Genomic DNA, 1,153,433 nt, shown 5'->3' on the forward strand with positions numbered 1-1,153,433 from the left:
AAACTAATCAGTATCCAAACTAATCAGTATCCAAACTAATCAGTATCCAAACTAATCAGTATCCAAACTAATCAGTATCCAAACTAATCAGTATCCAAACTAATCAGTATCCGAACTAACACACATTAACTTTCCTGTGCTTTTAGGCACCTTATCAGTTAAATTGATGGTTAGTGCCTGCACATGCAGTTTATTTAGTCCAACTTTCATGATAGGTGAACCTTGCATCAATGTAACACTAGCAATGAAACAATGCTGCACTGAGTGTGATAATATATTGTGAAACATCAATTTTTGTGTGATATTTATTCAAAATACAAGTCCTGGGATTGTGCAGTGTCCTTCCCCAACATGTGACAACACTTCCATGTCCTCCTAAAAGTTACTCAATCAGTTTAGTGATGTGATCCCAATGATGCCACATCATTGCCATGCTCTCCACATAACCTGAATCCTTCTGCCTAAAAGATCCAAGCTGGCAACCAACATGTGAGCCCCTGAATCCACCAAAAATCTATGTACCATTTCATTATCTATGCCCATTAAGCAACATTCTGTCTCTGCAATGTATTTTGTAGTATTCCATTTTATTGAGAGTTCTGTATGATGATTGAGCAATTTCCACTGGCATCTAACATACTCTTGTTCTGGCAATGTCCATAATGCTTTTTACTGTGACCATCATGTGCCCGGTGGCCTACTTTGGATAGTGGTTGCCAAAATTGCTTCCTCAGAAGAAAAGATATCTCGTTTATCCTGCCCCTTGTAACAATGTCAACTTCAAGTTGTGTAGCTACCATAATGGCAGAAGCTATGTCTTTTGGGTTTTCCATCCTCACTCTCCTTGATATATCTCCTAACAATCCCCTTAAAAACACATCCAACACCCGGTCCTCAGCTTCTAGCAAAATAAATTTATCTGCCTTCACACTTTACATTAATTCATAAGTATTTGCATTGACTTTCAAAATTATGTCCAAAAATGTTTCTACTGATAGGTACTTTTTGCGATAGACAATTACATTGTTCTCTGGAAATGTTGCACTGTTTTATTTGCAGTACCACTGATAAAACCCCTTTCAAACTGCTCAGATGTCTGTGCCTTAGTCTGTCCCTCATGGTACATAAACCGTGATTTGGCTTCACCAACAAAACATAGCTTGGCTGTACTTAGTGTGTTTCACCTGACCAATTCCCTGACTTTGCTGTAGCCTTCAGATCCATAACATCCTCTGTTTATTTACGAAAATAAGGAGTCAACAGCTTAGCTGTAACAAAATCTATCAAAGGAATGGGTACATGTGCTACATATAGCTGACATTGCCTGCATGCATAGCATCTTGTGGGTAGCCAAGTTAAGGTACAGGCAACTCACCAGTGGCAAGTAAACCTCTCTACAATAACATCTAAATTGAGACAGATCTGCAGGCACCTGCAGCTTAACAAATAATACTATCACATTTGTGATACAATGCCCCTACCATGGCTGTAAACAAAAGAAGTGTAAAAGACCAATGCAAAAAATGGGACACTCAACATCTCATACTGCTGACCTTCAAGCTGCTGCTGAAATCTTGTTGCTATCCCAACCTGAACTCGTGGAACTGGACCACTGTCAACACCAGATGACTTCAGACAATGGATACCAAGGTGTCAGACTGGACTACTTCTGATGCCAGATGTAATGCCTAAGCTAGATGCTATGTTGGGTGGTGGTGATGGTATGACCACCACCACCACTGGGTGTGGATTAGCAACAGCTGTGTGAGAGATGGCTTGTCTGGCACCCAAAGGCACTAATGAACATCATTAACAAAGTAAACATTTATCATTCAAAGATAACAGTTGCTGTGATTCACAGGCTGGCAGCAGAGCAGTGATGGCACACACCACACAGAATGTGATGAAGGGCATGTAGTTGTGCTGGCTGTGGTCTCCTGACAGGAGAAAGGCCAGCAACATTAAAGTCTGCCTACAGAAACAGAGGTGGGTGATGGCAGCAGCATATCCCACAGTACCGGATGATGGTCTGCTTCCTGAACCCACTTACTAGGCCGTCAAAAGGTCTGCTTGATGGTGGCACCAACAGCTCCCCACAGTCTTTAGCCCAGTCAACAAAGACCAAAACATGTTGACTGGGTGAAAAATTTATGTAGTCACAAATTTTTGTGCACTGGTAGGGGGAAGTGTCATGAACAACATACTAAAAATCCTGACCTGTACAGTATGAGCATACTGGTGAGGAGGTATTTAAAGATTATTTTTTAGTGTTTTCTTTAATATCTCAAGAACCATGGCATCTAGCAAAAATGTTTCCCTGTACAAGATAGGTCTTATCCATTTTTTATTTAGGACTACTAATTTCTGCATTGCAGAGGATGAAAAAATTGGAGGTTATGAAAAATAGTATTTGATGTTTATTGTTACATGAAGTGGGTTAAGAACAAATATTAAATGTGTGTACCACATCTAAGTACAGTAGAAACATATAAAGGGATAAATTGTGTTATGGGCCTCTAACAGGGTGGAGAGGTGAGAGTGGAGGTTAGAAGTGTGAGGGAAGGTAATTGATGAGATTTTGTCATGCACTTGCCTCCTTCATAGATCTGCAAAATGAAAAGTGAGCGGACAATTCCCCATTCTCTTAGCCACACTACCTCACAGAAAGAAACTACAAGGTGTTTCACAAAGTTGTATTGACACTCTGCAGCTTGCCTTATGAATTACTGGCAATGCAGTGTGCAGACATGTTTATTTTCCACAAACTGCTTTAACACGATATGAAAAACAGATATGAATTAGAAGCAAAAGTGGTGAAGCTGGGTTGCAAATCGTCTTAAGTAGAAATGTTAAAGCAGTCATTAATGGCTGTGCCCATGGAAATGAAGCAACTAGCAAACATGAAGTAGAAGATTTAGATCATATAAGCCAAATTAATGCTTATTTGTTGGTTAGAGTAGCACAGTCAGCAAATGAAAAGATGAGGCATCAAATTATTTCTACTAAAATATAAGGCATGCAAGCAGAAGCTTCAGCAGGGGCTAAATGAACTGCAATGAAAAATGGGAAAGCAGTATCTACATATACAATACTTGGCAAAGTGCTAAACAGTTTGAGCTAAGATGGAGTAGGAGAGATACTGACATTACACAATGAAATATATTACAGTGATAATGGCCAGAGGATTTTCTGATGGCAGTTACGATTCAAGAACCACACAAACACGTAACAAAGCTATACAGTGAGCATACAACAATTAGGCTCATTTGACATGCAGCTCAGGTTCTGTTAAGAAACATAATTAAAAGACTGGAAAAGGTAATGGAGGAGACTCTAGCTGAGGTGCAGTTTGGTTTTTAGATACAATACAGGCACAAGAGATGCAATAGGACTCCTGCAAATTTAGGGAGAGAGGTTTACCATAAAGGAAAGTGGCCTAGACATGTGTTTCATAGACCTGGAAAACTGATGACTTATGAACTCATTATATTTAAATTAAACAGTGTGAGTGAAAGTGAGGAGAGGAAGTACCGACTGTATAGAAGAGGAAGTACCGACTGTATAGAAGAGGAAGTACCGACTGTATAGAACTAGGTAAATGAGTAAGACAAAAACCATCTGTCTCATACCCTTTTCAAAAAGTACTTCTAAAATATAATGGACCCCTGTACATTACATGGCTAGTAAATGAGAACAACCATGGACCTTGCTGTTGTTGGGGAGGCTTGCATGCCTCAGCGATACAGATAGCCATACCGAAGGTGCAACCACAACAGAGGGGTATCTGTTGAGAGGCCAGATGAACAAGCGGTGCCTGAAGAGGGCCAGCAGCCTTTTCAGTAGTTGCAGGGGCAACAGTCTGGATGACTGACTGATCTGGCCTTGTAACATTAACCAAAACGGTCTTGCTGTGCTGGTACTGCAAAAGGCTGAAAGCAAGGGGAAACTACAACCATAATTTTTCTCAAGGGCATGCAGCTTTACTGTGTGGTTAGATGATGATGCCGTCCTCTTGGGTAAAATGTTCCAGAGGTAAAATAGTCCCCCATTTGGATCTCTGGGCAGGGACTACTGAGGAAGGTGTCGTAATCAAGAGAAACAAAACTGGCATTCTACAGATCGGAACATGGAATGTCGGGACCCATAATTGGGCAGGCAGGTTAGAAAATTCAAAAAGGGAAGTAGATAGGTTAAAGTAAGACACAATGGGAATTAGTGAAGTTTGGTAGCAGGAGGAACAAGACTTCTGGTCAGGTGAATACAGGATTATAAATACAAAATCAAATAAGGGTAATGCAGTAGTAGGTTTAATAATTAATAAAATAATAGGAGTGCAGGTAAGCTGCTATGAACAGCATTGTGAATGCATTATTTTAGCCAAGGTAGACACGAAGCCCACACCTGCCACAACAGTACAAGTTTATATGCTAAACTAGCTTTGCAGATGATGAAGAGATTGAAGAAATGTATGATGAGATAAAAGAAATTATTCAGGTAGTGTAGGGAGAAGAAATTTAATAGTCATGGGGGACTGGAATTCTATAGTAGGAAAGGGAAGTGAAGGAAAAGTAGTAGGTGAATATGGAATGGGGCTAAGGAGTGAAAGAGGAAGCCGCTTGGTAGAATTTTGCACAGAACGTAACTTAATCATAGCTAACTCTTGGTTTAAGAATCGTGAAAGAAGGTTGTATACATGGAGGTACTGGAAGGTTTCAGATAGATTATATAATGGTAAGAAAGAGGTTTAGGAAACACGTTTTAAATTGTAAGACATTTCCAGGGGCAGATGTGGATTCCGACCACACTCTATTGGTTATGAAACGTACATTAAAACTGAAGAAACTGCAAAAAGGGGGGAATTTAAGGAGATGGGACTTGGATAAACTGAAAGACCCAGAGATTGTAGAGTGTTTCAGAGAGAGCATTAGGGAATGACAGACAAGAACAGAGGAGAGAAATACAGTAGAAGAAGAATGGGTAGATTTGAGAGATGAAATAGTGAAGGCATTCCATATGTTACTGCTGTAGCAACTGCACCGCATTTTGTACATTTCAACGTCGGGTTTGACAGAGTCCCTTTGCAAAGACACTGATTCTCTCCCAAGTCTGCACACAGTATTATTGGAAATGAAATCAAAGAGCAAGCTAAGGTTCATCACAATATTTATGAACAAGTGTTCATCTCCACAAGCTGACAGGGAGGAAACTCCTTGAAGACACTGCAATTTCTTTCTTGAGGTGCTTATTGTCTTTATGTCTAACATTCTTAGCTCCCTTGGCCTACTAAGTTTATTTGCCTTTACGTATTTATTTCCTCTGAATTTTAATTTAGGTGAGAGTTTCCTTTTTGGCAGCATTTTTACAAAAACGTGTGAAACGAGAAAAAATATAAATCAACACTTACTTCACTACAAAATTCGCCAAGTATGACCAACAGCACTTGAAACAATAACAAATGTGATCAGAATGATGAGTATCGGTATTAAATACAGGGTACGAAACCTTAATACAATTACACTACAGAAGCAGGAAGTAACGTACAAGGAATAAAGAAAACTGTGCACTATCTCTGTATGGTGCAAAAAAGAAGGCATGCCATTTAAATGCTGGATCACATGGGCATCAGGAAAACCATCATAAGTCATAAAAAAAATTGTCATATTTATATGAAACAAAACTGTTTTATGCAGAAAACAGTGGACATTTCAAATACACAAAAATCTAAAAATCGATTTTTTGAGCCAGTTTCCCTTCCATTTCCCCTTTAAGTTTTAGATGAGTTTTGATATTTGGGGAGCAAAATAACTGATGGTCAAAGTAGGAAGGATATAAAATGTACGCTGGCTATGGCAAGAAAAGTGTTTCTGAAGAAGAGAAATTCGTTAACATTGAGTATAGGTTTAAGTGTCAGGAAGTCTTTTCTGAAAATATTTGTATGCAGTGTAGCCGTATATGGATGTGCAACATGGACGATAAATAGTTTAGACAAGAAGAGAATAGGAGCTTTCGAAACATGGTGGTGCAGAAGAATGTTGAAGATTAGATGTGTAGATCATGTAACTGATGAAGAGGTACTGAATAGAATTGGTGAGAAGAGGAATTTGTGGTACAACTTGTCTAGAAGAAGGGGTCAGTTAGTAGGACATGTTCTGAGGCTTCAATGGATTACCAATTTACTATTGGAGGGCAGTGTGGAGGGTAAAAATCATAGAGGGAGACCAAGAGATGAATACACTAAGAAGATTCAGAAGGATGTAAGGCGCATTAGTTACTTGGAAATGGAGGAGGTTGCACAGGATAGAGTAGCATGGAGAGCGGCATCAAACTGGTCTCTGGACTGAAGACCTCAACAACAACAACAACAACAACAACAGCAGCATGGTATTTGAGGTTTGCAGATGACATGGTCCTTCTGGCCACAGATGAAAAAGAATTACAGGAGATAGTGGATATGACTGAAGCTACCGGAGATATTTATAGAATGAAAAACAAAAGAAACAAAAAGTCTTGGCATTAGGAAGAAATAAAATGATAAAGGTAATGCTGAAAGGAGAAATATTAGAATGTGTGAAAGCTTTAACTGCCTGGGAAGAATGTGGAAACCGACAGGAAGGATAGCACAGAAATTAAAACCAGCATAGCAATGGTGAAAATAGAACCTTTAAAAAAGGAGAATTTTCTGCTGTGGTATGGACAAAGATTTTAGGAAAAGACTGATTGTGGTGGTGAATGGAAACACTAAGTGGAATGCATAGAGTGAAAAATTAAGAAGTATGAGAAAAGTGGAAGAGCAAAGACAATTACTGAATGTAACAAAAAAGTGAAGGAAAAGAAACTGGCATGGATACACATTAAAAAAGGATGGGCTTTAAAAAAAAGTCTTGGAGGAGTATGTGAAAGAGAAGAGGAGGCAAGGTAATAAGATATTTCAGATCCTGGATGAAACTATGGATGGAAGCACACCTAAACGCCATGGAATAAAGGATTTGCATGGTTGAGCAAAATTCTGAAGTCTTCCCCTGGTAACACAGGTAGAGAGAAAAGTGGGTCAAGAAGCAACAGCTGGGTGGAATACCAGCAGAGAAGCGTACTTGGTATTGCATGTAATAGAGCTGCAGAATGGAGCTGATATTCATGCACTGTACATACAGGGTTTCTGGGGTATTAAAGCAGCATAATGAGTTCTTAGCGAGAGAGGGATGTTGTCATCCTGTTGACCATGCAGAGCAGAGAAAGAAGGCAAAAGTCAAATACAGAAAAACTATTCAGTACGCTGACTTTGCAAGATACTCCCACCACTACTCCTCAAAATCTGAGCTGGGATCCCTTTCAGCTGCAACCAAAGTGACCAGACAAGCTGAATGGATACAAAAAGAATGACAGGTTATGTCATTGCTGCCTCACAGCAACGGAGATATTACTACTGTTCTGGTGGAGGAGCTAATAAGTTTGCAGCCATCCAGCCTGGAGGCTGCACCTATGACAGTCCATCTCCATATTGTCTAGGAGTCTATAATCTCCAATCTAAAAGCAACATAGACAACATGCACCACAGCACTGCCATCCAAGATAAGCAGTCCAGTCAACAAGGTAAAATTATGGGAAAAATAATGTAGCTGCAAATATTTATACAAAGTAGGGAGAGTCCCCCCAGGGGACATTTTGCTCTTTGGTGGGTTTGTGCTTGGCTACCATGAGACCCCAGTGTTTGCAGCATCTTCTCCCTTCCATGCTGCATGTCTATCCTCTCCTTATTCTTTTTCCCCTCCCTTGGGGAATATGTCTGTGATGTGTGACATTCGCCTGCATTATTTCTTTGTTGATAGTCCTCAGTGTCGACGTACTACATTGTTACACTGGCTGAAAAATAGGGGTGGAAGTTAAACACTGACTACTGTAAATAATGTAACCGGCAATTGCACAGTTGCATTTCACAGTTCTCTACTTTCACTGTTAACAACCCCCAATATTACACAGTCATATGGCCAGTTCACTATTGGTAAATGTTAAGCTTGATTAATAGTTTGCAGGCAAAATCGGCATACTGCTACAATAGTTTGCTGTTGAACATCTATGAGCAGTAAATACCTAACCACACAGTTCACAGTTCTTGCAGAATGATAAAGTACATGTGACACTATTTCTCAAATAAATTGAACAGACACTGTCATTGTTTTAACACACAGCCTATTTGTGTTACACTAATTCCACTTCAAACAATACATAATTTCCCTCAGAAAATTGGCCATGGACTGACTGTCCCGAGACCAAAAACTGGGCCTTTATATATCCTCACAATAATAGGCCCTGAAACCATACATTGATCAGTGCTTAAGTTACAGAAATTACAGTTAAAACATAACTCATTCGATTAACTGAATACATCAAAAAATTCCTCCTTTTTAACAGCTCCTTCTATCACAAACATTAGGCCAAATTATTTGTTTTTGTTTAAATAATGAAATTAACAGATATAGTTATACAAGCAATACTTTGACAAACCTGGTAATTATTTTGGAATTAAGGGATGGCTTTGCTAATATGTTTTCGAATAGAGCCAAATAAATACTTTAAGAATCCTAGTAGTTCTTCTTCCAAATGTTTATAATTAGTACACAATCTATATTTGTTTATAAGTCAACAATAGAATTTGTCACGAAAAAATTTCTGATTTCACCCTATAACAAAAGATATTAACTAAGAATAGTCAAAATAAATTAGGAAATAAATTACATACACAGAACTAAGTACAAAATTAGACCTGATGCTATATTCTTTAAGACTGAGGGCCAACCATTCTCTTTTATGGAAATCAGATTATACTCATGTATGTTAATGGTAATTAGACAGAAATGAAAATAAAATGAATTCAAGGGGGCAGATGGCAAAACAAGAAAGGAAGTAGAGAGATCCCAGCTTGCTTCGTCACAGATGTTTATAGAAATATGTTCTTCATTTTCAATAGCCGGTATCAGAACAGTCTTTCTTCATTCCCCTTCTCCTGTCCTTCCTCCACATCATTGTTTGAGGTCCCTCTTTGTCTTCCAACTACCTGTATGCTCCTGAAGGCTGGCCCACTCATCTGAAGCAAAATTGGCGACTGAGTAATGTGTAATTCCCAGCAATGGGTTGACAGGTAGGATTCCCAAGTACCCCTGGTGCAGGCCAGGCCCAGGGAGGGGTGATTGCCTAAGCTGCTACCTTCCCAAATTGCCAATTGGTGCCTCCATCAGGTATTCTGGAGGTGTGACCCAAGATGTGAAAAATCATCTTAGGCGGGTGCACCCCCTCAGCTGGAAGGAACATGCCTTCCAAGATTCTGGTGATGAGGGGGGATTTTCTTGCAATGAGGCAATCATCACATTCACAGTCAGTGTCTTCTAAACATAACTGGAACGAGGTTAACGATTCAAACACTCTCCCAGCTGCACCATGGTTCCTCATGGCTTCATGTACTGAAGACAGTCAGTCATTTGCTATGGTTAAATCTGTATATTATCCAGATAGGTACTGATGCAATTGCTGACCCTGTGAAATCCTTGCTTTCATTTATACAGTGGCACTTTGCTTTCAGAAGCCACTTCTGATTCTCAAGCACAACAACTGCTTAGAGCTTGGTTCATCCATCGCTATCCTGTTCGTGTGAAGCCAAATCGAATGCTGAACTCTTCCCATGGTGTTACTTACACTAGACAATTTGATGATGTGACTGAGGCAGAAATCAAAACTTACCTCTCTGGTCAAGGTGTCACTGCTTTCAGGTGAGGAAAAAAGTAGATGCATCCTGATTGCCCATAGGCACTCTTTTTTGCAGTCCAACTGTATGCTCCAAACCCAAACTGCTACTAGTGTCATCCATCATTACAACCACACCCAAATGTCCTGTTGACACCTGGCCAAAGAGGAACCTGTGGTAGGTTTGCTCATGAGGGAGATTGTCTGCCTCCTCCTACCAGCTGTATCAGTCGCAATGGCAACCATGGTGCCGCCTCCTGGGATTTTCCCATGTATCTCAATAAATGGGCCATCCAAGAGATCTGGGCAAAGGAATAACTGCCTTACCCAGTTGGCTAGTCAGAAACCCTGTGTTCTACTATTCAGCACTTACAGTACTTTTTTTGCTATGTCTCACTCCACGAATGACATGGCTGTGCAGATATGTGACCCCAGATTCAGCACCATGGTTGTAAAATCACCCAGTGTCATGGCAGTATCTCTGCCTCATCCTCCAGCTGTGCAACAAGCCACCAAACTTTTGCCTCAGGGGACGAAGTCACCTGCTTCGCAACTGGCAGGCCAGGAAGGACAGAACGAATACTCCCATGAAGACTTCATACATCCCTCCAGCCAACCAACACCTGAGTCTTCCTCTCCCAACTGGAAAGGCTCCCAAAAATCAAACAATACCAACTGGTTTTCTCCTTTGCTGACTCAGAGATCCTCTTCAATGGTGTCACCATGTGATACCCTCGCCCACTTGACTTCCATGTCACTGGTGCCCACCACCATTTCTCTTCCCTGGACTCTGCAGACTGACAGGAGAATGACACCTCTGTAGATCTCATGAAGCAGGATTCTCCAGCCTCTGCATCCTGTAGCAGTGAATCTTCAAAGGCTAGTACTCAGCGGCTGCCAAGGCGACACTGCTTCATTTTTTCCCTCCTCACCTTTCCTCGTCCTGTGTCTCCTCCATGGAATGTTCGCAGCTTTTGGCCCAACAAAGAGGACTTACTGATGCTCTTGGAATTGCAGTGTACACTTTTTATCTGCCTCCAGGAAACAAAATTGCATCCTCATGACCACTTTCAGCTCTTGCATTTCTTCCTGGTCAGCTTTGACCTGCCCCCCAAGGACAGCATTCCACCTCGAGGGGGGAGTCATGCTGCTCATCTGGGATGACATTTATAGTCAGCCCATGTCCATGACTACCTGGCTTCAAGCTGTTGCAGTCTGCATTTTCTTTCCTCACTTGACCTTTCCCCTTTGTTCCATTTACATCCCTCCGTCATTTGATGTCACCAGGGCAGACCTCCTCTAGCTTATGGGCAAATGTCTCACCCATTTCTGCTACTCAATGACTATAAAGTGCACCATCCCCTTTGTGGTTCTCCCAGAATCTTTCCAAGAGGTGCCCTCTTAGCTGACCTTCTCAATCAACTTAACCTCATCTGCCTTAAAACAGGAGCACGTACGGTCCTTTCAGCCTCCATGCAAACCTATTCCCAGTTGGACCTCTGCTTCTGCACCACCCAGGTTGCCCATCATCTTGAGCGGTCTATTCTCTGTCACATACTTGAGTGACCATTTCCCATGCGCTATCTGTTTGCTGCTTCCTGCCTCACCTATGTGCACACCCAAATGGTAGCTTTCTAAGGCTGACTGGAGGGTTTATTGCTCTCTGGCAACCTTCAACAAACAATATTTCCCCAGCTGTGATGACCAGGTAGAATATCTTACAAACATTATTCTTACTGCCGTAGAACATTACATTCCTTGCACCTCATCTTTAACATGCCATGTCCCAGTCCTTTGGTGGACACAGGCATGCCATGACACAATTTTCATGTGGATATGTGGTCTCTCTGTTTTTAACCACCATCCTACAAAGACAAACTGTATTCATGAGAAACAGTTGCATGCACAGTGTTGTTGCATTCTTTGGGAGAGCAAAAAGAAAAGCTAGCTGGATTTCCTGCAGAATCTTTCTCTTGCGAGCAAGCACTTCCTCCTTCATATGTACAGTTGCATCTACGAGAGGGCATATTTCCAACACTGGCCCGAAGCCACTGTCATACCCATACCTAAGCCCAGTAAGGGTAAACATCTTCCTTCTACCCCCCCACCCCCCCACCCCCACCTCCCAGGGGGCCTGCCACTCTTTGGCGGGTTTGTGCTAGGCTACCACGGGTTTCAAGCCTTTGCAGCATTTTTTCACTTCCATGTTGCATCTCTATCCTCTTGATATGCTTTTTCCCCTCCCATGTTGCATCTCTATCCTCTTGATATGCTTTTTCCCCTCCCTTGGGGAACATGTCTGGGGTGTTACTGGGAATGTTCTGCATTGTCTGTCACTGACATTAGAACAGTCTCACCATTGTTTTTTACTCCCTTTTCCTTTCTTTGTTTCCCTTTCTTTGTTTCCCTTCTCATCTCGTTCCTCCACTTCAGTGTCTGAGGTTCCTCTTTTTCTTCTTCTTCCTTGTGCACTCCTGAAGGCTGGCCCACACATCTGACATGTAACAGGTGACTGTGTAATGCGTAACTCCCAGACCCAGGATGTCAGGTAGGGTTTGCACATATGAGCTGCAGCCTTGCTAAATTGCTGATTGGTCCCTCTGTCAGGTGTTCAGGAGGTGTGACTTGAGGTGTTGAAAAATCACCTAATGTGGGTGCACCCCTTGTGAAGGGGGCCCCCAGTTGGAAGGATTGCACCATTGGAGGTGCTGGCAATCATGGAGGATTTTCTCACAATGAGTCAATCATCTTCACACTCAATATCTACGAATTGGTCTCTTGTACTGAAGACGGTTAGTCCTTTGCCATGGTAAATCCATTTATTATTCTGAAAGGTGTTGATGCAATATCTGGCCCTGTGAAACCATGCTCTTTTTTACAGAATGGCACTTTTCTTTTGGAGACTACTTCTGATTCTCAAGCACAACTACTACTTGCTGTCTCACTTCTCCATGGCTACCCTGTTCTGTCGAGGTCCATAGAACTTTGAATTATCCCAATGGTGTAATTTACATTAGGCTGCATGATGGTCTAACTGAGACCGAAATCCAGTCTTACCCCTCTAATCAGGCTGTCAGTGCCGTCCTTTGGGTGATGAAAAAGGTAGATTCCTCCTTAATGCCCACCAACACTATTTTTGTCACCTTTGATAGTCATGCTTCCATACAAGATCAAAGCAGGCCCTGATGTGCTGCTACCAGTTTCATAATTCCAATCACACTAGAATGTCTTGTTGACACCCAGCTACATGTGTAACCTGTGGTAGGGATGCACACAAGGGTGATTGTCTGACTCCTTCTCCCCACAGTATCAACTGCAATGCTGGCCGTGCCGCCTACTCCCGGGATTGTCCTGTGTATCTTAATAAGCGGGCTATCCAAGAGATCCAGGTAAAGGAAAAATTGCCTTACCCAGTCGCTCACAACTTACTGGCTGGTTGCAAACCCTGTGTTCTCCTGTCTGACACCTATAGTTCTGTTCTTGTTACCCCTCGCTCCATGAAGGATGTGGCCATGCAGACATGTGACCTCCAATTCAGCTCTGAGGTTGGGAAATCACCTAGTGTCAAGGTAGCATTGCCATCTCCCCATCCAGTTGTGCAACAAGCCATCAAACTCTTGCCTTAAGGGGCAAAGCCACCAGTTACACAACTGGTAGGCCAGAAAGGACAGAAAGAGTATTCCCTTGAAGACTTCCTCCATCCCTCCAGTCAAACAATAGCTGAGTCTTCCTCTAACTGGAAAGGCTCAAGAAGTCCACCAAAGGCAAACGGTCTTCTCGTTTGCTGACTCGAAGATCCTCTTAGATGGTATCACCACATAATACCTTGGCCTAGCCAGCCTCTGTGTTGCCAGTATGCACCAACAGTTTTTCAGCATTGGACTCCAGAGACGGAGAGCACAAGCGAGCCGATGGATGCCATGGAGCAGGATCCTTCTGCTTCTGTGCCCTGTAGTAGTGACTCTTCGCAGGCTGTCACTAGGCAGATGCAGAGATGACACCCCTCCATCTCTTCCTCATCATGACTCTCCTCCAATGGAATGTTCGTGGCCTTCGGTCTCACAAAGAGGATTTAAGGCTGCTTTTAGCATCACAGTGTCCCCTTGTACTCTGCCTTCAGGAAATGAAATTGCACCCTCATGACCTCTTTGAGCTTTCATATTTCTTCTCAATTGGTTCTGACCTTCCCCCTGATGTTGGCATAGCATCTCATGAGGGCATCATGCTGGGATGATCATTGTCACCCCATCTCCCCGACAACCCATCTTCAACCATTTATGACCCTCCATCATTTGATGTCACCTGGGCAGACTTCCTTCAGCTTGTTAAGCAGCTACCTCCCCCATTTTTGCTACTTGGTGACTTTAATGTGCATCATCCCCTTTGGGGTTCTTCCAGACCTGTCAGAGAGATGCCCTCTTGACTGGTCTTCTTAACTACCTTTATCTCTTCCACCTTAACACTGAAGAACCCACTTTCCTCTCCGACTCTTCACACACCTATTCCCATTTGGACCTATGTTTCTGCACTTCCCAGCTTGCCCATCAATTTCAGTGGTCTATTCTTTCTGACACCTACTCGAGCAACCGTTTGCTGTGTGCTACCTGTTTGCTGACTCTTACCAAACAAGCATGCACAACCAAATGGCAGCGTACTAACACAGACTGGCAGCTTTACTCCTCCCTGGCGACCTTCAAAGAAAAGATTTCCCCAGCTGTGATGACCAGGTGGAATATCTCACAAACGTTATCTTTACTGCTGCAGAAAATTCCATTCCTTTCAATTCCTCTTCACCACACTGTGTCCCAGTCCCATGGTGGACTGAGGCATGCCATGACACAATTCATGCACGGAGGTATGTTCTCTGCATTTTTAACTTTCATCCTACGATGGCAAACTGTGTTCATCATAAGCAGATGCATGCGAAGTGCCATTGCATTCTATGGGATGGCAAAAGACTTAGCTGGATTTCATTTTTAACAGTTCCACCCCTTCCTCTGTTGTGTGGGCCAACCTCCAATGGCTCTCTGGGACCGAGATCCATTCCCAAATTTCTGGCCTGACAATAGCAGACAGTGTCATTGTGGACTCTATTGCTATCTCCAACACCTTGGGCCGCTATTTTGTGGAAATTTCGAGCTCTTCCCACTATCACCCTGCCTTCCTCCATCGGAAACAAGCAGAGGAGGCTTGGGTGATAACCTTCTCTTCTCAAAATCATGAGTGCTACAGTGCCATCGTTACTACAAGGGAGCTAGATCATGCTCTGTTCATCCTTATCCTCTGCCCCAGGGCCAGACGCCATCCACATTCAGATGTTGCAGCACTTTTCTCTTGCAGGCAAGTACTTTCTGCTTAACACGTACAACCACATCTGGGCAAAAGGCACTTTTCCTGGACTTTGGCATGAAGCTACCATCATACCCATACCTAAGCCCGGTAAGGACTAAAACCTTCCTTCTAGCTATTGCCCCATCTCTCTCACCAGCTGAGTTTGCAAGGAGATGTAACATATGATTTGTGCCCAGGTTGTATGGTGGCTTGAGTCTCGCAATTTACTAACGAATGCACAGTGTGGATTTCCAGCGCACCATTCTGTAGTTGACCATCAACATTTAATGAATGGTTTTCTGTGGAAATTCCAGACTGTGGCCATGTTTTTCGATTTGGAGAAGGCCTACGACACCTGCTGGAGAACTGGTACCCTCCATACTCTTTACACGAGAAGCCCTGTGGCCGTCTGCCCTGTTTCCTTCAGGAATTTTTGAAAGACCGTGTTTTTGTCAAGGTGTGTTTGGGTTCTGACTTGTCAGACACCTTTAGCTAGGAAAACGGTGTGCCTCAGTGTCCCATTCTAAGTGTCGTCCTCTTTGCTATGGCCCTTAACCCTATAATGGCCTGTCGCGTCTCCATCGGACATCTGCAGCTCCCTTTTTGTTGAGGATTTTGCCATCTGTTGCAGTTCTCCACAGACCTGTCTCACTGAGTGGTGTCTTCAGCGATGTCTTGAATCATCTTTACTCTTGGAGCATCGACAACGGCTTTCATTTTTCCACTGACAAAACCATTTGCACACTACTGGCCATTAAAATTGCTACACCAAGAAGAAATGCAGATGATAAACAGGTTTTCATTGGACAAATATATTATACTAGAACTGACATGTGATAACATTTTCACGCATTTGGGTGCATAGATCCTGAGAAATCAATACCCAGAACAACCAATCCTGGCCGTAATAACAGCCTTGATATGCCTGGGCATTGAGTCAAACAGAGCTTGGATGGCGTGTACAGGTACAGCTGCCCATGCAGGTTCAACACGATACCACAGTTCATCAAGAGTAGTGACTGGCGTATTGTGACGATCCAGTTGCTTGGCCACCATTGACCAGACGTTTTCAATTGGTGAGAGATCTGGAGAATGTGCTGGCCAGGGCAGCAGTCGAACATTTTCTGCATCCAGAAATGCCCGTACAGGACCTGCAACATGTGGTCGTGCATTATCCTGCTGAAATGTAGGGTTTCGAAGGGATCGAATGAAGGGTAGAGCCACAGGTCATAACACATCTGAAATGTAAAGTCCACTGTTCAAAGTGCCATCAATGTGAACAAGTGCTGACTGAGACGTGTAACCAATGGCACCCCATGCCATCACGCCAGGTGATAAGCCAGTATGGCAATGATGAATACAAGCTTCCAATGTGCGTTCACCATGATGTCACCAAACACGGATGCGACCATCATGATGCTGTAAACAGAACCTGGATTCATCCGAAAAAATGACGTTTTGCCATTCATGCTCCCAGGTTCGTCATTGAGTACACCATCGCAGGCACCCCTGTCTATGATGCAGCATCAATGGTAACCACAGCCATGGTCTCCGAGCTGATAGTCCATGCTGCTGCAAATGTTGCCGAACTGTTCGTGCAGATGGTTGTCGTCTTGCAAACGTCCCCATCTGTTGACTCAGGGATCGAGACATGGCTGCACGATCCATTACAGCCATGCGGGTAAGATGCCTGTCATCTCAACTCCTAGTGATACGAGGCCGTTGGGATCCAGCAAGGCATTCCGTATTACCTTCCTGGATCCACTGATTCCATATTCTGCTAGCAGTGATTGGATCTCGGCCAATGCAAGCAGCAATGTCGCGATACAATAGACTGCAATCACGATAGGCTACAATCTGACCTTTATCAAAGTCAGAAACATGATGATACGCATTTCTCCTCCTTACACGAGGCATCACAACAATGTTTCACCAGGCAACGCCAGTCAACTGTTGTTTGTGTATGAGAAATCGGATGGAAGCTTCCCTCATGTCAGCACGTTGTAGGTGTCGCCATCAGCGCCAACCTTGTGTGAATACTCTAAACCGTGGTGTAGCAATTTTAATGGCCAGTAGTGTTTGAATTTCTGGAGGCACAAATGTTTTTTCTTACCATCTTCACATCTTGGTCCAGCTGCCCTTACATTTATTGAAACTACGAAATTCCTGGAGCTCATGTTAAGGTACGTTTACGCTGGGATACATGTATCGCGACATGTATGAGCGATATGTCAATTTGACATGTCGCGATACATCACCTCATACAAAAATTCACGGAACTTGTATGCGGACCTTCAAAAATGGTTCAAATGGCTCTGAGCACTATGGGACTCAACTGCTGAGGTCATTAGTCCCCTAGAACTTAGAACTAGTTAAACCTAACTAACCTAAGGACATCACAAACATCCATGCCCGAGGCAGGATTCGAACCTGCGACCGTAGCGGGCTTGCGGTTCCAGACTGCACCGCCTTTAACCGCACGGCCACTTCGGCCGGCTGCGGACCTTCGAGCTCATACATGTCGCATATACATTTTGTATATCGCTTTTTGGCCATATACGCGACATGTATGAGCGACATTTGAAGAACTCGCGCATGCGCAGTACTATCATTTCCTGTCGTCTTGTCGCCTGCCGCTTATTTTGACGATTAGCGCATGCGTAGTACCAGGCTGTTTGGCGGCTGCTTGAGTTTTAGAGGTGCCGACTATCGTTTCGAAGTTAATGTATCTGCATAGAACATCAAAAAGTGCCATATGCAACATTATTCTTCGTGTTTGCGAGGCTAGTGTGCAAGTTTTATGCCAAGAAGTGAAGGTAAAAGTTTTATATATATATCAGAGTATATAATACATTCTATAATTTTTTCATGCGTCTGGCACGTATATCAATTTTTTGCTATTATTCCGGTGGCCTCGCATGATAATGTTGACAACAGATGCCAACAATCGTGTATGAGACGTTGGCATTAGCAATCACGCGACAATGCAAATGTTTTGTAATGAAATCTTCGTTTCAAGAGGAATCCCCAGTGGCCAAAAAACGGAGTGTTACTGCCAACTGATCCTCTGGTGGAATCGCTTCCCGAAAGTTTGTGTTGGTTTTGGACACAAGAGGAGCCACAAGTGATAACAAACCGTGGAAATCCTCCATACTCATCCTAACATAATTTCTAAAATATGCGCCATCCTTTAGCGTTAATTCGCGAGAAACTCTCTCTGCCACCATCTACGCTTCCTCCGCCTTTTCTTCCTATCATCTTCCAAAAGAGCAAGTGTACCAGCACATAAAAATGTGAAATCTTCCAAATTGTCATCGAAAGCTATCACACAGTGATACATATCAACCAGTGTAAACGCACGCTCATACATGTATGAGGTTGATACTTGTCAACTCATACAAGTTGCGATACATGTCGCAAAGTCGCGTATACATGTATCTCATACATGTGCTGATACAAATGGCAGTGTAAACGCACCTTTAGATAGGAATCCTCCTTGGTCTTCCCATGTGTCTTACCTGGCAGCCTGCTGTACGTGGTTTCTCTCTGTCCTGTGTGTCCTCAGTGGTACTTCCTGGGATGCTGATTGAACCATCCTCCTCCATTTGTACCGGTCTCTTGTCCGTCCAAAACTTGACTATGGGTGCTTTGTTAATGCGTCTGTATGTCCATCCCTCTTACACCATCTCAGCACTATCCACCATCGTGGCATCCGTTTGGCCACTGACACCTTTTACACTAGTAATGTTGGGACTCTGTATGCTGAAGCTGTGGAACTACCACTGTTTACCTCCATGGCTTTCTCCTAAGCAGGTATGTATGCCGTTTGTCTGCCATGGGTGGCCACCCATCCTGTGCCTCCTCCTTCGATGATTCGTTTGACCATCAGTATTGGGCACGTCCATCTTCTCTGTTACCTCCTGGAGTCCACATTTGGCACTTGCTACAGTGGCTCAACTTCACACTACCTGCAACTTTCCCAGTGGGTGTGACACCTTCACCATCTTGGCTTCGTGAACTGGCCCATGTTAACCTTGGCTTTCATTTGCTTATAAGGACACTACTCCAGCCTCACTTTATTGCTTTCAGTTTCACAACCTTCTCATGGAACTTCGCGATAGTAACTTCATATGCACTGAAGACTCTCACATTGACAGTGGGGTAGGGTGTGCCTTCGTCATTGGCACCTTGTCTTTTGATATCAGCTTCCGGCATGCTCAGTCTTTACAGCAGAGCTCTTCGCCCTGTGTCTGGCCATTGAGTACATCCAATGACACAGACTTTCCAATTATGTCCTCTGCTCAGATTCGCTCAGTGCCCTTCAAAGTCTGTGTGCTGCACACTGCCCATCCCTTAGTGCAGCGGGTCCAGGAACACTGTCACTTGCTTACTCTTTGTGGAGCCACTGTGATGTTATGTGGGTTCCTGGTTGCATCAGTCTTGATGAGAAATTAGGCCACAGATCTGCTGTCAAGGCTGCAGTCCTCTTCCCTTGGCCTGCTAGTACTTCCATTCCCTCTGATGATCTGTGTTTCTATCTGTCAGCAGGTGGCGTCACTCTGCATCACCTCTGGTCCTCCCTTTATGGGACCAAGATCCGTGGAATTAAGCCTCTCCCAGCTGCTTGGACAATCTTCCCTCAGCCCTCTTGCCATGAGATCATTTTAGTTAGGTTGTGTATTGGGTACTGTCTTTTTAGCCATTGTCATTTGTCAAGTGGTGCTCCCTCACCACTTTGTGTTCAACCTTTGACGGTTCAATATTTCCTGATGGAATGCCATTTTTGTAACCACTTACGTTCTTGATTACATTTGCATTCTGAGTTATCGGCCGTTTTAGAGAATGACATGGGGACTGTCAACCATGTTTTACTTTTTATCCATCATACCATGGAGAAAGATATTTAATCTTTAGTTCAGGATCTCCACATCTCTGTGGCATATTTTAAGGACGTCTATTCAAATCCCTGTTTTTAGCTGTCTTTCCTTCCATCAATTGGGCTTAATGTGTAGTCATTTTTAACTCCTTTTTTTTTTCTTTGCGTTCTAGGATTCTGACATGGGAATGTATGACCGTAGTTGTTTTTGTGCCTAAAACAAAACTTCACACTACCTGAAACTTTCCAAATGGGTGTGAACGCTTCACCACCTTGGCTTCACGAAGTGTCTCATGTTAACCTTGGCTTTCATTTGCTTCCTAAAGACACTTAACAAGACTTGGTCTATCACCCTCAGTTTCATGACCTTTGCATGGAACTCCGTGATAGTACCTTTGTACATACTGATGGCTCTCGAACCGACTGTGGAGTCGGGTGTGCCTTCATCATTGGCACCTGTGTCTTTTGATTTCGTCTTCCGGCACACTGCTCAGTATTTATAGGTGAGCTCTTTGCCCTGTATCAGGCCACAGAGTACATCTAGTGACACAGATTCTGAATTGTGTCCTCTGCTCAGACTCACTGGGCACCCTTCGAATAGTATGTGCACTGTACACCACTCATCCCTTAGTGCAACGAGTCCAGGAAAACTGTCACTTGCTCACTCTTGGTAGAGCCAGTGTGATGCTTCTGTGGGTTCCTTGTCATGTTGTCTGCTAGGAATCAAGGCTGCTGACGCTGCTGCCAAGGCTGCAGTCCTCATACCTGAGTCTGCAAGTTCCTATATTCCCTCCGATGATCTCTGTCCCTTTGGCATCGCCAATAGTCCTCCCTTCACAGGAATAAGCTTCAGCATATCAAGCCTCTCCCAGTGGCTTGGACGACCTCCTCTCAGCCCTCCCACCGGGAGGAGGTCATTTTAACTCAGCTGCATATTGGACTCTGCCTTTTTCGCCATCGTCATTTGATAAGTGGCGCTACTGCTTCATTTTTTACACATTGTGCCCAAGTTTTAACTGTCCATCATTTCCTGACAGAATGCCCATTTTTTTTAACTGTTTACATTTGTACTTGGGTCTGCCATCTGAGCTAATGGCCATTTTAGCAAACGACGCGTGGGCTGTCGACTGCGTTTTATTTTTTATCCGCCAAAGCAATATGGCAAAAGCCATTTAATTTTTAGTTTTGTCCTCAATTTCTCTATGGTGTCTTTTTTAGCCCTTTCTCCATGTCCCTGTTTTTATCTGTCTTCTCTTATGTCAATTTGGACTGATGTATGGTCGTTTTTTAACTCCTCTCTGTCTTCGTGTTGTATAGTTTTGACTTGGGCATGTATGACTCCAGTTATTATTATTATTTTTTTTTCCAAAGCAAAGCAAAACAAAACCAAACCAAATCTTTGAGAAAGCTATTTACTCTTAGGCTTTTGATAATTTGTAGTACAAGATACTTACTGATTTGGAGAACATTAAGTGAATAAGGGAAAAGTATTCACTCTTTGAAAAAGCTATTTACTGTTTGGCTTTTGATCTTTATCGTATTTATGAAAATGGTTTTATTGGTTGATATGTGCCATGTGGTAAGACTAAAAGTAATGACTGAAATGCTTATACAATCTTCAGTGTGTTTAATCGATACTTCTACAATACTTTTTGTATAAAGTAAACATTATATAAAGTAAACATTATATAATGTATAGTTACATCAACAGCAGTATGCATATATGCACACTCCTGCTCATGCAAGTAATGACACTGCACGTGCTGAAGCACTGCATCTTGGAACAGCTTGGAAGGGGGGACAGCATGGAGCACATCATGAGCTATGTTTACCCAAACAGGCAGACATGCAAGGGCAGCTGATGTTATTGCATGTAGAGTATTTTACTTAGTTACTGTCACTAGTTGTAACAAAGATACTGATGTAAGAGTGCAGCTGTCTGTAGCGGCTAGTCTTTAATAAAATCAGTGTGTTAAGCATCACCTCCAATGTCAAATCTAAAATTGTTTACATCTTATAAACAGGTTACCAGTATGGAAAACATTATTTGCTAAAGGTGTGCTACTCGGTTGATGATATGAGATTTTAAGGCTACACATTTTACTGTATTTGCAGTTACTTGCTTCTGGAGGCGCTCCTTATGTTGTAGATATTGATCTTCCAGTAACTTAATTTTAGCATCTACTTATGCTCCATGATCTCCTCTTTATAATCTCTTTAGTCCTGTTCTGAAAACCCTTATGAAAAGTCTGTATTTGCTTTGGTACTGCAGTCTTGAACTGAATACCCTGACCTCCAAATTCTTCCTTCATGAATTCCAGGTTCTTCCTTAATAGACTCCAAGTTCTGCCTAAGTTCTTTTGTCCTTTCTGTTAAATGCTGCTCCAGTTCTTGACTTGTCTGCTCACCAGGTTGTTCCATAATGCTTATTTGGCCTCTCATCCATTTCACAAACATTACTGTGTTTACTGCAGGTGACACTATATCCTCCCAACCTCCTGATTACTAGCCAAACCACTGTTCTTGAATGAAGGGCTGCTACCATTCAAATTATAATCTGTCATTGGCTCCTGCCTATCTACTACTGTTTCTAAAATTTCATCTTTTCATAAGCCGCTTTGTCTCCTTAGCAAATTTTGTGACAAATAGAGCTGAATAAGTACAAAGCACACCTGCCACTGTATATGTATAACTGCTGTCCCTCTGTGCATGTGCCAACTGCGTGTCCTTCATGCACTGCTCAAGCCACCCCTTGATGTTCTTCACCTCACTGTACTCAACTGTTCTGCAGTTTACTTCAGTCTAAAACCAGTTTGCTCACCTGCCATTTCTTGTTCATGGTCCATATAAATGCATCTTTCATTCAACTATCATCCACACTCATTTTCCAGTTGACAAGGGGTAGGATATCAACACCGTATGGAGAGTTAAAAATATATTATTGGAAGAGCACTTCCTCTCATCCTACACTACATTTCCTGGGCAGTCTTTCAGTCTTCACATGAACTCGCAGTAGTGTCACACACACACACACACACACACACACACACACACACACACACACACACACACACACCACCGTATCCATCTGCCTCATGTGCTCATCACTAACTGCATTCACTGGGTACTACTACTTCGAATTGGAGAAGGCCGTGATGCATACCAGACTTGCAACCTGATATTTTTCAGCAGTCAGTAACATCCAAACCAGGAATGATGTGATAACTAAACATATGAAGTTAGCATTTTATATTTTGTGTATTGTTGAACATTTTAGGTCTGAGACTTTAGTGTGTTGTAGAGACTTGCTCATTTGTTTTTATTTCTGCAGTAGTCTATTGTTTAACCTCACTTGTCTAAGTGTCTTAGAATGGCATCATAGCTGTACATACAAAATATGTTTATCGCAATATATTTAGAGCACATTCTTAAAGAGTCATGGTTTTTTTAGAGTTTGTAACACAAATAAGCAGGAAAGACTATATCTTAACAGAATGTCACAAGAGTTAATGCAATAAACATTGTCAAATAGATAATATAAACATTTTCTTTGTTTTCAAGTGGGAAGTCCAGATGAGGCTTCAAGATGTCTTTCAGTCATTGCTGAGGACTCAAGTATTCCACCATCTCTTGCATCATCAAGCCATTCACTTGCAAATGGAAATAAATGGAGACATAGTCAGAGGTTTATGGTGACAGTGGTGGAAAATGGAGAAGATAAACAATTGAAACAGTGAATTGGGAAAGCAGTATAAATTTTAAAAATATATTTTAAAGCTTACCTTTTTAATATAACTCATTATTTATTAAAACATATGTTTACAATAGTTTTTAAACCAAAACTTTTTATGTGGCAAAATAAAAATACCAATTTTATGTTTCTGTTATTATAAAAACTGTAAATGTGTAAAAAGGAAAAACTTTAGAAAAGTAAATGGTTTAATATTTACTCTCATGCTTTCAAATTCAATATTGCATATTAAGAACAAAATCTTAACACTAACAGCTGTGGCCAATCAGCTTATTCTCAAACTGTTTATCACTTTCACTTTGTTTCTGCTCTACCATTTTGTAACTAACCTCAGTGTTTGCTCCTTGTCCAGTATGAAATTTGTTTGTGAAATATACAGCTGGAAAGGAATATGGTAGGCCTACTACTACATTTGACTCTGGTTTGTTTTTGTTATTTTCATCAGGTGTTTTGACTAAATCAATAGAAAAGATCTGATTCTTTACAAAAAAAAAATAGCATTTACCTCTATCTATGTTAGTCTGTGTATTGTATGTTCTAAATGGGACCATGTCAGCAAGGCAATTAACTATAAGTTTTTCAATTAAAAGAAAGTTGCACTTCACTGTAAAATGTTCAATTTGTAATGGAATAAGTGCCCGATGTTTAACCAATTTAGTCTTACTGCCTGTAGCAGTTTGCACCTTGCAATTTTGGACAGGATATGTTGGGACTGTGCCTTTCTTTTTCAATTCAGAAAAAAAATGCATGCGACATGAGGTTGGTAGTTGAACCTGTATCTCAAATTAACTGTGTTTCAAATATTTTCACCTTACTGATTGCTTGTTATTGCTTGACTTTATCTACTGTATTTAACTCACGCTGATACAAATCATCCTTGATGTCGCCTTGTTTGTCAAACCTTATGAAACATGTTTATAATTCTGCTTTGGCCCCACTCCCTGTGAGGTCAATAGCCTGGGGCTTAACTACGACCGGTTGGTGTTCTCCGATGGCGTAATGTGGCTTAGTTCATTACTTGGAGTAATTTCAGTTAGTTTCACTGTATGTGTCGTTCACTGCTGTACAGTTATTCCGCTGTCCAAAGAGCGGCTGCGGTACAACGTAAGGCATGGCATTGTTACGTGCGTCGGCCACTGCTACTGCCGACTGTTCGTCTTCGGCATAGGGCCTTGTGATGGTGAACTGTAATTCGTTCGTGCGTTGAAACTACCCTTGTTGTTTCGAAAATTTCTGTAAAATCGTTTATTCTTTCCGTTCCCGTTACCGTACTCGTTACCTCTGGGTATTTAACTTTGCTGTTGTGTGTACCATCCTTGCTGTGTGTTTAGATCACATTTTACTGACTGATTTACATAACTATGTTGTTTTTGTGCCTGATTTTCTGTTGCTCTATTGGGTACAGGCCTTTCCTCATAGATTAAGTCGATAGAATCAATCAGTGTCGTGCTCTGGCGTTGGCATTGTGACTAATTTTTCTCTAATGTGCAATGATAAACGACTTTTCAAAATTTTTAACGCATCTACTTGTGATATTGGGTTTGTCCAGTAGCGTGTCTTGCTCAGGTATGTTTCAAAGTATCCTTGTAGACTATTATATTTGCCATTGAATGGTGCAGGTTTGAAAACCTCGCGTCTGAGTCTTTCTCGCACTGCCTCAGGCCAGTATTTGTCGAGGAAAGCTCGTTCATATAGGATATAAGTGCTGCAACGTTCGGCCACTTCAATTGCCCATAAAAGCACATCACCCTACGTATATCCCACGACTCAGCAACACCATCGTCTACAAAAATAGTTGATAGACACATGGCATTTTCGGTCGTGTTCATGTTGTTATTGTAGTTACCTGAAATTCCGGCTGGTGATTGTTCAGTTGTGGGTATGTTTACATTTGGCACTCTACAACTGTCACTGGGTACCTGCTGTGGGACTCGTGACGATTTGTGGATAAATAGCGACAGGTTGTGTTTTGTTCACTGCGGCCTGTGTATTACTTACATGCATATTTCGAGATCTGGTAATATTTTCTTCTAAAGGATTGCGGATCCTATTTTCCTCGGCTTGTAGTTTAGTGTTTACCTCGTTTACGATTTCATTTTCTTTTTCCTGTATAGCTTCTCTACTACATCTGTGTATAACTTACAACTTCTCTGCAATGGTATTACCTTTACTAACGTACCTGCTTTAGCTTGACTAATGATATCACTCAGATTTTCATTGAAATACAAATACAGATCCTCTCTCCTTCTTCGCATATGTTGAGTCAACTTCTAATGTTGCTACCCTTAAAGTAAGCTCTTTTACGGCTAGAGATACACTTTCATAGTCTTTATTTAGTTTGTTAACGACAATGGTTACCTTTTTTACTGTCAAACCCAACTGGTTTTGTGTGGCTTCAATGTTTGTTTGCGTCTCTGATTTTCTTTATCTGTTGCTCTACTAGATCGTGATAGTCATTAAAAAGGATCTACCTTCTGTTTTAAGCCCGCTACTGTTAACCTTAGAAAGTCCTTCATGCTTTACGTTTGTTTTCATTTCATTAAATTTTTCGTCGATTTCAGTGCGAAAATTTTTGGCTAAGTCATCGAATTTGTGAGACCGTGTCTTGCAACTCCTTGAATACCGTACTTATTTTTGTTCTTGCTTCGTTGCATTTAGATCTTGTGTAACAGTGTTTTTTCGCTGTTTTACCATGTTCATATCCTGTGTCAAATTACTGAAATTGGTGTTCATATTGTGCTTCGTATCATCAAATTTCGCATTTATGTTAGAATGTTAGATAGTAACTGCCGTAGCAGTACTTCAGTGCTGACTGCGGTTGCAGTCAGCTATAATTCCCAAGTTAATGTTAGTGTTGTGACCAAGTGGTGTTCGTAACGTGTTGTCATAATTCATACTGGAATCGCTCTCCAATGTTTCATTCATGAGCGGTATGTCGCTCTGGGAGATATGCTTGAATTGTAATTTACGTGATGTCAAAACCTGTTTAATGTCAGTTATGATGTGCAAACTATGGTGTCACAATTCTTTGTTTTACTGACAGTGTGTATCGCACTGAAAAAGTTCTGTAACTTTTTCGCTAATAAATTTCAAGGAAGGGAATAATGAGGGAAAGGTTTCTATCTACTTCCAAAGAGACACTACCAAGGGTAGGGTAAACAGGCAAGCAACTTACGTAGCCGTCCTACCTTTGCTGCGCCGAACCAAACAGCTTACTATTTAAAATTTTAACGTAACGTGAGTGCAGTTCTTACTCCTTTCCAAAATTTTTCCTCAATTTTTGCCTTTTTGCAACACTTGCTCCCCGTCGTGATTCATGCAAACAGAAAATACAGACAATTAGTTTTTATGACTCATAACAATGTGATAGAAATTTCTTACTGTAACGGTAGTTAACAAACACTTACACACAACTTGTGCCCTGAAGTCCTGGCACACAGGTCGCCAGTTGTGTTGTATTAATAAGAAATAAATAAAAAATAAAATATTATTGCATATGCGTATGAAGACACGTTTTTGTAGGATATAATAAGATTGCGTTATTAGAAATGTTCTGTGCTTATTTGAATTTTTTATTGCTATCGGACTTTGTTTACATTTCAATTGTAGTTGCAGGCAGCGGTCTCCTTGGACACCGGCGCTTGTCATAATCAAGAAAATCCTCCTTAAGTGGTTCTCACTTCAATAAATCAAAAATACTTGATACCGTTGTTCAATATACTATTATTACTCATGCACACATATGATACATAAAACTCTTAATACTTCATATTTAAAATTGCACATCTTCATCGTCGTACTACTTAGGCGAGAGTATGAGTAAAAGCAAAAAATTGTCAAATAATTGAATGAATGTTTTGTCGTTTGTCTGCTTCTTACCACGCATTAATAATTAGTCTTTGCCAACTCTTCTGGTCGATCGGTGTTTCATTTTTTTTTGTTTCTTAATAAATATCAACTTTACGATATCCTGGGGTCTTTCATCATGTAGGCCTACCTACACATTGTCTATTCGGCTTTCGCTACATTTAAAGCCTCCTTTATTCATTTGTACGAGTCCAAAAAACATAACATTGTATAATGATTGAGAGAATTTTACTCGTGTGAGTCCAACTTCAGCAGCCAGATTGGCACACTCATTGGCAGCAGACAAGTATTTTGTGTCACAGGGTTCGCTCGGATTACAGCAAACAAGCAAGTGTTCGGAGTCCTTCCTTGCCTCACACTCACGAAGCTTATCATCATTGGCACCCCACTTCTTCAAATTAGTGTTGCACATGTTGAGGGTTTGCTGAGTTCCGCACTGAAAAAGACAGCCAGATGGTAACTTTTCTTTTCTGTCCGTAATCCTGCAGGGGACTTTGTTCTTCACAGCTCAGTTCGGCGAGCTTCTGCTGAAATTGGAATTGTTTTCTGGATTTTACTCGTGATGGATAAGCATGAGTTCCAAACGAAGGATGCCCTTCGATTGTTTAATGCTTCTTCCCTTCAATCTCTGCTGCTACGTCTGGAGGTGCTGTTCCCATGAATGAAAAAACCTTATTGAGTGTAGTTGCTCTTGGGCACCCTTTGACTACGCGGCATGTCTGACGAAGATCCACATCAACTTGATTAGTATGTGCAGAATTCCACCAGACTGAAGCGACGTATTCTGTGGCAGGAAAACAAAGAGCAAGAGCGGATGTATGGACGACGCTAGGAGTAGGTTGCGCTCTTGTCAGTTTGCGGACGAGAGTGTCGTTTGTGAGCTAAGACGCTGTTTAGTTTTATCCGTAGATGCTGGGGGGGAACCGAGTGATTTAAACTGATTTCTCTTCAGGTGATGGTCAGGTTTCTTCCTGCCTCCTTATTGCAGAGGTGAAATGCTCATAGTTGTGTTTTATCCGGATAGGGTTTCAAGAGATTGTCATCATAGTAGGTAGCAAGTTCTTCGGTAACTTCTTCAAATGTCGCTACTTGAAGAACGACAGCTGTGTCACCTGTATAGGTGAAGGACCGAGTTCCGTTGCTGAATGGCTGATCATCGGTATGTATTTTATATAATATTGGAGCCAACACACTCCCTAGGGAAGGCTATTTTTATGCATTCACCACCGGCTTTTTTTTATTATATATTTTTTTTATCTTAGAGTGACAAAACAGCCTCTATTGCGTAGCAGACATTGAATAAGCTGCGTTAGTCGGTAGTCCTCAACTGTTGGGTACCGCTTCTTTGTCAGTTTTGAATGTGCGGTGATGCTCTCTCTGCTTTCAGATTAGTTTTCTAACAAGGCTATAAATTCAATGTAGACCTGTCGCAGACTTCACAATCTGCCTGGCATATATGTGTGTCTAAGGCGACTTGTATAGTCCTCTTTGCCAACACAGTATAGGTGGATGGTGAACGCATTCTCATATGGGAAATGTTTACATGATATGAAATGGGGTCCCTGACACGGCAGCAATTGTATCTCATGGGTGAGAGATAAAGGAAACTTTTTCTGATCATCTGCACCCTCTGATCGTCTACAGCTCCCTGCAGACGACTTGTCAAGTCAACAGCTGTTGCAGCACAACACAAGTTTGGCTAGGTAAGAAATCGGACTCGTCCTTTTCAGAGGAACTATCCCGGTAAATGCCTTAAGCTCTTCCTACAAACCACAGGAAACCTATTCAGGATGGACGATCAGGGTTTGCACTCTGGTTCTCATGAATGAGTTTCTAGTGCTTCAATCATTGGTCCTTCTCTCTCGATGTGTAGTGTTTAGCGAGATGTGTGCTCTTTGAACCTAGCCCCAACAATTCTCTGAGAGTCGTAGGTGACGGTTGACAGGTCATGAAAAAGACTTTAGGTTTTAGTGGTGTCCACATCACAATGTTTAACCGTTGTCACCCGGCAGAAATGCTGTGTTGCACGCTATCTGATAATATGTAATGAAATTGGTCATCGGTGAATATCACGACGTAATGTGCTGTTCAGTTAACGGATCTGCAATGTAGTTAGTTTCAGACTATCAACCACAGCTATTATTAATTATGAAACTTTAAAGAACTGATTTTGTTAGTTTCTTCCTGTAAGCGTGGCCCTGTGGAATACCGTGTAACACAACTAAGTAGTTGACGTATATTTTGAGGAAAATCTATGATAATTTAAAGACTGTTAATTTCCGCTAAATTTCTTCAGCTGAAGACTAGGTATCCATTTTTTTCGATGCAAGAATAAATATCTATGGGTGTATTACATTTGTTCGAAGCCTTCAATTTCTTGCGTGTATGCTCATCTTTAACAATATTTAAATTAATAGCTTGGGCGAATGAAATAGTTGACGCCACTCGCGCATAAGGTAATAGGTTCCATCTCCCTCGCTGTAGATGATAAGATAGCCCGAGGGAGAAAAAAACATTCTGATGAGCAGCAAATAGTGAAGGAATCACCGGTGACTTACGGAATGTATCAGCGATTCATCCCTTTGTGATCTTCATGTACTACGTGCAGAGCGAGTAGGAAATCGTTTATGGTATCCTCTTAGTTCAATGTAGAAGTAACTGGCGCATTGTGAAAGAACGCCAGGTCTGAAAGTCATTTAGTTTTTGTGTTTGCTATTTTATTATTTATGTACTATGATAGTATTCTGGGAGCTTTCATTATGTAGCTAATCTTAGTTTTAGTCACTAATATTAGGAGTATAATGTAGTAACACCGACGAAGCCGTACTTACGCAATCAAGGGTTGACAGCCGAGGTTAAAAATATTTGTTAAATATTAACGACGCAAGTGAACAGATAAATAGAAAAGAGAGATATGAAAACAGGTTCTTCTACAGGGAAGTCCTGATATTTTAAACTTGAATAAAATTGTTTGCAATCAGAGTAGATGTTACTGAAGCTGACATATATGAATAGTACGTAATTTAAAAGTGGGTATACGTATTCCTATCGCAGAAACACTCTCCTTTATGTTAATCAGTGTAGGATATATTTTTGAAACATCAGTTACCTGGCAGTGAAATGGAAAAAATTCGTAGAGACTTCAGTGTCACCAACGTTATTATGAGGTACAGATTACGAGAAACGGGGTGTAACTACTATTAAGTCAGTCAAAACGTATACAAAAAAGGCTTACAAGTTTGTTTGCGTGGCCATCCTCCGCAGCAAGCACAGAAATACTTGTCTTGTAAATAAAGTAATCGCTTACGTGAGCTGTTTGATAATCTAAAAATAACAAAACTGTATCGTTATAGATCCCACTGGTGATGTGTCAGAGCAAGACACGCCTGAGAAAGTAAAATTAAGTTGCAACTAGAAAAGGCGGCTTTATTTACAAAACAAGTAAAGAAGGCTAAAATCGCAAAGCGTGATGTACTCCAGACTTTTTGGTATGTTGTTAGGATCAGTTACAATAGTGCGAATCAAGGTTTCCAGCTCCGAAAAATCTATGGATCCTGAGTAACACGAGAAAAACTACGAAATGTTGGGAATCTTTTTGGTTGTTGCCTTATAACTCATAAATAAGTGTTTTTCAATATTAGTCCATATTACCATTTTTAAAGAACATTAAATATGCAACAATTTAAATCCAACGGCATCTCTATACGTCCATTAGTTTTCGAAATATGTAACTTCAAATACTGCCCATTTCTTACCAAACATGAAAATGTTAACTTCTGCTCTCGTTTCGGGCTGAATAACGGCATAACCGCCCATCTTACGAGAAAAGTCTAGAAAAAATAATTATAAAACATTAAAATGCTTTCATTTAAGCACAAAATTAAGCCTTGGGCACTTGTAATCGTACAAGAACAACATGTCAGAAAACTGAATTTTTGAAGAAATAAGCTTAAACACTTCTAATGGCAAATTGTGGGCATTCAACGATAAGGAAATGCATAGCATCGTATTTAAAGGCTGGATTATATTACACACATTATAAAAATTTAAACTTCTTGTGGATCCACGTAAGTATGGACAAATAAAGTAAGTCCTCGCTTCTTTATATTTTTGTAATGACGTCCTACGTGTCGCAACAAAAGGTTCCTTACTAAAATTTTGTTCCCCTTCCACTCACCCTGTAAATTTGGTTAATTTTTCTGTTGCATTTGGGTCTGTGCTCTGTGAGTTTCTCAGCGTGTTTTGTGAAATATCAGATGCATCAAGAGTTTGTTTTATATGTCGAAGAATACTTGAGGAAGGTCAAGACAAGTTGTTGTTGTTGTTGTTGTTGTTGTTGTTGTTGTTGTGGTGGTCTTCAGTCCTGAGACTGGTTTGATGCAGCTCTCCATGCTAATCTATCCTGTGCAAGCTCCTTCATCTCCCAGTACCTACTGCAACCTACATCCTTCTGAATCTGCTTAGTGTATTCATCTCTTGGTCTCCCTCTACGATTTTTACCCTCCATGCTACCCTCCAATGCTAAATTTGTGATCCCTTGATGCCTCAGGACATGTCCTACCAACCGATCCCTTCTTCTAGTCAAGTTGTGCCACAAACTTCTCTTCTCCCCAATCCTATTCAATACCTCCTCATTAGTTACGTGATCTACCCACCTAATCTTCAACATTTTTCTGTAGCACCACATTTCGAAAGCTTCTATTCTCTTCTTGTCCAAACTATTTATTGTCCATGTTTCACTTCCATACATGGCTACACTCCATACAAATACTTTCAGAAACGACTTCCTGACACTTAAATCAATACTCGATGTTAACAAATTTCTCTTCTTCAGAAACGCTTTCCTTGCCATTGCCAGTCTACATTTCATATCCTCTCTACTTCGACCGTCATCAGTTATTTTGCTCCCCAAATAACAAAACTCCTTTACTACTTTAAGTGTCTCATTTTCTAATTTAATTCCCTCAGCATCACCCAACTTAATTAAACTACATTCCATTATCCTCGTTTTACTTTTGTTGATGTTCATCTTATATCCTCCTTTCAAGACACTGTCCATTCCGTTCAACTGCTCTTCCAAGTCCTTTGCTGTCTCTTGACAGAATTACAATGTCATCGGCGAACCTCAAAGTTTTTATTTCTTCTCCCTGGATTTTAATACCTACTCCAAATTTTTCTTTTGTTTCCTTTACTGCTTGCTCAATATACAGATTGAATAACATTGGGGATAGGTTACAACCCAGTCTTACTCCCTTCCCAACCACTGCTTCCCTTTCATGCCCCTCAACTCTTATAACTGCCATCTGCTTTCTGTACAAATTGTAAATAGCCTTTCGATCCCTGTATTTTACCCCTGCCATCTTTAGAATTTGAAAGAGAGTATTCCAGTCAACATTGTCAAAAGCTTTCTCTAAGTCTACCAATGCTAGAAACGTAGGTTTGCCTTTCCTTAATCTTTCTTCTAAGATAAGTCATACGGTCAGTATTGCCTCACGTGTTCCGATATTTCTACGGAATCCAAACTGATCTTCCCCGAGGTCGGCTTCCACCAGTTTTTCCATTCGTCTGTAAATAATTCGCGTTAGTATTTGGCAGCTGTGGCTTATGAAACTGATAGTTCGGTAATTTTCACATCTGTCAACACCTGCTTTCTTTGGGATTGGAATTATTATATTCTTCTTGAAGTCTGAGGGTATTTCGCCTGTCTCGTACATCTTGCTCACCAGATGGTACAGGTTTGTCAGGACTGGCTCTCCCAAGGCCGTCAGTGGTTCTAATAGAATGTTGTCTACTCCCGGGGCCTTATTTCGACTCAGGTCTTTCAGTGCTCTGTCAAACTCTTCACGCAGTATCGTATCTCCCATTTCATCTTCATCTACATCCTCTTCCATATCCATAATATTGTCCTCAAGTACATCGCCCTTGTATAGACCTTCTATATACTCCTCCCACCTTTCTGCTTTCCCTTCTTTGCTTAGAACTGGGTTTCCATCTGAGCTCTTGATATTCATACAAGTGGCTCTCTTTTCTCCAAAGGTCTCTTTAATTTTCCTGTAGGTTGTATCTATCTTACCCCTAGTGAGATACACCTCTACATCCTTAGATTTGTCCTCTAGCCATGCCTGCTTAGCCATTTTGCACTTCCTGTCGATCTCATTTTTGAGACATTTGTATTCCTTTTTGCCTGCTTCATTTACTGCATTTTTATATTTTCTCCTTTCATCAATTAAATTCAATATTTCTTCTGTTACCCAAGGATTTCTACTAGCCCTCGTCTTTTTACGTACTTGATCCTCTGCTGCCTTCACTACTTCATCCCTCAGAGCTACCCATTCGTCTTCTACTGTATTTCTTTCCCCTAATTCCTGTCAATTGTTCACTTATGCTGTCCCTGAAACTCTGTACAACCTCTGGTTTAGTCAGTTTATCCAGGTCCCATCGCCTTAAATTCCCACCTTTTTGGTGCTGCTGCTAGAGCATCTTCTTGAGGGTGCACCCTCTTCCCCTGGTTTGTCGGAGTTCTTGCAGGATTCCCCTGCATTGCCTCCATATCTTCTCTTCGACGAATTGTTATTGGTTCTTCACATTTGGTTGTTGTCATCTCTTTGCCCTTCTCAGGTTTTGTTGGCTTGTGTGTTGCCCGCGTGTGCGGACAACGGTGCTGGCCCATGGTGGGCCGACTGCATGCCTCCCGGCGCGGACAGCGCAGGGAGCGCCTCACTGCGGCTACTGCTTGGCGGCCGCTTGTGTGGCCGTCATCAGTGCCTCTGCAACGCGCTGCAGCGTGTCGGCAAGGTTTGCAACCTTGTCGATCGCCACAGACAGTGCAGAGACGGCTGCGACCAGGATGTCTTCATTCGCTGCCGTTGCAGCGTCTTGCCTTGGCGCAGCAATCTGACGGGCGGTGGCAGTCGTGTTGCCACTCTTGCCTCCGCCCGATGTTGTAGCGTCTTCTTTGCGCATTTTCTCCTTGAGGGGGGGAAAACGCGCTCGGCCTCGGTTGTGCCCTCTCGAGCACGTTTGCTGGCGCGGATGCGCCTTCTTCTGTTCCCCACGGTGGTGGGGGCGTCGTTAGCGCCTGCGGCTGTCTGCTGGGTCCTCGCTGTTGCCTGCCTGCCTGCCTGCCTGCCTGTCTGCCTCCCTGTTGCCTGCCGCCTCGCCTGTTTTGCGCCTGGGCGCGGACGGCCGAGGGAGCGGCTGGCAGACTTCTGTGCTGAATGCCCGCGCTGGCGAGCAACCGCGGCTTTGAAAACTTCGCAGCCGCGATAACTCGCCACATGCGGGCCACCGCAGTTTGCACACTTCGGTGTGTGCGTCCTGGGAAGTGGGCAGAGCCCACCTTTTTCCAATTTCTTCAGTTTTAATCTACAGTTCATAACCAATAGATTGTGGTCAGAGTCCACATCTGCCCCTGGAAATGTCCTACAATTTAAAACCTGGTGTCTCTGTGGCGGCATGCAATCGGTCAAGTGACCTATCTTTGGACTTCCATCTTTGAGGTTTGCAAGAGATAGTTCGCAGACCTTCAGTTCGTTGCGAACATATGAATTGGAGTGACTGTGTGTTTATGAATAACGATATCAAGCTGACCATTTAAGTGCTTAAATTGATACATTGAATCTTAGTGCACTCATTTAAGCCATCGTAGCTACTTCCACACGACCTCAGTGTTTTAATGTACTTGTGGGTCAGGCAAACAATGTTGTTAAACTCCCTCGCTTGCCACCCAATATCGACTTCCACTTCCACTGAGTATATCAATAAGTCCAGCTATGGTTGGAGAACAGCTTGGACCCTTGAAACTGAGGTTGAAGGTAATCAAACTCATCCCTCTCTCTCCAGTTCACATGAAATGACTGCGAGCTCCTGACAAGATATTACTACTGATGTCGTGAGGGAGGACACAGCTGCAATAACGCGACTTGCCGTGATTTGACAGATGATTTGGAGGACGATTTCCTGAAAATTATTTCACTGACGGGAAAAGAACCGCGACACCGAAAACTAATTCATGTAGAGTAATGAGATTTGGGAATAAATTAGTCTGGGTCACATGTTTAAGTGATTAACATTGCGAGGTTACAAGTTAATGTAAGTGGGAGAGGAATCATTGCAAATGTGAAATGCTGGACATTAATAACTACTGTAAACGCCAGAATGTTGAATGCAAGCAAGTAAACGTGCATGCATTGTCTTTGACGCATGCTGGATGTTAATTTGTGGGTTGGTTTTCCATGCATGTTGTACTTGTTCAATACAAGAACAGTTAATGCTGTTTATGGACGGCGCTGCAGCTTTCGTCTGCTGATGTCTCATATGTGCTGAATTGGAGACAGATCTGGCGATCGACCTGGACAAGGCAACATGCCAATACTCTATAAGCGTGTTGAATTACAACAGCGGTATGTGGACGAACGTTGTCCTGTTGGAAAACACCCCCAGGAATGCTGTTCATGAATGGCAGCACAACAGGTGAATCAGCAGATTGAGATACAAAAGTTGCAGTCAGGGTGCGTGGAATAACCACGAGAGTACTCCTGCTGACCTACGAAATCGCACCACAGACTGTAACTACAGTTGAAAGTCCAGTGTGTCTAGGATACAGACATGTTGGTCGCAGGTCCTCAGTTGACCTCCTTCTAACCAACACACGGCCATCACTGGCACCGAGGCACTATCAGCTTTCAACAGAAGACACAACAGACGTGCACCCCACCTTCCAATGACCTCTCGCTTGCTACCACTGAAGTCGGAAATGGTGGTGGTGTTGGGATCAGTAAAAAGCACGCTATAGAGTGTCTGGCTCGGAGCTGCCCTTGAAGCAGTGTCATTAGGAAGGTACTGCAAATGGATCATATAATCCACTATAAATGTCATACTACGGCTGAAAATATCATACATTTTTATTTTTCGATCTATGCCCACCTACTACCATCTCGACATATGCTGATAGGAACAATAGGCCTATGTTCCATAGTTACAAAAAAAAAAAATTAAAACTATTTAAATAAGTAATGTCATTGCATGAACTGTTTGTACTTGTCTGGATGAATCCATCAACTGTCACTGACTTCAACATAATCGTCTGCTATGGCTGGAAACTTGTCAGCTTCACCTGCATCGTTCAATGGGTAAAGATGAGCGAAGACTTGATCGCCTGGAATGTAGTGCACCAGCCGCTAGACCATTTGATGCAGTGGTGCTATTCATTGTAAACGTAGACAGCCGGTTTCTTATCTTCGTTTTCATTCTGAGCATCTTGACGGAATTGATAATTTAAAAGGCAAAAAATTTTTAAAAAGTAATATTCAAAATTAAGAAACTTGGATGTCTCATCTTTCACTCTTCCTCATTCGTTAAATAATCTCGCTAGTTGCCGGTAACGATGGTAAGAGTAGCAACTAAACAGCTTAAAATCATCTGACAATGGGGACTGATGACCATCGATGTTAGGTCCCATAGTGCTCAGAGCCATTTGAACCATCTTCTGACAATAATGATTTTTACCTTACCTGAACACTCGCTCGCATTCTACTGTGGAATGCAGAAGTGATAGTACTGCCAGGGCGAAGCCTGCTAAAGTATCATACAAATATGCACCGTCATCGGATGAGACTTGTCCAACCTGAATCATATATACATTGTCCTTTAATTAGACCTGTTTTAACCGACAGACAGACACCATGGCATAACACTTTTTCATTCATAGATGACTTTAAACAAAAATTATTTTAGATCATATAGAGCATATTACTAAGAAAGGCTAAACGTACCTTGTGCCAAAATTTGTCAGGTTCAGGTTCCGAAGAAACATCTACTGGAAGCATATCAAAGGGCAAAGAGCGCCATTCATCATCCACTTTTTGCATTTGAGGTAGTTTAAGTTGCGGTACAAGGTCTGCCAGTGTTGTTAAAGTAGGCGTAACTTCTCTCTTTGTCCGAGACAAGGCTCTTTCTGGAGATAATACAGATAAATATTCTAGCGGATGGTCATAAGGTTTACAGCGCTTCCTCTTTCACAATCACGAATTAAGAAGTTACGGCATCTCTCCTTAAATTCCCTTATAAAATGAGGCATGCCCACAACAGTTATCGACTTTACTGAGTCCAGAAGTTTTACACCTAAATATATACTGTTAATGTCCAAAAAATTGGTCTCATCTTCAGTCCCTACAGGATCCACAATAATTGTATCCAGAGATTCTGTTTCATGTAGTTAGCATAATGTCTCTAAAAGGTTTTTCCATTTGTTTCTTTAACCGTAGTACTTTAACTTTTGAAGATTGGAAGTATGCATTCATTGTACTAAATTTGGGCAAATTTAGAAATTGGAAATAAAATTTAATAAATGGATAACGGAGCAAGTTTAGGATATGTTTGGTCTGGTTAACCTTTTCTGTTGTCCACTGTTAAATAAAAAATAAAATTAATACATCCCACTGCTCCAAAATTTGTTCGACAACAAAGAAGTGAAAGTCAATGAGTCTGCACCGTATGTAGTATTTTATGTACATTAATTGCGTATTTTTTTGAAACTGAGCTCGCTGACATTTCCGCTTGCAACTTAGATTAAAGCAGTTGTATACCTCTACTGCAACTTCCCCACAACGGCTAGGAAGTGATGAAAGTGTAACAGACACAGAGCTAAAATTAACCTTACCGCACAAGTTCCCTGCGAGGCAAATGTATTGGACGTTCAACTCAACAATATTAACGTGATGTAGTTCATTGTTGCGCACTTGCTTCATAATCGCTTGACATTAACCTAAAAATGTATGCAGAGTTGATTTGTTTCGCAACAGTTTCTCGCTCATAAAGCAAGAATCCCGAAGTTATCATATTTTCTCATATAATCTATCACTTAGGATCGTACATCATACGAGACTTCAAATTATGGCATACGTATGATCTTAATTATACACCTAACAACTCTGCTTTGAAGTAACAGTGGTACCAACTGCTGTTCAAATTGCTGCTGCAGATGCAGTACGACACGCCAGAGCCATATGCCAAACATGATGGTTGTAGGTAGTGGGGACGGGTGTGATAATTACGATGATAAATAATCACTCACGCTCTCGTCACTTAATATGAATACTTCTATTCTCGCAGTGCATACACAATGTGTGTAGTATAGAGCAAGTACTACAGAGAACTCACCTGGCAAAGATACAGTTGTTCTTGCTGTGGTAGGGCAGCGATATTATTGGGGTGTGGAGCCAGTGGTTCTATGTCCCCACAGATGCCTCCTCCCAAGTGCAGAGCGCAGTGACTGGTGTATGTCGTAGTGTGTTGTCCCGCGGGCGATGGTGAGGGCCGACATATCGTAGTTCGACAGTCCACCAGGTGTCTGGGCCGCCGTAAAGTGCGGCCAGTCCGTGACGTCAGCGGCGGTGACGATGACGCGTTGTCATTGTGGGTTGAAGTGTTGGTGGTTGGTGGTGTGTTGTCCAGTCAGGCTGTCGGCCCACCGGCGGTGGTGTCTGGGGTGTCAGTCGTCGTTATGAAGTGTTCCGGGGCCAACACAAGCAGGTAGCCATCTAAATAAAGAGTGGATTTCAGATCTGCTGTGTCGATTGTAGGCGGAAGGGGCGTGGAGTGCTCTGAGACCCTGCCATAGCCTGACTTTCTAATGTCCTATTTGGCCCTAACCATGAGTTGTGAGTCGTGCAGATGGAAATGTCTTCTGAAAGGTAGTCTCGCAGGTCTAGGCTGACTGTAAATTGGCTTGAGGGATCTGGTGCTAGGGCCGATGGAAGGTGAATGCTGGGTGTGTCCACTAAAGTCCACGCCGATTTGAGGCAGCAGAGCTCAGAGAATAGGGCTGACTCAAAATGTTGGCCATGATCAGTTGTCAGGGTCTCTGGGCAGCTGACACTTGTGATGAAAGCTTGGGCGATGGTGTTGGCCAAGATATCAGTCAGATATGTGGCTTCAACCCACCGAAGTGTCCTGTCTATGGCTGACAAGATGTACTTGTATCCGTTTGAATCTGGAATTGGCCTCATCAAGTCTATGTGTACATGTTGGAAATGGCCCTTCAGGATGGGGAATTTCCTGAAGGGTGGTTGGGCATGACATCCTGTCTCGGTCCATGGACATTGAATGCAGGCTATCATCCACATAGCACAGTCCCGTATAATGTTGGTCCTAACGAAACATCCTGTTATGATTTTCAGTGTCGGGCATACTATGTAGTTGGATAATTTGTGGAGGAGGTCAGTAACTATCTTCCTGAAACTGTGTGGTGCAACTGGTCATTGGTTGCCTATGACAGGATACGTCACACCAAACTAGTTTCGTTGTGCCTGTAATGGTGCACTGCTTGAGCTGGAGCCCTGTTGTGTGTACTGATAGCAGGTTTTGGATGTTGGCATCAATTGCTTATGCCACCACTAGTTGGTTGAAGTCGAGGTGTACCGATGTGGCTGTGACTTATGAGAGGTAGTCAGCCACCGTGTTTTCTGCTCTCTGTACATAGCGGACGTCTGTAGTGTATTGTGAAATCAAGTGCAGGTGGCGGAATCGTTGAAGAAAGGTATTAGATGACTGGTTTTTAACAGCGTATATTGTGAAATCAAGTACAGGTGGCAGAATAATCAGGGGAAGGTATTGGCTGACAGGTTTTTAATAGTGTCAGTCAGAGGGTGATGCTCTGTGTAAACAGTAAGTGGCGAGCTCTTGATGTATTCTTGGAGGTACCAAACCACTTCGTATATCGCCAAAAAATCATGGTCAAAGGTCGACCACATTTTCTGGAAGTCAGTAAGTTTCCACAAGAAAAACTTGGATTGCACTGGCGACTTCCTGTTGTAGTACTGCCCCAATCGCCGGGTCACTGGCATCAGCCATTATAACCATATGGGCGTCTGGCGACGGGAGTGCCAGCGTGGTGGTCTGAGTGAACTTGGTTTTGATGTTCTCAAAAGCTGTTTGCCTATCAGGAGTCTAAGTGAGCTTACATTTGCATGACGTGTTCTTGCTGCGGAGTGACTCTCTCAGAGGCAGAAGTGTTTCTGCGGCATTGGGGGGGGGGGGGGGGGGGGGAGGCGTTGTCAGTAAAAATCAATCACCATAAAAAACGGCGCAACTCTTGATAGTCTCTTGGAGGTGGTTGGTTACAGGTTGGTCTATCTTTCCCGGGATGGGGCGGATACCCGAAGCATTGATGAGGTGGCCTCTGAATGTAACACATTTTTTCCGGAGTTGGCATTTGTTGTTGTTGACCACAGTACCGTATGGAGGTGATTCTCATGATCTTGAGCTGTTTGCGAGAACATAATTACATTGTGCAAGTGACAACAGGAAAAGAGGATGGTAAAAAAACAAGCCGTCAATGAATCATTGCCAAGTTTGGGCTTCGTTCTTTAGTCTGAAGGGCACAAATAGAAATTCAAATGGCCCAAACGGTGTAATTATTGCTGTCTCCCAGATGTCCTCCATGGCCATTGGGACCCTTGAATAAGCTCTTTTGCAGTCGATCACGCTAAAAATGGTATACCACCCAGTTCCTGGGAGAAGTCCCGAATATTGGACACAGGGTAATAATCGGTGATGGCGCATGCTGAAATGCCCTGCTAAACCCGCAGCACAGGACAAGTAGTAGGAATTGTGGAAGGGGGCCAGAATGAGTGTCTGTCAGTTACACTCCAAGCATAACACTTTATTTAGTTGTCCAAACATTATAGCGCAACTTCTAAGCTTGAATATCGACAGAAAACGTCTTTAATTCTAAAACGGCTAAAGGCCCATGAATAAATACAACTGCTATAATTGTTTTGAGGCAGAAGGATCTATGCTTTAACCTTTAATAATATTTGAGGCCAAGCGATGTAAGACTTGACTAGTCAGATAGATTAAGTTTTTAAAGCAGCTGAAGGCCCGTAAATTTAAAACAACATGACTACAATAACTTTTCAATAGGCAGAAGGCCCAAGCTTTATGACCAACAAGAAACCTTACTTCAAATGGCTGAAGGCCTTTGTTTTTTAAAAAAGAAAAACTGCAGCCAATTTTCCAAGGCAGAAGGCCCAAAGCTTTTAACCATAAATAGTATTTAAGCCCTAGTGATGTAAGACCTGATAAGTAAGAAACCGAAATTTTAAAGCAGCTGAAGGCCCATCATTTTAAGAACAACACAACTACAATAAATTTTCAACTGGCAGAAGGCCCACAGCTTTATCTTGAAAGAGCGTAATACTTGATAAATAAGAACCTTAAAACATAAAGTGGCTGAAGACCGATGCTTTTAAAAACAATACAATAGATTTGCAACAGGCAGAAGGCCCAAGCTTTATCTTCAGACAGCGTAAGACAATTTAGGAAAACTTACTTTTAAAACGGCTGAAGGCCTTTGTTTTTAAAATCACAATTACAAGTATACAAATTCCAACCATCGGCTTTGAGCCATTAAAAATACACAATTAAACGCTAATAAGAAGACAGTATAGGCAGCGGCGCTCAGAAGTTTCCAGGGGGCTCGGTCTGCCCTTGAAATCTTAACGTTCGCTTAGGTGAGACAAGAAGTCGGCCCAAGTATACTCATTCCGCCAGCAATACAACCAAGAGACAGTCAGGGACCTACCAACAAGACGACTTGCTAACCACCACCCACTACACGAGAATTCCACAGCCAAAACGTTACAGACACAGCCTCCCACAACCAAATATACATTAAGCTGTCAAAAACTACACACCATGTTGGACAGCGACAACAGGTGAGGAAAGGACACTGCCTGAATTTACGTCAGCGACCAGGGCAGGTAACTGGAACACTAACGGCCACAACGCAGATAATGCCACTGGTGCACATGAATTTCAAATCGACAGATACAGTTAATTCCAACACATGGCAGCTAAATCTTCACCAACTCGAACACTCGCTGTTGTTCTCTGGAATACCACCAACAGAAAACTACCAACCAATGGGACAATGTGAACAGATGTGGCTTCGGTAATTAAATCACCACTTAAATTTCATGTACTGGGTCGGTGAGCCACAAACTTCAGAGCACTCGGAACAGGCCCCACACACTCCGACACTGCACAGAGACTGCTAGCGGGCCCGGCTGACTGCACCACACGGAGACTTGCTTGCTGATCCGCTCCAACTGACTGATTCGATGCATATACACCAACAACATTTATAACAAGTTGTCAGTGGAAATGACACCAACTACGAGTACATACTCAGTTTGACAAACACTTGCACAAATACTTGCACAAAGACTTCAACGACACTCATCAGGGGCTGTGCAATCACGAAGACAAATCGGGAGTTGATACACACACAGCCAACCCATGGGCGATCAGCGATCAATTCACGTTGTTCAGTAGGACGACCAACCAATGATCCACTAAGACCGTCCCTGGCTCAAGTGATGCTTGTCAGGTGAGCCATGGACATCGAGGCCTCACTGCTGCTCCAACCCAACTGAACTAGTGCCATGGTCAGTTCCACGACTGGCAGATCCGAAGTGCCATCCTGGCATGTTCCAACTCACCCCATGACAGATGACGACTGGGAAGTAATAGCAGTGCAGCAAAGATAACACGTGAGGACTATAATGATAGGAGCTGCTGCTGCTGCTGATGGGCAGACAAAGCAGCAACTCAGTGACAACAGAAATTGAAAATAACATAACGAGGTGGCAACATGAGAAAAAAAAGGATGTAAAATAAGAGATGGCACGAGCGCGAACCGTGCACAGCTCACATGCGTTCAGATGTCTGTAGTCCCCACACAAGCGTCATGTTTTATCTTTTACCATTCTCATAGTAATCATTGAGGCCCATGCACTGTCTGACGACCTGATGGTTCCCTCGTGCAACAGTTCCTCAACCACGGCCTTGGCCACCTTTAGTTTGTGAGGGGCGAGGCGGTTTGGCTGGTGTCGGACTGGCCGACTGGGGGTAGTATAACTTCTGTATGCAGTACTGTTGCGTATGATGTTAATCTTTCTATGGGTCTCGTGTACAGACGTGTGGCACACGATCCACTCACAGAGGTGATATCACTGTTAATACTAAATCTAATTGCAAGAGCAATATAATTGTTTTTGTGCGGCCCACTCGCGGGAGTGTCGTCACCAGAAGTAGGAGACACTGGACTGACCTGTGGTTCTGAAGGCCTGATGGCACCTCAGGTTGGCGGCTCTTGTTGTTACTGATGTGACAACAGCTGCTGCTGTGTTGTGTGCAGTTGTGCTCGGAGTAGTGGTTGCAGGGGTGTTCATTAGCTGCTCGTGAGCTGGCATTGGTGTGGTGAAGGTTGGTGTACACAATGGTCGCGGTTTTAAGCTTCTTGAACAATTCCTGGTACTTCAGCATGAGGTCCAGTACTGTTTCAGAGGTAGAAGGAGGTGGCGGCGGAGTGTTGTCCATGGGTAGTTGGTCATTGTTTACTCCACTCATTGGCGTGCGGCCGTCGCTATGTAGTTTTGGCCCTACCCAGGTCAACCAGAAGGTTAGAATTCCTCAAAAAATCTGCGCCCAACACTGCCTCTTTGATGCCTGCAACGAAAAACGTCCATGGGCGAGGGGTACTGTTGTCCAGTTGAACTGTGATAGAGGCTGTGCGTATCACGGGTATCACTGAATCGTTCACGGTGCATAGTTGTATAGAGGATGGTGTATGTTTTCCAGGTGCCAGCTGAGGTGGCAGCACGCTAACGTCAGTGTCCATGTCGACTAGGAAGTACACTCTAAGATGGTGGTTGTAGATGAAAAGCTGTGTGCTGTTAGAATGTAGATGCAGGATATGATGAGTATTGTCATGTTTCATAGTGAGGCAGCTTGGAGCAGGGGAGCGACCTGTTGGGGCCTGTGTCAGGCCACTGTACTATTTATAGTTTGGGTAGTTGCAGGGTTGATGACAGTGGCGCGCATCAGCACCAAAGTGTGCATGGAACCAACAGGGGAGATGCATCTGAGTGGGCGCAGCATCCTAGCCAGGTAAGTTGTTGTGACAGTTAGGCGTGAGTTGATGGCCGGGCATGAATGCAATGGGTGGTTGTGTACATTCCACAACAAACAAGGCGGCTGTGTCCATCATGGTATCTGATTGTTGGTGGCTTACTGCATCAGAGTCTTGCAAGGCTGCTGTGGGCACAATATGGAAGGGCTCGGCTGAGATTGGAGCAGCTCAGTGACTGTCAGTTGGTTGGGCACTGTGCAGTCGGAAATGCACGGTGGTCTCCGTGTTCACAGCTGGTGTTCAGGCTGGTCTGTGCTGACAGTAGATGCACAGGTGTTGACGTTGCTGCCAGAGCCAATGCAGGTGTTTATCAATGTGTGATGTTGCATGAGGGCAAGCATCCAGTTGGCAAGGCATAAACGGGTTTCCATTGTCCATTAGCATCGCTGTCTGCACTTCTTCAGGCAGCTTGAGAAATCATAGTGACCAGAGAGCACGATATGGTAAGAGAATTGTGTCGATTCAGAGGCGTAACCTGCGCCAGAGTGCTGAAGGGGTATTGTGGCTTAGCAACATCTCAGAGATGGCTAGGTGGAGTTGTTGTTCAGGTGAACACGACAGTCACTGTATTATGAGCGTCTTCACTATCTTGCATCTGTCAGTGGTTGGTAGATGCAGTAGGAGGTCACTGATAAGCTTGGTGTTTGTCTGTAGGTGGTTCAAAAGTACCAAAAACTTTTCGTGGTCATCTACGATCCCGACAGACTGCATCATGCACTCACAGACTGCTAACCATGCTTGCGGAGAATCAACTTGTAGTGGTGGCAGATGTAACTCGGTGTGTGGCCGGCAGTAACCTGCCTGGTAGTGAGGGGTCAGGACCTGTACAAGGTTGTTGTAATTGTGTGATGTTCATAGTGTAGGTTTGTGAACACCATCTGATGGCGCTGGTAGGGGCAGCAGCTGTCATCGCAGCACCGTAGTCAGTAATGTGGATGTTGTGACCGACTGTGACGGGACGTGGCACAGAAGTCGCAGCTGGTGCGTTGGCATTGTGGAGGATGGTGTTGTAGTGGGGAACCAAGCAACGCAGCACAATGGAAAGATTATAATAGGTGGCAATCATGGCGGATGGTGCAGGTGTAGGTCATCCAGCATGGCAGCTGTAGTAGGTATTTCTTGTGTTCCCACGCTGTGGGGGTCACCATTGCAATCAGGCTCACCGTATTGATGTACTGTGGTTGCGAGGTATGAAAACCCCACACAGCTGGAGGGAGACAAGTGTGCCTACTGGTTGAGTGATTTCATGTGGCAAGCGTGGCCCGGAGCACGGCACAGCTATTGTTGGAGTGACATTGTCATGATGACCTGAGGCAGGTTGTGGCGTGGCTGTAACAAGTGTGATGTCACCCGGGTGACATACAGTATGCCATGGAACATAAAGTTCAGGCATAGACCAAGGACAAACATGGCCTGGCACTGAAAGGTCACTTGTAGGACGGATTTGTCTGCATAAACCCGTAAATATCAGTTCTCTTCAGGGCAGGCGGTCACATATGGTGACGATTGTTTGTCAATAATTGCAGTACTATGGAGGGTGTATATAATATAGTATGTAGCACACGGAATGTCGATAAGGGTAGAGTCATTAGAATGGAAATGAGTGCGGTGTTGTTCATTAACACTGTCATCGGTATATTAGTAGCACCGGTTAGGTGGGATGTCGCTAAAGCGGCAGGTAGGCATTGTTCACTGTGTATGGTCACTGTTGATGTAGCACAGTTAATTGAGGGAGTGGCAGGCTTCGTCTCACTATCCTCACTGACAACATCATATTTTATTTTCGATTTAGCATGATCGTTCGTTTGGCAAGAGGTAACAAGCCCTGGTTTGGCGGTTGTTGAAACTAAAGGAACATTGTCGACCATTCGAGAACCACTGTTGCACTAATTATATCATCTGGGAATCGGCGCGAACACCGAATAGATGTAGAAATAAATCGCCTGTAGTGATGCCAGGTGATGAAGCACCATCTTGGAGCGCATTCTTCGCAGTGTGAAGTTTGTATCCCACAGTGATTGGCGGCATGCCGGCGCGAGTATAAATCGGTATTTCGCGGCGCGGTTGCAAAGAAAATAACGGGGTCACCATTGTACGTAGTGGAGGGCAGGCGTTGTAATTACGACATAAATAATCACTCGTGCTCCCGTCACTTACTATGAATACTTTTATTCTCGCAGCACATACACAATGCATGTAGCATTTTGCGCACACTACAGAGACTGATCTGGCAAAGATACAGTTGTTCTTGCTGCAGTAGGGCTGCGATATTATTGGGGGTATGGAGCCAGTGATTCTACGTTCCCACGTGGCCGTCCCTCTCGCTAGCTCCATGTGGCCATCTGGAGCCCGATCTTCTGACGACCATGCATTCTCGTGACCATCACTGCCAGCAGTCATCTACTATGTCGACATTCCTGCCAAGACCTCCTGCAATATAGCAGAAGGAAAATCGAGCTTCTCAGAACCCTATTACACGACCTCGTTCAAACTCAGTGAGGTGTTGATAACGGCGTCTTTGTCACCTTAAAGGTATTCTTGGAAACATCAACTAACAAAGTCCGATCTAAAAGGCAACTAAGGACCACAGCCGTTACAGCATGTATTTAAAGCAAACCTGATTTGCATTCTAATAGTGACACTACTAGCGCCATTCTTATGTGACTGGTGCGAAATTTGAATAGACATCACCCTACCAACCATCGTTTATGGTGCACAAATTCTTCTTGGAGTTGCGATTTTTTCTCCGTCTGTGCATGTACAACAGCTTATTTGTTCAACAGCTATTGTGGAGTTTTTGTTGTAAGATGATTGTAAATATTCTATGAAGACAGTACTTGTTGATTAATTCTGCACTAACTCTTGGTTCCCATGACAAATGATTTTGCTTCAGTATCAGTATGAAGGTGAGTGATACCAAAGAAAAACCTGTATAACAGAATTGTTGAGAATCTATAGATGTCAGTTTTAAAAGGAATTTCAGCCTCTCTCTCCTTGTTTTATTTTTATACCTTCGGATTTTAGTACTAACATTGTGTGCTACATATATGTTTCTGTACATATAAAAGACAAGCAATTGTGAATGAACATAAAAAGGTTTAATTGCATTAAAGTAGAAATTGAAAACATGCCTAACTCATAGCTATTGGATTTTTAATGTTCCAGACAGCATGTCTGGAAAACTGGTTATCTTGCTTGAAACATGATACACTGATCAGTTATAACATTATGACCAACCACCTACTATTGATGTAAACCTGTTCAGGCGATAGCAGCGCCACCTGTCGAGGAATGACTGCTAGGCAGACACACGCACAGTGGGTGTAGTATCAGTAAGCATGCTGTTCGTGTGCAGAATGGGGAAGGCGCGCGATTTATCTGAGGTTAAAGAACGCAGTTTGTGATGGCCTGCAGGCTCAGCACGAGCATTTCAGAAACTGCACCACTTGTGTGTTGTGGTGAGTGCCTTCAACACGTGACAAAGCCAAGCTGAAGCCACGTCTAGACATCGTCAGGTTGTGCAGCCACCCCTTATTACAGATGTCGGATGTTGTACTCTGAGCAGAAAAACCACTCATTAAAACTTAATGTAATCCGATTATTACAATTATCTACATGCTTTTTCGAGTGTAATCAGTTTTTTTAGGTTTTTTGTAGCCATTCACAGAAGCTGACGGACCCTAGGATAGTTCTCATCGTCCTTTGTACTTGACCACAAAAACCACATATCTTCGTTAATCATTTTCGAAGGTCTGTAAGTGGGCTTGCGACAATAATATTGACAAAACAAGGACTCTTTTATTACACAGTACGTTATCTGAGTATAAGAAAGGTATGAACATTCCAATTGGGGCTATGTGTATACACGAGGGCATGCTGAAAGGCAATACCTCAGAATTTTTTATGTGAAATCTCTTAAAGCTCTTTAAATAAATCAAACGTTGTTATATCTACATCTTTGTTCTTCATGTCTACGCATTTGCAGCCCTCCGCCACTAGAGGGCTCAGAATCATAGCGTGTAATAAGGCAGTGTGTAACATAATTACACCGGTGCAGGGAAACTGCATGCTCTAATAGAATTTCGAATTTCCAAAAAATCGTCCAAACATGAAGCACGCTCTCATTTAGCATGACAATACCAGATCACACACGTGTTGTGACACCTACAACAACCCAACGCCCTGGATTCATTGTCAGAGATCTTCCTTCATACACTCTTGGCTTAGCCCAATCAGATAATCTGTTTCTAAAATATAAAGAACAGTTTCGAGGAGCTCATTTTGACAGTGAAAAGAGATGTAAGCAGAGGTATGGTTGTCAGCACGGCCTCGCGTTTTAATGTTTTAACTTACATTTACTGCACTGAAGATGACCACACAGTGACCTAAAAGTGGACTTGCAATAAACATTATTTGCGACCATCAGCTGTACCCTTTATTACCTGAAATAAATAGTCAGCTTGGCACATCTGTTTCCACTTAGATCAAATCTGATAAAATTAGAAGCGTTCAAAATCAATTACTCATTACATCCCAACGATCATTAACTCAGAGTATCATTTCTCCTTTGTGTTAGAGTAGATGCGCTAAATAGTGTTGTTCGCTAGTTCAAATAAGCAGCGGTCAGAAATCAGTTAATACCGATCGATATCATTTGAATTCTGTCCTTTCGTGTGGTCATATCGGCCACATCCCAGACGTTATGCTTTAAATGCGCGTATAATAGATGCACAGGAACGATCATACGCTTCAGAAGAGTACACTGATGAGGCAAAACTTTATATCCATCTGTGTTGGCCTACCTGGGTAAGTTTCTGGAGGCAAGTAGCACCAGATTTGTACGTACAGGCCAGGCAATTCCCGTAAACTACGGGCCAGTGGTTTTGTGGGAACGGATCAGACACCAAATCGCGTCCCACACGTGATACATTGGGTTCAGATCAGGTAAATTTGTTGCCCAAGATTCAGCGTGAATTCACTGTTATGTCCCTCAAACCACTGTGATACGATTCTGACCTAGAAACACTGACTGTTATCGAGCTGGAAGATGCCATCGCCCCTCTGGGAAGACATCAAGCATGAAAGGATGCATGTAGTCCCCAATAACGTCACGTAGTCCGCAGCTGTGATTATGCCTTCGAATACCTCCGCATCTCCCATGGAAGTTCAAGTGAGTGTCCCTCATAACATAATGCTGCATCCATGGGAGCGGTGTAGGTTTTGAGAAGTTGTTCGTCTGAATGACTGTGTATCCAGGCACGACTTTCCTCCGTAATAAGAAACGTTATTCATCCGACAAGGCGGCATGTTGTCACTGATCCACCATTCAGACTCAATGATCCTCTGCCCACCGCACTCATAATGGATAATATCGTTGGGTCGTCTGCTACGGAGACTTACGTTCAAAATTGAAAGGTATGCCTCGAAAAACTTGCGTCAGCACCAGCATTGTACTCGATCGTCAGGTCTGTCACAGATCGTCACCTGTCCTGGTCGTCCAACAATTCGTCGCCGTCGTCTACTCGTAGTTTCACAGTCATTCAACCACTTTCCACGCGAACATCCCCACCAGCATCACCGTTTCCGAGATGCTTGTTTCTAAGTGCAGGACCATAACAGTCTGCCTTTTGTCAGAGTCGCTTATGTCAGTGTTCTCCTTATTTGCGCCACATATCGTCTGTAGAATGATTTCCCATTCGTTTCTGCTCCACATACATAGTTTCCTTATCATATCACGTGTCCGCAACGCAACCAGGCACTGTTTTATCACGAGATGGACTCTGTCATAATGTTTTCGCTATTTAGTATAATATCTGCATATGTACGCATGTGACAATATCTGCTCCCAATATGTCCCAAAAGGCCGCGCATAAAAACGGTATTTTTCCAGGTCTCATATCTGGAGTTCCATTGTTGACCGAAAGATAGCGTCAAGTGTTTTGAATTTCCCTTGGGCTAGGGAACATTTGTATATTCAACAGAAGGATCGTTTTAGTAACTATCCTACAGTAACGGGTCAGTCTTAGAATATTACATACTTCCTCCAGCTTAGGCAAATGGAGAAAAATAGGTTGGTTCATTTTGCATTAGATGTGGCATACAGAGAGCGTTAAGGGGCTTATGGAGGCACCATTTCATTCATGGACGGTTCCTGTGAAAACACGAAAAGCGTTTTTCACCAGCTGTCGCCGTCTGCAGCAGATATCCAAATAACTAATCACAGCAAACTGCTCAAATTTCAGCAGTGTATTCTTTGGGCATTTATCTAGTAGAGCTATCTTCCCATTCAAAGATACTTAACTGTTATCGAGAAACACTCAAAAACAGGGTTTTCGGGTACCATAACCGAGTTGCGGGTTCCAAGATGGCTCTGCAAGTAGTGGGCGTCACCCCACATTGCTGGTTGCCTACATCAAGGTTACGAATACATTCAAGGTCAACCTATTGTTCTCTTTTGATTGACTAGTCCTTAATCTGTTGATCTACTAAGCGGATTATGACTCCCTGTGGATAGTCCATCCTCAACCTAGTTTTTGTTTAAGTGGTTTTCCATATCAGCCCTCTCCCCCTCTCTCATATCTCGGAAACCTGGCACCACTTCTGATATCAAATTAATTGACTAATTGATTAAACTGAATGAAAAAATTGGTGCGAAATAGCTCAGTTGTGCCACTTTCGGGATTCACGAGCTGCTTCAGGTTATTCGAATAGCCCAAATTAATTACATCGATATCCTTCAGTTTTCCTTGCCTCTCCCTTCTGGAAATATTGATTGATTGGTGGAAATAGTTTGCAGTGTATGGATATTGTTTAAACAATTTAGATAATCTATAGAATTTGTTTATTTAAACAATTTCCCAGATACAAGTCAGTGTATGGAATATACTTCAATTATTTAATGAATTTGTCAGGAAATTGACTTCAGTGAATAGAATATTTTTTAAACAATTTCTGGTAAACAAGGCAATGTGTGGATATTGTTTATTTAAATAATTTATGGGATACAAGGCTGTGTATGCAATAAAGTTTACTTATTTAAAGAATTTGACAGGAAATCGATTGCAATGTATGGAACATTGTAAAACAATTTCTGGTAGAGAAGGCAATGTGTGGAATATTATTTATTTAAAAAACGTATGGGATACAAGGCAGTATCTGGAATATACTGTCTTCGTTTATTTAATGAATTTGTCAGGAAATTCACTCCACTGTATGGAATAGTGTTTATTTAAACATTTTCGGGGTGACAAGGCAGTATGGAATATTTAAACAGTCGCTGAGCTTTTTTTATCCCGATCGCATAAGGAATACCATCAATATAACTTACCGCACGTAATTACATTGTCAAAAATTTTTGCACTTACTACAGGGCATTGTGCAATTGTGCCCTGGCTGACCACTTCACTATTTCCCCATGTACAGACTACACTGCACCCTCTTGGGCCCCGTGATTGACAGACGGGATGCTGCACTAATCCCCGAACAAAAGCGCCAGGTGACAGCAACCCTTTGGGAGTGATACTGAGAAATTCCTGTCAAAACACAGGCCCCCTCTCTCTCTCAAGTGGCCACGCCCTATCGCGTGCCATTGCTGGGCCTGCACATGCCGTCAGCTGCGCTCTGACCGAACCATAAACAAAGCAGCATTTACATGGCAAATCTCCAACTCTGGATGTCTTGGAAATATTCCTTCAGTCTATCAGATTTATTGACTGATTAATTAAATCGAAGCCCTTTGTGTGGCACAGTTTCTCCTTACTTCCTACTGGTGGATACTAGGATTGGAATATTTGGCATGATGCGATCCCGTAACCGCCTGGTTTCCAAACCCCATTGGATTTTTTCCCTCCTTGCCTCCTATCGGTGGATACTGACACAGTTTTAAGTCATTTGGTAAGAAGTTCTTTACGTTGGAGATAGCTGAACATTTCAAATTTCTGCTCAGTTGCATGCTATGTCCTCAAACAGAGGCGGTAGACTGTTGTGGGCGTGCTCACAGTGCCACTACCAGAAACAATAAACTGATAAAACGGTAATTTGATGTTGCGATTGGGATTTTAAAGCACTATATAACACCAAAGATGGTTTTCTATAGTACATTTGGAAACAGGAGGAAGGGCTACCTCGTGAAAGGACAGAGACAACAATAACAAATACCTCCGTAACAGAGTCCACTGCGACGTACTGAGAAGCACTAAAAACGAAACACTGAAACCTAGATCCAGTCCGTAACAGTAGTTGTCATGACTAGATGTCTGAGATCGCTGAAAACGCTCGCACATCCAGCACACTCACCACCCAGATGTCCACATGCAATGCACCAATCCCCTTGTAAACCACCAATGCCAATGCTCTGAGGTCAGTGAAAACTACAATCACATCCACAGCTACAGTCGCGGATAAGCGTATATAGCAGAGAGCACCACCCGTGTCATGTAGGGTATCTAGTTATGATTGGAGCGGCAGGAATTCGGATATTATCAGTATATTCAGCTCCAATACATGGCAGTGATCAATACTGAATCGCGCAATTTTCCACGGAGAATACACGCAACATACATGATCGCAGAGACAGCCCAGAACTTATTGAGTATTAGTTCACTATTCAGCAGTCCAGAGAGCGCCGCCGCTGGGACCGGCCCCTGTAGCTGTGGGCAAGAACCGACTAGCCAGCGGGGCGGCATTTTTCTTTGTGCCTGCTGTTCACGAGAGCCTTAAGCTGGAAATGCCATTTGTTCGGCCACAGGCTACCTCCGCCAGATGTCCCAACATACCAAACAGGGTCAATCTAGGAAACAAGCCATATATTCATCACTATAATTGCTCGCCGCTGTGACCGAGCGGTTCTCGGCGCTTCAGTCCAGGACCGCGCTGCTGCTACGGTCGCAGGTTCGAATCCTGCCTCGGGCATGGATGCGCGTGATGTCCTTAGGTTAGTTAGGTGTAAGTAGTTCTAAGTTCTAGGGGACTGATGAGCTCAGATGTTAAGTCCCATAGTGCTTAGAGCCATTTGAACCATCACTGTAATTACAATTAAATGTTACAATTAAAGTCTCAATCTGAGAATATCGACAATGAGCGAAGTATCAAAAATACCTCCTCCTGACGGGTGTGGCTCCGGATATATCAATATGTATATCCCTCTTACGGCAGGAGATAATTTTCCACGTGAAATCCTTCATCCCCTCTTATGGCTATCGATGCACTGAAATCGCAATCACCCACATTAAATCCATACCTCCCTTACGGCCACTCATAGTCATTTACTTGGCACATATTGGAACAATGACCAGTGACCCTACACCCCAACACATACTTTACAATCCTGCCGATCACAGCGAGTCTGTCACATACAACCCCTGCTAATTACAATACTTCGCCAGTAACTGATTGCTGGCAGCACCAAACAATGTTGAGCGAAAATCCGCGCTGGATGGACATACCTCATTCGTTTTTCTTGCAAATGGTACCAGTGTGTCTTAGGATGAGAGACATATTCGTCTTACAAGCGACCTGATGTTAAAAACACGATCACAACGACTAAGTTACTGTCACCCTGCATACAACGCGGTCTTGGTTCTACAGACAAATTCAAGAGTTCGTATTATTGTTATGCTTTCTGGTAGAAATGCTGTCTCCAATTTGGAATCAAGTTTATCCATTGAACTACATACTTGCATTGGATCCAATGGAGATGTCTTTTAAAGATTACAGCCACTGGTGAATCATATTCATGCCACTCTCATATCTCGAAAAGTCACCTTTTCGAACCACGGGGTAGCCGCGTGGTCTAGGGCGCCTTCCCACGGTCCTTGCGACCCTCCTCCATTGGAGGTTCGAGTCCTCCCTCCGGCATGGGTGTGTGTTTTGACCATTGCGTAAGTTAGTTTAAGTTAGATTCAGTAGTGTGTAGGGACTGATGACCTCAGCAGTTTGGGTCCATTAGACCTCACCACGAATTTCCATTTCCATTCTTCGAACCTATCTGCTAAGGATTCGATACAACAAAACGCCATCATGGTTTTCTAGACAGTCCCTCTCCATCTTGTAACTGTTCCTCAGAGCTTTAATCGAAGTCGCTTCCACAGATCAGTGTAAAGTTTCATCACCTGTAATGTGGGAGGACCATGTCCCATAGACTATCAATCGCAAGAGTTGGTCCCTGTGTTGTTATTTGATACATTGTTTTTTTTTCTGTTGTAGCACAATCAAGTAGTGCTCCATCCTGCATAAAGCACATGTTTCTTCTTAACCGTCTATTACATCATCACAACACTCTCATACCGACTACACACCGATAAGGGGTGCTAACCTTCACAACATACGCGCGTCTGGAGAGATCTAGTGCACTTGGACGGGCACTGTGAGTAAGATTGGTGCGGAACAGTCTTCACTGAACAGCAGTTACGGACTTTGCTCACTCTGGCCCTTCACAAGATGTGAAATGTACATCTGATCAGCTACAAATTAAATCGAGGACGTCGTTGTGAGGAGGGTTGGACAAAGACAAAGCAGGGTGATCTTTCAGCCTTCAGCTTTATCCTAAGGATGCGAGAATGCTCTGAGACTCCCATCCACATAGGGAAAGATGGGCAATCATAATCGTAAATTACGCAGTATGATCGAAGTGCCAGAAATATATAGTTAACCTAACTGCAGCGGAATAGGGCACTGTCTGGTATACTTTGCTGCATGTGTTCGACAATTAACCATGAGTGGATGTACTGCACAGTCATCGATCTACATTCACAATCTACTATATGGTAAACGCAAAGCAGTGGAGGTGTGGTCTAGCAATAATACAGAAATTGGGAAGCATGCTATTGTGCCATTGCTCGGCACTGAAATTCTGAAAAAACTGGTAAAATTGCTAAAATGGATCACACTACCAACGGTGGTGATAATTACAGTACATCGCCCCATATTGACGGTGTCTTTCCATCCCATCTGTCCACTGGTACGCTGTTAATTATGACATAATGATTGACTGATACAACTGGTTTCAGATGGAGCGAGTCTTGGTGAGACCAGCAACTTCTGTTTCTGGGAATGGCCTGCATGGAACAGTGATAGCATACATGACTGCAGTATGAGGAATCAATCGAAATGGAACACCTAGGCCTCTGCTACCATGTCACTGTGGAAGATGAGTTTAAACGTATAGGCCATCAGTCAAATCAGGTAACTGTTTGAAAATCCCCCACAATGGCACAAACTCTTAGTGTTTCCATTTGTTGCGCTGTCTTTCCAATGTTTTGTTAATAAGAAACACGCCAATATTGATCAGTGTCAAATGTTGGCGCTGGTTGTAATGATAACATCCAAATTCCTACCACTCCAATCATCCTCGAATGCCCTCCATGACTGGGGGAGGTGCAATGTGGCATACAAGATTGTCCACAATTGCGGCTGAGGCTGCTGTGGTAGTTTTCACTGACCTCTTGAGCATTGGCACTGCTTGTGTACGAGGGGACAGGCGTGCTGTGTTTGTGGACATCTGGGAGGTGAGCGTGCAGGATGTGCAAGTGTTTTCAGCGATCTCAGGCATCTAGCCATGAAAACTACTGCTGCAGACTTTATCTAGGTTTAATAGTGTCATATTAAGTGCTTCTCAATACATCACAGTGGACTCTGTCTTGCTGAGGTATTTGTTATTGTTGTCTCTATCCTATCACGCAGTAGGCCCTTCCTCCTTTTTCCAAATTAAGAGGAGAGAACCAACTTAATGGTTACATAGAGCTTTAAAAACCCGATCGCAACATCAAATTACCAACAGACCAGTTTATCGTTTGTGACAGTGGTACTGCAAGCACACCAGTCCCCTCCACAGATTGTTTAAGGACATAGCATGCAACTGAGCAGAAATTTGAAATTTTCAGCTGCCTCCAACATGATGGACTTCCTCCAAATGACATGACTGTGCCAGTATCCACCAACAGGAGACAAGGGGAAACAGTCCGGTAGGGTTTGGAAACTGGGCAGTTCCAGGACTGAATCCTGCCAAATCTTCAAATCCTAGTATCCATAAATAGGAAGCAACGAGCAACTGTCCCATACTAAGGGTACTGATTTAATTAATTAGTCTAACAAACTGATTAGAGTGATTGAATATTTCCAAGACATACACCAGTGGGGATTTACCAGGTAAACACCGCTTTGACTGTGGTTCGGTTGGAGCATTACCAATGGCATGTGCAAGCCTGGCAGGAGCACGTGACATAGCATAGCCACTTCAGAGAGAGGGGTGTGTGTGTTTCGACAGGAATTCCTTAGGTATCAATGTCAAATGGTTGCCCCATTTGATGCAATTGTTTCTGGATTAGCACAGCATCTGGGCTGTCATTCTTGGGCCTCAGTATGTGTGGTGCAGCCTGCATGTGCGGGAATAGTGAAGCGTTCGGTCTGGTGCACAATGCTGTATGGTTGGTGCAAAAGATTTTTAACAGTGTAATTATGGTCAGAAAGTCATGTTGATGGTATTCCTTGCGCGATGGGGAAAGAAAAGTGCTGCATCTGTTTAAATATTCCATAAATCGTTTAAATGGACAATATTCCACACATTGCCTTGTTCACCAGAAATTGTTTAAATAATATTCCATATATTGCAGTCAGTTTCCCAACAAATTGTTTAAATAAATAAACTATGTTCCATACACTGAAATGTGTCCCATAAACTGTTTAAATAAACAATATTCCACACATTATTTAAATTATTTAAACAATATTCCATACACTGTGATCGATTTCCGCTAAGCAATCAATATTACCAGAAGGAAGGGGCAAGGAAAACTGAAGGACATAGAGTTAATTAAGTAGTCAATAAAATTGATTCAGTGGTGATGGAGGCTATTCAGATAACCTGAAGCTACTCATGAATACCGAAAGTGACACAATTGAGGTATTTTCCACCACTTTTTTCAATAAATTTAATTAGTCAATTAATTTGATATCAGAAGTGGTGCTGGGTTTCCGAGAGGGGGGGGAGGGGTGATATGGAAAACCTCTTAATCAAACAATAGGTTAAGGACAGAGTATCCTCAGGAGGTCATAATCCACTTGGCAGAGCAATAGGTTAATGACCTGTTAATCAAAAGGGAGCAATAGGTTTGCCCCTGAATGTATGCTTGCCCCTGATGTAGGCAACCCACAGTGTGGAGTGGCGCTGCTGTTGTCCCAGTACTTACGCATAGCAAATGGCTGTAATTTTTTACGATAAATTCCTAAGATCTCATTCTCAAAGAACCTTGAAAATTTTCTTTATGTCTTTATCATTTCCTGACATACAGAGCTTCAAATTTACCCAACTTATACAAGTACAATTTGCGTGTGCAGTCTGGTGTGTGTTTGTCAAGCGATGTATTACAGAGAAATACTCTGAAACTTTTTCATGATCATCAGAAGGGTTCTAGGAACACCATGTTCTAATGAAGCACAAGTAAAATTGTTCTGATTTTTAAAATTAGTTTTACATTATTTCAATTTTACTTAAATAAACTACGCGGGCAACGTATGAGTGGCCAAGTAAGTGGTCCCGACAGTCGGGATACCAGTTACTTTGGAATAAGGCTGGGCATCTCGGACATATTCTGAGTCGTGGTCACCTTTGTGCTCATACGGCAAAGACTACCAAATCCACCGGTTAGTCCCTCAGCCGTTAGGGGTAAAACCCAATGGGACTCTGGGCAAGTAAGGCTAGCAACCTGCTTCCCTGGTACTTTAAATATGATGCTGGCAACAATCAGAGCAAAATGCCTCGGACCTTTGGAGGTGACGGAGTCCCACCTCTAACTGACAAACCAGGGACTCCTAAGATACGACTTGGCAAACAAATGGTAATGAGATGGGGAGCTATTAATATCAGTGGGGGCTACTCTTGGAAGAAGGTAGAGCTGGCAGAGGCTGCAAATAAGATGGGGCTGGACGTTTTAGCTGTTAGTGACATTCGGGTAAGGGGTGAGAAAGAAGAAGAAGTGGGAGAATACAAGGTCTACTTGTCAGGAGTCAAAGCAGGAATAGCACAATGGGGTGTAGGGCTTTACATCAGGAAAGAAATGGAACCCAGCGTAGTTGCAATAAGGTATGTAAACGAACGACTGATGTGGATAGATTTGACAGTGTCTAGCAAGAAAATTAGGATTGTGTCAGTATATTCGCATTGTGAAGGGACTGATCAAGATAAGATTGATAGTTTTTATGAGGCACTCAGTGATGTAGTTGTTAGAGTAAAGGACAAGGACAGTGTTCTGCTCATGGGTGATTTTAACGCTAGGATTGGAAATCGAACAGAAGGGTATGAAAAGGTTATGGGTAAATATGGAGAGGATATGGAGGCCAACAGGAACGGGCAGCAACTCTTGGATTTCTGTGCCAGTATGGGCTTAGTAATCACAAACTCCTTTTTTAAACATAAGAACATTCACCGGTATACTTGGGAAAGCAAGGGAACCAAATCTGTCATTGACTATATAATAACAGATCAGGAATTCAGGAAGGCTGTGAGGGACACACGTGTATTCAGGGGATTCTTTGATGACACTGATCATTATTTAATCTGCAGTGAAATTGGGATTGCGAGGCCGAAAGTGCAGGAGGTCAGGTCCATATGTAGGAGGAAAAGAGTGGAGAAACTTCAGGATAAGGAAATCAGGCACAAGTACATAACAGCGATCTCAGAAAGGTACCAGTTAGTTGAATGTAGTCAATTACAGTCATTGGAAAAGGAATGGACAAGGTACAGGGACACAGTACTAGAAGTGGCTACAGAATGTCTTGGAACAGTAGTGTGTAAAAGTAGGAGGAAGCAAACAGCTTGGTGGAATGACACAGTCAAGGCAGCCTGTAAAAGGAAAAAGAAGGCGTATAAAAAATGGCTACATACTAGAACTCAGGTAGACAGAGAAAGTTATGTTGAAGAAAGAAACAAAGCCAAACAGATAATTGCAGCATCCAAGAAGAAATCTTGGGAAGACTTTGGAAACAGGTTGGAGACATTGGGTCAAGCTGCTGGAAAACAATTCTGGAGTGTAATTAACAGTCATCGAAAGGGAGGTAAGAAGGAAATGACAATTATTTTGGACAGGTCAGGAAAACTGCTGGTGAATCCTGTGGATGCCTTGGGCAGATGGAGGGAATATTTTGAAGAATTTATAAAATAAATAAAATAAATAAAAAAATGTTATTTTAAATATGTTAATTATTCTATCTGTATGATGGTGATTGTGATTGCAATTGTATTTGCTTATCTGGAACGTGGACGTTTAATTATTCGGTATCAGACGCTTGACAATGGCTTTTTCGTAAAGGCAATGTTACTCGTAGTTGACCGTGAAATAAAACTGAATAATCGGACTTCGTAATTAAATCGTTTCCAAAGACTGCTGCGGTAGGTGCGGACTCATAATCTAAATCTCAATATTACAATAATTTGCCAGCCATGCCAATACGTCATACAGAGGTGATTGTCTACTAAACATAAAAAAGTTACACAGTTAGTTAAATCAGATATATTCAATGAATAAGCCTACAGTTCATAATCCTACTTACTTTTATAAATATAAATTCTTTACAGAATCGAGTGCCTAGTGTGGTTGCAACTCGCAGTATTCTTCTATAACATGAAATATGGCGGTGTGCCAGACAATAAAATAAAATACGTGCTTCTCGCACCACTTCAACCAGAGCTCTCCTTTTTTAAACAAACATAAGAGTAACGTAATTGTGCTTTTGTTTTATCAGCGACACAGCGCTGCAGTTGTGTGCCATAGGCTTTATTTATTTGTCACTGATCATTTATTTAATTAGTATTTCGCGTTTCCGCGGAAACTCACGCTCGGCATGCAAATGTGCCTTTATAAGTTGCTCAATGTAGGTGAAAATACGATCAGTAATGTTTCAGATTTCGAGGTACAATGGGATAGGAATGATGATGGAAATAGGATCACGTTTGAGGAAGTGGAGAAAATGGTCAATAGATTGCAGTGCAATAAAGCAGCTGGGGTGGATGAAATTAAGTCGGATCTCATCAAGTACAGTGGAATGTCAGGTCTTAAATGGCTACACAGGATAACTGAAATGGCCTGGGAGTCGGGACAGGTTCCATCAGACTGGACAAAAGCAGTAATCACACCAATCTTTAAACATGGAAACAGAAAAGATTGTAACAACTACAGAGGTATCTCTTTAATCAGCGTTGTGGGTAAAATCTTCTCAGGTATTGTTGAAAGGAAAGTGCGAGTATTAGTTGAGGAGCAATTGAATGAAAATCAGTGTGGGTTTAGGCCTCTTAGAGGTTGTCAGGACCAGATCTTTAGCTTACGACAAATAATGGAGAAGTGTTATGAGTGGAACAGGGAATTGTATCTATGCTTTATAGATCTAGAAAAGGCATATGACCGGGTTCCTAGGAGGAAGTTATTGTCTGTTCTACGAGATTATGGAATAGGAGGCAAACTTTTGCAAGCAATTAAAGGTCTTTACATGGATAGTCAGGCAGCAGTTAGAGTTGATGGTAAACTGAGTTCATGGTTCAGAGTAGTTTCAGGGGTAAGACAAGGCTGCAACCTGTCTCCACTGTTGTTCATATTATTTATGGATCATATGTTGAAAACAATAGACTGGCTGGGTGAGATTAAGTTATGTGAACACAAAATAAGCAGTCTTGCATATGCGGATGACTTAGTTGTGATGGCAGATTCGATTGAAAGTTTGCAGAGTAATATTTCAGAGCTAGATCAGAAATGTAAGGACTATGGTATGAAGATTAGCATCTCCAAAACGAAAGTAATGTCAGTGGGAAAGAAATATAAACGGATTGAGTGCCAAATAGGAGGAACAAAGTTAGAACAGGTGGACGGTTTCAAGTACTTAGGATGCATATTCTCACAGGATGGCAACATAGTGAAAGAACTGGAAGCGAGGTGTAGCAAGGCTAATGCAGTGAGCGCTCAGCTACGATCTACTATCTTCTGCAAGAAGGAAGTCAGTACCAAGACTAAGTTATCTGTGCACCGTTCAGTCTTTCGACCAACTTTGTTGTATGGGAGCGAAAGCTGGGTGGATTCAGGTTACCTTATCAATAAGGTTGAGGTTACGGATATGAAAGTAGCTAGGATGATTGCAGGTACTAGTAGATGGGAACAATGGCAGGAGGGTGTCCACAATGAGGAAATCAAAGAAAAACTGGGAATGAACTCTATAGATGTAGCAGTCAGGGCGAACAGGCTTAGATGGTGGGGTCATGTTACACGCATGGGAGAAGCAAGGTTACCCAAGAGACTCATGGGTTCAGCAGTAGAGGGTAGGAGGAGTCGGGGCAGACCAAGGAGAAGGTACCTGGATTCGGTTAAGAATGATTTTGAAGTAATAGGTTTAACATCAGAAGAGGCACCAATGTTAGCACTGAATAGGGGATCATGGAGGAATTTTGTAAGGGGGGCTATGCTCCAGACTGAACGTTGAAAGGCATAATCAGCCTTAAATGATGATGATGATGATTAAATAAACTATCAAAACATTACAGACCCATGAAGTTCTTTTCATATGAATGACATGGCCTTCTGCAGCAGGGGAAATGAGGGAACTGGAGGAAAAATGCTCGTATCAAAGCGCAAAAAAGGCGAATATGCTCTTGTTAATTGAAAGACTCTGACAGAAAAGTGGGGTACCAGCTGTCTCATTCTACCTCCTGCAGCACCTTAAAAATTTTTACAAAAATGTTGCTATGCAGACACATTTGTGCTTTCTTATGCTGAGAGAGAAGGAGATAGTGGGAGTGGGAAAGAGATGAAAAAGTGATAAATGCTGGAAGATAGTAGACACTGGTTGTGGTACAGAAAGAGTGAAGGAAACAATGGCAGTCTGAGAAAAAGAGAAAACGCAATGGCAGTGAAATGTAGACAGCGATAAAGCAGTGTTCGGAAAAGAGTGAAGGAGACATTATTAGTGGGAGAGGGATAAAGAGAAGAAGTAAGTGGAAGTGGTTTAGAGCTAGTGATAATGAAAGACAGAGTTTCTGACAATGACAATGCTGAAGAGAGAGATAACCGTACTGAGAAGAGACAGCAGCAGTGGGAAGGAATGAATGTGGTGGTTGCAGTAAGAGAGAACAAGAGGGACACAATGACAATGAGAAGAGACGGAAGGGAGGAGACTGTCGCTGTGACACAGGAGACAATGTAAGTTAGAGAGACACAAAAGATAATGACAATGACTTGGACTGAATGAGTGAGTAAGAAGTGGCAAGTGGGAGTGGTTGAGTATGAGCGATTTAACAGCGATGGATTAGTAGGTGTGAGCGAGTTACAGTTAGCGGAGCTTATGGGATTGAGAGGTGAGTTGCACGTAGAGAGCACATGCTAAAATTTTTAAAGGTGCGGACGAAGGTAGAATAAGACAGCTATTACCCCATTTTTCAGTCAGAGTCTTGTACTTCAGCAGCGTATTCGCCTCTTTTTGTTCTCCGATAGGAGCGTTTTTCCGCTTGTTCGACTGCACTGTATATACCACTGTACAGTTAACAGCACGGCGAGTATGATTGACATGACAGTCAGGCTGTGCCTGTAAGTCAACTTGACAACAGTGTGTCGAAGATGATAACTGGGGAAGTCATCATGGCACAAAAGAGCGGCTTATCTCCTGCTTTCTTTTGACGCGAGTTACGACAGTGAGGTCAAAAAAATTTGAAAGAAGAACGACTCACAAAGGAACGAAACGTGCGTAACACAATGGAACGAAACGTGCGCTCCATAACCGAGTGCCCGGCCTTACCCTTCTTCATCTACATGAATTGTCTGCTATAAAACTGAGTTCTTGCGGCATAACACATATCTGTACTTACCCCCCAACTCAGTTACATAAAGGATGCAAATTTTAAAATCTCGACTCATCTCCCCCACCCATGAGTAAATTTAGGCGGACGCTCGTAACAGTGGATCGGAATGTTGCCTATGACGTGTTGTCGTTAACTCTATTTGACTGGCAGTCACTCCCATGTGACAGATTTTTTTTTTACGTCAGGTCCATTTTCAGAATTGATTTCGGTAACAAGCTCCAACGGTGTGTGACTACTGCCTCATTAGGCACTGACACGTTACCTGTCGAGTCAGAACACTTTCTTCCGGTCACCTGTCAACACTCAGCGTCCTTGACAGTAGCGGGGGAGTACTTGGCGCTTGCGTGGGGGCCGAACGCACGGAACAAAAGGAAGTCGGCAGCGTAATGCCGGCAGTCGGCAGTCCGCGAACACACCTCTCCCGAGGCAGAAGGCAGGGCAATGGCTGCAGAAGGCGTTATGTGCATCGTGACCGTACCCTCTGCAGAAGTCGAGGCGAAGATGGCGGTCGACTCTGCAGGGGCAGACGAAGACGTTGAAGGGCGATCATGCAGGCGAATGGAGGAGGTGCGTAACGCTGCAGATAATGATTATAGTAGACCTTAGAGATGATTTATCCAAACTGCACATGCTTCGGACCCGCGGCACTGTCCAGCTTTACGAGCGGGAGAGATTTAGCTGTTAAAATTTCGATATGATGAAGTGACAATAACAATAATACTGTTTAAGACTATGTTCGCATGGCTGTGCAGCACTGGAAAGAATAAATCATAGGGAGAAAACTTCTTTTTATGTTTGAGGAACACAGTCGTCATAATTCTGCTTTATTCTGTATTACATATTGGCAAAAGTGTTTCATTTGCATGTTCAGTTCCTTTGTGTCCCGCTGTGCATTATTACGAACTTGCGTCTCTATGCCGATAGTATTGTTTAATTTGCATTGTTAACGAAGATGGCCTAAAAGTAATTTGTCATTTCTTAATAACCCTCGCAACAAACGACATATGCGGCTAAGCAGAACAGCTGGATGAACAAACTTCATTTGAATTAATGTTAGTGATAGTGTAGCCCACTCTGTGATGTTTTTGCTATCCTTTCTTACTTTTTCCTTTTTTTGTCAGTATCCTTCACAATAAGTTCGTGTACTGTGTTCCGGTGCAACTGTGGGAATTTTCATACTTGTTTTAATGTTTAACCCATACAGATACGTCAGCATTCTCATAAATGAAATGTCTGTACTGATTTGACTGAAGGTTCTCCGGTATCCTTTTTATTTTCACTCTCCTTACAACAAAAAAAAATTCTCCCTTGTTCAGGATCAGTATTATGTAAATCATTAATAAATCATTGAATATTGGTAGTTTGTACAGTCATAATAAATCTGTTGTCAGAATTACATGAGAATGAAAAAAAAGGTACTGTCAACGAGACTCGATCCAGAGACGCGCTTAGGAAACTACGCGATTACTTGTTTGGTTGCTTACTGCTTGAATATTTGCGACAAAGTATATGAACAGATCTATAATTTCCATACTCGATCTCCACGAAAACGGCTCAGAGTTACGTCTTCCTGCTCACATATGTTAAAGTTGTAGTAATGCTCTGCACACCCTGTGAATATGATTCAAATCGGTGAGAGGAAGTACTTGCCTTGCCACACCATGTGCTTGCAAATCCGTGCGGCTGCTCATTGTCGTTGTGACCAGTAGTGCTATTGTTTCGGCTCACCGTAATCCCTGAAGGTGCAATGGGTGCAGCCACACACGGTTACTGGTTTTGGGATTTGAGTAACACTTCAAGGCAACTTCGGGCTAACAGAACGCATGACATGTGACACGCAAAATGTATAATGCCATGTTAGTTTTAAGTAGCACGTCCGTCGAGTCATTTAGCAATAAAAAGGAGCACCGAAAGTCGTCATTTCTAAATCGCTTTCATTTTACCGTGGAAGTCCGTCGTTAATAGAGCCCTAGGGCTACAAACTTGTATCAAATGTTTACCACCACATCGGCACATACATTCTGGATCCCGATGTTAAATTTGTTGCTGTCTGCAAGCACATCATTCGAAATTAGTATCTGTAATAATTGGGGGAAAGGCTGCGACGTTATGATTCTCGACGTAAGATCTTGCACCAAGTCCTTATTAGGTCCGAGTTCATTATAGCAAGTGCACTCATTTCGATCCTTACGCTTATTTCTTTCGTCACAGTAAATCAACGCAACATTCCAACAAGGGTGGTTTACGTTACTAATAGGCTGTTTAGCAGTTCAACTTCATTCTTATCTGTTCTGAGAATCTACGCTGTTTCGCCTAAAATTCTCTTTGCGCAAAAGCGCGGTTGTGAAAGTCGGTAGATTTTTGGATAAATAACACTCAGAGAATTTCGATACTGACTCAAACTCGAATAATCCGTACGCGGGGAACTCCTACGCTTCATTAAATTTCATTATCCAATCACTGTACACTACCGACAATTCTCTTGATATATTAGTGGCTGCAGAAGACTAGGTAGGTCTCGTCTTGATGCACAACTATGATTTTTATTGTGTGCCATGAAAATGTTTGGCATATTGTTGTTATTATGGGTGGCTGATGGTGTAATAAATAAGAATCTGGTAGATTTGTTAGCTTCCTGGTTTCTTTGTTTCCATCTCTCCAAAAGTAAGCGTGGCATGCTGAACCAATAATTACGCAAACAGAAATCGTATGTTGATAAATTATACATCGTGATTTCAAGACAGCTTGTGATTACATATACCGTAAAACCTGTTCAGCTGTCTCAGAGGGTTCGCGACGTCACAGAAATTCATCAACCTGGTGAAGATCGGCCTGAGTGGAACACGTGGTAAGGTGAAGGTGGTAAACAGAGTAACAGATACCGTTGAAATTTATGCTAGTGTCAGGCAAGGAGATGGTTTACCTCCTACCCTGTTTATTTTTTCTCTTGGGAAGATCGTACATGATACCTTTAAAGAAAACGTCGAAGGAATCCAAGTCGAAGGGAAGACGATGTCACATCTAACCTACGCAGATGATATCTGCTTACCCAGTAACTCTGGAGAGGAACTGAAACAAATTACCAGGGGCACTGTAGGTGGCCACCAGCGAGATCCAGACGTCTCTTGAGGTGGTTCAAGATTCGCATGATATTGTAGGGCTGTGGGATGCGGAGAATCCGAAAGCATGACTTTTTTGAACTTCTCGTATTTGACAGAAAAGTGCTGTGGAAGGTCTTTGTTCCGATGTTGGACGCAACCACCAGTGCATCGAGGGTGAGACACAATTATGGGCTAGATGAACAGTATCAAGATACCAGTATAGCAGAAATCATCGGAAGCAAGTTACTATAGTGGGCTCGATGTGTGGTTCGGATGGAAGACGACAGGTGGCCATGGAAGCTCAGGCCAAGGAATCGGTGGAATCATTGCGTTCATGAAGACCTTGCCATGGATCTGGACGGATGGCAGATGGCATCATTGGATGAATAGAAGACGATGGAGAAGAAAACTTGTAGCAACGGGTGATCCATTGGGCCTGGTAGCTTCGAAGCAAAGAAGAAGTATAAAAGAGGATCAAAAAGTTTCCGTTTGAAGACGATGATGCAGTCCATATGAAACGTAGCGCAATTCCGATGAGGGTATATAAGCTTCGACATGTAGGCAAGGGGTGGCGTGGCATTCATGGCTTTCCGACATGTGTGCGCTAAATGCAAGAACGTGAACTATTGCGGCGTTAGCACCAAATGCGTCCAAACAGGACCATCTTGCCGTTAATATTTTCTTAGCTGCGAAATAACAAACACTGGTAGACATCCATCGGTGAATGAACGATGTGTATGGGGCAGCTTGTCTGTCGAAAAGTGCGACAAGGGCTGCTGCTGTTTCATAACGGTCCCTTAAACAGGCGTTGAAGTGTCGACGATTCCAATCGGATGAGGATGTGTAGCAGGCAGTTACAAACTTCTTCTCGCAACAGGACACAGTGTTTTATCAAACAGATATCTTCAAAATGGTGCATTGGTGGTATGATTGCGTCGATGCTCACGGTGATATTGCCTGATTGGCATACCAATTCTGGTCTGTACGACCGTCGAACGGAAACTTCTTGATAGCTCTTATGAAGTGATAATCTGCAATCCGACTTACGATACATTGAGGGAAGGACATCGGGAATCACTATCATTATCTCGGTTCCCTGTTCCATCCGCGAATGGTACATTGTAAAAACGAAAATAATGCTCTCTGTTAACACAAAGCCTCTATTGTGGTGATTTGAGCATTCCGTTACGGTCTCATGGTTATTATACGATCCCGTGACGAAACTTGTGTCTTCTCTGTCAGTCCGAGACTGATAAGAAGTATTCATTAATCGATTTTACAAATGATTTATAAGTCACTTCTTTCACGAATGAATTACATTTCATTATAATTCATCAAACGAATTTCAGCTTGGCATTTGCTTTTTCTGCTATTTTCTTTATGTGATAATTCCTCTTTACGTCACCCCAGATTGACAGTCCTATGTATTTTACGGTTGTTACTGCTTCCAGTGATCTCTGAAGCAATAGCGCAATCGAATAGTTGATTACGCACAATACGTTGCATTTATTTACGTACTGAATCCACTACCAGTCCCTACAGCTATCATTGATCTTCCGCAGGTCTTCTAACATTTCGTTACAGTCTTATAGTACTCTAGCCTTCCTTTAGCCAACAACATCGTTTACAAAAAGCCTCATGGAGCTCCCGACGTTATCCACTAGATCATTTATATGTACTCTCTAAGAAAAACAATGAAAAAAGCACCACGAAGGAACTGTTGACGCTGTCACAGCGCACAGTCTGCGGAAGAGCTCCAATGGAGTGTAATAGTGTCGTTACAGTTCAAAATACATGGGAAGAAAAAAAAGGAAAAGTGGCAAGGCGAAGGAATTATCTGAACGGGACGGTAATTGGCAGATGTAATCTACCTGTGCAGACAAACAAATGGTTACTAATTCAAAAAACTGGATGATTCATTCAAGAGAAAGAGCTTCACAAATTGAGCAAGTCAATAACACATTAGTCGACCTCTGACCCATATGCAAACAGTTACTCGGCTTAGCATTCATTGATAGAGTTGTTATCCTTCTAAGGTATATTGTGCCAAATTCTGTCCAGCTGGTGCGTTAGGTCGTCAAAATCCCGATGTGGTTGGGGGACCTTGCCTATAATGCTCCACATGTTGTCAATTTGGGACAGATAACGCGACCTTGCTGGCCAAATAGGGTTTGGCAAGCACCAAGACAAGCAGTAGAAACTGTTGCCGTGTGCGGGCAGGCATTTATCTTGTTGAAATGTGAAACCAGAATGGGTTTTCATGAAGGGTAACAAAACGGGCGGTAGAATATCGTCGACGTACCGCTTTGCTGTAAGGGTGCCGCGATTGACAATCCAAGGGGGTCCTGCTACGAAAAGATATGACACCTCAGACAATATCTCGTGGTTGTCAGGCAGTATGGCGAACAACAGTCAGTTTGGTATCGCACCGCTGTCCACGGCGTTTCCAGCCACGTCTTTGCTGGTCATCGCATCTCAGTTCGAAGTGGGACTGAAGACAGTTCTGCTCTAGTCAATGAGATTCCAGGCCGAAGACGTGTCTGGAGACGCCCCAGATAGCGGTGGGATACCAACCTTGCCCTCCGACATACGGGCCGACAAAGCGATGGTCTGGGGTGTCATTTCTTATCATAGCAGGACCCCTTTGTTTGTCAACTGCGGCATCCTTACAACCAGCGGTACGTCGATGATATTCTACGTCCCGTTTTGTTGTCCTTGATGGAAAGGCATTCTCGGCTTACATTTCAGCAAGATAATGCTCGCCCGTACACGACGAGAGTCTCTACTGCTCTTCTTGGTGCTTGCCAAACTCTATCTTGGTCAGCAAACTCGCCGGATCAAATTTTAATCATCTTTTTGTATGTACATATGCATCACTTCTACCGATTTCCGTCCTATTCGGATAATTCCTTCGTGGTGCGTCCTTCTTTACCCTTCACTTTGAGAGTATTTTAAAGAGTAACGACACTATTACACTTCATTGGAGTCCTTTCGACGACTGCACGGGTGAAAGCATCATCACAGCCGGCAAAGCAGAGAGGACTTGTGATACTTTCGCACTTCACCCGATTTTCATACACACGCACTCGCAGCATCCAGCCTGCACATGTCTGCCACAGTTGGGACTAGTAGGCCGCAGGATTTTTTAAATAGAAAGCACGGCATACTACTTCACCTCGCTTCCCAATAACCTTACGTCATGTGACGCGAGGCCCTTTGATTAACACCGCGACTTGTTGCCGAAAGCCTCTGTGCTATGCGCAAAAGACCGCTTTTCCCCATGTCATAACAGCTTTGCGCGTTTCGCGTTGCTCCCACTTACGACATACTTAACACCTTCACCGTCTTAACCGGTCGTTAACTTGCTCGTACTGTTCCTTAGAGCACCTTTCCCTTCTCCGATTTGTGTGTTTACGAAAAATATGCATTGCAAAGACATATAGTATGCCGTCACAAGTTACTGGGAATCGTTGGTATTTGGTTCAAAGCTGTCACTCATGCAACTTGAGCTGGTAGCACCTCCTCTTTTTGTTACATTAACAACATTAAATCTCGTAAAGTCTAAACACTGAATCCTGGTACGCCCCGCAGGCGAAATGTGTTCGCATCATCTCTGGGACGAGAACAACAGTTATCGCGGGTTTTCAGGAAAAAAACTGATGTGTCTTGCGCCCGATACTGAAGTTCATCACAACGATACTCGACGTAGTTCAGTCGGTTCTTTTAGCGGAACATCCCAGTAAATCTATTTGATTTTCTTCGAACTTTCATCTTATTTAAACAAACACTCGGGAAGGTACTGGATAAGGCCAGGAAAAAACAAGAAGAGTGTAAGTATTATTCATTTACGCAAAGATAAGATCTACACTGTAATTTTAAGCGTGGCGTTAACGAGTTTTAGCCGTTTTTGCTCTGTGGATCGCAATTATCTAAATAACTAACCACAGCAAATATTTCAGATTTTAACTGTACATTCTTTAGACGTTCATGTAGAAACGGCAATTTTCCGTTTTCGAAAATACACTGAAGAGCCTAATACTGTGTAGGGCCCCCGCTAGCACGCAGAAGAGCCGCAACACGACGTGGCATGGACCAATGTCTGAAGTAGTGCTGGAGGGAACTGACACCATGAATCCTGCAGGGCTGTCCATAAATCCGTAAGAGTACGAGGAGGTCTTCTGAAAACAACTTTTCAAGGCATCCAAAATATGCTCAATAATGTTCATGTCTGGGAAGTTCAGTGGCCAGAAGTGTGTTCCTGGAGCCACTCTGTAGCACTTCTGGACGTGTGGGGCGTCGCATTGTCCTGCTGGAATTGCCCAAGTCAGTCAGAATGCACAATGGACATGAATGGATGCAGGTGATCAGACGAGATGCTTACGTACGTGTCACCTATCAGAGTCGTATCTAGGCGCATCAGGGGTCCCATATCACTCCAACTGCACGCGCCCCACACCATTAAAGAGCCTCCACGAACTTGAACGGTTCCCTGCTGACATGCAGGGTCCATGGATTCATGAGGTTGTCTCCATACCCGTACACATCCATCTGCTCGGTGCAATTTGAAACGAGACTTGTCCAATCAGGCAACATGTTTCCAGTCATCAACAGTCCAATGTCGGTGTTGACAGGTCCAGGTGAGGTTAAAGCTGTGAGTCATGCAGTCATCAAGGGTACACGAGTGGGCCTTCGGCTCCGAAAACCTATATCGATGATGTTTTGTTGGATGGTTCACATGCTGACACTTCTTGATGGCCCAGCATTGAAATTTACAGCAATTTGCGAAATAATTGCTCTTTTGCCACGTTGAACGATTCTCTTTAGTCGTCGTTGGTTCTGTTCTTGTAGGATCTTTTTCCGGCCACAGCGATATCGGAGATTGGTGTTTTACCGGATTCCTGATGTTCAGGACCGAGCGAGGTGGCACAGTGGTTAGCACACTGGACTCGCATTCGGGAGGACGACGGTTCAATCCCGCCTCCCGCCATCCTGATTTAGGTTTTCCGTGATTTCCCTAAATCGCTTGAGGCAAATGCCGAGATGGTTCCTTTGAAAGGGCACGGCCGATTTCCTTCCCCATCCTTCTCTCACCCGAGCTTGCGCTCCGTCTCTAATGACCTCGTTGTCGACGGGACGTTAAACACTAATCTCCTCCTCCTCCTGATATTCAGGGTACACTCATGAAATGGTCGTACGGGAAAATTCCCACTTCATTGCTACCTCGGATATGCTGCCTCCCATCGTTCGTGCACCGACTGTAACACCACATTCAAACTCACTTAAATCTTGATAACGTGCCATTGTAGCAGCAGTAACCGATTTAACAACTTCGCCAGACGCTTTTTGTCGTATATAGGTGTTGCCAAGCAGAGTGCCGTATTCTGCCTTTTTACATATCTCTGTATTTGAATATGTATGCCTATACCAGTTTCTTTGGCGCTTTATATTTGCCGTCATCAAGATACACCCGAAAAAACATGGTTTTTGGGTACCAAAAGTACCCGTTGTGGCGATAGTCACTTCAATAACTTATGTTCATGGCAAATCGTCGAAATTTTTACCATATGTTCTTAAGATGATATTCTTGGGGGACTGTCAAACTTTTTTCGGTATCGTAATCCATTACCGAAATCCAGCGGTTCAAATTTACTGTACTTATGCATGTAATATCTGGTCTGAGAGGTAAATGTTGTATTAACTGAGGTGGAAAACACATAGCTTGACCCTTCAGCGCGATTGTTCTGAGGTTACCAAGCTATATTTTTAGTCAGCATTTTGCACCAATAACACTTCATGGCCCGTCCTCTCTGTGTGACGGGTACTTCAGTACTTAACGCTACAAATGTACAGAAAGTGGTACTGCAGCGACAAAAAATAGGCTTGAAAGGGTCTTAACAAGTCTGAAAGGAACTTAAGGCTATTGTCAAAAATTATGTGAAACCAGAAAGACCGCAAATTCAATAAAATTCAATTTGTACTCTTTTAAGAAACAGGTCATAAGCCAGACATTTTCGAGGATTTGCAATCAACTAGCAAAGTATCCAAAAAATATAAAGCAAACCATTTTGTGTTAACTTTATTTCATGAATACTTATATGTGTAAAGTATCTAAATCTGTCGAAATATATAAAGAAATTATCAAAAATACACTGGCTCACAGAATTGGTTTCATATAAGCAGCACGCCCATCTGCAGCAGGGAAAAGAAAGGAACCAGCAGGAAAAATGCTCCTGTTGGAGCACAAAACCTCGTTAAAAGACTCTGGCAGAGAAGCGGGACGCCAGCAGCCTCCAAACACATTACGCCTTCCTCGCCAAAAAAATTAGGATGCGAAAATATTCTTGCATTTGAGCTGAAAGAGAGTAGCAGAGAGACAGTGACGGTGGTAGAGAGAGAAGAGAGTACCAGTAGGGGACAAAGAGAGAGGAAACAGTGATGTTGGGAGAGAGAAAGGGAGATGAATGAAGGCAATAGAAATGGGACCAAAAAGAGAGAGGAGAACTGATGGGTAGTGAGAGGCAGTGGCATTGAAAGAGAAAGAGATGTGGACAGAGACAGAAACAGTGGGACTAAAAGAGAGAGGAGCAGTTATAATGAAAAATACCGATTGGTGGAGAACATACATTGGCTTGTATGATCTGGCCCTCCACGACTGGCGAACTTTAACACTTAAATACAGGGTAGGGCATATTTTGGACCAAAATTTTAAATGCATAGTGGAAAACGTAAGTTGGACCCCTCCAGAGTTTTCGAGTTGCCGAGGTATGATGTAGACAGTGGCAGCAGGAAAGAAAAACTAAATGAAGTGAGAGAAGAGACAGTCGCAGTGGCATATTCTATAAATTAATGGAAGGAAAAGAAGATAGTGGGAGAGAGACATAAATAGACAGTGGTAGCGAGAGAGAGATTCTGAGTATGGAGGCTTCACTACAATGAGAGACTGGATAAAAGGATTTAAAATGTTTACATGCCAAAATTTTGGTGAAGAAGGTAGAATGAGGATGGAGGCAGCTGATTCCCCACTTTTCTGCCAGAGTCTTTTAAAGAGAAACATAGTCACCTTTTTTGTGCTCCAAAAGTAGAATTTTTCTGCTGGTTAGGAATTATGTGCGACATAAAAACTGCTGAAATTTTAAAATTTACTGTATGAAACTTGTGACATGTCCACAACTGAGGAAGTCCATGTTCCCTAGAATTGCTTCGGAAGATTTTGACAGTGAATGAGTACTTTATCGGATTTTATTCTACCGATAATATTTCTACTTCTAGATCTATATCTATGCTCTGCAATCCACTGTGAGCTGCATGACAGAGGAAATGTCCCATTGTACCAGTTATTAGGGTTTCATCTTATTCCATTCACATATGGAGTGCGGGAAGAATGGTTGTTCGAATGACTCTGTGCATGCAGTAATTATTCTCTTATCCTCAATCCCTATGTCAGTGATACTTGGGTGGTTGTAGTACATCCTTAGAGTAATCATTTAAAGCCGGTTCTTGGAATTTTGTTAATACACTTTCTCGGGACAGTTTACATTTGTCTTCAAGAGTCTGCCAGTTCAGATGCTTCAGTATCTCTGTTACACTCTGCTACAGATGAAACAAACCTGTGACCATTCGTGCTGCCCTTCTCTGTATATGTTCAATATCCCCTGTTAATTCTGTCTGGTATGGGTCCCACACACTTGAGCAATATTCTAGAACCAATTACACGAGTGATTTGTAAGCTGAAAGGTTCAAAGAAAACTTGAGTTTGATTTCAAACACGTACCCGACTCATATGATAATAGTTGGTGGTGACTTTAATTTACCCTCGATATGTTGGCGAAAATACATGTTTAATGCCTGAGGTACGCATAATATATCATCTGAAATTGTGCTAAACACATTCTCTGAAAATTATTTCGAGCAGTTAGTTCATGAGCCCAAGCGAATAGCAAACGGTTGTGAAAACACACTTGACCACTAAATAACAAATAATCCTGAGTTAATAACCAGCATCAAAATCGATTTAGGGATTAGTGAACACAGAGTTGTCATAGCGAGATTGAATATTGTAATTCCCAAATCCTCGAAAAATAAGTGAAAAATATACCTATTCAAAAAAGTAGATGAAAATTCACTTGACGCCTTCCTGAGAGACAATCTCCACTCGTCCAAATTAATAATACAAGTGTAGACCAGATGTGGCTTAAATTCAAATAAATATTATCGGCAGCAATTGAGAGGTTTATACCGAATAAACTAACAAACGACGGAGATGATCCTCCTTGGTACACAAAACGGGTTGCAGAAACAACGAAACATACATGCCAAATTTAAACAGACGCAAAATTCCCAAGATTGGCGATCCTTTACAGAAGCTCGAAACTTAGCGCGGAGTTCAATGCAAGACGCCTAATAACAGTTTCCACAACGAAACGTTGTCTCGAAACCTGGGAGAAAATCCAAAGAGATTCTGGTCCTATGTGAAGTATGTTAGCGGCAAGTAACAATCAATGCCTTCTCTGCGTGATAACAATGGATATACTATCGAAGACAGTGCTGCCAAAGCAGATTTTCTAAACACAGCCTTCCGAAATGCCTTCACAAAAGAAGACGAAGTAAATATTCCAGATTTCGAATCGAGAACAGCTGCCAACATGAGTAAGGTAGAAGTAAATATCCTCGGAGTAGTGAAGCAACTCATATCACTTAATAAAAGCAAGTCTTCTGGTCCAGATTGTATACCAGTTAGATTCCTTTCGGAGGATGCTGATGCATTAGCTCCATACTTAACAATCATATACAACCGTTCGCTCGACGAAAGATCTGTACCCAAAGACTAGAAAGTTGCACAGGTCACACCAATATTCAAGAAAGGTAGTAGGAGTAATCCACTAAATTACAGGGCCATATCGTTAACGTCGATATGCAGCAGGATTTTAGAACGTATATTGTGTTCGAGCATTATGAATTACGTCGAAGGAAACGGTCTATTGACACACAGTCAACATGGGTTTAGAAAATATCGTTCCTGTGAAGCGCAACTAGCTCTTTATTCACATGAAGTGCTGAAAACTATTGACAAGGGATTTCAGATCGATTCCGTATTCCTGAAGGCTTTTGACACTGTACCACACAAGCGGCTCGTAGTAAAATTGCGCGCTTATGGAATATCGTCTCAGTTATGTGACTAGATTTGCGATTTCCTGTCAGAGAGGTCACAGTTCGTAGTAATTGACGGAAAGTCATCGAGTAAAACAGAAGTGATTTCAGGCGTTCCCCAAGGTAGTGTTATAAGCCCTGTTTCTTATCTATATAAACGATTTGGGAGACAATCTGAGCAGCCGTCTTCGGTTGTTTGCAGATGACGCTGTCGTTTATTGACAAATAAAGTCATCAGAAGATCAAAACAAACTGAAAAACGATTTAGAAAAAATATCTGAATGGTGCGAAAAGTTTGCAGTTGACTCTAAATAAGGAAACGTGTGAGGTCATCCACATGAGTGCTAAAAGGAACTCATTAAACTTCGGTTACACGATAAATCAGTCTAATCTAAAAGCCGTAAATTCAACTAAATACCTAGGTATTACAATTACGAACAACTTAAATTGGAAAGAACACATAGAAAATGTTGTGGGGAAGGCTAACCAAAAACTGCGTTTTATTGGCAGGACACTTAGAAAATGTAACCGATCTACTAAGGAGACTGCCTACACAGTGTGGGATCCTTACCAGGTGGGACTGACGGAGTACATCGAAAAAGTTCAAAGAAAGGCAGCACATTTTGTATTATCGCGAAATATGGGAGAGAGTGTCACAGATATGATACAGGATTTGGGCTGGAAATCATTAAAAGAAAGGCGTTTTTCGTTGCGACGGAATCTTCTCATGAAATTCCAATCACCAACTTTCTCCCCCGAATGCGAAAATATTCTGTTGACACCGACCTACTTAGGGCGGAACGATCACCACGATAAAATAAGGGCAATCAGAGCTCATACGGAAAGATATAGGTGTTCATTCTTTCCGCGCGCTATACAAGGTTGGAATAATAGAGAATCGTGAAGGAGGTTCGATGAATCCACTGCCAGGCACTTAAATGTGATTTGCAGAGTATCCATGTAGAAGTGGATGTACTGGAAGCCTTCAGAACCCAGAGCTATCTAGTATTGTTAAATGCAAGTAGGATAGTCATATAGAGTGAAACAAGTTTGATATTTCACAACAATTGACTGTGGGTACGCTAGGTGCTAGTCAGTACCCATGACATGTTCTGGCTTTCTTCAAACTGCTGTTGAATTACGTCTGTGTGGTAAGACAGGATACGAGCTAGTTTTGTGAAGGTCGTTAGTTTTATGTGGGGAGTGTGTGTGTGTGTGTGTGTGTGTGTGTGTGTGTGTCAAGCAGTTGCCTGCCCGTTACATGATGCATGTACCCTCTCTTATATGATGCATGTACCCTATGCCTCTGTACACACCCCAATCTCGCTTCCATAAATTTCCATGAATCTTCTGCAAGATGTACACGGTTATTCATAAATACCTGTCTCTCCAATGTTTAATGAAGATTCACAGCTATCTGCCGCAGATTCCGAAAGTCATAACAATGCACAGCCCCAGTCTGACAAAACACAAAAAAGTAATATCAAGTTTATTGTCCTTGCTGACAGTCATGATCGTTGGATGGGCCGGCCGGTGTGGCCGTGCGGTTCTAGGCACTGCAGTCTGGAACCACGTGACCGCTACGGTCGCAAGTTCGAATCCTGCCTCGGGCATGGATGTGTATGATGTCCCTAGGTTAGTTAGGTTTAAGTAGTTCTAAGTTCTAGGGGACTGATGACCTCAGCAGTTAAGTCCCATAGTGCTCAGAGCCATTTTTGATCGTTGCATTGCTATACGGATCAGTGACAGAATATCTGAAAAAGCAACAGCATTTGTTAAGCCTTGTGCTCCCCTGTCTGAAATAGGAAATATCGTCCACCTGCTTGAAGTCGGCAAATTAACTCATAATTTTAATGTGTTGTTTGGAGAAGCAAGTGACGTATTTAAAAATGAAACTCCAAAAGCTACTGATGAATTAAAGAAGTGTTTAGGACACTTGACTCATGCAAATGTCCTATGAATGACTATTCCATACCGATACGACCTACCACCGTGGTCATGTATAAACAGAGAGCAAGGAGCAGCTAACGTGTCACTGTCGAAAATGGTTCAAATGGCTCTGAGCACTATGGGAATTAACATCTGAGGTCATCATCCCATAGAGCTTAGAACTACGTAAACCTAACTAACCTAAGGACATCACACACATCCATGCCCGAGGCAGGATTCGAACCTGCGACCGTATCAGTCACGCGGTTCCAGACTAAAGCACCTAGAACCGCTCGTCAACCGCAGCCGGCCTGTCGAAAATATGCACAAAATATGAAAACGTAGAAGCCATTGATCTAAGTGGTATAGGACGTAGATTCCACACTAGACATGGACTGCACTTAAACAGGCTAGGGAAGCAACTTGTTGTGGAAAAAATAAACATATGTGTTGTCAAGAAATCGGAGATAAGACATACAGCATTAAAGAAAACAGATACATCATCATATTTCTCTGTTCGCCAGAACAGCAATCACCTCCCTGTAATGCAGGAGTGGTGCGCAGCACATTGGACGAAAAAAAGTAGACTCCATCAATGCAGAAGAAGACTCCAGGCTCCCACACAGATGGTTTTTTATGGACAGATCCTTACCAAGAATGAATGAGGTCAGTGATACAACAAAAATGCCCCTAGGAATCTCAAATGTAAATGTAAATCACGATACTGGTAATCAAATAAATTACAGCAACAAACATCTTTGTGTTTGCCATCAAATATTCAGTTAATATGAAACAAAGTTTTAGATGTAGAGATATTACTAAACACAGAACTTAACTTTATTAGTGTTCTGTGCATTACAGAACATTGGCTAAATAATGACCAAATTGACTCTTTTTCTATACAAGGTTACACACTACCAAATTGTTTCTATAGAAACAGCTGTAAAAATGGAGGTATCCCAATTCTCATCAGGCATGGTTTAAAACATAAATCAAAAAATACAATACAAATGTTTTATTCCACCGTTGAGTATATTTACATGCATCTGGTGTCGTCAGTGCTTACATAATAATAATAACAATATAAACTTCAACATGACAAATGTTATTAACTACAATATAATAATCCAGGATGGATGCAATAGATATACGTGCAAATGTAAATAACAACAAGATGTTTCCTAATAGATCAGTTACAAGATAAATAACTACATGGTTCAGTAAATGACAAATGAACAATAAAGCAGATAATTAACAATAAGTACATGAAACAGTAATAAAATAGTTGCACAGTGCGGCATTGTATAGTTTGCAATTAATTTATAGTTCATTCTCGTAAGGAAAGTGGGTCATTTGTCAAATACTCAAGGACCTCCTGAGCAGAGTAAATTACTTTACTTCTGATCCAACTCGAATACTAGTTTTAAATTTATTTACTGGCACTGTGTAGGCATTTTCAGGTGATTTGTTGAAGTAGACAAGACCGAGATATTTTTAGCAGTTATGTGTCTCTGCAAGCCTAGCATATGGGATATTAATTGTATGTCCATTTCTTATGTTATGGTGATGAACTGTTCTCCTTAAGTCAAATTTACTCAGATTCTCTTTAACGAAGACAAGGCAGTTGTAAATATACAGGCCAGGCCCTGTCATTATATTTAGTTTCTTAAAATAATCTCGACATGATTCATGGCTATGCGCCTTTCAACATCTCAGTGCAGAAAGAGACTTTGAGCTGGCACTCATTGGAGTCAGTGAGACAAATGCAGTTGTAGCATGTATTTATCGCTCCCCAAATGGAAATTTCGACTCATTACTAAATAAGCTTGAATATGTACTAATCAGGCTTCATCTAGACAAAAAATCAGTGCTTTGTGGGGACTTCAACACTGATTTTCTTGGAACCAGCAAAAGAAAAGAACTATTGCTCGACCTCACAGATATTTTCAACTTAAAACGGACTATAGCAATCCCAACAAGAATAACAAGAACTACTGCTACTACCTTGGATCAGATATTTGTGAATATAAATTATTGTACTGCAAAATGTACACTGGAGACAAGATGGCCACCTAGTGAGATCACAGGTATTTCCTTCGTCCGCTAAAAGAACTTATTTAAGAGGAAATAGTGCCAAATTTAAATTTTCTTTGTTTTGTATATTTGCTGTAGTATCCATTCTTGTCACACAACTAAATATTAGCGTCCCAGCAGAGCTTATTTTTGAAAAATTTCGTTCTATCCGAAGTCCCGACAATCGCGACATAACTCGAAATTTTGCATGACATAAACACAAAAAATCCTATTCAAGTTTTCTTGATAATGCAAAATTCGTTTAAGAAAAACAGCTATTAGTTTCATCTGTTGTCTATTGTCGTAATAAAAGTGTAACTAAACGTTTCTAAATCGTATTTAATTGACACATTTCGTCTTGTTTACTAGTTAGATAGACGCGTTCTAGGCCTACATTTTCCGAGTTATAAACGTTTAAAAACCTGAGCAAACACTCTTGATACCATAAATTCTCTAAAAGCGAAGTAAGTACTAATTCATTCTTCTGTCATTGTTTCTCTAAATCAGTACAAAAACAACAACAACCGCACATAAGACCTTTGTATAGTTTCTAGTTTACATACAGCCAATCTCATGTCATTGACAAATTTAAAACATTCTTTAAACTTAATTATTCTTTCGAAACTGACCATGAGTAAGAAATGTGGTAGCTGTTTTAGGGTAGTGAGTAGAGGGATTTGTTGCCCATACTGTAGGGAATATTGTCACTGGAGGTGAGGGGGAGAGGAGGAGAGGGGGATGCAGTGGGGAGAACGTTGGAAGAACAGAAGAGGCTCTCTCCTGGAACTGCAGAGTATGCAGTAGGAATATTTTGATTGGGGAACAGGAAAGGAAAATCTGTGCCTTTCAGGCACAGTTGGAGGAAGCAAGGAAGGAACTGATAAGAATCAAGGGAGATTGGGGGGGGGGGGGGGGTGAGTGTGGTTGACAACTGGCAGCTGGTAGGAGGATAGGGAGAAAGAGAATGCAGTCTGATAGTTTTATCATCAACACCAAAAACAGGTATCTACCACTGCCAGAGCTAAGTGGAGAAGAGCCTCAGGTAGAATGAGGAGCAAGAAATGTGCAGCACACTTCAACCGAGGCCAAGAAGCCTAGGAAAATACAAAATGTTAGGAAGAAGAAAGTGCTGCTGCTAAGTAGTAGCCATGGGCGAGGTGTAGGCCCTCAGTTGCAGAAAAGTTTAGGGGCAGTGTACCAGGCCACCAATATCTTCAAGCCAAATGCAGGGCTAAGTTATGTGATAGAGGACTTAGGGTCTTTATGTAAGGACTTTATGAAAGAGGACCATGTAGTGATAATGAGTTGGGCGGAAAAGAGTTTGGACTGGGATGGGGCATATGACATAGGCAAGAAAGCTTCCCTGACTCATGGTACCAACGTACACTTCATTGAGCTGTTCCAGCGTTATGATCGACCACATCTTGATGGAGCTGTGAGGTGAATCAATGTGGGGTTAGGGATTGCTCTGAGGGCGGCCAATTATGCTCATGTTTCTCTGGTACCTGTCGAGACTATCAACAGATGGGGTTTCACTTGGCAAGGCCTACGCCTAAACAGGACTGGGAAGGGAAGATTGGTACAACTGAGTCATGGAAGTATTTGGGGTGGATCTCAGACCACACATGGTCAAAAACCTGTTGTCATGTGTAGGAGAAGTAGGTCTTTTTTAGGATAAATCCAGACAACAAGTTCCCTTGCCTAAGGGGTATCTCCAGCAGTTTAAAAAATACTGAAACAGCCACTCACAAGACAGGTTTTTAACACTTCAAATATCACACACACCAGATGTCACAAAGAAAAACAAACCATTGGAAAGAGTAACATGGGGCATTTCACGGACTTAACAATCCTCCATCAATACATGCAGTCAATAAAAAATAAAATACAACTAATAGAAGTTGAGCTCCAATCTTTGAACTGCATAGTAGTTTATGTTACTGAGCACTGGTGTAGAGACACAGAAATCCAACATGTAGCATTATCATTGTATGAAATGGCAAACTCTTACTGCAGAACTGCTTCAAGGGGTGGAGGATCATGCATTTATATCAGAAAAGGAACACAGTTCGAATCAAAACATGACCCCAGTTCAGTAAGTGAAGACAAACACTTTGAAATATCAGCTATTTTATTACCAGGACTTGATGTCACCAAGAAATTAATCATTTTGTGTGTGTATAGATCTTACAGTGGTAGTGCAGAAACTTTTTTTAATAAATTAACTGACGTTCTAGTTAAAGTCTCAAGTACAAAGGTCAGCATAATTCTGTGTGGGGACATTAACATCAACACTAATATCACAAATGAATCCAGCAGCACCCTCATAAATATCCTTCAAAGTTTTGGCATGTCCCTATTGGTCAATAGCACAACAAAGGTTACTACAGTGTCTTCATCAGTAATTGACCATGTGGCCACAAAAATGGACAGGGAAAAATGTGATGTAGCTGTAAAAGACCTCGGACTATCAGACCATCTCTGTCAAATAACAACAGTAAATTCAGGCATCAAATCATTCACTAAACTACCCAAATGACATCTATCAGAAATCAAAATAAACGATTTTTCAAAAGAACTAGCAAAACGAAGCTGGAATAAAGTGTATAAGGAAATGAATATGAATAAGAAATTCTCTATATTCTCCACATTATTTATAATGAACTCTGAAAAGGCATTTCCAAAAGTATGCATGTCTGTATCAACATCACACAAAAACAGATGGATAACAGCAGGTATTAAGAAGTCCTCCCAAACACTTAAATACCTCAGTTCCATGAAAAAGAGTCATAATGATCCAGAGTTCTTAAATTTCTATCATAGATACAGAAAGATCGATAGGAAGGTGCTGACTGCTGCAAAAAAGCCATTTAATATAGAAAAAGCAGTCTGGGATGTTATAAAAAAGGAAATGGGGAGAGGCAGAATAACATACTGCTAGGGGAGGGGGATACGGTAATAAATGATCCACAACACTTAGCATACTATGTAAGCAAGCATTTTTCAAGTATTTCAGAGAAGTTACAGCAAAAATTCCCCAATACAAATATAACACCTGTAAATGATGTGGCGCTAAATACAATTATGTTACTTCCAACCCCAGTGAATGAAATTAATGAAACTGTTCAGAAACTAAGAAATAAAAAGTCAGTAGGCTTAGATGAAGTACCAATGTGTGTACTAAAACAATGCATAGAGATCATACAAGACCCCTTAACAAATATAATAAATGAATCCTACACATCAGGGACATTTCTAGAGCAGAGTTGTACTGTTGCTCAAGAAAGGTAATGCAGAAGACATAGAAAATTACTGGCCCATTTCCCTGCTATCACCATTCTCAAAAATAATAGAAGCATTACGAAAGACAGATTAATGAATTACCTGAATAAATACAATCTTTTAAGCAAATCATAGTTTGGTTTCTGAAGTGGCAAAAATACAGAGTCAGCCATAGTAGAATTCACAAAAGTTGTACTTGATGCTCTTGATAAAGATGAGTGTGACACAGGAATATTTTTGGATCTTTCTAAGGCCTTTGATACAGTTGACCACAAGTTTCTATTAAATAAATTAGAAGCATTAGGAATAAGAAGAGTAGCTAATGACTAGTTTCAATCATACCTAGCAGATAGGGTACAAAGAGTAGAGATAACACATCTTCAAATAGATCTAAACATTTAGTAAAACGCTTATCAGAATCAAAATACATTAATGTAAGGGTTCCGCAAGGTAGCATATTAGGACCAATACTGTTCCTGATATACATCAATGACTTTCCCAGTAGTGTTCCTCATGGTGAAAAAAATTTTCTTCGCTGATGACAGCAATATTATAGTCACTGAGAAAATAAGAGTTCTCTTCCCAGATAAAGCAAATGAAACCATCAAGGAAGTTTACGAATGGTCAATAAGAAATAAAGTGACATTGAACATAGAGAAAACTAATACCATGAATTCAGTTTGAAGAGGAAAAATGGGAATGTTAAATTAAATGTAGATAGCTCCTCTATAGACTGTGTAACAAATGCAAAATTTCTAGGAATGAATATTGATTCTCAGTTGAAGTGGTGTGAACACACAAAGGTACTTGCAAACCAAATGTCATGAGCATGTTATGCCCTTAGAATCCTATCATCAGTGTGTAACATGCATTGTCTTGTAGTTACATACTATTCATATGTACACTTAATTCTTAGCTATGGCATTGTATTTTGGGGAACAAATGCACAAAATATGAACACCATTTTCAAACTCCAGAAAAGAGCCATAAGAATAATAACCAAAAATAGTCGTCAAGCACAATGTAAGGATTTGTTCAAAACACTGGGGTTTTAACTGCACCATGTGAATACATTTACCAGTCAGTTGTACATATCAAAAATAACATTGGTAATTACTGCACAAACAGCTCTGTCTATGACCATGGAACAAGAGCTAGACTCAGCTTACATTTACCAAGAAAACATAAACATAAAACTCAAAACAGCATTTTCTATCAAGGAATGAAACTGTACAGTAAATTAACAAAAGAGATTAAAGAAATTGCAGAAATACACTTATTTAAAAAGGCAGCTAAAAATTGCCTGTTATGCAATATATTTTATACATTGAAGGATTACTTAGATAGAAAGAGAGAAGGGATATGGTAAAAAAAAGTATACAAATAAATAATAATAATGGTTATAAAACATCCATATATAACACCTTCACACTATGTTTTTCCCTTCTTTTTTCCTTTTCTATAACTATTTACCCCCAAGCTATGCATCCCATAACACTAACACTTCTTCCTCTTTATGAGATCGACATCTCACTCATTATAGAGGGATGTTGACACATTTTTTCAGGATATCAAATGGGAAGTTGTGGTACAGAAAATGGCCCAGAGATCACCAGTGTGTGTGTGTGTGTGTGTGTGTGTGTGTGTGTGTGAGTGTGTTAGATTAGAGATTAGATTAGATTAGTTTTTCGTTCCATAAGTCTGTGCTGAGGAGATCCTCGTGGATGTGGAACATGTCAATATATATATACATATATATTTAAGCTTAAATAACAATTCTAATAGTATGAATATATACAATACATCATTTGTTTATTTTAAAAAAATTCGTCAATGGAGTAGAAGGAGTTGACCACTAGTAAGTCTTTCAGGCTCCTTTTAAACTGATCTTTATTTGTAACTAAATTTTTTTATATTTGCTGGCAAAATATTGAAGATGAGTGTTCCTGAGTAGTGGACCTCATTTTGAACTAAAGTAAGTGCTTTTAAGTCCGTGTGTCGATCATTTTTGTTCCTGGTATTGTACGTATGAACTGAGCTCTTTGTTAGAAAAAGAGATATATTATTTAGGACAAATTTCATTAAGGAGTAAATATACTGAGAGGCAGCAGTTAGTACACCCAGTTCTTTGAAGAAGTTTCTACATGACGTCCATGAATTTACTCCACAAATAATACGTATTACACGCTTTAGGACTCTGAAAACTTTTGTTTGACTTGAAGAGTTGCCCCAAAATATTATACCATATGACATTATGGAATGAAAGTAGGCAAAATATGCAAGCTTTTTCATTTTTACGTCGCCTATGTCTGCTACCCCCCATGAACCATGGACCTTGCCGTTGGTGGGGAGGCTTGCATGCCTCAGCGATACAGATGGCCGTACCGTAGGTGCAACCACAACGGAGGGGTATCTGTTGAGAGGCCAGACAAACATGTGGTTCCTGAAGAGGGGCAGCAGCCTTTTCAGTAGTTGCAGGGGCTACAGTCTGGATGAGTGACTGATCTGGCCTTGTAACATTAACCAAAACGGCCTTGCTGTGCTGGTACTGCGAACGGCTGAAAGCAAGGGGAAACTACAGCCGTAATTTTTCCGAGGACATGCAGCTTTACTGTATGATTAAATGATGATGGCGTCCTCTTGGGTAAAATATTCCGGAGGTAAAATAGTCCCCCATTCGGATCTCCGGGCGGGGACTACTCAAGAGGACGTCGTTATCAGGAGAAAGAAAACTGGCATTCTACGGATTGGAGCGTGGAATGTCAGATCCCTTAATCGGGCAGGTAGGTTAGAAAATTTAAAAAGGGAAATGGATAGGTTAAAGTTAGATATAGTGGGAATTAGTGATGTTCGGTGGCAGGAGGAACAAGACTTTTGGCCAGGTGATCACAGGGTTATAAATACAAAATCAAATAGGGGTAATGCAGGAGTAGGTTTAATAATGAATAAAAAAATAGGAGTGCGGGTAAGCTACTACAAACAGCATAGTGAACGAATTATTGTGGCCAAGATAGACACAAAGCCCATGCCTACTACAGTAGTACAAGTTTATATGCCAACTAGCTCTGCAGATGATGAAGAAATTGATGAAATGTATGACGGGATAAAAGAAATTATTCAGGTAGTGAAGGGAGACGAAAATTTAATAGTCATGGGTGACTGGAATTCATCAGTAGGAAAAGGGAGAGAAGGAAACATAGTAAGTGAATATGGATTGGGGGGAAGAAATGAAAGAGGAAGCCACCTTGTAGAATTTTGCACAGAGCATAACTTAATCATAGCTAACACTTGGTTCAAGAATCATAAAAGAAGGTTGTGTACCTGGAAGAATCCTGGAGATACTAAAAGGTATCAGATAGATTATATAATGGAAAGACAGAGATTTAGGAACCAGGTTTCAAATTGTAAGACATTTCCAGGGGCAGATGTGGATTCTGACCACAATCTATTGGTTATGAACTGCAGATTGAAACTGAAGAAACTGCAAAAAGGTGGGAATTTAAGGAGATGGGACCTGGATAAACTGAAAGAACCAGAGGTTGTAAAGAGTTTCAGGGAGAGCATAAAGGAACAATTGACAGGAATGGGGGAAAGAAATACAGTAGAAGAAGAATGGGTAGCTCTGAGGGATGAAGTAGTAATGGCAGCAGAGGATCAAGTAGGTAAAACGACGAGGGTTAATAGAAATCCTTGGGTAACAGAAGAAATATTGAATTTAATTGATGAAAGGAGAAAATATAAAAATGCAGTAAATGAAGCAGTCAATAAGGAATACAAACATCTCAAAAATGAGATCGACAGGAAGTGCAAAATGACTAAGCAGGGATGGCTAGAGGACAAATGTAAGGATGTAGAAGCTTGTCTCACTAGGGGTAAGATAGATACTGCCTACAGGAAAATTAAAGAGACCTTTGGAGAGAAGAGAAACACTTGTATGAATATCAAGAGCTCAGATGGCAAACCAGTTCTAAGCAAAGAAGGGAAGGCAGAAAGGTGGAAGGAGTATATAGAGGGTTTATACAAGGGCGATGTACTTGAGGACAATATTATGGAAATGGAAGAGGATGTAGATGAAGATGAAATGGGAGATAAGATACTGCGTGAAGAGTTTGACAGAGCACTGAAAGACCTGAGTCGAAACAAGGCCCCGGGAGTAGACAACATTCCATTAGAACTACTGATGGCCTTGGGAGAGCCAGTCATGACAAAACTCTACCATCTGGTGAGCAAGACGTATGAGACAGGCGAAATACCCACAGACTTCAAGAAGAATATAATAATAACAATCCCAAAGAAAGCAGGTGTTGACAGATGAGAAAATTACTGAAATATCAATTTAATAAGCCACGGCTGCAAAACACTAACACGAATTCTTTGCAGATGAATGGAAAAACTGGTAGAAGCCGACCTCGGGGAAGATCAGTTTGGATTCCGTAGAAATGTTGGAACACATGAGGCAATACTCACCCTACGACTTATCTTAGAAAATAGATTAAGGAAAGGCAAACCTACGCTTCTAGCATTTGTAAACTTGGAGAAAACTTTTGACAATGTTGACTGGAATACTCTCTTTCAAATTATGAGGCTGGCAGGGGTAAAATACAGGGAGTGAAAGGCTATTTACAATTTGTACAGACACCAGATGGTAGTTATAAGAGTCAAAGGGGCATGAAAGGGAAGCAGTGGTTGGGAAGGGAGTAAGACAGGGTTGTAGCCTATCCCTGATGTTATTCAGTCTGTATATTGAGCAAGCAGTAAAGGAAACAAAAGAAAAATTCAGAGTAGGAATTAAAATCTATGGAGAAGAAATAAAAGCTTTGAGGTTCGCTGATGACATTGTAATTCTGTCAGAGACAGCAAAGGACCTGGAAGAGCAGCTTAACGGAATGGACAGTGTCTTGAAAGAAGGATATAAGATGAACATCAACAAAAGCAAAACGAGGATAATGGAATGTAGTCAAATTAAATCGGGTGATGCTGAGGGGGTTAGATTAGGAAATGAGACACTTAAAGTAGTAAAGGAGTTTTGCTATTTAGGGAGCAAGATAACTGATGATGGTCAAAGTAGAGAGGATATAAAATGTAGACTGGCAATGGCAAGGAAATCATTTCTGAAGAAGAGAAATTTGTTAACATCGAGTATAGATTTAAGTGTCAGGAAGCCGTTTCTGAAAGTATTTGTATGGAGTGTAGCCATGTATGGAAGTGAAACATGGACGATAACTAGTTTGGACAAGAAGAGAATAGAAGCTTTCGAAATGTGGTGCTACAGAAGAATGCTGAAGATAAGGTGGGTAGATCACGTAACTAATGAGGAGGTATTGAATAGGATTGGGGAGAAGAGAAGTTTGTGGCACAACTTGACTAGAAGAAGGGATCGGTTGGTAGGACATGTTTTGAGGCATCAAGGGATCACAAATTTAGCATTGGAGGGCAGCATGGAGGGTAAAAATCGTAGAGGGAGACCAAGAGATCAATACACTAAGCAGATTCAGAAGGATGTAGGTTGCAGTGGGTACTGGGAGATGAAGAAGCTTGCACAGGATAGAGTAGCATGGAGAGCTGCATCAAACCAGTCTTAGGACTGAAGACAACAACAACATGTCTGCTAACACTGGAATTGCAAATACAGATTTGTTAAGGCGTTTCTGCAGTTCTGTGGTGTGCTCCTCCCAACTCAATTTATTATCGAGTTGTAATTCCCAGAAATTTAAGACTGTCAACCTCTTCTATCTTCTCTTCTTCATACTTTAAGCATATGCTGGGTGGAAACCTCTTACAGGTTCTGAATTGCATATAGTGAGTCTTTTCAAAGTTTAATGTCAGTGAGTTGGCTTTAAACCATTTATTAATATCCATGAAAATATCATTAGCAGATCTTTCTAGAACTACACTCGACATACTATTTATTGCAATACTTGTGTCATCTGCAAACAAAACGAACTCTGCTTCTGGCAGTGTAACTGATGAGAGATAATTAATGTACACAAGGGAAAGCAATGGCCCTAAGATGGATCCTTGTGGGACATCACATGTAATTTCTTCCCATTCTGATGATGACTGATGACTTAATTCACGAGTCCCTTGCACTGACACCCTTTGTTTCCTGTTAGTGAGGTATGATTTGAAGCGTTTTGCAGCACTGCCCATGACACCATAGAATTCTAATTTATTGAAAAGGATGTTGTGGTGCACACAATCAAATGCCTTTGACAAATCACAGAAAATACCTGCTGATTGTAATTTGTTATTTAATGAATTAAGTACGTTTTCACTGTAGGTGTAAATAGCCTTCTTGATATCAGAACCCTTCAGAAATCCAAACTGTGTTCTTGATAATACGTTATTTGTGGTCAGATGGTGTGTGTGTGTGTGTGTGTGTGTGTGTGTGTGTGTGTGTGTGTGTAGTGAGTGAAGTGTTATGAAATAATGTGTGTGTAGTGTGTGCAGTGACTAATAGTGAGATATGAGTGAACAGTGTGGCATTATGTTATTTAATAAGTTATTTGTAAAAAAAAGTATTGTATACCAGGAGTAAATCTAATGATTGTCTCTAACAGTCTGTAAATGTATGTGTACACGAATTAACTTATTTTAAATTGGTCTAAACTTGTAAATACTTTGACATGTCCTATATCATTATAAAAAGAGATCTACAGATGAATAAAGCCACTCAAACCTTAGTGATCACGAAGCTCAAGTTGTCACCATCCAAAGCCACTTACTGCACAACGAGAACTATAAAGGAACTATAGCAACAAGACGGTTTAATAGTTACAATGTAGAAACATTCAACACCCTTTTATCAGGAGAAAGGTGGGAAGAAGTTTTGCAAATAGATGATAGCAACAAAAAGTTTGGGAAATTCTCTAGCATCTTTGTTGATTACTTTGAAATTGCATTCCCTCTCAAAACACAAGAAATAAGAGGCACAACTAAAAAAGCATAGCTTGGGATGACAACAGGGATCAAAATATCAAGTGTGAGGAAAAGAGAATTACTCAAATACAGGAAAAACAATAGCATACCCCCTCTTCTAAACATTTACATACAGGAATACATTCAAATCCATAGAAGAGTGATACAACAGGCAAAAAAAAGGCCAATGATAAGTTCGTAACAGACTTAGCAAACAAAAGCCAAGCAGTATGGAAAGTTATAAAGAAGGGAGCAAATAAAGTGTCCCATAAAATTGAATATATTACTCTTAACCCTGAGAACAAGAGTACAACTGATCCCAAAACATTGCAGATCTTTTTAAGTGGTACTTTGCAGAGATCACAAATAATTTAATAGTCAGTGACAAAACAGATACTAGAAAGAAACAAAAAAAACAAAGTGTACTCATATTCCTCTTCAATTAACACTGATGGAACACCCCAGATGAAATCATCAGTGCTGCAGCAGCTCATAGGAAAATGTCATCAGGGATTGATAGTATTCCTGATTACTTCACAAAGCAATGTATTAAAAAAATTTCACTTCCTCTTGCAGATATAGTAAATTCATCTTTTCTGAAGGCACATTTCCAGAAAATTTAAAAATTACTAAAGTGGTCCCTATACATAAGAAAGGAGACAAAACAATTATAGAAAACTAAGACCAGTTTCATTATTATCAGGTTCTATTAATATCATAGAAAAAGTAAAGTATACTAGATTAATGAAACTCTTAGAGAAAAAATTCTCACTGAGTCTCAGCTTGGATTCAGGAAAAATAAATCAACAACCAGTGCAAACTGTGGTTTCATAGAAAATGCCCTGCATGCAATAGACTAAAAACAAAGAGCCACTGGCATTTTTTAGATTTAAGTACAGCCTTTGACATACTGGACCGCAATATACTGTTGGAGAAGCTCCAAGTATATGGCATTTGAGGCACTGAACTAAAATGATTCACTATGTTGTCAGCGAACAGTAAACAAAAAATGCAAGTAAAACATGAACTAAAGGAAAACAGCAGGACATGCTTATCAGATGCAGAGGTTCTAAATAAAGGAGTCCCTCAGGGATCCATTCTTGGGCCAATCCTCTTTCTCCTGAATATAAATGATCTAGACCTGAACATCGAGTCACAAACAAACAATTTTTTTGAAGATGACACTAGCGTCCTAACTACAGCAAATACCCCAAGTCAGTTTCAAACAGCTGTTAATAAGACTACAGAACAGCTAAATAGTTGGTCTGAGGGGAATAAATTTACGATAAACACAAAAAAAAAACATTCCTAAATTTCCGTTTAAAAGGTGATGCACGCTGCACCAGTGTGACAATAAACTCCAACAAAATTTCACCTTCTCCGGAAGCAAAGTTTTTAGGCTTATGGCTTCAAAATAACTTCAAACAGCACACACATATAAACAAAATTAATGGGAAACTAAATAAAATATGTTACAGTCTGCATTTACTCACTGTCAAAGCAACTTATAGCACTTTCCGAACTGTCTACTTTGCCTTGTTCCACAGCATCCAACTGTACGGAATTATTTTCTGGGGTAATACACCACATAGTTCAGTCGTCTTCTTAACTCAAAAAAGAACTGTAAGAGCAATGCAACATGCTCGACAAACAGATTCTTGCAAACCCCTCTTTCAAAAGTCATCAATTCTCCCTCTTCCCTGTATGTATATACTAAAAATCTGTAAAGATATTAGAAAGAATTTAAGAGATTTCAATGAAAATTTTAATATCCATGAACATTATACAAGACAAAAGGAAAAGTTTCATGTCCAGTTAATAAGGACATCAGCCTATGAAACCTCTACAGTAAACAGCGCTATAAAAATTTACAATAGTCATCCGTATAAGTAAAATACATATTGTCGTTCTTACTCTTTTGTAAAACCCTAAGGGCATATTTATTGGATCATTGCTTCTATTCATCAGCAGAATTTCTAGACCATTTAAAATACAAAAGACTCGAAACAAGACAATGCAGCTACTGCAAGAACCTTTGTGGATAAAGCTAAAATTCATGTATCTGCTGAAATAATTACTCTATTCTTATGTTATATATACGAGGGCCGTTCAGAAAGTAACCTCCGGTTGATTTAAAAAAATACACCAAGTTAAATAAAAATATTTTAATATATACATCTTACAACTACATCTTTGCACTATTTTTCTACATAGTCTCCATAGCGATTGAGGCACTTATCGTATCTCTTCACAAGCTTTGAAATTCCTTCTGCATAAAAATCACCCGCTTGTGCCTGGAGCCAGCCTGTGACCGCATCTTTGAGCTCTTCGTTGTCATCAAACCGCTGTGACCCGAGCCATTTCTTCAAATGCATGAAGAGGTGATAATCACTTGGCGCCAGGTCTGGGCTGTAAGGTGGATGGTTGATAACGTCCCACTTGAAGGACTCAAGAAGGGCCGTTGTTCTGCGAGCAGAGTGAGGACGGGCGTTATCGTGCAAAAAAACGATACCGGAAGTCAGCATACCACGGCGTTTGTTCTGTATAGCCCGTCGTAACTGTTTTATTGTTTCACAGTACACGTCTTGATTAATGGTCGTACCACGTTCCATGAATTCAACCAACAACACCCCTTTGGCATCCCAAAACACCGTTGCCATCAGTTTTCTGGCAGAAAAATCTTGCGAGGCTTTTCTTGGTTTGGTAGGCGAATTTGAATGTGCCCACATCTTTGATTGTTCTTTTGTCTCAGGGTTCACGTACTTAATCCAGGTTTCGTCACCGGTCACGATTCTGTTTAACAATGGTTCTCCTTCGTCCTCATAATGTGACAGAAAGTCTAATGCAGAGGCCATTCTTTGAGTTTTGTGGTGGTCGGTAAGAATTTTGGGCACCCATCGTGCACAGAACTTACGGTAACCCAATCTTGCTGTCACTATCTCGTACAAGAGAGTCTTAGAAATCTGTGGAAAACCAGTAGACAACTCCGACATTGAGAAACGTCGATTTTCACGAACTTTTGCATCAACTGTCTGAACGAGTTCGTCAGTCACCAATGATGGTCTACCACTCCTCTCTTCATCATGAACGTTTTCTCGTCCACTTTTAAATAAATGTACCCATTCACGGACAACTCCTTCACTCATAACTCTTGGTCCGTACACGGCACAAAGCTCACGATGAATAGCTGCTGCAGAATATCCTTTGGCTGTAAAAAACCTTATGACAGCACGCACTTCACATTTGGCGGGGTTTTCTATTGCAGCACACATTTCAAACTGCCACAAAAACTAAACTAGCGCAGGTACGACGTTCACTCGACCACGGCTTGATGCCGACTGACCTGTTGAGTGCGTGAACGCACAGATGGCGTTGCCACTCCCTCCACAACCTGCACTGTGACCAATCGGAGGTTACTTTCTGAACCGCCCTCGTATATATATGATGTCAATATAATAGAGGGAAACATTCCACGTGGGAAAAATTATATATAAAAACAAAGATGAGGTGACTTACCGAACGAAAGTGCTGGCAGGTCGATAGACACACAAGCAAACACAAACATACACACAAAATTCTAGCTTTTGCAACCAACGGTTGCCTCATCAGGAAAGAGGGAAGGAGAGGGAAAGCTTTCGTTCGGTAAGTCACCTCATCTTTGTTTTTATATATATATATATTCCTGTGGTTTGTGGATACTTCTAGAATGTACTCGAACCGAATGTAGAAATTAAAATATTTGAGCTGATGTGAGTTTTAAGCTCGCGACCCTCGATGCAACAATCTGCTATCATAACCACCAGACTATGACGACTGCGCTACTCGGCTCCTTCTGCGATATTGCTCCCTCGTAAGAACAGCGTCTTGGTGTTATGTCCTCCTAGTCCTTGAACAAGTCATTGATCCTGCATACTCCAACTCCTGATGATTGATGTTTTTCCCTGGCGATGATCTTCTTAGAACTTCCCTTGCTTCTACGTTCTTTGGTACTTTTCTGCTTGTAGCTCGTCGCTGGGGCTTTGAATGCACCCTGGGTTGCAGGATCCTTATACGGCTTCATTCGAAGGACATGGACCATATCTCTGATGTTTCGTCGTCTTGTGTCGGGGTCAAAATCTTCAACTTCATAAGTAACATCAGACAACTGTCTTACAAGCTTATAAAGTCCAAAGTAACGCCTGAGGAGTTTCTCAGAGAGACCAACCTTCCGAACAGGAGTGAAGATCCAAACAAGGTCATGAGGCTGGTAGACAACAGGGCAGTGGCTTGTGTCATATCTTCAGTGATCGTTTTCTTGAGCCTGCAGTGTGCAGAGTCGAGCTAACTGCCGAGCTTCCTCTGCTCTGGCTGATGTAGTCGTCGTCCACGTCATCGTCCATGTCATCAGGATGTAACGGAAACACAGTGTCCATCATTGTAGTCGCCTCACGCCCGTGCACCAGGAAAAATGGCATAAATCCTGTGGTGTCTTTTTTGGTGGTGTTGTAGGCAAACGTCACGAAAGGTAGTACCTCATCCCAATTGCTCTGCTCATCATTGACGAACATTGACAGCATATCGGCCAACGTCTTATGAAAGAGTTCAGTAAGCCCGTTAGTTTGCTGATGGTAGGCAGTCGTCACGTGATGAGTAATGTTGCACCCACGGTTTATCTCTGTCACAAGATTCGATTGAAAAACTTTCCCTCGATCCGTAATTAACGACCTTGGGGCACCGTGTTTTAATACAATGCCTTCTATCATGAATTTGGCTACCTCGAATGCTTCAGCTGTTTTCATGGCTTTTATAATGGCTTAGCACATCAGACAATCAGTGCAAACAATAATCCATCTATTGCCACTAGCAGACGTTGGAAATCATCCAAGGAGGTCAATCCCAACACGCTGGAAAGGCGTTTCGGCTGGTGGAATTGGTATGAGTCGGCCAGGTGGTTTCTGAGGAACTGCCTTTCTCCTCTGGCACTCTCGACTGTGCGACACATAGTGACGGACACTCCTAAATAAACCTGGCCAGAAAAATTTCCTGCAAATCCTATCGTATGTCTTAATAAATCCTACATGTCTGGCCTCAGGTGTGTCACGGAATTTCTATAGAACATTTAAGCGCATGTGTTTAGGAATCACTGGTAGCCACCTCTTTCCAAACGGATCAAAGTTTTTCTTGCAAAGTAATCCATTAACTACCTTAAATTATCCTTTCACATTCTCTGACCGATTTAAGGCAAGCATAATTTGAGATACCTTGGTGTCCTTCTGCTCAGCGGAGAGATCCTGGAGTGCAGCGAGACAGTCACTATCTTCTTCAAAGTCTTGATGGTCTTGCACAGGGTATCTTGAGAGACAGTCGGCATCTTTGTGTTTTCTTCCACTTTTGTACACTATGGTAACGTCATACTCTTGAAGACGTAGTGCCCACCTGGCGAGTCGTCCTGTTGGATCCTTAAGACCTGTCAACCAACAAAGTGAATGATGGTCTGTAACAACTGTGAATGGCCTTCCATAGGGATACTGTCAAAATTTGCTCATGGTCCAGATCACAGCAAGACATTCTCTTTCTGTAGTTGAGTAGTTTCTCTCGGGTTTTGTAAGTGTCCCAGAAGCACTGGCTATAACCTTCTCTTTTCCATCCGAAATCTGCACCAGAACAGCACTGATCCCATACCCACTGGCATCTGTGTGTAGTTCTATAGATGCTCTCTCATCATACAGACCAAGTACAGGGTCAGTCATCAGAGCTTTTCACAGCACATCGAAAGAATCTTGTTGAGCACCACCCCAGATAAATTTTGCATCGGCTTTTAACAACTCTTGGAGTGGCCTGGCTTTGATACAAAAGTCTTTGATAAAACGATGGTAATAAGAACATAATCCAAGGAAGCTTCTCACATCTCTAATACTTTTAGGAATAGGAAATTCCATTATAGCTCTCACCTTTCTGGGTCTGGCCGCACACCTTCGTTTGACACAAGGTGATTTCTTTTGCTCCAAAGAGACACTTTCTTGGATTAAGTTTCAGTCCAGCTTGTTGGAGACACTTAAGAACGAACGGCCTTCAGTTGTTGTATTTGTTCATCAAATGTCTCTGAGAACACTATAATGTGATCTAAATAACAAAGACACATCATCCACTTCAGGTGCCTTACAAGATTATCCATCATTTGTTCAAAAGTTGCTGGTGCGTTACACAAACCAAATGGCATTACCTTAAACTCATACAGGCCCTCAGGGGTGATGAATGCAGTTTTCTCATGATCAGCCTCATCTACTTCGATTTCCCGGTATCCCGAGTACATGTCCACGGTTGAGAAAAACTTAGCCCCCTTTGGACAATCTAGCGTATCGTCAATTCGTGGAAGAGGGTACATGTCATTTTTAGTTATCTTATTAAGCTTCCTGTAATTAACACAAAAGCACCAACTCCTATCCTTCTTCCTGACGAGAACCACTGATGACAACCATGGGTTTTGCGAAGGCTGAATGATGTCATTCTTCATCATTCCCTCTACCTCGTCGCGAATTATTCGACATTCCGTTGCTGACACTTGGTATGCTCTTTGGCTTATTGGCTGATAATCTCCAGTGCTAATTTGGTGCTTCACCATCGATTTGTCTAATTTGCTCTTCACCTGTGGATTGAAGCATTCAGAGAACTCTTGAAGAATGGCAAGTAGCTTCTTTTGTTGTTCCTTAGTGAGATCTAGTGATAGTCGAGCTTGAAGATCTTGTCTCGTAGTGGTACCGCTAGTTTCGCCCTCAGACTCGGCATGGGAGGTTTCTGTGATGCTCAGCTGTTCTGCAATTAACGGCTCAGCATTTGCTACACACATGCGTCTTGGAAGGATCTGCAGTTCTCGGCGACAGTTAACTATTCACAATTCACCGAATCTGTTCTTAAACAAGACGACAGAGGCTGGGATGGCCAAGTTATTCTTCAGTGGTGTGCTTCTCTTACATTCCACTACAAGATCCATGGGTTGATGCATGGCATGACACACGACAGCTACCCTTCTAGTGCTGACTGCAGGAATGATCACTTCATCCAACACACACAGTCTCCACACACTAGGATGCACATCTTCCTGTCCACAGTATCTCATATTGTCTAGCATAATCTTCGAGTGACCACAAACTATAGTTACTTGAGATGCTTTCAAAAAGACCTATCCGAGAATGACGTCATGACTACACTCGTGTAAGATGATGAATTCTAAGGGTTGTGTATGGCCACTTATACCAACGCGAATGACACATCTTCCTGTAGGCTTACATATTTCCCATTAGCCACCTTCAGCAGAGATGTTTTGCTGTCGACGAATACGGTTTTCTGCAACTGGCGACGGTACTTCTCCGAAATGAATGAATATGATGCTCCACATTCCACAAGAGTGGGCTGGTCGGCCATCCATGAGGACATCGACGTAGTTTCCTATCATTTTAGTAGTGATTGACGTCGGAGGATTTTTCTCTTCGATGGCCTCACCTCCAAGGAAGGTCGCACCCTTTAGTTTTCCAGGTTTTTGCGGTGGCTATGTGGTTGGATGGAGCTTCTAAACTGCGATGGAGACCTAGATTGGCATATTGAGGAGCGTCCTCTCCAGTGGCTAGCTTGCGGCAGTGGTGACCCACGTCGTCCTGCACCCATATCTTCTTGTTCATCTTCGTCGTCTCAGAGTTGGCGTCGGCTAAGATTGGTCTGCTGTCTTCTGGTGTGGGCGTCATCAAATATCTGCCACCTTTCTTGACAATAGCGCACCACATGTCCCGGTCTTCTGCAGTGGAAATTTACTGGTTGGTTATCCTGGGTTCTCCAGACATCAGTCTTCCTTGGTGCCCAGCAGGTTCCTCATGTGGCATTGTAGGAACGTAACTTCACCTAGGTCTCGACTTTTTTACCGTTTGTCTTGGTTTTTTGCTCGCCATGCAATCCAAGTACCTTCTGAACTTCCTCTCTCACTATCTGATGAAGAACACTTGTGAAATCAGTTTCTTCCTCCATCACAGACATCGATACGACGTTTGGAAGCTGTTCAAACTCCTTGCGTGTTATTCTGTTTTGATCATTGTCTCGATATACTGGCACCATTTTATGAAGTCGTCTGCTGTCGAAACCTCCTTGAGGACTAGGGCTTAATACACGTCCTCGGCAACACCCTTCATGAGATGTTGAACCTTATCTTCCTCCTTCATTCAAGGATCCACTATTTTACTCAGCTCCAAGATGTCATGAATGTAGGACACTGTCGTTTCACCTGGACACTTTAATTTATCTTCAGCCTTGCACTTATGTCGTTGTGTGTCGCCGAAATACTTGTGCAGTTCCACCTGGAATACTTCCCAGGTTGTGAACTTCTCCTCGTTGTTCTCATACCATTGCTTGGCAGTGCCCTCCAAGTAGAAAAATACGTTAGCCAAACAGACGGTGTCATCCTATTTGTTAAGTTTGGCTATACACTCATATACATTAAGCCTCTTGTTTGGATCTTGGCCATCATCACCATAGAACCCAGAAGGATGTCTCATGTGGTGGCACACAGTTGCTGTCATCATGATGTTCTCTTCCTCTTCTGTCTCTGATAGATTGTGATATGTTGAATATGGCTCAAACTCGGGTTTTTCACCACATAAACGGCAGCTCTGTTGTGGCCTGATGGGAGCCACTGTGTCATCGATAAAGTGTGGGATCACAAGTTCCAATACCCAGCGCCTCCACGAGATAATGTCACATAGAGGAAGGTGTAAGTAGATGAATGACAAACACTAACTTCAGTTAACAAAGGTTTATTCAGCACTTGCACATACATGAGCGTGGAGGGAACTGCCTCCGACTAGAACACATATGGTATATATACAGCTACAGAACATTCCAGTACAATGACTCCTGTGATTTGTAGATACTTCTAGAATGTACTCGAACTGAATATAGAAATTAAAATGTTTGAGTTGAGGTGAGTTTTGAACTCATGACCCTCAATGCAACAATCTAATATCATAACCACCACACTACAGCAACTGAACTGCTCATTTTCTTCCGCGACAATACATGTGTGTGTGTGTGTGTGTGTGTGTGTGTGTGTGTGTGTGTGTGTGTGTTTTTTCTGTATCCCACAATCTGGAAAGATTTATAGGATGAATCAATAAATCAAATCAATATGCCATAGTCAGTGTCAATAATATTTTCAGTCAAATGTTTGCTATGATCCAAATTAGTATTTTGACAGCAGTGTTCCAACTATTATTTATGTGTTTTTATTTAAATTTCAACTAAGTATACCATGAAAAATATCTTTTATGTAATTACTTAGAGTTGTGTGTATAGTTTTAACATAAGATTTTGTAGGGTACTGAGCATGAGAGAGAGAGAGAGAAAGAGATAGATAGAGAGAGAGAGAGAGAGAGAGAGAGAGAGAGAGAGAGGAGACAGGGTGTCCCACCTAAACTTTTCACTCACCTCCACTATCTCTGGAACCACATATGCAATCATAATGCTATCAATAGCATGAAAAATCATAATAATAATGGCTTTGGTTGCATCACAATGTGCCAGTTACATCCTGAGAAATTGGAATGTGAAGTTGACATGTGAAATGAATGAAACACATCACTGTTACACTTCCTGCAGTATTAGCCTGTTCCTCACATTGGCTATAATTGTGATGTGATTGATGTACTTCGATGCTGCAAACACTGTACTTACATACTGCTAATGTACGCTGTTAGGATGTGGCCTGGGTAACATACGGATGTGCAATCAACCACAGTGAAAACAAGGACATGGTTTACTCATATGTGCTTTACTGAAGTTTTCGACCGCACCACAGTGGACATAATAGTTATGAAATATGAATAATCACCGGCCAGAGTAAACATAATTAATGACTGTCAAAGGGCTGCACAGAGGAATACATGCCACATACAGGACATGTCACTGAACATCTTTAATGACTGCAACATGAATGGACAGTTTCAGATGGTGCAATGCATACATAAACATACAATAGTACCAACAAAACATTCATATGCCTTCTCCTTAGTACACCAAATGTACACCACAGTGCAGTCACACATTTTACAGCTGAAATGTTACAATCTTTGTTTTAAGAAATTACCATTTGCTTTACAACACCACTGTGCACGCACCGTTATGGATCCACTCACAGCTGACAGTGTTTGTGGTGTTATTGCAGCGCACACAGTGGTAATATGGGCTTTCACGTTGGGCATTGTTATTGGGACTGCCTGATACACCACATCTTTCACATGTCCCCAGAGAAACAAGTCTATGGGGCAACTGTGCTGGAAATCCCTGAATGGAACTGCCTTGTAAAATCCATCGATGTGGGAATTGTTGGTTCAGCACTTATTGTGCCGCCATGGCATTATGCAAAGGCATCCATCATGTTGATGCCAGATTATTTGATGCAAATGAAGGGGTAGGTCTTCCATCAGTCCAGGTAAGGTACATCCGAGGAACTGCTCCTACTGTCGCCCATTAAGCGTGCCATCAGTGCAATGTACTATGGCACATGCTGCTTCATGTGTTATGCCTCTGCTCGGGATCTGCGTTCGTGAAGACAACTGCCCTGTCACATGAAACCACATGTATGAATAGGATGGAATGGATGATGTCTGTTAGGGTACTGCTTGGCATACACCTGTGTCTCATGTGTGCCATTTTAGTGATATTCTTCAAACAGTAATATTGTGTCAACCGTTTCCTCATTTGTGAATGGCATGTTGAAAGCCTACAATGGTTGGACAGGTAAGTTAGTACACAATTGCAAGAGTGACACCTGTTACAGTGTACAGTAAACCAGTGCCACGTACCTGTACATACTTCCACACAGAACAGCCTGCTTTGTAGTGAGCCATACCCATACACAGCACTGATTGCAGACCGTTCCTGTACACAGTTGCAGAGGTGAAGGGTTGACCTGGGCAGTGTAACAGGGTGGCATACACCAGCCGGTACTTTTCCATAGCTTGTACATAGATAAATACAACACATATGAGGGACTCCATTATGTACATATCAGTGTTTGTGGCAGGAATCTTATAATTATTTTCAGCACTCATGATAAAAGTGAAAGTAAGAGTACATACCTCCATCACACTGTGATTATGAGCAATGTGTAGGTCACACTTGCATCATGAGAAGTGCAATAACAATGTGCTTCATTCATTTCATGTTTCAACTTCACATTCCAATTTGTCGGGATGTAATTGATGAACTGCAATGCAACCAACACCGTCATTATTGTGACTTCTCATGTTATTGTCTGCATATGGAATAATATGGGATGTCCATTTAAAAAAGTAAGCTTGTATTGAAGCCCATATGTGGACATGGTTTAGAATGTCTCATAGTATTTACTTTCGTGAGCCCCTGCCTTACATTCATACCCATGGAAGCCATTTGTCAGTATTGTGGTTCCAAAGATATTCACCAAACAGGCCCATCTCCCAGCAGTGTTCCGTATTCTGGAACTGTGTGGTTGAAACTCCAGTATTCTTACAGTGATTTGTGATTTGAAAATGAATGAAGCAGACTGTTGCTGAAAATGCCATTTAATTTAGTAAGTATGAAAGAGAAACTAGAAATCATGGGCTTAGGTGCAGATCAACCAACTAAAATATCACACACAGAACACAAAAAAGAAAAAAATTGAGTTCCATTCTGTTTATACACTATGTGATCAAAAGTATCCAGATAACTAGCTGAAAATGACATACAAGTTCATGGTGCCCTCCATCGGTAATGCTGGAATTCAATATGGTGTTGGCCCATACTTAGCCTTGATGACATCTTCCACTCTCACAGGCATATGTTCAATCAGGTGCTGGAAGGTTTCTTGGGGGATGGCAGCCCATTCTTCATGGAGTGCTGCAAAGAGGAGAGGTATCAATGTCATCAGTGAGGCATGGCACGAAGTCAGCATTCGAAAACATCCCAAAGGTGTTCTATAGGATTCAGGTCAGGACTCTGTGCAGGTCAGTCCATTACAGGGATGTTATTGTCATGTAACCACTCCACCATAGGATGTGCATTATGAACAGGTGCTTGATTGTGTTGAAAGTTGAACTTGCCATCTCTGAATTGCTCGTCAACAGTAGGAAGCAAGAAGGTGCTTAAAACATCAGTGTAGTCCTGTTCTGTGATAATGCTATGCAAAACAACAAGGGATGCAACCCCCCTCCATGAAAAACACGATCACACTGTAACACCACCACCTCCGAATTTTACTATTGGCACTACACACACTGGCAGATGACTTTCACTGGGCATTCACCATATCCACACCCTGCCATTGGACCGCCACATTTTGTGCCATGATCCGTCACTCCACATAGTGTTTTCCACTCTTCAGTCATCCAATGTTTACGCTCATTATACCAAGTAAGCCATTGTTTGGCATTTACCAGTGTGATGTGTGGCTTATGAGCAGCTGCTTGACCATGAAATCCAAGTTTTCTCACCTCCTGCCTAACTATCATAGTACTTGTGGTGGATCCTGTAGCAGTTTTAAATTCCTATGTGACGCTCTGGATAGATGTCTGGCTATTACACACTATGATCCTCTTCAACTATTGGTGGTCTCTATCAGTCATCATAAACAGTGGACCTAGGGATGTTTAGGAGTGTGGAAATCTCTTGTACGTATGTATGACACAAGTGACACCCAATCACCTGACCACATTCAAAGTCCATCAGTTCTGTTGAGTGCCCCATTCTGCTCTCTCACAATGTTTAATGACTACTGAGGTCACTGATATGGAGTATATGGTAGTAGGTGGCAGCACAATGCACATAATATGAAAAACGTATGTTTTTGGGGGTGTCTGGATGCTTTTGATCACCTAGTGTGCTTTATTACTAGCGACAGTATTTCTTGGATTAGGCCTGTTTTTATAACTGCATAATTACTACTGGTAAATTACTATTTTTCCAATGTTTTTAAGCAGTATGATTCAAATGGATGTTATACAACAAACAATTTGGAGCAATTCCATTATAAAGTTTAGTGAGTTTTTTTCTGAGCCCTACCAATGAAAATGAGCACCAGCCACCACTGCTCCACTGTCTTGCTGTAATTATGCCATAAGCCACAGTTGTAGTGTTTCCAGGTAAAAAAAAGCAGTCACAGTTTGGGTGAATCATGAATGTATTCCACAATCTCATTTGGGTGCTCTGTGCCCAAAACATGCACATTATAGTGATTCATCTTTCCAGGCATATTGAACTTGGCTTCGTCACTGAAGGCAAGCTTCTATTAAAAAACTTCTTACCCCAGTAGCTGCTGCAGGTCATTGCAAAAGTCAGAACAAATTTCATTGTCCCAAGTAGCCAGCATATGCAATAACTGCAGCCTGTCTGGTTTTACATGCAGACTTTGTGTAGAATGCACCTGATAGTTGCATTTCTCTGCTCACACATGTCACTGATTTCTTCTGCTTCCTGACAAATAATTCCCAAGCACACTTGTAAACAAGCATTGTAAATATTTCTTAGGAAGATGATACCATTTGGTGGCAACTGTTTGAGGTGGAGTGACTCAGTTAGCCCTGGTGCCTCTTTGTTGCCAAGGGATTCAATGTGTCCATATATGATGTCAGAAGTGATAATAGGAAATGAGGTTTTAATGTTGAGCCATAATGTTCTTGAGTCCTATTGGATAACCATCTCTTTGTGGTTGTTGCTTTCTTGATATTTGATATTTGGCGTGGTAACTTGAAGCTCAAGAGCACTCACCATGGCTTCAGCCTTGCCAGCAGGACTAGTCCATTTGGACCTTGGAGGGGTATGCTGGTTGCTTGGAGTTGTCTCCCTAAAAAAATGGTTCAAATGGCTCTGAGCACTATGGGACTTAACATCTATGGTCATCAGCCCCCTAGAACTTAGAACTACTTAAACCTAACTAACCTAAGGACATCACACAACACCCAGTCATCACGAGGCAGAGAAAATCCTTACCTTGCCGGGAATTGAACCCGGGCATGGGAAGCGAGAACGCTACCGCACGACCACCTAATTTGGTAATCTGCCAAAAGATGTTCTGATTTTGTTCTACTTCATTGAGGGTCTGATCCCAAATTTGGTTTCAGTGTTGCTGTAGCTGGTGTCTAATATATTGGCTGAGCCATGCATCGCTGATCTTCTGGACCCTGAAAGTTTGGCAGTGACATCTGTAGTGTCTCTTCTCAGCAATGAGTTCCTGCATATGTTCCAGTAGAAGTTGATGGGCTGAATGGTGAACAGTGGTAGCTGTTGCAACGTTGTAGATTTCAGTAACAATATCTGTGAGAGTGTGAATTGCTTGATCTATGTTTCTATGAGTAATGATCTCTATAGGTGGTGGTGTTTTTTTTTTTTTTTTTTTGGAAATGAGAGTGTTGAAAAACCACACCCATATATTGAGTTGCAGAAAGGTACAACAAAAGACTGTTGGAAAGTTAGCTTTCAACCAACAAGGCCTTTATCAAAAATAGACCTACAAAACACACACACACACACACACACATACACACGCGCGCGCGCGCGCGTGCGCGCGCACCACATACACACATGACTAAAGTCTCTGGTAGCTGGTACCAAATTGCAAGCAGCAGTGCTTTATGAGAGAGGCAACTGGGTGGGGGAAAGGAGGAGGCTGGGGCAGGGAGTGGGAGGGATAACAAGGTAGGGGTGGGGGACAGTAAAATGCTGCTGGGAGCACGCAAAGACAAGTTGGAGAGTAGGGCAGCTAAGTGCAGTTGGGAGGTTAGACAGTGGGCAGAAGAGAGATTTTTTTTTTGGAGGGGGGGGGGGTAGTGGAAAAGGAACAAAGTTTTAGACTGGGTGCATTGGTGGAATAGAGGGCTGTATAGTGCTGTAATGGGAATAGAGAAGGGACTGATGGGTGAGGACAATGACTAACGGAGGTTGAGGCCAGGAGGATTACAAGAACATAGGATATATTACAGGGAGAGTTCACACCTATGCAATTCAGAAAAGGTAGAATAGTTGGAAGAATCCAGATGGCACAGGCTGTGAAGCAGTCATTGAAATGAAGAAGGTCATGTTGGGTGGCATTCTCAGCAAAAGGGTGTTCCAGATGTTTCTGGGGGACTGATGACCTTCGCTGTTTAGTCCCCCTTAAACATCCCACCAACCACCACCACCACCAGATGTTTCTTGACCACAGATTGTTGGTGGACATTCATGCAGACAGACAGCTTGTTGCTTGTCATGCCCACTGAGAACGCAGCACATTGGTTGCAGCTTAGCTTGTGGATCACATGACTGGTTTCACAGGTACCCTGCCTTTGATGGGATAGGTGATATTTGTGACTGGATTTGAGTAGGTGGTGGTGGGAGGACGTATGGGACAGGTCTTGCATCTAGGTCTATTAATGGGATATGAGCCATGAGGCAAGGGCTTGGGAGTGGGGTTGTGTACAGATGAACAAGAATATTGTGTAGGGTCAGTGGGTGGCAAATACCACTATGGGAGGGATGGAAAGGATAGTGGGTAGAGCAGTTCTTATCTCAAGGCATGACAAGAGGTAATCGAAACCCTGGCAGAGACTGTTTAGTTGCTCCAGTCCTGGGTGAAACTGAGCCACAAGGGGAATGCTACTCTGTGACTGGATGGTGGGACTTTGTGAGGTGTTCAGTGACTGGAAACATAAGGCATGGGAGACCTGTATTTGTACAAAGTAGGGAGGGTAGTTATGGTCTATAAAGGCCTCAATGAGACCTTCAGTGTATTTTGAGAGGAACCGGTCATCATTACAGATGCAATGACCACAAGTGGCTAAGCTGTATGGAAGCACTTCTTGGTATGGAATGGGTGGCAGCTGTCAAAGTGGAGGTTCTACTGGTGGTTGGTAGGTTTGATATAGACATCTTTGAGGAGGAGGTCAACATTGAGGAAGATGGCTTATTGGGTTGAATAGGACCAGGTGAAGCAAATGGGGGAGAAGGTGTTGAGGTGCTGCAGGAATGTGGATAGGGTATCCTCGTCCTTGATCCAGATCATGAAGATGTAATCAGTGAATCTGAACCAGATGAGAGGTTTGGGACTCTGGGTGTTTAGGAGGTATTCCTGTAGATGAGCAGTGCATAGGTTGGTGTAGGATGGGCCATGTGGTTGCCCATAGCCGTACCCTGGATCTGTTTGTAGGTAATGCCTGCAAAGGAGAAGTAATTGTGGGTGAGGATACAGTAGGTCACGGCGACTAGGAAGGTGGTGGTTGGTTTGGAACCTGTTGGGCATTGGGATAGATAATGTTCAATAGCGGTAAGGCCATTGGCATTAGGGATGTTAGTGTAAAGGGAGGTGGCATTCAATAGTGATGAGCAGGCCACCATGTGGCAAAGGAACAGGAACTGTGGAGAGTCAGTGGAGGAAATGGTTGGTATCTTTTATATAGGATGGTAGGTTACAGGTAAATAGGTTGAAGGTATTGGTCTATGAGAGGGGAGATTCTATCAGTGGAGGCACAGTAACCAGCCACAGTGGTGGCATCCTGGGTGGTTGGATTTATGGACTTTAGGAAGCAGGTAGAAGGTAGGAAGGAGTGGAGGGAGTGGTAGGGGTGAGGAGAGAGAGATGGACTCTGGCGAGGGATTCTCGGCTGGGCCTAATGATTGCAGGAGAGACTGAAGATGCTGATGGATTTCTGGAATAGGGTCACTGTGGCAGGGTTTGTAGGTGGATGAATCTGACAGCTGGCAGCATCCTTCTGCCAGGTAGTGATTGCAGTTCAAAACAACAGTGGTGGAGCCTTTGTCAGCAGGCAGGATTATGTGGTCAGGATGTTTTTGGACGTTCTGTTGTTTGATTCCAAGAATAAATCAGATGTCAGGCTTGATATATTTCTGGTGTTCCATCAGGAGCCCGATTGTTACTTTGAGAGTGAGAAGGGGTTAGTAGGCGGTTCCAGCCAACTTTGCGATCACTAGGGGCTGAATATTGGTTGGACATGGTAGTCTTCATTTTATATAATTATGTAAGTTTGATTGGTAAGGATTAGATGAAGGAGGATTTTGCCTTTCCAGTCTGTCTTGGACTGGAGATCTCCTCATCTTGGCCTTCTGGTTATTGCAGGTGTGGAGTATCTCTAAGTAGACAGACATTTCTGGTAGTTGGCAGTATGACTGTCCTTGCAATTTCAACAAGTTGGTGCAACATTTAGCAGTTTCGTGCATTACGCAGTCTTGTGAACTTGACCACATTTGAGGTATTTAGGTTGCAAATTGCAATTCTGTGATTAATGAAAGAATTTCTGGCAATTCTGGTTTGGAGGAATTGGCAGTCTGAGTTTAGTCTGGAACAGATGGTGTGGGACTGTCATCAGTTTCATCATCAGAAAGTGCATGAAAGTGGTTGGAGATTGGCACATTGGAAATGGGATCAGTTTCCATTCCATTTTCATCTTATTGTACTGGTTGTTGTTTTGTGTTTCCCACAGAAGACACTGCAGAGGTCTTCTTTTTCAGAACAGAAATCTTGATTTGATGTGTGAAAGCTTCTTCCAGGTGTGAGGTCACTGTTGGCTCTTGGTGCTTGTTGTCCTTTTTGCTGTCTTTACTGAATTTCCTCATTATTGTTCCATGAGTTTGTATTTGAAAATCATGTATTAATGTGAGTGGGATGTGATTGGATGAATGTACAGTTTGGTTGCATGGGAAACTGGAAGTCCTGTCAGCTATGGAAGCAACTGAGGACTCCATAGAAGATTTAGAAGAAGTTGGAACTTGAGATATTTGTGACTCAGACTTGGGAACGAGCCTACTGTCTACCTTATCTTAGCTTTGGTGTGCATGGGCTGGTGCCATGTGAGGGGGGCACTGGCATGCAAGGCCCCTGTCAAACAACTAGATCTGGCTAGCCCAGAATCACTAAAACAAATAGTAGTTGGAAATCGTCATGCACTCAATGATGTCTCACAGGTATATACTTTTTTACACATCTTCTCCTCCCCTTCCCCTTCTGACTCATCTTATATACCTTCCACTGCTAGTGCTGCCATCTGTTATCTGTGAGTAGTTACTGCACAATGACGTCGAACATAGGTGATGGTCACATTAATGTTACTGGACCATGTAGAAGATAGACTGAAGAAAGGCAGAACTACATTTATTGCATATGTAGATTTAGAGAACACTTTTGTCAACATTGACTAGAGTACAGACTTAAATTTATTGGTCCAGGGATCAAATACAGGGAGTGAAATATTGCAGAGGTTGGTCAGAAACAGTCTGAAAAGCTTGTGAAAGTGTTGTAGGGTAGGTTGAGCTTCAGTATGTTGTGCCATTTCCAAGTTATTTAGCATCAAAGTTAGCCAATCAGATCTTCATGCACAAATTCAAGCAGTTGCATGCTCTAAAATGCAGTAATGGACAGACGTCTGTGGATCCATAAGTTAGCACTTGTTGAAATGCTCATTGCCAGATAAAATTTGCCTTTTTGGAAGTGATAAATTTAAATTAAGTGAGCAAAAGCTACTTTGTTCAGTTTGAGGGAACCAAATGAAGAACAAAGTTGGTGACACTGTCTATGTGTGTGCGATGAATTTATTGGCTAACTTCAGTGCCAAGTAACTGGGAAATGGCGCAACATGTCGAATTTTTTTCTTATTTCAATGCAAAACCTCCCTTGCAACACCCTTACAAGATTTCAGACTGTTCCTGACCACTCTCTGCATAACTTGTACAGAAATCAGACAGCAGTTACAAGAAAAGAAAGGCATGAGAGGAAGGATATAGTTGACAAGGGAGGAGACAGAGTTGTACCCCAATGTTATTCAAGCTGTACATTGTGCAAGCTGTTTGGGAATGGTACTAATATTGACGGATAAGATATTTAAAAATTCTGGTAGAGATGGAATATGTGTGGAATATGCAAGAAACAGAATGGATAGTGCCTTCAAAAGTGGTTATAAGATTTCTGGGGAAGGGGGGGGGGGGGGGGGGGGAAGAAACATTGCAGATGGAATATAGAAGAATTAAATCAGATAATGCTGAGGAAATTAGATTGTGGTATAAGACTCTAAGTAGTAGGCGAGTGCTACTACACACATCAAAAAAGGTTTTGTATCATCTCAGTTCTGAGAGTTCTGGAACCTGTACAGAAGATTGGAATAGAGATCAACATAATATCCACCCTTTTTATTGCTCACAAAAACCACAAATTGCATGTTGTACCATCATACAGCGGGACCTTCAGAGGTGGTGGTCCAGATTGCTGTACACACCGTTACCTCTAATACGCAGTAGCACGTCCTCTTGCATTGATGCATGCCTGTATTCGTCATGGTAAACTAACCACAACCAGATTGTCCCACTCCTCAATGGCAATTTGATGTAGATTCCTCAGAGTGGTTGGTGGGTCACATCATCCGTAAACAGTGCTTTTCAGTATATCCCAAGCATGTTCGGTAGGGCTCATGTCTGGAGAACATGCTGGACTCTCTAGTAGAGCTATGTCATTATCCTGAAGGAAGTCATTCACAAGATGTGCAGGATGGGGGCACAAATTGTCATCCATGAAGATGAATGCCTCGCCAATATGCTTCCAATATGGTTCCACTATCAGTCGGAGGCTGGCATTCACATATTGTACAGCTGTTACAGCGGCTTCCATGACCACCAGTGGTGTATGTCAGCCCACATAATGCCACCCCCATACAGCAGAGAACTTCCACCTTCCTGCACTCGCTGGACATTGTATGTAAGGTGTTGAGCCTGACCAGGTTGCCTCCAAACACATCTCCAACAATTGTCTGGTTGAAGGCATATGCGACACTCCTCGGTAAAGAGAACGTGATGTCAATCCTGAGCAGTCCATACGGCATGTTGTTAGGTCCATCTCTGCTGCAATGCATGGTGTCATGGTTGCAAAGGTGGGCCTAGCCATGGAGTTCAGGAGTGAAGTTGCACATCATGCAGCCTATTGCGCACAGTTTGAGACATAACACGACGTCCTGTGGCTGCACAAAAAGCATTATTCAACATGGTGGCATTGCTGTCAGGGTTCCTCCGAGCCATGGAAATGGAAATGAGCATTTGGCATCTCTGGCCGGAAGGCTCCTTGTGGGGCAGGTCCAGCCACCTTGGTGCAGGTCTTATTACATTTGACACCACATTGGGCAACCTACGCGCCAGATGGGGATGAAATGATGGTGAAGACAGCACAACACCCAGTCCCTGAGCGGAGAAAATCCCCAACCCAGCCGGGAAGCGAACCGAGGCCTGTAGGCTGGCAATTGGTCACACTGACCATTCGGCTATCGGGGCGGACCCTCCGAGCCATAATCCATAGGTAGCAGTCATCCACTGCAGTGGTAGCCCTTGGGTGGCCTGAGCGAGGCATAACATCGACAGTTCCCGTCTCTTTGTATCTCCTCCATGTCCGAACAACATCGCTTTGGTTCACCCTGAAATGCCTGGACACTTCCCTTGTTGAGAGCCCTTCCTGGCTCGAAGTAACAGTGCAGACGCTATCGAACTGTGGTATTGACCCTGTAGGCATGGTTGAACTACAGACAACACAAGCCATGTACCTCCTTCCTGGTGGAATGACTGGAACTGATCGGTTGTCGGACCCCTCCGTCTAATAAGCGCTGCTCATACGTGGTTGTTTACATCTTTGGGCAGGTTTAGTGACATCTCTGTACAGTCAAAGGGACTGTGTCTATGATACAATATCTGCAGTCAGTGTCTATCATCAGGAGTTCTGGGAACCAGGGTGATGCAAAACTTTTTTTGATGTGTGTATTTGAACAGCAAAATAACTGATGGTGTCCAAGGTTAAGAGGATATAAAATGTACATTGTCAATAGCAGGAAAAGTGCTTCCAAAAGACAGAAATATTTTAAAGTCTAATACAAGTATTTGATTGGAGTATACCATTGTACATAAGTGAGAGACTACAATGGACAGTACAGAGGAAACAGAATAAAAGTGTTTTGAAATTTGGTGCCTTGGCAGAATTCTAATGATTAGATAGGTAGATTAGATAACTGCGGAAGAGGTACTAAATCAAATCGGTAAGAAAAGAACCTCATTGTACATCCTGACTAAAGGAAGGTATCAGTTGACAGGCCACACCCCGAGGCATCAAGGAACAGTATGTTTGGTAATAGAGAGAACTGTTTTTGTGCTATTAAGTTCAAAGAATGGTTTGATACAGATCTCCATGCTACTCTACCCTGTGTAAGCCTCTACGTCTCCCGACATCTTCTTTCTGCAACCTACATTCATTTGAATGTGTTTACTGTAATCGTCTCTTGATCTCCTTCTTCAATCTCTTGACTTCTCTACAGGTTGTAAATAACCTATCATTCCCTATGTTTTACCCCTGATGTCAAATTCTACCTGCAGTATAACGTCTCCCAACTCATCTTCATCTACTTCCTCTTCCATTTCTATAATATTGCCTTCAAGTTCATTTCCCTCATATAGTCCCTCAATATGTCCACCTCTGTAGCTTAGCAGTAGCATTTCCGCTTATCACGCAGGGGTCCTGGGTTTGATTCGCAGCAGGAGACTGGGTGTTGTGTGTCCTTCATCATCATTTTCATGATCATTGACCCACAAGTCGCTGAAGTGGCGTCAACTAAAAAGGACTTGTCATACGGCGGCCATACTCCCCCCCCCCCCCCCCCCCCCCCCCCCCACAGCCTGGGGGATGTCCCAAGTTCAAGTCTCGGTCGGGCACACAGTTTTAATCTGCCAGGAAGTTTCATATCAGCGCACACTCCGCTGCAGAGTGAAAATCTCATTCTGGAAACATCCCCCAGGCTGTGGCTAAGCCATGTCTCCGCAGTATCCTTTCTTTCAGGAGTGCTAGTTCTGCAAGGTTCACAGAAGAGCTTCTGTAAAGTTTGGAAGGTAGGAGACGAGATACTGGCAGAAGTAAAGCTGTGAGTACCGGGCGCGAGTCGTGCTTCGGTAGCTCAGATGGTAGAGCACTTGCCCGCGAAAGGCAAAGGTCCCGAGTTCGAGTCTCGGTTGGGCGCACAGTTTTAATGTGCGAGGAAGTTTCAGGATATTGAGACTTTATTTAAAATTGAGACACAACAATATCTCATTCCATTCTCAAGTTATTGGTTTTTATATCCACTGGACAGTCACGTGCATGTTCTCAGTTCTGTTAATGTGGACTTTCCGGTTGCTGTGAAATACTTATCATAAAATTTTAAGAAATTCAATTTTAATGGAACCATACAGAGAGACAACCCTGGTGGGGTTTTCTGTAATCTTTTCAAGACCTTTCATTGTATAGAACAAGAAATCATATTAGAGAAAATCAACAAGTTATGGCTTTAAAAGCCTTCTCACGTCAGTGGAGTCATAATTATAGTAAAAACAGTGGGTCACATTATCAATTTCAAGGGAGATCATAGTTTTTTTGAATGTCCAATTCACATCTTGGCTCACTATTGACTAAATAGCAAGCCAGGGTGTGTATCGTACATTTAACAAAGCTATGATCCCCCTGAAAAATGTCCTCCATAGATGGGGACAAAATGTCGGGTTTTAAAGTGAAATCCCTTTGACCACAGCATAATAGCCAAGAATATTTTATTAATTGTGACAATTCTGGCCGTGAAAGTTTATATTTTACAATTAAATACAGTGTGCCATGAGGTTTGGTACTCGTTTCACACCTTTTCTCTGTCTATCCTGAATGTTTTACTTTGGACTCTGGGAGACTCTTCTAAAACTGTAATGTTTGCTGATGATGGGCTTAAGCATGCCCATTCTAGACACAGCCAGGAGAATAATGAAGAGGCTTACAGCTGATTTGTAGCCAACTTGGGTACAAAGAAATCAATTAATTTACAGGTACCAAAAGTAGAATTAAACAGGCAGAGACTGGATAAAGTTCTGTGTGTCAAGTTCCCAAGCTTCAGATGGATAAAAAACTGACATGGCAGTGACATAAGTATAGATTATCCTGAAAGCACATTTGTTCCCGCTTTGTACTTACAAATCACTTTCATTGTGTTGGCTTGCAGACAGGATTGCTAGCATACTCTGGATACTTTCACTCAGTACTGTGATATGACTTGATAAGAAAGGTGCCTATTGTGTAAAGTTGATAGCTGAACATCTTGCAGGGGTGTGAGGATCCTGACACTTACCTCCTGATACATGCAATTCACAATGGTTCTTGTAGTTAATAATAAGAATGAATTCAGGAGGAACTCTGGAATTCTCTACCACATTCAAGAAGTAAATACAGTTTTCATCCAGTCTATATACACCTCTGTAGGGTTACAGTGCATCTTTAATATCTGATGTGAATGTCTGTAATAATTTGTTAGTAGGCATCAGGCAAGGAATTGAAAATCCCAAAATATTCTAAATTAAAGTAAAATAATATCTCGTTAGCTACTGCTCTGACAATGTATTAGAGTATTTGGAATCAGGGCTATAAATTTTGAATACAGTAACTCAAATATTTGTATTATGGAGGTCATGTTTTGTCAGTTATATTGGCCACTTGCAGCGGTATATAAAACTCTGTTCTGACCTCCAGGTATGTAAGCTTAGTCTTTATAGAGTTTTTTTTTATTTCTGTTATTCTGGCTGTTACTTGCACAAATTGTGATACATTAATTCACATTATTAATCACAAATATCATTATGGAGTATTTGCTTGGCACTTAAGCATAAAAGTGCCTGGGTTCATAAGAGACTTCTTCAGTGTTAAGTTATCAACTTTGTGTAATATTCTTACTGCACACTTTGGCAGAATATTTTTTTTTTTTTTTTAATTTAGCTGCATTGTCCCATACGATTATCCCAAAGGACAATATTGACTGAATGGATGAAAAGATTTAGGTAAACTTAATTAATAATGAATCTTTCACTGTAAGTGACAACATTGATTTTTTTTATTTATTTATTTATTTATTTTACACTGGCTTCTAGGCAGTACTATGACCATATAATCATCATCCTGTTGTATCTCAAACAATTATTCAGTCAGTCCAATTTGTATCTGAAGTGCAATGGTCTTCTAAAACAGTTGAAGCATTACTTATTTTTTAGTCACTGATAATTTAATGTTTGCAGTGCAACTAATGTTGCAAATCCATGATAATTTTTCCCTAGAAGTCAATTGTGTTACAACAGATTTTAGATCATTAGCTTCATATACACTAAACAGTTTCTCTATAATTATTTATGAAACTTATTGTATAACTGAATGGATCATCTAATTATATACAGATAAAATGTCATATTTATTCTTCCGTTTCAGGTTTTGAAAAATCTACTTGACAAGCCTGAGATTCAAGGTTCAGCTTGGCATACTTGTCACAGAGAGAACTATAAACAGGTATGAGAATTTATTAATGTTTTAAGATGTCCAATATGCTTCTAGAATGGTTATTTAGAAATTAAAGATACATTCCTTGACAATTACTAAGGAACAGAGACATTGTTGGACAGGAATAATCACAGGCAATGATTGACGACATGAAACATAGTACATAAGTAATAGAGGTGGAGCGGTATATTTATAACAAAAAGTGGTACAGATTTCACTACATGGGAAAGATAGATAACAGACATACATAATGTTTATGCTTGACACAGGTTAGGCTCCCAATACAATGGTCGATACCAGACTCTCAGTAAGGAATATGCCCTCGTTGGGCACTAATGCACATTTTGCACCTGTTATTAATGCTGGCTACCAAATAATTGAGGATATTGTCCTGTACCTCTCTCAAGGTGATTTTCAGTCCTTTCACAGTTTGGGAGGTGGTGTTCATTGAAAAACAAGTCTGCCAAAAGCTTCCCAGGCATGCTTTACTGGGATTATGTCCAGAGAATATGCCGGCCATTCCATATATTCAGTATCTTCACTTTCCAGTCTGTCTGACATCTCAGCGGTCCTGTGTAGCATTGTCATCCATAAACAGAAAGTTGGGATCTGCTGCACCCCTAAATGAGGCATACAAGATCCAGAATAATCTCCCAGCAATACCGCTGTGTTGTAATTGTACCTTGCACAATGATATGCAATGGCATTCAGCCATTGTGCAAAATGCCTGTCCACACCACAATGCCTAGGCCATATTGATGATGTTCATGGACATTCTATGGTGTGTAATATGTTCCTCTCTTTCTCTGTCCACACTAGCTGATGGCCAGAATCATTTGCCACAGTGAAGCAGGGTTCATTGCAGAACATCACTCTGGACTATTGTTGCTGATCCCAACCAACATCCTACCTTCACCAATAAACTCTTTCTCAGTGATGGTGTAGTTGAAGTGAGATGTATTTAACAGGCTTTCAAGCATACAAATCAGCCTGATATAACTGCCACAAATGGTTCTGGCAGAGGCACATGTACCAGCAGCAGTTTCAAGTTCTGCGGTGATCCGCCTAAGAGTGAGATGTCTCTTTCTTTTCACCACTAGGGCTATGTATTGATCATCTTGCAATGTGGTGTTCTGTCTACAACCACCAGCATGCTTTCAATTACCATTTCCACTTTCAGCAACCTTTTTTCCTTTTGTGATGATGAGTTGACACTGTTGGACACATCCATTACTGTGGCCACAGTAGTACACTTGACTTGACCAGCTTCCAATGCAACAATGCAGTTAACACATCCTACCCTTTACATTTCCTTATACTATCATTGGGTGCTCTGTAACAATTGTTGGCTGTTCCACAGCAGTTGGCAAATTGTACCTTATTATGTGTCAGTTGTTCTTTAACAGCTGTCAATAGTGGATAAGTTATTAAAAGTGGAGGAAAGGTGGCAGTGCCATCTGTGTTGTTTGCATCTTGAGTTGCAATTAGCCATACCTAGGATTGTATTTAAAAACAAAGATGATGTGACTTACCATACAAAAGCGCTGGCAGGTCGATAGGAACACAAACAAACACATACATACACACAAAATTCTAGCTTTCGCAACCAATGGTTGCTTCGTCAGGAAAGAGGGAAGGAGAGGGAAAGACGAAAGGATGTGGGTTTTAAGGGAGAGGGTAAGGAGTCATTCCAATCCCGGGAGCGGAAAGACTTACCCCTTTGTCTTTAAATATGTCTGCTTGTGTCTGTATATGTGTGGATGGATATGTGTGTGTGTGCGAATGTATAACCATCCTTTTTTCCCCCTAAGGTAAGTCTTTCCGCTCCCGGGATTGGAATGACTCCTTACCCTCTCCCTTAAAACCCACAACCCACATCCTTTCGTCTTTCCCTCTCCTTCCCTCTTTCCAGATGAGGCAACAGTTTGTTGCGAAAGCTTGAATTTTGTGTGTATGTTTGTGTTTGTTTGTGTGTCTTTCGACCTGCCAGCACTTTCGTTTGGTAAGTCACATCATCTTTGTTTTTTGACAAATTTTTCCCACGTGGAATGTTTCCCTCTATTATATTAATATCATTAATTTGAACCCAACAATTACGTTTGTTATTGTCACTGTTGCATTTCGTAATCTTTCCTGTCGTCTTATTTTCTCTTTGTGTTTTTGCTGAAACTCTTTGTCTTTAAATATGTCTGCTTGTGTCTGTATATGTGTGGATGGATATGTGTGTGTGTGCGAGTGTATACCCGTCCTTTTTTCCCCCTAAGGTAAGTCTTTCCGCTCCCGGGATTGGAATGACTCCTTACCCTCTCCCTTAAAACCCACAACCCACATCCTTTCGTCTTCCCCTCTCCTTCCCTCTTTCCTGATGAGGCAACAGTTTGTTGCGAAAGCTTGAATTTTGTGTGTATGTTTGTGTGTCTTCCGACCTGCCAGCGCTTTCGTTTGGTAAGTCAGATCATCTTTGTTTTTTGATAAATTTTTCCCACGTGGAATGTTTCCCTATATATATATATATATATATATATATATATATATATATATATATATATATATATATATATATATATATATATATATATATATATATATATATATATATATACAGGGTGTTTCAAAAATGACCGGTATATTTGAAATGGCAATAAAAACTAAACGAGCAGCGATAGAAATACACCGTTTGTTGCAATATGCTTGGGACAACAGTACATTTTCAGGCGGACAAACTTTCGAAATTACAGTAGTTACAATTTTCAACAACAGATGGCGTTGCAAGTGATGTGAAGGATATAGAAGACAACGCAGTCTGTGGGTGCGCCATTCTGTACGTCGTCTTTCTGCTGTAAGTGTGTGCTGTTCACAACGTGCAAGTGTGCTGTAGACAACATGGTTTATTCCTTAGAACAGAGGATTTTTCTGGTGTTGGAATTCCACCGCCTAGAACACAGTGTTGTTGCAACAAGACGAAGTTTTCAACGGAGGTTTAATGTAACCAAAGGACCGAAAAGCGATAGAATAAAGGATCTGTTTGAAAAATTTCAACGGACCGGGAACGTGACGGATGAACGTGCTGGAAAAGTAGGGCGGCCGGGTACGGCAACCACAGAGGGCAACGCACAGCTAGTGCAGCAGGTGATCCAACAGCGGCCTCAGGTTTCCGTTCGTCGTGTTGCAGCTGCGGTCCAAATGACGCCAACGTCCACGTATCGTCTCATGCGCCAGAGCTTACACCTCTATCCATACAAAATTCAAATGCGGCAACCCCTCAGCGCCGCTACCATTGCTGCACGAGAGACATTCGCTAACGATATAGTGCACAGGATTGATGACGGCGATATGCATGTGGGCAGCATTTGGTTTACTGACGAAGCTTATTTTTACCTAGACGGCTTCGTCAATAAACAAAACTGGCGCATATGGGGAACCAAAAAGCCCCATGTTGCAGTCCCATCGTCCCTGCATCCTCAAAAAGTACTGGTCTGGGCCGCCATTTCTTCCAAAGGAATCATTGGCCCATTTTTCAGATCCGAAACGATTACTGCATCACGCTATCTAGACATTCTTTGTGAATTTGTGGCGGTACAAACTGCCTTAGACGACACTGCGAACACCTCGTGGTTTATGCAAGATGGTGCCCGGCCACATCGCACGGCCGACGTCTTTAATTTCCTGAATGAATATTTCGATGATCGTGTGATTGCTTTGGGCTATCCGAAACATACAGGAGGCGGCGTGGATTGGCCTCCCTATTCGCCAGACATGAACCCCTGTGACTTCTTTCTGTGGGGACACTTGAAAGACCAGGTGTACCGCCAGAATCCAGAAACAATTGAACAGCTGAAGCAGTACATCTCATCTGCATGTGAAGCCATTCCGCCAGACACGTTGTCAAAGGTTTCGGGTAATTTCATTCAGAGACTACGCCATATTATTGCTACGCATGGTGGATATGTGGAAAATATCGTACTATAGAGTTTTCCAGACCGCAGCGCCATCTGTTGTTGAAAATTGTAACTACTGTAATTTCGAAAGTTTGTCTGCCTGAAAATGTACTGTTGTCCCAAGCATATTGCAACAAACGGTGTATTTCTATCGCTGCTCGTTTAGTTTTTATTGCCGTTTCAAATATACTGGTCATTTTTGAAACACCCTGTACTTTCGTCTTTCCCTCTCCTTCCCTCTTTCCTGATGAGGCAACAGTTTGTTGCGGAAGCTTGAATTTTGTGTGTATGTATGTGTGTCTATCAATCTGCCAGCGCTTTCGCTTGGTAAGTCACATCATCTTTGTTTTTAGATATATTTTTATATAACTATGTACTCAAATGTCTGTATATGCTACAAGATTATCATATTGTATAATAGAACAGCGCCATCTGTTGTTGAAAATTGTAACTACTGTAATTTTGAAAGTTTGTCTGCCTGAAAATGTACTGTTGTCCCAAGCATATTGCAACAAACGGTGTATTTCTATCGCTGCTCGTTTAGTTTTTATTGCCGTTTCAAATATACCGGTCATTTTTGAAACACCCTGTATGTGGGTTTTAAGGGAGAGGGTAACGAGTCATTCCAATCCCGGGACCAGAAAGACTTACCTTAGGGGGAAAAAAGGACAAGTATACACTCGCACACACACACATATCCATCCGTACATACACTGACACAAGCAGACATTTTGGCCTTTACAAATCTCCCTGACTGTTTATCACATGACCTAAGTACTGTAGTTCAGTTTGAAAAACGTCACACTTTTTGAGATGACAACTGAGTCCTGCTTCTGACAACACTCAAAAAAGAGTATGCAAAATGACAGTGTGTTCCTATGTTGTATGACCTGACACAACAATACTGTCAAGGTAATCTGAACAAAATGTCACTTTTTCAGTCAGCTGTTCCAAGTAATATTGAAGAATGGTGGGTGCGGAAGCACTGCTGAAGGGCAAATGCAAATACTTGAACAGTCCTAAGTGTGTATTTCACTTCACTCAATAGAATTTGAATGTGGGCATCTCACAAATCTATCTTAGAAAAGTAATGTCCTGCACCAAGCCTGTCCGTGAGTTTCTGAGGGCCAGATAATGGATACGTGTTAAACACTGTCTGTGGGTTGACTGTAGACTTGAAATCAGCACAAATGCGAGTGTGGCCAGAAGGCTTAGGCAACAAAACGAGAAGACTTGGCCACTGACTAGCTTGAATGGGAGCAATTACACCATTATCTTGCAATTCTGTCAGTTCACTGCCTACTTTGTCTGTTAAAGCAATTGGAACAGGGCAGGCCTAGAAAAACTTGTCTCTCAATGTAATATGCGCTACAGAGTTATTAGCTTTGTCCATTCCTTCTGAAAATAGTTCAGGAAATTCTTTAAGCAAGTAGCTACATTGTCTTTTAGTTCAAGTGCAGATACTGAAAGCACATTGTCTTGGATGCTAAGCCCAAACAAATCAAAGGCAACTAAACCGAATATGTTCTCACTGTCTCATGACTTCAACATAGGCCTAGTAAAATTTACTGTCCATATAGGCAAAGTACACTGTCCAAGATCTGGAATTTCCTGTCTGTTGTAAGGTATGATGTGCTCGTTAGATCTAGAAAAGCGTAGTGAGCCTAACTGTTTGTACGTGGCATGATTAACAAAAGTTACTGAGGCATGCGTGTCTAACTGAAGGGTAGCACAATGGCTAGCAATTCATAATGAGACAAATAGTTTGTTAGAACATTGTTGCACAGCACTAGGGTGACAAGGAGGCACAACCTTTATCTTACTTTTGTTAGAAATCTGTTGCAGGTGCTGAAAACACAGCATTCACTGCATGTGCATGAGCCTGTTTTTTCTGGGACTGGCCAAAATTGACATTTTTGTGCCATTTCAAACAAACTGCTTGGACATGGCCTTTTTTCTACAGATGTAACAGACTGTGTTACATGATGGACAATCTTGTCTTTTATGGAGAGCAAAATATCTAGGGCAAGACTTCACTAAATTCACAGGCCTGTTTACATGTCTACATGGCTGTCTGTGTGGCTGTGTATGCACCCATTTTTGTGGCAGCTTGAGTTGGATGCAAACAAAGGGCAACTTGACCCAACAAATTAGGGCCTTGTCAAACTTATCAACTGCTATGGCACCCGAATCATATTGCTCTAAGATTTACAGATCATATTGCTCTAAGATTTGCAATACTTGGGGAAGTGATGGATCAGAGTAGTTTAAGATCTGTTCCTGTATTCTATTATCTGGGACATTGAACATTATTGCATACTGAATCATTAAATCACTGTAAAAGTTGCCACAACTACACTTAAATTTACACTTCCTAATCATACTCAATAATTCTGTGTACTACTGGTGGTATGTCTGTTCTGGATTTTCTGCAAGCAAAAGAACTGATATCTAGCTGCAGCTACTTCGACTTGCTGGTCATAGTATTCAGTTAATACAGTAATTACTTTTTCAAAGCTGAATTCATCAGAAGATGCAGTTGGGAATAGTTCTTGTAGTAACCTGAACACTGGGGACCCCACAATCGAAAGGAAGTATTGCAGCTTTACACTACCCTGAACATGATGAACATGACAATGTGCTTGGAACTAAGTCAGGTATTCAATCCCTTCCTCTTCTGATTTGTTAAATTGCTGGAATGTTGGTATGCTGTTTGGCAGCACTTTGGGGGGGGGGGGGGGTTGGTTTGGTTTGTTGGTTGGTGGTTGCGTGGCTGATGTAGCTTATGCAGCCAGTAGTTGTACCGTCATCAACAAGGCAGCAATTTGTTGGTTCTGAAACTGAAAACCTTGTGTTAGATCCATCACATTGGCTGTCTGTGGCTGAGATGTGGGGGCAGTGGGTGGAGGAGGTGGGAATTCAAGGTTTACACAAATATGTTATAGCAAAAAGCAAGCAAAGCCTCTGAAAAGAGAAAATTTGATTAGTTCTGGGCTCCCCTCCTGGAATACATGTAAGAAAACAACAAGTTATCAAATGGAAATACTTGAAGATGATCACCTCTGCAAGCTAAAACACAAGAGAAGTAAGCAAAATATTCAGCCAAGTTGATTATCTTTGATCACCACTGAACTATCCTTGTCGCCACTGTAGATTCTTGTACCATAAGGAAACGAGCGAGAGAATGTTGTCATGGGTGGCTGGTATCCTCTTTCTACAACACAAAAACACATGTGGATTATTTATTTACATGAACTTGAAGTATTTATGTACCTTGAATAGAGCCCATGTGTTGTGGTATAAGCTCATCAGTAATAGTTCCACCACAGACAATATGGGTAATCTTGCTATTACAGTAGTCTGGTCACTTTGTACTGTTGTAACTTCTGATGTGAACTGAGCCTCCACTGCATTCAAACTGACAGACACCAAACTGGAGTGTGAGTTAGTGAGTGAGACCCTGCAGTCAACAGCTGTCAAGAGGGCATTGGCAGTGTGCTGTCAAGATGGTGTTCGTGGTATGTCACTTGTCAGTGTGCCTCTGGCCTCTCTCATGATAGGCACGCTTGATCCAGCGCCTACTATTGATCTTCGCATTACATCTTTGCTGACCGGTCTGCTGGCAACAGCTTACACCAGCACACCTAAGAATCTGCATAATTCTTTGATTGAAGAGGGCTTAGACATGCACCTTATTGCGTCTATTTTTTCCATCAGAGGCAGGGAACCAGCTGAAGAGACCTAGTGCCTCAAAAAGGTTACTTCTGGCAGTCCAAAAATGCACTTGGCTGTGTTAAGAACAGTGTTGTAATATTCCAGGGAACTAAATACCTCTTGCCAGTGTTGCCGGTGTGGCTCCTTGTCAGCCGAAGGCACTAGCACAACATCTAGATATGAGAAGCAGAATGGAAGGCCTTGGAGGACTGAATCTACAAATCTCTGCAAAGTCTGTGCTGTGTTCCTCAGTCTGATTTTCATGAACATATTCTCAAAAAGTCCAAAAGCTGTCATGAAAACTGTTTTAGGAATATCCATCTCAGCCTCTGATATGTGATATCTGCTTTAGCACACTCTAGGACACTAAAGATGGTTGTGCCATGCAGAGTGTGCTTGTTACCTCACAGCAGTAGCACAAGATACCTATCAGGTACCATTCTTACATTCAGTTTGTGGTAATCTCTGCAAGGGCACCAAGATTCATTCTTCTTAGGCATAAGGCGCAAAGTGCGGGACCGTGGACTGCTTAATGTTCTGATAGTACCTTTGAACAACATGGTGTTAAATTCTGTTTTTGGCATGCTGAATCGATCAGGCATCAGATGTCATGGCTGCACAAGATGGGCGGTCAAGCTGTTGTCTCTATATGATGTACCATATTTTGCTGCATCTGTTTCAAAGTGCCAGATAGCATAGTTAAATTTGGTTAATCACTAAGCAGAATGTGGTACGCACCTTCTTGTGTCTGGATTAACTTCACACTGTGACAGGTGGTACTGTGGTGGAACCTGGAGACTGCAAGCCGTGTGACACTTTCAGCTAGCTGAGACAGAGGGTTATAGTGAGTGAAAATATCAGTAGCAATGATCACCTCTGCAATTTCTGTGAGGGTAAAGTTCCAGCAGAGTGGGTGAGGCAGTCCTAGAGCGAATTCCAAACTCCACATCCCATACATAGCAATGGTTGAGTTGTTGACTGCTACTATGCAGAGTACAGTGGTAGACCTGCAGCAGTGCCTCAGAAATCTTGGGAGAATGCTCAGGCCACATCCAATATCAATGAGAAACTTCAAACCAGTGCTAGATCACTAGCATAAGGATGCTTTGATGATGACCGGCTGCCAGCTACTTCTAGGACTACCTGTTATGGGCATGTAGCATAGCTGCATGGTGTGATACATTTCTTTGCTTGCTCTCCAAAATGATGATGGTACCAAGACACCAGCTGCTCTCAGCATGATTTGGTACTGCTGGGAGACCAACTCCTAAAATCTCTGTGATAATGCCTGCAGTCGTCCTCTTCACTGTTCTGTGACATTAACATGCTAACCTGTGTGCATAGTAGGACTGTTGAGGACTGTTGATATTTTTAAAAATATCAGGAACCTGATACATATAAATATTTGAAAAAATATCGTTATTGCCCTCAATATATAAAAAAAAGTTTTGATATATTGAAGAAAAAAATATCAATGTAGGCCTATAAAAATATTGGCTACATATTATAAACACAATGCTGGTTTTAGAGCTGTATATTTAAGTATTAATTTATTATTAGATTTCTGTACATCAACAAGTTAGCAGCCTGCCTATTCCCCTTAGAGCACGAACTGAAAGGAAAACGATGCATGTTCACACTTGGCAATAATCAATGTTAACAATGGTAACTGCATGTAAGTGGTCATTTGGTTACCTCACATATCAGATTTGTCCAGAACACTTTATGACAACTTCCCTGTTTTTTCATTTCTGTCAATGCCAGTGACATAGCAGTTGTAGTGTCAAAATTGTGTGATGAAGTTAAAAGTTGCAATTTTTTTTGGTAGTACTCAACACCGATTACATCAGTATTTCCCCTAACCTGTCCTTGTCCACCACAAAGATCAATCTTGTCATTTAGATTTTTGTTCATCATTTCCAGTAACTGTTTTTGAAGAATGCTGATGTGAAGAAATAGCACACTGTATTATTCCATTCACACCACCACCACCCAGTGCAGTTGAGCTTCTTCTTTGTGCCACCTATACTTGCTTCACACAGTGAAAGAGAAAGACTGGATGCAGTTGGGCTTTTTCTTTGTGCCACCTGTACTTGCTTCACATAGTGAAAGAGGAAACACTGGACATGATGAAAGCTCAAAAAGTAGTAAGACTCCTTCACACAGTGAAAGTAAAATAGTGTTTTACTACGGTTTCAAAAGAATAATTCAAAATATTTATAAAAAAAAATGGTGCTTGATATTGCAGGTTTGATATCAATATGTCGTGGAAAAAAATTTCACTGGTAAATAACAATACTTTTTGGAAAAATATCGATATATATAAATATATCGATATTTTATCAACAGCCCTGGTGCATGGTAGCTTGACCTTGATCATGAGGGCATCATAATTGGCATGTGCTAGAGACATTTGTGCTGCTGTGGTACTGTTGCACTGTACTTGGCACTTGGTATTTGGCCAGCTGACTTTAGCCTTTACCTGTTCTATTAACATAAACAGGTAATGTTCTGGAGGGAATAATTTTACTGGATGCAGAAGTTGTTCACTGCTTTGAAACTCATGATACAACACGTTTGATTACTATAGCAATTCTGAGCAAATAAACTTGAAAACTCTTTGACAGAAAAATAAGTTTGTGAGTGAGTGTGAATATCTCATAAGGAATCAGTATATGGAGTGTCTATTACATTACAAAACAAAAACTTAAGAATAGCATGGCTGTACTGAGATACAATGCAGTACTCCCAGCATTCGAACACCACAATAGTTAACTCCCACACTGTACTTGCCATGCACATGACATAGAACATCATCTTCCTGCATGTGCCTTGAAACCCCTGGCTGTGGTGACAGCAGATGTCACCAAGTAGTCACTAAATTTCCATTTTATTTCAAAAAGTGCTGATCTCAGTCACTATAATTGTTGTTTTGTTTGGGATTAGGGATTTATTTACATTTTACCTTAAAAACAACATAAACCTGTAAAATAATAAAAATTCTTGTTACTGCTTACCTGTAGTATAATTTTCTTTCTACTGTAAATAATAGCTGTTTAAAACTATAAGAAATAATGCACTTAAATATTATTCCAAACCCCTCTTATGATCGTATTAATAAATTGATTCAACTGAAGGGAATTCCAATCATACCAAAGCTTTAATTTTTTAAAAGGGAATTCCAGCCATGCCAAAGATTTAATTTTTTATATTAGTCATCTATCTTACCTTTAGATCAGATTTTTATATTTTCACCTGTTGAATTTTCTTTTCAAGGTATCTTTTTCTGTTGTGCATGGGAAAAAATGGGAAAAAATTTTGAAACAGCTAAGTCGGTCAGGTATTGGATCAAAATGCGGCTCAACAATGAGGTGAGTATTCTCTTTAAACATTTTGATTATTTTCATGACACCTAAAACTATATCCGATACTGCATGTTAATAGTATTAATATTCATGTAAAATGTATTTTGTCGGTTCAGACTACAAAATTTAAATAGATTTTAGAAACTGTTCAGCAGAATGCAATACCACTACTCAATGTAAATTGGTTAGTTAAATGTGTTGTAGGCCATCAGCATGAGGTATCTGAAGGACATAAATGAATAACTTGTTGAATGAAGCAGCAATTAGAACTTTCTTGTTATACTGGTCAAAGAAAAACCTAAATATAGGTAACTTGTTGTTCCAGCCATCAAGTGGTTAAAATTGAACATTTCCCTCCCTCAATTTAACCCAGTACCTCTTGCATATGTTTTATAGAATATACTATTGAGGGAAATAATATGTCAGTTACCATTACAAAAATGTCAAACTTTCAGATTACACAAACAAAGAGAATGACTCCACTTTGCATACAATACAAGAATTTTTATGACTTCACACAATTTTGCACAATTTTTACTTTCCTTGAAATAAAACAGAAAGTGGAGTTTTTTTTCCAAAACTTATACAGAATTTACACAAAAGCATATCACATCACCTTTTATTTTCAAGATGGCTTCAAATAACTGACAACAAATCGATAGGGAGATAATAAGTAGCAGCATAAAGAAAGTTGGCTGTAGCTATAAACAATATTGTCTTATCTTTGGGAAGATCAAGAAGGTAAGCTTATCTATGGAATAGGCATTTTAAAAGACACAGCAGTGATCCCTATCTGATATGTGACATCAGTCTAAAAGTCTTTTTAACCAGAAATCATGTTCTGTGAGCAGTACGAACTTCCTTGTATACAGGGTGAGTCACCTAACATTACCGCTGGATATATTTCGTAAACCACATCAAATACTGACGAATTGATTCCACAGACCAAACGTGAGGAGAGGGGCTAGTGTAATTGGTTAATACAAACCATAAAAAAATGCACGGAAGTATGTTTTTTAACACAAACCTACGTTTTTTTAAATGGAACCACATTAGTTTCGTTAGCACAGCTGAACATATAAACAAATACGTAATCAGTGTCGTTTGTTGCATTGTAAAATGTTAATTACATCCAGAGATATTGTAACCTAAAGTTGGCGCTTGAGTACCACTCCTCCGCTGTTCGATCGTGTGTATCGGAGAGCACCGAATTACGTAGGGATCCAAAGGGAACGGTGATGGACCTTAGGTACAGAAGAGACTGGAACAGCACATTACGTCCACATGCTAACACCTTTTTATTGGTCTTTTTCACTGACGCACATGTACATTACCATGAGGGGTGAGGTACACGTACACACGTGGTTTCCGTTTTCAATTACGGAGTGGAATAGAGTGTGTCCCGACATGTCAGGCCAATAGTTGTTCAATGTAGTGGCCATCATTTGCTGCACACAATTTCAATCTCTGGCGTAATGAATGTCTTACACGCCGCAGTACATCTGGTGTAATGTCGCCGCAGGCTGCCACAATACGTTGTTTCATATCCTCTGGGGTTGTAGGCACATCACGGTACACATTCTCCTTTAACGTACCCCACAGAAAGAAGTCCAGAGGTGTAAGATCAGGAGATCGGGCTGGCCAATTTATGCGTCCTCCACGTCAGATGAAACACCCGTCGAACATCCTGTCAAGGGTCAGCCTAGTGTTAATTGCGGAATGTGCAGATGCACCATCATGCTGATACCACATACGCCGACGCGTTTCCAGTGGGACATTTTCGAGCAATGTTGGCAGATCATTCTGTAGAAATGCGATGTATGTTGCAGCTGTTTGGGCCCCTGCAATAAAGTGAGGACCAATGAGGTGGTCGCCAATGATTCCGCACCATACAGTCCACGGTCGCTGTCGCTCTACCTGTCTGAGCCAGCGAGGATTGTCCACGGACCAGTAATGCATGTTCTGTAGATTCACTGCCCCGTGGTTTGTGAAACCCGCTTCATCGGTAAACAGGTAGAACTGCAACGCATTCTCTGTTAATGCCCATTGACAGAATTGCTGTCGATGAATAAAGTCATCACCATGTAATTGCTGATGTAGCGACACATGAAACGGGTGAAAGCGGTGACGATGCAGTATGCGCATGACACTACTTTGACTCAGTCCACCGGCTCTCGCAATGTTCCATGTACTCATGTGTTGGTTCATGGCAACAGCAGCTAACACACCAACTGCACCCGCTTCTCCTGTGATGGGCCTGTTACGGACCCATTTGTGTGCTATGACCATACCTGTTGCATACAGTTGGCGGTAGATGTTTTGCAATGTGCGGCACATTGGATGCTCTCTGTCCGGGTACCGTTCTGTATACACCCTGCTGGCTTCAGCTGCATTTCGTCGACACTCGCCATAGATTAGTATCATCTCCGCCTTTTCAGAGTTTGAATACACCATGGTCACAGTTCCTACAACACTACACTATCACAGACGTCTGGTAACACGGTGTACTACAGTTGGTCTGTGTGCGGAGACGAATGCAGAATAACAGTAGCAGCAAGCGCTACATGCGGACACTGCGACATCTAGACCAAACCACAACAGTGCACTACAGCCACTCGTAAACATGGTCGTCTTCGTAAACATGTCCCTGCAGATGCTGCTCGCCGACCGTGGCCCGTGTTTGTTACAACACGCAACTGAATGTCGGAGGTTTCAAGCGTCAACTTTAGGTTACAATATCTCCGGAAGTAATTAACATTTTACAATGCAACAAATGGCACTGATTACGTATTTGTTTATATGTTCAGATGTGCTAACAAAACTAACGTGGTTCCATTTAAAAAAACGTAGGTTTGTGTTAAAAATCATACTTCCGTGCATTTTTGTATGGTTTGTATTAAACAATTACACTAGCCCCTCTCCTCACGTTTGGTCTGTGGAATCGGTTCATCAGTATTTGATGTGGTTTACAAAATATATCCAGTGGTAACGTTAGGTGACTCACCCTGTATATGTTACACCAATGTAAGAGCATTAGATTATAATGCATAAGGCACTTAAAAATATACCGCGCATCACATAACAATTTATGACAACGTGCTTTTATCTAGGACTTGTATAGTTAGTTAGAATGTATATTGTATTGATCATGGTCATAATATTTTGCCATATTATCAAATTTCTCAGTTGTTTTATCAAAATAGCAAATTTTCTTAATGAATATATCACATGATGATCATTCAAATAAATGTGTGGTTGTTATATTTACATTGAGGGCATCTCTGATGAATTTGTCAATGGTCTGTTGACTGATTCACGTTTCAGTAGAGCAGGTACATGGCAATTGCAAATAAAATGTAGAATATGTAAAATTCATTATATGTTCATTATTATTTTAATTATATAATATTTCATAAAACACATACATTACCAATAAACTATAATTTAAAAATTCGATTCTATAAAATATACTAAGACAAAATCCAACAAAATTATTTATATTAAATAATTAAATAAACAAAAAATAAATATAATGGGTGTAGTACAGAAATGAATAGATTGGTTTGATCTTAAAATATTGGAATTGATAAGGAACACCATCAAACAACTCACAAGACTAAACACTTAAAATATAAAATAAAAACAAAAAAGGTCTGCATTCCAGTTAATTGCAAATATGAAACCTAGGAGCTGTGAAGATCAGGAGTAGGGCTTTGGCAACTGCTATCCATGCCCACACCTTATTGCTTACTGCCTGTTGTAACAGTGTTATGGATTGCACTGCAATTAGATGGATGTTTTTTATTTTCCTACACTTTTATATTTCTTAGCCAAGTCAATACTTTGTTGAAAGTTACATGATTCACATCACCTCAACCTCTCACACTTTGAAGCAGAGAAAATAAAATTGATCAATCTCATGCAGGTTACAAATGCAAATGAAGAGCTGTCTTATTCTTTAATTGGATGCCATTTTCTTTTTCAAGAAGCTCAAGTTGTCAGCTACAAAACTCATTAGTGAGAAGATACTCTGTGATATCAATATAAGAATCCCTACTGTGTTAGAAAAATACATACATAAGCTTCATTAATTAACACCATGTATTCTTTGTTCCTGGAATGAGTTGCCTATAAGGTGTTCTTTCTTTATGTATTGGGAACACATAACCATTTATATGCAATAATCACACAGCTTACAAATATTTATAAGTTTTCAAATTTTCATTTATTTTTCATGCAATTTTTTTCTCTATGTTGCTACATCAACCAGAGTAGGTGAAGAAATAGCTTAAGTAGAAAACTAACCCCTAATGTCATTGAAGATTTGAGAATCTTTTCACACTTGTCCATACATTTAATGCCACAGACATCAATTATCACAAATTTGCACTCATAAGAAATTGTGCATGAAGAGTAAGTTATCATCATCATCATCGTCGTCATCATCATCATCATTACCACTAATAACCAAGTATTAAACTACTATTAGTTTGTTCCAGTTTAGATTAGTTTAGAGATTAGATTAGTACTTGTTCCATAGGTCATGAATACGACACTTCGTAATGATGTGGAACGTGTCAGGTTAATAAAAGGTGTCTATACAAGATATTACATTACACAAAATATTACATTACACTTAATATTTTTAATTGGGGTTGGGGACATTACCCACTTATTATATCCAAAAATTCATCTAATGAGTAGAAGGAGTTGCCCTTAAGAAATTCTTTTAATTTCCTTTTAAATGCTATATGACTATCTGTCAGACTTTTGATGCTATTAGGTAAGTGACGAAAGACTTTCGTGGCAGCATAATTTACCCCCTTCTGAGCCAAAGTTAGATTTAACCTTAAGTAGTGAAGATCATCTTTTCTCCTAGTGTTGTAGCTGTTGTGACTCGCCGATCTTTCAAAGTGCCGCCGCGCAGTTACGCGCGTCCTCTACATGGGGTGCTGTCTGCCAGCCATGCAGCAGCAGTGCCACCTAAGCAGCCACCAGCCAGTGGCCGCTAGACTTGGACTCAGTTATGATTTGACTGTTAAAGTGTACACACGTCTTACTCTGTTTACTTGATCTGTGACTTTCATGTATTGTGTCTTCCTTGAAATATATTTGTTCAACTTGAAGTTATAACAATTGGCGACGAGGCAGTGATTTTTCTTTTCCATCATTGACCCACATGTTTCCATGGCTACTTTAGAGTAACTATTGCAAGGTCTCATAGAACAGCAAATGCTTCTCACAAATGTGATTCATGATTTTGTTGCAGCATCAAATGCGGGGCATCTCTCGTCGTTGTCTCTACCTCCTTTTCCTCCTTACGACAAGACGGCGGAAGAATGGTCTGATTACAAAAAATGTCTTCAACAGCACGTCTTGGCATTTCATGTCGTGGACAAACAAACATGTAAGTCTCTGTTCCTTTCATGGATTTCACCTCAAATGTATCGGTTGTTGTCACAATTGGGTCCTTTGAAAGATCCTGCGTCTTTGTCCTTTGCTGAAATGTGCTCACTTCTGCCTGTCTATTTTCAAAAGCAAACACATGTAGTAGCCTCTCATGTTGCCTTTTATCATTGTCAAAAACAACTGAATCAATCCTATTGCACTTGGGCTGCTGAACTTCATGGCCTCAGTAGAAAGTGTCAATTTAATGCTGAAGTTCACAAAGAATCCTACGCCGATTCCATGGTACGGGATGCTATTATCCGATCGGTGCCCGACAAAGAAGTTAGGCAATGTGCCCTTCAATTGGCAAATCCGATTCTAGATGAAGTCCTATCCATCACTCAGTCTTTTGAAATTTCTTGCGCCGCTAGAGTGCAAATAGAGGCATGGGGCGACGTCAGGGAAATACAACCTCTGTGTGATGTTGACAAAGCGTGTGGCGTGTCCCCACCAGCCGATGTGGCCACAGTATGCTCCCAAGCACAGCCTTGGCCTAACTGTAAACAAACCTCTAAGAAACTGCAGCAAAACCCACGGAAACTTCCTTCATGTGCGCAGTGTTTTACGAAACATTCACAATAAGATTGTCCACAACGTTGGGCCGTGTGTTACAAATGAAAAAAAAGGGTCATGTGTCATCCGTTTGCAAATTCAACTGCAAACATGATGTTCATGTACATGACGCTGATTCTGATTCTGTGTTGTCTGTCAATTGTACTTCTTCCCTTTCAGGGAAGTTATTCCTCACTGTCTAAATACTTGGTCGAGATGTTTGCATGCAGGTGGATACTGGTTCTACTGCCACTATCATCAATTCTCAGACATATCTTCAGTTGGGCTCTCCAATCCTGCCACCTGTCACTAGGCAATTACGGACTTACAATAAACAGATTTCTCTCTTGGGACAATTTTATGCTGAGGTATCTTACAAATCTGTCGTTCGCACTGTTCCCATATTTGTGGTCGACCATAGTAATGCGGAGAATCTTTTTGGTTTCAATGCCTTTCACGTTTTTGGGTTCTCCATAGATGACTCTGTCAATATCGTCTCTGATGCTATTCCTAATGCTCAATTGGATTCCTTGTCGACGACATTTTCGTCCCTTTTTTCTCTTGGGTTAGGCTGTGCAAACGACTTTGAAGCTCATATCACGCTCAAACCCATTGCTCAGCCTCAGTTTTTTCGGGCTTGGCCCATTCCTGTGGCCCTTTGTGATCAGGTCAAATGAGAGCTGGATCGTCTCACTGCTTCAGAGGTCTTGCTTCCTGTCACTTCCAGCGAGTGGTCCTCTCCTGTTGTTGTTGTTGTTGCTAAGCCAAATGGTGATATTCGTCTCTGTGGCGATTTCAAAGCCACTGTAAATGCTCAATGCCTTATCAACACTTACCCTATGCCTCAACCTGAAGAATTGTTCACTAAACTTGCTAGAGGCCAGCATTTTTCTAAACTTGACCTGTCAGAAGCTTATCACCAACTTCCTCTCGACGCTGCTTCCCAGCAGTTTCTGGTCCTTAACATGCCTTTCATCCTCTATCAATACCAACGATTGCCATTCAGTGTTGCCAGTGCCCCTGCTCTCTTTCAGCGATTCTTTGAACAATTATTGCTCACTGTCCCTGGGTGTATAAAATACCAGGACAACATTGTTGTCACTGGCTCCACCACTGACGAACATCTTCAAAATCTCTGCACACTTTTTCATGTCTTACAGACTGCCGGTCTTAAGTGTAATCTAAAAAATCAAAATTTTTTCAGGCATCTATCACTTACTTGGGGTTTCAACTCTCTCGGGATGGTATTCGTACGTTTCAGCAAACTGTTTTGACCCTACCCTCTCCCTGGTTTTACGCTGTATTCAGAAGGGTTGGCCAGATCGTCCGTCTGCTAAGACTTCTGACCCGTTGTGGAACTACTATGCTTTGCGTTACCGCCTCACGGCTAGAGATGGTGTTATCCTCCTTTCCACCAAAAATGCTTCGCCGAGTGTTGTGGTACCTGTGTCTCTGCGTGCTTTGGTCTTGCGCCTCTTTCACCAAGGGCACTGGGGTGTCTCTCGCAAAAAATCTCTGGCGCGCCGTCATGTGTACTGGCCCGGCATCGACTCTGAAATCGCACACATGGTCACTACCTGCGGCCCTTGTGCATCACAGGCCGCCGCCCCGAAGTCATCTTTGGCACCATGGCCTTCACCTGAGAAGCCCTGGGAGTGTATTCATGCTGACTTCGTGGGACCTTTTTTAGGTACTTATTGGCTTCTCATTACTGATGCCTACTCTTACTTTCCTTTCATTGTCCGTTGCACGTCGCCTACCACCGCGGCAGCCACCCCTCTAGCTCGCATTTTCTCTTTGGAAGGCCTTCCCTCTACTATTGTTACTGATAATGGTCCGCAATTTGCCTCTTCCGATTTTGCGGATTTTTGTGCCTGTCATGGCGTCATGCATGTCACGGCCACTCAGTTCCATCCACAGTCAAACGGTGAGGCTGAACGACTGGTCCGCACATTTAAGGCTCAGATGAGGAAACTCCTGACTTCTTCTGCTGCTGATGATGCGCTTCTCCAATTTCTGGCTTCTTACCATTTCAGCCCCATGGGCAACCACAGCCTGGCTGAGCTCTTACATGGGCGACGGCCCCGCACGCTATTTCATCTTCTGCGGCCTCACCTCACGGCCGCAGGTGCCTTTGCTTGGCCGGTTCACCACCAACGACCTTGTATGGGTATAGGGTTATGGCAGGCAGCCAAAATGGAGTCCTGGCCGCATCTTACGACACCGTGGCCAACGCCTGTATGAAATCCAGACAGACACAGGTGTTGCAGTGCATCATTCGGACCAGCTTCGGCCTCATGTGCCGGCAACGCCTGTTCCGGATGCCGCTACACCACCTTCGGCTCTACCTGACACTTGGGATACTGGAATCTCTCATTACCCACAACGCAGTCCGCTCACCCCTCTCACCATCATATCGTTGCCAGCACAAGCACTGACGCCACTAGGAGACATGCCCATGCAGGAACCAAATGACCATCATCTGTCAGAGCAACTCTCATCGCCTCCTTCTCCTACAGACGCGGACATATCGCCCATGTCTCCTGTTATAACAACCAGACTTGCTGAAACAGGCAGATTGGTGCACGGGGCCCCAGCAGATTCAACCCCGACATCTCCTGTCATCTTGACTCATTATCATCAGGGACACTTTCGTCCGTATGGGAAGCCTCCTCCTCGAGACTTTATGGCCAGTCAAACAACACTTATGGACGTTAGCAATCTACAGGCCACCTCCATCAAGACCTGTGCAAAAACTTCAAAGGGGGGAAAAGTGTTGTGACTCGCTGATCTTTCAAAGTGCCGCCGTGCAGTTACACGCGTCCTCTACATGCAGCGATGTCTGCCAGCCATGCAGCAGCAGCGCCACCTACGCGTCAGCCAGCCATTGGGCGCTAGACTCGGACTCAGTTATGATTTGACTGTTAAAGTGTACACACATCTTACTCTGTTTACTTGATCTGTGGCTTTCATGTATTGCGTCTTCCTTGAAATATATTTGTTCAACTTGAAGTTATAACAGTAGCCACGTGCATTGTTATTACTTTTGAATTCGTACAGATTGTTAATAACAAATTTCATAAGTAATATATATATTGTGAGGCTACAGTGAAGATCTCTAGCTCTTTAAATAAGTGTCTGCAGGATGATCTTGGATGAGCTCCAGCAATTATTCTGTTTACACACTTTTGTGCAATGAACACTCTTTTACTCAATGATGAGTTACCCCAGAATATGATGCCATAGGAAAGCAGAGAATGAAAATAGGCATGGTAAGCTAATTTACTCAGATGTATATCGCCAAACTTTGCAATGACCCTAATAGCATAAGTAGCTGAACTCAAACGTTTCAGCAGATCCTCAGTGTGTTTTTTCCAGTTCAACCCCTCATCAAAGCATACACCTAGAAATTTTGAATATTCTACCTTAACTACCGATTTCTGATCGAAGTCTATATTTATCAATGATGTCATTCCATTTACTGTGTGGAACTGTATATACTGTGTTTTATCAAAGTTTAATGAGAGCCCATTTGCAGAGAACCACTTAATGATTTTCTGAAAAACATCGTTTACAATTTCACCAGTTAATTCTTGTTTGTTGGGTGTGATAGCTATACTTGTATCATCGGCAAAAAGTACCAGCTTTGCATCTTCGTGAATAAAGAATGACAAGTCATTAATATATATTAAGAACAGCAGAGGACCAAAGACCGTACCTTCCGGCACCCCCTTCTCGATTGTTCCCCAGTTTGAGAAATCACCAGTTTTTTTGCATATTATGTGAACTGCTTATTTCAACTTTCTGCACTCTTCCAGTTAGGTATGATTTAAACCATTGGAGCACTGTCTCATTCATATCACAGTATTTGAGCTTATCTAGAAGTATTCCATGATTTACACAATCAAAAGCCTTTGATAGATCACAAAAAATCCCAACGGGTGACTTCTGGTTACTCAGAGCATTTAATATTTCATTAGTGAAAGTATATATAGCATTTTCCATTGAAAAACCCTTTTGGAAACCAAACTGACATTTTGTTAAAACTTTATTTTTACAAAGGTGTGACGTTACTCTACAATACATTACTTTTTCAAAAATTTTGGATAAGGCAGTCAGAAGAGGCATTGTGCGGTAGTTGTTGATATCAGACATATCCCCTTTTTTATGCAGTGGTTTAACAATGGCATACTTCAGTCTATCTGGGAACTTACCCTGCTTCAGAGAGCTATTACATGTGTGGCTAAGAATTCTACTTATTTCTTGGGAACAAGCTTTTATTATCCTGCTGGAACTGCCATCAATTCCATATGAGCTTTTATTCTTGAGAGAGTTTATTATCTTCCTAATTTCAGCAGGAGTGGTGGGTGGAATTTCAATTGTATCAAATGGTGTGGGTAAGACCTCTTCCATTAACTGCCTTGCTTCTTCTAATGAACATTTAGATCCCTATATTCTCTACAACATTTAAAAAATGATTATTCAAAATGTTTTCGACTTCCGGCTTGTTGTTTATCAAGTTTCCATTCGCTTTGATGATCCTGTACTCTTGGTTGCCAGTCTCAAAAGTGTTGGTCCAATGCTCTCTTCTTCAGATGTCCAACATTTCTTTTGTCATATTCTGACGTGATGTTAGTCCTCATCTTTGGAAGACTGGCACTGTACATTCCTGTAACATGGTTCTTCCCTATGTGCTACAATTTAAGTAGATGAGAGATGTAATTTTTGCAACCCACTGTCCCAGTGTGTACTCCCCAAAGATGCAATTCCACAGAACTCCCAGTTTTTGATGCTACAAGGTGGCACACTACTGAATGCCCATTTCAAGATGTCTGTAGGAACTCATGTACAGACAGATGTGATAAGATACGAGATGAATCCATACATTAGAGTGTACTGCTTTATTTACACATTGTATATACACTGTTGTGGACTGAGTATCCTGGTATAACACAGGTAGAGTTGAGATAAAAACTGGCAGAGAGTATCAACTCAGTACCGCTTGATAGTCTGAGATGTTGTATTGAGGATCCTTCCTGGTTGAATCTCCATGCAGCCCCCCCCCCCCCCTCTCCCTCTCCATAATGTAACACAGGTTGAGTCTAGACTAAACTGGCAGAGTGTATCTATTCAGCGGCACTCGACACTCAGAGGTGTTATGTTGGGGAGTAGGGAGTCTCACTGGTCAAGTCCTCACAAGCCTAGCAAAAAACTATGGCTGTGAAAAGATGACACTTTACATTGTCAGCATGCATCACATGTAGTGGTTGCTCTCGTAAGTCATAACATCTGCAATTGTCATTTTCAGACATTCATTACTCATTCCTTTCTGGTGCCCTTTATCAAGCCAATGGTGGTCAGTACTTGTATGGTACTTATACAATTTTGTAGAAAACCAGCCACACTCATATACAGGCGGTGTTTCTGATGGGATCTCCACTCACCAAACATTCATATACAAATAGCAACAATGGTACACAGTTGTTTTCTGCACAACATTATATAATAAACAATGTAATAAACTTGGACAAATCATTACTGCATCTTATTTTGCTCTTATTTTCCACCCAAGCCTATTTCCAATTTTTGTGTTACTATTTATGTACCTAAAACTAAATATTGTATTAATTTTGCTGATATCAATCTCTGACCTCCATTTCTAATAATGGAAATGCTTTACTCACATTTTTGGTATATTACGTATGTCATGGTCCAGTGTGACAAGCAGTCATTCATTCTATTCTTTATAAACTGCACACAAGAAAATCTTATATGGTATAATGAATTATAGTTCTAATTATCAGCACTCACTTCTGCATAAAAAAACAGCCCCTACAATCACTTTTCACCATTTTCTTATCTTCACAACACGTTAGTTTACATGATGTTATTAAATGTGTAGGTAAATACAAAATATTGATTTAATGAAATTTCTGCATTTATTTTGCAGTGTTATACCTTGTTCAGTATTCTGTGACAGAGTGGAACATCTGTATAGTCAGAAACAACAGTTCAATGCAGAGGAGTAAGTAAAAATGAACATTTAAAAATTATATAATCTTGTCAATATTATGAAAAGGATAGACTGTTAATCACTTTATAGAGGGGATACTGAGCTGTAGACAGACACAAAGAAAAGACAGCTACACATTTGAGTTTTTGGCCAAAATGTTTTTTTCTAAAGTAGAGAATACACATGTATTCACACAAACACAACTTGCACACATATGACCACAATCTCTGGCCATTGAGGCAGACTCAGTGGCCTCAGCAGCCAGAGACAGTGGTCAGGTGCGTGTGAGTTCTACTTGTGTGACTGTGTGTGTGTTTTCTACTTGAAAAGAAATCCTTTTGACCAAAAACTCAAATGTAAATCAGTTTTTTGTTGTGCCTGTTGTAATCTACCCCCTCCTGCCTGGTTGCTACTATTGTTTACCAATTTGCAAAGCTTTTTCTGAAGATTTGACAGGAGTAAGATTACAATAAACTTTTTAGTTTACTTATATATTCTTGTAGAGTTGGCTCCAGTTGTTCTTGTCTGGGGGTCTGATTCTTGAAGCTGAATTTCTCACATTTTAGGTTCTCATGGTTCAATTGATCTCAATAATTTTGAATAATGTCATTGTAGAATTTTGTTTTTACGTTAATTTATTTTGTCACATTTTAATATATCACACAGTCTTTTAAATTTTCACATTAACATAGCTGAAATTACATAGTTTGCCCAAAATACACAACTACGTCTGATCTAATCAGAGGCATGCTTACTACCACCTCATTTCCAAAGGGTTTACAATTTTTCTTGAGAAATGAATTTTTATTAAGTTCAGTTATTATTTCATAAAGGAATCCAGAAATAAACATATTAAACAATCATTGCATAATTAATAGTAAAAATTTTAAGTGTGCCAAATAGTTTGTAATTTCAAATGTTTCTAAAAAAAAAAAAAATTTAACTGTACATTCAGAGCTAGTACATATTGATTATAACAATGAAAATAGAATAATTCCTTTTCACGTGTTTTAGCTTAAAATATAACATATTGTTTATAACATTATATGAAATTTTTCAGAAAAACAGCTGAGATAATATTGACATGTTCAAAATTCGAAAAAATATAACTGGTATTGACTACTACTATTGAGGAAAAGTAATGCTAGAGGAGGATTTGTCCCTTTACACTGTCTGTAACTCAGCATCCCATTATATGGAGAGTAGCAATCTATCCTTTTCATAATATTGTCATTATTCTGTCCTAGATTTTTCATTATTTGATGTAACCTTGTCATCTTTTTAAAAAGAAATTAGTCTCAAACCATTACCATGAGGGTCTACCTCTGGGGAAGATCTGTTCTATGCACCCATCCAGCACGTCCTATTACAGTTCATGCATAGGCATGTGCTGTCATATCACAGGTTGAGTGACCAGTGAAAGCAGTCATATTCACAAGCCCTGGTGTATTTGTTTTACAGTCTTTTAAATGGGAAAGACAACCAGTTGAGTGTCTACCTTGTCATCTTTTTAAAAAGAAATTAGTCTCAAACCATTACCATGAGGGTCTACCTCTGGGGAAGATCTGTTCTACGCACCCATCCAGCACGTCCTATTACAGTTCATGCATAGGCATGTGCTGTCATATCACAGGCTGAGTGACCAGTGAAAGCAGTCATATTCACAAGCCCTGGTGTATTTGTTTTACAGTCTTTTAAATGGGAAAGACAACCAGTTGAGTGTCTACCTGAATGAATAGACACTGTCAAACTGGGTCAAAAGAAGACTTGAGCACCCAGTGGCATAGCACAACATTCCTAACTTCAGTAGTTGCTTCACTGCCTATTTTTGAAACATTGCTTGGGATTGGCTTAAAATATCTGCACTTATACTCTAATATCAGATCGATGCCAAATCAGTTTAAAATATCTCTTCAACTATTGTCAAACAAAATTGAGGGAAACTCAGTGGACGCCCAGCAGTTTACTTTCCTGTAGCACTTTTAAGTATATATTATAAACTGGTCAACAGGCTCCTATATAATACATGTACAAACAAATTGACATTGTCATTCCTCCTGATCAAGTGAGAGAGGGAATAATAAAAATCATGATGATAAATATAGTGATAGTAACCAAATAAGTAATAAATTCCAGAAAAGGAGAGAGGCAAACTTTTTTCAATAAACAACAGTAGGTCAAGAAACAACAATGCCCTGATGTTTGTTAACATGGCAACGAATAACAATACTCCATAACTATAAGTATTTCTACCATTGGAAACTATGGTAGTAGTAGGAAATTGTATGAATATCCTGGAGGGGAGGCCAGGATTCAGGGCATGTCAGTGTAAGATTGTGCCTTTACATTGACCAGCTCATAGCATTTACACAAACACTTCCCATGAATAAATTGTTATGACAGTGCCACGACATTTAACAGTGCGCGCAAACGGCGATAGAGGTGCTCCGCAACTCGGCTGAGCACGGGAGTGCCACCTAGCTACGAACGGCGACGGCCGCATGTCACGGTACGGCAGTCGAATAGGAGATACTGAGTTGTTATCATGTGACGAGCTATTGTTCCTAAGTGAGTGTGTTTGAATATCCACGCAATTATTGGTGGTTATAACACTTTTTGGTGACGAGGATGGGATATTTTCACTGCATTGTGGATTTGTGTGTTCGTGACGGGGCAGACATGGAACAGCTTATGCAAACGCTCATTGAACAACAAACACAACTGACGGCTGCTATTCAGGCACAACAAACACAGCTGACGGCTGCTATTCAGGTGTTGTGGACGTCGCTTACTCATCGTCTGTCTTCCTCTTCTTCGCCTCCATTCCCTCCTTACGACGAGGCCGCTGAAGACAGGGAGCATTATGAGAAGCGTTTGCGGCAACACTTCTTGGCTTTTGGCATTGTTGATGCTCTTATGTGTAAGTCGTTATTTCTATCTTGGATTTCCTCACGGATCTATCAGCTGCTATCTCAGTTAGCCCCTCTGCAGGAACCTGCCTCTCTGTCCTTCCAAGAAATGTGTGACTTATTGTCTAACTATTACCGAAAAAACACCCACGTTGTTGCCGCCTGCGTGGCGTTCTACCGGTGTCGTAAACAGCCCCATCAATCTTGCCGGGCTTGGGCGGCGGAACTACACAGTCTGAGTAGGAAATGTCAGTTTGTCACGGACACTCATCATGAGTCTTATGCTGATTCAATGGTTAGGGATGCTATTCTACGGCTTGCTCCTGATAAAGAAGTTCGGCAATGTGCCCTACAACTGCCAAACCCGTCGTTGTCGGAAGTTCTAAGCATCGCTCAATCCTTTGAAGTGTCTCACGCTGCTGGCGCACAAATAGACGCGTGGTGTGATGTAGGTGCTGTACAATCAACTTTCGACACAGACAATTTGCCTGTTTCACAGGAGAACGAAGATGTGGCGGCGGTTCACTCGCGTAAACAACGTCGCGTTGGGCCGCAATGCTTGCAGCGACAACAGCAACCACAGAAGCAGGTTCGTTCCGCACTTCCTTCTTGTTCACGTTGTTTCGTACAGCATGACAGGGCCGCGTGTACAAAACGTTGGGCCACGTGTAATTCATGTAGGAAAAAATGTCACATTGCTTCTGTGTGTCAGTCCCCTAAAGTTCCTGTCGACGAGGACGAGGCATCGGACATGGATGTTAACTGTGTGCTTTCTCAAACAAATAAGTTGTTTGTTACTGTTCGTGTTCTGGATAAAGACATTCGCATGCAAGTGGATACTGGCTCTGCAGTAACTCTCATTAATTCTCGCACGTATTTGGAGTTGGGCTCCCCTCCCTTGTCTCCAGTTACGCGAAATCTGAGAACTTATAATAAACAGAAAATTCCTATCATTGGCTTTGATGCTTCCACTGCCTACAAGTCTGTTGTTAGGCCCCTCACGTTTTATGTGGTGGATCATGCGAGCACTGAAAACCTGTTCGGTTATGATGCTTTCCAGTTGTTTGGGCTCTCCATTGATGATGATGTGCACCTCGTATCTGAGGGTATTCCGTATCAACAGCTGGATGGATTGTGTTCTGAATTTTCGTCTGTGTTCTCTGCTGGTCTGGGTCGTGCCAAGGATTTTGAAGCCCACATTACTCTTAAACCTACAGCTCGCCCTAAGTTTTTCCGGGCATGCCCTATTCCGATGGCATTGCGTGCACCTGTCAAGGCTGAGATAGACAGGTTAACAGCTTCAGGGATTCTCCTTCCTGTTACCTCCAGCGAATGGGCATCGCCAATTGTGGTGGTTTATAAACCAAACGGGAGTCTGCGATTGTGTGGCGATTTTAAAGCCACTGTCAACGCTCAGAGCCTCATTGACACTTATCCTCTTCCCTGTCCTGAGGAGTTATTTACCAAGCTCGCTGGGGGCCAGTTCTTTTCCAAACTTGACTTATCGGAGACGTACCATCAGTTGCCGTTGGATGCTTCTTCCAAGGAATTTCTCGTCATCAACACTCCTTGTGGGTTGTATCAGTACCAGCGGTTACCATTTGGTGTCGCTAGCGCGCCGGCCATTTTTCAGCGGTTTTTGGAACAGCTCACGGCTTCCGTTCCCGGCTGCATAAACTATCTGGATGACATTGTTGTCATGGGGGCCTCCACTGAGGAGCACCTTCGCAATTTGCATTCACTGTTTTGGGTTTTGCATTCGGCTGGGTTGAGGTGCAATCTGGACAAGTCACAGTTCTTCCAACCCTCCGTTGTGTATCTTGGTTTCCACTTGTCCTGTGAGGGTATACGTCCTATACGTCAGCATGTTGCGGCCATTAACACTCTACCCCGGCCGTCTACGGTCAAAGAACTTCAGGCGTTTCTAGGCAAGATTGCTTATTATCACAAATTCATTCCATCCACGGCGGCGGTAGCTCATCCTCTGCATCAGCTGTTATGCAAAAACGTCCCTTTCTGTTGGTCCGATGAGTGTGAGCAGGCTTTTGTCCGCCTGAAGGCTCATTTGCAGTTGGCGCCTTGTCTTGCCACATTCCGTCCGGGTCAGCACTTGGTTCTGGCGACTGACGCGTCACAGTATGGCCTAGGGTCTGTTCTCGCCCATCGGTATGAGGATGGGTTGGAACGACCCATCGCCTATGCTTCCAAGAAAATGATGCGCAACTGCGTTACTCTCAAATCGAAAAGGAGGCGCTCGCTATCATTTATGCTCTAAAAAAGTTCAGCGTTTTTTTGTATGGTTCTAAGTTTCACATCATCACTGACCACAAGCCGCCGGTCTCTCTGTTCAGCCCATCGGCGTTGGTTCCGGATAAGGCAGCTCACCACCTGCAACGTTGGGCCTTATACTTGTCTCGTTTTCACTATGAGATTCACTATCGCCCCAAGGCCCAGCACGCCAACGCTGACGCATTGTCGTGATTGCCGATGGGCCCCGACCCGGTTTTCGATCGTGATGAACTACTCTGTTTCCACATTGATGAGGAAGAACATCGTGTGGTCGAGGGTTTTCCACTTACAGGTTCGCAGGTCGCGTCGGCTACTGCGCAGGACCCAGTCCTGCGTCAGGTGATCAGTTTTGTTCAACGGGGTTGGCCGGACAGGACCAAGGGCCGGGCATTGGATCCCCTTCGCAACTACCATGCCTTGCGCCTTCGTCTGTCTGTTCATGATGGTGTTGTTCTTCTGGCCACGGATGGCGCATCTCCACGGGTCGTGGTGCCAGCCTCTCTTCGCAAAGATGTTCTCAAACTGTTGCATGAAGGCCATTGGGGAATTTCTCGGACTAAGTCCCTGAACTCGCAGACACGTTTATTGGCCCGGTATTGATTCAGACATTGCCCACATGGTTGCTGCGTGTGGTCAGTGTGCTCACTAACCGGCTGCACCTCGTACAATGCCCTCTCCGTGGCCTGATCCAGCACAGCCATGGGAACGGGTGCACACTGACTTTGCCGGCCCCTTCCTCTTTACTTATTGGCTACTGTTGATTGATGCCTTCTCGAAGTTTCCGTTTGTTGTTTGATGTCTGTCGCCCACCACTGCGGTGACGATGCTGGCTTTGTCCAAAATCTTTGCGCTAGAAGGTCTTCCATCCACGATCGTCACGGACAATGGCCCTCAGTTCTCTTCGCAGGCCTTCCGTGATTTTTGTACTGGACAAGGGATTCATCATGTTACAGCACCGCCCTTCCATCCACAATCAAATGGGGAGGTCGAGCGCCTTGTCCGCACTTTCGAAAGCCAGATGAAAAAATTCCACAGATGAGGCTCTGCTACAATTTCTGAGTTCTTATCGCTTCACGCCTCTGGGTGATCCCAACCGTGCTGAACTCTTGCATGGCCGCCAACCGCGCACTCTACTGCACCTGCTTCACCCTGTCAGGCCTTGTGCTGTGTCCCCTAGTGCGGGAAAATACTCAGTGGGCGCTGACGTGTGGGCACGAGGGTATGGATCTCGCCCTAAATGGATTCCAGGGGTGGTCAAGGCTCTTCGCAGCCACCGGCTTTGTGAAATACGTACGGACGATGGCATGGTTGTTCGCCATTACGACCAGATGCTCCCACGAGTGGTGGCCACACTGGTGCCACTGCCCCTTCCTTCGCCTCCGCCAGCCCGAGAAGCCAGTCCTGTCGCTGCTGCCACTCTACCGTACGTGTTGATGCAGCCGACGTCGCTACTGCTTCCGAGTACGCCGGAACGGGCCCCAGTCGCGACGCCGCCTTCTCCGGGACCCATCTCGCTGGAGCACACCCCCAGGTCCACGACACCTATGGATGCTGCTCCGGAGTTTTCACCCATCATCTCGTCCAGGAGGCACGTTCCTTGCACGAGCTTCCGTCCTGGACATTTTCGACCATACTCTCGTGTGTCTCCGCGGGATCTTCACGGGGCCTCACAAGAGGCCATCGATGTCTCCGCACTGTCCATGTCTCCAAGGAAGTGAGTGTTTTTTTTTTTCAAGGGGGGAAAAGTGTTGTGACAGTGCCACGACATTTAACAGTGCCGCCACGACAGTATGCGCAAATGGCGATAGAGGTGCTCCGCAACTCAGCTGAGAGCGGGAGCGCCACCTAGCTACAAATGACACCGGCCGCATGTCACGGCACGGCAGTCGAATAAGAGATACTGAGTTGTTATCATGTGACGAGCTATTGTTCCTCAGTGAGTGTGTTTTAATATCCACGCAATTATTGGTGATTAAAGGTTATAACAGGAATGGTTACTAGAGGAAGGAGAACAGAATTAGACTAACAAGAATAGTAAATCTTTATTAACAGGAGACATAAATAATCATAAAATTGATGTCTACATAGATGCAAGTACTGAAATTTCACTTGTATCAGAATCTTTACTAGAGATATTAAAACAAAGAGCAGTGTATACCACACTTCCAGTGACTGGAGTGCCAAATGTGGGTTTACATTTGCTATCAGGTTGATTAGCATCTAACTACAGATTACTATTAGACTTTGCTACAAAAGAGTTAAGGCGTAAATATAATAACCATAACTGTATAGTAAAATTTAAGAACTGAAACCTGATGGATAGGAAGAATTATGAAATACATTTAATTGCCACATTGAAAATGATAAATTCAGAGAATCAAGCTAGTTCCCAAGAGGTATTGCAGGCACAGCTTATGAATCATCTTTATTAACTAATTCTCAGAAAGAAGATTTGTATAAGTTATTGTTACAATATGAAACAGTATTTTCAGATAAACCAGGAATACTGGGAGACTACGTATGTAGTTTTAAGACGAAGGACAAATTGCCTTTTTTTGCAAACCATACTTAGTGCTCTTGAGTATACCCACAGCAGTACAAGAAGAGATAGATAAAATGATTGAAAATAATATCATGGAACATATCCTTAGCATTTGCAATAATTCATTATTGATGGTACCAATAAAGCTACAGGAGGAGTCTGTTTGATGCTCGATGCTCAAACACTAAATGAACATATATAGAAACTGAAAGAGACTAACCAGTTAGTATTGATGACATTTTGATGAAATTCAAACAACTGGGGTATTTTAGTTCAGTGGAGATGACTATGGGATACAGGCAGGTGTTACTTGAATCTTCTAGGAAATTTACAGCTTTTTTGTGTGAAGGTAAGTCTTATCAGTTTAAGGTTTTGCTGTTTGGTCTCAACACTTCAGCATCAGTATTCACTAGAACTTTAGACGTGGCATTAGGAAAGGAATTGTTGCAAGATCTAATCATCTATGTGAATGTCATATAGTTAGTATCCAAAACTTTGGAGAAACATTGTACTGTACTTACAAAAACTGTAGGCAGGTTTTACATAAAAGGCATTGTGATTAGAAACTTACCGGCAGATTAAAACTGTGTATCGGACTGAGACTCAAACTCGGGACCGAGTTCAAGTCTCGGTCCGGCACACAGTTTTAATCTGCCAGGAAGTTTCATATCGGTGCACACTCCTCTGCAGAGTGAAAATCTCATTCTGGAGGCATTATGATTAAGTTATCTAAGTCACATTTCAGCAGGGAAGAATTAAAGTTTTTATTTTATGGTAGAGGTAAATGGTAAAAAGCTGATCCAGAGTGGATTTGTGCAATCAAAGATTGTCTGGCACCTAAGAACACTTAGCAATTAAGTCATTTCTTGGATTAGTAGTGTTTGATGATCCATGTTTGTTAAAACTTATTAAGCAAAGACTGAAATGGGTTTGGGGAGATGAGGAATCAGAAGTTTTCAACAACATTAAATTAGCATTAGTCAATGCACCTACTGTATATTGAAAAATCCATGTATGGATAAACCATTTAAATTTAGTGCTGATGCTTTGGAATATGGAGTGACTTGTGAACTGTTTGAAGGTGAATGGTATCCTACTACAGGATAACATAATATACTAGCATTTTCCAGTAGAGCTTTGACCAAACATGAATTGAATTATACGGCAACAGAAAAAGAGTTATTAGCCATAGTCTGGAGCATACAAATGCCTTAATCTGGAGCATATAAAAGTTTCAGACTTTGAAATGGCGATCCAAAATGGTGGTGTATACTGATTATCAAGCTGTAGCATTTCTCATGGAATGTTGGCTAGGAGACTGATACAATGGGTGTTATTGATTTCATGACCATTCTGCAGTAGAGGTTTCTGGTCAACTTTCATCAGGGAGGGGTGGAGCAACACACATATTTGTGCTAGTAGAGTGCTGGTGCAACTATGTTAAGCTCTACACTATCAAAAAGTAAGTGCTGAAGCAGTATTTCACTGTTTGAGAGAATGTTTCAGGGATGTCGGAAAACCACTCAAATTACTTATCAATAATAGTCTACCATGTATTAGTCAGACATTTACAGAATTTTTAGCATGGAAACAAGTAAAATATATAGTGATTTCTAAATATCACCCACAAAGTAGTCCCTGTGAAGAATAGTGAATGAAATTTCATGACTTTGTAGGGCATATTGTTCCACAAAGCATACATCATGGGCATAATTAATTTCTGAATTTCAGATACTGATAAATGAATTACTGCACATGACAATGGGATTATCAAATTTAGAGGTAATGAATAAAAGAACCATTGTTAAATGTGTTTAGTTGGCCCAAAGGGGAAGAATTAACTATAGATGAAGTACAGAGGTGAGCAGAGAATAACCTACTATATAATGCTCAACAACATCTGTGGTGGCAGAACAATATTGCCCATGTACTGGAATTAGAAACTGATGATTTAGTTTTAACATGTGATCATCATTTATGTTCTTAACATTAAAAAAGGGACAAATAAATTTTTTCCTAAATATGTGGGACCACATCAAGAAAATGGTATACCACAGCCTAAAGCCGTTGTTCTTAGTAGAGCTGGAAAGTGGTAAAGAAAAGGAATTATATAATGTAGAAATGGTGAAACAACTTCAGCCCAGAGTATAACTAGCTGATATTCGTTAACATGACATCAATGTAAATAATTTTAAGTGTTATTTGTTTAGAGTAAGTAAATAAATCAATCAAGATAAAAGTTTTCTTGATGATTCACAAAGAAAAACAAATGACGTGGTATCGAACACTCAAAGGTTGTGGACTACATGCATATACAGGGTGTGATTCAAAAGTTTCAAGACTTAACTAAGAACTACAAATTTATTGGACATTTAAGTACAGTGGACTAAAATTCTTCTAAATATGATCCTTCAGCATCAACACAGTGCTGCCAGTGCATTTTCCACTGTTTGTAGCCCTTCTGGAAGGCCTTCGGCGTCCTGCTGTCAAGGGCTCTCATCGAAGCCTGCTGGATGGCACCGATGGAGGCGAATTGCTTCCCTTTGAGGCCTGTCTTGATTCAGGGGGAAGAGGAAAACACACTTGGAGCCAAGTCAGGGCTGTAGGGTGGCTGCGACAGTGTTGTCACGTTGAACTTGACCAAAACTTTGGCAGCGTCATGCATATGTGTGAGCAGGCACGTTGTCATGGTGGAGAATCCAATTGCCCTTAATTGCTGGGTGGACACGGCAAACTTGATCCCCCAGTGTTAAAATTCACCTGTGACAGTATGTCCATGAGCAACAAATTCCTTGTGAGTCACTCCTTTACCATAAAAAAGAAACAATCAGCATACACGCCACAAACGACTTGCTCATGGAAGCTTTCTTGGGCTTCAGCAAGGAAGCAGTGCGCCATTCTGAGCTTTGACACTTCAACTCAGGATCGTACTTGTAGACCCAGGTCTCATCACCAGTAACCACTTTCTCCAGAAGGTTCAGATTAACATTCAACCGTTGGAGCATTCCCTGGAAAACAGTCATGCACCATTTCTTCTGATCCACCGACAAAACTTTTGGCATCAGTTTGGTACACACTTTTCACATCATCAAATTCTCTGTCACAATTCTCCACACCGTACTCTGACTGAGTCCCAGTTTTCGGCAATTAATCTAGTACTAAGATGAGATCATTGTTTAAAAGTTCCTGCACTCTCTCTCCACATTTTGATCCATTTGGCTTGATGATGGCCTCCCAGAGTGGTCGTCATTTTCAACATTCCTGTGGCCATCTTTGAAACATTTGTGCCACATGAAAACCATTGTGTAGGACATGGCTTCTTCCTTAAAGTCCTCTTGAATCATACCGAGAGTCTCCGTGGCGGTTTTGTTCAGTCCCACGCAAAACTTAATCGCATAATGCTGCTCCAAGTGCTGTCCCATTTTCACCTCTTCCACTTTTCAATCAAGGTCAATGACACACACTCATTCTGTTAGTGATGTGCACTCTCCAGGGTTCCAGACGCAACTGCCACAGTGTCATTTCGTTCCCTGAGACCCCCCACTACTTTCCCCTCCCAGCGGACCCGGTCCGCGTGCGCTCTCCTCCTCAGAAATGAATCAGTCTTGAAACTTCTGAATCACACCTTGTATATGGGTAACCTGGAGGATCAAAAGGACATCAGAAAAGATGTTAGCTCAGTCACTTTTTTGGAAGGAGGAATACAATACTGTAATCATCTTTTCTTATAGGTCAATAGATGACTAGCTAACACTGAAGAGGTGGAGTGATCACTCACATAGGGTAAAAAGGGAATGTGATAGAAATACAAGTATATGTAAAAAAACATGGAGGAGGCCTTAAAAAAGTAGATCATGAATTGACTAGGAAGTCAGAAATGTCAGGTGGATAATACATTAGAAGGAAAGTTGGTTAGTATATACAATATTCCCACTATATAGGAATGAGGATACACAACACACAGCAGCAGCTGAATGACATGGTGCAAAGACACATGTGGCAGCTCATTATCTTTCAAGCTACTGATCCTTTTTCAGAATGCAAATATTCTCTTTCCCCCCCTTCTCTACCTTTATCACTGTTTCTCTTTATCTCGCATACACACATAAGGAACTTTGTGTGTATTGGGGGTGGGGGGTGGGGGTGGGGGGTGGGGGTGGGGGTGGGGGTGGGGTGGGGGGGGGGGGGGTGCTTAACTGTAAAAATTGTGGTAAACCAAAAGCTAGTGGAAGTTTTTGTTCCATTACATGTGTCTGTGCACCACACAGAGTTCATCTGCAGGTCAGTTGTCTATTCTCATCTTTATTAATTTGTTCCATCCTGGAATTTTGATTATCAGAATAGTTCCACTATATTTCCTTATGTGTGCAGTTGTATCCATAACTTGGTGCAGTTACACTGTAGAAGTAAACTATTTATCGGATATTTCAATTTGGAATGTGTCTGTAAAGAGAACACGTCTTTAAAACTAAATATTGACATTTCTACAAAGAGAATACTAAAATTATATCAAACAAGTGCTGTATTCATCAGAGAGATTCCTATATATTTTTCCAGTTTTATGGTGATAATATGCTAGTAAAAACACTATAGATCTCTTTGCAGCATTATAATCTAAATAATAATTTACTTTATTCCTGGAAGACATAGATAAGACTGTAAGCTGTAAAGTTTGTCCATTTTCAGCATGAAGTTGACTATTCCAGCGTGGGGAGGTTCCTTTACATCACTACAACCAGAATCATCTGTTATTGGTGCTATAGAAGGGGTTACAGCTCAAGCAGAGTTCTCATTTGACTTCCTGATATTGTTGTTAATTGCTGGGTAAGTATAAACAGTATAGTAGCAATAATGGGATGTTTCTGTGCTTGTTATAGCCCATATTGTCCCTCTTCTCTTCTGGTGTGTCTCTGAACTCCTCAGAGACAGTTAAAGCATCAGTTATCAACTGTAGGAAAATGTTATAAAAATTTCATAGACAGAAAAATGAAGCACCTGTGTTTGATGTTCTAAAAAGCATGAAGGCTCATGTAATATTTTGCACCAGAAGCTGACAGATTTCTGAAATTGATAGCAGTGAGAGCTTTGTGCCAACACATGTGGCAATGGAATAGTTATCACCATGATGCACTCACTAATTTGTCCTGATTTATTAATCATATAATGAAGAATATCCTTAAGAGATGTGTAATGTGTCTGTTAGAACTAATTCTGTGCACTCTGCTAAATAATTATTTACAATTAAGTGCTGTGAACTATTTATGTGTAATAAGGAGGTGTTGTTGATACAGATGTTTATTAAAGATGAATATTGTAACATTTATAGTTAGCAAAATCTCTAGTTCCCAAATCTGCAGGGATTCCCAATTTCTTGCTCTATATTTGATGGAAGCACGATGAAGACCTTTGTATCAGAATGCAATAACTCAGTAACCGATTTGTAATCACATAAAAGGAATCAAAAACCACAAAGGAACAGTTCTTTCCTTTATTCTGTTTGTGCAAACCACACTTCATCTGAAAGTGATTTGTATTATTTAGCAACAAAAACTGTCAAGTAATTATGGTCGAGTGCGAGTATAAAAATTTAGAGTTCTTTAAATAGGCAAGTTCCTGATGTATGGTAGTTTACTGTACACAATATCCTTACTGCTCCCTTCTCCTAAAAATACTCTATATATTTTATTGCATTTTACTATTTTTCCTTCTCTTCCTTCCCTCTCCAGTCATGGTTAAATTTTCATCTCCCTTACCTACCTGAATGACCTCTCTTTTCATAACACAATGTTTAAATATCTTTATCTGTGGAGCTAGAGGGTTCATAACTTGTACTACTGTGGTGGAATTTAACTTAATTACTGTCTTAGCTATTATAATGTATTCACTATGCTGTTCATAGTAGCTACCCATGTTTTTATTTTCTTAATCATTTTTAGACCTATCCCTGCATTATCACTGTTTGATTTTGTATTTGGACCCCTATACTCACCTGACCAGAAGTCCTATTTTCTTGCATATAACATTGTGGAATTTCTGTTGGGTTGTTGCCCAAGGAATCACACACATTTCTGTAATACTCAGTATATTTCATTACAGACATCCACACTACAATAAGTCGTACAGCCAACTGAACAAGCAAGATGGCATGGGCCATTCACTTAAAAGAGTCAAAGAATTTGCAATGGCAGAGATATGTTGTACATACTTGTTGATGCCACACAGCGCCCCCCCCCCCCCCCTTCCCCCCTGCAGTGTGAAGCGTGGTTTGAGCACAGTGGAAGGGAGACATGTCCGGTGGTGTAGGCAGTGAGGGAGATGTAAGTAAACATAATTACAGATATTAGGCAGATGTCAGCCCTTGCTGAATTGAGCTATAAAAGATAACTCGTGCATCTTGAAAGTGATGCTTTGGTGTGCCATATGGTGTTCTCACATTATTGGGACCTTCTTCATTCAGGGTAAATCTACAGCAGGCCATTATCTGCAGTTATTAAATGAATAAATACTGCCATTTTTGCTATCTCAAGACAAGTCATTACCAACTTTTTTTCAGCACAGTGGTGCCCCACCTCATCACTGCTGTGCAGGCATACATGGTATCCAGTTTCCCTGGAGAATGATAGGTTGTTGTCGTTGGACTGATGCCTACATATTTTCAGTCCATTAGATTTATATCTGTGGGAACTTGTGAAGACAACTGTGTAAGCATTGAAGATCAGAGACCATGCCCACCTCAGGGAGCTGATGATTGTTGTTTGTGCTCAAATGATGGTATATTTGTTGGTGTAAGGCTATGGGGAATGCATGAAGTGGATAACAACCATGTAAGTGGACAACACGTCAGGCACATCCTGCGGCTTGTGTGTGCTGTCACTTGCATTTGCCTTGTACTGTAGTACATATGCAACATAATTCAAGAATGGAGAAAGAAATGTACAAATGAAAGACACCATTGTTTTTCTTATGTAATTCTACACCTGTTTAGTATGTCATATGACCACTTTTCCATTTGAAACTTATGATTTGCATTCTATATGGTGGCTTATAAACTAGCCACCATGCTGGTAAAATAGCTTCAGAGGTTTTCCTCCTCCCATCTCATAGTGCATGACTTTAAATTTCAGTTTATTCCATTGTTTTAGTTTAGAAGGGTGATTCCACACCTATACACCACACTGTATGTTGTTCGACTGATCACTATTAGTCAAATGCTTGTTATTAGTCTTTTAGATTATATTGCAATAAAATCATGATCATATGTAAAATATGCAAGAACTTTTTCTGTTGCTGCAAAACTTATAAGAGATGAGAAGTTTTATTAATTTCATGTTGTCAGAAATACTTTTTTTCAGGTTTGTGGCAGCTCTTGGTCTCATGGAAAACAGTATTATGATACTCATTGCAAGTATGCTTATATCACCTCTCATGGTAAGAAACATACAATTTTTCCAGTTTGTGTGTGAGGGAGCTAATTACTTTCTTCTAAATGAGCAGTACCTGTAGTTATTTTTGAAATCATCTTGAACAGAAGTTTTTAGATATCTGTGACAAGGACTCATATGATCATGTACCATATGGATTCAGCTTTCTTCAGTTCAGTGAGCAACTACAGGTGCTCTAAAAGCCACCACCTTTTGTGATATACATGAACAAGAATTTTATATGTATGTTTCAATTCTGTACCATCAAGAATAAAAGATGGACATAAAAGCATCACTGTTGTCTCAGACATGCATCTGGCGGCTCCTTTACATCAGCACAATACTCTCTGAAACTACATTATATCACAGAATGAGGAATTCTGAATGTCCGCATGACTTCAAAGACAGAATGTTTTATTTTCTAATCACTTGTTGTATTTCTGTAACAAACATCGTAAGATACTGGTTGCTCAGGGATCTGCAGTATAGTTCTTTCAATCATAGATTAACAGGTTACTGAAATATATTAATGCACTTGCAGACAATTAAAGACATTACATGTTTTGTTGTATTAGCTCTTAAGGGGAGTTGGAATGGAAAAAAATCACATTTTCAGATTTTTATCTCATTATAAAATTTTCAATTTTCTGAATAAAATGATATATCACTTATAAACTCACATGGGAAGTACTTTATTTTATTTTTTTAAATATGATCTGTACCAGTTGAAAATATTAATATTTTAACATGCATTACTTTGAGATCTAATAAAATCAGTAATTATTTATCTAGAAGGCTGTGGATTGCTGAGTTATAAAGATCATGTCCTGAAGAGGATGGGCACCAGGTTGAGGAAGATGAAACAAAGTTTGAGAGACAAGAAAGTTTCTGATGGTAAAACCATAAGAGGCAGGCTGACAAACAAAATGATTGATGAAATATAGCAGTATTATGGGTTGGCCATTGTAAATAATACTGAGGATTTGTTGAAAATGAAGCAGACAGTATGGGCTACCTTCTTCCACAGGCTGTCAACTGATGAAGAACCAGTACACCACCTTTGCCCTCCTGGACATGATTCATGGTGCAATTACCACAATGCCCAGTACTCAGACTGTTCATATAGCCATAAACATTCCATCCCAGCAGCAGTCATGGATACCATAAAAACCATAAAACCTATTTACAGAGACCTGGCATTCCGGAATTACTGAAGAAGTGTCTGCATGGTCAGACTCAAAATCCCAATGAGTCGTTCAATAATTTTATATGGACTCTCTTACCAAAAAATGTTTTTGTTGGAATGAAAGCACTGAAGTGGGTTATCAGTGATGCTGTTATTGCTTTTAATGGTGGCGAAATTGGTAGGGTGAAAGTGCTACAGCATATGGGAATTAATCCTGGAGCAAACTGCATGAGAGAACTTGAATGGATGGACAAGGTTTGCATTGATAAAACAGAGTATGCAGCACAGTTGGCCACCAAGGAGTCCAGAAAGAAGAAAAGAAGAAAAAAACGTGGAAAAATATCAGTAGGATGATATACAGTATGGTGCAGCATGCTTCTGAGTTGCTAAAAATAAAAAATTAAGCATATATTAAGTGAGTTACAGTTTTTTGAAACTTTATAAGCTGTTCCTGAAAATTTACATTTTCTGTTGCATTTTCCCTAAATCTCAGAAACCACTTCGAGTAGAGTATTCAAATTTTCAGCGAGTAATAACATACATATCCTGAGTCTACTGAACTAAAAGAATAACATAATGTTATGTATAATTAAAATTATTTAGGATAATGTACAAAAAAAGTGCACAAAATTTTAATCGTGTAATTAAAAATTGTATTTCTGAAAGTAGTGGCTGAAATGCAGTTATAGTAGTTCAGTAGACTCAGAACATACAGTTTAATGTCCTGTAAAAGTTTCATGTCAATGTCTACAGTGGTTCCTGAAATACAGTGAAGCCAAGTCACTAAATTTAATGTTGTCGGGATAGAGCGTTCCAACTCCCCTTAACCCAGAGTGAGTGAGAGTGTGTATGTGATACCCGAGGTGTTTTGAAGTGCTGATTATTGAATGTCATTGTTACCACAGAAATCTTGATGTCACAGTAGCTGGAGGTAAGGGAGAGGGGTCCAAGATGCAGTTTAAAGTTTATTGTTGCACCAGCGTCATAGGGAGATACACATGTGGAAAGGTGGCTAGGGTTCATCACACCCCCTATCTCATAGTCAATGTTACATTTTTGAGCTGTCAGCAACTTTATGAGATATATAGTTATTTATAGTATTCTTTGATTTATTTTTATAATTTATTTTTCTCAAGATGTCTTATGAAGAGAATGAATGTTGGCTACAAGAACTACTAGAAGTTTTAGGAAGAGCCAAAATCTGCATTACCAGCTCTTAGTCAGTCACCTGTGGTACGTGGGACTTTTTATACCTCCAAGGATGGAACAAAATGGATGAAGGATTGCCCTAAGCAAAGTGTTTGTATACTTTCAGAGAATGTTATTACCAATTCTCCAGGTGCAAAAGGTGTTGCAGAACATGCAAAAACACAGACTGAATGTTGGAGTCTTTTTATGACAAACAGTATGTTGAATAGGTAGGATCAGAAATGAGGAGGAACAAATAGCTCTAAAAATAAATGAAACCCTGGTAACAAATGCATGGTGTGTTGCAAACCATTTAAACAAGTATTTTGTCTCTCTTATTGATGGCATGGGGTTGTCAGGTTCAGTAAATAATGCAATGGAATATCTGAGACCAGTGAACACAAGCAATCTCAGTAAAATGGAATTGACACTTACTTCACCCAAAGAAATAGAATCCATCATAAAGTCCTTGAAATCAAAGCATTCCAGTGGATATGATAACATATCAACAAAGTTAATAAAAGAGCGTTCATGTGAGCGTAGTCACATCTTAAGGCATTTGTGTAATCAATCACTTGTCACAGGAACATTCCCGGATTGGCTTAAATATGCTGAAGTTATACCTCTCCACAAGAAAGGGGACAAAGAAATGCCGTCAAAGTACCGACCGATCTCACTTTTCACAGATTTTTAAAAAAATATTTGAAAAGGTTATGTTCAAGCATCTACTTAAGCACCTTAATGAAAATAACATACTGTCAAAGTCACAGTATGGGTTTCTTAAGGGTTCTGTTATTGAGAAAGCTATTTACACTTATAGCGAAAATGTCCTTAATTCACTGGACAACAAATTAGAGGCAACTGGCATATTCTGTGACCTGTCAAAGGCATTTGACTGTGTGAATCACAGCATTCTTTTTAGTAAATTAAAATATTATCGTGTCACTGGTAGTGCTGCAGAGTGGTTTCAGTCATATCTTACTAATAGAAAACAAAGGGTGTCATTATGTAATACTTCAGCAGTAGGCAATCAGACATCATCTGACTGGGAAGAAATTACATGTGGTGTTCCCCAAGGTTCCATACCAGGTCCACTACTGTTTCTTGTGTATATTAATGACCTGTCATCTGTTACATTACCAGATGCCAAGTTCGTCTTATTTGCAGATGATACAAACATTGCAATAAATAGTAAATCAAATATAAATTTAGAAAGGGTAGCTAATCAAATTTTTACTGACATTAATAAGTGGTTCATTGCCAATTCACTCTCATTAAACTTTGGAAAGACCCACTTTACGCAGTTCAGAACTTTCAAGATATTTCCTTCTGCTGTGTGTATAAAACATGATGACATGGAAATAGGAGAAGTTGAGAGTGTAAAATTCTTGGGATTACAACTTGATAATAAATTCAGTTGGGAGCAACATACTAACGAACTGCCAAAGCGCCTAAACAAGTCTGTGTTTGCAATGCGAATGATTTCAGACATAGGAAATATAAATATAAAAAAACTGGCATATTTTGCATATTTTCACTCCATTATGTCATATGGTGTCATATTTTGGGGTAACTCCACAAACAGAGAAAAAATTTTTAGAGCACAAAAGTGTATAATAAGAGTAATGAGTAGTGTAAATCCAAGAACATCATGTTGAAACCTATTCAAAGAATTGGGCATATTAACCACAGCTTCTCAGTATATTTATTCCTTAATGAAGTTTGTTGTAAATAATACATCTCTTTTTTTCCAACTAACTGCTTAGTACACAGTATCAATACTAGGAATAAGAACAATATTCATAAAGATTTAAGATCACTTACTCTTGCCCAGAAAGGAGCCCAGTATTCAGCAACGCATATTTTCAATAAGTTACCAGCAAACATTAAGAGTTTAGTTTCAGACAAGGCACAATTTAAACATCATTTAAAAGAATTTTTGGTGGCCAACTCCTTCTATTCCATCCATGAGTTTCTCAACAAGTGCAGCAGACCATTTTAATGAACATTTATTATAATTTAATTTTTGACAATACTTGGTTGTAACAGCGAAGTAACTACCTACTGTGGGAATGATTGATGTATGGAAAGCAGATGTAAGTCTTAAGTCTGTTAATGGTGGAAGTTTAATTTTAAATCTTGTAAATAATCTGACTGTTCTTAACTGAGTGTCACTGAAGTGAATAATTTACTTTAATTTTTGACAATACTTGGTTGTAATAGCCAATAAACTAGCAAATGTATGAATGGTGGATTTAATGAAAGCTGATGTAAGTATTAAACCTGTAAATATTAGTAGTTTAAATTTAATTCATGTACATAATTTTACTGTTTATTGCCGGCCAGTGTGGCCGACCGGTTCTAGGCGCTTCAGTCTGGAACCGCGCGATCGCTATGGTCGCAGGTTCGAATCCTGCCTCGGGCATGGATGTGTGTGATGTCCTTAGGTTAGTTAGGTTTAAGTGGTTCTAAGTTCTAGGGGACTGATGACCTCAGATGTTAAGTCCCATAGTGCTCAGAGCCATTTGAACCATTTTACTGTTTATTGACCTAGGATCACTAAAATTAATGAAACTCTAGTTTTTCTAATTACATTTTTGTAATGTGTTTATCTGACATGTTCCACACCCAGGAGGATTCCCCCTTTTATGGGTCTATGGAATGAATAATTAATCTAATTTAATCTAATACTATAATTATATCTAAAAACAAAGATGATGTGACTTACCAAATGAAAGTGCTGGCAGGTCGATAGAAACACAAACAAACACATACATACACACAAAATTCTAGCTTTCGCAACCAATGGTTGCTTCGTCAGGAAAGAGGGAAGGAGAGGGAAAGATGAAAGGATGTGGGTTTTAAGGGAGAGGGTAGGAAGTCATTCCAATCCCGGGAGCGGAAAGACTTACCCCTTTGTCTTTAAATATGTCTGCTTGTATCTGTATATGTGTGGATGGATATGTGTGTGTGTGCGAGTGTATACCCGTCCTTTTTTCCCCCTAAGGTAAGTCTTTCCGCTCCCGGGATTGGAATGACTCCTTACCCTCTCCCTTAAAACCCACATCCTTTCGTCTTTCCCTCTCCTTCCCTCTTTCCTGATGAGGCAACAGTTTGTTGCGAAAGCTTGAATTTTGTGTGTATGTTTGTGTTTGTTTGTGTGTCTGTCGACCTGCCAGCACTTTCATTTGGTAAGTCACATCATCTTTGTTTTTAGATATATTTTTCCTACGTGGAATGTTTCCCTTTATTATAACTAATACTATAATTACATATACAAATAATCAAATAAGGAATGTCAAGGGAAAATATCCAGAAAATGAAGAGCAGTACCACATGAATGATACAACTTTGGAGGATTTGAAGGCATTTATGTGACTTTTGTATACAGTGGGCCGAAACCGCACAAATAGACAAAACTTGAATGATTAGAGGCGTACTGACGGTACTGGAGTTGCAATCTATCAGACTTCAGTGTCACTGCAGAGGTTTTCCTTTCTCCAAAATTATATGAGATTCGATGATAAGAGCACCTGGAATGAAAGGAAAAAGAGTAACAATATGGCTGCTATAAGAGATATTTTTGATAATTTTGCTGAAAATATTCAACAACACTATATGCCATCTGAGAACCTTACTATTGATGGTATGCTGTTAACTTTCCAAGGGAGATGTCCTTTCCATGTATACAAGTGAAACAAATCAGCCAAATATGGCATAAAAATATTTGCTCTTGTAGATGTGAAGACATTCTATATCTTCAAACTGAAGTATACTTGGGAAACAGCCACCAGGACCTTACCAGCTTAGTAATAAGGCATATGATATTGTAAACCGTTTAGTGGAGTCAATAACAAAAACAAATAGGAATTTGACATTCGATAATTGTTTTACTAGTTACCCCCTCTTGAAAAAACATACATTGACTTCTATCAGCATGGTCCATAAAAACAACACTAGTGTACCTGAGATTTTCAAAAGGAACAGAGGTATATAGTTCTCAATTTGGGTTCCAGAATGACATTACATTGGTGTCCCACATACCTAAAAAAAATAAAGTTGTCCTGGTTATGTCAAATTTACACAGTGATAAAAACATAGACCAATTGACAGGTGATAAAGAAAACTGGAATTGATTACTTATCGGAATGCTACTAAAGCTGGTATAGATGTCACAGATTAACGGTGTGCCACTTATGATGTTGCCCACAACAGCAAACATTAGCCTACGACAATTTTTTATGGAATACTCAGTATGGCTACCATAAATGTCATCACAGTCTACAGAGAAAACTACAAAGAAAACAAAACACACATGAAGCACCAAGATTTCATTCATAATGTAGTTTTGAATCTGATAAATGATAGTCTTTGCCTTAGACAAGAAAACATATGTCTTCCAAAGGAAATCTGAAAGAGGATTGATGATCAACTGGGAAAACTTCATCACCAGTATAAAAAAAATGACTGGTAGATATGTCAGGTGTGGTGACTGTACAGAAAAAAAAGACAGGAAAAAAAAATATTGATGTTCGAAGTGTGAGAAGCCATGGAGCACGTGATTTTTATGTGCAGAGAATGAGCTGATTTGTAGGTGTAATGTTGGTGCTGAGCTAATTGATCTCATAAGACCTTTTATTTTCTATTTCTGCTTCATAATTAGAAAATAATATTATTTTAATTAATCAAAAAACTGTAATTTTAGTCGAATTTTGTATGAAAAAATTTTAAATTTCTGAAACTTGTACATTTTCTGAGAAAATATGGACACTTCATTATTTCACCACCCCCCCCAAAAAAAAAAAAAAAAGTTTTATTTCTTAAACATAGTATTTTAGTTATCTTGTTTAGTAGACACCATTATTAACATCCCAAGTAAAAAAAATAGTTAGCACATGATTATAGTATCAAAAAATCATCATCAGAGTTTTGGGTATCTCATACCCACCTCATAGCTGGTGTAACACTCCGGGTTAATGAGTCTCACACTAATTGATTCTGTTGTAGTATATTCATGTTGCCCAGCTTTGTATGTTACTGACTATGCATCACAGCTTGAGTATTGGGATGAATCAGTCAGACAGATATAATTCAAGTTTTGAACAACTGCCATAAATCATTATACCCCACACTGTTAACCATTGGTGAACATTAGGCTTATGCATATCGTAACAACACATGAACCTACAATAGTATATAGAACAAATCATACTGCAGTTTCAGTAGTAAAGCAGAGATGAAGAGATCTGCTTAGGATAGACTGATGTGGAGAACAGCATTAAACTAGTCTATGGACTGAAGATAACAACAACAACAACACAGTTTGTAGTGTGACGGTGTCTTTACAGTATCTGTTTAGTATATTTATTTTTTATATATTTTGTAACACTAACCAAAACGGCATTGCTGTGCTGGTGCTGTGAATGGCTGAAAGCAAGGGTAAACTACAACCGTAATTTTTCCTGAGGGCATGCAGCTTTACGGTATGGTTAAATGATGATGGCGTCCTCTTGGGTAAAATATGCCAGAGGTAAAATAGTCCGCCCTTTGGATCTCCAGGCAGGGAGTACTCAGGAGGACGTCGTTATCAGGAGAAAGAAAACTGGGTGTTCTATGGATTGGATCATGGAATGTCAGATCCGTTAATCAGGCAGGTAGATTGGAAAATTTAAAAAGGGAAATGGATAGGTTATAGTTGGATGTAGTGGGGACTACTGAAGTTCGGTGGCAGGAGGAACAAGACTTCAGGTCAGGTGAATACAAGGTTATAAATAAAAAATCAAATAGGGATAATGCAGGAGTATGCTTAATAACGAATAAAAAAATAGGAATGTGGGTAAGCTACTACAAACAGCATAGTGAATGCATTATTGTAGCCAAGATAGATGCAAAACCCACGCCTACCACAATAGTACAAGTTTATATGCCAACTAGCTCCGCAGATGACGAAGAGATTGATGAAATGTATGATGAGATAAAAGAAATTATTCAGATAGTGAAGAGAGACAAAAATTTAATAGCCATGGGTGACCAGAATTCAGAAGTAGGAAAAGGAAGAGAAGGAAAAGTAGTAGGTGAATATGGGATGGGGGTAAGGAATGAAAGAGGAAGCTGCTTGGTAGAATTTTGCACAGAGCATAACTTAATCATAGCTAACACTTGGTGCAAGAATCATGAAAGAAGGTTGTATACATGGAAGAGGCCTGGAGATACTAGAAGATTTCAGATAAATTATATAATGATAAGACAGAGATCCGCCCCATGAACCATGGACCTTGCCGTTGGTGGGGAGGCTTGCGTGCCTCAGCGATACAGATAGCCGTACTGTAGGTACAACCACAACGGAGGGGTATCTGTTGAGAGGCCAGACAAACTTGTGGTTCCTGAAGAGGGGCACCAGCCTTTTCAGTAGTTGCAAGGGCAACAGTCTGGATGATTGACTGATATGGCCTTGTAACAATAACCAAAACGGACTTGCTGTTCTGGTACTGCGAACGGCTGAAAGCAAGGGGAAAGTACAGCCGTAATTTTTCCCGAGGGCATGCAGCTTTACTGTATGATTAAATGATGATGGCGTCCTCTTGGGTAAAATATTCTGGAGGTAAAATAGTCCCCCATTCGGATCTCCGAGCGGGGACTACCCAAGAGGATGTCGTTACCAGGAGAAAGAAAACTGGCGTTCTATGGATCGGAGCGTAGAATGTCAGATCCCTTAATCGGGCAGGTAGGGTAGAAATTTTAAAAAGGGAAATGGATAGGTTAAAGTTAGATATAGTGGGAATTAGTGAAGTTCGGTGGCAGGAGGAACAAGACTTCTGGTCAGGTGACTACAGGGTTATAAACACAAAGTCAAATAGGGGTAATGCAGGAGTAGGTTTAATAATGAATAGGAAAATAATAATGCGGGTAAGCTACTACAAACAGCATAGTGAATGCATTATTGTGGCCAAGATAGATACGAAGCCCACAGCTACTACAGTAGTACAAGTTTATATGCCAACTAGCTCTGCAGATGACGAAGAAATTGAAGAAATGTATGCTGAAATAAAAGAAATTATTCAGATAGTGAAGGGAGATGAAAATTTAATAGTCATGGGTGACTGGAATTCGAGTGTAGGAAAAGGGAGAGAAGGAAACGTAGTAGGTGAATATGGATTGGGGCTAAGAAATGAAAGAGGAAGCCGCCTGGTAAAATTTTGCACAGAGCATAACTTAATCATAGCTAACACTTGGTTTAAGAATCATGATAGAAGGTTGTATACATGGAAGAACCCTGGAGATACTAAAAGGTATCAGAGAGATTATATAATGGTAAGACAGAGATTTAGGAACCAGGTTTTAAATTGTAAGACATTTCCAAGGGCAGATGTGGACTCTGACCACAATGTATTGGTTATGACCTGTATATTAAAACTGAAGAAACTGCAAAAAGGTGGGAATTTAAGGAGATGGGACCTGGATAAACTGACTAAACCAGAGGTTGTACAGAGTCTCAGGGAGAGCATAAGAGAACAATTGACAGAAATGGGGGAAAGAAATACAGTAGAAGAAGAATGGGTAGCTTTGAGGGATGAAATAGTGAAGGCAGCAGAGGATCAAGTAGGTAAAAAGACGAGGGCTAGTAGAAATCCTTGGGTAACAGAAGAAATATTGAATTTAATTGATGAAAGGAGAAAGTATAAAAATGCAGTAAATGAAGCAGGCAAAAAGGAATACAAACGTCTCAAAAATGAGATCGACAGGAAGCGCAAAATGGCTAAGCAGGGATAGCTAGAGGACAAATGTAAGGATGTAGAGGCTTATCTCACTAGGGGTAAGATAGATACTGCCTACAGGAAAATTAAAGAGACCTTTGGAGATAAGAGAACCACTTGTATGAACATCAAGAGCTCAGATGGAAACCCAGTTCTAAGCAAAGAAGGGAAAGCAGAAAGGTGGAAGGAGTATATAGAGGGTTTATACAAGGGCAATGTACTTGAGGACAATATTATGGAAATGGAAGAGGATGTAGATGAAGATGAAATGGGAGATATGATACTGTGTGAAGAGTTTGACAGAGCACTGAAAGACCTGAGTCGAAACAAGGCCCCCGGAGTAGACAACATTCCATTGGAACTACTGACGGCCTTGGGAGAGCCAGTCCTGACAAAACTCTACCATCTAGTGAGCAAGATATATGAAACAGGCGAAATACCCTCAGACTTCAAGAAGAATATAATAATTCCAATCCCAAAGAAAGCAGGTGTTGACAGATGTGAAAATTACCGAACAATCAGTTTAATAAGCCACAGCTGCAAAATACTAACACGAATTCTTTACAGACGAATTGAAAAAATAGTAGAAGCCGACCTCGGAGAAGATCAGTTTGGATTCCGTAGAAATACTGGAACACGTGAGGCAACACTGACCTTACGACTTATCTTAGAAGAAAGATTAAGGAAAGGCAAACCTACATTTCTAGCATTTGTAGACTTAGAGAAAGCTTTTGACAATGTTGATTGGAATACTCTCTTTCAAATTTTAAAGGTGGCAGGGGTAAAATACAGGGAGCGAAAGGCTATTTACAATTTGTACAGAAACCAGATGGCAGTTATAAGAGTCGAGGGACATGAAAGGGAAGCAGTGGTTGGGAAGGGAGTAAGACAGGGTTGTAGCCTTTCCCCGATGTTATTCAATCTGTATATTGAGCAAGCAATCAAGGAAACAAAAGAAAAATTCGGAGTAGGTATTAAAATCTATGGAGAAGAAATAAAAACTTTGAGTTTCACCGATGACATTGTAATTCTGTCAGAGACAGCAAAGGACTTGGAAGAGCAATTGAACGGAATGGATGGTGTCTTGAAGGGAGGATATAAGATGAACATCAACAAAAGCAAAACGAGGATAATGGAATGTAGTCGAACTAAGTCGGGTGATGTTGAGGGTATTAGATTAGAAAATGAGACACTTAAAGTAGTAAAGGAGTTTTGCTATTTGGGGAGCAAAATAACTGATGATGGTCGAAGTAGAGAGGATATAAAATGTAGACTGGCAATGGCAAGGAAAGCGTTTCTGAAGAAGAGAAATTTGTTAACATCGAGTATAGATTTAAGTGTCAGGAAGTCATTTCTGAAAGTATTTGTATGGAATGTAGCCATGTATGGAAGTGAAACATGGACAGTAAATAGTTTGGACAAGAAGAGAATAGAAGCTTTCGAAATGTGGTGCTACAGAAAAATGCTGAAGATTAGATGGGTAGATCACATAGCTAATGAGGAAGTATTGAATAGGATTGGGGAGAAGAGAAGTTTGTGGCACAACTTGACGAGAAGAAGGGATTGGTTGGTAGGACATGTTCTGAGGCATCAAGGGATCACCAATTTAGTATTAGAGGGCAGCGTGGAGGGTAAAAATCGTAGGGGGAGACCAAGAGATGAATACACAAAACAGATTCAGAAGGATGTAGGTTGCAGTATGTACTGGGAGATGAAGAAGCTTGCACAGGATAGAGCAGCATGAGAGCTGCATCAAACCAGTCTCGGGACTGAAGACCACAACAACAACAACAAGACAGAGATTTAGGAACCAGGTTTTAAATTGTAAGACATTTCCAGGGGCAGATGTGGCCTCTGATCACAATCTATTGGTCATGAACTGCAGATTGAAACTGAAGAAACTGCAAAAATGTGGGAATTTAAGGAGATGGGACCTGGATAAACTGACTAAACCAGAGGTTGTACAGAGTCTCAGGGAGAGCATAAGAGAACAATTGCAGAAATGGGGGAAAGAAATACAGTAGAAGAAGAATGGGTAGCTTTGAGAGATGAAATAGTGAAGGCAGCAGAGGATCAAGTAGGTAAAAAGATGAGGGCTGGCAGAAATCCTTGGGTGATAGCAGATGTATTGAATTTCATTGATGAAAGGAGAAAAAATAAAAATGCAGTAAATGAAGCAGGCAAAAAGGGATACAAACGTCTCAAAAATAAGATCGACAGGAAGTGCAAAATGGCTAAGCAGGGATGGCTAGAGGACAAATGTAAGAATGTAGAGGCATATATCACTAGGGGTAAGATAGATACTGCCTACAGGAAAATTAAAGAGACCTTTGGAGATAAGAGAACCACTTGTATGAATATCAAGAGCTCAGATGGAAACCCAGTTCTAAGCAAAGAAGGGAAAGCAGAAAGGTGGAAGGACTATATAGAGGGTCTATACAAAGGCAATGTACTTGAGGACAATATTATGGAAATGGAAGAGAATGTAGATGTAGATGAAATGGGAGATATGATACTGCGTGAAGAGTTTGACAGAGCACTGAAAGACCCAAGTCGAAACAAAGCCCCGGGAGTATACAACATTGCATTAGAACTACTGATAGCCTTGGGAGAGCCAACGTTGACAAAACTCTTCCATCTGGTGAGCAAGATGTATGAGACTGGCGAAATACCCTCAGACTTCAAGAAGATTATAATAATTCCAATCCCAAATAATTCAGGTGTTGACAGATGTGAAAATTACTGAACTACCAGTTCAATAAGTCACAGCTGCAAAATACTAACATGAATTCTTTACAGATGAATGGAAAAACTGGTAGAAGACGACCTCAGGGAAAATCAGTTTGGATTCCGTAGAAATGTTGGAACATGTGAGGCAATACTGACCCTAAGACTTATCTTAGAAGATTGATTAAGGAAAGCCAAATCTACATTTCTAGCATTTGTACACCTAGAGAAAGCTTTTGCCAATGTTGAATGGAATACTCTCTTTCAAATTCTGAAGGTGGCAGGGGTAAAATTCAGGGAGCGAAAGCATATTTACAATTTGTACAGAAACCAGATGGCAGTTATAAGAGTCGAGGGGCATGAAAGGGAAGCAGTGGTTGGGAAGGGAGTGAGACAGGGTTGTAGACTATCCCTGATGACATTCAATCTGTGTATTGAGCAAGCAGTAAAGGAAGCAAAAGAAAAATTTGGAGTAGGAATTAAAATCCATGGAGAAGAAATAAAAACTTTGAGGTTCACCGATGACATTGTAATTCTGTCAGAAACAGCAAAGGACTTGGAAGAGCAGTTGAATGGAATGGACAGTGTCTCAAAAGGAGGATATAAGATTAATATCAACAAAAGCAAAATGAGGATAACGGAATATAGTCAAGTTAACTCGGGTGATGCTGAGGGAATTAGGTTAGGTAATGAGACGCTTAAAGTAGTAAATGAGTTTTTCTATTTGGGGAGCAAAATAACTAATGATTGTCAAAGTAGAGTGGATGTAAAATGTAGACTAGCAATGGCAAGCAAAGTGTTTCTGAAGAAGAGAAATTTGTTAACATTGAGTGTAGATTTAAGTGTCAGGAAGTCATTTCAAAGTATTTGTATGGAGTGTAGCCACGTATGGTTCAAATGGCTCTGAGCACTATGGGACTTAACATCTGTGGTCATCAGTCCCCTATAACTTAGAACTACTTAAAACTAACTAACCTAAGGACATCACACACATCCATGCCCGAGGCAGGATTCGAACTGCGACCGTAGCAGTCGCGCGGTTCCGGACTGAGCGCCTAGAACCGCTAGACCACCGCGGCCGACAGCCACATATGGATGTGAAACATGGACAATAAATAGTTTGGACAAGAAGAGAATAGAAGCTTTCGAAATGAGGTGCTACAGAAGAATGCTGAAGATTAGATGGGTAGATCACATAACTAATGAGGAGGTATTGAATAGAATTGGGGAGAAGAGAAATTTGTGGCACAACTTGACTAGAAGAAGGGATTAGTTGGTAGGACATATTCTGAGGCATCAAGGGATCACCAATTTAGTATTGGAGGGCAGCGTGGATGGTAAAACTCATAGAGGGAGGCGACGAGATGAATACACTAAGCAAATTCAGCAGGATGTATGTTGCAGTAGGTACTGGGAATAAAGAAGCATGCACAGAATAGAATAGCATGGAGAGCTGCATCAAACTAGTCTCTGGACTGAAGACCACAGCAACAACATATTTATTTCTTTTTTACAAGAACTCTTTACACTTTCCATTTCAGGTTTTCCTGAGTTATTATTTTGATAAATTGTACACTCAGTTCAATTGTGATGATTTTCCTGATTATTTATACTTGCATATTGTTGTGCTCTCATACTGAGACAAAGACTTGTACAAGAGAGCCATTTAGACATTTAGGAGGTAGACTTGAATAGGAATGAGGCATGGAGAATGGGAGGACAAGGAAGGAAAATGAATGAGGAAAGTTGTGCTCTAGAAAAACTAAAGATTTCTTGGATAGACAAATTGATAAATTTGAAGACTCTCAAAATCAGCCATTGTCAATATACATAATAAATGTAAGTATGGTTTGTCCCTGGATGCCACTATAACCCCACAACCCACTTCTACAGCCCCATGGAGGTCAATAGTGCGGTAGCCCTCCACTGGAGAAGTTTCAGTTTGTAACTTCAAGTGTTAGGTTTGAAAATATCGATGTCAAAAAAAGGCATTGCACCAATATACTTGTTATGTACAGTTGAAAAAGCAGTTGGGAATTAAGTGCTGAATTGGGTGAGATTTGTCAGAATGCTTGGGAATGTTTCAAAATGTTCAAAAACGTTCCAGACTGTACTGGATTTTCTCAGAAAATTTGAGAATGTTCCAGAACATTCAAGAATGTACTTGGATGTTTCAATATCCTGCTATGGTGGGCATTTGCTCCATTACAGAAGGTTATATGTAGTGGAGGGCAAGACACAAGAATCATACACTTTTGGAAATCAGAGTGACAGAAAGTGAAATAAATTTGAGTGAGAGCAAACTGCTAATGGTAGTGAATGGTGTTGTAAATGGAAGTTTACTGTATAAAGGAATACTGATAATGACTGCAGGTGTGTGATCAAAATGTTAGTGTATGGGAAGTGCAAAGTAGAAGAAACTGAGTTTACAGTGTGGCACGTGAAACATTCTGTTATGATCTAACTAAAGAGTAGAACACTTGAGATTACAGTTTGGCGTGTAAAACATCCTGTTGTGATCCAGCTAAATAGTAGAACAAACACAAACACATTATCATTGAGAAAATGGAACATGTGTGCAATTCTGATGACTCCATTTGGTGCTACCTCCATGAGCAGTGAAGAACATCAATTCAGTTCTGTATTTTTGATTAAAGGACAAGCATATCATAGAGTGGGACCATAGCAAGTGTATTGCAGTGAGAATGAGCCACTGAAAGTTGATTAACATTGTGCAGATATAAGTGGATTGTGACAGGAACTCATTGAATAACTGCAGAGAACTTTACATAACTACAATCAGTTGGTTGACATATTCAAAAAAAGCACTGGTTCAAATGGTATCTGATAAATACAAAGTTGTGATTCACACTGACAGAACACCAGATACACAAACATTGATTCAGTGCACCTCAAGTCAATGAAATTACTGTTGTAATTGTAGACAGTGAGTACACAAGTCATGATATAATTATTCACTGAGGAAGAGGAGGATTGCAATGTACCACAGAAACACATTGTTATTTGGAAAGAACTTCAATATATGTTAATTTTTGTAAGAAGAAAAGATTGTTAACAATTCAATTTGAAACAAGTGAACCAAAATACAGGTACAGAAACAAATAGGAAAGTGATAGCTGAAGGAATGAATTAAGATTTGTACCATGGCCAGGACTTTAACCAGGTCTCCTGCTTACTAGGCACTTGTGTTAGCCATTATACCACCATAGCAGTATGGTTAACACAGCTGCATGGGCTACTCTAGTCAAGTGCCCTCCCTAACATAAACTTCACTTCATGCCTTCGGCCTATTTTCCCCTTCTTATTTAGCAAAAAATAGGAAGAAACCTCGAAGGTACCAGCTTGTCATCATTCTGCCAGCTGGGAAGTGTATTACACCCAGTCTGTGTCGGTCAGAGCCATTGCCATAACTTTGTCACCACTGGGTCATAACAATGACCACCACCATTTGCCTGCCCATCCCAGACATCCAGCAGCCCACCTGACAGTCACCCCTACTCTCCAGCTGTCAGTTCACATCTTGACTCTGGCCAATGCCATCACCATGCCCAATGTGGGGCAGAGTGGAGATCGGTTTGGATACTGATGGATCGATGATGACCAAGAAGATGTGCAACATGCTGATAATAGAAAACTACAAACAGTGATTCCCGACACAGGGAGAGCAATGTATGTAAACAGCAGCACAAAGTTTTTACTTTCACTTGTGGAAATCCCTGTTTCCTTTAGTTTGATCTTTCTCTGTTTTTTTTCTGTAACATCATTGTGAGATACCACTGTAGTGTTTGTTAAGGGACCAAGTGCCAAGACATTAACTCCAGTAATGTGAACCCAGTGCAACTTACTTGAGCACTCCAACCCATGCATTGAATCTCACCTCATAGTATGATGCGTTTGCATTAAATAGGACATTACACCAGCCACTGCAGATAGTGTGCCTGCCTCAGGCATTGAAAACCTTGGGTACCATGTAAACTTTGATAACTTCATAAAGATAAGTCAGAAGGGGCATGAGGATTTTTGTGTAAATAAGTAGTTGTATAAATACATAAGGAGTAAGGATGACAGTAGTAACATGTATATTAATAAATCAACCAAGGAATCTACTGCTAATGAAGGTACAAGCATATAGAATAGGTTGCCGGGTATGTGAGTGGCTCGAAGACTTCTTAAGTAACAGAACCCAGTATGTTGTTGATGGCGAGTGTTTGTTGTAGACAAGGGTATCATTGAGAATACCCCAGGGAAGTGTTGTAAGACTATTGTTATTTTCTATATACATAAATGAGCTTGCAGACAGGGCAAGCAGCAGTCTGCAACTGTTTGTTGATGATGCTGTCATGTATGGGATGGTGTCATTATTGAGTGACTGTGGGAGTATACAAGATGACTTAGACATAATTTCATCAAGCCAACTAACTCTAAATATAGAAAAACATAACTTAATGTAGATAAGTAGGGAAAATACACATAATGTTCAAGAACCGCATTAGTATTATGTTGCTTGACACAGTAAAGTCAATTAAATATTTAGGCGTAATGTTGCAAAGCAATATGAAATGGAAGGAGCAGGTAAGGACTGTAGTAGGGAAGGCAAATGGTCAGCTTCAGTTTATTGGGAGGATATTAGGAGAATGTTGTTGATCTGTAAAGGAGACCACATACAGGACACTAGAGTGACTCATTGTTGAGTACTGTTCGAGTGTTTGGGATCTGCAACAAGTCAGATTAATGGAAGGCATTAAGCAGTTCAGAGGCAGGGTGATAGATTTGATACCAGTAGGTTCAAACAACGTGTAGCTATTACGAAGACACTTTGTGAACTCAAATGGGAATCACTGGAGGGAAAGCAATGTTCTTGTCGAGAAACATTATTGAAAAAATTTAGAGAACCACCATTTGAGGCTGACTGCAGAATGATTCTACTGCTGCCAACACACCTTTCATGTAAGAATCATGAAAATAGGATTAAGAGAGATTAAGGCTCATTTGGAGGCATATAGACAGTTGTTTTTCCCTCACTCTGTTTGCGAGTGGAACTGGAAAGAAAATGACTAGTAATGGTATGGGATATACTTAGCCATGCACCATATGGTGGCTGTGGACTACATGACTAGATGTAGATGTAGATGTAGAAGATAGGCATAATGTAGGATTTAAGGTTGTAGCTAAACCAGGAATATTGGGAGATGTAATTTGGAGAAATAATTAACAGGTACCACTTAGTATATTAAGGTAAGTTTAAGCCATGGTACAATGCCAATTAATTAGAACTGGAGTAAAGAGCCACAGTGGTATTGTTTTGACTGGTTTTACTGTCTTCAAATTATGTGACATTGTCTCAAAACAGCCAAAACACTGAGATCCTATACAGGTGCAAGATGCATCATTGGCTGTGACACCATCAATTAAATTGCTCCATGTCTCTCGAGAAGCAATGTTCAGGATTGCAGTAGATCCTCCAGGAACAGCTGATCAAACCAAGGAAGGGGTATAGTGGGAAAATCCATCAGATATGTGAAAGTAAATAGATTTCTTATTGTACGACACAGGTAGAGCTAATGCAGCACCTGTAATCAGTAAATATAGGATTGATGAACAGCACAAATAGGCCTGTTAATACTGTCTGTAGCTGGAAAATTATACAAGTAGGATAACCGTACAGCACAGGTGGTTCTGATATAATGCCTGTGTCTGAGAAAATGTTAGGATGTTTGCACATATGGGGCTGTTATGGCACTTGTATCTGGGTCAGTGGTATCAGAGAGCCCTTGCAATAGGGCCACTGAATAAATATCTCAGAGTGGGAGGAATTAATGAAGTAAAAGGAAGAAAGTTCTTATAGATTCCCAAGTTACAATGTCTTGAAAGTGGGATCAACGTAAGGTTACCATAGATCCCCTGCTGTTGTAAATAAACTTTTCTGAACTGATATGGTATAAGAATATGGAGCAAAAGAACAGTGTGCAATCTGCAGAGATCATATGAGCCATTATTTATGAGCAATACCATAGTACAAGAACCATTCTGTTTGCTTGTAGGTCAGTCCTGTACTATCTAGGTTAAGGTAGAATTTAGCTTACAGTACATGTATTTTTCTTATTAATCATTAGCAATAGGTAGTACAAAGAGCATTCAAAAAGTTTTGCACAGTCATTTTGTTTTCTTTTCCAGGAGGAGAATGAAATTTTTTGTTAACATACTTGGAATATTTAGCTATAAGTTGGTGTATAATGGTATTTTCTTTTATTTACAGGCGAGCCATAATGAACTGTGAAGTAGATGTCAGGTTGCAACAATGGTTGGTGATGGAGCTCCTCTTCAAGACTGGCAATGACTCTGCCACATCAGTTCACAGGATGTTGCTCCCTGTTTATGGGGAGGACACAATGGAGTGCAGCAGTATCCAGCGGTGGTTGCAGTGGTTTAAAGAAGGTGATTTCTCTCTACCGGACAATCCACGATGCAGTAGACCATCAATGGCAGTGAGTGATGCGAATAAGGAGACCATTGATCAAATAAACCAATAGATTTTTCTGTACGCTAGTGACGGAAACAGTGAAACCACACTACCCAGTAACAAATGAGTCATTTCAGCAAGCTGTCGTCTCATCACACATCTGTCATTTTGGATGCCATCAATGGTCTACCACATCGTGGATTGTCCAATAGAGAGAAATTACCTTCTTTAAACCTCTACAACAACCTCTGGATACTACTGCAATTCACTGTGTCCTCCCCATAAACAGGGAGCAACTTCCTGTGAATCGATGTGGCAGAGTCATTGCCGGTCTTGAAGAGGAACTCCATCACTGACCGTTTTCACGACTCTACTTCATGGTCCATTATGGCTCTCCTGTAAATAAAAGAAAATACTTTTATACACCAACTTATAGCTAAATGTTCCAAGTATGTTAACAAAAAATTTCATTTTCCTCCTGCAAAAAATAAAAAGAACTAGAGATGACTGTGCAAAACTTTTTGAATGCCCTTTGTAACTTATGAGCACAAACTTATAAGTAGATTTCATTGTCTGTTGGTTATAGTACTAAGATAACAGGATTGTATGCATGTAAGTTAATGAAAAGAGAAACGTGCATGGCCAAGTGGTGCCTGTTGTTCATGTGAATCCCAGATAGTATGTCACACTGTTTGTGTAGATGAAAGGTATGACTCAATGTTATATTGATTATGAGACTTCTGTTTGAGTTGTTAGAGGAAGGTGGTACAAGTAATAGGAAAAAGTGGGAGGAATGAATTTAGCATGCAAAAAGTAAGTAGGTTAAATACTTTTCTGATTCTCAATGCTCTCCCACAAGATGAAAAGACATAGCTGCTAACAGGACTAAAAGTGACCTGAAGGAAAAATGAGAAAATATGGACTCAGTAGTTGAGAAAAAATGTAAATATTGCAGAGGAGAAATGTGAATTGTAAATGACTGTAAATAAACCTATGTGTGTTCCAGCAAAACTTGAGTGCGAATTTTCTTTGCAGAAGCAGGAAATTGTAAAGAATAAATTTATAAATGGAACATGGAACAAGCAAAAGAGTACTGTGACAAGGAGACTGTGTAGTCAGCAGCTTCACATTGCTTCTGTGATGACAGACCACAGTTGCTCCTAGCATGTGACACAGCCTTTAGGAGTATTGCAACCCAATTATAACACCTGGGTGATCACTAACACACTCCAGATGATTTGACATGGCACACTGACTGGTGTAAACAACATAAATCAGCAGGGAGAAACAGTATTTAACCATGGCCAAACAGTTAGTCATTACTTGGCGAGATGAGCAGTATATAACTATCAATCTGTGTCAATTGGAGGCACTGCCATAACTCTGCCACAACTGGGTCATGTACTGGTGACCACTGCCTATCTGCTCAGCCTGAATTGCCAACACTTCACCAGCCATCATTCTCTGGTAGCTGGTTCACAGGTTGACCATGGCCAATTTCATCAATGTGCCACCAGGTATATTGCTGTCTGCCATAAAGATAGAAGATACTTCTGGCTAGTCTTGCTCTGCATCACATCCGTATGGAGTGTCTTGTGGCATCTGGTCATGGTTACTATGTCAGCACCCTGAATCAAAACTCCATCAAATAAGCAGCTCACTTCTCTGCGCCATGGGCTGTTGCCATACCTGTTGCACATTGTGAGATATTACATGAAAAAGGAAAGGCACTGGGATGACTGTGCTAGCTGGAAGGAGTAATTAAACACTTGTTCATGCTCATGGAGGAGTTACATTGAATGAGTAAATAAAGGACCATATCTATATATCCACTGTTGTTCGTATTATTTATGGATCATATGTTGAAAACAATAGACTGGCTGGGTGAGATCACGATATGTGAACACAAAATAAGCAGTCTTGCATATGCGGATGACTTAGTTGTGATGGCAGATTCGATTGAAAGTTTGCAAAGTAATATTTCAGAGCTAGATCAGAAATGTAAGGACTATGGTATGAAGATTAGCATCTCCAAAACGAAAGCAATGTCAGTGGGAAAGAAATATAAACAGACTGAGTGCCAAATAGGAGGAACGAAGTTAGAACAGGTGGACGGTTTCAAGTACTTAGGATGCATATTCTACAGGATGGCAACATAGTGAAAGAACTGGAAGCGAGGTGTAGCAAAGCTAATGCAGTGAGCACTCAGCTACGATCTACTCTCTTCTGCAAGAAGGAAGTCAGTACCAAGACTAAGTTATCTGTGCACCGTTCAATCTTCCGACCAACTTTGTTGTATGGGAGCGAAAGCTGGGTGGATTTAGGTTACCTTATCAACAAGGTTGAGGTTACGGATATGAAAGTAGCTAGGATGATTGCAGGTACTAGTAGATGGGAACAATGGCAGGAGGGCGTCCACAATGAGGAAATCAAAGAAAAACTGGGAATGAACTCTATAGATGTAGCAGTCAGGGCGAACAGGCTTAGATGGTGAGGTCATGTTACATGCATGGGAGAAGCAAGGTTACCCAAGAGACTCATGGGTTCAGCAGTAGAGGGTAGGAGGAGTCAGGGCAGACCAAGGAGAAGGTACCTGGATTCGGTTAAGAACGATTTTTGAAGTAATAGGTTTAACATCAGAAGAGGCACCAATGTTAGCACTGAATAGGGGATCATGGAGGAATTTTATAATGGGGGCTATGCTCCAGACTGAATGCCGAAAGGCATAATCAGTCTTAGATGATGATGATGATGATGATGATGATGATGATGATCTATATATCCACTGCTGGTCTGTCTGCCACTTCTCCACCTATCTCGTCTGTCTCCCAAACTGTCTATAGACCTTACATAGACCACGGAAGACTCAAACCCATCTTGACAAGCAAGAACAGCTCATTTTTAACTCTGTTTTCCCTCTACTATCACAGACCTGCTACAGACAGAACGAAATTAGATTCATGATGTCATAAAAAAGTATCACATTTTTTGAATTATTAGATGCTGGAAGTACACAATTGAATGGCAGAAATAAGGATTTCCTCATTCACATTCTTTAATTGGTTACACGAAAAAATCTGTACAAATCATATTTATCAAGTAATTTGAGCTGAACTTATGGATTCAAAAGAGGATCCAAAATTATACAATGTACTGTAATAGCAAAATACTTGACTCATGGTCCATGTGGAAAATCAAATATGAATTCATCAAGTCTGAGTGAATAGAGGTGTGCAAAGCTATATCCAAGACAATGTTTAAATGAGACACAAACAGGAGAAGATGGATATCCTAAGTACAGGAGACAGTCTTCAGAAAATAGCAGTTTCACTGCCAAAATACAAATTCAAAGTAAGCTAGAGATAGAAGTATCAGTAGATAAGCAGTGGATGTTTCCATAAAATCTGCTTCTGTCAAAAATATTTTAAGTAGACATAAATGTGCAGTACTGCAGCTCACACCCAAACCTCCAGATGTCAGACACGCAGATCAGTACCAGACATTGTATGTTGATAGAGTATCAACCAAAACACCAATTTAGTTCATGCTATGTGCTGTCGTTGAGTAGAATATGCATTAATAGTAACTAAAAGTAACACCAGAACTATGGAGCACAAGAAAAGCATATCTGTGAGTATTTGTATTGTAGATCTCATGTGGTTCACTTGGTAGAGTGTGAGTTTGTCTTCTCAAATGTCATAATAGCAAAAACGTGTGACAGAACACCACACCTATCTATACAGATGTACTCTATAGGTTTACTAAGTTCAACTAATGAAGCAAAAGCAGGCTGCCAAAAGAACATTGCTTCAAACTCTGAAAAGTCCTTTTACATGCCAGGAAAATCTTCTCCCAAATAACAGTTTCATGCATAAACAGATAAAAAAAGATTGACAACAGTAGATATGGATATGAATGTAGAATATTTGGTTTAACAAACTCTCATGGTAACAACTCAGCCAAGTAAGATCTTCAAAACAAGTGTTCACAAATACGATTTTCCATTGCTCTGTAGTTTGGGTGTTACTTTTAATTACCATTTACACAAGTTCTACTGGATGACAGCACATAGCATTAACTAAATTGGTATTTTCATTGATACACTATTGACACACAATGTTTTGTACCAATCTAAGTGTCTGACATCTGGAGGTTTTGGTGTCAGTGAAATCAATTAAATATTTGTGCAAATATGTTAATAAAGGCAGTAATATGGCTGTATCCACAATAACTAGAGATAACAGAGTACAACATTGAGTACGACACTCCAAATATGAAATACTATGGTATAAAATGGGCAGGTATATAAATTGTGATGTAGTATCTTGGTAAATATTGGGTTCCCCAATACATTATCAAGAGCAGGCAGTTATTCATTTAGCAATGCATTTAGAAAATGGTCAGTGGGAATATTTTACAAGCGAAACTGCAGAGAGAACAGGCAGTGAACCACTTGTGAATATGGCATTGACAGCATTTTGTTTCCAGTTTTGTCAAAGTGATCTATTTACAAGAACATTGCTACATACTACTGTACCATATGGATTGCAACAATATGATTCTTTCAACAACAAAATCAAGGAAATCAAGTCAAATGACATGATGGAATTATCAAAGTAATCCATTTACAAGAACATTGCTAACTGCCACTTTACCATGTGGATTGCAACAAGATGAATCATCCAGCAAAAAATTCAAGGAACTCCAATCAAAGGATGTGAAGGAATCTTCAAAAGTGACACATTTAGATGAATGTTCATGGTGCATCTAGAAAATGCAGAGTGCTTCTATCTCATGAAAAAATGTGTTTCACACATTTTCAAGAAGTTGATGTTCTATAAAGAAATGGATAACTGAATGACGGATTACTTTATTTCATATTAGAAGATTGTTGACTATTTAAGTGGAGTTGAGAGTATTCATGAATATGAAACACTAGCATTTTTATGATTTTTTAAACATTTATTTTTACAATATAATGTCCAGGATGGAATAATAACAATATTATGAAAAGGATAGATTAGAACTAACAATACAGAGGAGATGCTGAGTTGCAAACAAGTATAATGGAAAGACTGCTGTACACTTAAGCTTATGGACTAAAATCCTTTTTCTGAAGTAGAGAACACACACATTCACACAAGCACAACTCACACATAGATGATCACCATCTCTGACCGTTGTGGGCAGACTATGTCATAACTGTACTTGATGGGGGAAACTATCCATTGTGAGTAGGAGGGTAATGAGGAGGCATGAGGCAAAGAAGGATCATTTTCATGGAAGGGGTGAGGGAAGATGTAGTGCTGCTTGCGGAAGCCACACACCGTTGGGTGGCTTACGGAGTATCAATGTAGATGTAGATGTAGAAGCCTACGGAGGCATGGTGGGTGTAGGGTAGAGCTGCTAGGTGCAGTCAGGAGACTTTTTTGGAGGGAGTAGGAGGTGTGTTGGAGGAGGGGGGGGGGGGGGGAGAGGGGTGAGTGGGAAAGGAGAGAAGTGGAGAAGCGGAAAACGACTACAGCTGCAATAATGGAATAGAAGGCTGTGTTGTGCTGCAGAAGGAGTGGCAAGGTGGTAGGTAGGTGGAGGATGCAGACTAATGAAGGATGAGGCCTGGGGGTTAAGGGAATATAGGGTGAATTGCAGTGAGTCCTGTTCAATTCAGAAAGACTGGTGTTGGTTGGAAGGATCCAGATGGCACAGGCTGTGAAGCAGTCATTAAAGTGAAGCGCATTGTGTTGTGAAACTTGGTGGACATACAGCTTGCGAGTCATCATGCCCATGTAGAAAGCAGCACAGTGGTTGCAGCTTAGTTTGTATATCACATGACTGTTTTACAGGTAGCCCTGCCTTTGATGGGATAGGAGATGCTTGTGACTAGACTGGAGTATATGATTTGGGGGAGAGGCAGATGGTGGGCTTGTGAGAGCTGGTAGGTGGCTGGAAAAACAAGGCATGTGAGATCTGTTTCTGTACAAGGTAGAGAGGGTAATTTTTGTATCTGAAGACCTCAGTGAGACGTGTGGTATGTTAGGAGAGGGATTGCTCATCACTGCAGATGCAGTGACCATAGGTGGCTAGGTTTTGGGGAAGGAACTTCTTGGTATGGAATTGGTGGCAGCTTTGAAGTGGAGGTATTGTTCGTGGTTGATAGGTTTGATATGGTTGGACGTACTGATGTAAGCCATTCCAGAAGTGGAGGTCAACATCAAGGACGTTGGCTTGTCAGGTTGAGGACAAGATGATACAAATGAGGGAGAAGGAATTGAGATTCTGTAGTAATGTTGATATGATGTCCTCATCCTCAGTCCACAAACATTTCATCAATGAGTTGAAATCAGGTGAGGATTCTGGGTGGTTAGGAAGGATTCCTGTAGATAGTTGGTGTAGAATGGTGTCATGCAGGTGCCCATTGTTGTACTACATACATATGTGTTTGTGGGTGATGCCTTCAAAGGAGAAGTGATTGTGGGTGAGAATATACTTGTTCATGGTGATCAGGAATGGAGTTGTATGATTGGAATCAGTTGGGCTTTGGAAAAGTAGTGTTTAACAGCAGGAAAGTCATGGGCACTGGGAATGTTAATACAGAGAGAGGTGGCATTAACTGTGATGAGCAGGGTATCATATGCTGTAGGAACAGGAACTATGGAGAGTTGCTGGAGGAGATGGTTGGTATCTTTTATGCAGAATGAAGTTACGGATAATAGGCTGAAGGTGTAGATACATGAGAGCAGAGATTCTCTGTGTGAAGGCACAGTAATCAGCCACAACAGGACATCCTGGGTGGTTGGGCTTATGGACTTTAGGAAACATGTAGAAAGTAGGTGTGTGGGGAGGGGTAGGGGTGAGGAGAGAGAGAGAGACTTAAGAGACTTAGAATAGAGATACTAGGATGGGCCTAAGTATTTGAGGAGGGACTGGAAATTCTGTTGGAGCTCCATAATTTGCTCACTGTGGCAGGGTTTGTAAGTGGATAAATCTGACAGCTGGCACAGTCCCTCCATCCCAGTACGTATGGTTCAAAACCAAAGCGTTTCTCGGTAGTTAGAATTGTAAGGTCAGGATCAGTTTTCAGATGGTGATAGAATGCATTTCTTTCTGCAGATGTGAGGCTGTATTCTGTGTTGATGGATCTGGGGAATGATGGTGAGGTAACATTTGAGATTAAGAAATTCTGGAATGCTAACAGGGGGTGACTTTGGAGCAGTAGCTATGGATTAGAGTTGGATGTAGTATTGAACTGAGTCAGACGGGATTCAGTATTGGTTTCTGTTTGAGTTTGATTGGTAGGGTTGATACTGAAACAGTGTTTTCACTGTAGGAACCAGGAGATGGAGAGAAGTTCTTTAACAATTCCAGTGTGATTGAATTTGAGAGTAGAACAAAAGGTAATGCCTTTGAAAAGGAATGACACTTCCGTGGGACTAAGGCTTTTGGCTCTGGTTGGATTCTCGATTCTGTTTGGTGGTGGGAGGGAGCTTCTGAGGGTGTTGTGAATGTAGTAGGTCTGTGAGGCAATGTTTGTTGTCTATGAGGGGATGTGGGGTAGGTTTGGAGACTCTTGTAGAAGTGATGAGTAATGGTATTCTACGGCAGGAACACGAGATGGAGAGTTTTCTGAGATGACATTGTGCAAGCTGCTGTAGTTCCTGGGGGCCAAGAGTTTCATTGTGAGAGATGGGTTGCAGGACTTTGAGATTGTAGGACAGGATAATTTTATGGGAGCACGTGAGGTATTGCAAGGCGGCATGGACCTGATTTACATGGTTTTCGAGGGGGGGGGGGGGTGAGATTCAATGAGCTAGGCAACTATGCAGGAATTGTGGGTGTGACTCGGTTCTGGATAGGGATATGCAAACTTTTCTGTATTGGTGCAGATGGAAGAAATAAGGATCCTTAGCAAAGGACAAAAAAAATGTGTAAAAATGAAAGATTTAAAAATACAAGGGATAAACTCATAAAATATGTAAAAAAGCATGTAAATCTCACAAAAAGGATGGAATGGACGAAGTATGGGGGAAATAAGTGGAAGCTGAGAGAGTAGGGTCTGTAGGGAAAGGAGAAAACTAACAACAAATGAGATAAAAACAAAGTTATATCTGGAGAAAGAATCACTCGGGCACCTAAAAACTGACACCAACCTTATATTCCTACTTTCCGGTAATGGCTCTGCCAATATGGTTTGGAGCTGCAGGGATTACCTGACAGAGGGACTCCACCAGCTGTCAGATTTGTACAGTAACAAAACCTGCCATAGTGACCCCATTCCCAAAATCCAACAGGATGTTCAGGCTATCTTCAAATCTTTAGCTCCATGAAAGAACCATTCACCTGAGTCTTTCTCTCTCCTCACCCCTACTGCAGCCCAAACTCCTACCTTCCACATGCTTCCTAATGTCTATAAACCCAGGTTCCCAGGACACACCATTGGAGGCAGTTACTTTTCCCCCACTGAAAGACTCTGTGCTCTCATAGACCTACACCTTCAGCCTATTACCCATAACCTACTGTTGTATATAAAAGACAATGACCATTTCCTCCAGCGACTCTCCACAGTTCCTGTTCCTTTACCACACTGTGCTCTATTCATCAATGTTGATGTCACCTCCCTCTATACTGACATTCACAATGCCCATGGCCTTGTCACTGTTGAACACTACCTTTCTCAAGCCCAACTAACTCACCGACTCCAAACATACTCCTTCTGGGCCACCCTATCCACATTCCTCCAGAACCTCAACAACCCCTTGCCTCATGGCTCATATCCCTGCTGTAGACATAGATGCAACATCTGATCCCATACACCCTCCCACCACTACCTACTACAGTCCTATTCCATCAAAGGCAGGGAAACCTGTGAAAACAGTCATGTGATGTACAAACTAAACTGCAACAACTGTGCTGCTTTCTATATGGGCATTATTGCTAATACTTTGACCAAGAGGCAGCAGGACCACCCAGCTGCTGATCATGCTTCCCAACACAAAGTGCTTACTTCAGTAACTGCTTCATGGCTTGTGTCATCTGGATCGATCTTACCAGCTGTTCTGAATTGTGCAGTTTGGAACTGTCTCTTCAACATATCCTACATTCCCATAAATCTCCCGGAACTTAACCATTGCTAGTCGCTCTCCTCCACCTACCTTTCACCTTCATTGTTCCTACTGCTGCAGAACACAGCCTTTTATTCTGCCAATGCAATCGTTAGTCCTTTTCACCTTCTCTGTTTCCCTCCTTTTTCATTCACCTGCCCCCCCCCCCCCCCCCCCTCCCACTCCCCCCAGCAACCCTAACTCGTGTGCATCACATCCCTGCAGGCTCCCACTCTCATCCTGCTAAACCCTCCATTCTCACTCATTATCACCTCCTTATCCTCACCACTCACATCAGAGTGCTGCTCTGATCAGATGTAGTGACACTGTAGTCTGCCCAAAGAGGCTAGAGATGCTGTGTGTGAATTCTGTGCTTATGTGAATGTGTGTGTATTTTCCACTTCAGAAGGCCTTTTGACAGAAAGCTTAATTGCACAGCAAACTTTTTGTTGTGCCTGTCTGTGACTCAACATCTCTCTATATGGTGAGTAGTACACTATACTTTTTGTAGTGTTATCAAATAAATTAAGCAATTTTGCTTTTGCAATTCAAGTACTAGCAAATTCCTGATGTGGGTACACAAAAAATAGCATATCATAGTTATTTTGAATCTGTGGTTAGCTGTGGTAATTTTCTGGACGAGTTCAAATCGCATACCTCAGATCCAGGGGGGGGGGGGGGGGGGGGGGGGGGGGGGGAAGGTCAGACATGTGTACTTGATAGAAAAAGTCTTGTCATCCATTATTTCAGAAACTAAAAATTACAACTCTTCCCTTCCTGTAAATTTACTAAATTATAAGTTTCTTACACAAATTGCTTGAGGAGGAACAAAGAGAATTTTATGCTGCCCACAGATGACATCTGAAATGATTTTTGCAGCTCCACAGTACAGTAAGGTGAAAATATGTGATAAGTAAATAAGTAAAACATATGTTGTATAACATCAGATATTTGAAAAATAAGGTTCCAGTAGTCTGTGAGAGGAATTTTGCTATTCAGCAGAAGAACTCATTGAAGATGAAATGATAATTTGAGCAATGGGTGACTTGATATTATATTATTCTTTTGTTGTGTGTATACACTGATGCTAAAAAACTTGTATTAATATTAGGGTACTGTTATTATCATCAATTGTTCTATTTTTTAGTAAAGTTTAAAATGTGCCTTTTGTTTTTGAGTCAAATTATTTAGCTTATGTATGTTATGATACCAATAAATCAAAATTGAAAAAGAAATCATAATTCATGATACCAAGAACTATTTTATAATGTGAATGGATAGATAAAAAATCTACTCACCAAGTGGTGGCAGTAGAACACACATAAAAAAGGTTTAACTTTTACAAACTTTGGGAACCAGTGGCTTGTTCTTTTGGCAAAATAGTCGAAGGAGAAAGAAGAGGTGTGAAGGAAAAGGAACAGAGAGGGTTAGGGAAAGGAGTTCAGTTCCGATAATTCACCCAGAACCCCAGATCAGGTCTTCCCTACCAGATGGGATGAGATTTAGTTATTGTAGTAGGTTGGTAAAAAGGAGTATAAATTATGTAGAAATGTGGAAGAAGTGGCCTTTACAACCTTCACAGACCATAAAAAACTTACAGGAGTGTGCACAGCACACAGAAATACTGCAAACTGATTTTCAAATCCTCTCATAAAGTGTTACTAGTGCTCTCAGACACTTCCACTTTACAAATTAATTTGTATCAGATGATATAAGCAAGACTTCCAATTGCAGCTAGCAGCAACAAAAGACTGGCCTAGATGTAACAGAACTCTAACTTTCAGATCCAGAGGTATTTTCATTTGAAGAGAGATAGGAAAAGACTGAGTGGATAAATGTTCAGCGATTATGTAGGAAAATTACAAAAGACCATGAGTCAAGCTTGATCTGTCTTCCCAATCTAGTGGCTCTAGTTGACTTTCTTATTTAATTCGTCACCAGGCCCATTTCTTCCAAAGCTGTTCTTTCTTTTAATCTAAAATGCAACTTTTAAAAACTAGCATTTTTGTAATGTGTTCCTTGTTTCTGTGTGATTTGTTTTTCAGTAATTTATTTCATGGAAAAAAACACTACTTTTTTGTAGCTCCCTGACTCATATTTCATTCCAGGGACCTGTGTTATCCTGTGCTGTTGGAGCAATGACAAGAGACATACAACTGGTGAAAATGGGTATATTAAACGAAATTTTTGGTCTCCTGTTTTGTATAATAGAAGGATTCTTTTGTGGTCTCATTATTGGTCTATCAACAGAACACTTTGGTACAGGTGAATGGCCCACAGAAGAAATGATTTCTAGGTAAGTACTCAGAAATTTAACTATCCTTTGGGCACTATATTAATATTATATAACCATTGCTTTAAAAATGTATAAGACAGTGAAAGTCTATGATAAATTGTTTGAACTTTTAAAATTTAACTTGCAGAGTGATTATTAAATGTTTAATTCATGAAGCATTTGAAATAAATTTGTCATGATGGAGTAAAATTTTATGATGCTTACCACAGAGAAGATGAGAAATGAAATGTTAATCCATAGCGACAAGTCACTAAAATTAACTGAATTGAGTTTTTATTCATCCTTTGACAATTTATACTGAATGTATTTCATCGGCATATATATTCTGTCTGCAGCTGAAAAGAATGCATTTCATTCAGTGGTACTGTTTTCTCATCTTGTTTCTTTCTTTTAATATGGATGTGATGTCTGCAGTCATATTTCACTTGAACCTTGGAGCTCTAAATAAAACATGAGACCATAACTGGTGAATAACTGACAGACAACAAAGCTGACAATCAATCTATTCAGAAGATAAATTGTTTTAGACAGGGAGTGAGGGGAAGGGCTGTTTCCTAGCTTCCCACATACATATATACATACATATCAATATAATGGAAGGAAACATTCCACGTGGGAAAAATTATATATAAAAACAAAGATGAGGTGACTTACCGAACAAAAGCGCTGGCAGGTCGATAGACACACAAACAAACACAAACATACACACAAAATTCAAGCTTTCGCAACAAACTGTTGCCTCATCAGGAAAGAGGGAAGGAGAGGGGAAGACGAAAGGAAGTGGGTTTTAAGGGAGAGGGTAAGGAGTCATTCCAATCCCGGGAGCGGAAAGACTTACCTTGGGGGAAAAACTTACCTTAGGGGGAAAAAAGGACAGGTATACACTCGCACACATGCACATATCCATCCACACATACAGACACAAGCAGTGTCTGTATGTGTGGATGGATATGTGCGTGTGTGCGAGTAATACCTGTCCTTTTTTCCCCCAAGGTAAGTCTTTCCGCTCCCGGGATTGGAATGACTCCTTACCCTCTCCCTTAAAACCCACTTCCTTTCGTCTTCCCCTCTCCTTCCCTCTTTCCTGATGAGGCAACAGTTTGTTGCGAAAGCTTGAATTTTGTGTGTATGTTTGTGTTTGTTTGTGTGTCTATCGACCTGCCAGCGCTTTTGTTCGGTAAGTCACCTCATCTTTGTTTTTATATATATACATACATACATACATTAATCCTTGTTCCATAGATCATGAATATGACATTTTGTAATGATGTGGAACATGTCACTTTAACATTAGTTTCCTACCGAAACGCTGGCAGGTCGATAGACACACAAACAAACACAAACATACACACAAAGTTCAAGCTTTCGCAACAAACTGTTGCCTCATCAGGAAAGAGGGAAGGAGAGGGGAAGACGAAAGGAAGTGGGTTTTAAGGGAGAGGGTAAGGAGTCATTCCAATCCCGGGAGCGGAAAGACTTACCTTAGGGGGAAAAAAGGACAGGTATACACTCGCACACACGCACATATCCATCCACACATACAGACACAAGCAGACATATGAAAATATGTCTGCTTGTGTCTGTATGTGTGGATGGATATGTGCGTGTGTGCGAGTGTATACCTGTCCTTTTTTCCCCCTAAGGTAAGTCTTTCCGCTCCCGGGATTGGAATGACTCCTTACCCTCTCCCTTAAAACCCACTTCCTTTCGTCTTCCCCTCTCCTTCCCTCTTTCCTGATGAGGCAACAGTTTGTTGCGAAAGCTTGAACTTTGTGTGTATGTTTGTGTTTGTTTGTGTGTCTATCGACCTGCCAGCGCTTTTGTTCGGTAAGTCACCTCATCTTTGTTTTTATATATAATTTTTCCCACGTGGAATGTTTCCTTCCATTATATTGATAACATTAGTTTCCTTTACACAAAATAATTTTTTTTCTTACAGTTACTACTTCATATCTAAGAATTCATCTATTGAGTAGAAGGAGTAGTCATTCAGAAATTTTTTATGAGGGTAATCCCAAAAGTAAGGTATCCTCTTTTTTTATAAGTGCATAGACCTGTTTATTTCTACAATGGTTTACATCAGTTTACAGCTTGAACATTTATCGATTTTCGACACAATCACCATTTCTGTCGATGCATTTTTGTAGACACTGTGGCAGTTTTTTTTATGCCCATGTCATACCAGCTCGTTGCCATGCTGTTCAGAAGTTATGAACCTCTGCTTTCACCTCAGCGTCAGAGCTGTATCACTGGGACCACAATTAATGCTGACAAGTACTGTGAGACTCTGAAAAAAACTCAAATGGGCAATTCAGAACCAGACAAGAGGAATGTTGAGCAAGGGCATACACATTCTCCATGACAATGCTCACCCACACATCACTCGGCAAACTGTTGCTCTCCTCCAACAGTTTCAGTGGAACATAATCACCCACCCTATAGTCCTGACTTGGTGCCCAGTTCCCTAGGTTAAAAGAACATTTGGCCAGAAAATGATGCAGCTCTGACGACGAGGTGAAAGAAGAGGTTCATAACTTTCTGAACAGCATGGTGGCAAGATGGAATGACATGGGCATACAAAAACTGCCACAGTGTCTACAAAAATGCATCAACATAAATGGTGATTATGTCAAAAAATAGCTAAATGTTCAAGCTGTAAACTGATGTAAACCATTGTAGAAATAAACAGGTTTATGTACTTATGAAAAAATAGGAGATCTTACTTTTGGGATTACCCTCGTAATTTGCTTTTAAATGTTGGTTGGCTATCTGTCAGACTTTAAATACTATTTGGTAAATGACCGAAGATTTTTGTGGCCACATGATTCACCCCTTTCTGTGCCAAAGTGAGATTAATACAGAGTAGTGAAGATCGTCCTTTCTTCTAGTGTTGTAGCTATGCACTTCACTGTTATTTTTGAATTGGGATGAGTTATTAATGACATATTTCATAAGTGAATATATGTATTGTGAAGGTACTGAGAATATCCTGAGTTGCTAAAATAAATATCTGCAAGGTGATCTTAGGTGGGCTCCAGCTATTATTCTGATTACACGCTTTTGAAGAATGAATACTTTCCCTCTTAATGATAAATTGCCCCAAAGTATGATGCTATATGAAAGCAGTGAATGAAAGTAGGCATATTAGGCTAATTTACTGATATGTTCATCACCGAAATTTGCAGTAACCCTAATAGCATAAGTAGCTGAACCTAACCGTTTCAGCAGATCATCAATGTGTTTCTTCCAATTCAATTTCTCATCAATGCACACACCCAGATATTTTGAGTATTCTGCCTTAGCAATAGACTTCTGTTCATAGTCTATATTTATCAATGGTGTTATGCTATTTACTGTACAGAATTATATAAACTGTGTTTTCTCAGAATTTAGTAAGAGTCCATTTGCAGAGAACCACTTAATAATTTTCTGAAAGACATTATTTGCGATTTCCCCAGCTGATTCTTGCTTGTTGGGTATCATTACCATACTTGTATCATCAGCAAAAAGAACTAGCTTTGCATCTTCATGAATATAGAGTGGCAAGTCCATAATATATATTAAGAACAATAAGGGAACCAAGACTGAACTCTCTGGGACACCATTCTAGATACCTACCCAGTTAGAGGACTCTGCCGGTTTTTGCACACTATCTATACTGTTAATGTCAACCTTCAGCATTCTTCCAGTTAAGTATGAATTAAACCATTTGTGCGCTGTCCCACCAATACCACAATACTTAAGCTTATCTAGAAGAATTCCATGTTTCACACAATCAAAAGTCTTTGAGAGATCACAGAATATCCCAATGGGTGATGTTCAGTTATTCAATGCATTTAATATTTGAACAGTGAGAGCATTTATAGCATTTTCTGTTGAAAAGCTTTTCTGAAAATCAAAGTGACATTTCGTTAGTACTTGATTTTTACAAACATGTGATGCTACTCTTGAATACACAACTTTTTCAAGAATTTTGGATAAAGTTGTCAGAATTGAGATTGGGCAGTAGTTGTTAGCATCAGATTTATCCTCTTTTTTATGCAATGGATTAACAATAGTGTATTTCAGTCTGTCTGGAAAAATGCCCTGTTTCAGTGAGCTACTACATATGTAGCTGAGAATTCTACTTATTTGTTGGGAACAAGTTTTTAGTATTCTGTTAGAGATGCCATCAATTCCATGTGAGCTTTTACTTATGGGAATCAGGTCGCTTAGCTTCTGTAATAACCTGAACACCACTTGTATGAAACTCATATTTATTCTAACTGCACAATTATACGTATACACACATAAACAAGCCTTGTGAGCATCACCGGTCGAAATGTAAACACACACTGCACAGAGGCACGCGGCCAGACCCGCGTCTTAAGAGCGTGTCAGTGCACAGAGACACCACTCTGCTGCCACAGAGGCCCCCCCCCCCCCCCCTCCCTTTGCAGTGCGGAGCACGGTGAGAGGAGGTGATGTAGGTTTGCATGGTGATCGGTCCGATGTGATAAAGTCACAGTGCCATGCTGGTGGACGTAGCGGGCGGCCGAAATGGGAAACTGGGATCAAGCGGCCTGGCAATGCAGGGGCGTGGTGTGCCGTGAGTGGCACGCAAATGCAGTGGTGGCCATCCTCGTCGATTGAAGTGGTGATTGCCACCTCCTCCGTGTCTGTCAGTACCGCAAACGTGTGTAGGAGTGTAACCAGGGTGGCTGAATCGTCTCAATGTGCAAGGGGGAACGTGCAGGACGAACAGTGTCCCATCTCACAGTTGGAGAGACAGGTCCTCGACTGGAAAAGGTGACACGTCGATGTGGAAAACGGCGACGCTGGCGTTGTTGGTCTGCGTTGGCCAGTTGACGGAAACACTAAGGTGAGGGGAGGGAGGGGTGAAACCTTCACACGCGACCTTTCCTGCAGCCTCTGAGCTGGGGGGAGAACACGAACCACTGGTGTCACACGCATCATCACACACATCGTCACACGCATTATGGGGTACCGGAGGGGGGGGGGGGATCAGCACATTTGAGGTATTAGAGATGGAAGGTGGCACGAGAGTGTGGTCGAGATGGGAGTTGTATTCTGAAGTTGCCTCGTCGTTGAGGTGCCAAGCTGGTTTGAGGCGCGAGACGGACACTGTTTGTATTCTACCATTGCCCAGCATGTCAAGGGTCTGCGGTGAGCAGCTTATCACTTTGTGTGGGACCGAGCAGGGCGGGTGTAGTGTGGGTTGTACTGTATCATTGCGCAGCATCATGTAATTGCAAAAGTGTAGGTCTTTGTGCACAAAGACATGAGGGACCATGTGTGCTTGTGGGGGCGGGGTCGTACATTCCGGCGAAGTGTCTGACGCGTTCTATAAGCGTCGGAAATTATGACTGTGGGGGAGGATCGGAATCCTCGATGAATTGAGCTGGGAGGATGAGGGGTTCCACATACAACAATTCCACTAGGGAGGCTTACAAATCATCTTTGTAAGCCAAACGGACACCTAGTAGTATCCAGGGGAGGGCTTTGGACGCAGATCTGTTGTGGCACGTCAGCGCTGCTTTTAATGTGCGGTGCCAGCACTCGACCAACCCATTGCTTTGCAGGTGGTAGGTGGTTGTATGTAATTTGTTTGCACCGCATAGATCACATAATTCGCCAAAGAGCACAGCTTCAAATTGTTGTCCTTGGTCCATCGTGACCGAAGATGGGCAACCGAACCGCGTGATCCAGGAGGCGATGAAGGCCTGTGCGACAGAGTCGACAGTAATGTCTGTTATTGGAATCGCCTCCAACCACCTACTAACATGGTCGATGATAGATGAAATGTATCGGAAACCCTTGGAAGGAGGGAGTGGTCCGACCAGGTCAAGATGGACGTGACAGAACCTGCCTTTCGGTACCTCAAACGATCCCAACAGTGGGTATGCGTGACTGCTGACCTTACCGTGTTGGCAAGGTATGCATGCTCGTGTCCAGTTTTTGCAGTCTCCTCTAACCCCAGTCCATACGAATCACTCTGTTATGAGGCGTGTGGTAGACCGAATACTGGGATGTGCTAGGTCATGGATAGCGGCAAATAACGTACGGCACAAGGTGGCCAGTACTAGGGGGCAGGCAGTACCTGTGGAGATGTCACAGAGTACTGGTAAAGCTGAACCTGGAATTTGGCGGGGCTCAATTGAGAGTGAGGCGGACTCGCTATTCAGTAACTGTTGAATGTCATCATCCGCTTGTTGCTGGGCAGCTAGGTCGACGAAGTCCCAAGAAAACGAGATTGTACCGACCCATGACATGCAGTCAGCAATGACATTGTCTGCACCCTTGATGTAACGGACGTCTGTTGTGAATTGACATATTAGGTCCATGTGTCTGAAACAGCAGGGGAGAAGGTCAGTTGTGGGATTATGCACAGCATCCACCAACAGTTTGTGGTTTGTATATATGGTCACTGACCTACCCTCAATGTCCTCTCGGAAATGCCAAACTGCCTCGTAAATAGCAAAGAGTTCTCGGTCGAAAGTGGACCACTTATGCTGGGAGGCTGACAACTTCTGCGAAAAGAAACGTAGTGGTTGTGTGGAGCCTGCCAGCTGCTGCAGGAGCACAGCGTCGATAGCAGCATCACTTGCGTCAGCTGTGATTGATATTGGGGCATCAGATACATGGTGCACGAGCGTGACAGCATTCAATAGTGCTGTTTCAAGTGCGTCAAACATGCGTCACATGTCGTCACCCCACGGGACCTTGTGGAGCCCTGAAGTATTCTTTCCCATGAGTGCGTCGGTCAACGGAGCCTGTAGGGATGCGGCGTGTGGGATGTGCCGCCAGAAAAAATTTATCGTCCCTAAAAAACGACGTAGGTCACGATAAGTCTCAGGCGGGGGGAGGTTGCGTATAAAGGTGACTCTGTCTGACGTGGGGCAGGTCCCTTCCGTAGAAACAGTATAGCCCAAAAATGTCACACTAGCGGACCGCAACTGAGATTTATCATCGTTGATTTGGACTCCATTCTCGGCGAGAATACTAAGAACTGTTGATAGGTGCTGTTTGTGTTCCTCGAGGGTAGTTGATGAAGTGAGGATGTGTTCCAAATATGCGTAACAGTATGGGAGTGAGAAAAGGATGGAGTCGATAAACTGTTGCCAAGTCTGTGCGGTGTTTTTGAGGCCGTACGGCATGTAACAGTATTCGTACAGTTCGAAAGGGGTGATAATTGCTGTTTTAAGGATGTCGTACTGATACATGGGGATCTGATGGTACGCTTTTCGGCAGTCAAGTACACTGAAAATGCATGCACCATGGAGTTGTTGGGCGAAATCTTGTATGTTTGGTATAGGGTAGTTGTCTAAAATCGTTCTGGCGTTCAACTGTCGGTAGTCGCCACACAAATGAAATGAACCATCCTTCTTGGGCACTAGATGGATAGACGAAGACCAATTGCTGTTGGATGGATGGACAGTACCTGAATCTAACAGCTCCTGTACAGCAGTTTTTGCATGCTGTAATTTGGTGGCATTAAGGCGTCGAGCCTTGTTGCGTACTGGGGGGCCTTCCGTGGTGTTCAAACGGAGACAGGTACCGTTAGTAATCACCTATCACCTGCAGGACACCATGGGGAACCACACTGGAACTAGGTGGAGTAACACGCACTACATTAGAGGCAGGAATGTCACTGACCTGCGGGAAAATGCATCATTGTGGAGGTATCTGCACCTCGGTGGAGTTCTCGTGGGTGTATCCCCGTGGTGCGGAAGTGTCCCCTGGTGCCTCCCATGCGCGTGACAGTTCGGCTGACATGGCGGTGATCAGCTGTTGCAGGCACGCGTTTTCAGCGTGAAGGTCGGTGATCTCGAGGCGCTGGGTTGTCAGGCACAACCAGGCGCGGAGAGCTCTGTGGTGAGAAGGGGCGCGTTTGGCTGTAACGGTGGGCAAGGTATCACAGTGTGTGCCAGGGGGCGGGGGGAAGGTGGCGATAATCCCTGGTATCCTGTTGCCAGAAGCGTGATGTAGGAGGGCTGCTGCCTCGAGGTCTGGCGAGAGCGTGAAGTTATGCAGGAAATCCATACCGATAACGGGGCAGTCGACATCCGCAACGCAAAATGTCCAGGTGCAGCATAAATCAGGCGAGAGATTTAGTTGGAGTTGGGCTGAACTGTGTACATGAATTGTGGAATTGTTGGCTGCTCACAGTGGCACAGTGGGCGTCAGTGTCGAAGATGGGGCGCTCAACTTAGGAATGACGCTAGCATCGGCACCCGTGTCCATGAGGAAATAGAGTGTGCTCGTCCTGTCGTGGATGTACAGTCTGCCGGCATGGTGGGCAGCGGGGGTGGTCAGTCGATAATGTTTTTGGTGCACTAAACTGCCGGCGTGAGCTGTGGCCCCTATTCTGACTCACGCTTCCTGTTTGGGTAGATGCAGGGTGCGCTACAAGAACGTGCAGCGTCGCCGAACGTGGTATGATACCAGCATAGTGGGTATGCTGGGTGTTGTGCCTGAGCCGGCAACATCACGTGGCATGTTCTGTTGCACCTGTGTGGAGGTGGGCGGGGCAACCGGTTGAGGAACTGTAACAAGTACAGCCGTCTGGCCACCAGGGGCCTCCATTGGCTGTTGCTGCAAGCTGCGCACCTGGCCTCTGCCGGCCGGCCGGTGAAATGTAGTAGACGTGACGGCAGTGTCGCCAACATTCGGAGTGTCGGAAAAACAGGAGGACACGACCTGGCGATGTATGGTGATGGAATATGCCTGGTCTGACAGTTGCAGCTTTTCCTCCAGAGTGGCGTTTTGGTAAGCCAACAGGTGTAGTTGGAGGTCTGGCTGTAATTTCATAAGCCACAATGCCCAGAGTGCGAGGTCAGGGAGTTGCTCCTTGCCCACCCGGGCCCTTAAATGGTGCCAAAGTTGTGAAGGCATACGGTCCCCTATTTTACGTCGTGAATTATGTAGTGGATGGCTTCTGCTGAAGGACGTGATAAGGGCTCAATGATGTGAGCTCTTGCGATGGCATATTTGTGCTGGCTTGGTGGCGACAGCAATAGGTTACTGACCAGGTCCAGTTCGTCGTGGAGGTGGGTAATTAAACAAATGAAATGTGCATCATCTCCCCACACTCCGTGAATGTCCAGAATATTGTCCACTAACACAAACCATGATATAGCGTTGTCCTTCTGTAGTTGTGGCAGCTTCAGAAATCGCCCTACAGGTGGCTGCTGTGGCGTTGTTGGAAGTTGGCGATGTGGGGGCAGTGGAGGCCAGGAAACTGTTATAGGGTCGAGTGTCTGTACTGTAGTGCAATTAGGCCTCTGACCACACGACACACACGGCGCGGGAGCAAACGCAGTAGGTGCAGGTGTCGCGGCTGCTGCAAACACGGTCACATGCTGTTGTTGGGAACGTAGCGGTATGCACTTCGGGCGAAATTACTGGTCGTGTGTCAGGCTGGTATGTAACATATTCATACGGGGTGTTGCTGAGCACTGTGGTGAGGGAAGTTCTCGTTTCACCTGTGGTATGAAGTTCAGAAACTGCCACGCGTTTGGATGCACTGCAACATGTGTGGGCCACGGTGCGTGGACTGTACTAGTGGGGTTATGTTGTGCACTCGGGTTTAACGTTGTAGTTGGATCCATCGATGGCTGAATTACCAGCAATTCGTCCATTAATGAAATTGTAGGCAAACTCATGGCAAACTCCGGGTCACAAATCATGTGGTGGTTCATCGGTGCGTAATGGTGGCAGAAGGAAAGATGAGAAACGCGCGTACTGTGGTCATATCAAAAAAAGTCCGGGATCACCACTATGGGAATCAGGTCGCTTAGCTGCCGTAATAACCTGAACACCACTTGTATGAAACTCGTATTTATTCTAACTGCACAATTACACATATACACACATAAACAAGCCTCGCGAGCATCAGCGGTCGAAGCGTAAACACACGCTGTACAAAGGTGCGCGTCAAGACCCGCGTACTAAGAGCATGTCAGTGTGCTGAGATACCATTCTGCTCTATTACGGTGGTCGATGACTGCCGCATACTTTTGAGTGAATTTATTATTTTCCTAATTTCAGTAGGAGAGGTGGGTCGAATTTCAATTTTATCAAATTGCATAGGTACTGCCTCGTCCATATACAGCATTGCATTTTCTAATGACTAACTGGATCCTATTTTCTCTACAACACTTAAAAAATGATTATTAAAACTTTTTTCTACTTCTGACTTCTTGTTAACAAACTTTTCATTGTGTTTGATAGAAATACAGTCCTCCTATGCTTTCAGTTGCCCTGTTTCCCTTTTAACAATATTACAAATTGTTTTAATTTTATTATCATATGTGCTAATCTGAGACATAATGCACATACTTCTGGAGTTTTTAATAACTTTTCTTAATACAGTGCTATAGTTTTTATAATGTTTCACTGTTTCAGGATCATTACTCCTCCTAGCTATAATATACATTTCCCTTTTCTGTTTACAAGATATTTTTATCCTTTTAGTAAGCCATGGCTTTTTACATGGTTTCTTACAGTTATATTTCACTGTTTTTATAGGGAAACTGTTTTCAAATATACTCACAAAGGTATCATGAAATGCTTAAATTTTAAATTAGCATCATGTTCCCTGTACACCTCATCCCAGTCTAACTGTTGCAAGCTTTCCCTAAAATTTTAAATTGTTAAATCATTAATTGAACACACTATTTTGGGGACTGTTCTGTATTAGGGGTGTATATCGTATACCGTAACTAACTGCGCATCATGATCAGACAGACCATTCTTAACCATCATCATCATTTAAGACTGATTATGCCTTTCAGCATTCAGTCTGGAGCATAGTCCCCATTATAAAATTCCTCCATGATCCCCTATTCAGTGCTAACATTGGTGCCTCTTCTGATGTTAAACCTATTACTTCAAAATCATTCTTAACCGAATCCAGGTACCTTCTCCTTGGTCTGCCCCGACTCCTCCTACCCTCTACTGCTGAACCCATGAGTCTCTTGGGTAACCTTGCTTCTCCCATGCGTGTAACATGACCTCACCATCTAAGCCTGTTCGCCCTGACTGCTACATCTATAGAGTTCATTCCCAGTTTTTCTTTGATTTCCTCATTGTGGACGCCCTCCTGCCATTGTTCCCATCTACCAGTACCTGCAATCATCCTAGCTACTTTCATATCCGTAACCTCGACCTTATTGATAAGGTAACCTGAATCCACCCAGCTTTTGCTCCCATACAACAAAGTTGGTCGAAAGATTGAACAGTGCACAGATAACTTAGTCTTGGTACTGACTTCCTTCTTGCAGAAGAGAGTAGATCATAGCTGAGCGCTCACTGCATTAGCTTTGCTACACCTCACTTCCAGTTCTTTCACTATGTTGCCATCCTGTAGAATATGCATCCTAAGTACCTGAAACTGTCCACCTGTTCTAACTTTGTTCCTCCTGTTTGGCACTCAATCCATTTATATCTCTTTCCCACCGACATTGCTTTCGTTTTGGAGATGCTAATCTTCATACCATAGTCCTTACATTTCTGATCTAGCTCTGAAATATTACTTTGCAAACATTCAATCGAATCTGCCATCACAACCAAGTCATCCGCATATGCGAGACTGCTTATTTTGTGTTCACATATCTTAATCTCACCCAGCCAGTCTATTGTTTTCAACATATGATCCATAAATAATATGAACAACAGTGGAGACAGGTTGCAGCCTTGTCTTACCCCTGAAACTACTCTGAACTATGAACTCAATTTACCATCAACTCTAACTGCTGCCTGACTATCTATGTAAAGACCTTTAACTGCTTGCAAAAGTTTGCCTCCTATTCCATAATCTCGTAGAACATACAATAACTTCCTCCTAGGAACCTGGTCATATGCCTTTTCTAGATCTATAAAGCATAGATACAATTCCCTGTTCCACTCGTAACACTTCTCCATTATTTGCCGTAAGCTAAAGATCTGGTCCTGACAACCTCTAAGAGGCGTAAACCCACACTGATTTTCATCCAATTTGTCCTCAACTAATACTCGCACTTTCCTTTCAACAATACCTGAGAAGATTTTACCCACAACGCTGATTAAAGAGATACCTCTGTAGTTGTTACAATCTTTTCTGTTTCCATGTTTAAAGATTGGTGTGATTACTGCTTTCGTCCAGTCTGATGGAACCTGTCCCGACTCCCACGCCATTTCAATTATCCTGTGTAGCCATTTAAGACCTGACATTCCACTGTATTTGACGCGTTCTGGCTTTATTGCCCTGCAATCTATTGACCATTTTCTCCACTTCCTCAAATGTGATCCTATTTCCATCATCATTCCTATCCCATTGTACATTGAAATCTGAAACATTACTGATCGTATTTTAGATCAGATTAGATTAGATTAATACTTGTTCCATAGATCATGAATATGACACTTCGTATTGATGTGGAACATGTCAGGTTAACAAAAGATGTCTGTACGAGATATTACATTACACAAAATATTGCATGACACTAATGTTTAAGATGGTTTTTTTCCCCTCCCTTAATTTATATCTAAAAATTCAGCCAATGAGTGGAAGGAGTTGTCATCTAGAAATTCTTTTAATTTATTTTTAAATGTTGGTTGGCTATCTGTCAGGATTTTGATGCTGTTTGGTAGGTGACCAAAGACTTTTGTGGCAGCATAATTTACCTCTTTCTGTGCCAAAGTCAGATTTAACCCTGCATAGTGAAGATCGTCCTTTCTCCTGGTGTTATAGCTATGCACACTGCTATTACTTTTGAACTGGGTTCGATTATTAACAACAAATTTCATAAGTGAATATATATACTGTGAGGTTACTGTGAGAATCCCTAGATCCTTAAATAGATGTCTGCAGGATGACCGTGGGAGGGCACCAGCAATTATTCTGATTACACGTTTTTGAGCAATGAATACTTTTCTACTCAACGATGAATTACCCCAGAATATGATGCCATATGAAAGCAGTGAATGAAAGTAAGCATAGTAAGCTAATTTACTGAGATTCTTATCACTAAAATTTGCAATAACCCTAATAGCATACATAGCTGAACTCAGACGTTTCAGCAGACCATCAATGTGTTGCTTCCAGTTTAACCTCTCATCAATGGACACACCTAAAAACTTTGAAAATTCTACCTTAGCTACAGACTTCTGTTCAAAGTCTATATTTATTACTGGAGTTGTGCCATTTACTGTATGGAGCTGTATATACTGTGTTTTATCACTTAGTTCTTGGTTTTTGGATGTTATTACTATACTTGTATCATCAGCAAAAAGAACTAACTTTGCATCTTCATCAATGTGGAATGGTAAGTCATTAATGTATACCAAGAACAGTAAAGGACCTAAGACCGAACCCTGTGGGGCCCCGTACCTGATAGCCCCCCAGTTTGAGGAATCAGCTGTTGTTTTAACATTACATGAACCTCTTATTCCAACTTTCTGCATTCTTCCAGTTAAGTATGAATTAAACGATTTGTGCACTGCCCCCCTCAAACCATAATGATTTAGCTTATCTAAAAGAATTCCATGATTTACACAATCAAAGGCCCTTGAGAGATCACAAAAAATATCAATGGGTGATGTCCGGTTATTCAGAGCATTTAATATTTGATCAGTGAAAGCGTATATAGCATTTTCTGTTGAAAAGCCTTTCTGAAAACCAAACTGACATTTTGTTAGTACTTTATTTTTACAAATATGGGAGGCTACTCTTGAATACATTACTTTCTCAAAAATGTTTGATAGAGCTGTCAGAAGAGAGATTGGGCAGTAGTTGTTGACATCCGATGTATCCCTCTTTTTATGCAATGATTTTACAATGGCATATTTCAGTCTATCGGGGAAAACACCCTGCTCCAAAGAGCTATTACATACATGGCTGAGAATCCTACATATCTGTGGGGAACAAGCTTTAAGTACCTTGCTGGAAATGCCATCAATTCCATAAGAGCTTTTACTTTTCAGTGAGTTTATTATTTTACTGATTTCAGAGGTAGTGCTTGGTGGAAATACAGTTGTTTCAAACTTCACAGGTATGGCCTCTTCTATTAGTAGCCTTGCCTCTTCTAGTGAAGATCTAGATCCTATTTTCTCCACAACATTTAAAAAATGATTATTGAAAATATTTTCAATTTCTGATTGTTTGTTAGTACACTTGTCATTCAGTTTTATGGCACTAAAGTCTTCCTGTGCTCTTGGTTGTCCTGTTTCCCTTTCAATAATATTCCAAATTGCTTTAATTTTATTATCAGAGTTACTGATCTCAGACATGATACATATGCTTCTGGACTTTCTAATAACTTTTCTTAGTACCGCACAATAGTTTTTATAATATTGAACAATTTCGGGGTCAGTACTCCCTCTTGCTGTTAGATACAGTTCTCTTTTACGGTTGCAAGATATTCTTATTCCTTTAGTTAGCCAAGGTTTTTTATATGTTTTCTTGGAATTATGTTTAACTATTTTCTTGGGAAAACAATTTTCAAATACCCTTAAAAATGTATCATGAAATAAGTTATATTTCAAGTTTGCATCGGGTTCCTTATACACTTCATCCCAGTCTAGCTGCTGTAAGCTTTCCCCAAAATTTGCAATATTTATATTGTTAATTGAATGCACTGCTTTGAAATTCTGATTTGATATACTGCATGGAGCTATGTCATGTACTGTAACTAGCTGTGCACCATGATCTGAAAGACCATTCTCAACAGGATAAGCATTTATGTCCTTAAACTTATCTTGGTCTATAAAAAAGTTATCTATCAATGTCCTGCTGTTCTTTGTTATCCGAGTAGGAAAATCAATGACGGAGCTCAAATTGAAAGAACTGAGTAATACTAAAAGGTCATTCTTCCTATTACACTCTTTCAGGGAAATCCCCACAAATGATAATTTGCTTCCCCTTGTCTGACAGATAGCACAACAAAGCATCCAAGTTTTCTAGAAATAGCTGGAAATTCCCTGAGGGGGACCTATACACTGTTACAATTATGAAAGTGCCATCATTTAGTTTTAGTTCAGTGGCACATGCTTCCATATGTTGCTCTACACAAAAATTTTTTAGTTTCTAAATTTTTTACACTGTGGAAGCTTTTGACATATATGGCAACTCCTCCTCTCATCATATTATCTCTACTTACATGTGCAGCTAATTTGTACCCATTGATGCTAACCTTTTGCATATCAGTGACAATGTGATGCTCAGACAGGCATAGTACATCTATTACATTCTCAGTTTCTATATCTTCTAAACAAAGCAGAAGCTCATCAATTTTATTCTTCAATCCCCCAATATTTTGATGAAATATACTAACATTATTTTTCACTTTACTTTTGTGAGTATCTTGAACTTTTTTAACATCTTTAGTACTTGCCTGGCTGAGTTTCCCACTGGACACTGATCTTACACTAAAAAAGAGTTTCCACCATGAGATGTAGTTCCTCCCCCCTTCAAATATCCTGCTATCAGCCCAGCCAGTTTACCCTTCCCTTTCTTGTTGAGGTGTAGGCCATGTCTAGTATAGTCCCACCTACAGAGTGAATCAACAGGAACCACACCAATGCGTGACCCTGCACCAGATCCAAGTAGCCATTCCAACTCCAAATTAACTCTCCTGACAGAAGAGCTCAAATGAGGTCGGTCGTGGTGCTCCAGAACCGACACAAACCCAACACTGGTAAGACTCGATGTTGATGCAATCTTTGCCAGGTCACACTCTATGCTGTACCCCGGATCTCTGTCAATACTGTTGCCTGGCCCACCCACAATAACCACGGTATCTTCCTTAGTAAAGCCTCTACATATTCAACCTAAATCCTCTGTAACCTGCCCCAGTCCAACACTAGGTTTGAAAAAACTTGTGACCTGGTATTCTGACCCTAATTCATCCTGCAGAAGTTGGCCCACACCCCTAGCATGCGAACTACCCAGCAACAAGACTTTCTTTCTCTTTGCAGACTTCCCTACATTCTTATTCAATTTGCTTCTGAAAGCATGTTGAGCCCTGTCTACATCTACTTCTGTGAGAGGCTCATCAGTTTCTGACTGAGGCAACAGGTCAAACCTATTTTTTACATTAATAACAAAGCTGTGAGAAGAATTTCTTGGCCTGTTCCTTATGCCTGTTGCCACTTCCCACCCCTGTTTACCTTATCCCCCCTTAACCTGCCCAGTTCTCGCCTAGCCTCATCTAACTCAGCCTGAAGGGCAGCAATTTTCCCCTCCTGTTCCACAATCTTTCTATCTCTACTGCATAGCCTACAGAACCACTGATGAGTCTCGCTCATTTTCCCAATTCCCACACCACTACAATTGCCCCAATGAAAAAAGTTACTAAATCCATCACACCAGACCTGAAGCTAACGATTCTATGGCACATCAGGCACTTTACGCTCGTGGTACAAATCGATCTTAGTGACAGAAAGACAATTAAGTTACCGGAAAACAATGAAAATACGTGTACGAAAAATTAGGCCTACTCGCGACAATGTAAACAGTGGTTCAAAAGTTTATTACTGGAAATTACTTAAGAGATGACGATACTCTACAGATATAAAGGGCAGCAAATGTATTTAGTACACTAAACATGTTCTGAGCCATCAAGGGATCACCAATTTAGTATTGGAGGGCAGCGTGGAGGGTAAAAATCGTAGAGGGAGACCAAGAGATGAATACACTAAGCAGATTCAGAAGGATGTAGGTTGCAGTAGGTACTGGGAGATGAAAAAGCTTGCACAGGATAGAGTAGCATGGAGAGCTGCATCAAACCAGTCTCAGGACTGTGCATCAAACCAGTCTCAGGACTGAAGGCCACAACAACAACAACACTAAACTATCAGTAAATGCACTTAAAATTGCGGTATGAAGTTTAATCTGAAAGCTCAAATGTTCAGCCTGGCCGCAATATGTAAACAAAACGAACTTTACGTGATTACTGTCAAAATACGCGAGTAAGACAAAAACCTTTAATGGTACGCTTGAAGAGCACTATAATTAACGTAATAAATTAGTTTAAAGTGTTAAAACAGTTTATTACTTCTTAAATTACTTATCTTGTACGAGTGCTGTGACTCATACGTCCGTATAGCAGACGCAGGGCTACAATCCTAATTTTCTTGCTAGACACTGTCAAATCTATCCACATCAATCATTCATTTACATACCTTATTGCAACTACGCTGGGTTCCATTTCTTTCCTGATGTAAAGCCCTACACCCCATTGTGCTATTCCTGCTTTGACTCCTGACTGGTAGACCTTGTATTCTCCCACTTCCTCTTCTTTCTCATCCCTTACCCGAATGTCACTAACAGCTAAAATGTCCAACCCCATCTTACTTGCAGCCTCTGCCAGCTCTACCTTCTTCCCAGAGTAGCCCCCATTGATATTAATAGCTCTCCATCTCGTTACCATTCGTTTGCCGAGTTGTATCTTAGGAGTCCCTCGTTTGTCAATTAGAGGTGGGACTCCGTCACCTCCAAAGGTCTGAGGCATTTAACTTGTATAGTAGGCACATGAGAAGAATGGAAAGGAGTGAAAACAGGTGGAAAGTGGTAGCAAGGAACAGGGGTCACAGAAAGAGAACAATATCTGACAGTTTCATCATTGGCACAAACAATAGATTTGCCTTGCTACCTCAGTAAACTATGGAAGAGGTTCAAGTAGATGTATCTGTAGTCAGCACTCAACAGACTTTCACTAGGAAACCAACTGTTGCAAAAAAAGTAGAAAGTAGGAGGAAAGTTCTGTTGTTAGGTAGTAGCCATGGAAGAGGCATGGGCCAGATCTTGCAGGAAAAATTAGGTGACAGGTACCAGGTCGCAAGTATTTTCAAGCCCACTGCATGTCTTAGCCAAGTGATAGAGGATGTAGGATCATTGTGCAAGAGTTTTCAAAGCAGGATCATGTTGTGGTACTGGGTGGAGTGGGGAACAGTATTGATAGGGATCAGGGCTACAATATTAACTGTGGCCTGGTAAAAATAGCATCTCCAACAAACCATACAAATGTTGGCTTGGTTCCTGCTTTCATGCAGTGTGATTGGCCCCAATTGAACAGCTCTGTCAGGAGGGTCAATATGGAGCAAGATCAGCTGCTTTGTGTGGCTACTTTGTCAGGGTTATAGGTAGAAGCAACATACAAAAATGAGGACAGCCCAACACTAATAGGCAGAAGAGTGGTGGATGCTTCAGAGCCACACTTTGAGATCACATCTGCCACCATGGCAACAATGGCTGTTGATGAGTGGCTTTAAGCAGGGGGAGTGAAACTGAGAGTGGAAGCGGAGAAGGAGATGTGCAGGGTAAGGGTATATAAGAAAGGTGTGAAGTATAGGACATAGATGACTGTCAATTGCAGAAGTTACATTTGGGTTAATACTGATAATGATTAACTGTTACATTAGGGTTGTAGTGTGAAAGAGAGCAAAGAGAAAGAAGATTACAATGCATGGACACCAAAGGATTGGAACAGTAAATGACAAAAGTATATAAGTGGTGAGGGCAAGGGAGGGGGAAGTAGAAGTCTGTGCAAAGACACAACAAGTGTACTAAAATCCGTGTCATGTTGGAAGGCAGCCCAATTTTCAGCCATTCTGCACATCCCCCTCCACTAGCCAATGGCAGCTAATAATATTCTTTCTCTTTTGGAGTGGGTAACAGTGAGCTATAGCTAGACAGTGAGAAACTCGCTCCTACATGCTGCAGTGTTGCCATACTTCATGACAGCCAAATTATTCATTCAACTATCAGCTGGTTTGTTTTCATTCTTTTTCTTCTTGTAGCAGTATAGGTGTGAATTTCTATCTGTAATTGTGTAAGTGCAATTTAAAGTAAAGAGCCAAGTGACAACAATAAATGGGAGGTGCTTCACAAGCAGGCGAGGGGGATTATTTACCGCAGTTATAACTTTTCCAAACATGAATTGGAAAGCTGGTGTCCTACTGTTGACATTTGAAGACACAAGGATAGACTCCAGAATCATGTGTTGTCAGCAAGAGAACTGTAAAGAGAATTGTAAACAAAAGTGCCAGAGCTGTAGGAACCATAGAAAAAGTTGGTTTAATGTCACATGGAGAACATCAAAAAAACAAGGAACCTGTAATACAAATGGATGGTTTTAATAACGATGTTTTAAAGTGCTGCATGTGAATGATGAATGCCTGGTATCACAAAAACATGTTACAGTGATGCAGGAGAAAATTAGCATCAATGGTAAGTGCTTCGTCAATGTAAAGAATTTTAAAAGACATTGGTTACTGATATGTTAATAAGAGAGTTTTTAGTTCAAATTAGTCACATAGGTGCAGCACAAACTACATCCCATATAGAGATTCAGGATACAAGAGGAAGAGGTAGTTCAATTGTGTATTACCTTGATGAAACATGGGTCAATTAGAATCATTCCAGGAAGATCCGCTAGAAAATGTGTGATGGTACTGGCAGTTTTAACGTTTTCATAGGAATAGGTTCTCGGATAATTATTCTGCATGCTGATTTTTCATCTGGTTTTATTTCTGAGAGTAAACTTGTATTTATGTGTAAGAAACACAGCAGTGACAACCATTCGGAAATGAATGCTGTCAGTTTCGTGACATGATTCACAATTCTTGTCATACCTTACTTCGAAGTCGGCCATTGCCAGTTATAATTCAACTGTTACAGAGATAACACCAAGTATAAAGTCCAGAAAAGCAATGTCTTTCCTTGGCTTACAAATAAAAATACACTCCTGGAAATTGAAATAAGAACACCGTGAATTCATTGTCCCAGGAAGGGGAAACTTTATTGACACATTCCTGGGGTCAGATACATCACATGATCACACTGGCAGAACCACAGGCACATAGACACAGGCAACAGAGCATGCACAATGTCGGCACTAGTACAGTGTATATCCACCTTTCGCAGCAATGCAGGCTGCTATTCTCCCATGGAGACGATCGTAGAGATGCTGGATGTAGTCCTGTGGAACGGCTTGCCATGCCATTTCCACCTGGCGCCTCAGTTGGACCAGCGTTCGTGCTGGACGTGCAGACTGTGTGAGACGACGCTTCATCCAGTCCCAAACATGCTCAATGGGGGACAGATCCGGAGATCTTGCTGGCCAGGGTAGTTGACTTACACCTTCTAGAGCACGTTGGGTGGCACGGGATACATGCGGACGTGCATTGTCCTGTTGGAACAGCAAGTTCCCTTGCCGGTCTAGGAATGGTAGAACGATGGGTTCGATGACGGTTTGGATGTACCGTGCACTATTCAGTGTCCCCTCGACGATCACCAGTGGTGTACGGCCAGTGTAGGAGATCGCTCCCCACATCATGATGCCGGGTGTTGGCCCTGTGTGCCTCGGTCGTACGCAGTCCTGATTGTGGCGCTCACCTGCACGGCGCCAAACACGCATACGACCATCATTGGCACCAAGGCAGAAGCGACTCTCATCGCTGAAGACGACACGTCTCCATTCGTCCCTCCATTCACGCCTTTCGCGACACCACTGGAGGCGGGCTGCACGATGTTGGGGCGTGAGCGGAAGACGGCCTAACGGTGTGCGGGACCGTAGCCCAGCTTCATGGAGACGGTTGCGAATGGTCCTCGCCGATACCCCAGGAGCAACAGTGTCCCTAATTTGCTGGGAAGTGGCGGTGCGGTCCCCTACGGCACTGCGTAGGATCCTACGGTCTTGTCGTGCATCCGTGCGTCGCTGCGGTCCGGTCCCAGGTCGACGGGCACGTGCACCTTCTGCCGACCACTGGCGACAACATCGATGTACTGTGGAGACCTCACGCCCCACGTGTTGAGCAATTCGGCGGTACGTCCACCCGGCCTCCCGCATGCCCACTATACGCCCTCGCTCAAAGTCCGTCAACCGCACATACGGTTCACGTCCACGCTGTCGCGGCATGCCACCAGTGTTAAAGACTGCGATGGAGCTCCGTATGCCACGGCAAACTGGCTGACACTGACGGCGGCGGTGCACAAATGCTGCGCAGCTAGCGCCATTCGACGGCCAACACCGCGGTTCCTGGTGTTTCCGCTGTGCCGTGCATGTGATCATTGCTTGTACAGCCCTCTCGCAGTGTCCGGAGCAAGTATGGTGGGTCTGACACACCGGTGTCAATGTGTTCTTTTTTCCATTTCCAGGAGTGTATTAAGCACAGTATAAACCAGACTTGTGCTGACCTCCTGCAGCTCGTTAATTTATGCAAGTCACATGACAGAATGTACAAACTTGACTTTCATGCATGTGAATGGGGTCACATAGTTTCGCGTTTACCAGTGTGTCAGTATCAGAGCAACCCTATGGTATTAATTTGGGGAAAGGATGAGACTATGTGGGAGAAAACAAAACATTCTCTGAATTGCTTGTGCGTGAGGCAATAGAAAACAACCTACCTGTAGCATGGGCACAGTCTGTGCAGCATGCTGAAAAGTTTCAGAAAGAATAATTTGATAGGGAAGTGATGATGCATATAAGCCTTGAACCTATGATCATAAATTTACAGTCAGGTTGTTTGGAAACAGGTTCAAATAGAAGTGACGGTGGTATTGCGATGTGGACTTTGGAACAAAGTGATAATATTTCTTAGTTTTAAAGACTCATGGTTTAAAAAATGTGTTTTTTCAACATATCAGTTGCATACATAATAATGATAAATTCCTAGCCTTTTTGATTAGGATTTTGTAACCTTTGAATTATACAGGCTATAATGTTCAATATATTGCCCAAGGAGAAGTTAAGCTTCTCCCACCATGTATGCTCTAATAACATGCGAGAATGCAGCTGGATAGATTCATAAAAAGTTTGATATTTCCACATGTAAACCCCTGCCATTTTCAAGGCATGGATTGGATAAGGCCCTAAAATGACAGAAACTGTTACTTGTCGCGATATTGGTCATTTTCGATGTTATTGGTCATCATTCCCTGGAGGTATTTACAGATGATGGTTATTTGTTCACTTGTTCGATGATTATAAATGCAGTCTCTGACTGTAATGTCAAACGGGTTAGTTTACACTCATAATGCCTGTTAACCATGAAAAATATGACAACTTACTGACCATTTTTACGATAGTCTTTTCATTAGTTTTTTCTGCCAATAATTCTTTTTTATTCACAGTGATTACACTTAACTACAGTCAAACACATCAACACACACACCTTACACACATTTTTAAAAATTCTATTGAGTAGAAGCAATTGTCAGGCAAATATAATGATTTCAGTTTGTGCTTGAAGTTATTTTTGTTGTGTAGTAAATTTTCACTTGCGATACAGTTCAAATCACAATAAACGATAATTATTGCAAGCAGTTTCAATGACCTTGTTGTCAGACAATTGTCATGTTGAGAAAAACTGTAATTCACATCTTCAGAAAGCTGTGTTAGGTGTTGTCGCCTCCTGATGTCAAGCAGAGTAAATCTGTGGATCAGTGGACATGAATTAATATTTTCTCATAATGACTGATAGAAATTGGCTGTAATACTTACTATTCCCCGCATAGATTTGAACATATAATATGATGTACCATAGGCAAATGAGCCCGACTGTTGTCTGCAGCAATGCAGTTCAGTAACGTAGACTTTGCCCACTCTCTTCTGCCGTGCATGCGCAGTTCTCATCCCTTCACTGCTCTGCCTCTATGCACCATCTTATGTGACATGAGCTATAGTCTCTGTCTCTCCCTACAATTCTTTTCCTCTATGAATACCTCTATTGCTGTGGAAGTTAGTCCCTTATGTCTTAACACTTCTTATCCCTCCTGCTAATGTTTTTTTCAGTTATTCAAATGGTTCAAATGGCTCTGAGCATTATAGCACTTAACATAAGAGGTCATCAGTCCCCAGAACTTAGAACTACTTAAACCTAACTAACCTATGGACATCACACACATCTATGCCCAAAGCAGGATTCGAACCTGCGACCGTAGCGGTCGCGCGGTTCCTGACTGAAGCGCTTAGAACCACTCGGCCACACTGGCTGACTTCAGTTATTCCATTTATCTCCAATTATGCAGAGAACTTCTCCACATCTTACCTTATTAGACCACTTAATTTTTGATACCCTCAGTAATACCACGTCTGAGATGCTTTGGTTCTCTTTCCATAGAAAGAGTTTTCTCACAGTTCATTCAAACCAATATCTGACTTCAGAAACTCTGTTCTGTTATGATAAAACCCACCTGTGCCTCTTGGCTATTTCCAAGTATACGTCCTTGTCTTGTGATTTTCAAAAAGTGTATAGGCTATTACCAGCTGAAATTTATTGCAGAACCCAATAATTCTTCTTTCTCTTTCATTTCTGTTGCCTAGCCCATGCTCTCTCAGAACTCTGCATATCCTCCTCCCCCCCCCCCCCCCCCCCCTCTCTCATGATTACTAGATTATCATCCCATTTCATACATTTTATTTCTGTATTTATCTTCTGCTTATGACAGCAGTGTGTACACCTGAACTTAAGTGACTGATATTGATTTGGTTTTGTTACGACAAGAATAAGCCTATTGCTGATCTGTTCACAGTAACTCTTCCTTTGCCCTTCCTTCCAATTGCTAATAAATCCCACTGTATCACACCATTTCCTGCTGCTGTTGATAATGCCTTATTTCTGAGTGAGCAGTAGTCATTATCATATTTTCATTTCACTTGGTTGACCCCTACAACATACAGATTCAGCCGTTGCGTTTCCATTTTAAGATTTCCTAGGGTTTAGTTTCTGACATTCCACGCTCTGGGTCACGGACCATTATCCTTATTGATTTTCAATCTGATCCTCATAATTACATTCTCAGAACTGTCCGCTCTTTTAATTTGAGGGGGTCTTCACGTATAGGCCACAGTTCCTGCAGATACCCATCATTTGTCTTTAATACAGTGGTTTCTGTTGCCTTGTACATCCTCTTGCATTGATCACCGCTACCTTTAGAGGCAGTTTTTACCCACAGGGTGAGAGGGCACCATTGATCTCTACTTCTCTGCCTTTTTTTGATAAAGCCAATGGTAGAATGAATATGACGCCTTATACTAAAGACTTTGGCCACCACAGCTGATGAATGTTTTTAAAAATTTAAGCAGTTGCTTGCATTTAACCACAGGTCTTTTTAATTGGTAACAATGGACACTACACCTGGACCTTGGTGGCATGCCCCTGTAAAGAGGTAATGTAGGTTCAAGTAGAGGTACAGAAGACATGGAGATTCCAGTACCTCCAGTATTACTCACACGGAAGCAGTCATATCAGGCAGATGCAGGTCGGAAGTGCATTTGCATTTGTATCTGATTTTGACAAAAATAAACCTAAGATTAGATTAGATTAGATTCAGTTTTCGTTCCATAGACCAAAAAATGAGATGATTCTCACGCCTGTGGAATAAGCCAGAAAGTATAACATAAATACTAACAAAGAGATAGAGGGTCTGGCCAGTACTTACCTCAGCTCAGTACAGCCGATAGATACACAAAAAACAGAATCGAAAATTTACGTTCCTAGCTTTCGGAACAAATGTTCCTTCATCAGGGAGGAGAGAGGGGAAAGAAAGGGAAGAAGGGAAAGTAGGTTCAGTTACTCACAACCCAGGTTATGAAGCAACAGGGAAAGGAAAACAGGGAGGGTAGCAAGGATGGAGGCATGGTTATCAGAGAGAAGCCAAAGATATTCTACTGTAAGCACTGTGCCAGCTTCAAACCAAAGAGGATGCATACAGAAGTAAAGAGGTATATAGTATAAAGATAAACACAACTATGTAGGATGAAAAGATGCATGAATGGCTAAAGAGGAAAGGGAAAGAGGAGAAGACTGAAGAGTAAATGGGAGTGAGGTTGTTGAACATAGGTTCAGTCCAGGGGGATGGTGGGATGAAAGGATGTGTTGGAGTGCAAGTTCCCATCTCCGCAGTGCAGAGGGACTGGTGTTGGGAGGGAGAAGCCAAATGGCACATACAGTGTAGCAGGCTCCTAGGTTCCTAGAATTATGCTGGAGGGCATGCTCCGCTACTGGGTATTGGACATCTCCTAGGCGGACAGTTTGTCTGTGTCCGTTCATGCACTCAGCCAGTTTAGTTGTTGTCATACCAATGTAAAAGGCTGTGCAGTGCAGACATGTCAGTTGATAAATGACATGTGTAGTTTCTTATGTGGCCCTTGAATTGTGTATGTTTTACCAGTAGCGGGGCTGGAGTAGGTGGTTGTGGGGGGATGCATGGGGCAGGTTTTGCAGCGGGGTCGGTTACAGGGGTAGGAACCACTGGGTAGAGAAGGTAGTCTGGGAATATTGTAGGGTTTAACAAGGATGTTATGGAGGTTAGGGGGGCGACGAAAGGCAACTCTGGGTGGTGTGGGGAGAATTTTGTCAAGGGATGATCTCATTTCAGGGGTTGACTTGAGAAAGTCGTATCCCTGGCGGAGTAATTTGTTAATGTTTTCGAGGCCAGGATAATATTGGGTGACAAGGGGGATGCTTCTTTGTGGTCTGGGGATAGGAACATTGTTGTTGGATGGGGAGGAATGTATTGCTCGGGAGATCTGTTTGTGGACAAGGTCTGAAGGATAGTTGCGGGAGAGGAAAGCACTTGTTAGGTTATTGGTGTAATTGTTGAGGGATTCGTCAGTGGAGCAGATACGTTTGCCACGAATACCTAGGCTGTAGGGAAGGGAGTGTTTGATGTGGAATGGATGGCAGCTATCAAAGTGAAGGTACTGTTGTTTGTTTGTGGGTTTGATATAGACAGAGGTGTGGATGTGAGCTTCATCAAGATGAAGGTCAACATCCAGGAAGGTGGCTTGGGTTTTGGAGAAGGACCAGGTGAAATTCAGATTCGAAAAGGAGTTGAGGTTATGGAGGAAATTAAGGAGTGTTTCTTCACCATGAGTCCAGACCACAAAGATGTCATCTATAAACCTATACCAGGCCAGGGGAAGCAGCTGTTGGGTCTTCAGGAAAGCCTCCTCCATGCGGCCCATGAAGAGGTTGGCATAGGATGAAGCCATCCTGGTTCCCATGGCCATTCCCCTGATTTGTTTGTAGGTCTGGCCTTCAAATGTGAAGTAATTATGGGTGAGGATGAAGTTGGTAAGTGTGATAGATCTTTGGGTGGGCGTTGGGAGAGGTAGTGCTCAAGGGCAGAGAGACCATGGGTATGTGGGATGTTTGTGTAAAGGGATGTAGCATCTATGGTGACAAGAAAGGTTTCAGGTGGGAGAGGAGTGGGAATGGCTTTGAGGCATTCTAGGAAGTGGTTTGTGTCTTTGATGTAGGATGGGAGTCTGCGGGTGATAGGTTGGAGGTGTTGGCCTACCAGAGCTGAGATACGTTCTGTTGGGGCTTTGAAGCCTGCCACAATGGGATGGCCAGGATGGTTCTCTTTGTGGATTTTGGGTAATAGGTAGAAGGTAGGGGTACGTGGCTCAGGTGGAGTGAGTAAGTCTATGGAAGCCATTGTAAGGCCTTGTGAGGGACCTTGGATTTTTAGGATTTTCTGCAGCTCAGTCTGGATGGAGGGAATGGGATCCTGGGTAACAGCTTTGTAGGTTGAGGTGTCAGAGAGTTGACGCAGTCCTTCTGCCACATACTCCACACGGTCAAGTACGACAGTTGTGGAGCCTTTATCTGCCAGGAGGATGACAATAGAGCAGTCTATTTTCAGCTCCTTAATGGCACGGGATTCAGCTGGGGTGATGTTGGGGGTTGTTGGGATGTTCTTCAAGAAGGACTGGGAGGCAACACTGGATGTGAGGAATTCCTGAAATGTTTGCAAGGGATGGTTTTTGGGGAGGGGAGGAGGATCCCTTTGAGAAGGCGGTCGGAACTGTTCTAGACAGGGTTCAACACTGGGTCTAGTATTTGGGGGCTGTGTTTGGGTTGTGAAGTGATATTTCCAGTTGAGGTTCCGGGTGAATGAGAGGAGATCTTTAACCAGGGCAGTGTGGTTGAATTTAGGCATGGGGCTAAAGGTTAAGCCTTTTCATAGAACAGATGTCTCTGGAGGAGAGAGGGATCTGGATGAGAGGTTTAGAACTGAATTGGGACTGGTGATATGTGGCATTTGACTGTGGTTATAGTTGAGATTTGGTCTGTGTGGGGTATGTGCTGGGATGGGGAGATTGAGTAGGGTGGCTAGGCTAGGTTTGTTGGCTATGAGGGGGGTTTGTTGAAGGTTCTGTTATGGTTGGTGTTTGTGAGGGATAGGGAGAGGGACCCCATTTCTTAGGTGTTGCATTAGCACTGTGGATAGTTTTTTCAGGTGGTGTGTGGCATGGAACTCAGGTTTGCAGCTGGCTTCTAGGATGATGTTCCTGAGTGTGTTCTCCAAGCAAGGGTTTGAGAGGTGGAGGACTTTGAAGAGAGATAGGAGCTGTTGGGAGTGGTGGTTACATGAAGTAGTGTAGAGATTCAGGACAAGCTGGGTAAGGGCTAAGGACTGAAGGTTCTGGAAGTCCAGGAGAGACTGGTGGAAGGAGGAATTGCACCCAGAGATGGGAACTTTTAAGGTAAGTCCTTTAGGGGTAATTCCAAAGGTTAAGCAGGACCAGAGGAAAAGTATGTGGGATTGCAGTTTGGCTACGGTGAATGGATGTTTCCGGAATGAATGTAAATAATGTGGTATAGGATTAGGGTACATACTTGCTTGGTCTGGTCACTTTTTCCGTATTTTTCTTATTTAGTGGTCTTCCTTTGGTATTGAACATTACCAACACAATTTCTTTCTTTCTCGTCCTTCCCTCCGTGTTTTATTCCTTCTTATGATTACTATTTTTACTTTAGTTATTTAATTTCCCTACCCACCAGTTACCCACTATGTACCCTAATCCTATACCACATTAGGTGCGCCTAGGAGATGTCCAATATCCAGTAGCGGAACATGCCCTCCAGCATAATTCTAGGAACCTAGGAGCCTGCTACACTGTATGTGCCATTTGGCTTCTCCCACCCAACACCAGACCCTCTGCGCTGCGGAGATGGGAACTTGCACTCCAACACATCCTTTAATCCTGCCATCCCCCTGGACTGAACCTACGTTAAACAACCTCACTCCCATTTACTCTTCAGTCTTCCCCTCTTTCCCTTTCCGCTTTAGCCATTCATGCATCTTTTCATCCTACATAGTTGTGTTTATCTTTATACTATATACCTCTTTACTTCTGTATGCATCCTCTTTGGTTTGAAGCTGGCACAGTACTTACAGTAGAATATCTTTGGCTTCCCTCTGACAACCATGCCTCCATCCTTGCTACCCTCCCTGTTTTCCTTTCCCTGTTGCTTCATAACCTAGGTTGTGAGTAACTGAATCTACTTTCCCTTCTTCCCTGTCTTTCCCCTCTCTCCTCCCTGATGAAGGAACATTTGTTCCGAAAGCTAGGAACGTAAATTTTCGGTTCTGTTTTTTGTGTATCTATCGGCTGTACTGAGCTGAGGTAAATACTGGCCAGCCCCTCTATCTCTTTGTTAGTATTTGTTTCACATCTTTATATGAGATTTTCCATTAATCATTTAAAGCATAACATAAAAAATATACCCTGATCATTTGTCAGGAGATTGTCAAAGTAGGTGAATACATTACAGTAAACTGGAACTACTAATATTTACAGAATTAATACTCTGTCAGAATGAAACATAGTTATGCAATTTTAATAAATTTATCATGCACAAAATACCTAATCTTGACTGTTATGACCAAGTACTGTCAGAACTAAAATGCAACAGACATTTTTACTTAAGCTGGTCTAGCATTCCCTGTGAAGATATTCATCTATAGAGTAGAAGGAGCTGCCTGTCAAAAAGTTTTTCAAACTCTGTTTCAACTTGATCTGAAATCGAGTTTTTTTGTGGTCACTGGCAATTTATTGAAAATGCGTGTTCCTACTAAATACTGTACCCCTTTCTGGATCAAGGTAAGTGATTTTAAGTCTTTATGTAGATTGATCTTATTCCTAGTACTGATACTATGTATTCAGCTATTGTTTGGAAATACAGATACATTACTTGCAACAACTTTTGTTAAGGAATAACTATGCTGAGAAGCAGTGGTTAGAAAGCAAAGTTCCTCGAACAGATTTCTACATTATGTTCTTGAATTTACACCACAAATGAGTCTTATTACATGCTTTTGTATGAAAAAAACTTTTGCTCTGTTTTGCGATTTTCCCCAGGGTATGATCCTGTATGACATAATAGAATAAAAGTAAGCAAAGTATGCAAGTTTTTGTATATTTATATCTCCTACATCTGACATCATTCTCACTGCAAATACAGACTTGTTTAGATGCTTCAACATTCTTTGGTATACCCTTCCAACTGAATTTATTATCAAGTTGTAATCCCAAGAAATTTAACACCATCAACCTCTTTGATTTGCATGTATTTATATGTTATACACATGCTGGAAGAAAATATCTAAGAGGTTCTGAACTGCATATACTGGGTCTTTTCAAAGTTTACCGACAGTGAATTAGCTTTAAAGTATTTGTTACTGTCAGTGAAAATTTGAATAGCAGCCATTTCTAAATCTGTGCATGACTTGCTATTTATTGCAATGTTTGTATCATCTGCAAACAAAACAAACTTAGCATCTGGCAATATAACAGATGAGATCTCATTAATGTACACAAGAAAAAGCAATGGATCCAAGATTGAACCTTGAGGAACATTAATTCTCAATCAGGTGAAGAGTGACTTTTTACTGCACATGTATTTTGCAAATGACAGCTTTTGTTTCCTGTTAGTTAGATAAGACTCAAACCATTTTACAGCCATACCAATGACATCATAATATTCTAACTTAATTAAAGATAATGCTGTGATTCACACAGTCAAATGCTTTTCACAAATCAGCAAAAAGCCAGTAGCCTCTAATTTGTTATCTAATGAATTAAATACATTTTCACTGCACGTGTAAATAGCTTTCTCTGTATCAGAACCCCTAAGAAATATATGCTGTGACTTGGACAATATATTATTTGCTGTCATATGTCTAAGGAGACACTTAAACATAACGTTTTCAAAAGTTTTTGAAAAAGCCAGAAAAAGTGAAATTGGTCAGTAGTTTGTTGATATCTCTTTAACTCTCTACCTGTAAAGTGGCTTAACTTCAGTGTATATTAGCCGTTCTGTAAATGTTCCACTGATAAGAGATTGATTACAGAAATAGCTTAAGACAGAACTCAACTTGCATAAGCACTCTTTGATTATTTTTGTTGATATACTATCATAACCACTAGAATACTTAGATTTTAAGGATTTTGTGATGGATGATACTTCTTTGGAAGACGTGAATGTCATTTCCGTTTTGCTGAAGTTATTTGTAAAGACTGGTCTCAGATACTCAGTTGCACTGTTTACTGAACCTGATAACACAAGCTGTCAATAACAGAAACAAATCACTTGTATAAGAGGTTTGCAACACTACATGCACTTGTTACCATGTCTCATTTATTTTTAGAGCTATCTGTTCCTCTTCCTTTTTGACCCGCACCTGTCTCTATACTCACTATATTGCAAATAGTTTTTATTTTGTTGCCTGGTGTAATTATCTTTTACTCATAATAAAGCTGCTTAGATTTCTGGTTTGCTTGCTTCAATGTTTTGAGTATTCTTTCTAATACATTACAATGCTAACATCAGAGCTGTTCCTGGATAGCAGATACAGTCTCCTTTTTGTCCCACAAGATAGCTTCATTCCTTGTGTAATCCATGGCTTACTTTTAGACTTCTGTTTGATTTGAGTTACTTTAGGGGAAAACAATTTTCAAAAGAGGAAGTAACTTTATTAACTTTGTATTTCCCATCTGAGTCAGAAGTACTGTAAACATCTATTCCATTCATGTCTTCGATCGATCTCCAGAACTTCTCAATTTTTGACTGATTTATTATCCTCCTGTACTCAGATTTAATAGATTTTTTTTTTCCTGACAATTTTCAACATTTAACTCAAGATGCTGCATGTCATGATCAGGTAGCCCATTTGCTATTGGTTTTGTGATAAGACTTTTTTTCTTAGATCTGTTTGCAAAGAGCATTTATATACCCTAGTTGCAAAGTTTGCAGTAGGAATTAAACTGAATGACCGTGTTACTGGTTGCAATAATAGTTCATTGATCAAGCTTTTCAATTAATCCACATTAAAAGCACCAACAGTGACTATTTCTTTGTTTTTGACTATGAGATGGGACAACAGAGTTTCCAGATTTTTTATGAACAGGTTGAAGTTTCCTGAAAGTGCTCTGTGTATACTTACTATAATAAAAGATTTATTACAAAATACTATTACTGTTGCGCAAGCCTCTAAGTTTAGAAGTTTATACCATAATTGCATTGCCCCTACATTTTTTAGAATACTGTACTCATATGTATGGATGTACTTACGAGAACAACAGCTGTAATCTTACCCCCCGCCACCCTATTTGTTGGTAGTCACTCACTTCATAATTGATTCTTTAATAAGCTTCAAGAGGAGTAAGATTTACAAATAACTTTTTTACTTATCTCCTTTTCTCATATTTGGCTCCAGTTCATCATGTCTAGGAGTTGATCATTGAGGCTGAAATTTTTTACTTTGTAGGTTCCAAATGACACGATAATTTTGAAGTAAGCCTGTTCTGTAATCTCTGTTTCTGTAATTTTTTTTATTGTATCACATTTTTCTATATCATACTGTCTTTACAATCTCCACTTTTAAATCAAAAATTACATTGTTATTGCCAAATTTAAAAACACATCCAATCAGATCAGAGGCATCCCCACTACTAACTCATTCTGTGGTACTAAAAATATTCCAAGGAGTTTACAAATTTTGTTGACACAAGAAGGATCTTCACCAAGTTATATCATTATTTTATAAATGAATCCAGAAATAAATTTAATAAATATCGTCAGATTGTGCTATTAATAATATGAATTTTAAGTGTGCCAGATGTTTCATAATTTCAAATGTTCCTAAAAGAAGAGTAATTATAATTGTACATGTCGACTGTAACAAAGAAAATAAAGTGATTTCTTTTTATACATTTTTAGCCTGAAATATAACACATCATATACAAAATCATATGAAATTCTTTTAGTTAAACAGCTGAAATAGTATTAACTTGTTTAAAAGATAGAAAGTATTTTTGGTATTGATAACATCTATTGAATAAAGGTAATGTTAGGGGAGGGCATCCCTTCACAATATCCCCATCACAAAATCTGGAAACAATGTGTTTACAATATTTTGTGACAGACTATAAGGTTTCCCAACCACTGTACAATATGATGCCAAAAGACAGAATACATATGTATTGATACATAACATATTACAGACAACATAAGAGGTTGTTGTTGTTGTGGTCTTCAGTCCTGAGACTGGTTTGATGCAGCTCTCCATGCTACTCCATCCTGTGTAAGCTTCTTCATCTCCCAGTACCTACCGCAAACTACATCCTTCTGAATCTGCTTAGTGTATTTGTATTCATCTCTTGGTCTCCCTCTACGATTTTTACCCTCCACGCTGCAATACTAAATTGGTGATCACTTGATGCCTCAGAACATGTCCTACCAACTGACCCCTTCTTCTAGTCAAGTTGTGCCACAAACTCCTCTTCTTTCCAATTCTATTCAATACCTCCTCATTAGTTATGTAATCTACCCATCTAATCTTCAGCATTCTTGTGTAGCACCAGATTTCGAAAGCTTCTATTCTCTTCTTGTCCAAACTACCTATCGTCCATGTTTCACTTCCATACATGGCTACACTCCATGCAAATACTTTCAGAAACGACTTCCTGACACTTAAATCTATACTCGATAACAAATTTGTCTTTTTCAGAAACAATTTCCTCGCCAGTGGCAGTCTACATGTTATATCTTCTGTAATTCAACCATCATCAGTTATTTTGCTCCCCAAATAGCAAAACTCCTTTACTACTTTAAGTGTCTCATTTCCTAATCTAATTCCCTCAGCATCACCTGACTTAATTCAACTACATTCCATTATCCTCATAGTGCTTTTGTGGATGTTCATCTTAAATCCTCCTTTGAAGAGGAACATCTGTTATACAAGTCATAATCTGGTCTGTCATTGTTGGTAGTATCTCATCACCGTTGATATGAATTTGTTGGGCAGCTCTTGGTCTTCTTTCTTATTGTGATTGGAAATTCATTTATATATATGATGGTAGAATGAAAAGCAATGCCTCCACCTTCATTAATTTCGGGTTTGGATGGGAATATTGTAATAAACCAAATGCAGAAATAATCCTTAGTATGTGATCTTTAATTACCAATATTCACTTTTCCACATAATCATCAGGCAATTGGATACATTTCTGCCAGCGATGAACAGGTTTTCTGAAGCCGTCGTGGAAGAAATTGACAATCTGTTTCTGCAACTACCACCTCACAGTTCTCTGAACGTCTTCCTCAGAAGCATAATGATGTCCCCACAGATCGTCTTTCATTACTGGGAACAGATGGAAGTCACACAGTGCAAAATATGAACTTTATGGAGGGTGGCTTACAATGGTGAGATTCAGTCTCTGAAGTTCTGCTGTGATGGCACATGAAGTGTGTGGTCTGGCATTGTCATGCTGCAGGAAAACATTTCCCTTTTCCTTTCAGACCCTTGTTAGCCATCCTTTCAGTGTTCACAGTGTTGTGATGTAAAGCTCTGCATTTATTGTTGTTCCACAATCTAGGAAATCAACATGGATAATACCATCTGTGTCCCATAACACTGTGGCCATGATTTTTCTAGCTGAGTGCTGCATTTTTAATTTCATTTTCTGGGGCAAGTCTTTGTGTCGATATTCCATAGACTGATGTTTTGCTCCGGGACATAATGGTGTACCCACATTTCGTTTCCAGCCACAATTGAATAGAGAAAGGTGTCACCTTCATTCTCATAACATGAAAGGAGTTCCTGGCAAATTTCAGTACTGTGCACCTTCATTTCAGGAGTCAGCATCCGGGGTATCCATCGTGCACAGCTCTTCCGATAGCCAAGCAAAGCAATAATGTGACCCACACATTCTTGTGAAATGCTGATTGTGCTTGCTGTTTCTCTCTGAGCCATACGACAATCATCTTGAATCAATCTGTCAACATTTTACTTGTGAAACTTGGTGGTTGCTGTCACAGGATCTCCAACTTTTTGTTTGTCACGCAGGTCAGATGTTCCCACCTCAACATCTTTAAACTTACTCGCCCAACAACACACAGAACTCACATCAACAAAATCACCATAAACTGCTTTAATTCTCTGATGAATCTCCTTTGGGGTGACACCTTCTGCTGTCAAGAATTCAATGACTGCATGTTGCTTAAATCGCATTGACCGACTGGCTACGCAGGGTTCCATACTTTACACTGTAACAACACAACCATTCAATGCCTAGGCTTCCTGCAGACTGGAGCTGCAAAGAAGAGGCTATGGAAAAAGCCAGTTCCAGCTGCATACCAATGCTGCCAACTGTTGAAGAGCTAGGAAGGTGGAGGCATTACTTTTAGTTAACCCTCGTATAAACTGCAAATGGCACAAATCACTGTCCCTTCCTCTGCAACAGACAAAACTTCATTATCAGTCAGCTGATTCCGCATAAGGCCACTGATTGCAATCTTAACCTCCCTCACATCATTTGTTGTAATCACTTGTTTCATAATTGATTCTTTTAATAAGCTTCAAGAGGAGTAAGATTTACAAATAACTTTTTTACTTATCTTCTTTTCTCATAGTTGGCTTCAGTTTGTCATGTCTAGGGGTCGATTCTTGAGGCTGAAATTTTTGACTTTGTAGGTTCAAAATGACATGATAATTCTGAAGTAAGCCTGCTCCATAGTTTCTGTTTCTCTATCACATTTTTCTATATCACAACTGTCTTTACAATCTACACTTTGGAATCAAAAATTATAGTGTTACTGCCAAATTTAAAAACACGTTCAATCACATCAGAGGCATCCCCTCTACTAACTCTGTGGTACTAAAAATATTCCAAAGAGTTTACGAATTTTTTTGCAACGAGAAGAATCTTCACCAAGTTATATCATTATTTTATAAATGAATCCAGAAATAAATTCAATAAATATCATCAAATTGTGCAATTAATAATATGAATTTTAAGTGTGCTAGATGTTTCATAATTTCAAAATAAAGTTATTGCATTTTATACATTTTAATCTGAAGTATAACACATCATATACAAAATCATACAAAATTCTTTTAGTTAAACAGCTGAGATAATATTAAGTTGTTTAAAAGGTAGAAAATATTTTTGGTATTGACAACTTCTATTGAATAAAGGTAATGTTAGGGGAGGGTGTCCCTTTACACAAGTCAGCAACCACTGAAAACTGAATAAAAGCAGGGAAAAATAATTTTTGTTTTTAATTATAAGTCCAGTGTTGGAACTGGGGCAATATAGTTGGTAAATCTGGTTATGCCCAAAAAGGGAACCTAAAGGTTTGTGGTCATATATCGAAAAACTAAAGAGTTTGCACAAAAAAATAATAGTTGGCAACTTCTTTTTATTTTCAGAATACATTTGTTGTGTTCATGATAACCTTATTGATGCAAAAGCCAAAGGCTTCTGAGAATCATCTGGAAATTTATGTTTTAAGACTATGTGCATTCCATGTTCAAAGTTGTGTGTTACTAAGACCAGGGACACAGGTGGTTGCTACATTTTTAGACAGGGAGCTGGTTTTAGTTTGTTTTTTAGTTGCCAAAATGCCTGTTAACAGATATAGGGATACTCAAATATTGTACTGATTCAGCATAAGAAGTTCAAATGGTGAGAGATTGCAGCCACTTGAGGTATAAATCAAGTGTGATAATTGATTCTGTCCAGGAACACTTGCTAATCTTTAAGTTCATTCGTATCGGCAACTTCTCAATTGCTTCATTGTACTTCATTTTTGGTTTTGAGATCTTCCTTGCTCAAGACATACCCTACATGTGTCACAGTAGGTTTGGGTGGGAGAGGGGGGAGGGGGAGGGCAGCTTCTGGGAAGCTGACATTTAATGTTGTGAAAATGTCTCCGCCTTAATTTGCAAATAACACAGATGTTCAGCAGTTGTTCGGTGTGTAACAATAACATCATCTAAGTAATGTAATCACTGTGCAGTACCATTTATCAGCTGTTCTAAGTGTGTTTGGAATATTGTAGGGGTGCTTGCTATCCCTGATGGTAATCTGTTGCTTTGATACAACATGGAAAGGTTGTTGACAACAAGAGAATTTCTGGACACTTACGAAACCATATTTTCATAAGTTACTGGTACGAGTGTTTTGGATATGTAATTTATCTTGTAACAAATCAGCATATGTGGTTCACAGTTCTGTCAAAGAACACATTACTCCTGAACGTCATTGTATATCAATGCAAATAAACATGTTTTTTGTGCTTTGCATAATCTATGAGCTGTTTGTCACAAATTGGTGTGGTAATTTAGTTGCCATAACATATTTTCTAACTAACATACTGTGTTACATCTAGTTTTCCCTTAAGCAAGAGTAGCTCTGTAAATTATCTGCATTTATTATAAATTAACTCTGTTTTTGAGTTTGCTAGTAACTATAATTAACCTCAAAATATTTTAGGAAACTATTAGTTTTTACCACAAGTTTTTGTGTTACCCTGACAGAAATCTTGTTTTGTGTATTGTGAATTAGCAACTTTTTAGCTCTACAGATTGAAGAATAATCAGTTGGCTTCATTTAAAGTTATTTGTTCACTGACTTGTAACACATTGCACCAGCCAAAACGCAGCCCAACTGTGAATGCTGTTCTCAAACATGGGAGGGGTTGTTTGACATTTGTAAGCACTAGAAATAATCCTGACTACTGTCAGATGATTGCCAGCTTCTGCAAATCGATGTGTTGGAAGAGCTCCTGAGGTCACAGACCTGTGATACCTGTGATACCTGTACCAGAGGTACCTCAAGTACTATCCTCTCCCATGAATCCTGTCTCCTCTGAAGAAAGCACAGGATCTGTCATTGCTTGTCCACTTGACTGTGAATGATATGTCAAGCGCAGATCTAGGCATCCTGTATAGGGTGGACGGAGACCAGGGAGGGCTGAGGGTGTTGTACTGATCCCCCTAACTAACAAGTCTGAGATGCTGCTTCTCACTGGAACTGAAACTGAGCCAGTGGGACTCACTTCATCGGTTTTGGGGAAACCTGTTTTGTTCAATGACAGGAAGAGGCAAACAAAAAAGGGTATGGGTCTATGAATCGTTGGCAGAAAGGGACAGGAAAGGACACCGGGTGCACTAGTGTGTATGCCTGGAGGCCTCATTCAACATTTTGAAGAGGCCATTCCAGCAGCCATTGAGGGAACATAGTGCAACCAACTGTAGATTGTGGTGCACATTGCAACAAATAACACCTGTTATCTGGGCTTTGGGGTCACTCTCAGGTCATTCCAGTAACTGGCAGAGAAGGTTGAGAAGACCAACCTTACACATGGAGTTTCAGCAAAGCATTTTGCAGCATTGACCCTAGAACTGATCATGGCCCTTCCTGAGTGGAAGGACTGAAGCAGAAAGTTCTGTGACAAGCTAGCTTGTGACTTCCTGGACTTGCACCGAAGGGTTGAGAACTATTGGATCAGGTGTGCACTACAAATCAGTGGCTGCTACTCAGGTAGCTGACTACATATGGGGTGCACACAAGGCTTTTTTTCAGATTAGGTGACTCTCCATCCCATCCAGATAATGATAGCTTTAGGAAACACAGAAGTATCTGTGTAAGAGCAAAAGAAATACCTCCCCCATGTGAGAGTATTAAAATCATAATGGTAAACTGCAGAAGCATTCACAACAAAGTGCAGAGTTTCAAACTCACTTGATACTAGGTCTAGAAAGCTGGTTGAAACCTGAAACTGATAGCAGTGAGATTTTTGGGGAAAGTGCTAAGTGCATATCAAAAGAATGGGCAAATGAGAAATTGAGGTGGTGTATTTGTTGCAGTAGAGAAGAAACAAAAATCCACCAAGGTAGAAATTGAAGCTGCATGTGAGAGTGTTTGGGCAAGACTCAGTGTCAGGGGGTGGGCATAAAATGATAATTGGATCCTTCTATCACCCACCAGATTCATCTCTTGATGTAACTGAAAACCTTAGAAAATCCTCAGTTCACTTGTATGTAAGTTCCCCAATCACACTGTAATCATGGATGGAGGCTTTAATCATTCAACAGTTAACTGGAAAAATTACAGTTTTGTTAGTGTTGGTCGTGATAAGACATGTTGTGAAACTTTAATAAATACCTTTTCTGAAAACTATTAGTACAGACAGTTAAGAACCCCACTCATGATGGAAATGTATCAGATGCAATGGCAGCAAATAGAACTGACCTCTTTGAGGATGTCCACATTGAAATTGGTATCAGTAACGATGACATGGTTGTGGCAACAATAATTACCAAAGAACAAAGGACAACTAAAGCAAACAGAAAGATATATATGTTCTGTAAATTAGATAAAAGAACTGTAGTATCATCTCAATTAGGAAATTGAAACTTTCAGCACAGGACAGGAGCATGTAGAGAAGCTCTGGCTCAAGGTTAAAAGAATAGTTGACCATGTACTGGATAGATATTTACAACATTTCATAATGGTAGGGAACCTCCATGGTATTCAGCCACTGTAAAGAAACTTCTAAAGAAACCTCTGCATAAAACAAAGCATAGGGCTATAGATAGAGAGTTGCTGAATGAAACATGTTTGGCTGTCAAGAGAGCAATGCCTTCAATGAAAACCATAGCAAATGTCAAGTGATCTTTCACAGAACACAAAGAAATTTTGGTAGTATGTAAAAGCTGTTAGCAGCACCAAAGTTAGTGGCCAGTCCCTAGAGAATGAGACAGGAACTGAAATTGAGTGTAACAAAGCAAAAGCTGAAATGCTTAACTCCATTTTCAAATGTTCCTTTACCAAGGAAAACACAAGACAGTTATCCCAATTTAATCCTCGTACCACTGAAAATATAAAGAAATAAATGTTAGCATCAGTGGTATTGAGAAACAGCTAAAATTGTTAAAATTGAACAAAGCTCCAGGGCTTGATAGAATCCCTGTCAGATTCTATACTAAATTTGCAGCTAAGTTAGCCCCTCTTATACTGAATTTGCAGCTGAGTTAGCCCCTCTTCTAACTAGAATCTATGTAGATCCCTTGAACAAAAAACCATGCCCACTTCTTGGAAAAAGACACAGGTCTGTCTACAAAAAGGAGTGGTAGAAGTGATGCACAAAACTACCATTCAATATCATTGACATCAATTTGTTGTAGAATCTTAGAACATATTCTGAAATCAAACATATTGAGGTATCCTCAACAGAATGACCTCATAAATGCCAACCAGCATGAATTTGAAAATGATCGATCAAGTGAAATACAACTCACATTTTTCTCACATGGCATACTGACAGCATTGGATCAACTCAGTCAGGTAGATGCTACCTTTCTTGATTTCCAAAAAGCATTTGACTCAGTACACACCGACACTTATTGTCCAAACTGCAGTCATATGGGGTATTTAATGAAAATCTGTGACTGGATTTAGAACTTTTTGTTAGGGAGGATGCAACATTTATCTTGGATGGGAACAGATACCTGGGTGTAATACTTTGTATGGATGTGAAATGGGATGATCACATAGGTACAGCCATGGGTAAAGCAGGTGGTAGACTTCATTTTATTGGTAGAATACTGGGGAAGTGTAATCAGTCTACATAAGAGATTGCTTACAAGTCTCTCGCATGGCCAGTTCTTGGATATTGCTCATGTGTGGGACCTGTACCAGATAGGACCAACAATGGATATGGAATGTATACAGAGAAAGGCAGCACAAATGGTCACAGGTCACTGTGACAAATCTTGAAGATAGATGTAAACTATCCTGAGAAAGTTTACTAATAAAGTTTCAAGAACTAGCTTTAAATGATTACTCTGGGAATATACCACAATCCCATATTTATGACGCACATAGGGACCATGAAGATAAGATTAGAGTAATTAGTGCATGCGCAAAGACTTTCAAACAGTCATTCTTCCTGTGCTCCACATAACGGGAAGGAACCCTAATAACTGGTACAATGGGATATACCCTCTGCCATGCACCTCACAGTGGCTTGCAGAATATAGATGTAGATGTATTTATTCAGATTTTTGGTCTAGTTGAGGTTGAAAATCAGTGTCAGACGAATTTATCCTTGGGGGGGGGCTGTAAGAAATGTGGACAGTTCATTGGATTTATGTAAAGGACATGAGTCTACTTCTGCTTGTGAATTCATTTTAAGGTCAGCATGCAGCAAAACTTGACTCCACTAACAGTATTGTGTGTGAGATGTTTGCTATAAGTATGCTGCTCTAAGTATCTAGGTCATCTTTGAGGTCAGTATGGAAGGGTCAGTGGTTTTGGTCAGATATTGAAGAAGCTGTAAGTCTCAAATTCTGTTCTGGTCACTAGGTGCAATTAGACAGAGAGAAAACTTTGTGCAGAGAGTGTTCATAATATCAATGAATCACTGTTAGACTCGGCAACCTGGGTGTAATAGGAATAGGAATAGGTTCTTGGAAACATCATTGAACATAAAATTTGAATATGGTGTATGCATCAAAGCCAAGGACATTTTTAACTATAGGACCTGCCAACACTAAAAAGGCTATAGCACAAGTCATATGCTTATATGAAATGAAATGAAATGATCGTATGGCATTGTTGGGTGGGAGGCCCCATGTGGGGAAGTTCGGCCGCCGTATTGCAAGTCCTTTAGTTGACGCCACTTCGGCGACTTGTGAGTCAATGATGATGAAATGATGATGAGACACACACAACACCCAGTCATCACGAGGCAGAGAAAATCCCTGACCCCGCCGGGAATCGAACCCGGGACCCCGTGTGCAGGAAGCGAGAACGTTACCGCAAGACCACGAGTTGCGGACATATGCTTATATGTTAGTTGTCCAAGAAGCAGAATTTCACAATACCCATAGCTCAAACCGAGTGATTTTTTCGTTATTAGTTGTAGTCCTTCAGTGCTCAAGTATGTGAACTGGTTTGTAAGGGATACTGATCTGCTTATTTAAAAAAGATAAGTTACTAGTGTCACATGAGTAACATTCACAGTATTAATTTCTGTGGAGCAATAGAATCACGATGGCATAGTGATTTAATAGTCTTCATTTGGGTCATCACATTGTGGTCCTGGTAGTGGGCCACAAGGCTGACTACAGCAAACTTTCACCATATGTCTTGCATTGGAATAAGTTTGCAGATAGCTTGGTAATGAGGGTGATCCATGGATGAATGCTTCTCAGCACATTCTAGGCGACTTGGGAATCAGCTACACTCTTGCTCACACAAATATCATTATCTTGCTAGGAAGTTAGTAAATCAGATAGTTCATTAACAAAGCTTGCTGTGCTGCTTGTGAACTTTCAGAAGTTTTAGCAAATAGATGCACTTATGGTAGAGAGGGATTTGAATTTCATAATACCCATGAATGAACATCTTGAACTGATGATAAATAGATCACATTTCTAATTAAGGATTCAGCATAGGATTTGTCACATAGACAAATGAAATTACAATTACAGCTGAATTCTTGTAGATCCACATCCCAGGCTGCATTTGATTGCATTCTTTTCCTATGCTCAAGGTACTCCAGCCTCATAGCTATTACATGGATTTTTGAGATGGCTTAAGCTGTAACATTGCTGAGCTTTCTACGATTGATTTCAGGAAGCTTAACACTGTTGTCATTCATGTAACTGTTGAATTACATCCACACTTCTCAAACAAAACCTTACTTCAAGCAGTACATGAAAAAATTGTCCTAGCACACTATAAAGCTCAAAATAATGACATGGATGTCCATTTTCCAAGTAACTCATGGGCATTTTTCTAGAAATTACTCAGCATTTATTGCCACATAGAACTTTGTATAAACACATGAAATAAGTGTGGCAGATATGCTCATTGTAAGCTAAGGTAAGCAATTTATGAGAAGAAAACATGTTGCAGTCAAGTCCAGGGATGAAACTGGCAGCTGCAGATGCAGGCAAAGTCCGAGGAGTGAAAGAAACACAGTCTTGATGAATCCACTGTCCATTATAAAATGTACACTGATATCACTGTAAAATGCAGTTACACACTGACAGAAAAGTGATTTAGGGCAGGCTGTGGCTACCCTTATACTAGCTGGGCAGCTGGATCAAATTGTGCACAACCATACACCTCAGGCCAGGTGCTGTGCAGTATTTCCCACATAATATTAAAGATGATACATAGATCAACACTGCATAATTGATATCAATGTCTAGACAGATCACTAGACTTAGGAAGTAAAATGTGTCTCCAAATTTTAAAGATCTTATGAAGTAATTATATGCTTCTGTTGTGATTTTTAATAAGTAACAGTATTTTATATGGCTTTACATCAGAAGTGTATCTGTTAGATATGCACAGTTAATTACTCCTTTTTACCCAACTGATGTGTAAATGGCTATATTGTAGAATTTTTAATTTATCATGGTGCGTTTTGGGTTACCCCATCATCAGATATGTCGCAATCTGCCTAAGTCAGTTTGGACACTGAAGTGGTTACTGAATAATTATATGTAACAAGCGTATTCTCATGTCACAGATCTGATGATGAAGTAACACAAAAAGCTTCAAGAGAAGTGAAAAATAAAAAAATTTAAAAAAATTGTTACCAAGACACGTGTATAATCATTAGTTCCAACATGGTCACAAATCCCCTCAAAGACTTCTTGTCTAAAATGATGACGGATATTTGCAATACTATGAATGAAAATTCACACAGTGTTCCATCACATGAATGCATATTTGCAATGAATAATTTTTCACAATTTTTTTTATTTTTATTTTTTAAAGAGGAGAATTACCTTCGGTCTGGATGGGAATGATAATTGCTGTCCTATTTGGCATTGCAGTAGCCATTTCAGAACTAGGACAGAAGACATCCTCGCTTGTTGGTGTTGCCATATCTGCATCTCTTCTACCACCTGCAGTGAATACAGTAAGCTACAGTCATATTCCTGTCCTTTTTATTATTGGTTATCATCATTGTTTTACAAACTCATAATGGACTAATTGTAATGTGCAGAAGTTAATTGCATTTTTTTTCTAATTTTGTGTGACTAATTTGTACTTATTTGGAATATTTGCAGATATTCATCCTAAATTAGATAAATTTCATAAGAATAAGTAAATATACAAGTGCAGATGCTTCAGAGATGGACGGTTTATGTTTCCCTGGCATATAGTTTCTTTAAAGGGTCCAGATACTTAAGAGGCCTCCCAAAAAGGAAAAAAATTGATCGTCTTACTAAAGAATTATTTGTTGTGGTACTAGTGCACCACTGTTTCTCAGCCTTGATCAGTGTCTGTATGCTGTGACTTGTTCCATCAAAACAAACCAACTTAGGTTCAGCAATCAGTTAACTGCAGAGTGTTCTTACAACCAACTGAAAAATATTGTTTATGAGGTTCAGTACAAAATAACAGCTATTAACTCTGCAATTTGTGTACTGATAAAATTTGATCAGTCAGTGGTAATCATCTTCAATGCAGACCAATTAGCATCTACGCACATATGTTCAAAACATTTATGCATTTCAATTTCTTTTGAAGATGTACAGAAGCTTTGCCACTTTGGACTTTATTCATTGAGTCATTCATTCATTATGTTCTGCAGGTTCCATCAAGAAAGTGAACCTCCAGGAATATTAGATAAGTCAAGGTATAAGCTAGCAAAAATGTAGTGTGCTCGGTATGTTGGTGGATGATTGAGTGGTGGTGACAGGCCATGAAGCCCAGGGCAAACTTTGTTAACAATTACAAAGAGCTTTATTCATTTTGGTACATGGTATAGTGAGTTAAACGTGCCCTTCACTGCTGACCCTAGCTGTGGTTGATGAATGGACAGCATCTTCTGTGTGGTATTGCTTCTAACCTACTGACAACTTAAAGTGTGATTGGTGGATGTGGATTATATCTGCTTATTCCCCCAAACCAACCTTCCACTTCTTTACAAGATGACTTACTTGGAATTTGCAGCCACTCTTCTTTACTGAATAGCCGGTTGGTCGAAACCCTCTTGACTTCTTCTCCATCGAATAACACTAGGTACAAGAATTGTTAGACTCCTTCTACTTATGAAATATGTAGACATACAAACTTTACTTTTCATCAACTAATGATGTATTTGACCTCAATACACAATAAAAATTTCACTTTCCACATGAATATGTTACTTCCTGCAAGTCTCTCTTACAGTCAGATGTTAGAAACAAGTTGAGTTACAGTTAAAAGAAAGTTGGCTTGGATACCATGACCTTTCTTAACATGAATCATTAAATGAGTCTTGCCTCTAACAAGGTCACGTCAAGAGTCTACAAGAGTACTTTTTCAACTGTCTTGTTTTAATAACAATAGTCAATGACACAATAAGCACAGAGCTTCATATAAACTCCATGGTTCTTCCTTCCAAACTCACTAAAACATCTATGGATTGTTCGAGAGGTACTTGTCGGTGCCATCTGACTGCAGCATCCACTTTCTTCCCACAACTGATTTTAAACCTGCACACCCAAACATGTGACATGCAGTAGGTAGGATTCTACCATCCCACACTGATATCCAGAATATCATGTGTTGAGATGGTAGAAGACTGAGTGGTTCTAGAATTTACATAGAAATTCTCAAATCACTACATATCTCCCTCAGATCGAACATGCGATATTTTATACTTAATCATTATGCAAATAATATCACTCATAATAACATTTCATATCTTAACAGTATACATTTCTTACATATGTTTATATACATATCTTTCCTTTCCATAACAATTCTCTGCCCTCTCTTGAACAATCTTTCACTTACTGTTCCTCTACTCTTTTATTATTTTACTTTGTTATTAAGACATGAGCATTTACTCATGGTTTTAGTCAGCTTTACTAATATTTAATCTATTTTCTATTCTTGTCTTTTGTACTACCTTTTTCCTAGTATGTACTGTTTTCATTATTTGTAGCTTGGAGGAACTCTGGACAAAATGAAAGTGTTCTTTTGACACTCATTTATTTCCACAAAACATAATAGTGCTACTCATTCATAGAATTCACACTTCCCAGAATAATCCCTATAAAATTTGTGACTTTTGTCATGATATTGTCCCCTTCTCCTAGGATCAGCACCTATTCCTTGCTTGTGGGTTGACCTAATAAGAGCACTTCCTCTTTCTATTTTGGTAGGTACACCCCTTACAAAACATCTCTGTTTTTTAGGCCATAGATCGTCCTATCTCCACATAGTGAATGTTGGGTACACCCTCCTTATCCTTTCTGAGTAGGCCTCAAGTTCATTACCCTAATATACATTTCTATGTATACCATAATTAAGTATCTTCTGGTAAAGATATCAATCTATCTTAAAATTCTCATTCATTTTTTAATATATCATTTACTCCATAGAGCCCTCCTCTACTTATCAACTTCTATATTTTCAACAGATACTATATCTCCATATACTATTTATGTCCCTCTATCCTTCAATTCATCAGAATACATATTACATTGACATTCCATAATGATCAACATGACTAATTCTACTCCTACTTTCGTTTTCTTTCTTTGCTCATGCCTCTCTCTTATTTATTCATTACTCATTACTACTTTATAGTTGTTTGTTATGTATGTGCACCTCTACTTATGTATATTTGCTGTAGAACCATCATAGCTTCCTATATATATGCGCATATTTCCATATGTACACACATTTTCCCTACAACACCTGATGGTTCTCACATTGTGACAGGCTTCCACGTATGTGATTTAATGTTTGTGTAGAAGTGTATATTTGTGTATATGTGGATGCGTGTTCATGTAGTCTGATTCTTCAGCCTTCTTATCTGAAGATAAAATTTAGGTTTCTAGTGAAGTTTGTGAATATGGAAAGAGGAAAAAAATAGACAGGTCTTCAAATGAGAAGTAAGACAGGAAAAAATAGATACAGATGCCAGGATCGAAGAAAAGAAAGAAGATAGCCCTAAAGACAGGAAACTTTTCCCACCCCCCTTCCCTAGGATCCCTACCCCTCAGGTACTTGAGTGAGATGCCAGAGGAGGTTTGGTGTTAAATCGTCTCCTACAGAACGGACTTGTCCCACCTTCACCCTTTGAGGTCCCCGAAGGAAATCCTAGCAACCCTATGGAAACGGCATATGATGAAAAATCAGGCACACTTGTTTGTGAGGGTTGTTTGAAAAGTGTTTTGTGTTAATCATGATTTATCTGTTTTTGTAAATCATGCTTTTAGCTACAATACCCACCCCTTTCAACATTTGTACAACCCCCCCCCCCCCCCCCCCCGCAATCTACATCACATCTCATAAAAAGTATAAAATACTCTTCACAAAATAGAAAATCTATACGCTACAGTATAACAGTTGTTCAGCTAGTCACATCTTATTATATTTCCCACAAATATGATACTCTATTTAGTTTATTTCTGTGATTCTCTTAAGTTGTTCTCTATTTTATAGTTATATCCAGTTTTCTAAGCAATAAGATTACAGGATAGTTCTAGATTTTAAAGGAATTTGGTGTAGGAAAACTATTCTGGAAGAAACACCGAGATCCCACAGTTGTTACTCCACCCATTAACTCAGACTGTTAACGTCCCTGGGGGTGTAGATGACAGAATAGTTTAAGATTTTAAAGGAATTCAGTGCAAGAAAACTATTTTGGAAGAAACACTGAAAACAACTCTGGATCCATTGTTCTCTATTTTACAGCCATATCTGGTTTTCTAAGCAATGAGATTACAGAATAGTTCTAGATTTTAAAGGAATTCAGTGCAGGAAACTATATGGAAAAAACACTGAAAACAACTTGGGATCTGACAGTTGTTACTCCGCCCATTAACTCAGAATGTTAACATCCCCAGGGAATAGATGACAGAACAGTTTTAAGATTTTAAAGGAATTTGGTGCAACAAAACTATTTTGTAAGACACACCAAAAACAACTCGTGATCCGATGGGCATTACTCCTCCTGTTAACACAGAATGTTAACATCCCTGGGGAATATACAATTTTACATCCTTTACATTGTATTCCCCCCCCCCCCCCCCCTACCCCTTTTCTCTCTCCCCTCCCTTTTTTTTTTTTTTGTTAACTGCTAATCGAAATATTTCCTTATAGTACCCCAAGTATTATTATAATATTTTGGGTCCCATAGATCTGATATTAACTTTTCTTGAGCACTGGCAGACCAGTACTTCTCTTTAAATTTCTTTAGAAAGTCTTCCCAAGCGGAAAAATTCTCAATATTTGCTGTTCCCCATTCTGAGGCTTCCCCTAGAAGGTACCTGACAGCGAATTTGATATTCTTGGTATCTTCCCAATTTTTTGGCAAAGCTTGGTTAAATCTTTTTAAGAAATGGGTCAGATGTACATCTCTGTCTGGCTTAAATTTAGGGAATTGTCTAGATAACCATGAATTAGCTCTCCATTGCAAATCAGTCACCACTTCACTAGTTAACACAACATTAGGTGAAGTTATCCTTTTTTCTGCTTTGTCTTGGATAAGCTTAATTTCTCTCCACTGGTCGTCCATACCCTTCCTGGTATCATTAAGTTCGGAAGAAGGAATAGGCAACACATTCCCAGATGTTATTCTCTCAGTAACCTTTCAATCTATAATTTCTCCAAATTGTTCCTCGAAGATAATTGCATTTATAATATTGGAGTTAACTATTTTCTCTTTGAAAATCCTTTCTACATTATCTACCTGTGTATTGACACCTGTAATTTGCAATTTGTTAATTGGCATTAATTCATGATGCTTATCTAGAATCTCTTTCAAAATATTCATATTTAATATAGTACATGTTTTCAAAAGATCCTAACTTTTCAGTAAGTTCTGATTCCACATTATTACATTTGTTCTCAATGTCAAGTTCTAACATTTTTCATAAATCTTGAAAAGTATCAGTCTGTTTCTGACTAAGGTCATTAAACTTATCATTTATATGAGTCAAAGAATTTGTCAACTTGTTCTTTAAATCTACTTTTAAATTCTCTACTTTATTACTTATAGCATCAAACTCAGTCTTCAAAGCATCCATGCCTTTGCATAGATTACTAAATTCTTTGCTTTGATAGTCAACAAACCTAAATTTGTTGTTTGAATATTTAGAGTTTCGCTCTGAGCATTTAATTGAGAACCTAATGTGTTTAATTTAAGACTCTGAGCTTTGATTAAATTTATTAACTCAGCCCAGTCAGGCAGTTCTTTGCTAATTTTCATGGCCATAGCTGGGTCTTGAGTTTCCCCAACCTGTTGTGTATTTTCCATACTTTTCTATGCCTTAGCTCTTGTAAGCATTTAAAAATAACTTTAAAGATGATAATTACACAATAAAAGTTCACTCAACAGTATCTTGTACCACTTCATACTAAAGTAATCAAGTTTTGTTTCACGCTCACTCAGCATAGAATTCTCGTTGCGTAGGTGAGCAGATGTGGAGGAAGCAGCACCGGTGAACAGCAGCAAGTCTCTCATACAGTCGGACGTTAGAAACAAATTGAGTTAAAGTTAAAGAAAAACAGCTTGTGTAGGCCACAGTTATTGATGTCAATGGCATGTGTTATGTTGTGCTGCAATGGTGCTCCACTTGAGTGATGAACCATCAGCTCTGCAAGTGACCCCCCCCCCCCCCAGTAGTAGTATGTGTACTACTTCCCTCAGTGTCATATAGACTTGGGGATCCCTCTCCCCACTCACATCATAGTGATGCAATGAGAAGGCAGCTGTGCATGGGGTATGAACTGGTGCCCTAAGACAGCAGTTGGCTGGTGGCTGGTGTTGTGGTGCTGGGTCATGCTAGGATCTCAGTGTAGGAGTTGGCAGGCAGGGACAGTAGATCAAAAGGGCTGACTTCATGCAGGTGGCAGATACAGCCTGATCTCAAACCCATTGCTACAGCTGGCAAGCACAGTTGTCTCGCTTTCTGGTGTCACTCTGGCATCTTGGCAGCACTGCTGGCTTCTGGCAATGAAGAGTGATCCTTGCCTTAAAATCTAGACTTGCCTCTAGTGCCCATTCGTTTTGTTCAAACACGACACCTAGTCACATGGCTAAAACAAGAGGCTTGGTGACACCACCCCAACTGTTACACTGTTACGGCTGTGCAGAGCTGTTCATGGCTGAGCTTTGCTGTACTTTCTGCACAATCCACTGGCATGTCTTCTATTGCAACCCAATCACCACCCTTGTGGCAACTGGCCCACAGCTGTTAATACAACACTGTGTAGCACTTCCATGCTATATTTCTTTACTTTCATTAAAGACTAATAATTTTCTGACCAAAGACTGGGTTATGGCACTACAAATCTGTGTATTCTGTTCACAATAAACCTTCACAGAACTGCTTGATTCCATTAGCTGTCATGTCGTTTGAATTTAATTGAGTAAATTACTAAGAAAGGTGCCACCATACAAAAGTCGCTGCCTCCTCAGTTTTACCATATAGCTGCTGTTTATCTGTTATTAGTAATTTAATATTTATTGACTACAATGATATTTTTAAAAGAAAATATTTTCAAATATTAAATACTGAGTCCTATGCACTGAACATTACTACTTGTGATACAGCAATTTTTTTTTTTTTTTTTTTTTTTTTTTTTTTTTTTTAAAAAAAAAAAAAGAAAAAGAAAAAGGAGTGAAATTTGTGAAATAGACCAACAATCATGAGTCTGGATTAACGTAATGAGAGATCTTCTAAGGGAATAACAAAATTTTAATGAGTTCTTCATAACTGAATCCAAACCTGATATTTATGTAGAGTCCTATCAAGATAATGTACATTTATTTATTTCAAGTCAGAGTAAGGTATGAATTTGACAAAGTAACAGCAAACAATGTAAAATAAATGCAAAAAAATAAAAATCCTGTAGATGGGATGGAATACTTGCGAAAGTCATTAATGCTTCATATATGATAACACAAATACTGTGAATTTAAAATTTTTTTGGTGAATTGAATGTTCCACCAAATTTCAGTCTTGCATTCAGTCATTGTTCAATACATTCCACAATATTTCAACTGGGTAACTCCACTCATCCTCAGTTGAGCCATCAAAGTCTGACAGAGAAATCCTCTGCTCTACAATATCCAGCACACTGTGAGTACTCTGCACATGCAAATTCACAGATAGTCCATCTATCAACTTTATTTTGACACTTGGTGTCTCAGAACAGACATAAACTCAACACTTGTATGTCTCGTTGCTGATGCAATCTTTACCAGTCACACTCAATATTGTACCCAGCATCTCTGTCAATACTATTGCCCAGCCCACCCACAATAACCACAGTGTCTTCCTTGGTAAAATCTTTACAGAGTGAATCTAAATCCTCTGTAATAATAATAATAATAATATTTATTCAACATCGAATAATCAAATACAATCCCTAGAAATAATACAGTTTCAGGACATCATACAGATTATTCTTCTGAATATGTCAGTTTATAAATTAAAAACTAAAGATTTGTTTTTATTAATAAATTTTACACTTTGATGGATTTTACATTTGGTAGTATACAATCACAATATTACAAATATTGTTTTTATCAACATTACATTAGTTGTAGGGTACTTAAAACTATGAGCTTGACATACTTATGAAGCACTTTTCATAGAGATATAATACTCGTCTAGGGAATAAAAAGGGTTTTCAATTAGAATTCTTTTTAGCTGATCTTTTAATTTTTTAGTAGGAAGGGTTATGAGACTTTTTGGTAGGGCGTTGGCTAGCTTCAGCCCAGCATGAAGTGCATTTTTTTCATATAAAGCTGTTCTGTGGCTATTTACATGGTATCTGAACGTTTGCCTTGTATCGTACTGGTGCAAGTCACAGTTGAAATTTGGATTTATTGTTTTCACAAGCAATATAACTTTCAATATGTATACACCCATAATGGTAAGCACACCTAATTTTGGGAACAGATTCCGACATGATTCTCGAGGTTTGGCACCACAAATAATTCTGATAACTTTTTTCTGTAGTATTAATATTGTACTTAGGTTGGTTTGAGTTGTTGCACCCCATATTTCTACAGCATAGTTTAAGTTTGATGAGAATAGGGCATGATAAGCAGTTTTTAGTACACACATGTTCTTACAATATTTGCTAATCATATTTATAGCAAACACATTCTTCGACAGCTTACATGCTAAGGAGTCAATATGCATGTCCCATTTGAGACTGTCCTGGATTGTAATTCTCAAGAACTTTGTCCATTTTTCCTTTTTTACAATGTCATTTCCTATGGGTAATTTCATGTCAAATTCTATTTGTTTCCTTGTGTTAAATTCCATCATTGCAGTCTTTGAAGCACTTACATTTAGATTGCTTTCATTAAAATACTTGACTATTTCATTAGTTACACTGTTGCACAGTACCTCCAGACCCTCATAGTCTTTGTATTTACACACTATTGATGTGTCATCTGCATACAATATTTTTGTACAGTTAGGAGAACAATACTGTATACCATTGACTGAAATCAAGAAAAGAAAGGGTCCCAAGACAGAACCTTGAGGCACTCCATATTTGATATCAGTAATTTTAGATTTGTAAGACCCACTGTTTGTTTTAAGCAAGACAAATTGTTTTCTATTGCTCATATACAATTTTATTAGCTCATAGCCAGTTCCTCTGATACCCAGGTTCCACAGGTTGTCAAGTAATATGGTGATGTTGACACAATCTACATCAAGGAACACTCCAGTTACATACTCCTTGTTCTCTATGGCTGTTGTTATTTTGTCTATTAATTGAGCTGCTGCTACTGATGTTGACTTGTTTTTCATAAAGCCATTCTGATTTTCAAATATTAAATTGTCTTGACTCAGGAATGTCATTAGTCTAGTATAAATAACTTTCTCAACTACCTTAGAAAATGCAGGTAAGATTGAGATGGGGCGGTAGTTTTCAATTTTAGATTTATCACCTTTCTTGTAAATCGGGGTTACTTGTGCTGTCTTTAGACTATCTGGGAAACAACCTGATGCAATTACATCATTTACTGCTGTGGCCATGGCATCAGATATGTTGTCTATGTATCTTTTCAGTGTACTGATAGACAATCCATCATAGCCTGCTGATTTTGTATTTTTTAATGACATTACTATGTTTTTGACTTCCTTGTTATTGGTTGGGGCCAAGTATATGCTTTGTATGATTGGAATGCCCCTATATCTATGCTGAAGATTCTTAAAATGGTCATTGATAGATTTTCTGACAGAAGAAAAGTACTCATTAAAAACATTTGCATTCTGACATTGACATTTCATGATATGCCCTTTATGGTTTATAGTAAAATCACATATTGATCTGTCCTTACAATCCCTAAAGCTATTTATTACTTTCCATATTTATTACTTATATCTTTATTACTTTATATTTAATACTTCTAACCTGTGTTAGAAGAGGTTCTTAACATTGTGGCTACATATTTACCTTTAGTTTCTAGCAGAAGATCTTTATAGTAAACCTGATAGTTATTAAATTCTACCTTTAGTCTATTATTATTGTTATTATTTATCATTGCATATTGTAAAAGTCTAAGTTTCTCTCTTGCTGTTTTTACTTCATGATTTATCCAGTTATTTTTTTGTATATTTTTGCAGTCATTTACTGTAAAGGTCATTTCTGCACATGAGACATTGAAGCAATAATAAAAGTCTGATGAAAAATCACTGAAAGCAATGCTGTTTTTTTCACCCTGTTGTAAGCTTTCCAGCAAACTGTTGAAATCTTTAACATTGTCGTCATTGGTGATTCTTTTTGTCGCATATTGTTTCTCTTTTCTATTGACATGAAGATTTTCAGCTTCTATCAATACCTGTACTGCGTGGTGGTCAGAAATGGCAAGCTTCAGAACTGATGCACTGTGTGTAAAGTGGGACATGTTAGTTATAATGTTGTCAATGCGTGATTTTACACTATTGGCCTCTCTAGTGGGCTCGTTTATCAGAAATGTTAAGTTAAATTGAGCTAGTATTAGCATTAGTTTTTTAGATACAGAGTCATTGGACAGCAAGTCAATGTTTATATCTCCAGTTAGTATTATGTTAACCCAGCCATTTTTATTGCAGTGTTTACTGTCAATGTCAACAAGCAGGTCATTAAGAACATCAAAGAAACTATCTAGGCTACCAGATGGAGGTCTGTATAGGCCTATAATAATTAAGTTCTCTTTCCCCCACTTATAATTAATTGCTGCTAGTTTTATTACACCCTCAACACTGAAAGCACTTACATCTATTACACTATAATTACTACCACTGGCTGCAAAGATAGCTACCCCACCACCATGTTTCTCTTTTCTACTGAAGGCAGAGCAAAAGATCATGGAAAGTGGCTTACATACACTAATTAGCTCATCTGTGTACCAGTGTTCACTTATAACTAAAACATCAGGGTTATCAATTGCCGCAATGGTATCCAACTCGTTGTGCTTATTTCCAAGACTTTGAAAGTTCTGCTGAATTAATTTGAAAGCGAGTTTGGAGTGTTGAACGCTTGATGTACGTGTCACCATACCAGAACCACTTATACATTTATCCCTAAAAAAGAAATATCAGTTGACAGAGTGGTTTTGGTATTTTTCACTATCCATTTATTCAAGTTGGTCTGTTTCCATGTACTGGGAGCCTGGGAAGAATCAGCTTTACCTGGTGTTTTCAGCAGCCATTTGTCCAATGCCATGTGTCTATACCCATTCCTGCAGTCTTCTTGTGTTGTGGAGCACTCATTCTTCAAATATGTGTGTTTTGAGTATACATTGTTCCTAGCATTTACGACGATTTCACAAATAATGGACGCTAAGTGACATTTTTCATACCGATTGAGGTGAATACTAAAATGTTGACATTAACCATTTGTACATTTGTGTAACAGTTGCAAATTTCTGCATATTGACTGTTTGTATATGCTACTGCCCTGTTTACACAGGAGAATTGAGGCAAATCATACCTGTGTGGAATATCGAGAACAATGATGTTTGAGTCATTTAGATGGTTTAGAGCAGATTTTAGGGCATTAACAGCATGCAAACCATCGTTGTGTGCGACGTCATTTGCACCACCACATATTACAATGAAGTTTTCCTTCATTGTCTTTCGAGAGAGATTGTTTACAGTTGAAAGCACTTGGTCAAAACGAGTGCCAGTTTTAATAAAACCTGAAGCATTTACTTCACTGTTTACACTTTTTATTTCGTGTGCAAGGCCTCTAAGATGACTATCACCCATTAAACATATGTTTATTCTTCTTGCTGCATTTGTGGTGTTAGTTAAATTAACTGTCATCTTGAATGTTGAATTTACCTTGCTTCTGTTTACGAGTGACGGTTTTGGCTGGCGAGGTTCCACATTTTGCTTAATAACAGGCTTTTCTTTCAGATGGTGCACGATTTGATCTTCTGTAGATAGGCCTACCGTTTTTTGGAGCACGGCAGGAGAATTTATTACTAAAGATGACGAAATGATTGCTCTATGGTTAGCATTACCGGTACACCCAGAATGCGTTGGAAAACTTGAAATGGCGACGGAATCTTCAGTCACTGCGTACACTTTATTTCTGTTGAATTCACTTACGCCCTGCTTGGCAGTTTTTAGTTTTCTATGATCATTTTCAAGACATTTGAGTCTATCAGCAAACACTTTGTTTTCTGCCAAGGATCTGCGCACAATTTCTTGCAATGAATTAATAGTTTCAACTAGTTTTGCTTTGTCAGGATGGGCTTCACATGTTACACACTTACATTTTGATCTGGATGATTTTTCACTGCGGGTTTTTTGCTTGGCACTAGACTTGAAACTTTGCGAAGCACTTTTGTTGATCATCTTCTTGCTATTGATGCCGGATAATATTTGAAAATTCCAAATTACTGGAGGCACAAATTCACTAAACTTCTCAATTGCCGCCATCTGACTGAGACCAGCACTAGGTTTGAAAAAATTTGTGATCTGGTATTCTGATCCTAACTGGTCCTGCAAAAGTTGGCCTACACCTCTGGCATGTGAACTACCTAACAACAAAACCTTCTTTCTCTTTGCTGACTTCCCTACATTCTTATTCAATTTGCTACTGAAAGTTTGTTGCGCCCTCTCTACACCTACCTCTGTCTGAGGCTCATCGGTTTCTAACTGAAGCAACAGGTCAAACTTATTCTTCCAATTCACCATAAAGCTGTCTGACAAAGTTCTACATCTGTTCCTTCTGTTACCTGTTGCCACTTCCTGCCTCGCTTTACCCTTCTCCCTCCTTACTCTGTTCAGATCTTCCTTAGCCTGCTCTAACTGTGCCTGAAAGGCAGCAATTTTCCCCTCCTCTTCACTATTTTCCTATCTCTACTGCATATCCTACAGAACCACTGATGAGTCTGATCCACATCCCCATTTCACACACCATTACAGTCACCTCAATGGAAAAAACTACTGCACCCATCACACCAACCCCCAGAGCTAACAATTCTACTGCACGTCAGGCACTTTTCACTCATGGTAAAAATCTTACTTTAGTGAGAATAAGTCAAATCAAATTACTGAAAAACAAGAAAGCACATTTATGAAAGATTAGCTCTAGTCTCAATCGTATGTGAACAAACTTACTTTAGTGACAATAAGTTAGATTACCAAAAAAAAGAAGAAAAACACGTTTACAAAAATTAGGCCTAGTCGCAACTGTATGTAAACAAAGCTACTACCGTAAGTGCAAAGTTTCCAGATACCAGAACTTAAAATTTACACTGTGCTTCACAAAATATGAGTTAAATAACAAAGGGATATGCTTTTCTTACATTGCTGCAATGGAACAGAACAATTAAATGAGATTCTATAAGTTTTACTGTGCTAAAATGTATGCAAGAATACGATCGTAACCCTACTTTATGTTCCTTTCACGTTCTCTGGAATAATACGTAAAGAGAAGTGAAACCTTTAATATAAAGCTTGCAAAACACACTAATATATGTTTTAAACTAGTTTCCTGAACTAAACTGAGTTTTATTACAGTCTAAATCATTTACCTGTATGGCAGCAGAAAAGCCCTGACAAAGGACATGGTTCAGTCGTTCCAGTCTTGGGTGGTATTGGGTGACAGTGAGGGTGCTTCTTTGTGGTTGGTTCTTGGAATGGATGTGAGGATCAGGTGTTTGTGGGGATATGGCATGGGAGACGTGTTTGTGTATTAGGTCTTGGGGGGTACTGCCTATCTGCAAAGGCCTTTCGTGCCTTTTGCATACTGGGCAAGGGAGTTCTCATCACTGCAGATGCATCTGCCATTGGTGACCAGGCTGTATGGGAGGGATCTTTTGGTGTGGAAAGGGTGACAGCTATCAAAGTGCAGATACTGGTGTTGATTGATGGGTTTGATGTGGACTGAGGTGTGGGTGGAGCCATTTGAGAGGAGGACATCGACATCTAGGAAGGTGGCATGATGGATGGAGGAGAACCAGGTGAAGTGGATGGGAGAGAAGGTGTTTAGAGTGTGGAGGAAAGTGTCCTGGCCTTGGATCCAGATTACAAAGATGGTGTAAATAAACTTGTATGATACCAGGGGAAGCTAGCAATGTTTCCTCTAGGTGGTCCATGAAGAAGTTGGTATAGGAGGTTGCCATGTGGATGCCCATGGCTGTGCCAGCAATGTTTCCTCTAGGTGGCCCATGAAGAAGTTGGTATAGGAGGTTGCCATGTGGATGCCCATGGCTGTGCCAAAATTTTGTTTGCATACCTTCCCTTCAAAGGTGAAGTTGTTATGGGCTAGGATGTAGTTTGTTAGGTGTATGAGGAATGGAGTGGTTGGTTTGGAATCTGCAGGCTGTTCAGAGAGGTAGAGTCCAATCATGGCAAGGCCATGGGCATGAGAGATACTGGTGTTTAAGGAAGCTGCTTATACAGTGATGAGTACGGACCGTGAGGTAAGGGTGTGGGGATGGTGGAGAGCCAGTGCAGGAATTGGTGGTATCTCTAACATGGCAGGCTAGGTTTTGGACACTTGGCTTCAGGTGTTGGTCAACAAGGGTCAAGATTCATTCGATGGGGGTACTGTAACCAGCCAAAAAGGGGTGACCAGGATTGTTACGTTTGTGGATTTTGGGGAGCATGTAGAAGGTGGGTGAGTGGGCTGTTGTTGAGATGAGCAGAGAGACTGATTCAGGGGAGAGGTTCTGGGAAGAGCCTAAGGATTTCAGCAGGGATTGGAGGTTATGCTGGACTTCAGGGCTGGGATCAACAAAACAAGGTGGACCACCTATCTACATCTACATCTATATGATTATTCTGCTATTCACAATAAAGTGCCTGGCAGAGGGTTTAATGAACCACCTTCAAGCTGCCTCTCTACCATTTCACTCCCGAACGGTGCACAGGAAAAACGAGCACTTAAATTTGTCCGTGCAAGCCCTAATTTCTTTTATTTTACTGTGATGATCATTTCTCCCTATGTAGGTGGGCACCAACAGAATGTTTTTGCAGTCGGGGGAGAAAACTGGTGATTGAACTTTCACGAGAAGATCCCATTACAATGAAAAATGACTTTTTTTTAATGGTTGCCACTCCAATTCATGAATCATGTCTGTGGCACTGTCTGCCCTATTTCATGATAATACAAAACAAGCTGCCCTTGTTTGAACTTTTTCGATGCCATCCGTCCCACCTGATGTGGATCCCACACCACACAGCAATACTCCAGAATAGGGCAGACAAGTGTAGTGTAAGCAGTCTCTTTAGTAGACCTGTTGCACTTTCTAAGTGTTCTGCCAATAAATTGCAGACTTTGGTTTGCTCTATCCACAACATTATCTATGAGATCGTTCCAATCTAGGTTATTTGTGGCACAACATGCAATGGAGCACAACATGTGAGATTTCAGTGGCTGCTTCACAAATCATACCATCTGGATCCTCCCTACCACCACCAGATTTTTTGAGCTGTGCAGATAGGAGCTAGTCTTAGAACACATCCTTCGATCCTGTAAACTCTCTGGCCTAAACCTAAGGTAATTCGTGGTCCCCCCACAAAATAGTGTGTTTATGTGTGTGTGTGTGTGTGTGTGTGTGTGTGTGTGTGTGTGTACGTGTGCACCACCTCACATCTATCCCAAGAACCAACCACAAAGAAGCGCCTCCCTTGTCACCCAGTCTCACCCGGGACTGGTATGACTGAACCATGTCCTTCGTCAGAACTTCGATTATTTATCATCATGCCCTGAAATGAAAGACACCCTACCCAAGATACTTCCATCCCCTCCCAAAGTGGTGTTCTGCTGCCCACCCAACCTCCACAACATCCTAGTCCACCCCCAATCCCCAATCACAGAGATCATTCACTTGTGGAACACCCAGATGCAAGACCTGCCCTGTCCACCCACCCAGCACCTCCTATCCAGTCCCATCACAGGCTTATCCTACCCCATCAGAGGCCAGGCCACCTGTGAAAGCAGCCATGTTATATGCCAACTCAGCTGCAACCACTGCACAGCAGTTTACATTGATATCACAAACAACCAGCTGTCAATCAGAATGAATGGCCACCATCAAACTGTTGCCAAAAACTAGGTGGCCCACCCTGTGGCACAATATGCAGTGGAGCACAACATGCAAGATTTCAATGGCTGTTTCACAACCCATGCCATATGGATGCTCCTCACCACCCCAGCTTTTCTAAGCTGCACAGATGGGAGCTATCCTTACAGCACATCCTTTGTTCCCATAACCTCTCTGGCCTAAACCTAAAGTAACTTACTGCCCCCCCCCCCTCCCCACCAAATACTGTGTGTGTGTGTGTGTGTGTGTGTGTGTGTGTGTGTGTGTGTGTGTGTGTGTGTGTGTGTCTGCCTACACCCCTAGCTAACCCACAGACAGCACCCCACTCTTCCATGAGCTGCTAGGTGCTTTCCCCACGAACCCCTTCATGCCTCCAAACTCTCTCCATTCCTCATGCCACCCCACACTGCACCCCACCTCAACCCAGTACACTCACCATGTGCCAGGAAAGAGCTGGCAGTCAAATGAGCACAATGTATGGAGACAGGCATGTGCTTGTGTGTGTCTGTGTGTGTGTGTGTGTGTGTGTGTGTGTGTGTGTGTGTGTGTGTGTGTGCGTGTGGTTATGTCATGTTTCTCCTGTGTTTGTGTTTGTGTGTGTGTGTGTGTTTGTGTGTGTGTGTGTGTGTGTGTGTGTGTGTGTGTGTCATGTTTCTCCTACAGATTGAGAAAGTAAGTCCTTTCTGAAAGCTAGCAGAGTAAATCTCTGTACCTTTTGTGTGTGTATCTGTTGACAATGCAGCACTTCTGCCTTTAGGTGAGACATCTCCTTTATTCCTAAATAATTCATAAATATACTTCGTGCTGGTGATCTGTAAACTGTCAGTGCTAGAAGCTTGTGTGTTTACAATCCACTATCATGGCACAGTGTTCAAAATGTAGTTCAGCATAATTTTTGGTGACCTGAAAGTCCTGGGACTTAACAGCATTTTTTGCATGTGTAGACATTCCTTCTTTACTCTTATTCATTCTACAGAAGTTTGGTATTAGCTTGTGTACAGCAATGTGAATCTGTTCGATTTCAGTGATTTACATATGATCTGCTGAAATTCCATCTGCTTTTTCATTTTCCTGAGTAGATATGAGAATTTCATTTGTAAGGATTCTTATATTTCGACGAAAGACACTAAATACCTTCAGCTTTATTCATCTTACAGTATTTTGTTGTACTAGTTCAACAACTGTAACTACATTTGCTCTTCAGATCTGTCTTTTAAATGAATTTATCCTATAAGAAAGCATACAGAGCACATTGGAAATCACTGGGATACAGTAAATACTGCTTTGGTCAGACTGGATGCTTCTGGATATTAGCTGTGCAATTACCCTCTTACCAGAAGCGTTGAGATGTAAACAATGCCATGTATGATGCACCTGAGTGAGAGGAGATGCATCACTTACAACCATGTGTGAATGTCCCTCTCACCTCAGCAATTTTCCATGTTCTGTATTAACACAGTCCACAGACCACTTCATTCATGGCTTATCATCAGAGGGCGACATACTCTTCACTCTAGTGTGAGGAGCTTTTTCAGAAACACCACTGATGTCATCCCTAATAGGATATGGTGCAGACTCTCACCACCTAATATTATTACATAATCTTCTTTTCCAATATCCTTCCTAAAAGAAATGCATTATGCTTACAAAACTGAGTAGTCTGATATTCACTACCCAGAGAGTTCTGAATCCATTTTGATGTTCTCCTCTCATGATTACTACCCAGCAATACTACCATTTTGGCCTTTTCTTCCTACACTGGTTTGGAACTTATTTGGATGTCTGAATGCTTTTGTCCCTAGTCTTCAAAGTACAGAAGCAGTTGAAGACAACTGGACTGAGACAATCAGACCTGCAATGTCTCCTGGATCTTTTCACTGATTTGGAAAGCTTGACTGTAATCTAATGTTCTGGTCTACCCTACCAACAGAATTCAAGAAATGTTTGTAATGAGTTGCCCTTCCGCCACCTGTGACTTGATCAGCATAGAGCTGAAACTTGCCCCAATTCAAAGATGCAGTTCAGGGTAGAATAATAACCTTGCACTAATATGCCACAATAAGGAGTTCACTGGTAACGTGAGGAATTTTATTTGGATTTATTACCTTATGTGTGTCACAGTCCACTTTCAAAAAGATACATTATATTGAAAACGCAGTTTCTTTTAATACACTGTGAAGCAGCGTATAAAAATTACACGCAGCTGAGCTGGTAATGTGTTATGAGATCTCTGACACCAAATCCAAAATAACATGTACAAATCTTTTAAAGATATTAAAGGTTGAAAGAAGTAACTCCTTGCCAAAAAGATGAATCACAGTAGCATAGTATCAAAATACATAATGAGATAAAATTAAAGAAATGCAGGGAGAACTCTACATTTGGAACAAACTACTTGTTTGACAATTCTAAAATTTTCTGCTATCCAGTTGAATGAGTTCTTTCAGAAGGAACAATATTTCAAAAAGATTCATTTTGTGATCTTGTGACATAGTATCAGAATGACATGTACATATGTCATCTTTACACTTTGTCAGAAAATGATGTGAGTCATTCTTATCAAAATAGTATGTCCTTTCTTCAGTAGCACTCCTGGAATCCAAAGAACGTCTACATATATACTCCACAAGCCACTTTAAGGTGTGAAGCAAAGGGTACTTTTTGTACCACTGTACTTCTCACCTTTATGTTCCAGCCTGAATGGTTTTTGGGGTGAATAATTGTTTGGTAAGCCTCCTTGTTGAGCTCAAACGTTTCTAATTTTACATTGATTTGATGCTGATTCATCTCATCAGAAAACCAAGATGAATACATTAAGAGCTTGTTTATCTTATATTAGAGAAACAAATCCAAAGAGAAAGCTTGAGGAAATTGGTAAAACTGAAATTTTAATGTCATCTGGAAACCTAGAAAGACACATGCTGTTACTTTTGAAGTTTACAGTAGGGTACAGTGCGCAAATTTGTAGCTCTTTTTTTTTTATATTCTGCCTACCAGCTTCCTTATTTTTTTCTTTAAAACTGAAATAGTACTATGAAAAATTATCTCTGTTGCAGGGACTTCTGTGGGCTTTGACGTGTACTTATTGCATTTACGGCAAATCACCTGTACTGAAGAAACCACTTAAATACTCAGATGATGCTGTCACTGAGCTTGCAATTCTAGGATCAGTAAGCTTATGTCTGACACTGATTAACATTATTTTCATTTTCGTATTTGCAGTCATTGTACTCAAGGTAAGCATACTTTTGTAATAGCATTTAATTTGGTTATCAGAAATAAAGTTAAGCAACAATGGAAATTCTTGGATGGAATAATACATAAAATGATTAAAAGTCAAGCACTCACTTATAACTGACTGATGTGTGGTCCATAGAAACACGTTGACAGAAAACAGTATTTACACTAGCTTTTGAGTGCGTACACTTTCCCTAATAAAAGTGCACACAGTTACACACACACACATTGACACCGACACCAAAATGCACACACTGTGGTGAGACTGACTGCTGACTGAATAAATGCAGCACACAAAGCTAAAAGAAGATGTATGCCTGTTAATTGTTGATAGTAGTTGCCTGGGCAAATGGAAATGGGAATGGTGTAGGAAGCAAGCAGGAGTAGTGGGATGCTGTGAGGGAGGTCATTCAATGGATGACTCAGCTCCGCAGAGCATATAAGAGGTAGAGCAAGAGAGAGGCAGATGAGGGAGAGGGAAGGGAGGAAATCAGGAGAAGGTGGAAGTACAGAGAGAGACACAGGGAGGGAAGAGGTAAAGGGAGAGTGGTGGAAAAGAGTGGGGAGGTGGCAAGAGAGAGAAAGAGAGAGAGAGAAAGAGAGACCACATGGGGATGGAGGAAGAGTGGTGGGAGAAGGTAGAAAATGATTTGGACATGGAAGGAGTGGTGTGGACTGAAGAGATCAGCAAAAAGGTAATGTGAGTTAGTGGGAATCAGCTTAGCACAGGTTTAGACCAAAGGGATCATGAGAACACAGGGTATGCTGTAGAGTCAATTCCCATCTACGTAGTGTAAAGAAACTAGTGGTGGAAGGAAGTATCCAAATGGCTCATGTGGTGAAGCAGCTGTTGAAGACTTCTTGTGATGTGCAGAATGTTTGGTGATTTGATGGCCAAGTTGGCAGTTTCACATAGTTTGGTAGTGGACATTCTAGAGAGCAAACAGTAGGTTACTTGTCATGCCCACATAGAATACTGCAGCATAGCTAATGTAACATGGCTACTTTCACATGTGGCTCTGACTTTTATAGGGTACAAAAGGCCTTTGGCTGGGCTGCAGTAGGAGGTGGTGGGTAAATTTATGTGACAGGTATTGCACATGGGTCAACCACAAGAGAATTACCCATAACCTGCAGGATTGGGAGCAGGATTGGAAAGGGAATGGACAATTGGGAGCAGGACTGCAAAGGGAATGGACAAGAGTATTCTGTAGGTTGGGTGGGTGCTACAACACAACTTTGGGTGATTAGAGTAGGGTATTCTTCATCCCAGGACATGGCAAGAGGTAGTCAAAGCTCTGGTAAAGGATGTGATTGAGCTATCCAAGGTTAAGGTGACATTAAATGTTCAGAGGAGTGCTGGTCAGTGGCTGGTTAAAAGGTTTACTGGTGTCAGAGGAGAGACAGCATGGGACATTTATTTACGGTTGAGCAGAAGAGGATACTGTCTTCTAATAAAGGCTCTGATAAGGTTATCAGTATGTTTCAACAATTCCTGCTTCCATCACAGATGTGGCATCCACAAATGGAGAGGTGACATGAAACGACTGACAGGTGTCCAAGTTGAGGTACTTTTGGTGTGCTTGTAAATGGACATAGTTATGGAGCCATGTAAGAGGTGGAGAGTATCATCTAGGAACATGACTTGTTGAGGTGAGAAGTACAAGGTGAGGTGGACTTGGAAGTAGGTATTGAGGTTATGGAGGAAAGGGTGAAGATTGTCCCTGCCATGGGTCTCCACAGCAGGTGCCTGGTTCATGCACCCACACTGACCGCTGTTTGTTGGCGATGAAGGCAGGAATTTGTACAACAAATACTACTTTTGGACATAAACTGAATTGTCACGGATGACCTTTTCACACATGAAACATGTTTAATGCTCCATCTGACAGATGGCTGTTGGTGTGTACAGCCCTGCAACAATTGTCATAAGGATGCAGGCCAGATGAGGGAGTGTTATTGTCTGGAGATTGTGTTTGTGGCTAGCCGTAGGTGATCCTATCATTCCGGGAGGCACAATGTGTCAACACAAGTATGCATCTAACCTTACAGACTGTGTCCACAAATACATGCAGTTTGTTTAATCTTGGCACAATGCAATGTGTCACACAGCTTATAGTGTACTTATGTGATTTGTAGATGAGTTTACTGTAGTCCCCTGGCCACCAAACTCCCAGGTTTATGCCCAATTGCAAATCTGTGTGACCACTGTGATAGGACTGTTCATCCTATGAGTCCTCAACCTAGATTTCTAGAACAGCTAGTCATGGCACTGGAGTCAGCAGGTCTCCACATTGCTGTTGGTATCTTCCAGAAACTCATTGACTCTCTTCCATCATATCCATGCTGCAAAAGATAGTTATTCAGGGTGGTTGCATTAATGTGACTGGGACATGCAGCATTCTGTGTGGGCATGACAAGTAACCTATTGTTTACGGAAGAATTCCACTAACAGCTGGTAAAATTCTTGTTTATTAAAACACAACCGGTTTTGCAATCTAAAGCTGCATCATTGGGTGCAACCTACATGGCTATTAAAATTTATAAAGGAATGTCTAAAATATAGTCACAATGCTAAAAGATCATAGGCATTCCCATCTCTCCTAATCAAAATTTATGATTCAGTGAATATTGTCAATAGTATGGTGAGTGAAAGGTAATGAGGGCATGCTCCATTCATTTAGGACAAACTGTTGATAGGTTAAACTAGTGATCATAGAGTCATGTTTTTTTTTTAAATTTGGCTACATCTAAAAAGAGAAAAGAAAAATACTTTTTGGTGAGAGGATGCAAAAATGTTTTAAAGGGGCCAGAGTGGTGATAAAAAATCATCACTGCTATCATGATCAGTCATGGCACTATGCAAAGTACTATGTGTAATGTATCAGGTGGCAATTTCTTAGTGGTGTGATGGCAGGGCAGTCTGGTGTCGGGCAAATTAAAAGGGACCTGAGTGAATGACAAAGAGAGACTAGCTGGCTGGTGGAACAGAAGCCATCCATGTAGACATTGTGACTTCATATACTCATGACTAGGAATGCTGGGTCACTACCATTACAAGCAAGAATAATACAGAATTTTATTATGTATTAATACCCAATCATATAAACAATCAAAATTAGCTAGACTGCTACAGTACTTTAATTTTAATTAGTTATTCAACATGAATGGTGCATTTTCTTTTTGTATCTAAAAATTTCTGCTTCCTCTAATACATTCAAAATATGACTTTTTTCTTTTTTATGAAGTATTTTTAAATTTTCTGGAGGCACTGCATCACAAGCCCTTCAGAATAAATGTGTAAATGCATCTACACATGCAAAGATATTCCGGTCACTCTCTTTTGAGTGTGAGAAAGACCCACTGTAGTCCACATATAATTTCTGCATAGGTTCCTTAACTGTATCGAAAAATAAGAGTCCCTTGCCATGTATTTAATACGGGTCTGCTAATACCACAAATTTCATGCCTCAACACCAATGACTTAATCTGTTCATCCATTCCCTTCCAAATGAAATTTTCTCTAATCTTCATTCAGATTTTGAAACTACCCAAATGACGACCAACTGCGGTTTTGTGGTAATATCTGAAGGCTAAAGAAATTTGATCATTCAGTAGCATGACCTTATCACCTCAATTCCCATGGTCTAAATGATACAACACATTTCCCTTCAAACAATAGGTCTTAGCCACCTTGCCCTTCCTTATAATTTCCTTAAGAGATTTTAACTCAGGGTCTACATCTTGTTGTGCCACAACATCTTTGAAGAGCAATGGAAACCTACTAAGGATAGGACAGCTTTGATTATTGAATGGTTCTGGTGAGCACTCTCCTAGGAAGTCTTCATCAAGGTTTTCTTCCTGCTCCTTAAACACACAACTCAAACCATTGGCCATGATGTTATCACTTTCACAAACATGCCTAATCCTAAACTGGAAGTCTGAGATACCTATTGATGACCTAACAATTTGCCCATTTGCCTTGGCCTGGCCAATACCCAACTGAGCACACGATTGACAGTTTCTAAGAGAAATGGTTGATATTCTAACTTTTGTTTAAACTTCTTGAGACCAAACAAAACCTTCAGTACCTCCAGCTCATATACAGAATATTTATCTTCTGCTGGAGACAGCTTATGTGTGGCACCATAAGCAACAGGCTGTCTTCTGACCACCCCTTCCTGCAAAAGGATCACCTTGATTGCTGACATGGAGGCATCAGTTTGAATGACAAATTCCTTGCTAAAGGCAGCCATGGATAATAAAGGTGAGCTCACCAGGGTTTTCATTAAAGATCACTTGTCCGGACAGACTTAAATTCCCTTCCTTTCTTCTGAAGATCATTTAAAGATCCTGCTAGTTGCAAGAAATCAGAAATAAATTTAGAGAAGTAATTTGCCATGCCAATGAAACAAGCCAGGCTTTTATATTTTTGGGTAGGGGCAAGAATAAATAGCCTTTGTCCAGATCTGATCAATTTTAATACCTTGGTTAGAAATAATATAACCTAAATATGAAATTTCAGGCTGAGTAGATCTAGCCTTTGAAGGTTTAACCATGAATCCAGCCCCACACAACTGCTGAGGCTCCTCCATCATGTGGGCTACATGTTTCTGAAAGTTCTCACTGAAGATCACCAAGATAATGATAAACACTCTCAAATCTGAGGTCAGAAAAAACTTTAATCCAGTATATTCGACAGCACGACTGCCCCTGTAGACAAGACTTAGACTTCTCAGTTAGCAGAATTTGATAGCAGACTTGATTTAAGTCAAAGGTGGTCAAGTCATTTGTCCTTTGGAACCATGGTAGGCACAGATGCGAATCAGGAAAGGGTATAAACTGAAGAACTACTTTCTTATTGAGAGCCCGATAATCAAGAAGCAAGTGATCTCACACTGCACAGGGGCCTACTCACCACATATATAGGAGAGGAGTATGGGGATTTGTGTGGCCTAATAACTGGCATATTTAACATCTCATCAATAGCACCTTTAACTGTCTCATCCTCGGTGGGTACAATTTGAATGGAGAGGCCACACAAGTATGTTGTCCATTCATTTAGTTTTATACTCTGCTTCTTTAATATCACCTAATCTGTCAGTAAGTGCATCGATAATCTGTTTCCACTGTTTGGCTGGTAAGCGTTCAAGATAATTAGCTGGAACATCAGTATCAACTGAGTTAGTAACTTATTTTGATGCCCTGACCTTCCATTCACCTAATGCTTGCAAAACGTACAGGCTTTCTGGCATGAAAATTTGAAATAAAACTTCCTCTGATGTCACTGAGAAATTAAACCAACCTTATGGATGAACTCTGCAGTTTCTCAGCAAAATCTACTGACAAAAGCCAACCTCACACAATACTGGTAGAAAAGAGCTCATGTTGTCACTCCACAGCAAATGGCAGGCAGCTACATTTAAGAAGCACCACAGTCATGCTGCCCACAGCACCAGCAGCAGAGGTGCACATGGGAGTTCAAATGCATCAGAACAGTGGTGAATTTTATGTCAGCACATGATTCTTCTTATGAATGTCTCAGTCTCGCTACTGCTTTTCCTATAACTTATTTTATTTAGTCAATCCATATAAGGTTGCCCTGGAAATATTCAAAATTAAAATGAAAGCTCTAATGGTTGTGAAAAATATAAAGATAAGTAATTAATGTACTTTTATATAGGTTTAATTATATTTGATTTTATGTTCATTTGCAGTCATTCATCACTGGAACTTCATCCAATTGGTTAAAAAATGTTATAGTAAAGTCCCTGTGCAAGAAAGGAGATAACAAAATACAGTCAAATGTCTATTAAATTTCACTTTTGTTAGCATTGTCCAAAAATTTGGGGAAGGCACTACGTGAGTGGCAGCTTAAAAATTTGAGTCCAAATAACAATTTTTGAAGTCACAGTTGCATTTCTAAAAGGATCTGATATTGTTAAAATTATTGACACATAGACTGAAAAATTTACTTCATTCATTGTACAATAAACTGCATGCCCCCCATTATTTTCTGTCATCTGACAAAGGCATTTGAGTGCATAAATCATGACATCCATTTAAATAAATTAAAATTTTATTATACAGAATGACTCAAGTTATATTTCTCTGCTAATAAACAATGGGTGTCTGTTTAGAAAACTTTTGTATCATGCTATCAGCCAATCAGACTGGGTAACAGTTGTGTGGGGTGTTTCACAAAGTACCATCTACAGCCCTTACTTTTTCATCAATATATTAATGATCTTTGTATCAAAATCACACAAAAAATGATAAAATTGTAAGTCAACAGAATGGTCATCAGTACTTATCTTTTGGAGGTATAATTCTAAGTCCTGCCTCTAGACACATACAAATAAAAAAAACTGCCCTACTTTCAGAACTGTTAGTTCCTTCCTCAGGGAGGGAAGAGCAATAGTTTGAAGGCAGTCAAAAAGGAGAAATAAGTCATTCAGTTACCAATATGATAGTGAAACACCAGCTGAGAGAACAAGAGAAATAATAATAATGATTTTTCATTAATAACACTAACAGATACCAAGTTTGTTTTGTTTTCAGACAGTATGAACATTATCATAAGTAAGAAATCAAGTATATAATGAGGTGTTCATGAAATTTTCACAAAGATTAATACATGGTTTCTAGCTGTTTCAATGTCATTAAACTTTAGATAAGTTATTGTTTGTAGTCCATAACCTGCAAGTACAGTTTATTTATGTTCACTGGATTAGAGTGATTGGAACTTATGGAATACTGCAATAGTTAAGATTCATTCATCATGTTAAGATTCAATACACTATGATAAGAAATGTTAGTTTAAGAATTCATATGAAGATCTGATGTAGTGAAGTAGAAGGGACTTCCAACAGAACATTTAATGGGCTCAAGCAGTTAGATGGATACATGTATTTTGTGTGCTTTGTGATATTTTTGAAGAAGAAGATGATGGTAGTGACAAAGGACATCAGTTTGTTGAAGCAATGAAAAACCTTAAGAAATCATCATCATCCTGCTGAAGAATTTCATTTGCTGGAGTGACAAGGATGCTATATCTCCAACATGATAGCTGTTTCTGACACATGTGCTTATTAATGCAGTATGTAGCTAAGATTTTGAGTTTCAGCCTCTTAAAAAAACTTTGGGCCCAGAAAAAGAACCATTTATGCCATTACTCAAACTGTCAGTGGCTCATCTCTGGTTGAGGTATTGTGAAGGGTAATATACACCAAAAAAGACCTACCATCAAACTTTTTTTATGACAGCTTTATTTTAGTTCTGTGATAGATTACAAATTTTACACTAATGATGACAGAAGTTTTAGCTATCCTCCAAAAAAAGAAAAGTGCAAGGTAATTTCTTGAAAAATTATACATACATTTGGCTATTATATAATGAACAATTCTGAAATATTCTTGCATGCAAAGAAGTATGTTGCACATTTCCTGCTTATTTTGCCAGTAGATTGTTCATCTTTTCCAAACAATTCTTGCAATCCCATTTTGGATACTGCTATATCTCAGTTGCAGAAATTTTATCATAAAAGTGTACTCCTACGAGCATATTTCTGATATTTGCTCTAGGAACAATTTCTTGATCCATTGTTGCACTTTTCTGGAAGAGTCCTTCACAAATTTCTTCACACTGTTCCCACTCAGATATTTCTCCCTCAAAACCAGAATCATTTAATTCTTCCTCTAGAGTTTTTGAAATTTCTTACCCACTTAACATATATGATGTATTTGTAGCAGAATTACAGAAAACATCAAATCCTAGTGAGTGCATGCTTGAATCTCATGTCAATGCAAGCACACAATAGGTCGGTCAGTTGTGGCAGTAGCTCTTATGTTCTCTACTGCTTCTATCAAAGTAATTTTATAACAGAGGATAGCAACTGCCAATAGACAGATAGCAAGACATCCATACATAGTTGTCACACAAAACCAGTCTACTGTTGAGTGATAGTTGACTCATGTGTCATGAAACATTGTGGACCAAGATATACTCAGGTGCATTTCTTTAAATGTAGTTTTGTGGTCTGAGTTGCAGTCATGTTCGGTTGTCAAATATTAATATTCTTATAAATAATATGGCTAAAGTTCACACTCAAAGGAAAGGGACTTTGAATGTTAACCTTCCTTTTTTACAGTTATGATTCTACATGTAGCACTAAATGAGATGGCAACACAATGCAGAATATTTGAGTGAATAATAAATATAGCAAATCAGTTAGAGTGGCACTTACACACATTATCCACCAGAATCTGTCACATAAATATGCAGATTAAGAGCGCATATTTGATATTAATAAACACAAGGTAGCAAGTGATACATTTAAACACAAGATAGCAAGTGATACATTTATAATTAATTAAAATAATCCCGTTTAACTATCAAGCCTTCCAAAACTCATGTGTTCCAAACAAACAGCACAAAGTACAGTTTTCTGTCACTAATGTTTCTTATATTTAAGTCCTTGGTGTCAAACAATTGAAAATCAGGGTTGAATGACAACTATGAACAGGCTAGCCTACTACTCACCACACAGAGGAGGCACTGAATGATAGACAGGCACTCTGAAAAAGACTGCTAGATATAATGAGCTTCAATTGAGAGCTTCATCCAAAATAGGCAGCGCGCTGGAGGCGCGAGTTGCGGAAGCGCCAGTGGTGGAGTCATGGCAGTGGTGGCGGAAGCTGTGATGCCTCCAATTCTGCTGGCAAGAACCAGCGGCAGAAAACTGAGGACAACACAAATGGATCTGGTTCCAGTGGCGATTGACAGGGACCAGAAATGACAAATAAGGTGCAGCCAAGCTGGCAAAGAATGCACCCCTGCGCTGCCTGCTAGACAAAACGCAATAGAACACCAGAGCATGTGGCGACAAGCCAGAACAAGGTGAAGCAGTGGGAGTGTGCAGCGGCAGGTGCAATAGCTGCAAGAGTGACCGATGGGCGTGGCCATGTAGCATTTCTGCTGGGGAATGGGTGTCACGCAGTTGGGTGCTATAGGAAGCAAGGAAAGTCCATAGCGCGTAAGAGTGCGTGGCACGCGACTTACTCATCTGTGGCTTAAACGTATGCACAAACCGTTCAGCCTTGCCATTTGACTGGGGGTGGAATGGGGCTGAGGTCTGATGGCAAATGCCATTAGCAGCACAGAATGCTTCAAACTCTGAGGACATGAATTGGGGGCCATTGTTGGAGACAATAACTTCAAGAAGGCCCTCAATGGTAAAAATAGACGTCAAAGTCCAAATAGTACTGGCAGATGTAGTAGAAGACATAGGAAAGTTGCTGTACACATCAATAACTATCAACCAGTGGGTGTCCTAGAAAGGATCCATAAAACTGATAGGAACACACTGCCAAGGCACAGTAGGAGTCAGACACGCAAAGAAGCACTGGTGGGGAGCAGACTAATGCTCCGCACAAGAGCGACAATTGGCAAGCAAATTCTCAATTTGTTTATCAATGCCAACTTGAGTGCAGTGACAACACACTAGTTGCTTCATCTGCACTATACCCCAATGACCAGTGTGCAGTAATTGGAGGATTTCTGACTGCAACAAACGAGGTACAACCACACGAGATGGATCATTGTCAGTTCATAACAAAATAACACCGTGGAGTACAGACAAGTTGTGACATTGAGCAAAGTAATGTCAAACAAGTGGATCACTAATGTGTGTAGCAGATGGAGGCCATTGAGTATGAATATACTGCAAAACAATTTGCCAAAAAGCATTGGCAGCTGTTTTCCAAAGCTGTTCCACAGAGGAAGACTGCACTTTAGTTCCTTCTCTAGATTGTCGCACAGATGACAAAATGGTAATATCGAAATAGACAACAGAGGGATAGAGAAACAATTAAAATCAATCAAAAGAGGAAAGGCTGCTGGACCTGATGGGATACCAGTTCGATTTTACACACAGTACGTGAAGGAACTTGCCCCCCTTCTTGCAGCGGTGTACCGTAGGTCTCTAGAAGAGTGTAGCGTTCCAAAAGATTGGAAAAGGGCACAGGTCATCTCCGTTTTCAAGAAGGGACGTCGAACAGATGTGCCGAACTATAGACCTATATCTCTAACGTCAATCAGTTGTAGAATTTTGGAACACGTATTATGTTCGAGTATAATGACTTTTCTGTAGACTAGAAATCTACTCTGTAGGAATCAGCATGAGTTTCGAAAAAGACGGTCGTGTGAAACCCAGTTATTCGTCCACGAGACTCAGAGGGCCATAGACACGGGTTCACAGGTAGATGCCATGTTTCTTGACTTCCGCAAGGCATTCGATACAGTTCCCCACAGTCATTTTATGAACAAAGTAAGAGCATATGGACTATCAGACCAATTGTGTGATTGGATTGAAGAGTTCCTAGATAACAGAATGCAGCATGTCATTCTCAATGGAGAGAAGTCTTCCAAAGTAAGAGCGATTTCAGGTGTGCGGCAGGGGAGTGTCGTAGGACCGTTGCTATTCACAATATACATAAATGACCTTGTGGATGACATTGGAAGTTCACTGAGGCTTTTTGCGGATGATGCTGTGGTATATCGAGAGGTTTTAACATTGGAAAATTGTAGTGAAATGCAGGAGGATCTGCAGCAAATTGACGCATGGTGCAGGCAATGGCAATTGAATCTCAATGTAGACAAGTGTAATGTGCTGCGAATACATAGAAAGATTGATCCCTTATCATTTAGCTACAAAATAGCAGGTCAGCAACTGGAAGCAGTTAATTCCATAAATTATCTGGGAGTACGCATTAGGAGTGATTTAAAATGGAATTATCATATAAAGTTGATCGTTGGTAAAGCAGATTCATTGGAGGAATCCTAAGGAAATGCAATCCGAAAACAAAGGAAGTAGGTTACCGTACACTTGTTCGCCCACTGCTTGAATACTGCTCAGCAGTGTGGGATCAATACCAGATAGGGCTGATAGAAGAGATAGAGAAGATCCAACGGAGAGCAGCGCGCTTCATTACAGGATCATTTAGTAATCGCGAAAGCATTACGGAGATGATAGATAAACTCCAGTGGAAGACTCTGCAGGAGAGACGCTCAGTAGCTCGGTATGGGCTTTTGTTGAAGTTTTGAGAACATACCTTCACCGAAGAGTCAAGCAGTATATTGCTCCCTTCTACGTATATGTCGCGAAGAGACCATGAGGATAAAATCGGAGAGATTAGAGCCCACACAGAAGCATACCGACAATCCTTCTTTCCACGAACAATACGAGACTGGAATAGAAGGGAGAACCGATAGAGGTACTCAATGTACCCTCTGCCACACACCCTCAGGTGGCTTGCGGTGTATGGATGTAGATGTAGATGTAGATACGGAAGCAATGCACCGAAAATCCACTAGAAACCCATCAGCTAATTCCTTATCTCATGAATCAATAAACATGCACGACAATTCGGAAGAATCAGACTTGACGTCAGGACCGATAGGTAGACAAGACAAAGCATCAGCATTGCAATACTGTGCCGTAGGCTGAAACAAAATTTCATAATTGTAGTTAGACAAAAACATAACATCGAAGGCTTATGTTCAGTGACCAAATAGAACTTGTGAGAGTATAAAAAAATCATGAAACTTTGGCACTACATATACAATAGCTAAAGCTTCTTTCTCGATTTGAGAATAGTTTTGCTGGGCAGAATTGAGCAACTTAGATGCAAAAGCAATCAGACGATCGACAGAATTAATGCGGTGCGAGAGAACCGCTATGATTCCGTGAGAAGATGCATCGACAGCCAAAACAACTGGTTTGGAGGGATCGAACAGAGTCAAATAGCAATCACTCAACAAAGCAGATTTGAGCTTGTGGAAAGCAGCATCACATTCCGAAGATGAAACAAAAGGAACGTTCTTATGCCGAAGGTGATGCAGAAGCATTGAAATCTGTGCTGCATTTGGTATAAACCGAACATATTATGTAATTTTGCCCAACACAGGCTGAAGTTTTTTCAAGTTCCTGGGTGCTGGCAAGCCTCTAATCGCATGGAGATGTGACAATGAGGGGTGGATACCATGTCCGTTAATCATACGTCCTAAATACTGAATCTCCATTTGAAAAAATTTGCACTTATCTCTGTTACACTTGAGTCCTGCCTGCAAAAGTACGGTAAATAAGGCATGCAAATTCTGCAAATGTACATCAGGGGTGCGACCTGATATGACAATATCGTCCAGATAATTGGAACAACCAGGGACAGTGGCACACAACTGCTGCAAGTAAGACTGAAAAATCGCAGGAGCTGAAGCACAACCAAACAGAAGGCAGCGAAACTTGAACAATCCAAGGTGGGTGTTGACCACAAAATAGCACTGGGACTGTTCGTTGAGCGGAATTTGAAAGTATGCGTCCCGCAAGTCAATCATGGGAAAGAATTTTCCGGCACCAAGCTTATCAAAAATGTCTTCAGGACACGGTGAGGGAAATGTAGTGACCACTGTGTGAGGAGTTACTGTTGACTTAAAGTCAGCACAAATAGGGAGACAACCATTTGGTTTCTTCACACATACTATAGGTGAAGCCCATTGTGAAGCAGAAACAGGTTCAATGACACCACTGACTTGCAAATGCTTAAGTTCAGCAGCTATGGTGTCATGCAGTGCATGCAGTACTGGGCGTGCGCACCGGAAAATAGGCATGGCTTTGTCTTTAACTACAACATGTGCTGCAAAGTCTGTGGCACAACCAAGGCCATCAGAAAAGAGTTCAGCAAAACCATCGCATAGTGCGGCAACACTGTGTGCATGGTCACTAGTGTTGATGCAAAGTACGTTGTCCTGAATTGTGAGGCCAAAGAGTTCAAATGCGTCCATGCTAAAAATGTTCGTAACATCACTAGAGCGGAGCACATGGAAAGACACTGTATGTGTCATTGCACCATACATGGCTTGCAAACTACACACGCCAAGCACTGAGATTTCCTGTCCAGTAAATGCAGTCAGCATGGAATGTGAACAGCAAAGGAGGGATGAACCAACCAAATCATACGTTGATCTGTTCAGTAAAGAAACTGACGCACCAGTGTCCATCTGCATGTGCACAGAACGTCCACAAATGTTCAAAGTCACAAAAAGTTTCCTCGCATCAGGCTGAATGCGAGAGGAAGTGCCTGGCAAAACTTGTTATTCACACAACGAGCTGTAGAAGCACATGAAGCAGAAGGCCTTGAAAAAATGGTATTAATGTCCATAGGCTGATGTGAATCATGACCACGGCGGTTTCCATTGCAGTGACGCCCATGCGAGTCATGCGAACAGGAAACAGGCTGTGAATTAGAGTTTCTCTTACTACACACAGCTTCCATCTGTCTTTTCTTATTACAAAAATAACACTGTGCTTGACAGGATGGGCAACTGTCCTGTGGGCGGTATGAAAACAGTTCCGACAAGATTTCAGTTTCTCAGTGGGGGCCTGGTTGGAAGCTTGTTTACTCACGTGTGAGTGGCACAGTGCAGCTCTCTGTGCCAAGGCTGGGCAGGAGGGCACGTGTTGCACCACACTAGCAGTACATACACCGTGGAGGTAGCCATATCTAATGTATTTTGTATGTCTAGCAAGTCCACTACCTCCTGCAAAGATGGGTTTTTAAATCATAAGATTTGCTTGCGGATGTGGTGGTCCACCACATTCTGCATCTCTAATCATGATATCTGCATAAGAGAGTCCACATGAGCAATTAAAGTCACAATCAGATGTTAGTTTCTGAAGGTCCGCTAACCAATATTTATTGGACTGATTAGGACCACGCTGGATGCGAAAGAATTTTTTGCGTGCAGCCACTACATTCATATTGTCACGGAAGTTGGAGCTCAATGCATCAATCACTTCTGCGTAAGTTTTAGTCTCTGGGCAGGCAGTGGGGAACAATTTTACGAGCATACAGTATAACACTACACCCTCATTGGCAATGAAACAGGCAAGCCGCTCTTTACCTAGTACGTTATATGCGGCGAAGTGTGCCTCGAGCTGGGTGATGTATTCTGGCCAGCATTCAATGTCTGGATTGAAGGCACAAAATGGTTGCAATGTGGGTGTCATCCGAGGTACAGGTGCCGAAGTAGCTGCAGTTTGTAGTGTGGGCGGTCCATTTACAGCAGCAAGCAGCTGCGTCATTTGCTGAGCCTGAAACCATACAAGATGAGACAGTGAAGCCTGTTCCTTTGTCGAAGCCATCTTTGACACAAAATAGTCTTATAGCGAAGGGTGGAAGCACTCATACACTGATTCACGCGGAGAATTCTCAAAAAAGCTAAAGCAGTACTGAGCAAAGAAACATAAGTAGAGGAAAAAAAAATTTATCCCTCGCCTGGAAGGCGGTGCGTGGGTCTGCTCTTGGGATCTGCAATATAGGCCGAATGAAGGAAGCAAGTAGGAGCAGGTGAGGTAAAGCACTTTGGTACTGCAAGTAAAGTTAAAGCACCTTCACTGGTGTATAAACATATACAAACACATTACTTAACTTTTGGTACAGATGAGCACATAGGTGCGAAGCCATTCGTGTATCAAAGGAACAGCTACTAGAAGTTAACAGAGGCGAAGTCTGTAATGGCTAGCCCACCATACAAGCCGAAGCTAAGTTGCTAGGTCGTCTGATCTTGATCAACTGGGCTGAAAGTAGAGCGGTGCTTGTTGAGCTCCACAGCATCAGTTAGAGGGCGCTGTGGTCCGCGCAGTTTGTTTGCTCTCGTAGTGCCAACCTACGAGCATGTCACTACGCTGTGGCATCGGAACTATTGATACCAAACATACAGACATTGAATATTCCAGCAGGCTGGTATTTGTACAAACATTGAATATTCCAGAATGTAAAACATAAGATATATCAAGAACCTTCCAGAAATGATAACTACTAAACAACAAATAGCAGGTGGTCAGGTTTGAACTGGTGACCCTAAGCATGTAAGCTAGCAACACTAGCCACTACACCACATTGCATGTGTGACAGCTTGTGACACTGCTCCCTCTCCCAAGAAACAATGACCCGCTCTTTCAGAAGTTCTCATTTGAGCCGACTTTAGCACTCTAGATCTAGATCTTATCAACGTCCTCTGTATGGTGGCACTGGTAGATCTTCATCATGTTGTGGTCTTGTTGTTATGTACAGTCCACTATGATGGACATTGAAGGTAGCTCCTACTGTTGATGCTTCACAATTGCTGAGTGGATCTTCAGTTCCCTTGAACCTCCTATCTTCAGTCTGTACCTCTGGACTGTGGTATGGTTTCATGTGGAGAATATCTCTGAAATTTTATCTTCATAATAAAGAGTCATACTTCTGAACTTCCTACATGACAAGCAACAAAGGGTATGCTACAACCCAAAGTAGTACTATAGAAACTTTCACGTTAGTCCTACTTTATGACCAGGAATAAAAATTCATATTAAGTCTCCCGGGCTGTATGTCACTGGTCAGTACTTGGTATTGTAGCTCTTGTTCTTTTGGTCTTTCTCCTTGGCATTCATGGTCTAAATGTGAGCCAACTGTCTTGTTTCTTCAGTACTGGTGATGAGATGTTTCACGTAGTCATCCTGCATATCATCAAGCTGAAATGGGAACAGTGTGTATATTGTCATTTGAATCTCGTGACTGTAGAGCAGAAAGAATGCTGTGATGCCTGTAGTGTTGTGCTTCACTGCTTTGTATAAGAATGTCACAGTGGGCAGTATTGTACCCCAATCTCTCTGGTTGATATCAGCGTACATTGAGAGCATTTTTCTCAATATCATATTATTGAATTTTGTAAGGTCATTCATCTGTGAATGGTAGGCAATTGGAAATTTCATTTTCACAGTACTGGTAAATGAACATTTGTTTACTTGATTTTATGTTTTGGATAGTGTTGCCAGCTGTTGAATGTTATTACTATTGTTGAATGTGTCTTTGCGATATCAGTGATGTGTCTCTATATGTGTGTGTTTGTTTTATTATGGTTGTATGTATTAGATGATTTCTTTTAATTACTTTTTTATTTCTTTTATTAAGGTTAACAAAGAGTTTGTGTTGATGTGTGTTTGTTCATTTGTCGTGTTTGTTCTCTGCTATTGCTTTCTGTATATGATAGTGTTCCTGCATTGGTATAAGGCATTAGTTGTGGTTATTTGTCCTATGGTTTTTGTTTCTTGTTCAAAGCTGCTAGGATGGTGGTTATGGTGTTTTAAGCGTTCTGCAAATGTGTAATAATTTGTGTTGGATAGATTGCATGGTTTTGTATTCTATGAGATCTGTTCAAAAAATTCAGATCTTTGTCCAGAAAATTTTTCTGCGCTTACCTTTTGCTTACTATGCATGGTTACCTTTGAAATACCCTCCTCCACAATTGATATATCACTCCCAATGCTTTCTCCAGTTCCGGAAGCAGTCTTGGTATGCCTCTTGCTAGATTGCATGACATGCTATGTGCAAATTTTCTTTATCTTGTCTATCATTGCAAATCCTTTCAATGGGTTTCTCAAGTTGATCATAAAAATGTCTGCAGGGGCCAGGTCTGGTGAGTCTGGAAGATGAGGCATCAGAGTGATTTAATTTTTTGTGCAATAGTCGTGCATGAACAGGGATGAAGGTGTAGGTGCATTATCATGGTGCAAGAGCCACAAATTGTCTCACCATATTTCAGGCCATTTTCTTTTCACATTGTCTCTCAGGCATTGCAATGCATCCCGATAGTACCAATGATTAACAGTTTGCCCTTGTGGCTTAAATTCATAATGAACTAATCCTTCAAAGAAAACTATCAGCATGGCTTTGACATTTGACCTGAGACCTGATGTGCTGTTTTGGTCTTGGAGAACCTTTCCTGACCAATTGTGAAGATGGAACCTTGGTCTCAACATCATAACCATAGACCAATGTCTCATCACTAGTTATGATTTTCTTAAGGAACATCTCATTCTCATTTTCATGATCCAAAAGGTCTTCACAGACTGCAAGGCAAAGGTCTTTCTGGTTTTGAGTCATGAGCCATGGGACAAACTTGGTGACAACATGATACATTCCAAGATGCTGTGTCAGGATTTCATGACATGATCCAACTGAAATATTACATTCTTTTGCAATCTCTCAGACTGTCAGTCTTTGATTGACATGCACAATTTCATTGACATTCCTGACATGAACATTGTCGTAGATGTCAAAGGGCATCCTGAATGAGGGTCATCTTTTACTTCCATCCAGTCATTTTTAAGCTGTGTGAACCATTTGTAACACCAAGTGTGGCTTAATCACTCATCACTCTAGTCATCCTACATAATTTGGTGTGCCTCTGTAAAGGCTTTCTTGAGTTTCATGCAAAATGTAATGCAGACGTGTTGCTCCTGTCACTCTGTTATCTTGAAATTTGCAAACTGTGTGACATAATGTTCTACTCAATACAGCACGGAACAATAACAGACACACAAAAATGAAAATTCTGGCAGTTACACATTAAACATAAGTGTGTGCAGGGATGCCAACTCCATTTTGCTCCAACACACCATTGTTGCCAAATTACAATGTTTTGGAATTTTTTGAACAGATCTTGTTTATGGACACCCTGTGCCTTTGGTATGTTTGCCACTCTGTGTGTTAATTTATGTGTGTATGTCATAGTGTACCATGTGTATTATCTTTACATGGTATTGTTATTGTGAATGTGTGTTGTATGTGTTTGTGGGTTTGAGGCTTTTTATTGTTTCTGCATTTGGGATATGTTGAATGTGTTGGATATGTTGAATGTGTTGTGATTGTTTCGTATTTATGTTTTAATTCTTTAATAAAGTCTGTGTACTATGTCATACCTATTGTTCCTCGCTATTTGTATGATTGTACTCATTTCTTTCAATAGTTTCTCCTATTGAATGGGATCATGTTTATACTACGTAACATGTATCTTAGTGCAGATAGCTTCTGGTTGTGGGGTGATTGGAAGTGAATGTATTATTGTGTATGTGGTTGTTGGTTGTCCACAAATATTAAAAGAATATTTGCTGTTTGACTTTATTATTGTTATGTCAAGAAGATCTATTTGGTTTTCTTCCTCTTCAGGTGTGGGAAAGAAAAATTTGGAACAAATCATTCTACATTTTCAGAGCACTTAAAACACCATAGCCATCATCCTAACAACTCAAAACAAGATATGAAAATAATTAGGGAAACAACCACAACCATCATGTTATATCACTGTGGGAGCACTGTCACACCCAGAAGTCCATAGTAGAGAAAAAACATGTGATAAATGACAAGACACACATCATCATAAACTCTTTGCTAAACATAATAAAAGAATTGCTTCTTTTATTATAATTAAAAAGAAATCCTCTCATTCATACCAACAAGTTAAAGCAATATATAAAATGATGAAACAAATACATACAAACACATACACAAAAAATATAAAATAAAAATAATTTATAAAAAGTTTTCATAATCACTTGCATAATCATACTGAAACATGCAGGCATGCAGGCAACTACACACACACACACACACACACACACACACACACACACACACATATACACACACACACACAAGGGGTCACTTCGCTGACATCACATTCAACAGTTAGTAATAATGTTCAGCTGTTGATAACACATTGCAAAAAATACCATCAAGTAAACAACTGTTCATTTCCTAATGCTGTGAAAATGAAATTTTGTATGGCAGAAAGCAGAAGAAGAACAGCTGTAAGGAAGGGACGAAAATGCATGTAGGTCAACAGCTATCAAACTTGTAAATAGAAATTTATGGTACTGCTACATCACAGATAAGTAGAAAGTGCCAGAACTGTTTATAGCCTCAATATATAATGTCCAAAACAGTTTAAACACAAATACTTGTGTATTTCATGCCACTGAAGATGTCTTACAAATAATAAATGTCAAACACATATGGAAAGAAAAACTTGCTTTATTCAGTTATGATTAGACAGATCTTAAGTAATAATTATTGACACAATTTGTTAAGTGTGCTTGTTGGAATAGCTTTGTCAATCCGGGGCTCTGATCTTCCACACTCAACAACTGCTTTTCCTGGCTGCAAGACGACCCATCTGAGAATAATATTATGACTACATTCCGTTAAAACTTTAAATTCAGAGGGCTGTGTTCAGTCGCTTGTAGTTATTCTTGCCATACATATTTCTGTCAGATGGACATATTTCCCAAGTGAGACTTTCAGTACCACCAATTTCTTATCACTGAACATAGTATTCTTGTACTGACAATGATAAACATCCAAGATTACAGAAAAGGATGTGTTGAGTCAACTAGCACCTGGACAAGTTGGCCATCGATGATGACCATCAATTAGTTACACTTACATTTTGGTGAATGTCATCCATGGAAGATATGTCAGATGGACATATTTTCCAAGTGAGACTTTCAGCACCATCAATTTCATATCACTGAGCATAGTCTTCTTCAGCTGGCAGTGATAAACATCTAAGATTACAGAAAAGGAAGCCTTGAGACAACTAGTGCCCAGACAAGTTGACCATTGATGATGATGTCAGTTAGATTCACTGATATTTTGGTGAATGTCATCTGTGGAAGATAGGCACCTGTGGTGGTCTCACATCTGTAGATAATCGTGTCACTTAGTTTCCTAGAAGTTGGCAGCTACGCAAATCGCTGGTACCACTGTACAACAACCAAGTGTGGCTGCAGCTTGTTGGGGAATGACCTTTCCATGTACAGTGATGGGTTTCATCCCACAAGTCAGCTGTAATTGTCTGCAGGTAATTCACATGAATAGAAGACTGATGCTTGGTGTGATAATATAGCGTTCGTCTGGAGCTATTTCGGGAAATTATAGAAAATCTAAATCTAGATGGCCAGATAGGGATTTGAACCACTGTCTTTCCAAATTCAAGTCCAGTTAGCTAACCACAACCATAGTGCAAACACATCAGTTTGTTATCCTCTTTCTTCCAAATGTCTGTTCTTCCACATGACATTCGAATTCACATAGGAGTTGATAGTACCTGTGTTTGTCAGGTGCTGGGTTGTCATTTTATGGCTGTGACGTAGTTATGAGTTGGTTAAATACATTCTCCCTGGTGCATTCAGCTGATTGCAAAGATTTGTGCTAAAGACTGGTACATATCTTCCTCAATTTGTTGGCATCACCGATGAATTCCTCTGTTGACAATTTGATGAATTCCTCTATTGTTGTAATATTCTGTACCAGAAGGGCTCTGTGCATGCTTTCTTCAATTTCTTTCAGCAAATGTGAGATTTTATAGGATTCTGTCCTGTCAGGATTCATGATGTGGCATGTGGCTTAAACATTCAGTATGTACAACTCTCTCATTTCCCCATGATGCTGGGTCTTATTCTTCAGTCTTTCTTCAGCTAAGTGCACTTAATGCTGATTGTTGCCAAACTTTTTTTCTTTCATTTCAGCCTCGAATTAATCTCTGCTATTAAGTTTCTCTTCATTGTTCTTGAGCCACTGCTGGGCCGGGCACATTTGTCAAACACATCAAATCATCTCACTTGTAATTGGTGACTCAGTCAAACCCATTCCATCATTTTGCCAGGTCCTGAATCAGAAAACACTGATGGATGCCTGATGTGCAGATGTTGGATTGGAATCCATTGATATGTTAAATATACAGACCTTGACAATGATGTTCTGCTTGTATTCTGGATCCTGTCCATGTAGGTGATTGCTTTTATTTTGACTAATTATACCCCTGCCCTCATGAACCATGACCTTGCCATTGGTGGAGAGGCTTGCATGCCTCACCAATACAGTCAGCTGTACCATAGGTGCAACTCCAAGAGAAGGGAATCTGTTGAGAGGCCAGACAAACATGTGGTTCCTGAAGAGGGGCAGCAGTCTTTACAGTAGTTGCATGGGCAACAGTCTAGATGATTGACTGATCTGGCCTTGTAATATCAAACAAAATGGCCTTGCTGTGCTGGTACTGTGAACAATTGAAAGCAAGGGGAAAATACAGGTGTAATTTTTCCTGAAGGCATGCAGCTCTACTACTGTATGGTTAAATGACGATGGCATCCTCTTGAGTAAAACATTCTGGAGGTAAAATAGTCCCTCATTTGGATCCCCAGATGGGGCTACTCAGGAGGATGATGTTATCAGGAGAAATAAAACTGGTGTTCTATGGATGATAGTGTGGAATGTCAGATCTCTTAATCAGGCAGGTAGGTTAGAAAATTTAAAAAGGGAAATGGATAGGTTAGAGTTAGATATAGAGGGACTTAGTGAAGTTTGGTGACAGGAGGAACAGGACTTCTGGTCAGGTGAATACAGGGTTATAAATTCAAAATCAAATAGGGGTAATGCTGGATTAGGTTTAATAACGAATAAAAAAGTAGAAACATGGATAAGTTACTTTGAACAGCATGGTGACTGCATTATTATAGCCAAGATAGACATGAAGCCAACACCCACCACTGTAGCACAAGTTTATACGCCAACTAGCTCCACAGATTATGAAGAGAGTGAACAAATTACAATGAGATAAAAGAAATTATTCAGATAGTTAAGGGAGACAAAAATTTAATAGTCATGGGGAATGGAATTCAATAGTAAGAAAAGGTAGAGAAGGAAAAATTGTAGGTGAATATGGACTGGGGGAAAGTAATCGAAGAGGAAGCCGCATGTTAGAATTTTGCACAGAGCATAAATTAATCATAGCTAACACTTGGTTTAAGCACCATGAAAGAAGGTTGTATACATGGAAGAGATCTGGAGATGCTGGAATGTTTCATATTGGTTGTATAATGGTAAGACAGAGATTTTGGAACCAGATTTTAAACTGCAAGACATTCCCAGGGGCAGATGTGGGCTCTGACCACACTTTATTGGTTATGAACTGTAGATTAAAAGGGAAGAAACTGCAAACAGGTAAGAATTTAAGGAGATGGGACCTGGATGAACAGAAACAATCAGAGGTTGTAGGGAATTTCAGAGGGAGCATTAAGGAACAATTGACAAGAACAAGGGAAGGGAATACAGTAGAAGAAAAATGGGTAGTTTTGAGCTATGAAATAGTGAAGGCAGCATAGGATCAAGTAGGTATAAGATGAGGGCTACTAGAAACCCTTGGATAACACAAGAGATACTGAATTTGACTGATGAACAGAGAAAATATAAAAATGCAGTAGATGAAAGGAAATAACAAATGTCTAAAAAATGAGACTGACAGGAAGTACAAAATGTCCAAGCAGGAATGGCTAGAGGACAAATGTAAGAATTTAGAAGCATATATTATTAGGGGACGATAGGTGCTGCCTATAGGAAAATTGAAGAGACATTTGGAGAAAAAGAAGCAGCTATATGAATACCGGGAGCTGAGATGGAAAACCAGTCCTGTGCAGTGAAGGGAAAGTAGAAAGGTGGGAGAAGTATATAGAGGGTATATACAAGGAAGATGTTCTTGAGGCCAACATTATGAAAATGGAAGATGATGAAGATGAAGATGAGATGGGAGACATAATACTGCATGAAGAATTTGAGAGTGCACTGAAAGGCATAAGTCAAGACAAGCCCCAGGAGTAGACAACATTCTGCTAGAACTGTTGATTGCCTTGGGAGAGCCAGCCATGACAAAACTCCATCTGATGTACGATGTAGGTGGAATACACTCAGACTTAAAGAAGAATAAAAAATTCCAATTCCAAAGAAAGCAGGTGCTGACAGGTGTGAAAATTACCAAACTGTTATTTAATAAGTCACTGTTGCAAAGTACTAACATGAATTCTTTACAAAAGAATGAAGAAACTAATACAAGCGGACACTTGGAAGATCAATTTCAATGCTGGAGACATGTAGGACTATGCAAGACAATACTGACTCTAAGCCTTCTCACAGGAGATAGGTTAAGGGAAGGCAAACCAATGTTTATAGCATTTGTAGGCTTAGAGAAAGCTTTTGACAATGTTGACTTGAATAGTGTCCTTCAAATTATAAAGATGGTAGGGGTAAAATACAGGGAACAAAAGGCTATTTGCAATTTGTACAGGAACCAGACAGCAGTTATAAGAGTCGAAGGGCATGAAAGGGAAGCAGTGGTTGAGAGGAGAATGAGAGAGGGTTATTCAAAATGCATATTGAGCAAGCAGTAAAGGAAACAAAAGAAAAATTTGGAGTAGGAAATACAGTCCAGGAGAAGAAAAAAAATTTGAGGTTTGTCGATGACATTGTAATTCTCATAGAGACAGCAGAGGACTTGGAAGAGCAATTGAATGGAATGGACCATGTCTTGAAAGTAGGATGTAAGATGAACATCAACAAAAGCAAAACGAGGATAATGGAATGTAGTCGAATTAAATCAGGTAATGCTGAGGGAATTGGGTTAGGAAATGAGGCACTTAATGTAATAGATTAGTTTTGCTATTTGGGCAGAAAATAACTGATGATGGTTAATGTAGAGAGGATATAAAATGCAGACTGGCAGTGGCAAGAAAACCATTTCTGAAGAAGAGTAATTTTCGAACATCGAGTATAGATTTAAGTGTCAGGAAATCTTTTCTGGAAGTGTTTGTATGGAGTGTAGTGAAACATAGACAATAAACAGTTTCGACAAGAAGATAATAGCAGGTTTTGAGATGTGGTCCTACTGAAGAATGCTGAAGATTGAATGGGTAGATTAAGTAACTAATGAGGAGGTACTGAAGAGAGATGTGGAGAACATAAATTTGTGGCACAACTTGATTAGAAGAAGGGGTTGATTGGTAGGGCACATTCTGAGAAATATGGGATGACCAATTTAGTACAGAGGGAAGCGTGCGGCTTAAAAATCATAGAGGGAGACCAGGACATGATAACGGTAACCAGATTCAGAAGGATGTAGGTTGCAGTAGTTACTTGGAGATGAAGAGGCTTGCACAGGATAGAGTAGTATAGAGAGCTGCATCAAACCAGTCTTCAGACAAGACCGCAGCAGCAGCAACAACAACAACTGGAACCAAGGTGATATAGATGTGGTGTCCCTATCACACAGTGCCACATCCAATCCACAATGAAATCCAAATCCAAAGGCAGGGCCATCAAAGTTCTACACTTAGTACTGGAAGCACATTTTTTGCTGATATTGATGTACAACTTTGTCAGAACTGAACTCTTGGATGAGAATGCAGCCATTTATACCATGTATATACATCAAATATTCCAGAATTCTGGTACTTGTACAAACTTTGAATATTTAAAAATACAAAAACATTACAAACATAAGGTATTTCAAGAACTTTTAAAAATTGATAAATGTTAAATAAGAAATAAGAGCTGGAATGCTGGTGGTCAAGTTTGAAGTGGTAATCTGCAGCACGCCATACTGCACGCATGACTGTTCATGGCAACACATAAAAATAATTTCCATAGAGAGTATTTGTCTATTCTGCTGATTATCATTCATTTTGTATTCCACAAACGATTCTAAGAAGTCACAGTCAAAGGAGTGGATATTGTAAAATATATGGATACATTAATTAAATTGTAGACAAACTTTCTGGGACATTCCTTAACATTATTTTCATAGCAAAATATGCTTCATGACTTAACTTATCCAAATAATATTATTATTTTTCTCCAAAAAGCATAAACATGTGCTTAACAACAATGTGAAATGATACATGCTACATACCATATAGAGAAAGTGTTGAGTGGTACACTGGCACAATGGAAAGGTAGGGCCAGAAACTTGTGTGTATCTCTATTATAAACACTGAAGTGCTAAGAAACTGGTATAGGAATGCGTATTCAAATACAGAGATATGTAAGCAGGCAGAACATGGCACTGCAATCAGCAACACCTATAAAAGACAACAAGCATCTGGCACAGTCGTTAGATCAGTTACTGCTGCTACAATGGCAGGTTATCAACATTTAAGTGAGTTGGAATGTGGTCTTATAATCAGCACATGAGTGATGGGGACACAGCATCTCCAAGGTAGTGATGAAGTGGGGATTTTCCCATATGACCATTTTACGAGTCTACCATGAATATCAGGAATCTGATAAAACAACAAAACTTCGACATTGATGCAGCCAGAAAAAGATCCTGCAATAACAGGACCAACAGTGACTGAAGAGGATTGTTCAGTGTGACCGAAGTGCAACTCTTCTGCAAAATGCTGCAGATTTCACTGCTTAGCCATCAACAAGTTACACTGTATGAACCATTCAATGAAACATCATCGATATGTGCCTTCAGAGCCAAAGACCCACTAATGCACTCTTGCAACATGCCACTCAGAAGAGCTCTCCATCTTTCATACTATTATGGATTTATGGACAGTCCTGCAGGATTCATGGTGTCAATTCACTCCAGCACTACTTCAGATTTTAGTCGAGTCCATGCCATGTTGTGCTGCGGCACTTCTGCGTGCTTGCAGGGCCCCTACACAATATTAGGCAGATATGCCAGTTTCTTTGGATCTTCAGTGTATGTATAAAGCAGAGCATATGTGTGTATGTCTGGTATCTCCTCCCAGATTCATGGATCAATTTCAACCAAATTTGGCACTGAAACAGAGGCCTCATTTCAGCACTGTGGGGTTTATAACCTCGTAGTTCCAATAGGAGCAAAGACGTGGGAAAAATGTGTTTTTTCCAGCCCCTGGTCTATAGGCTGCCATGCATGAAAGGAATTTTATGTGGGAACTATATCAGCCCATCTAGGCACTTCAGTCTGGAACCGCGCGACCGCTACGGTCGCAGGTTCTAATCCTGCCTCGGGCATGGATGTGTGTGATGTCCTTAGGTTCGTTAGGTTTAAGTAGTTCTAAGTTCTAGGGGACTGATGACCTCAGATGTTGAATCCCATAGTGCTCAGAGCCATTTGAACCATTTTATATCAGCCCACCAAATCAACCTGATTTGCAGGGCAGCCTACACAGTTTCCCAATGTCTGAGATTTAGGCTGCCCTGCATGACATGCATGCTGTCTTATAGTAGCATCAACCTGCTTTGCATAGTCATCTGTATATCAGGGGCAAAGAAATGATTTTCAAGCCCCCTATGTGTAGCGTGCTCTGCATGACAGGCATGATGTTGGAGCAATATTGGCCTGCTTTATTGAACTGTATTGCAAGGACTACATGTGCGAATGAGCAAGTGGACAGGTTGAGATGAATAGAGGAGGGAATAGACAAAGCAGGGGGTGAGGGGAGGAGGAAATGGGCAGGGAGAGTGGAAGAGAGCGGTATGTGTGAGAGAGATGGAAGGTGTAGAGGGCTGGGGGGCAGGTGGAAATGGAAGAGGGAGGTGGAGGAAGATGTGGACAGAGAGAATGGTTGGAGGAAATGGTAAAGAGGGGGGGGGGGAGGGGGAGGAAGAGATCAGAGAGAGTGGAAGGAGGAGATAGACAGATAGAGGTGGAAGCATGAGACTGACAGACAGAGGGAGGAAGAGGTCGACAGAGAGAGAGAGAGAGAGAGGATTAGGTGTGTTCAATATACATGTCAAATGCATAAGCAGGTGACAGGTGAAGCTGCAGGTAAAAGGCTAGTGATTACATATTGGTGAAAATGAACTGAATACTGCATATGGGAAAAAACCTTTTCTTTCAGAGCAGCAATTATTGTAAATGTTGTCTGTTTTTAATATATGTGGTCAATTTTTAACTGACAATAACTAAGTGTACCTAACAGTTTTACTTTAACTATAATATACTTTGAATTTATTACTGAAATGATTCTAAATAATTTATTTTTCTTTTACACAGTTAAAAATAAGACTCTCTCTGAAGCCAGCTGATGATAAATACACAAACAGGAATCTCAGTTTAGCCTATAACATTAAAAAAAATGTGTCCTCATTAGAGAGTCTACACAGCTTTGAGAAACGGTCAGTCATGAATGTAATTCTTTTTTATGTCCATTCCATTTTTGTTAGGGTGTTAAGAGTATTTATTATCAGGCATTGTGTTATAGGTTTCCCAGCAATGTATCTCTAACAAAAACTCTACCTGAAGAATTGAAATCTGCATCAAATCAAAATGGGCTTCTTGCTATTAAAAGTGTAAGTACTGTTGATTACTTTAGCAGCTGACAGACATTAATAGTTTATTTGACCTCCGAGTATGAAGTCTTTCAAACAAATTATTGACAATATTAGAAAAAGGATAACATTGATATTCCTCATAAAGATGACCCATTGAGCTGCAACCAGGCATACCAAAATGACTGTTACACATTTTATCTTTTGGCCAAAGCCTTCTTCTGCAAAGAAAACAAACACACATTCACAAAAGCAAGCACACCTAATACATACATGACCACTGTTACCAGCAACTCTGACTGACGGTGTCACGAGTGTGAGATGGAATTGCTTGTGTGAATGTATATCTGTTTTCTTTGCTGAAGAAAGCTTTGGCAGAAAGCTATAATGTGTAACAGTTCTGTTGTTGTGCTTGTCTGCAACTCAGTGGGTTATCTCTACAGCGAGTAGCAATCTTATACTTTTCCTAATATTGTTGATAAAAAAAATTAGTAGAAAGTCATTATATGCAAAGATTTCTAAGTTGATTTAATGTTGGACAGTACTGATGAAAGGCATTTCAAAATATGGTGCTGTTGTCCAGCTTTGAGTTGATTCTGCAGTAATATTCCCAGCAAGAATAGAGGTAAATAGTACAATAGAGATAGATAATTTACTTCTAAATCAATTGTCTTTCACAAAATATGTACAAGCTACATAATAAATTGGTTATCTGACAATGGTTGTAAAATTGTAGCAACAAAATGTTACCAACAATTTATTTTAATTCAAAAGGGGAAAGGAACAACTTTATATATTCAAAAATGCTGATACAGTTGCTCTAATCAGAGGTAACTTGCAGAATGAAAAAGGTGAACAAGTTTCCCAATGACATCTTAAGATAAGAAAGTTAATTCTTTTCTAAAAATATTTCTAAAACATTGTGAATCACATCTTCTTCTACAAAGGACACTGAAAGACAGAGTGGCTAACGTCTAGGACCAAAGCACATATTGCAGAAGTACAGGGTTTTATTTAGTGCAGAGTAGTAATAACAATAATATTATTACAAACAAAGCACATTGATACTTGTAGGTCTGGATGTCAAAGTTCTGAAAAGTGCAAATTATGTCTCGTGTTACTATCTCTCAAAGATCTAGGTCAAGGTACTTCCAAAGATCACTAGGAAGTCCCAATACAAATAAATTGGTGAGTCAGCATGGAACAGATAGGAAGAAGTCACCAAGAAGCTCAAGTCCTGAGAGCCATAAAATTCAGAGCAGTGACAAGAAGCATTAAGCAAAACTAACTTACAAAATAGACCCATTAACAAAACAACAGAAATGTACATGGTGGACCTGCTAATGTGATATGGTTTTGAGGAAAGGGCAACTTGTGTGGCAAAAATGGAACTCACAGAAGGTAAAGATAACTGGATGAAATTCCTGCACAAAAGAAAACACACTGCCAAAACAATCCATGGGGTAAAATATGTTTTTGTCAAGAACCATCTAGATAGCTTCAAGAATTCCTACTCAAATGAGGAATATTTTTTCAAAGGCCAATAAATACTGAAGAATTTTTCAAAATTCAGGTTTTTTTTAAAATTACAAATTAAAGTTGCTCTTTTGGGAGATATGAAGGTGGTAAGGTAATGACCACAGTTCTGTCTTCTAATCATCAATACTTTTATTACACGACAAATGTACAGGTCGAAGACTAGACGGGAACTGAGGTCCCAGAAGTATACAAAACCAGTGCAGCCCACAATATGGAGTACGTACCCAAAGGTGGTGGGGTGGGGGGTTGGCGAGAGTTTTAAGTGGGTTACGGTGAGTTCCTCCACGTATAACGGCATGGGCTGTGTGGGAGGAGAGCGTGGAGCAAATCCTGGAATGGTGATGCTGAAGTCTTGAAGCGACGTCGGCAGTCGTAGTCGTTGGCCAGTGCGAGAGTGCTGGTGTCGTCGGCAGGGAACCTAATGATCACCTTTCCACTTGGCCTAACATAAGAACGTAGGTTGCCACATGTAGCACTTCAAGAGATTTTGAAATGCTTCACTATACGTTGTGACTCACCACCTAATGAGTCACATGAATCATCACACGCAAGCAGCACTAATGCGATATCACCACTAATGACAACAGATAAACCACAAATGTCATTAGGATGAACGTGGGTAGAGAGCTCGTAAGTGGCGCCTGCTAACAGAGAGGTATGCTGCGCCAGTGGGGTGGGGAAACCATAGTATGGTGAGGGCGGCGTGCTGCGAGTAGAGGGGTGAGTGTCAGACATTGAGGTCTGAGTGGGCATGGCAGAAACCTGCGGGCTGCACTGGTTAGAAGAGTGGCACAGTGTGCTGTTGCATGAAGATGGAACTGTTATGTTAGAGCCCTGGGAGCTGGGGCCTCTGCTATGGGAGCCAGGAGGCGGAAAACCCTGGAATGAGTGTGGGCTTGTTGACAGGGCTGGTATAGGTGTGAGTTTACTCGAATCATGAGCAGAGGAAGAAGGCCGAGGGTGGCCAGAGAGCGTGGTCTCTTCAACGGTGGGTGAGGTAGGGGAAAACTCGATGCGAGCAGGTTTAACCCTGTTGAGGGAGACAGTAGTTACGGAGCCCTTAATTACAATGTCCATTGTGTTAATGGTTTGTTTGACAACTCTGTATGGTCCTGTGTAAGGGGGCTGTAACGGGGCTTTTACAGTGTCGTCGCGAAGGAACACAAATTCACAAGTGCTGAGCGTGTAGCTGGAAGGGGGTGGGGGTTGAAGCTCGTTACAGTGTAAACTCACCTGTTCTACCAAGAACAGCAGTTTGGATGGTTTGGCGACTGGAGTAGGAGCAACAAGTTCGCCTGGCAGTGTAAGCACCTGGCCGTAGACAAACTCGACCACTGAGCCTTTAAGGTCTTCCTTGAAAGTGGTCCACAAACGGAGTACGACGAATGGCAGGGCTTCCGCCCAAAGGAGACCATGGCAACGTAGGGCCATCTTAAGCGTCCTATGCCAATGTTCCACGAGGCCGTTGCTTTGGGGGTGGTATGCTGTTGAATGAACTTTCTTGATGCTGCACAGCCTACATAGTTCAGAAAACAAGGCAGACTCAAATTGACGGCTGACGGCCTTGGTTGGTCGTTAAGTAAACAGGGCAGCCAAAGAGTAAAATCCAAGTGCCCATGAAGGATCGTGCCACTGATTCGGATGTAACATTGGGTAGTGGGGCAGCTTCCACCCAACGAGAGGTTCTGTCTATAATAGATAGCACGTGTCTGTAACCCTCGGAGGGGGTGAGGGGGCCCACCAAGTCCATGTGAACATGCTGGAAGCGACTGGGAGGAGCGGTGAAGCTGCCTGGGGGGGGGGGGGGGGGGCGATGTGTGCCGTGAAACTTTATTTTGTTGGCACAGAATGCAGGCACAGACCCAGGCTTGGCAGTCGCAACGCATGTCGTGCCAGACAAAGCGCTCTGAAATAAGTCTGGTAGAGGCTCTCACACCTGGATGAGCTAGGTTGTGTAATTTGTCAAACACTTGTCTCTGTAGATGTTTGGGTATGAAGGGATGCAGCGTACCAGTTGATTTGTCACAACAAACTTCACCTATGACACTGGGAAAGGTGGATCGCACAGGTTTGAGTAACGAGCTGTGATCAGAAATAAGGTCCATAGTGTCCGTGTCGGCAGACTGCAGCTGAGGCAAGTTAAAGAGGTCTATCAGAGTTGTGAGAGCGCTGACACGAGACAAAAAATCTGCGACCACATTATCTACACCCTTGATGTATCGTATGTCAGAGGTAAATTGCAAAATAAAGTCCAAATGACGGAAGCATCTAGGTGGAGGGTCAGTCAGGAGGTTCTTTACAGCAGCAGCCAAAGGTTTGTGGTCGGTTAAAATGTAGAAGTCTCTACCCTCAACCTCAGCGCGAAAGTGTTTCACAGCCTCATAAACTGCCAAGAGCTCCATATCAAAGGCTGAGTACTTTTTTTAGTGCTGTTGAGCTTCTTAGAAAAGAACTGCAAAGTAGTATCTCTGGTTTGGCTGAGGACAGCACCTACTGTGGTATCACTGGCATCTGCGGTAATGAAAAATGTAGTGTCGGATGAGGGTGGCAACAGTCACTACGTTTGCTAGTAGGTGCTTCAGTTTGTCAAGTGCTTGTTCCATGGCAGGGGTCCAGGGGACTGGGCGGATACCAGTCATATTTTTGCCAGCGAGGGCGTCTGTTAGGGGAACCTGAAACTCGGCTGCAGCAGGCAAGTACTTCCTATAATAATTAACTGTTCCGATGAACCTGCACAGCTCCTTAAACGAGTGAGGGCGTGGCAAATCCAAAACAGGTTTGATTTTATCCTCGGGAGGAGTGAGGCCCTTTGCTGACTCGATGTAGCCTAAGAATCTTACCGAAGTCTGGTGCAACTGGAGCTTCTTATTATTCAGTTCAACACCAGCAGTGGTAAGAGTGTCTTTAACAATCTGCAAATGTTCCTTGTTCTTTTGCAAAGTAGGACTGAAAATAAGAATGTCGTCCAAGTAAACGAAACAAAAATCCGTATGAAACAACACCTTGTTTATGATTCTCTGCCAAGTTTGTGCAGCGTTGTGGAAGCCAAAGGGCATGAACTGGTACTGGAAAAGGCCGAAAGGTGTTGTAACAGCTGTCTTTTCAATATCCTCTGGTGCCATCGAAATTTGATGATAGGCTCTCCTACAATTCACTACCGTGAAATATTTGGCACCTGCAAGAGCATGGTTAAAATCAACAATGTTAGGAACTGGGTACTTGTCTATGATAGTACGAGAGTTCAACTTAGTATAGTTGCCAACCATATGCCAGGTGCTGTCGCTTTTTGTGACGAAGTGGATAGGCGAGGCCCAGCATCCAGCAGATGGTTCGATGATGCCGGCTGTTAGGAGATCATCTATTTGTTTGCAAGCCACTTTCATGAGTTCTGGCTTGAGATGACGTGGTCGGCAAGAGATAGGTGATCTGTCTTGCAAGCGAAGTTTGTGGGCGGTGCCGTCTGTAACCACGGAAACGCGCGACATGGTACACAAGGCGACTGTCTGTGGCATAGTGTGTGCGGCAGCCGCTAGGCTGGGTTGTGACACGGACGGCGAAATTTTGCATAAGTGCCAACTGTTGGGTGGCTGGGAGTGACAAACAAGTGAGCTATGCAAAACAAGGTTGGTACACTGTTTATTAGTAACCGAAGGTGCCGCTGTCGAGCTTGGTGGTGGTAGTGGGCACAAATGAACAGCTGATGGCAGTAAATCAAAAACATTAACCTGCACCTGGGAAGTTAGCTGCCCAAGCGAGGAGGGGGATGAATGTGCACGCGAATTAACACAGTTAGAGCTGGTGGGAGTGTGGACACTGTACAGTTTATGTGGCACACGGTCACAAATGCACTCGGGCGCGAGAACACTGTAGTGGCACCGACTAACCTTGTGTGTTGCCGAGGCGTCATCTGCTGCAAGCTGCTGCCGTGCCGAAGATAACTCATTACTTAAGTCATTGAGGAGATGGTGTAGCTCAAGTTGTTCCAAGTGCAGGCGTGTAGGCTCGACACACTCCATGAGCCACTTATTGGTCCATGACAAGAGCTCGGAGGAGAGGTTATTACACTTCCTAGCCAGGTGGACCTATTTAGCAGTACTATTGACACTCGACAAAGCACACAGGATGTGTTCCTGCGTAGAGTGGTAGAACACTGTATTCTTCACGAGGTCAGGCCACAGTCTGAGGTGTCGTAGAAAGTTGATGCCCAAAATGGGATTGTCGATGTCAGCCACCAGGAAGGACCACTTCAGGTTGCACTCAGCCAAGAGGGACACTGCATATGAAGTAGAACCTAAGCACAACAAACTAGATGAGTTTACAGCGCATAGGACAGTTTTGTGTAGCCGGATCTTTTCGGTAGCAAGACAAGATGGAAGTAGGGAAACATCTGCACCCATGTCGATGAGAAACTTTGTGCCAGAGTTCAAGTCGTGGACGTAGACTCGTCCATTCGAAGCATTAGCATTGGGCACAAAATGGAGCGTGGGACGGCGCCTATTGTTTACACCACAGGAGGTGGCGCCGCTGCCTACCTGCGGTTTAAGTTTGGGTAGGAGCACGGCGGTTTACAATTGTGTGCTTGTTCCCCAAATTTTGCTTCGAAGAAACAGTATTTATGGGCAAACGTCTGCTCCTCCTGCGAGTGGTCAGACGGCGGCAGCCCAGAATCTTCCACGGAGTCAGATGTGCTGTTGCTGTGCGGATGTGAAGGTGCCGGTAGTGTGGCGAGCTTGACAGACTTAGGTTTAGTGGGGCATCCACGTTGGGGCCCTGGTTGTGGTTGGAAACTGGCATAGCTGCTGGACTGCTGGGCATGGCATTCACGTAGTAGAGTGGAGTAAGCTCGGTCGGCAAAGCGCAAGCGTTCGCTATTTGGTCTATCTTCATAGGCAGAGATGGCCATTTGGGCAGACAGAGGCAGCTTTTCTGTCCAAATCTCGGTGAGCGTGATGTCTGGCATGTCACATTCACTGACAAGAAGTCGAAGACATCGCCACAGCTAGGATGGAGATCTGTCGCCGAGGCATTCTTCATAGACGAGCTGTCAAACATTTTCTCTTCTTGTCTTGGAGACACGTTCCAGTATTACTTGTTTAGCTGTAGCGTACTTCTCGTTCGGAGGAGGTGACTTAACCAGGTCATAAATTAAGTCAACACGGTCGTGGAGGTGGTTCATGAGGCATCTGAAATGGGTGTTGTCAGCAAGTGCACAGACACTGAAAGTTTGCTTGACCAGGTTGAACCAGAATTCCAGGTGGGCAGGTTTGAACGCCAGAAGTTTAGGTAGATTCGATGAACTGGCGGTCGAAGAATGCGGGCAGCCGCTCGCGGACGCAGGAGTAGGCAAGTCAAAGTTAACTCTGCGTCGTGAGGGTGGTAGAGAGGAAGCAGATGTGCTGGCTGTGTTCATAGTAGCTGGAGGGGAAGCAAAATGCGTCAGCAGGAAGCCCGGCATGGAGTGAAGCAGGACCGGTTATTGCGGCGGAAGGTGAAAGTGGTCACTGCGGTTGCTCGACAGGTTATTATGCAATTGGTCCTCCACATCTAAAGCGAAATTGTCCATCACAGAGTCACTGATGAGCTTGGTGGAACCTGACGCACTCAAATTACTGCACTGATGAACACTCAGAGTAAAAGGCTGGCGAATGTCATTCACATAGTGTGCAACCGGCACGAAGTGATACACACGTGGAGCTTGCACATTTAAAAAGGCGTCCTGTTGTGGCACATTATGAAAACTATGCTCCCCTCTATTTACAGTACTTGCATTAAAGTTTGGTATCAGTGTGTAGTGGTTTCTTGTACTGCTGTGCAGCGAAAACTGAAGCACTTCGGGGCCAACAAAGCCAGAGTCGGAGATCACTGGCGTCATGTTCAAAACCACTGCACCTGACGAGGTCCCTGGGTTCTCGAGGCTATAGGACTGCAGAAATTCATGTTGGGCACTGACTACAGCTGGCATGCTTGAATTTAGTTGCTGTTGCTGGTGAAAACCGGGCAGCGGCGGCGTGTTGTAGAAGGCCATTGTGTAGCGGACAAAGTTCCCGCAGACCACGGAAGCCGGCACAGTAGTCACTTTGTACTAGGTTCGACGGATTATTCGAACTTCGGGGTCACCACTGAGGGAGATATCAAGGTGGTAAGGTAATGACCACGGTTCTCTCTTCTAAACATCAATACTTTGATTACACGACAAACGTACTGGTCGAAGACTAGGCGGGAACTGAGGTCCCGGAAGTATACAAAACAAAGATCAACTCAAAGACATAATACACACATGATGTTGTGGCCTATCAATCCATGGATCGATGCCACACTCTCATGCATGACCTGTTGAAACAGTTTGGTCAAAATCTGGTACTTGCTGTTGTTATAGGGTGTTGAAAATTATGAGTTTCTGTAAAACTCAATATTTGCTCACAGCGAATCACAACAAAATTCAATAAATGCAGTGCTTTGTTTCTGAGAAACTATAACAATAAATGTGGGATGTCATTGTCAAAGATAACGTGAGAGAGTTTCCTGCCAGAGAGAGAGGAAGGGGGAAAGAAAGAATTACCTTGTTACCTTGTAAAAATGGAAGAATGGTTCTTCAGCTGGTCGATGACTTGCAGAAAACAGATATCCAACAGCAGTAAATTTATTAAAACGCTGAAAAGAATATAATATCAGAAATGAGATGCACACATTTAGGGTGAGACATGAGCCTGTGTTTGAAAACATTTGTTTTGCTCCATCATCACATCCACTGAAAAACCGATTTCAAATAATGTAACCAAAGATATAAGACAGAAAAGAAGAATATAAAACTAGAAGTCATCAACAAAGTAAATTCTCAAACTGTGTATGCTGGTGTAGGAACAAAGGGGGAAGTGAACTCTAAAATTCAGTCGATACTTAAAGTAGCTATCACTATGTAACAGAGAATTACTGCAATAAGAAATCTTGTCGATCATTTTAAACTGTAATAATCCAGAATAAAACAGTGTATGAGGAAAATTGATATTTTAAAAGAACATTAATTGATCCTCAACAAAATGTGGATGTTTGAACAAAGAACCAAGGATGACTAAGTAATATTAATAAGGCAGGATGTGAACCAACATCTGTCAAATCATAGAAATGCTGCAAAGGTATGAAAGACAAGACCAGAAAGAAACTGTAGATAGTGGGTGCAAATAGAAACATGTATGGTAAGCTAGAATAGTGAGGAAGGCTACTCAAACCATAAAACCAAGAAAAAGGCAATGTGCAAACAAACATCCCTCAACTGCTTGAACAGCTACACAGACATGAAAAGTGAAAAATATATTGACACAATGATAGAAAAGTTCAAAGCCAGAGGATATTATTAAAAATATAAAAAGTGAAGTAAGAAACTGACAGCATGGACGCCCATATCACTAAAAATGTTGACAAGCTATGCAAAACCTGAAGAATGATCTGTCAGTTGCAATAGGAATTATTGTTCTCTGACTGCTACAGAAGTTAAAGTCACATAAGTAAATAAAAATTAGACATGATCCTAAACTTTGTTTACAACACAGTTTGTTTTACATAAAGGTTTCTCTTGAGAAATAATTTTTTTGTGAATTGTGGTTTATTTGTCTCGTAACATATATAATCTAAATCATTTGATTCAGGTACAATAGACACATCAAATTGTGGTAAAATTTCATGACAAACAAAGAACAGCTGATGTTAATAAGCAGCATCATAATAATAATCCAGTCTTGTTATATTTTATATATTTTATTGTATGTTATATTTTATTGTCTGTTTATACAATAAAATATAACACTTAATTACCCCTTGCTCAAATTATCATTTCATCCTCTATGAATTCTTCTATTGAACAGTAGCATTTCTCCTACAGAATCTGCTGTAGCCTCATTTCTAAAATTTCAGCTTCATATTAAATAGGCTTTTGCCCATTAACTTGTTATAGGTATATTGTCATCACCATATACTGTGGAGGCCATGTATAATTTAATCTGGTGTGTGGGTAGCATAAAATTATTTTTATTTCTTGAGTTATATGTTTGGTTAAAATGATTCTCCTGAAATAATTTTTGTCTGTTGTGTAGGAAGTTTATAATTTCAGAAATGTATATGGAGGAAATATTTAGGATTTGTAGTCTCTGATATAATAAATACATGATCTCACAAACTCAGTTCTGTAGAAATGAATATGAAAAATTATCCTGTACCATAGAAAGTAAACTGGCATAACGTAAAAGTCATTTTCCTTGCATGTATGGAGTTACGTTTTCACAATAGAGAACATAGTATCACATTACCATTTGATGTGACAGGAATAAGACTAACTTTGGAGTGAGGAGAAAAGTGGTTTATCTGTGTCATAGGAGAACACTTTAAAACTTTTGTTTCTTGCTGATGACACATGATGGTGATAGAGGACCCACACACATCAATACTGGACACAGCCAGTATAATGGAACAAGCTTATGACTTGATCACTGTAAACAGCTAAATAGTTTAACAGAAGTGGATCAGGATGGGCACACATTGGATGAGACTCAATGTATGAAGTTCTTTGGCATCTATATAAATAAAAAACTTAGGTAGCACCATAACTTACATACTTTCACCAGAAAGCACAGTTCTGCCTGCTTTTCAATTTTCACCTATAGTGTTGACCTGCAGATGGGATTGCAAATATACTTTACATTGTTTCACTCAGTACAGTCCCTTGGTGTAATCTTCTGGCATTATGTAGATATGGTCTAAAACCAGTTAGTTTATGGAACCATGCAGTAAGAGTATTACATGGAAGGAGTGTTTGGTAGCTCTCATCAATAGGGCAGAAAAAATACAAGGTTATGAAATACATGCAGAAAATACATAATGGGGCAACAACTCAACATTCAAAATTCGGGAAGTACATCATTATGCTACAAGGAGTTAAGAACGTGTACAACACAGGGATGTGCATTTGTCCTACAGCTCTACTTAGTTGCGTGTTTTAAACATGTTTGCATTTCTTGTGCTTTGTGCCACTCTGATGAATCCTTATGCTGTTTTAATTTCTCAGGAGAAAGTCTATCTATTACATTATTTTCTGTGTCTTTAAATCCAAGTGTTTCTCATGTGCACATTAATTTTAGTACATATACTTTATTACATTGACAGTAGGAAACTTGTCATGGTAATTATTGCACTTTTGGAGTCTTAATGTTTTTATTTATTAAACTGTTGTGTCTTCCTGAGTTATTGTATCATACTGATAATTTTTTTACTGACTTCTTTTACAGAAGGGCAAATGTCTACATTTTACAGGTATTGCCAAACTTTTAACTTCCTCAACTGAAAATCAAACTCCAAAAATACAAAAATCATTTGAAAATTTGACCAATTCAGAACACCATATTCCCTTCAATGATCAACAGTGTGTATCTGTTTCAGGTAATAAGCAACTATTGTGCTTCTTCCTCTAATAAACATTTTATATTAAGTTTTGAGTTTTTTAGAAAACCAAAATTCCAGGTTTTATTGTAAAATATTGTTAGTAAGAGACAAAAATAATTTCTAATTGCAGATCATACAGAAAATGAATGGTATTAATTACCTTTTTAATTTTTTTTAATATTTTTTTTTTTTTACTTCAGATGTACTCTTATCACCATAATACTAATCTTCCAGAGCTACTTTTTACAAATTTTGCTTGATTTTTTGTTCCTCCCATATGTAAAGTTTCTCCAGTATACGATTTCCTGCACAAATAAATGATCTTGAAGACATGACATCGTAAACTTTTCAAAAGATTTTTTGTTGTATACGTATATTTGATTTAACAATGCTCAGAGTGGTTTATATATTGTTGATGGCAGGAAAGTAGTGCTTAAGGCAGACTATGAGTATTACTTGAGATATGCACAGCCTGAGGAGTTTTTGTTACAAAATATTGTTCCTAGATTTTAGAAAGCATACAGATACAGTAACATGAAATCATTTTTCCACCATATGTCCTGTACTTGGTATTCAATACAAGTACTCTTGGTGTTCGGGACTGAAATCTTTGGTAGCCAGTGAAGTTTTGGCGTCTGTTTATGTCAGTTGGATTTAATGGGATGATTTTTGCCTCATTTCTGCAGCTTTATGCATGTCTATCTCTGTAGGTATAATGGACAGGAAGCATGTTTTCATTTGTCTGTTTGGATTAATTCTCAGGCAGTAATAAAACCAATGTCAATAAGACATGAAGCTTTGTTATTTTACCCTTTGTTATTGCATATTTTAGAAGCATACATCAAAATTGGATGTGAATTAGAGGCCTTTTTTGAGCATCTATATTGAGTGGGGCCAAACTTTTCTTTTTGTGGACCAGTTTCAGAGTTCTTGGCTATGTGTAAAATTGGCAGTCAAGCCACACTCAGGAAGTGAAGTACAAAGGGAAGCTCATACCAGTCAAAAATGAATCTACGAAGCAAGGATTTGGTTTCCAGGGAAGCAACTAACTGGGCTCTGATGGATTGATAGGGGTGGAGGGGAGTAGGTGGCAGCAGCATATGCACTTGTTGTTTGCCTACCAAAATTTCATACCAACTGAATAGTAATTTGAAACAAAACTGCCAACAAATATTCTCCCCATTTGCTCAGGCTTATTTGTTGCTAAGTGGGCAAGTGTGTTTTCACAACCAGTTACACTGTGCATTACATGATCTAGAAATACTTACATAGTAGAGGCACACAAACATATACATTTGGCATAACTTCAAAGTATAGATGGTCTTGATCACAAAATTCTTTATTAAGCATTACACATTTCAAAATTTCATTATCAGACTGAAGGAAGAAACCAAACTTTAGTACCAAGTTTGCTGTATTTTGTAATAAAGTTTGATTTTTATCTTCAGTCTGATGATGAAATTTTGAAACATGTAACACTTAATAAAGAACTGTGCTATCAAGACCTTTCTATATTTCAAAGTTACACTTTGAGTGTGGTCCCTACTGGCTCAAAATAATTTTCAGAGAATGCCTTTTGTAGAATTTTAGATGATGTTTTATGCCTACTACCGTCTTTAAACATGCATTTTTGGAAGTATATTGAGGGTAGATTGAAGTCACCACCAACATATCTTTCCAGTCTCCTACCACCTCCAAAAGTCCCACCGTCTGGCCATAAAGGAGCATTTCCCTCATGACTCAGTACCATCCAGGACTGGAGCAACTGAATTACATTTTCCACCAGGGATTCGACTACTTTTCATTGTGCCCTGAATGAGAAATGTCCTGCCCACTATCCTTCCCACCCCTCCCACAGTGGTATTCTGCCATCCACTAAACCTACACAACATACTCATCCATCCTTACACAACCCCTGCTCCACACCACATTTGCTAGGTGGTAGCCTTTAAATCGGCCGCGGTCCATTAGTATACGTTGGACCCGCGTGTTGCCACTATCAGTGATTGCAGACCGAGCGCCGCCACACGGCAGGTCTAGAGAGACTTCCTAGCACTCGCCCCAGTTGTACAGCCGACTTTGCTAGCGATGGTTCACTGACAAAAATACGCTCTCATTTGCCGAGACAATAGTTAGCATAGCCTTCAGCTATGTCATTTGCTATGACCTAGCAAGGTGCCATTATCAGTTGCTATTGATATTGTAAATAATGTACAGACAAGGGCTACGTTCAACATTAATGGATTAAAGTTAAGTATTCTACCAGTTACCTCCTTTTTTCTAAGTTCTAATTACCTTGTCCTGTTCCAGACCTCACGCCAGCCTGCGTGAGCTTAAACGCGTGCCTTTCGGCTTCCTCTCAATTTAGTGGGTTGGTCTCCTGCCAATCCACAACAAGACCTAGATGCAAGAACTGTCCCATACATGCTCCCACCAGCACCTACTCCAGTCCATCACAAACATCACCTATCCCATACCTGTGAAACCGGTCATGTGATCTACAAGCTAAGCTGTAATCATGATGCTGAATTCTATGTGGACATAACAACCAACAAGCTGTCTGTCCGCATGAATGGCCACCAGCAAACTGTGGCCAAGGAGCAAGTGAACCACCCTCTTGCTGAACACACTGTGAAACATGATATCCTCCATTTCAATGACTGCTTCACAGCCTGTGCCATATGGATCCTTACCACCAACACCAGCTTTTCTGAATTCCGCAGGTGGGAACTCTCCCTGCAATACATCCTACGTTCCCATAACCCCCCTGGCCTCAACCTTGGTTAGTCACTGTCCTCACCCATCCAACCCTTTCCCTGTTCCCATTCCAGCACTACACAGCCTTCATTCCACCATCACACTCAGTCTTTTTACTTCTCTCAATTTTCCATTGCTCCCCCTCCCCCCTCCCTCCGTACCTCTCCCCTGCCCACCATCTAACCTGTAGCACTTCACTGTTCACCACCCACAACATACATCCTTCTCCCTCCCCACCCCAGCCTCCTCCTTACCCCCACCCAACCGCCACTCCTATCGTGCAATGGTGCTGCTGCTCACAGTGTGGTTTCAGATACCTGAGACTGAAATCGTGTGTGTGTGTGTGTTCTATGTCTATTGTTGACAAAGGCCTTAATGGCTGAAAGCTTTATTTATTTGTGACAGTTTTTAGTGCCTATCTGTGACTCAGCATCTCTGCTATATGGTGAGTAGCAACTTTCTGTTTCATAATATTGTTACATTCCATCCTGGATTTTCCATTGTTTGATTTATTCCAGTTGTTATGTATAATCACTATCCAAACTAACTAACAGCAACTATCTACTCCAATTTCACTAAAACTAAATTACTTCTAACACCAACAAACATGCCATCACCAGCTGTAGTTAATCTATCCTTTCTAAGTGCTGTTAGCTGCTTTCTAAAAGTTTCAGTTGAAAGTTTCAGTTGGTTTTAGCGAGTTTTCAATACCTCTAACAATTTGAGCTTCAGTGCTTTCTATTGGTGCTTGAAGATCTGGGTCTTTCTCAGTACAGCTATACTACAACTACAATACCAATGGTTCCTAGGTCCACCCTCATCCTATATTTGATCTGCACCCTTTGAGACTGAAGACCTCTCTGTACTTTCATGAGACCCTCTAATCTAAAAAACTGCTCACTCCCTTCAAACAACCCCCATTACCTATATAGCCACCTCCTGTGTTTAACAGACCCCTTACCTATTACGCTTAACCCAAAACCCTACTCTCCTGTGGTGTTCGTCAAGGAATCTGTAGCCTGTATGGTCGAAGAACTGCCTGATCCTCTGACTCAGACCCTCCACTGACTCTGTACTGAAATTGCTTTCAACAGCTGTCTGTTGAACATTTCCACGATAGAACAGATTCCAGACATTTATGTAATACAGACGCACATCAAGATTGATGCTTTGTGAGAGCAGCAGTGGCTGACAGGCTATCATACACAGAAGAATCTGGGCACATCTTGCACTTAATGTATCACCAAAGACCAGTGAAACTGTCTGCTTGCAGTAGGACTAAGATTACTTATGCCTCTGGCAAAGCTACCACTGACACTATGACACCACCAGGCAAGAGTCGACTTGAGAGTGCAATGGAACTCAGTTGTCTTCAGTGTTAAGAGTACATTCTATCTGTATGCAAGTGATGGACATACATCTGTACCATGCAGACCTGGTAAACTGCCTATTCCAGAGTGCATTCATCCATGGCAGAGGGGTCACATTCCAGGCTTTATGGTGTGGGCAGCCAAAAGTTACAACTTGCAATCACATTTGGTGTTTCTGCAGGGTGAAGTAACCAGTGCCCACTATGTTTCACAGGTTGTTATCCCTGTGCCACTGCCATTTCTTCAAGAGGAAGGTGATTTTCTTTTTAAGCAGGATAATGCACATTCACACACAGCTGATGTGACATAACATGTTCTCCATGGTGTACAAAAATTGTCCTGGGCAATAAAGTCACCAGATCTCTTGCCAATTGAATATGTATGGGACATATTCAAGCAGATACTTATTCATTCTCTGAAGCCTGCAAGAATCATTGCCAAATTGCAACAAAAACTGCAAGTAGCAGCTTGGAACAATCTATTGAAGGATGCCTTCAGCAGCTTTATGGTATTTGCATGTGAGAGTATATTTGCTACTACATGAATGATGAGGTGTTTCCAAAATCTGCATAGCTGTATCAAGGTGCTTTATTCACAACTACTTGTTTCACATCAGTATTGATGGATCTTCAGGTTTATCTATCAAGAATACAAATTGCTGCATATAATTTCTGAAATGGTACAAATATAGAATCGTAGTGTTGGCATTCACCTAAAAAAACAATGACAAGTGCTCACAATGCTTACATTTTCATGCTGTTGATGGACAATTATGTAATCCCAGCTTTCTGGACATTGTCCACATTAAGAGTCAAACAACATTGGTGGGTTGTCATAATAAAATTCAGTACACCCGAAAGATATTTGTCAAAATTTACAAATCATGACTGTTGAGTGAGCAGGGCCCAGAAAAAAAGCAGGGGGGGGGGGGGGGGCGTATACATAAGGAACAGGGCATTACTGTGAAAGGGGAAAAATGCCTAAAAATTAAATCAATGTAAATAAAAATTAAAATCCCATGTTATGAGCATACTTCTGCCATCTTTCTAGCAGGCCTTTGGAGGCTAGCAATACACTGGAAGGCAGAAGGCTACAGTGCCTTCTTGCAAATAAATAATACTCTGTTATAAAAGTGAAATGTCGAGAATGGAAGAAATCTGAAAAATAGCATATCAGATAACACACTAATGGGTGATCCAGTAGACACAAGCTGCATAAAATCAATGTAAATGAAACTTAGAATCCGATGTGATGTGCATATTTTTCCACCTTCCTAATAGGCCAGTGTGGTGCAAGTAGCCTGTGAAGGGTAGCAATACACTGGAAGGCTAAAGGGCATGGTTCCTTCTGCCATTCAGTGTATTGCTACCCTCCACAGGCTGCATGCACCACATTCACCTATTAGCAATAAGGCAGAAGTATGCATGTAATATGGGAGTTTAAGTTTTATAAATACCGATTTTATGCAGCTAGTGTCTATGTATCTTATAATGTATCCTTTGGGGTGTTATCCTGTAAGCTATTTTTCAAATTTCTTCTATTCTTGAGATTTCAGTTTTATACTAGAGTATTATTATTTTTGGATGGTATTTGCCATTACTTATGGTACTTTCCCTAGACATTAGCTAATTTTTAGACATTTTATTCTCATTCACACTAGTGTACCATTCATTATTAGAGTTTTCCTCCACTTTTTTCTAGGCCTGACTAATTCAAGAGTAATCTTTGTACACATTGACAAGCATGTTTTGGTTGTACTAAATTTTATTATGACGACCCACCTGTGTGGTTTGACTCTTAACATGGACAACTTTCTGAGAGCTGGGACTCCATGTTGTCCATCTACCTTATGGAAATGTAGCCATTGTGAGTACTTTTTTTTTCAGAAATTTGTATTCTTGACAGATAAACCTGAAGAAATGTCTATACTGTCATGAAACCAATAGTTGCAAATACAGTATCTTCATACAGCTGTGCACCTTTTGGAAACTGCTCATCAATTCTTGACTTTTTAATTGTTATAATTTTTATGATAATTTGAATGTTTGTTATTGCCATTCATAATGCCTCTGAGCTGTGGTTGCCCTCTCCAGGAAGTTGTTTGTTTTTAAATCCATTCAGAATTTCTTCTGTATAGTCAATGTTATGAAAATTATTTCAGAGAAAGAGCCTACATCTGGAAATGAAAATCATCTGACTGTTGCGGATGAAGACATGACAGCATCATCTCCTGATATTGAGACGCGACCTCATAGTGTGACATCCAGCATCAGCTGACATCAAAAAACAAATCAGTTGTCAAGTTTATAAGTGATTCTTTAACTTGACGTATGATATTATCCTTTCATGGTTCCTTTTACAATGTTTTATGATTGTTGCTTGAAAACAAGTTTTGATCTTTGATTAAAAAATGAATGGATTGAAATGACCAGTGATATCATATCACAGTAACTAAGTTGATGTGACAAATATAAAAGTAAATTTGTTATAACAATTTATTTTCCTTTAATCTTCTAGTCCTCAGCCAGACCAGATATGCATGAACTGTAACTAAGGCAGATCTGATACATTTTTTTGTACAAAACAATGTTTATCTCTGACATATTCCTTACAACTGGAGAAAGCATCCCTAAAACAACTGTATACCCCATAATTGAAAAGAATGAAAAATAAAAATATTTAAGAATGTCATGTGCATGCTTTCCTTTTTTTTGGGGTTGGGGGGGGGGGGGGTGTATGGCAGTATTACATCCACACATATATAGCTACTTTTTAATCTTTAATCAAGGATTTCTATAATGTGATTGCAAGTACATGTAGCTACATGAAGTTAAATTCAAGTCATTTGCACCCAGTGATTTTATGTAAATCATATTCATTGAAAGCAATACTTTAATGCTAAATTGTAATGCTTTACTTTTGAGTTCCACTGTCATTTACAATCCCAATGATTCCATCTACAAGTGGAGCATAGGAAGAATGGTTTTTAATAAGCCTCTTCAGGAGCTCAAATTTTTCTGATTTTACCATCATATTCATATCATGATGCACATTTGGAAGACATTAATATGTTTTATGATTCCTCTAGAATACAGCTTCAGACAAATTCAGTATTAAGAGAAGAGAGCTCTTCCTTTTTTTGGCAGTGAGCATCTTAGTATTGTTGATGTTCTCTACATACAATTATGGCCATAAGTTTCAAGGGTCTTTGAGAGCATGGAGAAACATAGCACCATGGTGACACTGTGCACACTAACAAGAAGTGGGAAAATGCAGTAGCCACCAGACAGATAACAGGAGGCGCACATCGGCATGGTGTGTCACGGACGGTAGTTGCCGCTAGTAGAGTCCCATCCACCTGAGGGCACACGAGAATTCGGCCGCGACCTCTGCCGGCGGAACAACAACAACAACTCAGGCAGCACGGGCCGTGCCCAGTGAGTTCACATCAGGCACGCCTAGGAGACAGTTCCCGGTCTACGCTATGTGAAGTGCGACAGAAAACGTGAACTGTGTTACTACACAATTGGCGATGAGTAGGGTCGTTCTTTCGTGGATTGCGTCGTTGTTCCGGTTTCCCAGCTTATCCACGGCATGGAGGATTAACTACGGGTTTTGGTTGAGCAGCAGACGGAGCTCATGGCAACCATGAAACAAGTGCTTCCGGCGTAGCTCTCCATGCAGTCTGCTCCAGCGCCGTTCCCTCCTCCCTTTCCCCCCGTATGATGAGACGGCAGAGGATTGGGACACATATGAACATCGCCTTCGGCAGCATTTCCAGGCATTTCATGTTGCCGATGTGGATGTATGTCATGATCTTTTCTTGTCTTGGATATCTCCCTCGCTGTATCAAGTTTTGCGGCAGCTAGCGCCGTTGCAGGAACCCTCGTCCTTGTCTTTTGACGCATTGTGTTCATTGCTGTCTTCATATTATCACTGCCGCATGCATGTTGTGGTGGCTAGGGTCGAGTTCTATCAATGCAAGAAGCAGCCCCATCAGTCTTACAGGGCGTGGGCCGCTACCCTGCACGGTCTTAGTCGCAAGTGTCATTTTGTCATGGAGCAGTCGCGAGAGTCGTATGCCTACGTTATGGTGTGCTACATCATTGTTCGTTCATCCCCTGATAGGGAGGTCCGGCAACGGGCCCTGCAGTTAGAAGACCCTTCCCTTGAGGAATTCCTGTCCATTGCTCAATTGTTTGAAGTCTCTCACGCCGCAGGTCAACAGTTGGAAGCGTGGTGCGATGTCGCGCCGGGTCAGGGCGGCACAGCCGTGTCCACTGCGTCCAGGGTGGACGATGTGCGAGCGGTACAATCCGGCCATTAAGGCCGCTCCCGCACGGCGTGTAAAGAGAGTTCCGGCCACCAGCCCATGTTACCGTCCTGTGTGTCGTGCTATATCGGTCAGAGTGCCCCCAGCGTTCGGCCATTTGTCGCAAATGTAATAAAAAAGAACACATTCCTAAAGTTTGCTGCTCAGCCTCAAAAGAATCAAAGGAAGCAGGTACAGAGGACATGGACATTGACATTCAGGAAGTTTCATCAGGCCAGGCTCCTGACGCATCTTTATCGAGGTGTCAGTTCGATCACACCGATTACAACTGCAAGTAGATATGGGCGTGGCAGTTTCTTTGTTGAATGCACAAACTTACTCCAACCTTGGGTCACCCCCGTTGGTGCCAGTTTACCAGCGTCTACGCAGTTATGGCAAACAGTTCATTCCCCTACTGGGTCAATTCACTACCGACGTGACTTACAAATCAGTCACTCGGCCTATTATTTTTATTGTTGTCAGTGATGCGAGCTCCGCTAACCTTTTTGGCATGGATGCCTTTCAAGCTTTCGGGTTTTCTGTCGCTGACACCATACAGTTGGTCTCCAAAGACATTCTCTATCAATCATTGGAATCTTTGATCTCTGACTTTCCAGATATCTGTGAGGAGAGCCTGGGGCGTGTTTCAGACTTTGAAGCTCACTTAACGTTGAAGGCGTCGGATCGCCCACGAGGCAGATCCCCATGACTCTCCGCCCTCAGGTAAAAGAAGAGCTAGACCGGATGACAGCCCTAGGGATCGTTCTTCCCATTTCTTCTAGTGAGTGGGTTTCGCCCCTCGTTATTGTCAGGAAACCCTCGGGAAAATTACGACTTTGTGGCGATTTCAAGGCCATCATTAATTCCCAATTGATGGTGGACACCTATCCTTTGCCTCGTGCTGATAAATTGTTCTCCGCTGTGGCAGGAGGCCAGTATTTTTCGAAAATCGATCTTTCGGAGGCTTATCATCAGATACCACTTGATGCTGACTCCAAACGTTTCGCCTTTACCAATACCAGCGGTTGGCCTTCGGAATATCCAGTGCCCCGGCGATATTCCAGCGTTATCTTGCGCATGTCACATCGATAATCCCTCATTGTATTAATTATCTGGACAACATAATTGTCACAGGCCACAGCACGAAGGAACACTTGCACAACTTTCGCACCCTCTTTCTCAAATTCAGGTCCGTGAGATTGCGTTGCAACCTGCGTAAGTCAGACTTCTTCCAACCATCCATTGAGTATGTGGGCTACACCATCTCTCGGCACGGTGTCCAGCTGCTAGGAAGTTTGATCCAAGGTATCGTCGAACTTCTGCGGCCCACTTCGCTGAAGGAGTTACAAGCTTTTTTAGGCAAGATTGCCTATTACCACCAGTTCATTCCCAGGACTTCCACCGTAGCCCGCCCCCTGTACTGCCTTCTGTGCAAGGGTGTTCCTTTTGATTGGTCGCCTGCATGCGAGCGAGCGTTCACCTCGTTGAAGGGCCTCCTCATGTCAGCGCCTTGTTTGGCTACTTTTGACCCCCATAAGCCATTGGTCCTGGCTACAGATGCTTCGCAGTATGGGGTGGGGGCGGTCCTGGCCCGTCGCAACGCGGATGTTTCCGAGCAGCCACTGGCGTTTGCGTCTAAAACTCTTAGTCCCGTGCAGGCCCATTACTCCCAGGTGGAAAAAGAGGCTTTGGCCATTGTCTACGCTGTTACCAAGTTTCACCCTTTCTTGTACGGCACGAAGTTTCAGTTAATCACTGACCATAAGCCGTTAATATCATTATTTGGCCCCGTCTCTCATATTCCAGATAGGGCGGCCCACAGACTACTGGGCCTTGTTCTTATCTAAGTACCATTATGACATTCATTTTTGCCCTACCGGACAGCATGCCAACGCAGACGCACTTTCCCGTCTTCCGGTGGGCCTGGATCCTAAGTTCGATCGAGAGGAGATTATGTGTTCGCCAGGGAAACGGCAGCTGACCTGGTTCTCCGGCAAGTAGTTCACCTCATTCAGCAGCGGTGGTCATCCCGACCTCCAGCCGGGCCTTGGACCCACTTCATAATTATTTTGTTCTACAAGACTGCCTCTCTGTCTTGGAAGTAGTTCTCCTTCTGGCTACCGATGATACAGCTCCTCGCGTGGTTGTTCCTGCAAGTTTGCGAAGGGAAGTCCACACGTTATTACATGAGGGGCACTGGGGTGTTTCCCGTACTAAAACCTTGGCTCACAGACATGTGTACTGGACCGGTATTGACAGAGAAATTGAGCACTTGGTGGCCACCTGTTCCCAGTGTGCAAGCCAACAGGCATCTCCCAGGTCAGCGTTCTCTTCATGGCCGCCTGCAACCCAGGCATGGGAACGTGTTCACATCAATTTTGTGGGCCCGTTTCTCAATGGATTTTGGCTCATTGTCATTGATGCTTATTCCCGATTCCCATAGGTGGTTTGCTGCTCCTCAACCACTTCAGAAGTTGCAATCCAAGCACTAGCAAAAATCCTTTCTGTGGAAGGTCTGCCAGTCACCCTGGTCTTGGACAATGGACCTCAGTTTATTTCGCAGACCTTCCAGGATTTTTGTAGGTGCATCGGTATTCTGCACATTTGCTCTCCCCCCTTTCATCCACAATTGAATGGGGAAGCCAAGCGCATGGTGCGCACATTTAAGATGCAGATGAAAAAGTATGTGCACGAATTTCCTGCGGAGGAGGCGTTGACGTTTTTCCTGACGGCATACCGGACCACACCAATGGGAGAACGCAGCCCCGCAGAACTCCTCCACGGGCGCCAACCTAGGACTCTCCTGCACCTCGTCCGACCTGGTCCTCACCAGTCTTTGCAAAACGGAGTACCCGGCTTTCCACCGGGTATGTCGGTCTGGGCACGTGGGTTTGGTCCTGCGCCGAAATGGGCGCCGGCTCTATACCTTGCAGGCGGGGGACTGGGAGGTACGTCATCACCAAAATCAGCTACATCCACGTTTGGGCACCCACCCTCTGACCCCCCGGGCACCGGCTTCCCCATTGCCGGCACCCGTGTTGGTTTCTCAGGGGACACTACCACCCCTCCCCCCTGTGACTCCGCCACACTGTGGTGGTTCTCAGCCTTGGCAGCCTCCAGTAGCTCCAGCAGCGGCATCGCCATCGTTAGAGATGCCCCAGCGAGAGCCGGCCCCCCTCGCAGGCCCGGTTTCTCAGGAGGCTGGTTCACCTGTTGTCGTCCCTTCCCCATCGTCCCCACCACTGGGTCTTGCCCCTCCCGAGGTGGACCAGGATTCGGAGTTCGACGGCTTGTCTCCCGTTCTGTCCCGGGCTCCGGTGGTGGGACTACGGGGAGGCCTCTTCGTGTGAGTCACTTCCAGCCATATTCAAAGGTTCCGGCTTGAGGGTTGGCAGATCCCCTCGACCCCAGCCTTCCGATGGATGTGGAGGTCATCACTCCTGCATGACGCTCCACCTTCCGACGCAGTGGATCACGGTGGCTTCACCCCCGCGAAGGAGGAGGAGTGCAGTAGCCACCAGAAAGATCGCGGGAGGCGCACATCGGCACGGCGCATCACGGACGGTGGTTGCTGCAAGTAGAGTCCCGTCCATCAGAGGACACGCAAGAATTCAGCCGCGACCTCTGCCGGGGTGCACAGACAATTCTAGCATACCTTGCTCCTCAGTACAAATTTGCATTCACACCACAGCCCACTTGCTGTTCAAGTTTATTGGGAACACCAGTCTGGCTGAGATGTGAATGGGAATTTGGATTGAGGATGTACATGTGCTAGAGTAGTCCAGTCTGCATGTGTACATCATAGATGACTGAGACTTGATAAGGTCTCTGGAACCATGTAGTTACATTTGTGTTAGTTATTGCTACACCAAATGGTAATGGTAATATATTGTATTTCACCTTAGTATCAGTTTTCAATGGGAATACATGGAAGGGTGAACAAGTGCTATGGCACTAGTGCCAGGATTGTTATCTAGCCTTTAGTTCTTAAGAATTATCTGTCTTGAATATGAAGCTTGTGGTGGCTGATGGAGCAGACCTCTGCCATTAGAATGATTTTACCATCTGTTGAGAGGTTGTTCTGTGTGCCCAATGGTTCATCATATGCATTATCCTCACACATAAACAATGTTGGACTGCGTGTTAAAATTGCAACACCAAGAAAGGTGGCAGATAAACAAAATTTTACTTATTGTGCATATACATTATAGTAAGAAGAACATACAGTTAAATTTGTAGGTAATTGAGGGGTGTAAAGGATCCAAAACTTAGTACATAGAGCTGCCATCCCTGACAGCAACATAGCTCTAACATGGCTGGCAATCGAGTTGAACTGAGCTTGGATAACAGATATGGGAATGTCATTACATGAAGATTCAGTACTATGACAGAGTTCATCAGTCATAGAGGTTGGTGTGTGCTGGTGTGCCCCTCTCTGAGCAACCCCTGACAATATTTTAACAATGGTTTAGAGATCCGGAGAACTTGCCGGCCATGACTACTGTTGAACACCCTCTGTATCAAGATACATTAGGACAGTACTAGCAACATGCAGTCTGCCATTCTCTTGTTGAAAGATAATAGAATGGAGACTTCAAAGACGTGACACAGCAATAACACATCAGATATGTAACACCTTCTGTCCAAATTACCAGCTTAAACCAGAGGTGATCATCTTACATAACCAATGATGTCGTTTACAATGATGGGTGTGTATACTAATGATGAATGCTACCTCACAGCTTGCTTTTCCTTACATGCCAAATGCAGGTGGTTTTACCCCAGGCTATTTTATGACATGAAATGCTAATAATTTGTATATCCAGTCATGTAGTACACTTCATTACAATTTGGCATTTATTGTGTGTTGCCTTCATGGTGTAGAGGTAACACAGTACACTGGACTCACATTCAGGAGGATGGTGGTTCAGATCCCATCCAGTGGTTCATATTTGTGTTTCCTGTCATTGCCATACCTCAATCAAGGCAAATGTCAAGAGGCCACAGCCAATTTCCTTCCCCTTCATTCCTAATCTGAGTTTGAGTCTGCCTCCAATGAGGGTGCTGTCAACAGGGCACTAAAAACTCTACTCTTCCTTTCTTCTTTCTTCATGACACTGCAGTTCTAATAACCACCAGCATAGCAGAAGACAGTGATTAGGAGATCAGAGGAATATGGTCCGACTCTCGACATTGCACAAACTAAGCTTAGTGATATACTGTAAGACAGAGCTTTCACATATGTTCCAGGCCATGAAACAATTAGAAAATATGGACAATGACAGTGGTTAAATCAGTGATGGTCAGAAACTCACAATGGCGGAAATGAACAATTCAGATGAAAGTTGGCATAAGGAAGTACATGATATGTAATGTCATACATTTCCAAAAGAAGAACATTTGCCTATTCATCATCCTACTAGCAAAACACTGATGGAATTGTTTTGGCTACTTCTTAATCACAGTAGTAGTAGTAGTAGTAGTAGTAGTAGTAGTAGCAGTAGTATATCTATATCTACATACATACTCCCCAAACCACCATGTAGTGCATGGTGAAGGTTATCTTATACTGTTACTAGTCGTTTCCTTTCCTGTTTCAGTCACAAATGGAGCAAGGGAAAAGTGACTGTCTCTATGTCACAATATGAGGCCTAATTTCTTGTATCTGTTGTTTATGGTCCTTATGCAAAATATACATTGGTGGCAGCAGAATCATTCTGCAGTGAGCAGCAATTGATGCTTCTCTTACCATTCCATCATGTATCTGCATTAAAGTTCACAAATCATCTCCATAAAGCATGTGTGTTGATCCAACCTAATAGTAACAAATCTAGCAGCGTACCTCTGATTTTCTTTGATGGGTTCCTTTTATCTGATCTGGTGGGGATCCCAAACATTCGAAGACTAGATCTAGTCAAAAATGGGTCACACTTGTGTTCTGGATGATGTCTCTTTTATAGATGAGCTACGCTTTCCCAAAATTCTCCCAATAAACCAAAGTCAACCATTCACTTTCCCAACTACTGTCTTTAGATGCTTGCCTCAGTTCTTATCATTTTGTAGAATTATACCCAGGTATTTAATTGATGTGACTGTGTCAAACAGCACATCAGAAATACTGCATTCGAACATTACATAATTGTTTTTCCTGCTCGACTGCACTAGCTTACATTTTTCTTTATTTAGAGCATGCTGCCATTCATCACACCAAATAACAATTCTGTGTAAGTCATCCTTTACCTTCCACAATCATTTAACATTGATACTGTCCCATATATTATGGCACCATTAGCGAATAGTCAAATATTGCTTCTTACCTGTCTATCATATCATTTATGTATATATTGAACAAGAGCAGCAGCAGTAGTAGTATTAGCAGAAGTACTCCTCCATTGATCACCTTTGCAAGGATAGCGGACATGTCATGGTGTTACAGTTTAAAAATAAAAACGTAACTCACCCGCTAATACACACACACATTGACCTTATAGTGCATATAGAAAAAAATGTGTACTTTTTCCATTGGCGGATTAAATATTAACATTTACTTAGGATATAAGCAGTGTGCACCTGCAAACACTCATCCATGTTGTGTTGTTGTTGTTTTGGTCTTCAGTCCTGAGACTAGTTTAATGTAGCTCTCCATGCTACTCTATGCTGTGCAAGCTTCTTCATCTCCCAGTACCTACTGCAACCTACATCCTTCTGAACCTGCTTAGTGTATTCATCTCTTGGTCTCCCTCTACGATTTTTACCCTCCACGCTGCCCTCCAATACTAAATTGGTGATCCCTTGATGCCTCAGAACATGTCCTACCAACTGATCCCTCCTTGTAGTCAAGTTGTGCCACAAACTCCTCTTCTCCCCAATTCTATTCAATACCTCCTCATTAGTTATGTGATCTACCCATCTAATCTTCAGCATTCTTCTGTAACACCACATTTCAAAAGCTTCTATTCTCTTCTTGTCCAAACTATTTATTGTCCATGTTTCACTTCCATACATGGCTACACTCCTTACAAAACTTTCAGAAATGACTTCCTGACATTTAAATCTATACTTGATGCTAACAAATTTTTCTTCTTCAGAAATGCTTTCCTTGCCATTGCCAGTCTACTTTTTATATCCTCTCTACTTCAACCATCATCAGTTATTTTGCTCCCCATATAGCAAAACTCCTTTACTACTTTTAGTGTCTCATTTCCTAATCTATTTCCCTCAGCATCACCCAACTTAATTTGACTACATTCCATTAGCATCGTTTTGCTTTTGTTGATGTTCATTTTATACCATCCTTTCAAGACACTCCATTCCATTCAACTGCTCTTCCAAGTCCTTTGCTGTCTCTGACAGAATTACAATGTCATTGGCGAACCTTTAAAGTTTTTATTTCTTCTCCATGGATTTTAATACCTACTCTGAACTTTTCTTTTGTTCCCTTTACTGCTTGCTCAATATACAAATTGAATAACATCCTGGAGAGGATACAACCCTGTCTCACTCCCTTCCCAACCACTGCTTCTGTATCATGCCCCTCGACTCTTATAACTGCCATCTGGTTTCTGTACAAATTGTAAATAGCCTTTCGCTCCCTGTATTTTACCCCTGCCACCTTCAGAATTTGAAAGAGAGTATTCCAGTTAACATTGTCAAAAGCTTTCTCTAAGTCTACAAATGCTAGAAACGTAGGTTTGCCTTTTCTTAATCTTTCTTCTAAGATAAGCCGTAGGGTCAGTATTGCCTCACGTGTTCCAATATTTCTACGGAATCCAAACTGATCTTCCCTGAAGTCGGCTTCTACCAGTTTTTCCATTCATCTGTAAAGAATTCACGTTATTATTTTGCGGCTGTGACTTATTAAACTGATAGTTTGGTAATTTTCACATCTGTCAACATCTGCTTTCTTTGGGATTGGGACTGGGTTACATCTATATAGCACGTGAATGTTAGATTAATAAAATTTTATTTCTACAATTATGAAAAGGATAGATTGCTACCTAACATAGAGATGACACATTGTGTCTGTCTGCAACTCAGCAAGTCATCTTTAAGGTGAATACTAACTTATCCTTTTCAAAAATGTTGATATTCCAACCTGGACTTTTCACTGTAAAATTTTATTTCACTAACAGAAGCTCTAACATATGCTATGGACTTTGATATTTTATCAATATCTAACTAAAATAATACACAATGGTCAAGACATTAAAACCTCCTGTTATAATTGACATTAATTACCTCCATTCACATACTAGAAATCCACTTTCTAGACAAGTATGAAAACTGATGGTCATTAAAACTGGAACACCAAGTAGGTGGTATTCAACAAACATCACATTGGCACAAGCTGTACTACATGCTTGGATATGCAGATGATCAGAATCTCAGTACTGCTCCATAATGCTGGTAGCATCTCATTCGGAAATCGTATTTGAATATTTGTTTCTTGTGAGAAGATTTCACCTTGAGTAAGAAGGAGACACATCTGCTGGCACAAGTCAGGATTCAACAGTGCCAAGATTGTGGTTTATTATTTTGTAACATTGTCAGGATCATACAATTGTCATTTAAATATTGATTCACTGGGTTCTAGAGGGCTGTACTAAACACCATGCAGTACCTCAAGGGTCATGTCCTAAATGGACAGATATTGATTGCTTGACCATACATAGTCATATAGAACCATAACATGCCTTGAGTCAGGAAATGGGCTTGTTTTCAGCAAGTCCAATATCCACATGGACAATGTGATGATGTATGGATTACTATGGACTGTCACCAAGGTGACCTTTGTTGCAGCTTCCCTTGACATAGTAACAGAGAGAGGCACGCTATCAATAAATCACCGTGATAACACTGGACACGTGAGTCTGAAAGAGTAAGATGAGTCCCAATTCTGTGTACAGTATCCCAAAGTATGTATCCACTTGTGGGGATGGGGGCTCCAAGGAGAAAGAACATTGCCAGACTGCATTTGTCATCACCAAATGAACCCATCACGTGGTAAGATGGTATGGGGTGCCAATGAGTAAACTACACAATCACCTCTGATTCACATAGCATTATTCAAACAGCAGCCATTACATTTGTGATATGTTGAAGCCAGATTCTGTGCCCTATATTTGTGGTTTCTGTGACTACATCTACATCTACATCTACATGGTTACTCTGAAATTCACACCATTTTCATACTACTTCTCTACCAGTCCACTCTCGAATGGCACGTGGGAAAAAGGAAAACTTAAATCTTTCTGTTTGAGCTCTGATTTCTCTTATTTTATTATGATGATCATTTCTCCCCATGTAGGTGGGTATCAACAAAATATTTATGCATTCGGAAGAGAAAGTTGGTGATTGAAATTTTGTAAATAGATCTCACTGCAAAGAAAACCGCCTTTGTTTCAGTGACTGCCACCCCAACTCGCGTATCATATCAGTCACACTCTCACCCCTATTGCACGATAACATGAAATGAGCTGCCATTCTTTGCAATTTTTCGATGTCCTCTGTGAATCCTACCTGGTAAGGATCCCATACCGCACAGCAATTTTCCAGCACAGGATGGACAAGTGTAATGTAGGCTGGCTCTTTAGTGGGTTTGTCGCATCTTTTAAGTATTCTGCCAACAAAGTGCAGTCTTTGTTTTGCCTTCTCCAGAATATTATCTATGTGGTCTTTCCAATTTAAGTTGCTCGTAATTGTAATTCCTAGGTATTTAGTCGAATTGCCAGCCCTTAGATTTGTGTGATTTATTGTATACCCAAAATGCATTGGTTTTCTTTTAGTACCAATGTGGATGACCTTGCACTTTTCTTTGTTTAGTGCCAATTGGCAATTTTCACACCATACCGAAATTCTCTCTAGAACATTTTGTAGTTGGAATTGATCATCTGATGATTTTACTAGACGGTAAATTACAGCATCATCTGCAAACAATCTAAGGGGGCTGCTCAGATTATCACCTAGATCATTTATATAAATCAGGAACAGCAGAGGGCTTATGACACTACCTTGCGGAATGCCACATATCACTTCCATTCTACTTGATGATTTACCGTCTACCACTATGAACTGTGTGACCTCTCTGAGAGAAAATCACGAATCCAGTCACACAATTGAGACGATACTCCTTATGCATGCAATTTGATTAATATATTTAAAAACAAAGATGATGTGACTTACCATACGAAAGAGCTGGTAAGTCACATCATCTTTGTTTTTAAATATATTTTCCCCGTGTGGAATGTTTCCCTCTATTATATTCACATCATCAATTTGACTAATAGTCGCTCATGAGGAACAGAATCAAAAGCCTTCTGGAAATCTAGGAATATGGAATCAATCTGAGATCCCTTGTCAACAGCACTCATTACTTCATGGGAATAAAGAGCTAGCTGTGTTGTACAAGAACGATATTTTCTGAATCCATGTTGGTTATGTATCAATAAGTCATTTTCTTCAAGGTGATTCATAATGTTTGAGTACAGTATATGCTCCAAAATCCTACTGCAAATTGAGGTCAGTGATATGGGTCTGTAATTCAATGGGTTACTCCTATTTCCTTTCTTGAATATTGGTGTGACCTGTGCTACTTTCCAGTCTTTATTTTCAAATGGTTCAAATGGCTCTGAGCATGGGACTTAACATCTGAGGTCATCAGTCCCCTAAAACTTAGAACTACTTAAACCTAACTAACCTAAGGACATCACACACCTCCATGCCCAAGGCAGGAGCGGTCGCGTGGTTCCAAACTGAAGCACCTAGAACCGTTTGGCCACACTGGCCAGCCAGTCTTTAGGAACAGACCTTTCGTCAAGTGAGCAGTTGTATATGATTGCTAAGAAAGGCACTATTGTATCTGGATACTCTGAGAAGAACCTGATTGGTATACCATCTGGTCCAGAAGACTTGCCTTTCTTAAGTGATTTGAGTTGTTTTGCAACACCTAAGATATCTACTTTTATGTCACTCATGCTAACAGCTGTTCTGGTTTCGAATTCCTCAGTACAGGTGACCTGCCTTTCTTTCTAACATATCCCAATCACCTACATAAAGAAGGTCCATCTGGTCCAGAAGACTTGCCTTTCTTAAGTGATTTGAGTTGTTTTGCAACACCTAAGATATCTACTTTTATGTCACTCATGCTAACAGCTGTTCTGGTTTCGAATTCCTCAGTACAGGTGACCTGCCTTTCTTTCTAACATATCCCAATCACCTACATAAAGAAGGTACTAGTTCAAAAAGCAAGGATATCATTGGCACTTTTACTTTTATATATGTTCCATTCCAAGCTACATTAGGGTAACTTAATTTATAAAAATTGACATAAAATCATTGACTTTTACATCGTTTTGCTTTTTAAGAAAAATTACATATTATGAAATGTAAGGAAGCACTCGGAAAGAGAGCACAGGAACCACACGTCATACAGTTGCTTGTATGAAGGTTCAGGGTGACACAAAGACAAGTCTGTCAGGTTATGGAATCGTTTTGTTTTTCTTTTATGGACAATATAGAAGCACATATTACAAGATACTGTGTGCAATACTGTAGAATTGCAACAGTCTAATGTACTAAGAGCCAAAATAGTAGCAGTAATGAATCAGTGTTGAAATCATACCTTATCCTACGCACTGTTTCCCAATCAATCTTTTGCTGTGAGTGATCACCACACTATTTGTGGTGTTTTGTGAGTGGGTAGAAGTGATTACAAAGACTGATGTCTGCTTAATCTCATGAACAGATAGCATCAGAGTAGGACACAAATCTCCACTCATGCATTTCATTTATAATGCTTTTACCAATTGAACTGTTTTTGCATGACTCACAGCTACCATGAGTCAGTACATTTCTCCTCATTTATTCTTTTTTGTCCCTTCCTTTCTTTGGTGTATTTATGGTGCAGTGGACCCACCGGAAATAGGTTTGAGCTCATTTGTTTCCTTGCCTCGAAAAAGTGTAGTGTATGAAATGGGAAGTTTTATTTTCTTCCCTCAGTCTTTGTCACAATGTCATCAGCCTCTGTCTGAGTATTTCAAGAATAGGTGGTTTCTAGTTTCTTTTATTATTATTTGAAATGAGGCATTTATTTTGGCTTCTTGTGACAAATTGTAAGCAATGTGTTTCTTTCTTATTGCACTTTTTTTAAATCTGGTAGAGCTTCATGATTTATAACACATAAGAAACCTAACTTAGTAATAGTTAAATAACTCTATTCGCCAAGCAGCAGCAGAACACAGACATTGAAGATTATAATTAGGCAAGTTTTGCGGAGCCAGTGGCCCCTCCTTCAGGCAGAAGGGTTGAAGGGAAAGAAAGAGATGTGAAGGAAAAGGACTGGAGAGGTCCATGGAAAGGGGTAGATTTTGGGAAAATCACCCAGAGCTGTGGGTCAGGGGAGACTTACCAGACGGGATGAGAAGGAACTGCACCAGAAGAGATTTGAAAATCTGAAATGAGGTCCATTTTGTCTGAGATTTTGCCCACCACCCTCCCAATCTTCGCAATATTCCTCTCAAGCCCTATGCTCCTTCTGCACCCATTTCCCTACCCCATGGCTCTGGAGGTAAAATAGTCCCCCATTCGGATCTCCGGGAGAGGACTACTCAAGAGGACGTCGTTATCAGGAGAAAGAAAACTGGCGTTCTACGGATCGAAGCGTGGAATGTCAGATCCCTTAATCGGGCAGGTATGTCAGAAAATTTAAAAAGGGAAATGGATAGGTTAAAGTTAGATATAGTGGGAATTAGTGAAGTTCGGTGGCAAGAGGAACAAGACTTTTGGTCAGGTGATTACAGGATTATAAATACAAAATCAAATAGGGGTAATGCAGGAGTAGGTTTAATAATGAATAAAAAAATAGGAGTGCGGGTAAGCTACTACAAACAGCATAGTGAACGCATTATTGTGGCCAAGATAGACACAAAGCCCATGCCTACTACAGTAGTACAAGTTTATATGCCAGCTAGCTCTGCAGATGATGAAGAAATTGATGAAATGTATGACGAGATAAAAGAAATTATTCAGGTAGTGAAGGGAGACGAAAATTTAATAGTCATGGGTGACTGGAATTCGTCAGTAGGAAAAGGGAGAGAAGGAAACATAGTAGGTGAATATGGATTGGGGGGAAGAAATGAAAGAGGAAGCCGCCTTGTAGAATTTTGCACAGAGCATAACTTAATCATAGCTAACACTTGGTTCAAGAATCATAAAAGAATGTTGTATACCTGGAAGAATCCTGGAGATACTAAAAGGTATCAGATAGATTATATAATGGTTAGACAGAGATTTAGGAACCAGGTTTTAAATTGTAAGACATTTCCAGGGGCAGATGTGGATTCTGACCACAATCTATTGGTTATGAACTGCAGATTGAAACTGAAGAAACTGCAAAAAGGTGGGAATTTAAGGAGATGGGACCTGGATAAACTGAAAGAACCAGAGGTTCTAGAGAGTTTGAGGGAGAGCTTGAGGGAACAATTGACAGGAATGGGGGAAAGAAATACAGTAGAAGAAGAATGGGTAGCTCTGAGGGATGAAGTAGTGAAGGCAGCAGACGATCAAGTAGGTAAAAAGACGAGGGCTAGTAGAAATCCTTGGGTAACAGAAGAAATATTGAATTTAATTGATGAAAGGAGAAAATATAAAAATGCAGTAAATGAAGCAGGCAAAAAGGAATACAAACGTCTCAAAAATGAGATCGACAGGAAGTGCAAAATGGCTAAGCAGGGATGGCTAGAGGACAAATGTAAGGATGTAGAGGCTTGTCTCACTAGGGGTAAGATAGATACTGCCTACAGGAAAATTAAAGAGACCTTTCGAGAAAAGAGAACCACTTGTATGAATATCAAGAGCTCAGATGGAAACCCAGTTCTAAGCAAAGAAGGGAAGGCAGAAAGGTGGGAGGAGTATATAGAGGGTTTATACAAGGGCGATGAACTTGAGGACAATATTATGGAAATGGAAGAGGATGTGATGAAGATGAAATGGGAGATAAGATACTGCGTGAAGAGTTTCACAGAGCACTGAAAGACCTGAGTCGAAACAAGGCCCCGGGAATAGACAACATTCCATTAGAACTACTGATGGCCTTGGGAGAGCCAGTCATAACAAAACTCTACCATCTGGTGAGCAAGATGTATGAGACAGGCGAAATACCCTCAGACTTCAAGAAGAATATAATAATTCCAATCCCAAAGAAAGCAGGTGTTGACAGATGTGAAAATTACCGAACTATCAGTTTAATAAGTCACAGCTGCAAAATACTAACCCGAATTCTTCACAGACGAATGGAAAAACTGGTAGAAGCGGACCTCGGGGAAGATCAGTTTGGATTCCTTAGAAATGTTGGAACACGTGAGGCAATACTAACCTTACTACTTATCTTAGAAGAAAGATTAAGAAAAGGCAAACCTACGTTTCTAGCATTTGTAGACTTAGAGAAAGCTTTTGACAATGTTAACTGGAATACTCTCTTTCAAATTCTGAAGGTGGCAGGGGTAAAATACAGGGAGCGAAAGGCTATTTACAATTTGTACAGAAACCAGATGGCAGTTATAAGAGTCGAGGGGCATGAAAGGGAAGCAGTGGTTGGGAAGGGAGTAAGACAGGGTTGTAGCCTGTCTCCGATGTTATTCAGTCTGTATATTGAGCAAGCAGGAAAGGAAACAAAAGAAAAATTCGGAGTAGGTATTAAAATTCATGGAGAAGAAGTAAAAACTTTGAGGTTTGCCGATGACATTGTAATTTTGTCAGAGACAGGAAAGGACTTGGAAGAGCAGTTGAATGGAATGGACAGTGTCTTGAAAGGAGGATATAAGATGAACATCAACAAAAGCAAAACAAGGATAATGGAATGTAGTCAAATTAAATCGGGTGATGCTCAGGGAATTAGATTAGGAAATGAGACACTTAAAGTAGTAAAGGAATTTTGCTATTTAGGGAGTAAAATAACTGATGATGGTCGAAGTAGAGAGGATATAAAATGTAGACTGGCAATGGCAAGGAAATCGTTTCTGAAGAAGAGAAGTTTGTTAACATCGAGTATAAAGTGTCAGGAAGTCGTTTCTGAAAATATTTGTATGGAGTGTAGCCATGTATGGAAGTGAAACATGGACGATAACTAGTTTGGACAAGAAGAGAATAGAAGCTTTCGAAATGTGGTGCTACAGAAGAATGCTGAAGATAAGGTGGGTAGATCATGTAACTAATGAGGAGGTATTGAATAGGATTGGGGAGAAGTAAAGTTTGTGGCACAACTTGACTAGAAGAAGGGATCGGTTGGTAGGACATGTTTTGAGGCATGAAGGGATCACAAATTTAGCATTGGAGGGCAGCGTGGAGGGTAAAAATCATAGAGGGAGACCAAGTGATGAATACACTAAGCAGATTCAGAAGGATGTAGGTTGCAGTAGGTACTGGGAGATGAAGAAGCTTACACAGGATAGAGTAGCATGGAGAGCTGCATCAAACCAGTCTCAGGACTGAAGACCACAACAACAACAACATGGCTCCTACCCCTGTGACACTCTCCAATGCAAGACTTGCCCTATGCACCCTCCTACCACCACCTACACCAGCCCCATAACTGGCAAAACATATACTCCCAAAGGGAGAGCAACCTGTGAAATGATACATATCATATATCAGCTGTTAAGTAAACTGTTTGGCCTTTTAAGTCGGCATGACTACCACACATTTATTAGTCAGGATGAATGGTCATAGGCAGAGGGTGTATACTGGCAACATGCAACTTCCTGTTGCAGAGCATGCTGTACAGCATGACAATTGTGACCTCAATGCCAATTTCACCACACGTGCCATCTGGATTCTTCCCCTGGACGCCAGTTGCTCAGAACTCCACAGGTGGGAACTAGTGTTAAAACATTTCCTTGGTTCTTTCCACCAAACTGGCCTTAATTTACGTTAATTTCGCCCACCTCAGCATTCATCACAGTAGCTACTCCTTCCTTCACTCCGTTTTAGTTTTCTACATCTTTCATTTTCTTAGCGGTCTATTTTTCACCACCCACTCCCTGCTCTGTTACATACAATGTACTTAGCTTTTCATGTTGTTGTTGTTGTGGTCTTCAGTCCTGAGACTGGTTTGATGCAGCTCTCCATGCTACTCTATCCTGTGCAAGCTTCTTCATCTCCCAGTACCTACTGCAACCTACATCCTTCTGAATCTGCTTAGTGTATTCACCTCTTGGTCTCCCTCTACGATTTTTACCCTCCATGCTGCCCTCCAATGCTAAATTTGTGAGACCTTAATGCCTCAAAACATGTCCTACCAACCGATCCCTTCTTCTAGTCAAACTGTGCCACAAACTTCTCTTCTCCCCAATCCTATTCAATACCTCCTCATTAGTTACGTGTTCTACCCACCTTCTCTTCAGCATTCTTCTGTAGCACCACATTTCGAAAGCTTCTATTCTCTTCTTGTCCAAACTAGTTATCGTCCATGTTTCACTTCCGTACATGGCTACACTCCATACAAATACTTTCAGAAACGACTTCCTGACACTTAAATCTATATTCGATGTTAACAAATTTCTCTTCTTCAGAAACGATTTCCTTGCCATTGCCAGTCTACATTTTATATCCTCTCTACTTCGACCATCATCAGTTATTTTACTCCCCAAATAGCAAAATTCCTTTACTACTTTAAGTGTCTCATTTCCTAATCTAATTCCCTCAGCATCACCCGATTTAATTTGACTACATTCCATTATCCTCATTTTGCTTTTGTTGATGTTCATCTTATATCCTCCTTTCAAGACACTGTCCATTCCGTTCAACTGCTCTTCCAAGTCCTTTGCTGTCTATGACAGAATTACAATGTCATCGGCGAACCTCAAAGTTTTTATTTCTTCTCCATGGATTTTAATACCTACTCCAAATTTTTCTTTTGTTTCCTTTACTGCTTGCTCAATATACAGATTGAATAACATCGGGGAGAGGCTACAACCCTGTCTCACTCCTTTCCCAACCACTGCTTCCCTTTCATGCCCCTCGACTCTTATAACTGCCATCTGATTTCTGTACAAATTGTAAATAGCCTTTCGCTCCCTGTATTTTATACCTGCCACCTTCAGAATTTGAAAGAGAGTATTCCAGTTAACATTGTCAAAAGCTTTCTCTAAGTCTACAAATGCTAGAAACGTAGGTTTGCCTTTTCTTAATCTTTCTTCTAAGATAAGTCGTAAGGTTAGTATTGCCTCACGTGTTCCAACATTTCTACGGAATCCAAACTGATCTTCCCCGAGGTCCGTTTCTACCAGTTTTTCCATTCGTCTGTAAAGAATTCGCGTTAGTATTTTGCAGCTGTGACTTATTAAACTGATAGTTCGGTAATTTTCACATCTGTCAACACCTGCTTTCTTTGGGATTGGGATTATTATATTCTTCTTGAAGTCTGAGGGTATTTCACCTGTCTCATACATCTTGCTCACCAGATGGTAGAGTTTTGTCATGACTGGCTCTCCCAAGGCCGTCAGTAGTTCTAATGGAATGTTGTCTACACCCGGGGCCTTGTTTCGACTCAGGTCTTTCAGTGCTCTGTCAAACTCTTCACGCAGTATCTTATCTCCCATTTCGTGTTCATCTACATCTTCTTCCATTTCCATAATATTGTCCTCAAGTACATCGCCCTTGTATAAACCCTCTATATACTCCTCCCACCTTTCTGCCTTCCCTTCTTTGCTTAGAACTGGGTTTCCATCTGAGCTCTTGATATTCATACAAGTGGTTCTCTTCTCTCCAAAGGTCTCTTTAATTTTCCTGTAGGCAGTATCTATCTTACCCCTAGTGAGACAAGCCTCTACATCCTTACATTTGTCCTCTAGCCATCCCTGCTTAGCCATTTTGCACTTCCTGTCGATCTCATTTTTGAGACGTTTGAATTCCTTTTTGCCTGCTTCATTTACTGCATTTTTATATTTTCTCCTTTCATAAATTAAATTCAATATTTCTTCTGTTACCCAAGGATTTCTATTAGCCCTCGCCTTTTTACCTACTTGATCGTCTGCTGCCTTCACTACTTCATCCCTCAAAGCTACCCATTCTTCTTCTACTGTATTTCTTTCCCCCATTCCTGTCAATTGTTCCCTTATGCTCTCCCTGAAACTCTGTACAATCTCTGGTTCTTTCAGTTTATCCAGGTCCCATCTCCTTAAATTCCCACCTTTTTGCAGTTTCTTCAGTTTTAATCTACAGGTCATAACCAATAGATTGTGGTCAGAGTCCACATCTGCCCCTGGGAATGTCTTACAATTTAAAACCTGGTTCCTAAATCTCTGCCTTACCATTATATAATCTATCTGATACCTACTAGTATCTCCAGGATTCTTCCAGGTATACAACCTTCTTTTATGATTCTTGAACCAAGTGTTAGCTATGATTAAGTTATGCTCTGTGCAAAATTCTACAAGGCGGCTTCCTCTTTCATTTCTTCCCCCCAATCCGTATTCACCTACTATGTTTCCTTCTCTCCCTTTTCCTACTGACGAATTCCAGTCACCCATGACTATTAAATTTTCGTCTCCCTTCACTACCTGAATAATTTCTTTTATCTCGTCATACATTTCATCTATTTCTTCATCATCTGCAGAGCTAGTTGGCATATAAACTTGTACTACTGTAGTAGGCATGGGCTTTGTGTCTATCTTGGCCACAATAATGCGTTCACTATGCTGTTTGTAGTAGCTAACCTGCACTCCTATTTTTTTATTCATTATTAAACCTACTCCTGCATTACCCCTATTTGATTTTGTATTTATAACCCTGTAATCACCTGACCAAAAGTCTTGTTCCTCCTGCCACCGAACTTCACTAATTCCCACTATATCTAACTTTAACCTATCCATTTCCCTTTTTAAATTTTCTAACCTATCTGCCCGATTAAGGGATCTGACATTCCACGCTCCGATCCGTAGAACGCCAGTTTTCTTTCTCCTGATAACGACGTCCTCTTGAGTAGTCCCCGCCCGGAGATCCGAATGGGGGACTATTTTACCTCCGGAATATTTTACCCAAGAGGACGCCATCATCATTTAATCATACAGTAAAGCTGCATGTCCTCGGGAAAAATTACGGCTGTAGTTTCCCCTTGCTTTCAGCCGTGCGCAGTACCAGCACAGCAAGGCCGTTTTGGTTAATGTTACAAGGCCAGATCAGTCAATCATCCAGACTGTTGCCCCTGCAACTACTGAAAAGGCTGCTGCCCCTCTTCAGGAACCACATGTTTGTCTGGCCTCTCAACAGATACCCCTCCGTTGTGGTTGCACCTACGGTACGGCCATCTGTATCGTTGAGGCACGCAAGCCTCCCTACCAACGGCAAGGTCCATGGTTCATGGGGGGAGGCAGCTTTTCATACTTAACTAATTTGTGCTGGATGTTTAAGCAGTAATATCTGTCTTGCATATTACCCTGTCTTCCACCTTTAAGCTCTTAGGTTTTCAAATTTCATCCGATGCAGTCCCCAACAGTCTTCCCTTCTCATCGTGTCTGATAAGTCTCCTCTAACCCGCAGCTCTGGGTGATTTTTCCAAAATCTTCCCTTCTCCTAGGCCTCTCCAGTCCTTTTCCTTCACCCCTCTTCCTTCCCTTTCAACCCTTCTGCCTGAATAAGGTACCAATGGCTCCAAAAGCATGCCTAATTATAATCTTTTGTGTGTGTGTTGTGCCACTGCTTGGTGAGTAGATTTTTTTTCTGTCCATCCAATTACCTTATTTTGGCAAAAATTGATTGTTTCCATAAATAATAAGTTATATTTATAACAGGGAAATTTACAGTTGTCTTTACTTTCAGTCCACTGTATTTGTGAAGCCTGTTATTCTATGGATCAGGTATCATTATAGTCAGCTGATTTTCATTGTTGATGTGACTGATAGCTGATTTTACTTTGGTTTTCTATCTCAGTCAGTTGCATTAAAATTAGCAGATTTGATTGGTTGAATGTCCACCCCCATAGCTGAGTGGTATCAGTTTCAAGACTGTTGTACTGTATTTGCCTGTACATTCACTGGTATTCTTAATTAATAAAACTTGATATCTGTCATTTTATTTTCAAACAGCGCAAGTAGTAGAGATGCTGCCTTGAGAACTCATAGCACAGCTTTGTTCAAAATGTTGTTTTCCTGGAAGAAAATATAATTAAAAGAAGGAATGAAGGTTAAGATTTAAAATTCTATCAACAGAATCATCATTAAGAGACTGAGCTCTAGCTCAGTTGGATAAGTATAGGAAAGAAATCATATGTAGCCTATGTTATTCAGATGCAATGATTTAGGAAACAATGAAAATTTTAATTATAGTAGTCAAGTGCGGGGTTGTACCCTGTTCCTCCTTAATATGAGTTTTAGTTCAGTAACACCAGTAACAATCATCAGAGACTGCTTGGAAGCAGCTGCACTCATAGGAATGTAGACTCAGTGAGCTATATAAATTTACAGATACAAGAAGGAAACAATGAAAATTTTAATTATAATAGTCAAGTGCGGGGTTGTACCCTGTTCCTCCTTAATATGAGTTTTAGTTCAGTAACACCAGTAACAATCATCAGAGACTGCTTGGAAGCAGCTGCACTCATAGGAATGTAGACTCAGTGAGCTATATAAATTTACAGATACAAGAGGGATGCAGGTAAATTTATCACAACTGAAAACAGTAGCATATATTAGCCCAGTGTGGTGCAAGCCACTATCTATGGGGTGAACACTTGCCTGAGTTCCAGCTGAAATCATATTTATGAAAAATCTCAGTATTCGTGTTCTCTGCTATTGATAATTAACATAATTTTTCCTCAGGAGGTGGTTCTAAAATGAAAAACATGTAACTTTGTGTCAGCTGCACTCAGACTGTAGAAGGGAGCTGCATGCTTACAAGTGTTGGATGCATTAAATTTTATGTTACTGTATGGCACTTGAAACCATTATGAATTTGTTAAAAGTAAAAAATAAAAATATTATTTCAAGCAATTTTCACAACATCTTTGATTTACTACATTTTTACCATTACAAATAAATGTCATTAAAACAAGGAACAAATGTGCATGCTTGGTTAAGAATACACAATGTTTATCTAAAATATTAAGAACTTTTATAATGATTCAAAATGATGTTTAATTTTGTTGACGTGTATGGCAGTTCAAATGGAATCCACAATTGTTTCAACAATGTCTGCACTATATTTTGTGTCAGTAGTTTTGTCCCATTCACATCTCTTCCTCATAACTTGCATTTTCCTGATAGTTGTTTCATATTTCAAGTATATTTTTATGAGGTCCTTTTTTTCAACTGACACTGGAATTTCCATCGACAAAAGTAGTCTATTGTTTTGCATCTGTACAGCACCATTTTACTCCTAAAATATTTGTTATATAGGCAATGTGAATTGAAAAATAGCATAGCAGTTATACAAAACTAGATCCTATCTTAAAAATAATATGATAAATTCTGGTTGTGCTGGTTACTTCCGGACACACACATTAGTAGCTGACAATGGTTTTGAGATATTTTTTGTTGGTGAGCATATTTGGCACTTGTACCACTGTATTCAGAAATTATGTAAAAATGTAAGAACCTCTCAACTATCTTTCTGTTTTCCAATCATCAGACCTTGCAAATGGTATTTCCTTTTTCTTAGTTTTGCAGAAACAGCTTCTTCATAGATGTTCTTCTAATTTAATACTAGTTTTGTAGTGGAATGCATTTACAGATTCAAGAGAGTTTTAGTTACCGCAAAGCTATTCTAATAAATTTCCATCCTCCAGCTAATGAAATAGAGTTTTCAGCATAATTTTTCCCCATTATTCTGTTTTTATTTACATAACATACTTAAAACTATCCAGACTGTGCAGCTTGTATATCTTGATGCAGTGTTTATGACTTCATGATGATGTCATTTTAATGGCCAGCAGTGTACATGTGTACATTCAGAAACTTATCATCAGTATTCATTTTTTTCTCTCTTTTTTTTCTTGTGTTAAAATGTCACAGTGTTGGATGTTGATTTGCCTTTTATACAGTGAACATCACAGACAGGTAAGAACAAGAAAGTAAAGCTGTAGGCAACAAAATGATCTCTGAGACTTTGTCAGTTACTTGTACAAACATGTGTAAACAGCTGCGAAACGAAACTAATTAATATGTGAGGTTCATTTTTAAAGTAAGAACCATTAGTGCATCTTGTTCACACATCCTGTCATGTGATGTGCATTCACAGTCAATTACTGTTGGCCTGTCTCTTACTACACCACGAATACATTTCACATCTCTGCTGGTGTTGACTGTATGGTTCTACTGCTTCGTTTGTCACCATGCCAATCAGTAATCCCACTGATTGTGAGGTGTGCTTGATTATTCCATTCTTAAATGCAAAACAAGTTCATCCTACTGAAATTCTTTCCAGCTTGTTGATGTTTATAGTGTAATGAATGATGGAAATGTGCTTAAATGCTGCAGGCTGTGTAATGAAGGAAGGATAAATGTTCATCATGAGGAATGATCTGGATAATCTACTGTCATGAATGAAGTCTTGACACAAAAAGTTGATGAGGCAATTCACCAAAACAGGCACTTCACTACTGACAAGCTGCATCAGAAATTTCCACAAGTTTCAAAATTAGTAGTTTATCACGTTACTGACAAACTGCACAACAAAAGAATAAGTGTGAGATGGGTGCCGAAAATGTTGACAGAGGAACATAAAATGAAGCAGATGGTACATTCTTTGTCTGCTTTGGAGTGCTATCACAAGGACATTGATGACTTCTTGAGTCACATTGTGACCAGCGATGAAACACGGATTGCATTACACTCCAGAAATATAAATATCAATCCAGTGAGTCGGATCATTCAAACTCCCTGATGAAATCAGAAAACTTCAAATGAGACCCTTCAACATTGAAAATTGTGGCCCCAATTTTTGGGGACCAGAAAGGCACTCCTCTGTTAGACATTTTTGTCAAGAGGAATGACAATAAATGCTGAGAGGTACTGTGAAACACCAACAGGAACTGCTCTCTAGTGGCGTTGTTCTGCTTCATGACAATGCTTGGCCTCACATTGAAGTGAGAACAAAGATATAACTGGAGAAGTTTCATTAGGAATTACTGGGTCATCCACCATACAGCCCTGACTTAGCACCATACAGCCCTGACTTAGCACCACCAGTCTTTCATCTGTTACCAAAACTGAAGGAATTTCTCAAAACTGAAGGAATTTGTTGGTGGAAGGCACTCTGAAAATGATGACATGTTGAAAGAAACTGTTACTAACTGCTTTGATGGTCAAGTGTCAGAGATCTTTGATGCTGGGATCCAAAAGCTGGTGCCACAACTTGACGAATGTTTAAATGTTTTTGTGACTATGTTTACAAAAAACAAAAAAAAATGTTAATACTGTAATTTGCTACTCACCGCTATATGGTGATTAGCAACTTTCCTTCTCTGGTATTGTTACATTCCATCCTGGATTTTCCATTGTTTGATTCATACTGTAATTTGTTATATAATTTACATTTATAAATAAAATTTCTCTTACTCCATCACAAATTAGTTCTTACTTTAAAAATGACACTCATACATATGGAGACACTCAATTATAAGTGTCAGCCATGTTGGCTCTTTGGTCATGGGAATCCTTGTAACAATATTGTGAAAATTATAGTTGCTACTCACCATATAGTGGAGATGCTGAGTGGCAGATAGCACAACAAAAAGACTGTCACAAAGTGAGCTTTGGCCAACAAGGCCTTTGTTGAAAATAGACAACAAACACACACTCACATACTCACACAACGCAACACACACACACACACACACACACACACATGACCCTATTCTCTGGCAGCTGATGCCAGACTGTAAGCAGCAGCTCATGATGGGAGAAGCAACTGGGAGGGAGTAAGGTGGAGGCTGGGGTGAGGAGTGTGAGGGATAGCAAGGATGGGGTGGAGGATGGCAAAGTGCTGCTAAGGGGAGCATTCAGGGATGAGGTGGAGGGAAGGTAGGGTAGTTAGGCGCAATTGGGAAGTTAGATGGTGGGCAAGGGAGAGAGGGGGGTAGTGGAAAAGGAGAGATGTAAAAACACTGGATGTATTGGTGCATGTCATTGTTGCAGAAATGACCAGTGTAAAGCCTCCAATGAGAGACAAGTGGCAGAGAAACCACAAAAGCTGAAATACGTGAAAATTTGATGTGCATTGTCACCACCTGTGTTCTAACTGGTAACACAAGGAAACCCACAGAGGTACAATTTATTTGTTCACAGAGCAATATCAACAAGAATGCTGATTCATTCCACATCATTTCAATAAAAGAATTGTTCAAATGATCTATGGACCAGGTAACTAACTAAATAACAACTAGTTAGCTAACAGTGAAAGTAGTTTACATGTCTCAAACACATTTAACAACCAAGGGCCCCGGAGCCAGTGAATGTCCTTATGAGGACACTATCCACATTAGATGTCACTGGTGTGGTGCAGCACATGCACAGTAGACCTTGTGGCAGTGGTGGGTGACCAGGCTGCATCTGGTGGTCGCCTTGGTAGTTGTGGGTGCACCATTTGAATGTCGGCATGCACTACACTTGTAGTCATCCAACTTAGGTCTGCTGTGGGTGTTAGGTGTAGTAACCAGCAGGTTACTACAGTGGCACCACTAAAATTAAGTCTTATAGTATGAATGATCAGGAGACCCCAAAAAGGCAGGTTCAGCCACCTAACTGGAAAGGTTTTTCCTATCTTTGCACCCACACCTACCTTTCCTTTGTGATGTATGAGAGCTGTGTGTGATAAGTGTGTCTGTTAAGTGTAGATGACTGTAATGGTGTTGTGTAGTGAAATGTCATGTTCGTATTGGAGCACCAAGGGGCTTACCGAGTTTTGATGTCACCGTCCAACAGATTTATCACCATCAGTAGTGTTGCATGCCCTTACTTCATGAGATACTGCAGAGAGGTTTGGAATAAAATCCAAGACATTGATACAAAGACTGTAGATCCAGGACTTTCGGCCACCACATCCTGTCCCTTCTTCTGTAAAGGCGAAGGGAAAATGGCCAGCATTGTGTAGCATACCTTGACTGTCACCATCCAAGGACTGGCCATGCCCAGTGGTTCTTAACTTCTGTGACTTAATGGGAACCAGTGTATCCGCCCCACCACTGCCATTGAAAGTGGATCCACTCATTGACATTGCAGCCCACTCTACAAGTGCCAGCAATTCCTGAGTGGAAGAGGTTTTTACAATCTGTGAATAACAGAATTAATGATGAGCAAAGCGCATGTAACGAAATTAATGGTGAGCAAAGTGCAGTAACTTTCTGGACATTCATTAATTCACCACCAAGTGACTACAACACAATTACATGTCTTCACAGTATGCTATTACAGGGTGTACACGAACTGGGAGATCCGGGAGAAAACCGGGAAAAACCCGGGAATTGTTTAAAATTCCGGGAAGTTTTCATCGTTTTAGTTTTCAGTTAAATTTTTGTGATTTTGACTGGTAATAACCAATACTCTAACAAAGTATATCACTGTATCCCACTACTGCAGAATAATACTGCAGCAACAAAACACGGAAATTGCCTCCAATGAGCGTGGCGTGACAACTGTTTAAATCAGATTCGTTTCAGCAGTTGCGACCGGGCTCTTCCGCATGCTGTTAAATGCTGGAATGGGAACAGGGAAGAGGTTGGATGGGTAAGGACAATGGCTAAAGAAGTTGAAGACAGGAAGTTTACATAAAAGTACGTTATATTGCAGGGAACATTCCCACCTGTGCAATTCAGAAAAGCTGATGATGGTGGGAAGGATACAGATTGCACAGGCTGTGAAGCAGTCATTGAAACAAAGAACATTGTGTTGGGTGGTATGCTCAGCAGCAGGGTGATCCAGTTGTTTCTTGGTCATAATTTATTAGTGGCCATTCATGCAGACAGACAGCTTGTTGTCTGTCATGCCCACATAGAATGCAGCACAGTGGTTGCAGCTCAGCTTGTAGGTCACATGACTGGTTTCACAGGTAGCCCTGCCTTTGATGGGATAGGTGAAGTTTGTGACCAGACTGGAGTAAGTGGTCATGGGGGCATGGGGGGGGGGGGGGGGGGGAAGGTGTATGGACCACACCCCACTCACTGTGGTTTCCCCGCTGGCCACTGAATCTACACAATATCTTCGTCCACCCATACACAACCCCTGCTCCCAACCTCTTGCCTCACAGCTCATATCCCTGTTATAGATCAGATACAAGACATCATCCCACCACCACATACTCCAGTCTGCACACAAACATCACCTATCCCTATGTAGGGATACCTGTGAAACCAGTCACATGATCTACAAGCTAAGCTCAAACACTATGCTGCATTCCAAACGGGCATGACAAACAACAAGTTGTTTGTCTGCATGAATGACTACTGACAAACTGTGGCCAAGAAACAACTGGGCCACCCTGTTGCTGAGCATGCCACCCAACATGATGTTCTTAATTTCAATGACTGCTTTACAGCCTGTGCCATCTGGATTCTTCCCACCAACACGAGCTTTTCTGAACTCTTACATGTGGGAACTCTCCCTGCAGTGTATCCTACATTCCCATAACCCTTCTAGCCTCAACCTTTGTCAGTCATTGTCCTTACCCATCTAGCCTCTTCCCTGTTCCCATTACAGCACTACACAGTCCTCCATTCCACCAACGCACTCGGTCTTTTTTCTTCTGTTCTTCCCCACTACCTCCGTCTCTCCCCTGCCCTCTGTCTAACCTCCAGACTGCACCTAGCTGCTCTACCCTCTCTCCTCTCTCCACCTCATCCCTGCACACTCCCACAAGCAGCACTTTACTGTCCTCCATCCCTGCCCTGCTATCCCTCCCTCTCCCCACCCCAGCCTGCTCCTTATCTCGACCCAGTTGCCTCTCCCATCATGTGCTGCTGCTTGCAGTTTGGCTTCAGCTGTAGCTGTCAGAGACTTTGGTCGTGTATGTATGTGTGTGTGTGTGTGTGTGTGTGTGTGTGTGTGTTGTCTATTCTCGACAAAGGTCTTGCTTGTGTAGGGCCTATTTGTGTCTCACAAGGGAATGGCCTCAGACACAGCCAACCAATTCGGCTCAAATTTTGCAGGTCGCTTGCGTACAACCTCAAACGAAGGACTCTATTTCAGGTCAACACTCCCGTGTTTTTGAGAAAATCACTCCTAAAAGTTATGACGAGCAATTGACTCAAAATTGGTGGGATCGATAGATAATTGTAAATAGGGCATTTTTCATCATCAGGTATGGAGTCCGAAAACGCATACTTTTCCAGAACTCGAGGTAAGAAACTTTTACAACTGCCACTTCTATACCTGCATGGTTAACGCTTTTCGCCGACAGCGCTGATAACGCAACGGCCAAGGTAACTGGCTGGGAATCGTAGAACCCGGGTTCGAATCTCGAAGAAACCTAGCGAATGTTCTTCTTTTCGTTTGTATTTTTCCATATCTCAATTGATAAGGATAGGAGGGATAATAAAGTAAGTAAATCAATAAGGAATGATAATAATAAGAAACGCAAATAAATTTCTCAAACCTCTTGGGATAGTAAACAACTAAAATGTTACTCCAGGTCACTTTACAATGGCTCTTCCAGTCACTGTTATGTATCCTCACTTTTCTTCAAACAACCAGATAGATGGTACTTGTCATAAAAACATTTGAAACAAATATACTCATGGCACTAAGAACATCTAAGGAATGCAATCTTTCTACAGCTACACTGTCCCTTCCAAAGAGTCAGCGGAAAACAAACTTGGTTTACATTTAAAAATATGTCTTTTTTGGGAATTAATTTTGATGCATACCCCACATACAATATCATTGCCTGAAAAATCAGTGCTTGAAGTTGGTTATGAATTATGCTGTGAATAGTTATTGCATCCATGCGGTTGTGCAATTCCCGCTGGGTTTCCAGAAGCACACTACAATTCTGAAGCCTGGAATTAAAGTTTTCAACCTGGCAACAGAAATAAACATCACAAGGCTGGCACAGAGGTGTGCAATTTGGTGGTATTACTTTTACTGTGCACTTCGGCTGACGTTCAATCGTTTAGTAACCAGTTCGTAATACTCATCGGGAACAAATGAAGCACATATTCCCAGTGGCGTGGAGATTTCCAAAGTGTTGTGACCATTTTATGATTCACTAATCGGGATATCTGAATCACCTTCTGCTTTGTTTTCGTGGTATAGTACTTCAGTATCAACAAAAGTAATTTCGAAACTTCCTGGCAGATTAAAACTATGTGCCCGACCGAAACTCGAACTCAGGACCTTTGCCTTTCGCGGGCAAGTGCTCTACCATCTGAGCTACCGAAGCACGACTCACACCCGGTCTCACAGCTTTACTTCTGCCAGTATCTCGTCTCCTACCTTCCAAACTTTACAGAAGCTCTCCCGCAAACCTTGCAGAACTAGCATTCCTGAAAGAAAGGATACTGCAGAGAGATGGCTCAGCCACAGCCTGGGGGATGTTTCCAGAATGAGATTTTCACTCTGCAGCAGAGTGTGCGCTGATATGAAACTTCCTGGCAGATTAAAACAGTTTTAAGGTTTGGGAAGCCTAATGATGGAAAACAACTCTTTTCGATTGACTTCTATAAGGCTTGTGTTGGACACCTTCAGTCTTCCAGGTTCACAACTACGATATGACAAAGAGGCAACTGGGACAACATAACTCTCCCTGCATGCATTCTGTCCTGTGCCTCGCTGTAAACAAGTGTCGCACAGATGGCAGCACTCTTAATCGGAGCTGTTTTCATGTGACAAGGCTTAAAAGTTTAATACTTTACTAACTCACGGTGTTTGGGAAATTAGTTTGCGTACCTTATTATTATCATTCCGTATTGATTTACTTACCTTATTAACCCTCCTATCCCTACTGATTGAGATATGGAAAAATAGAAATGAAAAGAATAACATCTGCAAAATTTCTTCGAGATTCGAACCCGGGTTTTCTGATTCCCAGCCAGTTACCTTGGCCATTGCACTATCGGTGCTGTCGGCGAAAAGTGTTTACCATGTGGGTACAGAAGAGGCAGTTGTAAAAGTTTCTTTCCTCGATTTCTGAAAAAGTTTGCATTTTCGGACCCTATACCTGATGATGAAAAATGCTCTATTTACAATTATCTATCGATCCCTCCAATCTTGAGTCGATTGCTCGTCACAATCTTTAGCAGTGATTTTCTCAAAATTGCGGGGGTGTTCACCCAAAATATCTAGTTCTTCATTTTAGGTTGTACACAAGCAGCCTGCCAAATTTGAGCCAAATCAGTTGGTCGTGTCTGAGGTCTTCCTCGTGTCAGTATCTTCGCTATATGGTGAGTGTCATTTTCATAATATAACATCCTTGATTTTTCCATTGTTAGAAGTCCTTGTAAGCACCACCTGCACTGTGCTGGTGGCTGAAGCTGTCGCTTATAAGAGTCAGCCGCAGCAAACTCTGCACCATCTACATCCAACCGTATGGTCACATATGCTCATTTGGTTTCACAGGTTTTACCTCCATAAATGTCAGACCCCCCCTCCCCGCCCCCCCCCCCCCCCCCCTCCCCTCACTGAATCAGAGTTTTGACCAGTCCATGTCTTAACAACATAGTTAAGTCTCATTTACCAGGTATGCACTTACTGCACCTTCTAATTATATGGCAATAGTCATGTGCAGTATAATCTAACTAACCTACAACAGTCTCACTCATATGAATGATACATATGCCACTTTTATATTAAAGTTAATTGGCAACCATTCCTAATTATCCTACTTCACTGTTCATCTTCTTATTAACATCACATCATTGCACCATTACATTATTACTCTTTTCACTGACATGGGTTCCATGCTCAAAATCTTGGAACAGACTGACTTACAAATGGCTTCAGGCCCAGTGTTTATAGCTTTTCAAAAATGGGTACTCAAAGTTCACATTGCAAAATTGTAATTTTGATAATTTATAATTTGAATTTTACATCTCAAACTAATTGAATAGTGCAGAAAAATTGGTTTTGGTCTGAACTTTATGTTTCAATAAGAATTTCAACTGAAATAAGCTTCTTGGTGACAAAAATTGCTAAATAAACAATACCATACAGAAAAGTGTTAATTATCCAGAAACAGTCAAGTGCTAATGTTCCTACCATGTTTCAGAAATTAGCTACATGAATACCTAAAGGATTTCTGTGGTTTATTTTCCTAACTTTATCAGTAATATAATAATTACATCCCTTTACATGTCTATAGTATGACTAGAATAGGAAATAATTACTGCTAGTTAATTGAACTGAGCTTTAGCAAAACTATTTACTTGAGACTGTTCAAATTAATTAGGAAATTACTTTGACTAATGTAATTTAGCAAATTTGGGCCTGCATTTGTTCTCAGAATTGCAGAATGACTGCAACTTTATCTTATGGCTTATCTCTCAGTAACACTAATGATGATTAAGGGAAAAAATCATTTAAGGAGGCAAATTATAAAACAAAATGGGAATGAGTCCCAGTTTGCTTAGCAACAAATTCCTTGCTACAGCTCAGGTTTTTCCTAGAAAGCCATGCAACAGAAAAGTGCTCCCTGACTGACAGCAAGTGGCAGAGTGTTTCATTTATTCTTAATGCAGACTGTTTTGCAAATTATCTGTATGCAGTGCCAAGCAGCTTCATTTTTGCAGCTTACTACCTCTGCCTCCCAAAATCCCTTGTATGAATGTTTATGGTAAACAAATCCACCACAGTTTAAAATACTTTATGACCAAAGTAGATATACAGTTTTGGCATCTTAGCCCCATCATCAGGTGTATCTGAAATTTAGCAGTAGTAGGACATCATATTCATGCTCTGACAACTAAAAGGCAAACATCTACCATAAGTGGGCCATCAAATAACATCTCAAATTGTGGCTGCAAAGAACTCCAACTTTTAGTCGTGGTCTAAGAAAATTTTTATTGTCCTAAAACTGCCATCAGGCATGCATGCAGTCAAATGCTGATACAGTGCACCTGTAGGCAAGCGTAGCTGCATGGGTCACACAGGTGTGTTGTATCATGTTTGACTGGTGCATTCCCAGTGGCAATTTTCCCAGGCTGCGATTAAAGGTGGTAGTTCTTGGCAGCCACAATGTGGGATGTTATTTGATGTTACATCTATGGTAGATGTTTGCCTATTAGTTGTTGTTGTTGTTGTTGTGGTCTTCAGTCCTGAGACTGGTTTGATGCAGCTCTCCATGCTACTCTATCCTGTGCAAGCTTTTTCATCTCCCAGTACCTACTGCAACCTACATCCTTCTGAATCTGCTTAGTGTATTCATCTCTTGGTCTCCCTCTACGATTTTTACCCTCCACGCTGCCCTCCAATACTAAATTGGTGATCCCTTGATGCCTCAGAACATGTCCTACCAACCGATCCCTTCTTCTGGTCAAGTTGTGCCACAAACTTCTCTTCTCCCCAATCCTATTCAATACTTCCTCATTAGTTATGTGATCTACCCATCTAATCTTCAGCGTTCTTCTGTAGCACCACATTTCGAAAGCTTCTATTCTCTTCTTGTCCAAACTATTTATCGTCCATGTTTCACTTCCATACATGGCTACACTCCATACGAATACTTTCAGAAATGACTTCCTGACACTTAAATCAATACTGGATGTTAACAAATTCCTCTTCTTCAGAAACGCTTTCCTTGCCATTGCCAGCCTACATTTTATATCCTCTCTACTTCGACCATCATCAGTTATTTTGCTCCCCAAATAGCGAAACTCCTTTACTACTTTAAGTGCCTCATTTCCTAATCTAATTCCCTCAGCATCACCCGACTTAATTAGACTACATTCCATTACTCTCGTTTTGCTTTTGTTGATGTTCATCTTATATCCTCCTTTCAAGACACTGTCCATTCCATTCAACTGCTCTTCCAAGTCCTTTGCTGTCTCTGACAGAATTACAATGTCATCGGCGAACCTCAAAGTTTTTATTTCTTCTCCATGAATTTTAATACCTACCCCGAATTTTTCTTTTGTTTCCTTTACTGCTTGCTCAATATACAGATTGAACAACATCGGGGAGAGGCTACAACCCTGTCTTACTCCCTTCCCAACCACTGCTTCCCTTTCATGTCCCTCGACTCTTATAACTGCCATCTGGTTTCTGTACAAATTGTAAATAGCCTTTCGCTCCCTGTATTTTACCCCTGCCACCTTTAGAATTTGAAAGAGAGTATTCCAGTCAACACTGTCAAAAGCTTTCTCTAAGTCTACAAATGCTAGAAACGTAGGTTTGCCTTTCCTTAATCTTTCTTCTAAGATAAGTCGTAAGGTCAGTATTGCCTCACGTGTTCCAGTGTTTCTACGGAATCCAAACTGATCTTCCCCGAGGTTGGCTTCTACTAGTTTTTCCATTCGTCTGTAAAGAATTCATGTTAGTATTTTGCAGCTGTGACTTATTAAGCTGATAGTTCGGTAATTTTCACATCTGTCAACACCTGCTTTCTTCGGGATTGGAATTATTATATTCTTCTTGAAGTCTGAGGGTATTTCGCCTGTTTCATACATCTTGCTCACCAGATGGTAGAGTTTTGTCAGGACTGGCTCTCCCACGGCCGTCAGTAGTTCCAATGGAATATTGTCTACTCCGGGGGCCTTGTTTCGACTCAGGTCCTTCAGTGCTCTGTCAAACTCTTCCCGCAGTATCGTATCTCCCATTTCATCTTCATCTACATCCTCTTCCATTTCCATAATATTGTCCTCAAGTACATCGCCCTTGTATAGACCCTCTATATACTCCTTCCACCTTTCTGCTTTCCCTTCTTTGCTTAGAACTGGGTTTCCATCTGAGCTCTTGATATTCATACAAGTCGTTCTCTTATCTCCAAAGGTCTCTTTAATTTTCCTGTAGGCGGTATCTATCTTACCCCTAGTGAGATAGGCCTCTACATCCTTACATTTGTCCTCTAGCCATCCCTGCTTAGCCATTTTGCACTTCCTGTCGATCTCATTTTTGAGACGTTTGTATTCCTTTTTGCCTGTTTCACTTACTGCATTTTTATATTTTCTCCTTTCATCAATTAAATTCAATATTTCTTCTGTTACCCAAGGATTTCTACTAGCCCTCGTCTTTTTACCTACTTGATCCTCTGCTGCCTTCACTACTTCATCCCTCAAAGCTACCCATTCTTCTTCTACTGTATTTATTTCCCCCATTCCTGTCAATTGCTCCCTTATGCTCTCCCTGAATCTCTGTACAACCTCTGGTTCTTTCAGTTTATCCAGGTCCCATCTCCTTAAATTCCCACCTTTTTGCAGTTTCTTCAGTTTTAATCTACAGGTCATAACCAATAGATTGTGGTCAGAGTCCACATCTGCCCCTGGAAATGTCTTACAATTTAAAACCTGGTTCCTAAATCTCTGTCTTACCATTATATAATCTATCTGATACCTTTTAGTATCTCCAGGGTTCTTCCATGTATACAACCTTCTTTCATGATTCTTAAACCAAGTGTTAGTTATGATTATGTTGTGCTCTGTGCAAAATTCTACCAGGCGGCTTCCTCTTTCATTTCTGTCCCCCAATCCATATTCACCTACTATGTTTCCTTCTCTCCCTTTTCCTACACTCGAATTCCAGTCACCCATGACTATTAAATTTTCGTCTCCCTTCACAATCTGAATAATTTCTTTTATTTCATCATACATTTCTTCAATTTCTTCGTCATCTGCAGAGCTAGTTGGCATATAAACTTGTACTACTGTAGTAGGTGTGGGCTTCGTATCTATCTTGGCCACAATAATGCGTTCACTATGCTGTTTGTAGTAGCTTACCCGCATTCCTATTTTCCTATTCATTATTAAACCTACTCCTGCATTACCCCTATTTGATTTTGTGTTTATAACCCTGTAGTCACCTGACCAGAAGTCTTGTTCCTCCTGCCACCGAACTTCACTAATTCCCACTATATCTAACTTCAACCTATCCATTTCCCTTTTTAAATTTTCTAACCTACCTGCCCGATTAAGGGATCTGACATTCCACGCTCCGATCCGGCATGTTGTTACGGCATGGATATGATGTCCTACTAGTGCTAGTTTTCAGATACACCTGATGATAGAGCTAAGACCCCTAATCTATGGAACTACATCTACACGTTGATAGATACTCTGGAAGCCACCATACAGTGCATGGTGGAGGATTCCAGTACCACTATAACAATGAGAGAAAAAACAGCTGTCTATATGCTTCCACATGAGCCCTGATTTCTTGAATCTTATCTGCATGGTCTTTATGCACAATGTATGTTGGTGGCAGTAGAATCGTTTTGCAGTCAGCGTGAAATGCTGGTTCTCAAAATTTTCTCAATATTGTTTCTCGAAAAGAACATCACCTTCCCTCCAGGGATTCCCATTTGAATTCCCAAAGCATCTCCTTAACACTCACATGTTGTTTGTACCTACTGGCCAGAAATCTAGCAGGCTGCCTCTGAACTGCTTTGACATCATCTTTCCGTCTGACCTGGTACAGATCCCAAAACTTGAGCAGCACACAAAAATAGGTCACATTAGCATCCCACATGCCATCTCCTTTGCAGGTAAACCACTCCTTCCTAAAATTCTCCTAATAAACCAAAATCAACCATTTGCTTTCCCTACCGCAGTTCTCATACGCTCATTCCATTTCACATCACTTTGCAAAGTTACACTCATATATTTAAATGACTTGACTGTGTCAAGCAGGATACTAGTAATACTGTAATTAACATTAAAGGTTTGTTCTTGCTACTCATCCACATTAACTTACATTTTTCCACATTAAGAGCTAGTTGCCATTCATCATACTAACTAGAAATTTTGTCTAAATCATCTTGTATTTTCCTACAATCACTCACCTTTGACACCTTACCATACACCACAGCATCACCAGCAAATGTAGATTGTTGCCCGTCCTGTCCTCAGAATCATGCAGTCCTATCACACTTCCCTGGGGCATTTCTGATGATACACTTGACTTTGATGAACATTTGCCATTGAGGGCAACATGCTGGGTTCTATTACTTAAGAATTCTTTGAGCCCCTTACATATATGTGAACTTCCTCCATATGCCTGTACCTTCATTACCAGCCTGCAATGAGGCTCTGTGTCAAATGCTTTCTGAAAATCTAGCAATATGGGATCTGCCTGTTGCCCTTCATCCATAGTTCACAGTACGTCATATGAGAAAAGAGCAAGCCGAGTTTCACAAGAGCAATGCTTTCAAAGCCATGCTGATTCGTGGACATAGGCCTCTCTGTCTCAAGAAAGTTTATTATATTCAAACTGAGAATATGTTCAAGGATTCTGCAGCAAACCAAAGTTAGGGATATTAGTCTGTAATTTTGTGGGTCTGCCCTCCTATCCTTCTTATAGTATCTAAGCCACCTGCACTTTTTTGCAGTAACCTGAGACTTTGTGTTTGGTGAGAAATTCACAATGAATGCTAGCTACGTAAGGGGCCAATGCAATAGAGTACTCTTTGTAAATGACAAATTGGGATTCCACCTGGATCTGGTGATTTATTTCCTTTGAAATCTTTCAGCTGTTTCCCTATACCAGGGATGCTACTACTATGTCATCCATACAGGAGTCCGTCCAATGGTCAAGTGACAGTATGTCTATATGATTCTCCTGTGTGAATGATTTCTTGAACGTGAAATTTAAAACTTCAGCTTTTGTTTTGATTCAACTGCCCACCACACTGGTCAACAAGGGACTGAATGGAAGCCACAGATACACTTAGTGATATTAGATAGCACAAGGTTCTCTGCCAGATCTTTTGCTAAGGTGTGATGGTACCAGTTGTTGTAAGCTCCACCCTTAGATATTTTCACAGATGCATGAATCTCTACTAACCTTTGCTTGTCATCATTTGTGCATTCTCTTTTGAAATAAGAGTGCAACAGCCTCTGCTTCCTCAGCATTTTTTGAATTTCATTATTAAACCCAGGTGGGCCTTTTGCATCCTTTACCCACTTACTAGACACATAACTCTCCAGACCAAGATTAACAATCTGCTTAAACTTTGCCCATAATTCCTCTACGTTCATTTCACTGAAACTAATTGATGTCAGTTCACTGTCTAAGTGAGATGTTAACAACTGGCTATCTGCTCTATCTAGTAGAAACACTCTCCTAGCCTTCTTGACTGGTTTATTACTTTTTGTAACCATAGTTGCTATAATCATATCATCATCGCTAATCCCTGTTTCTATACTGACAGTGACGCTAATGCCTGGCTTATTTGTAGTTACAAGATCTAAGATATTTCCATTGTGAGTGGGCTGCTGAGCTAGCTGCTCTAGACAGGTTTCAGAAAAGTATTTTGCATGACTGTATATCTGTACCCCTGCAGTGAATCCATAGACAGCCCTGTCTATACTCGGTAGAACAAAGTCGCCTCCTACTAGTGGGTATTTCCACACTACTCATTATAGACTTTCTTTGAATGACTCTAGAACTGTCACAGTGGAGTAGGATGGCTGGTAAAAACATCCAACAATTAACTTGGTTTCACCTACGGCTCTTAATGAGACCAGATAACTTCACTGTCACACAACTTCAACCTCAAGACAGACAATATTTTTCTCAACTGCAATTGCGGTAGCATATAGTAACTTTTGTCATGTAAGATGTTGGTCAATAAACTATTTTACAACTGTAGTAGATTTGTTTACGGTGATCATGTTGTAAAACAGTTGTCGATTTCCCACAAACAAAAATTTATCCTTGTATTAATGTCTGTGGTCTGCGGACCTCATCACGCATCTCTTGCTCACATTGTAATTGTTGTAGAGTAAATTCATTCATTAATGGTTTGTCCTTTCACCTGCCTGTTTTGTGTCTCATGCACATTATGTTATTAGTGTGTAACTTACTCTTATGGATAGTGCACAGTTTCCCTCCCAACTGTAGCAAGAGTATTTAATTGTATTGTTTGTCTCATGCATGATTGAGCTTAGAGAAAATGCACCTGTGGTCACTTCATCCGCCTCCTCTTATATTACGAGTATGTGATAGTGTTTCATTGTCCAGTCTAGTTATAACTGTGTGCTGACATATTTCTCTAAGTTATGTAGACTGTCATAAAGGCATTCACAATATATACACTCCTGGAAATGGAAAAAAGAACACATTGACACCGGTGTGTCAGACCCACCATACTTGCTCCGGACACTGCGAGAGGGCTCTACAAGCAATGATCACACGCACGGCACAGCAGTCACACCAGGAACCGCGGTGTTGGCCGCCGAATGGCGCTAGCTGCGCAGCATTTGTGCACCGCCGCCGTCAGTGTCAGCCAGTTTGCCATGGCATACGGAGCTCCATCGCAGTCTTTAACACTGGCAGCATGCCGCGACAGCGTGGATGTGAACCGTATGTGCAGTGACGGACTTTGAGCGAGGGCGTATAGTGGGCATGCGGGAGGCCGGGTGGACGTACCGCCGAATTGCTCAACATGTGGGGCGTGAGGTCTCCACAGTACATCGATGTTGTCGGCAGTGGTCGGCGGAAGGTGCACGTGCCCATCGACCTGGGACCAGACCGCAGCGACGCACGGATGCACGCCAAGACCATAGGATCCTACACAGTGCCGTAGGGGACCGCACCGCCACTTCCCAGCAAATTAGGGACACTGTTGCTCCTGGGGTATCGGCGAGGACCATTCGCAACCGTCTCCATGAAGCTGGGCTACGGTCCCACACACCGTTAGGCCGTCTTCCGCTCACGCCCCAACATCATGCAGCCCGCCTCCAGTCGTGTCGCGACAGGCGTGAATGGAGGGACGAATGGAGACGTGTCGTCTTCAGCGATGAGAGTCGCTTCTGCCTTGGTGCCAATGATGGTCGTATGCGTGTTTGGCGCCGTGCAGGTGAGCGCCACAATCAGGACTGCATACGACCGAGGCTCACAGGGCCAACACCCGGCATCATGGTGTGGGGAGCGATCTCCTACACTGGCCGTACACCACTGGTGATCGTCGAGGGGACACTGAAAAGTGCACGGTACATCCAAACCGTCATCGAACCCATCGTTCTACCATTCCTAGACCGGCAAGGGAACTTGCTGTTCCAACAGGACAATGCACGTCCGCATGTATCCCGTGCCACCCAACGTGCTCTAGAAGGTGTAAGTCAACTACCCTGGCCAGCAAGATCTCCGGATCTGTCCCCCATTGAGCATGTTTGGGACTGGATGAAGCGTCGTCTCACGCGGTCTGCACGTCCAGCACGAACGCTGGTCCAACTGAGGTGCCAGGTGGAAATGGCATGGCAAGCCGTTCCACAGGACTACATCCAGCATCTCTACGATCGTCTCCATGGGAGAATAGCAGCCTGCATTGCTGCGAAAGGTGGATATACACTGTACTAGTGCTGACATTGTGCATGCTCTGTTGCCTGTGTCTATGTGCCTGTGGTTCTGTCAGTGTGATCATGTGATGTATCTGACCCCAGGAATGTGTCAATAAAGTTTCCCCTTCCTGGGACAATGAATTCACGGTGTTCTTATTTCAATTTCCAGGAGTGTAGATTGTTTAGTGCCTTGTCAACTGGGCCATGTGTGATAAATGGTGTCCCATCCTCAAACTGTGCACACTCACTGTGTGTCACCCACTGCAAATTATTTGCAGTTTGGTGTCTGTGCTCTCTAAGACAAGCACAGACAGCTCCACTGTAATCCTACTACACACTATACGTTCCAATAAAGGGACTGTGAGAACATTTCTGTAACCGTTATTTCATACTGCAGATGCAGCCGGCCGGAGTGGCCGAGCGGTTCTAGGCGCTACAGTCCGGAACCGCGCGACCGCTACGGTCCCAGGTTCGAATCCTGCCTCGGGCATGGATGTGTGTGATGTCCTTAGGTTAGTTAGGTTTAAGTAGTTCTAAGTTCTAGGGGACTGATGACCGGAGAAGTTAAGTCCCATAGTGCTCAGAGCCATTTGAACCATTTGAATTGCAGATGCAGTCCATGTGTGCCAACAGTCAGCTCAAGTTGAGATCACAAGTAGAAAAATAGGGAGAACTGTATTTCCCATGGACTTCAAATGGCACATCACATGTATTTAAGACTCTTGCATAAACTTGCAGCATACTTATGTACTTTGCAACATGGGGTACCACTCTGCCATCAATGACAGGTGCAGCATTTTCACAGATCTTTAAAAGCTGCTGTACAAGCCACTCTGCAACTTTGTCTGCCACTCTGCCTCTAGTCCTCTTACATTTGCAGGTGGTACACAAAGCTGACTTGGGCACATCTGCCATGGAACTCATGTACAGTAACCTCACTGAGCCGTACCTCCTGCCGCTTATGACCTGAATACCAGTCTTTGTGTAGCAGCTCCATGACTCAATGGCATACCTGCAACCAGTGGACACTCGTCCCCCCTCCAAGCAAATGATGTGATGCTCCAGATACCTCTCTGCCTGCAGCTACCTGGCCCACACTTCATCCTCTCGCAAGGCACCACACCATGGTCTCCACTGATTACCTGAAGATGGTGTACACATTCAAACCCTAGAGCCCCTGAGCTTGTGTACACTGCCAACCATCAAAATTCAGGTGGCACCATGCAATGGTGATGGAAGCACCTCAGCCAACAATGCCAACCCAGGTAGAAGCCCATGGGACCCTAGAGAGGGAGCTGCCCTGCCATATACACAGCCGCCTGCCTCAGCGGAGCCACTGATGACACCAGCCATTCTACCCTCGCTGCTAAACTCATCCCCATCTGCCACACCAGCGATGTGTGACCCAGTCTACAAGACGAGGTGCTAGCAGTGGATACCCACAGCAGTGACACAGGACAGTGCCCACTGTACCTCCCAAGCAGGGCACACTGTGCACCACCCACTGTGCGTCACCTGCCCTTGTGCGGGCACACTACTGCTTCCCCCGCAGAACCCGCCCCTATGTCACATCATGCCCCACCACACAGACTGACAACGGTACCACACTGTCCACACCTCCCACCTGGCCTTGGCTGCCGGCATGGCATAGCATCAGCCTTATGCCAGGCTGACCATGGGACAAAACCAGGTCCACCATCCACTGTCTCCTCAGAAGGGGGGAACTGTGTGGTGATGAAACTACAGTGTATATGTGCCTGCCATACATCTGCTTCAACAGATGTCAACACCAGATGACATGTCGCAAAGCAATGGATTGGGCTATGAGCAAAAGCAGACCCAAGAACCAGAATTTCTCTCTGCAATGCACTTCCTTGCTGCAGCTCAGGGTTTTTCCCAGAAAGGCATGTGGCAGAAAGGTGCTCCATGACCAGCACTTCCTGCACAAGCACTGTGCAACTCACAGCTCCATTTAAATGAGAAAAACATTTTTCTTAGTGTTAATTCCACAGCTTTTGTGTTAGAAGATTAAACATTTGACGGCTTGCCACAACAGTGCTCCAAGTGGGCACAAGTGAAGTGAAGACAATGCCAGTGAGTCAGTATGGCATGTCTTGGCCAAACTGTAATTGCTGGCATCTGCAAGCCTTATTGAGAGCATGTTGCAGAGTGCTTCGTTTACTATTGATACACACCAAGTTTTGCAGTAGATCTGTATGCACTGCCAAGAAGCTTCATTTTTGCAGCTTAGTACATCCACCTTGCAGAATTTCTTGTATTAATGTCTACAGCCTGATGGACTGTATCACTCTTCCCTTGCTCACACTGTAATTATTATAAAATCATACATGGCTTGTCCTTTTACCTGCCTGTTTCTTTTGTGCCTTGTGTACATTATGGTATTAGAGTGTAATTGTACCCTAATTGACAGCATGCCATTTCGCTTGCCAGTACAGCAAGAGTATTTAATTATGTTATTTTAGTTGTACTCGACTAAGCGAAGAGAAAATAAATCCATTGTCACCTTGTCAACCTCCTCTTGTGTTACAAGTACCTGACTGTTTTATTGTCGCAATAACATTGTGTGTGTACAGTTCAGTTATAAATGTGTGCTGACATATTTGTCTAAGTTACGTAGACTGTCACAAGCATGTTTGCAAGTTATAGATTGCTTCGTGCCTTGTCAAGAGGGTCATGTGTGATAAGTTGTGTCAGGACCTTCAACTGTGAGCACCCACCATGTGTCACTCACTGCATATTATTCATGGTTTGGCATCTGCCCTTTCTAAGGCAGTACAGACAGCCCCTCTGTAATAATTCTATATGCCATATCCAGATCAGAATAACAAAGTGATTGACACCCAGCTGTTCACGGCACCGTTATCACAGCAACAGCCAATGAGAGAATGTGATTTGCTGTGCTTCTTGTTCCATTCACCATTGTCAAATCTCTCTGCTGTCACTGCTAGTGGCTACTTTAGCCAGTTGTAGATGATGCTTGTGGCTGACATTGTAAACAGTTGTGATCCATTACATTGTGTGCTTTGTTCCTCTGTGCATTATTTTGTGCTACAGAATGTCTGAAGCTTGTGGTGAAAGTGTGTGAAAAAGTGTGGCTGCTAAATGGGAAGTTCAGCAATCTTCTCAAGCTTTGTGTGGTGAGACATGCGAGTTTGTGTACTTAGGGAAAGAGAAGGACAATGGTGCAACTCTACTGCCTCTAAGGAAGCTTGTTGAAATGAAAAGAACTGAAGATGCCTTGAAGATACACAAAAATACTGTCATTAAAATTTGTAAGGAGAAATACTGTGCAGAAGGACAGAACCACATGTAACAAACTTGGGTCATTTTCAACAAGATGCTGTTCACTGCCACATATATGGGCATTACAAGAGAAAAGAAGATTGAACTATAAAAAGGCTGTGTGTTGCTCTTTACAAGGCAGAGTTGTTCAGCGGCAGCAAACTGTCTTTGTTAATGGTTATCAGAGCCCTTGGTTTTTGCTATAAATAATTAATGGACAGAAAATTATAATGGAATGAGGTGACATCATAGCATGGCTTTGTCAATTTTTAAGAACTATTATTAAAGTGCCACATGCAGACACTGTCTGGCTTGACAAAACATGGGTAAATGCTGGTAATTCCTTCAGAGAATATTGGACAGATGATAGCATATGTGAAACTTCTGCTGTTCCAGTGGGAAAGTGAGCAAGAATAATTGTCTTGCATGCTGGAAATGCATCTGGTTTCATACCTAACTATCTCCTCATTTACAAATTGAGAAAAACAAATGGCTACCATGAGGAGATGAACCACGATACTTTTCTGAACTGTTTCAAGGGCAACAACTGGAAAACTTAAATCAGCCATCTGTCACTGTAATGGATAATGTCCCAAACCATTCAGTTATTAAAGAAAATGCCCCAATGATAGCAAAGAAAAAAACCAACATTGTTGAATGGTTGAAATGCCACAATGTGAAAATTGAGGACAATTTATGTAAGGTGGAGCTCATGGAAATATTAAAGAAAAATAAGCCACACTTTCAACAGTATTTTATGGATGAGGTAGCTAAAGAACATGGTTACAGGGTTCTTAGGCTTCCACCATACCACTGCCACTTTAACACCATCAAAATGATTTGGGCACGAGCTAAAAATTGTGTGTCCACAAATAACGAAAGCTTCACTTTGTCAGAAATTCAAAGACTGTTAGACGAAGCAGTGGTAAAAGAGGAGAAATATTGTATGCCACACAGAAATGGTTGTTAAAGAAGTGTGGAATAGTGAAGAAAGTGTTTATATTAATATAGAAAATATAATTATATCCTTGGGCAATTCCTGTGGCTCATCCATGGACCAGAGCTCAGATAATGACAGTTTTGAGGAAGAAAGTGATTCTGAACTAAGAGGCTTTTATCTTTGTCTTAATTCATCTTTATTTTTGTGTTTTTATTTTGCATTTCTGACTGAATGGGATGTACTGCAGTTGCACAAAAAATCTCATCTCATTACAAGATATACTTCTTTGCACAAGTATGACACTTTGCATGCACACTACACTGATTGGTAAATACTCAAGCAGCTTGTAGTTTTTTAATGTTGTTAGTTATTGTATTTACATGAACTATTCAGATCCTTTTTAACACCCCTTTCATATCAAATATGACAACTTAAGTGATTCATTCTGATTATTGTAAGAGACAATGCTACCTAATGCTTTTATTGAGATATACAAATGATAGGAATGCAGTATCATTTTATACATGGGAATGTATCTGTTAAGCCACAAGGATATAACGATACTGTAAAACAAATTCAGTACCACACATTAAAAGGCAGTGTGAGTAGGTAGGCCAGTAAGGAACTACGCAGCTGTTGCTGCTACAGTCATAATGTGTGCGCACACAATGGCAAACCAATAACATTGCCTACTTCCATGCTCAACTGCACTTTGCTGTCAATCATTTCATTATTCTGATACAGGTATATATATGTTATAAGCAGCAGTCCAGTTCGAATAAGGAATCATAAGAACATTTCTATGTCCATTATTTTGTTCTGCAGATCAGTCATGCATATGCCAACACATGGCACAAGTTGGGCTCAAGTGTAGCAATATAGTGAGGAATGTATTTCCCACAGTTCCATCAATACTGACAGAATTGGTAGACAGTTCTTGTATCTTTACTGTAATGAAGTGGTCACCAATTTTAAGCTTCAGTAGAAGCTACACCAGTGCATGTAATGAGAAAAAGATAAAGACAGGGAGTGCAAAGAGGCAACAGCTCACTTGTAGATGAATGATGGGTAGTGTGTAAAGAGTGTGTAGCTCACTTGTATATGAAAGATGTGTAGTGTGTAAAGAGTGTGCGCATGTGCCACCCCCCCTCCCCACACACACACACACACACACACACACACACACACACACACACACACACACACACGCGCAGAGAGAGAGAGAGAGAGAGAGAGAGAGAGAGAGAGAGAGAGAGAGAGAGCTTACTTCTTCGCAGCTTTAGCTGAAGTAGTAGGTCAATATGGTTGTGTAACTGGTTGCAGGCACTTACAAAGAGATGCATTTATATCACATTAAGATAATTCGATTTCCACTTGACATTCAAATTTTTTTCATGAAAATAGGTTCTACAAAGGCTTTGTTATTAAGATGTAAGAGTGTTAGTGTGACTGCAGGTGAGTGTTTGGGTGGCTTTGTAGTTGTTTGTGTATAGCTCTTAAAACCTAGTTAATACTATGTACCATACTTTAGTCAGCTGTAGGAGAATAGTTGTTTTTCTACCAGATGGAAACATATATTTAACAGTTTACAGTGGTAGCAGGTACAAAAGAAGTTAAAATAAAGAGATAATGATATTCATTATGTCAGTATTAGGTACCAGGTTTATAATTGGAAGTGTGAAATGCACTGCATGTGTAAAAACAAAAGGATAAAATTTATGTATTTATACTTTAATCTCATCTCCATTCACACACTTCAATATCCTTCATTTATAACAAATTCATAATTCACATTACACATTACATAAATAAATAGTGCATCTAACACACTGCTGAGATTACAGCCTTGAAATGCTGTAATCGAACAAGGCACTAGTGAGATAGTTTTATCACCAAAGTAAAAAGCCCTCATAGACAAGTCAGCACTGCTTAAGCCTTCAGTACAAATTTCTATGCTTCACATCTAAATGGTATACCCAAGCATCTGAGAACTTTATAAATTTGAGAAATAGATCATTATTTTTTTAGCCCTGAATATTAATAGTGATGCTCAATGTATTTTTTAATAAATACAGTAGTTAGGCAGTATTGTGTCTACTGACCAGCAGTTTACACAGAAAATATTTAGAATCCTAGTCCAAAAGAGGTAAATATATATAAGTTACACAAAATTGATGAGAGAGTATAGAATACACACTAATGATAACTTTACTGAAATTTTAAGTACTGGTCAAAATATCATTAGAAATATTGTCATTACCCCAAGCACAAAGGATATACGATGAAAGGAAATTTTAAGTACTGGCAGAAATATCACTGAACAAAATTTTTACTATTCCAAGCAGAAAGAACATGGGATGATACACAAAGAAATAAACATGGAATAAAATATAAATGCAGTGCATGGACTGAAGAAGGCAAATCCTACAGAAAAAAATGGCAGTCATTTGCATAAGAGAATGAATGTTTTCACTGGATATAATTCTTGTACAGATCTGAAAATTTCTGATTCTTAATTTTAATTTTCACACTGCCTTTTATGTTTGTATTTCAGTACAACCTTCATTTATTAGTGATTATATCAAAATTTGTGGAAGTCATGTCCACCCATTATTTGTAAGATATATTTAAAACAAAAAGAAAAGAAGATAGCTAAAAAAGAAAAACTTCTTTGAAAATTATAAGCACATACACTTTAGATGAGTCTGGCATCCTACCAAAATATACCTATAGCAGTTCAGAAAATGATAAGTGTTACTGAGAAATCAAAATGAATCATATTCTCTCACCACTAATGAAATGCATATTTGCATAGAGTTTAATTATACATAGTATGATTTTAATGTCAAAGACATCAGTAGTCGGAAATATTTCTGCATCTGAAAATGTACATTTAAGAACATGTTTGACAAATAAGATATAATTTATAATTTTAATTTCACCTCTGCTGTCAGGTACAACTGCCATTAGATAATTCATTCTGTTTTTGTCAGAAAATAACCTACTAACAAATGTACTATTATAGAGGAAACTAATACTGCTGAGATTTAGTTAGGAACAACTGTGCTTGAAAAGTAAGTAGCTGGTAACAAGTTGTGATGTGATAATGTGAAAAACTATACTAATTCCATATGAAAAATTTAAGCATACTATGATAATGGAGCAATCTCTGCTCATACATTCAAGTTTTTTAAAGTGAGTAGATTTACATTCAGCTTGAAATGGATGTGGTAGAATACTTTTGATGGCAAAGATATGATATGGCTGGAGGTTATGGCATTAGCATAGAACTGCTAAAATTATATTTTTAAAAGAAATTATGAAGAAACATCTATAAATCCTTTCACAAAGCTTAGACTATCTTTGGTCAAGGAGGTAAGAGGTTGTAATATCTGTTCTTGTGTGTTGCACAGCTGTTACAAGAATGACAGATGAGCACAACATAAAGATATTACAAAATAAAGAATCTTAAACACTTGTCAAGAAGTTATTTTTGTGCATAAAATGATATATGTGTTCAGAAAGTTTTGCACAGATGTGACAGATGAAAGCATAATGACATGAAAACAAATTTTTATCATTCAGTATGGAATTTTCCATCCCATTACAACTTACAACATTTCTGTTATTTTACTAACTCAACCATATTTCATTATGGATATCTGATCTATGAAAATAAACTTTTTACCTATGTGATAACAATAAAATAGTATTAGCACCATGGTCTATTTAAAATAATTACATACACTCTAAAATGAGAACCTATCTCCACCTAGTAAAAATCATTTCATACCCTTTATCAGATATTATTTTTAATCAATTTGTTTATCAGTTCATACTCAAACACAGCACCTTCAAAAATATACCTTACACCATGTACTCCGCTTTGCAAAGTTACAATACTAATCTTTTTCTGTACAAACCAGCCTTTCTTCATCACAGAGAAAGTTTTTTTGTTTTTTTTTTGTTGTTTTGTTTTGTTTTACAAGGTAACCATCATTTTGTATTGTCTTCATCCTAAAATAGATTCGTTGACACAACAACCAACACGGTTAGCACTAGATAGGCACATAAGTTTATTAATTGTAGTGTTGCTTTTAACCAGCCAATAAAACTAATCAGCTGACTGCATTTCATCTTAGAAAATACATATTCATTTCTCAAAATGTTTTGATTTTCACCATAAAATGAGCAAAAATATAGTAATGAGGTGTAATCAACAATAATATGGATTGAGAAACACTCTTAAGTAGTACATGTAATTAGAATGTGCGATTAATATTTTATAATAAGTACTTCTGCACTCCTCAGTAACCACTTCTGTTGCAGTTCAAGACAGCAACAATTACTCTTGTTTACATTTTGTGCTGTTCATTAAGGCAAGAAATAACTTATAAAAGTATGTATTACCATTTCTTTTCCAGCTATCAGTTTTTTTAACACACTCCTTTTTAATGTCACTGCAAGATGCATTAAATATCACTCATTAATGTCTGAAGAAGAAAAGAAAATTCTGCAGGCAAAAAATACACTTTGGGAGAAAAATAAAAGGCACCATAACTTAATGAAACTCGCTCTTTGATCAACATGCATTTCATCTTAAATAACACTGTATTATACAGTGTCCCAAAAATTTCACCTTAATGTCAGACTGACTGTCTAATAGACAGTTCAGAAAAAATACTGTGGTCTACAACCTTTCAAATTTACGTAGATACCTGTAGCGAATATTCGTCAGGTTTGCTCCTTCATGTGAGCGGGGAAGCCTTAACTATTTGTGCGTCCGCGCAACAACTGCCTTTTCCTCTTCATCAGCACTAGACTCAAGTGAAGAGGAGGAAGAAGAAGAGGAAGAAGATGTGGCAAGAACAGCAAGCCGTGGTGGAGGAGGACGCACAGTCGGCCATCTTCCATTGCCACCTGCAATGTCCAGAGGAGAACTGATATTATCTTCTTCTGGAATCGGATTTACAGATGATCCTAATTCCAGCATTGAGCCTCTTCTTGCAGTGGGTGGACGTCTTCCTGGTCCTGGGAGAGATACTGGCTCTTCTATAAGGAGCACAGTGTTGGAAGTTGGTGGTGGGGATTCTCGAAGTGAAGATTCTGAACTTGCCCTTGATTCCTGGTGAACTGAACCAGCACTTTCTCGTCGAAACAGTCCAATTACGGAAGTCACTTTTGGTTGCTCTATGCCCCCTGAAAAAATATCATACAAATATGTTTATTTGTGAACTGCTATTCCAATATCCTTCAGGAAATAGACATCTGATAGCAGGATATCAACACTTGCAAACATTTATGGGAAATTTCGTAATACGTCAAAAGACAAAGTCTGTAAGCTGCCAATATTTTCATCACCCAACGATGTATGTTTAAAGAACAGTTTCATTGAAAGGGCTTCATTTAATTAATGAAGGTTGTGATGTTAGAATAATAAAAATGTGTGTTTATATGGGAGAATAAAGCAAATTTAAAATGATATATGAGAAGAAATGATCTTTGTATGCATAGCTACATTTCATAAGTAGTGCATGTTCTATCTGCAACTTGGACAGTATCAGATTGCAAGTCAAAAGGCCCAGTATTTCATCTACATATGGTCTTATGATTTCCTTTGTAATTTAGTCTCAGTTTCATGTCTGACAATGATTTCTGTATATTATAAATGATGAACAGTATCATGATTTAGATTCAATATTAAAATATAGTCACCTTACAATTATCCATGTATGTTAATTCATCTGAACACTATTTCCGTAAGTTTTCTGTATTATATTCACTTTAACTATATTTGTTAAGAAAAATGACTTGTCCTATATCATGTGTACTTTGCACAATATGTGATCCACAGGATAAATAAATAAATAAATACAAATACAAATACAAATTTTGAAAGTCAATATAAGCTGAACCCCTGGTGATGAAGCCATGCTTCAAAGTATATGCTGGTTTCAATAAAAATGCTCTCATTAAGACAGTCATTGGAACCTGACATTTATGATAACACTTCTGGGAAATGTATGAGCAAAATAACCAGATAAAACAATATTTGGAGAAGAAGGTGAAACACCTTCTGTGAAAGTTAAGAGATAGAGGCAAGATGGATGATATGTCATGTGACAATACTAAAACAGGAATAGATAAGGCAATATATGAATACAAAAAAAGACATCCTTAAATTTCTAATAGAGAATTCCAATAACACTCTAACATATCCTGCAAAGACTTGTGATAAAAGTGAATAAAATTTAAATTGTTTGTACACTGCAGACATTTTTAAGACATGAGAACACAGATGCTACACTTTGCAAAATATAAGAAAGATCAGATTACAATTTGTTAATATTGTAAATATTAGTAGAATCAAATCTTAAGTTTTATAGTAAAATATGTGTTATGCCATGTTAGAAATGTAATTTGACTGTAATACCGAAGACAGTGACCAGTATTCAGTTTTTGCATATTTTACCACTGCAAATACTTTATAAATGTGGCAACATTGTGAGAAGTAAGGCCCTCTGATATTTATTATGTAAGTTGTGTATATCCTACAACATTCTGTCTTTCAAGGATCTGGACAGATTTCAAAAAATGGGAAACTGTTTTCTATTTCATACAGTTCATATTTCTTTAAAGTAAGGTAAGAATGCATATCTGCTGATTACTTATTGTCAACAAAATAAACTTTTTCCAGTAGATTTCATACATAGTGAGATTACTTTAAAAAAAGCTATACCTGCAAAACTGCTCTGAAAAATTGAAGTCATGGTATCATGAATTTTAAGATTTCATTCTTCAGAACATTTTACTCATTCTCTTTTTTTTTATTTGAAAACTTACAATATGCATTCTTGCAGAGCAGCAGATAATTATCTCATATCTCTGTTACTGATCAGCTGGATCCCTCAAAAATTGTGAAAAGTATCAGATGAATGAAAAGATTCAGGAGTCACTGATATTTTTAAGATTGAGGAAGCTTCAATAACATAACTTTTTTAAGTTACCCATCTGTAACTACTCAATTTCAGAATAGTTTCAACAGTATACACACAGCAGCCATCAGAACGAGAACCTTCTCTCATCCCTCTCTTCCCAACATGACCCACCTGCTTTATTTTCAGAAGAATATCAGCATTTCTTTCTTAAATGTTTGTCACAAGCATAAAATTTCTGTTGTAATTAGTTGGAATTGGTTAGTATGGAAGTTATATCTACTGCAACATCTGAAATAGTCTTCACTTTTGTACATTTTAATTAATATTTGTCCATCAATTAAAGGTTAAACTGCTCAATACACAATCTTTCCAATCATACAATAAGACAAAAATAACAAAGTATAAAGAGAAGTAATTGCCAATATCACTGGGATGAGGCAGCACTTCAAAAAAACTAAAAAATAAAAGGGGACATAGCACAATATATCAGGAGAAACCATTAGATGAAACTGCCTCGGTTTTATTGAATAAGAAATTAGAAGATTCAATCATTGTCTCCTCATGTGTTGAACGTCTTTCTTCTACCAGTTTATTTTCATATGTCTCACCTCCCTCATATCAAAAGTTTACACTCATGGCAAATCAAAAGAGCTTCAGATTTTCATAGAAACTGAGCTGATAGTGAAGCAGTAATGTGGAAGTTTTACTACTGTTGTTATTCTATCTTGGACTTTCCTCTGTTCAAAGTGGAACTTGCAGTTAAGCTCCTACTCAATGCAAGTTTGTGTGGCTGGTAGTTTCTTGGACATATACTAACAACATTAACAACTGCTTTGTATCAAGGATTTATGTGGCTAACATTTCCCTCATAGTGATTTAGCGAATGAGTGCTTGGTTCCATTTCAAAATGAACCAAACGAACTGCAGTAACATTTCATTTTGATAAACTCACTTTGGGATTCTTAAAATAACAATTTTTATACGCAGTATTTACTTTTTGAAAGTAATCTATGATTTTATATTAAAAATGTCTACCACATGTACTAATAAATATAATTTTAGCATTCTATAGTACTTTGATGGGTTCATATTACTACTGATAAATCTATTATTAAAACAGGAACATTACATTTATAACAGATACACAGCAAAAATATAATGAGATTAAGAGGATACAAAGGTGAAAATAATCCTTCTATCTCTCGCTCTTTAAGGAAAAACTATTGAATCACCCAGCTACTGAGTGGCTGATGAGGGTAGGTGTGAGAAAGGAGATTCTCAATGAATTGTCCTCCTCTTTGAACAGTACGGTACTGAGTTTATATAAGCTCCTGATGAAGTTCTGAACAGTAGTATGTGTCATTCAAACAGTGTAACTATACATATCACATGAGATGTGTGAAGGTTTTACAAGCAAGAGAGCTGCCTGAAAACAAAGCATTGGACAATAATCAGCCATTGGTATTGTATCATTTAATCTAATGGAAAGTATTAGGAAACTATAAGAACATTTTTTACTGTTAAAAAAATCTCTCTTAACCTCCCCTTAGATCTGAGAGGGGCAAATATCAGTAACATATCATCACAACACCAGTCAATGCTAAACCAAAACGAGCCAACATAAGCACAAATGTGAAGACATCACCCACTTCAAAAATTTACTGGAATGGAAAAAACTCAAAGTACTGGAATAAAAATGTATACACACCAATAATTCAGAGCCTCATGGTCACAGAGGTCTTGCAATAATGGCTAAACCTTGCCATGCCATAGGCCGGTATTACACTATCAAATTTCTTTGTCAAAGATTTGATCAAAGATGTGATCCAATATTCCGTCCAATATATTTGACAAAGATCTTTGACGTAGCGCTAGAAGGGGTATTACACTGTCATCAAATTTTTCGTCAAAGTTCAAGATGGCTGACAACAACTTGTTATTTAACCGCAGCAGTTCTACGTACTCCAATTGCATTGTGTGCACATGCAGAAAAGAAGTGGGGGGAAAAATGGAACCATACATACGAGGTTGACAGTCTTAAAAGTCCTGGGATTACAACTTGATAATAAATTCAGTTGGGAGGAGCACACCACAGAACTGCAGAAAGGCCTCAACAAATCTGTATTTGCAATTCGAGTGTTAGCAGACATAGGCAACATAAAAATGAAAAAGCTTGCATACTTTCATTCCATAATGTCATATGGGAATCTTGAAGTCAAACAAAAGTTTTCAAGGTCCAAAAGCGTGTAATACGTATTATTTGTGGAGTAAATTCATGGACCTCCTGCAGAAACCTCTTCAAAGAACTGGGTATACTAACTACTGCCTCTCAGTATATTTACTTCTTAATGAAATTTGTTGTAAATAACATATCTCTTTTTCCAACAAACAACTCAGTTCATACATACAATACCAGGAACAAAAATGATCTGCACAAGGACTTAAAAGCACTTACTTTAGTTCAAAAAGGGGTCCACTACTCAGGAATACTCATCTTCAATAATTTGCCAGCAAACATAAAAAATTTAGTTAGAAATAAAGATCAGTTTAAAAGGAGCCTGAAAGTCTTACTACTGGCCAACTCCTTCTACTCCATTGGCGAAATTTTTAATAGAAACAGATGATGTATTGTATTTATTCATACTATTAGTATTGTTATTTCAGCTTTAAAAAATCGACATGTTCCACATCCACGAGGATCTCCTCAGCACGGATCTATGGAACGAAAAAACTAGTCTAATCTGGGTGAAGCTGTGGGTTTTACGACGACACGATAAAAGCATTCAACAAAACTTGTTACGTGAGCTTACAATGGAAGACGTCAAGTCGTACATCAATTACTTAAGAATGGATGAGCATACATTTCTGTATGTGCTCAATGAAGTGTATCCTCATATCACAAAGCACAATATTCACTTAAGAACTGCTACATCGTCAGAAGACAGGCTCACTATAACACTCCGATTCCTTGCTACAGGAGAGGGTTATGTTAGGTTAGGTTAGGTCAGGTTAGGTCTCCAATCTTCTTAATCTATTTTTGTATTCAGGGTGCCTCACGTTGTAAAGCGCCTCATCGGCTTCAGACATCTCTATTAATTTTGTAGTTGTCGGCACACACCAATTGTATTTACCGGCAATGGTTATAAAAACACTACGGACGACAGAACGCTCCAGCGATGCTAGCGCTCCATGTGGTAACATGTCACATTGCAGTGAACAGAAGACAAGCGGTTTCTTTGATCAAATATACAGCGAGGCCCTAGATTTGATCAAATATTGGACAACATTTGACAAAGTCCCTATTACACTATCAAATATCTTTGACAAAGATTTTGGACAAAGATATTGGACAAAGAAATTTAATAGTGTAATACCGGCCATAGAAGGTGAAAAAATAAATGTTGAACCATCAGTTGAAGATTACTAAGATTAATCACCAAGTGAGCAAAAGTGAGAGAATGAATAGACTAATGAGATATTCAACAAATTGTAGATGGACAGATGTTTCCAGGTATTAAATCATACGAGTGGAGGAAAGAGAATTTGTCGGAATGGCATTTCTATTCCCAATGACATTGTGTTTGGTCACTAATCATATCTGAAGAAGATAAATGCACATTTGCAAGACATCAGCCCCAGAAACTGATCCAGGTTGAAAATTTCATCATAATTATGACAGTATGCAGTTATAACCTTATAACCTTCTGAAAGTACAGATTTTAAACTTTCATGCAAACTGGTTGTCCATCACTCAGTTCAAACCACCACAGCCTGAGCATGAAGTACCATTCAATGCAATTAGTAGGAGGTTTGTGAACTGACATTGGTAACATGCTTTTTCTCAAAATGCACAGTTTATGATCTGTAGCTAGTGCCAGAGATCTCTTTGCATTGAACATTTTAATGTTCCATTACATTTTAAAAGAATGAAATGAATTGGTGTGTAATTAAAAAAATAGTGTATCACTGTTGTGTGTTACTTCCTTTGGATTTTAAAGCTGGCACTTTTAAAGTCACTAAACAAATGAAACATTCATGTGGAAAAGATGGCTGGTGTCAAAGTATAAGTGCTGAAGTTTGTTGTGCAGCTACTGTACTGTCTTTTATGTGGGTCTGTTAAGCTATCCGTAATGATGACTGCACATGCAGAGTACATCATCTGAAAAAAAGTAAAAAATATTGGCACACCCCTATGTAATGCAGACTGATAACTAGCTGCCATGAGAGGTGGATCCACAAGTATGAAATGAGGTGGGGTGTATTACTTCATTAGGAGAGAAGCTGTCACTGCAGAGCAAAAAATCCATTATGGACATTTCAATCCCCCTCAAGCTGTCCAAGTCAACTGTTGGTTATGTGACTGTAAAGTGTAAACTTTAAAAAACAATGACAGCTAAACCAATGAAAGGCTGCCCTTATGTACTGATGGGCAGTGACCTTCAGAAGTTGTGGAGGGTGGTTGCAAAAAAAAAAAAATTGCCTGAAATCAGTGGAAGGAATCACTCATGAGTTCAAAGTATTACCAGCAGTTCAGCTAGCACAATGACTGTGCACAGGGAATTGAAAAGATTGGGGTACAAGCATCAAGCAGCTCCTCGTAAGCCACACATTTTCTTAGTCAAGGCTAAGCCACACTTGAGATGGTGTGAAGGTCAATGCAGCTGCAGAGTAGGCAACTAAAAAGTGATGATTTTGAGTAATGAAGATGCAGATGCAATATGTCAAGCAGCTCCTCATAATCCACACATTTCTATAATCAATGCTAAGTGAAATTTGAGATGGTGTAAAGACCAACGCATGGACAGTGGATGACTGGAAATTGGCAATTTGGAGTAAAGTAGATATAGAATGAATCATGCTATATGCTGAAGCATTCTGATGGGCAGTTGAGGTTTGGCAAATGCCTGAAGGATGTTCCCTGCCAACATGTGTAGTACCAACAGTATACTACAAAGGAGGTGGTGTTACAATATGGGGTGTCTTTGACAGTTAGGGTGTAGTCCCCTTCTTTCATTTAAGAAAAAGATAAATCTAGAAGGATATGAACACATTATATAGCATTGTGTCCTGCATAGAGTAGAGGAACAGTTTGGAGGCGATGATTGTATGTATCAGCATGACAATGCAGTTTGTTGAAGCAGCATCTCTAAAGCTTGATTTCTGGACAATAACATTACTGAAATGGACTGTTTTGCACAGAGTCCTGTCTTCCCAACATAACACTTTCAGGTGACAAAGAGCTGTTGCTTTCCCACAGATATTGAGACACTTTATTGAAAGTGTCCCTAGTACAGTTAAAGCCATCATAAAAGTGAAGGATGGATGGATCCTGTATTAATTTCCACTAATAGGTGTCTGGACACTTTTGATCAGACAGTGTATATACTTTGCAACACAGAACACCCAAAGCACACTCTTCAGCATATGATAAGGGATGAGATTGCTCCTCTCAGTATCAGTACCTCTGATGCTTGCAGACAAGAACTTGTTACATAATATGTGCTTCACTCTCGTCACCACCAGGCTGTAGTTAATGATAATTTATTCTAGTCTCATTTTATTTCTTCTTCTATAATTTCTATTCCTTGTATCTCCTTTTCTTTTTTTCTCTCCAGTACCACTATTTTGTCCCATCTTAAATCTCCCCTTGTTTTAGGTGTACTTCCACTCACTTAGGTTCACCTGCAAAACTTTTTTCCCTTTTTTAATTTCTCATATTACCACATATTGTCCAGTACTAATAATCCATTTTCCTCTCTTATTATGCCAAGTATGTTTCTTTTGATTTTTGACTCTGAAGAAGAACATTATCCAAAAGCTGAGGAAAAATTTGAGTACTGTTTATGTGCCTATCAACCGTCCAACACATCAACTACATGGTAAATGATTACCATTGCTATTCGTGTTACTTGTATTGTCCCCAAGACAATCCAGTACCACATCTGAGTAAAAGCTTTTATGTCTTAATGATCCTGGGAGGTGCACCAATGAACAGGCAATTGTGAGTGCATATTGTGCACATTTACATTCAAACATAAAATATGGAATCATATTCTGGAGTAATTTTCCTGCAACACCGAAATTTTTAGGGATACAAAAGATATCTAACAGAATTATACTGGGAAAAACATTAGGACATTCATAAATATTTTTAATTAAAAACTTAAACTTATCACCACTGTCCTCACATACATCTCAAAATATTAGTGGCTGCCTATAAGCTTAGAATTATTACAGAGAAAATGAAAAAAATAATATCAAACATTCACACTTACTGTACAAGGCAGCAAGGTAGCCAGTATAATGTCTTAAATAATCATCTATAGAACAGAATGTGCAAATATAAATAAATACAGTATAACCTTAGGATTATGACTTTTGGCATCATAAAGTATGACGGACTGTATAAGATGCAATGGAGAGATAATAAATAAACAAAACTATAGTTCTTTCTCCAGTCTTTGACCTGATATCCTGAAGAGTCTGGCTGGTATTTTTATCAATACCCGAATGTTGTTTTTTCCAAGTTCGTATGAAGCTTTTTGAAAGGCTAGTCAAAGATAAGAACTGAATCTTCACTACGGTTTCCCTTCACTGTGATCTCACTTTCAACCATCAATAATGAAATAATATGACTCTTTGGTCAGCGGTTGAGCTCCCATGAGGAGATTGTCTTTGGAATTTGGAGTTCACTGTGAACAATTGTTTAGTCCACATTTATTCAAGTTTTATGACTGTGAGCGTAATAAACTTTTATAACAGCCGAAATCTACTTTTTGCACTTCACTGCAAGCTTTTTCGCCATGAATCTCCATAGTGGTGCCAGGAACTTCCACAGTGGGGACACCACAATAAACAACAGCAGCCATTACAACTCCAAAAAAAATGTTCAAATGTGTGTGAAATCTTATGGGACTTAACTACTAAGGTCATCAGTCTCTAAGCTTACACACTACTTAACCTAAATTATCCTAAGGACAAACACACACACTCATGCCCGAGGGAGGACTCGAACCTCCGCCGGGACCAGCCGCACAGTTCATGACTGCGGTGCCTTAGAACGCTTGGCTAATCCCGCTCAGCCATTACAACTCCATCAGTGCATCTTGCCTGAATGCCTTCGTATGACAATTGCGTCATCTCACTATTGTCACTTGTGTGAAAAACATTTAGAAGTTTAGTGCCTCTCAAGGTGCTTTGTATAATGTTTTTCACTGCACATATTAAACTACAGTGTATGTGAAATGGAAAAGTGATGTTCTTCCATACTGTGCTGTTAACTACAACAATGGGCCACATGTGCATGACCAATGTGCAATGACTTTGATCTCCTTGATGATTTTGGTACAGAGTTTGCTCAACCTTTCCAACAAGACAATGTTCTACACTATTTCCTGACTATGCAAATTTGTGTTGTCAGATTTTATAGGCCAACCTACACTGAGCACATTCCAGCCACATCCACTCACAACCCCATGTGAGGCCCAGCTGACTGGGCATCACATGGCCCAGCATGTCAACAACAAAATGTTTGTGAGCAAGCTACCACCATTCCGACAGGAACACCCAGCAATGTGGCATCACTGATGACAGTTCCAAGTTTGTCATCCTTTTGAGCAACATAGGACAGCATGCCCAAATTATCAGCCACAATTAACAGCAAATTGAGCAGCACCAAAGATGAGTTGTTCCATTGGCTCACAAAAGCATTGGAGCAACAGTTGTGCAGTTGTGACAGGTGATTTTCAAGGACACAGTGGATAACAGAACACCATCTCATATTTAGACATCTGTATACAGCTATCTCCTCATCACTCATGCCAGATAACACTCTTTGGACACTATGGCTCATCAAAGTACCACCACAGATCCAGATGACAATGATCTCACATGAAAATAAAAAATGGAAAGCAAATTAGTCCTGGCTGACAAGAATTTTGTGATTCTGGAACGAAAATACACAAATGTCTTGGACAACAATGGTCACTGTAGTGGGCAGCCTCCATGACCCGAACAGTTCTGGACTTGCATTCAGTCATGTAACTAGTGTGACACGGTGTCCACAATCACTAGCAGCTGACATGACCCAATTGCAGTGTGCAAAGATGCCACCTAATGTTAAAAACACTTGGATCAAACAAGTTTTGCCCATATCCTAAGTGACACAATAGAGTCTATGTGCTAGATTTCTTAGCAACACACACACACACACACACACACACACACACACACACACACACACACACACACTTGTGAACCAATCTTGGGTGCAGATTTCCTCTGATACTTCCACTTTTTCCTGGATTTGATATGCTGAACCCTTCAGAAAATCAACAGTGATGAATCCATACATGGCATCACCATACATGGCAGCACCTTCAATGTGCTCCACATATGACAACCATCAACAGTTACTTGATGACTGTCAAATGTTATAATCAGAAGATCGTGAAGTGTTCTGTAAGATATGAGCTGGATGCCACATGTCCTTTCCTGCAGCACACTCCCTGCACAACTAATATCAATGAAACAGCAAATGTCATGGCATTGGCAATGGACACACACATAGGGCCGCTACACATTGCAGTTCATGAGCCCCCAACAACTCATGTTAGTACAATGAATTTTTCTTACAGTGTGCACATGTCCTCTGTGTCCCTCAGGTTTTGCATATGATATCTCAGCAGAGAGGAATTCACCATGAAACTGAGAAAAAAATCAAAACTAAAACATGTTGTCTGTTCAACTAAAACATGTTGCCTGTTCAACAGATAGTTAATTTACAGCTACAAACTGCCCAGTGACATCAAACTGATCATGATTACATCAATATTATCAGCTGATGGGTTTCTTGTTACCACAGCTCCTAGGTTGCAACACTCGCCTCCTAGCATGCTAGTGGGTCCTGATGTTACTGTACTCACTACCCTGTCACCCCCACAGTCCAGCATACCACCGCTACAAATTCACACAGATCAACAATCTACATACAGCCATCCCCATTAACATCCACTCTGCCTCAGCCAATGCCACCTGCATTTATTGAAATGAGACAGTAATCATAACACCACGTGGTTTTTCCCTCCTTTCATTCAGAAATGAGTAAGCCATGCCATGCATAGTAGCCAGCCAAGCATGTTTGGTCACATACATTGCCTTTGGTACTTGGAGTTCACTTTGAACAATAGTATAGTGCACACATATTTGGGCTGTATATCTGTGTTGTAATAAATTTATTATAACAGCCTAAATCTGTACTCCACATTTCACTGCAAGTGTTTCCCCCAGGAAATCGCACAAGCCAATTTCTCCTGCGTTTTTATTGTTGCTGTTCATTTAGAACATTTTTTGTATTTTCTTAATCTATGCCACTATGTCATATATTACCCATGGCTCTCAGTTTTTGTGCCTCTTTCAATGTCAATAGTTTTCTTGAGGTACTTACTTACTTCTTTTCCACACAGACCTTGAAGTGCCATGATTTCTTTCATCACATATTCTTTTCTTGCAAAGTAGTCTGGCTTTTTAGTTCCTCCACCTTGTCAGCTGCATCAAACTAGTCTTCAAACTGATGTCCACAACAACAACAACAATGAAAACAACAACTATTTATCTAGGTTCAAATGTTTCTGTTGCTTTCTCTTTAACTGTTACTGGAACTTCATTATAGTGTTATATTATGGTAAATATCATTGGCAGAACCTGGATAGCTCTTGTTGTACTGGACTTGACTCCTGAACCTTTATTTCATCAAAGTATGGTGCAATTTTTTCTTGACCTTCTGACATCTTCTCCTTATATATTCTTCTCAGGGCCTTCATAAATTGTATTCATATTGATTAACTCGTGCTCAGCATAGCCTTCTATTTTATTTCTCCCTTATCATTTTGTTTACCAACTGGAACTCTCATGTTATATCTTTTCACCTATCTTCACCAGCCATTACATTCTACTCTATCATTGCAATGAATTCCAATCTTCTTTGACAAATTTTAATAATATTATCAAATGCTAATAGAATTCCAGTGTCTTCCAACTCTGTGACCAACAAATTCACCATCAACAATCATCACTATGTTACAGACAGTACTTTCATCTATTTCCAATGCCCTACTGGCTGTTATTCCCACCTTTGCAATGCCTTTCTGTGAGCCACACTTGAAAAAAGAAATATCACTCTTCTTACACTTGCATGTCACATGTAGCTAAAATATCTATCTATGTCCTTTCCATATCTAACTTTAGATTTTCTACTTTCATGAACTGTTTAGCATTCTAACATTAAGTGTGTTCATTTCTCTTTTTGTGGAAACTCATAAAGGTACAGGAGACCAGGCTGTTTATATCATCAAATCAAAACTTATAAAAAGCATTAATGAAGTATGCTGCACTGATATATTTGAGACCCAAAAGTGTTTAGAAAAGTATACATGAATATAATGTATGCTGCAGAAGGCTTGTTATACATGCTGTTGTTGTTGTGGTCTTCAGTCTAGAGAGTGATTTGATGCAGCTCTCCTTGCTACTCTACCCTGTGCAAGCTGCTTCATCTCTGAGTAATACTGCAACCTACATCCTTCTGAATGTGCTTAGTGTATTCATCTCTTGGTCTTCCTTTAGGATATTTACCCCCACACTTCCCTCCAGTACTAAATTGGTGATCCCTTGATGCCTCAGAACATGTCCTACCAACCGGTCCCTTCTTTTAGACAGGTTGTGCCACAAATTCCTCTTCTCCTCAAGTCTATTCAGTACCTCCTCATTAGTTATGTGATCTACCCATTTAATCTTCAGCATTCTTCTGTAGCACCACATTTTGAAAGCTTCTATTTTCTTTTTGTTAAAACTACTTATTGTCCATGTTTCACTTCCATACATGGCTACATGCCATTTGAATATTTTCAGAAAAGACTCCCAGAGACTTAAATCTATACTTGATGTTAACAAACTTCTCTTCTTCAGAAATGCTTTCCTTGCCATTGCCAGTCTACATTTTATATCCTCTCTACTTTGACCATCATCAGTTACTTTGCTCCCTAAATATCAAAACTCATCTACTACTTTAAGTGTCTCGTTTCCTAATCTAATTCCCTCAGCATCACCTGATTTAATTTGACTACATTCCATTATCCACATTTTGATTTTGTTGATTTTCATCTTATATCCTCCTTTTGAGACACTGTCCATTCCATTTGACTGTTCTTCCAGGACCTTTGCTGTCTCTGACAGAATTACAATGTCATTAGCAAACCTCAAAGTCTTTCTTTCTTCTCCTGGACTGAAATTCCTACTCCAAATTTTTCTTTTGTTTCCTTTATTGCTTGCTCAATATACAGATCGAGTAACATCAGGGATAGGCTACAACCCTGTCTCACTCCCTTCTCAACCACTGCTTCTCATTCATGCCCCTTGACTCTTATAACTGCCATCTGATGTCTGTACAAATTGTAAATAGCATTTCATTCCCTGTATTTTACCCCTGCCACCTTCAGAATTTGAAAGAGAGTATTCCGTCAACATGTCAAAACTTTCTCTAAGTTTACAAATGCTAGAAATGTAGGTTTGCCTTTCCTTGATCTATCTTCTATGATAAGTCATAGGGTCAGTATTGCCTTGCATGTTCCAACATTTCTATGGAATCCAAACTGATCTTCCCTGAGGTCTGCCTCTACCAATTTTTGCATTCGCCTGTACAGAATTTGTGTTAGTATTTTGCAACTGTGACTTATTAAACTAATAGCTCACTGATTTCACACCTATCAACACCTGCTTTCTTTTGTATTGGAACTATTGTATTATTCTTGAAGTCTGAGGTTATTTCACCTGTCTCATACTTCTTGCTCACATTCTTCATGCAGTATCATATCTCCCATTTCATCCTCATCTACGTCCTGTTCCATTTCCATATATTTCCCTCAAGTAAATCACACTTGTATAGATTATGTATACGAGGTGTGGCTAGAAAAAAACCGGACTGATGCTGGAAAAAACATTTATTTACAATTATTTACAATTTCATATTATCTCTTTCAATGTACTCAATGTCTCTACACCGCTCCATACGAATTTTCCACTGTTCATAGCAATGCTGCAGATCATTTTCGGTAAGTCCGTACATTACTTCCATCGCTTTTTCTTTTACTGCTTCAACAGTCTCAAATCTAGTTCCTTTCAAAGCTGACTTGACTTTAGGGAAAAGAAAAAAGTCACAGGGGGCCAAATCAGGTGAGTAGGGTGGATGATCTAAGATGGGAATGTTGTGTGTTGCCAAAAACGTCTTCACTGACAACGCACTGTGAGCTGGGGCATTGTCTTGGTGAAGGATCCATGACTTTTTTTTCCACAAATCGTTCCGTTTTCTCCGTACTCGCTCACGTAGGGTAGCCAGGACGCTAATGTAGTAATGCTGATTCACTGTTTGTCCCTCTGGTACCCAATCAATGTGCACAATCCCTTTGATGTCAAAAAAACAATCATCATTGCCTTGAATTTCGATTTTGACGTTCGTGCTTTTTTTTGTCGTGGAGAACCAGGAGTTTTCCAATGCACCGATTGGTGTTTAGTTTCGGGATCGTAAGTAAAAAACCACGATTCATCGCAAGTAATAACATTTTGTAAGAAGGTGCGATCACTTTCAATGTTTTCCAGGATGTCAGAACAAATCATTCTTCGGCGTTCCTTCTGTTCAATTGTGAGACACTTTGGGACCATTTTTGAACACACTTTGTTCATGTTGAAACTTTCATGAAGAATCTGCCTAACACTTTCCTTGTCAACTCCTGTTAACTCAGACACTGCTCTGATTGTTAAACGGCGATCTTGTCGAACAAGTTTACTGATTTTTTCAATGTTTGCATCAGTTTTTGCTGACAATGGTCTGCCAGTGCGAGTGTCATCACTGGTGTCTTCGCGGTCATCTTTAAATTGTTTAAACCACTCAAACACTTGTGTTCGCGATAAACAATCATCGCCATACACTTGTTGTAACATTACAAACGTTTCACTTGCAGATTTTCCTAGTTTGAAACAAAATTTGATGTTAACACACTGTTCTTTCTGTACACTCAACATTTTCTGACGCACAGACAAAACGTCAACTACTTAAAACAGACGCCACGGGCAGACTGAGTGCAGGAGGCAGATGAAACTCGAGCAGTAGGCGGAGCGAGAGTCACGTGACAGGCCACGCAACTTTCAGCCTTATTGCATTCGTTTTATTGTTTCACCAGTACTAGTCCGGTTTTTTTCTAGCCACACCTCGTATACTCCTTTAACTTTTCTGCTTTCCCTTCTTTGCTTAGGACTAGTTTTCCATCTGAGCTCTTGATATTTGTACAGGTGGTTTTCTTTTCTCCAAAGGTCTCTTTAATTTTCCTGTAGGCTGCTATTTGCCTCTACATCCTTACATTTGCCTGCTAGCCATCCCTGCTTAGCCATTTTGCATTTCCTGTCGATCTCATTGTTGAAATGTTTGTCTTCCTTTTTGCCTGCTTCATTTATTGCATTTTGATATTTCCTCCTTTCATCAATTAAATTCAATATCTTTTCTGTTACCCAAGGATTTCTACTAGCCCTCAACTTTTTACCTACTTGATCCTCTGCTGCCTTCACTATTTCATCTCTCAAAGCTACCCATTCTTCTTCTGTATTTCTTTCCCCAGTTCTTGTCAATCATTACCTAATGCTTTCTCTGAAGCTTTCTACAACCTCTTTCTCTTTCAGTTCAACCAGGTCCCATCTCCTCAATTTCCCACCTTTTTGCAATTTCTTCAGTTTCAATCTACGGTTTATAATCAATAAATTGTTGTCAGAGTACACATCTGCCCCTGGAAATGTCTTACAATTTAAAACCTGGTCCCTAAACCTCTGTCTTATCATTATATAATCTATCTGAAACCTTCCAGTGTCTCCAAGCCTCTTCCACGTAGACAACATTCTTTCATGATTCTTGAACCAAGTGTTAGCTATGATTAAGTTATGCTCTGTGCAAAATTCTACCAGGCAGCTTACTCTTTCATTCCTTACCCCCAGCCCATATTCACCTACTACTTTTCCTTCTCTTCCTTTTCCTACTATCAAATTCCAGTCCCCCATGACTATTAAATTTTCATATCCCTTAACTCTCTGAATAACTTATTTTATCATATCATAAATTTCTTCAATATCTTCATCATCTGTAATACATATGCCTCTACAATAACGACAGTCAATGTTATCAAGGTAAATAAGTGCTCAATTTCTTAAGTATTGTCATTTGGTTTAGTTCACATTTCTCTATAAAGCATAACAGTCCTATTTGTTTACATCAGTGTACTTGTAAGTAAGACAGATCTGAAATGGAAAGCTGGGCTATGTAATACACTATAATATCAAATATTTTATGATTTTACCTTACAAATTTAAAAATTAATTGTTAGTAAGTGCATAATGGTATGCTATTCTGGTCAAATAATGAAGTTAGAAATCAAATAATTATAAAAGAAAGTGACACCGACAGGCATCACAATAGTAGACTTAACATGTAATTGTTCACCTGTAGCATGGAAAAATATAGGTTCGGAAGTCATTGTGTTTAATTGTTGTGTAATTATTAGCCCTGGCTGTCTATGCTGAAGGAATGGCAGGAATGGAAGTAAGAATACCATTTGTTATACACTCTGACCCTGAGAGTACTGAATTACGAATTACAGTGGTCACTATGAAAAATCTTTTTCAGAAATAATTAGGCAGTTAGAAATATGGTACTTACTAGGATCTGCAACAGCTTGGCTGTAAGTATCTTTCATATAGATGCTACTAATGATGATGTATCATGCAAGAAAGTGCCTATTTTCAAGAACAGAACTTTTGAAAATGATGTGTTTGTACAGATATGAACTGTAATAGATATCAGTCAAGTAAAATGACTTCTCTTTGACACACTGGTGAGAAGAAAGCCATTGTATTGCTTTGTTTTCTGTGTAAAACTTTAGAAGGCTGTTTGTTCAGTAAAATATTAGCTGTCTTGAGACCTAGCATTACTTATGCCTCCCGTACAATTTTTTCTTAAACAGCATTGTTCAAGCCTTTGTAATATTCCAGTCATATCCCTTTAGTTTTAAAATTTTGGAACTATGACATCTAGAGTTACTGATGACTTCCGTCATCTGAATGTTGTAGCATTAAACTGAAGTCACTGTCATTGCCTTCCCAGCATGTAGTTTGTATCATTTTCATCTTGTCTGATACTGGCTAGTGCACCACCAGTATTCAAAGTTGGAACTGCTCAAAAACCAATAGACTATTTTGTTAATACATTGGGACAAATACTTTGAGAATCCCAGAAAAGTAAGTTAATCTTATTTACAATGAAACTGGCAGTTTTTCTGTTTCAGCTACCAGCACCTTCATTTGATTGCCTATTTTGTTTCATCCATTTTATCAATTTTCTTTAACTCACAGGTGTTGAAAGTAGTAATGATACTGTTGCACTTGACATAGTGCTTTGATTAATACAGTAATCTATCAACTATGCATTAACTTTGTTAGTAAATTTGTTATTTTTATTTACAAATTTGTTAACCACAAACATCAGCTGTGGATTTGTGGAATAGGGATGTGGTTGTTAGTTACCTAGGAATGTAGCAGAAGGTGAATTGTATGCAAGGTATTCCTTATTGGAACACCAGGCAGGGAACTCGCTCTGCTTGACAGGACCAGTGCTTAATTCGCCTTCGTCGTCACGCTTCCAAGGCAACATGGTCTCAGTAGCAGTAGGAGTCGTCACACGTGCACATTCTGTACATATAACACACACAAGCACATGCTACATACTCTGTGGTTTGAAACAAAATAATCACAAACACAAACAACACAAAGTGTTCAGTTACATACCTTCTGAACTGAAATTTATGAAGCATCAATTACTCACTAAAATAGCATTTTAATTAAAACATGTAGACATAATCATGTAAAAGCCTGTAAATGGCTATATACCATTGTAAAATGTTAATGTTTTAATTGTTTTAGAATTTGCATTTTGTTTTGTCTATAGCTATTCTACACTCTCAATTCTAAATCATAGCAGCAGTATTTGTGCCTCAGCAGACTGTGTTTAATCTGCTTATAGGTTAAACTCCAAACAAAAGCACTGCATTTTTGCATTTATGATTCTCTTCATCCCTGTACATAACAAATGGAAAAACACAGTGAAGAATGAAAGTAGCAATGACATGTCGAATTCGGCAAAAGACTTTAAAAATGAGTGGAGAGAACATTTATAATTAGGGCACAGAAAAATCATTGAATATCAAATATTAATCATTCTTTCTATGTCCTTGCTTGTACCTTCTATTCAAGGTTGGCTTTCCTAATAATTTCACAATGTGCCTTCAGATCTTTGTGTTATGCAACCATAATACTGCAGCCTGGATTCTGAGAGTTTCTTGTTTATAGGGATGACTTTAAAATTACCTCTTATGAATTCACTGAACACTTTATCTTTCAATGTTATTCTGCCCACTCATCATAACACACATTTTTGTTATATGCAGAATCTGTTCCTGAGTCTTTTTTGCTGTCCAGACTTCACTAATATACAACAGTGCTGGTCTTACAGCCATTTTATAAATTTTGTCTTTGGTTTTTATGGGAATTTATGGACCATACAGAATCCCTGAAAGCTTACATCACATATTCTAAACAGATATTATTCTTTGAGTTATATCTGCTTCAGTTGATAGCTCCTCTGTTATTACTGAACCCAGCTACTTAAAATTTTTAACTCCTGGAAGTGTGACATTATCAAGATCAGTATCTGTGGTTTTTGTGGCATCAGGACTTCAGTTGCCCATCATGAACTCTGTCTTTATTCTACCCATGCATAAGCTATTTGTTTCATGTAGCTTCTTCCACACCTTTAGGTTCTCGTGAACTTCTTGGAAATTAGCAGATATAATTGATACTTCATCAGCTAGGTTTCATAGGGTTGGTATTTGTATCTTTGGTCTTGAATAATTCATTACAATACTGAACAATTAAGGAGTTACAGCACTCCCCTTATGAGCACCTGTGTTTTGATACCTGCAGAATTTCTGACAGAGGTCTGGTCATAGTTGTACATTTCCATCACAAGTCAGTTATAGTACTTCAGGGCATCAGTGCACTTAGAGCTTGCCATATTAATGATCTTGGTACTTTATAGAAGCTTTTCCTCAATGTATAAAGACCAACCAAATATTTTGCTTGTTCTCTTGCATTTTTCCATCACTAATCTTATTGCATGAATGGCATCTGTGTTTCCCTTTCCTGCTGCGAATCCATCTTGACTTTCTGTTAAAGAGAGAAGTTCAGATAGGTGGTCTTCAAGGACTCATTCATAGATTACAAGGGTATGTGATGTGAGTTTTATACCCTTAAAGTTTTCACAGTCATATATGTCTCCTTTGTTTTTGTAGAAAGGAATTAGCACACTGCTCCCCCACGTAATCACTATGTTCTCACTTTTTGCTGTCAAACAGTTTGGCAAGCCATATCCCCCCTGCATCAGCCAGTGTTTCCCACATTTTGACAGATATTCATCTGGCCCATTTGCTTTGATGCTTTTCATTTTGGATGGTGCTTATTTAACTTTTGCTGCAGTGATTTCATTTACAGGGGCACTGTTATCAGCTTGTTTATCTCTCTGGCTGTTGTGGAAATTCTTTATTCATTAGAAGATTTTAATATTTGTATCATATTCTGCATGTGTACTTATCAGGTGTCAGTAGTGTGCCTTACTATCTTTAATGCACTTTGCTTTTTAAAGTCTTTTGTACTGTTATGCTCATGTTTCACTATTTTTTAGATTTTGGTGTGATCTCTTTTTTAATTGTGCTCATCTTTTTCTTTCTCAATAGCAACTGTTCTTGAGGACATTTTCTTAGACACTTTGTGAGAATTCCTGTGTGTATCTGAGCCACATTTGAATAAGTATTTCTTCTCTGTGTGGCATCTTTGGTGTGATTGCACCACTATTTAGGATCCTTATTTTTATGAAGGCCTCTTTTACTGATAAGTGAGTGCTTAGTAGTGTTTACACAGAAGTTTTGTAATTTGAAGCAAACCTCACTGTGGGAACTATCTTGAGAGGAACCATAATATCAAATATTAATAATATTCCTAAAATTTTGCTGTAGCTGAAAGACTAAAAGGACTATCTGTATTTTCTACATTTTTACCTAATACGGTTATAAACATGAAAAATTTGTTATTCAAGTGAGCTGAGTCTTTGATTACATTCCATCAATTTCCCCCAGCGTATTGTATGACAATTTTATCACATCGTGGTAACAAATGAACACTATCATAAATTTGTGAGTCAGTATGTTCTAGCAACTGTGATGTGATCATATTCTCCAATTCTTCATTGTTTCAAAAATCATATCCTTTAAAAGTTTGTTATTAAAAAAATAAAAGAGTAACTTGTTACATAAGCTACAAAAAAGTACTTCATTTATAAGTGACATTCATGGAATTCTGAAGATTTTTATAAATAAATTGCTCTGATCTTTTGCATATTGGTGAGGAAAAAATGTATCTCAGCCACCTCAAAAGCAGCAAGAAACAAGAATATAATGGTACATGATTATAAGGATACATGAGATGAAATCTTTAAGTACTTTAGAACAGATTAATATAAAGTGTCAGTTCTACACAATTTCTTAGATTTACTGGTGATTCATTGTCATCTCACAGAATTGGATCTATTGCTGATGTTCTGTCTCTTCTCAACACAATATTTCGATGTCATAACAGTGTCTTCACCAGGTGTTTCCCCAGACTGGTCACTTTGCTGACCAGTTCTCACATTTATGCCTGGGTGGTGCCTGGTGTTCACTACGCCATCTGCGCCCACTGTGGCTGTTTTTGTGGTGATATCTGTCTCCAGGCATTTCCTTTTCTGTCTACATCCATTGTGACTGTCTTCCTTTGTGGAGACCATCCCATGGTCTTCCGTACTAGATCTGCAGCCACTAGGTGCTGATGCTGTTTGCCAATACTGCAACTTTCTCTCATGGCCTTGTCATCCTCCTAGATTCTGAATTCAGTTTATGCCTGTGAAATGAGCTTCCTGCAGCATCAGGCTGCTGTTGGAGTTGCATATTACATCCATGGATGTTGCAACAACCATTTATGTTAGCAGCCACTATCTGGTGTTCCTAATTATGTCTGCTCCCAGGTTGTGAAGTGCCTGAGGTTTCAGGTGGTTGATGATGTTCCCTGCCTGGTCCGTGACTGCTGTTGCTGTATTCTAAGGAGATAGTTGCCACCTGGTGGTCTGTATGAGGTCTGATCCTGTTAATTATGCCCCCAGTTGTTTGAGGTTCTTTACTGGAGAAGGGAACTTTTTATGGTGTTTCTGTAGTAGTTCCAAAGCTGGATTCTACACCATACTGAGCTTTTATCCCACTTCCCAATTCATTGGGTTCTCTGCCATCTTGATTTCAATAAATTCATTGATGACACTATCCCAGAATCTGATGGTTTGTGCAAGGATCCTGGTTCTGTCAGAATTCATGATGTGTTCAAGTTCCAGGCAATGTTTTACTATTGCTGATTTAGTGGCCTGTCTTAGCATGGTATGTCTTACTTCACTGTTCTGGTGACTTGACCAATGTATGACATACCACATTCAGAAGGTACATGGTAAATACCAGGTTTCCTTAATCCCAGATCATCCTTGAACACTCCAAGGAGTGCCTTGATCCTATTGGGTGAGCAGAACACACTTTTGATTTTATGTTTCTTCAGTATTCTGTTGATCTTTGTACAAACAGGTCCTGCATATGGTAGAAAGGCTACCTTCCTGATCTCTTCTTCTTGTTCTAGGCCACAACAGACCACTAAATCAGACACAGAAATAGCAGAGCACTGCCCGGAACTTCAACACACCATGACCTAACCAGGCTTCTGGCTCAGACCCCCCACCCCCAATTCTGGGGTACTGTCATCAATGACTCTATTGAAATCAAGATGACAAAGAACCTGATCAGCTGGGAAGCAGGATAGAAGCTCAGTGTAGCATGAAATATGGCTTTGGAATGACTACAGAAACACTGGAAAAAAGTTCTCTCCTCTGGTAATGAACCTCAGATGACCAAGAGCAAAATTAACAGGATCAGACCTCATGCGAAGCACCAGGTGGCAACTCTCTTCTCAAGAGGCAACCACAGTGGTCACAGACAAGATAGGGAACAACATCAATTACTTGAAACCTTAGCTGCCACGCAGCCTACAATCGGATGTAACACAGAACTTCATATAGCAGCTACCAACATAAGAGATTGGCACAACATGTGCAGACATAACATGCAACTCCATCAGCAGACTGATGCCACAGCAAGTGCACTGGACAGTCACATACTGAATTCACAATGCCAGAAGGATGATATAGTCAGAAGAGAAAGCCACTGCGGTCATGAGCAGCATAAGGAAAACCTATAGCATCACAATAGTGCTAGGAACATGCCTGGCAGATGCAGACCTAATATGGAAAGCCATGGGATGGAAGACAGCTTCAATGGGTTTGGACGGAAACACATGCCATCACAAGAAACAGTTACAGCGGGCATGGACAGAATAGTGAACATCAGGCACTGCCCAAATATAAATACGGGACCTGGTCGACAAAGCAAGCAGTCTCAGGAAACACCTGATATGATGCCAAGGTACAACATCAAAATATTGTGTTGGGAAGATGCAGAGCACAGGCAGTACACCTGATTCTATGAGATTTACCATGCTATTTAATTTGTCTCTTCATCACTATTTTCTTACTTATGTATCTTTTCTTCCTACTTCACATAGCATAGACATTCATTAGTTTTCTTTTATTCTATTTCTTTTTTTTCTGTTCCAGTTTCTTTCATCCCATTAAATACTTGTTCCTTTTTCACTATCTGAGCCCCATAAGTCAGTGTCAAACTCTGTTCTGACTAACATGCTGATGAATTGAGTATTTATGTTCCTGAACTTCCTATCTAAATGCGATGATGATGTCTTTCTTATTCTTGATTATAACACTTTTGTAGGTGGTTTACACACAGTCAAAGGCTTTCGTAAGATCACAAAAAATACCCACTGGAGACATTTTTTTGTTAATGGCTTCCAAAACTTGGTTGCTGAAAGAGAATATTGCCTGTTCAGTACAAAGACCGGCACGAAACCCAAACTGATTTTTGCTTAAGATACTGTGGATGTTGAGATGGTCTACAATCCTCCTGTGCATGAGTTTTTCTAGAATTTTCGAGAAGGTAGTTAATAGGGATATTGGGCGATAGTTTGAAACAATGCTTTTATCCCCTTTTTTAAAGAGAGGAATCACTACAGCCAACTTAAGTCTGTCAGGGACAATCCCATCTCGTAGGGATGCATTGAATATGTTGCATAAGACGGGGCTAACAAATTTATAACAGTGTTTCAGTATTTTACTAGAAATATTGTCCACACCAGCAGAATTTTTATTTTTTAATGATCTAATTATTCTTATGACTTCGCTTACAGTAACTGGAGGTAAGGATAACTGTGGGATTCTGTTGCTAATAGCTTTCTGTAAGAGGGACAATGACTCTTCCATAGAACCATTACAGCCTGTCTTCTCTGCTGCTCTCAAAAAGTGGTTATTAAATATTTCTGCAACCAACTCAGGTTTCTTTATGATACTGTCCCCTGTATTAATCTCTACCTGAGACATGTTCCCTGTTGTCCTGCCAGTTTCCCTCTTTATTACATTCCATATAGTTTTAATTTTATTTTCTGAGCTTTCAATTTCTGATTTTATGCACATACTTTTAGATTTATTTATAACCTTCTTGAGAATGCTACAGTAAAGTTTGTAGTGTTGTCGTTTCTTTGGATCATTACAAGTCCTGAGAGAACTGTATAACATCCTCTTTGTTCTACAAGATGTTATTATCCCTGTAGTGATCCAAGACTTCTTGGCATTGCCTATATGACTATTTCTAACTAGTTTTTTGGGAAAGATGGACTCAAATACAGACATGAATTCATTTAAAAATGAATTGTACTTTTTGTTTACATCTGTTTCCCTATAAACTCGGCTCCAGTCTCTCTCTTTTAGGCTATCATTGAATTTTTTAAGGCCCTGTTCATTTATTATTCTAAAAGATTTCCAAGAATGCTCGGAACTGTTGCACACACTGATGTAATTGAGCCTAAGCAATTGACCACCATGATCAGAAAGGCCAGTGATTGGATGTACAGTGATCTCATTCCATGTAGACTTATCTATAAATATATTATCTATCAGACTTTTACTGTTAACAGTAATCCTAGTTGGGAAATCTACTATTGCCATCAGATTATAAGACTCCATTAAATGTACTAAATCAGCTTTACTATTGCTCTCATTTAGGAAATCAACATTAAAGTCACCAGTAATTATCAAGTTCTTGGACTTTGAGTACAGAATGGATAATAAAGAATCTAAGTGCTTAAGAAATACATTCAAATTCCCTGAGGGAGATCTATACAGTGCTAACACTACAGCCGTGAAGTCATTTACAGTAATCTCAACACCACATACTTCAATTTGTTGCTCTATACAATGGCTCTTTAAATCTAATGCATTGTAAGATATGTTGTTTTTTACATAAATTACCACTTCACCTTTTTCCATGATGGTTCTAGAGTAATGCGTTGCCTGACAGTAACCACTTAGTTGCAACCTTTCAATATCCTTCACATGATGTTCACTAAAACATAATACATCAGTATCTTTTATTCCTTGTGGTTCCTCTAACAGAACAGTAATGTCATTTACTTTATTAGCAAGTCCTCCCACATTCTGGTGAAAAATCGTCATTTCTTTGGAATTAGAGACAGATCTAAACTTTTGCCTAAAAAATTATCGGTAGCTACAGACACAGTACATTCATTACTAACAATTTCCTGAAACATTTGAGTTTGAAACCGAGTCTGACTTGATGGTTGGAGCCATTCAAGTGCGATTGGTTCCAACTTTGGGGTACATTAGTGGACTTCTTCCAATATTTCTGTTTTTAAGAGGGTACCTAATGCTTTTTTTCCTGATCTGTTCAGGTGCATACCGTGTCTTGTAAATAAATCTCGTCCAAAACTGCTTACATCTACAACACAAGTATTTTTAAAATGCTTACACAACTTTGCTAACTTAGAGTTCGTTTGTGAGACAGCTTCATTTACACAGGACTGTGGAATTAAGTCATGTCTCTTTGGAATGTTCACAACAAATACCTTAGACTGATGAAGCGCCGATATTTTCTTCCTGAGCGACTGTATGGCATCATTCCCTTCGTTGCAGGCAACGTTGTTTGAGCCACCTATTAAGATCACACACTCGTTTTTTACTTTTTCAGGATCACACCCCGCTACAACTTCTTGAACTTTAGCACCTGGCTTCACAATTCCACAAACATCGGCAGCATTAAAACTGCTTTTCACTATATCAGCCATGCCTCTACCATGACTATCAGCGAAAATGTGAAAACGATTTGTTGATGTTTCACTCACAGCAGACTGGATCACACCACTGCCACTTTCATTGCTGTTAACTGAACGTTGTGGCTTTGGAAGATCAAACCTAACCTTTTTCCGACAGTTTATCGGCACACTCTTCTTACGATTGTTTTCACTTTCAGTGAGACTATTACTAGAACAAAGTACATCAAAATTGTTTATATTCTCGAACCTCGAAACATTTGCTGTACACGAATTTTTAGTGCCGATTGTTTGACGCTTGTTGTGTACTACCTTCCATTCTGATGATTTATCAGCGTCATTTTGCACCAATGTAGTCATGTTCTCGCGAAAGTTTTTGTCCTTCTGTCTGTCTTGAAGCAATGGATCCATGTTTCGCTTCGACTTCAGTTCCATATTTTCGGACTTCAGGCTGTCGATTTCTATTCTTAGACTGCTGATTACACATTGTAAACTAACAATACGCTCATTATACTTTAATAATTCACTTTTGCAACTTACACACGAATTTTTAACGGCTTCACTGTAACTTATTTTTGGAGTAAAATCGCGGATATCTACACACGCCGCCATCTTGAAAAGTGTAGGTAATACTTATTTACATCTGAAACCTATTCTTTTAATTGTCACATATTCTGATCCATTTTATAGTGCAACAGCTTACTGATACTGTAAGCAAGGCGTTCATCAACCTAAATGTTGGTCTGGGTATGGCAGTTCTTTACTAAGAATTCTTATATTGCAGATAAACTAAAAATTGGCTCACTCCAACAGTTGTAGATGGATATAAAGAGTCCAAAATGGACTCTGAACCATGGCACACATTAATATTTTTCACATGCACAAAATAATGTCAGAGATAAAAGTAAAAATAATTGCTGGATACAATTGTTGGACTAAACATAAATTACATCCTAACCTTTAGCATTTATAACATATAATATATTAATTAATTTTATAATATATAATATTTCATATACATCCTCATTTAACTGGAGAAATAAACTAGCAACACAGATATCATAAATTTATAAACACGATGAAGAGTTCCCTTATGTTAACTTTTCTTTTCCTTCCATGTCAAACAAGTGTTACATCATTTGTATTCTACAAACATTTACATTTTTTCAGTCTTTTTGAATACTGTTTGAACAAAACTTGCAAGCCATAAATTTACACATTTAAAATATGTGAATGCTGCATGTTCACCTGTGTTTTGACATTGTATCACTTGATGATAATTTGATGTTGCAGTCTGGCCTAATTTACTTCCAAGTATGATATTTCGACTGGACACCTGTTAGTCATCTTCAGCTGAGTCTGCAAAGACTTCCCACATTGCACCTTGTATAAACATGCTGCATGCATTTCAAACATGTGAACATGGATATTGTTACCTAGGCTTTCCACACTAAGCTATCCAACTAAATTATTCGAACTACCCTGTGACACAGTCGGTACCGTCAATGGTAGTATGACACTCAGCTGACGGGTAACCTCTCACAATGGCCTGGGATGTATACTGCCAACAATGCTGAGGCTGATGATGAAAATGATGAGATTCCATTTATTATCCCACTGATAGCTGCTATGACTGTTAAAAATATTTTCCATAATGTGTACCTTTACAAAGTCTTTAATAACAGATTCTGAAAATAATGTTCTCTTTCCCAAAAGTATTGTTTCCTCATATTCCATTAATTCATTATGACATTATGTTCCATAAATATCATCAATGAGAACCTTTAGAGATGTGCAACAAGTCAAGTTACAACAGGTGAGGCATCAAATGATGTTGCCATTGTACAAAATTAATGATTGAAAACAACATCTCCCAGTGATGGCCATTTTCAGTTAAGGGGATACGGAATCACCTATCCCCGCAATGTTAATATATGCCTACTATAGGGAACATTTTCTCACAAACTACTGGAGACAGAGAGGTAAAAATTTTACTGTATGTGCATTCATATGTTACAACAATACTGAAACAACAGTTTATTGTCAAAGTATTTTCTTACAGAGATATTGTACATTTATTTTTAAGTAAATTTTTTCCATCGCTTTTTACTAGACTATCACCCCTAAGTCTTTTGTAAATCAAGTAATTAAAAAATCGTTGTTTCAGTATGTAATAGGGACCTATGTCACTACGTCATAAAAATTTCAGACTTCTAGGTTGACCAGTACCTGAGATAATGTTCCTAGATGAAGTAAAAAGTAAACTTACGGGAAACGGAGAAAGAAGATTAAAACATTCCTGATCCGTAGCTAATACCCCCTTCACAGTCTTCATAATCATCTTCAAGTCTTCTTTTGGCACCCATCTGCACCTGTCTTGCTTTTTTCACTAATGTCTTGATTATATTATCAGCATGCCTTAGTCTGTGCTGATCTAAAAAGAACATAGCACGTACCGTACGGGAACCAACACACATACCCAACTTTTGAAGGACCTGGCATTTAGTTATATTTCCAAGATTGAAGGTTGCCACAGCATCATACACACCAAAATGTAGTGTATTAATTCCGACAAACACTGTTTTTGGGAGACGATGCCATATCACACTATTCAAGCACTCGTTGGGGTTCTGCGTTTTTCCGTGAAGACATTTCATCAGAAGACTTCTGTCAGCCAGATCTCTGAAAATGGGCTTTATTTCTGCCATGATGGCTGATGGTAGACTGTGGTGGTGAATGTATTTCTCTCCTGTTGTTAGTCCCCTATTGTATTTACACCAGCTGTTTTCACCTTAGGGGCACAAACCATGTTGTGGATGCTCATCCGTGGATGCGGTGTGGAAATATAAAGCCCATATAGCTCTCCTCATTTCTTCAAGATTGCCTGTATTTTGCCTGATTGCAAGGCCATAGCAGTTCTGAATGTGGTCTATTATGGAATCAGTCAATCTTCCTCTGCCATCCAAGGTTTTCCCATCATCTAGTTTTTTCCCTTTCATAACTGATTTTAACCTTCTCAGCCTGGCACCCATTCTCTTCTGCACATGTCCTATACATTCAAGTTTGCTTATATTTACACTGTTCCCATATGGTTTGCTTTCCAAAACTTCTTTGAATGCTTTAGAGTCACCATCTCCCAGATATTTGACATAGCGAACATTATACCACTGTGAAGAGCGATGAAAAATTTTCTTCACCACAGCAACCTCCATGCCACCACTACTACCATAATAATTAGCAATACAGTCATCACTGTGTTCATTTTTCAGCCTGCCTGTGCACCTACAGTATTTAGACATTATTGCAACATCAATAACCTTGCCAGTATCAACACTAGTTGCTGTTACAACACCATTGTTGGAGGTGTGGCCCCTTTTCTGCCATGTGCCATCAAACGCCACTGTGAGGTCACGACTGCCGTCATTTTCTTCCACTGCTTCTTCCACAGCAACCTGCATTGACTTCTGTGCTACATCTTCAACTGCAGATCCTAGTACATAATTGTAAGCTTCAAACTTTGAAGGTGCACTTGGAAGATTTAGAACACCACATAGCATATCACCAGCTGCTTTGCCCTTACCAATTGCTCGCAATCCATAAACTAACCTAATATTTACACTATAAAGTTCAGTTTTCTTGTATCCATTATTTACAGTTACTGAAACCGAACTTGGAAACGTACAGCTGTATTTACAAACACTGCATATTAAATTAAACTGGGCAGCCAGGCCAACATGGGATTCTACTTTCAGAGAAACGTTTCCATGACATTTTTTGCAGCACAAACTGTTTTCAAGAGCTTCACACAATATATTCGTATCAATATTTCTCTTCCAAATCTCTTAGTTTTTTATGAGAAGCACTGTTTTCATTTGGTGTAAGTTCGTTCGGCAAATCAGTAATAAGTGGATTCACATTTTCCAACAGTGATGATGATGAACTGCTTTGCTTTGCTAATGAATCATTATTTCTTTTCTTTTGCCAGTTCACACGCTTTTTAAATACTTTTGCTTTAGCTCTAGGCATTTTCACAGCGAAAAATGAAGCACTAAATACGAAATAACTCAACAACAACTACTTTCTTATATCACACTGTTTACAAAACAGTCCCGCCACAAAGTCAAAGAGTAACTTGAGGAAACCAGAGAGAAACATTTTCGGGCAACTAGTGTATAAATAGTCGCTGGAAACCGGGATATTTGAATTCATGTCACTTTAAAGGTACTGCCAAAAAGTTCATGGTCAGCCACGAGAGACGTGTATAACTAAAGCGCAATACCCGATCTCACAAATATATAAAAATAAAATAGTTATAATTGTAGTAGAGCTATGTATGATACGTCATTTTAAAGAGGAAACATGGCAGAATATAACACGCCAATAAAAAAAAATTCGATTTTTTAACCCAAAATCCGATTCCGTATCCCCTTAAGCACTTCTACAGGTGCTCTCAGAAGTTGGCTTCGGCCTTCTCTAATATTGTTCTGTCAATTTCAATAACTTCTACATAAATTGCTTCCTTCAGTTCATCAAGGGTATATGGTTTATGCTCATAAACACACGACTTGACTCCATGAAAAGTAGTCACACATGGACAGGTCTGGGGAATGAGAAGAACAACTAATTTCACCAAACCAGGAAATGAAGCAACCATGAAAAACATTCTGAATATCTTCCATTGACATTCTTGCTGTGTGATCTGTGGTCTCATCCTGCTGAAACCAAACTTCCTGGATAGGAATACGTTTTCATCCAAGTTACTTATTTACAGGGAGTTCCATTGACCCCAATAGCAAAGAGTTGCTAGGATATGGAATATATATATATATATATATATATATATATATATATATATATATATATATATAAAACTAAAGCGCTGGCAGGTCGATAGACACATAAACAAACACAAACATAATTTTTCCCACGTGGAATGTTTCCTTCTATTATATATATATATATATATATATATATATATATATATATATATATATATATATATATATATATAGGGAAAAATTCCACGTGGGAAAAATATATCTAAAAACAAAGATGATGTGACTTACCAAACGAAAGCGCTGGCACGTCGATAGAAACACAAACATACACACAAAATTCAAGCTTTCGCAACAAACTGTTGCTTCATCGTCTTTCATCAGGAAAGAGGGAAGGAGAGGGAAAGACGAAAGGATGTGGGTTTTAAGGGAGAGGGTAAGGAGTCATTCCAATCCCGGGAGCGGAAAGACTTACCTTGGGGGAAAGAAGGACGGGTATACACTCGCGCACACACACACATATCCATCCACACATATCAAGTCTAACATATATATATATATATATATATATATATATATATATATATATATATATATATATATATATATATATATATATATGAATATAATAGAGGGAAACATTCCACGTGGGAAAAATATATCTAAAAAGAAAGATGATGAAACTTACCAAACAAAAGCGCTGGCAGGTCGATAGACACACAAACAAACACAAACATACACACAAAATTCTAGCTTTCGCAACCAATGGTTGCCTCGTCAGGAAAGAGGGAAGGAGAAGGAAAGACAAAAGGATATGGGTTTTAAGGGAGAGGGTAAGGAGTCATTCCAATCCCGGGAGCGGAAAGACTTACCTTAGGGGGAAAAAAGGACAGGTATACACTCGCACACACACACATATCCATCCACACATACACAGACACAAGCAGACATTTGTAAAGGCAAAGACTGTGTGTGTGTGTGTTTGTGTAAAGCAATATATATATATATATATATATATATATATATATATATATATATATATATAAAAAACTCTTTGCCTTTACAAATGTCTGCTTGTGTCTGTGTATGTGTGTGTGTGCGAGTGTATACCTGTCCTTTTTTCCCCCTAAGGTAAGTCTTTCCGCTCCCGGGATTGGAATGACTCCTTACCCTCTCCCTTAAAACCCATATCCTTTTGTCTTTCCTTCTCCTTCCCTCTTTCCTGACGAGGCAACCATTGGTTGCGAAAGCTAGAATTTTGTGTGTATGTTTGTGTTTGTTTGTGTGTCTATCGACCTGCCAGCGCTTTTGTTTGGTAAGTTTCATCATCTTTCTTTTTAGATATATTTTTCCCACGTGGAATGTTTCCCTCTATTATATATATCTGTGTGTGTGTGTGTGTGTGTGTGTGTAAAGCAATATATATATATAAAATAGAGGGAAACATTCCACGTGGGAAAAATATATCTAAAAACAAAGGTGATGTGACTTACCAAACGAAAGTGCTGGCAGGTCGATAGACACACAAACAAACACAATATGTATGTGTGTGTGTGTGTGTTGTGTAATTCAAATGAAAGTCTTTTTGGCTGTAAGTTTACTTGTTTGACAGTGTTGTTGTGCCTAACTGTGACTCAGCAATCCCACTATATTGTGAGCAACAGTCTACCCTTTTCATAACATTCTCACTATTTCATCCTGGATTTCCCACTGTTTAAAACAATAATATTTATACATACATTATGAGTCATTCATACTAGGAATAGTTTGCATTTACGCTTGCTTCAAATAGTTTACCCATATATGCAATTAAATTAAAAGTTACATAAATACTTGCTCATATGCTCTAAAGAATCACTAACTGAACAGAATGATATTTGTATCAGATACTGACTCACTTTGCTCTTGAATTTTGGTGTTTAAAGAACAAGTATTTTAATGTTTCTTGGTAAAACATTGCAATCTCTGATGCTGAATAGTTTACTCCTTTCTGTACAAGGGTGAAGTTTGACCGGTTCCTATGTTAAGTCCTCTTTAGTCCTTGAATTGTACCTATGATATTCGCTATTTGTTCTTAAAAGAGAGTGATTTTTATTAATGAAACATACAAGGGAGAAGATATACAGAGGTGTTGTTATGAGAACTTGGTTTTTCTGGAACAGCTTCCTGCGAAGTGTCTTTGATGCACAGCATTTATGATGCACACAGCTCTCTTCTGAGCAATGGAAGTTTTTTTGCCATTGGCTTGTTACCCCAGAAGATAATGCCATAAGACAACAATGCATGGAAATACCAAAAGTAAGCAGCTCTAACGGCATTCTTATGTGCAGATGATACAATTACGTGTAAAGTAAAAGCTGCAGAATGAAGTCTTTTTTTCTTCTTCCAGATCTTGGATGTGGTTGGGCAAATTTAAGTTTCTGTAAAGGTACACTTAGCAGAGTCCACTTTTTGTATACATTGTCCATTACACTTTTTATTTCTACCCACTTTTTCTTTCTGTGTCAAATGAAATTGTATATAATGAGTTTTATTAACATTGAAGGCGAGTCCATTACAGTTAAACTATTTGTGAAAATCAATAAAAGCAGCATTAGCAGGGGTTTTTAGGTTTTTCCCCGCTGTTTTATCTATTAAGAGAGAAATATCATCAGCAAAGAGGGAGAACTAGCTCACTGAAGTGGTACAGTGTGAGAGGTCATGTATAAATAAAGGAAACAGTAAGGGGCCCTGCACCAAGCCTTGTGGAGCTCCACTGCTGACTGAGCCCCTTTGTTATGAAGTTGGAATCCATTACTGTCAGTAATTGTTATCCTCTGTTTCATAGCTGTAAGATAAGACTTAATCCATGTCCTCATTATTCCACTTAACCCATAAAAGTCTGTTTTTCTTAACAGTATATCATGGTTGACACAGTCTAAAGTCTTGGATAGGTCACATAGGATTCCAATTGGTGCCAATTTGCTGTTAAGAGATTTCAGAAATTGATAAGTGAAGGAGAAAACAGCATCATCAATTGATAGGCCTTGGATGAAAGCAAACTGACATTGAGAAAGAATGTTATGGCTGTTGAGGTGATCAACAGTTCCACTGAACATCCATTTCTCTAGGACCTTGGAGAAATTTATTAGCAGGGTTATGGGGTGGTAGTTTGATATATCAGTTTTTTTTCACCTGTTTTGAAAAGTGATTTCACACAGCATATTTTAATCTAAGTGGGGCAATACCTTGAATTAGGGATTCATTAAAAGTGTGCCATAGGGCTGTATTTATAGAACCATGACAGAGCCTAAATAGCACTGTCGAAATATTATCAGCCCCACAAGAAATTTTTGCTTTCATGTTTTTCATTTATCTGTTTGATCTCACTAATTATGAAAGGAATTACATGCATCTGAACAGCTCTGGCACTGCCTGCTTTACGCAGATGTGCTAATGCATCACTCATTGAGCCTTTACAGCCGATTTTCTCAGCAGCTGTTAAGAAATGTCTACTGAAGATATCAGCAATTTTCTCTCCAATGTTTTTTACTATGTTTCCACTATGACAAATTTCTATATCAGACATATATTCCAGGTTTTCCCACACTCCTCTTTTTATGGCTAGCCCAATGGTTTCTGCTTTGTTATGTGAGTTGTCAGTTTCAGATGTGATGTACATAGTTTCAGATTTTTTATAACTCTTTTAAAAATATTACAGTACAAATTCATCATTAACATTCTTTTCCATACATACAGGGCTCCAGTCAATCTGCTGCAAGAAAAGTCTGAAGATTTCTAGCCTATCAGTATTTCCTGCCCTGTAAGATTTAAAGGAATACTTAGTTTTATGACACAGCTTAATGTCATTTACTGTAAGCAGTTCACCATCATGATCTGACAGTCCACTGACTATTTGCTTTACAGTGATACAGAGCTGCTCCTGCTCTGTCCACAAAAATATTGTCAATTAAGCACCTAGATAGAGATGAATAGTCTATATGTTTGTTATTGTTACTTTTAGTATTGTGGTGGCTGTTTGCACTTATTCATAAATTTGCTCTTGATATTAACCACAAACATCACGAGAAAGTATATATATTGGCATGTAAGTGTAAGAACGATTTGGTCAATGAAGAGGCTTATGCAATGTTGTCAATGTAACACAAAAATCTTAAAACAAATGTTTTTCTTGACCGTATTTTCAATGCCCCAGAAGACTATGCAGTAGACAGTACTGAAAGACAGTACACTAGCAATCAAGTCTACAGGTCAACACAATGAGAGAGATTTCTATGTGTAATGCAGGAAAAAATGAGCTTTCGTTATCCACTTCAAGTGGGTGATTTGTTGTGTCCCACAATTCCTACAGTTTTTAGTGGGATTCACTGATGATACAGGGCTCATCTTCAGCATGCTAGTGTAGAAGGTGACATGAAATCAGTTAAATGTAAAATCCATGGAAGTTACATTTTATTTATACACATATACAACGATGGAAAAAAATCAAAACACCAAGAAGGAGTTGTGCAACATAAACAAAAGTTAGCAGGCATGTTTCTACATCTGAAAGATAATTTCACACCAATCAAGAAAGACTTGCATTAGTAGCACCACTGTTAGGATGCAAATCAGGTTTGCTTTAAATACATGCTGTAATGGTCATAACCTTTAGTTACTTTTGAGACTGGACATTGTGAGTTGCTGTTAGTCAAGAATGCCTTTCAGGCAACAAAGACAACATTATCAGCACCTCACTGAGTTTGAATGAGTTCATGAAATAGGGCTATGAGAAGCTGGATGTTCCTTCTGTGATATTGCAGAGAGCTTTGGCAGTAATGTAGCAACTGTACATGACTGCTGGCAGCTGATGTCATGAGAATGTTCGGTCACAAGAAGGCCGTGCTCTGGATGGCATGAGAATGTTCGGTCACAAGAAGGCCGTGCTCTGGATGGCCATGTGGCACTACCAAGAGTGAAGATCATCATGTTTGGCATAAGTCTCTGGCGCATCGTACTGCATCTGCAGCAACAATTTGGGCAGCAGTTGGCACCACAGTGACGCAACAAACTGTTACAAATAGGTTACTTTAAGGACAGTACCAAGTCAGATGCCCTATAGTGTGCATTCCACTGACCCCAAACCATCACCATCTGCGATGTCAGTGATGACAAGCAAGAGCTCATTTGGGGCAGGGTGGAGGTCTGTTGTGATTTCAGATGAAAGCTGGTTCTGTCTCTCTGTCAATGGTGGCCATATATTGTTTAGAAGGAGGCCAGTTAAGGGCCTACAACCAACAAGTCTGTGTGCTCGACACACTGGACTTACATCTGGAGTTATGGTCAGGGGTGCGATTTTGTAACACAATAGCAACACTCTCATGGTTATCCCATGTACCCTGACTGCAAATTTGTACATCAGTCTGGTGATTCGACCTGTTGTGCTGTCATTCATGAACAGCTTTTCAGAAGGTGTTTTCTAGCAGGACAATGCTCACCCACACACTGGTGTTGTAACCCAACATGCTCTACAGAGTGTTGATATGTTGTCTTGGCCTGGTCCATCAGTAGGTCTGTCTCCAATTGAGCTCATGTGGGTCTTTATCAGATGACAACTCCATTGTCATCCACAAATGGCACTGACCATCCATGTATAGACTGACTATGAGCAACAGCAGGCATGGAACTCCATCTCAAAAACTGACATCTGTCACCTGGACAACAAATGCATGCATGTTTGCATGCAACACTCAGGTGGCAAGACCAGCTATTAAAGTATCAGCATTTTACATTTTCAATGGCTTATCTCACATTTATATTAATCTATAATCTTTCATTGTTAATCACTGAAATATGTAACCTAGAAAAATGTATTCCTGCTCTCATTAATTATTTTTTGTTGTGGCAATTTTTCCATTAGTGCATGTATTAAGCTGACTTCCAGTATTTCCTTTGTGTCTGAATAAAATCACATGTGTCCAACAAATTTACTTAGAAAACAAAGATCCTAGAACATCATGTAAAATGTAAACATATTTTTGATGTTAATTATATCAAAATTCATGAGAGTTTCATGTTACACGATACCTGTTCAAATTTATCTGACTTTTATTTATGAAATCAGCCTTTATTGAAATACAATTTTTTGATACTAGTCACTTTCAGAGTAGTCCTAGTCAGCTTCTACACATCTCTTTCAATGCTTCTGCCACTGCTAGAAGCTCACTGGAAAGCTTGAAAGCTTCTTTTGGTATGGTGCACAGCTGTATAATGTCTCCCTGTTCTGAAATCTGGTCCCTTCCATTCTTTTTACAGTTTAGGGAAAAGCCAGAAGTCACTTTGTGCCAGGTAAGGGGAATAGGGTAACTGACAAACCTCAGTCATGTTTTGTTTGTGGCAAAAAGTTCTTAATTAATTGAAAATGATGAGCAGAACACAAGACTCACTGTTTGTGTCTAACTGCTTCAAGAAGGTGATGAACAACCTCTTGGTACTTTGTAGTACTCCTTATTGACATAAGTAGCTTCTGGGGTGAACTTATGATGGACCACACCATTTCAGTCATAAAAGACAGTCAGCAGGATTCTCACATTGCTGCAAAGCTGCCTCACTTTTCTGGGTCCCAGGGATAATGGATTCTTGTTTACTGTTCTGTACAACATTGCACCAGCCACAATACAGAGGCTATGAATGCTGTTCTCGGGCACTGGAATTAGTAATTGCTGTGTGCAAGCAGTTGGAAATTGCCCTGAATGCCGTCATATGATTTTAAATTGCTGCAGACAGGTGTTTTAAGGAATACCAACAAGAGATGTACCAGACATACCAAAGGTACCTCAAGGACTATCCTTTCTGGTGGATACTACATCCACTATAGGAAGTACAGGGTATGTCTCCACTCATCCACCTGATTATGAGTGGCATGTCTGTGGTAGGTCTAGAGTTCCTGTACAAGGGGAAAAAAGGAAGATTGGCATTTAATTAGTCACTGACATGGATATCATCAGAGATGAAGAACAAGCTCAGAATTTGTCAAGAATGGAGATAGAAGTCAGCCCTACCATTTCAAAGGAACGATCCCAGCATTTGTCTGGAGTGATTTAGGGATCAACAGAAACCTAGATCTGCATGACTGGAAGCAGATTCGGACCATTGTCCTCTTGAATTCAAGTACAGTGTGATAACCACTGCACCACCTTGCAGGCTTATTCACAGAGGAGATGGGAACCAGAGAGAACTCAGACTATTACATCCATCCCCCTATCCAAAAATTTTGAGTTACTGTCTTTACTGAACCTGTAACCGAGCCAGTGAGACACATTATACCTACTGGGGAACCCCATGTCAATGGGAAGCAAATGCTGGATGTTAGGAGTTTATAAACTGTCAGCAGTTGAAACATACAGCAAATAATGGTGCCTTTAGGGAAATCACGGCAATAGATAGAAATGATTGGTTTGTGCATTCCAGCAACTGACACACACTGCTGAAAAGATTGACCTTGTGATCTCTCAGGTTTTGTCAGAATTAATAGTTGTTGATTCCATTTTATGCACAATATTACTCAGAAAACAGAAATGACAACTCATTTGAATACCTAGACATGTGTGTCACCACTCCACTGATTGTTTTTCTTGTCTCCACACTGATGTATGCTACCCATGTTTCATCCACTGTCACAATGTGAGTCAGGAACTTCATCTCCTTGTCTACTGCACCACATCAAAGACACTGATGCAGCTCCCACCTTCTTCATATTGTGGTCATCAGTCAGATGCTTTGCGACACATCATACACAAAATTTGAATTTTAGCACTTACACAATCATACAACCCTGTCTGTAACATTTTTACAACAGATGGCAACCACTTCTTTCATCATAAAGTAAATTCACCTAATCTTCCCAAAACAAATGGCACCATTTCCTTATGGCAATGTCACTCATAATGTGCTTCCCATATACTACGTGAAATTCACTATGAATGTTTATAGTTTTCAGGTTTTTTATGCACAGAAAAAAATGACAGCACAAAATTCACAGGCAACTGAACTTTCAATAATAATGGGCATTTTGATTTGTGCTTACAGCACAAATAACAGTTCAATAACTTTTCCGCGGCACTGTCAGATTCATATCAAGCTGGGTGACACAGCTATGTTGATACTGCTGATGTATCCCCAGTACTCCATACACCAGACAGAACTTACTTTTTCAACAGCCCTCGTCCTTCAGTTAGACAATTTGAGATTCCTGGGTTGCTGTTTTGAATCACAGAGCACACCCAAACTTAATCAATATGCAATAGAAGCTATAATTTATAGCACACCCTAACTTGTGCAATATAAAATAGAACCTATTATTTATAGCATTTTGATGACATTTAACCAACTGTTAGTAGAAATTACCTCACAGAAGGTGGACAAAAATATGAAAACACCAAAAACACAATGAACTACCATGCCTAATATGGTGTATGGAAACTATGGCCATTCATAACAGCTTCTGGCCATCTCAAAATGCGTCCTGTATTCAGGTAACAATGATGGAAGTGGACAGCGATCTGCAAAGTACACCACAAAGGCTCAATAATATTGAGATCTGGTGACTGTGGTGGCTAGGAGACATGCAACAATTCATCCTCATATTCAAAAAACCAGTCCTGGGTGATGCGAGCTGTGTGAACTGGGGTTCTGTCATCTTGTAACTCATTATCATCATTGGAGGACAAACTGTGTACCAAGGGACTAACCTAATCAGCCAAAACAGTCACATATTCCTTGACAGTAATATGATATAGCAGAGTACCTGTGGGGCCCATGCAATACCACAAGTTTGCTGGCCAAATCTTCACTGAACCTCCACCACATTTCATTCTTGGGACATAAACTGAGCCAAAAGTTATAAACAGTATACAACAAGAATCATCCAAGCAAATCACTTTCTTCCACTGTTCCGTAGTCCAGATTTTATTGTTTAGGCACCAGGTTTTCTTGTTACAGGCATTTGCATCACTGATAAATGGTTTTGGAACTCTAGCTCACTCTGCAATTCCCTGCTTTTGGTGCTCCCTGTGTGTTGTTTTAATATTTCATGAGTGCAACATTTAGTTCTGCAGTGACTTTTTCAGCTGGTGTCTCCTTATTTCTTGTCACAGTTCTCTTCAATCACCATCTGTTAGGATCACTCAACAAACACTTTTGCTGCATGGCACCTTAGTGGGTGATGTTTTTCCATGTTCCCTGCATGTGGTGTAAATTTTTGACAGGGTGTCTCCTGAAACACCAAGCACCTTGGTTATGAAACCACCCATCATACGAGCACCAAAATTTTCTCATTTTCAAATTCACTTCACTCTGACATAATACACTCACATCTACACAGAACACTGTTTTTTGGATTTTGACTGACACTTGCAACTTATTTGAGTCTTGCATATGGGCAATAGGTGGTGAAATACAACAGTGCAACCTGTAGGCTTGGCTAGCATCTGCATTTATGTTGAAGCATGCATTTCTTGTGGTGTTTCCATATTTTTCTCTGAGCACTGTACATATCTTCTACTTTTTATTGTCTTACATTACTTTAAGAATGGAATAACTCAACATTTTATAATTTTGTGAAAACAGTATTACACACAAGTTTAAAGAGGCGCAGTCTATGTCCAATGCAATAAAATATCTATAATTAGTTATTCTGCATTAGGAAGTCAATGAGTAATGTTCATACAATCAGTCAGTGTTTAACATTCAGTACTTTAAAAGCACTTACTGTGTGTGAACAACGTGCTATTGCCAATTGTTTGTGTAATTTAGACTCACCATAGTCTTGGTGATAACAGCTGATCATTGTCAAAAGAAAAATGAGAATAAATGTACATGAACTTGAAACTCTACTTTGATGGCACTGTGAAAAGCTATTTAAAATTAATTCATGACACCAGTCAACCATTAACAGGACATCAAGAAAAGACAATGACATACGAGCCACATGTTAAGACAGTTAATTTTATACAAACTCCATTCATCCACAGTAGTAAGTAATCTTTTACCAGTGCTAGAATGTTTTCAATGTTTGATGAAGGATGAACAATTACTTTAACTTGAAATTCCAGGAGTATTCTAGATATCTTAGACAATACATTGGTAAAACAGTAGAGGAAAAATACGGATTTTGCTGCCATGCTTTAGTTATATCTAATGTATAGTTTTTGCATTTGATTGACAGTTTCCTTGTCAATCTGCCAAATGCAATATTTAGTCAAATTATCTGATTCAAAAACACTCTATGTGCAAGTGTTTTATACCTACCTACAGTTTGCAGTTAGCGACAACTTGAAAACTATGTAATATTGTGTGAGTACGTGTAGTGCAGCAATGTGTAGTTCAATCTAACAGACAGTTTGTACCAGTGCAGATGCTATATGGATAGTGCTGAATGCGAGTGGTTTATTTGATATGCAATTTGCCATATGTCATACTGCAGCACATGAGCATTTGGTGAGAAATTAAATCATATGACAGACAGTGATTTCATTTTTATTGGATTCCATGAACCATTGTCACTGAAACTTCATATGACAAAGTTATATATAAATATGAGTTTGTCATATAAATTTCCTTAAAACACAGCATTTTCAACAAATAAAAGCAATATACAATTAATATATCATTAAAATGTACATGGAGTGAAACAAGTATTGAATTTTTGAGCAATTATGAATGTATAAGAGTGTTAAATAATATTCTGCACTAGTGAAGTGAGTCATGTAAACTGAGCAAAAGGAAAAATGTAAAAACAGCTCGTAATTATATCAGAGAATTAATATCTCTATGTCAATCCACAAGATGACTAAAGATGAAGTGATAAATCAGTCAAATCCAAAGGCTGTAAATTCAACTAAATACCTACGAAATATAATTAGGAACAATTTACTGGAAAGAACACAATCAAAATGTTGTGGGGAAGGCAAACCAAAGACTGCATGTTACTGGCATAACACTTGCAAAATGTAACAGTCTACTAAAGAGACTGCCTACACTATGCTTGTCTGTCCTCTTTTGGAGCACTGCTGCATGGTTTGGGCACCAAGCGAGGCGGTGCAGTGGTTAGTACACTGGACTCGCATTTGGGAGGACGACAGTTCAAACCCACATCTGGCCATCCTGATTTAGGTTTTCCGTGATTTCCCTATATCGTTCCAGGCAAATGCTGGGATGGTTCCTTTCAAAGGGCATGGCTGACTTCCTTCCCCACCCTTCCCTAATCCGATGAGACCAAAGAACTCACGGTTTGGTCTCTTCCCTCAAACAACCCAACCCAACCTACACACAGTTTGGGGCTCTTACCAGATTAAAAGAGTATATCAAAAAAGTTCAAAGAAGTGCAGTACATTTTGTATTATCACGAGATAGGAAAGAGAGTGCAATTGACATGATACAGTATTTGGGGTTGACATTTTTAACCAAGGCATTTTTTTGTTGCAGTGGAATCTTGTCACAAAATTTTGATCGCCAACTTTCTCCATCAAATGGAAAAATATTTTGTTGATGCCGACCTACACAGGGATAAATGATCATCATAATAAAATAAGGGAAGTCAGAGCTTGCACAGAAAAATATAAGTGCTCATTTTTTCTGCACACTGTTTGAGATTGGAATAATAGAAAATTATTGTGAAGGTGGTTCAATGAACCCTCTGCCAGGTACTTAACTGTGATCTGTAGAGTATCCAAGAAGATGTAGATGTAGATGTAGATTTGAAGTTCATCCAGTATTTTAGACATGACACTTTTGCAATAAACTTCAACTCCATTTCAGAGTTAATATTGGCCAATTAAGAGATTTGCTTGGTTATATGACATCAAGGCATATTTATACAAGGGCGATGTACTTGAGGACAATATTATGGAAATGGAAGAGGATGTAGATGAAGATGAAATGGGAGATAAGATACTGCGTGAAGAGTTTGACTGAGCACTGAAAGACCAGAGTCGAAACAAGGCCCCGGGAGTAGACAACATTCCATTAGAACTACTGATGGGCTTGGGAGAGCCAGTCATGACAAAACTCTACCATCTGGTGAGCAAGATGTATGAGACAGGCGAAATACCCTCAGACTTCAAGAAGAATATAATAATTCCATCCCAAAGAAAGCAGGTGTTGGCAGATGTGAAAATTACCGAACTATCAGTTTAATAAGTCACAGCTGCAAAATACTAACGCAAATTCTTTACAGACAAATGGAAAAACTGGTAGAAGCGGACCTCGGGGAAGATCAGTTTGGATTCCGTAGAAATGTTGGGACATGTGAGGCAATACTAACCTTACGACTTATCTTAGAAGAAAGATTAAGAAAAGGCAAACCTACGTTTCTAGCATTTGAAGACTTAGAGAAAGCTTTTGACAATGTTAACTGGAATACTCTCTTTCAAATTCTGAAGGTGGCAGGGGTAAAATACAGGGAGCGAAAAGCTATTTACAATTTGTACAGAAACCAGAGGGCAGTTATAAGAGTCGAGGGGCATGAAAGGGAAGCAGTGGTTGGGAAAGGAGTGAGACAGGGTTGTAGCCTCTCCCCGATGTTATTCAATCTGTATATTGAGCAAGCAGTAAAGGAAACAAAAGAAAAATTCGGAGTAGGTATTAAAATTCATGGAGAAGAAGTAAAAACTTTGAGGTTCACCGATGACATTGTAATTCTATCAGAGACAGCAAAGGACTTGGAAGAGCAGTTGAACAGAATGAACAGTGTCTTGAAAGGAGGATATAAGATGAATATCAACAAAAGCAAAACAAGGATAATGGAATGTAGTCAAATTAAATCGGGTGATGCTGAGGGAATTAGATTAGGAAATGAGACACTTAAAGTAGTAAAGGAGTTTTGCTATTTAGGGAGTAAAATAACTGATGATGGTCGAAGTAGAGAGGATATAAAATGTAGACTGGCAATGGCAAGGAAAGCATTTCTGAAGAAGAAAAATTTGTTAACATCGAGTATAGATTTAAGTGTCAGGAAGTCATTTCTGAAAGTATTTGTATGGAGTGTAGCCATGTATGGAAGTGAAACATGGACGATAACTAGTTTGGACAAGAAGAGAATAGAAGCTTTCGAAATGTGGTGCTATAGAAGAATGCTGAAGATACGGTGGGTAGATCACGTAACTAATGAGGAGGTATTGAATAGGATTGGTGAGAAGAGAAGTTTGTGGCACAACTTGACTAGAAGAAGGGATCGGTTGGTAGGACATGTTTTGAGGCATCAAGGGATCACAAATTTAGCACTGGAGGGCAGCGTGGAGGGTACAAATCGTAGAGGGAGACCAAGAGACGAATACACTATGCAGATTCAGAAGGATGTAGGTTGCAGTAGGTACTGGGAGATGAAGAAGCTTGCACAGGATAGAGTAGCATGGAGAGCTGCATCAAACCAGTCTCTCAGGACTGAAGACCACAACAACAACAACAACAACAACAACAACATATGACATCATCACAAGAATCAGCCAGGACGCGAAGAGCACATTTTGAAACCAGGAGATGTACTGTGTGGGCTAAAGTATTAGGCAGTCATAATTTAGTCACAACTATGAAAGGCTGTGGTTGCAGTGGCCCTAATGACTTGGTTAAAATGTATAATTTTCAGCTACTGCAAAGTACATATGATGCAGTCTGTGGGCACATGCAGTGTAGCACTATTTGTTAGTGATTCTTGGCTGAGAAGATGTGTCATCCTAGACCAGGCAGTAGAATATGTGGAGCACACTGAGATGAGTAAAAATCATCTCTTGTCACATTGCAGCTACATGACTTACAAGCTGCACCACTGCATGTTCAATAGAGTTGTAATTCTTCCATCTGCCTAAAACAATGAAGAACTATGAACAGTCATGCATTTTATCTACATCTACATCCACATCTACATGCACACTCTGCAAGCCATCGTATGCTGCATGGCAGAGGGTACCTTGTACCAGTACTAGTAATTTTGCTTTCCTGTTCCACTCACAAATGGAGTGAGGGAAAAACAACTGCGTTTATGCCCCTGTACAAATGCTAATTTCTTTAATCTTATCTTTGTGGTCCTTACATGAAACATACTCTGGTGGTAAGGGAACTGTTCTCTAGTCAGCTCCAAATGCTGGTTCTCTAAATTTCTGCGCTTACACCTCATGAAAAGAGTGTTGTCTTCCCTCCAGGGATTCCCATTTGAGTCCACAAAGCATGCCCATAATACCTGCATGTTGATCAAACTTACTAGTTAAAACTCAAGCAGAATGTCACTGAATTTCTTAGATGTCTTCCTTTAATCCAACCTGACATAGGGCCCAAACACTCGAGCAATACTTAAGAATGAATCACACTAGCGGTATATACACAGTGTCCTTTATACATGAGCTACACTTTCCTAAAATTCTTGGAATAAACTGAAGTCGACCATTTGCCTTCTCTATTACCATCCTTATGTTCTCATTCCATTTCATATTGATTTGCAACATTAGGCCTGGATATCTAATCAATTATTTTCTGTTAAGCATCACACTAATATGCTGTATAGGATTGTTATCCTACTCATCTCAGTTAACTTACATTTTTCTGCATTTAGAACAAACTGCCATTCATCACACCAACTAGAAATTCTGTCTAGGTCAGCTTATAGCCTCCTACAGTCACACAAGCTCATCTTCCCACACAACAAAGCATCATCAGCAAATAGTTGCAGGTTGCTACTCACTCTGCCTGTCAGATCATTTATGTATCTAGAGAACAATGCTACTCCATTGTGAAGTGGGTATTATAATGAATTAAATTTTGAGATGGTATAAGAAATCCACTGACTTCTCTTGTTTACAATGTCACATTATGATAGGCAAGAATTATGATAATGCACAAAATTCTGTCAATTCCACTAAACACTCTCAGCAAAGATAACATAATTTGACATGAGTTTAAAGGTTTTTATCAAACTGCCTGAGAACATAAAAACCATTAAGCATACATTGCTGTTTCAAATATCATTATAGTCAAATATACAATGCCACAGCATCTACTAAGGCTATGAATATATAGACTTGGTATGTTACTGCTTTGTGTTCCATTTCCTATCCAGTGGTGGTTCATTTGAATGTACAGACAGAGTGCTAGAACAGTAACTGATTTGGAATTATAATGGGTACCTAATTCTTGTATCAAGTTAAGGAATCACATATGTGAAAGCTGTGTACAATTTCAATGTAGTTGAGATCTCCAGTATCCATAGCAGTCAGTACTATTTTAGATAAACAAATACAACAAAGGCCACACCAAGAGGTAGTCCACCAGGCAGCTATGTCTGATGCTTCCACCATTGATGGTTGTGCCTGTATTGCCGGGTAATGTGGATAACCTTGGTATGACATTTCTGATGCGTGCACAAAATGCACACTGTGTACTAATAAATAGTGCAAAACAGAGTCTTCACTGAATCACCTGAAGAAGACTCGAAGGTGCTTAGTTGAAATATCATGCTTAGAAGTAAACAATCACGAGCTGCAACCCAAAAATATTACTGACCATTTAGTATGCTGAGAAGACTTCGACATCTTCATGTGAACACAATGTGTTTACAACAGCTGAAAGAAATATCCCTGCATATACTGGTTAAAACAAAGGTAGAATTTGGAAAAGGGTTCAAAAATTAGCTTTGTTACACACTTCAAAATGGGAAATGCTTAGAGAAAAGAAGTTTTTACTTACCACCATCAGAATCACGTGACATCTTTTTCTGAAGCCCGTCTCCACCTGATACTGGATCATCTGGTCAAAATAAAATAAACATCACCTAAAATAAAATAACTGTGCAGATACAGAGACTAAAACAGACCAATATTAGGTGATGCCTCTTTCTAAAACCTTTCATTTCACTTCAGTTTCTTGCCTAGGGAGATAATTCTTTCTCTATAGCATATGACATAGGATAACTAGGAGAAATAAATATGTGCCTTTTTTGCTCTAAATGAGTGTAAAATTATTAAAAAGGCTTTGCTCTCTATGAATTCCTTACATTAATTAAAACAACTAAAAAATGACAGTCTCTCAACCATCTTACAAACTGCACTTTGCAGTATTAATATTAGATCTGAAGATAATTTGTTGATCATATTCAAACAGGTAATCCAAACAAAAAATATTGTTATCCAAATTGCATTTTCTTTCGTACAACTGAAGTCTAATACGCGACATCTTGTTTATTTTAGATATAATATTAAATTTAAGAATGTCTGTGTTACATTCTCAGCATATGTATAGTCTTTCTAATTTCTGTTACATATTTTGACTGTTTATTGTGGTACCATTTATAACAGGATACAATGAACAGAAATGTGTGACCTCTGTGTTACAGGAAAAAATACAAAAAGTAACATATTCCACTCTCAAATATCTGCTGGGTGAAGTTCAATAGTAATTTACTGTGACTTTGATAATTATTACATTTGTTAATAATATCCATGTGTCACATTTCCCAACACTGGTCCACATTCTGTTTCATTACTACAACAGTGATAAATATTTGGCATTATTACCAATTTACATAGTTAATCATGTAATAAATATTACAGTTGTAGTGAATTATCATCTTTCTTTACCTGGTAGTTGTAACAGAATGGAATAAATTATTTTACGTGTTTCCACCCACCATCATAGTTTTTCTAATTTACAGACACACTTCCACAGGCATACATCCAAACACAAATGTCCAGAGTCACTGGAGCACTTATACTGCAAATGTGTGCATCAGAGTGTGCATATAATCAAGAAAAATACTGATAGCTAGAAACCTAATGTAATTTTATGATCTGTTACATATGTCCATGACTTATCTACCAGTCAGCTAAAGCTGACTGGCTGTCTTTTCCTATGTATTCTCTGTTTACATCTATTATCATTATAGCTACAAAAATGATTACCCATGGACTGTGAGTTTCATCATATTAAATAATCAGAAATGATTAGATATATGCAGCCATTTGAACTGTCTACTGATTTCAAAATTAAAAACCCCTCTGCTAATCATCCTCCAAACCAATGTTGCCCATTTTATGTGACAGTGTCTCTATAAGTTGCTGTTCCAAACACCCGCACAAAAGTCACACAGATAAGAGAAAGTTCCTGGCTGGCCTATTTATTCTGTACCATGGATGAACCAGTACTTTTGAAACAGATCTCTTGTAACATCAATGAAATATATGTTAGTCTTACATACACATTATTAAAATAAAATGTCATTTAACTTATCAGTCTCAATGGTAAAATTTGCAAGCAGGTGAAAATTTCAAAAAAAAGACACAAGCATATAACTAAAGCTACATGATAAAATCTGACCAATCACGAATTTGTATAAAGGCAGTATCACAGCATAGGCCTAATAAAGGTATCTTAACAATTAATTCCATGAAAAGTACATTAATAGAGTGCAAAAGAAATTAATGTTGAAGCATATGTATTAATATTGCACATCAACATGTCTAAGTATTGTTTGGATACATGATTCCTCACATGAGAAGAAACCAAATATACATACATCAAAAAAAGTTTTGCATTGCCCCAGTTCCCAGAACTCCTGAAGATAGACATTGACTGTGGATACTGTATCACAGACACAGTTCCTTTGACTGTTGAGAGATGTCACTAAACCCACCCAAAGATGTAAACACCCATGAATGAACAGCGCCTATTAGACGGAGGGGGTCCAACAGTTGATCAGTTCCAGTCATTCTACCAGAAAGGAGTTACATGGCTCGTGTTGTCTGTAGTTCAACCATGCCTAGACAGTCAATACCACGGTTTGATCATGTCCGCATTGTTACTTTGTGCCAGGAAGGGCTCTCAGCAAAGGAAGTGTACAGGCGTCTCCGAGTGAACCAAAGCAATGTTGTTCCGACATGAAGGAGATAAAGAGAGACAGGAACTGTCAACGACATGAGTAGCTCAGGCCACCCAAGGGTTAATACTGCAGTGGATGACAGCTACCTACAGATTATAGCTCAGAGAAATCCTGACAGCAATGCCACCATGTTGAATAATTATTTTCGTGCAGCCACAGGACGTCATGTCATTACTCAAACTGTACACAATAGGCTGCATGATGCGCAACTTCACACCCAACGTCCATAGCGAGGTCCATCTTTGCAACCACGAGACCATGCAGCGTGGTACAGATGGGTCCAACAACATGCCGAATGGACCACTCAGGATTGGCATCACGTTCTCTTCACCAATGGGTGTCGCATACGCCTTCAACCACACAATCATCGGAGACATGTTTGGAGGAAACCTGGTCAGGCTGAATGCCTTAGACTCACTGTCCAGTGAGTGCAGCAAGGTGGAGGTTCCCTGGTGGTTTGGGGTGGCATTCTGTGGGGCCGACGTACACTGTTGGTGGTCACAGAAGGTGCCGTAATGGCTGTAGGATACGTGAATGCCATCTTCCAACCAATAGTGCAACCACATCAGCAGCATATTGGTGAGGCATTCGTCTTCATGGACAACAATTCGCACTCCCATCATGCACATCTTGTGAATGACTTCCTTCAGGACAATGACATCAGTTGACTAGAGTGGCCAGCATGTTCTCCTGACATGAACCCTTTGGAATATGTCTGGGATAGACTGAAAAGGGCTGTTTATGGACGACGTGACCCACCAACCACTCTGAGGGATCTACGCAGAATTGCTGTTGAGGAGTGGGACAATCTGGACCAACAGTGCCATGATTAACTTGTGGATAGTATGCCATGATGAATATAGGCATGCATCAATGTAAGAGAACGTGTTACTGGGTATTAGAGGTACCGGTGTGTACAGCAATCTGGACCACCACCTCTGAAGGTCTCACTGTATGGTGGTACAATATGCAATCTGTGCTTTTCATGAGCAATAAAAAGGGTGGAAATGATGTTTATGTTGATCTCTATTCCAATTTTCTGTACAAGTTCCGGAACTCTCAGAACAGAGGTGACGCAAAACTTTTTTTGATGTGTGTATATGGATGATAGCGCTAAGTCTAAACTCTGGTAAAACTATTAAATGTGAATGTACTGTCTGCTGAACATCAAGATAATTATGTAGATAGTTATTCAGGCCTCAAAATGGGAATACTAAGCTTTGGAAAACAATAAGTAAATAATGGTGAGTTCAGCACTTCTAATAAAAATGTAGCTTTTGTGAATTACATGTGTAGACCAAAACTCACAGCCAATAACAATGGTGGTGATCTTGTATCCACAGTAGCATTAACGTACTGTTGCAAATAGAAAAGTGCTAAGTGAAAACAAATACAGAGGGTGCAAATGCTTAAAGCTGGACATGTTTTAAGACTATGGGATAGTGACTGGATTTCAGTAAATGAAAATGGTTACTGAGAATATGTATGGGGAAAATTATGTTTGTTCTTGTTGTATTTCAGTCATTAATTTATTGCAAACATTAAAGATAATTACTTCTGCACTTCAGCAATTGAAAACAAAATCACTAAATCAAATATTTAATATCTGAAACTATTGCAATTAACATAAAATTATGTGCATCTCAAAATTTGTTGATACATACATTACAATTGCATGCACCAGGCACATAAAGAGTGAAGAAATGACAAATTATCATTAAATTATTGACTAATATTCTATAAACTGACTATCATTTAACTTAATGGGCAGGATACAGCTTTTCACAAATTCTATAATATTCTGAGGGCAATATATTTCTGAGTATATGCATTGGCAAAATTCCTCATTTGTGTGGCTTTAGTGTACATAGTTGCTATACAGTATTTTGTTGTGGTTTACATCAACAAATGTGTACTGCTATAAGTCAAAAGGAAATGAGTCCAAAAACATCAGTGTCAATCACAGGATTACCTGGAAAATGTGCATGAAGACAATATTTCTAGATGTAAACAGAAACCCAACAAAAAATACCGATAACAATGTTTTGAATGAAAACATGGAAAGTGTGTATTAAAATAAATATAAATACTTTAGGAATAAAGGAGACATCTCACAAAACAGCAGAAGTGATGTGTCATTGACAGTCTCTCTCTCTCTCTCTCTCTCTCTCTCTCTCTCACACACACACACACACACATACACACACACACACACACACACACACACACACACACACACACACACACACCTGTGGCCATAAATAGTGCAGGCTTGACACTCAATGCTACATCTGCATTTCTGCAGGTGGACTGGAGTAAGGTGAGGGTTGTGTCAGGTGGGGTGGGTAGGGGAGAGGCAGGAGGAAGGAAGAGGGGTTGGGGTGAGTAGCTAGCAGCTTGGAGGGTGTCAGAAGGTTTGCTGAGGAATGTGGGAGGGAGGAGTGGCAGGTGCATGGGCTAGGCATGTGATACAAGGGTACCAGAGCAGAGGGTAACCAGCACATAATGGAAGTGACTTGGAGATATGGACTGGTATGGAGTGATAGGGCAGAGGAATGGGAAACTGTTGGGTAGGCAGTGTGGGGAAGTAGGTTAACAGTTATCACTGTGAAGATACTGTCCCTATGCCCTATCCCCAATGACCTCTTGTCATGTCACCCTCTTCCAATCCACATCTCAAGTCACTTTCATCATGCACCATAACCCACATGCTCATATACCTGTGTACCATATTCCTAGGCCACACACCTTCCACCCCTCTCTGCCATATTCCCAGCCAGAAAACCTGATCCCTCAATCCAAGCTGCTACCTACACTATCCTAACGCTTCTTCTTGCCTCCTGCTTCTCTACCTGCCCACCACATCTGACACAACCTCTACTCCAACAACCTAGTTTAGCCATTGAAGTGCAATCTTGCCATTGTGTCTCCAGCTGGCACGATGTAGGGGCACTGGTTCATCCATGTTCATGAGCATGCATGTGCACTTGTGCACTTCTGTGTGTGTGTTTTTGACAACTCAACACTTCTTCTATTCAGCGAGTGATCTCCTTTGCTCCTAAGGTATTTACATTCTGCCAGAACTTTCCTTACTAGATTTAAAATAACCATACATTTTTAATAGTTGCAAAGATGTATCTGAAAAAATTTAAATAATGTTGATAAAAATCTGATTTGGTAACATCTTGTTACACATTTTTATCAGCAACTGATTACAGAAATGTGTGCTGTGCATATGGTCATATGAAAATGCTGGCTGGTGTGACAGACTTCTAATCATTCAGATCACGGGAAACAATATTTTCACAGAATTCTACAACCAGCCACTAACAGTCATACATATCAAAGCTAATATGCATTGTGAATTCTCAAGTTTTCCTGTACACAAGTATGTAAGTGACCAGAATACATTTATGCTCTTTTGCAGTTCTTTGATAACAAATTGCAATTTGAAAACGACAACAGTGCTCATTAATATTATATTATAAATAAAAATCAACTCCAGTAAGCAAAAGTATGATGATTGAAAGTCCCAGAAGCTCTTTAGATCAATAAACAATTAGGCATGCTTTTGAAATTTAGTTTTACATGATGAAACTTAATTAAGACCGTCAGTGACAGAGCACCTCATGTTCCTGGTGCTAAGAAGGCGAATACTCCATTCGTTTGTTGCATTTTTTACAAGCTTCCAGCAGGAGCAACTTATTTATTTACAGAGAGCTGTGTAGTTACTAGATTATTTTTGTAATTTCTTGCATGTTCAAGTGCTTACTATGCACAAGCTTTTATTTTAATAACAGTGTAGTGTACCATACCACCATTGATATCGACCCTCGGATCGTACAGGGTTTTGTTTGTTTTGGTTAGTGTAGCTCAGTGTCATGTCGAATTCCTGCTGCTAATAAGCCAAGTACACCATTCATTCGTTGTATATTTTTAGGCTTCAAATGGGAGTGACTGCAGTAATGGATAGGAACTGTGATTACTGTGTACAGATGCAAGCTGAGTTGGTAATACTTCGCTCACAGCTCCAGGCTGTATTGGCTTCCATCACATAGCTTGAGGCTGCTGCCAAGGGGCATCTCTGTGGGGGATCAGACGCGGGGATGTGAGAGATGTCGAGTACGTCCCATGTGCCCCCGTTCAGTCCACTGCTGTGGTCGTCCTGGGTACTGCCCTTACTGAGGTTAACCCCTCACCCGTGGTCAAGTGGGAGATCACTCCAAAGTCTGGCAGGCAGCAAAAAACTTTCCAAGGGGCCAATCGTAGGGCCTCCCTGGTTCATTTGACAAACAGGCTTCGGGCATTATCTGTGGCTGACGATGTCTCTGAGCCAGAAGCAGTTGTCCACCCTGTTCCAGAGGAAGCTTCTCAGCCCAGAAGGTCTGGGTGTTCACAGAGGGTGGGTTTGCTGGTATTTAGGAGCTCCAACATTAGGCATGTAATGGGGCCCCTTAGGAACATGGCTGCCAAGGAGGGGAAGGAAGCCAGTGCGCATTTCATGTGCATGCAGGGGAAAGTCATTCCGGGTGTGGAAAGGCTGCTTCCGGATGCCATGAAGGGTATAGGGTGCAGCCAACTTCAGGTGGTGACTCATGTCGGTACCAGTGACATATGTTCCTTTGGATCGGAGGATATTCTCTCTGGTTTTGGGCGGCTAGCGGAAACGGTAAAACTGCAGTCTTGCTTGTGAGATTAAGGTGGAGCTCACCGTCTGCAGCATTGTCGATAGAACTGACTGTGGTCCTTTGGTGCAGAGCCGAGTGGAGGGTCTGAATCAGAGGCTCAGGTGGTTCTGTGACCGTGTAGTCTGCAGATTCCTTGACTTGCCACATCGGGTAATGGGTTTCCACGTTCCGCTTAATAGGTCAGGAGTCCATTACTCAAAGCAAACGGCTACATGGGTAGCAGGGACTGTATGGAAGGGACTGGGAAGTTTTTTTTTTAGGTTAGGGGGCCTCAGGGAACCAGAGAAAAGGCGTCCATCTAAAAGGAGCGGGTAAAACACAGTAAGATAGTTGTAGAAACGATCGGTATTGTAGTTGTAACTTGTCATTGCTGTGCTGGGAAGGAACCAGAGCTCCAAGCCCTAATAGAAAGCACTGATGCTCAAATAGTTATAGGTACAGAAAGCTGGCTAAAGCCGGAAATAAGATCAGCAGATATTTTTCTAACTATCTAACAGTGTTCAGAAAGGGTAGATTAAATACATTGGTGGTGGAGTATTTATTGCTGTTAGAAGTAGTTTGCTTTGCAGTGAAATTGAAGTAGACAATTCCTGCGAAGTAGTATGGGTAGAGGCTATACTTGACAATTGGACTAAATTATTAATTTGGTCGTTTTACTGACCCCCAACTCAGGAGATATAGTTGCTGAACAATTCACAGAAAACTTGAGTCTCATTTTAAATAGGTTCAACACTCATACAATTATAGTCGGTGGTGACTTTAACCTAATCTCAATATGCTGGAAAAATTATAAGTTTAAAGCCAGTGGCAGGCATAATAAGTCATCCAAAATTGTACTGAATGCTTTCTCAGAAAATTATTTTGAGCAATTAGTTCATGATCCCACTTGAAGCATAAATGGTTGAAAAAGCATACTTGACCTCTTAGCAACAAATAACCCTGGACAAACAGTGAGTATCGTAGTGAATACAGGGATTAGTGACCACAAGGCAGTAGCTGCTAGGCTGAATATTGTAACTCCTACAACAATAAAAAAGAAACGGAAAGTATATGTATTTATAAAAGCTCATAAAAATGCTCTTAACGCCTTTTTAAGAGACAGTCTGCACTCCTTCCAATTTGATCATGGTAGCATAGAAAAGTTGCGGATGATTTCAAGGAGATAGTAACGACAACAATTGTGAGATATATACCACATAAATTAATAAGTGATGGTACTGATCCCCCATGGTACACAAAACAGGTCAGATCACTGTTGCAGAAGCAGTGAAAAAAGCATGCCAAATTTAAAAGAATGCAAAATCCCCAAGACTGACAAAGTTTTGCAGAAGTTCAAAATATAGTGTGTACTTCAATGTGAGATGATTTCAATAATTTCCACAACAAAACTCTGTCTCAAAATATGGCAGAAAACCCAAAGAGATTCTGTTCATACATAAAGCACAGCAGTGGCAAGAAGCAGTCAATACCTTCACTGCGCGATAACAACGATGAAGTCACTGATGACAGTGCCACTAAAGCAGAGTTCTTAAACATGTTTTTCCAAAACTCCTTCACCAAAGAAGACAAAGTAAATATTCCTGAATTCAAATCAAGAACAACTGCCAAGATGAGAAACATAGAAATAGATATCCTTGTTGTTGCAAAGCAGCTTAAATCACTTAATAGAAGCAGGGCCTCTGGTCCAGATTGTATACCAGTCAGGTTCCTCTCAGAGTATGCTGATACAATAGCTCCATTTTTAGCAATTATATACAACCACTCGCTCACAGAAAGATCCGTTACTTAAAGACTGGAAAATTGCTCAAATCACACCAACATTAAAAAGGGAAGTAGGAGTAATCTGTTGAATTATAGGCCCATACCACTAATGTCGATTTGCAGTAGGGTTTTGGAACATACACATTCTTGCGAAACACAACTAGCTCTTTCTACTCATAAAGTACTGAGAGCTATCAACAGGGGATGACAACTTGCTCCCATATTTTTAGATTTACAGAGGGCTTTTGGCACCATTCCTCACAAGCGCCTTCTAACCAAACTGCATGCCTTTATAATATCGCCTCAGTTGTGCGACTGGATTCATGATTTCCTGTCAGAAAAGCCATAGTTTGTAGTAACAGATGGAAAGTCGACAAGTAAAACAGAAATAATATCCGGCATTCCCCAAGGAAGTATTATAGGCTCTCTATTGTTCCTGATCTATATTAATGACATAGGAGACAATCTCAGCAGCTGTCTTAGATTGTTTGCAGATGATGCTGTCATTTACCATCTCGTAAAGTCATCAGATGACCAAAGCGAATTGCAAAATGATTTAGATAAGATATCTATATGGTGCAAAAAGTGGCAATTGGCCCTGAATAAAGAAAAGTGTGAAGTTATTCACATGAGTACTAAAAGCAATCCACTAAATTTCGATTATGCGATATGTCACAGAAATCTGAAGGCTGCAAATTCAACTAAATACTAAGGGATTACAATTACAAATACCCTAAATTGGAACAATCTCATAGATAATGTTATGGGTAGAGCCAACAAAAGACTGCAATTCATTGGCAGAACACTTAGAAGGTGCAACAGGTCTACTAAAGAGACTGCTTCCACCACGCTTGTCCACCATATTCTGGAGTATTGTTGTGCAATGTGGGACCCACATCAGATGGGACTGACGGATGATATCAAAGAAGTACAAAGAAGGACAGCTTGTTTTGTATTATTGCAAAGTAGGGGTGGTAGTGCCACAGACATGATACGTGAATTGGAGTGGGAATCATTAAAACAAAGGCATTTTTCATTGCAGTGGGATCTTCTCATGAAATTTCAATCACCTGTTTTCTTCTCCAATTGCAAAAACATTCTGTTGGCACCCACCTGCATAGGGAGAAATGATCAACATGATAAAATACGAGAAATCAGGGCTCGCACAGAAAAATTTAAGTGCTCGTTTTTCCCACACACCTTTCGAGAGTGGAATGGTAGAGAGACAGCTTGAAGGTGTTACAGTACACACAACTACTTTTCCTTTGGAGGGAACATATACAAATAAATCTGTGACACAACCATTGCCAGCCATATGGCACCCTCCAATGCTAATCTGTTTATGGGCCATCTTTCTTCCATGCCCCGAAAACCCTGGTCTGGTTCAGGTTCACTGATGATATCTTTATGATCTGGACTCAGGGCCACAATACCCAATTCTCATTCCTTCACAACCCCAACACCTTTTCTCCCACCGACTTCACCTGGTTTTCATCAACCCAGTGTGCCTCCTTCCTGGATATTAACCTCTTCCTCTCTGATGGTTCCATCCACATTTTTGTCCACATTACGAGGGGCATTTGAAAAATCCATGCAAAGTCCAAGAGATGGCACCACCAGCATGTATTGAGGTTATGTTTAGTTAGTAGCATCTTTGGAAAGAACGAACACCAAGTTTCTGCCATATTGGTCTATTTCTTTGTGTTTGGCATTCGTGTGAATCAAAAAATGGACGAAAAAGAACGTCATGTGATGATTAAATATTACTTTATGAAAGGCAAAATGCCTCAGAAGACTAAAGAGAAGCTTGATAAACATTATGGCGACTCTGCACATTCAATTAGAACAGTTTATAAGTGGTTTCAAAATTTTCGGATTGGCCATATGAGCACAAGTGTTGCTGAACGCTCTGGACGCCCTGTGGAGGTTACGACTCCAGAAATCATTGATAAAATTCATGATATGGTGATGGATGACAGAAGAGTTAAGGTGCATGAGATTGATAGTGCTGTGGGCATCTTGAATGAACGGGTATGTAATATTTTGCATAAACATTTGGACATGAAAAAGCTATCCACAAGATGGGTTCCACGATTGCTCACGCTTGACCAAAAACGGAATCTTGTGAAGTGTTACAAGGATTTTTTGCAGCTGTTCAGGAAGAATCCGCAGGACTTTTAAGCATTGTTTCACCACTGTGGATGAAAGATTGATACATTACTATACTCCTGAGACCAAACAACAATCTAAACAATGGGTTAACAAGGGAACATCTGCACCAAAAAATGCGAAGACCATTCCTTCGGCTGGAAAGATTATGGCGACTGTCTTTTGGGATTCACATGGGATAATCCTCATAGACTATCTGGAAAAGGTTAAACCATTACAGGTGCATATTATTTATTGTTATTGGACTGTTTGAAAACCAATCTGCAAGAAAAACACCAGTAATTGGACCGCAAAAAAGTCCTTTTCCATCACGACAATGCACCTGCACACACCTCAGCAGTTGTAGTTGCAAAATTAATGGAAATAGGATTCTAACTCATTTCACATCCCCCCTATTCTCCAGACTTGGCTCCCTCAGACTACTATTTGTTCCCCAATTTGAAGAAATGGCTGGTGGGACAAAAATTTTATTCAAACGAGGAGGTGATTGCACCAATTAATAGCTATTTTGCTGACTTGGACAACTCCTATTATTCGGAAGGGATCAATGTATTAGAACAGCATTGGACGAAGTGTATAAGTCTAAAAGGAGACTATGTCAAAAAATAAAAAAAGGTTTACCCCGAACAAGTAAGTAGTTTTTATTTTTGCATGGACTTTTCAAACGCCCCTCGTAAACCCACCAACCAGCATTAGTTCCTGCAGTTCAATAGCTGCCAACCCTTCCACACCAAAAAAGCTCTCCCATACAGCCTGGCTACCCAGGGATGGCACATCTGCAGTGACAAGAATTCCTTTACCCAATATGGTGAAGTTCTCACAAAGGCCTTTACAGACAGGCAGTATCCCCCAAAACACAGTGTGCAAACAAATTTCATGTGCCTTGTCCCCACACAGCCCCAAACCTCACACCACCCCCAAGAATCAGCTGCACAAGAGCATTCCCTTCATCAACCTGGACTCAACAAACTGAACCACATCCTTTGTCAGGGCTTTTAAGTATCCATCAGCACACTCTGAAATGAGAGATATCATACCCAAGATCCTTCCTACCCCTCCTAAATTTGTGTTCTGTCACTCACCCAACCTCCACAACATCCTAGTCCATCTCCATGCCACTCCCAATCCTGAGACCTTGCCACAGGGATCATATCCCTGTGAAAATGCCCAGTGCAAGACCTTCCCAATTCATACCCACAGCACTTCCTATTCCAGTCCTGTCACAGCCTTATCCTGTCCCATCAGAGGCTAAGACATTGTGAAAGCAACCACATTGTATACCTGCTCTGCTGCAATCATTACACTGCTTTTTGGAGGCCATCTGGATTTTCCCCACCACCACCAGCTTTCCTGAACTGCACAGATGAGAGTTATCCTTACTATACGTTCACTATTCGTGAAATCATCCTGCCCTATGGTACCTATGGTAACCTACTAAATGCTACTGTTTCCACCTCTGTGTCCTATCACTTCCTACCAGTTTACATTCCATCATCTACATTGTGCTCAACTCTATGCCTGTTCACCAGCCAGTCTTTTCCCTTTCTCTGTTTCTTTCCTTACCATTCCCCAATCCCACCCACCCACAACACAGCATCCCGAAATTGCACCTTCCAGCTTTGACTGGAAATTGCACCTTCCTGCTTCAACTAGCTATCATCTAACCCTTCATGTTCTACCAGGCAGCATTGCCTCCTCTGCCCCTCCATCTCCCACCCACATCTGCTGTCTACCCCTCTTCCTGCTCCACTCCAGATGGCTGCCTGCATTCGATGTGACACCACTCCATACCAAATAGCGATGCTGGAGGCAGAAGTCATCCGTGCATGAGGTGCACGTGGTTGTGTGAATGCACATGTGTTTTCTTTTCTTTTCTGAAGAATGCTTTGGCTGAAAGCTCAATGTGGAACAGTCTTTTCATTGTGACATGCTGCAACTCACTGTGTCTCCTTTATGGTGAGTAGCATTCTTTAGTTTTGAGAGTAAATGGTAAATGGCCAAGAGAATGACCTAGGTAGTGATGACTTGGCACTCTGTACAAAGATCGCAAGAGCTCAGGCCTGCACCCTGATCAAGAACAAGATCAAATAAAATGGCACAAGAGAATCAAAACAGCAGACTCCCACAAGCATGCAGGACAAACACTAAGAAAGAGGAACAAGCTCAGTAACTGCCTGATGAGTGCTATAAAAGCAAAAATTCAGGTAAAATGATAAATTACTTTAAAACATTCACAGTGTGTTTTAATTTATAAGTATGGAATATTTCCACACAGCAGCAATGGAAGAATCTGAATTTAGTGCACTCTTGTGCTGAGAGAGCTATGTCATGGTTTATTGAATTCAGATATAGGTAATCTCCTAATTTGTCTCTCCCATGTGGTCAGATTGAAAACATATTGTCTATGTTGTAAATGAACTAAACATGAGTAGCAAACACTTCAAGGGGAGCCCCAAAATTAGTCACTGATAACCTCGTCATTGAGCATCCATAAGCTCCAGCCAACCAACCAAAATTAGTCGCAAGGGGGAAAATGCTTTTTTCTCTATGTAAGGTATAATGGTGTTCCCAGAATGAGATTTTTGCTCTGCAGTGGAGTGTGTGCTGATATGAAACTTCCTGGGAGTTTAAAACTGTGTGCCAGACCAAGACTCGAACTTGAGACTTTTGCCTTTTTATAATGGTGTTCTTTTCTGTGACTTTCTTTCAAATACCAGGCTCTTTTTGAAAAAAGACAGTTAAAATCATGTAATTACAATAGGTAATTATGCTTTTTTATCTGTTGCTGTGATAAAAATTGCAGTCCAGTTATCTTTGCTGATATATACCAAATTTTTACATTTATATTATGTTTTTATCATCTGCACTGATGTACGAGACTTATTACTTTTTTATAAATTTTCCAATCAATCTAAAAAAAAATTAACAGTAATTTGTTGCAAAAAAAAAGAACAGTATCTATGGGGTGTCATGAAGCTCATCCTCTGAATATATTTTGCCTGTGTGGCAGGCCCAAAAGTGGCCACTATATATATTACATGGTGGATGGATCCCAATCAGTTGCAGTGCTCATTCACCTCATACAATGCACACACACACACACACACACACACACACACACACACACACACACACACATATGCACACTCTGCCCCCTCCACACACACAAACCAACCAAATTCTTTTGGGAAATAATACATTAAGGAATAATCCATTAAACAAAATATAATCAAATTAGACATTACCTCTGATTCCACTAGTGGGAGGAGTATGAATGATAATGTCAATAATTTTGTGACATTACAAAAGAACATATTTTTGATCTGGCCAGATATGAGAGAAAATTTAGTGATTTCCTAGAACATCTACCTTAAATGTGTCCCAACATGGCTCTCATGGTGGAAACTGAAAGAAAACATCCGTTTCTGAATGTGGTGGGCAGCCTGAAAGCAAGACGGACTAAGTGTTTACTGCAAATCCAACAATGCAGTTATGTATCTGGATGCTGACAGTCACCACCATCTAGCACAGAGGAGAGGTTTCTTCAGATATATGCAGAGGGCTTGTATCCTGTCACATACTGAAATCTTAATGGAAAATAGGACTCATAAAGTAAAGGTCAACCAACAAGACAGGCATAGGAATACTGAGAATATCTAACAGAACAACAGTGAGTTCAGCATAGTGCCAAGATGTGATCCTAGGAAAGAATACCAGCTTCACTAACATGTGTGAGGGTAGATGTTGAATAGTGTAAATTAAAAGAGCTCCTGCATCCTGATATCAGTCCATCAACAATTTGATGGTAACAGCTCAGTCAGCTGTCAAAATATTGTGCATGTTTCCTGCAATGATCTGGCCATTCAACTGAGTACTTTTTCTTACTGATATATGGCAAGAACTGCTGAAGAATTGTATATGATAATGTCTAACTTGCAATGCTGTTTCAAATCATCACTTGCAGAGTCTACACAATACAAATACTGAGGGGGACTGGGGGATGCATTTAATATGTGAAATGTTTAATATTTGCTGTTATATTCATATCTTCATAATATTATGTGACACAATTTAAAATTCCTCACCCCCTTTCACATTTATTTTGACTAGTTTCGAAGAAAGTGTAAGGGATTTTGCATATCATAATTTGTATAGCCTTCTGTGAAGAAAAGAGTAAACCCGTGGTGTGACTCTTTACTGATCAGAGTAAACCTGTGGTGTGACTCTTTACTGATCAGAAGATACATGTAAAACATTACTACACAACAGACACTATATTTCGGTTTTTGAAAATGAGTAAGCCTGGCTTCAAGTACAACATGTCTGTAAGTTGCTCAAGGTATTTGGATGTCATACCACAGTATGATTACAGGAAAAATCACTCAGAAATAACATAGTATTCACCTTAAATTATTTACAGAAAACCTGGAAAATATACATCAAGATTACCAGACAAAATTTGAAACTACTTCCTCTTCATAACACCAACATCGTATTGATATGCTGTGATGCTAATTATGAATCAGGATAATAACAGCAAATCCTTAACATTATGTCAGGTCCACAAACAGGCAGCATCCATAACGGCAAATATTACTACTCAATAGAGCCAATGGCCATCAGCGGACAGGGCATTTTGCCTGGCACTTTTTGACAGTTGTTAAATGGAAACTCCCAGTTTAGCTTCAGATTCATCTGCTGATTCCATGATGACTTAATGCTGAAGTATCATGACTAGCAAAGTAACTGAGAATTGGAGATGTATTAAATTTTAAGTAATGCGAGTAGGTTGAAACTCCCAAAACAAAATACTACAAGAAAGTTGGTAATATTTCTGAGGAAATACTTTCATCCTAATTTGTTAACCACTGACAATACTTTTCTTTCCTAAGGAAGTGTTCTTCTAAAAAGCGCATCCTTCTGCAATGATGAAACTTGTGGTTTATTGTAGATAATCTAAATCATTTTACAAATGTTAACTCAAAGTAACTATCCCACAGATCTACTTACACAAGAAACTTCTAATATGTAGCTTACATGCAAAAACTTTCTAAGTAAAATAAGAATTTAAAAAAATCAAAGATTGTATACTTAGTAATTTTACTTCAGTCATTCCATGTATAAACACAATGGAGTACATTCATAAAAATTGTCCACTAAATCTCATTTGAGGCCAATATAATTACAACACCATTGGCTTTCTCAAAGTCCAAAATTCTTGTTTATAAATAAAAAGATCTTAAGCAACAGGCACATAACATTGAACTTCTAATCTAGCTAATACAGACAGACTAATGAAGACACAGTTGCAGCATGCATAAAAAGGGGAAAGCTAACAACTGGCAGAGCTGCCATGCAGTGAAGAAAAATTAAAAAAGTTTTTGAATTTTTCTGTCTGCAAAAAATAGTATGAGAAGAACACAAGCTGATTATTTGTATGATTTCATCTTGACCATAATCACTCAATGAAATGTTAGAAACACAGCTGATATTTAGTAAGTGGATGAAAGAAAATGAAAATTTATGACAGAATAAATTCTCCATCATGAATAATGATAAAAACAGACCTGAAAAATTATGCACTTTACAGGCCATCAGATTGTAATGAATCCATTTGAAGGTTTAATAAAACTTAAGCCTGCTTGCTACTTAGTTTCCTTTTAATCTGACATGTATGTTATAAAATTTAATGGCAGCATCCTTAAATTTGTCAAATTTCATTAAATGGTAATATGTTAGTTCCTTGTTGCACAGTCAATTAACTTTTTGAACAAAAATAAACTATATGTGAAAGTGTTATAGTTACTTCAAAAAGAGAAAATTGTGCCCACCAAGACACAATTAGGACAATTTTCTGGTAAAAATATTATGTCAAATCATTTTTTCACGTACAAAATATGTGTACTGACATCCTCATCTCGTCTAAAATGTATAGCTTCCATTATTTACGATGGAATTTTCCTTTTACCTGTCTAAGCCTACAGTTTAATAGACGCTTCTTCATTAGCCAGAATAAGCTTTGTATCTACAGGCACAAATGTACTTTTTAACAGTTAGTTGTATCATAACTGAAGACATGTTAGCTGAGTGGAATGTGTGACTACTTTTAACTTACTTAGGAAAGACAGACATCATTTGGGTCACTTTTTATGTTTATTCTGATTGTTAGTTTTGATTTTTGTTGCATGTCATCTTCAGATCCAAAAAGGTGCATCTTTTAAGTACAGAATGCTGTATTATAAAAGATACACTGATGAGATAATAATTTTGTGTCATGGAAATCAGGAAGATAAGAGGCAGGTTACTTTCAAAATGCCTATTTTAACATGTATTGTGATGTGCTTTGTTAAATTATGATGCCTAATATCTTCTTGATTCTGTAATTGTGAATATGCCTATTAGCTGTATGGTCTGTGTGAGCAGCTGCTTCTATTGCGAATAAATACACACTTGATGCACAACTAACAGCAGGTAATGCCCACTCTTGAGTACCTTCATTTGTTATTCTGTAAACCTGTACATTCTTAACTTTCATGCAGTAATTAATATTATCACATAGAAGAAGGTACAATTAGATCAATGATGAACACTATCTTCACTTAATGAATGTTTATTCAGCACTTTCACGTACAAGAGCACGGGGTGAACTGCCTCTGGCCAGAAAATACAGTATATATATGGCTACAGAACATTCCAGTACAATGATTCTTGACATTTGTGGATACTTCAAGAATGTACTCAAACTGAATAAAGAAATTAAAATTGTACAGTCCAGGTGGATTTTGAACTCACAATCCTCCATACAACAGTTTAGTATCATAACCGCTAAACCATGGTGTTACTCAGCTTCTTCTGCAACATTGCTTCCTCCTTAAGAGAACAGCGTCTGGGTGTTATGTCCTCTTAGACCAGGAACAAGCAATCGGTCCTGCATACTCCGACTCCTGATGACTGATTCTCACCCTGGCAGTGATATTCTTAGAACTTCTTTTGCCACTATGCTCTTCGTCTCCTTTCCACTTGTTGCCTGTTGCTGGAGCTTCAAATTTACCCTGGGTTGCAGGATCCTTATAGGTCTTCATTCAAAGGATGTGGGCCGTATCTCTGATCTATTGTCATCTTGTGTCGGGGTCAAAATCTTCAACTTCATAAGTAATATCAGACAACAGTCTTACAATCTCATAAAGTCCAAAGTAGCGCCTGAGGAGCTTCTCAGAGAGACCAACCTTCCGAACAGGAGTGAAGATCCAGACAAGCTCACCAGTTGCACGTCATACCTTCGGCGATCATTTTCTTGAGCCTGCAGCATGCAGAGTCGAGCTAACTGCTGAGCTTCCTCAGCTGTGGTTAACACCTGGCTGATGTAGTCATCGTCCATGTCATCAGGATGTAATGGAAACACAGTGTCCATCATTGTAGTCGCATCACGCCCATGCACCAGGAAAAATGGTGTAAATCCTGTGGTGTCTTGTTTGGCGGTGTTGTAGGCAAACATCACGAAAGGTAGCACCTCATCCCAGTTGCTCTGCTCAACACTGACGAACACTGATAGCATGTCAGCCAAGGTTTTATTAAGGTGTTCACTAAGCCCATTAGTTTGCGGATGGTACGCAGTCATCATTTGATGAGTAATGTTGCACTGACGGCAGTTTATCTCTGTCCCAAGAGTCAATTGAAAAACTTTCCCTCGATCCATAATTAATGACCTTGGGGCACTGTGTTTTCATACAATGTCTTCCACAATGAATTTGGCTACATCAGAGCTTTGGCTGTTTTCACGGCTTTTGTAATGGCATAACGTGTCAGATAATCAGTGCACACAATAATCCATCTATTGCCACTAGCAGACGTTGGAAATTGTCCGAGGAGGTCAATCCCAACATGCTGGAAAGGTGTTTTGGCTGGTGGAATTGGTATGAGTCGACCAGGTGGTTTCTGAGGAACTGCCTTTCTCCTCTGGCACTCTCGACAGTGCGACACATAGTGACAGACACTCCTCAATAAACCTGGCCAGAAAAATCTCTTGCGGATTCTACCGTATATCTTAATAAATCCTAAATGTCTGGCCTCAGGTGTGTCATGGAATTTCTGTAGAACATCTAAGCGCATGTGTTTAGGAATCACTGGTAGCCACCTCTTTCCAAATGGATCAAAGTTTTTCTTGCAAAGTAATCCATTAACTACCTTAAACTGTCCTTTCACATCCTCTGACTGATTTAAGGCAAGCATAATATGAGATATCTTGGCGACCTCCTTCTGGTCAGCAGAAAGATCCTGGAGTGCAGCAAGACAATCACTATCTTCATCAAAGTCTTGATGGTCTTGCACAGGGTTTCTTGAGATACACTCGGCATCTTGGCGTTTTCTCTCACTTTTGTACACTATGGTAATGTCATACTCTTTGAAGATGTAGTGCCCACCTGGCGAGTTGTCCTGTTGAATCCTTAAGACCTGTCAACCAACAAAGTGAATGATGGTCTGTAACAACTGAGAATGGCCTTGCATAGAGATACTGTCGAAATTTGCACATGGCCCAGATCACAGCAGGATAGTCTCTTTCTGTAGTTGGCTATTGTAAGTGTCCTAGAAGCATAGGCTACAAACTTCTCTTTACAATCCGAAATTTGCACCAGGACAGCACCGATCCCATACCCGCTGGCATCTGTGTGTAGTTCTGTAGGTGTTCTCTCATCATACAGACCAAATACAGGGTCAGTCATCAGAGCTTTTCACAGCACCTCAAAGGAATCTTGTTGAGCACCACCCTAGATAAATTTAGCATCTGCTCTTAACAACTCTTGGAGTGGCCTCGCTTTGATACAAAAGTCTTTGATAAAATGAAGGTATAAGAACATAATACGAGGAAGCTTCTCACATCTCTAATACTTTTAGGAATAGGAAATTCCATTATAGATCTCACCTTTTCTGGGTCTTGCCGCACAGCTTTGTTTGACACAAGGTGTCCAAGTATTTTGATTTCTTTTGCTTCAAAGAGACACTTTCTTGGATTAAGTTTCAGTCCGCCTTGTTGGAGACACTTAAGAATGGCCCTCAGTCTTTTTATATGTTCATCAAATGTCTCTGAGAACACTATAATGTCATCTAAATAACAAAGACACATTGTCCACTTCAGGTGCCTTAGAAGATTATCCATCATCCATTCAAAAGTTGCTGGTGCATTACACAAACCAAATGGCTTTACCTTAAACTCATACAGGACCTCAAGGGTGATGGATTAGCCTCATCTACTTTGGTTGGCCAGTATACCGAGTACATGTCCATGGTTGAGAAAAACTTAGCCCCCTTCAGACAATCTAGTGTACTGTCAATTCGTGGAAGAGGGTAAACGCCCTCTTTAGTAATCTTATTAAGCTTCCTGTAATCAACCCAAAAGTGCTAACTGCCATCCTTCTTCCTGACGAGGACCACTGGTGATGACCATGGGCTCTGCAGAGGCTGAATGATGTCATTCTTCATCAATTTCTCTACCTCATCATGAATTATTCAACGTTTCGTTGCTGACACACAGTATGCTCTCTGGCTTATTGGTTGATGGACTCCAGTGCTAATCCAGTGCTTCACCATCGATTTGTCTAATTTTCTCTTCACCTGTGGATTGAAGCATTCAGAGAACTCTTGAAGAATGGCAAGTAGCTTCTTCTGTTGTTCCTTAGTGAGATCTGGTGATGGTTGAGCTAGAAGATCTTGTCTCATAGTGGTATCGCTAATTTCACCCACAGACTTGGCATGGGAGATTTCTATGCTGCTCAGCTGTTCTTCAATTAATGGCTCAGCGTTTGTTATGCACATGTGCCTTGGAAGGATCTGCAGTTCCCGGCGACAGTTAACTATACACAATTCACCAAATTCATTCTTAAATGAGATGACAGAGGCTGGGATGACCAAATTATTCTTCTGTGGCATGCTTCTCTTACGTTCCACTACAAGATCCATGGGTTCATGCATGGCATGACACCTGACCGTTACCTTTCTAGTCTGACTGCAGGAATGATCACTTCATCCAGCACACATAGTCTCCACACACTGGGATATGCATCTTCCTGTCCAGAGTATCTCATCTCCTCTAGCATAAGCTTCGAGTGACCACAATCTATAACTGCCTGAGAAACTTTCAAAAAGTCCCATCTGAGAATAATGTCATGACTACACTCTTGTAAGATGATGAATTCTAAGGGCTGTGTATCACCACTTATACCCACACAAATGGTACATCTTCCTGTAGGTTTTGCATATTTCCCATTAGCCACCTTCAGCAGAGATGTTTTGTTGTTGATGAATATGGTTTTCTGCAACAGGCGATGGTATTTCTCCGAAATGACTGAATATGATGCTCCAGAGTCCATGAGAGCTTGGGCTGGTCAGCCATCCACGAGGATATTGACATAGTTTCCTATTATTTTTGTAGTGATGGATGGCGGAGGATTTTTCTCTTTGGTGGCCTCACTTCCAAGGAAAGTGGCACCCTTTATTTTTCCAGGATGCAGCGGCTAGGTGGTCGACTGGAGCTTCTAAACAGTAATGGAGACCTTGACTGGCATGTTGGGGAGCGACCTCTCCAGCAGCTAGCTTGCAGTGATGGTGACCTACATCGTCCTGCACCCACATCTTCTTGTTCATCTTTGTCGTCCCAGAGTTGGCGTCGGCTAAGATTGGTCTGCTCTCTTCTGGCGTGGGCATCATCAAATACCCGCTGCCTTTCTCAACAATAGCGCACCACATGTCCCGGTTGTCCACAGTGGAAACATACTGGTTGGTTATCCTGGGTCCTCCAGACGTCAAGTTTTCCTTGGTGGCCAGACAGGTTCCTCATGCAGCCTTGTAGGAATGTAACTTTGCCCGGGTCTTGACTTTTTCACCATTTTAAAGGGAAATATGGCTTGATACATGTCCTCAGAAACAGCCTTTCTTCATGAGATGTGCAACCTTATCTTCCTCCACCATTATAGGATCCACTATTTTACACATTTCCAAGATGTCTTAAATGTAGGATGCTGTAGTTTCTCCTGGATGCTGTGCCCTGCACTTTAATTTATCTTCAGTGTTGCACTTCTGTCATTGTGTGTCACCGAAATACTTGTGCAGGTCCACCTGGAATACTCCCCAGCTTGTGAACTTCTCCTCATTGTTCTCATAACATTGCTTGATAGTGCCCTCCAAGTGGAAAAATACGTTAGCCAAACACACGGTGTCATCCAATTTGTTAAATCTGACTATATGCTCATATACATTCAACCACTTGTTTGGATCTTGACCATCGTCATCAGAGAACCTGGAAGGATGTCTCATGTGGTGGAACACAGTTGCTGTCATTTTAACATCCTCTTCTCCTATCTCCAATAGATTGTGATTTGTTGAATATGGCTCGAACTCAGGTTTCTCGCCACGTACACGGCGGCTCAGTCATGGCCTGATGGGAGCCACTGTGTCATCGATAATGTGTGCTATCACAAGTTCCAATACCTAGTCATCTCCACCAGAATAATGTCATGTACAAGAAGGTGTAATTAGATGAATGATGAACATTAACTTCACTTAACGAAGGTTTATTCAGCACTTGCACATACAAGAGCGCGGAGCGAACTGCCTCCGGCCAGAACACATACAGTAGATATAAGGCTACAGAACATTCTAGTACAATGATTCTTGACATTTGTGGATACTTCTAGAATTTACTCGAACCGAATATAGAAATTAAAATTGTACAGTCCAGGTGAGTTTTGAACTAACAACCCTCCATGCAACAGTTTAGTATCATAACCTCTACATCACGGTGCTACTCATCTTCTTCTGTGACAATATGTTTTAATTGTAATATGCTGAGTATATGTATTCTCTTGATATTTTTTATACTGTTACTTTAAGATTTTATTCTTAAGAAGGTGTCTTTTAGTTCGTGAAGATGCTGGATGATGCCATCCACGTAACAATGTGCATATCTTTCCTTAGTTTTCACAACTTAACCCTGATGATAAACTGTGATTCATGGTAAATTATGAACAAATAGCTTTTTTTTTTTTTTAAAAAAAAAAGTACTTCAAAAAGCTGTTAACACATAGTGCAAGACTGATAATGAAGAATTTGGTGTTCGCTGCCTCTGGTACACAGATCAAATGCACTTACACCTGCATGGATTCATGAATAAACAAGATAGGCAACTTTGGGGTTCCAAAAATCCCCATTTCTGTGAAGGGAAGCTACTGTATTCTCTCAAAGTTACTGTTTGGGCTGTGGTATACAAGCAGAGGCAGTAGCCTTGTTTTCATGCAAGAAACGATCACTAGTGAATATTACAGTGCAATTTTGTAACAATTTGCCACCACACAGCTAGCTAGCATTGAAGGAACCACCAGGCACCAAGTGGTTTTTGTGAGAGGGGAACAGATGACATCACACCAAACAGATGTTTTTGCATTCTTGATGAATTCTTAAGGAATAGAATCTTTGCATTGGATTGTCACAAATTTACTGGTGCAGCAATGGATTGGCCTCCATATTCACCCAATCTGACTCCTCACAACTCCTTCTTGTGGGGCACATTGAAAGACACTGTCTACCAGAACCATCCCAACCACATGGGACAAGCTCCAATTGGATCTGTGTGGCATCTGAATCCTTTTCTGTTCAGACACTGCAGGATGTGATGCCAGATTTCAGTGTTCATTTGCTCTATCTCTATATTGCAGGTGGTGGACATTTTAAAAATATTTTGATGTGATTGCAAAGAACGCTTGCAGGGGATAAGTTTTATTATGAATACTGACACTGTATGAGCTGCACAGTGTAAAGCGTCATCTGTTAGCAGCTTTTAGAACTACTTTGAAACTTCTGTATAGCTCCAGTGTAAAATTCATACAGCTTCCACAGTAAACGTATCTTTTGTTGCACTTGTTTATTGATCTTAGTTTTCTATCCAGTTACATCAGACCTTAGTTTTTGATATTTAATTTTTATATCAGGGACTCTTCTGCTGGGCCCTCTTTATATTGCCACCATATGTGTTTTTATGTCATGTTATGAACAGCATTGTATTACTACCCCTTTCTCCTCTCTTGTTAGGTTTAGATCTGAAGATGACTGTAACAAAGGTTCTAAACCAGTACTATAAATAAGCATTAGAAGTTATCTGGGTTTTATCTTTCTTTCTTCATTAATGAGAAGTCAGACTGGATTCACACTTCTCATTTCTTACAAATGAAAGATAACTATTCATTTACAGCTAGGTATATATAAACATCAGTGTCTAAAAACCTGAGTGTCCTCTAACAAATTACTGCAGTTATGTGTTATCAAATCATTGAAAATTTCTCTCACATTTGTGGAACATCTTAATTATGAATGGATGATACAAATTAAATAATTTTGAAGGAACTAAATCACTTCACAACTTTCTTTGGCATTTATATTTTCTCTTTCCTGCACTGGTCAGACCAATAATACCCGTCTTATCACTTTTCGAAACTACCAATAAAAACACTGCTTATGTGGTAAAGCACAATACATCACTCTCATCTACAGAATTCAGATCTATATTCAGAGTATGGTTTAACATTATGTATTATCATGCACAGAAAGTTGTGTGCTGGATGATAATATGATTTGGCTTATATAAATTTCTTATTTTTCAAATTTAGGCCACTGTTGTTGGCATCCATATATCTGAAATAAATCTTTGAAGCCAAATATGGTGTACTTTTAACATTGGGATGCACTGATAAATTATCACTCTTAACAAAATGTGTACATGTTAAACTATCATACCACTTAAAATTCTTATATACATAGTACACCACTGACATAAAGTTTCCTGTTTGTATATTAATAAATATTTCTACACACAAGGAACAGCATTCAGGTGCCCATGTGTGTTACACTAGAATTAATAAAACAATCACCGTTAGTCTTCATCATCGACAAGAACAAAATAGGCAAGGGTCCTTCCTTTTTTGTGAATACGTTAGAAAGTGTGAAGACAGTGGTGGGCAGGGTAAGGGAAGGAGGGCAGGTGGGTTGGGGAGGAGAATGTTGGGTTGGGGCAGGGTGTGGGTATGGGTATGGGTGTGGGTGTGGGTGAGGGTGTAGGAGGGAGTTAGGAGGAGGGAGGGGAGAGGAGAGGAGGGGGGAGAGCAGAGAGGAGAGGAGCACTGTGCTAGATGTAAGTTATAACTATCCTGTAAATTTAATCTGTAAACATTTTTGTGCTCTATTTTTACAGAGAACAGAATTGGATTACAGTTGAAATAAGTGCTAGTAGAAATCCTTTAAATCCAAAAAATCTTATTTTTTCATATGACAGTTTTGTGGACAGCACCCTGAAATACTTGTTACAGAGTTTCTCTTAGTATTACCTATAGTACCTTGACTATGTATGAACTAGCTGGTGATTTGTTTAGAAACCTCAGTCAGTCATTTAACATGTTTTTAAAACACTTTTTGTCCCATTATCCAGTTTCTGAGCCATCATAGATTCATAAGCAGCTATTGAGTTTTTAGAGGAACTTTATATCATGTGCAATTAGCCATTGGGATTGTGATAACATCATGTAATGCAGGAGATTCAAAGAATGGGACTTTAAAAGAATCCATTATAATCCAGCATGGAAACACCACATTTAAATGCTGTGTTTCTATGCTGATATATAATGGATCCTATCAAAATACCATTTTCAGAACTCGTGGGTGTCATCACAAACCCAGCAACTAGCAGCACATGGTACATGAGTGCATCACAAAATTCCTGTGAATACCTACCATCTGATGATGGGGCTGCAGCAGCTTAAAAAGTTGCTAATGGGGCAATGAAAAGTTTAAAAACATTATGAAGTTACTGATCGCAATTTCCATGCAAATCATCTAGTATTTAACCATAGTCACAGTGTCCCATGTTGAGGGTGGACAAGATAAACTGAAACAAATGTGCCTTACTTACTTCATCAAGAGGAGTGTCTGCTGTGAAAATACGCATACCTCATATGTCACATATGTAATAAGTTTTGCACATTGAAATGATATCCATGTACAAATAACAGAATACAGCTAAATAGCCTGAATTGTTTGGAAACTCATTATAGCTGCTCACAGAGCAGCCACTATATCACACAAAAAGATGTACAGTTGCCTACTTTATCATTTGAATATTCTGCTGACAGCAGGCCCTCAAGTTCACACTGACAGCTCTGGACTTTGCCTAAGGCTATTTTCTTCTACTGTTTCTTAACTTCAACATGGTTCTCGCTGTATTTCTACAGTCACTGTTCCTCTGTAGTTGGTATTTAATTATTTCTTTATCTCCATTTCTTATCCTTGTATCTAATGTCTACACATTTACTGTGCATCCATCTTCCTGGCTATATACCTTCTTGCACTTTCCATCTCTTCCCTCCTACTTAAATAATTATCTAGGGTCTTTAAATATTATTCTCTCCAATAGCTTACTACTAACCTATGTTTCTATGTTATATATGGCTCTATCTTAGTTTCTATTCCCATGTTTTCTCGATTGTTTTCATAAGTTCTGGAAAAATGAAATTTTGGTTTGATATTCTGATTTTTCCTGGTTTATATCCATTTTGCTGGCTCTATTACATTAGTAAAAATATCCACTTCTCTGTTTATGAAAGAATGGGACAGAAATCAGTGTCAAAAAGCATGATACTGTAGGAGATACTCTGGAATAAGCTGAAATAATAGAGAAAGAATAAGATTTTTGCATATCAATGTGAATATCACAGCAGTGCAAATGTGCATGGCCACAGGACAAAACTTGATACATCAATTATCATTCTTTGTTGAAGAAGTGAGACCTGACATATCAGGTACATGTGAGCACTAGCTAGCCCAACCAGAAACAGCATATACAGATCTATTGAATATCTGGAAATGGTGAATATCTGGAAATGGTGAATGCAGGGTGTAAAGAAACTAATATCATGATCTCTGTTGATCCATTGTGGATGTGAGACAGCAGTTGGTTGAATATTTACCTATGAAAATCACCAAACAGCTGTATGTTTTGAAAAGTTATTTTATTTTGACAACTAGTTTCTGCATTTCAATGTGCCATCTCCAGACCCCACACATACTTCATGTACAGACATTCAAACATACAGCTATTTGTCTATTTTCCTTGGGAAATAATATCATGGTGGTGAGTCGATGTATGCAAATATGTACATTCCCCAGGTGGCCATTTTTAAAATTTCATCAGCGAAATAGAGAGCTGTCTGTGTCATCTGCTCCATCTAGGAGCAAAAATTGTCTCCAGTGGAGACTTTAAGATTCACATTGGGGAAGGTAGTGACAAAGAGAGAGATTTTATAAACTTAGAAAGCAGGTATGGTTTATTTGTGGGAAATTTTCTGCCAACAAGAGAAGATGTTAGTTTTCACACTTGGGACTACAGTGTGAGTGTGGTTGACCTATTCTTCCAGATCACAGTATATTATGGACAACTCCAGTGACGTCACAACAAATTACTAACTGGCATTCAGATTGTGTGTTCAGAAATATGGTTATTACAAAAAAATTTTAAATGCTCTCAAAACTATAGTGTCTTCTATAGTTTGGCACCAAATATTTCAAGAACAGGAACCAAATGATGCTTTCAGTTGGATATTCCATACCCTTAAAGTCAAATTTGATAAAAATTTTCTGCTAAAATCCAAATCAAAATGCCTACAGAAAACTGTCAAAAAAAGCAGCTGGTGTAGCTCTGCATCAGGTAAAATAAAAAGCATTGTCTAAATACTAAATGGTAAGGGTGAAGCAGCTAAGGATATTGGCTTTAAGGATAGACTGTACTGCAATTACACTATAAGACAACAGAAATGATGCACCACTATGGAACAGGAAAGAAATCAATAGATGTGATGAACATATACAGACAAACAAATGAGTATGATTTCAGAAAAATTAGATGATGTGTTCAATAGAAAGAGCTTCACAAATTGAGTAAGTCTATAATGCATTGGTCCACCTATGGCCCTTATGCAAGCAGTTATTTGGCTTGGCATTGAATAATTAGTTAACTGGTGCTTTAGATTACAAAAGTACTGAGGTATTTGGAGGGTCATGCACATAATGCTCCAAACACCCTCAATTGGGCAGAAATCTGGCGACTTTGCTGGCCAAGGTAAAGCTTGGTAAGCATGAAGACAAGCAGTAGAAGATCTTGCTGTGTGTGGGCAAGCATTACATTGCTGAAACATAAACCCAGGATGACTTGCAATGAAGTATAATGAAAAGGGATGTAGAATATTGGTGATGTTTTGCCGTGTTGTAAGGGTGCCATAGATGATGACCAAAGGGGTCCTGCTAGGAAAAGAACTGGCACCCCAGATCATCACTGCTGGTTGTGCGACCATACTGTTGGGGACAGTCAGGTTGGTATCCCACCACTCTATGTGGCTTCTCCAGACATGTCTTCCCTGGTAACTGGGGCTCAATTTGAAGAGTTCTACTCCAGTCAATGAGATTCCAGTCTGAAGACATGTCTGGAGATGCCACACAAAATGATGGGATATCAATCAGACTGTCACCTGCCATAAGGCCTGATAACTGGGAGAGATGCCATTTCTTTTTATAGCAGGACACCTCAGGTTGTCTTCCATGGCACCCTTAGAGCATAGCAGTATATTGACAATATTCTATGCCTCTTTATGTTGCCCTTCATGGCAAGCCATCTTGGCTTACATTTTAACAAGATAAAGCCCATCCATACATGGTGAGAGTTTCTACTGCTTGTCTTCATGCTTGCCAAACCATATCTTAGCAGACCAGGTCACCGGATCTCTCCCCAACTGAGAATGTGTGGATCGTTATGGGCAGAGCCCTCCAACCAGCTCAGAATTTTGATGTTCTACTGCACCAATTTGGCAGAATCTGGGACACTATCCTTCAGGAGGACACTCAACAACTCCATCAATCAATGCCAAGCCAAAAAAAAGACTGCTTGCATAAGAGCCAGAGGCGGACCAATGCATTACTGATTTGCTCAACTTGTGAAGCTCTAACTCTTGATTAAATTATCCATTTTTTCTGAAATTGTAATCATTTGTTTGTCTGTACATCATATCCATTGATAATGACCCTATTTGGACAATTCCTTCATGGTGTATCATTGTTTTTCGTCTTGCAGTGTTTTTATGGGCCAAAAGGATCTGCAGAAAGAAAGTAGAAAAGGCAATGAAGGAAAACAGCACTGGATTTATTGAAGAAGCTGACATTCATTGTAAGGCATAAAAGATAGGAAATCTGAATATTTGCAGCATATGATCCGCATATCTAACAGAACTACTGAATAAATGCTTCCATGTTGGGGAAACAAGGAGTAGACTGAGGTGAAAAGGTATGGATCACAGGGAGCCTATGTTGTTCTTGATTTTCATTAATAGCAGAAACTCCAATAGAAATACCTTGCAGTTTGCAGAAAATATAAGCCTGTTCTGTAGAGGAGAGAGTGTTCCTAAAAGCAAAACACACAGCACCAGTTTACAAAAAAGTTATGCACATGATGTGTCAAGCTACCAGTACTAGCTAAGGTGATGGGAGTCTGTAATAAAAGACTGACTATTATGTTATTTTGATATAAATAATCTCTTTAAGCTGCACAGCACTGTTTTTGGAAGGGCAAGTCAATGACAACAGCAGGACTTGACTTAATTACAAACATAAATCTGGGTTTTGAAGACAAAGTGTTTATAGCCCTTTAACTCTGTGATCTCAGTAAGGCTTTTAGTTGTGCCCCACATGATGCTCTGCTAAAATCATGTGGCTCTGGGAGAGCTGTTCTGCAGACTCTCAAATCCTACCTAAAAAACAGATTGTATCAGTGCAAGGAGTAGACTGAGATGAAAGGTATGGATTACAGGGAGCCTATGTTGTTCTTGATTTTCATTAATAGCAGAAGCTCCAATAGGAATGCCTTGCAGTTTGCAGAAAATATAACCCTGTTTTGTATAGCGGAGAGTGCTGTTCATGTTTTATTTAGTGAGGTCAAGGCCTGGTTTGCCATGAATAAGATGAAAATTAACTAAGACAAAATGCAAAGGGTGACATACAGCCTCTGAGAAACTGGAGCGATGAGTGTTACAGCAGTCATTAAATTGGCTACAGCACACCAAAGACAGAATAGAACCTACTAACAGTGTGCTGTGCAGTGTTCCACTGCCACATTAGCTATGGGCTGCTGCTTCAGAACACCCTGCAGGCTCTTAGAATTAGCTTTTATTGCAAAAGAAAGCATGAGGATCATTACCCCATGCAGGGGAAGAAAAAAGAAAAAAAAACTGCTAACGAGTGTAAATGGAGTTCTGACTGTGTTTGGTCAATATACATTCATCTGACGAGTTCTCACAAAGATAAATCACGAGAAATATACAGAAAGAAAAATGAGGTTTATCAGTACACTTCTCACAATAAAGATAGCATAGACAGGTCAAGATTTCACTTAACGAAGACACAAAACACCTTCCCAAAGGTGATCCTCAAATTATTTAATGCACTACCAAAGGATATTCTGTCATTATCAATGGAGCAACTTAGAGCTAAAATTTTATGTATATCAAAAGAGGAATCTTTCTACAATGTTGAAGAATTATTTTCTGGAGATAGAATGGCATCTCTCTGAGCCGCAATTCAGTGCCATGAAGACAGCAGAAGCTATGCTATTTAATTACACTATGTTCTAATATTGAATTTATAGTTGTGTTATCATTATAAAATATATCATAATGTTATTGAAACATTGATGCCATCTGTCCAGCTATAGCTGCTGAACAACACAAAATTGGTAATCGTTGGTACTAAATGGAAATGGCATACAAAAATATAGCAGAATAAATTAGTGGCAACATGTGCAGAAACATAATAGACAGAGATACAAAGACAGACAAAAGGAGTCAGTAGTGATTCTTGTGATATAGTTGGGAGTTTGGGTTTAATAGATACCATGAAAGTAAAAATGTGCTCAAAACTAGTGACAGCTTAGGAGTATACAGTGATACAAAAGTAAAACAAAGAAGAACAAATGAAATGATGTTAGAAAAGAATTGGTCATAAATAAAAGAGCATCTGGAACACAGCAAAAATTACAAAAAATGTGGAAATTTCATGTGAACCAAAGGTATAAAATGATTACCAATGAAATTGAGAATATGGTTAATGATCAGTGTTGGAAATTAGAAAAATTTATTTGTTAAAGAATGCTACTTTTTAAGTACAATAGCAGAAAACACAAAATGTTACAAATAATATGTTCCAAAGATTGTGACATCTTCAAACATATTCCAAATGTAAGGGAAGTCCCTTTCATGAAAGTGGCAATAAATGTGAAAGCTATCAAATTTTGCTTTACTCATTTGTACATGAGTAAAGCAAAATTTGATATCTTTCACTCATTTGTACATCCCCCCCCCCCCCCCCCCCCAATTAACCAGGGACCCTGCCATTGGTGGGAAGGTTTGCCTGCCTCAGCGGTACAGATGGCCATACCGTAGGTGCAACCAAAATGGAGGGATATCTGTTGAGAGGCCAGACAAACGTGTGGTTCCTGAAGAGGGGCAGCAGCCTTTTCAGTAGTTGCAGGGGCAACAGTCTGGATGATTGACTGATCTGGCCCTGTAATACTAACCAAAACGGCCTTGCTGTGCTGGTACTGCGAATGGCTGAAAGCAAGGGGAAACTACAGCCATAATTTTTCCCGAGGGCATGTAGCTTTACTGTATGGTTAAATGATGATGGCATCCTCTTGGGTAAATTATTCCGGAGGTAAAATAGTCACCCATTCGGATCTCCAGGCGGGGACTACTCCAGAGGACGTTGTTATCAGGAGAAAGAAAACTGGCATTCTAAGGATCGGAGCATGGAATGTCAGATCTCTTAATCGGGCAGGTAGGTTAGGAAATTTAAAAAGGGAAATGGATAGGTTGAAGTTAGATATAGTGGGAATTAGTGAAGTTTGGTGGCAGGAGGAACAAGACTTTTGGTCAGGTGAATACAGGGTTATAAATACAAAATCAAATAGGGGTAATGCAGGAGTAGGTTTAATAATGAATAAAAAAATAGGAGTGTGGGTTAGTTACTACAAACAGCATAGTGAATGCATTATTGTGGCCAAGATAGACACGAAACCCATGCCTACTACAGTAGTACAAGTTTATAGGCCAATTAGCTCTGCAGATGATGAAGAAATTGATGAAATGTATGATGAGATAAAAGAAATTATTCAGGTAGTGAAGGGAAATGAAAATTTAATAGTCATGGGTGACTGGAATTCGAGAGTAGGAAAAGGGAAAGAAGGAAACATAGTAGGTGAATATCGATTGGGGGTAAGAAATGAAAGAGGAAGCCGTCTGGTAGAATTTTGCACAGAGCATATCTTAATCATAGCTAACACTTGGTTCAAGAACCATAAAAGAAGGTTGTATACATGGAAGAATCCTGCAGATACTAGAAGATATCACATAGCTTATATAATGGTAAGACAGAGATTTAGGAACCAGGTTTTAAATTGTAAGACATTCCCAGGGGCAGATGTGGACTCTGACCAAAACGAACGGTAGATTAAAACTGAAGAAACTGCAAAAGATGGGAATTTGAGGAGATGGGACCTGGGTAAACTGACTAAACCAGAGGTTGTACAGACTTTCAGGGAGAGCATAAGGGAAAAATTGACAGGAATGGGGTAAAGAAATACAATAGGTGAAGAATGGGTAGCTGTGAGGGACGAAGTAGTGAAGGCAGCAGAGGATCAAGTAGGTAAAAAAATGAGGGCTAGTAGAAATCCTTGGGAAACAGAAGAAATATTGAATTTAATTGATGAAAGGAGAAAATATAAAAATGCAGTAAATGAAGCAGGCAAAAAGGAATACAAACGTCTCAAAAATGACATTGACAGGAAGTGGAAAATGGCTAAGCAGGGATGGCTAGAGGACAAATGTAAAGATGTAGAGGCACATATCACCACGAGTAAGATAGATACTGCCTACAGGAAAATTAAAAAGACCTTTGGAGAAAAGAGAACCACTTGTATGAATATCAAGAGCTCAGATGGAAACCCCGTTCTAAGCAAAGAAGGGAAAGCAGAAAGGGGGAAGGAGGATATAGGTGGTCTATACAAGGGTGATGTACTTGAGGACACTATTATGGAAATGGAAGAGGTTGTAGATGAAGATGAAATGGGAGATACGATACTGCATGAAGAGTTTGACAGAGCACTGAAAGACCTGAGTCGAAACAAGGCCCCGGGAGTAGACAATATCCCATTAGAACTACTGACAGCCTTGGGAGAGCCAGTCCTGACAAAACTCTACCATCTGGTGAGCAAAATGAATGAGACAGGCGAAATACCTTCAGACTTCAAGAAGAATATAATAATTCCAATCCCAAAGAAAGCAGGTGTTGACAGATGTGAAAATTACCGAACTATCAGTTAATAAGTTGCAGTTGCAAAATACGAACGCAATTTCTTTACAGACAAATGGAAAAACTGGTAGAAGCTGACCTCAGGGAAGATCAGTTTGGATTCCATAGAAATATTGGAACACGTGAGGCAATACTGACCTTACAACTTATCTTAGAAGAAAGATTAAGGAAAGGCAAACCTACATTTTTAGCATTTGTAGACTTAGAGAAAGCTTTTGACAATGTTGACTGGAATACTCTCTTTCAAATTCTAAAGGTGGCAGGGGTAAAATACAGGGAGCGAAAGGCTATTTACAATTTGTACAGAAACCAGATGGCAGTTATAAGAGTCGAGAGGCATGAAAGGGAAGTAGTGGTTGGGAAGGGAGTGAGACAGGTTAGTAGCCTATCCCCGATGTTGTTCAATCTGTATATTGAGCAAGCAGTAAAGGAAACTAAAGAAAAATTCGGAGTAGGTATTAAAATCCATGGACAAAAAATAAAAACCTTGAGGTTCGCCGATGACATTGCAATTCTGTCAGAGACAGCTAAGGACTTGGAAGAGCAGTTGAACAGAATGGACAGTGTCTTGAAAGGAGGATATAAGATGAACGTCAACAGAAGCAAAATGAGGATAATAGAATGTAGTCGAATTAAGTCGGGTGATGCTGAGGGTATTAGAATAGGAAATGAGACACTTAAAGTAGTAAAGGAGTTTTGTTATTTGGGGAGCAAAATAACTGATGATGATCGAAGTAGAGAGAATATAAAATGTAGACTGGCAATGGCAAGGAAAGTGTTTCTGAAGAAGAGAAATTTGTTAACATCGAGTATAGATTTAAGTGTCAGGAAGTCGTTTCTGAAAGTATTTGTATGGAGTGTAGCCATGTATGGAAGTGAAACATGGATGGTAAATAGTTTGGACAAGAAGAGAATAAAAGCTTTTGAAATGTGGTGCTACAGAAGAATGCTGAAGATTAGATGGGTAGATCACATAACTAATGAGGAGGTATTGAATAGAATTGGGGAAAAGAGGAGTTTATGGCACAACTTGACTAGAAGAAGGGACCAGTTGGTAGGACATGTTCTGAGGCATCAAGGGATCACAAATTTAGCATTGGAGGGAAGCGTGGAGGGTAAAAATCGTAGAGGGAGACCAAGAGATGAATACACTAAGCAGATTCAGAATGACGTATGTTGCAGTAAGTACTGGGAGATGAAGAAGCTTGCACAGGATAGAGTAGCATGGAGAGCTGCATCAAACCAGTCTCAGGACTGAAGACCACAACAACGACAACACAACAACATTTGTACATGCTAACACATTCTTACTTAAACATTATCAAGAAAAGTTACTGTAGCAATTATGTGTTCCAGTGATGACTATAGTGACAGCACACAGTGTTTGAAGTATTTACATTCACGGTAAGTCTAGTGACACATGTTTACACTTTGGGTTTGTAGTAGTCAGTTATTCCTTAGTCTTAAACAATAAATGTTGTATGCTATCTGGATATGTCACTTAATTGGTACTACTGTCCTAATATAGTGCAAATACACCCTAATATAAATAAGTAAAAAGCAGAAGGATTAGGATGAAAGCAGGAGAAAAGAGTCAGAAAGGTTAACAAAAATAATATTAATATGCTAGATAGAAATCATCAATGAGGTCATTGAAGAGCAGATACAGTTCTTTGATAGCTACTTCTAATTTTCCAAAGTGATACTCAATGGTACACCAGCTATTTTCTTGTAACACTGATGATACAACATTGTTTTAAAAGTTCCAACTGCAGTCATAAAATGGATAACAGTAAACAAATAAGTCTTTTAAACTTACTTTCTACTAGTGTTTTCCCCTGAAAATCATGAAAGTGTTATAGCTTTGCAATTAATTGGTGAACTGAAGGACAAAATAAAAGTCAATGTAGCTACAGATTCATAATTTTCATCTATCATTTCCTTTCTGTAAATGATTGCTGCTTCTGCTATTTTTACTTCATGCAATAGCAACACAGTTGCTAACTTCCTACTTAAACTGAGCAGTCTACAATGAGCTTGATGGTATGGGTCATTAAGTTCTAAGCTTGTGTTTTCAGCTGAGGGATGTTAAACTGTAAGCTTTCCCTTAAGTTGAGAAATTAGTTATTAATAATCAAAATTTTATCTGGGATTCATAACACTCACAGCACTAAAATAAACCAATGGTTCATTATAAGAGAAATGGAGATTTATGTGTTATACAACCATTGTAAAAGTCAAATATCCAATGTTTAAACTCCAATGGACATATACTCTCAGTCAAGGTGGATATCATATCAAATTACTACAGAAGGCTACACTGTCTTTGCAGTCAAATTATGAAATAGGCCTCCAGTGACTGTCATACAAGCATCTGAGCAACCATTGTAGCTATATTTGTGGAAAATTCATCTATTAGGAATAGAATGAATGTAATTCAAGGCCATTTATAAATATATTTTATAGACAACTATCTGCTTTGACCATTCTATCAAAATCAAGTCTAAATGAGATGGAGAACTGGAAGAGAAAATACCACCACCAAACAAATGCATTTCTTCCACTTGATTCTCCAGTTAATAAGTGCAGATCTGTGAACATGGATCAAAGTGAACTCAGAACCAAGCTCTGATTCAGATAAATTACAAAAATTCTCAGTTTATATGCATCTGTTAGCACAAAAACCAACAGGCTTTGAATGTCACATAAAAAGACATGAACAGGGCAAGAATCAGACTGAGCCCATAATTACATAAATGCTACCTTCTTAAGAATAATATTTTGATGCATTTTGTGTCCTTTAGAACAAATTTACCTTAAGCCTTTTCCATTGATTATATCTTCTGCCATAATTTAGTTTATTTGTTGCTTTCATCCTCATCACTATCTGAATTACACTGTCCAAATTCTGACTTTTCTGTAGCCTTCACCGTGTCCATGATCATTTACTTTCCTCTATTCTATTTTGCCTTATATTCTTTTTCTTCTCCATATTATGGCATACCCCTTTTATCTACTCTTTCAAATAATTTTCTCACTAATAATAATGGTAGTTTTTTATTTTCATCCATTTATTTCCCTCATTCTCTTTCTTTGCACTCTTGAAAGGCTTCAAGCATTCATACACCATAACACTAACAAGGTGACTGTCCATTCTCACACATGGTGCCTATTTAACTTCTCTAACTTTTGAAATTTACTCCTGCAGGTTGTAACCCTGTTCTTTCATTATACAGCTGCCTCTCATCCTTCAAAATGCTATTTATGGGAATTTTGTTATGTTTGGTATTTTCTCTACATTTTTTAATCTTATTTTACTGATGTCTCCTGGAAAAGAATCTTTGATTTAGAAGACCCCTCTGAATACTGTTTTTGAGAACTACCTCATATGTTATTACATATAACTCAGTTGTTGTTCTTACTTTTCATGGATGCTACTCAAGTTTAAATCTGAAATATTAAATGTTTTATCTAAAGAGATATTACAAACAAATAGAAAATCAATGGTACCATCTTGTGCCTAAGAACCACATTTCTTGAACCAAAGCATATATATGAAGTTTTGATATTATGTACTTCATCAGCATTCAGTACTTAAGCCAAGTGTAATTTTTGATTCAAAGGACTAATAAGAATTTTACAGACAGAAATCCACTATGAAACATTTAATGAAACAGCACCTAAGAAGGCAAAAGCATAATCTGAAAGAAAGTTACCAATGTGCAGTGGATATGCGATAGCTACTGTATATTTCACATCATGCCTGGGTGTTGAAGAGGTAATTCCTGCAAACTGCTCTATGCTTGAAGCAAACTGGAATCTCATGACTGACAACTACAGCATTTTCATCTGTTGACTGCCTCAAACAGAAGGAAAGCATAAGGCTAACTTTTATGAAGTAAGCACATGTCACAGAAATCTGAAAAACAAGAATATTGAGAGAAGTGGCACATTTGCTACAGTAGAAGGAGATGATGAAACATACCACCACTGGCACCTCGTCGCCATGGTAGTGATACTTCAGCTATTGTCGGTGCATCATCATAATCAAGTGTAGGTTTTGTGTACTGCTTGATCAGACGTGCTTTCCTGGGATTGGAACTTGGTAAGCTGCTTATTTGAGTCAATAGACTTGATTCAGGTGTCCCACCAGCTAATAACCAGTGCAACACACATGAAAAGAACATAATAAGAACAGGGTAGAGGCTTATCTCAATACATTTACATTTACTATGGCTCACTAATTGTTCTTGTCATTCCAAGTCAATGCTCCTGCAACAGCAATTGAAGATATGTGTAGTTATTGTTCTGACAGACCTACATGTGAAATGAAAACTGAAACTGTTGCAAATGACAATGAATTCCTTTACCACATTTCTGATTTCTATAAAAAAAACTGTGGTGAGGGCCAAAATCACAAAGAAATACTGCTTACAAAGAAAACCATGTTAGTTTCAATGAAGATAGTACTTCCTCTCTTTGCTGAAATCTTCAGTTAATAAGTAAACATGGTATAATGTTGACTTCTTCCTCTCAAATCTGCAGTTCAGAGTGTTTTTGACTAAAGTACTGATCAAGTGATCAATTGTACATTCTAAAAATGCAATAAATGATTCAAAGTTATACTGATGGTAGTTAATACTCTGTAAGCAAGGTTTCATAGTGCTGTTTTTGTGACTGGGAACAAAATTGTAACAATAAAGATTTATCCGAAGACAGTGAACAAGGAATTTGGAACAATACAGAGTTAACTACATTTAACTGAAATTATTTTTATAGATTAGATACTACCAAACAGAGAGGGATAAACTACACAAGTAACAAGGTAATGGTATGAAAAAGATGTAACATTGCTGACAGTGTACTGAGACAATATCAATGTCATGGATATTACGTGAACTGGTTTACTGTTGTTGTCAACTAGGTGAAAGTGAATTATCCTCTTGAGTGTCTGGTGAACTAGGTTGATAGAAAATTCTGTGTCTTGCATCACTTCATCATATATTGCAATCATAAGCTCCAGCAAATCTGTCTGAGATTAACAGCTAGAGAACTTGTTTGTGTTAATTGCAATTATAGGACATAAATAACTGAAACATTTTGAACAGACATTAGAGTAAATTTCATTTTGTCAAAGGAGTATTTCTGATAATCTAATAAGAAATAAAATTAAGAATAATCTCTTGTCTAATTCATGTAATAATTGCTATCCATGTGTTACAACTGTGGTGCACTGGAGAGCAGGTTCTCGCTGGGAATTTTAAGAAACAAAATATTGCCACTTTGAGTCACACTGCTAATTTATGAGGTGATTGTGGCTTTTGCTTCACTTTCAAGCATCCAAAAAGAGTGTGGAGTTTGCAGTACACAAGTCTCTTAAAGCTGAATAATTAACACATCACAATGAATTCTTAAATAGTTTTGTAAATAACTTGGCTGATAAGGTTCTTTATTAAATGGAGGATATCAATTAATTAAAACCATATGTACTCAGTCAGAGCTGCAATAAATCAGTAATCATGTGAAATGCAGACTGTGAAAAACATCCAAATGTATTTACGTACTTTTGTTCTGGAGCTTATCGCATACACTATTTAATAACTTTGAGCTTTTTTAGAGGAAGGCAGAACGACAACAAAAGTCTCTTTGGATTCCTTGCTTGTCAAATTTTCTTTTTGACATAAGAAAAAAGTGGGAAAAATTAAACAGCACAAATTTGAAGCTGAGATTAGAATATTGCACTATTCCCAATTTATAATTTCCCCCTCACAGGACAAGTGAAAGTACATGCCACATTGACTGCAAAAAATAATTTCACCACGTTATTAAAGCTCAGTGACTGAAATGATTTAAGCTACTCTGGAACATATGCCAATGGTAGAGATTATGGAACTGAATAAAAAAAAAGACAGTTACCCAGAGCTATGAACTTGACACACAAGTTTGCTAATTCAAAAGTTGTCAGTTCCGAATTGTAAATTTGAGAAACTGATGACAAATTTTGATAATATTAACTCCTGTCTCTATAACCAAATAGCTCAGTATAGATCCTTGTGACAGCACAACATTGAATTTTTGTGTGTGTCTCAGTTGCACAAGACAGCAAACAATCAACAACACCAACTAGAACTAAATAATGTCCAACTGAAAGCTGTGTAGGTAGGCCTATTGTTAAGAAAGTGACCAACACAAGATTTTCTGTTATTTAAGTCATAACTTTAATAACAGAAAAATGTTCTCCAGCTGTTATTCTGCCACTAATTTATCTGAATGTTACAGAACACTGCAAAAATTTTGTGTTTTCAATTATAAGCTTTTCATTTGAGAATAAAGGAAGGGCTTAAGATCAAAAACTGACTTAACTGGATGACAGCAACAAAGTCAAGTACAGTTTTGTTAAAGCTGAAACACGATTACAGTAGTTGCACATTTGATAGTGAGCAGCTGGGGAAAATTTGTGAAATTAACTGTTAATAGCCAGGAAGCATACAGGACTCACGACTTGTACAGATAAAATAATCTGATGAGGTACTATGAACTACCTGCACTTTGCAGATATTTCTTACAGTGAATGTAATTATTTCTTGCTTAGTTTAGTCATCTGGTGTCAATTTACATTATATGTATTAACCTAGGTGGATTTTTTCCTTTATGAGTACAAAGATAACTACACTCAACAAACTCATGAATGAATGTCTTTAAGAAAATGATGCGAATTATGACAGGGTGTGAATTAGTACAAATGAACAAGGTAAAAAGAGAGCATACATGTTATTGCAGATGTTTTCCTGATAGCAACAATTAATCTTATATGTTTCCATGAGAAACAGAGAAAAACAAATAAAGATACACATTCTCTAAAAATACATGTTAGCTTTACACATTAATGATAAAAGCTCTAAGATGATATGTACAAAAGATCCACAAAAAGAAAGCAAGAAAGACATATAGCTCTCATGTTATTTTTATGAACACTGAAGAAATGTATGATAAACGCTTTGAATATGAAAATTAGAGTGTCATAATTAAAACAGGAAAAATACTGGGCCTCAAGTGAAGCTAATATTTTACTACGCATGAAACTCTCCCATTATTTTAAAAATGCTCACTGTCTTTCATAGTTAATTAAAACTTACATTGAAACATGTCTCATTAAAAAGCTATTAATTTAGATTTATAGACAGAAGGGAAAGTAAGATGAAAGAATTAGGAAGCTCTTACGACACATCATGCAAACAACTTATATTACAAAAACACAGAACTGTACATAGCTTTCATATATATCAGCATCATGCGTGGGCTATAACACATCCTGACATGAATTTCAAGCAAATAACATTTACATTTCATGTAGCTTGCACCATGCTATTGAATAATGGCTCCACAGAGAAAGGGTGGTCACCAAAATGACCACAGTTCACAGATTAAATTAAAATAAAATAAATATAATAAATATGTTACAAAGAAATTTTAAAAAAAGAAATTTTTTGCAAGACTGTCACATTGTAACATTACAAATTGATAAATGTAATTTGAAATTACCATGTTCAATAGGAAACTGGTCAGAAAAAGTGATGTTACAAATTTCTGTTTGAGAATAATTACCTGAAATAAATTGCACAATAACTTATCAATAAACAACATTCATTCTCATCCCTATTTACAAACAAAAGGTAAAGTCAATTACTGCAGGTTATGAGACCACATTTCAGTGTAATAGAGGCAAAGTAAATGTAAGGAGAGTATAACTTTTGGACAATTTTTAAATTACCACTTTTGTTGGCTGTAATGGTGAAAGAGTCTTTGCCAGTTGACATATTGAGGAATATAATTTTCTTTGCCAGTTGACATATTGAGGAATATAATTTTGTTTCCTTTCAAATGCAACAAGCTTGCGCCACCTATCTGATTTTAACACTCTTTCTCTTAAGTAAATTTTGTATACTGTTTCAAACTCAAAATTTTCCAAATTTAGCTTGATAATTCAGTTGCTCCATTTTTTCCAGAGCTTAAATGAGATACATTTAGCAAAAACTTATTGTTTCAGAAAACTGCTATATTCTAATTGTTATATTTTTCATTTTTAATGTATGTGAGACAGGAGGATAAAAATGAATGGCACAGTGAAAATATTCTTTGCAAAGTTATTCACAATGCGTTCCACAGTAGGGGTAATAAGAAATTCATTTACTAATTCTGTGGTGTTTCTTGAACTGAGAATTAAAGCTATACTCCCAACATAGACACCATAAACTATACTTTTATAATGTGTTAATAATTTACAATGTATCATGTTGATGCTAAGATATTTTAATGATTTTATTCATATTAATAAGTCTTGTTGAAATTATTAGTATAAATTATAAGATTTCACTGGACAGAAGAAACTTGCTATTTGCCATGGTGAACTTGATATCATTTATGGTCGTGTAAGAGTAATGGGAGAAAGTAGTTAGGGAAGAAACAACATCAAAATGTGGAAGTGTTTCAAGAGGAACTGAGTATTGTATGTTCTTAGGGCTATTGTGTACATAAGGGATGAAGCTCTTCATATTTCCAAAATCATCAGAGGGGAATATATAATATAGTCTAGCTGTAAAGATAGTGTAGTCCCACATGGAAAGGAGACGAGAGAGCTATGGAAATGAGGGATACAATGCAGCGAGTGTTCTCACCTGTGGAATTCAGAAAAGTTGGTGTTGGACGGAAGACTACAGATAGCACTAGCTGTGAAGAAGTCATTGACGTAAAACACATCATGTTGGCTGGCATGTTCAGCAACTGGATGATCCAACTTCTGTTTACCACAGTTTGGCAGTGGCCTCTAATGTGGATAGACAGCTTGTTACTGGTCATGCCCACATGAAATTTGGCACAGTGGTTCCAGCAAAGTTGGTAGACCACATGACTATTTTCAAAGGTGGCCCTTTCTTTGATGGTTTAGGAAATGTCTGTGACAGAATTCTAGTAGGTGATAATGGGCAGATAGAGGGGACAGGTACTGCATCCAAATCTATTGCAGGGATATGAACCATGGGGCAATGGGTGCAAACAAAATTGGAATAAGGACAGACAAGGATATAGTGTAAGTTCGGCGGGCAGCAGAATACCACTGTGAGAGGCTTCGGGAGGATAGTGGGGAAAATACTTCTAATTTCAGGGTGTGACAAGAGGTAGTCAAAATCTTGACAGTAACGATGATTCAGCTGCTCCAGAGTGGTACTGAGTCACAAGGGGTATGCTTCTTTGTGGCCAAATCATGGGTATAAGGGAAATGATAAGTGGCTGGGTAAACAAGACATCGGATACCTGTTTCTGGAAAAGGTGGGGAGGGAAATTTTGATCTGCGAAGGCTTCAGTAAGACTTTGTTGTTACAACCTGAAAACAGCTTTTGCATCCCGTAACTACCCTCCCGACCTGGTACAGAAGCAAATAACCAGAGCCACATCCTCATCTCCTCAAACCCGGAACCTTCCACAGAAGAACCCCAAAAGTGCCCCACTTGTGACAGGATACTTTCCGGGACTGGATCAGATTCTGAATGTGGCTCTCCAGCAGGGATACGACTTCCTCAAATCCTGCCCTGAAATGAGATCCATCCTTCATGAAATCCTCCCCACTCCACCAAGAGTGTCTTTCCGCCGTCCACCTAACCTTCGCAACCTCTTAGTTCATCCCTATGAAATCCCCAAACCACCTTCCCTACCCTCTGGCTCCTACCCCTGTAAACGCCCCCGGTGTAAAACCTGTCCCATGCACCCTCCCACCACCACCTATTCCAGTCCTGTAACCCGGAAGGTGTACACGATCAAAGGCAGAGCCACGTGTGAAAGCACCCACGTGATTTACCAACTGACCTGCCTACACTGTGAAGCGTTCTATGTGGGAATGACCAGCAACAAACTGTCCATTCGCATGAATGGACACAGGCAGACAGTGTTTGTTGGTAATGAGGATCACCCTGTGGCTAAACATGCCTTGGTGCACGGCCAGCACATCTTGGCACAGTGTTACACTGTCCGGGTTATCTGGATACTTCCCACTAACACCAACCTGTCAGAACTCCGGAGATGGGAACTTGCCCTTCAGCATATCCTTTCTTCTCGCTATCCGCCAGGCCTCAATCTCCGCTAATTTCTAATTTCAATTTGCCGCCGCTCATACCTCACCTGTCTTTCAACTTCATCTTTGCCTCTGTACATCCGCCCCGACTGACATCTCTGTCCAAACTCTTTGCCTTTACAAATGTCTGCTTGTGTCTGTGTATGTGTGGATGGATATGTGTGTGTGTGCGAGTGTATACCTGTCCTTTTTTCCCCCTAAGGTAAGTCTTTCCACTCCCGGGATTGGAATGACTCCTTACCCTCTCCCTTAAAACCCATATCCTTTTGTCTTTCCTTCTCCTTCCCTCTTTCCTGACGAGGCAACCATTGGTTGCGAAAGCTAGAATTTTGTGTGTATGTTTGTGTTTGTTTGTGTGTCTATCGACCTGCCAGCGCTTTTGTTTGGTAAGTTTCATCATCTTTATTTTTAGATATGTACCTCTTTTGTCCCGCACTACCTACACCAACATAGATCACTGCTCACATCAGATGCAGTTGCAGTCGGAGCATGGTGCCCAGATGAAAGAGTTGCTGTGTGTGTGTGTGTGTGTGTGTGTGTGTGTGTGTGTGTGTGTGTGTGTAAGTTGTGAATATGTGTGTTTTGTTTAGAGAAGAAATTGAAATAACTAAAAAATGTGAATGAGCGAATCCCAAGAGCAAAATACTAAAGTGGCAGGCAAAACAGGATTGGTCAAGAATAGAAAGATGATATGAACAATCAGTATATGAATAAAGTGCTTAAGAACTGACCAAGTGGAAATGTCATAAAAAGAAGAGTGCTTACAAAAACTGAAACAACAAAGAAATGAGACACTAAAAACTTTTGAAAATTTTTTTAACGTATGCTTATATGGCATAAGCCACCAAGTACTTTCAAAGATTTAATTGTGAAACTGTAAAATAACAATGACAACTGTAAAAAAAAGCAAAGAAAGCTGATGCCTCAAAATTGTCCAGTTCCAACAATTAAAATTTTCAGCAGTCTGAAAAAAAATCTTGGGTATTTCTCAAAAACTGACCTAGAAATTCATGAAGCAATCAAATCACTCAAAAATAATAATGCACCTGGCAAAGACTTAATTACAGCACAATTACTGAAATGGTCAGAACAAATGATTATATTAGATCTACACTTGATTTTTTGAGACCATTTGGAAAACAGAAAAAATTCCAGGATAAGAGGAAATAGCATTAATCTACCATCTACATGAAGAGGATCTCAAATATAATGCCAACAATACAAGAGAGTTCTACTTCTACCAGTGACACACAAAACCCCTAACTGAACAGAACTGAAGGAACTTTAGACAAGCAACTAGGATAATACCATGGGGTGTTTGGGGTGGGGGGGTTTCTTAATGGGAAGGCGCTGTACAGAACACACTTTTAACTAAAAATCAATACTTATCCACAAAAAATTATCCAGAATGATTAAAATGGCATCATTTATCAATTTTACAAAAGAATTTGATGATGCATACAGTGAAGCAATAGATAAAACCATTAGAGCATTTGGTATTATAGCCAAATTGGTAAATATTCTCTGCTTGAGAAAATAACTAAAGCGTACAGAAGACATAGTCAGAGTCAGTGTAACTTTGTACACATACACACCATTAGTGGGTACATAAACCATTAAGAGTGGCAATTCTCTATGGCAGGTAAAATGCTCACCAGACTGCATTAGTGTTGCTTGTGTTTAGTGCTGTTGCCAGCCTGATTATGTGCATAATGAACATGAACAGCATCACATGCTGAGTGATCAGTGAAGGACACTGAAATGTCATGTACTCATGTGAGACAACATTATCAGTATCTCGCACAGTTTCAATGGGACCACATGGTGAGTCTCCAGTTGGCTGGCCGTTGGCTATTTCCAGATTTTTTGGGCATTCATATGTGTCAATGGCCTGATGTTAGACTGCATGGGAAAATGAGGGCAGACATAATCATAGTCAGGGTTTTGGTTGACTGTCTTAAGGGAGGATGATTGTATTATGCACACAGTACATCTTTAACCCCTTCACATCTGTGCCTGCCATCTGAGAAAAAGTTACGGACTCCATGCAATATTCTATGTCATTCCACATTGTTGGTCAGAGACTAGCAGCAGTTGGACTATGGAATTAACAGCCCATGAGTAGACTGCTGTTAACCTAGTAGGACAAATGGCTGTATTTGGAGTGTGCTGTGACTGGGAAACATGGACAATGACACACTGTGTACAGTATGAATCACAGTTCCATTGTACCCAAGATAACACTGTCAAGGGTTTGGTCATGACCTAGAAGGAGCTTCCATTCTTCCACTGTTCTAGAGAGCCACAGAGGTGTTACTCCTGGCCTAACGGTGTGGGGAGCCATCAGATATGACTTGTAGTCATGGTTAGTATTGATTGAGGTAACCCTAATGGCACAACAGTATGTCAGGGATATCCTGCATCCTCGTGTTACCCCTCATGATGCCATTTTTCAACAAGACAATGCTTGTCCATGCATGACACATGTAGCTATGAATTGCCCGTCTGGTGAGATATTACCATGGCCAGCAAGATTCCCATAATAGTTGTAGGCCAGCTTGCCTCAGAAAAGGATATGACTTTATGGCATCCCGCCCAGTCAAATCTGTGCAAGCATCCAGTTAAGAGGGAGTGCAATGTCATATTGATAAATGGACTCATACTTTGAAAGTTTTTGTCATTTAGACTCAATATTATAATTACTGTAATAACAAACATGCCCTCTCACCTATAAAGTTTCATATAGTTTCCTTTTCTCCCTCTGGGTGCTTTACTATTTTTGTAAGGCAGTGTATTTTTTAAAACTCTAACAAATACAGAATCTAAACTAAATTTTATGGAATAAATTTCTCAGTTATTTGAAATAAACACAGGAAGAAGGTGAGATGATGTAGGCTCATCACCTTTCCTGTTTAAATGTTTTTAGGAAAAACTAAGTAATCTAGGAAGGATGTGAAATGTAATTAGGATAAACCACCTAGTTTCTGAAGGAGGTTTTGGAATGGTTTCAAAAAATTTGGTAGAAGCCAATAAATTCTGGGTGGTATCTTAGTTACACTTGTGTACAAAACTGCTGTTCCACTATAGTTTTTTTTAATCAGTTACTACAAGTTTCAACAGCAAATCACACTGCTCATAAAGAATTTATACATAAACTAGGTGTCAGTGGGAGACAAATTCAAGAAGTACAAAGGAACTACCAAAACAATGTGAGCTACAAATAATCATGTTTCATCTCGAGTAATGTGTGTTGTTAGCTCCTGTTACTGAACACCTATTAACAGTATTATCCTCATATAGCTACTCTAACATCAAAAATAGAGTGTTATTTAGGAATAATGAAGACTTTAACTTACAGGAACTTTTGGCTGTGAATGTGATAGCACTGTCCCAGTCCTCCTTACTTGCAGATTTTGGTATTTCAGTGTCATTTTCAGTCTCCTGAAGAACCTCAGTAATGTAATCTGTAAAATGTGAAACAAATGTGTTGCATTCATCTCATAATAAATTGATAAAACAAAACAATAAATCACTGAATGTATACCTCCATGTTGACCCAAAAAACATTGCTGTTTAATTGGTACCAATCAAAATGACTGAAAACAGAGAAAAATGTAATAATATTATCATTCACTGATGAAACTACCTTTCTCAGATCACTCTCAATACTGTAATCCTATCCCAGTTAATACTGTTTTTCCCAAACACAGCATGATCCTAACCTGCAAAATCCGCACACAAAGGACACCATCATCTATCATGTGGCTAAGATATGCTTGAAGACATTTGGTCACCTGATGGTTGTTACATAATTCTTCCTGCAATGGTGCCCACATTTATTCTTTGATGACTATCTTACAGCAGGACTTTCCTCCTCTGTCTTACTTTCTCTGTAACAACTGGTTACCTATTGAAATCCTGTTGACCCTTAGTTACAAATACAAGAGATTTTTGTATGTCTAACTGAAATAGCAGGGTAATTTCTTATGAGAATGACAGAACTGTCAGTAATAATTTTCTTTCTCTGGCTTCTATATTCTACTAACGCTTTCCTTTTCTCTTTACCTTGTTCCCTCCTTAACCCAACTAGTTTACTTCTCAGAGAAGATAGCATTAAAAATTATGGATGAAATTAATTACACCACTTTCTGCAACAATCCTGTAAAATGTAAATGAAATCATTCAAAAGGTAACTTCACTTAGCAAATTATTTACAAAAAAGAAATGTTGTTAAAATATACAGGTTTTGTTGAAAACAGAATGCACTGCAAAAATGGTAAGCATTTTTGCATATTAGATTTTGCAGTTCACACTGCGGCTTTCTCTGATAATACAGCAACTGAGACTACTATTATGCAATAATGGAAGAAAGCATTTTAATTTTGACATCTCTATTAGATTCATATCGACAGTGATGAACCAAAACATTATGATTGGAGTCCAGCTTCACATTGATGGCCACCTAGTGCCATGGTGGGCACATGATGTGGTAACAATTGATGTGGTGCAGAGATAAATGGGAAATCCCTCCTATACCAGTTCCTCTCAACTATTCAAGTGGGAACTATCACTTTAGAATATTCTGCATGATGTCTCTTTTGTAGCATCTGCCATTGGAGCTTATTGAGCATCTCTGTAATGCTCTTATGCCAACCAAGCAATCCCATGATTAAACAGGTTGTTCTTTGTTGGATCTTCTCTATCTCTTCTATCAGTCGTACATGGTAAGGATCCAATACTGATGAACAAACTCAAGAACTGGTCAAACAAGCACCATATAAGTCACTTCCCTCATGGATGAGGTACGTTTCCTTAAGGCTTTTCCTACGCATCTCAATCTGGTATCTGCTTTTCACATTATTGGCTTTATGTGGTCATTCCACTTAAGGTCTCCCTGGATAGTTACTCCCAGGTATCTTACAGCAGATACTGTTCCAGCAGTTTATCATCAATAGTGTAGCTGTACAGTAGTGGATTTCTTTTCCTATGTATGTGTAATATGTTATGTTTACATACATTCAGGGTCAAATGCCAGAGCCTGCAGCATTTATTAATCCTTTCCAGGTCATTCTGCAAATCAATACTATCTTCTGGCATTGCTACTTTGCTACAGGTAACCTCATAACCTGCAGACAGTCTTAAAGAGCATTTGATGCTTTTCACCAACAGTAATGATGCTATGACACTTCCTCGGTAATCCAAAAATTACCTTCACAAGTGTTAATTTTGCTCCATTAAGAGTGATGTGACAAGTTCTGTCTGCAAGGATGTCTTGAATCTAGTCACAATTATGGTCTTGATACTTTGATAAGCTCGTATATTTTTCATTAACCGGCATTGCAGTATGGTGTCAAATGCTTCCTGAAGTCAAGGAACATGGTATCAACCTGAGTGCCATTGTCTACAGTGGTATGGATCTCATGGAGAAACAAAGTGAACTGGGTCTTACAAGATCTCTGTTTGCGGAATCCATGTTGATTTTTATAGAAAAGATTTATTGACTTTCTCTTTAATCTATCGATACTGTGACAGTTTCTGATTCAGTTTCAAGAAAACCTGCACTAGTGGCTCTTGAGAAAAAAGGCATTGTCCAAATCTGTTTGAGCATATTGAAAATGTATCAGACCTCCCCGGATAATGGAAAATTGAGAATCAAAAGAGGAATCAGTATAGGAGGTACATATCACCAAAACTACTCATAACAGTCCTAGAAGTTGTTTTCAAATTCCTGAACTGGGAAAAAGAAGGGTAAGATCTCAATATCTGTCGAGAAGGACATTATACCATACTCCTTTTATGGCTGTCAAGGTACCCCATAACTGGAATATGACATTCTTTCAAAAATTCATACACATTTTAGATACATTTTACAAAAAGTTAATAGTACTGTTTGCCTCTAGTGGAAGAGGAAAAAGTAAAAATAGTAATTAAGAAAAACGGCAGCACTGTGTTCACATATTTCCACTCATTCCTATTTCAACAAGAATATGACCACAAAGCAAGTTTTAATAGCCAATTATTGCATGCAGTCACTCTAAGTTCTAAGAGTAGCCACCAAATCCCATTCAAAGAATGAATGTTGTTCAGCAAGCATAGAAGGATGGATGCTGAAGTTTGATGGGACTTGTATCCAGGTGAATGGATGTTAGAGTAGCCATGGAAGTTCTCTGCTGGATTCCAAGCGATAAGAAAGGAACCAGAGAATGGCTCCATGGAAGGTGTAACATGATGTTAAAAAATGTGATTGAAGATTGTAATGTGTGGAAAAGTCTAGATGAGGTTTTATTAAGCAAAGAAAAAACCAAAGTTCCACATTCTGGCCTGATGGGCTAATCAGGTCTGACCAACCATGTAATCCTCTGCCAATGGCGTCACTGGATGCTGTATGGAGGGACATAGTGTCAACTCACTGCTCTCCCAGCTGTTGTCAGTTTTCTTGATCTTGGAGTAGCTACTCTCACTGAAATAGCTCCTAAGTTGGCATCATGAGGCTGACTGCATCCCACTGAAGTTCTTCTACCTAGGAAAAATCTCTGCATAGCAGACAGACACACCGACCACTGAGCTATGGACGCAGATGGAAGAGGATGCCAAATGGCTGATGATAATTATTTTATAAAGTACTATGACAGTGTTTTCAGTATGAAAGCTATTTTAATTCTCTTTCCCATTACAGTGTGCCTTTATTCTGCTACTTAATAATGCAACTTTTCATTACACTCCTCTGCATCTTACACATAATAATTTGTATTTGCTTCTGTTTCGTCAGCTCATTTGTCAGATGTATATGTTTCCTAATTAGAAGACAGAAATATCTGTTTCTTATCTTTAATCAATAAGTTGCATACCAAGAACTTGCAAATGAGTCACAGTATTACTTGGTTCAGCATTTCAGCCTTCATACTCTGATTGGTATAAAACATTACATCTGAATTCTTCATTGCCTGATTGAGAGCACTGTTTTCTGATTGAGCAAGTACTGTATTGACCCAGAGGAATCCACCTCCACATATTTTCCATGTTATGTATTTTCAGAAATGTCAAGAATGATTACTTACTGTGATTTATTTGTAAATTATTTGTGCTTAATAAAATCTGTATTGTTAACAAAGTAGACTTACAACATAAACTATAGAGCCACATTATGAGAGAACCTTTCTTCAATATTAGCATTAAAATACAGATTTCAAAAAAATTCCTTTTTATCTTGGTCTTATATGTATTTGTTGATATTTAATATCAAAGAAATGTAACTTTTTATGGAAATTACTGAAGACAGTCGTAGTATCTCTACACAATACATACCATGAGTGAACTGTTTTGCTGAGCCATTCTGAGTAATTCCAGGAAAACTGACATGGTTCTGCTTTCCATCCTGCATACAAAAATGAAATTAATCTGTAATGTAGCACTACAGCACAAATATCTCTAAAAGAACATCAAAATATAATTTCTGCTGCTAAAATTATGTCTTAACATAGTAAGTAGCTTCAGTACAAGTTACAGGTAACCTCAGTACACGTCTTCAGCAGAAATAGTTTCTTAAAATATCAATTATATATTCTATAACAACAAAAATTATCAATTATTGACAATACAATGTAAATGGATACATAAAAAACTTTCACCAAGCAGCACAAACAAAAGTATTTAACTTTTACAAGCTTTTGGAGCCAGTGGCTCCTTCTTCTGGCACAAATGTTGAAGAGGAAGGAGGAGGGTGAAGGAAAAGGACAGGAAAGGTTTAGGGAAAGGGGTACAGTTCACAAAAGCCACCCAGAACCCCAGATCAGGGGAGACTTACCAGACAGGATGAGAAGGAAAGATGTGATTGTTCGTGACTGAACCAGATGAGATTTGAAAACCTGAGAGCTTAAAGGTGGGAGATACAGTAATATGCAAGACAGAGATTACTACTAAAACATCGTGCATGATTTAATAAGAATGAAAAGCTAAATTGTCTGTAACAGAGGTGGGAGGGGGTAAGGTGATAAATAGACAGGTCAGAAAATGAAAGAGATAGAAAACTAAAATTGAGTGAAAAAAGGAGTAGTTACTGTGAAGAAATGCTGATACAGAAGGAATTAATGTAAATTAAGGCCAAGTGGATAGCGGGAACCAAGGTCATATTGCAGTGCCAGTTCCCGACTGCGGAATTCTGAGATCCTGATGTCTGGCGGAAGAATCCAGATGGCACGTGTGGTGAAACAGGCACTGAGGTCATAACTGTCATGTTGTACAGCATGCTCTGCAACAGGATATTGTTTGTTGCCTATGTACACTCTATGCTCATGCTCATGCCCATCCATCCTAACTGATAACTGGGTGGTAGTCATGCTGATGTAAAAGGCCGAACAGTGTTTACATAACGGCTGGTATAGGACATGTGTCGTTTCATATGTGGATCTCCCTTTGATGGTATATGTTTTGCCAGTAACAGGGCTGGAATAGGTGGTGGTAGGAGAGTGCATAGGGCAAGTCTTGCAGTGGGGATGGTCACAGAGGGGGAGCCATAGGGTAGGGAGATGGGTGCAGAAGGAGTATAGGGTCTGACAAGGATACTGCAGAGACTGGGAGGGCAACAAAAACTATTCTAGGTGTGGTGGGCAAAATCTCAGACGGAATGGATTTCATGATTTTAAAAAGTCATGGCTTTATTGAAGTAGCTATTTAATACATTCAAGACAAGGATAATACTAGGTGACAAGTGGTGTGCTCAGAAGTTGTTTTTTGGAGGGCTCAGCACATCAGGATTGGATGTGATGGCCCAGGAAATCTGCTTTTGAACTAGGCTGTTGGGATAATTAGTGAAAGTGGTGGTGTACTGCTGAAAAGAGTCTGCATCCGAACAAATACATTTGCCTCGAATGTCAAGACTGTATGGGAGGGAATGTTCGACATGGAAGGGATGGCACCTGTCAAAATGTAAGTACTGTTGTTTGTTAGTAGGTTTGATGTGGAAGGAAGTGTGCAGCTGGCCTTCAGTGAGGGTGAGATCAACAGCAGGGAAAGTGGCATGGGATTCGGAATAAGACCATGTGAAATTTAACTGAGAGAAGGTATTTAGAGATTCCAGGAATTTTAACAGGTTAACCTCACCGTATCTGAACCAAACCAGGAGCTGATGGTTTATGGATGCCAAGAAATCTCTCTGCAGGTGACCCATGAAAAGGTTGGCACAGGAAGGAGCCATCCTGGTTCCCATGGTTGTAGTCCCTGATCTGTTTGTATGTCTGCTCCTCCAAAGGTGAAGTAATTGTTAGTAAGTATAAAGTTGATTAAGGTGAGCAAGAAGGAAGTAATGGGTTTGGGATCAGATGAGTGAGGAAATGTTCAGCAGCAGACAGACCACGTACATTGGGGGATGCTGGTAGAGTGGAAGATGGCATCAGTGGTTCGAGCAAAGTGTGTGGTGGCAGTGAGATGGGTACAGATACCAGATGATCTATAAAATGGTTAGTACCTCTAATATGGGAGGTAAGTCTTTGCACTATGGGTTGCAGGTGTTGATCAGTTAAGGCAGATATACGTTTCATGGGTGCTTTGCAGCCAGCAACTATAGGACGGCCAGGATGATTGGGTTTGTGGATCTTAGGAAGAAGGTGAAAGGTGGGGCTGCATGGTTTGGGTGGGGAAAGAAGTTCTATGGATCGTGCTGTAAGTCCTTGTGAGGGGCCTGAGTTTTTAGGAGCAACTGCAGGTCAGTTTGAATCACAGGGATGGTATCTTGATGACACACGCTATAAGGAGAGGTGTCAGACAGCTGGTGTAGACCTTCACTAACATGCTCCTCCTGGTCAAGTAACACAGTGGTAGATGCTTTGTCTGCTGTGAGGGTAATGATGGAGTCATCGGCTTTTAGGGAATGTAGATCCTGGGGTTCTGCAGAGATTAGGGTCTACATCTACACCTACAATGTTACTTTGCAGTTCACACTTAAGTGCCTGGCAGAGGGTTCATCGAACCATTTTCATACTACTTCTCTACCATTCCACTCTTGAATGGCACGTTTGAGCTCTGATTTCTCTTATTTCATTATGATGATCATTTCTCACTACATAGGTGTAGGGACCTGAGGGAAGGTTGTGAAGCTATGCTGGATGTGAGGAATCCTTGGAATGCTTATAAGGGACGATTCTGAGGTACTGATGGTGGACCAAGTTAGGATCATGGCTGGAACAGTTCAAGACAGGGTTTAGTATCAGGTTTGCTGCTGGAAAGGTTTTGGGATTGGGTTGCAAAGTGATATCCAGTTGACATTATGTGTAAAGGAAACTAGGTCCTTCACCAAAGCAGCATGGTTAAATTCAGGTTTAGGGTTAAAAGTGAGACCTTGGACAATACAGATAACTCGGGGGGGGGGGGGGGGGGGGGGGGTGAAGCTTTGGACAAGAAGGTGAAAACACTGGACTGTTGTGATTGGTTCTAGTGATTATGATTTTTTACTGGTCTGGAAGGCAGTGGTGAAGGCTGTGGAATGTTAAGGAGGTTGGCCAATCTCTTGTAGGATAGGAGTGGTGATTGATGGTGTGACTGTTTGGGGAGCTGGCCATGACTTCCTAAAACCATGTACAGAAATGAGATCCATTCAGTCTGAGATTTTGCCCACCACACCTAGAATAGCTTTTTGTTGCCATTCCAATCTCCACAATACCCTTGTCAGATCCTATGCTGCTTCTGCACCCATCTCCCTACCCTATGGCCCCAACCCCTGTGACTATCCCCACTGCAAGACTTGCCCTATGCACCCTTCTGCCATAACCTATTCCAGCCCTGTAACTGGCAAAATATATGCTATCAAAGGGAGAGCCACATGAGAAGCGACACATGTCATATACCAGCTGTTATGTAAACACTGTTCGACCATTTACATCAGCATGTCTACCACCCAGTTAGCGGTCAGGATGAATGGGCATAGGCAAAGGGTGTATACAGGTGACACATGCTGTTCAACATGACAGTCACAACCTCGGTGCCTGTTTCATCACAAGCGCCATCGGGATTCTTCCCCCAGACACCAGGATCTCAGAATTCCGAAGTTGGGAACTGCCACTACAACATGACCCTGGTTCGCGCCACCCACCTGGCCTTAATTTACATTAATTCCTTCTGTATCAGCATTTCTTCACAGTAACTACACCTCCTGTAACTCCATTTTTGTTTTCTATATCTTTCATTTTCTGACCTGTCTATTTATCGCCTTACCCCCTCCCGCCTCTGTTACATACAATTTAGTTTTTCACTCTTATTAAATCATGCACTATGTTTTAGTAGTAATCTCTGTCTTGCATATTACTATATCTCCAACCTTTAAGCTCTCAGGTTTTCAAATCTCATCTGGTGCAGTCCCCAACAATCAGTCTTTTCTTCTCACCCCAGCTGGTAAGTCTCCCCTGACCTGGCATTCTGGGTGACTTTTGTGAACTGTACCCCTTTCCCTAAACATTTCCAGTCCCGCTACTGGTAAAACATACACAATTCAAGGCAGGGCCACGTGTGAAACTACACATGTCATTTATCAACTGACATGCCTGCACTGCACAGACTTTTACATCGGTATGACAACAACTAAACTGGCTGAGCACATGAACGGACACAGACGAACTGCCCGCCTAGGAGATGTCCAATACCCAGTAGCGGAGCATGCCCTCCAGCATAATTCTAGGGACCTAGGAACCTGCTACACTGTATGTGCCATTTGGCTTCTCCCACCCTACACAAGTCCCTCTGAACTGTGGAGATGGGAACTTGCACTCCAACACATCCTTTCATCCCGCCATCCCCCTGGACTGAACCTACGTTAAACAACCTCACTCCCATTTACTCTTCAGTCTTCTCCTCTTTCCCTTTCCTCTTTAGCCATTCACGCATCTTTTCATCCTACATAGTTGTGTTTATCTTTATACTATATACCTCTTTACTTCTGTATGCATCCTCTTTGGTTTGAAGCTGGCACAGTACTTACAGTAGAATATCTTTGGCTTCCCTCTGACAACCATGCCTCCATCCTTGCTACCCTCCCAGTTTTCCTCTCCCTGTTGCTTCATAACCTGGGTTGTGAGTAACTGAATCTACTTTCCCTTCTTCCCTTCCTTTCCCCTCTCTCCTCCCTGATGAAGGAACATTTGTTCCGAAAGCTAGGAACGTAAATTTTCGGTTCTGTTTTTTGTGTATCTGTCGGCTGTACTGAGCTGAGGTAAGTACTGGCCAGCCCCTCTATCTCTTTGTTAGTATTTTCATTGATCATTATTATGTAAGGATTGCATGCATTAAGAAAACTGTTGACGAACACCTATTTTTGCAATCCATATGTTACATTTTGAATTTAATACAATAAAATGAATGATATGAAGTATCTGGTCCCTTAGCATATTTTTGTTAGGATTTAATTTTCATGGAGAGTCATTTCAATACAGACTTACACAAAAACAAAGTAAGGAATCAATATGGAGATGTGATGACACCTTGGCATTTTGTTGAATGATGAATGACACAGAAAAACAAAAATGAGGACTGCTAGAATGGTATATAAACCTAGTTCTTCTCAAATCTAGTGTCATATCACTGCTCAGATTAACACATTTTTTTGTTAATGTATGGTGACTACCATTCTGCCTACTATGATAATGTTGTGTTTTGTGACTAGGGCCTCCTGTTGGGTAGACCATTCACCGGGTGCAAGTCTTTCGATTTTACACCAATTTGGCAACTTGCGTGTCGATGGGGATGAAATGATGATGATGATGATGATGATTAGGACAACACAACACCCAGTCCCTAACTGGAAAAAATCTCTGACACAGCCAGGAATCGAACCTGGGCCCTTAGGATTAACATTCTGTCGCGCTGACCACTCAGCTACCAGGGGTGGACACTAAGCCAATGATAGACATAGAGTAGGAAGGACCGGTTGGGCCACTCCTTTTTGAAGGAAATAAACTAGAACTTAAAATAACCACAAAAAATTTAATGAAGAGAGTTGGACTGGTATTTGAACTCTGTTTATATTCATTCAAGTTCAAAATATTTTGTTAGTTACTACTACTGTTCCAGTGTACTGTGATCCTTATATGACACCAACTACCTTCTTTATATTTTTACTAGAGAGAAAAATTTTAGAGAACCTGTGCCACATATAACACAAAAAGAATGATGATCAATGCAACATGAAAATTACCTTTCCCAGTCGTTTGCTCCTCTTATGGTGATGCTTTCTCTCACCAACCATGCGACGTATGTTCATATGCATACGATAATTGACTTGAGTAGATAGATCACGGTCATTAACTGCATGCCTGCTATAGCTAAGTCGGCGATGCTGAAACAATCAAAAAAGGAAAAAGTTAATAATTTTCACAAAATCTTTCACAAGAATGAGCTACAACTAATTGTCTGCATTACTTTGTTTGGTTCTATATTTGTGTGTGTGTGTGTGTGTGTGTGCGTGTGAGAGAGAGAGAGAGAGAGAGAGAGAGAGAGAGAGAGAATTACAACTTTCTGCAGCTGTGCACATCCAGATAACAACTGCAAGAGCAGCAGCAGAGCAGCAGAAAAAGAGTGAATGAGTGTAAGGTAATTTCATAGCAAAAGCTGTTCTGTATTAAGTGATACATACTGAGTCACCTTAATGAACAAGACAGTGCGATGGGAGACAAGGGACAACAGGAGACAGGTTCTGTAGACGATAGTGCTTATAAATCATACATGAATCTCCTATTGTAGATGAGATGATAAAACCATCATCTACATTGTGTGGTGATGTGAGCGAAATGGACGAAAACAGTATTGAAGCAGATGAAATCATTAAGGTTAAGGAAGAGGAATCTAGCAACAGGAGTCAGCCAGGCCAACAGGTTATGGCAGACAGAAAATTGGAAGCAATGTTAAGGCAAATTCTGAGTAGTTTGAATAGTATGGAAAGCAGTATGAAAAAAGACATTATCAGGAAAAGAAGACTGATGGCATTAGAACTGACTTGGTTAACTTAAAAGATGAACTGAAGAAAGAAATTAAAAAGGAAATTAAGGGGTTCAACATTTTGTGCTGGATTCATTATGTGGCGATAATGCTTACCCCAGCTGTCTGTCGCTATTTCTATGTTTCCAGCTACAGTCAAACTCTTCTCCTATTATATCTATAGTTTATAAGTGAATCACAAACATTCTATCTTCAACTTTCAGGTGATTCTGTACAGTAGGATACTTAAGTGTAGAAATATTTTAGAGAAAGTTTTATCCAGTGTGTGTGTGTGTGTGTGTGTGTGTGTGTGTGTTTTGTGTTAATTATAAGAAATAGAATCATAAGAGGATGGAAGAAAATAAATTGGTAACATGGTAAAAGAATTTATGACAAACAAAGAGGTAAGGTAAACTGAAAATAAAAGCTGTCAGCATATGTGGAGGATAATAAACATCTGAAGTAATCAGCTCATTGGAGCAGCAGCAGAGGCAATATGCGGCAAAAACCATATTGAATATTAGATCTTGATATTAACTGTGTTATTATATTAAGTGTCAGGAAGTCGCTTCTGAAAGTATTTGTATGGAGTGTAGCCATGTATGGAAGTGAAACGTGGACGATAAATAGTTTAGACAAGAAGAGAATAGAACCTTTCAAAATGTGGTGCTACAGAAGAATGCTGAAGGTTACATGGGTAGATAACATAACTAATGAGGAGGTATTGAATAGAATTGGGGAGAAGAGAAATTTGTGGCACAACTTGACTAGAAGAAGGGATCAGTTGGAAAGACATGTTCTGAGGTATCAAGGGATCACCAATTTAGTATTGGAGGGCAGTGTGGAGGGTAAAAATCGTAGAGGGAGACCAAGAGATGAATACACTAAGCAGATTCAGAAGGATGTGGGTTGCAGTAAGTATTGGGAGATGAAGAAGCTTGCACAGGATAGAGTAGCATGGAGAGCTGCATCAAACCATTCTTTGGACTGAAGACCTCAACAACAATAATAGAAGTGTTTGCATTCAGAGCAGTCAGTATATTGAGGTAACTACCTACCCATAGAATTATGTCATAGTACTGCCTTTTCTAACATTAAGGAATTACAACTGTAAACATAGTTTCCTGGAGTAATGTGTGAGGCAAGAGTAAGCAAGGTTTGTATGTATATTGCCCTTCAGGCTAGAATCTTAAACAATTTGATGGCATACAGTGAAGTAATAGTTTTTCTAATTGATAATTTTGTGTGATCGATAATGAGAGTTAAGTCTGCCTTAGCAAAAGGATCTGTTACTGTGAGGTGTTTTTCTGTAGAATCAATTTTGCATTAGATAAGCAGAGCAGGTGTTTATTTATTAGATAATGAAACAATACTGAAATAATAAAATCATGAATAATGATACGGTCTTAATGGTTAGGGAGCCTGTCTCCGCAGTAGGGATACTTTTTGAGAATGCACTGCACTAACTATCGAGGTAAGAAATGTAGGTAAAATAATGGAGCTGACAGACATGATTGAGTAATGAAAGAGATGTGGCAACCATCAACTGCCAGTAACTGCCCCCTACGAAGTGCAGAGCAAACAGTCTTTGGGGACTCATTTCTTTGGTAGGGTCTTGTGGACTGTGGTTTCGATGTGCATGTTGTGAGTTTTCTGTATTGTTTTTCTTGTGTTTTGTGTGATTATACGAACCTTAAAAAAGTGGCTGATCATAGTAAGTTGGAGTTTTCTGTGCGCAGCCAGTCACAATAGCCAGAAAACCCACATTGGTGACCCTGAGTCGTGAAAGTACATTGCATTTGCTCACTGTGTACCACTGGTTTCGCGTCAATAGATAACGTCGCAACCTCGAGTTTTTCCGGCAGTGCAGGACACCGTGACTGCAGATTGGACTTTTGACTGTGAAGTGGAGCACTTTACTCCATGTGCTACAAATACACCAGGAATGTTCGTATCTCTGGTGTTTGCTTCAACCGGCCAGAAAAATCCTAACCTCTGCCAGCACACAACACTGGGCACTGTACACATCGGCACGGTCACTTTCTATGGCATTCTATGTTCTACAGAATGCCCCTCCAGCACAAGATCACAGAGACCCCTCACCTGAATTTCTACTGCACAACATAGACAATGCAGCTAACCAGTTTTGGGGTCCACATGCATGGCTGCTGCCTCCTCAGAGTGGCCTTCCGTTTAATGTGTCCCCCTCCATGCCGGTCGAAGGGATACTCGCGTCAACCGTGCTGTGCCATGGATATGCGTACCTGTCCTGCCACCTCACGCACACCTCGGGCTATGCACCTGCCGTGGTTCTGCTCTGTCACTCAGCACTCAATCGTGATTTCACGCCTCTACTCGAGATTTTGTCTGCACTGGCCGTTGATCCTTCCATGCCTGCCGCGCCATGCTCGTCAAGTGGCCATACAGATTTCTCGCCTACAAGGACTGGATATTACATCTCACCTCCACAGCTAATGGACATTCAACACAACACATCGTCCACCACTGAGGCACAGTTTGCATCAGTGAACACTGTGCAGAATCCCCATACGATTTGTGCCTGTCCTACACCCCTGCAAGCACTGGTCCCTGGCCATCTTCCACAGCTGCCGGCATTACAGCCAGACAACCCAGTGACGTGGTTTACCTTGGTGGAAAACATGTTGGACATACATGGTATTGCGGATGACAGCACTCGCTTTGTGTGTCTAGCGCATGACCTCCGTGATCTCATCAGTGACTTGTTGCTGAACCCACCCAAGAGCAGCAAATATGCCTCTGTCTGTACATTACTCATCAAACGCTTTTCTCGTCCACCAACCAATATGATTTACAACATTATTTATGACAAGACTTTAGGTGACAGAAACCCCCCCTCACAGCTGTGACGACGCTTGCATGTGCTGGTCAGTACCGAGATCTTGCCGAACTTAGCGCTCTGGGCATTGTGGCTGGTGAAGCTGCCACAAGAACTACAATTACATTTAATCCCACATACCGCAGTATCACTTGAGGATAAACTATGACTGGGAGACCAGGCACGTGCCATTATTGAGCACCGCCACCTCCCTCTGCACAACACAGTGCTTAATATTGCGGAGGCTGGTAATCCTGTAAATGAACTTCCACCATTGGGCAGTAGAGGCCGGGCACGTGTGTATCACGGACAGCACACGGAACAGAAGCCATCTAGCAGCCAAGACCGGGTATCGTAAGCAGCCTGGCACCAGCCTCTCCCCATCCCAACTGGGCTAGCGCCTGCACGCCCCGCACACCCCTCACCTGACACTTCGGCTGGTGGGCAAATACAGCTGACTTGCACATACGCTGGTTTCACTCCACTTACAGGGACGCTGCTTGCAACTGCTGCCTGCCCTATGCATTCCAAACAACCGCACACAGGCCGCAGTAGGTGCCACAGCTCATGAATACATGTAAGGGTGCCCACACACGTTGATTTCTGTCAGGTCCCCCACTTCAAGAGGACGTCTGTACGCCTTGGATTTAGGTTCGGGCCGGTATTTTCTCATCGATACCAGAGCAGATGTTAGTGTCATACCTCCCACATTTACCGCAAAGGATACGACCCCGGACAAACTGTTCCTTTGAGCAGCAAATAAATTGCCACTCCGTGTTGACAGTTTTGCAGAGTTACCTATTGAACTCATGCCTGGCAAACATTTCGCTTGGTCCTTCTATGTGGCTGACATAGAAGACCCAGTATTAGACATCGACTTCCTTTTCTTTTGGACTGTCAACCTCCAGTCGGTCACATTCTTGCACAATGCCTTGTTGTCCACTCACATTGTGTGTTCAGACGCCTCTCCCCCCCCCCCCCCCCCCCCCCTTCCCACTCAGCTTCCTGAGGATTTTGACATGGCTCTCATCGAGTGCTCTTCACTGGTGGACAGCCTCGCAATTTCCATTGCCCAGCTTCAGTCCGAGCGCTCTGCAGTCGATGATCTCCGTGCTCTCAACGCTCAGCTGAACTGCGCCATATAGTCAGTTACACAAGCCCTCGCAGAGGCACAATGCCTCGTACAATGCCTGTCAATGTTGCCACCCCCCAACACCGCCAATGCACCACATGGAACTTTGACACTGCCGCCCCCAGACACCGGAGACGCTTCTCACAGAACTTTGTCATTGGCCACACGGACAACGGACAGCATCCCCGCCACATCAGGTTAGTGACTCTCACATGCAACCGATTCCCATTTGCGATGGCCCCCTAGCAAGTTTGCCTGCCCATCTGAACGCTTTCATGAATGGCACAACACACAAAGTTCTCACAACAGACGGGCCACAAATGCGTCATAAAGAGTGCTGACTGCCGCCACATAAACTACGCCTCGCTAAGGCCGCAGTGGATGAACTTCTGCAGGCAGATATTGTTCACCAATCGCACAGTAAGTGATTTTCACCCATACATTTAGTCCCCAAAAAGGATGGCACAGTGCGCCACCGCAGCGACTATCACTGTCTCAACACGCGGACTGTATTAGACAATTATCCGATACTGCATATACAAGACTTCATGCAAGTACTTAGGGGAGTACGCATCTTCAGTGTCTTGGACTGCCACAAGACATATTTACAGATACCCATGGCACAGAGTGACATACCAAAGACAGCGTTTGTCACACCTTTTGGCCTCTACCAATTTTGTTACATGCCTTATGGTCTCAAAAATGCGGCCCAAACTTGGCAACATTTTATAGACTCACTTTGTTTAACTGCACATATTGTTACACATACCTTGACGACATACTTATTTTCTCCTGCTCTCACAGAGAACGTGAACTCCACCTGGCCACGGTACAGTACTTATTGACACGTAATGGAGTTGAGAACAATAACGACAAGTCACAACTCCGCTGCATCGCTGTCACTTTTCTGGGGTACACCATCTCCTTGGAAGGTATACGCCTCCTTCAGGAGTGGGTTGACTGCATTCGTGATCTACCTCTCCCAGTGTCATTCTGTGAATTACACCAGTTTTTAGGAACTATCAATTTCCACTGTCGTAATCTACCAAAGACAGCAACAATTCAAGCCCCTTTGACTGATGCATCGACCGGGAAATAAACCTCGGGCAATTGCCGAGTACAGTGGTCTGACAACATGGTGAGAGCTTTCAAAGACCCCCGCTGTTGACCTCCCCCACTTAGGTGTCAGCAGATGGACTTAATTTGCCAATACACGACAGACATCTGTTACATCCGAGGTTCAGAAAATGTGGTGGCCAACTACCTATCACGTATCACTGCAATTTCGTCCCCCATTAATTTCGATGAATTAGCCTGCTTATAGGGCAATGATACTGAATTGCACAACCTCTGACAGGACCCAGATACTTCCCTCCAGATCGTTTCCTGCAACCTATTGGACTCGGTCAGGCCACTGTGATGCGATACGTCCATGGGCACCACCCGACCTATTGCTCCCCCTGGGCTGTGTTGTCAAGTATTCACTGCATTACATAGCCTTCCACATCCTGGTGCTAAGGCTATGATGCGCCTTGTTACAGAACACCTTGTGTGGCCAGGTGTGAAGAGGGATTGTCGTACTTGGTCTCGAGCTTGTTTACAGTGCTAGCACAGCGAAGTCAACAGGCACACACAACCCCATCTACATAAATTTGACATCCCAAAAGGCCACTTTTGGCATGCGCATCTGGACCTCATACGACCGTTACCCATGTCTGATGGTTTCAGGTATATCCTGTCTGTCATCAACTGCATTACACGTTGGGTGGAGGCAATACCCTGCAGGACATCATAGCAGATTCTGCAGCACACGAATTCGTGTCCTCCTGGATAGCTCGATTTGGCTGCCCTACCTCCATCACCATCAACCAGGGAAAGCAGTTTGAATCCCTGCTGTTTAACAAACTCTGTGTACTCTGTGGAGTGGATAGATTCCACACTATGGCTTACCATCCACAGAGCAATGGACTGGTCGAGCGGTGGCATAGGACTCTGAAAGCAGTCCTCATGTGCCACAGCGGTGAGTGGTCCGACACCCTTCCCTGGGTTATGTTAGGAATATGCATGGCTTACAAGACAGATCTCCAAGCTTCGCTTGCGAAGCTCTCGTATGGCAAGATCCTAGTTCTCCCCGAAGAGTTTGTCAACGATGAAGCAATCGTAGACCTGTCTGACCTCCCTGCTCTAGTTGAGCATGTCCGGACACACATGCTGCAATCCGCATGGCCCCTCCAGGGCCGCACACCCATCCTTGGGTATTTCTGCATTCGGCACTGTACTCTTGCGAGTTCATTATGTTACGGGACGACACAGTCAAACTGGCACTACAGCCACCTTACTCCAGCCCACATCAAGTAGTGGCTGGCATGCACAATACTATGGAAATTCTCGTCAGACAGTTTCCCTTCAACGCGTGAAACCAGCCTGGGCAAATGAGGAATCTGTACCACACCCTCTTGAGTCAAGTGTTCCTCCGTCAGGTGACGACTCCGATCTCATATAGACCGCCCACTCCCCTGCGCCCAACCAGGATCATATGTGCACTGAGCCTACACCTGTGGAAAGCTCGGTTGTTGTGTGATGATACTCTACCCTCAATTCACTCAGGAACTGCATGTGACAATCCACAACCTCAGGCCAAACCACATGTTGCATGTAACATTACCCCATCAAAAGTGGTGGCCCCCAGTGCCACCACAGAGTGTTCCAGTGTTTCTCCTGAACTATGTTATTTTCCCCACCACCTCCCCTAGTGTCCCCTATGTCCACTGTCGATGAAATTTGCATCTTGATCAATGCTTCTGAGTGCCCACGCGATGAGCTTTCCTTGCAGCTCCATGAGGGATCCCTCTTTGTCATCTGCATAGGAGACACTTCATGGGAGTCCACTCCCACGTCACATATCACCATCCCGGGCACAGTCCCCATCTCAAACAGGGTGGAAAAGGCTGGCATAGTTGCAACGTTCAGCACTCATGGGATGCTCAAGATTCAAATGCCCCTCTCCACCTGTACTGCAACACCAACAATTTCCATGCCAGTCCAGTTCACGCGAGCAGGTTGACCAGTCCGTCCCCCCCACTGGATCGTAGACTATACCACAACTAGTTCTCCCTGCACCAATAGCATGGACTCTTTGGATATGCTCTATCAACCAGCGAGCATCCCACAGCACGACACCCACATCCTTACCACAGTGCTCTGCACTCCCAAGGGGGAGGGGGGTGGGGGGTTGCTCTGTGGCGACCAGCGACCGCCAGTAACTAACGGCCACCTACGAAGTGCAGAGTAAACAGATGTAGGGGACTCGTTGTTTCTTTGGTAGGGTCTCATGGACTGAGGTTATGATGTGCATGTTGTGAGTTTTCTGCATTGTTTTTCTTGTGTTCTGTGTAATTATACAAACCTTAATAAACATTCCTGATCGTAATAAGTTGGAGTTTTCCGTGCGCGGCCAGTCGCTACAGCAAGAAAATTCACAAAGATCACTGTATACAAACAAATGTGATGTATATGTATCGATAATCTAATTTTGAACTTGGCAACATGGGGTACTGTTATATTGTGCAATTCATGACACTGCAGCTGGGAATGACAGCTTCACAGAAAGAGCAATATTTTAGTGAGGTACAAGTCATAGAATGCTGCATTGTTGGATCTATAGGTTATCTGAAAACTTGTATTTGTGTTCTGAGGAATTATGAGCTTAAAGTAGTAATGCTGGAACAATGAAAATTAATTTTGCTGATTAACTGACAACTGTGGTGCTAGGCTGAGGTGAATATTCTGACAAGTCAACTGTTTGGTAACATTGTGTGAGGATTTAATTTTCGGGTAGAATGAGAGTAGTACTCAGGATTGAGTAGAGAAGTGGGACAATGGTTTGGTACAATTTCATCCCCTTAATTTTTTGAGTTGAATAGAAGTTAAGTGATGGTGACTGTCCTTTTTTCATAACATAATGATTAGCAAATCTATGCTACTGTACATCATGAGTTTTTGCTATTTTGCATATGGGAAAGAAACAGAAGTCTTTCAAGTTTAATGAGTTTCAGACAGTTATGGCTTAATGTTTTGTAGTGTAATGTGCACTTGATTTTAAAATTTTTTCTAGTCACCACCTTTCATGCTATAGTCAATTTTTGTGTTAATTATTGTAATGTTTTGAGAACTATGTAAGGTATCTATTTATGAAGTAATGACTATCAATTTTGGTGTGAAACATTTTTTAGACTTACGTTAGAAGTAAAAATAAGTATAGTAAAGTAGGATATTTAGTCTGATATTTTGATGTACTGTTGTGGAGGGAGGACCATCTCCAAGGTAACTGAGAGCAGTGCATTTCCTTACTAACTGCCTCTTGGACTCATTGAAGGGTTGGACAACTTGGTGAGAAAATGTGAAAAAGTTTATTAAAAGTGTGAAACTGCTTGTGAAAAATGCTAAACATTGAGCAAGTGAAATTTTATGAAAAAAAAGGATGGTCTGCAATGCGGAGTATAATTATTTAGTTTTTTGCAACCCATGAGGATTTATTTTGTTAGATAATACAGGACTTGTATAAAATGATATGTATCTTTAGATGTAATCTTCGCTTACCCAAAAAGGAGATAACTTATGATGAAGATGCCTAATTTTTTGTTAAACATATAACTTGTGAATATTTTGCACAATTGTACAATACAAAATGTAAATATTTTGTATGGGGATTTTCATATGACCAGTTCATGTAAGTATAAATTTGAAAATACAAATGTACTCTAGTTATAAGATTTCGTATGTAATATTTTTTTGTGTGTGTACATTTTTGGGGTCATTTGTGGTCACTGAATTGCCCGGTTAGCTATTTGGAATATCTACCTGGTCAATGCAATGAGGGGTGATGTGATGAAGCAAGCGGGGATGTTTTTACTTCCTCTAATGTTTTGTCATCTGCCCCCTTAAAATTCATTTTTTGAATTAATTACCATTAACATACATGAGTATAATCTGCCTTTCCATAAAAGAGAAAAGTTGGCCCTCAGTTTTAAAGAATATAACACCGGATCTAATTTTGCACTTAGTTTTATGTATGTAATTGATTTTATAATTTATTTTGACTATTCCTAGTCAATACTTTCATTATATAGTGAAATTAGTGATTGTTTCATAACTTAAATTATATTGTTGATATATAAACAAATATAAATTCTGTGCTAATTATAAACATTTGGAAGGCAAAATACTAGTAATCTTAAAATATCTAGTTCGCTCTTTTCAAAAACATGTTAGCAAAACAAGGACTTCATTAATTCCAATGTAATGAACAGTTTTGTCAAAAGTATTGATTGCATAATGATATCTGTTAATTTCATCATTTAAACAAATAACTCGGCCTCACTCTTGTAGTAGAAGAAACTGTTAAAAAGACGGAATTTTTCGATGTATTCAGCTAATTGAATGAGTTAAGTTTTTATCGTAATTTCTGTAAATTTAACTTAGAACAATGTGTAGTTTCAGCACCTATTATTGCGAGGATATATAAGGGCCCATTTTTGGTCACGAGACAGTCAGTCCACAGCTGAGTTTCAGACAAGAAACCTATGTTGGTTAGAACAACAACAATGCATCAGCATAACTGTGAAATAAGTGTAACACAATTAGGCTGTGTGTTAAAACAATGACAGTGTCTGTTCCATATGTACCTGATTATTCTGAAATAACTGTCAATTATGTGGTTATGTTTTTACTGCACATAGATATTCAATAGTAAATTACTGTAGCAGAATGTGGATGTTTACCTGAAAATTGTTAATGAGGCTTATCGAAAGTTAAACAATAGTTCACTGGCCACATTAAGTGTGTATATGGGGGACTGTGAAAAGTGGAAGTAAACAACTGTAAAACGCAAATGTGTACCTGTCAGTTACATCATTTACAGTAGACAGTCCTGCACTTCCACCCCCTATTTTTTCAGCCTGTATGTTGACACCAAGGACAACAAATGAAGAAATAAAGAAGGTGGACTGTCACAAACATACCAAAAATCTTGAATGACTGGGAGTGAGCATGGAAGTGAGAGGGCATTTAAAGCTCCCTTTTTTATGTTTTTCTTGAATAACTTTAATCACTGCTTCCGGCAAAAATATTTCTGGGTACAAGGTTAAGCTACATTGGTACATCTTTGGCACATGGAGAACATCAGGCCTTCTGTGCACCACAGATATAATGCCTGCATCATGGTTAGAGGTTGTAATTATGAACACCTTCTTTGATGATAATCGATTCCTGTTTTTTTCTTATTTCTTGGTTTCTGCTGCACTAAGCACAATAAACATGTTTTCTCACTCTGCTCATACCCTTCCTTTCTTGTGTTAAGTGTCACCATTTCTGCACAAGGAAAGAATTTTGACCATACACTGCTATGTGATTTTCCATTGTCTAGGGTACTCTACCTCTCCTGAAAGTTTGTAACCACTGTGCTGAAATACCATGTATAAACACAAACTCAGATAAGTTATTTTGTCTGTTCACATAAGGGAACTAGAGAGGAAATGCTGGGGAGGTATAGTCTGTCTGCAAAATGAAAAGCAATCAGCACTTGGGGTGAGGGAAGTAGCCTTTCTCAGAAGAATGCCGCAGCTACTGTATGGGATGACAAGAATCAGTTTCTCATCTAGCAGTGTAGAACAACCTGCAGAGGTTTACGTGGATTCTGACCATTTGCATCCCTTGCATTGGTGTTATCAGTAACTCTTATCTGTAGTCCATGTAGTGTCATAATGCGCTTTGTGTAAAGTAAACTTGCCCTGGGCATGTTGTGACAAAGCAAGCTGGTATCTTTTTACTTCCTCTCTTGTTTTGCCATCTGCCTCCTTAAATTCATTTTTTCCTAGTTACCATTAGCATACAAGAGTATAATCTGCATTTTCATAAAAGAGAAAGGTTGGCCCTCAGTCTTAAGAAATATGGCACCAGATATAATTTTGTACTTAGTTTTGTGTATGTAATCAATTTCCTAATTTATTTGGACTATTCCTAGTGTAGCGATGCAAGGGGTACCAAATTTGTTATAAAAGTCATAAATTACTCACTGAGGGTATTTTTCAGTACAGGTATGTCATTCAGTCCAAGCAAGTATCAATTCGTGACATCATCACATCCAGACATGAGTTGACAGTAATCTGAATCCATTTTAGCAGATTAATAGTTTCTTTCATGGGATAAAATTTTATTGATTATGAAATACAAGTCCTTGAAGTTTATTTAGAATAGGAAATGTTTAGTTAGTAATTGTATGCCATAATTTATCTGTTTAATATAAAGGTGTTTTGATTTTTGTACGCATGTAAAAAGAGTGAATTTATGTGCGGCTTTTACTCTTAGACGAGTTACCACTTAGAGTGCTAAAAGTGTGCATGTACAGTTCGCTGACCTGTGCAGTGAATTTTATTTTGTGATTTTGAGCTGAATAGACACAAATCCAGTTTCATTTAGACTTTAAGTGAGATAGACACATCACATTATTACAAAAAGTTATTTAGCCTATCAGGGAAAATTGAAAGCTGTGCACTTGATTTGAAACACTTTACACGGTTGCATGTGATTGAGCTTTCGAGTAAATCACATATAATAATTGCAAACATGCTTGGACTTAATGCACGAAGCTTGAAATTACTTTTTGAGACAAATACTGATGTTTGATAAAAACTAACCAAAAATTTATTCAAAATATCGAGGTTCTGTTTTAATTAGGACACATATCACCTTTCTGATCATGTTGCTTAGCAATACTGTAATGCAAATCAATTCATTCATTAGAATGATTTGCGACACACTAAGTCCCATTACACATACAAACTCTTACACGGAATTTGTTGGGAAAATGAGAGTATAAGAGTGTTCTTTTCCAGGAATGCCAATAAACCAGCGGTTTCAAAAGTTAAATAACCAACTGCTGAGTAGCTTCATCGATATTGCAGTTCATTGACAAACACTATTCTTATTGATAAATGAACATTAATTGCAAGTAGATTTTGAATACTCACCAACACTGCCAAGCAGCAGTTCACATCAGAACCAGTAATAAATGCCAATATAACTGAACGGGCATTACTTCATTAAAACAGAGCAATCAGGTTCCAATTCTAGGATAAACTGTACCATGTGGAATTATTAAAATCTTGTGAAAGTGTAATAAGGTTTATCTGAACACTTCTATCATACATCATATTTTGCGTTAACTGGACAGATTATTAGTCGGAAATGAATTCACCCACAACAGATTGTCCCATGCCACTACTAAACTTTTATCTAGACTCTTCACAAGATATCTCAAGAAGGCGGGATCAAGAAACAAGAAAAAGAGACATCAGTATACTTGTTAATATATTTTGTTGTAGGGTGAAATCAGTAATTGTTTCATGACCTGAATTCTATTGTTGACTTACAAACAAATATAAATTCTGTAGTAATTATAAACATTTAGAAGAGGAACTACTAGGATTCGTAAAGTATTTATTTGGCTCTATTAAAAAACATATTAGCAAAGCCAGATCTTATTTAATTCCAAAATAATTACCGAGTTGGTCAAAAGTATTGTTTGTATAACTAAATCTGTCAATTTTATTATTTAAACAAATAATTTGGCCTAATCTTTGTGGTAGAAGAAACTATTAAAAATAAGGATTTTTTTATATATTCAGTTAATTGAATGAGTTATGTTTTAATTGTAATTTCCGTAACTTAAACATTGAACAATGTATAGTTTCAGTACCTATTATTGTGAGGATTTATAATGGCCCAATTTCTGGTCCCAAGACAGCCAGTCCACAGCCAATTTTCAGACGGAAAGTCTGTATCAGTTAGAATAACAGTAATGCATAACTTTACAGTGGAATTGGTGTAACACAAATAGGCAGTGTTTTAACAGTGACAGTGTCTGTTCATTTCATTTGAGAAGTAGTGTCACACATACCATATTATTCTGCAAGAACTGGGAACTGTGCGGTTAGGTTTTTACTGCTCATAGATGTTCAAAAGCAACCTTTGGTAGCAGTATGCTAATATTTGCCTGTAACTTATTAATGAGGCTAATCAAAATTCATCAATAGTTAACTGGCCATATAACTGTGTAATATTGGAGGGTTGTGAACAATGAAAGTAAAGAACTGTGAAACACAACTGTGCAACTGCCGGCTACATTATTTACATTAGGCAGTGTTGAACTTCCATCCCCTATTTTGCAGCCAGTATAACAATGCAGTATGTTGACACCGAGGACTATCAATGAAGAAATAAAGAAGGTGAGCGTCACAATGTCTGCATAATGCAGTGCTGGTATCTTATAAGGGGTGCTGCTGAGTGTCTGTATAACTTTATGAAACACCCCATAACAGCTTCTGCTGGTGTAGTACGATAGATAACATGGGGAATGGCCTCCTTCTCTTCGGTTTGCAGTCCTATGAAGTAGGGAAGGGCTCGACCACAATCCAATGACCTCCTTCCCTCGCACCTCTACTCTCCACCCCCATACCTTCCATCCTGTTACACCCCCAGGACACAATTTATCCCTTAATATGGCTCTACTGAACTTAGGCAAGGTAAACACATTTCATATTTGTTTTCAACCCACTTAATTTAACACTAAACACTAATTTTATGCCATAATAATCTTAATTTTTTCCATCTGCTGCAATGTTGAAACTATTAGTCCTAGAGAAAAAATGAATAGGGCCTTTTTTGTAGGAGATTTAATTTAGTTTAATTTCATACTGGGAAAGATTTTTGCTAGAAGTCATGATTTTTAAGTTACTCAAGTAAAACATAAAAAAGTGACTTTTAAATGCTCTCTCGCCTCCACACTTAGACCCTACCAGTCAGGATTTTTAGTATCTTGTTCATTATACTTCCTCCTCCCACTGTAGGTTGATCAATCCCCAGTTTTTCAGGGGCTGTCAACACATATTTTGTTGAAATCAAATCAAAACTTTCTCAAAATCTATGAATAACAGACAAAGTGTAATTCATATTCATTGTGCCGTTCCATAATTTCTTTCATGATTTGTGAATGGTGCACCATGCTTCATTTATTTCTTAAGTCAAGATGTTCCTTTGTGTGATTAAAATTCAGTGTTTTTTCTCTTGGTATGTCATTTGTGTTAGTTTTTGTGGATATCTTTTGGGTTACTGAGAGGAAACTGACAGGCATATAATTTTATTCAGCATCAATAAGAATGTAAATAAGAACAATTTTCTTAAAACATCATACGCATAAGTCATGTAAAAACTAGAATTTACCCTTCTGTAAGGTTTGCATAATTCTTCTGCCAGCAAATGGTGTATTTTAGCATCAGTAAGATCTTTTTTGGAGGGGTTATATTCCAGTTCCTGCATATCTATGTTCCATGTACTTGAGTCAAGATGATTGAAACTGTAAAAAATTAATAATAATGATACATGTTAATAAGAGATTCTAAACAGATAACATGCTGGAAAGAAAAAAAAACATTTATTAACCACAGCAATACCCTCACATTTTCCATAATGTGTTATACCAAAAACAGAAACACCTCCCCCCGGAACAAATATATATAGAAGATGTTTACACTGAGTGGAGAGGTACTGTATGACCACCACAAAAACTTCAAAAAAATACAACTTTCAATAACTGTCATTGATTTTCATTCACAACAAAACTTTTTTTTAGATGTGTAAGAAGGCCCTGTCACTGAAAATATGTGTGTGACATTTGTTGCAAAAAGTCACATTCACTAGTAACACTTACATTTTTAGATTAAGGTTTACTGAAAAATTTATAAGAAATCATTAAAAACAATATATCTTTCTTTTTTTAGAATTTTAAAATATAAATTACCAGACTAGATTACAATTTTCAAAAGGTGGGCACAAGGTACACCACCCACCCTGCCTTCCCTGCACCCTCATTGGTATTGTGAGAGTTTAAGAATTACTAATGGTGAACTTATCACAATTAACATGCAGCCAAGAAGAGAGGAAGTTAATATTAAGGCTTTGCTTGTTGAAACACTAGGTTATTCTTCAACAATGACTTGGAGGAATGACACAAACTTAATTAATCACATAATCTACTAGCATCACTTAATTCTGAGCACCAACTCATGTTCCTGTGAATGGGGATTTATTTGGGTATTGTGTTCATTGTTGAACATTCATAGCAAATTGACATTGTGAGGGATAACACTTGTCTCTTGTTCGTCTTTCATGGAAACATGCTACCATTTAAGCCACCCAAGAGCTCATCATACACACAATCCAATCTTCAACTTTCCAGTACATCTCCATGAAACTGTATGGAGACTTTCCTACACACCATGTCAGACTAGTATCCAACAAGCAAAAGTGAGATGATGGAAAAACAGTTAGCCACAGCCTAGGGCTTGATTCCAGAGAGAATTTTTCATTGTAAAAAAAAAAAAAAAAAAAAAAAAAAAAAAAAAAAAAAAAAAAAAAAAAAAAAAAAAAAAAAAAAAAAAAACCCACCTGATCAATGTATGTGAGGTCACGTGACTGAATCTCAGTCAGATTATGGAAATTTTTCAGCCTGTCTTTCTAGCTTTCAACTCTCAATGATGTGAAGATTCATCAGGAACAACACATGGTTTGGATTCAATGTTAAACTGTAGGCCCTTTGCCTGTTTGTATTACTAGTGTGGGTTAGCGACACACAAGGCACCGAAGTTGACGTCTAATTGAAAGATTTGCAACAAGCTGCTCACACTACATTATTATTATTATAGTCTGCCTCTACAATTTCTACCCCCTACACTTCTTTCTAATGCCAAAATAATAATTCCTTGGAGCTACAGCGTGTGTCCTATCAACTAATCCTTTATTTTAGTCAAATAGTAACATAAAGTTTCTTCACTCCAATTTAGTTTAGTACTTCATCAGTTTCTCATTCTACACATACACTCTTCAGCATTTCTCTGTAATGCAACATTTCAACAGCTACCCTTCTCTTCTTATCTCTACTGCTTACTGTTATTATTTTACTTCTGTAAGGCCAGACTCCAAACCATTACTTTTGGAAAGAGACTTCCTAACACTTAAATTTACATTCAGTGTTAACATTTATATCTTTCTCAGAAAATATGGTAAGCTGGAAAAGTTCTCAGTATTGTTTATGTGCCTGTCAATGACTCGATGCCTGCTTTTTAGAAAAGCTTTTCTTGCTATTTTCAGTGCGTCTTTTATATCCTCTTTACTTCTGCCATGGTAAATCTGCTGCCTAAATAGCGAAACTTGTTTATATTTTCTGTGTGTTATTTCCTCACTGAATTCCCTCAGCATCATTTGACCTAATTCAACTAAACTTGTTTTTATTTTTAATTTGTGTGTATCCAATAATCTCTTTCCAAGACACAGTACATTCCATTCAGCTGAACTTTCAAGTCCTTGGGCATCAATGCCAAAATTACTGTGTCACAGGTAAATTTTAAAGTTTTTATTTCTTCACTCTCACCTTCAATTCCCTTTCTAATTTACTCTTTAATTCCTTTACTAGTTTCTTACTGTACAGATTGAATAATATGGAGGGTAAACTACAATCTTGTCTCACTGTCTTCTCAATTATTGCCTCACTTTCCTCTCCTTCATGTCTCTGCCTGCATTCTGGTTTCTGTAGAAGTTTATTCATTACCTTTCACTTCCCAATTTTACTCTTGTAATTTTCTGGAGTTGTTAGGAAATTTGTACTTCATGATAAAATGGAAAACAATACTATGTCTTTTTTGGAAACAGTTCAACTGTGGTTAATGTAATGATAAAGTAGGGTAATAAAGCAGTAAGCAATATTAACTCACCTTCCATTAAAGTTAGTACTCATATTTCCATTTATATTCCCACTAGTGAAATTTCTAAATATTGCCGACATAGATTCTGTTCCAGAAATATTTCCAACAGTTGATGCATTTCGACGCATATACTCCATGGCATCTTTCATTGCCAATTTTGAATAAGTTTCAAGTATTTTTGGTTCTGCTCCTTGATGATCTCGCAACAGGTACGGACGGATGAATTTGTTATCAAAACGTTTAAACCTGAAATTTCAAATTGGCTTTTGGTCAGTTCATTCTGTTTTGATGCAAATACTATACAAATAAATTGAATAAAGAAGCACATTTTACTAAATCAGTTTAAATTACTTGTCTCTGAGATGATAATTTCCATGTTGTCCAAGGATATCTTCAATTCCAGCCATCACATGATCCATTAACTGAAAAAATATAACAGTCAGTGACATTATGTCTTGGAACATGAACACTAAATACTGAATGGAATTAATACAAATTTGAAATTTATTAGAATCTAATTTCTGGTATCAAGACTCAATCAAACAAAAAACACAGGCAAAAGTAACTACATCTAGATGACAGACCTGAAGTGCTCACTTTGGTTAGTGTAGAACAGCGAATCAGTGATCATAAGGCCATTCATTACAGCATCACTGAATATGACTGTAAGTAGGAATACAAAGAAAGACAGGAAGATCCTTCTGTTTAGCTAGAGTGACAAGAGACAGATTTCAGATTACTTGGTAGGTCAATATGAAAATTTCATTTCCAGTACTGACAACATTGAGCCCCAATAGATACAGTTCAAGGCCATCGAACAATACATTTTAGATAGGTATGTGCTGAGAAAAATTGTGAGGGATGGAAAAGACCTAACATGGTTCAACAACAATGTTAACAAACTGCTACCGAAGTAAAGAGAGCTTAACTACAAATTCAAAACTAAAATAAGCCAAAATTAACATAAGGAAGGCTATGCATGAAGCATTCAATGACCCTTACAGTAAAATTCTGTTGATAGACTTGACAGAAAATCCTAAAAAATTTGGTCTTACGTTAAATCAATAAATGGATCAAAGCCATCAGGGCAGACACTCTGTGACCATAATGGCACTGAAACACAGAGCATACCAAAGAAAAGGCCGAAATACTAAGTCTTTTTCCAAAACTGTTTCACAGAGACAGAGCACATTGTAGTGCCTCTTTTAAAATGTTGCAAAAACAACAGAATGACATATCGAAATAAGCTGCCAAGGGACAGAAAAGCAACTGACGTTCCTCACCACAAGAAAGACCACTGGATGCTACACAGAGTATGTGAAAGGACTTGCCCCTCTTCAAGCAGCAGTGTTACGTAGGTCTCTATAGCGGTGAAGCATTCCTCAGATTGGGAAAAATCACATGTTGTTCCTATTTTAAAAAAAAAAAAAGGTCCTCAAATACTACTGAGGGGCTATACCTCTGATGTAAATCTGTTGTAGAATTTTGGAATACATTTATGTTAGCATATGATGTCACTTCTGGAGACTAAAAATCTCTTCTGTAGGAATCAACAGATCACTCTGTTCATTCATGAGACCCAGAAAGCAGTTGGTTCCACATAGCCACATGATGAGCAAACTATGAGCATACAGAATATCAGGCAAACTGTGTGATTGGACTGAAGAGTTTCTATAAACTGAACACAGCATGTCGTTCAAAATGGGAGGAGTCTCTGGAAGTAAAAGTAACTTTGGGTGTGCCCAAAGGGAGCATTGAAGGACCAGTACTTTTCACAGTATATACAAATGACCTAGGAGATACTGTCAAAAATTCCAAGAGGCTTTTAGTTGATGAAGATGATAATGATAACGATGATGATGATGATGTTGCATGTACAGAAGTGGCAACACTTGAAAATTGTTGAGAAATGCAGGAGGAACTGCTGAGGATCATAGCTTGGTGCAGAGAGTGGTACTGACTCTCAACATAAACAAATGTAACATATTCCAAATAAGTAGGCAGAAACCCCATTTATTGTATGATTACATGATTACAAGACCATCACCGGAAACAGTTATTTCCATAAAATATCTAGGAGCATGCGTATGGAGCAATTTGAAGTGGAATGACCACATAAAATTTACTGCAGGTAAGGCTGATGCTAGATTGGGATTCACTGGAAGAAACCTCAAGAAGTGTAGTCCATCAACAAAGGAAGTAGTAGCTTACAAAACTTACTTGAATTTGCTCCATGCTGGGATCCATACTTAACAAGACTGATAGAGGAAATAGAGAAAAACCAAAGAAGAGCAGCACATTTCATTACTGGTCCATTTAGTTAGTATGGTATTAGTTGTTTGGTTGATTTGGAGGATGGGACCAAACACCGAGGTCATCAGTCTCATTGGCTCAGGGAAGGATGGGGAATCAAGTTGGCTGTGCCCTTTCAGAGTAACCATCCCAGAATTTGCCTGAAGCAATTTCGGGAATCGTGGAAAACTTGAAACAGGATGGCTGGATGTGGGTTGGAACCAGCATCTTTCTGAATATGAGTTCAACAAGGTAAGGAAAATGTCAGCTAACCTTATTTATGAAGCTTAAGATACAGAGAATAATATTCTAATTGGCTATCAACATTTCACTCATGAATGGTTCTCTTGATTTCTCATGATTCATTGCACCATTACCAATTGCTGCACATTATAGAAAAACTGCTGTCATCATAAATGCACTTTCACTCACTGGTTAAATTTCAATACAATGAACATATTTCCCAAACAAATGGCAGCCATATCCCTTGGATATGAGCCAGTTACACATTTCTAATTGTTTTATACCAGACTTGTAACAGAAAGAGAGAGACTTACATGCACTTTGTGCTTATTTCTTCTTACTGTTGAGGGTTTGCATTAATTCGTAGTTTTGCCTTTCATATATTTATTATTCTACAAGCTGTAATGTTTACTTTCCTTTCTTTAGATTATAGATTGTTCTAGTGACTGACTTTATATCAGGATCTGGCCCCAGTGGACTTAGTGTAAAGCGAGAGTAGTGTGTTTGTAACTTCTGGAGGCTGATATGTGCTTGGGATGCACATCAATTAATATGAGTAGTAATCATTGGGTGAAGGAATTAGATATGGATCATGTGTCATTTGTGTTTAGTTACTACAGTAAAACCCCCTTTTTACACTTCACAGCTGAATGGCCCAAAAAAGTGTAAAATGAAGGAAAGTGTAAAATACGGGAAAGCATACAAAACACAAGTAAAATGAAGAACTTACTCTTACTGTCATTCTCTTTATATTGTTCAAAATATGAAACTAAAACAATGTAACCTTTGCCTATTTTAAAAAATCTTTCTAATATCAATTAGCTCTACTTGACTCTCCACGATATACAAAGTATCAATAACAAAGGCAGTGGCAGAGTGCTGAATGTACAAATGCATGCACAGGTTTCGCTCCTTGTTCCAATCATGTCCAATGGTGTAAAGAAAATATGGAAGCAAAAGTATTTTGTGAAACAACATTAAAAAAGATATTTGTGTTCTAATGTGAGACTTATCATTGATAATCATTATAAGATTATGGTAAACAAAACTTGTAACACAATATTGGTTAAAACATTAAAATTGGTAGGCATGATATCTGCAGTTTGCTGCCAACAAGGAAGTCACTCAGTTCGGGGACATCCTGATTAGAAAGAGCGTGGAAATTATTGTTATCTTATGGAGCATCTTGAGGAGGAATGTATACATCTGACATCAGGTTGTACCAACCTAAGACTATACCACTAGTAAAGATTAGTGTATTTCAGACAGAAGCAACAATGATTCACAAAAGCACATTAAGTAGATACCCATCTTAAAAAGCAATGTTTCTTTGTATAAATTAAATCTATTGTAATACAATGCAATGAGAAGGAAGGAAGGTTACTACTGGAGTCACTATTGTCAGATCACAATTACCATTAAGGCAGTGACTTAGCATACTTTCCCACCCTTCCAAGCACTGTGAACCTGTAATACAGGTGGGCATACCCCAGCATGTCAATGATGAAACTCTTGCTAACCACACTAAAGCTACATTACATGATCAAAAATTTTTGTGTAGCCCGCCTTTTCTGCTTTATTCCAAGGCTGACTTTGAGTGTGAATATGATGCACTTTTTGCAGAAATTTGTATGAAAATGAATGTTGAACATTATGATAACACCAAAGAAAACATAAAACGTGAGAAATTTTGTTCCCCATAAAAATGTTATTATGGCTGCATTTGTGATATTACAAATAATACTGGATACAGTTATTATGCATTTTTACAGTATGGTAGTTTCAGAAAACAACTGTACATTAATCATAATGGAAGTGAAAGTTAAATTATTAGCTGCTAGTGTATCATCCTGTGACCTGAGACTGCAATTAAATAAGTGAAAAATGGTAAGATTTGGAATGTATTAACAATACACAACTTGTGCCATAACTCAAATTTCTTTATTAATACAAACAGTTTCAAAATGTGTTCTTTCTATCTTCAAGGATATATGGACTAATGCATTAGACATTTATCTAAACATGCAACAAAACTGCTTACAAGTAGATGGGTGCTCACTCCATAACTAACTAGGCATCATGTTTTACAAATCACACATTTCAGAAAAGTTTGAAGTCAACTTGCAACAACCATTCACAGATGACAGGTGGCAGCACTAACAGTTGAGGGTATATAAAATGTGTTGGGGGATGTGGAAAATAATATAGTCATTATCATAATGCAGAAATGGAGTGATTTATCTGATGACCAAAAGAGTTTTTTCATTCACTTTTGGGACGAGTTTGGAAGCATTTCCAAAATAGCTAAGCCTGTAATCTGTACACATGCCACTGTAGTTAAAGTATATTGCGCATGATAAAATGGTGCTATACAAAACTGGTGGTGAGGCAGCTGTGGTGCACCATGGGCGACAGAGGACAGGGGTGAATGACAGCTGTGCAGAAGTGTATGGGTGGACAGACATGCAACTGCTGAGCAATTAACCACTCAGATGACTCACAGGGTTACCAACAGCATATCCTCAATTACTGTACAGTGAAAAATGCTGTGTATACGCCTCTGCAGCACGCAACTGGTTCAGGTACTCATGCTGACTGCTGTTCATTGGTGATGAAGGCTGGAATTTGTACACCAATACCATAACAGGACCTCTACTGAGTTGCAACAGGTGGCCTTTTCAGGGGAATCATTTTATACTCCATCAGACAGACGGCTGTTGGCATGTATGGCATAAACAGTGGAAAACAAACACCCTGCAACAATCATCAGAAGGCTCCAGGCTGAAGGGGATTCCCTGGGTGATCTCATTTTTCTGAAAGGCACAATGGATCAATACAAGTACATATTAGGATAATGCAACATGTCACACACCTCACAGTGTACACGCATGGTTCGAAGAGCACCAGGATGAGTTTACCATACTTCTCTGGCCACCAACTTCCTGGATTTAAACTCAATTAAGAACTTGTGAGACCACCTCAGTCAGGGCATTTGCACCACGGATCATCAACTGAGAAACCTAGAGCAGCTGGCCACGGCACTGGAGTTGGCATGGCTCCATATCCCTCACAGTATCTTCCAAAACTTCACTGACTCTCCTCCTGCACTTTCTGCAGCAGTCCACACTGCACAATGTGGTTATTCAGGCTTTCCACAGGTGGTCAAATTAATGTGACTGAACAGTGTATATACCAACTGCCTTTCCCAATACCTATAATGTTACTTTACTAGTGGAACAAGCACCCAGATACTTTTATATGAACTGAATTTAGATAAAAGTATGACATAAAAGTGTGCATACAGCTCAAGGTGAAATGGACACTTTCTGGAACTTATTCTGTTAATAAACACACTTCAGTTGCAGGAGGGCTGATATATCAATTACAGTTCATCTAAATCTACATACATGCACTAAAAGTCACCAAACAGTGTGTGGTGGAGAGTACCTTGTATCATTACTAGTCCTTTCTTTTCCAGTTCCACTCTCAACTAAAGTGAGGGAAAAATGATTATCTGTATGCCTCCTTATAAGGCCTAATTTCTCTTATCCTATCTTCATGGTCCTTACATAAAATGTACTTTGGTGGCAGTGGAATCGCTCTGCAGCCAGCTGTAAATGCCAGTTCTCTGGATTTACTCAAGTGTGTTCTATGAAAAAAGTGTCATCTTCCCTCCAGGGATTCCCATTTGAGTATCTCCATGGGCAACTCCATAATACTTGCATGTTGATCAAACTTACTGGTGATAAATCTAGAGTCAGCCCCTGAAATATTCAATGTCTTCCTTTAATACAACCTGGTGGAGATCCCAAACACTCTAGTAGTATCGAACTCGGGACCTTTGCCTTTCGCGGGCAAGTGCTCTACCAACTGAGTTACCCAAGCACGGCTCACACGCCATCCTCAGAGTTTTAATTCCACCAGTACCTTGTCTCCTATCTTCCAAGTACTTCCCGAGTTCAAGTCTCGACCAAGCACACAGTTTTAATCTACCAGGAAGTTTCATATCAGTGCACACTCCGCTGCAGAGTGAAAATTTCATTCTGGAAACTCTAGTAGTATTCAAGGATGGGTCACACTAGTGTTCTACATGCAATCTCCTTTACAGATGAACCACACTTTCCTAAAATTCTTCCAATAGGCTGAGTCAACCATTCACCTTCCCTACTTCCGCTCATTCCATTTCATATCATTTTGCAATGTTTGGCCTAGATATTTAGTCAATGTGGTTGTGTTAAACACTACACTACTAAAGCTGTATTCAAACATTATGAGGTCATTTTCCCTACCCATCAGCATTAACTTACATTTTTCCAAATTTAGGGCAATCTGCCATTCGTAATGCCAACTAAAATTTTGTCTAAGTCACTCAGTGTTGATACAATCACATACACTGCAGTATCATCAGTAAAGAGGCACAGATTGCTGCCGACACTATCTGTTAGACCATTTAGGCATATAGAGAATAAGAGCAGTCCTATAACACTTACATCCGGGAGAGCGGTGTGCTGACCACACGCCCCTCCTATCCGCATCCTCATCTGAGGATGACATGGCAGTCGGATGGTCCCGATGGGCCACTTGTGGCCTGATGACGGAGTGCTTTTTTTATAACACTTACATGGGGCACTCCTGATAATACCCTTGTCTCTAATGAACATTCACTGTTGATGACAACATACAAGTGATAAGTTTCTACCACAGCCCCTACACTGGCAGCATCAAGGAAATAATCCAAAACTCTTAACTCTAGCATAAGGGTAAATCTTTAAAAAGTAGGGGTATTACAAAGAGAAATGGATTTAGGTAGTTAGTAGTCTATCAAGACTTTTGCCATTTCTGGGCTTGTGAAAAATTCTCTAAAACTAACATTAGTTTCTGTATTCTTTTCAATCATGTTACAGTTACTCTGTAGAAAAGCAAATTTACATCTGAAAAGCTTCATACTAACTTGTAATAGTTAACACTAATTTTCAGTAGTGACTCTTTATCAAATTTTGTCTTTCTAAGAGGAGCACATTATTAATGATTCTTTTATATCACATTAGTATTGTATACCATGGACTAACATCAATATGTTTACTGTTCAGCATATCAAATTGGCCTAGTATTGCATTATATTCTCTACGGACATATTCTTACAATTCTTCTGAATATAAAATCTGCCACATAAATTCCCACCACACACTATATCAATCTATTCACTCATCCAAAATTTAATAGTATAGCTCCGATTAGTTGTGAAACGCTCATATCACATAGTTGGACCTACTGTTCCTGCTATTTACAATGGTTTTCAATATTCCTGCTGTTGTACTACTTCAGTAATGATACAATACATAATGGTACATTGCCGTACTTACTCTTTCATGTATCCTTTCATTCATTGTGGGTTTCCTCTTTTCTGCTCGTTTCACATTTAATATCCTAACTAGAGGTTTGATTGTTATACCCTGTGAAATAAATAAACATGATAATTAATTTTAATATTGCAGATAATAAAGATAAAATCTCAGTAAGTGATTTGTGAACACCCATTCCCAAGTAAAAATAGCTTCAGCAACTTATTATTAAAATAATTTTGTGCTCCGAAAGTGCTTCATTATGTTCCGATTACAAGGATTGGAACTTAAATAATGGCAACTATTTCTTCACAGCTGATAAAAAAGAGTTACATGTTTGCACCTGTTACTGTCCTTCAAGGTAGTCACCAGCGTTGTGTAGAACCTGTTGCCAGCGATGTGGAAGGGGTACAATACCATTAGCAGAGCCTGTTCTGTTGATTTGCAAGTGGAGTGGTCTACGGCCTGTCGAATCTCCGGAACAGTTCTGAAGCAAATGCCACAAAGTGGTTCCTTCATCTTCGGAATCAAATCAAAGTCACAAGGACTTAAGTCCAGGGAATATGGTGGATAGTACAGTACTTCCCAGTCCCATCAACCAAACAGAGCAGCCACAGCTTGCACTGTATGCGCCCACGCATTGTCGGGCAAAGTGGTGGGTGGGTTGCGCAGAAAGTGTCACCGCTTCTTTCGCAAAGCTGGTCGCAGGCGATGCTCCAAAAACAAACAGTAATACTGTGCATTGACAGTCTGCTGTGGAGTAACATAATGCGTTAGGGTAATACCATCACAGTCATACTTGAGAATCACCATAACTTTCACTATACTTGGGCTCTGACGCACTTTTGACTTTCGCGACGACCAATAATGATGCCATTCATTGGATTGGCATTTCAGCTATGGCTCATATGATGTGGCCCATGTCTGATCCAGTGTTACAATATGGCATAAGAAAGCTTATCCTTCATCCTCATAGTGCTCCAAGTGCATTTTTGTCAAGTCATGCAGAACCCATAGTGCTGCAATTTTTCGCATGACCAGGCATTCCTTCAGGATGCGAAATACAGTCGTATGCGCTAATCCGGTTTCATGGGTGAGGTCACGAATTGTATGGCATTGCTCACTGTGCACTAACACGGCAACAGCATGCACTTCTTCAGAGATGCTACAATGACCTGCTCGATGCATATCTGCCACAGTTTGCTGACCTTTGATGAAGGCTTTTACAAAATGTGCCACTGTTCTATACGGCAATGCCAGTTCCCCACATGCCTCTTGAAGACCTTGATGCCACTGTAATGCAGTATGACCTCTGGTACATTCAATCTTGATCCAACTCCACTGTTCCCATTTCGAAAACATAGTGACACCATTACGTTAGACCACTCGCTCACAAGTGACTGTGTTTCCCTCGATTGCGCCCACACTGGTGACGTGGGATGGGCGAGTCAATTTGCTCAGAGGTAATGTAGGTATGTCAACAATGTGTGCTATTAGCAACAATAGTAGATACCATTGCATAGTGTCTCCACAGCAGTGTTACCACTATTTAAGTTCCAACCTACGTATAATTATAAAATAAAACATAATTACAAAAATCCTTAGACATGTTACTCACGAAGTCAGTGAACAACATCAGCTAGCTTTTATTTTCAAAATGAAAAGTATGAATATTACCATCAAATCACTTCACAATTTAATTTCAATTTCACTTAATGCCTGGTCCCAAAATTTCACAAGGCCTAAGCTGTACTGTGGCTAATACTCTGTCCCTGCACCATTATTTATCTATAATTAATGAAATTTCACTGTAGTTATTAATTTCTACATTCATATAAACAGTTTTTTGACATGTACTTTTATATTACTGTTTCATCAACAAAATAAATGACTCACAAACATTCAAATACCATGACTACCTATTCAGTAACAAAGAAATTTTATACAGGGTGTCCGAAAAGACTTTCCCTGATTACATAAATTGATAACTCAGGCTAGAAGTAAGGTATAAATATGAAACTTGTGTCGAATTGTTTACAACTATCAAAGTTTTTTTTCTGTTTTAGGTTCGCAGTACGTAAGTAGTGGATGAGGTGCAGAGCCCAAGAAGCCATGTTAACCAATCAGGAGAAGGCACAGTGTGTCCTGTGGTACCATGAGACACAATCACAAACCACAGTGCAGAGACACTTCCAGACAACATTTGGAAGGAATCCACCTGATGTCAAGAGCATTAAAGCCTGGTATGAGAAGTTCAAGAACACAGGATCGTTTGCTGACCTTCCGAGGTATGGTCGCCCAAGAACCTCAGCAGACAGGGTGGAAGCTGTAAGGCAGTCTTTTCTGCGAAGTCCGAAGAAATCGGTGTGCAGGGCCTCACGTGAATTACAGATGCCAAAAAGCTCTCTCCATGACATTTTACACAGACGTTTATTGTTTTGTGCATACAAAGTGCAAATTGTTCAGGGATTGTTGCCCAATGACAGTACATGTCGATATGACTTTGTAGTCGAAATGCTATCATGTATTGAGGATGATGATGGTTATCTCAGATGAATTGCCTTTTCCGACGAATTGACCTTTTTCGTCAGTGGAGTAGTGAATCGCCATAATGTGCGCATTTGGGGTTCACAACCACCTGGTGAGGTCATGGAGTGCACCAGAGGCAGTCCAAAGGTGAATGTTTGGTGCGCGCTATTGCACGATTGACTTATCGGGCCATTCTTCTTCGCTGAGTCTACCATCACATCTGCAGTGTATCTGGACATGTTGCAACTGTATGCTGTTCCTCAGCTGCTTCAGTATCGCCCCGATGTCTTGTTTCAGCAAGACGACAGTGCACCATCTCATTGGGATTTGGACGTCCGTGCCTATCTCAATATGTCAAGGACGAGGTCTACCGAACACGTGTACCAGATCATGAAAACCTGTGGCATCGGATAACTACAATCGTTGAATCAATCCCTCCAGTGATGTTGGCTAATGTGTGGATGGAAATTGAATATCGCCTAGATGGGCTACATGCTACCAAGGGTGCTCATGTGGAAGTTTACTGATGTGTGAAAAAACTTTGATAGTTTGTAAACAATTAGACACCAGTTTCATATTTGTATCTTACTTCTAGCCTGAGTTATCAATTTATGTAATCAGGGAAAGATTTTTCGGATACCCTGTATAATGGATACTTTACTTCTGAAAATCAAAAATTTCATCATGAAAGAAATCCAGGATAAATAATTGACTTGAAATTAAATTTTTAGTTTGGTACTAGTAACTGTTAAATATCAGTTAAAATAATACAATGAAATATATTTGAAAAATGTGTGAATTTCTATTTCATAAATTATATTCCTTTCATTTTCTAGCAAATAAGTAGCAGAAAATCACTGACCTCTGTATACACTTCATTTGTGGCATGCCGTAAATTTTCTTTCCAATTGGAAACTGGTAATTTGTTTCTAACTGGACTATGGTAATTCAGGCACTTAACCTAAAGCTCTTATTATTAAACTCTTTCACTCACCTGAATGAATACAGTGAAGTATATGACAGCAATAGTTGTTGTAACAAACATAGGTTGCAGTGGAACATGCTTGCGATCAATGAGTAAGACCAGGGCAAATGCTACAGCCCCTCGCAGTCCACCATATGACATTACAAATTTGTCAACACGTGTAAGTTGGTGTAGCCGGAAGTGGTTTGCAATAGCCGTCAACAGTATAACACCAATAGTGCGGTAGACAGAGCAAAAAGCAACTGTTAAAACCACAAACCATGTGTTCCAATTGTGATTATCATTCACTGTTGCAACTCCAAGGAACATAAATATTATGGTTTCTGATGAGGAACTTAGCATTTTCATGGCATATTTCACTGTGGTATGAGATTTGTGTGATATATTTGCTTCCACATAATTCTTCATTGTTATACCACAGAAAGTTATTCTGTAAGAGAAAGTATGAATGTTCATTGACAACATTATGAGTTCTATTCTGAACCTTTTATGGTGATTTAACCATGAAATATCCATGCCATAAGATGGTACCTGGGTACATAATGAGACATCAGCATACATCTGAATGAATTCTTATACTGCTTTACTACCAAATAAACACTTAAATTTTACAAGAGCACGTTGCAGCAATGCACACTAGGCAGTTACATATTTGAAGTATCACACACTTTGACTAAAGCAGGACCACAACATTGTTTTACCAACAGCTAAGAAGTGTTCAACTAGATATGGTGATGCTATTGCCTTTTGTGAACCAGCTTTTCAGTATGGGATATTTTTCAAATATACAAACTTTTGTCAAAAAGAGAAGACTATGAAAAATGAGAGAAAAATAAGGACACGCAATAAGACCTGAATCTTAAAACATTTGACTTTTTAATTTAATACTTAACAGAGTGAACAATCAACTTACAAAAACAAATGTTAGAGGCGCAACTGTGCACATTACTAATATGTTCTAAAAAGCCGTGCATGAAAATGCAATTTTTCAAGGGGCCATCTCTTGGGTTCTATTGATGACAGAGATAAGGAATCAAGGGTTTTGGATGGTCTTTGGCCTTGCACCCGTATGTATACCTATTGGAAGAATAGGGAATATTGTAGCTACCCTACAGTGAAGAATCAAAATTTAAACATTACACACTTCCTCCGACCCACACAAATTGAGCAAATTGGTTGGTGCTTTTGCAACAAGTGTGGTCTAGGATTGAGCTTAGGTGGCTTATAAAAGTACCATTTGTTCTTCAGCTGTTTGTGAGAAAATCCCTAAAAAAATGGTTTTTGAGTACAAAAATATCTATTGTGGGGATGACCGCTTCTATAAATTCTATCAGTGGAAAACCATACAAATTTTACCAGACGTCCTTAAGATGATGTTCTCAGGAAACTGCGAAGCTTTTTTTGATATCATTATCTGTTACTGAGACCCTGAGGTTCAAATTTACCAAACTTACGCACATAAAATATGCATGTAATTACAGGTCTGAGGTGTAAAAGCAGTTCTAAATGACGTAGTGAACATATGGAAAGGGTCATCAAAAGGATTCTGAGGTTACCAAACTACATTATTGATCAGCATTTTTTCAACAATAAAACTTTATGACACGCTCTATGTATAATGGGCACTTCAGGCCAATACAAGTATGCCCAACGTGGTTCTAGAGTGACAAAAATTGATCTAAAAAGGGTCTTAACATGTCTGAAAATAACTTTAAAAACTGCCAAAAACCATAAAACTGGAAAAGCTGCACATTCAGTAAAATATTTATAAAAAAAATTTCATCCTTTTATGATACAAATCAGAAGCTGAGCATTTTTGATGAACTGCAATCGATGAGAAAAGATGCCAGAAGAAATGTAAAGCAAATGATTTTGTGTTAACCTAATATTATGAATATTTGTTGTTGTATTTATGTGCCAAGGTATGCAAATGTGTCAAAGCATATAAATAAACTGTCAAATTGTTACTGACATAGAGAATTCGTTCCTCATGTGTAGCACACCCAGCTGTAGCAGGGAAAAGAAGGAAACCAGTGAAAGAATGTTCCTATCAGAGCACAAAAAATGTAAATATGTTCCTCTTTAAAAGATACTGACAGAGGAGTGGGGAACGAGATGTGTCTATCCTCATTCTACCTTAATTGCTAAAACTTCTGGCATGTGATCATATTTGTGCTTTTTATGCTGAAAGAAAGTAGCAGAGTGATGGTGGAAGAGACAGTAGATACTCCCAGTGGGAGGAAAAGAGACAGGAGACAGTGATGATGGGAGGGATAAAGTGTCAGTGAAAGAGAAAGAGAAATGGCTGGAGATAAAAGCAGCAGGAGCAAAAGAAAGAGGAGACTGTGAAAATGAAAAATACAGATGAATGGAAACCATACCAAGTGTAAAAGTATGAAACCGGAATTTGGTTGCAATAATTACACATCTGTTGTTTGAAACTGATAAACAATATTTTATCCAAAATAGTCTCCATTGCTATTTATACATTTCTCACACCTCTGTGGCTGGCTATGAATGCCACACCAAAAAAACAGTTCTTCTTTTGAAGCAAACCAGTCAGCGAGCCATTCTCATGTATTTTCATAAGAACTGAAGTGTTGTTCAGCAAGAGTGTGTCCCAGTGATGCCAATAGATGATAATCATATGGAGCCAAGTCTTGAAAATAGGCCACATGCCGTAGTATTTCCCAACTGAATGCCTCGATCATTTCCCTGGCCCATTTTGCTGTGTGATGGGGCGTTATCATGGAGCAATATGACTTTGTGTTGCCTTTTTCCATATTCCAGTCTTTTTCAAGTAATGCTCCATTTCAATCGATCATTTGCTGTTGGTAGTGATCAGTGTTAATGGTTTCACCAAGTTTTAGCAGTTCATAATAGATGACACCCTTCTGATGCCACCAAACAGAGCATTGTCTTCTTTCCATTTATGATTTGCCTGGATTTGCCCATGATTTATGACACTTAGGGTTCTCATAATATATCCATTTTTCATCACCTATCACTATTCAATCGAGAAACAACTTTCTTTTGTATCTGACAAACAGAATTTCACAAGTGGTCTTTCGATTTGCTTGCTATCTTTCATTCAGTTCATGCGGAACCCACTTTCTCACATTCCGCACCATTCCCATAGCTTTCAACTGAAGAGAAATGGCTCTCTGCATCACATTCAATTGGTTTTTCAAGTTCCTGTTGAGTTTGAGCATCATCTTCATCCCATGAGACCTGCAATTCATTGTCTTCAAACTTTTTTGGTGGTTTCCTGCACTCATCGCTTCTCACATCAAAATCACCACTTTTGAATTTTTTGAACCACTCAAAACACTGTGTTTCCTCAAGAGCATGGTCACCAAAAGTTTTTACAGGCATTCAATGCAATTCTGCAGGAGTTTTCTTCAAATGATAACAGAAAACCAATCTGTCCACAAATCCTCTTGTTCGTAGGCACAAAACTCAACATGTTTATGTGTTTGAAACAGATACCAATGTATGGACCTTGGATTACTGTTTGTTGACCTTGCGTTACTGTATGTTGACATTCGTCGTCAGCTGTTACAAGAAGCAGATGACATTGCAGGTGTGGTTTCATGGGCCCTACACCGATGGCTAGCACCATTTATAGGAAATTCTGGTTTCATACTTCTACACCTGATATGTATGCTTGTGGGAACTGGGCCCTCCCAACCTGTGTGCTTTAACATACAGGTATAGGGGAGAGTACATTTTGGACAGAAATTTTAACATATGGGTATAGGGGAAAAGGTAAGTTGGACCCTAGAACTTCTGAGCTGCTGAGGTACATTGGAGATGGAGGCATGGAGAAAGAAAGACAGAAAGGTGGCATTTTGAACTAGTGAGAAGACAGTGGCACTGAGACATACTGTAAATCAAGGAGAGATAAAGAAGGTGGAGAGAGACACATATAGACAGGGGTAATGACAGGGAGATGGTGAGTATGTAGGCTTAACTACAAAGAGAGACTGGGTAAAGGGATTTAAAATGTTCTTTGTTAAAAGAGCAGGAATATGTTTGCATGCCAAAATCTTTGAGGAGGAAGGCAGAGTGAGGATTGAGGCAGTTGGTTCCCCACTTTACTGACTGTCTTTTAAAAAGGAACACATTCATCTTTTTTGTGAAATGACATGATCATTTTTCTGCTGGTATAGCTAACACCTGCAGAAGTATGGTATAGGCATCGATGTTAAAATAAACTTAAGAATACCACATACTCAGTAAGGATAAGATTCTCAGCTACAGAACATTACACAGGACTAAAGGAAGCAAGGAATGATAGAGTTTAAATAATTCCATCAGCATAGAGGTAGTTTAGTAAACCATAACATTTCCCAAGAAGACATTGTGTCTTTTGTATACAGTGACTTAAAATAGTGGGAAACATATGTGTTTTGATTGTAAAGGATCTGAATACTGATCCACCCAAACACAAGCCATTTTAACTACACTGAAGAGCCAAAGAAACTGGTATACCTGGCTAATATCATGTAGGGAATTAACACCATGAATCCTGCAGGACTATTCATAAATCCGTAAGACCATGGGGGTGGGGGGTGGAGATCTCTTCTGAACAGCATGTTGCAAGGTATCCCAGATATGCTCAATAATATTCATGTCTGGGGAGTTTGGTGGCTAGTGGAAGTGCTTAAACTCAGAAGAATGTTCTTGGAGCCACTCTGTAACAATTCTAGACGTGTGGGGCATTGCACTGCCCTGCTGAAATTGCCCAAGTCTGTTGGAATGTACAATGGACATGAGCAGATGCAGGTGATCAGACAGGATGCTTACATACATGGTCACCTGTCAGAGTTGTATCTAGACGTATCAGGGCTCCCATTTCATCCCAACTGCATACACCCCACACCATTACAGGGCCTCCACTATCTTGAACAGTCCCCTGTTGACATGCAGGGTCCATGGATTCATGAGGTTATCTCCATAGAGTACATACCCATCTGCTCAATACAATTTGAAATGAGACTCGTCTGACCAGGCAACATGTTTCCAGTCATCAACAGTCCAGTGTCAGTACTGACAGGCCCAGGCAAGGTCATGCAGTCATCAAGCCCTTATTGATGATGTTTTGTTGAATGATTTGCACACTGACATTTGTTGATGGCCCAGGAATGAAATCTGCAGCAATCTGAAGAAGGGTTGCTCTTCTGTCACATTGAACAACTCTCTTCATTCATCGTTGGTCCTATTCTTGCAGGATCTTTTTTGGCCACAGCGATGTTGAGGGCTTGATGTTTTACCAGATACCTGATATTCATGGTACACTCATGAAATGTTTGTATGGGAAAATCCCCACTTCATCGCTACCTCGGGAATGTTGTGTCCCATCGCTCATGCACCGACTATAACACCACGTTCTAAATTGCTTAAATCTTGATAACCTGCCCCTGTAGCAGCAGTAACTGATCTAATAACTGTGCCAGACACTTGTTGTCTTATATAGACGGTGCCAACTGCACCGCAATATTCTGTCTGTTTGCAGATATCTGTATCTGAATACACAGGCCTATACCTATAGGGGTAATGCAGTAGTAGGTTTAATAATGAATAAAAAAAATAGGAGTGCGTGTCAGCTACTACAAACAGCATAGTGAATGCATTATTGTGGCCAAGATAGACATGAAGCCCATGCCTACTTCAGTAGTACAAGTTTATATGCCAACTAGCTCTGCAGATGAAGAAATTGATGAAATGTATGATGAGATAAAAGAAATTATTCAGGTAGTGAAGGGTGACGAAAATTTAATAGTCATGGGTGACTGGAATTTGAGAGTAGGAAAAGGGAAAGAAGGAAACATAGTAGGTGAATATCGATTGGGGGTAAGAAATGAAAGAGGAAGCCATCTGCTAGAATTTTGCACAGAGCATAACTTAATCATTGCTAACACTTGGTTCAAGAATCATAAAAGAATGTTGTAAACATGGAAGAATCCTGCAGATACTAGAAGGTATCACATAGATTATATAATGGAAAGACAGAGATTTAGGAACCAGGTTTTAAATTGTAAGACATTCCCAGGTGCAGATGTGGACTCTGACCACAATCTATTGGTTATGAACTGTAGATTAAAACTGAAGAAACTGCAAAAAGGTGGGAATTTAAGGAGATGGGACCTGGATAAACTGACTAAACCAGAGGTTGTACAGACTTTCAGGGAGAGCATAAGGGAACAATTGACAGGAATGGGGGAAAGAAATACAATAGGTGAAGAATGGGTAGCTCTGAGGGATGAAGTAGTGAAGGCAGCAGAGGATCAAGTAGGTAAAAAGACGAGGGCTAGTAGAAATCCTTGGGTAACAGAAGAAATATTGAATTTAATTGATGAAAGGAGAAAATATAAAAATCCAGTAAATGAAGCAGGCAAAAAGGAATACAAACATCTCAAAAATGAGATCGACAGGAAGTGCAAAATGGCTAAGCAGGGATGGCTAGAGGACAAATGTAAGGATGTAGAGGCTTATCTCACTAGGGGTAAGATAGATACTGCCTACAGGAAAATTAAAGAGACCTTTGGAGAAAAGAGAGGCACTTCTATGAATATCAAGAGCTCAGATGGAAACCCAGTTCTAAGCAAAGAAGGGAAAGCAGAAAGGTGGAAGGAGTATATAGAGGGTCTATACAAGGGCGATGTACTTGAGGGCAATATTATGGAAATGGAAGAGGATGTAGATGAAGATGAAATGGGAGATATGATACTGCATGAAGAGTTTGACAGAGCACTGAAAGACCTGAGTCGAAACAAGGCCCCAGGAGTAGACAACATTCCATTAGAACTACAGACCGCCTTGGGAGAGCCAGGCCTAACAAAACTCCACCATCTGGTGAGCAAGATGTATGAGACAGGCGAAATACCCTCAGCCTTTAAGAAGAATATAATAATTCCAATCCCAAAGAAAGCAGGTGTTGACGATGTGAAAATTACCGAACTATCAGTTTGATAAGTCACAGCTGCAAAATACTAACGCGATTCTTTACAGATGAATGGAAAAACTGGTAGAAGCCGATCTCGGGGAAGATCAGTTTGGATTCTGTAGAAATGTTGGAACACGTGAGGCAATACTGACCTTACGACGTATCTTAGAAGAAAGATTAAGGAAAGGCAAACCTATGTTTCTAGTGTTTGTAGACTTAGAGAAAACTTTTGACAATGTTGACTGGAATACTCTCTTTCAAATTCTAAAGGTGGCAGGGGTAAAATACAGGGCGCAAAAGGCTATGTACAATTTGTACAGAAACCAGATGGCAGTTATAAAAGTCGAGGGGCATGAAAGGGAAGCAGTGGTTGGGAAGGGAGTGTGACAGGATTGTAGGCTATCCCCAATGTTATTCAATTTGTATATTGAGCAAGCAGTAAAGGAAACAAAAGAAAATTTCAGACTAGGAATTAAAATCCATGGAGAAGAAATAAAAACTTTAAGGTTTGCCGATGACATTGTAATTCTGTCAGAGACAGCAAAGGACCTAGAAGAGCAGCTGAATGGAATGGACAGTGTCTTGAAAAGAGGATTTATGATGAACATCAACAGAAGCAAAATGAGGATAATGGAATGTAGTCGAATTAAATCAGGTGATGCTGTGGGAATTAGTTTAGGAAATGAGAGGCTTAAAGTAGTAAATGAGTTTTGCTATTTGGGGAGCAAAATAACTGATGATGATTGAAGTAGAGAGGATATAAAATGCAGACTGGCAATGGCAAGGAAAGTGTTTCTGAAAAGAGAAATTTGTTAACATTGAGTATAGATTAAAGTGTCAGGAAGTCGTTTCTGAAAGTATTTAGATGGAGTGTAGCCATATATGGAAGTGAAACATGGATGATAAATAGTTTGGACAAGAAGAGAATAGAAGCTTTCAAAATGTGGTGCTACAGAAGAATGCTGAAGATTAGATGGATAGATCACATAACTAATGAGCAGGTATTGAACAGAACTGGCGAGAAGAGGAGTTTGTGGCACAACTTGACAAGAAGAAGGGACCGGTTGGTAGGACATGTTCTGAGGCATCAAGGGATCACAAATTTAGCATTGGAGGGCAGCGTGGAGGGTAAAAATCTTAGAGGGAGACCAAAAGATGAATACACTAAGCAGATTTAGAAGGATGTAGGTTGCAGTAAGTACTGGGAGACGAAGAAGCTTGCACAGGATAGAGTAGCATGGATAGCTGCATCAAACCAGTCTCAGGACTGAAGACCACAACAACAACAACAACGATACCACTTTCTTTGGCACTTCAGTGTAATGCCACATCACTCATTATATTTTAACTAAAGGAAAGGTACAAGTTTATATAAGCATAAAGGAGAAGAGTAGAGAAGAACAGAGATGTTTTCTACACATCACAATTTGAATTCCAGTGTTGCTTATGTCATTTATCCTTTTTGGGTCTCCTGAGTCACAATTCTTTGTAACTTATTCTTCCCTGTGCCTTTCTACAGTCTTCCCTCTTATCTCTATCATCATGATCACCATCTTTTGCTATTAATGAAGAAATCTTTGTGTTTGAGAGTGAGAGAGCTTCAATATTCAAATAATCTATGTTGCTGAAGAGCCCTCATCATCTGACTCATCTTCAGTGGTCGTAACATATAACTTCCTTGTCTACTTTATTATCAACTTTTATTTTATTATGAGTCTTCAGAGTGCTGACTTTCAATTTATCTTGTTAAAAATTACTTCATGAATTCATAGAAACATCTTGACTAAATTATTTCAAAACTTTTTTACGCTATGCAAAACATAAGGTATACTTTCACATGTCTTGCCTCATTGATGAATTTGTTCTTAAGCACAAACAATAAATTATCTACAATTGTTTTGTGAGCAAAGATGCCAGACATGCTCACTTTCTAAACTATACCTAGCAAGTGAGCCTACCTAAAACTGTCACTCACAGCTACTGACAAAGGGCACTGCTGCAACATTATGCACATAACCAGAATAAATACCTGTAAATATATATTTATAAATCAGCCCAGAAAAAACATCAGACATTGCAAATTATTCAATCCTTTATAGATTACCTAAAAACACTAATCAATCATTGGTTCCATTCTTTAGCATTAATACACATGAAGCATGCTGTCATCCTTGTATTTGTACAATTATAACTTGAAATTTGGAGAGGGTGTTGATCTTACACTGTAGGGATCATTTAAGGAGGGATTTTTTGGAATTCCACCCTGAAGGGGGTGAAATAGGGGATGAAAGGTTTTTGAAAATAGTTCAGTATTAGGACAATTTTGAATTTAGACCTATGAAAATTTGTATTTTGTTCCCAGTCAGAAATAAATAAATACATCTTTCAGCATTTTTGGAAATTTAACCCCCCTACTGCGGTCAAACAGTGGATGAAATATTTAAAAAAAATTGATATTAAAGAATTTTTAAAGCTGCACCTACGAAAATTGGTATTTGACCTCTCAGCTACAAATAAAAAATGCTTGGTTCAGTGTTTTTGAAAATTTAGCCCATATGGGAGTGAAATAGGGGATGAAAATTTTTATGGGAATATTTCAATATGCAAGCTGTTTTGAAGCTAAATCCATGAAAATTTGTGAAACTTCCTGGCAGATTAAAACTGTGTGCCGGACTGAGACTTGAACTCAGGACCTTTGCCTTTCACGAGCCAGTGCTCTACCAACTGAGCTACCCGTGCACAACTCGCAACCCATCCTTACAGCTTCAATTCTGCCAGTACCTCGTCTCCTACCTTCCAAACTTCACAGAAGCTCTTCTGCAGAAGAGGCAGAGAAATTTTTAAGAAGATATTTCCTTGTGAAAATTGGTATTTGGTTTCCTGGTTGGAAATGAGAAAATACATGTTTCGCTGTTTTTGAAAATTCAATTCAAGCCCTAAGGGGATGAAATAAGATCAGACTGATACACTAACTCATCACTGCCCAGCCCAAAATCCTGAGGACAGAAACTTGAAATTTGGAGATGGTGTGGACCTTATATAGGATGTCAAATTAAACATCTTTCAGCCATCTAGTTTTCAAACTTATTTTATTTGGCTGCCAGTTTCGGTGATTTACTTTGCCATCTTTAGACCCCTGCAGTCAACATCAGCTGACGTGTTGGCAGATGATGGTTGCAATGATCAATAGAGCAAGCAGAAATCTACTAATACCAGTTATTGCTGGCCCCTGTTTCGAACAGAACTGAGGTGGAATCTTTCTACACATTGGTCGGGGGCTGAAGATGGCACAGTAAATCACCGAAGTTAGTAGCCAAATAAAATAAGTTTGGGAACTAGATGGCTGAAAAATGTTTAATTTGACATCCTGTATCGAACAGCCAAGTCCTGCAACCACCTCTGAAAAGAAGGACATATAGAGACTCGATCTTATGCTGTAGCATGGTTTAAGAAGGGACAGTTTGAAATTCTGCTCCTAAAGGGTTGAAATATGTGATGAAAGGCTTGTTCAAAATATGTCATTGTTTAAGGCAATTTTGAATTTAGAACTTTGAAAGTTGGTATTTGGTTTCTCAGTCATTAAAAAAACTGTGTTTCAACCATTTTGGAAACTGAACTACTAAGGGGATAAAATGGTGTGTGAACTTTTTTTGGTAATAAATCATTATTAAAGAACTACTAAAGCTTTTTTAAAGCTAAATCTATGAAAACTGGTATTTGGCTTCTCAGTTGCTAGTCTTTTTGTAAATTCAACCCCTAATAGAGTGAAATAGGAGATGAAAAGTTTTATGAAATTATTTGATTAATAATGCAGTTTCAAAGCAAAACCTACTAAAATTTGTATTTCTCTTTTCTGTTAAAAAAAGTGTTTCATTGGCTTTGGAAATTAGGTCCTTAATGGGGTGAAGAAGGGGTTGAAAATTTTTAAGGAATATTTCATTATATCAAAAAAATTATGAAGCTAAATCTATGAAAACTGATATTTCACTTCTCAATTAGATATACAGAAATATGTTTCAGGGCATGAAAGTTTCTATGGAAATATGACCACAAAGGTGCAAAGGTGGGATTAACAAAACAAAAACCTTGAGACTGCAGCAACCATAATAGCTTTTTGGTCACAATAACATTAGGAAAAGGCCATGCTTCTATGGCCTTAATTAGCGTGAGAAATTTAAAAGGTGTTGCAGTTTGTGAATATTGAAAATATCTATAGAGACCAAACAGACTACACAAACAAAGCAGTTGGCATTAAGCTACTATAATTTTATGTCTAATGTTACCTGTACTCATTTTTCAATATATGAAAGACCTCTTTGTAATCTTGTGAGCAGAATAGGAATCATATAGCAAGAGGAATAGATATAATAGTCATTTACAACTACCAAAACATAACAGTAACACTACACAAATAATGTGGGAGGTTTATGGCTGTAGCTTTAGAAATAAATGGAGAAAAGTTATCAGATAAAAAAGAAAGTAAAATAACAGCCTACAGCAGAAAACAGTACCAATAATTTAGCTATATGGCTTGGAAAATACTAAGACCAGTATTTTTATTACTATTACATAGCAATAACACCTGTGATAGTAAAACTTTAATAATGCAGTTAAAAGAGCTTTGCTTTTTATATTTATGACCTACTACCAGACAATACTGTTTAATCCATTTTCTTATAGCTAAAATGTAAATGTGTTAATTATGTAACAGATCCTCAGACATATAAATACAAGTATACAATTTATCAGTACTAAATAATCAATACTTACGCCAGTATGCCAGACATATGGAAGATTTCTGCATTAAGATAGGCTAAATAGGCCATAACAAAGATGAATATTGGCTCAATTACACGAACTTGATGCGTATATCGTGTAACGAGACCAGTAAGGAAGCCCCAGATAATTCCAATGATTGTGCCTCCTAAGGCAACAACAAAAAATGAAGCCAGGCCTGCTAAGACATCAGTATAAATAATGTTTTCAGGCCCCATCTCAGTGTAAGATTCGAACATATGGTACAACACCTGAAAAATAAACAATAGAACAGAAAATGTGTATTACAATCATGGTGAAACTTTCTTCCACATATAACTACATAAACCAATAAATGAAATTAAGAACCTCCTATTTCAGAATGAGATTTTCACTCTGCTGCAGAGTGTGCGCTGATATGAAACTTCCTGGCAGATTAAAACTGTGTGCCTGACCGAGACTCGAACTCGTGACCAGGCTGTGGCTAAGCCATGTGTCCGTAGTATCCTTTCTTTCAGGAGTGCTAGTTCTGCAAGGTTCGCAGGAGAGCTTCTGTAAAGTTTTTAAGGTAGGAGACGAAATACTGGCAGAAGTAAAGCTGTGAGGACTGGGTGTGAGTCGTGCTTCGGTAGCTCAGATGGTAGAGCACTTGCCCGCGAAAGGCAAAGGTCCTGAGTTTGAGTATCGGTAGGGCACACAGTTTTAATCTGCCAGGAAGTTTCAACCTCTTATTTCTTTGCATATATCACTACATACAACCAATAGATGGAATTAAGAACCTGCTATTTCTTTATGACTCCTACTTTCATTATTTCTATGTTCTCCAATTTCAGATTTGTAAGAACAGCAATCTTAGCAGGTGAGTCATTTGTGATGTGATGCATATCAAAGTCAACTGACTTGCATTGAATTTCATGAATTAATGTTATGTTTCAATTACAGCCACTATACTGGAAAAATGAACTGACACAGGTAGAAAATGCTTATAATAATAACACACTGTATCTTTGGAACAACTCTCCCTACAGCACAACAGATGTGATCTCTGCTACTTCAATACGTACTTGATTTGGATTTCTCTTTTTAGCCTCACAGTCAGAACAACATTAATGGGGCACTGCTGTGCACCATATGTTTCATTCATCATCAATGCCAGCTTGAGGTACTCTTACCTTTTTTTTTATTGTTATCTAACTTCCTTCACTTTCACGTTTTTTTATTGTTATCTAACTTCCCTCACTTTCACATTAAATGTCCATTTTGATAGACTTCTTCACACGTAGGTATTTACCTCCCACTGCTCATATTGTTCTCTGTGATTTCCTCTTCACAATTTGCTTGTTTTTCCATATTTATCTTTCATTGTTCATGTTTGTGTCCTCTCTGGTTTATTGTCTCTACTCATGTTTATCTCATCTGTAGTTTGTCAAATTCCAATCTGCACTTCCCTTATCTTTTATTTGTTTATCAATCTTCAAGTTTTCAATGGCACCCAGCAATTCTGTCTTGATGAATCTATTTCAGTCTAGCAAGGTGACATTCTGTTTGATTATACCTACTGTAATCGGAGAAAATGAATTATTTCTGTAAATATTTGATTTTGATTTCTTTCTTTTTATCATTCTTTATGCTTTCAACAAAGAAACCTCTTTTATAAAAATGAAGAGTCTGAGATAGTATATTCTCTCAAATAATGTAACAAATGATGTCACTGACTATAATTTATTCATCAGGAAACTATATTGCTATGGGATTTGTGGAGTAGCATATGACTGGTTGAAATCCTATCTTTCTAACAGGTATCAAATGTTAGAGATACAACATTTGGGCAAAGTTTACTTATCAGCATACCAAAGAGTCAGAAGTGGGGTGCCACACGGCTGTGTTCGGTACTTGGACCATTACTGTTCTTAATATTTATAAATGACATGCTAAGCCATATATCAGCAGCAGATGCAGTATTGTTTGCCGGTGACACTACTCTATTTGTTAAAGCTATGGATGAAGTGGTCATATAGGAGAGAGTCACAGCAGCTGCAGAAGAAGCAGATACATGGTTTAGGTATAATAAATTAATTGTGAATGATGAAAAAAAGAAAACAGTGTGGATAAACTTCAGACATAGAACAAACTAGGAACCAACCTAACAGCAGAACTTGGGCAGTAAAGTTAAAGCAACCACACATACTAAATTTTCAGGAGAATGGCTAGATGAAAATTTGTGGGAGAAACATAAAGAAATGTTAAACAAAAAATTAAGTCAGTACTGTTATGTTCGTGGAATGCCAAAAAATTCCTACAGTATTGATGCAGTGTTATGTTTACACTTTGCACCCATACACAACATGTTAAGATATGGCATCATATTTTGGGGGAAAACCAGTATGGTGAAACACATTTATGCTCCAAAAGAGAGCAATAAGAATAATAAAAGGAATGACACAGAGAGAGTCATGTAAAAAATTTTTCAAGGAACTAAAAATCATGACCTAACACGTATCTATAATTACGAAAGTATATATTTTATGAAGACACACAATCAAATTCTACACCTAGAAAATGGGGAATACTGACAATGTTCATAGAGAAATTTACAAATAAACCATGTATCAAAAAAATCGCTCTTTAGCAACCTAAAATTCTGTTTACAGTACTACCAAATGAAATTAAAAGAACATCAAAATTCCACATATTCAAAGGAGAACTCAAAGAAATGCTAAATAAAAAGTTTTTATAGTGTTGAGGAACACTTGAATCATCAGCATGCAAAATAGAGTAGATAATTTACTTCATCACAGTGACTGACGTGATCATTTGAAAAATAAATTGTATTTATTTATTATGCTGATCTCATATATTATGACCGTTGTTGTGTGCGTACTGCTTCACGTTATACGTAAGAATATTTTATTAGCCAATATATAATTGTAAATCTTTTATTACCTATTGTCTATGTAAGATCCTTTATGACAAATCCTGTATCATTTTACAATGATGGGATGCAAGGATACTAAATAAATAAATAAAGAAGTGTCTTTGGTTTAGAAACTCAGATTCCAAAGCAATGAGAAAATTCTAATTATTGGTCCAGGTACCCCTAGGGAACAGCAGAGGGTGGGGAATGCCTGTACAACAAACGATGCAGTAATTCTGAATGAAATTTTTGCCCAAGTGTAGTGCTTTATGGCAGGAGATGAAACTGTGAGTCAGATAGCAACTCAAAATAGACCTTTTTCAGAATAAAATTCAAAAGTCAGTTGCACAATTGGAATATGGGTTTCACTTAACTAGTTCTGACAAATTAATCTGTCGCCTTAGGAAGTCTCCAAAATTTACAAACATTAGAACATGGTTACACAAGTATGTAAACTCTCAGAAGGTTATTACAAAAACTCACTCAATATTGGCTTAGAAGATTTAAATAGCTCAATTTTGAAGTTTTCTGAAGTTACAGATTAATCTGTCAAAACCAGTAAACTGAAATAAATCTTCCAATCAAATAGCTGATGACTCAATTTTATTCAGAAAAATATACATCACAACTGCTGAAAAATAACAGTTATGAATAAAATCTCAAAATATACTTTTACCAATCGAAATTTGTGCTCTGAAGAGTGAGGCTTATATCATGACATTGAGTATCTGGATAGCAGTTCATGCAGTGAATAAATTATCTGGCCGTCTATATAGTGAATACACTTAATACTACAACTCAGTGAGGCAAAGAAGAGTAAAATGGTGTGTTTTATGTGTATTACTCTGTGCTGTGTGTTTATGCTCACCACCTGCCAATGTGTGGGCCTTCAGTTCAATTCCCACCTACTTCAGTTATTTATCAGTAAAATTCCTGATTTCTGGAATGTTCAGCGACTAATTTTATTTATTGAATATTGTAAAGTGTGGCCACTATATGATAGTGGTCAACAATGCGCATAGACTGGCCAGAGGGGGAGGTGCAAAGTGGGAGAAGAAGCCCTGCCTGTGACTCTCAGGACTGCAGCCTAAGTTCTGTTCTCCTGGAAAAGCGGAACTGACATAATGGCCATAGGAATTACCAATCCTTCAGGTGTGATGAGGAGCATACTCGAACCCCATAATAGATCTGGATTAGACTCTTCATTCATTTCAACACAAGAAAAGACAATAATAAGCTATGCACAACATAAAGCAAATCACTGTACATAAAGAATTTGATAATGACTAAAACAGAACTGTTTGCTGACACTGGTAATACTGTAAACATGGTAGTCCAGTGCCAGTCTCTACTGTTATTTCACACTACCCAGTTCCAAATATCCCCCACCTAACACTGCCACATTCAAGTGTCAGGTTAATAATTTGCTAATATTTATAAATAGGAGCATTACCTGCTGAAGCAGGCAGTTCAGCTCCATGGGAACTTTTTTGGGTCTCAATAAATGTGTTTTCAACACTAAGTGTTATTTCTTGTTGATAGCCCTAATTTGGTAACTGGTAACTGAGTCCAGATTATACACTATGAATCTCAGATGTAGACAATGCCATGGCTCTATAAGGCTATACCTTTATACGCAGCAAACAGTACATTCTACCTACAATCCACATTGTGAAGGTACCAATAGATACAAAAGTATCACTGGGTCAGATGCACATCACGTATCTAGCAGTGATTACGAGGCATGCTGGACAGCATAGAGACAGAGAGAGAGATAGAGAGATTTGATGTGCCACAAAATACCTCATGTCGTGTAGCATGATGTGTCTTACCAATATTTACCTTTATTAGAGTGGTACAGCTGTGGTTTAAGAACCACAAAGAAAGGTTCACCATCTGGGGAAAATATTAGGCAGGCTATCTTAAAGGAGCAAATTATTTTTTCACTATTAGTAACATTTTTCCACTACTGGCAGATCAAGGCTGGCTGGAAAATGACTGCTTTAACAATACTTGGTCCGCCCCGGTAGCTGAGTGGTCAGCGCGACAGACTGTCAATCCAAAGGGCCTGGGTTCGATTCCCGGCTGGGTCGGAGATTTTCTCCGCTCAGGGACTGGGTGCTGTGTTGTCCTGATCATCATCATTTCATCCTCATCGACGAGCAAGTCGCCGAAGTGGTGTCAAATTGAAAGACTTGCACCAGGCGAACGGTCTACCCAACAGGAGGCCCTCGTCACACGACATTTCATTTCAACAATACTTGATAGTCTCTATGAGTCCAAAATTATGTTACTTGGTCTGTACAATGCTCCAGCCACAATGTGCACTGAGCAATATGATTTGCCATTTTAAATGGATTACATGTCTTTTTTATCTGGATGACAATGTTGTTTTCTGCAAGACATTTGAAGAACATGTAGGACACCAGACAACTGTGCTGAACTGTGTCCAAGAAAGTGCCTCTCTATCACGCAAGAAATAAAAACCTTGGGGCACTTAGTTAACAAAATATGAGTCCTCCTAATCCATAAAATGTAAGAGCTATAAGAAATTTTCGATTTCCTCCTGCATAAAAGATATCAGATGCCACACATAGCCACTACTTGAACTGCTGCAGTGAAACAGCAAGTTTTCTTGGAGCAAGTAGCAAGGAAGTTCTTTTTGTCTTAAGCATGTGCTGCCATCTTCATCAGTCCTGTCAATTTCGATAGGAATGCCAAGATGGATTTACGCACCAATAATATACCAGGATGAGAATAACAAAGTGAATGACAGCTAGTTGTGTACAAAAAAGCTACCTTAACAACAACCAATCAGAGAGCATGTTTGGTCATGTTTTTCCATTTTGTTTGTCATCGTCATATGCCACTTTGCCAATGACAGTTACAACTACTACCATTTATAATCACTTTCAGTATATGCTTTGTTTCTTGTACTGATCTTTTTCTAATACACAAACACCCGTCTGTAGCTAACAGTGAAAGTGAACAGGAAAGGCTATTCCAATCTTGGAAGGCAAACTGAGTACTGCAGGTTGCTGGGAAACATATGAAGAAAATACATATATTGTTTCTGCTGCAGCCATATCAGGTGTGTGGGTAGCTGCAAACTGACAACTTTGTTCCTTTCCAAGTCTAACTATAAATAACTTTTTTTATACATATACAGGTACAGTGATTACGGGACAGGTGCAGCTATATTACCAGTTCAGGATGATATGGAAAGAGTGATTGCTTACACCTCCAGATTACTTTCTAAATCCAAAGAGAAGCACTCTGCGACTGAGAAAGGGTGTCTTTCAGTTGTCTGGGCGATCAACAAGTTACAAACTTATTTATATGGCAGACAATTTACTGTTATGATTGACCGCCATGCATTGTGATGACTGCAAGCCTGATGGATTCGTTACGATGACTGACAACGTAAGTGTCACAACTTCAGAAATACGATGTCATAGTTGTATATAAAGAGGGATGTGAACACAAGGCTGCCAACTATTTTTCGTGCAGCCAACTGGAGGATGATTAAAACTGCTAAAGATATCTCAGTAATTGAGTAATTGTTGTGCTGACAAACAATACAGCTGAACAGAGGAAACATACAGAATTACTGAAGAGCATAGTGGCCTTAGAGAAAGAAGAAGTTGCCAAATGAGACTTCAGACTAATAACTACATGGGGGTTGTAGCATATTCATAGAGCCATCATTTAAAGCCAGTTCTTGAAACTTTGTCAGTAGGTTTTCTTGGTATACCTTACATCCATCTTCAAGAGTATGCCAGTTCAGTTTCTTCAACAGCTCTGTGACACTTTCCCAAGGCTTAAACAAACCTGTGACCATTCATGCTGTCCCGTCCTTACCTGGATACATTAAATGTTCCCTGTTAGTCCTATCTCGTATGAGTCCCACACACTTGAGAAGTATTCTAAGATAGTTTGCATGAGTTATTTGTAAGCAATCTCCTTTGTAGACCGATTGAATCTCCCTAGTATTCTACCAATAAAATGCAATCTACAATCTGCTATACCTACAACTGAGTCTATGTGATCATTCCATTTCATATCTCTGTGTTTTACACACAGGTATTTGTATGAATTGATCATATTCAACTGTGACTTACTGATATCATATCATAATAATAGCTTACTATGCTTTTTTGTGAAGTGTACAGCTTTACATTTCTGAACTCTTAAAGCAAGTTGCCAATCTTTGTACAATTTTGAAATCTTATCAAGATCCAACTGAACACTGGTGCAGCTTCCTTCAACAGTATTTCATTATAGATAACTGCACCATCTCTCTGAGGGAAGCAGTCAGGTGCACCTATACTAGTGTGTGTACTCAATAAATGTGCTATCAATGTGAAGTATTAGTTCCTGTTAACTAGAGTGACTTGTTATGATACTAACAGTGTGTCTACGAATTACTTCAATGAACAAATATATTGTCAGAGCTATCTGATAGGAACTCCAAACCCTGGAGCAATATTAAATAATGAACTGCAGTAAAGTCTTGTGTAGTTTTCTTTACGGACACAGTTCCCCTCAATCATATAAACAAATTTAAGTTTTCATTTCATCTTCCCTATAACTGAGTTCACATTTTCATTTCATTTCACATGACCATATTATTATCCCTGTATGAAGCACTGAGCATACTGTAGAATTTCCCACCAATTTAGTAATCCGATACTATCACATCTTTTCCTATGTTATGTGAATTATTTTACAAATGGTTCAAATGGCTCTGAGCAATATGGGACTCAACTTCTCAGGTCATTAGTCCCCTAGAACTTAGAACTAGTTAAACCTAACTAACCTAAGGACATCACACACATCCATGCCCGAGGCAGGATTCGAACCTGCGACCGCAGCCGTCTCGCGGTTCCAGACTGCAGCACCTAGAATCGCACGGCCACTTCGGCCGGCAATTATTTTACATTTACTCACATTTGAAAAGAGCTGTTATCCACTACAATAATTGGAGATACTAACTGAGTGAGTCTGCATTTCCTTGCAAACTGCAACTTTTTTTTTTTTTTTTTTTTTTTTTTTTTAGACAACAACATCAGTGAGAAGTCTGAGACTGGAAAAGTCTGAGAGTGAAACTTTTTGAGAGATTAAATCTGTGAGTCAAACTGAGACTTGAGCCCAGAAACATTGCCTTACATAGCCAAATGATCTACTGATTCAGCAATCCAGGCACTACTCAAGATCTGTTCTTACAGGTTTACTTCTGGCATTACCTCTGTGAGGCTGTTGAGGTGGGTCATGAATCATGCCTTGATGCTCATTTGGTAGAACATTTGCTCATGAAAGGCAAATATGCCATGTTCGGGTCCCAGTCTGGCATTTAGTTTTAATCTGCCAGTAGCTTTCACTCCAATGCAGAGTCAAAATTCATTCTGGAATCTAAGAGTACAAATATTTTATGCATATTGCATGTAGTAGCTGTTTATAGACATCTGAGGGGCACACCCGATGTCCTATCATCCTGTTAGATGTTCACTGTCCGCATAAAATACAGGGTTTTATAAGTCAACAATTCCTCAAACCAACTACATAACAGCTTGTAAACTGCTGCATATGATCATATCTTGGTTACAGGCCAGTAACAAAGGACTATTTATTCCATGAAACATCACAAATAAATAAGAACTATGAAAGGGCCAATGCCGCAATGTATTCAGTATACAATTTAACAGCATTCTGTCAGGATGTATTTCCTTTGAGTATATTCAATTATTTCTCAATATGGTACTGAAAGTGCTTATTTCAGTTACTCATTTGTGACTGTGTGTTATTACCTGTTTTAGTACAATACTGGTATCTTTGTGGTAGAATGCATTTTCAAATGTGGAATTTTACATTTCAGCTTCCTATCTGTTGTCTTCAGTTTCCACATACAAACATATCCTTGAAACACCACATGATGGTCTGAATCTGTTCATTGATTCTATACAGGAAATGAATCTCCTAGGATTTACTACCAGATGTTTTGCCATGATGTGACTAAAAACTGCTGTAGGTTTTACATAAATCTAGTTTTATGGATGCTTGAGTTGCCATTAAGTTTTGTTAATATCCTTACAGTACATTCTCTTCTGTAGTGAAAGTGTGACCATTTCCGTGGAGTCTTTACATAGTATGCATGTATTGAGATCGTGATTTGGTTGCATTCAACTTCCAACCATAACTCTTTTGCTTTTACTGGGTTGGTAATAAATATTTTCTCTTTATCTATTAAGAAGAACGTGGATCTGGGTTGGTAATAAATATTTTCTCTTTATCTATTAAGAAGAATGTGGATCTATCACGCTAGTTGTTGGAGGCAATTTCTGAAAATGCATTCAGTATTACTTTGCAAGACTGTTACTCTTCTTTGCTGGTACAGATAATGTATGATACTTGACTAACAAAGGTAATCCTCTATCAGTATAGTTTGATTGGGATACCTCCATGATTATGAATTACGGTTGTGTTTGAATCACTATATGACCTATTTGCACTTATTCATTATTCATCTATGGGCCCAAGGTGGGATGCTGTAGAACTTCATTCTTTTCAGCCAAATCATTGGGAGCTGGAAGCAGGACACAGGGATTCCAAAGAAGTAATGTTTGAGAAGTGATTTCTGATTCTGGCATTCACTTGAGATCCTTGGTCAGAACAAAGGACTTTAACTATTTATAGTTTGTTCAAGGGGCACAGAGGTCAACTGCCTAAGACAAAAATTAGAAGTATTTATAAGAGCATGTGCAATTTGTGTATGTCGTTTTCTGGACCTGCAGCCACTTGAAATGTCTGATTATTAATCTAAGTCTCCCTCACAGGTACTCTCACCAATATTGGTTTACAAATGAGTTAATTTTGGACCATCCTAGTAAAGGTCTTTCTGCTTGTCGCTATAAATACTTCATCACCTGAAGAGTGGAATTTATCTTTCCTTTATGTGTTCCATGGACTCATGCAAATGTTCCTACTTGCTACTACCACTTTTAATCAACTCTCAGTTCCTAGTATTACGTGAAGGAGACAGCCGTCTGGAAGAGAGGTGAACTCTGCAACTCTAATTCAAATGCAATAGCAATTGTGCAGTTAGTATTTTAATATTATTTCTCTTCAATCTGATTTCTGATTAGTTTAACAACTGGCTTCTTAGAGCAAGAGTTTTCATCTGGAGATCTCGGAGTTTTGCCCAACATAAAATATCATGTTTATGTTACATGCACTCCATCTCCAAGTGACAGTTTCAGTTCAGGGTGACTTTACAAGTCTCCACCCTGTAGTGCAGGAAAAAAACCTATAGCCGAGCTCACCATGTAACTGTCAAAGTTTCTCATTTAGACCCTGCACCTACATCTACATCAACTCCACCAGCCACATAATGACGTGTGGTAGGGGGGTATTTTTGATATCACAAACTGATGCCTCCTCCTCTGTTCAGTCACAAATGGCACATGGCAAGAATGACTGTCGGTAAGTCTCTGTATTACCCATAATTTCTTGAATTTTCTTGTCATGGTCATTGCAAGATTGCAAGAGATGCACATGGGAGAAGGTGGGAGGAAGTAATATGTTGTCCAACTCTTTCCAGAAAGCACTCTCTTGAAATGCACAACACCTCTCTTGTAGTGTCTGTCACTGTAGTTTGTTGAGCATCTCTGTAATGCTCTCATTCCAGCTAAATGATCTTGTGATGAAATGCCCCACTGTTTGTTGGATCCCCTCTCTCTCTCAATCTCTCTCTCTCTCTCTCTCTCTCTCTCTCTCTCTCTCTCTCTCTCTCTTCTATGAGTCCTACCTGGTAAGGATTCCAAATCGATGAACAATACTCTAGAATTGGTCAAATAAGTGCCTTGTAAGACACTTCCTTCATGAATGAGTTATGTTTTCTTACGATTCTTCGTATGAACCTTAGTCTGACATCTGATTCTCTTACTATTTGTTTTACATGGTCATCCCACTTAAGGTCGCTCTGGATATGTACTCTCAGATATTTTATGGTAGATACTGTTTCCAGACATTTGTCATAATTTACTCAGCACCACAGGATCCACTCATGCCTCAGAATGAGGGTACAAGCCAATAACTGTGCTGAGAACCCATGAATGTGGTTAGCTGTGGTGATTACCACTTTCAGAAATCTTTGAAAGTAACTGAGATTTGTCTCCAATCCTAGGTGACTGATGTTGTTTGTGCTGATGTGAGTGATGATTTACAGCTGACTTCAACTTGAGCTTTCGGTTGCTACTAGGGGGGCCTTGGTGCAGAATTCCTTCCAGGATGGACACTGAGTGCATAATGGTTTGTTTCCCCTCATGTGAGGCTACTTCCTCAAGAGGGTCAATCAAACTTCTAATGTTCATGCTACCTTCAGCCAGAAACATCTTTTTCCCTTTCTAATGACATCCAGACAAAAACGAAGTTGAAACCACTGCTCAGTGAGAACATGCAAGTCCTACCAGCTCTGCTTCATCACAGTGAGGCAACGCCTCACACATATATGTTATATATACTGGAACAGCCTTTCGCCAATTTACCATATAGGAAATTTTCTGCAAAATAAATCTAGACTAGATACCACGTGCCAGTCATCAACAGGTGACCATTTGGTGCTAGGTCAGTATTCTTTGAGGAGCACACCGGCAATAGAGGAAACTCTATCTATATCTACATCTACATCTATGCTCTGCAAACCATTGTGAAGTGGATGGCAGAGGCCCACTGTACCAGTGCTTTTGAGGCCCAATGTACCAGTTACAAGGGACGGAACTTTAATAGCGGCAACTATTTATTTACAACTCGTACAAAATAGATACGTGTTTCAAAGTTTTACTGACCGTTGAAGTAGTCACCAGCATTGTGTATAACCCGTTCCCAGTGATGTGGAAGTTATAGGATACTCTTAGCAGTGCCATTTGTGTTGACAGTTCGAGCGGCGCGGTTTATTGCTCGACGAATTTGTAGCAGTTCTGAAGTAAATACTGTGGAGTGTTTCCTTCAGTTTAGAAATCAAGTTGAACTCACAAGGGCTTACGTCAGGGGAGTGCTGTAGGTGGTATAGCACTTAGCAGCCCCATCAGTCAAAGAAATTACTAACAGCTTGCACTGTGTGTGCTTGAGCATTGTCCTGCAAAATAATGGACAGGTCCTGCAGAAAGTGTTATCACTTCTGTCTCTATGCTGTTCATTTTTTGAGCACAACCTATGACCAGCTTAGAAACAGAAGTGATGACACTTTCTGCAGGACCTGACCATCATTTTGCAGGGCAAATCTCAAACAAGTACAGTGCAAACTGTTACTGATTTGTTTGACTGATGGGGTGCTAAATGCTATACCACCTACTGCACTCCCCTGAATTAAGCCCTCGTGAGTTCAACTCAATTTCTAAACTGAAGGAAACACTTCACAGCATTCACTTCAGAACTGCTACAAATTTGTCGGGCAAAAGAACATGCCGCTCAAACTGTCAACACAACTGGCACTGCTAAGGGTAACCTATTTCTTCCACATTGCTGGCAATGGGTTATACACAATGCTGGTGACTACTTTGAAGGTCAGTCAAACTTTGAAACCTGTATCTATTTTGTACGAGCTGTAAATAAATAGTTGCCACTATTAAAGTTCCAATCCTCATATTAGGGCTTTTTTCCCATTCCAGTCATGTACGGACCATGGGAGAGCTAATTGTTTATATGCCTCTGTGAGTGTTGTAATTAATGTAATTTTATCCTCACGATCCCAATAGGAACAATATGTAGGGGGTTGTAGTATATTCCTAGAATCATCATTTAAAACCAGTTCTTGAAACTTTGTCAGTAGACTTCCTTCGGGTTAGTTTGCATCTGTGTTTATGAGTCTGCCTGTTCAGTTCTTTCAGCAGCACAGTGACACTCTCCCATAGGTCAAACAAATCTGTGACCATTCGTGCTGCCCTTCACTGTATACATTTAATATTCCCTGTTAATCCTATTTGGCTGGTTGATTTTTTTATTTATTTTATTTTATTTATTTATTAATTTTTTTTTTTGGGGGGGGGGGGGGGAGGGGAGGGTGCTGGACCAAACAATGAGGTCATCAGTATCTTGATCGAAGAGTGGTGTATGCAGAAGGAGAGACATCCACCAAGAATGTTTCCTGGTCTGGTCAGGTGTGGAGGCTAAAAATGTAATGGACATCTTTTGTACCGTCAATAATAAAAGCAAGTTGGAGATAGGGAAGTCAGCAGGTGGGCACCCCTGGGGTTCTCCATGTGACAGGAAACTTCTCAAACTTCTCACCTGCACCTGTCCCACCTGTGATCCATGACAGTTAAGAGTACACACTATTCAACAGAGTGTGACACACAGAATAGAAAATTGGGTGCGGCAGAAATGAGGCAAAACAAATCAACTACAGCAGAGTAAAAGAGTGATGAAAGAGTAGCCTCATCAAGGAAGTAGAGTTAGGGATCCCCTAGACCTAGCTTACAGTGGGAGATCCCCCCCCCCCCCCCCCCCTAAAATCCCCAACAACCCAGTCCTGCTCTGGAGGACTTATAACTGAGAAAAAATACCACTTTCACAGAGAAAACTGAGAACCAGGTCAATTATCTGTGAATTGTCTGCCAATATTAGAGGAAATGAATCTGGAAGTACAAACTTAGCATGAAGGACTAAAAGGAGGGTGCATTGCACCAAGATCTGAGCCACTCTCTGTAAGGCTTCACAACCAGAATGTGGGATTCGTTCGTTACACATAGGAAAACTATGGGTTAATCTGTTATGATCAATGTGGAGATGACATAGGACTGTGGATTCCTTCTGGAATGCTGCAGTAGTGTCCTTGATTGTGCAAAGTTATTTAGAAGGGGTATCAGCCCACCAGATGACATTCAGTTTCCGAACAAGCAGAGATTTTCTGTGCACCCGAAAATTCACACTCAGGGATAGCAAAGCGAAAGGGGAGCGAGTAAATGCTGCTCTAATCAAAGGGTCGGCCAGTTCATTTCCTGGGACACCCAGATGACTTGAGACCCAGAGCATGACAACTGAGCAGGCAGCATGACAAAGTTCAGCAAGAAGGTCATGAACAGTGGAGACCAAAGGGTGACAAGAATACCATTGGCAAATAGCCTGAAGACTGCTCATCAAGTCAGTACATGTCAAAACATGGTCAAGGAACACTCGCTTAACAAAATGGAGGGCTCTGATAACGGCTGTCAACTCTGCCATAAACACACTAAATGTTCCTGGGAGTTAGTAGCATTCCATACTAGCAGGAGATGTAGAAGCATATCCCATCTAGTCCACAATTTTAGAGCAGTTGATATAAAATATGATAGCACCTTGGATCTCTTGAAGAACTGGATGATGAACAGATGCTGAAAGGTCTTTGGGGGCGACCGAGACTTTAAGACCTTGGAAGAAATCAGTCCTAATCCATAGCTTGAGCAACATCCAAGGCAGGCTGAGGCTGCGTAAATAACATGGGGAGCACAATCCATGGACTGGAGATGGAGATCTTGGCAGAGAGAAGCGAGGCATATTCCAAACGGTAGTTCCTCACAAGCACAGGAATCAGGAAACGACACAAGGGATACATGTGATCATAACGGAACTGTCGAATAGTGATGGTAAAGGAGATCAAGAGCTAGTACCATCGAATGTGAAGGGGGAAGATCGCCACTTCAGCAAGGAGACTGTCTACAGGATCAATAAACCTTGCCGCTGTAGTCCAGTCAATATGAAACCAAGGTTCAGTAAATACGGATAAAGTGTAGCACAATCTACACCCCAAGATGGGTGGGCAAGGAAACAGAGAGCATTAAGCTTCTAAACACATTTAGTCTTCAGATGACGAATATTGAACAGACAGGTCAGCTTTTTATCAAAAAGGAGGCCCAAGAAATGAAACTGGACTATGACATCCAGTTGCTGGACACCTAAGCAGAGTGCTGGGTCAGGATGGACCGTGGTACAACAGCAAAAACGAAAGACCCCGTTTTTGTAAGGGAGAATTGGAAAACATGGTAAAAAGCTCATTATGTAGCGGCCCACTGGACTGCACATTGGAGCTGTTGTTCAGCAGAGGCTACCATGTGGCAGCTGTACCAAATACAACAATCTTTGAGATACAATTCAGGGGTGACCAGAGGCCCAACCGAGCTCAATAACCTATTAATGGCGATAAGGAACTCAACACAGAGCTCTGGTGGACGCCGTTATCTTGAATCCATGGGGAGCTGAGAGAAGTGCCGAATCTAACCCAAAATAATCGGTGGGATAAAACAGACAAATAAAAAGTGGTAGGGACCCTCAAAAGTGCCAGTTATGAATGGTGAGTAAAATTTGATGACGCCAAGTGATGTCATATGCCTCATACAAGTCAAAAAAGACTGCAGCAAAATGTTGACGTTTCCAAAAAGCCTGTTGGATTGCTGTTTCCAACCTAAGCTGATGTTCGATTGTGGATCGTCCCTCCAGGCAACCATGCTGAAAGGGAGACAATAGGCCCCAAGCTTCGAGGTACCCAGCATAATCTGCAAGCAACCATCCTTTCAAGAAGCTTACAGAGAATGTTGGTCAGGCTAATTTGGCAGGTAACTGTCAAGAGACATTGCGTTCTTTCCTGGCTTAAGGATTGGGACCTTTATGCTGTCTCACTATTGCGAGGGGAAGGCTTGGAGCCAAAGCTGGTTGAAGACGAGATATTGACTTTGAGGAACATTCAAGTGTTGAATTATCTGATTGTGAACTGAAACAGGGCCCGAGGCTGTGTCGTGGGCCGAGGCGAGACCCTGAAGTAGTATAGGATTCAGCTTGATGAAGAGTGAAATGTAAAGGGATGTCTTCAGCTCAGCGCTTCTGCAGTAGAAACGTAGCTGGATAGGAGGAGGACACCAATGCTATCACAAAGTAGGTCACGAGGTGTTCTGCAAAAACTGATAAATCAGTACAAAGATCACCCTGTAGGGCAGGACCACAAACAGCTTTTGAAAGTTGGCAGTTCATAAGACTGTGGAGACTGGTCCACACCTGAGATGAAGAGGCTTGCGTCCCAAGAGAAGATATTGCGCTCCCAGCATTCCTTCTTACTGTGTTTAATTAAATAACGAGCCTTAGCATGAAGTTGCTTAAAAGCGATAAGGTTGGTCTGCAAAGGACGTCATTTGAATCGTTGCAGGGCTCATCGGCTATCTCGAAAAGCTATTGCAGTGTCTTTGGTCTGGAGCCCTGAAGAAACAGGAATGGCAGTTCCAGCGGCGCGATGATTGCATCTCAGATGCCTTGCACAACCTCATGAATACAATCTGACAGAGAGGCAAAGAATATAACACCAGAGGCATGTCTCAGTATATGATGGTCAATATATTTGTGTTCTTGGATATTCTGATCCTTCTTGAAAACTGGGCAAACTGGCGAATGTGAAGGGTGATGTTCCATGCACTTGACACATAAAGGTGACTCTTCAGGAGGACTATCTTTGTGACATGATCGTCCACAGTTGCTGCATTTTGGGTCTGCTGTGAGCAGGAAAACATATGCCCAAAGCATAAACATCTGAAGCACCTCACAGGCGGTGGGACATACAGTTTCACATCAGACCTGTGCACCATGACCTTAACCTTCCCTAGAAGGACGTTCCTTTAAAGGCTAAAATAAAGGTGTCTGTTTCCATATGATTATCCTTGGACCATTTTAATAGATATCTGATAAAATGACACCTCGCTGTTGGAGATTAGCTTGGAGCTCCTCATCTGTAAGTGTAAGATGTCTGTGGAAGATGATTCCTCGGACCCTGTTCAAAGTTTTGTGTACAGCAATGGTCATAGGTATGTCGCCTAGAGGATAACGTGCCTGAAGAGCTGTAGTAGATTGGGCAGCAGAGGAAGTTTTAATTAATAACGCACAATTTCGCATTTTCCCCAGAGACTCCACTTCCCCAAATTTGTCTTCGGTGTTTTCAACGAAAAATAATGGTTGTGTTGCAGTAAAAGTATCCCCGTCAGTACAATTGGGTGAAGTATTTCGCTCCAAGATCTCTGGCCCATTCCTCTTCCTATGGCGTATCCAGGAGGGAAACTTTGCGGGGTCGTATCTCTGTGCATTATAATGATCTTTACCATCTAAGAAGTCTGCTGGAGTCTTGTGCCTACCTGTGGAAGACAGTTTAATTCACTTCATGTGCGAATCTTCGGCTGTGGTATCATCCACTCAGAACACAGGCTCTCCTCATGATTGCCACGCAGCCACAGCAGTAGTTACCTGGCCTGTAAACCATTGCCTGGAGTCTCTGTGCCCCAGCCATGAGGCACACTAACTCCTTGGCTTGAGTGGGGAGTTTCCAGCTCAGGGACCAACAGTGTGATCCCTGCGTGGTCAGAAGGTGTGAAGGTACATGACGATCTCCCCATCACAACAGAATAGTTACCGTTTTGGGCGTAGTATCTTTGAAAGAAAGGAACGGGTGTAGTGAAAGAACGTACAAAAGATGGAATATACACTACGCTGGACGACTTTCCCTGCATTATCCGCACTTCTGTAAAATTTGTAAAAGGAGTAGCAAGTCAGATCCAACAATGGGGCCATGTAGTTAAGACTGAAAAGTTGTAAAATGCCAGAAGGGAAGAAAACGATGGTCCAAAAATCATAAATCAGATCCAAGGACAATCGGTACCAAGAAGATCATCCAATGGAAAGGTAGATGCGAAAAAGGATACTAGAAGGATAGACTTGCAGCATGGAAATAGAAGTAGTGCTGCAGGGGTGGGGCCGCCTAGTGGCCAAGCACGAACTCGCAAAAATGATGTGAGCCTCCTGGGTGGCGTTAGTCCTATTTTGTATGGGTCCCACACACTTGAGCAGTATTCTAGGATGGTCGCACGTATGATTTGTGAGTAATCTCTTTTGTAGATTGACTGTATTTCCCTAATATTCTACCAATAAAGTAAAGTCTGCTTCCTGCTTTACTCAGTACTGGGTCTACGTGATCTTTCACTTCATGTCGTTACTAAGTGCTACACCCAAGTATTTTTACGAGTTTACAGATTCCAGTGGTACAGTCCATAGTGGGTACATGAAGGCGGTCAACAGTTGCCAACCCAACTGTTTGACGAAACCTATGTGGAACTGCAACAACGAACTTAAATTCGGCAAACCATGCTAGGCTTTTCCCTGCACAGATGCAATGAAGAGATACCAGTAATCAATTTCTATCTGCAATGCTTAATGCTTATTTAGTTCGTTTTCTTAAGTTCTCTACAGATAATGTTCATGATAAACGTTATGATGTTTAATAGGTCATACGAACCAGAGTTGCACACATGAATTATACACATGTATATGCCAATACATGCAGGCCGTTTACTTGAGTGCGAAGTTACTCAAAAATATTATCCTATGTGAGATCAGCGAATGAAAATACGAAATGTACGTTAATCTTATTAACAGAATCCTCCGTCGGTTCTTAGTAGAACAACACTATAATAAATGAAAAGCACCAGTTTGCTTTTTTTTCTACAATATTACTTTTATTGTTAACCGGTTTTCGGCTTACAAGGCCATCTTTAGACAGTAAATGTCTGAAAATGTCTGAAGATGGTCTTGTAAGCCGAAAACTGGGTAACAATACAAGTAATATTGTAGGACAAAAGCAAACTGGTGCTTTTCATTTAGTACGTTAATCTACTGATTCGGCTGCTCGTAAAGTTAGAAAATATATAAAAGATGCAGTAACTGAACATAATGATTAAAGGTATTTACAATCAGATTGTTACAGTTTTAGTTTTCATGAATATGCACGTCCATAGAGTGACATCACATCTCGTTTGTATGTTACGTAAACTGGAGACATCAGAATTTTGATAGTACAACCGTAGATGAGCCTTTTCCTCAAAGTTTAAATAAAGGACATTTGTCCAAAATTTATTAAGGACTGTAACGAAGCCGTGATTCATTATTTTGTATGGTGAAATTTGGTACAGAGACTGACAACAATACATCTGCTAAAAAAACTAATTCTTCGTCCTGGTTCAAATCAAATGGTAGATCATTGACAAAGAACAAAACCAACAAAAGACACGGGATACAACTCTGTGAAAAGCACTTGTGGAGCCTTTCAGATATTCCAGCGCAGATTTCAACAAGTTACTTGGTGATATTCACATATTCCTACGTCTGCCGACTATAAGTTATTACTTCGCCAAATGCCGTTGTGATTTTACGGAACCTCATATTCCTATCGTTCTCCCGTCGCCTTCGCAGTAAGCTTAACGTCTTAGAGAAGCGGGATGCTCGCGCTAACTTACCACTGTCACGGCGTCGTTGAGCAGCGATTCTCCAAAAACGACGATGTAGAGGATCTCGTTGACGTGGATCTCCTCGAACACGGCCAGCACCGCAACGGGGTCGACTGCCGAGATGAGTGCAGAGAAGAGGAACATGTCCAAGAGAGGCGTCTCGCAGCCGAAGAGGTCGGTCTGTCCCGCAGCCCAGAGCGACAAGCCGATAGTCAGCGTGTTGAAGATGGTGCCCACCACGGCGAAGAGCAGGATCGTGCCCAGGTGGTCGAAGAACAGCCGGTTGGGCATGAAGTAGCCGGCGTCCAGGATGATGGGCGGCAGCATGTACAGGAAGAAGATGTCGGGCGTAAGGGTGCTGACGTGCACCTTGCCCGCGTAGAAGAGAATAGCCCCGATCAGCAGCCCCACCACGATCAGCAGGCAAGACTCCGGGAACATCTTGCTCACCTTCGGCGCCATATGGAAGGCTGCACAGAAAGAAATGACGCAGCCGTCAGTTGTGGACTACTCTCTCCAGCTCTGAGCACCAAATACTGCATCTAACAACAGTATGACGTTTATACAGAGGGGTCCAAAAAAATGTATCCACTCTTTAAAAGTCCATAACTTGCAAACTAATTGACGGAGTTGTCTCATTTTTGGTGAAAGTGTAGCTTAAAGTCCAACTTAAAGATATCACTGTAGGTGTTCGAAATGGTCACCATTAACATACACACACAAACGATGCCGCCGAACTGCAGCACGTGTTCAGTTGGATATTTGCACATGAATGTACGATGGATTCTCGAAGTTCATCCAATGTGCGTGGCTTTTGTCGATAAACGACGTCTTTTAGTGTTCCCCACAGGTAAAAGTTCAGAGGAGAGAGGTCTGGGGAACGTGGTGGATACTCCACAGCACCTCTACGGCCTATCCATCTTCCTGGTAGATTTTCGTCGAGATACGCCCTAACACGATTTTGGTAGTGGGCTGGGGCACTATCTTGTTGAAAGTAAACTCTTCCGTCTCCATACAAGTCTCGGATGGCATGTAAAATGGATGTCTGAGGCTTCTCACCGGTAACTGTGCCGCCAAAGAAGAACGGCCCAATCAAGCCCCGGTAAGACAACCCACGCCACACATTTACTCCTGGAAAATTCATGGCTTTGTCTACATGGACGTTCGGATTTTCGGCGGCCCAGTAGATAAACGACGTCTTTTAGTGTTCCCCACAGGTAAAAGTACCATTGAGTTTGAACTGTGCCTCATCAGACCACACAATCATCTCTGCAAACTCTTCATCGTTGCGCACCATATTAGTAAACCACTCGCAGCACTCCATTCTACGATCTGGGTCGTCCTCGTTCATTGCGTGTAGCAATCGTGGGAAGTAGCACTTCCACTTTGCTGTCTTCAAAATTCGCCGAACACTTGAGCGACTCACTCCAGTTTCACGGGCACACTGTCTCACAGACTTCTGTGGTGAGCGAGTGAATTGTTGTAACACACGACGGGAGTCAGCTGGACTTGTTACTGTTACAGGTCGTCCAGATCGTTGTTTGTGTACATCTTTAACACAGCCTTCGGCTTTAAATTTGTCTCGAATGCGATGAATCGTTAAACGTGTCGGTGGCTCTGTCTGAACGCTGACTATATGGCGACTGCCATCTGACAAAACAAAACAACGCAATACAACGCTTGTGTGGCGATTGCCGGAACTACAAACTATTACACTACCAAATATGAGACAACTCCGTTAATTAGTTTGCCAGTTATGGACTTTTAAACAGTGGATACATTTTTTTTGACCCCTCTGTATTTATCGTCTAATGCTCTTGGACAATCACAACTGCGTTAAATATTACAAAAATATAAATTATAAACAACCAGTTAATTAAACAAAAGGGAAAAAATCAAAGACCTTCTATCCAATCAGATGCTTTAGTTCTTTCACAGATTCCGCGACGGCACGTACGGCGCAGTCCTGAACGATATGCGGCACTGTGTGCGTCATCTCAGTGCAATTACGGTTTGGGAAGTCTGGCCATCTTCGTCTGCAGAAAGCTGCAGCTGTTCACCGTCTCCCATATCCGATTCGGTTAGGTTTGTGCCAGGTGGAGCCAGGAAGGTTGAAGCCTGAGAGTCTGATAGTGACGTTTTCAACTCGCGAGAAGCTTTGCTGGAGTGTGAATGATCACTCCGATTCATGCAGCCGCAGGATTGTAAGTGCTGTTTAACAAGCTCATAGCGGTTTCCCGGGCTGACGAGATTTCACTCGGATTGTAGAACCTTGCTGAGTGATACCATGTGATGGAAGAGAATGATTCTTCTGTGTTATTTTCCATAACCAAGAGAAAACTTACTGTTTTCTTATGAGTTGTGGGGTGACTTTTCTTAGCACTAGCAGCCAATGAACAGACGCAAGCAGAAGCGCACGATGATGGTTTTATACGTCTAGTAAATTTCATGAAAGAATAGAACATTTTTGGTGTTCTTACATGGCTGGTAAACTTGATTATTCCAAGGTTCGTATAAAGAATTCCAACAACGTACAGTTCATTATTGATAGCCGTCTGAATTGGTCAGTGTATCAGCAGCGACTGGAAATGGAGGAAACCGAGTTTCGTGCTTTTACTAAACATTTTCATTTGAAAGTTTGGCACTGCCACACAAATCGAAACAGAACTGGATGATGTCCACGTGGACTCTGCGCCATCATTAGAGACTATTTACTTTTGTATTAATGAAGTTAAACATGGTCGGACAAGCACCGAAGACGCGGCGGGCTCTGGCCGTCCAACTGAGGTCACCACAAAGGAATCCATTTGCAAAATCCATAATATGGTAAGGCGAGAGCGCTGAATAAAAATCTGTGATATTGTTGAGATAGGCATCTCAACTGAGATGGCTACGAGGACGATGTGTGTGAGGTGAGTGCTGCTATTGCTCAAAGTCGACCAAAAGCACATCCGGCACAACATTTCAACACTACGTCTGGCGTTGTTTAATAGCAATCCGCAAGACTTTTTGCGCCCAACTGTGACTTTTGATGAAATGTGGATGCATCTTTCCACACCAGAGTCGAAACAATGGACAAAGTCTGGTGAGAGTGCACTGAGGAAGGTAAAGAACATTTTGTCAGCTGGTAATGTGATGGCCACTGTAGTTTGGGATTCCCAAGGAATGATCCTCATAAATTATTTCGAAAAAGACAGAACCACAACTGGACTCTGTTATACTTGGTAGATGAATCGTTTTAAATTTGCACTGGATGAAAAACGATCAAGTTTGGTATGCAAAAAAGTGAGCTTTCAACAGGATAACGCTCCATCCAACACATCAGCGATAACTATGGCGGCAATGCATGAACTGGGCTTTGACTTGGTTTCTCACCCGCCCTGTTCACTAGACTTTGCCCCAAGTGGCTTCTTCCTGTTATACAACTTGAAACTTTGGCTTGCTGGAACGAAATTTTCATCAAATGAGGGAGTGATAGTTGTAGTCGACGAGTATTTTGCAGAGTTTGACAGAAACAATTTTTCCAGTGGGATGGAAAAGCTGGGAATCGCTGGACCAACTGTATATCCCTCAATGTAGACTACGTCGAGAAGTTAGGTAAGTTGTTTACGAGACAAATTTTTTTAGCTATTTTACCAGATTTATCAAACAACCCTCGTACCACAATGTACACGATGGTTTGCTGAAGGTGAACAGTCAACAGGTGGAAGTGGGAACTGTTGAGCCATACAGTTGAATGAACAGTACTCTGTTGATGATAAGTAAAGCCAGCGCTGGGGTTCTCAGAGTGTTTGTATCGGATGCCTGTCGCATTCCAATTAGCTTCTGCAACAAATTAGTGTGGCTCTTCACTTTTGCTACTCGTTTGCTAACACTGCTACTACTACTACTACTTCTACTACAACTATGCTATGGTCTAAACCAGGGGTTCCCAAACTTTTCCTCTGACGGAACACTTTATGAGAATTCCGATACTTTGATGAATACTTTCTTCTTTGAAAGTTAATAATTTTTTTAAAAATGAGAAATTTTTTTAGTGATTACTTCAATTCTGAATTATAATTAATAACACAGGAATCACAATAATATTTTTAAAAATGTGTGTCGTCAAAATTTAAAAAAAAGGCATGTTATTAAAAGGTTTTCGCGGAACACTTATTCACTTCCTATGGGACACCAGTGTTCTGCGGAATACAGTTTGGGAAACACTTGTCTAAACAATATCGAGAAGTAGGTTTTAGACCAGGAAAACTTTTTTGATCATTTTATATGCAATCATATTACGACAAGGGCAGCGTCCAAATACTGGCTGTTTAAAACCAAGTTCTGTCTGCACGAGAAGCTAAGACAAACGGCGGGATAGAATTTCATCAGTTTTGCAGGACATTTGTTAAATAACATCTACGTCTACACTCCACAAATTACTATGAAATGGGTGGAAAAGGGTACTCCTCATCCTGCCAGTTCTTAGGGCTACGCGTAAGAATCACGGGAAGAATGATTGTTTAAACCCCTTTGTATGCGCTGAATCAAGCCTACTCTTGTTTTAATGATCTCCACGGGAGCGATCCGAAAGAGGCTATAATAAACCTAAATTTCTTACTTAAAACTGATTTTTGAAACTTTATTAAATAGGCTTTCACGGGATTGTTTGCGTCTACATTCAAGCGTCCGCCCGTTCAGTTTTTACGGCACTTCCCTGAAGCTCTCCGAAGTAACAAACCAACCTGTGGCCATTCGTGTGTGCACGCTGTCATACCCTGTTTGCTACGGGCACCACACATTTGAGGAATACTGTAGGGTGGATCGTACGAGTATTTTGTGAGCAATCCCCTTTTAAGGCTGAGTGCGTTTTCCTAGCATCTTTCCAATGAATCGAAGCTTGCCATCTGATTTACCTACGACGGAGTCTATATCATTGTTCCATTACATGTTTCTACAAATTACTACACCGAGATATTTGTATGAGTTAACAGACTGCGACTGTTACTGATATTTCAGTCATACGATGTTACGTTTGTTTCGTTTTGTAAAGTGCATATTTTTACATTTCTGAAGTTACCAGTCTTTGCACCACTACGAAACAGTATCAAAACATGACTGAATATTTGTGCACCTTTTCTGAGTATGCCAAAAGGGTTTACTTTTCTTTCTATACATTAGTGAGCATTCACCCTCCCTTCACAATTATCACAGCAGCCCTGTTATCAAATCCATCACCTCCGTGTTACAGAGATGAGAATAGTTGCTTCTTGTCAGCTTTCACCAGGTCGTCTACGGACCCACTGTCGCCGATATGGCCGCAATAAACAAGGCGAGACCCATCGTCGAAGACGACGGTATGCCACTCAATATCCCAGCTGACTCTGGTTTTACACCTTGCTACTGTTTGTTGTATGTGGTATGGTGTCAACGATAAGCGACGCATGATCGCCAGGATCTCAATCCAAACTCCAATAAGTAATCTGTTCCGAACGGTTCGAGCTCATGCTCTGTCTAAAACCTCTGCCTGGATTTAGCTGTTGTCATTCTTCTATTCGTCACAGCCAATCGGACAATCCTACAACATCCTCGTGGTTTAGTCCTCCTACACAGTCCTGTGCCTGTTCTTCTTGCCACCACCAGTTCTGTAATCAGTAAACTACAGCCAACTATATATACAGGGTGTTACAGAAAGATACGGCTAACCTTTCAGGAAACATTCCTCACACACAAATAAAGAAAAGATGTTATGTGGACATGTGTCCGGAAACGCTTAATTTTCATGTTAGAGCTCATTTTAGTCTCGTCAGCATGTACTGTACTTCCTCGATTCACAGCCAGTTGGCCGAATTGAAGGAAGGTAGTGTTGACTTCGGTGCTTGTGTTGACATGCGACTCATTGCCCTACAGTACTAGCATCAAGCACATCAGTACGTAGCATCAACAGGTTAGTGTTCATCACGAACGTGGTTTTGCAGTCAGTGCAATGTTTACAAATGCGGAGCTGGCAGATGACCATTTGATGTATGGATTAACACGGCGCAATAGCCGTGGCGCGGTACGTTTGTATCGAGACAGATTTCCAGAACGAAGGTGTCCCGACAGGAAGACGTTCGAAGCAATTGATCGGCGTCTTAGGGAGCACGGAACATTCCAGCCTATGACTCGCGACTGGGGAAGACCTAGAACGACAAGGACACCTGCAATGGACGAGGCAATTCTTCGTGCAGTTGACGATAACCCTAATGTCAGCGTCAGAGAAGTTGCTGCTGTACAAGGTAACGTTGACCACGTCACCGTATGGAGAGTGCTACGGGAGAACCAGTTGTTTCCGTACCATGTACAGCGTGTGCAGGCATTATCAGCAGCTGACTGGTCTCCACGGGTACACTTCTGCGAATGGTTCATCCAACAATGAGTCAATCCTCACTTCAGTGCAAATGTTCTCTTTACGGATGAGGCTTCATTCCAACGTGATCAAATTGTAAATTTTCACAATCAACATGTGTAGGCTGACGAGAATCCGCACGCAAATGTGCTATCACGTCATCAACACAGATTTTGTGTGAACGTTTGGGCAGGCATTGTTGGTGATGTCTTGATTGGGCCCCATGTTCTTCCACTTACGCTCAATGGAGCACGTTATCATGATTTCATACGGGATACTCTACCTGTGCTGCTAGAACATGTGCCTTTACATGTACGACACAACATGTGGTTCATTAACGATGGAGCTCCTCCACATTTCAGTCGAAGTGTTCGTACGCTTCTCAACAACAGATTCGGTGACCGATGGATTGGTAGAGGCGGACCAATTTCATGGCCTCCACGCTCTCCTGACCTCAACCCTCTTGACTTTCATTTGAAAGCTCTTGTCTACGCAACCCCGGTACCAAATGCAGAGACTCTTCGTGCTCGTATTGTGGACGGCTGTGATACAATACGCCATTCTCCAGGGCTGCATCAGTGCATCAGGGATTCCATGCGACGGAGGGTGGATGCATGTATCCTCGCTAACGGAGGACATTTTGAACATTTCCTGTAACAAAGCGTTTGAAGTCACGCTGGTACGTTCTGTTGCTGTGTGTTTCCATTCCATGATTAATGTGATTTGAAGAGCAGTAATAAAATGAGCTCTAACATGGAAAGTAAGCGTTTCCGGACACATGTCCACATAACATATTTTCTTTGTTTGTGTGTGAGGAATGTTTCCTGAAAGTTTGGCCGTACCTTTTTGTAACACCCTGTATATGTTACCTGTCGGTATGGTGCTCCCATGTCCCTCGTGCCAATGATTCGACCTTTCACAAAATACAAGAGAAGGCGATAAGCTGCACGTGTTTGTTCTGTGGGTGTGTTGTACTTCGACCAGCACCTGAAAACTTTCACTAACGTTAGACGCAGCCAAATTCATCACGTACTCGCACCATTCATCTGTAGGAATGGCGTTTATCTGTGCAGAAAATAAGCTAATATAAGGATAAAATTTGAATAAATATACCCCACAGGCAGTGGAAATAATGGTGTACCAGTTTGGTAGCATTTGGTCAAGGTCTTCATGGTGTAACATTTTCCATTTCTGTCAGTGTCTTATTGTCTTTTTTCCTTTATTGTTATTTTATTCCCCTCGTCCGTATGGGTGGGGAGGGGGGGGGGGGCTATTAGCGGTACATTGAATCCGCTGTTCACCCAAGGGAACAAGGAAAACTAAGACGAAAAAAAATTCTAACATAAAGATGAGATATTTACAAGCGAATTAAAAAAAATTGAAGATAAAAATCAATGGAAGGTTTTATATTTAAAAAACTTGACTTTCTTTGTTTAAAACAGGAGTAATAGAATGTAAAACGAAAAACAATAAGAATATTTAAAACATGATTAAAACGCTGATCGTAAAAAAAGCACTTTACTGTCACTAAAATTGGAAGGACCTGTCCTGGGAAAGGGGGGAGGGGGGTGGAACGTCGGGCTTGAGGAGGGGAGGGAGGCGGAGGTATAAGGATGGAGGATTAATGCGTAGTGTCAATGGAGAAGAGATGCATGTTGGGAGACATGTAAGGAGGAATAGTTTGGAGTGTCAAAAATGGTTCAAATGGCTCTAAGCCCTATGGGACTTAACATTTGAGGTCATCAGTGCCTACACTTAGAACTTCTAAAACCTGACTAACCTAAGGACATCGCACACATCCGTGCCCGAGACAGGATTCGAACCTGCGACCATAGAAGCAGCGCGGTTCTGGACTGAAGAGCCTAGAACCGCTCGGCCACAGCGACCGGCTTTGGTGTGTCCTAAGGCCGTAATTTGAAGGAGAAAAAGGGAGTTGGCAAAGAAAGAGGAAAAAGAAAAGGGATCTAGGAAATATGGGAAGGGAATGAAAAGGGAGTACTGATGAGGAGGAATGGATGGGGTGGATTTATAGCTGCTAGGAAGAGTAAATGTTGCAGCGGAGTTCACGATGAAGGGGAGGGAGACGGTTGAAATTTCGTTGGGAGAGGATTTTAAGGGTGTGCAGACGTAGTATTTGTTTGATGTGTCGGTAGAGGCGTGCAGTTCACGAGGATTGGAAATGACAGGGGACACAATATGTTTATTAGAGTCGAATTTTCGGATGGTGTAGGTTGTTTGAAGGCGTTTATTGTAACTGAGAAGAAATGGAAATTTCGTAAGATATTTAAGTATACATTTGGGGGAGAGATGCAGATAGCGAGCGTAGTGCGTAATGTTCAAGAGTCTGGAGAGACTTACAGAACGTCGATGGGGCAGGTATGCGTGCTACATTGGCATAGGAGAGGATGGGTCGGATCGAGATGTTACAAAGGTGGATGACTGTGAAAGGGAGCAATCCACAAGTTCAGCCAGTTAGTAGTTTTAGTAGTTTTGGTCTACTGTGGACTTCCTGTTGGATGATCAATAGGTAAGGTTTCCATGTTAGTTGCTGGTCGATGTTTAATCCAAGATATTTTAAATTATTAGTTAACAGGATGGAGGCGGAAGGTGCAGCTGGTTCATCCTGTAATTACTGCCTGGGTATTGGAGGGAATGACCCTGAGGAGCCATTGGTTACACAAGGAGGTACTATGATTGAAGTGGAATAGGAAGGATCGTTGGTATTTCTGGGATGTACGGTAGACAACGAGGCAAGCAGTGTCATCACTCATCAGCGTACTGAAGGTGGTGGTTTGGACATATCGGCAGCCTAGAGTAGATAAAGGAAAGGAAGGAGGATGGATCCTTGGGAACACCTGCAGTAGAATGTAAGGTATGAAAACTGGTGTTGTTAATAGTGACAAAGAATGGACAATAAGGACAGTTAGATAGGATGGATGCAGTAGGGCAGACGTAGTTAAATGGAAATGTGTAAGTCTGGAGTCTGGAGTATGGAAGGAAGACCTGAATGCTATACATGGTCCCAGGCTTTCTCTAGGTCAAGAGAGGCAAAAATAGCTGTTTTACAGTGGCTGAGCTGGTGGGATAGGAGATGAGGAGGTAGAGCTGGTTATCTGAGGAGAGGTTGTGATGAAAGTTACACTGGTTAACAGGAATGAGGTGGTGTTGGTTTAAAGTTTAAACGTTGATGCATGTGTCAGGAGACAATGTGTTCGAAGACCTTGTAAAAACTGAGGTGAGGCAGGTGGGGTAGTCAGAAGAGATATGTTTAGGGAGTTTGTGTGCTTCGAGAAAAAGTAGGATTTTGGAAATTTTCCACAGTTCCGGGTAGTAACCTGTGAAGAGGAGAGTGGTATAAAGGATTGCAAGGATAACTGGAAAGGAGAAGGGGTGTTCTTTGAGGTGTCGACAGGTAATGCAGTCGTGCAACCAGAGCAAGTGTTACATTTTTTGTGAAGTACTTGTTTTTTGTAGTGTGCTGTGATTAGTGTATTTAATTTTGTTTGTGGTACGCTCACTGGGTAATGGAAGCTAGGACCCACAGGTGAGATGGTGGTATCTGTGGGTTCTTGGATTGTAGGGAACAGCGAGTTATCAAAACGAAGTTCATCAGGAACTGAGAAGAAGCCAGAGAGATATCACGCAAAGTGGCCAGATTTGCTCAGATTTGTCAGACAGGAGATGGTTGTTGTGCAGGAGTAGATAGTGAGGGACGGGACAACTGCCAGTGAGTCGGCAGAATGCTTCCCAGTATTAGGAAGATTAATGGGGAGTGTAGCGTTGAGTCTGGTACATGTTGAAGCCAGTCCCAGTTTTTTTTGCGTTTTATAAAATCCTGATGTTTCTCTGTATTTTGGGTAAAGTAACTTTGGGTATTGGGACACATCACTGTACAGCAACTAAATTGCCGACGTTTCGACCAACTTGCTGCAGTTCTCTTCAGGATGGTTCACTGCTTTCTCTGTAGTTGCTGGTGGCTGTGAGTGTATCCCTATCACGGACACATAGGAGAGAGCAGCAGTGATGAGATTCTTGGAGAAGGAGTAGAGCTTGCAGGGTGGGGTGGAGAGAGATGGGCAATGAGGATATATGGCCTTTGTAAGAATGTAGGTGGATATAGCGTCTGACGAAGTCCACTGCGGTAAGGAAGCGGCATGAGGGATATCATCAGGTTGCTGGAACATTAGAGGGCGGCTTCCAGTCTGGGTATCTGTGAATTTCCTGTAGGCATTCCAGCTGGTGTCAGGTAGTCTTGGATAACTTTTGGATAGCGATTGGGATAGGGTGCATGGGGATGAGGTAATTTATAGGAGATGGTGAGGAGAATGGGTAGGTGGTCACTTCCAGTTGGATCAAGGGCTACTGTAATAAGACGTCCAAGGAGTTAGGGAGACGCTAAGATGACATCGGAGGTAGTGTTACTTTAACGATAGGAGTGGTGTGGAATGGGGACAATGTTACTATGGAGGGTGTCAGAAAAATGACGCCACAGGGTTGTTGAAATCAGCAGCAATAATATAGATGGAAAGGTATAGTCATTGTGGGTGAGGAAGTATATTGTTATCTGTATCATTATCTATATCTGTTTTTCCGTCTGTATGTGAAGGCTGACTGTAGGGCTTTTGATACAGTTTTCATTAAAAGATATACTCATTCACAAGGAAGGTTTGTGTACAAAATTTATTACCACTATGACAGACAAGTCATCCGGCGATAGATGCTTAGTGCTACCCAGGATGGGCCGCTAATTATTGTTGCAAGTAACAATGTTTTCTGCACCATAGTATGTAATTCAGTTGTTACAAACACAGTTTAGTTTCATAAGCAAACACCTCATTTCCCATCAGCCATAAGAAGTTTACTAATTCTATAGATATCCATCCGCTGGTGCAAATATGCATTGATTGCATTGTTTAATGATGTCAAAAATAATCACTCGAACGTTTTAACTGTAACGTGGTTCCAGTCCGCCTCGACCCCCTCCCACGAGTCGAGTCGGCAATTAACAGTATTCTGCTTCGCTCCGTGTTCCAACTTTGAAGCGTGATGCATGCTGCATGCAGAATGGGTCCGCTAACTCGCTACGCAGATAGCCGTGAAACGATAGAGCTGTTGCCGACAGTTCGCCGAATACTGTAATCAGCGGTGGGCCGGCAGATAAGCGCAGCTTACGTTGATAGCATTATGATGATGCGGCGAATGCGAGCAGCAGCAGGCTACGAGAGGGACGAATGGTTTACCACTGCTATCGACCTGCGCCGACGAATTCCCCGCCAGCGTTGCCAATCTTCAGTCAACACACAAGAGGGGTGGGCAGCAGACACAGTAAACTGTCTCGTACGAAAGCTGAAGGTTTTTAGGTAGACTTCCGTTCACTAACTTTAATTATGACGAAAAGCTCTAAGCAACTAATACTGCTTGTGTACCGTCTTTTGCGACTGTAATAAAAGTCTTATTCAGACCATATGCGTTTCGCATTGTTTTAAACGATATTCAGTGATCACTGTAACAGTATGGTTTTACTTACAAATCTGGTGCCGAGTTCGTAAACAATTTCCGTATTTTAAATTACTGTTATTAAACAGAATTAAATTATTCCAGAATAAAGTTCATTCGTCAGTTGCAAATATATTTTTATTTCGCTTCACCAGTTTCGATAATTACTTTGTCATCCTCAGAAGCCTATAAAATTAGGGACATTAAAAATACTTAGATCTTGGCTGTACAGTTATGCGAAGTATAAGGAGCTTACTTAGTGTTGGTTTAGTAGATGGCAATATCTTCTTTATATAAGCATACTGCCATGATATGTCCAAAAATATACGTACTGTATGTGATTATTGTAAACGTTGATTGACAATTTACAGTAACTGAATCAAATCCATGCACATGTAAATTGTCAAACTTTGTTTATAATAATCACATCCAATATGTATATTTTTCGACATATCATGGCATTATGTTTATATAAAGAAGATATTGCCATCTGCTAAACCAACACTAAGTAAGCTCCTTATACTTCACATAACTGTACAGCCAAGATCTAACACATAATGGCATTACGCTTCTATGAAGAAGATAGTGACATTTGCTAAACCAATAATAAGTAAGTGTATTATACTTCTTATGCTACACAAAATGTATAGCCAAAGCTTAAAGATTTATATCATCTCTAATTTTGTAGGCTACTGAAGATAAGAAATTAATGTCGAAACCGATAAAACTAAATAAACATATATTTGCAACTGACGACTGAATTTTATACTGAAATACATACTACAGTTGCTGGAAAGTACAGCCATAAATGCAATAAGTATTAAATTACTATTTTTATTCTAGGTTCTTTCCTTGCTTCATTCCTTACGTTATTCTACATATATATATATATATATATATATATATATATATATATATATATATATATGTTTTTATTTATTTATTTTACACACATATATGTTTTTATTCATATATTTTACAAGTTCATTTCCGTAGGACCAAATTCGGGAGCAAATCTCCAAGGTTATGGAACGTATCAGTACATGAAATTACAACAGAAGAGTAATAACAGATAAAACAAAATGTTTATGAACCCAAAAAAAGACAAGCCATAAGTTTATGTAAACGCAATCATGAATATAAGCTTAATTCCTCAAGGAACTCCTCGATAGAATAGAAGGACTGACCCATGAGGAAGCTCTTCAGTTTCGATTGACAGAGCGTGAATTACCCTTGAAATTTTTAAATTCTTTTGGTAGCTTATTGGATATGGATGTGGCAGTATGCTGCACACCTTCCTACACAAGAGCCAATGAAGTGTGATCCAAATGCAGATTGGATTTCTGCCTAGTATTAACTTAGTGAAAGACACTAATTCTTTGGAACAAGCTGATATTGCTAACAAGAAACGACAGTAAAGAATATACATATCGAGAAGGCAATGTAAGAATACCCAGCTAATGAACAGGGGTCAACAAGAGGTTCGTGAATTTACACCACATATTACCTGAACTGCCCGTTTCTGAGCCAAAAATCTGCTTTGAGAGTGGGAAGAGTTACCCAAAATATAATACCATACGTCATAAGCGAATGAAAATAAGCAAAGTAGACTACTTTTCGTGTCGAACTACCACTTACTTCAGATACCATTCGAATAGTAAAAATGGCAACATTAAGTGTTTGAACAAGATCCCTGAATGTGGGCTTTCCACGACAGTTTACTATCTATCTGAATACGATTTTACATTAGTTTATTTTCTGCAAGCTATGAACTTACGTCGTGAAATGTATTACTTGAAACAGTGTCAACGTTGCACACAACATCCTTTACTACCAAGCTAGTGTCATCAGCAAACAGAAATATTTTAGAATCATCTGTAATACTAGAAGGCATATAATTTATATAAATAAGGAACAGGCGTGGCCCCCAGCACTGATACCTGGGGCTGTGTTTGGTAGCATAAAGCCTGTATTCCTCGTATAAACTGAAGAAATGTGGTCTGAAAACGAGAAAAGACCCAACAATTGAGCAATTTTTCAGGTTGAAGAAGAAACTCGTCAGGAACTACTTTTTCAATGAGTACAGAATCTGCTACCCGAGAATTAAAGTCGTCAGCTACCATAAATTGTTCAGTGGAAGTCTGTTTCTCCGCATTATGAGAATAATTTCAAAATAATAGCCCCGAAGAAATGATTCGACGCCAAGTTCAAATTTGCTTAAAGCGCTCAGAGCCCTGTGTTTTTCGTTAACGCCTTTGTGCTCTGTGCAGTACTTTGTTGCCGGCTGCATACTATACGCGCCCCCTCCTGAAGTTGTTTGCAACTCCGCGTAGACCTGGGGCTGGGCGTTTCCCGGTAGCAGCCGGTATATGGGCGGGGGCCGTGTCATCGGGCCACCGAGGTTACTGCACCCGAATTGACTCACGGCCGTCCTTACCCATTTTTCCGATACCCAGGGCGTCAGAATTGTTTTCTTGCAACAGTTATAGCATGTAAAACTAATCTATACTATGTATAAATGAAAATTGGCTTTTGAAAATGAAAAGAGAAGCATATAACAGATTTTTAGCATCCAGTCGATATCGCTCCAGCCGTTATCGATGTAGAGGTCGATATAAACAAAGTACTAGTTCAGATTCGGCAAGAATGGGGAATAAAATCGACCTCGTCCTACGCAAAGAAACCATTCTGACATTCGCTTCAATGATTTAGGGAAATCACTGAAAATCTAAATTGGGATTTGAGTTTTATAGCGCGCCACCTCGGTCGGTCATTTTCGTTTAAGGTTTGCAACAACGCATTCCAAGCACGGCGCAGTTCTGCTCAATTCTACCGGTACTCATGAAGTTTTAATTGTCACATCGAGAAACTAAAGTTGCATAATTAATGTTCAAATGTGTGTGGAATCTTATGGGACTTAACTGCTAAGGTCATCAGTCCCTAAGCTTACACACTACTTAACCTAAATTATCCTAAGGACAAACATACACACCCATGCCCGAGGGAGGATTCGAACCTCCGCCGGGACCAGCTGCACAGTCCGTGACTGCAGCATAATTAATTTTTTGTTTGCTTACACCTGCATGCCTGTAGTCGTGGTACACCTGAAATCCCGCCATCACAATACCGTAGCACGCCGCTAGAGGTTCAAATGGTTCAAATGGTTCTGAGCACTATGGGACTTAACTTCTGAGGTCATCAGTCCCCTAGAACTAAGAACTACTTAAACATAACTAACCTAAGGACATCATACACATCCATGCCCGAGGCAGGAGTCGAACCTGCGACCGTAGAAGTCGCGGGGTTCCAGACTGAAGCGCCTAGAACCGCTCGGCCACAACGGCCGGCTACGCCGCTAGAGGAGCCACAAAAAAATAGGGTAACCCACTGCTAAAATGGAGAGCATCACAGAATGCAAGCTCTCACGGTCGGTATTTGTGTTAGTGCTGATATTTGATTTATGGGCGTTAGGCATAACTCGCTCTAGCTCTGTAAGACGAAACTTTAGGTAGAGAATTGCACCACGGCCTAATGCCCATAAATCAAATATCAGCAAAATGGAGATGGACTGCACCATTTTGGGATCGTGGCGTGGAAATTTAAAGTGTAACAGGACTGCGGACATGTACCTCTAAACACTCAAACAAACAAAAATTGCATAACTACATTTTCAATGTGACTAGCCCTCGTACATATATCGGGCGTTACACAACCTCAGTAACAACTTCTACCGGATTTTGATTAACGTCCGCTGCCGTGCACTGTGATAACGATGGCAATGCGCTTATTTCTTCCTAGATCATTTGTTTCTGTATTAATTAAATAAAATGGACGACAGAAGTATGTCTAGAACTGTAATGAATTCCACGGAAAACTGGACGACACATGACGACTTTTCATTGGCTGTGGGGATGTCATGGCATACAATGGCACTGTGAGAAGGCGAAACAAAATTTTCGATTGGAATGAATTGCAACCAGCTCTAAATGTAGAAAAATGTAACTTAATACAGACGAATAGGAAAAATAATCCTTTAATGTTCGAATACAGCATTAGTACTGTCCTGCTAGACACAGTAACGTCGATTAAATATGTAGGCATAACGCTGCAAAGCGATACGAAGTGGAACGAGCACTTACGGACGGTAGTGAGGAAGGTGAATGACCGACTTCGATTTATTGGGAGACTTTTAGGAAAGTATAGTTTACCTGTAAAAGAGGCCGCATTATAGGATGCTGGTGCTACCTATTCTTGAGTACTGCTCAATTGTTTGGGTTCGCACCAGGTCGGATAAAAGCAAACATCGAAGTAATTTAGAGGCAGGCTGCTAGATTTTTTACCGGTAGGTTCAATCAACACGACAGTATTACGCAGATGGTTCGTGAACTCAATTAAAATCCCTAGAGAGATGAAAGGTTGTTTTTGCGGAACACTAGTGAGAAAATATTTAGCACCGGCATTTGAAGCTGACTGCAGAACGATTCAACTCCCGCCAACTTACGTTAATGACGTATGCTTTGTTTATTTGTTATTATATCTTCTGCAATTTTCAAGGTGCTTGGTTAGTTTCGTTATCGCTGCCGTGCTGTTAATCATGGCTGCTCCGCTGTCTATTTGCACCAAAGAAGAGCAACGTTCAGTGATCCGTTTCTTGTGGTCGGAAGGCCGAAATTCATCGAAGACTTTCGGTACAGTACGGGAACAGTGTTTTGCCACAATGAAGTGTCTACGAATGGACTGAAAATTTCCAAAATTGTTTCACAAGTGTTACGCACGGTGTAGGAGCCGAACGATCGTTTACCGCCACAAATGAAGAAACCATTGATCGTTCACGTGAAATGATTCTCTTTGACGATTAACTACTGACGAAATGGCACATCGTCTGCAAAGTAGCCACGGTTCTGCCTACGAAATCATCCACAACAGACTTGAGTTTCTTGAAATTTGTGCAAGATGGGTCCCATAACAACCCACACACAAACGAGCTGGGACATCTGCAAAAAACATTTGGATCGCTATGGTAACGAAGGGGACAACTTCTTAGACAGGATCATAACTGTTGACGAAACATGGATCCATCATTACGAGCCGGAGAGTTAAACGGCAGAGTATGGAATGGAAAAGTCCAAATTCACCGTGCAAGAAAAGTTCAAAACCCAACCGTCCGCAGGAAAACTGATGTTTACGGTTTTTTGGAACGCACAAGGTCCAGTGCTGGAACATTATGGGGAAAGGGGTACAACAATAAACAGTGTACGTTACAGTGAGATGCTTACTGCCAGGCTAAAGCCTGCAAATCGAAGCAAACGCCGAGGTATGCTTTCAAAAGGTGTTGTGTTGTTGCACGACAATGCCCGTCCGCATACTGCTGCCCACGCTGCTGAAACGCTCCAGAAACTCAAATCTGAAGTACTGGATCACCCTCCATATAGACCCGATCTTGGCCCTTCTGACTATCACTTGTTTGGTCCACTCAAATAGGCATTATGGGGCCGTCGATTTGCCTCGGACGTAGCAGTGAAAGAAGCGGTGCATTCCTGGTTCGCAGCTCAACCGAGATCCCTCTTTTATGAGGGCATCAGGAAGCTTGTGCATCGATGGACCAAGTGCGTTGAAACGCAAGGAGACTATGTCGAAAAATGATGTTCTTGTAAGTTTCCTATTTGATTACAATAAAATTTTATAACTACTTTGCGGATAATAAATGACTTACCGTCGTAGTTACTCGTTTCCCCGCGCTCCATTTGCGAGCGGAACGGGAAAGGAAATAACTATAATGGTACAATTTACCTGCCGCCACGCACCATATGGTGGCTTCCGGAGTATGTATGTAAACGTAGATGTAAAAATAATAATTAGGAGACATGCAGCTGGAGTGCCACAACAGAGAACAGTGAATGAATAGAGATGCGCCCTCCAACCAGAAGGGCGTAAGGAGCCAGTTCCCCACGGATGTGATGGCGCCAATCTTCCGTGTAGCTGAGGGTATAATTTGCAGTGATGTACTTAAGCGATGTTTAACAGTAAACGTTAATCAATGTGTTGAAAATGTAAAGGATGGTGTCATAAAAAAGACATGAGACTCCACAAGAATGAAACCTACCATCCACGACTACAATGGTAAAGTCCACCATCTGTCCTACCATTCGACACTTCAGAGACTTTTCTGTTCGCGTCTATGAAAAATTATGCATAGCGGGGTATACTGTGCGGATGTGCTTCAACAGAAAGCTTCACATCATACGAAGAGTGCATGCCTGAAAATCGTGAACAGAATCATCTGTGCACAAGTAAAAAGGGTTCTACAGTCAGTGGAATAGTTTGCGTCCCATGACACACCGACTGCAATCGAATATCGACGGCACGAATTCAGTGCACGAACGCAGTGTGAACATTATTGAAACGACAAACTGTAAGGACGGATTACTGACCGGAAATGGAGGAATAAAGGTCCTATGAACATGTGTCCGGAATTGCATCGTTGCCACGGCAAATGGCGCTGACGAATGACAGTTCCTCCGACCACGTGCCGTGTGTTCCTTGTGTGTTGCAGGCTGTGTGACTGACGCAGCATACTGTAAGCAGGAGAATGGTCTGGTATTCATGTCGGAAACAAGCCTAGATGGTGTTTGTGTACAGCCAAGCAGATGGAAGCGGGCGAGAGACACCACAGCTATACAAAACAAGTACGCTCACAGACACCAGCCACATCACACAACATTTCAAGCCCTGTTTGGGTGTTTGTGTGATCATGGGTCCTTTCAGACAGACGGACGTGCAGGGGAGGCGGTGGACTGTACGTATACCGGACCTGGAGGATCGGGTTCTACAGGATACTGAGACGACCCTAATACATGCTCCATGCAAGTGGCCCGCCAACGTGGTGTAAAAGTAGGCTGATGTGTATTCTGCATGAAAACCGCTACCATCCCATGGAGGCCACTTTCAATATCTGTTGTGACGTGGAAGCGATGTAACTCTGTATTGCGTTCCGCAAAGACTTGTTGCCGTTGCACGCATGGCGTCCATTTCGAGACACACGTTCGTAGGACCTTTTTCTCTCCATTTCCAGTCAGGAATCTGTCCCTGCAGTTTTATTTTAATGTTTTATTAATTCAATTATTTTAATGTTTTATTAATGTTCACCGTTACAGTACTGTGAGATACTTATTGTAGTAGAATAATCGTAAAAGAAAACACGAACTGCTTTTAGTTTCAAAACTAACAAACAAAATAAACTTTACTAAAATGTAAATTTTGCAAAGACAATGGCACCGTAGACAAACACACGTGTTAGTTGTTAACGAAACGTTGCGCAACGGAATAAAAGGTTTTAGCGAGATGACATCGCGTTTGATGATTTGTGAGCACCGAGCAGCAGCAAAATAAATGAATCTGGATGGCTCGATGTAAATAATTCCGTCTGATAATGTTCGACGTCTCATGTCCGGAGGGTTGGTGTGCCCTATATTCATTCAGGTTTAATGATTTCTGAATAAGAATAAGCACCATCTACTCACAATTATTATTAATATCCAGCAAATTTTAAGATTAAATTTAGTTCTCTAAGTAGATAGCATTTAATGAGTTAAAATTATTGTTGTCAATTGGAATACTCTCGTCTGCTAATAGAGCAATATTTTCCTCGGTATTATGACCATCACATCAGTTACTGTATATGACACCTGCGATACTTCTAGGCTATCAATTCCCTCTTAACGCCCCTTCGATGACAAGACCTTTAGACCATGATTATGGTATCAAGCCACTTGACATACAGTTCACAAGATGCACATATTCAAGCCGAAAAACTCAACGAGATGAAGAAATGCGACAGTATATTAATGAGGGCATTAAATTCCTGTATTTGACGCTAAGTTGCTGCGAGAGATATCTGTATACAATAAAGCGACGAAGACGCACAGAGAGGTTTTCACTTAAGGTTTGAAAATCTGAAGTTCAAGGCTCACATCCTTATTTCTGATGGAAGCCTGTTGAAAACAGAAGTCCCGTTAATGAAAACTTTGTTGAGCACTTGTATCAAAACCTGTAATCGTAAATGAAACTTGCAAAATAGTGCATGCCTTTCTACAGAATACTTTACGAAGTGCAAATAGTTTTTTCTGTATAGTAGGCCTAATTTTTGAGATAAGCTGCTCTTACTTATAACTGAATCCATGTCTCTCACATGAGAGTGAGTATGTACTGAGATGGCAATATTAGTGCTTGCACATAACTTCGTTTCGCCTTATGAAACTGATTCATTTGGTTATTGTGAATTAAAAATAACGGAAATAGAAACAAAGTGTAGGAGGAAAGAAATAAAAGCGTATACTACACAAGATTAAAACGTTCCTTATTATTAGTTGACTGCTTTCATTCTCTGCCATAAACACGAAATATAGAACAGGATCTTCTTCAAGATCGGTGTAGCTACTGAATAAATACCGTTGAGTATAAATATATAGATATTACATGCCTTTTTTTTCTTGCTACACATTTGTAAAGTACAAATGCTATTCTAAGTTCCTGTTACTGCTGTATGGGCCACGATATGTGACTGTTGATTATTGTCCGTTACACAGCTCCTAGCCGGCCCGAGTGGCCATGCGGTTCTAGACGCTACAGTCTGGAACCGAGCGACCGTTACGGTCGCAGGTTCGAATTCTGCCTCGGGCATGGATGTGTGTGATGTCCTTAGGTTAGTTAGGTTTAAGTAGTTCTAAGTTCTAGGGGACTGATGACCTCAGAAGTTAAGTCGCATAGTGCTCAGAGCCATTTGAACCATTTGAACACAGCTCCTATGCGGTGAGTTGAGGCACCCTATTCAGAGAATTTTACATCTTTGCCATATACCTAGTCTTTATGGAAACCAGAAAACAGAGTACGGCTCCGCCCGCAGGAACTCATATCGACCGAGGTGATCCCATCCCCAGAAGCTATTCAGCAAATGGTACAGCCGAAAATGAACTGGGGTGATAACGGAATAAGAATTGAATTCAAGGACTTGAATACTGACTGATATTGACTTTAAATAAAGTTTATTTGACCTGCGGATAAACCTTGCTAAAATTAAAATCATACCCGACAAACAGGTTAGGAAAACACGTTCATTAGGATAATTGCGGATGTGAGAGAACATATGTAGTATCATCAGTTCGTACATATCAAGCTGATACAAGAACAGGTAATCTTCCCCCACATCATACTAGGAAGTCAGATTTTTCGGAAATGCCGGCCAGAGTGGCGGTGCGGTTCTAGGCGCTACAGTCTGGAACCGAGCGACCGCTACGGTCGCAGGTTCGAATTCTGCCTCGGGCATGGATGTGTGTGATGTCCTTAGGTTAGTTAGGTTTAAGTAGTTCTAAGTTCTAGGGGACTGATGACCTCAGAAGTTAAGTCGCATAGTGCTCAGAGCCATTTGAACCATTTGAACACAGCTCCTATGCGGTGAGTTGAGGCACCCTATTCAGAGAATTTTACATCTTTGCCATATACCTAGTCTTTATGGAAACCAGAAAACAGAGTACGGCTCCGCCCGCAGGAACTCATATCGACCGAGGTGATCCCATCCCCAGAAGCTATTCAGCAAATGGTACAGCCGAAAATGAACTGGGGTGATAACGGAATAAGAATTGAATTCAAGGACTTGAATACTGACTGATATTGACTTTAAATAAAGTTTATTTGACCTGCGGATAAACCTTGCTAAAATTAAAATCATACCCGACAAACAGGTTAGGAAAACACGTTCATTAGGATAATTGCGGATGTGAGAGAACATATGTAGTATCATCAGTTCGTACATATCAAGCTGATACAAGAACAGGTAATCTTCCCCCACATCATACTAGGAAGTCAGATTTTTCGGAAATGCCGGCCAGAGTGGCCGTGCGGTTCTAGGCGCTACAGTCTGGAACCGAGCGACCGCTACGGTCGCAGGTTCGAATTCTGCCTCGGGCATGGATGTGTGTGATGTCCTTAGGTTAGTTAGGTTTAAGTAGTTCTAAGTTCTAGGGGACTGATGACCTCAGAAGTTAAGTCGCATAGTGCTCAGAGCCATTTGAACCATTTGAACACAGCTCCTATGCGGTGAGTTGAGGCACCCTATTCAGAGAATTTTACATCTTTGCCATATACCTAGTCTTTATGGAAACCAGAAAACAGAGTACGGCTCCGCCCGCAAGAACTCATATCGACCGAGGTGATCCCATCCCCAGAAGCTATTCAGCAAATGGTACAGCCGAAAATGAACTGGGGTGATAACGGAATAAGAATTGAATTCAAGGACTTGAATACTGACTGATATTGACTTTAAATAAAGTTTATTTGACCTGCGGATAAACCTTGCTAAAATTAAAATCATACCCGACAAACAGGTTAGGAAAACACGTTCATTAGGATAATTGCGGATGTGAGAGAACATATGTAGTATCATCAGTTCGTACATATCAAGCTGATACAAGAACAGGTAATCTTCCCCCACATCATACTAGGAAGTCAGATTTTTCGGAAATGCCGGCCAGAGTGGCCGTGCGGTTCTAGGCGCTACAGTCTGGAACCGAGCGACCGCTACGGTCGCAGGTTCGAATTCTGCCTCGGGCATGGATGTGTGTGATGTCCTTAGGTTAGTTAGGTTTAAGTAGTTCTAAGTTCTAGGGGACTGATGACCTCAGAAGTTAAGTCGCATAGTGCTCAGAGCCATTTGAACCATTTGAACACAGCTCCTATGCGGTGAGTTGAGGCACCCTATTCAGAGAATTTTACATCTTTGCCATATACCTAGTCTTTATGGAAACCAGAAAACAGAGTACGGCTCCGCCCGCAGGAACTCATATCGACCGAGGTGATCCCATCCCCAGAAGCTATTCAGCAAATGGTACAGCCGAAAATGAACTGGGGTGATAACGGAATAAGAATTGAATTCAAGGACTTGAATACTGACTGATATTGACTTTAAATAAAGTTTATTTGACCTGCGGATAAACCTTGCTAAAATTAAAATCATACCCGACAAACAGGTTAGGAAAACACGTTCATTAGGATAATTGCGGATGTGAGAGAACATATGTAGTATCATCAGTTCGTACATATCAAGCTGATACAAGAACAGGTAATCTTCCCCCACATCATACTAGGAAGTCAGATTTTTCGGAAATGCCGGCCAGAGTGGCCGTACGGTTCTAGGCGCTACAGTCTGGAACCGAGCGACCGCTACGGTCGCAGGTTCGAATTCTGCCTCGGGCATGGATGTGTGTGATGTCCTTAGGTTAGTTAGGTTTAAGTAGTTCTAAGTTCTAGGGGACTGATGACCTCAGAAGTTAAGTCGCATAGTGCTCAGAGCCATTTTTTTTCGGAAATACACGTCGGTGTTTAGGTCCAAGGTAAGAGTATGGTTCAAATGGCTCTAAGCGCTATTGGACTTAACTTCTAAGGTCGTAAGTCCCCTGGACTTAGAACTACTTAAAACTAACTAACCTAAGGACATCACACACATCCATGCCCGAGGCAGGATTCGAACTTGCGACCGTAGCAGCAGCGCGGTTCCGGCCTGAAGCGCCTAGAACCGCTCGGCCACAGCAAGGTGAGAGTAATTCTAGAAAAAAAGTTTACGTACGGTGTTCTGACCGGTCCTGATAAATAACAATGAGACCTGAACACAAAATGAATTCATTAAAGGGAAACTCACAGCAAACAAAAAGAGCTATTCTAACTGGTAGGAAAAGTATGTACTGAGCGTTATGTGGAAGAGAGCAACACACGATACCGCTACCTGCTGAATACGTTATCAGTGTACTCAAATTATACCCGTACTATTTTAAACAAGCGAAGAGTTCATCAATAAAAAAAATCTGAGAACGCCCAATGTGAAAATTTCCGCCTTATCTGTAAGAGAAAGTCATATGAAAAAGCGGCAGATGGAAAAGAAGTAAATAAACTGGTTTATTATTTTGAAAATAATCGCCATAACATTTTTTACTGTATCCCACTGTGAGACAAGACAGTCAATGCCTTCACGGGAAAATGTTTGCTGTTGCCTACGGAACCATTATAGTACCCAGTAGTAACTCGATGGCCAGAAATGTCTTTCTTCAGGACTCCAAAACTAAGGAAATCGTTTGGGGAAAGGCTATATGGAGAATGTGTAACGGCGAAATTTCTGCAGCATACTCGAAAAAACTTTGACAACATGTGGGAGCGTATAATCCTGCAACAGGATTATGCCTTCTGTCACCATTCCTGAGCGTTTGGACTTGATGGCGCGCTTTAATATTTGCCAAGTGTCCACGTACTGCTGTGCCTTTATTGTGGCACCGGTTCCAAAGTCAATGAGCAGCGGGCCGTTACAGTCATGACTTTCCCAGAGCTGGCGTCCCAGCTGCTTAAACCACGCTGCAAAAGTTTCGTCAGGAAGCCGTTACACATCCTCCTTCTGTCCTCATGCGATTTCCATATTTTTGGAGCCCTGAAGAAAGACATTCGTGGACGTAGATTTGCTTCGAACGAAGAGGTTTATGGCTGAGTACAATCATGGTTCTGTAGGCAACTCCAAACATTGTTCCACGGAGGTACTGATCGTCTTGTCTCACAGTGGGGTAACCATAACAATTACGACGATGGTATGGCGATTACTTTTGAAATAATAAACATTTTACTTACTTTTTCCATTTGCCTCGTTTTCGTATGAATGCATGGTTTCGCGGCGATATGAATTAATAAAATTTTCTCGGGCTTCCAGCCGCGTCAGGTGGTTAAAATCCCACGAGCTTCCAACAGAGCTCTCCTCAGTCATTGTCAAGTGGTAAGAATGACTGCTGTATCGCCGTGGCCGCGTCGTTATATAGCCGCACTGCTGGCTGTGACGTCACTAGTGCTCTCTTCCTCGCCATATATGGTAATGTTTTCAACCCGCGTCCGTCGCGCCCGTTTTAACCTCGCGATAGCCGGGTACAAGGCTGTGCTGAGCTGTAAACCGCCGTCCTTGTTGATTATGTTTTTAGACGATTTTATTTCAATAGCTTCTTTTATGACGGTATCCCAAAATCCCTTCGTCCTCGTAACGACAGATGTTTCGTCGAATGGCGTGTTCTGCCACGATTGATTTTTCTGGATAGCGTAGGCGTAAGCACCTCTCGTGCTCCGTCCGGCGTTGGTCCACAGTGCGTACTGTTTGGCAGACGTAGTAACAGCCACACTGACATGGTGTCTTTGGATGTTAACCGCCTGACGCGGCTGGAAGCCCGAGAAAATTTTATTAATGTCTCGTTTTCGTTTGACAGCCCCTTATAGATCTAATTGCGGACAATATTTAAAGTTTCCAGTGGCACTGGATGAAGTTCTGTTTTGTTGCAATAGCCCCCTGTTTTCGGAAACTCTGAGAACTTCTCCGTAAAAGTTCTCATGATTAATGTGGTGTTGTTTTCATACTACTTTTTCGGTCGCTTTTTCTTACAAACAGAGTAATTACATCTCATTCATGTTTAAAAAAATATTCTTATTACTGAAAGAGACGAGAAAAAGTTGAGGCGTCCAGTTAGTCATCCGGATATGGAAGGCCGAGCGAGCAGCTGGCCACACCGCCGGCTGCGGGGGCTTAATTGGGAGGCCGGGCGTCTGTTTCCGTAAACAGTGGACCGAGGGCGGGAAGCGCGGAGGGGTCAGCACAAGTGGCTGGCCGGGTCGATATGCAGCTACCCACCCCACTCCACTGTCGCCGCCGCGTGGTCCGTCTGCCGCTCCAAAGGCGGCGGGGAATTGACAGCGCAAGGGCGAAATCCAGTTTTCAAGATAAATCACTCCTCACTGAATCTTGTGCGTATTCTCTTTTCTTTTATAAGTGTTTTCACCGTTAGTTTAAAACAGAACGAAAGGTGCAACATAAGTGACAAGTGTGGTGATTTATAAATCGTTAAAGGAGTGCTTCTGAAAATTTATGTATACAGGGCGTAGAAAAAATACCGCACTTGGCGATCGGCATGCGATTCCTCATCTCATTTCAAGACAAAAGCGTATCTAGTAAAACCCAGTCACGCCAATGGATTTAATAGAAATACGATTTAAAAAAACGAGACTCTGACAATGCTGAAGCTGCGTGCAGTGTCGCCAAGAACAGTTCTCATGAATCTGTCCTATAAGCTCAATGAGACGATGTTCGAGTCGCGTTCACACCAAACTTCTTCTTCAGTTAAAGCACCAAATTGTATACAATTTACACCTTCACAAAGCGGCATCTTGTACATTTCTTTCCGTTACTGTAACCTTTATAGAGACATTAACACATAACATGAACTTCTTACAAATGTAAATGACCAGTTTCTTTCGTCCACGACACAAACAAAGCCAACAGAAAATGATAGTGGATACAATAACATCGTCCTGAGGTTTAAAAAAAGTTAGCTACACTAGATTGCACATTACGCTACGCTCAATAATTCCATAATAAGTACTAAATGAGTTTTGCTATTTGGGGAGCAAAAAACTGATGATGGTCGAAGTAGAGAGTATATAAAATGTAGACTGGCAATGGCAAGGAAAGAGTTTCTGAAGAAAAGAAATTTTTTAACATCGAGTGTAGATTTAAGTGTCAGGAAGTCGTTTCTGAAAGTATTTCTGTGGAGTGTAGCCATGTATGGAAGTGAAACATCGACAATAAATAGTTTAGACAAGAAGTGTATAGAAGCTTTCGAAATGTGGTGCTACAGAAGAATGCTTAAGATTAGATGGGTAGACCACATAACTAATGAGGAGGTATTGAATAGACTTGAGGAGAAGAGAAATTTGTGGCACAACTTGACTAGAAGAAGGGATCGGTTGCTAGGACATGTTCTGAGGCATCAAGGGATCACCAATTTAGTATTGGAGGACAGCTTGGAGGGTAAAAATCGCAGAGGGAGACCAAGAGATGAACACGCTACTCAGATTCAGAAGAATGTAGGTTGCAGTAGGTAATGGGAGATGAAGAAGCTCGCACAGGATAGAGTAGCGTGGAGAGCTGCATCAAACCACTCTGGACTGAAGACCACAACAACAATAATTCCATTCTATATGTTTGAAATCCAGGCTTACTTTCACAGAGTCGGTACGTATACGTACTTTAGAGAAAATGTTCAAAGCGACCACCTTGCATTTGCAAACACTTCCCCACTCGCTAGATCATACTTTGACAGACCCTACGCAACACATCATGGTCCACCATCCCCGAAGCGGCATGCGCGCGAGCTATGGGTCATGTACATACATGGGTGGAGTACTTCAACTTGTTCCTTTGTGTGTGCCCACATATAAAAATCTGGTGGATTAAGATCCGGGGAGGGTGGAGGACAGAACATTGGACATCCACGACCAATCCGTTTTCATGGAAACGCTTCATTTAAATAGTTACACAGTCCAAAGTGTGACATTGCACTATCAAGCTGAAACCATGGCTGTCACCAAAACTCGAGTGGAACGTTTTCTAATGTCAGGCAAACTACTGCAAAGAAAAGTACTATACAGGGGTTCATTTAACTTGTTCGGCAGCAGCTAAGGGCCCAAAAGCACTCCTACCATGATTCTAGCCCCAAGGTTTATGACGGAGCGTGCCTGAAAGCCACATTCATGGGCGACATATAGGTTCTGTTCCGACTAGTAAAGGCTGTTGTGGAGGTTGAATACTCCTTCACGAGTGAAGCTAGATTCGTCAGTCCGTATCAAGTTATTTATGTATTTACAAAACTGTACTCGTCGAATCTGGCCGCTGGTGTTCGAGTTAATGTGTAATGATATGGATGCAATTCTGCATCGTCCAACACTTAAAAAACCAGTCTCGTTCAGATATCAGGAAACGCCTTGTAATATCATGGGCCCTTCGACGAAGTGATAAGTGAACGGTTCCAAGAATTGCATCCTCATTTTGTGGAGTACGTCTAGTCCTCGGACGACATCCATCCATTACTTGTGGACGAAGATTACGGTTTCCCGGAGGCGTTGTTCCAAGCGATGAAAAATGTTTTTTATCAGTACGGCGCCTTTGAGGGTACAGTGTAGTATACGCATGAGAGGCAGCAGCAGCTTGGTTATCCATTTTCCCAGCACCAAAAGCTTATCGAAATATTCATCATCTACGTACTCCATTGGGAAGCCGCCCTACATGAACTTGACAGAAGCAATTATGGTTGTGCACTGCGCAGTTAGTAGACACATGCAAGCAGTTTAATGGATCCCAGTGTCATCTGATAGGATATTGTCATGTGAAAAAATTATGAACGAAGGAAAGCATAGGGGACGTGCAGCAGAGATACAAAGTATATCAGTGATTTTTTTCATTATTATATACAACTGAGCATCGCAGGAAACCGACATCACGAGTAGGAGAGAGTGAAAAGTCGCCACACTCGATGGTGCTATCGACACACGGTTGTTCGGAGAGGAACATTCCAATGACCATATAATAACCAGTAGTAAGAGCGGAAAAGACGTGCATCAACTCCGCATTGCAGTTGTAAATCAACTCCGCATTGCAGTAACACCCCCACTCCGAGGTGGGTAAGAAAAACACTGCCGCGCGGGATTAGCCGAGCGGTCTTAGGCGCTGCAGTCATGGACTGTGCGGCTGGTCCCGGCGGAGGTTCGAGTCCTCCCTCGGGCATGGGTGTGTGTGTTTGTCCTTAGGATAATTTAGGTTAAGTAGTGCGTAAGCTTAGGGACTGATGACCTTAGCAGTTAAGTCCCATAAGATTTCACACACATTTGAACATTTTTTTTGAAAAACACTTCAAGGAAAACTAGAGAAAAATTGTCTGTATTTGAGAATGCGAAAAACTGCACAATGTCGTTCATTAAGGAAATGCCAAATGTCAAGGAAATTTTTTTCGTCGTCAGCAAATAAGTAGTGAACGGTGTCCCCCCAAATCCACTTCATGGAGTTCATTTCCGCTAGTGGATAGTATGCTGAGTCAGGAAAGATGAGCGGGTGAGGAGGTATCTGACAAGGAGTCGTACAGGTAATCAAGGCCAAAATCGGTCGCACCAAGAACCAGACACAATCGCCGATAAGCACACCAGGCGATGCACATCCACGCCGAGAACAACATAGGTGACACACAACGTGGTGTCTGCAAAGTGAATCCTGTGAAAGCTTGACTGGCATGCTTGCTTACCATTCACTGTACCATGCAGCAAGGACGCCAGTGGCAAGATAAGAAGCGCACACCGATCGCCAAATGGCGCGTCAGTCGACGTGAGGATGCTTCCCCTCTGCCACATTCGGTGACCTGTTCTGCTGAAAAAAGCCATAGATCGCCTTCGTTGTCAGCAAGCTCATTGGTAACATCACAATACGGACACAGCTAAGTTCGAGGAAAAAATGGCGGAAGAAGGGCGGTGGGACATCCGAAAGCTGGATGGGGATGAAGCAGAGCACTGTGCAAGGGCCTCCAGCAACAGGCTGTTAAGGCATGTGAGACAACGGCGCCACAGCACCATTTGAGAGCTGATTAAAAGGGCTATCGCTTTGTCAGGGACATGATACAGGCCTTAACCGCCCCTGCACCATGGAAGGGTGAGGATCTCTAACCGAGTCTTGAACAGGAAACCAAGGTAAACATATGAACCCAATGCCACTAGAATCCGGCAGGGTCATGGACAGTGGAATTGGGAGTTTCCATGCCACGTGGGGGACATGTGATGCCAAAAACACTTTTACATATAGTGTCCATTGCAGAAGATTGAGCGCTCATAAACGACGTTCTACGAGCACATACTAGGTACCGGCAGTTGAGGGTGATTGTGCGCTGCAGATCATTTACAAAATCGGGTCTTAACCATGAGACAGTAACAGATACACGCAATGGAGCAGCGCTATCCACAGGAAGCCCCACACCTATGGCCACAGCTCTCGATTTGCGGACGTTGAGGCAGCTACCAGAAGCTTTGCCGTAGACGGTAATCCATGCAATGAGTCCCTGACCTCAGCACCGCTACGGAGAACAAGGACGAGATCGTCCACATAAGCAATGCAGCAAAGGAAATGGCCGCCGAGAGACATCCCAGACAGGTGTTGATGGAGGCTGCAGAACAACGGTTCCATGGCGAAGGCATAGAACAATGCAGAGAGCGGGCAGGCTTGACGCACCGGAGTACAGACCAAGATAAGAGGAGTGTAGCGTACACAGGTCATAGCTCTGCAAAGTAGATGCATTACGATGCCAAGAATAGTATCAGGGTTCCCGTATTGTAGAGCACCCGACCCGATCTAACGCCCGGCTAAAGTCAAGAGTGGCCAGAAGTCCAGGCACATGACGAGTATGAGCAAGAACGATTATATCTCGATAGCGACAGAGATCATTGCGAATGTTACTGGCACCTCTCAAAGAGGTATGATCAGGGGAAATCATGGACCGGGCCGTCGGTTTAAGCAGATTACAGGATAACATAATGTTCATGGAGGGAAGACCCTGCACTGAGTTGGGTATCTAAGAGACGCCCATCATCTGTCAAAGAACAGTAACCAAAGTCCTCCAATGGTGGCGCCGTCCCGCTATGTGTGCGCGCCATGACCACAGCTCCTTCAAGGTGATGTCAATAAAGGGCAGTTAGCTGTGCCTTGGCACTATTTGCCATCACTTGATGCTCTGGCGACTACATCATCATGGTGCATTCCCACAGACCTCCTTCACATAACCAATCAAAGTCTTGCGGAGGGCAGCCTTTGTGCAGGGGACCCACCATGGGACGGCAGGCCAATATCCATCACGGCGTCAACGATAAGCTGTCCACGTGGCCTCAATGAGCTGCCGGCAGCCAGGTGGTGCAAGAGGGATCGTGTTCAGTTTCCATAGTCCCCAGCCGTGCCACACACTTTGGCGGTAGAGATTGAAAGCACAGATATATGCGTCATGTTCAGAGAACGTAATGGGCCAGACTTTAGAACCTGCATCCCGCCAACCATGTTCCGGAAGATATAAACACGATCGACGCGACTGGAAGAATGGATAGGGAAATGCGTAAACCCCCGACAATCGTCATGCACGTGCTCCCAAGAATCCTCAAGGCTGAGGTGCTGCACAACTGCCACTACCGCCGCGCACGGAGAGTGGCGTGGCAGTTGGTCTTTGGGCGCCTGAGTGGAGTTGAAGTCGCCTCCACAATCAACGTATCAAGAAAGTAGAACGAAGACAGCAGTGACACGAACCAGATGGCATATACACGTTGATGATCCTGACGCTACTAAATGTAAGAGCCATACCTCTGGTATCAGGGAGCGTCTGTGTCAATGAGGATACCGTCATGTAAGAGGATCGTCACCTCACTACCAGCAGGGTCAGCATAAGAGACATGTGCCGTAAAGCCAGGGAGAGCGCGAAAGATTGCGGCGTGCGCCTCCTGAAGAAGGGCAACGTCAACGTCCGCAGCATATAGCATTTCATGGAATAATGCCACTTTATAGCCCGCACCAATGGCATCGACTTTGACTGTAGCTATGCGATGAGTCTGAAAAGCTGTTATCACTAGGAGGGGAGCGATGCAAAACAGAGTTAAGCACGGGGAGCTCCACGTTAGGACCCTGTGGTAGGACACATCACTGTGACAGGGCGGGAGCCCATTCCACAAAGGACGTTCCATCGCTCTGTACACCTCCAGAACGTCCACCTTAAGCATCATAAAGAATCATATTTTTTAATTTTTTCTATCGTTTATTTCATTTTATACATATAAGATATTATATATATATATATATATATATAATAATTTTGTACTATAGATAATACTGGCATACAAACAAAACAAGGAGAGATACGCTATTCAATTGATTAATCTTCACCTGTTTGTCTCTATAAGTGATAGCGGGCTGACGTATTACGATTTCCGCCGAGTTAATATTCTTAAAAAAATGTGTATTCCAACCGTACATTAAAAAGTGTTATAGAAAGTTATTAGGAAAGCAACATTTATTCGTACATTCATATTCTGTTCATTATTTCTCCCACGCCAAGAATTCTGCATCGATCAAAGCAAACAAGAAGAATTTGCGTGAGCGGAGGAGAGGCGATCCGGAACCAGTATTGTCATACCAATCTCCTATGCACAATAGCGGTAACAGGAAAAGGATGTACGTAAATTTACGAATGTTAATCTAATAGTGTACAGAATATTGAAAGTCTGTTGATATTAATGCCAGCTTAAGTTCACTCAGGATATGAGTACTTTCCAATTTCTTTCAATAATTCTTTCAAAATTTCTTTTTTAATTATTTAAGTAGCAATTTTTAATCAGTTTTCATTTGATATTATATTTTATGCACGCCCCCCTATTCCCTCAGACACTTTTCAGCATCGATGTTGTCCGACCAGGAAACAGATGTCTCACCCGGCCGGTTCGGTGGAACCCTATCAGAGGTGCATCCACAGTTAGCGAGAAACGGCAGCAACTGCGTCAGATGCAGGCGGGGGAAGGTCGGTGTCCGCAGGTGCATACTGACTGGAGATTGTGGTGAGGAGAGACGTCGCGTTGTCCACTACCATGGCTTCGGAGAACAGGGCATCATCTGTAGATGGGTTGTCACCCCGTGGACACATCCAACGGAGGGAGTCATCAGACGGGGTACGGCGCTCTCTCTTCCGTTTCCTCGGCGACCGTTGTTTCTTAACATGTTGTTCCGAGTCGGACGGCGGTACGCTGTCGTCCGGTATGCGGTCAGACGGCAGAAAAGCGGAGGTTGGTGCAGCTGCATGATCAACAATCATGGGGTCGGGACAAACGGCTTAAGTCTGCTGAGACGGACATCATACATTGATACTGCCTCCGGAGGCAGTATAGGAGAGACAGGCAAACCGTCCCTCGCGTCGTCGACAGGAGTCGACGCCAGTCCGACTGATTCAGGGTGGGCGTAGCAAGCATCTCTGCCGCGGATGCGTCAGTTAGAGGTAACACAGTAGGTGTACGGAGATTGACGACTCCGATAGGCGTCTGGAACAGTCTACGTCAGAGACATTCAGAACAGACATGGCCTTCCTGGCCACAACCTGAGCAAGTGTGCAGCTGGCCAGTGTATACGACGACAGCCCCCGCAGCTTACAATGACCAGGTAAGAAGGCACGTGTTTCCGCAATTCAGTTTTTATCTGACGGTTATCACTGAGGACATGGTAGGTTTCAAATGTCTTCCACGTTACAGCGACGTGGCTGACGACATTGGCGTAAGTTTGAGGCGGTCGTCACAGCGTCCGTCGGCACCTCAAACGGGGGTTCGAACATCCTCAACGTTCGGGTGCAAAAACCAGCGTGGTCAACCATGACAGCCCCTATATGCCCGTCAGAGTATCGGAACTTGAGATCGGTATCATGGCGCCGCACAACGTCGGCCCACAGCTCTTCATTTGCCATCTTTATGTGGAACGTGGTACTGAGGATCGAAAAATAAATTCCGAAATATCTTGCGGCAGGAGATGCATTCCTTCCGTAAAACCCGTTCTACTTCATACGCTTTATGTCGTTCATGACCCAAAGGAAAAGTTGATTTAATGGTGGCTTGGCTATAGGAAAACATCACAGTGGTCGATACTCTCGGGCAGGAAGACAAGGCGCTACGCGGAAATAAGCAAAAGCGCGCTCGCTCGCAAGCAGCACAAAAGGCGAGACGAAAACAAGGCGTGCTCGCCTCATCACTGCCGAAGGTAAATTGCCTGTTCATTGAGCTACGATGGCTGGTCCGGTAGTGCGGAGTGACTGACGTTCCTCTGTACATCCAGATGTGCTACACGATGTGAGAGTGTTGCAGTTCCTCGTTTTCTTAAACGTGTTTTCAAATTCCACCCGATCTGATTTTGCTAGATAAACTTTTGTATTGAATCGGATGAGGATCGTATAGCGATGATGAGGAATCGCATTCCGACCTAAGGGTGCGGCATGTACCTACATGTACAGGGTATATCATAATTAATAGCGAAAACTGACACACTTTTAAGTGTGTGATAACGACGCAAAAAATTTTCAGTAAATTTGGGTCAGCAAACTAATTGTTCGCCGGATAATAACACATTTTTTGTTACGAATCGACACTGACGTCGGTAAGGAACGTTGTCCTAGTCAGCACAATAAGTGTGTATACAATATGCGGTATCGACATCTTCGTCGACCGCACTCTTCGCGCGGCGCCCTACTCGCAGCTACGCGGGAAACGGCACTTTTAAACGCGGGAAACGGCACTTTTAAACATCCCACCAGTGCTCTCGCTCTTCCACCGTTCAATGTTTCCGATGAGGAATGGCGAAGGAGGGGGGGGGGGGGGGAGGGAGGGGAGATAGGGTGCTGCGCCACGCATTCAAACTACCAGAGGACGTGGATTCCAATGACCTCACTGCCTGGTGGCTGATTGGTTGGCGCCCATGTTTAGGTAACCGTGCTCGGAGCTTCGGCCCGGTGGCAATGGACTTTCAGACGCGTGACAGGTTTAGTACGGAAGACTGCAACGAGGAAATGTCAACGTTGCATGACACCGCTAAGTATTAATAGTTACCAGTGTCTCGCAGATTGTGTCACCAACCAACGCTGTTTTTTCTTATTAAGAACATTACTCTCACTGTATATAACTCATTACCACGAAAGGACCTACAGCACCTCAAAGTAACGTATATCTCAGTTATTAACTGTACATGTTGTAAATAAATTAAGCTTATTAATGTGTTGCCTTTTTTTAGATGTCTGACTGTCTTTATTGGCCACATCTATTACCGACACATCAAAATACAGGTGAATCACCTGTAACTTGCAACGCAAATATTGACGGAATGGAAAGCGCGCTATTGATATGCGGTTTCCACAGAATGGTTGGTAATCAGGGGCTCTTATTATTATCCAATAAACGGACTGTAATATTACTTAGAAGGTCTATTTTTTGCGAATGTACACTTTTTAAAATGGAACAATGTATATTGACATTAACAAACTAAAAGTAGGGTAAATTAGAATGTCGAAGTGTTTGTTGCAGGATTCTAGTGCGAGTCGTTTACAAGATATCGTATTTTGAAAAGTTTCCACATAGACACATGTACAATACCTGTGGTAGCACACACTAAATAACAACACAAGTGCATACACTAGTTATGTGGATTCTGGCCCATAACAAGACAATTGACCATCACAGGTTGTCTTGAAAACGGTTCTGGGCGCTACAGTCTGGAACCGCGCGACCGGTACAGTCGCAGGTTCAAATCCTGCCCCAGGTATGGATGTGTGTGATGTCCTTAGGTTAGTTAGGTTTAAGTAGTTCTAAGTTCTAGGGGACTGACGACCTCAGAAGCTAAGTCCCATAGTGCTCAGAGCCATTTGAACCATTTTTGTCTTGAAAATGGCCTCCGGCACTGGCAATACACGCTTCCAGCCTGGTATGGAACGACTACTGCACACTTGCTAGCATTTCAGTGGTGATGTCCGAACAGGCTGCAACAATACGTCACTGCATATCAGCGGGCATAATTGGTATGTCCTTTAGACAGCGTCTTTCAGGTTTCCCCGAAGAAAAAAGTCTATAGGCGTCAAATCTGTGGAACGGTTCGGCCAAGGTATACTGCTCTGTGTCCAATCCAACAACCTGGAAACAATTTCTGAAGACATGCTGTAGTACTTCGTGCACTATGGGCTGGACTGCCATCATGTTGGTACCAGAGGTTCCACCCAGTCTAGCATCCGTGGACGATGATCTATTAGGAGGCTGCAATACTTGTGCGCGTTCAATATTCCATCTATGAAACAAGGACCTATAAGCTGATGGTTCACTATTCCTCACAACACGTTTATACTCCATGGAAGCTGACGTTTCACCTAACGAAGACCACGGGAATTGTCAACAGACCAGTAGTGCGAGTTTCAACAGTTTACATGGCCCTCATTGGCAAACGTGGCCTCATCACTAAAGAAGACACATGATATATCTGGGGTATCCTGTCTTAATGTCCACGTACAAAAGTTAACACGATTCTCATAATCGTTTCCATGTAGCTCTTGATGGAGATAGATGTGATAGAGATGGAACCTACGTCGATGGAGAATGCGTAATACACTTGCCTGATTCATGCCACCTCCTCTTGCGCTTACATGGAGCTAACGTGCGGATCAACTGCAACAGCACCAAGAACATTAATTTCCCCCTCGTCTTTCGTCACCTGTTTCCCTCTGTTGCGTTGTCTAGGTGTAAATTATCACTTTCACGTAACTGGATAAAGAGATTGATAAATAATTGCCGAGATAGTGGACGTTTATTGTGACATCTTGCTGCATACACCATACAAGAACGAACTGCGTTCTTCCTACACTCTCCATACACCATTAGCACGACGGCTTTTTCTGCATTGGTAAGTCCCATTGTCCCTTCACGGCCTACTGCTTGGACTGTCACACACTAACTGACTAGCAAACCAGAACACACCCAAGGGACACACAACCACACGGTAAGCAAACATAACAACATCTAATCTATCAACTACGCACGCTGAATGGCACAAACAAGTGTCAATGTGGAAACTTCTCAAAACAGGATTTCTAGTGAAGGACACGCACTATAATTCTCCAACAAACACCACTGACATTCTAATTTACCCTACTTTTAGTGTGTTGAAAGTCAAAAGGCACAGTTTCATTTAAAACGTGGACGTTTGTAAAAAATACACTTTCTACATATTATTACAATCTGTTTATTGCTAACAGTACGATACCCTGACTACCAAACGATACTGTGCGAACAGCACATCAATAGCACTTTCCATTTCTGCAATATTTACGGTGCAAGTTTTCGGCGAATCACTCTGTATATCCCCCAACCAAGACTATGAATGACAGCAGCACAAAAAATATTTAGTTTTTGTTCCGTTTTCTGGAGAGTGCATTGCTCTTTCACATTTCGCAAAATTAGCAGAAAACGGAAAATACAATCAGCAATGTGAGAATTTTTCATGACTATCGCTGCTACTTTACTTGCAAGGTTTTCATTATACACCAGCGTCCATTACACACCAAGACACTAACTTTCTCTGTCTGAATGTTTGTATGAAATGTGACAGCAGTACAAAACAGTGTTATCAGTGAAACAATCATTACCGAATTACTGTTGCGGCAGACTGGCCACGCCATCAGTTAAAAGATCTATTAAAGGATGAATTTTGCATTGTAATGATGGAGTTCCAATGGTTATCTTAAGAAAGGAACGAAAAATTTGGTTTAACAACCCACTGAGGACGACGTAATTAGCGATGGAACACATGCTAAGATCGGGCAAGGAAATCGGCCGTGGCCTCTTCAGAGAAGACACACCGGCATTCATCTTAGCTGAGTAAGGGAAACCACAGAAAAACTAAAACTGGCTACCAATACAGGGTTATGAACTCCACTCCTGTCGTATGCGAGTCTAGTGACCTAACCACCGCGACGCCTCGGGCATACAATGTCACGGTGAACTCTCTTGGTGGCATAGTTTGTGGTTCGGGTTCCCACGGCTAGATATACACTACTGTTTAGCTGACACTGAAAAACAAATGTTAGTACTCTGTAAGCTCCTCTTATTTGCAGATGAGAGAGTATTTTACATTATTTCTAATTTTTATGTTTCACATACGTTAAGTGAATGTATCAGCGCTTCAGTACGTGGGGAGTAAGCAGCGAGCAGTAGGGTCCTACGCTGGCTGGCTAACTGGCTTGCAGAGGCCGTTGGGCATCTGGCTCTCTCAGAGCCAGTGGGATTACGTGAGGATGCGGAAATCGCTCGTGACGGCAGCAAACAGATAGATAGGGGAAGCACATTTATTCTAGCGCGAATCAAGTAATTGTTGTTAATAAATATTTGCTAACAAAAGTTGCCTTTGCCACTCAGACATTAGGAGGAGTCTACAGGTCATAAATACCATCTTTCAGTAATTTTACGACAGAAACGTTGATATTAATAAATAAGTGAATGACTGGCATAACCGACGATGAACGATGTTATACGAGCTGTACCGATTGTGTGCTCAAGCTACAGACTGTGCACCATAGTCGGCAGTTCGCGAAAGAGGTGACATTCTGAGAAAGCTGGAAATCATTTACATTGTAAGGATTTATTTTTCTACGAAAAGAAACCTCTCTGAATAGTGCCAGATGTCTCCTCTGTGTAACACTGTGTCCATGTGATCTTGTAATTATTGAAGCGATGATCTCATAATAATGGTATTCTTTAGCGATGCGGCACACTTTTGTGTTTATAAATCAATGTACTCAATGTATACGAGTAAGTAGTGGCTCTGAGCACTATGCGACTTAACTGCTGAGGTCATCAGTCGCCTAGAACTTAGAACTAATTAAACCTAACTAACCTAAGGACATCACACACATCCATGCCCGAGGCAGGATTCGAACCTGCGACCGTAGCAGTCGCTCGGCTCCAGACTGTAGCGCCTAGAACCGCACGGCCACTCCGGCCGACGAGTAAGTAGTATATTGTGCCTATTCAACAAGATAAGTCATATACCGTTCGAAAGTCTGAGAACATGGAAACAGAGTTTTACATCTCCAATGGCGGTAGTGAAATGCAGCTTATTTAGAACTGTAAAGTTCATTTACTGAATACTCCTACAAACATTTCTAGTTACCGAGGAAAATCACGCAAAGAAGATATTGTAAAGTCAACATTCTTACAACGTATTCCTCACATCAGAAAATAAATTGCTGTTCTTCGTTTGTGATTCTGTAGACCTGATTGCTTGGATCACGTTTAGCAGAATTAGTGCGATTCTGAATGATACACTGAGTTACTTACCACTGCCCCGTAATAAAAGAGTACGGGTTATATTGAAAGTTTTAGTTGACGAACGAAAGATTTGCTAGGGTCGCAAGTTAGCCTGAGAGAATTTTTATTCACCTTATCTGCGAGGGTCACCCAGAAACTAATACAACCTTTTTTTTTCTACACGACCTATTTTTTCATGCAATTTCCTTCCCGTTCTTTGGTTTGCTCCAGAGAGACACAAGGGCGTGTACGCCCTGCCGTTACCACTTTTGTTTCTGGTTACGAAGTCGTTTCTTCCACGAATGGCATCCTGTAATGGTCGAAACGAGTGGAAATCCATCGGGTGAGATGGCGCAGTGGTTAGCACACTGGGCTCGCATTCGGGAGGACGACGGTTCAAATCCGCGTCCGGCCATCCTGATTTAGGTTCTTCGTGCTTTCCCTAAATCGCTCCAGGCCGGGATGGTTCCCTTGAAAGGGCACGGTTGACCTCCCTGTTTGGTCCCCTTCCCCCAAATCAATCAACCAACCAAGTGGAAGTCCGAGAGCGCTAGGCCAGGGCAGCAGAGTGGATACAATCATATGAGTTTATGGCACCGAAATCGCTATAAGTGCTTCTTGAGTTCGTCTAATGTGTTCACATATGCTTCAGAATTGATGTTGCTGGCTCTTGGCATCAAGAATAGCCACATCGTGTCAGATGTGACAGCCGTGGATGGCGTTCCCGAAAGCTGAAAATCTCGGAGCTCTGCGGAATCGCCTTCTCGTAATCGCCTCACACTCTTTTCCCAGCGACTAACCGTACTTCTGTCGACTGCAGGTGCTCCATAAACTGCACACAAACGTTTATGAATGTTCCCAACAGCTTTTTTCTCCGCAATGAGAAATTCAATGCTTGTATAGTACGCCACTTACAGACGCCATTTTGAACATTTCTGAAGTTATGCAGGAAACGGAAAACTTTACGCCTACTCCAGAGATTTCAAATAACGCATACATGAAGTTTCACATTCGTACCATTGTTGTTGACTGAGAAAGAAATGCGATTCATTACTTCCTGGACGACACTCTTATGCTAAAGAAGTGTCAATACCGATAGTCTCCTGCCTTGTCTGAAGTTTGCTGCATCTTACTGACGCAAGACTGTGAGCGTGTATGGGACATTTTCGGCGTTCCTGCACAACTGAAGAAATATAATAAGTCCTTCCTCGAAATTTTATGTTGAGCACAGTAAAAATGATATACCGGTAAAATATTAACACTGTCCGTCATCATATCTTTTGGCCTTCTGGAGTACTTATTGCAAAACGAGTGAATAAGCGACAGGTATCGGGCACAATGATCCATAAACTGAATTACGGTATGTGTACAAGAAGTTCGTCACTTGGCCACTAACTGCACTTGTAGTCAATAGAGAACAAGAATTCCGCTCGAGCTCTCCGGAAGGGCAAGTCCGGTCAAGCGATGAACTTGCGGCCCTGCTGATTAACTTGATTACAACTCCCGAACTGGCTGAAGCCAGTAGCTGAGGACGGGGGGCGCCACCGCCCGCTTCTGTGTCCCGCGCCTGGCATTGTTTGAGTCGCCAATGGCTCACGTCATCTGTTGCTGCTCCACAATGCGAGGCGGCGCGGCGTAAACATAAACAGCCCAGTAAAGCCAGGAGCCGAAAGCACACCCAGGACAAAGCGTCGTCGACGTGAATGCTGCGAGCGCCATTCACACGGCAGTCAAGAAAGTGGCGTTATTAATGCTTCGATGTATTGATCCGTATGGACATGCAATCTCTGACTTTGCGATGACGAAGACGAGGAACGATAGTAGTCAAGCTTGCAGATATACTATACGGGGTGTTAAAAATATTCTGTATTTCGAGAGGTAGTACGACGGCACTCCAAAAGAAATGCACACTATCTTTTTAAAAAAAATCCATCTTTTATTCTACATATTTGAAAGTTTTACAGTGTGTAGATACATCCTTTAGGAACAATATTTTCATTTCTCCACATAATTTCCCTCTCAGCTGCCTTACGCCATCTTGGAACCAGCGCCTGTACGCCCGCACGGTAAAATTCTGGACCAACCTGTTGGAGCTACTGTTTGGCAGCGTGCACAAGGGAGTCATCATCTTCAAACCTTGTTCCACGAAGAGAGTCTTTCAGTTTCCCAAAGAGATGACAGCCACATGGAGCCAGGTCAGGACTGTAAGACAGGTGTTTCAGTGTTATCCATCCGAGTTTTGTGATCGCTTCCATCGTTTTTTGACTGACATGTGGCCGTGTATTGTTGTGCAACAGCAAAACATCCTGCTTTTGCCGATGTGGTCGAACATGACTCAGTCGAGCTTGAAGTTTCTTCAGTGTCGTCACATATGCATAAGAATTTATGGTGGTTCCACTTGGCATGATGTCCACCAGCAAGAGTCCTTCGCAATCGAAAAACACCGTAGCCATAACAATTCCAGCAGAAGGTGTGGTTTTGAATTTTTTTTCTTGGCTGAACTTTCATGATGGAAAATGATGGAGCCATGTTTCATCACCTGTCACAATTCTTCCAAGAAATTCATCTCCACCATTCTCGTACTGTTCCAAAAGTTCGCTGCATTCCGGTTTTCTTGTTTCTTTGTAAGCCATTGTCAACATCCTGGGAACCAACCTGGCACAAACCTTTTTTAACGCCAACACTTTCAGTATTCTGCAAACACTTCCTTCCCCTATCCCAACGTAGCGTGACAATTCGTTCACTGTGATGCGTCTGTCAGCAGTCACCAATTCGTTAACTCTCTGCACATTGTCTGGAGTGTGTGCAATACGAGGCCTGCCGCTGCGAGGACAATCTCAATATTGCCGTGCCCGCTTTCATCACGTAAACTGCTTGCCCACCGATTAACTGTACTGCGATCGACAGCAGCATCTCCATACACCTTTTTCAATCTCTTGTGGATGTTTCCCACTGTCTAGTTTTCACAGCACAGGAATTCTATGACAGCACATTGCTTCTGACGAACGTCAAGTGTAGCAGCCATCTTGAAGACGTGCTGTGACGGCGCCACTCACGGGAACAGGTTGAACTAAGGTTGAAAACAAGCGGGAAGGATGTATCTACACACTGTAAAACTTTCACACATGCAGAATGAAAACTGTATGTTTACAAAATAGTGTGCAGTTCTTTTGGAGTGACCCTCGTAGTATGGACCAAAACAAGAAAAAAAGTCCAATAAATATGAGCTCTAAAATGCATAATTGTGGACCTTTCAGCACTTGTTTATCTTCGCTACTGGAAAACAAACCTCCTCTACATCAAGCTCTTTCATCCACAGTTCTACATCATGCTCCGCAAGCTACCTAACGGTGTGTGGCGGAGGATGCTTCTGGTATCTCTGATTTCCCCTTCCCTTTTCTACAGACTAATGGAGTGTGGGAAGCCTCTGTGTTACCTCTCGTCGTGGTCGTTTTTGTGAGATGTGTGTAGGACGAAGTAATAAGTTGTCCGACTCTTCCCGGAAAGTGATCATTCGACGTTTCAATAATGAACCCCTTCGTGTTGCAAATACCTCTCTTGTAACGTCTGACATTGGAGTTCGTTGAGGATCTTTGTAGCGCTGTCGCCAACTAAACGGTCCCTTGACGAAATACCTTTGTTAGATTTTCTCCACCTGGTAAGGGTCCCAGATTGATTAACAATACTCAAGAGTTGGTCGAACAAGCTCCTTGTATGCCACTTTCTTCGTGGATGGGTTACCTTTCCAATCTGCTTTTTCTGTATTTGTTTAGTCAGTCCACTTAAAGGCGCTAGATAATTTACGGTATATGTATTTTCCAGCAATTTGTCAACAACATTATGGTTTTACAGGGATGTATTTCTTTCCTATGTATGCACAATAAGTTACATTTATGTACGTTCATGGTCAAATGCCAGAGTCTGCACCATTCATCAATCCTCTGCAGGTCATTCTGCAAATCGGTACTGTCTTTTGGCGTTGCTACTTCCTTACAGACAACTGCATCATCTGCTAACAGTCTTAAAGAGCCTCCGACACTTCCTACTAAATCATTTACATACACTGTAAACAACAACGGTCCTATACAGAATGCATTAAACAAATGAGGATGCATTACTCTTTTGCTGTCCATCGATACAGTATGAAGTAAGCATCTGTTAGTTTTGTGACTGTAAACAATGTTCACAGTTCTAGGTATTTGTAGCACGCTGATTAGTTCTGATGGAACCAGTCTGTGGTTTGATAAGTATGTGAAATGCTTTTACACTATAGCTTTATCTTTGCACTTACAGCATAACGGAAGCCTGTTACTCATCTGTTTATTGCATTCTGTAGTAGCAAAGAGCTTGCAGTAGCAAAGATAAACAAGTGCGTATGACTCGTAAGGTATGAATTTTAGAGCCCATGTTTACTGGACTATTTCTCTTGTTTGGGTCCATATTACCACGTCTCAAAATATAGACTTTTTTTTACCGTCCTGTGTTTGTCACCGATGGTGAAAGAATCTGGTTTTGTAAACGGGTGTTAAGAACCTTTGAACATTGGAAAGAGGTATGTATGCCTCATTCCAGTTCTGAGTAGTTGTGATATTCTGTGTAGACCAATCTGGGCAGAATTTTATCTGATTTTTCCTAGTAAGATCGTAGACTGCTTCCTGAATAACATTTTTCTATAAATCACCATTTTGACTGGTTGGATGCTGTGCTCCAGTTATCCTTATCTTGTGGTAATGTTTTCATCTCTGTTTAAGTACCATATCCAAATTCTCTGTGACAGGTGTAATGGCCACCAGATTGCATTAGGGTTTTTTGTGTTTAGTGTTGTTACAAGGCCAGGTAGGATATATAAGGGGCGTGAACAGTTGCCAGATGTAGAGATATCACCAAAGGACACGGAGGTGTCACGTACACGTATAAGACAGCGTTATCAGCACCTGACAGAATTTGAATGGGGCCTCTTTGTCGGTCTCATTTCGACGGCTGGTCGAATCGTGCACTGTCCGAATTTGTGAGGCATCTGGATGTGATAGTGGCCCAATGCTGGACTGCATGGGAACATGAGACAGGCATACTCATTGTCGAGGTTCCGATCGACCACATCTGACTAGCACAAGAGAGGCTCGCTGTATTGTACACCACACCCAAGCACATTGTAGCCTCTACAGCTGTATCTGTCATCGTAGAACAAGTAATGGACTCCATGCAACAACGTGTGTCGTCCCGTACCATTGGTCGGGAACTAGCAGCAGCCGGAACGGGTAATTGCCGTCCCATGCGCAGGCTACCACTGACACGACAACACAAACGGCTGTATGAAAGACGTCGCATTGTGTTCAGTGATGAACTGAGGTTCCGCAGCATCCCGGATGACCATTGTCGGCGAGTATGGCTGCCTAGGGAGAGATTACATTCTTCCAATGTTTTGGAGAAGCACGGCAGCCTTCCTGCTGGGATCACGGTGTTGGGAGACATCGGGTATGACTTTAGGTCACAGTTGGTAGCTGTTGAGAGAACTCTGGCGGCACAACGGTACGTCACGGTCATCCTATGTCCTCGTGTGTTAGATTTCATGCGACAGTATCGTTGTATCATTTTTCAACAGAAAAATGCTTATCCGCAGATGACACGTGACACTATGACCTGCCTACATTATGGAAAGGTGCTCCTGTAGCCAGCATGTGTCAGGCCAGGAACAGTTGTGGGCCACCTTGCCTCAGGATGCGATACAACGGCTTCATAACACCATTTCAATCCTAATCAGTTAACGCACACAGAGGAGAGAGGGTGCAAAGCCATACTGATAAGTAGGCTCATACTGCCAAGTTGTTTGTAAATCTGACTTGATTCCATTATCATTGAAATAACATAACATACCCTTTCAACGATGAAGTTTCATTTCGTTTCCTCGACCCCTTCGCCGCGCGTGTAGGGCGTCTTGTCACGGTCCGTGCGGTTTCCCACGTCGGAGGTTCGAGTCCTCCCTTGGGCATAGGTGTGTGTGTTGTCCATAGCGTATAAGTTAGTTTAAGTTAGATTAAGTAGTGTGTAGGCTTAGGGACCGATGACTTCAGCAGTTTGGTTCCATAAGGCCTTACCACGAATTTCCAATTTTTTCCGTAATTTGTATATTTCGTTGCAAAATCGGTCATGAGCAATAAGGCGATTTGTGAAAGACAGTTTGATGGGTGGAATCCTTTTTTGAAATGCAGCTTCCAGCTAACGGTTGCTGGCACCTCGGCTGATATTATGTGCGTAAAATCGATTCTAATTTGTGTTGTTCCGCGACTGACCGTGGCTGCTACTCTGATGCAACAGTCCAGGCCTTAAAGTCTGTGCTGCCACCTTTCAGAACCATGAGGACGTTCAGTGCTGCCTTAGTTGGACCGCGGGCGCCAACAGCTCTACAAAACTGGTGTCGCTCTGAAATTTTCTTAATGGCACAGACCATGCCGCCGTTGTGCCACGTCTACTGTGTTTACTAATGCAGCGCGGTAGTCCGAACAACAGGTCTCTCTCCTAGCCACCATAATACAGTTTCTGTGAGCTGAGAGTTCTAATTTTCATTAAGTGACCTTTGTACCGTCTGTAGCACGGCGGTTTCTAGTATTTACCAGTGTTCCATGGAAATATGGTGTTTCAACGCCACGTATTTAAGAGATGCCCTTCTTCCGTTTTCCAAAATTGGAAAATTCGAAATTTGTGGTAAGGTCTTATGGGACCAAACTGCTAAGGTCATCGGTCCCTAAGCTTACACACTATTTAATCTAACTTAAAGTAACTTTCGCTAAGGACGACACCCCACACCCATGCCCGAGGGAGGACTCCAACCTCCGACAGGGGGACGGGGGGGGACGGGGGGGGACCTGGCGGATCGTGACAAGACGCCTCAGACGGCGCTTTCCAAAATTGTGTAATAAGACTTTCCAACATGATTAGGTCGTTTGGGAAAGGCTTAATTTCATGAGTTAAAAGTACAGCGCTTCCCCACTAATAATATGGTGTGATCTCGTTTGATATATATGATTAATTCCTTTTCACACAATAGATCTGTTGTAGGATATAACGATTTATTCAAGCATGACTGAAACTGAAAACAGAGCTTTTTACAGCATTATACCGTCAACTCCTGATAAAAGGTTGGAGAGGGGGAGGGGCAGCGAGTGGTGGTGTCAGAAATAAGATTAAAGGCAGAGTTACGTAATTTGTCAGCAGGTTTTCAGTCTGTGTCAGAAAGCCACAAGTATACTCAACAAACCCTGACAGAGAATCGTACATGGAAAGTGTAGCGTATCACGAAACGACATAAGAATAAAATATCAAAATCGCCATGTGCACTTCACATTTCCCTCAACGAACAAAATTAGACATTGATACTAAGGCGTATGGATTGTCGTTCCTTCAGAAAACCAACTAAACTGCATATAGAAGGGCGAAAATGTTACTTGGTGCGTTAACCTATGTACCGTCAGTACATACCGTGCGGAAACTTCCCAAGCACAAATGCTGATGTAGTTTTCATGACACAATCTTAGTCTTGAGGATTACTTCCAGTTACAAAATTAGTTCTTCCATCGTCTAATTTCGAGTTTTAGTGGTCTTATTTGATAAGATCACGATTGCATGTCACATCCTGGACGGGGAAAGCCTACCAAGGAAAGTTCAAATGGCTCTGAGCACTATGGGACTTAACATCTGAGGTAATCAGCCCCCTAGAACTTAGAACTACTTAAACCTAACTAACCTAAGGACATCACACACATCCATGCCCGAGGCGGGATTCGAACCTGCAACCGTAGCGGTCGCGCGGTTCCAGACTGTAGCGCTTAGAACCGCTCGGCCACTCCGAACTTTATCGATTGCGTTACATACTGAACGACAATGGGCAACAATAACGACAGAGTCTGAGGCAGTATTGTTTTAAAACATTTTCTTAGAACTGCTTGGCGTTTCATTTTCCATATCTCTAACAAGATACCGTGCGCTATGTTTTACTATACTTTGGGATGAAAAATAAAGTTCCAGTGTCCTCTGGCACTCACCAAAACGGCAAACATTTGCTGCACACGCCTTCGTTGCTTGACTTCTCCCGCCTCTCAGGCCAAGCCGCGTAGCGCTTCCTGCTACAGCCATGTTACACAGCTGTTAATAGAGTGCTAGTTGTTTTTGGTGTCCCTATTGCCACCGTTAAACCGAATATCTCACTCTAGATTAATCTGGAATCCCTCTAAAGGAATGTGCATATGAAATTCCACTTCAAAAAACGTTTTGTTTGTAGTGAGAAATAATGGTTCAAATGGCTCTGAGCACTATGGGATTTAACATCTAAGGTCATCAGTCCCCTAGAACTTAGAACTACTTAAACCTAACTAACCTAAGGACAGCACACACATCCATGCCCGAGGCAGTATTCGAACCTGCGACCGTAGCGGTCGTGCGGTTCCAGACTGAAGCGCCTAGAACCGCTCGGTCACACCGACCGGCAGTGAGAATTAAAGCAAATATTTGTTTGACACAGGGCATCCCATCAAATGCAAGACATGCAGTATATGTTTGAGCTGGCTACAGCTACGCATTGCAAAACAAATGTTGCAAATAGCTGATAAAGGACAAGTGAAGAAGTGTCCGACTCTTAAGAGGGACACTTATTGCATACACTCACGAGCCAGAACATTACGACCATCTGCATACAGCGTGTTGGTTCGTCTTTGGCAGTAATTCTGCATGGCATGGAATCTGTAAGTCCATGGTAGTTTTCCTCAGATATGTTGTTATGTCCTAGCCAGTAATGCCACCCGAGCCCGCTGCCAAAAGGTTGGCAGTATCAAAGTCCGGACGCCGTCCGCATAAGCAGCGCCAGCGAGACAGCAAATCGCCGCAAGTCTGCGCGCGCCACCGCTGGCTTCTTAAGCGCTGGAGTCGCGAGCGCTAGGACAGTTCTGTATTCGCCGCTCAGTTGTATACTCGCCACCGAATTGTGTACTTGCTAGTCAGTTGTGTGTTCATCGCAGCAGAGTTGTTGTTTGTCGTCAGCCGACGCTGACCTAGCCGCTCCGACTCGAACTAGACAGATTCTGTAGACACGGAGTACACTACTGTATTTCTGTATCTTCGTAATAAAGATAAGTACCGACTTTTATTTAATCAGAGTGTTTGGGTTTTCATCTTTCTGTTCACTGTTCCAGCGGACCGGTCGGCCCGCTATTAAAAGTGTGGCGGTGACTTCGTAAGCCGTTTCTACCGCGAATTGTTTGTCGCTACGAACACCGCCACAAAATATGTACTACTAGATTTCCAGTCAAAGGTCACGCAATTCCTCTAAATTAAGAGTTGGTGATTCGTGGGCGCGGAGCTAGGCCCATAGCATCACAGATGAGGCTCAGTGTCAGATCAGAACATGGTGGTCAGCACACCAACATGAGCTAACTGTCATGCTCGTCAAACCACTGTACTACGAGTCTCTCCTTCTGACACGGACATTCGTCCTATTGGAAGATGCTGTCACCATCGGAGAAGATGTTAAGCACGAAGGGATGTAGGTGGTCTGTAATAAGGTTCATGTAGTCCACAGGTGTCACGAAGTCTCCATATACTTCCACAGGCTCCACGGCACCACCGGTGAATGTCCTCCACAGCATAATACGGCCTGCGCCCGTGGCGTACTGCATCTTTCGAGCAGCTGTTTGCGCAGATGACGGCGTATCCGGACATGAGCATCGACCTGGGTAACAAGAAACGTGATACATCAAACCGGGTGACACGTTGCCGTTATGTAATTCTGCACGCTTTCGTGACCGTTGTCACTGAAGTTAAAATCTTCTGTGTTATTAGGCCGCATCATATTTCTACTAAAATGATCGACGTTTCGACCCCTCTTCTGGGATCTTCCTCAGGATCTTATGGTGTCCACTATTGCTAGAACACTGTCAGAGACGAGCGTCGCGTCCTCTTATAAAGGGGAGTTTTCTCATGTTTGTGCTGGAGAAGTGATAGTATTGGTTAAAATTCATATGGCTACCATTGGTGGGCCATAGTCATAGGTTAATAGTCCCGCTCTGATGCAGAAGAAGGGGAGCTGTTGGCTAATCTCCTATGGATACCATTGGCATTCACTCTCGAGGTGGTCAGTGGTGTCCCACCTCACTCTGAAATCTCATATGTATCCGAAACAAAACAAAATATCAAAGATGCAATTGGCCTGGGATGCACCTACGTCAGAGCTCACACAATGGGCAGGAATATCCAATCCATAAAAGTAAATAAACATATTTTTCTAAGAAAATCAGACGTTCAGTTAGTGATGGCAGAGTTTGTTTATCACACCTTCTGAAATACTTATACTTTAAAGCATGGCAACGGCACCATAGTTCCTGCCGTAACGTGCAGAGAAAGGGCCGCCGACAGCAGATTTCAGGACAGTGCAAGCAACCCGCATTACGGTACTACTCGTACAGTAAAAACTGTGGCATCGTTTCCATTATTTAAGGTCTAAGTATTCCAGAAGGTATAAGGTTCAGTGCAGTGAAATCAGGTCTGCCATCACTAATTGTACCTCTAGTCTTTTTATTTACTGCACCTTTCACATTTTGTTTAATTTTGTCATTTTGGAAGTACATGAAGTCGCAGAGTTAGTACGGTGAGTCGCGTAAGACGTAATACATCTTTTATTCCGTGAACTGTTCCGAAACGCGGTTTTTGGCAAATGCTACAGCGTGGAAGGGCACGTATTCTATGTTTGGTTAGTTTTTGGTGCTGGTGCCAAAGGAGATATTGATGCAAGTACGTTTTTTTTAAATATGGAAACGTATACTTTTTACAACTGCATTGGATATTTCTTGAGGAATTACTAGAGATAGCGCTTGTTAATGGTCACGCTGAAACTTGTCATAAAAAAATCTATAAATGTTCTAGAGTTTGAGGGCACGGTGGTCGGAATAGGCGTTAGCGGTAAGAACGCCGCCAAGCGACCTCTCATGCTACGCTGTGTCAGAATGTCAACACATTTGCCTGTTTGTCTGCGCTGCAGGTCGCTCATTTCTGCTTCAACATTCGTTCCGTGCAGACATGTACACCAATGAGGAGAAGTTGGATATAATACTTTTATATGGTAAATGTAAAAGAAATGCCGTAAAAACGGTACAGCAGTATAGTGCTGTCTATCCGGATCGCCAATGTCCGACGCGCCAGGCAATTGCAAGAATTATTAAGGCGCTAGTGTGGAGAGGCTGCTTGAACGTCATAAACAAGGCAAAAAGAAGACTGCAACTGACAGAGAATACGGAGAAGCTGTTTTGACTACAACGCTAATGAATCCGCATAGTGGTACGAGACATGTAGCCAAGGAGCATGGAATCAGCCAGACGCGTGTCATTCGCATCCTGCATCGACAAAATTTCCAGCCCTATCATCTGTCACTCAACGACCACGTTTTCGAACGTCGAACAGAATTTTACCCGTTTGCCCTTCAGCAACCGAGATAAAATGGTTCAAATGGCTCTAAGCACTATGGGACTTAACATATGAGGTCATCAGTCCCACAGACGTAGAACTATTTAAACCTAACTAACCTAAGGACATCACACACATCCATGCCCGAGGCAGGATTCGAACCTGCGACCGTAGCAGCAGCGCGGTTCCGGACTGAAGCGCCTAATTTTTCCAGAGTGTGCTCTTAACTGATGAAGCAACGTTTACTAACCACGATAATGTAAATTTGCATAAGGTGCACTACTGGGAAGCTGAAAATCCACAATGACTCAACGCCAACGGCCGTGGAGCGTAAATGTATGGTGCGGCATCATAGGAAATTACATTGTGGGATCTTACCTCATTCCAGGCCTTCTAAGTGGGTATTCGTACACAAGCTTTCTGACGAAAATTCTGCCGTCTCTTTTAGAAGATGTATCACTGGATATTCGACAGTGTATTCGATTGAAACACGACGGTTATCCAGCTCACTCGTCCAGTGTTGCTACGCAAATACTGAACGAGTACTTTCCTGGACTTGAGATGCGACGAAATTCTGTAGTCAAATGGACTGCGTTGTACCCCGATTTGACTCCTCTCGATTTCTTTCTTTGGGGGGGGGGGGCATTAAAAGATGCAGTCTATGACGAAGCAACTACGCCAGACGACTTGTGTCAACAAATCGTCACTTTCGAATGGCGATTGCGGCCGCTGTGGCCCAGAGGTTCTAGGCGCTTCAGTCAGGAACCGCGCTGCTGCTACGGTCGTAGGTTCGAATCCTGTCTCGGGCATGGATGTGTGTGATGTCCTTAGGTTAGTTAGGTTTAAGTAGTTCTAAGTCTAGGGGACTGATGACCTCCGATGTTAAGTCCCATAGTACTTAGAGTCATTTCATTTGAATGGAGATTGCAAATGTCTCTTTCAGTCCATTATCAGGAATCAGAGCGCATGCTTAAATAAAGGATAAAGTTATTTTTTTGGAAGACAAAATTTATCTTATATAATTTGGGTGGTTGTCAAAAAGTTGTTAGTAAACTATTTATTTCATTTACGTTATGTACGAAATTTCACTGTAACGTCAAATAAGTCTACTGCGTTTATTGCACATAGCTGATAACTCTGTCATTACGCGCTTACGTTCAGCGTGAAACAACGTTTCGTTAAGAAGAATATTTATTTTGCGGTGTACAGGTGGTCATCAAAGTATTTTTAATAAAATGTTTAGATCAACGAATGTGTCCCATAAGACGTAATTTAGAGTAGTGTAGGTAGAGACAGTTGCCCAACAGCTTGTATTTTACCTCTAAGAAGCACACAGCCATGTAAGGGAAAGAGAGGTCAAATCTTCCTTCTAACATTTAGGTATTTAATACAATAGTTACTTTTTGTAGCGTATAAGACCACATTATTTTTGAAGAATGAACGTTGATTTCTCTGTTTCAGCTCACGTAAATGAAACAGTTTTCCTAAGTCATTTGTGACACCCAGGATTCTAGCCTATGTCTTATTTCCATGTACTATACAACTACGTAGCCTGATCCTAGACGCCTGCTTGACAGTGTTTCCACCGTAAATGCCATTCCCTGCTACCGTGCTCTCACATTCTAGGACATTTCTCGAATTTTTTACGACAGGTTTCAACGTCAACACTAACAAACGCTATAGCACTGTAATTGTCTTCTCAAGAGCCATCGAATGCAGTTACAAAACGTACGCAGTTACATAAAAAATACGTACTTACTTCAATATCTCAGTTGATACCAGCGCTAAAAACCTTAACCAAACAAAAGCATACGTGACCCGTTCTTATTCTTTATTATATATCTTCTTGATAGAGTGGCTTAAACCACACAGCCAAAGAACATAGTTGCCAGCTAACAATGTTTGCCAGCTAACAAAATAGATATCAGCAGACGAGTGGAAAGCATGCTGCGTTTTGCAGTTTGCAAAGACTCAATACGTAATTACATTTCAGCGTGTTGTTAAAGCAACTATGGATCTTTCCTCAACTGCAAGATAAATTAGATAACTTTATTTTGGCAACAAGGTGGCGCGCCTCCTTTCTGGCGTGAATCTCTGCGGGCATGATTAAACCAGATTGTTCCCAACTGCTTGGCTGACTTCAGGAGACCGGATACCGTGTTTGGTTCCAGTTAAATTCTCTTTTGCTCGATCTGACATCAGTTTTGTGTATGTATGTGAATTGCGGGGAGGGAGGTATGGCTGTTGTAAAAAATCGTCAGTATGTGTCTCCGCTCACAGCTGACCTGCACACTTCAGAAACAGGATCGAAGCGGTAGTCGCAACAATGGTTTAAGACGTACTGATCAAGATGTGGGAAGAAACAATCTATTGACTAAATTATTGACGAGCTGAAATGGTCCACATATAAATCAAAGTGATGTCATAACCATTCGCAGCTAGAAATGATGTACAGGTAAAAGTAAAGTAAAAGGTACAGTCTGTGCCGCTATCCTTTGGCTGGGCTACTGGCCTGACTGTAGGTACAGGTATTAGGAGGGGGCAGGTGGGGAGCCTAACGCCCCAGCCGCCTTTCACCCTTGGGAAAGGACCACGGTACTCATTTGATAGCAGGCTGAGTGGACCTGGGCCCTTCCTAGAGGGAGTGAAACCATCTGGAAGTGGACCCGGAACCTCCAAGGCTGTGTCTATCCGCTAGCCCGCCATTGCTACACTACTGTACAGGTGCTATTAATAAATGAAACAAGGTCCCTTTATTTACTACCGTTAGTACATATACAATAATAGAACTACATTAAAATACAGGGTGGTCAAAAACAGTATGAAAAACTTGTAAGGATGTTGCTGAGAAACAACTGCTAACAAAAAAATACGGTGCGTCGCATCGTTTCCGAATTAATTAGCACTGACGTTAGGCTACCAGGCCGTTGCGCGTGCAAATTTAGGCGCCCCGCCAGAGGCAGTGTCGCCACACGTGTTATTCGTTTGGTTTCCTAAAAACGAACAATAGAGCGATAAGAAAATGGGGCGTGAGACGGTAGTAGGAACACGAGCTAAAGGTTCAGCAGTCTCGTGCGCTATCACCTACGCTACGAGAACAACTGACACAAATTGTATCTGGCGATGTCCTTCAACTAAGGCGTAACGGCCTGTCTGGCTAACTTCAATTCTAATTAACTCGGAATTGATGCTTCTCAGAATGTTTCTAACTACCTTGTACATTAGATTACACAGTACTAACGTAATAATCATGACTTTATGACGTTGCCCTAATCAGTTCCTAACTGTAACGATACGACGTTCTTACAGCAATCTTTCTTCAAACATTAAGAAAAATTCATTTTCAAACAGAAATATTACCGTCCCATCTGTTAGCGCAACTCCGTGCTTAATGTCTTAAATCTTAGGTGCAGGAAAGCATCTATTCAATCATACAGGCCCCCTCCTCCACCGACCCCCACCCTCCACAGCTGTAAAAATGTTGATGCACTCTCTCTCTCTCTCTCTCTCTCTCTCTCTCTCTCTCTCACACACACACACACACACACACACAGGACCTCCTCCTCCCTCTTCCCCGGCTCATAGCATCACGTTGTCACTTTCAGTGGTACCGGCATAGCGGCAAATTATTGTTCAAAATGGTTCAAATGACTCTGAGTACTATGGGACTTAACATCTGAGGTCATCAGTCCCCTAGAACTTAGAACTACTTAAACCTAACTAACCTAAAGACATCACACACATCCATGCCCGAGGCAGGATTCGAACCTGCGACCGCACCAGTCGCGCGGTTCCGGACTGAAGCGCCTAGAACCGATCGGCCACCGCGGCCGGCCAAATTATTGTTACATAGCCATTTAACACACATGTACGATTTTAATACTCGGCGCCAACTCGTTCCAGTGAGTTAAAGAAATCCATGGGAGGTACCGGAACACTGTTCCCGAGCGTTCCGACCGAAATTCAGCCTTGCCTCAACGCGTTTATTTTATGCATACGATGTATTTAACAGCTTAAGCCTTCACCCAGTCTTGTAGTGTCTCTTTTGCAGAGCGCGCGCTATTTTGAGATTTAAGTTGGTGTTTGAGAAAAGTAGCACGGTCGTGTCTCTCAAGCAAAGGAGGTTGCCCACCCGACAAGCATAAGGGCGTTCGCCACACGGCTTCACGCAGCTGGCCAGAACCGGTTACAGGCGGCGGGCGTCGTCAGCAGTAGCAGCTACTCACGCGCGGCTCGTCTGCACAGCGGGCAAGTATACCATCACAGGAGCTCACGAAATATCTTTCACTATAATGCAGGGAAACGGAGGCAGTGGCTCCTGCTAAGTTATTTTCCCTCTGTATGTAGTGTAATTTGTACTGACTATGCAAAAGGTTACAGGTAAACTGACGTATGTACATAACATACATGATGCATGTGTGGTTAGAATCACAAAAATGCACGAGAGGGCTTCTTGACGCCTCTATGCAGAACAAATATAAGAAACTATTTATTAAAACAGTATCATCAGATTGTGATGGCTTTGGTAACACACGATTAAGAAGAAAGCATTTATGATGATATTGCGATACGAGCACGTGCTGAAAAGCAATGCTTCAGAATATTTTATGTTAAAAGTCTTAAAGTTTTTTTAATAAAACAAACGTTATTAACATTCTACATATTTATTCTTCACATCTACATATTTACTTCACAACTTAGTGACCCTGGCGATGAACCCATTTCTCCCAGCGAGAGACGAATTTGTTGATACTGTCGCTGTAGAAGGTTTAACTCTCTTGACTGTGTCAGAACCCCACCTCTGCTTGCTCCGCTCATCGCCATCAGAGCGAAGTCTTCGAAGATGTTCAGGTTTTGCAAACAGATGATAATAGGATGGGGCCAAGTCGGGATTGTACAGAGAATGATCAATGACAGTGAACCCAAGGCGACGGACTGTTGATATCGCAGCGCTCGTGTGTGGTCTGCCATTGTCGTGCAGGAGGAGAGGGTACGTGTCGAATTCGATACTCGGTTACAGCACGCTTTCTCAGGCACCGACACAGTTACGTTAGACACCGCCATGTTACATACTAAAATTCGAAGTTATTTCGTGGAAGAGGCCAGAAAGTATATAGACATAAAGAACACTGACGTTCATAGAATGTTGATAACTATTTAAAAAGCTTTAAGAGTTTTCACATAAAAAATTCGGAGATGTTACTTTTAAGCGCGCCCTCGTATTTTAGTACATGCAATACATTAACATAAATCATGTTATAATTTTCCTGAGATTAAACAACAAAATATAGATGTAGGATGGCATCTAGATATGTGTAAGTAAAGTGTCAGAGCTCTTCTTTTAGACGTGTGATGAGACGATCGTGCAACTAACATGTTATGTTTCTACACCGTAAACCCCCTCAACAATGATGGTCCCTATTCTCAGCTGAAAAAGTAGACGCAGTGTCAGGCCATTATTTCCTTTCCATCACGATTCCCTCAGCACTGATTAGTGGAATTTATCATCATAAAAATCGTCAGCTGTCTGAGATTCACACATGGACGAAGTTCCACGCTGACTTTTCTACGCAATACTACCTTCATTCGCAAGGATTCATGTTACTATTGCTTGTTTTCTAATCTCTTTTATCACCCTTCCATTAGGAAATCGTCAAGGTTCACTCTAATCTTTGGCGATCTAGCAAAGAAATTCTCTGGTCTGTTTAATATCCATAGGCCCTGCTACACGTACCGATCACCGCCATTCAATTTTCATTAGGTATAATTATGTTAGGCACTAATATCTGTTCTCTCATCGATTTGTTTGTATTCTGTTTCTCTTACTTATTTACAAAATGAGTCTCTCCATCGTCGATAACGAACCATCAATTTTTGGGTGGTTTCCACAGTAAATGTCTGTGTCTTAATGCCGTAAAGTCAAGCCGATTATAAACTTTGGGTGCAGACACATCAGAATCTTTGCTTTGAAAACGCTATTAAATGTAGTGAAAGAATTTCTGGAATTTTTTGCGGTTCTGTAAACTTCTTTTGCTTATCATCTACTCGTCCTTTTAAGCCATCCTAAATACAAGACCCGTCAACTGGTTCCTTGACTTCACTGGTAATTTGTACTATTTTCTTTTCATTGCGTTCACTGTACATTATTTTAGTCTTATTGCAATTGATTTCCATGTCTACTTTCAAAGATCGCCTATTATTTCTTCCATTCATTCTTGACGTTTATCTGCACTAGAAGCAACTCAGCAGAAACAAAGTCGTTAAGGAATGCTCAGTCAATAAGAATTCTACACTGTGTAGTGTACAAGATATTCACTGAAATTATCACCAGCCACACTGGAAAAAAAATTTACGTATCAAAAGAAAAAGCTGGCTCTAAAAGTAGACATAGCACAATGGAAACTTTCGAAGTATAGATTACAGGTCTATACTTTATTTTTTGCCTCATCTTCCTCTTCTCCTGTGATTTAAAAAAAAATGAGAATTGTTCGAGTTTTGCTCAGTTGTCTCCTAACAGACATTCTGAAAATAATGAGTTGCCTCCGCGCAGACAACCTTAAAATAAATCTACATGTTCCTGTTTGAGGTTAGGTCCCTGATTCCCTCTCAGTTTTAATCAAATCCAGTGAACCATCATCTCCAAGCGCGTTTGCTTTCTTCATATACCGAGAAGTCATATTACACAAATTAGCAGAACGATAAATGTATATCTAAGAGCACTCACCTAATGCTCGTATGAGCGCCATTCTACAGCTGACCCAGAAACCATTTTCTTTTCCTACTGCAATATGCAAATTCCGCAACGTGCCAAGAATGACACTTCCAGTATAGTCTGTTCTTGCCAGATACTGCAGTCGTTTCCAGTTCGTGTGCCTTTGTTGGCTTTGGATGTCCGTTACTGAGAGTCAAAATTATCGGCACAGTCTAAACATTATATTACGTGCTGCATGAAGATTCTAAAACTGGATGACACTACAACCCGTCTATTATATGGTCGAATTCATTTACTAAGTGGGATGCTAACAACTGCTTACCTGCTCTTTCTAGTAAGAATACTCTCCTAGCCTTCTTGATCGACTTTTTAACTTTCGTAACCATAGCCGTAATGACATCATGATCACTAATCCCTGTCTCAACACTGACACCGTCGATGAGGTCTGGTCTGTTCGTGGCTACCACATCTAAAATATTTCCATTACGCGTTGGCTGTCGATTTAGCTGCTCAAGAGTTTTCGGATAATGTGTTCAAAAGTAATTCACACGACGGCTTGTCTGTACGCCTTCATCGATTAAGGGAAATAGCGGAGACCTAGATCAGGATAGATTCCCCTTCCTGAGTGCCATGTCCACGGTGTATCTCGATATATGTGTGATGTGTGCCACACCGCAACGAAATCCAACACAATTTGTCATGGTTACCGCTAATAGTCGGCTATCCTAAAAGCTCTGACTGGTCTGAATCTTCCAATTTTATACTGCTTCTTATCGGCAAATCTTCCTTGTACTCGTATGAAAACAGAATCAGGTACACAGTGTTGTTCTAGTATGGTTAATAACTGGCAGGTGCCAAATGCACATCCAGTCTAGAAATAAATACTCAGATATTAATGTGTAACCACAAAACAGAGAGTTTCTGTTTGGATACGTGTAGTATAAAGACGGACTTCCGTAATGATTCAACGAAACAGAATCAGTGATTTTTCTTATGCGCCTGTAATAAATTGAAAGAAGTAGTTATAAACTAAAAGATACACTAAACATTATTTGCTATTTTGATTTCTTTACCATACGCTAAACGATGCTCTTCCGTTTCCTAAATTTATCTCTCAACTGAGACTGAAAGTTGTAGTAACAGAGTCCCGGAATACATGAGTAAGTAAATCTTAATCACAGCTGAAGTGCCTAATATGTCACGGGAAAAGTAGCATAAAACTCGCGATTACACGAGATTGCACGTAATGTTTCATTTGATTCAAGCTAAACGTTAATAAGATTTTCATTTTCTTTCATTTCGGTTCTGTTTGGCCCCAAATTACGTAGCAGGAGCAGGGAGTTGAGCGGAACACTGCCTTATCGTCCATTTCCAGTTTTTCTTGCAACAATGCACTTAGATAATGGTAACTCAACTAACTGTAAGCTGCAGTGATACTGGGTGCAGCAGTGATTGATGCTAAGGTCTCAGTTTAATTGTAAGTTCGGCAGTTCTATGAGAATGTGTGTCGTATTTATATACATCAAACTTATTAAAACTTGGAACGGAGAGAAATTTCATGTGTACAATCGGCATCCATTGTGGAGAAAACATCTGGAGCAACACGTATTTAGCACGCAAGCATTTACGACGACAGGATGGTGCTAGTAAATCGACAAGAAAAAGAATTCCGTTGATGAAGTAGTTATTTGTCCGACGTTTGGTCCGAGAGCTGCTCTGTGTTGTTCTTATCTCTCTACGATCTGTGCCCTGAACAACCCAGCCAGTTGTAGGACAGCCCTACAGTTTAACAACGAACGAGAACCGCATATCTACAACACGTAGCAAGACTAAAATCAGATTCCTGTCTGACCATGGAGGCATTCCTAAATCACTGCGAACGAATGGTAGGATGACTGCTTAGATGAGATTGTGGCTGCATTTCGACCACCTTAGCATCCCCTCTCTTGGCTTCACGCAGGAACGTGATTTAGAGTGGTGTATATGTAACAAAGCGGAAGCGTGACGCGTTCTGTTTAGGGAGAGACGGAGAATATTTTGTGGTGTCGCGAGCGAGCTTTCTGTCTCTGTGCCACACCACACACCACACGCTACCGCTGTTCATCGCTCCAGCAAATGGCTATGTTGGGACAGGCCGCACATGGGAGCCGGTGTTCTGCTTTCGAAAATTTTTATATACAGAGCACTATCGTTATACCATCCGCAGCTCGTGGTCTCGCGGTAGCGTTCTCGCTTCGCGAGCACGGGGTCCCGGGTTCGATTCCCGGCGGGGTCAGGGATTTTCACCCGCCTCGAAATGACTGGGCATAGTTGTGTCGTCTTCATTATCATCATTCATCCCCATTACGGTCGGAGGAAGGCAATGGCAAACCACCTCCACTAGGACCTTGCCTAGTACGGCGGTGCGGGTCTCCCGCATCGTTCCCCTACGCTCTGTCAAGGAGTATGGGACCTTGTCATCGTTATACCGTGTTAAATTAACATTTTTTGTGTTTGCTGCATGTTGCCCATAATGAATAATACAATGTCGAAATAGTCATGCGTGTACTAATACGAAACTCAATATTAAATGTCCAGCGCACAAACCGAAATGCTCGTAAGTGTGCACTTCGCTCGCGAGAGGCTGATGAGCTACTCGATGCCAGCCATGCGCTGTCGGATTTTCCGATGAGCACAAAGGGGCACTCGAACTTCGTGGAGACAGCTTCGTGCAGTGCTCGTAAACGTCTACGCGCTCGTGAGCAATGTGGCTTACTAAATGCTCGGACGAAACCTTCCGCTTCTGTTTTTCCCCCGAGCGGCTCAGACCACACGCGAGATTATTGCTCGCAACTGTATACGCCTACGCACCATTACAGCCATACTTCCCTGGACTATCAGATTACACACCAGAGTCCCTACTTGTCCTTTGAATAAGTCCTCTTTTAATCGCGTGAGAAGAAGTGTAGTCCATTCCAGTCCTCTCACCAAGAAAAACTCATTAGTAATACTCGAAACCGACGCGGTGTCTCCTACCCGACAATCAACACCATGCTCCACTTCGTTACCATTACACACCCTACATTGTGGGACACACTTACAACACTAAATTAATATAGGTACACCTAAATATAGCAGTTCAACGATCCATGCTAACTTATAGAGTTCAAGAGACGCGTTTATCATCTCAATTCTGTTATTTTGGTTACCAGAGTTATCAGGAGAGAGAAGTTTCGAAATGGAGAGAGAAGCTTGGAAATGTGACGCATGTCGAAGAGCTGAGATTGAAAATACCCGTGTACTTATTCACTTCGCATTTTCTCCGGCTCTTTGCACAGATATGGCTGTGACTTTGCTTTCACAGTAAGTCCATATCACTAAAGTAACGAGATATCTCCGATCCATATTTCGACTAACAAGTTGTCACTACGGTAACTACAGTAACACATAAAAGTGTAGCATACTATTAAAATTTCATGACCGTACTTTCCACGAAAGATCAACCAACATTAAGGTTTCTGCTTTGTATATCTGGCAAAAAGAAACTGAAAGTAAAATTACAAGGTTTCAAGCCTACGTGGCTTATTATCAACAACTGTTTGTCCGTGCAGCTTTCACGACTGGATCAGGAAAAGGGGACATACAGCGGCCCGCAGAGTACCCTCCGCCATACACCAGATATAGATGTATATGTACACAGTGAATTAGCTACAAGAACGTGTAGCGTTGGCTGAAAATGAAATTTTTCGTGCTGTGGACTACACGTTACAACAATGGGTTCCCACACATCTGCCAGGATGAGCTGCAACGTCAGATGCAAAGCGGCAACGATATTCCCCCAAATAAAGTGAATTAGTTCGTCGCCAATCTCTTATTAACCGTAAAGCACAAAAATTAAACGTAATTAAGAAAGGAGGAAATAGATAGAGAAATAATGAGCAATCTCTGCAGATGATGATCACAATTTCCTCAGATTTGCAGTCGTCGTTGATGGATTGTGGAAGGATATAGGATGACTTAGACAGCTTTCTGTAAATCTAGAAAATTTTGTGTTAACACGGACGATTTGGAAAAACAATCCTGTAATTTTCCAAAACATTATTAGTGTCGTGCTGCTTGACGCAGTCAAGTACATATCTATGCGAAACGTTGCAAACCGGCGTGAAACAGATTGGGCACATACGGCTGGTAGTGGAGAAGGTGAATGGCCAACTTCCGTTTATTGAGAGAATTTTAGGAACGTACAGCTCATCTACAAGGGTTGGACAAAAATACGGAAACAGCGCGACAAATTTATGCTTGACCCCAAATGCAGGTGCTAGCTAAGCCTGCAGGTTACGCAGTCGTATTTGACTACAAACGGCACCTACGGAATGAAACACAATACGTTGCAAGTGTCTGTCGTGATCAGAACAGTGTTCTGTGTCGTCGAGAGAGCATTAAATACTGTCGGAGCTAATTGAATTCGAACGTGGGCAAACTGTTTTCCACATAAAGGGAAAGGACTGGTCTGCCACATCGTGGCATTCCGCGGGCCCCATGATTACTCTGCAAAGTACTGTCAAGGATTACGTGAATATTTTGGCTAATCAGATCAATTCCGTAATACAATGGTCGTTCCTAAAGTTCGATGCTGTGCTCCCGACGACCAGGACCCCCTTGACCCAGCTCGCATCGTCCAGGACTTGTTTTGTGAGCACAAGGATGAACTGTCGCATCTTCTCTGGACACCACAGTCACCGTATCTCGACATTATTGAACCTTTTTGGTCTTTGGAGAGAAGGGTGGGTGCCCAATACCCACCTCCATCACCGTTACCTGAAACCGCCACTATTTTGCGGGAGCAATGGTGTGAGATTCCCTTAGAAATCGTACGGGACCTGTATTTATCGGTTCACAATGAAAGGAAGCTGCTTTGAGAGCCAACGGTTTTCCTACACAGTATTAAGATTGGTAAAGTTTTATTTCTGTATTTTGGTCCTCCCCTATAAAAGAGACAGCGTATAGAACACTTGTGCAATCCACACTCCAGTACTGCTGGAGTGTTTGAGATCCACATCAGATCTGGTTCAAGAAAGACATCGAAGTAATTGAGATGCGTCATGCTAGACTTGTTACCAGTAGTTAAGAGCAAAACGCGAGCTTTACAAACATGCTTGGTCAACTCAAAATGGCAGTCTTTCGAGGGAGGTCGATGTTCTTTTCGTGAAATAATATTGATAAAATTTATAGGGCTGGCATTTGCAGCAGACTGCATGACGATTCTACTGCCCCAACGTACATTTCGCAAAGGACCGCGAAGATATGAGAAATTAGGGCTCCTGCGGAGGCATACAGACAGTCGTTCTTCCATAGCTTCATTTGCGAATGGAACAGGAAAGGGAATGATTTAGTAGAGGTGCAAGGTAACCTCCGCCACGAACCATACGGTGGCTCGAGGAGTATGTGGGTAGATGTAGAGCTGCAAATGTAACGTGTACACCAAAGGAACACTCCCTGCCTCAAAAACGAGCACGATGTTTAGAGATAAAGTGTTTAAAAGATACAATGTCTCAAACTTTTGCTTTTTATATGTGAAAAAACTGTAGTATCTTGGTGTCTTTCATAACGTAATACCACAAAGAAGCTGTTTTGACTCTGTGCTGGAAGGGTGCACCCTCGAACGCTGGAAAGCCGCAGACCGTAATCTCAGTCGATACAAAGTGTTATTCCGACTCCACAGCATTACTGATGTCGGGACTTAGCTTCAAGATAATTGTCTGCGATACTTACGGATACCTCCAGATTTGAAATTTTCCGCTTAATGTGTATCGAAGGCTAAAAGCAGTTCATCTGCATGTCATATAATTTGCAGTCTGCGTTTACCCCACGGCAAATGCAAAGACAGTTCACTCTATTTTGGAATCACCAACATCGAGAATGGATAACGAGCGAATGGAGAAACATGCTCTCATTGGATGAATGCCGCATCAGTTTCTAGAATAATTCTCGTCTCACGTCCGTCAAAAAGGAATACGACTACAGGAACATCAAGCAGTGAGATCAGTTTGCTGATGGCGGTAGGCGTAATGTTGTATGGTTCAAATGGCTCTGAGCACTTTGCGACTTAACATCTGAGGTTATCAGTCCCCTAGAACTTAGAACTACCTAAACCTAACTAACGTAAGGACTTCACACACATCCATGCCCGACGCAGGATTCGAACCTGCGACCGTAGCTGTCGCGCGGTTCCAAACTGAAGCGCCTAGAACCGCTCGGCCACGGCGGCCGGCAATGTTATATGGTCAATCGACGTTCAACAACATTGTAAAGAGTCTGATGAATACAGTTAATGCGCAGAGTGTCTGAGGTGAGGTACTGAAATCTACTCAGAAGTGCATCTGTTTCATACTCCCTGTTCGTAGACAATAACGGCATTGAGCAACGAGATATTCAGATAATGACAGCCACCGCTTGAACTGGCGAGCGAGTTTTCGGGATCTGAGTCCTATACAAAACGTCTGTGAGGCGTTGGGAAAACGAAATGCAGCCTGTTAGCCGTCGCCAAGGACTCTCCAAGACCACCAAACACCTCTTTCTCAGTAACGGAATTGACTGCCAGCACAGTCATTGAATCCTTTCGTAGAGGTGCCACGTCACTGAGAAGAAAGTCTAATATATTATTTGTCTTGTTCTTACGGAATACATTCTTCGGCCCGGAGATTTGATTATTGCGTGTTTTTTAATCCGACTAGATCATAGCCTGGAATTGACAGTTTCTCTCTCTCAGAAATAATAAACTACAAGTTTTAATCGAAAGTATCTTCAATACAGTTCTAAGGGCACTCGTAAGCTAACAGGGTTCATGTACTGTCTGACGGTGAGTCTTCACGAAAACTGATACACAAACAATCGATACTAAGAAGAACAAACGGCCTCTCACTTAGCAAACTAACAAGGCGCTGCGAGAGAGAACGCGAGATCAATCATGGGAAAAGGATAAAATGCATGTCAATCCCATTCTTCCGTAGTTGGGGGTATTAGGAATCACGAAGAAACATCAGCTAACTCTTCCCATTTATCAATATGAGAGTTACATGGCTACCCTGGTATTTCTGAAAGCGGGAATCGAATAAATTCTGTGTGTAAGTGGAACCTGCTAAGCAAGACAGAGACCATGCACGGAACAAAAATGGTAGATCGAAAGTCAACGCCACAGATGTCTTCTTTAGCCGAATAGAGTCACAGTGTCTGAAGAGTCTATTTCCAGCAGCTACTCAATTTAATTCTGTCGTTCTCCTTCTAGTTAGAGCCTCATAATTTTCTATTCGGTGACCAGCTTAATTAGCCGGCATGAAAGCTTTCCTACCTAATTGTTGGATTCCGCTTCTAAATCATTTTGCCTCTCACAGGCATTCCGTTTTCGTTGCTTGGTTTTCCGATACTCGCCCCTCTTTTTAACAAAAACCCTCCTCTCTCAAAGCAGGCTTGCAACTTCTAACCAGCAGCTCTGTGCTTATCTCTGCTGAGCAATATAATCTATCACACATTCTTTGTTAAATGACCCCCTCCTCCCAAAAAAACTGCGATTGTGACGCACATGCCTTACATTTCAAGTATATCGTGTTCTTGGAATCTTAAGGAATAAACTGTACGAAGTTAAGCTCACGAGACAATCATCACCTCGGCTTGACTATGGATGGAAGGTTTTTCGTTAATTTTTTGGAAGAAGGAACTGTTTTGGCACGACGGCATATAAAAAGCAGATGGAGCTTTTCCTTTGCGAGAAAAAAGACTGAAAGAAAAGAAAATTTTGGAAACGGGTCATTATGATGATCTAACAGCATGAACGAACAAAGATAGAAGATTCAATTCACTGGAAAAAACTGAACGAAACACATTATTCAGAAGACGTTCAACAACTGCACTGATGTTATTTTTTTCCATTTTTCATTTCGTCAACTTGATTGTCTCAGCGGTGACTGTGGAGGTTGTGGTCTCCTTACTATAAGTAACAATTTTCATCACTAGCCTTATGTCTTCTTCAACTTAGCTTTTGTTCTACTTCGATGTTTTACTCACAAACATTTTGCTTCGATGTTTGTATACTGCTGGGACATCAGATACAGCAACTCTAGATATCTCTCACGGGTACACTTTTGTAGATGCGCATGTACTACGTAAACGGTCACTGTAAGTTTCAACATGGTGGTAGATCACTATAGGATTACAACAGTCCCAGTAAAAGCGTGAAATATAAGGTCAACGTAAATACACTATAAATAAGTCAGGATACAAAACTTCACAATGCATGTTTTTTCAACAGCACAGTAGCGTGAGTTATTTTTTTAATTAGTTGCAATTGTTATATACACTCGTGCTCATAAATTAAGGATAAGTGCAGAATGTGGTGCCACACAACGTGGCACTACACAAAACTGGCGCCAATAGCATGGGCACATAGGGAACACACACGACACAGACCTGTAGTCCACAGTATTGGTGATAAGTTGAGGAAATCGTGCCGAAACACATGAGCTAAAAAACGCCACTGTTTCCTGCACATGTACCCCGACATCAATATGGGATATGATCACCATGCACACGTACACAGGCCGCACAACGGGATGGCATACTCTGGAACAGGTGGTCGAGCAGCTGCTGGGGTAGAGCCGCCTATTCTTGCACCAGTGCCTGTCGGAGCTCGATGGGGTTCAGGTCTGGAGAACAGGCAGGCCACTCCATTCGCCTGATATCTTCTATTTCAAGGTACTCCTCCACGATGGCAGCTCGGTGGAGCCGTGCGTTATCATCCGTCAGGAGGAAGGTGGGACCCACTGCACCCCTGAAAAAGCGGACATACTGGTGCAAAATGACGTCCCGATACATTTGACCTGTTGCAGTTCCTCTGTCAAAGACATGCAGGGGTGTACGTGCACCAATCATAGTCCCACCCCACACCATCAAACCACTACCTCCACACAGGTCCCTTTCAAGGACATTAAGGGGTTGGTATCTGGTTCCTGGTTCCCGCCAGATGAAAACACGGCGAGTATCACTGCTCAGACTATATACCTCGACTCGTCCGTGAACATAACCTGGGACCACTGTTCCAGTGACCATGTCCTGTGTTCTTGACACTAGGCTTTACGGACTCTCCTGTGACAAGGGGTCCGTGGAATGCACCTTGCAGGTCTCCGGGCGAATAAACCATGCCTGTTCAGTCGTCTGTAGACTGTGTGTCTGGAGACAGCTGTTCCAGTGGCTGCGGTAAGGTCCCGAGCAAAGCTACCTGCAGTACTCCGTGGCCGTCTGCGGGCACCGATGGTGAGATATCGGTCTTCTTGTGGTGTTGTACACTGTGGACGTCCCGTACTGTAGCTCCTGGACACGTCCCGTACTGTAGCGCCTGGACACGTTTCCTGTCTGCTGGAATCGTTTCCATAATCTTGATATCACACTTTGTTGCACACGGAGGGCCCGTGCTACGACCTGCTGTGCTTGACCAGCCTCCAGTCGCCCTAGTACGCTGCACCGTACTCTGACATGCACCAACACACCTCTGCGTACGTGGACTGCTGCCAGTGCCACCGTGCTACACCGCAGGTCAAATGCACCGTATTCTCATACCCCGAGGTGATTTAAACCCGCAAACCGCCCACCAGTGTGTTGTTTCACCATGTATCAGCATTATACTTAATTTATGAGCATGAGTGTATGACCCGCACCCTAGAAGCTACCGCAGGCCGTGTATCACAGTTACTACTACTAAGTACTCCCAATTACTCGGCAGCGGGTTATATGGTTTGCAGATTATTCGTACATAAAAGAAGTGAAAGAAAATTAAAGTGGAAAAAAAAAAACAGAATCGGGCTCAAGCGGACCAGAAGCGCAGGTTGCCGGCCGCTAGGGGCAGCGGCGGACGCTAAGATAGACCGGTAGCGGGAGACGACTGCGGCCAAGCCGCCCGCAGATGTTGGCCGCCAAGCTGCAACTACTATCCGTCCAGTAGACATCGTCCCAAGCACATGTTTGGAAATATCTCGGTTATTCTTGCTTTTCCAATATTCGTGTATCTTCTCCATCGCAGCACCCCGAATAATCGGATATGTACTGTATTACTATTATTATTATTACTATTATTATTAAGATCCACAGAACATAAATAAAATTCTTTCCTTCGGTATAGCCCCAAAGCTCGACACCACACTACACTACTTCACTAGCTGTTTAAATAGAAAAAAAGGAATGAAAACAAAGTGATCTAGAGAAGGAGGGAATAAGATTGAGCAGGGCAACGGACTATCTAACAACAACAAATGTAACACATTATAAAAAAACGCTACCAGTAATAGAAAGATAAGGAAATTAACTAGATAATCGTAAACATACGTACTAATCGTGCATGATTCTGTTATGGTTGTATCTGAACATGATGAAGGGCAATTTGCAAATCTAAATCTGTGATTCCGTACCTAGAGCGCGAAAGCTCTCCGGCACTGCACGTAGGACTCTGAAACCGCTTGCTGTCTTCCCTTCACTTGCTCAGCTGTACACCAAGCTCGAATCGTCAGTAATCATCAAGAAGTCACGTATCGAGACTCTTGATATGAATGATAGCTACAAAGTTTTAATTATCATCTCGAAAAAATGAAGTTAATTAATTAATTTTTTGGGGGGAATGAATCAGCGAATTTACTGGAAACAAAATTTGTGGCGGACCGGAACTAGAGCCAGGATTTTCCGCTATAGGCGACCGCTCGCCTTAAACGTTTTGGCTACCTGAACACGCTTAGAGGGCCGACCAAAAGTTCCGTACGTTTCAGTGCCTCTTTTCCATAGTACCCGCACAATTATGTGATTCGCGCACAGGGAGACTTATTTAGTTTTCTCGTCTGGCTGCCTTTGCTTCGGAATAAAATACATTAGTGCAGTGTCTGTATTAGACAAAGTTAGATGCACTATGCCTTCGGACATGGCTGCATTACACCGATGCTGTCAAAATTAGACAAATTACTAATATAATTAATTTTTTATTTGGCTGCAGACACACGCCATCAGTCCTTGTACGTCACAGTATCTTACGACGCCGGTAGAGGCCGCAAAACAAAAAGGCGCAGCCCATCGATGACGCTGTATATCGTGTGCAAATACGTTTCTGTATTTGAAAAGAAAAACGATGCAACAGTCCTTACTGAGCTGGTGGAAGTGTACGACAACAGAGCACTTCGATTCTTTATTTCTGACCGAGAAACCAAACACCATTTTTCGTAGGTCCAGCTTCAAAACTGTCTTAACAGCGACATATTTACAAAAAGCTTTCAGCTCCTGTTTCAATCGCTTAGGGATGGAATTTCAAAGCAATCTCTTCTTAAACGACGCATACAGTATAAGATTAACACCTGCAAATTTCAAGTTTCTGTGCTTAGTTGTTTGGGGTGGGCGATGGTGAGTCAGTCGGGACAATGCCTTGCATATACAGAGATAATCGAAAGGCAACAGATCCACCGATACTTAAGAATAGATCTGTGTATAGTATTTAAACCACAATCTATGTGTTATGTCAACCATTCCTTAGATATAGCAAGTGACTGGTGTACGGTTAACAACCGACAGATCTGTCCATCATCTGCTTTTGTACCCTCGCCGTAATAATCGTTAATTATAACATAACTATAGTGCCAATATTTTCCTTTCGGCCGGACCTGCAGCATAGAATGCGTCATAATATGGCATTTTATAGAGTATATTTCCACGTAAGCTGCTAATAGTGTAATTACTAATATTTTTTCTATACTAGAAGCTTGTTTCTGCTATAGCACCTGTGTCAAGTAAACGCCTAGTTGGAACAGATGCCCATACTGCATCAGCCAGTAAACTGTTGACTGTCTATTTGTTGCGAGATTGTTATAATCACGTATATTGTATTTGCATAGAAAATTCTCGTGAAATATTTTTGACAGCTAGTTTGACACTAGAACGAGAATAGTGTTCTTTGCCCTTACTAGATACTAGAGCCAACTTTTCTCAGTTTTTAGAAGGTTCATGAGATGCAACACGACAGAACATGATACCTATGACCACTGCGGGCGCTGCAGTCTGGAACCGCAAGACCGCTACGGTCGCAGGTTCGAATCCTGCCTCGGGCATGGATGTTTGTGATGTCCTTAGGTTAGTTAGGTTTAACTAGTTCTAAGTTCTAGGGGACTAATGACCTCAGCAGTTGAGTCCCACAGTGCTCAGAGCCATTTGAACCATTTGCACCACTGCGGGTATTTTTACATTTTACGTTTAAATTTCTGATCATCTCTGCAATCAAAACTACAAGATATGTACTCAAATGGGATTTTTCTCTCTCTCTCCATCTCTCTTCTGCTATGAGATAGTGCACTAGGTAAATCCAAAGACGTAAATGCTGCGCATGCTGTACATGTTTCATTAATTCACACAAATTCGATTGATTGTGGGAGGTTGAAACCTTTGAAACACGTAGTCGTTTCAATCGAAGGGTGAATATACATGGCAGAACGAAAGCCATCATCAAGTTTCACGATCGCAACTTCTTTTTCTTTTTCTGTTTTGTTTCTTTCTTTTTTTTCTTTCCCAGGTGATGATTACAGCTTAATGAATAACCATGGTACATACTGGATACAAGATGTGCGAAGTACAGGCACGTTTAGTTTGCACTGTCTCCTCTCATGCTGAGATGTAGTGTTGATCTTCTTTCCCGACATAATGTTATCTTTTCTCCCTAAACATGAGGATGTCTTTCTAGCTTTCTACAGCTTCTCTGTCACGCATTATATCATAAAAACTACACTGAAGCGCCAAAGAAACTGGTATAGGCATGCGTATTCGAATACAGAGATATGTAAACAGGCGGAGTACGGCGCTGCAGTCGGCAACGCCTATATAAGACAACAAGTGTCTGGTGCAGTTGTTAGATCGGTTACTGCGGCTACAATGGCATGTTATCAAGATTCAAGTGAGTTGGAACGTGGTATTACAGTCGGCGCACTAGCGATGGAAGACTGCATCTGCGATGTAGCGTTGAGTGGGGATTTTCCGTGCGATCATTTCATGATTGTACCATGAATATCGGAAACCCGGTAAAACATCAAATCTCCGACATCGCTGCGGATGGAAAAAGGTCCTGCAAGAACGGGACCAACGACGACTGCATAGAATCGTTCAACGTGACAGAAGTGCAACCCTTCCGCAAATTGCTGCAGATTTCAGTGCTGGGCCATCAACAAGTGCCAGCGCGCGAACCATTCAACGAAACATCATCGATATGAGCTTTCGGATGCGAAGGTCCACTACTGTACGCTTGACGACTGAACGACATAAAGCCTTACGCCTCACCCGGGCCCGTCAACACCGAAATTGGACTGTTGATGATTGGAAATATATTGCCCTGTCGGACGAATCTCGTTTCAAATTGTATCGAATTGATGGACGTGTGCGGCTATGGAGACAACCTCTTGAATCCATGGATCTGCCGCGCGGTGTAGCTGCGCGGTCTAGGGCGTCTTGTCACGGTCCGAGCGGCTCCCTCCATCGGAGGTTCGAGTCGTCCCTCGGGAATGGGTGTGTTGTCCTAGCGTACGTTAGTTTATGTTAGACTACAATAGTGTGTAAGCTTAAGGACCGATGATGTCAACAGTTTGGTCCCATAATATCTTACCACAAATTTCAATTTCCATGGATCTTGCTTGTCAGCAGGGGACTGTTCAAGCTGTTGGAGGTTCTGTAATGTTGTGGGGCGTGTGCACTTGGAGTAATATGGCACCCCTGATAATTCTAGATACGACTCTGACAGGTGACACGTACGTAAGCATCCTGTCTGATCACATGCACCCATTCGTGTTCATTGCGTATTTCGACGGGCTTGGGCAATTCCACCAGAACAATGCGGCACCCCACACGTCCAGAATTGCTACAGAGTGGCTCCAAGATCACTCTTCTGAATTTAGAAATTTTCGCCGGCCACCAAACGCGCCAGACATGAACATTATTGACCATATCTGGGACGCCTTGCAACGCGTTATTCAAAAGAGATCTCCACCTCCTCGTACTCTTACGTATTTATGGACAGCCCTGCTGGATTCATGATATCAATTCCCTCCAACACTACTTCAGACATTAGTCGAGTCCACGCCACGTTGTGTTGCGGCACTTCTGCGTGCTCGCAGGGGCTCTACACGTTATTAGGTAGATTGAGGCGTAGCGCTGTATACCGATCCTGCCTTGGAGGCGGTTAGGCGGGAGATGTGTCTCAGAGCTGGATAGTGACAGATGGTGACGCGAGACTGGACGCGCACGTAGTTTATGTATCAGCCGATAGCGGACAGTATTTGATAGGTCATTGTGATTTAGTTTCGATGGTGCCCACTAAAGTGCACTAAAGTAATATAATGTTTTTCATAAACTGTTCTAGTATTTTCACAAAGTGTTGTTATGTCTTTTGTGTATGTAAAATGTTATAAATGTGTTTTAGCAGTATGAATGATGCGTGAGTGTGGTTTAAGGTTAATATGAAGATAATTGTTTAATGAGTTATGTAGTGGGATTTAGTGTGGGAACATGTCGAAGAAGTATGGATGTGGACAAAGGGGATTTTTGTAGAGTAGATCTGTAAAGTAAGTTTATGGCTCTGAGCACTATGGGACTTAACATCTGAGGTCAACAGTCCCCTAGAACTTAGAACTACTTAAACCTAAGGACATCACATACATCCATACCCGAGGCAGGATTCGAAGCTGCGACCGTAGCAGTCGCGCGGTTCCGGACTGAAGCGCCTAGAACCGCTCGGCCACCGCGGCCGGCAAAGTAAGTTTATGGTAAAGGGAAAGTTTATTTAGGTATAAATAACAATAGTAAATAACTTTATGCATAAACAAAACTTCAGCATATTAGATAATTACGTCGGTAAAAAGTGCAGTCGTTAGGTTTACTATTTTGCGATTGGTTATTGATGAAAAGCGCGGACTGACGCAGGAGAATGTTGTTTTGCTATTGGCTGTTGAGTAAACTGACCAATGGTAAAGCAATATTCTTTGCGCGCCTTTCTCTGCTGGTAGAGAAGACTTAGAGTATTCTAGAAAGAAGTCGGAGCCTAGCCATGAAACAGTTCGGACGTGTGTAGTAGCAGTTCCGATGGAAACGATAAGTTGCCTGATCCAGCAGTGTTTCATACATCAAAAGTGTTGTAAAGTGACGGCATAATTATTCCGACGGGTGTGTAGAAATTTCGGAATTTTTAAGTGAATTTTGTGACGAGAAAAGACAAATTCCGCGTGGCGTATTGAGCTAAAAACTGTGACTGCATTAGGTACCGACAGACTTAATATTTGGCGAGCATTCTCAATCAAAAACAATCCGTATTTTTGTAGCTATTACGTTTTCGGGAAATACAACACCATAAACTTGCTAACGTGAGTGAAAGGGATTGTGAGTGACTGTGTTGAGACTAGCACGGGCTTGGCAGTGATACTTGTTCACCTAAGTTTCAGGATTTATTAACTAAGGACAAAATTTCCAACCTTTCATTTCGTGTGAAAACTTTCTCCCGAAACGTAGATTAGTGACTTTAACTGCAGCCTGGTTCACGTCGAAGTACAGTAGGTTTCGCTCGGCTTCCCTAATGATGATCTGCTGAGACAATGTTCACAGGTAGGTGCAGGTTCGTCGTAAAGGGACGGATGGAAGCGCGCCGCCGCAAGGTGTACCAGTTTTTTGGCTCTTCGGTGTAGATAGTGCTCCAGGCTACTCCAAAGTCGTAAGTGCAGCACATACTTACATGTTCCATTAATTCACATAAATTCGCCTGATGATGGGAGGTTTAAGCCTCTGAAACGCGTAGTTGTTGCAACCGAAGGGTGAATATGTATAGCAGTACGAACGCCATCATCAAGTTTCACTTTTTTTTTCTCTCCAGGACGATGATTACAACTGCATGAATAACCCTCGTACATACTGGAAGCAACATGTGCGAAATCCAGTCACGTTTTGTTTGGATTGTCTCCTCTGATGCTAACAAGGGAACCTCACCATCGCACCCCCCTCAGATTTAGTTATAAGTCGGCACAGTGGATAGGCCTTGAAAAACTGAACACAGATCAATCGGGAAAATAGGAAGAAGTTGTATGGAACTCTGAAAAAAAAGCAAAATATACAAACTGAGTAGTCCATGTGCCAGATAGGCAACATGAAGGACAATAAGAACTCAGGAGCGCAGTGGTCCCGTGCGTCGCGTGAGCAGGTGCGGAACAAGAGGTTCAAGTCATCCCTCGAGTGAAAAATTTTTTATTTTCAGACAATTATCAAAGTTCAGGCACTCACACATAATCAACTTCGCTCTTCAAAATTCCAGGACATGTTCAGATTTGCTTCGACATATGCAAGATTTAACGGTCTACACACGGAAAATTTCGAAAACTTTAAAAACATATGTTTTGACAGAGCACAGGGAAAACTGTGCGACTGTGAAACTGTTGCATTCATTTGTTGCAGTTTATGTGACAAACTATTATGTTTTCATCACTTTTTTGGGAGTGATTATCACATCCACAAGAAAACCTAAATCGGGCAAGGTAGAAGAATCTTTTTACCCATTCGTCAAGGGTACAAGTTAGGTGGGTCGACAACATATACCTGTAATGTGACGCACATGCCGTCACCAATGTCGTATAGAATATATCAGACTTGTTTTCCTGTGGAGAAATCGGTTGACCTATGACCCTGCGATCAAATGTTTTCGGTTCCCATTGGAGAGACACGTCCTTTCGTCTACTAATCGCACGGTTTTGCGGTACGGTCGCAAAACACAGACACTAAACTTATTACAGTGAACAGAGACGTCAGTGAACGAACGAGCAGATCATATCTTTGCGAAAATAAAGAAAGTAAAATTTTCACTCCAGGGAAGACTTGAACCAAGGACCTCTCGTTACGTAGCTACTCACGCTAACCACGGGACCACGGCGCTCCTGAGCGCACACTATCCTTGATGTTGCCTAACTTGCAAGTGGACTACTCAGTTTGTAAATTTTGCTTATTTTTTTCATAGTTCCACACAACTTCTTCCTGTTTTCTCGATTGATTTGTGTTCAGTTTTACAAGGCCTATCCACTGTGTCAACTTATAACTAAATCTAAGGGGGGTGCGATGGGGAGGTTCCGTTGTAAGATGTAGTATTGATACTCTTTAACGAAATTTATGTTCTCTTTTCTCTCTGAACATGAATATGTGTTTGTAGCTCTCTGCTGCTTTCGTGTCACGCAACGTATCACAGAAACTAAAACCTCTCGAACAGTCGCTGCGAGTCTACCAGCGTCGTTAGCAACGGCGCGCGGCGCGGCGCCGCATCAGACAGGAGCGCATGGCTGCTGGCAGGCGTTAGAGGCAGCCCGCCCACGGAGAGCAGCACACACAACGAGGCGCCAGCGCCAGCGGCAGGGTCGGCCGGCCGGCGGCGCGCTCGATACCCGCGTCGCGCCGCGCCGCGCAAGGGCCGCGCCCACTCTCCGGAGGCTGTTGCTAACGCCGCGTCTTCCCCACTTTGGCTGGCTAGCGCTTACGCCGAACCGATACGCGGTCACCAACCTCAGGCAGCTCCGGTACACACCCACTTGTACTACCCAAGCTTACGGGGCAGGATACCCGCTGGGTTATGGATAACACAATTTCCTCGCCTTTCTGTCACCATTATCCACGATGAGCGGGGTAAACGGCCGTCGTAAAACCTCCATACACTATCGAATATCTTATTTTTCCGTCGTGATCTTTCATGTTATACAGCATACATTGCAGTTTATAACAAGGACTGAAATATGAAAAACACGATCACATTATTCGGAAAAAAATAGTATCTGGAAAGAAGAAGTCGATTTTCATGGGATAACGGTATATGCCACCTGGCGAGTAGTAGATGAACTGATAATGATTTCAAACTCTTCCGCCAACAGATATAGCTACCAGAGCGCCACATGTGTCTGCCCTTTAAGGGGGTAGGACATCAAACGGACCGACTTGGAGCAGGAGAGGCACCACAGGACATTTTAATTTCCACTGTCTATACTTTTACAAAAAAAAATTCATAAAACTTTGTCAGCATGACCAGGAAGGATTCAGAATTCACACTCATAGCAGTGAAAGTTCGAAAACATAATGAAATAATTTTTTTACATGTGAAATTTCATCTTTTTTTTTTTTACTTACTAATGGCAGTATTTGTTGTTATAGGTACACTTTTCTTCATAAGTAAGAGAGATTCTTCGATGAATTGTGTACAGCATACAAACCATACTTAAAGGTGTATGAAACTCTAGAATTTTCGAAATCTGTTAAAAACTGTGGTAAAAACTGAGGTAATTAGCTATAAAATTTGTGTTTTTCCTAAACATGAAGTTTAAAATATAACAGTTCATTCGTTTTTTCATAAATTAAATAAATTCTAGAGTTTCATTCACCTGTGAGTATGGTATGAATGATGTACAAAATTCATTGAAGAATCTCTCTAACTTATGAAGAAACGTGTACTTATAGCAACAAACGCAGCCATTAGTAAGTGAAAAAATGATGAAATTTCATACGTAAAAAATTTTTTGGTTATGTTTTCGAACTTCCATTGCTATGAGTGTGAATTCTGAATCCTTCCTGGTGATGCTGACAAAGTTTGATGAATTTATTTGTAAAAGTATACACACTGGAAATTAAAATGTCCTGTGATGCCTCTCCTGCTCCAAGTCGGCCCGTTTGACGTCCTACCCCCCTGAATAGGGCATGCTCACAGGCAGAAGGCTCAGTGCGGTGCAAATGCAAGAAGCAAGCAGGCAACCATGCCGTGGAGACGCACTTGGGCTTCCTATAGTCAACCGGCATTCTTTCGCCTCTCTTGAAACAGGAAGGTGATGTGTTCTTCCCATACGATAACTCCCGCCCCTGGCTGTGAAGCTCAACGTGCTCTTCATGACGTGCGGAAGCATCCCTGGCCAGCGCGATCTCCAGACTTGCCTCCAATCGAGTATGTGTGGGATAAGACGGGACAAGAAGTGACTCGTGCAACTCGTCAACCAACACCTCTTACAGAACTACGTGGACAGGTCGAGCAGGCGTGGTGTAACGTATTCCAGGACAGTATTCGCCGTCTGTACGACCGACTGTATGCCAGAGTCAGAGGTCGCATTGGCGCCTGTGGAGACACTCCATGTACTAATATGATTGTTTCAGCACGGTTCGATGCGTGGTACCTCACAACCGCCACTGCTATTGATCTGTAAATGCAATAATTTCATGAACTCCGCGTGCACTATTGCAACAATAAATCTTGATTGAATTGGAAACCTCTAAAACGGAGTGATAAATTTTCCCCGTCAGTGTAGAAGCAATGACGTCCTAGTAAACATGGTCCGCAAGCAATCCATTTGCGAGAATATCGCGAATGAGATACGAAACGTATCAAATGCATACTGTTGTAGTTATCTACCAGCGCTGCTTATTTTATGTTTTATTTACCGCTACTGGTTTCGAATGACGGCTAATTCTTAAGCCATGCTACCTAGATATGAACAAGAATATAATAATGTACAATTTATTACTGAATGTTTAAATGCTATTTTTCAACTATGATTTCGTCGTATTTGTGCATGACTTTTACAATATCGATACATGCATCAGACGGACGGTTTATTATTAAAGTCATATCCTTAATGAAAATCGTTTTACACTGAAATGTAAAATTTACAATCGTGTTTTGCTCTTAAATACTTATCAGTGATATACAAGGTGGTCCCACCTAATTTTGTCACTTCATACGTTTCCGAAACGAAACAAACGGCCAAAACTCAAATTGGCCAGGGATGCACGTGTGCCATTGGCTCATAGAATGGGCAGGAATGCACAGTCCATAAATGAAAACTACCGTCGCTTTAAACATAAAGCTACGCTTTTTTAAATGGCATATGTATGTTTTTTCTACAAAATGAAAACTAGATGTACAATTAGTGACGGCAGGCTTGTTCTCACCTTATGCATTCTGAAGTACGTAGACTATAAAGGATGGCAAAGGCGTCACAGTTTCTGCCGCAAGCGCAACAGTGCAGGCAACCCGTATTAAGGCATTACGGCAGAGACTGTGTCATCGCTTCTATTAACCGAGCGAGGTGGCGCAGTAGTTAGCACACTGGACTCGCATTCGGGAGGACGACGGTTCAATCCCGCGTCCGGCCATCCTGAATTAGGTTTGCCGTGATTGCCCTAAATCGCTCCAGGCAAATGCCGGGATGGTTCCTTTGAAAGGGTACGGCCGGCTTCCTTCCTCGTCCTTCCCTAATCCGATGAGACCGATGACCTCGCAGTTTGGTTTCTTCCCCCAAACAACCCCAACCGTTTCTATTATTTAAAGTCTAACTATACTGGAAGGTATACGGTTTAGAGCAGTGAAAGCAAGTCTGACGTCATCGACTGCACCTCTGGTTGTCATTTCGATAGGAAAAACATACATGTGCAATTAAAAAAAAAGTTATTTGAAGTAACCCATTTGTAACAGCTCGTTGTGTCACTCTTATATACTGGAGGGGAAAAACATCGCAACATCAAAAAGAAATTAACGTAGAGTAATTAAATTTCGGGAATACGCTTGTCTATGTAACATATTTAACTGATTAACACTGCAAGATCACAAGTTAATATAAGCACGAGCTAAGCCACTGGAAATGTGAAATGCTGCTACTTTAATAACCAGTGTAACCCCCAGACTGTTGCATGCAAGCATACAAATGACGCTGTAGTTGGAGTTAGACGATGTCCCATAGGTGTTCGACTAGAGACAGATCCGGTGATCGAGCAGGAGAAGGCAACAAGGTGACACTTTGTAGAGCATATTGAGTTACAAAAGTGGTATGAGCGTGCGAGCGTTATATTTTTGGGAAACAACCCTGGAATGTTGTTCATTAATGGCAACACAACAGGTAGAATCACCACACTGACGACATTACTCCTGCTATCACGCAAAATCGGTCCCCAGACCACTGCTCCAGGTGAAGGTCCAGTGTGTCTAGCACGCACACGGGTTGGTTGCAAGCGGTCACCTGGCCGCCTCCTAACCAACACGTGACCATGAACTGGCACCGAGGCAGAACCGCTTTCACCAGAAGACACAACAGACCTCCACCCTGTCCTCCAATGAGACCGCTGAATACGCAAATGGTGGTTGGGGTCAGGGGAATACACGCTAAAGAGCGACTGGCTCGGAACTGTCCTTGAAGTAACCATTAGTAACAGTTTGTTGTGTCACTGTTGTGACAACTGCTGATCAAATCGCTGCTGCAGATGCACAACGATGCGCTAAAGCCATACGACGAATACGATTGTCTTCCCTGTCGGTAGAGCTACGTGGCCGTCCTGTGTTCGGTCTTTTTGCGACTGTGCATCCTCATGACCACCGCTATCAGCAATCATGTGTAGTGCCTACATTTCTGTCAAGTCTTTCGGCAATATTGCACCAGAAACGTCTAGCTTCTCGTAGCCCTATTAAACGACCTTTTCAAACTCAGTGAGGTGCTGATAATGGTGTCTTTGTAGCCTTAAAGGCATTCTTGAATAACATCAACTAACCACGTCCAATCTCAAATGTAACTAACGCTCACGACCGTTCAGCGTGCATTTAAAGCAAATATGATATGCATCCTATATATATATATATATATATATATATATATATATATATATATATATATATATATATATATATATGTTCTCAGACAGCACCATAACCGTCCTTAACAAGAAATACAAAATTGTTTCAATATTACAAAACCTGTCACTGAGTGCGTTCTCCGTCTGTCCTTAAATTAGGATGCAACACTGCTCTCGTCTCTACAGTAAGTTGGTAATTCTTTCAAGCATTCCCGGATCACCTCAAAAACCTTGACAAAACTTTACAATTTGGATACTCCACTTGTCCAAACATATCAATGTCAATGCTGGAAACTTTATCTTTGAGATGACCTAGACAGAAAAATAAATGATTGTTTTCAGGTGGTCTCGGAAGCTGGCGCACGGGCCTGATCGCCCTATCTGTCTTGGACCATTCTGGGGCGTCAGATGTCATCTTACATTGGAGAAAAATGTTCCAGTGCTCCATCATGTATGTACTACAGTCCGCAACCATGGGCCACGGGTGAAATTTGAGTCCACTCAGACGTGGACTTAATCTAAAAAGTTTACATCTGTACTACGACAATATTTCATACTGACGTCAGTGGCGATTCGTAACCACACATTCGCTATCGTTTGCGGACCCATTTTTACTTGAGCGTTTTAGTTGCGATTATTTTATGCTATTGCCCGTGCCAGTTTTCGCTATTAACTATGACACACTCTGTACACAAATATTTCAGTAATAAGAGACTGTCTTCTATTATAATTTAAGTCAAACGACTTCAGTCATAAACTACTGACACTTTTGAGAATTACATCTGTTTCTGTTTGCTATCTAGCAGTGAGCAACGACACGATTGTCAAATGGGTGAGAGTAGAGACTCAGATGAAATTACCAAATAACAGTGAATGCTTTCATTTGGAAACAGAATGCTCGTATTCACGAACGTAGCTAAACTGTTTTCGGGCTCAGAACAGTATTTAACAATAACAAAAACCAGTGGTATAAATATTGCGTAGATCAGAGAAGAAATTAACGAGTGAAATGCGTTTAAAATTGAAATATTTCTTTTTCTTTCTGCGATAGGAGAGATGACACAACGCCAGGAACTTCTTGCCATTCTCTATGGAAATAAACGTCGTATAGATAACAGATACTTTTCAACTGTGGATTCTCCTTCAAAAGACTGGTTGAGGAATAGTGGCCTGTTTTCTATAAAGATCACTTTTGTCTTGTAATTCATTCACGCCATATTATTCGTAAAGCATTTATAGAGCATTATTGAATCAGAATAGCATATAACTACACTTACATTTTCATTTGGAAGAATTATTGTAAACCTAAGAATGATTTACAAATTAATTATTATCACACAATGAAAATCTGATGTACGTATTGATGGAGTTGTTCCTCTGTGCTTCATTTAGATCAGGGCTGCCCACAGCGTGTCGAACCTCACACGATCCTGATGTGCGGATCACGTGCAGGTCGAGTCTCGGCCTGTCTCATCTTTGCTCGGTACTTCTCGGAAGTACTCAGTAAAGCACGACATTTGTTTTAGTATAGCGGTGTGGCGTTTTTCGGTCGGCACCATTCTCTTCAGTTCGGCAAAATCGCTGTTAACTCTTCACTGTTGGTTCATAGTATAAAGGAATTTCACAAGTCCAGTAGCTGTTTCCACAAATAGGGACAGTCTAGCAGTCTATTGTCACAAGCCTTTAAAAATTATGGGAACGGCAGAAGAGAAGGATGAGAATTCTCAATATCTATTATGCAGTTGCATAACCGACGGTTACTGCAAATTTGCTATGCAACGATGTTACAACACCACGCATAAAGAATTTAAACATTTCGTTGACAACGAAAGAGCAACGAATTACAATGATCGACAGATGGGATTCATTGTTCTGTACATCAAGAAGCACTGTGTGCTAAATTTGCAGACATGCAGACGGGAAGAAATTGGTGGTACGAAGAGTAAATTTTCCGAAGTAGCGTGCATTATTCTAGTCTCAGTTGCAACAGTTTTCGATGGAATTGAACGAAAAGTATATTATTCAAAAGTGCGCTGCTTAAGTGAAGGGGCATTCCTGGAACTATTTTTCGATTTAAAATCCGCTGTTGTTGAATTTATGAAGGAAAAAAGAATGCGGAAACGAAAATTAGAAGATCCTGAATAGATTGCAGACCTCGTATTTTAAGTGGAGTTGATTGCACACTGCCGACAGTAAGACATTGTAAGAGACATCGCAATGTGAGGAGCGATTTATTTCTGATTAGCTGGGGATGCATTTAAAAGGGAAACCATGTTACAAAAGGGACAAATTCATTATGGCCCTGAACGAATTACAAGGATTGTTTTCTAAACGTTTTGAAGACACTGCCAATCTTGCATCTCTTTTCGAGCTGTTTGCTTGACTGTTGGTCATTTCAGTTGAAAGCGTCCCTAAGCATATGCAGAAGGAACTGATTGATCTTCAATGCAGTTCCCATTTTGAAGACAAATCCTTTTATAATAAAACTGTCCAGGACATCTACATGGTTTTCTTCAGGCAGAGTTTCTATGCCTCCGTAACGAGATTGCAAAAGTGCTAAAAATCTTTCGATCTACATATTTGTATGAAATAACTTCTAAGATTATGAAACTAAACAAGTTACGATTACGTCGCAACATGAGTGCGAAAATCTGTGAAATTTGCTGTGTCTGACCATTTTCCAGCAGTCTGTACCAGATAAAAACTATATTATATCTTCAGCGTACCAAAAACAGTTAAATAGTGCAGAAAATTTGTTATTGTTTTGTGATCTGTGTTGTTAAGAAATGTGAAAATAAAACTAAGTCCTATGCACTGTGACTGCATTGCCATTTAAATGTGGCGCATTCGCAGTCTCTCCCTCTTTCCATTCCTCGCACTCAAGACAAAGTGCCCTGCCAATAGGGGAAACATGCAGCCAAGCTCAGGGCTTTGGAACTGGGGCCAAGGCATGGCTCGTGAGCCGGATTCTTAGCTGCCCCCAATTTAAATCCTCGCAACTGATGAATTATGTATTTTCATCGCAATGATTCCCATTAAGACCACTGTTCCACTCCTCTACACTCTCGAATGGACTGAGCTGCATCATCACTGTCCTATCACTGATAGTGCTTCACTACAAAACTCGAGCAGTACAATGAAAAGTTTGTACGGAAATCTTCGATGTTGTCTCCTTGTCAGATTCCCTCCAGTTCACTTACATCTGCTATTTGTCCTCTCCAGCTGTAATTCTATACGTTCACTCCACCTCGTATCGACTCTTTTCCATACACCTCGTATTTAACTAATTTAACAGGGCCATCGTCAACTATTTTACTCGTATCTACACACAGTGTCTTCTATTCACCCATATGTTGACCATTATATCACTGGTGATTCGTCTCAGATGTATTTAGTTTCCATACCGTTGCCTAATACATAAAGTGTGCTGGCGTAAGCTGTCGGCAGCACACCAGTTGGCATAGATGTAGCAGGAAGATCGACAGTAGGCGCTGGATCAAGTGCGCCTATCAGGAGAGAGGCCAAAGACAGACCCCCAAGCAACGTACCACCAGCGCCCCCTCGACCGCGAGTATTTAGATAGCCAGAGCGGACCAGAGCGCTCAGTGTCAGCAGCTCAGTCTTAGTCGCTATCCTAACTGGCATCTGTCAGTTCACTTAACCGCCTACGAGAGTGTATAGCGACTGGAGTAGTGTTTATAGTAGGACTTGTACTTCACCAGCAGTGAGGCTAAGGTGGACTATTACGGAAGATCTCAGCACAACAAATTGACGCTGTTAATGTAGCAGCTAACTGTTTAAGTAAAGAAAGAACCCTGTTAATACATGTGTGCAATTGTGTTGTAGAAAGACGATACCGGCCACCAAACAGCATCCTCTCCCTCTATTCCTGTGGTACAAGACTATACAGTACCGACGAAGATTCAACTGTGGCGGCGAAAATACAACACAAAGTGTAGTAGTAACTGTTATGTGAATGTTGTGTGGGTGAACGTTTACAAATATTTAAATATGAATTGTTACTGAATCTAGATGTATCCGCCGAATTGCAGCTTTATTCCATTTCAGTGTAGGGCTAACACGCTATTAAGGTTTTGTCTCGTGGCAAAATCAAAATTATCTTTATATTCCATGAGAATTTGTCATGCAATGATAATATAATGTTTTGGTGTCATGAGGTCTGCAGATTCCTGTACCATTTTTCTCGATTTCTCTGTTATGCGTGACGAAATGTGTACCATCAATGCGTCGTATGTAAAATGCTGGCTGCTGTTTAAGACTAGCCTTCCCTGGCATAAAGCACGTAAACCTTGTTACCAAGGTAACTCCATTCAAGAACCTGCAGAATGCTTTGGTACTTAGAAGTAACATCGCGCACTCGGTCAACAGCGAAGAAATCTCCTGCAAGTTGTTGTTTGCACAGAACGGATCTTCTACATTCACTTCTCGGTGCCCCAAGTTATTTACAGTGGATCGGTGATTCCTGGATCCACACTCGGAGCAGCTCATTAGATTTTTTGCTTCCAAAACACAGATTAGACATTGTTGACCTTGCACTCTACGGTCTTTCCGTATCAACTTGTGACAGCTATTCCACCATAGCTACTTTTTCTATTTTAGGAGAGGAATCAAAACAGCTTCTCTCCGCTATCAGAAGATTGCCCACGGGACGAAATTTTGTTCAAAATGATAAGAAGGCTTTCCTTGGGCGCCAAAAACAGTTATTTCAACATATCGTGACGAATCCTGTCTCGCCCTAGAGTGGCGTCGTGAGGGAAGACTACTGCAGCATGTATTTCCCACCTGGAGAAGGTGTTGGTGTAATTTACATCTTTTTCATACATGCCGGCATTGATCTCGTAAACTTAGCAAGACGCGAGTTTCTCTGTATATGGACTGTTCTTTGACATTCGCGTCACTGTTCATTCCATCGACTGAGAGGCTTTCTTCTGAGTAATACGGAACAGACCGGCACAATCTGTTGTAGAATTTTAGAACATGTTTTTTGCTCGAGTATCATGTCGTTTTTGGAAACCCAGAATCTACTATATAGGAATCAACATGGATTCCGGAAACAGCGATCGTGTGAGACCCAACTCGCTTTATTTGTTCATGAGACCCAGAAAATATTAGATACGGGCTCCCAGGTAGATGCTATTTTTCTTGACTTCCGGAAGGCATTCGATACAGTTCCGCACTGTCGCCTGACAAACAAAATAAGAGCCTACGGAATATCAGACCAGCTGTGTGGCTGGATTGAAGAGTTTTTAGCAAACAGAACACAGCTTGTTGTTATCAATGGAGAGACGTCTACAGACATTAAAGTAACCTCTGGCGTGCCACAGGGGAGTGTTATGGGACCATTGCTTTTCACAATATATATAAATGACCTAGTAGATAGTGTCGGAAGTTCCATGCGGCTTTTCGCGGATGATGCTGTAGTATACAGAGAAGTTGCAGCATTAGAAAATTGTAGCGAAATGTAGGAAGATCTGCAGCGGATAGGCACTTGGTGCAGGGAGTGGCAACTGACCCTTAACATAGACAAATGTAATGTATTGCGAATACATAGAAAGAAGGATCCTTTATTGTATGATTATATGATAGCGGAACAAACACTGTTAGCAGTTACTTCTGTAAAATATCTGGGAGTATGCGTGCGGAACGATTTGAAGTGGAATGAACATGTAAAATTAATTGTTGGTAAGGCGGATACCAGGTTTAGATTCATTGGGAGAGTCCTTAGAAAATGTAGTCCATCAACAAAGGAGGTGGCTTACAAAACACTCGTTCGACCTATACTTGAGTATTGCTCATCAGTGTGGGATCCGTACCATATCTGGTTGACGGAGGAGATAGAGAAGATCCAAAGAAGAGCGGCGCGTTTCGTCACATGGTTATTTGGTAACCGTGATGGCGTTACGGATATGTTTAACAAACTCAAGTGGCAGACTCTGCAAGAGAGGCGCTCTGCATCGCGGTGTAGCTTGCTCGTCAGGTTTCGAGCGGGTGCGTTTCTGGATGAGGTATCGAATATATTGCTTCCCCCTACTTATACCTCCCGAGGACATCACGAATGTAAAATTAGAGAGATTAGAGCGCCCACGGAGGCTTTCAGACAGTAGTTCTTCCCGCGAACCATACGCGACTGGAACAGGAAAGGGAGGAATGACAGTGGCACGTAAAGTGCCCTCCGCCACACACCGTTGGGTGGCTTGCGGAGTATAAATGTAGATGTAGATGTAGAATTGCCACGACGGCTTTATCGATTACATTAAGTGTACATTTCTCAGCCAAAACAGTATGACAGCAACCCACAGCGATACTGCATACTTCCTGGTGACGAGTCGGTCACGTGACGCCGTGAAGAAGATATATAAGCTGAGAAGAGATGAATGGGGAATCATTCTAGCCACGGTAAGGCCCAGACCTGGGCAAATCAACTGGCAGAATCTACTTTGGCAAAGGCCGGATTGTAATGGTTCGCCGCCTGGGAACGAACTTGTCAGCAACCGCGAAGCAGGTTGGATTTTCACACGGATTGAAGTGCGACGAAACTACGAGTAGGCAGTAAAGTATTAGACGTCCAGATCTCACCATGAAACGCGCCCTGGAATGACGTCAGGGGGCACCTTCACGTCCACAAACCACCGGCTTCTAATTTACGGGAATTACGTGACCTGTGCTTGGCCATCGCGTGCCATATACCTTCGGAAACCAACCAAGGCTTGGTGAATCTAAATGTATCCGCAGAATCGCAGCTTTAATCCATTTCAGTGTAGGGCTAACACGCTATTAAGCAGGTGGTCATAAGGTTTTGTCTCATACGAGGTGTCCCAGTAATGTTGCGACAAACTTCGACGGTTTGTATATGGTCCCTGTTAACTTCGGCGCTCTGTAACATCATTAGATGGCGTTTCCGAATACGGGTTCTTATCCTCGATTTGTTGCTCAAGAGCCGCGCGGGATTCGCCGAGCGGTCTGTAACGCTGCAGTCACGGACTGTGCGGCTGGTCCCGGCGGTGGTTCGAGTCCTCCCTCGGGCATGGGTGTGTGTTTGTCCTTAGGATAATTTAGGTTAAGTAGTGTGTAAGGTTAAGGACTGATGACCTTAGCAGTTAAGTCCCATAAGATTTCACACACATTTGAACATTTTTGTTGCTCAAGACATCCTGTATAACCCTTCGAAGTTTGTCTCAACATTTCTGGCACACCTTACATATACACCAGGGTGCAATGGGTATATTTCTATTGGAGACTGAGGACGTTCTATCGAACAACATTGCATTAGTACTTACTTCTTTTGCAGACTAACAATTATAGCATGAGGAGTAATATGTTTTTAGATTGGTTAGTTCCTCCAAATATTAATGCTTATTTTTTTCCAGTGCAGCAGGTTAGGTGTTGAAATGTTGACACATGGATGCAAAGTGGAAAGTCTATACCGACAGACACAGTGAACTTAGTGGTGCCGTTCTGGCCATACAGAAAACATAATATAAAGTTTGAGGCGTGTTTTTGGAAAGATTGTTCTATGTAGAGAGTGGGTGTATTCGCCTGCAAGGGAATGCTGGAAGTGGAGCCATTGCATGAATTCCTGTGTCTCGTGAACTTAACAGCTGTCGTAGTGAAAAAGAACATCTCATGTTAGTTAACCTAAACAGTAGCTACTAGAATCCCCCGTTTAATATTAGGTCGTTGAGGCAAAGTATATACAAGTGTTAATACATCATTAACTTGTACTTATTTCCACCCAACACAGAAAAATACGTGTTTCACATAACGAAGTGGCTGGTTTTACAGAGGGTGTTGGAGCCGCAAAATCATAAACCCTTTTTTGCGAATTGAGTTTTCCTACAAAATAAAACATCGTTAATTCTGATGGATACAAATTATACGATGTTTCTATTATGATAGCGGCAAAGTATTGACTACGGTACCAGTTTATATCATCAGATACGGGTAGATACCCTGCAAACAGATCTCTTTATCGCCAGCATTCCATCAATGAACTGGAACTAATTCAGTGGTGACCAAAAGTGACTTATACGGCAGAGAATCGTACTTAGGTAATACGTCGGTAGTATACTAATTCCGGTAAGTTAATAGACCGTCTAAATACATTCCGAAAATCATCTAAAATTTATATTCAGCTTTCGGACATTCATCTGACGGGCTGAACTGATCAGTTTCCAATTAGCATGCTTCTGTCGTAAAGGAGCATTGAACATGATACAAAATTCGGCTGAACCAGCAATGTGTCGTCATTGTCACAGCAAACTTTATAAGTATCTATTTGTGAAAGAGAATCAAGATAACGAGGTGAACAAATTTAACAATAGCATTAAATTATCTGCGAGTTGTCAGACGTTTCAGAATGAATGCAGGGAAATCTCTTAGGCCACCATAATATTTTTGCGTCAGCTGAAGACATTTACACTCGAAATTTGGACCGCTAACTGAAACAATGTGATTCTTTTGCAAACATTGAATTACGTAAGAGCATGTCACACAACTACACTGCTATTCATACGTGTCGTAAATCAACACTTAAGTCAGCGTACATTGTTTGCAATACCTCTTCCATTTCATTTCTTAAAACTCCAGTCTGAAGCTGCTCAACTAAGAACCGAGTGTATTAGACCTGATGACGTAAGACAGTTAATGTATACAATCCTTTTGGAAGAGGGGCGCCAGTGTTTGTTCTGGAATCACAATGTTTAACTCTGACGTAAAGAGCTACCGTGACATTTAAGTCACTTTTCAACATAGCTCCCAAACTTTTAGCCTATTTCACAACTCTCAGCTCATGTAAAGCTGCCCACAAATGGCGAAGAAACAGCGGAGAAATACATTTATACGGAACATAGTCATCTGAAGTCATAAATAAAGATTATGAGTAATTTTATACACAGTGCAACATAACTCCCAAACTTTGAGCCTTATTTCACAACTCTCAGCTTATGTACAGCTGTCCACAAATGGCGGAGAAACAATGGAGAATTATACTACACGGAACACAGCCAATTCAAGTCATAAATAAATATTATGAGTAATTTTATACACAGTGGATGATACATAAAATATGGTGACTGTGGCTAGTGAAGTTAATCATGAGTAAACATTCATAGCGTCTTTAAGTTACATTTATTTTATCATTTTTGAGCTCAGTCCCCGCAATTGCAGAAAATATATATTCTTTTTCTCCCAGAGGGCAGCCACCTCTCTGACCGAACTCGCTGAGCTACTGCGCCAGTGACCTCCACACCACGGTGCGGCATTAATTAGTACACCATGTCCTCTGTATTGAAGTTTCCTTTATAACCCGATCTTTGAAATGTATGTTTGGGTAAAACTCGTGGCATATGCCCGTCTTTGGCTAGTCCTGAGCTGTGATAAGTTCGTTTCTGTGTGCCAAATGTGTTTTTGTGCAGTTGGACATCGGTAAAAAATTCCTGAAGCTTATGTACGGAGAACCGTTTGGTGTAGTTTATTATTCATAGATTATGTTCCGTATTTTGACACTGTTTACTCACGTCTTCTCCAGCTCATTTGTGAATACTGCGTCTTGCTACGTTGCCGTGGCTTGGACACACATTCCACTGCACGAATTTACCTTTACGACGCGTTTGTGTACCGTTTGGTTTGGTTTGACGCCCGTGAACTTTGAATCTGTTCTCTTTGTTTATACAGTTTTATTTTGCGTTCTCCGACAGTTAGTGTTTTATTACATAGTACTGTTTAGAACTGGTAACTACTTTGCCCAGCGTGATAGTATTTTGGATGTGATCATTTCCTTTTCTTGTTAAAAATTGTTACAGATGATGACTTTGTTTTAGGATTTGCGGGTCTGTTCCCATGCCACTGAAGTGGGGGGGGGGGGGTTGTTGTTGTTGTTGAAAAGTGAAAAGGTTATCTATAAATGTAGAATATGTGCTGTCGCTTTTCACTGGTCTTAAAAGTTCTGGATATCGTGCCCTGAAATTTCTACATACCTTTCCGATGTATACTGAGTCACAGTCTTTACAGGTCAGCTGGTATACGTCTGTTTCTTGACTTTATCTGTGGCAGTGTTGGGTATTTTAAATCTTTTCTGCAGAGTGTTGTTTGGTTATATGCAATTTGTATGCCTTGTTTTCTCATGATGTTTCCTGTTGTATGTGTTAGCTTGTTTTCAAACATCAGGGTGTGCCATGTTTTCTTGTTGTTTGTGGTTTCTTCATCTTGTGTGCCTTATGTGTTCTCTGTTATATGGTTGTTGTTGGTGCGTAGTGATACTGCTGTTTGTGTTCGGTATCAGTTGTGTTTTTATTTTCTGATTTTGTTTGTCAGCAGTGTTTATTTCGTAACCATTTTCTGTGGCAATCTACCTGATTACGTTTAGTTCTTGTGTGTAGCTATCTTTGTTCATTGTCATTCTGTTCACTTTGTGTAGGAAGTACCCGAGGCTGGTCTGCTCGTAGACTATTGGGTCTCTTCCCTGTTTTGAATAACTGTATTAGCTGATGTAGTTTTTCCGTATATAGAGAAATGGTGTTTGTGGTCTATGTTTTCTGTCGTGATGTCCAGGAAATTTATTTTTTGTCTGTTTCAGTTTTAAGGGTGAACTGTATTTTTGGGCAAGCAGTATTGATGTTTCTCTATAACTCTAATATCCGATCATGAGTTTCCTATATCAAGCAAATTATGTCATTAACAGAGCGGTACCAATGTACAAGTATTATTTTGTGCTGTTTTAGTTTCAATATTTCTTCAAAAGATTTATGTTCACGGCGATTAAGTAAGATGTTGGTTAGCAGACCACTTATTGATGACCCCATGGAGAGTCCTTCCTGTTGCATGTGGAATTCATCTTTAAATTTGAAATAATTTAGTCCGGTGGTTAGTTTCAAAATATTTGAGACAACTTGTGCCTGAGTTTGCGGGATAATGTTCGTCTCGTTTGTCTTTCAATTATTTGATTATTTCTTCAGTTGATATGTGGGAGAACATAAAGGAAACCTACATCAATCAGTACAATGATTCACAACAGGGCAAATTACCCAACAGTCCACAGCAGGTCACCCTCAGATACCTCCTACACAAACTGAACAAAATTACAGTAGACAAAGATAGCTATACGCAACAACTTAAAGTAATCAGACAGACTGCCACAGAAAACGGCTACGAAATAAACACTGTTGACAAACAAAATCTTAAAATGAAAACACAACTGACACCGAAAGGACACAACAGTGTTACAACACGCCAGCAACACACATCAGAGAACACAAAAGACACGCACGATGAAGAAACCACAAACAACAAGAAAACATAGAACACACGAACATTTTATAACAAAATAACACACAGAATAAGGAAAATCATGAGAAAACAGGACGCATGTGGAATATAAAACAAATAACGCCCTGCAGCCAACACCACCACAGATAAATTCAACAAGCAAGCATATACCAGCTGACCTATATACACTGTGACTCGATATACATTGGACAGATACGATAAGACACTCAGACCATTTAAGATCACTGAAAAACGACAGTACACGTTCTACATCTGCAGACCACCTCATCGAAAACAACCAGCATCCCAGTCGCATAGAAACAGAAGTACCACATCCAAAAAGCTGTCACACAGGACAAAAAGTTATCAATGGCAAAACAGTACTATGTAACAAAACACTGAACTAACTATCGGATGACGCACACGGCCGCACATACACACACACGAAACAGACAACAAAACAGGACACAACGTGAGTAAACACTGCCAAATACAAAACATAATCCACGAATAACAAACTACACCAAACACTTCTCGATATCCAAGCTTCACTAAGTTTTTAGTGATGTCCACAGGTCAGTCCGGCTATGCAAAAAACACGCTTGGTACACAAAAACAAACCTGCCACAATTCAAAACTAGCCAAATACTACAAAGGAAAGGGCTAAAACGAGTATATGCCACATCTTTTACCCGAACATACATTTTAAATATTGGATTATAAACAAAAATTCAATGCAGACGATATCCTAACATCCCTCATGTCTACAGATGACATGGTGTACTACGTTAGACCTGTGGCTGATGATGTAAAATAAAAGGTGCATATGTTATTTAAATAATAACAAAATCCGACGTAACATATCTCCTAACCAAAACATAATCTGTAAGTATGTATTTCAGAAGAATAAAAGGCGACCCATTCTTAATTCGTTATTACTTATTTATATTATTGGCGACTATCGTCTGGAAAAGATGATCGTCAAATGTAGTGATTTCTGCTTCACACATTGGGAGTCACACACTTATAAGCCAAGACATGATGACCACTACTCACCGCGACGTTGGATGCCGCCTGGTGACGTTGCGGGCACGTAACGCGGTAACTAAAGGATATAAGTGGAGCAGACATGGAGGGCGGATAATCCTAGCGAAGGTATGGGCTGCAAACGGGGAAATCTATTGAGATAAGCGACATTATCAAAGGGCAATTATTATTACGCAGAGCCGGTGAATCGGTGAATGAGTACCACGAAAACGGTGAAGCTGTTCGAATGTTCACGTGTATCTACGGAAAGAGGTAAAAGGACAGTGAAACTACCACTAGGCGCTAAATGGTTGGACGTCCACGACTCTTCACTGAATGATGGGTTCGAAAGGTTGACTGCTCTGTAAAGAAGGACAGATGGTGCACAATGCTGGCGCACGCGCAAGAGTTTTGGAGCGCACCGTTCGTCGCACATTGTGGAACATGAAGCTCAGCAGCCGACTACTCCTAAGTGTCCACGCTTGATCCAATGACAACGTCATTTACGATTGCAGTGGGCGCCGGACCGTCGGGATTCAACCGTCGAACAATGGAAACGTATCGACTATTCGGGTAAATCACATTCTTCTGCACTAGACCGATGGTCGTCTGCACTAACGCCATCAGCCGGCCGGAGTGGCCGAGCGGTTCTAGGCGCTGCAGTCTGGAACCACGCGACCGCTACGGTCGCAGGTTCGAATCCTGCATCGGGCATGTGTGATGTCCTTAGGTTAGTTAGGTTTAAGTAGTTCTAAGTCTAAGGGACTGAGGACCTCAGATGTTAAGTCCCATAGTGCTTAGAACCATTTGAAAAGTGATGGTTTATAATTCACACATGGAAAACACCGGCCAAAACTAGCTAAAAAGCTGCAATAAACATGTGTCCACAAATCAAACGTTGTTGAGATACAACACATTTTCTGTTGCGGCTCATCAGTGTCTAGGAACACATGGTATCTCTAAACGTTACAGTAGGTGTTTGAAATGTTGTCCATGCGTCTGAATGCAACATTGAACTTGTCTCTGAAATGAGTTGCGAATCCTCTCAGGCAGTCCTGGAGAATTGCTGGAAGGCTGCTTGAATCCGCAAGCGTAATTTCACAAGAAAGTTGACCTCGGTAGCGTAGACCAGGCTTTTCACATAACCCCACACACAGAAATCCATTAGATTTAAATCCGAAGACCTTGGAGGCCATGGCACAGGCCCCTCTCTACTCACACAATGTTGACCATACGTCCGAGTTAGAAGCCGGAGCACTCGTAGATGAAAATGTGCTGGAGCACCTTCATGCATGAACCACATGTTCAGGCGTTGGTTCTGTGGGACATCATCATGTACATCTGGAAGTACAGTCTGTAGAAACAAGATGTTCTGCTGTCCAGTTAGTCTCTGTGGTAGGAAGTGTGATACAATTATGCTGCCTCCGAGCAGTCCTGCACAGACGTTCAATGATCAACGCTGTTATGTCGTTGCATTAAGACTGACGTCGGTCCGAATGTGACAGTTACGATTTTTACAAATACCAGCACGGGTAAATCCAGCCTCATCCTTGACGAAAATACTGCTTACTAACAGGGTATTCAGGGTTCACTGTTGTGCACCCACTGGCAGATATTCTCTCTAGAAGGGACGTCTGCGTTGTTGAAGGCTTGCAATCATCTGAGATGATATGGATAGAGTACTTACCGATGTAAAATCCACCACACTCTGCTATGACCCAGGACACGCCCTTGGGTAGCAACCTTCCTTGTTGAAGTACTCTGACGTTCGTGTACAATGTGTAACGCCTTTTCCTCAACACTGGGTGTTGTGGATCTGGATCGACCTTCTCGTACATGGCGTACAAAATTCCAAGTTTCTCTAACGCCCTGATGTAACCGGCTAAATGTACGCAAGTCGGGCTGCCTGCGGAGGGGAAAAGCTTCTTCTTACAATCGTGCCGCCTCAAGGGTCCTGCCATTCGCTTTACCATACCTTACGTGCCTGTCAGCGTACCCTTCATTGGTGTAACCTCTGTCCATGGTGCCTTCATGTTCGTAACTGATTGCGAGAGCGGTAGGGCACAGTGGACGGAAGGGGAAAGGGGAGTAGTGGCGCATGCGTAAACAAACAGATAGTCGATTCTAAACCTTGAGATACCAACGTAAATACCACGGTATCGAGGGCCGTTTACATTTGGTTCCCAACTCGAATCAATGCGGTACCTCCGCAACGGTTGATTTACGGACCCACGCTTGTTGGAGATTTTTAGCTACTTTTGGGCTGTACTTCCCACGTGTGAATTATTGACCATCACTTCTGAAACACCCTGTATAAAGACAGTATTAAATATTATCACAAAAAGTGGGAGATAATTACATTTAGCGGGAGTTTTAAAATGATAAAAACATATTATGTTATTCTTGAAAAGGAAATTATGAAAACAGGTGAGGTTGAAGATGATGTTAACATCTAATTTAGAACACCATGGGGTATACCAGGAGTTACTGGTTACTGGACTGGAACGTATCAGACAGCAGATGACGTGGAAGGCGAAGAAACGCCTGATTTCTCCCACATAGGACGAAATGCGGCAGGAAAACCACACTGGTAAAGAACATTAAATGCAAAAGCAATTTAAGATCTTTCTTGGTGCTGTCCGTTTCACCCATGGCAGCAAATTGGTGATAATTTGTATACTTAAAAGTTTCATTGAAACATAAGTGTATTAAATGCCATGCTTCTAGAGCAGATGATATACGGCTACCTTTCCCTAACATGCCAACAGAATAACCCACACGTTACAAATGGAGGGAAGTGTGGTATGTGGGCAGAGGGTTCAAATGGTTGGTTCAAATGGCTCTAAGCACTATGGGACTTAACAGCTGAGTTCATCAGTCCCATAAACTTAAAACTACTTAAACCGAACTAACCTAAGGACACCACACACATCATGCCCGAAGCGGGATTCGAACCTGCGACCGTAGCAGCCGCGTGGTTCTGGGCAGAGGGTCTTGAGTTTAAGAAAGAATACCAACCAGTGTGCAAAAAGCCATTTTTCAAGTTTAGCAGTTTACCGGTTACCCGAGTATCGATCAACTGAAACACTGCTTAAGCGAAAGCGCTCCAATTGGCAAATTCAAATCTGCGCTCTGGCTGCCCTGCAGAAGTCCCGTTGGCCATTTCGCCCGTTTCCTCTCCCTTACAATCGCCACTGTTACTGTTCTGTGTTGATACGTGAGCTTCCACTCATAGTAGATAGTGCTACTGTTGTGCCGTTCGCAGATATTGTCAAGTGTAATTGCGTCGTTGCTAGTGTTCCCGATAAACTTAAAATAATAGATCAGTTGAAGAAGATGCTAGTGGGTCAAGCTTAGCTCGGGAATGAGCCATGTCCGGATGGAGTCCAAATTCGGTTTTACAAAGAGTACTCTACGGCACTGACCTCTTATTTAGCTTGCATTCATCGTGAATCTCACAAGCGACTGGAAACAAGCGTAGGTGAGTCCTGTTCACACAAGGGTAAAAGATTGGACCCAAGCCTCGGCAAGCTGCAGATTCCCAGTCAAATATAATACATTTCCTAGAAATCGAAAACCTTTTGTCCACGAATTAGCACAGTTTTAGAAAGCGTTACCTGAGCGAAACTCAGACTGCTCTTTTTGTCATATGGTAGACTGTGCACTATTAATGAAGGAGAACAGACAGATTATATGTTTCTAGATTTGCGAAAAGCATTTGAGACAGTGCCACACTGCGGACTGTTAACGAAGGTAGGTGCATACGGAATAGGTTCCCAGATATGTGAGTGGCTCGAAGACTTTGTAAGTGACAGAACCCAGTATGTTGTCCTCGATGGTGAGTGTTCATCAGAGACAACGGTATCATCAAGAGCGCCCCAAGGACTTGTGATAGGGCCAGTATTATTCTGTATACATAGATGATCTGGTGGTCAGGGTGGGCAGACATCAGAGGTAAGGTGTTAAGGTGTCATCGCTTAGTAACTGTGGGCGGTACACGATGAATTAGACAAAATTTCTAATTGGTGTAATGAATGGTGGTTAGCTCTAAATGTAGAAAAAATTAAGCTAATGCAGATGAATAGGAAAAAGAAACCCATAATGTTCGAATACAGCATTAGTGGTGCCCTGTTTGACGCAGTCACGTCTTTTTAATATGTGGACTTAACGTTCCAAAGCGATATGAAAAGAAACAGAAAAGTGAGGATTGTGGTAGGAAAGGTAAATGGTCAACATTGGTTAACTCGGAGAATTTTCGGGAAGTGTGATACCTCTCTAAATGAGACCGCACATAAGACGCTGCCGGCCGCTGTGGCCGAGCGGTTCTAGGCGCTTCAGTCCGGAGCCGCGCTGCTGCTACGGTCGCAGGTTCGAATCCTGCCTCGGGCATGGATGTGTGTGCTGTCCTTAGGTTAGTTAGGTTTAAGTAGTTTCCAAGTCTAGGGGACTGATGACCTCAGATGTTAAGTCCCATAGTCCTCAGAGCCACTTGAACCGTAAGACGCTGGTGCGACCTGTTCTTTGAGAACAGCTCGAGTGTTGGGGATACGCACCAGGTCGGCTTAAAGGAATACATCGAAGCAATTCAGAAACGGGCTGCTAGATTTGTTATCGGTAGGATGGAACAACATGCAAATATTATGAAGATACTCCGGCAACTTACATGGGAATCCGTAGAGGGAACGCGACGTTCCTTTCGAGGAAAATAATTGAGAAAATTTAGAAAACCGGCATTCAAAGGTAAACACAGAACGGTTCTGCTGCCACCAACTTATATTTCAGATAAGGATATGAAGGTAAGATGAGAGAAATTAGGGCTCATACGAAGGCGTCTTGACAACCACTTCTCCCTTGCTCTATTTGTGAGTGGGTCAGGAAAGGAAGTGACTATTTGTGGTACAGGGTATCTCCCGACACGCGCCGTACGGTGCTTTTCGGGGTATGTATGTAGATGTAGATGTGAAACTGAAAATGCCACATTATCGGATATTAGAAATAACAGTGATAGGATTATAAATTTTGCGTGTATACTTTACAGAGAAGATGAAAACTTGCACAGGAAAATGATGAAAATTGAGGAAAGCAAGGATTTAGACAAAGCAATTCACACATGGTCTATACAGAAACGTATCCAGGAAGAAGCAATAAACGACCCTTTGATTTGTGAGAAAGCTGTTGGAATTACGGACATAAGACATCCAGGGTGAAAACCTGTATTTTTTTATATCATATTCGTATGAACTGGTACAAAAGGTTTTCGTAAATGATCGATTATCCAAAAAATTAGTTATCCGAACACTCTCCGAACCTCAATAGCTCCGAATAATTGATGCTCTATTGCAATAGTTACCAGAGAGTGGGAAAAAAACTTGTCGAACGCTGAAAAAGTTCCTAAAACAAATTGGAAACTTAAATCCAAACCTTAGGATTTATGTTATGGTATTTATGCAGTGAGACACTTAAGTTGCATCACAAATTGTTATTCTAAAAATTTCCATAACAATTATCACATGAACGCAATGCTGAGAGCATCTCTCAGCTTCTCCATCCCCCTCACCCCACCCTCCCAGACACACGCGTATACACACACATGCACACAGGCGCAAGCGCGAGAGAACGTGCGCGCATGCGTAGTGCCACTACGTCGAAAAAAGTTCGTTCCATGTTGTTTACGAAGTTACAGGGACAGGTTACTGGCCTCTCCAGCTACTAACGGCTAGCTACGGCGGACAGAAATATCCGTTACACTAAATCTCACGCAACGCTGCCTTTCAATTTGCGGGCGTTATTTTTGTTTAAGGTCGTGCTTCAGTGAGCTCAGTGAAAATACCCCGACTGTCTGCACTTCCAGTGGACGAGCTATTTTAAAACTCAATCAGTTGCAGCTTAGCATTCTCTATGCGAGCGCGCGTAATCCGCAATAAGAGCAGCCGTACAAGCACAACAGGGACGGGACTGCTCGCGCTACGCAGGCGCCAATCAGCTGATGCAACAAAAGAGCAGACGAGTCTTTTCCCATCGCGGCCGCCGCAGCTGGCTTCTGCGGCCTTGACCTTTTTTTTTTTTTTAATTTCTCGTTACTGGGTTGCCCATTAGCGACCAGTACTCGCCTCACCCTCCAGCCCTTTCTGCCGACACCCTTTCATCGTGCTACTGGCGACAGAGCTTTCGTGACGCCACTCCGCTCTAGCAGAGCTATTAAGCCGCAAATAGTACCTTTGAAGCGGGCAGATTCCGCGCCGCACGCTGCGCTCGGTAATTCCCCCTCTCTATCTGAATTTGAGGGCGACAATCGCAGCCACGGTTCAGCGATTCCCGTACGGCGACCCGCGCGCCCTCTGAGGGGCCCCCGCCAGCAGCCGGAATCAATAATCGGATTTCATACGCGCTCGACGGAAAGCTCCGAAGTAGTTCGTGTCTGGCTGTGCCTCCCATAGCTCTTACGCTGTATACAAGCCATACCACTAAAAGACGGCACGCGATAATCTCAACGAAAATCTGACCCTGAGCACGAGTGGAAGCCGAAAGGAGACAAAAATCTATACATGCAGTATGACGCACGAGTAGAACTTCTAGTGTCCCAAAATATGTGTATTTTAACATACAGGACCAACAGTAATCATAAACTCATAGGCAGCTTCCGGCACTGTACATTCTAGAGACTGACACTCTAGGTCCTCGGTTAGATACATGTTCCATTAGCTGATTTATACTGACAGTCACTCAATATTTTAATGTCGCATCGCTCGCTGTCATCAGAACCAAAAACTACCTCAAAATTTTAATGTAATTTTTTGCTGGTCTGAATCTTTCCCAAAATTTAACACTGTGCGAACACTGCATGAAGTATATACGTTCAGTAATTTTCAAAACCAGAAATAAAAAAAAATTAAAAAAACGGAAATAGCTTTTAAGAAATACACTGCGTGGAGTTCAAATAGCAATTTTCTATGAGATTGCAGATGGGTTTTAATCAATTTTCCTCATAATTTTTTTTGTTCCAGAAAGAAATCGCACTCTGCAGTAGAGTGTGCGGCGATATGAAACTCCCTGCCTGTGTCCCGGAACGCGACTCGAATTCCGGACCGTCCGTAGCTCGTGGTCGTATGGTAGCGTTTTCGCTTCCTGCGCCCGGGTTCGATTCCCGGCGGGGTCAGGGATTTTCTCTGCCTCGTGATGACTGGGTGTTGTGTGATGTCCTTAGGTTAGTTAGGTTTAAGTAGCTCTAAGTTCTAGGGGACTGATGACCATAGATGTTAAGTCCCATAGTGCTCAGAGCCATTTTTGAACTCCGGACCATTGCCTTTCCTCGAAGAGTGCTAGTCCTGCAAGTTTCGTAGGAGAGCACTTGTGAAATTTGGAAGGAGATGAGGTAATGCGGAAATAAAGCTGTGCGGACCTGACGCGAATCGTGTTTGGATAGCTCAGATGGTCGGCTGTCGGCCTTTGGCTGTGGAGCGGTGCTGTACGTCCCGGCCGCTCCGTGTCGTGTTTCCGGGTGTGTTGGTGTGTTGCTGTTAACCGCGCCACTGCGCTGGTGTTGAGTGGTATAATTACGTTCTTGACATCTGATGGCTCTTTCGTATATGAAAGCCACGATTAAGCTGCAGTTTGACACTACGTACTCTAGACCCAAGAACCACGAAGTAGAGAGATTTTTACGCGACGTGATACGTGTTGACCCGAAAGAGCTGCTATCGTCTCGAGCGTTGTCTACCTTAAGATCAATGACTATGAGGTCTGTGACAAACTTCTCAGGCGTTCGACGGAAGTTTATAGGTTCTGCCACTCTGACGGAAACGTGGGTGTGGTAACGATTGAACGTATTGGACTGGGAATACAAAATGTGCGCGTGTTTGAGCTACCATTTGAAGTTCCAGTGGATCTGGCCACCCTTGCTCTTCGACCCTATGGCGCAGTCCTCAGCCGTACGGCCGAAAAATGGAAGACCTTCGAAACTTATCCCGTCCTTTACGGGGTGCGGCAGGTCCGTATTGAATTGCACAGCCATATACCTTCGTTTCTCACGATCGCTGGTTGCCCTGCGATAATTATTTACGACGGTCAGCAGAGGACCTGCTACGGATGTGGACAGATAGAACACGTGCGTACCGAATGCCTGCAACGCCGTCTCGTGCAGACGCCCTCAGCCGATTCGACCGTCAATAGCGACCTCTATGCCGATTACGTATGTTGCGGCGGCGAGACGGGAGGCGTCAGCTGTTTATGACGACCCTTCTATATTGGTGCGAACCTTGGAGGCCCCTGCAACAGTTCCTGAGGAGCCTCCTGCGTCTTCCAGCGCCGATACCTCTGCTGCCCTCTCGTCGAGCCCAGACGCACCGATACAACGACAGGCCGACGGTGCTGTGGAAGGTGACGAACAGGATGGCGCGTCCACCCCCTGCCCTGTGCCGGACACAGAGGCGAGACAGCGTAAACAGAAATCGTCAAAGCGCCATAAGAAACTGCGCATAACGACCGACGTAGTAGAGCGGCTCGAGAAGCAACGATGGATGATGAGGTGCGTCAGCCGATAAACCGATCCGACACGGCTGATACTAACGTATCGCACGGGTTGATGTCATCTCCTGCTACCGGTGGGTCCGCGCACTGTGGGGATGCGGGAGATCACAGAAGCGCCGCCCCCGGGGATCCATCCACGACTACGTCTGCCTCTCGAGATCGAGTGGTATCGACATCCCTGGGAGACTGGGCGTAGGAGATGGAGATGTAGGATGCATTTCAGGACCCTGATGATACAACGATGCCGTCTACGTTGACGGCGACAGACGTCTAGGTCGGCATGATCCACACCCGTCGCTTCCTATCTCTGCGGCCTGAAGACGCTCCACACTGCGACTACTGCCCACCTGTAATAGCAAGGACAGCCCCAAATACTTGATGGAACAGGCATACCGCCTCGCCACGATCAAATTCAACGGCGCTACTTCTGATATCAAACCCGTTGCAAGATACGTTACGAGCTGTGAATCGGGATGTTGTTCTCCTTCAAGAAGTCCGATCAGGACTCTGTATCGATACCTGCGGATATGACGTCTACGCTATGCCTTCAGACGTGGGCGGAGGAGGTACGGCTATTTTGCTGAGGGAAGGGATTATGACAACTGATGTATACTGTTTACCGTCGGCCCGGGGGCTCGCACTCACGGTTGATACAGTTCATCTGGTGAACCTGTTTGCTCCTTCCGGCACCGACAGAAGGAGAGAACGCTGCACATTTTTTGCCGAAGACATAGCACTGCTCTTCCAGGACAACGCCGACCAACAATTAGTAGTAGGCGGATATTTCAATTGTGTGCTCAGACCATCCGACCAGATGCCACACTATATCACCTGCCCAGCACTTCAGGCGCTTGTAAAGGATTTGGCTTTGTCAGACACATGGGTCATACAACATGGCGACCGAAAGGCATACACATACTTTACTAGTCATTCTGTGAGCCGTTTGGATCGAGTTTACGTCACATGCGGCCTGCGATCGGCAGTTGTCGACGCTGAGATGTGGCCGGCAGCGTTCACGGGCCACCTAGCGTATGTGTGTACTCTCACCCTCCCTCGCCAGCGCGTCCGACGAAGTAGAGGTCCGTGGTGCCTCAGTGTGGCCGTTCTTGATGTAAATTGCAGACACAAAGTTGAATCCACATGGAGCAGATGCCACGGGCGATTACCCGCCTATGGTTCCATACTTCAATGGTGGTTACGGTGTGTCAAACCCGCCTTGTGCCGAACATTAGCCAGCTATGGACGAGATAGAGCGCGCTGGTCTACTGCGACCACTAATTTCTACTACACTGTGCTCGCGAACTGCCTGTGCAATCACCGTCGCCGGAACGACAATCGGCAGAACACAACGTCAAGGCACAATTGCTACGTATCACCGCCGTACGTCTCGCGGGTGTGCAGGTGCGGGCGAGGGCAACTGATGATGTTCGAGGAGAACGATCTTCCTTCCATCATATCATTCAAGATAGGAGACGACGCAAGAGGCACCTCATTACGGATGTCGAGACGAAGGATGGACGACGAGCTGAAACGCAAATGGACATCGTCCGAGCGTTCACACAGTCATATACACTTCTATATGAGCGAGAGTACAACATGGATGTAGGAGTCAGGGAAGTCCTTTCCGGCCTACCCGTCTCTCGGAACCCACAAGATGATGATGCTACGCTCTTGTCGGAGGTGACTTCGGAAGAACTAGGAGAGGCCGTGCTGCGCGGTGCTCCCAACACAACGCCAGGCCCTGACGGACTCCCTCTTGAATTTGACAAAAGGTTTTATGATCTTATGCGAGCAATGTGGGTCAGGATGCACAGATAACTTCTGAACCCCGATTATCAAGTACCATCTGAATTCACTGAGGGACTCTTGATTCCGGTGCCCAAACCGGAGGAGGCTGTCGCCCACTTGATTTTCGACCATTGACAATGCTAAACACTGACTACAAACTGTTGACACGCATCCCGAGCACATGTAGAGGCGTGGTGGCGCTGATACAAACATGCAGTCTCCACGGCGCTCTTGATTTTGACCACACTTTCTTTCGTGTCGAACATGGTTTTCAGCGTGCAGCTATGGAACACATCGGTATCCCATGTATGAAGACATCTGTTGTGCTTCGTTTGATGCTTGGGGTGGTCACGAGAATTATGGTAAACGGCTATTGTCTGCCCCCGGCCGTGTCGACAGATCCGTCAGACAGGGTTGTCCTCTTTTCTGCCATGTTATTCGCCATTGCCCTCGAACCAGCTCTTCACGGACTGCAGAGACGCTTGGTAGGTCTTAGCCTCCGCTCCGTGACCTTTCGATTTGCGCATACGCCGATGATGTGATGTTCTTAGCACGGACTGGTGACGAAATACGAACGGCACTTTCCTGGCTCAAAAAGTATGGAGCGGGGGCAGGCAGTATGATCAACCTCCGGATATCACTCTACGTGGAGGTGGGACAAAGAATGCCTGCAGAACTGGATGTAACCCTAACAAAAGTCTAAATGCTTAAATGTTTAAGGATATCGCTCCATCGACAAATACAACGTACGGCGGCCTTTACGTACCGTAAGGTCTTACAACGACTCCGCATAGAGGCTCGCCTCAACAAATTTAGATCTTTGGACATTTTGCAACACGCTCAGTACGTCAATGTGTACATGGCTTCTCAACTTAACCATTACCGGTGACAGACACGATGGCTTCCAGGATAAGGCAGTGTTCGGACACATGGTGAACGCTGGTGCAGTTTTTAAGATCCGTTTTGTTATTTACCCTTTCACAAAGGAGGTGTTGGACTGACTCACGTCAAGTACAGAGCGTTGGCGCTGTACCTTCGCTCATTGTGGCGACTCTGGCTTTCACCAACAGACAATTTTCCTGGCATCCTGATAACAGAGGTGGCCCCACACACGTTGTGCCGACCGGTACCTTGAAATATTACTGTATCTCATTGCCCTATCAGAACCCCTCGGAGAGCTTTAAAGATAAACACCAGTCCTAAATGCCCAATTGTAAAGTGACCTGTTTCCAAATTACATACAAAAATAACCACTATTTCAGTATACATATAACTCGATAATGATGTTTTGCTGATTAACATTGTTCTTATGTGAAAAACACAATATAAATGTTAAATTAATACTGTAACTAATCGAAAGAAATGTAGCACATGGTCTGGATGTACCAGTAAACCTATCATTACAAAATTACTACAGCAAATTAAATCGAACATATAAATAAAGCATGTTAATTGAATCTCCGATATATGTTAGCACTAAAATTCAGGCACTAGTTGATTTGTTATAAACAAATTTAGAAATGTAATTGTTACCTGTAACATAATTAGTCAGAAAATGTTATATTAACTCGTAACTAAGTTGAAAATAGGTTCACCTTGTTCAGCACTGAGATCGTAAATTTTTAGCAATTTGCATCTCATATTCGGTTTAACTTTTAATTGTGATTTTACATAAAATTGTAATTTTCGGTGTAAGTAATTGTTAACAAAAGTATAAATAGAGGTCACGCAGGTGCCTGGGGGGCACTCGTTTTTTGGTTAGGGTTGCGACCAAATGTACTGTAGACTCACTCTTTTGTTGATTGTTGTGAACTCTGTGTCGTTTGATGTCAACTTTGGGTACCTGTGATGTAACCGGTTCAGTTCACCAGGCTCGGGAGTCCTGGAAATATATTGGTGTTAAAACTGCACTGTACTTCGGAATTTATTTGGGAGTCTTCCGCAATCCTTTTCATAGGCTGCACAGCGACGAGACGAATCCAGGAATTTTACAACACCCCGAGAATTAAACAATTTTCACTGTTGGTAGAATTGACGTGAAAACAACAGCACATCGACTGGGCATTTCACTCAAAAGTCAAAACATTTGCAACGCGGAGGAGGGAAAATATAAACATCTAAATGTGGTGGAGGAGCTAGGATCAAGTGGAAGACTGCAGCGGACGACTCGCAAGAATTCAATGTACAAGAGGCAGGAACCATAATCTTGTACGTTGCAGACTGCGCCACGGATGTCGCCAAGAGCAAAAGTGATATTCTGTAATGACATCGCGAATGAATCTTATAAGTACCCCTTTTTAATTGTTTTTATTTCAGTCGCAGACAGTGTCCTACAATTTTCGGTTTTTGTTTCATTGTGTGCGTGTGACAATTTCACTTGATAGGCAGGAAAGTGTTTTGTCTAGTGTTTAGCCACTTTGATCAAAATGAGGGAAACTCAGTTAAATCTAATAGGCATGACTACGCGGTCAGGTCGTGAATTTCATGCTTCAACTCCAAATGTACACTTAAACAGTGAAGCAAATTCCGCGAGCAGTAGTTGTTCGCCTTTTCATGGTTTTTCGGGAGCAAATCAGCAACCGAATTTAATTGATCATATATCTCAGAACTATTGGTAACTCAAAATAACCAATTAGGTAGCAACATTAAAGAGGTCACAGAAAAGCTGGACCAAAATTTGAAATCATTGAGAGAAGAAATCAACGCAACAAACAACAAAGTACAAATTGTTGCATGTGACATAGAAAGGGTAGAAACCAAAGTTGACTGTTTGGAGGCTTTCACAATCTCCGAATTTAAAGAAACAAACAAAAGCATTGAATTAGTTAACGAACGTGTCAAAAACACGGAAGTAGTCGTTTTAAATGAATTAGTGAACCGAAAGACGAGTTAAAAATGTTGCAGGAACTCATTGTTTCAGAAAAAGAATTGGTAGGGGAAAGATTGAAATTAAATTCTGAAGTAGTTTCTGATAAGATATCTCGTATTGACGAGAAAGTAGAAAGTGTAACAATAGAACTGCAAACAGTCAGCTCTGAAGTTTCAAAATTGCAAAATAATATAATGCCCAATTTTGATTCAAACCAGATGTTTGTGCATAATTGTAACAATGTTAGTTTAAAATGTTACCCAGGTGATGCGAAATTGCATCCGATTGACTTTGCGCATCAGTGCAAAGACAGTTTCCAACCTAACATGCCAGAGTCTGCTAAAGTTAAATTTGCGAAACGTTTTTTGGATGGTGAAGCCCTTACATGGGCGATCCAAAACATTGATGCAAATACTACGTCTGTTGCCGATTTTGAACGCCAATTCTTGGCAAAGTTTTGGTCGGAAAACATACAGGCAAGAATAAAATCTGAATTTCTTAACGGTAGCAAATATCACACAGGTCTTGCAATTAGCATGCGAGAATTTTGTGAAAAACAATTAGGGACATTGTCACATTTTAGCAAACCTTTGGACGAACTGATACAGATTGACGCACTGAAACGGCGCCTACCACACTGTTTTCAGTGGGGACTTGTATATGGACCAGATGACAGTGTTGACGAATTTTTACGTTATGTAGACAAAATTGACCGTGCATGGAAGAATGATGACAGACAGTACAATCAAAACCTCATAAACACTCACAATAGGAATGGGGGGTCACAACAATATAATGGACACAGAAATAATAACTGGCGTGGTAACCAAAACAATAGTTACAACAGACACGAAAACCATCAAGAACAGAGAAACAGTAACCAGCTTCACAACAGCAATTCCAACCAGGGAAACAGGTAACCACCTCGTTGGGAGCCTGTCAATTTGAGGTGAATAGTTATGACACAAACCAGGCAAATAGGAGGTTAAAGAGACAGAAACGTAAAAGCAATCATAAATGTAATGCAAATAGGGACTACTACTTAGATGATACTAGTTATAAGCAAAACGTTTGGGATCATATGTTGAGTGAATTGAATAATGCACATACTCAAGCAGGACCACAGTTTGAACTTAATGAACATGACTTAGCATTAATTGATGACACATTAACAGCTGATGTAGACAGAACTTATGATATGTATGGTATCACTAGCTTGTTTTCTGATGAAGGCAAGGATAATGAGGTATCTATATTAGTAGAAATTGGTAGCCAAAATGAGGAAATAACACCTGACTCAGATAATGAAACAGGTAGCGATTTCAATAGTGTAACTTCAGATGTTGAACACTTAGTAGTTAAGGCAGATGTGCATGCAGAGGCATCACCCACAGATTATTTTGATGATGATTTTGATAAAGATAGTGTTGTGAAGGATGATGTATTTGATGATATATGTACACAAGAAAAATTAGATGGCATTATTTATGTTGAAGTTATTGATAAGGGTGTTGCAGCTAAAAGTAACTCTGAATGCGAAGTTGGTTCACGTGAAGATATTAAGAGTGCAAACAATGTATTGGTACCAATTTGTATAAAAGAAATCTTAAGTAAATCTACTAATAAGAAGGAACAAGCTAAGTTGATAGGTGAGAAGATTTTGGAATCTATTATCAGTGATAATGAAGTTTGTTTAGAAAATAATAAGGAAAGTGAAGTCATCAAGTCAGATCCATCCATGAAAGATAATTTTAAGTCTAGTGAAAGTAAAGTATCTGTTTCATGTGTATTTGATTCCAGTCATAATGACACTCAATCTTATGTTGATTCTGACATTGACACCTGTAGTGAAGAAGTATGCAACAACATCGATACAACTGAATTAGAAAGTGACTTGCTGGCAGAGAATATAAATAGTGACCCAAAAATTACCTTAGGTAGTCCTTATGTAGAAATAAGCATTAACAATTGGTCAGGACTTTGTTTGATTGACACTGGCAGTCCCATTAGTAGTATCTCAGACAAGTTGAGGAACAGGATAAAAGACACGGAAAGTTACATCGAATTTCCAATCACAGGTGTACAGATTAAAGGTGCCACTGGCAAGTTTACTAAGTTAATAAATATACAAGCTTTAATTACATTTTCTGTTGGCAGCATTAATTTTGAACTTGGTTGTTTAATTATTCCAGAGCTCAATGAGCAAATGATTTTAGGGATGGACTGGATAGTTAAAGCAAAGGTGAGTTTTGATTGTCAAAATTCAGAATTACTGTTCACTGAACCAAAGACCAGTATTCAAGGAAAAGTAGTGATCCAGTTAAATTCAAGTACAAGCAGTAGTAACCATATTAGGGAAATAGTTTATCCAGAGTGTAGCCATTACATGGAGGAAGAGGAAAATAGGGATCACAATAACCAGAATTTGGTTGATGATAGTTACTGCCTAACCATATCAGAAAAGGTAAAAGAAGCAAATGGCTTGACTGAGTCTGAAAAGCAGGAATTAGAAAATTTTCTCTGGGAAAACTGTAACATTTTTTGTGATCAACCTGGTAGGGTCATAGATTATGAATGTCATTTGAAGTTAAAGCCACATGAACCCTTTTTCATTAAGCCTTATGGGGTACCCATCTGTAAAAGGAAAGAAGTGGAGAGGGAACTCCAGAAAATGCAAAAATGGAGAATAATAGAGAGAAGTCACAGTCCACATAACAGCCCGATGGTCTGTATTTCAAAAAAGGATGGTGGTGTTAGGCTGGTACTGGATTCATGTCACCTGAATAAGTTTATAGAAAGAGAAACAGATCATCCTGAATCCATGGAGGAACTCCTGTACAAATTCAATGACACAAAATATTTTTCTAGCCTGGATTTGACCTCAGGCTTTCATCAAAACACATTAGCACAGGATTCAAGGCAGTACACAGCCTTTTTATACAATGGTAAATGTTTTCAGTATTGTGTAGTTCCGTTTGGGCTGAATGTGTCTGTAGCTGAGTTTATTCGAGCTTTGGATCGTATGATTGGAAGTGAACTACTCTCTAAACTAATTATTTACGTGGATGATATATTAATAACCAGCAAAACTTGGGAGGAACATCTTGATACTTTGTACAAATTAGCCAATAAGTTCAGGCAAGGCGGTATGACCCTTAAATTAAGTAAATGCAAATTTGGTGTATCTGACTTGAAGTTTTTAGGCCATATAATTAACAGAGAAGGCATTCTACCTGACAGTGATAAAATTTCTGCAACTGTCCAGTTTCCTTGTCCAAAGAACAAGAAACAGCTGAGGTCATTTTATGGTCTATGTAATTTTTATCATAAGTATGTCAGCACCCAAGCTTTAAATGCACCGTGTTTGAGAGAGCTATTAAAAAAGAACACCACATGGGAATGGACAGATCAGTGTCAAGCAGCATTCAATGAGATCAAACAACAACTAAATAACAGCCAATTACTCCACAGACCTGACCTTTCACTACCATTTTGCGTAATGACAGATAGTTCAGATTACGGATTGGGTGTACATTTGTTTCAACAGAAGGAAATTGATGGAAAAATAGAACATCTTTCAATCAGTTTTGCCAGCTGAGGTCTGCAGAAACATGGAACGTAATTACACAGTGACTGAGAAGGAACTACTTGCCATTGTATGGGGTTTCACTAAATACAGGAACTATCTAGCAGGCCACAAAGTCATAGTTTTCACGGATCACAAAGCTCTATGTTATATTCAAGACTGTAAACTTTTCAATAGTAGATTAACCAGGTGGGCCATATTTTTACAACAATTTGATTATAGTATTCAGTATATAAATAGGGATCAGAATATAATTGCTGATGCTTTGTCTAGATTACCTGTGGGGGGGGGGGTGGTCAGGAAGAAGAACTATTGGATAACAAAGTGTTTAAAATAATGTACATGACAGGGATTAATGGTGAAAAGGAAATTACTAACATTTGCAGTCAGCTTAGGAGATACCAGAACCAGGAATATGATTTGAAACTCGTGAAAACCCCTTTGGTAAAAAGGGTTATGAAAAGGTTGGCATGTATTATCAAAATTTTAAAGGTATTTTATTCAGGAGACGTAACACTGACTCTGACATCTGGAAGGTTTGTTGGCCTATACAATGTGTTGATGTTTTAATTAAGTACATACATGAGAGCTATGGACACTGTGGAATCATGAAATGCACTGACAAACTTAAGGAAAATGTCTATTTTAATAATATGTTTAGAAGAGTAAGACAGATAGTACAAAAATGTGATCGGTGTCAAAGAGTAAAAGTCACAAATCAGAAATACCAAGGTTATTTACAAAGTATTGTGCCAAAAGGCAAATTGGAACTGATAGGAATTGCCGAGAACTAAAGAGGGTTATACATATTTGTTTGTAGTTGTTGACTTATTCACTAAACTAGTAAAATTGTATCTTCTAAAGAAGGCAACAAGCAGGAAAATTTTAAACTGTTTCTGTAATGATTACTTCACACAGATTGGAAAACTAAAAGCCATACGTTTAGACAATGGGAGCCAATTTACATCTAACGTTTGGAAAGATTTCATGAAAGATGAAGACATTAAGCACGTTCTTATTTCTGTATATTCTCCGTCTTGCAACCCAACTGAGCGCTATATGCGTGAAATAGGCAGGCTTTGTAGAACTTACTGCTCTAAAGATCATACAAATTGGTCAAGTTACATATGTGATTTTGAAGATGTTTTGAACACCTTACAACATACAACAACTGGCTTTACGCCTTATGAAGTCCATTTTAACAAACAACCACCAAACATCTTGTATGAATTGATCAATTTCCCTGTCTGTAATGAGTTAACACCGGATGAGAGAATGGAAATAGTAAAGAAAAATATTGAAACACACTGTGCCAAGAGAAAGCATAAACATGATTCAAAAGAAAAGTTGACACAGTACAATGTAGGTGATCTAGTCATAACCAAGAGTTATGAGAAATCCAATGCAATCAATAGTGAGATCAAGAAATTTTTCGATATTTACATTGGTCCATTTGAAGTTTATGAAAAATCACATGCAAACACCTACCGACTTATCAAACCCAAATCAAAAAAGCTATTTGGTTTAAGAAATGTCACTCAGCTGAAACCTTATGTGCAATAATTGCAATCCCTCAGGGGGGTACACAATCTTTGAGTACTATACGTGTGGCTTATGCAAGGTGCCCCAGCTAATGTGACATTTTCTTCCCGAAAACACTGATGCCACATTCTACGATACCTTTCTGACACACAAACTGCCGATAATGTTAATTTTTCGTACCTATGTTTGCTTATATTTGTTATGTAAGATATTTTCATGTGATTTAATTTGTAGTATAAGATACATATTGTTTTGATTGAGTAATCTGATCATCAGATGTATTGATAATTTGACATTCACATCCTACCGATTGTGACTATTACTGATATGTGAGGACTATGATTTGCCAGGAAAAACCAATATGTATTTTCTAGTGAGGAACATTTACACATCTTTACAGACAACAGACCATACTGTATTTATATCAGCTTATGCCGAAATGAAAGGTGGATTGTGTGAAGATACACTAAGCTTATTAATACATACTTAAAGATTTTATGGTACATTTGTGCAATTAAGGAGAACTATATACATCTTTTCACTGTTTTTATCTTATATAGGTTATCCACAAGGAAGGAATTACTATGTTCTGCTTCTCATACTGTTATACGATTGACTACTGAATTTATGTGTTACTATCTATAAGACCACATGAGATGTTGAAAGACGTTATGATTTATGAAAGGGTTGAAGTGATTTATGCTGTTAAGAAGGGATTATCACCATGATATACTACATACATGTTTCACTCGGTTACGTACACACGAGAGAGATGTTAAAATTGCTATGAATTGTTGAGGATTGTCTTGAAATAAGATAAGTGATGTTGTGATTTGCATTTGTATTAAGAATTTGAGGTTGCAGACTCATTCCTGTTTCTGAGTCACATGAATTGATGTTTATGGTTTATTGATGGAAGATGGTTTGATCTGATATTGCATTTTCGTAGGGGTATTTGGATGAGGATGTTGACGATGATAGGTTTAGGTTATATGATATGCAATGCTGCTGACGTGGTTGGTGGTATTCAACCCTCATTTTTAATGGTTTTGATGATTTGTTTAATTGAGAGGATTATGATGATGATGATGGTACTGTGCAGTCACACATAATGGAACTTATGAATTATTTGAATCGCATGAAGTAGAACTCTTATACATTTTGAATGAATGAGATGCTAATGTGAAATTAAACTTGAGAGCTATTTTGAACAACTATGACAACGCATAGCATACAAATCACATTGAAAACTATTATTTTGCATTAGTCACATCTCACAAGACACAATCTGGAGACTAGATTGGTATTGAGCGGTAGGAAATGACAACTTTAATAGAAAGACTGAGGACTTTGACGAAATGAAATATAAGATGCCATGTGACAAGATTCTGGTTTCTTTTTTACAGAATCTCCTTACTGCAAGGTTGCTAACTATAGCACAATTACATTTTCACTTGCTTAAGTGTATCTTGCAACCGACAGGATTTTTTTTTTTTGTATTACTTATTTTGTCACAATTTATAAAACCTTAAAGCTGTTTCTCAGTGTTAATTTGATCTGATTTTCTGAATGTCGTAAACATTTTGAAACATTATTGCATTTGACGTACAAAGCCAAGAAATATTGACTGTATCTAGTATATTCAGGTACTTGTGACAACAACCCGGATTGGATATAAATGAACAGTTTCTATACTGTCACAATTTAAATATACAAATATAATTTTGAATATTCATGTTTGATAAGATTTGTAAAATATTTTATGGTATTGCAAACTGTTAGGATAAATTTTATTTTTCTGTCTTTTATATGATAATATTATTCTAGAACATGTCATATGGACACTTTAAAAGTGCGACGAAATCAATCCAATCAAATTTGTGATTTGTTAGATTAGTTGTGTTTGAGTGTTTGAAGGAGGGAAAATTAATGGACGCTCTCGAAGTGACAAAAACAAGGACGCTCCAGAAGTGATAGTTTCGGAAAAACATTGATTCAGAAAATTTGATGTAAATATTGATTTTGTAAAAGTTTAGAAATTTATTTGTAATATCATATTTCCAATTCTTGTTTTCTTGATGTATATGTTTGTAGCTATTTGGAAAAATTATCTCTATGTAAAGTTGCATGATTCAATTCTGTACCTTTTAAGATATATGCAGTTTGTGTTATTTTGTCCAACTAGTACTGTATCACATCAATCACACTAATATTTCTGTGTGAAGAATTTTGTCTATCAGGCTAGGCAAAAGTCTTCGGGGGGTATTGAAATATTACTGTATCTCATTACCCTATCAGAACCCCTCGGAGAGCATTAAAGATAAACACCAGTTCTAATTGCCCAATTGTAAAGTGACCTGTTTCCAAATTACATACAAAAATAACCACTATTTCAGTATACATATAACTCAAAAATGATGTTTTGTTGATTAACATTGTTCTTATGTGAAAAACACAATATAAATGTTAAATTAATACTGTAACTAATTGAAAGAAATGTAGCACATGGTCTGGATGTACCAGTAAACCTATCATTACAAAATTACTACAGCAAATTAAATAGAACATATAAATAAAGCATGTTAATTGAATCTCCAATATATGTTAGCACTAAAATTCAGGCACTAGTTGATTTGTTATAAACAAATTTAGAAATGTAATTGTTACCTGTAACATAATTAGTCAGAAAATGTTATATTAACTCGTAACTAAGTTGAAAATAGGTTCACCTTGTTCAGCACTGAGATTGTAAATTTTTAGCAATGTGCATCTCATATTCGGTTTAACTTTTAATTGTGATTTTACATAAAATTGTAATTTTCATTGTAGGTAATTGTTAACAAAAGTATAAATAGAGGTCATGCAGGTGCCTTTGGGCACTCGTTTTTTGGTTAGGGTTGCGACCAAATGTACTGTAGGCTTACTCTTTTGTTGATTGTTGTGAACTCTGTGTCGTTTGATGTCAACTTTGGGTACATGTGATGTAACCGGTACAGTTCACCAGGCTCGGAAGTCCTAGAAATATATTGGTGTTAAAACTGCACTGTACTTTGGAATTTATTTGGGAGTCTTCGGCAATCCTTTTCATAGGCTGCACAGCGACGAGGCGAATCCAGGAATTTTACAACACCCCGAGAACTAAACAACTTTCACTGTTGGTAGAATTGACTTGAAAACAACAGCACATCGACTGGGCATTTCACTCAAAAGTCAAAACATTTGCAACGTGGAGGTGGGGAAATAGAAACATCTCAACCTGTTGGACATTTATCGCCCTCGCTATCACAATTAGGACGTTTTTAGTGGAGCACAGCTATATGTTGGTAGTTATACCGGAGACACGAAATCCGAGAGCAAAGATTTATTTTAATGTTCTCCAACGCTGAAATCCGGCTAACGACATTATACGACACAACCCCACAGTCGACTGGTTGCGGGTTTGGCAGAGCCATCCACGCGCCCTTCCTGTCCACTTTAGTGCGATCGAGGTGGTATGTGGTCACTAAAGAGAAATTTCCGACCCGACGAAGGCTACATGCCATTCACCTAACTGACACTCCATGTGCCCCCGTTGCGCGACGGTTGATACGGACGAACACAGATTGAACTGTGGCCCCGCACGCGAGTGCTGGAAACTGATCCCGCAGATACTGGATTTCTTCCTACGCCGCCACTAAGTTTCGATTGTACTACTGGACCTCTTTCACTCCGACGCCGTCTATTTCCCGATGACACGGATGAATGCATGATCGACGAGTTCTTGGTCTTAACAAACAGAACGCAATACCGGAGCCTTTTTGTTAACTATTTGAGGGTCGTCATTCATGGACCCACCACCCAGTTGGGGTGTGGCAGGTGTGAGAAGTTGACTTGCAGACGTGATGTTTCCACGATTCCCCTATGCAATCAGAAACTGTCGCTGCATGTGTGCAGCGGCCCCGGACACTCCGATGGTTGATCAGTGGTGATGCCCATTGCAATGACGACCGCCTCTTGCTTGCCGCCCGCTTCGATAAGGTAATCCCAGCGAGCAAGATGGCTCTTTTTAGTTCACATTATCATCATAATTTTTGGTGTATGGCTCCCTTGTTTTTGTTGCGTATTATATTAAAACAAAAAATAATAGAATAAAAAATGTGATGGTGCTCTTCGGTGGTAGGACGAGGGAGACATCGTGGCCAGACCTCGGAATTGGGCCCCTGCCCGCCTTGCCTCCTCCAGTCTGCCACTGATTGTGCTGTAGGCGGCCCGTGAAGAAAAATTAAAAATAAAAACGAAGTTGGTAGAGCACTTGGCTGCGAAAGGTGAGGAACCCGAGCTCGAGCCTCGGCCAGCAGACAGTTTTATGTTGTTGTTAGTGGTAAATTTATAATACATATATGTTTTTAAATAAGTGGGGAAAAGACGTTTACGCCCTTTCCTACACCCCCCGCGCGTTTGTAAGATCACCAAATATATACATCACTTCAAAGGCATCCTTTTTATCACTTACGTCTAATGTTATAAAATCAGCCTGATATCATACAAAAAATAATTTACACTGTTTCCGGTATGATTTTTGAATTTAAATTTTGGAATTATTTTTTTCCACGTAGTAAAAGATCGTGGCGTTGCCGAAAACAAATGTTATGCTTTGGTACCGTTGTCTTAAGACTGAAACTTTCTTAAGCTGTGTTCCACATTTTCGTCGTTGGTAAGACTCTTGCTAACAATAAATTTGGAAGCATGACGATGAAACAGGTCTACGCAAAGTAAAACAGCCCCATGTTACCTTTCCAGCTATCTTTGTACTTGCTCAATAATAGCCTGACAGTTCAAAGTATGTAATGTGATTGTGTAGTGGATAACAGAGCCTCCAGGAGTGCTGCCCATTTGTACAGCGTTAAACTGGAAAAAGCAGATGCAAGTAGCACAGACAAAAGGCTGTTTCATTGGCAACTCTTATGAATTTTTCACGTAATACCGGACAATTTCAAATCTGACTTTTTTTTTTTGGTCATCAGTCTACTGACTGGTTTGATGCGGCCCGCCACGAATTCCTTTCCTGTGCTAACCTCTTCATCTCAGAGTAGCACTTGCAACCTACGTCCTCAATTATTTGCTTGACGTATTCCAATCTCTGTCTTCCTCTACAGTTTTTGCCCTCTACAGCTCCCTCTAGTACCATGGAAGTCATTCCCTCATGTCTTAGCGGACGTCCTACCATCCTGTCCCTTCTCCTTATCAGTGTTTTCCACATATTCCATTCCTCTCCGATTCTGCGTAGAACCTCCTCATTCCTTACCTTATCAGTCCACCTAATTTTCAACATTCGTCTATAGCACCACATCTCAAATGCTTCGATTCTCTTCTCTTCCGGTTTTCCCACAGTCTATGTTTCACTACCATACAATGCAGTACTCCAGACGTACATCCTCAGAAATTTCTTCCTCAAATTAAGGTCGGTATTTGATATTAGTAGACTTCTCTTGGCCAGAAATGTCTTTTTTGCCATAGCGAGTCTGCTTTTGATGTCCTCCTTGCTCCGTCCGTCTTTGGTTATTTTACTGCCTAGGTAGCTGAATTTCTTAACTTCATTGACTTCGTGACCATCAATCCTGATGTTAAGTTTCTCGTTGTTCTCATTTCTACTACTTCTCATTACCTTCGTCTTTCTCCGATTTACTCTCAAACCATACCTGTGTACCCATTAGACTGTTCATTCCGTTCAGCAGATCATTTAATTCTTCTTAACTTTCACTCAGGATAGCAATGTCATCAGCGAATCGTATCATTGATATCCTTCACCTTGTATTTTAATTCCACTCCTGAACCTTTCTTTTATTTCCGTCATTGCTTCCTCGATGTACAGATTGAAGAGTAGGCGCGAAAGGCTACAGCCTTGTCTTACACCCTTCTTAATACGAGCACTTCGTTCCTGATCGTCCACTCTTATTATTCCCTCTTGGCTGTTGTACATATTGTATATGACCCGTCTCTCCCTATAGCTTACTCCTACTTTTTTCAGAATCTCGAACAGCTTGCTCCATTTTATATTGTCGAACGCTTTTTCCAGGTCGACAAATCCTATGAAAGTGTCTTGATTTTTCTTTAGCCTTGCTTCCCTTATTAGCCGTACCGTCAGAATTGCCTCTCTCATCCCTTTACTTTTCCTAAAGCCAAACTGATCGTCACCTAGCGCATTCTCAATTTTCTTTTCCATTCTTCTGTATATTATTCTTGTAAGCAGCTTCGATGCATGAGCTGTTAAGCTGACTGTGCGATAATTCTCGCACTTGTCAGCTCTTTCCGTCTTCGGAATTGTGTGGATGATGCTTTTCCGAAAGTCAGATGGTATATCGCCAGACTCATATATTCTACACACCAGCGTGAATAGTCGTTTTGTTGCCACTTCCCCCAATGATTTTAGAAATTCTGATGGAATGTTATCTATCCCTTCTGCCTTATTTGACCGTAAGTCCTCCAAAGCTCTTTTAAATTCCGATTCTAATACTGGATCCCCTATCTCTTCTAAATCGACTCCTGTTTCTTCTTCTATCACATCAGACAAATCTTCACCCTCATAGAGGCTTTCAATGTATTCTTTCCATCTATCTGCCCTCTCCTCTGCATTTAACAGTGGAGTTCCCGTTGCACTCTTAATGTTACCACCATTGCTTTTAATGTCACCAAAGGTTGTTTTGACTTTCCTGTATGCTGAGTCTGTCCTTCCGACAATCATATATTTTTCGATGTCTTCACATTTTTCCTGCAGCCATTTCGTCTTAGCTTCCCTGCACTTCCTATTTATTTCATTCCTCAGCGACTTGTATTTCTGTATTCCTGATTTTCCCGGAACATGTTTGTTCTTCCTCCTTTCATCAATCAACTGAAGTATTTCTTCTGTTACCCATGGTTTCTTCCCCAGCTACCTTCTTTGCACCTATGTTTTCCTTCCCAACTTCTGTGATGGCCCTTTTTAGAGATGTCCATTCCTCTTCAACTGTACTGCCTACTGCGCTATTCCTTATTGCTGTGTCAATAGCTTTAGAGAACTTCAAACGTATCTCGTCATTCCTTAGTACTTCCGTATCCCAGTTCTTTGCGTATTGATTCTTCCTGACTAATGTCTTGAACTTCAGCCTACTCTTCATCACTACTATATTGTGATCTGAGTCTATATCTGCTCCTGGGTACGCCTTACAATCCAGTATCTGATTTCGGAATCTCTGTCTGACCATGATGTAATCTAATTGAAATCTTCCCGTATCTCCCCGCCTTTTCCAAGTACACCTCCTCCTCTTGTGATTCTTGAACAGGGTATTCGCTATTACTAGCTGAAACTTGTTACAGAACTCAATTAGTCTTTCTCCTCTTTCATTCCTTGTCCCAAGCCCGTATTTTCCTGTAACCTTTTCTTCTACTCCTTCCCCTACAACTGCATTCCAGTCGCCCATGACTATTAGATTTTCGTCCCCCTTTACATACTGCATTACCCTTTCAATATCCTCATACACTTTCTCTATCTGTTCATCTTCAGCTTGCGACGTCGGCATGTATACCTGAACTATCGTTGTCGGTGTTGGTCTGGTGTCGATTCTGATTAGAACAACCCGGTCACTGAACTGTTCACAGTAACACACCCTCTGCCCTACCTTCCTATTCATAACGAATCCTACACCTGTAATACCATTTTCTGCTGCTGTTGATATTACCCGATACTCATCTGACCAGAAATCCTTGTCTTCCTTCCACTTCACTTCACTGACCCCTACTATATCTAGATTGAGCCTTTGCATTTCCCTTTTCAGATTTTCTAGTTTCCCTACCACGTTCAAGCTTCTGACATTCCACACCCCGACTCGTAGAACGTTATCCTTTCGTTGATTATTCCATCTGTTTCTCATGGTAACCTCCCCCTTGGCAGTCCCCTCCCGGAGATCCGAATGGGGGACTATTCCGGAATCTTTTGCCAATGGAGAGATCATCATGACACTTCTTCAATTACAGGCCACATGTCCTGTGGATACACGTTACGTGTCTTTAATACAGTGGTTTCCATTGCCTTCTGCATCCTCATGTCGTTGATCATTGCTGATTCTTCCGCCTTTAGGGGCAATTTCCCACCCCTAGGACAAGAGAGTGCCCTGAACCTCTATCCGCTCCTCCGCCCTCTTTGACAAGGCCGTTGGCAGAATGAGGCTGACTTCTTATGCCGGAAGTCTTCGGCCGTCAATGCTGATTATTTATCAAAATTTAGGCAGTGGCGGGGGTCGAACCCGGGACCGAAGACGTTTTGATTATGAATCAAAGACGCTACCCCTAGACCACGGGTCTAGAGAAAACTGTATTTGAGATTGTTTCCCTTACCTGCAGGAAATTCATGTGTCCACAAACTTCTTTTTTTTTTTCAGGCCCCTATACTCAAAACTCTTCACTGCACATCAAATAATACGAGAAACAAAACGACAGAAACCGAGTAATTCATCTTAATATTTTCAAAATCTGTCGTAAACGTAACAAAAAATTGCATAAATACTGGCTGATTGGACGTACTTAAGTAATAAATAATATAGTGTGAACCAAGGTTAATCGCATCTGTACTTATCAAAAGCGAGGTACCCACGAAATGTCCTAGGTATGCTTCAAAGTGTCGAGCCTCTCGAAGTACAAGTCGTAATACTGTGCGTGCACTACAGCGAGACTTTGCTCTTCTTTCTTTTGTCCGGAGCTGAGGTCACTGCAAGCCAACAACGCACCAGGCCCTCACGGTATTTCTATTAGACTTTGCTTTCCGCATACTGGAATCAAACTATTTCCTCGCTCATAATTATCCGTAAACACTGTTCGTGACACTGAATGTCTGGACAGATGTGTACCTGACTCCGATATATAAAAAGGGTAGCGTAGCCAGCTTCACAGAATTACATGCCCATACCCATAATACTGATCTGATGCAAGATTGCTGAGAATTTCTTATAGAACACTACAACCTACCTGAAGGAAAAGAACTACCTTTCGAGGAATCAGATAGTCCAGGAAACATCATTTTCACACAGACGCGCGCGCGCACACACACACACACACACACACACACACACACACACACATACACGCGCGCGCACGCACTTGCGCATACAGAAAGTGTCATATAAGAAGAAAAGGCAGCTGAACAGATCCGTGCATCCAAACTCGCGAAGGGCGCTGGACACTGTGCTTGATTATCAACTGAGAATCAACATACGCCATTTCACAATATGTTATTAGAATGAGGAGATTTCGACCAACAGTAGGATATAATGGACAACGAATGTTCAACAGAAACGATACCAACATCGAGCGTCCCAGGGTAAGTGTACTACAACCGCTAATGTCCGCAAGGTACACGGTGGGCCATAAATCAATCGTTAAATATTAGTTTGGTACAGTAATACTAAACACATCAAAATACAAATTCATTATCAACATAAAAAAGTACATGTAGAGATCACTGAACCTACAAAAGATGCTCAAAGTGTTTTCCCTACTGTTTTAACCAAATATTGCTTCTTTGCAAAACTGATTTACAAGTTTTTGTTCCAAATCTTTCGTAACTGTAGAGTTTCAAATTTTGATTGGTTCATTCCTTCAAAGCTCAACGTCAAGAATCTTGATGGATTAAACCTCATGTATTAGACTCAAAAATTCATGGGGATCGTGGAAGAAACTGAATAGTAATTCCCTCATCTAAATTTTCATTTAGGAGGTCTCTCGCAATATCTCCTCAATGCTTGATCTTGTGACCATATGAATTTTTCCTTAACTATATCAGATGTTCAAAAAGTAGACTATTTTCCAGTTCTAACTACATTTCTTGAAGTATATCTATGTAATTTACAGAAATGACAGTATCATTAAAAATTACAACCCGATTAACCCACCGCTGAAGATCCCAGTTCATACATTCATGCCAGGAGTGTTTAACTCTTGGAGTAGTAGAATCCAGTAGACATAGCTATGTTGGTTCACTCTGTTCGTCACATTAAAGTCGCTTTCTTGCTCTAAAGAATGTTTTTGTAAAACTTGGGGTCGGTTTCTTGTCGGATTGTGCACTAGTCGCAGAATTCCATACGCCTGGCCAGATGCTCTTCATTTAAGACTTGAAGTAAAAAAGTTCTATATAGTCTCATCAGAAGATTTATTCAGTAACTGCACAAAACATACAACCTCAAACTGCCTGTGTCAACTGACATACGGGTACAACGCACTACTTAAAGTCACAATTAACTACCGATAAGACAGGCAAAACGAAGTCCAAGGATTGGAAGTGACAACTGATTTGTGGGCCACCTCACATATAGGGTTGTTGTTGTTGTAGTTGTGGTCTTCAATCCTGAGATTGGTTTGATGCAGCTCTCCCTGTAAAGCTGCATGCCCTCTGTAAAGCTGCATGCCCTCCGGAAAAATTACGGCCCTTGCTTTCAGCCGTTCGCAGTACCAGCACAGGAAGAACGTTTTCGTTAGTGTTGCAAGGCCAGATCAGTCAATCATCCAGACTGTTGCCCCTGCAACTACTGAAAAGGCTGCTGCCCCTCTTCAGGAACCACATGTTTGTCTGGCCTCCCAACAGATGCCCCTCCGTTGTGGTTGCACCTACGGTACAGCTATCTGTATCGCTGAGGCACGTAAGCCTCCCAACCAAGGTCTATGGTTCATGGGGGGGGGGGGGGCTATAGGGTATATCATAATTAATAGTGAAAATTAACAGGGCTGTAAACGAGGCAAGAAGGACCTTGTAAAAATGAGTTCGCAAAATAATTACGATTGAGTAATTCCGTTCCTCCAATGAATTCAATAAAAAACATAGTCCTAGTTAGTACCATGTAAACTTTTCGAATACAGTCCTAGTTAATACAACGTAAACTTTTCGAATGTAGTCCTAGTTAGTACAATACAATGTAAACTTTTCGATAGAGTCCTCATCAAATTGGTGTCCAATTCAAGCGCGGATTCAGGATTCAGTTCCGTAAAGCGGCGCCGGAGCCGGGAACGGATGTCAAAAAGGTTAGCTTTACTTTGTCAGAGCAGAGTCAGAGTGCGTTAGTAGTGGTTATGTACTTGGTTTGGAATCAACGGAAGATGGGCTGCCCTGACGAGGAGGTAGCACTATTACGAGACATTTTTGTAATATGAGGCTTAAAGACATATTAACCAGAAGGATAATACACTAAAGAGCCAAAAAAACTGGTACATCTGCCCAATTCATGTATGGCCCCAGTGATCATGCAAAGTGCCGCTACACGGCGTGGCATTGACTCGGCTAATGTCTCAAGAAGTGCTAGAGGGAACTGACACCATGAATCCTTCAGGGCTCCCCATAAATCAGTAAGACTGCGCCGGGGTGGATAGCGCCGGGGTGGATATCTGTACTGAACAGCACGTTGCCAGGCATCCCAGATATGCTCAAGAATGTTCATGGACAGAGGGAGTGTTTGAACTCAGATGAGTGTTCCTGGAGCCACTCTGTAGCAATTTTCGACTTGTGAGGTGTCGCATTGTTCTGTTGGAACTGTCGAAGTCCGTCGGAATGCACAATGGACTTGAATGGATGCAGGTGATCAGACAGGATGCTTACGTACGTGTCACCTGTCTGAGTCTTATCGATACTTACCAGGGGTCCCATATCACTCCAACTGCACACGCCCCACACCATTACAGAGCCTCCACCAGCTTAAACAGCTCCCTGCTGACATGCAGGGTACATGGATTCATGAGGTTGTCTCCATACCCGTACACGTCCAACCGCTCGAAACAATTTGAAACGAGACTTGTCCGACCAGGCAACATGTTTCCAGTCATCAACAGTTCACTGTCGATGTTGACGGGCCCAGGTGAGGCAGAAAGCTTTGTGTTGTGCAGTCATCAAGGGTACACGAGTAGGCCCTACGTCTTTGACTCCGAAAGCCCATATCGATGATTTTTCGTTCAATGGTTCGCATGCTGACTCTTGTTGACTGCCCAGCAAATATATCTGCAGCAGTTTGCGGAAGGATTGCACTTCTGTCACGTTGAACGATTCTCTTCAGTCGTCGTAGGTCCCGTTCTTGCAGGATCTTTTTCCGGCCGCAGCGTACACTCGTGAAATGGTCATACGGGAAAGTACCCAATTCATCGCTACCTCGGAGATGCTGTGCCGCATCGCTCATGCGCCGACTGCAACACGACGTTGAAGCTCACTTAAAACTTGATAACCTGCCATTGTAGCAGCAGTAACAGATCTAACAACTGCGCTAAACACTTTTTGTCTCATATAGCCGTTGCCGACAGCTGCGCCGTATTCTACCTGTTTACATGTCTCTGTATTTGAATATGCATGCCTGTAGCAGTTTCTTTGGCGCTTCAGTGTAAATGAGAAAAGGTAGAAACGTGGTTTGCTATATCTGTAATTACTTAGTATTCTGATTGTTATAACAGTGCTTGGTTTAGATTTTCTGCAAGATTTTTGTAATGAAGTTATATGGTTTTATCTTTCACTGCAGTGACAAATGCTAAAGAGACATTTTGCGAATTAGTTCATGTGTGAGAAGTGTGGAAAATTGTATTGTTGCTAAGTCATAATGAAGCTCAGTTATAGCCGGAAGTGTCTATTCAGTTATTTCTTTGTCGGTGAGATTAGCACCTGATTTTTCATTTGCGTTCATGGTTTTATTTGAATGCACATTCGCATTGTATATCGTGAATTGTGTGGTGAGTAACATTTTTGAGGATTGATGAAATCCCGTCTCACATTCCACATTGAGAGTAGGGTGACCTAAACTTAATATTGGCAGTCAGATCATTATTTTTATAAAAAACAAGGTTGCAGAGCAGACGAGCGGTCTATTGTGCACAGGTAAACAATGAATTTCATTATCGTTGAAGATCATATTCGGAGACAAGCACAGCAACCGTGTCAGTGGATTTACGATCAGTATACGTTCGGAGGTTTAATGCCAGTGAAATATTTTATGGAAGTGCTGCACTGTGATTTCAAACAGATTTAACAAATAAAGAAAGAAGCATTTTATTCAGTGATCATTTGTTGCGTAATTACGGTAACAGTTCTGGTACAGCAATTGTTTTCTGAACTAACAAAGATTTTCAACATTTAGGGCCAACATTTAACGCAATGTTATTTTGTTACTGATTCAGACAACGTACGTAAATTTTATTGAGAACAGATTTATTTCTCGCAGTCGTTTTGTTTGATCGACAAGTTGCCCTGCATTTGACATCGTGTAGCGTGAGCTTTACACATTTCTATCCCAAATAAGCATCATATATTTTCAGCCAACATTTCTCAGTTATTCAGTTTTGCTTCACATTTCTATCCCAAATAAGCATCATATATTTTCAGCCAACATTTCTCAGTTATTCAGTTTTGCTTATTTTACCGTCTAACTTCACAGTTATACGAGTATTAAACCATTTTAAAGAATACTTGCAACTGTAGCTGTATTTAAAAATGTGTAATACTTACAAGAAAGAAGTACGTGACAGTATCCGATTAAAAGAATAGTTCTTACTTTTTTGAGACTGTCACGTCATTTAAATACCAACGAGTAATAATAAGAACCTATGTCCAATGAGCTAACATGAAAATCAATCTTACGGGAAGCGAATGGAAGATTTAGATTTGTTGGGAAGGTATTGAGAAAGTACAGTATATCGGTAAACAAAACAGTACACAGGACGCTAGAGGGACCAGCTATCAAGTGTTTGGGGGCCATTTCAACTAGGCATCGCAGTAGGCATCAAACGAACGCACGGACGAGGAGCTGCGATCGTAACACGTCAGTACACCTCGTTCGATAATGTAATAGAGATGCTCAGTAAACGTACATGAGAATAGTTGGGAGAATGGCGAGGTTATCCTCGCCAAGCACCGTTACATACATTTATAGAACCGGTTGTCGAGGAAGACAGTACAACAATTTCTCTGCTTTCATGCTACAAAGCGCGTAAATGCCATTGGAGTAAGAACAGTGGGAGATGCGTGCTAAGGCACGCAAGCAGACACATTTACCTTTGTTTATGTCGTTTATATTCGTAAGACAGTACCTTTCGTCACGCACTCTACAAAAAACAATGATTTGAGGAATAAACACGTGGATGTTGATGTAGCCTTCAACCCTACACTACCAGGCCGAAGTGGGAAATACAGCAGTAAATGTTATGTTTTTCTCGAGAACTAAAAATATTTCAGTTGTTCCGGTACATGTCTCCAGTCCAGATGTCTAAAAAGCTGGAATCGCAGGACGCAGTCCGAAAGTTCCTTTCTGTCAAGTACAGAATGGAGGCAGTTTCCTACTGTAAGTGGAGTGTCTGAAACGTGATGTGGTTGTCTCAGATACAGCCTCGACGAAACAGTTGGCGGAACACGGCTTTCCCAAGTGGCAGTGGCGCTTAAACCGTCCATCCAAGATATAAACTTAATAGTCAGTTAATTTATTATGACAACGCTACATCATATCGGCCAAACCTTTTGCGTTCATTATTTTGCAGCAGCAGGCTCCGAAGTTTGTAATCATTCTCCATATAGTACTGATTTTGGCTCATCCCACTTTGCTTCTTTTCTGCAATAGAAGTCTATCTCCACTGAAAGGACACCTTCCTGCGAACGTTGAACTGTTATACCATTAGGTAATAAAGTCGTTCGTTTTCGGTAAGACGCTTGGAAAAAGAAAACGGACAGACAGACAGAGAAAGAGAGTGAAATAACAAAGATAAGTGGAAGACCGCACTGCAGTTCCTTCTCTAAATCCTCGCACAAACGAAAAAATGGCTGACATCGAAATAAGTGTCCAAGGAATAGAAAAGCAACTGGAATCACTCAATAGAGGAAAGTCCACTGGACCTGACGGGATACCAATTCGATTCTACACAGAGTACGCGAAAGAACTTGCTCCCCTTCTAACAACCGTGTGCCGCAAGTCTCTAGAGGAACGGAGGGTTCCAAATGATTGGAAAAGAGCACAGATAGTCCCAGTCTTCAAGAAGGGTCGTCGAGCAGATGCGCAAAACTATAGACCTATATCTCTTACGTCGATCTCTTGTAGAATTTTAGAACATGTTTTTTGCTCGCGTATCATGTCATTTCTGGAAACCCAGAATCTACTATGTAGGAATCAACATGGATTCCGGAAACAGCGATCGTGTGAGACCCAACTCGCCTTATTTGTTCATGAGACCCAGAAAATATTAGATACAGGCTCCCAGGTAGATGCTATTTTTCTTGACTTCCGGAAGGCGTTCGATACAGTTCCGCACTGTCGCCTGATAAACAAAGTAAGAGCCTACGGAATATCAGACCAGCTGTGTGGCTGGATTGAAGAGTTTTTAGCAAACAGAACACAGCATGTTGTTATCAATGGAGAGACGTCTACAGACGTTAAAGTAACCTCTGGCGTGCCACAGGGGAGTGTTATGGGACCATTGCTTTTCACAATATATATAAATGACCTAGTAGATAGTATCGGAAGTTCCATGCGGCTTTTCGCGGATGATGCTGTAGTATACAGAGAAGTTGCTGCATTAGAAAATTGTAGCGAAATACAGGAAGATCTGCAGCGGATAGGCACTTGGTGCAGGGAGTGGCAATTGACCCTTAACATAGACAAATGTAATGTATTGCGAATACATAGAAAGAAGGATCCTTTATTGTATGATTATATGATAGCGGAACAAACACTGGTAGCAGTTACTTCTGTAAAATATCTGGGAGTATGCGTAAGGAACGATTTGAAGTGGAATGATCATAAATTAATTGTTGGTAAGGCGGGTACCAGGTTGAGATTCATTGGGAGAGTGCTTAGAAAATGTAGTCCATCAACAAAGGAGGTGGCTTACAAAACACTCGTTCGACCTATACTTGAGTATTGCTCATCAGTGTGGGATCCGTACCAGGTCGGTTTGACGGAGGAGATAGAGAAGATCCAAAGAAGAGCGGCGCGTTTCGTCACTGGGTTATTTGGTAACCGTGATAGCGTTACGGAGATGTTTAATAAACTCAAGTGGCAGACTCTGCAAGAGAGGCGCTCTGCATCGCGGTGTAGCTTGCTCGCCAGGTTTCGAGAGGGTGCGTTTCTGGATGAGGTATCGAATACATTGCTTCCCCCTACTTATACTTCCCGAGGAGATCACGAATGTAAAATTAGAGAGATTAGAGCGCGCACGGAGGCTTTCAGACAGTCGTTCTTCCCGCGAACCATACGCGACTGGAACAGGAAAGGGAGGTAATGACAGTGGCACGTAAAGTGCCCTCCGCCACACACCGTTGGGTGGCTTGCGGAGTATCAATGTAGATGTAGATGTAGATGTAGGTATCAAAGGTGAAAGAGAGCAAATGAAAATAATGCGATCTGTGTTAAAAAATTAATAAACAGGCTCTATTGCTACGTGCATTAACTGTTGTTGTGGGCTTCAGTCCTGAGACTGGTTTGATGCAGCTCTCCATGCTACTCTATCCCGTGCAAGCTTCTTCATCTCCCAGTACCTACAGCAACCTACATCCTTCTGAATCTGCTTAGTGTATTCATCTCATGGTCTCCCTCTACGATTTTTACCCTCCACGCTGCCCTCCAATATTAAATTGGTGATCCCCTGATGCCTCAGAACATGTCCTACCAACCGATCCCTTCTTCTAGTCAAGTTGTGCCACAAACTTCTCTTCTCCCCAATCCTATTCAATACTTCCTCATTAGTTATGTGATCTACCCATCTAATCTTCAGCATTCTTCTGTAGCACCACATTTCAAAAGCTTCTATTCTCTTCTTGTCTAAACCATTTGTCGTCCATGTTTCACTTCCATATATGGCTACACTCCATACAAATACTTTCAAAAATGACTTCCTGACACTTAAATCTATACTCGATGCTAACAAATTTCTCTTCTTCAGAAACGCTTTCCTTGCCATTGCCAGTCTACATTTTATATCCTCTCTACTTCGACCATCATCAGTTATTTTGCTCCCCAAGTAGCAAAACTCCTTTACTACTTTAAATGTCTCATTTCCTAATCTGATTCCCTCAGCATCATCCGACTTTATTCGACTACATTCCATTATCCACGTTTTGCTTTTGTTGATGTTCATCTTATATCCTCCTTTCAAGACACTATCCATTCCGTTCAACTGCTCTTCCAAGTCCTTTGCTGTCTCTGACAGAATTACAATGTCATCGGCGAACCTCAAAGTTTTTATTTCTTCTCCATGGATTTTAATACCTTCTCCGAATTTTTCTTTTGTTTCCTTCACTGCTTGCTCAATATGCAGATTGAATAACATCGGGGAGAGACTACAACCCTGTCTCACTCCCTTCCCAACCACTGCTTCCTTTTCATACCCCTCGACCCTTATAACTGCCATCTGGTTTGTGTAGAAATTGTAAATAGCCTTTCGCTCCCTGTATTTTACCCCTGACACCTTCAGAATTTGAAAGAGAGTATTCCAGTCAACATTGTCAAAAGCTTTCTCTAAGTCTACAAACGCTAGAACCGTAGGTTTGCCCTTCCTTAATCTAGCTTCTAAGATAAGTCGTAGGGTCAGTATTGCCTCACGTGTTCCAACATTTCTACGAAATCCAAACTGATCTTCCCCAAGGTCGGCTTCTACTAGTTTTTCCATTCGTCTGTAAAGAATTCGCGTTAGTATTTTGCAGCTGTGACTTATTAAACTGATAGTTCGGTAATTTTTACATCTGTCAACACCTGCTTTCTTTGGGATTGGAATTATTATATTCTTCTTGAAGTCTGTGGGTATTTCGCCTGTTTCATACATCTTGCTCACCAGATGGTAGAGTTTTGTCAGGACTGGCTCTCCCAAGGCCGTGAGTAGTTCTAATGGAATGTTGTCTACTCCGGGGCCCTTGTTTCGACTCAGGTCTTTCAGTACTCTGTCAAATTCTTCACGCAGTATCGTATCTCCCATTTCATCTTCATCTACATCCTCTTTCATTTCCATAATATTGTCCTCAAGTACATCGCCCTTGTATAGACCCTCTATATACTCCTTCCACCTTTCTGCTTTCCCTTCTTTGCTTAGAACTGAGTTTCCATCTGAGCTCTTGATGTTCATGCAAGTGGTTCTCTTATCTCCAAAGGTCTCTTTAATTTTCCTGTAGGCAGTATCTATCTTACCCCTACTGATAGTCGCTTCTACATCCTTACATTTGTCCTCTAGCCATCCCTGCTTAGCAATTTTGCACTTCCTGTCGATCTCATTTTTGATACGTTTGTATTCCTTTTTGCCTGCTTCATTTACTGCATTTTTATATTTTCTCCTTTCATCAATTAAATTCAATATATCTTCTGTTACCCAAGAATTTCTACTAGCCCTTGTCTTTTTACCTACTTGATCCTCTGCTGCCTTCACTACTTCATCCCTCAGAGTTACCCATTCTTCTTCTACCGTATTTCTTTCCCCCATTCCTGTCAATTGTTCCCTTATGCTCTCCCTGAAACTCTGTACAACCGCTGGTTTAGTCAGTTTATCCAGGTCCCATCTCCTTAAATTTCCACCTTTTTGCAGTTTCTTCAGTTTTAATCTACAGATCATAACCAATAGATTGTGGTCAGAGTCCACATCTGCTCCTGGAAATGTCTTACAATTTAAAACCTGGTTCCTAAATCTCTGTCTTACCATTATATAATCTATCTGATACCTTTTAGTATCTCCAGGATTCTTCCATGTATACAACCTTCTTTTATGGTTTTTGAACCAAGTGTTAGCTATGATTAACTTAAGCTCTGTGCAAAATTCTACCAGGCGGCTTCCTCTTTCATTTCTTAGCCCTAATCCATATTCACCTACTACATTTCCTTCTCTCCCTTTTCCTACTACCGAATTCCAGTCACCCATGACTATTAAATTTTCGTCACCCTTCACTATCTGAATAATTTCTTTTATTTCATCATACATTTGTTCAATTTCTTCGTCATCTGCAGAGCTAGTTGGCATATAAACTTGTACTACTGCAGTAGGCGTGGGCTTCGTATCTATCTTTGCCACAATAACGCGTTCACTACGCTGTTTGTAGTAGCTTACCCGCACTCCTATTTTCCTATTCATTATTAAACCTACTCCCGCATTACCCCTATTTGATTTTGTGTTTATAACCCTGTAGTCACCTGACCAGAAGTCTTGTTCCTCTTGCCACCGAACTTCACTAATTCCCACTATATCTAACTTTAACCTATCCATTTCCCTTTTTAAATTTTCTAACCTACCTGCCCGATTAAGGGATCTGACACTCCACGCTCCGATCCGTAGAACGCCAGTTTTCTTTCTCCTGATAACGACATCCTCTTGAGTAGTCCCCGCCCGGAGATCCGAATGGGGGACTATTTTACCTCCGGAATATTTTACCCAAGAGGACGCCATCATCATTTAACCATACATCTTTAATAAAAGTCATTTCGCATCCACTGATGAATAACCCTCGCCCTCCGCACTTCACAATGCATTACTCTTCACCTATCTGTATCCACGTACCGCAAGCATTTTTCCTTATATCGTCTACGCACCTTCCATTACGTTTTCACCTATGATGTATCTCCTGGAATCCAGTAACGACCTTTCTTGATCTATCTGTCACCCATTCCCCTGACGATAAATCCCTAGGATTTAAAAATACAAGCTACTTCAACAGTCCCTTTGGCAGCTACACGTGAAAAAAGGACGCAATTTGAATTTAATTATCAGAAAGAAACGATCTCGCATGCTGTGAATGCCAAGGGAATAAGAATATTGACAAAATCGCGGATTTTTTTTTACGTGGATTAAGAAAGATGTGTTGGAACTTCTGCTCGAGTTTGCAGATTAAGAACAAACACTAATACATCCGGAGGAATAATACAGACATCACTTGCTATATACGTCTGCCGCGCGTGGACGATAAAACTGCTCCTTTCGCGTCGCCCTCATTCTGTGCCCCAGAACAAGAGTTAAGCCGATTGTGACAGCGTCGGTGTTACTTGGCAAGCTGGTGCCAAAGGAGGACAACCCGCCACAGCGTTCCGCACTGCGGCCGACACTATTTAGGCTCTCTGAATCTCCCTCACAGTTTGTGGATGATGGAGTTAGGTTACGCTCGAGAACAGTACATTACTAATAAACCTTATCCTCACCTTCCGTCTTTAAACAATCGATCTCCCAAATATAAAACAGCGTTGACCGTCTGATTACTTCACAAATGAGTTTAGGAGTTAAATGTTCGACGTTTTTGACGTCATACGTCGTAAAGTATGTGGCGTACAACGAAATAACTTTGTAGGTACATTCAGCGGTATATGTGGATACTGCCTGTAATATGTTTTGCGAATACAGTTGGCATTAAGGAGCCAATACATTAAAACGTCAAGCCTGATACTTAAGTTGTATTGCACGAACAGTAAAAATGCAGTAAACGATAAACTTTTTCTCTTTCACTGTTTTGTGGTTTTTAAGATCCAAAAGTTTCGAAAATGTTTTGCATTATGTGTAACGTTCATTGGAAGGCGCTAATGATATTCAATACTCGACATATTGTGTTTAAATTTTAACATAAAATCATACCACTTAATGAGTAGAGTTTGACAGAACTTTAAATTTTTAAATGCAGTTGACAGTTACTTGAAATACTGGAAACAGAATTTTGATCGCCCTGGACGCCGTTAGATAGGCAACCTGCAACTGGACACAGGTGAAAGTTTCAGCTGCTTAGTGATAGAGATTCTTTGGTTTATGGTTTACGTAACTGATGAAACAGACAAACTTTAACGGGAATAAAAATTTGCGAAGATGAAATAACGTCACAATCAATTGTTAGCTGACAAACAGTTAACGTTAACTGTAACCTGCTAAATGCAGAAGAATGAAATTAAGTCTGTAAGTATAGGAATTATGTAAGCAGCGATGAAGAAACAATTTGTATGGGTATCAGTTTCACGTCTGCATTTCATGCGATTCAAATAAACTGTGCCAAGATATGGCAAAAATGATAATCCTTATTAATCTCCTACAGTCAGTCACCACCTAACCAAGAGACTACTAGATATTTCTTGACAAACAAATCTATGATTACGAAAATGAGACGAAAGATAATGGTTTCTCATATTACAAAATAAATAAATTTGTACTTAAAATATATTTAATAACAACATTAGGATAAATGATAACTATGTCACAAGAAGAGACATTAAAGAAGAGAACAACAAGATTTTATGTAATTGAAGGTAGAGGGGGAAGAAAGGAAAAGCAAAGGGAAGGAACTACTGACGTCAGCTGCTTCAGTATATATCTGAAAAAACAGACACCAAGCATTCATATAATATAATTTCCAATTGCACACTAGATAATGAGACTTGAGAAAATAAGTTCCAAGAAAATGTCAACGAAGAATATGATTATTTTTCTGTAAACATAAACACAGCTCAGACATTGCATTCACAACTGAAAAATGTTAAGGTCAAATACGCAGGGAACAAAAAAAAAATCAAGGAAAGCTACAAAATGCGGTTTGACACTATGTATAAAAGGAAGCTACAGGTAGATATACAAGGAAGTTATAGTAGCCGCAAAAACGTTGCAAATGATTCAATTATAAAACAAGAAAGTAAGAAGGCTAAATAAATCTGTAAAGTCATTAATAATAATGTTAGCAGAAATAAAGCAAGTCAAAATAAATACGTCGTAAATAGTTAACAAAAAGCTGCGGAAGATCCCACAGCGATTAGTAACACACATAATGAATTTTATGGAAATAAAGTAAAAAAGGTTAATTAAAATTTAATATAATCCAGGTATTGACAGTCCCCGTGTAAATTAAATGGCTATATTTCTATATGGGGTGACTATTATAAAATAATAATTGTTATCAGGAAACTAAGAAATAAATTATCCCGTGATCTTGAGGGTATCCCAGGTAACGTCATTAAAAAGAGTTCAAGCAAAAAAGACATCAATTTATCAGATAGTACAGGATAATTCCCAATAAGGCTGAAGCAATCAGAAGTAACACTACTTTTAAAAAAAGAGTGATACACAAGACATAAAAAATGTAGATCAGTCTTACTATTACCTAACTTTTCTAAGATAATTAAGACAGTCATGCTAGTTCATGATCAAACTTGTTTCAGGAAAAACAGATCTTTGAAAAGCGGTTTCTGATTTCTTGAAGCGTATCCTTAATGCTACAGCCTTTGACATGCCCAATAGTTATCTGCTGCTAATGGAGCCATGTCATTGACTGGTTTAAGTCATACTTTTCTGATAAACAACAAGCGATAGAAACGGAAATAAAAATTTCTTTCCGGAAAATTGGGAAGTTAGTTACGGAGTATCTCAGGGCTCTGAGTTACACCCCCTGTTACTCTTGATTTATGTATATGATTTACCACATCCCTAGTAAACACCAGAACTAATGTTGTTCGGATTTGATACTAGCATGAGTAGCAGAGCCAGAGTTGTTCATAGATAAGTCTTACCTTCTCGTTGAAGGACATAATAAATCTCACAGATTACAGAAGGTGTGACAACACAAGCACAAAGCCAAGCTAAAATTTTTCAGATCCATGTGAATGCCTTGCAGCGTCCAGTTCAAAGAACTGTGTATTCCTCTTCTCAGTATACTTACTCCTTGATAAAATTTGTTGTAAGTAATAAAATTATCTTCATAATGAGGTAAAGTTATTGACTTTGTTCCATAACGAGTCCATTGTTCACAAACATTCATTTCCAAAAGCCTGCTAGTAAATATAAAGGCTTGGCTACTAATGAAGTACAGTTCAAACAGACCAAAAAGACTTACTGAATAACTCTTTCTATTCCATCAAATAATTGCTTAGCAGAAGCGACTGCTGTGCTTATTATTAACTAAACCTCATAACACAAACACTAAGTAATATCTGACTTCAGTGCAGCTGCGTGTAAGCTTTGCAAACTGCTTTTGTTTCTGACAAGGCTTGGATATAATAATCTTGTAGTTATTTTATGGACTTCAGTATGCAAGGATGTCAATGATAGTGTAAATATTTTAATTAATGTATACATGTAAATAATGCGTAAAGTGTTCCACTGTTTTTACATGCTTGAGGACCAAATCAACTAAGATCTATGGAGGGAACATTAATATACGAGGTTTTTTAGAGTATGTATTACGCACTTTTAGCCGGCCGATGTGGCCGAGCGGTTCTAGGCGCTAGTCTGGAACCGCGCGACCGCTACGGTCGCAGGTTCGAATCCTGCCTCGGGCATGGATGTGTGTGATGTCCTTAGGTTAGTTAGGTTTAAGTAGTTCTATGTTCTAGGGGACTGATGACTTCAGATGTTAAGTCCCATAGTGCTCAGCGCCAATTGAACCATGTATGCACTTTTGTTTTATGACATGCTCTACATCGTTTTAGATCCGCTCACAAAATAAGCGATATAATGGGAAAGGTCTCATTTTACATTGAAAATAACTAAACAACTTGGTCTGGCTTCTACAAATTCGGCTGTTATATTGTCAAATAATGACATTATTGGAGAATCGTGGCTATTGTATGATACAGATTATCAATAATAAAGAGCAAAGGTTCACAAAGTGGGCTATAAAGTCCTCAGGGGTCGACTACAACCTGCAAAGGGTACACGTCAGCAACAAACAAAATTGTTTGTTGTTGTATTAGACGTAAAAGGAGATCACGAGAGTGTATCCTGTGTAGGCAGCTCGAAACAAGATTTCAAGCAATTACACTATGAAATAATTCAAGCTGAAGAATCATCTGGGAAGGTGTCACCCCGGTACAACAGGCCCAGATTACTTTCAAATACTTAAAGGAAAACTTAAAATGACACGAACGGTGAACAGTATGTTCGACGTCACAGTGAGATGACGATGGTCTGCGCGTCTCACAATATCAGGTTATTATAGCAATATCTGTAAAACCGCTTACTATCGGGGAACAGTTAATTTGCCAGCCATTGAACATGTTTTAAAAACTATTCTACACAAACCTGCTTATGATATACGAATTCGTTTGAAAAGCCAAACAGTTCAGACTTATTGATGAAATGAGTTACGATACTGAAATCATTCTGTGTAATTATTCGCAAGCGACCCATTTCTCCATACAACAGTACGAGTCAGCTGTAAGTGGTAACGAAGCATTATCATAAATTTGGTTCAAAATGGTTCAAATGGCTCTGAGCACTATGGGATTTAACATCTATGGTCATCAGTCTCCTAGAACTTAGAATTACGTAAACCTAACTAACCTAAGGACAGCACACAACACCCAGTCATCACGAGGCAGAGAAAATGCCTGACCCCGCCGGGATAAATTTGGCATACATTGATCATCCAGAACATTATGACCGCCTACTGTCGATATAAACCCGTCCAGGTGATAGTGGTGAGAAATGACTGCTAGTCAGGCACATGCACGGTGCATGTAGTACAAGTGAGTGTGGTGTCCTATGCAGAATGGGGACGGCGCGCAATCTGAGTATGACCGAGGGCACACTGTGATGGCCCGATGGCTCGGCACGAGAATTTCTGAAACTGCACGACTTGCGTATTCGAGAAGTGCTGTGGTGAGTGTCCTCAACATAAGGTGAAACCAGTCCAGATGTCATTGGGTTGGGCGGCCACCCTTCATTACAGATGTCGGACGTCGTAGGCTGGGCAGTCTGGTAAAAGACGACAGGCAGCGAACTGTGGCGGAACTAACATCACAATTTAATGCTGGGAGTAGTACAATTGTGTCCGAACACACAGTGTACTGAACACTCCTAATGATGGGCCTCCGCAACCGACGACCCATGCATGCGCCAATGTTAGCACCACGACATTGGCAACTGCCCTGAAATGGGCACGTGACCATCGGCGCTGGAGGATGGCGCAGTGGCAGAGCATTGCGTGGCCTGATGGATCTCGATAGCTTCTTCATCTTGCCGATGGGAGGGCGAAAATCCGTGGTGTTCCCGGGGAACAGTTCCTTGACATCTATAGTGCGGGAGGGAGATAAGCTGGTGGCGGCTCCATTATGCTCTAGGGAACATTCACGTGGGCATCCATGGGTCCAGTGGAGCTCGTGCAAGGCACCATAAAGGCCACGAAGTATAGTTCGCTGGTTGCATACCATGTACGCTCCATACTGACGATCATGTTTCTCAAAGGCATTTTCAGCAAGATAAAGCGCGATATCATAAGACCATGAGTGCGATGGAGTAATTCGAGGAACACACTGGCCCGTTCCAATTGATGTGCTGCCCCCCCTCCCCCACAGCTCGCCAGAGCCGAAGCTGATCGAACACATCTGAGACGTGATTGAACGTGGCTCATCGGCCCCCTCCCCGGAGTTTACGGGAATTATGTGACTTTTGTGTGCAGATGTGGTGTCAACTCCCTCCAGTGACCCACCAAGGCCTCATTGCTTCCATGCCACGACGCATCGCTGCTGTTATCTGTGCCAAAGGTGGTCATACCGGCTATCACTTAGGTGGTCACAATGTTATGGCTTGCAATACACCGCGTCATCCATCCACAACATGTGGTTGCTAAGAATCTGAGCAGTAGATTGCACCAGTATCCGTAATTTGTCGTTAACACAGAAAAATAATTTCGAAGCAATGCATCGAAATCCGCGGAGTTACGCGGCGATTACGACGAGAACTCACACTGAAGTATACTGGCTGCCAAGGGCTTCTGTTTCACGAAAAATTTCCCACGTCTTGAGAATATGTTAAGAGTTTTTCGATGCTAAAGATCCAATTTGAAAAGAAAATTTAATCAACTGGAAATCAGGCGCTGGCTGTCTAAAAGACTGCTTTAGTATATTTAATGGGATTAACTTGCAGCTACAAGGTGTCGGCCTAAATTTGAGAAAGACCAAGTCCACCATTCCTGATTTTCTTGCCAGAATTAAACAACTGAAGCAAAACATTGGACAACGTGAAATTTTCCAGCTTCACAACTTGTCACAGAAAAACTGCCAGAATGATGAATTTCAACTGATGTTCGGTATTTAAATATCCTTCACACAGACTTTTAATCTAAGTTTAAAGATGTTTTAACTACAGAAACACCACTAGGGATTATCAATCCATACAGTGATACTGAAGAAACGAATGTCATATTACAAGAAGAACTATTCAGAATACGCAAAACAAAAAACTTTATGTACATTTTAGAAGGGGATACCACAAATTCTGGGTTCAGCGAGACGTATCTGTTACTTATCTCGTATTAAGGATTATTTAGAGAAATTTTCGATAGCTTTTGCATCTTCAAACCTCTTGTAAATCAGTTTCAGAGCGGCTTCGAATCTTCTTTATAATAATAATAATAAAATATGTAATTAGACATCTGGCTCATCCTTCTTATTCAAAGTTTATTAATTTTACTAGATTGGCATTAATCAATAAATGTGTAAGACTCAACATTTACTTCAAGTTCTTCATTCTATATTTCTACGGTAAAACATGCCAAAGTGAATAGTTTTGTATCAGTTGTCGAAAAGACAATTGAAGTTGATGAATTCGTAAAAATTCAATGTAAAATAGGCAAGGTGTTTACCAAAAACAGGAAAGTTGCTATATGATCCACAAGACGAAAACGTTTCGTGACTTATAGTTTAGCGCAATGACCAACAACAATTTGGTTTTGCATTGTTTTATTGGAAACGCTGCGCTGCCTCATAAAATGTGGGTACAACAAGATAATTCTTGAGGAAAATTTGACAACGTTACAGACGAAGTACAGCAGTATCCTGAAGAGTCATTACAGTACAAGGAAATGTTCGTCAGGAAGCTGAGTTTATGTCAGAAGTTCCTCTGCCTCGGTGACATTACGCCTATCTTCATTGTACACAACGTTTAAAAGTTCTACGCTATTGTACTCCACGTACCCGTATTGTAAACAAGAAAGCAATGTTGCAGTTGCTTTTCTCTTTGCTTACATTGGCAATATATGAATAGCATTTCCACATTCTGTTTGTTGCGTACTCACACAAACCGTCAGCAGAAAACGGCTTACTGAATAACCGCTGAACATTTTCTGTGCTTTTGCATTCGTTTTCGATCTGTTCAAGCAAGTGGACGATTTGCTTTACCCCGGCTACCTGCAGTGTGTTACATTCGTATTAAAGGTACGTTTACGCGACTGGTACACTGCGATATGTTTTTCAACAGCTCTTGAGGAGAGGAAATGATACACACTCACACACACACACACACACACACACACACACACATATATATATATATATATATATATATATATATATATATATATATATATATATATATATATAGGGTGGTCCATTCATCGGGCCAAATATCTCACGAAATAAGCGTCAAACGAAAGCTACAAAGAACGAAATTTGTCTAGCTTGAAGGGGAAAACCAGATGGCGCTATGGTTGGCCCGCTAGATGGCGCTGCCATAGGTCAAACGGATATCAACTGCGTTTTTTTAAGAAATAGGAACCCCCATTTTTTTATTACATATTCGTGTAGTACGTAAAGAAATATGAATGTTTTAGTTGGACCACTTATTTCGCTTTGAGATAGAAGGCGCTATAACAGTCACAAACATATGGCTTACAATTTTAGACGAACAGTTGGTAACAGGTAGGATTTTTTTAAATTAAAATACAGAACGTAGGTACGTTTGAAAATTTTATTTCGGTTGTTCCAATGTGATAAATGTACCTTTGTGGACATATCATTTCTGAGAATGCATGCTGTTACAGCGTGATTACCTATAAATATCACATTAATGCAATAAATGCTCAAGGTGATGTTTGTCAACCTTAATGCATTTGGCAATACGTGTAACGACATTCCTCTCAACAGTGAGTAGTTCGCCTTCTGTAATGTTCGCACATGCACTGACAATGCGCTAACGCATGTTGTCAGGCGTTGCCGGTGGATCACGATAGCAAATATCCGTAAACTTTCCCCACAGAAAGAAATCCGGGGACGTCAGATTCGGTGAACGTGCGGGCCATGGTATGGTGCTTTGACGACCAATCCACCTGTCATGAAATATGCTATTCAATACCGCTTCAACCGCATGCGAGCTATGTGCCGGACATCCATCATGTTGGAAGTACATCGCCATTCTGTCATGCAGTGAAACATCTTGTAGTAACATCGGTAGAACATTACGTAGGAAATCAGCATACATTGCACTATTTAGATTGCCATCGATAAAATGGGGGCCAATTATCCTCCCTCCCATAATGCCGCACCATACATTAACCCGCCAAGGTCGCTGATGTTCCACTTGTCGCAGCCATCGTGGATTTTCCGTTGCCCAATAGTACATTTTATGCCGGTTTACGTTACCGCTTTTAGTGAATGACGCTTCGTCGCTAAATAGAACGCGTGCAAAAATCTGTCATCGTCCCGTAATTTCTCTTGTGCCCAGTGGCAGATCTGTATACGACGTTCAAAGTCGTCGCCATGCAATTCCTGGTGCATAGAAATATGGTAAGGGTGCAATCGATGTTGATGTAGCATTCTCAACACCGACGTTTTTAAGATTCCCGATTCTCGCGCAATTTGTCTGCTACTGATATGCGGATTAGCCGCGACAGCAGCTGAAACACCTACTTGGGCATCATCATTTGTTGGAGGTAGTGGTTGACGTTTCGCATGTGGCTGTTTTCTTAAATGACGTAAGTATCGGGCGAACGGTCCGGACACTTGGATGATATCGTCCAGGATACCGAGCAGCATACATAGCACATGCCCGTTGGGCACTTTGATTACAATAGCCATACATCAACACGATATCGACCTTTTCCGCAAATGGTAAACGGTCCATTTTAACACGGGTAATGTATCACGAAGCAAATACCGTCCGCACTGGCGGAATGTTACGTGATACCACGTACTTATACTTTTGTGACTATTACAGCGCCATCTATCACAAAGCGAAAAAAGTGGTCCAACTAAAATATTCATATCTCTTTGCGTACTACACGAATATGTAATAAAAATGAGGGTTCCTATCTAAAAAATCGCAGTTGATATCCGTTTGACCTATGGCAGCGCCATCTAGCTGGCCAACCATAGCGCCATCTGGTTTCCCCCTTCAAGCTAGACGAGTTCCGTTCTTTGTAGTTTTTTCGTTTGATGCTTATTTCGTAAGATATTTGGCCCGATCACTATCAGTGGACCACCCCACAGGATAGGCAATCATGCCAGCTAATGTCGCCCAGGTAGCTAAACAACCATTTGCTTGATGCATTTATTCTCGTTCCGAAAAAAATGTTATTTGCCGCGGTATACATAAATAGGACCAACGGCGTTGTAACAGTAGTAACAGCGGTTCCCGTCAGATCACCGAACTTAAGCGCTTTCGGCCTTGACTAGCAATTGGAGGGTGACCGTCCGGGTCTTCTGAGCGCTGTTGACACTCAGTCATCGTGTGAACAATTGAGAAACTACTTGTCTAAGGAGTGGCGGCTCCGGTCACGAAAGCTGACAACGGCCAGCACAGCGGTGTGCTGAAAACATACCTCTCCATATCCGCATCCAGTGACGCCTATCGGCGAAGGATGACACGGCGGCTGGTGGGTACCGTTAAGCCTTCCGAGACCTGTTCGGTCGGAGAGATAAACGGGACTCCCTGAACAGTTACGTTTTGTTCCTCGAATGTTTCGACGCATTGGTGTATCAAAAGCGTTGATCTACATTCCACTCCAGCCTCCCGTTCTAGAACGGTTTTCGTGCGTGCTAATATAGAATCCCGACCAGAGATTCGAAAAGTTATTTACACTTAACAGAACAGGCGTCGGACCTCGCGAAATGAGTCCAGGAGCAGCATGTGTGAATATATGCAGGCGCCGCCTAAGCAGCTGCTTCATCGTCGCCGGCAGCAGACCTTGCATTGATTTACGGCCATCTTACTGCCGCCTTTGTGTCAAGTACGGGGCTCCGGAGCACCCTCGACGCCTCCCAGCCTGAGTCAACTGTTAGCGGCTCCCGCGACTGTTTTCTCTCTGTGTTTTACAACACTGACGACAGCAGCATCCTTGCCCACAATGGCGCTGAAGATCCTCATTATTCCTCTCCTCAAGCATTCTGCCGTCCTATCCGTATCCCCAGACTCCTCAGCGACGTCGTTGTTTTCCTATACCATAATTAATATCGCTGAGCGCTAAACAAACACACACATACGATAACTTGCTAGTGCACTCATTTACACACGTGTCTTCCCTAGTTTCATTTATTTTCTCAGTGGTCTACCCTGTCATTATGAACAAATACTGTTAACATATTTGTCACTGGGTCGTATATATCATTCGCCATTCATACAATGTGCCACATCTTCTGGAATCTTACGGTCAAAGCTTTCTTCTTTGAGCTATCATTTATACTTATTCGCGCTTATATATATCCTGTTCCTTCTACATCAATTTTTTGTTTGGTTAAATATTCATAACTTTCGTTTATAAAGAGACAGTATGTCTCACAAGAAATTAGTCGGGACTGCTGAAATTCTGATGAAGGAGTTACAACAGTTCCGGCTCTGTAGGATAGTTGATTGCAGAATAGACAATATTCTGTGCCAACTGCCCTATTATTGAAAACAAACTGCGTTAGTCGGTGAAAAAAATGTTTGATTGCAGAAGCATATTAATGTTTTCTCCATCATCACGATAGGACGGATTTCATATCCTGTCGTGTTAACTGACACACATGTCATTGCTATAGAGATACATAATGGAAGTAGACTTGTATTTCTGGTATTGTGTATGTACCTTCCTTGTTGTAGAAATGGATGTACATGCAAATGTTTGTTCCTTTGTATCAGAGGCCACTGACAATGAGTCATACATCCGAATACCGGTTTGGCAAAGAAACTTTTCAAGTTGATTCGAACCTGCGACCGTAGCGGTCATTTACCCAACTTTCACGTGCATCCTCCTTCACAGATTTTTGAGGTAACCTACTAAAATGTTGCAACAAAGCAGCTCTGGAAGCTGGACTTGTTTATGTTTTTGCCAGCAAGCCCTTTCCTTATGGACATTTTGAACAGTACCGTCGGCTTCAAATTTATTACGAATACGATAAATTGTTGTATGTGTTTGTGGCTGGGTTCTGCACACAGTACGCCACTGCCGTTGTACCTCCATCATGCTTTCGCCGTACTTCCAGTACCAATTCAATACAGCCTTGCATTGCCCAAACGACAATCTTACTTCATTCATTGCTGCAATGTCATCTGCTGGAAAACGCGCGTCAAGATCTGTCGAGAAAACAATGACCTACGCTACCACGCAAAATTGCAACGATGTATCATTTTGTTCCAAAGGTATTAACTATCAAAGAGTGTCTACATTTTCTGGGCCACTCTGTATATACAGTTGACATATAAACTGATGTACACGCAGTTGTTTGTTCGTTTGTATCAGATGCCACAGACGATGGCTTATACACCCGAATACGGGTTTGGCAAATAAACAAAGTTTCAAGAGCAGATCATGGAGTTTAGATGAAGTCCTTTAATAAATAGCTTAAACCTATGGAGCACCGAGGATTCGAGATTTTTATTGTGCAGTTGCCGTTTTATTCCAGTAAAATATAGCATCAGCTAGAAGTGATGAATTTTGGTGGGTGACGCAAGGGAAACGCATACTGTGCTTCATTTTAATTCGTATCGGACTATTACATAGTACAATCATACTTCAAAATGGAAACGAACGGAGCGGTACGTTAATTCAGCGATGCAAGATACAAGTGCAAGAAAATCATTTCTGAAACGAGAAATTTATTAAGATCGATTATAAATGTAACTCCGGAGAAACTTTTGCTGACGGCATTTCGTCGGAGTGCAACCATTGTACGGAAGTAAAACTTGGACGATGAAAACGTCAGCCAAGGAAAGTCTAGGGACCTTTGAAATGGCATGCCACAGGGAAATGCTGAAGATTAGACGAGTAGATCTGGTAATAAATGAGATACTGAATCGAATTTGGGAGCAAAGTAATTTACATCACTTCTTGGTTGATATGAGAGATCGATTGATCGAACACATCATGAGGCCTTAAGAAATATGCAGTTAGGGTTTAGAGGGAAGTGTCGGTCGATAAAATCTGTAGTGGAAGACCAGGTTCAAATGGAGGTAGATGAAGCAATTACGCAGATACGAAAAGGCTTGTGCATCACATCTCTAAGCGAGTGGGGGCGTCTTTCCTACGCAGTTCACACAGCAGAGCAGGTAGAGAGCTGAACATTCGGCAACCGATCGTTTGGAAAACATTATGGAAGCGACTGCAGCAGAAACCTGTCGGTTGCAAGAGACTTTGCTACATGTATGCAACATTAGATAGACTTTCGGTGACGATCTTTTGTTTAACCACGAAACATCTTATTTTTAACTTGTATAGTGAACACACAGTACGCAGTTTTGGGGCACAGAAAACTCCCGCTCTGTCCTGCAGTTCTTTCGCGATTCACCGGAGGGGGAAATAAAGTCAAGTTCAACGTGCTTCAGCTGATTGCCTCTCGAGTTAACAACAGTCAGTGACTTTCAGGAAGGGCGCAGCAGCCTGCCTGAGTGGCTGATACAGCGCTACGCAGCCACGGTGGTTAAGTGGCGTCTGTGACCCCGTAAGAAGTTGGGCCATTTCAGCCTGTCCTGGTGTGCGGGAGCTTCCCGACTTACGCGAAACTTTAACAAGACCACGAGAGAATTCTCACGAGTGTAATTTACGACTCCCGCTCCCACCTTTCCTGGTGCATGCGAACTGCCTCTCCCGCAGTCCGCGGTCGGGAGAAGTTCCTCTTCCGCGGGAGACACATCTGACATCGTAGCTGCCCTTTATGAGCCACCTTTATCACATATAGTGTAGATAAAGAAAGAGCCACGAGTTAAACTATAAGGGGCGAACAAAAAGTTCCAGTTTGGGGGCGATGCGGCAGCGCATACGCAAGGAAGCTCGACTCAGACGCGGGTGTATAAGCACCGACATGTGGGCAAGCGATTAATGTCGCATTAGCGTCTTTTCGACGTGCGTGTGGTAAATGCGGAAACGTGAACTTACGGCGACGTTATTACCAAATGCGTCTAAGCAGGACCACCGTGCTGTCGTTATTACTTGTCTGTCGAAGAACAAACACTGATAGACATCCACGGGAGAATGGAGAATGTGTATGGGGAGCATGTCTGTCGAAAAGCACCGTTGTGGAATGGTAGGACAAGAGGTGCAGCTGCTCTTCATTGTAACGCACGTCCCCGTACCGCAAATACCGAACGCAGAAGTTCCGTCTACTCGAGTGGGAAACACTCGAGCACCCGCCCTATTATAGTCCTGATCTGTCTCCATGCGATTATGACGCCTTCGGTTCCTTAACGAAAGACCTTGAATGGTCGACGATTCCTGTCACACGAGGACGTGCAGCAGGCAGTTACGGACTACTTCACCCAACAGTGCGCGGTTTTTTACCAAACGGACATCTTCAACTTGGTGCAGTGGTGGGATGTTTGCTTCAATGCTCACGACGATTTTGTTTGACTGGCATACCGATCCTTGACTGTACGGCCTTACAACAGAAACTTTTTGTTCGTTCCTTTATAATGTCCATGAGACACTGTGGACAAGTCTGTCATTTAAGCCAGAACACTAGCGGCCACTCTGATGATCACGAATCTTATGCCACATCTCCTTAGCTTGGTGGCAAAATTCTAGTGAAGAAAACTTTCTAGCCACAGTAATATGGGAATGTAACTCATTTCCTGTAGCAATTATTTTGTTAGCTAACAAAAGATATGGGCTTCAGAAAGACAAGCGGCCATGTCCTATCAAAGTAATCATACTGGCATTCCTTAGCAGTGATTTAAGGAAGTTGCAGCACATACAAACGAAGGTGACTGGACGGGTGTTGGAGGAAACTCATTCCTTTCGTCCTTACCATTTTGATACTTCATTCTCACTCCGTAAATATTTCAACACTATTTTCGTAAATGCTTTATCTTCGTCTCAGGTGCTATTGTTCGATCAACTATGCCAGTCTCAGATATTGTTGTTTTACATCGGTGATTCTGTGAGGAAATGTGTCGCTTAGGATAAGGTGACAATATAGGATGTCTTCTGTCTCCACAGTATTAAAAGATACACAGCCAGTAAAAGATAATTTATCGCATAAGAACTGAAGTGGTATGTCGAATCTACAGCCCCTTTAATAAAATCATTCGAAAATGTCTCTTACCTCTCTCACTTTCTCTCCCCCCCTCCCCTCCCCTCCCTCCCTCACTGATGTCAAATAATAAAATACCGTGTTTAAGAAGTTCGCTCATCAGCTCACTCATCGATTTTTACACCTTAGAAAATAATTTGTGTTATATGTATTCCATGTCTCAACTAACGCTTTGACAATATTATGTGATAATATACTTACTGGGAGGATCACTGCTTCACCACAAAAGGGATAACAAACCCGACAAGATTCTTAACCTTCGGCTATTTTGCACTGTGTAAACGATAAATGCTACAACGTACCACAGTAATGTAGGGAAGTCGAGGCGAACAATTTGATATCAGACAGTTTTGTTCCATTAAGCCATTAAACAACCTCAAACTGGCCTAGAAAAACTACTTACGCTACAGCGCATACGTGCCAAGCGACATTTTGAATATCCTTTTGCCCTCTTGTGTCACCGGCTTTGTATTAACCGTTTGAAGCTCACTTCCTTTTCTCTCTCAAATCGTCCTTCAATATTAAACATAGATTGTTCTTGCACTTACGAATTGTAAAATTGACGTTTGTGTAAACCTTGCCTCAAAATCTCGTGCATTTTAACAGCAAAAAGTTAACAAATCGTTTTGATTCTCTGGTATTCCTAACACTAGACTACTGTGCTTGTAATAGTTAATTTTAGAACTAATTGTAAATGTAATTAGTTTTTGCATGATTTTACAAAAGACATTTTTTATATCTTTACCCTCACGTGAAAGTTTGAAATTTTTAGTTTCATTAGTAATTTAAAGTCAGACCGTCTAAGCAGGTGGCGTAAAAGGCGAGAGGACATTCTAGTTTACACACTTTATAAATAAAAGGTAACTAATTTAGTCGAGTACAAATCATTTGTACTGGCATACAAAATTATGTTACTATGGTTCTTAAGAGTGAGGCATAGTTTCAGCATTGCAAAATGGGGACCGCTGTCGCATCTCAGAAACCGACATAGAGACAACATAAGCACACTGGACAAAAAGAACAGAAATCATCAAGCTAATAGCCTGTAACGTCACCTCTAGCCTTGACAACGGTCTAAAAAAAATGGCTCTGAGCACTATGGGACTTAACTACTGAGGTCATCAGTCCCCTAGAACTTAGAACTACTTAAACCTAACTAACCTAAGGACATCACACACATCCATGCCCGAGGCAGGATTCGAACCTGCGACCGTAGCGGTCATGCAGTTCCAAACTGACGCGCTTAGAACCGCACGGCCACACCGGCCGGCGGCAACGGTCTAAATTCGGAGAGGAAGAGTGTCCACGAGTTTCTCCTGCTATGCCACATACAATCGAAGTCACTCATTGATGAAACATACCGTAGAGCTAAAACATTGATTGTTGGGTTTCACTCGAGGTTCTCAACAAACCCAAACGTTTCCTATGAGATTAACATTGGGCGATTTAAACTGCAAGTAGAGATGCGATAACGTACCTGGCGGTTCGTAAAACTAAGAAATACGCGAGGATCATTGTGAAGATCCCTGTTGTCGTCTTGAAAGACAGGAGTTTCCACAGAAAACTCATGATGAAGATAAACGGAAGGACAACACGTCGTATCGAGAATGTTGTAATAAATAGAATATATTATGTTCGTGGTAACCTGAATCAGTGAGCCCAAGTCATGGAGTGAAAAACACTCCGAAACCATTACACAACCACCTTTGCCAAGAACTACAGCATCTACATACACAGGACTAGACGCCTCAGTGGACTGTCGTTCCACTCGACACCTTGGATCATTTGAAAACAGTTAAAATCGCGACTCACTGGACCACAGTTTACGACTCCAGTCAGCTACTGTCCAGTGTCTGTGCAGTTTGGCTCCATAAAGACAAGCAATTTTATGTAGCGCTGTGATAAATCGAATTTTGCGACATCTCCAACTCCAAATAACCATTGCATGCAGTTCTCCTCGCAATTTTAGCTAGGAAACTGGTTGAGATGGACCTGCATTATCAGCCAGGAGCAATTCCTCTCGGGTTTGATATCGAAGGTCATTGGCAATGTGTGATACCAGTCTCCGGTTTGTGTCGGTTGGGACCCTACTGCGGCCACTATTCTGACGTTCTGTTATATAGCTGGGAGAGGTACATCATTACTTGTTGGGCAGCCAGCATTGATTCGCCAACAAATCGGACAAGTTCTTTCACGATGTGATCATGGGAATGTCCAAACACGATCGCTATTTCCTGTCATTCTGTCAATGTCTCCACATCGACCTATCTTCCTGTGCTAATTTCGTATGGCAAACTGGCACATACAAACCACTACATTGCCACGATTTAAGTCAGCGATGGAGGGTTACATGACCCCATACTTCTAATTACACAACAACGGCAGCACTCCAAAGCGACGAGGGTGCTCTTACAATTGTGTAACTAATACACTGTCTAGTCACATTAATATTATCACCTGTCAAAAGTCTGAATAATCACCTTTTGCATAGCGAACTTCTGCGAGACTTGCAGGAAGACAGTCAAAAGGGGTTCTGGAAATACCGACAGGGATGTGGAGCTATGTCGACTCCAGATCCGTGGCCTGCTGTGCTAGGTTTCTCGACTGACGATCTATGGCGCATGCAGCCCAATCGAGATGGTCCTTCACATTCTCGACTGGGTTTAAATCTGGGGAGTTTCGTGGCCAGAGGAGCACGGTAAACTCACACTGGTGCTGACACGTTGACTGTACCGCACTTAAGGGTGGGCATGGTCTCCAAGGATAGTTGGACAGTTGTGTTAATCCATTCTGCCTTCCAGAATGACGACATCACCCAGAGAATGCCATGAAAACATCCCAGAGACCATGATGTTCCGTCCTCTGGTCTGGACGCTTTGCCTTCAGACGTTACACGCTGTACGTGCCTCCGGCCATCTGTCCGATAGAACGTTAGACGGATTCACTTTGTAAGGCCACCTGTCGCCTCTTAGTGGACGTCCAATTGCGATACTGGTGTGCAGATTCTATCTTTCGTCGCCGATGACCAGCAGGCAGCATGGGCGTCAACTAAAAATGCCCATACGCAGCAAAGTTCGCTGGACGCTCGTCGAAGAGATACTGTTGGTAGCCCCCTGGATCATATGGGCGGTAGGTTGTTCAACAGTTTGCACGTTTATTCGACCACACCCATCGCCCCATTCATTTATGGCCCGTGGTGCATCACAGGTGCCTCTGCGTCAGTTTTTGATAGCGCCATTTTGCCATTAATATCAGAATTTTAACCACAGCTGTACGCGAAAAGTTTACAAACTTCGCCTTTTCGGAAACGCTTCCGCCTTTGGCTCGAAAGCGTACGATCATATCCTATTCGATTCCAGATAAATCACTCCGTTTCCGCATTACGACAACAACTACACTGTTGTCCGCCTAGTTAGCTGCACGGACAGCGAGGCGGATTGATAAGCGAAGAGGCCCGGGTTCGATTCCTGGCCGAGTAGGAGATTTTCTCCGCTCGTGGACCGGGAGTTGTGTTGTCCCTACAGTCGTATCGTCGTAATTGCTAATACACTATGAGATGGTTGAGTGGGCATAACACAGGCGGCGGCCGCGGCCACATTACTGTGACTGGACAGCATAATTTGTCTGGCGAGCTTACGTATAGCTTTCTCTGCTCAGTGTTGTCTATAGAAGAGACACACCGCCAGAAAACACTTTAGATATTGCGTACATCACTGAGAGAACCATGTTATTGAGAATTTAACTAGATCTCGTAAATGTCGACTGAATAGTTCGCCTGGAAGTATTCATCAATTAATTAATCTTAATTCTTTATTAATAACGAAGTATTTTCAGCACAAATAAAACAAATAGCCGTGGGCATGAACGACACGCTTAAGTAACTGCTTATATTACCCCAGCAAATTTACAAGTATGTTGGAAAAGCGAATCCATTTGTAGAATGGCTTGTGTCATGCACTCTATAACTGGCCAATGTGTCCAAATTTTCACTAATTCACTTGCATTCTATGTTCTTTACGGACATCTGGTAAGACTCAGTACCAGCAGCACCTTCCACTCCCGCGCTACCGGTTGTGAACTCCTCAAAGGCTTTGGCGGGCAGAATACACAACGAATGAAGCAGCGAGAGCCAACGGTATTACGCAACAATATGTTTTGGCTCCATACATCAAGCGAAAAATATCCGTCTACCACGTGGGATAACACGCAGTTGCAGAAATATATATAGGAGCCCCTTCCTTTCCGATGGCATAAATCAATGAACAATTTTACGACCTAGTGGACGCCCGACTGAGCGGAAATTTCTGAGATGTAGGTGTTACGCTACCAGCTGGCACATCAAATATAATTTTCCATTAGTCTGTTGTCAAAAATTATCATCTAACGACCCATTCAAATTAAAGGGCTCTTGGCATAATAACCAAACAGCAACAGATCGTTTCATTTAACGAAGTTCACTACGAATTACGCAGAAATTACATTATTCAGAACTTCAGAAAAGTTAAAGAATAAAGTGGAAAAATGTCGTGATGTAGATACGTAATTGGAACCGGGTAGCATAGATGCCGCGCACATATTAATACAATAAACAATCGCGTTAAGGAGTACTCAACAAGGAGAATACTCATTAGAGATGAAACTGTTAACTGCGCAGTGGAAGCAGACAACAACGCGAGAAGATGAAACTATACTTGGTGAAATTCGATAGTTTGCCAGAAGAAACTACAATTGAAAATGAGGACACAGTAGAAGAAGGTGAGAGGGAAAATTCAATGATTATCTCCGAATTTCGAATAGTTTTGTACTACATCCGACGGAAATAATGCCCACGTATTGCTGAAATAGCAGCGGAAAACACGCAGGTGTCAGGTTGAAGGTCAGAGCTAGAAATACGTACGCTCTTAAATGAAATTTATGGAACTGAGGAAGCTTCATCAAATCTTGAGAAGAGTATAATTACAGCGTGCCTGGAAAACGCAAGAAAGGCTAGATGTGAAAATTACCACACGACTATCTTTTTACTCTTGCATCAAACATATTCCCAAGACTACTTCATCGAAAAGAAAAATTTAAAAAGAAGATTAGCTCAGGAAATTACCAGTTTGGTTTACGACAAGAAGGGGAACTCGAGTGGCAGATGGTACTGCAATTAATAATAGAAAGCAGATTTAAGGAAAACAGAAACATACGTTGAATACTTAGGCTTAGAGAAGCATTTTGATAATATAGAGTGGAAAAATAGTTTCACATTATTTGGCAGTGAATTGTCAACTACAGGATAAGAAAAGTAATCCGATCATTTTATGCCAATAGACTGTAGTAATCAACGTTGACGGTACCAGTGGCCGAAATAATGAAAGGTGTAAGGTACGATTACTGATTGTCACAAGCAATATTTAATTATACTCAAGAGGCACCGAGAGAAGTAAAGGACAACTTCGATGTGGAAGTTATCACGGACAAAAAATCAGCTTGGTAAGACTCCGTCTGGTCGGTAGTATAATGGAAGGAGTGCCAGCTGATGACGACAGCAACATGAAGAATAGTAAGGTAACGTTGTATACAACGAGTGGACATGCCAAATGGTTAATATTAAACTTCGAATCAAAAGTAGAATAGGAGGGAGATACAGGAAAGGCATAGTAGCAAGGATTGTAAAAGGCGAAGGGCTCTCAGTAAAAACAAACTGCTGATGTCATCCAGAAATATGAACCTTGAGATCAGACGAAGAGTAAAAGAACGATAAGTTCGGAAGACAGCTGTCTATGGGTGCGAAACGCCCGTAAGGAAGAAAACAGAAATGAAACGATTTGTCGTAGCTCGTAAACACTCTATGGTATTTTGTGCAGTAAGAAACTCATTCGCGCGAATAATATAATTGTTTCGCCTCCTTATTTCTGACAGCTTTACAGAAAAAATCGAAATAAAGTCTGCCATAATTTTTGCGTTCACTTTTGCCTTGAGATCGCTATGATGCTGAAGTTTCTATGTATTCATCTACTCAAATATAACAAATACCTTTGCGAAGTTAACTGCAAACTAAATCCGACGTTCTGATTTCAATCACCTCTGTAGCTAATGAAGTCAAACTTCGAAGTTATATTTCATCGCAAATTTATAATTTTCATTTTATACTCCGACTGTGCAACTGATGTGTATAAATGAAGTCTGATACTTTATATTCAGATATTCATTCAGCATTCGTTATAAGAAACAAAGACTAATAATGATTATTCAAATAATTGCTACATACGAGATTACGTTTTAGGGATTACAAACCTTTGACGTGTGTAACTTGGGAGTGTTGAAATCATATGGGCTAATAAGGAATGAAAGTGCCCACCAACGAGTCAACGAGAAAAACCTGCGCAATGAAGAATATATAATGAATCAAAGAGAGTGAGCAACACAATTTAAGGATCACTCTTCTGAAGCCCCATAACTGTCTCCCAACGCGATGCAGAAGTTTGAAATTTGGCTCAAAGGTGCTTACAACCTTCCTCTGCGTGGAGTAGCCTAAGGGATGTCAAAGGGGTTGCCTGCCCAAAGGCACTAGAGAAGCAGTGGAATGACACTCAGCTGAATGGGTGTCGAAGTCTCTGTACAGGGCATTTTTAAAGTGCTCACGGTAGGTGTTCAGGTGGCACCGAGAGTGATGCCCAACTTGGGACTCTTAGAGGGACCCTTTGCCGTTTTATTCACGCACACGTCAATGTTGCAAAATCCCCCCACAGAACACTGTTCTGAATACGACTGCCAGTCGCAACGTATTGAGGACACTACTCGGATACCGATCGTGGTCAAACACAACAGCGCCACCTTCAGTCTTGGCTAGCGTTTCATTTACGTTCAACCATGCATCCATGCATTTCCCGTGGTGTTCCCATATTTTTGCCCAATCCATGTATATTAATGATACGTTTTCCTTCAGATGAAAAGTTACAAGGGATTTATTAGTTAGTGATGAGCAAATCCGCTTTTTCTTTATTTTATTAATGACAAAGAGAATCAAATTATCATCTTTCAGTGGTTTTCTCGATATGAATGATAAGACACCATGCTTCTGGGAGTCTAGCGAAGCCGACAGTTCCATATTTGGGCACTACACTTTGACAACTGACTTACTCGTCTTCGTCGTAGCCTCTTCTCGCATAGCCTGAAGAAGATTATCGTTGAAATCTTAAGAACATAAATGAAATCGTTAACACGGCTGAACACTTGAAAAAGATATAGCATATCACATTCACTGCTTTAAACTGTACTACCTTGATTTTTCGCTCCAGAATGTCAATTCTTGATGATATACATTCACTGAGACTGTAGTTGTTCAGCCTAACAAGAAATTACGAAATAAAAATGCACATTAACTGGTGTTCTTGCGTTGTTCTTGCGATGGATTGAATGGACCGCCAACCGGCAGTTTTCACTGCTCTAGAAGTAAATATGAATTACTTGCAACGGAACCACTATCTACAAATATCGAAATCGTGCGTCAATTACAGAGCAGAATTACGTGCTGTGAATGTTAATAATGCTAGTGCCACCGCAGCACTGCGCTCCCTTACACACTAGATGATTTTAATATCAGTGAAATGAACTACCTAAGTTACCATATCAATTGAAAATCTCAATCCACACAATTGATACTACTTCAGAGCAGCTCATTTGTGGTTAGCGAAATACGTACTTCATAAAGGAAAAGGCGCTAAGAGGCAGTAAAGTGTAAATAGTCGGCTCTGCTATAGGTTCCGGTAATGACGTGCCCAGAAGCCGTGGCCGAGGAAACGGCCAGAGTGGGCGCTACACTCACCTGCCACCTCCACCACCACGCCGTAACGAGTTGCTAAATGCGACGACTGCCGCACGACAAATTGCCAATTACACTCGAGTGCGTCGGTGCTAAACGGGTACTGGCGCGTCACGAGGATTCCGGGGCAAGCCTTCATTTCCCCCCTTCTGATGCGCCGCACATTTCAGTCTGTGCGTAGCCAAAAAGGCGCTAAGGAAAAGTTTCTACAGGCAGAGCCAAAGCTGCTTTTGGGGCATGTATAGAGCTGTAAAATTACCGTAGTCTGCTCAGCTCAGATAAGGTTGTACCCACGTTACCTGTACACTGGATGTGTTGCATAATGCAGCGTTATCTTATAATGATCGCTTTCAAATGTTCAAATGTGTGTGAATTTACATAGTACTGAAACTAATTTAATGTAACTTATGCTAAGAACAACCCACACACACACCCGGGCCCGAGGGAGGCGGTAGGAGCCGCGCAATCCGTGCATGGCGCCTCGAACTACGCTGCCCCCCCCCCCCCCCCCCCCCTGTTTCCCATTCATGCCCCTTGACTTTTATAACTGCCATCTGATTTCTGTACAAATTGTAAATAGCATTTCGCTCCCTGTATTTTACCCCTGCCATCTTCAGAATTTGAAAGAGTGTATTTCAGTCAACATTCTCAAAAACTTTCTCTAAGTTTACAAATGCTAGGAACGTAGGTTTGCCTTTCCTTAACCTATAATCTGAGATATGTCGTGGTCCAACTTTTCTACGGAATTCGAACTGATCTTCCCCAAGTTCGCCTTCTACCAGTTTTCCCATTTGTCTGTGAGGAATTTGTGTTAGTACTTTGCAGCCGTGACTTATTAAACTGATAGGTGGGTAACTTTCAAAAAATGGCTCTGAGCACTATGCGACCTAACTTCTGAGGTCATCAGTCGCCTAGAACTTAGAACTAATTAAACCTAACTAACCTAAGGACATCACACACATAAATGCCCGAGACAGGATTCGAACCTGCGACCGTAGCGGTCGCTCAGCTCCAGACTGTAGCGCCTAGAACCGCACGGCTACTCCGGCCGGCCGGTAATTTTCACATCTGTCAACACCTGCTTTCTTTGGGATTGGAATTATTATATTCTTCTTGAAGTCTGCGTGTATTTCATCTGTCTCATACATCTTCCTCACCAGATGGTGGAGTTTTGTCGGAGCTGGCTCTTCCAAGGCTAACAGTAGTTCTAATGGAATGTTGTCTACATCCGGGGCCTTCTTTCGACTTAGGTCTTTCAGTTCTCAGTCAAACTCTTCACGCAGTATCACATCTCCCGTTTCATCTTCATCTACGTCCTCTTCTATTTCCATAATACTGCCCTCAAGTACATCGCACTTGTATAGACCCTCTTTATACTCCGTCCATCTTTCTGCTTTCCCTTCTTTGCTTAGAACGGGTTTTCCATCTGAGCTTATGATATTCATATAGGTGGTTCTCTTTTCTCCAAAGGTCTCTTTAATGTTTATGTAGGCAGTATCTATCTTACCCCTAGTAATACATGCTTCTACATCCCTGCGTAGCCATTTTGCACTCCCTGTCAATCTCATTTTTGAGATTTACCTGCTTCATTTACTGCATTTTTATATTTTCTCCTTTCATTAATTAAATTCAATATTTCTCCTGTCACCCAAGGATTTCTACTAGCCCTCGTCTTTTTACCAACTTGATCCTCTGCAGCCTTCACTATTTCATCTATCAAAACTACCCATTCTTCTTCTAGTATCTTTCCCCTGTTCTTATCAATCGTTCCGTAATACTCTCTCTGAAACTCTCCATAACCTCTGGTTCTTGCAGTATATCCAGGTCCCGTCTCCTTAAATTCCTACCTTTTTGTAGTTTCTTCAATTTCAGTCTACAGTTCATAATCAATATACTGTGGTCATAGACCATATCTGCCCCGGATACGTTTTACAATTTAAAACCTGGTTCCTAAATCTCTGACTTACCATTATATAATCTATCTGAAACCTTCCAGTGTCTCCAGGCCTCTTCCATGTTTACAACCTTCTTTTATGATTCTTGAACCAAGTGTTAGCTACGAGTAAAAGGTGCTACCAGGTGGCTTCCTCTTTCATTCCTTACCCCCATTCCATATTCATCTTCTACTTTTCCTTGTCTTCCTTTTCCTACTATCGAATTCCAGTCACCCATTACTTTTAAATTTTCGTCTCCCTTCACAATCTGAATCATTTCTTTGATCTCATCATACATTTCATCAATCTCTTCGTCATTTGCGGAGGTAGTTGGCATATAATCTTGTACTACTATGGTAGGCGTGGTATTCCTGTCTATCTTGGCCACAATAATGCGTTCACTATGCTGTTTGTAGTAGCTTACCCGCACTCCTATTTTTTATTCATTATTAAACCTACTCCTGCATTACCCGTATTTGATTTTTTAGCTGGCCTTCGTGGCCGAGTGGTTCTAGGATCTCCAGTCCGGAACCGCGCTGCTGCTACGGTCGCAGGTTCAAATCCTGCCTTGGGCATGGATGTGTGTGATGCACTTAGGTCAGTTAGGTTTAAGTAGTTCTAAGTCTGGGGGACTGATGACCTCAGATGTTAAGTCCCATAGTGCTTAGAGCCATTTGCACCATTTGAAATTGCAAGTAAAATATCGTTTATGTATGTTAGAAATAACACAGGATCCAAAACTAAACCTTGTAGTACACCGTGGCTCATAGCTTCAAAATCTGGAACTGACACACATGAGTGAGAGACTAAAACAGACGTCGGGATAATAAGCCTAAATTACTCAGTAGCCTAACAATAATAAAAATGAGCACTAAATTTAGATACGAAAAATCAGTACAAAACTATGCATCTGAAACGCTTGTAGCTGAATATTGTTCAGAACAGTATCAGCTATTTAGCACCAACTCTTAATTATCAGTATGTAATATGTCTCTGCATCTATGTCTGCCTTATGTTGATACTGTAACGTTACATCCGTTACTTCTGTAGCGAGTCCGATACCGTAACCCCTGTAGCCCGACGACGCAATGCGGCTGACGTAGAAGTGGTCACACGGAGCTCAATTCAAGGAAACGTGCCCAGCGCGAGAGCGTTGTTAATGCAGAGCTGTGTCCTCACTCTGCGACCTCAATCAGGCAGTACGCAAGTCTCTCGCTCACATCATTTAAAATTTGAAGTAGAACAGCAATGCATATATTACAAAGAACGTTGTTCTTTAATCTGAACTATCATTAATGCAACAACACAATTTCCCAGTGGCGAAAATGAGCCAACAATACTAAAATTTTGGCTCTTAGTGGCTTATCGACAAAATCTGAAAAGCTATGGGGCTGATTTATTTCAGAAATACTAATGGCATCATCAGTGAATCAGGTCCTGGTACTATTTATTCGTTTTCTTTTTGTCTCGCGTTTCACTGTGTACTTCGCGCGTTGCTCAATGCACGGTGCAAGTCTTCTTCCTAGCTGACGCCATATTGGCAGGTTGCATGTCGTTACAAGGGGATTACCCAATTCGAATGGCTGAAACCGAACAAAAATTATTTCAAAAAAACAGTGACGTGCCTGTTTCACCATCCACCAAGGTTATTCATATGCAAAACACTGCTCTTTTGTAAATTCGTGTTTGAAGATTAACGGATTTAAAGCTAACGAAGCAAAAGTCTATGGAGGAATAGTACCGTGTAACAGTAATATTCACAAGCGTCATAAATGACGTATATTTGACAGAAAGCTAAACGTTTGCTTGAAACGATATATGTGTGTTAACACATGCAGTACTTAAAAATGTTCTATATAGTTCATTTTTCAGTTTCAGTTGCAATTTTTTACAGTATGACTAGTTTCGATCTCCATGGATCACCTTCACACTGTAAAGAATGTGCAGTCCAGACTGAAAAAAAACTAAATATATTTTTTTTAATATCAGCACAGTTGCTAAATTCTCTCACGACGAATATGTCGCTTATTAGTAAATACGCAGTACTTAATTGATTCATATTTCCCAAAACAGGAGTTGTTATCTTGTCATAGATTCGTCCCATACTCGTCCTCGAAGTTCTAAGGAAGTGATACAAACACAACGGGATGGAATGGTTGGTCGAGCGGTTCTAGGCGCTTCAGTCCGGAACCGCGTGACCGCTACGGTCGCAGGTTCGAATCCTGCCTCGGGCATGGATGTGTGTGATGTACTTAGGGTCCGCAGCTCGTGGTCGCGCGGTAGCGTTCTCGCATCCCCCGCCCGGGTTCCCGGGTTCGATTCCCGGCGGGGTCAGGGATTTTCTCTGCCTCGTGATGACTGGGTGTTGTGTGATGTCCTTAGGTTAGTTAGATTTAAGTAGTTCTAAGTTCTAGGGGACTGATGACTACAGATGTTAAGTCCATAGTGCTCAGAGCCATTTTGAACCATTTTTTGTCCTTAGGTTGTTAGGTTTAAGTAGTTCTAAGTTCTAGGGGACTGATGACCTCAGATGTTAGGTCCCATAGCGCTCAGAGCCATTTGAACAATTTTTTTTTTATGGAATGGTAAGTACACTTGGCACTAGCAACATTTGAAAATGTTAAATCGATGTACTAGCGCCGCGATAGTCCAATATTAAACTCAGAGTGATCACATTATTAAATCTTTGCCACGGACTGTTTCATTTCATCGTGTTTTAAAAAGTTCACTGAAACCGCCCACTTTCTCTTCAAAACCGAATAAGAAAAGACACAGCAATTTCTCTTTTAGGAAATATAACTTTAAGTACTACACGTGTTAAAATATATTGTTTCAGGTTAATGTTTAGTTTTTTTCCTAAGAATATGACGTTTATGACACTTGTGAAACCGCTGGTTCCAATTATCTGTTCCTCAATAGTCTTAGATCAGTTAAACTGCAAAAATCGATTATTCACAAAAGTAGAGTCTTACAGATAAATGAACATGATGGGTCGTACAACAGACAAATACCTCTTCTTTCAAAATTTTTATTCGGTTTTAGCAGTTGGAGTTCGTGTTCTTCTCTTGTTAATGCCAGACGTGTAACTGTGTAGCGCGTGCGACTATGATGAGTGTTTGCAGAATACCGTCCTGTTATCGTTGTTGCTGTTGCACTTTATGATAATGAGGGTCATGGCACGGTAAAGAAGATGAAACAGGCTGTTGGTACACAGCCTATGTCTGTCTGAAGGGCCACCGAGCTTAACGTCATCATTAGACGGACAAATCATCAGCAAGTATAACATGTTCTTGCCCCATAAGACACTGTGCAAATGTTTGTAATGTAATCTTAGAAATTATGTATTATCTGATGATCAAGAGCTTTACGCCTCCATCATACACATCCTTCTTAGTTAAATACTGCCATTATCGGGATTCGAAGCGGCTATCACAGGGTCGAGTGACAGCGCAATATAGTATGCTAACGACATATGTGTGATGGCGTATCATGTCAGCAGGCTGCGATGAGAGCGAGCGCCACCATTCTATTTCTGCTTGGGAATCGGAAAAGAGCGTCCGAAAAAAAAAACTGAATCTCTACGAAAAACATATGGCAATGATTGACCAAAAACTTTAAGTTGGTCGGGAGACATCAGAAGGCAAGTGTGAAGAGCAGAATTCGAGATAAACGCGAGTGATTGCTTGCGACATGTGCAGCAAAACTGCTGAAGAGATAAATACGGATGTTGGAAGACTCTTCGCACCATTATCTCATAATGGCTTTTCTAGATTTTCTTTCCTTAACTTGAGCATCTTTTCTACGTAACAATTGTTACTTTAAGGACACACAATATTCACTTTTTTCCATTTCAATAAACAATTACAATCTCGCTTGCTTTTTGACACTCTGAATGAAGTTATGAAGTACAGACTGTGATATTACATGCACTTTAATATCAAATTAATATAAAAATTAAATCCCGATCTTCTTTGTGTCACGGAGACCAGAGAGAGGCAGACAGTACTTAACGTTATTATGTCTGTACAGAGATAAATTTGGGTCAGCTTGATGGCAAGGCATTTATTGGTGACCACCAAGATGGTGGTGACGGTTATAAAAGCTCCTCAGTTTGAAGAAGGACGCCAGAAGCGTAGACATACATTCCTCGGATGTAGTTGACGTTTTGGACCAGCCAGGTAATGGCAACACTACAGATCTTGGGAGTTTGCTCAGAACTCGCCGGAAAAACGTACAGCTTTTTGTAGGAACGGATTTAGGGTGGCAGTAGAGAGTAGTGCCTACCCTGACAGTCTGTTGTTTTCTTGCTGGAACCGAGTTTTTAAATTGGGCCCAGCAGGGTCACTCAGTCTCACTTTTGCCGGTGTTCTGGAGCAGCCAACACACAGCGTCCAGGTCCATCACAGAGGACCATGTGCATTATCGTCAGACGCCGGCACCACAAACGACGAGATGCTACGGCCTAAAGGATCGCTAACAGGTCATCATGCTCTACTGTTGCTCCTTATTCCTAGCGTTTCCCTCTCTCTAGCTCGTCTCAATCTTATAGGAGCTTCGTTGATTCTAACTGATGCTCGATAATCTGATTACGACTTTCTGAAACTGAATACTCTTTCCTCCCGGTTTCAGGGCTTAATATTCGTTTTATACTACCATGTAAATCTGGAATGTAAAATAATTTTCAGTTCTGGAGTCGCATTTGTGCTCTTCCCATCCTTATGATTAAAGTACTGCCCTTCCTGTTCACCTAAATCCCCATGACCAGGATCGATTCATCCGTATTCAAAGCGACTGCTTCATTCACGCCTGTAAGTACAAGTAGGATCGCGTCAGATCTTTCCAAGGCGTCGTATTACGTCATCGCCTTGTTAACGGAGGCGGTGGGCAGGCGAGGTGTAACACCATTAGATGAAGACACAGCTTTTGGAGTATATGCAGAACGTATACTTGATATGAGCGAAAAAATGAATAATTATTTTACCTACGAACCTAGCAGGACCCGTTTATTATTCATTGGAAAACTAGATGAAACAAGCTTCGTACAAAAAAAGAGAAAACGAGAAGTTGATACTTTAACGTAAAGAAGAGGAAAGAGAAGAAAGAGAAATATGTAAAGGCACTGAGAAGGAGGGAAATCCAGTGCTTTCCAGAGAGAACATTACCGGGAACTTCATGACGTCAGTACCTACTAGAGTTGGGAAGGGTCGTTAAGGACACGGGTAAGGGCTCTCATGAAAGTACGCGCCAAGAACACTGGAGTACGTGTCACGCCAGACACACGTTAGCCGAGCGGGGACTCCCGTTACTTGGCCACAAGATACCGTTCCTGCTGGATATCCCTCCGGTTACCGAGTTCTGTTAGCCCAGTGTCAAAAGAATTACAGTGAGCACAAGTTGATTTGGAAGTTCCAGGGAGTAGTCAAAGTGTTTGTTTGTGTGCTAGTTACCAGGTCAAATACGATTCCGAACACTGAACGCAGACAACAAACTGTATAACGGATACATTCAGAATCAAGTGTTCACTTTTTCTCTTGTGTGTACGAAGAAGCATTCGCTGAACCACGTAAGGTCTTGGCTAAGGACCCTCATTTTGGTTTATTTGCATGTCCACTGCCCACACGATATCCTCTCTAGTTTTTCAGCGAAGGCCTGCATAGAGTTGACAATAAATGTCCAAATCGGTCATCCACTGTGGGTTTACAGTGTATCGGAGTACCTGACATTTTTAAATGGTTCAAATGGCTCTGAGCACTATGGGACTTAACATCTCAGGTCATCAGTCCCCCCGAACTTAGAACTACTAAAATCTAACTAACCTAAGAACATCACACACATCCATGCCCGAGGCAAGATTCGAACCTGCTACCGTAGCGGTCGCGTGGTTCCAGACTGAAGCGCTTAGAGCCGCTCCGCCACAGTGGCCGGCCCTGACATTTTCAGAAAATATTGTAAACAGCCCAAAGATTATTATGAAAAGGCAGTATATCTTACTTGACAGTTACAATTAACCACGACCTCTGTAATCTACAAAACGTTTCGAAAAGACTCAGTACCATCTACCACACTGTATCCCGAAACTTGACGATCCTAAATAGGATATTTTTTGAGGTAATGAACTAATAACAGGACACGAAATTTTAATTCTTTATTATCATTAACAATTTGAACCTTATAGCACTGTTTGAGCTCAAGAGTGTATAAGGCGTTACTTGGTAATGTTAACAAAAAAAAATTAATTTTCGTCTCCGACTACTAGTTCCTTATCTCAAAAAGTACTTAGTTTAGGAAAGTCAAATTTTGGAAAAGTTGGGGGCAAGAAATAAAAACTTTGCGATGGTAACTTGCGAGAAAAGCAAAGGACTTGGAGCACATAAATGGAATCATAGTGTCTTCAAAAGAATTTATAAGACGAATGGCAACAAGACTAAAGCCAGGGTAATCGGACTTAGTCGAATTAAATCACGCGACGTGAAAGGATTAAAAAAAACTTCAATTGGTATATGTGATGTACATATACAGACATCAATTTCAGGAAAATAACATGATTTATTCAAGAGAATGAGCTTCACAAATTGAGCAGGTCATTACCACGTTGGTTCACCTCTGGCCCTGTCCGATTGGCAGCCTCAGATCGCCAAAATCCCGAGCTGAGTGGAGGACTCTGCCCATAATGCTCCAAATGTTTCCAATTAGGGAGAGATACGGCGACCTCGCTGCCCAAGGTAGTGTTTGGCAAGCACGAAGACAAGCAGCAGAAACTCTCGCCGTGTGCGGGCCGGCATTATCGTGCTGAAATGTAAGTCCACGACGGATTGTCATCAGGAGCAACAAAACTGGGCGTAGAATATCGTGGACGTACCGCTGTGCTGTAAGGGTGTCGCGGATGACAACCAAAGGGGTCCTACTATGAAAAGAAATGGCACCCCAAACCAACACTCCTTGTTGTTGGCCGTATGGCGGCCGACGACACTCAGGTAAGTATCTCACCGCTGTCCGGTGCGTCTCCAGGCACATCTTCGTTGGTCATCGGGGGTTATTCCGAAGCGGAACTAATCACTGAAGACAATTCTACTCCAATCAACGAGATTCCGGGCCGAATGTGCCCGACACCACCGGAAACAGGCTTGTTGGTGTACAGAGGTCAATGGCAGTCGGCGCAAGGGGCGCCGTGGGCTCAGCTCGCGTATTATTGATGCTTGTGGTCCTGAAGCTCCGGCTGCACGTTGGATCCGTGTAAGCGTCTCTGATGACTGCTCGGCCCTCCCGTTCTGTCGTCTCTCTAGGCCGACTTAGGCCGACTACTTCCGTCCTCACGCTGTGTCCGATCGTAGTTCACCCTTTCCTGCCAACGTAGTGGAATAGTGGCACTGCTCCTATTCAAATGTCGAGCTACTTGCCGATTACTCCAACCGGCTTCTTTGGGCCCAGCTACACGTCCCCTCTCAAATGCTGACATCTGCACATATTATTCACGCGCCTGTCAGCGAGGCATAGTTATGTCCTACTGAGTGCACCGGGTAAAATTCGGAAAGTTTTTATGTCTTGGTATCGACACTGCCAGCTGTGTGGTGAAACAGCGTTGGAGCATCACACATCCGTTCATCGGCTGCCGAAGTTTACAATTTTACATCTTCCGTTGATCAAAATGAGTCAAATCACGTTTGTGAAACGTAAGAATGACGCATTTTTGGTGGGGGACAGCCTGCAGCCAGCGGAAAAGAAGACAGCAGCGAAACACTATGGGACTCAAGTGGAGACGGATTTCTCGAGTGAAGAGCTCAACGGAGCGATTCTAGACACTTTGCGTTGAGTTGTTGAGGAAGACAGACCTGCCTGAGGCAACATGCGTGATTCGGTCGTACAGGTGTACGATTTTGGGCAGTGAACGGCCGCTACCATACCCTAACTTCTAAAGGGACTTTATTTTTCGAGATATCTGAATGTAATCCAGAACAGGATTCTTAACTTATTTCGCTTGTATCACGAAAATGAGGACAGAGGGAGTATGAGTTACTGTTCTTCGTGTCTCGTGTGGTAATTTGTACATCATCAGGTTGAATTCTGAACTCTTTTGAGCTGGTGGATATTTCATGTACTGTGATTACGAAGTGGACTGAGTTTTCGAATATCTTTGATGACTATTTAGTTTGGGGATTTTGCTGCCATTCTCGTAAAGCTCTCAACGTAAGTTTACTGCATTTCATCAGCGTATTTCTGTATGCATTACACATTATTATCACGGAACCCAGAACCTGTTTCCGTTTATTTGAGATGTCATTTCTTGAATAAACATTATTCAACATAATTCTCTGTCGTCTACATCCTTGTTATTAAATTATCCACTTATCTTTTAATTTATTTTTCGGTGTATTTTTATTAATTCACGAGTCTAGCCAATGCATAGACTACTGGACTGCATGATCACAGCTACAGATTATTATTTGCAGCGAGTTAGCTGCCGGCCGGAGTGGCCATGCGGTTCTAGGCGCTACAGTCTGGAACCGAGCGACCGCTCCGGTCGCAGGTTCGAATCCTGCCTCGGGCATGGATGTGTGTGATGTCCTTAGGTTAGTTAGGTTTAATTAGTTCTAAGTTCTAGGCGACTGATAACCTCAGAAGTTAAGTCGCATAGTGCTCAGAGTCATTTGAACGAGTTAGCTGCAGGGCATGAAAGCAGACGCGCGGCTCGACCCTGTGACTAAAATGAGCTCTTCTTTCTAAGCAGAGCCCTGCATAATCCAAGTACATAAAGTACGAGTAACCGCAGGTAAACGCAACTGGTATGCTCGTATGGAGCGCTGTTAGAAGAGGAACAAATCAGCAGTAACAGTTAGATACCGTCTCAAAAGGAAGTACATATATCACGTAGGATTTCGTCAAAGCTGATTTTTAGTTACGCATGATATCTACACTACATACATACTCCGTAAGCCACCGTTTTGTGTATGCCTTGGGGTACTGTGAACAGTCAATACTATTTACCTTTCCTATTCCACTCGCAACTGGACCGAGAGGTAGGCGACTGTCCGCATCCCACTGTATGAGCCCTAATTTCTTAATCTATCTACGTTGTACTCGCGCGATATGCAACCTATTGGCTATTAAAATTGCTACACCACGAAGAAGTGCAAATGATAAAGGGGTATTCATTGGACAAATGCACTCCTGGAAATTGAAATAAGAACACCGTGAATTCATTGTCCCAGGAAGGGGAAACTTTATTGACACATTCCTGGGGTCAGATACTTCACATGATCACACTGACAGAACCACAGGCACATAGACACAGGCAACAGAGCATGCACAATGTCGGCACTAGTACAGTGTATATCCACCTTTCGCAGCAATGCAGGCTGCTATTCTCCCATGGAGACGATCGTAGAGATGCTGGATGTAGTCCTGTGGAACGGCTTGCCATGCCATTTCCACCTGGCGCCTCAGTTGGACCAGCGTTCGTGCTGGACGTGCAGACCGCGTGAGACGACGCTTCATCCAGTCCCAAACATGCTCAATGGGGGACAGATCCGGAGATCTTGCTGGCCAGGGTAGTTGACTTACACCTTCTAGAGCACGTTGGGTGGCACGGGATACATGCGGACGTGCATTGTCCTGTTGGAACAGCAAGTTCCCTTGCCGGTCTAGGAATGGTAGAACGATGGGTTCGATGACGGTTTGGATGTACCGTGCACTATTCAGTGTCCCCTCGACGATCACCAGTGGTGTACGGCCAGTGTAGGAGATGGCTCCCCACACCATGATGCCGGGTGTTGGCCCTGTGTGCCTCGGTCGTATGCAGTCCTGATTGTGGCGCTCACCTGCACGGCGCCAAACACGCATACGGCCATCATTGGCACCAAGGCAGAAGCGACTCTCATCGCTGAAGACGACACGTCTCCATTCGTCCCTCCATTCACGCCTGTCGCGACGCCACTGGAGGCGGGCTGCACGATGTTGGGGCGTGAGCGGAAGACGGCCTAACGGTGTGCGGGACCGTAGCCCAGCTTCATGGAGACGGTTGCGAATGGTCCTCGCCGATACCCCAGGAGCAACAGTGTCCCTAATTTGCTGGGAAGTGGCGGTGCGGTCCCCTACGGCACTGCGTAGGATCCTACGGTCTTGGCGTGCATCCGTGCGTCGCTGCGGTCCGGTCCCAGGTCGACGGGCACGTGCACCTTCCGCCGAACACTGGCGACAACATCGATGTACTGTGGAGACCTCACGCCCCACGTGTTGAGCAATTCGGCGGTACGTCCACCCGGCCTCCCGCATGCCCACTATACGCCCTCGCTCAAAGTCCGTCAACTGCACATACGGTTCACGTCCACGCTGTCGCGGCATGCTACCGGTGTTAAAGACTGCGATGGAGCTCCGCATGCCACGGCAAACTGGCTGACACTGACGGCGGCGGTGCACAAATGCTGCGCAGCTAGCGCCATTCGACGGCCAACACCGCGGTTCCTGGTGTGTCCGCTGTGCCGTGCGTGTGATCATTGCTTGTACAGCCCTCTCGCAGTGTCCGGAGCAAGTATGGTGGGTCTGACACACCGGTGTCAATGTGTTCTTTTTTCCATTTCCAGGAGTGTATATTATACTAGAACTGACATGTGATTACATTTTCACGCAATTTGGGTGCACAGATCCTGAGAAATCAGTACTCAGAACAACCAACTCTGGCCGTTATAACGACCTTGATACGCCTCGGCATTGAGCCAAACAGAGCTTGGATGGCGTGTACAGGTACAGCTGCCCATGCAGCTTCAACACGATACCACAGTTCATCAACATTAGTGACTGGCGTATTGTGACGAGCCAGTTGCTCGGCCACCAGACGATTTCAATTGGTGAGAGATCTGGAGAATGTCCTGGCCAGGGCAGCAGTCGAATATTTTCTGTTCCCAGAAAGGCCCGTACAGGACCTGCAACATGTGGTCGTGCATTATCCTGCTGAAATGTACGGTTTCACAGGGATCGAATGAAGGGTAGAGCCACGGGTCGTGACACATTTGAAATGTAACGTCCACTGTTCAAAGTGCCGTCATTGCGAACAAGAGGTGACCGAGACGTGTAACCAATGGCACCCCTACCATCACGCCGGGTGATACGCCAGTATGGCGATGACGAATACACGCTTCCAATGTGCGTGCGTTCACCGCGTGTCGCCAAACACGGATGCGACCATCACGATGCTGCAAACAGAACCTGGATTCATCCGAAAAAATGACCTTTTGCCATTCGTGCACCCAGGTTTGTCGTTGAGTACACCATCGCAGGCGCTCCTGTCTGTGATGCAGCGTCAAAGGTAACCGCAGCCATGGTCTCCGAGCTGATAGTCCATGCTGCTGCAAACGTCGTCGAACTGTTCGTGCAGATGGTTGTTGTCTTGCAAACGTCCCCATCTCTTGATTCAGGGATCGAGACGTGGGAGCACGATCCGTTACAGCCATGCGGATAAGATGCCTGTCCTCTCGGCTGCTAGTGATACGAGGCCGTTGAGATTTAGCACGGCGTTCCGTATTACCCTCCTGAACCCATCGATTCCATATTCTGCTAACTGTCATTGGATCTCGACCAACGCGAGCAGCAATGTCGCGATCCGATAAACCGCAATCGCGATAGGCTACAATCCGTCCGACCTTTATCAAAGTCGGAAACGTGATGGTACGCATTTCTCCTCCTTACACGAGGCATCATAACAACGTTTCACCAGGCAACGCCGGTCAACTATTGTTTGTGTATGTGAAATCGGTTGGAAACTTTCCTCAGGTCACACGTTGTAGGGGTTCGCCACCGTCGCCAACCTTGCGTGAATGCTCTGAAAAGCTAATCATTTGCATATCACAGCATCTTCTTCCTGTCGGTTAAATTTCGCGTCTGTAGCACGTCATCTTCGTGGTGTAGCAATTTTAATGGCCAGTAGTGTACTTTGGCGGCAATAGAATCGTTCTGCACTCAGCTTCAAATGCCGGTTCTCTAAATTTTCTCAACAGTGCTGCTCGAAGAGAACGTGGCCTCCTTTCCAGTGATCCCCATTTGACTTCTCGAAGCATCTCCGTAATACTCGCGTACTGTTCGAACCCATCGGTAACGAAACTAGCAACAAGCATCTGAATAGCTTCAATGTCTTACAATCTGGTTGAAATCCCAAACATTCGAATAGTACTAAAGAATGGGTTGTACCAGCGTTCTATACGCGGTCTCCTATATAGATGAGCTAGACATTCATAAAATTCTCACAGTATCCACTGTGTCACTATGAATGACACTGTGCTTTGGAATTCATAAAAAAGTAGTTACTAGTCCTGTTTGCGTCCGTAAGGTGACCTATGTTATAATTGCTTAGCCCGAATAAAATCCACGTACAGCTGCACACAAAGTTTACAGTAGTATTATCTACGATATCGAGATGGAGCAACAGCTTACTCTGACCGTGCCCTATTTTCGGAAGCATGCCTGAAGCCATTGATGGAAATCACTCAAAACACAAATCACCGCACCTAACGAATACTGGTTCAGTATTTTAACCACCGTGTAACGCCACTCGAGTGTGTAGACTTTTAAAACACAAAGAACAACAAATACTGTAGAAACCCATGACTTGAACCCTACACGACAGCTTTGTGTGTGTGTGTCTGCAACTGCTGTATAATTTGAAAACGTTGGATATTTCACTGAAACAAATATATTTCCATAAGCAAATTAAAAACACACACGCCCAAACAAACAGCGGCTCGAACCAACTTTATGATCACGGTGTAGTTTCGCGCACATTCTTTTGTTCATGTGTATGGCAACACACTAGCTGAGGAAAGAAAACGACGCGGCCATAGATTAATTAAGAGACACGGCTCGCCGGTTGTTGATATAGTGGAACATCGCCGCAGCGATTCAATTGACGTGAACCGAGTGTCAATTGCTTTGACTTCCTCCAAGGGGACGCCGGGAACAGAATGAATCACTCACGATCAAAACAATGCAGCCGCACGTGGCCTCTCACGGTCTCTGTCAGTGTGCCTTTCTGACTGTCGCTAGTCACGCTGTCCGACGTGCTACTAGACTCATAACAAGCAAAAACATTTTAACAAGGCGTGGGGACGACAAAAAAAGGAAGACTTTGCGACACGATTAGCGTGATCACTGCATTAAACCGTTGTATCATCAAACGAACGTCACCGAAATGGTATGTGTCGGAGTGGACTTCAACGTAACGCACTTACAAATATCATATTCGAGTGTGCTGTGCTGTTCAAGTGTCAACAATACTGTTTAAAAACAACGATTGAAACAGAATTTTGTGTTTAACGAACCGTCTATCACAGTGACTGTAAAGCTTTTGCTCAAAACTGACAAATGGATACAGACGACAAGGAATTATAATGGTTCAAATGGCTCTAAGCACTATGGGACTTAACATCTGAGGTCATCAGTCCCCTATAACGTAGAACTACTTAAACCTAACTAACCTAAGGACATCACACACATCCATGCCCGAGGCAGGATTCCAACTTGCGACGGTGGCAGCAGCGCGGTTCCGGACTGAAGCGCCTAGAACCACTCGTCCACAGCGGCCGGCTAAGGAATTATAACAGAGGTAGCTTGCTAACATACAAATCTAAGAACTAAAGAAGGAAAAAAATTGTACTCTTTAACAGTGATCAATCGATGACGCATGTAAGATATTCTTCTTAATTTTTAAAAACTTCCAAAGCGATGTAGATGATGTTGAGACAAGTAATTTAATACAAGACACATGGGGCGGCAAATTTTGGGAAAACCCCCAAAGGTGGATGACAAATGCTGAACATGTGACTTCCCAGATGATGTACCTCGGCGAACATCCAGTGGTTGAGCCTATCGGTCTGTCGCACCTGATCATTCCAACCCAAGTTAAGTATTCACGTCGGTGTGACGCCATGCCTACGTGCGGAAATTTAGCACTTGGGGCTCAGGTTTCGAGTCATGCATCTAGCAGGCAACATTTTTCTCATTGCGTTGAGTCAATTACGTTTAGAATGAGACATTAATTTATTTGCCGGTCTCGCGTTCTCCGCTAATTTATTGAAAAATACAGTACAATACAAACATACCGTACTGAGTCACTAATAAATGAATGTACGCTGCGTCAGTACCAGCCAATGACCTATGTTTTCTCTGCAACATGATGTCTGTAAACAAAAAAGGATGAGACAAAAGGAAAGAAACACAAAATCAGAACAGCTTTTACATGCCTACAGCGATAACAATAATTTTGTAATTTCTACGTATACAGCAGATCACATTTACAAAAGGTGTGGAATGCAAGCACTGTGGCGCTCAATCATCCCTTCACGCACGCGCTCGTAAATACCATCCGTATTTTGTATGTGATGTCACATGTTCAACATTTGTCACCTACTTCTCAGCGTCATCTACGTCGCGGCATGGGTTTTTAAAGGATAAGAAACACCCGCAGATAAATATTGTGATTCCCTGCCTTTCATGTTTCGGCACCTCACAGAGCGAAAAGACAATGACATTAAATAGTTGTTAAAGGACGTCTTGCAGAAAACATGAACTGCATTTAAAATTTTTAATAGTCAAAACGGTATAGGTATAGAACCCATCATCAGTGGTGTGTATTAGGTATTCTACATCAATGACATACATTTAATTATAAATTAATTTATGTTGTTCAAATTGATGTTCATTTCTCAGTACACAGGTCATCATGTACGTTACTGCTGTTAAACCTTTAAAAAACCTTAAACGGTAATATTATCTGATCACACTGGACACAATTGTCATATAATACAAACAATGTTTACATTATACGACAGTTACGTTCATAGTAACCAAGTAATGTCACCGTTGAAAGTTTGACAGCAGTAAGATACACGAAGGCTTGGGTACTATGAGACGAACATCACAAAGAATTTATAATTAACATGTATATCATCAATACAGAGATACTTAACATATACCAGTGACGATCTGTTCTATCAATCTGGCTAGTAAACATTTCAAATGCAGCTCATGGTGTTTACAATTCAAGATATCACAGTCTGAATACATTAAAATCAAATCCTGCTTCTTGTATTTTTATGGCACTTAGGTGAAATCAATGTGAAATATAAGGGTGTCTTTTTGAAACCCATCCAAAATTATTGCTTTCACAATTCTGTCAGCTACTTTTGAGGAAAGGAAGCCTATTCTTTAACTGTTCCCGGAATGAGGCCAGTCAGTAGAAGCCATACATGCACAACTGTTTTTGTAATCAGTCCACACTCGGCTCTTACTCAGGGAAAGTAGTAAGGTTGAGCTATCGTCTTGACGTACTGTTCATATTCTTTGGTCTATCTAAATTATTGAAATCAAAGGCCAACATGGTTGTTTCAATATGGCCACCACCGCTGCTTTCCCATTCCTTGTTCAACTGAGCCACTTTATGTCCGTAGCGATCCCGATTTTGAAGGAACATTATCCATCCTTCTATCCTTAAATTTATTCGGCCTACTTCTTCATTCGGATTAGCATTCTCAAAGAAGAGTTGTATGACGTCACTGTATTTGATCCCATCGACAAATATCGAAGCCTACACCTTGCTTTACCAATGCTCTGGAGCGTATTGTTTCCTTCCCGTAGAATTAGCTTCGAGTGTTCACTACGCTTCCCATCTCATCGTATAAGTATTTATAGGCGACCAAATGACAGTGCTAGACCAAGAGAGGTAACATTGTAGGTTTTATTTATTTATATCAATGATTTTGCGTCAGAATGCAATATACCTGGTGATTATAATTAAACTTTCCCTATTTACCACGTTAATGCAATATACCGGGTGGTTATAATTAAACTTTCCCTATTTAACAAGTTATAACACCGAAACTAATGACCGTATGGGGACCAATCAAGGTAGCATTAATGTCAAGGACATGGGGAAGAGAAATAATGCAGAATCAGTTCAACTGAAACAGTTTTAATATGCTGCTACAGTACATCATACTATTACTGCTACAAAAAGGAATCAATGTGGTGCCCATCAGTGTCCAGAAGACTCTGAAGGCGCATGATGGCATTCCGCACAGCAGAACGAAGCCTGTCTGCAGGTATGTTGGCCACCTCTCTTGATACGCTGCGCTTCAGATCAGCACATGTCTGAATGTTCTCCTGGTAAACCCTGTCCTTCAGGCATCCCCATAACCAGAAATCACTCGGAGTGAGATCAGTTGATCGTGCCAGCAAACTATTTGGAAATGATCGGCTGATAACTCGATCGTTTCCAAATGTGTTTAGAGAGGCAGGTGAACTTCACGAACGATGTGCGGTGGGGCCCCATCTTGCATGAAAACTGTTGAGTTCAATGCGTCTCTCTCTTCTGTAGGGCGGGTATAACTTGCTGGTGAAGCATATCACAGTAACGCTGGTCAGTCATACTGCTCGTCTTTGGTCCTTGATCGCAACCTGTTCAAAAAAGAATGGGCCAATGATGTACGTAGCCGTGAAGCCACCCCATACGATGACACGTTCACCATACAGAGGTATTTCATGCACAGTCACTGGAGGTGAAGATCGCCACACTCGGCAATTCTGTGTGTTCACCTCACCCCTGAAAACGAGCTTCGTCTGTCCATAGGATGGTCCACGGCCAACCCTCGTCAACTTCAATCCTTGCGAGAAAGTAGAGAGCGAAGTCAACACGTCGTTGTGCGTCCTGTGGTGCAAGCTGCTGTACGATACGATTCGTGTACGGATACTTTTTGAGAATGGTTCGAAGAACCTTCCGTACAGTGGACCACGGTATGTTCAACTGTCGTGACACAACACGCGCACTGCCGGACGATGGGGCATTGCACGCAGCGTTGTCTTCCATAGAACAGCAATTTCACCAACCACCTGTGGTGCAACCTGTCGGTCGCAGGGTCGAATCCTGCCTCGGGCATGGATGTGTGTGATGTCCTTAGGTTAGTTAGGTTTAATTAGTTCTAAGTTCTAGGGGACTAATGACTAATGACCTCAGAGCCATCTTTTTGCAACTGGTCGTCGGCCTCTTCCCGGAGCGACGCCCAGTTCCCCAGTTGATTCGAACTTCTTCATCACGTTCCACACGGCAGGTGGAGAAAGACGACCCTTCCGTAATACTTTCAGCCGGTGATATTCTCGAAGTGCAGCTGCAGCATTACTGTTGTTTTGCTAAAAGAGCTACACCAATAATGCCCGGGTCCTTTTGTTGACACGCCAACAAGTGCACTGCGACTGGTCAGGTGTGTGAGATTATTATTCACGGCACCTGGTGCCCATCGTTGGAACTGGACGGTGGCGCTATGACGCATGGAATCGCGCACCCAAAACTCTGGACATTAATGCTTAGTTTCAGTATTATAGCGTGTTAATTACAGCCATCCGCTTGTTCACTGTGTGTCCAGTGAATGCAATGAAGCCTTTTTTAAGCAAAAGAGAGAAAAAAACTGTTTTAGTGTTTCGGCACCGAAAGGCTATATCGATGATGTTTCGTTCAATGGTTCGCACGCTGACACTTGTTGATGTTCACTGTGTGCCCAGTGAATGCAATGAAGCCTTTTTTAAGCAAAAGAGAAAAAAAAGTGTTTTAGTGTTTAACGTTCTGTAGGCGAGTGTTCATCGGAGACAAGTGTATCGTCAACAGTGCACCAGGGAAGTGTTCAAAATGGTTCAAATGGCTCTGAGCACTATGGGACTTAACAGCTGTGGTCATCAGTCCCCTAGAACTTTGAACTACTTAAACCCAACTAACCTAAGGACGTCACACACATCCATGCCCGAGGCAGGATTCGAACCTGCGACCGTAGCGGTCGCGCGGTACCAGACTGTAGCGCCTAGAACCGCTCTGTCACTCCGGCCGGCCTATTTGACACAGTCATAGAGATTAAATATCTAGTAAGAATGTTGCAAAACCATATTAAATGGAACGAGCATGTAAGGGCTGTTGTAGGGAAGGCGACTTTTCCAGCTATGACACTTAGCACTGTACTCGATAATGCCATAAAAGCCGAAATTTATATAGTACAGAAGAAAAATACTATAATGTACAGTCAAATGGCAGTTTATTCTTTCAGAAAATTTCTTTGAATAGTTTTAAAAAAATGTTCAAATGTGTATGAAATCTTATGGGACTTAACTGCTAAGGTCATCAGTCCCTAAGCTAACTACGTAACCGAAAGTATCCTAAGGACAAACACACACACCCATGCCCGAGGGAGGGCTCGAACCTCCGCCGGGACCAGCCGCACAGTCCATGACTGCAGCGCCTAAGACCGCTCGGCTAACCCCGCGCGGCTGAATAGTTTTAAATGTCTGCAATAGGCTGCAGATAATAAAACGAAGTGGCCACTATACCCGCCCTGGTCACTACGTAACGTACCGCATAGTGAGCCGAACTTGCGAATTTTGCTTAAAAATTGTGTAATATCACATTTATGAACCATGTAAGGAACAGAATTAATGTTTCGTAATTTATTATGTTTTCCGTCGTTCTTTGGTATCCATTAGTTTCGTTGTTTTTTCTAGTTTACGCTGGGTAATTAGTTGCCATCTTGCCCCCGTTGAATACCGCAACTGGTTGCTGAGTATGTGTGTAAATGTAGATGACACCAAACACTCGGGAATTTTTTAAAGGAACTGCCCTGACCTTCACCCATATGTGATCTAGGAAAGTCACTGAACATTTAAACCTGGATGGCCGTACCATTGTCCTAAATTTGGTCCTCCGGAATGAGTCAGTTAACTTCACGACCGCATTAACTCGTACTGCGCAAATAGCAAGAGCCTGAAACTGCAGTGGGAATGTGCTCTTGCGCATCAGTTGAATTCTGCCACATAAAACCTTCCTTCCAGGAAGAAAACTTGGACCTCTTAAGTCTAAATTGAGACTACAAGAGCGGATTAACCACAGTTGTTTATGATATGCAGCCCAGTATCTCGTGCCATTGTGACCGAACTAGTTAAACAATCGGCCTGAGTGATTCGGGGTTGGAAGTAACAATCAGGTTACTGTAAATCAAACTCAGTCGCAAAAAAAAAAAAAAAATCTATATTTTCAGACTGACTGTTTGAAGACCACTGAAGACCCACAGAAACTGGTACACCTGTCTCAATATCATGTAGGGCCCCCGTGCACGCTGAAGTGCCGCAACATGACATGACATGGACTCGACTAATGTCCGAAGTAGTGCTGAAGGGAACTGACACCATGAATCCTGCAGGGCTGTCCGTAAATCCGTAAGTATACGACGGGATGGAGAACCCTTGTGAATAGCCCGTTGCAAGGCACCCCAGACATGTTCAACAATGTTCATGTCTCGGAGTTTGGTGGCCAACGCAAATGTTTAAACTCAGAAGACTGTTATCGGAGCCACTTTGCAGCAATCTGGACGTGTGGGATGTTGCATTGTCCTGCTGGAATTGGCCAAGTCCGTCGGAATGCACAATGGACATCAATGAATGCAGGTAATACGATAGGATGCTTACGTACGTCTCACCTGTCAGAGTCTTATCTACACGTTTCAGGGGTCCCATGTCACTCCAACTGCACACGCCTCACACCATTACAGAATGTCCACCATCTTGAACAGTTCCCTGGTGATATGCAGGGTCCATGGATTCTTGTGGCTGCCTCCATACCCCTACACATTCATCCGTTCGATACAATTTGAAACATCACTCGTCCGACCAGGCAACATGTTCCCAGTCATTTTTTAACAGTCCAATGTCGATGTTGGCGGGCCCAGGCGAAGCATAAAGCTTTGTGTCGTGCCGTCACCAAGGATACACGAGTGGGTCTTGGCCCCCCCCCCCCCCCCCCCCAAGGCCATATCGATGACGTTTCGTTGAATGGTTTGCACGCTGACACTTACTGATGTCTGAACTTTGAAATCTGCAGCAATTTTCGGAATGATTGCAATTCTGTCACGTTGAACGATTCTCTTCAGTCGTCGTTGACCGCGTTCTTGTAGGATCTTTTTCCGGCCGCAGCGACGTCGGAGATTTGATGTTTTACAGGATTCCTGATATTCACGGTACACTCATCAAATGGTCGTACTGGAAAATCCCCACTTCATCGCTACCTCGGAGAAGCTGTGTCCTATCGCTCGTGCGCCGACTTATCACCACGTTCAAACTTACTTAAATCTTGATAACCTGCCATCGTAGCAGCAGTAACCGATCTAATAACTGCGCTAGACACTTGTCTTATACAGGGTTTTACAAAAAGGTACGGCCAAACTTTCAGGAAACATTCCTCACACACAAAGAAACAAAATATGTTATGTGGACATGTGTCCGGAAACGCTTACTTTCCATTTTAGAGCTCATTTTATTACTTCTCTTCAAATCACATTAATCATGGAACGGAAACACACAGCAACAGAACGTACCAGCGTGACTTCAAACACTTTGTTACAGGAAATGTTCAAAATGTCCTCCGTTAGCGAGGATACATGCATCCACCCTCCGTCGCATGGTATCCCCGATGCGCTGATGCAGCCCTGGAGAATGGCGTATTGTATCACAGCCGTCCACAATACGAGCACGAAGAGTCTCTACATTTGGTACCGGGGTTGCGTAGACAAGAGCTTTCAAATGCCCCCATAAATGAAAGTCAAGACGGTTGAGGTCAGGAGAGCGTGGAGGCCATGGAATTGGTCCGCCTCTACCAATCCATCGGTCACCGAATCTGTTGTTGAGAAGCGTACGAACACTCCGACTGCAATGTGCAGGAGCTCCATCGTGCATGAACCACATGTTGTGTCGTACTTGTAAAGGCACATGTTCTAGCAGCACAGGTAGAGTATCCCGTATGAAATCATGATAACGTGCTTCATTGAACGTAGGTGGATGAACGTGGGGCCCAATCAAGACATCACCAACAATGCCTGCCCAAACGTTCACAGAAAATCTGTGTTGATGACGTGATTGCACAATTGCGTGCGGATTCTCGTCAGCCCACACATGTTGATTGTGAAAATTTACAATCTGATCACGTTGGAATGACGAAACTAAAATGAGCTCTAACATGGAAATTAAGCGTTTCCGGACACATGTCCACATAACATCTTTTCTTTATTTGTGTTTGAGGAATGTTTCCTGAAAGTTTGGCCGTACCTTTTTGTAACACCCTGTATAGGCGTTGCCGACCGCAACGCCGCATTCTGCTTGTTTACATATATTTGTATTTGAATGCGCATTCCTATACTAGTTCAGCCGCGTGGAGTGGCCGCGTAGTTTGAGGCGCAATGTCATGGATTGCGCGGCCCATCCTGCCGGAGGTTCGAGTTCTTCTTCGGGCATGGGTGTGTGTGTTGTTCTCAGCGTAAGTTAGTTTACGCACTGTGTAAGTCTAGGGAACGATGACCTCAGCAGTTTGATCCCCTAGGAATTCACATACATTAGTTCTTTTGGCGCTTCAGTGTATTATAACTGAGAAATTTCTCCCAAAAGTACGATCAGACATTTGACGTTCGTTATTAGCCTTGGCGATCATCCATACTACGGAACAGTGGGAGCGAGTATTTATTCGGAGGAAGTGAGCGTACTTTGAAGTGCACACCGCAAAGACGGAAGTCAGAGACCTGCGACGTAGGAGAACGCGTATCTCGCTGATAAAGCCAGGCTAACGGACGTTTTGTCTGGCACCAGGCGCCCTCGCTGAAATGATAACGAGCTGGATACGGAAGGTCTAACGTGGCTTGTGCTGCAAAGAGTGCCGCTGCCACGCGCTGGCCTGAATGGTAAGAGCGCTTCTACAGGGACAACTAAAGCGGGGCGATATGGCGTTGCTGTTAAATGCAAACCACTGCTAAAAATTTTTTAATGCTGCGTTTGAGACCAAAGGAGTACGGTGTCACTGACGACGGGTGTTTCAACGTTCAAACAGCATACTGTCAGTTTCCTCTACTGGATGTAGATGTCGAATGCTAGCTAATCTAGATTTGATAGCCTTCTGTTAACAGACTGATCCTTTCGGAGAACGTCACTTTTGAGAACTTCCGGTGATAGGGCAATATACTGTGAATTGAAAACAGCTGCCCTTTTTCCAATCGTGTTACGCATCCACATTTTCTTCCAACTGGAAAATAGATAGCGGATATCATGAATTATATTCAGGTCCCGACGAGCCATAGATGCTACAGCTGACGTACATCTTCCACCATTGGTGCACTAGTACGCGTATCCGTCTGGTGTGGGCTACAATAAATAATTTTCAATCTGAATTTCGTGAAATATACCGATTTCTAAGAAGAATTTAATTAATACGGTACTGAACAAAATAATATTAAACTGGAATGTTCTGCAAAGTTGTGGAGCTCAGTATCTCATGCCACTATGACCGTACTAGTTCCACAATCGGCTTGAAACAGAAGACGGGGTGATAAAAACCTCATTAAATCAAACTTACTCGCAAAAATTTTTTCTACTTAATATTATTATCATGTTGTGCCTATCACCTAAGTAAAATTATGTTAATACCAAATATGAATGTTAATAAGTGTTGAGCTGGTCAAAGCACAGGAACACAATCTATTTACAACTTTTCCATAATTATGTTGGAAACTATCAGCTAATGTATCAGCTAATGTCAGTGTAACTATTAACATCTTCATGAGAATCTCGAAATTATCTGCTCTTACTGAATCCACTTTGCACACGTTATATTCGAAGTTAGTTGTCCTACTGATGAAAGACGCAGTACTAAAACTTAAATCGTAATGTTCTAGCAGATTTTTAGAGTTAGCGTTAACAGTAATGGAATTACATTTAAAAAAGCTGTTCCGCAGTGACAGTGAAGGAAATATGTCAGACTTTACATACAGTCCCGAGAGAAACAAATAAGATATACAAGACCTCGGAGAAAAAAAAAACGACTAATGGTAACTGCAGCATTGCAAAAGTAATTCTTGCTGACGTCAGTCACAGGGAATACTTCTAAACTTTACAGTCTAATTCATCAACTTTGTGGTTGCTGTCTCTTTCCCCCCTCAACCATGACCAAAGCAATATATTATGAAGAGAATGGAAGTGAATAAACAGTATTAAACCCACAACTACTGTTGCTCTTTGCTCTGTACACCGTTAAAGAAGAACATATCACTGTAGGAGTTACATAATTTGGTACAAGAAGTTAAGCAACTCGTCATGGAATCGATCCAAAAATGCACTGAAGATCCCTGCAGATACACTGACGCGTTGTTCAGTGAGGTATATACCGATCGGTTTCTCGATCTATTTTTGATTCGATATTCACCAGTATGAACACGAAAACGACACTCTTAATTTAAATTCTAATCATAAATGCATACTTCACATAGATGAATGTTCGACATACCGTTCAATTTTCATATATTACAGGCATCAGTGGTAAGCCATGATAATTACGGCGCATTCATAAACACTATGTTGCTAGTTCAACGTTCTCAGTTCAGCAACTTTCCAGTAAATAAAATCTACTGTACATAATTTCATCTTCCAAGATGTCTTTTTCATAAATACTTAATTCTTAAATACACTGACTCATCTTCTTTGTACGTTGTTTCCTTTTTTTTAATTTTCAGTTTATTAATCTATTTTGTACTAAAGCAATAATACATACCACTGTCGCAAATCTGCTGGTTTCTAGATTGCTAACTCGGTATTATGTTCTAGTCACAGCGCGAATCTGATACGAACGAATGTATGGCTTGGAACAACACTTTATTGCAATAAATAGCTTGCCTTCTCATTCAACATAATAACCAGAAGATCCGTTGTATTAGCTAGCACAAAAATGTATACAATAAAGTTCCATGTTCGCTAATCAAGCGAAAGAATAAACATGGAACGATAAAAGCGGCGACAATATTTAAGTCAAGGAACGCCACGCTGCAGCAAGAAGAGGCATTTCACTGCGCTCCTGGCGGCCGAAGCTTGAACCCTGTTGCGATCAGCTGATCATGTCTGCCGTGACTGTCGCTTGTCGTCGCTGCATGACAATGCTATTAAAAACTTTTTAGTGCGTGTAACTAAAGCAGAAATAAAGCATTAATGCCTACATTAAACTCACGAGGACAGAGTAAGAACAACATTGGTACATCATTATCGAGGCTAATGAAAACAGAATTGGTTTAGAGCGGTCTCCGTTAGTCGAGTTCAGCAGTGATAACCAGACACTGGATTCAGCCATTTAGTACCATTCCACGAAAGGCCTATTGGAGCTCTTGTGGAATTTCTACTTGTATAGTTGCTATAGTTGCTGTATGAGGTATTTGTGTCTTGGACCTAGAAAATGCTTTGGATAAGTTAATAACTTCCAGTTTCTAGCTTCTACAGTGTTCCCTTGTCAATTTTGAACAGTGTAGGACAGCCTTACACAATTCTAGCATTATGTCAGACACAAGGAGGGATTTCCATTTGTAGGCTCGTAACTGGAGGAATTATGCGGTTCCATTCATCTTAGGTTCGCCGATGACATTGTAATTCTGTCAGAGACAGCAAAGGACTTGGAAGAGCAGTTGAACGGAATGGACAGTGTGTTGAAAGGAGGATATAAGATGAACATCAACAAAAGCAAAACGAGGATAATGGAATGTAGTCAAATTAAATCGGGTGATGCTGAGGGGATTAGATTAGGAAATGAGACACTTAAAGTAGTAAAGGAGTTTTGCTATTTAGGGAGTAAAATAACTGATGATGGTCGAAGTAGAGAGGATATAAAATGTAGACTGGCAATGGCAAGGAAATCGTTTCTGAAGAAGAGAAATTTGTTAAGATCGAGTATAGATTTAAGTGTCAGGAAGTCGTTTCTGAAAGTATTTGTATGGAGTGTAGCCATGTATGGAAGTGAAACATGGACGATAACCAGTTTGGACAAGAAGAGAATAGAAGCTTTCGAAATGTGGTGCTACAGAAGAATGCTGAAGATAAGGTGGGTAGATCACGTAACTAATGAGGAGGTATTGAATAGGATTGGGGAGAAGAGAAGTTTGTGGCACAACTTGACTAGAAGAAAGGATCGGTTGGTAGGACATGTTTTGAGGCATCAAGGGACCACAAATTTAGCATTGGAGGGCAGCGTGGAGGGTAAAAATCGTAGAGGGTGACCGAGAGATCAACACACTAAGCAGATTCAGAAGGATGTAGGTTGCAGTAGGTACTGGGAGATGAAGAAGCTTGCACAGGATAGAGTAGCATGGAGAGCTGCATCAAACCAGTCTCAGGACTGAAGACCACAACAACAACAACATTCATCGGTATGAATGCGTTTCGTGACTTCTGGTTTTGCTCCGGTGGGCATCTGTTAGACAAAAAAGGTTAGGGCTAATATCCTCAGAAGGCTCTAGGAATTTTTCTGATGCTTATCACTTCTTTCGCCTTTAGCAATGATTTGAATATGTGAAAAATTAAGATTTAAAAACGTGAAAAATACCTATTTGCCGTGTTGCCGAGTATACGTTAAACTGCAGTCCACCAATAACTCGTTCAGTAAATCAAGTCATAGGTCGGAGGAAGAAAAATGTCCCCCGTTATGTTCATGCCTAGTAAAGCACCGCCGTGCTTAAACTAATCTTCAGAATGATGACAGCTTTAACATTATGTGTTTCAAACCCACAAAATGTATAAGAAGGTTATTCTGAAAGTAAGTTACGATTGGTCGCAAAATGGAAACGACAGTGAAAATCTTATGCATCTTTGCACAGACGTGTTGAGCAGTGTCTCTAGTACTCCCTTCCGTCGATCGCGTCAAATTGCTCTTTTCGGTTATGAGCACACCGTGAGCACGCAAAGATGCCTAGGAAATAGTGTCTCCCGCCAAGTATGGGTGCCTGCCGGGAGATTTCGCCTGATTTCATTGCAGCTGACATTATGTAATTGTCATGCATTTCTTTCTTAATGACAATTCTCGGCAGCACACTGCAGAAGCAACGACGACTCTCCTACAGCGTTTTCGATGGCAAGTGTTTGATCACCCACCATACAGCCCGGATATGGCTCGCTGCGATTTTCATCTTTGCTCACAAGAACTGGTGGCTTCGGGGACAGCATTTAGGCATAAACAATCAGCCGTAGAGAACTGGCGGTAAGCACGGACGACTGCATCCTATGACGAGGGTATAGGAAGGGTGGTACAACGATACGACAGATGTCTAAGCCGGTGTGGAAACTATGGAAAGACTGGAAGTTGTAGCAAACTGTTGCAAATAAAATATTTTTGACTTTCACTGTGGTTTCCACATCGCGACCGATCGGCCCTTACTTTTAGAATAACCCTCGTACAAGTAATACCAATGTAAAACACGACTTTATGCGATTGCCTGACAGCAGGTTAAACGGAATTTCCTGTGCTCTTAACTATGTAAATGCATCGATTTAATAACGACCGGGAGCGCCCAGCGATGCAGCACGCAGAGGATCAAGTAGACATAGGCAGTTATCACACAGCGTCATGTAAAATATGATAAGTGACAGTTCAATTGATGTAGAAAGCTCGTGACGGCCGAAATGAAGCTGCTGATTCTATTATGCCCTGAAAACTTGGGAAACAGCAGGATCAAGAACAAGATCAGAGCAGTGGAATCAGGCGGTTGAATAAATTACATGGGCAGTGGAACCCACTGGATGATAGACTAACAGACCTGTGAATAGCAAGCTAATTAAAGGCAGAGAAGACATTTATTAGAGATCGATTCACAGAAGGCTGAAAGCAAGAACCCCTTGGGTGCATTACGACACATGGGTGTTGTGACGGTGGGTCCCATTGTCCTTCGTGTCAGTTGGGAGAGGTAGTTCAAAAATGGCTCTAAGCACTATGGGACTTAACGTCTGAGGTCATCAGTCCCCTAGACTTAGAACTACTTAAACCGAACTAACCTAAGGACATCACACACAACCATGCCCGAGGCAGGATTCGAACCTGCGACCGTAGCAGCAGCGCTGTTGCGCACTGAAGCGCCTAGAGCCGCTCGGCCATAGCGGCCGGCGGTGAGGTACTTCTAGACTTAGATGCATATGGCAAAGTGAACAGCGGGGCAGGAAGCGCACCGCAATGTTATAAATGCACCGGCCATTACGCTATCACGTGTTGGGCGACCGCAAGCCGCGCTCGGATCATCGATTCCAAGCGCCACTGGCTCCACCGTGCCGCTGCACGTGCAAGCTACGCGGCTGTCAACCACTGAGACACGCGTCCTACGTCAATCGCAGCTACACATTACAGTCTCCGGTCACTGTCCTGCTCGTGATAATAACGTGACATGTTTTATTCTTAATCCGAACTGAAGGCTATTGCAATGCGGAAAAATATTCCCTTCTTCTTACAGTGAAATTATCGTAATCTCGACGGCCATAAGCTCTCTTCAGTGCGAATACACTCTCTCTCCTGAACACTTACGGGAATTTAGCGAATGCCGACGAGCAACGGATGGGGGCGATACTTTAGTAATTTGTGACAAGATGAGAATTTGGGTCGGACAAAAGTCGTGTCTGATAGCCAGTATGGTCAAGATGACCGTTCGCGAGAAGCGGGAAATCCGCGTTCGAGCCCCGGTCAGGTACAGATTAAAAAAAAAAAAAAAATTCAAATCGCTCTGAGCACTATGGGACTTAACTTCTGAGGTCATCAGTCCCCTAGAACTTAGAACTACTTAAACCTAACTAACCTAAGGACATCACACACATCCATGCCCGAGGCAGGATTCGAACCTGTGGTCGTAGCGGTCGCGCGGTTCCAGACTGCAGCGCCTAGAACCGCTCGGCCACACCGGCTGGCGCAGATTTTCACTTGGCGCCAATGGAGTTATTTCAGTTCCTAGTTGCAGCCGAGACAGAAATTATTTGCTCTCTTTTCATTTCATCTTGAAAACGAAAACAGATGGAAGAAAGTGGGTAAACTGTTCATTATTTCAAAAGTAGCCACCGTATCCGCTAATACATCTAACCCCCTGTGAGACACGACGGCCAATACCTTCATGGCAAAATGTTTGTAGTTGCCTACGGAACCATGTTTGTACGCAACTGTGCACCTCTTCGTCCAAAGCAAATCGACGGCCACGAATGGTTTTCTTCGCGGCTCTGAAAATATGGAAATCACGTGGGGAGAGATCACTACTGTACGTAGGATGTGTAAGGGCTTCCCAGCGAAACAATAGTGGGCAACAACATGTGGGCGGATCCACATCCCCCCGTACAGCCCAGTTCTCTTCTAATGCTACTTCCATATTTTTGGAGCCCTGAAGAAAGGTATTCGTGGCCATCTGTTTGCTTCAGGCGAAGACCTACGTATCATCGTGGTGCCGTAGGTAATTGCAGACATTTTTCCGTGAACGAGGAGGAGATTAGTGTTAACGTACCGTCGACAACGAGGTCATTAGAGACGGAGCACAAGCTCGGGTTAGGGAAGGATGTGGAAAGAAATCGGCCGTGCCCTTTTCAAAGGAACCATCCCGGCATTTACCTGAAACGATTTAGGGAAATCACGGAAAACCTAAATCAGGATGGCCGGAGACGGGACTGAACCGTCGTCCTCCCGAATGCGAGTCCAGTGTGCTAACCACTGCGCCACCTCGCTCGGTTTTCCGTGAAGGCGTCGAACGTATTGTCACAGTGGGGTAAATGCATTAATAATTATGGCTATTACTGTCGAAATAATAAACAGTTTACTTACGTTTTTTTCTTCTGTCTCGTTTTCATTTAACTGCCCCTTATACATCAGCTAGAAAGTGGTATGTACAAATCTTATACCTGTGTGAAGCAGACGCCCTTAGGGTTCTGAATGTGCATGATGTTCTCACAGGCTGGAGCATTTAGTATCCGACAGCGATTCGGTTTCCCCGCCCCGCCTGAGTAACGATTTGGAGGAAAATTCAGAGATACTCAGGCTTCGTAGCACGGTTGCAGGTGTCTGCCACGGTAGGCGCCGCTGCTATGCCCCTTGGGCCCGTCCACTGACGTGTGAGCGCCAGTAAATCCCGCGGCCCGCACTGGTCCAACAGTTCTTCGCCATTCTCTGAGGCCTTCGGCTCGCGCTAGTGCCTGCGTTTATATTTTTCGAATCGTATTGCTTTGTGCACGCTTATGACGACTAACGCTACTCTCTGAATGCTGCCTCTGGCTAGTCACTCACTTTGTGAACTCCGCCATCATCAACCGCAGGAACCGCTCCCTCGATCTCCTGTGTCACTGACAGTGCGAGTGGTCATTATTCATCTTTACCATCCATGAACCTTACCAGATGTTAAATCGAATGGATGAAAAGCAAAACTTATGAAGAAAGAGTATACACAAATGCTGTGTTGAATCATGCCGGTTAGAAGCAAATTTGTTTGTAAAAGCAAAAACTCTAATATAATTTCAAACTACCTGCATTGATGGAAGGATTATAATGACTCCAGTTAATTAAAAATAATAGAAAGTATTTGCACAGCAATAATTACAGTGAATATTTTTCTCTTTGCAGATCTCCCTCAAGTCTCGAAACATGTTAGCAGTCAAACCATGGCACTAATGTGAACTATTGCCTCCATAATATCATGTACTCAACACTATTATTTGAAGTACTTGTTTTACTCCTGAAACCATATAAATTTTGTAAGTCTTAGTTGCATTAATATAGTGTTCTTCATCGCCTTATGTAACACTAGAATTGTAAGTGGATGCAGATTTAGTGTTACTCAGCTGGAGGATATCGTCTACGCCCCGCGGCTCGCATTCTTAATGCAACAGCGAATACATCTGCTGTCGCCAGGGAAGTTCTCTCCAGAGTGTGCTAGACGGAGTGAGTGACACTAACAACAGATGCTCCGTACTACAAGACAAATATACAATATTTTACGTGTTACGCAAGTTTAGCGGTTGAGAATAGGTTCACTCATACAGTATAGATATTTTATGCGATGTTAACTAGCGTAATATAAGTTCACATCGTTTTGCTTATTTTGTGTGCTGTGTTTTCAGCACCTCAGCCACTTGAAAAAGATTTACATGTTGATATTTCTTGGAAACTATAATATATAGTGCAATTAGCGAAAATGTGGTTGTTCAAAAATGATGGCTAGTATCATATGACTGCGCATTACTGCACATTTATTAACGTTGGCGATGAGCCCTTTCACCAAACGCTTATATCCTTTAAGTCTTCATATATTCGTAGAAATTTTGTAAAGTGCTGACCTCTCTATGTCTAACAAAATCGTTTTGCGAACAGCCTCGGGGAGCCAAAAACGTTGCCCGCCCAGTCATGCATATATATCGTGGATAGTAGCGGTCCTATCTGACTGCTTTTGTTACTGTTATACTTAGCAGTAATCTGTACTGAGTAGCCAATTCAAATAGGTATACTAAAGATGTTATGAGACTGACACGAACCATATGTTCCTAGTAATATGTAGAATTATCTAAGGAATACCTTCATCGTTATGGGATAAGACATATCATTTAAATTACAGTACTTTACGTCATTGTGGTTCATTCAACGTTCATGTTATCTTGTATTCCAAATTGTCAGAGCATTTCGTAATAATAGGAAGGGTGCTGAATTAGTCGATCACAGACATTATAACTGAAAAAACGTAATAGGCTAAGCCCTGAAACACTAAGTGGCTTCAAGAGTACGAACTGACACTCAAAACAAGCACAATTGTTGCATTTCGTACCCAATTACGGAGAAATATATTCTTAATTTGGAAATTGTCTGTATCAACTCTCTAACAAAGATCAACAGCTACCAGAAGGTGAGGAAAGTATTGCTATATTTACAGGCTCGTGTGTTTCATTGCTAGTTTCAGAAACATTTCATGCATAAAGCTAACAAAACTCCCTTGCGAGTGACTACCTTATACCTTCGCAAGTTTAAATTGCACATAAACAAGAAAGTATCTGTTGCATCAAACTACAATTATTATGTTAACAGCGACCTTCTGAATGATTCACGATTTTCAAGTTCATCACAGCCATCCCTAGTATGCTGATCATCAAGTAGCTACCTGGTGATGTATGGAATATACTTGTTTATAGTTTCAGTTATTTTTTAGGCTATATGTCTTCGGTAATTTGTGTTGGCTATATAATAAATTATATTTCATGTTGTAGCGAAATGTAGCGGAATTTTAGTATGGTCGTAGCAGAAATAACGTATTTGTACCTCGCAGCAATGCGTCTGGTGGAGTTGGTAGGCCGCGCTCCAGACGCACGCGCTGCGTTTTCATTGTATCAATAGTTTCAGTCTGAAGCGGTTAATTTTGTATTGTAGCATACTGGATGTTATTGAATGCAAGTGGAGTTTGAACTAGTTAAGAAGAAGTAACAATCCCAATTATGTCATACAACTTGTGATACACCATTAAACGCAAATAACTGAATTCTTCATAGCCTCCTTACTAAAATGCTAGCAAAGGAATACGCACAGTCAAATAGTAGGAGTTGGAGAGGAGTAATGCACCACTGTCGTTAATACAGCTGTGGGAGCGTTACACCACGCTGAACGGTGTGCTTCGAAACACTTGTGCCTGGACAACATTGTTCTCCGTCGCCAGACCTGCCACAGATCACTCCCTATCCTGCTTTAGAGAGCGGGCAAGCTTCCGATCTCCGCGTTCTGTGATGGGGTTGTACATCACCATGTCGCCTACTCCTGCTTTCACCGCCCTTCAACACTCTGCACGGATGTGCACGACATTAGCACGAGAAACAGTCTATCAGCGTCGCCCTTTCCGAGATGCTCATTCCAGGGCTTCGGGTCTTAGCACTCTCAGTTTTCTCGAAGTCGCTCATGTCGTGGACTTCCCCATTTGCGGCCCGTATTCTGACTAGAAAGATTTCACATTCATCAGTGCTCCGACTGCATAGTTTGCCTACGGCACCACGTCCGCCCCCCCTCCCCCCGCCAAAACGTCACAATACAGCATTAAATCTCGCAATGGACACTTGCCACAATGTTTAGGCTCGTCAGTACATCAGTTGTATAGTGCGCACGCACACACACACACACACACACACACACACACACACACACACACACACACACACACACATGCACACGCACGCACGCAAGCACGCTTACGCAGTAACGGCAAATTAAAACTCGAAGTCACAGTGGAAGGGGCTGCTTTACGAAGCAACATTGTTGCACCAGGAGCAAGCTAATTCTTATTCGCAAGTTAATACAAGACCCACAACTATCATTCTGGAGGACGCACTAAATATCGGTGCATCTATAACATAAAAAAACAAATTTCGCTTGGCTTGGCAGTTCGGTATCGAAGTTCTAAAAACACAACTCTCAGCTTGAAAATCATTGATATTTTCAGGTTTATGATTTCAGTTTCGCAAATATTCATCTTTTTATCTACAGCTGTTTGTGTATGAGGTAGCTTTGTTACTGTCATGAAATGAGTTGTGCTTCTTTTAAGATCTACGTGTTATTTCTTTGTATTGGTATCTTGGTAGACGCCCAAGAGCAACTAAGTCCCAAATAAATGGTAGCAGTGTGTCTGTGTATTTACAGCACTTGACATCTGGCACGTTATCCAAATTTACTGGCAGAATTAGCTGCACAATTAGCAAGTGATCAAGCATCTCCTTGTTAGTGTACTTAAAGAATCTACCGACAAAGCATTTTTCCGCTAAGATATTTTGACGGGAGGGCCAAGAACGCTGACCTACTACAAAGGGAAAAAAACTCGAGATTGACCGCCTATGCGACAACTACAAACTATTAGAAAGGTAATCAATTCACTATAAACCTGTTTTCTAATCATATGGGCGACTTTTTCTCCAATGTTATTTTTGTGAAACAATCTCAAATTATTTTTCTAAATAAATGTTAACAATCTTTCACTACTTTTATGCTTTAATGTTGCTTGGAGCCCCACTGACGCCAAACAATCTGCTTATGATATTAAGATACCGATACTAATGCAAGGGCAGTGGTTTATAACAAAAGCACAACGCTGAGCGGTTCAGCGTATACCCAAAAAACTCCATTTCTTATTCGCGCCTGTTCAGAAGTCGTAGTAAATAACTGGAAGTACAAATAATTTACGAATATGATAGTTGTATTATTGTATAGACAGAAATATCTACTGATTAGAACGAATAATTAAATGTTAATAAGCTTTGAGGCAGTTAACTGTTTACAGGATAATTTAAATTCTGCCTCAAAGAACCAAAGTTTAGCTGAAGCCAGGCTACGGAAAGGGTACAAAAATATCTCAAAAAGGATCCAGAACAAAACTTACTTTTTTATTCGATTAGTAATTGCCAAAGAAAGATTTTTAGGTGGTAATTAATGTTTTTTTTTGAAGTTTCTTCAACATCTATATGTTCCGTCTACATTATTATGAAACGAGTTGTGTTAGGTGACATTTCCACTGAGTTTCTTTCCTGAATGTAATACAACATCATCTATCAATCTAAATGATAAACACGAATGTATTATGCTCACATATAAATTTATACATAAACACACATCGAGTTTTAATAATGTACATTCCCTCTCATTTCTACTTGCTGCTGACGTCTTCTCAATCAATTCAGGCTTTGAACCGTATCAGACTGAGCTCACAATGAATTTGGTGTCTGCTTTGTAGCCGAATTCATTTGCTGATAAGGCGTAACATGTGCAGTATCAATCTGTGTGTAGTGCAAACTTTTGTTTTGGGCTGTGATACAGAGAAAGAAGATTATGGGAAACCTCATAAAGACTGGCCAGTATACCTCACCATCGATCGTCAGTTCGGCGTGCGGATGTGATCCGGGTCTGTCTTGCAATGTAAAAGTCTTTGCGCGAACAACGAAAAAGCCACTTATTCAGCGTTATTATGCGGGACGGCGAAAAACAACACCGAAATAATTTCTTCAAAGACAACCGTTCTTAAGTTGTCCGGAACGAAACCTCTTAGCGGTCACGCAAGAAAACATAGCTCCTGCGCAGAAATGCACTCTTGTCTTGACTGCCGGGAGAGTCCATTCCTTAGTTTTGGAGGGGTGGTGGTATCAGTTGCGTGTCGCCTACTGATCTCAGAGCTTCGTACGTCTGTCAGTCGTGAAATGTGTGTCGCCTGCCGACCCGCGTTAATTCGCTTGTTCTCGCTCTCACGTCTACACAGCATGACTTCACAGTCCCCATGCACCGTAGGTGGAGGGAAAGTGCTTCACTGTCAGGCATGGGAGAATGTGTGCAATGTCGCAAAATTTATGTCGAAAGAGACAGACGAGGGAATTAAAGTACCATTAAAAAGTGTGCTAGAGAGGGTGACGGCAGCCCTGACATTCCGCATCGTACAATGAAGAGAATCAAAATGGAGGGGAAAACGTTGCTACAGTAAAGATGCGAAGAAAGAGAAGAAAACTTCACGATTATATATTTCTGATGAACCGGTTATCAGGGGACTGATCCTATTTATGTGTGATGATGCTGAGCAGATTTTGTGTTTATCTACTGACGATGCCACTATGGCCCCATTATATTAGGACATGTTATAAAACAGATCTGAAGATGGTCATTGCCAACCAAACAGGTAGTCTCAAGAACTAATCTTTTGCAATCATAGACCGAAATAAAGAAATAGATTCTATATTAAAATGTTCTTATACTTCCCATTGTCTAACCAGATGGAGCAGGTCTTCAGGCAACAGGAAGCTGCTAGTTGAACGTTAGGTATACAAAGCAAACGTACTGACATTTTTTGTTGTTGAGAAATTACCGCAAACAGGGCAGATCTATTATATATATCGATGAAACATATATTCATAGTTCTTACACTAGGCCCAATGAGTGGTCAAATCAGAAGGTTAAAATGGCTCTGAGCACTATGGGACTTAATTTCTAAGGTCCCCTAGAACTTAGAACTACTTAAACCTAACTAACCTAAGGACATCACACACATCCATGCCCGAGGCAGGATTCGAACCTGCGACGGTAGCGGTCGCGCGGTTCCAGACTGTAGCGCCTAGAACCGCTCGGCCACCCTGGCCGGCCAAATGAGAAGGGCAACGTGTTATTGCAGTACACGCATGCAACAAATACCTATATCATGTGGATGTATAGCTGCGCAGAATTTATTCGTCTCTTGGAAATAAGTGAATGGTCCCCACTACAAGAGAAAACTCTTGTTTTGTTCCAAATACGCATTTAATATTAAAGTCAAAGAGTAAAACCGCAGGTTACCATGAAGAAATGAATACTGTATATTTTTCAACGTGATTGTTTGAGCCATTTATCATTCATTTCAAATACCTGCCTAAAGCAGTATTGCAGATCGAGTGAATTACTGTTTTTTTGTACCATGTGGCTACAACAACAACAACAACAACAACAAAAATACCCAACTAGCCGAGCAACTCCGTTATTGTGCTTGACAATGCGAGTTATCACAACGTGCTAGAAGGAAAACCATCACCAATGAACAGCGAGAAAGCTGATATGGCAAACTGGTTACATTCTCGTAATATTCAGTTTGACCAAGGAAGCACGAAAGTTGAGGTATAAGCCTTAATAAAAAGCAACGAGCCTGAAAATGAGTTTACTGTCGATTAAGTTCTGGCACGTTGTGGACATTCTGTTCCCTGGTTGCCACATATTACCCAGAGGCAGTAGAAACGATATGATATGGGCACAAGCAAAAAATATCGGGTGTCTATCAAAAAACGTTACTCTTAAGCTCCAGAATGTCTGGAAGTTAGCTGAGGAAAAATTTGCCTCTCTTACTGAGCTAGAATCGGAAGCAGTTTGCAGATACGTGGAAGATGTCGAAAAGAAATGTACTGAGCAGGAAAAAAAATGAACGAAATAGAAAACGTGGTTATTGATCTTCATGCTTTTTATCCATTACAATTTTCTCTGTCTTTTTCTTTTTTTTTTTTTTACGAGATTTCCTTCTTGCCATATCAGTTCCGACTTTTATTTTCCTTCAACTGATTCTCCTTTTATGCGAATGACTTTTTATTTTCGGTACTCTAGTCAGATATTATTGATTTTGAACTTGGGTAGAATTGTTAGTCACACACGTTCGATACGCATTGGATTGCTAGAGCATTAAACATTGCGGTGGTGTATTATCGGACGGTCTGTAGAAAAAGAGTTAGTGCCTCATCGCGCATAAACCACAGTCGTTGTCTTTCTCCAAATGTAACGATCCTCAATAGCGCTGGTAGCTCATCGAGCAGAATTAGACGGTATAAAACACCTGCTAATCTGTTTAGTACAGTGTATGACACTGTGAGTCTATAACCTACAATTCCTGCCAAAGCTTGATAGTGAAGCGGTACTGATGTGCCAACACCATGACTGTTCGATGATTTGAATCTGCCCGCATATGTGGTATTACGATAAATTACTATGCCGTCTCTCGTGAATCCTGTCTCGTCTGTAAGTACGTTAATGCAGGCTGTGGTTCTCAAATGGCCCGTCTTTCAATAGGTATTTATTTGTGGATATATTATTATAAACACAACTCTTCTAGTTTTGAGCAATACTGCCTTATCCCCGCGGTTTCGCTTGCATTCGTGTACAGCACATAGACTGCTAACACCTACTTTTCCCCATAGCCTCGCTTGTGTAAGCATCAGCACATACATTGCCCACCTTTCCCCTTCTTTCCTCTCTCTCTGTACATGTCCTCCTTCCCTTTCCTCTGTCAGTCTCTTCTTCTCTCTCTCTCTCTCTCTCTCTCAGCTCTGCTCCAACCTCTCTCTCTGTTCATCTCCTCCTCCCCTCTCTCTTACCACCTCTTCTCCCCTGTCTCTCTGCCTGCATTCTCCTTCCTTTTCTCTTTCCATATCCTCCTCCTCTTTCTGTCCATCTACTCCTACCCCCCCCCCTCTTCCTTTTCTACCTGCCCACTATACATCTTCATCTTCCACCCGCCTCTTACACCTCTCCCTTCTCCTCTCACTCACTGTCCATCTCTTCCTACATCCTCTCTGTCTATCTCTTCCTCTCCCTTCTCTTTCTACTTCCTCCTCCCCTCTCTATCTGTCCATCTCGTCCTCGCTCCCCTTTTCTCTGTCCACCTCATCTTCCTCCACTCTAACTGCCCAGTTCATTTTACCCTTCTTCTGCACAGCCATACCTATCGGCGCATATAGCTCCTGGAATGCATTCCAATACTACGTGCACAATATACATAGTGTGCAGAGGCCGGCCGCTGTGGCCGAGCAGTTCTAGGCGCTTCAGTCCGGAACTGCACTGCTGCTACGGTCGCAGGCTCGAATCCTGCCTCAGGCATGGATGTGTGTGTTGTCCTTAGGTTAGTTAGGTTTTAGGAGTTCTAAGTCTAGGGGACTCATGACCTCAGATGTTAAGTCTCATAGTGCTTAGAGCCACTTGAAGTGTGCAGAGCGCCTAGATCTCAGAGATTACCAAGCATCACCCCTATGGGAGCTAGGTGGTTCTTTCTCTCACAGTACTTCTTTCCAGACAATAAGCATTTCATAATTCATTGAAGTCACTGACATGAATGCGCTGTGAAGGCGCGATAGCAGCCAGCTTTGGAAATCTGTTACTGCATTGCCTTTCTGCAGGCGTGATCTAATCCGATGAGACAATATGGACCGAATGATTTGCCTACATGTTTTGACACGCTTGCCCCTAGTGCAACCACACCATGGCGCATATTACGAATCGTAACTTGAAGAGATGCACTGTGTACTAATATGTGTCATTCGCTCTATGTCTTGTACTTTTCTTTCAGTTGTCTTCTAAGACGCTGGAGGTATTTATGAATAACCCAACGTAAGAGTGGGGTATATATATTTTTGGATGCATTGTGTTTAGTCTGACTCTTCAGCAGCATCGGCTCACAAAACTGAGCACAAACTCAAACCGAAGTCTTACAAAGTAACAGTGGCGCGTCGAGTGACCAATTCCGATACTGTTGCTGTAAATCAGTCCGGCAATAGGATACTGCAGTGTGCGCAAGATGGAGAGGTTGATCCTGAAATGTTCCTTTTTTGTAATGATGCATGACTGTATTTACCGGGTAATTTGAACTCGTAGAAGAATCGGCGCTTGAGTCAAATGTAGAAATGACTGACGTCAGCACAGCAATATACGAAATTATTCGTAATTGTTTGACAGTTGGAACAATACATATTAGTATGCCTACAGAAAAACCATAGTGCAGATGTAATAAGCAATATATAAAAATACAGTATAAACTAGAACTTCACCAACAAAATTTCCTGAGATTGTCAGGTACACTGAGGTACAAAAAGACATGGGAACCTCTATGAAGAGGTTGATCCTGAAATGTTCCTTTTTTGTAATGATGCATGACTGTATTTATCGGGTAATTTGAACTCGTAGAAGAATCGGCGCTTGAGTCAAATGTAGAAATGACTGACGTCAGCACAGCAATATACGAAATAATTCGTAATTGTTTGACAGTTGGAACAATACATATTAGTATGCCTACAGAAAAACCATAATGCAGATGTAATAAGCAATATATAAAAATACGGTATAAACTAGAACTTGACCGACAAAATTTCCTGAGATTGTCAGGTACACTGAGGTACAAAAAGACATGGGAACCTCTTAATATCGAGTCGGACATACTTTTTCCCAGTGTCGTGCAGCAACTCGACCTGGCATGGACTCAACTAGTCCCCTGTAGAAATATCGAGCCAGGCTGCTTCTATGGCCACCCATAATTGCGAAAGTGTTGCCGATGCAGGATTTTGTGCATGAGTTGACATCTCGATTATGTCCCGTAAAAGTTCGATGGGATTCATGTCGGGGGTGATCTGGGTGGCTAAATCATTCGCTCAAGTTGTCTAGAAGGTTCTTCAAACCAATTGCGAATAACTGGGGCTCAGTGACATGACATTTTTACTTGGAAATATAATGTCCATGAATGGTTGCAACCGGTCTCCAAGCAGGCGAAAATAACCATTTTCAGTCAATGATCGGTTCAATTGAACCAGAGGACCCAGTCCATTCCATGGAAACAAGCCACCACAATCTTGCACAGAGCCTTGCTAGCAGCTTGCGTCCATGGCTTCGTGGGGTCTATGCCACACTCGAACCCTCCCATCATCTCTTACCAACTGAAATTGGAACTCGTCTGACCAGGCCACGGTTTTCCAGTCGTCTGCTCACCATCCCACGAGAGGCGCTGCACGCGATGTCGTGCTCTTAGCAAAGGCGCTCGCGTCGGTCGTCTACTGCCATAGCCCATTAACGTCAAATTTCGCCACACTGTCGTCGTATGTCCCACATTGATTTCTGCAGTTATTTCACGCACTGTTGCCTGTCTATTAGCACTGACAACACTACGTAAAATCCGCTGCTCTCAGTCGTTAAGTGAAGGCCGTCTGTCACTGCGTTGTCCATGGTGACAGGTAATTCCTGAAATTTGGAATTCTAAGCAGACTCTTGTGACTTTGGAACTCGGAATACTGAATTCTCCAACGATTTCCAAAATGCAATGTCCCATGCGTCTAGCTCCAACTACCATTCCGCGTTCAAAGTCTATTAATTGTTGTCGTGACGCCATAATCACGTCGAAAACCTTTTCACATGAATTGCTTGAGTACAAATGACTGCTTCACCGATGCACTGCCCTTTTATACCTTGTTACGCGGTACTACGCCATCTGTACATGTGCATCCCACGATTTGTATCACCTTAGTGTGACAGACCTGAGGTATCCGGTGGCTTGTTGCAGAGTAATGGCATTTCGTTTGATTCTTTAATCCCATTTATCTTCGTATCTGTTTCTCAGTGAAAATATCTGCAGAAAAGAGTAAATGCGGACTGGATGCTCTGTGAGTCTTGTTTGTTTCTAAACTTGTTCCATTAACTCATGGTGTTTACTATTGGCAACTGTAATAGTATTGGCTGGCCGCGGTGGTCTAGCGGTTCTAGGCGCTCAGTCCGGAACCGCGCGACTGCTACGGTCGCAGGTTCGAATCCTGCCTCGGGCATGGATGTGTGTGATGTCCTTAGGTTAGTTAGGTTTAAGTAGTTCTAAGTTCTAGGGGACTGATGACCACAGATGTTAAGTCCCATAGTGCTCAGAGCCGTTTTTGTAATAGTATTCACTTCTCTCTTCACTCTCAAACTTGCTTTCAGTGCTGATCAGTACTGATCACTTCTGTCTCGACTTCGCTTTTTCCGGCACTGTTGGTTGTACGTTAACACTTACACACATCTCGACGCACAGGTTTACTGACAAAAAGTTGATAGATACGCTCCTCGTGTACGGATTCACTGAATGCAATGGAAAAGAGGAAAGAGGACGCTACGCTGAGCTATTTCTGCAACGACAGCAGCCACATCACAGTCCTGACCCATTTGTCTGACGGTTATTGCATTATTCTGTGATTTGTGTTGTGCATTTTAATGATTGCGAGTTACAGGCTTTTTTACTGCTGTGAAGGTGATTGGAACAATAAACCGAATGAACGTTAATTACATTATCACTCCGTAACGAGCCACCTCAGACCACGCCTCCTTTATAACAAAACGCTCAGAAAATCTCCCTGAACAACCTCCGAAATTTTGTCGGTGGAGTTTTGGTTCACTCTGTATAGCATAAACAGTATTAATAGCCTGCGGGGAGTCCACATATTCCAAATATCCTATAAGGAAGTTACAATTGTGATGAAACGCGTTTGATTTAACAAAAAATGGTTCAAATGGCTCTGAGCACTATGCGACTTAACTTCTGAGTCATCAGTCGCCTAGAACTTAGAACTAATTAAACCTAACTAACCTAAGGACATCACACACATCCATGCCCGAGGCAGGATTCGAACCTGCGACCGTGGCGGTATCGCAGTTCCAAACTGTAGCGCCTAGAACCGCTCGGCTACCTCGGCCGGCTTTGATTTAACAGTATGCACTAGAAGGGAAAATAAAGGACGACACTACACGAATGATTTATCCGAATGGGACGGAAATCGGTACGTGTGATGTACATGTAGAGACAAACAAAGATTAAAGCGGTGCTCGGTTCTAGGCGCTTCAGTCCGGAACCGCGCGACTGCTACGGTCGCAGGTTCGAATCCTACTCGGGCATGGATGTGTGTGATGTCCTTAGGTTAGTTAGATTTTAGTATTTCTAAGTCTAGGGGACTGATGACCTCAGCTGTTAAGTCCCATAGTGCTCAGAGCCACTTGAACCATTTGAACCAAAGATTAAAACTTAAGAAAAAGTGGGTGACTCATACAAGAGAAAGAACTTCACAAACTGAGCAAGTCAATAAGCCGTTACTCCATTTCTGGCCCTTATGCAAGCAGTTATTCGGCTTGACATTGATTGACAGAGTTGTTGGATGTCATCTTCAGCCGGCCGCGGTAGTCTCGCGGTTCTAGGCGCGCAGTCCGGAACCGTGCGACAGCTACGGTCGCAGGTTCGAATCCTGCCTCGGGCATGGATGTGTGTGATGTCCTTAGGTTAGTTAGGTTTAAGTAGTTCTAAGTTCTAGGGGACTGATAACCACAGCAGTTGAGTCCCATAGTGCTCAGAGCCATTTGAACAATTTTTGTCATCTTCAGAGATATCAGTGCCATATCCTTTCCAATTGGCGCGTTAGATCGTCATAATACCGAGCTGTTTCGAGGGTCATGTCAATAATGCTCCAAACATTTTCAATTGGGAAGAGATACGGCGACCTTGTTGGCCAAGGTAGGATTTCGCAAGCACGATGACAAACATTAGAAACACTTGCCAGGTGCGGGCGGGCATTACCTTGCTGAAATGTAAGCCCGGGCCTGCTTGCCATGAAGGGCAGTAAAAGGGATGTAAAATATCGTGGAAGTATGTACTGTGAAGGTGCCGCGGATGACATCCAAAGGGTTCCTGCTATGAAAAGAAATGGTACCCTACACCATCATTCCCGGTTGTCGGTCTTTACGGCGGGCTTCAGTCAGGCGAGTATCTCACCGCCGTCTGGGATTTCTACAGACACATCTCCGCTAATCATCGGAGCTCAGTTCTAAGCAGGACTCATAACTTAAGACAATTCTACTCCAGTCAATGAGATCCCAGGTTGAAGACGTGTCTGGAGACTTCCCAGACAGCAGTGGAATGCCAACCTGTCACCCGCCATACAGTCTGACAACCAGGAATGATGGTCTGGGGTGCTATTTCCTTTCATAGCAGCACCCTCTGGGTGTCATCCGCAGCACCTTCACAGCATGTCGGTAAGTCACGTTTTGTTGCCCTTTATATAAGACGTCCAGGGTTACATTACAGAAAGATAATGGCCGAACGCACGGGAGAGTTTCTACTAGCCATCTTCATCTTGCCATCTCCCTAACTGAGAACGTTTGGAGAATTACGGGCAAGGCGCTCCAACCGGCTTTGAAGATCTAACGACAAAATTTGGCATGATATCCCTTAGGAGGACATCCAACAACTCTTATCAATCAATGGAAAGCCTAATATTTGAGTGCATAGGGCCAGAAGTGGATCAACGCAATTGATCATATTTAATTGGATTACGGGAATATAGCGAAATCCGGGAAGGAAGTTAACTGTCTGTGTAAGAAAATGGTGAAGGTAGTCGGTGTTGGAAATTTAAGTTAGTACGTGCTGCGTAATAAGATAACCTAATGGGCGGTGTAACATTCTCTAGACGGTTTTTTAAACTGTGCACTCTGCTTGTATTGATTGAAATGGATAAAAATAAATACTGTGTAGACAAAAAATTCTTTATTTTGGACGGTTTATCGCCAAAGGAAATAAATTTCTGAATTTATACGTGATCACGTTTCTCTTGAAGACAATCTACGCTCAAATTATACAAAGGGAGGATCAGCGTCAAACAACCCGTAAACGGCGAGATTAAATGAGACGGAGCACAAACTTGGATTAGGGAAGGATATCAGCCGTGTCCTTTGAAGAGAATCATCCCGCCATTTATCTTAAGCGATCTAGGTAACTCACGGAAAATGTAGCTCTAAATGGCCAGAGGGGTATTTCAGCCGCCCTCCTCTACATTGCGAAAGATAAAATAAATACTGGCGAATATTACGCAAGCATTCTGGACCACTCCAATAAAAACAAATTTGAGCCGGTACCTGAATCACAGAAGAAAAGGAAACTTACATCTTTCTTCTGGACGATACACTCCCCCCCCCCCCCCCCCCCCTCTCTCGTTCCACCATTCACCAGCAGCCACAGTTACACTGACTGGACCCGCTGTGGAGAAGGTGCATTGATCTATGAAGGAATTTCGACGAAAAATGAGTGTATCTTCGACCTGAAATACACCGTAGTTCACTGCCAGATTGGGAACCTAAAACTTACCGCCATAATGAACGACTCGTAAACGCTCGCTCTCGCGATTAACAGCGCAGAACGATGCAGGTTCGCCGCTGTATGGCAGCGAGCGTGGCCGATAACGCGAGACACGGTCGCTGTCCACAGTTTACGCCACCGCGCACATAAATACATTGTGCCGGTCGCCAGCCTGCTGTCAGACACATGTCTTGCACGTGTTGTCCCGGGGACGTGGGAGCGTGTTTCATCGACTGTACATGCGGCCCTCCTCCCGACAAAGTGTAGTGGCCACCATTAGTTGCCTGTACAGCTGGTGCGTTCAGCGTCCTGGCATAATGATAACTGACACACAACTGCAGCCTTCTTTTTTTCACGTTAATCGAAATACTGAACAAAGTACTCTATATTTTCTGCTGCTATTACAGAGCCGTATCTTCAGGTTTAGCCACTGAATTACGGATATTTTAAAGCTTTCTTCCTCAAGAATATGATGCGAAACATGAATTGAAAAGAGGTTGTTCTAGTTTTGTTTTAGAGACAAGGCCGTAGCAAAATCTGAACCGGTAAATGCGTGCATTATAAAGTATAATGATTGTTTACTTTACATTTGGCTAGGGCTTTGTCAACCACACATCTGCTCTACGGGCCTCTTCCATTTCTTTTTGTTGAGTCCACTTTTCATCCTTTTCGTGTTGATGTTCATCGTAACTGTGTTCTCCCGTGTGTTACCTCGCCATCTAATTCTGCTTCTTCCTCTTCGTCTCGTTCAATCTATTGTTTTGGAGAATGCTAGGTAGTCTATGCTCCATCATTCTCGCTAGATGGTCTGCCCACTTCAACCTTGTCTTCTTTAGACATCGACGATACTACGGCGTTCGTAGGCTACAGCTCTCTTAATTCTTCACTTTTTCTTATCCTCCAGTCCAACATATTTTCAAAATGGTTCTCTCACGATAGCTATTTCAGGAAGCCATGTTGATTCCTACAGAGTAGATTCTTGGTTTCCAGAAATGACATAATACGCGAGCAAAAAACGTGTTCTAAAATTCTACAACAGATCTATGTCAGAGATATAGGCCTACAGTTTTGCGCATCTACTCGACGACCCTTCTTGAAAACTTGAGCTACTTGTGCTCTTTTCCAATCATTTGGAACCTTCTGCTCCTCTAGAGACTTGCGGTACAGGGCTGTTAGAAGAGGGCAAGTCCTTTCGCGTACTCTGCGTAGAATCGAATTGGTATCCCGTCAGGTCCAGTGGACTTTCCTCTGTTGAGTGATTTCAGTTGCTTTTCTATTCCTTGGACGCTTATTTCGACGTCAGCCATTTTTTCGTTTGTGCGAGGATTAAGAGAAGGAACTGCGGTGCGGTCTTCCTCTATGAAACAGCTTTTGAAAAAGGTGTTTAGTATTTCAGCTTTACGCATGTCATCATCTGTTTCAATGCCATTATCATCCCAGAGTGTCTGGATATGCTGTTACGATCCACTTACTGATTTAACGTAAGACCAGAACTTCCTAGGATTTTCTGTCAAGTCGGTACATAGAATTTCACTTTCGAATTCACTGAACGCTTCACGCATAGCCCTCCTTACGCTAACTTTGACATCGTTTAGCTTCTGTTTGTCTGAGAGGTTTTGGCTGCGTTTAAATTTGCAATGAAGCTCTCTTCGCTTTCGCAGTAGTTTCCTAACTTTGTTGTTGAACCACGGTGGATTTTTCCCGTCCCTCACAGTTTTACTCGGCACTTACCTGTCTAAAACGCATTTTACGATTGCCTTGAACTTTTTCCATAAACACTCAATATTGTCAGCGTCGGAACAGAAATTTTCGTTTTGATCTGTTAGGTAGTCTGAAATCTGCCTTCTATTACTCTTGCTAAACAGATAAACCTTCCTCCCTTTTCTTATATTCCTGTTTACTTCCATATTCAGGGGTGCTGCAACGGCCTTATGATAACTGATTCCCTGTTCTGCGCTTACAGAGTCGAAAAGTTCGGATCTGTTTGTTATCAGTAGGTCCAAGATGTTATCTCCACGAGTCGGTTCTCTGTTTAATTGCTCGAGGTAATTTTCGGATAGTGCACTCCGTATAATATCACTCGATGCTCTGTCCCTAACACCCGTCCTGAGTGTCCCAGTCTATATCTGGTAAATTGAAATCTCCACCTAAGACTATAACATGCTGAGGAAATCTATGTGAAATACTTGAAGACGTCAGCTATCTTGAAAGTGAATCCACCTACAACCAAAGCCGCATCACTTCGGACTTTCTTCCTTATGGCCAGATGTTCTGTCGTTTCTTCCGCCTCCGTAGTTGAGCAGTCAGCGTAGATGGCTGCCATGCAGAGGATCTGGGTTCGATTACTGGTACCATCAAGGATTTTTTCCTTGGTTGGAGGACAGGTATGACGTGCATTCAGCCTCGTGATCCCAACTGAGGAGCTGCTTGACCAAACAGTAGTGGCCCCACGGTGTGGCAAGTCTGCAAAACGTGCGGACGGGCAGAGTGCTGACCACATGCCACTCCATACAGCATCCGCATGACGCTGCAAGGCAGATAATAACACGGCGGCCAGTAGAAGTACCTTGGGCCTTCATGGCCTGAACAAAGAGCTCTTTTTTATTCTGTCCTTTCATCATTAACAAATAATTCTGTTTTCAGAGCAATTTTGCAATAATTTTGCATCATTCGGCTTAATTCTGTTTTGGAGCTACTGCATAGGCAAGGTTACTAATGTTCATCTCTTCAAGTTGGATCCCTTATGGAGTAATTCTAGTAAACTCTCTATCGGTCTTCTCTAAGATAAAGCTGAACAAGATAAGTCCTCTCCTGCACTTGGGTCCCTTGTGGAGTAAATTCCATATTTTTGAGAAAGTATGCGATCAATCTTTCGCAATTAATTTCCTGTTATTTGTGTGTCAGAAGTAAAATTGCCAAAGGCACGAAAAAATTATCAGCATCACAAGAGTCTGTCATTTAAATAACAGTGGTATTAGATATGCGATATTCTCTTGTATTTCTCTTAAGAAGTCATACAGCTGCCCTTTACGTTTCAATTTACGTCAACATAAGACGTACTTAAATGTTTGTTGCTAATAGTCAGTTTAGTTTCAAACAGGTAATTATAATGCGCAACTTTTTCTCATTGTTTCACAGATAAAAAAATACTTGAATAGGAGCCAAAGAAAAGACAGGAGAAAATATCAACCAATGCTGTCAAAAATTTTCTTTTTCCGTATAAGTTTAGAGAAAATTAACGTTTATACAGATAGGTAAAGACTAGACACATATTTTCGCAACTACATTGGCACGGCACATGGTGGGAGGAGTACAAGGTACCAGCAACATCTTTGCCTTTCTCTGTTCCATTCACGTACAATGGCCGGGAACAAGAAAAGAGAGATTATACCAGAGTTTTCCTAACTTCTCTTATTTTACTGCAGCGATCCTTACGTGGCAGGCAATTAGTAAAAAGAAGTTATAAGTCTCTTCTCTGAAGACTATCTTTGGTATATTACAACTGACAATAAGACTTGATTTATTGCGTGTTTGGATCAAACATGTGTTCATGGAGGATAAGTTGACAGTAACCTTGAGCAGGTTTATTCAAATTTTATGTGGATTATTGTTTCAAAATAAGGCATGTAAGTCTTTAATTATTCAAGGCGTATTACGAGATATATTGAAGATGTCATTTCCGATTGTTATACAGTAAAAATTTCCATTATATTTTGTATACTTGTTAAACTAACTCTATCACAACTACTAAACATTGGGTCCTCACCCTATCCCAGTAGTTTCAGAGTTTTAATATACATTTTTTTAAATGTTTATCATATTAAAGTTAAGCAGGGGCGCCATGCGGATAAAAAAATGCGGATCAGGTAACAAATACTTTGTATATTTCCATTCATCGATTGGTGGTACAGACAATAAACAAGCAGTAATTTCAGTGTTTTAATATAAGAACAATTTTCAAATATTTAATATATTAAAGAGACCAAAAATTAATTTTGCCTCTCTCAAGAGCAACAATGCGGGTGCTCTATGGATAAAAATAAATGCAAATAACAATTATCCGTAATAAGTATCAGGTAACACGTTCTCCGTTTATTTCTGTTCTCCAATCGAAGGTACAGAAAACAATTTTTGCTACTTTGTTACGGTGGCAACAACATAGTCCTTTCTAAGCGTTTGGATATTAGGAATTCACAACGTAACATACACGGCCTCCTTTTCAACCTAAGAAAGCTTAGATTAGCTGCCGGCCGCTGTGACCGAGCGCTTCTAGGCGCTTCAGTCCGGAACCGTGCTGCTGCTACGGTCGCAGGTTCTAATCCTGCCTCGGGCATGGATGTGTGTGATGTACGTAGGTTAGTTACGTTTAACTGGTTCTAAGTTCTAGGGGACTGATGACCTCAGAAGTTAAGTCCCATAGTGCTCAGAGACATTTGAACCATGTTTTTTAGATTAGCTTTTGCAAATATTTTCACTGGTACATTTTAAATCTCTGCTGTAGAGCAACAGAATTTATGGAAACTACCTCACATGTGGCGTCAATTTTCTACATTATTACTTCAAGATCATGATCAGTGTCGCTTAGAAACTCTGGCAGTATTATTCCATTTCGAAACAGAAAGCAAAATAAGAAACATGCGCAGAATTGGTGTCTTACTTCTCCTCAGAGGAAAATGGCATAAACGACATTTTCGCATTAAACATCGATCTGTGATTATTTGGAGACTTGGTCTGAGCGGGTATGAAGGGCTATTTGCGTGACTCCGTCAGCGCTCCATCGAACGGAGAGTCAAATAGAAGCGAAGGTCTTCGATATCTGAAGCGTTCTCTGCCATAGCATCCAGAGATAGGTATCGCAGGTTAAAAACATATTGCACGGAAATAGTCAGCTGAACACTGATGAAAGCAACTTACGATAGCTTAAACATCTTACTAAGCGAGGAAGTGTCAAACTGACTTATGAATACAGGTTAAGAGTAGTAGTCATACTGAATACGAGTTTTCTGACCATTTCAATATTCACCCTATTGGATTTCGTCCACTCTTTCACCCACGCTAAGAACAGTGAATATATCTGATACTTAAAATAACTGTTATCAATTTCTAGTTGTCCACAATGCTCCCGCGTAGGTAAGCATAGAAATATATTTATGGTCATGGGGTCCTGTTCAAACGACTTTCTGTTCACCACCTCCTAAAAGTCGTAGTAATTTGCATAGGAAAGTTCAAGATATTATGTAGATCTACATTATATTAAAAGATCCTTTCTACAAAGACTGAAATGTAAACCATGAAGGTAAGTTCGGCACTCATGCCACTTACATGAGAAAGTGCTGCACAACAGATGTTTGTTGAGCTTTTGGATTTCCAAGTTGAGCTTTGAATTTTAATATTTAGAATGAGCCAGACATTAGAAAATCTGGCGGCACTAGGTGCGGATTGCGGCGTGGATGCTGCACGATTTACCACCGTTTTATTTGGACCAAAGTTTTGTTTTGCTGAAAGAAGTCTGGCTCCATCACGCAGAGTTCTCACACTTGCGCTTAGTCGTCCTGGTCTCCTCTACTCAATCGTTGGACGTAATCCGCCGGGTGTCGCTGCCTACGATTGCTGTTTTCCAGCTCAATCAGCTGTCTGTCACACAGTCACCACAGATTTAGTTGTAGACATGTTAAGTCTGAATATCTTTAGAGGCATCGACTCGGATTTTTCGAAGACATGAAATGTGATCTTGAAATGCATTTGGAAACTCAAGTTCCACCACATGTGATGATGCCTTCCAATAAATAATTTTTCTCTTTCAGTAGCGGCAGGGCTCTCCAAATCTAAAGCTTTCTTTTACTTCTGAGTCGTTTTCGCTTCGTTTTCGAAGCTCCTCGTACACTAACTTTACGGAGCGTTGAAACTGAGATTATTTAATGAATACTATTCTTTAAAGTGTCAGATTTTCAGTGATTCTGCATGTTATCGACCTTTGGCGTGGGGTCACATAAGTCTTTAAGCGGCGACAGCAAACTGCGAACCTAGATGAGACAGACCAGTCTGTCAAACGACCGCTTAGGGAGGCCTCGTTACGAGATCAAAGATACGCATCGCCTTAATCGGAATGGACGTTTTTAATCATAATATGATACCGCTCACTGAGATTTCTCAGAGCATATGTGGTAAGGAGTATAAAGAGAAACCAAAAACATAACCCATCTTCATAATGAACAAAATCGAATTCTTTGCACGATTATAAAGTGTTAACACCTTTGCTGAGACTAGACTTAAAGTGTTCGTTCGATTTCAGTACGCTACGTTGTCAGTTGATGTCTTCGGACACTGAACGTGCTGTGTGTGACGTCAGAATGTGCATCGAATGCTCTACTAGACCACGACGAGTGATCAGTTATCATGTGCGTGTTTTCTGTCATAATAAGTAAACGGAAAGAACTAAATTAATCTGGTTCTAGGGCCGCACACGAGAGCTTTCCATTAGAGACATCTGACACGTACTACGCTATCCACCTCTCCTTTTCAGTACGGTCATGTTTAATGCAAATGTCAGCGAAGCACAAAGCCCAAGCATTGCTTAGGAACCCAAAGTAATTAGCTGGTAAAGACCACCGAACCATTGGCGATACAATCTTCAGAAGGTCGTGTTATCAACTGTACTTTCGTTTCAGGTCACGTACCGAGGTAAGCCACAGGGCTAACCTTCGCAACGTGGTCTGCATTTTAGTGTGTTGACTAAGAAGCTATTGATCACAAGAAAGAATATATGGCGTCAGACAACAATGCCGTGGATGCGCTATGAAACACTTGTAAAATAAACTTCAGAATTTGCACTCTTAGTCACATTTTAATTTATTTGAACAGTTAATCAGTTTCGGCTTTGCAGCCATCATCAAACATTAAAAAAGGTGGCGACGCAGAGACAGGTACTCTTCCCGGGTGGCAAACTGAACGCAGGTATTTGTGAAGACATTTGGGACACACTCCCGTTACCCAAACTTTGAGAATGGTTTGGAACAGAAAATTTTTCATACCAGCATGACAATAAACACGTACACAAAATAAAGACAACTGCTTCGTGATCTGGATAAAATAGTGTTTTTGTTTGGTTACGCTGTTCTAGAACACGACATAGAGCCCAACGAGCATCGGTTGCGTGACGTACCACACATCCAAAAATTATTCTTCATGAAGAATCATCCCAAACAATTGGACGTTGTAATGTTAGTAAAAGGGTAATATACTTGTTGTTGGTTACATGGTTAACGGCTTTTCTACTAATGGGAATGGTCACATAACGTATCGACAGATCGTATAGTACAACATGAATTTTCAAACCTTGATAATTATGCTCTGAACAGAGTTGGCTATGAAAAAGAATGACTAACGTGAACACCTTATTTAGCGACCTTCTCTCCCCTTCTCTCTTCCATTTCGTACACATTGCTACAATGATTGTTGCGCACGATCATCTACTTACATTGGCAGACCTTTTAAACTGTCAAAGTTGAATCTAAAGATAATAATAGAATAACAAAAAATGAATAATTAACGTCATAATTAAATTCTCTCACTGCCTTCGGTAGCTGTAAATGTTTCCCGTGGCCGGCAAATATCATATAAATATTGACATGGAAGATCAAAACCATAATTGTAATTTTGAAGAAAGCAAGGACATACGATTTCTGTTACGGTATTGCTTATAAAGCATTATTTGTTCTGCATCAAACTTGGTGAAATTTTTGTTTTGTATTATTCGGAAGACTAGAAATTCGTTAAAAGGTAACTTTCACTGTGTGTACATACTATTCATAATTTAGAAAATAGTAAACTGGAAACAAAGAAACTGAGAAATCACAGTAAATGACCCACAGATTTCCACAAAAACGAGAGTGCGCGTGATTCAAAGAGCTACTACACTCTTAACAGTGTTCAATGAGTCACACAAGCTCGTTTCAAGCTGTTGGTGATGATCTCACCACTCAGAAAATATTCCTCGTACGTTATTACAAGACTGACCAAGAGTACCTAGTTCACTACATGAACGACATCCTTCCGTAACTTCAAGATGTCTTCAAAACAGTTGTTTCCAGAGCTTATTGTTGCCTCAGGAATTCCAGTTTCCACAAAATCAGTGCATCGGTTGGTCTGTGTGCTGGACGTACGCCGGTGTGTGTCTCGCCTACAGTAGTGCAGTTCAGTATTAGAAACATCCATACTGGGCCACGAATGGATGGAAGACTGTGCTCGTCAGAGATGAATCCCACTTCTGAACGATTTTCGCTGAAAACGTTAACTCTATTTCGAGAATAGCAGGGTCTATTTCCCAGTCCGATCAGCTAAATTTATATTTTCCAAGGTTTTCCTAAAGAGATTAAGATGGATGCCGGTATGGTTTATTTGTAAAAGTGCCCTTGTCGTCGAAGGGACATGAAACTATTATCTACCTTCCTTTGTTGGTCGCAAATTTGACTGGATGGGAAGTGGTAGTCGATACACTCACAGAAACATTATAGGTCGAAACCTATTTGGTGATGATGGTGTCTTCGTGAGAAGAGACAGTAAGTTGGATGGACTACGGAGTTTTACAATTTCGTTGGTGGCTGGAGGCGCACCGAGAGGTACGCCGACAAGGTACTGCAATAACATGTGTGACTTGTAACTGTCCCTAAATCTTTTTCAGGAATGATACTTCTCGTCCACGTTGAGTTACAGTGGTCGATAAATTTGCTGTGGGTGAATAGATGCACCGCGTAGACCCTTGAGGAAGGTTTCAGGACTTGAATCCCGAACCTGTGTGGTACGTATTGGGATGGCAAACTACAGCACATTAGCCGGTTGCAAGGATTCTTCGGCCCTAGCATAGCTCATTTTAAGAACAAGATTGCCTGTCAATGACGCTCTTGAATCTCGTAGATACCATTTCCCGTTGCTGCAAAACATGTGTTGTGGAAACGATTATTCCGATTTCGTGACTTTTTTCGAGGTGTTATCTCCGGTTTCACGGCTTTTCCAGTTATATGTTTTGAACATCATTGTGCCATATTTTCTTGTGTGTGAACCTCAACGTCGTTGTGTAACCGTTCTGACATCTCATTATAGATATTTGCATAAATTACTTGACAACGCTTCGCTTTTAGGTAGTAGCGTACATGAAAGCTTAAACAATCAGTTTTGCCATATTGACATGGCTAAATAGTCGTTGTTTTTCTTCGTATTTATATACGTAAATGACAAAGTTTTCTTAGATCTGAGTTACTCTGTTTCGATAACTACAACAATTATATACAACGCACAAAATATGATGTTAAAGCTGCAAAGTAGATCGTGCTGAAGGCTCCCGTCAGTGCGGCAGGCACTTTGTCAATGCGCCACAGAAAGCTTATTATTTTGGATTGGAATATATGCCATGTATGTTTATTTATCAGTTATGCGTGAATTTAGTTTCATAAAACGAATAGGATTGTTTAGCAGCCACATATGTGATTTAGGCAACAGTTTGTTTTCTGAATGCGAAGAACGTAATAAACGTTTACAGCCAGTTGGTGTGTCAGTGGCTCGCAGATGGGTACGATGTTTACTTTACGCCACGATTGGGCTGAAAATGTTTTACATCGACGAAAATGGAAAATCCTTCGACGATAGCACACAAAACTCGATTCCAAGAAACGATAAATATCTTTAAATGCAGGCAATTCCATATAAAAGTAGTAAACGTCTTTTCCAGATTACATTCATATTAATACAGATATGCACCGGGCAGCTATCGTCAGCCCTGCCCCAACAAGCTTTAAACGTTTTCCAAAAACAGTGACATAGAATAAACAAAGAGAGTTTAAGATCCTCTGCATTTATCGTTAAGACCTGTAATCCTGTGACAGGTTTTATGTTCCGAGAGATATGAAGAAGACTTAAAACATGGAACATGATTTAGTAGTTAACATAGAACGTTAACTCGACTTAAAATATAAATAAATAAAGCGCGTTTCAAACGGTTACAAACACGACCTTATAATACTCGCAAAATGTTCCATGCCGAACAGTAAAGGGAGCCGACTAATTCGCCATCATGTTAACGATTTCTGCTTCGCCATGCTTGAGTCAAATAAAAACAAGCGGCGGTTCATGTGGAGCAGCACGGCCCTGAGACTGGTATCCTGTCTGACTCACTCTCCTCTTTCGTCTTAGGCGTTCCGTGATGATGGAATTCTCCAGCACCCAGACGAGCTAGCCCGCGGAAAACCCGCAGCCAAGCTGCAAAAGGTCCTGTGGCAATTCAAGGCAAGCACCCGTGGAGTAACTGCCACGCGACAGCCTTTGTGCTTGGTCAGTGAGATTCAGAGTGGCAGAAAGAAGATCCTGAAAATAAGTCACAGTTTCAAATCTCAAACAGTGTAACCTAGCATAAATAGTTAATTCGTGGTACAATGTAGCACTCTTTGATAAGGTACGTCTCCTGAACGTTTGTGAGTGTACATCTCCGGACCGTAGATAACATGATTTGCTTTTTTTTATATTTTAGTGCAAATTAAAAAGGATTTTCTCCATAAATTTATGAAACAGAACAAAGGTCCAGTCTCTAATGGCTTCGATACCAAAGATACATTGAGCTTTAAACTTCACAGAAACGAAGATTTGTCCTCAACGAAGCGAAACAGAGCGATGGAATTGTAAAATCGATTGAAGAGTTAATAATACACAGTTATTTCTGGATGGTTTCGTAACCTGTATTTTCCGCTAACTCTGAATATAAAGGCATAATCGTACTATCATTTTAAAGAGGGAAGTTTTAAAGTCGGGTAATTGATTTAATATGTTCATATGGCAAGAAAAGTGAATACTTTTGTTACCGGAGAAAGTGACGTTTAGGAGGCAGGAAACACCTCCCGTACATGATCAAAACCTGTTAATTCTTCCTTTTGAGGTCATACTTTCCATCCTGCCATTTCCAACAACGTTTGGGAGAATTGAGAAAGCACATTACCACACTCAACAATAAGTCCAGTACTGTATGAGTAGATCTGGCAAAACGCCTGTCGTTTCTACATGGAGCTGACATAAGAGACGGTGCATAGTTCGCAGTACAGATTATTTGTTGCAGAGAGGAACCGTTCTGTCAGATCCCCTGAAATTTACAAAAATGGCTCAAATGGCTCTGAGCACTATAGGACTTAACATCTGAGGTCATCAGTCCCCTAGAACTTAGAACTACCTAAACCTAACTAACCTAAGGAAATCACACACATCCATGCCCAAGGCAGATTCGAACCTGCGACCGTAGCGGTCGCTCGGCTCCAGACTATAGCGCCTAAAACTGCTCGGCCACCCCGGCAGGCTGAAATTTACACTTTGAATTAAGATTTGTGTCATTTCCTGGTTAAGTATATTTACAAACAAACTATCAACCCTAAACTCCAGCGAACTAAGACGGTCACAGATACTGCAATCACCCCTGAAGCTATGTTTGTGTTATGGATGTGAGGTTTGCCTGTTACGCAAACAATAGTTTTTTTCATATTTAACCCAAGCATGTTTCAGCACCTTTGTACCGCCGTCTGTGGAAATTCTTTCTTCAGTTCCTAATTTTCACATTATTGCGTTGTGTATGGACCCTCTGTACATATTTGGGTATTGGTAGCTTGTCATAGTTAGCTTCCGAAAATCGTTTCTCATCTGGATTCTCATGTATTGTTCATGTGCTCACACAAAAACTACAATGATTTTGCTGAACTTCACTCTTAGACAACAATTTTACACTTTGAACTTCAAAATTTTGAGGACTTTCGAAAGCTGACAAGCAATCAATCAGAGACACCTTAAGTGGAATGATCACATAAAAACTCAGCAGGAAAAGCACATGCCAGAACAAGATTCACGAGAAGAATCTTGTAACTCATCCACGAAGGTAGACTCTTACAAAGCACTCGTTCGATCGACTGTTCAGTACCGTTCATCAATTTGGTGTCCTTACAGATAGGACTGATAGAGGAGATAGAGAAGATTTAACGAAGAGCGGTGTGTTACGTCACGGGATCGTTTATTCGCGCGAGGACGCTACAGAGACGCTCAACAAGCTCCAGTGGCAGACGCTACAGGAGAGGCGTTGTGCATCACGAAGAGGTTTACCATTGAAATTCCGAGAGAGCAGTTTACGGGAAGAGCCTGACAACAAATTACTTAGTCCCACACGTATCCTAGAAAAATGACCACAACAAGAAAATCGAGAAATTAGAGCTGATGTAGAGGCTTACCGAAAATCATTCTTCCCATACGCTATTCGCGAGTAGAACAGGGATCAAATGGTTCAAATGGCTCTAAACACTACGAGACTTAACATCTGAGGTCATCAATCCCCGAGACTTAGAACTACGTAGACCTAACAAACCTAAGGACATCACACACGTCCATGCCCGAGGCAGGATTCGAACCTGCGACCGTAGCAGCAGCGCGGTTCAGGACTGAACTGCCTAGAACTGCTCTGCCACAGCGGCTGGCGTAGAGCAGGGAAAGAGCGATCAACTGGTGGTAGCAGAAGTACCGTCGGCTTGCGGAGTATGATGTAAATGAATATCCGATAATGTACTGAGGGTACTACATAACCAAATAATGTAAAAATAAAAACTTGATATAGAATAAGTACTGGCAATGGTGCTTAGGTGCTGAAACCTGTTTGGGTTTTATAGGTGCTGAAACCTGTTTCGGTTTTACACGAGAGGAAAAAAATAGTTGTTTGGATAACAGGCGGACCTTATACTCATAGTTTTGTCAGCAAATACGGCTACTGCAAGAGCTGCATAACCAAATGATGAGTATGATGAATACAATGCTTGTTTTAACATGTCACTGAGTTAAAATTACGTCATTTATTTTGAAAAATTGTAAGAAGAGCAGTATAGGTACGCCTGCGATTAACCCTGTAATGTCAGGACAGAGCAACATTTGCTGCAAGAGCTACGGAGCACCCTCTGGATAGGAGTGTGAAGGCTATATGAAAAGGGCTATAGACTTGAGTTTAGCTTGTGTTATTTTCCTCTGTCAACAGTGAGAAACATTAGTCAGTGTGAAAGAGGGCCCTGACACTTTACGGATTATGAACGAAGCGAAATGTCGATCTCCACTGATTAGGTCTGTCGTACAGCGAAATAGAAAACCATACAGATCCTAATTCCACTACAGTCGGCGCGCGTGCGCAGCGCGTGGGTCGACGAGAGCTAGATGAGTCGTAAGCCCCGCAGTATACCACGAAGTATGGCCTCAGCAAGGAACGACAGACAGCTCATCCCCACTGCAGTCTCGAACCGTTAATCTGCCTCTCAGTATTGGAACAACGTCGATGCACTGCAGCAAGGGAGAAGGCCACTGTCTGACTTCCACTTGCCAGTGTCTGTTGAGCTATTAACAGCGTGCATGTAATCATTTCCGAAATACACTTGACCCTAAACCGAAGGTACCTGGAGCTACAGTGGTGTTGTCAACGTAGATAGCAGCGTGGTGACTGCCGGCAAATCATTATCCCCAAGTCCCCCTTAAATATGTAGTACAGTGATACAATGTGTGTTTTTAAGTAAGTACCATTTTGAAGTAAAAACAAAAAATAGATTTTTCTAATCAGTACATTTTTGCAGTTCCTGAAGAGGGACAGCAGCCTTTTCAGTAGTTGCAGGGGCAACAGTCTGGATGATTGACTGATCTGGCCTTGTAACATTAACCAAAACGGCCTTGCTGTGCTGTTACTGCGAACGGCTGAAAGCAAGGGGAAACTACAGCCGTAATTTTTCCCGAGGACATGCAGCTTTACTGAGAGCTGCATCAAACCAGTCTCAGGACTGAAGACCACAACAACAACAACGACAACATTTTTGCATGAAATCCTGCACTTTAATCTACTTTGCTACGTAATTCCCACCAATATTAAGGCACTTATTGTATCGTACAACCAGCTTTTGAATACCAAAACTCGTAGACATCTGCCGCCTGAACATCACCTTCGATAATTTAAACTATCTGAAACAACTGCACAAAGCGCATTCTTGATTCTTGAGGAAACTCATTACATAACGTCGAAATCGTTAAGTGTCTGTTCTCTCTCACTTTTTGCGCCAAATCGTCAGTGTCCAGACAAAGAGTGTGCTGTATCTAACTTTTAACAGAACATTTAAATTGCCGAAAGTGTTATTCAGGTCCCAGATTTCTAAGAGAGTGGTATTCAAAAGCTGGTTGTACGAAGAGATAAGTGCCTTATGATGTTGTTGTTGTGGTCTTCAGTCCAAAGACTGATTTGATGCAGTTCTCCATGCTACTCTATCCTGTGCAAGCCTCTTCATCTCCGAATAACTACTGCAACCTACATCCTCCTGAACCTGCTTAGTTATTCATCTCTTGATCTGCCTCTACGATTTTTACCCTCCACGCTTCCCTCCAGTTCTAAATTGGTGATCCCTTGACTCCTCAGAACGGCACTACCCACTTCTTCTAGTCACGTTGTGACCCAAATTCCTCTTCCCACCTGTTCTATTCAGTACCTCCTCATTAGTTACGTGATCTACTCATGTAACCTTCAGTATTATTCTGTAGCACCACATTTCAAATGCTTTAATTCTCTTCTTGTCTGATATGTTTATTATCCATGTTTCACATCCATGCATGACTACACTCCATACAAATACTTTTACAAAAGACTACCTAACACTTAAATCTATACTCAATGTTAACAAATTTCTCTTGTTCAGAAACGCTTTCCTTGCAATAGTCAGTTTAGCAAGTTTACATTTTATATCCTCCTTGCTTCGACCATCCTCAGTTATTTTACTGCCCAAATAGCAAAACTGCTACTTCAAGTGTCTCATTTCCTAATTTTATTCCCTCAGCACCATCTGATTTAATTCGACTACATTCCATTATCCTCGTTTTGCTTTTGTTGATGTTCCTTTATATTGATGGGAAATCTGTATAACAGTAGATTCAAGTACAGGCTTTCAAGTAAAAATAAGATTGCTAAGGGGAGTCCACTTGTTTTATGTGTGTTGCAAAACGGTAATTACTTAAAAAAAAACACGGCTCCTAGTTACATATGAGGGAGACACTAAAGGTGAATGTCGTCTACCTAGGTGCATTATCCAGCCTCATACTGGCCGAACACACGGCGTCATAGCTGGGACGGCGTATGATATTAAAAGCGAAGCAGATAAGAATTGTGGACAACGGTCGCTGCAGAATGGAAGTTGTAAAGCTTGAGAGTGGTATCATTCCGTCGAGACATTTACGGAACAGTGATCCATTTTGCAAGATATGTTCAAATGTTCTTCTCCAGGCCTATCACTTCTTTGCTGGCCTGACCATTCACCTGACACGTCGTCTGGAATTTCCTCAATCGCCGACGCACTTGATGTGATAGCAGGAGGCATACACAGTGAAATTTCGGCTTAGGCAGGAGCCACCTGAAACGCTAATACTAGAAAAATTCAATGCTTGTCTGGTTCAACGCTACGGCCTTCAAGGAGGTTCATATTGTTGCACGTGCGCTTCCAAAATACTGATTTCCAGCACCTAATAATCTTTTGCTGCTCTATCCACTTTATAGTTCTATCATACCGCTTTTAAAAGTCAGGTATGTGCTTCATTGAGCTACTTCCTAAGTATACTTGTTTAGTATGCAAAATTTCACAATTAGCCATTTGCAGGTGATTACTGACAACGACAAACCCACGGCCAAGGTTTAATCAATAAAAGACAATAATAGGTGTCGTTTCGCTGTATATCGTTACTCAATCTCCTCTGATACGAGACTACTATAGCATTCCATACACCAAAAATTGGCGTTTCAGTCATCCATTACTCCCGACGACGGACGGCTTTGTTAGCAGATAATATCTATTATTACATGAATCTTCATAAGTTTCCGATGCAAGCATAAAGTGAATTCATAAGATTTACGATTGTGATGCGCTTAGAGGCGTTTCCAACGCTGGTGGTAACTGGGGCAGATCTTGTTAGGATAAAATACGTAGGGCTGTGGCTAGAGAGACTGTTTTATCTTTGTTCACAATGAGGAATCGTGACATGAGTCGTGACGTGCTGCCTCGTGTTCTGGCAAACGGATGTCCGGTACATTAAGCTGGGTTTGTTCTGAGGGTCGCAGAAGAAACTAGTCGTAATCATGATTCAGATGCAGTGCTGTAAATACTACAAGTAAATGATGTCAGAATTATGATTCAGCTATTGAATCACGGCGCAGTTTTGACAAAACTGTTCTCAGATTTGCGACGCAATATAGAAGGCATTATTGTAGTAATTAAGCCGGCCGGTGTGGCCGAGCGGTTCTAGGCGCTTCAGTCTGGAAGCACGCGACCGCTACGGTCGCAGGTTCGAATCCTGCCTCGGGCATGGATGTGTGTGATGTCCTTAGGTTAGTTAGGTGTAAGTAGTTCTAAGTTCTAGGGGACTGATGACCTCAGACGTTAGTGCTCAGAGCCATTTGAACCATTTTTGTAATAATTATGTGAATCAAGAGAGTATTTTTGCCGCAGCTTCTAGACAGTACAATGAAACAACAAATTTCGAAAGCAAGCAATTTCACGACGCTTTCTGTTAAATTATTATTCTACACTGTCAGTTCTGTAGCACATTAGAAACATCTGACTTACTAAAGATTATACAAAAATGTCTGAAACAGAGTCGATGATTAATGTCAATAAATATGGATAACCAAATGCTTGACAACTTGCAATAACGTTACAAGCAACTGGGACTGAACAGATTCTATGGTCTTGTTATTGGATACCCTTTAAATATTATGTCCCGAAATAAGGAAACACATAGGAGGAAAAATTCACGTAGATAGGGCTAATGCCTTGAAATAAATTTTGGGAGTTATGTATCTTTGTGCAGTAACACAAAAGATAATATCACATCGTCAAGGATATAAATCTCAAATTAGCTGCTCTTTTCCAGGATTTTTTCAGGCAGGCTTGTAACAAAGATCTGGCAGATTTATTTGACAAACTAGTTCGTGCTGCAAGGGCTCTCTAAATCGTAAAGAAGATGTAAATGAATAAATCAGAAGAGATGGGGTAAAAGAAGAGAAAGGATAAAAACGCTCACCAATATCGAGAAGTACATTTACTACGAGTTTTACAACAAAACCTACAAGTAAATAAAGTTGAGATTCGAAGTAACTGCGTGAAACATTAACACATAGGGGTACTTCAGCTAAATCACTTTTTCAAAGTTTGTAAATTTTTACTGGTCAGCAGTTTTCATCCGGAAACTGTAATTCGAAAATGACAATTAGCTCACTCACGGGTAGACAGTTCGCCGGGTGGAAGTCTTTCGATTTGAAGCCACTTCTGCGGCTTGCGAGTCGATGGGGATGAAATGATGATGATTAGGACATCACAACCCAGTCCCTGAGCGGAGAAAATCTCCGATCCAGCAGGGAATCGAACCGCGGCCCTTAGGAGTGACATTCCGTCGTGATGACAACTTTTTTTCCATTTTGTTCGTTATGGTTCGTTGTATTTCGTCGTAGCGGACGTCACATGACATCCGTTGATGTTCGTTGTTGGTCTTTTCACTCAGTTTTTTTAAATTTTTTATTACAGAGGCAAGCCAGCTCTCTGACCGAAAACGCTGAGCTACCGAGCCGGCACCACTCAGCTACCTGGGGCGGACAGCTCACTCGTCATTAGTTACGAACCATTTTCGTTCTCTTGGCGGGAAATATATGAACAGCTGATAGCTACTTGTGACTTCACTGAGTGTTACAGAACTTAAATGCAATTCATTTCCACTTTCATTGGTGATGACCACAGTATATTAAATGCTACAATGAATAGTGTTTTAAAATTTCCAAGATGGATTCTAAACAGGAGTAACAGACTTGAAACCTTGGGACCATCATTCATAAGCATGTAACTAAAGCAAAACTCATTTACATAACCATCGTAGCGATTCCTGTGCACAGAGCTCTGTTCCAGTGTCCGTTTAATAGTAGAACAAATGTTGTTCTACAGAATGTTATTAGGTTGTGCAACACACGTAGTGGGGCAGAAAAAAATGTGGAAATACCACGAAAATGCATGTTTGAACGTAAATGCAGACGCTAGGCAAGCCTACAGGTTGCGCTGTTGTACTTGACCACGAACAGGACCTGCGGAATTTCCTCGGTGTGTTGCAAGTGTCTGTCCTGGTGAGAACAGTGTTCCGTGTAGTTTCGAGTGGATTAAGTCGTAGGTAAGTGAGGTCAAACGTGGGAAAATTGTTGGTGCTCGTATAGCGGGCGCTCCCGTAGTCAAGGCAGCCAAGTGTTTGGTGTTCCAAGACGTATCATATAGACAATTTAAACCGTTTAGAGGGAAAGCGGAGAAACAGCATCCGGTAAGTCACAAAGCGGACGAATGCGTGTGTTGAGTGACCGTGACAGCCGATCGTTGAAGATGTGACGAAAAGTGAGAGGACGACAGCTGCAAAAGTCACTGCGGCACTGAATGTATCACTCGCGAATTCCTGTCAGCACCAAAACAACACGAAGGGGCGTCATAAGACGAGAACTGCAGGGCGAGATGGAATTCCATAACCACTCATCAGTGGCAGTTAAAGGAGCCTGTAAAACCTGGACTATGGAGCAATGGAATAAATTAATTTGGTCGGATGAGTCTTGTTTCACACTCTTTCCAACTTCTGGCCGAGTTTACGTCCCAATAGTGAAACATGGCAAGGTTTCGGTGATGTTATGGGCAGCTATATCGTGGTATTCTATGGGTCCCCTGGTTAGTCTCAAAGGTAGCATTACTTCCCAAGAATTATACGACCATTTTGCTGATCGGGTCCATTGTACAATGTTTGTTCCCCAGTGGTGATGCTGTGTTCAAAGGCGACAGGGCACTTGTCCACACAGCTCGCATCGTCCAGGGCTCGTCTTGTGAGCACGAGGATGAATTTTCGCATCTCCCTTACCCACCACGATCACCAGATCTCAATATTATTGAACCTTTGTGGTCTACTCCCATCATCGTTACCTGAACTGGTCTTAAACCAAGTGTTCTCTATGATTAAGTTATGTTCTGCTCAGAATTCTACCAGGCGTATTTAAAGCAAACAGCACGTATTTAAAGGAAATCTGATTTGCATCCTAATAGAACTCTTCATGTGACTCGTGCGAAATCTGAATATACGTCATGTAGAAACACGCCCATCAACGATCGTTTATCTCGCACAACTCCTGCTTCGTGTTGGAATATTTTTCTGTGAATGGATCACAAATGGCCTACATTAAAAGGAAATAGAATACTATTTCAGTGCATAACATGTTACAGTTCACTGTAGGTAGCTCGTACCTGCAAACAGAAGTGCTCCATATGTCGTCCTCCCATTTGGATGTAATACTGCATTCCTCACTTCAATGAAATACGAATGCTTTCAAATCCAACAGAGACTGTAGAACTCGCCACTCTAGTTTTTCAACCTTATCAACGCCAGTGCTGAACACTTCGTTTTTGAGATGATCCCAGACAAAAAATTAAAAGAATGAAGTCACGTGGTCTTGGGGACCGAGCTACGGGCCCTGCTCGACCTATCCATCTTGGACCACATAGGCGCTTTGGATGTCGTCTACACCAGCAACAAAGCGTGCTGGTGTCCCATTATGCATGTATCACGTCCCCCAAGTATGCGCCACAGATGAAATTTGGGTCCAGTCAGATAGGGACTTCACGGGAAAGACCACATTTCATGTACATTTACGCTAACTACATATTAGCAGTTATGTCGCAAACGGCTCGTTTGCGGACCATTGTTTATAGGACGTTTAGCTACTATTATCTTATGTTTTCAGCGTGCCAGTTTCCACTATCAATTACGATACACCTTGTATATGTAGATGTAGATAGTGGAAAAGCGGAAAAGCGGAGGCACACAGTTCGAGTTTGTTCTAACAGCTAATAGGTGTATACAGGTGATCAAATAGCGCTGCAGCATTGTCACACGGCAGCTCTAGTGAATACTGATGTCTAACTGCAAGGAAACGTCCTTCAAGACGAGATAAGATATTCAACAAACGCACCATCAAAGGATGATCCAGTAACAACCTTCCACTGTTATATGACATTAGCGTTTACTCCGTAACTGTTCTGCCAGTCTCGCAGGCGCTCGACGTTCTTTCAATGGCATTCAGTAACGTGTAGCTCGATGCAGACTCACTCATACAATTCCTTTTTTACTATAGCAGTAGGCTAATGAACGGAACATGGTGAATGCATCAAAACAAGCTGCACTGATGCCTAAACAAATTACTGTTAAAAAAGAATGAATATGCTGGCCGTGTAAGATCAAACAAATAATCAAGTGATCAACGCACAAGACACTCACCCGAATGCTACGAATTTCGTAAAGAATTTCACTTGTATTACTGCTTGGAATGAGCAGTGCGCGTTCATTAAGAATGACTACCTCAGTTTTTGGAGAAGCACGTGTTTCCCCACCTGTCCGATATATGTCAGCTGGGCGGGTTCCGGTTTCTCTCAGTGGGCGTTAAAACTGTTGAACGTTTGCCTGTTTGGAAGAAGGTTGTTTACCAAGCGGCCAGCTGTAAACCGATCTAAGTAGATTAGCAGTGTGTTTATATTTTCGGTCTACAGCAGTAACAAGAAGCAATTCTATGAATGGAAGGGTGGCGATAGCTGAAATAAGAACTCGAACACTTGTACATATATCATCTTGTTCGTGTGTTCACCACAAACGTCGGCAACATGCTAACTTTTGAAATGTCACTAACTATACCACGTTCAAAAATAAATGATGTCTCAGTCAGCTGGTCCAATCATTTACGGAGGGGATTATAACTATGCGTGACTCAAAATACGTATGCAAACCGCCGTTCTGTTAGCTCACGAAGCTTTGCTCTCTGTTAAATTCAAGTCAAGATTCACGAAAGCCTTACGTCCAGTAGTATTCGTAGTGATTTCTTAACTGGGGAACCATTTTACAAAGTGGTATCTTTGACCCAATTATAGATTATTTTCGAATAATGCGCTATTGTTACGATTTACTTGCTTTCAGGATCTTCAAAGATGGTTCAAATGGCTCTAAGCACTATGGGACTTAACATCTGAGGTCATCAGTCCCCCTAGACACAGAACTACTCAAACGTAACTAACCTAAGGACATCACTCATATCCATGCCCGAGGCAGGTTTCGAACCTGCGATCGTAGCAGCAGCACGGTTCCGGACTGAAGCGCGCAGAACCGCTCGGTCACAGCGGGCGGCTTCAGGCTCTTCGCATGACATTAACAGTTCATAAAGCATGAGCATTTGCAGTCAGCGTAAGACAACAACTGAACTGTTGACATCTGTGTTACTGCAGTAGACTTACGCATCTTTCTACGAAAACATTATTTTTCTGGATATGCCACACCACTGGTACAAATTTTCTAAATACTCAGGCAAAGGTGCCGCTTCCGAAGTAGCAGAATGCGTCGCGTGATATTAAAGGTACTTTCGAAAGATACTCGTCATTAATTTCTGTAATAAAACATGTTATTCGATGCGGAGATTGATCTGATACAGAATTAGGGGCTCCCTAGAATGTCACATTTCTTACATAAATTTGTTTTGTAGCTATTGTTGTAAATTATAGTAAATTTTACGGTGATGCAACAAGACTGGCTGCAGGAAAGCTGCTTCGCTTTCACTTATCTGCCCATAGTGTATAATAGGAACAACAAACGACGCGTATATGCTTCATACTCTGCAGGAAAAGGTAAAATGCTCCCTGACACTAAATCTCCGTGTGTGTATGTGGCCGAGGTTTTTGAGTGTGGGTCATACTGTAAATTATTTAAATAATGAATGGTACCACTAATGTCTAATGCTACACGAAAGTATACTAGTGAAAACATAGTGCAGTAAACGCAAAATTTTACTCACAATGGTTGACAGGAAAAAGCTGTTAAGTGTAACTATTTCCTTCTGTGATAAGAGGTACTTACTTTCTGTATAATATCTCGCTGAAGACTGTACCCATTACAATGAATGGAACATAAGTGGTATACTCTTTTAACACGCTTAATGACGGTTTTACAATGCTGATATGAGCCTCTTTTTGCACCCCAACAACCTTGTTTCACTATTACAAAGTTTAATCTTTAATAAAATTTCTACTGTTTCAATAAGCACACAGCACGTATACCGATCTCATGCAAATACATTCGGGCAACAAATTATTCATCATGGGAAACTATTTAAGGACTATAAATTATATTTATGCATTGCATGTTATATAGATGCTACCGTCGGGAAATTTGGCTAGAAGAGAGGTTCAAATTCATTTGGTGACAACCGCATAAGAATAATTTGGTGACGAAATCAGCGGACAGGTGGAACTTTACAAAGTCCTATATAATATGATTTATAAGGAATAACTACATCAAGTTTACGATCTAATGTTTAAAAACATAGTTTTTGGGTAGACCCACAGACTGATTTTGTATCGTTTAGGGTGTGTTTTAAACATACAATTGCATTTGACAAGGTTTCATCTTCTTTATGTGGCATGAACAAGCAAGAGAAGCACTTACAAATTTTTGGTTCACGACCCTTCCAATATGCATTTTAGCAGCTGTTACAGAAGCTCTGAAATATGTATTTTGTTGCTTGGAAACCGAAACCGCGCACCAGCGCAGCACCATACATCTTCCTTTCTCATACCTAATTCCTAAGATGCAGCAGTAGTGACAAATAACGTAAGAGTGGGGATTTAAATTCCACGGCTATAACACATCGTCTCCTTCATATCTAAAATTCGACCTAATATAAATATTCTGATCGATACAACAGCGCACAGCTACTATTGTTACAGCTGAGTACGTGGGAAATTTTAAATGTATCAGTGTCACTGCGAGGATACGAAACAATTAATGGAGGGAGGGGGGAAGCGGTCTGTGTTCATTTCGGAGTCCTAAAGGAGACAATGGAACACCTCCTCTTTATCTCAAAACCCTGTTCAGTCAATGTCAGGTAGTTTAAGGAATTTAAAATAAATATTTATCCAGCAGTTCACTTCTCATACTTACACTGAACGGTTCCCACTGATGACTGTATAATATATGAATATATGCACAGGTGAACATTAAACCACGATCTAATTCAGTTATATCAGTATGACTGTGGTCACAACCACAATTATAATTTTCAGGTTCATTGTGGCGTGAAAATTCACATTGTAATATTTATCTCATATGCACTTCCAATGTGACACACTACATGTAGTTTCTTGCGTCAAGTGTTCAGAAGCGATATACAAGCCACAAGAACAAGGACGGCACACAAAGAACCAGTTATGGTAATCACAGAATTATGCAGGCAAACTAAGTTGCATTTGCACACTGTATCTTCAAACTATGGTGCAACTGTTTAATCAGTCAACTGCAAAAACTTGTCTGGCTGCTACCAGTTGCCACCAGCGTCAGTGAATACAGTATTTTTGGGCCTTAGAGATACACTGTTAGCAGCTCAAATCTGCCATTTGGAGACAATAAAGTTCGAAATATCTCAGTTTAAGCAGGATTCATTTCTGAATTGCGTTTCACTTTCTCCGTTAGAAAACACGTAAACGCTATTACACAGTTCTACGCGGAAGCACCACTCTTCTACAAGTGATTCAGCAATGCCGTCGCAGTCTATTAGACATTTCTGAATCATCGGTCAGACAGTAAAGATGAGTTTTATTTTAATTTCATTGCAACTTTTAATATTCATGTTCGAGTACATTGCTCACTGATTCAGTTTCAACAATGTCTGTGTCGTATCGAACAACGTTGTGGGAAATGTGTCCAGTCGAAAACCATGTGGTGCATTTCCATTTCCCCCCCTCCCTCTCTCTCTCTTACATATACGCGCCCGTTCTGGTACACATACTCGGGAATGCATCGTTGCCACAGTAGTTGGTGTTTGGTGTTGACGAATGACAGTTCCTCTGACCACGTGTCGGGTGCTCCTTGTGTGTTGCAGGCTGTGTTTGACGCAGCGTACTGTAAGCAGCAGAATGGTCTGGTATTCGTGTCGAGAACAAGCCGAGATGATGTTTGCGTGCGGCCAAGCAGATGGAAACAGTCGAGAGGCAACACGGCTATACCAAAACAAGTACCCTCACAGACATCACCCAACATTTCAAGCCCTTTTTGGGCGTTTGTGTGATTATGGGCCCTTTCAGACAGACGAACGTACAGGGAGGTGGCGAACTGTTCGTAGTACACTAGATTTGGAGGCCCCTGTTCTACAGAGACGAACTCTAGTACACGCTCCTGGCAAAAAGCCCGCCAACATGGTGCAAGCCAAAGCACGATTACGTGTATCCTGCACGACAACCGCAACTATCCCCATCATCTGCAAAACACAGGGAACACACGGCACATGCTCAGAGGAACTGTCATTCTCAGTGCCATCTACCGTGGCAACGATATATTTCCGGACAGATGTTCAAGGGCTCTTTCTTCCTCCATTACCAGACAGGAATCCGTCCCTGCAGTTTGTCGGTTTTATTAATGTTAACCCTGTATATAATATGTGCGCGCGCGCGCGCGTGTGTGTGTGTGTGTGCGTGTGTGTGTGCGTGTGTGTGTGTGTGTGTGTGTGTGTGTGTGTGTGCCTGTAGCCCTGCTGATGGCTGTGACAGTTAACAATGTCGACCGTCTTTTAGTAGGGTGGTCAATAGCACATACATGTAGATTCTGTACTTTTCTAGGTGAGACTGTTAAATGGGAGCCTTAAAGCTTTGGGAAACAAAAGAAAAATTCGGAGTAGGTATTAAAATCCATGGAGAAGAAATAAAAACTTTGAGGTTCGCCGATGACATTGTAATTCTGTCAGACACAGTAAAGGACTTGGAAGAGCATTTGAACGGAATGGATAGTGTCTTGAAAGGAGGATATGAGATGCTGATGATGGTCGAAGTAGAGAGGAATCAAAATGTAGACTGGCAACGGCAAGGAAAGCATTTCTGAAGAAGAGAAATTTGTTAACATCGAGTATAGATTTAAGTGTCAGGAAGTCGTTTCTGAAAGTATTTGTATGGAGTGTAGCCATGTATGGAAGTGAAACATGGACGATAAATAGTTTAGACAAGAAGAGAATAGAAGCTTTCGAAATGTGGTGCTACAGAAGAACGCTGAAGATTAGATGGGTAGATCACATTACTAATGAGGAGGTACTGAATAGGATTGGGGAGAAGTTTGTGGCACAACTTGACTAGAAGAAGGGATCGGTTGGTAGGACATGTTCTGAGGCATCAAGGGATCACCAGTTCAGTATTGAAGGGCAGCGTGGAGGGTAAAAATCGTGGAGGGAGACCAAGAGATGAATACACTAAGCAGATTCAGAAGGATGTAGGTTGCAGTGAGTACTGGGAGATGAAGAGGCTTGCACAGGATAGAGTAGCATGGAGAGCTGCATCAAACCAGTCTCAGGACTGAAGACCACAACAACAACAACAACATAGCTTTGGTCTTAAGCCTCCATTCAGAGTGCATTTAAATATTCAATGGTGTGATTCAGGAGATGTATAGAGCAAACGGGTCGAGTTGAACAACCGTGAACGCATGTTCGAACAGTTTCAAACCATTTTCGAGGGGAGTTCAATAATTAATGCAACACTTTTATTTCTAGGACAATTTCGATTGAAAAAATGCGGGATTTGCTGCCGGACATCGTAGAGTATTCCTGCTTCAACCCGCTATAGTTTAATGAAGTTCCGATAGGTGGTGGAGCTGTACTAGCCTTCGAAGTGTCTTCTGTAACGGAAGTGCGTTCCAAGCACAGAGATCCCACTGAGTTTCTTTTGGCGGAAAACCTGAGCATCGCAGAGATTCGTAGGCACTTGCAGAACGTCCACGGAGACTAGCAGTATACGAGTGCATATCACGTCGTTGGGTGAGGCGTCTGCCATCATCGCAAAAAGATCGCGCAAACCTGTCCGATCTTCCTCGTGCCGACCGGCCGTACGCAGCTGTGACAGTGCAGTGTTGGAACGTGCGGACACTCTCATTCGAAGTGATCGACGGATCACTGTCAGTCACTTCGCTACTCAACTATACGTCTCTGTTAGTTGTGCTGACACACTCGTCCACGATTGGGGACTCAAAGCCGTGGCCCGCTGGGTTCCTCCCCGCCCAACAGAGCACCGTAAAGAACAACGAAGGGTCATCTGTGCGGAACTGCTTGCGTGTTACCAGGCTGTTTGTGACAAGTTTTTGTGGAACGTGCGGTCATCACTTCGAACTGGAAACACAACGGAAACCATGGAGTGGCATCGTAACACCTCTCCTCCGAAGAAGAAGTTTAAGGCCGCACTCTCAGCCAGTAAGGTCATAGTGATGAACCTTTGGGATTGTGAAGGGGTTATTCTGTTTGATATCCTCTCTCATAGTGCAACGATCAACTCTGAAGTGTATTGTGCTACCTTCAGGAAAATGATGGAACAAAAATGCAATTCCTTCCCCTTGACAATGCAAGGCCTCACACAAGTCTGTGCAACCAAGATGAGCTCACAAAACTTCACTGAACTGTTCTTCCTCATCTACCGTACAGCACAGATCTCGTCCCTTCCGACATCCGTCTGTTCGGGCCAATGAAGGATGTACTCAGCGGGAAGCGGAACTGGGACGATGGGGAGATTACTGATGCAAAAAGACGTTGGCTCTGACATCGTCCAGTAGCGTTGTACCACGTGGGCATTCAGGCCTTTTAAGTAAGGTGGGATAAAGCCGTGACATTAAACGGAGATTCTGTTGAAGAAAAGGGTTTTGTAGCAAAAAGAGTGGGAAATAATATGATGTACTGGAACCCTGCGTAAAACCAGTCTGCTTTCAGAACAAAAAGTGTTGCACTATTTTGTGAACGCTCCTTGTATTTTGATATACTGTACAAGTATTCTTTAATGCACAAAACTATGTATAAACGTTGTAAATAGTCGTGGCGGTGAAAATTTAACATGTCTTCGAAATTAAAGTTATTAAAGATGGAGGAGTTCAGTAAGCTGAAGAACTGGATAAATAGCAATCATTAATCTTGATACGGGTATTCGACGCGAGTGACTAAAACAATTTACATGTAGACTTTATCCGCTTTGTTGCAAACTGAATTTTAAAGTCGCTCCATGATAAGAGTTCATAAATTTACCACTGACGTTCTCTTTGCGATTTTGAAATTCTTTTGCTATCTAAGAGTTACCGAAAGCCAATTCGTAGTTCTGATCAAATACAACTTCGGCTTCATAATGATCCCTCTACTGCTCATACTGTATGAGTCTTACACAGTGTGAAAGACTAAAGATTCATACTCAGTGATCCAAAACGTCTCCAGTTATTCTTGTTCACCTTTTTCGTGGTTCGCAGAAATCAGTTTTGAAGCATTCAAAGATTTCAGCTTCTACAAGGCCTTGTCTAATTCTTTCAACCAGCCTTATCCATCTGAACTAATACGCAAACGCTCTACATGTAGACGTAGGTTAGAAATATTTTGACTAAGATTTAATGGCCGCTCGCTTTGGCTAGTTCACTAACCCGCTTTGGCTAGTTTCCTAATTACATGGGCACCCATTAAGAATTATTGTGTCAGAAGTGACGTTCAGTGGTTCAAATGGCTCTGAGCACTATGGGACTCAACTGCTGAGGTCATTAGTCCCCTAGAACTTAGAACTAGTTAAACCTAACTAACCTAAGGACATCACAATGCCCGAGGCAGGATTCGAACCTGCGACCGTAGCGGTCTCGAGGTTCCAGACTGCAGCGCCTTTAACCGCACGGCCACTTCGACCGGCGACGTTCAGTGTAATCTGGCTGGAGTGAAAATCATATTAAGCGAAGCTAGCAAGCATATCAAATTGTATTTGCGCGTTGATTTCGAAATGATGTTGCAGCTTGGCTGTTAGTGCGCTAACTGCTTTGCAGGTTGCATCGAATAAGGATAACAAACGGTATACCCACCAGCGTTACCTGTTCAGTAAAATAACGTCAAACTTTCCTACAATAATTTTAAAGAACATGAATTTTTAATACTATCAAATTACAAATAACGTTCCTTGCAGCCAACTGTGATTTGAGGAAGGTGTTAGTTACACCGGAGAATATTAAATTAAGAAAAACGTTTCACGTCGTTGATTCTGGAACATCGCCAAAGCCTCCTGTGGGCACTGTAGGGACGAAATCGTCAGAAAAACACAGAAGTTGAACTATCCATAACTGCATTGTCTTGTCACTCTTTGTAAATTTCTTGTGTTATGCTATTTTCACTTTTTTTCAAGTGTATCCATTTGGCGTAAACTATTTCTGCAAATTGTTTACACATTTTTTTGTTGGCAGGATGTGTAATGATTCGCCACAAGGATTGGAGTGTCACGCCCCTTCGACACTCTCATTAGACATGGGATAGTGGCTTGGTTGGTCGAAGGTGCAGGAACAATGGTCACATTCGCCCGAAGAAAGTAATGAAAATCTAAGATACGATTATCGGTTGAAGATTAGAACACTGTTCCTCTCGAACACGAATTCAATGTCTTAACTACTGCATCAAGGCACTCAGATGCAAAACGCCCTATATACAAAAACTGTGTACGTTCTGTTCGAAGATAAAATCAAAGGTAGTATTCTTAAAGAATAAATCCATCGTACTTACGAAATGAAGAGCCGTGTACCGCACACCCATAGCGTCTCTGTCTGGTACTCACCTAAAAAGCAAGAGAGAATCAAGTAACTCATGAGGAACACGAAAACACTGCGTTCACAGATTAATATGGTAGTTACACTTTTCATCACGTTCCTGTTACAATATGATTAATTGCTTACCTAATATATGACACTCATTGAGTGGGCAACTTGTTTGACATTCAAGTAAGTAAGGAAATATGTTGCACAATAAGAAGCTAAGAGAAAGCGGTCAAAATTTAATATTTGCTCCTTGTCGGATTACGAAAATACAGCTCATATAAAAGTACAAGTAAAAATTGGAGTCCGACAGGATGATGGACTCTCCAACATTTCTCTCCAACTTTGGAATTCGAGAGAGGGAAAACGGACAGAACAAATTGATCCACTTGCATGTTGGAGGAGCAAAGAACGATGTCAAGATAAATTCTCTTGTTCCGACGAAGCTTCGGCACCTCCACATGGAAATAGAGACATAGCAGTAAATCAGCTAAATGGACTAAAACTGTGGCAGAAAAATCTGGACCCAAGATTTCACTTTTAAAAACTAAATGCATGACAAAATCAAAACTACCGTAGACCATCTAAGGCCAGCTTTTGGCAGTACTCAAACAGTCAACAGCTTCAAACATCTTAGAGTGATCCTGTAGCTAAGAACTAATGAAAGTGAGTCCAACGACATCAAAAGAGCCCATTTGGTTGCTGCTTTTCGTAGAACATATAACCTACAAGAAGAAATCCATCTCAAAACGAGGTAAGCCCAAACACTGTCATTCATATATTAAAACAGTGTGTCTGCATACCAGTGAAATTCTCCGAATAACGAGAAAAGCAGAGCTAATTGGAGCGAAGATTTGAAAGAGGAAGATACTTCGAAAAATAAAAGCTACAAAGATTGTGTATGATAAATATAATTGCACTAGGATAATGAACGACTGATGGAATTGTAACGTCGCCGCTATTTGCACGGCTGCAGAGTTTTGCAGTAAGTTTTATTCCTTTAAGTCAAACTGTATTGGAGGCTGGCAATGAAGCCTCCAGCCCCTGCCGTTATGTAGATCTGTCGCGGTGTGCGGACCGTGAGAATTGCTCCGTGGGGACCGTACTAAGATCACTTATTCATCTCACCTAAGAAACTAAATGACTTTGATAAATTTGGTCTGTCTGTTTTTAAATTTTGTATAGAAACTTTTATAATTTAGAACAACAGGGTGTAAAATTTTCATACGGATAACTTTCATAGTTTTCAAAATATAAAAAACCTATTTTAAAAGTACTTAACCGACACTTAGTAAAGTAAATTCAGATAGGAATCATGACAGTTTAAGTTTCTTTCTCATTTGAAAATACTAACAGCACTCTCAGTGTGCACAAGTTATTTTCAAAGAATTTTAATTCTACACTTTTAATAATTTTGCATTCATAAGGAGAATAATAGTTTAAAAGTTGATATTTAATAGTTTAAAAGATGATATTTACATTTTGTGTTAGGGTGGGAGTAGATGAAAGAATGTGAGTGTGTATGTGGGGACATACGTCAAATTTAAATTTTATAATGTATTACACCATCCGTAACTAGCAAGCGTTACGTAACCAGGACGTCCTGAAAACGGTGAATCCCCCTAACTGGTGGATGACGTATGTCTAGGAGCGTTTGCGTTTGTAATAAGGCAGCCAGAAAGATAGTAAGAGGATACTTAGTTCTAAAGTATACTTCAAGCATAGTTTTCATTTGATTTTCGTTTCGTTTGGTTTTATGGAACATTTTGTGAAATTTTGCAATATGAAATAGCGTAGATGCATCTACGAATGCTGATTGGAGTAAAGCGGTTTGCACGCGAAATTGATCATGAAAGGTTAATCTGACTGGATGATCATTTTGATCGACCAATGAGAGAGCAGTCTTTCCCACGTAATTGAATGAGCTATATGCCCTGCGAGAGACGGCATTGTCAGTCGTGCAGTCGCTGTCGGACAAGAAGGTCACGTTAAATGTGTCCGAAAAAATTATCTGTAACATGAAGAAAAGACGGTTAAATCGCGCTCGGTTTATATCGCCGTGCTAGAAGATGCAATTAGGGATATTTCAGTGAAGTTTTGAGAGGTTTTGGAATGTTGGTTGCAGAATAAACCGCGTGTGAAACTGTCGGCCTTTGTGAATATTCAGCGTGTCGTGTTCCGTATGCATGTACAGAACATTTTGGCGAGCATCTTCTTTCGAAGAATCCACTGAAAAGAACCGAATGTGAACTCGTTTTGTGACAGTGTGTTGCCTGTGTGAATCTCGTAACTGGCTCTCTTAAGTGCGTTATAAGCTGCATGAACTAGTAGCAGATGTATTACCAACGTAAATGTGGGCTTGGTGACACAGTAAATGAAAAGGACCGTAATAAAAAAATCTATCTACAAACAAATATTTTCAATGAAGGGAGGATGCACCCACTTCGCCCGTTATTAATAGAGGTCTACAGGTTTATCTTGTTAATTGAGTTACGCGGACCTTGTAATCGTAAGTATGGACGGTGGTTTTCTTCAACGCTGCTTTTCTCATCGTCTACATAGTACCTACGAATGCAGAGCATACTGAGGTAGGTGGACATCAATAATTAAATCGCAACGCAGCGCATCAACCCCGCCCCGCCGCAGACTCCATTAAGAATTAAAGAGCATTGACACCTTTATAGAATATGAGGAAAACGACTAAAACAACGAATTTTCCAAATTCTGCACAGTAGGTCTAAAGTTTGACAAATAGCACAAAGAGATTAAAAAACAAGTTGGAGACCTCAGATTGAAACGAGAAAGCACCTTAAAAGAATAGATAACAGACATCTCACTTAGACCAGCGTATTGCCGATTACTTGATGAAATCTGTCTAGGGGAACGAGAGATCACAGTTTGCAGAGATATACGATGACGGTGGAGAACGTCACTCTACGTGGTCTGGTGTCAAGATGATATCTCAAAATATTCCATAAATATTCTCTTCGGTTGAACTCAGGACCTTCATCAGCTCATCCATAACCAGCATGATTTTTGCTGTATAGTAAGTCTCATGTAAATCAAAAAGCAAGAACAGTTGTAGACTTCCTGTAGATTTGCATAGTGATATTTGGGTCAGAATATGTTTGTGGATTTGGCGCGATATTTCCATTTAAATAAATAGGACTACTCATTCTCTCAACTTAAAACAGCACTACACCGCCTGAAAATATGATTGGCGATAATTATATAGACGCTGATGAGAACAGACCTGTTATACGTAGAGTTATCATTGCACAAATTAACTCAGTCTGAAATACCATGTTTGCTTAAATGTAGTTGGACGTTACTCTGTAAAAAGTGTTGTTTACTTTGCGCTCTCTTCCCTAAAACAGTCATAAATAGGGGAGACTGTTATAACTAGAGCAGGTTTTCCGATAGTGTGTTCGACGGAGCCGGCCGATGTGGCCGAGTGGTTCTAGGCGCTACAATTTGGAACCGCGCGACCGCTACGGTGGCAGGTTCGAATCCTGCTTCGGGCATGGATGTGTGTGATGTCCTTAGGTTAGTTAGGTTTAAGTAGTTCTAAATTCTAGGGGACTGATGACCTCAGAAGTTAAGTGCCCTAGTGCTCAGAGCCATTTGTTCGACGGAACATCAGTGTTCCGCATGAAGTGAATAAGTGCTCCGCCAAAAATTATCAATAACATTGCGTTTTTTCAACAGTTTTCTTATTTTATTAAAATCTATTATTCTCTTGTGTTATTAGCTACGATTTAAAATTGATGTAATCACTAAATAAAACAAATTTTTCTCAATTTTTAAAATTTTATCATCCTTCAAAATATACAAGGTGTTCCATTTAAGTACCAGAATTCTGAAAGTGTTCCGTCAGAGGAAAAGTTTGGAAACCTCTGTCCTAGAGGAGAGTGTACCAAGGCAAACATGATTTTTGTCTGAATGGGGGGCTCCATATGGTTTCCAAGTTGTGCAGCGACCGTAAACCATAAAATCACCAAATAAGCAGCAACCAGTCGCAAGATCATGTTTTCTTTATTTAATTTTGAATATCGATTTCAACTGATTAACAGTCATCATCGGTGCTTTCAATGTGTATGTTCCCTGAGTAATAACACTGTCTTAAACAGACGTCAAACATGAGGGAAACACCCCAATAAAGTGCTTCAAGAAAACATCTAAATTTTAAACTGTCACGTGTTTCTGCACTGATCCCTGCGAAAGCAAGTTCGATATCTTACAAGTCTGCCACGTCAACCTGTATTTTTAACAAATATGCTGCAGCTGGGTCCTGGTTTTACGCTACTTGGCAGCGTTCGGGTGAGTAACTTGTCGTTAGTAAAGCAAAGTCGCCTGAGTGTAACAACGAAGGGCACGTGATAAAGTGCAGGTCAGCGACCTAGAGACCCTAGTCTTCCCCAAAGACTGGGCGCGGCTTGCATTTCGTTAATGGGGGTCGCTGCCCGTGCGCCGGCGTCCTCTGAAACTTCCTAGGTAACATTAAGAGATCGACCTATAGCGTGTGCACTGTAAACAGAGCAGACGTCTAGAACGCCAGTATGTCAGATCCTGGAGACATTTCGGTGCCTACAGAAAACCAAGACCGTTTCTTTGCAAAACTTCTCTTCTCGTTCGTTTTACTGCTTAATATCCTTCAGATAGACATATTATTTAACGAGAATATGATTCTGATCTTAAAATATTTTGATCTGGCTGTCTTAGTATCACGCACACACACGGCATACCGTGCAGACCTCTAATCCCATACAGAATAGAGTGCTGGCAAGTTTTCACCTTTTGGCTGCTATTGAAAACGATTGTTAGGTTATGTATTGCGTAGGCTGCTGGTGCCAGTCAGTTGACATAAACGTTCTGTGAGTACGGTACCGTGTATATTGTAACCATTCACTGTGACCGCGGCTGAAACATTGGTTTGTCCACAATATTTTTTTGCGTTATGACTCTGCACCACACTTAGAAAACGTTTGTACCTATAGTTCGGCTGTTTCTTCTTAAGGTACTCATTTCGCAATAACTGTTGCTGATGATGCTTATTTCAATAACAGAAGCCAGAATATCAGAATGCAAGTCACTTTATGTCGTATCTAATGAACTCGAATTCGACATGACGAACTAAAACAAACTCCAACAGATTTTGTCCTATGTACCTTTTAGTTTAGTTAAATTTGTTATCTGATATACATTGATCCCACACCTATCTATAAGCGTTTACCAATTATGAAAATACGTAATTATACACTGCATGGAATATACATTTTCGTCTCCCTTTTTATCACACAAAGCCACTTACTTGCAGGCATAATAATACTTGACTGAGGTAACAGTTGCAGGCCCTAACGAACGTCAGCTAATAGTACGTCCGTATGTCTCCACACCCCATCCTCAAACACAACTAAACACTTTGAGTAGTGTGTATATCGATGCAGATGTAGAATGATCTCTATAAATTCTGAAGAGAATTTTAATAAAACATAATATTACTTATTTATGAATTAATGAGTGCCTGAATTTAATGTTTTAGTCGAGTACTCGCTAAGACCTACTATTAAGTTGTACGTCATTTCCAGTTTTCCCATATACGCCCGATATGTTTCAGATGTTCAGATGTGTGTGAAACCTTATGGGACTTAACTGCTAAGATCATCAGTCCCTAAGCTTACACACTACTTAACCTAAATTACCCAAAGGACAAACACACACACACCCATGCCCGAGGGAGGACTCGAACCTCCGCCGGGATCAGCCGCACAGTCCATGACTGCAGCGCATGAGACCGCTCGGCTAATACCGCGCGGCGTCCGATATGTTTCTGTAGCTTAGAATTTTTCCCCTGTCCATTGAATAAACCTATCCGAAAAAGTTCTATACGTTACTGCACGCGCTTAAAGTCCTTTCACGTGTAACATTAGCTTCGCTGCACGTAAAATATCTCTGTTTCTATTTACATGGCCGAGCTTACATTCTAAGAACATCTTTTTCTTCCCTCTAATATATACGTGGAGTTCCAATACAGATAATACCTCTAAGCTCAAGGATTATCTCCGACACACACGTATTAGTAAACGCGTAGTGTTCATGACCAAGTGTCTTCGTTGTGCATCCTGCCGTGTTACGGTTACATCTGCAATATCAATCAAGCAATACAACAAATAAGTAGAAGTCAGTAAGACAGCACGCACTAAGTGCAAGAGGAGACGATCTAAAAGGTACAAAGAGCAATAAAAGACGGTAGGCAAGCACTGTACCTTTAAAATAAATATGACAGGATTACCCTAGAAGACAATCAGTTATTAATATCGCATAGATCTCAAAAATATATTTGAGAAAGACGATTAAGCTTACGAGAACTCTATAGCTGTTCAAACAGAAATTAAGATTAGTTTTTCATTAGAACTGTAATACCCGATGAGACGGGGATTAAATATTGTTATTCAGAAAGAACAAGAATTTCAAAACTTTGGAAGCATAACATTCACGGTCGCGAAACGTGGCAACATAAGTGTTGGTTTATAAGCTGATGTCACTTTCGTTTTAAAAACAATGTAGTTGTACGAGCAATGTCATGCTGAAGGATTATCTCTCAAAACGTCCGTCCTCGGTAGCTGAGCGTTCAGCGTGACAGAATGTCAATCCTAAAGGCCCGGGTTCGATTCCAGGCTGGGTCGGAGATTTTCTCCGCTCAAGGATTGTGTTGCCCTAATCATCATCATTTCATCCCCATCGACGTGCAAGTCGCCCAAGTGGTGTCAAATCGAAAGACTTGCAGCCGGGGAAAGGTCTACCCGACGGGAGGCCCTAGTCCACGACATCTCTCAAAACAATACATGATTACAAGGAATATTACAGATATAAGATTTTAACGGACTACAAGGTATCAAAGCAGCTGTCTTGATGACCAAAGTATGAACGTTCCAGATGCGAGTCAAATAAATGACCTGGAACCAAGGAATTCGACAACGGCACTTGCCTGAGACAGTTGGACCTATCTCGCCAATACCACTGTGGAGAAGTCATTCGCGAGCAAATAACAAAAAATTAACTCTGCCGTCATGCCCAGAGGGTCACGCGATGCCGACTGGCCACCGTGCCATACTCAGCCATATGGTGTCATATAACTGCGGTTGAAATGGCGAAAATTAAAAGAACAGCAACCGGCAACTGTGAACAAGATCTGGAGGGCTGCGAGCATGAAACGATAAACGGTGTTTGATGGTGATCCTTGTGATCCATTGTCATATAATGGAACAGAAGACACTCAAGAACGATGAATTAACATATAAGCACTGTGGACATAAAATTAGTCGACCCTCAGGAGATATCGCTTTAATACCGTGTACCACATCCTCTAGCCTTGATAGTGGGTTCAACTGGGCGAGGTAGAGAGGCAGACCATACCCAGCTAAAGACACTCTTTGATGACTTGGTCCCAAAGCTACCAAATTGCGGGGATGCGGACTACTGTGTTTGACCCACAATTCCAAAAAGCCATAAAATTTTCTGTGGGTTTAAGATCGGGTATTCAGCGATCCAGTCGATGTGTGACAGGGTGCCCGAGTGTTCTTCGAACCTAGAATATACTATTACAAGTGCAGCTCAGTGAACAGAGATGTTGTTTTTTGCGAGACGGAAGTGTCCACACCATAAGTTACTCAGCACGAACATTACAGAAGAAACGACAACACTCGATGACTGAGAGTGTCGTAACAAACATCGTAATCAAAGTTCAAGTTAAAATGAATAAGTGGGTCCAATTTGTGGTATGAAATCCACCACCAAATCCTCAGAGAATCATCGCGTGCCTGAACTACATCTTCCACACACTGAAAGGCTACAAGCCTCATTCGGTGTCGATGACTCGACGCCTTCCACCATTTAAAAAGATTCAAAATCCTGTCAATAGCTGACAGTCTGTGTTGTTTGGCGCATTTAAGATGTGCACGGCAAAATGAGCAACGGTCATTTGCTTGGTAACAGAATCCAAATGTCCATTGCATGCGGTTTATTTTGCAATCTTGAAAACTTGCGAGATGAACCTACATTCACGGACAGTCTGCCGAGTTTAAAACCGACTGCCATTGACAAAGTTTGGCACTGGTCTCCAGTTCCTGTCGGTTAGGATCTTCTCGCAACCAAGTTCTTATACAATATTGAATGGCTGTGACTGGTACACCATCCCTTGTAGACACATTCGACAGGCCGCGTTGTTATACTAATGAATCGGGCAACTTCAACCTCGGTGTGGTCACGGGAATGCCCAATCACGATACCTCCTTTATACCATTGTGTTACTTCTCCATGTGGACCAATCTTACTGCCCAGTTTCGTGCTAAAGACTGGCGCGTTCACAAGTTAGCGGTGGAGAATCGTTCGATAGCTTGGTATCAGTTCTGCGCTGTCTGCATCTACAGCGCTGTCTGCACCTACAGCTACGTACAAACTCATGAAGCCAACACACAGTCCATGACAGAGGGTATTTGTATCACAACCAGTCATCCCTCTCCCCGTTCAATTCGCATGTTGAGGAAGCGAAAAACGACAGTGTGTGCTTCCGTACGAGCCCTACTTTCCCTTGTCTTATCTTCTCGGTCCTTCCGCGCAGCGTACGTTGACGGCAGTAGAATCGTTTTCAATCATCCGCTGTAAGTAGGCTGTTTAGGTTTTCTCATTGGTAACGCCACGTAGCGCTCTGTATGAAAATCATTGGCTGTGCTGTGTGCAGTCTGTGGCTGTTTTGCATTGTCGTTTGCTATTTTAGCGTTGGGCAGTTGGCTGTTAACAGCGCGTAGCGTTGCGCAGTTGGAGGTGAGTCGCCAGCAGTAATGGATGTGGGGAGAGAGATGGCGGATTTTTGAGAGCAGATGATCTGGACAGAGACAGTAAATTTGTAAGACTGGATATCATGAACTGTATATTGTGACTTTTGAACACTATTAAGGTAAATACATTGTTTGTTCTCTATCAAAATCTTTCATTTCCTAACTATGCCTATCAGTAGTTAGTGCCTTCAGTAGTTTGAGTCTTTTATTTAGCTGGCAGTAGTGGCGCTCGCTGTATTGCAGTAGCTTGAGTAACGAAGATTTTTGTGAGGTAAGTGATTTGTGAAAGGTATAGGTTAATGTTAGTCAGGCCATTCTTTTGTAGGGATTATTGAAAGTCAGATTGCGTTGCGCCAAAAGTATTGTGTGTCAGTTTAAGCACAGTCATTTATAATATTTCTAAAGGGACGTTTCATATGTCGACCCTTACCCGAGGATACCTCACTGGAATCTTCTGATTTTTTCTTGTAGTTTGTGTAATTAGTGTAGCTATTGTTTATTGCTAGCGCGTAATTATAGAGAAAATTTCCTTTGTAGTTGTAGTTTTCCATTGTTGTACAGTAAAACAGTTGTGGCATGCATGTAGATTTGCACCAAGTATTGCGCAACTGCACTAGCAATTAACAAGATTTTATTTTCAGTGCTATGTTAATGTGTTTTTTTTTTATTTTGCTCTTCAAATTGTGCTTTTCTGTGTTGTTGTGTGAAATATTGTGACAATAATGGCGTGTGAAAAACGTAACACTAGGCTCCAAAGTAAACTGAGAAATGACAATGGAGACGAAAGCAATGTGTTAGCGCCACCGTGTAATGAATTAACTATGTTCAAACTAGTAATTTGGTAATTGTGCATAGGGAAATGGAGCGGGCTGCAAATAATGGTGTAGGCAGTGAAACAATTAGTGAACAGGGAAGCATTATCGATCGATCGGTCGGCAACAGCTCGCCTCAGGAATCCGAAATGACAGAACACAATATTGCAAATACTGTAGACTCAGGTTGTGGGTCCTCACCGTTTTCTCAAATGAGTCAAGACACATTTTCTGCTTGTCAAAATGTGAATGTTGCCGGTGAAAATGCACTGCCAAAAAGCACAGAGAAACAGATTCCAGACACTAATACATTATTATTGCAATTAATGCAACAAATGGAACAAAATCAGAGACAAACACAGCAAAAGCTTCAAAAGTTAGACACAATGGAACAAAATCAGAGACAAACACAGCAACAGTTAGACACAATGGAACAAAATCAGAGACAAACACAGCAACAGTTATACACAATGGAACAAAATCAGAGGCAAACACAGCAAAAGCTTCAAAAGTTAGACATAATGGAACAAAATCTTCAAAAGTTAGACACCACACTTGAACAAACACGTGAAGATTTAACTACTGAGTTACATAACATTGAATCGAAATGTCAAAAAGTCTGTAATGACATAAAACACAAATTTGTGAGCATTTTCAACCTATTTTTTCACGGCATGAAAATTCCATTACAGAATCACGAAGCAGCCATAAAAGAACTGCAAACTATTGTTCATGAAAATCATGAGACCTTGCAAGCTAAAATTGACTCAGTTGCATCTACCGATTCGGTTATGCAACTTGCAAAAACTCAGGAAAACTTAAAGGACACAGTAGACACTCTGAAAATTGGTTCAGAAAGACACATGGAGGAAATTAGTTCATTATCAGAGAAAGTAGTTGAACTTTCGGATCAGCTAAATAATTTATCTACGAAGGTAGATGATAATCTGAATGACACAAAACCGGTAGTCTTTAATGACACAGAAGAGTGTGAACAAATTAGGAAATTCAAACAAAATCAGAATCAAATTAATACGCAACACCAAAGAGAAATCCGGGAAGTACACGATCAGCTGACACAGGTAATACAAGAATTACGTATTTCAGAGGACACTCGCGCTCCAATACGGGAAGAGGGACATAGAAATACGGAACAGCCACAAAATAATAACACAGGGCACTTCGGAAATTATGAAAGAAATTGGCAAGGTACACCGAATTTTGAGATGGAACCGCCGAAACGACGTAACAATGACCGACATGCGACTCGCCGACATGATAATTTTGACTATAAGCTGTTCATTGCTACACGTAAATTCAAAACATTTAAGAATTCTGGCAACGACATTCATCCACAAGCATGGCTCCATCAATTCTCTCATTGTTTTCCTCCCAACTGGTCATTAGAGCACAGATTAGAATTTATGTGTGACTACTTAGAGAATGAACCAGCTGTAAGAATGCGATTGCCACAGTGAAGGAGAATTTTATCATGCCTTCCTCTCAGCGTATTGGTCTCAAGCCACACAAGTCCGAGTAAAACATAGCATCATAATGATGAAACATTTCAAACAATCTGAATTTTAAGTCTTTATTTTGGAGACATGTTGCACAAGAATCAGTACCTGTCAAACCCATACAGCCCCTCAGAACTCATCCGCATTTGCTTAATCAAATTACCTGAACATTTACGACATATTATTTTGGCAGGACGTTGCAAAGACGACACTGAAGCTTTTCAGGGACTCTAACAAGAATTAGAAATTGACACTGACAATCGCGGAACGCGAAAACAGGAACACAACAATTACAGGTCACATCCGTCGCAATTCCGCGATGAAAGAAATAATAACTGGACACGACAAGGCTATTCTCACAACGTAAATCGTGACCAAAACCGACACCACCCGTATGACAACCACTGGCAGAGTAATAGTTAGAGGGAAAGATCGCATTTCCGTAGTAATGAATATGACAGAGACAATCATAGAAACAGACAATATGGCAACCAGAACTATTATTATCACGGGAGACAGAATAACTTCAGATGAAACGGTCCACCGTGCAGTGATAATTCAGGGAGAAATTCTCCACCACTTAACCAACAAGAAAGAAACAACAGAAATTACCGACATGACGACAGACGATATAATCGTAACGACAGACCCGAATTTCATCAGAACTGGCGAGATTCAAACAGGGCAGGGCTTTCTCGTCAAGGTGAATTTGTAGAAGTTAGGTCTCCTAATCCTAATAACGACGCGCGCCAACAAAGAGACAGACAATGACTCGCGCCGCAGGCAGCCACGTGCGCCGGCTGGCTCAGCGAAATACAACATAGACGCTAACCTCGAAAAAAATTTTAGCATTCCTTACCGACGTATACAACATGATAATTACTTTGAACTTGAAACTCTGCGCACTAGAAAGGGTAAAGGATTGCACCACATTTCACATGTAAAACCTTTTATTGAGAGATAATCTGCTTCTTTGTCTTTGCCATAAAACTTTTCACGTTACTAGTATGCGTTGTCACACTTTGAAACTGTTATCATGCAACAATGATTTGAAGGTAACTATCCAGTCTAGAACCTAGGGAACATATTTAGACAGTAATTACCACTGCATTGTGTAGTGAACAGAGGACACAGTGTTACTGTGTGTGTACATTCTTGCTTGTTCGTTTCACGATTATGTAACGACTATAAGGCTCACGTACTTAGAACATATACTGCTAATGAGATTTTAACGCAATATTTTGGTTTACTTGAAAAGACATTCCTTATTTGAAGTAGTTTTTGTGGGATTAAAGATGACTTAGTATTTGGTTTCTTTGACAGCTACACGATTATATCACGACGCTACTAATGTGTGACACAATTTACACTGTTGCTTTTGTGCTGTATCTGCTTTATATCTGCTCAGTTTTTCTGAATTCTTCTGCAAAGTAAAACATGTTTTAGTAGTAACATTTGTGGTATAGCTACAATGAGACAGCTTTTTTTGTAGCACAACATTACGTTACAGTGTAGTACTTTCTTGATCTCGGTAATGTACGTAATAACTACGATATCTATACGCATAGCATTTCACTTTTGTTTATGGTGAGGAAAGTACATTGACTTCTGCAGAACTTAGATTTCGGAGGACGACAACTACGACACTTCCACAGAATTATCTTACCAGCAAGACGCACATTTAGCGCTAAAGGACACGTATTTTAGTGATTAATTTTGTACTTAAAACATTTATTTTTAAAGATTTTTGAATTACAATGATACAAAGGTTTTCCCTGATACATTTCATTCCATTGCTGTAATCTGTAACACCTGAGGGTATAATTACATTAATCCTCAGGGGGGTACATGCTTACTTTGTGTACCATGTGTTTGACAAGCACAAAGAGCCTTAGCTAATATGGTATTTGCTTATCCAACTTTACACACCGGTACCATATTTCTCTAACACATAATTACACAGGTATCTGATCATTTAACTGAGGGAGACAAACATTTTTTTTACTACATCAGTGACAGATGTTTACGCAATTACACAGTTGGATAACTTCACACTTACGAAATTGTATTTTGTCTGTACTTTGTGAACTGTTCATATTTTTTCGGAACCATTGTGATACTATGAAAGCTTTGAATGATGTACGAGGGCGGTTCAGAAAGTAACCTCCGATTGGTCACAGTGCGGGTTGTGGGGGGAGTAGCGACGCCATCTGTGCGTTCACGCACTCAACAGGTCAGTCGGCATCAAGCCGTGGTCGAGTGAACGTCGTACCTGCGCTAGTTTAGTTTTTGTGGCAGTTTGAAATGTGTGCCGCAATAGAAAACCCCGCCAAATGTGAAGTGCGTGCTGTCATAAGGTTTTTTACAGCCAAAGGATATTCTGCAGCAGCTATTCATCCTGAGCTTAGTGCCGTGTACGGACCAAGAGTTATGAGTGAAGGAGTTGTCCGTGAATGGGAACGTTTATTTAAAAGTGGACGAGAAAACGTTCATGATGAAGAGAGGAGTGGTAGACCATCATTGGTGACTGACGAACTCGTTCAGACAGTTGATGCAAAAGTTCGTGAAAATCGACGTTTCTCAATGTCGGAGTTGTCTACTGGTTTTCCACAGATTTCTAAGACTCTCTTGTACGAGATAGTGACAGCAAGATTGGGTTATCGTACGTTCTGTGCACGATGGGTGCCCAAAATTCTTACCGACCACCACAAAACTCAAAGAATGGCCTCTGCATTAGACTTTCTGTCACGTTATGAGGACGAAGGAGAACCATTGTTAAACAGAATCGTGACCGGTGACGAAACCTGGATTAAGTACGTGAACCCTGAGACAAAAGAACAATCAAAGATGTGGGCACATTCAAATTCGCCTACCAAACCAAGAAAAGCCTCGCAAGATTTTTCTGCCAGAAAACTGATGGCAACGGTGTTTTGGGATGCCAAAGGGGTGTTGTTGGTTGAATTCATGGAACGCGGTATGACCATTAATCAAGACGTGTACTGTGAAACAATAAAAAAGTTACGACGGGCTATACAGAACAAACGCCGTGGTATGCTGACTTCTGGTATCGTTTTTTTGCACGATAACGCCCGTCCTCACTCTGCTCGCAGAACAACGGCCCTTCTTGAGTCCTTCAAGTGGGACGTTATCAACCATCCACCTTACAGCCCAGACCTGGCGCCAAGTGATTATCACCTCTTCATGCATTTGAAGAAATGGCTCGGGTCACAGCGGTTTGATGACGACGAAGAGCTCAAAGATGCGGTCACAGGCTGGCTCCAGGCACAAGCGGGTGATTTTTATGCAGAAGGAATTTCAAAGCTTGTGAAGAGATACGATAAGTGCCTCAATCGCTATGGAGACTATGTAGAAAAATAGTGCAAAGATGTAGTTGTAAGATGTATATATTAAAATATTTTTATTTAACTTGGTGTATTTTTTTAAATCAACCGGAGGTTACTTTCTGAACGGCCCTCGTATTTGGTAAGGGATCATGATTTTTAAAGTACGTTTGAGGTAGATGACACTATTGAAATGAGCAGAGAACATTTTTTTTAGGTTTTGAAATTATTGCAGAAAGCTACGACGTTTTTGAGATTTGGCTGAGTTTTTATGATGTTATTATTACGATGGCAATGTGTATTATGCTGTTGAGGTATGTTTATGATTAATAAGCTGATGCTATATAAGGAACTTGATTATGCTATGTATTTATTATGATGAAATATTGAAGAAGTGTCGACGAATATTTATATGTGTAATAAGGTAAGGAATAATGAGTAGTGGTTAGGGACTCTGACTTGTGAAAAAGGATGTTGGAAACCAAGAATCGTACTTTAAGAGTTATGAAGTGTGTGTAAATGCGTGAATGTACCACAATGCCGACGAAAATTTTTTGGACACTGTTATACTTACAGGATTTTGTTTCTACACATTTGTAACGCAAATTCTCGACCTGTGAAATTTTTTATATGAGACTCTCACTGTAGTGGAAACTGATGTAAATATTTCGGTAAGGAAGGTAGGTCCCCTTGACGTAATGCGTTTTGGGCGCCCAGCTGAGAGATAGTCGTCTGACAAAAGAAAACCATTAGGTGGAGGGGGGGAAAAAAGAAGAGGCCATTATCCTCGCTATTGACATTTCTTTGTCGAAAGCATCGCAAATACGACACGCTCAGACTTGAAAACATATGATTACACTGTGGAGCTCTTAATTTATGATATTTACTAAAATGCCTAATGAAATGATGAGAAACATTTTACATCTATTGTCTTTCTAGTTGAGAGATTGCTCATTTTGTTTAATATCTGGTTTCCAGCTGTGTTGCAGCATTGGCTTTATAAAATAAAATAAAGTCATTTGCTAATGTGAACACTTTCTGCCAACAGATCTATTAAATAATAATTTTATGATCCATATTCTTCGAAAAAGGAGCACTTGGAATGGAAAGAACGATAAGAAGGGATTAATAACAGTAACTGCATACATAATTTTCTTTTCAACTACTTGGTAATTTTTTTGGTAGAGTAAGTACAGTGATGCATCACTCTAGTGTTAAGATGAGACACAGGTATTAAACATGGCCATTTTTACTGTAATATTTTTTCTGCTTGAGCTTTGTCATGTTTAGATATAAGTTAATGCATTTGCTGCTGCTGTTTGCCAGGCATAATGTTACTGAATTTGACTTTGTGTTACTCTGTTAAGCCAGTTTTACTACGGATTTATTTTTCTTGTTTGCTGCACATTGCCTTATATTAGTTGTAATATTGCATTTGCTTTGCTAATTTATGCTGCTTGCTTTGCCAATTTGCATTTTTTTATCATTGCTGTTTGTGTTAATTGTTTTGTGCTGCTGCATTGCCTCGTCCCTTAGTTTAGCTTCTGGGCTCAGTAGATTTAAGTTAGCTTAAGAGGGGGTAGACTATATAAGAAACTAACTATGATGAATTGGAAGAAATGCATTGAGAAGCTATAAGAAAATGGTTTGGCCAAAAAAGTATTTTGAGAGAGGATATGAACAAGAAAGTAGGGTTTAGAGACAACGAGTTTAGGTAGGATTTTCTTGGAAATAAATGATGAGGTAAGATAATGGAAAATAAATAATGAGGTAAGAAATATGTGAACATATAAATACAGAAAGCTTGCTTGGATAGGATATTTTGGTGGAAACAAATGTTGAAATAAGACGAAAGATCTTTGGAATGAAGTTTTGGGTTGGACTGCAGTACCAAATGTTGCACTGAAAACAAACCCTGCCCTTTCCTCTTGTGTTATCCCACTATGTGTTTGTGTACCCTTGGGCATTTGTGTTCTTCCTGTCTTTATGTGTTTATCTGGTGAGAGTTACATTGTAGCATTTTTCTGATAATATGTTATTTGCTACATAAAGATGTTTAGACATTATTTATTCTGTTTTGTTTTAATGCTCATGTGTGAAGTTGATGTTTCAAAAGTTATTCTGATCTTTTATATATTTACTTATGTCATAATTCCTGTAACACTGATGTATATGTTTATTTCTATTCTTTTGTAAAGCCTGTACTACTACAAATGTTATCTGCATTGTTATGTTCTTTAATGATGTATTTTGTACCTTTGTTATTGTATTCTTATGTTATAAAATTGTAATTGACACCAGTTCATCAAATTAAGTAACTTGTAAGCATTCACTTCACTCCACATATTTCTGTTGGTCATAGTATATGCACAATATGTGGAAAAAAAGAGGACTGTTAGCGTTTGGACGTGTGTTAATAATTCAGCAAGGGACTGATTAACAGCATTGCTGATTCTAAGGACAATTCCAAAAACTTTGTGAGTGGTTTATGGACTTGCTATATTCTCCACAAGACTCTTCGATGGTGATTGTGCACCTGCACAGTCGCAACAATTGGCTGCTGGCCGTCTCTACAAGGACTACAGTGGGTCTGCATCTTTGATGGCCCACCAATACCATTATTTCTACAAGGACTGCAGTGGGTCTGCACCTCTGGTGGCCCACCAATCCCATACACTCTACCAGGACTACAGTGGGTCTGTTCTGTGATGACCTACCTACCAATATTCATCAACTTCGACTGATTCTTCTGTGGGTTTGCTCTGTTGTGGCCCATTAGCTGCCTGCATGTCAAGAGTCAGCACTGTCTTTCCGTTGGAAGGACAACACTACTTCTTCAAGACTGCATGGAAATCCACTTCTTCCATGTGCATTCTCTTTTACTGCTCAAGCTTTGAGAAAAAAAAAAACACTGCAATTTTACTGTGATGAACGATCAGGACTGACTTTATGGACTGTCAGAAAATTTTAGTTTTTGACCAACATTGTATCAATAAGTGTGTGCATTTGACTTCTTTGTTATTGTAATTGTGAAAAATTTTTAACAAATATGCTTTGGCCAGTGCCCAAAACAATTTGTAAAATTTTTTGTGGAGAGCATGGGGGCTATGTAAGTAGGCTGTTTAGGTTTTCTCATTGGTAACGCCACGTAGCGCTCTGTATGAAAATCATTGGCTGTGCTGTGTGCAGTCTGTGGCTGTTTTGCATTGCCGTTCGCTATTGTAGCATTAGGCAGTTGGCTGTTAACAGCGCGTAGCGTTGCGCAGTTGGAGGTGAGCCGCCAGCAGTGATGGATGTGGGGAGAGAGATGGCGGAGTTTTGAGAGCGGATGATCTGGACGTGTGTCCATCAGAGACGGTAAATTTTTAAGACTGGATGTCATGAACTGCTATATATATTATGACTTTTGAACACTTTTAAGGTAAATACATTGTTTGTTCTCTATCAAAATCTTTCATTTGCTAACTATGCCTATCAGTAGTTAGTGCCTTCAGTAGTTTGAGTCTTTTATTTAGCTGGCAGTAGTGGCGCTCGCTGTATTGCAGTAGCTTGAGTAACGAAGATTTTTGTGAGGTAAGTGATTTGTGAAAGGTATAGGTTAATGTTAGTCAGGGCCATTCTTTTGTAGGGATTATTGAAAGTCAGATTGCGTTGCGCTAAAAAATATTGTGTGTCAGTGTAGTGTTGATCAGAATAAGTAAAGAGCGAAATGTCTGAGCACGTTCAGTTTTGCTCAGCTGTTTGAAAATCAAATAATGTAAGAGATTTACCAGCACAGTAATTCAATAATTTTTCTAAGGGGACGTTTCACCGCAAGTTACAGTTCTCTAAACTTTCTCCATAGTGTTTCGCCAATGGCACGAAATCTTTTCACCAGAGATTTCCTACTAATTTCACACAATATTTAGGCCTACGCAATGCTGCCGTATCGATCGAACCTACTGGTAAGAAATCTAGCAGCATGCCTCTGAATTGTTTCGATGCCTCATTTAATCCGACCTTATGCAGATCCCAAACACTCGAGTGGTACTCAAGAATGGGTGACACAATTCTTCTGCATGCAGTCTCCCCTATAAATGAGCTACAATTTCTCAGAAGTTTCCTACCGAGTGAAATAAAGTTGAGCATTTGCCTTCCATATAATCGATTTTACGTGCCTCTTCCATTTAATTTCGCTTTGTAATGTTATGTCTAGGTATTTAATCGACTGTGACTCTTTCAAGCAGCACACAACTACTACTGTATTCGAAAATTAATGAATTGTTTTTCCTACTCATCTGCAGTAACTTACATTTTTCGACATTTAGAACAAACTGACAATCACAACAAATATTAATTGTTAGACATTCTGTATTGTCGATCAGTGACTCAACGATGACACTTTCTCGTTTGGTACGGTGTAATTAGCACATATAGCCGCAGATTGCTGCTCACACGGTCTGTTTGTACACACATCAAAAAAAGTTTACCATAACGCCAGTTCCCAGAAGTTCTGAAAATAGACGTTGACTGTGAATATTGTATCACAGTCACAGTCCTTTTGACTGTTCAGAGATGCCGCTGAACCCGCCCAAAGATGTAAACAACCATGCATGACAGCGCCTGTTAGACGAAGGGGGTCCGACAGCCGATCAGTTCCAGTCATTCCACCAGGAAGAAGGTACACGGCTCCTGTTGTCTGCAGTTCAACTATGCCTAGACGGTCAATACCGTTGTTTGATCGCGTCCGCATTGTTACTTTGTGCCAGGAAAGGCTCTAAACAAGGGAAGTGTCCAGGCGTCTCGGAGTGAGCCAAAGCGATGTTGTTCGCACATGGATGAGATACAGAGGGAAGGGAACTGTCGATGACATGTCTTGCTCAGGCCGCCCAAGGGCTAGTACTGTAGTGGATGAGCGCTACCTACGGATTATGGCTCGGAGGAACCCTGACAGCAACGCCACCACGTTGAATAATGCTTCTCGTGCATCCACAGGACATCATGTTATGAATCAAACTGTGCGCAATAGGCTGCATGATACACAGCTTCACTCCCGACATCCATGGCGAAGTCCATCTTTGCAACCACAACTCCATGCAGCGCGGAACAGATGGGTCCAACAAATTGCCAAATGGACCGCTCAGGATTGGCATCACGTACTCTTCACCAATAAGTGTCACCTATGCCTTCAACCAGACAATCGTCGGAGACGTGTTTGGAGGTAACCCGGTCAGGCTGAACGCCTTAGACACAATGTTCAGCGAGTGCAACAAGGTGGAGGTTCCCTGTTGCTTTGGGGTGGCATTATGTGGGGCCTACATACGCCGCTGGTGGTCATGGAAGGCGCCGTAACGGCCGTTCGATACATGAATGCTATCGTCCGACCGATAGTGCAACCATATCGGCAGCGTATTTCCGAGGCATTCGTCTTCATGGACGACAATTCGCGCTCCCATCGTGCACAGCTTGTGAATGACTTCCTTCAGGACAACGACATCGCTCAACTAGAGTGTCCAGCATGTTCTCCAGACATGAACCCTATCGAACATGCCTGGGATAGATTGAAAAGGGCTGTTTATGGACGACGTGACCCACCAACCACTCTGAGGGATATACCCCGAATCGCCGTTGAGGAGTGGGACAACTTGGACCAACAGTGCCTTGATGAACTTGCGGATAGTATGACACGACGAATACCGGCATGCATCAATGCAAGAGGACATGCTACCGGGCATTGGAGGTACCGGTGTGTAGAGCAGTCTGGACCACCACCTCTGAAGGTCTCACTGTATGGTGGTACAACATGTAATGTGTGGTTTTCATGGGTAATAAAAAGGGCGTAAATAATGTTTATGTTGATCTCTTATTCCATTTTTCTGTATAGGTTCCAGAATTCTCGGCACCGAGGTGATGCAAAACTTTTTTTGATGGGTTTATATGCAGAGAACAAGAGCGGCCCGATCACACTGCCATGGGGCACTCCTTGCGATACCCCTACCCTTATATAGACAAGATGACGTTATTGTGCGAAAAGTGGCAATGGACTCTAAATATTGAAAAGTGTGAGATCGCCGGCATTGGTACGAGTACTAAAAAGAATCCGTTAAATTTGGGTTGCAGCACAAATTATACAAATCTAAAGGATCTAAATTCAGCTAAATGGTTCAAATGGCTCTGAGCACTATGGTACTTAACATCTCAGGTCATCAGTCCCCCAGAACTTAGAACTACTTAAACCTAACTAACCTAAGGACATCACACACATCCATGCCCAAGGCAGAATTCGAACCTGCGACCGTAGCGGCCGCGCGGTTCCAGACTGACGCGCCTATAACCGCTCGGCCACCCCGGCCGGCTAAATTCAGCTAAATATCTAGGAATAACAATTACGTGAAACTAAAGTTGGAACAGTCATATGGATAACGTTGCAGTTAAAGTGAACCACATACCGTTGTATTGGTAGAACACTTCGAAAATGCAACAGGTCTACTTAAGAGACTGCCTACACAAAGCTTGTTAGTCCTCTTTTCTGGAGTATTGCAGTATGGTTTGGGACCTGCATACGACAGGACTGGTGGAGGACATCTATAAAGTTCAAAGAAGAGCAGGACGTTTTTTATTACCGCTAAATAGGATAGTGTGTGTAACGGTGTAATACACGAGTTGGGAGTGGATAACATTAATAGAAAGTCGTTTTTCATTGGGGCGAGATCTTTCACGAAATTTCAATTACTAACGGTCTACTCCAAATGCGAAGGTATTTTGTTTACCAACCATCTATATGATGACTATAATAAAATAAAAGAAATAAGCACGGGCAGTTTTCAGTGTTCGTTTCTCACACGCGTCATAGAGTGGAACGGTATAAAAATAGTTTGAAGATGATTCAATGAACCCTGTCAGGCATTTAAATGTGAACTGCGGGGTAGTCATTCGGATATAGACGACTACTCTGTCTCCACGACAACATACACTACTGGCCATTAAAATTGCTACACCAAGAAAAAATACAGTTGATTAATGGGTATTCATTGCACAAATATATTATACTAGAACTGGCATGTGATTACATTTTCACGCAGTTTGGGTGCATAGATCCTGAGAAATCAGTACCCTGAACAACCATCTCCGGCCGTAATAACGGCCTTGATACGCCTCGGCATTGAGTCAAACAGAGCTTGGATGGCGTGTACAGGTACAGCTGCCCTTGCAGCTTCAACACGATACCACAGTTCATCAAGAGTAGTGACTGGCGTATTGTGACGAGCCAGTTGCTCGGCCACCAGACGTTTTCAATTGGTGAGAGATCTGAAGGATGTCCTGGCCAGGGCAGCAGTCGAACATTTTCTGTATCCAGAAAGGTCCTTACAGGACCTGCAACATGCGGTCGTGCATTATCCTGTTGAAATGTAGGGTTTCACAGGGATCGAATGAAGTGTAGAGCCACGGGTCGTAACACATCTGAAATGTAGCGTCCACTGTTCAAAGTGCCGTTAATACGAAGAAGAGGTGACCGAGACGTGTAGCCAATGGCACCCCATACCATCACACCGGATGATACGCCAATAAGGCGATGACGAATACACTCTTCCAATGTGCATTCGCCACGATGTCACCAAATACGGATGCGACCATCATGATACTGTAAACAGAACCTGGATTCATCCGAAAAAATGATATTTTGCCATTCGTGCATCCAGGTTCGTCGTCGAGTACACCATCGCAGGTGCTCTTGTCTGTGATGCAGCGTCAAGGGTAACCGCAGCCATGGTCTCCGAGCTGATAGTCCATGCTGCTGCAAACGTCGTCGAACTGTTCGCGCAGTTGGTCGTTGTCTTGCAAACGTCCCCATGTGTTGACTCACGGATCGAGACGTGGCTGCACGATCCGTTACAGCCATGCGGATAATATGCCTGTCATCTCGACTGCTAGTGATAGGAGGCCGTTGGGATCCAGCACGGCATTCCGTATTACCCTCCTGAACCCACCGATTCCATATTCTGCTAACAGTCATTGGAGCTCGACCAACACGAGCAGCAATGTCGCAATACGGTAAACCGCAATCGCGATAGGCTACAATCCGACCTTTATCAAAGTCGGAAACGTGATGGTACGCATTTCTCCTCCTTACACGAGGCATCACAACAACGTCTCACCAGGCAACGCCGGACAACTGCTCTTTGTGTATGAGAAATCGATTGGAAACTTTCCTCATGTCAGCACGATGTAGGTGTCGCCACAGGCGCCATCCTTGTGTGAATGCTCCGAAAAGCTAATCATTTGCATGTCACAGCATATTCTTCCTGTCGGTTTAATTTCGCTTCTGTAGCACGTCATCTTCGTGGTGTAGCAATTGTAATGGGCAGTAGTGCACATTATTTAAGATATCTTCGAGCCACTCATGTATCTGAGAAAGTTTGCGTACAGCAGGACACTGTGTCACATCCTTTCGGGGAATTTAGGAGGATGGAAATTGCATGTGGCGTCCATCCATGGTTAGGAGGATATGGAGCGAGGAAGAGCAAGCTGAGTTTCGGACGAGCGTAATCAACCGTCATACCTGTAAGAACCGATGCTGGCTCACATCCAGGAACTCGCCTAACCCGAGAGATCCTGCCAGCTGAATCGGCGTGACTCGCTAGTATTTTCACGCATCAGATGGACGTAAAGCGCCGGAGAGCGCACTGCACGACGCCGGTCGGCGAAGTGCGGCGGCATCTGCAAATAGCGGTCGCCGCGGGCCGCGCGTGGCTGCCTCTCACGTGCTGCGCCGCGCCGCCGCCCCGTGCGTCACAAACGCAGCCGCGACACGCCCACGGTGGATCTCCGTAGGCGCTGTTGCCGGACAACGCATTACGTAAACGAACAGATTCTACTGTCAGTTTATGACGCACGCAAGCGAATCTGCACGTGTCTTTGCTTACCGCGATATACTGGGTGATCAAAAAGTCAGTATAAATTTGAAAACTGAATAAATCATGGAATAATGTAGATAGAGAGGTACAAATTGACACACATGCTTGGAATGACATGGGGTTTTATTAGAACCGAAAAAATACAAATGTTCAAAAAAGTCCGACAGATGGCGCTTCATCTGATCAGAATAGCAATAATTAGCATAACAAAGTAAGACAAAGCAAAGATGATGTTCTTTACAGGAAAGGCTAAATATGTCCACCATCATTCCACAACAATAGCTGTAGTGAACAGCACTGTAAAGCATGTCCGGAGTTATGGTGAGGCATTGGCGTCGGATGTTGTCTTTCAGCATCCCTAGAGATGCCGGTCGATCACGATACACTTGCGACTTCAGGTAACCCCAAAGCCAATAATCGCACGGACTGAGGTCTGGGGACCTGGGAGGCCAAGCATGACGAAAGTGGCGGTTGAGCACACGATCATCACCAAACGACGCGCGCAAGAGATCTTTCACGCGTCTAGCAATACTTTTTTTTTTTTTTTTTTTTTTTTTTTGTCATTCCAAGCATGTGTGTCAATCTTTACCTCTCTATATACATTATTCCGTGGTTTATTAAGTTTTCAAATTAATACTGACTTTTTGATCACCCGGTAAGTGCGACGGATACAACACGAGATTAGGTAATTTGGAATAATGTTTGTAAGCGATATACAGGGTGAATCCTCTAAAATTTGTGCCACAAATATTGCAGAAATGGGAAGTGCTATTGATAGGGGTTTTCAAAAACTGGATCGCTAGTCAGGAGTTCGTATTGTTAGTAAATAAACAGACACTAATAATAATTAGAAACTGTATTTTTTTGTGTAAACATAAACTTTTTTAAATGGAACAAAGCCTATTCACAAACTAAAATTAGGGTAAATTAGAATGTCAGTGGTGTTTGTTGCAGGAGAATAGTGAAAGTCGTTTACCAAATATCGTATTTTGAGAAGCTCCCACACCGACACGATTATGAGAGTCATCTCAACTTCTGCACATGGGTATTAAGACAGGACACCCAGATGTATTATGTATCTTGTTTACTGATGAAGCCATATTTACTAATCATGGCCATGTAAACCGCCGAAGCATGCACTACTGATCTGTTGACAATTCCCGTTGACTTCGTCAGATGAAATGTCATTTTCCACGGCCTGTAAATTGTGTGGCATAGTGAACCATCAGCTCATTGGCTCATGTTTCATAAGGGGATACTGAACGCGCAAAAGTAACGCAGCCTCCTAACAGACCATATTCCACGGATGCTAGAGGACGCTCCTCTGCAGACTAGAAGGAAACTGTGGTACCATCATGAAACATAATGGCTATGCAGCCCGTAGTGCACGAAGTACTACAGCATGTCTCCACAAATCATTTCCAAATCGCTGAGTTGCACACAGAGAATATATATACCTTGGCGGGCCCGTTACCCGGATTTGACGACTGCAGATTTTTTTCTGTGGGGAAAGCTGAAAGAAGCTGTCTCCAACGACATACAGCTACACCCGATGATATGCAAAGACGTATTACTGCGCCTGATGGGACATCTCCGCTGAAATGGTAAGAAGTATGCAACAGTCGTTTCATACCAGGCTGGAAGTGTGTATTTCGAACACAACCTATGCTGGTCAGTTGTCTCGTCAGTGGCCAGAATCCGCATAACTAGGGTATCCACTTGCGTCGTTCTTTAGTGTGTGCTACCACAAGTATTGTACACGTGCTGGTGTGGGAGCTTTTCAAAATACGATATCTCGTAAACGACTCGCAGTAGAATCCTGCAATAAACACCACTGACATTCTAATTTAACCTAGTTTTAGTTTGTTGATGTCAACAATCATTATTCCATTTAGAAAAGTGTATGTTTTCACAAAAGGTACACTTTCTAAGTATTATTACAATCTGTTAATTGGCTAAGAATCCGAGCACCCGTCTACCAATCCATTCTATGAAAACTGGACATCAATAGCACTCTCCAATTCCGCAATATTTGCGGGGGAAGTTTTAGGTGATTCACCCTGCATATCGCAGGTGCGACTGTCACGGAGCCAGATACCGTATGTGAGAATCACCACGTCATGAGCGACAAAGATTCTCATATTACGATATTGGTAGAGTTTTGCAGCTGTAATAGAGGAGAGTGAAGGAAGCAGTGCTTCGAATGCAATAAAGATGAGTGAAGGAAGTAGTGCTTCGAATAGTGTTAGTCTTAAATGGCGTCACTTAATTCCCAGATTAAGTACCATTCAAAGCTGCTTCGATTTCTGTTGTGAACACCATTTGCAGCCAAATCAGGACCCGAGAACTTGCACAGGTTGCAATGGGCAGACGAGTGTGAAGCTCGGTACAGAAAGTACTGATTCAGAATTCCCATTTCAGTTATACTTCCAGAAAAGAAGTAGTACAAGGAGAAATAAGTGGTTCGATAGTTGCAAACTGACAATTCCACAGCGTATTTTGATGGCTTCCTGGGTTAAGGACTACATATTGACGAACACAGCCTCAGAAATAGAACTATCGGTAAAAACTGTGTTCGATTACCACGGATTGTGCCGCGAAGTGTGCAACATAACTGAGACCAATGACAGTGCTCCGATAGGCGGTCACAACAAATTCGACGAGTCATGCCTAACTACCTGGAAGTACGGAAAGGAAAGGCCTTTGAAGAACGAACATGAACAGATTTGGGTATTTAGAAGTACTGAGAGGGAACCGAAGGAATGTTTCATTTTTAAAGTTTATTCCAGAACAAAACGAACTTTAGTACCTCTTATAAACAACGTCATCCTGCCTGGACCGATAGTAATCACAGATGGATGGAAGTCTTATAAGACAATCAAGAACGAAGATTTTGACCACGATTTTGTGAACGATTCTCTGGAATTCGTGTCCTTTGATGATCTGTCTACATACACAGAACATCGAGCGTCTATGGAACTCTCTTAAGTCGTCTATCAAGAGAGAAGGCCGACCAGGAGAACGTGATCTATCAGTACAGTTCATCTGCGATTACGTGGTATTAAACTTCCAAGACACACTTTACCAACTTTTCTACGAGGCACAGTTGGAGTCTATCCTGGTTTTCGAAAGAAGGGACTTCTACCGGCTGCATACACATCACGCGCAATAGTCCAAGACGAAAATATAAGGTAAGTAAAATTACATTTATCACAGGTTGATATTCATGTGCGGTCCTTTTGTTTGTAAAGCTATATACAAAATTCATGTCGTTCATCTTTTGTCGTGGTCGTTATTATCGCTGTAAACGTAATCGACAACTGGCCCCGTGACAGTCGCACCTACGATATACTGTATATCGCTTGCAAGCGTTTTTCCACGTCACCAAAGTTATTTGAAATGACTGAAGCGAGTTCAAGTCGACGAACAGAGCAAGCGGAGAGATGAACGTATCGCAACCGACGCTTTGGACGATCTTAAAGAAACGACTGAAGATGAGGCCTTACCGCTTGCAACTGCTACAAGCCCTGACTCCCGATGACAAAGTCACACGGTTTGAATTTTGGCACAGCTGCAACAACTTACGGAAGAGGATGGGTTTTGTGAGAAACTCATCTTCAGTGATGAAGCAACAGGCACAATGTGCGAATCTGAGAGATGGAGGATCCACACGGTATCGTGCAGCACGTTCGAGGTTCACCAAACGTTAATATCACAGTTTAAAGTTCATGACCCCTTTTTCTTCTGTGAAAAGACCGTTTCAGGACACGCTGGAAAATTGGCTCATGCCACAACTGTTAACCGACAATGTGGACTTCATCTACCAACAGGATAGTGCTCCACCCCACTTCCATCATGATGTTCGTGAATTCTGAAACAGGAAATTGGATTGGTCATGGACGGTCGGATGATTAGCAACTTATGTCATTGTCTCCATGCTCTTCCGACGTAACCCCATGCGATTTATGTGTCGGTTTATGTGAAAGATTCAGTGTTTACATCTCATCTACCAATAAACCCACCAGAACAGCGAGCTCGCTTCAACTGTTCTTTTGAACAAATTGATAGGGACATGTTGTGCCGAGCGTGGGAGGAACTTGATCATAGACTCAATATATGCAGAATCAAAAGGATGTCACACAATGAGTGAAAAAGAACTTCCTGAGTTTTTCTATGAACGTGCAAAGCCCTGTGGCAATACCTAAATTAATACAGATACAGCAAATCCGTGAAATCGCTTCATTTATTTATAATACCTTATATTAGTCACCTCCTTAAGAGATTACACAGGACACATTGCAGCGCTGTATATAGTGTAGTACTTGTACCAGGAAGTTATGTGACCTTCCATTGCTGGCGTAAGTCATGGCTGTACAGTGGGGACCGATACTGAATGGATTTAATAGTATTTTGATTTTGATTTTTCAATTTATGTTCCCTGTGCCTTCTGCCTGGCGGCTAGTTGCAGCATATGTCACGTTGCACAAAACCGAACAGAACCACTTTGAAACTCACGTGTTGAACAATCAGCAGCTAAACTCACGTGTTGCTGACGAGGTAACGCTACCGAACTGCGCGTCTACAAGTTGGCTGTCCAATAGGGGCGGTTGGAGGCGGTCACGTGGGGGTGGAACCGCGACCAGTCGCCGGGAGCAGACACGCCGTCCGCTCTCTTCCGCTGGCAGCTTCCGACCCGACCAGTCGCTCTCCTCTCCTGCTCTCTTGGGTAGCAGCCCATTCAGTTTCGGCGGCTTCTCTAGGCCTGCCTTTCCGTTTTACAGCATTAAACATCCATGCATCTAAAACATGTTTGATTTTTCACCTCAACCGGTGCCCACTGCTTTCCCTTCCTCGCCAATCCTGACATATTAACATGGCAGTGAAGTGCTGTATATGTGTCAATCGGTTGTATACAACCAGCACCGTAAGAAGGCTCGATGTGGAGAAGTGATGCAATGGCAAAATGGAGTTTTCGTGTCTGGAAGTGACGATGACAACACCATGGACGAAGGTGCCCGACCTTTTGGGGTATCAACATGAATTGTCGAACGTGTACCACTCAGAGTCGTTTAAGACGGCGTTAACGGCATTAGAATACTGGTCGTAAAAAGATCCTAACCGACTCAGATCAGAGACTAGTGACACAATCTTGTCAATGTCAATCGATTTCAAACCAGGCAGGAATTGTTGCTGTTGGGGAAATCAACCAGTTTCCGAGCGAATATTGCGAATGGAACTGCAAACAACGGTCATCTGTTGTGTACCTCGCTACCGATCATTGCTCATAGAGGTTTAGAAAGTTGCACATCCAAGGCGTCGGATTGTTGCAGATGTCGCGCTGTTCGTGTGTGGACTGCCATTGTCATGCTCCATGTGTGGACAAACCCATCCAATTCGAAACGCAATTACAGCATATTGTTTCTCACGCACCTATGTAGTTCCACTACATACCATAATGTTACACGCTACAATTCGGGGCCCTCTGCCGGCAGAGGACCACAAATATGTAGACATTAAGAACGAAGGTGTGAAATTTTACTAACGTTTGCTTTATTTAAAAAGCTTTAAGAATTTTCAACAAAAAATAGGGAGGCATTACTTTTCAGCAGACCCTCGTAAACTACCTATCGTCAATACAGAATCGAAAACTATTGTTACACTCTCTTCTTGCAGAAAGGTGTGAAGTTAGCCGAAAATTTAGCGTACGGACCGTATACACCACATCCACTACCCTTCGCTATGGAGCAGAGCAGCTTTCGACCTACTGAAAGCGACGATTTCCCTAATAAAGAGCCGACCGCGGTGGCCGAGCGGTTCTAGGCGCTTCAGTCCGGAACTGCGCGACTGCTACGGTCGCAGGTTCGAACCCTGCCTGGGGCATGGATGTGTGTGATGTCCTTAGGTTGGTTAGGTTTAAGTAGTTCTAGGTCTAGGGGACTGATGACTTCAGATGTTACGTCCCATAGTGCTTAGAGCCATTTGAACCATTTGAACCCTAATAAAGATATAGATCGAAGTGACCTCCACAATACCTGTAGGTACCTGACGCTGAGGTATTAAGCCCCAAAATGTATTGAATTATGATGTTTCATTAGTGATACACTTTCATATTATTTGATTTCAAAGTAACAACAGACCTACTTTAATTGACACAATAACTTAGGTACATAACACAAGAGCCAATAGACAACAGCGGTCACGTTCTCCCTCCACCGCAATAACCTATTAAAATAAAGTTTCCTCTCCTTCTTCCTTAAGTGACCAATGAAACTAACTACCTTTTTAAAATTATGACGTAATGGCATGTGCAGTGAACAGTAAGAACAAAAAAAATGGTTCAAATGGCTCTGAGCGCTATGGGACTTAACATCTGAGGTCATCAGTCCCCTAGAACTTAGAACTACTTAAACCTAACTAAGCTAAGGACATCACACACATCCATGCCCGAGGCAGGATTCGGACCTGCCCGTACAGTAACAACAAAATTTAAAGGACACTGCGTAGCTAGAACGCACCATTAGACCCAGAAGAAGGCCGCTGCAACCGTGGCCGAAACGTTGGTTTTTCTCCAGCACCAGTAGTTTTTTACATTATGGTTCAAATGGCTCTGAGCACTATGGGACTTAACTTCTGAGGTCATCAGTCCCCTAGAACTTAGAACTACTTAAACCTTACTAACCTAAGGACATCACACACATCCATGCCTGAGGCAGGATTCGAACCTACTACCGTAGCGGTCGCGTGGTTCCAGACAGTAGCGCCTAGAAGCCCTCGGCCACCCCTGCCGGCTTTTACATTATGACGCGGTACCGTACCCAGAAAACATTTATGTCGACTGATTCTGGCAATTAAATAATAACTTTGCTGATCATGTGACTTACAGCATCAATGAAAGTGTGCCATTTCCTAAGCAAAGAGTTTTATTTTTCTTTTCAGTTGTTTACATCCCTCCTTCATTTCAGACAGGGGAAGTTTTAGACTTCTGCCGTTATTAAGGCCTGAACACTATACACAAAATCTCGTTGTTTTGTCCTCCATTCCAACACCAGCGGTCGACGAAGAGAGACGCAATGCCGCTCTGGCAAATACCGGGCCACGTCTAAAGTTGCGGTGGCGCTTAAACTTCGTGGCGTCTGCGGTGTTGCGACAACCTCGGTGCCCGACGATGCGTAGCGCTGACTCCGAAATAAATCCAGAGCAGGGGCGGCGCGCCGCCAGCAGATGTTCGCCGCTCTGCTCTCTGGCCAGTTACAGGCGGCGCCGGCGTGACGTCACTCCCCACAAAGCGCTCCCGTATCGGGGCTGCGCACGTGGCGACGGGGGAGGCCGCCCTGCGCGCTGTGTCAAAGCACACCCCTCAGCACACCGGGAAACTGGACAGTTCGATATTAAGGGAAGCTTCCAGCATGCAGGGTACCTCTGAGAAGCACCAGCTAACACCAGTTACAAGGGAAGAGATCGTCGCTTGTTGTGAAGACACCTCTTTACTCTTTGTAATTCTGCTGTCTTTCATTAGTCCCTTACCCGATGATGATTATCTTCTTTCTGTATTGAAAGTTGTTCTAGGAACCCTCTGCCAAGCACTCAAGTGTGAATTACAGAGCAGCGATGTAGATATACAGATTGATTAAAAAAGAATGACATGATTTCAGAACTCCATATTTACTGATAAAAACAAACTACAACCATGACGATAGCTAAATTTGTCATAAACTCAAATCAATGTATTTCCTTCTACAGAAGTTATAAAGGCTGTTACTCTGTTCTTCACTTCTTCTATGCTACGAAATAAAGGACAGATGAGCACACTTTCCTCCACATATTCCCACAGCAAAAAATCGCATGGGGTCATGTCTGGCGATCTTGGACACCGACAATGCAGGGCAGTGTGTCGGGGTCCCGTGCGCCTTACATAGCGTTCAACTGTCTTCAAATGTTGCAGAACTGGCTTTTTCCACAATTTCAGGAAGACTTTGACGACTTCATTTTCCAACAGGATGGAGCTCAACCACACTGCCATAACAATGTACGTCAGTTTTTCAAAGACACACTGCCTCAACACTGGAAATGGTGCACGGAACCCAGAGACGCTGCCCTGCATTCTTGGCCTCCAAGATTGCCATACATGATCCTACGTGATTTTTGCTTGAGGAGGTAAATGAAGGAAAGTGTGTTCACCTACCCTTTACGTCGTGAGATAGAAGAGGTGAAGACCAGAATAACAACCGCCATAACTCCTGTAAAAGCAGATACGTTGTTTAGAGTTTATGACGAATTTAGATAGTCTACATGTTGTTCGTGCCGCTGCTGGTGGACACATAGAAAATTTGTACTAGCGTTGTTAAAACTTTAAGATTTTGTATTTTTCAGTCAATTCAATGTTTGTAGTAGGTTTTTTTCAATAATATGAATTTTTAAATGAAGTCATTTCTTTTGAAACACACGCACGAAGTCCGCCTATGCAACTAAAAAAAAAGCTTTACTTATCTTACATACGCGTCCCGCGTCCTTTATTTATTATGCATCTCCGGTGGCTTGCAAGACACGTTTTTGTTTCTTAATCTATATACGTTATACATGGAAATATAACTTAAACAGTTTCCTACGTCGGAATTTTCAAAAGTAGCCTACACTGTTGTTTGGAAACAACTTAGGGTGCACATGTTGATCCCATAATTAATGCGTGTTCGTTTTACTTGTCAACATTTTTCTGATTTCATTTTCATGTCTATGGATGGAAATGTTTCTCATTGTCGTATAAAGTCCGGAATGTTATATCACGAATATGCACGCGCACACATCAAAAACGTATGCTTTGTATGTCACCAGTATGCCTGTAAGTGTGTGTTTTCTGCTTCTGGTGCTGCCAAGTGTCACTAGGAACCCCTCTGTCGTCTTTTGTTTCCGTACTAGTGGCTAAGCACTGTTGAGTTTGCTTTGTTTGTTGGGTGAGTGCTACATCAGTGTGTGGTGCGGGAAGGCCATGGAAAGAGAAGAGGGATGTAGGAATGCAATGAGATCGTTAATATCAATTCAGAAGTTCTATTGTGGTCTCGTCACCTTTCCCCCTCCACAACCCTGCAAAAACTTAGGTTCAGCTGTTTTTGCCATAAGAATATTTGCCAACTTTGAAGAAACGAAATCAGCAAGTTAAGATTTTTTTTACGTATTTTCATTCATTGTTGTCTTACGGGATATTAGTTTAGGGTAACTCGTAACTCTTCACGTAGGCTAAAAGTATTCACTGAACACAGGAACCTAATTAGCAATATACGGACAGTTTACACATGTATATCTTGCACACGTGTCTAAACAACTTAGAATACTGCTACAACCTCACAGTATATTTATTCACTTACGAAATTTGTAAATTTGGCTGTTCTCCATACTGGACAACAAAGCATTAAATTTATTAAAAGAAGCTGACTTCTTAGTCTTTTCTATGTCTGTTTTTTCTTTGTATGAGGGTGAAAAGGAAATTTGGTTGGTTTCCTATCTGGTAGGACCCTGCTCAGCTTTTAGTTTGTTATTATTTCAGAGACTAACTACGCCTATTAATTTGGCGATTCATCCATTTGCTATTCACAGCATGGGCTTTTTCTGTATGGAAATTTTCAAATAGCAGTTGGAGCTTTTTATTAGGTTTGTTCATATTTACGACATTCATATCTTGTTCCATGTTTAATGCCACAAGGGAAGGCTTTTTTTAGACAACCTGCAGAGGTAGAATAATTAGTATCTCTTCAGAGTTTTCTGCACTCTTGTACTGTGTTTTTATATTTGAGCCTATTATTGACGGTTACGTCGATCCGCTGTCTTCGCACTCCAACTTGTACATACCTGTACCTTGGCATTCGTGTGGTTTGCTGTTGCTGAGCGTTGGTTCATTATGATGTGTTTCTTGTTTTGTATACTACCTACAAGCCTTGTTGCTTTAACATAACTGGAATTCGATGTATTGATTTGTTCCTGTATAATACGTTATTGTGTGTGTATCATTTACTGTTACTGTGTATAATTTATTTTTGTTAGTCATGTCATTGGTGTTTCCGTTTTCTATGCTCGTGTGAGCTGCAGTATGGCCTTGTTATCATCTGCCAATACCGTTTTTCTCCGTTGTATATTGAACCTATTATTGAGTTTCCGTGCTGCATGGGCCTTAGAGCAATTTCTTGGGTAGTTATGACTATCGTAGTATCGTTTGTTATTCAGTATATGTGTTGGGTGTTGTAGAGTTGCCATTTATGGTTTTGACGATGGTTTAGTGTGGACTGTATTATGTCATTTGTTGCTGTTGGTTCTGTGTAATCCCAGATTTGTGGTCCCTCTATTCTCTCTTCATTGTTATGCCAAGGAAACTATATTTTTTTTCGTACAGTAATAATCCTAAAATGTATGGGAGTAACCGACTGGAGAAATATTAATTGAAATCATCACTTAAAACCTGTCGTAGGAAAATTAGATGCCATGTGAAGATTGACTGACAGTCTTAAGCAAAATTAATCCATGCACGAAAGTGGATTTCCTAACAGTCGTTCGACCGCCATCTGGTGCAAGTCTCTCTATCTGGCGTCACTTCGACTACTTGCGCGTCGGTGATGAAATCACACACACACACACACACACACACACACACACACACATACACACACACAATCCCGAGCGGCGAAAGTCCCTGAACCGATGAGAATCGAAGCGGGGCCCCGTGACCGAGAGTCAGGGAAGTTAACAAAAAGGCTGCGACCTGCTGACAGAGCACACAGAGAATACAGAAAACATTGCCGGCGTGTTCCGTCAGAGGTTCGTTTAATAAGCGGGAGTAACAGAACTCGAGCGGTAGTCGCTACAAGAGAAGCTTGTGTATCACGGATAGGTTTATTATTAAAACCCGAGAGGGTACGTATCATGAAAAGCCAGACCACGAATACCGTCCGGCCATGTACATTTGCGAAATGAGTATAGTGGGAAAATCAAAGAAATAAAAACTCATTCGGAGGCTTATCGAGGTTTGTTCTGCCGTCGTACTATTCTCGAATAGAGAAAGCAATGAGACAAAATGATAGTGGGACAAGTAACTTCCGACATACAACGTGAAGAGGTGCGTGCGTGTGGGGGAGGGGGGGGGGGGTTGCGTGCGTGTGCGCGACCTTTCAAAAGGGACATAACAGCGAGACGAAGCACATCACAAAAGGTCCTTTTTCCTACAAGATAGTCAATCGTGGACGCAAGTACAAATCATTGTGTTTGTGCCGAACGTATTAAACTGATATGAGTATTGAAGTGTTTTTACTTTCTTCCAACGCTCAGCGTTTATATATAAGCGACAAAGAAACTGGTATGCGTATATGCGTATTCAATTAGAGAGACATGTAAACAGCCGGAATACGGCGCTACAGTCGGTAACGCCTTCATACGACAAGAGTCAGGCGCAGTTGTTAGGTCGGTTACTGTTGTTACAGTGGCAGTTATCAAGACTGAAGTGAGTCTGAACGTGATGTTATAGCTGGCACACCAGCGATAGGACACAGCATCTCCGAGGCAACGATGAAGTGGGTATTTTCCCATACGACAATTTCACGAGTGTGCCGTGAACATCAGGAATCCGGAAAACATCAAATCTCCGACATCGCTTTGGCCGGAAAAAGATCCTGCAAAAACGGGACCAACGACGACTGAAGAGAATCGTACAACGTGACGGAAGTGCAACCCTTCCGCAAATTGCTGCAGATTTCACCGCTGGGCCACCAACAGCCCTTGATGACTGCACGACACAAAGCTTTACGCCTCGCATGGGGCCCGTCAATACCGATATTGGACTGTTGATGATTGGAAACTTAGTGCGTGGTCGGACGAGTCTCGTTTGAAATTGTATCGAGCGGATGGACGTGTACGGGTATGGAGACAACCTCAAGAATCCATGGACCTTGCATGTCAGCGGGGGATTGTTCAAGATGGTGGAGGCTATGTATTGGTGTGGGGCGTGCGCAGTTGGAATGCTATGGGATCCCTGATACGTCTAGATACGACTCTGACAGGTGACACGCACGTAAGCATCCTGTCAGATCATCTGTATCCATTCATGTCCATTGTCCATTCTGACGGACTTGGGCAATTCCAGCAGGACAATGCGACACCCCACACGCCCAGAATTGCTACAGAGTGACTCCAGGGACAGTTTTCTGAGTTTAAACACTTCCACTGCCAGTCAAACTCCCAAGACAGGAACATTGTTGAGCATGTCTGGGATGCCTTGCGACGTGCTTTTCTCAAGGGTTCTCCACCCCCTCATATTCTCACGGATTTTTGGAAAGCCCTGCAGGATTCATGGTGTCAGTTCCATCCAGAACTACTTCAGAAACTAGTCGAATCCATGCCACGTCGTGTTGCGGCACTTCTGCGTGCTCGCGGGGGTCCTCCACGATATTACACAGACGTGCCAGTTTCTTTGGCTTTTCGAAGTGTTTTTAATGTTGAGAGAAGGAAAGCTGAACACGCAGCTGAAGAGAAAATGAATGGTTGCGCAGCCGCTTCTGCAACAAGATGTGAGCAAAGCTTGATGATAATATGAAGAAACTACAGGCTGAAATTATAGCTCACAAAAAGTTTTAAATGCAGAAACAGCACTGGAGGAGAAAAAAGACACCATTAAGCAAATATTTGTCTCCAGAATTAACCATATGCAAAAAGCGGAATTTATTTTGCGAGGAGAGTGTTGTTTGTTGATGAAGTATGATTTGTACACTTCTAAATAATTTTTATGCCAAAAAGTAACAAATTCAAAATTAAATTCCTAATAACTGTACTACAATAATGAGGAATACCTTAAGATGTTGTAAAAGACATAACAGTAAGTCCCAGACCAACACCATATCAACTACAGTGTACGTACGAGAATTATTGTGACTGCAGGGAATTTTTCTGCTCTCCTCAAAAAATCTGCATACATATAACGCTAAGTTTTCCATGGACGCCGGGACAATTTATTATTTGCACCGAACTTATTAAACTGATGTGTGTTTTATATATACAGGGTGAGTCACTAACTATTGCCACCTAGAATAACTCCGAAAGTATGATAGTAGCTGAAAAGTTTGTGGGACAAATGTTGCATGGGACAACGGCGCCCATAATATGACATTGATTTTTTGTAGCCGGCCGCTGTGGCCGAGCGGTTCTACGCGCTTCAGTCAGGAACCGCGCTGCTGCTCCGGTCGCAGGTTCGAATCCTGCCTCAGGCATGGATGTGTGTGATGTCCTTATGTTAGTTAGGATTAAGTAGTTCTAAATCTAGGGGACTGATGACTTCCGATGTTAAGTCCCATAGTGCTTAGAGCCCTTTTGCTTCTTGTTAGGTGGGGTCGCGTCAGAGGTATGAAGGTCAACTTTGTTTTTTAAATGGGATGCTGTAGTTTGGTACTTATTTTCTGATAGCGGCTATCGAGACCATTCCAATGATGTGTAACATCAAGATCTTTGAAGGTCATCGAAGGTCAAAAAGGTGGCATGAACGTCCATTTACAGAAGGTGTTCGAAGTGATGACCGTTGGTATCAATGAAGTGCTGGAATCTTCTTATCATGGATTGAATGGTCTTCCTTATCACTTCGGCACTTATCGAAGCACATGCTCTGACAATTCTCTCTGGCATATCATCAGATGTAGTTGGAAGTCTTTATAAACACTGTCTTTTACGAATCCCCACAAGAAAAAATCCAGAGGCGTCAAGTCTGGAGAACGAGCCGGCCACGACGCATCTCCACGTCCAATCCAACAATTTGGGAATTGTCTGTGCATCAGCGAAAAATGTGCCGGGCATCCATCGTGTTGATACCACATTCTGTTCCTTGTTCCTGAAGGTATTTCTACCAATAACATACCTAATGTTTCTTGCAGGAATGTGGTATACTTCCTACCATTAAGATTTCCTTCGATGAAATAGGGTCCTATAATTCTGTACTGCAGAATCCCACACCATATATTCACCGACCACGGTTTATGGCGTGCAACTTGCCGCAGCCAACATGGATTTTCAAAAAATGGTTCAAATGGCTCTGAGCACTATGGGCCTTAACATCGGAAGTCATCAGTCCCCTAGAGCTTAGAACTACTTAAACCTAACTAATCTAAGGACATCACATACATCCATGCCCGAGGCAGGATTCGAACCTGCGACCGTAGCGGTCACGCGGTTCCAGCCTGAAGCGCCTAGAACCGCTCGGCCACTTCGGCCGGCATGGATTTTCAGTTGCCCAATAATGCATGTTATGCATATTAACATTTCCATGGTTCATGAATGTAGCCTCGTCAGTAAATAAAATCAAATTATTGAATGTGTAATCCCTGTGAATCTGGAGTTGAGCCCAACGGCAGAATTCAATGCGACGCATAGAATCCATACCAGCTAATTCTTGGTGGAGACAGATATGGTAAGGATAATATTTATGACGATGCAGAACACGAACAACACTACTCTGGCTCATGTCAGATTCCCTTGCGATTTGACGCGAACTAACACAAGGATCTCGAACCACAGTGGCAAGAGTACCATTTTCCGTTTCCTCGTTAGTAACTTTCTTTTGCCGGATATGTTTCCGATAACGCAGACTGTTCTTCCGTTGGAAGAAAATAATAACACTTTTAAACTCGTATAAGTCTAATACGTTAGGCACAAATAATAAATTCGTCCGCGTTGAAATTCACGTTTGACTATCATGTTTCAAAAGCACCGGTTATTATGTGCCTCTTGTCGCTGTTATGTGCTTTTTGAAAAATCGCAACTCAATGCATGACTCCTAGAAACAAGGTACGTAATATTTTCCTACATCAAAATGACAACAACTTTAGTGACGTCACTTGTTTGGTGCGTTTACCGCCGTAAATCCTTTGGGATTATGAAATGGGAAAAATGTGGACTGTCTGGATTTAAAACGTGCATTAAACTTATACCGATTTTGAAGTGCTGTATAGCCTCTGAAACTTCCTTCCTTTTCACAATAATTTCAACGAAAACCAGGCTTTGTTGCTTCATGTATCACAATCGAAGCATTTATGTCTGCAGACGTTTTCACCGTCTCACTCTTGGATACAATATTTGACTAATCCTTCTATTCTTAGGGCTTGGTATAATAAATTTAGAGTTGCTATAAAACACCTGTACTCGCTGTGATTTCACGTTCACTGTGTCAAATACAGCAGTACTTAAGTTCCGTACAAACTCTTGACGACATCGCCGGCCGCTGCGGCCGAGCAGTTCTAGGCGCTTCATTCCGGAACCGCGCTGCTGCTACGGTCGCAGGTTCGAATCCTGCCTCGGGCCTGGATGTGTGTGATGTCCTTTGGTTAGTTACGTTTAAGTAGTTTCTCAGTCTAGGGTACTGATGACCTCAGATGTTAAGTCCCATAGTGCTTAGAGCCATTTGAACCATTTTCTTTACGACATCACCCCCATTTCAGAGCTACACCCAGTACTCGTGCCACTGCAGAGAAGAGTTTTGACAATTTAGGGCGTAATAACGTCATGTGGCTCACCGATCTGGTGAAAATCTCAACTAAATTAGGTGCCACTTCGGCACCCATAAGTATGAGTAAATTATTAAATCCTCTTTCAGTTATGATTATGGTTTATATTTTTGGATGTTGCTTTCTATAATAATTCCATATTAAATGAGACAGTATGCAGGAGCCAATACACCTTAACACTCGCGTATAATACCTAAAATCGTTATTCATATGTCGAAAAAACAGAACTGTGTTTGTCCTCCAAATAGTTAAGGAAGAAGTCGGTAGAAAATGTACAGTAATCTGACACTTAGTAAAATGTCTAAGTAAATACTGGAAAAGAATAAAGAAACAACAACAAAAATAGTAAACTTAATTTGGCCGATGATCCACGGAAAGTTTATAGAGAAAGAAGAATGAAGTCGATTATATTTTGTACTCAGTGACGCAAAGTTGCCAAACATATATACCAGTAAAATAAGATTTAAAAAAAGGGTTACAAACGCGGGTATTTCAAGAAAATCGTTTCTCATTTTATCTGACTCCGACAGCATTCTAATTCATCATATTTGCAAAAATTACCTGTGTTGTTTTGTGATTGTTAAACACATTTACGAAGAGCAACAGGAAAAATGAGATAACGTCCACTGGATTAGAAAACAGCTATTCAACGGACCGCATGAAGGCTACAGACTGAATTGTTATGCTGAATAACGACGATTTGAAGGCACATCACAGAAAAGCAAACTGACAACGTGGTTAAAAGGCGGTGCTTCTACACCAGCTTTGCTTACCAATTGTGGAGCCAAATGACGATTAAAGTACAGTCTACTTCGAAAGCGCTGCAATTCAAGCAAATGGATCTTTTGTATTCTTTTCACGAATGATGTGGTGTGCAATATTCAGGCGTCCAGATTGCTTTAAAAATAACTTTCCGTACGTCATAGCTTTACTAGAGCATACTATTAGCCTTCTTTTGCTACAATATGCTTTCTAAAAAGTTGAGTGAGAACCGTGTGAAACGCTGACGTCAAAAGTAAAGAGAATGAATCTAAAAAGTTACTGCTAAGGAACGAACGAGACAAATTTTGGGACAAATTCACTTACTGTCACATATTTCTGTCAATAAATGAGTATGAAAACACAACACGCTGAACTGCATTAATTCTACTCGAGAAGTCATTCTCTTAGCATCCAGTTTCAGTAGTATGCCGCGGAAGAGAATTAAAACTGGTTGACTTCTGCTTCTTCTAAATCGCAGCAGCACCTAAACGAGGACAGGGAAGGCTTTTAACGAGAATTGAGGTTAATGCCCGCATATTTTTAGGATCAAAGCAGATAGCTTCACGTATCATAAACCACTAGAATCCTCTTCGCGTAATGGATAGTTCGATAAAAGTGCCTAATTTTATGCAGATACTGCTCTTTCCTCGGTGAGCCTCCCGCACTACAATGGCTAGTCAAGAGTGCACTAACGCTAATGACGCGAAGAAATTCCCGTACTCCTTAACGCCGCTACATACGTACCTACGTCTGTCTTATTCCTGAGTGTTGTGACCAACAGACAGACGAGCGCGCGCGTGCTCTCTCTCTCTCTCTCTCTCTCTCTCTCTCTCTCTCTCTCTAACACACACACACACACACACACACACACACACACACACATCAAAACGACAAAATTTAGGATTATACAGCAACAAGACGATCTACTGATGTTACCAACAAATGAACTGTGTCGTTCAACGACGAGCTCTGACAGTGGGTAAACGCAAAAGGAAGACAAATGTCGAAGAAGGTCTTAGGTCATGTAAGAGAGAGAATAGTGAGTACGAAAGACGCCACAGCAAAGAACTGTATTAGCGTGTGGAAATGGTGTCCAAACATGACGCGAAAAGGGAGGATTGCTTTCTATAGACACAATACGAATGACCCAAAATAGACAGGCAAAGTGAATTTTTACATATTTTCTGAAGAGAAAAAGAAGGAGCGCAAGTCCGCTGAGGTTAACCATGATCTTCCAGAGGTGGACATCTAGGAACGTGCTTATTCCCAAAAGAAACATGAAACACACGAGCGTTTTTAATGAAAGCCAAAGTTGGAAAGTTGTAAGATATGAACTGTGGAAAGAAAGGAGATTAGTGGATCCAAGTTAAATCTCAAGGTAAGACACGCTTAAAATAAAGTGCTCTACTTCTGAAGGAAACGAACGAAGAAGATACAAATAAACTTACTACAGTATTCTCTGGAATTCCTTTACATTTGTTAACGTTTCATAAATTCATTTATCATTCGAGACGTGTGAAAGAATATTGGACGCGTATATTTGTCCATGTGTCATATACGGAGCTGTCTCCACTGTACTGTTATAACGAATTGCAAATCTAATTCCAAGCTTCTTGGCACTGTGCATATTACGTAACTATTTAGAAGTGAAAGGGACATATATTTAAATGGTTCTAATCACTGAGTAGCCTAAGGATTGACGCGTTGGGTAATTAGGCAACAACGGTTTCCCCAGTGAAGCAAAAATGTGAGGGGAAGGAGGTTCTGATACTGCGCTATACAGTCGACTGCAGCTTACTCTCTACGGCGCCACGGAAGTGCCCCAGTTTATCAAACTACCGGCCTGAAGCAATATGGCCTCAATAAAGTTTACAGTTTCTGTACGATTTACGTACGCTCTCATGCCGTCTCGTTTCAGGCAGTGCCGCAGAAAGTCCGAGTGACGGACATAAGAAAACGCGAGAGGAAAACTTTGCCGCTGTCGCTCAATCAACTGAATAGTTAGCAATGAAATATATTCGCAAAAAAGCAGCTGGACCTCAAGAACCGCGGTCAACAATTCGTGAACAAAACAAAAAAATTGAAAATGATAAAATTTAGATCGAATTTTTGAACGAATTATCTGACAACCACACGAAGTAGTAAGTCGCAGCCTGTCTGTTTTGTTGGACAATCTGCAAATACCTTGCTTCGTACAAGATGAATGGGCGATATATTTAAGTTCAAATAGGAGGAATGTGGTTTTTCTGGTCTGAGGAAAATCTCCATTGTGTGTAACGGCTGGAAAGCAACCCGCCTCCTACTATGATATGGACTGGGATGCCACCACGACGGCCGGCCTGTGTGGCCGTGCGGTTCTAGGCGCTTCAGTCTGGACGACGGCCGGCCTGTGTGGCCGTGCGGTTCTAGGCGCTTCAGTCTGGAACCGCGTGACCACTACGGTCGCAGGTTCGAATCCTGCCTCGGGCATGGATGCGTGTGATGTTCTTAGATTAGTTAGGTTTAATTTGTTCTAAGTTCTAGGGGACTGATGACCACAGATGTTAAGTCCCATAGTGCTCAGAGCCTTTTGAACCAAGCCACCACGACACCTGTTGGAACCATAGTTTTTCGAAGGGTATGCCAACGGAAATTCTTATTTGGAAATGTTGCAAACGTGCAGCTCGAAGACTAGCGAACTATGGATCATGTGTGGTTACATAAGGAGAGACCTCCACCAGACTTTGCTACTCTAGTGCGTACGTTTCTTGAGAGACAGTTTCAAGACCGCTGCATTGAGCGTGGTTCAGCAATATCTTTAGCTTCATTGAAATGGACACCATGAGACCCGGACCTTACCAGGCCAGACAAATTATTACGGGGATAATCTATTTCGCGAGTCTCAGCTTCAGTGCAAGAACAATGAGGAAATGTGCAAAGACAATGAAAAATCCTTTCGAAACACAACTCTTAAGACGCTCCGAATGATGTCAAAAACAATGTGTAGACGCTTAGATCTCTGCGTAAGGCACGATGGTACATATAAAGATTCGCTGGATATATAGCTCTTATAAATACTCTTACATACACGGCCTAGTCACATTAATTTGACCCAAGCCTGTCTTCGGCGTCAACGTGCAATAAATACTCACAGACGGTAGGTGGCAGTAGTAGTAGTGGACAGTATACAGGGTGAGTCGCGTTGAAACGTCCCCTTCGAAACATTTAATGAATTACTGTGCTGATAAACCCCTTACGTTATTTGTTTTTCAAACAGCTGAGCAGAACTGAACGTACTCAGACATTTCGCTCTTTACCTATTCTGATCAACACTAAACTGACACACAATATTTTTAGCGCAACGCAATCTGACTTTCAAAAATTCCTACAAAAGAATGGCCCAGACTAACAATAACCTATACCTTTCATGAATCACTTACCTCACAAAAATCTTCGTTACTCGAACTACTGCAATACAGCGAGTGCCACTACTGCCAGCTAAATAAAAGATTGAAACTACTGAAGGCAAAGCCTGTCTTCGGCGTCAACGTGCAATAAATACTCACAGACGGTAGGTGGCAGTAGTAGTAGTGGACAGTATACAGGGTGAGTCGCGTTGAAACGTCCCCTTCGAAACATTTAATGAATTACTGTGCTGATAAACCCCTTACGTTATTTGTTTTTCAAACAGCTGAGCAGAACTGAACGTACTCAGACATTTCGCTCTTTACCTATTCTGATCAACACTAAACTGACACACAATATTTTTAGCGCAACGCAATCTGACTTTCAAAAATTCCTACAAAAGAATGGCCCAGACTAACAATAACCTATACCTTTCATGAATCACTTACCTCACAAAAATCTTCGTTACTCGAACTACTGCAATACAGTGAGTGCCACTACTGCCAGCTAAATAAAAGATTGAAACTACTGAAGGCACTAACTACTGATAGGCATAGTTAGCAAATGAAAGATTTTGATAGAGAACAAACAATGTATTTACCTTAAAAGTGTTCAAAAGTCATAATATATATAGCAGTTCATGACATCCAGTCTTAAAAATTTACCGTCTCTGATGGACACACGTCCAGATCATCCGCTCTCAAAACTCCGCCATCTCTCTCCCCACATCCACCACTGCTGGCGGCTCACCTCCAACTGCGCAACGCTACGCGCTGTTAACATCCAGCTGTCCAACACTACAATAGCAAACAACAATGCAAACCAGCCACAGACTACACACAGCATAGCCAGTGATTTTCATACAGAGCGCTACGTGGCGTTACCAATATAAAAACCTAAACGGCCTACTTACAGCGTAAGACGTAACATCCCCATTATTCCATTGGCGATTGCACGTATTGGCAAACGGTGTTCGGCGAATCATAGCCGACTATGGGGCACATACTTTGGTACCTGCATAATAATCACAACGTTTATATTGACCGAGATAATGAGGCAAGTACATGTTTTTTAAATGGGACGCTATACTTTTTTTTACCATCATTCGAACTCTCTGGAAAAGACGCGTATAGTGATGTAACGCATGTTGCTATTGTGATTCAAACTTCGTTTAAAAGACGCTGGGAAATACTGTACGATTGAAGGTCGAGGCGGTCGGAAGCGGCTGCAGACTGTAAACACGCCTCGCGCGACCCGCAGGCCAAGTTGCCGTGCTTTATGCAGCATGCACGGCCTACGCTACGTACGTAAATCCTCATCCGCCCTCTTTTAAGCAAAGTTTGAATCACAATAGTAACATGCGTTACATCACTATACGCAACTTTTCCAGAGCGTTCGAATGATGGTAAAAAAAGTATAGCGTCCCATTTATAAAACATGTACCTGCCTCATTATCTCGGTCAATATAAACGTTGTGATTATTGTGCACGTACTAACGTATGTGCACCATAGTCCGCTATGATTCGCCGAAAACCGCGTGTCGATACGAGCAATCGCCCCCAGAATAAAGGGGGGGTGTTACGTCTTACGCGACTCACCCTGTATACAGCGTGACAGGCGACGCGAAAAACAGTGCAATCGTTGTCGTAATGTGGAAATGGAGCCATTTATCTGACGTCCAAAAGGGGATGATCATTGGCTTTCGGGCCAAGGGTAGAAGCATTTCCGAAACGGCTAAGTTTGTAAATTGTTCGTGTATCACTGTGGTTAAAGTCACCGTGAACGGCAAAATGGTGCTATCCAAAACCGTTACGGAGGAAAGTATTCCGGACCACGGGTGAATAGTTGTGCAACTGTTGCGCAACTGACCACCCAGATGAATCAAGGAGCTACCAGCAGTGTCTCCTCAACGATCGTTCTGAGAATGTTGCTATGAATGAGCCTCCGCAGCCAGCGCCTTGTTCATGCACCCACCCAAGCTGATTGCTGTTCATCGGTGACGAAGGCTGGAAATTTTGCACGGTAACACGACATTGGGCGTCCACTGAGTGGCGACAGGAGGTCTTTCCAGATGAATCACGTTTTACGCTCCGTTGGATGGATGGACGTTGGCGTGTAGGGCGTGGAACGTCTTAAAGTAAAGGATCCATGTCGGGAGCGTGATGGTTTGTGGAATATTTTCGTAGCATTCTCTATGTGATCTCGTCATTCTGGAAGGCACATTGGATCAACAATATACATCTATCCTTGGGGCTATGTCTAGTAGATTGCTTTTCCTCAGCACTATGGCATCTATCAGCAGCGCAATGCACCGTGTCACAGAGCTGGCAGTGTAAGTGTGTAGTTCGAAAGCACCAGGATGAGTTTCCCATTTTCTTCCGGCCAGTAAATTCCCCGAATTAAAGCCAAACTAGAATCTGCGAGACTGCCTCGATCGGACGGTAAGCGCCGTGGATCCTCAACCGAGAGACAGCGCAGCTGGTCACGGCGCTGGAGTCGGCGTAACTCAAAATCCCTGTCGGTTCCTTCGAGGACCACAATGTCTCTCTTTCTGCACATCTTGCAGTAGTCCACGCTGCAAAAGTCGATTATTCAGGTATTTTACAGGTGGTTACTTAAATGTGTATGGACAGTGCACAATTCGCTGTTTTGATACAGGGGCACGGGAACTTTTCGGACATACTGCATACTCTTATAAGTACAGTAATCAATAGCTAATACTACACGCCCAGATGAATAAAATTGCCCCTTAATTAGTTTTACAGAAAGGGGTTTATTAATCGTATTAAATTACACTGGTTTGTTAATCATATTAAATTTCTAAGCAATCAAGTAGATCTTGCGCCTCAAATTTTTTCAGTGGAGCCTTGCGCCAGCAAAAGAATCTTTCTTCCTTTTCCTGCTTTCACGTAGCGTTTATCCCGCCTAGAACGGGTTCCACTTTGTCAGGGTTTGGCCAATTGTTTTACTAACCGTTTTGGTCAGAAGCCCTTCCTGGCGCTACAGTCGCAAACTTAAACTAAGGGAAGGAACTCGTGTGCACCATCTGCCTGTGAAAAGCGTTAACATTTTCTGTTTTATCGGAGTTAAACTGTATGAGTATCGCATTATATGAGGAAGAACTTGGTGACCAGCCCAACATTTGCCTAAGTTTCTGTGGGAAACCGCCTAAGAACCACACTCAGGCGGGCTGGTGTACTAACTTGCGATCTTTGATCCGCTGCGTGGATTCTTTCCGCGTCCGGTTGAACTCCATGTCTCGTAAGATAACAAGCGCTAACAAAAGCATATTCATAGTAATTAAACAACATCTCCAGTTACACACTGGTGTATATCACGACCGCTTTCAACGACTAGCCAGTGATCACCATTTACTATGAAAAATTTTATTTTTAAGTGGTATTTGCAAGAAATTAACGTTCCAACATAAGAAACGAAGAAAGTACATGACGTATTTGGCCAGCGGTTGCAGACTTTAAAACAAATAATAATAATAATGATAATAGTAATAGTTATAACCAAATACTGGGTGGGCAATCGCCAGTCATTATTAGTCTGTCGCAGACGGGACACACGCTGGAGAAAAAGAAGATTCAGTTTTTCGCGTCGTATACTAAATGGGCAAACAGAAGAACAATATAAAACACGAACACCAATCCACGTACGCACAGACAGGTACACACGCAATGGCTGCTGAAATGAATGGTTAAACAGAACACGATTGTGGGTCTGCTTTGATGCGAAACTATTTCGCCCGATACTTTGCCAACATCATCAGGCTTATATTATGAAACGTGCATGTGTTTCTGTGAACTATAATGGATACACACTTGGCGTTTCCCTAGACAATGGACATCTTCGCAAAATAAAACCTAAGGTGGCCACTGTACTACAACACCGTTCTTTTCAGAATAAAAGTCGATAGATTATCGCCAAATATCGTTGAAACTATTTTGTGTATAACGAACAAAAACGATTGTATCAAATGCCATACAGTGTTCTGTGGGTGCGGAGCAATCAATCAGGGAATGAGTAGAGCTTAGCAATGCAAGGGTAAATCCGTACTACGTGCAGCTTACCGGACACTACGACCTCAGTAAGATTCAGGTACCTGATACATTTAAGGTTGCTTGTTAGCCAGGCACCCAATCGTGTTTCTGCCACTTGCAGAACATCACTGAGGAGTTCACATGTGAACTTTATTCATGAATGGTGACATTCAGATATTTTCGTAGATACGTTCCTCATTTCCCACGACAGCAACGGTCGGGATATCATTCTATAGGAACCACCAACACGTTAACATCCTTCCAATTTTGCTAAATTTGAGCAGGTGCAATTGCTTTGATTTCATTTCTCTAGAACGAGGCAGTTATCGTTCTGCGCTACAGCAAAGAAATGAGTTTTCTCATATATTTTCAAAAGGGGAGTGAAAGATTTTCTACATGATAATTTCCTTGTGTTTGGAGAGCACCTAACACTCTACCTAAAACGATTACTTAGTCCTCACCATGTGGTTTTAGTATCTTTACAGCGGCACGGCATGATTACCAAACATTCAATCTGCTTCACTGTTGGAGAACGACGCTTTCCTACGGTTCAAATTGGTTCAAATGGCTCAGAGCACTATGGGACTTAACATCTGAGGTCATCATTCCCCTGGAACTTACAACTACTTAAACCTAACTAACCTAAGGACATCACATACATCCATGCTCGAGGCAGGATTCGAACCTGCGACCGTAGCGGTCGCGCGGTTCCAGACTTAAGCGCCTAGAACCACTCGGTCACACCGGCCGGCGCTTTCCTACGTTTCTCTCACATAGTCTATAAGCAAATATCTGCCGGCCGCTGTGGCCGAGCGGTTCTAGGCGCTTCAGACGGGAACAGCGCTGCCGCTGCGGTCATAGGTTCGAATCCTGCCTCGGTCATGGATGTGTATGATGTCCTTAGGTTAGTTAGGCTTAAATAGTTCTAATTCTAGAGGACTGATGACCTCAGATGTTAAGTCCCATAGTGCTCAGAGCCATTTGAACCAAGTAAATACCTAGTGCAGCAGGGAACAGAGTGTGGTCGTCACATCGAGTAACATGACACATTTACATTCCTCGTGAACTCTGCATTCTGTCATAAGACTTGAAACTGAAGGTCTACATTCCCCCAATAAATCTGCGATTGTTGCTATGGCAGCGGTCACAAAGAGGGCATCGAAAACTGTTGTCGGTGGACGGGTGTAAAGTCTGACATGGCGCTATGGCGACTATTAACACAATATTGGTGTAATGCTAACGGGGGCACACCAGCCAGCTCGATGTCAAATGTCAGCTACGTCATCGGACAGTTTCGTGCAGTAATCATAAAGTTTTTCAGACTATCTTCAGTCTTCAGTTCGACGGTACGCTACAGTCAGAACCGCTCACAGTAGTCAGAACTGCCAAACTGTCTACGAGTCCAACGATGCAGCCTGTTCAAAATTCTTCTCGTCATTGAAGTTGTCGAATACCTGTTCGCATTCCACTGCGTGCTTATACACTGTCCAGTCACCATTATGTGACCACCTGTCAGATGTCCGTCCCCTGTAGCTGAGTGGTGTGCCGGCACGGTAGCTCAGCGTGTTAGGTCAGAGAGCTGGTTGGCCTCTGTAACAAAGAACTGAGTGGAAGGATCAACAAACGAACTTCACCGGATGTCATGTGACGTCCGCAACGACCAAACACAACGATCAACAACAACAACAAAAAATGGTCAGCGTGACAGAATGTCAATACTAAGGGCCCGAGTTCGATTCCCGGCTGTGTCGGAGATTTTCTCCGCTCAGGGACTGGGTGTTGTGTTGTCCTAATCATCATCATCTCATCCTCATCGACGCGCAAGTCGCCGAAGTGGCGTGAAATCGAAAGACATGCACCCGGCGAACTGTCTACCCGACGACATTTCCACCTGTCAGAAGCCGATAACCACCTTTTACAGCGTGGACTGCTGTGAGACGTGCAGGAAGAGTGTCAGTGCAGTTCTGGAAGGTACTGACGGGAATGTGAAGTCACACCGACTCCAGAGAAATGGCCAATCACGCTAGGTTGCTTAGTTGAGGATTCGTGGCGCGTACAGCGTGGTCCCATAGATTCTAGTTTGGGTTTAAATTCGGGGAGTTTGGTGGCTGGGGGAGTTAGGTAAACTCATCCTTTTGTTCTTCAAACCACGCACGCACACTGCGAGCTGTGTGCCACTTTGCATTGTCCTGCTGATAGGCGTCATCATGCCAAGGAGAAACAAGGATAGATGCAAACTTCTTTTTATTCATTGTGCCATCCACAATAACGAAATCACCTAGAAAAGACACCATAACGCTCCCTCCTCCGGCCTGGACTCTTCCGACTATAGCTTTGCAGGGTATTTGCTTTCAGAGGTTTCACGCCGTACACGCCAACGGCCATCTCTCCGACTGAGCATCTACTCAGTGGACGTGCAGCTGCGGTATTGGCGTGCAAATTCCAGTCTTCGTCGACAATGAGCAGCAGTCAGCATGGGCACATGAGCCAGGCGCCTGCTGCGGAGGATCGTACGCAGCAACGTTCGCTGAACGGTCATTGGGGAGACTCTGTTGGTAGCCTCTTGTTTCATTTGGGCGGTCAGTTGACCAACAGTTTCGCATCTGTATACACATACATCCTGGCCCCTGTGGGCCGTGGTGCACAACAGCTGCCTCCGTGCAAGTTTTGTTTAGCGCCATTTTGCCATGCACGGTACACTTTAACCACGGTGGCACACGAACAGTTTACAAACTTAGCCGTGTGGGGATGCTTCCACCCTTTGCCTGAAACCCAATGATCATGCCCTTCTGGACATCAGACTACTTTCTGAATTTCCGCATTACAGCAACGACTCCACTGTTTTCCACATCCCCCTCTCCCCACGTTTTATATACCCTCCACTGCTAGTGATGCCACTTGCCGTCAGTGAATGGTTAACGCATGATGACGTTGAACATGGGCGGTGGTCACATAACTATAACTGGGCCGAGTGTTATAGAATGAACACCTTGACAGAACGCTACTAAACTGATACCCCAGTATTTCCATGTCTATGCAATGTGTTGATTAAATTTTCATCCGTATAAATCTGTGGCAATTTATACAATTTTTGGACTTAAATTAACGGACGGCTTATGGCATACTTATGGGACGAACATGAGAAAGTAACTCGTCATTCTAAACACAGGACTAAGTACGCAAATTTTATCAAGATTGCAATATGTAAAGCTTAAGATAATATTCTGACATAAAACCTTACGTAAAAAAGGAAGTATAATGTGAATTATACAAAAGTGTCACGAAAGAAATAAATCAATGGACAATTCCTTGCAGATTTCCGTGCTAAAGACTCAAATGTGAATGTGTTGTAGCGCATATAATTATTTTTAATATGAATTTGCTTTCTGTTACGTGATATTATTATGTGAAACCGTTAAACGCTAAATAACTAACTTTAAAACAAATCTGTGAGTGGTAATTGAACGGTGACGTCGAACATAGGCGACGGTCACATTAGTGTGACTAGACTGTGGAGTTAACCTGAATTGCATTAGCACAGACGTTCTGTGTTTTCGTGTATCTGTTATCTAATGTTCTAGTACGAAAGTTTTAATCCGGAAACCGGGGACGGCATTGTTCAGTGACAGTGAGTGGCCGAATGCCGTTTCTTCCCCCCCCCCCCCCCCCCCCCTCCCGCACCGCACCCGGGGACGGAGACGAAGGACGAAATTGGTGTACCCCATCTGTATCCGTCTAGAGTGAATCTCAAGTTCAAGTCTGAGAACGCTTGCTAAATGTTTGCGTATTGTGTGCGCGATACCTCTTGAAACGTGTATACAGTAATCCATCCAGCTGAAATCAGTTTTTGGAACTACCGACACCGGTATTTGCATGGAACTATGATTACCGTCAAAATGACGGATGACTGTGCGCAGATATCTACAAACATTAATTAGACAGTCTTTTAAGAAGTCCGCTTGCCGCTTACGGCCAATGTAATCTTTTCCTTTCGGCACTACACCGAGTCATAACGCAACGAGTTTTATAAGCCCTTCAGATTGCTAATCACTGTTCGTCTCTGCCAGACTGATTCACAAGTACTTAATGAGACAACTGTTTGTGTGACGCCTAAAATGTTGAGTCTGCAATCAGCCAGGGTAAACGTTGCTGCAGATGGCTCAAAATTACTCACATCAGTCCTCAACAAATGGCCTAGACAGATGATAAAATCAAGATTTTAGTGATAAATTGTAGAATTTATCGCAAAGAGTGCCAGAGTTTAACAAGTATGGTACCCGTTGGCCACTGAATTTATCAGTCACAATTCGTCAGTCATGTCATAAAAATATTTGAGGGTAACAGGTGAACAACCGTAAAGTCTCAATTATAGGTAAGGCAAACTGCAGGCTACTATCCATTGGCAGGATATTGGTAAATTGCAGATTTTCTGCAAACGAGGTTGCCTACAAAACACTTATACGACCTACTCTTCAACACTGTGCAAAGTAGGACTTAGAGGGGCATCCATGGAAGAGCGGTGAGAATGGTCACGGCTTTAATGACTGGAAAGAAAAACAGAAATCGTGAAAAACCTAAAATGGTAAACCATCGAAGAAAGATGCTGCACAGCTTGCAAATGACGGGCGGGAAGAACGACTCTCAGTAAGACTACCACAAGCTAGAATTTCTCTTATTCTCCTATGAAGATAATTTCGGGAGGTGTATAAGAGAGAAAGGAATACGTTGCCTCCCTCTTCCTGAATCGTAGCTCTCCAATTTTAACAATAAACCCTCCGTGACCGTCAACGGATCTTGTAGTGCCTGCTACAGAAGTTTGATAAGACCAGCATGGTGCTCTCGTAGTTACGAAACGAAACTGTGACGTAAACTCTAGACAGGCCAGAGTGATAAGCAGTACTCAAAAACAGTTAGAACGAAGATTTTCTAAGCTACTTCTTTCCGACTTTACTTTTAGTACCTTCGGGGTGGATAACAGATATGCAAAACTTTCGTAATAATCATTAAAACTTTTCATCAGTACCATCTCTATAGAATATGACTGCGTGGAGGAAGAAAAATAGTTCTTGAAATATTACGAGCAGACGCAGGGACATAGGCAAGGGCTAGGCACTTATTGTACTTAAGACAACGCTAAATGTGAAAGCATATGAATACATTTTACAGCTTTGATTGCTGTGTACAATAGGGGGACAGTGGTTTGTGGACTATAGCATTCCTAAAATAGACTGGCCTGCCGTCCTTAACCTAATGGACGTTTGGGATGAGTTGAAACGTAGATTTCGCTATAGACCCCATCGTCCAACATCACTAAATTGTCTGACTTCTAGTTCAAGCCGTCATAAGGCGAAAGTGGACACACCTCATATTAATGTTTGGTAATAGGTTTCCGGACACTTTTGATCATATAGTGTACATAGCAGGCAAAGAGCGTTTTATTTAACCAACTACAGGGTCTGAAGTTTCGTTTGGTGGTTTCTGTGCAGTCGGAACGTATCGACTGCTCGCCGACCAGCGCAGCGCCGCGAAACGGCGTCAAGAAGGTGCTGACTTGCATGCCAATGGAAAGAGCGGGCAGCGCCACACCTCCAGGAGGACAGAGATCAGAGCCCCTTGACAACGCTGAATTAACGGGCCGCCCATTGCTGGTCGGCCCCAGTTCGGTCTCAGACTTCGAGAGCATCAGTACTGAGTCATAGGAGGACGTTCTGCGAATAGTAGTAGAGAGTAACCGTAATTGCAAGTAGCAGGCCACTTCATAACGAGAAGTTCTGTATCTTTCCTCTTAGAAATAAAGTATTCTATAAATCTGCAATTCTGTACAGATCATTTTGGATTTCTGCCATCGGCCATCGTAGCTTCTCTCCTTCCTTGTTCGTGTCACTGCTAACTCTCATAGTAGCCAACACAGCAGTTTCACTAACCACTACGACTTGAGATGGACACTGTTCATTCTACCCATGAGGTGAAACTCTTATAGTGATGAAAAAACAAACATTTCCTTTTCCTGACAGACAAGGGTTTTAAGAGTGCCAAAATTTTCCCCTTTTTCCCACACTCTTCCCCTTTTTTAGTATTATGACTAGGACATTTTTGTAAATGAAGTACCAAGTATCGCCCCCACCAACAATGACATTTACATAGTAAGTTTCAACCCTTTAGCTTGTTTCGAGTATTTCTTTGTAACACAAGATACGATATACACCGTAATTCTCTCTTAAAAAATAAAGCTTCCTCTCTTTAATGGAATGGCGTGAACTGAAGAGAAAGGCAGTCCCAAGTTTCCTCTGTCTGATGGTACGGCACACAAAGATCTTCCTCCAACTGCCCCTGTACTGACGCTCCTTTCTTTCCGTCCATCGTTGAAAATGGACTTCAGAGGGGAACGTTCCTAATGTTCAAGTTGCCCTCTGCAAAAAATTATAAATAATTTTGTGTTGGTGGAGCGGCATTGACAGTCTTCTTCAACACCTTACATGATTCACCAACTATAGAAAAAAAATTGCTGAAAATTAACTCAAAAATCTTCTTGTTAACACAACATTTTTTATCCTAAGTGATAAATAACTACATCCGAGATGCTGCATACTCTGGCTGAAATGAGAGTGAGCAAGTGTATATATAGTTTATCAATCACGGTGGTTGGCGAGTGGTGATGTGCCAGTCTCTCGACAACCCATGACCAGATGATTCATTGGCTGAGAGATCTGGAGAACGTGAAGGTCAGGGCATGAGACGATCACACTGTGAATAGTTCAGGAAAGCAAACCACGTGCGACCTTTCGTTACCCTGCTGACAGGTAACGTCACAGAAAGTTCAAAATGGGGCACAGGGAGATTCTGGCCTCAACATGTAATGCCTGCTGTCCAAAGAACCAGCTATGTGAACCAAAGATTATCGTGTTGTGTACCCTATGGCACTCCAAACTACACCGTCCAGTCACATTAATGTGGCCACCCGTCAAAAGCACGAATAACACGTTTTTTAGCGAGGATCGCTGTGAGATGTGCAGGAAGAGAGTTAATGAGATACTCGAAGATACCGAAAGATGTGTGGAGCCATTCTGACTCCAGTGGCGTAGCCAGCTGCGCTAAGTTTCGGGGTTGAGGATCCATTACTCGAACAGCCCGATCCATGTGGTCCCATACACTCTCGATGGTGTAAATCCGGGGCGTTTGTGATCAGGGAAGTATGGTAAACTCATCCTCTTCGAACCACGCACGTAAAGTGCGAGCTGTGTGACACGTTAGATTACCCTGCTGGTGGATGCCGTCGTGCCGAGGAAAAAGCAAACTGCATGTAGGAGTGGGCATGATCCCCAAGGATAGATGCTTATTTGTGCCTTCCAGAATAACGAGGTCATACAGGGAATGCCAGGCAATAAATCTCCCTCATGCAGTTGGACTCTTCCGAGGATTATTGCAGAGTGTTTGCTATCAGATTTTTAACGCCGCACACGCCAACAGGCATCTGTTCCGTGGAGCGCAAAACATTGATTCATCTGAAAAGGCCACTTCTCGCCACACAGTGGACGTCCAGTTGCGATATTGGCGTGCAAATGCCAGCCTCCGTCGCTGATGAACGCCAGTCAGCACGCGTGCATGATACTGGTGCCTGATGCGGAGGCCCACAAACAGTAATGTTAGCTGAAACGGTCGCTCATGAGACACTGTTGGTAGCATCTTGTTTCATCTGGGCAGTCAGTCGCTCAACATTTGCACGTCTATTCGCCAGTGCACATATCTGCAGCCGCCCTTCACCACTGTCACCTGTGGCCCATGGCACATCACAGCTGCCTCGGAGCCGAACTTGAATAGCGCTATTTTGCCATGCAAGGTGTACTTTAACCACGGCGGCACGCGAACTGTTTACAGACTTAGCGGTTTTGGGAATGTTTCCAACCTTGGTCCGATAGCCAATGATCAAGCCCTTTTGACCGTCACATAAATCGCTGCGTTTCTGTGTAACGACAACGGTTGCACAGCGTACCCCCGATACGATATGTATAATGACTGAAACCTTTTCTCACCACAGCCAGTGACACTTCCCATGTGATAATGTGCGCAAAACAAGGAATCGTCTGAAAAGACGGCGTGTTGTCACTTATGTAGCCAGTGTTGTCACTGGTGCACCTTCGTCAGCCGCGTCAAGGGGAAGTCCCATTAGTGGTCGCCGTGCTGACAGCCCGTGGTACAGGCGTCGTTGCACTGTTCCTGTGGACACTGGTCTTACTGAAATAAGCCCATTTCATTCCACAAATTGCGGGACGTGGCTCCACTACCCTGAAAGGCAAAGCAAACAATATCGCTGTGTCATGTGCTATCTCGTGGGGCCGTTGATACCCAACATGGCGTTGAGTATGGCCTTCCTAAATCCACAGATTCCGTATTCGAAAGACTGCCGTGGTATTCAGACCGTCCGAGTAGCAACATCGCTGAACGATAAACTATAGTCTCTATACAACACGTTCCTGCCACTGACGAATTCCTATATGTACTGGCGCACGTTTCGCCTTCTTAAATGAGCCGTAACATGATCTTCACACGAACAAACAATATGTAAATGTGATTTCTGAATGAGAATCCAGATTTTTTTCTGGACTCATTGCCGCTGAAAAAATGCGGAATTTATTGTGGGATATAGTGGATATTCTCGCTTCAGCCCCTAGATTTTCATGAAATACCGATGGGTAGTGGCGGTACATGTGGCCTACAAAATGGCGTCTGTAACGGAGGTGCGTTGCATGCAGAGAGCTGTCACTGAGTTTGTTTAGGAGGAAAACTGGAGTGTTTCAGATAGTCATAGATGCTTGCAGAATAGTTACGGAGACGTGGCGGTGAACAAAAGCACTGTGAGTCATTGGGCTAGGCGTCTGTCATCATCGAAACAAGATTGCGCGAACTTGTCCCGCCTCCGGCAGCCGGCCGACCGCACACAACTGTCTTCGTTGATCCATTATGGATCGTGGGACGACTGCTGTTGATAAATTATTGCACAAGAAGCTCACAACTGTGTCTCCTGCGAATGTTGAGATGCACGGGCACTCTCATTCGAGGTGATCGACGGATCACAATCAAACACCACGCTGCACAGCTGGACGTCTCTGTTGGTAATGCTGAAACACTTGTCCACCAGTTGGGGTACTCAAAGGGTCTGCCCGCTGGGTTCCACGCTGCCTAACAGAAGACCATAAAGAGGACGAAGGAACATCTGTGCGGAATTGCCGTCGAACATCGTCACAGGCTATGAAACATGGGCTCACAACTTCGACAGCAATCCATTGGGAAACGCCATATCAGTTCTCCACCGAAGAAAATCTTCAAAGCTGCATCCTCAGCAGGTAGAGTCATGGCGACCGTCTTCTGGGGCTCTGATGGGTTTATTGTCTATGATGTCCTCTCTCATGGCGCAACGATCAACTATGAAATGTATTTTGCTACCCTCAGGAAACTGAAGAAACGACTTCAGCGTGTTCGTCGCCACAAATATGCAAACGAACTTCTCCTTATCAATAATTCGCAAGACCTTACATAAGTATGCGCAGCCGAGAGAAACTCACAAATATTCTGGATTTTTATCCTCATCCACCTACTTCCCGAATCTGCATCTTCCGACTCCCAATTGTTTGGCCCAGCGAAGGATGCACTCTGCAGGAAACAGCACGCGGGAGGTTATTCGTGCAATAAGACGTTAGCTCCGGCAGCGACCAATAAGGTGGAAAAATAGGGTCATACAGGCCCTCCCAGTAAGGTGACGTAAGGCCATCGCATTGAACGGATATTATGGTGAAAACAGGTTTTTAGATAAAAGAGTGGGGAATAATATGGTGTACTGAAATCCTAACTAATACCAACCTGCTTTCTGGAAAAAACGTATTTGAATTACACACTGAACGCCCCTCGTATTGAATCTGGGTGTTGTTACTGCTATGTACACTACTGGCCATTAAAATTGCTACACCACCAAGAAATGCAGATGATATACGGCCATTCATTGGATAAATATATTATACTATAACTGACATGTTTACGCAATTTCGGTGCATAGATCCTGAGAAATCAGTACCCAGAACAACCACCTCTTGCCATAATAACGGCCTTGATACGCCTCGGCAATGAGTCAAACAGAGCTTGGATGGCGTGTACAGGTACAGCTGCCAATGCAGCTTCAACAAGATACCACAGTTCATCAAGAGTAGTGATTGGCGTATTGTGACGAGCCAGTTGCTCGACCACCATTGACCAGACATTTTCAATTGGTGAGACATCTGGAGAATGTGCTGGCCAGGGCAGCAGTCGAATATTTTCTGTTTCCAGGAAGGCCCGTAAAGAACCTGCAACATGCGGTCGTGCATTATCCTGCTGAAATGTAGGGTTTCGCAGGGATCGAATAATGGGTAGAGCCACGGGTCGTAACACATCTGAAATGTAACGTCCACTGTTCAAAGTGCCGTCAATACGAAGAAGAGGTGACCGAGACATGTAACCAATGGCACCCCACAAGCTTCCAATGTGCGTTCACCGCGATGTCACCAAACACGGATGCGACCATCACGATGCTGCAAACAGAACCTGGATTCATCCGAAAAAATGACGTTTTGCCATTCGTGCACCCAGGTTCGTCGTTGAGTACACCATCGCAGGCGCTCCTGTCTGTGATGCAGCGTCAAGGGTAACCGCAGCCATGGTCTCCAAGCTGATAGTCCATGCCGCTGCAAACGTCGTCGAACTGTTCGTGCAGATGGTTGTTGTCTTGTAAACGTCCCCATATGTTGACTCAGGGATCGACACGTGGCTGCACGATCCGTTACAGCCATGCGGATAAGATGCCTGTCATCTCGACTGCTAGTGATACGAGGCCTGTCCGCAGCTCGTGGTCGTGCGGTAGCGTTCTCGCTTCCCGCGCCCGGGTTCCCGGTTTCGATTCCCGGCGGGGTCAGGGATTTTCTCTGCCTCTTGATGACTGGGTGTTGTGTGCTGTCCTTAGGTTAGTTAGGTTTAAGTAGTTCTAAGTTCTAGGGGACTGATGACCATAGATGTTAAGTCCCATAGTGCTCAGAGCCATTTTTGATAGGAGGCCGTTGGGATCCAGCACGGCGTTCCGTATTACCCTCCTGAACCCACCGATTCCAGATTCTGCTAACAGCCATTGGATTTCGACCAACGCGAGCAGCAATGTCGCGATACGATGAACCGCAATCGCGATAGGCTGCAATCCGACCTTTATCAAAGTCGGAAACGTAATGGTACGCATTTCTCCTCCTTACACGAGGCATCACAACAACGTTTCACCAGGCAACGCCGGTCAATTGCTGTTTGTGTATGAGAAATCGGTTGGAAACTTTCCTCATGTCAGCACGTTGTAGGTGTCGCCACCGGCGTCAACCTTGTGTGAATGCTCTGAAAAGCTAATCATTTGCATATCACAGCATCTTCTTCCTGTCGGTTAAATTTCGCGTCTGTAGCACGTCATCTTCGTGGTGTAGCAATTTTAATGGCCAGTAGTGTACTTCGTGCGGATGCGTTCAGAGGCTAAACCAAATGGATATCCAGGCGTGTAGAGCATTGCATTCCAGTTTCGTTTGTTCAATGCCGTCTTTGTCGTCTAGCAGTTTTAATGCCTAACAGTTTATGATTGTTGGCTGTGATAACGGAATGTAAAGTACACACTCGTTTACAGAGACAAGAAGTCAAGTTATCTGCCTACGCGACACACATTACCGGAGACGTCACGCAGTTGGTTTGTGAGCAGTTTTAACTCTGCTTCGCTGCGCTGCGCTGCGACCTTAACCCACGCGACATTTTGACGCAAGAGGCGCTGACCGCTCGCGCCGTTTCTGTCGCTCGGTCTGCACAGTTACCTAGCTCAGAACGACGCTTATCAGTCTTGCGGCGCGCGAGTTTTCCACCCACATCTTCCTAAAGGCTAGTGCTCGGGCGACTGCAAGTAGTGGGGTTAGCTGTCCAAACCAGTGACACGTCGAGAAATCACAAATGGGAAACGTCAAACGTATTTCTTCCGAAAAAATTAAAAGGAAGTTATATAAGCAGAAAATAAAGAGATTCTATATGTAATAGATAAGAAAGAGACCAGTATTCGGAAGTTCTGGGGTTCAAATCCCGACAGGCATGCCAGATGAGATATTCCATGATTTCACTAAATTGTTCTAGTCGAATGGGCGTTTTTTTTTTTAAGATTCCTCCCAGTTTCCCTTCACATTCTATTACCACTGAAGTGGAGTAACTAATGAAATGCACAACAGAATATGTGTTAAGAATCAACCTAATGTAGGTGCGATGGGTGCCTGACAGGCAGTAAAAAATAAATAAATACATAAAAATAAAATTAAAAAAATCTTCTCAAAATGATTAGCAGAATAAATCATATTCCAGAGAGCTATGACACAGCCATAGTTGCTTACTTTAGATGTTTCTCCAGCTACATCTACATCACTACTCTGCAATTGACACATATGTGTTTGCTAGCGGGTGAGCAGGACATTTGTGAAGTATGAAAACATAAATCTTTCCGTAGAAGCTCTGATTTCTCTTATTTTATCACGATGGTCATTGAGTAGTAAAAAGGCAGCATGACAGAGAGATTGGGCAATGCGAAGGAGAGATTAGTTCTTGAATAGAGATAAAGAATTCGTAATAATGGTTATTGTCCTTTGACACAAAATACCAAAAGGCAGAAAGCTCCTACATGTCAACCAAAAAGTCTGCTTTTAAATAATTAAAGAGTAGTTAATATAACGTTAATTGATTGGATATCAGCTATAGATTTCAAGATTAACGCTGATAATAATTAAACAGTCTATATAAAATTTGTCAATTATTTTTCAAATAGCCTAAAGTGTGCAGTCTTCCATTCCTCGAACGCAGTCGAGTATTGCATTTTATGTGTGAATGTAGACTTTCCCGGCGTATACTACTGATGAACAACTCTTGAATTTACAGCAGAGTGGGAGGGTTGAGATATTGTAAAGTTTCGCTACAAAATGATGAGTATGACGCTGGTCGAGACATTGTGGTATCTCAAGATTTCTACCCAACTGGAAACCCGAAAGCTCTTCATCTACTGTGTTTTAGACTTAAGTCACCATGCGAACCTTCGATTTATTCAGTTTGATTTTAAGAGTGTGAACAAATTTTTATTGTTTTTAAAGATACTTGCATGTTCCCTTCATCATGAGATGATCAGCTCAAATACGTGCTCATTTACATTCATTCAACCCGTAAGTAGCTCCAGTGGGTTGAATAAGATATCTTCTTCTCGCTCGTGAATCGTTGCCTTATGCAGTGACGTCTTCATCCAGTCGAGTGCTGAAGCCAAAACGCGGATGCGCCCAAAGGCCTTATGCAAAATTCAGCCTCCTGGCAGACTCCATACCATGAGCGCAATCATTATCCCGTGTCAATAATGTCGTTGCTTATCGTGGTACTATGAAATTCGTGTGTTTCATTCCGGCCTGAAGTGGGAGAATAGCAATAACGCATTAAACTGACCACATTACCTTCCTACGAGAGGAGTTTCGCTGAGGAACTGAACCGAAATTTAATAATCAAAAGTGTTAGATAAAAGCTTCGTTGACGTTCTCATCTCTTCTCTTATCATGTTCTGTCTTCAATTCAGTTCCGGTAACCATAACTTTCATAAGTTAAATTTATGCGGACGAGTTTGTCCTACGAACCATTATGACGTAGTCAATTGCAAGTCAGTGCCGCGCTGGTGAACCAGATGAAAGATTACTGTAAGTAAAGGAAGAGAGGGATCGATTATCATTTCTCGTCGTAGGTAAATTTCTTGCTACTGGCGGTATTCTGTTGAAGATAAAAGACAAGTCAACTGTCCATTTGAAACATAAATGCGAACAAAAATCCAGTTTTGGGCAGAGGGAAATAGGTCTGTAGCGTTAAGTTTGTGGTTTTGAGGAAATAGGGATAAAATACTTGGAAGGGGATAAAAATGGGTTGGCTACATTTACAGTGAATTTCGTGCAATATGTAAATATATTGCGTAGATTTCTGAGTTCGAAATTTATAAGGTCGTAGTTCGGCCTACAGTAAACGTCTTTTCAGTGAAATGCACGCTTGAAGAACATATCTGGCGCTATCTGCGAGCAAAATTAAAATTTGAGAAGAGACCCCTGGGGTATGTTTGGGAAGAAACGTTTCGTCTTTCCAATTTGTTATTCCAAGTTTAAGATAAGTAAGCAAGCACTCAGTCTTCAGCCCACAAGTGGCCCATCGGGACCATCCGACCGCCGTGTCATCCTCAGCTTAGGACGCGGATAGGAGGGGCGTGTGGTCAGCACACCGCTCTACCGGTCGTTATGATGGTTTTCTTTGACCGGAGCCGCTACTACTCGCTAGAGTAGCTCCTCAATTGGCATCACGAGGCTGAGTGCACCCCAAAACATGGCAACAGCACATGGCGGCCCGGATGGTCACCCATCCAAGTGCCGGCCACGCCCGACAGCTCTTAACTTCGGTGATCGGACGGGAACCGGTGTATGCACTGCGGCAAGGCCGTTGCCAAGTTTAAGATAATGAATTATCCTAAAATGACGTTAAAACAGATTTTTTTTTAAAAAAAAAACTCAACTCCTCTCGAACAGGCCATGAAGGCCCAACGGTACCGCCCGCCGCCGTGTCATCCTCAGACAACAGGCGTCACTCGATGAGAGTATGGAGGGGCATGTGGTCAGCACACCGCTCTCCGGGCCGTATGACAGTTTATGTGACCGGAAAACAGATAATTTTAGGCTAGTTAAAAGTTGTGGTGAAACGTCTGTACCGCTAGGCGAAGCACGAAACAAGCCGTATTTCACTTGCATAAGCTTTACGATGCGAATAAGTCACAACAACTCTTACTGGACTTTGGCTGGAAATAGTTTGACGACCATCTGTACAGCTCTGACTTCGCCCATAGCGACTTCCATCTCTTTTTGCACATGAAAACGTTTCTTGGTGCTCAAATGCAACGATGAAGAGCTCAAGGAACATGATACCTCGTGGTTCACAGACTACAAAATGGTGTGAGCTATGTAGAAATATAGTTTAAGGTTTTTGTAGTTTATTTGGTAAATACTTTTTCTCTATCTGTTCTAGTTTTCTTTTTATTGCCAAATGAAACTTACTTTTTGGGTGCACCTCGCAAATGGTGTCAACAGCTCAGCCGAATACCCAAGAGCACTCATTAATGTTGTTTAGGTTTAAATATTGTTTCAGTGACGCAGAAACAAGGAAAGATCTCAGTACTTAGTATGAATATTTTGAAATCCAGCTATACACGTACTGACCCAGAGTACCAAACGACGACATTCTCTCGGAGTCATGCTTAGCTATTACGGAGGGTAGCGCATTAGTTGATACTCGCAGACTCGCTCAGGAATCAAAGTGGCGACCTGAACGAGAGTTTGGTGCAATGGTAATACACCATTTCCACTGATACAGGAGTGGAACGAAGAGTGGTAGACAGGAGACTCCTAGTGACGCATGGGGCAGAGATGCACACGACGTCACAACACCGGCGCGTCGGTCTGTGACGTGAACGCCTCTTCCTGGAGTCGTGCCAGCGGCTATCGCTGGAGAAGGCACGCAGGCTACGCCGAAGGACACCCAGCCGGGCAACTATTTGCGGATTACAAGAACTTTACACTGCCGGGAGTGTGGGAGCCATGGGGCTGGCTGCGGTACGGTTGTGGCAGCGCGCAGGACGCTGACGACTCGGCATGCGAGTCTGTCTCACCTGACCAACTACCACGCATACAAAATATTACAGTGTACCAAAGGGCAGTGTAAGTATACGAACTGTAAGCTTTATTCTTAGTGCAGTTTACATCACCACACGATGAATTTATCGATATATTCATGCGGGGAGTTTGGATGTAGGTAGTTCAAATGGCTCTGAGCACTATGGGACTTAACTGCTGAGGTCATCAGTCCCCCAGAACTTAGAACTACTTAAACCTAACTAACCTAAGGACATCACACACATCCATATGTAGGTAGTCTTAAATGCTGTTGGAAGCGTAATTTTTTAATTATTAATCGTTAAGAGTCACATGATCTTTCTATCATTTTAGGTATTTTAAATATCTGACCTTTAATTTCGTTATACTGGCTTTCAGAACAGCCGAAAAGAAAGAGATTAATTTAGGCCCAAAACCAAAGAACTAGTAGTTGATTTTAGATGTAGTGGAAGTTGTCTAAAACGATGATGTTTCTCCACTTGACTGTTATTTTATTTCCTTCTGGATAAATTATTTCAAAAACTTTTTTCCATTTCCTAACGGGGTTGGTACAACAACCAGTAGGCATCGTATGAAGAAACAAGCAAACTTCGTTACACTGTTAATTTTTAAAAATTATTTCCCAATGATCCTCTTCACCTTTATTTAGGCACAAAATGATTCAAATGGCTCTGAGCACTATGGGACTTAACATCTGAGGTCATCAGTCCCCCAGAACTTAGCACTACTTAAACCTAACTAACCTAAGGACATCACACACATCCATGCCCGAGGCAGGATTCGAACCTGCGATCGTAGCGGTCGCGCGGTTCCAGACTGTAGCGCCTAGAACTGCTCGGTCACAATGGCTGGCTATTAAGGAACATTTGGATCGGCTGGTATTTGGTAACGATGGGTACATGGGATACCGCGCTTAAAATATCCCAGCAGATAAATGCACTTCGTCAAAACTTTAAGAACACTGTGCGGTGTCCTTGAAGTTACTGAAGGTCATTCCGTTTGCTCCATCAGCGTTTCTGAATTACGTCTCTAGTCTCGTTAGATCATGCAAATTCTACCCAAGGAGAGACGTAAATTTCTCGTGAGCCATTCGACAATTACTGAAAACAGTTACGTCATATTCCGTCAAATCGGAAATACAGTATAAAACTCTCCATGATATCTTTTGTTGCATATGCTGTGCAACCAAAATTTTTTAAGTCGTTTTTTCTTGTTGTTTTCATTTTATCAGGCAAAATTAAATACATCAATGACGTTCATGCTATAAAGAATGTTTTCCGTGAAGGGGCTCGTAACATTGCACAGTGTCTTACCATTACAATATTTCGCTCGGTGACATTGAAGAAATAAATTATGGTGAATAAATGAGTGACATGGATTCTATTTAATTTTGTTTGATGAAAATGAAAAGAATATGAAAAGACGACTTGATAAATTTTGGGCGCACAACACATACAACAAAAGATATAATCGTGGAGAATTTTGTGCTCTACATACGGATTTGATGGAATACAACATAAATGTTTTACGTTATTATCAAATGACTCACGAGAAATTTATGTCTCTCCTTGGCTACCATTTGCGTGATCTAACGAGACTAGCGACGTAATTCAGAAAGGTTGATGGAGCAAGGGATGACTTTCAGCTACTTCAAGGACACCGCACATGTTTATAAAGTTCTGACAAGGGGCATTTACCGGCTGGGATATTTTATGCGCGGTATCCCATGTACCATTGCTACTAAACATCAATCAATCCACAATCCGAAGATGCCTAAATACAAGCGAAACGCGACATTGGGAAATAACAAGAACAATTTAACACTGCAGCCAAGACTGCTCACATTACTTCATAAATTATTTCAATTTTAGTTTTGCAGTCGTATTCGAGTGATGCATTACTGAACTTTGGAAATCCTTTACATCTAATGTTGTAGTCCATGTCGAAACTATATCGCGACATGTGCCACTTGTCTATGGTGGCACAGCTGAAGTTGTAATAGTTTATCCTCAAGGAAAAAGTGGAAGTCGAATAACAAACGATTATCATTTACACAATTGCTAACACATGTCATAAAAACAACCAGTAGTTCTTCAGTTATGTGTGCAAGTACAATTGACTCGATAGTTCTGGCTGTTCTAAAAGTCAAAAAACGAAATTTACGTCAAATAATGTCATCTTGGAAACTCTGGTTTTCTGCTTTAATCCGCATCGTACTTGCACAATATTTCGATGAAGATTGTGAGTTACGCGATCGAAATATCGTGCAAGTGCGACTCAAATTAATCCACGATGATAATAACTGAATCACTTGAAAATGACTACAAACTGAACTTTCAATAACGTACCGTATCCAGAAGGGAAGAAATAACGGTCAAATACCGAAGTTATTATCATGTAGACTATTCTGTATGATTTTGGCGCTTAATAATAATAATAAATATAGTGGAAGTTCTGGAAAATCCAACGGCTCTACGCAAAAAAAGTAATGTAAGATGATTTCGGACGTATATGTAAATACCCTCAAAGGAAAAACCTGTAACATTATTAATAACAACTTGTAACTCAGTTCAAACAACCAGACAGCAGCTTTCCTTTGATTATGATTCTTTTTCTTGTTTCATCTACTGTGGTCCTACAGATAAATACACTTATGAAACAATTTTTTTTCAGTTATTATCTGTCATAACTACACTGAGGTGACAAAAGCCATGGCATAGCGATATCCGCATGTGCAGATAGCGGTAGTATCGCAAGGAATAAAAGGGCAGTGCATTGGCGGAGCTGTCATTTCTACTCAGGTGTTTCACGTGAAACGATTACCGACGTGATTATAGCCGCACTACGGGAATTAACAGACTCTGATGGCGGAATGGTAGTTGGAGCGAGACGCACGGGGAATTACACTTCGGAAGTCGTTGCGGAATTCAATATTCCGAGATACACAGCGTCAAGGGTGTGCCGGGAATAGCAAGTTTCAGGCATTAGCTCTCACCACGGACAGCGCAGTGGCGTTCGCATTGAGTTGTCAGTGCCAGAAGACAACATTACATGAAATGACCGCAGAAATCGATATGGGGCGTACGACGTACGTATCCGTTACGAAAGTGCGGCGAAATATGACGTTAATGTATTACGACGACAGACGACCGACGCGAGTGCTTTAGCTAACAGCACAACATCGGCAGCAGCTCTTCCCTGGCCTCGTAAGCATATCGGTTGGATCCTAGACGACTCGAAAGCGGTGGCTTGGTCAGATCAGTCCCGTCTTCGGTTGGCTAGTACTGATGATAGGGCTCGAGGGTGGCGCAGGCCCCAAGAAGCCATGGACCCAAGTTATCAACAAAGCACTCTGCAAGCTGATGGTGGCTCCATAATGGTGTGGGCTGTCTCTCTATGAAATGGACTGGTTCCTCTGGTCCAACTGGACCGATCATTGACTGGAATTTGTTATTTTCGGCTACGTGGAGACCATTTACAGCCATTCTTGGACTTCATGTTCCCAAACGACGATGAAAATTTTATGAACGACGGTTCGCCATGTCACCGAGCCGCCATTGTTCGCGAGAAATCTGAATAATATTCTGGACAGTTCGAGCGAGTGATCTGGCCTCCCTGATCGCTCAACATGAATCCCGTGGAACGTCTATGGGGCATAATCGAGAAGTCAGTCCGTACAAAAAATCGTGCACCAGCAACACTTCCGCAGTTAGGGTGACTATAGAGGCAGTGTGGTTCAGTATTTCTCCAGAGGACATCCAAAGACTTGCTGAGTCCATGTCACGTCGAAATGCTGCACTACGCCGGCTAAAACGAGATCCGACAAGATATTAGGAGCTATTCTATGACTTTCGTCACTCCAGTGTATACTATAGAGGCAGCATGGCTCAGTATTTCTGCAGGGGACATCCAACGACTTGTTGAGTCCGTGCCACATCGAGTTGCTTCCAGGTAAAAGAAGATCCGACACGATATAAGTAGCTGTTCCACGACTTTTATCACCTCAGTGTGTACCGAGTTTCATCCATTCGAAATCTTTCATGTCACTGAAACTGCTTCCTCAGTTAAGTAGACTTACACTTTGCCTGGTCGAAGCGGAACCATGTTTTTATAAAAGTGGCATTTACTTGATATGGGTATAATACTGATTCGTAGAATTCAGTTCATACAAACATCAACTATCTCTGGGAAGACAAGAATTACGTGAAACTTCAGACCATGCAACAGATAATAAATCAATTTATTTACTATAAGTAACGCAAATATGTAACTGTCACCATACGATTGCCGCTGCGCTTATTGGTCTACCTGCATGTTGTGATCTGTTCCGGGTTAACAACAACCGCTGGCACTAAGATGTAAATCGCAAGAGCAGAGAAAGCTCTGAGACGTCGTCAGCCAATAGTTGGCTGAATAGGACCGCACCACGAAAGGAGCGACCTGTATACGAAGAGAATATAAGCGCCGCTCCTGCCAGCCTCGGCCTACGCTATAAAGTGAAACTATTTCTCACACCTTACCACTCCAGAAGAAAAAATCGCCAAAGGCGATCACTCTTTGGACACAACATGAAAAAAAAAGCGCCTCGGCGTGACAGTAGATGACGGACACTAGTATCCCGGACAACAGAAGAAGCTCACTAGAAGACAGGGCTAGAAGAGCCGTGATTTGTGACCCATATCCGTTAGTTGCATGGACATTGTATATAGCGAAAGACATTGATTATTTGCGTGTCGTCAATTGCTTGCGACACGACATTGTAAATCAAAGTTAAGTATTGTCAACCTACTTTATTGTAATAAAAACCATTAATGTGATTTCCTTGAATTGATATATGTTGTTGTTGTGGTGGTGGTCTTCAGTCCTGAAACTGGTTTGATGCAGCTCTCCATGCTACTCTATCCTGTGCAAGCTTCTTCATCTCCCAGTACCTACTGCAGCCTACATCCTTCTGAATCTGCTTAGTGTGTTCATCTCTTGGTCTCCCTCTACGATTTTTACCCTCCATGCTGCCCTCCAGTACTAAACTGGTGACCCCTTGATGCCTCAGAATATGCTCTACCAACCGATCCCTTCTTCTAGTCAAGTTGTGCCACAAACTTCTCTTCTCCCCAATTCTATTCAATACCTCCTCATTAGTTATGTGATCTACCCATCTAATCTTCAGCATTCTTCTGTACCACCACATTTCAAAAGCTTCTATTCTCTTCTTGTCCAAATTATTTATCGTCCATGTTTCACTTCCACACATGGCTACACTCCATACTAATACTTTCAGAAACGACTTCCTGACACTTAAATCTATACTCGATGTTAACAAATTTCTCTTCTTCAGAAACGTTTTCCTTGCCATTGACAGTCTACATTGTATATCATCTCTACTTCGACCATCATCAGTTATTTTGCTCCCCAAATAGCAAAACTCCTTTACTACTTTAAGTGTCTCATTTCCTAATCTAATTCCCTCAGCATCACCCGACTTAATTCGACTACATTCCACTATCCTCGTTTTGCTTTTGTTGATGTTCATCTTATACCCTCCTTTCAAGACACTGTCCATTCCGTTCAACTGCTCTTCCAAGTCCTTTGCTGTCTCTGAGAGAATTACAATGTCATTGGCGAACCTCAAAGTTTTTATTTCTTCTCCATGGATTTTAATACCTACTCCGAACTTTTGTTTCCTTTACTGCTTGCTCAATATACAGATTGAATAACATCGGAGAGAGGCTACAACCCTGTCTCACTCTCTTCCCAACCACTGCTTCCCTTTCATGTCCCTCGACTATTATAACTGCCGTCTGCTTTCTGTACAAATTGTAAATAGCCTTTCGCTCCCTGTATTTTACCCCTGACACCTTCAGAATTTGAAAGAGAGTATTCCAGTCAACATTGTCAAAAGCTTTCTCTAAGTCTACAAATGCTAGAAACGTAGTTTTGCCTTTCCTTAATCTTTCTTCTAAGATATGTCGTAGGGTCATATTGTTGTATAGTTATCCGAAAAGACAGCATCCTTTAGGCACCCTGTAAGAGACAAGTGGCAGGACACCACACGAAACTAGGCAGTGCAGCAACCATAAATTTCCCTGCTTGAGGTTTACAGTCGCATTCGATCTGACAGAACTCTGGTTGAGTGGCACAGCGTAGGAGGCTTTATCGTCCCTACTGTGGAGGCAGCTGGCGCTGATACGTTATATTCGCACCAGCTGGCTTCTGGTGCCCTGAATAAACAGCTGACAACGGGAATACGAACGACACGGAATACCACAGACTCGTGTATTCTTGCTGCCTGTATAGTTACATGCGGTCCGGAAACCTTTGTGTCAACTGAAGATTTCTGTTGAGCTCTGATCGCCATTCTATAAAGAGGCAGTCAGTTCACTTTTCACTCTGCGCCCAAAGTACGAGAGCGTGCTACAAACTAATGTCTCCGAATTTTTTGTGTGAAAACGGTTAAATCTTTAGGAATAAAACAAACGTTATTAATATTCTAAATCTTTATTCTTCATGTCTGCTTATTTTTCAACGCAGTTACCCTGGCGGCGAACACATCTATCTCATCGAGACGCTAGTTTGAAGATGTTGTTGTTGTTGTTGTTGTGGTCTTCAGTCCTGAGACTGGTTTGATGCAGCTCTCCATGCTACTCTATCCTGTGCAAGCTTTTTCATCTCCCAGTACCTACTGCAACCTACATCCTTCTGAATCTGCTTAGTGTATTCATCTCTTGGTCTCCCTCTACGATTTTTACCCTCCACGCTGCCCTCCAATACTAAATTGGTGATCCCTTGATGCCTCAGAACATGTCCTACCAACCGATTCCTTCTTCTGGTCAAGTTGTGCCACAAACTTCTCTTCTCCCCAATCCTATTCAATACTTCCTCATTAGTTATGTGATCTACCCATCTAATCTTCAGCATTCTTCTGTAGCACCACATTTCGAAAGCTTCTATTCTCTTCTTGTCCAAACTATTTATCGTCCATGTTTCACTTCCATACATGGCTACACTCCATACGAATACTTTCAGAAATGACTTCCTGACACTTAAATCAATACTGGATGTTAACAAATTTCTCTTCTTCAGAAACGCTTTCCTTGCCATTGCCAGCCTACATTTTATATCCTCTCTACTTCGACCATCATCAGTTATTTTGCTCCCCAAATAGCAAAACTCCTTTACTACTTTAAGTGCCTCATTTCCTAATCTAATTCCCGCAGCATCACCCGACTTAATTAGACTACATTCCATTATCCTTGTTTTGCTTTTGTTGATGTTCATCTTATATCCTCCTTTCAAGACACTGTCCATTCCATTCAACTGCTCTTCCAAGTCCTTTGCTGTCTCTGACAGAATTACAATGTCATCGGCGAACCTCAAAGTTTTTATTTCTTCTCCATGAATTTTAATACCTACTCCAAATATTTCTTTTGTTTCCTTTACTGCTTGCTCAATATACAGATTGAACAACATCGGGGAGAGGCTACAACCCTGTCTTACTCCCTTCCCAACCACTGCTTCCCTTTCATGTCCCTCGACTCTTATAACTGCCATCTGGTTTCTGTACAAATTGTAAATAGCTTTTCGCTCCCTGTATTTTACCCCTGCCACCTTTAGAATTTGAAAGAGAGTATTCCAGTCAACATTGTCAAAAGCTTTCTCTAAGTCTACAAATGCTAGAAACGTAGGTTTGCCTTTCCTTAATCTTTCTTCTAAGATAAGTCTTAAGGTCAGTATTGCCTCACGTGTTCCAGTGTTTCTACGGAATCCAAACTGATCTTCCCCGAGGTTGGCTTCTACTAGTTTGAAGATACCGTCACAGAATGTGTGACTTCTTGATGGAGGCACAACGTCACCTCTGCTTGCATTGCTTCGTCACTATCAAAGTGAAGTCCTCGAAGGTGTTCATTAAGTTATGAAAGAGATGAAAATCTGATGAGGCCAAGTCGAGACTGTATGGATGACGATCGATGAAAGGGAAGCCAATGCGTCGGATTGCAGCAGATGTCGCAACGCTCGTGCGTGGTTTGGCATTGTCATTCTGAAGGAGAGGGTGCTACATGTGTGGACAGACTTTTCGAATTCATGTTTTCAGTTTTCTCACTCACCGACACAGGTGCGGTACATATCACCATGTTACACTCTACAATCCGGAGCTCTCCAGCGGGAGAGGGCTGTAACTTGCGTCAGTGGAACAGGAAGGCCGACCGAGTAATATTCGTGACATGTAATACCTCAACCAATATTGAGAACAGAATAATAAATTCGGAGGCATTACTTTTCAGCACGCCCTCGAGTTTGTCAGTGTATCGTTACTGACGACTATTCTACAGATGTTGAGGTGCTCCCACCTGCTACGCGTTGTAGGAGATACTAGTCCGTGTAATTTAGCACCGCAATAAACACGGTATAGGACATTACCCTAGACTAAAGCTACCGCCAACTGTTCTATGTTTGCGGTGTGAATCCGCTACACTGTGGACACAACACACGAGACATAACTCCTCCGCACAAAAAAAAAGGATTCGAACCTGCGACCGTAGCAGTTGCGCGGTTCCGGAGTGAGGCACCTAGAACTGCTCGGCCACCGCGGCCGGCCCGCACAAATACAAAAGAAATGCACATACACTGTGAAATGAAAATGATAGCTCCGCGCATGGATACGTACAACACGAATCTCACACCAGCTTTAAAATGCATTTTGTTGTAGTACTCATGTTCAAATTACAAAACCACATCTCAGTATGTTTACAATATATATTAGTCTTCGATTGTCACCCCGGGGCAAACAAAGTCGACCTAGAAAGAAGGTTGGAGATCGACTTTGACGAGTTGTCGGTCGACTGGACATATATGGGAGAAACAAGTAGATCTTGAATTAGTACGCCTGAAGTGATTCAGAGGAACCACAAAAATCTAATTCATCATGAGCTACAGGATTTTATGTCAGCTCCTACTCAATAAAACAGTAGCTTTTGATGCTGGAGGACGGTATAAACATGTACAAAAATCAAACACGCAATTTTAACAGCAGTTTTCACGAGAGCATACGATAATAGACTTGATTTGAAGCTGAAATGATGGTTTCGATCATAAAAGACAGGATCTCCTTTATATATGAAATCTCTGGAGAGCACTGCCAGCTTCTACAGCGGAAGCATCTACCATAGCTCCTGTAACAGAAAGGTGATTGACAGCTTCAGATAATAATCCAAACTGTACGTCGAATCCCCATCAGCGGCTTGGCCAGGAGTTGTATTCTGAGTCATCCACCCACGACTTACGGAGGCAGAGAAAGATTATATCCACCTGCAAAACACAGGCACTGGGTTTTTACCTCCCTTAAAATTGGGAATAACGTATGGTGAGCCTGTGAATGAAATAAACCATTCGGAAAACAGGCGTAAAATGTTTTCCCGAAGACATATTATTACCGCTCTCAAACGACGCTGATATGGGAATGTAAAGAAGAGATTTCGGTAAAATTTGCCGCAACATATCTCTGTATGCAAAAACAGTGAATAAAGAAGAAGAAACTCTGGGGAAATTTGCCTGAAACATGTCTCTGTATACAAAAACAGGGAATAAAGGGGCGGGGATAAAATTTAAAGACGCGGTCGAGGTATGGGAAAAAAAACCATACAAAGCAACTAAGTTGTGAGAAGAAATGTAAAAGAATGAGATCCAAGGTACCTAACGAGGTACAAAACAAGTAATAACAGAATGGTAACGTGGAAGGTCTTAGAGAAGAGGACGGGGATCGAGTAGTCCATAAAACAATCAACGAGAATCACAGAGACTTCGTCAGTCTTGTGCTAATGCGTAGAGATGAACAATCTAGCGATCCACACTACCCGAATCATAGCAGCCTAGTGTCAGACTAATTCCGTAACTTCAGCTGACAGCTTTTCCACTGCAATCGGACCATTTCATCAGTGGAAGAAGATTCCAATTTTTAAGAGCAGCAAGAAAATCAAAGTACCCTATGTAGAGACATGATTTGCTACACGATTGTTACACCTATGTACTGCGATTTGAAGACCTTGCTTCCTTCTGAAACACGTAAATCTTTTTAGTTGTTACAATGTCCTGAATAGTTGGCAACAGTGGAATAAAGAACACTGTTGACAACTACTACAATATACATAATAGGAGGTTTCACTGCAATCGCGAACACGTTGAATCTTAATGATGAATTCATGCACGTCGCTGCAAACTCAAAGCGCACTTTTAACACCACATCAATAACCGTGATCTGCTAGAGCTGTCGATCTTTGCAACAACTCGAAGGGAAAGTACAACAACTATTATGAATCTCTGAGAAATTTCTATTTCAGAAGTAGTTTCTTCAATAAAATTACTTTCATTTTCTCTTGAACGTAATGTTGCTTTATGGAGAATCTGACGCAGTACAGTACAATAACATGACTCAATAACAGTCCACAGAGTCAGACCATATACAGAATCAATTCAGCCGTTTTCTATGTATCGTGAAAGTGTACTATCATGAAGATCGCTACATTCAGTATGATTCTGATTCTGGGATGATGAGTGCAATGCCCGCCACATTGAGGTATCCTGTGTATAACCCATCATTAGCTAGTAAATGTTTCTTTTCTGTGTCTAGAACCATTAAAAGACTATAAATACACCGAAAGTACGGAAATTAATGCATTTTCAGTTACTAGGTAAACCGATATGTTGTTATTGCGATCTTCGGTCCGGAGACCGGTTTGATGCAGCTCCCAATGCCAGTCTATCCTGTGCGACCCTCTTCATCTACTCTGGACATTCTAGGTAAGTCACTGATAGTGAGAAAGTTACGAACTTCTTCAGCTAGCTGCAGTACGGCCCATCAAAGAGAGAGAAAAAAAGTTTTAAACGAAACTTACGCAAGTCGGTAAATTACGACTAATGCTTGAACGCTGTAGTGTGCCTTTTAGCTGTTCTCAGAAGGAACTATAAATACAAATAATAAACGCTGAAAGCTGACGATTTTACAGTTGTTTACAACTTCGTCTAACTTCATCCAGAAACTTTCGCAGTTTACTGCACCTAATTAAGCACCTCTGAAGAACTATTATCAGATTTTAATAACCCTCCTTCAGTCCTTAGCTGGGACAAACAACCAAAGCAAATAAAACGTGCTGGCAAAAGAATCATTCTGCGTACAGAATTTTCTGCTACTCGAGACCATACCGTAGAACGTCTTAAGAATTCGGAATGTACACAAACAAACACATAATAATAATATACTTTGAACAAGCAATACTACACATGCTCCAGATCGTGAAACAGCTTCATCACTGGATCACAATAAACTGCAAAACGAGTGGAATCTTTACTGCAGTTCTGCTGAATGAAAATAGTCGACCAATAAAAGCTGTACTATTTTCTTCACTGTCATAGTCAATTAAGTAGGGGAAAACAGACTTCAGCGTTCCATAGGGCTCATTAGAAGCGGAGCACTAATTCTATTCGACAAGGATACTATCGTTTGAAATATTCAGGTTTATATCGGGCCAAAACTTGAACCCTTGTATCTTAAACATTACGAATTACGCATCTACTACTTTCCATCCCATTCAGGTAATTCCTTCACGGTGTGCAGTTCAGTGTCAGGGCGAATACGCTGCCAAAGCGTAGCTCGACTCTATTCGGGAATATCTGAGAGGCTTTCAAAGTGGATCGCAAATCCTGTCTTTGTTCTTCCTTTTTATGTCGTTGGGAGGGGCTATAATACAGAATGCGGCATCATCATATTAAAGCGCGATCAGCTTAGGCACGAGCGTGGCCACAAGTAATAAGTCCAAGAGGGCGAGGAGGAGAGGGGTGGCGTTTATTAAGGATCCAGGAACCGGAGGAGAGTACAAATCATGTTCCAGCGATTAGACGTAAGTTGCAAGTCTTCACAGGTGCCTTAGGAAGTCAAGTTCACAGCGAATGGATTTTTTCTTCTCCTCACTGCATTCACTGCCTGCGCGTTTTTAATACCTTCTAAGAAATATTCCTTCCTGACAGCTTTGCCGTCGACAGATTGAAAAGGTCAGGCCTTTTCCGACTGCGGTGGCACTCTCCGCGAGACCTGTTATTAAAACCTTTAGAGACAGCAAGTTTCGCTACTGGGTCTGCATCGTTATTACTGGGAGTGCGGTTTGGTGCACTTGTTCCATCGCCATACTGAAATGAGAACCGACTCGGAAGAAGAACACACAGCTGCAACGCCTTAACCTCTCCTAGTTCATTGTCAGTAAGTGGTTTCCTTCTCATTTGCTCCGGCATTCATGCTTCAATCTCAGATATGTCAATTCCTACACCACAGCTAATAATTATGATACTGTTACTGATCTGAAGAATTTTAAATGCTACCAAAAAATTAAAAATATTACATTCCAAGTATTCAAACTTCTGCGACAGAAAGTGGTTTGAGAAGGTGCTAATGTAACACAGTGGCCAGTTATACGATTATTGTATTCAGAGCGTGAAATCTCGAGAAATTCATGGAAGGATTATGGAAAAATACTGCAATAGATACATAAACGAAAAAAAGTATAAGTGGAGTAGGTGTATGTTCCGGCGTAACATCAAAAAATGATTCAAATTGCTCTGAGCACTATGGAACTTAACATCTGAGGTCATCAGTCCCCTAGAACTTAGAACTACCTAAACCTAACTAACTTAAGGACATCACACACATCCATGCCCGAGGTATGATTCGAACCTGCGACCGTAGCGGTCTCGCGGTTCCAGACTGGAGCGCCTAGAACCGCTCGGCAACATCGGCCGGCGGCGTAACATCAAGCGCCGGCACGTCGGTCTGGAACGATACAGCAGAGAAGGCTGTGAGACGACGTCAGCCAATAGAACGCTGTCTAGAACGACATCACGACAGGAGCGACACCTATACGAAGAGAACGTGAGCGCCACTCCAGCTAGCCTCGGCCGCACTAGAAGAGCCGCACCAGAAGACGAGTCGTGAGCAAACGATTTAGCCATGACTTGTGACCCTTATTAATTGCTTGCATGGAAATTATATTCATCGAAGGGCATGGATTATTTGCATGTCGCCAATTGTTTGCGACACCTCTTTGTAAAAAGGCAAAGGTAAGTATTGTCAATTTAATTTACTGTAAAAAACTTCATAAATAACATTTGCTTGAATTGTTGACTAGATATCCGAGAAAACAGCTTCCTAGGTACCCTATATGAGACGAGTGAGTAGGGTCCCACAGTGTTCGTGCGTTTAACAGTGGACGTATAATTATTATTGATGAGCCATGCTTCGGTTATCCTAGCGTGGTTCTTTCCAATGAGGGTATGAAATGTTCTCGTGCCATGTTACATGGGGAAGGGTATATTTCTCAATTAGTTTTGTCCTGGGAATTGAGAACCACTTTCAAATACTGCACAGTGCGCATTAAGTGCTCCAGTGATGAACAATAAGATGAAGATTCCACGTGGATTTTGGTGTGATATGATGTTGACGGAGACGGCTCTCTTGTACACAGTGTTAATAGCAAAGACATAGGTGCATCATTTTAAGCCATAACGCATAAAGGCTTTCTCCAAACGGAAGCACACGTTTCGTACTGCCAAGAAGAAATTAAAGTCTCAACCCTCCGCCTGTAAAGACCTCTTCGCTATTTTCTCGAATATGAATCGAGTGATCTTTAACACTTTTCGCTAAACACTCGATAATGACCATTAAAAGCAGGAACTAGTTGTGAAACGAAGTAGAGCTCTATATAAATACAGCCTAACTGGAAAAATGAACTTTTATTTAGTTAATTTTTGGCTGTGGTCCCTACATCTACATCTACATCTACATCTATACTCTGCGAGCCACCTTACGGTGTGTGGCGGAGGGTACTTATTGTACCACTATCTGATCCCCCCTTCCCTGTTCCATTCACGAATTGTGCGTGGGAAGAACGACTGCTTGTAAGTCTCCGTATTTGCTCTAATTTCTCGGATCTTTTCGTTGTGATCATTACGCGAGATATATGTGGGCGGTAGTAATATGTTGCCCATCTCTTCCCGGAATGTGCTCTCTCGTAATTTCGATAATAAACCTCTCCGTATTGCGTAACGCCTTTCTTGAAGTGTCCGCCACTGGAGCTTGTTCAGCATCTCCGTAACGCTCTCGCGCTGACTAAATGTCCCCATGACGAATCGCGCTGCTTTTCGCTGGATCATGTCTATCTCTTCTATTAATCCAACCTGGTAAGGGTCCCATACTGATGAGCAATACTCAAGAATCGGACGAACAAGCGTTTTGTAAGCTACTTCTTTCGTCGATGAGTCACATTTTCTTAGAATTCTTCCTATGAATCTCAACCTGGCGCCTGCTTTTCCCACTATTTGTTTTATGTGATCATTCCACTTCAGATCGCTCCGGATAGTAACTCCTAAGTATTTTACGGTCGTTACCGCTTCCAATGATTTACCACCTATGGCATAATCGTACTGGAATGGATTTCTGCCCCTATGTATGCGCATTATATTACATTTATCTACGTTTAGGGAAAGCTGCCAGCTGTCGCACCATGCATTAATCCTCTGCAGGTCCTCCTGGAGTACGTACGAGTCTTCTGATGTTGCTACTTTCTTGTAGACAACCGTGTCATCTGCAAATAGCCTCACGGAGCTACCGATGTTGTCAACTAAGTCATTTATGTATATTGTAAACAATAAAGGTCCTATCACGCTTCCCTGCGGTACTCCCGAAATTACCTCTACATCTGCAGATTTTGAACCGTTAAGAATGACATGTTGTGTTCTTTCTTCTAGGAAATCCTGAATCCAATCACAAACCTGGTCCGATATTCCGTAAGCTCGTATTTTTTTCACTAAACGTAAGTGCGGAACCGTATCAAATGCCTTCCTGAAGTCCAGGAATACGGCATCAATCTGCTCGCCAGTGTCTACGGCACTGTGAATTTCTTGGGCAAATAGGGCGAGCTGAGTTTCACATGATCTCTGTTTGCGGAATCCATGTTGGTTATGATGAAGGAGATTTGTATTATCTAAGAACGTCATAATACGAGAACACAAAACATGTTCCATTATTCTACAACAGATTGACGTAAGCGAAATAGGCCTATAATTATTCGCATCTGATTTATGACCCTTCTTGAAAATGGGAACGACCTGCGCTTTCTTCCAGTCGCTAGGTACTTTACGTTCTTCCAGCGATCTACGATAAATTGCTGATAGAAAGGGGGCAAGTTCTTTAGCATAATCACTGTAGAATCTTAAGGGTATCTCGTCTGGTCCGGATGCTTTTCCGCAACTAAGTGATAGCAGTTGTTTTTCAATTCCGATATCGTTTATTTCAATATTTTCCATTTTGGCGTCCGTGCGACGGCTGAAGTCAGGGACCATGTTACGATTTTCCGCAGTGAAACAGTTTCGGAACACTGAATTCAGTATATCTGCCTTTCTTCGGTCGTCCTCTGTTTCGGTGCCATCGTGGTCAACGAGTGACTGAATAGGGGATTTAGATCCGCTTACCGATTTTACATATGACCAAAACTTTTTAGGGTTCTTGTTTAGATTGTTTGCCAATGTTTTATGTTCGAATTCGTTGAATGCTTCTCTCATTGCTCTCTTTACGCTCTTTTTCGCTTCGTTCAGCTTTTCCTTATCAGCTATGATTCGACTACTCTTAAACCTATGATGAAGCTTTCTTTGTTTCCGTAGTACCTTTCGTACATGATTGTTATACCACGGTGGATCTTTCCCCTCGCTTTGGACCTTAGTTGGTACGAACTTATCTAAGGCGTACTGGACGATGTTTCTGAATTTTTTCCATTTTTGTTCCACATCCTCTTCCTCAGAAATGAACGTTTGATGGTGGTCACTCAGATATTCTGCGATTTGTGCCCTATCACTCTTGTTAAGCAAATATATTTTCCTTCCTTTCTTGGCATTTCTTATTACACTTGTAGTCATAGATGCAACCACTGACTTATGATCACTGATACCCTCTTCTACATTCACGGAGTCGAAAAGTTCCGGTCTATTTGTTGCTATGAGGTCTAAAACGTTAGCTTCACGAGTTGGTTCTCTAACTATCTGCTCGAAGTAATTCTCGGACAAGGCAGTCAGGATAATGTCACAAGAGTCTCTGTCCCTGGCTCCAGTTCTGATTGTGTGACTATCCCATTCTATACCTGGTAGATTGAAGTCTCCCCCTATTACAATAGTATGATCACGAAACTTCTTCACGACGTTCTGCAGGTTCTCTCTGAGGCGCTCAACTACTACGGTTGCTGATGCAGGTGGTCTATAGAAGCATCCGACTATCATATCTGACCCACCTTTGATACTTAACTTAACCCAGATTATTTCACATTCGCATTCGCTAATAACTTCACTGGATATTATTGAATTCTTTACTGCTATAAATACTCCTCCACCATTGGCGTTTATCCTATCCTTGCGGTATATATTCCATTCTGTGTCTAGGATTTCGTTACTGTTCACTTCCGGTTTTAACCAACTTTCCGTTCCTAATACTATATGCGCACTATTTCCTTCAATAAGAGATACTAATTCAGGAACCTTGCCCTGGATACTCCTGCAGTTTGCCAATATTACGTTAACTTTTCCTGTTTTTGGTCTCTGAGGACGGACGTTCTTTATCAACGATGATAATGTCCTCTCTGGTAAGCCGTCAGGTATTTTATCGTTTCGCCCGGAGAATCGGCCACTGGCCCAACAGGCGAGGCATCCTGTGGTGGCTCGGAAACGATGTCATCACCACTAGGAAGCACCCCGTACCTGTTGGAAAGGAGGAAGATGCATGAATAGTACAGGGGTTGGACAAAAATATGAAAACACCACGAGAAATGCATGCTCGAACATAAATGTAGACACTAGCCAATCCTGAAGGTTGCGCTGTTGTACGGGGTGTTCAAAAAGTCTCTCCGCAGTGCCGTATGATTGTTAACCGCGCGTGCCGTATGCCGCAGTGAATATACCGAAATGAAACTCAGTGAAATACAAGTTATTAATTTATTTAATATTCATTTTTACTTAGAAGTTTTCACATTAAATGTTGAAAGTGTCCCCCCCTGTTGTTGAATACACAATTCAATTCGTCTAATGATGTTTCCAAACACAAGCTGTAACATTTCTTCTGTAACAGAAGCAGCTAAAGTGGATATTGCAGTTTTCAATTCATCGATGGATTTTGGACGGTTTTTATAGACAGCTGCCTTCGCTGCACCGCAGAAGAAAAAGTCAGGTGGCGTTAGGTCAGGCGATCGTGGAGGCCAAAGTCCCTGTGAAATTATGCGAACACCAAAAAGCAGTGACACTGAAACGCGAGCTGTATGCGCGGTTGCACCATATTGTTGAAAATAACCGTTCAGTATTTTACTTAACACAAGTTCTCCTACGAATGGGTACAGAATAATACTGCAGTATCGTTGTGCGTTTATTGTTTCGTTGAAAAATATGGGACCCACAATCCGACGTCTAGAAATTGCAATCCAAACTCCTATTTTCACAGAATGACGTGGTTTCTCATGAACACACAATGGATTTGCAGTTCTCCACATACGAGAGTATTGGGAGTTCACGTACCCGGATAAATGAAACCACGCCTCATCAGTGACAAACGTTTCATTAAGAATATCTTTTCCATTTTGTTGAAAGAAATTTTTGAGCCATTAACAATAATGTTGTCTCTTGCCATGATCAGTATTTTTCAGTTCTTGCACGACTGTCACTTTGATTCGGAAAAGTTCAAATTTTTTCCTTACAGCTGTGTGGGCCGTTCCGAAACTAACATAAATTTCCTGGGCGAGTTTTCTTACTGACTTGTTCGGACTCATGCACATTTTATCGGAAATATCGAGTAATTTATTCTCAGGCAAAACGTTAGGACGACCACTTCTCGGTACATCTGTCACTGAACCCGTACTTCGAAATTTGTTAATCAAATCTCGCACAGTATCGCGATGTGGGAGTGTTGTCTCCGGGAAAACTGAATTAAATGTTTGACGAACTGAAACTGTATATTTACCGCCAGCTTTGATCACTTGTTCGACTAAAAACATACGTTTTTCAATGGTTAGCATTTTAACAGTGACAAAAACGAAACGAACAAAGGAACTAAACTTAAAAGTTCACGTCAACACGTGACGACACACACCAACGATACTCCTGACGCTGGCTGAGATAAACAAAACAGTGGAATGTTGGGAGAGTCCACTAGAAGGGAAGTAACCCAGGCAGGCGAAGACTCATACGGCACGCGTGGCTAACAATCATACGGCACCTCGGAGAGACTTTTTGAACACTCCGTATTTGACCACGAACGGCATCTGTGCAACGTCCCCAATACGCTGTAAGTGTTCGTGGCCAGAACAGTGTTCTGTGTGGTTGTAAGTGCGTTAGGTCGCAGCTGAGTGAATTCGGACGTAGGCAAATTGTTGGTATGTTACGGTGTGTGCTTCCATAACCAAGGTTTCCGAAGTATTTGGTTTTTCAAAAAGCACCGTATCAAAGATTAATTTCGCATACAGGGAATTGTAAAAATATCATTCGCTAAGTCACAAGCACGGACGAAAGTGTGTGACAGATCGTGACGAAAAATAAGACTACAGCTGCAAAACTCATTGCAGAACTGAATGTCATACTCGCGAACCCTATCAACAGGAAAACAACTTGAAATGAGCTCTAAAAACAGGGCGAATTGGAATCGCAAAACCACTCGTCAATGACGCAAATGGCTGTAATAGGAAAACGTGGTGCCGAAGTTATAAAATCTGGTCTATGGAGCAACGGGAGAGAGTCGTTTGGTTGGATGAGTCACTGTTTCCAACTTCTGGTGGAGTTTACTCTCCAAGAGTGAAACACGGCGGAGATTCGGTGACGATTTGGGCAGCAATATCGTGACTTTCCTTGGGCTCCAAGGTTCTCTGCATGATCGCGTTACTGTCAAGAATTATGTGACCATTTTAGCTGATCAGGTCCATCCCATGGTACAATGGTTGTCCCGAATGGTGATGCTGTGTTCCAGGACGACAGGAGCCGCCTTCGCTCACCACATCTCATTATTACTGAGTCTTTGTGGTCTACTTTGGAGAGGAAGGCGCGTTATCGCTATCCACCTCCGTCATCGTTACCCGACTTTGCCACTATTTTGCAGAACAGTGGTAAAGGATTCCCTTGAAAACCATACAAGACCTGTATTTATCCATTCGGAGACGACTGGAAGCTGTTTTCAACGCCAACAGTTTTCCTACATTGTATCAGGCCTGCTAACGTGTTGTATTTGTGGTGTTTCCCTACATGTTTCCACACCATTAAAGAAGAAGGAAATAATGCCAGGTGAGCTGTCACAGAAGAATTCTGCGCAGAGGCATCTTCCTCCTTCATGGCAACTTACGTCGCCGCATAGCAACTGCATACCTCAACGTGATTCAGAAACTGAAATTTTAGAATTTTCAGCATCTCCAATATTAACGATGACGTCGATCCCTTTGATAGTATGAGTTCATAACGTAGATTTTCGGCTGTTTCTTAAATCATATTGACTGAAATCCTCACCTTTTACGTGAACAACATGCTGGATAATTACTTCCCTTGACATGGAACACGTCGTAATGTGAAGTAGCCTCGCTGACGAGACAAAACCATACTAGAAAAAATTATTTGAGTAATTATGTAAATAATAAGGGAAACGCACGTTTTGTCCGTGTGCTAGAAAATAATGTTTTATTTTACACGTCATAGGCTTCACGGTACAAGCCACTTTCAGTGTTTTGTTGTGGGAGAAATTTTCCGCTTTTATTACTGTTATTAATTGCACGTCTTTTTGTACAGACAAATTTTTATTAAGTCTATTGTATACTGCTGTATGTCAAAACTCTGGTGATTTAGCTTTATCACGTTTTATAAATCTTCGGACGTCGTATTCAGGAAACATACTCTCTCTTTCTTATTGTTCTTATTTCTTGTTTCTTGCAAACCACCATCCGTAGTTCAACACAAAAGAATGAAAAATGCTTCAGTATTTCAGTAAATAAGATAGTCACCATTGATCATGCAGTAAAATTCTCGTCCTTTTGTGCACTAGCACTTGCCGATAACCTTCTAACCTATAGCTTGAAGCTTATATGAAAAATTAGTGAGGTTACGCCATACGGGTCATCTTACTGTGTGGCCAAAATGTGGATATGTCTTTTCTCGGAACACAATGTATGTTGCAACGCCTCCTGGCTCGCTACCTCGGTCAGTTCCGCCGTCCGAGCAGAGTCCGTCAACTGTGACGCGGCTGGGGCACCGGTTGCGAACACCTGCCTGTGTAGCCGCAGTTGTCGGCGCTCGCTTCCCGGTTGCCTCAAATATTCGCGAACGACCGCATCGCATGTGGCGAAATTAGGTTTTCGGGCTGATGGCGTTACGCTAGCGCGCCTCTTGAGGGTCGGCTTCCGCTCTCCACCTGCAGGATCTCGCTGGCGCCGGTTAGAACGAGAGAACGCCCGCTGGCCGCTCCAGAATAGAATCGGGGCCGCACTCGCCTTTCCAGGCGGAGAAAACCGGCGGTGTGGTCACTGGGGAGAAGCGAGATCCCCCGTGGAACCCTAGACAAACCTCCTCTTTACCACTCATGCGCGCTGCTCTACCTCGCACATAGCAATCTTTCATGACACTATTTAGGGGTGTGTCTTACAAGAGGAAGCTATGGCAACTAATGTCTGAAGAAAACTCCTGATTTGAAAAGGAACAAAAAAGACATTTCAACTTACGATCTGGAATGCTCGTTTACCATAATAGATAACAATACTTTTATACTCTCGGTTAAGCTGGACTTAGTTCAGTATTATAAATTAGATCAGATTAGAATAGATTATATTCAGTTTTCGTTCGATAGGTCCAAAAGCCCACGATTCTCCTGGCTGTTGAACATATCGGAAAGTGTAATATTAAAGACATAAACATCTGAATATAACACTCACTACCCTGATCATTTACCAGGAGATTGTCAAAATAGGTGAATACATAATAGTAAACTGGAACTGCTAATATTTGCAGAATTAATACTCTGTAAGAATGAAAGATAGTTACGCACTTTTAATACATTTATCATACACAAAATACCCAATATTGAATCTTGTGACCAAGTTTTGTCAAAACTGAAATCTAACAGACATTTTTATTTAAGATGGGCTAGCATCCCCTGCTAAGACAATCGTCTATAGAGTAGAAGTAGTTGCCTATCAAAAAGTGTTTCAAACTGTGTTTAAACTGTGCTTCATCTGAAACTAAGTGTTTTAAGGTTGCTGGTAATTTATTGAAAATGTGTGTTCCTGAATATTGAAGCCCTTTCTGGACCAACGTAAGTGATTTAGGTCTTTTTAAAAGACTATTCTGACACCTGACATCAATCGAATTACAAATACAGACTTGTTTAGGCGCTTCAGCAATACTTTAGTACGATCTCTCCAACTGAATTTATTATCGAGTTGTAATCGCAGAAATTTAACAGTGTCAATCTCTTGTATCAAAATGTCTTCATATGTTAAACACGACATGGAAAGAAATTTCTTACAGGTTCTGAACTGCATTTAGTGGGTATTTTGAAAGTTTACTGACAGTGAATTAGTTTTAAACCATTTATTAATGCCATTGAAAGTTATATTTGCAGCCATTTTTAAATCTGCACTTGACTTTCTATTTATTGCAATGCTTATATCATTTGCAATTAAAAACAAACTTAATATACGGAAATGTAAGAGACGAGAGGTCATTAATGTACACAAGAAAAAGCAACAGATCCAAGATGGAACTTTGAGGAACACCATATGTAATTAATTCCCAATCAGATGAAGACTGATTACTTACCCCTACGTATTTCACAACGACATCCTTTATTTCCTGTTAGTTAGGTGAGACTCAAACCAGTTTTCAGCAGTGCCAGTGACCCACTACTACTGTAATATACTTAAGAGAATGCTGTGATTCACACATTCAAAGTCTTTTGACAAGTCACAGAAAACGCCAGTTGCCGCTAACTTGTTATCTAATGAATGAAGTACATTCTCACTGTATGCTTGAAGAGTATTATCTATATCGGAAACCTTAAGGAACCCAAACTGGGCTTGCACCCTATATCATTTATAGTCAGATGCTTAAGAAGACGCTTGAACACAAATTTTTGAAAAATTCGGTAAACGTGAAATTGTTCTATAGTTTGACAATATCTATTTACCCCCCTTCTTATAAAGAGGCTTAACGTCAGTATAATTTAGCCAGTCTGGAAATGTTCCGCTTATAAGAAATTGATGACACAAATAACTTAAGACATAACTCAACTCCCATAACACTCTTTGACTAGCTTTCGTGGTATGTTATCATAAACATTAGGATACTTCGATTTTATGGATTTTATGAGGGATGCTACTGATTTGGGAGAAGTGAGTATCATTTACATTTTACTGAAGTTATTTGTAGAGACAGGTCTCAGATATATATTACAGTGCACTGTTTATTGAACCTGATAATCGCAAGCTGTCAGTGATAGGGCAGATAGATCACGTCATGGAGAACAATCTTTATTAAGGACAAAGCGTTCGCTGAAAGTTCCTACCGATGTTAGGTGTCCTTCGTATTCGTCGATCCGACGACATTTCGCCGAACTAGCAAGGCCTACTAACGAAGTGTGCAGCGTATTGCCTGCCCAAGTAAACTGATAAATGGATTTTCAAAAAGAAAACCATAAGAATGAGTACCTCTAAGCAGAGAATGATATTGTAGAAGCTAATCAGGAACTTCATGGGAGCTCGGTCTACCGCCTTTCATGTGGAGCAGATGACTGGCTGGCAGCCAACACGCACTGCACTTGAATGGTGCATAGTGCCTACCAACGCACTGCCACCTCTCAGTGGCGTAACCAGTCAGTCTCAAACGAAGCGTAGTGTCGCCAGCAAGTGTCAGTGAACATTTTGTCTCCTACAGAAGTTGTTCCACATGACGTGATTTAACATGTGTGGGCGTCTGAAATACTAGACTCTGTCGCAAAGATTTTGAAACACTCTGTAAGTCACCCTAAGTGTGCAGCAATGTGCACTTGTGGCACCAATATCTAATCCCCCCCCCCCTTTCCCCTTTACAGTCGTGAATGGCGCGTAGCAAAACTGACTAACGGTAAATCTTCGTATTAGCTCTTATTTCTCGGATCTTTGTCGATGTGGTGATTTCGCGACACGTATGTTGGAGGGAAGTAATATTGGTATTACTGTTGTTTTCAATCCGAAAATTAGTTTGATCACTCCGGGCTAGTCTATCCCGCGCTAGCGTCTTCATTTCTGAATGATGGAAATGAGCGTTTGGCGTCATTGGCCGGGAGGCCCCTTGTGGGGTAAGTCCGGCCGCCTAGGTGCAGGTATTGTTACATTCGACGCCACAATGGGCGACCTGCGTGCCGGATGGGGAAGAAATGATGATGAAGACAGCACAACATCCGGTCCCTTACCGGAGAAAATCCCCGATCCAGCCGGGAATCGAACCGGGGCCCGCAGAACGGCAATCCGTCACGTTGGCCAATCAGCTATCGGGGCGTACAATCTCTGAATAATTATTGTAGTCTATTCTGAGGTGACAAAAGTCATGGGATACCTGCTACTATCGTGTCGGATCTAATTTTGCCCGGAACAGAGCAGCAAATGGACGTGGCAAGGACTCAACATGTCGTTGGAAGTCACCTGCAGAAATACTAAGTCTTGCTGCCGCTATAGACGCCCATAATTGGGGAAGTGTTGCCGGTGCAGGATTTTGTGCACGAAAAGACCTCTCTGTTATGTCTCATAAATGTTCGATGAGATTCACGTCGAGAGATTTGGGTGGCAAAATCATTCACTCGAACTGTCCAGAACGTTCTTTGCAAACAACTGTAGCCTGGTGACCTGGCGCATTGACGTCCATAAAAATCCCATCGTTGTTTGGGAACGTGAACTCCATGAATGGCTGCTAATGGTCTCCTTCAGTCAATGATCGGTTCAACTGGACCAAAGGACTCAGTCCATGCCATGCACACACAGCCCACACCATTACAGAGGCACCATCAGCGCCCAACCGGTATTGTCACGACCCAGGAGATGCGCAGCAGGTGAAGCCGTGCTGTTAGCTCAGGCACTCCGTCGGTCATCTGCTGCCATAGCCGTTAAACGCCAAATTCCACCGCACTGTCGTAACGGACAAGCTCGTCGTTCGTCTCACACTGATTTCTGCGTTCATTTCACGCAGTGCTGCTTGTCTATTAGCACTGACAACTCTAGGCAAAAGCCGCTGCCCTCGATCATTAAGTGAAAGCCGTCGGTCAATACGTTGTCCATGGTGAGAGGTCATGCGTGAAATTTGGTATTCTCAGCACAATCTTGAGACAGTGGATTTCGGAATACTGAATTCCCTAACTATTTCTGAAACATCTCCAACTACCATTACGCGTTTAAAGTCCTAACTCCCGTCGGGCGGCCATAATGACGTCAGAAACCTTTTGCACACGAATCACCTGAGTACAAATATGACAGCTCTGCCAATGCACCGCCCTTTTATACTTCATGTACACGATACTACCACCATCTGTATATGTGCATATCGTTGTCCCATGACTTTTGTCCCTTTAGTGTATATCCAGTTGAACCTACTTGTTGTAATCCAGACTTGGCCTCCATCCACAAACCCCCTTCCATTTTGACGAATCCTTGATGACTCAGAATGTGCCCTACTAACCGACCCTTCGTTTTAGTCAAATCGTTCCGCAAGTGTCTTTTCTTTTTCTCCCCATTCCGATTCGATACCTTTTAATTCATTATTCGAGCTACCCATCTATTCTTACACGTTATTCTGTAGCTTCTTACTTCAAAAGCATCTAATACGTCCATACTTTACTTCCACAGTACATATTTTACTTCTACACGAGTCTGCGATCCAAATATGTTCACAGAAGTCCCCCAAACAGGGTTTAAAAACATGACACTTAACATAAAATCATTCACTGATCTTTTCTTCGTGGGGGACCAAAGTAACATATATTTTTTTAAAAGAAATTTCCTCCATTTTACCGTTGATTGTTCATTTACAAAGTATTTTGCACAATCATGATTTCAGTGTTAAATTTTTTTTATTTATTCTGACTGCTTTTCTTGCTATTGCCAGGCCGTATTTTATACAAAGTGTACAAGGAAAGTTTTGCAATGCGATGCAAGTTGCAGGAGGTTGATTGTTGCTGTGTTCTGAGAATACATCTTACTTGCATTGTAGCCGCTGTGCCAAGTGTCTGGGCGTAGTCGTTCACTAGCAGGGTTAGTCTGATGTTCTTGCCATGGCACCGTGGTCACGAAGTGAGATTCGGGCAGTTTTGCGGTACACGTTTGCGCATGGTTTAACACAGACCAGTGCTTTGAAGAAATGACTCTTGCACGCGGTGATGTGTGTCCAAATCATACAACTACATACATCAAAAAAAGTTTTGCATCACCTCGGTTCTGAGAGTTGGAGAACCCGTACAGAAAATTGGAATAGAGATCAACATAAACATAATGTCCGCCCTTTTTATTGCTCATGAAAACAGCACATTGCATGTTGTACCACCATATAGCGAGACCTTCAGAGGTGGTGGTCCAGATTGCTGTACACACCGGTACCGCTAACACACAGTAGCACGTCCTCTTGCATTGATGCATGCCTGTATTTGTCGTGGCATACTATCCACAATTCATCAAGGCACTGTTGGTCCAGATTATCTCACTCCTCAACGGCGATTCGGGTTAGATCCCTCAGAGTGGTTTGTGGGTCACGTCATCCGTAAACAGCCCTTTTCAATCTATCCCAGGCATGTTCGATAGGGTTAATGCCTGGAACATATGCTGGCCACTCTAGTCGAGCGATGTCGTTATCCTGAAGGCAGTCATTCACAAGACGTGCACAATGGGGGCGCGATTTGTCATCTATGAAGACGAATGCCTCGCCAATATGCTGCCCATATGGTTGCTCTATCGGTCGGAGGATGGTATTCACGTTTCGTACAGCCGTTACGGTGCCTTCCATGATCACCAACGGCGTACGTCGCCCCACATAATGCCACCCCAAAACGTCAGGTAACCTCGACCTTGCTGCACTAGCTGGATTTGTGTATAAGGCACAACATCGCTTTGGTTCACTCCGAGACGCCTGGATGTTCCCTTGTTTAGAGCCCTTCCTGGCACAAAGTAACGATGCGGACGCGATCGAACCGCTGTATTGACGGTCTAGGTGTGGTTGAACTACAGACAACACGAGAAGTGTACCTATTTCCTGGCGGAATGACTGGAACTGCTCGGCTGTCGGACCCAGTCCGTCTAATAGGCGCTGCTAATGCATGGTTGTTTACATCTTTGGGAGGGTTTAGTGACATCTCTGAACAGTCAAAGAGACAGTGTCTGTGATACAATAACCACAGTCAACGTTTACCTTCAGGAGTTCTCGGAACACGGGTGATGCAAAACTTTTTTTGATGTGTGTATATTCAGGTGGTACAGAGAATTCCAAAGAGGAAATTTCACTCTGGAGGACGCGGAGAGGACGGGAAGGCCACGATCGTCAGTTACGGAGGAAAACATTGGCGCTGTGAGGAAAATGCCAGACAAATACACGCGAGTGACCTATAAGCAGAACCGAGCGCGGTGTCGCTGTGGTTAGTACAATGGAATCGTATTTTGGATGACGACGGTTCAAACCGCGCCCAGTCATCCTGATTTAGGTTCTACGTGATTTCCCTAAATCGTTTCAGGCAAATGACTGGATGGTTACCTTGAAAGGGAACGTCCGATTTCCTTCCCCATTCCCATTCTTCCCTAATCCAATAGGACCGATGACCTCGCTGGCTGGTCTCCTCCTACAAAACCAGTCAACCAACCTATAAGCAGATAGAGGATACAATAGGGATAAATGCACCAGCAATTAGTTCGATTTTGCATGATCATTGGCAAGTAAAGGGACTTTGCTGTCGTTTCGTGCTGCAAAGACTGCCGGAAGAGCAGACAACACGACGTGTGACTTAGTGCCCGGAGATGTTACAGAAATTTTCTAAGGGACAATCTCAGTATGCGAATGCATCGTGACAGGAGACGAGGCTTGGCTGGACTATTACAATGTGCCAACTACAACTCAAAACGAAGTTTGGTCTTTGAAAATGACGACATACGCATAGCTGTAAGAAAATCCTCATTAGTAAAGAAGAATTTCAAATCGAGTGGAATTGTGAGGCGCGTTATTGTTATTTCGGACACCGAGAAGAGTCGCAGCTAAGTGGTACACTGAGCAGTGCCTGCCCGACGTCATCCAATTTTTGAAGAAGCTGCGAGGGAAGTCAAGAATGGACACTTGGTTCCTCAATCACGACTACGCTACAGCCCACCGCGCTAAAGCATGTACCGAATATTCGCTGTGTACAGGAGTGAAACTTCTTGAGCGCCTCCTTACAGTCCAGACCTTGCTCCTTTTGACTCTGCATTATTCCCGCATACGAAAATGAAACTGACAGTAGTCCAGTTTTCAAATGATGAGGACCTCGTGAGAGTCTGGGACAACGAGTGTGCCTTACTGCCTACAGGAAGTTGGGAGAACTGGTTTTGGGATTGGTTTCGGAGTATGGAAAGGTATATTCAATGTGGCGGAAACTACTTAGAAAAAATTAAATAAATAAACCTGTATTGCAAAATTTTCCTAGTACCCTTTTGTATTCACTCTATTTGGGCTATCGTCATTTATTATGGTGACCAAAGAACAAAATCCGTATACCAGTTTTAGTGTCTCATTTCGTAAACTTAATCTTTCAACATCACATTATTTAATTCGACTACACTCCATTGCCCCTGTTTGCTGTTGCTATTCGTCTTAAAATCATTTTCAGGACATTATACATTCCGTTCAACTGAGCTTCCAAAAGTTATTTACCGCCGTTCATAGAATTAAAATGTCATTGGTAAACCTGAAAAGATCTTTTATTTTTATTATTTTAAAGAAATTTCCTTCATTTGATTTTTAATTGTTTATTTTACACAATCGTGATTTCGTCTTTATTGCCTTTCTAAAAACATCGTTGAAAAAACAACTGTTCTATAAGACCAGAAATATGTTTTTTGATGATGAAATGTCACAGACAGGTTAGACATATTTTAACATTTCAGCACGCACTGGAGAATGGCCATAAAGCTAAAATCATGATTGTGTAAAATATTTGTAAATAAACAATCCAACTGTAAAATGGCGGAAATTTCTTTTAAAAAATTCAACGTGTCTTTGGTCTACCCCTCCCCCCCCCCCCCCTCCCCCCCAAAAAAGAAAAATCTCTGAATGTTTTAAATTCTTCTCCTTGAACTTTAACTCCCTCTCCAAATTCCTCCTTGGTTTCTTTTATGCTTGTTTGATGTACAGACTGAATAACATAGTAAAAACTACAATTCTGAGTAATTCTCTCCTCAACTACAGCTTGCCTTTCAGGTCCTTTGACTCTTGTAACTGGATTCTCCACAAGTTGTATTTTATCCCTGCTATCTTCAATTCTTCAAAGAATGTACTCCAGTCAGTATCACCAAATCCTTAAGAATACGAGCGTATAAAGCAAAATGAAAGGTGAACTGTCCATAGAATGAAGACATTACGGCTATTTGCTCATTGGTAGTATTTTGAAACACGACTACGTGCGAACACTGGCTTTGATCCTCACACAGAGATCATCATCATGATCTTTGTATGACACTATATTACTCAACATAGTCATTTAATCTGACAATTTTTCCTCAAAATGCTGCCTCATCTACAACGCGTCATGAAAGGCGTGAGATCCATTTCAACACAGAACTGTTTTCGTTTCACTGTCCACAGGTTTTCGGCTCTCTCGGTGGTTAATGATACACAACCACTCCAACGAAATGCCTCAAAAGCAACACGAAATATACTCTAATCAAAATTCTTTTGCAATAGTCTGTTGTGTGGCAAACTGTCGTGGAAGGAAGATAAATACATGGCAGAGTGACATGTATACTTTTTATTGCTCTAAGAAGATAAGATATGTGTAGCTTTCAGCCCATGAGATCGTATACCCTTAGCAGTTGTTCTATGTCTTTCCTGGTCGAATATCTCTCGAACTTACCTAATCACTGAAACTATTTTAGAGTGCCGCTCTCAGGTCTCTTACAGGATTGGCAGGTTCTAGAAATAATGCGAGACCTGAACGTAGGTCTTCCACCGTCACGACAGAGCAGGTTCGCTGACATGAGGTTGGAACATAACAGCCATTTAACCGAGAGAAGTAGCTTATCTGTTAATGCAATAGACTTGCTCTCCGCAGAACCGGGCTTCAAATCAACACAGAAAGCTCTGTAATGCAACGTCGGAAAAAAATTGTACACTTGGAAAGACGACGTCGATTTTGATCCAGTAACGGCATATATCACCTGTGGGATAGTAGATGTGTTGATAATAGTTTCAACGTTGTCCGCCAACAGATAGCTTAGTGGCATAGCTATCCTGAGCGCCGTCTGTGTCTACCCTTTAATAGGGAATGTTCAAAGGTAGATGACTCAGCGTGGTGCAGATATGTGGAGCAAGCAAGCAAACGTGCCACGTGGAGACACTCGTGCCTCCTAAAGCCAAATGAGCGAGTGTGAAATGGGTCAAATTGTGGCCTTCCGAGTTGGAGGTGGTCCTACCGCAGAATTTCCACACAAACTGGACGTGCTGCGTCGGTTGTGCAATGATACTGGTATCAGTGGCCACGTGAACATTCTCACACCTGTAAACGAGGTTCTGGAGGTCCGCACAGCACAAACGCTTGCCAGGATCGTTGTATTGTAAGTGCAGCAGTGGCAGATCATAAAGCTACCATGGCACAGATAAGAGGGCTTGTAAGCCCAGACGTGTCGACTTGAACTGTTGCGAACCGATTATTAGCAGTGGCACGCACACCTCTAGTCTTCCTACCACTCACGCCACAGCATCGACTTGCACGGCTCGACTGATGCCGTCAGAGGATCACTTGGAAGATGGAATGGCGCGTCATGGTCTTCAGCGATGAAAGCAGATTCCGCCTGCACGCAGGTGATGATCGTTTTCGCGCGCGACGTAGACCTGGTGAGCGTTGTCTCGTAAAGTATGTTCGTCCAAGACACATCGGTTCGATCCGAGGCCTTACAGTTTAGGGTGCAAAAAGTTGCAACTCTCGTTCACCCTTGGTGTTTCTGGAGGGGACGAAAACCAGCGCTGGGTACATGCAGAATGTTGTTAGACCCGTTGTTTTGCCGTTCTTGCAACATGAAGGTGATGTTCCAACAGGATAATGCTCGCCAACATACTGCCTGTGAAACTCAATGTGCTTTGCAAGACGTGCAGCAGCTGCCCTGGCGACCACGATCTGCGGACTTGCCTAGAATCGGGAATATGTGGGATACGGTGGGCTGAGAAGTGACTCGTGCTACTCATCAACCAACAACTCTTGCAGAACTACGTAAGCAGGTCGAGCAGACGTGGCATGATGTATCCCAGGACAGTTTTCGCTATATGGTTCAAATGGCTCTGATCACTATGGGATTCAACTTCTGAGGTCATCAGTCCCCTTGAACTTAGAACTACTTAAACCTAGCTAACCTAAGGACACCACACACATTCATGCCCGAGGCAGGATTAGAACCTGCGACCGTAGCGGTCTCGCGGTTCCAGACTGTAGCGCCTAGAACCGCACGGCCACTACGGTCGGCTTTCGCTATACGCATGATCGACTGGATGCGAGAGTCAGCGTCTGCACTGGAGTCAATGGAGGCCACACCACGTACTAATAGAGATGTTTCAGCATGGGCCGATACTTGGTACCTCAGAACCGCTTCTGCTCTCGTTTGCCAGCTCGTGTGGCCGAGCGGTTCTAGGCACTTCATTTCGGAACCGCGCTGCTGCTACGGTCGCAGGTTCGAATCCTGCCTCGGGCATGAATGTGTGTGGTGTTCTTAGGTTAGTCTGGTTTAAGTAGTTCTAAGTTCAAGGGGACTGATGACCTCAGATGTTAAGTCCCATAGTGCTCAGAGCCATTTGAACCATTTGCTCTCGTTTCATGTATCCCATATGCACTGCTGCAACGATAAATATTGAGTGAATTTGAAACTTCTAAAACAGTGCACTGATTTTTTGCTGGTAATGTATTTAGTGACTCATAAAACGTATATTGCAAAGACTGATTAGACGCCACAGGATGGGGAGTGTTCAGTGCAGTCGACAAAAATAATGTCTCTTGTGAGGTCGATTTTGAGTGTGCCTGTGAAGTTATCTGGTCTATGTGCAATCAAGTTGATTTTTGCATATTTTTCCCGGCCACTCGATTCCGCCGTGATAGTCATTCAAAAAAAGTCTACGCTCAGTGGCGTGGAAATAGCCAGATCATGAAATATTAATTGGAGGCGACTTTAATCTACCGAGTACGGATTGGGACATCTATGGACTCATTGCAGGGGTTACGGACGGGAAATCTTTGGAAGTGCTTTCCCGAAAACTTTCTTGAGCAGCTAGTTCGACAGCCCCCAAGCTATGGAATACTTCAGACCTTGCAGATACAAACAGGCCTCACCTTATCGATGGTGACAGAGAGAGACAGGGATTAGTGATCTTGATGTTACTGAAGTTAACAAAATCAATTAATGGACATCATTTAGTTCCAGTACGATGGAAGCAGAGGAATTATGGGCAAAGTTTATATGGGCTGTAAATCGCGCTCTGGAGAAGTATGTGGCAGAAGATAACAAAAGGAAAGCTAAAGTTTTAAATTTCACGCAGGAGGATCATACAAACATACCGTTGTTTGAGCATCGCACAGACTCCCATATATGGAGGATATAATAATAGACATCCCAGGCATATAGAAGTAACTGACAAGAGTTGAAAACAGATCCGGATGGAATCCCAATTCGGTCCTACAAAGAGTACTCTATAGCATTTATCACGAATATCTCGCCCAGAACACCCAAGTCCCTAGGGACTGGAATAAGCGCAGGTGACTTCTATAAATAAGAAGGGGGAAAAATTACAGGCCAATATCCTTAACATCAGGTAGCTGCAAATTCTTGAACATAATCTCTGCCTGAACATAATAAATTTTCTTGAAACGCAAAACATCTGTCCGCAAATCAGCACGGTTTGAAAAAGCATCGCTCAGATTGCCGTTTTCCCACATTGTAACCTGTGAGATATGGACGAGGGGCAAGAGGCAGATACTATATTCCTAGAGTTTCGGAAAGCGTTTGACGCGGTGCCCCACTGCAGATTGTTTAGGAAGGTTTGGATACATGGAATAGGTTCCCAGATCCAGAATGAAATTTTCACCCTGCAGCGGAGTGTGCGCTGATATGAAACATCCTGGCAGATTAAAACTGTGTGCCGGACCGAGACTCGAACTCGGGACCTTTGCCTTTCGCGGGCAAGTGCTCTACCAAGAGACGAGTACTGGCGTAATTAAAGTTGTGGGACGGGTCGTGAGTCGTGCTTGGGTAGCTCAGTTGGTAGAGCACTTGCCCGCGAAAGTCAAAGGTCCCGAGTTCGAGTTTCGGTTCGGCACACAGTTTTAATCTGCCAGGAAGTTTCAGTTTCCCAGATATGTGAGTGGCTTGAATACTTCTTAAATATTAGGACTCAGTACATTGTTCTCATCAGAGACAAGGGTTTCGGCAGGAGTATACCCGGGAAGAGTGATAGGCCTGCTACTATTCTCTGTATAAGTAAATGATCTGACGGACGGGATGGGCAGCAATCTGGTGTTGTGTACGGGAAGGTGTCGTCGCTCAGTGACTGTAGGACGTTCAAGATGACGTAGACAACATTCCTTGTACATGCGATGAATGCCAGCTAGCTCTAAATGTAGAAAAATGTAACTTTACAGGATAAATAAACCCGTAATTTTCGAACACTGCATTAGTAGTGTGCTATTTTACACAGTCAGGTGTAACGTTGCAAACTGATACGAAACGGAATGAGGACGTAAGAGAGGTATCAGGGAAGGTGACTGGTCGAGTTTGGCTTATTGGGAGAATTGTATGGAAGTGCAGCTCATCGATAAAGGAGGCGACGTATAGAACACTATTGGGACCCATTCTTGTGTACTACTCAAGAGTCTGGGATCCACACCATCTCGGATTGAAAGAAGAAATCGAAGAAACTGAAAAGTGGCTGCTGGATTTGTTACCGATACATTCGGTCAACACACAATTATTACGGAGAGGCTTCGGGAATTCAAATGGGACTCCCTGGTGGGGAGGCGACGTTCTTTTCGAGGAACGCTACTGTGAAAAATTTACAGAACCAGGATTTGCAGCTGACTGCAGAATGATCCTATCGCCACAAACATACATTTCGCGTAAGGACCAAGAACGTAAGATAACTGTAATTAGTGCTCGCACGCATCCACAGAGGCAATCCTTTTCTCTTTGCTCCATTTGCGAGTGGAACAGGAAAGGAAATGACGAGCAATGGTACAATGCACCCTCCGCCATGCACCGTACGTTGGCTTGTGATGTATGTATGTAAATATAGATGTAGATCTAATCTCGATGATTTTGGTTTTCCTTGGCTCTTATCCCTCATCATGGTCATGGCTGAGTCCTTTCCTGTTGTTGCCCGTTGTAGCTAAAGATTCATCTCACATAATCTCAGTGTCAATGGCAGTAGTTCCTTTTTGCTAATGAATGAGTTCAAGAATAATGACATACTACTGAGTACGACTAATTGAATATAATTAGAAGTTTCACCACGAGTGAAACTTCAGCTTGTCATGGACGATTCCAGAATATCAAATGGTTCAAATGGCTATAAGCACTATGAGACTTAACATCTGAGGTCATCAGTCCCCTAGACTTAGAACTACTTAAAACTAACTAACCTAAGGACATCACACACATCCATGCCCGAGACAGGATTCGAACCTGCGACAGCAGAAGCAGCGCGGTTCCGGACTGATGCGCCTAGAACCGCTAGGCCACAGCAGCCGGCTCCAGAATATCAAAAATTCAGAAACACCCGTATACAACATGGCCTGACAATGACTGTTACACACTCGATGATCTAAGTGGCACTCCAAAGCAATGTGTAGCTTCTGATATGGTGATGTATGTCACACTTGAACAGTTTACACTCACTTCTGATTCCTACATCGCTCTCGATGTTGATAGCAGAACAGTTCCTCCTTAAAGTGAAGGGATCTAATCCTGCCACAAGAACAGCCAACATTTAAAAACGCCAGTCCTTCGCAGTAAGTCACGGAGAGCAGCCTTTAGTTACAGACTTGGTTGGGCGCTTTGTTACGTAACACATTATTCTGCCCAACAGTCCTTTGCGTGACCCACGGAAAACCAGACGACACTAAATGTTTCAAACTTCCTGGAGCCTAATACCAAGGCCACGTACTCTGAACGCTGTAATTCATCCTGCCAAATCACAGCACTGAAAATTTGGTTACCTCAGAACTAAGTACGACTCTCTTCCCACGGTAACCTGTTACCCAGAACTCGTCATTATTACTGGGGATCTTGTCCTTCAAAGATCTGTTCCTCTTTCCGGATACATTAACGTTCAAATAGAGAATGAAATACGATCTGTGTGAAACCAAAGCAAGGGTTCTATTTCGCAAACGCCTGTATATTCTTAAGGGACACGCTAGCGAGATATACCCAATGACATAAGCGTTGTTTCGAAGGTCGCGAACAATAATTTAAATACGCTCTGTTCACGTCGATTTCCACTCATCCGTCTCAAGACAGTAGCCGCGTCTCACTGTGGTGCGCAGGTCCTTCTTGATAGAGAACACACGGTTTATCATCGTGAAATAATTGCCAGATTACCAGTCTTTCATATCGTATAGCATACGGCAAATGAAGTGTGAAAACAAATATTCTGACTTGACTATGCGCCAAGGTTTCTGCAGAGAAGTTGTATTGTATTTCTGGACCTATCCACATTAAAAGTAATTCATAAATCGATAGAGCGAGCAAAATGTAGCAAACAACCACTGAGACGCCTTTACCGTAAGGGGAAACGAATAAAACCGTGAAACGGTCTTAAGAATTACTTTGCTCTGTCGTTATTTTTCAAATACCAGAGCAAAACTATTTTAGTTCAAAACATTTATCCAGTAACAATTATTTTATACGATATGTACTCAAAAAACAAATAAGTGTTTTCAGTGTAAAATGTTACAGCTTTGAGCGAAGGTCTTTGTAGTGTATATCAGTTGTACAAGACATGCTGGATTTGGTAGTTTTCCAGTGGCACTCTGTGTTTACAGAGGGTAGTACTTAATTCCGTGTCCGGCAGGCAATGAAACTGCAAGTGTTTCCTATCCTTTTATCAAAGAGGAGCAACCTCCAGTACTCAGCATCGCGCTAAAAACATGAAAATGTGAACTTACAAATGCTTCATCCGAAGATGAAACTGAAAAGGCTCCAAAACTAGTTCATGGAAACAATGAAACATTTCGTACTTTATGGTAGCAGTTATCAACTGAAAATGTGAACTTACAAATGCTTCATCCGAAGATGAAACTGAAAAGGCTCCAAAACTAGTTCATGGAAACAATGAAACATTTCGTACTTTATGGTAGCAGTTATCTATATTTATATCCAATCAATGTACGAGGGCAAGTCAAAAATTATCTACACTTTTGCCATAACGTTTGTTATATTGCGCACCTCAGTCTTCTGTCCTCGCACATGTCATTGTTATACTGCTGTTGTGGTAATGCTGTGACAGTTTGATCTTATTTCCACCTTGTTCTTCCTTCTGTTGCAGATATAGCATGGCAGCTCCATTAAAAGTGGGCACCAAAGAGGAACAACGGTCGGTGATCCAATTCCTCTGGTCGGAGAGTGTCAAAGGGGCAGACGTTCATCGCAGGCTATCATCGCAATATGGGTGAAGTGCACTATCACGTAAAACTGTGTTTTTGTGGATCGAGAAGTTTAAAAGTGGTCGGACAAGTGTAACGCATGAAGAGGGAGCGGGACGGCCATCAACCTCCACTACAGGTGACAAATCCAGCGAGCTTTTGTCAAAGCATGTGGTACAGTAGCTGAAGTGAAGAATCAATGGCAGGAACGACATCTTTTAATGTGCGTAGCATCCTTTCCGAGACTGTCGTCAGAGGTAGAAGCCCTATTCTATCTCTTTACCCACTGACAAGAAAAATAAGACCTAGTAGTATAACAGAAGGGGGGGGGGGGGTGTACTGTGTTGTCAGCACGAAAGCAGAACAGCAGATAGTGTCAATCAGAAGAGTTGATTGACTTCGAACGTGAACTAGTCTTTGGATGTTACCTGAGTGACAAATACATCAGGAACATTTTAACTTTACTAAAGCTAGCCGGGTCGTCTGTTGGTGACGTGAATGTCATGTAGAAACGCGAAGAAAAAAGCACAGTTAAAACAAGACCAGGCAGATCTCATGTGCTGACGGGCGGGAACCGTGGAGCATTGCAGAGGGCGGTTGTAAAAAATCGTATGATACCAGAGGAAAGAACCACTCAGTAGTTCCACAGTGCTACCAGCAGCCCTGCTACCACTAAGACAGCACGTAGGGGGTGGGGGTTAAGCCGAATAGGGTACAACTTCCAGCAGCCACTTGTAAGCTACATATTTCTGCAGTCAGTGCTAACCGACGCTTGAGATTGGGTGCACAGTGGATGACTGGAAACGAGTGATATACAGCGATGAATCACACTAAACCCTGTGGCAATTTGATGAAAGGGTTTCAGTTTGGCAAATGCCTGCAGGAAGTTACCTGCCATCATGCTTAGTTCCCACACAGAGGTTAGGAGGAGGTCGTGTTACGGTATCGAGGTGTTTTTCGTGGTTGTGTTGTGATCTCCTTATTCCTGTCAAGGAAAGCTAACTGCGGAAGCATATGATCACATTTTACAGCATAATGTACCGCGTATGGTCGGGGAGCAGATGACTGTACCTGTATTACGATGCAACCTGCCATAAAGCAGTATCTACGAGGCAGTAGTTATGGACAATAAAATTCTTAAAATAAAGTAGACTGCCCAGTGCCTCGACCGGGAACCAATGGAATACCTTTGTGATTAGTTAGAATCTTCCGCACAAATTCAGACACCTAACTGAAAGTGTCTCCAGTAGAGTTCAAGCCGATGTAATGGCGAAGTGCGGACACGCTCCATTAACATCAACTGATAGGAGTCCAGATACTTTTGACCAGATAGTTTCAGATAGTGCTTCCGCATTAGAGTTGCAATCGGCTAGAATGGCCATCGTGGAGCATTAGCATCATCACCATGTTATCAGGTGTGATAGAATATACAAAGGGCGAGCATAGTGTCAGATGATTAGTGAGCATTTTGTAGGACCACGGAGAATGCTGTGTGCTCGCATGACATACCACCAGCACTTGAGAGATGTTGAAAGTGGCATCGTTGTGTCTCTCCATGTGGCCCTCTGGTCGAATTCGTTCGAGGATTGGGCTACTGAGCATAAAGGGTACTATAATTCCTTCACATCTCCACCTGACTTCCGGGAACAAGTAACAGATTCACTAAATTATGAAATCGTGTTATCCCGCATGAGTGGTTAGGGACTACCACAAGCCAAGACCATTGAGTCTTCATCCATTGAGTAGGTTGCTGTTAAGCCACGGCTGCCACGTGGTGCCGTACCTGGGAAGCACGGACTGCTGACGTGTGGTGTCGCATCATTTTCAGCGATATATCTGGATACTGCACTTCCTCATTTGGCTATCGTCTGTGAGTATGGCAGCGCTGAGACAAGACACATTCTGTCACTGACCTGGAGAGATACACTGGTGTGCGCGTGGAGCCATGGAGTATGACTGCAGGGCACGTCTGATAATGGTTCAGAGAACTTCGACACGAGTGTAAGGCAGAGACTGCTCGCATTCTCATGTTTTACCTCTCAGTAAACAGTATCGTGGTACAATCTTTCAACACGAAAACGATGGAGCCCACACGTCTCTATGAAATGCCTGTTTGCCTTCGCATAAAAGTGTAAATATACACATGGTGGGCGATGGGAGGGAGAACAAAGGCTTGGAAGTCTAATGGTGAATGAATAAAATGTTCAGATTTTCGACTATGGGAGCATAGCCATTGCATCTATACAGATGTCGGAGAGTTACCTGAGGGCACTGGAGGTTGCCCAGAGGGTCGATGTCCTTCAGTGCGAGTACAGCACTGCTTGTTGTCAACACTGTTGTCGACGAACTAAATCGCATCCTCGTCTAACAGACTGTAGTTTATGCATGCAAAACCACTGTACTATCACAAAGGCAGGTATTGTTGCAACGGAATCACAAACGTTAAATGAGGAGTAATGTTGCAAGATATATCGGAAACAGAGAAGGCGATGTGTCCTTTACATTGTAAGTAGGCTGTTTAGGTTTTTATGTTGGTAATGCCACGTAGTGCTCTGTATGAAAATCGCTGACTGCGCTGTGTGCAGTCTGTGGCTGGTTGGACTCATTGTTGGAATATTCGCTTGTGTAGTGTTGGGCAGTTGGATGTGAACAGCTAGTAAGCGTTGTGCAGTTGGAGGTGAGCCGCCAGCAGTGGTGGATGTGGAGAGAAATGCCAGAGTTTTGAGAGGTTACTATAAGCGCACGATCTGGACGTGTGTCTGCCACAAAAAGGAAATTTGTAAACATGGAGGTCATGAATTGGTAAATATATTGTTGTTCTCTATCAAAATCTTTCATTTGCTAACTATGCCTATCAGTAGTTAGAATCTTTTATTCAGCTGGCAGTATTGGCGCTCGCTGTATTGCAATAGTTTCGAGTAACGAAGATTTTTGTGAGCTAAGTTATTCATGAAAGGTATAGGTTACTGTTAGTCAGGGCCATTCTTTTGTAGGAATTATCGAAAGTCAAATTGCGTTGCGCTAAAAATATTGTGTGTCAGTTTACTGATGATCAGAATAAGTAGAGAGAAAACTGTCTGAATACGTTGAGTTTTGCTCAGCTGTTTCTGTATCAAATAATGTAAGTTTTTTCCAGCACTATCATTCTTAATTTTCAAAGGGGACGCTTCAACATCATATAACATTATTCACTGCCATACGCACACCGATCGTCGAACCAGACCGAGCTATCCGATGAAGGGAAGTTCCACGCAGCCTGTTCCTCTGAAACGTAGACAGGCGTCGTCATTTCTCTTGAATGAGGACAATTATGTTAGTTGCACAAACAGGAAAATACCCGAGAACGCATTTCCTTAATTTAACATTAAGCATTCATCACACCACTGAGTGAACATCTGCAAGCTGTAAATGCGACGTATTGCGAATTGCTTACTCCTTACAAAGTAAACATGAAACAAAATCTGTTGGAATTCTGTAAATGAGGCAGATGACGAAGATTTTGGAGGTTAAACAGTAATTCATACAAATACTGGCATTAGTAAGTGTCTAAAAGTTTCAAAAAGTTACGGCTCAGAAACAATCAGAAGCTCTAGAGGGCTGAACTGAAAACTTCGATAAGTTACAAACTTTAGTACATCACAAGATCAAATCAAAGTCACGTATTCTTCGATAAGTTACAAGCTTCAGTACATCACAAGATGAAATCGAAGTCACGTATTGTGTGTTTCTGAGGTACTGATTCCCACTAGCTTTCACGCGAGAGCACGTTTCTTGGGTATTATTATTGGCGTTCTGTTCACCGAGTCACACAAACATATCCAGTCGGCAGCGTCCCGTTCAGCGAAGATTTTAGTAATGTTCTGCATCTTGCGTCTGAGCGTTGTCTTGCTCGAATGTAAAGTACGATTTTTTCTGAAGAAACTTCACTGATGTACCGTTTCCTACTGAGAGTACTTGCAATCCTTTACACAAGTAAAAGTCGATGTCTGTCCGTTGCTAGTCATGTAAACGCTCCAAAGCGTATGATCATGAATCGTGAACGAGCCGTTCTGCAATCGGTTCGGTAGAAATTAGAAACAGTCGCCAACCCCAAACGAAGTGAAATCTAGGCTTGAGCCGTAACAATATGGCAGCTAATACTGTTGGGACTTCTGATTTAATCTCTCGCGCTAAGGAAGGTTTTTTTGTACTTCAAGATGGGGTCAAAACTTGCTTACTTAAATTCTTTGTAATAGTTAATTAAATTCGAGAAGTTAAACCTGAATGCTGGGCTGCGTCTCGAGCTCGGGTCCCTGCCTTTCACTAACAGCACGCTACTAATTTCGTCATTTGCGAATAGTTTTTATTTTTCGAGGTTTCATAGGACTGTCCAAATTCCAAACACTGCAATGGAATACTACTAGCATTCCGTGAAAATTGATTTAGCGGAGACTGAGTTTGTCATTCCATGAGGCGGGCACGAATGGGGCACTGTACGTAGCAGAAAGAGATCGGATTCGAATCACAGTCCAGCACACAGTTTAAACTTGTTACAATGTTCGTCGCAGGGTATAAACAAGACGGAGCAAGAGATATCGTTCTCTATCATACTAGGATATTGTGACAAAAATTTATGTTGTTCTGATTATTTCTTCATGGTGTTTATTACATTTATTTTTGCTGTATCCAAAGAAGCAGCGTTTGTTAGAGACTTGGTGGCTATTGCCTGAAGTACACCGACATTAAATTTTAGCGTTTCTAACCTGGATATGGAAATTTCTTCAAATACCAAAAGGCCAGTAAAGATTAGTTTTTATCTCGCAGTATAGACGATAATGTTAGGAAGTTCTTGGAAGATGTATGGGCGTTTAAGTTTTTTTCCCAAATCGCCCTAATGTGAGTCGAAGATTTTTGATGGCATCCATTGCGTCTCAAGTAAAATCTCGTTAGTACAAATGTGACAATCACTGTTTAACAGTCTCCTTCGTTTTGACCACCCTACTGCGAAAGAAAAACACTATGAAGTTACTGAAAAGTTAACTTTAAATGAACTCGCACGTGGTGTCGAGTGAGAGTATTCTTCCGGGTGAGCTGACATACTGAAGTTATGGTACTCGCATTCATTATTTTAAACACGACAATATGTCACTGCCCTAGCCGCCACAGAGCACAAAATGGTCAGAGATGTTATTCGGTGGCAGACAGCTTGTATGAACTTAATCTGTGGCTAAAGGGTCGATCCGTGCCGGGTTATCGATGCACTGTTGCGATGTCTTCGTTAGTTGGTCGCAAAAGCGCCGGATTCCATTTGTTCAGACTGAAACCGCTGTATCTACACACGTACTCAGTAAGCCAGCATACAGTCCGCAGGCAGATTGTACCTTGTACCACAGCTAGTTCACTCCATTTCTTGGTCCACTTGCAAATGGAGCGAGGAAAAAACGATTCTCTACCAGCTTCCATACGAATACTGATTTCTCCTGTTTTGTCTTCGCGGTCCACGCGTGAGATGTTGGTGGCAGTAGAAACTTTCTCCGGTCTCTTGCAAATGCCAGTTCACTCAACTTTCTCAGAGCGTCTTTTCCCTCCACGGATACCCAATTGAGTTCATGGAACATTTACGTTATATTTGCGTGTTGATCGAACTTAGCGGTAACAAATCTAGTAACTCGCCTCTGAATTTTCTCGACGTCTTTCTTTAATCCGACGAGGTCGGGATCTCAAATGCCCGATCAGTACTCAAGAATGAGTGCATAAGTCTTCTTTACAGATGAGCTGCACTTTCTTGGAATTTTCCCTATAAACCGAAGTCGGCTATTAGTCTTCCCTACAATCGACCTTATGTTACATCCTACGCTAAATGACTTTCTACTATTTGTTCCTTAACCATGTCCCAGAATGAAGTCGACGCTAGAGCTTCGACACTGTCATATACAGGATAAAGTGGACAGTGCCGCAGCCTGTTCAACGGGCTGTAAGAACCGGATGTACCTTCGCCATTTCGTGCATCTCTCATGGACAATATGTATACAGTGACACATCACTCGTATTTAAAATAATGGATGCAATTACTGAAGCTCCAATCAACCAGCTCGCTCGTAAGATAGCCGATAGGTATTTGGCCGAAATGACATTCAAAGAAATTGAGTTTTCACCTACTGAAACTGATAAATGGCTATTTAAATGTTCATGTAAATCTGACGCCAAACAGGCCAAGAGAGGAAGGGGATGAATAACTGAAGACTTGGTGACAATCCCAGACAAAGAACAAGGCAGAGCAGGAGAGCAAAGGCAACTCCAACAGACGAGGGGTGCGGTTTCCCGAACCACCCCGCGCACCCCTCACGCCATACACTGTTGGAGAGACGCTCGCCCCTCAGCGACGGCCACACAAACTTGTTTGGCCCGCCACAGCCAGCTGAGGGGCGGAAGAGGGGCATAGGAGACTGGGGCCGTGCGACAGAGAGGAAGGTATGTATATCGATTGTGGCGAGGGCATGCCGGGACGAAGCGGTACGGCGGTCGCAACTGGGCCGAATCGATAGTCGAGAACGACGGGAGAGAGGTAGCTCCCCAGCTGATCCTGTCCGCCGTGTCCGACCTGCACCGCTCGTAACCAAGAAGTTCGGCCACACGTTCCAGGGGTATATCGATACACACACACTACGGTTACGATTGTCTACCATCACAGGCCACGTCCACTGCACAGACGCCCAGTATTCTGTGCTTCTGAAAGAAAAAAAGTTTGTTTCGCACACAACTCACCTTAATTCTCGGCATAGTTTCCCTTGAGGGATATGTACTTGGCCCAGCGATCCTCCAATTTTTTTTTCATTCCAGCGGAGAAACAAGTTCTGTCAAACTCTGCGAAATACTTGTTGACTCCAACTATCACATCCTCATTTGATGAAATTTTTTTCCCAGCAAGCAGAAGTTTCGACGAAGGGACCAGGAAGAAGTCACCTGGAGCTACGCCTGGATAATAAGGTGGATGAAGAACCAGTTCCAAGCCCAATTCATGCACTTTCGCTATTGGTATCGCTGAGGTGCGGGATGTTGCATTATTCTGATGAAACTACACTTTTTTGCGTACCACCCTTGGTCTTTTTGCATCCAACACAAATTTCAACGATCCAACAATGAAGCATAATAGGGTCTAGTTATCGTTCTGCCTTTTTCTTTTTCCTAGTAATCTATGAGGATTATTTCTTGGGAATTACAAAAAAATAGCTATCAAATGACTCTGAGCACTATGGGACTCAACTGCTGAGGTCATTAGTCCCCTAGAACTTAGAACTAGTTAAACCTAACTAACCTAAGGACATCACAAACATCCATGCCCGAGGCAGGATTCGAACCTGCGACCGTAGCGGTCTTGCGGTTCCAGGCTGCAGCGCCTTTAACCGCACGGCCACTTCGGCCGGCAATAGCTATCATCGTACCATCTGACAAAATGGTCTTTGTCTTCTTCGGTCACCAGCATCTGTCCATTGTTTTGACTGGCATTTGGACTCTGGAGTGTAGTGACCGATACAGGTGTGATGACACGTTGCGCTGAATGTGCTTATGGTCGACTGTGACCAATTGCGTCACCCACCTCGCACACAGCTTCGTCATACCCAATTCTCCGTGCAGAATATTATGCACTCGCTCAGTTGAGATGCCTACAGTCTCAGCAATCTCACAAATTTTTATTGGGCGGTCTTGCATTACCATATCATGGATTTTGTCAATGGGATCTTTCGTGGTGATCTCACTTGGAATCTGGAGCGCGTTTCGTCTTCGCTGCTTGTCTGACCACGTTTTAGTTCCTGAACCCAAAACTAAATGGTCTTCAACGATGCTGCAGAGTCCGTGTGATCTTCGTCCAGTTCTGTTCTGATTTGTGCAGCAGTCCGCTCCTTCAAACGAAAATCTTTACTAATTGCACGGAAATGATTCTCTCCAGTTTCAATCGTAGTCGACACACTGATCAATTCAGACGGCTGTCAAGGATGTACGCTATACATTGTTGAAATTCTTAATACGATTCTTGGAATAATCAAGCTTACCAATCATGAACGATAAACAAAAATGATCCATTCTTTCATGGATATGTACCAGACTTATCAAACAACCGTCGAGTACTTCGCACACTATCGCTTTCCCAACGTTTGTCCTGTCGCACGGAATTCGTTTTTGTTCATGATTTGATAAATTTATCTTATTTTTTAATCTGTCACCAAAGTCGTCAGTTAAGCTAACGGTGAGGTGTCTTGTACAGACTGCTGTGTGTGTTATAAATTTTAACTTGTTTGTTCGAAAGCGAAGACTGGGGACCAAACTAGTGTTTGCCTACACAAGGGTGGTAAACAATCCAACCACTGCATTCAGGCTGGCAGGTTTTCTAGACAGAGTCCGTCAGTGCACCACGCGGATTTGATCCAGGTCTGGCTAACTCCCCTTCCCACTAGCACGTTGTGCGTTTAGCAGGTCCAAACGACGAGAAACACCATCCAAATAAATGTGCCTTTAATTTGCTACATAAGTTGACAGAAAACACTGTCAACTCATATTCGAAGGCAATTCCCTCACAGAAGCAATACAGTCGCCAAACGTCATGCTTGCTATGTCGCTAGAAATTATATTGTCTGTCATTCCATAACCTATCCGAGGGCCGTCAGGTATCTTCACAGCTTTCCCCCAAATCCTTTAGAAATGTCCTAACATTCGTATTTATAAATTCATAACGTCTAGAACGCCTACATGTAGACGAAGTAAATAATGTCATGCAGCAGAAATTTCTCTATTTCGAGGTTCACAGCTATTGAAATGATTATGATCAACAGGCCCCCTCAGGTGAGACCATAAATGATCATTTCCCAACAGCTGGCACCATTTCCTTGGCTACGCCCAGTTCCCTACAATACTCGAGTTAACACAGTGCTATAGACGGAACATAAACTCAACATTTTCCTACCGCCGTTATTTATTTTGCGTTATTAGGACATATGGGAGTCGTAGCGCTACATGAAGTTGTCTTTATTATGTTCAGTCTTCGTCTTTGTTCCAAAGTCATTCGTAAGCATGGTTTAATGGAACGTGCAATATTCGTTTCAGTATGACCATAGTGACTTTACATACATATCGATCATTCTATCTGCAATAATGAACGACTAGTCAGATACTGAGGGCGACGTAAAGTGGGTCTGCCAACAATTTTTGGATGTGAAAAAGGCGATAAAAGTGAGAAAATTTGGCAAAAACTGACAAAAAAGGCTAACTTTATTTAAGATGTGACAACAAGTATTTTAAAAATAGCATTATTGATTTAAAGAGAAAAAAGCCCTACCAAAAAGGCCAGTTAAGATCGTACTTGACTGTTTACAAATAAGAAGAAATCATTTATTTAACCTATTTTGTAATGTCGGGTCAAGCAGACGGCCCGATTCCACCCGTCTGCTTTGACCAAAGACGTCACAAGTTTATGTAGCAAAATCTTATCCGTGGTTGTCTTAATAACCAGTGTACTATATGATATTTATAAACTATGCTATTCCAAATATGTCGTGATGTACAAGGGTACCGTTAGGGCGGAAACTGACAGCACAGCTTATACTGTTGATAGAGAAACTAGTACGACTACATTTATATTGTTTTTTCCTCACAAATATTCGCCTGTTTCTTTTTCTATTTGGTACGATTTCCGATAATCTGGCAGGTTTGTTGAGCGTGAGGTCGAGAAGGAACGTAAGTGCACAGCTGAAATTGTCATGAGTGAAATGAGTAATGAAGTTATTCATAATTTTGGTTTTCACAAATATTTGTCTGGTTTTTCTTTTTCTTTTTTTCGAATGTGACGACGTGGAGGCACTGCGTATATGAAATGGATTGTTCTTACTCCTCTCTTGTGGAAGATGTTTTTGTGACGTGGTTTATAGGAACGGTTCAATTTGCATGGGATCCCGTCTCTCTGTTTACTGGATATCTATTTGTTTTCGGCTTGTGACCTGTTATTTTTCGTTTGTAGTACGATTCCATTTTTTCTTTCTTTTTTTCTTTCGGGTTATTGTGGAGGAATGTGAGTGTGTAATCTTTCGATCTGTTTTGCAGTTGGGTGTGTGTCTGGCATCCCTGTCTTCGTTTGAGCTATTCAGGTCCAGCGTACGCTGGGATTCCACTTGTGTATTTTTTACATTTTCTTTTGGTTTATGCTGCTGAAATTTTTGTGTGATATTTTCCGACTACGTCGCTGTTTCGCGCGTTGAGTCTGGTATCACTATCTTCGTTTGAGCTAGGTAGGTCAAGCGAAATATTCGCTTCCAGTTGTGTGTGTTTCTTAATTTCTTGTTATTGCGGGTCTCGTGTAGCTGTTTATGTTTGAGCTATGTTCGTCAACCGAATTATTCGATTCCAGTCTTGTATATTTTTTTTATATTTTCTTGTTCCGTTTACTCGGCTAGAGGAATTTGTGTGCGTTACTTTTTTATTTTTTTTGTTGCTTTGGAATGATCTTAGCTTCATTATTTTTTTTCTTTAACCTCGCCCAAAACCCACTAATTCCTGCTGTTACCTCGCTAATTCCATTTCATTAGCTGACTGAATTATTTCGTGTCTTTTTATATTTATTTTCGACCTCAATGGTCTATCTTGTGGTTGCCATCTTGAAAGATGTCATCGGCCGGTTATTAAGTGTCATCTGTGGTTGTCTTAGTAACTTGTGTAAACCATGCTGTTTGCTCGAAAGATGATGTCATCTGTCAAATCAGATTAGTGGAATCAGACCTTGCTCTATTCCCCTAATATGTGTCGAAAGCAACATGCTTCATACTCATTTTATCCTCTTTTCACTGTGTAAGGGGAATATCAAATTTCATGTACTACACGATATTGATAGTAAATGTGACTTTGGACGTGGTTCAGCCACTATTTACTTATAACTACAAAATCAGTGTACAGTTTACAAACTTTCTACCAATATTAGTAAACATTATCTATCATAAGTCATCTACTGTTTAACACGTAACTGCAAATAAAAATACGTTGGAGTAATTAACACTTTTAATTCTTTATTTTGGTGTTACAATGACGTTATTAAAACATTTTTCTTTTATAGACTCTAGGCTGGAGAGCATCTGCATCTTGTTACTGATTCTGATCTTTTTTCTGTGCCCGAAGAGCCTCCGTCAACAACGCTTGGAATTCCTTGCTGGAATCTTTTCTTCAGTAAGGCGACCTGAAGTTTTTCATTAGCTTCAGAGCTCAGCGTACTAGCTGCCATTAGTTTTCCTTGTTCCTGCTGTCTTTTCTGCTTAAGTATTTCTTCGCCTCATGAAATCTACTTTTTTCTCCGCTGGAAGTTTGTTCACTTTCTTCTCCACGAGCTGCTCTTTTTTCCTCTTCATTTTTCCGTTTTTCCTTTTCTTTCGTCTCTATTCTTCTAGGCAGTTCCGGCGTTTCTTGCATGAACAGAGAAGCAAAGAAAGCAGCTCTTTTGTCATAGGTGCTGGTTTGTTGTCATGTGATTTGATTGTAGCTTTTGCTGTCATAACTGGACGGACAATTTTTTTTCTGAGAGTGATGTCCAGTTCTTTGAGAGATATTTTCGTGATGCAGAAAAACCCATTTCTACCTCAGCAGTACTGGCAATGTCGTTGACATTATATAAGTTTACTGTTTGAACAGATAGTGATGAACTGCTGCTGTTCAAAAAATATCCCGAGCTGTACGATGCCAGCGTTAAGACGAAGCTGTGGTGTGGTATTTTGTACAAAATAAATGTATATGTCTTTATATTACCGCACTGCTGAACGTGAAAGCCTTCCTTTTCCATATTTAACGCAGCATAGCACACGGCACAAAGCACCCCATGATCACTGGTATTTTTGCCTCAAATACCTTATAGCAGGAAAAAATAACTGAAAAAAGTGACACAGGTGACAAAGGTAACCCGTTGGCAGCATTGCGTAAAGTAGTAAAAGTTTTGGCATAACTCGTCGTAGTTTCAGCCTGAATGGTGTGTGAAAAACATGTAGAATAGCAAAGTCATGTTTATCACACTACATATGATTAATGTTGTATCCTACAGTCTGGAAGGTCTTTATCGCTGACTGAATAGTGCAGTTGTACACTGGTTTGTTCAGGTTTTACGTGTTTTATTTAGACTGTGTAACATATGGATGCAACAGTTCCCTATTACAATTGGAGTGAGCGCGCGAGCATATAAAATGGACCTTGGATCAATGGAAACGTGTAGCGCGTTAGGGTTAATCATGTTTGTTGCTACAACAGGTCAATGACAGTGTCCGAATACGCGGTTATCCAAGCAAACGGTTGCTCGAAAATGCACCGCGTTATAGACGCAGTTCAATTAGGACAGTATTATGCTGTGGAGGACATCAACCTAGATTCCTATGCGAATCGTGGTAGTAATCGAAGACACCATGACAGCTGTTAAGTATGTGAACATTACGGCGAGCCATCTGCATCCCTTGATGCCTTATGTCTTTTCCAACGGCGATGGTATCTTCCAGCAAGATATCTTACCGTGTCACAGGGCAAGAACCATGCTACCGTGGTTCGATATGCATGGTAGCGAACTCAGGCTGATATCTTGGCCGTCAGTTTGCTTGATCTGATCTTGAACGCATACATCTTGGACGCTTTGGGGTGCCTGCTCCGCACCACAAACCACAGGCCAGTAATATACAGAAATTTGGTGACTTGTGCGTATATATCTGGCTCCACGTATTCCCGAAACCTACCAAGGACTTCGCGAATCTGTGCCACGCAGAATCACTGATGTACTGCCTTCCAGTACGCTGTTAAGCAGCTGCCGATAATGGGTGCCCTCATCAGTTTATATTGATAGCAGTCGTCCTGAAAAGGCGACTTAAGTGCAGTGCTCACCTACTATAACGTAATTATTTACCAACTGAAAGTACTGCGAACGCTGTTTTCCACTTGTTGTTTCTTTCAGAATGGTGTTTCGTAGCAATGGAACATAGCTTGAAAGACTTTTGCACATCATTTAAATCGTCGTTTCACGCCAATGGTAAGCAATATACACATACCTCATTTTCATTGTGGGGTAGGTACTTATTTCAAAATGGAAACGATTTCGTTTTAAAATCAGTCTGTTACTGGACGACATACACTCCTGGAAATGGAAAAAAAGAACACATTGGCACCGGTGTGTCAGACCCACCATACTCGCTCCGGACACTGCGAGAGGGCTGTACAAACAATGATCACACGCACGGCACAGCGGACACACCAGGAATCGCGGTGTTGGCCGTCGAATGGCGCTAGCTGCGCAGCACTTGTGCACCGCCGCCGTCAGTGTCAGCCAGTTTGCCGTGGCATACGGAGCTCCATCGCAGTCTTTAACACTGGTAGCATGCCGCGACAGCGTGGACGTGAACCGTATGTGCAGTCGACGGACTTTGAGCGAGGGCGTATAGTGGGCATGCGGGAGGCCGGGTGGACGTACCGCCGAATTGCTCAACACGTGGGGCGTGAGGTCTCCACAGTACATCGATGTTGTCACCAGTGGTCGGCGGAAGGTGCACGTGCCCGTCGACCTGGGACCGGACCGCAGCGACGCACGGATGCACGCCAAGACCGTAGGATCCTACGCAGTGCCGTAGGGGACCGCACCGCCACTTCCCAGCAAATTAGGGACACTGTTGCTCCTGGGGTATCGGCGAGGACCATTCGCAACCGTCTCCATGAAGCTGGGCAACGGTCCCGCACACCGTTAGGCCGTCTTCCGCTCACGCCCCAACATCGTGCAGCCCGCCTCCAGTGGTGTCGCGACAGGCGTGAATGGAGGGACGAATGGAGACGTGTCGTCTTCAGCGATGAGAGTCGCTTCTGCCTTGGTGCCAATGATGGTCGTATGCGTGTTTGGCGCCGTGCAGGTGAGCGCCACAATCAGGACTGCATACGACCGAGGCACACAGGGCCAACACCCGGCATCATGGTGTGGGGAGCGATCTCCTACACTGGCCGTACACCACTGGTGATCGTCGAGGGGACACTGAATAGTGCACGGTACATCCAAACCGTCATCGAACCCATCGTTCTACCATTCCTACACCGGCAAGGGAACTTGCTGTTCCAACAGGACAATGCACGTCCACATGTATCCCGTGCCACCCAACGTGCTCTAGAAGGTGTAAGTCAACTACCCTGGCCAGCAAGATCTCCGGATCTGTCCCCCATTGAGCATGTTTGGGATTGGATGAAGCGTCGTCTCACGCGGTCCGCACGTCCAGCACGAACGCTGGTCCAACTGAGGCGCCAGGTGGAAATGGCATGGCAAGCCGTTCCACAGGACTACATCCAGCATCTCTACGATCGTCTCCATGGGAGAATAGCAGCCTGCATTGCTGCGAAAGGTGGATATACACTGTACTAGTGCCGACATTGTGCATGCTCTGTTGCCTGTGTCTATGTGCCTGTGGTTCTGTCAGTGTGATCATGTGATGTATCTGACCCTAGGAATTTGTCAATAAAGTTTCCCCTTCCTGGGACAATGAATTCACGGTGTTCTTATTTCAATTTCCAGAAGTGTATGTTCTACTGGGATCAGTATTTTTTACATAAATTCATTAGACCTTCAGTACCTAGAAAAATGTAATAAAAACTGTCCAAAATTCTGGGTATCTTGAGAGTGCGATAGGTCTTCGTTTGGAGTATAGCTGATCAATGGAATCGTCAATTCGTATACCCATCAGAAAACATTTCGTCAATATGACGTTTGTTTGAAACATTATTTGAATTAAAAAACCCTCTAAAACATAAATATTTATTATAGACGTGGCGGAGAATTCGTTGGCAACTAAATTAACCAACATGCGAGCTCTGTTACAAACGGCGTTCCACTTAAAGTGAAATTAATGCAACATGACGTTTCTGTGGGAGTATACCCCGATAATGGCTGGAATTCTGAAGACACCAGCTAAGAACCACAACTTCTGAAACAAGAAGCTCGTGTTTCATTCTTTATGTGCTACGATCTGTGGAGACTGTTTGATGTCTTAAGTTTAATGTCCGCCATAGTGAAAAAAGAAATACACTCCTGGAAATTGAAATAAGAACACCGTGAATTCATTGTCCCAGGAAGGGGAAACTTTATTGACACATTCCTGGGGTCAGATACATCACATGATCACACTGACAGAACCACAGCCACATAGACACAGGCAACAGAGCATGCATAATGTCGGCACTAGTACAGTGTATATCCACCTTTCGCAGCAATGCAGGCTGCTATTCTCCCATGGAGACGATCGTAGAGATGCTGGATGTAGTCCTGTGGAGCGGCTTGCCATGCCATTTCCACCTGGCGCCTCAGTTGGACCAGCGTTCGTGCTGGACGTGCAGACCGCGTGAGACGACGCTTCATCCAGTCCCAAACATGCTCAATGGGGGACAGATCCGGAGATCTTGCTGGCCAGGGTAGTTGACTTACACCTTCTAGAGCACGTTGGGTGGCACGGGATACATGCGGACGTGCATTGTCCTGTTGGAACAGCAAGTTCCCTTGCCGGTCTAGGAATGGTAGAACGATGGGTTCGATGACGGTTTGGATGTACCGTGCACTATTCAGTGTCCCCTCGACGATCACCAGTGGTGTACGGCCAGTGTAGGAGATCGCTCCCCACACCATGATGCCGGGTGTTGGCCCTGTGTGCCTCGGTCGTATGCAGTCCTGATTGTGGCGCTCACCTGCACGGCGCCAAACACGCATACGACCATCATTGGCACCAAGGCAGAAGCGACTCTCATCGCTGAAGACGACACGTCTCCATTCGTCCCTCCATTCACGCCTGTCGCGACACCACTGGAGGCGGGCTGCACGATGTTGGGGCGTGAGCGGAAGACGGCCTAACGGTGTGCGGGACCGTAGCCCAGCTTCATGGAGACGGTTGCGAATGGTCCTCGCCGATACCCCAGGAGCAACAGTGTCCCTAATTTGCTGGGAAGTGGCGGTGCGGTCCCCTACGGCACTGCGTAGGATCCTACGGTCTTGGCGTGCATCCGTGCGTCGCTGCGGTCCGGTCCCAGGTCGACGGGCACGTGCACCTTCCGCCGACCACTGGCGACAACATCGATGTACTGTGGAGACCTCACGCCCCACGTGTCGAGCAATTCGGCGGTACGTCCACCCGGCCTCCCGCATGCCCACTATACGCCCTCGCTCAAAGTCCGTCAACTGCACATACGGTTCACGTCCACGCTGTCGCGGCATGCTACCAGTGTTAAAGACTGCGATGGAGCTCCGTATGCCACGGCAAACTGGCTGACACTGACGGCGGCGGTACACAAATGCTGCGCAGCTAGCGCCATTCGACGGCCAACACCGCGGTTCCTGGTGTGTCCGCTGTGCCGTGCGTGTGATCATTGCTTGTACAGCCCTCTCGCAGTGTCCGGAGCAAGTATGGTGGGTCTGACACACCGGTGTCAATGTGTTCTTTTTTCCATTTCCAGGAGTGTAGAAGCAGAAAAGTAGTGTATCGTATTATTTTATGTAACGATAAACAGACAATATGTCTGGCGCAGGAGATGTTAGTACATACTAGGGGCGTGCAAAAATAAAACCTACTTACGTGTGTGGGGAAAACCTTGTTTAATTTTCGACAGTCTCCTTTTAGACTTAAACACTTCGTCCAACGCTGTTCTAGTTTGTTGATCCCTTCCGAATAATAGGAATTGTCCAAGTCTGCAAAACAGCTATTAGTTGCAGCAATCACCTCCTAGTTCGAATAAAATCTTTGTACCGCCAGCCATTTCTTCAAATTGGGGAACAAATAGAAGTCTGAGGGAGCCAAGTCTGGAGAGCAGGGGGGATGTGAAACGAGTTGGAATCCTATATCCATTAATTTTGCGACCACAACTGCTGAGGTGTGTGCTGGTGCATTGTCGTGATGGAAAAGGACGTTTTTGTGGTCCAATCGCCGGCGTTTTCCTTGCAGATCCGTTTTCAAACGGTCCAAAACGATGAATAATATGCACCTGTAATAGTTTTACCCTTTTCCAGATAGTCGATGAGAATTATCCCTTGCGAATCCCAAAAGACAGTCACCATAACCTTTCTGGCCAAAGGATTGGTCTTCGCCGTTTTTGGTGCAGATTCTCCCTTGGTAACCCATTGTTTAGATAGTTGTTTGGTCTCAGGAGTATAGTAATGTATCCATGTTTCATCCACAGTGACGAAACGACACTTAAAGTGCTGCAGATTCTTCCTGAACCGCTGCAAACCATCCTTGCAACACTTCATACGATTCCGTTTTTGGTCAAGCGTGAGCAACCGCTTAACCCATCTTGCGGATAGCTTTCTCATTTCCAATTGTTTATGCAAAATATTAAGTACCCGTTCATTCGAGATGCCCACAGCACTAGCAATCTCACGCACCTTAACTCTTCTCTCATCCATCACCATATCACGGATTTTATCAACAGTTTCTGGAGTCGTATCCTCCACAGGGCGTACAGAACGTTCAGCATCACTTGTGCCCATATGGCCACTCAGAAAATTTTGAAAGCACATATAAACTGTTCTAATCGAAGGTGCATAGTGCATAGTCACTGTAATGTTTATCAAGCTTCTTTTTAGTCTCCTGAGGCATTTTTCCTTCCATAAAGTAATGTTTAATCACCACACGAAATTTTTCTTCGTCCATTTTTTGACAATCACTCGACTTCCTTGATTCACACGAATGCCAAACACAAAGAAATAGACAAATATGGCTGAAACTTGGTGTGCGTTCTTTCCAAAGATGCTACTAACTAAATATGACCTCGATACGGGCCGGTGGTGCCATCTCTCGGACCCTGCACGGGCTTTTCAGACACCCCTCGTACCTCCGTCCAGCTGACGTTGGTGGCTTTCTCACCTTTCGAGAACATAAGCAGTAAGTCGTTCTCACGTATCCGTCGTAAAGTTATCCTCCATAAAATTTTAACTGCGCAGCGGTTGTTGAATTTCGAATTGTTAGCGTATCTATACGCCCCTGACCTGTATTTTTTCTTCCAAGTGAATCCTATTAAGGGAACGAAACTTATGGAGAAATTTTGCTAACCATATTAAAGATACCTCCAGTCAAATTTTTTTTCTGAAGACAGACACACAACCATATGAAGAACCATACGCTCTAAAGAATATAACATGGAACAGTATTCCAGACTCAAATGATCGCGATATTACATCTAATTCGACACCGAAATAATACCAACATGTGTTTTACCAGTTATTACAATTTACTAGGTGCAAAACGCCACACGAATGAGGAAGAATCACAGAATCTGCGGAATAAGAAGAGAAATCACGGTTCATAAACGACCCTGTCAGAAATTGTAAACAAAAAATTTGTCACAATCTCGACAGGTCACAGCAATCGCAAAGCAACCTATAAGAATAAACGGAAAGTCTTAAATTTAGAGGCATATGAATGCAACTGGCGAAAATGGAAACTACCAGATTTAGTGATGTGTCAGGTGCAGTTTGTTAACTGGAGACTTCGACGTGATTGGACGACAGTACATGCGTCAGTGCACTTTATGTTCGTATGATTACAGACTTAGCTGTTCATGTTGATAGGTTGGCAGTACAGCACAAAACAATTAGTGAAATGTAGAACACTCTAGGGGCTTCATGGAATGGAATTTCCTTTCAGATCATTGGGGATAAGCATGAAAGCAAAGACGTTATATCTCAACAAATTTCCATGTAGGAGAATCCAAAACTGTTTTAATAACATGTTAATAGAGAAATGCATCCTAATAGTTAGTAGACCTCCTATTTTGATTTTCGAAAAGAAATATAATCAGCAAAACTAATTATTAGAAATGATGTGTCAGGTCACATGCCCTTTAATGGATTGCTAATTCCCGTATGTGGTAGCACAATGAACTGGCACTGCTTGATCACGGAAGAAACTAAGTATGCTACTATTTATCGTAGCAGCAAGCTGTTATACAGACGTTGTTAACCGAAAGAAATGTCGACGCTCAGGAACAGGTGTTAGTTATCAATGTACATATAGTACTTAGTACAACTGTACATTTGTAACAATTCCGACCTGGCGACAAATTTAAGAATGTATGCTCTTAAATATATGTGCGAAGATGATCAAATCTTACTTTATGAATCTGTAAATCATTTTATTTTGTGGTGTCTAAAAAGTATATATTCAAGAAGCCAATAATAAATAAACAAAAACTAAAATAAAGAAGCAACAACACTCAAGTTTTTTAGTGATTTGAAAAGAAAGTGCAGTCTTTCTAAAATATAACATTATAATCAGAAATCAAACTTTTTGACAAAGTTTGCGTCTGCGTTGACAAATCTGTCTTAGCACTGGGTGCTGGTTTATTTGTCCGTGATAGACAAACACTCTTCTTCAAGCATCTGTTCGATTTAAAAGGTTCACTATATCGACAGTATCTCGGACAGTCAGTATTATAGTGACAAAGTATCGATTAGCTTCTAGCGAGGCCTAAGCAGTGTTCAGTTCTGCGAGAGTAATATTCGCAGGTGCCGTAGTTGGCAGGAACCGCAGCGCCGGGTTGGTTGTTTGTGGGTCCCTTCCAGGAGAAACCGCGTTCAACCGCTCTAGGCCGACCAGCCACGGGGTCGGGGTGCCAAAATAACTGCACGTCAACTCTGCAACTCACAGTTAGTGCCCTGTCTCTGTCGGTTATTTTAGGAGGTTGCAACGTCCACAACGACGATCTGTTCTCATTTCTGATGACAAACTTACGGCAAGCTACTTCGGGGCCGTTGAAGCTAAAAGACAAATCTTTACACAGGTTGTTGGTATATTTGCTTGAGTTCTGCACACCTTATGATCGTTACTGGAAGAATACCGGCTGTCATTCGAAAAGCACGTACTCAAATGTCTTCTGAAGTAACGTGGAATTAAGATTATATCTAGTTTATTTTGTTTTCAGGCTGAAATGGGCAGAGTTGTCATTCTGTTACATACAAGAAACTGTAAGCAGTAAGCACACAAATACTAAAAACACTGGTGAAAAAAAAGAGAGGGAAAAAAGTACGAGAGACGGAGGGGTAAAAACAAACTGACAGCGTTTAGTTAGGTCACACAACAGGTAATAAGTCACATTGATTACATCATCACTGACGTAATTATGCAAAATTACAACGAGATGAATGATGCAGGTCAGTACTGCAGTAACATTTATTAAAGAAAGAAGAAGCTAAGTAACTTGGGTGTACTTTGTCATGAATGTGTGCATGAAATAAATTGGTAATTTATACGCGAAGTTACACAATACCGAGCTCGGTATATGAGGTTGGAACTGCATCGTGTTGAGTCCAAACGGAGTAAACGCAAATGACAGTTCTCCCCTACTTTCGTCAACAGTCGCCTGTCAATTGCAGGTGTGATCGCCTGTACGTGTGCTACACTATGCGATCAAAAGTATCCGGACACCCCCAAAAAACATACGTTTTTCATGTTAGGTGCATTGTGCTGCCACCTACTGCCATGTACTCCACATCAGCGACCTCAGTAGTCATTAGACATCGTGAGAGAGTAGAATGGGGCGCTCCGGGGAACTCACGGACTCCGAACGTGGTCAGGTGATTGGATGTCACTTATGTCATACGTATGTACGAGATTTCCACATTCCTAAACATCCCTAGGCCCACTGTTTCCGATGTGATAGTGAAGTGGGAACGTGAAGGGGCACGCACAGCACAAAAGAGTACAGGCCGACCTCGTCTGTTGACTGACGGAGACAGCCGACAGTTGAAGAGGCTCGTAATGTGTAATAGGCAGACATCTATCCAGACCATCACACAGGAATTCAAAACTGCATCAAGATCTACTGCAAGTACTATGAAAGTTACGCGGTAGGTGAGAAAACTTGCGATTTCATGGTCGAGTGCCTGCTCGTAAGTCACACATCACACCGCTAAATGCCAAATGACGCCTCGCTTGGTGTAAGGAGGACGACTGAACAGTGGAAAAACGTTGTGTGGAGTGACGAATCATGGTACACAATGTGGCGATCCGATGGCAGGGTGTGGGTTTGGGGAATGCCCGGTGAACGTCATCTGCCGGCGTGTGTAGCGCCAACAGTAAAATTCGGAGGTGGTGGTGTTATGGAGAGGTCGTGTTTTTCATGGAAGGGACTTGCACCCCTTGTTGTTTTGTGTGGCACTTGCATCTTTCAACACGATCGAGCACCTGTTCATAGTGCATTGCCTGTGGCGGAGTTGTTACACATGACAATAACATCCCTGTAATGGATTGGACTGCACAGAGACCTGACCTGAATCCTATAGAACACCTTTGGGATATTTCGGAACGCCGATTTCGTGTCAGGCCTCACCAACCGACATCAATAGCTCTCCTCAGTGCAGCATTCCGTGAAGACTGGGCTGCCATTCCCCAAGAAGCCTTCCAGCACCTGACTGAACGTATGCCTGCGAGAATGGAAGCTGTCATCAAGGCTACTGAATTCCAGCATTACCGATGGAGAGCGCCACGAACTTGTAAGTCGTTTTCAGCCAAGTGTCCGGATACTTTTGATCACATAGTGTATCTTCTAAAACATGATTTGCACTTGTGTAAAATTCATGGTCATGAGTAGTTTTAGAGCTAGGTTATAATAATTTTTACACTGATTCAAATTTGTTTTGTTCCATAGCAAGTAGTTATCGTGGATAAAAATCAATATGTATACGCGTCATATCTAACTTCTACTATGCTAACGGAAAATACGTGTCTCATTGTCTTCTGCATATTTATAAATCAATGATGGACAAATAAACTGAACAGCATGTCCGATTTGACGGATCTTGTACGTTTCACTTAAGGGACATGAAAATATCGCAGGGAATTCTATCGCGCTGGGGTATTTGAAAAATATGTACACCCATCTCCAAGACATTAGTGGGTGTACTGTATTAATATTTAAAAACCTTCAGGTACGTACTCTTCTTCAGTTAGGTACATTCTGGAGGTACCACAGTTCAGAAATCGTATAGTTAAACAATTTAGTATCTTTCACAATCTCCCAGTTTTGAGAGGGCTTCAGTCTGATTTTATCCGGGACGACAATTTTGGCGCGAGTGGTTAAGTACTGCTAATATACAATTTAAAATGTAGGTTCGTTTTACACACTCTACATCTCTCTCTAGAGTACGATGCTACACATTCTAATTCCACAGAGAGGAACGCTGTGGGATTGTTCCTTGTATCACAAAAGTTTGGTAAGCCTGCGACAGAGAGAGAAAAAAAAAAAAAAAACGACCGTGAAATACGCCCAGTGACCGATTTTCCGAGAGCGGAAAAAAAGAAAAAAAAGAAGGTTCCACAGTCATTCTCCATGAAATTTGTGTAGTTTATGGAAACGAGTGCAAGAGTAATAATACTGAGAGACCAAGGCAGCTCACGTTTCGGGACGGGTGAAGTGACGCACGATCAAAAAAAGGATGTGACAACTGTCTGCATTCACCAGTGAAACTGCGCGCAAAAAGTGGATAAACACTTAAGAATAATCAGTGATTCAGGATTATAGAATTGCCGCGCCGTATTTCGCAAGGCGTACAAACAAAATTCTGTAACATAAATACCAGTAGGCTGAAGCATGTTTCCACATATTCGGTGCCCAGATTTCTTTCTAACAGATCTACAGGTTGGAGACAGAGGACGATCGTTTCCTCGCTCACATTGTTGCAGATTATGAAATGAAATATGTATGTGTGTGAGGATCGCGAGAAAATAGTCCTCTGTGAAGTGTCATCACACCAGTTCCCAATGAAATGTTAAGTGCTGCCAGACGTTTACTCCAAAGAAGGTAGTGATCACTGCCTTTTGGGGAAGGCAAAGAATGCTGCTGGTTCATTTTATGGCAAGAGGCACAAATAACTCAATAGACCCAGCGAAAAGTGAAAAAAAAAATCAGAACAAACCAAGTGGAAAGCTGAGCCCTGGCGTACTTTCTTTGGACGACAAGAGCTCTCTAATAACGCAACGTTAATTGGACAACTTTTTACATGTTTCAAATAGGAGTTGTTCGACAATCGTCCATAAATCCCTGAATTGGATCATAATCATTTTCCAAACGTTCTTGTCAGACACTTATCGAACGAAAAAGAGTTTCAAAAATCCATCGAATTATGATAAGGTCATCGGCGGTATAGTTCTCCCATGAATGTACAGAGAAATTCGCTCATCGCTACGGTAAGTATCTAAACGTCACAGGGAATTATGTTCAGCCCTAGTTTAAGATTGTATCGTACGTAAGTAAGAAAACGTAACCTGAGATAGCGTTTCTTAACAACGGAATGGAATTTCCATTCAGTATTGTTCTTGCGTATCTCGCCGGCTGACCCCAGCAACCGGCGGTTTCCAGTGCGGAACTAGCTCCCAGCTTATTCGGGGAGTCTGGCAGGAAGTGCGCAGACGCTGACAGAGGCGTGTGTGGAGGTGCGCATGCGCGAGCTGCTTGTCCCCGGCCGATACCGGCTTCAGCCAGCGCACACCTAGCAGCACCGGCACCAGGGGGATGCGATTTGCGCAGAGGGCGCAACGCACTGTTACGAACATCAACACGCCCCCATAAATAACTCATCTACCTCGGGAAACAACCACCACATGAGCAGCACCATAAATTGGTGCTTCATAGGTAATTCACACGACGTAAGTAAATAACAACCCACCAAATCGCTTTACACCTTCTACGAGCGTAAAAATTAACAATTCTCCCAAAATAAAAAAGTTGAGAGCGTAATCCCAGCTCAAGTAATCGAGTCGTACTGGCATATGTTCGGAGTAATAGCTGAAGAAAATTTATTTATATGGTACCCTCAGACACCTTATTATAATGATTCGATACGTTCTTAGAAGTGGTTCTTGTTAAACCTACAACCAAAATTTCTATATTTTTAACTGCTGACTATTGTCTGTCTGATGGGTCTGCAGCTTTTAAGCCTCTCTCTACGAAATGCAGGACTGTTAAATTATTTTTTTGCAGTAGAAAATATTTATCTCTGAAAGCTAGGCTCCCTTTGAAATGACTGCCTCAAAATTTCATCGAAAAGTAGTAGTCTTTCTTTAGGGCATTATACATTTACGCAGGTAAGTTGACCAAACTGCTTACGTTCATTTTACGTGAAATGGGGGCTTAATGTAAATGAACGTTCCGATTTGTTAGAAAGGTTTTTAGTGTATTCCTCAGTGTACAGCCAGAACGTACAAGAGCGTGAATGATCATTTAAAGGCAAACATCTCATGCTACTGTAAGGTGCAGCAAGATGGTGCCGCAGTTACTTGCCAATAACATAACTCTCTTTCGCGACCTATACGTTTCTGGGCAGGCAAGAACAGGAGAATATTCGTATTTTGCGTGGGACGGAGAAGATGCGTTGGAGTTTTTATGAAGAAAGATCGAGATAGAAAAAAGAACCATGTACCGCAGTCAAGGAGATCTCACAGATTATTTAATTTGTTTATTGCGAATGTAGGTAGTTTAATAACGTGCTGATATTAGTTGGATTCCTCGTATGTAGGTTACACATAATTGCATTGAGAATTCCGTTGAAAATGAAACGAAAATAAGTGACAGGTTTAGAAAAAAATCATATAATATGCCATTAGGAATTAAGAGCTTTTTTTAAAGAACATACTAGAATCGTTACTTTCAATTATTATACAATGTCGAAAGAAAAGTAATAATAACAATACTGGTAATAATAACAAGAATAATAATAAGCATTCAGCACAAGAATTCATTTCATTTCACAACACTTAATAATTCTTAATGAATGGGAAAGATGCCGATCCCGGAAATCCTCTGGAATTATTTGTAAAAATACTGGCAAATATACACTGGAAACACAGGACCAAATATATAAGTCGGAATTTTTCTTTTCGACCCATTTCATCGTCGTACAACTGCGATAGCACTAGTAAGTGCATTTCAAGTAATTCTGTAGGGTATAGAAAAAGTTTTGCAGGAGAAAATTCTTCAGTTTTGGATTGAAAACCTGCAGATCGCCACTGACACCTTCTGAAAGCCTGATGATGACGTTTATTTCTGAGTGTTGACCATTCTTTCGAACAGAACTTGAGGAAGTGACAACAAATAGATATAGTTCCTGTGTCTTGTGATCACTAGATGGATGCTGCTATTCCAACTGAACACGTAGTGAACTATAAATCACACCAGAGACAAGATTTGCTCCGATGTCAAATAATCTTCAATTTTTTAAATAGGAACCAACATGAGGGTCGTGAATTAACACAGCAAAAAGCTTTGGAACTAAATTTTTTATTTATGCTTGAACTGAACTGGCCGGAAATATTACGTCATATACGACGGTTATTCGGAAAGTAAGGAACGATCGGTCGCGAAATGGAAAATACAGTGACAATCTGATGAAGCGTTGCACAGATGCATTGGGCACTGTGTCTAGTACGCCCGTCGATCGCACCATGTCGCTGTTTTCAGTTCTGAGCTCACGGTGAGAACGTAAAGATGGCTAGAAATTAGCGTCTCCCGTCAAATATGAGGGCCTGGCCAAATATTTTGCCCGAAGCTATGCAATCCACATAAATAACTGTCTTGCAGTTCGTTCTACACGACAATTCTCGGCCGCACTCTGCAGGGGCAATGAAGATGCTCGTGCAGCGTTTTCGATGGGCAGTGTTTGATTCACCCACAATGCAGCCCGTAATTGGCTACCCCTGAGGTTCTTCTCTGCTCAAATGAACCGCTGACTATGAAGACAATATTTTGACAAAGACAGCGAGCTGCAGTCCAGAATAGAAAATTGTTGAAAAGCACTGGCGGCTGGCTTCTATAACGAGGGAATTGAAAAGTTGGTACAACGCTACGACAGACGTCTAAGTCTGAGCGTCGACAGTGTAGAGAAATAGCTGGAAGGTATGGCTAACCGTTGCAAATAAAACAGTTTTCATTTTCACTGTGGTTTCCATTTCGCGACCTATCGTTCCTTACTTTCCGAATAGCCCCCGTAACTCGAAGGATGGAAATATAAAAAGCAGACTATTTTCAGTGCATAGCGGATGCTTACTACGAACAATGTTGTAATCGTATAGGCAGATGAATACAGCTACAAATCTTTTATTTTCAACTAGAATACGAGGAGAGCGAGACCTCAGTGCAAAACAGTCGTGTGTAAGAAACTACATTTTTATTGTAAATGGAGGTCAGCTGACACGTATGGGCGAGATTTGCTACATAGCTCATTTCCTGCCCCAAAACTGAATAGCACTTCAACTTTTTTGTGTCTCACCATAACTCATATCGCCCCCACACACTGCCCTCGTGTGGACCCTGCGCCACGATTACTCAGCTGGTAGCGCAGTAAACAGACTTGACCCTGTGAATCAGAGCTGAAGTCCTCCCCGCTGGCTCGACGCCAAGAGAACCGTAGTTGCATCCCTTCCGTTGTTTCCAAGCGCGTCGCGTGTTGTCTACCGAGCGGGCGCACGCGAAACGGCAGCCAACTCTCAACCCGCGCCAGCGCACCGGTTGGGACGAATACTTAAAAGTCACGGTCACGGACCACCGGCGCCGAGATCGTTACCAACGTACCTGGATTCCTCATTCGCATGCAACGTTTATGCGCCAGGCATTCCCTTTAACCGACGCCGTCGGCTGTATGGGTGTACAAGGGACTGTACTGCGTCACGGCGCAGGCGTATCCAATCTGATACCGGACGGATCCAATTCCCACCGGTCTCTGCCGACCACTACTCGTCATAATCTGGTATACATCACATATTTCCTTACGATTGCAAAAGCTCTTAATTACTACGTATTTATTTACATTTACATTGCTATTTACATTGATTCTTTGGTATTAAATAATATTAATATTGTAATAAACGTCAGTTTAATTTTCACGGTCCTTTGTCGCTGTATGCACGTCGAGGGATACGTATTAGCTTGACATGATATGCGGATTTATCAGAAAACGGCTACTGGACAAAACTCTGCTACTCGAACGTGGTGTAACAAACAAGTGAGTTCATGTATTCTGTTGATCCTACTTCTGGACACGAGGATGAGCTCGGAATATACCGCAGTGTCAGAGGGATTACGTAACTTGCAGCCTAAATCCATTAACTACGGACTGAAGTACTTTATTAAAATCTACATTTCTATCACTATCATTTGTATGTAATACACACTATTATAACGATCGCTTAATTTCACCTCAGAGCCAGAAAGCCCTTAAAAAACGAAACAGGACAACGATGCGCAAAACTGAAGAAGAAGATGTGTGTGTGTGTGTGTGTGTGTGTGTGTGTGTGTGTGTGTGTGTATGTGTGTGTGTGTGTGTGTGTGTGTGAGAGAGAGAGAGAGAGAGAGAGAGAGAGACAGAGAGAGAGAGAGTTGACCAGCTGGAGAATTCTCCCCCAATTTTACTTACTGAGAATTTCATTGCGTAAGTGAAACGCACAATCTGTTCTCCACCGAAGAAAACAATTTGTTTCCGCATTCTTAGTTCAGTTGGATTGGCGGTAAAATATGGTGCCTAGCTTGCCTGTCTAACGTTTCTTGAGAAGGTAAGGAAGTGAACCCAGTAGGTCCAGCTTTCTAGAACACACACTTTTGAGCATTTTTGTGGCTTTTCTTGTCGGGGTTGGTTCGCTGCAAATGAAACTCGTGTTAGGTGCCATCTTGCTGCACGTTCACTTCAGCGAACAATTGGTCAATTCTGATGTTAGACAGCTCGATGAAATATTACATACCGCTGCTAAGTGCTCTTGAGCTACGGGAAGATTTTATTATTAAAATGTACTTAATTACCGCGACCCACTGAAGAGTCTCTCTCATTTATACCCACATGCATACACACAAACTTGATTTTTTTTGTCAGGAACTACTTTTAGATACCGAGGATATTTGCGTTTCTCGTAAGAGCTTTCTTTTGGGGTTAAGTCAATGATGTTCATCTAGCTCTAACCTGCTTTACAGAAAACATATACTTAACTAAGGTCCAAAAGGATTCTTATCGTTCTTCTTTGTTTACAGTTGAATTCCGTGGCCTTGTTGTGAGACCTTTGTTTTAACCTAATTATAGAAAACGTGTCTTAGCTCCAAGGAAACGACTGTCACTACGAAATGAGGACGGTGCCTTCGAGCTAGCAACCTCTCTGCCAGCTAAGAGCTTAAGGGAATTTCTACCAGGATTCATTTTTAAGAAAGCTGAGCGCCCGCGTTATGTTGTTTCCGAGATTTTCTCCCTGGAATACGCGTCAGCACCCGCATAGGCAGAGCTTGGAACTGCTACAGTTTGTCAATCATTCTACAGTAAGCCATAGCAATATATTAAGAAAAAAAATCAGAGGTCGGTATAATACTTGCTACTAAGTCACGATCAGTCGCAAATATGATGAACTGATCGCTTTATTTGGTCTACACCTGAGATAAATAGACACTCCTAATACGCCTTTGTGTGCGTTAGCAAGACTGCACAAAACACTAACCGGTGCATTATAGGCTGCCTTCGCTAATGATAGGCAGCTCACTTCGACGCACCTGCCTTGCCATTATTCAACTGTTTTATTATTAGTCTTTGGTTTACAGTATAGATTTTAATATTAATTTTCGCACAGGACATTCTAGTAGCCGTTCCAAATAAGGTGTTCCCATTATGACGCTCCATTTGCGCACTGTACGTACAAATACGTATTTGTTGATAGACACGGCGTTCGCGCTGTTCTTCGCCGTTAACGTTTCAGTAAGCGGGAATGATGCACAGCATACAGTCTTCTATGCTAACCTGCCTGCATCTGACGCAGGATATGTTCGTCATCCGTGGGAAATTCCTTCATACAAGTAGCTCCATGCCCAGAGTTCTTTCGTTTGAATAACTACAGCTGTTTTGATGATTTTTTAAACATCCGTTTAACTGTATGTACAGGAATTGGAGAAAATAATACGAACGATACGTTACAATTATCTCATTCCCAAACATTTTTTTCTGAAGCACCTGCGCCGGCATTGTCTTTACTTTTCTCCTTGTGAGGTTCACATTCAAAGAGGTGATACCAGTAGCTAACACGTCTGTTATCTATACATATTGTAAATTAAAGCCGTCAAATCAGACCTCAGGGAATTGTCCGTGATAATAATAGTGTATCCACGAAGCAGACTCAAATGCAAAATTAGAGACAAGGTGTATTAAAGAGAACAAGATGAATCTAGATGAAGTACACGGACAAAAATAGTGCGATGGGAACTGCATAAACTTAACTTTGTTGGTAGAGTAACAAGTGGCAAACCATTTGTACACCAAGTGCATGCAAGGAGGTTCTTCAACGGTACAGAGAGCACACTATTGAGGCGTGTAGGCACATAATGTGGCCTGACGTGTTTAGGTTTACATTGCCTTTACCGCAAGAAGAGTTTGGGAAGTGTACAATTAAACCTGAATCAGACGGCACGAGGGACTGGCACTAAGGTAGAGGCCCCCATGACGTGGTTTTCCCTGTGTTCTATGGTCACACTGGAAAAAAGAGGAAAAAATATTAACCAGTCAGATCTATGAAACCATTTTAGAGGACCACGGTCGTTGTAAGGTGTAAGCATTATTCTCAGGAGGGCATATAACCTTTCAAAATAATAAGCCCTCACTGAAACCGCTCTACATCTATAAGATTGATTTTATGGGCACGAGTAGGAAGTAACAAATCTTGCCTAGCCTTCATAATAGTCAATTCGTAAAATACCGAGGACTGTGGTTTTGTACAGAACAATGTTAAAAGTTTCTTATGCTTTTGCACATATCTCAACTGAATAGAAAAATATCCTCAGGAGAACTGCTTTATATCACACCGGCGACGATTCAGAAGACCCTGGAGGATTTATATTGTTTTGTATGACAAAATCTTATTCGTTTCTCCCTTCTTTTTCTTCTCCTTTTATACAAACCACATTATAGCTTACTAAATCTAACCTTTCCTATTGCGTTTAGCATTAGACTTAAGTTTCTTCACAAATGTGACTCGGTTAACTGTCGATATTGCCAGACAGGTGATACGAATATCTTGTTTCATCAAGGATCTGATGATGGCGGTTCAGAAGCAGATTTTTATAAAGGAAGATACATGAGTATTGCCAATTTTATTTATAATTTTGAGATCTGAATATGTTGTAGTCAAGAAATCAACGATATTGTGAGTTTTCTCAATTCAACATTAGCAATTTAGCCAAAATTCGTATAGGAAGAAACTTCTCAGAGCAGGTAAGCATTCACGCCGTATCTTAAAAAGCATTCTCTTTGTTCTATCTTGATAGAGTGGGTGAAACGTTTTACGGGCTCCACTCAAGAAAAGATGCCTCCCTTTCAGTAAAAAAAAAAAAAAAAAAAAAACCCCTCTCAAATGGAAAGGCAACGATCAGTTACAATGATCAGAAGGGGTATGGTTACTAAAGACAGCTGCGGGCACGAGCTGTTCAAAGCCCTATGGCCTCCACAGTGAACTAAGTCTGCTCCTGTGGATCACCAGAGAAGGAGTCAGTCTATGTCACTCGACACAGTCTCCATGTCTATCCATGTTCTGAGTAGATTGTGGTAAATCTTTACTAAGATCTAGGGACTTTCGTTCTAGAACTATGTTGTAATAGTGTGGTGAGTCACTGTGAACTTCTTATTAGCTATCTTCTATTATGCCGTCCGTGTTAAACTGTTTTGTGTGTGATGAACTTATTTAGACAGCAGCAGTTGGCTCGTTTTACCCACTTCAAGGCGAGCAAACAAACTTAATAACAGAACTTTACCGACACCAATTTCCGAAGTAACTTTTCCGTATTACATAAACTGTGACGTTTGCGAGCTCTAAATGTCCACTGTTAGGAAATAAAAGCTGTGTCTTACATCGGTGTTAACACAAGCAGAGAGTGTAGAGGACTTTGAAGTCCTAAATTTGAAACAATTGCTTGAAGAACATAATCATTTTTATTAAGAAATTGTACTAAAAACCATTTAGCAGATACTAAAAAAAACTTGTACTTGCCTTTCTAGTATGAATTTGTATTACAGAGCTGCTGTGATGGATAAGCTGCAGTTTTTGGTGAGACAACTGAAAAGAACCTACAGTACTAAGTCGTGAGATGACACTTTTTCAGTATTTTTCGAGTCTCACGGTCATATGTGATGGTCTCACAATCGTATGTGCTGCCACTGCAGATTGGGGCGGAGGGGGGAGGGGGAATGTGTAATTTCGTATCTGGACCATCAGATAGTTGCAAGATCCCTAGACAGAGGGATTGGATAATAGATGATTTTGTTGATTGCGTAAACTCTTCGAAGAACGACAACTAATATGAATAATTCGATTGCACAAGGCTGCATCCTCGGAACTGTGACATAGTGTGAGGATAAATAAATAAATTTGCTCGTTCCCTTGTCTCCAATTGCCGTTTAATACGACATTGTAACCGATCTGCAACTATGAAGTAATCTCTGGACTCCCTGTGCCCTTTGAAGACTGCGAACTAATGCCTTACATGGCCGTTTCTATCGTGAATAGAATCAGCCTAGAGGCACGCGAAGAGTATAAATGTTTCCAGATAACTGTTGGACCTACATTACATTAGCAGCTACCAGGTGTGTGCTTTAATTGGGTCTCTTTAAATTGCAAAGAAGTTCATATTTATTTTCTTTGAGTATTTCGTCACTTTACCGTTACCCAAAGTACGGTCCACATCATATTCGATTCCAGCGTTTTTCAATATACAATCCTATTATTTCCTTTTCTCCTCATCTTATCCAAATCTATAACGCAAATTTTTTTCTAGTAAGCGAACGTCGCCTGTACTGCTCCTCCACAAACATATGTGCACAATCCCATTATTTTCTTTAGACGCCAGATCCTCTTCTGCAATATAAACGTTTTTCTAGTAACAGAACGATTACGCATGATGATCCTGGCAGACATAGACATTAAAAAAGGACAGTGAGGAACTCTAAATATTTTATTGCTGATGAAATTTTTCGTAATGGAGAGTTACGTAAAATAATTTTCCTCTCTGACTTCACGCGCAAATTATCAAACAGCTGTCGGCCGAAGAACCCGAAACGATCGTCTCCACACAACATACCATTTTACTGCAGATGGTAAACCTGGTTTATAGACATTAGCTAGTTACTACAAAACCTTAATAACTATGGGTATTCTCGATGTTGAACCCGTATTCACTATTTTACCAACACATCAGCTCGCTGCTTGATAAACGTGTGTTACTCGAACAATGACGGACTTTATTTCACACTACCCTGTAACTGTGTGACTGATACTGCACTCAGAAATTATACGATCGTAATAATTGCTTCTCTAAGTATATGGATTACCAAACCAAACCAAGAAAAATGGGAAGGGTAGAAGTTAAGAAAGCAGTATCAAATCTTCTTGTCGAGAACTGAAATCAAACAGTGATAATTGCCAAGAAGAGTGCGAAAATTACGACGGCGAGAAAGAGGAGAAGCAGTGGAAGGAAGACGGGGGAGGAGGAGGTATTTAGAACGTCAAACTTTGCAGATACTCCAAAAGTGTCTTTTAAAGCCCGTCAGATCTCATATTTCATATTCGCTTGTAGTTTATCCAGCAGTGTCGCAATTCTGAAAGGCAAGTGAATGTAATTTTTGGATGCGTGCTCTCTTAAAGCAGGGACTCTCTATGAAACGAGCTCACATCCTCCTAATATTTTTCAGTATCCCCATAGGGAGCATAGTGTTCTAAGACAATAAAATTCCGTCACTGCCGCAACTGCGATGTCAGAGAATGTTGGCGGTCTACACTTCAGCCTTCCTAACTGAAGTACCCCAGCGGCCTGATTCAATACACCGGCAGAAGTTTCTGAAAGGTAAGCTTCAGGGGTATAAACAGCGACGCTTGGTTCAAATCGCTCTGAGCATTATGGGACTTCTGAGGTCATCAGTCCCATAGAACTTTAAACTACTTAAACCTAACTAACCTAAGGACATCACACACATCCATGCCCGGATTCGAACCTGCGACCGTAGCGGTGGCGCTGTTCCAGACTGAAGTACCTAGAACCGCTCGGTCACAGTGGCCGGCGATCGTGACTTAGTAGCAAGTATTACAACGACGAAAGGCCTCGGTATAAGGCATAATTTTCTTCTCTATCCCTACACAGATGTACTTTCATTCCGTTTTTAATTTTGGTTTCATGTAATTCGATTAATTCTTGTTGTAGCTTTCAGATCTGATTCATGTATGATACAGGGTTACTAATAAGTACCTCCACAGTGTGTATAGAGCATCGCTTGGAGTTTTTAACTCAGGTTACAGATCCTCAGCATGAGCACCGTTACTGAAGAGCAAACGTCCATATACGCGTGTAATTCTTTGAAAAAATTAATGTTATATTGGCTCTTAATCCATCGTGACCGTTTCAAAAATATGAAATAGTTTTTCTGACACCGCTACGAGTCAAAAATTGTTATTGTCTTACTTAATTTAATAAAGCAACATGTTTCGGGATACAAACCTTATAGCCAGGCAACAATGGCATTACAAAAATCTTTTAACAAAAGTACACATATGAATCAGAGGTGTTCTTCACAGTCTCGCCGAGCGGAGGCCGTGGAGAAAGAGACGGGTAAACTAATAAGGAAGGATATTTACTTCATTCGTTGGTCGCTGTTCACATACAGAAATTTTAATACAATCCACTCATTTCGTTCATATGTTCTTCTCGTAGTGAGTTCGGTTAACTCAGCTGCAATGGCTTGTTGTATCATGTTAACCACTGTTCGTAAACCTGCAATGGACACTTAAAACACCTCATGACAACTCTCCGCTCTAGTAGAAACACGATGGCGGCTAAAAGAAAACATGTTTCGATTTAACTATCGATGTGTCGCTCATAGTGTTACGTCAAATGCAAAGTCTTGAACACAGCTTGCTGACGCATCCATGATTTGACTGACGAAATATATAATCACAGGGAGCGGGACAATTTGATATTAATAATAAGATTAAAAGTTTGTTTTAAAGAACTGTAAAGTTATTGCTATTGGAACACAGATTCACACATATTCTCAATCGTTGCGTATTTTCAGTTTTAACAGCACTGAGCTGAAGATGGTGAAGAAAGGCGAGTTTTCTCATTTGCAGCCGTGGATGAATATTCTCTCCTATTAAGTATCCTTTCCCTTCTCCGTAAGATAGCCACAGCACATACCAAGGCTGTGAAGAACACTTTTAATATCTGTGTGCAATTTTGTTAATTTTTTTTGTACTGCCATTGCAGCTAGAAGGTGAGGCTTGTAACACGAATCATTTTGCTTCATTAAATAATTTAAGTAAGGTAAGACAAGTTTTTGACTGTTAACGGTCTGTGTAAAACCTTTTCATAATTCACTGCAGTCGCTGACACGAAATACCTGTCAAGGCGCGACAGCAGTCTGCTTTGGAAACCTGTTTATTGGAAGGCCTATCTGCAGGCGCGAACTTATCCGATGCGACAATACAGAGCGGAAGATTTATCTACATCAGGTTTGGCCAAGATTTGCGCTCCGGCTTCCCCCACCGCTCCGCTTTCCGTGTAGGTGTCGAGTGAGACGACTATATGCCGAAGGCTGTACACGTGGAAACGTAGGATGACGTGTTTCCAACACAGTGTGAATATGAAAGATGTCATGCGACTTCCGCACAGAACAACTGAGGAAGAAAGAGATCGGAAAAAAGTGCAGAGCTAATCGAATAATAATCATAAAGTTGCTGGTTCGTAAGCTGCCAGTAGCACACTTTTTTTTAAATTATACAGTTATTAACAAACGGAAATATTACTTAACGAACACTAAATCACAACTTTTTATACAAAAAAATTTTTTTAGTTACCGATCGTATACTAGCTTCGATTTATTCACTACAAATGTATTTTTTAGTTCGTACTTTGTCTATCATGGTAACCCCTGGATAACCGAGCGCGTTAACCAGCCGATTCCGGAATTCAGAGAGGTGAGACCGCCCCGCATCGAAGCCGCCTCGCGGATTAACGACGAGACCTGTGAGCCGGCCAAACTGGATGTCGTTTTTATGCGGTTTCCCGCCTTCGTAATTACGTGAAGATAGGGATAGTATCCTCATCCCACACGCTACACAAATATTTAGAAAATGTTCTCACGTGCTTTAACATGAGATTTACTGCAGACGCAAACAGATGGTATACAAAGATTCCGGGGGCCACTGGCGGCATCAGGAAGAATATACGGGCACCAGCTGTCACTAATATTGCCTCAACCCTTATAAATATGCAGACCCAGTACAGAAACGGAAAACGCGTAAGAAAAAAGAAGAAGTACGGAAAAAATTGAAATTTGTTCCAGACGGGCGAATTTCCATTTTGCTAAAAAGGAATATACAATAAGTCTCTGGAAATAAAGATGTACTAGATTTTCTATTAGGAATTTCGCTTTTTTGTATCAAATTTTAATTTATTTTGTGGAACACGTATTTTCATAATAAGTATTAGATTTTTCTACTTAATCTTTCCCTTTTTTGCATCAAATTTTAATTTATTCTGAATATACGCATTTTGATTAAAATAATAATTACATGTTATTTTAACTAAAATTATGTTTCCATATTTTAGTTAGCACTTCCATTTGTTGATAAACACTGAATCAAAATAAAGTAAAAAAATGCGCCTAGCAAAATTCGAATTAGCGACTTTTCGATAACTATCTGGTTATGCTACGCGCTGCGCTGCCGGTGAATTCACTTCTCTCCAAATGTTTGGAACATAAGAACGCTCCGATAAACTTAATTTTCAAAGATGATTTTTTTCGGTTTTGTTAACCCTTTAACTCTGTTTAATTAGTATCTTAGTCAAGCGTAACAATATGAAAAGAATATTTCAAGCCGTTTCGTTTTCCAAGGGGGTTGAGGGCGGAGGGTAGGACATACCGGATTATCCGTAAGTACCTCCAGGGTTACAGAAGACGACTGAGCTAAAACTACAAGACATATTGAAAACAGAACACACATCAGTGGACAACAGAACATCTCTCCAAATTTGAAATTCACGCTACAGGTGCTCAATATGAATTCCGTTTGTGATGTTCAAGCGTCAATTCGAGGGTGCAAGTCGTTGACGCAATGTGTCCAGGAAGGATGAAAGTAGCCCGCTGTGGTGAATTTGGTAACTGGTTGCCTATCCAATTCGATGCGACTATGCGGAGACGAGGGTTAACAATGAAACTTTAGAAAGCTCAATCTACAGGCGCAACCTGTAATCATAAGAATTCTTCGAACATTTAGTGGGCTTCCCTTTACCAGTAGGACACTGACACACAGCTAAACATATGACAAATTTCAGTTGGTTCTCTGATAATCTATCGTGGGGCACACACGTCCCGATGGTACCGATGGTAGTAAAATGAGTTAATTTAATAAGTATAAACAAAATAGGAGAGAGCCATCCCTAACGTCCGCTTGCAGTACTGAGGGACACCTGATAAAATACGTTCTTCAAGAGTCGACGCTCGTGGCCGAAGATAAGCTTGAGCGGGCCCTCGCACTGCTGCAGCTACTCGTCTGCTAACGACCGGCCCGGAGCCCGTCAGGTGTGTAGCCAACAACGCCGCGTCGCTGAGGAACGGATGCCTGCCAAGGGCGCAGGCCTTGAGATTCGTGAGCGACAAGCGCACTGTCTAATCATAGCGGCGACCGAGTGTGTCGCAGTCTGCCACGAATAGCTCCGAAGCGCCAGTGTACGAGTCCCTCCACTTCAAAGAAGTCCAGTAACTGGCACTAGTCAACTGACCGACCTTACCTCGTGGACGTGAAGTATTACACCGATGCGTAGGTTCAGTGCGATTTTACCCGTTATCAGAACAGTGCTTTGCTGGAGATATTTTTTTACAGTTTTTATTGATATTTGGTTTAGGGAGACCTTAAAGTAATAACTGTACACGTAAGCATAACATCCGAGTAACTAACCAACAATCAACCAATTAGCAAAACAGTCTCTTCCTTGTGCAGCATTTTAGGAGGGCTGTTCAACAGAATATATCATAATTTTTTGTTACAACATTCTTCTAGTCATCCTCATAATCTTGACGGCCCTTCCCATAATAGTCTCCTTTGTATGCGACGCTCTTATCCTAACGTTTCTGCCATTCTGAAAACACGTGCTAGAAACCATTTTTGAAAATGTCCTTCATAATCAACTCTGCACCCTTCACTACTGCTTGTGATGATCGACAGTGCTACCTAGAAAAAGTTCTTCAGGTTCGAGAACAGAAAAAAGTAACACCGCGCTAAACCCGTACTACAGGATTGGTGAGAGATGCATATCACCTTGATTTTTGCAACATATTCATTAACAAAATCTGCAACATGCAGCCGTGCATTATCGTGGGGCAGCATACACCCTGTTTTTTTCAGTTAGGTGGCTGTCAAATTGTTTACAAGAAAGATTATCGCAGTTCTAATTAAATTCCATTTCTACTTTCTCATTGTCAGTCATATGGCAGCTGCTTCTAAACCAAATAAATTCTTTTATCCTAATGACCTTACGACATTTCAAACTGAGGGCTCAAAATTGACGGGAGGAAAGCCCGTCTTTAGATGCTGAAAACCGAATGCTGGGGTTAGAATTTTGATAAGATGCGGAGTACAGAGTGGATGTGTGATATTTGCGCAGTCTATTACAGACATCTGTATAGTGAACATGCTATGACGAGTTAACCGACCTTGAACGTGGTGAAAGACGCATGGGTCATACCATATCAAAGATTACTCAAGAAACCGGTTTCCGAGGTCAGCAAGTCTAGGGTAGATCTGTCCACTGCAGAAATAATGTTCCCATACGCGCAAACCGCCGCACAGACTGACCAGTCTTTCACGAACGGACGTCAGGTCGCCTCTGCAGAGCCATATGAGGCTACTGACGGTCCATTGCGTGTCAGATCAACATCTTGCAGAGTCCATACCTCGACACGATGCTGTAGTTTCGAGAGCTAGCGAAGAACGGCTCGCTGTTAACATGGCATATATGACCTTTCCCCACTCAGTTCATTACCTCTTTTTTAAGGATGAAGCTATTATCTCATTCCAGCACATGATCCTAACTTCCATTACTTTTATTACGGGAATTGGGATCATAAAAGTCAAAATTTTCCTGGAAGTCAATGTGTTGAAAAACTTCAGAGTCTGTATTGTCACAACTCTTTTAGCCATATATAGAGAAGACCCTCATTTTCATAATGAGATTATCGAGAACTGTAATGTACATCATATGTGACGTTCTTCTTTTATTTTAGAGACGTACATGTAGACTGAAAAACAGTATGGTGCCCGAGATTTCAGAAGTATCGTTCCACCTTCGAGATTTCAGCAACGAATCTGCGTCATACGAATTCTTGGTAAGTCTTCGGACGAATGTGACACCAGATGTCCACGCACAAGTCGGGCAATTCCCGTAAAAGAAGGGCGGGCGATTTGTATGTACGGAGCTGGCGTCCGGTAACGTACCAGACGTGTTCTATCGGGTTTACATCAGGCAAATTTAGTGCCCAAGACATCAAAGTGTCATTATTGTCGTGCTCCTCAAATCACGATAACGCGTTTCTAGTCTTGTGACGGACAGTTATCCCGCTAGGAGACGGCGCGCCGTCGAGGAAGACATCAAGAATGTACGGATGCAGTTGGTCCGCAATAATGTTAACGTGTGCCACAGTTATCAGAGTACCTTCGATTACTACCATAGGTCCCATGGAAGCCTAGGTGGACGTCCCCCACGCAGATGTTTTAACAGCCGCACGGATCACTTCTGACATTTGCCTGTCGTCATTTGCGCGATCTGTTTTGATCTGAGAGTACAACAGTCTCTGTTTCCTCAGCATTTTCCGAATTTCGTTATTAAATTTGGGTGTGTTTTTCTGTACTGAATGCACTTACGAGGCACATATTTCTCCAGAGAGCGATTAACAGTCAGTTTAAGTTTCATCCATAACTCCTCTACGTCCTTCGTATGGTAACTACATGATCCACTTTCGTTGTGTAAGTGGCATGCTTATCTGGTCCTCCTAGCGAAATAGCCTCTTAGTCACGTTGATGGATTTATTATCTTCAGTGACCATCGTCGCTGTTATGAAGTTATGATCACTAATTCCTATCTCTGGACCAAAACTGTCGGTAAGGCCAGGCCTGTTTGTAGCTACAACGTCTATAATATTTCAACTGCTTGTGGGCTGTAGAACTAACTGCTAAAGACAGTTTTCGGAAAACGTGTTCAAAACTACTTCATAAGACAGTCTGTCCGTACCATCTGCAATGAATCCAGTATGCATTAGGTGGTTTAATGTCGCCTCCAACTAACGTTGCATGATCTGGGTATTTCCGCGTCACTGAGCGTAGACTTCCTTTGAAAGACTAAAACTGTTACTGTAGAATCGGGTAGACAGCAAAAACATTAGATAAATAATTCATCTGTGTTTACCTGCGGCCGGCCGGAGTGGCCGAGCGGTTCTAGGCGCTTCAGTCTGGAACCACGCGACCGCTACGGTCGCAGGTTCGAACCCTGTCTCGGGCAGGGATGTGTGTGATGTCCTTAGGTTAGTTGGGTGTTTAAGTAGTTTTAAGTTCTAGGGGACTGATGACCTCAGATGTGAAGTCCCATAGTGCTCAGAGCGATTTGAACCTTTTTTTTTTTTTTTGTTTACCTGCGCCTTTTACTCGCATCAGCCGCGCGGGGTAGCCGCGAGGTCAGGGCGTCTTGTCATGGTTCGCGCAGGTCCCCCCGTCGGAGGTTAGAGTCCTCCCTCGGGCATGGGTGTATGTGTGTATTGTCCTTAGCGTAAGTTAGTTTAAGTTCCATTAAGTAGTGTGTAAGATTAGGGACCGATGACCTCATCACTTTCGTCTCGTAAGATCTTCCATCAAATTTCCAAAAATTTACTCGCATCCATTTCCCTGAGATTATATCGTCGTAACGAGAGAGAGAGAGAGAGAGAGAGAGAGAGAGAGAGAGCGAGAGAGAGAGAGAGAGACAGGGGAACAGGGCATTAGGTTTATACTTTCTGGTTAGTTAAACTACCCCTTAAGCTATTTACATTTTTGAATTGAGCGGGTACATAATAATAGATCAAATTAAGTAAGTGGTTACTGTAATGTCACTTTCACAGTATGGCTAACATGAAATGATTATTAATAACCTGAGCAACAACGCTGTACAAAATCGGTCGTTCAAGGAACTATCTTTGCGTTCACCTAAAATTATTTAAGAAACACCAAACAAAAGTCAAATCAGTAATGTCGAACTTGGAGTTTGAACAGCTGCAGAACACGAGTCCAGAGTTTTAGCTTAAAGTTACTGAAATACACTGACAAAAAAAAAAAAAAAAAAAAAAAAAAAAAAAAAAAAAAAAAAAAAAAACCGTGTGTGAATTCCTAAGGGACCAAACTGCTTATGTCATCAGTTCCTAGGCTTACTTACTACTTAAACTAACTTATGCTAAGAACAACGCACACACCAATGCCCGTGGGAGGACTCGAACATCCGACGGGAGGGGCCAGCACTAAAAATAATTAATGTAGAGTAATGAAATTTCAGGAATACATTTGTCTAGGCGACATATTTAAATGATTAACACTGCAAGATCAGAAGTTAATGTAAGCGGGAGAAAAGCCATTGCAAATGTGAAATGTTGATACACTAATAACCCATGTAACCGCCAAAATGCATTTTGTTGTCCAGGTTCCGGATGTTAGTTTGTGGGATGGAGTTCCATATCTGTTGCACTTGGCCCGTCAGTACAGGGATGGTTACTGCTGATTGTGGATGACGCTGGAGTTGTCGTCCGATGATGTCCCATATGTGTCGGTTGGGGACAGATCTGGTGATCAAGCAGGCCAAGGCAACATGTCAGCACTCTGTAGAACATGTTGGGTTACATCAGCAGTATCTGGTCGAGCGTTATTCTGTTGGAAAATACCCTCTGAAATGCTGTTCATGAATGAAGGTACAGCATGTCGTATCACGAGATTGACGTTCAAAGTTGCAGCCAGAGTGCATGGGATAACCACGAGAGTGCTCCTGCGGCCATACGAAATCGAGAACCCAGACGATGACTCCAAGTGTACGTCCAGTGTGCCTAGCCCGCACACAGCTGGTTGCGGGTCCTCAACTGGTCTCCTTCTAACCAACACATGGCCATCACTGGCACCCAGGCAGAACCAGTTCTCTTCAGAAAAGACAGCGGACCTCCCACCCTGCCTTCCAACGAGCTCTTGCTTGACAGCACTGAGGCTGCAAATTGCAGCTTTTTGGTGTCAGTGGATTCCACGCTACAGGGCATCTAGCTTGGAGCTGTCCTTGAAGTAAACGATTTGTTATAGTTCCTTGTGTAATTGCGGTGCCAACTGCTGCTCAGATTTCTGTTGCAGGTGCAGTACGATGCGCCAATCCATACGTCAAACACGATGGTCTTCCCTCGCGGTAGTACCACATGGCCGTCCGGAGCCCGTTCTCCTTGCAACTGTACATTCTCGTGACCACCGCTGCCAGCAGGTATGTACAGTATACAGTGGCTAATAGGACCACTCTTATGCGACTGGCGCGAAATTTGAATAGTCATGATCTTTCATACGTACAAACAAACCTACCAACTTTCGTTTCTATCGCACGACTCTTTCTTAGTGTTACGATTCTCCGTCAATGTATATTATTAGGAAACTAACGAATGGAATTCCCCATTATCGGATCGTGATAATGGTACTCTTTTAGACCCTCAAAGGTTCTTCAAAGAGCAACCTTTTTCCCCTCAACTGCCTAGTACTGGTACGAAGATTCTACATACACTCGTAAAATTATCACGGAAAGAGTTATTGGACGGCGTGATCTAGAAATGTGTCGAAGAAATCAGTAGGGGTTGAGCGCGAATTATTCGGAGTGGGTGATTGTGGAATGATGTGAACGGAAAGTCTGGGTAAAGATTTTCGATTCACAGATCCAGTGAGTTGTCTTGGTGTTTGTGTCTACAACCATAAAGCTGCAAAATAGCAGAGAACAGAAGAGACAAACTACAAATTTTAGTGGATTCTTAACTAAAAGTAAATCTTTTCGGAACCCACTTCGCGAACGACGTAAGTAGTAGTCCTCATCTTCAGGATGAGGTAGTTAAAATCCAACGGCACCGAGGCTCTGGGACAGATTAGGTCAGTTTGGAACTGGTATAAATGGCCAAGAGCAAATTGGTCACTGACGAGAGATCGTGATCGACAGACCATGTATCCGTGTCATCTCTCAAACTGAAAACGTGTCCGCTGCGTCAAAAAGCGCCAAGATAGAGCACACTGACAAACCAAAAACCACTTTCACTAGGTACCCGCCATGCAGGCTTCGGTGTCGGTCTCTGTATAAATACTCTGGGCTCTCGTTATTTTCACTTAAGCTTCTACTGTTTGTATCTAAGGTACTGTTAACATGTGCTCTAAGTTTCATCAATAGTCGTTACGTAAAATTTCTACCGTATTGGGAAAAACACTGTCACTCCATCATCTACAATCAAATTTTTCGCTACATTATTGACACAAGTGCTCATGAGTACTTATTTTACAATAAGACCTGTTATCTCACTCCATATACGATTATGCGACAGCTTTTCTGTTTTTCGCCAGTTACCTGGATGAATGGCTGATTTCTTGAATCGGTGGATATAATCCACTTACAGGTATAGAGTGATTTTTGACCCGACAGATCTAATTCACGGTTAATACACTACCCAAGCAATTTCCTGTATTTCACAAAGTTTGTTGTTCATGATGGTTCATAAGTTTTTACAGTTCTTGCTGTTCCCATAAAAAGGATTTTTGAAAGAAACTGTTATAAGCGAGAAAAACTATTCGGAAAGAGACGAAATTCCTGTACTGTGAAACTGCAGATTTTCATCCGGCACAGCCTTAGCACTACACTAAACAGAGTAATCGAAAGTAAGGGGAAAGATTGTCCCATTTGATGGTGTGTCGTGTATGACGACCTAATATTGGGTATACATGTAGCATACGGTACGAGTGCAACTGAGCAATTTGTTACAAAATGGCTCTGAGCACTATGGGACTTAACATCTGTGGTCATCAGTCCCCTAGAACTTAGAACTACTTGAACCTAACTAACCTAAGGACATCACACACATCCATGCCCGAGGCAGGATTCGAACCTGTGACCGTAGCTTTCGCGCGGTTCCGGACTGAGCGCCTAGAACCGCGAGACCACCGCGGCCGGCAAATTTATTACAGGCAGAGTGTAGTGAACTTGCGGCACGTCACGAGTTAACAGAATTTGAATGTGGAATGATAAGCGGGGCAAGACGCATGGGTCATAATATGTCGAATATTACTTAAGAATACGGGTTTCCGTGGTCGACAGTGTCTATGGTGGATCGTCATTGTTTCCATCCTCGTGAACCCTGAAGGACGACCGCAAGTGTTTGACGACTGGACGTCAGTTTGCCTCCGCAGAGCTGTTACGGGTGACCGACGATCAACTGTGGGCCGGACCGCCGACGACTGGAATTGGGGCGCCAGAAACCAATTTACACTAGGACTGTAGAGAGACATATGCGTCGTGTAAGCTTCATCAGTCGACCACCGATATAACATTCAGTGCCTTCCCAACACATTGTATTCACTCTGTTTCTCACATCTTAAGGTGGCTGCTACGAGGTGCCAAGAAGACTACCATCTCTTTTGACATGCAGTCCCATCCCACCTATCAGCCTACCAACTTTTACTGGCCGTTCCAATGGCACCACCGTATCTACTGACGGAAGGACACAAGCAGTCGGCCGTTAGCACGTCCTCGAATTTCCCCGGCTTTAGGTTTCAAAAGAGAGGCGGACCGGAGTTTCTCTATCCCTGGCTAGACACAGTTGATGAAGACCAGACTCACTCGAACCTTTATCTAGCATAAATGTCGAATAAAAGCATATTCCCTGACGGTCTCGCCATACACAGTCACAGTGCGATGCCTGTTAATGGAATTAAATATTTTCTCGTCAGCTGAGTTCTCGCTGGGTTAAATCTGTCATTTATTTCCAAATATGTTTGTTTAGTTAGTGACTTTCGAATGGTTCAAAAATGGTTCAAATGGCTCTGAGCACTATGGGACTCAACATCTTAGGTCATAAGTCCCCTAGAACTTAGAACTACTTAAACCTAACTAACCTAAGGACATCACACACACCCATGCCCGAGGCAGGATTCGAACCTGCGACCGTAGCAGTCCCGCGGTTCCAGACTGCAGCGCCAGAACCGCTAGACCACCGCGGCCGGCTGACTTTCGAATGCCATGGATCATTTACATGATGAAATCGTAATGATGTGGAACGAGCCTATACATTAACACGAAAATTATTTTGTGAGTGGTTCCAAAATTGAGGTTGTTACCTCCTGAAGCGTAAAATTAAATTTTGTGAGAGGTAAAAACAAAGAGATTAGAGTGTGTTTCAGTCATGAAACTAAACTTACTTTTAAGACTTTTAATATTGTCAGTTTTTTATAATACTTTAAAATTGATTACATCAGAAACAAATAAGTACTTTGTTTCTCAAATTCTAGCAGTAATGCGTGACACAAAGTTGTCGATGTTACAGATTCTGAAACAAATGTTCAGATACCATCTTTCTCCCTTATTGTACCCACCACACACATACTATGTACTTTGTACAATGCGTGTAAGGCGGTAAAATTGAATCCTATACATAACATACGCTTGAACATAAAACGGAAATGCTTTCTCCCGGTTGTAGATAGTTCCCGCAATATACCAGAAATTGCTTCATTATTAGTTTCACAAGAGGTAAAACAACAAATTTACAGCACAAAACAACACTATACAATGACCACTACATTGCTGCGGGGCCTATAGAAGATAGTTATTACTATTATTATTACGTTGTTATTATTATTAGTATCAGTGATTATACCCAAAGCATTATGAGCCTGAGGTCTTCCAATTCCTTCCAATTCAGGAGCAAGGAGACCAGCATTTGAAATGGATAACGGTTGTTAGGTATGGGTGAAGAAAGAGTCACTAGGGAGAGGAGTGGTACGGAGGAAGAAAGCTTTGCAATGAGTATCTGCTCTCATTGCGGACTGTTAGCAGGCTCGCACGCAGCGGAAGTTGGAGGGGGGTCGGGGGCGGCAGGATACCCGTTCTCCTGCCGAACGTTTGGGCTTATACTACACTCACGCTCATAAATTAAGGATAATTGCAGAATGTGGTGTCACAAAACGTGCCACTACACAAAACTGGCGCTAGTAGCATAGACACATAGGGGTAAGTTGAGAAAACCGTCCCGAAACACATGTGCTACAAAACGCCACTGTTTCCTGCGCATGTACCCCGACATCAATATGGGATATGATCACCATGCACACGTACACAGGCCGCACAACGGGTTGGCATACTCTGGATCAGGCGGTCGAGCGGCTGCTGGGGTATAACCTCCCATTCTTGCACCAGTGCCTGTCGGAGCTCCTGAAGTGTCGTAGAGATTTGAAGACGTGCAGCGATACATCGACCGAGAGCATCCCAGACGTGCTCGATGGGGTTTAGGTCTAGAGAACAGGCAGCCCACTCAACTCGCCTGATATCTTCTGTTTCAAGGTACGCCTCCACGGTAGCAGCTCGGTGGGCCCGTGCGTTATCATACATCAGGAGGAAGGTGGGACCCACTGCACCCCTGAAAAGGCGGACATACTGGTGCAAAATGACGCCTCGATTCACCTGACCTGTTACAGTTCCTTTGTCAAAGACATGCAGGGGTGTACGTGCACCAATCATAATCCCACTCGACACCACCAAACCACGACCTCCATACAGGTCCCTTTCAAGGACATTCAGGGGTTGGTATCTGGTTCCTTGTTCACGCCAGATAAAAACCCGGCGAGAATCACTGTTCAGACTATACCTGGACTCGTCCGTGAACATATCCTGGGATCAATGTTCAAATGGCTCTGAGCACCATGGGACTTAACTTCTAAGGTCATCAGTCCCCTAGAACGTAGAACTACTTAAACCTAACTAACCTAAGGACATCACACACAACCATGCCCGAGGCAGGATTCGAACCTGCGACCGTAGCGGTCGCGCGGTTCCAGACTGTAGCGCCTAGAACCGCTCGGCCACCCCGGCCGGCGACCAATGTTCCAATGACCATGTACTGTGTTCTTGACACCAGGCTTTACGGGCTCTCCTGTGACCAGGGGTCAGTGAAATGCACCTTGCAGATCTCCGGGTGAATAAACCATGTCTGTTCAGTCGTCTGTAGACTGTGTCTCTGGAGACAACTGTTCCAGTGGCTGCGGTAAGGTCCCGGGCAAGGCTACCTGCAGTACTCCGTGGCCGTCTCTGGGCACTGATGGTGAGATATCGGTCTTCTTGTGGTGTTGTACACTGTGGACGTCCCGTACTGTAACGCCTGGACACGTTTCTTGTCTGCTGGATAATCCTGAGATCACACTTTGTGGCACACGGAGGGCCCGTGCTACGACCTGCTGTGTTTGACCAGCCTCCAGTCGCCCTAGTATTCTACTCCTCATAACGTCATCAATAAGTGTTCTTTGAGCCATTTTCAACACACAGTCACCATTAACACGTCTGAAAACGTCTGCACACTTACTCGCTGCACCGTGCTCTGACGTGCACCAACACACCTCTGCGTATGTGGACTGCTGCCAGTGCCACCGTGCGACGACCGCACGTCAAATGCACAGCATGGTCATACCCTGAGGTGATTTAAAAGCGCAACCGCCCACCAGTGCGTTGTTTCACCATGTATCAGCATTATCCTTATTTTATGAGCATGAGAGTAGATACAATGGAAATGCTTTCTTCTTTCTTGACTATGACTGAAAGCCAAGCTTTCACTTGGCTTTCAGTCATAGTTTCAGGTGCAAAGAAATTCATGACAAACAGCAGAGGTAGATTCACTAAAATATATGAGAGTTCAACTCAAGGCAGAAGAGTTGGTGAATACTTTCATAACATTACTAAATCTGTATTTACGTAGAAGATTTCCGTGTAGTTGAAAATAGATCACCCAAAGACAGGTTTGAGCTAATTAGCATACTTTGTTTCCAGTCTCAGTGCCATACTTAACCACACAAGGAAACATTTAGGAGCAACGTGGCTGCTTCTGGGCTGTTTCGGAGCAGAACAGAATAGAGTCTAGGTTGATATCTTTGTCAGAAAACTTCTGTAAGGTAAATACATGCCTTTCACATAGAAAAATGTGGTGTCACCGCCAGACACCACAATTGCTAGGTGGTAGCCTTTAAATCGGCCGCGGTCCATTAGTATACGTCGGACCCGCGTGGCGCCACTGTCAGTGATTGCAGACCGAGCGCCACCACACGGCAGGTCTAGAGAGACGTACTGGCACTCGCCCCAGTTGTACAGCCGACGTAGCTAGCTACAGTTCACTGACAAATACGCTCTCATTTGCCGAGACGATTGTTAGCATAGCCTTCAGCTACAACTGCTACGACCTAGCAAGGTGCCATAATCCTTTGCTATATATATTGTGGTTATAACATGTACCGTCAAGAGAGATGTTCTACAAATGTGGATTAAAGTTAAGTATTCCAGAAGCTACGTACTTTTCTTTATAGCATTCATTACGTATCCTGTTTCAGACCTCACGCCAGCCTGCGTGAGTTTAAGCGCGTGCCTTTCGGCTTCTTCTCGTTGTGACTTGGCTGTCTTGCTAAGTCACAACAAAAAAAAAAATAGCAAATTAATTTAGCAGGAAGGATCACGTGGAATGGAAGAGACCCATGAAAACGAGAGATCTTCAAGGCCCAGCCCAATCACATCAAAGTAAGCACCTCCAACCACATAAAAAAAGGAAGACACTAGCTCGGAGGCACTTAAGTAGATCTTTTTCATCGATTAACTTATAAGACAGCTTTCGACCCAGTTACCTACTGAAAGAAAATTTTCAGTTTGTTCGGGATAACGTGAGGGTTTTATCAACGAAGAAGGCGATGTTTGGTAAGCCAGCGCATTCAATATTTTGCATCTTTACTTCAGCTGTACAATAGGTATAAACAGGACCACCATAGAAGCTCCAACAACTGGAGTTATTGCAGGTAATGTGAATCATTTAGCTTTATTTCAGTTCTTCAAAAGTGAAATGGTATTAAGCATTTCATCCACGCTGTAAAATTTATAAGCCAGAAAAAAATTATTTAACGGTATATAAAGATACTTCTCTTCCAAAGCCAGCAAAAAAGTTCAGAAAATGTTGTAAAAAGTAAATTAGATAGATGGAAGAAGAAGAGAGAAAATGTCGAACACAGTGACACGCCAAAGAACGTAGTCGAAACATTAGGAACGCGCTCGGAGACTTTCCTCCCAAAATTTCGAACACTGCTTCAAATATTTGCTGTCCTTCCTGTGTCAACTTGCAGTCGTGAGCGAAGTTTCATCTGCCCACGTCGACTGGAAACTTACTTGTGCTCGACAGTGAAGGAAGAGAGGCTAAATAGACTGTCACACTTGTCCTTTAACCGATATATCAATGAGACCCCAACGATATAACAGACACTTTCGTTCAAGCCTCTCGAAGATATGACTTTACTTTGTAATCTTCTGTTACTTTCTTTGAATCTTTCGAGATATTTGTTTTTCTACTGCGTTCTGTGTAAGGCTGAAACTTCTGTAGCACTGCTGTAAATTATATCAATATTTACGCAGTAGTTTTGATGGAATTTGACTATTAACACGTTTATGGATCATTTAACACGAATGAAAACAACAAATCAATTCTTATCCGCATGTCTTATATATTAAAAGCTTTAATTGAGTCTGTATTTATATTGTAATACAGAAAATCACACTAGGTAAAGTTAGCTTTCCGATTCCCTCTCCCCACCGAAAAATAACGTTGTGTGCGAACCTGACTCTTAGCTTTCTTTTCTGAGAAGGAGTTGTATCTAAGTGGCGTTCATGATGCACTGAGAAAGGCTTTATCATTCTATCAAAAAAGTTTGTTAGAAATGAGTGGCACAAATTGTCTCGTTGCCCCGTTACTCAGCGGTTTAATAAAGCCTCTAAAAAAATCTAAATGTCATTTTCCTACAGTCATTTTAAAAATAAAATCTGCAAAGAAATTTTTTCTCATTCTGAAGATTAGTTGGGCTTTCATGTTATTGATGGTGGGGGCAGAGGAGGGGGAGATTAGTAGCTAATATCTGACTACAATCATGGTTAATGATCTGAGAAAGGGGGGAAGCACTGCATTGCAATTACAGAAATTATTGTTATCCTGCCTTGAGATCTCACTCGGGTCACATACTTAATTTACCACGAATTATTTTGTCAATTATTCCTTTCCCTGGTGGAGTTTATCGCACTGCTATGCGCTGCCTTCAAGTAAAGTTTATAACTGTCAGATCACTAGCTCTGATATGGAGAGACTATACACTGCTTTGAGGATTCCAACAATTTGATTTCACTTTCTTCTAATGTGGTCGGACAATACTGATTCTCATTTGGTAGCTTGCTTGTAACTGAAGTGCCAAAAATATAATAAATTAAAAGATTTCAGACCTGAGGCGTTATGATCACTTGTTCATCACTAACGTCGATTTGCAGTAGGGCTTTGGAACATAAAATGTATTCGAACATTATGAAGTACCTCGAAGAAAACGCTTTATTGATACATAGTTAGCACGGTTTCAGAAAATATCGTTCTTGTGAAACACAACTAGCTCTTTATACTCATGAAGTAATAAGTGCTATCTACAGGGGATGTCATATTGATTCCATATTTTTAGATTTCCAGAAGGCTTTCGACACCGTTCCTCACAAGCGTCTTCTAACCAAACTGTGTGCCTACGGAGTATCGCCTCAGTTGTGCGACTGGATTCGTTATTTCCTGCCAGAAAAGTCACAGTTCGTAGTAACAGACGAAAAGTCATCGAGTAAAACAGAAGTAATATCCGGCGTTCCCCAAGGAAGTGTTATAGGACCTCTATTGCTCCTGATCTATATTAACGACATAGGAGACAATCTGAGTAGCCGTCTTAGATTGTTTGCAGATGATGCTGTCATTTATCGTCTTGTAAAGTCATCAGATGACCAAAATGAATTGCAAAATGATTTACATAAGATATTTGTATGGTGCGAAAAGTGGCAATTGACCCTGAACCAAGAAACGTGTGAAGTTATTCACATGAGTACAAAAAGAAATCAGATAAATTTCGATTACGTGAATAGTCACACAAATATGAAGGCTGTAAATTCAACAAAATACTTAGGGATTACAATTAAAACTAACCTTAATTGGAACGATCACATAGTTAATATTGTGGGTAGTGCAAACCAAAGACTGCGATTCATTGACAGAACACTTAGAAGGTGCACTATGTCTACTAAAGAGACTGCTTACACCACGCTTGTAAGCCCTATTATGGAGTATTACTGTGCGGTGTGGGATCCGCATCAGGTGGGACTGCCGGATGACATCGAAAAAGTACAAAGAAGGGCAGCTAGTTTTGTATTATCGCGAAATAGGGCAGATGGTGTCACAGACATGATACGTGAATTGGAGTGGCAATCATTAAAACAAAGGCGTTTTTCGTTGCGACGGGATCTTCTCATGAAGTTTCAGTAACCAGTTTTCTCCTCCGATTGCGAAAACATTCTGTTGGCACCCACCTACATAGGGAGAAATGATCATCACGATAAAATAAGAGAAATCAGGACTCTCACAGAAAAATTTAAGTGCTCGTTTTTCCCGCGTGCCGTTCGAGAGTGTAACTGTAGAGAGACCGTTGTTGATAATTCTTCCGGGTTATATGGCCGTGGTCTATGGAATTCTTCTATTCCTAACGTTTCGTCCAATACTACGTTGGACATCCTCAGAGGTATGGCTGGTCCTGCTGAGTCCTGCCGACAGCTTGAAGGTGGCTCACTGAACCCTGTGCCAGGCACTTTATTGTGAATAGCAGAGTAATCACGTAGATGTAGATGCAGATCTTCGCTACTGTGAAACGCATCTCCTCTACTGAACAAGGAATCATAACTCATAAGATATGCATTTCACAGCCAAAGTTTACTTGACATTTTTTCTTGTTTTAGTCCACACTACCACCTCTGGAAGTTGCCTACCTACAATCTTAGCAACAACAGTACTTGTACATGTATTCCTGTGAGAAGCGTCATCAGAACGGTTTTCGCTTATAACTCATGACTCGTTCGTTTCTGGTACAGGGACCCTCACCTCAAATTAATACAGTTATCCTTCTCCATCACCATAAAGAGTTCGCAACACCCCATCGCAGTCATCCTGTATATGCAACCATTCAGAGGCGCTGGCCGCGCGGGGTAGCCGCGTGGTCTAAGAGCGACTTGTCGCGGTTCGCGCGGCTCCCCCCGTCGGAGATTCGAGTCCTCCCTCGAGTATGGTGTGTTTGTGTTGTATTTAGCGTAAGTACTTTACGTTAGATTAAGTAGTGTGTAGGCTTAGGGACCGATGACCTCAGCAGTTTGGTCCCACAGGAATTCACACACATTTGAACATTTGAGAGGCGCTATAACTTTGACGCTCTATACCGTCGTTAGATGACGTTTCCCGATATGGGCTGCAATTCAAAATAGTGTGTACTCAGTCCCCTCTTCAAGTCATAGAACTTCGAAACCGGAATTTTAGACTACCCTGTAGCAGTATTCGGCTGTCAGTAGAGAACCAATACCAGCAGAATGCGTCGGCCGGGAGGGCTCAGTTACTTCAAACGTGGGTTGATCATTGGATGTCGCCTGAGTAACAAATCCATCAAGGACATTTCAACCCTTCTAAAGCAGCCCACGTCGACTATTGCAGCTGCGATTTTGAAACGGAACAGCGGAAGAACAACCACAGATAAACCAGGACCAGGTAGACCTCATGTACTGTCGGACAGTAACCGTCGAGCATTCTGGAGGAAGCTTGTCAAAACTCGCACGATACCGGTGGAAGAAATCACTCGTGAGTTCCAAAATGCGACCGGCAATCCAGCTAGCACGATAACAATGCGTAGGGAGTTAAAAAGAGTGGGGTACAATGATCGAGCAGCTTTTTATAAGCCACACATTTCTGCAGTCAACGCTAAGAAACGCTTGAGGTGGTGTACAGAGCGATGCTACCGGGCAGTGGATGGTTTGGAGAATGTCTGGAGAACATTAGTTGCCATCAGGTACAGCGCTACAGTGAAATAGGGAGGAAATGGAGTTGCGGTATGGTGGTGTTTTGCGTGGTACGGTATGGTTCCTGTGTTGCGCTTAACACAACTCTAAATGTAGAACCCATTTTAAAGCTTTGTGTACTGTGGGAGTAGAGGAACAGCTCGGGAGGGGGAGGGGGGGGCTTTGTATCAAAATAACAATGCACTCTGTCATAAAGTAGCATTTGTGAAAAAAATGAGTTGTGGATAAAAACATTCCTAAAATAGGCTGGCCTGTACAGAGTCCCGACCTGAAGTCAGTGGAACACCTCTGGGATGAGTTCGAACTTCCTCTCCGCCCCGGACCCTAGCGTCCAACATCACTATCTTTTCTGGTTTGTAAACTTGAGGAAGAATAGGCTGCCAATCCTAAACAGACATTCAGGCACATCAATGAAAATGTCTCAGCAGTCATAAAGGCGATGGGTATTAGTTCTGATATTGTTTGCTTGGTTAAATTCAAATTCGAAGATAGGGACAATAACACAAAAATCTATCACTGTTTCTGTCGCTGAAAGTGGAATTAGTTGTTACCTGTATTTGGTTCATTCGAATATACAGCAGATAACACGACCAGACTTATCATTACCGGACTGAGGGTTAACACTTTCTTCTACCGACCCCTTCAGTTTTTCTTGTCTTGTTGGTACCGGTTTTCTCCAGGTTACCAACAGTATCCCATAAATGCTCGATTGGTTCAGATCGGGTGATCTGAGACGGGCAAACCACGGTCGTAAATGCTCTAGTGTGTTCAACAAGCCACCTGCGTGGGACCAAAGTGTGATGAAGAGTCGAGGGGCACGAAAGGGAAGCAGTGGTTGGGAAGGGAATGAGACAGGGTTGTAGCCTATCCACGATGTTATTCAATCTGTACATTGAGCAAACAATAAAGGAAACAACAGAAAAATTCGGAGCAGGAATTAAAATCCATGGAGAAGAAATAAAAACTTTAAGGTTCGCCGATGACATTGTAATTCTGTCAGATACAGCAAAGGACCAGGAAGAGCAGTTGAACGGAATGGACTGTGTGTTGAACATCAACAAAAGCAAAACGAGGATAATGGAACGTAGTCGAATTAAATCGGGTGATGCTGCGGGAATTAGATTAGGAAATGAGACGCTTAAAGTAGTACATGAGTTTTGCTATTTGGGGAGCAAAATAACTGATGATGGTCGAAGTAGAGAGGATATAAAATGTAGACTGGCAATGATAAGTAAAGCGTTTGTGAAGAAGAGAAATTTGTTAACATCGAGAATAGATTTAAGTGTCAGGAAGTTATTTCTGAAAGTATTTGTATGGAGTGTAGCCATGTATGGAAGTGAAACGTGGACGATAAATAGTTTAGACAAGAAGAGAATAGAAGCTTCCGAAATGTGGTGCTACAGAAGAATGCTGAAGATGAGATGGGTAGGTCACATAACTAATGAGGAGGTATTCAATATAGAATTGGAGAGAAGATAAATTTGTCGCACAACTTGACTAGAAGAAGGGATCGGTTGGTAGGACATATTCTGAGGCATCAAGGGATCACCAATTTAGTATTGGAGGGCAGCGTGGAGGGTAAGAATCATAGAGGGAGACCAAGAGATGAACACACTAAACAGATTCAGAAGGATGTAGGTTGCAGTAGGTACTGGGAAATGAAGAAGCTTGCACAGGATAGAGTAGCGTGGAGAGCTGCATCAAACCAGTCTCTGGACTGAAGACCACAACAAAAACATCCACAGTATCCCATAAATGCTCGATTGGTTCAGATCTGGTGATCTGGAACGGGCAAACCACGGTCGTGAATGCTCTAGTATGTTCAACAAGCCAACTGAGTGGGACCAAAGTGTGATGATATGTCGAATTTTCGGTTGAAATATGGCATTCCCATTAGGATACTCTTAAGCCATGAAGGGAAGCTGATGGTCTGCGGTCAAGTCCACAGAACTTCTACCCGTTACTGGTTCCTGCAGGCGGGCTTTAGAAACTGACTGCTACCATGTGAACACAGCCCTGACCATAACGAAATCACCTTCTACCTGAACCTTGTTCACATGCAGGGTATATACATTCGTTTGGTATACACCACACTCTGACGCGCCCATCACATCTATGCAACTGAAACCCGGATTCCTCGGACGATCCAACGATGTTCGCGCGTTCATGCCAGTCGCTGAGCTCTGTGTCGACGTGTCAGCAATGACTGCGTTTAGAGTGGTACCGACAGCGATTGGCAGACGCAATCGCCGGAGGACGCACTGTAACGTCAGCCGACAGCTTGGTCACAATGTGTCCAATCTCCTTCGTCAGATTAGATAGGTTCGAATCTGTTCTATCAAGGAGGTTAGAGTGTACTTCACTGGGCGGGATGTATGGCACGATACCTCTGCGATTGAAGACGAGTGCTGTATTGCTACTTTTGCTATATGGAACTGAATGAGCTATACCCGTTCCTCAGCTTTTGGAATAACTAGGAAGTTTTACGAATATATGAGATGAAGAGAGAAACGATCTATTACATACTCAAGATGATTCGTGGTGAGATTGAAAGCAAGATTACGAACACTCTGCACAACATCGAATAAATTAAACAAAACAAACGTATGTCAGACAACCTTGTGAAAGACAAATATGAATTTCAGAATAAGATACTCTGAATACCTAAAGCACTGAAAAGCGGTAACACGTATACTACATCTGCAAACCAATAAGCGGCAATAACAATTTGTAGAACAGCTAATGCTCACCTACCACAACCGAAAGAGACCCTCCACAGTAACTTTAAGTACAAGATCCGCCACCCTTCTCGCCTGAACAAATTAGTTTTTGAGGTTAACAATTTACGCCTAAAATTTCCAACAATGATTTTGTGTATTTCTGTTTTCCAATAACGCTGCGTTTTCAGTCCATAGATTCCTATCTATATCCAGATAATGATATTTTTCGTCCACACAATGCCACAGAATTCTTCTTCCTTGGACTAAAGTTATCAGTTCCTTACAAGTCCATATTTCCTGTGCAAGAACGTCGGCCGATTTCACCGAAGAAAACAATCTGATTTGAATTCCACCGATTGTCGACCAGAATCTGTACGTTCGGCTATGAGATCGGCTGCATCGTGATCGTGAACGTAGTGGCTTACTGACTGGATTTTTCGATCGATCCCTCGGCGGAATCCAGCGGTGTCGGTGGCACTGGGAGCGCATCCAAACGGACAGGAATCGGTCGTCTGTTGTTGAAATCTACGCGATGCATTTGTCTCCGTACACTCCTGTTAGTAATTTGTTTTTAACACCTAAAGTTCAAACTGGTGACTATCTGACTCACAAAAGATCGCCGATTGCCCCTTATATCTCTGTGAAAGTAGCGTGACGTCCGTTCGTTTTATAATAGTGGCCGAACGTTCCAGCGGTTTATGCGCGTGGTAACTTTGTCTCTTCGATACTGAAGATGCATCACAGACATTGCTGACTTCGAAAAACCGAATTCTTGTGTAAACGTCTCCAAACTACGACACATCCATCTTGCACCGCTTATCATCTCACGTTCAAAATTTGTGAACTCGAGACGTTATGTCATGTTCGCGACACATCCATCAGAAACGGATTACGTAGATATCCTGCCTACACTCGCGCCGCATCTAGCCGCAACATTGTGGCGATATACGCGGCACACCTTCAAATGGAGCAATGTTTCCTCTGACTTTTGGCACTCAATTTAAATGTGAGAAGACGTTGCAGTGTAGACAGCTATAAATGCAATGGTCCAATGAGTGTATCTGTCTGGTCGCCAATTCTGCAACTGCTTGCAGGTATAAGTGGACGAGTTACGTCAAATCTGTGAAAAGTGTTACAAATAAACTGCCACTAATCGGCATCTTTGTAATCCTGCCTCTTTAGAATATTTAAACAGCGTTCCTAAGTCAGACATGCACCTTATTTTTCAAACTTAAATCATCGATCACAATAGTAGAGATGCTGTAAAGGTGCTAACTTCGCAGATTTTAAGAGCATTTCTGGGAGTAATATGAAATTAGTGGTACGTTGAAGCAGTGTTATAAGAAAGTTCTGTGTCTGTAGGAGAAATATTCAGCTTAAAGCCCCGATGTGGCAGTGTTTTAACTTGTCGAAGATTTCTAATTTACTAAGCTGAGAGTAAAACCTTGTACCCCAAAACAGTCGCAATTTACGACGCTCTAAAAAGTGAAAGAGAAGCAATACTCTGCTGTTACTGAATTTATGTACGTATTACACCTCGAAAAACTGCATTAATTCTTACTTCTTCTAAGTAGTCGCTTTTATCTAAATGGAGTAAACAACAAAAATTAATTTCTGGAACCAACATATGTTTGTCCTATGAGCTCTGCCTTCACCCTCTACCAAATATGAGATGGCTCTATGTAGAAACGGATTATTAGTTTTCAAAATCCAGAAACATTTTCATGCGAACAAGGATAGACGGGAAGTGCCTTAGTAACTATGGAAGGACTGATTAAATGCAGCTCAACTGTCCAGAGTAGGCAAAGTTTCGTGTGTGTTGTTCGTAGATCAGTAGGTCGGTCGTCGCATGTGTGGCGCTTATGCCCACGTAACATCAAGCCCATCAGCGACGGATCAGTAGGCTTGCCAACGGAACCGTCTCCCGTAGGCGTTGCAACAGCTGCTGTATGTCGCTGCAAGCAGCCTACGCACTGAATTTTTCTGCAGAGGCGTTTAACATTCTTTTATTACCTTCCATTAGAAGGAATAACATCTGTCTCACTTTCTTCTTTATCTTGATACTGAGGTTACATTATATAGAGTTGCTATTTATTATACACTGGAACAAGTTTTCAAGAGAGCTTTAATTCTGTTAATTATATTTTCATAGAGTTCATAATTCAAAGCTTCATGTAGCCACAATCACACGATCGCAGAATAACAATGCAACAATTCAAACGATGCTTGTGGAAAGAGACAAAAGCGTTTGAAGAGAAAAAAACATATTAGGACATTAATTTGATTACACAACTTCCTTAAAAAAATACGGCATCTGAGATGTGTAACATGAAGTAAGGTGCCCACTGCTTATGTTTGTGTTTTACGGCATCCGGATAAAATATACTTTAATCCAAATCCGATATGTGTTGACACCGTGTTTCTCCGTTCAGTACAAGCATGTTTCTCGTCACAACACTGTACTGAGAGCTTACATAGAAAATTAAAAAGGAAAAGCAATATTATACCGTGCAGTAAAAATTTGTAATTGCCTATAAAGTTTCCGAAGGGCACCAGTAAATGGTCTTCTCTGCTGGAACTATGAATTTATGGATTCAGTGAAATCTGAAATTCATTCGTTCATCGTTTTTTGTAGATCTGGTCAAGAAGCAGAACCTTGAGGGACGTGGAAGAAGTCAAGGCACACATTAAAAAACACGAACAAATCACAGAGACTTCACCTCCATGCTGTATTAATAATAAGCTATCATTATGCTGCTTAATCCTATTGGCGTTTATGTCTGCTAAATTTAACCAAGTAAAAGCGGCTACTCTGAAGAAAAAAAAGCTACTGCTGCCTCAGTTATATTAAACAGCTGCTGTTTGTCTACTAGTGGAAGCTTAATATTTAATAAATTGCATTAGCGGTTTTCAAATAAAATATTAATGAATTAGTAACTTATATCTGCCAATACTTTTACAACGCTTTAGTGCTTTCGGCAGCTTTACAATAATTTCTGCTACTTGCCACCTAATTAACAGAATGTAACTATTGAAGTAGTTTGCAAGAGTGGGTAACAATGTATGTTTTTAATATTCTGTTGAGTTGTTGAAATTTCCAGTTTCTTGAGTTCTAAACTTTCCATGACATGAAATGAGACTTACCACAAACCACGACAGTGAACGCAAGCCACAGTTCGTTTCTACTTGTTGACGGAATAGACCAGCGTTTTCTAGCTTATACTGATGTCATGAGCGACGAATAACTCGCTTATTTGATTTCGCAAGTGGCAGGAACTCAAAATGGTTCAAATGGCTCTGAGCACTATGAGACTTAACTTCTGTGGTCATCAGTCCCCTAGAACTTAGAACTACTTAAACCTAACTAACATAAGGACATCACACAACACCCAGTCATCACGAGGCAGAGAAAATCCCTGACCCCGCCGGGAATCGAACCCGGGAACCCGGGCGCGGGAAGCGAGAACGCTACCGCACGACCACGAGCTGCGGACAACGGAACATCCTCGATAAGTGAGACTGACGTGGCTTGACTATATTGGGTCACACACTGAGGTGACAAATGTCATTGGGTAGCGATACAGAAGGCTATGGCATCGCATACGCAAGTCATAAAACGGCAGTGCACTAGCGAATCTGTTACTTGCAGTCAGGTGATTCATGTGAAAATCTTTCCGATCTGGTTATTGCCGCACGACGGGAATTAACGGACTCTGAACGCGGAACGGTAGTTAGAGCTAGATGCAGGGGACAACCCATTTCGGAAAACGTTAGGAAATTCATTTTACCGACATCCACAGTGTCAAGAATGTGACGGGAATACCAAATTTCGGGCATTACCTCTGATCACGGACAACCCAGTGGCAGACGGCCTTCACTTAACGACCGAGAGCTGCAACGTCTGCGTAGAGTTGTCAGTACTAACAGACAAACAGCACTGCGTGAAATAACAGCAGAACTCAATGTGGGACGTACGACGAACCGACGAACGTATCCTTTAGGACTGTGCGGCAAAATCTGGCATTAATGGGTTATGGCAACAGGCGACCGACGCGAGTGTCTTTAGTAACAGCATGAAATCGTCTGCAGCGCCTCCCCACGGCTCGTGACCATACCGATTGGACCCTAGACGACTGGCAAACTGTGGTCTGGTCAGATGGGTCCCCATTTCAGTTTGTGAGAGCTGATGATAGGGTTAGAGTGTGGCGCAGACCCCATGAAGCCATTGACCCAAGTTGTCAAGGAGCTGGTGGTGGGCTGCGTTTACACGGAATGGAATGGTTCCTGATTATGTACGGCTGCTTGGAGGCCATTTGCAGCCATTCAAGTACTTCCTGTTCCCAAACAACGATGGAACCTTTATGGATGACAATGCTCCATGTCACCGGGCCATAATTGTTCACGATTTGTTTGAACAATATTCTGGACAGTTCGAGCGAATGATCAGGTGACACAGCTCGTCCGACATGAACCCCATCGAACATTTACGGGACATAATCGATAGGTCAGTTCGTGCACAAAATACTGCATTGGCAACACCTTCGCAATTACGGATGGGTGTATAGATTTAAGTGTCAGGAAGTCGTTTCTGAAAGTATTTGTATGGAGTGTCGCCATGTATGGAAGTGAAACATGGACGATAAATAGTTTGGACAAGAAAAGAACAGCATTCTTCTGTAGCACCACATTTCGAAAGCTAAAGATTAGATGGGTAGCTCACATAATTAATGAGGAGGTACTGAACAGAATTGGGGAGAAGAGGAGTTTGTGGCACAACTTGACAAGAAGAAGGGACCAGTTGGTAGGACATGTTCTGAGGCATCAAGGGATCACGAATTTAGCATTGGAGGGCAACGTGGAGGGTAAAAATCGTAGAGGGAGACCAAGAGATGAATACACTAAGCAGATTCAGAAGGATGTAGGTTGCAGTAAGTACTGGGAGATGAAAAAGCATGCACAGGATAGAGTAGTATGGAGAGCTGCATCAAACCAGTCTCAGGACTGAAGACCACAACAACAACAGCAACAACAACAACAACAACATAAAGGCCGTGTATAGGACTTCCAACGACTTTTTGAGTCCCTGCCACGTCAAGCGGCTGCACTGCGCCGGGCAAAGGAGGTCCGGTGCAGTATTAGGGAGGTATCCCACGACGTTTGTCACCTAAGTGATTTCCAAAAGCTTCGCACATACTCAAAAATATTTGTACACGGAAATCACAACATAAAGAGTATGAACAACGATTTATGATTATTTTACAGTATTCATAATGGTGCAATACATATTACTAACGAAATAAAGGCATGACACCAACTGGAGGTAAGCTGGAGTATAAAAAAGAACTAATCAGAGATTGGGGATTATCCACCTGGAGATTAAAATGTTAATGTAACAGTTGATATTATACCAACAGGTTACTATCTCGTACGAAATAGAAAACGGATCAGCGTATTTCCGTTATCTTCATGACAATAAAACTTGTGTACTTGTTGCAAAGGGCACACTCATTTTCATGAGGTTTATCTGTGCTTCGAGCAAGTACTTTACACCTCCTTCTTCCTTCTTACAATAGCAAAAAGGGTAATCCTTGATGGCTAGCTGAAGTAAGTGGGAAGGACTTGAACCACAGTTGGTACATATTACACCTGGTTGGTTATCATTTTCCTGCTTGTCTGAAATTTTCAAAATCCGGCGGAGTTTCTAAATACTGTTACATAATGATGATGCGTCTTTCCCGTTATTCAGCCGGATGACCATGTCTTACTGGCACAACATTTCGCCGACGCACTTCGCCGATATTATAATGTGCTCCTGATGCATTGACATATTGCGAGAGTTGCTACCCCTTGTAACGTGGGATCACATGCCTTACTGAGTTAGTAGCCTGTGTACCTCCAAACGTCTTCAAGGCGTCATCCTTCTGAGGATGGCAGCAGCTCTAAGCCTGGAGATGTTGGACAGTGCGGGTCAGCTATCGGCAGTCACTGCACTGAAGTGACTCATTTGCCTTCCCCCTCATTGTAACATCCAAAAACGGTACCTGTACGTCTTTCTCCAGTTCTATCATGAATCTAATGTTAATGTGCCGCGTGTTCAGACGACGAAGGAACTCAATGAGCATCTCCATTCCATGGGAATATATCACAAACGTGCCACTCACATACCGAAGTATGAAGGTTGGTATGGGTGAGTTCAAATCTGTTACTTCAAAGTGTTCCATTAACAGATTCTTCACCGCTGTGGATAATGGGCTTTCCATGGCTACAACATTTGTATGTTCATAACTAGCGGACAAATGGTCATATCGGAGCACAAAGAAGGCGAATATGCTCTTATTTGAAAGATTCTGACTGAAATGTGGGGTACCAATTGCCTTGTTGTATCTTCCTCAGAACCTTTAAAAAGCTCCCAACAATTTTGGTTCGCGAACAAATTCGCGCTCTTTTTGACACTTTTCACTCCCACACGCTCCCCTAACTGTAACTCGCTCACACCCACTAGTCCATCGGTGTACGTCGCTCAAACCTATCCACACCTACGTGCCCATTCTGATTCACTCATTCAACCCAAGTAACTGTCATTGCCTCTTTCTGTCTCTCTAACAGTGACTGGCCCCTGTCTCACAGCCACAGTCTCCTTCGTTCTCTCCAACTACTACTGTCTCCTCTCACTGTCAGTGTCACCCTCTTGCTCTCTCTCTTACTGCTGCTACCTCATTTATTCCGTACCACTGCTGCTACCTCTTCTTAATGTCACTATTTGTCTCTTCCTCGAGGTCACTATCATAGACGCTGTTTCTCATTATCACTGGCTCTCTCCCAATTCCACTTTGTCCGTCTCTTTATTCATTCCTACCGGCATTATCTCCTTCACACTTTTCCTAGCACAGTTCTGTCCCTGTCAACTATTTTTCACTGCCACTGTGTCCCTCACATTGCTCTCGTTTCGTTCTGTCTTTCTATACCACGACCACTGTATACTGTCTTCCAGTATTTATAACTTTTCCACCTCTTTCACACTGCCACGGTCTCCTATTCCAACAGCATAAAAATCCGAAAATATGCTCTCATGTGCATTTTTTTTTTAAATTTGCTGAGGAAGGTAGAATGTAGTAAGTAGCTGGTATCTCGTTTCAGTCAGATTCTTTTAAACAGGAGCATATTCGCCTTTTTTGTGCTTCGATAGGAGAATTTTTCCACTAGTTTGCTTCTTTTCTATGCCATAGCAGAGCATCTGACTAACGTTAAAAAAACTTTTTTGGATCAGTAAACTTTTGATAGTCTGTTTACGTCAAACTGAAATGATCCAAATTTATTTTATAGCTCATCTCGGGTTTTACCTGCACAAAAATTTTGTGTGTGTTTCAGTTCTACGGGGTTCCCAGAACCCTTATGATGATAATGGAGACACTTTACAGCACATTTCTCCGTGTTACGTAACTTTACAAACTACATTGTCGCCTCATATCGGACTTTACGTGCATATTTTATGTGTACATGTATGGTAAATTTGAACCTCTGTACCTCGGAAACGAATACAGATATAAGTAAAATTTTCACGGTTGATCGAGATCAGGATCTTATGAATATATCCTAAGAAATTCAGCCATTTGCCGTGCGTAGTCCTCTTAGCATCGATGGCTCGGTTATCGTACGAAAAAAATGGTATGTTATATTCATGTTTATACCCTTTAATATGGGTCAGAGACACAACGATAGTCCTTCTATTGCGTATACAAATTGGTCCCTAGCCCAACAGCAATTCAAAGTACTTAACCCTACCTCTCTATCATGAATAGAACCCGGAGTATGAACCCAGGAAGAGTTTCGTTTTTATGGAATGCGTTCTGGAACATATTAGGTAGCGCAAGGCGTCGCATTGTACCGATATTGTTACTTGTTCAAGAAGTAGGTGGATGTTAACAATTGCATGAACAGTTATGTCGTCTATCGATGGTCTTTTCTCTGATCAGTTCTATCGAATTCTTTTTCGGAAGAGCTGTGAACAACGAAACAACATGAAAACTGACCATTAAATCAAATATGTATGTTTCAAACCTCACGTTTCTCTCAATAATTCTGTGTCATATATTTTCAGACTTACCTGCTGAATTAACATGCCACTTCCTAGAAACTTATGGAATGTAGGCATCTGCCTACAACGGTCTCGCACAGGTCTGAGGCAACTAACTTGAGTAAATAGTACCTTGGATATACGTTAATGCCTCCACGGCACAGCAACTTACAGATCTTGTTGCGGCTCAGGGAGCCTACATGAAGTGGGTGGGGACGTGGAAGGTCGCATTTCCAGAAATTATACGATTTCTGTCGTTTGTATAAACAATAATCGGTAAAGCAACATTATAATACTGCTGATATTTGATTTATGGGCAAAAGGCTGTGGTCCAACGAATAATTCTCTGCCTAACGATTCGTTTTCCACTGCTGGAGACTTAATCAGAGGCTTTAACGACTTAGAATGCTGTTAAGGCTCAAACAAGCGCAAAAAACCGCACAGTTTATATGTATCCACGCAAAGGTCGGTCCGTGACGTCATAAGGCAGCTGCCTGAGATCGCAGAGTCGCGCCGACGTGTGCTACGGAGCTTGTAGCGCAGAAGAATTGTCGCTGTTTGTTTTATTTAATACTAGGGAACAGCACACAACTTGTATCATTTCAGTCCTTCTTCTTTTCTGTTAAAATTTTTCTTGTGTTTCTGAATTTCTAAGGCCTCTCTGTACATCCTAGCGTCGTTATTATTAGATCTTTATGAAACCAAAGTGTCAGAGAAACTAATTTGGGGTTTCCCGGACCTTGTGCGTGATCTGTGGTTCAAATGGTTCAAATGGCTCTGAGTACTATGGGACGTAACGTCTGAGATCATCGGTCCACTAGAACGTAGAACTACTTAAACCCAACTAACATAAGGATATCACACACATCCATGCCCGAGGCAGGATTCGGACCTGCGACCGTAGCGGTCGCGCGGTTCCAGACTGAAGCGCCTAGAACCGCTCGGCCACACCGGCCGGCTGCGTGATCTGCCACAGCCGATTCATCCGTCTTGCTCAGACGTCAATTGGTCTTACGCTCCTTGAGACGAGTGTTAATACTTCTTTTGTAGTTTCTGTGCACACGTGGCAGGAGTTGATTCTTTGAAATGTTCCAAAATATATTCGCGCACCTTTCTTATTGGTTTAATAATGAATTAATACTGTGTCTTTCAGAGTACTTCGCTGATGCGATCTGTGACGGTTTTTACAAATTGAAAGTAAACTTTCCCTTTAGTTGATTCTACTCCATTAGAATCTCTAGATCTTTTAGGCTGTAATGCCCTATTTATCTCTTAGTCAAAGTAGCCTTTTCTTCGGAAGGCGGTTCTTGAACGACCGAGCTCGCCCTCCAAGAACTGTGGTTCACTGTTTCTTTTAGGCCTGTCAATGAATGATTTGATCACTCCTCTTTTCTACTTGGGATGGTGATTGGAATTTTTGTGAAGGTATCCGACCACCATCCCAAACAGAAAAGAGGAGTGATCAAAGCATTATTAGACCGGGCTAAGAGAATCTGTGAACTTAGTATTTGGAGGACGAGTCGGTCGTTTAACAACAGCCTTCCGAAGAAAGGGCTACTTTGACTAAGAGATAAATAGGGGGTTACACCATAAAATATCTACAGCTTCTAGTGTAAAAGAATAAACTAAAGACAAAGTTTACTCTCCATCTGTAACAACTGTCACTGACGCATCAGCAAAGTACTTAGGAAACATCGTATTGATAAGTAGGTTAAACGAACAAGATAGTTGCGCGAATATTGGAACACTCCAAAGGCGCAATCCGCGATGTTAGGCAGCGTTCTGATGAAATCATGAACCGACCGTTGTCTGGATACATATAAACAATTCGGATTGCTCAGCTTCTTCTGAGTCTGCAACAGGTTTCAGGGTCCTTAAAGCCTCTGCTGAAGTCTCTAACAATGGAATACGAAACGTTAGGCTGAGAATTATGCCTTGGACCACAACCTTATGCTCTTAAATCAAACATCAGCAACATCGCAAACACCGCCCATGAAAGCTTGCATTGTAAATTCATACAATTACGTTAAGAATTTCGCCTCACTTCCTCATTCGCACCACTTGTAAATCCACATACAATGTCGAAGGATTGCACGATCTGCTGACGAAGGAACTGTTCCACGAAGCACCGTCTTCACAATGCCCCTTTACCAGCGTAGTTCTTTACGGTCCACATTTGAGAATCTTAGAAAATTGTAATCTCTGCAGCGAAAGCGTCGGATATTAAATCGGTGCTAAAGGCTCAGCGATGAGAAAACTGCAGATAAATGGACGGAAAACATCCTTTAACTTGACATCGCGGTTAGATTTTGCGAAACCAATACAAATGTGTCTATGCTTTCACAGTGTTTGTTGAACACAAACAAATTGTATAGGTGAGATACCGTTTAGTCGTCTTGTTTCGAAGTACTTAAACGCCGGCTTCTGCACATACCGTTATAGTCGAATGTTGGAGTTTCGTCTCGGGCATGAGTGTACGTATGAAATGTGCAGTTACTGTCTGCGTGCAGGGTGCACAATAATGAAAGATGCACTTTCTATGTACAGATCACGAAATACATTCCATCTGTACTCGACGTGTTAGAATTTGGTTAAATAGTTAAATCCAAAGACCAAATTTTAAATAAAAGGAATTGCTACTTAACTCTCCCTCTTTCCTAATTTATTCTGCTTGGACTGTTGATTCATATTGCAGACTACTGGCAAATTACGTGCTTAAGGAACATACCTCACATTGTATAAACGATTTAAAATGCATAATTACCTCAACGAAAAAGAGTTCCTAGAGGAGAACGATTTAGTATGTATAGAGTGTTTCAAAGTCTTCGCGACAAACGTATAGGGGTGATAGATCTCGTCATGGGGAACAACTTCCGTTAGACATAAAATGCATGCTGACGCTTTCCGGTTCAAAAAAATGGCTCTGAGCACTATGGGAGGTCATCAGTCCCCTAGACTTAGAACTACTTAAACCTAACTAACCTAAGGACATCACACACATCCATGCTCGAGGCAGGATTCGAACCTGCGACCGTAGCAACAACGCGGTTCCGGACTGAAGCGCCTAGAACCTCTCGGCCAGATCGGCCGGCAATGCTAGGCGTCCTTTAGTACTCGTCCGCTATGAGACGACGACATTTCACCGAACTAGCAGGGTCTATTAACCAGGTGTCTAACATCCAATCTACCCTGGTAAATTGATAGTTATTTTCAACCAGAAAATCCTAAGAATTAGTGACTCTAAGCGGAGGAAGATATTTCAGAAGCGAACCAGGAACTTCAATTTTGGGGGGACTGCTGCCCGGGAATCACAGACATTGCCAGGGTGGGGTGGATTTCGCACCTCAGCGATACAGATGGCCGTCCGCAGGTGCCACAACGGAAGGGTGTTTGTTGCTGATGAGAGGTAGCAGCCAATTCAGTAGTTACAGGGGCAGGGGTCTGGATCATTGGTCGTCAAACTATTTTTCTCAAGAGCCAATATAGCATTGTGGGGTGGAAACTCGGGTAGCGTACGCGCTGATGCAATTAATAATTGCTAACGTACATAAATTAGTATGTTGTGAGCCCAAACAGAATAGCTATAGTAGGGGCGCGGTAAGTTGGCCCCCAACCCCCACTCCATCCCATTTCCAACCAACGACGAATCGTTAACACTCGGTACCATTCAGAACACTTCGAACACTTCATGTCGCCTATTCTCTGTTTGCTGCCACCATCAGCGAGCCCAAAATTGTGGCACTGTAACTGCCTGATAAAGTACTTTACCGTTGTCTGTGTGACTGGATGATTAATTATTTAATAAGAGTAAAAAATTGTAATTATAGTTAAGTGATTTGTGCAATATGAAACACGATGACAAATGTTTACTAAATGTTTTTAATGTCACTTTTCTTCTACTCAGTGCTTTGTATTGCTACAGTCGTAATTAATTTTCATGCTCCTTGCTTCAAATATGCACCGCATTTGAAGATGACTGTCTCTACAACGCGCATTCACGAATCCATGTTACTTTGGTTTGAAACTTATACCTTAGCAACTAATCGGTACAAGTCGCGAACGACTGTAAATTGTCAGTATTGGAAGATCAACAATAGAACGTTCCCCCTCTCATACCCTCTAACGCCCATAGTGGCCGCGGCACTTACCCCTCTACCGCTGGGAAAAGCGGCCCAGCTTTACTTAGCTCAAAGCCCAATTCACCAACGTCAATTACAATTAACCATGTCTTAAAATGTTACTGTCTCTGTAAGTATTTTCATTTGTTACTGGGGATGGGGGGACGGCGACGACGACTTAAGTCGTAAGGAGCTATTCACGTTAACTGACGTTTTTCGTGCAGTGCTTTCGAGGTGTCGCCGAGGTTACTGACCAAATGCGTGTTTGATGTGGGTGTGACTACCTATAACCGATTGACCCGACCGGCACACATTCATGTTTCCATTATTATTTGGTGGCACCTGAAGATGAAGCTTTAGGCTTCCAAATCGGTCGTGCAATAATAAGAAACTGAAGCGGAATTTTTTCCATTAAGAATAAAATAATTCAAATTTCAAAGAAAACTGGTCACGACAGGTGTGAATACTACCGAACTATCAGTGGAATACTGACATTAATTATTTACAAAAGAATGGAAAAACTGGTAGAAACCGACTTCGGGGGAGATAAGTTTGGCTTTCGGAGAAATGTTGGAACACGCGAAGCAATACTAACCTTAGACATACGTTAGAAGACAGGTTAAGGAAAGGTGAACCTACGTTTATAGAATTTGCAGATGTGGAGAAAGCTTTCGACAATGATGACTTGAACACACGCTCTAGATCTGTGAATGTAGCAGGTTTTAAATACAGGAAGCCAAAGGTTACCTACAGCTTGTACAGAAACCAGACGGCAGTTGTAAGAGTCGAAGAACATGAAAGGGAAGCAGTGGTTGAGAAGTCAGTGAGACAGGGTTGCAGACTATGCTCAATGTCATTCAGTCTATACATTGAACAAGCAGTGAAGGTAAAGGAACGAGAAATTTTGATACGGAATTAAAAGTTCAGCGGGAAGAAATAAAACTTTTAGGGCTACCGATGACATTGTAATTGGAAGTGCAGTTGAACGGACTGGGCAGTGTCTTGAAAGGAGAATATAAGATAACATATCAAAAGCAAAACAAGTTTAATGGAATGTAGTCGAATTAACTCAAACTATGCTGAGGAAACTCGATTGGAAAACTACTACTAAAAGTAGTAGATGTTATTTGGGCTGTAAAATAACTTACGATGGCGAAGTACAGAGGATATAAAAAGTAGACCAGCAATGGCAAAAATAAGTGTTTGTGAAGAGGAGAAATTTGTTGACGTCTAGCACACATTTAAGTGTCAGGAAGCCTTTTCTGACGCCATTTGTATGGAGTGCAGACATGTATGGAAGTGAAACATGGACGATAAACAGTTTAGACAAGAAGAGAATAGAAGCTTTCGAAATATGGTTCTACACAAGAATGCTGAAAGTTACATGTCTAGATCACATACCTAATGAGAGGATACTGCATATAACTAGAGAGAAAAAGGAACTTGTGGCAATACTTGTCTAAAAGATTGTTAGGATACATTCTGAGACATCAAGGAATTGCCGTTTCAGTACTGTATCGAAGTGCCGGGAGTAAAACTTGTAGAGGGAGCCAAGGGACGAGTACAGCAAGCAAATTCAGAAGGATGTAGGCTGCAGTAGTTATTCGGAGACCAAGCGGCTTGCAGAGGACGGAGTACTGTGGAGAGCAACATCAAACCAGCCTTCGGATTGAAGACCACGGCCGGCCTAAGTGGCCGTGCGGTTAAAGGCGCTGCAGTCTGGAACCGCAAGACCGCTACGGTCGCAGGTTCGAGTCCTGCCTCGGGCATGGATGTTTGTGATGTCCTTAGGTTAGTTAGGTTTAACTAGTTCTAAGTTCTAGGGGACTAATGACCTCAGCAGTTGAGTCCCATAGTGCTCAGAGCCATTTGAACCATTTTTTGAAGACCACGACAACAACGCTGCCTTTCACGCAGAGCATATGACTGGATGACAGGCAACTCAAATTGCTTACAAACGCCGTATGGTGCCTGCACTCCGCCACCTCTCAGGAGCATAAGCAATCTTATAATGATGTGTGGCGTCGGCTGGAAGTATCAGCGAACATTTTGTTTGTAACCAAAATTGTTCCCTACCACATGTTCTATCACTCCTAGATGTTAATCGCAAAGACTTTGAAATATCCTGTATACGAGTTTAACCGATGTTGTAAAAGCTACAATAACTGCGTTACGGTCTAAGGCGCTACAGTCATGGACTGTGCGGCTGGTCCCAGCGGAGGTTCGAGTCCTCTCTCGGGCATGGGTGTGGGTGTTTGTGCTTAGGATAATTAAGGTTAAGTAGTGTGTAAGCTAAGGGACTGATGACCTTAGCAGTTGAGTCACATAGGATTTCACACACATTTGAACATGTTTGAACTGCGTTACGTCTGACCACCTGTCAAACTGAAGGACTTCGCATATCATTACTTCGTGTGCTTTAGGCAACTCTGCACATACATGTCAATCAGTTCCTACATTCGTACCAAAACCTTGTAATAGGGTCGTAAAATGTTTTAAAAAACTCAATCGATTGTATCAAATATCGCACAAGTGCGTGACACTATAACGCATGAGTGAGGGTATTTGTAAATAAATATACAACTGTCTGTTGGGAAACAAGCACTGTTAACACTTCATTTGCATCTTTATAGACATGAATGTCATCAGGGACAGAGATATTTGTGACTCTTATAAACGTAATAGAGAATATGGATTGCCATGTTATGCAGAGCAAATTTAAATACAGATAACAAAATGTAAGTGATTTAAAATGCACATTGCGTTGTGTTAAAGTTGCTCGGCATCTAAAAATTGTGTCGAGTAACATCCATCCGAACATGTCAACTGATGCGTTTCAGTACCTAACAACATTTTCAATTTATTACGGTCCATTAACAACACAAAAAATTATCGAACACCGAAACACTGCTATCTTATAAGACATGCAACTGACCAAACAATTTCGGCATTCCTTGACCATCTTTTTTTCGGTTTTTCCTTAATATCTGAAAATGGAAATGCCATGTGGCTAGGGCCTCCCGTCGGGTAGACCGTTCGCCTGGCCCAAATCTTTCGAGTTAACGCCACGTCGACGAATTGCGTGTCGATGGGGAAGAAATGATCATGCTAAGGTCAACACAATACCCAGTCCCTGAGCGGTGAAAACCTCCGACCCAGCCGAGAATCGAACCCGGGCCGTTAGGCATGACATTCCGTCACGCTCACCACTCAGCTACCAGGGGTGGATTTCTGAAAATGATAAAGGCTTCTGTCATGTGGTGATCTTAACCTGGTTTTTAAAAATCAATTTATTACTGGGGCAGACAGTTATTATATTTGAAATTATTCAGTAAATTTCTACCCAATGTTACATTGTTCAGGGCTCGTGATAATCTAGCTGGTAGAGCACTAAACTCTAATTTTGGAGTTCCTGGGTTCAATACCGGAGCCGGCCGCTGTGGCCGAGCGGTTCTAGGCGCTTCAGTCTGGAACCACGCGGCTGCTACAGGTCGCCGGTTCGAATCCTGCCTCGGGCACGGGTGTGTGTGATGTCCTTATGTTAGTTAGGTTTACGTAGTTCTAAGTCTAGGGGACTGATGACCTCAGATGTTAAGTCCCATAGTGCTTAGAGCCATTTGAACCATCAATACCGGAAAGGTGCGAAAATTTTGAAAATTTTTTCTCGTTCCAGTCCCCCAGGACGGCTCAACATCCACTCAGCCTGTTATCAAATAAACCAGTGCCGGCCTTCTTCCCCGGAGGTAAAAGGCGCCAGGGTGATAAGCACGCACCCCCCCCCCTTCCCCACACACACACACACACACACACACACACACACACACACACACACAATGCCGCGGCGAAATGAATTTGGAGACATGAAAAGCTGTATTGCACCATCTACAAAACACTTCTTAAGTCTGCGTAACGACTTGAAACAGGGTCAAAGGAAATTAACTTATTACTGGACAGAAAGTTGCACGCACAAATATCACTGTGTAATTTCTGTCTGGAAGTAAACAATTTTACATAATAGTATCAAGATCATGAAAATAGTCTACGGTATAAGAATATTACTTTTTCCGACAGTCACTACATTTGATCTGGATATTCTAATTCCCAATATGAATTAAAACCGTGATGCACAACAAGGTGAGGTTCTACTAAATTCTAATTTATTATTCTGGAAGTTCTGGAATAAATGTCCAAGAAACAATCACAGACGTCGTACTTCCAAAGACTTCCCATATTTTTCCTAGAAACAGTGCACAATTTACACAGTTTTGTCTATGGCAAGAAACATGCTAGATCATAATAAACCTATTGGAGACTATTTGGAAAAGAGGAAACGAAATATAAATTGACAGCAACGCAAAAGATTCCACAAAATAAGTGATAAACAAGAATCAAACCACAGCACTTGTAAATTATATGACTAAAAATTTCCAGATGGTATTACTTTAATTCTAGCCTACGGATCTACGATTCTTCTGTTGTTTATCAGGGATTCAACACCGACATCTACCGCTAGACAAAGTTAGTCGATACGGTTTCTTTATATTTCACCGGCAAGCTACAGAAACGTCTGTTTTTCTATTTGAATTTCTAAATTGTAAAGAGCATATTCGTTAAGTAAAGTGACGATGTAACGATTTTATTTGTGTCAAGTCCGAGATAACACAAGGGTGCATGTTCGTGACCAGTGGGTGTGGAACCGAAGCCGACAGCCTAACGGACTTAAAAGATTACAGTTCGCGTGATCAAGATTTCCTTGTGTTACGCTGGAACCATTCGAAGAATTACCCGGCAATTGCTGACCATTTACTAATGGATGCTTTTACTACAACTTTCAGAAATTACGATTTCGACAACGGAAAATTCCATTAAAAGCCTTGAAAAAATCGCTGACAAATTAGCAATACTAAAAAGCAAATAAAGCTCTTCGAAAATTAGAACAAGTAACCTTAGTTATGCTGCACTGATAAATCAAAGTTACCCTTCTATTTTTTTTTATTTACATTCTCATGTATTTTTATTGCTCTTTCACTATGATTCCTTCGTCTTAGCCAAGGTACAGAAATACCGTATCAATCCTTGTCATCGCTACTGCAACAAATTTAGAAAAACTGGAGTGGTTGTCAAGCTATCCTTTCGCTAAAGCTAGTTCTATTTTCTTCTTTGTTCATCTTCAAAGTAACGACTTTTGTAAGAATAACAAATGTGCTTGGTGTGATATCATTCTTGTGTCACTCATACGAGAAACGGAATCATCGCTTTGTTCGGATGGCGAGCAGATACGAATAATTTCCACTTGTAACACTAAAAAGTGGGTCGCGCACTGGAAGTAATAGTGGTGGCGCTGGTGGTAGTGGTAGTGGTAGTAGTAGTGGTAGTAGAAGAAGTAATATCATAATAACAATAAGAGAGAAAATGAAAGTACTTAACTTTTAGGTTATAGTCAGATGTCTGGAAATTAGTGATTTCAAACGTATGAATGATGCAGTCACCAAATGTACAAGAATAGGTGGTAAAGGCTGCCTTCCAAGCATTAGAGACTAAAAAGTTCATAAGATCAGTTTTAACATGTGTGGGAAGATATCCCATCTAAGTGTCACGCACTAAAGTGTATTCTAAGAGTATCTCCTGATTTTAAATTTCTATTGATATAATTTGTCGACAGCGACGAAATTCATCTTGTTTTATAGGTTAATGTGTTTCATTTGTTTTCATATTTTCTCTACATACTGCGAAGTTTTTGATGTCCCTTCCGAGCCACGACTATAAGCATTGAGGAGAGAGCAAAAATTGCAGCAAGATTTGACGTGTGGCTGTCCATAATTCATGGCCAGCAGTGGTACAGGGAAGGCACAACTTCGGTAGAACATTACGTAGGAAATCAGATTGCCATCGATAAAATGGGGGCCAATTATCCTTCCTCCCATAATGCCGCACAATACATTAACGCGCCAAGGTCGCTGATTTTCCACTTGTCGCAGCCATCGTGGATTTTCCGTTGCCCAATAGTGCATATTATGCCGGTTTACGTTACCGCTGTTGGCGAATCACGCTTCGTCGCTAAATAGAACGCGTGCAAAAAATGTGTCATCGTCCCGTAATTTCTCTTGTGCCCTGTGGCAGATCTGTACACGACGTTCAAAGTCGTCGCCATGCAATTCCTGGTGCATAGAAATATGGTACGGGTGCAATCGATGTTGATGTAGCATTCTCAACACCGACTATGTGAAATTCCCGATTCTCGCGCAATTTGTCTGCTACTGATGTGTGGATTAGCCGCGACAGCAGCTAAAACACCTACTTGGGCATCATCATTTGTTGCAGGTCGTGTTTGACGTTTCACATGTGGCTGAACGCTTCCTGTTTCCTTAAATAACGTACCTATCCGGCGAACGGTCCGGGCACTTTGATGATGTCGTCCAGGATACCGAGCAGCAACCATAGCACACGCCTGTTGGGCATTTTGATCACAACAGCCATGCGTCAACACGATATCGACCTTTTCCGCAATTGGTCCATTTTAACACGGGTAATGTATCACGAAGCAAATACCGTCAGCACTGGCGGAATGATAAGTGATATCACTACTCATACGTTTGCGACTATTACAGCATCTATCACAAAGCGAAAAAGTGGTCCAACTAAAACATTCGTACTTCTTTACGTACTACACGAATATGTAATAAAAATGGGGTTCCTGTTTTAAAAAAGCAGTTGATATCCGTTTGACCCATGGCAGCGCCATCTAACGAGCCAACCATGGCGCCATCTGGTTTCCCCCTTCAAGCTAGACGAGTTTCGTTCTTTGTAGTTTTTTTCGTTTGATGCTTATTTCGTGAGATATTTGGCCCGGTCACTATCAATGGGCCACCCTGTATGGCAAGCACAAAGACAAACAGTAGAAACTCTCATCATATGAGGGCGGGTATTATCTTGCTGAAATGTAAGCCCATGATGGTTTGCCATGAAGGGCAGCAAAACTGGGATTAGAATGACGTCGATATACCACTGTGCTGTAAGGGGACGGCGAGTGACAACCAAAGGGCTTCTGCTACGAGAAGAAATGGCACCCTGTACCAACACTCACGGTTGTCGGGCCGTATGGCGGCCGACGGTCAGGCTGGCATCACACCGTTGTCCGGGGCGCCTCCTGCCGTCTTCGGCCAGGAATATCACTGGCTGGTGTAGAACTAATGTGGTGAGTCCCGATTCGAATTAAGCCCCGATGACCAGCAAAGACCTTTCTGGAGACAACCCGAACAACAGTGGGATATCAATCTGAGTGTCACCCACCATACGGGTTAGAGTGTATTTCACACACTTGTTTGAATCCGGGCTTTGACCTACACCGGCTTATGTTTATTGTTGTCACTTATAAAATAGTGCATGTTACTATTTTTCACATGGAATGTATAATTAATTTTCCATAACAACGGAGTGGTGATCATGGACGGCGGCCGCTGTGGCCGAGCGATTCTAGGCGCTTCAGTCCGGAACCGCGCGACTGCTACGGTCGCAGGTTCGAATCCTGCCTCGGGCATGGATGTGTGTGATGTCCATAGGTTACTTAGTTTTAGGTAGTTCTAAGTTTACAATTTGTACAGAAAGCAGATAGCAGTTATTAGAGTCGAGGGGTATGAAAGGCAAGCAGTGGTTGGAAAGGTAGTGAGACAGGGTTGTAGCCTATCCCCGATGTTATTCAATCTGTATATTGAGCAAGCAATAAAGGAAACAAAAGAAAAGTTCGGAGTAGGTATTAAAATCCATGGAGAAGAAATAAAAACTTTGAGGTTCGCCGATGACATTGTAATTCTGTCAGAGACAGCAAAGGACTTGGAAGAGCAGTTGAAAGGAATGGACAGTGTCCTGAAAGTAGGGTATAAAATGAACATCAACAAAAGCAAAACAAGGATAATGGAATGTAGTCGAATTAAGTCGGGTGATGCTGAGGGAATTAGATTAGGAAATGAGACACTGGTAGTGGAGGTTTGCTATTTGGGGAGCAAAATAACCGATGATGGTCGAAGTAGAGAGGATATAAAATGTAGACTGGCAATGGCAAGGAAAGCGTTTCTGAAGAAGAAAAATTTGTTAACAGCTAGTATAGATTTAGATATCAGGAAGTCGTTTCTGAAAGTATTTGTTTGGAGTGTAGCCATGTATGGAAGTGAAACGTGGACGATAAATAGTTTAGACAAAAACAGAATAGAAGCTTTTGAAATGTGGTGCTACAGAAGAATGCTGAAGATTAGGTGGGTAGATCACATAACTAATGAGGTATTGAATAGAATTGGGGAGAAGAGGAGCTTGTGGCACAACTTGACTAGAAGAAGCGATAGGTTGGTAGGACATGTTCTGAGACATCGAGGCATCACCAATTTAGTATTGGAGGGCAGCGTGGAGGGTAAAAATCGTAGAGGGAGACCAAGAGATGAATACACTAAGCAGATTCAGAAGGATGTAGGTTGCAGTAGGTACTGGGAGATGAAGAAGCTTGCACAGGATAGAGTAGCATGGAGAGCTGCATCAAACCAGTATCAGGACAGAAGACCACAACAACAACAACAACAAGTTCTAGGAGACTGATAACAAATGTTAAGTCCCATAGTGATCAGAGCCATTTGAACCATTTCATCATTGGCGACAGACACAGTGGCAGGTCGGAGGGAGTAGGGAAAGAGTTGAAATGTCCGCGTCTGACTCTGAGCTGTCGGTTCATCAGCGCACCTCATGATGGCAACGTGATTGCTTTCCAAAATATTGTGCCCTCTGGGCACTGACATCCAGCCGTCCACCCTTAAGATATTTCGTCAACAATTACGTCGGGAGACGCTGGAGAATTACATCACATACTTTTACGGGGAGGAGACGTATTGTAGCAAAAAAAGATTTGAAAATCTGCCTCACCGAAGGAGCCATTTGCCGATTGTCTTTGCACTCCTTATTAGATCCCTATAAGAACGTCTGGAATCACTCATGGACTCAGCTAATTTTTTTCTGCCGTTTCACACCACGTAAGATACACAGCTCGAATTGTTATATGGGAAGCTGATAAAGCGAATATTAATACTGCTCGATGACAGTGAGAATGGTAAATTCTCCTCTGCGTGTCTGCATCTCATTCCACCGTAGCTGCATGGTTTGAAAGTTCACTTGACAACAGCTGAGATGTAAATATGTTTCTTCCGTGTACAGGTAATTCAGCCCACTCTCTGAAGAAGAGACACTGGCGTCTGTCGTTGCAGCAGAGGCGACAACGCAACAGATGCACTATCACGACTAGGCAATATTTCTTTTTCTTTGTGCAAAAGCCTGACCTAAGCGAAAGGCTTGTAAATTAACTACTGTCGGCGTGGTGATTCGGCGTATCGGTGTATCGCAGCTTCTGTGGAATAAACGTCAAGGCATTTCACTCCCACTCCAGCATAGGAGCTGCTTTTATAGCTCTGGCGCACGAGCTGTTGTTCCCCCTTTCAAGGCTAGGCCTTTCAACTCTTGTAGACGATAGGCTGTTAAGAGAGGTAGGGTGCAAAAAAAAAAAAAAAATACGGAAACAGCCACTGAGTCAAGACGCTTAATTCACGTAGGAAATACGTAAACTATGCAGTACTTTCGATGCTGCAAAACACAGGGTGTCCACAATAAGACTCCAACATTTTAATATCCTATATTCTTCTCATTTCAGATGGTGGACCTGTGAATCCTGAAGGGGCAGACATAGCAACTCAACAAGTTTGTGGTGTGCAAATTTGATACACCAAGTGGCCGTAGTGGAGCTGCAATCTATTGTTTTAGCAAAATTGAGGATATGAAGAAGCGTGCACAAGTGGTCTGGTGGTATGCAGAGACAAAATCGGCGACCCAAGTGCAAAGAAACTTTCGTCGAGTTTATAACAAAGCGCCCCCGTCGTTCAAGACTATAAAGAAGTGGTGTGATCAGTTTTTGGCAAGTTGGAGTGTTGCGAAAGGGCACGGTGGTGGTAAGCTGGGATTAGCGAACATCATGTGGAACAAGTGCAGCGGTCATGCGAACAAAGTCCACAGAAGTCAGTGCGACAGGCAGCACGAGAACTTCGTATGAAACGTGCAACAGTGCACAAAGTGATTCATCAGCGATTACGTTTTTACGCATATAAAGTGCAGGTTATGCAAGCAATCAAGCTTGATGATCGACCAAAGCGAGAAGAATTTGCATGTGTCATGTTAGATCGCATTGCCGCGGACGAGACGTTTTTATCACGCGTGATATTTACTGACGAGGCAACCTTCCACGTGTCCGGGGCTGTCAATCGTCACAATGTGCGCATCTGGGGGTCCGAAAATCCACATGCACCTAGGGAACACATGCGCGACAGTCCGAAAGTTAATGTGTGGTGTGGTTTGATGATAAATCGCACTGTTGGGCCGTTTTTCTTCCAGGAGCCGACTGTGGATGGAGCCATCTACCTGGACATGTTGGAACAATTTGCCGTGCCACAGATAACAGACCTGCAGCCAAATGTGATGTTTTAACAGGACAGTGCACCACCCCATTGGAGCCTTAATGTCCGAAAATTTTTAAATGAGACATTCCCGCAACGATGGATTGGCCGTGGAAGTCCAATTCCTTGGCCGCCACGTTCGCCCGACATAACCCTCCTCGATTTTTTCTTGTGGGGTTATGTGAAAGACCGGGTATACGCTACACCAGTAAAGAACCTGCAATACTTGAAGCAGCGCATAAGATTTGTCATCAACTCTCTCACAGAATAGATGCTCCGCAACACATGGCACGAAATCGATTATAGACTTGATATTCTTCGCGCTACCCGTGGCGTTCATGTTCAAATGTACTAAACCGTCCACGTGTGTATGAAAACTTGATGAGCTGCTGTATGATTTCCCTGTATTTGTTCGTCAATAAATTGTGTTTCCTCTCAGATTTTATGAGTTAAAATGTTGGAGTCTCATTGTGGACACCCTGTACTGTGTCATGAAACGTGAGCTATAAACGCGATTGATAAATCTAAGATATTTACAGTTTCCTGGAACCTTTAAAACTGAGAAGTCTCATTTACCACAATTAACAACGTCACTGAAATTTTTGTTTTCAATAGAAAAAAACTTCAGCTTAATGCCTATAGCCACTGGTTTGAGAGATGTAGAAGTTAGTTGGTGTGCATTAACGGCCTCGACCTCTACACAAAGGCAATTCAGGCACATTATTTAGGCAGTTTCCCAGACCTGTCTAGACAGTAGCCAAAATAACATATAAACAAAGCAATTGTAACCCATATAAAACGAAGAATAAAGATTTTCCGATTAGAGATAGGTCACGTAAATCACTGAACATTTTATTTTATCATTAGATAGCCTTTACCTGCAGCTTCACCTGTGTATGCATTCGTTATATATATTGAACACAATTCTTCCTTCTCCATGTGTCCACATCTTCCTCCCACTTTGTGTCCAACTCATCCCTCACCTCTATCTGTCTATCTCCTCATCCCCACTCTGTCTCTTCAACCCCTCCTCCCCCTCTCTTTGTCCATTTCCTCCAACCCCTATCTCTGACCACACAAAATCTCCTCCCTTCTCTCTTTCCCACAACATACCTGTCATACACAGCAAGCTACACGTCAGGGATTTTAAAATCTATCTGCCCCTGACACACAAGCCATCATGCAAAACAGGTCGATAAAAGAGGCCGATACTGGTCAAACACAACACACCTGTTATGCAGGGCAGAATGTATGTTGGGGCCTGGAAAACGGTTTCTAGCTCCAGACATGTAGACTGCCCGTGATTTGGTAGGCCAATACTGTTTCCAAACAACATACCTATTGTGCAGGGTAGTTTACACTCTAGGAGCTTGAAAAAAAAAACATGTTTTTGTCCATATCACCGCTCCTGTTGGAGCTAGGAGACTGTAAACCCCACAGTGGTGGTATTCATGAGGCCTGCTGTTTCTGTACCAAATTAGGTTGAATCGATCCACGGGTTTGAGACTGAAAAGAGGTCCTGGACATACATACATACATACAGTCTGCTTTATGTGTATAATGTTCAAAAATGGTTCAAATGGCTCTGAGCACTATGGGACTTAACATCTGAGGTCATCAGTCCCCTAGAACGTAGAACTACTCAAACGTAACTAACCTGAGGACATCACACACATCCATGCTCGAGCAGGATTCGAACCTGCGACCGTAGCAGTCGCGTGGTTCCAGACTGAAGCGCCTAGAACAGCTCGGCCACCGCGGACGACTGTGTATAATGTATTATGAAGTTCTGACAGGTACGATATACGACCACATTCACTGACGAACCAATACAATATGACCACAGCCCTCCAAAAGACTGAATGCTGCCTGATGCTGTTGTGGGAATGTGGTGTGATAAGGAAAGAATGTAAGAAGAGAAGAGAATAAAGGGGAATTGTTCTAATGACGATAAAAGGTAAAGGTGCAGTCTATAGTTGGGCTATATGGTGGAATGCAGCCTTTCTTCAGCATGGAACTAGCTGGGGGAGGGCGTCGGGCCCATTGCCCCAGCTGCCTTTTACCCCCGGGAAAGATTCCCGTTATTAAAATGATAGGCTGCGTGGGCATGACTCTGCCCTGCCGGGACTAGAATGAGGGAAAATCCCTACCCCATATGGGACTGAACCTTGAACCTCTGGTGCTGGAGTCTAGCGCTCCACTAATTAGACCACCATTTCCACAATTTCCAGGTGTCACAATTGGGAAAATCTACTGACATAAGCGATTTTAGCAAAGGACAGATTGTTATGGCCCAGCAAATGGGAACAAACATCTTGGAGACGGCGAATTTGTGGGCTGTTCGCGTACTGCTGTCGTGAACATCTATGGAAAGTGGTTAAGGATGGTGAAGCCACGAGAAGACTATATATAAAACGTTAGATGTTCTCGCTTCATTACATAACCCGCGCGTCGGATACCTGCCTGCTCTGTAAAGTTGGATAGGCGCGATCTGTAAAATAGGCTACGTGACAGACTGTTGCGGACGTCTGTTTACTAGAACACAGCAATTGAGTAGCGCGCGAAGTCGTTGAAGATGGCTCAAGAGCTAACACAAGACTGAGGTCATACTCTCGGCGCTGTAAATAGCGACGCGGAGGAGCCACTGTGCGCGTTTGGTGGAGGCGCTGCCCTCTCCTTGGTTTTTCCATTACAAGCTGGTGTGCGCCACTCGGCTGGCCTCCGGTGATTTGTAGGGCACTCGCTAGTGCAGACTGTCGAATCTCAGAGTGGGCTGCTTGGCATGATGTATGTGATAGCGGACGACATCACAGATCTGACGACAGCCGTGTACTTCAAGTCTCTAGAGGAACGGAAGGTTCCAAATGATTGGAAGAGAGCACAGGTAGTCCCACTCTTCAAGAAGGGTCGTCGAGCAGACCTATATCTCTGACATCGATCTGTTGTAGAATTTTAGAACATGTTTTTTGCTCGCGTATCATGTCATTTCTGAAAACCCAGATGGCTGGCAAATTTCTTTTCGGACATTTTGACTACAAACCATCTCCCTAGAGAATTCAAAAAGGCAAGAATAATAGCTTTGCTGAAACCAGGGAAACCAGCAGACCAACCGCTAAGCTACAGACCAATAGCACTTCTTAGCTGTACATACAAACTTCTCGAACGACTTGTCCATAATCGAATTAGCGGCATTATTATGGAGAACTTACCTATAGAACAGGCAGGCTTCAGACCTGGCCGTAGTTGCTGTGACAAAGTTCTGGCATTAACATCCTACATAGAGGCTGGCTTTCAACAGAAATTGAAAACAAGTGCTGTATTTCTAGACTTAACATCTGCATATGATACTTTTTGGAGAGATGGAATAATTTACAAACTCTTAAGAGTGATTCCGTGCCAGATTCTAACATCCTTAATACATAATATGCTGAGTAAGAGAACCTTCCAGGTCACCCTAAACGGAAAGACAAGCAAAACAAAACTTATTAACAACGGGCTTCCGCAAGGCTCCATATTGGCCCCTCTTCTGTTTAACCTCTATATAGCAGATCTCCCAAACACAAAGTCAAGAAAATTTTGCTATCCGGATGACATAGCACTGGCTACCAGAGACAAGTATCTCTTCAATACAGAGGAAGTCCTTAATAAAGACGTCGAAATACTATACAATTATTTCAAGAAATGGAGACTCTAGCCAAACCCTAACAAAACTGAAGTATCTACATTCCATACTAATAACAAAATGGCAAATGAAATTATTAACATAACACTCGGAAACACCAACCTCAAACATAATAAGTTTCCAAAGTACTTAGGTATAACATTGGATCGCACTCTTTCTTACCGAAAACATCTGGAGAACACCACTGCAAAAATTGGAACACGGAATAACATCATTCAAAAACTTAGCGGTACTACTTGGGGAGCTAACGCAAAAACATTACGCACCTCATCTATCGCCTTAGTGTTCTCTGTGGCTGAGTACTGCGCTCCAGTCTGGATTAACAGCTGTAACACCAAACTTATTGACAGGCAATTAAATAACACAATGAGGTTGATTTCTGGAACTGTTAAATCAACGCCCACGTACTGGTTACCGCTGCTATGTAATATCCTGCCCCCGGACCTGCGTAGAAAAGCGGCCCTACTGCACGAATTCAGAAAGATTGAGACAAAACCAGAACTACCAATTAAAGAAGAATTCTCACAACTGCGACACACTCGATTGAAATCAAGAAAGCCACCCATACGCACAGCTGAGCAGCTTCAAAATAATAACTATGACCACATGAAACAATGGAGACTAGATTGGAACCAAAAGACAAATGACCAACTACAGACCTGGTTTGAGAGCTATAACTGCAACATCTCTGGAATGGAACTAACACGGAAAACATGGTCCGCATTAAATCGATTACGTACTGGACATGGCAGGTGTGCGGATTCACTACACAAATGGGGAAGAGCGATGTCACCAGAATGCGACTGCGGTGCCCCGAGACAGACGATCCAACACATCCATGGTGAATGCTCCTTGCGAGCATATGCAGGGAACTGGTCCGACTTCCTGGAGGCATCCCCATCGGTGCTATAATGGATCTCAAACCTAGATATAACCTTTTAACTGACCAATATAAACATAAATTATATTCATGATTGTTATAAGATTTTAATGTCTAACACTTGATGTATTAATGTTGCCATACGCTAAATAAATAAATATGGGAACCCAGAATCTACTCTGTAGGAATCAACATGGATTCCGAAAACAGCGATCGTGTGAGACCCAACTCGCTTTATTTGTTCATGAGACCCAGAAAATATTAGATACAGGCTCCCAGGTAGATGCCATTTTCCTTGACTTCCGGAAGGCGTTCAATATAGTTCCGCACTGTCGCCTGATAAACAAAGTAAGAACCTACGGAATATCAGACCAGCTGTGTGGCTGGATTGAAGAGTTTTTAGCAAACAGAACACAGCATGTTGTTCTCAATGGAGAGACGTCTACAGACGTTAAAAGTAACCTCTGGCGTGCCACAGGGGAGTGTTATGGGGCCACTGCTTTTCACAATATATATAAATGACATAGCAGATAGTGTCGGAAGTTCCATGCGGCTTTTCGCGGATGATGCTGTAGTATACAGAGAAGTTGCAGCATTAGAAAATTGCAGCGAAATACAGGAAGATCTGCAATGGATAGGCACTTGGAGCAGGCAGGGGCAACTGACCCTTAAAATAGGCAAATGTAATGTATTGCGAATACATAGAAAGAAGGCCCCTTTATTGTATAATTATATGATAGCGGAGCAAACACTGGCAGCAGTTACTTCTGTAAAATATCTGGGAGTATTCGTGCGGAACGATTTGAAGTGGAATGATCATATAAAATTAATTGTTGGTAAGACGGGTGCCAGGTTGAGATTCATTGGGAGAGTCCTTAGAAAATGAAGTCCATCAACAAAGGAGGTGGCTTACAAAACACTCGTTTGACCTATACTTGAGTATTGCTCATAAGTGTGGGATCCGTACCAGGTCGGGTTGACAGAGGAGATAGAGAAGATCCAAAGAAGAGCGGCGCATTTCGTCACAGGGTTATTTGGTAAGCGTGATAGCGTTACGGACATGTTTTGCAAACTGAAGTGGCAGACTCTGCAAGAGAGACACTCTGCATCGAGGTGTAGCTTGCTGTCCAGGTTTCGAGAGGGTGAGTTTCTGGATGAGGTATCTAATATATTGCTTCTCCCTACTTATACCTCCCGAGGAGATCACGAATGTAAAATTAGAGAGATTCGAGGGCAGTCGTTCTTCCCGCGAACCATACGTGACTGGAACAAGGAAAGGGAGGTAATGACAGTGGCACGTAAAGTGCCCTCCGGCGCACACCGTTGGGTGGCTTGCGGAGTATAAATGTAGATGTAGATGTAGAGTATAATAATGGTGCAGGGACAAGTGTTCAGGAGCATATCGTTCAGTGCACATTGTTGAAAGTAGAGCTCCGCAGCAGACAACCACCATGTGTTTCCATGTTTATCTAACGACATCGTTAAATTCGATTGTAATGGGCACATGATCATCGAGACTAGACTGTGAATCAATAGAAACGTATCGTATGGTCGGATTAATCACATTTCTTGCTACACAACGTCGATGGTCTTAATCATGTTTCTTGCTACACCAGGTCGATGGTCATCTGCAGATACAGTATCATCAAGGTGAGCGGCTGCTTGAAACATATGCCAAGACACACGCGCAGGCTGGTCTGGGCAGGATCATGTTATGTGGGACATTCATTGGGGCTTCCATGAGACCTGTGATGGTAATCAAAGGCACCAGACAGCTGTGGGCTACGAGAACATTATCACGGACCAGCTGCATCCCTTCATGGTTGATGTCTTGCCCAACGGCGATGGAATCTTCCAGAAAAATAACTTACCGTGCCCCAAGGCCAGAATCATGCTACAGTGATTAGAGGAGCATGTTAGCGAACTGACGTTGATGTCTTGGCCGCCAAATTCGTCCAATCTGCACATGGTGGAACACATCTGGGACGTTACTGGGCGCCAGCTCCGAAGTCACAAACGACCTACCCGTGATTTACAAGAATTGCATGATTTGTGCGTAATCATATGGTTCCACACACCTCTGCTAACTTACCTAAAAACTAGTCGTATCCATGCCACTATGAATCGCTTCCGTAGTGCTTTCTAAGGACCAACGCACTGTTACCCAGGCCGTCCTAATGTTTTCCGCTCATCGATGTATGTGCTAAAGCCTGTATGGTCTATGGTCAAGTGCCCTTCATACACGGTTGCTGCAGCTCGAAATAGCGCATGGAAAGATGACGACAGCAATATTGAAAAAAATAGTAAAAACAATAGTTATCGTCGCGTTCAGTGTTATCTCCGTTTACCTCGCTTGGTATGTCTCCGTTTAGAGCTTTCTTATACAAGGTGTTTTTAATTGATGGGCACTGCTTAACAGCACGCACTGTTTTCGTTATAATAGTAGTAGGTTTGTGTTAGGTAAATTCGTTTTAAATTCAAATTTTTAGTGTGTTTTCTAATGAAGTTTTGCCTGATTGCTAGAAAAAAACCAGAGAAAATCGGAATCAACAAATAACCGCAAATTAGTCAATCTGTTTCTGTGACGTTAACATACGGCATGCAAGACAAATCCGTACATTAGACTTACTTTGGTCGATAACTGTGTATTACAGACGAGAAGAACATCTACATCATGAAGGACGGCGGATCGAAATGGTTGCAGAAAACGCCCCGTCGAGATCGAAGTTATGAAAGACGAAGCACGTGCTCTGTTGGGATGCCAGGGGAACAAAATCGATCGTAGCCTTGTCGAAATATTTAGTGGCCTTATTGAAAGAGCCATCCCAAAATCATACTGAAGTAGTACAAGAAAACCGTGGAGTACATAAATCAGAAACCTCAGACGGTAATTTGAACCTCACTCCTCTCGAATAAGACTCCATTGTCAGGACAACAATTTGCCTTGACTGCCAGCTAACATAATTTGCCAGTGCTCGGACTATGAACAGTGCTGTTTCTGGTATTATGGTTCCTGCAGCAAGGACAGAAACCCAAAAGACATGCTTATCATTAAAACAATTCCTGAAAATTAAGTTTCAGTTCTAAAATAGACGAAGGTTTTTTTTCACTATGGGTCTTGTGACGAACACATGAAGAACATGTTAATTTTTGGTACTACTATACACGGTGTATCATAATTAATACTGAAAACTGGCATAGGTGAAAATGTACGATAATTGAAGCAAAACCTTTGCAGTGAACATGGGACCCCACCCGAACCGTTTGCAAGAGATTTGTGAAAATACACGGTCCAGTCACATTAATGTGACCACAGTCTATATTCGACGTCAACTTGTATTAACTACTAACAGACGGCAGGTGACACAACTAGCAGTGGAGGGTACATAACACGTATCAGCAGGAGGCAGAAAACCAGCAGTCGTCGTAGAAATGCAGAAGCGGAGCGGTTTATCTGACGTCCAAATGGGCATTATCATTGACTTTTGCGCCAAGGGTGGAGCTATTTCCGAAACGGTCCAGTTCATAAACTGTTCACGTGCCGCCGTTGTTAAGTACACCTAGCATGACAAAATAGTGCTATCCAAAACCACCGCCGAAGCGACTGCGGTGCACAAGCCATAGTGAACGGAAAAAAACCGTGCAACTGTTGAGCAACTGATAGCCCAGACGAACTAGTGGGCTACCAACAACGTATCCTCTACCGTTCACGGAACGTGGCTGTGTATGGCCTCCGCAGCAGGCGCCTGGTCCATGCAGCCATGGTGACCGCTGTTCATCACCAAAGACGGGAATTTGCACGCCATTACCGCAACTGGACGTCCATTGAGTGGCGACAGCTGGCCTTTTCAGATGAATCAGGTTTTATGCTCCATCGGATAAATGGCGGTTGGGGTTTACGGCCTTCCAACAACCGTCCGAAGGACCAGACCGGAGGAGGAAGCATCAGGATCCGAGCAATGTTTTCGCGTCATTCCCTGGGTTATCTCGTCATTATGGAAGGCGCAATCGACCAACGTAAGTATTCATCTATCCCTGCGGACCATGACCACCCCCACATGCACTTCTTTTCCTCAACATGATGTCATCTACCAGGAGGACAATACAATGTGTCACACAGGGTGGTTCGAGGAGCATTAAGAAGAGTTTACCGTACTCTCCCGATCGCCAAACTCCCCGGACTTAAACGCAGTCGAGAATCTGCGGGATAACCTCGATGGAACTGTTAGGGCCATGGAGCCCCAGCCGATAAACCTAGCAAAAAATGGTTCAAATGGTTCTAAGCACTACGGAACTACTGAGGTCATCAGTCCCCAGACTTACTATTACTACTACTACTACTACTACGTGATCAGGCCCAGTGGACCGCACGCATCTACAAGTTTCCTCCTCCACTGTATTCTGTCCATTGCTGCTATCCGCCATTCGTCCACATCTATTGACACTTGGTTTAAATCTTCATGGAGTCCATCCCTCCAACGCTTCTTGGGTCTCCCTAGCGGTCTCTTTCCCGCAGGTGTGAAATCCAGGAGCTTCCGAGGCCATCTGTGATCCTCCATCCGGGCCACATGGCCGGCCTACTGCATTCGTTTAGCTTTGACAATTCCTGCTATGTTGGGCTGCTGGTATAGTTCCTCAAGCTCTTGGTTGTATCTGATCCTCCATTCCCCTGTATCTGCATCCAGAACCGGACCGAAGATCTTCCGAAGCACTTTTCTCTCAAAAACAAGGAGCTTATGGAAGTCCTGTTTCCGGATACTCCATGTCTCACAGCCATATAGAACAACAGGCTGGATCAGGGTTTTGTACAGTCGAATCTTGAACTGTCTGAACAGAGATTTGGACCGAAGCAGTTGTGCTAGGCTGTGGTAAGATCGGTTTCCTACTTGTATTCTGGCATTGATCTCTGCTTCACATGACGAGTTCTCAGTGAAAAGTGCCCCTAGGTATTTGAATTCTTGCACTCTCTTGTAGGTCTGGTCCCCAACCTGCAGTGATTGTTGATGATCAGCAGTCTGACAATGACCACGCGTCATGACGAGGTACCCTGTCTTGGCTTCGTTTATGTTTAGCCCAAATTTGCTGGCAGCCTCCTTTAGTGCTTTGGTCATTTGCTCCAACTCCTCTCCGACCTAGAGAGTAAATAGATGTCGTCTGCATAGGCTAAGTATGTCAGTCTCTTTCCTTCGATTTCAATCCCCTCGTTCTCTTGGAAGGTCTCGCGCACGACCTTCTCGAGGGCAAAGTTGAACAGGATAGGGGACAACCAATCTCCTTGCCTGAGACCTGTCACAATTTCAAACTCTTCACTTACGCGATTTCACATCTTCACCTTTGCACGTGTTTCGTTCAGACAGATCTTTATCAGATTGATGAGTTTCTCTGCTATGCCAAACTCCCTTGAACAGTTGAGCAGGCTCTTGCGATGTATGCAATCATAGGCCTTCTTAAAATCAACGAATAAAATATGGAAATCTTTACCATATTCGCCCAGTTTATCAGTGAGCTGCCGGAGACTGAAGATGTGATCTACTGTCGACTGTCCTGGCCGGAAACCTCCCTGGTACTCCCCAGTCACCGATTCTGCCACTGGCTGAATTCTATGTATGAGGCAATTGGACAGGATCTTATAGCAGATGTTAAGCAGGGCGATTCCTCGATAGTTGTCACCCAGACTTAGAACTACTTAAACCTAACTAACCTAAGGACATCACACACGTCAATGCCCGAGGCAGGATTCGAGCTTGCGACCGTAGCAGCAGCGCGGTTCCGGACTGAAGCGCCCAGAACCGCTCGGCCATAGCGGACAGCAGAAACCTAAGACCGCTGGCCACGGCACTGAAGTTGACATGGCTCCACATCCCCGTCGGTACCTTGCAGAACTTCACTGACGCTCTCCCTGCAAGTCTCGCAACGGCCCGCGCTGCAAAAGCTGGTTATTCACGCTTCTGACAGGCGGTCACATTAACGTGACTGGATAGTGTATTATTGGACTAACTTAGACAATATTTCATACTGAAATCAGTGGTGGCTAGTAACTACATATTCGTAGTTATCTCGCAAAGGACTCGGATACGGGTCAAAGTTTCTTGGAACGTTTTCCTTCTACTATCGTATATTTTCACCCATGTCACTTTTCTCTAATTATGAGACACTCCGTTTAGAGAGTGGTTGCTGAAGTAAAAGGAAATTTTGACAGCAAAAGAACTAGCTAAAATCGAAAGTGTTGCCATTGGTGAGAGCACATGTAAACGTGCGCTGACACACAAATAAACGGAAGTGCACGAGAAGCTCCTGCGCAGCGGCGTTCATCAGTAATAATTCGCGGGCTACTGACCTACTCTACACGCTTTCGCGCCGCCGCTGTAACTTCGCCAAGGAACTATTTCCGTAGTCACTATGATTTAGGCCGACACGCCACGCGGCCGCACTGTCGTGACTACTGCCCCTGAATATTTTTAGCGCCGTTTACGATCTGCGGACGGTTACCCATTCATCAGTCTCACTGCCTTCACCGACACACCATATGCCTCAAAACCACGTTACCGACTCCCGCCAATATTTGTGTTCAAGTGTTTCGGCAAATACAACACCGTAAATCACAGAAAGCGATCCACATCTAAATCTATGTCAGTACTTTGCAAATCGTTGCGAGGAGCAACTGTACCACATACTGACACTTGTAGCCGTTCCTTTCAGCTGTACAGCGCGGGAAAAATCCTTAAATGCCCTTGTGCACTCCTTCATTAGTCTAATCTCATCTTCTTGGTCTCTACTGGAGCGCTACCTTGGAGCCCGTAGTATGCTCCCATACGCTCTTAATTTATATAGGCATTACTGAGTTTCTACCCATCGCGATATCTGTACTAAGGAAATTATCCTAGAAACGCCACCGACAGGGAAATTAGTTGCTATGGACATTTACTGAGAACATCTTCGCAGTCCGTAGTAAGATCGTAAATCAGATGGAAGTAAACGTTAGGGTCTAAATAACGTTCAGTTATGAGGGTCGGAACACTAGGAAAGTTGGAACTGACTGACTATCAAACTACAACTCATGGTCACGGTTTCTTCAGCTAGCGTGGACTGCATTCATTCAACATCCAGCAGCGTCACAGTCTCGGATTCCTAACAAAATCGATTTTAAATGCTAGCCTGACTCAACATCGACGATAATACCGCGCTAGAGGCTCCAAACAATTGCCTATAAGAATTCATGATACTGCATAAACTGCGCAAATACGGTTACGCTGATACTGGCAAACAGCGAAACATGCGTACAGCGGGCTCGTCCAGTGACTTTCATTAGTCTCTGTTCCTCGTTTCCACTGAATGTGACCGAGCGAGGTAGCGCAGTGGTTAGCACAATGGACTTGCATTCAGGAGGACGACGGTTCAATCTCGCGTGCGGCCATCCTGATTTAGATTATCCGTGATTTCCCTAAATCGATTCAGGCAAATGCCGAAATGTTTCCTCTGAAAGGACACGGCCGACTTCCTTCCCCATCCTTCCCTGATGCAGTGAGACCGATGACATCGATGTTTGGTCTCTTCCACCAAATCAGCCCAAAGCACTGAATCTCGTCAGGCCAATATTATATAAGAACGCGTACAGTAAGTCGTTACCAAATTTATTTAAAGCTTGCCAATCCGAATTTTTAAACAGGTGTGCTATAAATTGGAAACCCCGTTAAAACGGTAAATACATCGTGAAGCTTTCTTACAGGCTATACACTCCAACAAAGTAGAAGACGTTATAACGAAGCGATTTCTGGAATCATCATGAAAATCAGTAATAAGTTCTCTCAGCGAACTGATCTTCTCATCACGCTTGTCAAACAACTGCATAGAGAGGAAAATGCAGTATTTTGGGTGTTACATTCTCAAGAATTGTTTTTTACGAGTGGGGAGTACCCTTTCAGTTTGCTTATTGTTTTATACTTTTGTCAACTGATTTACGTATGAAAAGCCTGCACAGAAATATTCAAAGAGTTCGTTTGATATACAGAGAAAAATGAATTTCCCTTCGGTGAATTCTTTCAGAGAAACTTTGGCCTGCTGACTAACTCCTATTGGAACGGTTGATCGGCGAAGGGTCCAAAATAAACAATACACAATAACACATGCTACTAGTTTAGACGTTCAGGTCACTAACGTTAATAGTATAAAAGTGTATTTCAGAATTCTCAGAAATTTATTCAAAGGCGACTTGATATTGCCGGAATCTTTTTAATAGTACGCATCTTCGTAAATAATTGCATTCCCACAGTGTCCAGTTACATTAACGCGACCATCTGTCGAAAGCCTGAATAACAACCTTTAACAACGCGGACGGCTGCGAGACGTGGTCGACTCCAACACCGTGGCCAGCTCCTCACTCTTTTTCTGTTGAGGATCCATAGCGCGAACAGCCCTGTCGAGATAGTCCCACATAGTCCATATTGGGACTTAATTCGGCGAGTTTGGTGTGCAAGGGAGTACGCTAAACTCACCCTGGTCCTCCTCTAACCACGCGCGTACACTGAGAGTGGTGTGACACGTTTCATTGTCTTGCTGGTAAATGCCATCGGGAGGAAAAACAAACTGCATGTAGACTTGGACTGGTCTCCGAGGATAGATACGTACTTGTGTTGATCCATTCTGCCTTCCAAAATGACTAGAGTTCCCAGGGAATGTCAAGAATACATTCCCAGACATCAAGATCCCTCCTGGTTGCACGGTGCTTGCTTTCAGACGTTTCACGCCAACGGTCATCTGTCCGATGACGCGTAAAACATGATTCATCTAAAAAGGACACCTGTGCCTTTCAACTGGACATCCAATCACGATATTGGCGTGGAAATTCCAGCCTTCGGCACCAGTGAACAGCAGTCAGCAAGATTGCAGGAACCAGACGTCTGCTGCGGAGGCCCATACGCAGCAACGTTCGCTGATCGGCCGTTGAGGAGACACTGTTGAGAGCCTCTTGGTCCATCTGGGTTGTCAGTTGTTCAACAGTTGCCAGTATATTCGCCCATACACATCTCAACAGCTGCTGTGGTGCACCACAGTTGCTTCGGCACCGGCTTTAGATCGCGCCATTTTGCCATTCGCGAACAGTTCATAGCCCCTTTTGGACGCCAAATAAATCGCTGCATTTCCGCATTACGACAACTCCTGCACGTTTTCCGAGTCCACTCGACACGCATCGTACACCCTCAACAGCTACTGCTGCTACTGCCATCTGTGAGTGGCTATTGCACGATGACGTCGAACGTAGGCAGGGGTCACATTAATGTGATTGGATCGTAAGTTTTATCGGGCATTATAGCTAGCAGTTTGCCAGATTTGTATCAACCAACTTAAACAATGAAGCTGAAATTGTTGTATCTTCTGAAATTTATACGCTTAAATGTTTATGTCCAAATGAAACAAATATTATCAATCGAATATTCGTCATCCAGTTCCAGATTCTTTATTATTTTTGATTTCTATCTGCGTTTTTAATCTTGTATTGGGTACAGAAGCACACGGTGTCAATGCAGTGCCGTAACTACCAAGACACAGGGGTAGGTGGACAATCGGTCGATCCAAACTGAATGGCTATGGAACCCTGCAGATGACAATGAATGTCATTTATCTACCGGCCTCTTCTGCGTCCCACATGGTATAATCAGCTCACGTTATTATGGTCACAGCCTCCTGAGCAACCAAAATTTCCAGCAAACACATCATTTACACGAGATGTAACAGACTTAGACATATGCTACTTTGGCACCAGGTCTGTCTGAGGCAATATCGATCGAATATCTCCCAATAGCAACTAAGACTTAAGTGGCGGAGGGTCAAAAAAACGAAGAAGACGATACAGGAAGTTCCACTGATATTCAGTTGCCATTACGAGCCACTTGCTGGCAGCTGTCAAGGAGAAATACGTTATCTGACCACAAGTTCCTGGATACAATAAATACAGAGTGATTCTTACCCGACGTTTCTAGCCGGATACGCAGACATACATCCATTTCCATTGTTATTTCGAAGGTTGGTTTGATACGCCTCGCCATGCCTGTTGCTTGCCAACTGTTCTCCCCATTTCAGCATAAGCGGATTAGGCTGTACCATCAAGCTCTGTTTTAGCCTTCATCTGTGATTATTTTGTTCCACTATCTCTTTAACTAAGATTTTCAGCGACGACTCATGTCTTCATACGTATCCAAAGATTCGATCTCATCGATTTATTATGATTTTTATAAAGCATTTTCTTCCTTTGATTCGTACCAGGATGTCTTCATTCCTAGCTAAAATTCATCTAGCCTTCAACAGTCTCCAAAAGCACTACATTTCAAAGGCATCTGATAGTTTCCTTTTTGCCTTCCTCACCGTTCATATATAAGGGACGATCAAAAAGTTTCCGTTCGAAGGCCCAACACTCCAGAGTGGGTATGTCAATCAAGCAAAATCTTGGTGAGCACCAAGGAAATCATCCCACCGACGCATCTGACTGAAGATGCCGTTTCATAAAACACCCTGTCCTGCAGCGTGAAGAATCCGTAACTGCCCGCTGCACATCCTCGTCCGACAGGAATCCTCAACCCTTCAATATTTTTTCAAAGGACCGAAAGTGTAATAATAGCACAGGAAAGATAAGAACTACAACACGTCTCCCACTGACTGACTGTCCGTAATGGATGAGGCTGGCCTCTCACACTGACCGGAATCTTGCGTCGAATCGCGGCCACCACGGAACTTGGAGTACCAGTCCACAACGGTGGTTTTCGATGGACATACATTCTTCATTCTCCGATGGATGTCTACCGATGTTTGTCCTTCGGCAGCCAAGGAAAGAATAACAACACGTTGGTCCTGTGTGGACGCAGTTGGTGATAACGTTGCCGTAGTCCACAATTTCCACATTTACCTCAGGCACGTCGGAAAGACACGAGTACCACATTAAACCCTTGCCTACCTGTCGGTGCTTACGCGCCCACATCGGAGCCGCGCTGCGTTTCATATCCGCTGCAGCAACGCCTTCAAACGGGAACTTTTTGATCGCCCTTTATGTATCACCATGAAGAACTGTGCTTCGAATGTTGTTTTCTTTTTTAGAAAAAAAATTTTCTGGGAGTTTATGTGGTTTTTTGTTGGCAGCGTGATCTGAATGCAGAAGCCCTTTTGACTTGAACAGTCCTTGGTATAATTTATTTCTTACGTATTCCTTATCTATCTGAAATAATGGAGCTCAATGAGTTACTGGGAAATCAACGCAGCAGAAAATGTACTGGGAATGAAAAAGACAGAAATAAGGGAACCATGGATAACTGGACAATAAAGAACCGCAGAAAGGGTAGAAACGTTGAAATAATCAAGAACAGTACAGGTCACTTAGAAATTATATTATCCAGAAGGTACATAGCTATAGAATAATGAATAGAGCCCATCCGTTCGACGAAGAAGAAAACGTATCCCGTCAGGTGAGTCTCTTTTTTCCAGTCAGCTGTAGTGCTGGATAAGTATTTGTGGCACACCTTGGCTTTTCCATAAGTACATCGTCGTTAGTACGGATGAAGATTTCGTCCCTTTGTTTCGGAGTTCTTCCCCTGGCTTATGTGGAAAGTCAGCTATTGTACTGTAGACTGCCGGTTGACCTACACATATCCACGACCTTCAAAAATTACTCAAAGATCAGTAGTACGTAGTCCTTCGGAGGTCGCACGACAGTTATTCATAAAGATTTCATTAATCCATTCACATATTTTCACTTTATGGACACAGTAACAGTTCACAAGCCTCTCCGTTTAACAGATATTCTCCCCTTGAGTTGCATTCCAACGGTCAGCACTGTTTGCAACTTGGATAAATCGTTTACGTGGTCCACCCGTCAGTGAGAGAAATATACACAACCGGTGAGTCAGCTCAAGTACATACCAAGTTCACTAGTGTACATTACGTGATGCAATCACATACTGCATACTGTAGATGCTATACTAGAGGTATCCATTAAGGTGAGCTAACAGCTTACGTTAGTGAGAAAGTATCAGAATATTCATCAGTTATTAAACTAAACACATGGTGGCATCCAAAATTTCACGAAATCTGAATTTTGTGCGCAAATGGTTACACAGGAGTATACTGAAACACCGCTATGGGTTTTCTCATATTTTCTTCTTGAATTAGTGCAGCAAGTGACTGTGAGCTGCCTAGTTAGTTGTCAGTGAGCATATTTGAGTTATGTTTCCGATAGTTTGCGCTTATGCACAGGATGGCCTGAAAGAGCAGTGTGTCTGGTTAACGTTCTCTTCTACACTTTGAAAAACCGCTGGAGAAACGCACCAAATGTTCAAGAAAGCTTTGGAAACCACACTTTAGATGCGACACAGATTGACTAATTGTATAAGTATTTAAAAAAAAAAGAAAGCATCAGCTGATAATGGCGACACTTTCATCACACCAGAAAGAGCGGGATCTGGTTCTGCAAGATCGTAAACAGATCATTCAAGACTTACGCAGTACTTCCGGAAAAGATATGGTACATATACAATCTGTCAAAGGAATTGAACATGAGGAGGATTGTCGCGAAGTTTATCTAACTACTGCTTCAAGACAATCAGAAGCAACATCACATGGAGTCTGAGGGAAGCATATACAGCTGCTTCTGAAAGTATTTGTATGGAGTGTAGCCATGTATGGAAGTGACACGTGGACGATAAATAGTTTGGACAAGAAGAGAATAGAAGCTTTCGAAATGTGGTGCTACAGAAGAATGCTGCAGATTAGATGGGTAGATCACGTAACTAATGAGGAGGTATTGAATAGGACTGGGGAGGAGTTCGTGGCACAACTTGACTAGAAGAAGGGATCGGTTGGTAGGACATGTTATGAGGCATCAAGGGATCACCAATTTAGTATTGGAGGGCAGCGTGGAGGGTAAAAATCGTAGAGGGAGACCAAGAGATGAATACACTAAACAGATTCAGAAGGATGTGGGTTGCAGTAGGTACTGAGAGATGAAGAAGCTTGCACAGGATAGAGTAGCATGCAGAGCTGCATCAAACCAATCTCAGGACTGAAGGCCACAACAACAACAACATGGCCCTAAAACTACGCAGTGTGGAACAATACTTCCTGGCCTCGGCCAAAAACCTCAAATCAAAAGTAACTATGGTTTATTTTAAACTGGCAGGACTGTTCATAAAAAGTTCGATCTCCGAGACGGAGGGTGCATAAGGAGTTCCATCGTGATGTTCTAAAAAGTTTGAAGGAGGTCGTGGCGAGAGGACATACACAAAAGAAATTTATGAATTATTGGTTTGATGACTGGGTGTTGTGTGCTGTCCTTAGTTAGGTTTAAGTAGTTCTAAGTTCTAGGGGACTGATGACCATAGATGTTAAGTCCCATAGAGCTCAGAGCCATTTGAACCAATTATTGGTTACCCCGCCATAACAATGAATGATTGAATACAGCATATATTATTCAGGAATGTTTCGCTAAAACCAGAATGACAGTTGTTCCACATCCGTTATACTCACAAGACGTTACTCCGCGTGCCTTCTTCATCGACAAGAAAACCAAGTTGAAGGGTCTTAGAATTGATACAGTGGGTGTGAATTACGCGGAATGGCAGAGGGTACTAAACACCGTAACAAAAAAAAAAAAAAAAAAAAAAAAAAAAAAAAAAAAAAAAAAAAAAAAAAAAAAAAAAAACAGGATGCATTCCAAAAGTATTGGCGTAAGCGTTAGCATCGCTGTATTCGCTCCCACGGGAACTATGCTGAAGGTTATTGCGCAGAATTAAATACCGGTAAGACGAGGTAAGACGAAATAATTTCAGTTAGTTTACGAGGTGTAATCAAAAAAAACACGGTGAAGAGTATTGTTAGAAAGAAAGTAATAAGCTCACGTGGAATTTGATTTAATTTCCTTCAAAGTATTGTGCTTGGCTAACAATGTACTTAACCCAGCGTTGAATCCATGACTGCAAGCATTTCCGCAATACTTCTTTTGGAAGAGTGTTCAGCTGCCGACGTGATCCTCTCAGTGGCAAGAATGGTGTCAAAACGTTTTACTTTAGGCATGGTTTTAATTTTTGATAAGAGCCAAAATTCGGTTAGTATGGCGGCTGTGGAAGTACAGGAACAGTTTTTTTTTTTTTTTGCCAAAAGTGCGTGAATCAAATGCGAGTTGTAGCACGGCACATTGTCTGATGAAGAAGGAAGCCATTAGCCCACTTTTATAGTCTCTTTCTTCGTACATCGTTTCGCAAACGTTGTAGTACACATTTGTAAAATTCGGCGTTTACAGCTGTTCCCCCTCAAACGAACTCTGATCGCACTGTTCTCAGTACCGAAAAAAACAGTATGACTTTGATATTCTATTTTCACTGACGTGTCTTTTCAAGGCGAGGAGATTCACAGGTTTTTCATTGGGAACTCTGAATTTTCGTCTCAGGGTCATACCCATAGTCCCAAGTTCATCTCCGGCTACAATTTTTGACATGAAGTTTGGATCTGAATGAAGACGATCCTTCAACTCCGTGCAAACTAACAAGCGATTTTCCTGCTTTTCACCACACAAAAGGCTGGGAACAGTTTTTGCACTCACTCCCCTGATTTGCAAATTACCGGTTGAAATGCTTTGCACGGAACAGAAAGAGATGCTAAGTTCGTCGGTAAGTTCTCGAATAGCTATTCGCCTAGTCTCAGTAAACAATTTTCGCCACTTTTTGCACGTTTTCTTCTGTTTTTGAGGTTAATGCAAGTACCGAACGTTGCTCATCTACTACCGATTCATTTCCGCTTGTAAATAGCTCGCACCAATTGTAAACAGTCTTCGCAGTTAGAAGGTTATCATTATACAATAATTTCAAACTTTCATGAGGTCGTCTGGCACTTTTTTTACAACATGAAACAGAACTTAATGTTCACGCGTTGTTCGAAACGGTGAACACACTCTCTGTCTAGCGTCTCTGGAAGCTGAAAAGTCGACGGTGTTCCAGCTTGACGCTGCATGTCTCAACGGATCAGGCTATAGGACAAGTTACATCAAACGGTTATAGCGTCAAGCAGCTGCTGCTAAGAAAATTCATTCACTGTACGTTTTGATCAAACCTCGTATTCCGTGAACTTTGGATACCAACTCGTACATGGAAAAGCAGGAGAGAGCATGTATCGCGAAGTTATGTCCGAGAACGGACGAGCAGAACGTGACGCCCAGTACAAAAACTGCGTCAGGCGACCCCTTCTGACAGCGAGGGCCGGCAGGCCGCGCTCACAGGGAGATGAGCGACGACTATCGACCGGCGACCACAGCTGATACTCCGCCCGCCCCCCCCCCCCCCCCTCCCGCCACTGCAAAGCGCCTCTCTTGTATAGTCAGCTGATAGCCTCACCCAGTCCCTGCTACTGCCGCCGCTTCTAACTGTTCTATACCTGACCTAGATTCACCCCGGCGCGACTATTCCGCACAGGTGAAACGCGGAAGCTCAGCAGTTCTGCGATATCTTGATGATTACTACTTTGGGACCGTCTAATCATAACTGAACAAAACACAGTTTTGCGCCATACGCGTTTGGGCTTTATTCTTTGCAAAGCATCTTCAGTGGCCTGGAACATGTATATATTTTTGTTTATACCACTTTGTTTACGTTTAAGACTTTGTATATATACTGGTTACGAACAGTTCTGGTACTTTTTGTTTTTCCGTAATGCAGTAATAATTTCAAGTTTTGCTCACAGTCTTTGCGGTTGTTGATCTACATGCTGTATTCTTCTTCCTTTGTTATAGCTGACACATGAAATTTTGTTTTTTGCACTTCACACCATTAGGAACTGAACAGATGTTTTGGTGTTATGTTTTGGATTGTGTTGTCAACTGTTGAAAGTTACAGCCACCTAATGAATGTGTTCAAATGGTTCAAATGGCTTTGAGCACTGTGGGACTTCACATCTGAAGTCATCAGTCCCCTAGAACTTAGAACTACTTAAACCTAACTAAGCCGGCCGGTGCGGCCGTGCGGTTCTAGGCATTTCAGTCTGGAACCGCGTGACCGCTACGGTCACAGGTTCGAATCCTGCCTCGGGCATGGATGTGTGTGATGTTAGTTAGTTAGTTAGGTTTACGTAGTTCTAAGTTCTAGGGGACTGATGACCACAGATGTTAAGTCCCATAGTGCTCAGAGCCAAACCTAACTAACCTAAGGACATCACGCACGTCCATGCCCGAGACAGGATTCGAACCTGCGACCGTAGCGATAGCGCGGTTCCAGACTGAAGCGCCTAGAACCGCTCAGCCACATCGGCCGGCACTGAACGTGTAAAAATATTATGACCACCTACACATTGTTGTCAGTAGCAATCAACAGTTGGCAATGCCATCCAAAACATAACATCAAAACCTGTGCTGTGAAAAAAAAGAAAAAAACAATTGACAATTATCGCAAGAAGAATAGCTATGACAAAAGAACAAAACCACAGCATGTAGATCAATGTCCAAGGAATCTGTGAGTAGAACTTTAAATTATTACATCATAAATAACGAAAAGTACCAGAACTGTTTATAACCAATATACACAACGTCGTAAACGTAAATTAAATACACTCCTGGAAATGGAAAAAAGAACACATTGACACCGGTGTGTCAGACCCACCATACTTGCTCCGGACACTGCGAGAGGGCTGTACAAGCAATGATCACACGCACGGCACAGCGGACACACCAGGAACCGCGGTTTTGGCCGTCGAATGGCGCTAGCTGCGCAGCATTTGTGCACCGCCGCCGTCAGTGTCAGCCAGTTTGCCGTGGCATACGGAGCTCCATCGCAGTCTTTAACACTGGTAGCATGCCGCGACAGCGTGGACGTGAACCGTATGTGCAGTTGACGGACTTGGAGCGAGGGCGTATAGTGGGCATGCGGGAGGCCGGGTGGACGTACCGCCGAATTGCTCAACACGTGCGGCGTGAGGTCTCCACAGTGCATCGATGTTGTCGCCAGTGGTCGGCGGAAGGTGCACGTGCCCGTCGACCTGGGACCGGACCGCAGCGACGCACGGATGCACGCCAAGACCGTAGGATCCTACGCAGTGCCGTAGGGGACCGCACCGCCACTTCCCAGCAAATTAGGGACACTGTTGCTCCTGGGGTATCGGCGAGGACCATTCGCAACCGTCTCCATGAAACTGGGCTACGGTCACGCACACCGTTAGGCCGTCTTCCGCTCACGCCCCAACATCGTGCAGCCCGCCTCCAGTGGTGTCGCGACAGGCGTGAATGGAGGGACGAATGGAGACGTGTCGTCTTCAGCGATGAGAGTCGCTTCTGCCTTGGTGCCAATGATGGTCGTATGCGTGTTTGGCGCCGTGCAGGTGAGCGCCACAATCAGGACTGCATACGACCGAGGCACACAGGGCCAACACCCGGCATCATGGTGTGGGGAGCGATCTCCTACACTGGCCGTACACCACTGGTGATCGTCGAGGGGACACTGAATAGTGCACGGTACATCCAAACCGTCATCGAACCCATCGTTCTACCATTCCTAGACCGGCAAGGGAACTTGCTGTTCCAACAGGACAATGCACGTCCGCATGTATCCCGTGCCACCCAACGTGCTCTAGAAGGTGTAAGTCAACTACCCTGGCCAGCAAGATCTCCGGATCTGTCCCCCATTGAGCATGTTTGGGACTGGATGAAGCGTCGCCTCACGCGGTCTGCACGTCCAGCACGAACGTTGGTCCAGCTGAGGCGCCAGGTGGAAATGGCATGGCAAGCCGTTCCACAGGACTACATCCAGCACCTTTACGATCGTCTCCATGGGAGAATAGCAGCCTGCATTGCTGCGAAAGGTGGATATACACTGTACTAGTGCCGACATTGTGCATGCTCTGTTGCCTGTGTCTATGTGCCTGTGGTACTGTCAGTGTGATCATGTGATGTATCTGACCCCAGGAATGTGTCAATAAAGTTTCCCCTTCCTGGGACAATGAATTCACGGTGTTCTTATTTCAATTTCCAGGAGTGTAGTATAAACAAAAATACATACATACAAGTATTGCAAGCCACTGAAGACGTCTTACAAAGAATAAAGGCGAAACGCTTATGGCGGTTGTTCATCGTTATTTCTAGAAACACATTATGTCACGCACAGTTCATTCAACTTAAAATTAATTTCTCACCTTCTAGCAACACAGCCACAGTTATCTGATTTTGTGCGTAAAGCAAAGTACTCATCTTCCATTTGTGTCGGTATCGGACACTAGTGTCCGGCAACTAGCGTGCTTGACGTAGACGTTGGGAATATCTCATCATCAGAACAACACTCAGTGTAAACGTTACCGTTTAACTCCACTGAAGCGGACAAGTGAACAGTCCTTTCTTGTCACTTCTGCATGATAGTTTATTCTAGCTTGCCCTTTTTTCACTTGATATACTGCGAACTATGGACGAAGGACAACAGGAAGACGCCATATACCTAGATTTCCGGAAAGTATTCGATACGGTGGACCTCTGCAGACTGTTAACGAAGGTACGTGTATACCAAATACGTTCCCATATATGTAAGTGGCTTGAAGACTTTTTAAGTAATGGGACACAGTATGTTGTATTCGAAGGCAAATGTTCATTAGAGGCAAGGATATCATCTGGAGTGTTCCAGAGAAGTGTGATAAGACCGGTCTTATTCTCTCTATATATAAATCGTCCGACGGACAGGACGAGCAGCAATCCGCGGCTGTCTGCTGACGATGCTGCGGTGTACGGAAAGGTGTTGTCGTTAAGTGACTGTAGGACGATATGAGATTGCTTCGATAAAATTTCTAATTGGTGTGATGAATGGCAGCTTACCCTAAATGTATAGAAATAGTAGTTAATGCAAGTGAGTAGGGAAAACAACCTCGTAATGTTCGAACACAGCATTAGTAGTGCTCTGCTTCTTGACACAGTCAAATCGATTAAATGTGTGGGCATAACATTGCAAAGCGATATGAAATGGAACGAGCACGTGAGAGCTGCAGTATAGGGATGGCGAATGGTCGATTTCGGTTTATTTGGAGAATTTTAGAAAAATGTGGTTCCTCTGTGAAGGAGACCGCGTACAGAACACCCGTGCCAAATATTCCAGAGTACCGTTCGAATGTTTGGGATCCCCACCAGATCGGATTACAGGAAGACAACGAAGCAGTTCAGAGGCGGGCTGCTAGATTTGTTACCGGTAGTTTCTATCAACAAGCAAGTATTACAGAGATGATTCGTTAACTCAAGTGAGGACGTTCTTCTCGCGAAACACTATTACGAACATTTAGGGAACACGCATTTGGAGGTGACTGCAGAACGATTACACTACCGCCAAAGTACCTTTTGAGTAAGGTACAAGGAGGTAAGACAAGAGAAACTGTTGCTCTTTCGGAGGTAAATAGACATCGGTTTTCTCTTGGTCTATCTGCGAGTGGAACAGGAAAGGAAATGACTGGTAGTGGTACACTGTACGGTGTGCCATGCATCATACGGCGGCTTGCGCAGTATGTAAGTAGACGTAAATGTAGATTATATATTTTTTAAAATTAAAACTGTACGGTAGCGAAGCTTGTAGGTATCATTTTTGCGGCAGCCTGAACAAGTGGGCCCAGGTCACGGTGCAAGAAACATCCCCAAAATATCAATGAGCCCCTCCGGCCCGAACTACGCACGTTACACTTGGCCGTAGGTGCACCCAGCATTTTGCCTCATTTCCACAGAAGCACATTCGCGTCTCGTAGAGTCTCATATTACATGCCTCCAGTCAGATAACGTCCACTTTCTGCGTTGAGAACGTGCAGCTTTATGCGCTGATCAGAACAATGAGCTTTTTCGAGGTACCCGACTCTAAGTGCCCATTGCAATGCAGTTCTCTACGCTATGTTCGACCTGAAACTGGTAGAAACGGTCCTACGTTCAATGGCAACAGCAATTCCTATTGGGTTTAGAACGACTGTTACTGATAAGGAGCGACAGTCATCTCCTACCCCCGTTGTTTAGGATCGTTTTACGACTTTGTTCTTACACCGTGGTATGTGGCTGCGTGTTGAGCACCATACCTTGTAGACACGTAAGACAGTCCGAGTTGATACACCGAACAAACTGGGCAGCTTCGTTGACGGTGTGATCAGGGACAAATCCAGACACGATAACTGCTTTCCGTCTTTTTGTGACGTCTCCTCGTCAATCTATCTTACTGCGCTGATTCCATACAATCGACAGACACATAGACACCACTTGACTGCTACGAGTTACGTATCCACTGGAGGGTCACGTGACTACCTGCTACCAGGTCTACACTAAATACAGCTTCACAAAGCACCAGTGCGCTCTTTTGAGAGGGTGTTTAATATTTTATGACATTATGCACATTCCTTAAACCTGCGAGATTTACTTTCACAAGATGTTGATGAAAAGTAACGATTTACAGGGTGAAAATTATTGAAATTAACAAATTCTGGAAGGTTGTACACTTAAGCAAACATCTCTGTCTAATGGCGTAATTACCTGTGAGTATTTTCAATCCGGCAGAAAGCATAATCGCTCTCAGAACTCGTGAAATTGAGCATAACATGGGGACTAATCAGACGAATGTCAGAAACGTTCTTCATGACCAATTATTAATCCATTTCAGTTACAGCGTGTGCACAACCTGGACCCAGATTATTATCCACCCAGAGCACAGTTTTTGCAGTGGTACCTGAAACAATTCCAGATGCAGCCTACATTTCAGTCCTCTGTGTTGTTTACAGACGGAGCGACGTTCGCTCGTAACGGGGTCTTCAACATCCACAATTCGCTTGTTGTGAGTGTGCTTAGACCACAGACCACATTTACTAGCGGTCATCAATTGTGGATTTACGTGAATATGTGAGCAGGTGTTTTTGGTGACTACCTAGGCTATTAAATGATATCCCGCGCCCGGGTTTGATACCCGGCGGGGTCAGGGATTTTCTCTGCCTCGTGTTGATTGGGTGTTGTGTGATGTCCTTAGGTTAGTTAGGTTTAAGTAGTTCTAAGTTCTAGGGGACTGATGACCATAGCTGTTAAGTCCCATAGTGCTCAGAGTCATTTTTTTTATTAAATGATGGCCATTATTACAGTTCCCTCGCCAGAGCATTGTCACAGCTGCTGGATAACGTGGTACTCGGTACAAGGCATTCCGTGTGGTTCCGGCAAGTTTCAGTACGATTCTTGTACCGACAGTTTCCAGAAGAGTGGACTGGCAGTGGTAGTCCTATACTATGGCCTACTCGATCCCCTGAGTTGACTTCTCCGGACTTTTTTGTGTGACGATACATGTGCAACCTTGTTTACAAAACCCCTATTGAATCAGGAGACGATCTGTTTGCCAGGACAGCAACAATAGCAAGAATTAAGGACACTTCTACAGTATTTCACCGCACTATGGGACTTAACATCTTAGGTCGTCAGTTCCTTAGAACTTAGAACTACTTAAACCCAACTAACCTAAGAACACCACACATCCATGCCTCGAGGCAGGATTCGAACCTGCGACCGTAGCGGTAGCGCGGATCCAAACTGAAGTGCCTAGAACCACTCGGTCACAGCGGCCGGCCCCAAAGTTTGTTACTTTAATTAATTTTTATCCAGAGAAAACTACCTCTATCGGCTTCAGAAATACTCATACGAAAATATGACTTTACAGGAAAATATTTGTTTCAGAGTCCCTTGTAACCTCCCAGCGTCGGTCGGCTTAAATAATCTTCGTGCGTTTCCTAAACGGAAATGACGTTTCGAACACTGTATAAAACTTGAAGAAGGGTTGGAGCGTTCTGACGGGAAGAGTTGACAGTCGGTAAACTCCACGTATTCACTTCGTCTGGATTTAATGCACATTTGAATAATGAAGAAAGCAGCTCTTACAAGCAAGGTATAGCTGTGGAGACCAATAATGAGAGATGAAATATCCTTCTGTAGGTTACTGATGTCGAAGGGAGTTCGGCGACTTAATCGCGGAAAGCGGTAGCGGGACCGAGTGTGTAAGCGGCCGCGGCTGGCAGGGCGGATGTCTGCGTGCCGCACTTCCCGCAAGAGCGTTCCTTAAATAGCAGAGCGTAGTGCGATGAGCGCAGTGCGCGACCATGTCAGAGCACTCAATAGAAAGTCTAGCGGTCGACGAACGTGGCGGTGCGGCAGAAGCGCAGTGGGCTATTGCGCCGATATTTACATAAATTTGAGGATATTTTCAACTAATAAGTGATTAAACTTACAATGCATTGAGAATCTACGCAGAGGTGACAAAAGCCATGGGATAGCGATGTGCACACATACAGATGGTGGTAGTATCGCACACACACGATATAAAAGGGCAGTGCATTGGCGGACACGTCATTTGTACTCAGGTGATACATGTGAAAAGGTTTCCGTCATGATTATGGCTGCACGTCGGGAATTAACAGACATTGCTAGCGGAATGGTAGTTGCAGCTAGACACATGGGACATTCCGTTTTGGCAATAGTTATCGAATTCAATATTCCGAGATCCACAGTGTAAAGAGTATGCCAAGGATACCAAACGTCAAGCATTACCTCACCAATGACGACGCAGTGGCTGACGGCCTTCACTTAACGACCAAGAGCAGAGACGCTGTCAGAGGCATTGTCAGTGCTAACAGACAAACAACATGGCGTGAACTAACTGCAGAAATCAATGTGAGATGTACGACGAACGTATCCGTTAGGACAATGCTGCGAAATTCGGCGTTAATGGGATATGGCAGCAGAAGACCGATTCGAGTGACTTTGCTAACATCTCAACATCACCTCACCTGGGCCTATGACCACATCGGTTGGACTCAGGACGACTAGAAAAACGTTGCCTGGTCAGATGAGTCGCGGTTTCAGATGGTAAGACCTGATGGTAGGGTTCAAGTGTGAAGCGAAACCCCACGAACCCATGGACGCAAGTTGTCAACAAGGTACTGTCCGAGCTGATGGTGGATTTATAATGGTGTAGACTGTGTTTACATGGAATGGACTGGGCCCTATGGTCCAGCTGAATCGAAAATTAACTGGAAATGGGTATGTTCGGCTACTTGCAGCCATTCATGGACGCCGGCCGGTGTGGCCGAGCGGTTCTAGGCGCTACAGTCGGGAACCGAGCGACCACTACGGTCGCAGGTTCGAATCCTGCCTCGGGTATGGATGTGTGTGCTGTCCTTAGGTTAGTTAGGTTTAAGTATTTCTAAGTTATAGGGGACTGATGACCTCAGATGTTAAGTCTCACAGTTCTCAGAGCCATTTGAACCATTCATGGACTTCACGTTCCCAAATAGCGATGGGATATTTATGGATGATAATTTATGTGACATAATCGAGAGGTCAGTTCGCGCACGAAACCCTGAAGCGGAAACACTTTCACAATTATGGATGGATATAGAGTCAGGTTGGATCAATATTTCTGCAGGGTTTGAATCCACGCCACGTCGAGCTGCTGTACTATGCCGGGAAAAAGGAGGTCCAACACGATATTAGGAGGTATCCCATGACTTAAGTCACCTCGGCGTATGTCGATCATTACCATTAAGAGGTCTTACCACCAGGGGCACAATATTGTATTCCTTGTGGCTCGGAAGCAACAGCGTTAATGTTATCTTGAGAGATTTCTCGCCACGCTTGACACACATGCTATGTCAGTTCACGAAGATTATTGGATGGAGGCTAGTGTGGAATTATAGGACTTACCACCGCAACGCAGACATGGTCTATGGGTGATAAATCAGGGGGCTGGGCGGGCCAATCATGGATCCGTACATGCCTCAAGGCGTTTCTAGTGTGAATTAAAGTGTGATTTCTTGCATTATCGTGCTGGAATACGCAATTTGGTGCTCTGGTCGTGAAGGGTATGAAGAGAGTTTTTACCATTTCTGCACTGGAGGTCATTCAGTAACCGTTCAGTTCTGTTGTCATACACAACAAATGCTCACACACTGCAATTCGAAAGGCTGGAGATGTACGAGTCTCGAGAATCGCTTTTTCTTCTGACCTTTCACCGTGTCGTTTATGGACGCGCTGGTGTCGATTTAACCTACATAGATTAACGAGACTCTTCGATAAACACAACCGAAAGCCACTTAATGCCCTAGTTGACTTTGGCTCCGCACCATGCAAATCCTTATTGTCTGTGGTTTGGTGTCGCAAGTAAATGGCGTATGGAAACATGAAAACTCAACTCAGCTCCTAGTAATGTGTTCCAGACAGTTCGTGATGACAGTCTGCCCGTAGTCTCTATCCATACTGAAAATCACTTCACAAAAAGATGAAAATTTATCAACATTTCCCAAAGGCAAGGAAATATTGGCGTATCAGCTTAGCAGCGTTCTGTCAAAGTGTTCACTGGGTAACGCACGGTCAGCAGCATTAATATGACGACCAACTATGTTCAGTGTCAACTTATAACAACCACTCACAGACGATGGGTGACAGCACTGGTAGTCTTTCTTTTCTTTCTTCTGCTTACACCATAGTCCCGCAGCGATCGCAGGGTCGGCGTGGTTCGAACGGATTTGGTAAGGTTAGTTTTAGGGGTGGCCAGATGCCATTCCTGCCGTCACCCTGTACCCCCCAGGGATGGAATCAGTGTACCCCAGCTGTCTGCGTCTATTGCAAATCGTGAAATAATGCGAACGTGTTTCAAATGTCTGCGACGCGTGTAACTGAGGCGGAAATTGGGGACCAGCCCAGTATTCACCTATCGGGATGTGGAAAACCGCCTAAAAACCACATGCAGGCTGGCTGGCACACCGGCCCTCGTCGTTAATCCGCTGGGCGGATTCGGTCCATGGCCGGCGCGCCTACCCGAGTCCAGGAAGCAAGGCGTTAGCGCTCTCGGCTACCATGCCGTGTGGTGACAGCACTGGTAGTGAAGGGTATTTCAAGCGTGTTGGGGGGACACGGGAAACAGTGCAGATACTGAGAAGGAGCAATTCATCTGATGTCCAAAAAGGCTAAATCACTGGCTTTCGAGCCAAGGGTGGAAACATTTCGGCAACGACTAAGTTTATAAACTTTCCGCGTACCCCCGTGGTTAAAGTACACCGTACATGGAAAAATAGCGCTCTCCAAAACAAGCTCCGAGGCAACTGTGGTGCATCACGAAACCAAGGAGCTACCAACAGGGCCTCCTCTACCATCATTCAGCGAATGTTGCAGCGTATGGGCCTCTACAGCAGCCAGCCGCGGTGGTCGAGCTGTTCTAGGAGCTTCAGTCCGGAACCGCGACTGCTACGGTCGCAGGTTCGAATCCTGCCTCGGGCACGGATGTGTGTGATGTCCCTAGGTTAGGTAGGTTTAAGAAGTTCTAAGTTCTAGGGGACTGATGACCACAGAGAGAGCCCAGAGAGAGCCTCTGCAGCAGGCGCCTAGTTCATGCATCCATCCTGACTACTCTTCATAGGCTTCGAAGGCTGGAATATGCACTCCAATACCGTAACTGAACGTCCACGGATTGGCGACAGGGGGCCTTTTCAACGAAATCATGTTTAATGCTCCATCGGACAGATGACCGGTGAAGTGTGTAGGATGAAACATGTGAAAGCAAACAGACTGTAACAATCGTCGAAGGCTCCAGGCCGGAGCAGCGAACGTTATGGTCTGAGGAATATTTTCGTGACGTTCCCTGGGTGATCTTGTCATTCTGGAAGGCACAATGGAACAAGTATTCATCTGTCCCTGGGGACCATGCCCACCCCCACATGCATTTTTTCTCGACACGATGGCATCTACCAGGATGTCAATGCAGCGTGTCACACAGCTCGTAGTGTACGTGCGTGGTTCGAAGAGCACCAAGGTGACTTTACTTTACTCTCCTGGCCGTCAATCTCCCCAGATTGACACCCAGTGGAGAATTTGTGGGACCATCTCTATCGGGCTTGTCGCACCATCGATCCTCAATCGAGAAACCTTGCGAAGCTTGCCATTTTGCTGGTACGCGTCATGGCTCCACATCCCTGTCAATACTTTCCAGAACCTCACTGATTCTCTTCTTGTACGTCTCGTAGCTGCCCGCGCTACAAAAGGTGGTTATTCCGGCTTCTGACAGGTGGACACATTAATATGACTGGACAGTGTACTTTCCATTCACATCAGTGCACTTAATATCCAGTCCTGGATTAACATCTTCGCTACGCCTTTGTACACAATACGGACTTCAGCTATAAGCATTTAAGTTGCTACTGCGTGTTCTCGAATGCCATTCAACCACCTTCCATAAGGTCGTCCTGTCGGGCTATGTGGATCCACCATCCATTCACCTCGTTATATATATACCCGCCCATCTTCCTCTACTTTCCGTTACGTCACTTTTAGACGTTCACTCCACTATGTCCCATGATCCAGTTGCTTGTTTTTCTTGCTTCCCCTTAGTAATTCCCAACATGCTGTCACAATAGCTCGCTCGAAGACATTCAGTTCTTAAATGGTTTTTGTGTTAAAAGCCCTTATCTCGACCCCATAAGACAAAACTGGTAATACACTGATTGTGAACTAAGCGTTGCAGACGCATATGAAGCTTCGTTGACAATAGCACTCTAGGCAATTTCTACTGTTGTGTTTGCTGTCCAGCTAGTCGTCGTCCCCAATTGCCCTGCGTACAAAAACTCAGGTGGTTTTACGAATTCTTCTTCATCTCGGATGGTTCACTTAAGGACTGCGTACCAATTTCAGTTTCTTATTCGTAGTTCTTTTCCTTCCTTTCAGTAGTCTTTCATCTGTTCACTGTGTTTTTTACTGTCTTCTGACCTCTTCGGACCGCTTCTTTCACTCTCCTAGACTGGAATCCTTTCACATTCAATACTTTTTGCCTAGACATTTTTCTGTTAGTTGTTTCTTCTTCAGTTTTGATATGTTTTTTCTATATCCTTTTTTACTTCGTGGATCCAACTTCTTGTTAACTTCTTTATCCCACAAATATTTCTTCTATGGCTTCATTGTTAATTTGTACAAGTTTATTGTACATTATTTTATTCACTTTAAGACCTAGTTACGACCTTGATCCATCAAATTCTTCCATTCATTGCTGGATTTTATCTGAACCACAAGCAAACAGTACAATGTCATCGACAAACCTAAGGCATTGCAGGTATTTTCCACTCACCCGCGTTTCTTCCTTGTTTCACTAGGCTAAGTATCCGAAAACTTCCTCTAACGCTGCTAAGAACTGTTTCGGGTATGTGGAGTCTCATTACATGATTTCTATTTCAATCCAGAAATTTCGCACAAACGTGCTCAAATGTAGTGGAATGCTGTGCTATACACGCATTTGTTCTTCTGAACACTGACCAATACTTTGTTCCTTAAGGACTGACAGCACAAAACTGAGTGAAAGGCTTTGTTGTCACGGATCCCATACAAATTGCTGAAACATAAATTACAGCACCATAGAGCTGTCTAGAAGGCGACTCACCACAAAAATTTCACGTACCAAAGAACAGGTGGTTATTAATGGAGAAGTAAACAAAGAGCGTTTTAAAAATCAGAATATTATGAATAATTCTGGATTTTTCCTAACGCTGGATTATAATCAAACAGTCCTGCAGGGAATGAAATACATTTAGGTCTATGCGGCCAGTTTCTGCATCCAAAATAAAAACAATGGACTAGTTTTCGTCTGTAACAAAGCTCTTATCCATTCCTTTTCAGCTGTCTCAAATGCACTGACTACCATTTTTTGTACCCAGTTTCTTTAACACATTATACAGTTTTATTCGACACTGGTGCTTTCCGAATTAATGTCTTCTCTGGAATCGTAAGTAGTGAATGGAACAGAAGATAAATAATGCATGAGATCAAGTAGATGTCCTCTGCTGTTGATCGCTGATGTATGCCAATGCCTCACCAGATAAATAAACAGCTGACTCGCAGAAGAATAACGATTTCCGGCGTGGCATGACTGAACCGGTGGCTGTATCTGTTCCGCGAAAATCTCATAAAATGTTTCTAGAATTCAGCATTTATATTAAACGCTGCTCTTTTTGTTTCACTTCATCCTCTTCCTATAGTTTCCAACAGAATTACGAATGTAGTGTCATCGATATTTCTGTCAAGAAGTACTTGTTTAATGTCTCATTGAAGGTTTTGGATTAAAGTGAATAATCTGTTGTCGCTTTAAATCTTTTGCAATTAGCATGACGATCACTCATCTCTCTTATGAGAAATACTCGGCCAACTACAAGTGGAAGATATAAAGGGTTTAATTCGATTTTACTTGTAAGAGATCAGCGCACGAATGTAAAGGAAAAGTCTGATATGATGGGGTCGCTAAAGCTAATGTTAACGCTAATGTGCGAAGGAAGACATTGAGCGATCACTGGAAAGTTTTGACGCCGATGCTCAGTAAATGAACGCCATCATAAGAAAAGACTGAATTTCATCGAATGGCGCCGGCCGGTGTGGCCGTGCGGTTAAAGGCGCTTCAGTCTGGAACCGCGTGACCGCTACGGTCGCAGGTTCGAATCCTGCCTCGGGCATGGATGTGTGTGATGTCCTTAGGTTAGTTAGGTTTAATTAGTTCTAAGTTCTAGGCGACTGATGACCTCAGAAGTTAAGTCGCATAGTGCTCAGAGCCATTTGAACCAACCATCGAATGGCGTCTTAAAATAAAGTCGGGCTGTGAACCAAACGAAGAACACGACACTAGTACTAAACTTCTGACTGTTGTTTACTGATTTAGGGGCCGACTTATACTGACAGTCACGAAATTGACATGCGTCGTGTTATATGGTCTAGATCTCTGGGTACAACAAAATTTCCCCACACACTCCGCAGGAGTATTCCAAACAGCAAAACGCTGCGAATCACCGGTTGGTAGAACACGATTTACGTTGTGCTTGGTGGTGATGGTTGGAAACGTAACACTGCGGCTTTTGACGATAGAGGATTAGCGCAGTGTAGCATCTGAAAGGTTAAACATTAAAGTACGCATGTAGGTTTTACAGAAATGCATTGAAACATGATAAGTGAGCCTACTGTAAATGCGTGCTTGCTGAACTTGAAATTAGTGAAAGTAACGTGAGACAGGAGAGAGAAAACAAGGTTCAAACGGATGATGACCACTGCCCACGGTGAGGTTGAATGCCGCATTTTAGCGCTGCGGGCGCACGGGCACTAGAGTCCAAAAGGAAAGTATTTAAGCAGAGCACATACAAAGAGGAATCAGTCTAGCGATACAGGCCTCACATGGGGAGACGCACTGACACAAGTGATTTTCACAAAGGGCAGATAGTTCCGGCTCGGCTCGTAGGGAACAGCGAATATGTCGGCAGTTAAGAGTACTATCATTGTTGTGTCGTCCGAAGAGCGAGGTGATAAGTCAAGGTTGGTAACAAGCGATGGAACCACAAGTAAACACAGTCGCTGCCAAAAGCAATGACGAATGAGAGACGGTGGCGTAGACGTGCCCAGAAAAGTTTCCATACGCTACCGCATCAGCTCGCTTACTTACGCCTGGGCGCAGTGTGCCGCTAAGCACAGTCAGCAATCATCGCCGAAGACGACAGCATCGTCTCTCTACCTGGCCAGCAGTGCGACAAAATGTGTTAAACAGAAATCAGCATAAATATGTATCGTCGTTGTGCCTTTGGAGAAGAAAGTAGTATCTTGTTCTGTACCAAGTGATACGTTAATATTGGCAGTCAGTACTAGATATTCTCTTGACATTCCTGTGGATATGGATTCTTACAAAGTTAAACATTTCATCTTGCTCACGTTGCAATAAAGTAATCTGATATTTTATTTTACATCTTGCAGTGTCATCTCGACCTGCTACAGAAGTACAGCTAAGAACTCATCACTCCACAGACGAGTATCATTTCGTCTGGTACAACAATTATCGTGAGCATTTATGGGTGCAAGCTTAAAGACGATGAAGCTACGAATAGGTGACAAGGTGTTGAACGTCCACACCCCATCACAGCATGCGGAAGTTGGAGGTTTGCCTGGTCTGTAGGCAGAATAGGCGCCGCCGATCTGTGGCAGACGTGACGTGAGCGAACACTGCTAGTGCAACCGAAAGTGTGTCGGCGAACAACGTTCAGCGCAAACTGCTGATCATGGGGTTCCGCAGCAGACCACCCATATGTATTCCCATCTTGTCTCAAGGACGATCGGGATCATACAGACTGGAATGCGCGTCAGATGAAACATGTCGCCTGGTCTGATGAATCACGTTACTTATTCCACCAGGTCGACGATCGTATCCGGGCACGCCATCCTCCAGGCGAACAGCTGCTCGAAACACGCACCGCGACACCGACACAGACTGGTGCGGGCAGTATTACGTTATGAGAGACCGTGGAAGTAATGCACCATGACAAGTGGGATCTACATGAACATTATTACCGACCACCTACATTTGAAGCATTCCACGATGGAGACAGAATTTTCTAGCAGGACATCTGTCCGGGTCAGAATGTGAGAATCTTACTACAGTGGTTTCAGGAGCATGGTAGCGATGTCTTTGCCACGATAATCCTCTGACATGAACTCACTGGAACGCATCTGGGATGCTACAAACCGCCGGCCCATAAGTTATGGGAATTGTGTGACCCATGTGTAGCCGTCTTATACCACGTAACTCGAAAAACCTATAAAGGGCTTGTCGAATCCGTGCCACACAGTATCGCTGCTGTTTGAATTCCAAATGTAGTTAGACACGCAACGGTGCAAGTGGTCGTAATGTACGGGATGCTTATACACAACTGGCCATTAAAACTGATACACCAAGAAGAAATGCAGATAAAAAACGGGTATTCATTGGACAAATATGTTATACTAGAACTGACATGTGATTACATTTTCACGCAATTTGGGTCCATAGATCCTGAGAAATCAGTACCCAGAACAAACACCTCTGGCCGTAATAACGACCTTCATACGCCTGGGCATTGAGTCAAACAGAGCTTGAATGGCGTGTACAGGTACAGCTGGACATGCAGCGTCAACATGATACCACAGTTCATCAAGAGTAGTGACTGGCGTATTGTGACGAGCCAGTTGCTCGGCCACCATTAACCAGACGTTTTCAATTGGTGAGAGATCTGGAGAATGTGCTGGCCAGGGCTGCAGACCAACATTTTCTGTATCCAGAAAGGCCTGTACAGGACCTGCAACATGCGGTCTTGCATTATCCTGCTGAAATGTAGGGTATCGCAGGGATCGAATGAAGGGTAGAGCCACGGGTCGTAACACATCTGACATGTAACGTCCACTGTTCAAAACGCCGTCAATGCGAACAAGAGGTGACCGAGACGTGTAACCAATGGCACCCCATACCATCACGCCAGGTGATACGCTAGTACCGCGATGACGAATACACGCTTCCAATGTGCGTTCACCGCGATGTCGCCAAACCCGGATGCGACCATCATGATGCTGTAAACAGAACCTGGATTCATCCGAAAAATAACGTTTTGCCATTCGTGCACCTAGGTTCGTCGTTGAGTACACCATCGCAGGCGCTCCTGTCTTTGATGCAGCGTCAAAGGTGACCGCAGACATGGTCTCGACCGCAGACATGGTCTCCGAGCTGATAGTCCATGCTGCTGCAAACGTCGTCGAACTGTTCGTGCAGATGGTTGCTGTCTTGCAAACGTCCCCATCTGTTGACACAGGGATCGAGACGTGGCTGCACGATCCGTTACAGCCATACGGATAAGATGCCTGTCATCTCGACTGCTAGTGATACGAGGCCGTTGGGATCCAGCACGGCGTTCCGTGTAACCCTCCTGAGCCCACCGATTCCATATTCTGCTAACAGTCATTGGATCTCGACCAACGCGAGCAGCAATGTCGTGATACGATAAACCGCAATCGCGATAGGCTACAATCCGACCTTTATCAAAGTCGGAAATGTGATGGTACGCATTTCTCCTCCTTACACGAGGCATCACAACAACGTTTCACCAGGCAACGCCGGTCAACTGCTGTTCGTTATGAGAAATCGGTTGGAAACTTTCCTCATATGAGCGCGTTGTAGGTGTCGCCAACCTCGTGTGAATGCTCTGAAAAGCTAATCATTTCCATATCACAGCACATTCTTCCTGTCGGTTAAATTTCGCGTCTATAGCGCGTCATCTTCGTGGTGCAGCAGTTTTAATGGCCAGCAGTATAATTAAACTGACAGTGTTCCGAGTGTTGTGGTGCAGGCTGCATACATGGCAAGGCGCTGACAAGCCGCAGGTATGTTCATTAATCGGTGTGCTCGCGGAATATGCTGAAAAAACAATAGTTCCACAGATTGCCACCAGTTGAAAACATTGAGCTGTAAACAGTCAGAATATGGTTTGGGTGCAGAGAAAGGGGAGGTACGATCAAACACACATAAAGTGGTTCTGATACGTTTATTAAGAGACGGTCACAAGTTACAACCTGTGTTCAGTATGGTCTCCCGACTCAGTAACATGTGACATCCGTAACACGGCATGGTTGACAGTTGCTCGCAGCATATCCGATGAAATCAGAGCGATATGCTATCCTTCAGATCAGAAAGAGTCCGCATGCATTCCGGGTGTTAAGATACGATCTTTTAGATATCCCACAACGAGAAGTCACATGGATTGTGGTAGAGGAATCTGGAAGGCTGCATATCTTGAAATTGCCTAGAGATGATGCGACCGTCACTGAATGTTTCTCGAAGCAAATCTTTCACCTGGCAAGCGACATGTGATATGCCCTTCCTTGCATGAAAATAATGCTGTGGACACAGTTGCATTCTTTCAAAGCTGGAATCATGTGATGCACAAGGGGATCCTTACAATGTGCAGATGTCACAATACACCTAATAGGTCCGCAAGATGTCAGCTCCTTGACGGAAAACGTACCGAGAACGAAGGAGCTTGTGACGCTATATCAGAGAGTCACACAAGCTGAGTGCAGTGGATGTTCCCTCACAACACTTGGCGGAGCAGAACCCCTTTGCGATAGCTCTCTGCATTCACAGCGCCGTGAAGACTAAAAATGTGCCTCGGGCGTCCAAACAATATACCCCATACGCATGTCATCATTTCCATGCGTGCCAAAAAACGAAGGACAAAGAGTGTTGTAGCCTATGTTGGGGCTTCATTTGGTGCACATTCTCCATATAATTGGGACACCAGTGTAAAATACGCCGAGAACTCTTCTGAACTGTTGTTGACCGGGGGAGAGAAATCGTATAACGAAACTCGAGCACTGGCTGCAGAATTTGAGGCAGGTGCTGCGATCGGCTAAATTTGAGGCATGCGCTGCACATTCGGCTATAGCAACAGCAACTTCGGCAACAACCGTCATGGGAATGGGCCGCCTCATCTCCCTGCTTCACCACCTGATTCATCTGTTTCTTTAAAATTCTTGATCATTTTTTTTAGCCCATCTACTGACATGGGGCGTCTTCCCACAGCTTCTGTCGGCAATATTCCCGTAATGCAGCGCTGCTATTGCTGCCGTTCTGATACAACAACTTTACCAGGTCACGGTCTTGCTTCTCAATGGCAGTTGTTTAAATGGCTCTGAGCACTATGGGACTAAACATCTGTGGTCATCAGTCCCCTAGAACTTAGAACTACTTAAACCTAACTAACCTAAGGACATCACACACATCCATGCCCGAGGCAGGATTCGAACCTGCGACCGTAGCGGTCACGCGGCTCCAGACTGACGCGCCTAGAACCGCACGGCCACACCGGCCGGCATAGCAGTTGTAACCCAGTAGTGATAGCATTGTTGGATTACAAAAGAAGGAGTAATTTTGATTTTCAGGTATGGTGTATCTACTTCCCCTCTCGTGAAAACCACAAGTTTTAGACCTTCTCCCCCTTGTGCGTTATCCGCCATCTTGTAAAAAACGATAAGAAATGTTACTTTTTCAGTTTTTCCCCAGTAACTCGCTCCGAGTGCGTTTTAGGCAAATATATGTCTTTAGCAGTTTTAAAGAGCGTTAAATTTACGATGTTTCATACATAACATGTTGGATAATTGGGAACAGCTACTGAGGTACGAGGCTGTGAAAATCTGTAAAAATGTGTAGAAACTGCGAAACATTACATATGTTAGTGGTTTCGCTTTACTAATTCTTTGTAAGTGCAGTTTTGTGTGGAAAGCATACTAACCAGTATTGTAGAGGATTTAATTCCGTAGCCTGCCAGTGTGGCCGTGCGGTTCTAGGCGCTTCAGTCTGGAACCGCGTGACCGCTCCGGTCGCAGGTTCGAATCCTGCCTCGTGCATGGATGTGTGTGATGTCCTTAGGTTAGTTAGGTTTAAGTAGTTCTAAGTTCTAGGGGACTGATAACCACAGATGTTTAGTCCCATAGTGTTCAGAGCCACTTGAACCATTTTTTATTTGATTCAGTTCCCCTCAGCATTCATACAAAATATTTGCAATTATTCACTACACACGCCGAAAAATGTTGCTTTAGCAATTAAGAATGGAAGTGGCCTCGAAACTGGTAATGCCACCGTCTGGCAGAAATAGTATTCCTGAACGTAACATCATCTTTAAGCCATTACGTATGCAATATCTACATATACCTAGCTCATGAGAAACCACTAACATATATAACTTTCGTGATTGCTAGACATTTTTACACATTTTCGCAGCTTCATATCTGAGTAGTTGTTATGAATATTCCAGCATAGGATGTACGAAACTTGCACGACATTTTACGCTCTTTAAAATTGGTAATGGCATATTTTTGCCTAAAATGCACTGGAAGCTGGTTATTGAGAGAAAACTGAAAAAAGTGACATTTCTTAGCGGCTTTTCAAGATGCCGGGCAATGCACAAGAAGGAGAAGGTCTAAAACTTGGACTTCTCACGAGATGGGTAATACATACAAGATACCTAAAATCAAAAGTACTCCAACTTTTGCAACCCAACCCCTTTTTCAGAGCTATCTCTACCGGTCTACTTCGTTTTATATAGAAAAGCTTCAACCTTCTGAAGCATTTATACCAACAGTCACCTCACAACAGAAATCAACACGTATCGCCAAGTGACAACCAGAACACTGACGTCGAGACAGGAAACATTTCACATTCTGACTGCTTACAGCACCATATCTTCCCCTGGTGGCGATCAGTGGAACTGGCGATGAGTGGAACTACTATCTTTTCAGTATACTACGCAAGCGCAGCGATTAATGAACACACCTACAATGTTCCGGCATCTTGCCATGCATACAGCCCGCGTTGCAGCACTCAGAACACGATAAGTTTAATTATAACCATCCGGTATTTCCCAACTAAAAACTAAACGGTGCGGTTGCTGACCCGGTAGCACGTACTCCATGAATTAGCCGCCTCTGACGTTGGAGGCGTCACGGAAAGAGAAACGAGGCAGGGCTGAGGAGCTGCGAGAAATGCAACGGCGGCGACTGTCAGAGAGCCTGAAAAAGGAGTGGCACGCGGCGCCGGCTGGCGCGGGAGACGGAAGCGGCGGGACGTGCCACGTGTAGCGGAGCGCGGCGCGGCCCTGCCCTTGCCCACTGCGGCGCGCCTAACGGCTGCACCGCCACACGCTCGCCGCTATCGACTCCGCAGCGCGCCGGGGAGCCAGCCAGCCAGCAGTCCGCAACCTGCTCTGCCCGCTGCGCTTATCTGCCCGATTACAAGGAACGCTCTCAACGGCGAGCGCATGGCATCCAGTGTTCACATCCTCACTCACGAGCCGAGACGCTTTCGATTCCTTAATGTCGTGCGTACCGCCACACACCGTCAGGTGGCTTGCGTGGTATGGATGTAGCTGTAGATACGAAAGCGACTGTTCTACACTACTGGCCATTAAAATTGCTACACCACGAAGAAGACGTGCTAAAGACGCGAAATTTAACCGACAGGAAGAAGATGCTGTGATATGCAAATGATTAGCTTTTCAGAGGATTCACACAAGGTTGGCGTCGGTGGCGACACCTACAACATGCTGACATTAGGAAAGTTTCCAACCGATTTCTTATACACAAACAGCAGTTGACCGGCGTTGCCTGGTGAAACGATGTTGTGATGCCTCGTGTAAGGAGGAGAAATGCGTACCATCACGCTTCCGACTTTGATAAAGGTCGGATTGTAGCCTATCGCGATTGCGGTTTATCGTATCACGACATTGCTGCTCGCGTTGGTCGAGATCCAATGACTGTTAGCAGAATATGGAATCGGTGGGCTCAGGAGGGTTACACGGAACGCCGTGCTGGATCCCAACGGCCTCGTATCACTAGCAGTCGAGATGACAGGAATCTTATCCGCGGCTGTAACGGATCGTGCAGCCACGTCTAGATCCCTGAGTCAACACATGGGGGCGTTTGCAAGTCAACAACCATCTGCACGAACAGTTTGACGACGTTTGCAGCAGCATGGACTATCAGCTCGGAGACCATGGCTGCGGTTACCCTTGACTCTGCATCACAGACAGGAACTCCTGCGATGGTGTACTCAACGACGAACCTGGGTGCACGAATGGCAAAGCGTCATTTTTTCGGATGAATCCAGGTTCTGTTTACAGCATCATGATGGTCGCATCCGTGTTGGGCGACATCGCGGTGAACACACATTGGAAGCGTGTATTCGTCATTGCCCTACAGGCGTATCAACCGGCGTGGTGGTATGGGGTGCCATTGGTTACACGTCTCGGTCACCTCTTGTTCGCATTGACGGCACTTTGAACAGTGGACGTTACATTTCAGATGTGTTACGACTCGTGGCTCTACCCTTCATTCGATCCCTGCGAAACCCTACATTTCAGCAGGATAATGCACGACCTCATCTTGCAGGTCCTGTACGGGCCTTTCTGGATACAGAAAATGTTCGACTGCTGCCCTGGCCAGCACATTCTCCAGATCTCTCACCAACTGAAAACGTCTGGTCAATGGTGGCCGAGCAGTTGCCTCGTGACAATACGCCAGTCACTATTCTTGATGAACTGTGGTGTCGTGTTGATGCTGCATGGGCAGCTGTACCTGTACACGCCATCCAAGCTCTGTTTGACTCAATGCCCAGGCGTATCAACGCCGTTTTTACGGCCAGAGGTGGTTGTTCTGATTTCTCAGGATCTATGCACCCAAATTGCGTGAAAATGTAATCATATGTCAGTTCTAGTGTAATATATTTGTCCAATCAATACCCGTTTATCATCTGCATTTCTTCTTGGTGTAGCAATTTTAATGGCCAGTAGTGTAAATGGAAGGTTAATTGTTTTCGAGTGCCTGATTCTACACGAAGCTAGCAACGCGTCTGACGCGCTATTCCGTCTCCTGAGTGTTTTGGATACTTCTAGAGCAGTAGTTACAAACCTTCGTGGGACCATTAATTAGCCCCTCTCGCCCCATCATCATCAATATCAGCATTTAACTAAACTTTAGAATGAGCAAGAAGTTTCTTTGAACACTTCTGTTTTTAAAATGAGAAACAATATTTAGCTTTTGTAGGTTATTTATTAAACTACCAATTAATGAGTCAATAAGACCATTGTACTGCTTATTTTAAAAAAAATTGTAGAATGATAAGCAGTCCTCGGAGGATCGTAGGTGCTACCTGCAAGTCCTTCTCGGAAAACAAAGCTAACTATCCGCATTGACGGCAGACACTAGTTACAATAGGTGCTTACTCTGCTAACTCCTCTTCTCACCAACACTTGCTTTACCCGCACTCTGCGCCCCTATTTAAGATCAAGGAAACAAAATGTGAGCAAAATACTTAGTTTGTAAATCGCTTGATTTCTAGACTCCTTACTTCTGAAGTGGCAGATATCGGAAAACTGTTGGCTACCAGTGCTTTATATCTGACCACTGCCATTAACAGTAATAATAATAATTGTGGTGTCACCGCCAGACACCACACTTGCTAGGTGGTAGCCTTTAAATCGGCCGCGGTCCGTTGGTATACGTCGGACCCGCGTGTCGCCACAATCAGTGATTGCAGATCAAGCGCCGCCACACGGCAGGTCTAGTCTAGAGAGACTCCCTAGCACTCGCCCAGTTGGACAGCCGAATTTGCTAGCGATGGTTCACTGTCTACATACGCTCTCATTTGTAGAGACGACAGTTTAGCATAGCCTTCAGCTACGTCATTTGCTACGACCTAGCAAGGCGCCGTATTCTTCAAGAATGTATTCTGAACAGATAATATTGTGAATCATGTACCGTCAAGAGCGACGTTCATCATTAATGGATTGAAGTTAAGTATCTAACTAATTATGTCCGCTTTCTGAATTCTCATTCCTTGTCATGTTCCAGACCTCACGTCAGTATAGTTCTTCCTTCTTCACGCCAGCCTGCGTGAGCTAAAACGCGTGCATTTCGGCCTCCCCTCGTAACACGGTGTTGGCTCTTCTGCCAACACAACAATAATAATACAGTCTAGATCTACAAAAGTGTAGTAGATATTATATAGTTACTGTTGTAATGTGCCACCAGTTAGTTCGTTTATTCTTGCGAAGTGAATAATGAAGCAATGGTGCGAACAACGTTTGTAGTGGATTACATCAGGAAGACGTTGTTCGCACATTCGTTTCACAAGCTATAACCTCCAACACATCGTTAGTATTTAAAAAACGTCATTTATTGGTAACTTACGAAATAGAATTAATATTAATGGTCTGTTAAAAATAATTTAGTTTAGTGGCCGAAATACCCGCGAAGAGACCATGAGGATAAAATCAGAGAGATTAGAGCCCACACAGAGGCACGAACAATACGAGACAGGAATAGAAGGGACAACCGATAGAGGTACTCAAGGTACCCTTCGCCACACACCGTCAGGTGGCTTGCGGAGTATGGATGTAGATGTAGATACTTCTTATCCCTCAGAAAATTACTATTTAGCCCTCAGGCATAGTTATTCCCAGGTTGGGAACCACTGTTCCAGAGAAACTTGCTGTTCACGCCTTTGTTCACAGCACGGATATGAGAAGGTATTTTCATTGTTTGAAGGCAATTAAAGCTTGATGCTGAGTTGCGTTCAGCTCAGACCTTTTTTTCTTGCAATGCGACGTAAATCACTTTTTGATGTAATAAACTAGTTGCACGCCCAAGAGAATTCAATATCACTATTTGTGTAAAATCCGCATCGTTACACGTTTGAGCACCTTTGTGAGCGCTTGAAAGAGATGAAATCAAGTGACGTGGAAGCAAATATTGGCGATGATCTTTAGCAACAGAATACTTCAGGTGAAAGCTCATTTATCACCTGCAGAGAGAGACTGTGACAGTTTCGAAATTCCCCATAATGAACAAAATGATCTAATATAATTGAAATTCAGAATAGCAAAGCCACTCTGCAGGCAGGGAAAAGATACAGAAAGTAGAAAAGAGCCAGTGTAAAGGCAGAAATAGTATGCAGGATGCACCAGGGATCTACAAAACCAGTTGTGGTTAAGTCTGCTCGAACTGGTGCAGTATGCCGTTGCCTTCAGGTTACAGACAGAAGGCAATGGTGTACAAGACCAAATACTAAAGGACAGACAGTACTCATGTGTAGTAAACGTGTCTAAACCTGAGAATAAACTGTTTCCGAGAATTTCACGTATAAGGCTGTTAATTTTATTATATACAATTATTTAATATTAGCAATTTATTTAAGCAAATAATCCTATCAATGTATCTTCAGAATGTCAAAATAAAAACCTTTTCCTAACGTAAATGAAGCGTTGTCAGTGTTTAATTTCTCAGATGGCTGTTGTTGCAAATATGCGACGCATCCAGTTACACCTGCCAGGTACAACATACCTTATTTTTGATCTCATGTACTCTATAGCACTTCTTTACTGGTTACAGAATATGATATTTGATTTTTTTCTTTCAAATAGGAATTTATTCAGATATTAAAAGGTTAATTTCTTTACCGATAATCACTGCCACAATGAATAACGTAATACGTTATGCCTTCAGTGGATAATGTAGTAGAAACTTATAGAATGGTCGCTCATAAAACCCAAAGAAATTCTGGTCACAGCTGAAGGCTGTCGGGTGACAGTAAGGTTGGTGACCAGATACACATAGATGATACAGAAATTGAAACTGAGGGCAGCAAAGAAAAGGGAGAAATGAAGAGTATATTACAAATCTGCCACAGTTGCACGACATATATCTTGCGATTAGTTTCGAACCGACTGGTTTATTCTCAAGACAGACCTCCTGAGGCTGCACTGAAGGTGGCTACTCGTAAAGGAAACTTTCTAAAATTGACAATACGTGCATGTAATGCCGACTTTAGATGGTTGTCACTATGATTAGGCACTTCCATTGCAGCTTCAAAAGGTTTGGCTGGAGACTGAACCGCCAGTTCCAAACTAGTCACCAAAATATATGTGCTGGAACTGTGACAGATTTGTAATAAGCTCTTCATGAAGCAAAAGGGTTGCTGGGTCTACATCAACAATATGTCGAAATTACATAAAAGCAGAAATGCTTAACTTCGTTTTCAAATATTCCCTTACCAGAGGAAGATATAGATTTACTGACCCATGTTACTTTTCGTACCACTCCAAAGATGAGTGACACAGATATTACTGACAGTGACATTAAGAAACAGTTCAGTTCAAGTCGCAGAAATTAACCGATGTACCACAGCCTGTCAGATTCTTGGTTCAAAATTGTTCAAATGGCTCTGAGCACTATGGGACTTAACTTCTAAGGTATCAGTCCCCTAGAACTTAGAACTACTTAAACCTAACTAACCTAAGGACATCACACACATCCATGCCCGAGGCAGGATTCGAACCTGCGACCGTAGCGGTCACGCGGATCCTGACTGTAGCGCCTAGAACCGCTCGGCCACCCAGGCCGGCTGTCAGATTCTAAACGGTATTTGCAGATGAGTTAGGTCCCATTTTAACCATAAGATGCTGCAGATCCATTGAGCTAAAAACTATAATTGGAAAAAAAGCACTGGGCACACATGACTACAAGGTGGGTAACGGACGTAATCTGCAAAACTACAGTGATATCTCACTGAAGTCCATCTGCTATAGAATACTAGAACATATTCTGAGCCCAAAAACATAATGAGGTACCTCGAAATGAATGACCTCCTCCATGCCAACCACAGTGGACTCCGGCAAACACGATCATTGTACCCAATTTGCGCTTTCTTCAGAAGACACTTGTAAGTTGTGGTTCAAGGCAATCAGGTAGATGCAGTATTTCTTGACTTGTGAAAAGCATCCGAGACGTTACAACACCAACGATGGTGTTACGTTCGCAAGGGATACTAAACGATATTTGCGATTGGTTTGAGAATTTTCTGGTAGGGAGGACGCAGCAGGTTATTAAGATGGAGAGTCATCTACTGAAGTAGACGTTATTTCTGGTTTGCAGGAGGGAAGTACACTAGGCTCAGAGTTGTTCGCATTGTGTATTAATGACCTGTAGGAAAAATCAATAGGAACCACAGACATTCTACAGATGATGCAGCTCTCTATACAGTACCACACACATCAACAACAGTTTCCTGTGACTGTTCCTGTACTGATCGGAACGTCACCCTTGACGGTTTGTAAACATACACCCAGTTACCACGCGCGCTGCCCACCGATAGAACGTCACACTCGAATGGACTGCAGCATTTCAGTTGAAAATAAGCGCATTAGAGACGTCTGCGAAACAGTAAAGTGAACATCCATCTGCCAGAAGAACAGTCGTGATCACTGATCGGCCCGCGTCGTCACGTTAAGTGCAGAAGGTTTGTAAACCAGCGAAGTTGCTCGACATGTGCACCTGAGTTAAAGTGATATTGTGCAGACATGGAACCGGTTCCAATTGAGAGTTAGACTTTAGGACTTACACCACACAGCTTGTCCAAGTTCGACCGGTGCACAGGGTGATCAATACCTACGACCTCTGAATCAAAGAAACCGTGTCTGTGTGCTCCAGAACTGAAATCGGCGTTCGAAGAGGCTAGAGGACGTCATGTATCACATCAGACTACTAGGGGACGATTGCACGATGCTAATCTCCATTTCCGACAACCATGGCGAGCACCACCTCGTACACCATGGAATCTGTTACAAGTGGGCAAGAAATCGTGCAAAATGGATACTCTAGGATTGGGTTAGGTGTTGTTTATGGACGATATTGGTATCTGTGTGTACCCTGATGATAACTGAAAACTTGTTTGGAGATAACCTGGTAATATCGAACTCCTTCAACACTGTGTCCAACATGTGCAAGAAGGGACGACATTCTGCAACCAATGGTTTGACCGTGCCGCCGAAATTTTGGTGACATTACTCATGAACACGTTCCTTCAACATGCTAGGCTCACCAAAATGGAGTGTCGTGTCCGTTCCCCGGACTTGGACCCAATTGAACGTGTGTGGCATCGACTGAAACGAGGCGTTTTTGGGCGTCGGTGACGACCACGCATTGTGCGCGACTCGCCACTGAAGGTTGTGACATTAGGACCAAGGCTGTCCTGATCTGATCCGATGGTGTGCCACGGACTGAAGTCTGCATCTGAGCAGGTGGACTTCCCACCACGTATTCACGTTGCTCGGGAGTGCTGTGAAAACGGCTTCCATGGGCCACACACGATTTTGTCGTTACACAAACTTTAATTTTTGTGAATTGGTGGTGCGGACGTATTGTAAATGAAAAAAGAGCGTGTAAGGGGTATAAATGGTGTTTTTTTTCCGACTGGCGACTGAGGACGATGCAGTGAACAACATTACATACAACATTGCATCAGTATTTACGTCATTTGCAGACTAATAATTATAGCCATTACAAGCCATTTTTTTAGGTTGGTTAGTAGCTCCAAGTACACGTGGCAAGAGCAAATCATTAATTCTTATTTTTCTTTGGGCAGTAGGTGACGTGTTGAAGTGGGTGTGCACTGACGCAAGACAGTAAGTATCTTCTGACAGGCGTAGTACAATTAGTGGTGCAGTAAGACTGTGCAGAAAATTGTACAGTTTGTGATATGTTTGTGGGAAGACTGATCGACGCAGAGTAAAAACAACCAACACACTCATGTGTAAATATACACTCCTGGAAATTGAAATAAGAACACCGTGAATTCATTGTCCCAGGAAGGGGAAACTTTATTGACACATTCCTGGGGGCAGATACATCACATGATCACACTGACAGAACCACAGGCACATAGACACAGGCAACAGAGCATGCACAATGTCGGCACTAGTACAGTGTATATCCACCTTTCGCAGCAATGCAGGCTGCTATTCTCCCATGGAGACGATCGTAGAGATGCTGGATGTAGTCCTGTGGAACGGCTTGCCATGCCATTTCCACCTGGCGCCTCAGTTGGACCAGCGTTCGTGCTGGACGTGCAGACCGCGTGAGACGACGCTTCATCCAGTCCCAAACATGCTCAATGGGGGACAGATCCGGAGATCTTGCTGGCCAGGGTAGTTGACTTAGACCTTCAAGAGCACGTTGGGTGGCACGGGATACATGCGGACGTGCATTGTCCTGTTGGAACAGCGAGTTACCTTGCCGGTCTAGGAATGGTAGAACGATGGGTTCGATGACGGTTTGGATGTACCGTGCACTATTCAGTGTCCCCTCGACGATCACCAGTGGTGTACGGCCAGTGTAGGAGATCGCTCCCCACACCATGATGCCGGGTGTTGGCCCTGTGTGCCTCGGTCGTATGCAGTCCTGATTGTGGCGCTCACCTGCACGGCGCCAAACACGCATACGACCATCATTGGCACCAAGGCAGAAGCGACTCTCATCGCTGAAGACGACACGTCTCCATTCGTCCCTCCATTCACGCCTGTCGCGACACCACTGGAGGCGGGCTGCACGATGTTGGGGCGTGAGCGGAAGACGGCCTAACGGTGTGCGGGACCGTAGCCCAGCTTCATGGAGACGGTTGCGAATGGTCCTCGCCGATACCCCAGGAGCAACAGTGTCCCTAATTTGCTGGGAAGTGGCGGTGCGGTCCCCTACGGCACTGCGTAGGATCCTACGGTCTTGGCGTGCATCCGTGCGTCGCTGCGGTCCGGTCCCAGGTCGACGGGCACGTGCACCTTCCGCCGACCACTGGCGACAACATCGATGTACTGTGGAGACCTCACGCCCCACGTGTTGAGCAATTCAGCGGTACGTCCACCCGGCCTCCCACATGCCCACTATACGCCCTCGCTCAAAGTCCGTCAACTGCACATACGGTTCACGTCCACGCTGTCGCGGCATGCTACCAGTGTTAAAGACTGCGATGGAGCTCCGTATGCCACGGCAAACTGGCTGACACTGACGGCGGCGGTGCACAAATGCTGCGCAGCTAGCGCCATTCGACGGCCAACACCGCGGTTCCTGGTGTGTCCGCTGTGCCGTGCGTGTGATCATTGCTTGTACAGCCCTCTCGCAGTGTCCGGAGCAAGTATGGTGGGTCTGACACACCGGTGTCAATGTGTTCTTTTTTCCATTTCCAGGAGTGTATTAAAATAACACATATAAAAATATCTGCACTTACAACACTCGTTACGGCCTGTATACGTATGCCTCAGAGCCAAGTTTTGTTCTCTGTGCCATGAATTACGTAATAAAGGGATGATGCAAAATCATTGTTGATGTGTGTATCTGAAAAGCACAAATGTCCATACAGTTCTTGATAAAAGTTCAAAATTATGCAAAAATTGGTTGTTAACTTTAAATGTGCAAAATGTAAAACTGTGTACTTTTAAAAGCGCAGAAAAGTAGTATCCAATGACTAGAATATCAGTAAGTCGCAAATGGAGTCAATGAATTCATACATGTACATTGGTGTAAGGACTGGTGCGTTTATGAAATGCTATATTCACATACGCACAGTCGTTGGTGAAGAAGGTTGGCAGACAGGATATTTCGAAAATGTTGTTACTCTACGAAGAAGCCTATTCGTAAAACAGTTGTGCCTCCCATAATAAATATGTCTAACAGATAGTGTTCAATTTATACAAAGAAGGGCAGAACGAATAGTCATCGGTTTGTTTGACCCACGGGTGATTGCCACACAAATTCCGAAACACCAGAATTAGCAGACGCTTAAAGAGAGGCACAAACTACTATCCCGAGAAACACTACTTACAAAGTTTCAAGTACCGGCCTTAACAGGTGACTCTAAAAATATACTACAATCTCCCATGTATTGCTCGCATAAGAATCGTGAGAAGAAGAATGGACTAATTGCAGCGCGACAGAAGTACTGAAGCAGTGTTTTTCATGCTCTCCCTGCACGTCTGGAAGGGGAAGAAATCCTGTCACCTGGTACAATTCTAAGTATCCTCTGCCATTCAGAATGTGTGTGTAAGTGTGGAACGACAACATATGGGACTGGCTTCTCCATAATTCCCTATTTTGGTTACAGAATCACCACTTATACCACAAATGCCAGTGATAGCTAAGTTCTTGTCCAATTTCAACGCGCTTTGTTGCTGGAATGGCTTGCAAACAGGATGAAACTTGCGCCTTGGTGAGATGAAGCGGGGAAAGTGCGATCCTAAACTGTACTAGTTTTCCTTATGTTCATCAATTAACATTTTAATATTTTGCTAATTTATAGAAACATAAATTCTTGTTCGCATACTACGAAAGAAGACAACAAACAATTGAACATTTCGTTGTTGCATTTTAAGTTAGAAGTGTACAAGATACGCAGTTCTCCGGCAGCAATGGGTAAGTGTGTATTCGATAATCCACACTTTCACAAAAAGCTTATGATATTTTATTAATTGTGCGAGAGTATTCACTATAGTCTTTTAGATATAGTACACTACTGGCCATTAAAACTCTACACCACGAAGATGACGTGCTACAGACGTGAAATTTAACCGACAGGAAGAAGAGTTGTGATATGCAAATGACTATCTTTTCAGAGCATTCACACAAGGTTGGCGCCGGTGGCGACACCTACAACGTGCTGACATGAGGGAAGTTACCAACCGATTTCTCATACACAAACAGCAGTTGACCAGCATGGCCTGGTGAACGATGTTGTGATGCCTCATGTAAGGAGGAGAAATGCGTACCATCGTTTCCGAGATCCAATGACTGTTAGCAGAATATGGAATAGGTGGGTCTCGAGGGTAATACGGAACGTCGTGCCGGATCCCAACGGCCTCGAATCACTGGCAGTCGAGATGACAGGCATCTTATCCACATGGCTGTAACGGATCGTGCAGCCACGTGTCGATCCCTGAGTCAACACATGGGGACGTTTGCAAGACAACAACCATCAGCGCGAACAGTTCGACGACGTTTGCAGCAGCATGGACTATCAGCTCGGAGACCATGGCTGCGGTTACCCTTGACGCTGCATCACAGACAGGAGCGCCAGCGATGGTGTACTCAACGACGAACCTGGGTGCACGAATGTCAAAACGTCATTTTTTCGGATGAATACAGGTTCTGTTTACAGCATCATGATGGTCGCATCCGTGTTGGGCGACATCGCGGTGAACGTACATTGGAAGCGTATATTCGTAATCGTCATACTGGCGTATCACCCGGCGTGATGGTATGGGATGCCATTGGTTACACGTCTCGGTCACCTCTCGTTCGCATTGACGGCACTTTGAACAGTGTAAGTTACATTTCTGATGTGTTACGGCGATCCCTCCGAAACCCTACATTTCAGCAGGATAATGCACGACCTCATCTTGCAGGTCCTGTACGAGCCTTTCTGGATACAGAAAATGTTCGACTGCTGCCTTGGCCAGCACATTCTCCAGATTTCTCACCAATTGAAAACGTCTGGTCAATGGTGGCCGAGCAACTGGCTCGTCACAATACGCCAGTCACTACTCTTGATGAACTGTGGTATCGTGTTGAAGCTGCATGAGAAGCTATACCTGTGCATGCCATCGAAACTCTGTTTGACTCAATGCCCAGGCGTATCAACGCCGTTTTTACGGCCAGAGGTGGTTGTTCTGATTTCTCAGGATCTATGCACCCAAATTGCGTGAAAATATTATCACATGTCAGTTCTGGTGTAATATATTTGTCCAATGAATACCCGTTTATCATCTGCTTTCTTCTTTGTGTAGCAATTTTAATGGCCAGTAGTATAGTTCCTGAGTCTCCCTGATATCATAATTAGTCCTTTAGTAATGAAAAATTATTAAAAGATTATAAGATGCGGAATTATTAACAGCATGATGTACAAGGACAGACTTTTGAAAATGAATTTTGTGCTACTTTATACTGATATTACTCAATATTCCTCGATTACTTTACACTGTGAATAGTAAAGGGAAAACCATTCCCTCATGTCTTCCAGTTTATACAAAGACAAACACTTCCTCGCATCTTCCTGCTCTGTATTATAACTGTAATGTAAATGAGAGAGATGAAGGAAAATTTTAAATGTTCCTGCAGATTTCGCGGTTAGAGTAACCTTTTAGTGAAACCTTAATATCCGCTCAACATAAAGTTCTGTACGTTTTAGATGAAACTTTTACGAAAATCCATTTCCTTGCACACATTTCTGCAGAAGCTACGTAAATTCCATCATATCCACGTGGTTATTCTTCAATGTCTTCCACTAAGTAACTGACGTATCAATCCTCTTTCATGTCGTATTAAACTGCTTGGAGGTTCAGCAGTTTTTCTTTGGCTTTGCATTGATAATAGGTTCTTAACGGAACTTCTATGACCGTCTCTTGAGATTTCTGTGTAATGTCTACTTTGGTGTATCATTCTACTTTGTGGCTGCATAAAGAGTCAAAGTTCCTCTCCTGTTACATGGTGCTTCTAATGATGACAGGGTAGTGACCTTGTTTCATCAAATGCTTTCCTGAGATTTCCAGATTTCACCAGATTCAAATCCCACTTTTCTCTGAACCAATTTATTGTATGCTAGACCAAGTTTTACTTCACAGTACTCACAGTCGCAGATGAAGGATTTTCAGTTCCCAGGTCACTTCTTGGTGATTGTTACAAGCCCAACTAGGATTTACAGTTCTATCAACAATTCTGTAAGTAATGAGCTCTTGCCGCCTCTGGAAATTCTATCGTTACCGTCGTCTGTTACCATTCTGTACCACTCTGTTTCACTGCACGATAACCTCAAGTATATACTCGTAAGGAACACGCTGCAAATTGTTGTCAGTGGAAAGTGATATCAATAGACTTTTTCAGAAACGACACATCTTTCAAACCGTACGCTCTTCATACTCTGGTCATTTCCACGTGAAGCATGACACTGCTTTGCATTGAAATTAGTAAAAAAGAATTGAAGCCTAAGTATTCAGTAGTGATCTAGACAGCATTCGTTTTCAAATACGGATCAGTATCTACCTATATATATATATATATATTTTTAATTAAAAAGACGATCTCTGGGTTAGTGTGACTGACAAATTCACAGTTATGTGAATGCAAAGGACGACGTGCATGCTACGCTCCGTTGCGTTCACAGTCACGCAATGGGAAACGGGCCTGGAGTCTGAAAGTCCACGGACACTAACGGAGGCTCTCGAGAGCGCCAAACATTCTTGCGGTAGAGAACAAGCATTATAACAATTTAAAGTGTTTCTTCATCTTTCTTTACTCGACTCGACAAGAGATTGTTTCCGAAGCAGAATCTGGGAATGATTTGTAACAAAATGAACCAGCACTTTTTTCAAAATGGTTTAAATGGCTCTGAGCACTATGCGACTTAACTTCTGAGGTCATCAGTCGCCTAGAACTTAGAACTAATTAAACCTAAGGACATCACACACATCCATGCCCGAGGCAGGATTCGAACCTGCGACCGTAGCGGTCGCTCAGCTCCAGACTAGCACCTAGAACCGCACGGCCACTCCGGCCGGCTCCTTTTTTCCCGTCTACGAACAGTTCAACTTGCGCTACAGTCTCTCAGTATTTCCTGAATCTTTGGGAATTCCCTGAGATTTTCATGATTTTTCTGGTAAATTCAATTCCCCCGAGAATTCTCAATTTCCAAGTTTTCTAGCCAAGTTGCTACCCCAAATATGTATAAAATTCGTGATAGACATTCCATCAGAGTAATTGTCCCTGGGGTTGCTTACACTAGCTTGTGCGGTGGCGCTCGACTCGTAGCTAAACCGGTTCGAACTCTGGTGGTGAAAGAAATTTTCACTGCCAGTATTCGGTCGGCAGGGGGGGGGGGGGGGGGGTGGGGGGTGAAAGATTGTGGCGTAAATTTCCTAATCACCAGTCTTTGCGCCATTGTCCTGGTTTAAATTCCAAACCTCTCCGCAGTGTCTCATGGAGTGAGGACATGTGACACTGTTGATGGTGATCCGTCTGTCGGATGGGGATGGCTCAGGGACACCTTGGTGCTATTCGAGAGGAATAGGCTGTGTGTTGGCAGGGGGTTTCATCCTCTCTTTTCCCTTCACCCATAACAAACCCAACACTACTCTGTACAAGTAATCGTCACAATCCTCCACACGACATTGATACAGGCCTTACACACCAAAACAAGTCGGAGGAAGGCAATTGAAACCATCTCCACTAGGAGCTAGCCATGAGCGGCTGTGTAGGATTACTGCATCTGTTCTTCTAAACTCATTCCCTGAATATGGAACGACTTTAACTTTTTGAATTGATGTAGTGGTTTTCAAAAGTTGACACTATTAACAGCCTCTGTATTCCACAAGTGCAATTTCCAGTTAATGATGATAGTATCAGCTTCTTTCGGTTTTCGAAAATACGAATGACAAAGTGTCTTACATGACCTTGACATTCAAACGTTGGCGTTTGCGGCTGTTTTTCGTTAAAACACTACTGTTATGTGCAGCACTCAGGCTTAATCCTAGCGGTAGTACACAATACTGCCACGTAAACAGGTTCAAAACATTACCTGTTTCTGCAATGAGAGCACGATCTGCAGTGTACCTAAACGTTGTCCTTGCTGTATATGCGAGAACATTCCTTGTGATCAAAACATCTTAAACCCTGTTTACTTCGTGCAAATGAACTAATGTCACATCAACACCTTTATTTTCAGACTGCAAACAATTGCTCTAAACGCATGGACTGCCAAGCAAAGAATGTAATGATATAATGCTTGAGGAAAAAGTGAAGCACACTGACGGGGAGGGGGAAATGAACTAGAAATTCACGGATTAAGAGGGTATGGGATGTTATACTAGTGATAACAATATCGACTGAATAATAAACGAAAAGCACCAGTTTGCTTTTGTTCTACAATATTGTAGAGCAAAAGCAAACTGGTGCTTTTCATTTATTATTATAATGTTGTTCTACCAAGAACCGACGGAAGATTCTGTTAATATGATATCGACTGAAATTTGCAAAAAACTAGCAATATGAGCCCACTTAACAGTATGAAATTGCAGCCCATATGGCCTGTGTGCATGCACTGATTCGCTTTTGAAGTGTTCTCACAAAGCCGTTGTGTCCTCTCCTGAGCAAGCTGGCCCACAACCGTAGTAACTGGTCCCTGATATTCTGGATACTGGCACCGGGACGTAACAGAAGTCCGAGATGGTCCCAAACATCTTACACTGGTGACAGATTTGGGCATCTTGCAGGCCACGGGTGTACCTCAAAGTCATGCAAACACTTCAGAGAGACACGAGTGAAGTGTCACCGAGCATTGCCCTATTGAAAAATGGCACCACGATTTTGTCATATACTGGGTAAAAAATGAGAACGAAGGAAGTCCTCGACTTACTATTGTGTCGTCAGAGCTCCGCCACTCACAGTTCACTACCATTTGGGACCTGAACTCATACACTACTGGCCATTAAAATTGCTACACCACGAACATGACGTGCTACAGACGCGAAATTTAACCGACAGGAAGAAGATGCTGTGATATGCAAATGATTAGCTTTTCAGAGCATTCACACAAGGTTGGCGCTGGTGGCGACACATACAACGTGCTGACACGAGGAAAGTTTCCAACCGATTTCTCATACACAAACAGCAGCTGACCGGCATTGCCTGGTGAAACGTTATTGTGATGCCTCGTGTAAGGAGGAGAAATGCGTACTATCACGTTTCCGACTTTAATAAAGGTCGGATTGTAGCCTATCGCGATTGCGGTTTATCGTATCACGACATTGCTGCTCGCGTTGGTCGAGATCCAATGACTGTTAGCAGAATATGGAATCGGTGGGCTCACGACGGTTATACGGAACGCCGTGCTGGAACCCAACGGCCTCGTATCACCAGCAGTCGAGATGACAGGCATCTTATCCGCATGGCTGTAACGGATCGTGCAGCCACGTCTCGATCCCTGAGCCAAAAGATGGGGACGTTTGCAAGACAACAACCATCTGCACGAACAGTTCGACGACGTTTGCAGCAGCAAGAACTATCAGCTCGGAGACTATTGCTGCGGTTACACTTGACGCTGCATCACAGACCTGCGATGGTGTACTTAACGACGAACCTGGGTGCACGAATGGGAGAACGTCTTTTTTTTCGGATGAATCCAGGTTCTGTTTACAGCATCGTGATGGTCGCATCCGTGTTTGGCGACATCGCGGTGAACGCACATTGGAAGCGTGTATTCGTCATCGCCATACTGGCGTATCACCTGGCGTGATGGTATGGGGTGCCATTGGCTACACGTCTCGGTCACCTCTTATTCGCATTGACGGCAGTCTGAACAGTGGACGTTACATTTCAGATGTGTTACGACCCGTGGCTCTACCCTTCATTCTATTCCTGCGAAATCCTACCTTTCAGCAGGATAATGTACGACCGCATGTTGCAGGTCCTGTACGGGCTTTTCTGGATACAGAAAATGTTCGACTGCTGCCCTGGCCAGCACATTCTCGAGATGTCTCACCAATTGAAAACGTCTGGTCAATGGTGGCCGAGCAACTGGCTCGTCACAATACGCTCTTGGTGAACTGTGGTATCGTGTTGAAGCTGCATGGGCAGCTGTACCTGTACACGCCATCCAAGCTCTGTTTGACTCAATGCCTAGGCGTATCAAGGCCGTTATTACGGCCAGAGGTGTTTGTTCTGGGTACTGATTTCTCAGGATTTATGCGCCCAAATTGCGTGAAAATGTAATCACTTGTCAGTTCTAGCACAATTTATTTGTCCAATGAATACCCGCTTATCATCTGCATTTCTTCTTGGTGTAGCAATTTTAATAGGCAGTAGTGTACCTGATGCATCCCCATACCAAGGACTACATTTAACGAATAGGATCTCTCCCCAAGTCGCGCTATCCTAGTCGATGGTGGACATTATGGGTAGCGCAGAACAGCGAGCCATCGCTCAACTCAATGGGACGCCATTAAACGGCCCTCCAGATGCAGGCGCTTATGCTGAGGCGTTACCGGCAGCCTACGTATACGGCGGTAATTTCCCTGTCCAGCTGCTGCCAGTTTCCAATCAATGGTGCGAGATGATAAAGCATGTTGCACGGAGTCTATTACTTGCTCTCCGATGGTCGGTGCAGATGCGAATGGATTACGACGTGCTCCTTGCACATTACGCCGATCCTCTCTTTTGGTGGTCACGCGTGGTCGACCGGAAGCTCGACAACGAGTATTCTTTTGTCACGTTCCCATGCAGTCCAACCTCAGCCAACTGTCACATCTGAATGTTACACAAATCTGTAAATTACACAATTTGACCAGCCAGTCAAATGGAGACCCACACTATGGCCTCTTTAAAACTCTGTCAGGTACCGAAAACGCATTTCCGTGCCCTTCACAGTGATCACTCAACAACTGACGCTCTTCACGCCCCTTGCATACCCTAGATGGCCTGATGACAATACGAAACCCTATGAACACTAAAGCACTCTGGTGGCCGTTCTATCTGTCACAGAGAACTGCAACACACCTGCTAATGTCTTCGTGTATAAATTTACGGTGATATCTGACCATGTCTTATGGGTGCTCCACTTTATTGCCAGGCAGTATATCTATAAGTGGCAAATGAAAGCTCTGTCCTGATTAAGAGATGCATCATCGTAAACTGCTCCTAGTAATAATCGTGAGCCTTTCTTCCGCAGCATCGCTTCCAATTTCATCTCTTGGACTCAAATTAGGAAGCACCTACGCCCGTGAGAAACGCGATAAGCATTCGTAGAAAACAGATAATAATTCTGAAGCGTTCACTAGTCCACATAGAATGAAATGTTTGTGTTGCGCTTAACGTACTAGGCTGTACTAAATGTAACAATGTTTAACACAATCGTTACATTGCGAGAAGATGTTCAGTGCTGAAGATTAGCTTCTTCACTTCGAAGAGCGCTCTCACTCATTCCCCCTCAATGTTTTGATGTCCTTTTGCTACTGATCTTCCTACAAATGAATTAACCGTAAAGCAGCATGTAACCGTGTTTATAACAATGGAAGGAAGCATAATTAGTTCGTGAAAAGCCTTGAAATGGAAATAAATTTGTAGAATTCACTAAGAAAGACCGTTAAGCAGAATTAGGACGAATATAGTAGCGTTTATTATGACTGGCTTCGAAAATGGTTTAAAACAATCAATCTAGTTTTTGTGGTATCCCTAATTCAGTAGTTTTCCATCCGGTGAAATATCTCTATATCGTTCGTCGCGATGACACAAGAATGCTAATGGTTTCTCAGGCCCTCCACTAAAACTGAGGATGTCTTGCCAACTTACTCAAGAGAGGGTGACGAGGCGTCGTGAACGAGGCACAGACCCACTCGCATTCGCTTTCATATCTCCACTTCTGTTGATGGCGCTTCTGTGACTGAACTTAATGTAAATGTGAGATTTCTGGCCACACATACGAGGACACTGCTAGAGCTATATGAACACTATCACTCTGTAGATTTAATCGTTTCTTTCTGCTTCACTGTAATAATTCTTCGAGTTTGGATTCACTTGGACCGTTATTTCTGGTAGACACAATCGTTTGTGTACATTACATAGATTGAAGCACTGTGTTCCGAGATTTATAATGACGTCAGCCTCATTGTTAGCTTTTTCTACATTTTCAGTACACAAGGAAAATCATGCAACTGATGGGATCGCGTGCTCTTCGTGCCAAACAAAATAAAATTCAGCTTCAAAAGACGAGTGATAGTTATTCGTGTGTATACGAAAGCTGCTAGCCACGCTGTTCACAAAATTGAAGACCTTCACGATAGCTTTGCGTCATAAAGCGTCGTCTTGTTCAACCTATTTCACATTTTGCAGCCAGCTGAAGGCCGATTAATATACTATCTGCAAATGCCCTTTCGCATCATGATGACTGTTATGAAAGCGTCGTCAATGGTATCGTCACCGTTAATGTTATCTAAACACTATTAGGACAACCGCAGACAGTGAGGCTGCACATTGCGTCTGTTTTCTGGAGGCTCCTCTTGAGAATAGTAAGCTCAGAATGTTTCCAACGAGTATCTGATGAGTATCTGCAGTCGTAATAAAAATTGTGGAACATGGGTCAATGTATCATTAAAACTATCTTCATTTGGAAGGACAATATCTTCACATTTAAGAATTTTGTATGGCAGAGATATAATACCATATGCAGCAAAAAAAAGATCAAACCTTTTGCTCATAAATTATATTTGGTTATCATGCTTCCATGCCGCGAAACAATTAGTACATACTAAATATTGTTTCCTGAGTAGTATTAATGCTAGCGGAGAAGGTATTGAGACACTCGCAAAAGTTGAAGTTGTTATGTGCACATCTAAAATTATGAAATGTCTGACAATGAACATCATATTCGTGGCGGATGGTTGCATTACTGTGCCCTAATCGCAAACAAATTCCTGTTTTAAATGCACTCCTTGTGCTTCCCAATTAAAAATCCACCACTAGGGGACAACACGTTCGATAATATAAACGGTAGATATTGAAATGCGGTAAAAATATTATTCCTAAGTCGTAACAGTTGGTTTCAAAGGGCGCCCCACGTGTAATTTTTCAGCTGCTGCCGATTCGGAGATATTCCTCAGGAATTACCAACCGCGACCTCTCCAGCAAGCAAATTTAACCACTGAATATTTTAGGATGCTAGAAAACCTTAGGGTAACCAGAGTAATTGGCACACAGCCAGAAATGACATACCGCTGATTAGTAACGATTCATGCGTTCACCCACAAATTTTGGGAGCGTTTCTGCACGAGGAGAAATAATTACTCGCTCAGGACGCAACAGATTATTTGCCGGTAAGCATTAAACGGATGTCAATCGTGGACATGGCTAACCTCTCTAGGACATCTAGCGGCGCTGTGGCTGTAATTAATGATGTGCTATGTTGCGACTGGCATAACACAGCTGTATGTGGTGAATAACTGTGTATATAGTTGTTTTAATTTTGACAGGCCAATGCATCAGCCTTCTAGTCTGTTATGTACCTGTCAGTTCATGCCAAAGAAGTTTATCTTCTCTAACGCTTGCCAAAGAAGTTTATCTTCTCCAAACGCTTAGGACACCCCCGTAAATTTACTGGGAATATGACACCGGCCGTACATGATATTCAGTCGCTGTCTGGTAGACGTTTCTTTTCAGCACTACGAGTTTAAAATGTGTGGCGACGAGGGTTGTTACGGACAAGTAAATAAATAAGAAACAAAGGAAAGACAGCACCTGTATCAACCTCGCCTGTCCTTCTTATAATGTCGACTTCGCACCACAGTTCGTAATTTTAAGCGCCTCAACTATTTGAAAAACGCAGTAATTCATAAGTATGTAGCGATAACCGTCCAAATGATAGCATCATGTTCAATGAATTGTCAGGAATTTGGTGTTTCCATGTTGAACTGTCGAGTTATTTTTCTGCTTCTGAATGGACGGCGTTGGTGACATGTAAGGATATCAACAGTACAGCGTATTAGTGCGTTAGAGTGAAAGCGAAGACGAACTTTAAAATTGGACGAGTGCTAGAAAAGAAGCAATAGAGGAAATGTGAATTCAGTACTCACCTATTTTAGCGACACTGGCGCAGAATATCCACAGGCCAATGATGAACGGAGTCTGCACTCGCTCGAACTCCACCGTCGAGACGGCATAGCGCTTGACGTCGTGCTGTTCCTCGGCCGGCGTGGGGTTCGCGTCCTGAAGGGACACGGCGCTGGTCGTCTCCGCCGGCCCATCTGTGAAGGTGGTGGGCAGGTGTAGCAGAGGCTGCGGAGGCGGCGCGCTCGAGGCGTCGGCCTGCTGCTGGGCGACGGGGCGCACCGACCAGGTGGCGGCGTCGGGCAGGGCGGCGACGGCCCCCGCCGCGGCGGCCAGCAGCAGCAGCTGCAGCAGCATGCGCTGCGGAGCGACCGCGCGCCGCACGGCCATGGCTGCGACTGAGGGAGGCCGCCGCCGCCGCTCAGGGAGCGCAGTCCGAGGCGGAGCGGGCGCGCATGCGCACCGAGCCGGTGGCGGCCGGCGCCGGGGCAGGTGCTTCCCGCCGCTGGAAAAACAATCCCCTGCCACCAAATCGCTTTTCCTCGCTCTCTTCAAGATTTTCTTAATCCGATTGCTCCAGTATAAGGTAAGACTGATACTTACAGTTTACCAAAGAGGAAGCAGGTAGACGATTTCTTGAGCTGCTGGTTTTCAAGAAAGAGGATGGTACACTACTGGCCATTAAAATTGCTACACCAAGAAGACGTGCAGATGATAAACGGGTATTCATTGGACAAATACATTATACCAGAACTGACATGTGATTACATTTTCACGCAATTTGGGTGCATAGATCCTGAGAAAGCAGTACCCAGAACACCACCTCTGGCAGTAATAACGGCCTTGATACGCCTGAGAATTGAGTCAAATAGAGCTTGGATGGCATGTACAGGTACCGCTGCCCATGCAGCTTCAACACGATATCACAGTTCAACAAGAGTAGTGACTGGCGTATTGTGACGGGCCAGTTGCTCGGCCACCATTCAGCAGACGTTTTCAGTTGGTGAGAGATCTGCAGAATGTGCTGGCCAGGGCAGCAGTCGAACAATTTCTGTATCCAGAAAGGCCCGTACAGGACCTGCAACATGCGGCCGTGCATTGTCCTGCTGAAATGTAGGTTTTCGCAGGGACCGAATGAAGGGTAGAGCCAAGGGTCGTAACACATCTGAAATGTAACGTCCACTGTTCAAAGTGCCGTCAATGCGAACAAGAGGTGACCGAGACGTGTAACCAATGGCACCCCGTACCATCACGCCGGGTGATACGCCAGTATGGCGATGACGAATGCACGCTTCCAATGTGCGTTCACCGCGGTGTCGCCAAACACGGATGCGACCATCATGATGCCGTAAACAGAACCTGGATTCATTCGAAAAAATGACGTTTTGCCATTCGTACAATCAGGTTCGTCATTGAGTACACCATCGCAGATGCTCCTGTCTATGATGCAGCGTCAAGGGTAACCACAGACATGGTCTCCGAGCTGATAGTTCATGTTGCTGCAAACGTCGATGGTTGTTGTCCTGCAAACCTCCCCATCTGTTGACTCAGGGATCGAGACATGGCTGCGCGATCCGTTACAGCCATGCGGATAAGATGCCTGTCATCTCGACTGCCAATGATACGAGGCCGTTGGGATCCAGCACGGCGTTCCGTATTACCCTCCTGAACCCACCGATTCCAGATTCTGCTAACAGTCATTGGATCTCGACCAACGCGAGCAGCAGTGTCGCGATACGATAAACCGCAATCGCGATAGGCTACAATCCGACCTTTATCAAAGTCGGAAACGTGATGGTACGTATTTCTCCTCCTTCCACGAGGCATCACAACAACGTTTCACCAGGCAACGCCGGTCAACTGCTGTTTGTGTATGAGAAATCGGTTGGAAACTTTCCTCATGTCCGCACGTTGTAGGTGTCTCTACCGGCGCCAAACTTGTATGAATCCTCTGAAACGCTAATCATTTGCTTATCACAGCATCTTCTTCCTGTCGGTTAAATTTTGCGTCTGTAGCAAGTCATCTTCGTGGTGTAGCAATTTTAATGGCCAGTAGAGTAGTTTACGGAACACGGGATTCCAACCACCAACCACAACAAATGCCAGGGTCATGAAAACGTTGGCGGGTAGAGCACGGAATATCTGTGAACCAGAACTGCTTTGCATGGGATTAAAACATCTCACAGACGCATTGCTTAAGAATGGATATTCGTCCGCTGGGTTAAAAAGAGCGTTAAGACCATGGCGCGGAAATAATATCGATATTCAAGCACCTGGTAAATCGAAAGGACATTACTGACCGCATAGGAAAAATGTTGAAAAATCGGAACATTGCGGTAATCTACAAATCCACCCAGAAAACATTAGATCACTTAAAACTGGACAAGATGCTCGCAAACCGCAGCAAAAAGCAGGAATTTGTACACTGAAGCGGCATGGAAGTTGGTATAGGCATGCGTACTCAAATAGAGTGATATGTAAACTGGCGGACTACGCCGCTGCGGTCGGCAATGCCTGTATAATACAAGTGTCTGGCGCAACTGTTAGATCGGTTACTGCTGCTACAATCGCAGGTTATTAAGATTTAAGTGAGTATGAACGTGGTGTTATATGCGGCGCATGAGCGATGGGACACAGCATCTCCGAGGTAGCGATGAAGTGGGTATTTTCCCATACGACCATTTCACGAGTGTACCATGAATATCAGGAATCCGGTAAAACATCAAATCTCCGACATCGCTGCGTCCAGAAAAAGATCCTGCAAGAACGGGACCAACGACGATTGAAGAGAATCGATCATCGTGACAAAAGTTAAACCCTTCCGCAAATTGCTACAGATTTCAGCGCTGGGCCATCAACAAGTGTCACCGTGCGAACCATTCAACGAAACATCATCGGTATGGGCTTTTGGAGCCGAAGGCCCACTCGTGTAACCCTGATGACTATATGACACAAAGCTTTACGCCTCGCCTGTGCCCGTCAACACCGACATTTGGTTGCTGATGACTGCAAACATGTTGCCTGGTAGGATGAATCTCGTTTCAATTGTATCGAGCGGATGGACGTGTACGGGTATGGAGACAACCTCACGAGTCCATGGACCCTGCATGTCAGCAAGAGACTGTTGAAGCTGGTGGAGGCTCTGTAATGGCGTGGAACGTGTGCAGTTGGAGTGGTACGGGAACTCTGATACGTCTAGATATGACTCTGAGAGGTGACACGTACGGAGGCATCCTGTCTGATCACCTGTACTCGTTCATGTCGATTGTGCATTCCGAGAGACTTGGGCAATTCCAGCAGGGCAATGCGACACCCCCACACGTCCGTAATTGCTACAGAGTGGCTCCAGGAACACTCTTCTGAGTTTAAACACTTCCGCTGGCCACCAAACTCCCCAGACATGAGCGTAATTGAGAATATCTGAAATGCCTTGCAACGTGCTGTTCAGAAAAGATCTCTACCCCCTCGTACTCTTACGGATTTATGGACAGCTCTGCAGGATTCACGGCGCCAATTCCCTCCTGTACTACTTCAGATATTAGTCGAGTCCATGCCACGGCCGGCTGGTGTGGCCGTCGGCTATAGTCTGGAACCGCACGACCGCTACGGTCGCAGGTTCGAATCCTGCCTCGGGCATGGATGTGTGTGATGTCCTTAGGTTAGTTAGGTTTAAGTAGTTCTAAGTTCTAGGGGACTGATGACCTCAGATGCTAAGTCCCATAGTGCTCAGAGCCATTTGAACCATTTTTTCCATGCCACGTCGTGTTGCGGCACTTCTGCGTGCTCGCGGGGGCCCTACACGATATTTGGCAGGGGTACCAGTTTCTTTGGCTCTTCAGTATAGAATTCCATGTAGTTGTGTGGAGGTGCACGTGGGTACTACAGAAAGAATGATCAAAAACCGACCACAGGAGCACTAGAGCACTTGCAAAAGAGACAAGATTGACGTATCAGCTGCTGCGGAACATGCATTGCAGCCAGGAGACCACCACATACATTTTCATAGGACTCAAGTACTGACAGCCAAAAGCGAATACCATAAAAGGCTATTCAGAAAGGTCACAGAGATTGTAAAACACCCCAGGAATTTCAGTAGGCAGGAGGAGGGCGTGAACTGAATGACATCTGGAGTCCAGTGCTGAAGACGATGTGTAGCAGTCTTCCAGCATGGGGCGATAACAACAACAGACGACGGTAATTTTGTTGCAGTCGGTAGTGAGTCAGGGTGTGAATCGGATACTCGAAGAAGCTACGACCCTCTTGACAATATCCTCTGCAGATGAGGGCCAAACGTTTGGCTAAAATGTGACATCCATTCGACCACAGCATAATAGCTTGGAACATTTTATTAATCTATTATGGCTGACAGTAGCATAAAAGTAAGTATGTAGGCACTGAATCTGTAAATTACTCACACAGTGATTATACTGCACAACAGTGAAAATGTTAATTCCATGAAACTAGCTAACTCTTATCAGTGGCAAAGAGCCGATAACGAAGATACCAAGAACAAATGAAAATTAGCCCTTGTTTTTGTTCTACAAATGCTTTCCTCTATAAAAGAAAATAGAGGAAATTTATTGCCATCGGTTGTGGTTCAAATGGCTCTGAGCACCATGGGACTTAATATCTGTGGTCATCAGTCCCCTAGAACTTAGAACTACTTAAACCTAACTATCCTAAGGACATCACACACATCTATGCCCGAGGCAAGATTCGAACCTGCGATTGTAGCGGCCACGCGGTTCCAGACTGAAGCGCCTAGAACCGCATGGCCACACCGGCCGGCATCGGTTGTGGAATTGCTACATACCACAAGAATGAAACAATACTTTGCTGGCGTAAGCTGTCGCCAACACACTGAGCGGCAAAGAGGTTGCGAGAAGATCGATAGAGGCCAAAGACAGACATGCAAGAAACGTGCCAACAACGTCTATTTAGATCGCCTCCGCGGACCGGAGGGGCCAATCTGTCACCGAGCACAGTCAGTCATCCAGAGAGTCAATAAGTCGAGTCAACAGTCGCAGTCCAGTGGGAGTCGCAGTCACAGTTAGCTTCGCCTCTAGCTCAGAGTCAGTCAGTACCTAGCGACCTGAGTGGTGCCACAAAGCGGGACTTGCACTTCACCAGAAGCGAGGCTAAAGTGGGCTGTTACGGAAAAGCTTGTACCACAACTAGCTTAAGTATAGTAGCTCTCTCATTTTTATAAATAAAGAACCCAGATAACACATGCGCAGAAATGTGTTATAGAAAGAGCATTCAGGCCACCAAACAACATCCAGTCCTTGCTTCCCATGATACAAGCCTACAGTAACAACGAAACGACACAAAAACTGGCGACGAGGATGGGATTCAGTGCAGATTTTACTTGCTTCTCTTTTGTTTTAACTTGCAGGGGTGCCCGTATTCAAGTGTTGCTAATTTGTTGTGTTCTTGCTTGTATTCCAGGAGGAGGGCCGCAGAACTAATCTATCTTTCAGAGGTTCAAAAATGGCTCTGAGCACTATGGGACTTAACTGCTGAGGTCATCAGTCCCCTAGAACTTAGAACTACTTAAACCTAACTAACCTAAGGACATCACACACATACATGCCCGAGGCAGGATTCGAATCTGCGACCGTAGCGTCACGCGGTTCCAGACTATAGCGCCTAGAACCGCACGGCCACTCCGGCCGGATATCTTTCAGAGGCTTTGCTTGGTTTTTTGCTGTAACATATTTGTGTATACCATGTCTACGCCGCCCCTTCCAACCCCTGCCCCCGCGCCTCAGCCGCAGACGGGGAATGTGATTGATGTAACACAAATTTTTCACTTTCAGAACCAATAACTTGCTGCCCTACTAACGAACTACTGGCTGCACAAGTTGCGTGCGCTGCACAACAGACAAACCGAGCTCAACAAGTGCCGCCGACCAGTATACCAACGTTCCGGCAATTTAACGACACCGAAGAGGAATGGCTCAAATTCAGCACAGTTCCAAGCACGTTATGAAGCTCACCGAGTTCAAGGTACCGTAAAGCTTCTGATTGCTGGGCCCCCCAGTGTTCACGTTAATACAATATTTCCAACTGCCATCTCCCAAAGAACTCAGCTATGACGAAGTTCAAATGTTTGTGAATTCCTAAGGGACCAAACTGCTGAGGTCATCGGTCCCTAGACTTAAACACTACTTAAACTAACTTATGCTAAGAACAACACACACACCCATGGCCGAGAGAGGACTCGAACCTGCAGTGATAGGGGCCTCGCAATCCGTGACGTGGCGCCTCTAACCGCGCGGCTACTCCGCACAGCTGTGACGAAATAATCGCCGCATTAGCTCACTACTATGACCAGCAAGTCCAAGTAGCTACAGCCAGATATCAGTTCTTTCGCTTGCAGAAAAAGCCGGAGCAGACGTACCGTCAGTGATACACAGAACTAAAGGGCTTGACTAGGAGTGTAAATTTAATTGTAGTTGTGGCAACTTTTACTGTGACTTAATCTGTGCGGCTGGTACCGGCGGAGGTACGAGTCCTCCCTCGGGCATGGATGTGTGTGTTTATCATTAGGATAATCTAGGTTAAGTAGTGTGTAAGCTTAGGGACTGATGACCTTAGCAGTTAAGTCCCAAAAGATTTCACACACATTTGAACATTTTGAACTTAATGATTAGGGATGCAATAACATTCAATGTCCCAGCTAGTAGAATACGGGTACAGATCTTAAAGTACGCAGATCCATCACTTCCTGAAGTACTACAAATCTTAAGAGCAACGCGATTCGGATGCCGTAGCGGGCGATAATTTTGAGCAGGCATTCGATTTGTCGGGTCTAGTCGCCCCTTGCTCGCGACCGCCCCAAGCAGCCGTAACAACGAGTGCGCACACGGCCGCGCGGACAGCCATGTAGACAGGCTAACAGACCTGTGAACTTTGTGAAGCCTTGCCCTATATGTTTTGCTCCCTATAAAATGGGTCAAATGGCTCTGAGCACTATGGGACTTAACATCTGAGGTCATCAGTCCCCTAGAACTTAGAACAACTTAAACCTAACTAACTTAAGGACATCACACACATCCATGGCCGAGGTAGGATTCGAACCTGCGACCATAGCAGTCCCGCGGTTCCGGACTGTAGCGCCTAGAACCGCACGGCCACCGCGGCCGGCTACTCGCTATAAAAGACGTAACTGCCCATCACATAATGTAACGAGTTACACGTGTGGAAAACAGGCCACATCCAAGCAGTTTGTTTGCGACGGCACAAAAACGCCAATTTTATGCGCTCTCAGAAAAAATAGGCTCGTGCACATGCAGTGAACGTTGTGTTTGCCAAATCTGCAACAGGTTCTGACAAATGTAAGATTAAAGTTGTGCCTCTTTCTCACCCTAGTGCTGTGCAACGATGGTCTAACAAACTATTTGTCTCATTAAGAACTGCTGGCCGTCGTGTGAACTTTCAGTTAGACACAGGTGCCTCAGTAACTTTGCTTAATCGTGTCATGTACGAATAGTTAGGCTCACCACACCTTTCTAAATCTAACAGGCACCTCACTGCTTACAACGGACACGAAATTCTAGTGCTTGGACAGTGTAGTTTGCCTGCCACTTACAAATCTCACACTAGGACAGTGAATTTTACTGTGTTGCAATCCAGAGACAGTGAGAACATTTTCGGTTTAGATGCCTTTGATTTGTTTGGCCTTAACGTCCACGACAATGTACTGTCAGTCTCTACATTTGCACCAAAAGACAGTGTCGCTAGCTTTCTTAAAAAATTTCCTGAACTATTTTCAGAAGCGCACGTTGTACTGAAAGACAATGCACAGCGTAAGTTTTTTCGAGCTCGTCCCATTCCAATAGCTTTAAGAGACAAAGTAGCCAGTGAATTGAAAGAATTGCAAGATAATGGTGTGATTGCTCCCATTCAAGCTAGTCAGTGGGCAAGTCCACTAGTTTTGGTGCCTAAGCCTTCTGGTCGCATTCGCATTTGTATTGATTTCAAGGCTACAGTCAATCCACAGAGAGTCGCTGACACATCTGTTATCTCGCCTTGAGGAACTCGTGGACAGGCTTGGTGCAGGACGCTGCTTTTCTAAGATATATTCGCGTGATGGCTATTTGCAAATTCCATTGGATGAAGAATCACAAAAAGTATTTGTTGTAAATATACACTGAGGACTGTCAAGTATTTGCGTTTGGCTTTCGGCAGTGCTTCCGCACCCGCCATTTTTCAACGTTACTCTCAACAGCTGATTGCAAACGTGTCATTCTGTTCAAGCTACCTTGACGATATTGTCGTCTCAAGTCGTATACCACAGGAATACATTGCTAATTTGGGTACCTCTTTGCGAGTGTTGTCAAAAGCACGACTCAAATGTCGTCTCGAAAAGTGTGAAAGTGTGCCTTTTTTGAAACTGAACTACAGCACTTGGGCCAAGTGATAAACAGTCAGGGTGTGCACCTCCTCCGATCTCATTTGCTTGCAATCCGTGACCTGCCTGTTCCTCGCAATGTGGCTGAACTGCAGTCAGTACTAGGCAAGATGACATACTACGTCCCGGCGGAGGTTCGAGTCCTCTCTCGGGCGTGGGTGCTCCATTGCGTCGCAAAAGTGAACCTATTGTGTGGACTAATTTCAGAAACTCAAAATTGCTTTGCTCAGTGACATACGTTTAGTCATTTTGACCATGTCATGCCGGTAGATTTGCAAGTCGACGCTCCTTCCTAAGGAATCGGCGCTGTTCTTTCGCACAGAATTGGTGCACATGACAGACCTATTACTTCTGCCTCAAATTGTTAAACTCAGTGCAATTATTCTTAAATTGAAGATGAAGCTCTCGCTATTGCTTACGGTGTGGCCAAATTCCGTCACTATTCGAATGGTCGCCAAGTTCTATTTAGTGACAGAGCATTAGCCTTCGCAGTCCTTGTTTCATCCGTCAAAGCTGGTTCCTACACGCACCGCTGAAAAATTGCAACGATGGGCTGTGTTGCCTTCGCTATATCAGTGGGAAATTGTGTACAGACGTACGGCAAAGCAAGACAATGCAGACGCCCTATCTCGCCTTCCGATTGGCACCAGACTCTGATTTTGATGGATCTGCCACATCTGGTTGCAAAATCGATGCGCAGGACTCTGAAATGCTGGAATCTTTTCCCTTACGCTACAGAGAAACTGCACAGGCCACCTCAAGATTTTGTTGCATTACTTTCGCACGTCTTAGCCTAGTTCATTGCACAGTATCGAGAACTCAGTTATGCGCCGATATTTTGCACGTCGGCATAAACTTTCAGTTCAACAGGGTGCGATTCTAGTTCAAAATGACAGTGGACAATCGCATGTGATTATTCCTAGAGTGTTGCAAAAAGGATGTGTTGCAACTGCTCCACCAAGGACACTGGCAAATTGTTCGCACTAAACAGTCAGTGCGCCGGCACTGTACTTGGTAGGGCATGGAAGCCCACACTGAACAGATGACGTCACTGTGTGACGCATGCCCGGAGAACCAATTTGCTCCACCACAGACATTCGCAGCTTGGCCTAAGACTCAGTTTCCATGGCAAAGAGTGCCCATTGACTTTGCAGGGACATTTTGGAACACATTTTGGCTCACAGTGGTAGAACTCTTTTAACAAGTTTTCATTTGTGGTGCCAATGGCTTCTACCACATCACGTTGCATCATTGAAGCGTTGTCCTCCATATTTTGGGTAGAAAGTTTGCCAGAAGGCCTCGTGTCGGACAACGGACCACAGTTTACCTCACGTGATTTTAAACAGTTTCGTGAATGCAACGGCATTCGTCATCTAATAAGTGCTCCGTTTCACCCACAGTCCAACGGAGAAGCAGAATGCTTCGTACGCACTTTTAAACAACAGATGGCCAAGCTTCGCACCACTCACACACGGGACCAGGCGATGCAACTCTTTCTCGCCTCCTATCGCTCCCACTCACTAGATGGGCTATCACCGGCGGAACTACTTACTGCACGGCCGCCACCATCGGACGCTGCTACACTTGCTACACCCACCGCAGAATCTGGGACCGCCAGTGGTCCGCAAGTATCGCTTTGCGCTGCGCGATCTTGTTCTTTTCAAGGTTTTGGCGACCATGGGCGTGATCCAGGAGCGCATTTACTCTTCTATTACTTGATTGCGGGTCCCGATGGTCTGCAGCACCGTCACCAGAACCAACTTCGCACATGTCATTTGCCCCGTGATTCTGCTGCTTTTCCTCCCCCAGATTCACGGCCTTCACAGCCGCCTGCTGGTGCCACCAGGGCACCCCAGGAAGAGCGCATGGACGATGCGCCCTCGCCTATGCCGTCCCCGCCCGCCGACCCAATGGACCTGGACCTGCCGTCGCCGTCATCGCGCCAGGATACGGCCTCAGGCCTGGACGTGTGCCCCGGCAGCAGTTTTCTGGAGGACGTTCCTGTTGCCTCGCAGCTAAACGGTGGGGTACGGTCGGGAGTGCGCTATCATCCACAGCTACGGCTCCCGGCTCATATCTACATCCAGCGTCCTGTCTCGCCCCCTGTTGTCGTTCGCAGCCTCATGACAACGGTGCGGCATTCCAAGGGGGGGGGGGGGGGGGGGGATACGAATGTGCTGGCGTAAGCTGTTGCGAGCACGTCGGGCGGAAAAGAGATTGCGAGAAGATCGGTAGAGGCCAAAGACAGACACGCAAGAATCGCGCCAACAACGCTTATTTGGATCACCGTCGCGGACCAGAGAGCTCAGTCTGTCACCGAGCACAGTCAGTCATCCAGTGAGTCAATAATTCGAGTCATCAGTCGCAGTGAAGTCGGAGTTGCAGTTGCAGTTAGCTTAGCCTCTAGCTCAGAGTCAGTTAGTACCTAGCGACCAGAGTACTGCACAAAGCGGGACTTTTACTTCTACATCTACATATATACTCTGCTAGCACCAAGCGGTGTGTGGCGGAGGGCACAATTCGCGCCAAACTCATATCCCCCTCCCCCTTTGTTCCAGTCGCGGATCGCGCGAGGGAAAAACGACTGTCTGAGCGCCTCAGTACGAGCTGTAATTTCCCTTATCTTTGAATGGTGATCATTACGCGATTTACAAGTTGGTGGTAATAATATATGCTCTACATCCTCGGCGAAGATCGGATTTCGGAATTTAGTGAGCAGACACTTCAGTTTAGCGCGTCGTCTATCTGCAAAGGTGCCCCACTTCAAACTTTCTATGAGATTTGAAACGCTCTCGCGATGGCTAAATGTACCAGTCATGAATCTTGCCGCTCTTCTTTTGACCTTCTCAATCTCTTGAATCAGACCCAACTGGTAAGGGTCCCATACAGAAGAACAATACTCTAAGACTGGACGTATTGCAAGCAATTTACTTTGTTGAAGGATTGCATCGCTTCAGAATTCTACCAATAAACCGCAACCTAGAGTTCGCTTTGCCCGTTACTTGTGCAATCTGATCATTCCATTTGAGATCATTTCGAATAGTCACACCCAGATACTTGATGGATGTTACCGCTTACAAAGACTCGGCATTTATTTTGTACTCGTACATTAATGGGTATTTTCGCCTGGCTATACGCAGTAGATTACACTTACTAATATTGACAGATAACTGCCAGTCATTACACCAAGCATTTATTTTCTGCAAATCCTCATTGATTTGTTCACAATTTCGTGTGATACTAATTTCCTGTAGACTACAGCATCATCGGCAAACTGTCTAATGCCGCTGTCAACACCATCAACCAGACTGTTTATGTAAACCGTAAAAAGCAGCGGACCTATTACGCTGCCCTGGGGCACACCTGAAGTTAGGCTTGTTTCTGTTGAAGTCACCCCATTCACACGACGACATACTGCTCCCTGTCTGTTAGAAAACTTTCTATCCAACCGCATATGTCATCGGATAGACCGTACGCGCGCACTTTTTGGAGCAAGCAACAGCGCGGAACTGAGTCGAACGCCTTTCGAAAGTCGAGAAATATAGCATCAACCTGGGAGCTGGTATCTAGAGATGTATATCATGCACAAAGAGGGCCAGCTGTGTCTCGCACGACCGCTGTTTCCTAAAAACGCGCTAGTTTCTGCAGATGAGCTTCTCAGAGTCTAGAAAGGTCATTATATCTGAAAACAAAATATGTTCCATGATTCTACAACAAATAGATATCAGTGAAATTGGCCAGTAATTATGTGCATCCGATTTTCAACCCTTTTTATAGATTTCTATGACCTGGGCCTTCTTCCAGTCCCGTGGAACTTTCCGCTGTTCCAACGATCTCTGATAGATGATGGATAAGAATGGTGCTATAGTTGTAGCATAGTTAACATATAATCCTACGGGGGTGCTGTCTGGGCCAGATGCCTTCCTGGCGTCTAAGGATCTTAACTGTTTTACAATCCCAGATACACTAAACACTATGTCAGACATCCTTGCGTTTGTTCGATAATTGAAAGGGGGAATGGTGCTGCAGTCCTCTACCGTAAACGAGTTTTTGAAAACTACGTTTAGAATTTCGGCCTTTTGTTTATCATCATCCGTTTCATTACCCGTACTGTCAGCAAGAGAAGGTATTGAATTATTTGTAGCGTTCATAGATTTCACGCACGACCAAAACTTTTTGGGGTTATTTTTAGAATCTGCAAATAACATATTGCTTTCAAATCCATTAAAAGAATCTCTCATTGACCTTTTGACAGCTGCTTTCATTTCGCATAATTTCTGTTTGCCAGCGGGGCAGTGACTACGTTTAAAACGACTCTGCAAAATTCTCTGCTTTCTCAGCAACTTCCTAATATGTTTGTTGTACCAAGGTGGATCCTTTCCCTCCCATGTATTTTTGCTAGGCACATACTTCTCTAGCACCAGCAGTGAGGCTAACGTGGGCTATTATGGAAGAGATTATACTACAACAGCATAATTTAAGTAGCTTTCTTATTCTTATGAATAAAGAACCCAGTTAATACATGCCTGCAACTGTGTTATAGAAAGAGGATTCCGGCCACCAAACAACATCCTCTTCTTGATTCACATGGTACAAGCCCACAGTGACAACGAGACGACACAAAAAGATGTAACAAAAAAATTATTCACCGCTAAGTTCACCTGCTGACAGGTGTAAAATTACCGAAATATCAATTTAGCAATGGACAAACTGGTAGAAGCCAACCTCGGGGAAGATCAGTTTGGATTCTGGAGAAATGTGGGCACACCCAGAGGCAATACTGACCCTACGACTTACGTTAGAAGATAGGTTAAGCAAAACAAGGGTAATGGAATGTAGTCGAATTAAATTAAGCTATACTGAGGGAATTCGACTGGGAAATGAGACAGTAAACGTACTAGATGACTTTTGCTATTTGGGCTGTAAAATAACTTACAGTGGGCGAAGTATAGAGGATACAAAAGTAGATCGGCAATGGCAAGAAAAGTGTTTCTTAAGAAGAACTATAGTATTGATGACAAATTGCTGAAAACAGTAACAACCGTAAAATATCTTTAAGGAACTATCCAGAACCACCTTAAGTGGAACGACCACATAAAACAAATAAAAAGAAAATCAGTTGCGATACTGAGTTTCATAGGAAGAATATTAAGGAAATGTAATTAATCTACTAAAGAAGTGACATGCAAGGCGCTTGTTCTACTGGTTCTAAGAGTATTATTAATCAATCTGTGAACTTTACCAGGTAGGGTTGATTGAAGAGATAGAGAAGATCCAACAAAGAGTGGTGGGATCGTTTAGTCGGCGCGAGAGCGTTACAGATATGCTCCACTAACACCAGTGGCAAACGTTACAAGAGAGGTATTGTGCATCACGGAGAGGTTCACAATTGAAATTTCGAGTGGACACTTTCCAGGAAGAGTAGGACAGCATATTACTTCCTCCCACACGCACCTCATGAAATGACCACGACGAGAACATTCGAGAAATTAGAGCTCATACAGAGGCCTACCGACAATCATTCTTCCCACGTGGCATACGCAGGTGGAGCAGGGAAGTGGGTGGGGGTGGGGAGAGTGATCAGATAGTGGTAGTAGAATTACCCTCCTGCCTCCGCCATATATAGTTAGGTATGACGTAGATGTAGGTACACACCTCACGAAAAATTCTGTAAAGGAAATTATCACGAGAATGAGGCCTGTAAGCACTTGTGGGAAAACTCCGACGACTGAGTGAATAAAAAGTCAAAGAGATTATCTCCGTTAGCCCACAGATTCGAGAGCTTTTCACATACAATCAGTTACATGAAATGTTACATGGCGGTGAGAAGGGTGCCCGAGAAAGTGTTAAAATCTTAGTTACAAGTTCTTAGCAGAAGAAAATATAACGAGGCTTTGGGTGAACTGTCGTCATGTTACGAAAAGCTTTACCTGAAATACAATTCCTTCATGCTCACTCGACATTTTCCCATAAAAATTGCGGGGAAGTTCCTGATGAACATGGCGAGTGATGCTAGGATACTGGAGTCATACAGAAGAGATATGCCAGGAAATTGATCCCTGCTATTTTCGCAGACTGCTACTGATCCAGATCTATCTTATAAGTGATAAGTCAAGCGGAAACGTGCAGCCGATTTATAGTTTCATCAAAAATGCATCAAAATGTAAGGGGTGATATTTTATGATGATAAAAGTTTTAATAATTCTGAATGTTATACGTAGCCTCACGTTATTTTCTTTGTATATTTTTGTATTGTTTGAATACGTTTCATAATTTCTATAATGAACTAAAAAAAAAGAAAACAGATAATGCTTCAGTTTCATTTAATATATTAATTTTTTTTCTTGATATTTATTGAATTTTATCAGTGCAAGTGCTTCACATTATTTGAGTGATTATTCACCTCAGGTACTCACAATTTTCTGTACCAATCATTTATGGGATATATTGGTACTTAAATACGAAGGTTGTCTATAAAGTAAGTTCCGGTCTGCCACTAAGTGGAAACCACAGTGAAAAAACAGAAACTGTCGTAGCGTTGTACTAACTTTCCAATGTCCTAGTCGTAGAACGCAGCCGCTTGTGCTTTCTGCCAATTCCTTACGCTGGTCTGAAATGTGAGAAAAGGTGAAAATCAGGTTACGTTACGTGGACTTGCATGAAATCAGGCAAAGTCTTTCGGCAGGAACTCATACTTGGTGAGGCACTATTTTCTGGGCATCTTTACGTGCTCACTCTGCGCTCAGAGCTGTAAAGTGCAACGCGGTGCGATCGAAGAAAATACGTACTAGAGACACTGCCCAGAGCATCTGTGGAAAGCTCCATCGGATTTTTATTGTGGTTTACATTTCGTTACCGATCGAAACTTACTTTTTGGAAATTCTTTGTGAATATGTACACTTATGCTATAAAACAGGGCACGTATATCTGACACTGTATTTTTTAATGATTATTTTTCATCTGTTATGTCCAAATAAACGTAGAAATCCTAAATATAAGTAGTTTACAAATTCCCAATCACATTTTATTGCACCTAATATCCAGATCAAAGCGGAGCCCGAGAATGCATGAATTAACGAAGAACACGAGTAATGCAAAATACACAAGTATTTTCTGGAAAATGCTAGTTCTGTATTCAAATAACATGCTTGCCTGTTATATCTTAAAGCTGACTACATTACTTTCGTGTTACCCTAAACACAGAATTAGCCATTCACTTTTAAAAATCACCGTAACATTTACAAGAAACACTATTTTCTAATCTTAAGTATTCGCAGAATCTTTGAAATTGTCTAATTTCGGTATGGATATTGTATTCAGTACTAATCAACATTAAAATCGTTAGTTTATTTTGTAACAACGAGGAGCTGGGGTAATTTTTTTTATTTTTATTTTGAAAAATATCTTTGACTGCCGAGTACATTTATTTAAATGAGATTTGCAGAAGCGGAAAACTTGTGTGGCTATTAATTTAAACGTTCATCAAATTTTGTAATAGCAGTGGTCCACAAGCAGTAAAAAATGTTTATGAAACATATTTCTGGGTTTGTTATCGACTCACAAACAAATTTTTTCCTGGGCCTGGGCATCATTTGAGAGTCAACCTCTTCGTTCATTTATTTTGAATTATTAACCACTGCCGGCGGGTGTGACCGAGCCGTTCTAGGCGCTTTAGTCTGGAACCGCGCGACCGCTACGGTCGCAGGTTCGAATCCTGCCTCGGCCATGGATGTGTGTGATGTCTTTAGGTTAGTTAAGTTTAAGTAGTGCTAAGTTCTAGGGGACTGATGTCCTCAGATGTTAAGTCCCATAATGCTCAGAGACATTTGAACCATTTTATTGAACATTTATCTCAACTCAGATCCAGTTTGAATTTGAACTAGTTCTTCTTTCGCTTGAGATATCACTTTTACTGTATTCGAAAGAATAACGATGGATTTTATATATATATATATATATATATATATATATATATATATATATATATATATATAGAGCTTTGCTTGCGCTAATTCCGGACAGACGGGGTGTGCTCTGCCGGCGCTCGGATGCGGTGCACCGTCAGCAACAAGACTTTAAAAAAAAATTTTACGGATTTTTCGATTCTACATTCTACCAAACACATTTCTTGTTCCCTCTACCTTTTGATTATCTATGAAAGTTTGGTACCTATTACCGTTCTCCTGTAAAAATGCAGTTTATGTTTAACCTACGTAAATAATTATATAACATAAGTAACAGCTGCTGAAATAGCTAAACATCACTGATTAGGTTTCCAAAATTATTTTTTTTTTTGTCTCGGCTACTAGAAACGTACGTGTTGTTGTTGTAATTCTTGGCTTTAAAGCACATAATTTTCGTGTAAAATTTACCAGAAGGCGTTTGTTAGTTTTTATGGACCAATAAATTGCAATCTGCAAAGAAACGGTCAAGTAGTTCGCTTTTGATACAAAAAAATATATAATTAAATTAAATTAAAAACGCTGCAGAAACTTTCGCAGAAACATTGATGGTGGTAGTGCCGTACTTAGATTTTCTGCTTTCTTGTTTTTCATTGGTGTCACGTCATCTTTAATGACGTCTTTTTCACATGTTTAATCCCTTCATTGTGAACTTGCTTTCATGTATACCATAAGAAACGAGCGAAGAAAACGTCGTGCACTTACATATTATCAGCCCAGAACTTCTGCGAGAGACTGCCATCCTCACAAGTTAGATCCATAAATATTACACGTTAAGGCATGCAGTCACAAGAAAAACAGACGTTCATGCAGTAGTTTCGGCCTAAAAAAGTAATATTATGAGTAATTTAAATCTATATTGTTTTGGTACAGAAATAAAGCGACATCTACAGCAGAAGGTGCCATATAGATTCGAAAACATGAATAGCAAGCGGAAAAGAGAAAAATATTTCCTGGTTTGGGTACGGTGAAGCTATGCGAACAAAATTAAATGGAACATATGCATAAAACGTAGCGTCTTTTGCAAGCATATGTTTAATTTCTATCACTGAAAGATAAGGAATTTTTCTTATCTACATGCATACTTAGCAGGTCCAAATATTTTAAGAGTCTTCACTCATCTTCAAAACACTGTTCAAACTATATAGATGATGTCTACGAGTTAGATTACTAAACCTAGAAATTTTATGAATGTGTGCAGTGTCAGCAGTACCAAACTGCGCAGCACATTTCTGACTGTCGAAGAAGTTCTGAACAGTGAAAGGTGCCGAGTGATCATAGACAGGAAGCACTCTGCTTCCGCATCCCCGTTACAATCCACTCTTTAAAGATACATCGACCTGATTCTTTTGAGGGGTACCTACCCTCCCTCATTCCGTCTTCACCGAAGTTCACTCTTAGTTACGCTGTAACAAGTTATCGAACCACCATGAAAGTATTTGAAAATTACGTGTTTGTTTAAAAGATTCTTTTAATAGCTGTGATACAGAAAATAGCCACCAAAGAGCTTTACCTCTTGTCATATATGATTTTACTTCTACTTTATTACATATCCTTTCATCTCTTTCCCAGACGACCGAAAATTATGAATGATTTGACAAACTACTTCTCGGAACTGCTCTTAATACCCAAAGCAATACGTTCAGGACTTTTATTTTATCCACTTTTAAGCTAGCTTGTCTGTGTCTAGTGCTTTATGTACCACCGACTGCCGCGCTGACCGTCCTTTCTCTGAATGTTAGGTTCATCATTTGCTTTAAAATTGTCGTATTAAGCAGGTGCAGATCCGAGGAGGTGGGAAAAACGGGGGCGGGGTCATGCATTCCCCTCCCCCCCCCCCTTCGAAATCCAAAGTGCATTTCAGTAAAAGTGCTTATATTTTTACGTATATCAATTTACAAAGACTTAGATATTTTTTGGAATATAAAATACGATGAAAGGAGTCTAAAAACGGCAAAAGAATTGTGGAAAATTACAAACTATGTTCAACACAGGACATTTTTCAACTGCTCGCTTGAGGCTTATCGCCATATTGATGCGCTTGCATACTAACTCGCTCCATATAGCAGTCGAGGCAGGTAATGGTCGAATGACTAAAAATCCGAGGTGCGTCTGCCATTCAGCTAAAATTAGAAAGCGGTCACGTGACGTCTCTACCCCTCTACATATGAGGCGCCGTATTTGATTCATCTTATTTCTGTTGTTTCCGTAACATAACTTGCGTGTTATGACAGTATGCTGTTCAAAATCACAGGCGCAATGAAGGTTTGTCACTCTAGGTGCTAAGTAAATGTCAGTTAACGACACATAGTTGTAAAAGACCTAAGAAAATTCTGTGTGAACAGCTTTAAAGCACTACCTTGCACATGTTCGCTGTGACGCTGTGGTTAGCGACGTGGCACTGTGGAGGTAGTAGGTTTGTAACTAGGTACATGCTAATATTTTTTCCCCTTCTTCGCTTTTGTAATACATTCTGGGAGTTCCTTATCCATGTACCCAAAAGGATGTCGGCAGTATTCGATGTTATTTATATATACGAGTGTGCTCTCTCGGTAGTGAGTTCCTTCCGTCTTATGGCCTCAATATGATTAAAGAATGAAAGATGAGATTGGTGACTGAAACAACCTGCCATGATATTTATACTCCTTCTTGTCGCAAATATTTTACCGTCTTTTCCGAATTTGTCGCGATATGCGAGGATATGGACTCTAAGAGTAAAACGAGGGGAATCATGTTTATAGTCTTGTTTGTCACGAGCATTTTGGTGATTCAGAATGAGATTTTCACTCTCCAGCGGAGTGTGCGCTGATATGAAACTTCCTGGCAGATTAAAACTGTTTTAATCTGCCAGGATGTTTCATATCAGCGCACACTCCGCTGCAGAGTGAAAATCTCATTCTGGCAACATACCCCAGGCTGTGGCTAAGCCATGTCTCCGCTATATCCTTTCTTTCGGGAGTGCTAGTTCTGCAAGGTTCGCAGAAGAGCTTCTGTAAAGTTTGGAAGGTAGGAGACGAGATAATGGCAGAAGTAAAGCTGTGAGTACCGGGCGTGAGTCGTGCTTCGGTAGCTCAGATGGTAGAGCACTTGCCCGCGAAAGGCAAAGGTCCCGAGTTCGAGTCTCGGTCGGGCACACAGTTTTAATCTGCCAGGAAGTTTCATTTTGGTGATTATTCGGAATATGTCGAGATTTTCGAGGATGAGGTTAGGTAGATGCCTACGAGCACAATCTAAATTGCAGCGAATGAAACGAGAAGCAAACATATTTATAGTCCTGCCACAGATATTTAGTTGCGATCGAATCCTTAAAAATGCTTTCGTAAATTTGTCAGTGAAGACACAGATCGGTTGCAGGCGCTTCAGTCCGGATCCGCGCTGCTGCTACGGTCGTAGGTTCGAATCCTGCCTCGCGCATGGATATGTGTGAGGTCCTTATGTTAGTTAGGTTTACGTAGTTCTAAGTCTAGGGAATTGATGACCTCAGATATTAAGTCTCATAGTGCTCAGATCCAAGACACAGATCGCACCACACGAACACGAGCTGAATGACAGACGCACTTCCGATTGTTAGTCACTAGTAGCTCAAGGCGCCAATTCACTGCCTGGTCATACCTACCACCAACAAGAAATTGGACACGATTCTTGATCTCTCAGGTGACACCGACATACCTCGCGAAGCTTCATAGCGGAACACAGAAAGGGAAAAAAAACTCTACGAGCATAAAAGTAAAAGAGAAACACACTCTGTACGAGATGTAATAGAAAACGACTGAAAGAAAAGGCATTCCCCTGATACACATTGTCGCCCACAGACTTTTCGTGGGCAGGTACAGCACGCGACGTGGCCACAATGTCTGCCCTTCCCAGTGGCAGAAACAAAGAGAGAGAGTGATACAAGTAAGACAGAATTAATTCCGATAATAATCTACTACTAATTTATATTAGTGGCGGGATACGGAGTCGATTGATGCTAAACATGGACCTGTAGGCTGATTAATTTACAAGTTTCTCAATTAAGTAATTCGATTTGACCATTAAAGCTAATTTTCTCCGACCGTCAAAACGTCGATGTGGACTATCTGGGGGAGAGAACTAACGATTTTTCCTGAATGCTGGCTAATTTTATTAAAATCCCTCAATTAGTCGCCTGTCTTAAAATTTGTAGCCATTACGTTCAAGTATGTGCAGGGACACAAATTCGTCGCACGTTTCTGAGGTTTAGCGCCCAAACGGGTTCGGCAACCTAATCTTCAAACTCCGAGCCACGTCTCCAGCCAGGAACACAGAAACCGTTGCCTGCACCCCCTCCAGTTACGTTAGCATCTGACACATTTTCAGGCATCGCGGAACTGTCCTGTGGAGGAATGCTCGTGGCAGCAAAAGTCCTGAGAGACCATCTCTCAGCCTCAATCGTACGCAGTTGTTCAAAAGTGGAAGACGTGGCGCTTCGCAGTAGCAACGTGGAAATAGCTGCCACTTACTCAAGCCTGTCTTTTCATCACACGAATACCGATCACGGTCTCACAGCAACTCCGGCTGTTACTCACACGCCGCTACACGAGGTACGACGCTCGCGTCTAGCACCGTTGCTCGGCCAGAAGTAACGTCATAAGTCACATCGAACCGACTCTGTTTCAGCTTTAGCACCTCAACTCCCGCGGTTTCTTTTTACTATGACCGAGATAGAATTCTCAAAACCATTCTCCCCCTCTTTCTCTCTAGCGATTAGTTCACAATTTTACTGGTTCCTTGAATTTTACGTGCGTTAACCACTTTGTATCCTGTCCTACGCCAACATTGGTGATGAGGGTTTAAAGAGATACTGGTATATTTGCTGTTGTAAGTATCGATATTGTACTCCTCAATTATCGCTGGCTTCTGGAACTTTCGAAGCCGAACGCGCTTTTTCTGAGGGCGAATTGTCGTGCTTTGTGATGAGAAGAATGCCCCAACGCTAGTGGTCACGCACCGCCTTGGTGTATAAAGTATTGCGTAAAGTAGTGCGAGCAACGGCGTCGCAGGTACACACCACGAAGAATGTGATAGAAAGATAGTTAAGAGTTGCAAGTGTTATATCGCATCGTAGAAGAAAAGTGTTTGAAACATTCAGTTATTTCGCGGAAGTCTCGAGGGATTAATTATGAGATTCATGGTTTAAACATTGTCATCTTTTTACATCAGTAAATGTCCTGGAGAAACATATTGATTTGATGGTAGAACGTAATTGAAAAGGCTTCCGTGATCGGTGATTATCTGCTTAATTAATGTGGAAATGCAATGCAGCAATGGGTAATTCAGAATGAATGTGAAATTAACATAACAGCTAACATGAGACTGGATGAAATTCATCATTACTAGGGAAGTGTGTTACGTGCTAGATGGACAATAAAACTAAGTAATTTGACTTGTGCTGCTATTATTTCAAAACAACATTACCCATTCAGCTGCAAAACTTTAATACTCGAAAAGTATAAGAGACACATATTCGTATTAGGCAAATGGTCAGGTTTCGTATGTTTTGCACGTAAAGCTCCCATACCTGAATCTGATAGCTGCAAAAATTAATATAAAAATAAAATGTAAAGACATTAACGGACCTTTATATCTGGCGACGCGAAAAGGACCACTGCTCTTACGCGAAGAATAGTGACTCTAAACGCGATAATGAGAATTAACTGTGGACAATTGAGCTACGAGTCTCCATGCAGAGAAAGTGATAAGAGTGCGCCATCATCAAAAGAATCGTGTGTGTGAAGCGGAAATCTACAGTTTCTTGGACTGTAATGGTTCGAGACAAGAAAAAGTTTCTGTATCATCTTTGGCTGCAGCGGTTCAAGACGACGATCACAACGATACGAAGACTCAGCTTTCAGCATCACACCACAACACAGCAACCAGCAATCGCCGTGAGAAACGTGTGCTGCAATAATGCCAGTTACGCATTGTTTCAAACTATAGGCGAAACTTATTAATTACACAGAGATGCCAAAAGACATGGGATAGCGATATGCACATATACAGATGGCGGTCTTCTCTCGTACATAAGGTATGAAAGGGCGGCGCCTTGGCGGAGCTATCCTTTGTACTCCGGTGATTCGTGTGAAAAGGTTTCCGACGTGATTATGGCCGCACGACGGGAATTTAACAGACTTGGAATGCGGAATGGTAGTTGGAGCTAGACACATGGGACATTCCATTTTGGAAATCGTCAGGGAACTCAAATCTTCCGAGAACCACAGTGTAAAGACTGCACCGAGGATACCAAATTTCAGGCATTACCTCTCACCACAGGCAACGCACTGGGCGACGACCCTCACTTAATGACCGAGAGCAGTGACCCTTACGTAGAGTTTTCAGTGCTGACAGGCAAGCAGTACTGCGTAAAATAACCTCAGAAATCGATGTGGGACGTACGGCGAACGTATCCGTTAGGGCAGTGCGGCGAAATTTGGCGTTAATGGGCTATGGCAGCAACGACCGACGTGAGTGCCTTTGCTAATAGTACGACATCGCCTGTAGCGCCTCTCCTGGGCTCGTGACCATATCGGTCGGACCCTAGATGAATTCAAAACCGCTGTCTGGTCAGATGAGTCCCCATCTCAGTTGGTATCAGCTGATGGTAAGGTTCGAGTGTAGCACAGACACAAAGAACCCCTTGACGCATCAACAAGGCACTGCGCAAACTGGTGGTGGCTCCTTAGTGGTGCGGGCTGTGTTTCCATGGAATGGACCGGGTCCTCTGGTCCAAGTGAACCGATCACTGACTGGAAATGGTTATGTTTGGCTACTTGGAGACATTTGCAGCCATTCATGGACTTCATGTTCCAAACAATGATACGCCATGTCTCTGGGCCAAAATTGTTCGCAATTGGTTCGAAGAACATTCTGGAGCATTCAAGCGAATGATATTGGCACACAGATCGCCCTACATGAATCCCATCGAAAATCTACGGGACTAAATCGAGAGGTCAGTTCATGCACCTCATCTTGCACTGGCAAACCCTTTCACAATTATCGACTGCTATAGAGGCTGTATGACTCAATATTTCTGTAGGGGACTTCCAACGACTTGCTAAGCCCAAGACGACTTGCTGAGCACTACCTAGGCAAAAGGAGGTCCGACACGGTATTAGGAGGTATCCCTTGGCTTCTGTCACCCCTCAGTGTATCTGGCGTGTGACAAATTATGCGTGGAGGAATTTAGTTAGGCTTGTGTTTCGTACTTTCCACTTTCAAGTGTGAAAACATCTCCAGTAAAACTGCAGACACTAGTATATGTCGTTGTGGAAGCTCAGCCTATCGAAGACGAAATACCGATACTACTCAGTGCAATAAGGCAAGACCGAAAAAAAAGTCTCACAAGAATGGATACAAGAAATAGAATCGGAGAGATGACGAGAAAAATGTGTAGGAATTTACGGAGTGTCGAGAAAAAAAAACGAAGATATGTGAAGACAGACACTAAGAGAAACAAACAGAAGATTTAATGAAATTCAAAAGACATTTATTCTTACAGAATGGTTGTCACCTGCGGGATGACAATTACAAGCAACCGTGGAAACATGCTTGTTAATGGAGATGCTTTGTTTTGACCTTAGCTTGTCGTACAGAATGGCAGATACTGCACTCCTGCATAACTAAACGACTAGTACATGGACAGATGGTGAGAGTACTCAATCGGATGTAACATTTTTGGTACGGATGTAGATGTGGTGTCAGTGGATGAAGAACGTATTACGTCTACAACTTTGCTTCCGGCGTTTTGCAATAGACGTCAGTAGCGGCAAGTGGAGTTCAGGTGGATGGTCATAGGTGTAATACAATAAGCTTAGGCATCTGTAAACATAATGCCATAAAAATATTTGTCGATTTGTGATTGCATCATAAGGTTATTCTCGATTAAGTGCGTCAACTTACGTACCCGTTTCTCACCATTTGCGGGAAGTTTTAATTTACTGCTTTAACATGATGAAATCTGCGGCTGTGGCTCTTAAAATGCTCGATAAGACCAATGGTGAGAGAACTATTAGTGGAAGAACGTGCAGAAAATGTTTTCAACACCTTAAGAACGGTGATTTTGATGTCAAAGACCGGCATGGCGGTGGAAGACAGAACATTTTCGTAGCTACTGAAACAGGCGAAGACAGTCACAGGACATCATTAACAATTGATGTGTTCGACCCCAGCACTGAAATACAAACGGCCACAATACAGCGATAGACACGTAAAGGTAATTTTGCAGCAGGTCAGTGCTTGACCCTATGTCGCAAAACCCGTCAAAATATACATGGAAACGTTGAAATGAGAAGTCCTGTCCCTCCCGCCATATTCTCCATACGTTGCTCACTCTGACAACACCTTTTTCGATCAGTGGCATACAGTCTGGCTTACCAGCACTTCCGATCATATGAACAAGTGCAAAATTTAATCGATTCATGGATCCCCACAAAAGACGCCCAGTTCTTCCGCCACAGAATTCGTATGCTATCCGAAATATGGGAGAATGTGGTGGCCAGCGATGGGCAATGAATCATAATGTTTTGTAAGTTTTTCACAATAAAGCCCCGAAATTCGAGAAAAAAAGGCGGAAGCAAAGTTGTAGACCTAGTAACTAAAAACAAGAAAATAAAAAATGCGCGGAAGGTGATAGTACACTATAGGATGCACACATTCTCTTGATTGATTCGGACGCATTGTCAGTGGATGAGGTGTGCACTTTGAAACGGAATATTCCAGCAGAGGATACGATAATTATCGTCACGGAGAAAGTGGAACGGCCTGTCGCGAAACAAAAACAAGATATAGAAGGTGAATGTCAAAAGTAGTTAGATCGTGCTTCAAGATATTTTGTTTGCGAAACAAGGAGAAGAAAGTTTGTTATGGGAAGTGATTGAGATGTTCTTGGATGAACAGTGGCCTAAAAGCAGGAAAAGTGAGAGTTTAAATTGTATTTGCAACGATCGATACTTCCAAAGATATGAAAAAATGTACTCTGAATTTTTGGTAAAGGAATTACGTAGAAATGAGTATTCTGAAGTATGGTGTAAAGAAAGTAATACTGTACAAAGGAGACGCAATAGCTAACGTGCGAAGTTCGTGGTCATCAAACTGACTCTGTCACGAAAACTGTAGAACGGAAGCTAGCGTTTGGCTGGCAACAATGTAGACTGTCGTTGTAGTGAACATTCTCTTTGGAATTCCGTAATTGCAACACTTATGAGTAGGGAATGGAGGATTAGGAGTGCCAAGCGCTGCGTGTGCTTTGATTTCTTGTCGAGCATACAGATGTTCAACCACACTCTATGTTTACAATTTATGTGCTCGATGCGTCACTCGCCATAGAGGAGAATCCGGGTTCAGTGTCCAGGTCCACCTCCATTCCTGCTGCTATCAACGTCAGTCAAAGATGTAGTAGAGCTGTCCCGTTGTCCCCCCATTTTACGCTGCCTGCCGTCCCAGACGGCCGGCATCGACCTGCTCCCTACACCGCCACCGACCCTCTGCCACGCCACCTGCTGCTAAGCAACACAGGACGCCCGTCGTGCTCACGTGGGGGCCTCAAAAGAAGCAGAAACGTCAAAATCAGCAGCTACGTCCACCTGCCAGGGAGTGTGTATGTTGCTAAAAGTGTTGTGCAGAAAGTTAAAACGTCAGTTATGCGTGTGTTTTCAGGTGTTTTGTTTCACATCATTGATCATCAAATTTAAATACTAGATTCTTTGCCTGTCTTACATTATCCACACAGGAACAATGCTATATTTAATTATTTACGTCATAATAGTTTGTGTGCTTGATATGAAGTCAAGTTGTTTGCTGTCGATGTATAAATTCTGTTTTTTTTCCTTTTTTGTATTTAATTATCTTATGAGTAATAACGCTCTGTTTGATGCACAGTTGTAAAATGCTATACCGTGTTAGGTAACAAGTTGATAACTGATTAGACTCCAGTTAAATTAAAATTAAATTTTTTCCTGAGCAGCAGTTACGTGTACAATAATATTCCTGTTGTATATTCTGATCATAGTTTGGATACAAAGAGCAGTTAATGCGTCTTAATTGTTTAGCTTAAAGAAATATGTTTGAAGGAGGTAAAAAGTCATACACCATTACATCAGAAGGTATTTTCAGTGAAGCTGAAATAGAAAAAAATAAATATAATAAAACTAAACAGAGTTTAGTGTTATTTAAGAGGTGATAGTTTGGTAACGATACTGTTATTTCTGTGCAACCTGTGCGTATGACGTCTGTAGATTTATATTAAGATGCGTTAACAACAGTAAAACGTGATCCTTCTCATGGGAACAGTTAATGATTAGGATGTGTAGTATCCCGTATTCATATAAATGAAATGCATAGTACTTTTTTTTTTTGCACTATTTTCAAATATGGCTGTGCAAGGGAATTTTGATATTTTTGCTGATAGTTAATCTAGTTATATGACAAACTTGATTTCTATGTATGTTCACGGCCAGATTGTAATTTTCAGTGTAGGAACGAGAGTGTGAAGCGGTATTACAGTATAAACACTCAGGAGGGAGCCATAGTTGGACTGTTCATCGATTATTTGCTTCTGTGGGACCTTGTTGTTGGGTCAAAAGTTCTGTGGGGTTTGTATATTCTTTTCTTTGTGTGCTTTTAAAAAACTTTTATCTCCTGTTTTTCAAGAAATTCTACCGAGGGAATGTAAGGAGTGCTGCTATCTTTGATGCTGTAATTCATCGATATTTTTCTTCTTACTTATGGTTGCATCGGAAACTTTTGAAGCCGAGCGCCCCTTTTCTCCGAGGGAACATTGTCTTGCTGTTTAATGACGACAACGCCCCAGCGCTAGTAGTCACGTGCCGTCTTGATGTGTGGAGCCGAGCCGTTGTTGGGCTTACACCAGGAGCAGCCGCGCACAGCCGTGTCGCGGATAGATAGTATGAAAGATTAGGTAGAAAGATAGTTAAAAGCTGAAGGTGTTACATCGCATCATACGATGAAAGGTGTTCGGTGATTCAGTGATTTGGCGGAAAGGTACGCGGGATTAAGTACGAGATTTATGGTTGAAATAGTGTCGTGTTTGTGAATCAGTAATTGTGATGGAGGAACATATTGATAGTAGAGTGTAAATGAAAAGGCTTCTGTGATCAGTGATTCTCTGCTTAATTAATATGGAAACGCAATTTAGCAATTGTTACTTCAGTATGAACGTGAAACTAGCATAACCGTTAACACAATACTGGATTAGCTTAGGCGTTATTATAGAAATATGTTATGTACTGAAGTGACAATAAAACAAAGTACTTTGACTTGTACAGTTATTATTTCAAAGTTCTCAGTTCTTCGATTGAATAGCTGTAATGAAATGACCGTATGGCATTGATGACCGGGGAATTTCCGCCGCCGAATTGCAAGTCTTTTCGGCTGACGCCACACTGAGCAGTTTGCATGTCGATGAGGATGAGATGATGATGAGGGCAACAGAACACGAAGTCCCCGAACGGAGAAAATCTCCGACCCGGGCAGGTATTGAACCCATGGTCGCTGCTTGGCAGTCAGCCAGGCTGATCACTCAGGTGAGGCGGCGGACAATAGCTCTACTACTTGAAGAAAGTATAAGGGACACGAATTTGCACTAGGCACATTGTCAAATTTATTACGTAACGAAACATGTTCACCAAGTAAAGCTCCCATATTAGAATCCAATAGCAGCAAAAATTAAAATAAAAATAAACTGGCAAGACATTAACGGAGCTTTACATACTACCATAAATTTATATTCCTGGCTACCTCAAACAGTGTTTTCTTTGACAGCAATTTATTTTGGAATTGACGTCCAAGAGTTTTCCCCTGCCCGATTTCTATTAATTCCATTCAACATCTAGACAACGCCAGCACCTGCCAGAAGGAGAAGAACTCGACAAACAACGGGGTCAGAGGGTAGTAGACCAGTCGGTGAGTGGCTGTTTCGCTGTATGGAGGGAAAAGGTGTGAGGTTATTTATGAATCTTTAATCCTAGTCATATCAGACGCATTGACTGTTTTGATCATTGTAAAATACCGTTATGTCCCAATGATTAAATCGAAAATCTATAGTCGAGACAGCAATCTCGCATTGCCGTAAATTTAATCTTATGATCATAAATTATGGATCAAAACAACAAACGTAAATCAATGATATAATAATGAAGAGTTTATTTATTCTGATACGTGAAAAACGAAATACTGATAACTTCGATTTTATAACGTGTAAATTACTATTCTCATAAGTTATGCTAAAGCGATGTACTAATCACGAATATAAACGAAGAAACATTAAAACATTTTAGATATCTTATTATTATTATTAATTTCTAAGTAGTGTGGTACCTTAAAGGGGGGTGGGGAAAGCAAATTATATTTGAGGTGCGGCGGCAGAAAGTAAGAAAATATTAACAACCTCTCTCGTCCCGCAGAATGCAACTGGTAGACTGTGCCTGACACACGGTCTCGCTCCTGATCAACCTCTGTAATTAACTGCTATTTTTAATTATATTCCTATTGCATAGGTCCGTTTGCTTTTAATCAGTACTGTAGCAAATGTCCGACTGCCATGGCTGTCAATACTTCGGAAAAAAAAGACACGAATCAAGAGCAGCGGGTATATATGAACCGCTATTACCGAGTGCGGCAGCCCGTTGGATAAGGCACAGGACTCGCATTTGAGAAGAGCAAGGTTCAAATCTGCGTCACGCTATCCCGATTTAGCTATTAATAAATCATTTCAGCGAATGTCGGCCACGTCCGTGTTAAATGAGTCGGCCAATACCATTCATTCTCCCAGACAAATCAGTGCTAAAGCTTCATCTGTTACATCGTTGTCGACGGACGCTTTCTCCACCTTGCTTCAAAGATATTTCTAAAAAGATAATGTTCAGTTCAACATACTGCAACAATTTGCTGTTATCGTTTACTTGAAATAGTAGCTTTCTCTTTCGCAGTTATCTTGTTCTTACATAAACATCAACATCCACACTCTTCAAAGAGTTGTGAAGTGCATGGCAAAAGGTAGTTTTCATTTTATCAAATATTAAGGTTTCTTCCAGTTTCATTCGTACAAGGAGCGGGGTAAGAATGACTGCTTGATAGTATGTGTGCGCTGTTATCAGTCTAATCTTGTGTTTGTGGTACCACCTGGAATAATATGTCGGGGACAGTAATTTCTAAAGTGGTTTATCACCGTCAAATCCTGTGCAATTTCTACAATGTCAGAAAAAATATTGTCAGTTACAGTTTTTTAACTCCATTTGGTCTTTCACAGACTTTTTTCTACTTGTTTTCTTCGGGAAGAATGTATTAAGCATAAAAATTTTGTTTTCTTGTAAACTACTTTTTCTCTACTAACTTTATGACCTCTAGATACTTTTCCTACCATACTTCAAGGTATGGTAAACCTGTGTTAATTTTTTATACTACTTTAGCATTAATATTCCCCATTATATGCTAGAACCAAGGTGGGTAGGTAACATTGTCTTATCCAGACATTCATGCCGCGCAGTTGTCAGTTCCTATATGGTAATAGCCCTGATACATCGCTTTATGAGGGCAGAATTGTGGATGCAGTACTTACTAAACTGTACTGCAGACATTGTGGTGAGCCAATGTTTGAAACCCTCTACACCAGTCGTAATCAACCTGGTCCCTAGCGCCCACAACTGGGCATTCCAGATTTTACGCTGGGCGATAGGTGATGTGGCTTTTAAAAACATTTTCATTAGTTTTCACATAAAGTATTTGGTACGTAATTATCGACATATTTTTTAACTTACAGTAACTCTGTTTTATAAATTTTATAATGTTACGTTCCACTTCATAAGTCACAATTTTATGGAACCGGTGGATGGTTAGAAAATTTTACTAGTCTCAAAGGTACAAAAGTGGACGATAGGTAAAAAAGGTCGACTACCCCCGCTCTAGACCGTACTAGACTACATCATGCTTCAAATGAGATCGGACTGACTGCTAAATGACGATACGGCCTGGAGACTCCTAGGCTCTGCTTCCATGTGATCCGCATTTGAAATGGGAGTGTTGGTCGTAGGCTCTGAGATTCAGAGGCACTCAGGTCTGGGCGAAGGCTACTGTGAGCTTAACTCTGCAGAGGTTTAATAATGTTCGCGTGATCCGCCCAACAAATCGAATCCAGCAGGCTTGTGAACCAGCGGGTCAGAAGCCCTACAGCCACGTGAAGTACCTGGGACGACCGTATTCTTAAACAAGTGAAAGAAAATTAGGACTAGTACACTGAAGGAGCTTAAACAAACGTCGTAGACTGTGGGGCAAGCCAAACTGCTGCTGTACTCTCTGCCGTCTGCCCGAAATTCGCTCTATAAACGATTACATAGGTATTGGAAACCCTACAGCTTACGTAAATTTTTGTTTAGGGACGATAAGCTGCAGTACTTTGTGACCTGAAGATAGGTTAGTAGAATAGAATGGTGAATAGGAGTAAAATATGGTCAAATAAGCTATACTAAAATTATGAGACATGCAGCAAAAACATGAGGATCAATCTGATTAAGAATCAGGTGATAAATTTTTGAAAGAGAAAAAGAGGACGGAAGAAATTAGGTAATATAGGTTTTATTGTAAACGTGATGAAAAACAATACTGGAGATACTGAAGAACTCTAATAGGGAGCAAGTCATGTTTTTAAAATACTCAAGTCAATGCACCAATGTTCTTGTGTCCAGATGAATACGAAGAGTCACATAAACTGATAAATGAAAGCAATTCTCGGTAGAAGGTGGTAACGGGAAATTTCAGTTGGACAGTTTAGGTATGATACTAAAAATGATAGGACTAAAATTATTACAATTTACCGAGATAAGCGACATGTTTGTCCTTGATAAACAATTTCATACAAAAGCCAACAGAAAATGAACTTGGGAAGGACTAACTAGAAGGTTAAACTATGTACACATTTTCAAACAAGGAAATAACACGGGACTGTGTGACCTTAAGTAACTTCAGAATTTTAAATGATAGTAAACTTGTAAGAACCAGAGTAAAAATGTACTCGAAGCTGAAAGAAAACAAACTCATCAGAAATCAAATAAAAAATGTACACTGTGAGATTTTATTTACGAACAGTGACGTATAGCAGTTTAAGTTGGCTAAGCATACAAAAATACATTGAGCATACAAAAATGATTACACACATACAAACTTCTCGGAAACGGTTTTGCACCATACACAAGTTGTCTTCTTTTTTGGGAAACCTCGCAATAGACTTTTGATGACAGGAAGTCACTGCTTATAGCCACCTGTGTAATGGACGTGAAAGTAAACAGGCAGTCACAATGCAGTTCAGTAGCGTGAGCGGAACAGTGCGGCTCATGGACACCACTCAGTCTGTCAACGTGCAACGAACGGTCAGTTTGAGTTTAGACCGTAAGCACGTTGTCACTTCTAATACGCGTCCAACCGACCGCGCTCCGCTAAACCATTAAGTGAGGACGTTCCTGAAATTGACCTAAAATGCCAATTTTCAATTTATTTTTTATTTACTAGTAGAACTCATGGACAATAAGTCGCCAGAGTTTCAATGATGGAATTGCGTCCACATTAGATGTGTGACACAGCCTTCCTGCCACGCCCACTTTTTGATGCAACACTTCAATACATACTCGGTGAACAACGATTCCGTGGATTACTTTCAAGCAAACTTGCACAGTATGTGTCTAGAAAGATATGATGTATACTCTCTGGTTTTATAGATCATCTGTGACTGTTCCGTAACTTAGAAACAATAACATATCATTTTTTATTTGCCTTGTATACTGACGGATATTTACGCAAGTCCTTCAGTAACGTCACGGTTTTGTAATAATAGGAACGTAGGGAGCATGGAGTTGCTTGGAAGAATGGGCTTTAAGGCAGGAAATTTGACTCACATCGTGAGAAAAATACATTTACAGCGCCTCTCTGCAGCTGAAAGGTCATTTGAAAACCTGGCAATTGAAAGAAAGCAGGAAACAAGAAATAAGAAGAGAAGCTTCGAAGGGAATGAGGAACCTGAGTACAAGACCGGGGCCTTCTGAAGAGGTGACAAGAGAAAACCCTTCTGAAGAGGTGACAAGAGAAAACCTTATGCTGAACTTTAAATTGTATTTCCTGAAAATAATATTTTTTAAAGTTTATGTACATTTTTACGAAGGCTACAATTATGAAATTTTGTACACTTCTGTCTACCCCATGTAATCAAAAACATCCGGACACCTGGCTGAAAATAACTTACAAGTTCGTGGCGCCCTACATCGGAATTCAATGCTGGAATTCAATATGGTGTTGGCCCTGATGACAGCTTCCACTCTCGCAGGCATACGTTCGATCAGATGTTGGAAGGTTTCTTGGGGAAGCGTCCATTCTTCACGGACTGCTGCACTGAAGAGAGGTATTGATTTCGGTCGGTGAGGCCTGGCACGAAGTCCGCGTTCCAAAACATCCCAAAGGTGTTCTATGGGATTCAGGTCCGGACTCTATGCAGGCCAGTCCATTACAAGGGTGTTACTGTCATGTAGCCACTCCACCGCAGGCCGTGCATTATGAACATGTGCTCGATCGTGTTGAAAGATGCAATCGCCATCCCCGAACTTCCCTTCAACAGTGGGAAGCAAGAAGGTGCTTAAAACATCAATGTAGGCCTGTGCTGTGATAGTGCCACGCAAAACAACAAGGGGTGCAAGCCCCCTCCACGAAAAATACGACCACACCATAACACCACAGCCGCCGAATTTTATTGTTGGCACTACACACGCTGAAAGATGAAGTTCACCGGGCATTCGCCATACCCACACCCTGCCATCGGATCGCCACATTGTGTACCATGATACGTCATTCCATACAACGTTTTCCCACTGTTAAGTCGTCCAATGTTTACACTCCTTACACCAAGCGAGGCGTCGTCTGGCATTTACCGGCGTGATATGTGCCTTATGAGCAGCCGCTCGTGCCCGCATTTCGTGGTCGTGCGGTAGCGTTCTCGCTTTCCACGCCCGGGTTCCCGGGTTCGATTCCCGCCGGGGTCAGGGATTTTCTCTGCCTGGTGATGGCTGAGTGTTGTGTGATGTCCTTAGGTTAGTTAGGTTTAAGTAGTTCTAAGTTCTAGGGGACTGATGACCTAAGATGTTAAGTCCCATAGTGCTCAGAGCCATTTGAACCATTTTTCAGCAGCCGCTCGACCACGAAATATAAATTTCCTCACCTCCCGCCTAACTCATATTACTGGCAACGGATCCTGATGCAGTTTGGAATGCCTGTATGATGGTCTGGATAGATGTCTGCCTATTACACATTACGACCCTCTTCAACTGTCGGCAGTCACTGTCAGTCAACAAAAAGACGAGTCAGACTGTACGCTTTTGTGCTGTACGTGTCCCTTCACGTTTCCACTTCACTATCACATCGGAAACTCTGGACCTAGGGATGTTTAGGAGTGTGGAAACCTCGCCTACAGACGTATGACACAAGTGACACCCAGTCACGTGTCCACGTTCGAAGTCCCTGAGTTCCGCGGAGCTCCCCATTCTGCTCTCTCATGATATCTAATGACTACTGAGGTCGCTGATATGGAGTACCTGGCAGTATGTTGCAGCGCAATGCATCTAATATGAAAAACGTATGTTTTTAGGGCTGCCGGATACTTTTGATCACATAGTGTATAAATCCAAGAAATTTTTGCCTCAAGAGTAAATTTTGAGATTCTGAATGTAAGGTGAGATACGAGGGAAAGTGCTTAAAATTTTGCACGAATTTTCTATTATATTTCCAGAATTATAAAGAAAAATATTATTAAAATTCTCCTACTCGATATATTCAAAACATCTCATGTGAGAAGCTTGCTATATATTAAGAGATTTAACAGAGATAACTTCTTAGAAATGTCCTGAATAGTTTCTGGGAGAAAGGTACATATACTATTGTTTGAAAATAAAATCTTTAAATGCCATTCGAAGTTAAACATGTATAACCCAAGGAACTTAACACTAAATATATTAATTTCGTGTGAAGTATGATACAAAATTTCATTCTTGCATCTTCAAAACTGCGGATTTGTTGCGTCTTTTAAACAGTGTGTAATTTTCGTGAACGTCTTTTAAAAAAGATTCAACGGAGTACGACGCATCCAGCGTGGACGTCAAACCGCGCCGCTCCGTGTAACAACAACCAAGTTCCGCTCAATGTCGGTACATCAAAGGCAATGGTTCGTTCGCGGACAGCGTCTCTCGTTTTCCATTGTTAGTGAGCGCTCTCGTGCCCATCAGAACATTGCTGCGCACCTACGAACGCTCTGCTCCATTCTGCGCTGTTCATTGTCGTTCAGAGCTGCTCTGCGCGAGTGCCTTTGTGTGCGGCGCGATGCTGCGCTCAAGTGTGGTCGCGGCTTTACAGCAACAAGAGCTGTTTGCACTGGATGGTGGCCGCGGGATTGGCATACACGGCTGCGACGTCATTAGAATTTTTAATCGCTATCATAAGAGACAAAACTGTGACGTTGTGCCTTGTAGAGGTCGCCCTCGATCGACAACACTAACTTACGAGCGCTCCTCACAAATTATGGCTCGTAGATACCTCTGGGAGAATGCAACACTGCGTGCTTCCTTTTCGTAGGCAGCTGGGAGGACTTTGTCGACCCAGAGAGAATACAGTCGCCATACGATCAATTTGGCCTCTAGGCGTCCATTATGGATAACATTACAAGAGCAGTTTGGTGCGTGAAGAATGGGGGAAGGAAACATCTGGAATGGCGTCGAGCTCTCTTCACAGACGAGTACAGAACATATCTGACGTGTGACAATCGTGTAGGACTGTGGAGGTGACCAGGTACCAATATATGTCTCAGACAAGTGCTCCCACAATCCAAGCAAGCGGAAAGGCCAGTCACGTTACGGGGCTGTATCATGTGCCGATGCGTCTCATCGCTGCTTTGTATCATTTGAGGCCTTATAGTATGGGAACAGGACCCTGCAACATATCTTCCAGCCCTACAATCAATATCTTCTCCACATTTTTCCATGGTTTATAGCCTCAAGAAATTCGCATCAATGTTGCTCCTGCATAATTCGTAATGTCATCTGCCAACCTTATATTAAGATGACGCCTCGACTTTTTTCCTGGATGTTGCAATTCAGTAAAGCGCTGCACTGGACCGTCCATAAACCATTTACTTACCAATATATCCTTGTCAGCTTCATTTTATTTTCATTACTGCCAAAATTATCCCTGTTCACTCCAGTTCCCTGATCCATTTGCTGATTTCCTCTCTCGTATAATAGTTCTCAACAAGCGTCTCTCTATTGATACTAGTTTACACTATTTTAGATTAATATCCATTTTCACATCAAAAAGTCGGAACTGATTAATAAACGTAGATAGTAAACATAAGTTTTCAAAATACGTTTCAAAAATACTCTTTTTAATTTGCCAAAATCGCTCCATGTCTTTTTACTTATCTGTTTATTTTTATATTGTGAATGCAGTCGTTGTCCTGTGCTGTCCTTAGTACAAAAACTATCAGCTGATTCTATAACTTCACTGTTAAATTTTACATTTTTCCTTTAGATGCACTGATTGTTATATATTATTTTACTATTCTCGTAATTAATTTTCAGGCGAACTTTCAAACATGCTCTACTATGCTTTTCTATCACATGTTGAAGTCAATCTGGACCATAGGCGCCGGCCGCTGTGGCCGAGCGGTTCTAGGCGCTTCAGTCCGGAACCACGCGCCTGCTACGGTCGCAGGTTCGAATCCTGCCTCGTGCATGGATGTGTGTGATGTCCTTAGGTTAGTTAGGTTTAAGTAGTTCTAAGTCTATGGGACTGATGACCTCAGATGTTAAGTCCCATAGTGCTTGGAGCCATTTGATTTTGCACCATAGGCAATCAGTACAATAGCATCCAAAACGTATGTAGTTCGATGTACAGCGTGTTTAAAAAGAATGACCTCATTTTGGATGGTAGTAACTACGAAACATCGGACATGCCGGCAAGGAAATGTGCGTTGTTTGATGGGGCGAGGCACAAAATTTCAGAATATCGCCGTTAGATGTCAGTCAAAACGTCTTCTCAGTTTGCAGTCAGTCAGAAGTAAGATGGCGTCCGCTCAACAGAAGGCGTTTTGTTTGCTGCAGTTTGCAAACAGGTGAGTCAGTGATTTTGGTCCAGCGTGCTTTTCGTCAGTGTTTTGCCAGTGACCCGCCTGCGCTGAAAAACATTCGCCGTTGGTATCGGAAAGGTCGACCTCGCTCTTCTGATGAGATGGTGGAAAGAATTCGGCAAACATTTGAGTGGAGTCCACGAAAGTCTGCTCGCTGCGACTCCGATGACTTCATTTTCCAACACGATGGAGCTCCACCATACTGGCACAACAATGTACGTCGGCTTCTCAACGACACGCTGGACAGGCAACCCGAGACTCCGAGACAGTGCCCTGCATTTTTGGCCTCCAACATAACCAAACATGACTTCAAACGATTTTTTCTTGCGGTAATATGTGAAGGGAAGTGTGTTCACCTCCCCTTTACACTGTGACACAGAAGAAATGAATAACAGAGTAACAGCCGCAATAACTTCTATAAAAGCAGATACATAGGCTAAAGGTTATGACGAATTTAGCCATCGTCTAGATGTTGTTCGTCCTGTTGCCGGAGCAAACGCAGAACATTTGTAATATCAAAGCTACAGCTTTAAAATTTCGTGAGTATTTTGCTATTTATCCCATGTTTGTAGTATGTTTTTATCAATAAATATGGAGTTCTGAAATTAAGTCATTCTTTTTGCAACACTCGATAAATTGCATTAACCAGCATTCGTTCTTCTTTTTCCTAGTTTATGCATATGACAACAGCCTCAAAGAATGCTCAGTTGACTCTAGTAATCAGAAACCGCCTTTGTTACCTATTACAATTATGAACTTCTCACTACCTTGGTGAAGTCAAATGGAAGCTTTGGCATTAAATTTATTCCGTGTACTAACGCACGTAGAACCAATGTTCTGTTTCTCAATAGTTATGGACGAAGGTGATTATTGAAATTGCTAAACTTTCGCGAAAATCTATTAATCCCAAAGAAATCGTAGCTCACAGTCATACTCAATTCTAGCATTTCGTTCAAGACTTTCAAGTGTTTTACCCACTTGCTACATCACTTCTAAATCTACCTTATTCCTTTGCGTGGATAAAATCCAACGTTTTTTTGCAGTTGGTGAGAAATTTAGAGAATATCTTGTACATTCCTAAGAAATACTGTTAGCTATATAGTTTTTTATGTCTTGCCTGTTTCCGCTCATGTCAAGTATAACAATTAGAACATTATCCTAGATTTAGGGAATTTACGTCCTCTTTGGACGTTCTGCAACTAGTTCTTAAAGTTTCGTCTGTACTACATTTCCTCTAGCTTCATTCTACTGGTACAACATCGTCTCTATGAGCCTTTCCTTTCTTCATACCTCAGTACATATACACAATTCATCTATCATTATCATATTTATTCTTTTGTCGTGGTATGCAAGACACGTCTGAAGACTTACCTTGTATTTCAAATCCTACCAAGAATTTCTGCTTTGGAGAATCCCCTATTGCCCTTCCCCTTCCCTTAGATGAAGATATTATATCGCAAAACGGAACTGTGTATAAATTTGTGTGTAATATTAAAACAGTAACAAATAATGTAGTTCATGAAATAAGTTCGTGGCTTGTGGAAAATAATTTGATGCTAAATCACAGTAAGACTCAGTTTTTACAGTTTCCAACTCACAATTCAACAAGAACCGATATTTTGATCAGACAGAATGGGCATATTATAAGCGAGGCGGAACAGTTCAAGTTCCTAGGCGTTGGGATAGATAGTAAGCTGTTGTGGAAAGCCCACGTCCAGGATCTTGTTCAGAAACTAAATGCTGCTTTATTTATCATTCGAACAGTATCTGAAATAAGTGACAGTTCAACACGAAAAGTAGTCTACTTCGCATATTTTCATACGCTTATTTCATATGGTATTATTTTTTGGGGTAATTCTTCTGATTCAAAATGGGTATTTTTGGCTCAAAAACGGGCTGTTCGAGCTGTATGTGGTGTAAGATCGAGAACCTCTTGTCGACCCCTATTCAATAGTCTGGGAATTCTGACTTTGCCCTCACAGTATATATTTTCTTTAATGTCGTTTGTTGTTAGCAATATTAGCCTATTCCCAAGAGTTAGCAGCTTTCACCCAGTTAATACTAGGCAGAAACCAAATCTGCGTGTGGAATGCCCTTCCTTGACTCTTGTGCAGAAAGGAGTGCAGTATTCTGCTGCATCCATTTTAAATAAGCTACCACAAGAACTCAAAAGTCTTAGCAGTAGCCCAAATTCTTTTAAGTCCAAACTGAAGAGTTTCCTCATGGCACACTCCTTCTATTCTGCCGAGGAGCTCCTGGAAGAGCTACAAAATTAAGCAAATTCCAGTGTTACATTGTTGATTTTCTTTATTTAAACTTACGACTTGTCGCCTCAATATGTTTTTTATATTTCATTTTATCTGTTTCTACTATCGTGTTATAATTTCATGTATTGACTCGTTCCATGACCTTGGAGACTTCTCCTTAATTTGGTCCTACGGAACAATAAATAAATAAATAAATAACCAAAGTAAAGCAGGCTTTGGACATTGGGCTATTGGCCTACATGAAGCCAAAGGGCCACTGATTTAGCTTTGTTGGATTCAGAAACTACTACTTCTGATTCCGTTTCTGTGTGAGAGTTGTAACTAGTGGTGCGTGGGAGACTCATCATGTAACATCAGGTGACTGTGTACCTACCAGATAGCACGAAAATAATAAAACTACTGTACCAGAGGGGCGGTGGAACACAGTTAGTGCATCGCACAGCTGTTATTAATCGCCGAATTGATGAATGTAAGACTTGATCTGGTGATGTAAGAATATTTTCTCAAGTAGTGTCCCATTTAGTCCTGATATCCATTATGAAGGTGAAATTCGCATCAAATCCTGTGCACTAATAACAGGAGACAATGTTCAAATCGGTTAACAGGATCAGCCAGAAAGTTGCTGAAATCCATTATGAGTGTTCAGCGAACTGTGCAGTTCGATAAGTCTGCTAAATTTCCATGAAAGAATGGAACATTTTCGTTCGCCTTCATGGTTGGTAAGCTTGATTATACCACGAATCGTATAAAGAATTTCAACAAAGTACAGAGTACATTTCATTGTTAACAAGCATCTGAATTGGCCAGTATGTCGACTGCAACTGGAAATGGAGAAAACCGTTTTGCATGCTGTCACTAAACATTTTCATTTGAAGGGTTGGACTTCCGCACAAATCATAAAAGAAATAGGTGAAATTCACGTGGACTCGGCACCATAACTGAAGACCATTTATTTTTCGATTAATGAATTTAACAAAGATGGTCGGATAAGCACCGAAGACGAAGCGTCCAAATGACGCCACCACACAGGAAACCATTGACAAAATCCATGACATGGTAATACAATACTGCCGAATAAAAATTTGCGAGATTGCTGAGACGGTACAGATCTCAACGGAGCGAGTGCATAATATCCTTCACATAGAAATGGCTATGAAGAAGCTGTGCGCAAGGTGTGTGCCGCGACTACTCACAGTCAACCAAAAGAGCATCCGCCACAACATTTCAACACAATGTCTGGCGATGTTTGATTGCAATCCTCTAGACTTTTTGCGCTGATCTGTGACTGTTGATGAAACTTGGATCAATCATTACACGGCACAGTCCAAACGGTACAAAAGCTCGAGAGTGTGTACTGAAGAAGCGAAGACTGTTTTGTCAGCTGATAAGACGATGGCCACTGTTTTTTGGGATTCCCAAGGAATAATCTTCAAAGATTATTTGGAAAAAGGCCGAACCATAACTCGACCCTATTATGCTTCATTACTGGACCGTCAAACTTACGTTCCACACATCAGCTCTAACAATGGCGGCAGTTCATGAACTGGGCTTTGAACTGATTTGTCATCTATCCTTTTGACCAGACTTATCTCCAAGTGATTTCTTCCTTTTCCCTAACTTGAAACTTTTGCTTGCTGGCAAGAAATGTTCATCAAATGAGGAAGTGAGTTTCAATCAACAAATATTTTGCAGAGTTTGTCAGAACCTGTTTTTCCGGTGGAATTAAAAAGCTCTAGGGTCGCTGGACGAAGTGTATATCCCTGAAAGGAGACTGGCGAGAAATAAGGCGAATTGTTTTCAAAACAAACAATTTTACTTGATTTTTACCAGGCTTATCAAACCACCTTTGTATACCAGTGGTAACTGAGACTTGCCGGTTTCTCTTGGTAACTTAAAGACATCGAACAAATCTTAGTCGAAACTCGCCGTTGCAGATTAAATATTGAACAAACTGAATTCCCGAAGACTGGTTTCTACTTTCACGTTTACCGACAGCAATTACACTAGCTTGCAGCCTAAACTACTGCAGTACATGAGTCAAGTCTGTTGTTGAATCAATAATAACAGTAACAATAATAATAATGCTTCGATTCACAATATTCTCTTTCAATCATCGATCATACATTTAGCATAGCCTCTGCGTCCATTGCATTGTGCTGATTCGTTCTTGATGCTGCTTCGGGAATTTAGAATTAGTTGTTCGGTCACCACCGAGATTGAGGAAATACGTTGTTAGATATGACTGACTTCTGCCGTCACTAGGGTCGTTTTAGTTCTACGGATCGTTGTGGGAACTTGCTTCCCCGCTGGAGAATCCATATCGCAGTGTCTTAGTTTTCGTGCATTATTAATCTTCTCTGGTGATGACTTTCGACTAGTCGTCTGTCAACTTGCGTGCCATTTTTCGTTTCATGCTTAATATACTGTTAGCTTTAGATACCAATAACCTGTCCTCAGTAAAAATCACACATTGTGATTTTTGCCACATATATATCTGCACAGCTGCACGAACGACTACATTACATAAGACTTGTAGACTGGCTCTCACTAGTGAAATGACAAAAAAATACGGAACGCTACGATGAAGTAAGGAAATGAAGAAAATACATATTATATTCGTGACTCATCGAGATATATGAAACTCTTGACGTTCAAAATTGAGGGGAGGAAGATGACGATACAGACATTACTGTATGGCTGTATTGGCAGAAGGAAGTGATAGAGGAAGTCAGTACGGGATGCAACCGCGACTCTGAGGCCTGGAGGCAGTGTTGTATATCAAACAGGAAAGGCGCGTCCACAGCCGGAAAAAGATAAAAAGTATCGCAACAAATACTAAACAACTGCTGCGCAGCACCACTTTCATTGAAATGACTGACTATGACTGCTATCCCGAAGATGTATCAACGAGCGGCAGATACAGAAATATCTATGTAGTATAGTGCTTCTTCTCTGAGCCATCTTTCTCCCGTAGGTCCCCTGCTACCTTGTCTTTACATCTCAGTTTCGGACTTCCTCTTGGCCGATAACAAAAGCCCAAGAGAAAAATATGGAAGTGGCAGAAATGGGAATGTTAAGGTGGATGAGTGGGGTGACACGAAAGGATAGACTAAGGAATGAGTACATCAGGGGAACAGTGAAAGAGGGGCCCATAGGGAAGAAGATCCAAGAAAGTAGGCTAAGATGGTATGGACATGTGCAAAGAAGAGGGGATTACTACGTGGGGAGAAGAGTTGAATTGAAGGATCAAGGAGAAGACGAAGATCGAAACTGAGATGGAAAGACAAGGTAGCAGGGGACCTACGGGAGAAAGGATGGCTCAGAGAAGCACTGAAAAGGCATTTGTGGAAGAGAAGGATCCAGCAAAGCAACGCCGACCCCACATGACGTGGGAAAAGGCTGAGATGATGATGATGATGATAATGATGATAGCCTCAAGACATGAGGTCTTTTACTACGGTCCATGACAAATCGGTAACCACTAGAACGGGTATGATATAGAAAATAAGAGTAAGTGCACCAGGTGGTGAACGGCTTCGCTGTATTTCTCTCCACGGTTGTCTAGGCAACGAAGCACGGAAGGTGAAATGGACATTAAGTGTTCCCAGATAAAGGCAGAGAGAACAGCGTAGCTGCAAATTATCGAACTGCAGAGTTCTCAACACCAAACCTCAGAGAAACCACACATATTATTCTTCACGAACAGATATGCCAAGAGAAGGGTAAACGAAGACTATCAAAAAGATGACGATAACAGTGATAGTTAAAGAAGGTAATGGTAGCAACAGTAGTACTCGTAGTAGCAGTACATATAACAACACAAACTTTAACTTACTCGTTTTAAGACAGCCATGTGAGGCACCCACATTGTCTTTACACTTTCAAGCACGGATATCTGTTCGGTACAATCCTGACTGAACACTTGTACTGCAGTCTCCTAGGTGCTACATGCGCTTGCTATGTAATTTGATGCGACTGTCCTTCCATAGGGGTCACACTCATATTACGCTATTTGGTTGATTTGATGGCATCGACCATCTTATTAGTTGATCTTCTGCGATTAATTATTCTCCACCAAGTAGATTTCATTTCAGGTAGGACGACTGGCCTTGAAATGTTTACGCGGATTACTTACATTTTAAATTGCGAGATTTTTTTAACCTGTTTTTCCTAAGTGAGCTGTAAATAATGTATTCGATTCACTGTTCTCCTTTCCGGATGAATAACATCTCTCTTAGATTCAAATGGCTCTACGCACTATGGGACTTAACGTCTGAGGTCATCTGTCCCCTAGACTTGGAACTACTTAAACCTAAATAACCTAAGGACATCACACACATCCATGCCCGAGGCAGGATTCGAACCTGCGACCGTAGCAGCAGCGCGGTTCCCGACTGAACTACCTAGAACCGCTCGGCCACAGCGGCCGAGGTCTCTCTTAGAAATGTGTACTTGTGGATCACGGGTAGAACTATTACAGGCAGGGGTTGTAAAGTACAAAAGTTTCTAACAATGCTGTACGAAATGCTGGTGGGTATCCAAGAATTCAGGTCTACGGGAAATTTGCTAAACAGAAGATTGGATTTCAACGTCCCTCATATTCTTTGGTCATCTAACATGAAACACGTAGTTGAAGTAAAGAAGGATGGGGATGGAAACTACAGTGGCCCTACCTAATAAACCATTGTGGCATTCGCTTCATGTCATTTGGGAGCATCAGGAAATTATAAATCAGTATGGCAGAAAGGGGATTTGCCGGCCGAAGTGGCCGTGTGGTTAAAGGCGCTGCAGTCTGGAACCGCAAGACCGCTACGGTCGCAGGTTCGAATCCTGCCTCGGGCATGGATGTTTGTGATGTCCTTAGGTTAGTTAGGTTTAACTACACTCCTGGAAATTGAAATAACACCGTGAATTCATTGTCCCAGGAAGGGGAAACTTTATTGACGCATTCCTGGGGTCAGATACATCACATGATCACACTGACAGAACCACAGGCACATAGACACAGGCAACAGAGCATGCACAATGTCGGCACTAGTACAGTGTATATCCACCTTTCGCAGCAAAGCAGGCTGCTATTCTCCCATGGAGACGATCGTAGAGATGCTGGATGTAGTCCTGCCATTTCCACCTGGCGCCTCAGTTGGATCAGCGTTCGTGCTGGACGTGCAGACCGCGTGAGAAGACGCTTCATCCAGTCCCAAACATGCTCAATGGGGGACAGATCCGGAGATCTTGCTGGCCAGGGTAGTTGACTTACACCTTCTAGAGCACGTTGGGTGGCACGGGATACATGCGGACGTGCATTGTCCTGTTGGAACAGCAAGTTCCCTTGCCGGTCTAGGAATGGTAGAACGATGGGTTCGATGACGGTTTGGATGTACCGTGCACTATTCAGTGTCCCCTCGACGATCACCAGTGGTGTACGGCCAGTGTAGGAGATCGCTCCCCACACCATGATGGCGGGTGTTGGCCCTGTGTGCCTCGGTCGTATGCAGTCCTGATTGTGGCGCTCACCTGCACGGCGCCAAACACGCATACGACCATCATTGGCACCAAGGCAGAAGCGACTCTCATCGCTGAAGACGACACGTCTCCATTCGTCCCTCCATTCACGCCTGTCGCGACACCACTGGAGGCGGGCTGCACGATGTTAGGGCGTGAGCGGAAGACGGCCTAACGGTGTGCGGGACCGTAGCCCAGCTTCATGGAGACGGTTGCGAATGGTCCTCGCCGATACCCCAGGAGCAACAGTGTCCCTAATTTGCTGGGAAGTGGCGGTGCGGTCCCCTACGGCACTGCGTAGGATCCTACGGTCTTGGCGTGCATCCGTGCGTCGCTGCGGTCCGGTCCCAGGTCGACGGGCACGTGCACCTTCCGCCGACCACTGGCGACAACATCGATGTATTGTGGAGACCTCACGCCCCACGTGTTGAGCAATTCGGCGGTACGTCCACCCGGCCTCCCGCATGCCCACTATACGCCCTCGCTCAAAGTCCGTCAACTGCACATACGGTTCACGTCCACTCTGTCGCGGCATGCTACCAGTGTTAAAGACTGCGATGGAGCTCCGTATGCCACGGCAAACTGGCTGACACTGACGGCGGCGGTGCACAAATGCTGCGCAGCTAGCGCCATTCGACGGCCAACACCGCGGTTCCTGGTGTGTCCACTGTGCCGTGCGTGTGATCATTGTTTGTACAGCCCTCTCGCAGTGTCCGGAGCAAGTATGGTGGGTCTGACACACCGGTGTCAATGTGTTCTTTTTTCCATTTCCAGGAGTGTAGTTCTAAGTTCTAGGGGACTAATGACCTCAGCCGTTGAGTCCCATAGTGCTCAGAGCCATTTGAACCATTTTTTGAAAGGGGATTTGATCCTCATTTTTTCCGAAAGTAAGTCCAATCTGCTACACACTGAACCATGTCACTGTGTGGCGAATACTCCTGCTCTATAAATAAAACTTCCTATACGCTGTATTCTTTACTCTGTATAGATCTAGACTTTTATTACGTTTATTTGTTTCTAAGATCTCTATCACTGAGCTCCGAAAACCTGGTCTCTCGCATTTAAGGTCAGCGAAGATGCTTACAGCCGGCCGAAGTGGCCGAGCGGTTCTAGGCGCTACAGTCTGGAACCGCGCGACCGCTACGGTCGCAGGTTGGAATCCTGCCTCGGGCATGGATGTGTGTGATGTCCTTAGGTTAGGTAGGTTTAAGTAGTTCTAAGTTCTAGGGGACTGATGACCTCAGTAGTTAAGTTCCATAGTGCTCAGAGCCATTTGAACCAAATTTGATGGTTATAGCCCAGCCGAACCGACATTTGCGAAGCAGCTGGACTGTGTGTTAAGTGCAGCCATCCTAAGCACGATTCGTAATAGTAACTTTAGACCTCACTCTCGTCTTCCTGCAATGTGGCCCAAGTAAGCTAAAAGATTGGACATCAATGTACTAAACCATCGTTTACTACTTCACATTTTATTCAAAGGAAGTCATAATTTATATAGTATGCATTAGGTAATTAACGTTATCAGATCTCCAGGGGTATGTTACATACCAAATTAAGTACAAAGGGTCATGTTTTATACCCTACTGCAATCGTAAATTTTACGAAGGTATGGTAATCTAGGGTTAATCTGTCTCAAGTTTGGTTTTATAAGGGGTGATCACAAAGTTTCTGTCTGAGGGCGTTGCCGCAGCGTATATGCAATGTAGGGCGACTCCGATGCAGGTGTATAAGCACCGACACGTAGGCAAGGGAGTAGTGTGGTATTCATGTCTTTCCGAAGTGTGTGCGGCAAATGCGGAAACGTAAACTATGGCGATATTATTACCAAATGCGTCCAAAGACGACCAACGTGCTGTTAATTTTTTCTTAGCTGCCGAAGGACGAACACCGCTATATATCGTTCAGCGAATGAAGAATGGGTACGGGGCAGCATGTCTGTCGAAAACCGCGGTTGTGGAATTGTGCACCAAATTCCGATGTTTCTGCTTCATAATAACGCACGTCCCCATATCGCAAATGTCGTAACACAAAAATTCCGCCAGCTCAAGCTGGAGACATTCGAGCACCCGCCCTACAGTCCTGACCTGCCCCATGCAATTATGGCGCCTTCGGTCCCTTAAGGAAGGCCTTGAAGAGTCGACGATTCTGCCGGACTAGGATGTGCAATAGGCGGTTACGGACTTCTTCACCCACCAGGACACTGTCTTTTTCTAAACGGGTATCTTCGTCGGTTGGATGATTGCCTCAATGCTTGGGCTATTTTGTCTGATTGGAATGCCGATTATGGACTGTACTGCCTTCGGACGGAAACCATTTGATCGAACCTTATATATCAAGCTATGATGGAAGCATGATAGTACAAGTAATTTGCTGTTATGTTATCTGAGGAAATGGAGGCATCTTGGCTTTCGCCACAGGTGATTTACAAAATCATGGATACGGTAAACTGGCTTGAACACGAAACGAAATAAACGATTTCGCTGCGCTCCCCGACTAGCCGTCCTTTATACGAAGACAATTTCTTACGGCTGCTTTCGAATGACTTCAGATATACGCACTAGAAACGAATGTTGGTTTTAACGCGATATTACTATTCATCTGGAAGGTATTTGGCACCCTGCATATTACAGAATGTACATTTGGAAATACATCAAGTTCCCGAGAGCTTCAGTAAGCAACGCAGCACAGGTAACTGCTTCGATGTTGAGAATGTATATCGAACGAGCAACGACGCGAGGGCGTAGTGTGAACAGGTACATAGTCCCAATGGGACCAGTACAGAGCGTAGGGTGTTTCTGCGAGACAACTGTCCGCACCACCCAACTTCATTTTTCACACTAGGCAGCCCGCATCTCGTGGTCGTGCGGTAGCGTTCTGGCTTCCCACGCCCGGGTTCCCGGGTTCGATTCCCGGCGGGGTCAGGGATTTTCTCTGCCTCGTGATGGCTGGGTGTTGTGTGCTGTCCTTAGGTTAGTTAGGTTTAAGTAGTTCTAAGTTCTACGGGACTGATGACCATAGATGTGTTAAGTCCCATAGTGCTCAGAGCCATTTGAAGCATTTGAACCACACTAGGCAACGAAAAGACTCATAACTATTGAATCTTCAAGCAAACTGACGGTTGTGATGATCTTCAATAATTGTAGCTGCCCTAGGAGAAAGTACAAACTGCTAACAAATTAAATAGCTGTGGTATAATAATTGTTACAACCATGAAAGCTCATACTCTCTAAATAAGGTAGGAATGGAGGAAAAAAAAACAGGCAGTCAGTGACATTCTCAAAAAGTTCTGTAGCGTTTCGCCAGCATTAGTGATTGGTATGATACTTGTATGATACTTGTAGACGACTCTGAATAAGTAATTCGAATGGGCCAATACGGATTGGAACAGTTAAAAACCGTCTTAAAAGAGACGATGGAAAAATAGCTTTTGTTTCGATTTAGAGACTTGCGACGTGTATTCATGCTACTGAAAAATACACTTCATTGCCGATGATTATGTGGAAAAATTTAAAAGGAAGTCTCAGCTGAGTTTTAAAACAGTTCTACTTAGTGAGCTATTTCTTACACTTACCTATTTTTTGCCTATTCTTAGAGCATTTATTTCGTATTCCCCCTCCTTACTACATGTCATGGTCCTTTTCCCTGCCTCATATTATTCTGGTTTTACGTCACACATGAAGAAGTATCCTGGTTTCGTAGATACGTCCTATATGTGACGTGTAGCACATAAATACGCCCACGAAGTTTTCTGTAGATCATTGCTTAGTGACTACTTTACATGTGGGCACCCTAATAGCCGTGAATGGCGAGTGCCTGTTCAGTCGTTCCTCCATCAAGTAAATCTCGCTTTATGGTACATTCAATCGTTTTTCGTACAGTTTCGTTTGAACATAAATCTTATGATTTGCTTGAAAATTGAATTTATCCAGTAAATCTCGCTTTATGATACTTTCAATCTTTTTGGCACAGTCTCCTACAACAACACTCTTATGATTTATACAAAATTTTAATTTTCAAGTACGCAGGTACAACAGGTTAAATTACACACTGTGTTGAGTATAGCAAAAAGTGAAAAGTATACAGACATAGACAAAGGATACAGTTCATTAACAGAGCTACTTAAACAAACTGAAAAGGATGTGGCAGCTATGAAGACAACAAAATATAAGAAAATCTCAAAATTAGATAAGATAAATAAGTAAACAATATGAATGTGAAGAAAACTGAACAGGAACTTAATTGTGCAGCATCTCTTTCTGTTCTGGATAGAATGAAAGCATCATTTTGCAAACTGCAGGCTTCTTCTTGAAGATCCCCTCCAGCACTTATAAGAATAATTTTCTTTGACTTGTTAAAGAAAATTACATACGGCTGCAGAGATTTAAAATCTTTAAGACGACTGTGAAATTCTCCGAGCCTTCATCAATTAACAGATGAAAATATTGTTTACTTCCTCGTATTCTCGTTTCAATTCATAGTAGCTGCGGAAATTATAAAAATTTACCATATTTAGTTTCCGTTTAAACAACGTAACTTTAGATTTGAAGCCATTAATATCCGTAAACGTATAAAAAACAGTGTGTTCCTTTCCTTGAAAACGTAAATTCATATTATATAAGATATATGTAAAATCTGTCAGAAATGCTGATCTTGGTAAAAAATGAATCCTTCAGTTTATTTTCAAATTCTGTAGTATCTGATTTTTCCTCTTTATTCAAAAACTTAAAAAATACTTTTCGAAGTATAAGGAGTTAAACATTATCCTAAACTAAGACAACGAATATCGGTATGAAAAAGTATAGCTCCGTGTCAACTTCCAAAAGTTGTTAAAATTTTAAATGGAAAAAGCGATCGATCTTCTCCACGTATTATGTTCAAAATTTTAGTTGCTTCTTTGATTGTGGACAGCGTTCTGTCACCTTTCATACGCTTTCATAGCTCCCTGACGAATAATGCAATGAAAAGTTCAAAAATTTATTTATTTTTCTTTAACTGACCAATAAAGTCACTTTGGCTACCGATCATCGCCACATATTACTGAGCCTTTTTTAAAACCATCAGTGTTGTCAACACACTTTTTAAAGGTAATACAAGTATCCGAATCTGTTGCTCGGAGCAAAGGGACTAAAACGAGTATGTAGCAGGGTACAGATAAACAGGCAGACCGCAGGCTGCGGTGAGGCAGTTACGGCGCCGCCGTGCGAATGGGGTTGGAGAGAGAAGCACCTACTGATGGGAAATAGCTCGCAGGCCACGCTTTGTCGTGCCTGATTTGGATGCAGATGGCTAGGTAAGTAGTGACTCAGAGAAAACTGAACAAAAAATTATTTTTTAAGTAGCCATATTCCTTAGAAAATATCAGAAGAGAAGTATAAAGCCACCGAAGTAGGAAAAAAGGAAAGGGACCGGCAGATGTTTGTCTTTCGAGAAGGGCAGTTAAAGCCGTAAAAATAATAAAAATGGAGGTCGCTAAATTAATTACAGAATGGGAGTCGTTTCACCAAAACTGGAAGCATGCTGCGGTTATTCTACTTCAGTAAAAAGAACAATTTAAAGAAACAAGCTGACCATAACTAGCTACACTAGAAACTACCACTTGAATTTCGTAAACATAATTATAGAACGGAGAAAAAAAACTTGAATTACCACTTTGCTACGGGATTTTGACTCTGAAAAAGGTTTGGACTCAGTTACAACGGAAATTGTATTGATGCCCTCTGAGAAACAAGAAAAAAAGGTAGATAAGGGTTTAATGTCCCGTCGACTATGAGGTCGTTAGTGACAGAATATACAATCTGACAGGGGTGTGTGTGTGTGTGTGTGTGTGTGTGTGTGTGTATGTGGGGGGGGGGGGGGGGGGTGAGAGGGAATTCGCCTGAATCTACGTATTTAGAGATATCACAAACACCTAAATCTAGATGACTGGGCGGTGATTTGAATCGCCGTCTTATAACATGGTTTCAGTGCCTTACTGTTCAGCCATCTCACTCCGTTTCCGAAACAAGTAACTGAATCCTTCTGCTTTAAAATAGTGAACATTATATTCGAGGAAAGTAAGATCCGATCGGTCGCGAAATGTAAACCACAGTGAAAATCAAAAATTTTTTATTTGCAACACTTTCGTGCACTTTCCACATACTTCTCTTTATCGTTGCTGCTCCGACTTAGACATTTATCGTAATGTTGTACCAAGTTTCCAATACTCTCGTCGTGGAAGGCAGCCACCTGTGCGTTCCGCAAATTCTCTTCGCTGGTCAGCAGCTCGTTGTCTGTGTCAAAATGTAGTCTTCACAGCCAGCAGTGCATGTGAGCAGTGACGATTATCAGAGGTTTGGGCGATAGGAAAGGAATTCGCCTGAATCTATTTACAGATATCACAAACACCTAAATCTGTATGGTTGGTGATCAAACACTTCCTCCCGTAAACGCTGCAGGAGCATCTTCATTGCCCTCGCAGGGTGCGGCCGAGAATTGGTATGAAGAAGGAAAGCATGACATTCATGTTATCTGGGCTGCATGACTTCAGGCGAAATCTCTCAATTGTCCCTTATACGAGGCGGGAGACACTAGTTTCTAGGTGTTCTTACGTGCTCGCTGTGTACTCAGAATTAAAAAGAGCGACAAGACACCATTGACAGGCATACTAGATACACTGTCCAACACACCTGTGCAAAGCTTCATCAGACTTTCACTATCGTTCCCATTTCACACCCGAATAGCCCTCATACAGCAATGTTACAACTTTAGTTATACTCCCTTAGGATATCAGAATGGAAAGATGGGCCAGGAACTGTGATTACAAATTATTAAAATATTCTCAGCTCTCCTAGAGCAAGTTTCATGACCTTACTGGAAAAACGAAGAGGGATACGATTTCATGAAAATAATTTGCTACTGACATTTTCGTTTCCCTGTAGTGCATAATTATGTACTTCAACAATGTGTAGAGGAACTTAACACTTCCAGCACTTTTAAAAGTAGGACTAAAAATACGAGTAAGTGATGTTCATCATCATCATCTATTTGGCGTCCGCTGCTGGGTAAAGACCCCTCTACATCTTTTTATGCGTTACGATCTTCATTTATAAACAGAAATTTTACTGTTACATGTGTTCCTACCACAAGTCTCTTATGTTACTGACTCGTGTTCTAGGCCTCTTCTTATCTCTAGGGATCTAGCGAAGTAAGTCTACTTCCTTGTTTCCTTGATACAACGTGCACCCATTCGCAACAATTGCTACCATGACAATTTGATTATAACTAAAGTCATAATTAGTTCTCCCAATCTAGTTGGTTACGAAGTTAACTAGTTTGTTTTGGTGTCCATCCTTGTAACGCCCACTACGCATATACCTACTGTTCGCTAAGCAATCTCAATATTCTGAAGGGTTTCTGTATATAAAGATGGTGTCCCACTGCCACAGGTAAAGCAGCTCATATACACTTATTGTAAACTTTCACTTCGAGAGATATCGAAGGCTTCGTTTTGAAAACAATGTTCATTTGGCCATAAAGTACATCTTACCATTTCCAGTCTTCTATTTATTTCGTTTCCTTAACATCTATTTGTGGCCTTCAACTATTCCAAATGTAGAAACTCGTCAGCTCCCTGCATGATATTACTGTTAATTTTTACCGTTTCTTTCTCTGTGTCTTGCTTATACATTATTTTAGTATTCTTGTAATTAGTTTTCAGTTCTGCTTTCACATTTACTCCACTAGCGATGCAAAAGGCTATTATCGGAAATAATATATGTATGAGATGACATCTAAGAATAAATTGGTGCACATATGACTTACTATCTGGAACAGTTGTAGAAGTGGGGCGGGGGGGGGGGGGGGTAGAAAGACGGGATTACATATAAAAAAACAAGCATAATCGTGGACTTCTTGTAGCAATGTCAACCAGTGATGGCACGTATTTGACTCATTAACTGGCAATAAGAAATAGTGTGGTTGTCAGACAGACAGAGGCTGCCTAGGGGCGTGATTGGCCGTTAGAATGGGGAGTAAGAAAATTATTCAAATGCGATCGATGTTAATGTTTAATTCATATTTGTCGGGCGTTCTAGGGTGGCAGACTTGATGACATATAAGTCCTAGTTGAATCGAATATAACTTTTTAGAACCGTCTGAAAACGGTTAAGAGACAAACATCACTCTGGAATATTTTTAGACGAAATAAACGCACAAGAAAACTTTTTCCCGCGCTTTTCTTGTTCTGTGAAAATAACTAATCGGGTAAAGACAGGTAATCAGATAATGTTTACAATAATAATAATTCATGGCAGAATTGTCAGAGCCCTATGAGGTAAAGACCGGTATGCGACAAGGTGATGGATTGTCACCACTGCTCTTCAACCTTGTTCTGGATAAAGTCATCCGAGAATTGGAGAAATAACTGAAAACAAAGGACCACTGGAAACCCATTCAACTCGGACGAAAGAATGACGACATCAAGGTCAGATGTTTAGCTTTCGCAGACGACCCAGTGATACTAGCGGCCTACGAAAATACAGCGATCAAACAGATTGAAGTCCTCAAGAAATGCGCTGAGACAACTGGACCACAAATTTCATTCGATAAAACCAAGTTCATTTGCACTAAATTCGACAGTCAGGAACTGAACACGAAATGCGGGCAGATCAAACGAATTCCACACACAAATATCTCGGTGAGATCATAGAACCAAGGTTGGAAAAGGAAGCACAGAAAGTTTGGTTACAAAAGGTCAAACGAGCATATGGGAGAACGCGTTAAATCTAAAGCAAGAAATGTATGTCCATTCATACAAAGATCAAACATTATAATACAGTGATTAAACCTGAAGTACTGTACGTGAGCGAAACCTTGGTAGTTAATAGAAAAGGCGATCTGGAGAACATCTTGAAGGAGGAAAGAAAGATCACGAGGAAAATGCTGGGACCAGGTTAAACAGAAGAGGGGTATAGACTCAAATCGCGCAAAGCAATAGAAGAACTGTCCAACCTTGCCGCAGATATCAGGAAACGAAGGCTGAAATTCTATGGACACATTCATAGACTTCCATCTTCAAGGCTAACTCACAAGATTTTAACATACACTGCAAAACTGAAGAATATTCCATGGATGGAAGAAGTCAAATATGACTTGGAAAAGTCGCAGATAGGAACATCGGACATACTAGACAGGAAACTTTACCGTCAGAAGATAAACAGATGGGTAGTAAAGCCAGAGAATGAAGTCTCTAAAAGATCAGGGCGAATAATAAATGTAATGCGTGATCCGACGGGATCCATACGCACATAATAATAATAATAATAATAATAATAAAGATGTTCTTGCTGAAAGGATGGTGAAGTACTGAGGACGATGAGGTGTACTGAAGTCCTCAGAAGCTAGATATACTGCGATACTAAATACCATACTAGGCAACTCAGTTGAAATGGAATGTATATCTTTAGAAAGGACAACGAAAGAAGTTGGTCAGACAAATATAGGTAAATACAGGGGTAGGACAAAAACATGGAAACACCGTGAAAAATGCATGCTTGAATATAAATGCAGATCCAACCGAGCCTGCAGGTTGTGCTGTTGTATTTGTTCACGGCCGCTATATGTGCAACGTCCTCAATACGTTTCAAGTGTCAGTTGTGGTCACACAGTGTTCTGTGTGGTTGTGAGTGCATTATGTCGTGAGTGCATTATGTTGCAGCTAAGCGGATTCGAACGTGGGCAGATTTTCGGTGCTCGTATGGTGCATGCTTCTGTAATTAACTGAGGTAGCCGAAGTGTTTAATGTTTCAAGAGGCACCACATCGAAAATGTATACCGTATACAGGGAAATCGGGAAAATATCACCCAATATGTCACAGCACGAACGAAAGGTGTGTTTTGGGTGATCGTGACGGACGGTCATTGAAGAGGTACGTGAAGAACAATAAAGAGCATGAGAACTGCAAAAATCTCTACAGAACTGAACGCAGCACTTGTGAACCCTGTATGCACTGAAACAACTCGAAAGGAGCTCCATAAGCAGGTAATTGTAGGGCGAGCTAGAATTCCAAGACCTTGCTTCAGTGATGCAAATGCCTTTAACAAGAAAACATGGTGCAGAAGCCACAAAACCTGGACTATGGAGCAATGGAATAAAACTTATGATCGGATGAGTCTTGTTTTACACTTTTTCCATCTTCCTGTGGAGTTTACGGCCGAAGCGTGAAACTTGGCAGGGAATCGGTGGTGATTTGAGCAGCTGTATCTTCGTATTTCAAGGGCTCCGTCATTAATCCGCAAGATCGCATTGCTGCCAGGGATTGTGTGACCATTTTGGTAGATCAGGTCCCTCCCGTGGTACATTGTTTGTTCCCCAATAGTGATGCCGTTTTCCAAGACGACACGGCTTCTGTGCACACAACTCCCATCATCCAGGACTGGTTTCATAAGCACGAGGATCAATAGTCGCATCTCCTATGCTCACCACAGAACCAAATCTCAGTCAACTTCGTCAACTTCGTTACCTAAACTTGCCAATGTTTTGCAGGAAGAATGTCGTAAGATTCCTTTGAAAACCATACAGGGCCTTTTATTTATCCATTACGAGACTACTGGGAGCTGTTTTGAACGTCAACAATTTACCTACACCGTATTAAGCATGGTAATAATGTGTTGTGTTTTGGGTGTTTCCATGTTTCTGCCGCGCGGAGTGGCCGCGCGGTTTGAGGCACCATGTCACGGATTTGAGCGGCGCCTCCCGCGGAGAGTCGAGTGCTCCCTCGGGCATCTAGGGGCCGCTGACCTCAGAAGTTTGGTCCAAGGAATTCACACACATTTGAACATTTTGAACATGTTTCTGCCGACTCATTGTACTTCAGTCCGTCGACGAGAGAAGGAAGTACAAAGATGTTCGGAAAAAGACAGGAACACAGTAATATAACTCACTTAGGAGTAAAATAAATAGGAAGTGCTGGGAAACAAAGGGGAAAAGGCTGAAAAAATGCAATGAAATACAAAAAGAATTGGTCGTTGAGAATACTGATTCAGCATATATAAAATTCAAAAAACTTCCGCTAAAATTACAAACAAACACATGAACGTTAAGTGTGGAAGAGGAAATCCATTCTAAACCGCAAACATAGGCGAAAAGAGTACACTGAAGATCTCTATGAGTGGGAGAATCAGTCTGATGACGCGAAATATAAGGAAAAGGGTGTTGACATGGAGTGGTAGGGGATCCTGTATTACAGTCAGAGTTTAATTCAGCGTTGAAAGTTTTGCGATCAAATGAGACTGGAGGCATACATAACAATCCTTTGGAATTTCTAAAATCATTGAGGGAAGTGGCAGCCACACGACTGTTCAGTTGGTTTATAAAATCTCTGAGCCTGCAAATAAAATATCAGACTTCCGTTGAAATACCTTCCACACAATGTCGAAGATAACAAGGTCACATAAGTGGGAGAACTACAGCACTATTAGCTTAAGATTTCGTGGATTCAAGTTCGTGACAGTAAAAATATACAGAAGAATGGAAAATAAAACAGAGGATCTGTTGACTGACGATCAGTTTGGCTTTACGATAGGTAAACGCAACAGAAAGGCTGAGCCCCATACTGGAAACAAGACAATAAAATATGAAGGCACCTTCATAAGATTTTGTCGACCTAGAAAAAGCGTTCGACAGCTGCTAGGCGTTCGAAATTAGAAACCAAGAAGTCAAAATGAGAACGGAATATCAAGAGCGAAGTGCTCGGATTAAAAGGTATAAGATATCGATATAGTCTACCGACCTTAATGTTCAATCAGTGACGGAAATTAAATAAAGGTTCAGGAATTGGAATAAAATTCAGGGTGAAAGGACATCAGCGATACGAATTGTGTTACCTTGGAAGCAAAATAACCCATGACGAACGGAGCAAAGATATAAAAAGTAGACTAGCGTAGACGAATAGGGCATTCCTGGCCAAAAGAAATCTACTAATATCAAATATAGTCCTTAATTTGAGCAAGAAATTTCTGAGAATGTACGAATGGAGCATAGCACTGTTTGAAAATGCATTACGGAGTGTTGGAAAACCAAAAAAAGATAATCGAAGCGTTAGAGATGTAATGCTAAGGAAGGACGATGAAATTAAGGTGGACTGAAGAAATAAGAAATGAGGAGGTTCTCCGCAGAATCGTCGAGGAGAGGAACATGTGGAAAACATCGACAAGAAATAGGCACGTCAGTTCTGTCGGACATGTCCAACAGAACAGACGCTACTCAGATATATACATTTCCTTAAGAGCCCGACGGCTCCTTCACGCTTTTTTCAGTGCGGATGCACTAATATCTTCCGAACTGCTCCGAGAATCGATCATTTGCGAATAGAGGGGTTAGGAGACGCTGCACTGCAGTGTGCGGTAAGTTGGAAATTTGAGTCGATCAAGGACCGTGTTGCCGAAGCGGTGCCGGCACGGTAGCTCAGCGTGTTCGGTCAGAGGATTAGATGCCCTCTGTAATAAGAGTTTCCCACCCATCCTTTGCTTTCCTTTCCCCATCCTCCACTTCATGTAAAAGTTAAAAGTTTTCGTATTAATGCCAAGTTCAACTAAATGTCTGCACGAACAGTCATGAGTTCGACAGTGATTTGTTTATCCGCAAACACATTCATTAACGGTCCAGGAGCAAACAGTACAATAATTAAGAGCGTCAGAAAGTCAGTATAAAAAACTGAACGTATATAATGAGATGCATAAGGGGCTTTCAAAAAGAAACGACCCTGGCTGTTGAGACACTTGTCCCACTGTGACACAAGGCGGTGAATGGCTGTATCATAAAATTCTCGGGGCTGTGATGTTAATGAGTTCCACACGTACAGCTCGACATCGTCGTCCGAGGTGAATCGTTTGCCCCTCAAGAGCCTTTTTAAGGGGGACCAAAATGGCGGGATCAGAGGGAGAGAGGTCCGGACTGTATGGAGGGTGGCCGAGAACCCCTCCCCCCCCCCCCCCCCCCCCCCAATGCGAATTTCTGCAGGAATGCCGCGACTGTGTTGGCCGTATGAGGCTTTGCATTGTCGTGGAGCAGAATGACCCCACAGGTGAGATTGCCTGATCGAATGATCACTTGGCGAAGGGTGGTCAAGGTTTGCAAGTAACGCTGAGCATTCACTGTTGTCCCGTGCTGCAGGAAGTGAATCAGAAGGAGGCCATCTTGGTCAAAGAAGAACACTCGTGTGGATGGCCTTGGATTTTTTTGGTGATGGTAACTCTGGATGCTTTCACTTGAAATTTTGTCGTTTTGGTTCCGGATCAAAGTGATGACACCGCAAGACAGTGGGCCATTCGACATGCTTCCTGGTGTACTTGATGACTGTGGGGCAACCACTGGGCACACACTTTGTGCATGTGCAGTCTTTTCTTCATGATGGTGTCAACACTTCAGACGCCCAATCCGACCATGGCGGCTATGGCTTTCACTGTCACTCGGCGGTCCAGGTAATGAGTGCATCCACCAGCTGGACGATGTCATCAGTATGCAGTGTGGTGATCCAGACTGTACATCGTCGGCTAACGAAACTCGTCTTTCCCTGAAGCGATTGTGCCACGCCTTGATCCTTGCAAGGGACATGCAGTGTTCGCCGTATACTTGTGACATTCGTCGATGAATGTCCGTTCCTCCTACTCCTTCCGTTGTCAGAAAACGAACAACACCTCTTCGCTCTTCTGTTGACGCCTCCATGTCACTGTTTGCAATGCGACTGGCAGCGTTGGACGATTGATGCATGCTGTTGCTAGTTCTGTATAGTCACGTGGCGTGCACGTGTGCCCTCTAGCTATGGGCTGTGAACATCCACGTTCTGGCCGGAACCACACCTTGTTATAAACGCCACGATAATACCCTCTTGTTACCGGTTAGCGCATTCCAGATTCCGGCTCGTTTCTTTTTGAATGCCCCTTATAAGATAATTACAACAAGGAACAAGGTACAGGAAGTAGTTACCGCTGGATCTGGAGAAGAGTAAGAATATGTAAGGCACAACACAGGTGACTCTGACAGATAACTTAAACTTCGAGACATACCGGTGTTCAATTTGTGTCTGTTCTGAGACGCCATGACCGACCTCATTTAAACTCTTGTGTTGGGAGAGTTAATTTGGATTTGGAACGGCTGCTTGGGTCGGGTGCGGGGTCGCATATTGGTTTGGTTCCTGTTGATTCTCTAAGTAGGTGGGATTATACTAGACATGGCCTACATCTCAACAGGAAAGGGAAGGCTGGGCTAATAGCAGGAAATGTAAGGGGGGGAGACACTGCCATGAGTGGTAATATACCAGTGGTCATAGGTGTTGGAGCAGCAAATTTTTTAGGATAAGTAGGACAGAACGAGGTCAAGTTCTGAGAGAAGTAAAGATTGAAACAAACCTTCAGTTTGATAAAGAAATCAAACAGCATAATCCTGGCACATTGGTTCAACAAACACAGCTGTTGTTTAAAAAATTACAGCAATCAGCAGAATTTTTATTTCCACCCGACTTCATCTCGGTAAATGTGAAATGCCAACTATCTTTAGTGCATCAAAATATTCGAGGGCTTAGAAATAAAATTAAAGAACTACATATGTGCATTGATGAATTAGAGTCATCGAACCCAGTTGATATAATCTGCCTCTCTGAACATCATGTGACCACTGGTACAGATAAGTTAAACTTTACAGAATTTAAGTTAGCGTCCTACTTCTATAGACAAAAGATGGAGAAAGGAGGAGTTGCCACATTTGTTAAAAACAGTATTAAATTTAAGGAAATTGACACTGATAAATTTTGCTTAGAGCAGCACTTAGAAGCATGTGCAACAGAGACAGCATTTCATAATAGGTCCTTTATAATAGTAGCCATATACAGAGTCCCTTCAAGAAATTTCAACCTGTTTATAAACGGTCTTGAAGATATATTATCTCATCTAAAGTTAAAAAACAAAGAACTAGTGGTAGCTGGTGCTTTTAATATAGATGTCTTGAAAAACACTGTCAGTGAACAGTTACTGAAATCAGTTACATTGTCACTCAATTTAATTTCTACTGCAAATTTCCCAACTAGGGTATAAAAATGTTCTAAGACTGCCATTGATAATATATTTATAGACAATTCTTGGCAACGAAGCCACGTTACAAAACCAGTTGTTAATGGGCTATCTGACCATGACATGCAACACCTAACATGAAATTTTGAACATTGTCAGGGAAAAATATCTATCAGAACTGAGTACAGATGGCCAATAAAACAGTCAAAAACTGAGAAATTTAGGATATTGCTCAAAGAAATTAATTGGATGGATGTTTACAGCATCCAAGACACAAATGGAAAATACAAACCATTCATTAATAAAGTTAGCACCTTATTTGAAAATTGTTTTTTTTTTTTACCCTGAAGGCAACTCAAATTAAGCAGAAGTCTAATAAGAAACCATGGATCACACAAGGGATAAAGATATCATGTGAGACAAAAAGAGGAACCTCTATCTAATACATAGGGACACCTTTGATACTAGCATTATAGCTCATTACTAAAATTACTGCAAAATATTGAAGAAGGTTATCCAGAAATCTAAACACATTTATTATGAGAAGAAGATAAATACATCTAGCAATAAAATAAAAAGAATATGGGATATAGTTAAGTCAGAGACGGCTAGGACCAGATATGAGGAGGAACAAATAGCTCTAAAATTAAATAAAACCCTGGTAACAAATGTATGTTGTGTTGCAAACCATTTAAACAAGTATTTTGTCTCTGTTACTGATAGCATGGGGTTGTCAGATTCAGTAAATAATGCAATTGAATATCTGAGACCAGTGCACACAAACAATCTCAGTAAAATGGAATTGACACTTACTTCACCCAAAGAAATAGAATCCATCATGTTTTTGTTGTGGTCTTCAGTCCTGAGACTGGTTTGATGCAGCTCTCCATGTAGAATCCATCATACAGTCCTTGAAATCAAAGCATTCTAGTGGTTATGATAACATATCAACAAAGTTAATAAAAGAGTGTTCATGTGAGCTTAGTCATATCTTAAGTTATTTGTGTAACCATCACTTGTCAGAGGAACATCCCCAGACTGGCTTAAATATGCTGAAGCTATACCTCTCCACAAGAAAGGTGACAAAGAAATGCTGTCATATTACCGACCGATCTCACTTTTGCCAGCTTTTTCAAAAATCTTTGAAAAGGTTATGTTCAAGCATATACTTAAACACCTTAGTGAAAATAACATACTGTCAAAGTCACAGTTTGGGTTTCTTAAGGGCTCTGATATTGAGAAAGCTATTTACACTTACAGCGAAAATGTCCTTAATTCATTGGACAACAAATTAGAGGCAACAGGCATATTCTGCGACCTGTCAAAAGCGTTTGACTGTGTGAATTACAGCATTCCTTTTAGTTGAAATATTATGGCATCACTGGTAGTGCTGCAAAGTGGTTTCAGCCATATCTTACTAATAGAAAACAAAGGGTGTAATTACGTAACACTTTAGCAGTAGGCAATCAGACATCATCTGACTGGGAAGAAATTACATGTGGTGTTCTGCAAGGTTCCATACTAGGTCCATTACTGTCTCTTGTGTATATTAATGAGCTGTCATCTGTTACATTACCAGATGCCAAGTTTGGCTTAATTTCAAATGATACAAACATTGCAATAAATAGTAAATCAAATATAAATTTAGAAAGGGCAGCTAATCAAATTTTTACTGACATTAATAAATGGTTCATAGCCAATTCACTGTCATTAAACTTTGAAAAGACCCACTACATCCAGTTCACAACTTCCAAGAGATTTCCTTCTGGTGTGTGTATAAAATATGATGACATGGAAACAGGAGAAGTTGAGAGTGTAAAATTCTTCGGATTACAACTGGATAATAAATTCAGTTGGGAGCAACATAATAACGAACTGCTAAAGCGCCTAAACAAGTCTGTGTTTGCAATGCGAATGTTTTCAGACATAGGAGATATAAATATAAAAAAACTGGCATATTTTGCTTTTTTTCACTCCATTATGTCATACGGTATCATATTTTGGGGTAACTCCACAAACAGAGAAAAATTTAGAGTACAAAAGCGTTTAATCAGAGTAAAGAGTAGTGTAAATCCAGGAACATCATGTCGAAACCTATTCACAGAATTGGGCATATTAAACACAGCTTCTCAGTATATTTACTCCTTAATGAAGTTTGTTGTAAATACATCTCTGTTTTTCCAACTAACAGTATCAATACTAGGAATAAGACCAATATACATAAAGATTTGAAATCACTTATTCTTGCCCAGAAAGAAGTCCAGTATTCAGCAACGCATATTTTCAATAAGTTACCAGCAACCATTAAGACTTTCTAACATTCTGCGTGGTGTTTGTTGGTCTATATCGTGTCTCCCTACCACTTTCGCGCAACGACGTTCTGAGCGTGTTTTTTTAGGGAATTGACTAGTTTGAACCTGGGACCTGTTGCTGGTAAGGAGACGCCAGACCACACATGACATGCAGAATTCATAAGAGTTCAGTGAGACTAGCGATGATATAACCAAATACTTAATGATTTCAGCGTCAGCTCCACTGCACTCCCTGTAAAATTCTTAATACTAACTAAATTTAGTGGAAGGGGTTCAAGGCTTTCCTATTTTTAGTTAGCTGGTAAAATAACGTCGAAAAAGCAGTTAAGTTTACCATTGGAAATTTTATTCTACTCACAAAACATTGTTTATAAATTGCACTATTGATAAAAGGAAATGTTTTAATACAGGATGGTAAAAACCAACTGCGTTCAACAAAAATGTGAACGAATATTCCCTGAATGGGTTTCCAAGTTCTACAATGGATCGAAGGATGACCTATGCCATATCACATCTATAATCTAGGTTTAAATTAAGTTTCACAAAAGAGAAAACTATCAAAATGGTATACAGTGACCCTCAATTATCTTTAATTACTTATCTAACTTGTAAATTACAATGGCTGATGTGGCTTCTCAATAACTACATAACAGAAAAATCATTGCGTTTCAGATTTTTACTTCAAGTGGCAAATGTGAACACCATGAGCTTTAATTGACGATCGACACTAGTATTACGCAAAAAGGGGGTGTAACAGATAAGACTTCTGCAGTTCTGAGAGAAGCTTTATGCGCTGTTATGCGGCACTGCGTGCGTTCATTACCTTGTTGGTGTTCGTCAGGGGGCGGCAGACAGCACAGCTCTGCTCACCACGCCGTCTCGGAAGCAACTCTCCTAACTTCTCCTTACTACAATTTACCGAAGTTGGTTTAAAAAAACAATCTGGCTGTGTTTTCATCTGACCAATCAGGGTCTCAATGTTAACCTTAAGCTCCACCTACAAAAATTCTGTCTATCCAATGAGAAACATTATACTTTTCGTGGTGGGGCAATGTTTTTAAAGTTTGCAACATAACAGTGACGCGAAAAAGTCTCACGCTAAAACTTGCAGCTGGTGTGGTGCTTTTAGTGTTATCGTAAGATCTATACTGTTCTTCTAGAGGGCTCTAGCTTTTAACAGGGGCTGGGGGGGGGGTGGTCCTGACGTAACAGAGACGTGAAAAAGTCTCACGCTAAAACTTGCGGGTGGTGTGGTCCTAGCGGTTAGCTGGCGACGTGGGTATCCGTCCCTTATTGTAGGGCCTTCTCGCTTAACACGGTTCTGCTCTCGGCTTCTGTTGTCGTTTCTCCCCTCGGAACTGCGTCTGTCTCACGGTGGGAAGGTATGACATGCATTTAGGCATTCTGGTGTTAGTCTGTGGTATTCCATTTGCTCACTCGTTACTCGTATTACTTTGGTTTATTTAGTGTCACGATTTATTCGGAGCTATGTGACATACTACTGGATTTGCTTATCATGTCAGGGTTTTCATGGAAGATGTTGGATTTGCCTGACACCTTACAAGTTTAGTTTCAGACAAGGCACAATTTAAACATAATTTAAAAGAATTTTTGGTGTCCAAACTCCTTCTATTCCATCCATGAGTTTGTCAACAATTGCAGTTGGCCATTTTAATGAAAATGTATTGTACTATAATTTTGACAATACTTGGATGTAATAGCCAAGAAACTAGCAAATGTCTGAATGATGGATTTAATGAAGGCAGATGTAAGTATTAAACCTGTAAATATTAGAAGTTTAAATTTAATTCATGTACATAATTTTACTGTTTATTGACTGAGGATCATTAAAATTAATGAAACTCAAGTTTTTCTAATTACATTTTCGTAATGTGTTCATCTGACACGTTCCACACCCAGGAGGATTCCCTCTTTTATGGGTCTATGGAAAGAATAATTAATCTAATCTAATCTCTGCTTTTTTCTAAATTTTTTCTGCAAAAGGTTCTCATAGAAATTGTGGTCTTTAGAGAAGCGCTTAAGGTAGACCGTTTGCGTAATGATTATTATTATTATTATTATTATTATTATAGCGATGGTAGTATGAGCTTTATTGCATTGTAGCCTAAACCTACTCTTCAGTGAATCTATAAAAAAGAAGGATGGTTAGGGATGAACTCCCGTAGATGACGGTGTCATTAGAGGCGGTGAACAAATTCGGATTTGACAAGAAATAGAAGCAGATACGTCACGTAAGCTCACCGGACAAAAAAATTAGTCATCCCAGTACGCACGCAGAGATGAATTGTTAAGCATTTTCTGTTGGCACAGTGGTCGAGTCACACGTTACCCAGCGCACACACTGCCTGTACGTGAGCATAAGACAGTAGCTGCCAGTGGATACGGTGCGTAAATATAGGTTAACGAACGCATGTGACAGAGTAGCAAAAAGTGGCAATCGTATTTGGCCATACCCCATGCCCATAATGTGTTGAAGTTGCTGAATTTGTTAGTGTTTCGCGGCGGACTGTTCAACATGCTTACAAGCAGTGGTGTGAAACACGACGTCAAAATTGTATGGGAAAAAATTCTTGACTGAGAGGGACCGGAGACGCGATCCACGGCTTGTGAAAGAAAATCGTTTCCAAACCCGACAGGAATTGGTCTAAGCGATGAATGAAGGTCCATCCCAACCTGATACCGGGAGAACATAGCGACGGGATCTGCGTGGAATGAACATTTGGCGTCGGTCATCTAGTAGAGGCCATTGCACACACGGCCACATAAAGACGACAGCAGCAAAGTTCATTGGATTGGGAGAAAGGGTGACTGGTTTTTGTGAACAGTCCCCTACCCTATTACATCCCGACTGGCCTGCAAAATCGCTTGAGTTACACCAAATAGAAAGACTGTGGAACACGTTGTAACACCGTGTAAAACACAGACATCAGCATCCCTGCAACTTGATGGAACTGCACGATCAAATTCTCAGCGGGTGGCTTAACCTGGAGTGACATGCTTGCACATCTTTGTGGACTCACCTCCAAACCGAATCTAGGCGATTATTATGTACAGGAGCGGTATTACCTGATATTAAGTGATACCTGTAATTATTTATTTAGGGGTGACTATTATTTTTTATCCGGATAGCTTATTATTATAAGGAGGCATCCTGGCATCCGCCTTAATCCACTTTGGAAAACCTAGTTGTGGATGACCAGGGGAGGTTTCATTCCGAGGTAAATACTTTAAACATAGCGCTACCGTGCTCCGTAAATGTCAGCAATCTTTTTAGTGTTAATCTCGTGGTGAAATAAACAATGAACTTTTCGAAAAAAACAAAAAAGTTCCAAATGTGTTACGTGATCTGCAGTAATAATTTAAACACAATTACGTCTACTAGATCCTAGAATATCAGGTGGTTCGTGATTATTTTTCAAACCATTCAAGATCACGATGGAGTTTTTATTCCCACTTTTACTGATCGTTAATATAGTCTTTGCACTTTGCGGCAAACAAACGTGAACAATCAAGCACACGGTTTAGCGATACGGGAGTTACGCGGTTGCATATGACTGTAGGAACATTAACACTTGCTGTTGCTCGTATTGTGTTCCCTTGCGCGACAAATACCTTGGCAATTGCTTAAGCCGTCACAAAGGAGTTCCTTGAATTTACAGCAATTAATTATCTTGACCAAGTCTTGCAACAGCAGCTTGAGTGATAGCTTTTGGTGTTCGATGTAACCGTTTCGAACTTTGTGATGTAATACTCTACTCTCTTCATACACTAATGTTCGCAAGTCAAGGAGTCACGAAGCAATACAAGACACGGCGATAATAAGTTCACTAAAGATGCCATGATCATATTTTGGAATATAATATAGTGATAAGGATACAAGGAATATTGGAATACCAGCTATGGGATGAGGCATAGAGAAGGTAAAAACGAAACATGGCAAAACAAGATCTACACGTCTTTACAGATGACTGGTCAAAGTCCTGGCTTTCAATGGGAAAGGTACTATGTTAAACTTTAAGTTATGTTGGAGATTCTTTTGTTGTTCCCGTAACAGAACATTTTTCTAGCTCGATAGGGCTCTGTGATGCGCTCCGATGTGTTACATAAAACACATTCTTCTTTTACGACGATCAAATTATTTTCCATAGTAGCGCCAATAATGCTTTGGTTGTAAACCAAAGAGAGTCCGTTCCAGTAGCAGGTAAGACAGAAAGGAACTTTTTCTGACAGTCCACTGCACGCCTATGACTTCAACGAAATACCACTAACGAAGCGATAATAAATTAAGTGCGTCACAGTCTACCTGACTTTTGAAGATCATCAAAAGCTGAAGCCAACGAGACACTAACGCCTAGGAAATTCTCTCATTGTTATAAATGATGACCTACACATACCGTTCGCAGTGTTAAATTTACTTGTAGAAGAGAATTCCTGGTGAAAATCCATACAGATAACAAGACAAATGTTACCGTTCGTAGCAAAAACTCTAAATCACGGATAGCTCTGAAAAAATTTCAAATACAGGGCTATTACAAATGATTGAAGCGATTTCATAAATTCACTGTAGCTCCATTCATTGACATATGGTCACGACACACTACAGATACGTAGAAAAACTCATAAAGTTTTGTTCGGCTGAAGCCGCACTTCAGGATTCTGCCACCAGAGCGCTCGAGAGCGCAGTGAGACAAAATGGCGACAGGAGCCGAGAAAGCGTATGTCGTGCTTGAAATGCACTCACATCATCAGTCAGTCATAACAGTGCAACGACACTTCAGGACGGTGCAACGACACTTCAGGACGAAGTTCAACAAAGATCCACCAACTGCTAACTGCATTCGGCAATGGTATGCGCAGTTTAAAGCTTCTGGATGCCTCTGTAAGGGGAAATCAACGGGTCGGCCTGCAGTGAGCGAAGAAACGGTTGAACGCGTGCGGGCAAGTTTCACGCGTAGCCCGCGGAAGTCGATGAATAAAGCAAGCAGGGAGCTAAACGTACCACAGCCGACGGTTTGTACAATCTTACGGAAAAGGCTAAAGCAGAAGCCTTACCGTTTACAATTGCTACAAGCCCTGACACCCGATGACAAGGTCAAACGCTTTGAAATTTCGGCGCGGTTGCAACAGCTCATGGAAGAGGATGTGTTCAGTGCGAAACTTGTTTTCAGTGATGAAGCAACATTTTTTCTTAATGGTGAAGTAAACAGACACAATGTGCGAATCTGGGCGGTAGAGAATCCTCACGCATTCGTGCAGCAAATTCGCAATTCACCAAAAGTTAACGTGTTTTGTGCAATCTCACGGTTTAAATTTACGGCCCCTTTTTCTTCTGCACGTGTATCTGGACATGCTGGAAAATTGGCTCATGCCACAACTGGAGACCGACAGCGCCGACTTCATCTTTCAACAGGATGGTGCTCCACCGCACTTCCATCATGATGTTCGGCATTTCTTAAACAGGGGATTGGAAAACCGATGGATCGGTCGTGGTGGAGATCATGATCAGCAATTCATGTCATGGCCTCCACGCTCTCCCGACTTAACCCCATGCGATTTGTTTCTGTGGGGTTATGTGAAAGATTCAGTGTTTAAACCTCCTCTACTAAGAAACGTGCCAGAACTGCGAGCTCGCATCAACGATGCTTTCGAACTCATTGATGGGGACATGCTGCGCCGAGAGTGGGAGGAACTTGATTATCGGCTTAATGTCTGCCGAATCATTAAAGGGGCACATACCGAACATTTGTGAATGCCTAAAAAAACTTTTTGAGTTTTTGTATGTGTGTGCAAAGCATTGTGAAAATATCTCAAATAATAAAGTTATTCTAGAGCTGTGAAATCGCTTCAATCATTTGTAATAACCCTGTAAGTGCGCAGTAACTTCTTAGCAATGGCTGATACTTCAGTGATACCATCGGTCGAAAAGGAAAAAAAGCAATGGTTCCAGAAAGTACTAATTCATTCCTCGAGTCATGCCTTAGCGGAAAACGGAAAAGAGTTGGAAGTAGGCTCAGGAAACATAAATACTACAGTTCTGCAATGGCGGTAAAAGTTTTCTTGCACTCAGCTTTACTTTCACCAAGTACTCATATTTTTACCTACCTCCATAGTAGAGGTTGCTGAAGCACGGCGCTCGCTCGACTCGGACATTCAAGGGACAATCAAAGAGCTTCCATCTGAAGAGATTGCTGCAGCGTACATGCCACGTAATGCGCTCCATTATAAACACCGACACATAGGCAGTGGATTAGTGTTGCATTCCTGACTTTCCCACGTGCACATGCTGTGTACGTGGAAACGTGAACTATGGCGACTATTTTACCAAATGGGACCAGCGTGCTGTTATTCTTTTCTTGGTTGCCGAAGGATAAACACTAGTAGACGCCCATCGAAGGACGAAATACGTGTGTGGGGCAGCATGGTCTGCCGAAAACCACCGTTGTGGAATGGTGCGCGATAAGGGGTGTTGCTGATTCGTGATAACGCACGTCCCCACATCGCAAATGACGTAACGCAGAAGTTATGTTAACTCAGGTGGGACAACCCGACCACCCACCCAATACTCCTGACGTCTCCCCAGCGATTGCCGCGCCTTCAGACCCTTAGAAAGACCTTGAAGAGTCACGATTCCTTTCGGACGAGGATGTGAAGCAGGCAGTTACGAACTCATTCATTCTTTTACGAAACAGGCTCCTTCAACCTGGTGCATCCGTGGGATGATTACCTCAATGCTGACGGCGATTTTGGTTGTTTGATTTCCTTTCGCTTCTGGACTGTATAGTCTTTTTGATGGCCTCTTATAGCTAGTTTGAATCCTGCTGATGGAAATGAGGTTGAGTTTACTGCTCACACTGTCCGCAACTGTCTTGGGTTAAATGTCAAAACTCTTTGTGATTTCGCGATGAGGAGTACGGTACGGTGACCACATGTGATCTTTCGGATGAGGTTGCTGGGATCACTGATCGAGAAAATAAGCTACATGTCGGCACTGAACTTCAACCTCCTGCTGTTCCTCAATTCTTCCGTAACAATACAAACAGTACGGTGCTCAAGCACTCGTCACATTTAATCTCATGACAAGAGTACTACCTGACCACGATATTACTGTAGTTAGCCTTGGGTGGCCGTTACTAGAAACACGTTGCGACATAAAACAATTTCAGTTGTAACTGGCCCGCCCGGTTGGCCGTGCGGTCTAACGCACAGCTTTCCGGATGGGAAGGAGCATCTGGTCCCCGGCACAAATCCGCCCGGCGGATTTGCGTCGAGGTCCGGTGAACTGGCCAGTCTGTGGATGGTTTTTAGGCGGTTTTCCATCTGCCTCGGCGAATGCGGGCTGGTTCCCCTTATTCCGCCTCAGTTACAGTATGTGGGCGATTGCTGCGCAATCTCCACGTACGCGTACACCACCATTACTCTACCATGCAAACATAGAAACATAGGGGGTTACACTCGTCTGGTGTGAGACGTACCCCGGGGGAGGGGGGGTCATCGGGGGCCGAACCGCACAATAACCCTGGGTTCGGTGTGGGGCGAAGGAGGGGTGAAGTGGACTGCGGTAGTCGTCGTGGGGTTGTGGACCACTGCGGCTGCGGGGGGTACGGAGCTTCTCCGTCGTTTCTAGGTGCCCGGTTAACATACAATACAATACAGTTGTGACTAGGGAAAATGCATCGCGCCGTGAATGATTTGAAGACACTGTGAGCAAACCATCAAATATTTCGTGTCCTCGTGAAACAACACAAACCAAACTCGCTATAAGCTGACCGAAGCACCCTCTCTCCCAGGTGCAGTAACACTGAGGTCGGCTAATATATTTTTGATATTTCTAAACAGGTCAGACCATTGTAATGACAGAGTCAGCCTTATGATAAACGTACATGCTTGAGATTTCATCAGGCCAGAACTTGGTAACAACAAACCAACTCAATAAAGAATCAGGGATTCCCCGACCACCAAAGTTTGACACACTTGGTAACGACAAACCAACTCAATAAAGAACCACGGATTCCCCGACCACCAAAGTTTGACACACAAGTTATGACGAGTGTAGACAAACCATTTTCAGAATAAAATTACAACGAAGAAGCATATTTGATTACAGCTATTATTTTTATGGTGAATAGTGCATCAAACACAGAGTGAGGCGTGTTGGCTAGACGTACGCATTGCCGCTTTGCAGGTGAACCTTTATCCGGGATGCTGTAGCGGCTTTATGCTTGCGGACGTCAACAGCCAACAGCCATAAAAGCGTCGAGAGTTCCGTTAAGACTATGGCTTCATCACGGAACAGCGTCGTAAAATGAGTCGGCGACGGCGGAAGCGAACGCGCAATGGAAGGTGTCGCTCAGGACAGCAAACTGGCGAATGATCTCACTAATCCGTCAAAATCGATTAACCGCGACCGTTTTGTTTGTCGCTTCGCAACGTAAGATGGTTCAAATGCTTCTAAGCACTATGGGGCTTAACATCTGAGGTCATCAGATTCATTAACATGATAGTGAGAAGTAAAAGTAAATTAACTGGTCATACAATTCGACATAACAGCTTCATAAAAAATAGCTCAGAAGGAAAAATTCTTGAAAAAACAAAGAGGCTGGCCCAGATCATCCATATTACGAAGTATTATCTGTGGAGTAAACTGAGGGACTACAACCAAATGCTAAAGACGGCAAGGGAAGGAGAAGGATGTCTGCATCAACAAGGTGTTATCTTTAGTGTCTGGTGTTGATGAATGTAACGTATACAGAAAACTTGTTTATAAGAAACCAAAGAATATGATGATCAAAAAGAAAGAAGAGCAGTTACTGTTCTTTAAATGCGAACATTTTTAGGTTAGGCTTTACCGTGACTGTTACTGACATTAAACGAAACAAGTTTACTGTTACCAGTCACCGTTTTATTTATTTCCACGACGCGTTTCGAAGGTTTAAACCTCCATCATCGGGTGGATTTACATTAGTTAGTATTGCATTTGTGTATGTGGCAGTATACATGTGATGTGTTACGACAGCAAAAGGAACTTGTGACCACTGGAGGCAGTACCACAAGTTCCTCCAAAAATCGTAACACAACACACACACACACACAAATGCAATACTAACTAATGTAAATCCACCCGATGATGGAGGTTTAAACCTTCGAAACGCATCGTGGAAATAAATAAAACGGTGACTGGTAACAGTAAACTTGTTATTTCATTTAATGTCAGTTACTGTTCACTGACTGCGAAGCCAAATAATAATCTTCTTAGGTCGGCAAAAGGTCGGGAAGAATAAAGTTTTTAACGGAATACAAATTCATTTTTCACAGTGCTGCTACTGCCACTTCTTCGACAGGAAAGTGATGTACTTCTTCAGCAGGGCAATGGACGTACACATGCAGCTGCTGCGAAGCAACGTATTCTTTGCGGTGTACAGTAACTGCCCTGGCCAGCAAGATAAGCAGATCTGTCGCCATTCGAACATGTATAGGGTATGGAGACGCGGCAACTTACTCGTTCTCCAGAGCCTGCAAGAACCATTGCTGAATTGCAACACAAGTTGCAGTGTAGAGCCGCTATCGTTTCGAGGTTACAATCTGTGACAAGGTGCAGTGGAATACTGCATTAGTCGCCGGTAGATGGTGAGCACGGCGTGTCTTCGTTTGGGCTAAGGCGATTACGATATTGAATTATTTCGAGATGGCCTAGGCTCACTCGGTGTAGTCTGCCAGCACAGTGGTAATGTATGGCACAGGCAAGGGGATTTCTGCATGACGGGGATTTCAGTGGTGTGACCGAGTACATGACCAGCAGCGGCGCAATTCGCACCTGTCCGGAATAGAAAAGCTATTGGTTTTGCAACAAATTTCGCGTCTTATTTCTTCTGCTGAATCCTTGGAAAGAGATCGAACAATGGAAATCGAAAAAAATGGATGCCTTCCATTTTCCGACGTTTTGGTACGACGCAGAAATGATGGCACTTTGGGACTTCTAGTATGTCGGAAACCTACGCATACGTATTTATATTTACGTGATAACAGCTGCCATGATCCTTCGCAGACGACGAGTGTTCTCAGCACGCTGGTAGGCTGATGAGAGCAGTCTGGAGGACGAGCTTCTATACTTTAAAGAGTTTTTGCAGCCAACGGGTATTCTCCACAGCAGATACGTAAGGCACTACGAATGAAACGAACAGAGGACGCGAAATGGAAATGCCGTGTGGCTGGCCTCCCGTCGAGTAGACCGTTCACCTGGTGCAAGTCTTTCGAGTTGACACCACTTCGGCGACTTGCATGTCGATGGGGATGAAATGATGATGATGAGGAGGACAACACCAGACCCAGTCCCTTAGCGGAGAAAAATCTCCGACCCTGCTGAGAATCGAACCCGGGCCGTAAGGTATGACATTACGCCGCGCTAACCACTCAGCTACCAGGGGCGGACACAGAGGACGTAAAAAATGCAGAAGAAGACTCGGTGAGTTTTAAATCCATGGCTTTTCTGCCATACGTGGCAAGCGTATCATCAAAAAATTGGGCGGATCGTCAGCAAACACAAAGTGAAAATGATTTTTCACCCTGCGCCAAAGACAGCAGTACTTTTCGGTTCCTTTAAAGATGATTTGGTGCTCGGAATGCTTGGGTTTACAACATCCGCTGTGAGTATGGCCTTTCACACATCCGATAGACGACATCCACAGACCTTTACAGATGCACAGAGCACCGCAGTTACACTCGGCTCTTACAGTCTAATAAATCGATGGTGGCAGAGCACTGTATTGACACTGGGAACTCTATAGTGTACGACAAAGTCGAAATTTTAGCCTCGACTTCATCTTTTTAGGAATCAGTATGAAAGACGAAATTCAAATTAGTTTGATACGACGAATTTAATTAATAGAGATAGTGGCTGCAGCTTAGACTAATCATGGAATCCAGCACTAACTGTATTAAACTCACAAAGACGTTGCAACGGTGCAGATCGGAGTGATACACTGATATCACCGTAAGGATCAATCGTGCAGCCATATATCTAAATTCATGCATATGTTCTACCTCCTTGCCGCAGATCAACGTCCCTGGCGTCTTGGGTATCTGTTGCCGCGAGCGCAGTGGCGCGTTCCGTAGTTTTAAAAGGATGGAGCAAGTGTTGGAGCGTCAGTCATCCGGCTCACTCTCAAGAAGTGAAGTTTATGCGCCCGCACGCCAGAAACTTTATGGAACTGTTTAAGCGTTGCTTAATGCATTAACGTAATGGGGAGCCGGTAATACGGACTGCGCAACAAGCTTGCAGCGAAGAATGAGGAAACAGCGTTGCTCCAGGCACCAAACCTTTTAATATATCCAGCTGTTGCTAAGCTAGTCAGTCCTTTATCAGAAAGATCGCCCGAGGATGTAATGTGATTCGTGGAGATCCTGGCAACATCGGCGAGTATTGATGGGTGGTTCGATAGTTATTTGTATCAGATAGCAAAATTACATCCAGCAACAGAGGCAAAAACTTTTGTGAGATGCACAAAAGCACCGAGTAAGACATTTCAGCAGTTAATACAACGGATTCTGCAAAAATTCAAGACACATAGAAGTGCGACGTTCTTTGAGAATCGTTGAGTGCTATTGCCAAGAGGCAAGGTGAAGCCGTAGAGGATGCTGCTGATAGAATAAGGAAAGTGAACGTAAATACGAATGAGCTGGGTCAGAGTTATGAAGCAAATGCAGTTTTGCTTTAGGAGGGCTAACAAAGGGCGCTTAATGCTTCCCGAGTGGCTGACCACGAGCTAGGTCAAGAAGGATGTGCACAGTAGCGCCTAAGGAACTCATTTCGGCTATTAATTTGGCGATGGAACGTGAAGAGATTTATGTGTCAATGGATGTGCGTTACATGCGTGGCGTATGATCTGTCAATGTGAGATGTTAGGTTGTGGCATACACGGCATGTGCAGAGACAGTGTCGCCATCCTCGGTGGAGTAAAAAGGATATGAATCAGCAACAGCGTTTTCGTGAAGGTAATAGGGGTGGACAGGGGGAAAGAAGCAGCCGTTAAACGCAAGAGAAAGACTGAAGTCCACCGTAAGGCGTTCCCGTTAAAATGAGATGCAACAAGTATGTATGCAGATGCAGAATATGCAATAGTGTGCGTTGTTAGATGACCTAGTTCGTCAGGGATGATGGAACCCTCCACGCTGTAGGTTGCATCGGGTGGGAGATAATGATAAGGCAACTGGGGTCTGTGGAAATAGATTTTCATGTGGGCGCAGCTGGATTTAAGCAGTGTGTGGAACTAGTGCCCCCAATAAGCGAAGGTCATGGCCTGATCATGAGGTTGGACTTTTTAAATTAATATCATGCCAAAATTGAATTTAGTGTCGTGTGATGGAACCTAGTGGGAAGACGTTCCAGCTAGCAGAAGCTATCGCCAGTGTCGCAGTGGGCAATCTGGCTAAACCACATACAAATATTCTAAAGCTTGATTCGAGTAATTTGTGCCAGATGCTACTAGGAAGTCATTCGGAGTGAGTGTGGAGCTAGGCTTGTTACAATAGAGCTGCTGGAAGGGAATGGTAAGTTGGATTTCGCGAGTTTAGTTAAAAGTGGTATCGTAAGCGTACGGGAGAAAGATGGTTGGAAGGTAGTACACATTAATCTCAACCATTTTGGCGCTGAAGAAGTGAGGTTGACGAATGGGTTGTTAATAGTGAATTTCGACATTCAGGGGGATGGTTGATGCAGTGAAGGTGTAAGCCATGGCCATCGACAGGACGCCACTCAGGCAGCATTACACAGAAAGATGGAACAGCTGAAGAGAGTATACAGTATGTGAATGGAGGAACTGTTACTGGAATTACAGGATTTACTTTTTCTTCCTGGTCAATTGTCAGTGACCCCCGTTATGCAACACAAACTTCGACAGGAAATGAAGCACCGGTGTAACGCAAACTGTACAGAATGTTTTGATATTTGGTGCTAGTTCTGGAGTAATTGATCAACCAGCGGTAGGCTAGTGGGAAATCTGAAGGGAATAATAGTATATGGAGGCCAGAAATTGTGATTGTGCCAAAGAAGTCTGCAGATGGTTCTAAGACGTACAGATTCTGTCATGATTACCGTCACCTTAATAGTAAGACCGTAACACATGCGTACCCTTACCTAATACCATGAAGACCATCAACAGCCTCGAGTAGTGTCGCTACTTCCCTGCCATGGCTATAAGAAGTGGATACCATCAGTTGAAATGCTTCTGGAAGACCAGCCAAAGATTAGATTTTCATTACTCTGGGGCCTTTAATAGTATCGGAGGATGTCATTTGCCCTGAAGAACGCTGGTGTAAGGTTTCAGCATTTGTTGGACAAAGTACTGAGGGGGTTGAGGTCTCGCTACTGTCTATTTTACCTAGGCGATATAACTGTGATCTCAAGAGACAGTGGACTGTTGTGTTGTGAATTAAACTGAAACGTGTGCAATGAATAAATTTATCTAAATAAGATTAGAATAACGAAACATGAAACTAGGACTGACCATTTAGTAACCGTATTTCATTAGTGCCAAGGAGGGCATCTAACTATTTAATCAAACAGGATACAAAAATTATTTATTGAAAATTGCAGTTAGAATGCATTAATATGAATTTAATCATACAATCTGATTGAGAATCAGAAATGGGAAGTAAACAAGCTCCATATTTGTTGAACATGAATGATACTCAAGCCTTGTCGAAGACTGGAATATAAGGGGAATGCGTGCAACTATCATCTCATACATAAAATACGAAATCCTGGTGCTTGCTCAATGATTGCGTGACTACGCCGAAAGGACGGCTATCTAAAACATGCATACTACATCAAGAAATAAACTGATTGTGCCCCAAACTCTCCAAGAAATAACAGAATTTGAAACTGTCGCTCAATCTTAAAATCGCACTTACTGATAACTCACATTTGCCTATGTTCGCATCATCTTACCAGACACTGCACATTGTTGAGCAGAAGCCATGAAATGCTGGTAGGTGTTGCTGGTGGAGATCAAGTCAGCTTTTGTAGCCTCTCGGTGAATAAGTGTTCTGTTCAGCCCGTGGTAGAGAACTTTCTTCTGCTCGTTCTCCAGGATAACTCTCACTTCTGCAACGATATGCCTTTTTGTGCACCAATGAGACGAGTTTAAAAGACTCTGCCCAATGACTCGTCCGTAAAGAAATCAACTGTTTCCGAGTTTGCAATGTTACTCTACGGAAGAACTCGGTTCTGCACAAGTCTTCCTGATATCCCCTCTCTGCTATCGAGTTGTCCCTCTAGCCAATCCATTGGCTCCACATTTTGGACTTTCTGTAAGCTGGCACTCAGCTCCTCCCCTGTGCTAGATTATTTCCGTTATCCAGTAAGGAGCCTCTTTCTAAGTAATCAATAATTTGGTAGGGCTGTCCCTTGTGGAGAGCACAGCCTCTATGACTTTCATGGGCCATAAGGGATGAGAACGGATCCAAGATTGGTGCAGATGGAATGAGACTTTCCAGTGCCAAAGACTGCTAAAGAACTGCAATCATTCTTGGTATTCTCAAACTATTACAGGAAATTCATGATGGCATTCACTGATATAGCACGCCACTCATGCTATGCCAAGAAACATTCGAAAAGCTGAAGAGAGTTTTGAAGCAACGTCCAGTTTTAATTTTCCTGGATTTTCAGGAGTTTATATTGTCTTGTAATGCATTTAATCATGCTTTAGGGTGTGTCCTAGGTCAAGATGTGGACAGTGTGCTAGTGCAAACTGTAGACAGCACACCGGTTGGTAAATATGACGTGCAGATATCGATTAGTAGGCGCTGGATCAAGTGTGCCTATCATGAGAAAGGCCAGAGACACGCCCACAAGCAACACGCCGCCAACGCCCTCTCGACAGCAAGTATTTAGGCAGCCGTCACTGGCCGCAGGGCCTCACTCACTTACACGCTCACACCATCATCCAGCTTGGCATCTATTAGTTTATTCACAGAGTGGGTTTAGTTCATCACAGGCTACAGCAGTACATAGCGACCAGATTAGTGACTACCGTATTGCAGACCTGTTACTGAGGAGCTTGTACCACAAAACATGGACTCTATTCAAGTTAAGTAAAATTTCCAGTTCAGGTAAATAAAGAACTCTATTAATCCACGTGTGCATTTGTCTTGTAGAATGAGAATACCAGCCACCCATAACAACATCCTCTTCGTTGCCTCCTTGTGGTGCAAGACTCTACAGATGGTGAGGAACACCCTGTGGCTTTTGCTTAGAGACAACAGAGCCGAGAAAAACTATTTGACGTCAGATAAAGAAATGCTTCCAAATTTATATATGTGGTGACATATTCTCGATGCTACCTTTACAGGAAGAAATTTAAAGTAGTGGCCGCTCAAGCTTGTCTCAAATAGTTATTAGGGCTGAAAGACCTGTTTAGTAGACTAACTTGATGGACATTGAACCTCAGCTTTAATACGAAGTGGTTCACAAGCCAGGAAAGAAACATGGAAATGCAGATGCATTAAGCAGAAAGGTGCTAAAGCATTACGTCAACGTCTTTCTGAATGGCAGGCAGCGCAACTGTGCTAACAGTGACTGCGAGCTATCTTAAGACAAAAAACGTACACTTCAGTAAATATGATGATGTGTTATGTACAGTAACTAGGTTAAGAGCTTGGGTGGTGATGCTGGATAAGTTGAAGAAAGAAGTCCTGAAAGACACACATGATCATTTTCTGTCTGGTCATGCAGGATGCAGAGCAAAAAATGTAAGTTGGCTGAGAGAACCTGTGAAAGGCGAGCAAGGGAGATGTGGATCAATTTATAAGAAGTTGTGTGCACAGCTTGCAGACGTGAGTCGCAAGCAAACAGCATTACAGAGACTACCAGAAGCGTCAAAGCTGTTTGAAATGATTGGGGGTGCATATGTTAGGATGGTTTAATTGGACTCCAGTGGGGAATCGTTTTGCGCAGATAACAGATCCATTCTCTCGGTATACAGAGGTGATTCCTATGATAAACCAACGAACAGGCAGTCTTACAAGTGACGGTCAACGGGTGGATACTTGAGTTTGGGGTACTGGACACGATGATTATTGATCAAGGAACAAATTTTATGTCAGATTTGATGAAGAAATTATGTCGCTTATTACATGAGTGACCAAATTAAGTAGTAGCCCACTCCACTCACAGCCGAATGGTAGGAAGGAATGGGTGCCTCAGGCGATCGGAAGAATGTTTAAGTTACTGTAAGAACTCACACCATAATGATTGGGATACATATCTTCCGTTTGTCATGGCTGTTTACAATTGAAATATCCACAACAGTGCAGGGCAGCCTATGTATGATGTGATGTATGGAAGAAAAATACCGTCACTATTTGATCTATTTGATATTATTAAGGCGAAAAGAGGGAAGTACAGAGAGTCAGTCCATGATCTCGCGAGAACAGTAGGAGGTATGGAAGCAGATCCAGAAGGCAAACACGAAGGCACTAGAGAAACAGGAGGAAGCTGTGAAATGCGCAGGGAGTTTACACATTGTAGAGTAGGATAGTGAATGATGTTATGGAGCATTTACACACTGAAGGGTAAGACAAAGAAATCTGTGACGAGATACCAAGGACCCTGTCAAGTGATAGAGACTACATCACCAGCCAATGTTAGGCTCAAGTTGCAGTGTGGTCCACAATAGTGCATACTGGGCGCTTGCAACCATTCAGAGGCACTCTGGGGACAATGCCAGGTGTAGTGTAAGTGAAGAGAAAGAGGTAAAAAGGAACAAGTGGAAGAGTACACGTGAAAGTATAGATGAACCTATTCAATAAGTACCATATCCTTTAAGATCGACGAAGTAATAGGGGTATTTTTGTACTATATTTGTTGGTGATTATATAGGGTATTTTGTGTGCTGTATTGAGTTGTAATGTGTTAAGGGTGAACGAATAAGTTCTGTGTTACAACAAAGGTTGCTTTAGTTTTATTTTTATGTCAAGTGCTGACCCGTGATGGCAGCTTTCTGAGGGGGAGGAAGGATGATGATAGAGTTTGTCCCTAGATTGCTGTATAACGAGGGCTAGGATGGGAAGGATGCTAGTCGTGGCGGTGGTGCATCTCTTCGCCTGGTGGAACGGAAATCCAAAACCTCGAGCCGAGTTCTGTTTGCTAGACAAGAAGATGTGGTGATTATCAGCCATCAATGGATTCTGACTCTAGTTTCTAATGCATAGAAATTCCGAAATGAAGCAAGCAGACAGAAGGTGCTCTCTGGTTTCTGGCGTTTAGCCTAGAGCAGTGTAGTACTTGGGGGAGTTTTGGTGGAGTGTGAGAAGTTACCTGAGTCCCATGCCCAATTACGAGAAAAGATGCAGCTAGAAGTGCAGGTGGTGCTGTGCCCGCTATGGCGCCAAAAGAGAGGTTGGAGAGACGATGAAGACAGGATTTTTAAAACTGGGTTTGGAACAGTGGTTGCCAGCGATGTAAGAGAACTGAACGGGACAAAGAGGGTAGTGAAGGAGTTGGCATAGGATAATAAGTCAGTGGTGATGTGACACACCACACAGGCAACGAGCTTGTAGAGCGGAGTGTTACACAATACGATATGATCCGGAAGCTGACAAATGACGTGATGGAGTATGCAAAGGCATCAAAGGGCATGGTGGACGGAGACCTGGGGATCATACAAGCATTGGTAGACGTACTGGATGCAAGAGTCACAATGACAAGACTGCTGTAATCACCAGCGGTAAGTGTTTCAGACACGAGAGCGGAAAAGATAAGCTTAGGAGAGGCTAATCATCACGCATTGCATGGGAAATTGAGTCTCATCTTGTCGTTAGAGCAGTATCTGTTGGAGTTGAGGGAGATCGTAGGTGGAACTACTGTCAGAGCTCAGATTGGTAGCGGATTCCTGCCAGCAAAGTTTGCCTTTTTATTATCATAATGCACTGGCAGAAGTGAGGATGGACCAAGCACAAATGTATGTACGGGTTAGGATTCCGGTAACAAGGCAGGCATCCACATTTTGGGTCTTAGCCATTCACTCTCATCTGGTGAAATTGGAAATTTAAGCAGGCGAGGACAGGAGGCATGCTACTGATTTCTGAAGGAGGGGGGGGGGGGGGGGGCGGGAGCGGCCATTTGGTGATGACAGAAGAGGAGTTACAACGGAGTTGGAGGGAGAGGACTACAGTGTATTCAGTTAGAGTGATTCAAACTGGTTGGTTGATTCGGGGTAAGATACCAAACAGCGAGATCGTCGGTCCCATCGGATTAGAGAAGGCTAGGGAAGGAAGACAGCCGTGTCCTTTCAAAGGAACTATCCCAGACTGAAGCGATTTAGCGAAGACACGGAAAACCTACAACAGGATGGCGAGACGCGTGCTTGAACCGTCGTCCTCCAGAATGCGAATCCAGTGTACTAACCTCGCTTGGTGATTCAAACTGGTGGAAATGCATGTACGGTGCAGCTGTTCATGAGAAGGACAGGGGACAGGATTGTCCGAGGGTTATTGTGGAACCTAAACCTTACTGATAGATGGTGGGTTTTTGATTAAAAAATGGTTCAAATGGCTCTGAGCACTAAGGGACTTAACTTCTAAGGTCATCAGTCCCCTAGAACTTAGAACTAATTAAACCTAACTAACCTAAGGACGTCACACACATCCATGCCCGAGGTAGGATTCGAACCTGCGACCGTAGCGGTCGCGCGGTTCCAGACTATAGCGCCTAGAACCGGTCGACCACTCCGGCCGGCGGTTTTTGGTTAATGGGACGGTATGTGACAGAACAGAACCAACCTCCCATCAACTAGCCATAGTGACAGGAATTATTACCCAATTGAACATAAAATATCCGCAGCTGTAGTGGCCGGATGAACCACTAGAAATACTCCCAAAGCAGAATCTAACCTTTTTGAAGCAGATATTAAAACCAGAACTGATCCATTTCATGGACCACCTTAATAGCCGCAAAGGAGGGACATATTTCTGCAGAACAATTGATGCAGCATGTTAAACAATATCAGGATGGGCAACGACGAGTAACATCTACATATACGTCATACTCCGAAAGCCACCTAATGGTATGTTGCGGAGGGTACTTTTTGTACCACTAACCGAGCCCTCCAATCCTGTTCCACTCGCAAATAGCGTGTGGGAAGAATGATTGTCAGTAAGCCTCTGTATTGGCTCAAATATGTTGCCAGACTCGTCCCGGAAAGTGCTCTCTCGAAATTTCAATAGTACATCTCTCTGTGACGCACGATGCCTCTATTGTAACGCCTGCCAGTGGAGTTTGTCGAACATCTCTGCAACGTTCTCGCACCGGCTTAACGACCCCGTGATGAAACGCGCCGCTGTTCGTTGGATCTTCTCTATCTCTTCTATCAGTTCTACCTGGTAGGGATCCCAGATATATGGACAGTACTCCAGAATCGGTCGAACAAGTGCCTTGTAAGCCACTTCCTTCGAGGATGAATTACATTTTCTTAAGATTCTTCCTATGAATCTGAGTCTGGGCGGCCATTGTGGCCGAGCGGTTCTAGGCGCTTCAGTCTCGAACCGCCCGACCGCTCTGGTCGCAGGTTCGAATCCTGCCTCGGGCTTGGGTGTGTGTGATGTCCTTCGGTTAGTTAGGTTTTAGTAGTTCTAAGAGTAGCGGACTGATGACCTCAGATGTTAAGTCCCATAGTGCTTAGAGCCATTTGAACCATTTTTGACACACCAAGCTATTCCTCCTTACATGCCTCCCAAAATGCACCTCTTCTCCATTGACACAAGGCATTAATACGTTCAGGATCAACAGCCAGAGCCTGCGCCATTCATCAATTCTCTTCGGGTCATACTGCAAATCTTCTGGCGTTGTTACTTGTTATAGACAACCGCATCATCTGCGAACAGCCTTAAAGAGCATCCGACGCTTTCTACTAGATCGTTTATATATACTGTCAACAGTAATGGTCCTTTCACACTTCCTGGGTACTCCGGAAATTACCTTTACATCTGTCGATTTTGTTCCATTTAGAGCGAGGTGTTGAGTTCTCTCTGCGAGGGAGTCTTGAACCAAGTCGCAAATCTGCTCCGATACCCGATAAGCTTGCACTTTTTTCATTAAACGACAGTGTGGGACGGTGTCAAATGCCTTCCTGAAGTCAAGGAAAACGGCATCAACCTGAGCGCCGTTGTCTACGGCGCTATGGATCTCACGGAGGAACAGAACGAGCTGAATTACGCAGGACCTCTGTTTGCGTAATCCATGTTTATTTTTGTAGAGGAGATTTTCATTCTCAAAGCACGTCATAAGTCTTGAGCATAAAACGTGATCCATAATTCTACAGCAGATTTAAGTCAATGATATACAATTGTGTGCACCTGTTCTACGGCACTTCTAAAAAACGGGAATGACCTGCGCTTTTTCCCAGCCGCCAGGTATCCTTCGTTGCTCGACCGGTCTGCGATAAATAACTACTAAAAGGTGAGTAAGTTCTATTGCATAATCTTTGTAGAATCTTACAGGTATCTCACCGGGTCCCGACGCCTTTCCACTACGAAGCGATTGTAGCTGTTTTTCTATTCCGCGATCGGTTATATCAATATCTACCATTTAGACGTCCGTACGACGAATGAAAAGAGGGACCGTGTTACGATTTTCCGCCTGAAACTATTTCGGAAGACCTAATTCAGTACTTCGACCTCCGGTTATCTTCAGTTTTGGTGCCAGTATGCTCACTGAATGAATAAATAGATGATTTTGACCCAATTATTAATTTTACATACGACCAAAACCTCAGATCGGCTGACGAAGTTTTACTTTCAGAGTCAATGAAAGCTTCTTTCATTGCTCTCCTTACGCTCATTTTCGCTCTCGTTTAGCTTTTATTTGTCAGATAGTTTTTTACTTTCCTTGTGTCTGAGATGAAGTGCTCTTTGCTTACGTGTAGCGGTTTTCTAACACGGCCATCAAAACATGGTGGGTCTTTCCCTTCCCTTAAGATCTTACTCGGAACATATTGCACTATGTCTTTGAATTTTTTCCACTGTCCTCCTCATGTTCATCATCATTGCCGAATAAATGATGCCGACTGCTCAGATACTCTAAAATTTGTATCCTGTCACTCTTGCTAAGCTAAATATCTTCCTACTTTTCGTAACATTCGTTGTAAAACCCGTTGTCTTACATGCTATCACGCCTTATGATCACTGATAGCTTTCTCTATGTTAACTGATTCGGTGAATTCAGGTCTCCTTGTTGCCAGGAGGTCTAAGACGTTACCCTCACGTGTTGGTTCTTTAAGTATCTGCTCAAAGTAATTTTCGGACAAGACAGCCACAACAATGTCAGACGAATCCCTGTCTGTGGCACCAGTTTTGATAGCATGGCACTCCCAATTTGTACATGGCAAGTTGAAGTCCCCCTTATTACAACGGCATTATAAATGATGTTCTGCAAGTTCTGTCTCAAGCTCTCTACCGCTAGATTTCCTGACCCAGGCGGTCTACAAAAGCACCCGATTACCATTTCTGGCCGATCCTTGATACTTCACTTCACCCAGATTAATTCAGAATCGGAATCCGTGATAACCCTGTTAGACTTTTATCAAATTCTTTACTGCAATAAACATGCCACCACAACCGGCGACTACCATATCCTTACTACAAATATTCCAATACTAACTTAGGATTTTGTTGTGATTAACGTCCGGTTTTATCCAAATTTCTGTCCCTAATACTATCTGTGCATTACAACCTTCAGAAAACGATACTAGTTCTGGAACCTTTCCTTGGATGCTCCTGCAGTTTACTAAAATCATATTAACCTTTCGTATCTCTGATCTGCGACTTTGGGCGTTAGCCAGAAGCATGTAGAATGTACCCAACGCAGCTTCCAGCTGTTTACGGAGAGCAACCAATTCTCCTTGACTCCGCTCACTACAGGCACAGTCCCTAGCCATTTCGTATTGTGTAAAAAACAGATATAAGATCTGAAATGGAGCTACTGAGTATGGAATGTACGCAAAATATAATGAGGAGAATAAAGAAACGTTAACATCTGCTCTGCAGATTTATCACTATACCCTGAGACAGCAAGCTCTTAAACAGGATAAATTTCTCTGCTGAAGTGTCTACAGCTACGTCTTACTACAAACACCGCTTACCCAAAAGCCACTGCACGAGATAACTATGAAAACTAGAATGCACTGATATAAACTATATGCTGTGTACCAGAACGAGATTTAAACTTAGTGGCGTGACGTGGAGCTTCTGTCGGCGGGAAAGTCGCCTTACACAAGCATATGCACCAAGATTTACGCAAAAACAAAAACTTTTGTAGTTAATTTGCTAACCACTAGTCTACATAGCAAAATACACGGGTATAGTTCACTTCTTTGCAAAAGCACGTGGAAAAAAAAAGGCTGGCGCGTCCGCTTGGCCCGTCCTCCGCCGGTAGGCTGACCTTGTGCATCGTGATATCTACAGCCATAGCGGCTCCTACTCTGCAATGCACAGCCTTAATCTATTTGAAGCGGAGAGCTGGCCAGCAAACTGATTTACCAGCAATACAAATCCCAGTAGACTGGATCTTTGCAGAGAGAACTGTATTTCTTAGTGTTTAAGGGAGTATGAGGCCGCGGAGTAAGCTGAGAATATTTGCAAAGAGAATTGTCAATGCCACATGACTGATAGAGCGTGAGAAGTATAAAAGCACGAAGTAATGAGTGTTCCAAGAGACAAATGAACTGTCAGGTGGGTAGTTTTGAACACTGAAGTAGTGTACGAAGAAATTTGGCATGTAAAGTTTTTAAGTGACAGGTGGACTCTGAGCTATGTAAAGTGAGCCACAAATCTCTGTGGAACAGAAACTTGAACAGTGCATGGGATACAATGTGTAGTGATATTTAATTACAAACTATGTAGGAAAGTTAATCCAACAACAATAGACAGTTTTGTAAACTTTATCAAGGAACAAGAGTCTCAGGATGTTTATAGTGCCGATAATATAGATGATAAATATAGTGCTTTCCTTAACACATTTCTCATTCTCTTTGAGAGTTGCTTTCCATTATAACGTTCTAAACGGGGTGCTAGCAGTAACAGGTAGCCTGAATGACTGACTAGTGGGATAAAGATATAATGTAGAACAAAGTGGGAATTATATCAAAATGTTAGAAGTAATCACAACCAAGCTACAGTAGCCCATTACAAACAGTATTGTAAGGTGCTTAAAATGTTATTACGAAGGCAAAGATTATGTGGTATGCAAACAGAATAGCTGATTCACAGGATAAAATTAAAACCATATGGTCAGTTGTAACGAAGTGTCTGGTCAGCAGCACAAGGTCGACGATATAAAGTCAGTTTGCAGTAAAAATATTTCTGTTACTGATAAATCAGATATATGTACAGTATTTAACAATCATTTTCTGAGCTTTGTTGATGAATTAAATAAAAATTTTGTTTTTACAGGAAATCGTATAACTTTCTTGGCAAATGCCTTTCCGAGATTGATGTCTGAAATACTCCTCTGTGATACAGACAAGAGGGAGATTGAGTCAATAATTAAATCACTGAAGACTAAGGACTCTCATGGTTATGATGGAGTGTCTAGCAGAATATTAAAATACTGTGCTGCACATGTTAGCCCTGTATTTAGCCATATTTGTAATTTTTCCTTTAGGAATGGTCAGTTTCCTGGTAGATGAAAGCACTCAGTAGTAAAGCCGCTTTATAAAAAGGGAGAAAGCGATAATGTAGAGAGCTTCAGTCCGGAACCGCGCGACTGCTACGGTCGCAGGTTCGAATCCTGCCTCGGGCATGGATGTGTGTGATGTCCTTAGGTTAGTTAGGTTTAAGTAGTTCTAAGTTCTAGGGGACTGATGACCTCAGATGTTAAGTCCCATAGTGCTCAGAGCCATTTTTGATAATGTAGATAATTTTAGACGTATTTCTATACCATCAGTGTTTGCAAAAGTTATTGAGAAGGCTGTGTATGTAAGGATAACTGATCATTTTATATCACATGATTTGCTATCAAATGTATAGTTCGGATTTAGAAGTCGTTTAACATCTGAAAATACTATACTCTCTTTTTTTGTCTGTATGGTACTGGATAGGCTATAAAAAGGTTTCGAACGCTTGGCATATCTTTTGATTTAACTAAGGCATTGGATTGTGTTGATCACAAAATATGGCTCCAAATGTTGGACCATTACGGAATACGGGGAGTAGCTCACAATTCATTCACCTCTTACTTTAGCAACAGGCAGCACAGTGTTGATAACGGCTGTGATCTGGGGTCTGAGTGGGTTACTATCAAGTGGGGGGTGCCCCAGGGATCAGTGTTGGGGCCACTCCTGTTCCTTATTTATATAAATGATATGCCCTCTTGTATTACAGTTAACTCTAAAATATTTCTGTTTGCTGATGACACTAGCTTGGTAGTAAAGGATGTTGTGTGCAACATTGGCTCGGTTTGAAATAGTGCAGTACGTGGCCTCATGGCTTGTAGAAAATAAACTAACGCTAAATCACAGTAAGACTCAGTTTTGACGGTTTCTAACACACAATTAAACAAACCCTGACGTTTTAATTTCACAGAAAGGGCATATGATTAGTGAAACTGAACAGTTCAAATTTAAAGGTGTTCAGATAGATAGTAAGTTGTCGACTTCTGTTCACGAGTCTGGGTATTTTGACATTGGCCTCTCAATATGTATATTCCTTATTGTCGTTTCTTGTTACCAATATTTCACTCGGTTAACACTCGCCAGAAATCAAGCCTGCATTTGGATCGGACTTCTTTAAGTCTAGTGCAGAAAGGTGTGCAGTATACTCGTACTACTGCATCCATTTTCAATAAGCTACCACTCGAATTCAAAAATCTTAGCAGTAATCCATGCGCTTTCAAATCGAAACTGAAGAGCTTCCTCATGGGTCACTCCTATTCTGTCGAGGAGTTCCTTCAAAAATTTAGCTGATTCTTGTTGTATTGTTGATTGCGTTTACTTAAACTTATGGACTGACTTTTTTCTGGTTCATAAAATTTATTTTTAATTGTTATTACTTTTATGCTGTAATTTCATGTACTGACTCGTTCAATGACTTTGGAGATATGCTGCTCAATTTGATCCTACGGAACTTGACGTGTAAATAAATAAAATAAAGTCCAGTCTTAAGGAAGAATCAAGAAACTTGGAATTTTCTGTGGAGGGGTGTAGTGTTGTGGCACTGTGTGCAATATTGCATTAGCTGCCAGTAGCTGGTGAGTTCAGCGTGTCATCATTTGGCCTAAGGCAACAACGATCTTTAATTATTGTGAGGCGGACTAGGCTCACTCGGTGTAACCTCTCAGGAAAGCGGTAATGCAGGGCCCAGGCAAGGTGATTTCTTCATCATCGGGGGTTTCGGCGATGTTGCCGGGTATGTGACCAGAAGCGGTGCACTAGCATGAGAGGTACACGGTTATCTGGAACAAAAGGCTGTCGATTTTGTGGCACAGTCATCCGCAGCCCAGCAGTCTACCTGTACGATGGGGCTACTAGGAGGCGACATGGAGCCACCAGCAGCAAAAATGTCTCTGAACACTACGAGACTTAACATCTGAGATCAGCAGTTCCCTACAACTTAGAACTACTTAAACCTAACCAACCTAAGGACATCACACACATCCATGCCCGAGGCAGGATTCGAACCTGCGACCGTAGCAGTCGCGCGGTTCCGGACTGAAGCCCCTAGAACCGCTCGGCCACCGCGGCCGGCACCAGCAACAGGCACTGGTTCGAGTTTCCGTCGCGGTACCAGCTTCCTGCACTAAGACTGCACTTTGGACTTGGCGCCACAGCACTGCGGCCCTTTCCAGCTCCTCCAGCAATGGCAATAGCGACCCAGGGACCGTGAGTAGCACCTTGGGCGCAGCATTCGCCTCCCGACATGCATCCTGACTGCACACTTCGATAGCTCGTGTGTGGTCATCCATCGAGGAGTTGGCTACCTCTGCAAGATTCCTGTCCATCTTCAAGCGCTACTGATGCCACTGCTGTGGTTCACGGGACAGGGATGTCTGCCAGGCAACACGTGCAGGCGTCAGCAAAGCACACTTATTGTAATGCCTGAAACCACACTTATGGTATGTTTTTATTTCATTTTACTTATTATATACTTTCATTTTGGTATTGTGACTTCGGACTGCATCCACCCCCATGAACAGAATTTTTTGAGATTTATTATCTTATAGCAAATTGTATGATCTTCTTGTGAAAAAATGATTTAAATCACTGAATGATGCAATTACCACTATCCAGTTTTATGGGTACGTAATAATTTTTTTCTTTTTGAGTTTGTGTGTATGCCTTACTGTGTTTTTACATTGAATAAGCCTGTAACGTCGACATGTTTTCCTTTACAGCTCTGAAGATGGCAGTTTATGTTGCTGAAACTAGTACACCTTTAATGTGTTAACAAAGCAATTTGGCAAATAAATAGAAGTTTTCATAAGAAGACTACACTACATTGACGCAGATATTATGATTCCTTTCTGGGCATATAAGTTGAGACTTGCTTTGTTTTTTACATTTCGAAATACGAGTACAGACCATTCGTTAAGTGATTTAAACGTTTCTTCCAGTATCTTCACTTGGTAAAAGTAAGAGATACGGGAGTCACAGTCACCAACAGCCCAGTAGCTGGTCGGGAAATTTAAGAATCGTTTGTGTCTACTGCTCTGTGCCTTTGAGAACCTTTCTTGTCCAGAGTTTCTCTTTGGTGCCTCTAAATTGTGTGTTGTATATCGGTAACCAAAAAAGATATCGAAGAATAAAATCAGAATTTTTCCTATTTCTCTTATATAATTTATAAGTAAACTGATTACCATAACAATGTCACTACTTACGCCCTCGTCCAGTACGAATAAGAAAAAAATACTGTACTAGTTAACTATCAACAGTCTGACTAACTGGCCCCATCGTAACTACAGCTTCGGTGATGAGCCTGGAAAATTCATATTCTGTTGCAGTGCACGAGATTCAGCCAGACGTTGAACAAAATTTGACTAAAGCGACGCTGCTATTCACAAGCTCCACAGTGATAATATAAGTCGACTAATAAATTTAATTTTCTGCTCAATGTACCTCGAATAGCTTGGAAGGAAAGTAACATGGACGTTTACACTGAAGGCAAAAGCCCCTCGGTTTAACTTATCTCGGCTACAAGCGCGCCGAAATCATAAACTTAAACATGTCTGCTGATCTTAAGAATGTGTGTGGTGTTTATAAAACGTGCTAGCCAGCTACATCCGCCTGACTCCAAACAGTAACAATGCAGAGCGTTAGGGACCGTCCGTGTACCACTTGTGACGCAGAGTTGCTAAGCCACTGACGTTACGTCATTAGCGTACAGTGGAACCAATGGCGCTCACACGATAGTTTGTAGGGAGGTGGGCAAGAGCTGATGGTATGGAGTATTACGAATATATTGGAACATGAACGACGACTTGAAAGCAGCTATGAAAAAGTTCCGGTTCTGACCCTGTTAGAAACATATGTCATGCCTATTTTTAAATCATTTTCTTGATAGGAAAACTCCTGGCTACATCTCATTTTTATCCTTTCCCCGAGTACGGCGCCCTTGAGCAGCACCCGTATCGTGAGAGTTAGTTTCATACAACGAAATGAATATTTTCAGAATTAGCATTCACTACGTAAGAAGGCGTCACCTAATACACAGAAGTCGTCACATTTTAGGAGTGACTCAACCTAATACGCAGAAGCCATCGCATTTAAGGAGTCACTCAAATACGCAGAGTTTACGTGCCGATTATTAAAGAGGTGTTAACCGATGCCATAAGTGTAATCGAGGAGTCTCAAGTAATCTAGTTGTAACAAAAATATTTTACCTATAGTAACCGGATATTTAGGTCTATGAACTTACCAACTGCCATATTCAATAAACATGAGCTATCGCATTAGAAAGATGTAACATTCTAAGAACCATTACTTAAGCTCACAGGAGAAAAAAAGTTAGTCATCGCAGTGCACACGAACAGATGAATCGTTACGCCTTTACAGATAGTACTGCGATCAAGTCATGTTTTCGACGGAGCGCGCACTGCTTCTATGTGAGAATAAGGCACCAGCAGTCAGAGAGACATTTATGTTTCAAGCGGATATTGTATGTCAACATAGGTAAATGCAAGGACGTGACAGAGTGGCAAAAATGGATAATAGTGTTTGGCCATACCCATGGCCATAAGGTGTGCCAATTTGCTGGATTTGTCGCGTTTTCCTGCGGACTATTCAAAGTGCCCACATGCAGTGGAGTAACACACTTCTGACTTCGAAACACGACGTCAAAATTTTTGTCGGAGAAGGATCCTGATTGAGAGGGATCAGAAACGCGATTCACGGCTTCTCAATCAAAAACGTTTTCAAACCCAACAAGAGCTGCTGCGGGCAGTGAATGAAGGTCCATCCCAATCTTTTAGCAAGAGAACATTGCGACGGGAACTGCATGCAATAAACATTTGGAGTAGGTCACCTCGCAAGAGGCCATTGCTCAAGAAAATGGTTCAAATTGCTGTGAGCACTATGGGACTTAACATCTGAGGTCATCAGTCCCCTAGACTTAGAACTACTTAAACCTAACTAACCTAAGGATATCACACACATCCATGCCCGAGGCAGGATTTGAACCTGCGACCGTAGCAGCAGCGTGGTTCCGGACTGAAGCGCCTAGAACCGCTCGGTCATAGCGGCCGGCGGCCATTGCTCGCACAAGTACATAAAGACGACAACAGGTAAGTTCATCGAGCTGGAAGAATATGTGCCTGGTTTTCTGAACACTCCCACACCCCACTACATCCCGACTGGCCTGCAGAATCACCTGATTTAAACCGCATAGAAAATCTGTGGGATATTAAATGACGCTTGTAATGATTTCTCTATTGGTAATTAGTTTGTGAAAAGAGTTTTCTACAGAGATTTTCCAAAGTGTTAGTATGCCGACCATTAGATATCTATGAGGCCAATGCACGCGGCCTGCGCGTAAGAATGATTGCAAAGTGCCTTGCAGTTGTCTATAATTACGTCTACATGCATACACGGCAAACCACTATGATGCGCATGGCAGAGAACTACATATTAAAGCTTCTTCCGTGACTGCTTAAATACCTCTGTGCGCGCTGTAATTAGTCTAATCTTCTACGAACGCATGGTTTCACGGACGATATACACTATTAAAATTCCCTCGAGTTTCCAGCAGCATCAAGTGGTCAGATATGTTTCCGGCTTTGGACGGATGCTCCTCGGCCATTGTAAAGCGGCGACTCTTGAGTGCTTGCTGCTTCCGTCCTTATATTGCCGCGCTATCGTCTGTGAGTGAGCACCAGACACGTCATTGTCGGCTGAATATAAAGCTTCTAGAAAGATGGAAGAGGTCACTATTTGACAATGGCCGAGTAGTTTCAGTGGTGTAATTACAACAGTTTCATTCAGTCTATTTAGAAAAAAAATCATACATCAAATTGAAGGTGAAATAACCTAGTTTTCCTTACAAACGTTCGACATGTGCACCTTTAGCTATACAGCATACATCCAGTACATAACCTACATAAAATCCAATCCTTTCCTCACTTTGGTTAACAACTCAAGAGTAACGGAAGCAATACAGCAATAGCCTCTTCAATTCTGTCTCTCAGCTCTGGAAAATCGGTAGTGGCAGACAGTAGCATAGCGTGAGATTAGGTGAAAGTCGAGGACAGCGGAAAAGAGCTCTGTCGTATTCACCACTACGACCAATTCTGCGGTCAGAGACTTCAGCATTCAACGACTCTCTTACAAAGGCATGCCAATGAGGGGAAATTGCAGCTGGTTGCTAAATAAAGTTTTAAAATTCTCCTTTTAATTGGGGAACACATCCAGGTAAGCCACTCCTATTATGGTAGCTTCAGCGAAAGAAATGTTTGGTACACTTTATATTGGAACACAGTGCAAAAAATATTTCATATTGGGGAATATCTTTGGTATTTTACATCTTTTTGAGGATGTTCTGTCCCCCAGATACGATAATTATAGGTATTTATCTTCCCACTTAGATGAACAGCTGCCTCACCACTGAACACCACATGGCCGAGAAAGTCATCTTTCGCTGCAACACTTTATTTGCAAAGTTATAAAGTACATTGTTGTCTGGCTGTAAACCATGTACCAACTGTAACTAGTATGGCTAGTATGTGCAAAAGTTTTCTTAAAACCTTCCACATCGTCGTCTTTGGCATCTAAAGTTCAAGTCTTGCTTTCCGAACAGACTTCTTAGGACTACGAAGGTAAGATGCTCTCACACGGTCAGTAATCTCTTACGACAGTTTCTGTCATGCAGTGCTTATCCCTTCACACACACATCCGGTCGTTTCAAACTCACTATACGAACGGCGGTTTTTTTACCACATGGGAGCCCACAGTTCAGCTTTAAACGAAACGCACATTGAATTGAAATTACAGATCCACATTTAGTGAATTGCAGAACATGGAACGCTTTACTCTCAATAGTCGCCATTCGTATGTGGTGCTGCAAGTCGCGAAACAACAAAGCAGTACTCTCACACGCAGTTATCTAAAACTGTTTGAGTTACTCGTCAATTGTGACCCTGAATCAAAACTCTACAACGCTTACAGTTGATAATACTAAAATTTATAACTGGGACATTATTTTATGGATACCCTTTACCTATCCGGAAGCAAGAGGACATTACGACGATGTCAAACCTTATTTTCATGATTTAAAGAAGTATTCATGATATTAAAAATGTAATTATAATTTTATTATTTTCATTTTTGTGCTCAGTGTATCAAAGACTTTCTAGGGCACGGAATAATTAGCATTGTTTGTACTACGAAACTATATATGTTTGTTAAGGGTTAAGCATGTAATAATTCGATGTAAGACATTTTGTTGAGTCTGAATTTTGTTCTCGTACTGGTCGGTAGAGAAGGAAAAGTTCCTTAATCGATGTGAAGGTAGAAAGGCTGTAAAAAGGAGAGAGAGAGAAGGTAAATACAAGTTATTCAAAACAAATATCCCCTAACTGCAACGTCTTGTGATTTCCTATAACTAAAACTTGCAAGGTCTAATCTGAGCCTGTCCTGAATAACAGCGAAGAACATTTATGTTATCATATATTTTCTTGGTTTGATCACGGTTGTGATTCGCATGTTTCTTTTTGTTACGCGACGTGTTATGAATATTTTCATTATACGCGCAAAAGTGCACACAGGTTTAATCGAACCTGCGTCTTTCGGAAACGATAACTTTTAATCAGTACAATTACGCGAATACTGTCTAAATCGCAACCGTGATCTCAAAAGTGTTTCCTGGACCAAATAATTCTTATAAAATGTGTATTCTCCAAAGCGAGCAGCATTGCACTATCGCTGACTCGCAACAATCGAAAGAGTAAAACCAATGATTAAATAAAATTGACACCTTTTAATAATTATTATTATCTCATTAACTAAATAAATAGCAATTCAGTGGTTATCCAATCAATAAACAGAGGGGGCAATTCAAATCTCAAGAAAATTTTATTAGTCTGTTATTGTTTTCACGGTCGCTAGAGGAACTATACGTAAGGGGCTTCCGCACTTTCCTCCGTCGCTCAGTTAATACCGGTTCTTAAAGCTTTGTAAGCAGGCTTTCACATGATATCTGAGTTGTATCTTGAAGCGTCTGCCACTCAGATTTTTCACTATTCCCATGACGCTCTACTGAGAGTCAAACAAAGTTGCGATCATTCCCGGTCCTCTTCTTTGTAAATATTCAATATCACCTACGAGTTCTATGGCAGTTTTCATGTCTGAGAAGTGCATACACGAAGTTCCTGCAGTATTAGTCCCAATCTGGGGGGTTCTTAAAAATTGTACGCTGCACAGGAAAACAAACGCAATTATGAGAAACAGAACAATAACTTCTTGTCAGTAAATAACTTTCTTCACTGCGACTCTTGACTTTCACTCGACAGGACAAAAGCTGAGAAAAATGCGTTGTGTAGGGTGACATGCGTAATACGGTGAGAGGATAGAACTAAATTGCATTTTATTTATATAGTGAACGTCGCACAAAGCATCAATGTGTCTCCACTCTACGAATTCTTTTTATTACACAGTCATGTGAGGTAATGCTTACGTCAGATTTACAGCGAAAATCGCTATTCTTAGTGGGACTAGCTGAGAAATCTGTCATTGCACAGGTATTTATTTATAGTTTTGCCCGAGACTTTTTATGAGTGGTATTTATTTTTTACTTGTTATGCTTCTTTGTATTTAACGTTTGAGGTAGTGAGATTGGGAACATGGCCGAAGAGCTTGTTGAAATACTTTGTAGTGGACAGTGATAAGTCACAATGTCATCTTTACAAAGTACAAATCTGTGTAGAATGCAGTATGATTTTACTATTATATCAGTAAAATCGACTGACGTCAGGAAATCTGTAATGGCGGGTCAGTTACTGTGTGCAGTAACATCATGTGCCTATTTGGGTAAGCATAGCTCGTGACGTACGCCCCAGTTAATTCTTCCCAGCTGTCCCAACACATGATGCGGTGGCATGTGTAGAGTCGCTGCCAAAGAGTGTGTACAGAGGAGCATCGTCAAGAGTACGCATCCTTGCATCACGCTATTTAAGTAGCTATATATTATGTAATGTGTACATTATGCAAGATATTTAATCTTTAAACATGCTTTATGTCCACCGTTGTAAAAAAAAATGTTCCATTTAGTACTTCGCCCTCTTAGCAATCTCTTTTTTTAAACATTGCAAAGTAGCCTACATCCTTCCTAGCCGTCCAAGCTCTCTCTATACCAAATTTAACCGAAATCGGTTCCGTAGGTTGTCATGAAATGAGTTCGTATTTATAATATTAACATGAATAAAACTTTAAATTAAGATATTTTTTGGGGTGATCCGATTTTGATTAAATGAAGCCTATATGTAGCTCCAAGCTACGCTTAAGTTACCTCTGAAAACCCCATGAAAATTCGTTGAGTAGTTTTGGAGATTAGCGTGTTCAGACAGACACGAAGTTTTACAGTTTTATGATTAGTATAGGCAGTGCTTTTTTTCTAAAAAAAAAAGTTTAAGGGTACTCCGACATTGGATATAATGCAACGAAAATTACTAACAACTGAAGCATGGGAACCACCCATCTACTTTTAGCCAGACATCATCACTTTCGCCATCCACTGATGTTGAACTTCATGGCTTTACACTCGCACACGAATTATTGACAGGTTCACATGGCTCTGAGCACTATGGGACTCAACTGCTGTGGTTATCAGACCCCTAGAACTTAGAACTACTTAAACCTAACTAACCTAAGGACGTCACACACATCCATGCCCGAAGCAGGATTCGAACCTGCGACCGTAGCAGTCTCACGGTTCCGGACTGCGCGCCTAGAACCGCGAGACCACCGCGGCCGGCAATTATTGACAGTTTTTGGTTTTTTAGATGCAGGAGAACAAGTAAAATAGTTTGTTAGTTTTCTGCTCATCTCTCACCTCCAACTTTAATTGGGAGTTGCAACGAAAGACAGGACACACTGTAAAACTTTGCACAACAGACACGAACGGAACAGAAAACGCAAACGAATAAAGAACAACAAAACAAAGATGGCAATGAATCGCGAAGGATCATGGTAGCGGGACTGTAGACACATCTATCGCCCACTATTAGCAGGCGAGGTCACTACATGCTTGTCGAACTGGCTGCCAGCGATTCAGTTGTCGGGAACGTTTGCCGCAGCTTCGAAATGCTTTTAACAGTCAATGACATCGCTTTTCCCACCAAAAACTGCACTGGTACCGTTCGTGCTGCAATTACCAACACGAAAAAATGAAATAAAAAATTTACGTCTGTGAAATGAATCTTTGGCACTCTTCCAAGTTCTCAACATCGTAAAAAACTTACTTTGTCGACGAAAAAGTTTAGGGGTACGCATCCCCCAGAAAAACAGCTCTGAGTATAGGTATGAATGAAACTCGCTGAACATCGTGATATGGACTGCACTAGGTAACAGAAAGCATCAGCCACTATCCTCACCCTTCTCACACACCCCAGAGCAATAAACCAGAGGTCTAACTCTGTCTAGGTTTGCTGCAATAACATGAGATGAGTAGACGGCCAAGAACTTGATAATAAGGTCACTATTGTGACCCTGGAATCGGCAAAGTTCTGCTTTGACTTCAGTAGATGAACCGGTTGAATTTCCGATCAGGAAGTTTTGATTAAAATTTCCGTTATTCATTAAATCAGTGATCCTAAGAAGGGTGACGCGCTTTTCTTGTGTCGGCCATTCAGTGAATTAATATACTTGTACAGCAGTAGAGTGAGACGGATAGCAATTACGGAAACAAAATGGATTTCCACGAAAGTAGCTAGGTCTTTGCCACATCTGCAGACGATAGGCATCTATGGGGCAAAAAAGAGCTAGTTAACGGATGATCTGGTGAGAGGACCGACTACATGCTAGTAAATGGAAATTCTCACATCTAATAACCACCACTAAATGAGAGAACTATTTAATTAACTTTTTCATTTTCTCAAATACCAGTGTGACCGTGCTTCTAATGACAAAAAGTGAATGTAAAACTGAATGAAGAATGTTTGATACAAACAGAAATTTGTATTTCAAGTGTAAGTTTCTAGACATGTCACGATAAAATTTCATACGGTCTAAAAATCTAATTTAGTTATTTCATTTTATTTACCTGTGAACACTTGTGACATTGAATGTTACACTGCTATGCTCTTCTACAGTTTATGATATACGTCCTAGGTGTCGGTAAGTAGTTTTTGAGCGTAACAGCTTTACAATTAGAAAGTTATTGCAGTCCTCTCATGTATATATGTACATACCAGGCTTATAAAAGGAAACTGTGTAGAATCAGAACCAAGATTAAGCCAAACGGTATCGCAATGAAAATAAACGAAATATAAACAGTCTTGCTAATGTACTGATAACGCTAACAGTAATTCAAGAATGGATAATTTTAAGATGCCTGAATCGTGCTATCTATGTGATGGTTTCTCCAGTATAATTTTTTACTTTATGACGCGGTACGATACTCAAAAACTTTGATGTCAACTGACTCTGGACGCGGAAGCCTACGCAATAATACTATTCTGAACTTTTTCTCGCTTACATTCCTAACGTCAAATATTTAATACGTTGACTCAAACATAAATTAACAATAAGTTTGAAGCTGTTTTGTACAAAGTATTCTATTCTTTAACGAATTGGGGGTTTACTAGTTAAAATAGAACTACCTATTGGTGATTAATAGGACATCGACATCACGAGGGCCCAAAAAATGGATTTTTTATTTATTTAATACAATTATGTGATTCCTATGATCCTAAAAATATAATTTTTTGCACCGTACCTCATCATTTTCGTGTTTAAATGTCTTTGTAAATCAGATGCAGCGCATGAGCGCTTAGCTGTCACACTACTGCCAAACACAAAACCTTACCTACAATGCCTCGTTATTTAATTTTGGCGCCGCTATTTCCTTAGTAACTCGTTTGTGTAATATTCTAGAAGAATATATCGAATGTACTGTGAGCAGGGATTTATTGCAATCGATTTATCTGTCGGTACAAGTAGATTACACGAGTTTACTTACGTTTTTCCGTGCTTTCGTGTTGTAAACATGTTGTGACTGCGTATTTCAATCATTTTACATTGTAGAATGCAAAAATCAAGAACAATAACTGCGGTCGTAAATTTTGTAGTAATCAACATAAGCGAGTTGCTGCAAATCTTAAAAATGAAGAAATTTTTAGGTCACAGTGAATTGATGTTAGACCTAAAAGCCCGCCACGCAGTGCTTCGAAATGCAAGCTGGAACATATTGCCTAAATGAACAAGATGTTGGTGTTGTAAACAGTGAAAATAACGGTTACATTTTAATTAGTAAGTGCTAGCTTTTAGAATTTCTTCTGCCTTTTGCTACATGTAAATACTGTAGTAGTGAAAAATCCCTTACGTTTGTGAGGACAGAAGTAAAAGAAGAAGCGTATCCAGCAAAACTGTAGCGGAATATTAAATGTGTAAAGTAATGAAATATACAATGGCATCACCCGTAACATGCACAAAATACAGTGAAGTGCTTATGCGCCTTGCTTATGCCATGAGGTGCATTGTAAAAGGAAGAAAACCAGCCCAGATATTTTGTGGTATGATGGATCTCCCACTACAGCCTGTCAAATCTGAGAGGTTTCTATAACCGCCGTAACAGAAGTGAGTGAAGCACCTGTGCAGAGGAAAGAAAGGAGCTGTAGATATTTGTCAGTCTACTGATATTGTTGCTGCATTGGGCGGTTCCTGATAGAAGAGAAGCCATACATTACTGAGTGGAGTTGTCACAGTTATCTCTGTAGATACAGGCAAGATGCTGGACTATGAATGCCTGACAAAACACTGGCAAAGTTAAAAAACTTTGAAGATTTCATTGGTAGTATGGAAAGCAAAGAGGCAGTCTCCATTTTTAGTAGGTCAACTGCTAGACGTGGTGTGCAATATACTCACTACCTTCGTAATAGCGACTCTGAAGGCTTCAATAGAGTTGTGGCTGCTAAACTACATGGCGGAACTGAAATTTAAGAAACGGAATGTATAAAAATGAGCAGAAGAGAATGGGGGCAAGACTATGGAAAATCTGCAAGAACATGTCAGGAAAAACTGACGACAACATAATTGGTGGACAAGACAAACTCACCAAATCAGAAATAGAAAACCACACATAAAATTATGGTCTAGCCATAAGGAAAAACAGTGAAAATGTCAATGAGATGAGAAAAGCAAATGGCTTCTATTTTACTGTGGTTTCAGGGATGTCTCTTGCTGCCACTTATCCTACTTAGCATTCATCCAGCTCCTAGCTCCAAACGACTTACAGTTTGGCGGTGGCCAAAAATAATGCCTTTGCTCTTGCTCAGGACAGTGAACTTAGCATTTCTGTATGGCGTTGCTGCTTCGGAATAAATATCTCTGAAGGTTTCGTCTGAGAACAAACCAAGGCTACAATGCTGCCTCATGACCTGTTGTTATATGTTCTAAGGAATATGACAGCGATTCCGGCTTGCCTACGCTCTACTCTTTCTTCAACCCGGGAATGGTTATATCATCAACTAGTGCATAAGGAACTCTTCAAATCGACAAGTATGTAAAGCTATTAGTCTATAAGCCACGAGTTTGCTTCTCACTGATCATCGCAGATGGAAGCATTTCCAGTTTACAAGCGAATATGTGCGCTACACCGCACATCAACAGAAGGGCGTTCCTTTCAGCTAAGAGTCCAGGTGTAGCTGTGAATTGTTTCGATATCGCGAGAAATCAGAACCAGTTGCATCGGTCAACTATCTCTACAAACATATTCAAATGGTTCAAATGGCTCTGAGCGCTATGGGACTTAACATCTGAGGTCATCAGTCTCCTATAACTTAGAACTACTTAAACCTAACTAATCTAAGGACATCACACACATCCATGCCCGATGCAGGATTCGAACCTGCGACCGTAGCGGTCGCGCGGTTCCGGACTGATGCCAAACATATTCCTTCAAAACAGACTGTGTTTGTGCCGCGCAGATGCCATTGTCCCTTCAAAAGTGGAACTGTGACTATTAAAGTATGGTCCCTCTTGAGACTGTAAACCTTCAGTAGTAAAAAAAAAGAAGCTTATTCGATCACCCAATCTGGCCTTAACAGGCTATTTTTGGGGTGTTCTCTGGGGGCGTGTTACTGTTGCATACATCCTTTCCAAATTCCCTCTGGGCTGACTGCACCTCGACAAGTACGATGATACTTCGTATGAAGCTCACAGACATCAGCATTAAACACATTACACTTCAACAAGTTTGTTTGTGTGGCCATCCTCCGCAGCAAGCATATAAATACTTGTTTTGCAAATCCAACTGCCTTTTCCTGCTGCTAGTTATTTTATTTATCCCATACGCGTTTCGACTTCTCCTGTTCTAAGGCATCATCAGTGGGAGCTATAATGATACAGTTTTGTTAGTTATAGATTATCAAACAGTTCACTTCGCGATTTTTTGTAAAAATGTAATTACTTACGAGTTGCTGATCTGCGTTTCCTCACATCTGGTCTGGAGGTCGCACAACCACTTTTATCACTGTTCTATATTCACATCTTTGTGTTTTCGCCATCCACAAACCGTTCACCATGTTTCTCACTCTTTTTTGTGGTGGACTATCTTTCTTCTGTCACTCGATACAATTATTGCGTCGTACACTTCTTTTCACACCGTAAATATTGCGACTCCATTACGTGCTTCATCGTCCTTGGTATGTTTACCTATTTGTTGCCAACCTAACGAAGTATATGTTCGTTACTAACGACTGTTTACGATGTTTATACCGTGTGTATGTGTATGAGTGAGAGAGAGGGGGGGGATAGAGTAGATTTTTTTTTGGTGGGGGGGGGCGGGGCGGGGGGGGGGGGGTTGATGGTTGTACTAGCTGTTAGCGAGTGGCTGAAAACTTTGGTTACAGCTGTTTTGACTTTTCGTTTCAATATTCTGGGGAGGGGTCATGGATGAGTGAGTGTAAAGATGTTGGGTTCTATTATTATTACATTGGACAGTATTATTATATTTATCCTATTCTATTATTTTATCTATTAGTGTAAATAATGAATTGCTTGGCATGTGCACTTGGTCATTCAACAGGATTTTCCCCTCTACTTTGGTTTTATGTATGTGGTAATTTTCTTGCATGGTCAGAAGGTGCTTTTTATTGTTGATTCTAATTATTCTCATGCCATCTTCTCTAGTGGTTGGTTTGTGGTCATTTTCTCTTAGGTGTTCTGCAAATGTGGAGTGGTTTGTCCTATATTTCCATGCTCTCATGTGTCCCTTGTATCTATCATCAAATGTTCTTCCTGTTTTCCCTTTGTATGTGCCTTCTCAAGTGTTACACTGTAACTGGTGTATACCTGCTTTCTGGTATATGCCTCTGTTTTTTGTCAGTTTTGAGGTGTACTTTGTATAGAATTGTCTGTTGTGTATGCTATGTTTATTCCCTGTCTTTTGAAAATGTTGGTGATTTTATGGGTGAGTTTGTGTTTGTATGTCATTGTGTACCATCATCTTGTGTTTTCTTTCATCTTTTTCTGATTATCCTGTGTAGTTGTTATGGGACTGGATGTTTGTGTTTGGTTCTGTTGTGTTTTTATCTGTGGTTTGGAGCTTTCTGCTTTTATTTTACTTTTAATTTTGTTTTTTAGCTTTGTGACTGTGTTATTATTGTAACCATTATTTTGTGCTATCTGCATTATTACGTCCAGTTCTTTTTGGTAGCTTTCTTTGGTGAGTGGTACTGTGTTGAGTCTATGGAGCATGTGTCGAAGTGCTGCTTGCTTTTGTGCTTGTGGGTGGTTCGAGGATTGGGAAATGATAATGTCCGTTGCTATGGGTTTACGGTAAATTTCAAACATATGCTTATTGTTTTCTTTTTTGATTGTTATATCCAGAAAGTTAATTTGGTTGTTCTGTTCTCTTTCAATTGTGAATTTTTTATTTTTATGTATCTTGTTGATGTCCGTATGTAGTTCTTTAATTTTTGTTTGTGGTTCATCTATTAAGCAAAGGATGTCATGTGCGACCTCCAGAACAGACATGAGGAAACACAGATGAGCAAATCGTAAGTAGTTACATTTTTACAAAAAATCGCGAAGTGAACAGTTTGTTAATCTTTAACTAACAAAACTGTATCATTATAGATCCCACTGATGATGCCTTAGAACAGGAGAAGGCAAAATGCGTATGGGATAAATAAAATAACCAGCAGCAGGAAAAGGCAGTTTGATTTGCAAAACATTACACTCGCTTTACTGTTGTTCGAAGTAAACTAACAATATTCAATGAACAAAATATTTGCATTAGCATCTAGAAATAAATAACACATTTCAGCGAAAGGCTCTAAATTACGACCAGGAACATCAGCACTAAATAAAAGGAGTGCGTTAGAAGGAAACTTTTCAATTTGAATTTGATAATGTGGCGTCTATCAATCAAATTTGTGATTCTACTGGACGCCTACAGAAAAAAGACAGTAGTAGAATAACGCATTTCTTAAGAAGTGTTATCCACGTACATATCGTATTTCTGCTCAGCGTTCACTGAGTGAATGCTGCAGTTCTTTTCGAATGAGTCCATATTATTAACCACAGATACCTTCTGATCCTGTATCTAAAGGAATGGCCGACTTAGTACTCCGAGATGCTTGCTTAACGGTCCGCACAAAGTCTGCGGACGTCTATTTGTTCATCTGTTCCTCCGCTAAGAACAGTTTTTTTCAGAATGCACACAGTTGCATTTTTTGTTGATCCTAGTATTCTGTGAGTCTGAAAGCAAGGTGTGTGCACTGATATATATTGCTATTATCTTACACAGTGTCTTTTAGAAACTTGTAATACCTCCGGTAGCAAGGGAATTATTATTATTATTATTATTGTTAATTATCTTATGGGACTTAACTGCTAAGGTCATCAGTCCCTAAGCTTACACAGTACTTAATCTAAATTATCCTAAGGACAAACACACACACCCATGCCCGAGGGAGGACTCGAACCTCCGCCGGGGCCAGCGGCACAGTCCATGACTGCAGCGCCTAAGACCGCTCGGCTAATCCCGCGCGGCGCAAAGAAATTGGGCTCTAGTTATCTACATTATCTCTTTCGCCTTTTGACAAGGTGGTTTTATTAATGAGTATTTTTACTAGTCTATAAACTGAACACAACTGAAGGACACACAGCACAGCAGTAAATATAATGTTGCAGTTTTTTTCATAATCCTATTTGATTCTTCATCATGTCAGATAAGATCTATATTAATCGCTGATGACCATGATGTTGAGGGTACTAAATTCAGTTCTTCACTGGCTTAGTAACTGATTTACTTTCATCCTTACTTGTTTTCTTTAGTTACACGTGATATAATTGTCTCTGAATACCTCCTTTTCCAGTAATTAGTCTTTGCGCATTGTCCGGCTAATTTCACTTGCGTTAAGTTATAACAAATTATTGCATTTACGAATAAAATAATACACTGACGGAAAAAATCGCAACACCAAGCAGTTGTGCGACATAAACAAAAGTTGCCAAGAGTGTTTCTGCAAGTGAAAGATGACGTCTATTGAAATTTCGCGCCATTCGCGTAAGAGTGGCGCTGGTGACCACTATGAAAAAGCAGGCCACGTTTGCTTTAAATACATGCTGTAACGGTCGCGAGCGTTAGTTACCTTTGAGTTTTGAGATGTTGTGTTTGTGTCAGTCAAGAATGCCTTTAAGGCGAGAAAGACACCGTTATCAACACCTCAGTGAGTTCGAAAGATGTCGTGTACTATTACTACGAGAAGCTGGATGTTTCTTCTGCGCTACAGCAGAAATACTTGGCAGGAATGTAGCCACGGTACATAACTGCTGGCAGCGGTGGTCACAAGAATGTACGGTCGTAAGAAGACCGGGTTCCGGATGGCCACGTGGCACTACCGAGCGGAAAGAGCATTGTGTTCGGCGTACGGGTCTACATCTGCACCAGCAAGCTGAGCAGCAGTTGGCACCACAGTGACACAACACACTGTTACAAATCGGTTAATTCAAGGACAGCTCCCACCCAGATGCCCAGTAGCGTGCATTCCACCGAATCCAAACCACTGCCATTTGCGACTTCAGTGGTGTCAAGTGAGAGCTCATTGGAGGGCACGGTGGAGGTCTGTTGTATTTTCTGATGACAGCTTGGCCGGCCGCGGTGGTCTCGCAGTTCTAGGCGCGCAGTCCGGAACCGTGCGACTGCTACGGTCGCAGGTTCGAATCCTGCCTCGGGCACGGATGTGTGTGATGTCCTTAGGTTAGTTAGGTTTAAATAGTTCTAAGTTCTAGGGGACTGATGAACACAGCAGTTGAGTCCCATAGTGCTCAGAGGCATTTGAACCATTTTTGATGACAGCTTGTTCTGCCTCGGTGCCAGTGATGGCCGTGTGTTGGTTACAAGCAAGCCAATTGAGCGCATGCAACCAACTCATGTGGGTGATCGACACACTCGAATTGCACCTGGAGTTATGCTCTGGAGTGCGATTTTGTATGTCAGCAGGAGCACTCTCGTGGTTATCCCACGCACACTGAATGTAAATTTGTACACCAGTCTGGTGATTCGACCTGCCGTGTTGCCACTCATTAACACAATTCCAGGGGGTTGTTTTCCAACAAGATAACGCTCGCCCACATACAGCCGTTATAACCCAATGTGCTCTACAGAGTGTCGACATTTTGCCTAGGTCTGTTCGACCACCATATCTGTCTCCAATCGAGAGCATATGGGACATCATCGAACAACTCCAGCGTCATCAACAAACAGAACTAACTGTCCCTCTATTGAGGAACTCCATCCACAAAATGACACCCAGCACCTGTACAACACAATGTACGCACCTTTGTATGCTTGCATTCAACTGGATGGCGGATATACCGGTTATTAATGTACCAGCATTTCATATTTGCAATGGCTTATCTCGCCCTTACATTAACCTGTGATTTTGTAATATTAATCACTAAAATATGTGACTTAGAAAAATGTGTTTCCAAAATTTCATAACTCTACATTAATTATTTTTTGGTGTTGCGATTTTTTTGCATCAGTGTATGACATATTCACCACATCAGCACAACACTGCAATTGCCCGCTGATCCCTCTGATATGATACAGTCCTTCCGAAATTGTAGTTCTTGATTTCCGTAAGGAATCCACATTTCGAATATTGCACCCTCTTTAATACGTATCCCATATTTTGCTACCATGAACTGGGGAACTGTAGCAACTAAAGACCTTAATAGAATAACAAGTTGAGAGGTGGAATGAGCCCCCCCTCATATTTCTATCTTACTGTGAGTAATTCGATTTTCCTCTCTAATTGCATGCGGTGAAAAGTCGCTATTCCTTCACACGCGGACTTCCCACACAGCGTCTCTCGTCACCCGAGTGGTCCGGTGACAGGCTGATCTCGAAAGGGTTAAGCCGACGGGTGTGAGGGAGTCGAGTGGATGCTTTCCTGACGCCGACATTGTCACAAGAGCGGCGGCGACACGCCCACAGGGGCCTGACGGAGCGGCTGGGCTAGAGATTCCGTTACTTCGCAGGAACTTAGTGAAAACACTTTCTGGTGGGCTACCAGCGAGGCGTGGGAATGACTTGTGTTCCAAGGCAGTCTTGGCGGGAAAATTCTCGCGTTTTCTGCAAAACCATAACTGTGATTGGCTTCCTCAGGGCATAGCTCCATGACGTAGCAAAATCGGCGCAGAAATTGGCGCCAAGAATCTCCACTGGTGGAATGGTAGTGCTTCGGAAATAGAGTGGAATTTTCCGCAGGTTTTCGGGTTGCTGATTGGAACATTTAACCATGACCACTGTCGTGGGGGCGGGAATGTTGTGTGTTCGGCTTGTACGGGTGCTCTTGAGAGAGTCAGCTCTTGCCTTTTGGTTGGAGTAGGTTACAAGACTGAGCTCTCACTGCTCTGGACAGCCTGCCTTCCGTTGCCTGTCTAATATACTTTTATTTAATTGTAACTGTTTCGAAGTTGCTGAAGTTCCGACTTCAACGTAACTTTCCGAGTACAGTTGGCAATTGAGCGTTCTGCGTACGAGCGGCCTATGTTGTCTGTCTTGAGCAGTTTTGGCTAAAGTTAACTGTATCGGAGTTACTGCGTGACTTCGCTTGTTAAAATCAATCACTGTACCGTCAGTGATTGTGTGGCAAGCCTTCTTCGTTTGCCTCAGAGGCGCATTTGTATTGTAAGGAAGTCTTTAGTCTGGAACAACCAGACCAGGATAATTTGTTTCGGACTATACTCGTGACATTATCATCACCACAGCGGGACGTCGAAGCAAGCAGCCATCGCCTCCTGTACGCCATATCATGTTCTTGCAGTTAAGAAGCCAGCTTGCTCATGTATGTCAGTAGCACCGGCAGTTTAGTGATTTTCCTAGGTGATAATCAGAGCTCAGCAGAGCGCGCCTGTTCGTCTTTTTCTAACTTTGTTCTGTCTTGGATGTTCATTGTCTGACTTCTCACTACTGTAGCAACAATTAATGTTGGGTTGGCTGTGTGTTTCTCTTAAGATCTGAGTTCCAAGGAACTGGCTTCACATACCACTTCATCATAAATGTCACAATCTAGTTTATGGACAACTTCACCTTCACAGCATTTATTTGAGTATCCAATTTGATACATTTTGATGTATTGTAAATATTTCATGTGTTTTGTTTATTATTTTGAGTTTAGTCATAATAAATCAAATTGTTATTTTGGACAGAACTTTCATTCTGTTAATCGGTAGAGCAACCCTTTCATTTCCCACTACGTTAATGAAACTTTCCTTTATTTAATTAATTTCTATCAAATTAAATTATTGCAGGTGCCAAACTCTTTTCTGCTCCACTTGCAGGGTCGATTACAGTCAGTTCGTGTTTCTTCTTAATCCATGTGCAACAGCAAAAGTGGGAGTTAGAATAGGGAGGGCTTAGAGCATCATTTACATATGAAAATTCTAGAAGAATTTAGTATTAAATACACTGCTAGCCCCGGCACCTCGCAAAGTTTCATGGAAAACCATGTCATTTGACTAATAACAAAATTGAATCACGTATTCACAAAAGAAGCTATTATGTAATATTCAAATTCAGCTTGAAGACTGTTTTTAAAACTAACATTTTTTTCAGCAGACTGTAATCAAAACGCATCAGCGTAATTAACATCTCTAAAGCTACCTGTCAGGCACGTTAATTTTGTTATTAAATACATTTTTATATTCGTTTTGTGACATCTTACACCTTAAACTAATCGCTTGAGAGCGAGTTGTGTTCGCCAATCAAACGTAGGCCTATTGTGAGAGTGTTTTGCGGGTTGTTTAAGAAATAAAAAGTGAGCTATGAAGACATGTAATGATTTATGTGACACACAGTTTATAAAAAACCTGACGGCACAAATGAACTTCTGGACCAGAAACCAAGAATCATCTGCAGCCATTAAATTCGTCACATTACACTGATGAAATCCACAAGCTGGATTTATGACATGATATTTATTTTTATCAGCCCAAAGCATGGGTAAGGCCACAAAGCTAGGTCGTACAGTTTGACAGAGAATGTTGCCTCAATTTCTTAGCACACAGACCGCTTTGTTTGTGGAATACCAGTACGCGACTATAAGGAAAGATTCCACAGCGTCAGTGGACGCGTTGATTCCTAGTTACTGTGGTCGTGCGATCGAGTCAAATAACTCAGTAATGTAGGTGATCTGTCAGACGTCGCTTGGCGATGTGGCACTGAAACCTGAGAAGCGAGACGGCAGGGACACAGAGGGAGGGGGGTGAGGTTGATTTACTGGGGAGGAAGTCGTTCCAGAGCGGTAACCAGTAGAAACCGCCTCTGCCCAACCCCTTCAAACTGCAGAGTGCTTGATGAGTGCAGTCAAAGGAGAGCCGAGACGGCCAGGTCCATTACACGCTATTCATCGCTACTCAGGACTTACCTTCTAACAAACGGGCTTTATGATACCCAGCTTAACGGGGTAAGGAGCTAACACACCCTACAGTAAAGTAGACCGGTTGTGTAGTTGCTAGAAGGATAAATAACAGAAGCTTAAACGTAACACAGTGTTGCAATAAAGAATATTTTATATCTGAAGAAAACCGGTCTTAATTGTAAAAAATATTGTTTACTGACGCGTTTCGTCTCTTTAGGCCATCATTAGATTTTCTACAAAAAAGAAGGAAGGAAAATATAAATAGCTAGAAGTAAAGTCCTATCCTGCACAGCTCGAAATAAAAATATCAAAGAATCATCTACGAATCATTGGAAAGAAAACTTACGTTTACTGTTATGTTGTGAAATAAGCACACGTCACACGCTGTACAGGGCGTGTACCTGTGAAATAAGAATCAAGTAACAAGAAAATCTTTAAAAACGGAAAAGAAGTACTGCAGCAGAGGCAAAACTGAAAAGAGCAAGCATAACGGCAAGGCGCGGCGGTGAAGCAATAGGGCCACCCTTAAAGAATTGCAGACATGTGGCTTCGTTGAACCCTCGCAGTACCAGGGGGGGGGAGGGGGGGACGGGGGGGGGGGGAGGAGGGATACTTTATATCCACCTTTTGGAAATATTTTCATCTAGTCAGTTACTTTATGATTTAAAAATCTGAAAAAAATATTTATTTTTTAATGCATTCTTCTACCAGATTCCATAAATGTCAAGTCTTAGAAATAGATATCACTTTCCCGAATTAACGTCATATTCAATATTTTCATGCTACACATCGGTACGTATAAGTATGTTGTGAGTAAAAGACAGCAGCATTTAACGATTTTTGCATTTTTTAAATATTTTTACGGTGTGGATTAAGTACCCCCCCCCCCCTGCCCAAACCCCCCGTAGTATACTTTACTGAGAGTACGTTGATATTGCTAAGAGTGTCCTCAAAGATATTTTCTGATTCTAGACCCTACTGACACATCAGTATACCTTCAAGAATAAATTGTTCATATGGTTCAAATGGCTCTGAGCACTATGGGATTTACGTTTACTTTTATGTTGTGAAATAAGCGGCCGGCCAGTATATTGTTAATTAAGTGTTCTTCATTCTTTAGGGCGCTTACAAAGAATCTCTTCCCCCTTCATAATGTTCGTTATGTAAAGTGTACTGGTACATCGGAGGTCATCAGTCCCCTAGAACTTAGAACTACTTAAACCTAACTAACCTAAGGGCATCAGACACATCCATGCCCGAGGCAGGATTCAAACCTGCGACCGTAGCAGTCACGCGGTTCCAGACTGAAGCGCCTAGAACCGCACGGCCACAGGGGCCGGCCAGTATATTGTTAATTAAGTGTTCTTCATTTTTCAGGACGCTTATAAAGAATCTCCTCCCCCTTCATAATGTTCGTTATGTAAAGAGTACTGGTATTGTTAGCGTTAAACACAGTGTAGAGAAATTGAACAACACCGTCCAAGGCGTCTGGCGTGTAAACAGTTAATCACTGGACTAAGCGCCTCGTGGGGCTTACAGTTAGTGGCGGCGAGAGGTGGGCATGTTTAATTTTTAAATAAAAGTTTATTTCAAAGCATGTAACAAAAATTTAAAATTATGCTAAAGAACAAAACACTCTAAAGATCAAACATATTAAAATAATTACTAAACATAATAGGATATGCTATACAAAAATTTGAAGAACAACATTTCCATAGAGCAGTAACAAGTTGAAGTGTAGTAACATGAAATGGCAAGTAATGCGGGCCTCACTGAAAATGCAGTACTGTGCAAAATTATAAATATACTAATGGCTACGGTTAAAATAGCTAAAATCAGCAGTAAGAACTTAGTGTGCATGCAATACCAGCGATGATGAAGTCTGCAGAACACTAAAAGTGCAAGAGCAACAATTAAAATTTAAAAAAAAATTTTAATGACTCCACATGTCAGCAATTCTAAAAGGATAGCCTTATTGCTTGACTGCCGCATCTTGTCGTTATGTATGTATCGAAGGTAATGTTTGCACTTTTCAACTTTTCCTCTGATAAAAGTTTTTTTCTTTTTTTAGAGATTTTTTATCACTTCGTATTTATTATATAGGGATACGACCTGTTTAGCACGATCTTTTCTTTCTAATGGTTCATAGATGCTATATCGATTTTTTTTTCGAGATGTGCATGACAAAACAATACCTCTGGCTATTTATGTTTGCCTTTCTTTTTTGCAGAAAATCTGATTTTGTCCCAAAATGGTCAAACTCGTCGTTGAACAATAATGTTCACAACCAAGACGTGTTTTTCCGCAAAACAATCTTTATACAGTTATTGTACTAGCCAGCATGACTGAGTGGGAGAAGTTTTGCAATAAAGAATGTTCTGAACATTAAACATTGAAACTGGAAAAGAATCACTAAAAGCAAAACGAAAATCTAGCTGTTTAGGAAGCAAGCTGACATAACGCTATAGAAGAAGTGCGTCAGTACCACGTAAAGAGAATCATTTTCTATAGAAGAAACGTTTTCCTGTCGGTGTATTTTTGTTTTTCGCAAATCACCTACATATATATATATATATATATATATATATATATATATATATATATATATATATATATAATACAAACTATAAAGTAAGCTTACTTATATTGATTACGAAAATAGTACATGACAGACTAGAAAACCAGAAGAAGCTGCTTAGTGTAATAAGTCCTAAATGCCACAGGATTAGTTGACTGGGAAGCAAAAACTGTAGAAATTGCTGGAGACGACGTAGTTTACCACAGTGCATGAACTGACTCTCCAGTTCAGTGCTGTACAACATTAATTGGCGAGCAACCAAAACAACCTCCTCGTGAGCATGGTTACAGAAGCCACGGCCTAACCTCTGTTCACAGCGTATCTCCTGCCACACAATTCAGCCAGGGCGCAGGAAGACCACTATTGGAGGATCGAAGTACAGAGAAGTTAAGTTAGCTGTAGTGATGAACCGCAGTACTTGTTGGCACAAGATGTTAGGACACAAATACATCGAAAACTGCGTGCGATGACGCTTCCAACTTGTCAAGAGAGCACCGTCCAGGCAGGGTGTGGCGATGTTCTCGCGTGGGCAAGTTTACGTAGGAAAAATTCGACCCATTGATAAAGTCTGTCATCGTCTCTCATGGTTAACGACTTGGCGACCAAGTGACCAATAATGTGTAGGGGACAGACAAATGAAAACGAGACAGATGAAAAAAAAGTAACTAAACTGTTTATTATTTCAAAACTACACTACTGGCCATTCAAACTGCTACATCACGAAGATGACGTGCTACAGACGCGAAATTTAAGCGACAGGAAGAAGATGCTGTGATATGCAAATGATTAGCTTTTCAGAGCATTCACACAAGGCTGGCGCCGGTGGCGACACCTACAACGCACTGACATGAGGAAAGTTTCCAACCGATTTCTCATACACAAACAGCAGTTGACGGGCGTTGCCTGGTGAAACGTTGTTGTGGTGCCTCGTGTAAGGAGGAGAAATGCGTACCATCACGTTTCCGACTTTGGTAAAGGTCGGATCGTAGCCCAACGCAATTGCGGTTTATCGTATTGCGACATTGCTGCTCGCGTTGGTCGAGATCCAATGACTGTTAGCAGAATATGGAATCTGTGCGTTCAGGAGGGTAATACGGAACGCCGTGCTGGATCCCACCGGCCTCGTATCACTTCGTATCACTAGCAGTCGAGATGACAGGCATCTTATCCGCATGGCTGTAACGGATCGTGCAGCCACGTCTCGATCCCTGAGTCAACAGATGGGGACGTTTGTAAGACAACAACCATCTGCACGAACAGTTCGACGACGTTTGCAGCAGCATGGACTATCAGCTCGGAGACCATGGCTGCGGTTACTCCTGACGCTGCATCACTGACAGGAGCGCCTGCGATGGTGTACTCAACGACGAACCTGGGTGCACGAATGGCAAAACGTCATTTATTAGGATGAATCCAGGTTCTGTTTACAGCAACATGATGGTCGCATCCGTGTTTGGAGACATCGCGTTGAACGCACATTGGAAGCGCGTATTCGTCATCGCCATACTGGCGTATCACCCGGCGTGATGGTATGGGGTGCCATTGGTTACACGTCTCGGTCACCTCTTGTTCGCACTGACAGCATTTTGAACAATGGACGTTACATTTCAGATGTGTTACGACTCGTGACTCTACCCTTCGTTCGATCCCTGCGAAATCCTACATTTCAGCAGGATAATGCACGACCGCATGTTGCAGGTCCTTTACGGGCCTTTGTGGATACAGAAAATGTCCGACTGCTGCACTGGCCAGCACATTCTCCAGAACTCTCAACAATTGAAAACGTCTGGTCAATGGTGGCCGAGCAACTGACTCGTCACAATACGCCAGTCACTACTCTTGATGAACCGTGGTATCGTGTTGAAGCTGCATGGGCAGCTGTACCTGTACACGCCATCCAAGCTCTGTTTGACTCAATGCCCAGGCGTATCAAGGCCGTTATTATGGCCAGAGGTGGTTGTTCTGGCAACTAATTTCTCAGGATCTATCCACCCAAATTGCGTGAAAATGTAATCACATGTCAGTTCTAATATAATATATTTGTCCAATGAATACCCGTTTATCATCTGCATTTCTTCTTGGTGTAGCAATTTTAATGGCCAGTAATGTAATTACCATAACTGTTAATATATGTATCCCACTGTGGGGCGTGATGGTCAATGCCTTCATGGAAAAATGTTTGCAGTTGCCTACGGAACGTATGCACCTCTTCATCGGAAGAAAATCGACAGGCACAAATGTCTTTCATCATGGTTACAAAAATATGAAAATCGCATGGGAGATGTGTAATGTATTCCCAGTGAAACTTCTGCTGCGTAATCGAGACAACCTTGTCAACAAGTGGGCGGGCATTATCCAGCAACAAAATCGTTTCCTAATAATCAAATAGAAACTGTTTGATGTCGGTAGCGTTCCTTTATACACAAGTTATTCTTTGGTCTGAACTACTCCAGTTTTAACATCCGCTGTATTTCTACCACCCGCTGTGGTGGAATTATCTTTCCCGGAGATCGGAAAACGTAGACACGATTTGTAAACTGCACAAAAGGGCCATAAGAACAATAACTGGAAGCAGTAGTCGGACTCATTGTAAAGAGCAATTTAAAGATGGGCGTCATTACTGCACCAAATGAGTACACATACCAGTCTGTGGTGCATGTGAGGAAAATATTACTAAATACTGCACTGGTAGTGTTATACCTAATCATGGTGCTAGTGCCAGTTCGATGTTAGATATGCCCAGGAAAACAAACAAAAAATATTAAACAGCATTTTATATCAGGGGATAAAATCGTATAACAAATTGCGTAAGAAGTGGAAAAGGTCAGCCGGCCGTGGTGGCCGTGCGGTTCTAGGCGCTTCAGTCTGGAACCGCGTGACCGCTACGGTCGCGGGAACGAATCCTGCCTCGGGCATGGATGTGTGTGATGTCCTTAGGTTAGTTAGGTTTAAGTAGTTCGAAGTTCTAGTGGACTGATGACCTCAGATGCTAAGTCCCATAGTGCTCAGAGCCATTTGAACCATTTTTTTGGAAAAGATCGTTAAAACACATTTGTTTAAAAAGGCAGCTAAAACGTTCTTCACAAGTAATGCATGTTACACAGTTAAAGATTTCTTAGAGGACTCAAGAGTAGTGGATAATAATGAAACGGGATAACTTCAGCACCTTGACACATTTCAGTACATGATTATGGTTTACTGCTTTCACAAAGATTATGTGTCAAGATGTATAATGGACGATAGTAATGTTCGTCGGCTTAGTTTTACAGGTGGACAGTAGAACACAATTGAATATGTATTCGAGAATTGAGGCAATATCCTGTGACATAATTTCATACTGAGGCACAGCAGCATCTTCACAGTCCAGGAGTGTCATCGGGTGTGTCGTGGTGTGAGCGGCATGGACGTCGGAACTTTGTTTGACATTACGAGTGACCGGAAACAGTCCAGGAGTCATCAGTTGGTGTCCTCGGTGTGTGAGCAGTGAAGAGGGATTTAAAATGGCTCTGAGCACTATGGGTCTTAACTGCTGTGGTCATCAGTCCCCTAGAACTTAGAACTACTTAAACCTAACTAACCTAAGGATATCACACACATCCATGCCCGAGGCAGGATTCGAACCTGCGATCGTAGCGGTCGCGCGGTTCCAGACTGCAGCGCCTAGAACCGCTTGGCTCCTCCGGCCGGCAGTGAAGAGGGAAAATGTGTTTTATATTGCATGTTACATGAAAGAATTTGTGTTTAAGCCAAGGAAAACAATATACTATAGAGAATTTCCGAATGTGGTAGTGCAGCTGTTAGGGTTCTGACCTCATATTGAGGAGGATGCAGCACCTCTATCAGCCCACCCCGCTTACGGTTTTCGGTGGTTTGCCTGGATCGCTAAGGTAAGAGCTTGGGTGTTTTCTTAATCAAGACCACGGCCAGCCGCTTGTCCTATCGCCAAAGGCTGCCTATTCTGACATCTTAAAGCACGTTGTGTGTCCTGAGTGTTATATTTTGGCCTATTGACAGGCACTGTATTACCTTGACTGTATATCATTATGAAATGATTCTTGGATGAATAAAGATAAATAAATAACAGCATCAATACCGCTGATACCTACGCCACAGTTATCAGCACTTACGTTTCCTGCGATTCATGATTCGATGTAAACTTGGAACAGGGATTTTTGACCGTTTCCGCTTTTTTTGCAAAGCTAGTTGCGCTTATGATTCTCACGTTCAGTCTCCTTTTTTATTGTTTCACACTTACAAACTGGTTCGCAAATTAGGTGAAGTGAAGGAGGTGCCATTAGTTATAGGAGACGACTATTGTTTTCATGTAGCAGCCGAATAGGAAAACCTCATGCGACATCTTTGTCAGTTTCGGCTGCGATATGTAAATGACGCAACGCGCCCAGTATAAATTCGTCAGAGCTCAAGTAACCACTTGAAGCTGCCACCACCACTGGATATGCCGCACAGGCCCAGGTCCAAGTATCCCCTTCTAGAGTTACACACCACTGCGGAAGCTTTGCGTTTCTCCAGGTAAATCATTGCCCCACCAAAGGCCCAATATGCTGAAACCACCAAATGCAACATTCCATCTGGTGCATATGACTGTCGAAGCGTTGCCTCCTGTTGCGGAAATCACATTCCTGCTGAAAGAATCGGTTCCTAAGAACCTGAACACAGTAATCACTGAGTCATTGGCAGGGATACCCATCCGTCATGCAGCCTTAGCAGCTGGTCACCATTTCACAACAGCACTAGTATCCAGCACTCTGCTACTAGAGTGATATGGAAACAGACTCAGAGTGTGCGATGGTATTATCTCTACGACAAATAGTTTCGCTTTTGGCAGCCATGAGTCCAGAGAGCGCATTACAAAGATTGGCTGTTAGCCCTCTACGGAAAATAAATACCTGACGGGACAGGTAATCGGCACTTCATATCTAGTCACTGAAGCCTTCTTTACGCCGATTCTTGAATACATCCATTACCTAGATTTTATGGAACTGGTATTTAATTTGAACCTTTTTTTGATCGAGTATTGTTGCGCAATAAGTCTCTATCTTTTTTCATTGGCTTTGATTTGAACTCACGATACTTCCAGGCGTAACACTAGGCTCTTTACGGTCGGTATTTTCGACCATCGACTTAGCGTCGAATTTGGTTTACGCATGCTAGTGGTTCGTGGCAGTGATCTGTCTGGAAAGTGTCAGGCTACGACACAAAACGTCTGTCCATTATGTAATTAATGCATCAGGATACGTCACATGTCCCTCTCATTTGCGCAAGTTGTGTCATAAAAATTTTTTCTCCATATTTCATCATTACATCTTCATTAGTTATCAAATCTATCTATCTATCTAATCGTAAGTGCTCTGCTGTAGCACCGATTTACAAAAGAGTCCCTTCTATTCTTGTCTGTACTGTTTATCATTCATATTCCAAATCCATACAAAGCTATAATCGTCACAAACACTTTAAAGAAAAGAATTTATATTACGTGTTAACATAATTTCTCTTTTCAGAAAAGCTTTTCCTTCTATTGTCAGTCTACATTTTATATCCTCTTTACGTCTGCCATCGTCGGTTCTTTTACTGTCGAAATAGCAGAACTCGTCTACTAATTCAGTGCCTCCTTTTTTAATCTACTTAGCTCATTTTTAATCTAATTAGCTCAGCATCAGTTGACTAAATTGGGCAACATTCCGACACCCTTGTTATACTTTTGTTGATGATTGTTAAGTAACCTCTTTTCAAGACACTACCGATTCTTCCCCCCAATGAACCATGGACCTTTCAGAGGTGAGGAGGCTTGCTTGCTTCGTCGATACAAAAAGCGTACCGTAGGTGCAACCACAACGGATGGATATCTGTAGAGAGGCTGGAGTAGCCCGTGCTTCCTGAGGAGCAGCAACTGTCTTTTCAGTAGTTACAGAGGCAACATGTTTTGCTGAGGGCATGCAGCTCTATGCACAGGTTAATGACGAGGGAATTCTCTTCGGTAAAAATTCCGAAGATAAAATAGTCCTCCATTCGGATCTCCGGTTGGTGACTACTCAGGAGTATTATACTGAGGCGCCGAGCGGAGGCTCCTCTGCATGAAGTTAGGATAGCAGGTAGGTACCTATGAAGTACCTCTGACGGTAGTAAAACGTTGTCAGAGTTAAATTATTTATTAATCATGTTTGCAGTCGTATTGTTCCACACCGGCCTTGTATCCGATGCTTCATTCCTTTTTGCGCTGGATTCCCGCTGACGGCTGCCGAGTCAGCTCCCCGCTTGCAGGCCCAGGAAAAGAGCGAGTGACCTCGCGGTGCTGCGCGCTGCCGCCGCGGCTTTGGTGCGGCACGAAGGGTCACGTACTAGCTGCCGAATTTTCCACTACTGGCCAATAAAATTACTACACCAAGAAGAAAGGCAGATGATAATGTGATTACATTTTCAAGCAGTTTGGGTGCTTAGATCCTGAAAAATCAGTACCCAGAAAAACCACCTCTGGCCGTAATATGGGCCTTGATACGCCTGGGCATTGAGTCAAACAGAGCTTGGATGGCGTGTACAGGTACAGCTGCCCATGCAGCATCAACAAGATACCACAGTTCATCAAGAGTAGTGATTGGCGTATTGTGACGAGCCAGTTGCTCGGCAACCATTGACCAGACGTTTTCAGTTGGTGAGAGATCTGGAAAATGTGCTGGCCAGGGCAGCAGTCGAACATTTTCTGTATCCAGAAAGGCCCGTACAGGACCTGCAAAATCGGGCGTGCATTGGTGTTGTTGTTGTGGTCTTCAGTCCTGAGACTGGTTTGATGCAGCTCTCCATGCTACTCTATCCTGTGCAAGCTTCTTCATCTCCCAGTACCTACTGCATCCTTCTGAATCTGCTTAGTGTAGTCATCTCTTGGTCTCCCTCTACGATTTTTACTCTCCACGCTGCCCTCCAATACTAAATTGGTGATCCCTTGATGCCTCAGGACATGTCCTACCAACCGATCCCTTCTTCTGATCAAGTTGTGCTACAAACTTCTCTTCTCCCCAATCCTATTCAATACTTCCTCATTAGTTATGTGATCTACCCATCTAATCTTCAGCATTCTTCTGTAGCACCACATTTCGAAAGCTTCTATTCTCTTCTTGTCCAAACTATTTATCGTCCATGTTTCACTTCCATACATGGCTACACTCCATACAAATACTTTCAGAAATGACTTCCTGACACTTAAATCTATACTCGATGTTAACAAATTTCTCTTCTTCAGAAACGCTTTCCTTGCCATTGCCAATCTACATTTTATATCCTCTCTACTTCGACCATCATCAGTTATTTTGCTCCCCAAATAGCAAAACTCCTTTACTACTTTAAGTGTCTCATTTCCTAATCTAATTCCCTCAGCATCACCCGACTTAATTCGACTACATTCCATTATCCTCGTTTTGCTTTTGTTGATATTCATCTTATATCCTCCTTTCAAGACACTATCCATTCCGTTCAACTGCTCTTCCAAGGCCTTTGCTGTCTCTGACACAATTACGATGTCATCGGCGAACCTCAAAGTTTTTATTTCTTCTCCATGGATTTTAATACCTACTCCGAATTTTTCTTTTGTTTCCTTTACTGCTTACTCAATATACAGATCGAATAACATCGGGGATAGGCTACAACCCTGTTTCACTCCCTTCCCAACCACGGCTTCGCTTTCATGCCCCTCGACTCTTATAACTGCCATCTGGTTTCTGCACAAATTGTAAATAGCCTTTTGCTCCCTCTGTTTTACCCCTCCCACCTTCAGAATTTGAAAGAGAGTATTCCAGTCAACATTGTCAAAAGCTTTCTCTAAGTCTACAAATGCTAGAAACGTAGGTTTGCTTTTCCTTAATCTATCTTCTAAGATAAATCGTAAAGTTAGTATTGCCTCACGTGTTCCAACACATCTACGGAATCCAAACTGATCTTTACCGAGGTCGACTTCTACCAGTTTTTCCATTCGTCTGTAAAGAGTTCGCGTTCGTATTTTGCAGCCGTGGCTTATTGAACTCATAGATCGGTAATTTTCACATCTGTCAAAAACTGCTTTCTTTGGGATTCGAATTATTACACTCTTCTTGAAGTCTGAAGGTATTTCGCCTGTCTGATACATCTTGCTCACCAGATGGTAGAGTTTTGTCAGGACTGGCTCTCCCAAGGCCGTCAGTAGTTCCAATGGAATGTTGTCTACTCCGGGGGCCTTGTTTCGACTCAGGTCTTTCAGTACTCTGTCAAACTCTTCACGCAGTACCGTATCTCCCATTTCATCTTCATCTACATCCTCTTCCATTTCCATAATATTGTCCTCAAGTAACCTACTGAAATGTAGGGTTTCGCAGGGATGGAATGAAGGGTAGAGCCACGCGTCGTAACACATCTGAAATGTAAGGTCTGCTGTTCAAAGTGCCGTAAATGCGAACAATAGGTGACCGAGACGTGTAACCAATGACACCCCATACCATCACGCTGGGTGATATGCTAGTATGGCGATGACGAATACACGCTTCCAGTGTGCGTTCACCACGATGTCGCCAAACACGCATGCGACCATCATGTTGCTGTAAACAGAACTGGATTCATCCGAATAATCATTTGCATATCACTGTATGTTCTTCCTGTCGGTTAAATTGCGCGTCTATAGCACGCCATCTTCGTGGTGTAGCAATTTTAATGGCCCGTAGTGTATGTTGATCCTTGATGACGCATCTGCGATGTGGTGTTGTCGGAAGTCGTGTGGTTGGTCGATATCCTTCCTATCGGCCACATCCGTTTCAGCACCCGGAGGTGAATCGGAAGACATTCAACTTCTCTAGCAGCAATGTAGGCGGCGAATAGTATGAAGTTTATCAGGCGAACTCCGTCATCTGAGGTACATTCTCGGCTAATTTATAGACTGTTCACAGATGGAATCAAGTGCTATTACTGTAAACGCCATCTGAAGAGCTCGAGTATTTAAAGGGAGCTAATACGAGGCTATAATGCGATGCTCAGTTAGTAATGACCGCGCCGGCCGGGGTGGCCGACCGATTCTAGGCGCTAGAGTCTGGAACCGCGAGATCGCTACGGTCACAGGTTCGAATCCTGCCTCGGGCATGGGTGTTTGTGATGTCCTTAGGTTAGTTAGGTTTAAGTAGTTCTAAGTTCTAGGGGACTTATGACCTCAGCAGTTGAGTCCCATAGTGCTCAGAGCCATTTGAACCATAATGACCGCATGTGTCCTTCTTATTCTGGTATATTCACTTAACAGGCTCTTAACTGCTGTGTATGTCCTCTTATACTGGCTTTTATGAAACAGGTGCAGTTTCTTTTGACATCTCCTTACGAGCTAACGAATATGCGTGTCACGTTGCCGTTGGTTTTCTGTCCCTGCTATATTTGTAATTTTCAACCCCTTACTATTCTGTGCCGTAACAGTATGTTGTTCTCATAAGAAACAAAATCGGAATTCTACGAGTCGGAGCATGGATTGCTAGATCCCTTAATTGGGTAGGTAGGCTAGAAAATTTAAAAAGGGAAAGGGATAGGTCTAAGATAGATATAGTGAGAAATGGTTACGTTAGGTGGCAGGATGAACAGGACTTCTGGTGAGGTCAGGATAGGGTTGTAAATACAAAATCGGATAAGAGTAATAAGGTCTAATACCGAATGAAAAAAAAAAATGTGAATGCGAGTGAGCTACTGTGAACAGCATAGTGAATGCATTATGGCAACCAAGATAAGGCACGAAGCCAACGCTCACCGAAGCAGCAAAAGTTTGTACGCCAACTAGATCCGCAGAAGATGAAGAGTCTGAAAGAAAGTATGATGAGATAATAATGTACCATAGATTGTTAAAGGAGATAAAAATTTTATTGTGATGGGGGACTGAAATTAGCTATCAGGAATAGGAGACGGCGAAAATAGTAGTAGAGTATGGACTGGGGGAGTGGGGGGGGGGGGGGGGGGGGGAGGAAAGGAATGATTGAAAGAAGCGGCTGCCTGATAGAATTCTGCGCAGAGCGTAATTTGATCATCGCTGATACTTGGTTTAACAGCCATGAAAGAACATCGTACATGCGGCAGAGACCAGGAGATACTCGAAGGATCCAGACAGATTATCCAAGGTAAGACAGAGACTTCAGAACAAAATTTTAAACTGTAATGTATTTCAGTGCGAAGTTGTGGGCTATTACCGTAATTTGGTGGTTGTGAATTCTAGATTAGCACTGAAGAAATTGCGAAAAAGTAGGAAATTAAGGAGATGGGATCCGGGTAAGTTGAAAGAGCCAGAGACTGTTGAGAGTCTAAAAGGGAGCATTAAGCAACGACTGGCTGAAATGTAGGAAAGGAATACAATAGAAGACGAATGGGTAGCTTTGACAGATGACACAGTGAAGGCAGGAGCAGCACAGGTTCAAACAGGTAAAAAGACGAAGGCCTAGTAGAAATCCTTGGATATCACAGGAGCTACGGAATTTAATTAAAGAAAGCAGAAAGTGTAAAAATGCAGCAAATGAAATACGCGAAGGGGAATACAGACGTCGAAACAAGTGCGAATACCAGGAAGTGAGAAATGGTTACGTGGAATATTTAGATGACAAATATAACGCTATAGAAATATGTGTCACCTAGGAAAGACAAAAATGTTCGCATGTGTGTGAAATCTTATGGGACTTAACTGCTAAGGTCATCAGTCCCTAAGCCTACACACTACTTAACCTAAATTATCCTAAGGGCAAACACGCACACCCATACCCGAGGGAAGACTCGGACCTCCGCCGGGACCAGCCGCTAGGAAAGACAAATATCGCTTATAGGAAGTAGCCGAACGTAACCATTTCCAGTCAATCATCGGTTCAGTTGGACAAGAGAACCCAGTCCATTCCACGTAAGCACAGCCCACACCATTATGGAGCTTCCACCAGCTTGCACAGAGCCTTGTTGACAAGTTGGGGTCGTGGCTTCGTTGGGTCTGCACCACAGCGAATCCTACCATCAGTTTTTACAGAAGTCGGGACTCACCTGACCAGGCTAGTGTTTTCCACTCGTCTACGATCCAATCTATGTAGTCATGAAATTAGGAGAGGCGCTGCTGGCGTTGTTATGCTGTTAGCAAAGGCACTCGCGTCTGTCGTCTGCTGCCATAGCCCATTAATGCCATATTTCGTCGCAATGTCCTAACGAATACGTTCCTCGTACGTCCCACATTGATTTCTACGGTTATTTCACGCAGTGTTGCTTGTCTGTTAGCACTGACTACTCTGCACAAGCGCCACTGCTCTCGGTCGTTAACTGAAGGCCGCCGGCCACTGCGTTGTCCGTGGTGAGAGGTAATGCCTGAAATGTGGTATTCTCGGCACATTCTTTGACACTGTGATTTCATAATATTGAATTCCCTAATGATTTCCGAAACGGTGTAAGACGTGTATATTTCTATTGTCTGTTGTCAAACTACAATTTATGAAAGATGTTTATATTTTATTAGTAGGATTAAGTAGGAATAATTAATATTTGTCATGCTGGAAATAACTGTGGTAGCAGGGAATGTCCGCACCGAAGTATTGTTGGCAAGAGAGACCTCACATTGATACAATTTTAAAAAGGGCGGGAGAGACAGCGCATGGATACATTTTAAGAAAAGAGCGGGAAAGACCGCGCTTTGATACATTTTGTAATGGTAGCAGGGATTGTCTGCACCAAAAGCATTGTTGGCAGCAGAGACAGCACTTTAGCGTTCGTAGACGTCAGTAGTAAGCGAGATGTGAAGCGAGTCGGTAGCAGGTTGAGAGGAGCGGTGTGCCTGCCAGCCACCAGCTATGATTTACAAGAGATTATAAACGGATATACAGAGACATCAGCTAACTATTATCATAAGAGGAACTAATATTATTGAACTAATTTTTTGAGAAACTCAAGACTACTTAAGGTATGTTTGCGCATTGCTAGTTGTAAGATTATTGTAAAAAGTAAGTCCCATTTGAACGTTTGTGAAATGATTTCATTCAAAATATAATAAATTTTTGCCAGCAATATTGCATTATTGATTATAACCCATCTCAAAAACCACCAACGTAAAACTTCGCAAAATTTTATTGTTATCAAGAAAAAGCTTAACTACGAATTACGTAACTTCAGTCAAATTAATTAAAAAATAACGTCAGCTTTGCTATTAAAGAATAACGTCAGCTTTGGTAATAAATACAGCCACTTATTATGACAGCCCACCAGCAGCTAATAGAGTATAGTAAAACAGAGAACGTATATTCATGCCGCAGTTCGATGTAGCAGTCAGATGGCGATCCAGTAACAGGAAAAAAGGTAAGAAACAGTTTTGGGTTATTGCAGGTAACGACTGAAGGCCACGCCGACGACACATTCTATGTTTCGTCGAAATAATCAGAAAATACCTTTTAATAAGCAGCATTTAAATTTGTTTGCGAAGATTGAGAAAGAGAATTAATTTCAAAGGGAAGATTTCATTTGTTATTATTAAGCAAGAGGTAGAAATCCTAAGGGAAGGTTTCATAGGTTATTGTAAAAGGGAAGCTTGCATAACAAAGGAGATATAGAGGAGACGGTTATTGCGTAACAAAAGAGATATAGAGGAGACGGAAGGTTTCAGCGGAATCTGCCATGCGTCTAGCTCCAACTACCATTCCTCGTTCAAAGTCTGTTAATTCACGTCGTGCGGCCATAATCACGTCGGAAACCTTTTCATATGAATCACCGGAGTACAAATGAACAGCTCCGCCAATGCGCTGGCCTTTCATACCTTGTGTACGCGATACGACCGCCATCTGCATATGTGCACATCACTATTCCCATGACTTTTCTCACCTCGGTGCATGTTTTACTGCGCTGTATATCGGCTGGAAACGTATGGAGTAAAATGAAACTACTAGTGTGGTGTCACCGCCAGACACCACACTTGCTAGGTGGTAGCCTTTAAATCGGCCGCGGTCCATTAGTGTACGCCGGACCCGCGTGTCGCCACTGTCAGTAATTGCAGACCGAGCGCCACCACACGGCAGGTCTAGAGAGACGTACTAGCACTCGTCCCAGTTGTACAGCCGACTTTGCTAGCGATGCTACACTGACGAAGACTCTCTCATTTGCCGAGAAGATAGTTAGCATAGCCTTCAGCTAAGTCAATTGCTACGACCTAGCCAGGCGCCGTACTCAATTGATATTTATTATATGAAGCATGTATCATCAAGAGCGATGTTCTACAATTATGAATTAAAGTTAAGTATTCCAGACGCTACGTACTTTTCTTTATAGCATTCATTACGTATCCTGTTTCAGACCTCACGCCAGCCTGCGTGAGTTTAAGCGCGTGCCTTTCGGCTTCCTCTCATTGTGTCTAGGCTGTCTTGTCTAGACACAACAACTAGTGCTGTTGATATTTTGCACTTTGTTATTGTCATTTACCTTACCGCTACTATTTATTTAATACTTATATTGTCAAACATTGCTATGTTTCCAACACCGATATGCTGGATTTCTTGCTTAGTCTCTGCACTACAGAGCTTGGCACCTATATCTAATGACCTTAACGTCAACAAACGTACTAGAGTGTTCCATTCTTCCTGTTTCTGATATTACTCTTGTGTTTTCGTGTACAAGCATTTTTGTGGCTTTATTAATGAAACTTGTTCCAGCGTAATTTCTTACTCTCGTTGGAATTCCTGTTTTCTCTAATTTCAGTTCCCCTCTATGAAATTAATGCGGGATATCTGCGATACTGAATACGTGTTAGACGAGTGATGCGAGAAACTCACTTTTTACGTATAGCACTTCACATATTGAATATTCCTTTCTATACGAAAATATAATGCCACACTATATGCCTAGTGTATTTAGAAGTTCAGTGTAACCTCTAGATTTGATGTGAACGAGCTTATGACGAGTATTAACCTAACTTACGAAATCAACACTACTAGTGTCCGCCCCGGTAGCTGAGTGGTCAGCGTGACAGACTGTCAATCGTAAGGGCCCGGGTTCGATTCCCGGCTGGATCGGAAATTTTCTCCGCTCAGGGACTGGGTGTTGTGTTGTCCTAATCATCATCATTTCATCCCCATCGACGCGCAGGTCGCCGAAGTGGCGTCAAATCGAAAGACCTGCACCAGGCGAACGGTCTACCCGACGGGAGCCCCTAGCCACACGACATTTCCATTTCCAACACTACTAGTATGAATTCTCAATAAACCTTAACTTTCCCAAGTTAAACACCAGTCCACAACAGCAGACAAACGAAATTAGTTTAGAGTACAAATTCCCGTCAGATGTGAGTACTAGGACAAAACACAAACAGATTTCTTTATGACCTGCGCGTTCGGGGTAGTGTAGTAATTCGCCGTTGTCATGCTAGACTGTAATAATTAACAATTCTGCGGGCGTCAAAATATGTAAATTCTGTTCAGTAATATATGTCAATAAGCCTTTCGAGAAGGTAAACTAAGGAAAGAGAGCTGAAATACAGTTTGGAAAAACAAAAAGAAAACAAAAAATTGATTAATTTCAGCACGTCTATGAAATAGCATCTGCAGACAACGTTATTACCTCACTGTACAAGCGCATAAGTTACAGAAAGGCTGCAACTACTTGTGTAAAGAAACAGTATCTGACGTATCTAAGCGTATTCACAGATCTCTGAAACATGCGTGGTGACGTCTGTAAACAGTAGGTAGGCAAATGAGATTTATAACTAGCTCAAGTGCTTCTGTAAAAATCTTGCGTCACCAAGGATGCCTGTACATTCGAGGTGAAATATACACTGCTTAAGATATATGTCTATTCTTTCTAGGTCCGTGTGGTGTATATTCCAGATCCACATTGTTTCAGTGTTTCGTAAACACTGTTTCATAAGACTATGAAAAGAACAAAGAGAACAAAGATATCGAGGTGTGGCCTTCAGACAGTCTAAGTAAATGTTTAATAAGCTTTAGAACAACCTTTGATCATACAGATATTTGAATTAAGATTAACTAAATGTTGATTAGTGACTTGGTTGAAATAGCTTTGAGCACTATGAGACTCAACATCTGAAGTCATCAGTCCCCTAGAACTTAGAACTACTTAAACCTAACTAACCTAAGGACATCACACACATCCATGCCCGAGGCAGGATTCGAACCTGCGTCCGTAGCGGTCGTGCGGATCCGGACTGAAGCGCCTAGAACCGCTCGGCCCAAACCGGCCCGCGATAAGTGACTCTTATTATTATTTTGCTGGATTTTATTTGATTGTAGCTCTAGCTTGAAAGACCCTCCCTGTAGAGATTTGAAGGAAAAATATTCCTTACGTGAGGAGAAGACATCAGAGTCTTCATTTGATGATGATGTGTGCTTTGTGGGGAGCTCAACTGCTTATCAGCGCCTGCACAAATTCCCAACCTTTGCTCAGCCTAATCTCGCCACTTTCATGAATGATGATGATATGATGAGGACAACACATACACCCAGTCATCTTGAGGCATGTGAAAATGCCTGACCCCGCCGGGAATCGAACCCAGGACCCCGTGCCCGGCTAGCGAGAACACGACCGCGAGACCACGTCTTCATTTGAGGTGGTTTGACAACATTATAGGCAAACACACCTCTGGAAGGCAGTTTGACGACAGAATAGATGAGAACGTTAGTCGATAACCTAATAATCACGTGCGATTCTTTTAAAAAACAATGACTGTGCCATGATTTTCTCTTTCATACTTGTATTTCTTCGGTAGGCGACTAAGCGTGAAGATGTCTCGTCTTACTTAACTGCCTCCAACATCTCGGTAGTCAGAGTGACACTTAACAAAACTGTACTACTTAATGCACCACAGTGCAGTATGAAGATACATAACACGGCACTTGTGCTCGCTGCTGTTTTCATAAACCCAAGATAGAGAGCGATTAATCAAAAAAATTCAAAGTGACTGCTTCACTTGAAGAATGCTTTATTCAACACAACCTAAATTCCGGTAATAAAAAGCAGCAGTGATGCAATGTAACATAGTTTTCCCCATAATTTAAAACTGCTTAAAATTATCCACCCCCTTCCCACATCGATCACTTTATATATATTTCCTTTGTCATATTTCTTCGCGTGGATCAACTTCTCGTATTTGGTATGTCTTTTAGAAATTATTTCTAGCTTTAATAACGTATATTGGAAGTCAGGACCATCTCTTATTCACTGTGACATGTTGGAGTGGTCCTGTCAACTAATTCCTGTCAACTAATTGTGCAAAGCCTGAAATATGGACGATGCAATCTTAATTGTGATATTTTTTAAAAAAAGAAAAACCTCTTGGATTAATTGATGTGTCAATTGAAGCACAAGGTCAAATATCTCGATGATGATAATCAGTCACCAACATAAATTTACACGAAACTCAATTTGAAACATAAGGAGTAGAGGATCACTGCCACTTCTGGGCAAAAGTACCTGACATCAGCATCAACATTCCTGTAATTACTGACATCAGCATCAGCTCTTTTCCCAGATTCGCTGAGGCCAGCTTCTAACCCACAGGCAATGACATGAAACCCAGAATTCCCCACATTACCAACCCCCTTACACCTGTAGCCTGTGATGTTATGCACTTTGCAAAAATGCGGAGTAACCAATGGCCTGCAAGCTAAGCCTCCCACCTACCCCCCCCCCCCCCCCCCACACACACACACACTTCAAGCAAATTTATCTTTTATAGTTAGGTTGCACGAGCACCGTCACCTCGTCGCTGTCTGTACGTCCGTACAGTATGAAGCACCGCCAGCAGCAGCAGTGATCAGCTGGGAAGAAGAAGGGTAAGTACTTGTCAATTTCCTTTTTTACTATAACAACATGGTTATTGTTAACAGAAACCCACAAATTTTGCGTACATGTACCACAGCACTCGAACGTGGCGCTAAGGTTAGGCTGCTTCCATGCAGGTGTGTCTTACAGACACTCTGACCTATTGTCATAAATTAATAATAACGTTTATACTTAGTTTCTTCGTCGTTGTTGTTGTTACAGACGACACACACAGATGTTCCACCCGAAGCGCAGCAGCAAACACTGTCCATAGGCTGTCTTCCCGATCTTTAGCACCTGTTATCTTTCGACTATGTCGTAGCACAGCCACAGCAGCAGCAGTTACTGTCCACAGAATATCTCCTTCCCGAAGTTTAGAACTCAGTGACGTTCGACCATTCAGTGTCACAGCCGCAGCCGGAACTCGAGCTGCAGGCAAGCCCCGCGGAAGTACTGCTTTTTGCCAACATATACAGAGTGAATCATATAAAAACTTGCACCGCAAATGTTGCGGAAAAGGAAGGTACTATTGATGTGTGGTTTTCGATGGAGGACGGCTATCAGCAGACACCGAGGTCGGCGTGTTGTGAAGCAGAATCCCTTGGGTAGTCCAGTTCCAGAGAGAGCCGTGGTAAAAATTACTGTTTTGGAGAGCGCGCCGCAGCGCGTAGTGTGAAGCAGTCGCCCTCCGTTTCTGGCGGTGGCGCCGCTGTGGCAACCGCAGCTTTGGTGTCTCCCTCTGGTGGGAAAGGAGAAACGTTGCCTGTTCACGTGCATTTAAGGGGCGCGATGAGCTCGCCAGTCGGTCAGTCTGGGCCAGTCTCTCGCCCCCAGCTTGCTAGTCTGTCTCTCGTCCGCATTTGTTAGGCAGTTAGTGTCTGTCTGTCGTTCGGAGTTGCCTCTGTCATGTTTGTCGGATTTGGTATGTTAACGAATTTATTGCTTGGAGTGTAACGGCCCAATACCTGAAATATGTTTTGGTCTTGCCTATGATCTAGAGAGGCGGTATCTGTGTACTGTAGAGCATCTTAACTTGTTTGGCCAACCTTGTAGAATTTTATATAAGATTGAATTTCATGGGCTTTTATTTAATTGATCATGTTAGTATATAAAGTTGCCACCCTTTCACCTCAAGACTTTTCTTAGAATTTAAACTCAAGTTGAAACGATCTCTCCAGAGTCGAGCCCAAGTTTCAGTATTCTTGCTGACGTCTTGAAGACGTCTGTGCATTGCTTCCAGCCACTTGCTTCATGCAAAGATCGCGGTGTCGTCTGCGTAGATCGCGCGTTCCACTCAAGGTGACTTCGGCAGATCGGACGTGTACGAAGAGTAAAGAATTGGTCCTAATACCGATCATTGTGGTACACTGGCTTCTGTGGGTCGGGTCGTCGATTGTGAGTCACCCATGCGCAGTACGAAGGCCCTCCCTCGCAGGTAGGAGCTGTTGAGATGTGCAACAGGTTTCGAAATGCCTTGTGTGCGCATCTTCCAGAGTATTTCCGAGAGCCAAACCTGTCAAAGACCTTCGAAACATCCAAGAAGATGTCTCCACAGTGTTCCTTGTTGTTGAAGGCCGTTGTTATATCTTCAACATCGCTTATCAGCTGCTGTGTGGTGGAGTGGCCGCTCCTGAATCCAAATTGTTCTGCAGGGAGTAGCTGCAGGCGGTCAATGGTCGTCGTCAGGAGATGGTGGAGGATCCTGTCGATCCGGAGACGGCTGCTGGACTCGTAAGACCTGCAGCGTCACGCGCTGTGACGTACGCGCCACTGCCTATCTTTCTCGTGGGCCTCGTCTGAAGTCCATGTTTCTGGTCATGAACCACTCCAAACGCAGCTGTTCATTGTTCATGTTGTGGTGTCAACGGCGCCTTCCCAAGAAGTGGTACTTTTTTCGTCCAGCTGCTACTACCTTCCGACCAATGGCGTGAGATGACCCAGAACGTTGCTGGGAGTTATAAATTGTTCTCTGATGACATAAGCAGATGCACTCCACGTTTCTATTGCAGCGTCTGCCACTGGAGTTTGATGGTGTTCTCTGGTGGTGAACCGCGTGGGATTAGCCGAGCGGTCAAGGCGCTGCAGTCATGGACTGTGCGGCTGGTCCCGGCGGAGTTTCGAGTCCTCCCTCGGGCATGGGTGTGTGTGTTTGTCCTTAGGATAATTTAGGTTAAGCAGTGTGTAAGCTTAGGGACTGACGACCTTAGCAGTTAAGTCCCATAAGGTTTCACACACATTTGAACATTTTTTTCTGGTGGCGAAACGCACCACCCTTTTTTTGTATCTTCCCTATCTATATGGTAAGGATTATAGGATTGATAAGTAATGCCCAAGAATAGGTGGATTCCTTCTACTTTCTCGTAAATAAATTTCATTTGCTTATGATATTTCTAATTAATCTTGTCTGGTTCCGTTTATCCTGCAACTAGTTGTGAAGCATTCTACTTCGAATGGTTACTTCCACATGTTTAACACCTGTTTTTGTTCCAGAAATTTGTTGCAGGTCATGCAGTTTAACAGTAGTAGATTTATGCACGTTACGTTACATTTATTGTTGTAACAAATGTCGATCCTCTGTCGATCTTGCTATATTTCGCTGTACTTTCCCTATACAGAATAGAATCATCCGCTTACAGTCTCACAGAGCTACTGCTGTTATTCACCATTTATTTATTTCCTAACGCATCTGTTTAAAAAAAGCGGGGCAGCTGTTTCTTGTATTTTTCATTCAACTTCCTGACGTGTAGTCCCTGCCTGCTTCTAAGTACTTCCCTTGTATTGCTACTGTCTTCAGTGGGCAGATCTTAATTTACCTCAGTTAAGGAAATAAAAATTTTAACAGCGCGTGTAATGGACACCACCATTACTTTCAGGAGATCTGTTCAGGATTTGATCAGTATTTTGGATCTAGCACCCGGAAAGGTAGCAGTATGATAAGCTAGTGAAGAAGAGGATCTCATTTCACAATCGAATATCTTGGTGCTCAGCATCGGTTATTAACACGTTGGCACTTTATTTTGGCACGGGAAGCAGATAAAGTGCTAGTAAGAAAATCATAATAATAATAACACTAACTTCATGTTGAAATCTCACACGTTAGAACATGTAGAGCATTACTAGTTATGAAACTCATGCATATGATCTGTGACAATGACTACAGACTCAACAGTCCGAAAGGCTAAAGGATTTAGGAAATATCATTAAACGGTCTAGAGATTGAAGAAAACACCGCACTGGGCCAAAAGGAGTGGCGAGAGACAAAAGCGCTACCAGCGAACGTGTTGTAACCACGAGAAAGCAGCTGCGTGTTGTTGGGATTCTGAGAGCGTGGTGTACCTCGCTATCAAAACTTCACGCGTCTTCCACTTTAGATCGGGTGGAAATTGGTCATAGTTAATTATCCTTTCCGTACCACAATCACCTATTCACCATACTGCTCCTCACCCACCTATGCAGCAAATTTTTACTAGCCTTTTGGGAACATCAGACCATTTGGGAACAGCTCTAAAAGATGTCTTTTAGAAACTGGCGTGGCAAATATTAAGTTTTTCGTCAAGGTTGTATCAGTTCACCACATATGCTCCTCAGGAGGCCCTCAGATCTTTTCAGTATGATGGCATTAAAAAAAAAGCGCCCCCAGTATTGTTTTTAAATGTTATCCGCTCAGTATGTTTCACAAGCACCAAAAGTTTATTCCAGTGTACACTCATGAGTCTAAGCAGAAGAATTCTCTTGAGTGCTCAAAAGATTTTCCTGTAACGTCTTAGGATTCGTCCGCCAAACGAATGTACTGTCTAGACTACCCAACTGTATGCGGTATTGAAGGCATAGGAGCATATGAGAGGCGATAGAGGGCAGAATTTCTCATCTGGTCCTATTCCCTGCCACAAATTCCACAGATATACTGAGTAGATAAAATGCTTCAAATGATCCAGGACTCCCTTATGCATCTCCATGATCACAGAAATGAAACAGTTTCCTGCAGGTCATGGAGGCATGTCGAAAACTAGAGGAAATGGGGAAGCCGACATTACAGCCAACGAAGCTTGTCAGAGACACAGAGGAGAAAAATGTGCTGATCCCTCAACATACGGGTCTTAAAATTTTGTGAATTTGCGAGTCTCCAGCGCAAGTTATTTTATTGGAATTTAAGTTTGTTGCAGACTGCCGCATTCGTTTCTAGCTTAGCGATCTGACAGATACAAGTATCTACTGTAGTTTCTTTGTTCTTTGGTCTTTGATTTGTTTTTTCGGATGACATGTTTTTAATAACTTCCACATGACAAGCTGTGTGTGTGTGTGTGTGTGTGTGTGTGTGTGTGTGTGTGTGTGTGTGTGTGTGTGTGTGCGTGCGAGCGTGCGCGCCAAACGAAGTTGTCGGAAATATTGTATTTATTATTCTAATTTCAATGTGAGTACTAAAGATCTCGATGTTGAGCACATAAATTAATCTACCATCATCGTCATACTAGCTCCCCGCGAACCTTGTGACTTATTTCCATCTGAAAACGTTTAAATTATATATCCCGGTACAATGAGTCTGCGAATGAAAACAGCATTTTGAATTTCTCCATCTTAACTAAATATCTACCGCTTAAGGTAGAATAATTAACGAAATTATGAATGTGTCGGAGACTTTCCCAGCTCTGTTCGAAATAATGACGCTATTCACTCTAATCACTACGGAACCAGTAATCTTCTTAAATGTGCAGGAGAAAGTCAATTAGGAATAGCGTTTGACACTTCGCTCTAATATGCACTTGTCTCCTCTTTACCAAACAGTTCTGGAAAGCTTCTTGTAGAATATTCATTAGTATCTTTGATGAATTCTCTTTGATGTCATCGATGATGTAGAAACAGTCTCTTCTCTGCACTGTCAAGAAAACTCACACTCCTTAAGAAAGTTCCAAGAAGTAGACCTGTTGGGGGAGAACATTTATCTGAGTTCTGTCACAAAATTCGCTAACTGACAAATGTTAATAGACAGTAGTATAATCATGCGAAGGAACCAAGAACTGTTATGCCATAACTACTGTTATAGGGGGTGAGCTTGAAGAGCGACCTATAAGGAGAGGGGGAACTCTTTTGTCTGCCATAGATGTCTCATTCATCCACTGCAAGTGGTCCATCGAGAGGTACTTTTTTTGATGAAAACAGCTAACGAACAGTGATTGAGAAGACGCATTGTAGAAAAGAACCGAAGCTGGTGAAACAATATGGAGGGATAGAAGCTATTCCACCTGGCACCACTTGTCATCATTTCAGCAAACTGTATTGTTTACCTTTGCATGGGACTGTACAGTCACAGATGACGGGAAGACAAACCTATTGGACTATGAGTGTTTGTTATGAAGATGATGATATTTTCAGATATTGACTGAATACTGTACCGTGGATGAGTTTGAATGGCCATTCCTTGTTCTGACGAGTGCAAATGCCTGAGACGTCGTTATTCTGACAATTGGTACTAATTGATTGGTTGATTGATTTGGGGGAGGGAACCAAACGGCGAGGTCATAGATCGATCTCCTGGGATCAGGGAAGGATGGGGAAGGAAGTCGGCCGTGCCCTTTCAGAGAAACCATCCCAGCATTTGCCTAAAGCGATTTAGGGAAATCACGGGAAACCTGGTCAGGATGGCCGGACGCGGGTTTGAACCGTCGTCCTCCCGAATACGAGCCCAATGTGCTAACGACTGCCCCACCTCTTTCGGTGGGGACTAATTAAATAACGGAACTAAGGCAATATCTTCATGTTATGAGGCACACCCAAATACTTTTCTATGCAAACCTTGGCTAAATAGGTCATGACATGGATCTTAGAGATCCAACAGTTTCTAATACTTCCTGTTTAATGACAATAAAAGAACCATAATATAAAAAGTATATAAAAAGTTAGATAAGTTAAATTAGAAGAAGTGTTAAGCAATATTGAATGAGATGTAACTGGGGTTTGGGGTTATCAGAAGCGTGGCAGAAAACGAAGATTAAACAGAATATAAACAGGACATCATATGTTTTACTACAAAGGAACAGAGCAAGGAAGAAGTTGAAGTGTAAGCTTAATGCAAAGAAGAAGATTAAACTGTAGGCAGACGGAACGTAATTCATTATATTGATGACATTAGCATGACCACACCACGTCAAGTGTAGCCAGCAGTAAACAAGTGTTGAAACAGACCAAAATGAAAACGTAAAGATTTGATAGAATGGGCTGCCTGACGTTTATATAAGGCGATAAAGAGCACTGTCTCAACTATAATGGAAGACAAACTTTTAATTCTCGCCAAAGGAAAACTGGAAATGTGGGGCGTCAAAGTCAAGAAACGAAAATTGGAGTATATGGCGTAGACACAACCACAAGAAGAAGTGGCGTTATGGTCATGTGAACAGCTCATAAGCTCTTAACAGGTGATGCATTAAATCTGCTCGACACGTTGACTCCTTTCGGTACCTATATCTTTGCCAGCAAGGGAGTCAGGTCTCTAGGTATGTATAACTGTTCTTTACACTCCTCTTACTACATTTTGTCCTTATTCTTAACACTAGTAAAGAAAAACCCATGGGTTACCACCAATAGTAACTCCATGAACAATGGACCTGACCGTTGGTGGGGAGGCTTGCGTGCCTCAGCGATACAGATAGCCGTACCGTAGGTGCAATCACAACGGAGGGGTATCTCTTGAGAGGCCAGACAAACGTGTGGTTCCTGAAGAGGGGTAGCAGCCTTTTCAGTAGTTGTAGGGGCAACAGTCTGATCTGGCCTTGTAACACTAACCAGAACGGCCTTGCTGTGCTGGTACTGCGAACGGCTGAAAGCAAGGGGAAACTACAGTCGTAATATTTCCCGAGGGCATGCAGCTTTACTGTATGGTTAAATGATGATGGCGTCCAACTGGATAAAATATTCCTGCTGAGATAAACTAGTCCCCCATTCGGATCTCCTGGTGGGGACTACTGAGGGGGCGTCGTTATCAGGAGAAAGAAAACTGGAGTTCTACGGATTGGAGCGTGGAATGTCAGATCCCTTAATCGGGCAGGTAGGTTAGAAAATTTAAAAAGGGAAATGGATAGGTTAAAGTTATATATAGTGGGAATTAGTGAAGTTCGGAGCAGGAGGAACAAGACTTCTGGTCAGGTGAATACAGGGTTATAAAGACTGAATCGAATACGGGTAATGCAGGAGTAGGTTTAATAATGAATAAAAAATAGGAACGCGGGTAAGCTACTACAAACAGCATAGTGAACGCATTATTGTGGCCAAGATAGATACGAAGCCCGCGTCTACTACACTAGTACAAGTTTATACGCCAACTAGCTCCGCAGATGACGAAGAGATTGCGAAATGTATGATGAGATAAAAGAAATTATTCAGATAGTGAAGGGAGAAGAAAATTTAATAGTCATGGGTGACTGTAATTCGATAGTAGGAAAAGGAAGAGAAGGAAACGTAGTAGGTGAATATGTAATGGAGGTAAGGAATGAAAGAGGAAGTCGCCTGGCAGAATTTTGCACGGAGCATAACTTAATCATAGCTGCCACTTGGTACAAGAATCATGAAAGAAGGCTGTATACGTGGAACAGGCCCGGAGATACGGGAAGGTTTCAGATAGATTATATAATGGTAAGATAGAGATTTAGGAACCAGGTTTTAAATTGTAAAACATTTCCAGGGGAAGATGTGGGCTCTGGCCACAATATTTTGGTTATGAACTGTCGATTAAAACGGAATTTAAGGAGATGGGACTTGGATAAACTGACAGAACCAGAGGTTGTGGAGAGTTTCAGGGAGAGCATTAGGGAACAATTGAGAAGAATGGGGAAAAATACAGTAGAAGTAGAATGGGTAGCTTTGAGGGGTGAAATAGTGAAGGCAGCAGAGGATCAAGTAGGTAAAAAGACGAGGGCTAGTATAAATCCGTGGGTAACAGAATTAATATTGAATTTAATTGATGAAAGGAGAAAAAATAAAAACGCAGTAAATGCAGCAGGTAAAAATGACTACAAACGTCTCAAAATGAGATCGACAGGAAGTGCGAAATGTCTAAGCGGGGATAGCTAGAGGACAAATGTAAGGATGTAGAGGCATATCTCACTAGGGGTAAGATAGATACTACCTACAGGAAAATTAAAGAGACCTTTGGAGAAAAGAAAACCACTTGTATGAATATCAAGAGCTCAGATGGAAACCCAGTCCTAACCACAGAAGGGAAAGCAGAAAGGTGGAAGGAGTATATAGAGGGTCTATACAAGGGCGATGCACTTGAGGACAATATTATAGAAATGGAAGAGAATGTAGATGAAGATGAAATGGGAGATACGATACTGCGTGAAGAGTTTGACAGAGCACTGAAAGACCTGAGTCGAAACAAGGCCCCCGGAGTAGACAACATTCCATTAGAACTACTGATAGCTTTGGGAGAGCCAGCCCTGACAAAACGCTACCATCTGGTGAGCAAGATGTATCAGACAGGCGAAATACCTTCAGACTTCAAGAAGAGTGTAATAATTCGAATCCCAAAGAAAGCAGTATTTGACAGATGTGAAAATTACCGATCTATGAGTTCAATAAGCCACGGCTGCAAAATACGAACGCGAACTCTTTACAGACGAATGGAAAAACTGGTAGAAGTCGACCTCGGGAAAGATCAGTTTGGATTCCGTAGATGTGTTGGAACACGTGAGGCAATACTAACTTTACGATTTATCTTAGAAGATAGATTAAGGAAAAGCAAACCTACGTTTCTAGCATTTGTAGACTTAGAGAAAGCTTTTGACAATGTTGACTGGAATACTCTCTTTCAAATTCTGAAGGTGGGAGGGGTAAAACAGAGGGAGCAAAAGGCTATTTACAATTTGTGCAGAAACCAGATGGCAGTTATAAGAGTCGAGGGGCATGAAAGCGAAGCCGTGGTTGGGAAGGGAGTGAAACAGGGTTGTAGCCTATCCCCGATGTTATTCGATCTGTATATTGAGTAAGCAGTAAAGGAAACAACAGAAAAATTCGGGGTAGGAATTAAAATCCATGGAGAAGAAATAAAAACTTTGAGGTTCACCGGTGACATTGTAATTCTGTCTGAGGCAGCAAAGGACCTAGAAGAGCAGTTGAGTGGAATGGACCGTGTCTTGAAAGGAGGATATAAGATGAACATCAACAAAAGCAAAACGAGGATAATGGAATGTAGTCGAATTAAATCTGGTGACGCTGAGGGAATTAGATTAGGAAATGAGACACTTTAAGTAGGAAATGAGTTTTGCTATTTGGGGAGCCAAATTACTGATGATGGTCGAAGCAGAGAGGATATAAATTGTAGACTGGCAATGGCAAGGAAAGCGTTTCTGAAGAAGAGAAATTTGTTAACATCGAGTATAGATTTAAGTTTCAGGAAGACGTTTCGGGAAAGTATTTGTGTGGAGTGTAGCCATGTATGGAAGTGAAACGTGGACGATAAATAGTTTAGACAAGAAGAGAATAGAAGCTTTCGAAATGTGGTGCTACGGAATAATGCTGAAGATTAGATGGGTAGGTCACATAACTAATGAGGAGGTATTGAATAGAATTGGGGAGAAGAGAAATTAGTGGCACAACTTGACTAGAAGAAGGGATCGGTTGGCAGGACACGTTCTGAGGCATCAAGGGATCACCAATTTAATACTGGAGGGCAGCGTGGAGGGTAAAAATCTTAGAATAAGACAAAGAGATAAATACACTAAGCAGATTCAGAAGGATCTAGGTTGGAGTAGGTACTGGGTGATGGAGAAGCTTGCACAGAATAGAGCAGCATGGAGAGCTGCATCAAACCAGTCTCTGGATTGAAAACCACCACAAAAACAGTAACCACAAATAATAAACATGTTTCCTAAGTTACAGGACTTTGTAAGTAGACCTTTTGAAGTGTAACCAGCCATAAAAAGTGATGTAGCATGCCAACATTGATGTTAAGATAACACGATTAGGGGCACTGCCTCCTCTAGCAAGAAAGTCGAAATTTTACTACCCATCGAACAGTCGATGCATTTAGAGGTTTAAAAATGGTGAGATGAGGTACTTCGACGCTGTAGTGTGTGTAACGTCATAATATATTCCATAAAATGGTGGTAAATATTAATGTAAGATACTTTTTTCCAATAAGCACGTATAATGTGTTTTGTATATGAAAAAAGCTAAGTATTGTCTAGGTACGTTTACAATCTCCAGCTTGACGGGACGAACATTTCGTCCAATGGCTTGTGTAAACCAGAGCCATTCTGCTTGTAGCCTCAGTTGCGTGATAACAGACCCCTGCACATATGATTTAAATGCTAGTTAGCCCACTTCTGTTGGTATTGTGTGTGACTGCTTATAAACGATCGTCAGTATTAGTATAATTAATGGCTTTCGTATCTAGCAGCAAAGTATTTCGCATTTTCTATAAGCACATCGCAAAAATCGAGATTGTACGACAAATAAACTATCGCTTCGCGTCCCCAGATGTGTAAACCAGTGGGAAAGCCTCTTGAAAAATATGCACAACTGCAACATATTGAACAGCCACCGTCTCAACAGCGCAGCCCGCAGGCTTGGCTAGCATGATTTTCAGACTTGGTTATTACTCACTCTTCTAACGTTATATCCAAGTAAATAGAAAACTGACAGCGGTTGCGGCTAGTTTTCAGATCCAGATCGCATACCACTTAGGTTTCTTTCAAGATCAGCTGATGAAATACGTTCATATTTAATAAATACACGATATACGTATACAACCACTCGCTCAGTGGAAGATATGTAGCTAAGGACTGGAGAGTTGTTCAGTACACACGGAAGTACAACTGAATCAGATTTGAAGTAGGAATTTTGAACTTACAGCGTGCTCGAACATTAGAAAATATCTCAAAGAAAGTGACACACAGTCGGAACATTGTTTAAAAAGCTGCTGCTGCAAGTACTGTGCTTTTTCTTTTCTGACGACAGAAAGTTCACGTTATACATCAACTGAAGGAGTAGATGTTAGGATGCAGTTTTGAAACTAACCTCTTTTAAAAACTTCGCATGTCTGTCCAACAGTTTACACTCCGCCTATACCGCCTCTCGTGGTTTAACGTAGGCCTTAAGATGCGCAGAATGTATTCGTGTCTGAAAAGAACGTTATTAACCACACAGATTTGAAGCATCATCCTCCCAAATGTTAATCCACTGTCATAAACACCGCACGAACTGGATTGTCAGAGACGTGAATTCTGTGTGAACCTCGAGAAAAATCAGCATCTATGGAGTGATCTTTGCTAGATATTTACCTCGAAGAAGCATATGCTAACTAGCGCTTAGGAGAGAAGAGATGTTCTACTGATTCCAATTATTGGCTGAGGTACAAAATCAAATACAGGCCATGGAGTATTTTGAGTCCACACATTGTCACAGAGAAATTCGCTTGACCATCCTTTGTAGAACTCCACTACAGCAGTGAACAAGCAAGTTAGACTAGCCGTACGTGATACACATCAGTGTCAAACAACTAACCAATCAGATTTTTGTAAATGTTTGCATCTCTGTCAGATCTTTCTTGTAAGCTCTTGTTATCGTCGATGTGTACTCGAGTCTAGATATTAAATGATGCTGCAGATACAGATTATCAGCGACATAGAGCCTCAGTTATTGAATACAGTGTATGAGTGATGTGATGAAGCGGAAGAGGGCTGCCCTGCACTAAAGTACTCCTTAGCTAGAAGAATATATATCCATTTCAGAATCATCTTTTCATATGATTTTGCTATAAAATGTGACGTGTTGTAAACGTCACAGACGTTACAGAGTACACCAATGAATCTATGTCCGCCCCCGGTATCTAAGTGGTCAGCGCGACGGACTGTCAAGCCTAAGGGCCCGGGTTCGAGTCCCGACTGGGTCGGAGATTTTCTCCGCTCAGTGACTGGGTGTTGTGTTGTCCTAATCATCATCATTTCATCCCCATCGACGCGCAAGTCGCCGAAGTGGCGTCAAATCGAAAGACTTGCACCAGGCGAGCGGTCTACCCGACGGGAGGCCCTCGTCACATGTCATTATTATTAATGAATCCATAAATTCAATTTGTATTGCATAGAGCCCGAAGCCGTGTACACATACATTGGAATACCGCTCATGAACTCAGTGTCTACGGACTTGATAGATTCGACCTTTACACACTTCGATACAGGAAGGATAGCCCCACTTGGTCCATATTTACGCTGTTGTTGTGCAAATACTCAGCAAATTAAAAGTGTGGTATTATCAATGCCTACACCATGGTGCTGGCCGCCACACGACTGCAGGGCACATGTCAGACACCCCACGGCCAGCTGTTCTCAGCGCAGGCTCAGTGCTGGCGCAGGTGTGGCCCATGCTCACAGTTGCCTCCACGGTAACGTAGCAGTGCCCGGCCGGCATACCCAAGTCAAATAGCCACAGGACTGTAACGCGTCAGTTACGCTATGCCACGTCGCAGTGGGCTCATCGACGGCGGGCTTATTCTGACGCTGCCAGAGGCTTTACAAACATATGCGGCTCCTGACTAGCAGTCTCGTCATGGACCTCGCTACTACTAATACCACGACGCCTCACCATTCGGACCGTCATCACCAGGAATTCAACCTCACTCTGTGAACCGTGGATTTATTTTCAAAGAATATACCTAAGAATTTATTTTATTTACTAGCGGTTCATGAAGAACATTAACACATTTAATCACACTATGTAAGCGTGGAAGTAGTTGCCAGGGAGTAACTGATGAAATCATAATCAAATTCCTTTTAACAAATGGGAATTTTATTCTGTTTAATAGTGCCTAAAAGCATTTTTTAAAAGAAACAGATTTAAAATTATAATCAGAAAGCACCCTCTAAATATCAACTTATAATTTATTCAGAGGCAGAAAGAAATAAGTTTTGACTGTACGAGCTTTCAGGCAGAGAACCTTGCCGCTCCCTTTTGACACGGCCGTAGTTACGACCGCTCACAACAGCCTCTGAAAGACTACACTGGTGCAAATCTGCAACACACCAGATTACTTTAAACTAAAAGTATTAACAATTTACACAAGCGCACAAACTATGCACCCCCATAGGAGGGATGGAAATGCTACAAAACACTAACAACCCCAAAACCAGTAGCTACGCGTGTTCGAAGAAGTCATCGCCTGGAAAACAACTGTAACCTAACGAGGAGTGGTGATGTATCGACAGATGATATAGCACCAGAAAGTCATAGAAGTTCACCGCAAAGTCGATCACCGACTAAGAGCGCTGCACCCCTCCTAAACGAACACTTCAGCGCTGTCAGTGAACAACGGACTTTCGATTTATAGAATGTTCATCAGGCCTGTGATTGATTACGCTTGCGCTGCATGGGGAAATGCAGCCAATAAACATTTACATCGGCTGCAGGCGCAACAAAATAAGGCCCTCAGAAGAATTTTTCATGTGCACCTTCAGTTTCCAGCGAAGTACCTGCACGAAGCCGCTCGAGAACCAGAAGTCCCGCTGTGGCCAAGCGGTTCTAGGCGCTTCAGTCCGGAACCGCGCTGCTGCTACGGTCGCAGATTCGAATCCTGTCTCAGGCATGGATGTGTGTGATGTCATTAGGTTAGTTAGGTTTAAGTAGTTCTAAGTCTAGGGGACTGATGACTTCAGATGTTAAGTCGCATAGTGCTTAGAGCCATTAGAACCATTTGAGCCAGAAGTCCTCGCAAGATTTCAAGACACCGCAAGAAAATTATAGCGGCGGGCGACCACCTCAACCAATTTCCTCATCAGAAATCTTGGAGCTCACACAGATGAGAGAGACCTATATATAAAGACCTGTCGCAATGATAAACAGGTAAAAAGAAAGAAAATCAAATATGCAGCAACAGAAGTGAGTTTTAAAGCCGCAAAAGAAGCCATGAATAAAAACAAGAAGCTCCTTACCTTTTCCCGTCCATAGCAGCAGTAGTAAATGCCTTCGGGTAAATGCTACATTCATCAACTAGAAGTAGTCAGAAGAACGTGGACACTAGTCGTCTCCGGCGGGGAGCGAGTAACTGTTTCACACGAGTTTAATAATTCTTGACTGCGTGTTTAAATACATGCAAGTTCTCGATGTTACACGACAGAATTGAGACCTTTAGTGGATACATTTTCAATTACATATTGATTTCTCGTGGTCCCTGCACGGAGCCGAGCGTTTGCGAAATGTGGCGGACAAGCCGACTAGTGTGACGTCAAAAGTTCGATGCAGCGCCCGTATATCTCGGTGGCCCGGACTTCTGATCAATGACATCACACTGTGTCAAGAAATGAATCCAGGATGACCGTCGTTAGTTTGTATGGGGGCGATCTTTAAGAGATGTCTCATCCGTCCAATGTGTGTTACTACTGCCGTCATGTCGTGTGGAGCCATTGGGTGTGACTTCGAGACGGTTAGAGGCCCCATTTCACTAATCGTGCAGCCCCTCCCGCCGGAGGTTCGAGTGCTGCCTCGAGCATGGGTGTGAGTGAGTGTTGTCCTTAGCGTTAAGTTAGTTTAAGTAGTGTGTAAGTCTAGGGACCGATGACCTCAGCAGTTCGTTCCCTTAGGAATTCACACAAATTTGAACATTTGAAATTGGGGTCACGTTTAGTAGTGACCGAGGGCACTCTGGCGGCACAGTGGAACGCCGCCGATAGCCTGTGTTCTCATGTGTTAAGGCCGGTTCCCACTAGAGCGCGGCAGCGCGTCGTGCGGCAACGGCAGCGGCAAGCGTTTTCCGCTTTGACGCGGCGGCTCGCGGAATTGGCGTTCCCATCTGGAAGCGGCAGACGCTAGCGGTAGCCAATGACGGACAGCCACTGAGGTACGGGGTGGGACCCAGCGAAACGACCGGTGTGTTTGAATAACTATATCTTATACCTAAATGAAGGAAAGACACGAAGTTGGGTGAAGACATACAGATTTTTCATTTTCTGTACAATGTACTCTTTTACATATTTCATAATTCATGTTTTCTCATTTCAACATAAACAGATTTCATGACTACCGTTCATGATTGTTCGCTATCTCCTAACACATTGAAACAATGTACGATAAAAGAGATTATTCAGATAGTTAAGCGTGACAAAAATTTAAAGTGTGATACGGTAGCAGGTACAGGAAAACACTAAAAACACAAAGGCTTGTGGGAAGGGATGAAAGTGGAAGCCACCTGATAGAATTTCGCACAGAGCATAATGTAATCATCGCCAGCACCTTGCTTAAGAATCATGAAAGAATAATACATACTTGGAACAAAGTTTTCGAAACCAGGTTTTAAATTATAAGATATTTTCTGGTGCAGACGCAAACCTACAATAATTTATTGGTTACGAGCTGTGGTTTACAACTAAAGAGACAGTAAACGGTTGCAAATTAAGGAAATTGAACTTGAATAAGTCAAGACCCACAGTTTTTCGATAATCTTAAAGTTACCGTAATGCAACGACTCACTGAAACAGAGAAAGGAATCCGCTAGAATACGAATGGATATCTTTGAGAGAAAAAGTGGTGAATGCAGCAGAGTATGTGAACGGGAAGAAGGTACAGTAGAAATCGTTAGATAAAACGTGATATATTAAATTTGACACGAGGGAAATGTATAAAAATGCAGAAAATAAAGTAGGCCATGGGAAATAGAAATGTCTAAACATGACGTTGACAGAAAGTCCAAAATTACAACGCGATTTTGCACTTGGAAAACAGGGGAATGAAAATGAGAAAGAACAAAGAAAACTTTGCTCAAAGGAGAAGCAACTGTCAAGGACTCATCTGGCAAGCCAGAACTAAGCAAATATGAGAAGGCTAGAAAGTGGAAGGAATATGTAGAGAGGAGAGGGGGAGGGGTTGTATAAACTAACATAAGCAAAATGTTAGATTCCTGTGAAATGTCTGAACATGCAAGGCAATACTGATCGTACCACTTAGTTAAGTAGACACACTGAAGAACTGCGAAACTGTGTTTATAGCATTTGCATGTTTAGAGAAAGATTTTGACAATCTTAATTAAAACATTCTTTGAAGCTCTAAAACATAGGGCCACAAGATTATCTACAACTTTTACAGAAACCAAACTGCATTTCTAAGACTTCAATGATTTGCAAGGGAAGCAGTAATTGAGAAGGCAGAAGTAGAGAGGATATAAAATGAAGACTGTGAATAGCAACAAAAGCGTTCTGAAAAAGAAAATTTGTTCACATCGAATATAAATTCTAATGATTGGGTACAATTTTAGAGAGGTATTTGTGTGGAGTGCAGCCTTGTATGTAAGTGAAACGTGGGCTATGAACAGTTCTGTCAAGAAGACAATGGACGCTTTCAAAACGTGGTGATCAATAAGAATGCTGAAGATTAGATATGAGGATAGTGTAACTAAAGAAGAGGAACGGAATTAAATAGAGCAGGAAGAGGAAGAGGAAATTACGGCACAACTTTGACTACAAGAGGGGTAAGTTGACAGGACATATTATGAGGCGTCAAAGAGTGAGGACAAAGGGGTTGGGTGATAGTATTCCGATAATAATCATCTGTTGAAATGCTATTCTGCTATTTTATCGATTAATGTAAGCAGTGAATTTACTATTCCATGCACTTCTCCACAAAACATTTAAACCAAAACTGAAATCAGCTGAACACCAAATCTTTCAACCACTGTCTGACAACTACTGCATTCTCTTTCAACTTTCTATAACTATCACTGGCTTGCCACACACACATAAAGATATAAGGAGGACAGAAATAAACAAACATTAGTTTTCAGCATATAATTCTTTAGATTGGCAACATGCACATAAACAAACCAAACAGGAAGGGACATGAGGTGAACACACTGTAGTTATGACTTCAAATCAGTGTTTTCGGTAAAATGTCTACAGCTAGTGACAGAAGAAAAAAGAGCGAACATGAAAATGTGCTTATGTTCCATAATCTAAGTTTTAGTTCAACCTCCAGCATGTGACCAGGTGAGGGGAAACGCAGATGTCCTCCAAAAACTCGATTCACTGTAAGTAATCAGTTATCCACGTAAAAAAAGATGTGAACTGTTTTATGATCTGCAAGTATCACATATCAAAACAAAACTGAATCCTTCTATATTCCACCGAAGATGCCTTAAAGTAAAAGGCGAAACGCGTCTTGAACCAGTAAAGTACACTGGATAAAGAAAAAAACGTTTGTTACTTCCAAAGGAAATAATCAATAGCTGTAGATAATTAGCAAATTACATCTTATGACATACCAGCAAATTAGTCTTGGTTTAAGTTCTCATTACACATGCTATTAAATGCTGTTTAAAAAAAATTCATCTATCCCTTCCGAAAAAACTGTAGTTTCTTTCATATCTTGGTAGTTAAACAGATTTTGGATATTTATCATGCGACGAAATACATGAGTTTTTACAAGTTATCTTTTGCAAAAAAACACGTTTCGATTTCTTGAACCGTTTACGAAATTTGCAGTTGATACAACCGCATGGTTTACGACGAGCAGGACGAAAGTATCGGTCGCGTAGCGAGCGATCCGCGCGCGGTCACCGCACAGTCCGTCCGCCGACATATCATCCAATATCTCGAGAACGGTGATAGCTATCGTTCTGCTCTCAGCTTTAAAAACAATTTCGATATGTTGACTAAATTTCATACGCAATAATGTATTACCTAAAATGAACTGTACGCAAAGTCCACGCAATGCGTTTTTACCTCTGCACACTCATTCAAATTTCGTGTAAAGGTTTACGTAAATGCGATACAGCAAGTAACCACGACGAATAACGAAAAGAAATTCGGTCCTTTATCGAGAGAAGATATCAGGCTGTAACATGCCAAAGAATCAAATTTTTCTACCGAATAGTTTCCTTGGAATCGGATGATAAGTATTTCATAGCTGCCGCCGCGTCCGCGCCAGCGGTTCGGTGAAAGTTCGTGTGGCCCGGGGGTCCGTACCTGACGTCACGCTCAGCGCGTTCTGTGATTGGCGACGCGCACCTGGAGCGCAGCACGCGGCAGCGGAAGCGGTTCGACATGGTCAAACCGCGACGCAGAGCCCGCCGCGCCTTGCCGCTGACGCCATTTCCATGGCAACCACGCCGCTGACGCGCGGTTTTGACGCGCGGCAGCCCTAGTGGGAACCGGCCTTTACCTCTCATGCGACAGTATCGCGGTGTCATTTTTCATAACAGCGTACGTCCACACATGGCACGTATGTCTATGAACAGTCTTCTCCATGTTGAGGCACTCCCTTGGTCAGCAAGATCCCCAGATCTGTCCCCGAAAGGACATGTGTTGGAAAGCTCGAACGTCAAGAGCGTCCTAGTGCCAGTATTCAGGATATCAATGACATGTTATGCATCTACATACATACTCCGCAATCCACCATACGGTGCTAGCATCTTCTCTCCCTGTTCCACTCCCAAACAGGATGAGGGAAAAATGACTGCCTATATGCCTCTGTACGAGCCCTAATCTCTCTTATCTTTGGGGTCTTTCGGCGAAATATAAGTTGGCGGCAGTAAAATTGTACTGCAGTCAGCCTCAAATGCTGGTTCTCTAAATTTCCTCAGTAGCGATTCACGAAAAGAACGCCTCCTTTCCTTTAGAGACTCCCACCCGAGTTCCTGAAGCATTTCCGTTACACTCGCGTGATGATCAAACCTACCAGTAACAAATCTAGCAGCCCGCCTCTGAATTGCTTCTATGTCCTCCCTCAGTCCGATCTGATAGAGATAGTACTCAAGAATAGGTCGTATTAGTGTTTTATAAGCGGTCTCCTTTACAGATGAACCACATCTTCCCAAAAATCTACCAATTAACCCGAAGACGACTATCCGCCTTCCCACAACTGCCATTACATGCTTGTCCCACTTCATATCGCTCTGCAATGTTACCCCCAAATATTTAATCGACGTGACTGTGTCAAGCGCTGCACTACTAATTGAGTATTCAAACATTACGGATTCTTTTTACTATTTATCTGCATTAATTTACATTTATCTATATTTAGAGTTACCTGCCATTCTTTACACCAATCACAAATCCTGTCCAAATCATCTTGTATCCTCCTACCGTCACTCAACGACGACACCTTCCCGTACACCACAGCATCATCAGCAAACAGCCGCACATTGCTATCCACCCTATCCAAAAGATCATTTATGTAGATAGAAAACAACAGCGGACCTACCACACTTCCCTGGAGCACTCCAGATGATACCCTCACCTCCGATGAACACTCACCATCGAGGACAACGTACTGGGTTCCATTACCTAAGAAGTCTTCGAGCCACTCACATACTTGGGAACCAATCCCATATGCTCGTACCTTAGTTAGGAGTCTGCAGTGGGGCACCGAGTCAAACGCTTTCCGGAAGCCAAGGAATATGGCATCCGTCTGATACCCTTCATCCATGGATCGCAAGATATCATGTGAAAAAAGGGCGAGTTGCGTTTCGCAGGAGCGATGCTTTCTAAAGCCGTGCTGATGCATGGACAGCAACTTCTCTGTCTCAAGGAAATTCATTATATTCGAACTGAGAATATGTTCGAGAATCCTGCAACAAACCGATGTTATGGATATTGGTCTGTAATTTTGAGGATCCGTCCTTCTACCCTTCTTATAACTGTTAAGGGCCACCTTTTCTCAAAGACGATACCTAACTTTTTTTCTACCATTCCCGACCGAATCAGTGCGTGCATCCAGGTCACAGCGAGTGCAACGTCTTACTAACAAATCCTTTGTATAACTCACTGAAATAAAATTACGTACAATCTCAACCAGTGACGCTTCACTTCGTTTTCTTCTCCCCTTCTGTGTGTTTCACTTTTCTTGTCAGGAGATGTATTTCAGTACAGTAAAAACAACGAGCATTTACGCTACACCGGTGTACGCAAACTAATGAATACTGCTGTGGCAAAACTGCGCATCAAGATCTCAAACTAGGACTTGTTTCTACGTAGGTTTCTCCACTTTGCCAAGCCTTCTGAAAGAGAGGATGGAGGACCTGTGAGGAAATTTGAGTGAGAAGGAAATAAAATTGGGGCTATATTTTACAAGACAGAGACAAGAAACGTTATGTTCAGCAGATTGCACCACGGTCAGTACACCGGGTGGCTTTCTTATGCGATGTCAGACCATCTCTTTCCCCAGTATGATCTTACAATAAAGAACACACAAACAAAACTGCGATATGAAACTGCATTTACGAGGAACGAATGGTTAAATATTGTGCACATGAAAGAGAAGGGATTAACGTGCTACAGAAAAGATACGCGACTTATGTTACAATCGCATTTTTGTGACCGATTGGGAACGAAAAATGGTTTTCGTTTGCTTTGAAAATTGTACAAAACTTTTTGCTCCAGACGATGAAACCATCTTCGAATACCGGTATTGTGAAATAAAAGCAAGAAATGAACTTTGAAAGACTTGTAAGGACCTGTTTAAATTTGTGGAACATGTATCGTCAATAACGAGTTCACATGGTGCCGCAGTTAAATACTGTACTGAACATCAAAGGAGGAAACTATGGAGATGAAGAAATCCTGAACGAGGCATGTGAACCGCATATCTTAATACTTAAGTATCGTTTGACGTTCATGTAGCCAAGGGTCTTTTACCACATTTGCTATCGACAGTGAACTAATTATTTCGACAAGCTAGTTCAGTACATGCAAGCACTGTATTATGCATAAGCTACGGTGCATGCAATGACGAGAGTATGCAGATGCCTGGATTACGATGTTCACGCTGCCCCCATGTTGGTATTATTAATATTGCCAAGCTCGATTAGTGTATACTAGTTGCGGGATGCAAAGCATCTTTCTGAAATTCAGTCTGTCTATACTAAACAGCAGTACGTTTTTGAGTCGCTTACACGTACTTCCACATAGGGTGCAAATTTAGTTTTATGTCTAAAGTTCCCGTTCGATAAACATTTTATCACCAGAAGTCTCAACGACAAACATTCTACCTGCATCTATATTTCGCAAGGCACCTTTCGGTTAATGGCGAAGGGTACTTCTGGCGCCAGTATGATTTATCACATTTCCTGTTCCAATCGCGAGTGATTCGCTGGAAGAACGACTGCCAGTGAGACTCAGCATGAATTCGAAATTCTATGGGTTTCAACCTCCCCCCATGAACCATGGGCCTTGCCGTAGGTGGGGAGGCTTGCGTGCCTCAACGATACAGATAGCCGTACCGTAGGTGCAACCACAACGGAGGGGTATCTGTTGAGAGGCCAGACAAACGTGTTGTTCCTGAAGAGGGGCAGCAGCCTTGTCAGTAGTTGCTGGGGCAACAGTCTGGATGATTGACTGATCTGGCCTTGTAATATTAACCAAAACGGCCTTGCTGTTGTGGTACTGCGAACGGCTGAAAGCAAGGGGAAACTACAGCCGTAATTTTTCCCGAGGGCATGCAGCTTTACTGTATGGTTAAATGATGATGGCGTCCTCTTGGGTAAAATATTCCGGAGGTAAAATAGTCCCCCATTCGGATCTCCGGGCGGGGACTACTCAAGAGGACGTCGTTATCAGGAGAAAGAAAACTGGCATTCTACGGATCGGAGCGTGGAATGTCAGATCCCTTAATCGGGCAGGTAGGTTAGAAAATTTAAAAAGGGAAATGGATAGGTTAAAGTTAAATATAGTGGGAATTGGTGAAGTTCGGTGGCAGGAGGAACAAGACTTCTGGTCAGGTGACTACAGTGTTATAAACACAAAATCAAATAGGGGTAATGCAGGAGATGGTTTAATAATGAATAAAAAAATAGGAGTGCAGATAAGCTACTACAAACAGCATAGTGATCGTATTATAGTGGCCAAGATAGACACGAAGCCCATGCCTACTACAGTAGTAGTACAAGTTTATATGCCAACTAGCTCTGCAGATGACGACGAAATTGAACAAATGTTTGATGAGAGAAAAGAAATTGTTCAGGTAGTGAAGGGAGACGAAAATTTAATAGTCATGGGTAACTGGAATTCGACAGTAGGAAAAGGGAGAGAAGGAAACATAGTAGGTGAATATGGATTGGGGCTAAGAAGTGAAAGAGGTAGCCGTCTGTTAGAATTTTGCACAGAGCATAACTTAATCATAGCTAACACTTGGTTCAAGAATCATAAAAGAAGGTTGTATACATGGAAGAATCCTGGAGATACCAAAAGGTATCATATAGATTATATAATGGTAAGACAGAGATTTAGGAATCAGGTGTTAAATTGTAGGACATTTCCAGGGGCAGCTGTGGACTCTGACCCAATATATTGGTTATGAACTGTAGATTAAAACTGAAGAAATTGCAAAAAGGTGGGAATTTAAGGAGATGGGACCTGGATAAACTGACTAAACCAGAGGTTGTGCAGAGTTTCAGGGACAGCATAAGGGAACAATTGACAGGAATGGGGGAAAGAAATACAGTAGAAGACGAATGGGTAGCTCTGAGGGATGAAGTAGTGAAGGCAGCAGAGGATCAAGTAGGTAAAAAGGCTAGGGCTATTAGAAATCCTTGGGTAACAGAAGAAATATTGAATTTAATTGATGAAAGGAGAAAAAATAAAAATGCGGTAAATGCAGCAGGCAGAAAGGAATACAAACGTCTCAAAAATGAGATCGACAGGAAGTGCAAAATGGCTAAGCAGGGATGGCTAGAGGACAAATGTAAGGATGTAGAGGCTTATCTCACTAGGGGTAAGATAGATACAGCCTACAGGAAAATTAAAGAGACCTTTAGAGAAAAGAGAACCACTTGAATGAATATCAAGAGCTCACATGGAAACCCAGTTCTAAGCAAAGAGGGGAAAGCAGAAAGGCGGAATGAGTATATAGAGGGTCTATACAAGGGCGACGTACTTGAGGACAATATTCTGGAAATGGAAGAGGATGTAGATGAAGATGAAATGGGAGATACGATACTGCGTGAGGAGTTTGACAGAGCACTGAAAGACCTGAGTCAAAACAAGACCCCGGGAGTGGACAACATTCCATTAGAACTACTGACGGCCTTGGAAGAGCCAGTCCTGACAAAACTCTACCATCTGGTGAGCAAGATGTATGAGACATCGAAATACCCTCAGACTTCAAGAAGAATATAATAATCCCAATCCCAAAGAAAGCAGGTGTTCACAGATGTGAAAATTACCGAACTATCAGTTTAATAACTCACAGCTGCAAAATACTAATGCGAATTCCTTACAGGCAAATGGAAAAACTGGTAGAAGCCGACCTCGGGGAAGATCAGTTTGGATTCCGTAGAAATGTTGGAAATCGTGAGGCAATACTGACCCTACGACTTATCTTAGAAGAAAGATTAAGGAAAGGCAAACCTACGTTTCTAGCATTTGTAGACTTAGAGAAAGCTTTTGACAATGTTGACTGGAATACTCTCTTTCAAATTCTAAAGGTGGCAGGGGTAACATACAGGGAGCGATAGGGTATTTACAATTTGTACAGAAACCAGATGGCAGTTGTAAGAGTCGAGGGGCATGAAAGGGAAGCAGTGGTTGGTAAGGGAGTGAGACAGGGTTGTAGCCTGTCCCCGATGTTATTCAATCTGTATATTGAGCAAGCAGTAAAGGAAACAAAAGAAAAATTTGGAGTAGGTATTAAAATCCAGGGAGAAGAAACAAAAACTTTAAAGGTTCGCCGATGACATTGTAATTCTGTCAGAGACAGCAAAGGACTTGGAAGAGCAGTTAAACGGAATGGACAGTGTCTTGAAAGGAGGATATAGGATGAACATCAACAAAAGCAAAACGAGGATAATGGAATGTAGTCGAATTAAGTAGGGTGATGCTGAGGGAATTAGATTAGGAAATGAGACACTTAAAGTAGTAAAGGAGTTTTGCTATTTAGGGAGTAAAATAACTGATGATGGTCGAAGTAGAGAGGATATAAAATGTAGACTGGCAATGGCAAGGAAAGCGTTTCTGAAGAAGAGAAATTTGTTAACATCGAGTATAGATTTAAGTGTCAGGAAGTCGTTTCTGAAAGTATTTGTATGGAGTGTAGCCATGTATGGAAGTGAAACATGGACAATAAATAGTTTGGACAAGAAGAGAATAGGAGCTTTTGAAATGTGGTGCTACAGAAGAATGTTGAAGGTTAGGTGGGTAGATCACGTAACTAATGAGGAGGTATTGGGTAGGATTGGGGCGAAGAGAAGTTTGTGGCACAACTTGACTAGAAGAAGGGATCGGTTGGTAGGACATGTCCTGAGGCATCAAGGGATCACCAATTTAGTATTGGAGGGCAGCGTGGAGAGTAAAAATCGTAGAGGGAGACCAAGAGATGAATACACTAAGCAGATTCAGAAGGATGTAGGCTGCAGTAGGTACTGGGAGATGGAGAAGCTTGCACAGGATAGATTAGCATGGAGAGCTGCATCAAACCAGTCTCAGGACTGAAGACCACAACAACAACAACATGAGTTTCAAGTAATGGTCATTTCGCGAGATTTACGAATAAGGAAGTAATACATCGTCCAGTCGTATTAATGTGACCACAGCCTATGTTCGACATCAATGTGCTATAAGCAATCGCAGGCGACAGGTGCAGCACTAGCAGTGGAGGTTGTAAAGCCATGTCGGGAGGACGCGGAGACGATGCAGTTTTCTTGTAATGTGGAAACGAATTCATTTATTTGAGGTCCAAAAGGGCTACATCACTGGCTTTCGGGACAAAGGGCAGAATTATTTCCAAAACGACTAAGTTCGTAAATTGTTCCCATGCCGCTGTAGGTAAAGTATACCGTGCATAGTAAAATGGCGCAATCCAAACCCTGCCCCGAGGCACCAGTGGTGTACGACGGGTGATAGATGACAGGGGTGAACGACGGCTGCAGACATGTGTAGGGGCGAATAGACGTGTAACCGTTGAGCAACTGACCGCTCAGTTGAACCAAGGCGCCACCAACACTGTCTCCTCGAGGGCATTTCACCAAACGTTGCTGTATATGGGCCTCCGCAGCAGGCACCTGGTTTATGCAACCATGCTGACTGCTGTTCATCGGCGACGAATGCTGGAATTTGCACTGCAGTACTGAGCTGGACGTCAAATGAGTAGCGACGAATGGCATTTTCAGATGAATCGCGTTTTAGGCTCCATCAGACAGATGACCGTTGGCGTGTACGGCGTGAAACGCCTGAGTGCAAATGCCGTGCAATAATAGTCGGAAGAGTCCAGGCCGGAGGGGGAGTGTCGTGGTCTGGTGAATGTTTTAGTGGGCTTCCATCAATGATTCTGAAATAAACAGTGGATCAATATAAGTATGCATCTATCCTCGGAGACAATATCCACCTCTACACTCAGTTTGTTTTTCCTCGGTACGAGGGCCTCTACCAGCAGGACAATGCGACGTGTCACACAGCTCGCAGTTTGCGTATGTAGTTCGAGGAGCACCAAGTTGAATTTACCGTACTCCACTGACCACTAAAGTCCCCGGATTTAAACGCTATGGACAATTTTTGATAGTATCTCGATCGGGCCTTTCGAGTCATGAACCCTCAACTAAGAAACCTAACTCAGCTGGTACAGCAGAGAAGTCAGCATGGCTTCACATACCTGTCGGCACCTTCCAGAACTTCACCGATTCAAGATTCACTTCCTGCAAGTCTCGCAGCAGTCCAAGCTGCAAAAGGTGTGGTTATTCGGGCTTTTGATTTTGGTCACAATGTGACTGGACTGCTTAATACATCCTGACACAACTTAGAGCATAAACCCTCTGAGTTACATCAACTAACTTCTTTCCGAGATGGACAACGCAACTCTTGGAACGTCTGCAGCTGGAGTTTGATGAGTATCTTCGTTACACTCTTAAGGTTAATAAAGCAACACGTAAAGAAACGTTACGGCATTCTTTGGATATCCTTCGTTTGTTATCTTATGAACGTCCCAGAACGACGAAGAGTACGCGGGAATGTTTTGCAACTTACTTCTTTCGTGGATGAATTACATTTCCGTAGGATTCAGCTTAGTCTGATGATCAGCGGTATAGCCACTGTAGCCTGTCATATAAGGATTTGGGAATATGTAAATACATACGATACAGTTCATCATGAAGTTTCGTAGAAATTTGCTTTATCAGTAAACCATGAAGGGTGCCACGGTGGCCACTGACTATTTCATTTCAGAGCAACGTGCACCAGGCCGTAAAAAACAGACAGTTAAACATCTCTTCAAAAGAGATTCTTATTGCATCCGGTGGGAGGCGGTTTTTGACTGGTCGTCTCCGATAGTAAACATGCCAACAAAGGACGGAAACGGGATGGTACTTGATATAACACAGGTCCGCGACATAAAAATTGTTTCAAATTTATTAAGTGCTTCGTATAGTGTTTTCAACCCTGATTTCGGGGAAAAAAGTGAAAAAATTCCATCACGCACAGTTATTTCGCAAACTGCTTGTCTAGTTTTAGCTTTCTTCGATATTTCAGCACTCTAGTGAGTTTGAATTTTGGCTTTTGGGATCTCCATAACTGTTATTTAGCCGTTTTTATACTAAATATACGTAAAAGAAACAGTTATTAGGAGAAACCAGCAGTATTTTCATGTCAGTGCCTGTCTGTCGCACCGCCCCTTCCCCCACAATCACCAAGCTGTGAACTTCTGCTATTGTCCTTCAGTTCACGGTACCTCTTCACTCTGTGCTGTTCCGTGTTGTTGTTACTAGTGCTTTAAAGTAGTGACTGTTTTTTTGTGGTGAGAAGTTGTTTTATGGACAATGGACAATGGCTACCAGAGGCTGTATAAACTGCCCAGATTGCTTCTTGTACATTTGTGGTAACTACACCGTTAAAAAGCAACAAAGAAACATTTCCGATTTTGTTGAAAAAGTTTATTTCGCCTATTTTAGTATAAATTTAGGCGATCAAGATAAACCTTTGGCCCCACACAAAGTTTGTTCAGTGTGTGTTGAAGAACTGAGGCGATTGTTTCAACGTAAAAAGCAGTCCTTACATTTTGGAATACCAATGGTTTGGAGGGAGCCCAAAAATCATAATGATGACTGCTATTTTTGTTCTTGCAACGTACGAGGTTTCAATTTGAAAAACAAAAAGGATATTTCTTACCCTGATATTCAATCAGCCATTCGCCCTGTTCCTCATGGACCTGAAGTACCAATACCCTCTCCTCCAGATTCTTTGGATGATACAGGTGATCACGAGCCACGGGGATCTAGATTGAAAGATAAACATATGTTGGCTCCGGGTACATCCTTTTTGTGGTATCGATCGAGGAAAAAGGAGTTTGTATCCTTCTTCTCTCAAGAAGGTGGCCTGGTGTTTTGCAGTGATGTTCCTGGACTTATGGCACGTTTCAACACAGAATATGCTCCTGATGAGTGGAGACTTTTTACCGAATCTTCAAAAAGAAGCCTTAAAGCAGTACTTCTACACAATGGCAATAAGTATGGTTCTATACCAGTTGGACACTCGGTTCACTTAAATGAGTGTTACGAAACCCGGAACTTGTTTTAAGCAAACTCTGTTATTCACACCACAAATGGACACCAAGTGGTGATTTAAAAGTGACTTCAATGCTGCTTGGTCAACAAAGTGGCTACACAAAGTTCCCTTGCTTTCTCTGTGAATGTGACAGTAGAGACAGAAAGCAACACTACATAAAAAAAGCTTGGCCCCTGAGAAAAACCTTACAGGTATGGGTTAAAAATGTTGGAAGGAAAAGCCTTGTGGATCCCAAAAAGGTGTTACTTCCACCACTTCACATTGAGTTGGGGCTGATGAAACAATTTGTTAAGGCATTGCCAAAAGAAGGGGAGTGTTTCAGATATCTTAGTGAACAGTTCCCTGGTTTATCCGAGGCAAAGCTAAAGTAAGGAATCTTTGTCGGACCAGACATTAGAAAACTAATGACAGGTCCCATCTTTGTGGACAAAATGGAAACAAAAGAAAAGTTAGCATGGACATCTTTTAAATTAGTTGTTACCGGTTTCCTAGGAAACAAAAGACAATCGTCGCAGACATGCTCGACAACTTTAAGAAGCTCGGCTGTAACATGAGCTTTAAAGTTCATTTTCTCCACTCACATCTTGACTACTTCCCTGCAAAACTTGGTAAGTGAAGAGCAGGGCGAAAGATTCCACCAAGACATCAAAGAAATGGAAACAAGATATCAAGGAAGATGGAAAGTCAACATGATAGCGGGCTACTGCTGCATGATAGAAAGAGATGATCCTCAACGAGTCCACAGCCGGAAAAGCAATAAAAGAAGCTTCGACGGAAAGCGAAAGCGTTATTATAAGGACTTATGAGCTTAAAGAGAAATGGAAGTGTACTGGAAATGTAGTTTTGAACATGATTTATAAATAAAATAAAATTTTATAACGTTGGAAAAAATGTGATAAATTGCTTAAATTTTGTTATTATACCCAAAAATACTACCTTTTTTGTGAGAAAACCTGACGTGATAGAAAAAAACGGATTGCATTTTTGAAATCAGAGCTCAAGAGTACATAAAAGTCAGTTATCAAAATGGGTCTGAGCACTATGCGACTCAACTGCTGAGGTCATCAGTCGCCTAGAACTTAGAACTAATTAAACCTAACTAACCTAAGGACAGCACACAACACCCAGCCATCACGAGGCAGAGAAAATCCCTGACCCCGCCGGGAATCGAACCCGGGAACCCGGGCGTGGGAAGCGAGAACGCTACCGCACGTCAGTTATCAAATTTCAAACAACTTTCAAACAATATTTTTTTGCAGACCTGTGTAATTCGATTTACCTACTGCTTGTGGTGTCTTAACGCTCATGCACTAACATCCTAAGAAAAAAAGTCCTTTGGTAATACTGTACGACGCCCCAGAGAACACAGATGCAAAGATGTTAAAAGATGAAATGATCAAGAAAAGCTTTGGAAAAGACTTTTCTGTAGGATTAAGTATAGTACGAAAGAGAAGGAAGGCGGCCGATCAAGTTATTGAAATAAACCATATGATTAGAACAACTCTCGTGGAACAACAAAAAGTATATTTAGGTGTTCGTTTAATGTTATTAAAAGGCTTCCTATCAGGAAGGTGGTGCACGGAATGCCAAGACCTCGCTCTGTTGTGAATTATTGCGATAAAAAAGAATGAACACGCGGACACACAACTCGAAGGAAGTACTATACTTCACATAGATGTAAGAGAATGTTTGCCAATTTATAATACGAATAAAACAGTATTGGATACAGAGCAGTCAGTTCAGAAAAGAATTACCCACTCATGGAGTTTTAATTCTAAGATGTGAAGGAGTTAATATCTTCTTGGTGGACAATACGGCAGCCAACACTTATGGTGATCCAACGTTGTCGATTGGAACCTGGACGGTGAGTATGCCTACCCTCTCCCTTCATGCAGTCCAACATCGAATGACTGCCACATCCGAATGCGCCACGTATCTGGATATTACACGGTTCGGTCATCCGGCCAAAAGGTGATTCACAATGAGATCTCTTTCAACTCTGTCCGATGCTGGTAACGGTATCTCTCACGAGTATGCGACATCTCCGTGTCTTTCATAGGCATTACTCAACATCTGATGCTTTTAATGCCCTTTATGTACCCTACCAGGCGTGGTAAAACACTGAACGCTAACAACGCTAACAACACTAACACATTCTGGTGGCCGTTAAGCCAATCAGAGAGAACTGCAACTCTAATCATTTACATACCCGTCCACGGTGAGTACAAGTACGAAGTTACACTGACATACTACCATGTCTCCTGGGTGCTTCTTTATTTTTTTCGGGCAGAGCATTTGCCGCTATCGTTGTGAAACAGTCGGTAATCGTGGTACCAACAACTATGATGGCTCCCAATGAGGAGGAGATCCTGGGTAACTGACAGAAAGCAACATATAGGATCGTTGACCTCTACATGAAGCTAGTTTTCTCCGGCATAACCGATAAACATATATTTTTCCAAGAGACAGGGTGAGGATTGCTGTCGAACTGACCACCTGCAGTGTATTAGCTGTCACGAGTGTTAAGGTTTCTGGGTCATTGCAGATAGACATTTCTTTTAAGAAATAATGTTCACCAACAAAGTCTTCGAGCAACTGCTTAAAAATCATGCAGTGAGATGTAGAAAATAAGTAATTCTGGTGTCAGTAATACAGGGTATTCATAAAAGAACGTCCCAGATATAAAATTTCATAGCTTCAATTGTATGTATCGCAGAGTGTTGGTTTAAGGCCACAATTAAAGAGTAACTAACACAACTTTTAGATAAGTACCCACGTGAGTACAGCTTTGTTGTTTTCACCCTTGCAGCGCCACATATGCAAAATGGCGACTCCTTAGCGTAAAGCGTTTTGGGTTCTGAACTTTGCTATCAGTGAAACCGCATTTTCAGTTCAACATGCGCTTCGTTTAAAGTGTAATTGTTATCCGCCACATGACAAAAACAGCCGTCGATGGTAAAATCAGTTCGAAACGACTGAATATACGTGTAAAGGAAAAAGCACAGGACTACCTAAAGTATCTGAAGAAAATGTTGACCGTGGCAGAGTGTCTTAAAAATGGTTCAAATGGCTCTGAGCACTATGGGACTTAACGTCGGAGATCATCAGTCCCCTAGAACTTAGGACTGTTTAAACCTAACTAACCTAAGGCCTGCACACACATCTTTAACATCAAGCCGACACTAGATGAGTCACTGAAGACAGGTTTAGGGTTTGGCTCGTGACATTTTTGCACAGTCCGATTATCTGGAATTGTGGCTGCCATGGTTGTCAAAAAATCTGCCATCAATGAGCAACGAACGGGCTACTCCCGAGTCAGACACTGTCACTTGACTGGTTACTGTGCGAGTAAGGAAACATTACAAACATTGGTGCATCGTGCAAGAGTAATATCAGACGACGACAACCTGCCCCATGAACTGAGCCACCTACGCAAGGTTTTCAGGAATAACGGCTACCAAGTGAAAGAAGTGATTTCAGGGAAATATCAGAATAAGACCACCGACGAAGAGCAGGAAAAGAAACTTGCTTTGCTGCCATTCTGTGGCTGTATGTCGGTCAAGATAAGCCGCCTGTTGAAAAGACACAAGATCAAATCAATCTTCAGGCCTCCAACGAAAATCCGTCAATTACTGAGACCAGTTAAAGACGCAGTAGGTCTCAGAACACCTGGAGTCTACGAAATACCTTGTGAGTGTGGCCAGAAGTACATCGGACAAACAGTGCGCACTGTGGAACAACACAGGAAAGAACATGAGAGGTATTATCGCCTACGCTATCCAGAGAAATCTGCGATAGCTGAGCATGTGTTAGAAAACGGTCACCACATAAAATTTGACGATACCGCTGTCGTGGCTCGCACAACGGCTTCTGGGACAGTTTAATGAAGGAAGCTATTGAAATAAAAATTACCACAAACATCCTGAATAGAGACGGTGGCTTGCAGCTCAGCGCTGCGCGGGATCCAGCGATCGCGCGGTTGAAGAGGGCACATCGAACGCCGACTCAAAACATGCCCATATATGGCAGTGTCACGGGCACCAGTGACGTCACAGCCGGCAGCTAGCGTATATAAGGGCGCACCAATAGCCCACTGCCAGTCATAACACTTGACAATGGCCAAGGAGTGCTTGGCCGAAAGCTCGTGTAGTTTTAAGCAATTGACGCGGTAGGAAACCCGAGGATATTTTATTCAATTTTTCTCCAATTTCCTTTGTAGTGTCTTCCTTAACCCACCCCAGTGCTGATGTGTTCCTGCAATGAGGAGTCCAGGCACTCCTTTTCCACTATTAGAACCGGTACGTTCTCTGGTCGACGGAATGTTCATCTCCGAAAAACTATGCGTGACTAGTCTCACTGACTCTGGCGACCTGTTGCGCCTTCCTTCTTGCGACAGCGGTTTCCTGCTATTTTCGGTGGTATAAAAGAAAATAAATACACAAATAAAATAAAATAACCTAAAATACAATAAAAAATAAAAGAACACAAAAGAAAAGAAAAACAAAGGAAAAATAAATAAATGAATCATTGCTGTTCTTTGTACCTCTATTCATTGTTCCCTACGCTGTCGGTTCCTAGGGCGTATAAATTGCAAAGCTGTTGTTTAACCGTAATCGAAATTTACGATTACGTTTCATAAATTAGGAAACCTTTGAATCTCTGATCTTTATTCTACTTCGCAGGTGAGCCCAAGTATTCTCACGACGTACTCGGACAAAATGGAAACAAAAGACATAGCATTACCAACTGATATCAAGAGAAACGCTTCTTTATCGAAGTACGTGCACGCTGGGTTCGCGTGGCATTAGTCTTGTAGTGCACCTACGGCTCACAAATTGCTAGTTTGCAATCAACAAAGATGTGGGGATTGCATACTGAAAAATCGTTTTACACACTTTGTGCACGTAATATCTTGAATTAGCCAATAGGTAAGATCCAACAAACGCGTCATCACCACTGTGGTGAAACGGAGTGTTACACACAACTAAATATGCATTATTAATTCAGTTGCCTTATAGTGTAAGGGTTATGAAATGAAATGATGGTGTAGCATTTTTGGACGGGAGTCCCCATCCAGGGAAGTTCGGCAGCCGAGTGCAAGTCTTATTTCAGTCGACGCCACATTGGGCGACTTGCGTGCTGGTGATAAGGATGAAATGATGATGAGGACAACACAACACCCAGTCCACGAGCGGAGAATATCTCCAACCCGGCCGGGAATCGAACCCAAGTCCGCTGCATGGGAGGCAAGCACGTTGCCACTCAGCTAAGAAGGCGGACTAAGGGTTATGATCATACGTAACTCAAATTTTATCAGCATCTCAAGATATGTTTCCCTTAATAGACATTTACTAGGAGCTCATGAATATATTTGACAGTATTTTGTCTTAGTACCTTTTCTTCCTCACTAAAAGGAAAGTAATTCAGGTAAATGTACTGATTATTCCGTAACGTAGGAAGAACAATAGTGATTTACAACCAACTCTACTGCTCTCTATGTGCTTCAATTAAGACTTCTCCCTTAATTAGTTTGGGTCTTTCACGGAGAGACGAAATTAACATCTACAAAGCTGCTGTAGGGAAGCTTTACTAAGCGAATCGAATCAAATGCTGTTATGATTATGAGATTACTCTTACTGAAAGATAGGCGTAGGTGTGTGTGTGTGTGTGTGTGTGTGTGTGTGTGAGAAAGAGAGGGAGGGAAGAATAGGGAGAAGGAAGAGTGGGAAGGGGGGGGGGAGGAATAGAAATGATGAACACTTTTCGACAAATTACAACTGTAAAGCAGATCTGGTTTCAAATTCTGATACCTGTCTCTAGGTATTATACAAGGCGCTACCAACTGAGCAAACTGGCGTCGATGAATTTAGTGGCGTATTAAACGATGCCCCTAAAGAAGAATAAAATATACTTATTAGCGGCGTCAAACACTATACTATTCTGACGATATGCCGTCGGATATAAGGTCGATGGAAATAAGCACAAATGAGTGTACAAAGAGCCATGGGAAAAAAACTAGGTGAATTGCTGTGTAGCTGAAAGCTAACTATGTATGCAGATATGTATGGAGAAAGAATTGTTTACAGACGTATATGGACATGACAGACAATAAAGTTAACTGTATTATATTGTGTGGAGTTCAACTGAAATAAAATATTATTGCGAAACATACTGATTTAAAAATATTTTGAGCCCCATAACGCATTGGCATATTGTGCAGAGTGATTGCATTTCAGCAGCAGAAAATTATATCTATACAAAAAATGCTTTTCATTTTTTTCTCGATAGAAGCAAGATACTGTACTTGTCGGCAGAAACAGCTTACCTAATATATGGTTTTTATTCAAATGAAAATCTTTATAACAGTAACTGGCTAAGCCCCGCGTGGCACAGCGGTCTAGGCACTGGACCAGCATTTGGGAGGACCATATTTCACATACTGCTCCGACCAATTGATAATAGGTTACACGTGACTTCGTTTCACAGCGATTATCTCGAATGATGCTAATTTGAAAATTCGAGACCTACACCGTCCCAAATTGAATAAAAATTACTGCTCACGTCAATAATACGCATATTTCCGCGAAATATAGCTATTTCTAGAAACATATATACGATAAATGTTTGGGATAATGAAATGGCTCCGCTGGTCAGAAACTCTGAACACACAAGAAAAGAAGCTTTTCTTGCGAGTGAATGTATCGTCCGAAGGTGAGAGCACGTGCTCTTGAAGCCTCACAAAACTTTTGTTCCCTGAAAATGGCTGCGTTCTCGTCAAAACAGTTTTCAGCTGGAAAGGCGTTCGCTGCGCCACAGCTAAGCCAGCGGCAATGCCATAAACGAACAATGGATCGTAAATTTCCGCTTGCGAGTTAGTACATTGGATCCTACGGCAGCAGACATTTCTACGTAGCTTGCGTAGCCTCTTCAAGCAGTTGTGTCTTCTGCCACATCCCACTCACTTTTTTATAACTCCCAATGCTGGTATTCTTGCTCTCTTCTGTCTCAACATCACAAGTTATTTGCCAGTTAGACCACGAAAATGTCGTTCCACTGACAGCAGGAAATAAAAACCAAGACTTCGTAAGAATAATGATGCTGTGGTAATTAAAAACAAGTCTAATATTGCTATGATTTTTCTTTAACAGTTTGGAAAATCTGTAGATAGACAAACATTCTCACGTTTTCGCGTCTCGTTGAACGTGTTCGCTGAAAAGTTGTAGGCTCTAGGTGAGAACAAATGCGATGCTGACAGAATTCAGTTTATTACTCTCAGCTAATGGCACACTACATCTGAATTTGCTCGAAAAAGCTTTTGGTTCCACGTGTTGACCGTGTATCGAGCTTATATGTCCTTGACTCACATTACATCATTGCACATTAGGCATTTTGAGGAAATAGCTCAGGGTAACATACTACACTGCCGGACAAAATACAAGGACTGTGTTCAGTGGCGGTAGGGTGTAATACGTTCATATTGAGGAGTTGTAGAGTTAGTGATTCATTTGTCAGGGTCATCGACGATCAGCTGGTGCCAGCAGCCAGAAACTGTGCTGGGTTAAGAAGTGAACAGGTTTATAACACTCGTTTTCGTGTACAACCATGCCCATCGACGAGTACGTGCTCCTGTTGAACAGCTTCAGCCATTTGAAATGGTAACATTGTCTACCAGTGGGAAGTTGGACGGACGTATCAAAGGTTTGCTGTACATGTTGGGTACAGTATATCGGTGGTGTATCGCAGGTTTCAAATGTACGCTGTGGAACATCCTTACACCTGTAGACCAGGTTCTGGACGTCCGTGTGGTATAGTTGCATGTCAAGATTGAGGCCTTTTATGAACAGCGGTGGCCGGCCAAACACCAGCAAGGGACACATGTTGAAACTGTTGTGTCATCGGGGATCATTGTTAACCAGCTGCTTGTAACAGGATTGATATCGAGTCCACTTCTGGCTAACCGACCACTGACACCGCGACACCGCCAACATGGCTACTCTGGTATTGTGGAAGAGTTGACTGGAGAATGGAATGCCACTGTATGTTTTCAGTAAAGCGAGTAGGTTATACCTGTATGCGTACACGTACAGATGTATGAAGTAGACTTGGTGAGCTACCTATTCCAGAGTGCATTCGCCCACGCAGACAGGTCCCATCCCGTGCTTCATAGCGAGTGTGTTCTTGTGGGTGGGGGTGGAGGGGATCAGTTACAACTCGCGATCACATTTGGAGTTTGGTGTTTCTGCACGCTAAAGTAACAGTGCCAGCTACATTGGACAGGCTGGTATCACCCTGCAACTGCCTTTTCTTCGAGAGAAAGGGATCTGTTTTTTCAGCAGGACAATGCACATCCACATAGGGCTACCATGACGCAACGTGCTCTTCGTGATGTACGACAGCTGTGGCCAGCAGATCACCAGACCTCCCGCAACTGAACAAGTATGGGACATGATGAAGCAGCAACTTACTCGTTCCACAAGGCCTGTATGAACCATTGCCGAATTGCAATAAAAAGTGCAAGATGCTAGTGACAATCTATCTCTGGATGCCATTTGCCACCTTTATCATCGTTTGCATGCGAGGAGACACGCCTGTCTTGCCGCCAGAGAGGAATAGACTATGTACAGATTCGGCTGTTTGGGCCCTCTTTACTGTGATGTGTGTTTCATTTGATCTGAATTTGTTGTCAAATATTCCTACAAATGTGAGCTACCTGTCACGTCACTTGTCAATTAAATGATCTTGTCCTTGAGAGCTCTGCCTTTTTTTTCGGCAGTGTTAACTTACATTGTCTCCAGTACTCGAATTCGTTTCAAAAGGAGTTCTTGCATCAGATATGAGACTTAACCGATGTAAGAACGCTCACGATGATTAGTGCAGTAGTGTAAATACGAAAAGCCACAGATACTAGAGATTCCCCTCCCTCTACTTCCTATGTAGGATCAACGACTTATACAGGGCAAGTAGATGTACTTCTATAAGAGAAAATTGGTGGTCTGCATATGCTGTAAATTAAGGACTAACTTTCCCGTCTGTAGCTTTTACAAATACTGCATGTTCATTTGATATATTTGCACTCATTTTTACACACATTTCATCTGTATTCGCTTGCAGTTCTATCTGAATCGTGAGAAAACTCGTAATTTTTTTCTTGGATACGTGGTATGCAGCAAGGCCTGAACAATGTTTCTACTATTTGCCTGTGAAAGTTCATATTCACTAACAATCCTCCTTTTTAAAATTTTGTTTGTCGTAGGAATCTGTGTTTAAATGAATATACGAGGGGTTTTGAACCAACATTCCAGTGACCTTAGAAACACAATTCCAAAAACAAATGAGGTCAATGTGTTCGTGGAACATTCATTAATGTTTCGGTATCGTACTACATATTGCCTTACCACAGAACCAGACGAGCAGTGCATCGTTTCCCACTAACCCTAGGTCACTAAACTCACGTAAAATTTACGATTGCTGTTAGTACCAATTCGCGGTTGCCATCTATCTGATATTGTTAGTATAGGGTGTAAAACACGGCATTTTGCGCTTATTTTGTATGTAACATACCATTGGAGACAATATAACTGAAATTAACTAGAGAATAAACTATAAATTATAACTTCCTTTGAAAACAATATGGCGTAGTAAAATTTACTATGGTTTATTAACGATGTAACATTTTCCCTCCTTTAGTATTCGAGGGTTAAGTACATCTGTAAAAACTTTTCATCCCCAACCCCAAGGACAGCATGGATATCATTTTCCCTTAGGTTGTTTACTAAAATAATGAATTATGTATATACCAAATTTGTTTAAAAATTGCTCCAGCTCTTTAGTTGTGCTTTTATGTCACCTCTTTTCACTCCCATCCTCAGCGATAAGAAACTAATGTAGGTCGTTACTGAATACTTTTACGTGTCACGGCTTCTCCCCAAACTCCTCCCCAGTCGTGGAAGGAGTACAAGGCGCTAGAATTAAACTTTCGCTACTTGAGAGAGATCTCATGTAAACGAGTGATCGTAGGATACTGAAACTCTGAGGGAACATTTGTAAGGAAACGTGGAAAAGAAATAATGAATAACCATTGAAAGAAACATATTTTAATTTCCACATGAGAGGGCAACAGTTGTTCACTGCTTACCATATTTACGTTCCAGACTACAATCTTTGCTCAATGCGACGATCATTTGCATCTACGACAGCTTGCAACCACGCTAGAGATTGTTCGCAGCAGCTTGCGAACGATGGACCATGGCATGTTCAGCTGTCTGATACCTCGTGTACTGCTCGAAGATCGCACACTGCTTTCAGTATTCTCAGACACAGCAACAGTAACTTCTTCAAAAATTTGTGGCGCAATAGGCCATCGGCCTCTCCCAAAAGCAAATCTCAAATCGCCATTTAATTCCAACTTGCAAATCATGTTCTTTAACCCCATTGCGGAAAGAGGACTTCTCTAAATTCCTTTACTGCGTCGACACTCGTAAAGAGCTGCAGCAATGTTGCTGTTGTTTTGACAAAACAGCTTTACGAGTAAATCCCTACTCACCTGGTCCAGATCCATGTTAACTGTCTGCAGCCGTAATGCGCACTGATGCTTGTGTTTCAACCCTACGCCACCGATCCAGAACTGGCGCCTAACGGCATGTCATGACAATAACACTACTAACAACCCAAATGCTGCAGCTCACAATCTGAATATCAAGTTGGGTAGCCATCTGGTAAATAGTTTCTGTCTGCACCGACTCAAGTGGCGAAAGTCTGTTTATAACCACAATGTACGCCACGGTATTTTTATACAAATAATTATACAAAATTTGGTTGAAATTTTTCAGACGTTCATGAGTTATGCTTCTATGTCGCACCCCGCCACTTCTTACTTCCCACAGCGATTCTTTCCTGATGGTAAATAAGACGTTTTCACTTTTGGTTAAATCGAACAAGAGGTTTAGGAGATCTACATACCTACTTGCATATACACGATTACATACATACAATGATTTTAATAAATACATACTCGTAGACAGACAAATACCCCGGACAGAATGGTCTTTGTTTAACAGTATAATGTTCCTCCACATATAACAGTCCAAAATCGAAGAGTCGCAAGTATGGTTGCTGACACTGACTATCGTACAGTCCTTGCCCCTTCTAACTATTATTTGCTTGATTTTCTCGAGGATCGGTTTGCGGAGCAAATGCTACGGAAATAACAGGAGTCATAAGACGATGATCAGTGGAGTGGTTTGTGGTCAGCTCTCCGCTCGCCCAGCCGTTAATAGCGGCTTTAAAAATTGGAACTACGACGTCTCCTCTAAGTAGCTCCACACTTTTCTTCGCGAGGTTTCTGTTGCACTCATCACATCAAAGAAACTTATTTGGTAGAATTGGTTTCCGCAACCGAGTTCTTCACAAGGCAGTCACACATGTTGATTATTTGGCTCAGAGACACACAAGATTTCGCGTTCTTATTATAAATGCAGATTTGTCTCAAGGCATCAACTACAAACCAGCGTAAATTTATACAAAAAAGTATTCGACATGCTAAAGAGAATCTGGGGACGGATAATAAAAACACCTGATGTATGAATTAAACTGAACTGCAACTGTTTCCCAAATGAGAAGCGCACTGAAAATGTTCTACAACTGTCCATTCGCTGAAGCAACCATAAACGACTGATACAGACGGGGACATATTGTTTGTTTTAATTCTTACCAGCGACATTCTTCGTCAAATGCATATGAATTTTTTAAGTTCCCTTATAGCATGGGTTCCCAACCTCTTTTGGCTTGCCGGCTCATTTTTGAAGAAAAAAATTAATCAGTCTCCGCTTCTCGGAAAAAAACACCGATTCCCGATCTAGAAACCAACCATCTAGCCAATAGTTTATCATCTTTATTTATTTCTAGTTCATTTTCTAAAACTGTGATTCGTTGTCGCTACCCTTAGGTGAATACTATACGGATTTTAGAAATTACTTGAATATATAATCTAGGTAAAATGCTGTACCGTTCAAAAATTGATTAAAAGTTAGATATTATTAAAAAGTGATACAATATTATTAGTGAGAGTGCTAGGCAAAGTGTAATGATGCTGATTGTTTGATATTTGGTGGCATATTCATCGCTATATTCCTAATACTGACAATCTTTTCCTGTTAGTAAATTGTTGGCTAAGTTTGATGATAGGTGTGCAACGCAAAACTAATTAGCTGCAGGTCATAAAGCTTGATACAACACAATAACTTACGTCTGAAGGCAAATTTCAATTCTGACTCTTCTTTTATTGACTCTTCTACCTACTTCTCATTCCTTTATGATTTTTTGTGTAAAAGTCTGGAAAAGGTTCTAATATTCAGTCTGTGAGGATATTCTTAAGGCCATCCTTATATCCCTCTGTGAGTTCTTTAATTTTCATATTCTTGAAAAATACTAGAATATTGTCTCTATTTGTTTCCACAGAAGTAAGATTTGGAAACTGATAGAAGAGCTTGTGAACAAAATTTGGTTTGTAACAAGCATCGCAGAAATATTTGCCCTTGCTTTGGTCAAAGTAAAGTCACATGCTTATTTCTGTAGATTCGTTTCATTATATTTATTATATAGTTCATTTATATTCATTATGTCATTTAGTTACATAAGATATATCATCTGAAATTATATAAATTCCTTCTTAACGAATAATCATTATTTACAAAAAAACACATTATAGCTCAGCAAAGTATTCGTTAAATATTTTTAGGTAGTTACCGTTTACTAGTCAACGAGCTTCTATGTGCAGTAATAAACGACTGAAACTTAGTCATTTTTATCACAAAATTTTCAAAACAATTTATAATTAAGAATGTTGTTTCTAATTTTAACTTCTGCTAGTATATACCGCAGTGAACAACGAAAATGATTACTTACGTACTTTGCAACTAAATGTTGCCTGTTAATTATATAGCTCACAATGACTACATTTGGTACGGTCTTTTTGAAACATGAAATGTATTCATGGTATGGACTTACCATTGCTAAAGCACCATTGGTAGTAACAGACAAGCTATAATCCACAGGAACAGTTTTTCGTTTAAAATACAGCTACATTACGTCAGAAACATAAGATTTTCCTTGAGTATCCGATTCTGAATTTCTTGCGAGTAATAGTTCTTTGAAATGTGTTTTCGCGTTACATTACACGAATGTATGCTAGGGCAGTAAATGTGGTAAGGGTTTTGAGAAATCTCTCTGGAAAATCCAGCACAAAGGAAATGTCGTGTTTAAGGAGGGCTGCAACACTGCGGCGGACGCCTGTGGCTATTGGCCAGGAGGACGGCGTTCGTGAAAGTGACAGGCATTGTGTAAAAATTCATAGCTGCCTAGGACTGATTTTTTCTGCACTTTACGCTACAATGCGTCATTTTTCACCCTTGGCAAGCATATTTAGTTACAGATTTTCTTACACGCTAATGAAATGGCTACGCTAATTCCTATTCTAGCTCACAGATGGCTGCACTTGCTTTCTTTGAGTTTATTCGAATTGTCTCTGGCCCACTTTTCAATAGTGGAGGCGACTCTTCGCGACTTTGCCAACGAATGTGGTTAATTTTATCTCTGCTTTCTCAATAAAACTATATCATTTAAGATCAGTCGTGTTCCGATGGACAGTCTCTAAAGACAGGTAGGACACAGTCCTAGGGACTTAAAAAACACCGTTATTCAGTGAAAAAAGCTTAAAACTGTAGGTTTTAAAAACGTATAACATTAGTATGACATTATTAGTTGAATAAACGCGAACGAAAAGAGCGTAGATGGTGCCCGCTGTGTCAACTGATTGTACAATAAATTTGTGCAAGCTATTTTTAGCAGAAAACCAGTTAGCAGTTAGTGTCCATATTTGTCCGCATCAAGATTGGGCGGATATTGAAACTCGACCTCCATGTAATAAAAGTTTTTAGAATTTTTATATTATTAGTTTGTGCTGCAGTGCCACAGGATGAATTTATTTCAATCGAAGATATGTGCGCGGTGTCGACTATTTCAAAAGCATTTTAAAAATCGTTCAGAACTCTGAACAAACATCGTGTAGACGACGGCAACTACGACGAATTTGACAGTAAGATCGACATGGCAGTCCGCGGCTGTAAACAAGCGGAAGTCCATGAGGAACAGAATTATTACATGTAAAAGTGGTACGTGATGTGCTTTATTCATATTAGTTGATACTTCCATGTTGAACGCAAAAAACGGTAGCTCTATCTAAAATTTCAGATTCTCGTTAATGTCAACTTTCTCAGAAAGTGCACAAATATATAGTGATAACTGCCAAACACAGAGCTGCTAGTAGTAGTAATGCATGCGGTAATCTAAGGATGATTTGGAAAACTGCGACTTAGATGTTGTTGTGGTCTTAAGTCCTGAGACTGGTTTGATGCAGCTCTCCGTGCTACTCTATCTGTGCAGGAACTAGTGCAAGCTACAGCCTTCTGAATCAGCTTAGTGTATTCATCTCTTGGTCTCCTTCTACGATTTTTACCCTCCACGCTGCCCTCCAACGCTAAATTTGTGATCCCTTGATGCCTCAGAACATGTCCTACCAACCGGTCCCTTCTTCTTGTCAGGTTGTGCCACAAACTCCTCCCCAATTCTATTCAATACCTCATTAGTTATGTGATCTACCCATCTAATCTTCAGCATTCTTCTGTACCACCACATTTCAAAAGCTTCTATTCTCTTCTTGTCCAAGCTATTTATTGTCCATGTTTCACTTCCATACATGGCTACACTCCATACAAATACTTTCAGAAACGACTTCCTGACACTTAAATCTATACTCGATGTTAACCAATTTCTCTTCTTCAGAAACGCTTTCCTTGCCATTGCCAGTCTACATTTTATATCCTCTCTACTTCGAGCATCATCAGTTATTTTGCTCCCCAAATAGCAAAACTCCTTTACTACTTTAAGTGTCTCATTTCCCAATCTACTTCCCTCAGCATCACCCGACTTAATTCGACTACATTCCATTATCCTCGTTTTGCTTTTGTTGATGTTCATCCTATATCCTCCTTTCAAGACACTGTTCATTCCGTTCAACTGCTCTTCCAAGTCCTTTGCTGTCTCTGTCAGAAATACGATGTCATCGGCGAACCCCAAAGTTTTTATTTCTTCTCCATGGATTTTAACACCTACTCCAAATTTTTCTTTTGTTTCCTTCACTGCTTGCTCAATACACAGATTGAATAACATCGGGGAGAGGCTAAAACCCTGTCTCACTCCCTTCCCAACCACTGCTTCCCTTTCATGTCCCTCGACTCTTATAACTGCCATCTGGTTTCTGTACAAATTGTAAATAGCCTTTCGCTCCCTGGATTTTACCCCTGCCACCTTTAGAATTTGAAAGAGAGTATTCCAGTCAACATTGTCAAAAGCTTTCTCTAAGTCCGATCCAAAGTGATTTTCCCCAACGTCGACTTCTACCAGTTTTTCCATTCGTCTGTAAATAATTCACGTTAGTATTTTGCAGCTGTGACTTATTAAACCGACAGTTCGGTAATTTTCACATCTGTGAACGCCTGCCTTCTTTTGGATTGGAATTATTATATTCTTCTTGAAGTCTGAGGGTATTTCGCCTGTCTCATACATCTTGCTCACCAGATGGTAGAGTTTTGTCAGGACTGGCTCTCCCGAGGCCGTCAGTAGTTGTAATGGAATGTTGTCTACTCCCGGGGCCTTGTTTCGACTCAGGTCTTCCAGTGCTCTGTCAAACTCTTCACGCAGTATCATGTATCCCATTTCGTCTTCATCTACATCCTCTTCCATTTCCATAATATTGTCCTCAAGTACATCGCCCTTGTATAGACCTTCTATATACTATTTCCACCTTTCTGCTTTCCCTTCTTTGCTTAGAACTGGGTTTCCATCTGAGTTCTTGATATTCATACAAGTTCTTGATATTCATACCTTCTCCAAAGGTCTCTTTAATTTTCCTGTAGGCAGTATCTATCTTACCCCTAGTGAGATAAGCCTCTACATCCTTACATTTGTCCTCTAGCCATCTATGCTTAGCCATTTTGCACTTCCTATCGATCTCATTTTTGAGACGTTTGTATTCCTTTTTGCCTGCTTCATTTACTGCATTTTAATATTTTCTCCTTTCATTTCTACTAGCCCTTGTCCTTTTACCATACTTGATCCTCTGCTGCCTTCACTACTTTATCCCTCAGAGCTACCCATTCTCAGGTACAGATCCAGAATATGTTCCTGAACGCAAATGCGCTTCAAACGTTGTTGCCCCATCAGGTTAATGTGAACATTTCTCTAAGCAAGTAAACAAGTTGTGTCCATTACCACAGTTCAAGTGAATTTACGCGTTAGGTTGATGGCAGAAAGGTATAGCGCCATCTTTAACACTGTTTACATATTGTAATGAAGCGTTTGCTAAAATTAATTTTACGTTTTAATTTTAGGGTTAAAAATGACATTTCTTCCATATCTCGCGGTACTGAAATTAAATTGAGCAGGTCACTATTGTTACCTACATATTAAGCATGAACAGTACATGAGAGCAAGTTGAGGGCTTCGCGTAATGAAAATACTGAGTTATGTGGGCTTTGGGACGTGTGGGGAGGGTATATATATATATATATATATATATATATATATATATATATATATATATATATATATATATATATATACTGTGGCCAAATCATGAGCTCGAATTGTTCAGATCAATCGCGACCAACTGTGGCCCGGTGACATGGCGCATTACCATCCATAAAAATTCCATCGTTGTTTGGGAACATGACGTCGAAGAGTAGCTGGAAGTGGGCTCCACGTAGGTGAACATAACCATTTCCCGTCAATTACTGGTTCAGTTGCATCAGAGGACCCAGTCCGTTCCATGTAAACACAGGTCAAATCATTATGGAGCCAGAACTAGCTTTCATAGTGTCTTGTTGACAACTTGGATGCAAAGGCAGTCGCGTCGGTCGACCGCTGCCATAGCCCTTTAATGCCAAATCTCGCTGCACTGTCGTGGCGGATACGTTCGTCGTATGTCCCACATTAATATCTGCGATTTTGTCACGCCTTGTCGCTTGTCTGTAGCACCGACAACTCTACGCAAACGCCACTGCTCTCGGTTGTTAAGTAAAGGCTGCGCGTTGTCCGTGGTGAGAAAAAATGGTTCAAATGGCTCTGAGCACTATGGGACTTAACTGCTGCGGTCATCAGTCCCCTAGAACTTAGAACTACTTAAACCTAACTAACCTAAGGACATATCACACATCAATGCCCGAGGCAGGATTCGAACCTGCGACCGTAGCCGTCGCGCGGTTCCTGACTGTAGCACCTAGAACCGCTCGGCCACTCCGGCCGGCTCCGTGCTGAGAAGTAATGCTGAAAATTTGTTATTCTCGGCATATATATATATATATATATATATATATATATATATATATATATATATATATATGTGTGTGTGTGTGTGTGTGTGTGTGTGAGAGAGAGAGAGAGAGAGAGAGAGAGTTCGCGCCTGAGTGTAGTTAGGAAAGAAAAGAAAGGTCAGGCGTTCTTGTAGGGGCGCTCTAAATGAGTGCAATAAACGTGGCCTGTGACTCGCCGACTGCAATAAAAAGGTTGCAGCGGCACTCGGTCTCACTGCTGTGTTTGTGGATACGGCCATCAGTGTCAACAACCTTCAGATATCTGCACACAACCCGTCTCTTTCTCTGTCTGATCGACGAACTGTAAACTTGAATTCTCGACATGGCTTCTACTTTGGTTTTTCTTTGGTTCTCGATTCACTTTGTGAATATATTGCTTGTTACTAATTTCCATGTCAGATTTCTGTTCTCTGCAGGTCCGTTGCGCCCAACACAGTTTCACGAACTTCGTTGCTGTTGAGAACTTCATAGAAAAGTGGCGTCGAGGAGAGTTAATACAGCACAACGACTATTTCATTATGTGCCCACGGAGGTTGAATCTGTAGAAACGGCAGTTGCAATTCCTGTAGCAACAACAACAGCCACCGCAACAGCAATTATCCAAACAGTAGCATCAACAGAAGAGCAGGATAAGCAGCTAATACTGTTAGTAAAATATTAGTCAGGGCAAGCGCAAACTCTTGCTAGTGCCTTGCAACTGCAGAAGAAAGGTAGGAAGTTGACATATTACACCGCCACCCACTGCGGCTTAAGTTAATCCTTAATTTAGCTAAGAGTTTCGAGGTAACGTTTGTCTTGTTCCTTTGTGCGCATTTTCGCAAGCGATTAACTGCTGCTTACAGGCTTTTTCTTTGCAGCTGAACTAGCTTCAATTGTCATTCAAAAACAAAAAGAAGAGTATGAACGCTATTTGAAACAGGATCTAATGAATTGCAGACTAAACATTCTATGAGATATTTTACGAGGTTATCAGATGGTGAGCTACACAAAAAAAACTGAGCTCCTCTAAATTATTTTTGTAAAATCTAGTCACTTCTTCGCAACAGAACCAATAAAATTCACCATGTAGTCCAGCAACAGCAGAATGATCCTGTCTTTCAAATGTTTAGGCAAAGGAGATTTGTACTGAATCGAAAGCAGAGCGAAAGAGCTCAGACACTAATACGATAATCCGACGAAGCTGATCACGATAAATTCACTATAACCATGGATATCAATAGATTGCCATCAATACATCGGGATCAAACAATAGTTAAGACCTAGCCTAAAAAGCTTTGGGCTGTAACAGATGTGTGTTGGCGTGGAATAAATCCAGAAAAATTCTGCTTCACGAATCTCATCTGCAAGTTACGCTCACTGAGCGTATTGAGCACTTGAACGTAAAAGAAGGCAGGAAGCGGTCATCGATTGGCAATAAACAACCGTAGCTGGAATAACAACACAAATGGCACTAAACGAATTTTAGTGTGACATGCAAGCAAGAGTTAGAAGATAGCATATTGTGTAGCTACTCTGATGTGATCGATGAACAAATAATGTCATATTGAAGCCAACCCCACAAACCCATTTTTTCCCTACTGACCCTATATAAAACACGGAGATATGTGATGTAATGTACAAAATCACGCAAATGTAGACTGGTACACAACTGAAGATTGTAAAAGCTCATACTGTAGTCCTCTTCTAAGTGTGTCGAAAACAGGAATTCATATACTTATGGCAGCTACAGACATTTTATCGAAGTTTTGGTACCAGTCACAATATATTTCGGCGGACAACCGTTCTGCCTTCATCAGGTGGTGCTGATTGAACTAAGTGTTTTGCCTTGCAATATAATTTACTGGGTTTCTTTCAAAACCTACTTTTGGGGAATTCCAGTCCACAGGATCCTTCCTCTGGCAACGCTTGTTCTATTTACTTGCAGCTCTTGTACCTGACTTCCGTTCTGCTGTTAACATACAGAACAAACAACAGTACACTTGTGTAACGATTTTGCTCCCATAAGCTAAACCTAAAATTTGAACTATCATTTCTGTCCAATTACACTGTGTGACTTCTGTGATGTTTAGACCACGTTCTGGCTTGTTTTACTTTTTATTTCTTGTGTGTGTGTGTGTGTGTGTGTGTGTGTGTGTGTGTGTTTGAGTGCGTGTGCGGACGACAGTTATACTACTAACCCACATAATAGAAGATAACCTCTCGAAATTTCTTAACCTAAAATTACTAACAAACTATTTAACTAAGTGTAATACGAAGTTTAATGCACCCCTTAGGGGGTGTATGAGAAAATACATAGGTACATATTAGCTGATGTAACTTTTACTGTTCGGGAGATAATTGTACTAAATTTGGCACATGCTATTGACTGTAATCTGGATTTTTTTCAATTTGTTTGCCAAATAATTTGGTCAGGACCTTCCTGGATACTTTTAGAGCACATGGTATTACATGAGGAATACTTTTTCAAAGATTACCTATCACATTCAAAATTTGGTCGGTTATTCTTAGTAATTAGATAAGCAAATCAGTGTACCAGTTTTTTAATACCAGGCTTAGAATTCTCGCAACATTTTTTTACGTTAATCTGTGTAATACATCGCAGTCATGTAAAGCATCTTCAAAAATTTGATACCACAGGAAGTTGTGTTGTAGTATGTACAAAGTTTGTAGCAAATTCATCGTTTTATCTACAATCTTTCAGCAGAAAATGAATCTTAACACCAAAAAAAATGAAAGATGCAGGGAAAAGACTTTATCAACATTTATGCCACAAATAAGTACCTTAACGTTGGCCGTAGCCATGCATTTGATCTGTTAGAACTTCAAATGACTCTTTTCTTCTAGTCTGATCCCTTCTGGAGTGCCATTTTGGCAATATTCTTCACTGACATTTCAGAACTAGCAATACGGCACATCATCAATCTTCTTCAGCAGGTCTTCAGTGAAGCGACCAGTATCAAATATTGGTCTCATAATGGTCCTGATTCCTCCAGTGTTACTATCATTGAACACCAAACAAGCATCATATGACGGAATTTTAACAATCGTAGATGAGCAAAATGTTGTCTTTGGGTGTCACTTGTAAAAGGGTTATTAAAGCTTTCGTTCCACCGTGTGTGCATTTCTTTCATAAATCATAAACAATCGCACCGTAAACTGACTCACAACAGATGTCTTCTCTATGGCATGAAATAATAAAATGTTGCAAAGAAGGAGAGTCATGTAGAAAAGGGAGAGTAGCATTGCGCATTGGTTGAAACAAGATGGCTTTTACATCATTTGTAGCACGAATTAAACTCTGAAAATTGGACAGAATATTTCTAACACGCTACGCTACAGAACTATCTGATGGTATAAAAGAATTTCAACATTTTTGACGATTTTTACATACATCCCCCCCCCCCCAAGAAATATCACATCTGAAGTCCATCCACAAAACATCCAGTCTACCATGGCAGTATAAAAAGACGGAAAACTTCCTGTTCTCAACGTTCGAGTTCCTCATAGGCACGACGGCTCGCTTGCCCATAGTATATGCCACAAGCTGACGAATATGGATTTATATCTCCATTCCTGAAGCTGCCACCATCCCCCGCAGAAGAACAGCATGCTCAGCCTCTAGTACACAGGACACACTTCGCCTCACACGAACAAAATCTGACGACACAGCTGCGGCACCTGGAATCCGTCTCAGACGACAATGGATACAGTAATCGACAGTTTCAGAAAGATGTACGACGCCAGAGCACCAAGAACGACACGGAAGACAAAAACACGGATGAAGAAGATAAGAAGACAGTTTTCGTACAGAATGAGATTTTCACTCTGCAGCGGAGTGTGCGCTGATATGAAGCTTCCTGGCAGATTAAAACCGTGTGCCGGACCGAGACTCGAAATCCGTACCTTGGCCTTTCGCAGGTAAGTACTCTACTATCTGAGCTATCTAAGCACGATTCACGACCCGTCCTCACAGCTTCAATTCTGCCATTACCTCGTCTCCTACCTTCCCAACTTCACAGAAGCTCTTCTGCGAACCTTGCAGAACTAGCACTCCTGGAAGAAAGGATATTGCGGAGACATAGCTTAGCTACAGTTTGGGGATGTTTCCAGAATGAGATTTTCACTCTGCAGCGGTATGTGGTAGAGCACCTGTCCGCGAAAGGCAAAGGTCCCGAGTTCGAGTCTCGGTCCCGGACACAGTTTTAATCTGACAGGAAGTTTCAGTTTTCGTACAGTTTGCTGGCAGTGTATCGTCACAAACTAGCAGACTCCTGTGAAAACAGAACATAACGCCAGTAAAATACGATCTGGACATAAAAAAAGGGGGGGGGGGCGATGAACCAAGTTCCTCGCGAAAGAGGAAAAACTTTTATTGACAAAAGATCCGCACAGCTGAAGATCGAATCATAGAACATGAGCGCCACACCCGATTACTACAGCCAACAAGTCTGCAATTGCAGAATACTGCACTGAAAACAGACATAAAACTAATTACAAGCAAACGAAAGTCCTGGCTTCCACAGACAAGTTTTAGGACTGCGTTTTCAAAGAGCCAGTAGAAATCGGGTGACTGGTAATTTAATCAACAGAGATGCTGGCTTCTAACTGAGAAACGCATGGGAGCCAATACTAAGCTCTATCAAAGCAAAACGTGACACTCGGACGCGAGGTGCAACAGAGATGGCTGGCGAAAGCGGGCCATCACCACCACCATCACCATCACCAGCGATCATGGCGTGGAGACGGTGAGGTCTGAACTCTGCACCGGAAGGTACAAACACCTCGAACCCACAGCAGACACTTCATTCCATCAGCACCACCTGCTAATGGCGGAACGGTTGTCCGCTGAAATATCGTGGACTTTCGACGGTCGGATCCGGCAGCACAACCTAGAACCAAAGAAGCAGCATTTTCGCGGGGAAAGTCTCATATTACGAATGACTCATTAATACGTAGTTTCTCCAGCTACCGAAGAACATACTGAATTTCGAAGGACTGCAGTCACAGCAACTCTTCGAAAGCCAAAATATAGCACGAAAGAAATTAGAATTCTTAGGTAACTTACTACCCGAAGTAACAGTACGACATCACACTAAGAGTGCTGCTGTAAATAACTTGGAATAAAAAGCAATAAGAAGCAAATAAAAGTACTCATGAGGTTCTTTAATTGCTACGGGAGGAATGTTCCAAACAAACACTGAAGAGTGAAGCACTGCTCCGATCGTTACTGAAACAAACAACGTGGGAGTGCACAGTAGAACCTCAGTCAGCAAGCAACTCAGAAAGCGACTAAGTAAGCACTTAGCAATGCCGAAATGTTGTAAACTCCGGAGATGAATATTGACTTTAATTCGGGTACAGATGCCTCAGGAACTGTTTACGACCCTGTTCATTTCAAATTAAAACAATTACTGGAAAACCCATATTATGCACTATAAGTTTTGCTGGCAGAGTTTTAACAGCTTATGAGATGTTATATTCCACTACAGTATTGGAAGCATTAGGAACGGCTTCTGCATTTGGAAGATTTCACTTTTACTTTGAAGGCCAGCACACAAAAATACACAGTGACCAGAAGAAGCTTATTGTTCTACTTATTAGACGCAACTTTTGGCACGATAGTCTTTACCCCCTCAGTAGCATAGTTTTGAGTTGGTTTACCTTAAAGGAGAGAAAAATATAGTTGCTGACGCCATGTGACGTTCACCAGATGGTCTTTAAGATTTGTGCTTACACAGCAAATCCTGTGCTGACATAAAGCTTATGGTGATAAAGGGCAGAAGAGACCGTAAATGCTTTGTGAAGAAAAATGACTCAGGTGCAATACGCAGATCCTGCCTACTTTAGAATGAAGGAACTACTAAAAAACGAGTCGAATAACTAATTCACAGCTCATTATAATATCGACCGGGCTGTTTTAGTTTGTAGCAGGGGGAGACCTGATACTAATGTGTGGCTAGTATTCATTTTCTGGGAGACTTGGGATATCTAGATTTATGTATAAAATGTTCCGGGACACTTTGGTATCACCAAGTGTGCTAAAAAATTGAGGGAGTATTGCTAGTTAGAAAACATGCCGAGGTAAGAGCGAAATGTTAAAAGATATCGTTTTATGTCAGAAGGCAAGGGCAAACAAGAAATATAGAACAAGAGAACTACTTCCTATTATCCCAACTAAGCCATTTTAAATACACTCCTGGAAATGGAAAAAAGAACACATTGACACCGGTGTGTCAGACCCACCATACTTGCTCCGTACACTGCGAGAGGGCTGTACAAGCAATGATCACACGCGCGGCACAGCGGACACACCAGGAACCGCGGTGTTGGCCGTCGAATGGCGCTAGCTGCGCAGCATTTGCGCACCGCCGCCGTCAGTGTCAGCCAGTTTGCCGTGGCATACGGAGCTCCATCGCAGTCTTTAACACTGGTAGCATGCCGCGACAGCGTGGACGTGAACCGTATGTGCAGTTGACGGACTTTGAGCGAGGGCGTATAGTGGGCATGCGGGAGGCCGGGTGGACGTACCGCCGAATTGCTCAACACGTGGGGCGTGAGGTCTCCACAGTACATCGATGTTGTCGCCAGTGGTCGGCGGAAGGTGCACGTGTCCGTCGACCTGGGACCGGACCGCAGCGACGCACGGATACACGCCAAGACCGTAGGATCCTACGCAGTGCCGTAGGGGACCGCACCGCCACTTCCCAGCAAATTAGGGACACTGTTGCTCCTGGGGTATCGGCGAGGACCATTCGCAACCGTCTCCATGAAGCTGGGCTACGGTCCCGCACACCGTTAGGCCGTCTTCCGCTCACGCCCCAACATCGTGCAGCCCGCCTCCAGTGGTGTCACGACAGGCGTGAATGGAGGGACGAATGGAGACGTGTCGTCTTCAGCGATGAGAGTTGCTTCTGCCTTGGTGCCAATGATGGTCGTATGCGTGTTTGGCGCCGTGCAGGTGAGCGCTACAATCAGGACTGCATACGACCGAGGCACACAGGACCAACACCCGGCATCATGGTGTAGGGAGCGATCTCCTACACTGGCCGTACACCACTGGTGATCGTCGAGGGGACACTGAATAGTGCACGATACATCCAAACCGTCATCGAACCCATCGTTCTACCATTCCTAGACCGGCAAGGGAACTTGCTGTTCCAACAGGACAATGCACGTCCGCATGTATCCCGTGCCACCCAACGTGCTCTAGAAGGTGTAAGTCAACTACCCTGGCCAGCAAGATCTCCGGATCTGTCCTCCATTGAGCATGTTTGGGACTGGATGAAGCGTCGTCTCACGCGGTCTGCACGTCCAGCACGAACGCTGGTCCAACTGAGGCGCCAGGTGGAAATGGCATGGCAAGCCGTTCCACAGGACTACATCCAGCATCTCTACGATCGTCTCCATGGGAGAATAGCAGCCTGCATTGCTGCGAAAGGTGGATATACACTGTACTAGTGCCGACATTTTGCATGCTCTGTTGCCTGTGTCTATGTGCCTGTGGTTCTGTCAGTGTGATCATGTGATGTATCTGACCCCAGGAATGTGTCAATAAAGTTTCCCCTTCCTGGGACAATGAATTCACGGTGTTCTTATTTCAATTTCCAGGAGTGTAGTTGCTGCAGATGTCTGTGGTGTTTTACGATAAGGAAGAGTGAGGTAGCCTATGTTGTTCTGTATGGTGTGTTCACTAACTATCAAGTGCCTAAAGCTATATACTCTAATACAGTTAGCAGGGTGATTATACGCAGTCCAGTTACATTTATATGACCACGGGGCCTGTACTCGACTTCAAATTGCCGTAGCCACGCACAGACGGCATGTGGCAGCAGTAGCAGTGGAGGCTATATAAAACGTGTCGAGGGAGGAGGGCGAAAACAGTGAAGTCCTTGTCGTATTGCGGAAAAAGAGCGATTTATCTGACGTCCAGAATGGCATGATCATCGGCTTTCGGGCCAAGGGTGGAAGCATTTTGAAAACTGCTAAGTTTGTAAACCGTTCGCGAGTCGCAATGGTTAAAGTATACCGTCCATGGCAAAACGGAGGTAACCATAAACGGAGCCGAGGCAACTCTGAACACGATGGGCCATAGGTATGAGGGGTGTGCGACGGCTGTTGAGATGTATAAAGGAGGATGGATGTGCTAATGTCGAGCAGCTAACCGCCGTGATGTACCAAGGGGTTACCAACAATGTCTGCACAACGAACGTCCAGTGAACGTTGCCGCGTATCGGCCTTCATACACCCATTCTGACTGCTATTCATCGGCCACGAAGGCTGGAATTTGTGCGCCTATACAGTAACTGGATGTCTACTGAGTGTAGACAGGTGAACTTTTCGGACGAAGCACGTTTCATACTCCATCGGATAGATGGTCGTTGGCATGTATGGCCTAAACCGTCTGAAAGCAATGAGGTCCAACCCAGAGGAGGAAGCGATAGGTTATTGGGAATATTTTAGTGGCATTCCCTGCTTGATGTCGTCCTTCTGGAAGGCACAATGCATCACGACAAATAGGCATCTATTCCTGGAGACCGCGTCCACCCCTACATGTAGTTTGCTTTTCCTTGGTTCGATGGCATCTACCAGCAGGACTATACAATGTGTCACACATTCTCTGGCTCGAAGAGCACCAAGACTCCCCTCGCCACTGAATGCCTCGGATTTAATCCTAATCTACAATCTATATGGCCATGTGGCCACTTCGATCGGGCTGTTCGGCGCCATGGATCCTCAAGGAGGAACATAACGCAGCTGGCCAAGGCACTGGAATCAGCACGACTCCACATCCCTGTTGTAACTTCTAGAACCTCATCGACTCTCTTCGTCCATGTCTCGCGCTGCAAAAGATAGTTACTCAGGCTTTTGACAGGTAGTCACATTAATGTTACTGGATAGTGTAAAACTGATTTGCAGTGACTACTTTGATAACGTCGGGAAAGCGGAAGCAACTGTATTAGATAATGCGAGTCAATTTTCTAGTGAACGATGGTGCAATTTTCTGATAAATTCAGAAATCACACGGAAACTTGTTCAAATAACTTACGAGTTTGCTACCGAGTGACGTCGTCGAACACCGCCGATATTTCGACAAGAGCACACCCTGCCATTATCAAGGCACAAATGCAAGGAAGAAAACATGTGCAAGCAAATTTAATACCTCGGTTCACAGAGGAGAAACAAGGAAGACACCACACACAGCACAAGTGTCAACACAGCCAAAGATAACCAACATCAGAAATATCGATAGTTACTATTAATCAATAGGTGATGTAGCACTAATTCTGACCCTCTGTTTTTTGATGAGAGACAAGAGCCGGATTCCAAGCAGCATTTAAACAAAATCCACCATCTCTGTTAATACGGTTGCTTGATAGTCTGATGCCAACAGCTTTCTTAATAACACTATCCCAATAGCTGGGCGTGCAAGCCGGAATCTCCGTGTTGTTGTATTCCATAGGATGACCGGTGTCAAGGCAATGTTCTGCAATAGCGGATTTGCTCGGCTGTTGTAAACGTGTGTGACGATTATGTTCAATACACCGGTCTTCCACAGTCCTGATTGTCTGACCAATATATGACATGCCACAACTGCAAGGAATACGATAGACCCCAGCCTTACGCAAGGCAAAAAGGCCGTAGACTTAGGTGCCACTTCGTTGCTATCGTCACTCACACGTTGCACAGAAGGCTGATGGCGCAACGCACGTTTGATCTGCCTCTCACTATAACCATTCTGGCGAAAGGTGATTTCGAGATGTGCTAGCTCAGCTGCCAAACTTTCAGGGTCTGAGATAACGTGGGCCCTGTGAACCAAGGTGTGAAGTATTCCTTCACGCTGAGCTGCATGGTGACAACTATCAGCTCGCAGATACATAAGCGTCACACACGCTTACAACAGCCGAGCAAATCCGCTGTTGCAGAACATTGCCTTGACACCGGTCATCCTATGGAATACAACAACACGGAGATTCTGGCTTGCAAGCCCAGCTATTGGGATAGTATTATTAAGGAAGCTGTTGAAATCAGACTATCAAACAACCTTATTAACAGAGATGGTGGGTTTTGTTTAAATGCTGCTTGGAATCCGGCTCTGTCTCTCATCAAAACACAGAGGGACAGAATTAGTGCTACCTCACCTGTTGATTAATAGTAACTATCGATATTTCTGATGTTGGTTATATTTGGTTGTGTTGACACTTGTACTGTGTGTGGTGTCTTCCTTGTTTCTCCTCTATGAACCGAGGTATTAAATTTGCTTGCACAATTTTTCTTCCTTGCATTTGTGCCTTGAGAATGGCAGGGTGTGCTCCTGTCGAAATACCCGCGGTGTTCGACGACGTCACCCGGCAGCAAACCCGTAAGTTATTTGAACATTCGATTCGCCGGGATAAGTTAAGGTCTCAGACGGATACTTACTTCTTAAATTCCCTCCTGAAGCGAACCGTGAGCAGCGAATCTTCACGGAACTGAACGGATTCATGAAACTGTACTGTTAGAAAATACAATTAAATGGTCTATCTGTTCCACTTCGAGGAAATAATGAATAATTTATCGGACTCGTCGATGGATTATGCGTCAAGTGAGTTACTGTTTTGGCACAAGAAACAAAATGAATGGACGAAACCTTTCCTTAAATGTAGCTGTGCTGACTTTCCACAGGAAGAGAATGTGCGGAAGACTGTCATTATGGAAACAAAACGGACAGCAAATGGAAGGAAGCATTTTGACAAGAGAAGCTTGCACAAGCACTACTAAAAAGCAGGAAATATCGCTTTTTTGCGGAATTGTTCAAAGCTATCACTCACAGCGAGACGTGTAAAAAATGAGAACTGTTTTATATACATATAAACGGCGGTATAGGATCGCTCACACCCCACCTGTCTGCTGTGCTATTACAGGTCGTCTTGCAGCATTATAACATCTACATGATTCCTCCAGGAATCAATTTCACCGCCTGTAACACAACACAGAACCAAAATACATTTGCGTCGTCAATTGATTCTGTTTACACCATTCAAATAATGGACGTCTCATACACCATTCTTATCGTTGGATACCCGTCTGTAAATTTATATTCAAGTGGGTTTTACAATTATTGAGACTTGAAAGGATTTTGCAGCTAAGGAGTGAGAGCCGCAAACATCTACATCACATTTTTATTTATATCTGCAAATAACTGTGAAATGCGTGGCAGAGGGTGCTTACCACTGCACCATGTGTCAGCGTTTCACCCCTCCCCATAAGGAGCGCGCTAATAATTATTGCTTAGATGCTTCTGGGCGCGAGACTGTGAGTTATAGTATATTCCTAAATTCTTCATTTAGTAATGATTCTTGAAACTTAGTACGCAGGATTTCATGGAATTATCAGCAACTGCCGCTTGTGGAGTTTCGGCCACCACACGACGTCTTCCCTTAGTTCAAGCAACCCCTTGACAACTTTCCTGACCTTCGTTACACACGTTGTTCCGTTTGTCCTACCTGATATAGGTTCATCACTTGAGCAGTATTCTAGGATGAGTCACCTGAGCGTTCTGTCGACAGACTCCTTCGTTTTGCCCAGTATTCTACCAACTATGTGAAGTCTGCTGCCTGCTTTTCTCTCGACTGAGCTATGTGGTCATTTGAGTTCATATTTCTACACACTGGTGCACCCAAATATTTACATGAGTTCACTGATAACAACTGTCACTAACTGATAGTGAAGACACAGAAACCAAGTTTTTGTGTTCTGTGAAGCGTAAAATTTTACATTTGTCAACTTTTAAAGTAAGATCTGACGGATTATTAGCATAGATCTGTCCACATAGTACTTCATTATAGATAACTAAATCATAAACGTATCACTACTAATTGTGGTGTAAGAGTTCCGAATAATCACACTTTGCGCCAATGTCCTGGTTTGAACCTCTACACGGTGGCATTTGGTACCGTTGATGATAGTCTGTCAGATGGGGACGTAAGTTCGGTGGCACGCTTGGTGCTCTTCTAGAGCAGTAGGTGTAAGTAGGCTGTTTAGGTTTTTGTAGGCTGTTTAGGTTTTTTTTATTGGTAACGCCACCTCTGTATGAAAATCACTGGCTGTGCTGTGTGCAGTCTGTGGCTGCTTTGCATTGTTGTAATACTCGCCATTGTAGTGTTAGGCAGCTGGCTGTGAACAGCGCGTAGCGTTGCGCAGTTGGAGGTGAGCCGCCAGCAGTGGTGGATGTGGGGAGAGAGATGGCGGAGTTTTGAAATTTGTCATGAACTGCTATATTTATATATGATGATATCAAGGTAAATACATTGTTCGTTCTCTATTAATATCTTTCATTTGCTAACTATCCCTATCAGTAGTTAGTGCCTTCCATAGTTTGAATCTTTTATTTAGCTGGCAGTAGTGGCGCTCGCTGTATTGCAGTAGCTTGAGCAGCGAAGATTTTTGTGAGGTAAGTGATTTGTGAAAGGTATAGTTTAATGTTAGTCAGGGCCATTCTTTTGTAGGGAATTTTGAAAGTCAGATTGCGTTGCGCTAACAAAATATTGTGTGTCAGTTTAAGCACAGTCATGTATAATTGTTCAAAAGGGGACGTTTCATAGGTTATGTGCCGGGAATGGGTGTCACCCTCTCCATTCTCTCATTATGATCCAACACAAACATGACGCTACACTCCCCACAAACACATTACAGTAATCTATGCTTATCAGATGCACTTGAACACACGACTTTCACACTTCTCGAAGGAAACGTGCTACTAAGCACGAAGGACATAAAAATCTATCCAATTAGGCATCTGAACTTGCCCTTCAAGGTCTCCTAGCTAACGATGCCATACGATTTCATTTTTATTAGCTATAATGCATTCCGTGGTCTGAGAATGGCACTGAAACATATCCGTGTTTGAGGCTAACAATAAAGCAGTTTTTGAAGTGTGTTACTGCACCATCAGTTTAATAAGTTATGGTTGCAAAATATTAACGCAGATTAGCTACAGAAGAATAGATCAACTGGCAGAAGACTGTCGGGGGGGGGGGGGGGGGGGGGGGGAGAGAGAGAGAGAGAGATCAATATGGGTTATGGGTTTTGGAGAAATGTAGGTACACACTAGGCAATACTGGCGTTACGACTTATCCTATAAAATCAATTTAAAAAGTTTTTGAAGCGCCACAAAATAACAGGCCTTATGTAGTTGAATAAAACTTTTGAAGTCTTTCTTAACAACACAAGAGGTGGGCAAAGCAAGTCATTATACAACAGCTTGGCAGAATTCCAGCAAGTAATGACCATTTATGTTTTGTGTAGACAAAGTTAGTCCTACACACCATAAGGCATGGAAGTAAAAAGCGCTATTGCAGCAGAATGACATCATAGAGAGAGGAGGATACTGTCATTCTCTTGCTCATGCAGAGTGGAGTAATAAGGCATAACTCGGATACGGGAATAACTATTCAGTATACTGACTCTGCCAAAAACGTCTGCCATCACTCTTGAAAGGTTGAGCTGAGACACATTTCAGCTGAAGCTAGTGCAGCCAGAGAAGCCGACCAGACAAATGGTTCAAATGGCTCTGAGCACTATGGGACTTAAGATCTGAGGTCATCAGTCCCCTAGAACTTAGAAGTACTTAAACCCAACTAACCTAAGGACATCACACACATCCAAGCCCGAGGCAGGATTCGAACCTGCGACCGTAGCGGTCGCGCGGTTCCAGACTGTAGCGCCTAGAACCGATCGGCCACCCTGGCCGGCCGACCAGACAAGAAGAGCAGGTGTTGCCATGGCCACGTCACAGTGGCAAGTCACATGGACCAACCCTGTATAAGTATTACTCCTGTTCCGGTGGAAGTATGCTAGTCTGTAGCCCACAGTTTGCAGGAGGGAACTGTGTAAGTCTGGCATCTACTCAATTCACAGCCATCCAGCCTGGAGGTTGGATCTATGATAGTCTACCTCCCACACACCTAGCTGTAGCTGTCTACAGTAGAGTCCTGCATGACCGAGTAAGCGAGCACAAAATACGAGGTGGGGCGAGCACACCCTAAATGGATCGGCTGCCTGCACTAGTTCTAGTGACCAGATAACTTCTTGTTAAATCATGCTCCGAACATCGCATCAACAATAAATACTGCAAAATGCATTGTAAGGTACATTAAGAAAAGTGGCCTCTGCTCGTCTTTGAAATCATCGTTGAATCAAGAGGCCTGGAACAGCTTGTACACTATATTGGAATCCTTCCACACTCAGTATAACGAAGTTGCTGCTTTGCTGACGGAAAAGGACTCCGCTTACAGATTACAAGGATATGATAATGAGCTGACAGGAAAAATTGCGCATTTTCTGAGACCATTTAAAGAGGCCACAGACGAATTGAAGGCGAAAAAAGAACCGACAATCCAGTTAGTTCTCCTTTGGTTTCACAAACTGCAACAAATTTGCAGTGTCAATGACACTAACTGTCAGGTGAATAATTGCTGCAGTTAAAAGCACTGTTTCATTATGATACGCGATAGATTTATAATTAACTAGCGTAATTGATGTGTACTAACAGATATGTATTTTTTAACAGGAGGTACAAATGATTAAAAATCGGGCCTTGACTTTAGTTTGTGAGGACATTGTGATCACTTCCAGACATAAAATTGCTACGTTTCTTTGGCCGTCTTTCAGTGATCTTAATATGCTTGAAATAAATGAAAAGCAGGATAGTTAGTGGATAGTGTATCATAGAGAAACGGGAATGTTATAATTCGTATAATATTTCATTAACGTAAAACACCTCGTTTTTATGGGAACGTTTCGATGATTTCCACATCAGTTCTGTATTATTTGTCCCTTTTGTTTATTATCATAGATCCTTCAAGAACTGTCTCATCACCACCCAGAAAGAGAGATCGTTTCAAGGAACGGAGGAACAACAGTTCATCCGCAGCAGATGAAGTGTATGTCTACATTTTAATGCGCCCCAGAGCTGATGATGACATCTTGAAGTAGTGGAGCAGACATGAAACAGATCTGCCAGACCTGGCTGCAGTTGCAAGACGTATTTTATGTATCCCAGTAACAAGCGCACCTAGTGAAATATGCTTTAGTAAAGCCGGCATGTTACTATCGCTGCAGCCAATTAAATCCGGAACGCGTTAGTGATTTACTGCTGATCAGCAATAACTATAATTTTGTTTCTGTTGCAAACAAGTGAAAAGTATGACAAGGTACGTCTGTAAATGTTTAATGTTCTTTGTATGCTTTCTTTGTGAAGATGGTTGTCTACTAGATTACAGGGACAGCACTTATTTAATGTTTTCCATTAATGAAAGGAAAAATATATCTCCTGTTTGGAAATGAGACTCGTCTTCTGCCCGCGATTGTATTGAAATATCATTTTATTTTCCAAGTCCTTTATGAATTTAGCTGTGTCACGTACCCGTTCTTGGAAACGTTACCTCTGTATCAGTACAGTGCAGCGAGCCGAGGCAAGGCGCGGTGAGACGTCAGCGGTGACCGCTCATGCTCGGTTATCCGCGTGTCCGGAATCCGGACAACAAACATGGGGCGAGTACGTGACCGAGCCGAGTCGTGTGGGGCCGGACACGAGCGGCTCGGTCCCCCGTCAACAGGCGAGCCGTGACCGGTCAAACATGAGCGTTGCAGCACTCTAGTCTACAGTCTTTGATGGAACAACGAGTCACATTGCCTCTATGAGAAGCAGCACTGTCATCCAAGGTACAACTGGTGAGAATCTGTGGGCGCCGTCTTATAGCGGGCTTTCTGGTGGCCTAATTAATAAGTGCAGGGAGCAGACCATCCTCCGTCATCGTGGGGGCTTGCCATCGCCGCCACCTGTCTCTGTTCCTGCAAGCAGCTTTCGATGCTGCAGGCCTACCACCTGTTGGGAGGCTGCAGCGTAACTCAACATGACCACATGCACTTTGAGCAGAGTTGGTGAATGCCTTCTAGCGCACCATCCATGGTGTGGCTGAGCGAGCCCTCATTACCCCCTTTCTGGAGGTGCTATGCCAGTGTGATGTGGCCAGTGACGCCATGACATTGCTGGGTGCTGACTCCGCAGTTCCCTCCGCCGCCACGGCCGAAACAGTGCACCGCACTGAGGCGTCAGCGCATTCTGGAGTGGCGTGTTTTCTCTCCGCCCCGTCGCCGCTACAAGCAACCCATGAATCACGAAAATTCTTTACTTTGTTTATGATGTTTCATTACCGTCTTCGAGAGCCAGATAGGCCATTTCACACTTAGCCAGTACAAATTTGGGCCCAGGGGTGGTGTGTATTGTGTGTATCGAACCGGGGACCTAGAAACGACGGAGAGGCTTCGTGGTTCACAACCCCACAGCAGGCTACAGCAGTGCACTCACCCCACCGCCGCCTCACACCGAACCCAGGTTACTGTGCGTTTCGGCTCCCAGTGGACTCCGCCGGGAACGTCTTACACCAGACGAGTGTAACTCCAAATGTTTGCGTGGTAGAGTAATTAAATGTGGGCGTACGTGGAGACGGTGTTTAGGCAGCAATCGTCGACATAGTGTAACTGAGGCGGAATAAGGGGAACCAGCCCGCATTAGCCGAGGCAGATTGAAAACCGCCTTAAAAACCTTCCAGAGGCTGGCTGGCACACCGGATCGCGACACTAATCCGCGGAGCGGATTCGTGCCGGGGAGCGGCACGCCTTCCCGCTCGGAAGCAGCGCCTTAGATCGCGCGGCTAGCCGGGCGGGGACAAGGGGGGTGGTCCATCAAAGTCTTGACCTCGACGTCCTACCACCTTCGTCCAAAGTGCTGTCCGGTTCTGCGACTTTACATTTTCATAAAATTGACCGTAATGAACTCTTTGGTATTCTCAAGCTATCAGGGATAGTATATGTACATTTACATCATACTCTGCAAGCAACCTAATAGTGTGTGGCGGAGAGTACTTTCGGTACCACTATCTGATCCCTCCAACCCTGTTCTACCCGCGAATAATGCGTGGGAAGAATGATTGTACTCCATGGATATATTTCCGATGACGTAGAATATTTTTCATTTGGTTATATAGTGTAGAACATGAAATGTGTGTGACTATGTTTACTGTGCTATTTTAGACGAGTTCCTTATATAAAGACTTTGATATTGTTTCTGGTGATCTTTAAATTAGTTTTATTAAATGTATAGTGTGAAACAGAATGCAATAGGCAGAAGTGTTGTAAGAACTGTGGAGCGAAAGAGTTATCGATAGTTGTCGGGTCGAACAGTGTGGAGCAGACAGTGGCAGTTGGCGCGAAAGCATGGCGGTATGGAAGTTAAGTACTGACTACTGTGTGTAGCCATGGTGTGCGTTTAACGTGATATTAATACCGGACGTTTTTGTGTTACATCGGTTTGGAATTTGACTTTATGATGGATATTCTAAAAGGACGCTGCATTACGCAAACGCTGTTGCTTTTTGCAGAACGATGCCTGTGGTAGTGACAAGGCACTCGTGAACAGACGTATTGTCGTCGGTTTAGAATTGAACTGCATTACATAAATTGTGAACTATGTTGCTACTTAAGTGACTGTTTTCGCGGGAACAGTGTTATTATGAACCGTGAATATTAACAGTAGATGGACTGTCTAGCTTCGCAATCGGTGAAGTGTAGCAAGTGTAATGTTAATTTAAACACGTCATATGAACTGTGCCAAACTGTCATGAGTGAAAGTTGCAGTTGCACTTATACGACCTTCAGGTGCTGTATAAGCAGTTACTTTGTTCCAGCCTACCACAAATAGATGCTACGCCACTTATTACCACCGTCAGCCCAAACAGGATGTCAGGAAAGAAGATATTTTAATACCAAGGACACGACTGGATGAACTTATAGGATTCATATCAGCAACTTGAAACTGCTTCTACCGCCGTCACCGCCTCACGCCGACCCAGAACAGCTAAGATCTACAAACATTCCTCTCCTCGAGAAACACAATTTTAACCAATTTTATTCCTTTATGCTTTGTAATAGACTATCTCTTAATATTTCTCTCTATAAATAAGAGTAATGTATTGTAAAGACTGTTCACCTTCAGTGATTGTTGACCCTACCCCTAACAGTAGGGTATTTGCAAGAGTCGTTGCATGCGTTGCATGTGTCTTTTCAAAGGGCCTGCTGCGATGTGTATCTGCAGTAATTAACACAAGAGAATTTATGTGTTGCACTAAAAAATGTGGGTAACCGTGTAAGTTGAGGCATCTGCCATTGACGTTATTTACACGAACCAATTACAAAGAACTCGCTTATTCGCCACTGGTTCAAGTTAGCGTTTTGGAGGGAACTTTGAATATGACAGTTGTTAAAGTACGCGTTCTTTGTTTACATGCCACTTAATGTCATATTCCCATTCATTCATGTTTAGGTGCACATTTATGTGGGCTTAACTGTTACTGGTAAGCAAAATTACAGTGTCATTATTTATCCAAGTACCTTCATATTGTTTTACTGTTTTCCACTAGCAAGGGAATTTAATATCAGGAGTTTAACAGGATTCGGAAACTTCTCATACAGAGGTGTGCTTTTGAAGTTTCCGGAAGTAAAACGGGTTCGTTGGGTTTATACAATATTAATTTTCTTCATGCAGTTTTTCTTTAAACATTTTCTGATTACAAATTCAAGGTCACAGTAAATCTCCAGCAACCGTTTTCTTGACATTAAGCCTCTGTATTGGCTCTAATTTCTCGAATTTTTCCCTCGTGGTCAATACGACAGATGTATGTTGGGGGGAAGTAATATGTTGTCTGACTCCTCCTGAAAAGTACGTCCGCAGCTCGTGGTCGTGCGGTAGCGTTCTCGCTTCCCGCGCCCGGGTTCGATTCCCGGCGGGATCAGGAATTTTCTCTGCCTCGTGATGACTGGGTGTTGTGTGATGTCCTTAGGTTAGTTAGGTTTAAGTAGTTCTGAGTTCTAGGGGACTGATGACCATAGATGTTAAGTACCGTAGTGCTCAGAGCCATTTTGAACCTGAAAAGTACTGTCCCGAAATTTGAATAGTAAATATCTCCGTGATGCACAACGCCTCTCTTGTAACGTCTGCCAGTTTAGTTTGCTTAGCATTTCCATAACGATCTCTCGTCAGCTAAACGAATCCGTGTCGAAACGTGCCGCTCTTTGTTGGATCTTCTCTATCTCCTATACCA

At 41.7% G+C, this 1,153,433-nt stretch overlaps 3 protein-coding genes and 1 pseudogene across 3 annotated transcripts in view; 2 read left to right on the top strand and 2 right to left on the bottom strand.

Annotated features, from left to right (window-relative positions):
- LOC124789763 overlaps positions 1–23,852 on the top strand; it is a 239,477-nt gene extending 215,625 nt beyond the window's left edge. The window contains exon 13 of the mRNA XM_047257218.1: positions 23,504–23,852. Within this exon, the coding sequence (XP_047113174.1) occupies positions 23,504–23,679 (176 nt within the window). The 3' untranslated portion in view covers positions 23,680–23,852. The remainder of the gene's footprint in view (positions 1–23,503) is intronic.
- A 39,922-nt stretch (positions 23,853–63,774) lies between these two features.
- LOC124789912 lies at positions 63,775–289,356 on the top strand. Its single transcript, XM_047257429.1, has 13 exons — positions 63,775–63,931; positions 114,068–114,145; positions 125,065–125,159; positions 137,104–137,178; positions 149,593–149,730; positions 152,259–152,334; positions 182,870–183,057; positions 225,924–226,068; positions 244,728–244,907; positions 271,606–271,727; positions 271,814–271,901; positions 282,695–282,845; positions 289,137–289,356. The coding sequence occupies exons 1-13, from the start codon at positions 63,806–63,808 to the stop codon at positions 289,250–289,252; spliced, it is 1,578 nt and encodes a 525-aa protein (XP_047113385.1). The 5' UTR covers positions 63,775–63,805; the 3' UTR covers positions 289,253–289,356.
- Positions 289,357–335,647: 46,291 nt separating this feature from the next.
- LOC124789035 (sodium/hydrogen exchanger 3) lies at positions 335,648–963,175 on the bottom strand. The gene is made up of 14 exons (XM_047256324.1): positions 962,812–963,175; positions 501,249–501,709; positions 482,058–482,314; positions 470,348–470,768; positions 466,846–466,935; positions 459,299–459,369; positions 458,957–459,193; positions 456,411–456,543; positions 441,365–441,505; positions 435,493–435,562; positions 431,544–431,651; positions 384,819–384,878; positions 356,488–356,652; positions 335,648–339,136 (listed from the first exon to the last, which is right to left on the bottom strand). Exons 1-14 carry the CDS (start codon positions 963,173–963,175, stop codon positions 338,709–338,711), a joined length of 3,006 nt encoding a protein of 1,001 aa, XP_047112280.1. The 3' UTR covers positions 335,648–338,708.
- Positions 787,631–787,748, bottom strand: LOC124790612 (annotated as a pseudogene).
- Positions 963,176–1,153,433: the final 190,258 nt, after the last annotated feature.

Source organism: Schistocerca piceifrons, chromosome 3, assembly GCF_021461385.2.
Source record: "Schistocerca piceifrons isolate TAMUIC-IGC-003096 chromosome 3, iqSchPice1.1, whole genome shotgun sequence".
Lineage (NCBI taxonomy): Eukaryota > Metazoa > Arthropoda > Insecta > Orthoptera > Acrididae > Schistocerca > Schistocerca piceifrons.

Coding starts and splice junctions, on each gene's coding strand:
- LOC124789912 (XM_047257429.1), top strand. CDS start 63,806: ATGGCTGCAGAAGGCGTTATGTGCATCGTGACCGTACCCTCTGCAGAA. Junction 125,160..137,103: donor AAATGCGGCTCAACAATGAG/GTGAGTATTCTC, acceptor TTTATTTTGCAG/TGTTATACCTTGTTCAGTAT. Junction 226,069..244,727: donor TACCACCTGCAGTGAATACA/GTAAGCTACAGT, acceptor TCTCTGTTGCAG/GGACTTCTGTGGGCTTTGAC.
- LOC124789035 (XM_047256324.1), bottom strand. CDS start 963,175: ATGGCCGTGCGGCGCGCGGTCGCTCCGCAGCGCATGCTGCTGCAGCTG. Junction 441,506..456,410: donor TATGCAAACCTTACAGAAGG/GTAAATTCTAGT, acceptor TGATTGTTTCAG/CATCGCCGACTTAGCTATAG. Junction 431,652..435,492: donor AGCAAAACAGTTCACTCATG/GTATGTATTGTG, acceptor CACATTTTACAG/ATTACATTACTGAGGTTCTT.